A 1,095,912-nucleotide genomic window follows, 5' to 3' on the forward strand; every position below is an offset into this window, starting at 1 on the left:
GGTGAATCCACTCATGCTATCTCCGATTGTCCTAAGCGCACTAAGCGGTTCGCTAGGTCTGCCACCATTGGTACGGTACAGTCTAAATTTCTTTTGTCCGTTACTCTGATTTGCTCTCTATCGTCCTATTCTGTAATGGCATTTGTGGATTCAGGCGCTGCCCTGAATTTGATGGACTTGGCATTTGCCAGGCGCTGTGGTTTTTTCTTGGAGCCCTTGCAGTATCCTATTCCATTGAGAGGAATTGATGCTACGCCTTTGGCCAAGAATAAGCCTCAGTACTGGACTCAATTGACCATGTGCATGGCTCCTGCACATCAGGAGGATATTCGCTTTTTGGTGTTGCATAATCTGCATGATGTGGTCGTTTTGGGGTTGCCATGGCTACAGGTCCATAATCCAGTGTTGGATTGGAAATCTATTTCTGTGTCCAGCTGGGGTTGTTAGGGGGTACATGGTGACGTTCCATTGCTGTCAATTTCGCCATCCACTCCTTCTGAAGTCCCTGAGTTTTTATCAGATTACCGGGATGTATTTGAAGAGCCCAAATCTGGTGCTCTACCTCCTCATAGGGATTGCGACTGTGCTATTAATTTGATTACTGGTAGTAAGTTTCCTAAGGGCCGTCTGTTTAATTTATCTGTGCCAGAGCACACCGCTATGCGGAGTTATATAAAGGAATCCTTGGAGAAGGGTCATATTCGTCCATTGTCGTCACCATTGGGAGCAGGGTTCTTCTTTGTGGCCAAGAAGGATGGTTCTTTGAGACCTTGTATTGATTACCGCCTTCTTAATAAGATCACAGTCAAATTTCATTATCCTTTGCCGCTGCTGTCTGATTTATTTGCTCGGATTAAGGGGGCTAGTTGGTTCACCAAGATAGATCTTCGTGGTGCGTATAATCTTGTGCGAATTAAACAGGGTGATGAATGGAAAACGGATTTAATACGCCCGAGGGCCATTTTGAGTACCTGGTTATGCCATTCGGGCTTTCTAATGCTCCATCTGTGTTTCAGTCCTTTATGCATGACATCTTTCGAGAGTACCTGGATAGATTCATGATTGTATATTTGGATGACATTTTGGTCTTTTCGGATGATTGGGAGTCTCATGTGAAGCAGGTCAGAATGGTGTTCCAGGTCCTTCGTGCGAATTCCTTGTTGTGAAGGGGTCAAAGTGTCTCTTCGGAGTTCAGAAGGTTTCATTTTTGGGTTTCATTTTTTCCCCTTCTACTATCGAAATGGACCCTGTTAAAGTACAGGCCATTTACGATTGGACTCAGCCGACATCTGTGAAGAGCTTACAGAAGTTCCTGGGCTTTGCTAATTTTTATCGTCGCTTCATCGCTAATTTTTCCAGTATTGCTAAACCGTTGACTGATTTGACTAAGAAAGGTGCTGATGTGGTCAATTGGTCCTCTGCGGCTGTAGAGGCTTTTCAGGAGTTGAAGCGTCGTTTTGCTTCTGCCCCTGTGTTATGTCAGCCAGATGTTTCGCTCCCTTTTCAGGTTGAGGTTGATGCTTCTGAAATTGGAGCAGGGGCTGTTTTGTCGCAAAGAAGTTCTGATGGCTCGCTGATGAAACCCTGTGCCTTCTTTTCTAGGAAATTCTCGCCTGCTGAGCGCAATTATGATGTGGGCAATCGGGAGTTGTTGGCCATGAAGTGGGCATTCGAGGAGTGGCGACATTGGCTTGAAGGAGCTAAACATCGTGTGGTGGTCTTGACGGATCACAAGAATTTGGCTTATCTCGAGTCTGCCAAACGGTTGAATCCTAGACAGGCTTGATGGTCGCTCTTTTTCTCCCGTTTTGATTTTGTGGTTTCATACCTTCCGGGATCTAAGAATGTGAAGGCTGATGCCCTGTCAAGGAGTTTTGTGCCTGACTCTCCGGGTGTTCCGGAGCCGGCGGGTATTCTTAAAGAAGGGGTAATTTTGTCTGCCATTTCCCCTGATTTGCGGCGTGTGCTGCAAAAGTTTCAGGCTGATTGACCTGACCGTTGTCCTACGGAGAAACTGTTTGTCCCTGATAGATGGACTAGTAGAGTTATCTCTGAGATTCATTGTTCAGTGTTGGCTGGTCATCCTGGAATCTTTGGTACCAGAGATTTGGTGGCTAGATCCTTTTGGTGGCCTTCTTTGTCACGGGATGTGCGTTCTTTTGTGCAGTCCTGTGGGACTTGTGCTCGGGCTAAACCCTGCTGTTCTCGTGCCAGTGGGTTGCTTTTGCCCTTGCCGATCCCGAAGAGGCCCTGGACGCATATTTCCATGGATTTTATTTCTGATCTCCCTGTTTCTCAAAAGATGTCGGTCATTTGGGTGGTTTGTGATCTCTTCTCTAAGATGGTCCATTTGGTACCATTTGGTACCCTTGTCTAAATTGCCTTCCTCCTCTGATTTGGTGCCATTGTTTTTCCAGCATGTGGTTCGTTTGCATGGCATTCCAGAGAACATCGTCTCGGACAGAGGTTCCCAGTTTGTTTCGAGGTTTTGGCGGTCCTTTTGCGCTAAGATGGGCATTGATTTGTCTTTTTCTTCGGCTTTCTGCTGATCAGGATGATTGGGTGTCCTTCTTGCCCTTGGCTGAGTTCGCCCTTAATAATCGGGCCAGCTTGGCTACTTTAGTTTCTCCTTTTTTCTGTAATTCTGGTTTCCATCCTCGTTTCTCTTCAGGGCAGGTTGAGTCTTCGGACTGTCCTGGTGTGGATGCGGTGGTGGACAGGTTGCAGCAGATTTGGACTCATGTGGTGGACAATTTGGCATTGTCCCAGGAGAAGGCTCAACGTTTCGCTAACCGCCGGCGTTGTGTTGGTCCCCGACTTCGTGTGGGGGATTTGGTTTGGTTGTCATCTCGCCACGTTCCTATGAAGGTTTCCTCTCCTAAGTTTAAGCCTCGTTTCATTGGGCCATACAAGATTTCTGAAGTTCTTAATCCTGTGTCATTTCGTTTGGACCTTCCAGCTTCTTTTGCCATCCATAATGTGTTCCATAGGTCGTTGTTGCGGAGATACGTGGCGCCTATGGTTCCCTCCGTTGATCCTCCTGCCCCGGTGTTGGTCGAGGGGGAGTTGGAGTATGTGGTGGAGAAGATTTTGGATTCTCGTGTTTCGAGACGGAAACTCCAGTACCTGGTCAAGTGGAAGGGTTATGGTCAGGAAGATAATTCCTGGGTTTTTGCCTCTGATGTTCATGCTGCCGATCTGGTTCATGCCTTTCATTTGGCTCATCCTGATCGGCCTGGGGGCTCTGGTGAGGGTTTAGTGACCCCTCCTCAAGGAGGGGTACTGTTGTCAATTCTGTTGTCGAACTCCCTCCTGTGGTCGTGAATGGTACTTCGGCGAGTTCTGTCTATGGGCTCCCTCTGGTGGCTTTGAGTGAAGCTGCTGCTTCTGAGGTTCCTTACACAGGTGACGTGGTTTATCCTTTGGTTGGCTGCTCTATTTAACTCCTCTCACATCGTTACTCCATGCCAGCTGTCAATGTTTTTGCATTAGTTCAGTTCGCTCCTGGATCTCTCTGGTGACCTGCCTTCTCCTGCAGAAGCTAAGTTCCTTATAGTCTTATTTTGTTCTCTGTTTTCTTGTCCAGCTGGTTTTCATGATTTTGTCTTGCTAGCTGGAAGCTCTGGGATGCAGAGTGGCCCCTCCGCACCGTGAGTCGGTGCGGAGGTCTTTTTTTTTTTGCACACTCTGCGCGGTCTTTGTAGGTTTTTGTGCTGATCGCAAAGTTACCTTTCCTATCCTCTGTCTATTTAGTAACTCTGGCCTCCCTTTGCTGAAAGCTGTTTCTTTTCTGCGTTTGTGACTTTCATCTTACTCACAGTCAATATAAGTGGGGGGCTTCCTTTACCTTTGGGGAATTTCTCTGAGGCAAGGTAGGCTTTATTTTCTATCTCTAGGGCTAGATAGTTCTTAGGCTGTGACGAGGTTCCTAGGTCTGGTCAGGAGCGCTCCACGGCTATTTCTAGTGTGTGTGATAGGATTAGGGCTTGCGGTCAGCGGAGCTTCCACATCCCAGAGCTCGTCCTGTATGAGGTTTAATTATCAGGTCATTCTGGGTGCTCCTAACCACCAGGTCATAACAGTAGGAATTTCTCTGAGGCAAGGTAGGCTTTATTTTCTATCTCTAGGGCTAGATAGTTCTTAGGCTGTGGCGAGGCACCTAGGTCTGGTCAGGAGCGCTCCACGGCTATTTCTAGTGTGTGTGATAGGATTAGAGCTTGCGGTCAGCAGAGCTCCCGCATCCCAGAGCTCGTCCTGTATGAGGTTTAATTATCAGGTCATTCCGGGTGCTCCTAACCACCAGGTCATAACAGTACAGCTGGCCCAAAGTATTAATGCATCTCAATAGAGGGATAAGAGAACTGAGACCATTTTTTTTCTTTGCACTGTGTTTTGTCTTTCTTTTCCCCTAGACCTTTGGGTGGTTCAGGACACAGGTGTAGATATGGACATTCAAGGTCTGTCCTCTTGTTTGGATCATCTCACTGCAAGGGTGCAAAACATTCAAGATTTTGTGGTTCAGAATCCTATGTTAGAGCCTAGAATTCCTATTCCTGACTTATTTTCTGGGGATAGATCTAGGTTCTTCAATTTCAAAAATAATTGTAAACTGTTTCTAGCTTTGAAACCCTGCTCCTCTGGTGACCCCGTTCAACAGGTAAAAATAATTACTTCTTTGTTACGTGGTGACCCTCAAGACTGGGCATTTTCCCTTGCGCCAGGAGATCCTGCATTGCGTGATGTTGATGCATTTTTTCTGGCGTTTGGATTGCTTTATGATGAACCAAATTCAGTGGATCAGGCAGAGAAAATCTTGCTGGCTTTGTGTCAGGGTCAGGATGAAGCGGAGGTGTACTGTCAGAAGTTTAGAAAGTGATCTGTGCTTACTCAGTGGAATGAATGTGCCCTGGCGGCAATTTTCAGAAAGGGTCTTTCTGAAGCCCTTAAGGATGTCATGGTGGGATTTCCCACGCCTGCTGGTCTGAATGAGTCTATGTCTTTGGCCATTCAGATCGATCGGCGCGTGCGTGAGCGCAAAGCTGTGCACCATATGGCAGTATCCTCTGAGCATAGGCCTGAGCCTATGCAGTGTGATAGGACTTTGACCAGAGCTGAACGGCAAGAACACAGACGTCACAATGGGCTGTGTTTTTACTGTGGCGAATCCACTCATGCTATCTCCGATTGTCCTAAGCGCACTAAGCGGTTCGCTAGGTCTGCCACCATTGGTACGGTACAGTCTAAATTTCTTTTGTCCGTTACTCTGATTTGCTCTCTATCGTCCTATTCTATAATGGCATTTGTGGATTCAGGCGCTGCCCTGAATTTGATGGACTTGGCGTTTGCCAGGCGCTGTGGTTTTTTCTTGGAGCCCTTGCAGTATCCTATTCCATTGAGAGGAATTGATGCTACGCCTTTGGCCAAGAATAAGCCTCAGTACTGGACTCAATTGACCATGTGCATGGCTCCTGCACATCAGGAGGATATTCGCTTTTTGGTGTTGCATAATCTGCATGATGTGGTCGTTTTGGGGTTGCCATGGCTACAGGTCCATAATCCAGTGTTGGATTGGAAATCTATTTCTGTGTCCAGCTGGGGTTGTCAGGGGGTACATGGTGACGTTCCATTGCTGTCAATTTCGCCATCCACTCCTTCTGAAGTCCCTGAGTTTTTATCAGATTACCGGGATGTATTTGAAGAGCCCAAATCTGGTGCCCTACCTCCTCATAGGGATTGCGACTGTGCTATTAATTTGATTACTGGTAGTAAGTTTCCTAAGGGCCGTCTGTTTAATTTATCTGTGCCAGAGCACACCGCTATGCGGAGTTATATAAAGGAATCCTTGGAGAAGGGTCATATTCGTCCATCGTCGTCACCATTGGGAGCAGGGTTCTTCTTTGTGGCCAAGAAGGATGGTTCTTTGAGACCTTGTATTGATTACCGCCTTCTTAATAAGATCACAGTCAAATTTCATTATCCTTTGCCGCTGCTGTCTGATTTATTTGCTCGGATTAAGGGGGCTAGTTGGTTCACCAAGATAGATCTTCGTGGTGCGTATAATCTTGTGCGAATTAAACAGGGTGATGAATGGAAAACGGATTTAATACGCCCGAGGGCCATTTTGAGTACCTGGTTATGCCATTCGGGCTTTCTAATGCTCCATCTGTGTTTCAGTCCTTTATGCATGACATCTTTCGAGAGTACCTGGATAGATTCATGATTGCATATTTGGATGACATTTTGGTCTTTTCGGATGATTGGGAGTCTCATGTGAAGCAGGTCAGAATGGTGTTCCAGGTCCTTCGTGCGAATTCCTTGTTTGTGAAGGGGTCAAAGTGTCTCTTCGGAGTTCAGAAGGTTTCATTTTTGGGTTTCATTTTTTCCCCTTCTACTATCGAGATGGACCCTGTTAAAGTCCAGGCCATTTACGATTGGACTCAGCCGACATCTGTGAAGAGCTTACAGAAGTTCCTGGGCTTTGTTAATTTTTATCGTCGCTTCATCGCTAATTTTTCCAGTATTGCTAAACCGTTGACTGATTTGACTAAGAAAGGTGCTGATGTGGTCAATTGGTCCTCTGCGGCTGTAGAGGCTTTTCAGGAGTTGAAGCGTCGTTTTGCTTCTGCCCCTGTGTTATGTCAGCCAGATGTTTCGCTCCCTTTTCAGGTTGAGGTTGATGCTTCTGAAATTGGAGCAGGGGCTGTTTTGTCGCAAAGAAGTTCTGATGGCTCGCTGATGAAACCCTGTGCCTTCTTTTCTAGGAAATTCTCGCCTGCTGAGCGCAATTATGATGTGGGCAATCGGGAGTTGTTGGCCATGAAGTGGGCATTCGAGGAGTGGCGACATTGGCTTGAAGGAGCTTAAACATCGTGTGGTGGTCTTGACGGATCACAAGAATTTGGCTTATCTCGAGTCTGCCAAACGGTTGAATCCTAGACAGGCTTGATGGTCGCTCTTTTTCTCCCGTTTTGATTTTGTGGTTTCATACCTTCCGGGATCTAAGAATGTGAAGGCTGATGCCCTGTCAAGGAGTTTTGTGCCTGACTCTCCGGGTGTTCCGGAGCCGGCGGGTATTCTTAAAGAAGGGGTAATTTTGTCTGCCATTTCCCCTGATTTGCGGCGTGTGCTGCAAAAGTTTCAGGCTGATTGACCTGACCGTTGTCCTATGGAGAAACTGTTTGTCCCTGATAGATGGACTAGTAGAGTTATCTCTGAGATTCATTGTTCAGTGTTGGCTGGTCATTCTGGAATCTTTGGTACCAGAGATTTGGTGGCTAGATCCTTTTGGTGGCCTTCTTTGTCACGGGATGTGCGTTCTTTTGTGCAGTCCTGTGGGACTTGTGCTCGGGCTAAACCCTGCTGTTCTCGTGCCAGTGGGTTGCTTTTGCCCTTGCCGATCCCGAAGAGGCCCTGGATGCATATTTCCATGGATTTTATTTCTGATCTCCCTGTTTCTCAAAAGATGTCGGTCATTTGGGTGGTTTGTGATCTCTTCTCTAAGATGGTCCATTTGGTACCATTTGGTACCCTTGTCTAAATTGCCTTCCTCCTCTGATTTGGTGCCATTGTTTTTCCAGCATGTGGTTCGTTTGCATGGCATTCCAGAGAACATCGTCTCGGACAGAGGTTCCCAGTTTGTTTCGAGGTTTTGGCGGTCCTTTTGCGCTAAGATGGGCATTGATTTGTCTTTTTCTTCGGCTTTCTGCTGATCAGGATGATTGGGTGTCCTTCTTGCCCTTGGCTGAGTTCGCCCTTAATAATCGGGCCAGCTTGGCTACTTTAGTTTCTCCTTTTTTCTGTAATTCTGGTTTCCATCCTCGTTTCTCTTCAGGGCAGGTTGAGTCTTCGGACTGTCCTGGTGTGGATGCGGTGGTGGACAGGTTGCAGCAGATTTGGACTCATGTGGTGGACAATTTGGCATTGTCCCAGGAGAAGGCTCAACGTTTCGCTAACCGCCGGTGTTGTGTTGGTCCCCGACTTCGTGTGGGGGATTTGGTTTGGTTGTCATCTCGCCACGTTCCTATGAAGGTTTCCTCTCCTAAGTTTAAGCCTCGTTTCATTGGGCCATACAAGATTTCTGAAGTTCTTAATCCTGTGTCATTTCGTTTGGACCTTCCAGCTTCTTTTGCCATCCATAATGTGTTCCATAGGTCGTTGTTGCGGAGATACGTGGCGCCTATGGTTCCCTCCGTTGATCCTCCTGCCCCGGTGTTGGTCGAGGGGGAGTTGGAGTATGTGGTGGAGAAGATTTTGGATTCTCGTGTTTCGAGACGGAAACTCCAGTACCTGGTCAAGTGGAAGGGTTATGGTCAGGAAGATAATTCCTGGGTTTTTGCCTCTGATGTTCATGCTGCCGATTTGGTTCATGCCTTTCATTTGGCTCATCCTGATCGGCCTGGGGGCTCTGGTGAGGGTTCAGTGACCCCTCCTCAAGGGGGGGTACTGTTGTCAATTCTGTTGTCGAACTCCCTCCTGTGGTCGTGAATGGTACTTCGGCGAGTTCTGTCTATGGGCTCCCTCTGGTGGCTTTGAGTGAAGCTGCTGCTTCTGAGGTTCCTTACACAGGTGACGTGGTTTATCCTTTGGTTGGCTGCTCTATTTAACTCCTCTCACATCGTTACTCCATGCCAGCTGTCAATGTTTTTGCATTCGTTCAGTTCGCTCCTGGATCTCTCTGGTGACCTGCCTTCTCCTGCAGAAGCTAAGTTCCTTATAGTCTTATTTTGTTCTCTGTTTTCTTGTCCAGCTGGTTTTCATGATTTTGTCTTGCTAGCTGGAAGCTCTGGGATGCAGAGTGGCCCCTCCGCACCGTGAGTCGGTGCGGAGGTCTTTTTTTTTGCACACTCTGCGTGGTCTTTGTAGGTTTTTGTGCTGATCGCAAAGTTACCTTTCCTATGCTCTGTCTATTTAGTAAGTCTGGCCTCCCTTTGCTCAAACCTGTTTCTTTTCTGCGTTTGTGACTTTCATCTTACTCACAGTCAATATATGTGGGGGGCTTCCTTTACCTTTGGGGAATTTCTCTGAGGCAAGGTAGGCTTTATTTTCTATCTCTAGGGCTAGATAGTTCTTAGGCTGTGACGAGGCACCTAGGTCTGGTCAGGAGCGCTCCACGGCTATTTCTAGTGTGTGTGATAGGATTAGGGCTTGCGGTCAGCAGAGCTCCCACATCCCAGAGCTCGTCCTGTATGAGGTTTAATTATCAGGTCATTCCGGGTGCTCCTAACCACCAAGTCATAACAGATATCCGACATACGTACCATCCTCCAAAACTTTGAGGACTGCATCAAGATGGTGAGCACGATAACGCCATAATTAGCATCACCATCCTGCTTCTCAGCATTCTGAAAACCTCTCTGCTCACAATTAAAGAGGATGCATTGCAGGCAGAGCACGAGGACATGGAGCAAGGAACCATACAGGGGGATTACACTCAGCCCAGACTCATGTCTTCTCAACGTGGATTGGTAGTCAATGGGGAGGAGGAGGAAGAACAGGAGCTACTCTCATGCGCTATAGACGGTACTACAAACACAGCTGTCATACTCTTTGTTCAGTGGGGATGGCCTGAGGAAAGGGAGGAGGATGAGGAGGAGGAGGAGGACAGCATGGTCAGTCATCATGTTGGTGAGGACACGGAAGTCTTGCCTGTTAGCAGTCTGGCACGCATGGCTGACTTTATGCTGCGCTGTGTTTCACGTGACCCTCGCATTATAAAAATTTTTGGTGACACTCATTACTGGTTGGTGACACTTCTAGACCCATGCTACAAGGAGAACTTTCAATCTCTTCTACAAGAGGCAGATAGGTGTACTAATATGTTGCAGTACCAGGGGTCCCTTGTAGCGGAATTACTTAGAAAATTCACATGTGCAAACGCTGGCAGCAGACGTCAGAGTTTGTTGACAGTTTTCTCAGACCCTCTCTTCGTGCCAGCACAGAAGCAAGGGGTGCTGTCACACGAAGTGCAATTTTGGGAAGATGGTGAGGGATTACCTTGCAGATCATACAAACGTCCTCCATGATTCCTCTGTGCCTTTTAATTATTGGGTATCCAAGCTGGACACATGGCATGAACTAGCGCTCTACACTTTGGCCTACCCTGCTGCTAGCATTCTGTCAGAGCGGGTTTTTAGTGCCGCTGGTGGAATTATAACAGATAAGCGCATCTGCCTGTCAACTGAATATGCTGACTGGCTGACTCTTATAAAAATGAACAAGGGCTAGATTGGGAAAGACTTCTGTACACCACCAAGTGAAAACAGCGAAACATAACCTCAAATACATTTTCTCTTTTGGGGAGGTGTATTCTCATGCACCTCTTCACAACCACACATGGGTATATGCTTCCAGATTTGGTCTGTTTGTTGTTATCCTCCTCCTTAGGCCGGGGTCACACTGGCGTATTGCATCCGATGCAAGAGCATCGGATGCAATATGCTAATGACACTCGGCTCCTGCTCGCAGCAGAGCAGGAGCCGAGTGTCATGCGTATGTGCTCCGATTCTCTCGCACAGGGAGGATCGGAGCACAGCTGTGGAGGAGGCGGAGAAATGATTTTCTCCATCTCCTCCATTGCTGGGGTCCGCTTATAGCACACATCACTCAGATGTTATCCGAGTGGTGTGCACTGTCTCACTCGCACCCATAGGCTTATATGGGTGCGAGTGAGCCGAGAGTTTTCCTCGGTCCGTGAAAATCGCAGCATGCTGCGAGTGTCTCGGACCGAGGAAAACGGCCGACAAAAAGTCGGCTGCTGGTAGCGGCACCATATGCTAACATTGGTCCAAGTGCAATGCGATTTTTTATCGCATTGCACTCGGCCGTATTACGGTCTAGTGTGACCCCGGCCTTATCCTCATCCTCATGATCCATAACCAGTAGAGCACCAGAGTGAATGGATTCCATGATGCCAAAGGCACAATTCTTTTTTTTTGCAAAGGTGTAAATATTATGCCCGTAACTAATTGGAAGCCAAAACAAATGTTACTCCCACAGGGGGAAATATCATAAAAAAGAGATGTAAGTCTATTTATCCCATGTATTCTTATATTTTCCATTTTGACAATCTCTGGACAGTCCTGTTATGAGGTAGTGTATGCCTCAACAATAGAAAATAATTCAAAGACTTTAAAATTATTTTTTCATTTATATCCCTGTCCCTGAACTGTTGCTAGGGACAAACATATCTCGTTGGACACATTCAGGCTTCAAATTTATGAACCTGTGTTTGCCCCTCCCTTTTGTAATTTACTTTCATCGGTGGATTCACATTTTTTATTTCTTTGTTTAATTTCACTATGATTTAGCTTTATGTCTCCTCATTGTCCACTACTAGATCACCAGGCATATCGGCCTCTGGGCCACTACAGGCAGTCAATTTTTTGGCAAGGGTGTCTAGGATGCCCATAGTATGTTTTAATCAATGTATTCCCCTTGGGGAAATGTTTGTCAGGCCATAGGCACTTAGTGTATGGGCATTACAAGTGTAGGAGACACAATTCTTTACATTGGGCCTAGGTTTGTAATGAGGCCTTCAGCAATGTCTCCTCATTCTCCACCACTAGATCACAAGGGTTCACGTGTTCTGTGCTTCTACAGACAGTCAATTTTTTGGCAAGGGTGTCTATGATCCACATGAAATATTTTTAAAAAATTGACCCCCCATGAGCAAATGCTTGTCAGGCCAGGCACTCCATTACAAGTGTCAGAGACCCACACCCCTACATTGAGCCTACTTCTTAACTCTGTCTCCTGCAATGTCTCTTCTTTACCTGCCACTAGATCACCAAGGTGAACGTGCTCTGTACGGTGAATTTTGGGCAAGGGGGCTGTGATGGCACTATTTTATTTAGTAAAAAAAGGACCCCACATTGGGGAATTGGGCATTACATTACATTGGGCCTACTTCTTAACTCTGTCTCCTGCAATGTGTCCTTTAAGTGCCACTAGATCACCAGGGTAAACGTGCTCTGTAAGATGAATTTTGGGCAAGGGGGATGTGATGGCACTATTTTATTTAGTAAAAAAGGACCCCACATTGGGGAATTGGGAATTACATTGAGCCTAATTCTTAACTCTGTCTCCTGCAATGTGTCCTTTTACTGCCACTAGATCACCTGGATGAACGTGCTCTGTATGGTAAATTTTGGGCAAGGGGGCTGTGATGACACTATTTTATTCATTAAAAAAGGACCCCACATTGCTGAATTGTTTGTCAGCTCATGCCCTCCATTACAAGTCCATTTTGGGAAGTAGACCCCCTAAGGAACTCATCTAGATGTGTTGTCAGAGCTTTGAACACCCCAAGTGTTTCACTACAGTTTATAAAGCAGAGCCGTGAAAATAAAAATTATTTTTCTTTCTCACAAAAATTATATTTTAGCCCCCAGTTTTGTATTTTCCCAATTGTAACAGGAGCAATTGGACCCCAAACGTTGTTGTCCAATTTGTCCTGAGTATGCTGATACCCCATATGTGGGGGGAAACCACCGTTTGGGCGCATGAGAAAACTCGGAAGGGAAAGAGCGCCATTTGGAATGCAGACTTACTGTAGATGGAATGGTCTGCAGGTGTCACATTGCGTTTGCAGAGCCCCTAATGTACCTAATCAGTAGAAACCCCCCACAAGTGACCCCATAATGGAAACTAGACCCCCCCCAAGGAACTTATTTAGATGAGATGTGAGAACTTTGAACCCCCAAGTGTTTCACTACAGTTTATAACGCAGAGCCGTGAAAATAAAAAATCCTTTTTTTCCACAAAAATTATGTTTTAGCCCCCAGTTTTGTATTTTTCCAAGGGTAACAGTTGAAATTGGACCCCAAAAGTTGTTGTCCAATTTGTCCTGTGTACGCTGATACCCCATATGTGGGGGGGAACCACCGTTTGAGCGCATGCGAGAGCTCGGAAGGGAAGGAGCACCATTTGGAATGCAGACTTAGATGGAATGGTTTGCAGGCATCACATTGCATTTGCAGAGCCCCTAATGTACCTAAACAGTAGAAACCCCCTACAAGTGACCCCATATTGGAAACTAGACCCCCCAAGAAACTTATCTTGATGTATAGTGAGAACTTTGAACCCCCAAGTGTTTCACTACAGTTTATAATGCAGAGCCGTGAAAATAAAAAATCTTTTTTTCCACAAAAATTAATTTTAGCCCCCAGGTTTGTATTTTCCCAAAGGTAACAGTAGAATTTGGACCCCAAAAGTTGTTTTCCAATGTGTCCTGAGTATGCTGATACCCCATATGTTGGGGTAAACCCCTGTTTGGGCGCACGGGAGAGCTCGGAAGGGAAGGAGCACTGTTTTACTTTTTCAACGCAGAATTGGCTGGAATTGAGATCTGATGCCATGTCGCGTTTGGAGAGCCCCTGATGTGCCTAAATATTGGAAGCCCCCAAACTATAACTGAAACCCTAATCCAAACACACCCCTAACCCTAATCTTAACGGTAACCCTAACCACACCCCTAACATAGACACACCCCTAAACCCAACCCTATTCCCAACCGTAAATGTAATCCAAACCCTAACCCTAACTTTAGCCCCAACCCTAACCCTAACTTTAGAACCAACACTAACCATAACTTTAGCTCCAAGCCTAACTTTAGCCCTAACCCTAGCCCTAACCCTAGCCCTAACCCTAACCCTAGCCCTAACCCTAACCCTAACCCTAGCCCTAACCCTAGCCCTAACCCCAGCCCTAGCCCTAATGGGAAAATGGAAATAAATACATTTTTAAAAATTTTTATTTTTTCCCTAACTAAAGGGGTGATGAAGGGGGTTTGATTTACTATTTACAGCGGGTTTTCTAGTGGATTTTTATGATTGGCAGCCGTCAAACTCTAAAAGACGCTTTTTATTGCAAAAAATATTCAGCAATTCATGAATTTCTTTTGGGGGGGGGGCATTTATACCATTCCGCGTTTGGTAAGATGGATAAAACAGTTTTATTCTTCGGGTCAGCACGATTACAGCGATACCTCATTTATATCATTTTTTATGTTTTGGCGCTTTTATACAATAAAAAAACTATTTTATAGAAAATATAATTATTTTTGCATCACTTTATTCTGAGGACTATAACTTTTTTATTTTTTTGCTGATGATGCTGTATTGCAGCTCGTTTTTTGCGGGACAAGATGACGTTTTCAGTGGTACCATGGTTATTTATATCTGTCTTTTTGATCGCGTGTTATTCCACTTTTTGTTCGGCGGTATGATAATAAAGTGTTGTTTTTTGCCTCGTTTTTTTTTTACGGTGTTCACTGAAGGGGTTAACTAGTGGGACAATTTTATAGGTCGGGTCGTTATGGATGCGGTGATACTAAATATGTGTACTTTTATTTTTTTATATTTAGATAAAGGAATGTATTTATTGGAACACTATTTTTTTTTTTTAATTATTATTTATTTAGGATTTTTTTTTTTTACACGTAATTTTTTTTAAACTTTTTTACTTTGCCCCAGGGTGGGACATCACAGTAAAGTGACAGATCGCTGATCTGACACTTTGCTGTGCACTGTGTCAGATCAGCGATCTGACATGCACAGCAGGGAGGCTTCCCGGCGCCTGCTCTGAGCAGGCGCTGGTAAGCCACCTCCCTGCAGAACCCGGATGCAGCCCTGCTGCCATTTTGGATCCGGGGCCTGCAGGAAGAGGAAGGTAGGAGACCCTCGGAGCAAAACGATCACATCGCGTTGCTCCAGGGGTCTTAGGGAAGCCCGCAGGGAGCCCCCTCCCTGCGCGATGCTTCCCTATACCGCCGGAGCACTGCGACCATGTTTGATCGCAGTGTACCTGGGGTTAATGTGCCGGACGCAGCCATGACCGCTCCTGGCACATAGTGCCGGATGTCAGCTGCGATAGTTAGCTGACACCCGGCCACGATCGGCCGCGCTCCCCCCGCGAGCACGGCTGATCGCGCTGGACGTACTATTCCGTCCTTGGGACGTAGGACCTCCCCACACGGACAGAATAGTACGTTCAATGGTAGAAAGGGGTTAAAGTGCTCACTTGAAAAGCTCCTTTTTGTGTTGCCTGGTTGCTCACATTGAACACAATACAATTCATATAAATTTGATAAACCAATGCTGTTATTTTGAGTCAGTAGTTTATTTACAGATGTGACAGACAATGCTCATTGTGACACAATCTTGAGAAATGTTTGCTTATTCACTTCCCTAACAGTTCTGAGCCTCTATATGTTTGCTGTTTGTCATTGTAAAACATTAAGGTTTACTGAAATTCTTCCTGTGGTGGTTTGATCTAAATCCTTGTGGCTTTTATTTTCTAGGGGTTTATGGCCCCTCGACTGATGACTCCATGATATCTCAGTTTCATAAAACCTGGAAAGCTAGCCACTTGAAGGTTTGGGTGAAACTAGAGTTGCTACATAGTGTAAATCACTACACTGTGTGCAGAATTATTAGGCAAGTTGTATTTTGATCACATGATACTTTTTATACATTTTGTCCTGCTCCAAGCTTTTCTTCTTGAGAGCCAACTACCAATTAAGTAAATCAGGTGATGTGCATCTCTGTAATGAGGAGGGGTGTTGTCTAATGACATCAAAACCCTATATAAGGTGTGCTTAATTATTAGGCAACTTCCTTTCCTTTGGCAGAATTGGTCAGAAGAGAGATTTGATGGGCCCTGAAAAGTCCAAAATTGTGAGATGTCTTGCAGAGGGATGCAGCAGTCTTGAAATTGCCAAACTTTTGAATAGTGATCACTGAACAATCAAGCTTTTTATGGCAAATAGTCAACAGGGTCGCAAAAAGTGTGCTGGGCAAAAAAGGCACAAAATAACTGCCCATGAATTGAGGAAAATCAAGCGTGAAGCTGCCAAGATGCCATTTGCCACCAGTCTTGCCATATTTCAAAGCTGCAACAATACTGGAGTAACAAACAGCACAAGGTGTGCGATAATCAGGGACATGACCAAGGTAAGGAAGGCTGAAAAATGACCACTTTTGAACAAGAAACATAAGATAAAACATCAAGAGTGGGCCAAGAAATATCGTAAGACTGACTTTTCAAAGGTTTTTTGGACTGATGAAATGAGAGTGACTCTTGATGAGCCAGATGGATGGGCCAGAGGCTGTATCAGTAAAGGGCAGAGAGCTCCACTCCGACTCAGACGTTAGCAAGGTGGAGGTGGGGTACTGCTATGGGCTGGTATCATCAAAGATGAACTTGTGGGATCTTTTCAGGTTGAGGATGGAGTCAAGCTCAACTCCCAGACCTACTGCCAGTTTCTGCAAGACAACTTCTTCAAGCAGTGGTACAGGAAGAAGTCGGTATCATTCAAGAAAAACATGATTTTCATGCAGGACAATGCTCCATCACATGCCTCCAACTACTCCACAGCGTGGCTGGCCAGTAAAGTTCTCAAAGAGAAAAAAAAATGACATGGCCCCCTTGTTCACCTGATCTAAACCCCATAGAGTACATGTGGTCCCTCATAAAATGTGAGATCTACAGGGAGGGAAAACAGTACACCTCTCGGAACAGTGCCTGGGAGGCTGTGATGGCTGCTGCACGCAATGTGTTGATCATAAACAGATCAAGCAAATGACAGAATCTATGGCTGGAAGGCGGTTGAGTGTCATCATAAAGAAAGATGGCTGTATTGGTCACTAATTTTTGGAGGTTTTGTTTTTGCATGTCAGAAATGTTTATTTCTACATTTTGTGCAGTGATATTGGTTTACCTGGTGAAAATAAACAAGTGAGATGGGAATATATTTGGTTTTTATTAAGTTGCCTAATAATTCTGCACAGTAATAGTTACCTACACAAACAGATATCCTCCTAAGATAGCCAAATCTAAAAAAAAATTCTGCACACAGTGTATATAAGACTAGAGAAACATGACTAAGACAGATGCCAAAACTGGGGTACCTGTATATGTACAGTGTGCTGATACCTGCATAATTGGGGATGCCCATGCAGTGTAGGTAATCTCCCAGGGGTTCTCTGTCTTGGTTTTGCTTCTCTGATATTCCAAACGGATGATGTTTAAAAGCCTGTTGTGGATGATGTAAGTATACTGTATGTAGTTAAACTTCATATATACGTAATCACTATATGTATTTAATCCTTATATGTACGTATTAACCTTTGTATGTTAACATATACAAAAGTGTATGCATTCACACTAATCAATCATACTATTCATTGAATTTTGTAGTTTGCAATAAAATTCCATTGTATTGCAACTATTAGCCTTATTTAAAGCTGTATCTGAACCTTATTGTTAAAAACATGGCAAATAAAATTGCCAAATTCTCCTGTAAATAATTCTGCAAAGAGGGAACATCATACCATTAAAAAATATGAGTGCATTTTCATGGGCCCATCCAGTATGTGGGTTCCAAGGCGTAATGGGGTGCATATGACTGACTATGCAGCAGGGCAGGCCTTGCTGCCAATGTGTAAAACAAAGGAGTATGGAGTAAAACATGCATATTGTGAAGTGGATTTTCAGGGGCCCATCCAGCATGTGGGTTCAAAGGCTTATTGGGGTGCATATGAATTGGTAGCAGGGCAGGCCTTGAATTCAATGCAACACTTTTTCAGGAGTCCCCCTGGACATCTTATGAAAGGGGTATTGTGATGCATCATAATTCTTGGCAGCCCATCCACTCACAGCATAGGCTACAACAGCTTAGGAGACCCACTGTTTAATAATGGCCCTTTAAGAAGATTAATACCGCCTGATGCATCAGTAAAAATAGGCTCTGTGACTTTAAGAGTCCCTCCTTCGTAAATGAAACAAGATGGGTCTGCTTATGTGTCACACACCACATGGCCAGCTAGGGGTGTTAAATGTTACAATGACACTTCCCAGTGAATGCATTTGCAGTGGTTGAAAGAAATGTTAAAGTTGAAAAACACTTCACAAACGCTGCGTCTAAACTAAGCCTAAGTGGGGGAGGACATTTTTGGTCTGGGGTTAAATATTTGGCCTTACTGGCAAGTCATTAACCTGCAGAGGATGTACCTTGACTAGTGTTGAGCATTCCGATACCGCAAGTATCGGGTATCGGCCGATACTTGCGGTATCGGAATTCCGATACCGAGATCCGATATTTTTGTGATATCGGGTATCGGTATCGGAAGTGTAAAATAAAGAATTAAAATAAAAAATATTGTTATATTCACCTCTCCGGCGGCCCCTGGACATCAGCGGGAGGATCCGGCGTCCGGCACGGCTTCTTTCTTCAAAATGCGCGCCTTCAGGACCTGTGGAATGACGTCCCGGCTTCCGATTGGTCGCGTGCCGCCCATGTGACCGCCACGCGACCAATCAGAAGCCGCGACGTCATTCCTCAGCTAAAGTCCTAGAATGAGCGCCTTCTAGGACCTGAGGAATGACGTCGCGGCTTCTGATTGGTCGCGTGGCGGTCACATGGGCGGCACGCGACCAATCAGAAGCCGGGACGTCATTCCACAGGTCCTGAAGGCGCGCATTTTGAAGAAAGAAGCCGTGCCGGACGCCGGATCCTCCCGCTGATGTCCAGGGGCCGCCGGAGAGGTGAATATAACAATATTTTTTATTTTAATTCTTTATTTTACACTTTAATATGGATCCCAGGGCCTGAAGGAGAGTTTCCTCTCCTTCAGACCCTGGGATCCATGAGGATACATTCCGATACTTGATGTCCCATTGACTTGTATTGGTATCGGATATCGGTATCGGCGATATCCGATATTTTTCGGGTATCGGCCGATACTATCCGATACCGATACTTTCAAGTATCGGACGGTATCGCTCAACACTAACCTTGACATATTTCCCAGCAAAATCTGTTTTGGTTTTGTTTTAGTGTGTTTTTTGTTGCACCAGGAAAAATGGCATGAATCTCTGAAAAAAAGTTTACAGTTGTGAACTAGGAGTCAGGAATGCTTCCAGGGGCGATCCCCATGATGTCCCTGTGTCATTTGAGCAGTGTTTCCATCATTTTCAGATGTTTTTAGACCTTAAAAGGACCCCTGGGGGGATCGCAGTAAAAATACTCGGGTCTCCCATATTCATACATTGGGCTCGTTGTTCTGGCCGAGTACCCGAGTATTCCAATCTGCTTGACCTGAGCAACAAGCAACGAGCACCCAAGCATTTTAGTGCTTGCTCATCACTAATAGCCACCTGTTTACACAAAAGAAGCCCTCATATTTGTTTCCACGACTCTAAAATATTTTTCAATTTCCAAAAGATACCATTCTAGGGCTCACAATGATCTTCAAAATGGTTATTATGCAGTTGATCTTCTTACTTATCCATTTTGACTTAATGCTTATTATTATTATTATTATTATATTTCTCCCATATCTACTTTGCTTCCTGTATACATCTCTTCTCTATATTTTTTTGTATCATTATCTTTGACCCCATGTGTGGGGATTTTTAAGAGTTTTGGTTACTGTTGATGAATACATTCTTTTCTAAACATTGAATAATAAAACTTTCTAAACTAAACATTCATTATATTCAGTTTCTATTCCTATTCATTTTCTAATCAGTAAACCTATTGTTGATCCCCAAAAAGGATCATTTTTTGAAGGCTTTTTCAAAAGCTATTGCTTCTTCATTTTCCAAACAACAAACTTGTTGCTATTACCAAAAAGGGGATAATTTTTTAACTACGACTTGTCAAAAAGGAACAGCTTTTTTTGTATCTCCCACCAGTATATAAACACCAGCATACATGCATTTGCCCCCAAAGGGATAATTTTTTGAATATTTTTATATTGTAAAAAGCATAAAGTTCTTGCAATGTAATAGTCTTAACCAAATAGAGTAGAGTTACTGTCCTTTTACACAAAGAAAGATTTGCTGACGTCACTTTGACATTACTAATGCTGTGTTTGTGTTAAAGAGCTTGAAAGGAATTCAGTACAATCCTAGACTATCCTAGGAGATCTATAGTAACATAGTAACATAGTTAGTAAGGCCGAAAAAAGACATTTGTCCATCCAGTTCAGCCTATATTCCATCATAATAAATCCTCAGATCTACGTCCTTCTACAGAACCTAATAATTGTATGATACAATATTGTTCTGCTCCAGGAAGACATCCAGGCCTCTCTTGAACCCATCGACTGAGTTCGCCATCACCACCTCCTCAGGCAAGCAATTCCAGATTCTCACTGCCCTAACAGTAAAGAATCCTCTTCTATGTTGGTGGAAAAACCTTCTCTCCTCCAGACGCAAAGAATGCCCCCTTGTGCCCGTCACCTTCCTTGGTATAAACAGATCCTCAGCGAGATATTTGTATTGTCCCCTTATATACTTATACATGGTTATTAGATCGCCCCTCAGTCGTCTTTTTTCTAGACTAAATAATCCTAATTTCGCTAATCTATCTGGGTATTGTAGTTCTCCCATCCCCTTTATTAATTTTGTTGCCCTCCTTTGTACTCTCTCTAGTTCCATTATATCCTTCCTGAGCACCGGTGCCCAAAACTGGACACAGTACTCCATGTGCGGTCTAACTAGGGATTTGTACAGAGGCAGTATAATGCTCTCATCATGTGTATCCAGACCTCTTTTAATGCACCCCATGATCCTGTTTGCCTTGGCAGCTGCTGCCTGGCACTGGCTGCTCCAGGTAAGTTTATCATTAACTAGGATCCCCAAGTCCTTCTCCCTGTCAGATTTACCCAGTGGTTTCCCATTCAGTGTGTAATGGTGATATTGATTCCTTCTTCCCATGTGTATAACCTTACATTTATCATTGTTAAACCTCATCTGCCACCTTTCAGCCCAAGTTTCCAACTTATCCAGATCCATCTGTAGCAGAATACTATCTTCTCTTGTATTAACTGCTTTACATAGTTTTGTATCATCTGCAAATATCGATATTTTACTGTGTAAACCTTCTACCAGATCATTAATGAATATGTTGAAGAGAACAGGTCCCAATACTGACCCCTGCGGTACCCCACTGGTCACAGCGACCCAGTTAGAGACTATACCATTTATAACCACCCTCTGCTTTCTATCACTAAGCCAGTTACTAACCCATTTACACACATTTTCCCCCAGACCAAGCATTCTCATTTTGTGTATCAACCTCTTGTGCGGCACGGTATCAAACGCTTTGGAAAAATCGAGATATACCACGTCCAATGACTCACCGTGGTCCAGCCTATAGCTTACCTCTTCATAAAAACTGATTAGATTGGTTTGACAGGAGCGATTTCTCATAAACCCATGCTGATATGGAGTTAAACAGTTATTCTCATTGAGATAATCCAGAATAACATCCCTCAGAAACCCTTCAAATATTTTACCAACAATAGAGGTTAGACTTACTGGCCTATAATTTCCAGGTTCACTTTTAGAGCCTTTTTTGAATATTGGCACCACATTTGCTATGCGCCAGTCCTGCGGAACAAATCCTGTCACTATAGAGTCCCTAAAAATAAGAAATAATGGTTTATCTATTACATTACTTAGTTCCCTTAGTACTCGTGGGTGTATGCCGTCCGGACCCGGAGATTTATCTATTTTAATCTTATTTAGCCGGTTTCGCACCTCTTCTTGGGTTAGATTGGTGACCCTTAATATAGGGTTTTCATTGTTTCTTGGGATTTCACCTAGCATTTCATTTTCCACCGTGAATACCGTGGAGAAGAAGGTGTTTAATATGTTAGCTTTTTCCTCATCATCTACAACCATTCTTTCCTCACTATTTTTTAAGGGGCCTACATTTTCAGTTTTTATTCTTTTACTATTGATATAGTTGAAGAACAGTTTGGGATTAGTTTTACTCTCCTTAGCAATGTGCTTCTCTGTTTCCTTTTTGGCAGCTTTAATTAGTTTTTTAGATAAAGTATTTTTCTCCCTATAGTTTTTTAGAGCTTCAATGGTGCCATCCTGCTTTAGTAGTGCAAATGCTTTCTTTTTACTGTTAATTGCCTGTCTTACTTCTTTGTTTAGCCACATTGGGTTTTTCCTATTTCTAGTCCTTTTATTCCCACAAGGTATAAACCGCTTACACTGCCTATTTAGGATGTTCTTAAACATTTCCCATTTATTATCTGTATTCTTATTTCTGAGGATATTGTCCCAGTCTACCAGATTAAGGGCATCTCTAAGCTGGTCAAATTTTGCCTTCCTAAAGTTCAGTGTTTTTGTGACTCCCTGACAAGTCCCCCTAGTGAAAGACAGGTGAAACTGTACAATATTGTGGTCGCTATTTCCTAGATGCCCGACCACCTGTAGATTTGTTATTCTGTCAGGTCTATTAGATAGTATTAGGTCTAAAAGTGCTGCTCCTCTGGTTGGATTCTGCACCAATTGTGAAAGATAATTTTTCTTGGTTATTAGCAGAAACCTGTTGCCTTTATGGGTTTCACAGGTTTCTGTTTCCCAGTTAATATCCGGGTAGTTAAAGTCCCCCATAACCAGGACCTCATTATGGGTTGCAGCTTCATCTATCTGCTTTAGAAGTAGACTTTCCATGGTTTCTGTTATATTTGGGGGTTTGTAACAGACCCCAATGAGAATTTTGTTACCATTTTTCCCTCCATGAATTTCGACCCATATGGACTCGACATCCTCATTTCCTTCGCTAATATCCTCCCTTAAAGTGGACTTTAGATAAGACTTTACATAGAGACAAACCCCTCCTCCTCTCCGATTTTTACGATCCTTTCTAAACAGACTGTAACCCTGTAAGTTAACTGCCCAGTCATAGCTTTCATCTAACCATGTCTCGGTTATTCCCACTATGTCAAAGTTACCTGTAGATATTTCTGCTTCTAGTTCTTCCATCTTGTTTGTCAGGCTTCTGGCGTTTGCGAGCATGCAGTTTAGAGGATTTTGTTTTGTTCCAATCTCCTCGCTGTGGATTGCTTTAGAAATGTTCTTACCTCCCATCTGAGTATGTTTTCCTGGGTCTTCTTTGTTCAAGTCTAATGTTTTTCTTCCCGTCCCCTCTACTTCTAGTTTAACGCCCTCCTGATGCGTGTAGCGAGTCTTCGCGTAGGCTTCTTCAGGGGGCCTACGCGAAACGCGCGTAGGGGCTGGCGGTTCCGCGTCCACACTAAGGCAAATATGGGTGAGGTTCATTCCTTGTAATATCTTTACCATCCTGTAACGGTAGCCCATGTATGGTGGCTATCTGTAACTGTTAGTTATATGGTACTGAGAACTTGAACCTCTGGCCGATTATACTTTATGTTCGTGTGGGTGTAGGAACATTTTACCTGGATCCTTGAAAAATAGTGAGAAACCCTCTTTTTTTGTATAACTACCTTTGTATTGCTATACGTAGATTGTTTTATGATGAAGTATCTAATAAATGTTATACTGTTTTATTTATGAATGAGCCTCTTTGACTCCATCTGCTTTATTGTCCATAGACTATTGGGAGTTGCTCCGTATTAGATTATATGTTGCTCTAATCTATATATTTATATCCTAGGAGATCTGAAGTCTTTCTATGTCAAATGGAGGAATTAATTTCCCCGAGAATAAAATTCTTTGGAAAAGTTTGGTAAAGCTCGTGAATTAAAAAATCTAAATATTCACTGATCTCCAGTGGCTTACCCAACTATTTGAATACTCAGCCACAAACCCATTAACCAAGAAGTATGATTACCCACATGTTTTGTTTTTACCCATTTTATAAAAAAAAAATTAAAATCAGAAAAAAGGAGAAGCATGCTTTTTAATGGCACCCAATGTATAGCACAATTCAATCCAATCATTTGCTAGTTAAAAATAAAGGATATAACTAGTTAATATTTTAATGCATCATCACGTTATTTCTCTTGTTGGTACATGTTTTTTGAAAATGACATGACAACTACAGTAACAAAACAGAAAAGTGTTCAAGCGTTAAGATATCTGCAGCAAAGTGTGAACAACAGGGATTTAGGCAATCAAGTGATTCAGCTGTTGTAACATCTGCATAATGGAGAAATAAGACTTTAGAAGTTAATGTAGTAAATCAGCTCTATTACTGAGGCGCCAGTACAGACGTCAGGTCTTATGATTTCTTCCACTAATAGGAGACTTAAATACCAACAGGTATAAAATTCCCAATACCAGAAACGTAATGTATCTAGGATGCAGCAATCAGATTGCACTTTATATATTGAATAAAACAAAATTGAGCTTGGTGTAAAAGAACAGAAGGACTTGGTTACAATAAAGGTTATGTTCACATCACTTTTTAGTCAAATGTCACTGCCTCTGTCTGAATGAAACAGACACTCACTTTGTGTTCTGACTTCATTTCCACCAAGGTCCGCCTATTTGAGGCAAGCAGCAAAACACAGCCAACTAAATTGGTGGATACTGTTGAAAATGAGGTCAGAAAGAGCACCAAGCGGCTCCATGGGTTTCCCTGTAGTCAATGGCCTTGTTGTCAGATAAGCCAAAATCCCCAGTTATTAAGGTATCAGACATAGCCCTGACGTTTGGCTAAAATGTGATGTATACATAACCTTGGGCGAGCTGTAGTAATGAATGTCAAGTAGCAGCGGCAAAAGCAAATATAATTTGTTAAAAACGAAAAAAATGTGATTTCCCTGTAATATTACAACTCTATAATATTACCTTTGCAAAACTATATATTGATAAATAAATTATTTTCTTGCTTTCCTATTCTAAAATTGATATAGGAGAGTTAAAGAGGGCTGACTATATTATATTACTATGTTACTATGTTACTATGTTACTATGTTAGTTAAAGGTGGGTGACTACTAGATTAGTAAATGAGAAAAAAAGCCACCTAATAAGTGAGCTATTTTACATGTCATTTGAACAGGAACATGTTTATTTTTTCTTTTTACAGACTTAACTAAGGACCATGGTGACACAAGGGTCGGTGGGTGCTCTTGATCGCTGGCCCAGCTGCTTTTAGAAAGACTGCAAGAACAAGGACCTATGAAACTGAATACTCGCTCTCCTACCCTGTGGGCAGAATACTACTCACACAATATAGGGTGAGGGTAAAACAGTGTTGCAATACGTTATTGAAAGACCAACACAATAACATATAGTACAGTCCCAGCAAGTACGTAAGATGGTGAAAATGACAAAGTCTCTCCCTTCTTATGGTTCCCCAGGATTAAAGCAGCTGCAACTTTAGGGCTTCCAGTGATGACTACCCCCACCAGTAGCACCCAGATTTTGACAAGCACCCACAGAGAGAAGGTAACAACAAGCTTAGGAAACTGACAGTCCATTGATGTCCATGATCAGGTGATCTGATTGTCCCAACCTGGCTTCTCCGAATGCCTCCGTGGGGGCCTGGTGACTAAATGGTCCCAACCTGGCTTCTTTGAACGTCTTCATTGGGCCAGGTAACCGGATGTTTCCAACCTGGCTTTTCCAAATAACTCCATGGGTACAATGATGGTTAATTGATCAGATCTGTATTACTCCAGCTGAGGACGCGGTCCCTAACGTTGACTTTCTGTAGAGTGTCCAAGTCTGTATCCTCTGGTTGGTGCCATGGTATTTTAGGTGTCGAGTTCCTGCCGCTACACAGGGGGAATCTCGAACCATCTCCGCTGCGGTCTCCCATTCTCCTCCTCAGCAGAGACGTCAGTCCCAGCGTCTGGCTCGAGCTGATACTGTGCTGCTGGTTACTGCTGTCCTCCAGGCTCAGCCATTGTAACTAGTATTGATCAGTGGCGAGCAGGCGTCCCTGGGACTAAGTCCTGCTTTTCTTCTTCTGAGCATGCCCAAGGGATGACGTCTCATTGGAGGTCGGGGGTCACATGCTCAGGTCCTGTAGCAGCTCCTATTGGACCACTAGGAAGGTCCTGGAGAGCTTCCACTATAAAAGGTTCGCATGTCCACACAGCCATGTGCTAGTATAAACTTATTATTGTGTGTGTGTGGATGTATGCCTGTCGATGGATGAAAGCTCTGAATCATTCCCATCCCTAGTGTTGTTGACTGTTCGCGAAAGGTGGAAGGTACCTAGCGCCTGACAGTGCTATCCAACACATCTAGCACATGATACAGCATCTGATAGCATTGACCGCCAGTGCGGCGCTGTGCGCTAATAGAGCGCTTTCCTGACCCAAGTCTGGGTGGTTAGTGGTGTCCACCAGAGCGGCACTGGATACACTCTTGTGCAGAAAATTATTAGCTCTGTTAATCTCTGACACCCAAGTAGCGGTGTTGAGTGCAAGAGGTCCACGACCAGACAGGCCTTTCTAGCATTTGCCAGAATTGCCAGATGGCCAGTCCGGCCCTGTCTCCAGTATTAGACCAAAAAGGCAGGGTGGAAGGCAATGTGAGCAGCCACTTCTTACATCAGTATCCCTGGTATCTCGAGAATCAGATACCTCAGCACCCATGGCATGTCCAGCATTAGATCAAAAAGACAAGGTGGACAGCAATGTGAGCAGCCTTTTCTTGCCTCAACATCTTTAGTATCCCCAGTATTGGATCAGAAAGATTTGGTGGACAGCAATGTGAGCAGCCTTTTTTACCTCAGCATCCTAGTTATCTAAACCATTAGATAGACAGGATGGACAGTAGTGTGAGCAGCTTCTTACCTCATACTGACTTCATAGCGTGGTGCCAATAGAAGTCAAAATTTACAGTGGCATCTAAATGGCTAACAGTAATTGGAGCTCTGATCTTACCATGGCTATTATATAACACCAATTAAGTCAAAAGTGTGTACAGGTCACATGTAGGGTTCAGCGAAACGGATCGTTCATTTTCAAAAGTCGCCGACTTTTGGCAAAGTCGGGTTTCATGAAACCCGACCCGACCCCTGTGTGGGGTCGGCCATGCGGTACGCGGCTTTCGTGCCAAAGTCGCGTTTCAATGACGCGAAAAGCACCATTTCTCAGCCAATGAAGGTGGACGCAGAGTATGGGCAGCGTGATGACATAGGTCCTGGTCCCCACCATCTTAGAGAAGGGCATTGCAGTGATTGGCTTGCTGTCTGTGGCGTCACAGGGGCTATAAAGAGGCGTTCCCGCCGACCGCCATCTTACTGCTGCTGATCTGAGCCTAGGGAGAGGTTGCTGCCGCTTCGTCAGAAGCAGGGATAGCGTTAGGCAGGGTCCATTAACCACCAAACCGCTTGTGCTGTAGCGATTTCCACTGTCCAACACCACCTTTTGTTTGCAGGGACAGTGGAAGCTACATTTTTTTTTCCTCAGCGCTGTAGCTCATTGGGCTGCCCTAGAAGGCTCCCTGATAGCTGCATTGCTGTGTGTACGCCGCTGTGCAAACCAACTGCTTTTTTCAAAGCACAAATCCTCTTGTTCCTTCCTTTCTGCACAGCTATCTTTTTTGTTTGTCCACACTTTTTATTTCATTTGTGCATCAGTCCACTCCTTATTGCTGCATGCCATACCTGGCTGAGATTACTGCAGGGAGATAGTAATTGTAGGACAGTCCTTTTTTTTTTTTTTTTTCTTTTTTTTTTTTAATTCTCCCTAAAAAATAAGTTGTGGGAGATTAAGATTGGCATTTCTGCTAGAGTGCCATCCCTGTGTGTGCCATCTCTCTCACATAGTGGGCCATAGAAAGCCTTTTTTTATTTTTTATTATTGGGTTTATAAATTCTCCCTGAAAAAAAAAACAGTGGGAGATTAATATTGGCCTTTGGGCTTGTGTGCCAGTCCTGATTGTGCCATCTCTCTCTCAAATAGTGGGCCATAGCAAGCCTATTTATTTATTTTTTTAAAAATGTGGTTTCTAAATTCTCCCTGAAAAAATAACACAAAACCGTGGGAGATTAATATTGGCCTTTCTGCTTGTGTGCCAGTCCTGACTCCTGAGTGTGCCATCTCTCTCTCAAATAGTGGGCCATAGAAAGCCTATTATTTTTTTTTATTTGGTTTCTAAATTCTCCCTGAAAAATTAAAAAAAAAACAGTGGGAGATTAATATTGGCCTTTCTGCTTGTGTGCCAGTCCTGACTCCTGAGTGTGCCATCTCTCTCTCTCAAATAGTGGGCCATAGAAAGCCTATTTTTTTTTGTTTATATTTGGTTTCTAAAAAACAGTGGGAGATTAATATTGGCCTTTCTGCTTGTGTGCCAGTCCTGACTCCTGAGTGTGCCATCTCTCTCTCTCAAATAGTGGGCCATAGAAAGCCTATTTTTTTTTTATATTTGGTTTCTAAATTCTCCCTGAAAAAATAAAAAAAAAACAGTGGGAGATTAATATTGGCCTTCCTGCTTGTGTGCCAGTCCTGACTCCTGAGTGTGCCATCTCTCTCTCAAATAGTGGGCCAATGAAAGCCTATTTATTTTTATTTGGTTTCTAAATTCTCCCTGAAAAAATAAAAAAAACAGTGGGAGATTAATATTGGCCTTTCTGCTTGTGTGCCAGTCCTGACTCCTGAGTGTGCCATCTCTCTCTCAAATAGTGGGCCATAGAAAGCCTATTATTTTTTTTCATTTGGTTTCTAAATTCTCCCTGAAAAATTTAAAAAAAACAGTGGGAGATTAATATTGGCCTTTCTGCTTGTGTGCCAGTCCTGACTCCTGAGTGTGCCATCTCTCTCTCTCAAATAGTGGGCCATAGAAAGCCTATTTTTTTTGTTTATATTTGGTTTCTAAAAAACAGTGGGAGATTAATATTGGCCTTTCTGCTTGTGTGCCAGTCCTGACTCCTGAGTGTGCAATCTCTCTCTCTCAAATAGTGGGCCATAGAAAGCCTATTTTTTTTTATATTTGGTTCCTAAATTCTCCCTGAAAAAATAAAAAAAAAACAGTGGGAGAATAATATTGGCCTTCCTGCTTGTGTGCCAGTCCTGACTCCTGAGTGTGCCATCTCTCTCTCAAATAGTGGGCCAATGAAAGCCTATTTATTTTTATTTGGTTTCTAAATTCTCCCTGAAAAAATAAAAAAAACAGTGGGAGATTAATATTGGCCTTTCTGCTTGTGTGCCAGTCCTGACTCCTGAGTGTGCCATCTCTCTCTCAAATAGTGGGCCATAGAAAGCCGATTTATTTTTCTTTTATTTGGTTTCTAAATTCTCCCTGAAAAAATAAAAAAAAACAGTGGGAGATTAATATTGGCCTTTCTGCTTGTGTGCCAGTCCTGACTCCTGAGTGTGCCATCTCTCTCTCAAATAGTGGGCCATAGAAAGCCGATTTATTTTTCTTTTATTTGGTTTCTAAATTCTCCCTGAAAAAATAAAAAAAAACAGTGGGAGATTAATATTGGCCTTTCTGCTTGTGTGCCAGTCCTGACTCCTGAGTGTGCCATCTCTCTCTCAAATAGTGGGCCATAGGAAGCCTATTTATTTATTTTTTTATTTGGTTTCTAAATTCTCCCTGAAAAATTAAAAAAAAAACAGTGGGAGATTAATATTGGCCTTTCTGCTTGTGTGCCAGTCCTGACTCCTGAGTGTGCCATCTCTCTCTCTCTCTCTCAAATAGTGGGCCATAGAAAGCCTATTTATTTATTTTTTATTTGATTTCTAAATTCTCCCTGAAAATATAAAAAAAAAAACAGTGGGAGATTAATATTGGCCTTTCTGCTTGTGTGCCAGTCCTGACTCCTGAGTGTGCCATCTCTCTCTCTCTCAAATAGTGAGCCATAGAAAGCCTTTTTTTTTATTTGGTTTCCAAATTCTCCCTGAAAAAATAAAAAAACAGTGGTAGATTAATATTGGCCTTTCTGCTTGTGTGCCAGTCCTGACTCCTGAGTGTGCCATCTCTCTCTCTCAAATAGTGGGCCATAGAAAGCCTATTTTTTTTTTCTTAATATTTGGTTTCTAAAAAACAGTGGGAGATTAATATTGGCCTTTCTGCTTGTGTGCCAGTCCTGACTCCTGAGTGTGCCATCTCTCTCTCTCAAATAGTGGGCCATAGAAAGCCTATTTATTTATTTTTTATTTGGTTTCTAAATTCTCCCTGAAAAAATAAAAAAAAACAGTGGGAGATTAATATTGGCCTTTCTGCTTGTGTGCCAGTCCTGACTCCTGAGTGTGCCATCTCTTTCTCAAATAGTGGGTCATAGAAAGCCTATTTTTTTTGTTTATATTTGGTTTCTAAATTCTCCCTGAAAAAATTAAAAAAAACAGTGGGAGATTAATATTGGCCTTTCTGCTTGTGTGCCAGTCCTGACTCCTGAGTGTGCCATCTCTCTCTCAAATAGTGGGCCATAGAAAGCCTTTTTATTTGGTTTCTAAATTCTCCCTGAAAAAATAAAAAAAACAGTGGGAGATTAATATTGGCCTTTCTGCTTGTGTGATCTCTCTCTCAAATAGTGGGCCATAGAAAGCCTTTTTTTTATTATTTGGTTTCTAAATTTTCCCTGAAAAAATAAAAAAAAAACAGTGGGAGATTAATATTGGCCTTTCTGCTTGTGTGCCAGTCCTGACTCCTGAGTGTGCCATCTCTCTCTCAAAAAGTGGGCCATAGAAAGCCTATTTATTTTTTTTTATTTGGTTTCTAAATTCTCCCTGAAAAAATAAAAAAAAACAGTGGGAGATTAATATTGGCCTTTCTGCTTGTGTGCCAGTCCTGACTCCTGAGTGTGCCATCTCTCTCTCTCAAATAGTGGGCCATAGAAAGCCTATTTATTTATTTTTTATTTGGTTTCTAAATTCTCCCTGAAAAAATAAAAAAAAAACAGTGGGAGATTAATATTGGCCTTTCTGCTTGTGTGCCAGTCCTGACTCCTGAGTGTGCCATCTCTCTCTCAAATAGTGGGCCATAGAAAGCCTATTTATTTTTCTTTTATTTGGTTTCTAAATTCTCCCTGAAAAAATAAAAAAAAAACAGTGGGAGATTAATATTGGCCTTTCTGCTTGTGTGCCAGTCCTGTCTCCTGAGTGTGCCATCTCTCTCTCAAATAGTGGGCCATAGAAAGCCTTTTTTTTACTTGGTTTCTAAATTCTCCCTGAAAAAATAAAAAAAAACAGTGGGAGATTAATATTGGCCTTTCTGCTTGTGTGCCAGTCCTGACTCCTGAGTGTGCCATCTCTCTCTCAAATAGAGGGCCATAGAAAGCCTATTTTTTTTTTATTTGGTTTCTAAATTTTCCCTGAAAAAAAAACTGTGGGAAATTAATATTGGCCTTTCTGCTTGTGTGCCAGTCCTGACTCCTGAGTGTGCCATCTCTCTCTCTCAAATAGTGGGCCATAGAAAGCCTATTTATTTATTTTTTATTTGGTTTCTAAATTCTCCCTGAAAAAATAAAAAAAAAACAGTGGGAGATTAATATTGGCCTTTCTGCTTGTGTGCCAGTCCTGACTCCTGAGTGTGCCATCTCTCTCTCAAATAGTGGGCCATAGAAAGCCTATTTATTTTTCTTTTATTTGGTTTCTAAATTCTCCCTGAAAAAATAAAAAAAAAACAGTGGGAGATTAATATTGGCCTTTCTGCTTGTGTGCCAGTCCTGACTCCTGAGTGTGCCATCTCTCTCTCAAATAGTGGGCCATAGAAAGCCTATTATTTTTTTTTATTTGGTTTCTAAATTCTCCCTGAAAAATTAAAAAAAAAAAAACAGTGGGAGATTAATATTGGCCTTTCTGCTTGTGTGCCAGTCCTGACTCCTGAGTGTGCCATCTCTCTCTCTCAAATAGTGGGCCATAGAAAGCCTATTTTTTTTGTTTATATTTGGTTTCTAAAAAACAGTGGGAGATTAATATTGGCCTTTCTGCTTGTGTGCCAGTCCTGACTCCTGAGTGTGCAATCTCTCTCTCTCAAATAGTGGGCCATAGAAAGCCTATTTTTTTTTATATTTGGTTTCTAAATTCTCCCTGAAAAAATAAAAAAAAAACAGTGGGAGATTAATATTGGCCTTCCTGCTTGTGTGCCAGTCCTGACTCCTGAGTGTGCCATCTCTCTCTCAAATAGTGGGCCAATGAAAGCCTATTTATTTTTATTTGGTTTCTAAATTCTCCCTGAAAAAATAAAAAAAAGTGGGAGATTAATATTGGCCTTTCTGCTTGTGTGCCAGTCCTGACTCCTGAGTGTGCCATCTCTCTCTCAAATAGTGGGCCATAGAAAGCCGATTTATTTTTCTTTTATTTGGTTTCTAAATTCTCCCTGAAAAAATAAAAAAAAACAGTGGGAGATTAATATTGGCTTTTCTGCTTGTGTGCCAGTCCTGACTCCTGAGTGTGCCATCTCTCTCTCAAATAGTGGGCCATAGAAAGCCTATTTATTTATTTTTTTATTTGGTTTCTAAATTCTCCCTGAAAAGTTAAAAAAAAACAGTGGGAGATTAATATTGGCCTTTCTGCTTGTGTGCCAGTCCTGACTCCTGAGTGTGCCATCTCTCTCTCTCTCAAATAGTGGGCCATAGAAAGCCTATTTATTTATTTTTTATTTGGTTTCTAAGTTCTCCCTGACAATATAAAAAAAAAACAGTGGGAGATTAATATTGGCCTTTCTGCTTGTGTGCCAGTCCTGACTCCTGAGTGTGCCATCTCTCTCTCTCAAATAGTGGGCCATAGAAAGCCTATTTTTTTTTATATTTGGTTTCTAAATTCTCCCTGAAAAAATAAAAAAACAGTGGTAGATTAATATTGGCCTTCCTGCTTGTGTGCCAGTCCTGACTCCTGAGTGTGCCATCACTCTCTCTCAAACAGTGGGCCATAGAAAGCCTATTTTTTTTTATTATTTGGTTTCTAAATTCTCCGTGAAAAAAAAAAAACAGTGGGAGATTAATATTGGCCTTTCTGCTTGTGTGCCAGTCCTGACTCCTGAGTGTGCCATCTCTCTCTCTCAAATAGTGGGCCATAGAAAGCCTATTTATTTATTTTTTATTTGGTTTCTAAATTCTCCCTGAAAAAATAACAAAAAACAGTGGGAGATTAATATTGGCCTTTCTGCTTGTGTGCCAGTCCTGACTCCTGAGTGTGCCATCTCTTTCTCAAATAGTGGGTCATAGAAAGCCTATTTTTTTTGTTTATATTTGGTTCCTAAATTCTCCCTGAAAAAATAAAAAAACAGTGGGAGATTAATATTGGCCTTTCTGCTTGTGTGCCAGTCCTGACTCCTGAGTGTGCCATCTCTCTCTCTCAAATAGTGGGCCATAGAAAGCCTTTTTATTTGGTTTCTAAATTCTCCCTGAAAAAATAAAAAAAACAGTGGGAGATTAATATTGGCCTTTCTGCTTGTGTGCCAGTCCTGACTCCTGAGTGTGCCATCTCTCTCTCAAATAGTGGGCCATAGAAAGCCTTTTTTTTATTATTTGGTTTCTAAATTTTCCCTGAAAAAATTAAAAAAAAACAGTGGGAGATTAATATTGGCCTTTCTGCTTGTGTGCCAGTCCTGACTCCTGAATGTGCCATCTCTCTCTCAAAAAGTGGGCCATAGAAAGCCTATTTATTTTTTTTTATTTGGTTTCTAAATTCTCCCTGAAAAAATAAAAAAAAACAGTGGGAGATTAATATTGGCCTTTCTGCTTGTGTGCCAGTCCTGACTCCTGAGTGTGCCATCTCTCTCTCAAATAGTGGGCCATAGAAAGCCTATTTATTTTTCTTTTATTTGGTTTCTAAATTCTCCCTGAAAAAATAAAAAAAAAACAGTGGGAGATTAATATTGGCCTTTCTGCTTGTGTGCCAGTCCTGACTCCTGAGTGTGCCATCTCTCTCTCAAATAGTGGGCCATAGAAAGCCTTTTTTTTTATTTGGTTTCTAAATTCTCCCTGAAAAAATAAAAAAAAACAGTGGGAGATTAATATTGGCCTTTCTGCTTGTGTGCCAGTCCTGACTCCTGAGTGTGCCATCTCTCTCTCAAACAGAGGGCCATAGAAAGCCTATTTTTTTTAAATTTGGTTTCTAAATTTTCCCTGAAGAAAAAAACAGTGGGAAATTAATATTGGCCTTTCTGCTTGTGTGCCAGTCCTGACTCCTGAGTGTGCCATCTCTCTCTCTCATATAGTGGGCCATAGAAAGCCTATTTATTTATTTTTTATTTGGTTTCTAAATTCTCCCTGAAAAAATAAAAAAAAAACAGTGGGAGATTAATATTGGCCTTTCTGCTTGTGTGCCAGTCCTGACTCCTGAGTGTGCCATCTCTCTCTCAAATAGTGGGCCATAGAAAGCCTATTTATTTTTCTTTTATTTGGTTTCTAAATTCTCCCTGAAAAAAAAAAAAAAACAGTGGGAGATTAATATTGGCCTTTCTGCTTGTGTGCCAGTCCTGACTCCTGAGTGTGCCATCTCTCTCTCAAATAGTGGGCCATAGAAAGCCTTTTTTTTAATTTGGTTTCTAAATTCTCCCTGAAAAAATTAATAAAAACAGTGGGAGATTAATATTGGCCTTTCTGCTTGTGTGCCAGTCCTGACTCCTGAGTGTGCCATCTCTCTCTCAAATAGAGGGCCATAGAAAGCCTATTTTTTTTTAATTTGGTTTCTAAATTTTCCCTGAAAAAAAAAAACAGTGGGAGATTAATATTGGCCTTTCTGCTTGTGTGCCAGTCCTGACTCCTGAGTGTGCCATCTCTCTCTCTCAAATAGTGGGCCATAGAAAGCCTATTTTTTTTTATTTGGTTTCTAAATTTTCCCTGAAAAAATAAAAAAAAACAGTGGGAGATTAATATTGGCCTTTCTGCTTGTGTGCCAGTCCTGACTCCTGAGTGTGCCATCTCTCTCTCAAATAGTGGGCCATAGAAAGCCTATTTATTTTTCTTTTATTTGGTTTCTAAATTCTCCCTGAAAAAACAAAAAAAAAACAGTGGGAGATTAATATTGGCCTTTCTGCTTGTGTGCCAGTCCTGACTCCTGAGTGTGCCATCTCTCTCTCAAATAGTGGGCCATAGAAAGCCTTTTTTTTGATTTGGTTTCTAAATTCTCCCTGAAAAAATAAAAAAAAACAGTGGGAGATTAATATTGGCCTTTCTGCTTGTGTGCCAGTCCTGACTCCTGAGTGTGCCATCTCTCTCTCAAATAGAGGGCCATAGAAAGCCTATTTCTTTTTAATTTGGTTTCTAAATTTTCCCTGAAAAAAAAAAACAGTGGGAGATTAATATTGGCCTTTCTGCTTGTGTGCCAGTCCTGACTCCTGAGTGTGCCATCTCTCTCTCTCAAATAGTGGGCCATAGAAAGACTATTTATTTTTTTTTATTTGGTTTCTAAATTCTCCCTGAAAAAAAAAAACAGTGGGAGATTAATATTGGCCTTTCTGCTTGTGTGCCAGTCCTGACTCCTGAGTGTGCCATCTCTCTCTCTCAAATAGTGGGCCATAGAAAGCCTATTTTTTTTTATATTTGGTTTCTAAAAAACAGTGGGAGATTAATATTGGCCTTTCTGCTTGTGTGCCAGTCCTGACTCCTGAGTGTGCCATCTCTCTCTCTCAAATAGTGGGCCATAGAAAGCCTATTTATTTATTTTTTATTTGGTTTCTAAATTCTCCCTGAAAAAATAGAAAAAAACAGTGGGAGATTAATATTGGCCTTTCTGCTTGTGTGCCAGTCCTGACTCCTGAGTGTGCCATCTCTCTCTCAAATAGTGGGTCATAGAAAGCCTATTTTTTTTGTTTATATTTGGTTTCTAAATTCTCCCTGAAAAAAAAAAAAAAAACAGTGGGAGATTAATATTGGCCTTTCTGCTTGTGTGCCAGTCCTGACTCCTGAGTGTGCCATCTCTCTCTCTCAAATAGTGGGCCATAGAAAGCCTTTTTTTTTAATTTGGTTTCTAAATTGTCCCTGAAAAAATAAAAAAAAACAGTGGGAGATTAATATTGGCCTTTCTGCTTGTGTGCCAGTCCTGACTCCTGAGTGTGCCATCTCTCTCTCTCAAATAGTGGGCCATAGAAAGCCTATTTTTTTTTTATTTGGTTTCTAAATTTTCCCTGAAAAAAAAAACAGTGGGAGATTAATATTGGCCTTTCTGCTTGTGTGCCAGTCCTGACTCCTGAGTGTGCCATCTCTCTCTCTCAAATAGTGGGCCATAGAAAGCCTATTTTTTTTTATTTGGTTTCTAAATTTTCCCTGAAAAAATAAAAAAAAACAGTGGGAGATTAATATTGGCCTTTCTGCTTGTGTGCCAGTCCTGACTCCTGAGTGTGCCATCTCTCTCTCAAATAGTGGGCCATAGAAAGCCTATTTATTTTTCTTTTATTTGGTTTCTAAATTCTCCCTGAAAAAACAAAAAAAAAACAGTGGGAGATTAATATTGGCCTTTCTGCTTGTGTGCCAGTCCTGACTCCTGAGTGTGCCATCTCTCTCTCAAATAGTGGGCCATAGAAAGCCTTTTTTTTTATTTGGTTTCTAAATTCTCCCTGAAAAAATAAAAAAAAACAGTGGGAGATTAATATTGGCCTTTCTGCTTGTGTGCCAGTCCTGACTCCTGAGTGTGCCATCTCTCTCTCAAATAGAGGGCCATAGAAAGCCTATTTCTTTTTAATTTGGTTTCTAAATTTTCCCTGAAAAAAAAAAACAGTGGGAGATTAATATTGGCCTTTCTGCTTGTGTGCCAGTCCTGACTCCTGAGTGTGCCATCTCTCTCTCTCAAATAGTGGGCCATAGAAAGACTATTTATTTTTTTTTATTTGGTTTCTAAATTCTCCCTGAAAAAAAAAAACAGTGGGAGATTAATATTGGCCTTTCTGCTTGTGTGCCAGTCCTGACTCCTGAGTGTGCCATCTCTCTCTCTCAAATAGTGGGCCATAGAAAGCCTATTTTTTTTTATATTTGGTTTCTAAAAAACAGTGGGAGATTAATATTGGCCTTTCTGCTTGTGTGCCAGTCCTGACTCCTGAGTGTGCCATCTCTCTCTCTCAAATAGTGGGCCATAGAAAGCCTATTTATTTATTTTTTATTTGGTTTCTAAATTCTCCCTGAAAAAATAGAAAAAAACAGTGGGAGATTAATATTGGCCTTTCTGCTTGTGTGCCAGTCCTGACTCCTGAGTGTGCCATCTCTCTCTCAAATAGTGGGTCATAGAAAGCCTATTTTTTTTGTTTATATTTGGTTTCTAAATTCTCCCTGAAAAAAAAAAAAAAAACAGTGGGAGATTAATATTGGCCTTTCTGCTTGTGTGCCAGTCCTGACTCCTGAGTGTGCCATCTCTCTCTCTCAAATAGTGGGCCATAGAAAGCCTTTTTTTTTAATTTGGTTTCTAAATTGTCCCTGAAAAAATAAAAAAAAACAGTGGGAGATTAATATTGGCCTTTCTGCTTGTGTGCCAGTCCTGACTCCTGAGTGTGCCATCTCTCTCTCTCAAATAGTGGGCCATAGAAAGCCTATTTTTTTTTTATTTGGTTTCTAAATTTTCCCTGAAAAAATTAAAAAAAACAGTGGGAGATTAATATTGGCCTTTCTGCTTGTGTGCCAGTCCTGACTCCTGAGTGTGCCATCTCTCTCTCAAATAGAGGGCCATAGAAAGCCTATTTTTTTTTTATTTGGTTTCTAAATTCTGCCTGAAAAAATAAAAAAAAACAGTGGGAGATTAATATTGGCCTTTCTGCTTGTGTGCCAGTCCTGACTCCTGAGTGTGCCATCTCTCTCTCAAATAGTGGGCCATAGAAAGCCTATTTTTTTTTTTTATTTGGTTTCTAAATTCTCCCTGAAAAAATAAAAAAAAAACAGTGGGAGATTAATATTTGCCTGTCTAATTGTCTGCCAGTCCTGACTCCTGAGTGTGCCATCTCTCTCTCAAATAGTGGCCATAGACAGCCTATTTTTTTTTTTTTATTTGGTTTCTAAATTCTCCCTGGAAAAATGAAAAAAAAAAGGGGGAAGATTAATATTGACGTTTGTGCTTGAGTGACAGTCCTGCGTGTGTGGCAGCTCTCTCATTTGGTGCCACAGAAAACAGAGTGTGTAACATTGTGCCTGATTTTCCTTGTGGTCTCACCCACCTGTAAAGGGATATCTAAATCATACTGAGCTCACCGTGTAAGTAGTTTGACAGCAACAAATACCGTTACTTTGGTTACATTTTTAAAACAATGAGGAAGTCTGGTGGAAGAGGTCGTGGCCGTGGGCGTTCATTGCCATCTGGTAATGATGGTAGTGGTAGTGGAGCATCAGGTGGTCGTGGGAAAAAAAATATAGCACCTAAGTCTGGGGCTGTGGAGCCAGGTTCGTCGTCTGGCTACACAAGGCCTCGAACGCTCCCTTTTCTGGGAGTAGGAAAACCGCTTTTAAAGCCGGAGCAGCAAGAGCAAGTTTTGGCTTACCTTGCTGACTCAGCCTTTAGCTTTTTTGCCTCCTCTTTTGAAACTGGTAAATGTAAAAGCAGCGCGTCGTTAGTGGATGTTCACGGTCAGGGACAAGTCGCTTCCTTGTCCTCTTCAGCAAAAACAACAACAGAGAAGGATGCAGCATGCGACACAACGGGTTACTCCATGGAGCTCTTTACACATACCGTCCCTGGCTTAGAAAGTGAAACAGTTAACAGACCATGCCCATTACTAGTTGAATCGGACATGGAGTGCACTGATGCACAGCCACAGCCAGACTACTATGCTGTTCCTTTGACTCAGACCACAACATTGCCCTCGCAGGGTACTGATCCAGAATCAGACCCTGATGAGACTATGGTGCCCCGTCACGAACGCTATACCACCGACTTACACGGTGACACAGACAAAGTTGCACACGAGATAGAAGAGGAGGTTATAGATGACCCAGTTGTTGACCCCGATTGGCAGCCATTGGGGGAACAGGGTGCAGGTGGCAGTAGTTCTGAAACGGAGGAGGAGGGGCCGCAGCAGGCATCAACATCGCAACAGGTTCCATCTGCCGGGCCCGTATCTGGCACAAAACGCGTAGCAAAGCCAAAACCTGTTGGAGGACAGCGTGGCCATCCGGTTAAAGCTCAGTCTGCAATGCCTGAAAAGGGATCCGATGCTCGAAAGAGTGCAGTCTGGCATTTTTTTAAACAACATCCAATTGATCAGCGCAAAGTCATCTGTCAAAAATGTTCAACTACCTTAAGCAGAGGTCAGAATCTGAAAAGTCTCAATACAAGTTGCATGCATAGAAATTTAACCACCATGCATTTTCAAGCCTGGACTAACTACCAAACATCCCTTAAGGTTGTAGCACCCTCAGCCAATGAAGCTAGTCAGCAACGCTACATCCCTTCCGTCACTGTAAGGCCACCATTTTCCGCACCACCTGCAGTATCTGTGCAGGTTTCTTTGCCAGGCCAAAGCAGTCAGGGAATCACCAGTTTCGTAGTAGGAAACACTGCATCTAGGGCACCGGCGGAAACAATACCGTCTCCAACCGTCTCTCAGTCTGCCACGTCCACCGGCACACCCGCTAGTTCCACGATCTCCAGCTCTCCAGTCCAGCTGACCCTACATGAGACTCTTGTTAGAAAAAGGAAGTACTTATCCTCGCATCCGCGTACACAGGGTTTGAACGCCCACATAATTAGACTAATCTCGTTAGAGATGATGCCCTACCGGTTAGTTGAAAGCGAAGCTTTCAAAGCCCTGATGGACTACGCTGAACCACGCTACGAGCTACCCAGTCGACACTTCTTTTCGAGAAAAGCCATCCCAGCCCTCCACCAGCATGTTAAAGAGCACATCATCCATGCACTCAGGCAATCTGTGAGTACAAAGGTGCACCTGACAACAGATGCATGGACCAGTAGGCATGGCCAGGGACGTTACGTGTCCATCACGGCACACTGGTGGATGCAGGGTCCACAGGGGACATAAATTTCGGGACAGTTCTGCCTAGCCCACGGTCTAGGAAACAGTTGGCAGTATGCGTTCGCACCCCCTCCTCCTCCTCCAGGTCCTCCTGCAGAAGCGAGAGCTCGTCCACAGACCACAGTCGCCCAACCACTCCATCTGCAGCTGCAACTGTTGCACACCAGTTGTCCCATTATGGGGCAGCTACTGGCAAGCGTCAGCAGGCTGTATTGGCTATGAAGTGTTTGGGCGACAACAGACACACCGCAGAAGTTCTGTCCGAGTTCTTGCAGAAAGAAACGCAGTCGTGGCTGGGCACAGTAGATCTTGAGGCAGGCAAGGTAGTGAGTGATAACGGAAGGAATTTCATGGCTGCCATCTCCCTTTCCCAACTGAAACACATTCCTTGCCTGGCTCACACCTTAAACCTGGTGGTGCAGTGCTTCCTGAAAAGTTATCCGGGGTTATCCGACCTGCTCCTCAAAGTGCGCGGATTTTGCTCACATATCCGCCGTTCGCCCGTACACTCAAGCCGTATGCAGACCTATCAGCGGTCTTTGAACCTTCCCCAGCATCGCCTAATCATAGACGTTGCAACAAGGTGGAACTCAACACTGCACATGCTTCAGAGACTGTGCGAACAGAGGCGGGCTGTTATGTTTTTGTGGGAGGATACACATACACAAGCAGGCAGTAGGATGGCAGACATGGAGTTGTCAGGTGTGCAGTGGTCGAAGATACAAGACATGTGTCAAGTCCTTCAGTGTTTTGAGGAATGCACACGGCTGGTTAGTGCAGACAACGCCATAATAAGCATGAGCATCCCCCTAATGCGTCTGCTGATGCAAAGTTTGACCCACATAAAGGATCAGGCGTCTGCAGCAGAGGAAGAGGAAAGCCTTGATGACAGTCAGCCATTGTCTGGTCAGGGCAGTGTACAGGACGAGGTAGCTGGCGAAGAGGAGGAGGAGGACAAGGAGGATGATGGGGATGAGTATATTTTTAATGAGGAAGCTTTTCCGGGGCCACTGGAAATTGGTGGCGTGGCAAGGCCGGGTTCTGGTTTTTTGAGGGACACAAGTGACGTAGATTTGCCTGAAACTGCCCCTCAACCAAGCACAACCGCAGATTTGACAACTGGAACTTTGGCCCACATGGCGGATTATGCCTTACGTATCCTCAAAAGGGACACACGCATTACTAAAATGATGAACGATGACGATTACTGGTTGGCCTGCCTCCTTGATCCTCGCTATAAAGGCAAATTGCAAAATATTATGCCACATGAGAACTTGGAACTAATATTAGCAACCAAACAATCAACTCTTGTTGACCGTTTGCTTCAGGCATTCCCAGCACACAGCGCCTGTGATCATTCTCACACGAGCTGCAGGGGCCAGCAGACCAGAGGTGTTAGAGGTGCAGAAATCAGAAGTGGCGTTGGACAGAGGGGTTTTCTGACCAGGTTGTGGAGTGATTTTGCTATGACCGCAGACAGGACAGGTACTGCTGCATCAATTCAAAGTGACAGGAGACAACATTTGTCCAGTATGGTTACAAACTGTTTTTCATCCCTTATCGATGTTCTCCCTCAACCGTCATTCCCATTTGATTACTGGGCATCCAAATTAGACACCTGGCCAGAATTGGCAGAATATGCATTGCAGGAGCTTGCTTGCCCGGCAGCTAGTGTCCTATCAGAAAGAGTTTTCAGTGCTGCAGGTTCAATATTAACCGAAAAAAGGACTCATCTGGCTACCCAAAATGTTGATGATCTAACCTTCATTAAAATGAACCACAACTGGATTTCGAATTCTTTTGCCCCACCTTGCCCGGCCGACACCTAGCTTTCCTATGAAAAGGTCTTGCCTGTGGACTACTCTGAATGACTTTTCCAATCTCGTAATTTGCAGCACCTGATTGTCCAGCATAAGACATGTTTACACCTCCCTAAATGGCCAAACTCCCCACACGGGGCCGTGGTATCGCCACTTGGCGCAAGCACCCGTGAGAGTGCTGTTTGTCTGAAGAGGTGGGTGTGCCCGCTTTTGGTCGACGGCACTGCCACTGGGTCCCTCATAGTACAATAAAGTGTCTCTGGCGGTGGTGGTGCGCACCCGACATCAGACACACTGTTGTAACATGAGGGGCCCTGGGCCTGTACCGCCAGCCACAAGAGAGTTCCCCCACCCCCAGCTCAAACATTGCTCTACCACTTGCACAATTATCTCTCACAGTTCCACCAATGTTTAGTCTATGCGCTGACATCCTTAAATTCCTGCCACTGACAATACCATTGTGTTGACATGTATGATGGTACTTAACATAGTCAAGGGCAGTGTCCTATATTTACCCAGGTAAATACTTTGCGCCAAATTACTAGGTCTGAAACTACGCAGAGGAGCCCACCCCTGTACCTAATGATTGCACCCTTTTGTGTTTTCGTTTTGTTGTAATGCGAGACATTAACATGTATTTATTGTTTGGGACTACTAACTGGCAGACACTCACTACAATCGGACTCCGCTGACAGCACCAATGCTGCCTGTGTACCCCTGCAAGAGAATTCCAAGTGTCTACAGCCAAATTTTATTATGTTAGGCCTACTACGCCTGTCTGCGGTCCCTCCTTCCACTAGTCCTCCACTGACCAGACCACTGCTGCCTGTGTACCCCTGGAACCAATTTTAAAGTGCCTACAGCCCAATTTTATTATGTTAGGCCTTCGAAGCCTGTCTGCGGTCCCTCCTTCCACTAGTCCTCCACTGACCAGACCACTGCTGCCCGTGTAACTCTGGAACCAATTTTAAAGTGCCTACAGCCCAATTTTATTATGTTAGGCCTTCGAAGCCTGTCTGCGGTCCCTCCTTCCACTAGTCCTCCACTGACCAGACCACTGCTGCCCGTGTACCCCTGGAACCAATTTTAAAGTGCCTACAGCCATATTTTATTATGTTAGGCCTACTACGCCTGTCTGCGGTCCCTCCTTACACTTGTCCTCCACTGACCAGACCACTGCTGCCTGTGTACCCCTGGAACCAATTTTAAAGTGCCTACAGCCCAATTTTATAATGTTAGGCCTTCGAAGCCTGTCTGCGGTCCCTCCTTCCACTAGTCCTCCACTGACTAGACCACTGCTGCCCGTGTACCCCTGGAACCAATTTTAAAGTGCCTACAGCCATATTTTATTATGTTAGGTCTACTACGCCTGTCTGCGGTCCCTCCTTCAACTAGTCCTTCACTGACTAGACCACTGCTGCCCGTGTACCCCTGGAACCAATTTTAAAGTGCCTACAGCCATATTTTATTATGTTAGGCCTACTACGCCTGTCTGCGGTCCCTCCTTCCACTAGGCCTCCACTGACCAGACCACTGCTGCCCGTGTACCCCTGGAACCAATTTTAAAGTGCCTACAGGCCAATTTTATTATGTTAAGCCTTCGAAGCCTGTCTGCGGTCCCTCCTTTAACTAGTCCTCCACTGACCAGACCACTGCTGCCCGTGTACCCCTGGAACCAATTGTAAAGTGCCTACAGCCATATTTTATTATGTTAGGCCTTATAAGCCTGTCTGCGGTCCCATCTTCCAATAGTTCTCCACTGACCAGACCAATGCTGGCCGTGTACCCCTGGAACCCAGCTGAAAGTGCATGGAGCCTACTTTTTTTCTTTGTTTTATATTTATAAAGCCCAGATGAACTACGCTGTACCACGGTTCAAGCTACCCAGTCGACACTTCTTTTGTGAGAAAAGCCATCCCAGCCCTCCACCGGCATGAAAAAGACTGCATTGTCATAGCACTCAGGCAATCAAACAGTAGAAAGGTGCACCTGACAAGAGACGCATGGACCAGTAGGTATGTCCACAAAAAGTTACGTGTCCATTACGGCGCACTGGGTTAATGTGTTGGATGCATGGTCCACACGAGACAGCCTACAAAGTCTGTCTGCAGTCCCTAAATCAAATTGTCCTCCGCTGACCACACCACGGCTGCCCGTGTACCCCTGGAACCAATTTTAAAGTGCCTACAGCCATATTTTATTATGTTAGGCCTACTACGCCTGTCTGCGGTCCCTCCTTCCACTAGGCCTCCACTGACCAGACCACTGCTGCCCGTGTACCCCTGGAACCAATTTTAAAGTGCCTACAGCCATATTTTATTTTGTTAGGCCTTTGAAGCCTGTCTGCGGTCCCTCCTTCCACTAGTCCTCCACTGACCAGACCACTGCTGCCCGTGTACCCCTGGAACCAATTTTAAAGTGTCTACAGCCATATGTTATTATGTTAGGCCTACTACGCCTGTCTGCGGTCCCTCCTTCCACTAGGCCTCCACTGACCAGACCACTGCTGCCCGTGTACCCCTGGAACCAATTTTAAAGTGCCTACAGCCATATTATATTATGTTAGGCCTACTACGCCTGTCTGCGGTCCCTCCTTACACTTGTGTTATGGCTGGCAATTAGGCAACACAGCGTGCAGTAATCAGCGCACATACAGAGATCTGGCAATAACCAAAAACAATAGGACGAGCTCTGAGACGTGGAATCTCTGTAGACTGCAGTACCTGATCTATCCTCACACAACTGTAAGCAGCAGTGGATTGCGCCTATCAACTACCTATGCAACTCGGCACTGCCTGAGGAGCTGACTAGCCTGAAGATAGAAATACAAGCCTGACTTACCTCAGAGAAATACCCCAAAGGAATAGGCAGCCCCCACATATAATGACTGTTAGCAAGATGAAAAGACAAACGTAGGAATGAAATAGATTCAGCAAAGTGAGGCCCGATATTCTAGACAGAGCGAGGATAGCAAAGAGAACTATGCAGTCTACAAAAAACCCTAAAACGAAAACCACGCAAAGGGGCAAAAAGACCCACCGTGCCGAACTAACAGCACGGCGGTGCACCCCTTTGCTTCTCAGAGCTTCCAGCAAAAGTTAATAGCAAGCTGGACAGAAAAAACAGAAAACAAACTAGAAGCACTTATCTAGCAGAGCAGCAGGCCCAAGGAAAGATGCAGTAGCTCAGATCCAACACTGGAACATTGACAAGGAGCAAGGAAGACAGACTCAGGTGGAGCTAAATAGCAAGGCAGCCAACGAGCTCACCAAAACACCTGAGGGAGGAAGCCCAGAGACTGCAATACCACTTGTGACCACAGAAGTGAACTCAGCCACAGAATTCACAACAGTACCCCCCCCTTGAGGAGGGGTCACCGAACCCTCACCAGAACCCCCAGGCCGACCAGGATGAGCCACATGAAAGGCACGAACAAGATCTGGGGCATGGACATCAGAGGCAAAAACCCAGGAATTATCTTCCTGAGCATAACCCTTCCATTTGACCAGATACTGGAGTTTCCGTCTAGAGACACGAGAATCCAAAATCTTCTCCACAATATACTCCAATTCCCCCTCCACCAAAACAGGGGCAGGAGGCTCCACAGATGGAACCATAGGTGCCACGTATCTCCTCAACAACGACCTATGGAATACATTATGTATGGAAAAGGAGTCTGGGAGGGTCAGACGAAAAGACACCGGATTGAGAATCTCAGAAATCCTATACAGACCAATAAAACGAGGTTTAAATTTAGGAGAGGAAACCTTCATAGGTATATGACGAGAAGATAACCAAACCAGATCCCCAACACGAAGTCGGGGTCCCACACGGCGTCTGCGATTAGCGAAAAGCTGAGCCTTCTCCTGGGACAAGGTCAAATTGTCCACTACCTGAGTCCAGATCTGCTGCAACCTGTCCACCACATAATCCACACCAGGACAGTCCGAAGACTCAACCTGTCCTGAAGAGAAACGAGGATGGAACCCAGAATTGCAGAAAAATGGAGAGACCAAGGTAGCCGAGCTGGCCCGATTATTAAGGGCGAACTCAGCCAACGGCAAAAATGACACCCAATCATCCTGGTCAGCGGAAACAAAACATCTCAGATATGTTTCCAAGGTCTGATTGGTTCGTTCGGTCTGGCCATTAGTCTGAGGATGGAAGGCCGAGGAAAAAGATAGGTCAATGCCCATCCTACCACAAAAGGCTCGCCAGAACCTCGAGACAAACTGGGAACCTCTGTCAGAAACAATATTCTCAGGAATGCCATGTAAACGAACCACATGCTGGAAGAACAAAGGCACCAAATCAGAGGAGGAAGGCAATTTAACCAAGGGCACCAGATGGACCATTTTAGAAAAGCGATCACAGACCACCCAAATGACAGACATTTTTTGAGAAACGGGAAGGTCAGAAATGAAATCCATCGAAATATGTGTCCAAGGCCTCTTCGGGACCGGCAAGGGCAAAAGCAACCCACTGGCACGTGAACAGCAGGGCTTAGCCCTAGCACAAATTCCACAGGACTGCACAAAAGCACGCACATCCCGTGACAGAGATGGCCACCAGAAGGATCTAGCAACCAACTCCCTGGTACCAAAGATTCCTGGATGACCGGCCAGCACCGAACAATGAAGTTCAGAGATAACTTTACTAGTCCACCTATCAGGGACGAACAGTTTCTCGGCCGGACAACGATCAGGTTTATTAGCCTGAAATTTCTGCAACACTCTCCGCAAATCAGGGGAGATGGCAGACACAATGACTCCTTCCTTGAGGATACTCGCCGGCTCAGATAACCCCGGAGAGTCGGGCACAAAACTCCTAGACAGAGCATCCGCCTTCACATTTTTAGAGCCCGGAAGGTATGAAATCACAAAATCAAAACGAGCAAAAAATAACGACCAACGGGCCTGTCTAGGATTCAAGCGCTTGGCAGACTCAAGATAAGTAAGGTTCTTATGATCAGTCAAAACCACCACGCGATGCTTAGCACCCTCAAGCCAATGACGCCACTCCTCGAATGCCCACTTCATGGCCAACAACTCTCGGTTGCCCACATCATAATTACGCTCAGCAGCAGAAAATTTCCTGGAAAAGAAAGCACATGGTTTGAACACTGAGCAACCAGAACCTCTCTGTGACAAAACCGCCCCTGCACCAATCTCAGAAGCATCAACCTCGACCTGGAACGGAAGAGAAACATCAGGTTGACACAACACAGGGGCACAGCAAAAACGACGCTTCAACTCCTGAAAAGCTTCCACGGCAGCAGAAGACCAATTAACCAAATCAGCACCCTTCTTGGTCAAATCGGTCAATGGTCTGGCAATGCTAGAAAAATTACAGATGAAGCGACGATAAAAATTAGCAAAGCCCAGGAATTTCTGCAAACTTTTTAGAGATGTCGGCTGAGTCCAATCCTGGATGGCCTGAACCTTAACCGGATCCATCTCGATAGTAGAAGGGGAAAAGATGAACCCCAAAAATGAAACTTTCTGCACACCGAAGAGACACTTTGATCCCTTCACGAACAAGGAATTAGCACGCAGTACCTGGAAAACCATTCTGACTTGCTTCACATGAGACTCCCAATCATCTGAGAAGATCAAAATGTCATCCAAGTAAACAATCAAGAATTTATCCAGATACTCACGGAAAATGTCATGCATAAAAGACTGAAAAACAGATGGAGCATTGGCAAGTCCGAACGGCATCACCAGATACTCAAAATGACCCTCGGGCGTATTAAATGCCGTTTTCCATTCATCTCCCTGCCTGATTCTCACCAGATTATACGCACCACGAAGATCAATCTTAGTAAACCAACTAGCCCCCTTAATCCGAGCAAACAAGTCAGAAATCAATGGCAAGGGATACTGAAACTTAACAGTGATCTTATTAAGAAGGCGGTAATCAATACACGGTCTTAGCGAACCATCCTTCTTGGCTACAAAAAAGAACCCTGCTCCCAATGGTGACGACGATGGGCGAATATGTCCCTTCTCCAGGGACTCCTTCACATAACTGCGCATAGCGGTGTGTTCAGGTACGGACAAATTAAATAAACGACCCTTAGGGAATTTACTACCAGGAATCAAATCGATAGCACAATCACAATTCCTATGCGGAGGTAGGGCATCAGACTTGGACTCTTCAAATACATCCTGAATGTCCGACAAGAACTCTGGGATGTCAGAAGGAATGGATGACGAAATAGACAAAAATGGAACATCACCATGTACTCCCTGACAACCCCAGCTGGTTACCGACATAGAGTTCCAATCCAATACTGGATTATGGGTTTGTAGCCATGGCAACCCCAACACGACCACATCATGCAAATTATGCAGTACCAAAAAGCGAATAACTTCCTGATGTGCAGGAGCCATGCACATGGTCAGCTGGGCCCAGTACTGAGGCTTATTCTTGGCCAAAGGTGTAGCATCAATTCCTCTCAACGGAATAGGACACCGCAAAGGCTCCAAGAAAAATCCACAACGTTTAGCATAATCCAAATCCATCAGATTCAGGGCAGCGCCTGAATCCACAAACGCCATGACAGAATATGATGACAAAGAGCACATTAAGGTAATGGACAGAAGGAATTTGGACTGTACAGTACCAATAACGGCAGAGCTATCGAACCGCCTAGTGCGTTTAGGACAATTAGAAATAGCATGAGTAGAATCACCACAATAGAAACACAGTCTGTTCAGACGTCTGTGTTCGTGCCGTTCTACTTTAGTCATAGTCCTGTCGCACTGCATAGGCTCAGGCTTACTCTCAGACAATACCGCCAGATGGTGCACAGATTTACGCTCGCGCAAGCGACGACCGATCTGAATGGCCAAGGACATAGACTCATTCAAACCAGCAGGCATAGGAAATCCCACCATTACATCCTTAAGAGCTTCAGAGAGACCCTTTCTGAACAAAGCCGCTAGTGCAGATTCATTCCACAGAGTGAGTACTGACCACTTCCTAAATTTCTGACAATATACTTCTACATCATCCTGACCCTGGCATAAAGCCAGCAGATTTTTCTCAGCTTGATCCACTGAATTAGGCTCATCGTAAAGCAATCCCAGCGCCTGGAAAAATGCATCAACATTACTCAATGCAGAATCTCCTGGTGCAAGAGAAAACGCCCAGTCCTGTGGGTCGCCGCGCAAAAAAGAAATAATAATCAAAACCTGTTGAATAGGATTACCAGAAGAATGAGGTTTCAAGGCCAAAAATAGCTTACAATTATTTCTGAAGCTCAGGAACTTAGTTCTGTCACCAAAAAACAAATCAGGAATCGGAATTCTTGGTTCTAGCATCGATTTCTGATCAATAGTATCTTGAATCTTTTGTACATTTACAACGAGATTATCCATTGAGGAGCACAGAGCCTGAATATCCATGTCCACAGCTGTGTCCTGAAGCACTCTAATGTCTAGGGGAAAAAAAAGACTGAAGACAGAGCTAAGAAAAAAAAATGATGTCAGGATTTCTTTTTTCCCTCTATTGGAAATCATTGAAGGGCTCCTTGTACTGTTATGGCTGGCAATCAGGCAACACAGCGTGCAGTAATCAGCGCACATACAGAGATCTGGCAATAACCAAAAACAATAGGACGAGCTCTGAGACGTGGAATCTCTGTAGACTGCAGTACCTGATCTATCCTCACACAACTGTAAGCAGCAGTGGATTGCGCCTATCAACTACCTATGCAACTCGGCACTGCCTGAGGAGCTGACTAGCCTGAAGATAGAAATACAAGCCTGACTTACCTCAGAGAAATACCCCAAAGGAATAGGCAGCCCCCACATATAATGACTGTTAGCAAGATGAAAAGACAAACGTAGGAATGAAATAGATTCAGCAAAGTGAGGCCCGATATTCTAGACAGAGCGAGGATAGCAAAGAGAACTATGCAGTCTACAAAAAACCCTAAAACGAAAACCACGCAAAGGGGCAAAAAGACCCACCGTGCCGAACTAACAGCACGGCGGTGCACCCCTTTGCTTCTCAGAGCTTCCAGCAAAAGTTAATAGCAAGCTGGACAGAAAAAACAGAAAACAAACTAGAAGCACTTATGTAGCAGAGCAGCAGGCCCAAGGAAAGATGCAGTAGCTCAGATCCAACACTGGAACATTGACAAGGAGCAAGGAAGACAGACTCAGGTGGAGCTAAATAGCAAGGCAGCCCACGAGCTCACCAAAACACCTGAGGGAGGAAGCCCAGAGACTGCAATACCACTTGTGACCACAGAAGTGAACTCAGCCACAGAATTCACAACACACTTGTCCTCCACTGACCAGACCACTGCTGCCCGTGTACCTCTGTAACCAATTTTAAAGTGCCTACAGCCCAATTTTATTATGTTAGGCCTTCGAAGCCTGTCTGCGGGCCCTCCTTCCATTAGGCCTCCACTGAAAAGACCACTGCTGCCCGTGTACCCCTGGAACCAATTTTAAAGTGCCTACAGGCATATTTTATTATGTTAGGCCTACTACGCCTGTCTGCGGTCCCTCCTTACACTAGGCCTCCACTGACCAGACCACTGCTGCCCGTGTACCCCTGGAACCAATTTTAAAGTGCCTACAGCCATATTATATTATGTTAGGCCTACTACGCCTGTCTGCGGTCCCTCCTTACACTTGTCCTCCACTGACCAGACCTCTGCTGACCGTGTACCCCTGGAACCAATTTTAAAGTGCCTACAGCCCAATTTTATTATGTTAGGCCTTCGAAGCCTGTCTGCGGTCCCTCCTTCCACTAGTCCTCAACTGACCAGACCACTGCTGCCCGTGTACCCCTGGAACCAATTTTTAAGTGCATACAGCCCAATTTTATTATGTTAGGCCTTCGAAGCCTGTCTGAGGTCCCTCCTTCCACTAGTCCTCCACTGACCAGACCACTGCTGCCCGTGTACCCCTGGAACCAATTTTAAAGTGCCTACAGCCATATTTTATTATGTTAGGCCTACTACGCCTGTCTGCGGTCCCTCCTTCCACTAAGCCTCCACTGACCAGACCACTGCTGCCCGTGTACCCCTGGAACCAGTTTTAAAGTGCCTACAGCCCAATTTTATTATGTTAGGCCTTCGAAGCCTGTCTGCGGTCCCTCCTTCCTCTAGTCCTCCACTGACCAGACCACTGCTGCCCGTGTACCCCTGGAACCAATTTTATAGTGCCTACAGCCATATTTTATTATGTTAGGCCTTCTAAGCCTGTCTGCGGTCCCTCCTTCCAATAGTTCTCCACTGACCAGACTAATGCTGGCCGTGTACCCGTGGAACCCAGCTGAAAGTGCATGGAGCCTATTTTTTTTCTTTGTTTTATATTTATAAATCCCAGATGAACTACGCTGTACCACGGTTCAAGCTCCCCAGTCGACACTTCTTTTGTGAGAAAAGCCATCCCAGCCCTCCACCGGCATGAAAAAGTCTGCATTGTCATAGCACTCAGGCAATCAAACAGTAGAAAGGTGCACCTGACAAGAGACGCATGGACCAGTAGGCATGTCCACAAAAAGTTACGTGTCCATTACGGCGCACTGGGTTAATGTGTTGGATGCATGGTCCACAGGAGACAGCCTACAAAGTCTGTCTGCAGTCCCTAATTCAAATTGTCCTCCGCTGACCACACCACTGCTGCCCGTGTACCCCTGGAACCAATTTTAAAGTGCCTACAGCCATATGTTAATATGTTAGGCCTACTACGCCTGTCTGCAGTCCCTCCTTACACTTGTCCTCCACTGACCAGACCACTGCTGCCCGTGTACCCCTGGAACCAATTTTAAAGTGCCTACAGCCATATTTTATTATGTTAGGCCTACTACGACTGTCTGCGGTCCCTCCTTCCACTAGTCCTCCACTGACCAGACCACTGCTGCCCGTGGACCCCTGGAACCAATTTTAAAGTGCCTACAGCCATATTTTATTATGTTAGGCCTACTACGCCTGTCTGCGGTCCCTCCTTACACTAGTCCTCCTCTGCCCAGACCACTGCTGCCCGTGTACCCCTGGAACCAATTTTAAAGTGCCTACAGCCATATTTTATTATGTTAGGCCTACTACGCCTGTCTGCGGTCCCTCCTTCCACTAGGCCTCCACTGACCAGACCACTGCTGCCCGTGTACCCCTGGAACCAATTTTAAAGTGCCTACAGCCCAATTTTATTATGTTAGGCCTTCGAAGCCTGTCTGCGGTCCCTCCTTCCACTAGTCCTCCACTGACCAGACCACTGCTGCCCGTGTACCCCTGGAACCAATTGTAAAGTGCCTACAGCCATATTTTATTATGTTAGGCCTTATAAGCCTGTCTACGGTCCCTCCTTCCAATAGTTCTCCACTGACCAGACCAATGCTGGCCGTGTACCCCTGGAACCCAGCTGAAAGTGCATGGAGCTTACTTTTTTTCTTTGTTTTATATTTATAAAGCCCAGATGAACTACGCTGTACCACGGTTCAAGCTACCCAGTCGACACTTCTTTTGTGAGAAAAGCCATCCCAGCCCTCCACCGGCATGAAAAAGTCTGCATTGTCATAGCACTCAGGCAATCAAACAGTAGAAAGGTGCACCTGACAAGAGACGCATGGACCAGTAGGCATGTCCACAAAAAGTTACGTGTCCATTATGGCGCACAGGGTTAATGTGTTGGATGCATGGTCCACAGGAGACAGCCTACAAAGTCTGTCTGCAGTCCCTAAATCAAATTGTCCTCCGCTGACCACACCACTGCTGCCCGTGTACCCCTGGAACCAATTTTAAAGTGCCTACAGCCATATTTTATTATGTTAGGCCTACTACGCCTATCTGCGGTCCCTCCTTCCACTAGGCCTCCACTGACCAGACCACTGCTGCCCATGTACCCCTGGAACCAATTTTAAAGTGCCTACAGCCATATTTTATTATGTTAGGCCTACTACGCCTGTCTGCGGTCCCTCCTTCCAATTGTCCTCCACTGACCAGACCACTGCTGTCTGTGTACCCCTGGAACCAATTTTAAAGTGCCTACAGCCCAATTTTATTATGTTAGGCCTTCGAAGCCTGTCTGCAGTCCCTCCTTCCACTAGTCCTCCACTGACCAGACCACTGCTGCCCGTGTACCCCGGGAACCAATTTTAAAGTGCCTACAGCCATATTTTATTATGTTAGGCCTACTACGCCTGTCTGCGGTCCCTCCTTCCACTAGGCCTGCACTGACCAGACCACTGCTGCCCGTGTACCCCTGGAACCAATTTTAAAGTGCCTACAGCCCAATTTTATTATGTTAGGCCTTCGAAGCCTGTCTGCGGTCCGTCCTTCCACTAGTCCTCCACTGACCAGACCACTGCTGCCCGTGTACCCCTGGAACCAATTTTAAAGTGCCTACAGCCATATTTTATTACGTTAGGCCTTCTAAGCCTGTCTGCGGTCCCTCCTTCCAATAGTTCTCCACTGACCAGACCACTGCTGCCCGTGTACCCCTGGAACCAATTTTAAAGTGCTTACAGCCCAATTTTATTATGCTAGGCCTTCGAAGCCTGTCTGCGGGCCCTCCTTCCATTAGGCCTCCACTGACCAGACCACTGCTGCCCGTGTACCCCTGGAACCAATTTTAAAGTGCCTACAGCCATATTTTATTATGTTAGGCCTACTATGCCTGTCTGCTGTCCCTCCTTACACTTGTCCTCCACTGACCAGACCACTGCTGCCCGTGTACCCCTGGAACCAATTTTAAAGTGCCTACAGCCCAATTTTATTATGTTAGGCCTTCTAAGCCTGTCTGCGGTCCCTCCTTCCACTAGTCCTCCACTGACCAGACCACTGCTGCCCGTGTACCCCTGGAACCAATTTTTAAGTGCCTACAGCCCAATTTTATTATGTTAGGCCTTCGAAGCCTGTCTGCGGTCCCTCCTTCCACTAGTCCTCCACTGACCAGACCACTGCTGCCCGTGTACCCCTGGAACCAATTTTAAAGTGCCTACAGCCATATTTTATTATGTTAGGCCTACTACGCCTGTCTGCGGTCCCTCCTTCCACTAGGCCTCCACTGACCAGACCACTGCTGCCCATGTACCCCTGGAACCAATTTTAAAGTGCCTACAGCCCAATTTTATTATGTTAGGCCTTCGAAGCCTGTCTGCAGTCCCTCCTTCCACTAGTCCTCCACTGACCAGACCACTGCTGCCCGTGTACCCCTGGAACCAATTTTAAAGTGCCTACAGCCATATTTTATAATGTTAGGCCTTCTAAGCCTGTCTGCGGTCCCTCCTTCCAATAGTTCTCCACTGACCAGACCAATGCTGGCCGTGTACCCCTGGAACCCAGCTGAAAGTGCATGGAGCCTACTTTTTTTCTTTGTTTTATATTTATAAAGCCCAGATGAACTACGCTGTACCACGGTTCAAGCTACCCAGTCAACACTTCTTTTGTGAGAAAAGCCATCCCAGCCCTCCACCGGCATGAAAAAGTCTGCATAGTCATAGCACTCAGGCAATCAAACAGTAGAAAGGTGCACCTGACAAGAGACGCATGGACCAGTAGGCATGTCCACAAAAAGTTACGTGTCCATTACGGCGCACTGGGTTAATGTGCTGGATGCATGGTCCACAGGAGACAGCCTACAAAGTCTGTCTGCAGTCCCTAAATCAAATTGTCCTCCGCTGACCACACCACTGCTGCCCGTGTACCCCTGGAACCAATTTTAAAGTGCCTACAGCCATATTGTATTATGTTAGGCCTACTACGCCTGTCTGCGGTCCCTCCTTCCACTAGGCCTCCACTGACCAGACCACTGCTGCCCGTGTACCCCTGGAACCAATTTTAAAGTGCCTACAGCCATATTTTATTATGTTAGGCCTACTACGCCTGTCTGCGGTTCCTCCTTACACTTGTCCTCCACTGACCAGACCACTGCTGCCTGTGTACCCCTGGAACCAATTTTAAAGTGCCTACAGCCATATTTTATTATGTTAGGCCTACTACGCCTGTCTGCGGCCCCTCCTTCCACTAGGCCTCCACTGACCAGACCTGTTGTGAATTCTGTGGCTGAATTCACTCCTGTGGTCACAAGTGGTACTGCAGCTTCTGAGCTTCCTCCCTCAGGTGTTCTGGTGAGCTCGTTGGCTGCTTTGTTATTTAACTCCACCTGATTCTGTCTTCCTTGCTCCTTGTCAATGTTCCAGTGTTGGACCTGAGCTTCTGGATCTTTCCTGTGGCCTGCTGCTCTGCTTAGATAAGTGCTTTTGCTTTTGTTGCTACTTTTTCTGTCCAGCTTGTCTATTCGTTTTTGCTGGAAGCTCTGAGACGCAAAGGGTGCACCGCCGTGCCGTTAGTTCGGCACGGTGGGTCTTTTTGCCCCCTTTGCGTGGTTTTTTGCTTTAGGGTTTTTTGTAGACTGCAAAGTTCTCTTTGCTATCCTCGCTCTATCTAGTATATCGGGCCTCACTTTGCTGAATCTATTTCATCCCTACGTTTGTCTTTTCATCTTGCTAACAGTCATTATATGTGGGGGGCTGCCTTTTCCTTTGGGGTATTTCTCTGATGCAAGTCAGGCTTGTTTTTCTATCTTCAGGCTAGTCAGCTCCTCAGGCTGTGCCGAGTTGCATAGGTAGTGACAGGCGCAATCCACAGCTGCCTTTAGTTGTGTTTAGGATAGGTTCAGGTATTGCGGTCTACAGAGATTCCACGTCTCAGAGCTCGTTCTATTGTTTTTGGGTTATTGTCAGATCATTGTATGTGCTCTGATTGCTGGCACACTGTGTCACTGGATTGCCTACATAAAACAGACCACTGCTGCCCGTGTACCCCTGAACCAATTTTAAAGTGCCTACAGCCATATTTTATTATGTTAGGCCTACTATGCCTGTCTGCGGTCCCTCCTTCCACTAGGCCTCCACTGACCAGACCACTGCTGCCCGTGTACCCCTGGAACCAATTTTAAAGTGCCTACAGTCCAATTTTATTATGTTGGGCCTTCGAAGCCTGTCTGCGGTCCCTCCTTCCACTAGTCCTCCATTGACCAGACCACTGCTGCCCGTGTACCCCTGGAACCAATTTTAAAGTGCCTACAGCCATATTTTATTATGTTAGGCCTACTACGCTTGTCTGCGGTCCCTCCTTACACTTGTCCTCCACTGACCAGACCACTGCTGCCCGTGTACCCCTGGAACCAATTTTAAAGTGCCTACAGCCATATTTTATTATGTTAGGCCTACTACGACTGTCTGCGGTCCCTCCTTCCACTAGGCCTCCCCTGACCAGACCACTGCTGCCCGTGTACCCCTGGAACCAATTTTAAAGTGCCTACAGCCATATTTTATTATGTTAGGCCTACTACGCCTGTCTGCGGTCCCTCCTTACACTTATCCTCCACTGACCAGACCACTACTGCCCGTGAACCCCTGGAACCAATTTTAAAGTGCCTACAGCCATATTTTATTATGTTAGGCCTACTACGCCTGTCTGCGGTCCCTCCTTCCACTAGGCCTCCACTGACCAGACCACTGCTGCCCGTGTACCCCTGGAACCAATTTTAAAGTGCCTACAGCCCAATTTTATTATGTTAGGCCTACTACACCTGTCTGCGGTCCCTCCTTCCACTAGGCTTCCACTGACCAGCCCACTGCTGCCCATGTACCCCTGGAACCAATTTTAAAGTGCCTACAGCCATATTTTATTATGTTAGGTCTACTACGCCTGTCTGCGGTCCCTCCTTACACTTGTCCTCCACTGACCAGACCACTGCTGCCCGTGTACCCCTGGAACCAATTTTAAAGTGCCTACAGCCCAATTTTATTATGTTAGGCCTTCGAAGCCTGTCTGCGGTCCCTCCTTCCACTAGTCCTCCACTGACCAGACCACTGCTGCCCGTGTACCCCTGTAACCAATTTTAAAGTGCCTACAGCCATATTTTATTATGTTAGGCCTACTACGCCTGTCTGCGGTCCCTCCTTACACTTGTCCTCCACTGACCAGACCACTATGCCCGTGTACCCCTGGAACCAATTTTAAAGTGCCTACAGCCCAATTTTTTTATGTTAGGCCTACTACGCCTGTCTGCGGTCCCTCCTTCCACTAGGCCTCCACTGACCAGACCACTGCTGCCCGTGTACCCCTAGAACCAATTTTTAAGTGCCTACAGCCCAATTTTTTTATATTAGGCCTACTACGCCTGTCTGCGATCCCTCCTTCCACTAGGCCTCCACTGACCAGAGCACTGCTGCCCGTGTACCCCTGGAACCAATTATAAAGTGCCTACAGCCCAATTTTATTATGTTAGGCCTTCTAAGCCTGTCTGCGGTCCCTCCTTTCAATAGTTCTCCACTGACCAGACCATTGCTGGCCGTGTACCCCTGGAACCCAGCTGAAAGTGCATGGAGCCTACTTTTTTTCTTTGTTTTATATTTATAAATCCCAGATGAACTACGCTGTACCACGGTTCAAGCTCCCCAGTCGACACTTCTTTTGTGAGAAAAGCCATCCCAGCCCTCCACCGGCATGAAAAAGTCTGCATTGTCATAGCACTCAGGCAATCAAACAGTAGAAAGGTGCACCTGACAAGAGACGCATGGACCAGTAGGCATGTCCACAAAAAGTTACGTGTCCATTACGGCGCACTGGGTTAATGTGTTGGATGCATGGTCCACAGGAGACAGCCTACAAAGTCTGTCTGCAGTCCCTAATTCAAATTGTCCTCCGCTGACCACACCACTGCTGCCCGTGTACCCCTGGAACCAATTTTAAAGTGCCTACAGCCTATTTTTGTTATGTTAGGCCTACTACGCCTGTCTGCGGTCCCTCTTTGCAATACTCCTCCACTGACCACACCACTGCTGCCCGTGGACCCCTGGAACGTATTTTTAATTGCATAGAGCATCCTATTTTTAATAGTAGGCGTACAAAGTCTGTCTGCGGTCCATAATTGAAATTGTCCTCCACTGACCAGACCAATGCTGCCTGTGTACCCCTGTAACCTTTTTTAAACTGCATTGAGCCACATTTTTGGTTTAAGGCCTACTACCTGTGTCTGTCTGCGCCACTCAATACAGCTGTCCTCCTTTGAAAAAAGCTGAGCGTCAATAGTCTGGTTTTCAGCCTCTAGGAATTTGAAAACTGCATTGTGGCTACTACTTCGGTAGGGCCTACTAACGGTGTCTGCCGCTCCAAGGTGTTCCCCAGGTTTCCTCTCCATTGCTTCAATCTTCTGACTCTCGTTTAGTAGTTGTTGAAAACTAAACTGCATTAGGCCTACAAATTGGGTATGGGGTGTAGAGACGGTGTGTTCCACTCCAAGGTGTTCCCCAGGTTTCCTCTCCATTGCTTCGATCTTCTGACTCTCGTTTAGTAGTTGTTGAAAACTACACTGCATTAGGCCTACAAATTGGGTATGGGGTGTAGAGACGGTGTGTTCCACTCCAAGGTGTTCCCCAGGCTTCGTCTACATTGCTTCGATCTTCTGACTCTCGTTTAGTAGTTGTTGAAAATTACACTGCATTAGGCCTACAAATTGGGTATGGGGTGTAGAGACGGTGTGTTCCACTCCAAGGTGTTCCCCAGGTTTCCTCTCCAGTCTCCATTTCTTCGATCTTCTGGCTCTACTTTAGTAGTTGTTGAAAACAACACTGCATTAGGCCTACAAATTGGGTATGGGGTGTAGAGACGGTGTGTTCCACTCCAAGGTGTTCCTCAGGTTTCCTCTCCATTGCTTCGATCTTCTGACTCTCGTTTAGTAGTTGTTGAAAACTACACTGCATTAGGCCTACAAATTGGGTATGGGGTGTAGAGACGGTGTGTTCCACTCCAAGGTGTTCCCCAGGTTTCGTCTACATTGCTTCGATCTTCTGACTCTTGTTTAGTAGTTGTTGAAAACTACACTGCATTAGGCCTACAAATTGGGTATGGGGTGTAGAGACGGTGTGTTCCACTCCAAGGTGTTCCCCAGGTTTCCTCTCCATTGCTTCGATCTTCTGACTCTCGTTTAGTAGTTGTTGAAAACTACACTGCATTAGGCCTACAAATTGGGTATGGGGTGTAGAGACGGTGTGTTCCACTCCAAGGTGTTCCCCAGGTTTCGTCTACATTGCTTCGATCTTCTGACTCTCGTTTAGTAGTTGTTGAAAACTACACTGCATTAGGCCTACAAATTGGGTATGGGGTGTAGAGACGGTGTGTTCCACTCCAAGGTGTTCCCCAGGTTTCGTCTACATTGCTTCGATCTTCTGACTCTTGTTTAGTAGTTGTTGAAAACTACACTGCATTAGGCCTACAAATTGGGTATGGGGTGTAGAGACGGTGTGTTCCACCCCAAGGTGTTCCCCAGGTTTCGTCTACATTGCTTCGATCTTCTGACTCTCGTTTAGTAGTTGTTGAAAACTACACTGCATTAGGCCTACAAATTGGGCATGGGGTGTAGAGACGGTGTGTTCCACTCCAAGGTGTTCCCCAGGTTTCCTCTCCAGTCTCCATTTCTTCGATCTTCTGGCTCTACTTTAGTAGTTGTTGAAAACAACACTGCATTAGGCCCAGTAATTGGGTATGGGGTGTAGAGACGGTGTGTTCCACTCCAAGGTGTTCCCCAGGTTTCGTCTCCATTGCTTCGATCTTCTGGCTCTTCTTAAGTAGTTGTTGAAAACAACACTGCATTAGGCCTACTAGTTGGGTTGGGGCCTTCTATCTGTGACTGCCGCTCCTTGCTGTTCTCCTACAGTGAACAAAGCTGTGCCGCCGGTTTACTACTGTTGCCAATTTTGAACTGCATTTAGAATACTTACTGATTTGGGCCTACTCTCTGTGTCAGCCTCTCATTCCAGTTGTCCTCCACTGAACAAAGCAATACCCCTTGGTTAGTCCTGTTACCAATTTTGAACTGCATTTAGCCCACTTTATTCTTTGGGCCCATATCTGTTTCCCCCTCATCCTGCCCATTGCCCAGCCAGTGATAGATGAGTCTGCTGGTACATTGACCCATAACGCAACATTCCCCGTGCACGCTACACTGCAAGATTGTGACCCTGCTGAAAGTCAGGTCCCCCTTCCCGCATACCATACCACCTTACACGGGGACAAAGAGGAAGGTGCAGATGAAGGTGCAGGTTCCTTCATCAGGTGGGGGGAGGAATACTCGTTGGCGACGTCACTGGCACAGGGCCTCTCATAGTACGCAAAAGTGTTGCTGCCGGTGGGAGGCGCCCTCGCCGTGCAAACACACCGCTGTACTTTGAGGGGCTCTGTGCCAGTGCCAATGCCAATGAGTGGGCCCCCCCTGCTTGCTCAGGATCACAGCACTTGCAAAGTTGAAATGCTTACCTCTCCCTGCTCCACTGCCGTGACGTGGTCCAGATGTCCTGGGCCCACTAATTGCTTGAACCAGCCCTACCCCCCACAACTTTAGCCAAATGACCCCCAATTTCAAATGCCTTACAATTATTATAAGCTTAATTACGATTGACAAGCTTCAGTAGCAAGAATGGATGTTTTTGCCAATACAATGGACTCTGTACATGTTTTCCTGGCCTCTACTCACTGCCGACTATGCTCCCCCATTGACTTGCATTGGGTTTCGTGTTTCGGTCGTTCCTCGACTTTTCGCGATAATCGGCCGATTCCACTCGACTCGACTTTTGAGATAGTCGGGTTTCGCGAAACCCGGCTCGACTCTAAAAAGGTCAAGGTCGCTCAACTCTAGTCACATGCAGTCGAGCATAGATCACTTATTAAAGAAAAGCACAATTTTGACCGATGGGCTGAATGAAACACGCTGCACAAAACGCATGTCAGACTGGCTCGGTACTGTGAATTCTTCCTGGTTGGGTTGGTGCCATGCATGTGATCATTTTGTATTTATATTTTTTGCTATAGTTTTCGTGTGTCTCCCTGCGGTGTTCGACACCAGCTTATGTTTACTCTCATTGTCAGCACTTGACTTTTTTTATCAATAATGTTCTCAATTTTTGATGGACATCTTGCACTTTGCACTTTATCGTAGATATTGTTATACTTGTTGGTGCCACTCACTGCTGATTATCACCGATTTATTTTTATTTATTTATTAATTACTAGATGGCAGCCCGATTCTAAAGAATCGGGAGTCTAGAATCCATATATACTTTATTTATTCAAATGTAAGAATAATACAATTAATAAATAATAGTAAGAAAGAACAAAAATAATAGGCAGTATATGGAGAAAACACCAAACAAAAGTTCAAAATTGGTGTGAAAATGTCACTGAACCACTTCACAACTAAATATATATAGTTTTGGTAAATGGTATTATCATTTTTTTGACGAAATTCGGCAGGAGCTTGAAGAGCAACGTCACTAGGCCCGCCTCCACGCAGTAGAAATTTGCTGTGAGGTAAAAATTCAAAAATCACACCAAAATGGCGGGCGGAGTGTGTCATAGTACGGCACGTTTCTGATTGGTCGCTCGCAGCAGGCGGCAACCAATCAGACACTGGACACTGTTGACGTCACTTATCTCCGGACGTTAGCTCCGGACATTAGCTCCGGACATTAGCTCCGGACATTATCTCCGCACATTAGCTCCGGACATTAGCTCCGGACATTAGCTCCGGACAAAGCCACGGAAGTTGGCACAAATTGCAGGAAGTAGTATTCTAGGCAATTATATATTAGATTTTTTGCTTACTTTCACTTGTATTGTATCATTCCATAGGGTCATCAGTTTGCTCCGCCTCTTGTTTTTCTTTTTTTGTTTCTTCACAGTGCTTGGATCTTCGATATTGTATTTTTACATGTTTTTATTATTAAATATCTAATAAAATGAATTATGATCTTTCTACACATTGAATGGTCGTAGTCACGCTTCTGTTTGATAGGTTATCCATGGCTATATGTCAGCTATGTAAGATAACTGGCAGCCAATGCTTGTAAAGAGAGTTCAGTGCCTGGGCCCCATCACATTCGGTGACCTCTGGACCCCAGCACCGATGTATATGTACTTCATTTTGTGCTAAAGGGTTAAATTATAGGTTTTTACAATCTCAATTTATTTAAAAACATATGTGATCCCAAGTTTTAGCCATTTCTTGTTCACTGACAAATGTAACCAGGATCTGGAAAGTACCAATTACTAGACTTGCTACCAATATGATTCTGATAGTGTTATTCCCATTTACTTGGATGTGCATGATTAGGTAGCTGAGTTTTCCTACTTTATTGTTTACTGCTCTTTACCAAGGGGATGGTTCACTAACTCGTTCTAGGAACCATGGCCAAACGTGCAATTCTTACATTCCTGCTGAGCTTCTGGCATCTTGGAGTGCATACTTAGCTCCTAATCCCAGCCTTGTCTCTTCAGCCCTACTGCATTTCCAATGGCATAGCGCCTGGCAAGGGAGCTTTATATTGGCAGCACTCGGTTCAGGACAGTGGCCCCTATTAAAGGGAATCTATCAGCTGGTTTTTGCTATGTAATCTAGAGACAGCATGAAGTAGGGGTTAAAACACAAATTTCAGAGATGCCTCTCTTATCAAGCTCTGTGGTTATATTTGCTTGCAATAATTGTTTTAGCGCCAGGATCTTATCATTGCTGGGACACAGCAGTGCTTGCCTCCTGGTCCAGCAAATCCCCTGCTGTGATGGGCATCTCTCTGGGTTAGCTTTCTTAGCTCTGCTGTATTGCTAAATCTAAAAGCTCTGATTGTGTCAGAAAGGCTGCACCAAATAATCAAAGTGATACATCATTGAATTAAGCTTCTCTTTCCCTACATCAGACTAATCTCAAATGTGTTAGCAAAGCCTGCTGACAAATTCCTTACTTAAAGAAAAGAAGAATGGTTGGACCAGACTCATTCTGAATACTTAAAGGGAATCTGTAACATTTGACCTATGTAAACTATTAACATGGGCATGTAGGTTATAAACTACTGAAAACAGTCCTACCTGTGTGTCTCATATTAGATGCCTTATTGCTGATAAGTCATCTTCTACTACTTTATGTAAATGAGCTCTTCCAGGCTATGGGGAGGATGCTGCACAGAAGATAACTCTGCCTCCAAAGCTTATTTACAAGATGGAGAAGTTACTAGTGTGATGTATAATGGCCACACTCAGCTTTCCTGATCTCACTGCAGAGCTGTGTGCGATTATACCTGACTAGTGTTGAGTGATACCGTCCGATACTTGAAAGTATCGGTATCGGATAGTATCGGCCAATACCCGAAAAGTATCGGATATCGCCGATACCGATATCCGATACCAATACAAGTCAATGGGACACCAAGTATCGGAAGGTATCCTGATGGTTCCCAGGGTCTGAAGGAGAGGAAACTCTCCTTCAGGCCCTGGGATCCATATTATGTGTAAAATAAAGAATTAAAATAAAAAATATTGATATATTCACCTCTCCGGCGGCCCCTGGACATCACCGCGGGTAACCGGCAGGCTTCTTTGTTTAAAATGAGCGCGTTTAGGACCTGAGGATGACATCGCGGCTTCTGATTGGTCGCGTGCCGCTCATGTGACCGCCACGTGACCAATCAGAAGCCGCGACGTCATTCGCAGGTCCTAAATTCCTAGAATGAGGAGTTTAGTGCCTGAGAATGACGTCGCGGCTTGTGATTGGTCGCGTGGCGGTCACATGAGCGGCATGCGACCAATCAGAAGCCGCGATGTCATTCGCAGGTCCTAAATTCCTAGAGTGAGGAGTTTAGTGCCTGAGAATGACGTCGCGGCTTGTGATTGGTCGCGTGGCGGTCACATGAGCGGCACGCGACCAATCAGAAGCCGCGATGTCATTCTCAGGTCCTAAACGCGCTCATTTTAAGCAAAGAAGCCTGCCGGTTACCCGCGGTGATGTCCAGGGGCCGCCGGAGAGGTGAATATATCAATATTTTTTATTTTAATTCTTTATTTTACACATCACTATGGATCCGATACCGATTCCCGATACCACAAAAATATCGGAACTCGGTATTGGAATTCCAATACCGCAAGTATCGGCCGATACCCGATACTTGCGGTATCGGAATGCTCAACACTATACCTGACACATCTGAAGATTCCTCTCAGCTTCATCTTCCATCTCAAAGGCAGACAGGGCTACAACATTGTAATAAGGTACAGCTCAGGGAACTGTAAAAATGTGTTTGCAAGAAGGCAAATTTCATTTCTTCCGTTTTGTTTTAGTTACATGTCTCACACTTCATGTAACTCTGGAGGCAGAGTTATCTTCATAGCATGGTCCTCCTTATAGCCTGGAAGAGTTCATTTACATAATGTGATAAAAGAGGATTTCTGAACAACATGGAATCTGATATAAGACACATAGGGATGACATTTTTCAGCAGTCAATAACTTGTGTGCCCATATTAATATTTTAGATAGTTGAAATATGGTTACACATTCCCTTTAAATCAGTAGCAATGTAGAAGAGCTCAGTTTACACTGGAGAATGTCTATGGGCCTGAACACCACTCTGCTAATACACAAGTATAAGATGAGTGCTTCTTCCCATTGAATTCAGCAATCAATGAACAGATCCTTTTTGTTTAGTTGTTCGTATTATGAGATTAAGTTATAAACTCCAGTAAAAGCAGTGACTGACATGATGACTGTAACCTATGTTAAGTGCTATTAAGTCAATTGTAAAGTGTCCCTCATTTCTCTAGATATGTAGTTGTCATACAAGAGGTTGGTACACAAAATAATAATGCTGGGTCTGGGGGAAAATGTGTGTAAATGGGTAAGTAACTGGGTTAATGATAGAAAGCAGAGGGTTGTTATAAATGGTGTATTCTCTTTCTGGGTCGCTGTGACCAGTGGGGTACCGCAGGGGCGGTGTTGGGACTTATTCTCTTCAACATATTTATTAACGATCTGGTAGAAGGTTTACACAGTAAAATATCGATAATTGCAGATGATACATAGTAACATACATAGTAACATAGTTAATATCCGAGGATCTGTTTATACCAAGGAAGGTGATGGTCACAAGGGGGCATTCTCTGCGTCTGGAGGAGAAAAGGTTTTTCCACCAACATAGAAGAGGATTCTTTACTGTTAGGGTAGTGAAAATATGGAATTCCTTGCCAGAGGAGGTGGTGATGGTGAACTCAGTCGAGGGGTTTGACAGAGGCCTGGATGTCTTCCTGGAGTGTAACAATATTGTATCTTACAGTTATTAGGTTCTTTAGAAAGACGTAGATCTGAGGATTTATTCTGAAGAAATATAGGCTGAACTGGATGGACAAATGTCTTTTTTCGGTCTTGCTATCTATGTTACTATGATCGTTTGGCCAATAACTATCTTTCCAATGTCCACCAAATGGGCTCAGTTTTGCTGATGTTCCATTGTTTTCCATAAGAGAGTAGTTGACAGACTCCTCTGGTAGGGGGTTATTTCCTGGAGCACTAAAGGATTTGATATGTCATATCTTTCTCCACCTCAACAGGTTATGACCATCATACATATTAGGGCAGGTGCAGACAGACATAGACTCTCTAATTCGACAGAATCGGGCCAATTATGCAAATGACACTCTGTTAAAACCTCTGACCAGAGTTTGAGCATAGTGTGATCTGATTCTCTCAGATGAGAAGATGGATAAAAAAAGTCTCCATCGTTTCCACTCTGTCAATCTGTGAAAATTGGACTCCACACAGTGTTAGGTATCAAGTTCCCACTTCTGCACAGGGGGAATCTCGAACCATCTCCGTTGTGGTCTCCCATTCTTCTCCAGCCGTAGTGGAGTCTGCTCAGCAGAAACGTCGGTCCCAGCGTCTTGCTCAGTCTCACTCTGTTAATGGAGTTACTGCTGCATTTCCTGCTTCTGCCATTGTAGTCAGTGCTGGGCAGCGGCGAGCAGACGCTTTTGGGACTAAGTCCTGCTTTTCGCGTTCTGAGCATGCCCAGAGTGAGATCTCTCAGTGGAGATCGAGGGTCACATGATCAGATACTGCAGCTAGCTCATTGGTCCTTCTTGGAAGGTCCTTGTGGGTACTAGGACTAAGTCCTGTTTTGCACTCTGAGCATGCCCAGGGCAAGATCTCTCAGTGGAGATCTGGGGTCACATGCTCAGGTACTGCAGCAACTCCATTGGTCCTTCTCTGAAGGTCCTAAACGTGCTGCAACTATTTAAGGCTCGCATGGCCGCACGGCCATGCGCTAGTATAGTCTTGGTAATGTGTGTGTGTTGATGGATGTATGTCGATGGATGAAAGTCGTTCTTTAAAATCCCCTCCCTATTGTATGACTGCTCGCAGAAGGTGGATGATTGCTACCTAGCGCCCGACTTAACCATCAGCACGTTACACACATTACAGCCTCTAAATGCTGTGACCACCAGTGCGGCGCCGTACGCTTTAACAGCGCTTTCCTGACCCAAGCCTGGGTGGTTAGTGGCGTCCGCCAGTGCGGCACCGCATGCACTCTCGTGCTTCTTTATTATAATTATTTCAGTCACTCTGACACCTCAGTAGCGGTGTCGAGCGCATGAGGTCTAAATGTACTCAAATCCTGTGTCTTGGGATTGAGTTCTAAGACTCCTTGCTTGCGCTTTTGGTGCGGTACTGCGGTCCTGTGACGCAACAGGGTTCGCTTCCTTCACACAGAGTGAGGTTAACCCGTGTGTGTATTCATATCATACCGCCATATAGTCCGTCATTACTTGGCAGCCGGTTCCATCTCTGCACGGTGGACCCCGCACCTTACTCCATCTGTCTTATTATTTGGTGCGTTCCGCTAGCCCTAACACACAGATGTCATCTGAGAGCAGTCCGATTTTATCCACGCACTCACTGACTTACATGGCCAAGTGCGATCCGAATATCGTCTCAAACTTGGGCATGGAACGATTTTTTCCTCCAACAAACTTTGTCGGAGGAAAAAATCGGACATGTGCATGACTCCATAACATAACATTGGTTCTAGTGCCAACCGATGTTTTGTCAGATCACACTCAGACAGCAAATATGTTCACCCACACTTGCCCTTAGTCTGATAGTGATGGTTGATTATAGTTTAACTAGATGGAGGCCTGATACTATCGCATCAGGAGGGCAGTAATGTCACGATGGGGGCAGGCTTTGCAGCATTGAGAATCTCTCCCCTCTATGTGCTCACCCACCTATAAACTCTCTCTTTCCCCATGTGCTGATTTCTCTCATCTGTGCTCTCTTCCTTGGCCTGTCTACCCCATGTGCTATCCCCCTTGTCTGCTGTCTTTCTCCTTACTGTGCTGTGTTCTCCCCTCATGTGCTGTCCCATTTGAGCTGTCTCCCCTTGTGCTCTGTCTCTCTCACCCCTGTGCACTTTCTCTCCCTTGCCTGCTCTCTCTCTCTCCACCTGCGGCGGTCACATGAAAACTGGACATGCGCTCCAACTGTACAAAGATGGCGGCAGTCAAGGAATCATTCGGCTGATCCTGGCAGCGGTGTGTTCGCAACAGTGTTCCGCTGGTGGTACCGCGCAAGAGGCTGCATACGGCATATACAGTGTGTGTGTGTGTGTGGTGCGTACAACATATACAAATATAAAAGCAAAAACACATGGGCCACCTACATAGCGAACAAGTCTGTAGGAACCTGTTCACACCACCAAAGAACTTGAAAACACAAAAGTGCACAGAGAGGTCAAAAAATACTCTGTTGTAAAAAAGTCACAGTAAATAAGCAAGTGCTAGTCAAAAAAAGAAAAAATACAGGGTATTTAGTTAATACGTTTTTTGCAAAAAAAGTATGTTAAGCTGCTCCACCAATCGCCAAGGTATACCCATAATAGAGCAGTCCTGTCTAATGTACATAATCCATATCTGATGTATTAAAAACCTGATCATCTGTATTGTACCTGTATGAACAGGGCTCAGAGAGAAAATATCCACGTTGAACATGCGAGATGGAACAGCTACAATGCAAATGACCCACAGAGGAGTGGTGAACTCCCCTGTCTTGTAGAAACAAGAGAACAATTATAAAACCAAAAACACATGGGCCACCTGTCTTGTTTCTACAAGACTGGGGAGTTCACCACTCCTCTGTGGATCATTTGCATTGTAGCTGTTCCATCTCGCGTGTTCAACGTGGATATTTTCTCTCTGAGCCCTGTTCATACAGGTACTATACAGATGATCAGGTTTTTAATACATCAGATAGGGATTATATACATTAGACAGGACTGCTCTATTATGGGTATACCTTGGCGATTGGTGGAGCAGCTTAACATACTTTTTTTGCAAAAAAATGTATTAACTAAATACCCTGTATTTTTTCATTTTTTGACTAGCACTTGCTTATTTACTGTGACTTTTTTACAACAGAGTATTTTTTGACCTCTCTGTGCGCTTTTGTGTTTTCAAACATATACAAATATACAGTGTGTTTGTGTCTGTGTGTGGTGCACACGGCGTATACAGTGTGTGTGTGTGTGTGTGTGTGTGTTTGGTGTGATGGTGTTCCGCTAGTGGTACCATGCAAGAGGCTGGTACCACCAGCAGTTTCCATATTGAGACACCCATCACTTGAGTGTCCCAATATGGCGGTCAGTGAACTTCCGCCACATAGAATTCTGGGATCCGAACACATCTGGACGGAACAGGATGTGAAGACATTACAAGGTAAGTATATATTAAGATATTTATAGAGGCTATAACTTATAATAGGACACAAACTAATAAATCTCAGTAACTGCATCATTCTATTTTGGCTCTCTTATAATAAAAATTCAATGAAAAAAATCCATTATGCATTTCTTTCTAACACGGATGCAACTGATTAAATAAATATTCACCCAATTGTCTTCAATATCTGCACTTAATTACTCTCTCTGAGAAAAGCGAGCAACAAAGAATAAGCCGCACACACATTTAGATGAAGGAAACATATTTATTTACAAGTGCACAATCTGCTTCAACGTAAACAGGGTCCTATTAAAAAGAAAATACATGATACCATTCAACGTCAAAGAAAAGATCATGACGGAACATGTAAACAGTTATAATGCATAGCCTGCTTCAATTTAGAGTTTTAGATTCATTTTGGGATTTTAGATTGAAAACAAAAGAAACAAACAAACAGAGAAAAAAAAAATATATATATTAGAAATAATAACTGAGATAATGAATTCAGTGCATTTTTGTGTATACAACAAATCAATCATGTGTCCAAACCTAGAAACATCATATCCATGTTCTAACATTTCTGGAGAGATAGAAATAAAACTGAACGTTATCTAATGCACAAAATCAAACATGTCATGCACCTTGACTCCAATCCTTCTTCTGTCCATGCAATGGATTTGATTACCTATATGGAAAACATATATCGTCAACATTTCGATTAAATAGCAGGCACAGATACCTGTTGTCTAGACACAGCCTGATTCAAAATGTCTCTTTATCTATGATACTTACATATGCCATATGTTGAGGGGAAGAAAGAAAAAAACAATAGACGGACATTTACAAATAAGACATTTCTTATAAAAATCATCAGCTTAATTCCACAGGTTTTTTTTCGTTAGAAAAGAAGCCACAACATTTATATAACATCGTACACAAAAAAATGGAATTAACAGAAAATTACATAGGTTGGATGGTTGGATTCATAACGAGAGATTCCACTGCCTGGGTTTTAACAATACGTTTTTGGGGTCTACATAAATGGAGTTACACTATAACCAGGGAGCTACAAAGATACTGTATATAAAAATGATTTAGCATTAGTTACAGGAACACTGTTTACTTGAGCCTGAGGGGGTCACCTCAGAGTTGACCTGATTTTGGCAATGTAGGCCCAGCTTTTGAGGAGTCGGACCAGTTCGGGAAGCTGTGTTCAGAAATCAAAGTGTTGCACTTCTCCAAATGAATACATGTAATCAAGCTAATATATAAAACTGTAAGCCGATAAACAACAAGTTTTAGGTTTTTTTTTATGCTTGCCCTCTATAAAACATATAAGCATTAAAATTTTCTTTAAAGAGCAAAAGTGGTCTGTCATTCTTGTTTGGAAAGCAAAATTCTTATTAGAATTCAGTTCTTTGCTGTGTTTCTCTTTCCACAAAAGCATATGTGATATAACCAGAGAGCAGCGTATGTCCTCTCATCGGCTTATTCCACTCTATGTTTTGCTGGCTATCCCGATGCCTTCAGAGATGCAAAAATAACACATTCTAAAATGATGGAATCCATTGAAAACCAGGAGCTCTAATGGTTGACGTGAGTGACCTATGCAAGTTCAGTGCTTGTCCTGAAAAAATTGAATATTTGGATGAAAGACTGCTAGTAAGAATTGAACAGCATCCAGAGGTAAGGTTCCATTCCTGTGTGTACCGTAGCCTTTATCTCGCCTGCAGCTGGCTACGTTGATTCATTCTGACTCATAGATTTACCACCATTTAGTACTCCTGAAACGCTTCTACTTTTGGTTGGTGTGCCGCTTCCGGATCTGGAAAATTCTGTGAGATCATGGAGTGAAGGTTCTTTGTACATGGCCACTGAAATAAAAGAAAATATAATTTGTTTTTTGTTTTTGTTTTTTTCAAAAGAACCAATTACATTCAAAGTTCAATGACAATCAAAATGTGAGTATGAAACAGATGCTGTATATAACGCCAGGTGAAATGATTGCAGTCATTTTCTTGTTTTGAAAATGAATAAAAGAGAAAAAATAGCATATGGGCGGCACTACCCCAACTAAATCCATAATCTTCAGGAAAGCCGGTACTAAAAAGCTATATCATGTCAGCAACAGCCATGGCAAAAAAGACATCGGGTGCAAAACCATGAAATAACATATGTGTCCCAGGTAGCAAAGGAAATGCAGAGCCGTTGAAGCGCAAGGACCGCGCGAAACGGCCGTCGTCTCCCCTGCTCGCACGAGCTCCTTTTCTTCTCCCCCGGCCATGAAGTTTTAATTGTGAAGACTCAATAAAATTTGCTACTTTGAAGATTGGTGAGTGCATCCTGCTTTTTTCTTTTGCTACCTGGGATTTTCTTGTTTTGTCTTCATGTTCTAAATGATGTCCTTCAGTCTGAATCTGCCTTCAACTCCTTCTTAGAACTATCATTGTCACAGAAAGTAATAAAGATTCATGACCTAGACTTGAGATCTCCATCTAAAAATGGGACAAGTCAAAAAGGCACAATCCTGGTAAAATCCTTATCCTACGCAAAATCCCCTCAAAGAAAAATCCGACCAAACATCAGGCTGCACCAGAACAAATGCTAGTCTATGGGGTCATGCAGATGTCCGATTTTTTTCTATTTGAGGTCAAAATTGCTCCATGCCTGAGTTTGATCCGATATTCAGGTCCCACTTGGCCATGCAGGTTAATGAGTGAGTGGTAAATATTAGACTTCAGTTGGATGACATCTGAGTGAACTTCAGTGAAGTCCAACTTCCTCAACCTCACAGAATGGAGAAGTTGGAGAAATGTTTTCTCCATTTTCTCTTCCTCCGAGAAAATCAGATCATACTTTGATCACAGTGTGATTTAACTCTGATCAGTGTGTGATTAGCATAATCTTCTTGATTCTCTTGGATGAGAGAAAGTACCGTTGTGTGACCCTAGCTTTAGGATAGATCATCAATAACAGATCAGTCAGCCACCACTCCCACCTACAAGTTGAGCAGACGACCAGAAATTCTACACTTTTATGCAATTATTTAGGGGCCATGAATGATACTACAAGCTTTCTGATATACAACTGAATGCAGTACCATTCACAGTCTATACACAATTTACGGAAGTGTTGCAGAATCTGAGCCAAGGTCATCAATTTAAGGTCCCAGGAAACCCCTTTATTGAAGCTTATCATATAATCCATTTAGTGCATTCCTTAAAAAAAAAGTCACATCCATTATAGAAAAGCTATAACAATAACTTATGATCAATCTTGTTTGGTACTTATATCCAACTGATATTATTGACTATGCTCCCATATTTTTAGCATTTATTGCTTTATTTTTTGAGTATCAAGGCCAATGGACAAATGATGTAGCCATCTTATCGCTAGGTTTCATAAACAATTTCATATATACATACATATTGGGGTTGGGTGGGTATATTTTTTAATATAAAAATGTATTTCTTAGAAACTATACTGTGTTTTATTTGTATACATAAAATGAAATAAAAAAATAAAGAAAACAGAATAAAAACATATACACTTTTATTTTACCTTTTAGAGGTTTTGGCAGAAAGTGTGCTGCAGGCTTGTTTTTCTTTACATGGTTTCCTTTCATAATTTCACCCTCTTTGTTGAGACCCAAAAACCAACTCCTTCCTGATTGCTGCTGTCTGTAGATCATTGAAGAGTACGTCACGTAATAATTTTCAAAGACTGATTCTTTAAATTTGCATTCAGGTGTAAAATGTTCCTGTAAAAGAAAAGATATATCATGAATAATTCAATCAGCAAAGTATAATGAGGCATCATACACGCTTAAAATAGATATTATAAGGACTGTGAAACTATTTTTACATGAAAAATAATTGCAAAGGAATATTAAATAAGAGATGTGTTACATTATTAATCTGTAAAAGATCATTCACAGTATTGGACTTTTCATTGTTTTTCCATGGAAGGGCTGAAATTAATATCACATAGAACTAAATTAAAGGAAGGAAGAAATGGGCATTTGCCGAAGAACTTCCACCAGTATAAGGTCTTCATACAGCTTTTAGTGTTTGAGTTTTCAAGTTTAGGTAGTTAAATAAGCTGTCCAGAACTATTATATATTTTTTTATTACTATGGGCCTAAAAGCTAAAAGGCAGGTAAATGCCTGTTCTACCTGGCGCCGGCACAGAGTAGTTACTGACCTTTCCTCATGACGATTTTGCTTCTACATGTCAACAGAGCAGCTCTTCTTCTTCTTCCAGGCTGCTGTGTTGATGGGGCATGAATGATTGCCGATGTCATGCTGAATAACACCCACCTCCCCGCAGTTAGGCAGCAGGGAGTCAGCTATCAATCAGCATGATGTTGGCAGTTACATCTCTTTAACAGAGCAGAGCAGGAAAGAAGCAGCTGCTCTATAAATGTGATATCAACAGACATCGCTGAAGCACTGGTAGGAGCGGCCTAAGACAGTTCTGTATGGACAGAGATCAGCGCCAGACTCTACAGGAATTTTTTACTACGAGCCTACGGACTAACAGGTAGTTAGCAACTACTGTATATACTCGAGTATAAGCCGACCTGAGTATAAGCCGACCCCCCTAATTTTGCCACAAAAAACTGGGAAAACTTATTGACTCGAGTATAAGCCTAGGGTGGAAAATGCAGCAGCTACCGGTGAATTTCAAAAATAAAAATAGATGCTCCATACCGTTCAATATTGCCCCATAGATGCTCCATATAAAGCTGTGCCCCATATAATGCTCTGCACCGTTCATTATGGCCCCATAGATGTTCCATAGAAAGCTGTGCCATATATAATGCTCTGCACCGTTCATTATTGCCACATAGATGCTCCATATAAAGCTGTGCCCCATACTGTATATAATGCTCTGCACTGTTCATTATGGCCCCATAGAGGCTCCATATAAAACTATGCTATATAGAATGCTCTGCACCGTTTATATGGTGCATCTATGGGGCCATAATGAAGCTGTGTCATATAGAATGCTCTCCACCATTCATTATTGCCCCATATAAAACTGTGCCATATAGAATGCTCTGCACCGTTCATTATTGCCCCATATAGAACTGTGCCATATAGAATGCTCTGCACCGTTCATTATGGCCCCATAGATGCTCCACATAAAGCTGTGCCATATGGAATGCTCTGCACCGTTCATTATGGCCACATAGATGCTCTACATAAATCTGTGCCATATAGAATGCTCTGCACCGTTCATTATGGCCCCATAGATGCTCCACATAAAGCTGTGCCCCATACTGTATATAATGCTCTGCACTGTTCATTATGGCCCCATAGATGCTCCATAGAAAGCTGTGCCATATATAATGCTCTGCACCATTGATTATGGCCCCATAGATGCTCCACATAAAGCTGTGCCATATGGAATGCTCTGCACCGTTCATTATGGCCACATAGATGCTCTACATAAATCTGTGCCATATAGAATGCTCTGCACCGTTCATTATGGCCCCATAGATGCTCCACATAAAGCTGTGCCCCATACTGTATATAATGCTCTGCACTGTTCATTATGGCCCCATAGATGCTCCATAGAAAGCTGTGCCATATATAATGCTCTGCACCATTGATTATGGCCCCATAGATGCTCCACATAAAGCTGTGCCATATGGAATGCTCTGCACCGTTCATTATGGCCACATAGATGCTCTACATAAATCTGTGCCATATAGAATGCTCTGCACCGTTCATTATGGCCCCATAGATGCTCCACATAAAGCTGTGCCCCATACTGTATATAATGCTCTGCACTGTTCATTATGGCCCCATAGATGCTCCATAGAAAGCTGTGCCATATATAATGCTCTGCACCATTGAATATGGCCCCATAGATGCTTCTTATAAAGCTGTGCCCCACATATAATGCTCTGCACCGTTGATTATGGCCCCATAGATGCTCCATATAAAGCTGTCCAATATATAATGCTGCTGCTGCTGCAATAAAAAAAAAAATCACATACTCACCTCTCTTGCTCAGGACGCCAACGCTTTCAATATTTACCTGCTCCTCGTGCGGCTCCGTCTCCAGCACTGATGCTCAGAAGGAGGGCGCACACTGACTACGTCACCGCGCCCTCTAACCTGAGCGTCACAGCTAGAGAACGCTGGAGACAGAGCCGCACCAGAACTAGGAGCAGTTAAATATCGCGCAGCGCTCCCCTCCCGGTATATTTACCTGCTCCCGACACGGTCCCTGCCATCCCGGCACTGCATCTTCTTCCTGTATTGAGCGGTCACAGTTACCGCTCATTTTCAGTCATGAATATGAGGCTCCACCTCTATGAGAGGTGGAGCCGCATATTCATTTCTGTAATGAGCGGTACCATGTGACCACTCAGTACAGGAAGAAGATGCAGCGCTGGGAGAAGCAGGGTCTGCAGGGACCGCGCCGGGGCAGGTAAGTATAATTACACAGCCCCCGCTCCCCCTCCCCTGCTGACCCCCGGGTATGACAAAAAAATGGGCTGAAAATCTCGGCTTATACTCGAGTATATACAGTACTTGCCAGTTAGTTCTTATGCCGTAGTGAAAAATGTATAGTCCTGGATAATCACTTTAAGCTTAAGTGACAGCAATATATATTGACCAATACGTATATCTGAGTAAAGAAAATGGATAAATACCATAATATGCCAAAAAAAGGTTTCCTCTAAAATTGGAGAATTAAACCACCCTAATAAACACCAGGTGTCCTAAAATTGTGCTCATTTGGATCTGCAGATAATTTTCTGATGTTAATGTCCAACATAATTTATTAACAGGTCCTGGGTTCTAATCCCACCCAGGACAACATCTGCAAAGAGTTTGTATGTTCTCTCCGTGTTTGCGTGGGTTTCCTCCGGGTACTCCGGTTTCCTCCCACATTCCAAAGACATACTGATAGGGAATTTAGATTGTGAGCCCCATCGGGGACAGTGATGTTAATGTGTGCAAAACTGTAAAGCGCTGCGGAATATGTTAGCGCTATATAAAAATAAAGATTATTATTATTATTATTAACACATTAGAAGTCACCATTATTGGGTAAGAGACCCCCTCTAATTTTCTGATCAGGTTCTCCACCTTATTCAGTCCTTTGATTACATGCCAGTTCTGTTCATAGAAATGGATAGTGATAAACCTATGAATTATTATAAAGCATAAATTATGTTTGGGATCTTAGTAAAAATAGATCCAATAAATGAAATGTTGTGCTTTTAGTAGCATTCACAAGTGACAGTAACAGCAAAAGCAACATATGCCTGGAGGCAACTTCTCTTCTTGGACCAATTTTTCCTGGCTTTAGTTCTACGGTCTCTCTTGATTTGGACATCATATAATGTTTTTAGAACAACAGATATGGTAATAATGTTAGTAGTTCCTAAAGCTGCGGGAATGAAAATCAAGGATTTGAAAGGCCTTGTGCTTTTCAGAAAATGTAAGCACATTTGTACAGCAGGGTTGTCACATTTGTATTTTCACTGAGTTATTATAAGGCATGAAGTGGTCACCCAGCCTTATAATAATAATAATAATTTTATTTATATAGCGCCAACATATTCCGCAGCGCTTTACAAATTATAGAGGGGACTTGTACAGACAATAAACATTACAGCATAACAGAAATACAGTTCAAAACAGATACCAGGAGGAGTGAGGGCCCTGCTCGCAAGCTTACAAACTATGGGGAAAAGGGGAGACACGAGAGGTGGATGGTAACAATTGCTTTAGTTATTCGGACCAGCTATAGTGTAAGGCTCAGGTGTTCATGTAAAGCTGCATGAACCAGTTACCTGCCTAAGTATGTAGCAGTACAGACACAGAGGGCTAATACTGCATAAAGTGTATGAGAACATGATGCGAGGAACCTCTTTTTTTTTTTTTTTATTATAAATAGGCCACACAGGGATCGTTAGGTTAATGCATTGAGGCGGTAGGCCAGTCTGAACAAATGAGTTTTTAGGGCACGCTTAAAACTGTGGGGATTGGGGATTAATCGTATTAACCTAGGTAGTGCATTCCAAAGAATCGGCGCAGCACGTGTAAAGTCTTGGAGACGGGAGTGGGAGGTTCTGATTATTGAGGATGCTAACCTGAGGTCGTGAGCGGAGGGCACGGGTAGGATGGTAGACTGATACCAGGGAGGAGATGTAGGGTGGTGCTGAGCCATGGAGTGCTTTGTGGATAAGGGTAGTAGTTTTGTACTGGATTCTGGAGTGGATGGGTAGCCAGTGTAATGACTGGCACAGGGTAGAGGCATTGGTGTAACGGTTGGTGAGGAATATGATCCTGGCTGCAGCATTCAGGACAGATTGGAGCGGGGAGAGTTTTGCAAGAGGGAGACCGATTAGTAGAGAGTTACAATAGTCCAGACGAGAATGAATAAGTGAAACAGTCAGAGTTTTTGCAGAGTCGAAATTAAGAAAAGGGCGAATTCTAGAAATGTTTTTGAGATGCAGGTAAGAAGAGCGAGCCAGTGATCGGATGTAGGGGGTGAATGAAAGGTCAGAATCAAGGATGACCCCAAGGCAGCGGGCATGTTGCTTTGGAGTAATGGTGGAACCGCACACGGAGATGGCAATGTCAGGCAAGGGTAGGTTAGTAGAGGGAGAGAACACGAGGAGTTCAGTTTTTGACAGGTTTAGTTTCAGATAGAGGGAGGACATGATGTTAGAGACAGCGGTAAGACAATCACTGGTGTTTTCTAAAAAGGTCGGTGTGATATCGGGAGCAGAAGTGTATAATTGGGTGTCGTCAGCATAGAGATGGTACTGGAAACCAAATAGTAATCACCCAAAGGATGGGGCTTGAATGTTAAATTGGTGGTGTTTTGAAACCTGGCACCACTACTGACCAACTGCTATTAGTACCTCTGGCAGTCATATGTAAAAACTTAATGGACCCCAACATCTCCGCTCCATTCAATGTGTATTGGCTGCTACCAGGTAGAGCAGGTCACCTATTCACTCCAGAAGTTGCATTTGTATAGTTTTCTTACCTGAATTCCCAAAGTCTGAGATGAGGACCACAGGTAAGGTAATCAGGAGCACCTTTACTGAGGTTTTCTTTTTCCAGTCAGCTCTGTGAAAATGTGTCCTCATCACAAGTGGTGAGCAAGAAGGGTAGCTCTTATAAACCATACTGCTGTCCGAATAATCTGCTAGACTACACAACATCAACACAAAATGTTGCCTTCAGCTACCACTATGATGTGGGGATTGCTGAAGATACAAACAAATCTTTTCTTCTGTGACACTTTCTACACAAGTTTTGACACCACATACACTTTGGGCTCGATTTATCAAAGCTTTGCACTAGTATTTTGGCATAAAAGCTTTTGACAAGTTGCAAAACTTTTCCGCAACTCAAGGATGAGCAAAATTGTAGTGTGTCTTGGTGTTCTCACACCATTTTTGCCCAACTCCAACAAAGTGGACAGAGCTACAATGGGACGCCAAATGATCTCTTCTGGAAAAAGAAAATTTAGGAGATCTTTAGCACCATCGGAAGCATATCTCCCAGATCCCTATTATAGAATATCTGCAACAGACGTGGCTATTAGTGTATGTGCGAGTAAACAAGAAATTGAAAAACAATATGTTACTTTCCATTAGTTGATCTGAGCTTTGTGAACATTGTCCTAATGCATATATTGCATGTTTTAGTTTATGTTAGTAGAGAATGATGTAATATGTAATAAAAGGTAATGAAACAGTTTAATATAACGTGAGATGGTAGCACAAAGACAGAAAATAATAATAGAACCCCGAATAATATAGAATACACCTCTAATATAATACTAAATTGATTTCAGGACAACATATGCGCAGTTTTTTGATTTTGTTCGGACCTGAACCCGGGATCTCAATAATGAACATGGCTCTAAAAGAGATTGTTGGTAAAACATAAAGCAAAACGATGTAGATTTGTTCATCTTTTGTATGAAGTATCAGGGGTGCTGTCTCTGGACTCATTTTGTTGCTTGCATAGGACAGACGCACAGAACAAAATCTTTACCAGAAACCCATATTTGCCACTTAATAATGATGGTCTCCTTATGTGGCAAAGGGAACATTGACCCCCTCAGATTGCAGGGCTGGGTGTGACTGGGTGCAATGGCTCCTTAATGTTTGGCATTATATAAGTAATCGTACATACTGTATGGAGTAGATTGTGAGACTCCATCAATATCAATTATTATTAATTTATAAATCTGTAAAATCAGACTCCCAGATGTTTATAAGATCTAGCTCTCGCTCTCCCTCATATATACTGTATTAGCTGTCAAGCGGTAGCACTGAATAAATTGCCTCTGACTTTCCAAATGGGCAACTACAGCAGCTAGCTCAGTCGCTACCGGGCAAAATTAAGATATCTCAAGAGGAACCAGCAGTGAAAACTGCGTGGGCTGAAACAGAGAGGAAAATACTCTAAACCCTTTTTGAATATTTATTTTGACGCTGAGGTTTATAACAGCGAGAGGCTCATACTGCTCAAATCTCAAGCCTAGCACTAGTCATCGCACGTAAACCTCTAATCAGACACTACCCAGGTCTGTGCCATGTGCTTCCCATTAACGCTAGCAGGAAATCCCTTCCTTTGTAGTGTTCTATCAAACATCTCCTACAAGCCGCAGCTTTGTGTTCGTGCCATGCACCACGGGAGTAAGCTGAAGGGAATACTTGTAAAAAAAAATCCGCAATTCACGAGCTGTTACCGGCAGAAAAAATAATAAAACAACGAAGCTTTATAATGTGATTTAGTAATTTTGTTATGTAGTTTTCCGGTTTTTGAATGAATGAATGGTCTGACTGATGTAATTGTATACGATAACATACATGCAGGATACTCGACGTACCGCAAACATCTACAGGAAATAATGTTAGGATTTAATAACCGATAGGTTTATAATTTACAGCTAAAATGAGAGAATTGTAATAATATTTGAGAGAGATTGCCAAGTCATCTTTTATAAAACAATATTATAAGATTTGGATTGGGGATGAGAAAGAGAAAAAGCAAGATGAATGGATGGATAGATAGATAGATAGATAGATAGATAGATAGATAGATAGATAGATAGATAGATAGATAGATAGGATGGACACGATGGAAGGACAGATGGATAGGATGAATGGAAAACGTAGATGGGATGATGGACAGATGGATAGGATGGATACAATGGATAAGATGGATACACAGATGGATAAGATGGATGAACAGATGGATAGGGTGGATGGACAGATGGATAGGGTGGATGGACAGATGGATAGGATGAATGGATAAGATGAAAAAATGGATGGATGGATGGATAGGATGGATAGGATGGATGGACAGAAAAATAGAAAAACAAAAAAATGGAGCAGCACAAACAAAATTGCAGGTATAGTGCCACCAACTTATGCTACATTAAAAAAAATAAGTTGGTGAGACTCAATTGCAAATTTCATGTGAAAAACTGATGTATTTATTGGCCCACCTGCACAAGAGAGTAAGATTTTGGCTCAAGAGCAAGTTAGAAAAAGTGTCACTTGTTCTCAAGCTGAAACATTGCCACCAGTTCACATGGGCCAATAAATATACCTGTGGTTTTCCTTCTCTATTTTTGTGCTTTGAAAAATAGATAGATAAGTAGTCAGATAGATAGATATATAGGTAGACTATATATATAGGTGGAATTATATACTTTACAAAAAAGTGTGAAACAACTGAAAATATGTCTTATATTCTAGGTTCTTCAAAGTAGCCACCTTTTGCTTTGATGACTGCTTTGCACACTCTTGGTATTCTCTTGATGAGCTTCAAGAGGTAGAGGTCTTCCCACAATCCCAGAGATGCTTAGCACTTGTTGGCTCTTTTGCCTTCACTCTGCGGTCCAGCTCACCCCAAACCATCTCAATTGGGTTCAGGTCTGGTGACTGTAGAGGCCAGGTCATCTGGCGTAGCACCCCATCACTCCTCCTTCTTGGTCAAATAGCCCTTACACAGCCTGGAGGTTTGTTTGGGGTCATTGTCCTGTTGAAAAATAAATGATGGTCCACCTAAACGCAAACCTGATGGAATAGCATGCCGTTGCAAGATGCTGTGGTAGCCATGCTGGTTCAGTATGCCTTCAATTTTGAATAAATCCCCAACAGTGTCACCAGCAAAGCACTCCCACACCATCACTTCTCCTTCATGCTTCACAGTGGGAACCAGGTATGTGGAGTCCATCCATTCACCTTTTCTGCGTCGCACAAAGACACGGTGGTTGGAACCAAAGATCTCAAATTTGGACTCATCAGACCAAAGCACAGATTTCCACTGGTCTAATGTCCATTCCTTGTGTTCTTTAGCCCAAACAAGTCTCTTCTGCTTGTTGCCTGTCCTTAGCAGTGGTTTCCTCGCAGCTATTTTACCATGAAGGCCTGCTGCACAAAGTCTCCTCTTAACAGTTGTTGTAGAGATGTGTCTGCTGCTAGAACTCTGTGTGGCATTGACCTGGTCTCTAATTTGAGGTGCTGTTAACCTGCGATTTCTGAGGCTCGTGACTCAGATAAACTTATCCTCAGAAGCAGAGGTGACTCTTGGTCTTCCTTTCCTGGGGTGGTCCTCATGTGAGCCAGTTTCTTTGTAGCGCTTGATGGTTTTTGCCACTGCACTTGGGGCACTTTCAAAGTTTGCCCAATTTTTCGGTTTGACTGACCTTCATTTCTTAAAGTAATGATGGCCACTCGTTTTTTTTTACTTAGCTGCTTTTTTCTTGCCATAATACAAATTCTAACAGTCTATTCAGTAGGACTATCAGCTGTGTATCCACCAGACTTCTGCACAACACAACTGATGGTCCCAACCCCATTTATAAGGCAAGAAATCCCACTTAATAAACCTGACAGGGCACACCTGTGAAGTGAAAATCATTCCCGGTGACTACTCTTGAAGCTAATCAAGAGAATGCCAAGAGTGTGCAAAGCAGTCATCAAAGCAAAAGGTGGCTACTTTGAAGAACCTATAATATAAGACATAATTTCAGTTGTTTCACACTTTTTTGTTAAGTATATAATTCCACATGTGTTAATTCATAGTTTTGATACCTTCAGTGTGAATGTACAATTTTCATAGTCATGAAAATACAGAAAAAAATTTAAATGAGGTGTGTCCAAACTTTTGCTCTGTACTGTATATGATAGACAGATAGATAGATAGATAGATAGATAGATAGATAGTACAAAAAAGGTGAAGGCAGCACTCCTTCTTAGAAAAAATATAGTTGTTTATTAGCCGATATGGGCTCCTGGGACATTTTGCAGTCTCACACCTTGAGCCAAAACATCGCAGGAGCCCATATGGGCTAATAAACCACTATATTTTTTCTAAGAAGGAGTGCTGTCTTCATCTCTTTTGTATTATATTGAGAATTGGTATATGCCTGGAAGGTCTGATACCTATTTTTCGCATACTGCTTGCTAGTGCTGTTTTTCAACTTTCTTTAGATAGATCGATAGATAGATGGATAGATCGATAGATAGATAGATAGATAGATAGATAGATAGATAGATAGATAATAGGAGGCAGCACTCCAACAAGCCTTGCAACAAAGTGGACTTTTAAGTAGTTCTTGTAGTGATGCTTTGGTTCTTTTAGAACCTTTCTCAAAGAACTGTCTCCTTTTTTTCTATATTACTGTCAGATTTGGGTTTATGTCTAAGAGGTCTTAATGAAATAACTTGGTGCTGTTTCATTGCAATGATACATATATAGAATAATAAAAAGAAATAATTGGCATACCATACATCGCACACACAAAAGTGGCTATAATACACGGTAGGTGAAATGCCTATGTTGTATGATCTAGTAGCTAAGTTTCCTTACTCTACCTATATAGCTCAAATTATATTATAGATCTCTGATCCATCATGCTGAAAAATATTTTTTTTCTCTGCAAACTGCATGCAGTTCCTATGGGATCCGACCAGTTTGTTTTTGTCTATTGGGGCTCAATTACAAGAAGCTTTTTCCAGAAACAAAGCTTTTCGTCCAGAAGATATGTCTAGTATCATAGTTGTAAATGGTATTAAAGAATTAAAAAAACACTATGAGTAGGTAAAATGAAAACTTCTGACTTTCAGAAATCCTATGTGATGGAGGGCATGACAGAAACAACCACTCCTATGGTATAATATGAAATGATGCTTGATAGAAATTGTAAAGGATGATAACGAAATAATAGTGACTGGCATAAACCGAGGAAGGATGAGTTTTTATCTAATATTGTTTGAACGCTGAAAGAATTAACCCATAATACAGGAAATTACAGAAAATTTATCAAAGAAATTAGAAGACCTGTGTTTCCTGTAAAGAATGTATTGGAGAAAACCAGACTGTAGCTACTCAGTTTTTATTAAACTTACTAAATTATTTTTACATATTTTTAGGTCATAAAATTATGATTATGTTTCCGCAAAATTACCTAGAGAATTGCTGACAGATGGCAGGAAAAGCCTAGCGAGCCAGAAAAGGAACATTTCATTTTGTCCCCTTTTCAATTGGCGACCACTTCTTATTTCTATGACCATGATGTTCTATCTATCCATCTATCTATCTATCTATCTATTATTATCTATCATCTATCTATCATCTATCTATCTATCTAATATCTATCTATCTATCAATCTGATTATCCTTATCATCTATCTATCTATCTATCTATCTATCTATCTATCTATCTATCTATCTATCTATCTATCTATTATTATCTATCATCTATCTATCTATCTATCTATCTATCTATCTATCTATCTATCTAATATCTATCTATTATCTATCTATCTGATATATATTATCTATCTTTCATCTATAATCTATTTATCTATTATCCATCTATTTATCTATCTATCATCTATCAGTTATCTATCATCTATCTATCTAATATATATATATATATATATATATATTATCTATCTATCATCCATCTATCTAATTATCATCTATCTATCTTCTCTCTATTATCTATCTATCTTTCTATTATCTATCTATAATATATTTATCTATTATCTATCTATCTATCTATTATATATCTTTCGATTCATCTATCTATAATCTATTTATCTATCTATCTATTTATCTATCTATCTATCTATTTGTCCACCCATTCATTTTATTAACCCATATTTTTCAGGTAACATATTACTATTCTGTAGAACACTCTTATATAAACGTCTTATCAATCTCTTTCTGCTTAAGCATGGAAAACATACAAGAAACATAGAAATAAAAATCTATAATGCCTATAATACCAATAAAAAATAAAATGAACCTTACGCTTAGCATTCAGCATCAGCATGTTACATGAACTAGCACAGCATAGAATTATATGGCTTTGCAGATCAGCCATGCTCAAGCAAGCAGGAGGACGGACTGTCAAGTGTGGATCCACTTAGATGAACATTTGAGATTGTTGGGAGCAAATCAATATGACATGCTGTCGTGAGAGTATTCACTTCTGTAGAAAGTTGGGTCTTGTAGATGACCTAACACGAAACAATTAATTTGGACTAATACTACACAATCAAATATTATGTAATAATACAATGGTATATTAGGTAATCTATATATATAATTGTCTAAGGGTTTTTCCGTCTGTCTGTCTGTCTGTCCTGGAAATCCCGGCTCTCTGATTGGTCGAGGCCGCCAGGCCTCGACCAGAGACCGACACAGCATCGACGTAGAAATCCCGCGTCTCTGATTGGTCGAGGCCGTCAGGCCTCGACCAATCAGCAATGGGCACAGCGACGATGATGTCATAAAGGACGTAGACATCCCGCGTCTCTGATTGGTTGAGGCCGCCAGGCCTCGACCAATCAGCAACGGGCAAAGCGACGATGATGTCATAATGGTTGCCATGGCGACGATGATGTCATAAAGGTTGCCTCGACCAATCAGCGACGGGCACAGTCTGCCGCGAATTCTGGAATCATCATTGTCCATATATTACAGGGACATGCATATTCTAGAATACCCGATGCGTTAGAATCGGGCCACAATCTAGTATGTAATATAATTGTATATCTTCCAATATGTCAGCCAGATGGAAACAGAACAAAACGTGTACATTCTTATTTACAAAAGTAATTTATCAGATCAGTGGATGAAGTTAAAAGCTTTACCACTTACAATATAACGGAATTTAAAAAAAACAGCACATTGGGTACAAGACAATCCAGAAAGGGTACAGGGTACACAACCTGCTTGGTTAGGGACATTAGGTACAATATAACGATCAGCAAAAGCTACACTGATCTACAATATAATTGGCTAAGGGTCACTTCCGTCTGTCTGTCCTTCTGTCACGGTTATTCATTCGCTGATTGGTTTCGGCAGCTGCCTGTCATAGCTGCCGCGATCAATCAGCGACGGCCACAGTCCGGAAAAAAATGGCCGATCCTTCCTCCCCGCAGTCCGTGCCCAGCGTCCGCATACTCCCCTCCGATCAGCACTCACACAGGGTTAATGGCAGCATTGACCGCGGTGTAACGCACTCGGTTAACGCTGCTATTAACCCTGTGTGACTACTTTTTACTATTCATGCGGCCTATGCAGCATGAATAGTAAAAATATCTAATGTTAAAAATAATAAAAAATAAAAATAGTTACATACTCACCCTCCGGTGCCCCCCCCCCCCCCCGGATCAGGAACCGGCCTTTTCCGCTCCGCGCGACGTCCCGGTGACCGCTGCATGCATTGCGGTCTCGCGAGATGATGATGTACGGTCTCGCGAGACTGCAATGCACTCTTGGGACCGGACTGCGCGCCAAACATCGGGAACCGGCCACTTCGATCCAGAGGCTCCAGGAGGTGAGTATGTAACTATTTTTTATTTTAATTCTCTTGTTTTTTAACAAGGATATGGTGCATACTATGTGACTGGCCAATATACTACATGACTGTGCTGTATACTACGTGACTGGGCAATATACTACGTGGCTCTGCGCTGTATACTACGTGACTGGGCAATACACTACGTGGCTCTGTGCTGTATACTACGTGGCTCTGTGCTGTATACTACGTGGCTCTGTGCTGTATACTACGTGGCTCTGTGCATAGCTGGGCAATATACAATGTGACTGGGCAATATACTATGTGAACTACGTGGCTGGGCAATATATTACGTGACTGGGCAATATACTATGTGGCTGGGCAATATACTACGTGGCTGGGCAATATACTACGTGACTGGGCAATATACTACGTGGCTGGGCAATATACTACGTGGCTGTGCTGTATACTATGTGACTGGGCAATATACTACGTGACTGGGCAATACACTACGTGGCTGGGCAATATACTATGTACCTGGGCAATATACTATGTGACTGGGCAATATACTATGTGGCTGGGCAATATACTACGTGGCTGGGCAATATACTACATGGCTGGGCAATATACTACGTGGCTGGGCAATATACTACATGGCTGGGCAATATACTACGTGACTGGGCAATATACTACGTGGCTGGGCAATATACTACTTGGCTGGGCAATATACTACGTGACTGGGCAATATACTACATGACTGGGCAATATACTACGTGGCTGGGAAATATACTACATGGCTGGGCAATATACTACGTGACTGGGCAATATACTAAGTGGCTGGGCAATATACTACGTGACTGGGCAATATACTAAGTGGCTGGGCAATATACTATGTGGACATACATATTCTAGAATACCCGATGCGTTAGAATCGGGCCACCATCTAGTTATATATAAACAGCCAATAACCGTGAATTTGGGTCTGTGCCTCGTGGGTATATACAGTGGGGGAAAAAAGTATTTGATCATTTGCAGATTTTACAAGTTTGCCCACTGTCAAAGACATGCACAGTATATAATTTTAAGGGTAGGTTAATTTTATCATTGAGAGATAGAATATCAAAAATAAATCCAGAAAATCACATTGTGTCAATTATATAAATTTGCATTTTGCAGTGAGAAATTAGTATTTGAACTAATCTCTGGCTCCTACAGACCAGTTGGACGCTCCTAATCAACTTGTTACCTGCATTAAAGACCGCTGTCTTACATAGCCACCTTTATAAAAGACTCCTGTCCACAGACTCAATTAATCAGTCAGACTCTAACCTCTACAACATTGGCAAGACCAAATAGCTTCCTAAGGATGTCAGGGACAAGATCATAAACCTGCACAAAGCTGAAATGGGCTACAAAACCATAAGACGCTGGGTGAGAAGGAAACAACTGTTGGTGCAATAGTAAGAAAATGAAAGAAATATAAAATGACTGTCAATTGACATCGATCTGGGGCACCATGCAAAATCTCACCTTGTGGGGTATCTGTGATCATGAGGGTGAAAAATCAGCATAGAACTACACAGGGGGGACTTGTTAACGATCTCAAAGCAACTGGGACAGCAGTCACCAAGAAAAACTTTGGTAACACATTAGCAATAAAGGTTTAAAATCCTGCAGTGCCCCTATGGTCTCCCTGCTCAAGAAGGCACATGTGCAGGCCTGTATGAAGTTTGCTAATGAACACCTGGATAATTCTGTGAGTGATTGGGAGAAGGTGCTGTGGTCAGATGAGACAAAAATTGAGGTCTTCGGCATTAGATCAACTCACCATGTTTGGTGGAAGAAAAATGCTGCCTATGACCCAAAGAACACCATCCCCACTGTCATGCGTGGAGGGGGAAATAGTTTTGGGGTGTATTTCTCTGCTGAAGGCACAGGACTACTTCACTGCATCATTGGGAGAATGGATGGAGCCACGTACCATAAAATCCTGAGTGACAGCCTCCTTGTCTCCGCCAGGACATTAAAAATGGGTCGTGGCTGGTAATTCCAGCAGGACAATGACCCAAAACATACAGCCAAGGCAACAAAGGAGTGGCTCAAAAAGAAGCACATTAAGGTCATGGAGTGGCCTAGCCAGTCTCCAGACCTTAATTCCATAGAAAACGTATGAAGGGAGTTGAAGCTCCGAGTTGCCAAGCGAGAGCCTCAAAATCTTAATGATTTAGAGTTGATCTGCAAAGAGGAGTGGATCAAATTTCCTCCTGACATGCACCAACCTCTTCATCAACTGCAAAAAAATCTGACTGCTGTGCTTGCCAACAAGGGTTTTGCCACCAAGAATTAAGTCTTGTTTGCCAGAGGGATCAAATACTTATTTCTCTATATGGCCGCCCCCTGTCACTGTCACTGTTTATATATAGTCTCTGTAGTTTACCCTTTCATGCTCATTACATATTATCCATTTTCTCTTACTGGGCAGCATCTGTTTTCTCTCTTTTCTTTTCAGTCCAATCTTGTATTCCAGTGTGTATTTTTTTATATTGTGTTATATTGGATTTGGTAATGCTTTTAGATGCAACTCTTTTTGTAAGAAAGAATCTAAACACATAGCCCTGCTGCTTCTATATAGCTGTTTTGTTGGTCTATTATCTTTTCATGCCTAGGAGGACTTATTATTTGGGAAATATTTAGGTTGAGTTGGTTCACCTAAAAGGCTCCTGGTGAACTTTTTCTTTAATCTCGTATAGTGCCATTAATTTCCATTGCGCTTTACAGTCATCAACATCAATGTCCCCAAAGGGGCTTACTATATAAAAGCCTATATTGTGACAGAGTCAATGGTGAAGTGATAGAGGGGCGATACATGTCACTGCACATGATGGCGTCAGTGATGTAAAACCAGAGTAGTTTCCTCCAGCACACAACGTGTTGAAAGGATGAAATGAAAGTTATGCTATGGGCTGGTATTAGTGGACATCCATAGAGCGGGTGGGAGGGGGTCCACTGCATCTCCACAGACCTCAAAGAACCTGTGTCAAGATCATGTGATCAGTCACATCATGGAGGAGTCATAAGGTCAGGGCTTAAATGGCAGAAGGCCAGAGCTGTCAGTGTTCAGTGTGTGTTCTGTCAGCCAAGAGCGGGAGAAACCTGCTCACAGCAGGACTGTGTTGGTTCTGCCACCATTTTGGTTTTGGTTTTGTTTTCCTGTTTTGCCCAGAGGGCTGTTTTTTTCTTTACTACACCTTGGTTTAAGCTGACTACAATAAACCAAAGGAATTTCTTAAAGCCGCAGTGTACCCGAGTGTGCCTCCATGTGCAGCCGAGTGAGCCGATCTGCCACAATATGTATAGTTTATTATTTCCAGAAAAGCCTTATCATATGAGTGAGATATGTCTCCATAAAGAATAGATAATTGTAAAATGTCTAGGGATCTGGCTGTGAAAACCATGGCTATGACTGGAGGTCCAAAGCCCACAGTGTGACTGGGACATTAGTGAACATGTGTAACCACTCCCATGGGCAGTGAATGAAGTGTTGCTCATACATGGTCAATGCCACTTCATTCACACAAGAGACATTGGGATCTTTTTTCTTGTCCAAACAGACTAACCACCCGCGATCATAAAGCTATCAACTATCCAGTAGATGGATGATGCTTAAGAACTACCCCTGCAAGTAAAACGTGACTTTGGTTGAAATTATTCAACATTACTTTTATACTCTATCACTCCAAGTGTTATTAAAGGAACTCTGTCAGCAAGTTTTTGCTATTAAATCTGAGAATACCATAATTTAGGGCAGAGACCTGGTAGCAGAGATGTGTTACTTCCTATTAGTGTTTTATCAGCAAGAGATTATCACTGCAGGACTAGGTGTCTCATTCCAGACAGTCCTGCTAATCCATGTAACCCCGCCCACACCACTGATTGGCAGCTTGATGACAGTGCACAGTGTACACCGGAAGCTGCCAATCAGTGATGTGGGCGGGGTTATAAGTCATTGCTCAGCATTTTGAGCACTTCTACATCTACAGCACAGATAACAGGGATTTCATCAAAACTACACTAAGCAGCCAAGTAAGTGACACATCACTGAAATCAGGCTGTCTGACCCTACAACATGCAGCTTTCAGATTCCATGACAAAATCCTACTGACAGATTCCCTTTAAGTTATTTTGATCAACAAGCCCATGTGATGCACAAAGCTTGTACAAAGTGTACCTAGATGTAATGAATGCTTCACTGCTATCTACCCTCCACAAGTCATTAACACATGTCAGAAAACTGCATCGGAGACTGATCTGAGTGTGTAAATCCGCTCTGGTGCCTAGAATGAAGACGTCGGTTGCGTCCTCATTAGTTCAGCTAGTAAAAACCAGATCCATTGGGTGTCATCTTATATTTGTGCACAAAAGGTTCCATTCTATATTCAGCCCACGTCTCCAGTGTCTATTGTTACTGCAAAACACCAAATATATCTACATTTTCTACAGATTTTATAAGGCTATGAAGAAGATGAATGCCCTTTTCTGGACTGCTATTCCTTATCAGTTTCCTATTTGACTGAAGACTGATTAAGTTAAAAACAATGCAGCTTTAATGGGATGTTGTGCGTTAACATTGCAGTCCTCTAACAGCCCTGCATAGACAAACATCACGTGCCAGCCGTGACTGAATACCAATTTCGCCGGAAGAACACAGGCAAGATTAAGCATTTGATTTCCACAGAGCGCTCCCCCAGCATTAGATCATACATTTGTATTCTCGTCCCCTGATAAATGCAATGTGCTTTACCTGGAACATCCTGAATCCGAATCGCATAGACTGCAAAGACAGCAGAAATCTACAACCAATTTATTACCTAGGACTCCTGTCTCCGCACATAGCTATTCTTCATATTCTCTAGAGCAATAGAAATTTGCTTAAGAAATGTATATCTACAAAGCTCAAGTCGTGTTGCTTACAAACGAGCTTGAACGTAAGGAAAAACAATATTTCACCAAGCTGTACATCACCAACTTCAGCTGATCCACCTGGTAAACTGAATCATTCAGCTGATCTCAAAAGAGGTGCCTCACTTCGAAGCCCAGGCAATATTTATTATTATTATTATTATTATTATTATTTGTGAAACCTAAAATCAACTGTTTAATTTGCATGCAGTGCCTCCACAGGGGAAATTAAGTATTACAACAACACCTTGGATCACTGAGAAACAGTCCAGTTCTTTTTCACCTTGGCCCAGGTAAGATGCTTCTGGCATTGTCTATTGGTCATGAGTGGCTTGACACAAGGAATGTGACACTTTTAGCCCATGTCATGGATACGTCTGTGTGTGGTGGCTCTTGAAGCAATGACTCCAGCAGCAGGCCACTCCTTGTGAATCTCCCCCAAATTTTTGAATGGCCTTTTCTTAACAATCCTTTCAAGGCTGCGGTTATCCTGGTTGCTTGTGCAGATTTTCCCACCACACTTTTTTCTTCCACTCAACTGTCTAATAATATGCTTGGATACAGCACTCTGTGAACAGCCAGTTTCTTTAGTAATAATAATAATAATAATAATAACAAAAATCTTTATTTATATAGCGCCAACATATTCCGCAGTGCTTTACAGTTAAACAGTTTCAGCAATGACCTACTGTGGCTTACCCTCCTTGTGGAGTGTGTCAATGACTGCCTTCTGGACATCTGTCAAGTCAGCAGTCTTCCCCATGATTGTGGAGCCTACTGAAACAGCCTAAAGGACCTCTTTAAATGCTTAGGATGCCTTTACAGGTGTTTTGGTAAATTATTATAATCTACTGAGATAATGACTTTTGGATTTTCATTGGCTGTAAGCCATAATCATCAACATTAACAGAAATAAGCACATGAAATAGATCACTCTGTTTGTAATGACTTTATATAATATATGAGTTTCACTTTTTGTATTGAAGAATTGAAATAAATTAATGTTGCTGTGGGCAACTTCATCTTTGTGTTCTACTGAGATGTTTTATTTATTCACATCATCCTATTAGTCTTTCTTGGAAGAACAGCAACATTTTGGCAGGACAAATTATATGAACTTTACAAACAACACAACATCGTAAATGACTCATTAGCTGTGTGCATTAGATGGTAATCAGTTGGAGAGATGTCTCACTAACTAAGAAATTTCTCTATTTCCATGTGGGGGGACCACTTGTGTATGTTTTATTAACCCACATGAGCGTTTTAAAGAACAAAAGAGTCTGCAAAAGGCAATTTGCATTTGGCACATCTACAAATATTGTGTATTTACTGGGTGCTGTAAATGTTCTATTAGTGGCTTCTGAAGCTGGGATATGTCTTCCCTGTAACTCAGCAAGCACAGGATGACTGAAGAATATCAATGGAGCACATAGAAGAAAGAGATGCGTCTTTACTTTGTAACATCATAAGCGCCTGCTTTATAAGATGTTCTTTGATTTCATGATTAAATCTCTACAAGTATGGACCTGACAGCAGGATATTTACTGCTCTGGGCACCGACCTTCGCAACAAAAGTCTATGAAAACTGTCATAGAGAAAAATTAAAATCCATAATACATTTCCAGAGAAGGGACATATCAACATCACATTGAACAGTAGGACTCACACTGAACAAATGGGATTAATTGTGGCAGGGAAAAAATAAATTAGTTATAACTAGAGAAGTGAGAAAGAGAGCTAACACTTCAACCACCATTGAAGTGACCAGTAGTGTTGAGCGATACTTTCCGATATTTGAAAGTATCGGTATCGGATGGTACCGGCCGATACCGACAAAATATCGGATCTCGCCGATACCGAGTTCCGATACCAATACAAGTCAATGGGACACAAATATCAGAATGTATCCTCGATGGTTCCCAGGGTCTGAAGGAGAGGAAACTCTCCTTCAGGCCCTGGGATCCATATTAATGTAAAAAATAAAGAATAAAAATAAAAAATATGGCTATACTCACCCCTCCGAAGAACCCTGGCTGTCACCACTGCAAGCGCCCGCCTCCGTTCCTGAGAATCGCAGAGAGTGAAGGACCTTTGATGACGTCGCGGTCAGGTGATTGGTCATCTGACTGCTCACGTGACCGCTCATCGAAGGTCCTTCACTCACTACAGTCTCAGGAACGGAGGCAGACGCTCGCAGCGGTGACAGCCAGGGTCATTCGGAGGGGTGACTATAGCCATATTTTTTATTTTTATTCTTTATTTTTTACATTAATATGGATCCCAGGGCCTGAAGGAGAGTTTCTTCTCCTTCAGACCCTTGGATCCACACGCACCGCACACTCCGATAGCGATTTCCGATATCACAAAAATATCGGAACTCGGTTTTGGAATTCCGATACAGCAAGTATCGCCAGCGCCAGCAGTCAGTGATGAAAATTGGGGTTGTGCATTGATCTGATATTTATGGGTGATATATTTTCGCCATCATAGCCAAGGGTCGGACATAACAGATTCACTCACATCCCCGTAAGGTGGTTCTAAACCCTCCAAATTAATATCGGGCCGATGGATTGTGTTATCCATGCCATGTTTCATTTCTATTGACAATAAAATCGCGCTAAGAAACATAACGACAATTTATTTTGCCTGGGACCTCCATAGGTGATTAATATCCTGCAAGTCGGGGATCTCATGGAATTCTGAAAAACCTAGTACATCCTAAAACCAGTGCCACTTTTCTGAAGCATATGAAGCATATATATACAGGAGCTTCTCACAAAATTAGAATATCATCGAAAAGTTAATTTATTTCGGTTCCTCAATGCAAAAAGTGAAACGCATATATTATATATAGAATCATTACAAACAGAGTGATCAATTTCAAGTGTTTATTTCTGTTAATGTTGATGATTATGGCTTACAGCCAATGAAAACCCAAAAGGCATTATCTCAGTAAATTAAAATAATTGATAAAAGCCACATGCAACGGCTTCCTAAGCGTTTAAAAAGGTCCCTTAGTCTGTTTCAGTAGGCTCCACAATCATGGTAGCAGCAGCTGTCTGAGTGGCTGATCTCAGATGATTTTGGAAGTAAATATGCTGGATCCTGGAGTGGTGTGGTTACATGTGGTCTGCGACTGTGATACCAGCTGGATGTACTGCCAAATTCTCTGAAACACCTTTTGGAGATGGCGTATGGTAGAGAATTGAGCATTCACTTCATGGGCAGCAGCTCTGGTGGACATTCCTGCACTCAGCATACCTTTGATTATGGCCAACCTAAGGCAAATCAGGATATGCCACATCTGTCAGGTGGTTGGACTGTCTCGGCAAAGGAGAAGTGCTCATTAACACAGATTTAGACAAATTTGTGAACAATAATGTATTTTGTGTACATAGAAAAAGTGTTAGACCCTTGAGATCAGGTCATGAAAAATGGGAGCAAAAACAGAAGTGTTACATTTATATTTTTGCTCAGTGTATATGTATATATATATAAACACTAGATTGTGGCCCGATTCTAACGCATCGGGTATTCTAGAATATGCATGTCCCCGTAGTATATGGACAATGATGATTCCAGAATTCGCGGCAGACTGTGCCCGTCGCTGATTGGTCGAGGCAACCTTTATGACATCATCGTCGCCATGGCAACCATTATGACATCTACGTCGATACTGTGCCCGTCGCTGATTGGTCGAGGCGAATTCGCGGCAGACTGTGCCCGTCGCTGATTGGTCGAGGCAACCTTTATGACATCATCGTCGCCATGCTGTGCCTGTCACTGATTGGTCGAGGCCTGGTGGCCTCGACCAATCAGAGACGTGCAATTTCCAGGACAGACAGACAGAAAAACCCTTAGACAATTATATATATACTAGATTGTGGCCCGATTCTAACGCATCGGGTATTCTAGAATATGCATGTCCCTGTAGTATATGGACAATGATGATTCCAGAATTCGCGGCAGACTGTGCCCGTCGCTGATTGGTCGAGGCAACCTTTATGACATTGTCGCCATGGCAACCATTATGACATCTGAATCAGAAACGTGGGATTTCTACGTCCTTTATGACATCATCGTCGCTGTGCCCGTTGCTGATTGGTCGAGGCCTGACGGCCTCGACCAATCAGAGAGCTGGGATTTCCACGACAGACAGACAGACAGAAAGACAGACAGACAGACGGAAAAACCCTTAGACAATTATATATATAGATAGATATATATACTGTAGATATATCATACCGTACAGAGTGGTGTACTGCAGAATTTCCTTTACATGTTTGGGCATCCCCTATGGTACATTAAATACATTAATGATGAAACTTGCCTTTGCTTCCTAGTACTTTAAAGGTTTCTTCTGAAAATAATTAATATGGAAAGAAAATATGCAATTTGATTTCCCTTTCACTATTGAGTAGAGAGCACAGAATGGTCGTAATCAATCCAACTTGCATTTAAATGAGGAACTCAGCCAAACTCTGATGAACGAGGTCATTTAAATCAACACAGATAACCGTTCTAGGAGAGAGAATGAGGAAGACTTGGGCAAATATGGGAATTAAGAAAAAATGTAATTACAATCGATACATTATAGCAATAGGCAATGAAATTGCAGAAGAGAATGGAAATTTTAACAGAACAAAAACAATCCCTGAAAATGAAAACAACAGCTGAGAGGTGCAAATGACACATTAGCCTAAAAGAATGTAAATTTATCACACAGACTATGCGCTGTGCTTTCTCTGCCTCCGCAATGTTTGGACTACATTGCTCATAGCTATGCAATTAATTAAACTGGGATTCCCAACACAAGTAAAAAAAAATGGACAAAGAGAATTTATCTCTAAGGGATTGTGTGTTATCATCCAGGATGGAGCCTCATAAACATGGAGGCCTTTTGTAGTTCTGTAGATGCATTGTAAAGGGTCAATTAGACTGAATGATGATCTCTTCTACACCAGGACAGAAGGACATAGCAGCTATAGCCTACATGGAACGTGTTCTACATCAACCTCCTTAACTGTTCACAATAACAGTCGTTTTGATCAGGGGAGGTCATTTTTACCATTGGATTTCAGAGGTCAATTGTGTATACTTTATACAGTGGCATGTATAAGTTTATACACACCACAGTATAAATTATATACAGTAGACGTCTGAAATCCACTCTTGCTTTAATCATTATTTTACAATGACTAGGAGGTAAGAAATTGTTGTGTATGAAACTGTTAAACTGTAAAGTGCTGCGGAACATGTTGGCACTATGTAAAGAATATTATTATTAGTATTATTATTAAGAAATTTAGATTTACATGCTTTTCAATCCCAATAAAAAGGCAAAAAGCCATTGTACTTAGAGTTTTATTTTATGAAAAAATATTTTGAACGTGTTGCCGGATGTTAACTTTACCATTTATTGCTCATTTCGTAAATATGATTTCTATCCCAGGTCTGGGCAGTTGCACTCATAGATATATGGATTCCATTAGCTGAATTTGCCAAATGCAGCATCTTGTCCAATTATTCTATTAAATCCGCATTCCAAGAGAGTTAATTAGTTTCTTGTGTTTTGTCATATTATGGAGGCAGCTGAGGAATGCATTAGTTCAGCTCACAAATAATTGTTGGTTATTCTTTTTGGTGCAAAATAATTAGTATTTGGCAGCGAGTGTGGAATCAATTAATCTGCTGTTGACATTGAGTTTGCGCTTGTGATGTACGAATGACCAAACGAATCAGAATTCTAATTATCGAGCACACATTTAATTATTTATTGGGCAAACCATGCTCACGCATTAGAGTCAATAGCTCTACTCCGGTTTGTGATGGTACCTGATCATGTACTTAGCAGCGTTGTCACAATCTAAGCCAAATGTCTGCTAGCTCGACTCATTATTTTTGGCTTTTAGCTTGAGGTGGGTGTGAGTTGCAGTACTTCCGAAATACATCACTTCAATAAATTCATACTGACTAAAATTCTTTCTTATTGTACTCTTTTTTCTTAATTTTACCAAATGTGTTGGAGACCTGATTCTGTGGCTTGTTAGTGCAGCATTCCTCACAGACTGCACAGCTCTGCTGTTCTAAGAATGACATGTGACCAGACTTCACATGTAAAGCGCTATGGAACAAATGGCGCTATAATAATAAACAAAAATAATAACTTGACCTTCAGCCTCTTCCAAATGGAAAAAAGCTCTTCCATGTTTTTATTGGAGGAGGCCAATAAACAGGTCTGGTCACATGTCCCTCCGTCAGCAGTCATTCTGAGAACAGCAGAGCTGTGCAGTCTGTAACAAAGGTTTTACTAACAAGTGAATGAGGAGAACCTGTAATACCTAAACATTAGTCTCTCAAAATCATGTCCACAACACATTTTGATAAAATAAGGATGAAGTGGACACCTCTTTCAATAAATCAGTAATTCTGTAGCTACATTTATTAGTAAGCACTATGCAGAAATTGAACTTTATGATTGCTGAGGACTTTCCAGTAGAAGGAAAGTTATAAGGGTTGTCCACTACTATTTTTTTTAACCAAAAAGCCACAGCATAGCCAAATAATAATAAAAAAAACCAGAAAACATACCCACTCGCTGCCCCCCTCCATGTTGCTCTCTCAGTATCTGTAAATCTGATTTTATTTATACGGATGTAGGGAATGTGGTATTTATATTGTTTCTTTTTCTCCCCAACCCCTTCTAGTAAATGCACTGTTGTTATTAGGGAAGTGCTATGTCCCGGGTCAGTCACTAGATGGGGGCATTATAGGGTTACTCCCGTAGTACAGTGGCAGTTAGGGATTTAGGTTAGGAAATAGTTAAGATAGGAGGGGCACGGTGGGATAAGGAGTAGGAAACTTCCTGATTGTTTCAGTTTCAGTTGGGACCTGGTGCCCATGTTGGACACAGGGCTGACTAACCCAGGGCACATTGTGACCCACAACATTCTTCTAAGAAGAGTGGGCACAGCAGCAATATCCAAGGGGGCCATAATTAAAAACAGAAAGTACAGCAACTACAGGAACAGCAGTGCAGTAATAGTGGGACTACAGCTGCTGAACAGAAGAAGGCTGAGACAAGTGGGGGAAAGTGCACCAAGATGTGGCAGGTTTTTGCGTGGGCCACCATTCTCAGGACTGCGGTGAAATGGCAGGGAATGTCCCCATGAAAGGCAGAAATACTGGACATTGAGGACCGTATAGTATGGACTGTACCGAATGCAGGCTTACTGACAGGCAAGGGTCAGAGACACCGATGCCCGATGCTGTAACAGTGTGTGCCCTGGATGACAAGTTGCTGAGTAAACATGTTGAAGTTGAATAGAAACCGGACTGTGACTCTTTATTCTTGGAATCATCTGCAGAGGTAACTGTCCTGTACCGGGAAAACCCTGAGGAGGAACAGCACCGAGGTATTTTAAAGGGACGGGACCAGCGGGTGATAAAGGGATTACTGTCGGCCATGACTACTGCCCTGGCTCCCCCATCCTACACAGAAATAGTGCCAGCTACAGCGGTCATATTAGATCCCTGCTGAAGGCTCAGAAGCCAAGGAGCAAAACAGAAAAATCATCAGGAGTGTGTGGTTTTAATTTTATTTTTTGGCCATGTTGTGGCATTTCATACAGAAATAAAATATTTGACAACAAACACACCTCAACAAACCTGGGAAACACACATTCGCCAGAAGACTCGCTACACTCATCAGGAGGACGTTAAACTAGAAGAAGAGGGGACGGGAAGAAAAACATTAGACTTGAACAAAGAAGACCCAGGAAAACATACTCAGATGGGAGGTAAGAACATTTCTAAAACAATCCACAGCGAGGAGATTGGAACAAAACAAAATCCTCTAAACTGCATGCTCGCAAACGCCAGAAGCCTGACAAACAAGATGGAAGAACTAGAAGCAGAAATATCTACAGGTAACTTTGACATAGTGGGAATAACCGAGACATGGTTAGATGAAAGCTATGACTGGGCAGTTAACTTACAGGGTTACAGTCTGTTTAGAAAGGATCGTAAAAATCGGAGAGGAGGAGGGGTTTGTCTCTTTGTAAAGTCTTGTCTAAAGTCCACTTTAAGGGAGGATATTAGCGAAGGAAATGAGGATGTCGAGTCCATATGGGTCGAAATTCATGGAGGGAAAAATGGTAACAAAATTCTCATTGGGGTCTGTTACAAACCCCCAAATATAACAGAAACCATGGAAAGTCTACTTCTAAAGCAGATAGATGAAGCTGCAACCCATAATGAGGTCCTGGTTATGGGGGACTTTAACTACCCGGATATTAACTGGGAAAGTGAAACCTGTGAAACCCATAAAGGCAACAGGTTTCTGCTAATAACCAAGAAAAATTATCTTTCACAATTGGTGCAGAATCCAACCAGAGGAGCAGCACTTTTAGACCTAATACTATCTAATAGACCTGACAGAATAACAAATCTGCAGGTGGTTGGGCATCTAGGAAATAGCGACCACAATATTGTACAGTTTCACCTATCTTTCACTAGGGGGACTTGTCAGGGAGTCACAAAAACACTGAACTTTAGGAAGGCAAAGTTTGACCAGCTTAGAGATGCCCTTAATCTGGTAGACTGGGACAATATCCTCAGAAATAAGAATACAGATAATAAATGGGAAATGTGAACATCCTAAATAGGCAGTGTAAGCGGTTTATACCTTGTGGGAATAAAAGGACTAGAAATAGGAAAAACCCAATGTGGCTAAACAAAGAAGTAAGACAGGCAATTAACAGTAAAAAGAAAGCATTTGCACTACTAAAGCAGGATGGCACCATTGAAGCTCTAAAAAACTATAGGGAGAAAAATACTTTATCTAAAAAACTAATTAAAGCTGCCAAAAAGGAAACAGAGAAGCACATTGCTAAGGAGAGTAAAACTAATCCCAAACTGTTCTTCAACTATATCAATAGTAAAAGAATAAAAACTGAAAATGTAGGCCCCTTAAAAAATAGTGAGGAAAGAATGGTTGTAGATGACGAGGAAAAAGCTAACATATTAAACACCTTCTTCTCCACGGTATTCACGGTGGAAAATGAAATGCTAGGTGAAATCCCAAGAAACAATGAAAACCCTATATTAAGGGTCACCAATATAACCCAAGAAGAGGTGCGAAATCGGCTAAATAAGATTAAAATAGATAAATCTCCGGGTCCGGATGGCATACACCCACGAGTACTAAGGGAACTAAGTAATGTAATAGATAAACCATTATTTCTTATTTTTAGGGACTCTATAGCGACAGGATCTGTTCCGCAGGACTGGCGCATAGCAAATGTGGTGCCAATATTCAAAAAGGGCTCTAAAAGTGAACCTGGAAATTATAGGCCAGTAAGTCTAACCTCTATTGTTGGTAAAATATTTGAAGGGTTTCTGAGGGATGTTATTCTGGATTATCTCAATGAGAATAACTGTTTAACTCCATATCAGCATGGGTTTATGAGAAATCGCTCCTGTCAAACCAATCTAATCAGTTTTTATGAAGAGGTAAGCTATAGGCTGGACCACAGTGAGTCATTGGACGTGGTATATCTCGATTTTTCCAAAGCGTTTGATACCGTGCCGCACAAGAGGTTGGTACACAAAATGAGAATGCTTGGTCTGGGGGAAAATGTGTGTAAATGGGTTAGTAACTGGCTTAGTGATAGAAAGCAGAGGGTGGTTATAAATGGTATAGTCTCTAACTGGGTCGCTGTGACCAGTGGGGTACCGCAGGGGTCAGTATTGGGACCTGTTCTCTTCAACATATTCATTAATGATCTGGTAGAAGGTTTACATAGTAAAATATCGATATTTGCAGATGATACAAAACTATGTAAAGCAGTTAATACAAGAGAAGATAGTATTCTGCTACAGATGGATCTGGATAAGTTGGAAACTTGGGCTGAAAGGTGGCAGATGAGGTTTAACAATGATAAATGTAAGGTTATACACATGGGAAGAAGGAATCAATATCACCATTACACACTGAATGGGAAACCACTGGGTAAATCTGACAGGGAGAAGGACTTGGGGATCCTAGTTAATGATAAACTTACCTGGAGCAGCCAGTGCCAGGCAGCAGCTGCCAAGGCAAACAGGATCATGGGGTGCTTTAAAAGAGGTCTGGATACACATGATGAGAGCATTATACTGCCTCTGTACAAATCCCTAGTTAGACCGCACATGGAGTACTGTGTCCAGTTTTGGGCACCGGTGCTCAGGAAGGATATAATGGAACTAGAGAGAGTACAAAGGAGGGCAACAAAATTAATAAAGGGGATGGGAGAACTACAATACCCAGATAGATTAGCGAAATTAGGATTATTTAGTCTAGAAAAAAGACGACTGAGGGGCGATCTAATAACCATGTATAAGTATATAAGGGGACAATACAAATATCTCGCCGAGGATCTGTTTATACCAAGGAAGGTGACGGGCACAAGGGGGCATTCTTTGCGTCTGGAGGAGAGAAGGTTTTTCCACCAACATAGAAGAGGATTCTTTACTGTTAGGGCAGTGAGAATCTGGAATTGCTTGCCTGAGGAGGTGGTGATGGCGAACTCAGTCAAGGGGTTCAAGAGAGGCCTGGATGTCTTCCTGGAGCAGAACAATATTGTATCATACAATTATTAGGTTCTGTAGAAGGACGTAGATCTGGGGATTTATTATGATGGAATATAGGCTGAACTGGATGGACAAATGTCTTTTTTCGGCCTTACTAACTATGTTACTATGTTACAATCCCTTAAAATATATATCCTGAAAAGTTATTTGGCATGACATACAAAAAAAGAAATAGTAGCTTTGTCTTGTAATCCTCTTGGCGTTCGACTTTTCATCTGACATTCAGGAAAATGCCTGATTATATTCCCTCACTGGAGTAACAAATTGACATAGTGAGGCGTCATCTGCCCTATTAGATATAGAAAAGCACCACTCAAATAATAGCATTTGTGCTGAAAAACTCATCATGATCATGTAATAGATTGTTCAAATTCACCCTTAGGAAAAATGTGATAGCAGCAGGTGTTGACATCTTTCCTTTCTAATGCCTGGAATCAGTTTGTTGGAATGCTGGTACTGTCTTTCCAATGACATGGCATCAAAAGAGCAGGTTGCAGAAAGTCAACCTGATTTGGCTTTAACCCTGATTGGAAATCAGTATCATTACCGGTTTTGACCTGACATACTATGCACCCACATCCAAAGGAAAGCATAAAGCAGCATCTCCCAGTTTATTGATGGTGGGGTGAGGCTCTCATATGTTTTTGTCTTCTGCTTCATCATGTTGAGGACTATGGATTTTTAATTTAAGTTCAAAGGACACAATAATCTCTTGTGCATGACTGTATGATGCAAGGTAGACATAGACAAGAGATGGCTTCTGCGCAGGAGCGCTATATAGGCTTATTGCTGGACACCCCATTTACATTTCTCTAGAAATCCTCCAAAAATGGTGTGCTATAAAATTTTAATAGCGCAGTCCTTAAAATACAATCTAATAGACAGTAGGAAGCTGCTTTTAAATGGAGTCTGCACAAAATTACTGTTCAAACCAAGCACAGGCACTCAGTGCAGCATTTTGAGTTCCCCAACTGTGAAGTTCACCTTCCCTCTTCCTTTTTCCCATCTATGGCTGCCTTCCTCTTTGTTGCTTGAAAACTCTGACTTGAGAGTAACTAGAAGATTGTGAAGTAAAATGTAAAACAAGTAATGGTAGGTGCACTGAACTGCTCGGCCACGACAAGGGTGCTCTGAGTGCCAGTTCTTCTTTTGAACAGTCTTGAGCTGACAGACCTTCTTTATGTTGGCAGGGAACCCTCACTAAGCTATATGGGTTGCACACATGATATACCTGCCTCACATATATTGAGAATTAGTGATGATCATGCCCTGAAATGCTCGAGTGCTCGGTACTCGAATCGAGCACATTGGTCGCTTGGACGTGTTCAAGTTGAGCAGCGAGCATAATGGAAATGTATGTGAAATTCGAGCATTTTTCTGGAGGATGGTCTCTTTTTCTCTCTCGAGTTCTACAGCTCACAAAGAGCCTGGCTGACAGAGGAGTCCCTACCCTCCCAGCAGGGGAATATTTCGCTTCAGAGCGGCGTGTGGCTCAGATGATTGAAGTGAGTTTCTTAGGGGGACTCTAACACTTGAGCACTACACAAGACTTGACACTACTTGATACTCGATCGAGCACCCCGATGCTTGAGCGAGTATCGAGCACTGCCAAACACGCCCGTCCATCACTATTGAGGATTACGCTGCAGGTTTATTTAACCATTCCATGACTTGAATGAAATGTCTGAATGCAGGATGCATTATCTGGTGAGACTATTAGGGTCCTGTGTGGAAGGAGCACCAGCTTAAGATTGGTCCTGCACATTATTTTGAAAGGGTCGAAAAGAATATATGAAATCGACACACCTCTCCCTCTACAACAAAGTAGGGCATTATTTATTTTACTGACTCATACAATCCTACATAACACTATAAATTATTTATCTGCCTACTAACCTGGATAACAAACGGCTTCTTCTCTGACATTTATAGCATCACTGTTTTGTCCCAAACATACGCTAGACTTAAACTCGAACAATAGACATAAGCAACATAATGATAAATATGTAACAAGGCCTAATGCTAAACATCTAAACATCACATGTAATATTTATGTGCAAGACATTTACAGTGGATCAGAATCATAGAATAGTAATGAAAAAATACAGCCAAGAGATCCATCTAGACAGAATTATAACCCAAAAGTTGCTCCTTTGAAAATATGGGACACATTTAAAGCATATGTGCAGTCAAGTATAAAAATCCAAGTGGGAGTGCATTTATTTTCGTAATTAATCTCAAATTCCTGGGGTGCAGGAAAGAGGGATGCAGAATGCTACATACAGGGTCCCAGCATCGGGGAGTTGCTTAAATAGGAACTCTCATTGTCTTTGATTTCTAACATGTCATAGGAACAATTCATGATGAAGAATTTATTGCTAGAAGTCTACGCATAGGGACCCCCCAAATTTGGCAGAGTATAGGTAATATATAATGACAGCCAAACAAACTCCACTCTTAGCAGATGATTGCACCTACTTTCTAGTGATCCTGGGAGGCTCAGTGTATGTTAGAGAAGATGAGAAACCTAACAGAAAACTTTTAACTTAGGTATCATTCAGGGATCAGTTTTTCTCATACAAGTGTGATCTGTGTTTTTTGTACCCTTACCTACAATCTGTTCACATGTCCAATGTCTCAGACAAAGAGGTCCATTTAAAAAAACGTAGAAAAGTACTATTTCGATCTGAGAGTTAGATCAAAATTGGCAATATAAGTCTATGGGTCTGTGAAAAAAATCGATCCTCACTTGGACTGTCAGGAAGGAGATGGTTGAGAAACTTTTTTTGTCCATGTACGAGAAAAATTGAAAACAGTTGGACCACACTCTGATCAAACCAATTGGCTCGTTTTTCTCATGTGTGAGAAAATCAAACGTCTGAATGAGGCTTTGCATTGTATCACAGGAAGGTGCACAATAAACAACAAGGTATCGCAGAGTCCCAACATTTGGGAGCACACGGATCCTGAGAACGGAGTTCTAAAATGCCCATTAGAATGGAGTAGGGGACACTCTCCATTCAGTGTCTATGGGATTGCCGCCATTTTTTCCTGAATCGTCTTAGTTGTTTTTTCTTTGTGACATCTTTGCTGATAGTGGGGGGTTACTTTTTAACTTGTGCTGTATAAACTAGTGAGTGGTTTCCGAGTTAGTGTCTCCTGATGAATGGTCACATTACCTCTTTTAAGCCCTTTGGGGTTTTGAGAGCCTGAATCAGTTAAAAGAAGCTCAAAATACTAAATCAGCAATCTACCTGCACCAAAGAAGATGTAATATGCACATACCCTTAACATGATGAGAGGGGGGCCAGAATATTGTGCATAACTACAATGAAACCTTATTGATATAGATCCATTAAATCCACAGCACTTTATAGCATTATTGTAAACGTGCCCTTTGGGGCTCACAATCTAAGTTCCCTATCAGCATATCTTTGGAGTGTAGTAGAAAACTGAAGAATCCCGAGAACCCACACAAACACGTGGAGAACATACAAGCTCCTTGCAGATATTGTCCTTGGTGGGATTTGAACCCAGGACCCCAGTGCTAACCACTGAGCCACCATGCCGTCCCACCTTGATTTTTCTTAAAAAAAATTGTTGTAATTTAAAACTAAATGCAGCGTATATCTTCTGACATCTGTCATATATGTTTTAGACAAAACTGTCTCTTTATTGTTTAACCTCAACCAAAAGAATACCGTAGAAATGCCTAGTTCAGATGTAGTCACAATGAGACTTTTTTCTGCTGGAACCAATAACTGATTCCTTTATAATGATATTATTTTATTGACTTGATTATTATTATTCTTAAATTTAGACTATGTACACTCCACACATCCAAATATCACGTTCTGCACATAGATCGCAATTCTTGGGTGTTTTGCAGGTCTCCTGACCCAAACTCAACGTCTTCCTAGGCATTTATTAAGCTATTGAGGTTGGTCAGGAGAGACACAGATGATCTGCACTCATAGACAATGAAACTTGGAAGTTTAAATGCAGTCTATATACCATAAGAGACATTTTTTAAATGAGAAAGCAAGGTAGAATCGAAACAGATGTAGTCATGTCAGTACACGATGCATGAGTCAACGTGCGGTTGCTCACCGACCTACTATAGTGTAGTGGTCATACTTTTATTTCTACTATTTCTACTTTATTACAATGTTTGCAAGTATGAGTAATGTATTTTTCTTAAGTATGATGTTAGCTTTGGCCAATGATACCTCCTTCCAAATCCTTCCTTGATAATCATTGTAAGCCCTCATGTACGTTCGTTGAGTAGTAATAGAGCACCCATAGACTTCTATAGAATCTTACTGTGCCAAAAATTGTGGCATGCTTTATTGAATGCTATGCAGTTTCTTCGGTAACTGAAGCTATGCAGAATGGACATTACTAGTTTAGATTCAATAAATGGGATATTTTTACATTTTATGATGAAGGTAAGTTTGGCTCATTTAGTTATTTTTCCATCTGTCAGGCTAGCAATGCTTCTGGGACACCAGACAGTGGAGAGAGATGAGAGAAGAATGTAAATCATTTACTGTATTAAATTATTGCATGCCGAAAAGCAAAATCATCGTAAATCTAATTTTAATCATTTTTGCTGGTAATTAAACATGAATATAAACTCCAAAAATGTCCTCGACAGATCAGCTTGTAACACTGAAGGGTTAACATTCTGGCCAAGCCTTGTAATACCTCATTCAGACATGTTTTTGTTGGTTTATGAGAAAAAAAGGCTTTTTTTAAGCAGTGTAGTGGATCTGACTTTCATCCATTTTTGGTCTGTGTGTATATTTCTATTAGTATGGTATCTGTTTTTGTCACATGCAAAATAGAAAAATGATCGAGCTTCTCTGACCTGACAAAAACAGATAACATTCAGATGATGTAAAGATGGGATCTGGAAGCTTGTTTTGTTTTTTTATAATGAGCGAGTTATGCAAGTGAATTGAGCTAGGTCGGACATGTCTATTCAGAATTTGATTGAAAGTGTGTAAACCTCCTGGTCTTGGCGCCAGCAGTGGAGAATCCTGACAGAGCGCACTGTGAGGATTCCCGAGTCTGCAGTCACTCAGTGTGAGGGTAAAAGTAAAGAGTCACTTGTAGAGAAGGATCTGGCCGTACTTGTAGATCACAGACTAAATAGCATGTAATGTCAATCAGCTGCTTTTAAGGCAAGCAGGATATTGTAATGTATTCAAGCGTTTGTCCCACAAGAAAAGTCCATTTTAATCAATACATCTTGGAATAATAATAATTTCCAGAATTGGATGTGTTTAAATAAAATGTTCCTGTGCTGAGATAATCTTATACATGTGTCCCTGCTGTGTACTGTGTAATGGCCGTGTCTGACCGTACAGGAACATGGTCTGATCATACCACAGCTCCTGGGCAGGGGAGGGGTTAAAAGAGAATACAGTCAGGACAGCATGGGGTCAAAACGTATTGTTTCTCTGAGGTAAAACATTTCTTAAAACAGTCAGGGAAATGTTTTATCCCAGCCGTGACCCCGTGCTGTGATGTCTATATATTCTGTTGCTTCCTCCCCTGCCCAGGAGATGTGGTATGATCAGACCATGTTCCTGTACGGTCAGACACGGCCATTACACAGCACACAGCGGGGGCACATTTATAAGATTGTCTCAGCACAGGAACATGTTTTTTAAATCACATTCAATTGTGGAAATTATTATTCTAAGATCTATTGAGCGAAATTAACTTTCTTCATGGGAAATCCCCTTTAAATTAGCTATGAGATCATGGGATATAATACTGCAATGCACAGTTCTCTTCCGTGCACCAGTTCATAGAACAGATGCCCTTCAGTTAAAAAAAGAAGACACAAAACTGATAAGGGGCATGGAGGCTCTTAATTATGAGGGAAGTTTAAAATAATTAGATTTATTTAGTCTTGAGAAGAGACTTCTCCGGACAGACATGATTAACTTAGAAAAGTACATAAATGGATCTATCAAAAAATGTTAAAAGCTGTTTATTGTAAAACTCCTTCAAAAGACAAGAGGGCACTCAATACGTCTGGTGTAAAGGTTCAATTTCCACAGGAGACAAAGCTTTCTTTACTATGAGAACTATTCATCTTGGAACAGTCTTCCACAGGAGATGGTCGCAGCAGGAGCCACCATTTTATAAAATGCTTTCATGCTTTTTTAGAAGAAAAAAAATTAACAACTATGTAAATATATAATATTCTTGCTTAGAATGCTGATCCAGTTGATAGACACTCAGAATTTGGATGGAAGAACTTGCTATTTATGGCAGACTGGGTCATACATTATGGATGTACTTAAAGCTCTTCCCAATCCTTGGTTGCAGTTGATGAACATTGTATTGCTTTACAATCGTACCATCCATGCCTCAATCACAACATGTGAGTATACCAATTGAGAATATGACATAATATATAATACACTAGATGGTGGCCCGATTCTAACGCATCGGGTATTCTAGAATATGTATGTATGTATATAGCAGCCACATAGTATATAGCACAGGCCACGTAGTATATAGGAGTACTACGTGGCCTGTGGTATATAACATGTGGCTGCTATATACATACATACATATTGTAGAATACCTGATGCGTTAATATAGGCCACGCAGTAAATAGCACAGCCCACGTAGTTTATAACACAACCCACACAGTATATAGCAGCCACACAGTATATAACACAGCCCACGTAGTATGTAACACTGGCCACGTAATATATAACACAGCACACGTAATATATAGCACAGCTCACATAGTATCTAACAGTGGCCACGTAGTGTATAGCACGCAGTATAGAACACAGCCACGTAGTATATAACACTGCTCACGTAGTATATAGCAGCCATGTAGTATATGACGCAGCCCACGCAGTATATAACACTGGCCATGTAATATATAGCACAGCCCACGCAGTATAGAACACAGCTCACATAGTATCTAACAGTGGCCCGGTAGTATATAGCAGCCACGCGGTATCTAACACAGCCCACGTAGTATTTAGCAGTGTGGGCACCATATCCCTGTTAAAAAAATTATTAAAATAAAAAATAGTTATATACTCACCCGGCGGGATCCAGCGTAGATCCAGCGAACCTCTGGCGATGCGCGCGGTTGCCCCCATCTTGCGTTCCCAGGATGCATTGCAAAATTACCCAGATCACTTAGCAGTCTCGCGAGACCGCTAAGTCTTCTGGGTAATTTCGCAATGCATCTCTGGGACCGGAAGCTGGAGGCAGGCGCGAGCGCATCGTCGGACTACCGAAGGTGAGAATAGCAGGTTTTTTGTTTTTTTATTATTTTTAACATTCGATCTTTTTACTATTGATGCTGCACAGGCTGATTGGTCACGGCAGCCATGACAAGCAGCTGGCGAGACCAATCAGCGACTTGGATTTCCATCACAGACAGAGGCCGCGACCAATGAATATCCTGGACAGACAGACAGACGGAAGTGACCCTTAGACAAGTATATAGTAGATAATATATCTCATCTAAACTCAGATTCACAATTTAGTTGATTGCTTGAGATTAGAAACAAAATCTGCTTTTTTTCCTTAGAGCCACTCTTGTCCTTGGGCTCTGTATGGTACTGCAGAGTAGCCTCTAAAAATAACACTGAATAGCAAAATTGATATTTATGCAGTTTCCCTAAAGGAGAGAAGGAATAATACATAATACATCAATCATCAATTGCCATGAACGGTTAGCATAAATTTATAATGTAATTGAAATGCATGATGTTTCCCAGTGATCATAAAAGATTGCAGTTGCTTGTAATTCATACTCTCCAGTTATGCATCCCTGGACATCGAATGTGCAAGAATTCTGAAAGGAGCGTGACAGCAGGAATTACCACTGGAAGGAATTGGGTACTTTTTATCAGCATCATAATATCATTATTAATTAATCCTATGTTATCCCATTCCCTAAATATTGCTGCATTAAATTTAAAAAAAAATGTTTAAAGGGAATCAGAAAAAATACCAGTTGTTTCAATCAGGTTTTTGAGTTAAATGTATTTCTCAAATTCTTGTCAATGATTTTTTTTTTCTATGTCGTGATCTTTATTAAAAATGATGAATCTTGCAATTTCCACACTGGACACTGGGATTATTCTACACTTATACACTTATGTAGCTCCTGTTCAAGAAATTCACATGTACATTAGCAGCAGCAGACTGACTCAGACCCTATCTTTTGTCTCGAAGCATCTAAAGAACATGTGAAAGGTCGTTGTAAAGGAAGAGAGCAGGGTCAGCTGTGACACTACCTATTGTGATTTTAGGATCCTATATTATCAGTTCTGTAATCCTGACTTTAATAAGATGGAAACTGCTGTAGACTCTCCCTGAGAGGACATGATGTACAGTACTTATAGAAAGTTTGGACTCACCTGATTATTCAATAGGTTTTCTTATTATTATGGGAAGAATGTGCACATTAAAGATTCAAATTCAAGGCAGCATAACCAGTATGGAACACATATGGAAACAAAGAGTGAGACAAACCAGAATATGTGTGAAACCTTAGATTTCTCAAATTACTCTGATGACAGCTTTACGAGCTCTTGGCAGTCTCTAATGCAGCTTCATCAGGTAGTCACACGGAACGTCTTTCTAATATTCTGAAACAGGAAAGAAATATATCTTGGTACCGTGTTAGCCAGTAGATAGAAAAATATTTAGAATTGAGAGTCCTCAGTGGTTGATACCTTTTAATGGCTAACTGAAAAGATGGTAACAAATAAGCTTTCGAGACTACATACGTCTGAAGAGACGTATGTAGTCTCGAAAGCTTATTTGTTACCATCTTTTCAGTTAGCCATTAAAAGGTATCAACCACTGAGGACTCTCAATTCTAAATATTTTTCTAATATTCTGAAGTCATTTCACTGAGGTGCTCAGCATTTGTTGGCTGCTTTGTCTTCTTGCTGTGGCCCAACTCATCCCAAAACATTTCAATTGGGCTAAGTTCAGGTGATTGTGGAAGCCATGTCGTCTGACTCAGCACTCTATCCCTCTCTTTTTTGGTCACACAGCCCAACCATAGTCTGGAAGTATGTTTTGGGCCATTGTCCTATTGCAAGACAAATCATGGTCCAACGTAATGCAAACCGGATGGGATGTCATTGCAGAATGCTGTGACAGTCATGCTTGATGAATGTGCATTAAATTTGGAATAAATCATCAATAGTGTCATTAGCAAAGCACCTCACACTACCTCATTTCCCCCTCCATGCTTCATGGTGGGCACCACACATGTAGAAACTATCCACTCGCCAGTAACATTGACTTTGGGGGCCCACTTTTCACCTGCATACAAATATTATACTACCCTCACTCACAAATTTACCTATATCTCTACATAATAATAAACTAAGTAGTTTGGTTAATGAATAATGATATGCTGCTTTTTTTCTGTACGGAGTAAATCATGTGAATTATGCCAAGTACTGCCCATACACTGGGGTTGGGGGCCCAGATCTGCACAGAACCCACCGGGGGATTCGCCTGTTACCCTGTGGGCCAGTCCGAGCCTGCCTTTGACTCATCAGACCACAGTACATACAGTGGGGCAAAAAAGTATTTAGTCAGTCAGCAATAGTGCAAGTTCCACCACTTAAAAAGATGAGAGGCGTCTGTAATTTACATCATAGGTAGACCTCAACTATGGGAGACAAACTGAGAAAAAAAAATCAAGAAAATCACATTGTCTGTTTTTTTAACATTTTATTTGCATATTATGGTGGAAAATAAGTATTTGGTCAGAAACAAAATTTCATCGAATACTTTGTAATATATCCTTTGTTGGCAATGACAGAGGTCAAACGTTTTCTGTAAGTCTTCACAAGGTTGCCACACACTGTTGCTGGTATGTTGGCCCATTCCTCCATGCAGATCTCCTCTAGAGCAGTGATGTTTTTGGCTTTTCGCTTGGCAACACGGACTTTCAACTCCCTCCAAAGGTTTTCTATAGGGTTGAGATCTGGAGACTGGCTAGGCCACTCCAGGACCTTGAAATGCTTCTTACGAAGCCACTCCTTCGTTGCCCTGGCGGTGTGCTTTGGATCATTGTCATGTTGAAAGACCCAGCCACGTTTCATCTTCAATGCCCTTGCTGATGGAAGGAGGTTTGCACTCAAAATCTCACGATACATGGCCCCATTCATTCTTTCATGTACCCGGATCAGTCGTCCTGGCCCCTTTACAGAGAAACAGCCCCAAAGCATGATGTTTCCACCACCATGCTTTACAGTAGGTATGGTGTTTGATGGATGCAACTCAGTATTCTTTTTCCTCCAAACACGACAAGTTGTGTTTCTACCAAACAGTTCCAGTTTGGTTTCATCAGACCATAGGACATTCTCCCAAAACTCCTCTGGATCATCCAAATGCTCTCTAGCAAACTTCAGACGGGCCCGGACATGTACTGGCTTAAGCAGTGGGACACGTCTGGCACTGCAGGATCTGAGTCCATGGTGGCGTAGTGTGTTACTTATGGTAGTCCTTGTTACATTGGTCCCAGCTCTCTGCAGTTCATTCACTAGGTCCCCCCGTGTGGTTCTGGGATTTTTGCTCACCGTTCTTGTGATCATTCTGACCCCACGGGGTGGGATTTTGCATGGAGCCCCAGATCGAGGGAGATTATCAGTGGTCTTGTATGTCTTCCATTTTCTAATTATCGCTCCCACTGTTGATTTCTTCACTCCAAGCTGGTTGGCTATTGCAGATTCAGTCTTCCCAGCCTGGTGCAGGGCTACAATTTTGTTTCTGGTGTCCTTTGACAGCTCTTTGGTCTTCACCATAGTGGAGTTTGGAGTCAGACTGTTTGAGGGTGTGCACAGGTGTCTTTTTATACTGATAACAAGTTTAAACAGGTGCCATTACTACAGGTAATGAGTGGAGGAAAGAGGAGACTCTTAAAGAAGAAGTTACAGGTCTGTGAGAGCCAGAAATCTTGATTGTTTGTTTCTGACCAAACACTTATTTTCCACCATAATATGCAAATAAAATGTTAAAAAAACAGACAATGTGATTTTCTGGATTTTTTTTTCTCAGTTTGTCTCCCATAGTTAAGGTCTACCTATGATGTAAATTACAGACGCCTCTCATCTTTTTAAGTGGTGGAACTTGCACTATTGCTGACTGACTAAATACTTTTTTGCCCCACTGTATTTCTACTGATCTAAGGTCCAGTCCATGTGTTGAATAGCTCAAACAAGGCTCTTCTTTAGGCTTGCAGTCACAGGGATGGCTTCTTTATAGTAGTTTGTCCATAAAGGCATGTTTGCCAGATTCCCACAGTCTCATCTGGACAGTTTATGTTGAGATGTGTCTGTTACTAGGTGCCTGGGTAACATTTTCTGACAGATGTTATCTGAAGTGCTTTCGAGTTGCAGTTTCTGAGACTGGCAACTCTGATGAACTTATCTTCTGCAGAAGAGGCAATTGTTGGCATTCCTTTCAAGGGGCGGTCTTAATGAGTTTCGTCATATAAATTGATGGTTTTCATGACTGCACTTGAGGAAACCTTAGAGGTTCTACCAATTTTCTTCATTGACTGACCTTCATGTCTGAAAGTAATGATGGATCTTCATTTCTTTGTACTTCGTTGAGTGGTTCTTGCCACATTTTGGCTTAGAACAGTTGTGGAATAGAGCTCAGGACTGTATGGACCTGTGTTCCAACACTGCCTCTGCAAAACGCACCTAAAGGTCACCAACATTTTTGGAAGGCCTGTGTGATTGCACAAATGAATTCATGAATTTTTGATGAGGTACACCTGTTCATTGAAATCCATTTCAGGAAACTTTGAGAAATGCCTAGGGTGCGAGAAGCTGTCATCCGAGTAAAAGGGAGTCACTTTATGGAATCTAAGATTTCCCACGCTTTTATACACTCTTTTTTCCATGCATGTCCATTTCTGATATTGCTGCCTTCTGTCTAAATCTGCAATGTGCACACTGCAATAAGAACAAAGAAAACCACAGGTGTGTCCACATTTATAACTGGTACTGTATAAATTTAGAACAGTCCCAATGGCCACAGTGAAAATTGAAATATTAATAATTTAGTTGTTTTTTTTATATAGATTGCAAAATAAAAAGGAAAAAATTACCAAAAATATTTAAAAAAAAATCTGTAAGAAAAAAAAAACAGAATTGAAAATTGGATTTTTTTTTGTAGATGAGGGATAAATGAAAATGACTATCTCACGATAGTTTTAGCTGAGCCTGTTGAGATAAAACGGTTTACATAATGTATATCTGAGCAAGTAGAAAACATTCCAGGTGGAGTAGAAACATCAAAGACATCATCCCCTAAGCGACTCAGACACAACCGTGTCCTTAATCATGGAAGCTAATTTGCTGTAATCCTCTGATGATACCTTCTCTTTAATACCGGCATTCGATGCCCGGACTAATCAGGGGCCACTGTCCTCCATTCCAACAGCGTGCTGGTCTAACCCCCTCAGAAAGTCATCCTCTCCTCCTCCCTGCAAATCTCGGGATGTCCATCATGCCACGCTGTTGGAATGAGTGGCATTGGCTTTGGATTACTCTAGGTACAAACAACTACATTAACCACATTTTTCCAACATACTATAGTAACACTTAAGGATAATATGTGGACAAGGCGCTCCTGATACCTTCTAGGGGAAAATCCTGCGATCAGGTTCCCTGTAAAAATATGTTTGTATTTGGAAGTATAATCTAAAGAAATAAGGAAAAATGCCAGCGATGAAGAGGAGAATTGCTTGCTTAAAATATAATTTTAGTGGATTTATCATCTAAGCTTCCCAGTGTCTGATCTAAATGAGACTGAACACAAGAGCTCTGCAGGGTATGTATCCGAAATTTCAAGCTTGGGTAGGCGGAGGACACAACAACCGCAAATGATGCAATGACACAAATTGGAGGCAGTTCCCGGTCCTTAGAAATAATACCTTTTGCACTCCAAATAACAAAGGCAAGATTACCTCTTACCTCGGACAATTTACCCTCCAACTTATCTTTTCTCTCCATAATGATATTTTACTCCAAGCATCAAGCTCTTAATATTCATTTATTTTGACAAGAGCACATTAACATAGATATAGAGGTGCAGCGGGTAGACAACTTGTACAATAGCATTATAACATTGGATCCTTTATATATTGGATCCTTTATATATTGGATCCTTTATATATTGGATCCTTTATATGTAGATAACGCCTCTGCTCTAGATCTATATCATATATTCCACCTTAGCTTTACACTTATATAATAATCATGGATGGACATAAGTATTTGGTATTTCTGTCTCCAAACTGAAAAACTAATAGGATATTTCTTATCATGTGCTAATTCTAATTGAACATATGTTTATATACTGTTTTTGGAATTCTTAAAAATCGATGGCCTATTTCATCACCCGAGAACAGTCACTACAAAGTATATGTATAACGTATACATGCAGCTGTTACAAGAGCTGATTGGTGGGGATGTTGGGTATCAAACTCCCACTAATCTGATATTCAAGAGAATCTGTCAGGAGATTTTTTTCTATTTAAAGGGAATCTTCAAGTTGGTTTTTTGCTATGTAATCTGAGGATAGCACGAGGTAGGGGCTGAGACACAGATTTCAGTGATGTGTCACTTATTAGGCTGTGGTCCATTGTTTTCTTACAATGAAACTTTTATCACCAGGAGAGTATCACTGCCTAGACTAGCTCCCAAGTGGTCTGACCACGCCCCCTCCTCTGACAAGCAGCTCACTGTCAATAGACAATGTACACAGAATGCTGTGACTCAGTGGTGTGGGCGGGCGGGGTTAGCTTTCTGATCTCTGCTAAATGATACAGCGAAAAACTCTGAATGTCTAACACGGTTCTATCCAGTAAACTGAGTAATACATTGTTGGAATCAGGGTCTTGTTTCCTACATTATGCTGCTTTCAGATGAGGTAACAAAAACCTGGTGAAGATTTCCTTCAATCTGACACCAGCATAATGTTGAGGCAGAAAGCTGGATTCCAGTGATGTATCACTTGCTCATCAGCTAGATATAGTTTCAATACAATCAGTGTTTTATCAGCTGGAGATTATCACTGCAAGACTAGGTGTCATGTGCAAGGCAGCCCAGCTAGTTTGTGTAAAGCTGCCTCCAGCAGTGATTGGCAGCTTGCTGACAATATACGATGTACACAGGAAGATTCCGATCATGTGTGTGGCTGGGGTTATACTGGAATCAGCATTCATAGCACACAGCACTACTTCATTTACATCAAATAGGGATTTTATCAAAACTTCACCAAGCAGTTCAGTTAGTGATACACCACTGGAATCAGGGTCTCTTCATCATGCTGCTCTCACATTCCATAGCAAAAAGCTGCCGACAGATTTACTTTTATGACCTTTTGCGGTCAGGTTTGGAAAAAGAAGCCTGTAAGGATTTGAACAGCTTTTTCAGGTGGGCAAACCTGCTACTTTTTTTTTAAAGGAAGATGCTTTAAAAAATGGTGAAGTGTTTTCCCCCAAAGCATCTTTTTTAGTGGTTTTTTTTTTTAGCAAAACTTTTGACCACTGGCATTTTAAAAGCATTTTTTTTTCCAGCATTTAGTAGTGTCTTTTTTAATTGTTTTGCAGGCAACTGTACACAGAAAGATGTCAATTAAAGTTCTGGCACATTCTTACTGCCGCCATTCACAGTATAGTGAGGACTGCTGTGATTGCAGCCGCTCCGTGCAAGTCAGTGGCTTCTGGGAGGAAAGACGTTTGTTTTCTCCCAGTAGCCGCACTTTTAGTACGGTGACTGGGAAACAATGGAGCGCTTTAAGAAATCCTATATCTGTAATTAGATGGCATTTTCCAAGATGACAAGTTCCCTTTAAGTAAACTCTGAAAGCAACAGTTCTGTCTTCACGTTTTTGGAGTCTGCCTGGGTTAGATCTTTTGCATTGTCTTACCGTTTTACCTCTGAACACCCAAAGGTGGTTGAGCCTGATCCTATCCGCCTTTAAAGGGAACCTGTCACCCCGTTTTTTCAAGAAGAGCTAAAAATAGCGTTAAATAGGGGCAGAGCTGGGCTTTACATTAGTGTATTTTGGAGCCTTTATTCCCCACCTATGCTGCCGAAATACCTTTGTAAAGTCGCCATTTTGGGCTGTCACTCACGCTGGTCAGGTCATATGAGCGTGGTGACAGCGCTGTTTCTCCCCCAGATCTCCGTTGGTGGCGTTGTGGTGTGCGCATGTCCAAGTGGCGAATCCACTGCGCAGCTTCAAGGAAAATAGCGCGATCTGCGCTATTCAGCCGTTTATCTGTGGGCGTGGCCATCTTTGTGAGGCCGCGCGTGCGCAGATGGTTCTTCTCGGCTTCCCGGGGCTTCAGGAAAATTGCCGCGGGATGCCACGCGTGCGCAGATGGAGATCGTGGCGGCCATTTTCCTGTAGCCGAGATGCGAACTCGGCTTCAGGAAAATGGCCGTTGAGATAGGTGGGGAATAAAGGCTCCAAAATACACTAATGTAAAGCCCAGCTCTGCCCCTATTTAACGCTATTTTTAGCTCTTCTTGAAAAAATGGGGTGACAGGTTCCCTTTAAGTGGCATACTTCGGCAATCAGTGTAGCACCACTACTCACTTACTGTCCTTGCAATTTACAATTAGACATTTGAACATTCATTTGAAACCACAAATTACTATATCTGTACACTTTAAAGAGTAACTTCTGAAATGTTTTCCGCAAATTGTATTGTGTTTCTATATGACATTAATGAATGCATTTGTCAACTAGACTGAGCACACATGCCTAAAGTGACAAACATTAAAGCAATGATTATTCCTAAGCATTTGGATTCACGTCAAAATGGATGCCCCTAGGTAACGGGGAAAGACTGAGTGGGCGGAAATTGGCACTGGGATATTTCTCACATTTTGTTCTCATCTAAAAGCTGTTCTGGCATCCTGTTGTCTTCTGGGAATTAAACATAAATAAGAAACATATTCCAAAATTAGAATTACTAGTAAATTGGAGCCCTATGGCTTTAAATAAGTTCTTTGGAAAAGGTTCGTCTTCTGCTTTTACATGTAATGGGAAACATAGACAGATGGTTTGGAATATTTTGGGGTGATCATCTTCCAAATGTTTGCGTCTGTTAATGTCTAAGTACATTAAATGCCTCGCAAAAAAATTTACATAACTGGGAAATATTGTATTGAAAGGAACTCTACATTTTGGTAATTTTGTCCCTAGGTGGCAGTACTGTTCACATTAGCTGTTATAAAGCTGCCCGATCCACAGGCAACATGTATCCGACACTGGCTGCATGATTTCAGCTCCTGTACGTATGATTGACTCTGAAATACTGCGGTGTTTCATAGAACATACTTCACAAGCTGCCGGGGACCAGCCGCACGGGAGCTAGTCGGACAGGCAGGTCCTCCCAGCAACTATTCCACACAAGCGCCCCTTGAGTGACAGGTCTCTCCCGGCAAACATGTATAGAGAGGGAGCTGTCAGTCACCAGCAGCAGGTCTGGAGATTCCCCCAGGGATCCGCCTGTCTGATTAGCCTCCGATGCGGTTCAGTCCCTTGCGGCTTTTAAACTATGGCTGACATCGTATAGCCAATGCCTGACACATGCTGCTCGTGGATCGCGTAGCATGCATTACCTGTCTAGTTTCCTTTAAGTAAAATTCATTTAACCCTTCTATGAACAGATGTACAGTACAAGTATTCAATGAATGTTCAGCTCACTGCAGCTATTGACTTAAGGTACCGTTACACTAAACGACTTACCAACGATCACAACCAGCGATATGACCTGGCCGTGATCGTTGGTAAGTCGTTGTGTGGTTGCTGGGGAGCTGTCACACAGACAGCTCTCTCCAGCGACCAACGATCAGGGTAAAGACTTTGGCATCGTTGAAACTGTCTTCAACGATGCCGAAGTCCCCGGGTAACCAGGGTAAACATCAGGTTACTAAGTGCAGGGCCGCGCTTAGTAACCCGATATTTACCCTGGTTACCATTGTAAAAGTAAAAAAAAAACACTACATACTCACATTCCGATGTCTGTCATGTCCCCCGCCGTCAGCTTCCCGCACTAACTGTGTCAGCGCCGGCCGTAAAGCAGAGCACAGCGGTGACGTCACCGCTGTGCTCTGCTTTACGGCCGACGCTGACAGTCAGTGCAGGGAAGCTGACGCTGGGGGACGTGACAGACATCAGAATGTAAGTATGTACTGTTTTTTTTTTTTTTTACTTTTACAATGGTAGCCAGGGTAAATATCGGGTTACTAAGTGCGGCCCTGCGCTTAGTAACCCGATGTTTACCCTGGTTACAAGTGAACACATCGCTGGATCGGCGTCACACACACCGATCCAGCGATGACGGCGGGTGATCAGTGACCAAAAAAAGGTCCTGATCATTCCCAGCGACCAACGATCTCCCAGCAGGGACCTGATCATGGGTCGCTGTCACACATAACGAGATCGTTAGCGGGATCGTTGCTACGTCACAAAAAGCGTGACGTTGCAACGATATCGTTAACGAAATCGTTATGTGTGAAGGTACTTTTAAAGCTCCCAATGTTTGTCCAGCACTTTTTATAAACTGCATATAATGCATTGTACTTAATTATGTGCATTTTTGGTTGCCGCGCTTCATATATTGGTGCTGGCTACATCTGATCAACAAAACTGTAAATACATCTACGCACCTTAACCCATTTCCGACGTTGGGTGTAACAGTATTCCAACGTCGGAATCCCTCCCTTTGATGTGGGATCCAGCGCTGAACCCACATTTCCCCAGCACATATCAGCTGTTTTTTTCTGGTATGGATTTTTAACAGACCCATAGAGTTGTATGGTTATTGTCATCTATACTGTCAGAAAAAAATATATACATACAGTGGGGCAAAAAAGTATTTAGTCAGTCAGCAATAGTGCAAGTTCCACCACTTAAAAAGATGAGAGGCGTCTGTAATTTACATCATAGGTAGACCTCAACTATGGGAGACAAACTGAGAAAAAAAAATCCAGAAAATCACATTGTCTGTTTTTTTATCATTTTTGTTGCATATTATGGTGGAAAATAAGTATTTGGTCAGAAACAAACAATCAAGATTTCTGGCTCTCACAGACCTGTAACTTCTTCTTTAAGAGTCTCCTCTTTCCTCCACTCATTACCTGTAGTAATGGCACCTGTTTAAACTTGTTATCAGTATAAAAAGACACCTGTGCACACCCTCAAACAGTCTGACTCCAAACTCCACTATGGTGAAGACCAAAGAGCTGTCAAAGGACACCAGAAACAAAATTGTAGCCCTGCACCAGGCTGGGAAGACTGAATCTGCAGTAGCCAACCAGCTTGGAGTGAAGAAATCAACAGTGGAAGCAATAATTAGAAAATGGAAGACATACAAGACCACTGATAATCTCCCTCGATCTGGGGCTCCACGCAAAATCCCACCCCGTGGGTTCAGAATGATCACAAGAACGGTGAGCAAAAATACCAGAACCACGCGGGGGGACCTAGTGAATGAACTGCAGAGAGCTGGGACCAATGTAACAAGGCCTACCATAAGTAACACACTACACCACCATGGACTCAGATCCTGCAGTGCCAGACGTGTCCCACTGCTTATGCCAGTACATGTCCGGGCCCATCTGAAGTTTGCTAGAGAGCATTTGGATGACCCAGAGGAGTTTTGGGAGAATGTCCCATGGTCTGATGAAACCAAACTGGAACTGTTTGGTAGAAACACAAATTGTCGTGTTTGGAGGAAAAAGAATACTGAGTTGCATCCATCAAACACCATACCTACTGTAAAGCATGGTGGTGGAAACATCATGCTTTGGGGCTGTTTCTCTGCAAAGGGGCCAGGACGACTGATCCGGGTACATGAAAGAATGAATGGGGCCATGTATCGTGAGATTTTGAGTGCAAACCTCCTTCCATCAGCAAGGGCATTGAAGATGAAACGTGGCTGGGTCTTTCAACATGACAATGATCCAAAGCACACCGCCAGGGCAACGAAGGAGTGGCTTCGTAAGAAGCATTTCAAGGTCCTGGAGTGGCCTAGCCAGTCTCCAGATCTCAACCCTATAGAAAACCTTTGGAAGGAGTTGAAAGTCTGTGTTGCCAAGCGAAAAGCCAAAAACATCACTGCTCTAGAGGAGATCTGCATGGAGGAATGGGCCAACATACCAACAGTGTGTGGCAACCTTGTGAAGAATTACAGAAAACGTTTGACCTCTGTCATTGCCAACAAAGGATATATTACAAAGTATTGAGATGAAATTTTGTTTCTGACCAAATACTTATTTTCCACCATAATATGCAAATAAAATGTTAAAAAAAACAGACAATGTGATTTTCTGGATTTTTTTTTTCTCAGTTTGTCTCCCATAGTTGAGGTCTACCTATGATGTAAATTACAGACGCCTCTCATCTTTTTAAGTGGTGGAACTTGCACTATTGCTGACTGACTAAATACTTTTTTGCCCCACTGTATATGTGTACCACAGGAGGTAGTAATGGCAGATACTATGACAGCTTTCAAAAAAGGGCTGGACGATTTCCTCATTACACATAACATTGCGGTCGGGTAAGGCCAGGTTCACACTGCGTTAGCAGCAGCCCGTTCAGCACATACGCTAACGGGCTGCTGTAATGCAAGTGCCACCATTTGCACCGCGCTAGCGCAGATACAGCATCTGGTAGCTCTATCTGCGCTAGCAGTGACGGATCCGGAAATGCTGCAGCCCGCGTCTCCGGGTCCGTCACTAAATGATGGCACATCGCTAGCGCACGCCCATTGTGGGCGTGCGCTAGCGATGCGTCCGACATTGCTTTCAGTGGCGGAGTTAACGGACTACATTACACCGCGTGATGCCGCGATGTAACGTAGTCCGTTTAACGGACGACATGAATGCAATGTGAACCTGGGCTTATAGTTAGAGTAGTGCCGAAATGTACAATTGGTGGAGAAAGGTTGAACTTGATGGACCGTGGTCTTCATTCAACCTACATAACTATGTAACTATGTCTTCGTGTGTTTTGCTCTAACACACAGTCCATGAAAAAATACAGGCATGTGCACAGCAGCAAAGGTTATGATGGGTACACGTGGGATCCGTTAAGAAAATGGATACCCCATGTACTGGTGTGAAGGAGGCCTTCTAGGGATAACAGTGTTTGTAAAGGAGAAACGGTGATTGTCACTACTATAAGGTCAATGTGGCCGGCATGGTTATCAAGAGGATCCATACCATAGAGACAGACTGTACAGCTACTATGGTGCCTACAGAGAAAGGAGGCTCAGTACTGGTGGGTCCCATCAGGTACAGACTGGGGCTGAAAATGAGCCCTGGCATTTGAAATCACACAGGCCCATGGTGTGCCCATCGCTAAGCACCAGATGGGAATGTATTGCTAATATTACCCTGCATGGAGGAAAGCAAGATTTACTACAAGACCAATATTTCTAACGATACCTCCATCACAACTGTTAACAGTATGGGTGGCTCGAGAACACCAATTCTGTTAACAACGTAGCAGACAAGGTGACCCACGACCGGACAGGCCCTTCTGGCATTTGCCAAAATTGCCGGATGCCCAGTCCGGCCCTGCGCCCCATCCTTTTTGTTGCCGAGAACCTGTGTCGAACTTCCCACTCTATAGGAACCACACAGTTTGCAAACAAGAAGTATGAGATAGGCAAAGGAGTCATGGAAAGAAGAAAGCACCAAAACGCACAACTTAATAGTGACTAAGGGCACCATTGACTGCCATGGAGCTAGCGGTTAGAATTACACCTGCACGATGTGTAGAAGATAGAGATCATCATGTATAAAAATCTATTGCAGTGTGTAAAGAACATCTTCTCCATTGTTTCATAAGGAAGGAAACGTATATGTAAAGATTGCTAACACCGTGAGTATAATTCTGAAAGTGCAATTCTAATTGACCTAAAACTCATTCCAGTAGAAGATTGTAAATCTTCCACAATGGGGATGAGATCAGAAAGTCAATCACTATGGACCACCATTAAGCCCACTAAAATACCTATTCATAAATCCGGGCAAATGTACATCTATACCATATGCATAAAACATAGAAAGAGATAAAACCATGTCTATTCAATCTGTTATAGGAAGATTAGATGTGGAATACATAACATCTTTCCTAAAATCGTATAAATCCTCAAAAAGCCTCCAGAGATCCTCGAGACACTAAGTAATCTTTATTAAGAATTTACACTGTGTAGAATAGCAATAAAATGCAAACATTTCCAAAGAGTGCACATTAAAAATGCTCTCTGAAATAAACCTGTCGCTAGATTTTGGCTTCGTTTCATGCATCTAATAAGGATATTGTAAAGGGGGAGATAAAAACGTTCTGCAGAAACGTGTCTAAGCTGGTACAAGGAGATCGATTATCATAACTCATCACTGAAAAAATAGATGTTATGAGAGTAGGTTCATACAGTGCAAAAAGTATAAGAATGCACGATTCTGGCTGCAAATCTAGATCATATCAATTCTGCTCAGATTTCACCAGGAATATTAATTTATGAGATGCTAGAAAGCCTGATGAAGCATGAATGATCTTATTTGTGTTCTACTGAGTTTTCTTTAAAAAAGGAAGCAAATTTGTCGATTTACTGCAATACATTTCTACAGCATGGCTACAAAAAAACATATCTGGTCTTGTTCTTGACCAAAAGTGTCCATGTAAAAAAAGTCATAAGTTAGGCGACTGCATCATTCTTCCAAAGGAACCTCAATAGATGATTTCGAAGGGACCCAGAACCTTGATCTACCCTATTCAATGATATGCAGTCTTAAAGTGTATGTCCATCCTTGACATCTATTCTATTTTATTTCTGGAAATAAGTTTTGATTAATTTATTATTTCCTTATTTATTACATATTCCTTACTCATTTGAAGCTTTGTGTTCCTAATATTAAGCTTTTAAATCCCCTGAGTAAACATAGATACCCATTGATACACTTTTTGGCTGCCTATAGTCACCACTAGAGGGTGCTAACTGAATACTGTAAAGGTCCAATTGATTAAATCAGGTGTTTGTTTTAAATGTTTTTTTTTTAATTATTGACATTGTGTTTATTTCCATAGCACAATCTCTATTAGAAAGGTAAATTGGACATCTTGCAGTTTTTAGTCCCATACTTTCATGTTTTTTCCACATACATATTAGCAGCTATAGACCAACTCAGAACTCATATTTTGTATTAATGCCTCTAATGAGCATGTACAAAGGTCATTGGGAAGAGAGTGAGCTGGGAGAACTGTAACGCCGTCTTAGGCTAGGTGCAGACGAACATCTATTTTGTCATCCGAGAAAGTCGTATCTGTTATGCTAATCACACCCTAATCAGACTCTGATAAGGTGGGAACAGTTTTTTCTCGGATGTGGACAAGTGGAGAAATAAAATTCTCCATATTCTCAATTGTGTCAGTTTGTGGAAATCGGACTGCACTCAGATGTCTCCCGAGTGCAGTCCAATGGTTTCCATGGACTGATTGACTTGCATGGCCAAATGAGATGCAAATATCGGATCAAATTTGGGCATGAAGAATTATTTTATTTGAACAATCTCTGTCCGGGTTAAAAATTGGACATGAGCATAGCCCCATAGATTAACATTGGTCCAAGTGCGATCCTATATTTTCTCGGATTGCACTGGGACTGATAGTACAGTCATGTCCACAAAGGTAGCTAAAATGTTATCTTTTAAAGTATATTTGCTGCATTGTTTACAAAAATCAGGCTATGATTGCCATAAAAAAAGAAAAAAATAACAGAATTTTGGATAAAAAAAGGACTCAATGTTTAAGATGGACATTCCCTTTAAGAAACAGATCACATTTCATCTTCTACCTTGCTCCTTCACAGGAGGAATAACAGCTGGAAATCATCACAACTTGCTGAAAGTAACATTGTTACAAGAGAAATGGTAATACACAAGGCTCGTTGTGAAAAACGTTCCCATCCTAAATAATTTAAGAGCGATAGTCATTTCTCTTATGTCTGTGTTTCAAAGCAGCAATCCCTTGAGTTTGACGAATATGAAATTGCGCTTTTGTTTGTTTGTTCATACCAGCTACAGAACATTTCCGACAAAACTAGTACTGTTAGGTATGAAGTGCAGGTCCTCAGGGTGTTTGCCATAACTTGTTCCATGCTCCGCCCCTGAGGTGCCGCCCCCTGCCCCGGCCACTTTATGGTCTATTACTTTTGCCTGGATTATTCCTTCAATCTCCAACATTGTATTTTTTTTGTGCAAAATATTATTTATTTACATAATTTTTCTTTTATTCCTTTATTTGTTTTTGTTTTTTTCCTATGAATATTTATGAGTAATGCAATGTTATTTTTCTCTCTATTTTTTCTCCCAGCACTGTCTCTAAATATAATTGAAAAATGTAAAAAAATGTAAAAAAAAAAAAAGGAAAACTTACTAAACAAAAAATAAATGTTTAGATTATTTATTTAGCAATTTATTCTACAGATAGTAGGAATACATTTGCATAAATGTTTTCAAAAATAACTCAATCGTGCAAACACTGGTCGCAGTAGACAGATGCTGCTCATGAAGACGGAGCTGTCCTCTGATACATAAATGCTTATTAAACGAGTAAACAAGTGCTGGCAACGCAACGTGTATAGCATGTCAGCCACCATGCTTAGGTAACACCGAGAATGATTTGTGACATCTCGGTACAGGAGGGTTATCTACAGATATGCTGTATGTATGTGCAGTTCTGTGACATCATGCAACCACAAGCTTATGCCAGCTGTGTGGTTTTCCATGCCAGTCGAGATGTGGACGGTACAGAGGGAAGTTCAGCGTCTCCTATGTGATGTATATGCTGCAGCCTCAGTGTCTCCTATGTGATGTATGTACTCCAGCCCCGATGTATACTATTGTGTGTATATACTGCAACCCCAGTGTATCTTATGTGGTGCTCATGGTCCAGCCCAAGCGTCTCCTATGTGATGTATATGCTGCAGCCTCAGTGTCTCCTATGTGATGTATGTACTCCAGCCCCAATGTATACTATTGTGTGTATATACACTGCAATCCCAGTGTATCTTATGTGGTGCTCATGGTCCAGCCCCAGCATCTCCTATGTGATGTATATGCTGCAGCCTCAGTGTCTCCTATGTGATGTATGTACTCCAGCCCCAATGTATACTATTGTGTGTATATACTGCAATCCCAGTGTATCTTATGTGGTGCTCATGGTCCAGCCCCAGCGTCTCCTATGTGATGTATGTACTCCAGCCCCAGTATATCCTATCTTGTTAAGATACTGCAGTCCCAGTGTATCCTATGTGGTATATATGCGCCAGCCCCAGTGTCTCCTATGTGATATATATGCTGCAGCCCCAGTGTATCCTATGGTGTATATACTACAGACCTCCCACTGCTTGAGTTCTATAAATTTAACGTGACCAGTGATATATTCTCCACTGTGAGGAGACCTGCAGTGCAATATACATTTGTATTCGCAACAACTTACTGCTGCATGCTCTTTCCAAAACTTATAATTGCAAAGAGTTGCGGTAATGTGCTCCAGGCGCAAACCTGGAAAACCAGGTGTGAGAAGCAACATGATCAATATCACCTAACATTACAGCTGCACCAAAGAGAAACTGTTGCAGCTATCAGATGGGGGGGGGGGAGAGTTAATTGTTTGACAAAAAATAATGGGGTAATTTTCAAGTTGATAATTCCCTTCCATGCGGATTTGGTCGCAAGCTGCCATTTTTCTAAACTGTAAATGCCTTAAAAAGGTAAAAACAGAAAAAAATTCTTAAGCTCAATTCTCCGGCCCCTTAGCTCCTCATCGTCCCCCATCTGACCTTTGTAGCATTTTCTCACTATTGCAGAGTCACAGTATACGTTGTGACGTCATTACGCTGTGACCTTTTGCACACTTGCTCTGAACTCGGATTTAAGTGCTCGAGACAAAGATGAGAAGATGTGAAGAAGAGCGGACATGTAACGGTGAGGCATATAGGGGCAGAAGAGGAGAGCAGTAAGGTGAGTTAAGGGTTTTTTCTTACTTTTCATATGTTTATTATGCTCTGGGATCTCGAGAATCGAATTTCCAGGAAAAATCTGGAAGAACAGGTGAATTCAAATTTTGTCTTCTCCGCTCAACTCTATATGTAAAATCATATATTATTAAAACCTGCTTTCAATAAATTAGTATTAAAGGACTAGCTCAATCTACAAAGTAAATCACAAGAGCCTGTGGTTGGCTCTTTCACTTGGATCCTCCCAAGCCAAGCTGCAAGCCCTGTCCATTGAAAAGTATACCAAAGGGTTTTTTTTTGAGGATACACAATCTCAAGTCATACTAGTCTTCCACCAGGTGAGTGCATGAAGTTATGCACCCATCAAAAATTTTAATATTGTGATTTTCACACTTAATGCGCCGCGATTTGTCTGTTCTTCTCTCCCAAACAGGGTTTTTTTTCTCATCAATCTACAAAGTAAATCACAAGAGCCTGTGGTTGGCTCTTTCACTTGGATCCTCCCAAGCCAAACTGCAAGCCCTGTCCATTGAAAAGTATACCAAAGTGTTTTTTTGAGGATACACAATCTAAAGTCATACTAGTCTTCCACCAGGTGAGTGCATGAAGTTGTGCACCCATCAAAAATTTTAATATTGTGTTTTGCACACTTAATGCGCCGCGATTTGTCTGTTCTTCTCTCCCAAACACGTTTTTTTTCTCATCAATCTACAAAGTGGTAGCATAAAACAAGGGATGGAGGGTCTCCCGCTAGATAAATTGCACATCAAACTTCAGCACAGCCCTATTTTGTTAAGTTGAGAAGGACCCTTTCTTTTTAAGGATCGGTATAAGCCTGGATGTAGGACCCCGGAACTAAAAATTTTAAAGACTACACTGCTATTAATGAAAAAAAATCTACAATAGGAATACTGCTTTAATATAAAAAAAAATCCCCAGTATGACTTTAGCTTAGAGAATTAGGAATGTTCATAGAATTTTGAAAAAAAAAACTCTGTAGGAACAAAATAGTAATTTCTCTACTCCAATCTAATTTTCTTTTTATGCGAGACAATTTTATTGTAGGCTTAATGGCTCTTTACATACAGTATGTAGAATAAATATGCCACATTCTTCAACAGTTAAAAAACAATATTAGTACAAGAGAAAATGGAAAATCTCGAAACGCTAAACTGGAAAATGAGCTCCCGTCTTCGGCTCTCATATAACGACTCTTTGATAGGAAGTGACTAGTAATCCTTCAGTGTCACATCAGCACTGCATTGAGGTTCATCAAGCCATAGCAAACGGACGTCACATTCTCTACGCCCGTCTGCGTATAATTGGGTTATGCCGAGAGACAGAGAGAGGTCGTCATCCATATTAAATGTGAGAGCTTCTTGGAAGATGGACTTCTTCATTAAAGAACCATGACCATCTGGTAGAGTTCTTGTTGGTTTTTAAGGAAAATATACATGGGGAATTAATGCTAAATGTTGAATTTTATGTAACCATTTAAAAAAAAAATAGAAAGTAAAAAAAAAGCAAAAAATAACTCAGAAAAAGTTGCTTAACACTAAAGTTTCGTTTTCACAGAAAAAAAAAAGCTGTTCTCTGTGCATTTCTCCTGGGGAAAAGAAGAACTGTGAATTCTATTCTGTCACCGAACTGCAGATGGGGAATTCTGTATCTTACAAGTAATTACCATCCTATGCAGGCGAATGTGCATTGAGAGAATCATTGCTTGGGCATACAAGATGAAATAGCTTTGTGCGGAACTGATGGGTATCCTCAGGTCTTTATATTTTATACACTGTACTATTTGAGGGGTTTTTTTCTCTTTATGTGTTACATTTAGCGATTTTAGATCAATTAGCTCTACATTTTTAAAAATACAGTTTAGGATTTAAAAAAAAAAAACCCTGATGCTTCATTTATAACCCACCAACACACGTAAACGGTAGAGCCTGCTGGAAATTAAAGACCAAGATTGTATTTTTAGAAGGTATTTGCTATCCCTATGATAGCTTGGTCTGGCTGGGCATGTGCTCTGAGTGCTATGTGCTATAGGCGGTGTCAGCAATATATTCTGCCTTGTCCAAAGTAATAATATAGAAGCCTATGGAAACCATCTGAATATTTTCCTTTATCTGAAAAATAGCCTTTTATGACTTTTGTCATGGCCTCTTGTCACATGCCATACCCTGGGACACTCTGATATTGTAATGATCTCAAGTGAAATTGAGACTTTTTGATTTAGAGGGGTGGTCCGAAGGCCAAATCCTTTTCTACTCAGTACCATAATCTAAACAATTTTCTAATATACTTGTATCAAATATTCCCTATCCTTCCGTAACTACACTATCTAGCTCAGTTTTCATTTTTTTAATCCACCTCCTTTTTGATCCCACTTTGTTTGAGAATCCCAGTGCATGCTGGGAAACTCAAAGCATCATCAGGGGACAGAAGCTGCAGTCACTGACCCCTCACTGCCCAACATCAGTGACACTCGTTTCAGGGGCGGGGCTGGACCCTGCACACTATGCAATGTGCACAATGACAGAGCACTCTCTGTTGCCATCTCAAATCATCAGTAACTAGCTGTCAGGGCAGTGTGTTGTCAAAATACCCAGCATGCAGAGACCAGAGCTGCCCCCCGTAAGTGACATCATTGGTCTCTGCATTTCGGGTATTCTGACAACATCCTCTGTTGCTGGCACATTACTGCTGACCTGAACAGGGAAAATAGTGCACTGTCATTGTGCACATTGAACACCATGCAGGGATTTGCCCAGCCCCTGAAATGAGTGTCATTACTGATGCTTTGTTTCAGGGAGGGGGCAGGGGCGTTTCGCAATGAAATGCTTTGTCCAGGGGTCATTGCGAAACACGCGTCGGGTGTGGTGGGTCCCCGGGTTCCTCCTCTAGGTACCTATACCTTTATTTTACTTTACATCTTTTGCAGTAATCTGTATTCCTATTATTAGGCTTGGTTACTTTATACTTGCACTTTTTTGCGCTATTTATAGATATACTTAGGTGCCTCTTCCTATATGTATACATATGCCTATCTTTATATAGGGCTTTTACCTATTTATTCACACTTTATTTATTTTTATATGTATATTGATTTACATTTAGACTGCCATTATTATTGCATTACTGTTTTGAGGTTGGTTCCTGTGTGGGTCCCACTGTGTTTTTCCTGCACCAGTGGTTACTGTCTTATTGTTCATGTTTTTAATGTTTGCTCCTTACTATTAAGGCAAAAATTCTGAAACTCACTGACCCAAAGAGCATAAAAAGAGTCTAAGACACATAGTAAAAATTGTGCAGTTCATGGAAAACAGTTTTTGGTGCAAACTAAGGCAGACTTGTGTTGCATCTAACTCACTAAATCTCTTGCACTGTTCCCTAAATCATAATCCTAAAAATATCAGTATGTCCTAAAGCCTATCAGAGCATAAATTTATGATTCAATTTTTCATTTTTTTTGTGTTTTTGAAGCAGTTTTTAGGCATTCAATCGAATGTGTTAAAAAATGCAGCTAAAAGGCTGAAAGAATTGACATGTTGTGGTATTAAAAAAACACACCGCAGCTCAAAATATGCATCTGGTGAATGACATTTTGGAAATCTCATTTATTTTACTGCTACTTTAAAATACACAAAAAAACCGCACAGAAAAATGCACCAAAAATGTAATATGTGAACAAGTCTAAACAATATCTTTCAGAAAACCAGTAACCTTCAGGTCCATTAGTAAATTGTTGACTTGTTGAAAAACAGAAAATTAAAAAAAAAAAAAACACATCAATGAATAAAATGTTATATAATAAGCACAAAGTATAAACATATTTTCCTACATTATAAAGAAATTATTATATTGGAATTACACTGATATTATTCATTTCAATCCAACAAATAATCTCATTTTAGCAAATGAAAACGACATAATAACAACATATTGTACAGTAACCGAAAAGCAAAAACAGCTATTACATTACAACAAAAGCCATAAGCATGAGTCACAGGTTAGAGGAGTGAAATGAGAAGCGAGAAGCCTGTAATAAGCTGTCACGGTATGTGGGGAAAGTCTCGGCACACGTATTGATTGAGCTCGCTTCCTCCTAAATGTCGGCTAGGTTTCAGGACACAGATTACTGTGCAATCCTTCATCTAATGAGCATCTATAAAGATTAATTTTTGCAGGATCATTTTTGTTCACTTTCACAAATCATTCTGGGGTAAAACCAACATCATTATTCTTCGTACGTAAAGGCGGCATATTCTCTAATTGCAATGGTCTACAAGGAGAAGACAATGGTAACCAAAGAGTTCTTGCCATACATAATGAGGGAAACTCTCCCTAGCAACATGGAAATCCTAAATGTGCAAACTTATCTGTACGCCCAAAAAATGATATTACATATTGTTTACGACATGCCTTGACTTTTTGATATTGCAGGAACAAGATGATCCCGGTACATACAGATATATAAGTGCTCAGTTTTATTATGAGTTGCTTATATAGTGCTATCATATTTTATAGCGCTTTACAGTCATCATCGCTGTCCCCATTGGGTCTCACAATCTACATTCCCCATCAGTATGTCTTTGGAGTGTGGGAGGAAACTGGAGAACCTGGAGGAAACCCACCAAACATGGGGAGAACATACAAACTCCTTGCAGATGTTGTCCTTAGTGAAATATGAACCTAGGATCCCAGTGCTGTAAGGCATCAACCCCGACCCTGAGCCACCATGTGGCCCTAAGTGCTGAGTTTATTTGTGCAGCAAAAGTTAGGTGCACATTTGTAATCTAAAAATTTGTATTAATAAGGGTGCTTTCACATTGCGTCTGGAGGGCCATTGACTGCAATGTTGACGGCAGAGCGAATATGCACTCTGCCATGCCCTTTTTTCTGGAGCGTACGCCTACAGGAGGTAGACACTCAGACATAGCAGATTGCATCTCAGTGCCCGCCTGTTGTAGGCGCACACTCCCGAAAAAAGTGCACGGCATAGCGCACATTCACTCTGACATCCAAATTTCAGTCTATGGCGCTGTCTGCACATACGTCTGGACCCCATTTTGAGGGTTATTTTGAACGTATGCCCTGACAGGGACAAACAACAATGCAATGTAAAAGCACCCTGAGGGTAAGTTTCCAGTGTCAGTATTTGCTGCGAATCTGCAGCATCCAGATGTTACAGCATAGTGGAGGGGATTTTATGAAATCTTATCTCCTCTATGTGTTCAAAGACGCAGGTGGTAGACCTGCGTATACGCACATGCGGCACGTCTTTATAGACCGCAGCATGTCTATTTATCTTAAATAGCATCGTCCTATGTATAGGATGCGGTGATTCCGCATGGTTCAATGCACAAATGTGGAATCAAAAGCCGGCAGCACTTTGGATGGAGTGGGTATCTGCTTAGTTCAAAGCGCTGCCTTTATGGAACGTGGAAACATACCCTTATTATGGTATCTCCATAGAGCTGCAATTAAATCTACAGAGTTTTTTTTCAGCTGGGTGCATAGGATTAGAAAAACATGGCTGCATTCTTTCTGATCTTGCGCCACTTATGCCTTTGCGTGGTATTGTAGCCTCCTTGAAATGAATTTGACAGCACTGTAGTGGCACAGACAATCATGGGCAATAGGACATTTTTAATAATATGATGAGCCAACAGCAGCATGGTGGCTCAGTGATTAGTACTGTAGCCTTGCAGCGCTGGAGTCCTAGATTCAAATCCAACCAAGGAGAACATCTGTGAGGAGTTTGTATGTTCTCCACGTGGTTGCATGGGTTTCCTCCCACACTCCAAAAACTTACCGGTAGAGAATGTAAGCCATAAATATTAACAGAAATAAACACTTGAAATAGATCACTCCGAAATGACTCTATATAACATATGAGTTTCACTTTTTGTATTGAAGAACTGAAATAAAGTAACTTTTTGATGATATTCTAATTTTGTGAGATACACCTGTATCTTAGAAAATTCAAAACCACTTTTCTCACCATTTTGCAAGAATCAGTAAAAGTGATGGGAGCCTGATATATAGGACAATAGGCCGGAAAACAAATGTTGAATTTGTATGTGCCGTTGCATAATGGTTGTGAAGAGAGAATACGAAGAACAGAGGTTGAAGGTCAGTGTGTTATTTCCATAGCAGAAGAGCAGAAGACTTTGTAGCTGTATTCCATCTTTATTATAGGTTTTTGACTTACAATGTGTTTCATGGTCGGCGCTCCCCACCCCTCCTCTCTTGTTTTTTTTCCCCAATATGTGTCATCTGTCAAATACCTGCATTAAATAAGCGATACAGGTATGTTTATCCACCCAGCTCTCCTGCTTTGTCTGTCTATGACGTGGATATAGTACATCACCAAACTTTCCACACAGACTTGCCTCTGCACCTAGCTTTCACATGGTATGTCTTTTAACTAACCCCAGCTCTACCCTAGTGTTATTTATGACCTTGTTTACTTTGGCTTGATTATATGCATCTGGTCCACTCTTAATTCTCTGACCAAGATGAGCAGAGACCACTCCTCTCTGCTTCACACCTGAATGCACTTTGTAGCTGATATATTGCATAGCACAAGTCTGCAAAGACTTTAGTCTGCAGTGTGTTTCGTATAAGTGTGTCCTAGAAGTGTGAAAATTACTGTAGAATTAAAACCAGAACTGAACCAGAATGGAACTGAAGGTAACTTGCCAGTCAAGGTAAACAATGTTTCTGTTTGTTTTCACTCTCACCCCTATAATCCTTTACTTGCTGCAAACTCCCCTAATCCCTACACCAAGTAAGGAACTGTTCATCTCTACTTCAATCATCCCCATCCATCTCATCTCCTCCTCAGAACTGTTCCTCAACATACAATCCTCTGTCTCCAAACACAGACAGCCACCTCATGCCCTCTCCTGCTCCCACCTGCTAGCACTTTCTCTGCTCCTTCTCACTGCTGGTGATATCTCTCCAAAGCCTGGCCCTCCCCACCATATCCCCACAGTCATTTCTACCTCCCATCCACGCTCTATCACAAACTTTCATAACCTCTCTAACCTTACACCCATTTGCCCTGCCCCGACTTCTTCAGTCCCACCAACAAAAGCTCTGTGGAACGCTCACTCTGTCTGCAACAAGCTTTCCTACATCCATGAGCTTTTTGTTACTACCAAACTTTCCTTCCTCGCCATCACTGAAACCTGGCTCACCCCTTCTGACACAGCCTCTCCTGCTGCACTTTCGTATGACGGCTTCCACTTTTCTCACACACCCAGCCCCAGCACCAAGCATGGCGGAGGAGTTGGTTTTCTCCTGTCAGATAACTGCTCCTTCACCCCAATCCCACTGCCACCCTCTGTTACCCACCCTTCTTTTGAGGTGCACTCTGTGCGTATCTACTCCCCCTCCAACCTCCAACTGGCTGTCATTTACTGCCCCCCAGGGCCAGTCACCACCTTCTTTGACCACTTCACCACCTGGCTACTTCATTTCCTTTCTGCAGACATCCCCACTATCATCATGGGCGACTTCAACATCCCCATTAACACTTCTCTCTCAGCTGCCACTAAACTTCTATTTCTCACTTCCTCCTTCGGCCTCACTCAAAAGTGTTCTACAGCCACTCACAAAGATGGTCACACACTGGACCTCATCTTTACCCGCCTCTGCTCCCTATTTAACCTCTCTAACTCACCTCTTCTTCTTTCTGACCACAACCTGTAAAAACCCTAGTTAGTTCATGCCCTCATCATCTCCCGCCTCGACTACTGTATAACCTCCTGCTCTGTGGCCTCCCCTCTAACACATTCATACCCCTCCAATCTATTCTAAGCTCTGCTGCCCGACTAATCCACCTGTCCCCCCGCTATTCCCCGGCCTCTCCCCTCTGTCAATCCCTTCACTGGCTCCCCATTACCCAGAGACTCCAGTACAAAAGCCTAACCATTACATACAAAGCCACCCACAACCTGTCTCCTCCATACATCTGTGACCTCACCTCCCAGTACTTTCCTGCACGCAACCTCCGATCCTCACAAGATCTCCTTCTCTACTCCCCTCTTATCTCCTCTTCCCACAATCGCATACAAGATTTCTCTCGTGCATCACCCCTACTCTGGAACTCTCTGCCACAACATATCAGACCCTCACCTACCATCAAAACCTTCAAAAAGAACCTGAAGACTTACCTCTTCCGGCAAGCCTACAACCTGCAGTAACCACCGATCGACCAAACCACTGCACGACCATCTCTATCCTCACCTACTGTATCCTCACCCATCCTTTGTAGATTGTGAGCCCTCATGGGCAGGGTCCTCTCTCCTCCTGTACCAGTTGTGACTTGTATTGTTCAAGATTATTGTTCCTGTTTTTATTATGTATACCCCTCCTCAGATGTAAAGCGCCATGGAATAAATGGCGCTATAATAGTAAATAATAATAATAACCTACTCACATTCTCTTCCCTCTCCACTCTATGTCTACAATCACTACCCCACAAACTTTCACATTCTCGCAGAAATCTTAAACACCTTGATCTACACTCACTCTCTGAATCCCTCCTCCCTCTCACAGACATAAGTTCCCTACACAATGCCGATGACTAGAGTTGAGCGACCTTGACCTTTTTAGAGTCGAGCCGGGTTTCGCGAAACCCGACTATCTCAAAAGTCGGGTCGAGTGAAATCGGCCGATTATGACGTAAAGTCGGGATCGACCGAAACACGAAACCCAATGCAAGTCAATGGGGCAGCATAGTCGGCAGTGAGTGGGGGCCAGGAAAACACCTAGAGTGCCCATTTTAATGTCAAAACCATCCATTCTTCTTAATGAAGCTTGTCAAGCGTAATTTACCTTATAATAATTGGAAGGCATTTGAAATTGGGGGTCATTTGGCTAAAGTTGTGGTGGGTAGGGCTGGTTCAAGTAATTAGTGGGCCCAGGAAATCTGGACCACGTCACGGCAGTGGAGCAGGGAGAGGTAAGTATTTCAACTTTGCAAGTGCTGTGAACCTGAGCAAGCAGGGGGGGCCCACTCGTTGGCATTGGCACTGGCACAGGGCCCCTCAAAGTACAGCGGTGTGTTTGCACGGCGGGGGCGCCTCCCACCGGCAGCAACACTTTTGCGTACTATGAGAGGCCCTGTGCCAGTGACGTCGCCAACTAGTATTCCTCCCCCCACCTGATGAAGGAACCTGCACTTTCATCTGCACCTTCCTCTTTGTCCCCGTGTAAGGTGGTATGGTATGCGGCAATAGCAACCTGACTTTCAGCAGGGTCACAATGTTGTTGTGTAGCGTGCACGGGGAATGTTGCGTTATGGGTCAATGTACCAGCAGACTCATCTATCACTGGCTGGGCAATGGGCAGGATGAAGAGGAAACACAGATATAGGCCCAAAGAATAAAGTTGGCTAAATGCAGTTCAAAATTGGTAACACAGGAATAACCAGGGGGCATTGCAGTGGAGGACAACTGGAATGAGAGGCTGACACAGAGAGTAGGCCCAAATCAGTAAGTAGTCGAAATGCAGTTCAAAATTGGCAACCGTAGTAAACAGGCGGCACAGCTTTGTTCAGTGGAGGAGAACAGCAAGGAGTGGCAGACACCGATAGTAGGCCCCAACCCAACTAGTAGGCCAAATGCAGTCTAACATTAACAACTACTTAACGAGCGCCTGAAAACGGAATTTCAGGACAGGAAACCAGGAGAACAGCAAGGAGTGGCAGACACCGATAGTAGGCCCCAAACCAACTAGTACGCCAAATGCAGTTGTTCCGTTTAACCACAATTTAATGAGAGCCTGAAGATAGAAGTTCAGGAAAGGCAACCTGGAGAACACCTTGGAGTGGAACACACCATCTCTCTACACCCCATACCCAATTTGTAGGCCTAATGCAGTGTAGTTTCCAAGAACTACTAAACGAGAGCCGGAAGATCGAAGCTCAGGAAAGGCAACCTGGAGAACACCTTGGAGTGGAACACACCATCTCTCTACACCCCATACCCAATTTGTAGGCCTAATGCAGTGTAGTTTCCAACAACTACTAAACGAGAGCATGAAGATCGAAGCATTGGCGAGGAAACCTGGGGAACACCTTGGAGTGGAACACACCATCTCTCTATACCACATACCCAATTTGTAGGCCTAATGCAGTGTAGTTTCCAAGAACTACTAAACGAGAGCTGGAAGATCGAGGCTCAGGAAAGGCAACCTGGAAAACACCTTGGAGTGGAACACACCATCTCTCTACACCCCATACCCAATTTCTAGGCCTAATGCAGCGTAGTTTCCAACAACTACTAAACGAGAGCCGGAAGATCGAAGCTCAGGAAAGGCAACCTGGGGAACACCTTGGAGTGGAACACACCATCTCTCTACACCCCATACCCAATTTGTAGGCCCAATGCAGCGTAGTTTCCAACAACTACTAAACGAGAGCCGGAAGATCGAAGCTCAGGAAAGGCAACCTGGGGAACACCTTGGAGTGTAACAAACCCTCTCTCTACACCACGGAAGGGCTGATTCTTAGGAAGGAAGGCTGTCGGAAAGAAGCAGGGCGCGTCCGAGGGTGATTATATTCTTATTAGGTATATACTCACCCTCGGACGCGCCCTGCTTCTTTATTTGTAATGAATGTTTATTTGCAATGTGGTTTTGACTTACTCTATTTTTTTGGTAAATAATGATTTTATTATTTTCATTGTTTTGCATCTTCTTGGCAATAATATAAAGAAGACGCGACAGGACAACACTCGGTGGATGCCATATCTGTGTTTAAAATTGAAAAAACCTTTCAGTTAACTACTTGCAGGAGAAAGTTATTGTAGCTGGTGGCCATTTTTAGTACTGTACCAGATTTTTGTTGTATGTGTTTGTTTTTAATGTTAAAATGTCTGCATTTGATATCTCTCCAGTATTTTCTTTTTTATAAGCAAAATACTTATTTTTATATTTTCTGATGTTGGTTCCAGGGGTACACGGGCAGCAGTGGTGTGGTCAGTGGAGGCCTAGTGGAAGGAGTGACCGCAGACAGGCATCGAAGGCCTAAAATAATAACACATGGCTGTAGGCAATTTTAAATTGGTTCCAGGGGTACACGGGCAGCAGTGGTGTGGTCAGTGGAGGCCTAGTGGAAGGAGTGACCGCAGACAGGCATCGAAGGCATAAAATAATAACACATGGCTGTAGGCAATTCTAAATTGGTTACAGGGGTACACGGGCAGCAGTGCCCTGGTCAGTGTAGTAGTAGTTGAAAGAATGGACCGCAGACAGGCATCGAAGGCCTAAAATAAAAAAATTGGGCTGGCTGTAGGCAATTTTAAATTGGTTCCAGGGGTACACGGGCAGCAGTGGTGTGGTCAGTGGAGGCCTAGTGGAAGGAGTGACCGCAGACAGGCATCGAAGGCCTAAAATAATAACACATGGCTGTAGGCAATTTTAAATTGGTTCCAGGGGTACACGGGCAGCAGTGGTGTGGTCAGTGGAGGCCTAGTGGAAGGAGTGACCACAGACAGGCATCGAAGGCCTAAAATAATAACACATGGCTGTAGGCAATTTTAAATTGGTTCCAGGGGTACACGGGCAGCAGTGCCCTGGTCAGTGTAGTAGTAGTTGAAAGAATGGACCGCAGACAGGCATCGAAGGCCTAAAATAAAAAAATTGGGCTGGCTGTAGGCAATTTTAAATTGGTTCCAGGGGTACACGGGCAGCAGTGGTGTGGTCAGTGGAGGCCTAGTGGAAGGAGTGACCGCAGACAGGCATCGAAGGCCTAAAATAATAACACATGGCTGTAGGCAATTTTAAATTGGTTCCAGGGGTACACGGGCAGCAGTGGTGTGGTCAGTGGAGGCCTAGTGGAAGGAGTGACCGCAGACAGGCATCGAAGGCCTAAAATAATAAAACATGGCTGTAGGCAATTCTAAATTGGTTCCAGGGGTACACGGGCAGCAGTGCCCTGGTCAGTGTAGTAGTAGTTGAAAGAATGGACCGCAGACAGGCATCGAAGGCCTAAAATAAAAAAATTGGGCTGGCTGTAGGCAATTTTAAATTGGTTCCAGGGGTACACGGGCAGCAGTGGTGTGGTCAGTGGAGGCCTAGTGGAAGGAGTGACCGCAGACAGGCATCGAAGGCCTAAAATAATAACACATGGCTGTAGGCAATTTTAAATTGGTTCCAGGGGTACACGGGCAGCAGTGCCCTGGTCAGTGTAGTAGTAGTTGAAAGAATGGACCGCAGACAGGCATCGAAGGCCTAAAATAAAAAAATTGGGCTGGCTGTAGGCAATTTTAAATTGGTTCCAGGGGTACACGGGCAGCAGTGGTGTGGTCAGTGGAGGTCTAGTGGAAGGAGTGACCGCAGACAGGCATCGAAGGCCTAAAATAATAACACATGGCTGTAGGCAATTTTAAATTGGTTCCAGGGGTACATGGGCAGCAGTGCCCTGGTCAGTGTAGTAGTAGTTGAAAGAATGGACCGCAGACAGGCATCGAAGGCCTAAAATAAAAAAATTGGGCTGGCTGTAGGCAATTTTAAATTGGTTCCAGGGGTACACGGGCAGCAGTGGTGTGGTCAGTGGAGGCCTAGTGGAAGGAGTGACCGCAGACAGGCATCGAAGGCCTAAAATAATAACACATGGCTGTAGGCAATTCTAAATTGGTTCCAGGGGTACACGGGCAGCAGTGGTGTGGTCAGTGGAGGCCTAGTGGAAGGAGTGACCGCAGACAGGCATCGAAGGCCTAAAATAATAACACATGGCTGTAGGCAATTTTAAATTGGTTCCAGGGGTACACGGGCAGCAGTGGTGTGGTCAGTGGAGGCCTAGTGGAAGGAGTGACCGCAGACAGGCATCGAAGGCCTAAAATAATAACACATGGCTGTAGGCAATTTTAAATTGGTTCCAGGGGTACACGGGCAGCAGTGGTGTGGTCAGTGGAGGCCTAGTGGAAGGAGTGACCGCAGACAGGCATCGAAGGCCTAAAATAATAACACATGGCTGTAGGCAATTCTAAATTGGTTACAGGGGTACACGGGCAGCAGTGGTGTGGTCAGTGGAGGCCTAGTGGAAGGAGTGACCGCAGACAGGCATCGAAGGCCTAAAATAATAACACATGGCTGTAGGCAATTTTAAATTGGTTCCAGGGGTACACGGGCAGCAGTGGTGTGGTCAGTGGAGGCCTAGTGGAAGGAGTGACCACAGACAGGCATCGAAGGCCTAACATAACAAAAATGTCAATACAATGGTATTGTCAGTGGCAGGCATTGAAGGATGTCAGCGCATAGACTAAACATTGGTGGAGCTGTGAGATAATTTTGCAAGTGGTAGAGCACTTTTTGAGCTGGGGTGGGGGGAAACTGTCTTGTGGCCGGCGGTACAGGCCCAGGGCCCCTCATATTACAACGGTGTGTCTGACGTTGGGTGCGCACCACCACCGCCAGAGACACTTTATTGTACTAGGAGGGACCCAATGGCAGTGCCGTCAACCAAAAGCGGGCTCACCCACCTCTTCAGACAAACTGCACTCTCACGGGTGCTGTCGCCAAGTGTCGATACCACGGCCCCGTGTGGGGAGTTTGGCCATTTAGTGAGGTGTAAACATGTCGTATGCTGGACAATCAGGTGCAGAAAATTACGAGATTGGAAAAGCCATTCAGAATAGTCCACAGGCAAGACCTTTTCATAGGAAAGCTAGGTGTCAGCCGGGCAAGGTGGGGCAAAAGATTTCGAAATCCAGTTGTGGTTCATTTTAATGAAGGTTAGATCATCTACATTTTGGGTAGCCAGACGAGTCCTTTTTTCTGTTAGTATTGAACCTGCAGCACTGAATACTCTTTCTGATAGGACACTAGCTGCCGGGCAAGCAAGCTCCTGCAATGCATATTCTGCCAATTCTGGCCAGGTGTCTAATTTTGATGCCCAGTAATCAAATGGGAATGACGGTTGAGGGAGAACATCGATAAGGGATGAAAAATAGTTTGTAACCATACTGGACAAATGTTGTCTCCTGTCACTTTGAATTGATGCTGCAGTACCTGTCCTGTCTGCGGTCATAGCAAAATCACTCCACAACCTGGTCAGAAAACCCCTCTGGCCAACGCCACTTCTGATTTCTGCCCCTCTAACTCCTCTGGTCTGCTGGCCCCTGCAGCTCGTGTGAGAACGATCACGGGCGCTGTGTGCAGGGAATGCCAGAAGCAAACGGTCAACAAGAGTTGATTGTTTGGTTGCTAATATTAGTTCCAAGTTCTCATGTGGCATTATATTTTGCAATTTGCCTTCATAGCAAGGATCAAGGAGCCAGGCCAACCAGTAATCGTCATCATTCATCATTTTAGTTATGCGTGTGTCCCTTTTGAGGATACGTAAGGCATAATCCGCCATGTGGGCCAAAGTTCCAGTTCTCAAATCTGCGGTTGTGCTTGGTTGAGGGGCAGTTTCAGGCAAATCAACGTCACTTGTGTCCCTCAAAAAACCAGAACCCGGCCTTGCCGCGCCACCAATTTCCAGTGGCCCCGGAAAAGCTTCCTCATTAAAAATATAATCATTCCCATCATCCTCCTCGTCCTCCTCCTCCTCTTCGCCCGCTACCTCGTCCTGTACACTGCCCTGGCCAGACAATGGCTGACTGTCATCAAGGCTTTCCTCTTCCTCAGCTGCAGACGCCTGATCCTTTATGTGCGTCAAACTTTGCATCAGCAGACGCATTAGGGGGATGCTCATGCTTATTATGGCGTTGTCTGCACTAACCAGCCGTGTGCATTCCTCAAAACACTGAAGGACTTGGCACATGTCTTGAATCTTCGACCACTGCACACCTGACAACTCCATGTCTGCCATCCTACTGCCTGCCCGTGTATGTGTATCCTCCCACAAAAACATAACAGCCCGCCTCTGTTCACACAGTCTCTGAAGCATGTGCAGTGTTGAGTTCCACCTTGTTGCAACGTCTATGATTAGGCGATGCTGGGGAAGGTTCAAAGAACGCTGATAGGTCTGTATACGGCTGGAGTGTACGGGCGAACGGCGGATATGTGAGCAAAGTCCACACACTTTGAGGAGCAGGTCGGATAACCCCGGATAACTTTTCAGGAAGCACTGCACCACCAGGTTTAAGGTGTGAGCCAGGCAAGGAATGTGTTTCAGTTGGGAAAGGGAGATGGCAGCCATGAAATTCCTTCCGTTATCACTCACTACCTTGCCTGCCTCAAGATCTACAGTGCCCAGCCACGACTGCGTTTCTTTCTGCAAGAACTCGGACAGAACTTCCGCGGTGTGTCTGTTGTCGCCCAAACACTTCATAGCCAATACAGCCTGCTGACGTTTGCCAGTAGCTGCCCCATAATGGGAGACCTGGTGAGCAACAGTGGCAGCTGCGGATAGAGTGGTTGTGCGACTGCGGTCTGTGGACGAGCTCTCGCTTCTGCAGGAGGACGAAGAGGAGGAGGAGGGGGTGCGAACGGCCACAGCCAATTGTTTCCTAGACCGTGGGCTAGGCAGAACTGTCCCAAACTTGCTGTCCCCTGTGGACCCTGCGTCCACCACATTTACCCAGTGTGCCGTGATGGACACGTAACGTCCCTGGCCATGCCTACTGGTCCATGCATCTGTTGTCAGGTGCACCTTTGTGCTCACAGATTGCCTGAGTGCATGGACGATGCGCTCTTTAACATGCTGGTGGAGGGCTGGGATGGCTTTTCTGGAAAAAAAGTGTCAACTGGGTAGCTCGTAGCGTGGTACAGCGTAGTCCATCAGGGCTTTGAAAGCTTCGCTTTCAACTAACCGGTAGGGCATCATCTCTAACGAGATTAGTCTAGCTATGTGTGCGTTCAAACCCTGTGTACGCGGATGCGAGGCTAAGTACTTCCTTTTTCTAACCATAGTCTCATGTAGGGTGAGCTGGACTGGAGAGCTGGAGATCGTGGAACTAGCGGGGGTGCCGGTGGACATGGCAGACTGAGAGACGGTGGGAGATGGTATTGTTGCCACCGGTGCCCTAGATGCAGTGTTTCCTACTACGAAACTGGTGATTCCCTGACCCTGACGGCTTTGGCCTGGCAAAGAAACCTGCACAGATACTGCAGGTGGTGCGGAAAATGGTGGCCCTACACTGCCGGAAGGGATGTTGCGTTGCTGACTAGCTTCATTGGCCGAGGGTGCTGCAACCTTAAGGGACGTTTGGTAGTTAGTCCAGGCTTGCAAATGCATGGTGGTTAAATGTCTATGCATGCAACTTGTATTGATTCTGTCCTCTGCTTAAGGTAGTTGAACATTTTTGACAGATGACTTTGCGCTGATCAATTGGATGTTGTTTAAAAAAATGCCAGACTGCACTCTTTCTAGCATCGGATACCTTTTCAGGCATTGCAGACTGAGCTTTAACCGGATGGCCACGCTGTCCTCCAACAGGTTTTAGCTTTGCCACGCGTTTTGGGCAAGATACGGGCCCGGCAGATGGAAACTGTTGCGATGTTGATGCCTGCTGCGGCCCCTCCTCCTCCGCTTCAGAACTGCTGCCGCCTGCACCCTGTTCCCCCAATGGCTGCCAATCGGGGTCAAGAACTGGGTCATCTATTACCTCTTCTTGTAGCTCGTGTGCAACTTCGTCTGTGTCACCGTGTCGGTCGGTGGTATAGCGTTCGTGATGGGGCAACATAGTCTCATCAGGGTCTGATTCTTGATCAGCACCCTGCGAGGGCAATGTTGTGGTCTGAGTCAAAGGACCAGCATAGTAGTCTGGCTGTGGCTGTGCATCAGTGCACTCCATGTCAGATTCAACTTGTAATGGGCATGGACTGTTAACTGCTTCACTTTCTAAGCCAGGGACGGTATGTGTAAAGAGCTCCATGGAGTAACCCGTTGTGTCGCCTGCTGCATTCTTCTCTGTTGTTGTTTTTGCTGAAGAGGACAAGGAAGCGACTTGTCCCTGACCGTGAACATCCACTAACGACGCGCTGCTTTGACATTTACCAGTTTCACGAGAGGAGGCAAAAGAGCTAGAGGCTGAGTCAGCAAGATAAGCCAAAACTTGCTCTTGCTGCTCCGGCTTTAAAAGCGGTTTTCCTACTCCCAGAAAAGGGAGCGTTCGAGGCCTTGTGTAGCCAGACGACGAACCTGGCTCCACAGCTCCAGACTTAGGTGCAATATTTTTTTTCCCACGACCAGCTGATGCTCCACCACTACCACTACCCTCATTACCAGCTGACAATGAACGCCCCCGGCCACGACCTCTTCCACCATACTTCCTCATTGTTTTAAAAACGTAAACAAACTAACGGTATTTGTTGCTGTCACACAAATTACACGGTGAGCTATAACTTCAGTATGATTTAGCTACCCCTTTACAGGTGAGTGAGACCACAACGAAAATCAGGCACAATGTTACACACTCTGTTGTTGGTGGCAACAAATGAGAGAGATGCCACACACGCAGGACTGTCACTGAAGCACAAATGTAAATATTAATCTCCCACTGATTTGATTTTTTTTTTTTTTCAGGGAGACTTTAGGAAAAAAAAAAATAGAATAAAATGATTTTTTCAGGAAGAATTTAGAAACCAAAGAAAATAAAATGATTTTTTCAGGGAGAATTTAGAAAACAAATAAAACAAAAAAGGCTTTCTATGGCCCACTTAGTGAGAGATGACGCACACAGGAGTCAGGAGTGGCACACAAGCCCAGAGGCCAATATTTATCTCCCACTGATTGATGTAGTGATTTTTTCAGGTAGATTTTGGAACCCAAATCAAGCTAAAAAAATAATAGGCTTTCTATGGCCCACAATTGGAGAGAGAGAGAGAGAGAGAGAGAGATGGCACACCCAGGAGTCAAGACTGGCACACAAGCAGAAAGGGCAATATTAATCTCCCACTGATTTGTTTTTTTTTTTTTTTTTTTTTTCAGGGAGACTTTAGGAAAAAAAAAATAGAATAAAATGATTTTTTCAGGAAGAATTTAGAAACCAAATAAAATAAAATGATTTTTTCAGGGAGAATTTAGAAAACAAATAAAACAAAAAAAGGCTTTCTATGGCCCACTGAGTGAGAGATGACACACACAGGAGTCAGGAGTAGCACACAAGCCCAGAGGCCAATATTTATCTCCCACTGATTGATGTAGTGATTTTTTCAGGTAGATTTTGGAACCCAAATCAAGCTAAAAAAATAATAGGCTTTCTATGGCCCACAATTGGAGAGAGAGAGAGAGATGGCACACCCAGGAGTCAAGACTGGCACACAAGCAGAAAGGGCAATATTAATCTCCCACTGATTTTTTTTTTTTTTTTTTTCAGGGAGACTTTAGGAAAAAAAAAAATAGAATAAAATGATTTTTTTCAGGAAGAATTTAGAAACCAAATAAAATAAAATGATTTTTTCAGGGAGAATTTAGAAAACAAATAAAACAAAAAAAGGCTTTCTATGGCCCACTGAGTGAGAGATGACGCACACAGGAGTCAGGAGTGGCACACAAGCCCAGAGGCCAATATTTATCTCCCACTGATTGATGTAGTGATTTTTTCAGGTAGATTTTGGAACCCAAATCAAGCTAAAAAAATAATAGGCTTTCTATGGCCCACAATTGGAGAGAGAGAGAGAGATGGCACACCCAGGAGTCAAGACTGGCACACAAGCAGAAAGGGCAATATTAATCTCCCACTGATTTGTTTTTGTTTTTTTTGTTTTTCAGGGAGACTTTAGGAAAAAAAAATAGAATAAAATGATTTTTTCAGGAAGAATTTAGAAACCAAAGAAAATAAAATGATTTTTTCAGGCAGAATTTAGAAAACAAATAAAACAAAAAAAGGCTTTCTATGGCCCACTGAGTGAGAGATGACGCACACAGGAGTCAGGAGTGGCACACAAGGCCAGAGGCCAATATTTATCTCCCACTTTTTTTTTTTTGTTCCAGGGAAAATTTATAAACCCAATAAAAAAAATAATAAATAGGCTTTCTAGGGCCCACTATCTGAGAGAGAGAGATGGCACGCTTAGGACTGGCACACAAGCCCAAAGGCCAATATTAATCTCCCTTTTTTTTGTAAGGGAGAATTTATAAAACCAAAAAAAAATAAATAAATAGGCTTTCTATGGCCCACTATTTGTGAGAGAGATGGCACGCTCAGGACTGGCACACAAGCCCAGAGGCCAATATTAATCTCCCACTTTTTTTTTTTTCCAGGGAAAATTTATAAACCCAATAAAAAAAAAAAAAAATAAATAGGCTTTCTGTGGCCCACTATCTGAGAGAGAGAGATGGCACGCTTAGGACTGGCACACAAGCCCAAAGGCCAATATTAATCTCCCACTGATTGATTTATAGATTTTTTTCAGGTAGAATTTAGAACCCAAATAAAGCAAAAAAAAAAAAAAAAAAAAAATGGGCTTTCTATGGCCCACTGAGTGAGTGATGATGCACACAGGAGTCAGGAGTGGCACACAAGCCCTGAGGCCAATTATTTTCTCCCACTGATTGATGTAGTGATTTTTTCAGGTAGATTTTATAACCCAAATCAAGCAAAAAAATAAATAGGCTTTCTATGGCCCACTGAGTGAGAGATGACACAGACAGGGATGGCACTCTAGCAGAAATGTCAATCTTAATCTCCCACAAAAAAAAAAAAAAAACAGGGAGTGTCCTTCAATTACTATCTCCCTGCAGTAATCTCAGCCAGGTATGGCAGGCAGCAATAAGGAGTGGACTGATGCACAAATTAAATAAAAAGTGTGTACAAACCAAAAAGATAGCTGTGCAGAAAGGAAGGAACAAGAGGATTTGTGCTTTGAAAAAAGCAGTTGGTTTGCACAGCGGCGTACACACAGCAATGCAGCTATCAGGGAGCCTTCTAGGGCAGCCCAATGAGCTACAGCGCTGAGGGGGAAAAAAAAAAAATGTAGCTTCCACTGTCCCTGCACACCGAAGGTGGTGTTGGGCAGTTGAAATCGCTACAGCACAAGCGGTTTGGTGGTTAATGGACCCTGCCTAACGCTATCCCTGCTTCTGACGAAGCGGCAGCAACCTCTCCCTAAGCTCAGATCAGCAGCAGTAAGATGGCGGTCGGCGGGAACGCCCCTTTATAGCCCCTGTGACGCCGCAGACAGCAAGCCAATCACTGCAATGCCCTTCTCAAAGATGGTGGGGACCAGGACCTATGTCATCACGCTGCCCACACTCTGCGTTTACCTTCATTGGCTGAGAAATGGCGCTTTTCGCGTCATTGAAACGCGACTTTGGCGCGAAAGTCGCGTACCGCATGGCCGACCCCGCACAGGGGTCGGATCGGGTTTCATGAAACCCGACTTTGCCAAAAGTTGGCGACTTTTGAAAATGAACGACCCGTTTCGCTCAACCCTACCGATGACGCTGCTGCTCAATATAACACCACAATAGCTGTAGCTTTGGAATATGCTGCCCCTCTTACACATACCAAAGCTCGTAAAATCAACAGACAGCACTGGCACACCAGCCTGACCAAAGAACTGAGGCGAGCGTCCAGGGCTGCTGATCGGAGATGGAAAAGATCCCACTCCAACAAGCACTTGATCGCATTCAAACAGTCCTTCGCTACTTTCAAGGCCACACTCGCCACAGCTAAACAAACCTACTTCACATAATAATAATAATAATTTTTATTTATATAGCGCCAACATATTCCGCAGCGCTTTACAAATTATAGACGGGAATTGTACAGACAATAGACATTACAGCATAACAGAAATATAGTTCAATACAGATACCAGGAGGAGTGAGGGCCCTGCTCGCAAGCTTACAAACTATGAGGAAAAGGGGAGACACGAGAGGTGGATGATAACAATTGCTTTAGTTATTCGGACCAGCCATAGTGTAAGGCTCAGGTGTTCATGTAAAGCTGCATGAACCAGTTATCTGCCTAAGTATGTAGCAGTACAGACACAGAGGGCTAATACTGCATAAAGTGTATGAGAACATGATGCGAGGAACCCTTTTTTTTTAATTTTTTATAAATAGGCCACACAGGGATCGTTAGGTTAATGCATTGAGGCGGTAGGCCAGTCTGAACAAATGAGTTTTTAGGGTACGCTTAAAACTGTGGGGATTGGGGATTAATCGTATTAACCTAGGTAGTGAATTCCAAAGAATCGGCGCAGCACGTGTAAAGTCTTGGAGACGGGAGTGGGAGGTTCTGATTATTGAGGATGCTAACCTGAGGTCATTAGCGGAGCGGAGGGCACGGGTAGGGTGGCAGACTGATACCAGGGAGGAGATGTAGGGTGGTGCTGAGCCATGGAGTGCTTTGTGGATAAGGGTAGTAGTTTTGTACTGGATTCTGGAGTGGATGGGTAGCCAGTGTAATGACTGGCACAGGGTAGAGGCATCGGTGTAACGGTTGGTGAGGAATATGATCCTGGCTGCAGCATTCAGGACAGATTGGAGCGGGGAGAGTTTTGCAAGAGGGAGGCCGATTAGTAGAGAGTTACAATAGTCCAGACGAGAATGAATAAGTGAAACAGTAAGAGTTTTTGCAGAGTCGAAAGTAAGAAAAGGGCGAATTCTAGAAATGTTTTTGAGATGCAGGTAAGAAGAGCGAGCCAATGATCGGATGTAGGGGGTGAATGAAAGGTCAGAATCAAGGATGACCCCAAGGCAGCGGGCATGTTGCTTTGGAGTAATGGTGGAACCGCACACGGAGATGGCAATGTCAGGCAAAGGTAGGTTAGTAGAGGGAGAGAACACGAGGAGTTCAGTTTTTGACAGGTTTAGTTTCAGATAGAGGGAGGACATGATGTTAGAGACAGCGGTAAGACAATCACTGGTGTTTTCTAAAAAGGTCGGTGTGATATCAGGAGAAGAAGTGTATAATTGGGTGTCGTCAGCATAGAGATGGTACTGGAAACCAAATCTACTGATTGTTTGTCCAATAGGGGCAGTATACAACGAGAAGAGGAGGGGGCCTAGGACTGATCCTTGAGGAACCCCAACAGTAAGGGGAAGGTGAGAGGAGGAGGAACCAGCAAAACATACAGTGAATGATCGGTCAGAGAGATAGGAGGAGAACCAGGAGAGAACGGTGTCCTTGAGGCCGATGGAGTGGAGCATAGTGAGGAGGAGCTGATGATCCACAGTATCGAATGCTGCAGAGAGATCCAAGAGAATTAGCATGGAGTAGTGACCATTAGATTTAGCTGTTAGTAGGTCATTAGAGACTTTAGTGAGGGCAGTTTCAGTAGAGTGTAAAGAGCGGAAGCCAGATTGAAGAGGGTCGAGAAGAGAGTTATCTGAGAGATAGCGGGTAAGACGGGAGTGGACCAGGCGTTCGAGGAGTTTAGAGATGAAGGGAAGATTAGAGACAGGTCTATAATTTGCGGCACAGTTTTGATCGAGGGATGGTTTTTTAAGTAATGGATGTATGATGGCATGCTTAAATGAGGAGGGAAAAATACCGGAAGTGAGGGAAAGGTTGAATATTTTTGTTAGGTGAGAGGTGACAGCCGGGGAAAGGGACTGGAGGAGATGTGACGGAATGGGGTCACTGGTGCAAGTGGTCGGGCGAGAAGATGCAAGGAGCCAGCTTACTTCTTCTTCTGTAACTGCTTCAAAGTCAGAGAGTGAACTAGATGCAGTGGGGGAGAGAGGACAGTGCATGGTATGAAGAGATTGGGAGATGATTTCCTGTCGAATGTGGTCAATTTTTTCTTTGAAGTAATTGGCCAGATCGTCAGCACGGAGATCCGTGGTTGGGGCCTGCTCTCTTGGGTTGAGTAGGGACTGGAACATTTCAAAGAGACGTTTAGGGTTATTGGACAGGGAGGTGATGAGGGTGTTGAAGTAGGTTTGTTTGGAGAGGTGAAGGGCAGAATTGTATGTCTTTAGCATGAACTTATAATGGATGAAATCTTCGGGTAGATTAGATTTTCTCCACAGACGTTCTGCGCACCTGGAGCACCGCTGCAGGAAACGTGTTTGCAGCGTGTGCCACGGTTGTTGCCGTCTGTGCCGAGTTGTTTTATGTATAGGAGGAGCAGCTTCATCCAGAGCACTTTGCAGGGTTTCATTGTAATGCTTCAGAGCAGAATCAGGACATGAGATGGAGGAGATTGGGGCCAATGAGGACTGCAAGTTCTTCATAAGTTTCTGGGTGTTAATGGCCAGTATGTTTCTATAAGTGTGGAAAGTGGGGGTGACCTGAGCGGGATGGCAGTTCTTGATAGAGAATGAAAGAAGGTTGTGGTCAGAGAGTGGGAGAGGGGAGTTTGTGAAATCATCCACTGAGCAAAGGCGGGAGAAGACCAAGTCAAGGGAGTTTCCATCTTCATGTGTTGGAGAGTTAGTATGCTGCGAGAGGCCAAAAGAGGAGGATAGCGATAAAAAGTGAGAAGCAGATGGGGAGAGGGGAGAGGCAATGGGGATGTTGAAATCACCCATGATAAGGGTGGGGGTGTCACAGGAGAGAAAGTGTGGAAGCCAAGTGGCAAAGTGATCCAGGAACTGATGAGAGGGGCCGGGAGGACGATACACCACCGCCACTCGCATGGAGAAGGGGACGTAGAGTCTGACCACATGGACCTCAAAGGAAGGGAAGACAAGTGAGGGTACTTGGGGGATAACTTGGAAAGTACATTTGGGTGAAAGGAGCAGGCCAACGCCTCCACCTGCTCTGTTGTCTGATCTTGGGGTATGAGAAAAGTGTAGTCCACCATATGAAAGAGCAGCAGCAGCAGTGGTGTCTGACTGCTGAATCCAGGTTTCAGTAAGAGCCAGGAGATTAAGAGAATTAGAAAGGAAGAAGTCATGAATGAAGGAGAGTTTATTACACACAGAGCGAGAATTCCATCTCTCATAATCTCCCTGTCTCACAACCCTAAATAGTTATTCAACACCTTCAATTCACTCCTCCGTCCCCCAGCACCTCATTTCTCCCCACTAATTTCTGCTGAAGACTTTGCCTCATTTTTCAAGCATAAGATTGATAACATCAGAGACAGTTTTGGTCCACAACCCCCAGAGCCCTTCCTCCCAACTTCCGAGCCCTCCGACTCCAGAACCAACTTCTCCACCATTAAAGAAGATCGACTCTCTACTCTACTCACAAGATCGCATCTCACCACCTGTGCACTTGACCCGATCCCATCACACTTCATCCCAAACCTCACCACAGTCTTCATCCCAACCCTAACCCATCTCTTCAACCTATCACTAACAACTGGTGTTTTCCCCTCAAGCTTTAAACATGCCTCAATCACACCTATCCTCAAAAAGCCCTCTCTTGACCCATCCTCTGTATCTAGCTATCGTATATCACTTCTTCCCTATGCCTCCAAACTACTGGAACAACACGTCTATCTTGAACTGCCCTCCCATCTCTCTTCTCGCTCCCTCTTCGACCGCTTACAATCTGGCTTCCGGTCACACCACTCCACTGACACTGCCCTAAATAAAGTCACCAATGACCTATTAACTGCCAAGAGCAAGCAACACTACTCTGTCCTCCTCCTGGACCTGTCCTCTGCCTTTGACACAATAGACCATTCCTTATTACTACAGACCCTCTCATCCCTTGGCATCACAGACTTGGCCCTATCCTGGATCTCATCGTACCTAACAGACCAGACTTTCTGCGTCTCCCACTCACACACCACTTCCTCACCTCGCCCCCTATCTGTTGGAGTCCCGCAAGGTTTCTCCATTTACACCTTTGGCCTGGGACAGCTCATAGAATCTCACGGCTTTCAGTATCACCTTTATGCTGATGACACACATATCTACATCTCTGGACCAGATATCACCTCCCTAATTTCCAGAATCCCTCAATGTCTGTCCACTATTTCATCCTTCTCCACTTGATTTCTGAATCTTAACATGGACAAAACAGAATTCATTATCTTTCTTCATCTCACGCGAACCTATCCATTACAGTAAACGGCTGCCCACTCTCCCCAGTCCCACAAGCTCGCTGCCTCGGGGTAATCCTTGACACTGATCTATCCTTCAAACCACATATCCAAGCCCTTTCCAATTCCTGCGGACTTCAACTCAAAAATATTTCACGGATCTGTACATTCCTCAACCAAGGATCTGCAAAAACCCTAGTCCATGCCCTCATCATCTCTCGCCTTGACTACTGCAACCTCCTGCTCTGTGGCCTCCCCTCTAACACTCTCGCACCCCTCCAATCTATTCTAAACTCTGCTGCCCGACTAATCCACCTGTCCCCCCGCTATTCCCCGGCCTCTTCCCTTCTGTCAATCCCTTCACTGGCTCCCCATTGCCCAGAGACTCCAGTATAAAACCCTATCCATGACATACAAAGCCATCCAGAACCTGTGTCCTCCATACATCTGTGACCTCGTCTCCTGGTACTTACCTGCACGCAACCTCCGATCCTCACAAGATCTCCTTCTCTACTCCCCTCTTATCTCCTCTTCTCACAATCGTATACAAGATTTCTCTCACGCATCACCCCTACTCTGGAACCCTCTACCACAACATATCAGACTCTCGCCTACCATTGATACCTTCAAAAAGATCCTGAAGACCTACCTCTTCCGACAAGACCACAACCTGCAGTAACCACCGATCGACCAAACAGCTGCACGACAGCTCTACCCTCGCCTACTGTATTCTCAACAATCCCTCGTAGATTGTGAGCCCTCACGGGCAGGGTCCTCTCTCCTTCTATACCAGTTGTGACTTGTAATGCTTAATATTATTGTACTTGTTTTTATTATGTATACCCCTCCTCACATGTAAAGCGCCATGGAATAAATGGCGCTATAATAATAATAAATAATAATAATAATGTAGTGTTCAGTTCAACTGCTATTTGAATAGCGCATTGGCCAATAAACTATATGTTCTTCGTATGCTCATCATGCAATAATATGACCAATCCACTATGGGCAGAGGAGGCCCAGAAGCCTCATAAGTTTGTGTGGTGAAAGACATCTTTAGGTGTTGTGTGCTTAGCACTACCTGACTAGGTGAGCACCAACAATGCACATAAAATGTATTACACTGCATGTTAGGCCTCCTTCACATGTCCGTGTTTTCCAGTATGTGTAGTTTCCGCTATACCACGTCTACAAATTATAACCTATGGGGCTGTGTCCGTGTAAACCACAAGGCCCATTTTTTCTGGCAGCACGGATGAAAATGGCCAATACAAGTATATGAGTCCGTAAAAAACATGCACAGCACGTGGATGGCATCTGTGTGCCATTCGTGTAACACTACAAAGTATAGGAGAAGCGTTGTAATTTATTTCTTTATCCATACCGGAAAATCATTGATGACACACTGATGGTAAAAATGGATACACGGATGGAAAACACTGATGACACCGATACCGGTTTTCACGTCCGTGTTTTATACGTTTTATGTGAAGCACGCCTTAAGAAGTGTTGCCCTATTAAGCCCTTTCTTCCTTTTTTTTGTACGTAGTGTTAAGAGGCAGTAACCCAGGTTAGTCGAACTTAAATGTCTTTATTTTGGCAACTTACAAAGTAACTCAAACTTTATCACCCGGTTCTCAGCCAGATGATCCACAACAGTCCATATGAAATCCATTTCAGTGTGCGACGCGGCGCCGTATCACTCATGAGTGCGTCAATGGCTTTGCCTTCTTTGGTCTGTGTTAATACTCACACAGGCCTGTATTACATAGTCTCCTGCTCTGATGATTGCAAAATAAACGCTGGCACACCCAAACCTTAACTGAAAGATTAAATGGGATTTTGGGACATGAGCCAATCCCAAGACCCAGAGTGAAGGGAGAGATCTATCCCATTATTATCCTGCAGATCTCTCCAAAAATAAAGGGCCATGTATTCTTATTTAGTCAAATAGCTTAACCAAGTCCACATTTTCTTTTATTTTGTACTAAAACCTCAACCTCATTGCAGTAATAACTTTCATGCTAATGATTCCCCGGAAGTCATCAAGGACAGGGTCCTCTCCCCTCTGTACCAGTCTGTCACTGAAAACTTGTTTACTGTAAACGATATCTATAACTCTGTATGTAACCCCTTTCTCATGTACGGCACCATGGAATTATTGGTGCTATATAAATGAATAATAATAATATTAATAAAATTTGATATTATAGTAGAAATGTTAGTTGCTTCTCTGTATTCTTTTAGCTTTCAATTTAAGCAGGTATTTTTGGTGCTGAACTCATCAGTATCTTGATTTCATCATTTTACAGTAAAAGTTGTTTTTGTTGCTTTTTTCTCGTTAATGTTTTCATTTTGATTGATTGGATGTTTTTCTCATGTAGACTATCGGGGTTCAGACTTATTTAACATATGCTAATGATAAAGAAGAGGAAATTTGTGTCTGCAGCTTTTATAAAATGCCGTACATGTGCCACGGCTCAGAGTGATTATGCGTGTGCTTCATCCAGCTCGCTGTGCAGCGATGGATTATCACAGCTGCCTCACAGCGGGCATCAATTTACATAAACTCGAAGCTGCTTACCAATCAATCGCCATTTGCTGGACTGTCATTCATGATATATTGTTATGTATCCCCTATACCTCACAGTGATAGATCTTAATGTTAGTAGATCAGTGGCTGGAATGGATTGAATTTTTAAAAGTGTTTAATAAATGCCTAAAGTTAACGGAGGTAAGAAATTACCATTTTAATTAATAGTTTCAGAAGATGTATACATCTTAATATACCGGCTGTAAATGTGTCTCCAATTTAATGAATGTTTTTTTTTCTTACAGAGAGGGCTCATTCAGATTACCATAGTTTTAGTTTGAGTGCGATCGGTCAAAACATTGGATTGCATTCGGACCAATAAGGCTTTACTCATGTCCGAGTAAAAAAAAAAATCGCAGGACACATAACTTGCCTCCAATAATCAGGTTGCACTCAGCCATTCAAGTCAATGGATCCATGAAAAAAATCAGATTGCACTAAGATGGAATTTAAATAACACAGAGTTTTTAGTAATACTGTTTTTGATCAAAAACAGCATAAAAGCCATCCTACCCCAAGAAGGTAACTCCGATCAGGACAGTCCTACACTGTCTAATATTAAAAACTTACCATGTGTTAATATTGACCTCAGTGTGAATAAGGGCAGACAAAAGGACTGACCCAACCAGTGAAACACCAGTCTAGGGAAGCCTTATATACAATCTCTAGTTAAGAAAAAAAGGGAGACTCAATTTTTATGTTTTTTCTGTGCAAGCTAGGGTGTGGTTCTGAGCTGGAAATTGTATATAAGGCTTTCCCAGACTGGTGTTTCACTGGTTGGGTCTGGTCCTTTTGTCTGCCCTTATTCACACTGAGGTCAACATCGAAACATGGTAAGGTTTAACCTTTAATATTAGACAGTGTAGGACCATCCCAATCAGAGTTACATTGTCGTGGTGGGATGGCTTTTATGCTATTTTTGATCACAAACAGTATTACTAAAAACTCTGTGTTATTTAGATGCACTTTTTGCTTTTTACTTAGTTACAGCAGGGTTTTGCTCATATTTTCTCTTGTAGGTTTTATATGTTTTACAGCCTATTTGAGCATGCATTTATGAGCTACATGTGTACCAACTCAAGTGATGCTCAATTTTTGTGTTTTTTCTTTATAATATTGCATTCCGTGCAAGCCGGGGTGTGAGGGTTGAAATATTAGGAACGTGGGATGTCTTCACGGACAGGAGGCAGATCACGAGTTAACAGTTTTATTAACAATAAATGCACTCCACGCAGGGTTGCAGAGTGACGGTAGGGAAATGGGGAAGAACTGGGAGAGTGGCAGGATAGGTCAGGGACGAACGATAGTTCAGTAATTAAAGAGGAGAAACTTATCCGACTGTAGTCTTCTTCTGTGCAGCGTCTCAGGGTTCCAATAGTGTCACTGACAACACTGGCACACGACATCGCGATGAAGTCTGTGACAGATGGGAATCCAAAGATGGTACTGACTACAGCGGCACTTGACGTCTCAACGAAGTCTGTTAGGAGAGGATAACATTACTGTTCTCCCATGTGTCTAGCACAGTACCAATGTGTGGAACCGCCAGAACGTAACTCTGCTCCACAGTGTAAATAGATGAAAGGTCACCAACGTCTATGGAGCACTAAATACTCTACTTGCGGCACGTGCGCTGTATTGCTCAGTCACTAAGCACATGGCACCTCGATCTCTGTCAGTTACTGGGCTCGTTGCAACACCCAGCTCAGTTCTGCTCTGCTCCACATGACTCCACTCTGCATGGCTCTGCACTGCTCAGCTCTGTTCCGCATGGCTCTGTACTATGCGGCCCTGTTCTGCAGAGCTCTGCTCTGTACAGCTTTCTTTGCAGGCAATGGGGGCTCCTTCTATATGGCTCATCGCCAAGCTGGTACTCTCTGGCGGGCGAGGCAGGGCACGGCACTCAACTCTCTGCGTGCTGCTCTCTGTCCTGTTCTCCACACTGCTCTGCGCCGATGCCAGACTGTTCTGCTGGGCGTGCTTTTTCCCACTATTTCTCCGTCCTCCTTGGTCAGCAGGAAGCTCCATCTCACCAATGCTTCCCTCATGCAGCAGGGGATGGTCCACCTCTCTCAGGCTTCCCCCCCAGAAACAGGGGATGCAGCCTCTCTAGTTCAGAACCCAACATGAAGGTAACCATGATCTTGTTGACCTTCTTACATTCCCTCTCTCTTTTAGCTCGCCATTCCACAGGCAAGAACTCTTTGTACTCCAGTACAGTCATCTGAGGGCCGACAGATGCCCATAATTTTCGCAACTGCTTCTGCCTCTCTGGCTCCATCTTTTTCCTGTAAGGCTCGTAATGGTCACCCTGAGCTTTGGGTGGAGTGGTTGGGAACAGGAGTTCATCCAAGTCCCATGGAGCAACTTTCTCCGAGGCCTGTTCCTCTTCATCTTTGACAGCTGTGGGGGAGAAGTCTTCAGAAAATCATTGTTTTGTGACCTCAGGTTTTTCAGCTGCATCCATCATCTTCTTTTTCTTCTTCTTCTTCTTAGCTTTGCGGCCAGCAGACATTTGAGCAGATGGTCCGTCGTTTTCTTTTTCATCAGCAGAAACCTTATTGACTTCTTGCTTGGGTTCCTCAGTTTGGGAACTTAGTACTGGCAATTCTTCTCCATAGCTCCCCCTCTCTTTGACAGGCACATTCCCGCCAGACCTGGATTCAGATGTGTCAAGATCATGCAGGCCGGACCCTTCGTCTTCTGCGCTGTAGTCAGCAGGATCTTGTGAGCTGACGGCTGGCAAACTTTCCACCTCAGGGGACGATAATAATAGCTCTTCCTTCTCATCAATGAGAACCATAGGAGAGGGCGTCTCGGGAACGCTTGTCACCTTCTCTCCTTTGTCGGGGGCTTATGGAGAGCATAATGGCGATTTACTCTGATGGACCGCTCGGGTAGTCGTCCCTTCCTCCTCTTCAGGTCGAATCTCACCATCGGGACCTCTATAGCCAGGTTGGAGTTCTGCCAGAGTCGCCGCCACATGTCGAGACAGCGCAGACATTTTATCGTGGACAGTCGACACCCTCTCGATATATTCTCGCTGTCATTCGTCCTGGCTCCATCTTGCTCTGAATGGGACTCTCCTCTTCCTGCCATATCACTCACTCCATGGACGACTCTCTTTCTTATTAGCAGGACCTTCAGAAGGATGAGCAGTTCTCCGCCGTCGTTTGCAATTTCTGGACAGTTGTCCCACTCTACCGCATGTCCAGCACTTGCTTCTGCGTCTGTCTGGTGGGTGCTTCCTTATGGATCGTTGGCCTCTGTGGGAAGAGTATCCCATCTGTGAGAACTCTTCACTCCATGACCTGGAAGCAAATTTTGGGGTGACCGCTGGGGTACCTCTGATGTTCCGCACCTGTCCACTAACTGCTGTGAATTACCTTGGGGCATGATGCTGGGCTTTCTTCATGCTTTCGACTTCTTGTCATATTTTTTGCATTCCGAGCCGTATGTCGCGGGACCACGTCAGCTCTTCTTCATTCGGGTTGCACACTCTGCAGTTTCAGACCATCCCTGTCTAGGCAGCAATCCCCTGCTCCTGCTCACCTATGTGAGCTTCTGCCCCTATTTCAGAGAAAGTCATGCTGGGTTTAGCTTTCAGGCGTTCTCGCAGAGCCTGCTTCATCAGCACATCACGTAAGCCTGTCACTAGCTAGTCTCACACCACTATGTCAATGGACCCTGCGCCTACTCCTTCTTTGCGAGCAATGGCAGCATGGAGTTCCTGCAGTACATTCATAAGTTGGGTCACAATCTCCCCCCTCTTTAAATAAGCCTGAACAGACGCATATGTAACACTCCTACATCCGTAGGATCCCCATGCGTCTCCTCAGGTATTAGTAGAACTTTACCCAAGGTGTCTCTCGCCGGAGCATGATAGAGTGTCTGGCCTCTCCATCTAAAGCCATCATAGCCACCTCTGCTTCTAAGGCCGGGGTCATGGGGTACATCCTCATCAACCCCTTACACGTTCTGTTCAACTCCACAGCATGGTATTATTTCCAGTGAATTTTGGGAAGTTGTTTAACATGGCCCCCAGCGAGACACTGCCTCTAAGGCCCCCTCTAACTGCTTGATCTACCACCTCCACGCAATAGTACGACATCCTGCTGACTACGCCAAATGTAGAAATGGCAGGAACGTGGGATGTCATCACAGAAAGGAGGCACATCAATAAACAATAAACGCACTTCACGCAGTGAGAAGTGGGTTGCAGACTGACGGTAGGGAAATGGGGAAGAACTGGGAGAGAGGCAGGGTAGGTCAGGGACAAACAATAGTTCAGTAATTAAATAGGAGAAGCTTATCCGACTGTGGTCTTCTTCTATGCAGTGTCTCAGGGTTCCAGCGGTGGCACCGACAACAGCGGCACTTGATGTCTCGACAAAGTCTGTGAGGAGAGGATAACTTTCTCGTACTCCCAGGTGTCTAACACGGTACTGACTCCAATGTGTGGAATCGCCAGAATGTAACTCTGCTCTGTGGTCTAAACAAGTGAAAGGTCACCAACGTCTATGCAGCACTAAGTACCCTACTTGCGGCACGTGCGCTGTATTGCTAGTCACTAAGTGCACGGCATCTTTATCTCTATCAGTTACTGGGCGCGCTGCAACACCCGGCTCAGTTCTGCTCTGCTCCACACGGCTCCACTCTGCACAGCTCTGTACTGCACGGCTCTATTCCTCATGGCTCTGTACTGCACAGCACTGTTATGCAGGGCTCTGCTCTGTACAGCTCTCTCTACAGGCGACAGGGGCTCCTTCTATATCGCCCATCACCAAGCTGGTATTCTCTGGCAGGGGAGGCAGGGCGCACCACTCACCACTCTGCGTGCTGCTCTCTGTCCTGTCCTCCACACTGCTCTGCGCCAGAGCCAGACTGTCCTGCAGCGTGCACTTTTTCCCTCTCTTTCTCCACCCTCCTTTGTCAGGAGGAAGCTCCGTCTCACCAATGCTTCCCTCATGCAGCAGGGGATGGTCCGCCTCTCTCAAGGTTCCTCCCAGAAACAGGGGATGCAGCCTCTCTAGTTCCGGACCCAGCATGCAGGTACCCATGATCTCGTTGACCTCCTTACATGGCCTCCTTTTTTCTGAGCTATAAATTGTATATAAGGCTTCCCCAGACTGGTGTTTCACTGGTTGGGCCCAGTCCTTTTGTCTGCCCTTATTCACACTGAGGTCAACATTGACACATGGTAAGGTTTTAATATTAGACAGTGTAGGACTGTCCTGATCAGAGTTACCTTGTCGTGGTGGGATGGCTTTTATGCTATTTTTGATCAAAAACAGTAATACTAAGAACCCTGTGTTATTTAAATGCACTTTTTTGCTTTTATTTACTTAGTTACAGCAGGATTTTTGCTCATTTTTTCTCTTGTAAGTTTTATATGCTTTATGGCCATTATGAACATGCATTTATGAGCTGCATGTGTTTCAACTCAAGTGAAGCTCAATTTTTTTGTGTTTTTTCTTTGTATTATTGCACTCGGATGGCATCTGAGTGAAGGGTGACATTCACGGACTGACAGAATAAGGAAGATGGAGAAACTTTTTTTTCTATATTCTCCAGATCCAAGAAAAACCAATCACACTGCGATCATACTCTGATCAAACTCTGATTTGAGTGTGATTAGCATAATTACACAATTTTTCTCAGATGGAGAATATACAGTTGTCTGACGCTAGATTGTAACATGCCCCATCACAAACTGCCTTATAAAGGTATTATCTTTAAGAAACATTTAGGGAAAGACAGGCTTTGAATAAAAGCCTGTTGGACTAAAGTGGGCCAAATATCTTAAGACTGGGCTTTTCTCCCATTAAAAACAAACAGTTGGGGTAAGTTACAGTGTATGTGTTCTTAGCATACATTTTGGATAAATGTGTCGCACTTTGGTTGACTTTGTCATTAAGGCCAAACTCTAGCCGATGCTAGAAAAGTGTCAAAAGTTGCATTTTCTTTGCACAAGCTCTTTACACTAATTGTGTGTCTTTCAAACAGATTACTGACATAGAGGGAATTCTAATTTCCTCACGTTGATTTTAAGGTAGAATACCCAACTGTGCTTGGCAAGAGATAACTACGGAGAGTGAGGCAGTACATCCAGTGAAATCAATTTTTTTATTAACCAACTCAACTTTTAGCTCCAGTGAGCTTTTCTCAAGCTTTAATTTTGCATGGCAATAGTTTAGTGATTTTATTTACCATATGGGATTTTAAAAAACAGTTTACTGGGATTATCCAGAGTCTTAAAAAATTCTATCAGCAGGTAAACAAAACAGTCTTAACCCATTTAATATCCAGCTGCTCTTGTGCCAATGGTCTTAATTACTTTGCTGAAGTGATCATATACCATTCATCCACTTGACCACTGCACCCAATCACTGGCCTCAATGGTCTTGTGCTTTACATACACATATCATCACTGAGGCCAGTGATTGGCTGCAATGGTCACATGGATTTAAGGCACATGATCACTGCAGAAAAGTAAACAAAATGTAAGAGTGGTGAAACTGAAATAAAGTAGTGTGTATTTAACAGTTAAGTATTGATTTTTTATTTTTGTGGCATTCCCAACTATTATTTATTTTATTTTTTTCAGTCCAAAACTCCTTTAAATTGCCCAAATTTTGGAACTATTGCTCTGGTAGTGCCAAGAAAATATCACATTTCTTAACATAAAGTACATTCAGACGAATATTAATTTATTATAGAAAACTTTAAATTATCGTAGTTCAAATTCATTAATCCCACTAAAATGTACTTACTGAAGGGTACAAATATCCATCACTGTTCATGGCTAGGTATAGCTTCGTTTGAACACCTTGAATAGCCACCACTCGTAAGCCAACTGGTATGAGGTTAAACAAAGCTGAAAAAGATACAAATAATCAAAATCAACACACACAGTATTACACATAAAATAATCAGGTATCTAGAAGTATTACATTGACTCCTGAAGGAACCTGTCAAAAAACATCAAGTAACTATGGGTAGATCAGCAGTGACGTTGTATGGATTGCCACTTCTGGAGGCAAAGCAAGAATTTTGTGCCCCTTATCCTGTGGAACGTTAGCTCTCCATGAATCCCTTTCGATTGATATGAGATCGATTTATGGAAGACTGATTTCAAATTGACTGTTGAAATTCAAAGGCCCCAATGAATTCAAACACTCTGCAATTCAGATTGCCAACAAAAAAATGTTGAGGACTCATAAAATGGTACAACAACATCAGGCATGACAGCACAAAGTTCCCCTTAATGCCCTCCAGCTATTGCATCACATGATCTAACCCAGCCAATCAACATGAACTATAACAACCATTTTAAAAAAGGGGTCCGTCCAATCAGCACCATTTTAGGTTTTTCCAGCATAGGGATAGGAGATAAACAAACACAGCTCATTCCATTTAGAGATACAAAATAATTGTTTTGTACTATTTCAATGCTGAATCACATTTAAAATGGTAGTGGCTGTCTAATTCTGTGAATACTAATTCAGAGATTCAGGGGAGATGCTGTAGTTGTATAGTTAGTGTGATTGTGAATGCATTGATCTGTGAAATACTGCAGTATCAGCACATTAAAAACTGCCTTTTTATTTTTCACACTCTGCAAACATGGTGGGCAGTATTAAACCCCCTGTATTAATTTTGCCAGTGAACCAAAATCCTGAAACCAAGGCTTGTGTGCCACAGAAAGTGTGCTTCCTGCATTGATAGACATGAAAACCTTTACATTTTTTTTTATGCCAGAAGAATAATCTCCATAATTTAGAACCTTAAAAAGTGTGTGTGTTGTAAAAAAGTATTTTTATTTTATTTTCTGGCATATTTCCTTGTTGTAGTAGTTCAATATTAGACCCACACGTGCAACACAAATACAACTGTTACGTTTGCCACTTGTTATCATCCATTTTTTCCTAGCCAGATAAGTTGTGGTTAATTGGAGATTAAAAAGTTGTGGTATGCATTGGAGAGCTTAAAACAGATCAGAGAACTCAGAATGTTTTACACATATTTTCTGGTATATTGGAAGTTTTTTAGTATTGCAGTGGATTTTTGGAGTAAAATTCAGCAAAGCTGGCAAACTCGACTTTCAAATGATCTGTCCAACTCTAATGTCTCCTTTTATTGAACCCATTTTTCCCCAAGCACATTTTCTATTTTAAGAAAATACTGATGTAATTTTAGTTTGCCCTTTAGCCTCCTGGTTTTCTTTTTGCTGAAATCTGACGTACAATTTTAAAATGATTTAATATCATCATTAGAACTACAATTTGACATAACCGCAAGGTCCTTGGCAGGGGGAGGAGCACTGCAGCTATGTCAGGACATGAAGAATAGGTGGATCTGGGCAGCCAGGAACTTTCAGTGATTTAGTAATGTAGTTATAATGATGACTAGAGATGGGTGGACCTCTGGATGTTCGAGTCTGGTAGGTTCGGCTAAACAGTTACAAAATGTCCAGGTTTGGGTACCAGAACAGTCCCTGGACCCAAACCTGGACCCCATTCACTTGAAAGGAGGGTCCAAACATCCACTATTTGCCACAGTGCAGCAAACGCTGCTTCTGACCTGCAGTAAAATCATTGCCGCCAGTCAGACAGCAGCAGTTCCCATTCTGTCAAATGGCAGCATGAGCCTGTAGCTATGATCGGAGGTAAAAAGTTTACATCCATTCACTAGGACTACTGCTCCCATCAGCCTATGCCTGCTGTCAATAATAACAGCGAGAGCAGGCAGCTCATGGGAGTATTCATCAGATGGTGTCTGTGCTGTAAATAAAAAAAGGCATGGGTTTCCCTGTATTTTTGATAACCAGCCAGGCAAAACTCACAGCCGGGGGCTTTAACCCTCAACTGTTAGCTTCACCTAGGCTGGATATTAAGAATAGAGGGGTCTCCACTCTGATTTTTTAAAATTATTTAAATGAATAATTAAAAAAAAACGGTATGGGGGTCCCCTGTATTTTTGACAACCAGCCAAGCGAAAGCAGACAGCTGGGGGCTGGTATTCTCAGGCTGGTAAGGGGCCATGGATATGTCCTGTAGCAATGGTAAGTGGGGTTCATATTTGTGGGGTTGATGTCACCTTTCTATTGTTAGGTGACATCAAGCCAACGGATTAGTAATGGGGAGGCATCTATAAGATGCTTCTCCATTACTAATTCTATAGTTGTATTGTAAATTAACACACAGCCAGAATAAAGTCTTTTATTCGAAATAAAACAAACCACTTTTACTTTTTATTGAAAAATAACAAATACAGTTATACTCACCTAACACCCATTCCATTGAATCCCTCATCTCCTGTAATAAAACTAAAATAAAAAAACAACAATGTTCCCTACCTGTCCATTGTTCTGTCCCACACTGTAATCCATGTCTGAGGGATAAACAGTTTTCAACCTGGACGGTGCCAAGAGGTGACTGTCCAGGCTGAGAACCACTGGGGAATGAGCTGCTGCGAGCACAGTATCAGTGACTAGAAGTGATGTCATCAAGGTTACCACCAGTCACGGAGGCTGCGTTCCCAGCCAGGAAAATTACCTACAGTGACCTTAGCAAGATCCTCGCTAGCACAGTGAGAAAGTTTCATGGTGCAGCGCTGATCTCCAAGAATTCACCGCGGTTGACTATGAGAACTCGGTGAACTCTTTGAGGTCAGCGCTACACCGTGAGCCTTTTTCAAGGTGTTCGCTAAGATCTCACTGAGATCACTGCAGTTAATTTGCCCAGCTGAGAACGGAGCCTCAGTGACTGGCAGTAACCTCGATACTGTCACAGCTGGTCACTCATGCTGCACTTGCAGCAACTCATTCGCCAAGGGCAAAGGGAAGAGCCGGGCAAAGCACCATAATTGGCGTATCTAATAGATGCGCCTTTTCTGGGTGGCTGCAGACCATTTCTAGGCTGGGAGGGGCAATATCCATGGCCCCTTATCAGCCTGAGAATCTTAGCCCCCACAGTCTGCTTTACATTGGCTGTTTGTGAAAACTTGGGGGACCCCATGCGTTTTTTTTACATTTTTACCTCTGATGACAGCTGCTTTCTCTTGCTGTCACTTGACAGAGTAGGAACCGGGGCTCTCTGACCAGCAGTAATGATTTTACTGGTGATCAGAAGCGATGTTTTCCACACTGTCATTCACAAGACAGCATGACAAACACCCGGTGTTCCGGGGGCCGAACCCAAACAGTAGCATGGACTTCCTGGTGAAGTTCATGTTTGGTGGCCGTGCCCGAACAGTAGGTCTACAATACGGATGCTAAACTTCACTGTTCGGGTTCGCCCATCTCTAATGATGACTCATTCTGTAAAAGAGACTTTCTGTTTCTTGGAAGGAGTCAGCTAGTCAGTTTTTAATCACGTTATGTCATAGACTTGATGGAAAACAGAAGAATTAACTGGGTAGAAAGACAAAATGAGGAATTGTAAGTACACAGTGCTATATAATATGGTGACTGCAATATACTAAGGATAATAACTTTGATGGGGGTGCCTCTTTAATTATTAGGCATTATCTACATTAGGAATTCTGTTTTTCTGTTACACTATAAGATGGAATTCATAGAAGGGGAACGATTCATAACAAGAGACACACAAAAAGATGGCCAAATAAACTCCAATGGCTCAAATGGTTTTAAGTGAGATTTCCATGATGGTGTCCATCATTTTACACTAAATATAATAACAAAGCATGCTGCGGTATTTCTTACAGCAAAACGCATCATTATTATTTATTTATATAGCACCATTAACTCCATGGTGCTGTACATGAGAAGGGGTTACATACAGAATTATAGCCATCGCTTACAGTAAACAAATTTACCATGACAGACTGGTACAGAGGGGAGAGGACCCTGCCCTTGAGGACTTACATCATTACTAGTCAGGTGAACAGAACAACAGTGTACCAGGGAGGCTTTGGATTAGTAGTGTGATTATTACTCCTTTTGCTGACTTAGACCATTATAAGCTATTTTAAAAAATATTGGGGTTGTAAAACTCCTCAAAAAGTTATTGTTGGAGTAAAATATGGCAAAATAAATCAGGGGCAAGTACCTTGATAAATATGCACCAGATTTTGTACAACACTGTAGAATATGTTGTACTTTACATAGAAAAATAAACTGTATATACATAACATATTACACTGATAGGTTTGTCTCTAATATCTTGTTATTGAATTTTTTTCCTATACTAAGTGTTAAGTGAATCTGAGTGAATCATAGTTCAGAGAACTTAAATGATTGAAAAGTTTGCTGAACATTAAGCATTCAAACTTGAACTTTATCTGCTAATGATGTTCTATGCAGCGCAATTACTTGGGTTAAACTAATTTAACAGAGGTTAACAAAAAACGCTAAAGTCATTGCTGAGAAATTGCAAAGCTGATGAATGGCTGGACGAAACTGATTGTTCTGAGATAGGTCTGGTAGCAACTTAAAGGTGCCACTGTCCCCGTCGTAATTAAAAGATTTGAGAAGAGCACTAGGCGAGAAATCTTGGATGTAAATAAAGGTGTTCATATGATAAACAGTATGTTCTGAGTCCACAGAACATTGACACTAAACCTGGCCATACACATGCGATAGCATAGAGGACAGCAATCTCTCCTGATGCCCTCAGATACATGAATGCTCAACTTAGTTGAGTATTCATGTGTATTTACTACTTAGAGTGGAGGAAGTGTCTCCAGACAGCTCTGGTGGCAGTATACCGTATTTTTCGGATTACAAGACGCACTTTTTTCCCCCAAATTTTGGGGGAAAATGGGGGTGCATCTTAAAATGCAGATATACCTTACCGGCCGCGGTGGAGCAGGGTCCCAGTGTCACTGCTGGAGGTGGCAAGAGTGGAGCATTGCTGCAGGCCACAGGCTGAGATGAGGGGTGCTTGGATGTGCGACTTGCCAATGCGGTTGTTCGGTGCTGTGGGGGCTCTGCCGACATTTTGTGAAATCCCAATGCTCCACTCTTGCCTCCTTCAGCAGCGACTCTGGGACTCCACTTAACCGCAGCCACCACCCCCGGTAAGCAATAAGATGCATGAATTATAAAAAGCACCATCATTTTATATAAAAAAAAGTATTTTTTCCTATTTTTCTCCCCAAAATTTGGGGTGCATCTTATAATCCACAAAATATGTTATCTGCCAGAAAAGTAAATGGTCTTGCCATTTCTTGTGTATATATTCACACCGTTTGAACTCTAGAGTCAGAAGGTCTCCATATGTATTACATAGTCAGATGATCCTGCCAATATCAAAGTGCTCTTACACCTTGCACAAATACCAACTTATGGTCCGGCTCCTTTCTTTGGTTTTGCTGTCGTTTCTTGTACTTTGTAGACAGGCTTGGTCCCTCTTTTTGAGCTAGCCATTTAATCTATATAGTTTCCCATGGGCAACTGAACAGTTGGGTAATGGTCTTGCTCTGTCCTTGTATACAGGTCGACTGATACAAAATTAGGTTTTATTAGTAGAGATAAGACAGTCCAGAATAGGTACACTTTGTCACGGTGAGATGGCGTTTATGATTTTGGGATAAAAAAAGTGTTAACTAAGTACCTTATGTTATTTAGGTGTACTATTACTGTTTACCTACTACATGATCATGGGTATATGATACCTACTACATGATCTACATGACCTTTATGATCATGGGTATATGTTTACCTACATCATCACTACATGGGTATATGATCATTTTGTTTTCTTCTTGGGCTTTGTCTGTGAAATACACAGTGTGCGCATGCACTTACACTTTGAGACTAATGCTCCGGCTCATTTCTTTGGTTTTCCTGCCACTATCAGAATAATGAGTGAACACAGATGTAAAGATAATGGCGATCATGTTGGCATATTGTGGAGAAGAACATGTACATGATGAGTTGATCTCGATGATTTGATGTAAACACTGTATGTAGCAAGTCTACACTATCATTTATTTTCATCATTATTTTGGCGGCATACATTGGGAAAAATTCATATACGAGAATGTTTGTTTTTAATAAAAATTGATACAAATTGAATATTTTATTATTAAAAATATCCCACCTTTCTGTAAGCGTATAATGCGTAGAAGCCACCTCCTATTACAGAACACATATTATTGTTACCCACATGACAGAATGTCATTGCAGAAATTGGGGCTGTTGCATTAAAACTACTACAATATTTTAGTAAAATGCATGCACTGATAGATGGAGATTTTAGTTAGACAGCCCCCCCACTCCTTGCTAGTATTTTCTTTAATAAATTAAATAGTTAACACAGCTTTCTTATGAGAATACCCAATATAAGTTTTATCTGTTTGCAAAGTGCGGAAACTTTAACTCTATTATTTCCATGGAACAGTGACCCGCACCCCCTCCGAGTATCCCATTTACTACAGAATACTAAGAGAAGCCTCAGCGCTTCAACAATGGACAATACAACTTTAAAAAGCCAATAATGGTTATATTTGTAAAAAGAGAAAAAAACATAACTTTGCACGGAGTTAGCTTGACTGCACATTATCTGGAAATAATTCCTGATGCTTTTGCCATCTTCCTAAATGGATCCACGTTCCAGCAATTTGGGGGCCATCTGCCTTTCATATCTGCTTTTAAGAGTCTAAATATACCACTTATCACTCTGACTTAAGACAATGGAACTTTCCAGAAGACCAAGTGATAAAATGTTTCTGTGTCTGTACTGGTGTTATAAACTCTTCGAGGCGCTGGAGAAGATTACTTTAAATTAGGCAGCCGTATTAACCCTATTGGATGTTGGTGGCATCTAAACGTTCAGCCGTGTGTGTGTCTGTATGCTCCAAAGAGGAAGAAGGGGTTAAAGTAATAACTGGTTAGAAGTGAAGTGGGAACCAATCTATTATTGGCAGGATGTGTGGGTGAATATAAGTCCTTTTGATGAAATGTGATACAACGTACAGGACATCGCCAAATCTCCATGGAGATAATGTTTGATTCTCTCCGAGATGTCAACAACATCGCCCCACTCTTTAGCTTTCCTTTGTCATAATAACATCACATTTATTACTTTTTTTTTTGGAATTTTGGATATTTTCAACCCACCTCTATGGCTGTGTGGCCGAAAACGTCCTTTCACAGCGTCAGAATAAAGCATGTAGATATAGTCAGTGATGAAAAGAAGGTCAAGAGTTACTTACTGTAACTGCTCTCCTCCTCCTTTGTGCCATCGATTGTGCCATCTGCTTGGAGCTGTAAGTGGTAGCCTTGCCGGCTATAGAGTTTTGTGACTATACCTTTGAGTTGAGGCTCTGTAAGCAAACACAATACGAGGGATAGATTAGAACTACTTTCCCATTGTATCACAGTACAAAATCTGTCCAAAATCAACATCAACATACAGATTACTCATCATCGAAATGCACTGAAAGCATACCAGAAAAGTCATACATCAAGGGGTTATTGAAAAAATGAGGCACCCCTCTACTACAGATGTCATAGAGCTCAGTGTATGTTGATTAAAACATATGTAGAAAGAAATGTAAAACACCTAAATAAATAACAAACTTAACTTTTCTACATCTGTATATTACAAATTATTTATGTTCCCATCAGCCTATTGTATCAACGCCCAGAAGAGGAAAAAAATAAAACAGAATTTCATTACTATGATTTATGAAATAAACATGACCGGCAAAGGGAATTCCCTTCTCTGCGTAACAAGCTGCTGCTGAAATGAAATCCGTGAATGCTAAATAATATGTTTACAGCAAGAGGAAAGATCTGATTGATGCCCTCATGGAAATGATAGTAGGTATGTGTAATTCTAGCCGCTTTAGCGTAGAAGCGATATTATCAAATGTCAATATTAAGATCACCGGTTTGGACTCTAAATTATAGATGAACGATGCAGTAGATAATAAGTCCTGCCTATACTACTGTGATGGTAAAAATCTAGAATTCATGATATTATGGATTCCCACTTATTTTGGATGATACAGAAGAAAAATACTGATATTGAGTTGCAGATAGTCTGCCACTCTCTAGAATATCCAACACCCTGCAATCAGATGCAAAATGCCATGCCCTGTACATTAACTAATCATCATCATCTACTTTGCCTATAGATCCTTTAATATCATAATGGCGCACCCCAGTGAAATCATACAAGTGATATATCAGAGCCCATTAAGCTAAATCACCAACATCACAGCCACACAAATCCAATTCGTGATGAAGCATGACTGATGAATGAAGGTAGATCATAAGTAGGTGGCAAACCTGGTCGTCGTCTTCTCCTCTTTTTAGAACCGAACAGTTTGACCCGAGAGAAGACATTGAGTTTATTTTTTTCGCAGTTCCCTTTTCCTTTGCTGGGGCTGCTAACACATTTACATGCATTGGATTTTTCCCTTTCTCGAGCTTGTCTCTTTTGCCTAATCAGTGAGCTGGCAATAGCGGCAGCCATGGCTAATGTTTACCAACAGGAAAAAAAACTGTTCTCGAAAATATACTGTGAATGCCGCAAGATAAATAAAATGGAGATATCTTCAGGAGGCTAAGAAAGTTGACATTTGCACCATTGATTTTCCTTAGGTCAGTCTTGGCGGAAATATATCCTGACTCACTTCTCTCCCTTATGAATATTGACAACTTTTTGAAGCCCTCCGACATATGGTGACCATCAGCCTTCAGATTTTCCTATTGTCCTGATCTTTTCATCAAAGAGTTTTAAAGCAAAATTATTGACCAGCGTTGCAGTATGGGCTTGACCTCGAAGAAGCAATGGTCTGTTCTTTGCACTTGCATTCTGGAATTATAGACACAGCTCACGTCCCTTGCTTGTAGCTGATGCATTTCTCTTCTTTGGGTCACACTAGATAAAAATGAGCCTTTCTGTATTCCAAGAAAGCCGTGTTCAATGCAGCAGCTGCAGACTCAGTCTTCAGGCAATGAAGCCACTTGTAACTGTGTGTGTGTGAGAGAGAAAGAGGGAGCGAGGGAGATGCAGATGGGTTGTTCCACTCCTTTTTTCAATGAAATACAGAATAGCTCTGACCAACATCCTATTGTGTGTCATCCACAAACATCTGGTTACTTTTACTGAGCACAAGGGAAGCATTTACAGCTCAGTTCTTCCATTTGTTGATCAGAGTCCGGTATGAATTTGTGTTGCAGTCTTTTCTACCTCTACCGAAAGGCTGGAGTTGGCAGGTCAGGATGAGCTATGTGTTGAGGAAGGGAACCTGCTCTGAAGAGCCACCTCCCGGAGGGAGAAAGGTAGTTTGAATTAATTGGTAATTGACTCCTTCATTACCAGGACAGATTAAAATATAGTAAGTGAGTAACTGGACTTGGGACAGAAAAGGATCTATTTTGGTTCTTTGCCGAGATGGTGGGATTGGCTGTCAGGGATATAGCTCTGATTGGTTGATGTAATTTTCCTGCCTAGTTCTTCTTCAAAAGGGATTATTAGCGATGGCTTTGAATGCATCATTTTCCCAGTGATATTCATCTATATGCGCTGCTCATGAAATTAAATCATGCTAACTGAAAATCATTTATAACCATTACACAAGATGTAGGAATATATAAAGATCTGCATTACACATTACGTATGTGCAACTATTTAACCATTGCAGCCTGAAGATCATTGAATTTACACTTCTGACAAAGATCTGCGGAGGGTCAACTATGAGTCAAGTTTCCAGAAATTCGTAGGTCCCTGTGAATTCAAACACTCTGCGATTTGATTAAGAAGGATCATTTCACACAATGTTGAAGACTCACAGAGTGGGCTATTGGCATCAGACACATCCATAAGGGCTTCACTGTAATGCCATGCAGTTATCACATCACATGTAGGGTTGAGCGAAACGGGTCGAACATTTTCAAAAGTCGCCGACTTTTGGCTAAGTCGGGGTTTCATGAAACCCGATCCGACCCCTGTGCGGGGTCGGCCATGCGGTACGCGACTTTCGCGCCAAAGTCGCGTTTCAATGACGCGAAAAGCGCCATTTCTCAGCCAATGAAGGTAAACGCAGAGTGTGGGCAGCGTGATGACATAGGTCCTGGTCCCCACCATCTTAGAGAAGGGCATTGCAGTGATTGGCTTGCTGTCTGCGACGTCACAGGGGCTATAAAGAGGCGTTCCCGCCGACCGCCATCTTACTGCTGCTGATCTGAGCTTAGGGAGAGGTTGCTGCCGCTTTGTCAGAAGCAGGGATAGCGTTAGGCAGGGTCCATTAACCACAAAACCGCTTGTGCTGCAGCGATTTGCACTGTCCAACACCACCCTCGGTGTGCAGGGACAGTGGAAGTTTTTTTTTTTTTTTTTTTCCCCTCAGCGCTGTAGCTCATTGGGCTGCCCTAGAAGGCTCCCTGATAGCTGCATTGCTGTGTGTACGCCGCTGTGCAAACCAACTGCTTTTTTCAAAGCACAAATCCTCTTGTTCCTTCCTTTCTGCACAGCTATCTTTTTTGTTTGTCCACACTTTTTATTTCATTTGTGCATCAGTCCACTCCTTATTGCTGCCTGCCATACCTGGCTGAGATTACTGCAGGCAGGGAGATAGTAGCTGCCTGCCATACCTGGCTGAGATTACTGCAGGCAGGGAGATAGTAGCTGCCTGCCATACCTGGCTGAGATTACTGCAGGCAGGGAGATAGTAATTGTAGGACATTCCCTGTTTTTTTTTTTGTTTTTTTTTTGGTGGGAGATTAAGATTGGCAATTTGGCATTTCTGCTAGAGTGCCATCCCTGTGTGTGCCATCTCTCTCACATAGTGGGCCATAGAAAGCCTTTTCATTTTTCTGTATTTTTTTTTGTGGGGTGTATAAATTCTCCCTGATAAAAATACAGTGGGAGATTAATATTGGCCTTTGGGCTTGTGTGCCAGTCCTGAGTGTGCCATCTCTCTCACAAATAGTGGGCCATAGAAAGCCTATTTTATTTTTTTTGGGGTTTTATAAATTCTCCCTGAAAAAAAGGGAGATTAATATTGGCCTCTGGGCTTGTGTGCCAGTCCTGAGCGTGCCATCTGTGCCAGCCCTGAGCGTGCCATCTCTCTCACAAATAGTGGGCCATAGAAAGCCTATTTATTTTTTTTTTTTGTTTTATAAATTTTCCCTGAAAAAAGGGAGATTAATATTGGCCTCTGGGCTTGTGTGCCAGTTGTGAGCGTGCCATCTGTGCCAGTCCTGAGCGTGCCATCTATCTCACAAATAGTGGGCCATAGAAAGCCTATTTATTTTTTTTTTTTGTTTTATAAATTTTCCCTGAAAAAAGGGAGATTAATATTGGCCTCTGGGCTTGTGTGCCAGTTGTGAGCGTGCCATCTGTGCCAGTCCTGAGCGTGCCATCTCTCTCACAAATAGTGGGCCATAGAAAGCCTATTTAAATTTTTTTTTGGTTTTATAAATTCTCCCAGAAAAAAAGGGAGATTAATATTGGCCTCTGGGCTTCTGTGCCAGTCCTGAGCGTGCCATCTGTGCCAGTCCTGAGCGTCCCATCTCTCTCACAAATAGTGGGCCATAGAAAGCCTATTTTATTTTTTTTGGGGGTTTTATAAATTCTCCCTGAAAAAAAGGGAGATTAATATTGGCCTCTGGGCTTGTGTGCCAGTCCTGAGCGTGCCATCTGTGCCAGCCCTGAGCGTGCCATCTCTCTCACAAATAGTGGGCCATAGAAAGCCTATTTATTTTTTTTATTTTTGTTTTATAAATTTTCCCTGAAAAAAGGGAGATTAATATTGGCCTCTGGGCTTGTGTGCCAGTTGTGAGCGTGCCATCTGTGCCAGTCCTGAGCGTGCCATCTCTCTCACAAATAGTGGGCCATAGAAAGCCTATTTAAATTTTTTTTTGGTTTTATAAATTCTACCAGAAAAAAAGGGAGATTAATATTGGCCTCTGGGCTTCTGTGCCAGTCCTGAGCGTGCCATCTGTGCCAGTCCTGAGCGTCCCATCTCTCTCACAAATAGTGGGCCATAGAAAGCCTATTTTTTTTTTTTTTTGGGTTTTAGAAATTCTCCCTGGAAAAAAAAAGGGAGATTAATATTGCCCTTTGGGCTTGTGTGCCAGTACTAAGCGTTCCATCTCTCTCTCTCTCTCTCTCAGTCAGTGGGCCATAGAACGCCTATTTTTGGTTTTATTTGTTTTCTAAATTCTCCCTGAAAAAATCATTTTATTTTATTTGGTTTCTAAATTCTTCCTGATAAAATCACATTTTTTTTATTATTTTTTTTTCTAAAGTCTCCCTGAAAAAAAAAAAAAAAAACAGTGGGAGATTAATATTGGCCTTTCTGCTTGTGTGCCAGTCTTGACTCCTGGGTGCGTCATCTCTCAGTCAGTGGGCCATAGAACGCCTATTTTTGGTTTTATTTGTTTTATAAATTCTCCCAGAAAAAATCATTTTATTTTATTTGGTTTCTAAATTCTTCCTGATAAAATCACATTTTTTTTATTATTTTTTTTTCTAAAGTCTCCCTGAAAAAAAAAAAAAAAAACAGTGGGAGATTAATATTGGCCTTTCTGCTTGTGTGCCAGTCTTGACTCCTGGGTGCGTCATCTCTCAGTCAGTGGGCTATAGAACGCCTATTTTTGGTTTTATTTGTTTTCTAAATTCTCCCTGAAAAAATCATTTTATTTTATTTGGTTTCTAAATTCTTCCTGATAAAATCATATTTTTTTTATTATTTTTTTTTCTAAAGTCTCCCTGAAAAAAAAAAAAAAAAAACAACCAAAAAAAACAGTGGGAGATTAATATTGGCCTTTCTGCTTGTGTGCCAGTCTTGACTCCTGGGTGCGTCATCTCTCAGTCAGTGGGCTATAGAACGCCTATTTTTGGTTTTATTTGTTTTCTAAATTCTCCCTGAAAAAATCATTTTATTTTATTTGGTTTCTAAATTCTTCCTGATAAAATCATATTTTTTTTATTATTTATTTTTCTAAAGTCTCCCTGAAAAAAAAAAAAAAAAAACAACCAAAAAAAACAGTGGGAGATTAATATTGGCCTTTCTGCTTGTGTGCCAGTCTTGACTCCTGGGTGTGCCATCTCTCTCTCTCTCTCTCTCTCTCTCTCTCTCTCTCTCTCCAATTGTGGTCCATAGAAAGCCTACATTTTTTTTCCTTGATTTGGGTTCCAAAATCTACCAGAGAAAATAACTCCATCAATCATTGGTAGAAAAATATTGGCCTCTGGGCTTGTGTGCCACTCCTGATTCCTGTGTGCGTCATCTCTCACTCAGTGGCCCATAGAAAGCATATAGTTTGTTACATTTGTTTTCTAAATTCTCCCTGCAAAAATCTTTTTTTTTTTTTTGGGGGGGTTTCTAAAGTGTTCCTGAAAAAAATAAAAATAAAAAAAAAATAATAGTGTGACATTAATATTAACATTTGTGCTTCAGTGACAGTCCTGCGTGTGGGGCATCTCTCTAATTTGCAGCCACCAAAAAAAGAGTGTGTAACATTGGGCCTGATTTTCGCTGTGGTCTCACCAACCTGTAAAGGGGTAGCTAAATCATACTGAAGTTATAGCTCACCGTGTAAGTTGTGTGACTGCAACAAATAACGTTAGTTTGGTTACGTTTTTAAAACAATGAGGAAGTCTAGTGGAAGAGGTCGTGGCCGGGGGCGTTCATTGTCAGCTGGTAATGAGGGTAGTGGTAGTGGTGGAGCATCAGGTGGTCGTGGGGGAAAAAATATTGCACCTAAGTCTGGAGCTGTGGAGCCAGGTTCGTCGTCCGGCTACACAAGGCCTCGAACGCTCCCTTTTCTGGGATTAGGAAAACCGCTTTTAAAGCCGGAGCAGCAAGAGCAAGTTTTGGCTTATCTTGCTGACTCAGCCTCTAGCTCTTTTGCCTCATCTCGTGAAACTGGTAAAAGTAAAAGCAGCGCGTCGTTAGTGGATGTTCACGGTCAGGGACAAGTCACTTCCTTGTCCTCTTCAGCAAAAACAACAACAGAGAAGAATGCAGCAGGCGACACAACGGGTTACTCCATGGAGCTCTTTACACATACCGTCCCTGGCTTAGAAAGTGAAGCAGTTAACAGTCCATGCCCATTACAAATTGAATCTGACATGGAGTGCACTGACGCACAGCCACAGCCAGACTACTATGCTGGTCCTTTGACTCAGACCACAACATTGCCCTCGCAGGGTGCTGATCAAGAATCAGACCCTGATGAGACTATGTTGCCCCATCACGAACGCTATACCACCGAACGACACGGTGACACAGACGAAGTTGCGCAGGAGGTACAAGAAGAGTTATTAGATGACCCAGTTCTTGACCCCGATTGGCAGCCATTGGGGGAACAGGGTGCAGGCGGCAGCAGTTCTGAAGCAGAGGAGGAGGAGGGGCCGCAGCAGGCATCAACATCGCCACAGGTTCCATCTGCCGGGCCCGTATCTTGCCCAAAACGCGTGGCAAAGCCAAAACCTGGTGGAGGACAGCGTGGCCATCCGGTTAAAGCTCAGTCTGCAATGCCTGAAAAGGTATCCGATGCTAGAAAGAGTGCAGTCTGGCATTTTTTTAAACAACATCCAATTGATCAGCGCAAAGTCATCTGTCAAAAATGTTCTACTTCCTTAAGCAGAGGTCAGAATCTGAAAAGTCTCAATACTAGTTGCATGCATAGACATTTAACCACCATGCATTTGAAAGCTTGGACTAACTACCAAACGTCCCTTAAGGTTGTTGCACCCTCGGCCAATGAAGCTAGTCATCAACGCAACATCCCTTCCGGCAGTGTAGGACCACCATTTAGCGCACCACCTGCTGTATCTGTGCAGGTATCTTTGCCAGGCCAAAGCAGTCAGGGTCAGGGAATCACCAGTTTCGTAGTAGGAAACACTGCATCTAGGGCACCGGCGGCAACAATACCATCTCCCACCGTCTCTCAGTCTGCCATGTCCACCGGCACCCCCGCTAGTTCCACGATCTCCAGCTCTCCAGTCCAGCTCACCCTACATGAGACTATGGTTAGAAAAAGGAAATACTTAGCCTCGCATCCGCGTACACAGGGTTTGAACGCCCACATAGCTAGACTAATCTCGTTAGAGATGATGCCCTACCGGTTAGTTGAAAGCGAAGCTTTCAAAGACCTGATGGACTACGCTGTACCACGCTACGAGCTACCCAGTCGACACTTTTTTTCCAGAAAAGCCATCCCAGCCCTCCACCAGCATGTTAAAGAGCGCATCGTCCATGCACTCAGGCAATCTGTGAGCACAAAGGTGCACCTGACAACAGATGCATGGACCAGTAGGCATGGCCAGGGACGTTACGTGTCCATCACGGCACACTGGGTAAATGTGGTGGATTCAGGGTCCACAGGGGACAGCAAGTTTGGGACAGTTCTGCCTAGCCCACGGTCTAGTAAACAGTTGTCTGTAGCCGTTCGCACCCCCTCCTCCTCCTCCTCCTCGTCCTCCTGCAGAAGCAAGAGCTCGTCCACAGACCGCAGTCGCACAAACACTCCATCCGCACCTGCCACTGTTGCACACCAGGTCTCCCATTATGGGGCAGCTACTGGCATACGTCAGCAGGCTGTATTGGCTATGAAGTGTTTGGGCGACAATAGACACACCGCGGAAGTTCTGTCCGAGTTCTTGCAGCAAGAAACGCAGTCGTGGCTGGGCACTGTAGATCTTGAGGCAGGCAAGGTAGTGAGTGATAACGGAAGGAATTTCATGGCTGCCATCTCCCTTTCCCAACTGAAACACATTCCTTGCCTGGCTCACACCTTAAACCTGGTGGTGCAGTGCTTCCTGAAAAGTTATCCGGGGTTATCCGACCTGCTCCTCAAAGTGCGTGGACTTTGCGCACATATCCGCCGTTCGCCTGTACACTCCAGCCGTATGCAGACCTATCAGCGTTCTTTGAACCTTCCCCAGCATCGCCTAATCATAGACGTTGCAACAAGGTGGAACTCAACACTGCACATGCTTCAGAGACTGTGCGAACAGAGGCGGGCTGTTATGTTTTTGTGGGAGGATACACATACACGGGCAGGCAGTAGGATGGCAGACATGGAGTTGTCAGGTGTGCAGTGGTCGAAGATTCAAGACATGTGTCAAGTCCTTCAGTGTTTTGAGGAATGCACACGGCTGGTTAGTGCAGACAACGCCATAATAAGCATGAGCATCCCCCTAATGCGTCTGCTGATGCAAAGTTTGACGCACATAAAGGATCAGGCGTCTGCACCAGAGGAAGAGGAAAGCCTTGATGACAGTCAGCGATTGTCTGGTCAGGGCAGTGTACATGACGAGGTACCGGGCGAAGAGGAGGTGGAGGATGAGGAGGATGATGGGGATGAGTATATTTTTAATGAGGAAGCTTTCCCGGGGGCACGGGAAATTGGTGGCGTGGCAAGGCCGGGTTCTGGTTTTTTGAGGGACACAAGTGACGTAGATTTGCCTGCAACTGCCCCTCAACCAAGCACAACCGCAGATTTGACAACGGGAACTTTGGCCCACATGGCGGATTATGCCTTGCGTATCCTCAAAAGGGACACACGCATTACAAAAATGATGAACGATGACGATTACTGGTTGGCCTGCCTCCTTGATCCTCGCTATAAAGGCAAATTGCAAAATATTATGCCACATGAGAACTTGGAACTAATATTAGCAACAAAACAATCAACTCTTGTTGACCGTTTGCTTCTGGCATTCCCTGCACACAGCGCCCGTGATCGTTCTCACACGAGCTCCAGGGGCCAGCAGACCAGAGGTGTTAGAGGGGCAGAAATCAGAAGTGGCGTTGGCCAGAGGGGTTTTCTGACCAGGTTGTGGAGTGATTTTGCTATGACCGCAGACAGGACAGGTACTGCAGCATCAATTCAAAGTGACAGGAGACAACATTTGTCCAGTATGGTTACAAACTATTTTTCATCCCTTATCGACGTTCTCCCTCAACCGTCATTCCCATTTGATTACTGGGCATCCAAATTAGACACCTGGCCAGAATTGGCAGAATATGCATTGCAGGAGCTTGCTTGCCCGGCAGCTAGTGTCCTATCAGAAAGAGTATTCAGTGCTGCAGGTTCAATACTAACAGAAAAAAGGACTCGTCTGGCTACCCAAAATGTAGATGATCTAACCTTCATTAAAATGAACCACAACTGGATTTCAAAATCTTTTGCCCCACCCTGCCCGGCTGACACCTAGCTTTCCTATGAAAAGGTCTTGCCTGTGGACTATTCTGAATGACTTTTCCAATCTCGTAATTTTCTTCACCTGATTGTCCAGCATACGACATGTTTCCACCTCACGAAATGGCCAAACTCCCCACACGGGGCCGTGCTATCGCCACTTTGCGCTTGGACCCTTGAGAGTGCTGTTTGTCTGAAGAGGTGGGTGTGGCCGCTTTTGGTCGACGGCACTGCCACTGGGTCCCTCATAGTACAATAAAGTGTCTCTGGCGGTGGTGGTGCGCACCCAACGTCAGACACACCGTTGTAATATGAGGGGCCCTGTGCCTGTAACGCCGGCCACAAGACAGTTCCCCCCCCCAGCTCAAACAGTGCTCTACCACTAGCAAAATTATCTCTCACAGCTTCACCAATGTGTAGTCTAGGCGCTGACATCCTTCAATGCCTGGCACTGACAATACCATTGTTTTGACATTTTTGTTATGTTAGGCCTTCGAAGCCTGTCTGCGGTCCCTTCTTTCTACAACTACTACACTGACCAGGCCACTGCTGGCCGTGTTACCCTGGAACCAATTTAAAAGTGCCTACAGTCAGCCCAATTTTGTTATGTTAGGCCTTAGAAGACTGTCTGCCGTCACTCCTTCCACTAGACTTCCACTGACCATACACTGCTGCCCATGTACCCCTGGAACCAATTTAAAGTGCCTACAGCCAGCCCAATTTTGTTATGTTAGGCCTTGGAAGCCTGTCTGCGGTCACTCCTTCCACTAGACTTCCACTGACCAGACCACTGCTGCCCGTGTACCCCTGGAACCAATTTAAAAGTGCCTACAGCCAGCCCAAGTTTGTTATGTTAGGCCTTGGAAGCCTGTCTGCGGTCACTCCTTCCACTAGGCCTCCACTGACCACACCACTGCTGTCCGTGTACCCCTGGAACCAATTTAAAATTGCCTACAGCCATGTGTTATTATTTTAGGCCTTCGATGCCTGTCTGCGGTCACTCCTTCCACTAGGCCTCCACTGACCACACCACTGCTGTACGTGTACCCCTGGAACCAATTTAAAATTGCCTACAGCCAGCCCAATTTTTTTATTTTAGGCCTTCGATGCCTGTCTGCAGTCCATTCTTTCAACTACTACTACACTGACCAGGTCACTGCTGCCCGTGTACCCCTGGAACCAATTTAAAATTGCCTACAGCCAGCCCAATTTTTTTATTTTAGGCCTTCGATGCCTGTCTGCGGTCCATTCTTTCAACTACTACTACACTGACCAGGTCACTGCTGCCCGTGTACCCCTGGAACCAATGTAAAATTGCCTACAGCCATGTGTTATTATTTTAGGCCTTCGATGCCTGTCTGCGGTCACTCCTTCCACTAGGCCTCCACTGACCACACCACTGCTGCCCGTGTACCCCTGGAACCAATTTAAAATTGCCTACAGCCAGCCCAATTTTTTTATTTTAGGCCTTCGATGCCTGTCTGCGGTCCATTCTTTCAACTACTACTACACTGACCAGGTCACTGCTGCCCGTGTACCCCTGGAACCAATTTAAAATTGCCTACAGCCATGTGTTATTATTTTAGGCCTTCGATGCCTGTCTGCGGTCACTCCTTCCACTAGGCCTCCACTGACCACACCACTGCTGTCCGTGTACCCCTGGAACCAATTTAAAATTGCCTACAGCCAGCCCAATTTTTTTATTTTAGGCCTTCGATGCCTGTCTGCGGTCCATTCTTTCAACTACTACTACACTGACCAGGTCACTGCTGCCCGTGTACCCCTGGAACCAATGTAAAATTGCCTACAGCCATGTGTTATTATTTTAGGCCTTCGATGCCTGTCTGCGGTCACTCCTTCCACTAGGCCTCCACTGACCACACCACTGCTGCCCGTGTACCCCTGGAACCAATTTAAAATTGCCTACAGCCAGCCCAATTTTTTTATTTTAGGCCTTCGATGCCTGTCTGCGGTCCATTCTTTCAACTACTACTACACTGACCAGGTCACTGCTGCCCGTGTACCCCTGGAACCAATTTAAAATTGCCTACAGCCATGTGTTATTATTTTAGGCCTTCGATGCCTGTCTGCGGTCACTCCTTCCACTAGGCCTCCACTGACCACACCACTGCTGTCCGTGTACCCCTGGAACCAATTTAAAATTGCCTACAGCCAGCCCAATTTTTTTATTTTAGGCCTTCGATGCCTGTCTGCGGTCCATTCTTTCAACTACTACTACACTGACCAGGTCACTGCTGCCCGTGTACCCCTGGAACCAATGTAAAATTGCCTACAGCCATGTGTTATTATTTTAGGCCTTCGATGCCTGTCTGCGGTCACTCCTTCCACTAGGCCTCCACTGACCACACCACTGCTGCCCGTGTACCCCTGTAACCAATTTAAAATTGCCTACAGCCAGCCCAATTTTTTTATTTTAGGCCTTCGATGCCTGTCTGCGGTCCATTCTTTCAACTACTACTACACTGACCAGGTCACTGCTGCCCGTGTACCCCTGGAACCAATTTAAAATTGCCTACAGCCAGCCCAATTTTTTTATTTTAGGCCTTCGATGCCTGTCTGCGGTCCATTCTTTCAACTACTACACTGACCAGGTCACTGCTGCCCGTGTACCCCTGGAACCAATTTAAAAGTGCCTACAGCCAGCCCAAGTTTGTTATGTTAGGCCTTGGAAGCCTGTCTGCGGTCACTCCTTCCACTAGACTTCCACTGACCAGACCACTGCTGCCCGTGTACCCCTGGAACCAATTTAAAAGTGCCTACAGCCAGCCCAAGTTTGTTATGTGAGGCCTTGGAAGCCTGTCTGCGGTCACTCCTTCCACTAGGCCTCCACTGACCACACCACTGCTGTCCGTGTACCCCTGGAACCAATTTAAAATTGCCTACAGCCATGTGTTATTATTTTAGGCCTTCGATGCCTGTCTGCGGTCACTCCTTCCACTAGGCCTCCACTGACCACACCACTGCTGCCCGTGTACCCCTGGAACCAATTTAAAATTGCCTACAGCCAGCCCAATTTTTTTATTTTAGGCCTTCGATGCCTGTCTGCGGTCCATTCTTTCAACTACTACTACACTGACCAGGTCACTGCTGCCCGTGTACCCCTGGAACCAATTTAAAATTGCCTACAGCCATGTGTTATTATTTTAGGCCTTCGATGCCTGTCTGCGGTCACTCCTTCCACTAGGCCTCCACTGACCACACCACTGCTGTCCGTGTACCCCTGGAACCAATTTAAAATTGCCTACAGCCATGTGTTTTTATTTTAGGCCTTCGATGCCTGTCTGCGGTCCATTCTTTCAACTACTACTACACTGACCAGGGCACTGCTGGCCGTGTTACCCTGGAACCAATTTAAAAGTGCCTACAGTCAGCCCAATTTTGTTATGTTAGGCCTTCGAAGACTGTCTGCCGTCACTCCTTCCACTAGACTTCCACTGACCATACACTGCTGCCCATGTACCCCTGGAACCAATTTAAAGTGCCTACAGCCAGCCCAATTTTGTTATGTTAGGCCTTCGAAGCCTGTCTGCGGTCACTCCTTCCACTAGACTTCCACTGACCAGACCACTGCTGCCCGTGTACCCCTGGAACCAATTTAAAAGTGCCTACAGCCAGCCCAAGTTTGTTATGTTAGGCCTTGGAAGCCTGTCTGCGGTCACTCCTTCCACTAGACTTCCACTGACCAGACCACTGCTGCCCGTGTACCCCTGGAACCAATTTAAAAGTGCCTACAGCCAGCCCAAGTTTGTTATGTTAGGCCTTGGAAGCCTGTCTGCGGTCACTCCTTCCACTAGGCCTCCACTGACCACACCACTGCTGTCCGTGTACCCCTGGAACCAATTTAAAATTGCCTACAGCCATGTGTTATTATTTTAGGCCTTCGATGCCTGTCTGCGGTCACTCCTTCCACTAGGCCTCCACTGACCACACCACTGCTGCCCGTGTACCCCTGGAACCAATTTAAAATTGCCTACAGCCAGCCCAATTTTTTCATTTTAGGCCTTCGATGCCTGTCTGCGGTCCATTCTTTCAACTACTACTACACTGACCAGGTCACTGCTGCCCGTGTACCCCTGGAACCAATTTAAAATTGCCTACAGCCATGTGTTATTATTTTAGGCCTTCGATGCCTGTCTGCGGTCACTCCTTCCACTAGGCCTCCACTGACCACACCACTGCTGCCCGTGTTCCCCTGGAACCAATTTTAAATTGCCTACAGGCAGCCCAATTTATTATGTTAGGGCTTCGAAGCCTGTCTGCGGTCCCTCCTTCCACTAGGCCTCCACTGACCTGTCTACTGCTGCCCGTGTACCCCTTGAACCAACATCATAAAATAAAAAAAAAAGGATTTTGCTTATAAAAAAGAAAATACTGGTGAGATATCAAATGCAGACATTTTGACATTAAAAACAAACAAACAGCTAAAATCTGGTACAGTACTAAAAATGGCCACCAGCTACAATTACTTTCTCCTGCAAGTAGTTAACTGAAAGGTTTTTTAAATTGAAAACACACATATGGCATCCACCGAGTGTTGTCCTGTCGCGTCTTCTTTATATTATTGCCGAGAAGATGCAAAATAATGAAAATAATAAAATCATTAATTACCAAAATAATAGAGAAAGTCAACACCACATTGCAAATAAACATTCATTCCAAATAAAGAAGCAGGGCGCGTCCGAGGGTGAGTATATACCTAATAAGAATCTAATCACCCTCGGACGCGCAATGCTTATTTCCAACAGCCTTCCTTCCTAAGAATCATCCCTTCCGTGGTGTAGAGAGACGTTGTGTTACACTCCAAGGTGTTCCCCAGGTTGCCTTTCCTGAGCTTCGATCTACCGGCTCTCGTTTAGTAGTTGTTGGATACTACGCTGCATTAGGCCTTCAAATTGGGTATGGGGTGTAGAGAGATGGTGTGTTCCACTCCAAGGTGTTCCCCAGGTTGCCTTTCCTGAGCTTCGATCTTCCGGCTCTCGTTTAGTAGTTCTTGGAAACTACACTGCATTAGGCCTTCAAATTGGGTATGGGGTGTAGAGAGAGGGTGTGTTACACTCCAAGGTGTTCCCCAGGTTGCCTTTCCTGAGCTTCGATATTCCGGCTCTCGTTTAGTAGTTATCGGAAACTACGCTGCATTAGGCCTACAAATTGGGTATGGGGTGTAGAGAGAGGGTGTGTTACACTCCAAGGTGTTCCCCAGGTTGCCTTTCCTGAGCTTCGATATTCCGGCTCTCGTTTAGTAGTTGTCGGAAACTACGCTGCATTAGGCCTACAAATTGGGTATGGGGTGTAGAGAGAGGGTTTGTTACACTCCAAGGTGTTCCCCAGGTTGCCTTTCCTGAGCTTCGATCTTCCGGCTCTCGTTTAGTAGTTGTTGGAAACTACGCTGCATTAGGCCTTCAAATTGGGTATGGGGTGTAGCGAGAGGGTGTGTTACACTCCAAGGTGTTCCCCAGGTTGCCTTTCCTGAGCTTCGATCTTCCGGCTCTCGTTTAGTAGTTCTTGGAAACTACACTGCATTAGACCTTCAAATTGGGTATGGGGTGTAGAGAGAGGGTGTGTTACACTCCAAGGTGTTCCCCAGGTTGCCTTTCCTGAGCTTCGAAATTCCGGCTCTCGTTTAGTAGTTGTTGGAAACTACACTGCATTAGGCCTACAAATTTGGTATGGGGGAAACATTGGCGCATCTGCGGTCCCTCCTTCCTCTAGGCCTCCACTGACCTGTCTACTGCTGCCCGTGTTCCCCTGGAACCAATTTTAAATTGCCTACAGGCAGCCCAATTTATTATGTTAGGGCTTCGAAGCCTGTCTGCGGTCCCTCCTTCCACTAGGCCTCCACTGACCTGTCTACTGCTGCCCGTGTACCCCTTGAACCAACATCATAAAATAAAAAAAAAAGGATTTTGCTTATAAAAAAGAAAATACTGGTGAGATATCAAATGCAGACATTTTGACATTAAAAACAAACAAACAGCTAAAATCTGGTACAGTACTAAAAATGGCCACCAGCTACAATTACTTTCTCCTGCAAGTAGTTAACTGAAAGGTTTTTTAAATTGAAAACACACATATGGCATCCACCGAGTGTTGTCCTGTCGCGTCTTCTTTATATTATTGCCGAGAAGATGCAAAATAATGAAAATAATAAAATCATTAATTACCAAAATAATAGAGAAAGTCAACACCACATTGCAAATAAACATTCATTCCAAATAAAGAAGCAGGGCGCGTCCGAGGGTGAGTATATACCTAATAAGAATCTAATCACCCTCGGACGCGCAATGCTTATTTCCAACAGCCTTCCTTCCTAAGAATCAGCCCTTCCGTCGTGTAGAGAGACGTTGTGTTACACTCCAAGGTGTTCCCCAGGTTGCCTTTCCTGAGCTTCGATCTTCCGGCTCTCGTTTAGTAGTTCTTGGAAACTACACTGCATTAGACCTTCAAATTGGGTATGGGGTGTAGAGAGAGGGTGTGTTACACTCTAAGGTGTTCCCCAGGTTTCCTTGCCATTGCTTCGGTCTTCCGACTCTCGTTTAGTAGTTGTAGAAAAGTACACTGCATTAGGCCATACAAAATGGGTATGGGGTGGAGAGAGATGGTGTGTTACACTCCAAGGTGTTCCCCAGGTTGCCTTTCCTGAGCTTCTATCTTCAGGCTCTCATTAAATTGTGGTTAAATGGAACAACTGCATTTGGCGTACTAGTTGGTTTGGGGCCTACTATCGGTGTCTGCCACTCCTTGCTGTTCTCCTCCACTGAACAAAGCTGTGCCGCCTGTTTACTACGGTTGCCAATTTTGAACTGCATTTCGACTACTTACTGATTTGGCCCTACTCTCTGTGTCAGCCTCTCATTCCAGTTGTCCTCCACTGCAATGCCCCCTGGTTATTCCTGTGTTACCAATTTTGAACTGCATTTAGCCCACTTTCTTCTTTGGGCCTATATCTGTGTTTCCACTTCATCGTGCCCATTGCCCAGCCAGTGATAGATGAGTCTGCTGGTACATTGACCCATAACGCAACATTCCCCGTGCACGCTACACAACAACATTGTGACCCTGCTGAAAGTCAGGTTGCTCTTCCCGCATACCATACCACCTTACACGGGGACAAAGAGGAAGGTGCAGATGAAAGTGCAGGTTCCTTCATCAGGTGGGGGGAGGAATACTAGTTGGCGACGTCACTGGCACAGGGCCTCTCATAGTACGCAAAAGTGTTGCTGCCGGTGGGAGGCGCCCCCGCCGTGCAAACACACCGCTGTACTTTGAGGGGCCCTGTGCCAGTGCCAATGCCAACGAGTGGGCCCCCCCTGCTTGCTCAGGTTCACAGCACTTGCAAAGTTGAAATACTTACCTCTCCCTGCTCCACTGCCGTGACGTGGTCCAGATTTCCTGGGCCCACTAATTACTTGAACCAGCCCTACCCCCCACAACTTTAGCCAAATGACCCCCAATTTCAAATGCCTTCCAATTATTATAAGGTAAATTACGCTTGACAAGCTTCATTAAGAAGAATGGATGGTTTTGACATTAAAATGGGCACTCTAGGTGTTTTCCTGGCCCCCACTCACTGCCGACTATGCTGCCCCATTGACTTGCATTGGGTTTCGTGTTTCGGTCGATCCCGACTTTACGTCATAATCGGCCGATTTCACTCGACCCGACTTTGGACATAGTCGGGTTTCGCAAAACCCGGCTCGACTCTAAAAAGGTCAAGGTCGCTCAACTCTAATCACATGGTCTACTGCTGTCGATCAAAGGGGTTTCAAAACCAGTATAAAAGATGGGAGCCAGTGAAAGAGCTCAATTTTAGAGGAGGTCAGTTGCTAAGTTCATTCCATGTATTATTATCTTTTTTAATTATTGTTATAAAATAAATTAGATGACTATTAGATGCAGTTAGCAGAACGTAGAGAAGTTTGTAGCGTGAGCACTATGCCTCATCTCAATAACTTCAATAATGAAGCGAAGCAGGGAGATGAAGCTACTACGAATCTTCAACTCGGTCCATCCAGTTGACCTGCATTTGATACTTAGAATAAAGCTATGGTCACACGAGCAAACAGTCTCTCATGCAAGAAAACTGGATTGACTATGATAATAACACTCGGATCAATCTCTGAGTGTGATCTAATTCTCTCAGATGTGAGAATCGGAGCACACTGTGTGGAGAAGATAGAGAAAAACATTTCTCCATCTTCTCCATTCTGTGAGTCTATGCAAACTGGATTGCACTTGGAGGTGCAATCAAATTTCTAGGCACCCACAGACATGAATGGGTGAATGTCAGCCAATTTGGGCTGCAAATCACAGCATGCTGCAATATTTTTCTCATGGCCACCCACTGCTATCAGTTAACTTACAGCCTCCCATTTTTCTGAAAACGTCCACCTTTAAGTCTCAAATCAACTGCTCCTCATTTACCGATTTGATGATTTAAGGTACATATACACCTTAGATAAATGTTGGGTGAGCGTTGATGAGTGCTCTATGAAAAGAGTGGAGAAAGCAACTGCTAGACTCATTTGACAATAGTACTTGTAAATATTAGAGGGAAGTTCAATGCTGCCAAATTTGTTGGTTTCAACTATACAATCTTTATTTTACCATTCCACTAAATCTGCTCTTATCAAAGTTGCTATTAATTTTCTAAAGGCTAAATTTTCAGCTTTAACACTGAATATAATTTACAATAACTAGACATAAAATCTTAACTGGTGAGAGGAACTGATGAAACTTTCCTTCTAAGAAGGAATTCACGTGTTGCAGAACAATAAAGTTTATTGACCTGCAATCATGACTTAAAGGGACACTGTCACCTGAATTTGGAGGGAACAATCTTCAGCCATGGAGGCGGGGTTTTTGGGTGTTTGATTCACCCTTTCCTTACCCGCTGGCTGCATGCTGGCTGCAATATTGGATTGAAGTTCATTCTCTGTCCTCCATAGTACACGCCTGCGCAAGGCAAGATTGCCTCATGCAGGCATGTACTACGGAGGACAGAGAATGAACTTCAATCCAATATTGCAGCCAGCATGCAGCCAGCGGGTAAGGAAAGGGTGAATCAAACACCCAAAAACCCCGCCTCCATGGCTGAAGATTGTTCCCTCCAAATTCAGGTGACAGAGTCCCTTTAAGTGTGACATAACCACAAAATGCTGTATTATGTTGGTGGTTGAGAAAAATGCATTAGAAAATGTAACAAAAATGACAAACTGACTGTTCTTCTACAGTATTATACACTTCTCAAAATTGGAACTGCAAATCCAAAAAGGAAAAGTGGTTAAATAATGAAAATCATAAGGATACCACTACTCCGAGGACTGGACTTCTCAAGTTTTCATTGCAGGTAATGAACAGTGTTACATTTGAATTAGTCATGAAACCAGTGGCACAGTTATTTATCTGAAGTGTCCTAGGAGCTGCTTTTCAAGCATGTTGCTCGTGCTACTATGACTGTGACCAGTTAGAATGGCATACAGCGTCTCGGGATTTCCATCTAGCACATTTGGGACATTATTTGTCGGCAACTGCAAAGGATCTGCCAGCAGCGGATCTTGATGTTTTGCTCAAGTGCATTCAATGAGACAAAATATTCCTCAGGCGACCATTAATAGCATCATTAATAGCAGCCAAGCTCCATAAGTGCAAGGATTTCTGTGTGTGGTGCTCATACACAATATTGAAAAAAAATTGAGATGTTTTGAAAATTTTCTTTCCATTTTTCATCATTTGCATGTTATTACATGTCTATCTATCCTGTAATTTATATGATTCCACTCATTTTCCTTCTTGGTGTTGCATTTTCATTGTTGAGGAGTGTATGCGGTGCTTGTAAGTAATGTTTCTCATTACCTCCATCATTTGTGCTCCTGCCTGATTCAGGTAAAAACTGCTCCTCACCAGTAATATTAGCTTTCATGTAAGTAATGTTTTGGTCTCCCAGTCATTTGTCTAGGTTAGGATTCTCCTTCCTCCTCCTTCTTGTCGGCTCTGGCATCCAGTCATTGTGAGACAAGCTCCCCCCTCTTATTCCTATCTCTGCAGAGACATGCTCGGCTGAATCTATGCCTTTTGGCGGCAGAGCAGCAGTGTTGGGAATAAGCCCAAAGCCTGTGTGCCAATGCAAGATAAGGTAACAAAAATATTGTCATTTACTTCAGTGATCTTCTACCTGGGTCTTTTTAGCTGTTGTGAGACTAAAAGTTCCAGCATGCCATGAAAGATTAATAATTACTGGAAATTCTGGAACCTATAGTATTGCAGTGGCTGGAAATCCAAAAGTTGGAGAAAAAAAGGTGAATCTATATAAAGGTTACTCATGTGTGAATAGTGGAATGTATAGAAAATGCAAATATAATGCCTGCGAGGATTGGAAACGGAAACTGGATTATAGCCATACCGTAGATAGCCATCGCTAAAGTGCCATGTGCAAAAGCATAACGCTGAATTTATTTCACTGATGACTTCATTGAGAGAGTAAAGCCGGCCACACACATTAGATGGCTGTCGACCCAATGATGCTTTGTCCGATTGTCCAACAGCCATTTCTCTCCAATACATAGAAGTGCTTGTTCGGCCGAGAGCTCCGGTGTCCTCATTGATAAAGACACCGACAGACATATTTGACTTATCTTTCACAGAACAAATTGATCATCAGTCTGGAATTTGACATGCCCAACTGACATCTCCCCAGACTATCAGTAGGCTGACATCCCCAAACACATTAAAGGGACTCAGTCACCTGAATTTGGCGGGACTGGTTTTGGGTCATATGGGCGGAGTTTTCGGGTGTTTGATTCACCCTTTCCTTACCTGCTGGCTGCATGCTGGCTGCAATATTGGATTGAAGTTCATTCTATGTCCTCCGTAGTACATGCCTGCGCAAAGCAATCTTGCCTTGTGCAGGCATGTACTACGGAGGACAGAGAATGAACTTCAATCCAATATTGCAGCCAGCATGCAGCCAGCGAGTAAGGAAAGGGTGTATCAAACACCCGAAAACTCCGCCCATATGACCCAAAACCAGTCCCGCCAAATTCAGGTGACAGGTTCCCTTTAAGGTACCTTCACACATAACGATATTGTTAACGATATCGTTGCATTTTGTGACGTAGCAACGATATCGTTAATGAAATCGTTATGTGTGACAGCGACCAACGATCAGGCCCCTGCTGGGAGATCGTTGGTCGCTGAAGAAAGTCCAGAACTTTATTTCGTCGCTGGATCTCCCGCTGACATCGCTGGATCGGCGTGTGTGACACGGATCCAGCGATGTCTTCACTGGTAACCAGGGTAAACATCGGGTAACTAAGCGCAGGGCCGCGCTTAGTAACCCGATGTTTACCCTGGTTACCATCCTAAAAGTAAAAAAACAAACAGTACATACTTACCTACCGCTGTCTGTCCCCGGCGCTGTGCTCTGCACTCCTCCTGCACTGGCTGTGAGCGTCGGTCAGCCGAAAAGCAGAGCGGTGACGTCACCACTCTGCTTTCCGGCCGCTGTGCTCACACAGACAGTACAGGAGGAGTGCAGAGAAGCACAGCGCCGGGGACAGACAGCGGTAGGTAAGTATGTAGTGTTTGTTTTTTTACTTTTAGGATGGTAACCAGGGTAAACATCGGGTTACTAAGCGCGGCCCTGCGCTTAGTTACCCGATGTTTACCCTGGTTACCGGCATCGTTGGTCGCTGGAGAGCGGTCTGTGTGACAGCTCTCCAGCGACCAAACAGCGACGCTGCAGCGATCCGGATCGTTGTCGGTATCGCTGCAGCGTCGCTTAATGTGAAGGGGCCTTTAGAGTGTTGGCCGAACCCCTTGATGTTGACTGATTCTTCTGACAGTAGTCTAACGGTACCTTCACACATAACGATATTGTTAACGATATCGTTGCATTTTGTGACGTAGCAACGATATCGTTAATGAAATCGTTATGTGTGACAGCGACCAACGATCAGGCCCCTGCTGGGAGATCGTTGGTCGCTGAAGAAAGTCCAGAACTTTATTTCGTCGCTGGATCTCCCGCGGACATCGCTGGATCGGCGTGTGTGACACCGATCCAGCGATGTCTTCACTGGTAACCAGGGTAAACATCGGGTAACTAAGCGCAGGGCCGCGCTTAGTAACCCGATGTTTACCCTGGTTACCATCCTAAAAGTAAAAAAACAAACAGTACATACTTACCTACCGCTGTCTGTCCCCCGGCGCTGTGCTCTGCACTCCTCCTGTACTGGCTGTGAGCGTCGGTCAGCCGGAAAGCAGAGCGGTGACGTCACCGCTCTGCTTTCCGGCCGCTGTGCTCACACAGACAGTACAGGAGGAGTGCAGAGAAGCAGAGCGCCGGGGACAGACAGCGGTAGGTAAGTATGTACTCTTTGTTTTTTTTACTTTTAGGATGGTAACCAGGGTAAACATCGGGTTACTAAGCGCGGCCCTGCGCTTATTTACCCGAAGTTTACCCTGGTTACCGGCATCGTTGGTCGCTGGAGAGCGGTCTGTGTGACAGCTCTCCAGCGACCAAACAGCGACGCTGCAGCGATCCGGATCATTGTCGGTATCGCTGCAGCGTCGCTTAATGTGAAGGGGCCTTAATGTGTATGGGAGCAGTCACAAAAAGTTGAAAAAGGGGTTTTTAAAAAAAATAATGTTATTGTACCTTACCCAGAATTCTTGTTGTTTAAGCAGATTTGCCATAAGAAATATCTGGTTCCATATTGGTAATGGTCACTCAGGACCCCTGAATGATTTTGCAATGAAGTAGAATAATATTAACTTCAGCTTGTCACACCACGGCCAATTTCCATTTTTTTGCTCTCGTATTTTCCTTCTTTTCTTCCCAAAGCCATAACTTTTATACTTTGTTTTTCTTCTCTGACTTTGGCCGATGAAAACATGGCCGCACCCACAGAGAAGTTTTGTGATATTTACATTAAAACGTAATGCCTCATCTCGGTCAATGATAATGTCAGGATATGCCATAAATGTCTGATAGCAGGACAAGAAATCGCAGACTGATATTTCTACAGAAATTAATTTACACTTTCTTTGAAATACAACTAATTTTATTTAGTAAAAGACCCATTTAAAATATTGATTGTCCGCTCACATATATTACCCTTCATATCTCGTCTCATGGGGTCCACTTTCCTTTTAGATCTGACTCGATATTTTCATGACATGGCAATTGGTAAATTATTTCAATTACTTAACTGATTAATAACATTTCAGTGAAGCACTGCTTAGTCATAAAGTGGCCATTTTAATTCTCTGTTATCGCAGCATTATCCCATTGGACATTATTGATTACATATGATTGAGTACTTTATTTCCAGAGTGCAGCATGCCTTACTGTGCAAAATGCAAATATCTCTTACTTTGTATGGTATAAATATTAAGACAACTTTGCGCAGATGCCTGTGATGCCTAGGAGAGGCGAGCTTCCAGGAGTGGACCCTCTGGGTCGTGGCACTGAACCTCCCCCAGTGAGCGAACCTGATGGAGCCGACCTCTATACAGGGATCGTTAGGGGCAGGCCCGGGGGACTCAGATACCGAGACGGCTGGTACCAAGAGGGACAGCTCGTAGGGAAGCAGTGGGCCAACACACAGATAGGGCAGACAAGACAGCCGCTGGCAGGGTAGCAGGGAAACAGGAACCTAGGAAGGCTGAGCATGTTCAGAGAATACAGGAAGGGAGAACAGAGAACAGGATGACTGCAGAGAACACTGGAAGGAAAACCCCTAAGACACCAGGGAACAGAACCAGGAGAGAGATAGGGACCACAGCACAGAATCCAGGAGCTGAATAACCCTTGGGACAGAGCAGGAGCAGGGAATCCAGAGGCAGGAAGACCCAGGGACTGCGGGTGACAGCAGCAGGGATAGGGTTAACAAATAATAGTGGACAGGTACATGCAGGGATGGCCTAAGCATGAGTACGCAAGGCAGGTACACACACAATAATTAGGCACCTCCACTAAGGGAGGGCGGCCAGAAATACCCAGTGAAGGAGTCTGATTGGGGCAGCAGGACTACCGGGTCAAGTGCCACACAGCTAAAGAGGCGGCAGAGGGCACGGCCTAAGGTACCTGCACAGAACTGTTGCCGGCCGTGGGACCGACAGCGCGGGAGTGACACAATGTTAGGAGTCGAGTTTCCTCTGCTGCACAGGGGGAATCTCGATCCGTGTCTGCTGCGGTCTCCCATTCTGCATCGGCCGCAGTGGAGCCTGCTCAGCGGAGACGTCGCTCCCAGCGTCTCGCTGAGACTGATACTGTGCAAAGGGTTGCTACTGCCTCTCCAGGCTCTGCTATTGTACACTGATCTGCAGCGAGCAGGCTTTTCTGGGACCAAGTCATGCTTTGCACACACTGAGCATGCCCAGGGCAAGATCTCTCAGTGGAGATCTAGGGACACATGCTCAGGTACTGCAGCAACTTCCATTGGTCCTTCTTGGAGGGTCCTATAGGTGCTAGGACTAAGTCCTGCTTTGCACACACTGAGCATGCCCAGGGCAAGATCTCTCAGTGGAGATCTAGGGTCACATGCTCAGGTACTGCTGCAACTCCATTGGTCCTTCTTTGAAAGGTCCTGAACGTGCTGCAGCTATATAAGCTTCGCATGACTGCACGGCCATGCGCTAGTGTACATTAGTTAACGTGTGTGTGTTGTGAGTAAAAGTCGTTCTTTAAAATCCCCTCCCTATTGTATGACTGCTCGCGGAAGGTGGGTGATTGCTATCTAGCGCCCGACTTAGCCATCAGCACATAACACACAATACAGCGTCTAATTGCTGTGACCGACAGTGCGGCGCTGTGCGCTTTCACAGCGCTTTCCTGACCCAAGCCTGGGTGGTTAGTGGCGTCCGCCAGTGCGGCACCGCACGCACTCCCGTGCATCTTTATTATTAGTATTTCTGTCACTCTGACACCCCAGTTGCGGTGTCGAGCGCATGAGGTCTTTATGAACTCAAATCCTGTGTCTTGGGATTGAGTTCTGTGACTCCTTGCTTGCACTCTTGGTGCGGTACTGCAGCCCTGTGATGCAACAGGGTTCGCTTCCTTCACACAGGGTGAAGTTAACCCATGTGTATATTCAGATTGTACTGCCATATAGTGCCGCCATTTACTTAGCAGCAGGTTGTTTCCTGCACGGTGGATCCCGGGTGGCGAACGCACCAATCTTACTTAATAAATATATTCGGTGCGTACACACTAATTCTGGCTTTTTGAGGTAGGACCAACCTGCTGAGAAAAATGCTGTTTTCAACAAGTAATTGTTCACGGGTATAATAGGCATGGCTCAGAATTGTAATGAGAAGTTGGTCAATTGCAAAACCAATCGAAATTTGGAATAGGAATACGAATTTTGTTTGAAGCCAGAAAGAACGTGTCCTATCGGAACATCTTCTGTTCATACATGTGATAGGGACTTATCAACATCAAGAACCAGAGAAGCAAGCTGCTATAGAATATTAGTTACAACTTAAGAGCCCTGTACGCATTAGATAGCTGTAGGATGAATGATTGTTTGGTAGACAGCTTTCTCACCCAACTTCCCCATAGAGGAACGCTCGCTTGGCCAAATGCTCTTTTGTTCGAGAGAGCCACTGCCATAATTTAGCAGTGGTTTATCTCCAGTGAGTACAAAAAGATCAGCAACTTAAGTACAACAGTTTGAGGGAGGTTCAGCCACTGAGATACTGTTAGGAGTCGAGTTTCCTCTGCTGCACAGGGGGAATCTCGATCCGTGTCTGCTGCGGTCTCCCATTCGGCATCGGCCGCAGCGGGGTCTGCTCAGCGGAGGCGTCGCTCCCAGCGTCTCGCTGGGACTGATTCTGTGCAAAGGGTTACTGCTGCTTTTTCTGGCTCTCCTGTTGTACCCTGCACTGATCTGCGGCGAGCGGGCTTCTCTGGGACTAAGTCCTTATTTGCACACACTGAGCATGCCCAGGGCAAGATCTCCCGTTGGAGATCGAGGGTCACATGCTCAGGTACTGCAGCACGTCCCATTGGTCCTCCTGAAAGGTCCTGAAAGGGCAAAACTTCAGTAGCAGCTTCCTGTGCTGCAACTATATAAGCTGCGCATGACCGCACGGCCATGCGCTAGTATTGTCTTGAAAATATATGTGTATGTGTAGATGGATGTATGTCGAAGGATGAAAGCTCCTAAATATCCCTCCCTAGTGTTGTTGTCTGTTTGCGGATGATGGTAGCTATCTAGCGCCCGACTAGCCATCAGCACAAAACACACATAACAGCGTCTAGTTGCTGTGATCGCCTGTACGGCGCCGTGCGCTTTCCTTACCCAAGCCTGGGTGGTTAGCGGCGTCCGTTTGTGCGGCACCGCACGCACACTCGTGCCTTTTTATATTATTGTTTCTGTCTCTCTGACACCCCAGTTGTGGTGTCGAGCGCATGAGGTCTTTGAACTCAAATCCTGTGTCTTAGGATTGTGTTCTGAGACTTCTTGCTTGCGCTCTATGTGCGGTACCGCGGCCCTGTGACGCAACAGGGTTCGCTTCCTTCACACAGGGTGAAGTTAACCCATGTGTGTATACTTATTGTATCGCCATATCGTCTGTCTCTACTAGCAGCAGGGTTTTCACCTGCACGGTGGACCTCGGACTGCGAACGCACCTAATACCATGACATCTGATTCTTGGTGCGTTCCGCCAGTCCTTAACAGAATACTAGCGCCAAGGTCTGGCTAGTAATGCCGGACGATCAGCGTTCACAGCGGTACATGCAGCAGCTGGAGGGTAGGTTGGCGGCTCTAGAGCGTGCAACCTCAGCTGTGGACGTTACTGCTGTCGCTGTTCAGGCTGCAAGTGCAGTTGCAGCCAGTTTGTCCGCTGCCACCCCTGCTCCGACCTTATCCCGTCTCCCGCTTCCAGACAAGTTTGCTGGTGACAGTAAGCTATGTCGGGGATTCGTGAGCCAGTGCTCCATACATCTCGAGCTGCTGGCTGCACGTTTTCCTACGGAACGGGCGAGGGTGGGATTCATTTTGTCTCTTTTGTCGGGCAGGGCGTTGGAGTGGGCAACGCCGCTTTGGGAACGTGGTGATCGTGTGGTACAGAGTGCTCCTATCTTCCTGGATGCTCTGAGGCAGGTCTTTTTGGGACCCCGTGTCACCCACGATACCGCGCTCCAATTGTTGGCAATTACTCAGGCTTTGTCCATGGTCAGCCAGTTCGCCATCCTATTCCGGACTCTAGCTTCTGAGCTGGAATGGCCGGATAAAGTCCTTATTCCGGTGTTCTGGAAAGGACTGGCAGATCATGTAAAGGACGCCTTGGCCACCAGGGAGATTCCCGCCACACTGGAGGAGCTTATTACTATAGCTACCCGCATCGATCTCCGTTTTAACGAGCGGAGGTTGGAGCGGACCCAGTGTAGGCAGAGGTTTCGGCTGGCTCCCACCTTTTCCAAACCTCTAGAATCTCCTGTTATGGCGTCTGACTCCCATGAGGCCATGGAGGTTTCTCGAGCGGGACCTAGGTCTCAGACCGCTCGAGTACCTGTGGTGTGTAAAAATTGCCAGCAACTGGGACATTACGCTAATAAATGTCCACGGCGGTCGGGAAAACGATCGCGTCAAGTGACCATTGGAGGAGGTTCACTGGACACAGCGGCATTTTCCTCCAAATTGTCCTTTAAAGGGACAATCCTGTTAGGCACATCCACTCTTACAGTAGAGCTTTGTGTGGATTCAGGAGCAGAAGGAAATTTTATGTCTTCTGCTTTTGCTCTGCGCCACGCAGTACCTCTGGTTATGCTTGCCAAACCAGTAACCGTTAGAGTGGTGAATGGGTCGACACTTCCACTACAGATCACACATCAGACTGTCCCTTTCACGTTAGCCATGTCCCCATCCCACCAGGAGATTATTTCCCTTCTTGTCCTTCCCGAGGGAATGGATGAGATTCTGCTGGGAATACCCTGGCTCCGTTTCCACTCCCCACATATTGAGTGGACCTCTGGGAGGATATTGGGTTGGAGTGAATCCTGTAAGGGCAGATGTGTGAAAGAGTGCGTTCAGGTTTCCACCACTGAGATGCCCGCAGATCTCTCTACTCTCCCCAAATACTATTGGTTTTATGCAGACGTCTTCTCCAAAAAGGCCGCGGAGACCCTTCCGCCTCACCATCCCTATGACTGTCCTATAGATCTCTTGCCTGGAGCAGAACCTCCTTGGGGACTTGACTATCCCCTCTCTCTCCCGGAAATGGAGGCTATGTCTCAGTACATCCAGGAGAATTTGGCAAGAGGGTTTATTAGGAAGTCAGTGTCACCAGCAGGGGCAGGGTTCTTCTTCGTACAGAAGAAGAATGGAGAGTTGCGTCCTTGCATAGACTACAGGGGTCTTAACGCCATCACCGTTAAGAATAAATACCCGCTGCCCCTGATTTCTGAGCTTTTTGATAGGCTACGGGGAGCTAAGGTATTTACCAAATTAGACCTGCGGGGAGCTTATAACCTGATTCGCATCCGTGAGGGGGACGAATGGAAGACGGCCTTTAACACCACAGATGGGCACTATGACTATCTGGTGATGCCCTTCGGGCTCTGTAATGCCCCAGCCGTTTTCCAAGACTTTGTCAACGACATCTTCCGGGATATGCTTTCCATCTCGGTCGTAGTCTATCTGGATGATGTTCTCATCTTCTCTCCAGATATTGACTCCCACCGGAGAGATGTTGGCAGAGTCTTCGACCTCTTACGGGCAAACTCTCTTTACGCAAAGTTGGAGAAGTGTGTGTTTGAGCAGGAGTCTTTACCTTTCCTGGGCTATATCATCTCTGCCCAGGGATTGGCTATGGATCCTGCCAAACTACAGGCTGTGATGGACTGGCAAGAACCCCATTCACTTAAAGCGGTGCAGCGCTTTATGGGGTTCATTAATTATTACCGCCAGTTCATTCCCCATTTCTCAACTTTGGTAGCTCCCTTGGTAGCCCTCACCAAGAAGGGAGCAAATCCCAAAGTGTGGTCTGAAGAGGTCTCCAAGGCCTTTTCTTCTACTAAGTCTCATTTTGCTAGCGCTCCCATCCTACATCGTCCCGATGTCGATAAGCCGTTTATAATGGAGGTGGATGCCTCTTCCGTTGGTGCTGGAGCAGTCCTCTTCCAAAAGGATGCTCAAGGTCGGAAGCATCCGTGCTTCTTCTTCTCCAAGACCTTCACACCAGCGGAGAGGAATTATTCCATCGGGGACAGGGAGTTGCTAGCGATGAAATTGGCTTTCTCAGAGTGGAGACATCTCTTGGAGGGGGCTCGCTTTCCCTTTCAAGTTTTTACAGACCACAAAAATTTGCTCTATTTGCAAACAGCCCAGCGGCTAAATTCTCGCCAGGCCAGATGGTCCTTATTCTTCTCCCGATTCCACTTCACCCTCCATTATCTCGCTGGGGAGAAGAATATTCGAGCTGATGCTCTTTCTCGCTCTGTTGTGTCATCTGAGGAGGAGGAAGGAGAGCCTCGGCTTATTGTTCCTTCTGAGAGCTTGAGAACCGTGGCTCCAGTGTCGCTTGAGTCTGTGCCTCCGGGCAAGACTTTTGTGCCCATAAATTTGCGACTGGAGGTTCTCTCTTGGGCTCATTCCTCCAGGGTGGGTGGACACTTTGGGACAAAAAGGACATCTGAGCTGCTGGCAAGGACGTACTGGTGGCCGCATATGCTCCGAGATGTCAGAGATTACGTTCTGGCGTGTGTCTCATGTGCCAAAAATAAGTCTCCTCGACAACGGCCGTCTGGGTTACTCTATCCCTTGCCGGTGGCAGACAGGCCCTGGGAGATGGTCGGGATGGACTTTGTAGTGGGTTTGCCCAAGTCTCGCGGCTGTACCATCATTTGGGTTATTACCGATCATTTCTCGAAAATGGTGCATTTGGTGCCGCTCCCACGGTTACTTTCTGCACGGGCCTTGGCAGCGTTGTTCATAAGACACATCTTCCTCCTACACGGCATGCCAGACAAAATTGTCAGTGACCGGGGTCCCCAGTTTGCGTCTCGGTTCTGGAGAGAGCTTTGTCGTCTTCTCAGCATTGAGTTAAATCTCTCTTCCGCATATCATCCCGAGATGAATGGGTTGGTAGAGAGGGCCAATCAGACTCTGGTCACATATCTACGACATTTTGTTTCTGCCAGGCAGGATGACTGGGCATCTTTATTACCATGGGCAGAGTTCGCCCTTAATAACGCTGTAGCCGACTCCACCGGTCAGACTCCTTTCCTCCTTAATTACGGCCAGCATCCGCGGGTTCCTGTGCCTATGCCCGTGTCCTCTGCTGACTCCAGGGTGGCAGACTGGGCAGTGGAGGCACGGGACATTTGGGACCGCACTCAGGATGCCATTCGGGCCTCGAAGAAGAGAATGAGGTCCTCCGCCGATGCACATCGGCGCCCTGCCCCGACCTTTGCTCCTGGCGATTTAGTGTGGCTCTCCGCCCGTAACATCAGGCTGCGTGTAGACTCCACTAAGTTTGCACCTCGCTACTTGGGTCCCTTCAAGGTCCTCGAACAGGTTAATCCTGTGGTCTACCGTCTGGCCCTTCCTCCACGCCTTGGTATCACCGACACCTTTTATGTGTCCCTCCTTAAGCCCGTATACATGTCTCGGTTTTCTGAGTCATCTGCCGAGACATCGGGCTCGTCTACGGACGATTTCGAGGTGAACGCTATTTTGGGGTGCAAGGTGGTACGTGGCAAAAAATTTTATTTGGTGGACTGGAAGGGTTATGGTCCTGAGGACAGGTCCTGGGAGCCTGCTGAGCACATTCGGGCTCCGCAGCTCATTGCTGCCTTCGAGCGTAGCGAGGCTCAAGGAGGGGGGCCATAGGAGGGGGGTAATGTTAGGAGTCGAGTTTCCTCTGCTGCACAGGGGGAATCTCGATCCATGTCTGCTGCGGTCTCCCATTCGGCATCGGCCGCAGCGGGGTCTGCTCAGCGGAGGCGTCGCTCCCAGCGTCTCGCTGGGACTGATTCTGTGCAAAGGGTTACTGCTGCCTTTTCTGGCTCTCCTGTTGTACCCTGCACTGATCTGCGGCGAGGGGGCTTCTCTGGGACTAAGTCCTTATTTGCACACACTGAGCATGCCCAGGGCAAGATCTCCCGTTGGAGATCGAGGGTCACATGCTCAGGTACTGCAGCACGTCCCATTGGTCCTCCAGGAAGGTCCTGAAAGGGCAAAACTTCGGTAGCAGCTTCCTGTGCTGCAACTATATAAGCTGGCATGACCGCACGGCCATGCGCCAGTATTGTCTTGAAAATATATGTGTATGTGTAGATGGATGTATGTCGAAGGATGAAAGCTCCTAAATATCCCTCCCTAGTGTTGTTGTCTGTTTGAGGATGATGGTAGCTATCTGGCGCCCGACTAGCCATCAGCACAAAACACACATAACAGCGTTTAGTTGCTGTGACCGCCTGTACGGCGCCATGCGCTTTCCTTACCCAAGCCTGGGTGGTTAGCGGCGTCCATTTGTGCGGCACCGCACGCACACTCGTGCCTTTTTATATTATTGTTTCTGTCTCTCTGACACCCCAGTTGTGGTGTCGAGCGCATGAGGTCTTTGAACTCAAATCCTGTGTCTTAGGATTGTGTTCTGAGACTTCTTGCTTGCGCTCTATGTGCGGTACCGCGGCCCTGTGACGCAACAGGGTTCGCTTCCTTCACACAGGGTTAAGTTAACCTATGTGTGTATACTTATTGTACCGCCATATCATCTGTCTCTACTAGCAGCAGGGTTTTCACCTGCACGGTGGACCTCGGACTGCGAACGCACCTAATACCATAACATCTGATTCTTGGTGCGTTCCGCCAGTCCTTAACAGATACAGTTATGAAAAAGTTTGGGCACCCCTATTAATCTTCAGCTTAATGTTTTATAAAAATTGTTTTTTTGCAACAGCTATTTCAGTTTCATATATCTAATAACCGTTGGACACAGTAATGTTTCTGCCTTGAAATGAGGTTTATTGTACTAACAGAAAATGTGCAATCTGCATTCAAACAAAATTTGGCAGGTGCATGAGTATGGGCACCCTTATCATTTTCTTGTTTTAAATACTCCTACCTACTTTTTGCTGACTTGCTAAAGCACTTTTTTGGTTTTCAAACCTCAATGAGCTTTGAACTTCATAGCCAGGTGTATGCAATCATGAGAAAAGCTACTTAAAGCGGCCGCTTGCAAGTTGTTCTCCTGTTTGAGTCTCCTCTGAATAGTGGCATCATGGGCTCCTCAAAACAGATTTTGTTTGAATGCAGATTGCGCATTTTCTGTTAGTACAATAAACCTCATTTCAAGGCAGAAACATTACTGTGTCCAACAGTTATTAGATATATGAAACTGAAATAGCTGTTGCAAAAAAATCTATTTTTATAAAACATTAACCCCTTAAGCCCCGAGGGTGGTTTGCACGTTAATGACCGGGCCAATTTTTACAATTCTGACCACTGTCCCTTTATGAGGTTATAACTCTGGAACGCTTCAACGGATCTTGGCGATTCTGACATTGTTTTCTCGTGACATATTGTACTTCATTTTAGTAGTAACATTTATTCGATATAACTTGCGTTTATTTGTGAAAAAAACGGAAATTTGGCGAAAATTTTGAAAATTTCGCAATTTTCCAACTTTAAATTTTTATGCCCTTAAATCACAGAGATATGTCACACAAAATACTTAATAAGTAACATTTCCCACATGTCTCCTTTACATCAGCACAATTTTGGAACCAAAATTTTTTTTTGTTAGGGAGTTATAAGGGTTCAAAGTTGACCAGCAATTTCTCATTTTTACAACACCATTTTTTTTTAGGGACCACATCTCATTTGATGTCATTTTGAGGGGTCTATATGATAGAAAATACCCAAGTGTGACACCATTCTAAAAACTGCACCCCTCAAGGTGCTCAAAACCACATTCAAGAAGTTTATTAACCCTTCAGGGGTTTCACAGGAATTTTTGGAATGTTTAAATAAAAATGAATATTTAACTTTTTTTCACACAAAATTTATTTCAGCTCCAATTTGTTTTATTTTACCAAGGGTAACAGGATAAAATGGATGCCAAACATTGTTGTACAATCTGTACTGAGTACGCTGATACCCCATATGTGGGGGTAAACCACTGTTTGGGCGCATGGCAGAGCTCGGAAGGGAAGGAGCGCCATTTGACTTTTAAATGCAAAATTGACAGGAATTGAGATGGGACACCATGTTGCGTTTGGAGAGCCACTGATGTGCCTAAACATTGAAACCCCCCACAAGTGACACCATTTTGGAAAGTAGACACCCTAAGGAACTTATCTAGATGTGTGGTGACCACTTTGACCCACCAATTGCTTCACAGAAGTTTATAATGCAGAGCCGTAAAAATAAAAAATCATATTTTTTCACAAAAATGATCTTTTCGCCCCCAATTTTTTATTTTCCCAAGAGTAAGAGAAGAAATTGAACCTCAAAAATTGTTGGCCAATTTGTCCTGAGTACGCTGATACCCCGTATATGGGTGTAAACCATTGTTTGGGCGTATGGCAGAGCTCGGAAGGGAAGGAGCGCCATTTTACTTTTCAATGCAAAATTGACTGGAATTGAGATGGGATGCCATGTTGCGTTTGGAGAGCCCCTGATGTGCCTAAACATTGAAATCCCCACAAGTGACACCATTTTGGAAAGTAGACCCCTTAAGGAACTTATCTAGAGGTGTGGTGAGCACTTTGACCCAACAAGTGCTTCACAGAAGTTTATAATGCAGAGCCGTAAAAATAAAAAATCATATTTTTTCACAAAAATAATCTTTTCGCCACCAATTTTTTATTTTCCCAAGGGTAAGAGAAGAAATTAGACCACAAAAGTTGTTGTGCAATTTGTCCTGAGTGCGACGATACCCCATATGTGGGGGTAAACCACTGTTTGGGCGCATGGCAGAGCTCGGAAGGAAAGGAGCGCCATTTGACTTTTCAATGCAAAATTGACTGGAATTGAGATGGGACGCCATGTTGCGTTTGGAGAGCCCCTGATGTGCCTAAACATTGGAACCCCTCACAAGTGACACCATTTTGAAAAGTAGACCCCTTAAGGAACTTATCTAGATGTGTGGTGAGCACTTTGACCCAACAAGTGCTTCACAGAAGTTTATAATGCAGAGCCGTAAAAATAAAAAATCTTATTTTTTCACAAAAATGATCTTTTCGCCCCCAATTTTTTATTTTCCCAAGGGTAAGAGAAGAAATTAGACCACAAAAGTTGTTGTGCAATTTGTCCTGAGTGCGACGATACCCCATATGTGGGGGTAAACCACTTTTTGGGTGCATAGCAGAGCTCGGAAGGGAAGGAGCGCCATTTGACTTTTCAATGCAAAATTGACTGGAATTAAGATGGGACGCCATGTTGGTTTGGAGAGCCCCTGATGTGCCTAAACATTAAAAACCCCCACAAGTGACACCATTTTGGAAACTAGACCCTCTAAGGAACTTATCTAGATGTGTTTTGAGAGCTTTGAACCCCCAAGTGTTTCACTACAGTTTATAACGCAGAGCCGTTAAAATAAATTTATTTTTTTTTCGCAAAAATTTTTTAGCCCCCAGTTTTGTATTTTCACAAGGGTAACATAATAAATTGGACCCCAAAAGTTGTTGTCCAATTTGTCCTGAGTACGCTGATACCCCATATGTGGGGGGGAACTACTGTTTGGGCGCATGGCAGAGCTCGGAAGGGAAGGAGCGCCATTTGGAATGCAGACTTAGATGGATTGGTCTGCAGGAGTCACGTTGCATTTGCAGAGCCCCTGATGTACCCAAACAGTACAAACCCCCCACAAGTGACCCCATATTAGAAACTAGACCTCCCATGGAACTTATCTAGATGTGTTGTGAGAACTTTGAACCCCTAAGTGTTTCACTACAGTTTATAACGCAGACCCGTGAAAATAAAAATTCTTTTTTTTCTCACAAAAATGATTTTTTAGCCCCCAGCTTTGTATTTTTACAAGGGTAACAGAATAAATTGGACCCCAAAAGTTGTTGTTCAATTTGTCCTGAGTACGCTGATACCCCATATGTGGGGGGGAACCACTGTTTGGGCTCATGGCAGAGCTCGGAAGGGAAGGAGCGCCATTTGGAATGCAGACTTAGATGGATTGGTCTGCAGGCGTCACGTTGCATTTGCAGAGCCCCTGATGTACCCAAACAGTAGAAACCACCCACAAGTGACCCCATATTGGAAACTAGACCTCCCATGGAACTTATCTAGATGTGTTGTGAAAACTTTGAACCCCCAAGTGTTTCACTACAGTTTACAACGCAGAGCCGTGAAAATAAAAATCCTTTTTTTTCCCACAAAAATGATTTTTAGCCCCCCAAATTTTTATTTTCCCAAGGATAACAAGAGAACTTGGACCCAAAAAGTTGTTGTCCAATTTGTCTCGAGTACGCTGATACCCCATATGTTGGGGTAAACCCCTGTTTGGGCGCACGGGAGAGCTCGGAAGTGAAGGAGCACTGTTTTACTTTTTCAATGCAGAATTGGCTGGAATTGAGATCGGACGCCATGTCGCGTTTGGAGAGCCCCTGATGTGTCTAAACAGTGGAAACCCCCCAATTATAAATGAAACCCTAATCCAAACGCACCACTAACCCTAATCCCAACTGTAACCCTAACCACACACCTAACCCAGACACACCCCTAATTCTAATCCCAACCCTAATCCCAACCGTAAATGTAATCCAAACCCTAACCCTAGCCCCAACCCTAGCCCTAACCCTAACCCTAACCCTAACCGGAAAATGGAAATAAATACATTTTTTTTAATTTTATTATTTTTCCCTAAGGCTAGGTTCACATTGCGTTAGGGAAATCCGTTTAGCACTAGCGGATTGCGCTAACACAATGTCTTTTTAGGTGTCGTGTTTAGTGGTCGCGTTAACGTCCCCGCTCTGGAAGATCGGGGATCGGACCTCGGGCGCGCCGCGGACGCTGCAAGCAGCGTCTGAGGCGCGCCACAAAAGAATGGCACCTTGCTAGCGCGAGCCGAAAATGGCACGCTCTAGCGATGCGCTACACCTGAAAATCACATTGCTGTCAATGGTTGTGCTAACGGACCCGTTGCACGGCGTTAATTGTGACATTTTCGCCGTGCAACGCTGTCCGTTAGCGTTAACCCATTAACGCAATGTGAACCTAGCCTAACTAAGGGGGTGATGAAGGGGGGTTTGATTTACTTTTATAGCGAGTTTTTTAGCGGATTTTTATGATTGGCAGCCGTCACACACTAAAAGACGCTTTTTATAGCAAAAAAGTTTTTGCGTCTCCACATTTTGAGACCTATAATTTTTCCATATTTTGGTCCACAGAGTCATGTGAGGTCTTGTTTTTTGCGGGACGAGTTGACGTTTTTATCGGTTACATTTTCGGACACGTGACAGTTTTTGATCGCTTTTTATTCTGATTTTTTTGTGAGGCAGAATGACCAAAAACCAGCTATTCATGAATTTCTTTTGGGGGAGGCGTTTATACCGTTCCGCGTTTGGTAAAATTGATGAAGCAGTTTTATTCTTCGGGTCAGTACGATTACAGCGACACCTCATTTATATCATTTTTTTTATGTTTTGGCGCTTTTATACGATAAAAGCTATTTTATAGAAAAAATAATTATTTTGGCATCGCTTTATTCAGAGGACTATAACTTTTTTATTTTTTTGGTTATGATGCTATATGGCGGCTCGTTTTTTGCGGGACAAGATGACGTTTTCAGAGGTAACATGGTTATTTATATCCGTCTTTTTGATCGCGTGTTATTCCACTCTTTGTTCAGCGTTATGATAATAAAGCGTTGTTTTTTGGCTCGTTTTTTTTTTTTTTTTTTCTTACGGTGTTCACTGAAGGGGTTAACTAGTGGGCCAGTTTTATAGGTCGGGTCGTTACGGACGCGGCGATACTAAATATGTGTACTTTTATTGTTTTTTTGTTTTTTTTTTATGTAAAGAAATGTATTTATGGGAATAATATTTTTTTTTTTCTGCTTTATTTAGGAATTTTTTTTTTATTTTTTTTTTTACAAGTGTGGAAATTTTTTTTTTTACTTTTTCACTTTGTCCCAGGGGGGGACATCACAGATCACCGATCTGACAGTGTGCACAGCACTCTGTTAGATCGGTGATCTGACATACAGCCGGGCAGGATTAGAGCTGCAGCTGCAGCCTGATCCTGACCCGGAAGTGCTCCCTGCAGGACCCGGATGCAGCCCGGCGGCCATTTTGGATCCGGGGACTGCAGGGAGAAGACGCTCGGTACACGGTGAGCACATCACCGTGTACCGATCGTCTCAGGGAAGCCCGCAGGGAGACCCCTCCCTGCGCGATGCTTCCCTGCACCGCCGGCACACCGCGATCATCTTTGATCGCGGTGTGCCGGGGGTTAATGTGCCGGGAGCGGTCCGTGACCGCTCCTGGCACATAGTGCCGGATGTCAGCTGCGATAGGCAGCTGACACCCGGCCGCGATCGGCCGCGCTCCCCCCGTGAGCGCGGCCGATCGCATATTACGTACTATCCCGTCCATGGGAATTAAGTCCCAGGTCACCTGGACGGGATAGTACGTCATATGGGATTAAGGGGTTAAGCTTAAGATTAACAGGGGTGCCCAAACTTTTTCATATAACTGTACATCATAGTCCGGAGAGAGTGGGGAGGACCCATAAATATTAGACGAAAGTCAGCTGAACTAATTTCTTTCGGTCGTCCAACAGTTTAATGAACAAGGTGGTCTCTTAAAGGTACCGTCACACTAAGCGACGCTGCAGCGATACCGACAACGATCCGGATCGCTGCAGCGTCGCTGTTTGGTCGCTGGAGAGCTGCCACACAGACAGCTCTCCAGCGACCAACAATCCCGAGGTCCCCGGTAACCAGGGTAAACATCGGGTTACTAAGCGCAGGGCCACGCTTAGTAACCCGATGTTTACCCTGGTTACCATCGTTAAAGTAAAAAAAACAACCACTACATACTTACCTTCCGCTGTCTGTCCCCGGCGCTGTGCTTCTCTGCTCTGGCTGTGAGCGCCGGGCAGCCGGAAAGCAGAGCGGTGACGTCACCGCTCTGCTTTCCGGCCGCTGTGCTCACAGCCAGAGCAGAGAAGCAGAGCGCCAGGGACAGACAGCGGTAGGTAAGTATGTAGTGGTTGTTTTTTTTACTTTAACGATGGTAATAAACAAAGCAATAAATCTGCCTAGAAGGGAAAGACCCTGCAGATGATCCCACTAACAAGTATCACAGAAAAAGCAAAAAGTGGAAAAAATAAAACTTAACTTTTAATACACAAAAGTAGTAAAAAACAGGTCACCCAAGTAAACTCTAAATACGGGGTCAAGTCACCACCATATGAAATGGACATAGAAAGATGACAAGCCCTATATGGGATTAAAAGTTTCCAGCACTATATGCGGAATCAATCCGGGATGGGGTACAAAAAGAAGCTGTTCAAAACATATAACAAACAGCCACTGACCCCATATAACCAGACACATATATACAATAGACAGTAATAAGCATGTACTGTGAGAATATGCTTACTGTACTAATGAAAAAAACAGGAAAGGTCTCACCAATTCCATAAGGCAGGCAGTGGAGCACCGGATTTTCTTGAGTCAAACAAATATCCGGATAATGAAGAGATGACAATCCCTATGTCAATCCCTGCGGGGCTGCAATAAGCTATCCCCCAAGCTCCTGCCCTTACAAGGGCAGTCCACATCTACCCCTGTAAACATATGCCCTGCACTCTCCCTATATTGTCCCGATGCGTTTCTTCCAAGCCTGAGTCATCAGGGGACTTGCTTGTATGAGGAGACTGAGTGCTAATAATAGAGGGACAAAGAGTCCTGTCCCACTCTATGCTGTCCTGCAAGGAGTGGAAAGGATAGGGCCAATGTTAAATAGGAAATGTAAGGCAGCAAATAACATTTCCCATTGGACAGTCAAGATACATGGCAGCTGAGAATAGTGAGGGTAATTGATGTAAATAACACCAGCACGCTGTATATGACATAATAAATGTACCCGGCGCTTAATGAACCACCATAAATGCATACAGGTGGAACACTTACGGTTCAGATGATGTCACACGCCCAGCACCATGTGGAGCGTGTGTCTCTGCAACCAGGAGGATACTTCCGGTCCTGCGCGTACGAACCGGAAGTTACGGCTACCTAGCAACAGGACCATACATGCCCACAATGTCACGCACACAGCAAGATCCCTTGCAAAACCCAAAAGGAGCGATCCAAGACGGACATTAATTAATAATGTATCCCAAAAGAAAGGTAACATTAAAAGCAACCAGCCGTACCCGGACCGGAAGTGACGCCAGATGGTAACTGTAACCATGGACGCGCATAAGATCCTGCGCGCCCAAGCCGAAAGGTACGGCCACCTAGAAACAGAACAATGTATGCCCATAATGACCCGCTCACAATAACACAACAAGATCCCTTGCAACACCAAAGAGAAGCGATCGGGCAAAAAGTAGTACTGTATCCCAAAAAAAAGTTACGCTAAAAACATCCAGCGATACCCGGACCGGAAGTGACGCCTGATGGAAACTGTAACCATGGACGCGCATAATGTCCAAAGTGCGGCCGGAAGTGGTTGTTTATCTAGCAACGCATAAACTAAACCCCCGTTACCAAGGAGAGAGAAGACAACCAATGGTAAGGAAGAGGGGGGGGGCGGTAATAACAAAAAGACAAGCCCTAAAATAGTTGACCAGGTGCAAGGATAATATATCTACCATGGACCGAGATTAGAACATAACGACCACAATAAGATAGGGATGTTAGACCATGTGTACAGTTGTTAAAACAAAATATACTACATCAATAACAATAAATGCGGCTGGCTCATATAACAAAACCCTCACATACCCATGAAATAAGCAACCATGAAAAAAGAGACCGATAAAAAATGAGATATGGTGAATAGCATATAATATTGTAAATATAGCGAATCCCATAACCGTAATTGAATGACAAAATAAGGATTTTAGGCATAATGATAATAAAAAACTGTGACATATCAGAAAGAAGGCTACAAAAGGGGGCCAGAAGGTCCCTCAGACAAAGCAACTATAATTAATCTGTTCGTTAAGGCCATGTGGGCTCACGGTGTTTAAATAAAAAGTCCACTTGGCCTCCTGCTGTAACAACACACGATCCCAATCGCCTCCCCGTATAGGTTTGTTGACTTTCTCGATGGCCATGAATTTAAGATGGCTAAGTTGGCCATCATGAAGCTGATTGATATGCCGAGCGATGGAAGTGTCCCTTTTATGTTCCACATCACCAATGTGTTCTCCAACACGTCGCTTGAATTCTCTGATAGTTTTACCGATATATTCTGCGCCACAGGAGCAAGAGGCCCTATAGACAACTCCTCTAGTACTGCAATTAATATATTGCTTAATAGTGTAACTCTTACCCGTGACATTGCTAGTAAAACTTTTACCAACTTCAATAAACCGACAGACAGTACAGTGCCCACACTTGAAGCACCCTGTAACGTCACTTCTAAGCCAGGTATCCCCAACAGGGCTAGTGAAGTGACTGTGAACCAGTCTGTCATTTAATGAACGAGACTTTCTGTAAGTAATTGCGGGGGAGTCACTAAGGTACTGAGAGATGTCACAGTCCATACGTAAGACGGGCCAATGTTTCTGGATGATCCGTCTTACGTGATTTGCTCCATTGTCAAAAGTCGTTATAAAACGAACAGTATCTTGTTCCTGTGTCCTGATAGTAGGATTCAACAAACTTGTTCTGTCCCTACTTTTTGCTTCTTGATAGGCCTTTGTGAGAGTTTTTGAGGGATAACCTCTATCCTTGAAATTCCTCCTCAATTCCTTGGCCTGGAGTTCAAAGGTAGCCCATGGCCGTCCCCCTCAGCTGGTGGTAGGGCCTCACGGTCGATCCGCAGTCGTACTTAGCAAGTATCGATGTTGAGGCCCTTTACTCGTCTATACCCCATGAGAAGGGCCTGGAGGCGGTCCAGTATTTCCTTCAAATGAGGGGATGTCAATATCAGGAGCACAATCATTTTGTTTTGAAATTGCTTCGGTTCTGTCTCACGCATAATTCCTTCGTATTTAACTGCAGGATCTACCACCAGCTGAGGGGGACGGCCATGGGCAGTCCCTGTGCCCCGGCCTACGCCAATATCTTCCTCGGCTGGTGGGAGGAGACTGTGGTTTGGAGGGAGGAGTCTGATAGTGGTGGTTTCTCTATGTATCGTGTCTCAGAGATCTGGACACGATACATAGATGATGTCTTTCTAATTTGGTCTGGTTCTATTGATGACTTTGACAATTTTGTCAGTAAGCTCAATCACAATGATATTGGCCTTTTTTTTACATCTGTAATTGAGCTTTCCTCACTGCCGTTTTTGGATATTCTTATTACGAAGGGCAGTGACGGCAATCTGGTCACCTCTACGTATAAAAAACCCACGGCCACTAATGCTCTCCTTCATTGGAGTAGCCACCACCCTGTGCATCTAAAAAGGGGGATCCCTAGGGGACAGTACCTCAGGATTCGTAGGAACTGTTCGGAGGATGCTACCTTTGAACTCCAGGCCAAGGAATTGAGGAGGAATTTCAAGGATAGAGGTTATCCCTCAAAAACTCTCACAAAGGCCTATCAAGAAGCAAAAAGTAGGGACAGAACAAGTTTGTTGAATCCTACTATCAGGACACAGGAACAAGATACTGTTCGTTTTATAACGACTTTTGACAATGGAGCAAATCACGTAAGACGGATCATCCAGAAACATTGGCCCGTCTTACGTATGGACCGTGAAATCTCTCAGTACCTTAGTGACTCCCCCGCAATTACTTACAGAAAGTCTCGTTCATTAAATGACAGACTGGTTCACAGTCACTTCACTAGCCCTGTTGGGGATACCTGGCTTAGAAGTGACGTTACAGGGTGCTTCAAGTGTGGGCACTGTACTGTCTGTCGGTTTATTGAAGTTGGTAAAAGTTTTACTAGCAATGTCACGGGTAAGAGTTACACTATTAAGCAATATATTAATTGCAGTACTAGAGGAGTTGTCTATAGGGCCTCTTGCTCCTGTGGCGCAGAATATATCGGTAAAACTATCAGAGAATTCAAGCGACGTGTTGGAGAACACATTGGTGATGTGGAACATAAAAGGGACACTTCCATCGCTCGGCATATCAATCAGCTTCATGATGGCCAACTTAGCCATCTTAAATTCATGGCCATCGAGAAAGTCAACAAACCTATACGGGGAGGCGATTGGGATCGTGTGTTGTTACAGCAGGAGGCCAAGTGGACTTTTTATTTAAACACCGTGAGCCCACATGGCCTTAACGAACAGATTAATTATAGTTGCTTTGTCTGAGGGACCTTCTGGCCCCCTTTTGTAGCCTTCTTTCTGATATGTCACAGTTTTTTATTATCATTATGCCTAAAATCCTTATTTTGTCATTCAATTACGGTTATGGGATTCGCTATATTTACAATATTATATGCTATTCACCATATCTCATTTTTTATCGGTCTCTTTTTTCATGGTTGCTTATTTCATGGGTATGTGAGGGTTTTGTTATATGAGCCAGCCGCATTTATTGTTATTGATGTAGTATATTTTGTTTTAACAACTGTACACATGGTCTAACATCCCTATCTTATTGTGGTCGTTATGTTCTAATCTCGGTCCATGGTAGATATATTATCCTTGCACCTGGTCAACTATTTTAGGGCTTGTCTTTTTGTTATTACCGCCCCCCCCCTCTTCCTTACCATTGGTTGTCTTCTCTCTCCTTGGTAACGGGGGTTTAGTTTATGCGTTGCTAGATAAACAACCACTTCCGGCCGCACTTTGGACATTATGCGCGTCCATGGTTACAGTTTCCATCAGGCGTCACTTCCGGTCCGGGTATCGCTGGATGTTTTTAGCGTAACTTTTTTTTGGGATACAGTACTACTTTTTGCCCGATCGCTTCTCTTTGGTGTTGCAAGGGATCTTGTTGTGTTATTGTGAGCGGGTCATTATGGGCATACATTGTTCTGTTTCTAGGTGGCCGTACCTTTCGGCTTGGGCGCGCAGGATCTTATGCGCGTCCATGGTTACAGTTACCATCTGGCGTCACTTCCGGTCCGGGTACGGCTGGTTGCTTTTAATGTTACCTTTCTTTTGGGATACATTATTAATTAATGTCCGTCTTGGATCGCTCCTTTTGGGTTTTGCAAGGGATCTTGCTGTGTGCGTGACATTGTGGGCATGTATGGTCCTGTTGCTAGGTAGCCGTAACTTCCGGTTCGTACGCGCAGGACCGGAAGTATCCTCCTGGTTGCAGAGACACACGCTCCACATGGTGCTGGGCGTGTGACATCATCTGAACCGTAAGTGTTCCACCTGTATGCATTTATGGTGGTTCATTAAGCGCCGGGTACATTTATTATGTCATATACAGCGTGCTGGTGTTATTTACATCAATTACCCTCACTATTCTCAGCTGCCATGTATCTTGACTGTCCAATGGGAAATGTTATTTGCTGCCTTACATTTCCTATTTAACATTGGCCCTATCCTTTCCACTCCTTGCAGGACAGCATAGAGTGGGACAGGACTCTTTGTCCCTCTATTATTAGCACTCAGTCTCCTCATACAAGCAAGTCCCCTGATGACTCAGGCTTGGAAGAAACGCATCGGGACAATATAGGGAGAGTGCAGGGCATATGTTTACAGGGGTAGATGTGGACTGCCCTTGTAAGGGCAGGAGCTTGGGGGATAGCTTATTGCAGCCCCGCAGGGATTGACATAGGGATTGTCATCTCTTCATTATCCGGATATTTGTTTGACTCAAGAAAATCCGGTGCTCCACTGCCTGCCTTATGGAATTGGTGAGACCTTTCCTGTTTTTTTCATTAGTACAGTAAGCATATTCTCACAGTACATGCTTATTACTGTCTATTGTATATATGTGTCTGGTTATATGGGGTCAGTGGCTGTTTGTTATATGTTTTGAACAGCTTCTTTTTGTACCCCATCCCGGATTGATTCCGCATATAGTGCTGGAAACTTTTAATCCCATATAGGGCTTGTCATCTTTCTATGTCCATTTCATATGGTGGTGACTTGACCCCGTATTTAGAGTTTACTTGGGTGACCTGTTTTTTACTACTTTTGTGTATTAAAAGTTAAGTTTTATTTTTTCCACTTTTTGCTTTTTCTGTGTCTTTAACGATGGTAACCAGGGTAAACATCGGGTTACTAAGCGCGGCCCTGCGCTTAGTAACCCGATGTTTACCCTGGTTACCAGCGAAGACATCGCTGAATCGGCGTCACACACGCCGATTCAGCGATGTCAGCGGGTGATCCAGCGACGAAACAAAGTTCTGGACTTTCTTCCACGACCAGCGATATCACAGCAGGGGCCTGATCGCTGCTGCCTGTCACACTGGACGATATCGCTAGCCAGGACGCTGCAACGTCACGGATCGCTAGCGATATCGTCTAGTGTGACGGTACCTTAAGTCTCATAGAACAGATGTTGACAAGAGAGCGAGAGAAAGAGAATCAGCTTGTTAGCATTCCAACTCTCGATACCTTAGCTTTGCGTTGGGATAAGCCTCCGCCAGAGAACAAAGAAATGCTCATCTGAGTCGAGCTTTCCCATAACGAGTGAAGATGGGATAGATAACTGTCAGCTAAACAATCGTTCTCCCAACAGCTATTTAATGTGCATGGGCGGCTTAACTCCAGAGCTAGGTCTATGGAGGGTTTCACCCAAGAGCTAGATCGAAACACTTGACTGCTCTTAGCAAAAGATTTTTTTAGGATTCTTCTTTCCATTTTGGAAACAGAGAAAGGAAAATAGGTTATAAAAAATGACTAAAATATTATAACTAAAATAAAATTAACACTTATAAAAGAAGCAATGACTACCATAAAAATAATCCAATATAGTTTTCAAATCAACCTTCCATATATTCGCCTTATATTAGATTCTCAAGTATGTTTATGCTGATTAAATAGTAACGTTGTGTTATAAATCATCTTTATGGGATGATGGTGGCCCTGTCTCATTTTTATAATCGCACCTACAGCTGGGTACAATATGTTCCATCTATATTTTATCAGTAAATGTTATCTTTTCCTGACCGCTGGTAGAAGAAGCCCTCCTCATTGATGTGATGCTTGCCAGCTACTGTCCATGTCATTCATAGTGTGTTTTTTTTCCTGTCTATGCTCGGTGCAGCTCCCATGAGCTTTTCTCCTGTGCTGTGTACTGCATATTCTTATAGAAATGCCTGAAGCAGAACACGACTGACAGGGTATGTGCACTAGTTTTGAAATTTCAGGGAAAAAAAAGAAGAAAATACTAATAACAATCAAGTGAGTAATAGAACTCCCCAGTATGTGATCTCAGCTTGATGATTTTTTGTCTAGCGCTTGTACAGCTTTGCTTGATGATAATAGCAGACATGTTATTTACACACAATCTTATCTACAATCTAAATGGAAAGATAAAACAAATTTAATTAACGCAATTTATAAACTTTCCTGAAGAACCAAATAGTACTCATGCATCAGGAAATAGGAAGAATGTCTTGTTGTCCTAATTGCATTTCTGGAACTTTCCACTGCATTTGCTGTTATAAAAGCAAAGCCCCATGGCAGACACATGCTGTGGGCTTTCTGACCCCCTCTTCACTCTGCCTGTCAGCTCTGTGTAATTCTAAACCCCTCATCCCCCTCCAGCCTGATACCAGCTATAACTGGTACAGCAACTTTCAAACCGCATGGGACTTCTTTGTTCTTGAAAAGTTACGTATAATGGCACCGATCAGGGTTAGAGATATGAAAGTTACATATTCCGGATGTCCACCGAGAGATCTATAACTCACTGAAATCGCAAGGATCAAAACCCAACGAAATGCAAGGAACAGATTTCTCCGTAAGCGGATCATATATCCACTTTGTTTTTATACTTAAATGAACCACCATGCCGTGGTGAGCATAATGAGAATTCTGTCTTTCCTCTACAAGGTCAATACGCCGAGATATGTGTAGAGATGGATTATCTTATGTTCAATAAAGGGGAGTATTCAGCCACCTAGTAAGGTCACCACAGGGGGAGTGCCTTGGTTTTGGGCACAAGATAGTGAGACTTCATTTTGCAGTAGTCTTTGTCCAGGTAGCTAGCTGAGAGACGCAATGTGATGCATCTGGATGTATTGCCCCTCCCCTGCACCGCATGGTCTGCTATGAAATGACATAAGCAACTGTAAGTTTATTTTCATCTTTAATCCCTGTTATTTTTTGTAATTGTCTGTACATACGATACCTGTCTCCTTTTATAATATCTTTTTATACGTTTGTAAACACTGCCTATCATTTGGAGTAAAATATATAAAATTACTAGATTCATTTCTCCTTGCTCTATAACGTTCTGTCACATCCTCTGAAGTAAATTACATTACTAATTGGGTTGGCTCCTGACCCATTATTAATTCAGGAATAGGAGCTGGTGGCAGCGGAATTGTCCTGCGCTGGTGGGTAACACTGGCAGTGATGGAACAGGGTTTTTATAGAGTATTGCTTTGCTGTGGCTAGGAATAATTATATCACCCTCACTGCAGTGTGTGCTCCACAGCCAGTACATAGCAGGCAGCCTTTCTGGCGACTAATTATCCTGGGTGCAGTTCCCTGACTGACCTGCAGGTAAGGGGGGTGCCAGAGAGCTGCAAATTCCAAACCAGAACTGGGAAGTGGGATATAAATATCAGAAAAGACCCGGAGGCAGCCAAACAACCCCGGTTCATGACATATTGGTGTCAGCGATGGGGATGCTAAAAAATGTCCTCCCTGTGATTCATGACAGCATGCTGTATGTAAATCAAGTCATTTATTAACACCATCACTAAACAAGATTGATTTATCTTTACAAATCCCTGTAGTTCTGTGTATTGTACTGTATATGGCTAAATGATACTAAATACTGAACCTGGAAATTATAGGCCAGTAAGTCTAACCTCTATTGTTGGTAAAATATTTGAAGGGTTTCTGAGGGATGTTATTCTGGATTATCTCAATGAGAATAACTGTTTAACTCCATATCAGCATGGGTTTATGAGAAATCGCTCCTGTCAAACCAATCTAATCAGTTTTTATGAAGAGGTAAGCTATAGGCTGGACCACGGTGAGTCATTGGACGTGGTATATCTCGATTTTTCCAAAGCGTTTGATACCGTGCCGCACAAGAGGTTGGTACACAAAATGAGAATGCTTGGTCTGGGGAAAAATGTGTGTAAATGGGTTAGTAACTGGCTTAGTGATAGAAAGCAGAGGGTGGTTATAAATGGTATAGTCTCTAACTGGGTCGCTGTGACCAGTGGGGTACCGCAGGGGTCAGTATTGGGACCTGTTCTCTTCAACATATTCATTAATGATCTGGTAGAAGGTTTACACAGTAAAATATCAATATATGCAGATGATACAAAACTATGTAAAGCAGTTAATACAAGAGAAGATAGTATTCTGCTACAAATGGATCTGGATAAGTTGGAAACTTGGGCTGAAAGATGGCAGATGAGGTTTAACAATGATAAATGTAAGGTTATACACATGGGAAGAAGGAATCAATGTCACCATTACACACTGAATGGGAAACCACTGGGTAAATCTGACAGGGAGAAGGACTTGGGGATCCTAGTTAATGATAAACTTACCTGGAGCAGCCAGTGCCAGGCAGCAGCTGCCAAGGCAAACAGGATCATGGGGTGCATTAAAAGAAGTCTGGATACACATGATGAGAGCATTATACTGCCTCTGTACAAATCCCTAGTTAGACCGCACATGGAGTACTGTGTCCAGTTTTGGGCACCGGTGCTCAGGAAGGATATAATGGAACTAGAGAGAGTACAAAGGAGGGCAACAAAATTAATAAAGGGGATGGGAGAACTACAATACCCAGATAGATTAGCGAAATTAGGATTATTTAGTCTAGAAAAAAGACGACTGAGGGGCGATCTAATAACCATGTATAAGTATATAAGGGGACAATACAAATATCTCGCTGAGGATCTGTTTATACCAAGGAAGGTGATGGGCACAAGGGGGCATTCTTTGCGTCTGGAGGAGAGAAGGTTTTTCCACCAACATAGAAGAGGATTCTTTACTGTTAGGGCAGTGAGAATCTGGAATTGCTTGCCTGAGGAGGTGGTGATGGCGAACTCAGTCGAGGGGTTCAAGAGAGGCCTGGATATCTTCCTGGAGCAGAACAATATTGTATCATACAATTAGGTTCTGTAGAAGGACGTAGATCTGGGGATTTATTATGATGGAATATAGGCTGAACTGGATGGACAAATGTCTTTTTTCGGCCTTACTAACTATGTTACTATGTTACTGAGGCACTGGCTAACTACAGTTACTACATAGCTAATAATAATAGTAATAATTGTATTTCTATAGCGCCAACATATTCCGCAGCACATTACATTTTAATATTTGTGTGTGTATCATTAAAAGGGTATTCCCATACTGTACATTTATGGTATGTAGAGGATATACCATAAATGTATACTTCATTCAATTCCCACACATACAGTAGAATCAGAATTGTCCGCAGCCTGCAGTTACTATGTGAGAGCAGACTTGTGAATCCTCATGTCCCAAGCACTCCTTGCTGTAAAGATTCTCCAGTCTCGGGTTAGTGACTGCAAGTACGTGATTTGCATACATACGGTCACATGCCCACTAGATGGGCCTGGCCTCGCTCAATGCAAGGGTATTGAGCAAGGCCGGATACAGTCTAGTCGGGATGTGGCCAGGAATATGCATCAGCACTGAAGAATCGCGCAGCTCGCAGTGCATGTGATGTGAGGAGTTACAAGTCTGCAGTATAAGATAGTGATTGCAGACAGAACAATTCCTGACACATGTTGCTTTCAGTGGGGAGATGGCCAGAATTATAATTCATTTGTATGGAAATTGGAAATCTCTGGTCAGGGAATTATCCGGAAAATGAAGAGATGACAATCCCTATGTCAATCCCTATGGGGCTACCAGCAGCTTACCGGTAGCCCCATAGGGATTGACATAGGGATTGTCATCTCTTCATTTTCTGGATCATCCCCTGACCAGAGAATATCCGGTGCTCCTATGCCTATACCTTGGAATTGGTGAGACCGTTCCTTTTCCATTACCTAATAAGTATTAGTAGCATTGTTTACATTGTGTGCTTTATCTGCTACTAGCTTTTCACTGTTTTTACATGCAACTAAGTGTATGGTAATTGATGCTGTTTATTACAGGAGTATTTCTTTTACATCCTTCTTACACAACATACCTTAGTTTATATTGATTTTGCAAGTATTCCGGTAGCCGGAATCTTTAAATCCCAGTAGGGGTCAACAAGTCTCAAGTGGCCATTATACTATATGGTTGAGACTACACCCCAATTTTTGTTTTCACTTGGGTAACTGTTGTTTTGTTTTGTTTTTTTAAATAATTAAAAGTTACGTTTTATATTATCCACTTATGCTTTATTATGATACCTAGAAATATCCCCTTATGAAAGTATCACGGCTTGTAACCGCTTTTTGTAGCCAGCCAAAAATCTTTTAATTTTTGTTTGAGGGATTTTCGTCCATTCTTCTTGGAAAATTCTTCGAGTTCTGCGAGATTCCTTGGTCCTCTTGCATGCACTGCGATTTTGAGGTCTATCCACAGATTTTCAATGATGTTCAGATCAGGAAACTGTGAGGGTCATTGTAAAATCTTCACCTTGCACCTTTTGAAATAGTCTATTGTGGATTTTGATGAGTGTTTATCCATCTGGAGAAGCCATCCTGTTTTCAATTTCTGCTTTTTTATAGATGGTGTTATGTTTGTATAAAGAATTTGTTGAAATTTCATTGAATCAGTTCTTCCTTCTATCTGTGAAATGTTCCCTGTGCCATTGGCTGCAACAAAACCCCAAAACATGATTGAACCACCCCCTTGCTTAATGGTTGGCAAGATGGTCTTTTCCTGAAATTCTGTGCCCTTTTTTCTCCACACATACATTTGATTATTGTGGCCAAAGAGTTTTAACCTCATCGGTCCACGGGAATTGTTTGCAGAATGCATCAGGTTTGTTTAGATGTTCTTTTGCATACTTCTGATGCTGAAATTTATGGTGAGTACACAGAAGAGGCTTTCTTCTGATGACTGTTCCATGAAGGCCATATTTGTGCAAGTGTCTCTGAACAGAAGAACAATGTACCACAATTCCAAAGTATGCTAAATTTCTGAAGGTCTTTTGCAGTTAAGCGAGGGTTCTAATTGGCCTCTCTGTTCTTGATCTCCACTCTTTCAGTAACTGCCATTTACTAATTACATTTCAAACTGAGGAAAGGGCAACTTGAAAATGCTTTGCTATTTTCTTATAGCCTTCTCCTGCTTTGTGGGTCTCCACCATTTTCGAAGTCCTAGGTAGCTGTTTAGAAGAACGTATGGCTGCTGCCTTTTGGAATAAGGTTAGAAAATACTTTTTTTTGTGAAGCTGGGAAATTTGCATCACCTGGCCTTTCCTAATGATGATAGTGAAAAAAACATAAACATAACAGGCTAATTAAGGTCTGAAACATTGGTCAAAGTTATCTGAGCACAGAAATCTTCAAGAGTGCCCAAACTTTTGCAGCAGCCCATTTTCCTTTTTTACAATTTTTAAAATGAAAAAAAAAAGACTATATATATATATATATATATATATATATATATATATATATATATATATATATATATATACACATATATACATATATATATATATATATATATTATATATTATTATATTATTGTTTTTATTTTCTCTTTTGCCTAAAATACAAAGGAAATGTGTCATCTCTTTAGGCATTTTAGAGATAATTTCATGTTCAACTTGCTTAACTGTTCACAGTAACAGCAATTTTTACGAAGGGTGCCCAATCTTTTACATGCCAGCGTACCTAAAAAAATGTTTCAGGGTGCTTTCAAAGCTGTAAATGTTGGGAATTAACCTGCTTTTCTATTGCAGTGCATTTCATATAACTGCTGCAGCATGAATAAATTTGAAAAATTTGAGTGGTAGGTTTTTATCATTAATATCATGGTGGATATCAATTTTAGATCATTGGCAGGACGTAAAGGTGGGTAAGATAGCAGACAAATTAGCAAAAGGAGATGTAAGGCGGTAAATCATTTCCAGGAGTTTTGTAAGTGAGAGTACCAACTCAGCGACTGAGCAACCAGTGCAATTACTGGCACAGGGCAGTAGAGACCGAAAGAAGGAAAGTGGCTGCTATAATCATGTTTGTTGGAGAGAGGAAGGTTTCGATATGGGAAGAATGATTAGAAGCAAGTTATGGTAATCAAGATGAGATTATGCAGCAGGCAAAATGTAAGGACTTTTCTGCAATAAATCCCTTTCGCCTAGAAAAAATCCTAGTAGTTTCTGAAGGTCAGGATTTCCTGACTGTGTTTGAGAGCTAGTAACTAGGTGAAGCCAATCTAATAACAAGATGCATTCTGATTTACTGTATCTACAGGCTAATAAAAGAGCAGCAGATTACATGACACTAAGAAAATGATACCATTACCACTGAGCAGGCAATAGGCAGGAGGACAATAACTTTGATCTCTAGAGCCCAGTCAGTTTATGTCTCCTAAGAAACATATTAAACCGTTGCACATAGGTAGAGATGGCATCTTCAATCCCCAGAGTGATTCCACCAGGATCACATCAGCATTGTTGTGTGGGTGTTTATGGTGGACTGGATGTAGAAGTCAGGATAAAGATAATCTCATTCATTATCTGCTTGAGAACAGAGAAAGGCAATAAGAGTTCTTCACGTCAATGCAGACTTCAGCAATCTGTCGCTTTACACTCCAAATGAGAAAAGTTATGCTCTCCGCGAGAAATGGGCAAATCGACTACTCCTCTCTGACATGTAAAGGGTAGCCAGAGATTTAAAGAGCTAGTCTTCATCACAATGTGATTCTATGTCCTCTGTGAACCTCAAGCCAAGAGCGAGCCCCAAACTACATACATTATTATACGGGGAAATCCCAATAGTTTTGTTACTGTATTTAAGTTATACTCCTGCTGTCATATAACAATGAGGATGCTTACTGCCAGAGGAACAAAGTGACTCCCACACTTCTATTCGTCACATCTTCAGAGCAGCAATAGGATGAAAACAAGAGCAAAAGTGGGTCATGCAGACTACACGGTTGTAAGAATGCAAGAATAGAGCTGAGCACAGACGTACTATAGAAGTGAGCATTCCCATCTTTAGAGGCGATGTGGTAACATCAACTTTTAAGTATCATGCAGAAATACTGTATATATGTCTTATTGCTAGCATAAATGCAGATATCTGTGCAATTACAGCTGGGGTTCAACTTGACATGCCACGATTTGCAGCAAAAATACACCATCACCACCACTTATGCACTACGTCAATGTTCCACTATAGAAGAAAAGTCATTTGAGCAAGTTTCCATACTATGAATGTCATCTGTAACTATTTTTTCTAGAAGAAAAATTGAGGCTTTGAGCAAGTCTTGGAAGTGCCAGAGATACTGTCAACCACAGATGACCAAGTGACAAGTGACCAGGTATCCCTGTAGAATCTTAGCCGAAAAGGAGACATACCAAACCATTAATCAATGGTCGACTTGTAGAAGAGAAGACTCCCATAATATATCTGGATAAAAGGTTGGCCTGACTTGCAGCTTATGCATCTTTTATCAATCCCAAATATTGGAGAATAGCAAAAGAAAAGTTATCACTCATTTTCCCATCAGTAACGAGACACTGTTCAGAACTCCATGGGCCCATTAGGCAATGTTAAGCCAGAGAAAGGGTAGCCAAACTATAGGCATGCCTATATCTTGTGCAATAGGATGTGTGGTGGCATTAATCAGCAGAGCAGTGCTTGTAATACTGATTCCTTTTACCATCCTCACACATCTTATCATCTTAACCTGTGAAGCAGAAAAAAATTGAATTGAGAAGAATCGAATTTGAATCTAATTTAACAAAAAAAAAATCACGACTCACTAGAATTTGATATTTTTGTGAATTGTGAGGCCAGCCAATTTGCTTGATTATAGCATTCAGGGTATAAGTTAATAAAGTTATTCTTGTGCTCATGTCTTCTAGGCTCCTCCCATACCTATCCACCAACGCCATTGCTCCAAGCAACCCCTTTACCTTCTTTTTTCTATCTTCTTTCTTCTATCTTTCTTTCAGCCAGGTGTTCCATTCTCCAGCCCTGAAACCACCATATAGGACGCGACACACGTGGTTTGTTCCTCACGTGACCAAATGTGAGTAATTTCAAATCAATGACATGTATCTCATCCAACATAATGGCATGGGGTGGAAGATAGAAGAAAGGAGACAGAAGATAAAACACATAAAATAAAAGAGCCGATTAAAGGATTGCAGATGGTAGAAGAGGTAAGGGGAGGGCCGAGGAGTCTTGAGTATAAGATTTTTTAACCCCTTTCTACCAATTCAATTTGTATTAAATTTATTTAATGAAAATAAATTAAGTGAATCTGTCCAAATCAAATTTTAGGAGAATTGCTCAACTGTAATAGATATAGAGTAAATGCAATAGAAAAGAAGAGATGACAAATGAAAATCATAATAATGAAGATAAGATGTATATGGGTCAACACAAAGTGCAACTTTTCAACTATTTCTAAGCTTCAAAAAAGCATGAATTTTGCATTAGCTGAAACTTTGTGAAGGACCAGGCTCATCCTATATTCTTCATGTAGATACCTTTTATTATATGATCGCCTTATTGAATATAAAGCGACTATTCACCCCAAAAATTGCTGAAAGATAGAACAGCATATTGATCGTTAATCTCAGAGCTGACTGAGAGCTAATGAGTGTACAGTATTCAGTGCATACAAACTAATGAATGTGTAATCCATACTTCTATTGGAGATAAGACTGACTTGTTCTACTGAATATAAACATAAGGATGAATGACCTCGGGGAGATCAAAACATCCAACACCGCGGAGACACCATCACGTGTTTCTCAACGCAGTGATCCAGAACACTGCCCCCATCCCTTATGGGAAATATGCAAATGCATGTAGAAAATCTGCGGAGACACCATCACGTGTTTCTCAACGCAAGCAATAAATAGCCAGGTCTTTCACCGGGAAGGAACAACCACGAGAAAGGCAGCATCCAAAAGGAAAACCACCTATGCCAAAACATGGTATCCATTCACAGACAGCTGTTTCGGGGTATTTGCCCCTCATCAGTGTGGAGTAGGAAACTGGCCATTAGGAGCAGTGCCTAGTAAAAGGACTATAAACATAAGGATGAATGACCTCAGGGAGATCAAAACATCCAACACCGCGGAGACACCATCACGTGTTTCTCAACGCAGTGATCCAGAACACTCCTACTCCAAACTGATGACGGGCAACTACCTCGAAACAGCTGTCTGTGGATGGATACCATGTTTTGGAATAGGTGGTTTTCCTTTTGGATGCTGCCCTTCCCGTGGTTGTTCCTTCCCGGTGAAAGACCTGGCTATTTATTGCTTGCGTTGAGAAACACGTGATGGTGTCTCTGTGGATTTTCTACATGCATTTGTTCTACTGAATCACAATGATAATCAGGATCATTTTTTATTTTTGCACTTTTGCTTTTTCCTCCCTTTCTTTGAGGAGACATAACATTTTTTTTATTTTTCATCTACGTAGGTATTTGAGGGACTTCTATTTGCTGATTAAGTTTTAGTTTCGAATGACTATTCATTTTCACAGGTAATGTACTGGAAACAGATAAAAGGGGGTTGAAATGGAGAAAAAAAGGAATTCTGCCATTGTTGTTGCGTCTTATCTTTATGGCATTCACCGTGTATTAAAAATTACCTGACAATATGATTACAGCGACACCAAACTTGTATTTTAGTGCTTAAAATTAGTACAAGTTTCCAAAATACCAAAATGATGTTGACAGGGTCCTTCTCTTCGCCCTGGCAGCCATGCCAAACCATTGGCAATGATCGCATTGCAGGGGTAGGAGATGAATGGAGCACGAACAATCGCAAGACGCTCTGCTACACTTAAATGATGCTCTCAAAAAATTATTAACCTGCGATCAGTATTAGATCGTTTGGCATCCCGTCTGGGGCACAGCACTTGAAGCACATGCCCTGGCTGCCCCCTAGCTGTGTCCATCCTGTTGAGGGGTTTTATTTTGGCTAATTTCTCAAGATAATGACAGAAAAGAATGAAAAGATCATATTCCTTGCTCTGCAGATTTATCAGCACACCTACGTGACAGCAATTTCTTGCGAAAGTCATGATGACCTGCCAGCACAGAGAAGATAATAGGGCAGTGTCACCCTATTATCTGTGCACTGGACGCCGTCCGTGATCACAACCAAGACGCAGCACTGCTGCATACACTGACACAATAGGAATGTGTCAGAGCAGTGTGGTTCCTGGCTTCTGCACATGCCCGGAGCCATCCTATACTGGTTTATTGGCTGCTTGGGAGGCTCGTTACAAAGATTTACAGTACTGCATTCTCCCGGATCTTATGTAGAACCATAATGACCATAAATGGTGGTCACAATGATGTGGCTATAAGTGATCACAGGAGGGGTCATATCATTTAGACCCCAATAATTAGACATATTCTGAAATTATGTCATCAATGCGTTTTAGAAGATATCGCTTTTAAAAGCAGAATTTTAAATGGAACCATAGATGACATTAAAATGACAATGCATCAATATAAGGAAAGACTTATATAACTGATAATTACAGAACATGAGATCCGTCAGTCTTACCAGGTGTCGATCAATGTTCGAACAAGATTTTACTGACATTCAGGACTAATAAATTAATTAGTTTTATTAAAGTGATTATCAGATTCTTACATCTAAGTTTTTCCTACCAGCAGCAGATCAGAGGGGTCTCACTGCCAGGGCTGGCGTCAGCACCTGGCACACCCAGGCAAGTGTCGGGGCCCTGAGCAGGACGGGGGGCTCACTCACCATCGGGGACAGCAGTGCGCTATGGGAGCTCGGTGCCAGCGAATGAGACCCCCAGCTCCTTGCTCAGGGCCCCGGCACTTGCAATATTTACTTCTGTGTACTTACTACTGTGGCGCATTGTCTTCCAAGTCTTCTGACTCTGATGTTTCAGTTCAGTGGGCGCAATGACATCATGTCATCATATATTGGAGCATCATATGGGATCCATCATATATGGAGCACCATATGAGGCTCATCAAATACAGGAGCATTATATGGGGCCCATCATATACTGGAGCATTATATTGGGCCCATTATACACTGGAACATCATATGGGACCATTATATGCTGGAGCATCATATGGGGCCCAATATATATGGAGCAATAATTAGGGCCCTTTTTGTATGAAGCATTATATGGGGCCCCATCATATGCTGGAGCATTATATGGGGCCCATTATGTAAGGAGCCTTATATGAGGCTCATTATTCTGTATGGAGCATTATATGGGGTCCATTATACTGTATGCAGCAATATACAGTGAAGGAAATAATGAAGGGTAGGCTAATTTTAACACTGAGAAATAGAATAACAAAAATAAAATTCAGAAAATCACATTGTATAAATTACAGGTCCTTCTCAAAAAATTAGCATATAGTGTTAAATTTCATTATTTACCATAATGTAATGATTACAATTAAACTTTCATATATTATAGATTCATTATCCACCAACTGAAATTTGTCAGGTCTTTTATTGTTTTAATACTGATGATTTTGGCATACAACTCCTGATAACCCAAAAAACCTGTCTCAATAAATTAGCATATTTCACCCATCCAATCAAATAAAAGTGTTTTTTAATAACAAACAAAAAAACCAACAAATAATAATGTTCAGTTATGCACTCAATACTTGGTCGGGAATCCTTTGGCAGAAATGACTGCTTCAATGCGGCGTGGCATGGAGGCAATCAGCCTGTGACACTGCTGAGATGTTATGGAGGCCCAGGATGCATCAATAGCGGCCTTAAGCTCATCCAGAGTGTTGGGTCTTGCGTCTCTCAACTTTCTCTTCACAATATCCCACAGATTCTCTATGGGGTTCAGGTCAGGAGAGTTGGCAGGCCAATTGAGCACAGTAATACCATGGTCAGTAAACCATTTACCAGTGGTTTTGGCACTGTGAGCAGGTGCCAGGTCGTGCTGAAAAATGAAATCTTCATCTCCATAAAGCATTTCAGCCGATGGAAGCATGAAGTGCTCCAAAATCTCCTGATAGCTAGCTGCATTGACCCTGCCCTTGATGAAACACAGTGGACCAACACCAGCAGCTGACATGGCACCCCACACCATCACTGACTGTGGGTACTTGACACTGGACTTCAGGCATTTTGGCATTTCCTTCTCCCCAGTCTTCCTCCAGACTCTGGCACCTTGATTTCCGAATGACATGCAAAATTTGCTTTCATCAGAAAAAAGTACTTGGGACCACTTAGCAACAGTCCAGTGCTGCTTCTCTGTAGCTCAAAAGTGGCTTTACCTGGGGAATGCGGCACCTGTAGCCCATTTCCTGCACACGCCTGTGCACGGTGGCTCTGGATGTTTCCACACCAGACTCAGTCCACTGCTTCCTCAGGTTCCCCAAGGTCTGGAATCGGTCCTTCTCCACAATCTTCCTCAGGGTCCGGTCTCCTCTTCTCGTTGTACAGCGTTTTCTGCCACATTGTTTCCTTCCAACAGACTTACCATTGAGGTGCCTTGATACAGCACTCTGGGAACAGCCTATTTGTTGAGAAATTTCTTTCTGGGTCTTACCCTCTTGCTTGAGGGTGTCAATGATGGCCTTCTTGACATCTGTCAGGTCGCTAGTCTTACCCATAATGGGGGTTTTGAGTAATGAACCAGGCAGGGAGTTTATAAAAGCCTCAGGTATCTTTTGCAAGTGTTTAGAGTTAATTAGTTGATTCAGAAGATTAGGGTAATAGGTCGTTTAGAGAACCTTTTCTTGATATGCTAATTTATTGAGACAGGTTTTTTGGGTTATCAGGAGTTGTATGCCAAAATCATCAGTATTAAAACAATAAAAGACCTGACAAATTTCAGTTGGTGGATAATGAATCTATAATATATGAAAGTTTAATTGTAATCATTACATTATGGTAAATAATGAAATTTAACACTATATGCTAATTTTTTGAGAAGGACCTGTATATAAATTTATTTGCATTTTGCAGTGAGAAATCAATATTTGACCCCTACCAACCACTAAGAGTTCTGGCTCCTACAGACCAGTTAGACGCTTCTAATCAACTCATTACCTAAAACAGCTGTCTTACATAGTCACCTTTATAAAAGACTCCTGTCCACAGACTCAATTAATCAGTCAGACTATAACCTCTACAACATGGGCAAGACCAAAGAGCTTTATAAGGATGTCAGGGACAAGATCATAGACCTGCACAAACCTGAAATGGGCTACAGAACCATAAGTAAGACTCTGGGTGAGAAGGAGACAACTGTTGGTGCAATAGTAAGAAAATGGAAGAAATACAAAATGACTGTCAATTGACATCGATTTGGGGCACCATGCAAAATCTCACCTCGCGGAGTATCCTTGATCATGAAGAAAGTGAGAGATCAGCCTAAAACTACACGAGGGCAACTTGTTAATCTCAAGACAGCTGGGACCACAGTCACCAAGAAAACCATTGGTAACACATTACGCTGTAAAGGTTTAAAATCCTGCAGCGCCCGCAAGGTAACCCTGCTCAAGAAGGCACATGTGCCGGCCCGTCTTAAGTTTGCCAATGAACACCGGGATGATTCTGTGAGTGATCGGGAGAAGGTGCTGTGGTCAGATGAGACAAAAATTGAGGTCTTTGGCATTAACTCAACTCGCCGTGTTTGGAGGAAGAGAAATGCTTCCTATGACCCAAAGAACACTGTCACCACTGTCAAGCATGGAGGTGGAAACATTATGTTTTGTGGGTGTTTCTCTGTTAAGGGCATAGGACAACTTCACCACATCAATGGGAGAATGGATCGAGCCATGTACAGTAAAATCCTATATAATTTATGCAATGTTACTTTCTGAATTTTATTTTTAATATTCAAATCTCCCAATGTTAACATTAACCTACAAATAAAATTTTAGACTGTTCATGTCTTTGTCAGTGGGCGTACTTACAAAATAAGCAAGGAGTCAAATAATTATTTCCTTCACTTTTTGGGGCTCATTATTCTGTAAGGAGCATAATGTGGTGCCCATAATACTGTATGGAGGATTATACTGTCCCGTTTCTGAGCTATTGTAAAATATACAGTACAGACCAAAAGTTTGGACACACCTTCTCATTTAAAGATTTTTCTGTATTTTCGTGACTATGAAAATTGTACAATCACACTGAAGGCATCAAAACTATGAATTAACACATTTTGAATTATATACTTAACAAAAAAGTGTCAAGCAACTGAAATTCTGTCTTATATTCTAGGTTCTTCAAAGTAGCCATCTTTTGCTTTGATGACTGCTTTGCACACTCTTGGCATTCTCTTGATGAGCTTCAAGAGGTAGTCACTAGGAATAGTTTTCACTTCACAGGTGTGCCCTGTCAGGTTTAATAAGTGGGATTTCTTGCCTTATAAATGGTGTTGGACCATCAATTGTGTTCTGCAGAAGTCTGGTGGATACACAGCTGATAGTCCTACTGAATAGACTGTTAGAATTTGTATTATGGCAAGAAAAAAGCAGCTAAGAAAAGAAAAATTAGTGGCCATCATTACTTTAAGAAATGAAGATCAGTCAGTCAGAAAAATTGGGAAAACTTTGAAAGTGTCCCCAAGTGCAGTGGCAAAAACTATCAAGTGCTACAAGGAGACTGGCTCACATGAGGACCGCCCCAGGAAAGGAAGACCAAGAGTCACCTCTGCTTCTGAGGATAAGTTTATCCGAGTCACCAGCCTCAGTAATCGCAGGTTAACAGCTGCTCAGATTAGAGACCAGATCAATGCCATACAGAGTTCTAGCAGCAGACACATCTCTACAACAACTGTTAGAGGAGACTTTGTGCAGCAGGCCTTCATGGTAAAATAGCTGCTAGGAAACCACTGCTAAGGACAGGCAACAAGCAGAAGAGACTTGTTTGGGCTAAAGAACACAAGGAATGGTCATTAGACCAGTGGAAATCTGTGCTTTGGTGTGATGAGTCAAAATTTGACAACTTTGGTTCCCACCACCATGTCTTTGTGCGATGGAGAAAAGGTGAACGGTTGGACTCTACATGTCTGGTTCCCACCGTGAAGCATGGAGGAGGAGGTGTGATGGTGTGAGGGTTCTTTGCTGGTGACACTGTTGGGGAATTATTCAAAATTGAAGGCATACTGAACCAGCATGGCTACCACAGCATCTTGCAGCGGCATGCTATTCCATCCAGTTTGCGTTTAGTTGGACCATCATTTATTTTTCAACAGGACAATTACCCCAAACACACCTCCAGTCTGTGTAATGGCTATTTGACCAAGAAGGAGAGTGATGGGGTGCTACGCCAGATGACTTGGACTCCACGATCACCAGACATGAACCCAATTGAGATGGTTTGGGGTGAGCTGGACCGCAAAGTGAAGGCAAAGGGCAAACAAGTGCTAAGCATCTCTGGGAACTCCTTCAAGATTGTTGGAAAACCATTCCCGGTGATTACCTCTTGAAGCTCATCAAGAGAATGCCAAGAGTGTGCAAATCAGTCATCAAAGCAAAAGGTGGCAACTTTGAAGAACCTAGAATATAAGACATAATTTCAGTTGTTTCACACTTTTTTGTTAAGTATATAATTCCACATGTTTTAATTCTAGTGTTGAGCATTCCGATACTGCAAGTATCGGGTATCGGCCGATATTTGCTGTATCGGAATTCCGATACTGAGTTCTGATATTTTTGCAATATCGGAAATCGGAATCGGAAGTGTTCCAAGTCATCTTCGGCATGTGCGGTGCGTATGGTTCCCAGGGTCTGGAGGAGAGGAAACTCTCCTTCGGGCCCTGGGATCCATATTCATGTAAAAAAATAAAGAATAAAAATAAAAAATATGGATATACTCACCCCTCCGATGAACCCTGGCTCTCAGCGCTGCAAGCGTCTGCCTCCGTTCCTAAGAATGCAGTGAGTAAAGGACCTTCGATGACGTCACGGTCACGTGAGCGGTCAGGTGACCGGTCACGTGACCGGTCACCTGACCGTGACGTCATCGAAGGTCCTTCACTCACTGCATTCTTAGGAACGGAGACAGACGCTTGCAGCGGTGATAGCCAGGGTTCATCCGAGGGGTGAGTATATCCATATTTTTTATTTTTATTCTTTATTTTTTACATGAATATGGATCCCAGGGCCTGAAGGAGAGTTTCCTCTCCTTCAGACTCTGGGAACCATCCAGGATAGCTTCCGATATTTGTGTCCCATTGACTTGCATTGGTATCGGGTATTGGTATCGGCGATATCCAATATTTTTTGGATATCGGCCGATACATCCGATACCGATACCTTTGAATATCGGAAGGTATCGCTCAATACTAGTTAATTCATAGTTTTGATGCCTGCAGTGGGAATGTACAATTTTCATAGTCATGAAAATACAGAAAAATCTTTAAATGAGAAGGTGTGTCCAAACGTTTGGTCTGTACTGTACATGAAGGGGCCAATATCCAAAGCTCCTTACCAGCCTCAGACTACCAGCACCCAGCTGTCTGCTTTAGCAAGGCTGGTTGTCAAAAATAGGGGAGACCCCATGCCATTTTTGTAATTATTTATTTAATTTCTTGATAACCAGCTTTGATAAAGCTGACATTTGAGAGTTGAAGCCCCCAGCTATGAGTTTTGCTTGGTTGGTTATGAAAAATACAGGGGAACTCACGTTTTTTTAAAAAATTATATTTTTACGGCGGCGGCTAGTGAATGCTCCCATCAGCAACTCCTGCTCTTGCTTTTTTTAGCGTGAGGAGGCGTCGGCTGATGGGAGTAGTAGTCCCATCAGCTGCCGAAAGTGACAGGAGGTAAACTTCATACCTCCGATCACAGCTGATCACAGATTTTTTGCAAACATGGGAACCACGGCTGTCTGAACAGCATTGATGATTTAACCACCATGCAGAAGCGGTGTTTGCCACGCTGTCATGCACATGACAGTGTGGCAAACACTGCATGTTCGGAGCTACCATTCAAGTGAATGTCGTCTGTGTTCGGATACTGTTATGGTACTCAAACTTTTTGCAACTGTTCAGCGAAATCACCAGACCCGAACATCCAGGTGTCCGCCCATCTCTAATCAAAATGCCAGAATTACGTTTATGTTATTTTGAAAAACAGAAAATCCCATGGTCGTGAAAGGGTTAAAGGGTACCTGTCAGCAGTTTTGGCCGAGCACATGCTGGGCCTCTTTGACCTTTCCCAGCATGGAAAAAAACAAAAACATTACTTTGTCCTAAAGGCCCAAAATAGGCATAACGCCAATGGGTTGGGGCTAAGAAGCAACATGTTGGTGTCTCCTCCCCTAGCACCCGTTCTGCTGCTGTTAATAGTGTAGCCCTCTCCTAAACCCCACCCATTTATCTAGCGGTTCCAACCATATTAATTTATAAGGAGCATAACAAGCAAAACTGGCAACAGAAACGAAGCACATAGGCTTGTAGGATAATATTGCACCTTTAGTGCTCTAATTGCTTCCGCCATTCATCAGGAACTGAAATGTAATCAAATATGCTAATTAGCATCCGTAATGCTGTTTTGACAAGTCAGAGCTCCATTTATAGCTGGATCCCGTTAGATAAACACATGGGTGGGCTGAGTTATTGGAGTGTAGCAATTCTTCATAAAAGATGATGAGGTGAAGGCATTTTATTCACAAGGCCTTTCAACGCCGTATCGGCATCTTTTTCAAGTGAGAAAAAAAAACCATTTATGTATATATACTGTATATATATATATATATATATATATATATATATTGTAGCATGGCTAAAGGACGTCTAATCGATGGGAGATATGTGTCTTATAGATGGCTTGCTGCTGTGATGTAACCATAGCTACCTATATGTGTTTCAGGACCTGTGGTGATGTCACAACCACATGTCTGGTCATGTGATGGGTTCTGGGTGTGGTTAGACATATAAAAGAAAGCCTAATGCTTAACACAGGTAGATATGTGAGGAGGTGAAACCCTCCTGTGTGTGTCAAGGCTCCAGGACTGAGGCGGAAGGACTGGACATTTGTATTCTTTTCCTGAGCCAAAGGCTATTTGTTTTCTGTTATTTCGGCACGTGGTTTATGATGCAATAAACCCTATGAACTTTTCAAGAAACGTGCCTCCTGAGTCTCAGACGTCGCACCCGAGTGAGTGAAATCCCTACAATATATATAAATATATATATATATATATATATATATATATATATATATATATATACATACATACATACAAATTTTTATCTCTCTATACAGTTAAGTCAAAAATATTTGGACAGTGACTGAATTTTCATAATTTAGGCTCTGGCAAAAATTAAGAGACCATTGCAAAATGTTCAGTTTGTCTGATTTTTCTCTTTATAGGTATATTTTTGGGAAAAATGTAAATTGTTCTTTTATTCTATAAACTTCTGACAACATGTCTCCAAATTTTCAAGCAATACATTTTGCTTTTTTTTCTGAAAAAGAAAAATGGTCAAAATTAAAAAAACAAACAAACAGTGCTTTCAGACCACAAAGGATACAAAGAAAACAAGTTCATAATCATTTAGAAACAGCAATACTAATGTTTTATCTCAGGAAGAGTTCATAAATCAATCTTTTGTGGAATAACCATGATTTTTAATCACAGCTTTCATGCGGCTTGGCACGCTTTCCATCAGTCTTTCACACTGCTTTTTGCTCAAAAGTTTAAACAGTTCTTCCTTGTTCGATGGCTTGTGACTATCCATCATCCTCTTGATTACATTCCAGAGGTTTTCAATGGGGTTTTGGTCTGGAGATTGGGCTGCCCATGACAGGGTTTTGATGTGGTGGGCTCTTAATTTTTGCCAGAGCTGTATATATATATATACTGTATATGTGTATATATATATATATATATATATACATATATATATATATATATATACATATATATATATATGTATATATATATATATATATATATATATATATATATATATACACTGCTCGAAAAAAAAGAAAGGAACCACTTAAACAACAGAATATAACTCCAAGTAAATCACACTTCTGTGAAATCTAACCGTCAACTTGGGAAGCACCACTGTTTGACAATCAATTTCACATGCTGTTGTGCAAATGGAATAGACAACAGATGGAAATTATTGGCAATTATCAAGACACACTCAATAAAGGAGTGGTTCTGCTGGTGGGGAACACAGACCACATCTCAGTACCAATGCGTTCTGGCTGATGTTTTGGTCACTTTTGAATGTTGGTTGTGCTTTCACACTCGTGGTAGCATGAGACAGACTCTACAACCCACACAAGTGGCTCAGGTAGTGCAGCTCATCCAGGATGGCACATCAATGCGAGTTGTGGAAAGAAGGTTTACTGTGTCTGTCAGTGTAGTGTCCAGAGGCTGGAGGCGCTGCCAGGAGACAGGCCAGTACACCAGGAGACGTGGAGTGGGCCGTAGGAGGGCAACAGCCCAGCAGCAGGACTGCTATCTCAGCCTTTGAGCAAGGAGGAACAGGAGGAGCACTGCCTGTTGCCCTCCAGCAGGCAACAAATGTGCATGTGTCTGCACAAACAATTAGAAATCGATCCATGAGGATAATCTGAGTGCCCGACGTCCACAAATGGAGGTTGTTCTCACAGCCCAACAAAGTGCAGGATGCTTGGTATTTGCCACAGAACACCAGGATTGACAAATTCACCACTGGTGCCCTGTGCTCTTCAAAGATGAAAGCAGGTTCACACTGGGCACATGTAACAGACATGACAGAGTCTGGAGACGCCATGGAGAGCGATCTGCTGCCTGCAACATCCTTCAGCATGACCAGTTTGGCAGTGGGTCAGTAATGGTGTGGGGTGGCATTTCTTTGGAGGGCCACACAGTCCCCCAAAATAATGGAAGCAACAGAGAATATCCTCGTAAAGCAAATAGATGAAGCTACGACTCAAGGAGAAGTCATTATTATGAAATAGATTGGGGAGCAGAAACCTGCAGTTCCAGCAAAGGTAATCGGTTTTTGACAACTATGAGAGACAATTACCTTTCACAATTGGTTCAGGACCCAACAAGAAGGGGGGCACTGCTAGACCTAATATTAACCAACAGGCCAGACTGCATATCAAATATAAGGGTTGGGGGTCACTTGGGCAATAGTGATCACAAAATAATAAGTTTTCAGGTATCCTTTAATAAGATGTGTAGTAGAGGGGTTACAAGGACACTAAACGTCAGGAGGGCATATTTCCAATGGATGAGAGATGATCTTGGTGCAATTAACTGGGACAATATCCTGAGACACAAAAATACACCAAAAAAATGGGAGACGTTTATTAGCATCCTGAATAGGACCTGTGCACAATATATACCGTATGGGAATAAACATGCTAGAAATAGGAGGAAACCAATATCGCTAAATAGAGCTGTAAGGGGCACAATAAGTGACAAAAAGAAAGCATTTAGAGAATTAAAGGAAGTAGGTAGTGAGGAGGCATTAAATACATACAGAAAATTAAATACATTCTGTAAAAAGCAAATCAAGGCAGCAAAGATTGAGACAGAGAGACTCATTGCCAGAGAGAGTAAAAAGAATCCCAAAATATTCCTTAACTACATAAATAGTAAGAAACTAAAAAATGATAGTGGTGGCCCCCTTAAAAATAGTCTGGGTGAAATGGTGAATGAGGATGAGGAAAAAGCCAATATGCTAAATGACTTTATTCAACAGTATTTACACAAGAAAATCCCATGGCAGACAAAATAATTAGCGATAACAAAAATTCCCCATTAAATGTCACCTGCTTAACCCAGCAAAAATTACGGCAGTATATGTCAATAAAATTTACATATCTCCGGGCCCAGATGGGATACACCCCCGAGTACTGCAGGAATTAAGTACAGTCATTGATAGACCATTATTTTTAATCTTTAAAGACTCCATAATGACAGGGTCTGTACCACAGGACTGGCGTATAGCAAATGTGGTGCCAATAATCAAAAAGGGGACAAAAATTGAACTTGGAAATTATAGGCCAGTAAGCTTAACCTCTACTGTGGGTAAAATCCTGGAGGGCATTCTAAGAGATGCTATACTGGAGTATCTGAAGAGGAATAACCTCATGACCCAGTATCAGCACGGGTTTACTAGAGACCGTTCCTGTCAGAATAATCTGATCAGTTTCTATGAAGAGATAAGTTCCGGACTGGACCAAGGGAACCCAGTGGATGTAGTGTATATGGACTTTTCAAAAGCTTTTGATACGGTGCCACACAAAAGGTTGATACATAAAATGAGAATAATGGGGATAGGGGAAAATATGTGTAAGTGGGTTAAGAGCTGGCTCAGGGATAGGAAACAAAGGGTGGTTATTAATGGAACACACTCGGACTGGGTCACAGTTAGCAGTGGGGTACCACAGGGGTCAGTATTGGGCACTCTTCTTTTTAACATATTTATTAAATGACCTTGTAGGGGACATACAGAGTAGAATTTCAATATTTGCATATGACCTTAAACTCTGCAGGGTAATCAATACAGAGGAGGACAATTTTTTATTACGGGATGATTAATGTAAACTTGAAGCTTGGGCTGATAAATGGCAAATGAGCTTTAATGGGGATAAATGTAAAGTCATGCACTTGAGTGGAGCAAATAAGATGTATAATTATGTGCTCAATTGTAAAACACTGGGCAAAACCATCAATGAAAAAGACCTGAGTGTATGGGTGGATGACAAACTCACATTTAGTGGCCAGTGTCAGGCAGCTGCTACAAAGGAAAATAAAACAATGGGATGCATTAAAAGAGGCATAGATGCTCATGAAATGAGGAGAACATAATTTTACCTCTATACAAGTCACTAGTTCAATCACACTTAGAATACTGTGAACAATTGTGGTCTCCGGTGTATAAGAAAGACATAGCTGAACTAGAGCGGGTGCAGAGAAGAACGACCAAGGTAATTAGAGGACTGGGGGGTCTGCAATACCAAGATAGGTTATTACACTTGGGGTTATTTAGTTTGGAAAAACAAAGGCTATGGGGTGATCTTATTTTAATGTATAAATAAATGAGGGGACACTACAGAGACCTTTCTAATGACCTTTTTACTTGTAGACCTGAGACAGGGACAAGGGGGCATCCTCTATGTTTAGAGGATAGAAAGTTTAAGCATAATCATAGACGCGGATATTTTACTGTAAGAGCAGCGAGACTATGGAACTCTCTGCCATATGATGTTGTAATGAGTGATTAATTACTAAAATTTAAGAGGGGACTGGATGCCATTCTTGAAAAGCATAATGTGACAGGTTATATATACTAAATTCCTTGATAGGGCGTTGATCCAGGGAACTAGTCTGATTGCCGTATGTGGAGTCGGGAAGGAATTTTTTTCCCCAATGTGGAGCTTACTCTTTGCCACATGGGGTTTTTCTCACCTTCCTCTGGATTAACATGTTAGGGCATGTAAGGTTAGGATATGGGTTGAACTAGATGGACTTAAAGTCTTCCTTCAACCTTAATAACTATGCTACTGTGTTACTATGTGCTCGCCAGAGCTAGCCCGCCTGTCATTAGGTAACGAGATGAGATCCTCAGACCCCTTGTGAGACCATATGCTGGTGCAGTGGCCTGGGTTCCTCCTAATGCAGGACCATGGCAGACCTCATGTGGCTGGAGTGTGTCATCAGTTCCTGCAAGATGAAGGCATTGAAGCTATGGACTGGCCCGCCCGTTCCCCAAACCTGAATCTGATTGAACACATCTGTGAGATCATGTCTCGCACCATCCACTAACGTCACGTTGCACCACAGACTGTCCAGGAGTTGGCAGATGCTTTAGTCTAGGTCCAGGAGGAGATCCCCCAGGAGACCATCCGCTGCCTCATCAGGAGCATGGCCAGGCGTTGTAGGGAGGTCATACAGGCACGTGGAGGACACACACACTACTGAGATTCATTTCCTTATCTTGAGGCATTTCCACTGATGATGGATCAGCCGGTAACTTCATTTTCCACTTTGATTTTGAGCATCATTCCAACTCCAGACCTCCATGGGAGATTAGTTGTGATTTACGTTGATAATTTTTAGGTGTTATTGTTCTCAACACATTCCACTATTTAATGAATAAAGATTTGCAACTGGAATATTTCATTCAGTGATATCTAGGATGTGGAATTTTAGTGTTCCCTTTATTTTTTGGAGCACTGTATATACTGGATATATCAAGATAACGCTGCTGAAAATAATAGCAGACAGTCATATCTGTGTAAACGATTGCATTTTCAGCAATGCAGGACATGTAGTCACAGTTTTAATCTTTGTCACCCAGCTATCTGCATTCTCAACTAACTTTTAATACAGAACAAGTTGAACGCTTGGAACTCGAGGGACATCTAGAGGATGTGGGTAGAAAAGTACTTTCTGCAGCAAAATGGAAATGAACAATATATTCCATTGTAATCACGACATATTCTGTGCTATAACATAAAAACACATTTTGTATATCAAGGAATAATGTTGAAAGCTTTCCATTTAGCACAATTACATCATCTTCTACCTGAAATGTGGACTGCTCTTGACTATGCCTAATGCATTTCATCTGAAGGGTTTTACACTGTATTCTTCTGCAAATGTACTTAATATTAACCTTCCTAACTTCCCCGATGCACTTAACCCGATACTGTAAATGCATTCACACGTAATCCAATTGTCCCACTTTGTATGATACCAGATCTTGTACATTTAGAAATCCTTTGGGTATGTCATTTTACGTTCGCTTTTTATTCAACTCCTTCTTGAGAACGGAGATACTATGTAAAAAAAAAGACAATGATACAAATTGCTACATTTGTAAAGACTAGAGATGAGCAAAACGATTCTAAAGGTGTCCATTTTGCCACACATTTTTTCTTTAGTTCATCAAAGTTTGCAATTAATTTAGGTCGAATCGCCTAAAATTACAGCTTTAATGTTACATATAGTGAAAGTCATAGAATCCTATGACGTAGGTGCTTCCCCATAATTCCTTGTAGTTACCACACCCTGTAATACAGCCAATCATGGCGTACTATCAGAGGTTGATGAATGCTAATAGCTAGTACAAATGAACAAAAAGGAAATGCTGCAGCTGCCATTACGTGGGAATCATGGATAAGGAATAGGATGTCAGACTCAGAGCTCAGTCAGAGAGACATAGAACACAGAGACTTATTATACAGATAGGTATGGCATTGATGCTACTGCCATTATTTGCACTACTGCTACCATAGACATCTCCAGCCTGGTCAGCATGTTCTATACGGTACTGCTGCCACTGCCACTTCACAGCTGCACATCTCCTGCTTGTCCGTCATGTTCAATACTGTACTGCTGCTGCTGGGAACCCTGCCATGCACAGGGAAAATATAAACAATTGGACACTGCTCCGAAAAAGGGATATTTTTTTTAAATAGACGGCTAAAAGAAGCCATTGCTTTTTCAACTTCCCAGATACCAAATCAGTTGCTGCTAACTCGCCAGAAAGGTATACTTTTTGGACTGTTTGTGAAAAGCTTTTGCTTCTTTTGATGCAAATGTTTAGCAGACATCTTCCCCCCCAAGAAGGATTATATTTTGAATAATTTCTTAAATGTAGACAGCATAAAAAGATAGAAATTGCAGAGGGGTATTAAATAAGCTGTTTTATGTAACCAGTCACCATTAGGGATGGGCGGGTTCTGGTACCAGAACAGTACCCGAACTTCCACCAGAACCCAAACTCTATTGAAAATAATGGATTATTTTTCTCTTTTTCTCTCTTACTCTCCGCATCTGCATGAAAAAGCTTGAAATAATCCTAATAATAATAATCCTAGGACAACTTACAGTGTCAAACGTGTCTCCATAAAGTCTTTTGACATTACAAAGCACTTTCCATTCATGCTGAATCAATTTGAGTTGAATACAATATCTTTAGGCCAACAAAAAATTATTCGGCGGGGTCACAGAAGAGCAAATCTCGCCACTTTGCAGCCTTAACAAAGTAATTTTCCTCCTACTGAAGCTCGATATTCCCCTTTAATTGCACCCATGAAGTATGATGCCAACAAAAGTGCCCCCCAAAGAATGTATGATACCCCCACAGTGAATTCCTCCACAGTACTATTCTCACACGCACAGTATGCTGACCCTACTGTACCCCATCTCCACTCCAAAATATGTTGACCCAAAAAAAGTATTATCCCAACACAGTATGATTCCCCATCTGTGACCCCAACACAGACCTACATGCAGTATAATGAGCCTACATACAGAATAATGACCCCACACCTTTCCACCCTGTATAATGGTCACCACTAGCCTTCCTAACAGTAAATTGGCCCCTACATAGCCGTCCAGATTGTATGATGGACCCCACACACACCTTCACACTATATAATTGCTTGCATATATATATAGTGTAATGGCCCCACATATTCATTATAAAGCATAAAGGCTCTCACATAGCCCACCAGATACTATAATGTACTACTATACATGTACATGCTATATTGCAGTATGTAATATTATAATATACTCTTATCCCAGCTGGGTGAAGACCAAATGGAAATGTAACTTTTTTGTTTGACTTTTTTTTTGCAATTTCCATATACTTGCTTATAAAATGGCCACAGTGTGAACATGCTTTTGCACATCGCCCGTATATCAAGTTATGCTCCAACTCATTTGTTTGGTTTTGCAGTATTTTCTTGCACTTTGAATAAACAGGGATGTGGTTCCTTTTCTGAGCTAGGCATTTCATCTATTTAGATTCCCATGGATAGGTGCTCTGCCCTTATTCACATTGAGGTCGGCTAACACAAGGTAAGGTTGTTATACTAGAGACAGAATAGGACCATCCCATCTGGATACACCTTGTTGTGGTGGGATGGCTTTTACATTTTTGATGAAAATAGTGTTACCCACCCAATTACTTTATGTTATTTACATTTACTATTACTGTTTACTTACAAGAGGGTATATGCTCATTTTGTTTTTTCTTTTTTTTTTTTTTTTTAAGGAAGAGAGCTGCATATATGTGGCAAGGTTTCCATTTATTCTCCACCTGTACATGGTATTGAGAAGCAGTCTTCCTAGGTGGGACAGTTCTGTTCTCGAGATAGATGCAGGTCCTAAATATGAAACTCATATACATAAGTGATTTATGGAAGAATCTGGAGAAATTCTATAAATGTCTAAGGTGGGAATACCACTTTAAGTAAATAATGGACCCTTCATCTAGTATTTATGACAAGCATGATGCTGACTAATATGACTGTGGAGAACATAAAAAAGGAAAAACCATCTAACATTCAACCATGTTAATGAGTCAGTTAAAAGGGATTTCAGCTAGTGAAAATGTATAAGGAAATATATAATCTAGGCCTGCATAATTTAGAACAAAGACTGAAAGATAGCCCATTGGATGTTACGTTTATAGCTGTACTCCTAGGGAAGTTGTATTTTGGATAATGTTAAGTAATGTCCTACCTCATCGGGCCTCCAGTTGCATGGATCTGCAGGGTTTCATTTTTACAGCTTTTACTAGTCTTTGTCGTAGGGCCATGACAGTGAGTGCATACATCAGCCCTGTTTCCTGTGTAGCAGAATGGCGTATAAGAAAGGTTCAAGAATGTCTACAAGCCTTTCAGGCCCGGCAGAGTCTTCACTTTCTCTTTCTTACAGAGAACAGAGCAGACATTGCCATGGTTGTCCATACTAAGGACATTGTAAACAGCTTTAGGAAAGCACAAGCACAAACCGTGAAACGTAACCTTACCAATCAACACCACAGGGGTCTTTAAGCTTTTACAAAATTATAATCCTTTAGGATTTTCTTTTCCATCTCATTCCTCCATCCAAATACATAGGCTTAGAATTTTCTAGAAGGTTCATCTCAAGGGAGGTGGTGATATCACAGTGTTTGGAAAATATTGATCACAAATTGCAGTTTATCTAGTCACCTTGAAATGCTTCTTCAACGTCTCAGCTTAGAGACTGCCTTGTCTGGTGGAAACGGCTAATAATGGAAACAGAAAACTTATGTTGCCAGTCAGTCTATGCTCCAGACACAGAATATAACAACCGTATATTTTTTTCTGCAGTGACAAATAAATCAGGTCTGGGTAATGCTTTATGGGAAAGAAGAGTATTATGGCAGAGCGACAGAAACCAATCATTACCGCTCTGTAGGCGTACACGGGAGTAATCAGCAGTGTCCTTCCAAGTTCTATTTCTGATTATTTTGTTCAGTTCCTTTATGTCTGTTTTTGGTTTAACTTTTGCCAATTTAGGTGAAAAGGTTCATTGTGGTGTTAGATAAACTAATTATTTCTCCTATTAGTGCAGAGTTATGGACAAAATAACAGCAAATGATGATGATAATGTCAACGGAGGTCATTGGGTCTAATGTGAGAATCAAGAGTTTCCATGCAGAAGATGGAAAAGCAAAATGACACTGTAAAGGCGTTGAGTTGCTAAGATAACTCCTTTCCTTATGTCCTGCTAAGATCTCCCATAAATATACAGCTATTGGCCAACCGACCAACTGCTACCTCTTCAGACCCACCATACACAAGGGTACTCGGTTGAGCCAAGCTCTTCTGTGTTCTCTATGACAGTGTCACTGTTAGACTCCTTTAGAAGCAGCTTATCTAAAGAGGGAACAAGTAAATTGACCTTAGATTTTTTTCCCCAGCATTATTTGCCAGTGGAAAGTCGAGAGGGTTCCATCCATGTTTGAGTGTTGGCGGATTCTGCAGATATCAACGGGTTCAGCTGACTTTAGTCTAATGTGCTTGGTCTTTATGGTATATGGACATTACACAAATGTAAAGATAAGCTATTGATCTAATGGATCCTGCTCCTCAATATATGGCATTTATGGTCATCTATCGACTGCAGGGAAATGTGTCGTTGGCCACAGAATTCCCAGTAAGAACAGCTGATCACAAGGAGATTCTGCAGCTATAGAAAATGGTGTAAAGAAAGCACCTCAACGTCTTCTTGGTGCAAGTCACCAGTTGGGCTATGCATGATCACGGAAGAGGGTGGAGATAATATTCAGTCACAAGCTCAGCTGTAAAATAGGGTTTACTTTAATGCAACACATGACATTTTAGCTAGCTATATATTAGGATTTGCAGTGCCTAAAAATGCCAAAATCAATTTGAAATGTCACATTTTAGATTAAAAGAAATACTTCCCATTTAAGCTGGTAAGAGAGTGCTGTCGCTGACCTCTCCAGAATTTATGAATTATTCACCTGTGATCAACTAACCTCTATTCTGGGTTCAATTGCAAAATGAATACTCGTAACTCAAGAAATCACGGCAAAATCTCAACCCAAGAATTTTCTCACCAAAGAACAATAACCCCTGACATGCCACCAGAGGGGATCCATGGACCAGTAAATGTATCACCAATGATGATAAGACTGCTCATGTCTTAAATTACAAATAATTTTTAGCCTCTGTAGAAGAATGAATAACCAATGAGCAACTTACAAGTGTCCTGAGTGACACTCAATGTAATTTTTTTTAAGGTCTGAGTCCTGTGGATAGCTCATACACATCCACAATTGTCAAGAGCAATTTGTCCTTTGGCTAATGGCTTAACATAATACAACATAATCCTATCGACTTCTGATTGTTCCTACTTATTTTCCCTGTGACACCCCTTCCATTATTCCTTTCTTCTTTCCCATTTACTTAACCCCTCATTTGTGTTTGTTTTTTAATACTTATTATTCTATTATTTTGATGTTAGGTGTAATTGTCTTGATTGTGATCGCTATGGCATAATTTACGTAAATTGTTTAAAAGGAAACTTTAAGGACAATCGTCCCTTTAAATTGATGAGATACATATTTTAAGAAGAAATGTTGGAAGCTCTCTCTACCTAAAAATAGAACAATCGATAACTTTGATGGTATCTGTGGGAATAACTTTGTGCCAGAAAGGGCATTATGTAATAATGGAATTATTTGTAAGGTCTATTATAGTGTTATATGACTAAATAGAGAAAGGATAGATCATCTATATACCGTGCTAAATAATGCATGACTTATTGGATTAACTCTATTAAGAATATCATCCTCCAGTAATTAGCTCCATAAAGAATGACTTTTGTTTTTAAGGAACTGACCTTACAAAACACCAATAAATATATTAAAATAAAATAATAATAATAATATAAGCTGCATAATATTAATACAATATATTCCATGATCCTCAGTCAAGTTACAATTTTCAAAGCCAGGAAGCCATAGGAAGGACAACATAGGTAGCTAGCTATGGTGCTGACCTATCACTTACTGCCAACTCTGAGCATTACTGCTCTTCAATCTTCATCAGTGCTTTAACAAAACAGGATGCAACATAGACAATACTTCGGGAACAGATACTTCTGCTGAATTAACTGAGTGATTCATTACCTTGAGTTTTACACTTAACAACCATAGGGAGTTAACATAAGAACAGTGGCATAAATAGAGAATTTCTGCATCATCTGACCTTGCACACCTCATTTTCCTGTATCTTAGATGTGCTATGTACATTGAGCTTTGGTGCTAGACGCACCCTTGAACAGACCTCATTAAATGGAACCTGGGTTTCCACCCGTCCAGAAATTCCAGGACAATTCATAATGTAAAAAAAAAATTTGAAGGTGTCCATGATTTTTTTTGAGGCTGAAGAAAGTTCTACAGATTATTATGGCTGTAACTATCATTTTGCAGTTTACAATGAATGCAGCTGATGTCTTCGTATCAGAATTATGGACAGTAGACACGCATGACTGACAATCAATGATTTATTATGGTTTTCTAATGTATCTGGAAAAATATTGTCAGTTCATAATTTTTTGATAAGCTGTCCAAAAAAAAAAAAAAATTAAAAGTCAAGTAGGCAACCCTGATTGGAACCTGTCCTACAAATTCCATTTAACCAGTTTCTAGTTGAACCCTATGAATGGCTGGAAGCTACTGGTAAATGTCTAAGTGGATTTTGTATGTCTGAGAATAATAGAAGATGAGAAACAAGATGTCTTGGCTAATATTCCGATTTGTGAGCGTTGGTTCTTACATTAAATTCTATCTAATGAAGCCTACACCCTGTAGATAAAAGGTAGCGTTCTATTAATGGCAAAGCAAACGGTACATTTTGCGAATGGCATATATTACACCATTCCGTTAACCTTTCCTATGACTTCATGCTTAAGCAAAGGTCATTTGTTTCCACGGGCAGTGATCTGATTCTATATAACATTAGAATCTAGAATCTGTCTATATCGTATAGATATAAGTAACATATGGCCAAATCAGTCATTGTCTTATCATGGGCTACACCCGTCTTACAAATGTTGGCAAAATGGAAAATATGAGTGCTCTCGGAGCCTATGTTTAAGGATTATGGTATCAAAAGTCCTATGTAAAAAAGAAATATTGAAGATCAGCAGCCCAGATATACATCATCTATATTTTCTGTAATATGCTAGGATAAAATAATCTAAGGAAACAAATGATTAATCCTCAATTACTGGAAGGAGAATCTTCTTGTAAACAAAAAACTAGAATGTCTTACCTGAATTAGACTTTCTTAAACCCAAAGCCATCTTTTCTTTTGAGCCGAAGTGAACAATTCCAGCTGCAGTCTACATTTGCAGCAGGCAAATAGACAGGGAAAGTTTAAGGCATATTTAAAGTATTCTCTAAGGTATTGGCCAGAACCATCAAGCCCCTACTAGTGGTAAACAGAGATCATTAATGGGCATTAATGACAGACCATTATGACTTTCAGAGATCATTAATGATTCATCACATAGCAGAATTGTTCTGGCAATATCTGACAATTTCTTGGATCTGAATGTCGTCCCGTCCTTTTATTCAGGGCTTAAACATGTTAGATTTTTAAGACAAAATATTTAGCTGGGGTTCTAGAATTACAGAGAAAAGAAATAAATGGCTTGTAACCGGACACGGCTTTTCATTGGATTAGCCTTCGCAGTGCGCAGGCCCTGGCTAGGAGGATTCATCTAGATCTTTTGCAATTCGATCAGAGGGGAAGAAAAAAAAATCTCCTCTAAGAGCTACATGAAAATGGTGTTGTTTACTTTTCGCGAGGATAAATTATTCATGATCATTAGAAACCGCAGCTAAGAGGAGAGCATTTAAAATAACACTTATTTTTGTAAAATGTTGCACTTTGCACACTGTTTTTAGCAGTTTTTTTGTTTTTCTTTGAAAATATATCGATCATTTTTTTCGTAATTTCACTTGCGTTATTCATGGGCAATAAACATAAAGACTGGAAATTTTGAAAAAATTGAGATGTCTTTGCCTTTTATACAAAAATAATATTAATATATACTGTACTTTGCGGACTATAAGATGCACTTTTTGCACCCAAATTTAGGAAGAAAATGGGCGTGCGTCTTATAGTCCAAATGTAGCATAACAGGGGGCTATAAATTTGGACTATAAGAAGGACCCCCATTTGACACATTTAAAAAAAATGTTTTCCTATTTTCCTCCTCAAAATTTGGAGTGCGTCTTATAGTCCTTAAAATACAGTGTACCGTATATTTAATGGTGTTTTTGGGACCCATTTTTGTGTAAGTTCCTTGTTGAAATCAATAGTGAAAGAAATCAGGAGAACAATAGAAAAAAATAGCGGTTCTGTAGTCATATTTTATGATGACTTTTGGATAAGGCCTCATTCACATTTCCATTTTTTCTGTTATGTGTGCTGCCAGTATTTCTCACTGACACGTTATATCCTATGGGGCTATTTACATATCACTTTCTTTTTGTTGACCCATGGAGATGTTCTACAAAGATGGATCTCGCCGATTTACGTGAATGGATCCGCATAAGCCGCACACAGATCCCATCCATGTTGCATCCATTTGTTCTCTGTTTTTCATTTACTAGTAGAAGCTTGTGAAACCTCCGTTATTTATTTTCTCATACAAGGAAAACAGATGCCATATGCATTGGAAAAACAGACACATGAATCAAAAATGGATGAAAATTGTATCCAGCGCACTGATGAAAATCTTTTTTTTTTTCTATACAAGCAAAAAGAAATAGCATTTTAATTTGGCCTCATTATTCTGAGAGAAGCATGGTGAGACACTAACTCCAGCAATTTGTCACTTACTAGGCTGTGTTCTTGTTTCAATTAAATCAGTGTTTTATTAGCAGGAGATTATCACGAGAGGTCTATGTGTCTCATGCCATGTAGTCCTCCTGCTCTGTGTAATCCTGAACCGACAACTTATTAGCAGCTTTCTGTCCATGTACAGTGTTCACAGGAATCTGCCAATCAGTGCTGTGGGTGGAGTTCCAGTGATGTGTTACTTACTGGGCTGCTTGCTGTAGTTTTGATAAAATAAATGTTTTATCACCAGGAGATTATCATTAGAGGACTAGCAAACCTGCTGCCATGTAGTCCTTCTTATTCATGAGCTTTTAATAACCCCACCCCCAACAGTGATTGGCAGCTTTCTGCCTATGGACAGTGTGCACAGAAAACTGCTAATCAGTGATGTAGGTGCAGGGTTCCAGATCTCAGCATTCAGAGAACTGGTGGATCTGCAACATATAAAACAGGGATTTTATCACAACTGCACCAAAAAGCCCATTAAGTGATACATCGCTGGAATTAAGGTCTCTATTAGTGATGAACAAGTATACTCGTTACTTGGGCTTCCCCTGAGCATGCTCGGGTGGTCTCCGAGTATTTCAGCGTGCTCGGAGATTTAGTTTTCGTCACGGCAGCTGCATGATTTGCGACTGCTAGACAGGCTGAATACATGTGGGAATTCCCTAACAAACAGGCAACCCCCACATGTTCCCTGTCCCTTTATAATGCCATTTCAAACATGCAAATTAGAATTTTGGGCTTTGTCCGTCATCACAACCATGTCCACCGCCATGTCATTATGTGGCCCTAGCTGACAATTAGTAGAGTGCCACCATGTGCTGTGAAACCTGCGTTTTGTAAGTTCCACAGTTTATTTTTGCCACCGGATCCCAAAGGAACCACTGTCATAGCGGGTGAAGCCGCTGTAAGGTAAATATAATACAGGAGTTGGGGAAGCTGTATGATCAATGTCAGGAAATTGGATTCTACCAGACATCAAAAGTGTTGGAATTAAATTCGGAATACAGTGTATGCAAGTGAGGGCCTGTATTGTGGTTAGTCTGTCAGGCCTGAAACCCATGTCAGGAACATGTACAAGCCTCAATTTACTTGGAGGGGTATTGGACCTATTATAATTAAAACACCTGAAGCTAGGAGGCGGGAGTGCACGATCAGAAGGCTAGAGAATACATTTCAAAAAACCTGATCTGCACATCCAAACATAGACACAGTGTGAACAGGTGCTGAACCCAGAGTCGCCAACTCGTATATATTTAAGTAAATAGGGCAGCACACTGCAGCGCCAAAACATGCAAACTTGAAAACACAAAATTTGAACTGCATTACTGCACTGAAAATATGAAAAATGAGAGCTTTTAGCGCATAAAAATGGCCAATTTTATGTGTACCTCGTAGCCACGATAAGGCATCTCTCTTATACGAGGCCCTACGCTTGACCTACCTCTCTGAGAATAAACGTCTCCATCTGAATGGGTACATGTGAAACCTCTCCTTGGACTCAAATTCTCTCTCACTGTGGAGGGGTATTGGACCTATTATAATTAAAACACCTGAAGCTAGGAGGCGGGGAGTGCACGATCAGAAGGCTAGAGAATACAAATGTATTCTCTAGCCTTCTGATGGAGACGTTTATTCTCAGAGAGGTAGGTCAAGCGTAGGGCCTCGTATAAGAGAGATGCCTTATCGTGGCTACGAGGTACACATAAAATTGGCCATTTTTATGCGCTAAAAGCTCTCATTTTTCATATTTTCAGTGCAGTAATGCAGTTCAAATTTTGTGTTTTCAAGTTTGCATGTTTTGGCGCTGCAGTGTGCTGCCCTATTTACTTAAATATATACGAGTTGGCGACTCTGGGTTCAGCACCTGTTCACACTGTGTCTATGTTTGGATGTGCAGATCAGGTTTTTTGAAATGTATTCTCTAGCCTTCTGATCGTGCACTCCCCGCCTCCTAGCTTCAGGTGTTTTAATTATAATAGGTCCAATACCCCTCCGCAGTGAGAGAGAATTTGAGTCCAAGGAGAGGTTTCACATGTACCCATTCAGATGGAGACGTTTATTCTCAGAGAGGTAGGTCAAGCGTAGGGCCTCGTATAAGAGAGATGCCTTATCGTGGCTACGAGGTACACATAAAATTGGCCATTTTTATGCGCTAAAAGCTCTCATTTTTCATATTTTCAGTGCAGTAATGCAGTTCAAATTTTGTGTTTTCAAGTTTGCATGTTTTGGCGCTGCAGTGTGCTGCCCTATTTACTTAAATATATACGAGTTGGCGACTCTGGGTTCAGCACCTGTTCACACTGTGTCTATGTTTGGATGTGCAGATCAGGTTTTTTGAAATGTATTCTCTAGCCTTCTGATCGTGCACTCCCCGCCTCCTAGCTTCAGGTGTTTTAATTATAATAGGTCCAATACCCCTCCACAGTGAGAGAGAATTTGAGTCCAAGGAGAGGTTTCACATGTACCCATTCAGATGGAGACGTTTATTCTCAGAGAGGTAGGTCAAGCGTAGGGCCTCGTATAAGAGAGATGCCTTATCGTGGCTACGAGGTACACATAAAATTGGCCATTTTTATGCGCTAAAAGCTCTCATTTTTCATATTTTCAGTGCAGTAATGCAGTTCAAATTTTGTGTTTTCAAGTTTGCATGTTTTGGCGCTGCAGTGTGCTGCCCTATTTACTTAAATATATACGAGTTGGCGACTCTGGGTTCAGCACCTGTTCACACTGTGTCTATGTTTGGATGTGCAGATTAGGTTTTTTGAAATGTATTCTCTAGCCTTCTGATCGTGCACTCCCCGCCTCCTAGCTTCAGGTGTTTTAATTATAATAGGTCCAATACCCCTCCACAGTGAGAGAGAATTTGAGTCCAAGGAGAGGTTTCACATGTACCCATTCAGATGGAGACGTTTATTCTCAGAGAGGTAGGTCAAGCGTAGGGCCTCGTATAAGAGAGATGCCTTATCGTGGCTACGAGGTACACATAAAATTGGCCATTTTTATGCGCTAAAAGCTCTCATTTTTCATATTTTCAGTGCAGTAATGCAGTTCAAATTTTGTGTTTTCAAGTTTGCATGTTTTGGCGCTGCAGTGTGCTGCCCTATTTACTTAAATATATACGAGTTGGCGACTCTGGGTTCAGCACCTGTTCACACTGTGTCTATGTTTGGATGTGCAGATCAGGTTTTTTGAAATGTATTCTCTAGCCTTCTGATCGTGCACTCCCCGCCTCCTAGCTTCAGGTGTTTTAATTATAATAGGTCCAATACCCCTCCACAGTGAGAGAGAATTTGAGTCCAAGGAGAGGTTTCACATGTACCCATTCAGATGGAGACGTTTATTCTCAGAGAGGTAGGTCAAGCGTAGGGCCTCGTATAAGAGAGATGCCTTATCGTGGCTACGAGGTACACATAAAATTGGCCATTTTTATGCGCTAAAAGCTCTCATTTTTCATATTTTCAGTGCAGTAATGCAGTTCAAATTTTGTGTTTTCAAGTTTGCATGTTTTGGCGCTGCAGTGTGCTGCCCTATTTACTTAAATATATACGAGTTGGCGACTCTGGGTTCAGCACCTGTTCACACTGTGTCTATGTTTGGATGTGCAGATCAGGTTTTTTGAAATCAATTTACTTGGAAGCGGCCTCCTCAAGGGTAAGAGACAGGAGTAACATTGACCAATCTGCACAAACCTGCGCACTAATAGAAACCACCCAACCAGGCAGAATGTATATTTTCATGGTTTTGAGCAACAATGGAGTAATTACAGGATATGACCTAGAGAGTGATGAGGTCTGTGGAGCGTATTACTCAGGTGATAGGCAGTGCTACCGAGCTCAGGTAAAGAACTTAGCGTGATAATTACCATTTTTAATATGCGTAAGGCTGCGGCCTGAATAGGTCCGTGGAGCGTATTAACCCAGTCTTTTAGATGCACTTAAAATGTACAGAAACTGGGCAATACCCCACCACAATTTTTTTGTAAGGACACAAATGTAGAAATTGTAAGGTAGAGGGACAGTTTAATAAAGAGACAAAAGTCTCATTTAGGAGCCTGGAAAAATTAGCAATGATCTCAGTCTAGCACAGGACAATGTAAACTGTTAACAAATATGTATGCCCTGTCTAACTAAAAATTTGTAAACAGGCATACAGTACAGACCAAAAGTTTGGACACACCTTCTCATTTAAAAATGTTTCTGTATTTTCATGACTATGAAAATTGTACATTCACACTGAAGGCATCAAAACTATGAATTAACACATGTGGAATTATATACTTAACAAAAAAGTGTGAAACAGCTGACATTATGTCTTATATTCTAGGATCTTCAAAGTAGCCACCTTTTGCTTTGATGACTGCTTTGCACACTCTTGGCATTCTCTTGATGAGCTTCAAGAGGTAGTCACCGGGAATGGTCTTCCAACAATCTTGAAGGAGTTCCCAGAGATGCTTAGCACTTGTTGGCCCTTTTGCCTTCACTCACCCCAAACCATCTCAATTGGGTTCAGGGATTGGGTTTTGTTAAGTATATAATTCCACATGTGTTAATTCATAGTTTTGATGCCTTCAGTGTGAATGTACAATTTTCATAGTCATGAAAATACAGAAAAATCTTTAAATGAGGTATGTCCAAACTTTTGGTCTGTACTGTACATGCTGACAAGGGACAACTGAACGCAGCGCTGAGACAATGAACTTGACGTGGTTGATGAATGACTGTTGTCTGTGCAACTGCAGGTTGTGGACCAGAAGCCTCAGCGCCTCCTTCCTGGACAGCAGAGTGGGAATGACGTAACACAGGGGAACAGCCAGTGGTTTCACCATCAGACACAGATTTTGTACCCAGGCTTTCTACCCACCTACAAGAGGGCTGCGTATATGAGCAGTATATGGCGTATGCTACCAGAGGTATTATGTCGAATTTCCATTTATAAAGGGATATGTGGGTAAAATGATAACAATAGAACATATAGAGATTGAGAGTAGAAATTTGACCACTGCACAATGTGCAAAGGTTTCTAAAAACTACCCCAAGGGGTCTGTATGATACATTCTGAAAGACACCATGATGGGGACCTCAAAAAACATTTTGCAGTTATTACAATAGGTAGAGATAAAGAGTACAAGTTTCACCATTGCACAATGTGCAAAGTTTTCCAAAAATCACCCAAGGGATCTATATCATACACGCTCAACGACGCCGTCATGGGGATATAAAACACTAAGCAGTTATTGCAAAAGGTGGAGAGTAGAAGTTTCACCATTGCAGAATGTGCAAAGGTTTCAAAAAATTAGCCAAGGGGTCTCTCTCAGACCAGCAGAAAGATGTCTTGATGGTGATATCACAATACACTTCCTAGTTATTACAGAGCGTGCACGTTTCGCAATTGCACAATGTGCAAAGGTTTCAAAAAGTACAAAACCAATTCCCACGTGGGGAATGCATAGATGAACACTAAGTACTTGTTGCAGGAGGAGAAGAAGGAGGAGGATGAGATGATTTCCTGAACAAAATGGTTTTGGATGGTCAGGGATGGATGTTAATACAACTTCCAAAAAACAAAAACATTTGGGCTGCATTTACATAACGTTGCTGTCATGTGTAAGGCTTACAAAGTCAGAGGAAATCCAGCCCTTGTTCAATTTTAGAAGAGTCAGCCTGTCTGCATTTTCTGTTGACAGGCGTGTGCGCCTATCTGTTAGGATTGCACCTGCCGAACTAAAAACCTGCTCAGATAACACAGTCGCGGCAGGGCATGGCAGCACGTCCAAGATGTACAAGGAGAGGTCAGGCCAAGTGTGCAGCTTGGACAACCAATAGTTAAAGTCCACTGAAGAATCAGGAAGGACGCTGGTATGTTCATTTAAGTAGTACTTCACCATCTTGGTCAACTTCACCCTGCTCGTCATAGTAACCCTCACAGATAGCCTTTGCTGATGGGACGATCTAAAGAAAATGGCCCAGTTGGTGGACGTCCTCCCCCTGAATTGCACCTGGTTTGTGGCCCTCCTATGTAATCCTTGTGGTTGAAAAGAGCCGGTATCTCTGCCACCAGCATTGTCTGAGGGTAATCTTTTGAGCAAGTCTTCCACTGCGGCCCTCTGGCATGCATGCACTGAAAATGGCGTCTGCCTCTGACATTAGAGAAGCAAATTTCTTGTACCGTGGGTCAAGAAAGGTGCACAGCCAGCATGGTGGACAAAATGTCTTTCACACGAGGGTCTTGGGAAAGGCATCTGGACATGAACTTTACCATGTGTGTCAAACGTTCAGTGTCCTCACCAGGAAGAATCATGATGCTTTGCCTCCTTCACCTCCTCCTCTTCAGGCTATCTATGCTGGACAGGCATGAAGCTGGAATTGGGAGTCCCCACTGTAGCGCAGAGCAAAAAATCCTGATCCTCCTCCTCCTCCTCCTGGTCCTCGCCATCACCCAATTGATCTGAGAATCCTGTGTGAGGCTGGGCTGTGTGGTGTCAGTTGCTGTACAATCTTGCTCCATAGTCAAGTCACCTGCTCTGTATTCAAAGCTTCATCTTTCAGATTCTGCAGTGAACGTTTTAATAGCCAGAACAGTGGGATGGTTACACTCATAATAGCGTCATCAGCGCTCACTATCTTGGTGCAGTACTCAAAGTTTTGAAGAACCTCACATAGGTCAGTGATCCACACCCACTCAGCAGTTGTTATGTGTGAGGGCTTAGTGTTACTCTGATGGGCATTGAGAAGCTGTAATTCATAGACCGCCCTCTGCTGCTCACTAAGCCTTGCCATCATATGGAAGGTTGAATTCCAGCGTGCGGGCAGGTCACAAATAAGTCGGTGACAAGGTAAATTAAAGTGCTGGTGCAGCAAAGCTAAACCAGCAAAAGCTGAGATAACTTTTGGAAATGTGCGCTTACACAGCGTACCTTGGCAAGTAGGTCAGGCAAATAAGAGCATGTTTTTTAAAACCGCTGTACAACCAAGTTCAACATGTGGGCCATGCATGGAACATGTACCAGCTTGATGAGCTTTAATACTGCCACCAAGTTACACCAGACCTGATTGTAGGTTCAGCAGGGAGAGCCACTGATCAGTCTTTTCTTTTATCCCTTTTAACAACTTGGTGAGCTTTATCACCTAAACAGATAAGCTTTAGCAGAGTGTGATACCGCTTCACCAAGGCAGTGCTGCAGATTTCCCAACTAGGGAGTGATGGGGAGGCTAGTTCCACTGAGGATGAGGAGGAGAAGGAGAGACAGGAAGTGGAATACAAGGAGACTGAAACCCTGAAGGAATTTGGCTCGCTATTCTTGGTGTGGGTAAGATGTGTGATGTCCCAGCCTCTGACTCTGTCCCAGAGTCCACCAGATTAACCCAGTGTGCCATCAGGGAAATTTATCTTCCCTGTCCAAAAGAACTTGTCTACGTATCGGTGGGTAGACCTTCCCTGTGACTGTGTTGGCCAGAGCACAGCTGGTATTGTGTAAGGCATGCTTATGTAACACCGGGACGGCACACCGGGAAAAATAGTGTCAGCTGGGACCGTGGGGCTGCCACCGCCAAGAGGTCACAGAAAGACTCAGTTCCCACAAGTTGAAACAGCAACATTTCCAGAGCGAGGAATTTGGCAATGTGGGTGTTTAATGTTTGGGCCTGTGAGTGGGTGACTGGATACTTCTGCTTTCTAGTAAATGTCTGGGGAAAGAACAACTTTCAAAATTTTGACAGGAACCTATAATGAGATATAGTCACCTTCGGATCTGTCACACGTCCTTGGCAGGCACCACCACATACAAGTCCCTTAATGCCACCCTTTTACATCTTGAAAGCGTTATGCTTATGAAACAAATACTGGCTTTATATTTCACAAGTACCCTTACAAAGGTCTTATGTACAAATTCACTGTATCAAGCTATGTGTGGCTTTTATTTTGAGATCGTCTTTCTGACACACGATTATATCTACCCTGATTGCGCCAGTCGCACAACTGCTAGATAAAGATATGCTATTCTTTAGAACACTACAAAACTCAGATTTTTTTTAAAAATCCACTTGCTGACACACTGCAAATGCGGAGTAATTAAGATTATTGCCCCTGCTGAATTGTGATGTAAGATTATCTGTACAAAGATTGCGCAGGTCGCACAACTGCTAGACAAATATTAGGTATTTTAAGTGGAAAATAGCAGAGAGCTGCAGCAATTACTTGCAATGATTAGAACCCCCAGGTGTCAGCCTTTCTCCCACCCTCCCTCCCTCTGATTAAATCTCTCGCTACTAAATCCCTACCTAACAAACAAAAACAAGTAATCTTTACAGTCTTCAGTAGGGTTGAGCGAAACGGGTCGGCCAGATTCAGAAGTCGCCGACTTTTGGCAAAGTCGGGTTTTATGAAACCCGACCCGACCCCTGTGTGGGGTCGGCCATGAGGTCGGCGATCTTCTGATCTGGAATCGGAATTCTGATACCGAGTTCCGATATGTTTAAGATATCGGGAATCGGTATCAGAATTCATATTTAAGTGTAAAATAAAGAATAAAAATAAAAAAATATTGATATACTCACCCTCGGACGCGCCCTGATTCTCACCGGCAGCCTTCCTTCATAAGAATGAGCGCCTGAAGGGCCTTCTATGACGTCGTGGCTTGTGATTGGTCGCGTGAGCGGTCACATGGGCGGTCACGCGACCAATCACAAGCCACGACGTCATCTAAGGTCCTTCAGGCGCTAATTCTTAGGAAGGAAGAGTCCGAGGGCGCGTCTGAGGGTGAGTATATTCCTAATAGGTATATACTCACCCTCGGACGCGCCCTGGTTCTAACCCGCAGCCTTCCTTCCTAAGAATCAGCGCCTGAAGGACCTTAGATGACGTCGCGACTTGTAATTGGTCGCGTGACGCCCATGTGACCGCTCACGTGACCAATCACAAGCCGCGACGTCATCGAAGGTCCTTCAGGCGCTCATTCTTAGGAAGGAAGGCTGCCGGTGAGAACCAGGGCGCGTCCAAGGGTAAGTATATCAATATTTTTTATTCTGATTCTTTATTTTACACTTAAATATGGATCCCAGGGCCTGAAGGAGAGTTTCCTCTCCTTCAGACCCTGGGAACCATTAGAAACCCAATGCACTGCATTGGGTTTCGTGTTTCGGCCGACCCCGACTTTTCTATAGGATCGGCCGATTTCACTCGACCCGACTTTTGAAACCCGACCCGATCCTATAAACAAGATGGAAGAACTAGACAAACAATATGGAAGAACTAGAAGCAGAAATATCTACAGGTAACTTTGACATAATGGGAATAACCGAGACATGGTTAGATGAAAGCTATGACTGGGCAGTTAACTTACAGGGTTACAGTCTGTTTAGAAAGGATCGTAAAAATCGGAGAGGAGGAGGGGTTTGTCTCTATGTAAAGTCTTGTCTAAAGTCCACTTTAAGGGAGGATATTAGCGAAGGAAATGAGGATGTCGAGTCCATATGGGTCGAAATTCATGGAGGGAAAAATGGTAACAAAATTCTCATTGGGGTCTGTTACAAACCCCCAAATATAACAGAAACCATGGAAAGTCTACTTCTAAAGCAGATAGATGAAGCTGCAACCCATAATGAGGTCCTGGTTATGGGGGACTTTAACTACCCGGATATTAACTGGGAAACAGAAACCTGTGAAACCCATAAAGGCAACAGGTTTCTGCTAATAACCAAGAAAAATTATCTTTCACAATTGGTGCAGAATCCAACCAGAGGAGCAGCACTTTTAGACCTAATACTATCTAATAGACCTGACAGAATAACAAATCTGCAGGTGGTCGGGCATCTAGGAAATAGTGACCACAATATTGTACAGTTTCACCTGTCTTTCACTAGGGGAACTTGTCAGGGAGTCACAAAAACACTGAACTTTAGGAAGGCAAAGTTTGACCAGCTTAGAGATGCCCTTAATCTGGTAGACTGGGACAATATCCTCAGAAATAAGAATACAGATAATAAATGGGAAATGTTTAAGAACATCCTAAATAGGCAGTGTAAGCGGTTTATACCTTGTGGGAATAAAAGGACTAGAAATAGGAAAAACCCAATGTGGCTAAACAAAGAAGTAAGACAGGCAATTAACAGTAAAAAGAAAGCATTTGCACTACTAAAGCAGGATGGCACCATTGAAGCTCTAAAAAACTATAGGGAGAAAAATACTTTATCTAAAAAACTAATTAAAGCTGCCAAAAAGGAAACAGAGAAGCACATTGCTAAGGAGAGTAAAACTAATCCCAAACTGTTCTTCAACTATATCAATAGTAAAAGAATAAAAACTGAAAATGTAGGCCCCTTAAAAAATAGTGAGGAAAGAATGGTTGTAGATGACGAGGAAAAAGCTAACATATTAAACACCTTCTTCTCCACGGTATTCACGGTGGAAAATAAAATGCTAGGTGAAATCCCAAGAAACAATGAAAACCCTATATTAAGGGTCACCAATCTAACCCAAGAAGAGGTGCGAAACCGGCTAAATAAGATTAAAATAGATAAATCTTCGGGTCCGGATGGCATACACCCACGAGTACTAAGAGAACTAAGTAATGTAATAGATAAACCATTATTTCTTATTTTTAGGGACTCTATAGCGACAGGGTCTGTTCCGCAGGATTGGCGCATAGCAAATGTGGTGCCAATATTCAAAAAGGGCTCTAAAAGTGAACCTGGAAATTATAGGCCAGTAAGTCTAACCTCTATTGTTGGTAAAATATTTGAAGGGTTTCTGAGGGATGTTATTCTGGATTATCTCAATGAGAATAACTGTTTAACTCCATATCAGCATGGGTTTATGAGAAATCGCTCCTGTCAAACCAATCTAATCAGTTTTTATGAAGAGGTAAGCTATAGGCTGGACCACGGTGAGTCATTGGACGTGGTATATCTCGATTTTTCCAAAGCGTTTGATACCGTGCCGCACAAGAGGTTGGTACACAAAATGAGAATGCTTGGTCTGGGGGAAATTGTGTGTAAATGGGTTAGTATCTGGCTTAGTGATAGAAAGCAGAGGGTGGTTATAAATGGTATAGTCTCTAACTGGGTCGCTGTGACCAGTGGGGTACCGCAGGGGTCAGTATTGGGACCTGTTCTCTTCAACATATTCATTAATGATCTGGTAGAAGGTTTACACAGTAAAATATCGATATTTGCAGATGATACAAAACTATGTAAAGCAGTTAATACAAGAGAAGATAGTATTCTGCTACAGATGGATCTGGATAAGTTGGAAACTTGGGCTGAAAGGTGGCAGATGAGGTTTAACAATGATAAATGTAAGGTTATACACATGGGAAGAAGGAATCAATGTCACCATTACACACTGAATGGGAAACCACTGGGTAAATCTGACAGGGAGAAGGACTTGGGGATCCTAGTTAATGATAAACTTACCTGGAGCAGCCAGTGCCAGGCAGCAGCTGCCAAGGCAAACAGGATCATGGGGTGCATTAAAAGAGGTCTGGATACACATGATGAGAGCATTATACTGCCTCTGTACAAATCCCTAGTTAGACCGCACATGGAGTACTGTGTTCAGTTTTGGGCACCGGTGCTCATGAAGGATATAATGGAACTAGAGAGAGTACAAAGGAGGGCAACAAAATTAATAAAGGGGATGGGAGAACTACAATACCCAGATAGATTAGCGAAATTAGGATTATTTAGTCTAGAAAAAAGACGACTGAGGGGCGATCTAATAACCATGTATAAGTATATAAGGGGACAATACAAATATCTCGCTGAGGATCTGTTTATACCAAGGAAGGTGACGGGCACAAGGGGGCATTCTTTGCGTCTGGAGGAGAGAAGGTTTTTCCACCAACATAGAAGAGGATTCTTTACTGTTAGGGCAGTGAGAATCTGGAATTGCTTGCCTGAGGAGGTGGTGATGGCGAACTCAGTCGAGGGGTTCAAGAGAGGCCTGGATGTCTTCCTGGAGCAGAACAATATTGTATCATACAATTAGGTTCTGTAGAAGGACGTAGATCTGGGGATTTATTATGATGGAATATAGGCTGAACTGGATGGACAAATGTCTTTTTTCGGCCTTACTAACTATGTTACTATGTTACTATAAAAAGAAAAGTCGCTCAACCCTAGTCTTCAGCTCTTAAAAGAGCTTTTTAGAATAAATAGCACTCATCATAACTTTCTATCACTGTCCTTATGCTCCTTTTACTCTCCATATGCTCACACTACACTGTTTCAGGCTGCAATGTGCGCAAGATGGCACCGGCAGCATTTAAATAGTCCCTAGGATGCTGGGAGACCAGACAATCACAGTAATGCTACACTAATGATGGCGCTAGCATTACTGTGATTGGCAAGCCAGCCCAGGATGTTCATTGGCTGCAAATAAAGCGCCAAACATGCTGGGCGGGTCACTCGAATATATCGAGGTAAATATCTAATTACTTGTCGAGTAACAAATAGACCAAATACCGTACTATTCGTGAGAGTAACGAATAGTTCTGAATGTATTTGCTCATCACTACCAAATACCTCTTTGGTCATTAGTTCGCTATTTTTTCCAAATTTAGTGATTAAACTGCAAAGTTTTAAAAGAGAAGATTGCAACTGTTACTTGTGGTGCTGAAATTAGAATTTTTATATACCAATAGACCATATCACTAGCCACATCATAATATGATGAATATGAGCCATAGTGATTCTAAGGTCCACTTGTGTGAACAGTAGGGTAGTCCCTGCATAAAGGCAACTATAGTCCTCAAGTTAGTGCCAGCCGTGCGTCATAATTATAATGATATCTGGCTTTGATAAAGAATGCAATGGATGTTTGAAACGCATAGCTATGTCTACCCCCATGAGGGAACCCCTTTTTTAACCAAATACATTTTGCAATTTCTGAAGCTGGAACCTCCTTTTCCTTTTAGCAGATGACCTTGTATCACCTAGGTAAACAAATCTATAATAATGGAAGAAGTCCAATAATCTTGACACTCAATGGCATGCTATACTACCAATTTACTAATTTATATATTTTATACTGTCAATAGTGTAAATTACTCTAAATTCAGCCTCTTCTAATTGAAAACTCTGCACGAGGAAAAGCTGAGAAGTCTGATGGACAAGTCTGGTCAGATGCTTTTCCACTGGTTGCCTTATTGGGAGCAGGTGTACTGTGCAGTCTATCAGGAAGGCTGCACTGACAAGTGCAGGAGGAGAACCTGTAATTGTTATATATTAGTAAATGCCATAAATCCTGTCCTCAACAACACATTTGTTTATATAAAGATTAAATGGCAAGATGTTAAAAACTTACCTGTCAATAGAAACCAAAGTCAATTTAATAGAATACAAGTCCTCAACAATGGAATTTTTTGATTTAGCAGTGCAGACAGATGAGATATTGAAGGTTTTTTTTAGTAATTAGTGACATTATGTTAAGAATCTAAGTTTTGTGGATATAATCCATGCTGCCGATAATGATATAAAGTCAAGGTGTTCAAATAAACAAAATTGGTTGAACTCAATGCGTTTCAAGGTTCAAATGACCTCTACCTCAGGCCATTTTTTTCAATTGTAGCCTTTTCTAGATATATCACATTGTATACACAGCAACAAAGCATTGTGGAGAAGTGGTGGTCAACGGCACAGTTGTATCGAGCACCAAAGTCTATGGCGATGCAGTAACATAGTAACATAGTTAGTAAGGCCGAAAAAAGACATTTGTCCATCCAGTTCAGCCTATATTCCATCATAATAAATCCCCAGATCTACGTCCTTCTACAGAACCTAATTGTATGATACAATATTGTTCTGCTCCAGGAAGACATCCAGGCCTCTCTTGAACCCCTCGACTGAGTTCGCCATCACCACCTCCTCAGGCAAGCAATTCCAGATTCTCACTGCCCTAACAGTAAAGAATCCTCTTCTATGTTGGTGGAAAAACCTTCTCTCCTCCAGACGCAAAGAATGCCCCCTTGTGCCCGTCACCTTCCTTGGTATAAACAGATCCTCAGCGAGATATTTGTATTGTCCCCTTATATACTTATACATGGTTATTAGATCGCCCCTCAGTCGTCTTTTTTCTAGACTAAATAATCCTAATTTCGCTAATCTATCTGGGTATTGTAGTTCTCCCATCCCCTTTATTAATTTTGTTGCCCTCCTTTGTACTCGCTCTAGTTCCATTATATCCTTCCTGAGCACCGGTGCCCAAAACTGGACACAGTACTCCATGTGCCGTCTAACTAGGGATTTGTACAGAGGCAGTATAATGCTCTCATCATGTGTATCCAGACCTCTTTTAATGCACCCCATGATCCTGTTTGCCTTGGCAGCTGCTGCCTGGCACTGGCTGCTCCAGGTAAGTTTATCATTAACTAGGATCCCCAAGTCCTTCTCCCTGTCAGATTTACCCAGTGGTTTCCCATTCAGTGTGTAATGGTGACATTGATTCCTTCTTCCCATGTGTATAACCTTACATTTATCATTGTTAAACCTCATCTGCCACCTTTCAGCCCAAGTTTCCAACTTATCCAGATCCATCTGTAGCAGAATACTATCTTCTCTTGTATTAACTGCTTTACATAGTTTTGTATCATCTGCAAATATCGATATTTTACTGTGTAAACCTTCTACCAGATCATTAATGAATATGTTGAAGAGAACAGGTCCCAATACTGACCCCTGCGGTACCCCACTGGTCACAGCGACCCAGTTAGAGACTATACCATTTATAACCACCCTCTGCTTTCTATCACTAAGCCAGTTACTAACCCATTTACACACAATTTCCCCCAGACCAAGCATTCTCATTTTGTGTACCAACCTCTTGTGCGGCACGGTATCAAACGCTTTGGAAAAATCGAGATATACCACTATTTAGGATGTTCTTAAACATTTCCCATTTATTATCTGTATTCTTATTTCTGAGGATATTGTCCCAGTCTACCAGATTAAGGGCATCTCTAAGCTGGTCAAACTTTGCCTTCCTAAAGTTCAGTGTTTTTGTGACTCCCTGACAAGTTCCCCTAGTGAAAGACAGGTGAAACTGTACAATATTGTGGTCGCTATTTCCTAGATGCCCGACCACCTGCAGATTTGTTATTCTGTCAGGTCTATTAGATAGTATTAGGTCTAAAAGTGCTGCTCCTCTGGTTGGATTCTGCACCAATTGTGAAAGATAATTTTTCTTGGTTATTAGCAGAAACCTGTTGCCTTTATGGGTTTCACAGGTTTCTGTTTCCCAGTTAATATCCGGGTAGTTAAAGTCCCCCATAACCAGGACCTCATTATGGGTTGCAGCTTCATCTATCTGCTTTAGAAGTAGACTTTCCATGGTTTCTGTTATATTTGGGGGTTTGTAACAGACCCCAATGAGAATTTTGTTACCATTTTTCCCTCCATGAATTTCGACCCATATGGACTCGACATCCTCATTTCCTTCGCTAATATACTCCCTTAAAGTGGACTTTAGACAAGACTTTACATAGAGACAAACCCCTCCTCCTCTCCGATTTTTACGATCCTTTCTAAACAGACTGTAACCCTGTAAGTTAACTGCCCAGTCATAGCTTTCATCTAACCATGTCTCGGTTATTCCCACTATGTCAAAGTTACCTGTAGATATTTCTGCTTCTAGTTCTTCCATCTTGTTTGTCAGGCTTCTGGCGTTTGCAAGCATGCAGTTTAGAGGATTTTGTTTTGTTCCAATCTCCTCGCTGTGGATTGTTTTAGAAATGTTCTTACCTCCCTTCTGAGTATGTTTTCCTGGATCTTCTTTGTTCAAGTCTAATGTTTTTCTTCCCGTCCCCTCTTCTTCTAGTTTAACGCCCTCCTGATGAGTGTAGCGAGTCTTCTGGCGAATGTGTGTTTCCCAGGTTTGTTGAGGTGTAGTCCGTCTCTGGCGAGGAGTCCATCGTACAAGTAATTCACACCGTGGTCCAGGAATCCGAATCCTTATTGTCTGCACCATCGTCTTAGCCAGTTGTTTGCATCAAGGATCCTGTTCCATCTCCTGGTGCCATGCCCGTCTACTGGAAGGATAGAAGAAAAAACTACCTGTGCATCCAGTTCCTTTACTTTCTTCCCCAACTCTTCAAAGTCTTTGCAGATTGTCGGTAGGTCCTTCCTTGCCGTGTCATTGGTGCCAACATGTATCAGAAGAAATGGGTGGACGTCCTTGGAGCTGAAGAGCTTTGGTATCCTATCGGTCACATCCTTGATCATCGCACCTGGAAGGCAGCATACTTCTCTTGCAGTTATGTCCGGTCTGCAGATGGCTGCTTCTGTGCCTCTCAGTAGTGAGTCTCCCACCACCACCACTCTTCGTTGCTTCTTGGCTGTACTTTTTGCTGTCACTTGTTGCTGTGTGCCCTTTTCTTTTTTGCTTGCTGGTATTGCTTCATCCTTAGGTGTGCCATCTTCATCCTCTACAAAGATTTGATATCGGTTCTTCAGTTGTGTGGTTGGTGATTTCTCCATGGTCTTCTTGCTTCTTTTGGTCACATGCTTCCACTCATCTGCTTTTGGAGGTTCTCTGACACTTTTTGCACCTTCTGTGACCAGTAGAGATGCTTCTGTTCTGTCTAGAAAGTCTTCATTCTCTTTGATGAGTTTCAAGGTTGCTATTCTTTCTTCCAGACCCCGCACCTTTTCTTCTAAAAGGGCCACTAGTCTACACTTCTGACAGGTGAAATTGGATTCTTCTTCTGGTCGATCTGTGAACATGTAGCACATGCTGCAGCTCACCATGTAGGTTGTCACATCTGCCATGTTGCTCCTAGATCCTGCTGACTTGCTGTGTGTTTTCCTTCTTGTGTAATCTACTCAGCCAAGCTCTCTTGCAATAATGTCCTACAGGCAAAAATTTGCGTGTCGTAAGGCGCGCGGTTTGGTGATTCTTTCCAAGCAGCTGGTCCCGGCTGTACCCAACGATCTTCTAGCTTAGGGAGACTCCTCGCTTTCCCAGAAGGCACCTGGAATATGCAAATTAGCCTCCTCAAGCTTGAATCCCTGGTTTGATGATTCTTTCCAAGCAGCTGGTCCCGGCTGTACCCAACGATCTTCTAGCTTAGGGAGACTCTTCGCTTTCCCAGAAGGCACCTGGAATATGCAAATTAGCCTCCTCAAGCTTGAATCCCTGGTTTGGTGATTCTTTCCAAGCAGCTGGTCCCGGCTGTACCCAACGATCTTCTAGCTTAGGGAGACTCCTCGCTTTCCCAGAAGGCACCTGGAATATGCAAATTAGCCTCCTCAAGCTTGAATCCCTGGTTTGATGATTCTTTCCAAGCAGCTGGTCCCGGCTGTACCCAACGATCTTCTAGCTTAGGGAGACTCTTCGCTTTCCCAGAAGGCACCTGGAATATGCAAATTAGCCTCCTCAAGCTTGAATCCCTGGTTTGGTGATTCTTTCCAAGCAGCTGGTCCCGGCTGTACCCAACGATCTTCTAGCTTAGGGAGACTCCTCGCTTTCCCAGAAGGCACCTGGAATATGCAAATTAGCCTCCTCAAGCTTGAATCCCTGGTTTGATGATTCTTTCCAAGCAGCTGGTCCCGGCTGTACCCAACGATCTTCTAGCTTAGGGAGACTCTTCGCTTTCCCAGAAGGCACCTGGAATATGCAAATTAGCCTCCTCAAGCTTGAATCCCTGGTTTCAGTATTCAAGATGAGTTTGTCATCAGCTGCTGCGCTCTGCTTAGCCAGCAACTTGGATTAAAAATCTGTCAGTATAAGGAGGTGAGCTTTGCCATCTTGGTCACTGCCCATGCAGAGGACAGCAGCAGATGATAAACTAATTTTTACTGATGCGCTCTGCATAGGCACAAAATAATAAGACAAGCTGAACACATGACAAAATATTTACTTCATTCATTTAATAAGAGCTGCTATTTTACAATTTCTCTAACCATAAGGGCTTATTCATACATCTGTGGAACCCGGTCTGAGCACGGACCTCAATCCACCAACTGGCTGCGGGTCTGCTGACCTGAACTTAGCAACCTCAAATATGCATATGAGGCTTCTGAGTTAGGATCAGAAGACCAACACCTAGTCTGTGGATTAAGATCCGAGCTTGGATCAATTTTCATGGCTGTCTGAATGAACCTTAACTATGGTTAGCAAATAAATCAGAGCACTAATCAATACATGAAATATACTAGAAGGCCGAGTGGCTACCTCAAAAATATCAGAAGGTGACAGGGCACTCCGATAAATATGCATGAAAACTGAAAAGGATGGAGTCAACAAGGATCACTCTTGAGCTAGCCATTAGGCTATGTTCACACCTTGCGGCGTCCCTCTGCGGGTTTTCCCGCAGCGGATTTGATAAATCTGCAGGGCAAAACAACTGCGGTTCTCCCTTCAGATTTATCGCGGTTTGTTCCGCGTTTTCCGCTGCGGGTTTCCGCCTATACTATTGATGCTGCATATGCAGCAATATGCAGCATCAATAGTAATGTTAAAAATAATAAAAATTGGTTATACTCACCCTCTGACGTCCCGATCCCTCGGCGCTGCACCCGGCGGTCCGGTTCCAGAGATGCTGTGCGAGAAGGACCCTTCGTGACGTCACGGTCATGTGACCGCGACGTCACCGCAGGTCCTGGTCGCACAGCAACTCTGACCGGACAGCCGCATGCAGCGCCCAGGAGCTCCGGACATCAGAGGGTGAGTATAACCAGATTTTTTATTTTTTAACCCCAAATATGGTTCCCAGGGCCTGGAGGAGAGTCTCCTCTCCTCCACCCCGGGTACCACCCGCACATTATCCGCTTACTTCCCGCAACGTGGGCACAGCCCCATGCGGGAAGTAAGCGGTTCAATGTATTCCTATGGGTGCAGAATCGCAGCGATTCTGCACAAAGAAGTGACATGCTGCGGGTTGTAAACCGCTGCGTTCCCGCGCGGTTTTTCCCGCAGCATGTGCACAGCGGTTTGCGGTTTCCATAGGGTTTACATGTTACTGTAAACACTATGGAAACTGCTGCGGACCCGCAGCATCAAAATCGCGGCGGTTCCGCGGTAAAAACCGCTAAGTGTGAATATAGCCTTACACTTATGGCCTCTTAAAGACAATCTGTCACCTAATTTTGGGCCTACAAACTGCGGCCACCGCCATCAGGGGCTCATCTACAGAATTCTGTAATGCTGTAGATAAGCCCCCGATGTAACCTGAAAGATAAGAAAAACAAGTTAGATTATACTCACCCAGGGGTGGTCCTGGTGCGGTCCGGTCCGATGGGCATCGCAGGTCCGGGTCCGGCGCCTCCCATCTTCATACGATATCGTCCTCTTCTTTGCTTCCTGTTGCGGCTCCTGTGCAGGCATACTTTATCTGCCCTGTTGAGGGCAGAGCAAAGTACTGCAGCAAAGCAAAACAAAGTTGAGCACCGCGGGAATCGTGTGCGGGTGTCAGCTGTATGTGACAGCTGACAACCCGCAGCAATGCTCACGATCGATGCTAGCACCGATCATGGGCATTTCACCCCTCTGATGCCTATCGAGAATGGCTCTCCAGAACCACTTAGCCGACCCTAGTTTGGATTCCCCATATCAGTCCAGCCCCTACCCATTGAGATGTCAGTCATCCCGTTTGGACCTTCCATTAGGAAGTTATGACCCATCCTAGATATTGGAATTATTTCAACTAGGAGGATGGTGGGAAATACGGGAAGGGGCGAGCTAATAGTTAAAAGCTAGCCACACACCTTTAGCCAGCGTCATTGTTCTGCCATGGAAGCCGCGTCACGTCACGTGTGGAGATGGACCAGAAAGTACTTGTGGACTTGAGCACATCCCTGGGCCCACATGTTATAAGGAACGATAACGTGACACATACAGCTAACTACAAACCCATACCTGTACCCTACCTTTATCTGTACTTCTGGCTGCAATATCTGTTTATTCCTCTGTATACATTTGTATTATCTAGTGCGCCTTTCGGCAATTAAAATATCAATTAATTTTGGGCTGCTCATTTACTTGAATCCCGATTTCCAACGTCCGTGAGTCTGGCTATTACTTATACGTGACCCGGGGTTGGTTTCTGACCCGATATAAGCTTGTTAATGAACCAGGCTTATATCTAATGAGGAACTGGTGGCAGCATACCATTCTGGTGTTATTGGGGGATCCTGGCAGTGATGTATTCCCGGCCTGGGACTTGGGATATATATACAAACCTCACTGCAGAGTGCCCCAATAACCAATACGTAACAGGGCATCCTCTCCGGCGACTGCGTACTCTAGGTGCAGTTCCCTGACTGACCTGATGGTAAGGGGCACCAGAGAGCACCAGAGAGCTGTGACTGTGTAAGCTCCTTCACAGATTGGTGACAGCAGGGGGATATCTGCTCTTGTTTTGTCACAGCTTAGTATAGTATAGAGTTAAGAGTAAGTTTAGGCTTAGGGCTTGGTATGGGGTTAAGGCTAAGGTTAGAGGTTAGTGATAGGGTTAGTTATGCTGTCGTGGCAATAAAATAATTACATCAAAAAAGTACTACAAAATAAAACAGAAAAATATAAAAACCCATTACTTGATTTATTTATTTTAACTAGTGGATCAAGGGGCAAATTTTAATTGCATCAGTATTTTCTTAAATACAATACATTTGCTTTAGGAATAAGGGTTTCAATACTGGTTTGGTGGAAGGAATTGATAACGGTCCACAGGTTAGGGGGTGCATAATATTTCCTTAGACTCTATATGTTACAGCTTCTCATTGCAGGAATATGGTGGGAAATATACTTATTATGTAGGTATTTGATTGATGTAAACAGAGTTATACTAATACATATAATTCTCATATATTCAATATTACAGCTTTGCTTTGTGCACAGCAAGTCTGAGGGGGGGTTAGAGACACCTAGATGGTGGAGGTCCCAGTTGGCTATTATATTATTATAAGTTATATTTTTAAGTAATAACATATACTAAGAATTTGCAAATTTCAGAAAGACAAATTCTGTGTCTACCGCACAGCAAAGGGCCTTAATTTTCCAAAGCCTGCTGTGAATTTCCCACCATCCTATTCTCACAAACCATATAATGTAGGATGTCGAATGGAGGGAACCATTATGGAATCTGCTGACGTGCTATATTACACTGAGCTCTACGTGTCAAGCCCAGCAGTAACCATTCACAATTCATTAGGTGTGCAGAATGAAAGCCTCGTAATGCACTATTTCCGGCATTAGAGCAAGAAAGTAGAGTAATGATGATGTCTAAATGAATCTTCTCATAGACAGCACACTGGGCCAAATGTCAAATGCACGCTAATGCATCAATATTACAAATCCACACTTAAAACCAATGAAGAGCTCCATTCAATAATCAATGATCTGAGTGTGAGTGCATTTTGTAAATTGTTTTTAGAAAACACTCGTAATTATTGAAGATCTGGCGGTCATAAGAAAGAAGAATCAATTATTAAGGAACTCTGGATATCTAATAGAAAGATCCATATGGTGATCATAAGGCAAATACTCCGAACCTAGTTGTCAAAGCTAAACGTACAGTACATAGCATAGTGTAGTATGGGGTCTGAATTTAGTGGTCTAGTTTGACATCTCAATTTATTTGTGTTGCTAAATAAGGTGAGTATGGGCTGAAGGGGCCAAAATATACTGTGTGATCAATACGCTCTGTCATCATCAGGAAGGTTGTAATGGTGGTCTTGGCAGTATAGAGAAGTAAAAGATAGATTGGATCTACAATCAGAGAACATATCATCTGTGTGTCACTGGATACAATGTTTGTGCACTGCTGTGACAGTATTTGATCAATAATATATTGTGTGTATAGTTTGATGTATGATAATATACTGTTGACCTCTTGTATGGACCTGGTATCTGACTGGGGGTGTAACTATTGAAGAGACTTAGATAATAACTACACAAGAGACATGGTGACTGGAGGACTCCTTAAAAAAGATGCCAGTATTATAAAGAGCACATAGTAAATAGGGGCCCCATTTGTAGATTTAGCAGGGCCCAGGAGATTGGACCTACAGTATCACAATCCTATACCAAGCTATATTAATGAGTACTAATGTGATTGGTGAGCTGCATTTTTATGTGAATATGGGAAACAAAGTGTGCAATGGGAAATTGTTAGGCATCTGCCTCGGCTCAGCAGGGCTTCATCACCTTCCGCTATAGCTGCTGCCCGCTGCTGTGCTCCACACCGGGCTTTAGAAGTGGCCCAGGGTGGTTCCATGTCATCATCTGCCTAGGCCCACATAAGGCCCACTAAGACACACACCTCTGTTTTGGTATTAAGACTCTTGGTTCTGTTTGTTTTGCTGTGCACCACTACCTGATCCTGGCCTGCCTCTGCCTGCATTGTCTTGGACTTTCGTGACCTGATTGCCTGTGGCATCCAGTGCACCAAGTCATTGCTCCTTATGTACTTTCCTGTGTCGTGCCTGCCGTCGGCCTCCAGTGCTCCAAGTCCTTGATTCATATATACCTGTATGCTGCTGCATCAGCGCCTGGGATCCATGTACCCACCCAGACCTGAGGCTTAGAGGATCCACTTCACAAGGCGAGCCCAAATAGAAATATGTCTAAGAAGATTGACTACATTTCTCAATATAAATCAAATGCTGATTCATCATATTCAGCCCTGAAATGTTAGACCCCATCATGGTCTTTATTGCTGGAAATTTGTTGGAAAAAAGTATGCAAATCTATAACACATATTTTCATATATTGGACCAAAAAAAGTAAAGTTTCATTTTTTGTCTTCTTTTTCTTTTCTTAGCTATATCATTCGGAAGAAAAATGACTCAATATATGTAAATGGATGCCATATATTTGCAAATGATGAAACATTGATTTTTATTATAAGAAAAGAATGCCAAGCTTTCTTGGTGTAAACAATAAAGGCATACATTGAAAAAGCTATTAAGGCATACCCTAAAAAAATTCATATTCATAAGCCAGTGAAGCAGCATTATTGCTGATATTTGAAGGGTAAGTTTACTTTCAAGTGACTTTTTAGAATAAGCTTTTTTCAGAATAAATATGTGAGCTGCATTTGTGTGTACATGGGGTATAACAGTATTTCTGGCCATTTTCTGACTTGTCGCCTCTGCAGGCACCAATTTTTATTTGGAAAATCTACATTGAGCTAGTGAGAGGAGCAGGGATCATAACTTGGAAGGGGGCATTTAGGGCATTTACCAGCAGATTAGCTTTTGCCTAATGTGATGGTCTGATGTGTCTCTCAAGGGGCAGCAGTTGAAGAGGAAAAAATCTGGAAAGGACAAAAAGAGCAATAGAGTCTTAATTGGGTGGATGCTCGGAAAAGCATGCTCACTTGATCAGGTTATGTGCACACAGCAACTGAACAAGACTTAAACTGCTGCAGACCCATGAGGAGAGAATAAAAAAAAACGAAAGCAAATGGGTTAACCTGCTCTGCCATCAAAGGATGATAAGGAGACAGGAATCCAATACAGCAGTTTATTGCTCAACGCGTTTAGAAGTTTCAAACTTCTTCATCAGGATTACCGTGATTTTGTTTTAATGAAGAAGTTTCAAAGTTCATTGACCAATAGACCGCAGAATTGGATTCCTGTCGCCTTAACATTCTTTGACGACAGCACAGGTTTACCCATTTGCTTACAGTTTTCTTGAAGCAGCAGCATTTGGGGAGTGAGATTTGTCTGTTCTCTGAACCAGTTATTCAACTAACAGCAGGCTCAGAGAATAGGTAAAAGGCCAGCTCCCTGTTGTCAATTGAACTTTGCACTCTGGTGATGTACTCATCTACTGGTGATAGTTGTGGTGCTGTTTTTCTTTATTAATTGTAGTTCTAATGAGATTACTTATAAAATTAAGCATTGTTGGATGCCAAATGCTAATGGTGTGTAATATACTCACTGTCAGGATTCGGCTCTGCTTGTTGGTTCCAGCAGCCATCACATGGCCACTGTTAGGGTTGGTGGATTGCACTAAATAAAATAACTAATAAAGTGCAATCGCAACCCGGGGTCCACTGTGCAGAGGTGTTAAACTGCTTCTAGAGAGCAATGGCGAAGCACACAGTGAGCGAATGCTTGTCCACACTGAGTTAACGCCACTCAGTATGAATGGGATGCTGTGTTCCAAGCTCTGTTACTAAGTGCTAAGCCCTGTTAAATGTCACAGAACTAAGCATATGGACTGAACTCGCACTGCAACTGAACCGTGTTCCATCGCACACAGTAACAAAACAGAAGCTGAGTAAAGAACCCTGACTAGGGTTGAGCTTGCTCTGAAACTCTATTGTGCTTACCGCACACATGTAGGTAACAGATGCAACACATGCAGACAGAGTGGTAGTGTCTCCACTCACAGCCACACATAAATGATACTAGTTCACCCGTGGCAGCCACTGGAAGTCTTTTATACAAAAGGCTCCACCCAAACACTCATGCCCAGTCGGCCGAGACATTGACCGCGGGCCAATCGGGAGCTGCCACATAACCAGAGCAGGAGACGTCCGACCACCAATAGGAAGACGCCACATCACAGACATGCTCGGTAAGGTGATTTCTGGACTTAGACTCCAGAACGTCAAGCCGCAGCAGCCCATCACTGCTTACCATAGACTTGGCTGGAGAGCTAGCAGTAACCAAATGAATACATTGAGCCTGAGCAAGATGCGGAGATTAATGCCTATGCTGAGCAGCTCCCACAGCGGCCGATCCTGAATGGGAGACCGCAGAGGCAGATAAGGCTTGGGATCTATCCCGGACAGCAGGAGAATCCCGACGCTTAACAGCCACTCATGTGATTTTCATACGTACGGAAAATATGCTTCTTAACTTACCTTTTTGCTTCTCTCATCTGCAATGCAGAACTTCTGAGCAGCATCTGACTGGCAGGGAAGGGGCATGTCAGGTCCTGTTCTCTGCAGGTACTGGGAAGCCACCTTCCCTGTAGGACCCTGCGGCCATGTTGAGGCCAGAGGTCTCCATGGAGACCATGAGGACAATGTGATCGCATTGCGTTGTCCTGATGGAAGCGCGCAGGAGCCCCCTCCCTGCGCAATGCCCTTCTATGTCGCTGTCACTACTGACAGCGGCATCAGAGGGGTTAAATGCCGGCGATTGGTGCTAGCAACAATTGTGGTTGTTGCTGCGGGGTGTCAGCTATCACATACAGCTGATACCAGCACCCGATTGCCGCAGCACTCAGTGTGAGGCCGTGCGATCGTTGCACAGTACTAGTTCCCACGGAGCAGTACTAGTACGGCGCATGTCAGGAAGGGTCAGGAGGATGTATCCAATCTGAATATTGTTTTTTTCAAAAATATTAATATTTAATACGTAAGCAATCATATATATTGAGCTTAATGATTATATATCTGCCAATGAATGAGAAACTACAGACTGCTTTCAAATCTGTAGCCCTCTTATAAATTATTCTATTTTTTTTTTTTTTTTACTTTCCAAAATAAATAGTCCCCTTTCATGAGTTTGTATCATCTCTATGCATGCATGCAAAAATAAACTTTTTGTTCTACTCTGATTCATATACAGAAATACCCTGTGTATAGCAAAGTATCCTCGAAGCCAAGTATCCAGAAGTGGCAGTTAATTTTCTGGCAGTTAGTCAGGGCAGTAGTCAGGTAACCCACACATTGTACGCCTTTTAACCATGTGCTTTATTTGTAAGTCTATCTTCCTTTGTGCCTTTGCTATCCACATTCACTGCCTCATCCCCCTCCATCACCACTCATTCACATCAGCCTCTTTCTCCTTCCCTCTCCCATATAGAGCTCTCATGCACTTTTCACTTTCCTTAAAAATCTCAGTCCATCTTGCCCGAAGGTATCGCACAATAAACCATGTCACAAATCCAAGAACTATTTGCTCTTTCTCTTTTTACTGCTATTTATTTTAGGGGATATCTCTCCCAACCCCAGTCTGCCATCCGCCAACTTCAACTCCTACCCCACCTCATTTTGAAACCTTACTAACCTTATCCGTATTACCATTAGTTGTACTCCTTCATCTCCTTTTAATTGTGCACTCTGGAATCCAATATGCAATAAGATTCCTTTCCTGCACAAATACATTCTGAGCAACTCTTTTAGGCTAAGTTCACATTTGCGTATGTGTTCGCAGTGTATCGTCTGCATGCGCAAACACATGCAAAAATGCATGCAAATGCATATGTACGCAGCATTTTTTTATCTGCAGGCTCTTACGCATAACAAAAAAGCACTGCGATTGCATGTGTTTGCATGTGTTTTTGCATGCCTTTGCGTTGCTTATGCGCATGTGTACGGTATTTCCCAATGGGCGTGGCTTATGGGTTTTCTATATATAGAGACACTGCACAGCAGAAATTCACTCCTTTGGATGCTGGATGCTGCTGCTGCAAGATGGAGAGCGTTGTGAGCTTCAATATGAATATGGATTTATCTTTGAAATTGGCTTTTGCTTTCGCTGTGGCTTGTAAAGAAGAAAGGAGAAAAGAAAGATGGAGAAGATGTTGTTGTCGCTTTTGGCAACACCCCATTGTTGAACTCCAACAGAGCCATGGAGCCTACCACTCATTGCACACAGAGCTTTGTGAAATCCTGGAGAAGTTTTTGGACTATGTCAGGATGTCACAACACAGTTTCGATGATTTGCTGCACCGTGTCCGAGGATACATCAGCAGGCAGGACACCCAACTACGTACCACAATTCCTGCTGAGGAACGTCTGTTGGTAACCATAAGGTACGTAATTTTGAACAAAAAACACCTGTCGTTACTATTATTGTTAGAAAAGCCATGTAGTGATTTATTTGTTCCTTTGTCTGTTCCGCAGATTCCTGGCTACTGGAGAGACCTTAAAGGGAACCTGTCACCCCCAAAATGGAAGTTGAGCTAAGCCCACCACCATCAGGGGCTTATCTACAGCATTCTGGAATGCTGTAGATAAGCCCCTGATGTAACCTGAAAGATGAGAAAAAGAGGTTAGATTATACTCACCTGGGTGGGAGGGCCGATCCGATGGGCATCGCGGTTTGGTCCGGGGCCTCCCATCTTCATAGCATGACATCCTCTTCTTGTCTCCATGCTGCGGCTCCAGCACAGGCGTACTTTGTCTGCCCTGTTGAGCGAAGTACTGCAGTGCGCAGGCACCGGGAGAGGTCAGAGAGGCCCCGCGCCTGCGCACTGCAGTACTTTGCTCTGCCCTCAACAGGGCAGACAAAGTATGCCTGCGCCAGAACCGCAGCGTGAAGACAAGAAGAGGACGTGATCGTAAGAAGGTGGGAGGCCCCGGACCGGACCGTGACACCCATCGGACCAGAACCGGACAGGGACCGCCCCAGGTGCGTTTAATCTAACCTCTTTTTCTCATCTATCAGGTTACATCGGGGGCTTTTCTACAGCATTCCAGAATGCTGTAGATAAGCCCCTGATGCCAGTGGGCTTAGCTAAACTTCCATTTTGGGGGTGACAGGTTCCCTTTAAGATACCTACATTTTCAGTTTCGAATTGGACTGTCCACCCTTTCTGGGATTGTTGGAGGCACCTGCTGTGCATTGTGTGACGTTCTGTGGGCCAACTTCCTCCCCCAAACCACAGCTGAACTCTGGATGAAAAATGCAGCAAAATGCTATGAAGTGTGTAATTTTCCTAACTGTGTGGGGGCTGTGGATGGCAAACATATTCGGAATCTGAAACCTGCAGGAAGTGGATCTGAGTACTTCAATTATAAGAAATACTTTTCCACTGTTCTGATGGCAATTGTGGATGTTGATTGTTGATTTGTCGCCATTGATGTTGGATCATTTGGACGAGGGAATGACTGACAAACTTTCAAAACCTTGGACATTGGACAACGATTGTATGGGAATGATTTTAATTTTCCCCCACCACAACCTCTTCCTAAAACACTGAAGGACCGCCAGTGCCATTTGTTATTGTTGGTGATGAGGCCTTTCAAATGCCTGGCAACCTCCTAAAGCCATACTCAAGTTGGGACTTGAGTTGCACAAAAAGGATTTTCAACTACCGACTGAAGAACTGTGTAGTGTGCCTTTGGTTTGCTGACATCTAAATGGCTCATTTTGGGCACAGCCATAAATCTAAGAATAGAGACAATTGATGATGTTGTGAAAGCATGTGTTGTTCTGCATAACTACATCCTGTCAAAAGAGCAACCCCACTTTGAACTTGAGGAAACCGTTAGTACCACATTGCAGGATTACCAACATCACCCTCTGAGGACTAGAGTCGAAGATGCCCAAATGAAGGATAAATTTGTAGCCTATTTTGTTTCTGATAGTGGACGTGTGTCTTGACAAGATGAAATGGTTTAACCTGTAAATAAATGTACCTTTAATGTTTTGTACTTTTAATGTTATGTACTTTTAATATTATGTACTTGTAATGTTATGTACCTGTAATGTCATGTACCTGTAATGTTATGTACTTGTAATGTTTTCTGAATCTAACTTGTATAATAAACACCTTAACTGTTACACCGGTTCATACTTCACTCAACAATACACACATGGTTTAATAAAGGGATAAAGAAAACACAATGAGACAGGTATTGTGAATCAAAACAATTTTTTACTAACAGAAATAAAAAATTTACCATTTTTAAAAAAAAAGGATAAATTATTAATTACTTTTGGGGCCTGTGGTGGGGAGTAACAAGGTTGACAAGGGGGGTGTCGTGCTGTGATGGTAAGTTAGGAGTGGTTGGGGAAGTTGTTACAGGGGAAGTGTAAGACAATTGGAGGACTGGGTCAGACACATTGGGGGAAGACACATTGGGGAAGATACACTGGGGAAGAGGAGACATTAGGAGTGGAAAACAAGTTGGAAGAGATTGACACTTAGGAAGGGAAAGAACAAAGTGAATGTGTGGACAGACTAGAAAACACAGACACATTAGGAGGTGAGGCTTGAGGGGGTGCATGTAATATTTTTTTCCCCATTTTTCCTCCACCTGGACCTGGTTTTTCCTGCTTTTTTTCTTGGTGCTGCGTTGGTGTAGGAGAAGTGAGGGCTGCTGCACTCGGCATGATGGTGGAACAGGATGGCTGGGCTGCTGAACTCGGCTGAGTGGTGGTGGATGTGGATGGCTGGGCTGCTGCACTCAGCTGCATGGTGAAGCTGGGTATTCTTGGCAATGTCGTAATGTCCAGCGGTGGTGGTGGTGATGGTAGATAAGTCCCTTGGCGAGTTGGTGCTGGCGGATTCTGCCACAGCTGCTGTCCTGGAGCTATTGGGACCGCTGCATGGCCTCGGTATAAGCATCCTGACAGGCCTTCATCACAAACAGCTGGAGATCAGGACTAAGGTTTTCCGTCGCGTCACTTTCTATAGCAGAAAAATAATGTTGTGCCGGTCTATTAAAGTCACCTTCCATGCGGTCAAGGCATTTGTGGACTCCCTAGAACAGTGTGTTCACATGAGTCAACCCACTCTCTATCCTAGCCACAACCGCCTTCATCCCAGCCTGGAAGACTGAGCCAAAGTGAATAAACTTGGGCATGACTGACCTCTCCCAAGCCCTCTGCCGCTGCCAAGTAGACCCAAGTAAAGTAGTGGCAGAGGGCTGGGAGAGGGGAAAACCAGAAGGACCGGCTTCCTATTCCTCAGCCTGTGAAGCCTGCCTGGCTGCTGCATCGCTGGTGGATGATTGGGATGGTGCCAGTTCGTTGGCTGGTCGATAAGGGGCCACTCCAACAGAGGAAGATCCAGATTCTCTTCTCTGTGAAAGGGGAAGAAAAAAAATTGTTATAAAACAATAAAATTTACAGAAAAACAGAGGCGGACAAAATACAGTAGCTATACTTCTCAAAATCCTTTCTGACTTTTGGCGTTGCATGGTCCCAAGCATCCAGCAGCGATCTGGCCACTTCTTCCCAGAGTTGTCGGATCAAGACTGAGTCAGAATGATTCCGATCCTGGGGGTCCCACAACGCTGCTTGCTCTTGCACAGCTTGAATCAGTAGGTTATTATCTATGTCACGTTGTGGAACCTATAGATGAAATACAAAAAAAGAATTAGTAAAAATGACAACAAATTCAATAACAACTCTGATAAAGGATACTTACACCCCGTCTTCCCACCTCAGCAACTTGAGGCTGACGACCCTGGGAAGAATCATTTCCACTTGACTGCTCCTGTTCTTCTGCAGTGTCAGGTACCTGTAAAGAAAATACATGATTTAACACATGTCTAGTATTGACAGTCAATACATATCAATCAGTAAATCAAATGTGATTACATAATCAGTGTCAATGGCACTTACAGAATCTTCAGCGGAGGACATCTTGAGCAGGTAGCAGTCAAGTGAAACACTAGAGAGAAAAAAAAAGACAAATGTAACTTGTTAAAAGCAAAACACAATTGAGCAAAAAAAAAAAATGAACACCAATACTTACATTACAAGCGGGAGTACAAGCACAAAGCAGGCAGGCACTACACAACAGGAACTGCAGCACAGCACCACGATGGACTGAAAAACAACACCAGGACAGCAGCACCAGGACCAACACAGCAATACTGGCACCAATAGAGCAGCACCAGCACCAAGACAGCAGCTGCTAATCTACAAGGAATGGAAAAAAAAATTCTGTACACAGTACGGAGTGCAAAGAGAGAAAGACATTTTCAAAGCTTCTATACTTACATAGACGGCAGCTCCGGGACCAAAATGGCGGTACTGGAATCAAGACGTGGTACTGGGACCAAGACGGAGGCACTGGGATCAAGACGGCGGGATTGTGACCAAGACAGCAACACCTAATCTACAAGGAATGGAAAAAAAATATGTACAGAGTACAAAGACAAAAAGACATTTTCAAAGCTTCTTCTATAGCTACTTCTATAGACGGCAGCATCGGGACCAAGACAGCAGCACCAGGAACAGGACCCCAGCACCGGGACCAAGACACTGGTACTGGGATCAAGATAACGGGATTGGGACCAAGACGGAGGCACTGGGACAAAAACTGAGGCACTGAGACCAAGACAGCGGTACTGGGACCAAGACGGAGGCACTGGGACCAAGACGGAGGCACTGCGACCAAGACAGCAGCCCTAATCTACAAGGAATGAAAAAAAAATCTGTACAGAGTACAAAGTGCAAACACAGAAAGACATTTTCACTTCTTCTATACTTACATATAGACGGCACCACTGGGACCAAGACAGCTGCACTGGGACCAAGACTGCGGCACCACCGGGATGGCATCAACAAACAGTCTAGAAGCAACAGAAAAAAAACATAAGTAGAGAGTACTGAATGCAGTGAGAGACAGACAGACCTTTTCAAAGCTTCTAAACTTACATGCAGAGTCTTCTGCCTTCTTCCATTGTCCTGTGCCCACATCCAGAGTCTTCTGCCTTCTTCCAATGTCCTGTGCCCGCATCCAGAGTCTTCTGCCTTCTTCCAATGTCCTGTGCCCACATCCAGAGTCTTCTGCCTTCTTCCAATGTCCTGTGCCCGCATCCAGAGTCTTCTGCTTTCTTCCAATGTCCTGCGCCCGCATCAAGAGACTCGAGAGTAATGGACTTCCTGTATCCAGGCCCCTTTTATACAGCTGGCAATTTTCAGCTGGTTACATCATTTCCAAGGCAAAATTAGTCAGAAGTACGCATGTGTATAGAACGCAAGCGTACGCATGTCCTTGTGTATCAATGCTTTCCCATAGACAGTAATGCGCTTTTTTGACGCAATCATCCACAATCGTATGCATGCTGACGATTGAGTAATATTTGCCTCCTCAAAAAATGCAACATGCTGCATTCGCCGGAACCTGCTGCACACATCCAAACGACGCATGTGTATGCATCCGCAAGCGAACGCATGCAAAAACATGTCACTGCGTACACAATGTTAAAGATATGTACGAGTGACGCATGCGAATCGATGCGGATCGATGCACACAGACACAAATGTGAACCCGGCCTTAATCTGTTTGCCCTCAATGAAACCTGGTTTTAATTCTGACACTGCCTCCCCTGATGCTATGTCTCATGATGGCTTACATTTTTCCCATTTCCCGAGACCCGCAAACAGACTTGGTGGTGGAATCGGCATACTCCTATGCCCATATTGCACTTTCCAGGTCATTCCCTTAGTTCCGTCACTTTCATTCCCTTCTTTTGAGGTCCACACCATCAGGTTTTTCCATCCCCTCTCCCTCAGAGTGGCGGTCATATACCGTCTCCCAGGCTCACCCACACACTTCCTTGACCACTTTTCTGCCTGGCTGCTGCACTTCATGTCCTCAGAATTACGAACCCTTATCCTGCGAGACTTCAACATCCCCATCAACAACCTCACCTCACCATCTGCATCCCAGCTTCTATTAACCACTTCGCTTGGCCTCTCTCAGCTCTCAACCTCTGAAACACACAAAGATGGTGACACCCTTGATCTGGTCTTTGTCCAGCTCTGTTCAATCTCCTACATAGATAACTCACCTCTTTCCCTTAATGACCACAACATTCTTTCACGCTCACAAATTCTTGTCCACCCTAGCACACTCCTACCTACCACACATTCAGAAATCTTCAAGCTGTTTTTTTTGAGCAGTGTATATAGCTCATTCACTATTTCTCTGAACATAACTCTCCATCAAACTCCACAGCACCCAAAGGCATCACAGATATTGGCTGGTGACCAGCTCATGCAGCCTTCTTCTATCACCCATTTCCTCAAGATGGCTGGACCATCATTGTAAATAGGCACCTGTACTTGGTCTCCTCCACCTCATTGTAGATTGTAAGCACTTACGAGCAGGGTCATCATTATTTGTGCTTTATTGGATTTTCTTTAACATTGTTACTTATGACTTGTATATGAACTGTTGGATTGTAAAGCGCTGCAGAATATCTTGGCTCTATATAAATAAATATTATTATTATAGTGTGAGTGATGATGTATCAGGAATAGTGTTGAGCGATACCGTCCGATACTTGAAAGTATCGGATAGTATCGGCCGATACCCGAAAAATATCGGATATCGCCGATACCGATATCCGATACCAATACAAGTCAATGGGACATCAAGTATCGGAATGTATCCTGATGGTTCCCAGGGTCTGAAGGAGAGGAAACTCTCCTTCGGGCCCTGGGATCCATGGTGAGGTGTAAAATAAAGAATTAAAATAAAAAATATTGATATGCTCACCTCTCCGGCGACCCCTGGACATCACGCTGGTAACCGGCCGGCTTCTTTGTTTAAAATGAGCGCGTTTAGGACCTGCGAATGACGTCGCGGCTTCTGATTGGTCGCGTGCCGCTCATGTGACCGCCACGCGACCAATCAGAAGCTGCGACGTCATTCTCATTCACTAAATTCCTAATTCTAGGAATTTAGGACCTGCGAATGACGTCGCGGCTTCTGATTGGTCGCGTGGCGGTCACATGAGCGGCACGCGACCAATCAGAAGCCGTGACGTCATGGAAGTCCCTAAACGTGCTCATTTTAAACAAAGAAGCCGGCCGGTTACCAGCGTGATGTCCAGGGGCCGCCGGAGAGGTGAGCATATCAATATTTTTTATTTTAATTCTTTATTTTACACATCCCTATTGATCCGATACCGATACCACAAAAGTATCGGATCTCGGTATCGGAATTCCGATACCGCAAGTATCGGCCGATACCCAATACTTGCGGTATCGGAATGCTCAACACTAATCAGGAAAGAAGACCTTTATGTATACTAGGCGCTATGTGCTGCACAATTACTAATATAACTCTACTGCCATCTTGTGGTCAACATGTGAATTGTTAGTACTTATTCTTATGCATACTTTGTTAGTGCTTTTCTTGGTCACTAATTATATAGAACACTAAGTAAGACACTATAGCACATGGTTTATTATTGTATCAGTGTTAGTAGTAATGCAATAAAGGATGAATATGACTTCTGCTTTCAATTGCTAAGAATTATGTAGCTTTGTTGAAAAACAACAACCTTCTCAGTTGCAACATGTATGAGCTGCTGAATAAGTAATCCTACGTAAGTAGAATGGCCATAAAACATTGCAGATTAGTGAAATAGTGGAGGTTTTCATCAAGTTGGAATGCAATAAAAAGTAGAGAATTTTCTGTGGGATTACAAGCCTTTACCTTGTCATCGTATTTTAGGGATCTAGCACCCTCTAGTGGTATCATGAATTATTACACAACATTATTTTCAGATATAGTCTCATTTGTAAATAAATGCATTATAATTAGTAATGAGCGAATATACTCGTTACTTGAGATTTCCCAAGCACGCTCGGGTGTCCTCCGAGTATTTTTTAGTGCTCGGAGTTTTAATTTTTAGAGCCACAGCTGAATGATTTACATCTGTTAGCCAGCATAAGTACATGTGGGGATTTCCTAGCAACCAGGCAACCCCCATACAGGGCCAGCGTCAGCACCCAGCGTACACGGGCAAGTGCCGGGGCCCTGGCGAGACAGGGGGGCCCATTCAGGGCCAGCGTTAGGGGGAGGCAGCTGCCTAGGGTCACCGCTCCCCCCAGGGGCCCTCAGCTAGCGACACATCACGCAGCCGCTATGGGGCCTCTGTGAGGCAGGGGGGCCCACCTGTCGCCAGTGCCAACTCCCCCGCCGCCGCATTAAACTATATCAGCGTCTGCCGGTAAAGTTCAAAGCAAATGATGGCACAGAGAGCATCACTTGACGTTCCCACTATGCCTCTGACACTGCCGCTGCAGGTGCGCAATGACGTCATCGTGCACACGCTGTGTGTCAAGCAGTGCAGCGGCAGCCCTGAGACCGGAGCAGGGAGCAGCGCAGGCATGTTGAGAGCTGAGGAGTGTTTTTTTTTTTTTTTTTGTAACTATAACAGTGAGTACTGGACTATGGGGCCATTCTTCGGGGTAGGGGGGCTGTGCTGTATACTGCTTGTCTGTGCTATATACTACGTGGTTTGTGCTATATACTACATGGGCTGTGCTATATACTATATGGGCTGTTATATGCTACATGGGCTGTGCTATATACTACATGGCTGTTCTATATACTACATGGGCCGTGCTATATACTACGTGGGCTGTTATATGCTACATGGCTGTTCTATATACTACGTGGGACGTGTTATATACTACGCGGGCTGTTATATGCTACGTGGGCTGTGCTATATACTACATGGCTGTTCTATATACTACGTGGGCTGTATTATATAATATGTGGTTGTGCTATATACTATATGGGCTGTTATATGCTACGTGGGCTGTGCTATATATTATGTGGGCTGTGTTATATACTACATGGCTGTGTTATATGCGATCATGAATCGTGGTATGTGTTAAAGGGGGGGCCCAGTGAGACTCTTTCGCCCGGGGCCCTCAAAAACCTGGAGCCGGCCCTGGCCCCATATATACTTATGCTGGCTAACAGATGTAAATCATTCAGCTGCGGCGCTAAAAACTAAAACTCCGAGTACTAAAAAATACTCGGAGGACACCCGAGCGTGCTCGGGAAATCTCGAGTAACGAGTATATTCGCTCATCACTAATTATAATGTCTCAAGTAATCGGCCATTATAATGTCTTTGAAAGAACTAATATAAACCAGCTCACCCGTGATGCATAAGCCAAGTTTCGGGAGCACGGACCCGCTGTGTCCAGACATGTAGAATCCAAGAGAAGAAAGTGTCCAGCTTCACCGAATCCGTGAAAAAATTTTTTCTTTATTCACAAACTTAAACATGGAGGATACAAACGTCAGCACAAACCATGTGGGTAAGAATCTCAACGCGGTTCTGGAGACTAAGCTCCCTTAATCAGCGTGCTCGGGAAATCTCGACTAACGAGTATATTCGCTCATCACTAATTATAATGTCTCAAGGAATCGGCCATTATAATGTCTCCCTAATATTATCTAACCCTAACAGTTCGACATTGTGTTAAAGATAGGTAAGATGCCTGGAAGTTTAGATCAGCTTTAGTAATAAGACAAGACCTCAATAAATCACTTAAAGGGTTATTCAATTTTCGAAAAAACCCTGTTCCCCAGCTATAGATTGTTTAAAAACAAACTGTTCTTTACTCACCTTTCCCAGGTCTGGTGCTGGTTACTGAGGCGTGAACACCTGGATGTTTGCGTCTGGCCGAATATTTCAATTTGGGTACCAGAACAGTACCCGAACCTGGTCTCACATTACTGGGGAGCCTGAACATCAACTGTTTGCCACGCTGTCATCTGCATGACAGCGCAGCAAGCACTGCCTCTGATAAGCAATAAGATTATTACCGGCGGTCAGAGAGCTGCGATTCCCAAGCTGTCAGATGACAACATGAGCCAGCAGCTGTGACCGATGGTATAAAGTTTACCTCTGGCAAGAAATTTCTTACTGTGAACTGGGGTGAACTCACTGAGCTCAGTGCTACACAATGAGACTTTTTCTCACGGTGCTAGCGGGGATCTCACTGAAGTCACAGCAGTTCATCAACCCAGCTCACACTGTGAGCTGGGATCGCAGCCTCAGTGACCTGTGGTAATCTTAATGATGTCACCGCTAGTCACTGACATGCTCGCAGCAGCTCATTCTCCCGTAGTTTTAACCCCTTAGTGACAGAGCCAATTTGGTACTTAATGACCAGGCCAATTTTTGCAATTCTGACCACTGTCACTTTATGAGGTTATAACTCTGGAACGCTTCAATGGATCCCGCTGATTCTGAGATTGTTTTTTCGTGACATATTGTACTTCATGGTAGTGGTAACATTTCTTCGATATTACTTGCGATTATTTATGAAAAAAATGGAAATATGGCGAAAATTTTTAAAATTTTGCAATTTTCAAACTTTGTATTTTTATGCCCTTAAATCCGAGAGATATGTCACGAAAAGTAGTTAATAAACAACATTTCCCACATGTCTACTTTACATCAGCACAATTTTGGAAACAAAATTTTTTTTTGTTAGGGAGTTATAAGGGTTAAAAGTTGACCAGCAATTTCTCATTTTTACAACACCATTTTTTTTTAGGGACCACATCACATTTGAAGTCATTTTGAGGGGTCTATATGATAGAAAATAATGAAGTGTGACACCATTCTAAAAACTATACCCCTCAAGGTTCTCAAAACCACATTCAAGAAGTTTATTAACCCTTTATGTGCTTCACAGGAACTGAAACAATGTGGAAGGAAGAAATGAACATTTAACTTTTTTTTGCAAACATCTTAATTCAGAACCATTTTTTTTATTTTCACAAGTGTAAAAACAGAAATGTAACCATAAATTTTGTTATGCAATTTCTCCTGAATACGCCAATATCCCATATGTGGGGGTAAACCACTGTTAGGGCGCACCGCAGAACTTAGAAGTGAAGGAGCGCCGTTTGACTTTTTCAATGCAGAATTGGCTGGAATTGTGATCGGACGCCATGTCACGTTTAGAGAGCCCCTGATGTGCCTAAACAGTGGAAACTAGACCCCTTAAGGAACTTATCTAGATGTGTGGTGAGCACTTTGAACCCCCAAGTGCTTCACAGAAGTTTATAACGTAGAGCCGTGAAAAAAAAAAAAAAAAAAAAAAAATCGCATTTTTTCTACAAAAATGATCTTTTTGCCCACAAATTCTTATTTTCACAAGGGTAACAGGAGAAATTAGACCACAAAAGTTGTTGTGCGATTTCTCCTGAATACGTCGATACCCCATATGTGAGGGTAAACCACTGTTTGGGCGCACCGCAGAGCTTGGAAGGGAAGGAGTGCCGTTTTACTTTTTCAATGTTGAATTGGCTGGAATTGAGATTGGACGCCATGTCGCGTTTGGAGAGCCCCTGATGTGCCTAAACAGTAGAAATCCCCCACAAGTGACCCCATTTTGGAAACTAGACCCCCCATGGAACTTATCTAGATGTGTGGTGAGAACCTTGAATGCCCAAGTGCTTCACAGAAGTTTATAATGCAGAGCCGTGAAAATAAAAAATATTTTTTTTTTCCACAAAAAAGATTTTTTAGCCCCCAAGTTTTTATTTTCACAAGGGTAACAAGAGAAATTGGACCCCAAAAGTTGTTGTCCAATTTGTCCTGAGTATGCTGGTACCCCATATGTGGGGTTAAACCACTGTTTGGGTGCACGGCAGAGCTCGGAAGGAAGGAGCGCCGTTTTGGAATGCAGACTTTGATAGAATGGTCTGTGGGCATTATGTTGCGTTTGCAGAGCCCCTGATGTACCTAACCAGTAGAAACCCTCCACATGTGACCCCATTTTGGAAACTAGACCCCCCAAGGAACTTATCTAGATGTGTGGTGAGAACTTTGAATGCCCAAGTGCTTCACAGAAGTTTAGAATGCAGAGTCGTGAAAATAAAAAATATTTTTTTTTTCACAAAAAAGATTTTGTAGCCCCCAAGTTTTTATTTTCACAAGGGTAACAAGAGAAATTGGACCCCAGAAGTTGTTGTCCAATTCATCCCGAGTACGCTGATGCCCCATATGTGGGGGTAACCCACTGTTTGGGCGCACGGCAGAGCTCAGAAGGGAGGGAGCACCATTTGACTTTTTGAGCGCAAAATTGGCTGTCGTGTTTGGAGACCCCCAGATGTACCTAAACAGTGGAAACCCCCCAATTCTAGCTCCAACCCTAACCCCAACACACCCCTAACCCTAATCCCAACCTGATCCATAATCCTAATCACTAACCCTAACCATAATCACAACCCTTACCCCAAAACAACCCTAATGTCAACCCTAACCATAACCCTAATCAAAACCCTAAATCCAACACACCCCTAATCCTAATCTCAACCCTAACCTCAAACCTAACCCTAATCCCAATACACCCCTAATCACAACCCTAACCTTAACCCTAATCCCAAACCTAACCCTAATCCCAAGCGTAACCCTAATGCCAACCCTATCCCTAATACCAACCCTAATCCAAACCCTAACCCTAATCCCAGCTCTAACCCTAACTTTAGCCCCAACCCTAGCCCTAACTTTAGCCCCAACCCTAACCCTAGCCCTAAGGCTACTTTCACACTTGCGTCTTTTGGCATTCCGTCGCAATCCGTCGTTTTGGACAAGAAACGGATCCTGCAAATGTGCCCGCAGGATGCGTTTTTTGCCCATAGACTTGTATTGCGCTGTGGTTTAAGTACCCTTAGCGGCCGCCGTTAAAAGGCGTATCGGCGGTCGCTAAGGGGTTAAGCCTTGACGGTCGCATCTTGGTACCATCCAGGTTGAAAAAAAATTATAGCAGACACATATTACTGCGTTGGACAGTATGTCAGACAGGTGAAGGATATTGTTGTTTTTTATTTTTGTTTTTTTTTACAGGAAACCAGGGCTTTAATGAAATGGGCGTAAGGTGATTAAAACTGTGTTTGTTATTTTTAATTAAATTTGAAAAACAGTGTGCATTTTTATTGAAACTAAAGGACTTTTTTTTATTAACAATATGACTATGGGGTTAGCAATGGAAAGACGCCTCTAAATACTAACTGCTGCACTTGATGTCATCAGAAAATTCAGAGGTGATATTAACCCCATAAATATAACCCCTCACATTGTTGTAATTTTAGCATGGTGGCATGTAGTCCTGCATGCTGGTTTGATAGCACACTAGCCTGTCACTGATGTAGCGATGCCCAATCCTTATCCATGGTCACTTGCTTTGACATGGTGCAAAATAATTCATATTTTTAAGAAATCTGACATCTTCAAAAATGTTATTTACACGCAGATATAGGATTAGTCTTCAGATAAAGAGTGTTTAAACCCTTTTACTAGAGCAGCGGCTACAGGGAGATAATTAAGTTATATTCTCCCTGCAGCTGCTAACTTCTAGTCATCAGGCTGGTGCAGGGTTCGGTAACAGTCATCATTTACTGCACAGTTAGCACATTTTTATCATTCCCTGACACATTGACTGAGAACCACCGAACCCGTGTGTGCAGTGTGTGTGTAGAGTAGGCTGTCAATCAATGTGCAAGGGGGTAATTACTGTGTGATCACTATGTACTGAGCTGTGACTGTAACGGCTCCCTGATCCCCCTTGGTGATTGGAAGAATATAACTTAATTTTCTCTCTGTATCCGCTGCTCAGGAAAGCAGCCAGATAAGTTTTATACATAGTTACCCACAGATTAGCCATATACCTGGTTAAGCAGCTTTTCTGCAGATTACAGGTTCCCTTTAAACTAGAAAAAAACACACAACTGGATATTCCAGTGTGACCCAGTAGTGAATTTTAAAGAGGGATAACTATAGATGATACAAAAGTAGCTACACCCAGATTCTTGTGACACATGGTAGAAAGGGGCACTGTTACAGATTGTGTGTTGGGGGCCAAGAGATGTAAATTATGACTCAGGCTGAGCATATTATGTAGGGGTTTTCTTTCTAGCCCATTTAAAATTTTTATTACAGGCCAGAAAAATCTCTTTAATGTGAAAACTTTCACCTAAAATATTATCACAAAACAGCAGAAGGTCAAAGTGTAGGTTTCCAGTACTGATAGTTATTACCGCAGTCACCTGAGCTTCTTTTCTGTCGATCTAATGACGGACATGTCCTTCTCACTTCTGACTTGAGAAATTTTGGCGTAAATATTTACATTTACAAATGTAAACATAAATTTGCATGATTATGAGCAGAAAGAGATACGGCAGCACTCACCAATCTTCTGTGCAGGTTACTTTATTAATACATCAACTTCATGGCACGGGGGAGTGTGTCCAAGGTAATGTGAGGGCTGAACGATGGCCATTTTGCACCTATTCGGCGCTTCAACGGAACGGAACCCGTTGAAGCGCCGGATAGGTGCGAAACGGCCGTCGTTCAGCCCTCACATTACCTTGGACACACTCCCCCGTGCCATGAAGTTGATGTATTAATAAAGTAACCTGCACAGAAGATTGGTGAGTGCTGCCGTATCTCTTTCTGCTCATATGCACGTTCGAAGGCTTTCTCGGCTGCAGCACCCGATATCTAGCAGACCAGCATAGGTTCATCTACCGGACCGTTCACAGTGAGTTCTACTTTGGTGGTGCGGATCGCTGTTATCTTTGCCTTATAATAAACTTGCATGATGCTTTATATCACTGGTATACAGTGATTTTGGTTTTGGTGCCATCAATGTCTGAACTGTTTTATATTAAGTTTATGGTGATGATTAAGAAATAAGAATATGACTCCGGTTTTGCCAGATTGTCTCTAGTTTATGAGATATGTAATAGTTAATTACAGTAGAATTCTGGCTTCAAATATAGCATTGTAAGGCAACAAACTGAAATCCAAAATAATTATATGGAATATTTCATTGTATGAGACACTGCTACAGAGTCAAACACAGACCAAAAGCTATTGCATTTGCTATCACAGACAAGTCGCATTATTTTCATTACTGAATTATCTCGAAAACTAGAACCAATTCAACAAAAGCACCCTAGACCCCCGGGCTTCTTTTTTGTTGGCATAATGACTGACCCATACTTCTCCCTTCTGCTCCAATGACTTGTAATGAGAGATGAATTTGCAATTATTGAGTAAATATTTACATTTATAAACGCAAACATAAATTTGCTTAATGATTTATAATCGTTATGTGAAAATATTTGTTTTGCCATTTTTGGGCCAAATCTTTATAAAAGAATACAACACTTATTAGATAAGGATGGATGAGGTGCTTACCAGGTCAGTTTTTAGTGCTGTGTGACTTTTCTATTCAATCTGTTTATTATGTTATTTTTTTCTATTATTCAATAAAGGGCATAACATAATAACATTTTCAATACGATAACTATACCTAAACATTCTTCGCTGGCGGTCTACTGCAAGCTCTATACATATTAAATCATTTAAAGAACATTTCCTACATATTTAAACATTGGCGCTTTGGGGTTTATCATAAAAAATGTCTTTTAGAGAAAAGATTCTGAAGCAACCAGAGTTTTCAGTGTGGCGATGGGATTATTCCTGATCCATTTGTATCCAGGCAGGTTTTCAGGACACAAAACAGTCATGTTAAACGTTGCATGTAATAACTTGGATTGAGTTTTTTACTTGCAGTTCTGCAGCGCAATCTTCCATTTAAGCAGTTAAGGAACTTTTCTTTCCAGAATTGGGATTCTCATGATGACAGTACCTGTCTATATGCTCTTTTAGAGAATATTTGTTTCTACGGGGAAATATCTCTTTAAATGCAGCTCTCAAATGTGGCAAAGTGACATTAATTTATATGTGGGACAGTCGTGGTGTCACTATCTGCTACACCAGAACCTACATTCTGTACGTAAGTCGGCATTCCCTATAGAATGTCATCCCGGACTTGTAGCAGACAGTAGAGCAAGGAAACCCAAGTGCAGCTTATTAAAGTCAAATTAGTTCATTTGCAAGCCAGGGCAATCATTAACCTGCAAATAATCTGTGTATATGGTAACACATACCCCACAATAGTCTGTATCTATGGAAAATACCTGGAGTGCGGCAATAAGGAGATTATTTATGTTAAAGCAGCAAATTTGATCTGAAGAGGAAATATCCAGTGCTGCCAATAATCATGGCATAATGAGTTTCCCATATGACTGTCACATTTATAGAAGATGAGAAAAGATGTCAGCCAAGTCTTTTTGTGGTAACAGATGAGGTTACATCAGCTGCCTGCCTTCATTATGGGGATGATTGTTGACTTAAGCACATGGAAATGATTTTACATATGGTGAGATCTTCAGATAATACAGGAGATAGTGAGTTCTCAGGGTCCATTTATACTGGATGTGTGAGAAGTAGGTAGTGGTGGCTGGGTTAGAGTTTTGGGATAAAGTAGGGTAGTTGTATATTGTGCAGAAATCAGGACGACTAACCCTGCACTGATCCAATGATAGAATTAGACTGCAAAGACCCCTGTGCAAAAATAGAAGAAGGGTCTCATGTTTTCCGATATTTCATCACAGAGCGTTCCTTTGTATTTCTGACAATTTCCTAGTAATGTTAAGCCTTAAAGTTCACTAACTCGGAACTTCAAACACTATTTTGAAGCTGGCAATGTTACCTTAAACTACTGGGCCCCTGCCCAGCTGCATAAATCATACATAAAGTGGTAAACAGTACAGAAATTTTCTCTACATTTGCATAAACTTAACATAAAATGTCATCAGATTTTCACACAAGTCTTAAAATTGGATAAAGAAGACCAAGATAAACAAATTAGTTTAAATTACAAAATGTAATTGTTTTATTACTGAGGAATATGATCCAACATCACATATCTGTGAATGGAAAAAGTATGTGAACCTTTAGGATTAGCAGATAATTTGAAGGCGTCTAGTGTTTTCATTCAATGGTCTGACAGTCAGGTGTGAGCGAGCGACCTGTTTTATTTAAAGAACAGGGATCTATCAATGTCTGACGTTCACAAAATATTTGTTTATCATGGCATGGACAAAAGAGATTTGTGAGGAAAGTTGTTAATACTCGTAAGGCTAGAAAGGGTTACAAAAATGTAATCTCTAAAGAGTTTAGGCTACTTTCACACTGGCGTTTTTTGGCATACGTCGCAATGCATCGTATAGGGGAAAAAATGCATCCTGCAAAGTTGTTTGCAGGATGCGCTTTTGCCCCATAGAGTAACATTACCGACGCATTGCGACGTATTGTCACAGGTCCCAACCGTCGTGCGACGGTTGCGCCATGTTGTGGCGGACCGCCGGGAGCAAAAAACGTTAAATGTAATGTTTTTTGCTGCCGACGGACCGCTTTTTCCGACCACGCATGCGCGGCCGGAACTCCGCCCCCACCTCCCCGCACCTTACAATGGGGCAGCGGATGCGCCGGAGAAATGCATCCACTGCACCCGTTGTGCGGCGCATCAAACGCTAGCGTCGGAATCTCGGCCCGACGCTAGTGTGAAAGTTGCCTTAGACTCCACCAATCCACAGTCACACAGATGGAGGAAATTCAAGATCGTTATTAATGTCCTCAGGAGTGGTTAACTAACAAGGATCACACCAAGTGCAATTTGTATGATAGTTCTTGAGGTTAACCCCTTCATGACCTTGGGATTTTCCGTTTTTCCGTGTTCGTTTTTCGCTCCCCTCCTTCCCAGTGCCATAACTTTTTTTATTTTTCTGTCAATTTGGCGATGTGAGGGCTTATTTTTTGCAGGACGAGTTGTACTTTTGAACGACACCATTGGTTTTACCATGTTGTGTACTAGAAAACGGGAAAAAAATTCCAAGTGCGGTGAAATTGCAAACAAAGTGCAATCCCACACTTGTTTTTTGCTTGGCTTTTTTGCTAGGTTCACTAAATGCTAAAACTGACCTGACATTATGATTCTCCAGGTCAGTACGAGTTCATAGACACCTAAAATGACTAGGTTGTTTTTTATCTAAGTGGTGAAAAAAAAATTGTGCCATTTTCCGATGCTCGTAGCGTCTCCATTTTTCATGATCTGGGGTCGTTTGAGGGCTTATTTTTTGTGTGCCGAGATGACGTTTTTAAGTATAGCATTTTGGTGCAGATATGTTCTTTTGATCGCCCGTTATTGCATTTTAATGCAATGTCGCGCGACCAAAAAAACGTAATTCTGGCATTTCGAATTTTTTTCTCGCTACGCCGTTTAGCGATCAGGTTAATGCTTTTTTTTTAATTGATCGATCGGGCGATTCTGAACGCGGCGATACCAAATATGTGCAGATTTGATTTTTTTATTGATTTATTTTGATTGGGGCGAAAGGGGGGTGATTTAAACTTTTATTTTTTTTTTTATTTTTTTCACTTTTTTTTCACTTTTTTTTTTTACTTTTACCATGCTTCAATAGCCTCTATGGGAGGCTAGAAGCAGGCACAGCGCGATCAGCTCTGCTACATAGCAGCGATCTTATGTTCACTGCTATGTAGCAGAAAATCAGGTGTGCTGTGAGCGCCGACCACAGGGTGGCGCTCACAGCTACCGGCGATCAGTAACCATAGAGGTCTCTAGGACCTCTATGGTTACCATCCTGATGCATCGCCGACCCCCGATCATGTGACGGGGGTCGGCGATGACGTCATTTCCGGCCGCCCGGCCGGATGCGGTAGTTAAATGCCGCTGTCTGCGTTTGACAGCAGCATTTAACTAGTTAATAGGCACGGGCAGATCACGATTCTGCTCGCACCTATTACGGGCACATGTCAGCTGTTCAAAACAGCTGACATGTCCCGGCTTTGATGCGGGCTCACCGCGGAGCCCTGCATCAAAGCAGGGGATCTGACCTCGACGTACTATCCTGTCCGAGGTCAGAAAGGGGTTAAGGTAACATCTAAGCAACAAAAGGACTCTTTTACATTAGCTAATGTTAAAGTACCAGTCCCAATTATTTTTATTTCACTACCAGAGTGGTATTAGTAATGTATGTTTCTTGTGTATAGTCAAATCCTCACCAATTGACATCTACTGGTTTCTGCACCGCTACAGTCCCTCTCCGCCATCTTGTGACTGCAGCAGTGACTGGTCAGAAGTCACTGCTAATGGTGACTATCTTTCTTATTGCAAGTCTCTGAGAGTCTCAATCTCATGGTCTTAAACTGAGTAGTGAGACATCCGGCTAGTCACAACTCTGGTCAGGACTCAGGAGATTAAGAAGAGAACCAGAATGACGCCAGAAACAGCAGAAGACGGCACCTGGAAAATATTATAATACACACAGGAAACACAGATTAGTGATATCACTCTAGTGGCAAAAAAAAAAAAATACAATGGTGTGGCACTTTAAAGTCAAGAGTAGACAATCAGGAGGACACTGAACAACAAGAGTGTGCACAGCAGGACTGCACGGAAAAAGTCAGTGCTCTCCAAAAAGAACATGGCTGCAAACATTTGAGACTAAACTAAAGCTTTTTGGTTTAAATGAGAAGCATTACGTTTGGAGAAAGAAAAACCATGGCATTATAGCATTAAAGCCTCAGACAATAACCCAAAGCATGCAAGTTGTTCTACATTATAATGGCTAGAATGTAATGAAATTAGAGTTTTGGATTGGCCAAGTCAAAGTCCTGACCTTAATATTGTAGAACCGCAGAAGGACCTGGACCAAACAGTTCAAGGGAGAAAACCCCACCAACATAACAGAGGTAAAGCTGTTTTATAGGGAGGAAATGGCTAATATTCCTCAAAAGCGATATGCAGGACCAATCTGTCATGGTTCTGTTTATTTTATGGTTGTGGTACCTTTGGGGTTAATCTTTTGGAGCCTCCTTTTGGCATCAGTGAGGCCTTTTATAGCCTGGCTGTGGGTTTCGACCTTGTCGGTTATACTCGTGCCCTTGGCTGAGGTGGTCGATTCCGTTGTGCCTGTTCCATTGTGCCTGTAATCTGTGAGAGTGTTTGGTTTTGTCCCGGCCTGTCTTCCTGTTGCTGATTCTGCCTGCTGACTGTGTGCTTCGCTTGCTCTCTTGGTTCTGACTTTTGGCTTGTCTCCTGGTTTCTCTTTTGGCTTCCCCTTGGTACTGTCTGTCACGTCTGGTAACTTTGACCCCTTTTTTGGTTTGACCTCCCTTTGCTCTCGCCCACCCTTATGCTCTTACCCAGTTTGCGATGTTCTGGCACCATCGTTGCCGCTCTCTCCTGCTTGATGCTGCAGACCTGCGGGAGACTCCGCCTCCGTACCACGTGACCGCGGTCACATGTCGCAGGTCCTGTTGCAGCATCTAGCCGACTTTCTCTTTGCTCGGCTCTACTGCTCAGGCACTTTTCCCGCTTCTGCTACTCAAACCCCTTTATTCCCTGGTGAGTCAGTCTTAGTACCCTGATTCAGACTTCTGCTATAAGTCTATAGCAGGGATCAGGACACAATCGACAGTTACCTGAAACGTTTAGATGCAATTGTTGCTGTTTACCGAGTAGCCAATTTACTCGCATAAGGTGCTATCTGAGCACGCTCGTTTGCTGATTGTCTTCGGCATGCTCGAAAGATATGTCCGAGCCTCCGCGGCTTGTCTCGATGCTGTTAGACAATCACAACACACACCGTTATAACCTAACAAACAGACAATCCCTGCATGTGCTGCGGATGTCTAACAGCCGAGAGACATGCAGCCGCGGGGACTCGGACATATTATTCGAACATTCTGAAGACACTAGGTTAGCACACGAGCATGGCAGTAACACCTTATCCAAGCATGTTCAAACATCACTATTGCTGTTCAAGATACTGAAAGCAAAGGCTCATATACGGTAATTTTGCCACTCATAGACACGTGACTTTTAATCATGAAAAAAATGATAAATTCTAATATTTTTGAATCATTTGTAGTTTCATTTTCTTTATCTATCTTTAGGACTTGTATGAAATTCTGATGCTGTTTTAGGTCATATGAATGCAGAAATATGGGTTAACAAGCCTTAAATCATCACTGCATGGTCTGACCTCCCCTGCGTTGTCCTGCTCTGTACAAGCTAGCCCTAGTATTAGATTTACAATATTCATAAATTCTAAGCATTTCTTACTTTATGTTAGAGGGCAGATTCTTCCCCTCACAGTTTTCTTTGCTTTATTTATAGGCACAGCAGATATTTAAAGGGGAATTCCATTTTCCAGTAAAAGACTTGGAAACATTTTAGTCAATGTAAACATCAGCACTAAGTTCCGTCCAGTTATACATTTCTGATATGAAAACGTGAAAATAACCATCAAAGTGAGAGCTGATTTCACTTTGCATTGTTCTGCTAAGTGTCTTGCTTTATAGTAATTATTAGATAGATTTAGATTCTTCTTCTTTGAAAATTTTATTTTTTATTATTAATTTTAAATTTGAACTGTGGGGGGCAGAGGTATAGATAGTTTGTATTGTGACAAAAGGTTCAGTTTGCTTCCCTAGCCCAAAATCTAAAAAACTTGGCTAAAGTCAAAGTAGCTTGTCGGTGCCTCACCTGGTACTCGGCACCCATGGCAAGACCCCCATCCTAGGACAATATTGGGGTATGTGCACATGTTAAGTATTTGCAGCAGTAATTTCAGCCTCTCTTGGCAGGAAAAAAGTTGTACAAAATAGGCACATTTTGCAGCGGTTTTTACATGTGTTTTTCTTACTGATGTTTTCCCATTCATTTGGTATTGGTGAAATCTGCAGCAAAACCGGTGAAAGAATTGACATGTGCTGCAAATCTGCAAGGAAAAATAAGCAACGTTTGCACGAGACTTCCGGATTCTCATTCACTTTACTGACACTAGGAAATCCTTCAGGTTGTGTGACAAGTCAGCACAGAAATCAATGTGCCAAAAAAGGGACACAATTGCAACCTGTGCATTATAGTTTACAAAGAAATACATTTTTTTAAATGACTTGTTTCCTTCCCCTATTCTTAGGCTATGCATGCAGAGTTTTTGGAGGAGCAGAAACTGAGCTGACCATCTTCAAATCCTTCTCCAAATCTCAAATCTTCTCAAAAACATTGCGTTTCAACTCTAAACTGCACACATACCTTTAAAGGGATTTTGGGGATTTTAATGTCATTGCCCTATTCTTCAAATAGGTCATCAATATCAGATAGGTGGGGGTCTGACTTTCAGCCGGGTGAAGAGGCTGTACTGCTCAGACAAGCACTATGTCAAATACTTGTATACTACTGTATATACAGCTTGTACACCTTGTAGTGGCTGTGTCTGCAGCTTTGGTGCAGCTCAGTCCTATTCAAGTTAATGGGCGCCAGGCGTTTTCACCATCAGGGGTACAAAGCTGTGCTTGGTAAACAACCTGGAAATAAATGAGGAAAATAAGTGACATTATTTTCCCAATTCCGTGAAACTGTGATGACTCTGTGTCTTGACTCATTGAAGTGATCACCAACGTACGCCATGATATTTTATAGTATTTGTCTGGGTTCGATCAGTTTTTCAGTATTTTTTACTCTGAAGAGTGCAGTGCTGATTAATATATTGTCATCTTTAAAACTACAAAATCCCTGGTGAAGGCTCACAACACACAAGAGTAAGGATGACCGGACGATCAGCCCAAGTAGAAACGGGAGATTTATAAAAACTGGTCAAGAAATTGGTCATAAGAACCAAACACATTTCAGGGCTTGTTTTTCAGAGATCCTTTACAAAATCAAAGAGTAAATTTGATTTTTTTTTTCTATGATTTCTTGCCATCAGTTTTCCCCTGCCCCCGATGCCTTAGAGGAGCGGTTGGCCTATCCATCACTTACACAACGGTATTATCAATGCCACATGGTATATGGGGACTAGCTCAATGTTTTTGCATTCAAGCTTTAGGTTACGCCTATGAAGAAAGTTTCCCATATATATGGCAATGTATGTAATTGACACTTTGCGTGTTTTTAAGGGTTTATTAATAAATACCTACATATCAATTACATGTTCGCGTGCTGCCAAGGTAAACAGCTGTACGGAAGAGCTAATGAAATGCCGCTTATAAGCTTTCCTTCCCGAGATTAACAAGTTGCTTTCCCTGTCAGTGCAGTATTAAGTCTCTTCATTCAATGTTGCAAATGTATTTTTAGTAGAAACTAAATTTGGACTCAAATTAGTCTATCAATCCACCAATTCGATTATGTGTCATTGTTCCCTCTGCCGTGATCCTAAGATGTCAACATCAGGCAATAGAGCCAAGAACTGTACGTTGCACAGCAAAACCACTCAGTACCATGCATATTGGTGCTATATTTCCATGGTTTATTAGCAAAATGTCAATAATTTTTAAAAAATGTCCATGAAGTTGGCTTTTCACTGTGCCAAGACCCCATCAGTTTTCTCCACTGCAGGCTCCATCTATACCTTTCTGTGAAGCCTAGCCTCTATGATGTCTCCCATGTATATAGCACATAAAAAGAGGAGGTTCTACTCCCCCTTTCTCTGTAGTACTCCCCCAAAAACTTCAGCAGCAGGGATGACATTATACAACAGTACTGAGCAGTGTAGCTGTGATCACAAAAAGGAAATACCCAAATGTGGGATCCCTTAGGTCAAATGCTGTAGATAGTCCAAAATTGCGACGCTGGTAGCTGATATTAGCATGGAGACATTCACATATAAATGAAATGTTTCAGGGCACATCACCCTCGAAAACCTTGAATCTGTCTGGGGTCTGATACCAGCTCACAGAGGCATCTCTAGAGAATTCTAGGATGTCTTTGTGCAACATTTTACATTTGACTGTTCATTTATGGACTTCCCTATTAAGGTAAAAAAATAGCTACAGTTGGCTTTATATTCTGAATGTGAATATAAGCACAATGTGAATTTTTTGGACATTAAGTAAAAGTTTTGCATCAAATATGCAGCAGTGTAACTGTAACACCAGCACTGAAGTGAAAAAAAAAAAACACAAGAAAGCGCGGTCTCTGTGCATCTGTCTCTTCCCTGTTATGAACTGGTGGTTTAGGAGCAACATGGGACGAGCTCTGAAGGAGGTGGAACCTGTACTGACCGCAGTCCCTAAGCTCAACACAACACTAGAAGTAGCCGTGGGATGCTCCTGTCACTCCCTAGGCACCTCGTCACAGCCTGTGAATTAACTACCCCTAAAGATAGAAACAGGAAAACTATCTTGCCTCAGAGAAAATCCCCAAAGGATAGATAGCCCCCCACAAGTAATGACTGTGAGTGGAGAGGGAAAAGACATACACAGAATGAAACCAGGATGTAGCACAGGAGGCCAGTCTAGCTAGATAGATAGGACAGGATAGAATACTGTGCGGTCAGTATTAAAAACTACAAAAATCCACACAGAGTTTACAAAAATCTCCACACCTGACTAAAGGTGTGGAGGGTAACTCTGCTTCCCAGAGCTTCCAGCTTAACTGAATTAATCCATACTGATAAGCTGGACAAAACATAGAATGCACAGAACGAATAAGTCCACAACGTGTGGACAGAAAAGAGCAAAGCAAGGACTTATCTTTGCTGAACTGGTCAGGATATCAGGGAAATCCAAGCAAAGATGTGAATCCAACCAGGAACCATAGACAAGTGGCACTGGATGAGGGAAGAGCCTGGCATAAATAGCCGAGCAGAAAGACAATCAGTGGAAGCAGCTGCAGACTGCTAAATCCAAGGAGCAGCCATTCCACTTAAAACCACCGGAGGGAGCCCAAGAGCGGAATTCACAACACTTCCCCCCTCCAGAAGCACAGTTACTTTTCCTTTACCTCTTCTTAGACCATTATGGGCAGCCAGGATCTTGAGAAAGAGGAGAAAAGGTATTTTTCTCAAATAACATATATTGCAAAGAATGTTATATTTCCATGTACTTTTGATTAAATATCTGAACAAATATGGACTGAGGGTCACTATGTCATTATGGGGGCTAAACTCTAATTTTGAAGAATTAAGTTACCGTATATTGCATGGGGGGATTGCGAAAGGACAATGAGCTTCTTTGTAGTGGGTTTAAATGTTTTATAATAGGGGATGACTTTTAAAAGACTTCCTGAGCCACTATAATAATAATAAGGTCGATTGTTCATCGCATTCCAATAGAGGGTACGATGTCATGTTACAGTTATCTGTACGCGCATGAAGGCTTTCGGAAAACATTTGACCTTCATTTATTTCTGAATGTGAGATAACCTTGATTACTAAAAGGACAGTTCTTGTATTTGTCACAGAGAGTAATATCCATGTGGTGACAGAGAGACATTTCGGACACCAACACCATCACAGCAGAGATAAAACCGCTGGTGCTCTGCGCTCTCCTTTAAGCTAACGGGGCGTTTATAGATATTCATGCAATCAGTAGCTTCACTACGCTTGACACATGATAAAATGGATATATGATTTACAGAAACTGATCTGATCACCAAAATAGGGAAATAGTCCAATATTCTTACTCTTACCTTAATCCTTCAAGGTTAAAGGTCAAGTGCCTCCGAGCTCTATGGTGAATAACAGCTTAAAAGAAATTTATTATTCAGATTTTATTTTACTATTGAAACCAGATACATATTATTTTATCTCATTTGTTTTTGGTTTTTAATTGTATATTTTTTTATTCTATTTTCTATAAATGATTTTAAGGATGGTCATCTTTTTAAGGATTTTAAGGATGGTCATTTTTAGATATGATTTACAGGAGCCACATGGGCTGTAGGAAACAAAAATGTAGACGTGTCACTAATCATTAAGGGATTTGTGGGGGCTCTGGGTCTGCTGGTATTTAAATGTAGTTTCTTTACCTTTGGTCAAGCTAGTGTTAATGTCAGTCTCTTGCTGGCAGCATCATTTAGGTTAGTCAACTGATGTTGGTTGGTAACTACTCCCACTTCCCTTTAAATAGTCAAATAACCCGTCAGCTGATCGTCGGTTATAGAGTTTCATCTATGCAGACCAGCGAGGTGTGTGGAGCTCTCCTGTGACTGTGCTGCAGCCGATGTTGGAGTCCTGTTTACCTGGTTCTGCTTACTCTGCTGCTGTGGAGCTTAGGAGCAGATTCTGAGCCGAGTTGTATCCTTTCTGTCAGTCCCTTGTTTGTATCTCCTCCTGTATTATAACATCAGCATTGGCAAGGCTAGAATCTTTGCTGGCCAGTGCATCGGTTAGGGTTAGCAGAGGTGATAGCCAGGGATGAGGCACGTGATGGAGGGGGGAAGGACCCGCATAGGGCGTTAAGGGGAGGTTAGGGAAAGGCACAGGTTGGAGTCAGGTGGTATTTCATCTGTCGCTCCCTACCAATAGGGCCTTTCTCTTCCTTTATCCTTTTATCCTCCCGTTGTACCTATATGTTGTTGCTGTCCATCAGTCATACCCATGTGCAGATAACATTTCAATGACTTAAATGAGAGCGTTTTCTAGGCATTCTCAATGTCTTGTGCAAGGGGAATAGTGCAGAAGATGGAGGAGGTGAGCTGTAACCGTCAACTATGATATTTGTTATTTTTACCTTGAGAAAGGCACCAGTCTGGTGAATAAATGTATTGGGACAATAAAGAACCATTTTCGAACCCAAAAAGCTTCTCATTTACGGCAGCAACCTGGTCAATGTGATAGTGTCCTCCTCTACTACGAAAACCATCAACTAGTAATGGTTGACCCTTTACTAGGTCCATTTATATCTGTATTCCTAGCTGTTATTTTGGTACCGGATTACCACCTAAACATTTTACTGACAGACCTCTATGAAATATCAGAAGATTGCATAGAAGTGTTATCTGTCAATGCAATCCTACCTGTGGTCATAATGAGATTACTGCGAGTAATCTCATTATTTAATCTAGAAGACGGAAACGGAGCGCACAATAGTGTGATGTCCTATGGAGGGAGAGTAGGAGAGTGCTGGCTTTCGCTCACCTGATGGAGTTGTGACCTATACAATTCCTAAATAGGCATGAAGAAAAACAGCTGCTGTTGCCCTGTGGACGGTGGATAAATTTACTCCAGCATCGCAGCCCACCTATGTGTTCATCCAATTGGATCCATAATCTTATTATTAGAGATAGTAGAGCTGGTGTGAATAGACTCACAGGGCCAGGGCAAGTGGCCATGTCGGTAATCTATGGCTACTGGATTCCCAACAGCCTATTTTATGAGAGTTCTCTATGAAGTAAGAAGAAAAGATATGACTATCAAAATATCTCAAAATGGTGCACAGAGGTCATTGCGCAGGAAGGGGAGGAGGTGAGCTGTGAGCACCTACACCTACCGTCAATGGTGTATTTGGATATATAGGTGTCATTGTAATCCTACCTGGGAAGTTAATGAGATGACTACTGAAAAGTGAAGGTTCCTTGAAGGACTTGCTTTGGAAGAGGGACAGAATTTACTATTTTTACAACAATGGGCAAATATAAGATGTAAGTCTACTTTTCTCCGAAAATTTAAATTGTTGTCACAAGACATTTACTATACAATGGAGGACTGAGGGGCAATGATCCGCCTGTCATTGTAGGAACACAATGTAAGAATCCTGAGTACTATGTGATTAGATTAACTATATTCCTCTTCAAAAACCTCTTACTGGTTATCATGTTACCGCAGCATAAAAACAGAGTCCAGATGGTCCTAATGACAGGAGATAAATGGGTTTTAATATCTCTGAGGGCATAATCATAATAATGCAGTGTTTGTCCTCGTGGACGCAATGGACCGTCAGAAGGCGCTGTGGGTGTCGAGTGATATTGGATGACGGCTGATAATTTAGCATTCTATCAGTGAGAAGAAATCAACAAGAAAAACGCAGTGCTGCCGAGGAAGCCGCCGTGCGTCCGGTACACAGCTAGAATTCTGAAGAAGAAGATAAGTCAGGGCCTGTGCAGTAAAGGAGTTGCCCACCTTTTTTTATTTATAGGGAACCTTTCAGATTGGATACCATTATTATCCTACAGATATAGGGTTAATATACAAGTTAATAACTTTAGAAATGTACCCAGATGGAACAAAATGGCTCCTGTACTTATGGGGAAGTGCCAACATTTAGCCATTCATTTCGGCTACAGTCATGTTGTGAATTCTGCTCTTGGGTTCCCTCCGGTGGTTATAGGTGGGAATGCAGTTGTCTCTGAGTCACAGACCTGGCCAGGTGTATCGGATGATTACAATTCTGACTGGGATATTTAAGTGGGCAGGATCCTTTAGCCCTTGCTAGTGTTCAATGTTCCTTGTGAAGTGTTGGATCACTTTCTGGCTTCTCCTGCTCGCTGCTTATTTCAGCAAAGATAAGTGTTTGGTTTTTGTTTCTGTGGCACACTGCCAGTGTGCTTGTTTCAGTTTTATTCCTGCTCTGATTGTAGGATTCACTGGAGTTGCAGATTTACGCTCCTACATCTTTTAGTAAAGATGTAGGAAGTTTTTGTATATTCTGCTGTGGATGTTTTGAAGGGTTTTTATACTGACCGCACAGAACTCTGTCCTATCCTGTCCTGTCTAGCTAGAGTGGCCTCCTGTGCTAATCCTGTTTTTCTGCCTGTGTATGTTTTTTCCTCTCCGACTCACCGCCAATATTTGTGCGGGGCTGTCTATCCTTTGGGGATTTTCTCTGAGGCAAGATAGTATTCCTATTTCCATCTTTAGTGGTATTTAGTTCTCCGGCTGTGACGAGGTGTCTAGGTGTGTTAGGTACACTCCACGGCTACTTCTAGTTGCGGTGTTAAGTCCAGGATTGTGGTCAGTATAGTGGCCACTTTCTCCAGTGAAAGTTCTCATGCAGCTCCTAGGTCACCGGATCATAACACAGTCACCACCCACTGCACTTCAGGTGGCATCTCTAGGCACGCCCCCGGCACTTTGACTGACAGCTCTGCTGTGTATCAGTGCAGAACCTGTTGTTAGGTAGCGCTGTAACTGTGCCGACATGACTGAAAAAAATGGAATACTGTAGGAAGCACTGAGAATAAAATAGGTGCAAAAAGCTGGTTGCATTTGACTTAGTGACAGGTCCTCTAAGAACAAGAAAATTGACCCCAAATACGGAGAATCTCTTTAAATGGAAATTCAGTTTTTGCTGGAGTTAGTTGACAATGCCTATTTATTTGCAGAACTGGGGGCTCTTCATGGCATCTTCCCCGTATACATGATAAAAAAAGAGTGCAATAATCCAGGGGTCCCAACATTCTCACTTAGCTATTCCCATCCCTTAGAGTATAATTGTAGACCACTGCTCCATACAAAGTCCCCCTCAATTCTCACTCGGTGGAGGTTTCAGTCATCAGACCACCAGCAATCTAACATTTCTACCTGCTGTAATGTCCCGTTAACATCCATCTACAAGATAGTCATTTCTGTACCGCAGCGATTTATACTACAGCATTGCTGAGATCCAGGGAAAACACTTGGAGAAACCACATTGATTTTTTAACTGTAAAACTGCAGGTAAGTAAAGTGTCTAAAATAAAATTATTAGTGGTTTTTAATAGGGAACCTCCATCACAAAATATAAAATGGGAATATCAGAGGAAAGAAAAGGTGGGTGTTCAGGACGGGTCACCAACGCTTCATCAGTAATGGGACCTTGTCGCTAGAAATGGCCTGTGCCAAACATTTTCTAGCTCTTCTAAAAATCTGCAGCACTATTTCAACTATTGGGCAGAAAGTACGTTATTTTGTAGAAGCAGGAGTAAACCCCTGACAAAGACTTTTAGATTGGTTATATCTATGATGAGAACGTTTTTTCAGGCTTGAGATATTGATAACCTATCCTAAGAATAGATCATTGATTTAACACATTGATGGGGGCCAAACAGCTGGCAACCCCGACAATCAGCTAGCTGATTTTAGCTAAACTGACAGCGTGATGTAGACATTGAACAGAGGTGAAACAGTACAAGTCCGTACACTGTGTAATGGCCATTCTCAGGTTCAAAACATAGTCCTTAGTAAGCTCCCCAGTCAGTCTACTTTCCCCTCTGACAGCATAAAGCACAGTTCCTCCCTTTCTCCCTCTAGAAACTGTGAATTTAGTCCAATGTAAGATTCTTAGTCTTCTTTGCTCTCTAGCAGCCATAAATTTAGACCTCAATAAAATTCATGGTCTCCTTCCCCTTCTGGCATCAAAAAATATAATCTTTTTTAAGTTCCTAGATATTCTCCTTTCCTATCTGACAGCTGAAAATACTGTTCACAATAAGTTTCAAACCCATCTCTTTCCCCTCAGGCAACTGTTAATATAGTCCCCAGTATGTTTACTTATCTTCTTCCCCCTCTGGCAGCCACAATAGTCCCAGTGAGATCCCCAGTCTCCTTTACCCTATGAAAGCCTTAACTAAAATCTGTCAGCAGGATTTTTCTAAGTAAACTACAGGCATTGCCATGTTGATGTGGTTACAGAGACTCAAAGCACAGGCATCTCATTAACTGAAAACTTCTGACGTGGATTACACAAGAACCACATGACTGATTTCTTCACCCGAGGTATGATTTTAATCAGTGTAAAAGTGGCAACATGACAATGCCTGTACTAATCAAAATCCTGTTGACATTTTCGCTTCCAGCTTGCAACATAATAATTATATGATGTATTCAGAAGCTCTGAAAAGAAATAGTTCTTGCTTGCTCACAAGTCAATCATGTCACTCCTTGGAAAGCCTATTTTCCAGATTTGTTGTATACTCTGTGCTAATGCTCTGGTTATTTCATGACAAGCAGGGTAGAATCTGTCAATATAGGTCGCTGTAATGTGAACATGGAACAGTGTCTACCTGCGCTCAGCTCAAGTGGACACGCACGTTGATATTCTTTTTGTCCACTAGGTGGCACTGTACTATTTACATCAATGTACTCACTCTTTAATTAATCATTTTTAAATGTTTTTACTGTTGGGACCGTCCCTTTAAATCCATAAAATATGTTTCTTGATTGTCAGGATTATTTAAATTGTAGATATGAACTGCAATGCTTGACTTACAATTGTCTGAAGCATAATTTAGTTAATTATTTTTCTGCCAATAATCTTTCCAATTAATAATAAAATACTATCTCCAAAAAATATCCAGAAAATTTCATTTACAAATATTGTGAAATTCCTTATTGATTGATCAGTATATAAAGGGTTAATAATATTATATGATGATTTCTTTTCTTGTGTCTGCTGATGTCTGAAAATTATGTGCCAGCTTTTAATTTCAGCCATTAAATGTGACCCCCCATAATCTGTACAATGTTAATGTATTTTACGATCACTTAACCCCTTGTCACGTAATGATTTTCCACTTAGAATTAACTTTAAATTTTACAAATATGGGGACAACTCTGACACATGACTCAGTAGGTACAAACTATAATGTACTCCCAATGCCATAAATCAGAATGATGAGCATATGGAACAAGTGAGGAACGCTAGAGGCCCTCACTGTATCTAGAAGAGCAAACCACTGTACATGGTCTGGATTATTAAAGCCCTGTCTGATTACAGTCATGGACAAGGCCAGGGGCGGACATAACATTGGGGCAACCCGGGCAACTGGCTGAAGAGGTAAGAGGGTCCATTTCCATCATCAAAATATGTGGAATTGTGCATTATCATAGTTACATAGGTTGAAAAAGACCGAGGTCCATCAGGTTCAACCTTTCTCCACCAACTGAACATTTTGTCACTAAATTATCTATAATCCCGAGTATCATGTGTATAGTCCTTCTTTAAAGGCTGTTATAGTGTCTGCCATTACTACCTCTTGTGGTCGATAATCCACATTCTCACAGCTCTAACTGTAAAGAACCCTTTCCTATTTAGCTGCTGGTATCACCTTTCTTTAACCTGTAATGAGCGCCCCCTGGTCCTTAGTACGGTCTTTGGAAGGAATAAGTCATGTAAATGAGATCTCCTCTGAGGCCTCTTTTTTCTAACCCAAACAAACCCAATTTTTCCAACCTTTCATCATATGAGAGGCCTTGTGATAATCTAGTTGCCCACCTTTGAACTGACTGTAACGTCTGAATATCCTGGATGTGACCCTTATAAATTATTTATAAAGGGGTAACAATATGTTGGGATGACAGGATTTTCTCTTTTTTTATGCATCCTAAAATCTTGTTTGCTTTTGCGGCCTCTGCCTGACATTGAGTGCTGCTACTCAGCTTACTTGTAACCAGAATACTCAAGTCCTTCTCCTGATCTGTAGTCCTGAGTATACTCCCATTTAATGTATGTACAGCAGTAGGATTACTCTGTCCTAGGTGAATTACTCTACATTTATCTACGTTAAATCTCATGTGTTTTCTATGAGCTACTGGACAGGAAAATGGCCTTATACTGCTCTTGCCCAGGGGCCCTTTTCTGTGCACAAGGCCATATTATAACTGACTGTGCAAGCTCCAATCTTTCCAGGACTGTTGCACAGCTCACATTCTAGTCTATGGGGCTTTACTCTACCGCTATGTGACTCCAACTTAATATTTGAAAAAGCCAACAGAAAGAGTACTCTGCCATATTACACAAGTGTTCCTAGCGGCTCTTCTACAATACCGTGCCATGCGTGCCTCTATGGGCCTCCTTATAGCATCTGTGCACATGGCTCTGATGTCTGCATTACACCAACTATCCAGCTCCACCTAAGGAAACACTAAACACAGAAAACTGAGAAATATCTTTGCAATTCCTCCCTTCATTGAAATGTCTTCAGCATGTCTCAGGAACTCAGCCGTGACGCATCCTCTTCACGTTCCCATGTCTGGCTGTAAGACAACTGTCTGCAGCAGAAGCCGATGTTCACAGTAGGACAAATGATTACTAAGCCCCATACCATGAATAAAGGGGGCTTTAGGAGACATGTATTGATCTAAATGTTCTGTTTAGCAGGGCCCTCACAAGTAATGCTAAAAGTTAATGAAAGTTTGTTGAGGCTGCACTACGAGCTTTCTAACAGCTGTTGGGTGAGGAAGGTTGACGAGGGAGAGACATTTTTTGATTAATATTTTATTTAATAATGATAAATGTACTTATAGGTCATAATATCCTTTAGTTGTGTGTTTGGTACAGAGAACAGTTAGGGCGCATTCACACTGCATTCCGGCACATGTTCGGTGGCCTCCTCAGGGCTTAGGTCCAAATCCCCCTGCAAAACGGAATTCGGAAGTATGCGCCTATAATGGTGCCGACAGAGTCAACGTCCGCTCTCTGTAGTGCATCACCTTGAGCGTCTAGACCAGTGTTTCCCAAACTCCAGTCCTCACGGGCCCCACGGGTCATGTTTTCAGGATTTCCTTAGTATGGTGGAAGTATCACCAAGGCATCAGGAATTGTCTCACCTGTGCAACACTATGGAAATCCTGAAAACATGCCCCGTGGGATCCGTGAGGACTGGAGTTTGGGAAATGCTGGTGTAGACCTACTGAAGGCAGACACCCAGTCGTAGTAGATGATGTCTGAGTGTCCTCCTGCGGTAGGTATATAGAATAGTGAGGAGCGAGCGTGCTTGGTCCTCGGGTTTTCCGAACATGCTCGGGTGTTCTCCAAGTATCTTGGGCATTCTCGTAGATTATTTTTGTGTCTCCGCAGCTGCATTATGCATGGCTGTTAGACAGCCTGAATACATGCATGGATTGCCTGTTAGGGAATCACCACATGTAATCAGGCTGTCTATCAGCCGCAAATTATGCAGCTGCAGAGATAAAAACATACTCCACAAGCACGCCCAAGATACTCAGAGAGCACCCGAGCATGCTTGGAAATCTCGAGTATTGAGCATACTCGCTCATCACTATTCTATATACCTACCGCAGGCGGACACTCAGACATCGTCCACTACGACTGGGTGTCTGCATTCAGTAGGTCTACACCAGCATTTCCCAAACTCCAGTCCTCACGGACCCCACGGGGCATGTTTTCAGGATTTCCTTAGTATTGTGGAAGTATCACCAAGGCATCAGGAATTGTCTCACCTGTGCAACACTATGGAAATCCTGAAAACATGACCCATGGGGTCCGTGAGGACTGGAGTTTGGGAAATGCTGGTGTAGACCTACTGAATGCAGACACCCAGTTGTAGTAGACGATGTCTGAGTGTCCACCTGCGGTAGGTATATAGAATAGTGAGGAGCGAGTGTGCTTGGTCCTCGGGTTTTCCGAACATGCTCGGGTGTTCTCCAAGTATCTTGGGCATTCTCGTAGATTATTTTTGTGTCTCCGCAGCTGCATTATGCATGGCTGTTAGACAGCCTGAATAGATGCATGGATTGCCTGTTAGGGAATCACCACATGTAATCAGGCTGTCTATCAGCCGCAAATTATGCAGCTGCGGAGATAAAAACATAATCCACGAGCACGCCCAAGATACTCGGAGAACACCTGTGCATTCTTGGAAATCTCAAGTATTGAGCATACTCGCTCATCACTATTCTATATACCTACCGCAGGCGGACACTCAGACATCGTCTACTACGACTGGGTGTCTGCCTTCAGTAGGTGTACACGCTCAAAGTGATGCACTACAGAGAGTGCACGTTCGCTCTGCTGGAACCATTATAGTCTATGGCTCTGTCGGCGCATACATCCAATCCCATTTTACAGGGGATAAGCCCCGACGGGACCCATGAATGTGTAACTAAATAATGCTGCATCCATCTTGCACTGTGGCAATTACAGTGCAATGAAATGTTTATAACATGCTTGACACATTGTTGCCCTTCTGCGCAGTAGGGGGTCACAGAATCAGGACTTTCATCCATTGCTCCAACCAGGGGGCAGAAGCGCATAGCTTCGGTTCGATCACCCGCATGATGGAGCCTATAGAACACTGTGCACACTCTCATGGATAAGCTAAGCTCATGTGGTTTAGTGATCGGTGGGGATCTCAAAGCAAAAATTCTCAGTGATCAACAGTGCTTCAGTGGAGCATCAAAGGAGCAGAAATGTCAAGAATATTTTCGGTGTCATTGTTATAGATTTCTACTTCACCAAAGTTGCCTTCCCCTGCTCTATGGCATCCAGTCCCCTCTCGGTCTCTATTGTTCCAGTATATTCTTCATATTGTATTGCATACTATATTTAGATTGTGTGTGATTTTATGTATAATCTAATGCTCCCAGTTGTCTGAATAAGGACAGGAAACCTTTAACAGGCCTCTGTGACATTTTATGACCCATATGACAAATGTTTTCACCTTTAACTTTCAGTAAATTTTGGTAATGGCTACATTTCTCAAGATAGGAATCCAATGGATTATCGCTACATGCCAGTAAAACCCTTGACAGGCTGCAATTCACATAATAGCCACTGGGTGGTTATATATATATATACATATATATATATATATATATATATATATATATATATATATATATATATATATATACACATATATATCAAAGAAGGGGGACATTATACTGTGTGGAGAGTTGTGTAGGTGCTATTATACTGTTTGGAGGGCCAGTGGGGGTATTATAATGTATGCGGGCTATTATACAGTGTGGAGGGTTGGTGAGAGCTATCATATTATGTGGAAGGTTGTGAGGGCCACTAAACTGTATGGAGGGCCATTATAATGTGTGATGGCTATCATACAGTATGGAGGGTTGTACAGGGACCGTCAAACTGTGTGGTGGGTTGTGAGGGCCACTATACTGTATGGAGGAACTTTATAATGTGTGCAGGCTATCATACAGTACGGAAAGTTGTACATGGACCATCATACTGTGTGGAGGGCTGTGAGGGCCACTATACTGTATGGAGGGCCTGTATAATGTGTGCAGGCTATCATACAGTAAAGAAGGTTGTACAGGGACCATCATACTGTGTGGAGGGTTGTGAGGGCCACTATACGGTATGGAGGACCTTTATAATGTGTGCAGGCTTTCATACAGTAAAGAAGGTTGTACAGGGACGATCATACTGTGTGGAGGGCTGTGAGGGCCACTATACTGTATGGAGAGCCTTTACAATGTGTGCAGGCTATCATACAGTAAAAAAGGTTGTACAGGGACCATCATACTGTGTGGAGGGTTGTGAGGGCCACTATACGGTATGGAGGACCTTTATAATGTGTGCAGGCTTTCATACAGTAAAGAAGGTTGTACAGGGACGATCATACTGTGTGGAGGGCTGTGAGGGCCACTATACTGTATGGAGAGCCTTTATAATGTGTGCAGGCTATCATACAGTAAAAAAGGTTGTACAGGGACCATCATACTGTGTGGAGGGATGTGAGGGCCACTAAACTGTATGGAGGGCCTTTATAAGGTGTGCAGGCTACCATACAGTAAAGAAGGTTGTTCAGGGATATCATACTGTGTGGAGGGCTGTGAGGGCCACTATACTGTATGGAGGGCCCTTATAATGTGTTAAGGCTATCATACAGTACAGAAGGTTGTACAGGGACCATCATACTGAGTGGAGGGCTGTGAGGGCCACTATACGGTATGGAGGGCCTTTATAATGTGTGCAGGCTATCATACAGTAAAGAAGAATGTACAGGGACCATTATACTGTGTGAAGGGCCACTAAACTGTATGGAGGGCCTTTATAATGTGTGCAGGCTATCATACAGTAAAGAAGGTTGTACAGGGATATCATACTGTGTGGAGAGCTGTGAGGGCCACTATACTGAATGGAGGGCAATTATAATGTGTGCAGGCTATCATACAGTACGGAAAGTTTTGTAGGGATCATCATACTGTGTGGAGGGCTGTGAGGGCTACTATACTGTATGGAGGGCCTTTATAATGTGTGCAGGCTATCATACAGTACAGAAGGTTGTACAGGGACCATCATACTGTGTGGAGGGCTGTGAGGGCCACTATACTGTATGGAGAGCCTTTATACTGTGTGCAGTCATACAGTACGGAAAGTTGTAAAGGGACCATCATACTGTGTGGAGGGCTGTGAGGGACACTATACTGTATGGAGGGCCTTTATAATGTGTGCAGACTATCATACAGTACAGAAGGTTGTACAGGGACCATCGTACTGTGTGGAGGGCTGTGAGGGCCACTATACTGTATGGAGGGCCTTTATAATGTGTGCAGACTATCATACAGTACAGAAGGTTGTACAGGGACCATCATACTGTGTGGAGGGCTGTGAGGGCCACTATACTGTATGGAGAGCCTTTATACTGTGTGCAGTCATACAGTACGGAAAGTTGTAAAGGGACCATCATACTGTGTGGAGGGCTGTGAGGGACACTATACTGTATGGAGGGCCATTATAATGTGTGAAGGCTATACAATATGGAAGGTTGTACGAGGACCATCATACTGAGTGGAGGGCTGTGAGGGCCACTATACTGTATGAAGGGCCCTTATAATGTGTTAAGGCTATCCTACAGTAAAGAAGGATGTACAGGGACCATCACACTGTGTGGAGGGCTGTGAGGGCCACTATACTGTATGGAGGGCCTTTATAAAGTGTGCAGGCTATCATACAGTACGGAAAGTTGTACAGGGACCATCATACTGTGTGGTGGGCTGTGAGGGCCACTATACTGTATGGAGGGCCCTTATAATGTGTTAAGGCTATCATACAGTACGGAAGGTTGTACAGGGACCATCATACTGTGTGGATGGCTGTGAGGGCCACTATACTGTATGGAAAGCCATGTGGGAACCATCATATTGTATGGAGGGCTGTGTCAGGGCCATCATACTGAGTTGGGGGTCACTATGGGAGTATTATACTTTACGGTGATAGTACTATAGGGTATGTGTGGAGCAGACTGTGGAGGAATTCACTTTTACTGTGTCTTGATGTGTTTTGGGTGCATATTTTTGGGCATCATACTTTATAGGGGCCATATGGGGGCCATGAAGGGGGTATGAGTGCATGGAACACTACGGGGCTTCAATAAGGGCAAAATTACTGTACTATGTAAGGGCTGCAAAGTGAGATATTTTCTTCTGTTAACCGTAGACTATTACTTTTTTTTGTGTGTAGGTGGGCCCCAATTAGGATTTATGCTATGAGCCCCATTAGTTCTGTAATGCAGGCGCCCGGACACAGCTAGGAAACATGGTCTACCACAATCAGGAAACAAAGATCAGCAAAAAGTGAAATAAACAGTAAAGTCATGTAATACTTGTAGTTTGTACATGCATTTGCATGGAACGTCATCTATATACAGCTGTATCAGGTATAAACAGTCTACGGAATAGTAAGAAATGAATCCAAACCTTTATAGTGCCTGAAAAGAAACAAACAAGAACAGTCTCCTTTAAGATGCACAGGTCTTTGGCATGCAATCGTTCATGTCCAGCGTGCATACACATTCCTCTGGCTGGCTTTGGAGCTAATGCTAATCTTGCAATTATTGCAGCCGATGCAGAAGCCTTATGGGGAGGGGAGGATCATTTCTTTACAGGTGCCATACTTCCAACAAGTTGCATTACTTCAGAAGAAAACATGAGGGATAATGCCGTTCAAAAGAGCAAGCAAATTTAGCAGCCAAAAAAGGGCAGTGTGATGATGCGGACTGCATGGATAATAAAAAAACAAAACAGTTCTATCTGGGGAAAGCCAAGTCATATTGCACCTTGTCATTCTTCTCTCGGTATAATGCGTAGACATGCTTAATATCATACAGTGTCCCTGACTGTAGAAGACACTAACAGGCAAGCAGGGGGATATGATATGAAGCGCATTATGTTCCCCGCGTCATTCCTGACACAGGCCGGGGGAGGGGATGTACAGCACGGGACACGGACAGTAGAAAGAAAAAGGGGGGAAGAGGGGAAACGAACATAACATGGATCCAGGGTGCACAAACCTTCCGGCTCTGTGTTTTCTTTGAGGTGCACTTGCTTCAGAGGGCAGCAGAAGATTTCGTGACATTTAGCACGAAAGGGGGACTCTTTTTTCTTTAAATCCACGGACTGGATGGAATCTTGCCGTAACATAATGTACTCCTGTGTGCCAGGGGGAGCGTCATCCAGAACTGTGGTCACCACATAACAAAATGAACTGGAGTTAGAGCCGAATAGGAGAAGCTCATACTTTCTCAGATAATATGTGATTAGCTATTTCCCCTGAAAACAACAACCCTTCAAGTTTTAACCCCCCAAAAAAGATTTTTTTTTTTAAATACCAGATGTGTGAAAAGTAAGAGGGGCGATCAGTTGCGGAACTACAGGTGCATCTCACAAAATCAGGTCATCAAAAAGTTAATTTATTTCAGTTCTTCAATACAAAAAGTGAAACTCATATTATATAGAGTCATTACAGAGTGATCTATTTCAAGTGTTTATTTCTGTTAATGTTGATGATTATGACTTACAGCCAATGAAAACCCAAAAGTCATTATCTCAGTAAATTAGAATACTTTATAACACCAGCTTGAAAAATGATTTTAAAATCTGAAATGTTGGCCGACTGAAGTGTATGATCAGTAAATGCACTCAATACTTGGTCGGGGCTCCTTTTGCATCAATTACTGCATTAATGCGGCATGGAGGTGATCAGCCTGTGGCACTGCTGAGGGGTTATGGAAGCCCAGGTTACTTTGATAGCAGCCTTCAGCTCATCTGCATTGTTGAGTCTGGTGTCTCTCATTTTCCTCTTGACAATACCCCATAGATTCTCTATGAGGTTAAGGTCAGGCAAGTTTGCTGCCAATCAAGCACAAGGACACAGTTGTTTTTTAACCAGGTATTGGTACTTTTGTCAGTGTGGACAGGTGCCAAGTCCTGCTGGAGAATGAAATTTCCATCTCCAAAAAGCTTGTAGGCAGAGGGAAGCATGAAGTGCTCTAAAATTTCCTGGTAGACGGCTGCACTGACTTTGGTCTTGATAAAACACAGTGGACCTACACCAGCAGATGACATGGCTCCCCAAACCATCACTGATTGTGGAGACTTCACACTAGACCTCCAGCAGCTTGGATTGTGGCCTCTCCACTCTTCCTCCAGACTCTGGGACCATGATTTCCAAGGTCTAGTGTGAAGTATCCACAATCAGTGATGGTTTGGGGAGCCATGTCATCTGCTGGTGTAGGTCCACTGTGTTTTAGCAAGACCAACGTCTTGATAAAACACAGATCTATTTTGGAGATGGAAATTTCATTCTCCAGCAGGACTTGTTACCTGTCCACACTGCCAAAAGTACCAATACCTGGTTTAAAAACAACAGTATCACTGTGCTTGATTGGCAGCAAACTCGCCTGCCCTTAACCCATTCTCTATGGGGTATTGCAAGGAGAAGATTAGACTCCAGACCCAACAATGCAGATGAGCTGAAGGCTGCTATCAAAGCAACCTGGGCTTCCATAACACCTCAGCAGTGCCACAGGCTGATCGCCTCCATGCCACGCGGCATTGATACAGTAACTGATGTCAAAGGAGCCCTGACCAAGTGCATTAACTGAACATACATTTCAGTAGGCCAACATTTCAGTTTTTAAAATCATTTTTCAAGCTGGTGTTATAAAGTATTCTAATTTACTGAGATAATGACTTTTGGGTTTTCACTGGCTGTAAGCCATAATCATCAACATTAACAAAAATAAACACTTGAAATAGATCACTCTGGTTGTAATGACTCTATAATATATGAGTTTCACTTTTTGTATTGAAGAACTGAAATAAATTAGTTATTGATGATATTCTAATTTTGTGAGATGCACCTGTATATACTGGAACCGGTACTTCGGCTCCCTAGCAATCTAGATCCTGGCGGTTCAAGAAGTAGTTCCACTCCTGAGCGCATTTTCTACTTTTTGTATTTGGTGTACTATATTTATTGTGTAGGTATTATCATCACACAATTGAAGCAGCCATTTTGCAGAGTGACCTGGTGCATCTTGGTTGTTCATCAGTATATCGCTGCAATTAACAGATTTATAACTTGAATTGTGTATGGGAGCCCACAGTAGGAGCGCCGCATAGAAAAAGGGTTGTCTGGACTAAGGCTACAAGTCTGCAGTCAGTCTGTGACTGCAGACTTGTGAATCCTCGCATTGCACGCACTGCGCACTGTGAGGATTCTCCGACTAAGAGACTAGAGAAGGTACTTTTGGCCACAATCAAACTAGACTTGTTCTGCCTCACTCAATACACCTCCATTCAGCAAGTCTAGTCGGCATGTGACTACATGTATGCAAATCACATACTTTTGCTCATGCTCTCCAGGCACCGGCACATCATCACAGCTTGCAGTGCGCGTGATGTAAGGATTTACAAGTGTGCAGACATATTGATTGACTGCAGACTTGTAGCCTAAGGCCGACCAACCCCTATAAAGGCGTAGGCCTCAATCAGTGTTTCATGCCTGTTCCATGTGTTCCATCCATGGTTTTCACAGATAGAAGACGTGCCCTTAGTGGTTGTGGGTTGTTTGCTTGTACAAGTGTCCCCCCAAAATTAAGTGAGAGATATGTCCATTTCTGCTATTTAATGGGTACAAGACGCCTGAATTGTTTTCCATTACACAGTACTGTGCATGAGAAACATAGACGCCACACTGATGGGAAAATGGACACAGGCTAAAGAAATAAATGAAAATCGTATCCAACCACCGATGAAAAACAGTAAATTTTTTCTTGCATCCCCAATAAAAATGGAGGTCTGAATGAAACCTAGGATCTTGTTCACACAGCCAATACATGGGGACAGAGTCTCCATGGAGGCAAAGGAGGTCCATGGGATTCCTCGTTATGGGGCTGTATGTTCTCCATGTGTTGTCACAGACTTTGTACAGAGCCACATTACAGATAGAAGAATCGCTCTGTGTTAATCTAAATATTTTTATACATTTTATACTCCCATTCTGAGATGATATTTCAAAGTAAATACACCAGCCTCACCAGGTCTGGTATACCTATTTAATAATGGATGCAGTTTTTATTGTGAAAGCTGATGATAGATCCTCTTTAAGAATGTAATATGACCAGTTCATTTCAAAATCGAAGGGAATCTGTCACCATGTTTTCGTCACCCCATCTGAGAGCAGCAGCATGACATAGGGGCAGAGACCCTGATTCCAAATCACTGATTTATCTGCTGCAGATCTAGCTTTTTTTGTACGTAAAACCCTGCATACCACCACCCACACCACTGATTGGCAGCTTTCTGCCTATGCACAGGATACATAGAAAGCAACCAATCACTGTTGGGGTCAAGGTTATACAGTGGTCATGAATATGGAAGACTTCCTCGAAGCAGGTAAACTGGTGCTCTAGTGATAATTTCCTGCTGATAAAATTATACAAAGCTGCCCAGTAAGTGACACATCACTAGAATCAGGGTCTCTGTCCAAACAATATGCTGCTTTTTTTGATTGAGTGGCAGACAGCTAGTGACAAATCCCCTTTAATGGTGAATCCACAAAAATGGCTGCCTTCACTGTGTAGGTGATGAGTTTAAATACACCGTATGGAAATATATATATACATATATTTATTAGCTATATAAATTTCCGTACAGTGTTTATATCGTTTTTCTTTTCAAGAAGATATTTTTCAGCTTAGAAAAATAAACTGTGATTTATCATAGTCTGAGATCAAGTTTCATAAAAATTAAATTTTCTTTGTAAGTGGAATAACAAAAATGTGAAAAAAAGAAATAATAATTTAGACCCATCAATAATGCATCTGGAGAAAAAGACCACATAAATAACTTTAAGAAAAAATATAATAAGCATGCACTTAAAACAGAAACAGTGATATCAAAGAAATATCAACGTAATATAAATGGTGTGATCAACATTAATAAAAGAAATTAGCCAACTTTCACAGAAGCATGCAAAATGGCAACAGTGATCAACTTGACAGATCGATGTGCGCTACTTCACTCTTGGGCTATGGTCCCATAGTTTTTTATGCTGTGTATTTAATAAAAAAAAAATTCAAGTGACCTGGTACAAAAATGGTGCAACATCAAAAACTCACCAAAAGCTCATCGTGGGAACGTAGCCTACTGCAAATATTTAAAAGTACGGTAAAATGTGTTTTCTTCTAATCCACTGATAACTCCAGTTATTATCTTTACTACCCACAGTCCGCTCCTGCATTTATCCCACAGGTGCCAGGTCACTGCTTCCTGCAGAATCACCTCCCTCATCCACTGCTGCTGTGCTAATTCCAGTGATCTTGATACAGGTTGCATCCTGGCTTCATTTGTGGGAAGGTCGGAGTAACTCAGAGTGATAGCAGAAACACTCACATTATTATCTTTCCTACTCACAGTTCGCTCCTGCATTTATCACACAGGTGCCAAGTCACTGCCTCCTGCAGAATCACCTCCCTCATCCACTGCTGCTACACTAATTCCAGTGATCTTGACACAGGTTGCATCCTGGCTTAATTTGTGGGAAGATCAGAGTAACTCAGAGTGATAGCAGAAACACTCACATTATTATCTTTACTAGCCACAGTGCTGCGCTCCTGCATTTATCACACAGATGCCAGGTCACTGCCTCCTGCAGAATCACCTCTTTCATCCGCTGCTGCTGTGCTAATTCTAGTGATCTTGATACAGGTTGCATCCTGGCTTCATTTATGGGAAGGCCGGAGTAACTCAAGAGTGATAGCAGAAACACTCACATTATTATCTTTCCTACCCACTGTCCGCTCCTGCCTTTATCACACAGGTGCCAAGTCACTGCCTCCTGCAGAATCACCACCCTCCTCCACTGCTGCTGTGCTAATTCCAGTGATCTTGATGCAGGTTGCATCCTGGCTTCATTAATGAAACGGTCGGAGTAACTCAGAGTGATAGCAGAAACACTCACATTATTATCTTTCCTTCCCACAGTCCACTCCTGCATTTATCACACAGGTGCCAGGTCACTGCCTCCTGCAGAATCACCTCCCTCATCCACTGCTGCTGTGCTAATTCCAGTGATCTTGATACAGGTTGCATCCTGGCTTTATTTGTGGGAAGGTCGGAGTAACTCAGAGTGATAGCAGAAACACTTACAGTATTGTCTTTCCTAACCACAGTCCGCTCCTGCATTTATCACACAGGTGCCAGGTCACTGCCTCCTGCAGAATCACCTCCCTCATCCACTGCTGCTGTGCTAATTCCAGTGATCTTGATACAGGTTGCATCCTGGCTTCATTTGTGGGAAGGTCGGAGTAACTCAGAGTGATAGCAGAAATACATCATATCCCTTCTGCAGTATATGGCTCCTCATAGCATCAAAGAAAAGCAAAAAAATCTGGATGTGGATAAACAGCACAGATATACCCACTAGAACAATGAATACTAATTACAGCGCAAGTGGAGATAAAACATAACTTTTACTAGAACTATATAAAAGTATAAATCAAAAGAAAAAAGTCACCCAAAAGTGATATAAAAACACAAGGGGTAATGTCTCAACAAAGAGACACAGCAACAGGAGACCCCTAAAAGGATTCCAAAGACACCACCTGCAAAGATGCTTGCAGATGAAAGGCAGACCAATATATGATTCATGCAATAGCTGTCAGAAACAATTACAAATGGATCATGAAGCAATAGTACATATATTTGGTTGCATGTAAAATGGACACAAACATGACACCTGTACCACGGTGTTAACAGTAAGAGTTAAGGTAAAGAAAATGGAACATTCTCACCAACTCCAGGATACATAGGCAGGAGACCCGTAAGACCTTTTGTTCAGGCGATAGACCGGGATGTAATGAAGGGAACTGGCAATACCCTGTCATTCCCTATGGGGCTAACAGTAGTCTAACCCCCAAAAACTCCTGCCCTTACAAGGGCAGTCCACAGCTACCCCTGCACCAGCATGCCCTGCACTCTCCCTGTGGTCAGTCCCGACGGGTTTCCTTCAAGCCAATCATCAGGGGACCTGCTTGATTCTAGAGATAAGTGCTCAAAAGGGAGACATAAGTTGTTGCCACCCCCTATGCTAAGGGCAGGAGTTTTGTAAGGGCAGGAGTTTTTGGGGGTTAGACTACTGTTAGCCCCATAGGGAATGACAGGGTATTGCCAGTTCCCTTCATTACATCCCGGTCTATCGCCTGAACAAAAGGTCTTACGGGTCTCCTGCCTATGTATCCTGGAGTTGGTGAGAATGTTCCATTTTCTTTACCTTAACTCTTACTGTTAACACCGTGGTACAGGTGTCATGTTTGTGTCCATTTTACATGCAACCAAATATATGTACTATTGCTTCATGATCCATTTGTAATTGTTTCTGACAGCTATTGCATGAATCATATATTGGTCTGCCTTTCATCTGCAAGCATCTTTGCAGGTGGTGTCTTTGGAATCCTTTTAGGGGTCTCCTGTTGCTGTGTCTCTTTGTTGAGACATTACCCCTTGTGTTTTTATATCACTTTTGGGTGACTTTTTTCTTTTGATTTATACTTTTATATAGTTCTAGTAAAAGTTATGTTTTATCTCCACTTGCGCTGTAATTAGTACTCCTCATAGCATCATAAAGGCAAATCTAGTATTCCTCTGCGAAACGCATATCAGCAGATCTCATATTCCCTGCCTTGTATTATAAGAATCGCACACATGGAGTAAGGACGTATGCACGCTGCATAATGCCGAGAATTCACCTGCCGTATTATAGAGCCGGGGATATTGCTGTAATACAGAGCAGACAGCAGGCTAATGCGCAGCAGAGCGGTGGAGGTGCTATTGTGTCTGGCACAGGGAATAAATTAATGATACAACCACACAGCATACGGCGATCATGAACACGAGACTGCTTTGTCTGCAGACTGCGATACGTCCTCACGATCACGAAACTCAATTAGAACCCAGCTTCACATTTTGTACACACAATGAATGACAGGTTTTGTCCCCCAATAAAAATGACACCTTTTAGATAGAAATCTGATGTTCTAGTCAGGAGAAATCTAGCATAGAATTTATATGCAAATCAGGCTGTAAGTGCACTGGGGGCGTGTCCAGGTGTACAAATACACCCCATTGCACTTACAGTCTGATTTGCATATGGCTTCTATGCTGGATTTTTCAAGACTGGTACATCGGATTTCTACAAAAGAGGTATCATCTTTTTCATAAGCTACGTGACTTTACAGCCATGTCATTACTTCTATATATAAAAACATGTCACAGGTTCCCTTTGATTAAAACTTAAAGGTATTTTCACACTTAGTTTTTTCCTGGCAAATACCATGAGTTTGCTATTATAAACCGTTTTAGGAAACCCTCTGGAGTAGTTTTGTGTTCTGTTATTGGCAGCCTTTTATTTGGACAATGATGTGGTTGGTGACCACTCCCACCTTTCTTCAAAAGGTCACCTGATGCTTCAGCTGACTATTGGTTATACAGGTCCTTTTGGAGACCAACCTGGCTGGAACAGGAGCTTGCTGAGTGCTGTGGTTCTTCAGCTGAATACTGATACTCTGCTGTGCGGTGCATTTCAGCATAGAAAGCTAAGTGTGGTGTTTTTGTTGCTTTGTCCCTTTGTTGTCTGTAACTTCCCCTGTTTTGTATTAGTGCAGCGGTGGGACCAGTGCTCTCACCTGCCAGTTCCCTACTTAGGGATTAGAGCAGGGCAAGTGAGGGACTAGGTATCCTGCATGGCGACAGGTTGAAATAACCTGTATAGGGATGCTAGTAAGAGCAGGGCACATCCTCAGGTGAGTTCAGGAGGGGTCCTTTCCCTGTTCCCTACCGACAGGGCCCACCGTTGTTAAAGTGTCCCCCGTGTACCCTTGTGTGTTTTGCCGTTTTGTGACCATCCACTTGTCGTGTCGTGTCACGCTAGGACAGTCACTTCGTGACACTGAGTTTCCTGTTGGTTACCACCCCGAGTTCCTGATTGGCTTCTTCTGATTGCACACCCTATTTAAACCTGGCCAAACTCAGTTCCTTGTGTGATTATGAGCTACCTGCCATTAGTCAAGCTTCCTTACACCTGCTATCCCTTCAAATGACACTGCTGCTCCTGGTAAACGACCTCTGGCTTCCTTGACTACAATTCCTGCTTATTCCTTCAAACGACACTGCTGCTCCTGGTAAATGACCCCTGACTTCCTTGAATATGATTCATGCTTATTTCTTCAAACTGCATTGCTGTTCCTGTGTATTGACTCCTTGTCTATTCCAGACTACGCTACCTGCCAGATGCTGCCCCTAGTGGTTGCAATATCACTACTCCAACCAGGTCAGTCTGTAACACGTTCTTTCAAAACACTATATACTGTGACTGAAGTAGATAACACAGAACAATGGGATGCATAGAAAGCTTGAAAGGGTGGAAATCACATTGTCATGCTCACGCCCAGACTGGTTGGCGCGACCGTGCGGGGGTGTGGCCGCACTGTGCCGCAGACCAGACTACCCTGGAAGGGGCGTAAATGAGTAGCTTCCTTGGTGTTCGCTGGAGCCTCTGATGGTGAGGTCAGACTTTTGTGGCAGGAAGCTACCAGGTACCACTCCAGGGTAGAGTCTGGCTGTGAATGCTGATCCCACCGGGGAACGGAACATAGACAGGCAGGCGAGTACGGCTGGCACTCTGGCAGACAGGTTGGCACGGCTGGGACACAGGCAGGCAGACGGGTACAACAGAGACACTGGCAGGCAGGCGGGCACGGCTGGACTGGTGGACAAGGCTGGTACACTGGAAGAACCGGTAGGGACCGGTCTGCAGGCAGGTATGTAAAACAGGTAAGAACCTGTTCAGACAGGAGGACTTATGAATAGGTAGAGAAAGACCGCAAGAGCGAATGCAAAGCGGAAGCACAGGAGCTAGAGCCAAGAACAGAAATGCAGGAGGCGGAGCAAAGAGCAGGAGGCAGAGCCAAGCACAGAAACACAGGAGGCGGGACCAAGAGCAGGAGGCGGAGCCAAGCACAGAAACACAGGAGGCGGGACCAAGAGCAGGAGGCGGAGCCAAGTGCAGAAATGCAGGAGGCAGAGCCATGAGCAGGGAAGAACCGCAAGAAGCGGAGCAAGGTAGAACAGCAAGGAGCAGAGCCACAGAGCAAAGTCACAGTGCAGAGCTGAGAGCAGAGCAAAGTCAGAGGGCAGAGCAAAGCTACGGAGAGCAGAGCCAAGAGCAAAGCCACAGAGTGCAGAACTGAGAGCAGAGCAAAGTCAGAGTGCAGAGCTGAGAGCAAAACCACAGAGTGCAGGGCAAGGTCACAGAATGCAGAGCAAGGAGCAAAGCAAGGTCACAGAGAGCAGAGCCGAAAGCAGAGCAAAGCAAGACAGAGTGCAGAGCAAAGCCACAGAGTGCAGAGCAAGGAGCAAAGAAAGGTCGCAGAGAGTAGAACCGAAAGCAGAGCAGAGCAAGACACAGAGTGCAGAGCAGAGCAAAGCTAACCAAGGCAGGGATATAAATGAACTAAGGAACAGAGTCAGGAATGTGACAAGGCACAGAAACACGGACACAAGCCAGGGTACGAAGCCCCACTGGGTGGCTACACAAGGACACAAGCCAGGGTACGAAGCCCCACTGGGTGGCTACACAAGGACACAAGCCAGGGTACGAAGCCCCACTGGGTGGCTACACAAGGACACAAGCCAGGGTACGAAGCCCCATTGGGTGGCTACACAAGGACACAAGCCAGGGTACGAAGCCCCACTGGGTGGCTACACAAGCCAGGGTACTAAGCCCCACTGGGAGTCAAACACAGGATACAGTCCAGGGTACAACGCCCCACTGGGTGGCAGACACAAGAGTAACAAACACAGGGCATGGCACCTCAGCAGCTAAGAACTGACTGAGGGAGCAAGTTGCACAGGCCCCCACCAATGGGTGGGGATATCTTAAATACAGGAAGCCTTATGGCAATTGGCCGGGGACACCTTAGGAAGGTGCACACAGTCTCAATAAAACACAGGAGCTTCCGGCGCCGCCCCCTATGCACACAGACAGAGCATACACAGAGCAAACAGCAGACATGAGGCACACAGCTTGGAGCTGGCAGCAGAGAGAAGTCACCACAAGGCCCAGAGAAGTGAGTGAGTTTGTGTGTAATGCAGGTGGGGGATGGGAGGCCATGCAGTGATGCCAGCAGGGTTGTTACACACACATACATCATTGCAAGGGAGATTTCATCAAAATGATTATAAAAAAGTAGTTGAGTTGTTTCTTTTGGCGTCCAGTTAGGTTGCAGCTTCAATTTTCTAATGGGCTTCTGATATTGAGAAGCAGAATCTGATTGGTTGCTTCTGGAAACGTATCTGCACTGTTCATTGCGCATGCAAGTAGCCATAACGCACCACTTCAAGGGGTTTTTATTTCAGTGCTGGAGTGAGACATTAATGTGGGGTCTCTGACCCTAGTATTATATTTTACAACTGCTGTCTTCTGCTGTTCCCAGCACCATTCAGTTTCCGTGCCGCCATTTGGCGACCACAACTTCTGACTGACCGGAAGTCAGAGGTAGTCTATAAGGGCCACGTTCTGACTCTCATAGATTTACATTGAGTTATGACTTCCGGATCACCCAGCAAACACCAGAGTGGTCCGGTAGGTCACAACCTGCAGAAGACAACTAAAGCGATACCTTGAAGACCTGAAGATGGCGACTGGTGTGAAATTATGGGTAGGGAACATGGATTAGTGATACAACTTTGGTGATAAAATAAAATGCTGGAGTTCTGCTTTACAGCGAAGTTTCTTATCATAAATTTGCTTTCCTTTAGTCCGAAACAGCAGCACCACTGGGGAGATTTATCCTCCTTATCCAGATGGCAAACCATTACTGTTTTCTATGAGCACGCAGGCCATCAAGCTCCACAGGCTGTAAAAGTCCACTCCACTAGAGCGATGTCCACATCATGGGCGAAAAGAAGTTCCATACCTACCTATTGAGCCGATTTGGAGGACAGCCTCTTGGCATTCGGCCTTGACCTTCTTGAAGCATTATAGGCTAGACATCAAAAAAATTAGAAGATTCAGCCTTTGTCACAGTGGTCCTACTGTCCAAGGTTCAAAGTACCCACCCAAATGAGGGGTAATTGCTGTATCCCCATTGGTGCAGCTGCTGTAGGCTGACAAGGAAAGATGTATCCCATGATTTTCACAAAAAGCGATAATGGTAGTCCCATCACTTGATGGAAAACCTTATCTATACTATCATGAAAGTAACCAGCCTGATTATTTTACGTTTTTTTTTTTTTCTCGTTTGCCCTGATACAGAACAGCATCTAGCACGGCATCAGTAAGTTAAGGTCACATATGACACAGCGTTACGACCTCAGACTGGCAGCTTTTGAGATCCAATATATTTCAGGAAGGATCAAACAGAGTAAGTGGCCCTAAGCTACACGTTCCTCCTAATTCTACGTTCTGACATTTAATGCAGAGGCTGCCAGCGATATCCGTTCTGCAGATGTGTCCTCTTACAAATCATAGTTGACGTGAAGCATGAGTGAAATGAATTTGTCACATTGCAAGTTTTACATTGGAGAGTTTTGCAGTTTTAAAGTTTTTTTTAATGTTTTATATTATTTATTTCATAGTCAAAATCTGAGAAAAAGTCCTTCTCGATTCCACATACGGCGATCAGATTAAATCCCTGGATCTACTTTTCATCTGCACTAGAGTTGGTGACCATCGATTCACAGGGCGCGATCCATCACCGATGTCAGTAATCTGTGACTACTTTACGGGAGCACGGAGAACCACCTCTTACTGTGGACCTTCTTTTGACTGAAGCTGGCTAATCAAGAGCCTCGAATGCGCTTCGGTGGTTTTAGGGGCTTCCGTCCAGCAGCTTCAAATTACTGACGTAACCAATGAACAGTGTCCTGGCAATCAATTTACACCAACTTCATCTACTATCCATAAAACACAATATTATATAGTTCAAGAAAGTCATTCCGCTGCTTCTTGAAATTCAATGAGTAAACCATTACAGCATAGTGTGGCGGAGAGATCCACAGCCTCACTGCTCTTAGAACAAAGAATCCCTGCCTGTCACAATGATGAAACCTTATTATATATTTACCAACAGACCCTGATTTGCCAGGACTGTCCTGATTTTGTTTATAAACAGTCTTGGCAAATTTGTGAAGGTCCCAAACTTAACGGGTGGGGTGTACTTAAACCCTACTTCTAAACTGGACGCCATATTAGGGTTGGAGGTTGGACCAGTGCAGAACTATTATCTTAAAATTGCCAACATTATTGGCCATAAACGGATGGGGTTGCCTTTTTCAGGGCAGTTATCTCTGTCTTAAGGCTCAACAGACATCTGTGGATCTCAGTCCGATCATGGTCCAAAATGTTCTTGTACCAGAACTGCACCTGAATTGAACCAGAACCCGAACCCTATGGAAAAGATGGAAAATATTCTCTCTGTTTCTGCCAGAACTCTGAACATTGCAATGGACTTCCGGGAGATGTCCGCTTTCGGCGTTTACCACCGAACACTAACTGTCCGGTACGAAACTCAAACTAATCTAGCTAAAAGCGACTCACAGCATCCAAAGAAACATCACCTCTCTATGATCAGTGGGAGTCCAAAGTCTGGGAGCACCTCCGATCCTGAGAATTAGGAGGTCACTTTGCGGATGGTCTTGTCCTATGCCCATCTCATTGTATTAGCCGGCACAACGGCGTATGAGCCATCTGGCTGTGCAGCAATAGTTTATATCTAATGACTATATACACTTTATTAGATTATAAAGTAGTACTATATAATAGTGATTCCAACTCTTTATAAGATGGGAATACCACTGCCCGATACAGCATCTTACTCATTTGTGAAAGTGTCACCTTGCCGACGGTGGGATGGTTTTATGACATTTTTGATCAAAATCGGTATTACTAAGAACCCTGTGTTATTTAAATGCACTCTTGCTTTTTACTTATTTAGTTACAGCAGGGTTTATGTTCATTTTGTTTCTTGTAGGCTTTGTGCGCTTTATGGCCAATGTGAATGTGCATTTTATGTGCTGCGTGTACAGCAATGTAAAGCTCAATTTTTTTTTTTAGTTTAAATATTATGCTAAAACAAGAAATGATAGTAATAAATCATATATTATTATTAAGACTGGAATAATATTACCATTAAAAGTAAATCATTGTTTTAAAGCGATTTCATCCCAATTTTGCACATTTATTCATTGCTTTCCTATTTGTTAAGCATAGAGGGCGCTAACACATCGTGATTTACTTTTCATATGAAATCCTCCAATACAGGGAAATAACGTCATGCATTAGAACAGGCAAGTGTAACAGGTTTTTCACAATGTTCCATTAAAATACAAAGAAAGGAGTGAAAATATTAAAATATTAAAGTAAATAACGATGTACTTAGAAATTGTGAGGACAGAAGTCATGTATGTCACCATGTATAGGCTTGTTCTATAAAAGTCTCATGTGGCACTATTATGGGGAGGAAAAATTGGAAGAACATTCTGTTACACTCCAGGTAATCAGCTATACGGGTGAGCGGAACATAGTGACATAAAATAAAAGATACCCAGAGAGTAGTCAGACATGGTAGGGGTACCTATGTCAAAGATTTTGTGGAATGGGCAGCACGGTGTCTCAGTGGTTAGCACTGTTACGGGGTCCTGGGTTCAAATCCCACCAAGGACAACATCTGCAAGGAGTTTGTATGTTCTCCTCGTGTTTGGTGGGTTTCCTCCGGGTTCTCCGGCTTCCTCCCATACTCCAAAATCATACTGATAGGGAATGTAGATTGTGAACCCATCGGGGACAGTGAGGATGAAGTCTGTAATGTGCTGTTGAATTACTGATGCTATATAAGGGAAATAAATAAATGAGTAACCCCCCTCCCCAACATCAGTTTAATGTATACGGAGCAGGATCTACTGTGCATTGGTGTTTGCTAGTATGAAAAACAAGGTCCTAAAGACTTTGGGTGATCACTGCTGCACTTAAACAGGGGACAAGAGACCCTTGTTCTAGTGAGGGTCTTAGTTGTTCTACGTCTGCCCCCCCCCCCCAATTAAGCAGTTATCAGTGACCTGAAAATTGCCCACAGGAAAATTGCCCACATGGAAAATTGCCCACACAGATAATTGGCAATTGCAGCATCACAAGGTTTCAGATCCATGATATTTGAGGTGCAAGGTGAAGAATTCCCACAGAAAATTGCCCACAGGCTGAATTATAGGTTAAATGCTCTGCAGACAGGGAGATAGTATGCAGTATACGTGTGTTAGGACTGACGGAACGCACAAAGAAAGATGTAATAGATGCGTTCGCAGTCCGGGGTCCACCGTGCAGGTGAAAACCTGCTGCTAGTAAATGGCAGCGTAATATGGCGGTGGAAGTGAACCCGGAAAAGCCACAGGTCCGCAATACCGCACTAAAGAGTGCAAGCAAGGAGTCAGCGAACACAATCCCAAGACACAGGATTGAAGTCCGATTAGACCACTTGCTGACACAACACCGCAACTGGGTGTGTTAAGCAACTATAATAATTAGAGCACCGAAGTGCGAACTGTGCCGTGCTGGCAGACACCACTAAGGACCCAGACGTGGGTCAGGAAGCGCACTACTGGCGCGTGGCGCCGCACTGGCGATCACAGCAATAGACGCTGATACGTGTGTGACACGTTGAGTGGTTAGTCGGGCGCTAGATAGCAGCCATACTCCATACGCGAACAGTCATACAATAGGGTAGGGGTATTTAATGAACGACTTGCACTCACAACAAACACAAGTATACAATTGTACACTAGCGCATGGCCGTGCGGTCATGCGAAGCTTATATAGCTGTAGTACTTTCAGGACCTTCCAATGAAGGACCAATGGGCAGCTGCCACAGAAGTTTGCCCTTTCAGGACCTGCCAGGAGGACCAATGGAAACCACTGCAGCATCTGAGCATGTGACCCTTGATCTCCAACGGGAGATCTCACCCTGGGCATGCTCAGAAGGGAAAAAGGAGGACTTATGTTGTGAGTTCTGTTTTTGGGCTCCCTCTGGTGGTTACTGATGGTACTGGGTGACTTGTCTTTCCTGGGTTTCTGGGTTCCACCTGTTCCATCAGCATATGGGAGTTTCCTATTTAACCTGGCTTTGCTGGCATTTCCTCGCCGGTTATCAATGTATCCAGTGTGTCTTGTTACCTCTGCTCCCTGCTCCTAGAACCTTCTGGTCAAGCTAAGTTTGGATTTTCCTGTTTTGGTGTTTTGCTTAATTTGGTTTTTAGTCCAGCCTGCAGATATGTGATTCTTGCTGCTGGTTGCTCTAGTGGGCTGAAATTGCTCCTCATGTGCCATGAGTTGGCACATGAGTTCAAGTAATTTCAGGATGGTTTTTTGAAGGGTTTTTCGCTGACCGCGCAGTTCACTTTTGTATCCTCTGCTATCTAGCTTTAGCGGGCCTCATTTTGCTGAAACTGTTTTCATACTGCGTATGTGCTTTCCTCTCATTTCACCGTCATTATATGTGGGGGGCTGCTATTTCTGTGGGGGATTTCTCTGGAGGCAAGAGAGGTCTGTGTTTCTTCTAATAGGGGAAGTTAGATCTTCGGCTGGAGCGAGACGTCTAGGATCATCGTAGGCACGTTCCCCGGCTACTTTTATTTGTGTGTTAGGTTCAGGGTCGCGGTCAGCTCAGGTTCCATCGCCCTAGAGCTTGTTTGTATCTGTGCTTGTCCTTTAGTGATCCCCTGCCATTGGGATCATGACAGTATAACCGGCCCACAAAGTGTTAATTGTATTGGCTGAAGTAGGAGGATAAGTAGTCTGAGGAAGTTTTTTTTTTTTTTTTTTTTTTTTTTCTCTTTCTCTTTCCCTCAGAGTTTGCTGCCTAGCCTTATTGCAGCCTGGCTACTTCCTCCTCCTCTTAATCTTTGAATGGCTTTGATCCCAGCTGTTTATCATGGACGTCCAGAGTTTGGCTTCCAGCCTGAATAATCTTGCCACTAAGGTTCAAAATATACAGGATTTTGTTGTACATGCTCCTATGTCTGAACCTAGAATTCCTGTCCCAGAGTTTTTTTTCTGGAGATAGATCTCGTTTTCTGAATTTTAGGAACAATTGCAAGTTGTTTCTTTCTTTGAAATCTCGCTCCTCTGGAGACCCTGCTCAGCAAGTCAAGATAATTATATCTTTCCTGCGGGGTGACCCTCAGGATTGTGCATTTGCATTGACACCAGGGGACCCTGCGTTGCTTAATGCGGATGCGTTTTTTCTGGCATTGGGTTTGCTCTATGAGGAACCTAACCAAGAGATTCAGGCTGAAAAAGCTTTGTTGGCCCTCTCTCAGGGGCAAGATGAAGCAGAAATTTATTGTCAAAAATTTCGGAAGTGGTCGGTACTTACTCAGTGGAATGAGTGCGCTCTGGCTGCAAAGTTTAGAGATGGCCTTTCTGAGGCCATTAAAGATGTTATGGTGGGGTTCCCTGCGCCTGCTGGTCTGAATGAGTCTACGACTATGGCTGTTCAGATTGATCGGCGTTTACGGGAGCGCAAACCTGTGCATCATTTGGCGGTGTCGTCTGAACCGTCACCTGAGATAATGCAATGTGATAGAATTCAGTCCAGAAGTGAACGGCAAAAGTATAGGCGGAAAAAAGGGTTGTGCTTTTATTGTGGTGATTCAGCTCATGTTATATCAGCATGCTCTAAACGCACAAAAAAGGTTGATAAGTCTGTTGCCATTAGTACTCTACAGTCTAAGTTCATTCTGTCTGTGACTCTGATTTGTTCATTATCATCCATTTCCGTCGATGCCTATGTGGATTCAGGCGCTGCCCTGAGTCTTATGGATTGGTCATTTGCCAATCGCTGTGGGTTTAGTCTGGAGCCTCTGGAAGTCCCTATTCCTTTGAAGGGAATTGACTCTACACCTTTGGCTATGAATAAACCTCAGTACTGGACACAAGTGACCATGCGTATGACTCCCGTTCATCAGGAGGTGATTCGCTTCCTGGTACTGTATAATTTGCATGATGTCCTAGTACTTGGTCTGCCATGGTTACAAACTCATAATCCAGTCCTTGACTGGAAATCAATGTCTGTGTTAAGCTGGGGTTGTCAGGGGGTTCATGATGATGCACCTCCAATTTCTATCGCTTCATCTACTCCTTCTGAGATTCCTGTGTTTTTGTCTGACTATCGGGATGTTTTTGAGGAGCCTAAGCTCAGTTCGCTTCCTCCTCACAGGGATTGCGATTGTGCTATAAATTTAATTCCAGGCAGTAAATTTCCTAAAGGTCGTTTGTTCAATCTGTCAGTGCCAGAGCATACTGCTATGCGGGATTATGTTAAGGAGTCCTTGGAAAAGGGACATATCCATCCATCTTTGTCCCCTTTGGGAGCAGGTTTTTTTTTCGTGGCCAAAAAAGATGGTTCCTTGAGGCCTTGTATAGATTATCGTCTTTTGAATAAGATTACCGTAAAATATCAGTATCCTTTGCCATTGTTGACTGATTTGTTTGCTCGCATTAAGGGGGCTAAATGGTTCACTAAGATTGATCTTCGGGGTGCGTATAATCTTATACGAATAAAGCAAGGTGATGAGTGGAAAACCGCATTTAATACGCCTGAGGGCCATTTTGAGTATTTGGTAATGCCTTTTGGACTTTCTAATGCTCCTTCAGTCTTCCAGTCCTTTATGCACGATATTTTCCGTGAATATCTGGATAAATTTATGATTGTGTATTTGGATGATATTTTGGTTTTTTCTGATGACTGGGAGTCTCATGTTCAGCAGGTCAGGAAGGTGTTTCAGGTCCTGCGGGCCAATTCCTTGTTTGTAAAAGGCTCAAAGTGTCTCTTTGGAGTCCAGAAGATTTCTTTCTTGGGGTATATTTTTTCCCCTTCTACTATTGAGATGGATCCCGTCAAGGTTCAGGCTATTTGTGACTGGACGCAGCCTACATCTCTTAAGAGTCTACAGAAGTTCTTGGGCTTTGCTAATTTCTATCGTCGTTTTATAACTAATTTTTCTAGTGTTGTTAAGCCTTTGACGGATTTGACTAAGAAGGGTGCTGATGTTGCTGATTGGTCTCCTGCGGCTGTGGAGGCCTTTCAGGAACTTAAGCGCCGGTTTTCTTCTGCTCCTGTGTTGCGTCAGCCTGATGTTTCGCTCCCTTTTCAGGTTGAGGTTGATGCTTCCGAGATTGGAGCGGGGGCGGTTTTGTCACAGAGAAGCTCCGATGGCTCAGTGATGAAGCCATGCGCGTTTTTTTCTAGAAAGTTTTCGCCGGCTGAGCGGAATTATGATGTTGGTAATCGGGAACTTTTGGCCATGAAGTGGGCATTTGAGGAGTGGCGTCATTGGCTAGAGGGTGCTAGACATCGTGTGGTGGTCTTGACTGATCACAAAAATTTGATTTACCTTGAGTCTGCCAGGCGTCTGAATCCTAGACAGGCTCGTTGGTCACTGTTTTTCTCTCGTTTCAATTTTGTGGTTTCATACCTGCCAGGTTCAAAGAATGTGAAGGCGGATGCTCTTTCTAGGAGTTTTGTGCCTGACTCCCTTGGAAATTCTGAGCCCTCTGGTATCCTTAGGGATGGGGTGATTTTGTCTGCTGTCTCCCCAGACTTGCGACGTGCTTTGCAGGAGTTTCAGGCGGGTAAACCTGATCGTTGTCCGCCTGAGAGACTGTTTGTTCCGGATAATTGGACCAGTAGAGTCATCTCCGAGGTCCATTCTTCTGCGTTGGCAGGTCATCCTGGAATATTTGGTACTAGAGACTTGGTGGCCAGGTCTTTTTGGTGGCCTTCCTTGTCGAGGGATGTGCGTTCTTTTGTGCAGTCTTGTGAGGTTTGTGCTCGGGCTAAGCCTTGCTGTTCTCGGGCCAGTGGATTGTTGTCACCTTTGCCTATCCCGAAGAGGCCTTGGACGCACATTTCCATGGACTTTATTTCGGATCTCCCTGTCTCTCAAAAAATGTCCGTCATCTGGGTTGTGTGTGATCGCTTTTCTAAAATGGTTCATCTGGTACCCTTGCCTAAGTTGCCTTCCTCCTCTGAGTTGGTCCCTCTATTTTTTCAGAATGTGGTTCGTTTGCATGGGATTCCTGAGAACATCGTTTCTGACAGGGGATCCCAGTTTGTGTCTAGATTTTGGCGGACGTTCTGTGCTAAGATGGGCATTGATTTGTCCTTTTCGTCTGCATTCCATCCTCAGACGAATGGCCAGAGGGAGCGAACTAATCAGACCTTGGAAACTTATTTGAGGTGTTTTGTTTCTGCTGATCAGGATGACTGGGTTACCTTTTTGCCGCTGGCCGAGTTTGCCCTTAATAATCGGGCTAGTTCTGCTACCTTGGTTTCTCCTTTCTTTTGTAATTCGGGGTTTCATCCTCGTTTTTCCTCTGGTCAGGTGGAACCTTCTGATTGTCCTGGAGTGGACATGGTGGTGGATAGGTTGCATCGGATTTGGAGTCATGTGGTGGACAATTTGAAGTTGTCCCAGGAGAAGGCTCAGCAGTTTGCTAATCGCCGTCGCCGCGTGGGTCCTCGACTTCTTGTTGGTGACTTGGTGTGGTTGTCTTCTCGTTTTGTTCCTATGAAGGTCTCTTCTCCTAAGTTCAAGCCTCGGTTCATCGGTCCCTATAGGATCTTGGAAATTCTTAACCCTGTGTCGTTTCGTTTGGATCTCCCGGCATCGTTTGCTATTCATAATGTGTTTCATCGGTCGTTGTTGCGGAAGTATGAGGTACCTGTTGTTCCTTCGCTTGAGCCTCCTGCTCCAGTGCTGGTGGAGGGAGAATTGGAGTATGTTGTGGAGAAGATCTTGGATTCTCGTGTTTCCAGACGGAAACTCCAGTATTTGGTCAAGTGGAAGGGTTATGGTCAGGAGGATAATTCTTGGGTGGTTGCCTCGGATGTTCATGCTGATGATTTGGTTCGCGCTTTTCATAGGGCTCATCCTGGTCGCCCTGGTGGTTCTCGTGAGGGTTCGGTGACCCCTCCTCAAGGGGGGGGTACTGTTGTGAGTTCTGTTTTTGGGCTCCCTCTGGTGGTTACTGATGGTACTGGGTGACTTGTCTTTCCTGGGTTTCTGGGTTCCACCTGTTCCATCAGCATATGGGAGTTTCCTATTTAACCTGGCTTTGCTGGCATTTCCTCGCCGGTTATCAATGTATCCAGTGTGTCTTGTTACCTCTGCTCCCTGCTCCTAGAACCTTCTGGTCAAGCTAAGTTTGGATTTTCCTGTTTTGGTGTTTTGCTTTATTTAGTTTTTAGTCCAGCCTGCAGATATGTGATTCTTGCTGCTGGTTGCTCTAGTGGGCTGAAATTGCTCCTCATGTACCATGAGTTGGCACATGAGTTCAAGTAATTTCAGGATGGTTTTTTGAAGGGTTTTTCGCTGACCGCGCAGTTCACTTTTGTATCCTCTGCTATCTAGCTTTAGCGGGCCTCATTTTGCTGAAACTGTTTTCATACTGCGTATGTGCTTTCCTCTCATTTCACCGTCATTATATGTGGGGGGCTGCTATTTCTGTGGGGGATTTCTCTGGAGGCAAGAGAGGTCTGTGTTTCTTCTAATAGGGGAAGTTAGATCTTCGGCTGGAGCGAGACGTCTAGGATCATCGTAGGCACGTTCCCCGGCTACTTTTATTTGTGTGTTAGGTTCAGGGTCGCGGTCAGCTCAGGTTCCATCGCCCTAGAGCTTGTTTGTATCTATGCTTGTCCTTTAGTGATCCCCTGCCATTGGGATCATGACAGACTTAGTCCCAAAAGTGTCCGCTCGCTGCTGCCCAGCACTGGCTTTAATGGCAAAAGCTGGAGAAGCAACAGCAAGTCTAAGCACAGAGTGAGACTGAGCCAGACGCAAGGACCGACGTCTCTGCTGAGCAGGTTTACCTGCGGCAGGAGAGGAATGGGAGACCGCAGCAGAAGCAGCCCGAGATTCCCCCTGTGCAGAAGTGGGAACTCGACCCCTAACATTACCCCCCCTCCTAGGGCCCCCCCTTCCTTGGGCCTCGCCACGTTCGAAGGCAGCAATGAGCTGCGGAGCCCGAATGTGCTCAGCAGGCTCCCAGGATCTATCCTCAGGACCGTAACCCATCCAGTCCACCAAATAAAATTTTTTGCCACGAACCACCTTGTACCCAAGATAGCGTTCACCTCGTAATCGTCCGTAGACGAACCCGACGTCCCAGTAGATGACTCAGAAAACCGGGACATGTACACGGGCTTATGGAGGGACACATGAAAGGTGTCGGTGATACCTAGGCGTGGAGGAAGGGCTAGACGTTAAACTACAGGATTAACCTGTTCGAGGACCTTAAAAGGACCTAAGTAGCGAGGTGCGAACTTAGTAGACTCAACTCGCAGCCTGATGTTACGGGCGGAGAGCCACACTAAGTCGCCAGGAGCAAAGGTTGGAGCGGGGCGCCGATGTGCGTCGGCGGAGGACCTCATTCTCTCCTTGGAAGCCCGAATGGCATCCTGAGTTCGATCCCAAATGTCCCGTGCCTCCACAGCCCAGTCTGCCACCCTGGAATCGGCGGAAGACACGGGCATGGGCACAGGTACCCGCGGATGCTGACCATAGTTGAGGAGGAATGGGGTCTGTCCAGTGGAGTCAGCTACAGCATTGTTCAGAGCAAACTCCGCCCACGGTAGCAAAGATGCCCAGTCATCTTGCCTAGCAGAGACAAAATGTCGCAGATATGTGACCAAGATCTGGTTGGCTCTCTCCACCAACCCATTTGTCTCGGGATGATATGCCGAAGAGAGATTTAACTCAATACTGAGAAGATGACAAAGCTCTCTCCAGAACCGAGACGCAAACTGGGGACCCCGATCACTGACAATTTTGTCTGGCATACCGTGAAGGCGGAAGATGTGTTTAATAAACAACGCTGCCAAGGCCCGTGCAGAAGGTAGCCGAGGAAGCGGCACCAAATGCACCATTTTAGAAAAATGGTCGGTGATTACCCAAATGATGGTACAGCCATGAGACTTGGGCAAACCCACCACAAAGTCCATCCCGACCATCTCCCAGGGCCTGTCTGCCACCGGCAGAGGGTATAACAAACCAGCTGGCCGTTGACGGAGAGACTTATTTTTGGCACAAGAGACACATGCCCGAACGTAGTCTCCGACGTCACGAACCATATGTGGCCACCAGTACATTCTCGCCAGCAACTCAGATGTCCTCTATGCCCCAAAGTGTCCACCCACTCTGGACGAATGAGCCCAAGAGAGAACCTCCGGTCGCAAATTGATGGGAACAAAAGTCTTGCCCGGAGGCACAGACTCAAGCGAAACCGGAGCTACGGTTCTCAGACTCTCTGAAGGGACAATAAGCCGAGGCTCCTCTTCCTCCTCCTCAGTTGACACAAGGGAGCGAGAGAGAGCATCAGCACGAATGTTCTTCTCCCCGGCGAGATAATGGAGAGTGAAGTGGAACCGGGAGAAAAACAAGGACCATCTAGCCTGACGAGAATTCAGCCGCTGGGCTGTACGCAAATAGACCAAATTTTTGTGGTCCGTGAAGACTTGGAAGGGAAACCGAGCACCTTCCAAAAGATGTCTCCACTCCGAAAAGGCCAACTTTATTGCTAGCAACTCCCTATCCCCGATGGAGTAATTTCTCTCCGCTGGTGTGAAGGTCTTAGAGAAGAAGAAGCATGGATGCTTCCGACCTTGAGCATCCTTTTGATAGAGGACTGCTCCAGCACCAACGGATGAGGCATCCACCTCCATAAGGAATGGCTTATCCACATCGGGACGATGTAAGATGGGAGCGCTAGCAAAATGGGACTTTATAGAAGTGAAGGCCTTGGAGACCTCTTCCGACCACAATTTGGGATTCGCTCCCTTCTTGGTGAGGGATACCAAGGGAGCTACCAAAGTTGAGAAGTGGGGGATGAACTGGCGATAGTAATTTATGAACCCCATAAAGCGCTGCACCGCTTTAAGAGAATGGGGTTCCTGCCAGTCCATCACAGCCTGTGGTTTGGCAGGATCCATAGCCAATCCCTGGGCCGAGATGATATAGCCCAGGAAAGGTAAGGACTCCTGCTCAAACACACACTTCTCCAACTTTGCATATAGGGAATTCGCCCGTAGGAGTTCGAAGACTCTGCCAACATCTCTCCGGTTAGAATTATAGGCGAGATGCTTTGCAGGACAGAGAATAGCAAAGAGATATAGGTTAAATGTAATGCAGGACAGGGGGATAGTATGCAGGTATACGCAAGATGCTCTGCGGGGCAGGAGAATAATATAGAATTATAGGTGAGATGCTCTGCAGGACAGAAAATAGCAAAGAGATATAGATTAAATGCTCTGAAGGACAGGGGGATAGTATGCAGGTGTAAGTGAGATGCTCTGCAGAACAGAGAATAGTATAGAATTATAGGTCAGAATGTCGGCGAAAATTGCCCACACAGAAAACTACCCACAAGTTTATTAAGAACAGTTTATTAAGGAGATCTAATAACAACAATAACTTAAGTTTATTAAACAATCATTGCACACCTGCAAATAAAATTAACTGCCGGTGATTGTCCTTGACTTCCATGGGCTCCATTGAAATACAATACAGCACAACACAGGCAGCAAAGAAAATGCAAAATGGATTTCAACAAAGGTCTCTGGGCCCAGTTTACTTCTCCAGGTTCTACAGGTTCGGTTTGGTTCACTCATCCCTAGTCCCAGAGTACGGATTTTGTTCTTAGGAGTTGTCATTCCACTGTGCTAACAATAATTCCACTCTCATTGTGGTGTGTGTGGGCCTAGAGACCCTTATTCCACTCTCATTGTGGTGTGTGTGGGCCTAGAGACCCTTATTCCACTCCGTGTGGTGTGTCTGGGCCTAGAGACCCTTATTCTACTCCGTGTGGTGTGTCTGGGCCTAGAGACCCTTATTCCACTCCGTGTGGTGTGTCTGGGCCTAGAGACCCTTATTCCACTCTCATCATCGTGGTGTGTCTGGGCCTAGAGACCCTTATTCCACTCTCAGTGTGGTGTGTCTGGGCCTAGAGACCCTTATTCCACTCTCACTGTGGTGTGTCTGGGCCTAGAGACCCTTATTCAAATCCACTCTGCATTTCCTTCCATCCTATGCCTGCCTGCACCTGCAGTATATGTGTATGATACATAACTAGGTAGGGTCTGTTCAGTCTTACTCTTGGTAGTCATAAGAGGACAGGGAAGGAAGTGCAGACCCCAGATTCACTGCCACTGAAGTCAATGGGAGAGCGGTGTTGCTATGGCACTTCCGGCTCCTCTGACAGATTCTGACAGAATCTCACCTTTCTGTGGTGCCTTCTGGGCTTCCAGGACCATCTATCTCAGCCAGCAGCACCCTGCTTTTGGAGGGCTCCCACTGACATGATAATGTATTAGATCTGACCTGCAGTCCCATGTAACTCCACAGATAATACAGTGATACTTTGTGGGTACTGATAGCAGTGATGGCTCCTCTGGATCACACTGCTGCTGTTTCTGCATGCATTGTGCTGCTCTTCTGGGCTGGTGGGAGGAGTAAGGCAGAATCAGTGAGAGATGAGAGCAGACTAGATCTATCTCTGGCTGGTAATGAGTAATGACAGACTGCTACAAACCACAGATCTTCAGCATGTTTGCAATTTTGCACTAGGTCAGCTGTAAATCACAAGTTGATCACACATCATGTAAACATCTTCACCTTTCACCTCAAATATCATAGATCTGAAACTTTGTGATGCTGCAATGGGCAATTTTCCATGTGGGCAAATTTCCGTGTGGGGAATTTTCCGTGTGTGCAATTTTCCTGTGGGCATTTTATCTGTGGGCAATTTTCCTGTGGGCATTTTTCAGGGAAACGTGGCAGTGACATGACCACTTGCTCCTAGCACTGGAGCATCCTCACAGAGTGCAGTACGTAGAGTGACTGCAGACTTGCAGCCTCAATCTGAACAACCCCTTAAATACAACCAGCGTTCAATTTAATTCACTTTACGATTTTGTTTCATTACCCTACTGTATATCATGCCTAGGGATGAGCAAATTTGATCGGGTGAGGGCTTATCTGGTAAGCACTATAGCTTGCCGAATAAGCCCTGAGCCGATCAATTTAACTCATGTCTAATCATGGCCCATGAGTCTTCTAAACTGCCGACCATACACTTGTTCCAAACTGCATTTCCAAAGTGATGATCCCCATGTCTGTCAGCCTTGTATTAGGCTATAGTTATTATTACAAATAAAATAAGCCTAAAAAATAATCCTTCTGGTCCCCGATCCGGAGAAGTGTAATATTGTCTCATGAAGAGTCCACTATTCATCTCCCAGCAGTAAGTCATACAAAGTCCGACACGTCCCTCCAATATAAATGACCTACAGATTGTAATCATTCATAGGAAAATTAAGTATTGACTGATCTCACTGAAGTCAAAGAATGTCGGAGCTCGGTGTCAAAAGATGCCGAACGTTCTGCGTAAAATCAGTTTCCATCCTGTCTGCTTTCTTCTCTTACGGATGGGAAGTGTTAATATCTCTCTGTATCTTTAGCAGGTTCTTATGCCTCTCACCGCCAAAATCTTACATTCAACTGTGCCCTGTTAAACTTCCCATCACTTCAGCATTTCATAATGTTTGCTTCCTATTGTCCATTTTGACATCCCACTAAATCTGCTCCACCGGCCTTAGGGAAAGAGCCGTCCTGCATAGGCGGTATAATAAAAACCTACACAAAGATTCCAATGTGACGCTCATTTTTCATGATGGAATACCATAGGTAACCTGTGTCCGTTCGTCACATTGAGGCGACCGGTTACTTTCACACCACGAAAATTCAGAAAAGCACACTGAAAAATATAATAAAATTATAGAGCACAAATAACTCTAGGTTAGATATGAATTAGTTCTGTATTGTTTTATTGTTTTATTACATTTTGGATGTCTTTATTGTTTGATACGTGATGCAGATGACAATAAATAATAAGATTGACATTTATCATCAGACGCAAGGACATTTATTTTTCCTCCTTCCCAGTGCACTTTTCACCCTGTGCAACTTAATTTACTCTATTTAATTTTCTTTTGTGCCTGATGGGGGGTTGAGGACATGAAGAACAAAGCCTCCTGCTATTTTTGCCCTTAATGTCATTATTGCTTAAAAGACGTAAAAAATCAGACTGTAAAATGAAATCTGTAATAGCACATATAGTTTCTCTGGCTATGAAATAGTCATGTATTATTTTTGCATAACTATACAAAATATACAATTTTTATTATTGTTACTATTATTTGTTTTTTTATTTTGTTATTATTATTTTGATGCTATAAAATATGAAGATCAGTTATTTTGACATCACCTCATTACATAGGACATTTAACACAACAGATAAAAGGAAAAAAAAGTGTTTAAATCAGTATGTACAGTGTTTTATAAAACCTGTCTGTCAATATTATGATTGTCACCAAGCCAGGTCCTTACAAAAGTTCGTATAGGCCGCTGTTCATTATATACCCTATTTATTATGCTTTGCTTATACAGCATCATCATATTCCGTAGTGTTTTACATTCCTGATCACTGTCCCCATTGGGGCTCACAATCTAAATTCCCTGTCAGTATGTCTTTGGAACATGGGAGGAAACCAGAGAACCCGGAGAAAACCCACCAAACATGGGGAGAACATACAAACACCTTGCAGATCTTGTCCTTGGTGGGATTTGAACCCAGGACCCCAGCGCTGCAAGATTGAAACTAGTGCAGAGATACCTGTTGTTGTTGTAAAGTTTGATTTGGTTAACAGGGTTGTTCAGCCTTAGAATATGATTTGCATTTATGCAGTCGTCTGCCAACTAGACGTGCACAGCATTGAAAGAGGCTGGACATGTCTAGTCGGAATGTGTCCGGAAATATGCAAATCATTTACTTGTGGTTAACTGACCACCTGCTCCCAGCGCCGACACAAGAGAGTCCTCACAGCACGCAGTGCACACGATGTGAGGTTTCACAAGCCTGCAGTCAAATAAAGTGACTGCAGACTTGTAGACTAAGACCAGACAACCCCTTTAACCTCTGCCGTCTAACTATTTATCCCATTGACTATTATAGAATACATGAGTTAGGAAGGCCATGGCTATGTTGCTATTTTGAACTTTTCTGTAAAGGTGCTGAGCTCTATATCAGTATATAAAACTGTGGAAGGCTGTTTTTTTTTTAATTATGCATTAATAAAGTTGAGATTTTTATGCTAGCAATGTTAGTTGTTTCTTAAGAATCTCAATAATTAATGCCTGATCGTTACTTTTTCTGATCTTTCTCTCCCCTCCACATCATCTGAGCCCCCCATATATATTTAGCTGAAAGTGCATAGAGACTTTTAGGCTTGAGCTTTACATTATTACCAGCAAACTGCTTTCAAATGGTGACCTCACAGTTTCTCTTCATCAACAAATTAGGTTTTATAGCAACGGGCGCACAGTGGATTACAACTTTTTTCACGTTAGAAAAAAAAGATTGAATTCATATTAATATTGATAATGAGAGAAGCAAAGCAACAAAAATAATCAGTCACATAAACTGTTCACTAGAGAGAAACACTTTAATATGTTTTATCGTTATCTGATGTTCTATTGTTTTCTATGTGCACAGATGAACCTTTCAATGCACAAAAAAACAAGAGTTGCAATAAAACTTGCATAAAGCGAAGTAATGCCAAAAACATGACAAATCACGGGTGGACCTCTCATTGGTATAACTTGTGCGGACGCACAGGGGCCCAATGGGTAACGGGGCCACTGTCAACTTAAAAAAGCAGTTTCCTCCTAACTGATTGAACAAAAGGGCACAAGCTAATAGACTTGATATCTTTAAATTATTGGTGGATTGTTCTAGAGAAAAAAATAGGTGGTGCATAATGAGCTGTGGGATAACAACGGCCCATATATATCTCCCATATATATATATATTACACAGGGAGTTACTACTGTCTGTAACACATTCTGTATAGTACAAATACACAATGGTACATCTGAGTCCGGGATATTTTATGTCTGTTTATATTGGTAAAATATTTAAAATGCTAAAAATATACAAAGCAATATAGAAAGTAGCAAGAAACAAAAACTTTAATGCTCTAAATAGCTTAAAGTACAAAACAATTATCGTTATGTGCATTTCAAATATGGTCACTGGGAATTACAAAGGCTCAGCATGGCAATTCACAGCTGGCAAAATAGTAACACTGAGGATACAGTCCTTTCCTAAACTTCTTAAGGTACCTTCACACATAACGATATCGTTGCTTTTTGTGACGTAGCAACGATATCGTTAAGGAAATCGTTCTGTGTGACAGCGACCAACGATCAGGATCCTGCTGGGAGATCGTTGGTCGCTGAACAAAGTCCAGAACTTTATTTCGTCGCTGGATCTCCCGTGGACATCGCTGGATCGGCGTGTGTGACACCGATCCAGCGATGTCTTCACTGGTAACCAGGGTAAACATCGGGTAACTAAGCGCAGGGCTGCGCTTAGTAACCCGATGTTTACCCTGGTTACCAGCGTAAAAGTAAAAAAAAACAAACACTACATACTTACCTACCGCTGTCTGTCCCCGGCGCTCTGCTTCTCTGCACTCCTTCTGTACTGGCTGTGAGCGTCGGTCAGCCGGAAAGCAGAGCGGTGACGTCACCGCTCTGCTTTCCGGCCGCTGTGCTCACAGCCAGTACAGAAGGAGTGCAGAGAAGCAGAGCGCCGGGGACAGACAGCGGTAGGTAAGTATGTAGTGTTTGTTTTTTTTTACTTTTACGCTGGTAACCAGGGTAAACATCGGGTTACTAAGCACGGCCCTGCGCTTAGTAACCCGATGTTTACCCTGGTTACCCGGGGACTTCGGGATCGTTGGTCACTGGAGAGCTGTCTGTGTGACAGCTCTCCAGCGACCACACAGCGACGCTGCAGCGATCCGGATCGTTGTCGGTATCGCTGCAGCGTCGCTTAGTGTGAAGGGGCCTTTAGTAAGTGACTGATACAGTTAACTTTGAAATGTTTGCATGTGTTTTCATGCATCAATCGAACCTGATTGAAATGAAATCTAGGCCACTGCTGTCTAATAAATCATGTTTTACGCTCATGTAATACACCTCAATATGAAGTGACGTAACACATCCAATAGATTCAGAGGAAGAATAAGGAGAAGCCTAGGGTGAGAAATGCAAAGGCCCCTAGTAAGAAACAAGCTTGCCTGCCAACTTATATATTTCACATACAATGTAATTAAAGGGGGTAACAAGGACAATTTTATATTTTTTAACTATGGGCCTAAATACTGTCAGGCATATAGTTACTACCTACCTGCCTTTTCCACCCAGCGCCGGCTCAGAGCGGTCATCGACTTCTCCTGCCGGTGATTCAGATGCTCCACGTAAGCAGAGCAGCTCTTACTCTTCCCCTTCTCGGCTGCTCTGTCAATTTTATGTGACTGCCGACGTCATGCTGATTGGCAGCTCTTAAGTTAGGCAGTGAGGAGAGGGCTGTCAATCAGCATGACATCGGTAGTCATGCCCCGTCAGTTAGCAACTACCTATCTGTTTGTTCTAAGGCTCACAAGTCCTGGATAACCCCTTTAATCAAAGCACTATAAAAAGATCAGCATTAAAGAAATTCCTGATAAGGCCATGATGATCTTTTAAAGATTGTAAGTTTTCCTCAATCAATAACAAAGGGATTAATTGCTGATCCTTGGAGGTCCGACTTGGGAAGTCATGGGCAAGGCACTATCTAACTTGAAAACAACCATGTAGACTACAATTTTCCTGTTCCACCAGGTCACTTGTCTCTACAGGTTTTTTGGCTATGTAATCTGAAGGTAGCATTATATAGAAGCAGAGTCCCTGATTCCAGTGATGTATCACTTACTCTACTAGGTGCAGCAGTTGTGACAGAATCACAGTTTTCTCTACTGCAGATCGAGCAGAGCTCTAAATGCCGAGCTGTGCATAACCTTTCCCACATGTAACGGGGCTCAGGGCGGTAGCCTCAGGTGAGGTATTCAATTTTTGTGCCTCAGCTCACTACAGATAAATGGGGTCTTGCTTGTGTGTACAGCCATGTTTCTGTGAGTCCCCCAAGGTCGGTTCCCTTCGACCCGAGATAAGGAAACCAGACCAGTCCATAAACACAAAATGCTTTTTACGAACAGTTCACCTTGTGCACACTGAATAGCAGGAGTAACAGCTGTCATTTTGCTTGGTACAATACAGTTACACACTTTTGATAGACATGTTCAACTTTGCAGTTGGTACATGGCAGAGAGAGATGGTGTTCTTCATCATTTCTGTGTATAGCGCCAGTTTAAGCTCTGCCTTTCTCACTAACCACTACCTTTCCACTTTTTGGCAATCAAGTAAGGATGCTCCTCTGGGGATCACCTACTATTAGTTTTCTCTTCCTAATCCTCAACTAACTTACTAGTTACACAAAACTGAAACTAACCCACAAGTCCCTATATTCCTCCCCAACCATGGGCTAGCCCTACAGTTAACCCTAGTAATGCCTCACTAGCAGGAACTGCAGCCTAACAGGAGGACAGCAATAAAACACAGTACATTTTCATACATACAAACATCAAGAGTTGTCATATTGGTGGAACGCCTCTCACACCACTGATTAGCAGCTCTATCTGTACATTGCATCGTGACACAGAGCTAATCAGTGGTGGGGGTGTGATTGGACTAAGGGTACCGTCACACTATACGATTTACCTACGATCACGACCAGCGATATGACCTGGCCGTGATCGTAGGTAAATCGTAGTGTGGTCGCTGGGGAGCTGTCACACAGACAGCTCTCCAGCGACCAACGATGCCGAGGTCCCTGGGTAACCAGGGTAAACATCGGGTAACTAAGCGCAGGACCGCGCTTAGTAACCCGATGTTTACCCTGGTTACAAGCGTAAAACTAAAAAAAAAAAAACAGCACATACTTACATTCTGGTGTCCGTCAGGTCCCTTGCCGTCTGCTTCCCGCACTGTGATTGCCGGCCGTAAAGTGAAAGTGAAAGCACAGCCGCTGTGCTCTGCTTTCACTTTACGGCCGGCAGTCACAGTGCGGGAAGCAGACGGCAAGGGACCTGACGGACACCAGAATGTAAGTATGTGCTGTTTGTTTTTTTTTAGTTTTACGCTTGTAACCAGGGTAAACATCGGGTTACTAAGCGTGGCCCTGCGCTTAGTAACCCGATGTTTACCCTGGTTACAAGCGAACGCATCGCTGGATCGCATCGCTAGATCGCTAGATCGGTGTCACACACACCGATCTAGCGATGACAGCGGGAGATCCAGCGATGAAAGAAAGTTCTAAACGATCTGATACGACGTACGATTCTCAGCAGGATCCCTGATCGCTGCTGCGTGTCAGACACAGCGATATCGTAACGATATCGCTGGAACGTCACGAATCGTACAGTCGTAGCGATCGAAATGGTATAGTGTGACGGTACCCTAAGAGTCACAAGGCATCTAGTCCTCTGGTGATAATCTCCTGCTGAAAAATAGAGATTATGTTGAAACAGCAAAACACAAGCCCAGTAAGTGACATATCGCTGAAATCAGAGTCCCTGCTCCTACATTATTCCACTCTCAGATTACATTGCAAAACAGCTGACAGATTCCTTTTAAATCTCTCTGATCTTTCACAATCAATATAGTGTTGACATATATAAGAAAGATGAAATATCCTGATTGTCCTACAAGAAATTACAAGCATTGGGATGTTTTTTTTTTTTTACATAGGGTAAGCGTGTTTTTGCATTAACAAATACCATAGGTGATTTCTAATTAAAATTTATTAATTTTGAGCTTCTTTATTTTTTACTTAACATGGTCTTTTTTACAGAACTTTTCTTCTAACAAAGTAAAGTTAGAATAAATGTCATTGTACAACATGACAAAGTCTGTCGCTGCTTTCAGAACAATTGCTAATGACCGCGCTTAGCGAATGCTGCGACTTGGCCGTGTTCTTGTGTTTTGTTAACAACCAAATCAGATGACTTTTCTACAGGCTGCCGCACATACAGTAACTCTGCACCATCTGGGTAGCTGTCGAGAAGCAATTTCTTAGCAGACGTCGGTGTAAACAGGCGAAGGCAGCAGCGGTGCTGAAGCCGAACATCACCCTGCTCTCATGCTCCGCATTATTACCGTCCCTTCCCTCTCTACATACCTCGATTATTCCTCTCGACGTTCTGGTTTCTGCATTTTTACAGCGCACGCTCTTGAGAATATATCCCTTAGCTGTTTTAAATGGAAATATCCTCAAGCTAAATCTATCTAGCATGCTCGGAGATACTTTCCGCTGGTCTAAAAATACACTGGCAAATCCATTCCCGTTTTTAATTTTAGTTAATGTCGCAAAGTGTTGAAGCAGCAAATTTCTGGAATACACAGGCTTTATTAACATCCGCGAGAAGAAAGGATACAGCTCAGAAACAAATGGCCTCCATAGCATGTTGCTACCATAGATTAAGTGTACGCGGCCCTTGTAGACAGCAGAAGTAGGGTGAGAAGAAGCATCAGGCATATATTTCTAATTACAAGGGATTGATAGGATTCATCTAAGCGCTCATTCGCGTGTCAGATTTTTGCATACAAGTGGGATCATAGTAACATAGTAACATAGTAACATAGTTAGTAAGGCCGAAAAAAGACATTTGTCTATCCAGTTCAGCCTATATTCCATCATAATAAATCCCCAGATCTACGTCCTTCTACAGAACCTAATAATTGTATGATACAATATTGTTCTGCTCCAGGAAGACATCCAGGCCTCTCTTGAACCCCTCGACTGAGTTCGCCATCACCACCTCCTCAGGCAAGGAATTCCAGATTCTCACTGCCCTAACAGTAAAGAATCCTCTTCTATGTTGGTGGAAAAACCTTCTCTCCTCCAGACGCAAAGAATGCCCCCTTGTGCCCGTCACCTTCCTTGGTATAAACAGATCCTCAGCGAGATATTTGTATTGTCCCCTTATATACTTATACATGGTTATTAGATCGCCCCTCAGTCATCTTTTTTCTAGACTAACTAATCCTAATTTCGCTAATCTATCTGGGTATTGTAGTTCTCCCATCCCCTTTACTAATTTTGTTGCCCTCCTTTGTACTCTCTCTAGTTCCATTATATCCTTCCTGAGCACCGGTGCCCAAAACTGGACACAGTACTCCATGTGCGGTCTAACCAGTGATTTGTACAGAGGCAGTATAATGCTCTCATCATGTGTATCCAGACCTCTCTTAATGCACCCCATGATCCTGTTTGCCTTGGCAGCTGCTGCCTGGCACTGGCTGCTCCAGGATCCGTATTCTTCATAGATGGCACCCGTACCTATGACAGTCTATGCGGCTGTTCACATGTCTGTGATTTTTTTTGTGGTCCGTGCAAACCAATGGCAAGAAAAGAAGTATGCCAAAAACAAACGGATCAACAACGAAAAACCTTTTTTATCTATATGAAAAGACAAACAAAATAACACAAATTTAAAAACAATTAAAAATACCAAATTGTCATATATACAGAACTAAGCATGCCCACAATAGGGCTGACGGCTATCCTCATCTACCTGTACAATGACGTATACAGCCAGGATGCTGTTAATAATAGATATATTGATATCTGATAATCAAATAACTGTTGACAGCAATGGTTATGAAAAGAAATCCAACATACAAATAACAATGTCAAGAACCAAATAAACATGAATGAAAGTGCGCAAAAAATGAAACCGAAATGTTGACGCACAACCTAAACCAACAATGCTCCAACCATTAGTGTATAAAGTGACAAGTAACATGATAACATAACATAAAGACCAGAAAAGAGCTGTATGGTAGTCAATAATAGGATGAGGAGAAGAGCAAGGCCCCATGCGTATCTCCATTAAGCTGTGGCTTCCTCAGGGGTTGTGGCTTCCCCAGGGGTACAGTGAGTTCCAAGCAAAATTGTGATGAGTTATCCAATATTGATCCAAGAATTGGACCAAACTGGGCAATCAAATTCTATGGGTCCATTATAAAAATGGATGCCATCTGTGTGCTGTCAGTTTTTCATGAGAAAGTGAGGAAACTTTTTGTTTTTCACATATAAGAAAAACTGATGAAAATTGAACAAACTGATGAAACTTGGATGACACTGATGAAGATCTGATGAAAATCACTGATGAAACTCAGACCTTTTTTTCTCGTACGTGAAAATCTAACAACCAAATGAGCCCTAAGGGTCAAAGATTTTGTCTCATGCCCCATTTTTACAAACCACGGCTAAGGCAGCGCGGCTTTATGCTACCAGGAGAACATACTATATCTCTATTTCCTTAAATACTATTGGGCTTTCCTATATTAACCTCATGCAGATTTAAGCCCTGCATAGAAAGTAGATTTAAAATAAATAGCGGGTGTCCAAAGGGTGAAGCCTTCATTGCCACAAACTGTAATCGGGGCCCAGGAAATGAATTACCGTATTTTCCATAAGAAAAGATGACTTTTTAACCCCTGAAAATCTTCTCAAAAGTCGGAGGTCGTCTTATACGCCGGTTACGGCATGTGTGGAGCTCTGAAGTCGCCGCATATGGTGCAGGGAGCGGTGAAGGAGACTCTCCTTCAGGCCCTGGGATCCATATTCGTGTAAAAAAATAAATAAATAAATAAAAAATATGGATATACTTACCTTCCAATGGCCCCCGGAATTCTCTCGATTCTCAGCGGTGCATGCGGTGGCTTCCGTTCCCAGGGATGCATTGCGCACCGCGAAGGACCTTTGTGACACCGCGGTAACGTGACCGCGATGTCACAAAGGTCCTTCGCGGCAGGCAATGCATCCATGGGAACGGAAGCCGCCGCATGCACCGTTGAGAATCTGGAGAACTCCGGGGGATGTCGGAGGGGTAAGTATATCCATATTTTTTATTTTTATTCTTTTTTTTACACGAATATGGATCCCAGGGCCTGAAGGAGAGTCTCCTCTCCTCCAGACCCTGGGAACCATCCAGGACCGCTCCCTGCACACAACGTATAAGACAACACCCGGTGTATAAGATGACCCCCGGAAAGTTGGGGGTCGTCTTATACGCCCAGTCATCTTATACGCCGAAAAATACAGGTAGTTGATTCTTTGGCTTGAAATCCTCCATTTCCTTTTGCTTCCATCTCTGTCGTTAATATTAATGGTGCAATGACCTCAGTTACACAATATTGAATTTTGTTCTAATTAATAGGTTTCCATGATTAGCATTTTGTGTTAGGCAATTCTTGGCAAAGTAGTGGAGGTATTTGTTCCAGAAGCAAATCTGCATTTAAAGGGCACCAGCCAGTTGATTCATGATGCCCGAAACGTAGCATAAATCTGAGACCACTTCCGTTATTTTAGACAAAAAACCTAGCTGAACATAGTGCCAGGGATGCGGTGACTAGTCACAGAGGCAGGTCCCTTCTGGCTTGTCCCCTCCCAGCTCCCTGAGACTGACAGTCCTTTCCCTATGTGTTTGTATTGGGAGATCTGTCGCTCTAAGAGAGCAGGGCAGGGAGAAGCAGGCAGGGACTTATCTTGTTGCCTAGTCATCTTATTTTAAAGCTTTAATGTTTTCTCTGAAATGCCACAGAGTCTCATACTAACACATAAATATCTGAAAGGCCAGAGCCGGTCCCTGATTCATGCTGTTTGTTGTTCAGGCCAAACAGCTCCCAAATAAAAGATTTTTGTGGAGTCTGTCTTTTTGGCTCAAAATTAATGTGGGTCAGAAAATTATTCCATTGGAGACCCCTTTAACAGATCCACCCCCAATCCATTCCAGCATAATAGAAGATCTATTTCACCATTAAATCTTCTACCCAACAAACATAATTGTGGATATTCTGGCACAAAAAACAAAAAAAAAACCCTAAAGAGTATCAAGATATCAGGCAAACAAATGTAAGTGTCCTTGTACTTAAAGAAAAATTTGTTACCAGGATTTTGCTATTTAATCTGAGATCAGCATGATGTTCAGGCGGAGACCCTGATTTCAGTGATGGGTCACTTACTAGGCTACTTCCTGATTTGATAAAATTCCTGTTTTATCTTCTGCAGATCTAGCAGTTCTCTGAATGCTGAGCTCTGTACAACTCCGCCCCCACCACTGATTGGCTGTAATGCAATGTGCATGGGCCGAAAGCTGCCAATCAATGGTTACAAAGAGCAGGTGGACTTGAAGTCACGAGACCACTAGTCCTCTACTGATAATCTTCAGCTGATTAAACATTGACTTATTGAAACTGGGACAAGGAGCCCAGTAAATAACACATCACTGGAATCAGGCTCTCTGCACGTATGTCATTCTGCTCTCAGAAGTAATAGCAAAAACCTTGTGACCGATTCCCTTTAAACAGGTAAATATCCACCACAAAGCAAGCGACTATTAGGTAAATCAAATGTACATATAGGACGAAACTGTGAATCTTTATTTAATACAAAAAGGATAAAAACACGTACAGTATGTATATAAAATGTGACAGAATAGCAGGAGAGCGGCGGCCTCACCAGAGGAAACTGATATAAAAATGGTTGTAGATGCTTTTTCTATTGCCACCTATTTTTGGCCATTGTTTCATTTTTATTATATTCATTGAAGGTTTACATTTTTGTTATATACCATACGTGCATTTGATTTGCCTAATGCCAGGTATGTATTACTTGGCTTTTTATCATTTACATGGAATCTGTCACAAGGTTTTTGCTCAGTCATGTAACAGCAGCATAATGTATGGGATGAGACCCTGATTCCAGCGATGTGTCACTTACAGGTCTTCATGCTGTCATTTTGATACAATCCTGTTTTATCTGATGCAGATCTAACAGTGCTAAAATGCTGAGATATGAATAACCTCACCTACACCACTGTTTGGCAACTTTCTATTAATACTGTATATTGACAGAAAGCTTCTAATCAGTGGTGGGGGCGTGGCTACACAGATTAGCAGGACTAGGAGCCACCAGGCAGATTGTCTTGTAGTGATAAATTCCTGCTGATGAAACACTGATTTTATTGAAAAAGCAGCACATGGCCCAGTATGTGAAACATCCTTTCGATCAGGGACTCTCTCCCTTTATCATACTTCTTTCAGAATACATAGCAAAAACCTGCTTACAGATTCCCTTTAAGGGCTAATTGTGGCACATGGTGATATTTGGAATTGGGCAAATAATCTTTTCTGCCTGTTTATCTGTCATCCCAATTGTGATTCTTTTTTTTTCTACTTAACCCCTTCATGACCTTGGGATTTTCCATTTTTCCGTGCTCTTTTTTATCTTCCCTCCTTCCCAGAGCCATAACTTTTTTATTTTTCTGTCAATATGGCCATGTGAGGGCTTGTTTTTTGCAGGACGAGTTGTACTTTTGAACGACATTGGTTTTACCATGACGTGTACTAGAAAATGGGGAAAAAATTCCAAGTACGGTGAAATTGCAAAAAAAAAAAAGTGCAATCCCATGCGTGTTTTTTTTAGTTTGGCTTTTTTGCTAGGTTCACTAAATGCTAAAACTGACCTGCCATTATGATTCTCCAGGTCATTATGAGTTCATAGACACCAAACATGTCTAGGTAATTTTTTATCTGAGTGGTGGAAAAAAAATCCAAACTTTGCTAAAAAAAAAAAAATTGCGCCATTTTCCAAGACCCGTAGTGTCTCTAGTTTTTGGGGTCGGGTGAAGGCTTATTTCTTGCGCGCTGAGCTGGCGTTTTTAGTGATGATATTTGGTGCAGATACATTCTTTTGATCGCCCGTTATTGCATTTTAATGCAATGTTGCGGTGACCGAAAAAACATAATTTTGGCATTTCTAATTTTTTTCTCACTACGCCGCTTAGCGATCAGGTTAATCCTTTTTTTTATTGATAGATTGGGCGATTCTGAACGCAGTGATACCAAATACGTGTATGTTTGATTTTATTTTTATTGCTTTATTTTGAATGGGGCAAAAGGGGGGCGATTTAAACTTTTATTTGTTTTATTTATTTCATATTTTTTTAAACATTTTTTTTACTTTTGCCATGCTTCAATAGCCTCCATGTGAGGCTAGAAACTGGCATAGCCTGATCAGCTCTGCTACATAGCAGAGATCATCTGATCGCTCCTATGTAGCTTAATTACAGGCTTGCTATGAACGCCGACCACAGGGTGGCGGTCACAGCAAGCCGGCATCAGTAACCATAGAGGTCTCAAGGAGATCTCTGGTTGCTATGCCAACGCATCGCTGACTCCCGGTCATGTGTCGGGGGTCGGTGATGAGCGCATTTCCGGCTGCGCGGCCGGAAGCGGTAGTTAAATGTCGCTGTCAGCGTTTGACAGCGGCATTTAACTGGTTAATAGTGGCAGGTGGATCGCGATTCAACTCGCCGCTATTGCGTGCACATGTCAGCTGTTCAAAACAGCTGACATGTCGCGGCTTTGATGTGGGCTCACCGCCGGAGCCCACATCAAAGCAGGGGATCTGACCTCGGATGTACTATCCTGTCCAAGGTCATAAAGGGGTTAAACACTTAAAAGTATAGTAAGTCATGAATAATTAGTACAGTCCCAAATACGGTCACCTTGACGTGGTGGAATGGTTTTTACGTTTTTTTTTTATCAAAATTATGTTAACTAAGCACCCTATGTTATTTTCATGCACTATTGCTATTAATTTACTTACTAGGAGCTATTTGCTCATTTTGTTTTTCTTAGGTTTTGTCTGTTTAGTGGCCAGTGTGAACATGCGCCTACACCCTGCATGCACAACAACTGATATTCCAGTTTATCTCTGTAGGTTTTCACACTCTATGCAAATGTAGCCTCCCTTTTCTTTGAACTGGACATTATGTTTATATAGCTCCCCATGGCTTGGGTTCCCTTTAGTCAGGGTCTCTGTCCTGCTTGGACCTTGCTCACATGTGCATCACTTGACATATGGTAAGGTTTTAATATTAGAGGTCAGGACTGTCCCAGATAAGGTCACCTTGACGCGGTAGGATGGCTTTTATGTTTTTTTTTAATCAAAATTATGTTAACTGAGCATCCTGTGTTATTTTCATGCACTATTGCTATTCATTTATCTACGTTCTTTATTTACTGCAGGGTATTTGCTCGTTTTGTAAGTGATTCTTAATTGGACAAATACTAAAACTATATGATAAAAAATAAAATGATTAAAATTTACTAAAACTATATAACAAAAAAATGATTAAAAAGAGACAAAAAAAGAAGAAATAGCAGTAAAAATGTTGTTTTATTCAAAATAAAGAAATAATCTATTAGCAACAAACCTAAAAAAAAATAATAAAACTGTCTTTTTCTATGTTATGTTTTCTTACGAATACATTTAATAATGATGTTGGATGACACTGGACGCTGCCATTTGTGATGTCTTATTTGAAAGCATTAAATGAACCAGCACACCCCAACATGTTAGTTAGACAAGTGAATCATTCGGTAATAGTGACCTTGGGGATTGCATAGCCCTACATGTCATATATTGCCCTTTACATTTGATCCTCTCTCAATTATCCGACTGCTGAAGCTTTCTCACCTAAACCTCCTGCTTCCTATAGTAAAATGTGATTACAAAGCCTTGTATTGCACCGAGACAGTAACACGGAGGGATCTGTCCATTTATTCAATGTAACATTATGTCATAAATTGGTGGAAAACAGAGTAATATCATTCTGTCTGATATTCTATTTTTAAGATACGACATCCATATGAGATCAGTTGGGAACGACTTTTTTACCTCCCGCCTAAAAAAAAAAAAAAAAAAAAAATGGGTGCATTGCTCCAGTGGGTACAGCGTTCTCTTCATTGCTTTCCAGGTAACATTTGTAAAAGGGACTGCAATACCTGGCACAGCCACTACAAAACGTATGGCGCTGTGCGTGGTGAACAATAAAGGGATCTTTGCACTTGGTCTGCCCCTTTAATCAGCTTGTAAGACTTAGATGAATCTGATATTGATGGAATATCCTGAGAATAGACCATAAATCAACATTTATCCAGTAAACCCCTTTAAATTGCAGCTGTTGGACCCCAAGTCTATGCACCTCATTAAATACTAGGCACCATTTATAATTAGTTTCTTTATGAAACAGAAGAGCCTTTAGTCTTAGCAAGATGACGGAGCCACATACAACTACAACCTCGCCATCCTTGGCAGTATTGAAAATAACCGTAATCTTTCCAATGGCTTTTAAATAAAAACGTGGAGTTAACTCCCAATGCTACCAAAATAACCCTCCAAACAAAAGAGCTGGAGAAAAGTGTGAGTCTGCTGGGTACGGTCATCTTTCCCATTTCAGTGTCACGATCTGTTTTTTTAGAGTGCACTGGGCAGCGAGTTAAACATGCGATATGGCCATGACCAGTATTTTTATATACTGCGCCAGAGGCATGGTCTAGTAGGTAGTATACAAGGAGAAAAAAATATGCATAAGATTTTTGGATAATAATATGGAGGGATTTGAGATCAGGTAATGTGGGGGTCGTTTCATATTAGCCTATGTGCTTTATAAAATAACATCAGCTGTCAGAATAACAAAAAACTTTCAAGAATAAACCTTAAATGAAACTGAAAGGATCGGGAATAAATGTCAAGAGCCATAACACTCCCAGATGCAAGATGTAGGTTCTACAAATGCAAACGTAACAATCAAAAATGACAATAGCCCAATAACCTACTGTGCATGCAAGTAGCCTGTGTGCATAGACTCGTCCTAGCAGGGATATTATTTGATTTGTGACTAAGAAGAATGTGCTATCAAATAAATGATAAAGAATCATAAAATATTGCTGTCTGTATCAAAATCTATAATTCTATTACCTATTAACCAATCTACTCCCCTTGATAAAGCAAGCAAGCGAAACGCGCGTCAGGGGCCGCAAGGAGGGCTGTAGCGGTCTAGACTCACCATGGGTAAGCAGCTGCTTTTTTTTATGACATGTAACAATATTGACATATAGGTATATCCTATGATTATCCACAGTGTCTCCCACTTGGCGCTGCTTGCCCTGCGATCTCTCGATCCTGCTTCCCCAGGTCCTACGCCGGCCCCGAGCCTCTTCCTTGCCTACCTTCATGTCTCCTCCACTTGTCTTCTCATTATGTCTGTTTTTTTTGCATTTAAGTCTGATTTTATATGTAATTTTCTGTCTGCTGATTTATTTTTTGGTGTTTTTTTTTTTGGGTTACTCCGTTTAGTCTTTAGTCTTGGTACATATTAACCAAGTAGGTTTGCAAACTTTTTTTATTTTTATTTTTTCTGGACAAAGTAAACAAAAACATCAAAAAGTAACCATCATTTTCATTTTTACTACATAGAGTTAGGCTACTTTCACACTAGCGTCGAATTCAGTCCGTCGCATTGCGTCAGGCTGAGATTCCGACGCTAGCGTTTGATGCGCTGCACAACGGAGGCAGCGGATGCATTTCTCTGGCGCATCCGCTGCCCCATTGTGAGGTGCGAGGAGGTGGTGGCGGAGTTCCGGCCGCACATGCGCGGTTGGAAAAAGCGGTCCGTCGGCTGCAAAAAACGTTACATTTAACGTTTTTTGCTCCCGGCGGTCCGCCACAACACGGCGCAACCGTCGCAAGACGGTTGCGACATGTGTCAATGCGTCGGAAATGTAACTCTATGGGGCAACTTTGCAGGATGCGTTTTTTCCCCTAAACGACGCATTGCGACGTATTAAAAAAAACGCCAGTGTGAAAGTAGCCATAAGCGAACCTCAAATGTTAAACACCAAACATTGACTTTCCCCGGAAATCTGTTGCAATGTTCGGAGTTCCAGGTGAAGTCTGTTGCAGGAAGAGACAGAGAGTGAGGGATAATTTTCAGCTCAGCTTATTATTATTATTATTATTATTATTATTATTATTATTATTATTATTATTATTATTATTTTCAGCTCATCAGATTATTATTATTATTATTATTATTATTATTATTTTCAGCTCATCTCAGCTTATTATTATTATTATTATTATTATTATTATTATTTTCAGCTCATCAGATTATTATTATTATTATTATTATTATTATTATTTTCAGCTCATCTCAGCTTATTATTATTATTATTATTATTATTATTATTATTATTTTCAGCTCATCTCAGCTTATTATTATTATTATTATTATTATTATTATTATTATTATTATTATTCGCAAGTTCAGGTCCAAATTGTTTTCAATGGGATTCGGGTTCTGCTTCAAGTTTGGGTACACTTCTGGAACTCGAACCGAACATTGAAATAACATTGAAGTCGGGTGCCAGAACCTGAACTTCCACAGGTCCGCTCATGCCTTTACATAAATCAACAGTACACGTGAAAATAAGAAACTCTGTATTATATCTGCCGCTTCCTTCTCTGCCAGGACTGATCAATCATTATCCAAATTGTCAATTCTCGGGTAGAAACTGTGTTCACTGAAGACAGATTTTCCCATTCCTGAAATAAGAGAGGGCAGTTGGTGCTCATAAGACTCTATGCAGAGGGGAAGGGGAGACGTCCAACCGCCACCTCCTACCTCAGCAATGTAAAAAAAAAATTTCACTGAACACAGATTTTACTCGAGAATTGAGAATTTTGAGAATGAATGAACAGTCCTGGAAAAGAAAGAATCAGATTTCTTTAATGAAATATACTACAAAGTTTCTTATTTTCACATGTATTATTGATTTATGCAATTAAAAGTTAAAACATCGGTTACTCATTAAAGACCAAAAGATTTTACACACAGATGAGAAAAGCAGATAAGAATTATACAATTCTAAATAAGGATTTAAAGGGAATCGGTCACCAGGTTTTTGCCACCTAATATGAGAGCAGCATGATGAAGAGACAGAGACCCTGATTCCAGTGAAATGTCACCTCCTGTGCTGCTTAGTGTAGTTTTGATAAAATCACTGTTTAATCAGCAGGAGATTATCACTAGAAGGCTAGTAAACCGGCTGCCGGGTAGTCCTAAATATCAATGAGCTCTGGGTAACTCCTCCCCCACCATAGATTGACAGCTTAATTCATATGAATAGTGTACACAGAAAGCAGCTAATCAGTGGTGTGTGAGGGATTTGCAGAGGCCACACCACTCAACATTCAGAGAACTGGTGAATCTTCAGCAGATAAAACTGTGTATAGCAGCCCTATAAGTGATACATCGCTGGAATCAGCGTCTCTGTCCATTATTCTGCTCTCAGATTAGGTAATAAAAACAAAGTGACATACTTTCTGTATACAGCCAATCAATGGTGTGGGCGGGGTTATACACAGCTCAACATTCAGAGAACTGCTATATTTTCAGCAGAGAAAACTGCCTAGTAAGTGATACATAGTTACAATCAGGTTCTACACTCCTACATTATTCGGGTGTCAAGGAGTAAGAAAAAACCTGGTGACGGATTCTCTTTAATCATTTCACATCTGTGCCAGAAATGGAAGGCTCTGATGTATGCCACTCTAGAGGCAAGCACTAGCATATATTGCCCACAGAGTCTTATCTTAAAGGGAACCTGACTCCAGGTTTGGGGGACATAAGATACCGCCACTGCCTTTCAGGGCTGATGTACAGCATTCTATAATGCTATAGATAAGTTCCGATCTGACCTGAAAGATAAGAAAACTAAAGTTTTATTATACTCACCTGTGGGGCGGTCCGGTCCGATGGGTGACACAGGTCCAGGTCCGGCACCTCCCATCTTCTTGTGATGCCACCCTCCTACTTCTGAGGTGGTCTCCGGCATCGTGCTCCTGCGCAGGTGTACTTATCTTCCCTGTTGAGGGCAGAGGAAAGTACTGCAGTGTGCAGGTGCCGGGAAAGGTCAGAGAGGCCCACGGGTTTGCTCATCTCTACTAAAAAGTGTAAATTCCATAAAGTATATTTAAACTTTCACTTTCCAGCTTCTACTACTTGACCAAATGTTGACCTTAATTTCCTTGCTTTAGCGTCATAGAGCTTGACTATCTAATAAATACTGCACCTTCATAGAGAAGACATTGGCAGAGCATTGAGTTTGTGCCACACTGTTTACTTTCATACCTTGGTCGGCCAATGTTTATTTTACCCACATCACTAATTTAATTGAACTGTACTAATGGTAACTGCCATTCTCAGGGGAGGAGACCAACACATTGTGCTTTAGACGTGGGAATATTTTAAAAATAAATGGGTTTCACATACTGTTGTCCCTGCTTTTTCACTAAAAGTGCAGCAAAACCTGATATCTGCATTTTTTTTACTGACTTTTTTCTGCGTTTTTGCACTTACTCATTGCATTCTACGGGTGAAAAAATGCTGAAAAAACTCTAAAAGAAGTGGCATGTTGCAGTTTTCAAAAAGCAGCAGTTTTCCAATTCAGTGAGGAAAAAAAACAGTGTGTGCGCATGAGATTTCTGAAATCTCAGAGCTTTTGCTGGTACTGTAAAACGCAGATTAAAATTTGCATTAAAAAAAGCAGCAAAAGCGCAACTTGAGAACTTAATCTAATGAAATATCAGTGACTTTGCAATACACTTTCTTTTAAAGTCATGCACTCTTCCTTAAAATCGAAAGATATTCTCTCCCAAAACCAGAGTTTTATGGTTTGCCACTTTAGGATTTTTACTGCCCGAAAAAAAATTGTAGAAGAAAATTGAAGCCATAATGTATCCCGAAGAAATCTGACAACAGCGTCTTGCTGTAGTTACATTTCAAAATCTGTCCGTGAACCATTGCAGTTCTGGTATTTGGGTTATCACGGGCAGCTGTTACTTGTAATCCTTTATTAAAGGTCCTAAGTGGCTTCCTCCAGTGACACATTCTTATCTCACATACCAATGATATGACAAGATCTTGGTGTACATATCCCAAATGTTCCTTAAAGCCGAACTGAATATTTAAATCTACTCACAGATTAGACTTAAGACTCAATGATATTTCTTATGGAGACAACGTTTAGGCAAGATATACATAGATAATGTGTATGAGATGAGCCTAAGCTATCAGCACTTCATGATGTCCCTTCATGTAAAATAACCTCTAAAAATATAAAATCTACAAAAACAGTCACTGAGTCAAGTTCAGTTGTGAAAAGCCCACAAGCCTTATATTGAGCATATACTGTATATACTCAATATTTAGAACTCACAAATAACTCCATAAGTAGCCGATGCCTACAGCTGGCCACACACTATAGCTGGTGGCTAGGGTTGAGCGAAATGGGTCGAAATTTTTCAAAAGTCTCCGACTTTTGGCAAGGTCGGGTTTCATGAAACCCGACCCGACCCCAGTGTTGGGTCGGCCATGAAGTCGGCGATCTTTTGAATCTAGAATCGGAATTCCGATACCGATTCCCGATATGTTTAAGATATCGGGAATTTGTATCGGAATTCAGATTTAAGTGTAAAATAAAGAATTAAAATAAAAAATATCGCAATACTTACCCTCTGACGCGCCCTGGTACTAACCGGGAACCTTCCTTCCTTAGAATCAGCCCTTCCAGGACCTTCGGTGACGTCGCGGGTGACGTCGCGGCTTGTGATTGGCCACGCGAGCGGTCACATGGGCGGCCGCGCGGCCAATCACAAGCCGCGACGTCACCGCGACGTCACCGCAGGGTCCTGGAAGGCTGATTCTAAGGAAGGAAGGTTCCCGGTTAGTACCAGGGTGCGTCAGAGGGTAAGTATTGCGATATTTTTTATTTTAATTCTTTATTTTACACTAAAATATGGATCGCAGGGCCTGAAGGAGAGTTTCCGCTCCTTTAGACCCTGGGAACCATGGAAACCCAATGCACTGCATTGGGTTTCGAGTTTCGTCCGACCCCGACTTTTTTATAGGATCGGCCGATTTCACTCGACCCGACTTTTTCAAAAGTCGGGTTTCGTGAAACCCAACTCGATCCTATAAAAGTAAAGGTCGCTCAACTCTACTGGTGGCTGAAGGTTAGGCAGGAAGATATTTTTTATCACAACTACCCCCATAAATTTAAGGACCACGCTCAGCCTTGCCTTCATGGTTTTTTAACAGGTAGAAAGGAAAGTGTCCCCCTATAAACAGATGGATGGGGCTTTGAACTCCAATCTGATCATTCTCTTTTCATACATCATTTGTCAGGGGAAAGTCATGAGATGGTTGGCCGGTGCCAAGGTTTTTATAGGTTCATTCAACTCTAATGTGCAGTATATAGAGAAAAGAGGAAAAGTTCCAGCTTCTGGTAAAATTTAAAATATAATCTTTATTCCATCGAAATCCGTAAAAAAAAATTGTGGGCGGGATGGTCAGTAAGCAACGCGTTTCGAACAGTGGGTTTAATCATTTTTTATCTAATATCTATGGAGGTTTTTATTATCTTTACTTGAGGCAGAGGTGGGTGACTACCTTTGCTATTATTACAGGTCCCTCAGGGGATTGTTACTCAGCCACCTTATTACCAAGGTCACACGTACACTGTTGTATTATAGTCATAATTCAAAGATTAGCAGTTAGGTAATGGGTAACCGTCTATCAATCAGCATGGCATCGGCCGAGATGTTCCATCATCAGACCAGAGTGGAAAAAAAGACAATGTCACTGCAAACCACAGAATCTCCATCAGGAGCAGTCTGTGACCATTCTGACCCAACCGAAATAGTCACCGGGAAGAACAAGCAGGGACTTGGAAACTACCTGCTGGTAAGATATCCCCTCTCCAAAAATAATAAAAATCACAGATAACCACTTGATGGCAAGTATGTGTAATAATCACAGGGAATTCTAACTGCATTTGTATGAGGTCTTGGATGAAACGTCCTGATTCCCAAGGGGGCCTACCATTGTTCCTTCTCTCATATTAGAGGACTGCACTGTATTAGTTAATTGGTCATGTGAGAGATTTTGCATGGAATTTCTGAAGCTACTAACAAGTAGCGACTAGCACATCAATTCGTAACTACTCTAGTACATTCAAACTTTCTGGAATTCGACTGCCATTTTTCTTTATTCTTTCGAAGGCCAATAAGAGGTTAAGAAGCAAATAAAAGATCATACTCGCATGTCTCGTGTCACCTGACTTAACGTTGCCCATTCCTTTCCAGCTCCCTTTGGTCTTTTGATCTTCCACTGTTGACAGCCATGTGATGCAAGACTCATCTTGCTGAAACCTGGTGAGCTGGAAGATCCGAAAAAGAGAGGGAGCAAGTGGAGGACTGAGCAAAAAGCTATGGCAGCTGGACAAATGAGGGTCAGACTATGACAGGTGAGTGTAATATTTTATTATTTCTTAATCCCTTCTCTTCCCTCCATTTTCTAGGCTTTGGGATCTGGATAGACCTCATGTTAGGAGTCGAGTTTCCTCTGCTGCACAGGGGGAATCTCGATCCGTGTCTGCTGCGGTCTCCCATTCGGTATCGGCCGCAGTGGGCTCTGCTCAGCGGAGACGTCGCTCCCAGCGTCTCGCTGGGGCTGATTCGGTGCATAGGGTCACTACTGCCTTTTCTGGCTTTCCTATGGTACCCTGCACTGATCTGCGGCGAGCGAGCCTCTCTGGGACTAAGTCCTTGTTTACTCACACTGAGAATGCCCAGGGCAGGGTCTCCCATTGGAGGTCGAGGGCCACATGTTCAGTCACATGCTCAGGTGCTGCAGTACATTCCATTGGTCCTTCTGGAAGGTCCTGAAAGGGCAAAACATGCTCAGGTACTGCAGCACTTTCCATTGGTCCTTCTGGAAGGTCCTGAAAGGGCAAAAACTTCAGTAGCAGCTTCCTGTGCTGCAACTATATAAACTGCGCATGACCGCACGGCCATGCGCTAGTATTGTCTTTTGCTATATGCTTTGCGCCAATGTGTTCATGTGTTTGTATGTGTTCAGGGACCCGGCTGAAATAAGCCCCTAGAATGCTGGCTCCTCCGGCGAGGAGATTGAGTATGCATGCATGACCACTCACTGCTCACATCTGGGTAGTTGGCCTGTGCCTCTGTGAAAGTCTAACAGGGCACAGAGCTCACCTCTCGCGGTTACTCTGTGAAGCTAACAGAGTTAGTATATACCGCCATATAGAGCCACCATTATTTAGCAGCAGGTACTTTCCTGCACGGTGGATCCCGGGTTGCGAACGCACCAATTCCTTTTAATAAACAATATATTTGGTGCGTTCCGCCAACCCTAACAGTATACTAGCGCCAGGATCTGGCTAAGTAATGGCGGATGAACAGCGATTGCAGGGGTACATCCAGCTGCTGGAGGGCCGGTTGGCGTCTCTTGAGCGTGCAACCTCGGCGGTGGATGTTACCGCAATAGCTGTTCAGGCTGCTAGCGTGGCTGCAGCAGCTTTACCCACTGCCACCTCTGTTCCGACCCTATCTCACCTTCCTTTGCCTGAGAGATACTCTGGGGACAGTAAGTCCTGTAGGGGTTTCGTGAGCCAATGTGGTATACACCTCGAGCTTCTGGCTGCACGTTTCCCTACTGAGCGGGCAAAGGTGGGATTCATAGTCTATCTCCTGTCGGACAGAGCGTTGGAGTGGGCTACGCCGCTGTGGGAGCGCAACGATCATGTGGTGCGGAGTGTTCCTCGGTTTCTGGACTCTCTGAAACAGGTCTTTTTAGGACCTCAAGTCACCCATGATACAGTGCTCCAGCTGCTGGCTTTGACTCAGGGTTCAACCATGGTCAGCCATTTTGCTGTTCACTTCCGGACATTAGCGTCTGAGTTGGAATGGCCAGATAAAACCCTCATTCCCGTATTTTGGAGGGGGCTGGCTGACCATGTGAAGGATGCTTTGGCCACTAGGGAGATTCCCGCCACACTGGAGGAGCTCATAGCCGTATCTACTCGTATTGACCTCCGTTTTAACGAGCGGAGGTTGGAGCGAGCCCAGTGTAGGCAGAGGTTTCGGCTGGCTCCCACCTTCGCCAAACCTTTGGAATCTCCAGTCCAGGCATCCGAGTCACATGAGGCCTTAGAGGTGACACGAGCGGGATCCAAGTCTCAGTCTGCCCGTGCACATAAGGTCCGTCATGTTTGCCAGCAGTCTGGACACCTTGCCTCCAAGGGTCCTCAGCGGTCGGGGAAACGTCAGCGTCTAGTGGCAGTTGGAGGAGGTACACTACACACGGCGACGTTTGCCTCAAAGTTGTCCTTCAAGGGGACAATTACCATAGGCCGATCCACTCTTATGGTCGAGCTATGCGTGGATTCTGGGGCAGAGGGTAACTTTATGTCTTCCGCTTTTGCCCAGCGTCATGCAATACCCTTGGTGGTGCTCGCCAAGCCGGTAACCGTTCGAGTGGTAAATGGGTCAACACTACCTTCACAGATTACCCACCAAACCATTCCTTTCACGCTATCTGTCTCTCCATCACATCAGGAGATAATCTCCCTATTAGTCATTCCTGAGGGAATTGATGAGGTCCTGTTGGGGATACCATGGCTTCGCTACCATTCTCCTCATATTGAGTGGTCCTCTGGGAGAATTTTGGGTTGGAGTAAATCTTGCGAGGGTAGATGTCTGAGGGAGTGCGTTCAGGTTGCTACTACACAGGTACCCGCAGATCTTTCCTCTCTCCCCAAGCACTATTGGCCCTATGCAGACGTGTTCTCCAAAAGAGCTGCGGAGACCCTTCCGCCTCACCGCCCCTATGACTGTCCTATTGACCTCTTGCCTGGTGCTGAGCCTCCCCGGGGTCGAGTCTATCCGTTATCTCTCCCGGAGATGGAGGCAATGTCCCAGTACATCCAGGAGAATCTGGCAAGAGGATTCATTAGGAAGTCAGTGTCACCGGCGGGGGCAGGGTTCTTCTTCGTACAGAAGAAGACTGGAGACTTACGTCCATGCATAGACTACAGGTGTCTTAACGCCATCACCGTTAAGAACAAGTACCCACTACCCCTGATATCTGAGCTGTTTGATAGGCTACGGGGAGCGAGGGTATTTACAAAGTTAGATCTGCGGGGTGCTTACAACCTGATTTGCATCCGTGAGGGGGATGAATGGAAGACGGCTTTTAACACCAGAGATGGGCACTATGAATATCTGGTGATGCCCTTCGGGCTCTGTAATGCCCCAGCCGTTTTCCAAGACTTTGTGAACGACATCTTCCGGGATATGCTCACCACCTTGGTCGTAGTCTATCTGGATGATATTCTCATCTTCTCTCCAGATACTGACTCCCATCGGAGAGATGTTCGCAAAGTCTTCGACCTCTTACGGGCAAACTCCCTCTACGCCAAGTTGGAGAAGTGTGTGTTTGAGCAGGAGTCCTTGCCTTTCCTTGGTTATATCATCTCTGCCCAGGGTTTGGCTATGGATCCTGCCAAGCTACAGGCTGTAATGGACTGGCAGGAACCCCATTCTCTTAAAGCGGTGCAGCGCTTTATGGGGTTCATTAATTACTATCGCCAGTTCATTCCACACTTCTCAACTTTGGTAGCTCCCTTGGTTGCCCTCACCAAGAAGGGAGCAAATCCCAAGTTGTGGTCAGAGGAGGTCTCCAAAGCCTTTCTCTCGATCAAGTCACACTTTGCTAGCGCTCCCATCCTACATCGCCCCGATGTTGATAAGCCATTTATCTTGGAGGTGGATGCCTCATCCGTTGGTGCTGGAGCAGTCCTTTTCCAAAAGGATGCTCAAGGTCGGAAGCATCCTTGCTTCTTCTTCTCCAAGACCTTCACACCAGCGGAGAGGAATTATTCCATCGGGGACAGGGAGTTGCTGGCCATGAAGTTGGCTTTTTCAGAGTGGAGACATCTCTTGGAGGGAGCTCGCTTTCCCTTCCAAGTCTTCACTGACCACAAGAACTTGGTGTATCTGCAAACGGCCCAGTGGCTGAATTCTCGCCAGGCTAGATGGTCCCTGTTCTTCTCCCGGTTCCATTTTACTCTCCATTTCCTCTCCGGGGAGAAGAACGTTCGTGCTGATGCTCTCTCCCGCTCCGTGGTGTCATCGGAGGAGGAGGAGCCTCGGCTTATTGTCCCTTCTGAGAGCCTGAGAACTGTAGCTCCGGTTTCGCTAGAGTCTGTGCCCCCGGGCAAGACTTTCGTACCAGCTAACTTGCGACCGGAGGTTCTCTCTTGGGCTCACTCCTCCAGAGTGGGTGGGCATTTTGGGACCAAGAGGACATCTGAGCTTCTGGCGAGAACATACTGGTGGCCGCATATGGCCCGAGATGTCAAGGACTATATTCAGGCGTGCGTTTCTTGCGCCCAGAATCGGTCTCCTCGGCATCGGCCTGCTGGGTTGCTTTACCCTCTACCGGTGGCAGACAGGCCCTGGGAGATGGTCGGGATGGACTTTGTGGTGGGTCTACCCAAGTCGCGTGGCTGCTCCATTATTTGGGTTGTCACCGACCACTTCTCCAAGATGGTGCATTTGGTGCCGCTTCCTCGGTTACCCTCAGCACGGGCCTTGGCGGTGTTGTTCATTAAACACGTTTTCCGTTTGCATGGTATGCCTGATAAGATTGTCAGCGATCGGGGTCCCCAGTTCGCATCTCTGTTTTGGAGAGAGCTCTGCCGTTTACTCAGCATAGAGTTAAACCTCTCCTCTGCATACCATCCCGAGACGAATGGGTTGGTGAAGAGAACCAACCAGACTCTGGTGACATATTTGCGACATTTCGTCTCTGCTAGGCAGGATGACTGGGCATCTTTGCTACCTTGGGCGGAATTTGCCTTGAACAACGCCGTAGCCGATTCCACTGGTCAAACTCCTTTTCTCCTTAATTACGGCCAGCATCCGCGTGTCCCTGTGCCCATGCCCGTGTCTTCCACCGATTCTAGAGTGGCAGACTGGGTGGTGGAGGCACGTGACATCTGGGACCGCACACAGGATGCCATCCGGGCCTCCGAGGAGAGAATGAGGGTTTCGGCTGATACACACCGGCGCCCCGCTCCGGTCTTTGCTCCTGGCGACTTAGTGTGGCTCTCCGCCCGTAACATCAGGCTGCGAGTTGAGTCCACTAAGTTTGCTCCTCGCTACATTGGCCCGTTTAAGGTTCTGGAACAGGTCAACCCTGTGGTCTACCATTTGGCTATTCCTCCACGCCTTGGTATCACCGATACTTTCCACGTTTCCCTCTTAAAGCCCGTTCATTTGTCCCGGTTTTCCGAGTCATCTGCTGGGACATCGGGTTCATCCACGGATGAGTTTGAGGTGAATGCTATTGTGGGGTGCAAGGTGGTACGTGGCAAGAAATTTTATCTGGTGGACTGGAAGGGTCACGGCCCAGAGGATAGAACCTGGGAGCCTGTGGAGCACATTCGGGCTCCGCTGCTTATCGCAGCTTTTGAGCGTAGTGAGGCTCAAGGAGGGGGGGCCCTAGGAGGGGGGGTAATGTTAGGAGTCGAGTTTCCTCTGCTGCACAGGGGGAATCTCGATCCGTGTCTGCTGCGGTCTCCCATTCGGTATCGGCCGCAGTGGGCTCTGCTCAGCGGAGACGTCGCTCCCAGCGTCTCGCTGGGGCTGATTCGGTGCATAGGGTCACTACTGCCTTTTCTGGCTTTCCTATGGTACCCTGCACTGATCTGCGGCGAGCGAGCCTCTCTGGGACGAAGTCCTTGTTTACTCACACTGAGCATGCCCAGGGCAGGGTCTCCCATTGGAGGTCAAGGGCCACATGTTCAGTCACATGCTCAGGTGCTGCAGTACATTCCATTGGTCCTTCTGGAAGGTCCTGAAAGGGCAAAACATGCTCAGGTACTGCAGCACTTTCCATTGGTCCTTCTGGAAGGTCCTGAAAGGGCAAAAACTTCAGTAGCAGCTTCCTGTGCTGCAACTATATAAACTGCGCATGACCGCACGGCCATGCGCTAGTATCGTCTTTTGCTATATGCTTTGCGCCAATGTGGTCATGTGTTTGTATGTGTTCAGGGACCCGGCTGAAATAAGCCCCTAGAATGCTGGCTCCTCCGGCGAGGAGATTGAGTATGCATGCATGACCACTCACTGCTCACATCTGGGTAGTTGGCCTGTGCCTCTGTGAAAGTCTAACAGGGCACAGAGCTCACCTCTCGCGGTTACTCTGTGAAGCTAACAGAGTTAGTATATACCGCCATATAGAGCCACCATTATTTAGCAGCAGGTACTTTCCTGCACGGTGGATCCCGGGTTGCGAACGCACCAATTCCTTTTAATAAACAATATATTTGGTGCGTTCCGCCAACCCTAACACCTCATAGCTTAATGAATGTCTTTTTGTAGCACTTGAACCAAATTTCTTAGAACTGCATTTTTGGGCCAAATCGACCGAATCTACCCAAAATGAATTTTGCGAGAGTCACTAATCTCTACTAGATTCATCTTTTGGGGTCCCAACACATTGAGATCTAGAATCGCATGTGACAATTTTGTTCTGTAACTTTGTTCAGCTTGAGCACAGTATACCGTAAATAAACTCATTATTTTTTTATCTACATGTTGACACGCTGAATATATTAGTGTTTTTTTCTACTGCTGGGGACTGGGATAAAAGGATGAGAGCAATGATCTATCAGGTGGTATAATTTGTAATAAGCTCTGATGACATTTAATAAAACAAGACTGAAAAAATAAATCAATTTCGGTGACATTTTGAATGCCTTTGCCTTTTTTTTCCCTGTGTACACATTTCAGTTTCGAGGCCAATGCTATCACATGAAAGCTTTTGCTGGAGAAATACACCTATGAATTAAAGATAAATCTATACAATGTCAAATTACACCTAAATGGATTTCAAAACATTGATACTAGTCATTATACCTGCTCGGAAGGTTCAACCAATTATTTCTCTGAAATACCAACTTTCCTATGAAAGCAGAATGAAAATAGATGGGGAGGCTGTTTTTATTTTATTTTTATTTTTTCATCATTTTTGTTGCAAAAACAATGATTTGAAGTGTATACTGAGATATATGGTAAATAATCTGTCTTCCAATAGACTATTTATACTAAAACCATAAGTTAACCAGAAATGGAAATAGTGAACACCAACTGGACCACTAGTCATGGACTGTGTTTAAATCGCTTGAACAGCAGTTTGTTTTCTGGAGCTACTCTTGCATTTGGTACAAAATGGTTAAACAAGATAAACCACGAACAATAATATATCTGCCTGGCATAATGGAAACCAAGAGGCATAGCTGGGTCTGACATATACCCGCGGTGACTGATGGCCTTCCATTATCTACATCTGCACAGCACACATTGTACATTGTAATAACACTATTTCTGTTATTTACAGCGGATCTGTCAGCAGATTTTAATGGGAACTGCACTTTCATACTTTGCATAAATCAATAGTACAAGAAACTTTGTAATACATGTTATCGGAGAATTTTGCCTTTTCACTACTTACGAGCTATTTCTTCTCTTCTCTCATGACTCCTGAACTCACCATCCACTTTGAAAAAAAAAACAACTTAAAGGGAATCTGTCAGTAGGATCAACCCTCCCAAGTCGTCTATATGGCCATTCAAGTCATAGGAAATTGAATAATACGATACATGATACACAAGTGGACAAAACTGATGATACCTTTCAGTTAAAGTAAGAAAATCCCACATTGGTCACTGAAATTTCGTGAAACTGACAAAAGTAATTTCCAATTTAAATTTACTGAATATCAACTAATGGATAACAGACATTGCTTTAGAATTGTGATTCAACAGAAAAATTACATTAAAAAAAATCAAGCTAATGAAAATGGCCTGGAACAAAAATGATGGTAAGTTTAGAAAAGATTGAAAATAATTTGACCACAGGAACATGTGAAATTCAAGTGTGTGTTGTAATTAGTACTTCTCTGCAAACTTATAGTCAGTCAGTCATGAAAAGTAGTCATTGTGCTGTTTGGTATCATGGCATGTACCACTTTGAACATGGACCAAATAAAGCTAAAAAGAGAGATGTCTCAGGAAAAAGTAAGTCATAGATAAACACTAGCGATGAGCGAGTATAATCGTTGCTCGGGTGACCTCCGAGTATTAGTTAGTGTTCGGAGATTTAGTTTTCATTGCGGCAGCTGAATGATTTTACAGCTACTAGCCAGGCTGAGTACATGTGGGTGCTGCCTGGTTGCTAAGGAATCCTCACATGTATTCAAGCTGGCTAGTAGCTGTAAATCATTCAGCTGCTGGGATGAAAACTAAATCTCCGAACATTAACATATACTCGGAGGTCACCCGAGCAACGAGTACACTCGCTCATCACTAATAAACACGTTAAATGCAAAGGTTATAAGACCATCTCCAAACAGCTTGGTGTAACTGTCTTTTTTTGAGGAACCTGAGGACTTTGCTCTATACCGGAATACAGTTACAAAGTGACTAACGTGGCACAAAAAAGTGCACTAGGATGCAGTCAGTTGTCGCCCTCTTCAACAAAGGAAATACCCCCAGTAACTGATCCATGATGAAAAATGTATTTACCCCTCCTTGGCCGTCACTGTACCTCTCCCACCAATGCTGGTCTTCCAATTGGCTCTGCTATCTTCTGTCTTCTTATCAGCTGGGTTTTCTATTTTATAGGCCTCGCACCGTGACATGCATCTTACCCCATGTAACTGCATATGGCACAACAAACACAAATGATGTACATCATGCCCCATGTGATGGTTTAGTGCCCGGTCAATGGAAGACCAATCCAATAGACAGAAGACAACAGATAAAATACAGAATCTAGAAGAGCCAATCAGAGGACTGACAGTGGTGGGGCAAATATCTGGAGGGCTGAGAAAAGGCGAATATAATTTTTCTATCCCCTTCCCAAGCAATTCAATTTGCATTTAATTTATCAGATACTAATCTTCGCCCTTCCAGATTTGAAGAATTCTGCTAGAAACAAATTTTGGGAGATTCCTTCATCTCCAGTTATCCAACATGTATGGCCGGATTTTTGATCCTGCGCTATCTTAATTATTATATTGTGAACAAAATAATGAAATATTTGATGCCATCTGGAAATTATTAGCTGAATACTTCATTCATCTCGTACCCATCTGGCGTCAATTAACATTGCATTGTAATTCTATTACATATACTTCAATGTCATTTGAAGAAATGAAGTCATTGTTTTCAATTTTTAGATACGTTGGCAAACAGATTGATTTTGCATGGATTTTGAATTTTTATCCTGCTGCTCCACTGCGTAAAACCACAAAATCAGTAATCGTTTCCAATAAAGAAGAAATGATAACGCTTGAACATAGTTACTAGATAAAATACAGATTTGTCCTTTACACATTATGCAGAAAAAGGACAGTATGAGTATAAGTACATGCAATAGAATTGAGGAATAAGTACAAGATTAAACTTACTGCTGTCTTATAGAAAAATAACGAATCTGTCTATCCCTTGTATCTAGCATTGCAGATTGGCTCCAATAAAGTGAATGGAGCAAGGCTGCAACACACCAAACAACCCGTGGACTGGTATTACACTGCTGTTTAGGGAAAAAAAATATATTTTTCTAATTCTATTCAACAGTAAAATACAGTGCAGCGTATGAATAATACAGCATACAACGCCTAGCTAATACTCCCATACACTGTCACATTGTAAAACCAGCCCTATATATTGTAAAAATTCAATAAAATACAAGTCCAAAGTACTAACAACAATTCATCCTGCACAACCTCAACAATACTGCGATCTTCCGCCTTAATCTTGGGAGACAGTGTATGGATTACAGCAGGCTTAGGGACAATCAATTAATTAAATAATAGAATTCTGCTCATTACAGCCTTAACCCAATTAACTTGTTTTCTTCATTACAACCTGTAGGCAAAAAGCAACAACAAGTAAACAGATTATTAGACCTTTTTGACCTACTTAAACTAATGTAACAATGAAAGACACAATATAAGATAATTGATCACATCTGGCCCTTGGAAACACTTCACGCAATGGACTTCTTAGCTATTTCTCTTGCCGGAGAAACATTTTGAGGCCAACGTTTACTGTACACATCAGGATACGTATGCCGGTGTAATGATTTATGAGGACACGGAGCCACATGCTTGATAAAGTGCTTAAAATGTGGTGATAGATAGACCTCATCAAATCAATCAGTATCTTTCTCCGGTCGGAATACTAATGTAAAATGTTTACACTGAAGAGTCTCAGCAGATTTATGTAGAGGGAGACGAGGTCTACTGCTTCCCGTTCTACGTGTATTGTTTACCGTCGACATGCCGAAGACACCTACACTGTTGTCACTGCGTTGGTTTCATTTAAGGGGACAATAGAGGCCCCAACACCAATTGGATGTCTGTTAGGTGAATGAAGCTTTAGTTGATCATTTGGCCGACAAAAATCTTGGCCATTTCTACCATACACAGGGAAGCACGCTTGGTGAAGCGCTCCTGTGCTGCCTATGAGAACGCCGCCAACAGACACCTTGGTCGTTGACTCATCTCTGAGGAACAATGCAATCATCAGTACTCAAATGGATGGACTACTCCCTCAACTTTGTGTTGACTATTGCCAGACGAACAGCCAAATCCGTCAATATTGGTAGGTTCGGCTGCCACTAGTCTAATGTGTGGGGCACCTAAACTTGAATTGAATTCCATCTTATCTCCAAATTGCTTTTCTATGTGATGCAATCTTTGGAAATCTTGTGAGCTGCAGTAGGGTCTGTTCGTGCTTCCCTCTGCCCTGACGCGTGTTTTGTAAACACTTTCTCTGTGTTTGCCTGCTCCCCTTATATGGGTGGCATTTGGATTTGCATAATATTTTTGGCCATCGCAAACAATGAATATCACCTTTTTTTAAAATTTTGAAGTCCATTTTTGCACCTGTTTTTTAAATGGGTTGCCTACTACTCGGACAACCTTTTTTCTATGATCTGTTACTATCACCTATTGTGAGGTGGATCCTGTGTTATCTGCTTATACAGAGGTTTTATTTTCAAAGTACATGGTGGGCTATTTATATGGATACATCTGGGTGGGCTATTTATAAAGTTGCATCCAAAATGGCCGACTTCAAAATGGCCGCCATGGTCACCACCCATCTTGAAAAGTTTTCCCCCTCCCATATACTAATGTGCCACAAACAGGAAGTTGATATCACCAACCATTTCCATTTTATTTAGGTGTATCCATATACATGGCCCACCCAGGTATATCCACATATGTGGCCCACCCTGTAATCCTGTCTGCAGTGATAACTAGACTGCTGAAATGCATAGGTCTAGTATTAGGCTTAATAGCCTACCTTACTAATAATAAAATTAAGGTTTCTGATGTTATTTTTATTTAATATAGATAATGACATGGAAAACTGACAACAAAATCAACATGAAATTTGATTTAATCAATCGGTCACTGTCTATTGACACATCAGCCTTAAAGGGACACTGTCACCTGAATTTGGAGGGAACAATCTTCAGCCATGGAGGCGGGGGTTTTTGGGTGTTTGATTCACCCTTTCCTTACCCGCTGGCTGCATGCTGGCTGCAATATTGGATTGAAGTTCATTCTCTGTCCTCCGTAGTACACGCCTGCACAAGGCAATGCGCAGGCATGTACTACGGAGGACAGAGAATGAACTTCAATCCAATATTGCAGCCAGCATGCAGCCAGCGGGTAAGGAAAGGGTGAATCAAACACCCAAAACCCCCCGCCTCCATGGCTGAAGATTGTTCCCTCCAAATTCAGGTGACAGTGTCCCTTTAAGATGAAGAACCAGCGATAATTTCTTTATGGCTTTAAGGTTCTCAGAAATGGTGAAAAGGTTATATTTACCCTAACCACAAAAATAGGTGCATGTAACCACAGATGACTGGAACACTTTACATCCCTTCTCCCAAACCTAAAGTCCTGGCAATGAATATGATCAGCCACGTCTGTCTGAGGTCATCAGCTTTGAAGTGATGTTATCAGAAAATTGCTATAGCAATAGTGGCGTACGGAGACGATTCTCTAACATGAACCAGCATCACCATGGCATTATAATACGTAGGAATAGGATCTCAGATAATTACAGTCCTGATTACTTTTATGTTAGGAATGGATATATCATTAGAAAATATAATTACATTTTAATGACAGTAATACAATCTGAATATTGACTGTAGGTATTACTATTGTCTAAGTATGCTCTGGTATTATATTATCTAATCTATCTATCTATCTACATAAACTATCTCTATAACTATCTACTGTATCTAACTTTCTATTTATCCATCTATAGCAATTTATCTTTATACACAGTATCTATATCTATAAATGTATCCCCTTTTCTAACTCTATATCTGTTTATCACTATTTATATCTATACATCTCTCTTTTTCAAACTCTCTATCTAACCATCCGTATCTATCCATCTGTATCTATGTACCTATCTATCTCACTATCTATCTTTCTTTCTATCCAGCTACATCTATGTATATATCTTTAGCTATCTACATCTATAAATCTATCTCCTTTTCTAACTCTATCCATCTGTATCTCTATCTATATCTATCTATTTATAAATATCTATCTACCTATTTTTATCTGTCTAGTGCGCAACAGAAGACATGCATTTTAACACAAAATCAGTTATAGAAGAATCATTCAATTTATTTTTCCAAGGTATCTGTTAGGTTGGGGTAATATTGGGAAGTTAACAGTTTCTAGGAGGCTTCCAATGTGCAGTTGTTGTTACCTCCAAGAAGTAGTTCAAGAAAAGACTACAGAAGGCTCATTTCTGGGATGGCTGAGGGCAGATGTTCTTAGTCATGGCCCTATCCTAGGCTATTAATATCAGCTGTCTTTTTAACCTTTGCTGGTCATTGAATATAGGGGGACCCTACGTAATTTTTTGTGGGGTCTTCACTGTAATAACCAGTAAAAGCAAAGCAATCAGCTGTGAGCTGCTATTAATAGCCTAGGAACCGTTATTGCTATTTGCTCCTTCCCAGAATATTAACATCAGCCCCCAGCCATCATTTTTCCCTCAGGTGGTTATGAAAATTACAGGGGACCACACACTGTTTTTTTTTTTCATTTATTTTTATATTAATCTCAACTCACAGCTGTTTGCTTAGCCCTTGCTGGTTAATATAGGGGAAACCTCCCCCCCCAAAAAATGATGTAATCACACTGACTTTAGTGCTGGCTGCAAGATAACTTTCTTATGAGCGCTGACATCTGTGAGGTCACCGGAGTTCATCTCTTATGAACTCTGGTCACTTTTTGATGTCAGCACTTGGCACTGAAGCTGAGTTCTCAGGCTCAGCTCAGTGTCTCCCGGATTCATGGCTGAGTGGTCACATCATGCCACCGCTCAGCCATGAATCCTAATGTAGAATGTCAGAGTTGAAGCATTTCGTGGTACATATGAATTATTGTCAGGCAGGTGAGGAATTTGGTGTTTTTTATGTTTAATATTAAATTAACCACATTCCAACATTGGGTGTAATAGTACCCATGTCGGAATCCCTCCCTTTGATGTGGACTCCAGTGCTGAGCCCACATCTTTCCCAGCACATGTCAGCTGTTTTGAACAGCTGACACATGCCTCTAACAGCCACGGGTGGAATCGTGATCCAACCATGACGGTTAACCTGTTAAATGCTGCTGTCAATCTCTGACAGCTGCATTTAACTCACGCTTCCGGTAAGCGCGCCAAAAAGCTTGCCCTTCAGTGACCCGTCACGTGATCCCAGGTCACTGATGGGTTGGCATGACAACCAGAGATCTCAAGCAGACCTCTATGGTTATCATAGCCAGCTTGCTGTGAGCGCTGCTCATAGCAAGTGAGTAATTCTGCTACATACAGGCAATCTGATCATCGCCTGTATGTAGCAGAACTGATCAGACAACTGCACCTTCTAGTCTTCCATGGAGACTATTTGAAGCATGAAAAAAGTAAAAAAAAGTTTTAAAAAACATTAAAAACATATAAAATATATAAAAGTTCAAATTACCCCTCTGGCTCACATGCTGTCATCTGTATCACAGCAATGGAACTGCAGTGCTCTGACCAGTGGTAATGAACTTACAGCCAATCAGAGCCAGTGTTTCTCACAGATGACAGCGTGTGAAAAACCCAATGTCCAGGCCCTCCATTAATGGGGTCCGAGTTAGGGTTCTAATTAGGGTAACGATCTGGCACCAGAACCTATTTTTTTAAAATGTTAAGCTGAACCCACTGGACATGAACATCCACGGATTTGCCCTTCATAAGCTACCAGCTCACCCAAATCAGATCCTGTAAGGAAGGAGCACGGAAGTCCATTCTGACCAAAACATGGAAATCCAAGTAAAATAGAGTATCCAGCTCCAATAAAGTTGTGTACTTCATTATAGAAAAGTTGAAAACATGATTTGACGTGGATTCCATAGGGGTGACCATATAGTAGTGCGACATGTTTCAGACGTTTTTATTGGGGCTTGATACTCTATTTTTCTACTTGAATTTTTTTTTATGTAGCACAAAAAAATTACCTGGTATGCAACACAGATTTCCTGTAAGCATCCTAAAAGGGAATATATATCGTCAAAAAATGACCTATTATTTAAATCAGTTTCTGGGTTAAATGTATTTAAAAAAATGGTAACGTTTTTTCATATTATAGTCTTAATTAAAAATAAAAATTTTGCAATTGTCGCACTGGACACTGGGGCTCTTTTTGACTTTAACTTGTGTTGTTTCTGGAAATTTACAGGTACATTAGCGCCAACGAACAGACTCATATCCCATCTTTTATACTGAAGTCTCTTGTGAGTGTGACACGGTGGTTCAGTGTCTCAGTGGTTAGCACTGTTGTTTTGCATCGCTCAGGTCTTGGGTTCCAAACCCACCAAGGACAGCATCTACAAGGAGGAGTGTGCATGTTCTCCCAGTGCGAATTTCCTCCCACACTCCAAAGATATCCAGATAGGGAATTTAGATTGAATACAGTAAAAATAATGTTTTTTATGCGCTGTGTAATATGTTGGGACTATACAGTATAAGCAATCAACTATATACAGAGGTGTTATCAGTAATTGTAATTCTTCCTCTGATGATATGGAAACAGTTGAAACTCTTCCTGAAAGGACAGGAAGTATTAGCTTAAGAAAAAGCCTCAGCGGCCAGTGTGAGAACTGCTAGATTTCTAAAGCTATTTTTTTTTTTTTAAAGAAAGATTGTGAAAACAGAAAAAAATTGCCATTCAGAATTATATTAATCTTTTGACAGCTGTAGAGCTGGATTCTGATATGTTTCATAGCATAAGCTGATCCTACAGAGATACTTTAGTACCAACTAGTAGCTACAGTAGCCATCAACATTATAGGACACAAAAATATATAATTTTTGCTCCTGATTTCCATTATACTATATCTTATGTAGATTTTTACCAGACTACACAATGTCTGCTCTTCTCAGCAAAACAACATGCTTTCCATGAAAAAAAGCCACGTATCCGTGAAGAAAATAACTAAATAATCACATCACAAGGCAGAAAATTCTGTTTTCCTTGTTGACAGTAGAAAACTGATTAAGGTCAAAATTATTCATGCGCGAGCGTGCTCAATATCGCACGGTGTTCAAGTCCCTCATTTTAATCTCTCTTTTTTTCTCTCTTTCTAGGTCTCCCAGAAATTGCGTGACTGCTTCATCTCTCCTACTAGTCGAGTACAGGTCTCCCGGGAAAATGCTCGATTGCTTCATTGACATATATTATGCTCGGTACCCAAGTGGAGCACCCAAGCAGTCTGACGTACTCGAGTACCGAGCCCCCGAGAAGTTTACTGCTTGCTCATCACTAGTTAAAATCTCTAAACTAGTTTTCACGTTCTAGAATTCTACCTAACGTCAGAAGTGTTATGGAAGAGAAGAAGATGAATTGAGGCTATATGATTTAGAAGCGATCATTCAGGATATGTAATGGTACATTTCTGAAGCAAATACAGTATATCGCAGTCTATCTGTGCCCATCGGCAGACTGGGATTTAATAAATTATCCTGAGGCCACCCTTTATTTATTCAGAATGTGCACATTTAATTGCATTGTAAACTCTGCTATTATCGGCCCACACGCAGGACTTTTCATCAATAAGGTCTAATGGGCTACTTATGAATCAACCCATAATAAAAACAAACTCCTGTTAGAAGTATTTGGCTCAAAAATCAGCGTAAAATAGGCTTCCCTTCTGCTGGAAATTTGAACTCATGCCTATTATGTAAGAGCTTGGAGCCCTTGGAGGATTATCTGGTACTTTGCTGGGCCAGTCTGACCTTGTTTTATTGGCCCACAGTTAATATAATAAAATATACCATAACCTTTCTGGTTTCCAACTCCACATTCAACGCTCTATCTTAAATGATTATTAAAAACTATTCATTGAAGAATTAAATTGTATAATATAAGAAATGTATGAGAAATAGATATGATCCAACCTTTTTGAAACTTGAATTTGCAATTTTTTGACAAATTTTCTTAAAAAATTCCATTTGCAGTGAATAAATTAGCTGCAAATTGTAAGTAATCCAATGTAACATCTGTGCTGATTCGTCCCTCCTCTGTTTCCACTTTGGACTCTGGGCCTTTATTGCTTGCGATGTGTGAGTGCAAGTTCCATTTTTTTCCATGGGGCTTTTGGTGCTGTTTTTTAAGAGAGCTATGGGGTTAATTTTAGTTTACACACCTTCCTGAAAACTCTGGGCTGGTCAATAAGCTTTTTAAACCCCTGGAAATCTGACTCCCCCTGTAAGGTCAATAGCATTTCTGTCCTGGTTTACACTGCTGTTCTGGTCCCGTGTTTGTTTGTTCTGATTATTCACATTATCTGACCTCAGTTAGTCTATTGACATTTCTCCTGTCTTACGATTTTGTATGTCCCATATCTCCTGGTTCTATCTATCTTTCGTGCCAGCATACACCACCGAATGGCAGCTCACTCCGTGGCCCAGCCTAGGGTTCCTTTTGTAAGCACAGATCCATTAGAAGGTCAGGGCACCCCTGTGCTCTAAAACAATAAAGTAATTAGTGCTACAAGCCTATTCGAGGTAGCCATTTTGGAGCCCTCATAACATCCAATTACTCTAATAAAATGTATTTAACACTCTGAGGTTCCTAGAAGTGTATGCAACTCTTGTTAATGTATTTAACGCAAAGCCAACCTTAGTAATTTGTAAGTGAACTGATCAAAAATAGATGGAAGAAATCTATTTTTTTTGTTACATTGTTTAGACATTTTTTCCACTTTGTCTTTTAATCCCATTAAGGGAACTCAGCCTGAAACTGGAAACGATAATATGACAGAAGTAACAATGGTACTATGAATTATTTTGGTTTATGTCAATTTTATGTGGGTATCAGCTAGAAAAGAGAACTGCCACCTGCCGCCTATGGAGAATGCTAAGGCTACTTTCACACAACAGGTTTTTGCCGTCAGGCTCAATCCGGCAAATTTTGGAAAAAACTGATCTGTCGGAAATTGTGAAAAACTGATGCGACGGATCCGTTTTTTCACCGAATCCGAGTTGGGGATCTGCTGGCTATTTTGGATGAGAGATAGATAGAGAGACTCCAGAATGGAGAATGCATGATTTGTTTAAAAAAAACCTGAATCCGTTGCCGGATTCCATCACTTGACCTCACATTTCACCCGTTTTATCACCTTATCCATCGAGGTCCATTTTTTCGACAGACAGAAAAAACGTTCCTATGTCCGTTTTCTCCAGCAGCCGTAAAACAGATTTTTGACAGATCTGGCAAAAAAGGATGAAACTTGAGGCAATTCGGTGCCATTACAAGTCTATGAGAAAAAAAACGGATCTGGTGGCAACTTTTGCCGCATCATTTTTGAAAGATTCAAAATTCACCGGATTGTGCCTGACGGCAAACACCTGATGTGTGAAAAGTAGCCTAAGCTCAAGATGCCAGAAGCGTAATGAGAGGGAGACAAAAAGAGAGAGAAAAAAAAAAAAGAGAGAAATGCACACCTGGTGGTGTTAACCAACAGGTTACCACCACAGGCTATGATGGTCTCTCCTGGTTGGAGACACCACGATCAAGAGGAAAGTGGCAATTCAAACTGGACTTAATTCTTTTAGCCATGGGTGGCTTCAACTGGGACAACCACCAAACTGACCAAGAATGAGAAGTGAAAATGACTTAAAGATCACATTTTTTCTCCTTTATCAAAAGGAATAAAGTAAATAATAAAACGCTGCCATAGCTGAGGATATAGTGACATGAACTAGCTTGGATTAAATCTTTGTTGTCAGCACCATGAACATCTTCAATGAAAACCTCGTTTTAATACATAGCGTGTATTTTCTTTTCTCCACAAAAGCAGTTATAAAGCATTGCTTAGTAAACATTTTAAAAGTCTCATCCTCTGCTTGGAAAGACTTCTACAAAGGCTTGAAATACATTTGTTTTGCCGTCAAAAGTGATAGCAAGCAACGCTCACAATATAGAGATACGCTTTCCCTTAACTTAAGCTTTCCCAAAGACTTTAACCATTCAAGCATTTGGCAGACTCCCACTTAGTTTAATCCCCCCAGGCACCTTATGCTCAGTCAGATATCTAGGCTGAACTCCTAAAAATGTTTATCGAAAGCAAACCATATTTTAAAATGGAATTTTGATTACAGACACTCAACCAAAATAGCATGAAACTGAAAAAAAGGCTTGCGTAAGCCAGTTTTCTGTACAGTCAGGGAAGATAGTGCAATTAGGTGCTTGGTTTTCTGCAACAAAAACATAATTATTAGCAGAGCATATTGCACATGTAGTGTATCATCCATATCTAAATAAGCTTAGAATGACCACATCGCCTCAACATCAATCATCTACTCTTTCTCAACTGAAGACTTTCCTTTGCTTGCAGTCTCTTGGTGTAGCGGACACGACAATTACATCTGTTGTTAAAATAAAAGTTTAAGAAATATAATCACTTAAGGTGCCAATACACGTGCGTTGAGTGAGGCCGTGCACGTCTAGTTGGCATGTGACAGCCTGTATGCGAATTACATATTTGCGGTCACATGCCCGCAGCTCCTGGTGCACACTATGCACTATCCTACAGCACCTAGTTTTTGGAATAAGCTTATAAATTAAGTTACAACCAAATAATCCAGAAATTCTCACCGTAACAGCGCTCTACAATGAAACACATGCCAAGCATAAGAGTTCAGGCCAACAGCGTTGATGGTTTGGCACACATTTTTTAACCAAGTCCATTTTTACGGTTATGATTTTCTAATATTTGTAACATCTATAATAAATAAAAAAGAATTCATAAAAACTATTGTTCATTTCTATATAAATAGTCTATTGCTATCTACTGTTATCTCTTGCTCTATCTAGGCCCGGTGCCGTCCAATAAATCTTCAGAGTCAGCGCATGGCATTTTTTCATTGGCACTTCCATTTGGATGATTATTTCTGGACTGTTGCAGCCAAACATTGAGTGTAGAGAAGAGGAGGAGGAATGGCACAGTTGGTAAACACTCTGACGAGAAGCTTTGTGACATTTTGCTGGTCACTTTCAGTAACTGAATCACTATAAATATCCCTGTAATTTCTAATGAATGATGACTGTATTTATTCCTGTATGTCAGTGTGTATAACAATAGCGCAGTGCCGACATTAGACAAAAGAAATGTCCAAGATTTTGGAAACTGCAGGTAACTCAGGGTGGCTGACATTGAATTATGATTTGTCATCAACGTTCCACTCTCTGTCATATCCACTCTTTCATGACTCAGAGGTCGATCTAGTATGTAAGGAACTGAAGAATTATAGAATGTAGAATTGGACATATGATGCAGACTTTAAAATCCTTTGTACGTAAATGATTGCGGATTTAGCAAGACAAAATCAGAAATAAGGAACAAAATCCGCACATTAAAGGGAACCTGTCACCCCGAAAATCGGGGGTGAGGTAAGCCCACCGGCATCAGGGGCTTATCTGCAGCATTCTGTAATGCTGTAGATAAGCCCCCGATGTTACCTGAAAGAGGAGAAAAAGACGTTATATTATACTCACCCAGGGGCGGTCCCGCTGCTGGTCAGGTCGGATGGGTGTCTCTGGTCCGCTGCGGCGCCCCCCATCTTCATTACAAGACGTCCTCTTCTGATCTTCAGCCACGGCTCCGGCGCAGGCGTACTTTGCTCTGCCCTGTTGAGGGCAGACAAAGTACTGCAGTGCGCAGGCGCCGGGCCTCTGACCTTTCCGGCGCCTGCGCACTGCAGTACTATCCTCTGCCCTATAATATAACGTCTTTTTCTCCTCTTTCAGGTAACATCGGGGGCTTATCTACAGCATTACAGAATGCTGTAGATAAGCCCCTGATGCCGGTGGGCTTACCTCACCTGCGATTTTCGGGGCGACAGGTTCCCTTTAAACATAAGCAGATCTTGTCATGGATAAGACATGGTTTTGCCGCAGTTACATTTGCCCGTGATACATGTCATGTAGCCTACAAGGTCAATTTTATAAGTCTAAGACACCATTCAGAAGTCTATTAAATTCTTACATGTGGGAAATAAATGATTTACATGAGTATACTGGATTCGATTTTCATCAGTGTCACTTTTTAAGATTAGAGTTTCATCAATTTTTCTCACGCAAAATAACTGATGGAGGTTTCTCAAGCTTCTCCTAGCAAATAGTCAATGAAAACCCATAGATTTAGAATGGTGAGTTTCATCTGTGGTTCAAATCAAAATTAGACATGTTTATTTTTTTTTTTTTGGGACACTTGTAAACAGCCACATAGACAATAATAAAAACATCTTCTATCTGTGAATAAGGATAGGACACTACATGACTCACAGGCTTCTGAATAAGATCTAAAAGTGCGCGCTAAAGGGGGTATTTGATGTCTCCAAATTGTTCAACTCCTAGTAACCCATGATATGAAGTATAGTTTGGTGTGATCAAGCACTACAAACACTTCCTGTGACTAGAGATGAGCAGATGTTATGAAATTCTGATTCTCACACTGCCAAATTTTTATCAAAAATTCAACTCGGTGCTAATAAATTCTTGTACATCTGAATCCTGGAAAGTTTGCAATTGCTCGGAAATACGCATGGGAAGAGGAGAAAGAATGAGAGAGAAAGAACTCTGTTAAAAATAAGAGCTGTTGGGTTGGTCTGCAAGTCAGACCCTCAGGGATATTGGATGGCTACCAGATATGTGGGTTCTCCGGAGAAATGATGGACAGAGACAGACGTGATCTGTTTCCAATACCATAAAGTTTACTGGAAATGGCCATTCAGTTATATACACTTTTAAATAGGCGTATACATTTTGTTTGTGCGCGAATCAGCTGTTTATTACATATGAGACCATCATCAATTCATTAGGTAATCCTTACATAAGAGGCAACTTGTGTTTAGACATGTACAGTGTTAAGGTTCAATCTGATTAGCCCTGCCCTGTCAGCAATTCTAATTGATAATCAATAGTCAGCAGAATTATTCTAGCAAAACAAGGCTTGTCCGGGCATATTCCGTCAGCCTAAGAAACATGTATATGAATTATAAGAATATATCAAGGTGGTCCTTGATTTCCCCATCAGAGCTCACACTCTACAGGAGAGAGAGAGGTCCCTGCTGATGATAAGAGCTTACACTCTACAGGAGAGAGAGGACTCTGCTGACCTTACAGTGCCTTACGAAAGTATTTGGCCCCCTGGAACTTTTCAACCTTTTCCCACATATTATGCTTCAAACATAAATCAATCAACAACAAGTAGAACACAATTGTGAAATTGAACGAAATGTATTGGTTATTTTACATTTTTGTTGAAATTCAAAAACTGAAAAGTGGGGCATGCAATATTATTCGGCCCCTTTAACTTAATACTTTGTTGCACCACCTTTTGCTGCGATTGCAGCTGCAAGTAGCTTGGGGAATGTCTCTATCAGTTTTGTACATCGACACACTGAAATTCTTGCCCATTCATCCTTGGCAAACAGCTCGAGCTCAAGGTTTGATGGAGATCGTTTGTGAACAGCAGTTTTCAGCTCTTTCCACAGATTCTCGATCGGATTGAGGTCTGGACTTTGACTTGGCCATTCTAACACCTGGATAAGTTTATTTGTGAACCATTCTATTACAGATTTTGCTTTATGTTTGGGATTATTGTCTTGTTGGAAGACAAATCTCCGTCCCATTCTAAGGTCTTTTGCAGACTCCAACAGGTTTTCTTCAAGAATGGTCCTGTATTTGGCTCTATCCATCTTCCCATCAATTTTATCCATCTTCCCTGTCCCTGCTGAAGAAAAGCAGGCCCAAACCATGATGCTGCCACTATGTTTGACAGTGGGGATGGTGTGCTCAGGGTGATGAGCTGTGTTGCCTTTACGCTAAACATATCATTTGGCATTATTACCAAAAAGTTCGATTTTGGTTTCATCTGACCAGAGCACCTTCTTCCACCTGTTTGGTGTGTCTCCCAGGTGGTTTGTTGCAAACTTTAAATTATACTTTTTATAGATATCTTTGCAAAATGGCTTTCTTCTTGCCACTCTTCCATAAAGACCAGATTTGTGTGGTGTACGACTGATTGTTGTCCTATCGACAGACTGTCCCACCTCAGCTGTAGATCTCTGCAGTTCATCCAGAATGATCCTGTACCTCTGGGCTGCATCTCTGATCAGTCTTCTCCTTGTTTGAGATGAAAGTTTAGAGGGATGGTCGGGTCTTGGTAGATTTGCAGTGGTATAATACTCCTTCCATTTCAATATGATCACTTGCACAGTGCTCCTTGGGATGTTTAAAGTTTTGGAAATCATTTTGTATCCAAATCCAGCTTTAAACTTCTCAACAACAGTATCATGGACCTGCCTGTTGTGTTCCTTGGTCTTCATGATGCTTTCTGTGCTTCAAACAGAACCCTGAGACTATCATAGAGCAGGTGCATTTATACGGAGACTTGATTACACACAGGTGGATTATATTTATCATCATTAGGCATTTAGGACAAAATTGGATCATTCAGAGATCCACAATGAACTTCTGGAGTGAGTTTGCTGCACTGAAAGTATAGGGGCCGAATATTATTGTACGCCCGACTTTTCAGTTTCTGAATTTCCACAAAAATTTAAAATAAACAATAAATTTCGTTCAACTTCACAATTATGTTCCACTTGTTGTTAATTCTTCACCAAAATTTTACATTTGGTATCTTTATGTTTGAAGCATGATATGTGGGAAAAGGTTGAAAAGTTCCAGGGGGCGAATACTTTCGCAAGGCACTGTAAGAGCTTACATTCTACAGGAGAGAGGACTCTACTGACCATAAGAGCTTACACTCTACAGGAGAGAGAAGATCCTGGTGACCATAAGAGCTTACACTCTACAGGAGAGAGAAGATCCTGGTGACCATAAGAGCTTACACTCTACAGGAGAGAGAAGATCCTGGTGACCATAAGAGCTTACACTCTACAGGAGAGAGAAGATCCTGGTGACCATAAGAGCTTACACTCTACAGGAGAGAGAAGATCCTGCTGATCATAAGAGCTTACTCTCTACAGGAGAAGGAGAGGTCCCTGATGAACGTAAGAGCTTACACTCTACAGGAGAGAGAGGACCCTGAGGACCATAAAAGCTTACATTCTACAGGAGAGAGAGAAAGGACCCCAATAATCACAAGAGCTTACAATCTACAGTATAACAGAGAGAAAGAATGGACTCCACTGATCATAAAAGCTTATACTCTACAGGAGAGAGAGAGGACTCTGCTGACCATAAGGGCTTACACTCTACAAGGGAAATAAACTTACCCAGTGACTCAGTAGATAAAAAATGACTCTGCCCTACAAACTATGTTCTGCTGGGAACCACTGATGTGTGATGACCTAGGTACTGACCACCACTGTACAAGGTATGATAATCCATAAGATGTCATAGCAGCAGGACATTATTGGGAAGCCTGGGCAGCCATGATCAAAGACATTAGTCTGCACTCTGATCCTTTTAAGAAATTACTGTATGCTAGAATTGTTTTTTGTAAACGAAAAATAAAATCTCAAAATGATCAAAACTGAGAATTTCAAGAAATTCTACTTGAACTTGATCTTCTGTGCATTGATCCACTCATCTCTTATAATGACCCATGAATATTTTGCAATGGGTGCTCATGTGGCACCCCTAGGGGTATTTGCCACAAAAATAGTTACTGACAGTAAATGCAAATACTAAAATAGCAAGACTGCACTACCACCTCCGGCCAGAAGGGGGAGCTCCAGAGACTCCCCTTGATCCATTCTGGTCTGAGAGAAGAACTGGCAGTTGGGCTAAGGAGCTGAAAGTGAGAGGTCATACAGTTGAATCTCTAACAGCCCTGTGACTGTTACCAGGCCTAAATCACCGGCCTGAGGAGAAGAGGGATAGAGAAAAAGGACATTGTGAGAACTGGGTAGCATTAATCACTACCCAGAACAGGCGCAAAGACGGATACCGGATCCGTGGCTGTATTCATTACATATAATACAGCAACCGGAAAAACTTGAGGTGATATCAGCTTCACTAGGGTCGGACGCAGCAACAGACACAGAGTTCAGCGGTACTCCTGGAGGGGGTAAGCCGATAAAAGGACTCGGGTTGCCTGTCGAACCAGGACCCGGAGGGGACAGATTGGGCCGGCAGCCAGTTCACATACAGCAGCAGGGCCACACAGATATTGCGTACAATAAGAGGCGAAGACCCCGGCAGGGTCAAAGTAACTCAGAGTTCCCATACAGACTCCGGTGACAGGACTGGTTGTAAATCCTTTTTTGTTAAAGTAAACTGGTTAAACGTTTCAGTGCCTCAGTCTTTCATTTGGACAATAGCCATCTATCCAGGATTGGGATCATCACCGCTGGGAGAACCTGCTGCTGATCAAGTAAGTGCCTGTTCCCTCACGATACCCTTTACACTGTGCATTGCCTGAGGCCACAGCACCGGGTCAAGCCACCCGTGACACCCCCCTCAACAGACAGACCCTATTGGTCCGGTGCTGGGTACCCCGGTCTCTTGGGCGTCACACTCACCAGAGGAATCAGTGTCTTCTGGCAAGCGATCGACCCCAAATCAACTATGACATGCTGATATTGTCCCATCCCTGAAAGTTTCAGAATCTCAACAGTCTACCTACAAATCTTCATCTATCACTTTACTTCCACATGACAAATAACAGTAATGGGAATACGATCCAACAAAAGGAGCTTGAGCAAAACTGAAACATTCAGATTAATTAAAATTTGCAAAGATTAGATACAAAGCACAAAGGTAAATATTAGCTCATTTGATGCCTCTCCTATATTAGAATATTTGTGGAAAACACAATTGTTTCAGTTTTATATTGTATCACGGAGTGTCCTGTTTGTTTTTCCCTTTTTTGCAGACTGGTGTACTAAACGGGAGCTTGTGTGCACAGAGCATATACATCTCAATAGATAGATGGAGCCTATGGTAAATGAGCAATTTATATTGTATATGAATGTCATAATCGAACAAAGGTTTGAGAAGGATTTTACAGATCAGCATAGTCAACTGTTAGATTTGGCTGGTGTTTCCATGTAGTGTCATTCCTTCTTCCGACAAGCTTAATAAGAAATACTGAAGTGTTCCCAGTTGACTTATTTTCAAAGTAATCTATCATGTCTAGACTGTATGAATGCAGAAAAACTACTTACACGTGAAAAACTCGGGTCATAAATTTAGCAGCAAATATGCTGTCTGTGGATTATCCATCTGGTACCATTATAACGAACATACAGTAGATATGATAGGGATAGATAGATGGTCTAGGTATGTAAACCTAAGTTTTAGGCCAAAGGACAATTTCTTGATAATTTGGCAAGGGACTATTTTTGACTGGTTTTCGAATAACTGAGTAGTACAAATGTATTAGTATAATCGAATTACCATTGCATTGAAACAGATTTTCTTATTAACCCCTTCATGACCTGCAACGTACAGTACAGACCAAAAGTTTGGACACACCTTCTCATTTAAAGATTTTTCTGCATTTTCTTGACTATGAAAATTGTACATTCACACCGAAGGCATCAAAACTATGAATTAACACATGTGGAATTATATGCTTAACAAAAAAGTGTGAAACAACTGAAAATATGTCTTATATTCTAGGTTCTTCAAAGTAGCCACCTTTTGCTTTGATGACTGCTTTGCACACTCTTGGCATTCTCTTGATGAGCTTCAAGAGGTAGTCATCAGAAATGGTTTTCACTTCATAGGTGTGCCCTGTCAGGTTTAATAAGTGGGATTTCTTTCCATATAAATGGGGTTGGGACCATCAGTTGTGTTGTGCAGAAGTCTGGTGAATACACAGCTGACAGTCCTACTGAATAGACTGTTAGAATTTGTATTGTGGCAAGAAAAAAGCAGCTAAGTAAAGAAAAACGAGTGGCCTTCATTACTTTAAGAAATGAAGGCCAGTCAGTCCGAAAAATTGGGAAAACTTTAAAAGTGTCCCCAAGTCCAGTGGCAAAAACCATCAAGCGCTAGAAAGAAACTGGCTCACATGAGGACCGCCCCAGGAAAGGAAGACCAAGAGTCACCTCTGCTTCTGAGGATAAGTTTATCCGAGTCACCAGCCTCAGAAATCGCAGGTTAACAGCAGCTCAGATTAGAGACCAGGTCAATGCCACACAGAGTTCTAGCAGCAGTCACACTTTTTTGTTAAGTATATAATTCCACATGTGTTAATTCATAGTTCAGTGTGAATGTACAATTTTCATAGTCATGAAAATACAGAAAAATATTTAAATGAGAAGGTGTGTCCAAACTTTTGGTCTGTACTGTACATATTGTGCCCCTTTCTTTGATGTGGGCTCTGGTGCTGAGCCCACATCCTTTCTAGCACATGTCAGCTGTTTTGAACAGCTGACATGTGGACCTAACATCCCTGGGTGGAATTGCAATCCAACCGTGGCTGTTAAATGCCGTTAAATGCCGCTGTCAATCTCTGACAGTACCATTTAATGTGATCATGCATCACTAATCCTGCCCATCTGTGACCCGTTACATGATCACAGGTCACTGATGGGTCGGCATGACAACCAGAGGTCACCAGCAGACCTCTATAGTTGTCATAGCTGGATTGGTATGAGCACCGCCCAGTGGTTGGCACTCATGGCAAGGGAGCATTTCTGCTACATACAGGCAATCTGATCATCACCAGCATGTAGCAGAGGCGATCAGGTTATTGCAGCTTCTAGTCTCCCATGGAGACTATTGAAGCATGCAAAAAGTAAAAAGAATTTCTTTAAATATATAAAAAAAATATATAAAAGTTCAAATCACCCCCCCATTCACCCCATTCAAAATAAAAAAATAAGAAATATATACATACAGATATTTGGTATCATCATGTTTAGAATCGCCCAATCTATCAAGCTATAGAAAGCATTAATCGAATCGGTAAGCGGTGTCCCGGAAAAAAGTAAAAATGCCAGAATTATGTTTTTTGGTCTCCGCAACATTGCATTAAAATGCAGTAACAGGCAGTCAAAAGATCATATCCACACCAAAATGGTATCATTAAAAAGTCAGCTCAGCGTGCAAAAAATAAGTTCTCACCCAGCCCCAGATCACGAAAAATGGAGACGCTACGGGTCTCGGAAAATGACGCGATTTTTTATTTTTTTTAGCAAACTTTGGATATTTTATTCCACCATTGAAATAAAAAAAAGCTTATACATATTTGGGATTTACAAACCTGTAATTACCTGGAGAGTCATAACGGCAGGTCTGTTTTAGCATTTGGTAAACATGGTGAAAAAAATCCAAAAAAACAGTTGTGGAATTGCACTTTTTTTTGCAATTTCACCACACTTGGAATTTTTTTCCTATTTTCGAGCGCATGACATGGTAAAATGAATGGTGTCGTTCAAAAGTAGAGCTCGTCCTATGAAAAACAAGCCCTCACATAGCCATATTGACCGAAAAATAAAAAAGTTATGGCTTTGGTAAGAAAGGGAGCAAACAACAGAAACACAAAAACATAAAAGGGTTGCGGTGCGAAGAGGTTAAAAACAATGACCGTACTAATTGACAATGTATCTCCACTGATGGAGAGTGAGCAGTGCTAAAAGAGCCTTTTGTGACTTGTTATCCTATTCTCTGAGCTTTTCTAGAAAACCGCATGGACAGCTACTAAATATAATACCAATAGGTCATTTAGGTAGCCTGTATGTGGCAGCTATGTGGATAAGGAACCAAGGGACAATGTAGCTTCATAATGCCATTGCCTCTTTGTTCTCGTGAAGAACATGGAATTTTTTCATTATTAAGTTTTATTTAAGGTCATCAGATTCATTCACATTTGGCCATGAAATATGATACTCATTGTATACATTCAGAGCAAATCAGCTATGGGATTAAAAAAAACCCTCTCCTTGGCTTTTCAATACTTCTCCCACCCTCGTCGGTTTGCTAATTGTCTCCTCTTTCTTCTATCTTCTTCTGTTTCTAGGCCCCTTACACTGCCACTCTTCCCTAAGCCCCATGATATCAAATGAGGCATGGTGCCCATCATTGACATCAATGACATAGCAGGACCAAAGGCTCAGAAACATAAGAAGGTGGAAGACAGAGAAGCCAACTGGTTGATCGGTGGCAGTGGAAGATATATGGCATGAGTCAAGGATAAGAGAGTATAAGACTTTTTAACCTTTTCCCAATCCTCAGAATCCAGAAAACTGGTCTTCTGCCAACCACAATTCTTTCAGAAATTTGCTCAAATCGAATCATGAGATGATTTGTTACTTATCTCATTTGTTAGTCTTATCTTTAGGACAAGAGACAACTTCTATTTCGGTGGTGTTCCAATAAGTAAGATCTCCATAACACCAGAACAGGACTTATGTCCCCTACCGAATGAAATCTCAGTCACGTTTTTGTGCTGTTACTCCAATTATTCTCTTTTGAAAGGCCATAGATAGCCAAGTGCTATAGAATCAGTAGAATGGTAGAGTTGGAAGGGACATCCTGGGTCATCTAGTCCAACCCCCTGCTCAAAGCAAGATTCACTAAATCATCCCAGACAGATGTCTGCCCAGCCTCTGTTTGAAGACTTCCATTGAAGGAGAACTCACCACCTCTCGTGGCAGCCTGTCCCACTCATTGATCACCCTAACTGTCAAAAAGTTTTTTCTAATATCTAATCTGTCTCCTGCCATTCAGTTTCATCCCATTGCTGTTAGGGGTCGAGTTCCCGCTTCTGCACAGGGGGAATCTCGAGCCACCTCCGCTGCGGTCTCCCATTCTTGTCCAGCTGCAGTGGAGCCTGCTCAGCAAGGACGTCGGTCCCAGCGTCTTGCTCGTTCTCACTCTGTTCTGAGAGTTACTGCTGCTTCTCCAGTCTCTGCCATTAAAGTCAGTGCTGGTCAGCAGCGAGCGGACTTCTCTGGGACTAAGTCCTTGTCTGCACGTACTGAGCATGCCCAGGGTAAGATCTCCCATTGGAGATCGAGGGTCATGTGCTCAGGCTCTGCAGCACATTCCATTGGTCCTCTTGGCACGTCTTGGAAGGGCAAAGGTGCTGCGGCCACTTCCTGTGCTGCAGCTATATAAACTGCGCATGACCGCACGGCCATGCGCTAGTATTGTCAAACAATTGCTAATGTGTGTATGTTGTGAGTGCAAGTCGTCCTTGGATACCCCTACCCTATAGTATGACTGTTCGCGGAAGGTGTATGGCTGCTACCTAGCGCCCGACTTATCCTACAGCACTAGTCACACATTATAGCGTCCAGTTGCTGTGACCGCCAGTACGGCGCCGTGCGCTTCCTCTGTGCTTTCCTTACCCAAGCCTGGGTGGTTAGTGGCGTTCGTCAGTGCGGCACTGCATGCTCTTCTGTTTCATTTCACACCCAGTTGCGGTGTTGCGCCAGCAAGGGTCTAATCGGACTTCAATCCCAGTTGGGGTTGAGTTCGCTGACTACTTGCTCGCGCTTTGGGTGCGGTACCGCGGTCCTGTGCCTTAACAGGATTGCTTCTTTCACGCTGGGTGAGGTTAACCCACGCGTGTATACTCTAGTGTACCGTCATATAGTCTGCTAATTGCTAGCAGCAGGTTTTCACCTGCACGGTGGACCCCGGACTGCGAACGCATCTATACCATCTGTCTTGGTGCGTTCCGCCAGTCCTAACAATTGCTTTTAGTCTTTCCTTGTGCAAATGAGAATAAAGATGATCCTTCTACAATGTGACAGCCCTTGAGATATTTGTAGACAGCTACAGTGGGGCAAAAAAGTATTTAGTCAGTCAGCAATAGTGCAAGTTCCACCACTTAAAAAGATGAGAGGCGTCTGTAATTTACATCATAGGTAGACCTCAACGATGGGAGACAAACTGAGAAAAAAAAATCCAGAATATCACATTGTCTGTTTTTTTAACATTTTATTTGCATATTATGGTGGAAAATAAGTATTTGGTCAGAAACAAAATTTCATCTCAATACTTTGTAATATATCCTTTGTTGGCAATGACAGAGGTCAAACGTTTTCTGTAAGTCTTCACAAGGTTGCCACACACTGTTGTTGGTATGTTGGCCCATTCCTCCATGCAGATCTCCTCTAGAGCAGTGATGTTTTTGGCTTTTCGCTTGGCAACATGGACTTTCAACTCCCTCCAAAGGTTTTCTATAGGGTTGAGATCTGGAGACTGGCTAGGCCACTCCAGGACCTTGAAATGCTTCTTGCGAAGCCACTCCTTCGTTGCCCTGGCGGTGTGCTTTGGATCATTGTCATGTTGAAAGACCCAGCCACGTTTCATCTTCAATGCCCTTGCTGATGGAAGGAGGTTTGCACTCAAAATCTCACGATACATGGCCCCATTCATTCTTTCATGTACCCGAATCAGTCGTCCTGGCCCCTTTGCAGAGAAACAGCCCCAAAGCATGATGTTTCCACCACCATGCTTTACAGTAGGTATGGTGTTTGATGGATGCAACTCAGTATTCTTTTTCCTCCAAACACGACAAGTTGTGTTTCTACCAAACAGTTCCAGTTTGGTTTCATCAGACCATAGGACATTCTCCCAAAACTCCTCTGGATCATCCAAATGCTCTCTAGCAAACTTCAGACGGGCCCAGACATGTACTGGCTTAAGCAGTGGGACACGTCTGGCACTGCAGGATCTGAGTCCATGGTGGCGTAGTGTGTTACTTATGGTAGGCCTTGTTACATTGGTCCCAGCTCTCTGCAGTTCATTCACTAGGTCCCCCTGCGTGGTTCTGGGATTTTTGCTCACCGTTCTTGTGATCATTCTGACCCCACGGGGTGGGATTTTGCGTGGAGCCCCAGATCGAGGGAGATTATCAGTGGTCTTGTATGTCTTCCATTTTCTAATTATTGCTCCCACTGTTGATTTCTTCACTCCAAGCTGGTTGGCTATTGCAGATTCAGTCTTCCCAGCCTGGTGCAAGGCTACAATTTTGTTTCTGGTGTCCTTTGTTAGCTCTTTGGTCTTCACCATAGTGGAGTTTGGAGTCAGACTGTTTGAGGGTGTGCACAGGTGTCTTTTTATACTGATAACAAGTTTAAACAGGTGCCATTACTGCAGGTAATGAGTGGAGGAAAGAGGAGACTCTTAAAGAAGAAGTTATAGGCCTGTGAGAGACAGAAATCTTGATTGTTTGTTTCTGACCAAATACTTATTTTCCACCATAATATGCAAATAAAATGTTAAAAAAACAGACAATGTGATTTTCTGGATTTTTTTTTCTCAGTTTGTCTCCCATAGTTGAGGTCTACCTATGATGTAAATTACAGACGCCTCTCATCTTTTTAAGTGGTGGAACTTGCACTATTGCTGACTGACTAAATACTTTTTTGCCCCACTGTATAATGTCTCATCTCAGTCTTCTTTTATGCAAGCTAAACATTCCCAAATCCTGTAACTGTTCCTCATAGAACCATTCTGGTCGCTCTTCTCTGAACTTGCTCCAGTTTGTTGATGTCTTTTATAAAATGTGGTGCCCAAAACTGGACACAGTATTCCAGACGAGGTCTGACCAAAGGGGTCTGTATCTCTCACACAGTGTGGGTCTAAGCTGTCAGAACGCTACCAGTCTGGTTATTAACATGTATCCTCTAAATAAGTGAGGACTTGGTTTTAGGGCTTGCTCATACCATTGTAATTTCTATGCAGGTGTCATTCGGCAAAACATCGAATCACACTCGGACCAATATTATTCTATGGGTCCTCTCGCATGTGTGATTTTTTTCAGAGGAAAGAATCGCAGCATGTCAGAGTTTGATCGGATTATCAGATCGCACTCGGCCATGAGTCTTCGAGTGAGTGCACGTCATCAAACTGCACTGGGATGAAACTATGCTGACACTCGCATCAAGCTCTGATCAAAGTTTTGTCATTTGCGTAATTGTCCCAATTCTCTCAGAGGACCGTAGCCTTAAGGGAATATCCCGTAAATTTAGGAAAGTTTTTCTCCATTTGCAACAGAGTATTTCCCTATGTAACCCCTTGCCTTCCAGTTCAGTATACATCTCTCTTGTTCATGTTTGTCTTATTCCGATATTTTTTATTGATTTTCATTTCTTTAGGGTAGACAAAGACATTAAACTGTCATGTCTTACCACTAGACCAGATTGATTTTTCATGCTTCCTGATGCCATAGTAGGAAACATTGCAGTGTATACATTGTATATAGCGTCTTGTAATAAATATCACTATGTAAATGTATTAACAGTTACCAAGAATTCGTATACTGTTATGAGAGCTGATAATGTCAAAAGTTTCATGTAGTTTTTAAAATATAACTAAATATTTAAACAAAACATAAGAACAAAATTTGCTAATAGATACGCATAGTTGTCTATGGATACTCATTAAAGGGAACCTGTCACCTGAATTTGGCGGGACCGGTTTTTGGTCATATGGGCGGAGTTTTTGGGTGTTTGATTCACCCTTTCCTTACCCGCTGGCTACATGCTGGCCGCAATATTGGATTGAAGTTCATTCTCTGTCCCCCGTAGTACACGACTGGGCAAGGCAATCTTGCCTTGCGCAGGCATGTACTACGGAAGACAGAGATTGAACTTCAATCCAATATTGCGGCCAGCATGTAGCCAGCGGGTAAGGAAAGGGTGAATCAAACACCTGAAAACTCCGCCCATATGACCCAAAACTGGTCCCGCCAAATTCAGGTGACAGGTTCCCTTTAATGATTAAAACAATATCGGTATGTTCTGCAGATAGCTGAGGATACTGCTATTACTCAATAACGTTACAAAAAAAAATTCTAAAATATTCATAACCAACATCTGAAGGGAATTTTCTGCACTTGTAAACATCACAATAAAAGTCAAGCTTTGCGATTACGCTATCAGACCATCAGAGGACAATTGTTTTTTTGTATTGCTATAATACTGAGACAATATATACTTATTGATGGTATCGCTAAAAAAAAGGCAAAAGAAATTGTTTCTATGAGAGCGGAAAGTACAGAAAGAATATACCAAATCTGCTGAAGATACGGAATGACTTACCGACATTTCACTTTTGCCTCTTCTTTATTACAAGGCACAAGTAAAGAAGAAAAGTGTATGTAAACCCAAAACAATACTTGGATGAAAAAAGAACAAGAATAATGAGCAGGGTTTGTGAACCATTGGAGCTACTTGGCACAGCTGTTCAGTGGCTTCAACACATTTTTATTCCTGGCTGGCATCATTATTGGGGAGGGGCTCACAACCAGGGGCCAGAGAAATGTATGTTTTAACCCTGCTGTTCTGTTCGGTCTGGGGAGACCTATTTTGAACTTTGGTATTTTTTGGGGTGTTCAAGATGCGGTTCTGAAACTTGTGGTTGATTGACTTAAATGAGGATGGGTTGGTCGGCCACGGGTTTCAGAGCCGCATCTTGAATATTTTAAAGAATATTGAAGTTCAAAGTCGGTCATTTTTGACCAACAGAACAGCAGGGTTAAACAGCAGTTTCTTAACACCAACAAGGTGTACAAATAGTACATAAAATTTGGCTTTAACCCCTTCACGACATGCGCCGTACTAGTACTGCGCATGCCGTGTCACCCCCTTTGATGTGGGCTCCGCAGTGAGCCCGCATCAAAGTCGCGACATGTCAGCTGTTTTGAAATCGCTATTCACCCGCCGCTATTAACCTGTTAAATGCCGCTGTCAAACACAGACAGCGGCATTTAACTACTGCATCCGGCCGGGCGGCCGGAAATGACGTCATCGCCGACCCCCGTCACATGATCGGGGGTCGGCGATGCATCAGGAAGGTAACCATAGAGGTCCTTGAGACCTCTATGGCTACTGATGCAGGCCTGCTGTGAGCGCCCCCCTGTGGTCGGCGCTCACAGCACACCTGCATTTCAGCTACATAGCAGCGATCTGATGATAGCTGTTATGTAGCTGAGCCAATCAAGTGGTGCCAGCTTCTAGCCTCCCATGGAGGCTATTGAAGCATGGCACAAGTAAAAAAAAAATATGTTTTTAAAAATATGAAAAAAATATAAAAAATATAAAAGTTTAAATCACCCCCCTTTCGCCCCATCCTAAATAAAACAATAAAAAAAATCAAACACACATATTTGGTATCGCCGTGTTCAGAATCGCCCGATCTATCAATAAAAAAAAAGCATTAACCTGATCGCTAAACGGCGTAGCGAGAAAAAAATCCGAAACGCCAGAATTACGTTTTTTTTGGTCGGCGCGACATTGCATTAAAATGCAATAACGGGCGATCAAAAGAATGTATCTGCGCAAAAATGGTATCATTAAAAACATCAGCTCGGCACGCAAAAAATAAGCCCTCAACCGACCCTAGATCACGAAAAGTGGAGACGCTACGGGTATCGGAAAATGGCACTTTTTTTTTTAAGCAAAGTTTGGAATTTTTTTTCACCACTTGGATAAAAAATAAACTAGACATGTTAGATGTCTATGAACTCGTAATGACCTAGAGAATCATAATGGCAGGTTAGTTTTAGCATTTAGTGAATCTAGCAAAAAAGCCAAACAAAAAACAAGTGTGGGATTGCACTTTTTTTGCAATTTCACCGCACTTGGAAATTTTTTCCCGTTTTCTAGTAAAAGACATGGTAAAACCAATGGTGTCGTTCAAAAGTACAACTTGTCCCGCAAAAAATAAGCCCTCACATGACCAAATTGACGGAAAAATAAAAAAGTTATGGCTCAGGGAATGAGGGAAGTGAAAAATGAAAACGCAAAAATGAAAAAGGGCCGCGACTTGAAGGGGTTAAAGGGAATCTGTCAACAGGTTTTTGCCATGCAATCTGACAGCAGTATGATACAGTGGCAAAGAGCCTGATTCCAGAGATGTATCAATTATTAGACTGCTTGGGGCAGTATTGATAGAATCATTGCTTTCTCGGCTGTAGATGTAGTAATGGTCAGAATTCTGAGCTGTGTATAACCCCACCCACACCACTGATTGGTGGCTTCCAGTGTACACTGTGCATTGTCAGTAAGCTGCCAAGCTGTGGTAGGGGCGGGATTACACAGATTAGCTGGACTGGTCTGCACCTGAGACCTAGTCGTGCAGTGATAATCTCCTGCTGATAAAACAATTGTATTGAAACTACAACATATAGCCTAATAAATGACACATCCATGGTATAAGGGTGGTTGCTCGCCCTGCTGGTGCACTGTTGCTGTCACGGTGGATTGCGCACGATGCCGTACCTTTCAGGCTAGGTGGCCTACTAAAAGGTTCACCATGATAAAGTAGGAAGCTTCATACAGTCTGATTAGAATGGTAAACTGTGAACCTCATGTTCAGTTTGTAAATTTTTGCCTAACCACATTAGATCAAAGCATGAATATTGGGATGCGCAATCCATGCCATTTTCTACAGTTATATCTTTTAGCATACTGCCCCCTCTTTCTATTGTTGTACCTAGACCAGCACTCCTCCCATTTCTCTCAGTTATTGTTAAATTAGCAGGAGACTGCAAGCGGGATTCCGACTATTTTGCTCTCAGTTCACATTCTGAGATCTTGTGGAAGGTGAGTTTTTTACATCTATTCACCTGGTGTTGGTGTTGTGAAGCGGCCATTGTTGCTGTGGTTTTGTGCCTGTAGGATGCCGCGACCAGGAGTCGTGGGGACTTTGCCTTGTAGTATAGGTGCTGTACGGCCCCAGGTTGCCTGTCCTAATGGTATACTGTCATTGTGACTGTGGGGTTCGCACAACGCAGCGCCTTTCATGCAAGGGACCCACCGTGAAGTGGTAGTGCGCTTCTTACAGTCTGATCAGAATGTTAACCCCTTCGCCACCCAACCCTTCACCTTCATGACCAGCCAAATTCTACAATTCAGACCAGTGTCGTCTTATGAGATGTGTTCGAAATGACTTGCTTTTATTTGTGAAATAAATGGAAATTTGGCAAAAATGTAGAAAAGTTTTCAATTTTCAAAATTTAAATTATGCCCTTAATACAGAGAGATAAGTCACAAAAATAGTTAATAAATAACATTTCCCACATGTCTACTAAACGCACCACAATTTCTGAAACAACATTTTTTTGAGTTAGGAAGTTATAAGGGCTAAAAGTTGACTAGAGATTTCTCATTTTTTCAACAAAATTTACACAACCATTCTTTTAGAGACCACATCACATTTGAAGTGACTTTGAGGGGACTATTTGACAGAAAATACTCACAAGTGACACCATTCTAAAAACTGAACCCCTCAAGGTGCTTAAAACCAGATTCAAGAAGTTTATTGACCCTTTAGGTACTTCACTGGAAGTAATGGAATATGGAAGGAAAAAAAATAATATTAAACTTTTTTCAAAAAAATTACACTTTAGCCCCCAATTTTTTTTTTCAGAAGGTAACACGAAAAATTAGACTCCAAAACATGTGCAATTTCTTCTGAGCATGTTGAAACACCACTTTATCTAGATGGGTGGTGAGCACCTTGAATCCCAGATACTTTACAGAAGGTTATAACGTCGAGCCTTGAGACAAAAAAAAAAAAAATGTTTTCCACAAAATGTTTTTTAACCTCAAAGTTTGCATATTAACAGGGGTAACAGGAGAAACTGCACCATACAATTTGTTGTGCAATTTCTCCTAAGCATAGCGAAGCCCCATATGTGGGGGAAAATCACTGTTTAGGAGCATGTCAGCGCTTGGCAGAGGAGCGCCATTTGACTTTTTGAATGTAAATTTGCTGGAGTCATTAGCGGACGCCATGTAACATTTGGAGAGCCCCTGATGTTCCTAAAAAGTGTACACACCATACAAGTGACACCAATCTGTAAATTAAACCTCTCAGGGAACTTATCTAGATGTGTGGTTAGCACCTTGAATCCCAAGTTGCTTCACAGAAGTTTAAAACATTGAGCATAAAAAAATTCCCACAAAAGTGTTCTTTTAGCCCTCATTTTTATTTTTATTTTTACAAGGATAACAGGAGAAAATGGAACCCAAAATGTATTGTGCAATTTCTCCTGAGTACGTGGATACTCCATATGTGGGGGTAAACTACTGTTTGGGTGCACAGCAGGGCTCAGAAAGGAAATAGTGATGTTTTAGAATGCAGACTTTGATGCATTGGTCTGTGGGTGTCATGTTGCCTTTGGAGAGCTCCTGACGTGCCTAAACAGTGGAAAACCCTTGCAAGTGACCCCAGGTTGTAAACTACACACCTCAGGGACTTTATCTAGATGTGCGGTGAGCACGTTGAACCCATAGGTGCTTCACAGAATATTACAACGTTGATCTGTGAAAGTGAAAAAATATATGTTTCCCACAAAAATGTTTTAGCCTCAATTTTTTTAATTTACAAAAGGATAGCAGAAGAAAATGGACCCCAGAATTTGTTGTGCAATTTCTCTTGAGTACGCTGAAACCCCATATGTGGTCAAATACTACTTTTGAGGCACAGTGCAAAGCTCAGAAGGGAAGAAGTGCCATATTGGAGTTCAGAATTTCCTGGACTGGTTTGTGGGAGACATGCCACATTGTATCACAGAAAAAAATGATGTAAGTGCCCAAAAAGAAATATAATTCACCGAAAAGCAGCACTAAATAACCAAATAAATCCAATACACAATAAAACATAACATTTACTATTGATAAGGATAACAAACGACAACATTCACGACCTAAAAAACGTCCAATGTTCGGCTGAAAAAAGATACAGGGTGCACTCAGTCCCTAATATACTGACTATCTATGCCCTACCTTGCAGCGGAGGTTGGCACCCTATAAATCCTGTGCAATGGCGCCTGTTATGTTTGCTAATGACAGGTGTAATGAAGGCAATCCAGAAACACAGTGTGCTTAGGGATCAGAGCGCACACAGTGATCTGACAAATACCCAAAAATACAAGAACGAGCTCTGAGACGTGGAAACTCTGTAGACTGCACACCTGATCCTATCCTAAACACAACTAAAAACGGCTGTGGATTGCGCCTCACAACTACCTAGGCAACTCGGCACAGCCTAAGAAACTAGCTAGCCTGAAGATAGAAAAATAGGCCTGACTTGCCCCAGAGAAATTCCCCAAAGGAAAAGGCAGCCCCCCACATATAATGACTGTGAGTAAGATGAAAAGACAAAACGTAGGGATGAAATAGATTCAGCAAAGTGGGGCCCGATATTCTAGGACAGAGCGAGGACAGTAAAGCGAACTTTGCAGTCTACAAAAAACCCTAAAGCAAAACCACGCAAAGGGGGCAAAAAAAAACCCACCGTGCCGAACTAACGGCACGGCGGTACACCCTTTGCGTCTCAGAGCTTCCAGCAAAACAAAAGACAAGCTGGACAGAAAAAAAGCAACAAAAAAGCAAAAAGCACTTAGCTATACAGAGCAGCAGGTCACAGGAACAATCAGGAGAAGCTCAGATCCAACACTGAAACATTGGCAAGGAGCAAGGATAGCAGCATCAGGCGGAGTTAAGTAATGAAGCAGTTAACGAGCTCACCAGAACACCTGAGGGAGGAAGCTCAGAAGCTGCAGTACCACTTGTGACCACAGGAGTGAATTCAGCCACAGAATTCACAACAGGCGCCCCCGCTCAACGTAGACTCGCCCTGACTCACCCTGAACAACCCTCAAGTGTGGGAAAAATAGACAAACAGCAGACCATACAGACAGACAAACAAATGAAATTGACCAGTGTGCTATATAGTAGGGGCACCGAATAACGATAAAGTGCAAATGTGCTGTAATAGATTTTCAATAGCGCACACTCAACATATAATTGCACATATCCCCATTTGGCCGACGCGTTTCTCCGAGGTCGGTTCATCAGGAGACATACTAGAAAAATCACTTATCTGAATGAAGGGTAAGAAGATAAGTCACTTCAGAGGAAGTGTGCGATGCAGTAGTGGGGAACAATGTCCATCCCTGACCACAAGTTCCAATCAGCCCCTACTATATAGCACACTGGTCAATTTCATTTGTTTGTCTGTCTGTATGGTCTGCTGTTTGTCTATTTTTCCCACACTTGAGGGTTGTTCAGGGTGAGTCAGGGCGAGTCTACGTTGAGCGGGGGCACCATTGCGCAGGATTTATAGGGTGCCAACCTCCGCTGCAAGGTAGGGCATAGATAGTCAGTATATTAGGGACTGAGTGCACCCTGTATCTTTTTTCAGCCAAACATTGGACGTTTTTTAGGTCGTGAATGTTGTCGTTTTTTATCCTTATCAATAGTAAATGTTACGTTTTATTGTGTATTGGATTTATTTGGTTATTTAGTGCTGCTTTTCGGTGAATGACATGCCACATTGGTAGAGCCCTTGAGGTGCCAAAACAGCAGAACACCCCATAAGATACACTATTTTACCAACTACACATCTCAATTAATTCATCTAGGGGTGCAGTGATCATATTTGCATCACAGGTGGGTCACAGAATTTTACATCATTGTGCAGTGAAGAAAAAACATAATGACATTTTTACCACCAAATCTTTTTTTTAGCCTCAGATTTTACATTGGTAAAAATGGCACCAAATGTGTCCCATAATTTATGCAGAAGTACCCCATATGTGGCTGTACAGTACTGCTTAGCCATATGGCGAGACTCGGGAGCAAGGAGACTTATTTGCCTCCAGTAGCAGTGGATGTGGCTGCATGAAAATTGCAATTTGCTGTCGTAGTGCCCAGTATGTTGTAGTGCCAAGTACATTGTAGTGCCCAGTAAGTTGTAGTGCCCATACATTGTGCACAGCTCATGCTTCTGGAGAAATTAGGTAAGCTCTCATTGCTACAGAAATTCCTAACATGAAGATGCTAAATGTGGTTTAGGTACTCTGGGGCTCAGAAGAGAGAGGAGCATTTGAAATTGGGAGTGCAGACTTTGCTGAGGCCCATTTGGATTTTCTAGAGCCTTTGTACTGCCAATAACACGCAAGCCCCCATATTTCTATTGACAAATGACGGACCTGAGTCTGGACTTTTTTGTGGATTGAGTTGAAGCTTTTATAGGGAACATCTACTATATAATTGTCTAAGGGTCACTTCCGTCCTGTCTGTCCTTCTGTCTGTCCTTCTGTCAGTCTGTCATGGATATTCATTGGTCACCGCCGCTGTCTGTCATGGAATCCAAGTCACTGATTGGTCGTGGCAAAATGCCCACGACCATTGCCACGAACAATCAGCGACGGGCGCAGTCTGGCAGCAACATGGCTGCTCCTTCCTCCTTGCAGTCAGTGCCCGCTCCATACTCCCCTCCAGTCAGCACTCACACAGGGTTAATGGCAGCGCTAATGGACCGTGTTATGCCGTGGTGGAACGCACTCCATTAACGCTGCTATTAACCCTGTGTGACCAACTTTTTTACTATTGAAGCTGCCTATGCAGCCTCAATAGTAAAAAGATCTAATGTTAAAAATGATAAAAAAAATAAAAAATCATCATATACTCACCTTCTGGCGCCTTTCCCGCTCCTCGTGACGCTCCGGTGACCGCTCCATGCAAGCAGCAGGTTCCGGTGGCAAGGATGGTATGCGACCCGGACCTGCCATGACGTCATGGTCATGTGACCACAACATCATCACAGGTCCTGCAAGAAAGACCTGCCATGACGTCATGGTCATGTGACCGTGACGTCATCACAGGTCCTGCGCCCATACCAACCCTGGGACTGGAAGCTGCCGAGTGCACCGCACACAGGGCCAGGACTTCAACGGAGGGTGAGTATGTTTATTTTTTATTTTAAGTCTGTATACTACATGGCTTTGTGCTGTATACTCCGTCGCTGTGCAATATACTACGTGGCTGGGCAATATGCTATGTGACTGGGCAATACACTATGTGGCTGGGCAATATACTATGTGACTGGGCAATATACTACGTGGCTGGGCAATATACTTCGTGGACATGCATATTCTAGAATACCCGATGATTAGAATCGGGCACCATCTAGTTTTACATAATGTTTAAGATCACATTTATCCGACGCACTACACTGAGCACTTACGTCTGAGTGACGTGATTCCGATTAAACCCCAAAGAGATCAATTCACAGTAAAGAGGCAGCAGAGCTACTCAGGACTCTGTCCGGCCTCTGTTCAGCGTTGTTGTTCTTTTCAGAAGCAGGAGCATACCTAAAAAGATGGAGACCGCCAGATGATAGGCCAGATGGTGCCACAGTGACTCCATCTGCCTCGTTATAAAGAATCTTCTGCTGGGGTTCCATCTGAATCACATACTTTAGAGATTTGCATGGATACCCCTGTGTAAGCGCTCAGTTTAGAGTGCAGGATAATCGTGCGCCGAGCCTTACTGTGATCTTTGAGAGACAGAATGAACAAGTCAACTGCAGGTGATGAATTGGTTTTACCTATATTTTACGCTGTTCCTCATCCGGTATAAGTGATTAGACGACTTTACTTTTCTGGTCGGTGCGATTACAGCGATATCAGATTCATATTGGGTTTTTATGTTCGTCTGCTGTCACACACTAAAAGATGCTTTTTTTTTTCGCCGTATTTTAAGAGCTATAATTTTTCTATACTTCAGTTGACAGAGTCATGTAAGGGCTTGTTCGCCCTTACTTCGCCACGACTATGATTAGTTAATATACGGTGTAAATTTATGCCATAAGCATTCAGCCCCCACTTAATACAATGAGTCTACCCTTGAATGCTGTTTCAACAGATTTTTACATTAGCTGCAAGTTCAAAGACTTCATAATACACTGAAGATTGATATTAAGGACATTAATTATGGAAGCATATTCACAATAAAATGTCTTCCATCTAGACGATGATTGAACTGTAATTAGGGCTACATGTGGTTTAATAGCTCGTTACCATCCCATTCATTAATTTGTTAAAAAAAGGTTACAAATACACCAGATTACTTTTGATGCATTTTTCAATTACTGGAGTCAATGCAATTGTAGATGAGGAATCTGTCAATATATTGGAAACTTGAGGGACATTATTCTTTCATGTTTTTTTAATGGGTCGGTAAAAAGGAATACATGGGAGATTTCCAATTCCAGAAGACAAGACTGGGACGGTTCAATGTGTAAAGAAGAACATGACGTTTAGTTTTAGGGATGGTTTAAAGAGACTTCCGAGAGAACATAAATGTAGATGAGCGAAGGGCGGCCACAGTCATTTTGAAATTAGTATAAAAAAGCAAGACTTTACGCTCTTGGACTCCATGGATCGGCTGTGGCAGAGGTGTTCTGCATGGTGTACTTGGCCCATGTACAGTATATTTTTCATGATTAACCAATGACCACCCATTCGAATGATGTGCAGGTGAGATATAGAGACCACTACTACTGATTATGAGGCCGGAGGAAAGTTCCCCTTGCAATAATAGCTGTAGAATTCTAAAGAGAAGAATTTGTTTTTAAAGAGACTCTGGCATGGGGATTTAATCTTTCCAACTAATGATATGTATGTATAGACGCTTTAAGGCTAAATAAATCCATACCTTTATTGTACAAATCCATTTTAGTGTCTCTGGGTAATCCAGCATTGAAATCTTAGGCAAATGAGCGGCACAATCTTCAGCGTAGGACATTGCACTTGCAGCTCTATTTCTCCTCCTCACTACTCATCTGCCGCCTGCCTCCTATGTCAGACTGATAGATCGCTCATGTTTCAGTAATCTGCGTCTCCTAAATAAAATCTCTCCAAAGTGCACAGATCTAGATCTGAGATGAGACCTTGATCTGCGCATGCATCTACTTCAGATCTATTTCATTGAAGACCCAAGGACCTGATGTGGAAACTCACACCACACATGCGCTTTCCACAAGATGGCGGCGCCACAAAATTTATAAAACGGAGGCAGATCACTGAATACTCACACAGGAGGCAAGTTGAGGGGCCAGAGTAGAAAGAGACCCAACCCCTCCAGACCCGACCCAAAGCACAGAAGGCGTCAGAGAAAACTTAAATCCATAATTAAAAAGGAATCAGTGATCGGATTCCTTCAAGAAGGATATCAATTTAATCAGTATAATAGCGCCATTAAGGCAATGTCTACTTTATAGTGATAAATCCTGCTGACAGGAAGCAGGGAGGAGGAGAAATGGCTCATAAGTGGGGAAAGAAGCAGATTTATCTTATAAGATATATTACATTTCTTATAGTCACCTTTGCTATTGATTTATACAAAGTCGAATGATTTCATTTACCCTGTGGTGGCACCACAATGAAACTGAAAATGTACTGACAGAAGTCCACACAGGTAACAATAAATTATGGGGGTCCCTGAAGGAGGACACCTTACGATCAGCTTATTGTGAAGAGACTTTTCTAATAACGGATATCCAAATTGAGAGTCCCATGAGCTCAAGCTAGGAACTAAGAGACATATTTTTATTGTTTGGAGGATATTTTAGTTTGTGGTGTGCACCGTCCTCCACTGGATCTTTTTTCTCAATTCCCAGACATTGAGCTTTGTTACCATATTAACATAGCCATTTTACTAATCTTTCAAGTACACAAAGTAAGTAAGTATACAGAGTACATATTTGGATGAATATATAGAAATGAAGTCTGGCTCCGAAGAAAGCCGCAATCTATTACCTTGTCATTGAGGCTGCACCACATGAGCAGAACAAAACCTGCCCATGCACAATTCGTTGGTAGGAAAACCGAAGGAGCCAGAAATGTAGTGAATAACAGATTCCTAATAATGTAATTTCTTCCCGAGCAGCCATACGGGATGTGCCATTTACAGTATGCACTTTCATGAATTAAGTCATTCACAGAACAGCACACATACACTCCAGGGAGTGCAGAGACCCAGATTTAGTCGGTGATGGCAGTGTTATCATACATCTCTCTGTATTCATTAAATCCGGTTGTTATTTATAACCACCAACCCTGGCACTTCAGGTTACTAATGCACAATTCATGTAGGATACGCCGAACTGTCAGTCTCTTAAAGGAGCAGCTGTGTATAAAAGTCATCTATTCGTGACTTACATCTCAATGGTGGAACTCCATTAAACAGATGAGGAGGAGTAATGTTTGGCAGCAATTCTAAACTCGATGTGATACAGATGGTGGAAATCGATTCACAAGATTCAGTGTGACGCTACGTTAGTAATCTGTGGCCGAGGAATGGGGGTATTGAGAGCCGCCTCCTACCTGACAGAATCCACGGCTCCTTTTGATTAGTCAGCCTGGCAAGAAGGCACAGCGATGAATACTTCCCCTGATGAAGCTGATGATGGCAGTGATACGCATGGGGCTTAACCCCACTGATACTGCAGAGGATTCCACATCTATGGACTCCACATATTAATGTTATAACCTTTTGCCTTTCATTTTCACTTAATTGATGGGGCATTTCTTGGCACTATTATGTGCCTTGCTTGAACAAGCTTCTTGTAGCGGTCATGTGGTGCTGTTTATTACAGTGATGAATATGCGGCTCCACCTCCCATAGGGGTGGAGCCGCATATTCATCACTGTAATAAGCGGCACCACGTGACTGCTCATACAGGAAGAGCTGTGACGCTGAGAGGAAGCATCGAGGGAGCTGGGTAAGTATTTTAATGCCAGTGAGTGGGCCCACAGGGGGAGGGAGGGGGGAGATTACCGGGAACTTTATTTTAACAAAAAAAAAAAAAAAAACGATGATTTTTCATTCCTTCGCTCCAGCGAACGCTGCTGGAGAGAAGAAATGAATGGGGCTTCAGCACCACAAGCTGGGGGGACAGCGCTTACTGTAGCGCTGTCTCCTGCACGGCACATGGACTGCACATGGACAGCATCTGTGTGCGGTATGTGTTTTACAAGGACCCATTGACTTTAATGGGTCCGTGTGATCCGTGCGTTCCCACAAACACTGACATGTCTCCTTGTTTTTCAAACGGACACACGGTCCGTGAAAACACACTGACATGTGCAGAGACACATTGATTTTAATGTGTCTACGTGAGTCAGTGTCTCCGGTACGTGAGGAAACTCACCTCACGTACTGGAGCCACTGACGTGTGAAACCGGCCTTATACACTTTATAGGTGGGGCAGTTATTGACACTATGTTGTGCCTTAGGCTACTTTCACACTAGCGTTGTTTGGTGTACGTCGCAATGCGTCGTTTTGGAGAAAAAACACATCCTGCAAATATGCTCGCAGGATGCGTTTTTTCTCCATAGACTTGCATTAGCGACGCATTGCGACATATGGGAGTGCGACGGATGAGTCGTGTTTTGGCGGACCCTCGGCACAAAAAAATGTTACATGTAACTTTTTTCTGCGTCGAGTCTGCCATTTTCGACCACACATGTGCGGCCGAAACTCCGCCCCATCCTCCCCCGACATTACAATGGGGCAGCAGATGCGTTGAAAAACTGCATCCGCTGCCCCCGTTGATCATTTCTTTCACAACGTGCGTCGGGCCGACGCATGGCGACGGCCCCGTACCGACGCTAGTGTGAAAGTAGCCTTACTTGACATAGTGTCACGCCGTTTACGGCAATAAAGGGGCAGGACGGCGTATTGGAACCCGCACCTTTCCCTACCACTAAAAGGGACCCTGACTTTCCCTTATCTCGGGGGTACCTATGAAGGTTAGGAGGCCCTAGCCGCCAGCGTATCCCTGTCTCCTGTGCAGACCCTATAAGTGACCCCCTCTCCCCCAAGAGAGGTGTACTGCACCAGAGTAAAATAGCACCAAAACAGAAATGGACAAGGAAAACCAAACTTAGCTTTATGCTGCAAAGCAGGAAGAGACACCAGATGAGACGAACACAGCAGTAGAACAACAGTTCCCAGCTAGCTGCTACTCCTGGCTTGGTCGCTGAAGAATGAACTAACACAGACAGTCAGCTGATGAACCAGGTAAATGCAATAACACCAGCGGCCACTGGGGGGAGAAAACTGCATTAATCCCCAATAACCAGAAAAGGAAAAAAGTTTAAATCTGGGAGAAATCAGATCTGCCACAGATCCAAAACATGGATTGTGACAGCACCCCCTTCTCAATGAGGGGCCTCTGGACCCTCAAAACTGGACCTACAGTGAGAACGTCTCGATTCACCAGAGTTCACCTCAGTCACCTGACCCTTAGGTCTATAGTGGACACAGCACATTGAAGATGACAACGTAGGCGGCACAAATCTCCAGAGCGCCGACCTGTGGAATGAGTTGTGTATGGGCATTACAGAGGGTATCTCCAACTGGTAAGTCTTCGGACCGATAATGGCTGACACCTGGTATGGCCCGATTACCCTCGAACTCCAGATTCCAGTTCCACACTTCCACCTAATATCTTTGGTGGACACCCATACGTAATCATTCACACAGGTCCGGACCTGAACGTTTATTTTCACGCATGCGTCTGCCACAAGATGGTGAACTCTTTATAGAACCGACAACAGAGGCATCCCCCTGTGTCACCAAACTCACACTCCCATTATGCTGAGAGGGAACCACCACCCTCCTCTGACCCCTCCTCCTAAGAGGTCTCTGACACATCGGGTTAGTATGTAGTGAGGGTAGAGTCTTGCCCCTACTCTCTGGCACCTCTACTGCCCCCACTGGAGAAGAAGGAGTAGGTTGTAAAAGGACGGCAGAGATCGTAGCTCCTGGACAGCAGTCCTTACACGACTGACCCCAGCTGACTACTTCTCTGGAAAGCAAGTCAATGACCGGGTTATGTTTACTAAACCAAGGGAGTCCTAAAACGATGGGTGTCAGTATTTTCCCCAAGATGTAGCACGACAGGAACTCCTCATGATGAGTCCCTATACGCAGGTGTATATCATCCACAGCTTGAGTCACCCACCCCTGGCTAAGTGGTACGGAGTCAATGGCGTGAACACTTAGAGGTTTAGTTAGTGTTCTACACCTCAGGCCATGGGTCTGGACAAAATGAGCATCCACCAGATTGACTCCTAAGGGCAGGGTCATTCCACTGTGTGTCAGTGGCCCACCTCCTGAATTCTGAACAGTACTCCTCCACCGGCCGAGCCCCCTGCTTGATCTTGCAGAGTCGGGATTCCGCCAAGGAGACGCCGTCTGGGTCACCATATACCAGCGCCAGATCCACAAAAAGCTCGTCCACTGACCGTAGAGATGGAGAATCGGTCGGCAGGGAGAAGGCCCAGGATTGGGGATCACCCTTAAGAAGGGAAACTATGATTCCCACCCGTTGTTTCTCACTCCCTGATGAACGAGGGCGGAGCCTGAAGTATAACTTACAGGCCTCCTTAAAAACAAAAAAATTATCTCTCCCACCAGAGAACCTGTCAGGAAGAGATAACTTGGGCTCAGGTTGAGCATGAACCTGGGCCGAAGCCCAAAAGCCCACCAACTGCTGCAGCTGCTGCACCACCTCACCACGCAGCCCCTTAAAGTCATCGGTGAGGGTCTGAAGCAGTTGGGCAAAAGCCTGCATTTGAGCCATGGCTCACCAGAAATAATGTAAGGTCGGTGTTAATGTCACGCCGTTTATGGCGATAAAGGGGCAGGACGGCGTATTGGAACCTGCACCTTTCCCTGCCACTAAAAGGGACCCTGACATTCCCTTATTTCGGGAGTACCTATGAAGGTTAGGAGGCCCTAGCCGCCAGCGTATCCCTGTCTCCTGTGCAGACCCTATAAGTGACCCCCTCTTCCCCAAGAGAGGTGTACTGCACCAGAGTAAAATAACGCCAAAACAGAAATGGAAAAGAAAAACCAAACTTAGCTTTATGCTGCAAAGCAAAGCAGGAAGAAACACCAGATGAGACGAACACAGCAGTAGAACAACAGTTCCCAGCTAGCTGCTACTCCTGGCTTGGTCGCTGAAGAATGAACTAACACCAACAGTCAGCAGATGAACCAGGTGACTTTTTAAAGGATGGAGGGAGTGGTCACCATAAACTTCAGCTGAGCTATCAGCAATGCAATGAAATGCAATAACACCAGCGGCCACCAGGGGGAGAAAACTGCATTAACCCCCAATAACCAGAAAAGGAAAAAAGTTTAAATCTGAGAGAAATCAGATCTGCCACGTATCCAAAACATGGATTGTGACACATAGCCTTTTATAGGACTTTTAGATTAGCGACTATCTGCCTGTCTTGATTAATTACCACTGTTGATATTTTTGCATACTTTGGCTAATTGTGCATATTCTTGTCTTTTCTGATCTTTTATTGATACTATTATTTAAGGAATACTATTGTCTAGGATCATTCAATTATTCTACTGCTCCTTTATATTCTACAGGAAAGATATATATCTTGGTACAGTGTTAGGCCAGTCTCACATGTCCAGATAATTCCGGTACCGGAATTATCCATGTCCGTGTGTCCGTGTGCTTACGTTGAACATCAGTGTGGCACACGTGCGGCAGCCATGTGCTGCCCGTGTGCCGACTGAGGACCACACGGACCGTGCAGGAGACAGCGCTAGAGTTAAGCGCTGTCCCCTGCGTGCGGTGCTGAAGCCGGTATTCATCCCTTCTTCTCAGCAGCGTTCGCTGGAAAGAAGGAATGAATAATCTTTTTTTAAATTTTTTTTTGTTTTTAAAATAAAGTTGCCGGTAATCTGCCCCCTCCCACCCCCTGTGCGCCCCCCTGCGTGACCGCTTATACAGGACAAGCAGTGACGCTGAGAGGATGTAAGCGCCGAGGGAGCTGGGTAAGTATTTTAATGCCAGCAGGGGGGCGCACAGGGGGTGGGAGGGGGCGCACAGGGGGTGGATGGGGCAGATTACCGGCAACTTTATTTTAAAAACAAAAATAAATAAAAAAAAGATTATTCATTCCTTCTTTCCAGTAAACGCTGCTGGAGAGAAGAAATGAATGGGGCTTCAGCACCACACGCGGGGGAGACAGCGCTTACAGTAGCGCTGTCTCCTGCACGGCACACGGACGGCACACGGACAACATCCGTGTGCGGTATGTGTTTAACACAGACCCATTGACTTTAATGGGTCCGTGTGATCCGTGCGCTCCCACGGACACTGACATGTCTCCGTGTTTTCCAAACGGACACACGGTCCGTGAAAACATGCTGACATGTGCAGAGACACATTGATTTTAATGTCTACATGAGTCAGTGTCTCCGGTACGTGAGGAAACTGTCACCTCACGTACCGGACCCACTGACGTGTGAAACCGGCCTTCAGTGCATTGTGAGGATATTTGGTTTAGAGTTTTTTCTCACAGGCTTCAGTGCATTGTGAGGATATTTAGTTTAGTGTTTTTTCTCACAGGCTTCAGTGCATTGTGGGGATATTTGGTTTAGTGTTTTTTTTCCCACAGGCTTCAGTGCATTGTGAGGATATTTGGTTTAGTGTTTTTTTTCCCACAGGCTTCAGTGCATTGTGAGGATATTTGGTTTAGTGTTTTTTCTCACAGGCTTCTGTGCATTGTGAGGATATTTGGTTTAGTGTTTTTTTCCCACGGGCTTCAGTGCATTGTGAGGATATTTGGTTTAGTGTTTTTTCTCACAGGCTTCAGTGCATTGTGGGGATATTTGGTTTAGTGTTTTTTCTCACAGGCTTCAGTGCATTGTGAGGATATTTGGTTTAGTGTTTTTTCCCACAGGCTTCAGTGCATTGTGAGGATATTTGGTTTAGTGTTTTTTCCCACAGGCTTCAGTGCATTGTGAGGATATTTGGTTTAGTGTTTTTTTATCACAGGCTTCAGTGCATTGTGAGGATATTTGGTTTAGTGTTTTTTCCCACAGGCTTCAGTGCATTGTGAGGATATTTGGTTTAGTGTTTTTTTATCACAGGCTTCAGTGCATTGTGAGGATATTTGGTTTATTGTTTTTTCCCACAGGCTTCAGTGCATTGTGAGGATATTTGGTTTAGTGTTTTTTTATTACAGGCTTCAGTGCATTGTGAGGATATTTGGTTTAGTGTTTTTTCCCACAGGCTTCAGTGCATTGTGAGGATATTTGGTTTAGTGTTTTTTTTTATCACAGGCTTCAGTGTATTGTCAGGATATTTGGTTTAGTGTTTTTTTCTCACAGGCTTCAGTGCATTGTGAGGATATTTGGTTTAGTGTTTTTTTTATCACAGGCTTCAGTGCATTGTGAGGATATTTGGTTTAGTGTTTTTTCCCACAGGCTTCAGTGCATTGTGAGGATATTTGGTTTAGTGTTTTTTTATCACAGGCTTCAGTGTATTGTGGGGATATTTGGTTTATTGTTTTTTTTCTCACAGGCTTCAGTGCATTGTGGGGATATTTGGTTTATAAGTCCTCAGATGGACAAAACAACACTCCAAAATAGTATATAACAACCAAAAAAAGCTCAATAAACATACACAAATATATCATAAATATTTGGCTTAGTGTTTTTTTTTTCTCACAGGCTTCAGTGCATTGTGGGGATATTTGGTTTAGTGTTTTTTTCTCACAGGCTTCAGTGCCTTGTGGGGATATTTGCTTTAGTGTTTTTTTTCTCACAGGCTTCAGTGCATTGTGGGGATATTTGGTTTAGGCCGGTTTCACACGTCAGTGGCTCCGGTACATGAGGTGACAGTTTCCTCAGGTACCGGAGACACTGACTCACGTAGACACATTGAAAGCAATGTGTCACTGCACATGTCAGCGTGTTTTCACGGACCGTGTATCTGTGTGCAAAACACGGAGACATGTCATTGTTCGTGGGAGCGCACGGATTACACGAACCTATTGAAGTCAATGGGTCCGTGTAAAACACGTACCGCACACGGATGCTGTCCGTGTGCAGTCTGTGTGCCATGCAGGAGACAGCGCTACTGTAAGCGCTGTCCCCCCCATGTGGTGCTGAAGCAGCCATTCATATCTTCTTTCCAGCAGCGTTCGCTGGAAAGAAGATATGAAAAATCCTTTTTTTTTGTCCTCGTGTTTAAAATAAAGATCCCGTTTAAACCCCCTGTGCGCCCCCCGCTGTTACTAAAATACTCACCCGGCTTCCTCGCAGCGTCCTCTCCTGGCCGCACCTTCTCCTGTATGAGCGGTCACGTGGGGCCGCCGATTACAGTCATCAATATGCGGCTCCACCTCCCATAGGGGTGGACCCGCATATTCATTACTGTAATAAGCAGCCCCACATGACCGCTCATACAGGAGAAGGTGCGGCCAGGAGAGGACGCTGCGACAGGGATCTTTATTTTAAACATGAGGACAAAAAAAAAAGGATTTTTCATATCTTCTTTCCAGTGAACGCTGCTGGAAAGAAGATATGAATGGCCGCTTCAGCACCAGATGCAGGGGACAGCGCTTATCTCTAGCGCTGTCTCCTGCACGCTCCGTGTGGTACCCAGTCGGCACACGGGCGGCACACGTGTGCCACACTGATGTACCACGGGAGCTCACGGAGACACGGACATGGATTATTCCGGTACCGATTTTTCCGGTACCGGAATTATCTGGACGTGTGAGACTGGCCTTAGTGTGTTTTTTCTCACAGGCTTCAGTGCATTGTGAGGATATTTGGTTTAGTGTTTTTTTCTCACAGGCTTCAGTGCATTGTGGGGATATTATTATTATTATTATTTATTGTTATAGCGCCATTTATTCCATGGCGCTTTACATGTGATAGGATATTTGGTTTAGTGCTTTTTTCTCACAGTATTTGGGGATATTCGGCTTAGGTTATTTTTTACAATCTTCAGTGCATTGCGGGGTTATGTGGTTTTAAATTGATTTTATTTAAACATGGTGTTTGTACTTAACAAAATGTAAATATATTTAAATCATAGGCTTATCATTAAGTTATTTCTTTTTCTTTTGGTACTAGCCACAGCGATGATGTCACACCGAAAAGTCAAAACAAGAGCTGTGAATGGCGGCAGGTTGGAGGCAGTTCTCAGGGCTCCCGTCTGGTGGGATTACTGGCGTGACTGCTAAACCAGGTACTGCAAACAGATTTGCATCATCTCTAAAAAGTTATAATTTATATAGAGCTGTAAATCTACAAGATTTAAAAAATTATCCTAGCATACATATGATACAGCACTAATGACCTTTAAATATTTATCTCAGCTACATCTATAGCCTACACATGCCTGCAAAACTGATCTCTGAATTAATAAATTGACGTATTCCATATTCCGTGTGTTTTTCTTCTAAATCACCAACTGTGTATCGATAGGTCAAGTAATAGAATTTGATTCGCTCAGCAATATTTTGTCACCTAGAATAGAGAGAAATTGTCATTTCAATAGCAAACTCCCGGCAGGATATATCAATATAATGTAATGTAAGCTTGTAAATCCACCCTGGGTGATGACAGACTGGACAGGTATTGGAACAGTCTTTCTGTTTTATTATCTCTGCTTCTTGCCATGTATAAGAAAGACTATACTGCTTAGACAATTTCCTAAAAAAGACCGGTCAGCTCATCTAACACGTCTAATTTGGTACATGATTGTATTCGCCTTGAAATATTAACCCTGAAGCTTTTTTTTTTTCAATTTTGCATTGTGATATTCTTCTATTATTTCTCATGTAAATTTTTGAACTAATTGACATCTGGTTGTGACCATACAAAGTGACATTGTCAATCAGTGCCAGACTATACCCGGAGACACCAATATGAGCAATAGTAACTAGTTTGTAACTTATTCATAAATTCTTAGGGAGAATAACAGAGAAATAAATTGTCGAAAAAAAATGTCTTGTTATTTTTTGGAGAATACATGTATTACTTATGCTGGGGCTACACGGTGACAATGGCTGTAGTGTGCTTAAAGTTCGCTAGGTGTTTTTGCTACATCGCAGCGCAATACAAGCATAAGGGGTAGTATTGCCACCCTAAGGGAACTAAAAGTGCAACAAACAAGTCACTTAAAGTCGAATCTCGTCATATTTTGCGTGTCGTGGCCAAAGTACCGTCAGGGTCGCAATGCGGCTCCATTCACTCACGCTGCGATGAAGCAGTGACATCTAGCAAGCTTTAGCTGTGCAAAAGGTGTAATAGACATCACTGCCATGAACCCCAGCCCCTCAAACTGATATATATATATATATGTATATATATATAAATTCTCAGAATTACTGGTATATTTAGAAGCAAATGTATTACCACTTAAAGTGATGCATCAAATTTGAAAAATAAGGCTTGGCCTTTTAGGAGTTAAAAGAAACTTAGTGCAACCACAGTAAAATAGTCGTTTATTTCTCTGCGGTTTTACCTCTATGCAGTGATGCCTCATCTTTGTGTGACACTGTTACAGTGCGTCACATTAATATTGTATTGTCAAACATTCTGACTATTCCCGCTATGAGGTGAAGGAACAAAGTCTTACAATGGAAGGATTTTTTTTTTTGCTGTTAGCAATTCGTGTCTTAAAATGGCAGTAGCCCATGTCTAATGAGAGCCAAAGTGTGACCTGATTCCTTCCACATGCAGACTACTTTAGGTTTTAGCAGGAAGAAAACTAATTAAACCTGGTAGTAAAACCAGCATTACTCTAAACTCCTTCTGCTCCACTGCTGCTGGTAATCTGCAAAATGCTGGGTGGAAATGGGTATAAATTACAGGTTACACTCTATCCATAGGACTAAGGCAAAGTAAAAAACACTTGGCGCAAATAACATTTAATTGATTTCTACCAGGATATGAAATGTAAATTGTTACCTATGAAATTACTAATAGCTTAATGACATCCATTATAAATCCCTTCTACCTGTAAGCACAAGGCAACTTAATACATGGAGAGAGTACAGAATGAGGTGGAGACATTAGAGAATTGTTAAACCTATCAACTGGAAAAATCCTGTAACTTTTTCCTGCTATAATATGTGCTTTCTCAAGAAGACATTTAGCATCTACTGGATGAACTGAATGTTCCAATGGAGCTTCTGTGAGCACCAAGTAAAGGACATTTATGGGCGCCTGTATGAAGAAGCATGGCATCCTCAATTCCTGTTCCTCCTTCACATTGATGTGCCAGGTTGGAAGCTACTAAACCAGGAAAGGTTGGGGTCTAAAAGTTTTATTCCCTGAGATTAAATACAGAACAACTAGGCCTGGTGACTTAAAGAGGGTTCTCCACACGTACCACTGGCCTAATGGTGGCCATAGTGAGATCGTGAAAACGTATACGTCTGATCTTTGCTGTGTCACCAACAGTTCAGCATATCTATCTATTTTACTCATGTAGTGCCAACAATTGCCCGGCGATATAAAGAGATCATCATCACTGTCCCAACTGGGGCTCACAAGTTGCCTATCAGGATGTCTTTAACTGGCGGAAACCAGAGAAACCAGTGGAAACTCACACAAACATGTTGAGAAAATACAAACTCCTTGCAGATGTTGTACTTGGTGGGAACTCAGGGCCCCACGCTCCAGTGCTAAGCACTAAGCCACCATGCTGCCCTATAAATATTGAGTATATAAGTATTCCATGTCCATAACATGACATAAATATAACAATGTGCTGAATGGTATGCACTGAATATCTCCAGCTCTCCCTGGATCCTGAATGTCTTTGTTTAATGATTTTCTATATGTCAGCAAGCACCCTGAATGGTAATTTCGTGTCATTCAACTCCTTTGCTAGAATTCATCATCAGTTACATGGTTTTCAGTACTCACTGTTGTAGCTCTGGGGGGGTGTCTCTGTAGATGTTTATCACAGGAGAGGTGTTTAGTATAGAGATGTAATCAGGACTGCATCTTTGACCATATTTCCACACCAGGATGTGTTGAGTAGCTGTGCCTAATTTATAACTAACCAGCTCCCATAATCCTGCTGCCCTCTCCCTGCACTGGGGGCCTATAAATTTAGATTCATTCTTAGGGGTGCACGCATGTGTGGGGTCGCACGCTGTTATGGCTGGCAATCAGGCAACACAGCGTGCAGTAATCAGCGCACATACAGAGATCTGGCAATAACCAAAAACAATAGGACGAGCTCTGAGACATGGAATCTCTGTAGACTGCAGTACCTGATCTATCCTCACACAACTATAAGCAGCAGTGGATTGCGCCTATCACTACCTATGCAACTCGGCACTGCCTGAGGAGCTGACTAGCCTGAAGATAGAAATACAAGCCTGACTTACCTCAGAGAAATACCCCAAAGGAATAGGCAGCCCCCCACATATAATGACTGTTAGCAAGATGAAAAGACAAACGTAGGAATGAAATAGATTCAGCAAAGTGAGGCCCGATATTCTAGACAGAGCGAGGATAGCAAAGAGAACTATGCAGTCTGCAAAAAACCCTAAAACGAAAACCACGCAAAGGGGCAAAAAGACCCACCGTGCCGAACTAACAGCACGGCGGTGCACCCCTTTGCTTCTCAGAGCTTCCAGCAAAAGTTAAAAGCAAGCTGGACAGAAAAAACAGAAAACAAACTAGAAGCACTTATCTAGCAGAGCAGCAGGCCCAAGGAAAGATGCAGTAGCTCAGATCCAACACTGGAACATTGACAAGGAGCAAGGAAGACAGACTCAGGTGGAGCTAAATAGCAAGGCAGCCAACGAGCTCACCAAAACACCTGAGGGAGGAAGCCCAGAGACTGCAATACCACTTGTGACCACAGAAGTGAACTCAGCCACAGAATTCACAACAGTACCCCCCCCTTGAGGAGGGGTCACCGAACCCTCACCAGAACCCCCAGGCCGACCATGATGAGCCACATGAAAGGCACGAACAAGATCTGGGGCATGGACATCAGAGGCAAAAACCCAGGAATTATCTTCCTGAGCATAACCCTTCCATTTGACCAGATACTGGAGTTTCCGTCTAGAGACACGAGAATCCAAAATCTTCTCCACAATATACTCCAATTCCCCCTCCACCAAAACAGGGGCAGGAGGCTCCACAGATGGAACCATAGGTGCCACGTATCTCCTCAACAACGACCTATGGAATACATTATGTATGGAAAAGGAGTCTGGGAGGGTCAGACGAAAAGACACCGGATTGAGAATCTCAGAAATCCTATACGGACCAATAAAACGAGGTTTAAATTTAGGAGAGGAAACCTTCATAGGAATATGACGAGAAGATAACCAAACCAGATCCCCAACACGAAGTCGGGGTCCCACACGGCGTCTGCGATTAGCGAAAAGCTGAGCCTTCTCCTGGGACAAGGTCAAATTGTCCACTACCTGAGTCCAGATCTGCTGCAACCTGTCCACCACAGAATCCACACCAGGACAGTCCGAAGACTCAACCTGTCCTGAAGAGAAACGAGGATGGAACCCAGAATTGCAGAAAAATGGAGAGACCAAGGTAGCCGAGCTGGCCCGATTATTAAGGGCGAACTCAGCCAACGGCAAAAATGACACCCAATCATCCTGGTCAGCGGAAACAAAACATCTCAGATATGTTTCCAAGGTCTGATTGGTTCGTTCGGTCTGGCCATTAGTCTGAGGATGGAAGGCCGAGGAGAAAGATAGGTCAATGCCCATCCTACCACAAAAGGCTCGCCAGAACCTCGAGACAAACTGGGAACCTCTGTCAGAAACAATATTCTCAGGAATGCCATGTAAACGAACCACATGCTGGAAGAACAAAGGCACCAAATCAGAGGAGGAAGGCAATTTAACCAAGGGCACCAGATGGACCATTTTAGAAAAGCGATCACAGACCACCCAAATGACCGACATTTTTTGAGAAACGGGAAGGTCAGAAATGAAATCCATCGAAATATGTGTCCAAGACCTCTTCGGGACCGGCAAGGGCAAAAGCAACCCACTGGCACGTGAACAGCAGGGCTTAGCCCTAGCACAAATTCCACAGGACTGCACAAAAGCACGCACATCCCGTGACAGAGATGGCCACCAGAAGGATCTAGCAACCAACTCCCTGGTACCAAAGATTCCTGGATGACCGGCCAGCACCGAACAATGAAGTTCAGAGATAACTTTACTAGTCCACCTATCAGGGACGAACAGTTTCTCGGCCGGACAACGATCAGGTTTATTAGCCTGAAATTTCTGCAACACTCTCCGCAAATCAGGGGAGATGGCAGACACAATGACTCCTTCCTTGAGGATACTCGCCGGCTCAGATAACCCCGGAGAGTCGGGCACAAAACTCCTAGACAGAGCATCCGCCTTCACATTTTTAGAGCCCGGAAGGTATGAAATCACAAAATCAAAACGAGCAAAAAATAACGACCAACGGGCCTGTCTAGGATTCAAGCGCCTGGCAGACTCAAGATAAGTAAGGTTCTTATGATCAGTCAAAACCACCACGCGATGCTTAGCACCCTCAAGCCAATGACGCCACTCCTCGAATGCCCACTTCATGGCCAGCAACTCTCGGTTGCCCACATCATAATTACGCTCAGCAGCAGAAAACTTCCTGGAAAAGAAAGCACATGGTTTGAACACTGAGCAACCAGAACCTCTCTGTGACAAAACCGCCCCTGCACCAATCTCAGAAGCATCAACCTCGACCTGGAACGGAAGAGAAACATCAGGTTGACACAACACAGGGGCACAGCAAAAACGACGCTTCAACTCCTGAAAAGCTTCCACGGCAGCAGAAGACCAATTAACCAAATCAGCACCCTTCTTGGTCAAATCGGTCAATGGTCTGGCAATGCTAGAAAAATTACAGATGAAGCGACAATAAAAATTAGCAAAGCCCAGGAATTTCTGCAGACTTTTTAGAGATGTCGGCTGAGTCCAATCCTGGATGGCCTGAACCTTAACCGGATCCATCTCGATAGTAGAAGGGGAAAAGATGAACCCCAAAAATGAAACTTTCTGCACACCGAAGAGACACTTTGATCCCTTCACGAACAAGGAATTAGCACGCAGTAACTGGAAAACCATTCTGACTTGCTTCACATGAGACTCCCAATCATCTGAGAAGATCAAAATGTCATCCAAGTAAACAATCAAGAATTTATCCAGATACTCACGGAAAATGTCATGCATAAAAGACTGAAAAACAGATGGAGCATTGGCAAGTCCGAACGGCATCACCAGATACTCAAAATGACCCTCAGGTGTATTAAATGCCGTTTTCCATTCATCTCCCTGCCTGATTCTCACCAGATTATACGCACCACGAAGATCAATCTTAGTAAACCAACTAGCCCCCTTAATCCGAGCAAACAAGTCAGAAATCAATGGCAAGGGATACTGAAACTTAACAGTGATCTTATTAAGAAGGCGGTAATCAATACACGGTCTTAGCGAACCATCCTTCTTGGCTACAAAAAAGAACCCTGCTCCCAATGGTGACGACGATGGGCGAATATGTCCCTTCTCCAGGGACTCCTTCACATAACTGCGCATAGCGGTGTGTTCAGGTACGGACAAATTAAATAAACGACCCTTAGGGAATTTACTACCAGGAATCAAATCGATAGCACAATCACAATTCCTATGCGGAGGTAGGGCATCAGACTTGGACTCTTCAAATACATCCTGAAAGTCCGACAAGAACTCTGGGATGTCAGAAGGAATGGATGACGAAATAGACAAAAATGGAACATCACCATGTACTCCCTGACAACCCCAGCTGGTCACCGACATAGAGTTCCAATCCAATACTGGATTATGGGTTTGTAGCCATGGCAACCCCAACACGACCACATCATGCAAATTATGCAGTACCAGAAAGCGAATAACTTCCTGATGTGCAGGAGCCATGCACATGGTCAGCTGGGCCCAGTACTGAGGCTTATTCTTGGCCAAAGGTGTAGCATCAATTCCTCTCAACGGAATAGGACACCGCAAAGGCTCCAAGAAAAATCCACAACGTTTAGCATAATCCAAATCCATCAGATTCAGGGCAGCGCCTGAATCCACAAACGCCATGACAGAATACGATGACAAAGAGCACATTAAGGTAATGGACAAAAGGAATTTGGACTGTACAGTACGAATAACGGCAGAGCTATCGAACCGCCTAGTGCGTTTAGGACAATTAGAAATAGCATGAGTAGAATCACCACAATAGAAACACAGTCTGTTCAGACGTCTGTGTTCTTGCCGGTCTACTTTAGTCATAGTCCTGTCGCACTGCATAGGCTCAGGTTTACTCTCAGACAATACCGCCAGATGGTGCACAGATTTACGCTCGCGCAAGCGACGACCGATCTGAATGGCCAAGGACATAGACTCATTCAAACCAGCAGGCATAGGAAATCCCACCATTACATCCTTAAGAGCTTCAGAGAGACCCTTTCTGAACAAAGCCGCTAGTGCAGATTCATTCCACAGAGTGAGTACTGACCACTTCCTAAATTTCTGACAATATACTTCTACATCATCCTGACCCTGGCATAAAGCCAGCAGATTTTTCTCAGCCTGATCCACTGAATTAGGCTCATCGTAAAGCAATCCCAGCGCCTGGAAAAATGCATCAACATTACTCAATGCAGAATCTCCTGGTGCAAGAGAAAACGCCCAGTCCTGTGGGTCGCCGCGCAAAAAAGAAATAATAATCAAAACCTGTTGAATAGGATTACCAGAAGAATGAGGTTTCAAGGCCAAAAATAGCTTACAATTATTTCTGAAGCTCAGGAACTTAGTTCTGTCACCAAAAAACAAATCAGGAATCGGAATTCTTGGTTCTAGCATCGATTTCTGATCAATAGTATCTTGAATCTTTTGTACATTTACAACGAGATTATCCATTGAGGAGCACAGAGCCTGAATATCCATGTCCACAGCTGTGTCCTGAAGCACTCTAATGTCTAGGGGAAAAAAAAGACTGAAGACAGAGCTAAGAAAAAAAAATGATGTCAGGATTTCTTTTTTCCCTCTATTGGGAATCATTGGTGTGGCTCCTTGTACTGTTATGGCTGGCAATCAGGCAACACAGCGTGCAGTAATCAGCGCACATACAGAGATCTGGCAATAACCAAAAACAATAGGACGAGCTCTGAGACATGGAATCTCTGTAGACTGCAGTACCTGATCTATCCTCACACAACTATAAGCAGCAGTGGATTGCGCCTATCACTACCTATGCAACTCGGCACTGCCTGAGGAGCTGACTAGCCTGAAGATAGAAATACAAGCCTGACTTACCTCAGAGAAATACCCCAAAGGAATAGGCAGCCCCCCACATATAATGACTGTTAGCAAGATGAAAAGACAAACGTAGGAATGAAATAGATTCAGCAAAGTGAGGCCCGATATTCTAGACAGAGCGAGGATAGCAAAGAGAACTATGCAGTCTGCAAAAAACCCTAAAACGAAAACCACGCAAAGGGGCAAAAAGACCCACCGTGCCGAACTAACAGCACGGCGGTGCACCCCTTTGCTTCTCAGAGCTTCCAGCAAAAGTTAAAAGCAAGCTGGACAGAAAAAACAGAAAACAAACTAGAAGCACTTATCTAGCAGAGCAGCAGGCCCAAGGAAAGATGCAGTAGCTCAGATCCAACACTGGAACATTGACAAGGAGCAAGGAAGACAGACTCAGGTGGAGCTAAATAGCAAGGCAGCCAACGAGCTCACCAAAACACCTGAGGGAGGAAGCCCAGAGACTGCAATACCACTTGTGACCACAGAAGTGAACTCAGCCACAGAATTCACAACAGCACGCATTCAGCAATGCATCGCATTAGACAAGCATCAAGTTAAAGGGCAGTTATTCCATGGCAGTCAGTCAGGGCAGGAGTCAGGTAACCCACACTCTGCTCTCCCTTCTATCCATGTGCTATATTCCTATCCTCTTATGTTCCCTTGCCATCCACTTCACCGCCCCATCCCCCTCCCATCTCGACTCATATACATCAGCTCCTCTCTCCTTCCCTCTCTCATGTACAGCTCCCATGCACTTCTCACCTTCCTGAAAAACCTCAGTCCATCTTGCCCAAACACACTGCACACAAAAACTTCTTACAATCCAAAAAACTTCTTGCTTATTATTTTCCTACTCCTACTGATTTCGGGAGACATCTCCCCCAACCCTGGTCCACCATCCCACATCCTCAACTGTTACCCTACCTCACATCAAAACCATTGTAACCTTATTAATATTACTTGCACTCCCTCATCTCTTTCTTTTAATTGTGCCCTTTGGAATCCACGGTCTGTATGTAACAAGCTTCCTTTCCTGCACAACTACTTTCTGAACAACTCTCTTAATCTATTGGCCCTCACTGAAATCTGGATCCAGGATTCTGACACTGTCTCCCCTGCTGCCATTTCCCATGTTGGCCTACAATTCTTCCATTCCCCGAGACCCACAAACAGACCTGGTGGTGGAGTCAACATACTCCTCTCCCCACAATGCTCCTTCCAGGTCATCCCCCAAGCTCCATCACTCTCATTCCCTTCTTTTGAGCTCCACACCATCAGGCTCTTCCATCCCCTCTCCATCAGAGTAGCAGACATATACCAGCCCCCAGGCTCATCCACCCACTTCCTGGACCATTTCTCTGCCTGGCTGCCACACTTCATGTCCTCAGAACTCCCAACCCTTATCCTGGGAGAATTCAACATCCCCATAAACAGCCCCACTTCTACATCTGCATCCCAGCTTCTATCACTAACCACTTCGCTCGGCCTCTCACAGCTCTCAACCTCTGAGACACACAAGGACGGTAACACCTTTGACCTGGTCTTTGTCTGACTGTGTTCAATCTCCTTCCAAAATAACTCATCGCTTCCCCTCTCTGACCACAACATTCTCTCCTTCATGCTCACAAATCCTCGCTCACCCCAGCACCCTCCTACCTACCATTCAGTCAGAAATCTACAAGCCATTAACCCTCAAACACTTTCAGACTCCTTGCACTCATCACTGTCCCCAATTTCCTCTTTTTCCTGTCCTGATCTGGTGGTTCATCACTACAATGACACTCGTAGAAGCACCCTGGACCACGTAGCTCCCCTCACCATCAGAACCTCCAAACACAGAGTAAAACAGCCCTGGCTCACATAGCAAACCCGATTTCTCCAGTGATGCTCTAGGAGTGCTGAACGCTTATGGAGGAAAACTCGCACACCAGAAGACTTTGTACACTTCAAATTTATGTTACAAACCTATAACTCTGCCCTTCACCTCGCCAAACAGACCTACTTCACCACTCTGATCTCCTCACTATCCAACAACCCCAAGAAACTTTTTGACACCTTCGCTCCCTCCTCAGGCCAAATGCACAAGCCCCTATCACAGACATTTATGCTGATGACCTGGCCTCCCACTTTATAGAGAAAATAGACAATATCCGTCAGGAAATCTGCTCACAATCACCAAGTTCAGTGACTCCTATCCCTCCCTGCATCTCCCCTGGCTCACTCTCCACATTTGACCCCATCACAGAAGAAGTCTCCAGGCTCCTCTCTTCTTCTTGTCCGACTACATGCACTACCGACCCCATTCCCTCTCATCTCCTCCAGTCTCTCTCTCCAGTCGTCACTACTCACCTAAATACAATCTTTAATCTCTCATTCTCCTCAAGCATTTTCCTGTCCTTCAAACACTCTATCATTACTCCGTTACTAAAGAAACCCGCCCTCGACCCATCCTGCACAAATAACTACAGACCGGTCTCCAACCTCCCCTTCATCTCTAAACACTTGAAGTGCCTAGTCTACTCCCGCCTTACCCGTTACATCTCCATTCACTCCCTCCTAGACCCGCCATAGTCCGGCTTCCACCCCTACACTTGACAGAAACTGCACTCATCAAAGTTACCAGCAACCTTCTGACAGCAAAATGTAATATTGACCACTCTCTGCTCATTCTTGTCGATCTTTCTGCAGCTTTCGACACTGTTGACCACCCTCTCCTACTCTCTAGGCTCCTGTCACTAGGCATTAAGGACACTGCTCTCTACTGGTTCTCCTCCTATCTTTCTGACCGCTCCTTCAGTGTTCTGTTCTCTGGCTCCACTTTATCTCCTCTTCCTCTCACTGTTGGGGTACCTCAGGGCTCAGTCCTTGGCCCCCTTCTCTTCTCTCTCTACACGGCCCCAATTGGACAGATCATCAGCAGATTTGGCTTTCAGTACCATCTTTATGCTGACAACACACCTATACACGTCATCCCCTGACCTTACTCCCGCTGTACTACAGAACACCAGTGACTGTCTGTCCGCAGTCTCCGACATCATGTCTGCTCTCTATCTGAAACTCAACCTCTCCAAAACTGAACTTCTTCTGCTCCCACCATCTACTAACCTCCCTAAACCTTACATTTCCCTCTCCGTGGGTGGCACCATAATAACACCCCGGCAGCAGGCGCGCTGTCTGGGTGTTACGTTTGACTCCGATCTCTCCTTCACATCCCACATACAATCTCTTGCCCCCTCGTGAGGCTTACACCTAAAGAACATCTCTAGAATCCTCCCTTTTCTCACTATGGAAACAACAAAAACTCTCACTGTCGCCCTGATCCAATCCCGCCTGGACTACTGCAACGCTCTATTAATTGGCCTCCCCCTTACTCGACTTTCCCCTCTCCAGTCTATCCTTAATGCAGCAGCCAGGGTTGTCTATCTAGCTAATCATTACTCGGACGCCTCCGCTCTTCGCCAGTCGTTACACTGGCTGCCCATTCATTATAGAATCCAATTCAAAGCACTTGTTCTCACCCACAAAGCTCTTCACAATGCAGCACCCCCTTACATCTCCTCCCTCATTTCTGTCTATCGGCCTAACTGACCTCTGAGCTCTGCAAATGACTTTCGACTAACCTCTGCACTAATCCGTACTTCCCACTCCCGACTTCCAAGACTTCTCCCGTGCTGCGCCAATCCTCTGGAATGCTCTACCCCAAGATATTAGGACCATTTACAATTTGCATAGGTTTAAGCGCTCCCTCAAAAGACATTTGTTCAGAGCGGCCCATCACGTTCCCTAATTAAAGTCATTTTATGTTTGTGTGTAGCCCATTCATGACTTCCATCTATTCCCCACTCCCTGAAGATGGCTGGACCATCATTGTAAATACACGCCTGTACTTTGTATCTCCCCCACCTCATTGTAGATTGTAAGCTCTCACGAGCAGGGTCGTCTTATGTTGCTTTAATTATTGTATTGTTAACATTGTTACTTATGACTGCTGTGTTTGAAACTGTTAAACTGTAAAGCGCTGCAGAATATGTTGGCACTATATAAATAAAGATTATTATTATTATTCTGCTGCTCATGAATTTGCAGTCATCCTAAATAGTCTTAACACAATGTACAGGTACCACATGGTAATAATTATGCATGATAATATTCATCTTAACTTATCTTTTTTAGCCATTAGTTATTATTGCAGAGTCTGGTTATAAGAGTGTCCCTGGATAGATGTAGACCACAAAGCTGCCTCAATGCTCTAAAAGAGAGTTAGTCCATTTGGGGTTGTCTGTCTCTATAGAATTTGTTAGAGGGTTGAGGCTAAATGCAAATTGGGTAAGCAATTTACCCAGGTATCATAGGAAGTGCATGGGGAAGAAATTAGACCCCAGGCCCTTTTAACATAAGCAACCACTACTTAGAAGGCCCATTTTAATATTTGCCATGAATCCCTTCCTAAATGTACAGATGTGCTGTGCCCTTACTAATCTCTAGGTGCCTACAATCTTCATGCCTGTAGTTGGGCGAATTTCGTTCATGAGGTAAATGTCGATTGGCAAAAGTGTTGATGGATTCCATTAAATCCATCCTCTATAGGGCACCATTAAAATATATGTATTCTACACAGCATAAACATATATATATATATATATATATATATACACTGTATGTATGTATATATATATATATATATATATATACAGTTCAGATCAAGTGTTTGGGCATACCTTCTCATTTAAAGACTTTTCTGTATTTCCATGACTATGAAAATTGTAAATTCACACTGAAGGCATCAAAACTATGAATTTACACATGTGGAATTATATACTTAACAAAAAAGTGTGAAACAACTGAAAATATGTCTTATATTCTAGGTTCTCCAAAGTAGCCACCTTTTGCTTTGATGACTGCTTTGCACACTCTTGGCATTCTCTTGATGAGCTTCAAGAAGTAGTCACTGGAAATGGTTTTCACTTCACAGGTGTGCCCTGTCAGGTTTAATAAGTGGGATTTCTTGCCTTATAAATGGGGTTGGGACCATCAGTTGTGTTGAGCAGAAGTCTGGTGGATACACAGCTGATAGTCCTACTGAACAGACTGTTAGAATTTGTATTATGGCAAGAAAAAAAGCAGCTAAGTAAAGAAAAACGAGTGGCCATCATTACTTTAAGAAATGAAGGTCAGTCAGTCTGATACATTGGGAAAACTTTGAAAGTGTCCCCAAGTGCAGGTGCAAAAACCATCAAGCGCTACAAAGAAACTGGCTCACATGAGGACCGCCCCAGGAAAGGAAGACCAAGAGTCACCTCTGCTTCTGATGATATGTTTATCCGAGTCACCAGCCTCAGAAATCTCAGGTTAACAGCAGCTCATATTAGAGACCAGGTCAATGCCACACAGAGTTCTAGCAGTAGACACATCTCTACAACAACTGTTAAGAGCAGACTTTGTGCAACAAGCCTTCATGGTAAAATAGCTGCTAGGAAACCACTACTAAGGACAGGCAACAAGCAGAAGAGACTTGTTTGGGTTAAAAAACACAAGGAATGGACATTAGACCAGTGGAAATCTGTGTTTTGGTATGATGAGTCAAAATTTGAGATCTTTGGTTTCAACCACAGTGTCTTTGAGAGACGCAGAAAAGGTGAACGGATGGACTCTACATGCCTGGTTCCCACCGTGAAGCATGGAGGAGGAGGTGTGATGATGTGGGGGTGCTTTGCTGGTGACTCTGTTGGGGATTTATTCAAAATTGAAGGCATACTGAACCAGCATGGCTACCACAGCATCTTGCAGTGGCATGCTATTCCATCCGGTTTGCATTTAGTTGGACCATCATATATTTTTCAACAGGACAATGACCCCAAACACACCTCCAGACTATGTAAGGGCTATTTGACCATGAAGGAGAGTGATGGGGTGCTACACCAGATGACCTGGCCTCCACAGTCACCAGACCTGAACCCAATCGAGATGGTTTGGGGTGAGCTGGACCGCAGAGTGAAGGCAAAAAGGCCAACAAGTGCTAAGCATCTCTGGGAACTCCTTCAAGATTGTTGGAAGACCATTTCCGGTGTCTACCTCTTGAAGCTCATCAAGAGAATGCCAAGAGTGTTAAGACATATTTTCAGTTTTCACACTTTTTTGTTAAGTATATAATTCCACATGTGTTAATTCATAGTTTTGATGCCTTCAGTGTGAATTTATAATTTTCATAGTCATGAAAATACAGAAAAATCTTTAAATGAAAAGGTGTGCCCAAACTTTTGGTCTGTACTGTATTACTGATATGCAAATGATGAACAAATGGAAACAAAACTTTGAAAACACCTTAATTTATTCAGTATCAAGTACAAGCATCACACACAAAAATTACCACAGTGGAACACCTTGGCCGCTATCAATGAGGTAATTAATGGTCTGAGGAACGTTCTGCCACCCTGCTCACAGTCACATGAGCCTGGGTTTCCTGCCTGACTAGGCCTCAGATGTCACTGTGCACAGTGCCATCACTCTGATGACGCGCATCGTAACTTCGTCATACCGCAATGGCACAGTGCACAGTCACCTGGAAGCCAGGGCCTAAAAGTGAATTGGCTGATGATAATACATGTGATGAGAGAAGAGGAAAAGAAATGGTGCAGAGATCCATATGACAAACTGCGGGGACAGTGGGTAGTGACCGATATTACATTTCAGGTCCACTGCAGGGAATAGGATGCAATACATCACACAATCTGTGGACACACGTATCACTGTTTTTGAAAATAAGCAGCCAGGTGTTTCTAACCTGATATACCCTAAACCTAAACTCTTTATAAAGGACACCTGTCAAATAAGTCTTGCTGCCATCGCCTCAGTCAGTAAGTTTTACTCTCAAACACATTGCCATATATTACATAGCTGAATGCAGGTTTGGGGATAAGGTGACTAGTCACAGAGGTATCCCCCTCCTTAGCTTCTCCATGACCACTTAGCTATGCTAACGAGCCTCTACTTATGTGCGCTATTTTTTTTTTTAAAGAGGAGCAAAGTTATTCTTGTCGAATTGAATTCTCCTTGAATATCTCCTTGAAAAATGTGTATTCTCCAGAATACGGACTTTTTGCAATTTGATTCTCGTGAATTCTGTGAAATAGGCTGCTATATTTTTACCTGCAGATTTTTCACATCAAACGCAATTCTGGGGGGAAAATCCGCACATAAAACTATAAGAGAAATTTACATGTTGCAAATTTTAAAACTGCCCTGTGAGCTATTTTACTCCCCCAATAAGTTCAGTAGGCATGAGATTTCTATAAAAAATTTTTGCTGTGTTCTTTTTTTTCGCAGCAAATATACAAATCATAAAAAGCTCACCAAAAGTTCAGCATGGGAACTTACCCTTAAAGTGGACTTGAACTTTAACTTTTAATATGTCTATTGGTTGCACCGTTTTGGATGGATGCTCAAAATGTTGCAAAAAGTAGGCAATGATATAAAATGAAGAAGAACACCTCTACGTTGATGTCCCATTCGTTCTTCACTCTTCCGTTAGTTGTGACTTTTGCACATATGGCATGTGGCAGCTGACACCAGTGATTGGCTGCAGTGGTCATGTGAAAGAAGAATCAGACATTTACACAGCAGGATCAGGAAGGAATTCCTATTTTTTTGCCAACTATTAAAAAATTCTGAAAAACAACTTGAAAGTCTCAGATAAACAATATCTGACTTCCATAAAAGCTCTTAGCTTAAAAAAAAAAACCAGCGCATTGATGACAGATGACACCGCTACGAATTTTATTAGCTTTAGAATATTTTTTGGAAATCTTTTATTATTTGCCTCTAAAGAATTACAGTGCCAAATACCTATAATATATTTAGTCTTGTTACTGCTCTGTACCAAGTGCAGAGAAGCCCAGGCCAACTCTCCAATGTCCCCTTTGTGTTTTTATACCTAATCTTACTAGCTTTGTTTTGCTGGCTTGCTCTCTGAAATAATTCTTGTTTCACTTATGCTATAAGCCTTTTGGGATAGGGACTACTTCATCACATAGTTGGTTACTAGCACAAAGAATCGCATTAATGCTGAGCACAGCATCAAAGAATGGCTTGGAGCGGCACCACAGCTATTACAGGTACTAATAAGCCGATCATTGATCAGTCCATTTTCAGCGAACTAAGCAAAGTGGAAAATAAACAGCTTCATGAATCCAGCAAAAGACAATGCAAAGCTGAACAGCTAAACTGTAAGAATAAATTACAATGTACTCAGGTTGATAAGGGTCATGCTGCTTATTTGCTTTTCCATAGATTGCGAATTTAAAGGGATATTGATTTAGAGAATAATCTCGTAACAAAAGTAGGTGTCACAATAAAAGCATCATAAAAAATGAAGACAACATAAAGAGATAATCTGCACCTACAATAGACAATTATGTAAAAATATTCCTGGAAGTAGGATAATCTGCAATTTCCAGCTGTACTTTTGTAACAAAAGTGATACCCATGGTCACCTGGCAGCTATAAATATGGCTACCATGAACAGCCTTGGCGCTAGCTACTCCATTTTCCACTTATCAGGAGTTGCCCTGGCATTTTCCCCATTAACCCTTATACAGAAGTGTGGACTTACCAGGGACTCCTAAAGGTACCGTCACATTAAGCGACGCTGCAGCGATATAGGCAACGATGCCGATCGCTGCAGCGTCGCTGTTTCGTCGTTGTGTGGTCGCTGGAGAGCTGTCACACAGACAGCTCTCCAGCGACCAACGATGCTGAAGTCCCCGGGTAACCAGGGTAAAGATCGGGTTACTAAGCGCAGGGCCGCGCTTAGTAACCCGATGTTTACCCTGGTTACCATTGTAAAAGTTAAAAAAAACAAACAATACATACTTACATTCCGGTGTATGTCCCCCGGCCTCAGCTTCCCTGCACTGTGTCAGCGCCGGCCGGCCGTAAAGCAGAGCGGTGACGTCACCGCTCTGCTTTCCGGCCAGCGCTTACACAGTGCAGGGAAGCTGAGGCCGAGGGACAGACACCGGAATGTAAGTATGTACTGTTTGTTTTTTTTAACTTTTACAATGGTAACCAGGGTAAATATCGGGTTACTAAGCGCGGCCCTGCGCTTAGTAACCCGATGTTTACCCTGGTTACCAGTGAAGACATCGCTGAATCGGCATCACACACGCCAATTCAGTGATGTCAGCGGGTGATCCAGCAACAAAATAAAGTTCTGGCCTTCTAGCTCCGACCAGCGATCTCACAGCAGGATCCTGATCGCTGCTGCGTGTCAAACACAACAATATCGCTATCCAGGACGCTGCAATGTCACGGATCGCTATTGTTATCGTTGTTAAGTTGTTCATTGTGAAGGTACCTTAAGTTTGGGTCACAGAGTTAGCTGCAGTTTGGTGGTGCAAGATGAAGGCAAGAAAGGTCGCCAATGGCAAGAGGTGACATCAGGGACAAAACGAAATGCAAGCAGATGATCAAAATTCATGACAAGGTCAGAAAATGCGTTAAATCAGGAAGAAACAACAGGAGTACAGAACAGACTAAAGACCAGATTGCAAAACTATTGACTGGAAGTGGAAGTCAGAGTTTCAGGGGTTTAAATAGCTAACAACCCTGCCCAGGACTCTCATGAAGGAGTGATCAAAACTAAAACTAACCAAAAATTAAACTCATAGTTCCCTGATTAAGTGGCGCCAAAAGTCCTGATTAAAGGGCGCCAAATATATATATAGAGCTTCCATTGCAAATTCCCTTAAATTTGATGATGGAGTTGTTATTCCTTCCATTAAAATGATGATCATCGTGAACCAACCCGGACAGACCCTATCATGTTTTTTTTGCTTCTACACCCTACAGCACTTATTGTTGTGGCCTGTTATAAACACAACTCACTAAGGCTACGTTCACATTTGCGTTGTGCGCCGCTGAGTGGGCAACGCAACGCACAATGCAAATAAAAACGCACCAAAATGCACACAAAAATGCTGCGTCCTTTTTTGCCGAAATTTGGACGCAAGAAAAATGCAACTTGTTGCATTTTCTGCGCCCAACGCTTGCGGCAAAAAAAACGCATGCGTCGCACAACGCAGCACAACGCATGTCCATGCGCCCCCCATGTTAAATATAGGGGCGCATGACGCATGCGTTGCCGCAGCGTTCCCCGACGCAGCGTCGGGAAACGCTAATGTGCACGTTACCTAAGGTGGGCAGTTCCACTTACTCTCAGAGTCCCTTTATTTACCCAAAATGTCTACACTAAAAAAGAACCCCAGTTTATTGTTTTTTCTTTCTTTTAGATTCAGACCACAGCACAAGACAGTAGACTTCGTCAAGTAACACTGGGATTCTCTTGATCTAGTAATAAATTGTGACTACTTGCATTACCAGTGGGGGTCCCAACAAAGATGTGAACCTAGCCTTAGCTTTTCTACTGCAAAACTGAAAGCACAGATAAGATTATTTTGCAATTAGTTGCATCATTAATTATATTCCCCAACCACCCTACATGTACAATAAAATCCCTTTGAGACAAATATTCAGAATAGCTGTGAAATGTGGTCTTCTAAAGGATTGTCTTCCTAAAGAAGAAGATCTACAAACATATTATAACGGCCATTTGAAAAATGATCAAATAAAAATATGGTCAAGATCAGGGGTGGTCTTCACAACGAGGTGACATTTAGGGGAGACACCACTCTTGTCATCTCTGGTACTCCCTTCATCTGGAGGTTGCCGGTGGAGAATGTGTAAGGAGTCACTATGAGGTTTACCGTGTCGGATTACAACCTTCAGAAAAATGTTGGCGAGTCATTCAGACACATTTTATTTTTTGGTGGTAGGGTATCACTCTACTTCGCCTGTCTATGGTAAGTCTAAATAATTTTTATAACCATTTTTCTAAATAACTATTCAGCACATTGGTAACTACAATGCTATGGAAGGAAAATCATTAACACTTTAATATGTGGTAGCGCCCTAATTGTCTTATTGATAAAAGCCGCCTCTTCTGATGACAGGACACACAGGTCTTCCGATATTGACTTCTATGTATCAGGCAAATACCTTACATCATCCATTTTGTTTAGTCTCAGAAATCTCTAGTGGTACAGCTGTGACTTTAGGGGCAGCAAAAGCAAAATAACTTTAGTTTTCACTCACGTCATCTGGGTTTTACTCCATATTTGATGATTATAACTTTCTTATGCAGAATGAATGAGTTACAGTTTATATGGCATTTGTTCCTCTTTTGTTCCTCAATTATCATAGATCTGATGGGATATTGAAAATGTAATAAGAGGTGGTTAATTGCCATTAAAATGTCAGAAAGGTTTTTTTTTTTTTTGGATCACCTTAGATCAGGCCTTTAAACAAGATATGGATAGAAAAACTTAAATGACATTAAATCTGCACTCAAAATCTTTATACTATAACATCGACAATACAGGAAGCCCCTTTTTTGCCTCAAAGGTAATATGTCAGAAAAAAAAATATTCCTCCCCTACATACTGCATATAGGCATAGAAGTCTTTGAAATGTAAATCCGTTGACACCTTTATGTCTTCTATCTGCTGCTGCATTCCCATGTAATTACTGTTTTCATTAATATGCAAATGAGACAATAATGATGGGGGAATATCTTAGGAGGCAGCAACTCCTTAATCGTGCTGTCTCAGCCAGAGGAACTAAGGTCTTAATTTCATATGAACGAAAATGCTAATTACTGTGGAAATGCAGCAACAGATAGACTATACGAAGGTGTCCATGGATTTACATTTTCAAAGACCTACATATAGTAACTATGTTGTATTGGGGGTTGAGCTTACTGAAAGATTTTTTTAAGATGTCTAAAATTAAAAATGCAAGTGACATCTTAAAAGGAACCTTTCTTGTCCCCAAATGCTATTAAAATGTAGATATAGGGTCAATCTGCAGGTTAATAGTGTTACAAAATACAGCTGCTTTAATAAAAGCAGGGCTCCTGGGAGAAAATGAATAGTCATATTGATGTGCCCGTATTGGCTTTAGTTAAGCATGCCCCGGCACGTTGATTGACAGCTCTCTAACATAGAATCACAGTAGCATGAGCTGTCAATTAAAGTGCCGGGGCATGCTTACAGCTGTCATTCCGAGAGTTTTGACTGTTGATGCTTTCAATAAGGCGGCCAGACAGCTTTTGTAACACTGCAGACCTGCAGATTAACCCTATAGCTGCAGGTTAATAGAGCTTGGGAATATGTCAGGTTCCCTTTAAATAGTCCTAGTAGACAATCAACCTACTGTTTTGCATTTTCAGCACCTATGCAGACCTACGTGTCTCCATGGTGACAAACGTCCGACCGACTCTCTCCTTTACTATTCAATAACCTACTAACTGTTATATATAATTGAAGGACAGATCGGGACACTCAGATCTGGATCGGGGGCTATGGACACAAAATGGTAGGACATATTTTTAATCTAGGTCATTTGTAAAGTTCTCATTTTTCAGTTTAGATACACTGAAACAATAATGAAAATTGGTTGTATAACTGTACCTAGTCTTAAAGTCATAAAATACCAAATGTGTGGATAAAGAGCAGCAAAAAATAAAAAATAAATGAATACACAGGAGAAGGACAATTCTGGACCCGATCCGATGATTATTATTCTGTGATGCTGAAGGAGAGCCTGGTGGAGGACTAACTGTCCAGATGTCCAATAAATTGGAGAATGGTTGTCACGATTTATGGGCATGGTGGATCTCATAGAGACCTGGAAAATATAATAACTCCATAGATAAAGCAAGAAGAAACCCCATAAATACAGCTTACCATGAATTCTATAAGACTTTTACGAACAGAAATCATGAAGTAGAATAAGGGACCTGAGACAATAAAAGTTTTATTTAGCACAATCCGACCGATGTGGACATTTATAGAAAATGGTAAAATATGGGGTGTAGCCAATGTGAGGCAGGGGCCTCATGGCTAACCCTTCAGAGGTTACAATCAATACATTCTCTTCTGCGCATGTCTAATCTGTTTCTAAACCCTTATGTGCCAAGTCCGCACATTAATGAATTGGAAATATGACTTTTTCCGATAAGGGACTGACTGCAGATTTTATTTCTCTGGGGCTCATTTAAAATATAAACACTAATTAATATGTGCTGTTAAAGACTTTTAATTAATTGGATACATTTTATTACTTTCACCCTGAGAATGAGAGGAATCATAAAGCAAAAAATGTGAAAGTGACTCAGAAATCTGAAGAACCCATCTAAGATTTTTCTTTTATTTTACGTATCTGGATAACTACAATTTAAAAGGGTTGACCACCACTTTATTTTTTATTGACAGCCACGCCCCCGGCCCTCCCCCACTAATCAGTTGTTACAGGCAGTGGCCGGAAGTTGTCAGACACAACAGCTCCATCACTTCTATAGTGGCCACATTTGGGTACTGCAGATTCACCCCCATTCAACTGATATAGTTTTGATGGAGCTGCTGTGTTCCAATAGCGTCGGAGAACTTCTGGCCATTGGAATTTATATAATAAAGAATTTTTGCTTTTAAGTCACTTTTCTGGATTGAAACACATTTTTTTGTTCTTGCCAAACCTTATCTAATCAGATCTTAAAATGGCATAAAGTAGTTTTCCTGCATGAACCTCAGCATGATAACTGACAGACATGTGGGTTCACAACATCATCAGCACTGCTCGCCTTCAATACAAAAGAGCGGCAGTGGACAGCCCCTTTAATATTAAGAAACTTATCTGAAAAAAGAAATCCATGGCACTTATATGTTTCCATAGAGTATCTATCACTTGAAACCTAATCTGAGAGCAGCATAATGTAGAATCCGAGATCCTGATTCCAGTAATATATCACTTACTTGCTGTAGTTTTGATAAAATCATATGTTTATCAGCAGGAGATTATTACTAGAGGACTAGTAAACCTGCTGCCATGTAGTCATCCATATTCATCACCTCAGTATAATCCCTCTGCCACCGATTGGCAGCTTTCTGCCTAAGCAATCAGTGGTATGGGCGGGATTATACAGACATCAAAATTTAGAGAACTGGTAGATATGAAGCAGATAAAACAGATTTTAATCAAAACTGCAACACCCAGTAAGTGACACATCACTGAAATCAGGGTCTCCTGATGCCCCTATATCATGCTTCTCTCAGCTTTCAACTTTCACTTTCAATGGCTATTTCATGTCACACTTTTAAGTTTTGGGTAAAGAAGAATTTATTGCAGACTGGTGAGTTCCATGAATTTGTTGGGATCTGATAACTGTGGCTATTTGAATATTTTGATTTTGTGGACACAGTGAGCACCACCACTTCATTTGAATAGCTTCACCAACCTTCCACTTACTATTTGTGGCACTGCTAACAAAGTATATCATTTGACGTCTTTTGGCCTGATCTCGAGCCATTGTGACTACATGGATGAACGCTCTGTAGGAAGATCGACTTTGTACAAGCCCAGATAGGTCCAATAGTGTCTTCTCTGACGTTATTTTGATAGTACCAAGCCATTGGGTTTCTGGTCTTCCTCTTCGCCTTATTACTTCTATTCTTCCGACCATGATGTCCTTCTCTGGTGATTGTTCTTTTCGTATGATGTGTCCAAAGTAAGCAAGCTGTAGCTTGGTGATCCTTGCTTCTAGCGACACGTCTGGCTTCATTTGTTCCGAAATTGATTTGTTTGTTCTTCTTGCCATCCATGGTATTGATAACATCCTTCTCCAACACCAGGTTTCAAAGGCTTCAAATCTTCTGTCTTGTCTTTGCTTTGCATCCATATGTTACTACAGAAAAGACCAACTATGTACGAGCCGTGTCTTGATCACCAGTGAAATGTTTCTTGATTTGAAGACCTTGTCCGGTGACTTCATTGTTGATTTGCCCATAGCTCTTCTTCTATTGACTTCCGATGTTGTCGTTGCATCTTGAGTGATCGTTGATCCGAGTAGGTTGAAGTTCTTTACAACTTCCAGTTCGTCACCATTCATCTCAAATGTGTCTCGGTCGTACCTGGCAGTATTCAATGAGAATGGACCTTTAATATAAAGCATTCCATGAATGGAAAGTGCAGAATGAAGAACCAACGGCTATTCTTATATGCAAATATTACGATGTCTAATCTTTTGTGCTCGCTCTGTGACAATTGCACACCACAGCATTACATCCACCGTATTCTGTCACTTGATTACACTTCAGTAAATTCAGCTTTTTCATAGATTTTATGCAAATGAAAAAAAAAATATCATACTCCATCTTTCAGTCAATGGAAAAGTCAATAATGGAGCATTCACTTTCAGCTCATTCATGAGGAAATAATTTTAGGAATTACTACACTGAGAAAGACGCAGCCCAAAATTCTCAAGTGATGTTGGTCGGAGGTAAGATTGATTTTCCAATAACGCCTTAGACGTCCCCCAGTATGATGGAGTCACGGGTAATGTCAGCATTAACATTTATCACTATTTACAGCCTTGTGTGTTCAGTGGCTTTTACTGCGCTGATTGACCACAAATCCACATTTTCTTCTTGCACGTCAAGATTTAGTAGACGCAGCAAGAGAAAATGCACTTTCCTTAAATAAAAGAACAAAGAGAAGCTTGTCAGAATAATAAAAAGCCTTTCCTTTTTCCAGTTCAGTGGGTACAAGAAAAGAAATTAGAAGCAATGTATAGCAGTTTCATATGGATCAATGACAGCGTACGGCATTGTATGAAAAAAAAAAAAGAACGGGAAAACTGCAGAGCAGAGATGTCATTTTTCACTTGTATTATTAAAGCTATCTAAGATATAAATATAGTGTTTCCGTAGAAATTAAAAGAACAATCCATGACCCTGAGATAATGGTGGTGGCGACCTGCACATCAACATTGGACTGAGCTGCACATACTTAGCAGATTTTTCAATTTCAACATTTTATTGGTGGTAATAAAAATATTTATTGCAAAAAATAATAAATATCTGTGGACATGTGAACTGTAATCCTGTGGTAATTTTTAGTAGGCAACCTAATTAAATATCAATGGAAGCCTTCTTTATGGCCACTTCATTGACCGTTACAATACTTGTAGTATGGATTTTTTTCAATAATAGGGTGCAGTCTAGGCAAAGACATATATCCCATAGAGGTTGCCTTTGGCGTTGGCATAAGGAAAACTGCACAGTAGGGTCCCATTAACCTTCCAGGGCTGTCCCGCAGAGTCATCACAACCTTAGAACTAGCCCACCAAGAATAACAAGAGATAGGCAAATACATGGTAAAGTTTCCAGTCCCAGATTGAAGACCCAATCATCGGAGAGGAGTCCATTTCCGCATGTACGTAAATGGCAGCTTCGTCTAGGCAGGTCAGTCCCTACAGTAGATTACTTGTGTTATTTAAACTAAAATTAAATTGGGCAATCTTCCAATTGTACTCTGCTATAAATTAAAGGGTTTGACCACTAACAGAACAACCACTTTTTAACCTGTTAAACTAAAACCATCTATACTCACCTTCTGTTCCGGTGCCTTTCTAGCGGTGTCAGAACTCGCTTCCCGGGACTCAAAGTAGGCTGTTATGTCACATGAATCTTTCGCTCACTTCGTCTTGATTACTTACTGTATATGTCGAAAGGCTCACATGACATAAAAACCTCATGTGAGCCCCGGGTACACGACGGGAGCAATGCTGGCATGGGAGGTGAGTGTAGTTGTTTTTATTTAAACGGGGCAAACATTCAAATTGAAAAGGGGTTGTCCTAGTAGTGGACAACCCCTTTAAGATTCTAACAAAATTTGCAATAGTAAAAATTGACCTATATAAAAACAGAAAAGGAAATGCGATAATGTTTCTAGCTCAGATTTTGGAGATTGCGGCTTCTCGTTAAAGAAACCAAAAGTTGGTGGAAAAAGGTTTGCAAATTCGCTCTCATGCAGAAGGAATGAAACTGTTTTCCCAGAGATTATTGTTTCCTCTATAACACCCCTCTCATCAGCTAGCGGTCTCCACAATTAGAAATGGTACTGTCATTAAAGTTCTCACAAGCAGTTAAACTGTTCTCTGCTCTGCACTAATGAGGGGTAAGAGGCAAGGAACAGCTGTCTACAGATGGGCGTCCTTTCCATTTAGAGGCTGCATTTGGCTAATACAATATATATATATATATATAGAGAGAGAGAGAGAAACAGAAAGAGAGAGTGAAAATTATTCATGCTATAAGACTCACAAAGGGGTAAGCTATAGACATATCAGTAGTATCTGAACTATGGCTCTCCAGCCAGCATCTCTAGACAGCCAATGACTGTCCGGGGCATGACAAGAGTCTTAGTTTTGCAGGAGCTATAGATCCATAGGTTGGATACCATTGACTTTCAGGATAGCTATTACCAGTACATGTAGATAAAACAGTTTTCTTTTACAGTTGTCCCCCTAGAAGAGGCTAATTTACATCCATAGACACAGGCTGGATCCAATTTTTCTCATAATAAAAGTAAATCCAATACAATTTTTAATCATTAACTCCCTAATAACAAAGCCATTTCTATTGTTATTTAAGTTTTACATATCATAGAATATAATTTTTCAGTAAATCTATGCATTACCTAAGCTGTAGAAAAAAAAAACATGGACCGCTCATCCAAAAATTACACACTGTAAATCTATGAATCACGTTCACTTAGCTGTCATGTAGTCTCTTGCAATTTCCATACATAATTAACAAGCCATTGTCCAGTCCAGGATACAAGCAGTGTTCAGGAATAGGGCTCAGTTGTGTACTAGTTTTGGGTAATGCCAGAATGTATTATTTTATATGTTATCTAGATATAGTCAAGTGGGGGGGACATTGTGAATCTGGGTTACTGCATTTGAGGCATGGGGACATGTTTTGTGGTCTCCAGCTTCCAACTTTTTGAGTTTTACTATGCAAATGTAATAAAGATACTACGGTAATACCAAATATATTCCTACTTAATGTCCAAGTTCATAAAATATTTTGAACCTTCAATGTGCCGTCTTTTTATACTATGAATAATGGAGCTCACAATCTAGATTCCCTACCAGGATGTATTTGGAGTGTGGGAGGAAACTGGAGAACCCGGAGGAAACCCACGCAAACACGGGGAGAAGATACAAACTCCTTGCAGATGTTGTCCTTGGTGGTTGCTAACCACTGAGACACCGTGCTGTCCCTGGACTCTGAAGTATAAAAGACATAAAATGTTATAAATTAAAGAAAAAAAACATATACTCATCTCACCGCTCACCTCTCAGGTCCCTCTAATCCTGATTGTCATGCCTCGCTGCATCTACAGATTGCCACCCTTGTACTGAAATCCCTGGGCCTCTCACACTAGAACGGGATTTCCAGCTTTGATTACGCCCGGGAGAGTTCTGTGAATATGAACGCAAGGTCATGGCGCCATGACCTTTCCCATGCAGAATCCTTCCAGGCCTATTCAAAGCCGAGGGTCTGAAAATACGGCAAGGACTACACAGCTGGTGTGGAGGGACTGGAAAGGTTAGTGCTAAAAGTATGCGTTTTTTTATTATTATTTAACATTTTGATGGCCTTTCGGGGTTTAGAAAAATGGCATCCAGCATCAGCAATATTGTTGAATCAGAAGCGAATCACAGGAACATCAACATTTTGGTAAATGCCAATTTTTGTAACATCCTAGTAGAACTCAATTCCACTCTAATTGTTGGCTCGTCTCTAGAGCTCATCTTCCGTACGGCGAGGTGAGAGTAAAATACAACTGCCGGTATCATTTCAGGTGCACACTGTATATAAAGTAGTTTTATCCGCAGAGCTGAATCCTGCCAAAAACACATTTTACTAGTTACCAGGCTCCATTTGCCTTTGTTGCTGCACAGAAGAGTGCTAATTACCAGCCATTCAAAAAGACACTTTTACCGTAGATTTTATTTTGCTCTCCTGAATATTATTAGCTGTTAATAAATGTCTCAAGGGGATTAACTTAATGTTAACTGCCCAAACGACCTTTGCAATGATTATACCAATCATCTAATGTCCAACCAAATAAAAAGAAATTGTGCAGCAATGAAGGGCTTTATGTATACAATGGCACAACACCCACCGGTTGTACATAGTCATTATTATGCCTGCCGCCATCTGTCTAATTTGTATGAAATTCGATCAGTAATTTGCTGTGAATTAATTTCGGAATTTTGAATTATTTACAGCTCCATGCTGCTTTGCATAATCAAGCCATTAATATTATAAAGAGGAAAGGTTCTGAGCTCTGAAACATTTCTATTGTATTCGGTAATTATCATTCTAGAATTATTCTTTTTCACAGTTTTTCATACAGAATAGATGTACACAGTATTTTTATCATAAGTGTGCTAAAGGGTTTTTCCCACATTCATTGATGGGTGTAGTTGGAAAGTGCTTGTGGAAACAACCAACTTTCCAATTTATCATTGATTAAAAAATATCCTAATAATTACAGCTTGTATTTTTTATAACCTTTCTTAGGTTACCCGTCATCCCGGCAGTCTCACATTGGTGGCCAAATATGCGCAGTACTTACAAGCTATTTCCAGTAGAGCTTGTGAAGCAATGCACTGGAGTTAGCACAGTGACAGTGCTCGCTCTTTTGTCTGCAGTAATAAGCCGGCAACACTGCGGTGTTACAATACCTATCAGAAACCTGTAGCGCCACATGCGGGGTCGGCACCTATCTTCTTCACTTCGGGTATTCTGATACCACTCTTTTTTACCAGCTCATTACTGCAAATCTGAGCTGACAAAAGAGCGGGCACTGTCACTGTGCACATCGCACAGTGCACTTAGCAGGGACAGAGAAGGGACCAGCTCCACCCCTGAAACGAGCGTCACTGATGATGCTTCATTTCAGGGAGTGAGCAGCGGCTGTGGCAGTGACTGCAGTCTCTGCCTCCTGCTCCGCTCATGCTTTGTTTGAGTATCCCAGCATGTACTGTGGGCACTGTAATGAACCATCATCAGACAGGAAGTAAAAAAGAAATAGATCAGCAGTTAGATAATGTAGTTAGGGCAGAGACTCGTTGTGATTTTACACCTATTTAAGATTTTCATGCTTTTTTAATTATCACAACCATGAAAAAAATCTTTATTAATCATGTTTTTTTTTAATATATTTAATTTGACAAATACAAAGTGTCTTCACCATTCTGGACACCACCCGAAGGAATGGTTATTATTATTATTATTATTATTATTTATTGTTATAGCGCCATTTGTTCCATGGCGCTTTACATGTGAGGAGGGGTATACATAATGAAAACAAGTACAATAATCTTAAACAATACAAGTCATAACTGGTACAGGAGGAATGAGGACCCTGCCCGCGAAGGCTCACAATCTACAAGGGATGGGTGAGGATAGAGTAGGTGAGGATAGAGCTGGTCGTGCAGCGGTTTGGTCGATCGGTGGTAACTGCAGGTTGTAGGCTTGTCTGAAGAGGTGGGTCTTCAGGTTCTTTTTGAAGGTTTCGATGGTAGACGAGAGTCTGATGTGTGATGTGGTTCACATCTGATATCTGTTTGGGGGTTCATTCCACCAGAGGGGAGCACCTGCGATCTGTTTTCTCACATATACCTTGGAGTTGTGAATGCAAAAGGACCAACACAACTTTACCAATTGCAAGGGCGGCATACCACAATGTTGGGTCCCCATTTGTGATCAAATTGCTACCTAGCGTTGTGCCTATCCTGCACAACCTCCACAGGTGAGCATATATACATATATATGTATCATGATTGTTTTCTATATGTCATTTATTGCACTTAGGTAGTGCTCTCTGGTTTTCTCTCCCCTCTTCTCAGTTAGATAGTGTAGTTAGGGAACGATGAGGAATTTTTAAAGTATATTAGAAAATAGCTTAGATATATGGCATAAAATGGATAGGGATTTAGATAAAATTTTACTTTCGCCTTTGGACCACCCCTTTAAGTACAAGTATGAATGAATGACTGGAGCGGAACCATCGTTTAAAGAGAAAAATATTCTGGAACATAAATGAGCCAACCAATACTCATCACTTTGGGCAAATTCAAAACTGTTAAATTGCCAATGTAGGCTGTTTGACAAAGACATTGAATGTATTTGAGGTTTTAAAACAGGATATTTATATGTTAGTTCAGTAACAATTTATACGTTTTTTAATTATATGTACTTTTACAAAAAATGTTAGGCTTTTTTACTTTATGACATAATCTTTATTTAAAAAAAAAAAAATTAGTAATCTTGCCATTTCCAGAATGGTCCCCGGGGTTTTTTTAGTCTCAGACTTCCTATACTTCAAGGAAAAGTTTGCAGGAGCTTCCTTATCATCAGAGGCAGGGTAAAAATGACTGAAAACACCTCTATAATCAGCTGATAACACAGGATCCACTAATTATATTAGGTGATGTCACTGCTCCCCCTTACAAAAGATAGAGTTGGGGTCTCACCATTGTCACTAATGTCCATAGGGCTTTTGCTGAAAAAATAAAAGGCCATTTGGAGTCCAACCAAACCACTGTGGTCAGTTTATATATTGCCAGATTTTTCTTTTTTTTTTTTTTTTTCTTCATTTTTATTTTGAATAAAAATTATGTTATGGAAAAAAATGCGTTGCTTTTTTTAAACACATTTTACACAAAAATGTGATTTAAGAAGTAGGTCATTTTCTCATGACACATTCCATTCAAAAAGGCAAAGCAAAAATTAGGTAAAGAGTAAGACCTCTTTGATAAGTACAGGCGTGAGAGATCTCTAAAACCTAAATTTTGATTCAAATGCTATCAAAACCAAGTTGATCACATAAAGCAACAATTATACAAACAACAATGATGCTTGTTCTTCAAGACTTGCATGTGGCCTAATGCTTGTTCGGCTGTCGGCTACTCATCCCAATGTCTCCATACACATACTGTAGGTGTATACTCCAGCATGTGTTCTCAATAGGGATCAAGAAATCTCTCTGGAGAACAAAGAACGATAAATGTGGAAATTCAAAATGTCAGATTCTTTCTTCTTTGTCATCCAATTAATAAATATAGACTAGGTACCTAATGAGTATTAAATGGTCAGACAAGATCAGCGGAGTTGGCCATTAGTCGCTCCTAAGGGTGGTAAAACTGCTCACCCCTTGTGCAATGCACTGTAAATGCTGCTGTCAGAGGTTGACAGGTTAAAAAGCCATCAGCAGAGCTCACCTCCGCTCGTGGTTGTTAGAGTCGGAAAATGGCTGATTTACGCAGCCATCATCTGCAGGAAAAGATGCATTAAAGAGGATCCAACATGATGTACCAGTACGTTACATGTCAGTAATGGGTTAAAGAAAAGCAAGGTAGATCCAGGAAGATGCCCATATTCAATAGTTATCTAAAAGCAAAAACTTTACAAACTATTCAGGTTTTCCCATATTTACACATACCACAGTCATGGCCATAAATCAAATGTTAATTACCTAGTGTCATCTCTAGGAAGGTTACGTAGGACAATCTTATCAGGCCAGCTTTTAGAAGCTCTAAAGAGGATTTACTACTTGCCATACAAACAGTACAACCCAAAAGTTTGGACACACCTTCTCATTTAAAGATTTTTCTGTATTTTCATGACAATGAAAATTGTACATTCACACTGAAGGCATCAAAACTATGAATTAACACATGTGGAATTATATACTTAACAATAAAGTCTGAAACAACTGAAATTATGTCTTATATTCTAGGTTCATCACAGTAGCCACCTTTTGCCTTGATGACTGCTTTGCACACTCTTGGCGGTGGACACCGCGTCAGGACCCGGCCACTCTCAGCTCACAGCTGCGCTATATCTATTTAAGCGGACCACCATTAAGTAACTGACGAAGGCCACACTGGGCCAAAACGTTTTTTCGTACTACGGCATAAAAAACCTCAAGTTTAATTCAAGTTGAGTGCCGGGTTCTTTATATCTATATGCATATGGTTTGGGAACCTACCCGTGCACCCTAGTAGCTGTGCTCACGTCTTTTGACTAACTGTACAATTTTCATAGTCATGAAAGTACAGAAAAATCTTTAAATGAGAAGGTGTGTCAAAACTTTTGGTCTGTACTGTATGTACTTGACTTAGTGTAAATGCTGCTGTTCTCCTGAATCTGTAATTTATATTTTGTTCCTGCACATCTCCATTCCTTAGATATGACTTCCACTCTTCCTTGTATGTAAATCTAGCCTTTTTAGCCAAGTGGGCATGATCCTGATGCAGAGGAGGGAAGCCATAATTGAGGAATGGAGTGGAACAGGAAGAAAAAGCATACAAGGCCAGATTCAGGAAAACAGCGTCATTTAGACCATGAACCATTACATATTAATGGCAAGTGTCAGGTCAATAATTGTTGGAAATTCAGAGTTGTCAGTTATGGAGGAGAAATCACTAGCTTCTGTCGCTATTTTATCCTAAGCTTTTATTTCCAGTCCAATACCTAACTAAACAGGACATCAGTCCAGAAAATGATGACCCAACTGTTGACCGACCCCTTCAATAGTCTCCCTATGTCAACTTCCCAATGTGTGGACTTCATGAAGATCCGTCTTGAGCGCAGTTTAGTTGTTGTGGTTCTATGGGGCCAATATGGCTATATTCGGAATGTTTTGTATATTTTAACCCTTGCTGAGATGTATGTTCTTTTCTTAACTGATGTAGAGCATCCGGCTCTGGGATTTCTAGATCAAGACTTAATGTGTGTTTTTGTTCTCTATTTCAGTACCATGTTGACATAGGACTCAATCTACTCTCTCTGAAGATGAACAAACAGTATCTGTTTAATTAAATTAATCAGAGTTTCATCCCCCATAAGAACATTTTTAAAGTTTGAAGTAAAGCTCCTGGGAGAAATGATATGCTGATGAAGTTGCTCACAGAGATTCATTTTATGGAACAGTTGTGTTTTCCATCTCTTTTGATTAGACATTTTATGTTCATACCCAAGTCACTCCCACTGGTAATATAATGTCTACGTGAATGTCACAGACTACATCTGTCTCAGGAAGAAAATATAATTTCCAGCAGTAGTTCTCCGAAGGCTGCAAATTATTTTAAATATTGATACTGGAACTGTATTATGCCATGAGTCATGAATAACTTGTATTCCTTAGGCTACCAAATATTTAGTTACATTACCCGTACCGGGATAATATTCACCACCATACGGTGAATTGAAGGAAGAACAAAACCAGAAAGTCTCCTTCTCCAAACTGTGTTTTTAGTCTGTATAGAGAATCTATTTGCTAGTCAAATAACTGATGATGGCATTTCTTTGGTTCCATGGAAAGCACTTTGGCCCCTTCGGCGGAATATAAAACTCTGGACAAACTGCATGGAGTTGACATTGGCATTTATCCGTAAGAAGTATTCAAAGCTCGTATACGTGAGAAAGTTTGCCTCTCCTAAAAATTATTCTTTAGCCCATAAGGCCAATGGATTTCGTCCCTATACCACTTGTAATGAATGAAGAAGTGACTCCTTACCACCGCTGTTTTGTTTAATTTCAGGTTAAAGTCTAACAAACCCTAAAGCACAACATACATACAGTATAATCGATAAAAATGGACTGGCAAACAAACGATCATCTGTCCCACAATTGTTGATGGCTACCTAGATAACGCAGTTTACACTGGCCAATGATCTGCAACGGCTGCATCAAACAGTTAGACGTAGCCAATAGGGTTGAGCGAAACGGGTCGAACATTTTCAAAAGTCGCCGACTTTTGGCTAAGTCGGGGTTTCATGAAACCCGATCCGACCCCTGTGCGGGGTCGGCCATGCGGTACGCGACTTTCGCGCCAAAGTCGCGTTTCAATGACGCGAAAAGCGCCATTTCTCAGCCAATGAAGGTAAACGCAGAGTGTGGGCAGCGTGATGACATAGGTCCTGGTCCCCACCATCTTAGAGAAGGGCATTGCAGTGATTGGCTTGCTGTCTGCGACGTCACAGGGGCTATAAAGAGGCGTTCCCGCCGACCGCCATCTTACTGCTGCTGATCTGAGCTTAGGGAGAGGTTGCTGCCGCTTTGTCAGAAGCAGGGATAGCGTTAGGCAGGGTCCATTAACCACAAAACCGCTTGTGCTGCAGCGATTTGCACTGTCCAACACCACCCTCGGTGTGCAGGGACAGTGGAAGTTTTTTTTTTTTTTTTTTCCCCTCAGCGCTGTAGCTCATTGGGCTGCCCTAGAAGGCTCCCTGATAGCTGCATTGCTGTGTGTACGCCGCTGTGCAAACCAACTGCTTTTTTCAAAGCACAAATCCTCTTGTTCCTTCCTTTCTGCACAGCTATCTTTTTTGTTTGTCCACACTTTTTATTTCATTTGTGCATCAGTCCACTCCTTATTGCTGCCTGCCATACCTGGCTGAGATTACTGCAGGCAGGGAGATAGTAGCTGCCTGCCATACCTGGCTGAGATTACTGCAGGCAGGGAGATAGTAATTGTAGGACATTCCCTGTTTTTTTTTTTTTTTTTTTTTTTTGGTGGGAGATTAACCCCTTCATGACCCAGCCTATTTTGACCTTAATGACCTGGCCGTTTTTTGCAATTCTGACCAGTGTCCCTTTATGAGGTAATAACTCAGGAACGCTTCAACGGATCCTAGCGGTTCTGAGATTGTTTTTTCGTGACATATTGGGCTTCATGTTAGTGGTAAATTTAGGTCAATAAATTCTGCGTTTATTTGTGATAAAAACGGAAATTTGGCGAAAATTTTGAAAATTTCGCAATTTTCACATTTTGAATTTTTATTCTGTTAAACCAGAGAGTTATGTGACACAAAATAGTTAATAAATAACATTTCCCACATGTATACTTTACACCAGCACAATTTTGGAAACAACATTTTTTTTTGCTAGGAAGTTATAAGAGTTAAAATTTGACCAGCGATTTCTCATTTTTACAACGAAATTTACAAAACCATTTTTTTTAGGGACCACCTCACATTTGAAGTCAGTTTGAGGGGTCTATATGGATGAAAATACCCAAAAGTGACACCATTCTAAAAAATGCACCCCTCAAGGTACTCAAACCCACATTCCAGAAGTTTTTTAACCCTTCAGGTGCTTCACAGCAGCAGAAGCAACATGGAAGGAAAAAATGAACATTTAACTTTTTAGTCACAAAAATTATCTTTTAGCAACATTTTTTTTATTTTCCCAATGGTACAAGGAGAAACTGAACCACGAAAGTTGTTGTCCAATTTGTCCTGAGTACGCTGATACCTCATATGTGGGGGTAAACCAATGTTTGGGCGCACGGCAGGGCTTGGAAGGGAAGGAGCGCCATTTGACTTTTTGAATGAAAAATTGGCTCCACTCTTTAGCGGACACCATGTCACGTTTGGAGAGCCCCCGTGTGCCTAAAAATTGGAGCTCCCCCACACGTGACCCCATTTTGGAAACTAGACGCCCCAAGGAACTTATCTAGATGCATAGTGAGAACTTTGAACCCCCGGGGGCTTCACAAATTGATCCGTAAAAATGAAAAAGTACTTTTTTTTCACAAAAAAATTCTTTTAGCCTCAATTTTTTTCATTTTCACATGGGCAACAGGATAAAATGGATCCTAAAATTTGTTGGGCAATTTCTCATGAGTACACCGATACCTCACATGTGGAGGTAAACCACTGTTTGGGCACATGGTAAGGTTCGGAAGGGAACGAGCGCCATTTGACTCTTTGAATGAAAAATTATCTCCATCGTTAGCGGACACCATGTCGTGTTTGGAGAGCCCCCGTGTGCCTAAACATTGGAGCTCCCCCACAAATGACCCCATTTTGGAAACTAGACCCCCCAAGGAACTTATCTAGATGCATATTGAGCACTTTAAACCCTCAGGTGCTTCACAAATTGATCTGTAAAAATGAAAAAGTACTTTTTTTTTTCACAAAAAAATTCTTTTCGCCTCAGTTTTTCATTTTCACATGGGCAATAGGATAAAATGAATCCTAAAATTTGTTGGGCAATTTCTCCAGAGTACGCCGATACCTCATATGTGGGGGTAAACCACTGTTTGGGCACACGGCAGGGCTCGGAAGGGAAGGCGCGCCATTTGACTTTTTGAATGGAAAATTAGCTCCAATTGTTAGCGGACACCATGTCGCGTTTAGAGAGCCCCTGTGTGCCTATGCATTGGAGCTCCCCCACAAGTGACCCCATTTTGGAAACTAGACCCCCCAAGGAACTTATCTAGATGCATATTGAGCACTTTAAACCCCCAGGTGCTTCACAGAAGTTTATAATGCAGAGCCATGAAAATAAAAAATAATTTTTCTTTCCTCAAAAATGATTTTTAGCCTGGAATTTCCTATTTTGCCAAGGGTAATAGGAGAAATTGGACCGCAAATGTTGTTGTCCAGTTTGTCCTGAGTACGCTGATACCCCATATGTGGGGGTAAACCACTGTTTGGGCGCACGGCAGGGCTCGGAAGGGAAGGCACGCCAATTGGCTTTTTAAATGGAAAATTAGCTCCAATCATTAGCGGACACCATGTCACGTTTGGAGAGCCCCTGTGTGCCTAAACATTGGAGATCCCCCACATATGACCCCATTTTGGAAACTAGACCCCCAAAGGAACTAATCTAGATGTGTGGTGAGGACTTTGAACTTCCAAGTGCTTCACAGAAGTTTATAACGCAGAGCCATGAAAATAAAATAAAAATTTTATTTTCTCTAAAATGATCTTTTAGCCTGCAATTTATTATTTTCCCAAGGGTAACAGGAGAAATTTGACCCCAAAAGTTGTTGTACAGTTTCTCCTGAGTACGCTGATACCCCATATGTGGGGGTAAACCACAGTTTGGGCACATGTCGGGGCTCGAAAGTCAAGTAGTGACATTTTGAAATGCAGACTTTGATGGAATGCGCTGCGGGCGTTACGTTGCGTTTGCAGAGCCCCTGATGTGGCTAAACAGTAGAAACCCCCCACAAGTGACCCCATTTTAGAAACTAGACCCCGAAAGGAACTTATCTAGATGTGAGGTGAGCACTTTGAACCCCCAAGTGCTTCACAGAAGTTTATAACACAGAGCAGTGAAAATAATAAATACGTTTTCTTTCCTCAAAAATAATTTTTTAGCCCAGAATTTTTTATTTTCCCAAGGGTTACAGGAGAAATTGGACCCCAAAAGTTGTTGTCCAGTTTCTCCTGAGTACGCTGATACCCCATATGTGGGGGTAAACCACTGTTTGGGCACACGTCGGGGCTCAGAAGGGAAGTAGTGACTTTTGAAATGCAGACTTTGATGGAATGGTCTGCGGGCGTCACGTTGCGTTTGCAGAGCCCCTGGTGTGCCTAAACAGTAGAAACCCCCCACAAGTGACCCCATTTTGGAAACTAGACCCCCCAAGGAACTTATCTAGATATGTGGTGAGCACTTTGAACCCCCAAGTGCTTCACAGACGTTTACAACGCAGAGCCGTGAAAATAAAAAATCATTTTTCTTTCCTCAAAAATGATGTTTTAGCAAGCAATTTTTTATTTTCTCAAGGGTAACAGGAGAAATTGGACCCCAGTAATTGTTGCCCAGTTTGTCCTGAGTACGCTGATACCCCATATGTGGGGGTAAACCACTGTTTGGGCACATGTCGGGGCTCGGAAGTCAAGTAGTGACGTTTTGAAATGCAGACTTTGATGGAATGGTCTGCGGGCGTCACGTTGCGTTTGCAGAGCCCCTGGTGTGCCTAAACAGTAGAAACCCCCCACAAGTGACCCCATTTTGGAAACTAGACCCCCCAAGGAACTTATCTAGATATGTGGTGAGCACTTTGAACCCCCAAGTGCTTCACAGACGTTTACAACGCAGAGCCGTGAAAATAAAAAATCATTTTACTTTCCTCAAAAATGATGTTTTAGCAAGCAATTTTTTATTTTCTCAAGGGTAACAGGAGAAATTGGACCCCAGTAATTGTTGCCCAGTTTGTCCTGAGTACACTGATACCCCATATGTGGGGGTAAACCACTGTTTGGGCACACGTCGGGGCTCGGAAGGGAAGGAGCACCATTTGACTTTTTGAATAAAAGATTGGCTGGAATCAATGGTGGCGCCATGTTGCGTTTGGAGACCCCCTGATGTGCCTAAACAGTGGAAACCCCTCAATTCTTACGCCAACACACCCCTAACCCTTATCCCAACTGTAGCCGTAACCCTAACCACAACCCTAACCGCAACACACCCCTAACCACAACCCTAACCCCAACACACCCCTAACCCTAACCACAACCCTAATTCCAACCCAACCCTAACCCTAAGGCTATGTACCCACGTTGCGGATTCGTGTGAGATTTTTCCGCACCATTTTTGAAAAATCCGCGGGTAAAAGGCACTGCGTTTTACCTGCGGATTTCACCTGCGGATTCCTATTGAGGAATAGGTGTAAAACGCTGCGGAATCCGCACAAAGAATTGACATGCTGCGGAAAATACAACGCAGCGTTTCCGTGCGGTATTTTCCGCACCATGGGCACAGCGGATTTGGTTTTCCATAGGTTTACATGGTACTGTAAACCTGATGGAACACTGCTGCGGATCCGCAGCGGCCAATCCGCTGCGGATCCGCAGCCAAATCCGCACCGTGTGCACATAGCCTAATTCTAAAGGTATGTGCACACGCTTTGGAAAACGCTGCGGATCCGCAGCAGTTTCCCATGAGTTTACATTTCAATGTAAACCTATGGGAAACAAAAATCGCTGTACACATGCTGCGGAAAAACTGCACGGAAACGCAGCGGTTTACATTCCGCAGCATGTCACTTCTTTCTGCGGATTCCACAGCGGTTTTACAACTGCTCCAATAGAAAATCGCAGTTGTAAAACCGCAGTGAAATGCGCAGAAAAACCGCGGTAAATCTGCCATAAATCCGCAGCGGTTTAGCACTGCGGATTTATCAAATCCGCTGCAGAAAAATCCGCAGAGGACCAGAATACGTGTGCACATACCGAAACCCTAACCCTAACCCTACCCCTACCCCTACCCCTACCCCTACCCCTAACCCTACCCCTAACCCTACCCCTACCCCTACCCCTAACCCTAACCCTAACCCTAACCCTACCCCTAACCCTACCCCTAACCCTAACCCTAACCCTAGTTCTAACTCCAACCTTAGTGAAAAAAAAAAAAAATTCTTTATTTTATTATTGTCCCTATCTATGGGGGACAAATGGGGGGGGTCATTTACTGTTTTTTTATTTTGACCACTGTGATAGATTATATCACAGTGATCAAAATTCACATTGGAACGAATCTGCCGGCCGGCAGATTCGGCGGGCGCACTGCGCATGCGCCCGCCATTTTGGAACATGGCGGCGCTCGGGGAAGAAGACTGACGGACCCCGCCAGGATCGGTAAGTATAAGGGGGGGAGATCAGGGCACAGGGGGGGGAGATCAGGGCACGGGGGGGCGTCGGAGCACGGGGGGGGAGGGATCGGAGCATGGGGGAGAGTGATCGGTGTGCGGGCGGGTGGATCGGTGTGCAGGGGGGGGGGATCGGTGTGCAGGGGGGGTGGTTCGGAGCACGGGGGGGGATCGGAGTGCGGGGGGGTTTGATTGGAGCACGGGGGGGTGTGATTGGAGCACGGGGGAGCGGACAGGAGGACGGGGGAGCGGAGCACAGGACGGAGGGGAGCGGGCCACAGATCGGGGGGCTGGGGGGGCGATCGGAGGGGTGGGGTGGGGGCACATTAGTACTTCCAGCCATGGCCGATGATATTGCAGCATCGGCCATGGCTGGATTGTAATATTTCACCATTTTTTTAGGTGAAATATTACAAATCGCTCTGATTGGCAGTTTCACTTTCAACAGCCAATCAGAGCGATCGTAGCCACGAGGGGGTGAAGCCACCCCCCCTGGGCTAAACTACCACTCCCCCTGTCCCTGCAGATCGGGTGAAATGGGAGTTAACCCTTTCACCCGATCTGCAGGGACGCGATCTTTCTGTGACACAGCATATGCGTCACAGGTCGGATTGGCACCGACTTTCATGACGCATACGCTGTGTCACAGGTCGGGAAGGGGTTAAGATTGGCAATTTGGCATTTCTGCTAGAGTGCCATCCCTGTGTGTGCCATCTCTCTCACATAGTGGGCCATAGAAAGCCTTTTCATTTTTCTGTATTTTTTTTTGTGGGGTGTATAAATTCTCCCTGATAAAAATACAGTGGGAGATTAATATTGGCCTTTGGGCTTGTGTGCCAGTCCTGAGTGTGCCATCTCTCTCACAAATAGTGGGCCATAGAAAGCCTATTTTATTTTTTTTGGGGTTTTATAAATTCTCCCTGAAAAAAAGGGAGATTAATATTGGCCTCTGGGCTTGTGTGCCAGTCTTGAGAGTGCCATCTGTGCCAGCCCTGAGCGTGCCATCTCTCTCACAAATAGTGGGCCATAGAAAGCCTATTTAATTTTTTTTTTGGTTTTATACATTCTCCCTGAAAAAAAGGGAGATTAATATTGGCCTCTGGGCTTGTGTGCCAGTTGTGAGCGTGCCATCTGTGCCAGTCCTGAGCGTGCCATCTCTCTCACAAATAGTGGGCCATAGAAAACCTATTTAATTTTTTTTTTGGTTTTATAAATTTTCCCTGAAAAAAGGGAGATTAATATTGGCCTCTGGAACCAATTTAAAAGTGCCTACAGTCAGCCCAATTTTGTTATGTTAGGCCTTCGAAGACTGTCTGCCGTCACTCCTTCCACTAGACTTCCACTGACCATACACTGCTGCCCATGTACCCCTGGAACCAATTTAAAAGTGCCTACAGCCAGCCCAATTTTGTTATGTTAGGCCTTCGAAGCCTGTCTGCGGTCACTCCTTCCACTAGACTTCCACTGACCAGACCACTGCTGCCCGTGTACCCCTGCAACCAATTTAAAAGTGCCTACAGCCAGCCCAAGTTTGTAATGTTAGGCCTTGGAAGCCTGTCTGCGGTCACTCCTTCCACTAGACTTCCACTGACCAGACCACTGCTGCCCGTGTACCCCTGGAACCAATTTAAAAGTGCCTACAGCCAGCCCAAGTTTGTTATGTTAGGCCTTGGAAGCCTGTCTGCGGTCACTCCTTCCACTAGACTTCCACTGACCATACACTGCTGCCCATGTACCCCTGGAACAAATTTAAAAGTGCCTACAGCCAGCCCAAGTTTGTTATGTTAGGCCTTCGAAGCCTGTCTGCGTCCCGTTCTTTCAACTACAACTACACTGACCAGGCCACTAATGGCCGTGTTCCCCTGGAACCAATTTTAACTTGCCTACAGCCAGCCCTATGTTATTATGTTAGGCCTTCGAAGCCTGTCTGCGTCCCGTTCTTTCAACTACAACTACACTGACCAGGCCACTGATGGCCGTGTTCCCCTGGAACCAATTTTAACTTGCCTACAGCCAGCCCAATGTTAGGCCTTTGATGCCTGTCTGCCGTCACTCCTTCCACTAGGCCTCCACTGACCTGTCTATTGCTGCCCGTGTACCCCTTGAACCAACATCATTAAATATAAAAAAAATTAATTTGATTATAAAAAATAAGATCGTGTTGAGATCTCAAATGCAGACATTTTAACAATCAAAACAAACACACAACAAATATCTGGAACTGTACTACAAAGGTCCAACAGCTACAATTTCTTTCTCCTGCAAGAAGTTAACTGAAAGTTTTTTGGAGTTGTTAACACAGATATGGCATCCACCGAGTGTTGTCCTGTCGCGTCTCCTTTAAATTATTTCCAATAAGATGTTAAACTATTAATTTAATAAAATCAATAATTAAAAAAATAATTGAGTAAGTCAAAAGCACATTGCAAATAAACATTAATTACAAATCAAGAAGCATGGCGCGTCCGAGGGTGAGTAGATACCGAATAAGAATATAATCACCCTCGGACGCGCAATGCTTATTTAAAACAGCCTTCCTTCCTAAGAATCAGCCCTTCCGTGGTGTAGAGAGAGGTTGTGTTACACTCCAAGGTGTTCCCCAGGTTGCCTTTCCTGAGCTTCGATCTTCCGGCTCTCGTTTAGCAGCTGTTGGAAACTACGCTGCATTAGGCCTACTAATTGTGTATGGGTGAAACAGTGGCGCATCTGCGGTCCCTCCTTCCACTAGGCCTCCACTGACCTGTCTACTGCGGCCCGTGTACCCCTTGAACCAACCTAATAAAATATTTAAAAAATTAATTTGATTATAAAAAATAAGATCGTGTTGAGATCTCAAATGCAGACATTTTAACAATCAAAACAAACACACAACAAATATCTGGAACTGTACTACAAAGGTCCAACAGCTACAATTTCTTTCTCCTGCAAGAAGTTAACTGAAAGTTTTTTGGAGTTGTTAACACAGATATGGCATCCACCGAGTGTTGTCCTGTCGCGTCTCCTTTAAATTATTTCCAATAAGATGTTAAACTATTAATTTAATAAAATCAATAATTAAAAAAATAATTGAGTAAGTCAAAAGCACATTGCAAATAAACATTAATTACAAATCAAGAAGCATGGCGCGTCCGAGGGTGAGTAGATACCGAATAAGAATATAATCACCCTCGGACGCGCAATGCTTATTTACAACAGCCTTCCTTCCTAAGAATCAGCCCTTTCGTGGTGTAGAGAGAGGTTGTGTTACACTCCAAGGTGTTCCCCGGGTTGCCTTTCATGAGCTTCGATCTTCCGGCTCTCGTTTAGTAGTTGGTGGAAACTACGCTGCATTAGGCCTACAAATTTGGTATGGGGTGTAGAGACAGGTTGTGTTACACTCCAAGGTTTTCACCAGGTTGCCTTTCCTGAGCTTCGATCTTCATGCTCTCGTTTAGTAGTTGTAGAAAAGTACGCTGCATTAGGCCTACAAAATGGGTATGGGGTGGAGAGAGATGGTGTGTTACACTCCAAGGTGTTCCCCAGGTTGCCTTTCCTGAGCTTCGATCTTCATGCTCTCGTTTAGTAGGTGTCGGAAAGTAGGCTGCATTAGGCCTAAAAAATGGGGAATGGGGTGGAGAGAGATGGTGTGTTACACTCCAAGGTGTTCCCCAGGTTTCCTTGCCATTGCTTCGGTCTTCCGACTCTCGTTTAGTAGTTGTAGAAAAGTACACTGCATTAGGCCTAAAAAATGGGTATGGGGTGGAGAGAGATGGTGTGTTACACTCCAAGGTGTTCCCCAGGTTGCCTTTCCTGAGCTTCGATCTTCATGCTCTCGTTTAGTAGGTGTCGGAAAGTAGGCTGCATTAGGCCTACAAATTGGGTATGGGGTGGAGAGAGATGGTGTGTTACACTCCAAGGTGTTCCCCAGGTTGCCTTTCCTGAGCTTCGATCTTCATGCTCTCGTTTAGTAGGTGTCGGAAAGTAGGCTGCATTAGGCCTACAAATTGGGTATGGGGTGGAGAGAGATGGTGTGTTACACTCCAAGGTGTTCCCCAGGTTTCCTTGCCATTGCTTCGGTCTTCCGACTCTCGTTTAGTAGTTGTAGAAAAGTACACAGCATTAGGCCTACAAAATGGGTATGGGGTGGAGAGAGATGGTGTGTTACACTCCAAGGTGTTCCCCAGGTTGCCTTTCCTGAGCTTCGATCTTCATGCTCTCGTTTAGTAGGTGTCGGAAAGTAGGCTGCATTAGGCCTAAAAAATGGGGAATGGGGTGGAGAGAGATGGTGTGTTACACTCCAAGGTGTTCCCCAGGTTTCCTTGCCATTGCTTCGGTCTTCCGACTCTCGTTTAGTAGTTGTAGAAAAGTACACTGCATTAGGCCTAAAAAATGGGTATGGGGTGGAGAGAGATGGTGTGTTACACTCCAAGGTGTTCCCCAGGTTGCCTTTCCTGAACTTCGATCTTCATGCTCTCGTTTAGTAGGTGTCGGAAAGTAGGCTGCATTAGGCCTACAAATTGGGTATGGGGTGGAGAGAGATGGTGTGTTACACTCCAAGGTGTTCCCCAGGTTTCCTTGCCATTGCTTCGGTCTTCCGACTCTCGTTTAGTAGTTGTAGAAAAGTACACAGCATTAGGCCTACAAAATGGGTATGGGGTGGAGAGAGATGGTGTGTTACACTCCAAGGTGTTCCCCAGGTTGCCTTTCCTGAGCTTCTATCTTCAGGCTCTCATTAAATTGTGGTTAAATGGAACAACTGCATTTGGCGTACTAGTTGGTTTGGGGCCTACTATCGGTGTCTGCCACTCCTTGCTGTTCTCCTGGTTTCCTGTCCTGAAATTCCATTTTCAGCCTCTCGTTAAGTAGTTGTTAATGTTAGACTGCATTTGGCCTACTAGTTGGGTTGGGGCCTACTATCGGTGTCTGCCACTCCTTGCTGTTCTCCTCCACTGAACAAAGCTGTGCCGCCTGTTTACTACGGTTGCCAATTTTGAACTGCATTTCGACTACTTACTGATTTGGCCCTACTCTCTGTGTCAGCCTCTCATTCCAGTTGTCCTCCACTGCAATGCCCCCTGGTTATTCCTGTGTTACCAATTTTGAACTGCATTTAGCCCACTTTCTTCTTTGGGCCTATATCTGTGTTTCCACTTCATCGTGCCCATTGCCCAGCCAGTGATAGATGAGTCTGCTGGTACATTGACCCATAACGCAACATTCCCCGTGCACGCTACACAACAACATTGTGACCCTGCTGAAAGTCAGGTTGCTCTTCCCGCATACCATACCACCTTACACGGGGACAAAGAGGAAGGTGCAGATGAAAGTGCAGGTTCCTTCATCAGGTGGGGGGAGGAATACTAGTTGGCGACGTCACTGGCACAGGGCCTCTCATAGTACGCAAAAGTGTTGCTGCCGGTGGGAGGCGCCCCCGCCGTGCAAACACACCGCTGTACTTTGAGGGGCCCTGTGCCAGTGCCAATGCCAACGAGTGGGCCCCCCCTGCTTGCTCAGGTTCACAGCACTTGCAAAGTTGAAATACTTACCTCTCCCTGCTCCACTGCCGTGACGTGGTCCAGATTTCCTGGGCCCACTAATTACTTGAACCAGCCCTACCCCCCACAACTTTAGCCAAATGACCCCCAATTTCAAATGCCTTCCAATTATTATAAGGTAAATTACGCTTGACAAGCTTCATTAAGAAGAATGAATGGTTTTGACATTAAAATGGGCACTCTAGGTGTTTTCCTGGCCCCCACTCACTGCCGACTATGCTGCCCCATTGACTTGCATTGGGTTTCGTGTTTCGGTCGATCCCGACTTTACGTCATAATCGGCCGATTTCACTCGACCCGACTTTGGACATAGTCGGGTTTCGCAAAACCCGGCTCGACTCTAAAAAGGTCAAGGTCGCTCAACTCTAGTAGCCAATGCAAATCCTCCGCCCAAAAAATCCAACACATCTTGTTATGAACGATTCAATGTTCATCAATTGTTCAGGGAACATCTCATCAATCCAGCATTTGTAACAGCCAAAATCGGCCGTTTCAATCAACTCTTATTAAGGCATCTCGATAACTTTTGCATTCCATATTTACCATAGGTGTTTCTTACATAGCATCCTTAGAAAGTTGTCTCCAGGGTGAAGATCTCAATGGGCACTTATGCTGCAAGGTAATCATAAATATTTTCTGCAGAAGAAAAAGTAATCGTTCTTGGAGATACATTCTCCTAGGAAATAGTACTCGCGATGCAGAGAACTATGGCAGACTGTGCACATAGAGTAATCTAGTATAGATCGATCGATGTGCATCATTTACTTTGCACTGGGCAGCACGGTGGCTCAGTGGGTAGCACTGCAGCCTTGCAGCGCTGGAGTCCTGGGTTCAAATCCCACCAAGGACAAAATCTGCAAAGAGTTTGTATGTTCTCCCCATGTTTGCGTGGGTTTCCTCCGAGTTCTCCGGTTTCCTCCCACATTCCAAAGACATACTGATAGGGAATTTAGATTGTGAGCCCCATCGGCGACAATGATGATAATGTGTGCTGTATAAACTGTAAAAATAAATAAAAAAAAGGACTGCCTGGGTAAAAGTCATTGGCTTACCAATTGGTGGGCATAGTGTGCTGCCGGTGTTAGTCCACCTAGAGTATCATCAAAATCTACTGAGAGAATGAAGAAAGCCAAAACCACATGGATACTACAATATCTGGATGTAAAATGGCAAAAAAGTCAAGACAGTAAATTGTTTGAGTCAAACACAACACTCAGGAATGGATCAATACCAGGGCACTTCTTCACAAATGAAAACCAGAAGACCCTGTTGTGTAGGTGGAATGCACTGAGCTCATTAAATATGGTCAAGAGAAGTGACCAAGTATGAATTCATCACCACGAACAGGAAAACGGATGTTGAATCCAGACACTCCCAAAGTAACATTCCCAATGGCCATTCCACTTATGGACCTCCCATCCAAACTCATTAACAGCCATCAAAGACCTGATGGCTGCAATGCAATGTGAAAAATAAACTCTAAAATGTGTATTACAATATTATTAGAACACACATTTTAAGAAATTAATACAGTTGATAACTGAACGTGAACTTAAGCTTACTAGTGATCACATTGTTCCTGATGGCATAAGGGGAATTTATCACCAGGTTTTTGAAATGTAATCTGAGAGCAGAATGATGTAGGGATAGAGACCCTGAATCAAGTGATGTATCACTTACTGGGCTGAACGTTGCTGTTTTTATACTATCACTGTTTTCTCTGTAGCAGATCAAGCAGTGCTCAGAATGCTGTGCACTGTATAACCCCGCCCACACAACTGATTGGCAGCTTACTGTGTACACTGTGCATAGGCAGAAAGCTACTAATCAGTGATAGGGCAGAGTTACACAGAGCAGGAGGTCTACATGGTAGGAGAAACCTAGCCCTCTAGTGATAGTCTCCTGCTGTAAGACTTGAATCTCACATTGCAACCACCTCCTGTCATTTAAATAGTCTGTCAAGCCAAATAATTAAAGCCCAGATCTCTAGCACTCATTTCACTTTTCGCTGATGTTAATCAGGCCGTGGGAAATGCCGATATATTGATAAATCCATCAAGCAAAACTGCCACAAATCTTCCAATCCTAACTGTTCATTAGAATAGATGCAAAAATGAGCATGTCAGCATCTGAGAGCGCCACGACAGACACTGATTTTACTAAATAAATAATTATTGACACTACAGTGGATGTTGGGGATCTGGCATTCAGAATCATTTTAATTTCATGCTAATGGGAATCATTTTGCAGATGTTACACATTTGAGCCGTTTGCATTCTACATGTACTTTTTCTAACCTGATATAAGTGTATACTTACACTCCTTATCATTGAAGTTGGAAGACTGAAAAGGAATAGTTGTGGAATTCTGGAAATCACAGGATTTATAGAAATGCTAATGATATGCAAATTGTGAAAATAATGGAAACAAATTTTTTGAAACATCTCCATTTTTATTCATCGAGTACGAGCATCACGTGTAGAAATCCCTGCACTTGCACACCTTGGCTGTTATCAATGAGGTTATTAACGGTTGTCTGAGAAGTGTTCTGCCACAGTATATGCACTTGGATATGCAAATCATCAAGTTCCACTGCTGGCAGCTCCCTTTGCAACTGCCGACCAATGACATCTCAGATGTGCTCAATAGGAGACAAGTCTGGAGATGCTGGAGGCCATGATAGCATGTTAAGGCGACACAGGTTGCTGGTGTCGTTGAAAAATGGTTCCTGAGACGATGTGGGGAAAAGGCTGTACCACTGGTTCAAATATTGATCCATTCTCTACTACAAGTGAAATTGGATATTGGACAGTGTCTATAAAAACCATCAGGAAGTGATAGCATGACATGGGCTGCAATCTGGATGTCTAGCTACAGGTGTACCACTGACTTCACTTCGATGCTCTCAAAGACTATGAGGGTGTAGAGCAAGATCGTAATGGAGGCTGAAATGGAGGTCTATTCTTTTCAGTGATGGATTCTACATTTGTCTTGAATACAATGATAGCTGGAGATTGGTCTGGAGACCATGCGGGCAATACGATGAAGAAGCTTCAAGATGAAACACCACAATGATTCAATTCCCATTTCTCTTGTCTGGGGCAGTGTAATATACAGACCAGACCACTCTAGCTTTCATTCCAAGTACACTAACAGCAAATTTTATATTGTTTTGGTTGAGGAACCAGTGGTACGGCCATATCTCGAAAGTTCTGAAAGCTGCTTTTCAACATGACAACATGACACGTTTACGCTGTGTAAACGTGCTATGATGGCCTGCAGAGTTTCCAGACTCACCTCCCATTGAGCACATCAGGGAAATCATTAGTCTGCAATGACAAAAGGAGCTGCCAGCATTGGATCTGGATGATTTTCCCGAGTGCAGAAGAATTCCTCACACATTAGTAACCTCAATAATAGCAGCCAAGGCATGTAAATGCAAGTATTTCTGCATGCAACACTCATACTCCATACTGAATAAATTGAGATATTTTGAAAATATTTCCATTTTTTTCATCATTTGCACATCATTAACATGTTAATCCATCTTGTGATTCCTATAAATCCATAACTTTTCCTTCTGGCCGCCGTCACACATGCGAGTTTTACGGACGTAAGAACGCAGAATCTACGTCCGTAAAACTCGCAAAAAATACGGCACAATTATTCTCTATGACCATGCTCCTATTTGCCGTATTTTACTGATCAGTATTATACGGCTTTCTACGGCCGTACAAAATCGCAGCATGCTGCGTTTGTCACCGTACTGCGCAAGAAATACGCCAATGAAAGTCTATGGAAGCGTGAAAAATACGGATTACACACGGACAAGCAGTGTGACTTGCGAGAAATACGCAGCGCTGTTAGAGAGAAAAGCCGGTAATTCAGTGCGGTGTACAGTAAAATCACACTGACAGCTTACAGTAGAATAGGTAGAATAAATGTGTACACATAGAATAGGTATATATATATATATATATATATATATATGTCAGTGAGACACATATATGTATATATATTAATATTTATTCCAGCGCTAGACAGCTTGAAAGCCGGTAATTCAATTACCGGCTTTTTCCTTCTCCTTCCTAAAACCCGACATGATTTGAGACATGGTTTACATACAGTAAACCATGTCTTCTCTCCATTTTTTTTGCAGATTCCACACTACTAATGTCAGTAGTGTGTATCTGCAAAATTTGGCCGTTCTAGCTCTTAAAATAAAGGGTTAAATGGCGGAAAAAATTGGCGTGGGCTCCCGCGCAATTTTCTCCGCCAGAGTAGTAAAGCCTGGGAGCTTTCTAGGTAATTTCCCACGATCTATGAACAGCCAGCAGAGGGCGCCTCACCGCAAATGAAGCTAAATATAGATCATTGATCTATTTTTAGCCTCATTCCCTGGGGTTTTGCAGCGAGGAGCAGCCTGCATTAGCACAGCTCCTTGCTGCAAAATGTTTTAACCCCTTCAGAAGGATTTACATCGTTGGACGTTACAGATCTGCGGAGGGTAAGTATATTGTTGGTTTATTATGTTTTTTTACTCACAGAACGAGGGTCTTCAGTGACTGGATTGGGCGTTGAATAAAATACTGCAACAACCATTGTTTTTATTTCATTAAAATAATTTTAAAAAATGTGTTTGTGTTTTATTTAACCCTTTACTAGTATTGGATTAATAATGGATAGGTGTCATAATTGACGCCTCTCCATTATTAATTAGGCTTAATGTCACCTTACAATAGCAAGGTGGCATTAACCCTTCATTACCCCATATCCCACCGCTACACGGGAATGGGAAGAGAGTGGCCAAGTGCCAGAATAGGCGCATCTTCCAGATGTGCCTTTTCTGGGGTGGCTGGGGGCAGATATTTTTAGCCAGGGGGGGGCCAATAACCGTGGACCCTCTCCAGGCTATTAATATCTGCCCTCAGTCACTGGCTTTACTACTCTGGCGGAGAAAATTGCGCGGGAGCCCACGCCAATTTTTTCCGCCATTTAACCCTTTATTTTAAGAGCTAGAACGGCCAAATTTTGCAGATACACACTACTGACATTAGTAGTGTGGAATCTGCAAAAAAAATGGAGAGAAGACATGGTTTACTGTATGTAAACCATGTCTCAAATCATGTCGGGTTTTAGGAAGGAGAAGGAAAAAGCCGGTAATTGAATTACCGGCTTTCAAGCTGTCTAGCGCTGGAATAAATATTAATATATATACATATATGTGTCTCACTGACATATATATATATATATATACCTATTCTATGTGTACACATTTATTCTACCTATTCTACTGTAAGCTGTCAGTGTGATTTTACTGTACACCGCACTGAATTACCGGCTTTTCTCTCTAATATATGTGTCTACTGACATATATATATATATATATATATATATATATATATATATATATATATATAGACAGTATATATATATTTTCTTTTCTTTTTGGGACACATGGATCACTTCTATAGCGGTATGTTGGTTTTGCTAGCCTGCGAGAAAACCACGCAGTACGGATGCCATACGGATTACATATGGAGGATGCCATGCGCAAAAAACGCTGACACACCCTGCCTACGGAGGAGCTACGGACCACTTTTTTCGGGACTTTTCAGCGTATTACGGCCGTAATATACGGACCGTATTGTTTTACGCTGTGTGTGACGCCGGCCTCTTGGTGTTGAAATTTCAACGTTAAGGCAAGTACGTATGGTCAGTTATCGGTAAGGCAAGGTGTTATGTACATCATTATTTAGTTTGCATTGCTTTTTTATTATTTTCATAGCCAAATATTACATTCTGTGCTAATTAATTTTCTAAGGTACTGTTCTAGTCATTGCTACATTTTCTCACAGAGGGGTTCAGTTCTCCTACATAGACAGAGTAAAATCATAAAATTCTGACCGACTATTGTCAGAATTAACGAGAGCCTAGGTTTTTACTACATATTGCTTTATTTTAGTGTTTACTGTACTAATCATAAGCAGTAAAATTGTAAGTTTCTCCCATTTAGAAAAATTGGTATTCAAATGGCGAAAAGTTTGGCCAATCTTTTTCCTTTCTTTACAACATGGCTCAGGGTAGTTTACAAATGAACAATCTTATGAGGTCTGGGAGGGATCTGTGAAGACCCAAGTAAGGTCATTACTTCATGATGTGCGCCGTGACCTTGTGCGCTCATGTGCATAACAGTCCCTGGACTCGTTAGTGGGTAAGAGGCCTGGGACGCAACAATGATCAGACTAGTGACGGTGAGGAGCCATGGGTCCAGGTAGATGAGTGGTGAGGGGAGTGTAAATAATTTGTTTTTATTTGAAACCATTTTATGGCGCTTTACAACTTAGAAAAATAGCTGTCAATGGCCGCCATTTTGCTGACCATTTACGGTCACAGAAGTGAATTACAAAAAAATCTTAATTTTAGCAAGTGTGTACTTTGATCATATTTGGAGTAGAATTCAATTCCACTTGAACGTATTGGCTCATTTCTAAATTTCAACAAAAAGTTCACATATTCCCTAGACTGGGCAACCGCGTCCACTTTTTTTGACACATAAGTCACAAATGTGTCCACCCCCTACAATTACTAATATTAGGGATCAGAACATGGAAGCGTAAACTGAAACCTTTCCATTATGTTCAATCAGGGAAAGTGATAGTCTGAAATCATATACACAAGAAATAACATAAGAAGGTTAAATGTATCTATTCTGGTCTTGTATGTTTAACACTTTTCTAACTAGAAGATCCACTTTAAGGTCACATTCCAATATTTTCGTGCATCATGCTACATGATTTTGGTGTTGTAAAGTCACTTGACACAATAGCGGATGGCACGTTTCCAAGGCTCCTATTTCTAATCCAAAGTTAATAATATGACATTTCATTCACTGAATCTAAATCAATGACTGAAGTGGAACCAACCTAATTTGTAATATGTCATTGGGCATAACAGTAAAATTAATGACTTCCTGAATGAACAGAGCGCCACAAGCCCAAGAGCCAATACCGAGATGATTAGATATGCAGATACGTGATCAATTCATTCTGTGTTACAATGCCGATCCAGAAATAAGACTTTATCAAGTTAGTTACTGAAAAATAAAATCATGGGGCAAAGATTAATTGCATTGATATTTTTTTTATTATTAATTATTATTAGAATGTTACCAGAACAAAGAAAATTCTAAACTATAAGCCTTGATCAGCAGTTTTTCCCATGACTCAAGTTCTGTGGCAAGGAAAGTTTTGGTAAAACAGCATTTCCATGATTTGCACATAATCACAATTTTTCTCTATGGAGAAAAAAATTGACAATCGTTAGACTATCGACATGGACATGGACAGAACTTCTCTTGTAGGGTTCCCACAAGTCCTAACATTATCGACAAATATTAAAGTCATGCTCGAGTGGTGGTAAAGCTGACATTTCTTTTAGTCTCTGGACTTTAGTCTCAGGACCAAGCCGCACGGAAGACTAGTCAGACAGGTGGGTCCCCGGCGGCATCTCTCCACCCTCTGCCCGGCCTCTCCCAGCTTGCTCATGTAGGAAGAGACATGTCAATCCAGGGTTGTGGGCAGGCAGAAGCCACCAGGGACCCTGCCTTTCCAAACAGTCTCTCATGCAGCCTTTAAAGTATGCTTTAAAAATATGTTTTACATATTATTTTTTACATGTATAATATATGTTTTAGTCAAATTTACCTGACTAAAATCAAATAGTCAGTGCCTGCACTAATATATAGAAAACATTTTTTACATGGTTAAATTGTGTTAAAAATTTTTACTAGAATTTAGTAATATATCGGCAATTGTAGGTTCTCTTAACCCTTTAATAAAAGGAACATCAAACATGATTTTTAAAGTATGAGTTCATGTCCTTTAGATCTTCCTCTGCCTGAAGCATGACTTCTCAATCTTTTTCTCCTGGGGTCTCACCAGCCAGTAGAAACAGCGGTAATACTTGTGCCTCACTATTGGGTGCATCACATATCAATATTTAAAAAGAGAAGAACTTACTAGAACATTACAATGAGCACAGAAGGAGTTATCTATACTACTAAATCAGAAGTAATGACTTACAGTATCTATTATATAATCGTCTAATTCTGTCTGTTTGTCTGTAATGGAAATCCCGCGTCGCTGATTGGTCGCCACATAGTTCTTTCACGTTTACTGAACAAGTTCTGTTAGTCACAGTGTCACGTAGTTCAGTCACATTTACTGAACAAGTTCTGTTAGTCACAGTGCCACGTAGTTCAGTCACATTTTGTGAACACGTTCTGTCAGTCACAGTGTGATGTAGTTCAGTCACGTTTACTGGACAAGTTCTGTCAGTCACAGTGTCACATAGTTGAGTCACATTTACTGAACAAGTTCTGTCAGTCACAGTGCCACGTAGTTCAGTAATGTTTACTGAACAAGTTCTGTCAGTCACAGTGCCACGTAGTTCAGTAATGTTTACTGTACAAGTTCTGTCAGTCACAGAGCCACGTAGTTCAGTCACGTTTACTGAACAAGTTCTGTCAGTCACAGTGCCACGTAGTTCAGTCAGGTCTCCTGAACAAGTTCTGTCAGTCACAGTGCCACGTAGTTCAGTCACATTTACTGAACAAGTTCTGTTAGTCACAGTGCCACGTAGTTCAGTCACATTTTGTGAACACGTTCTGTCAGTCACAGTGTGATGTAGTTCAGTCACGTTTACTGGACAAGTTCTGTCAGTCACAGTGTCACATAGTTGAGTCACATTTACTGAACAAGTTCTGTCAGTCACAGTGCCACGTAGTTCAGTAATGTTTACTGAACAAGTTCTGTCAGTCACAGTGCCACGTAGTTCAGTAATGTTTACTGTACAAGTTCTGTCAGTCACAGAGCCACGTAGTTCAGTCACGTTTACTGAACAAGTTCTGTCAGTCACAGTGCCACGTAGTTCAGTCAGGTCTCCTGAACAAGTTCTGTCAGTCACAGTGCCACGTAGTTCAGTCACATTTACTGAACAAGTTCTGTCAGTCACAGTGCCACGTAGTTCAGTAATGCTTACTGAACAAGTTCTGTCAGTCACAGAGCCACGTAGTTCACTCACGTTTACTGAACACGTTCTGTCAGTCACAGTAGTTCACTCATGTTTACTGAACACGTTCAGTCAGTCAATGTGGTATACAAAAATATTTGGGGTTGATATTGTTAACAAATATATTATAGTGTCGATTTACTTATTTTGTCCAATGATTTATTTAAATACAGTTAGATATTCATGTAATGGTTTATATATTTTCATGATCTGTTTAATAAATTCGTTCAGTTGTATTAAGTTCTATGACCAATAAAATGTAATGATAATGTATATATTTTACCCGGAAAATCCTGTGTATTCATTGCATTATTCTTAAATCTTCATAAATAAACTACATACATATTCTAGAATACCCGATGCATTAGAATTGGGCCACCATCTAGTTTCATATATACCGTATTTTCTGGTGTATTAGACGACTGGGCGTATAAGACGACCCCCAACTTTTCCATATAAAATATGGAATTTGGGATATACCCGCCGTATAAGATGGGGGTCATCTTATACGCCCAGTCATCTTATACGGCATGTGGTTCCCAGGGTCTGGAGGAGAGGAGACTTTCCTTCAGGCCCTGGGATCCATATTCATGTAAAAAATAAAGAATAAAAATAAAAAATATAGATATACTCACCCCTCCGACGGACCCTGGCTCTCAGCGGTGCAAGCGTCTGCCTCCGTTCCTAAGAATGCAGTGAGTGAAGGACCTGCGATGACATCGCGGTCACACGACCGCTCACGTGACAGCTCATGTGACCGCGACGTCATCGAAGGTCCTTCACTCACTGCATTCTTAGGAACGGAGGCAGACGCTTGCACCGCTGAGAGCCAGGGTCCATCGGAGGGGTGAGTATATCCATATTTTCTATTTTTATTTTTTACATGAATATGGATCCCAGGGCCTGAAGGAGAGTCTCCTCTCCTTCAGACCCTGGGGACCATCCAGGATCACTCCGTCCACCCGTACCCAGCGTATAAGACGACCCCCGACTTTTGGGACAATTTATAGGGGTAAAAAAGTTGTCTTATACGCCAGAAAATACGTGTACAACTGGAGGTATTCAGGCAGCTTGAATAACAGAAGAAAAAGAACTCGCCCTAAAGTCTGTCTTCATTCAAATTAGTTGGAAGGAATATTTGACCAGAGCAAAACAATAGAAACTATTACGAACGAACATGAGAAAAAATATAAACAAATACGAAGGAAGGAGCGGACAACACCTATATACCTGCCTAGTCACGGAAGTTAGCATTGGCACTCTACAGAATAATGTAATATGGTGCCCTTGCTTATTGTCATTACTCCCTAATAAAGATCCTAGGAATCCGGAGGTTATAAATATATGCTACCAAGAAGGAAAAATAACAGCGAGTATTATACTACACGTTATACTCACATATGGGGCAGTCAGGTCCAACGGTCTCCGCCTGTCTTGGTCTGGTGCCTCCCATCTTCTTGTAATGCAGTTCTCTTTCTATGCTTCATGTGGGTGACTCATCCTACATCATCCACACAGTGTCCAGGACATTGCGCTCCTGCAATTGAAAACTTCTCTGCTCTGTCAAGGGCAGAGCAAAGTACTGCAGTGTGCATGTGCAGAGTATCTTAGAAATTTCCCAACGCATGCGCACTGCATTACTTTTCTCTGCCCTTTATAGGGCAGAGAAGTATTCCTGCATAGGAGCACAATACCGGGGACACTGTGTGGATGACATAGGACGCGTCACATGAAGCACAGAAAGAAGACGGCATCGCAAGAAGAAAGGAGGCACCGGACCAAGACCAGTGACGTACATCAGAACTGACTACCCTGTAGATGAGTATAATAAAAGGTGCTTTTCTTTTGTTGCAGGCCAGAATAAGGGCATTTATACAGTACTAGATTGTGGCCCGATTCTAACGCATCGGGTATTCTAGAATATGCATGTCCCCGTAGTATATGGACAATGATGATTCCAGAATTCGCGGCAGACTGTGCCCGTCGCTGATTGGTCGAGGCAACCTTTATGACATCATCGTCGCCATGGCAACCATTATGACATCATCGTCGCTGTGCCCGTCTCTGATTGGTCGAGGCCTGGTGGCCTCGACCAATCAGAGACGCGGGATGTCTACGTCCTTTATGACATCATTGTCGCTGTGCCCGTCGCCAGGCCTCGACCAATCAGAGGCGCGGGATTTCTACGTCGATGCTGTGCCCGTCGCTGATTGGTCGAGGCCGCCAGGCCTTAAATGGGACATACCTTTTGACGGTTTCCCTTTAATGAGAATCTTTTTTCAGGATTCTATACTCCAATCTGATGGTACTTTGATGATGAGCAAATCCATATCTTCCATGCAGAAATCTATTTGACTGCTTTAGAAACATCCATAGTTGAAATTGCATGCCATGTACAGTAAGTGCAATGTGCGAGGAAAGAGCAGAGAAGTTGGAGAGCTGTAAGTGCAGGCCCCGCCCAATACACTTACAAATCATTAGCATAAAATATCAATTATGCATTCCTCTAAAGTAGTAAAACGGATTTCTACAAGAAAGGTAATGATTTACTCAGCATTAAAGCACCTTTAAATATATACCATTAGTTTGGGGTGTAACATTCTGATGAGAGGTTTTCTTTAATACCAAACTGTTGCTAAAATACATCCACTAGAGAGGTATATGTAGATGAAAAAATACCAGCAAAGCAGGTTCTGACCCAACCATATACCAGGAACTTAGGCACGTAGTATCCACATATAGCCATATAACATATAGTTACATAGTCATTAAGGTTGAAGGAAGACTTTAAGTCCATCTAGTTCAACCCATAGCCTAACCTAACATGCCCTAACATGTTGATCCATATATGTTAAACATATTTCATTCAATGCACACCAGAAAATACTGTATGTCAGCGAGAAACTATTGAACATGAGAATCCACAAAATATGCTTAAATCAGTACAGCATTTATAAATCTGAAAGTAGCCTCAGAGGTTAGTACAGCTGAAAACAGACCTGTGAAGTATATAATCACTTCTTTGGAAACTTCCTACCGGCTGTTCCTAACCGGCAGTTTGGTAGGCCTCACCAATGAGAGCCGCCGCACAATTTTAGAAACGCTGTTCTATAGAATATCAGTACACACTTAACAATGACTAACATGGTTAAAGAACCTCTAGAGACACACTTAACATAGCAGTCATTCCTAGGCAACCCAGTCATGGGCATTTGACTCAAGTTATTTGATATTAATAGATTTTAGTAAGAAATAAAAAATCCAAAGCCCACTTACATGTAAACAGCTGAGCCCGGTCTGAATACACGTGGCATGCCCACTGGCATTCCAACTACATATTATATTAGCTTTATGTTCTGACCTTTTCTTGAAGGGCAACAAGGGACATTACAAACAAAGCCATCATGAGGCGCAGAAATTGCTGCCGCTAACTGGGTCTTTATTATGTGCGAGCGCTGAAGAAATGTAAGGCATGAGGGTATTAGCAGTCCGAGCATGACTTAATCAGACAAAGACAGGTTTAAATTAGACATAAGCAAGAGTGAGGACATCCAGGAAGAAATTATTTCCCAGGGCAGCAATTGTCTATACGCTAAACACAGTCAGCATCATTTCTTTAATAGGGCTTCTATAATTCTAACATTCCACATTCAGCTCTGAGATGGATGTTTGTATCGGTCACAAAATTACTAAGTAGTCTGATCTGGAATCAGAGCTGAAATAAAATATTTCTTTCTTTTATTAAAGGGCTAGTCCGAAATACAATTTAATTTTCCTCCTAAATCCCTATTCCCTTATAGACTGGAATTATACATCCCCTATACTTCCCTAACTGCACTAACTGCTTTTATTTTTTTCCTCTACTTTCTTTTTGATGACATTTCATTTGAGAATCTCAGGACATGATGGGATAATAAAACAAAATGTCATCAGTGGGCAGAGGATGTGGTCTGCCCCCTCCATGAAGCGAAGCATCATCAGAGACATCCATTTCAGGGTTTGGGCTAGTCGCGGTGCAATGTGCACAATGGCAGCGCACTCCTTCACCTCCTCAGATCAGTTGTAGTGAGGATGCACCAGAGCGCACTGTCAGATTGTGTTCTAAGATTGCCTGGTGTGCAGAGACCAGCGCCTCCCCCCATAGTGATGTCACTTACAGGGGTGGTGCTGGTCTCTGCAAGCCAGGTCTTTGTCTTACAACACATGATGACAGTGCGCTCTGATGCTGACTCACTGCTACTGATCTGAGGAAGCAAAGATATTTAAAAAGTCATAAACGTGACAATGTTAAAATTTTGCTATTTTTGATGATCTCAAGCCATTTCCGCATAACTCCGACAAAGTGGGCAAAGCTGGAGTGGCAACTCCTGCTCAATAAGCAGCGGAGTTCCTTACACCACGAATCTTACAATATTGGGATAAGATTTGTGGCAAGGTGCATATTGCTACTTTTCAAACACGCTGGATTCATTAACAGATGTGCAGCTCTTAATAAATCAGGAGTGTATGACTCCTCATCAAGAACTGTTAAAACAATGTCTTGATGAATTGGGGCCTTTACCTTAAACAGGAGGCTCTTATTGATTAACCTTTTCGTCATTATTTTCAATATCTTTCCTTTAAATATACTTAAAATTTTCTTTAACCATTTCATGATTTTTTAATTCCATATTGCATGGGTTCTATACAATGTAACTGATTTTATATAAACAAGAAAAAATAAAAATGGCAAAAAATATGTTCTTTCTAAAGAGAGACAATCTACACAAAAAAAAGTAAAAAAGCGCATTTTTTGTACTAATAAAGTTATCCATCATCCATTCATAAAATATACAATACTCCACCAGTTACATGTTGTACACGGCGCTCGAGCATTCAAGTGGTTTAATGTTTCATATGTCTTGTAAACGAAGTGTGACATGTGCTGTCATGTTTCTTTAGGGTGACAAATGTCAGGAGATTCCAACGCTCAACTCAAATACTTTGTGTCAATGAAACATGCAGTTAAATAGCAGAGCGCAGCAATAACAATAGTGTCCTCAACCTCCTGTTCACCAACGTGACCGAGAGGCTACTTCCACATCCGTGTGTCACATATAGATAAGTCATTCCTACCTTTCCTCTTACCTCAACATAGCCTGAGATTTGTGGTGGTAGATGACTAGCTACTTAGAAAAACATGATTTTGTGATGCTTTGTCATAAAATGTTTATGCTACTCTTTATGGCCATCCAGAAATTTCACTGTGAATTTTAGCTTTTCGAGGATTTATTAGAATATCACATGTATCGTATTGTAAGACCTTAAAGACCTTAAAGAGGTTGTCCACTACTTTATTATTGATGGCCTATCGTTAGGATAGGTCATGAATGTCTGATCTGTGGGGGAACGACACCCTGGACCTGCGCCGATCAACTATTCTCAAGGCGGGCAAGGGTGCAGGATGTCACTCCCCCACCGATCAGACATTGATGGTCTACCCTAAGGTTAGGCCATCAATGTTAAAGTAGTAGGCATGTCCTTTCACTAAAACCAGTAAAAAACATAGGCTATCTTAGATTTTCATGGACAACTACTTAAAGCTGCTTGCATCCATGTTTTCACTAGATGGTTAATCTTTATTGGCATTCTGCAAGCACTATGGGTACTAGAACTTCCCTTCTGCCAGCATACATTACACCTGTGATTGTTAAATGACTTACCCACCAGAAACTAAAAGTTCACCTTTCTGTTAGGCCTGCATGTCTCTAGTTCCCATTTCAGGTACTTCACCATTGTCTCTACAGGATTGCACTTGACAACATACAGTGGACAGTAAATTAGATAGAAGCAAGACATCTAATAAGCCTGTATATCCAGGAACATTGCAATTTTTGTTTATCCCCATGCCTTCTTTTAAGTTTCTTGTATAGTGACAGGACATTATTCTACTTATTGACCATAGTTGCATTTGTTGCAATGCGGTGTAGTGATTATAGATTGCAGCATAATTAAACTGCAGGTTTGGGATAAAATGAGATTTTTTACATGAATTTCTGCTGGTAAGGTAGTCTGTCGTGGACGACTGCTTTAGCTATATAGCGCTCCAAAAGAAAGGTTGAAAGGGAGCTATAATTAGACATGAGGTCTCAGGAACTCAACTACTTTGCTTTATGCTGATTAATGCTGCAATATCTTCCACTCTTTAATTAAGTTGCTATTTGCAGAATTGCACTGGGGCTCTCTAAAGGTGTACTCAATTATCATAAGGTAACACAAAAAAACAAAAAGTTTCAGGAGAACTGTACAATTATTATTATTTGAAAGGTTTGCAAAGAAATGGAAATCTGAAACTTTATTCTTTAGTTAAAATACGACTATAAAAGTTAACATCTAACTTGGTTTTTTTCCTACTGTAACTTTAGTTTTGATCAGAAAGTGACTGACAACAAGTGATAAAATTCTACCTAGAACTTAGACCTAGACAAACAATAAGGAGCATTTATATGAACATGCTGGTGTATCCATAAATGACTATCTGACAGATGGACAAAGTCAATAGGGTGTAAAGTAAATGGAAAAGGATCTTAAGAGATCGGTTATATCCATTAATGATGAGCGAACGTGGTCGGATAAGATGTTATCCAAGCATCCTTGTGTGCTAACTTCTACGCGCTCGAAAAATATGTTCGAGTCCTGAGTCACATGTTCATGGTCGGATAACACACACGTTCGCTAGTCACTAATGTCCATCACGGTAACAGTAAAAACAGACACATTAAGCTTGTAGATGAGATGTGTAAAATACATTGACTTGCACGGATGACATCACGTATCTTTTTGCACATTGTTTTATCGTCAACGTCAGTATAATCTTTTACGTCCTTTATTTCCGCAAGTAGGACGATTAACATAAAGTGAGGTTTTGTATATGCCTAAGCAGAATGCTCTAATGTTAACATTCTATCTAATAGAATGATATTTTGACAATTTGCTGCACTTTTATTTATTTGTTGTACTGATCATCAGTAAAAATGAAGATAAGAAACTTTTAAATATATTTCAAAAGAAAAATATGCTTGTTTCTTCACTTATCAGTCATTTCTTGTCTCTTGCATTGATCATTCACTCTTTAAAATCACTCAAATATGTCTACAAATCTGTCTTCACTGGATAAAACATCTTCTCCTTGTCAATAGTCCTTAGCTTCTCTATTACACTTATTTAGCCAATATGAAAAGTATAACTATTCAATGAGAAGGAGGGAGAAGTTCGGCAATCACACATTTCTGGGGTTGGCATAGAAGCTGAATCAAATTTGAAAAGAAATTTACATGAATACGGGTGCAAAAGTCTCCATGGACATCATAGTGGTGATGGGTAAAGTAAAAATGAGAATTTGCACTGGGTCATAAAGTCTTGTTGAAAGTCTAGAGCGCTTTGCTTAATTGAATATTTCATTCTGTTATTAAAAGTAATATTTAAAGCAGTAGCTATTTTGCTAGATTCTTTTGAGGACCAAGAAGGCGTAAAAAAACCAGCAAATGATTATATTCACTTGTCCTAAGCAGGCCCCTTACCTGAGCTGCCATCTGAGCACTATGCATTTCTTTAACCCCTTCACCACAAATCTGTTTTCACCTTCCTGACCAGGCCAATTTTTTCAATTCTGACCACTGTCACTGTATGAGGTAACAACTCTGTAATGCTTCAAGGGATCCCAGTGATTCTGAGAAAGCTATTTTGTGACATATTGTACTTTATGGTAGTGGTTAAATTTCTTTGATATGACTTGCCTTTGTTTGCGAAAAAAATTGAAATTTGACGAAAATGTTGAAAGTTTTCCAATTTTCAAAGTATTAATTTTTATATCAGAGCATTTTATCACACAAAATAGTAAAAAAACTTGTCCCACATGTCTACTTTACATTAGCACATTTTTTGAAACCTTTTTTTTAGGAAGTTATAAATGTTAAAGCAATTTCTTATTTTTCCAACAAAATTTACAAAACCATTTTTTTGGGACCATCTCCCATTTTAAGTGACTTTGAGGGGCCTATATGACAGAAAATGCTCGAAAGTGACATGAGTCTAAAAACTGAACCCCTCAAGGTGCTCAAAACCACTTTCAAAAAGTTTATTAACCCTTCAGGTGCTTTGCAGGAAATTTTGTAATGTGGAAGGAAAAAATGAACATTTAACTTTTTGAACAAAAATTTTAATTTAGACCCAATTTTTTTATTTTTACAAGGGTAACAGGAAAAAATGGACCCCAAAATGTGTTCAATTTCTCCTGAGCATGACCATACCCCATATGTAGGGGAAAACAACTGTTTGGGCTATTGGCAGGGCTCAGAAGGGAAGGAGTACTATTTGACTTCTTGAATGCGTTTGGAGAGCCCCTGATGTGCCTAAACAGTGGAAACCCTCACAAGTAACAACATTTTAGAAATTAGACCCCTCAGTGAACTTAGTTAGATAAGTGGGGAGCAGCTTGAAACCTCAGGTGCTTCACAGAAGTTTGTAACGTTGAGCCATGAAAATAAAAAAATTACATTTTTCACACAAAAATGTTTTTTACCCACAAATTTTGCATTTTCAAAACAATAACAGGAGAAATTACACCATACAATTTGTTGTGCTATTTCTCCTGAGTACGCCAATACCCATTATGTGGAAGAAAACTACTGTTTGGGCGTATGGCTGTTAGGGCTAGCGGAATGCACCAAATAATTAGAAAGATGGTATAAGGTGCGTCCGCAGCCCGGGGTCCACCGTGCAGAGATGGAACCTGCTGCTGAGTAATGACGGACTATATGGCGGCATAATGTGGATACACACACAGGTTAGCTTCTCCCGGTGTGAATAAAGTGAACCCTGTTGCGTCACAGAGCCACGGTACCGCACAAACAGCGTAAGCAAGGAGTCACATAACTCTGTCCCAAGACTCAGGGAAAGAGTTCCTCAAGACCTCTTGCGCTCAACATCGCTACTGGGGTGTCAGAGTTTAATAGAAAAAATAATTAAATGCACAAGAGTGCGTGCAGTGCCGCTCTGGTGGATGCCACTAACCACCCAGACTTGGGCCAGGAAAGCGCTCTATTAGTGCACGGCGCCGCACTGACAGTCACTGCAATCAGATGCTGTATAGTGTGCTAGGTGTGCAGGTAGCACTGTCGGGCGCTAGATAGCATCCACCATTTGCGAGCAGTCAAACACTAGGTATGGGATGATTATTGAGCGACAATCACACATCTACACACACGTTATCAAGTAAACACTAGCGCATGGCCATGCGAACCCTTAATAGCAGCAGCGCTACGGGACCTTCCAGATGGTCCAATAGGAGCCGCAACAGGGCCCGAGCATGTGACCACCGACCTCCAATGGGAGGTCATCCCATGGGCATGCTCAGCATGGGAAAAGCAGGAATTAGTCCCAGAAAGACCTGCTCGCTGTTGATCAGAGCTGGCTACAAAGGCAGAGCCTGGAAGGGCAGCAGTAACCAGCCGCACAGTATCAGCTTGAGCCAGACGCTGGGACCGACATCTCTGCTGAGCAGGCTCTACTGTGGCTAGAGAAGAATGGGAAACCGCAGTGGAGATGGTTCGAGATTCCCACTGTGCAGAGGCGGGAACACGACACCTAACAATGGCATTGCTTAGAAGGAACACTATTTGACTTTTTGAATGCAAAACTTGCTTGAACGCCATGTCATGTCTGAAAAGCCCTTGATGTGCTCAAAACTTGGTGCACGTTTAATGCTACACAGTCACCCCCTCCATGAAGTGGTAAGTTTGTGAGTTGTTGTTTCATTAGTATTTTGCAAATGTGCAGCTTCCGCTTTTATCATGGGGGTCTCCTGCATCCTGCTAGTGCAATGGTAATCTGACCTGATGTTGGTAAGGCGGTATCTTTTTCTGTGATGTTTTAAGTCCTCTATGTGTAAAAAAATAGACTATTTGTGAGCCGGTAGCATAGTAATGACTTTTTCCTCTCGTGTCAGTCAGTTGCAGTAGTATAAAGGCATAGATCAGATATTAGTAAATGATTCCTGCATCTTCTTATATGGTGGAGGGTTCCAGTACCTGCTACCTTTCCTTCCTCACAGTTATAGATCTCATTATAATTTTGGACAAATGGAAGAAGAGCACAGTCGCCTAATAGCGGACACTGACTGGCTGCAGCCCTCTCGTGACAATAACAAAATATTTAATTTTACAAAAGAATAAATTAATTTAAAAAGGGATTGTCCAGGTAGTTGATAACCACTTTAAGTTGATTTCAATTGTTTTTGTCTACAGGCTATCTGATAGAATACTAATAATCTCTTCTAACTGCATTTTGTATAAAAAAAAAGTTTATTCCTTGCCTTGTGTATGAGGTTTTTGTTCCTCGATAACTGTTTTAGATAAATAGATTTACTTGGAAACCTTTGTAAACTCTAAGCAACATGAAAAATTTGCCATCACAGTGGGAAGAAAGACAAAAACTGATATGTCCTCCGTGTAGAATTTATGTGCCATGTATTCAGCTTTAATGACCTTGTATGACATAGCAAAGTATTTGCTGTCCTCATAGGAGTCCCCAGGGAAAGAAAAAATATGAAAGACAGTTTGAAGAGGACAAGCCACTATCTCCCTGGGTCAAACCAGAAATTAGTTCTGGAGGCTTTGACGTATCTGTAATATTTAAAAGTCTTTTATGTTGCCTTGCTTGGTGCTGTCTCACACAATGTGAATACAAGAATAAATACAATGACTAATCTACAGACAAATCTTCAGGATCCCAAGGAAATCATTGTTAGTTTGGCAAATGTACAGGCCAATTCAGGACTCTTCTTAAAACCCAATGTGATGAGTAGTGGTGCCATTTTTATGCCTCTGGAACTTCTATCCCAATGCATTGTGTTACGTCGGGAGAATGTTTGAAGATGCTATTGTGATCACTGCCCTGATTACTAATGTTGTGACTCAAGTGTGGATTAAGAGTGTATTTATTTGACCTTTGTTTATGGGAACCTTAACAACCTCCATGATATTCACCATGCCTCCATCAATCAAATGTTTGTTTGGTGGAGGTATGACTTCTGCTAAAAAAAAATCAAAACCATGACACTACTACAGTGTTCATGCTCTTCATAGTCTCTTCACAGTTCATGAATCCCCCAGAAGAAGACACTTCAGCTGAAACGCACGTTGGGGTGGCAGCACCACAGCTCCAAGGTAAATTATGCTCTGCACAGACTTCATTTAAGATGTCCTACCACCTCTTAATATTTATGTGTTAGTTCCCCCTGGCTTTTTGAGTACCTACTCACCAGTCTACGGTTGGGCATTTTTTCTGAAACTTTATATATGTTTATTTAATTCTCCTTCCTTTTTACCAGTGCATCATTTTTGCCACTTGTGTCATCATTTTGTAGCTGTGGTGCCTCCTATACTCTTATCATTTCAATGCAAAATATCTTTGCTGTTCACGTGACAAACTTTATGAGACCTTTCTATTTTTTTGACGCAGATTATCCTCTTAATATATTGTAGTCATCATATTCTATGGCACTGTGTACTTACAAGTGATCAATTCACTTTGTTTTTCTACCCAGCTAATTGTTCTCTTTTCTCTGCTAATTGTAGAAACAAAGTCTCTTTCCCCGTGTGAGTCATCCCCCTTGTTCAATTCCTGACCCATCTTCTCCACTCCTCCTCCTCTATCAGGGACTTTTGAAGTGATGACTTATGCAGGGCAAAAAAAATAATATTTCTACATAGAGCTTAGAAGGATTCAGCTAGTCAGTTTGTAATCATCTGCTGTCATAGACCTAAGAGACGAATTAGCTGGGTAGAAAGGCAAAATTAGCAATTGTAAGTACACAGTGCTATATAATATGATGACTGAATTATTTTAAGAGGATAACAACTTTGATGGGAGGGCTTTTTTAAGTCAAAAGTCTGATAAGGTGAGAAAATAAAGCTTAAAGAACTTCTTTAAAACCTATTCAGGAAAGACTTCAGGGAAAAACAAAAACAAAAAAGGAGCATTCTTGAATTGGATTACTCTTGAAAAACTCGTAGGATTTTTTTCCTCTTAAAAACATTCCTTTAGCATGCTACAAGGACTAAAGCAAACGTACAGTGCCTTGCGAAAATATTCGGCCCCCTGGAACTTTTCAACCTTTTCCCACATATCATGCTTCAATCATAAAGATACCAAATGTAAATTTTTGGTGAAGAATCAACAACAAGTTGAGCACAATTGTGAAGTTGAACGAAATTTATTGGTAAATTTAAATTTTTGTGGAAATTCAAAAACTGAAAAGTGGGGCGTGCAAAATTATTTGGCCCCTTTAACTTAATACTTTGTTGCACCACCTTTTGCTGCGATTACAGCTCCAAGTCGCTTGGGGTATGTCTCAATCAGTTTTGTACATCAAAAGACTGAAATTCTTGCCCATTCTTCCTTGGCAAACAGCTCAAGCTCAGTGAGGTTTGATGGAGATCGTTTGTGAACAGCAGTTTTCAGCTCTTTGCACAGATTCTCGGTTAGATTGTGGTCTGGACTTTGACTTGGCCATTTTAACACCTGGATATGTTTATTGTGAACCATTCCATTGTAGGTTTTGCTTTATGTTTTAGATCATTGTCTTGTTGTCTAAGGTCTTTTGCAGACTCCAATAGGTTTTCTTCAAGAATGGTCCTGTATTTGGCTCCATCCATCTTCCCATCAATTTTAACCATCTTCCCTGTCCCTGCTGAAGAAAAGCAGGCCCAAACCATGATGCTGCCACCACCATGTTTGACAGTGGGGATGGTGTGTTCAGAGTGATGAGCTGTGTTGCCCTTACGCCAATCATATCGTTTTGCATTGTTGCCAAAAAGTTCGATTTTGGTTTCATCTGACCAGAGCACCTTCTTCCACATGTTTGGTGTGTCTCCCAAGTGGCTTGTTGGAAACTTTAAATTACACTTTTTATGGATATCTTTGAGAAATGGCTTTCTTCTTGCCACTCTTCCAAAAAGGCCAGATTTGGGCAGTATACGACTGATTGTTGTCATATGGACAGACTGTCCCACCTCAGCTGCAAATCTCTGCAGTTCATCCAGAGTGATCATGGGCCTCTTGGCTGCATCTCTGATCAGTCTTCTTGTTTGAGATGAAAGTTTAGAGGGACGGCCGGGTCTTGGTAGATTTGCAGTGGTATGATACTCCTTTCATTTCAATATAATCGCTTGCACAGTGCTTTTTGGGATGTTTAAAGTTTTGGAAATCATTTTGTATCCAAATCCGGCTTTAAAATTCTCCACAACAATATCACAGACCTGCCTGTTGTGTTCCTTGGTCTTCATGATGCTCTCTGTGCTTCAAACAGAACCTTGAGACTATCACAGAGCAGGTGCATTTATACGGAGACTTGATTACACACAGGTGGATTATATTTATCATCATTAGGCATTTAGGACAGCATTGGATCATTCAGAGATCCATAATGAACTTCTGGAGTGAATTTGCTGCAATGAAAGTAAAGGGGCCGAATAATATTGCACGCCCCACTTTTCAGCTTTTGAATTTCCACAAAAATTTAAAACAACCAATAAATATCGTTCATCTTCACAATTGTGTTCCACAATTGTGTTGTTGATTCTTCACCAAAAATTTACATTTGGTATCTTCATATTTGAAGCATCATATGTGGGAAAAGATTGAAAAGTTCCAGGGAGCCGAATACTTTCACAAGACACTGTATATATTATGACTGACGCTAATTAGCTACGGTAATTGAAAACATGGGGACAATTATGTCTTTTCCTTAGGCTGGCTTATTATAGGCAATAATGTAACTCTCCCTGATGTTCTCCTGCTAGGTTCAAGCGAAATCCTATTACATATTTTATAATCTGAAGTTCAAAAACTCTTTGATTTGTCCATGATAAGATGCAGCAATAATCATCCTTTTTGCAGAATCTTGTAAAAACATCTCCATTTTTATAGGCTCCAGATTTTTTTTTCTTTATAATCTTCCAGAGAGAATATTCTTTTTTTTTTTTAAAGATTTTTACCTTGTAGTTTGCAACTCATTCAAGTTAAACTTGTCAACGTTGTGCGGTGACTTTATCAGTGTGGTATAATTATCTGCGGAAGTAGGTGTCCTACATTTTCATTTATAGAATATTTTCTAATGAGATTCTGAATAAAATGAAGATCTGCATATATTAATTTACCTGTAACCTTCTCTTGGTGCGGACACACTTTTTAGTGTTCTTTTTTAGCATAAATAATGTAAACGTATGTAGTAATGATATTGTGAACCATGAGCAACGCCTGAAGGATTGTAAATGATACATTATTATGGTAGATATTACTGTATGTTGGAATATATGAAGTTAATACAAAGCAATCATTGTCTCATGATTTGGGGCTGGATGAGGGCTTTTTTTTTGCATGGTGAGCTGATGCTTTTAGTGATACCATTTTTGTGTAGATACGATCTTTTGATTGCCCGTTATTGCATTTTATTGCATTGTAGCGATGACCAAAAAACGTAAATTCTGGCGTTTTAAATTTTTTCTCATTACGCCATTTACCGGTAGGGTTAATTCTTTTTCCATATAGATAGACCGGGCGATTCTGAACGCAGGGATACCAAATATGTGTATGTTTGATTTTTTTTTTTGTTTTATTTTGAATGGGGCGAAAGGGGGGTGATTTAAACTTTTATTTTTTTTTAATTTTTTAAATATATTTAATAACTTTTTTTACTTTTTACATGCTTCAATAGTCTCCATGGGAGACTAGATGCTGCAGTTTTCTGATTGGCTTTGCTACATACAGGCAATAATAATAATAATCAGATCGCCTGTATGTAGCAGAAATGCTCACTTACTTCACAACTACCAGGTGACACTCATAGTAATCCAACTATGAAAACCATAGAGGTCTGCTGGAGACCTATGGTTGTCATGCCAACCCATCGTTGACCCGCGATCACATGACGGGTCACCGATGGGCCGGATTTATGGCGCGCTTACCAGAGGTGCGAATTAAATGCCGCTGTCAGAGATTGACAGCGGCATTTAACAGGCTAACAGTGGCGGGTGGATTGTGATTCCACCTGCATCTGTTAGAGGCACATTTCAGCTGTTCTAAACAGCTGACATGTATCTAGAAAGATGTGGGCTCAGCACCGCAGCCCACATCAAAGGGAGGGATTTCAATGTGGGCGTACTATTGTGCCCAACGTCGGTAAGGGGTTACAAATATTTCTGCAATTTTATACAATGTTTTGTGCTACAAATTTTCATCCAATTCTGTGTAATATTTATATGCATTTTATTGATACATATTTAGCAGGAAACTTTTAGAAGTAAGATTTATCTCACAAAGGATTTCTCAACTTTCGTCCTTAAGCCATAAAAGATTGTGTTGTCCAGATGCTCTTATTATCGCACATTTGATGTACAGTAAATATTGTCAGTAGCAAAGAAATTGTAACAAATGTTTTCTCCATAAGTTATCACCCAAGTTATTACCTGTTGGGGGGCACTTGAGGAAACAATGGCCTAGACTGTGCACACTTCTATCAATTCATGTAAAACTACATGTGTTTGAGTTTGAAAGAGTTTTCCTGGATTTTGATAGTCTTCATTATCTGATTGTTGGGGGACTGAATGGGCTGTGGTGCTTCTGTAGATGACACGTCCTAATCATTGAGCCTGGAATTAGAATTCACTTCAGCTGAGTCTTACACACCGTAAGTTAATGGGATTCAGCTACAATTGTGGCCATACACCCTTCTATGAAATGTACATTGCAGTGACTGGCAAAGAACAAACTTGTCTGAGTTATGCCCACTTCAATTAGAATATTGATGGTATATTACAAGCAGGGGTGGACACATTACCTGCATATAGGGTGAGGGTGACCTAGCTGTACAGCAGTACTGACCATTTGGAGGCCGGGCAGTACTGCTGGGCAAAAGAATAAAGGATTGGTGCAATATCCCCCTCAGCCACGATATGAGTTGGCGGGCATAGCGGTACAATGAGGCAAAGCTTAATTAGCAGGTTGGAGGTGCTTAGTGAGGGAGTGATTACAGATAATAGAAGTTGCTTGTGTCTAACTTGCAAAAGAAGGTTGATAAGATGCATAGGATGCTGGTAATGGGTGATGTGTGTAGCGTCAACACGTCCAGTATATGAGTGACTGAAACATGCACTTTGTGTAGTGAGTGACTTGCATGAATGTGATGTGTTTAGTTTGTTTGATTGCCGCCTATGTGGCTTTTTTCTAATGTCTAATGTGGCATGTGTCTAACGTGTGACAGTCAACTATGTGTCATGAATAGTGTTGAGCATTCCAATACCGCAAGCATTTTACACATTACTATGGATCCGATACCCGATACCACAAAAGTATCGGAACTCGGTATCGGGTATCGGATCCATAGTAATGTGTAAAATAAAGAATTAAAATAAAAAATATTGATATACTTACTAGGGTTGAGCGAAACGGGTCGAACATTTTCAAAAGTCGCCGACTTTTGGCTAAGTCGGGGTTTCATGAAACCCGATCCGACCCCTGTGCGGGGTCGGCCATGCGGTACGCGACTTTCGCGCCAAAGTCGCGTTTCAATGACGCGAAAAGCGCCATTTCTCAGCCAATGAAGGTAAACGCAGAGTGTGGGCAGCGTGATGACATAGGTCCTGGTCCCCACCATCTTAGAGAAGGGCATTGCAGTGATTGGCTTGCTGTCTGCGACGTCACAGGGGCTATAAAGAGGCGTTCCCGCCGACCGCCATCTTACTGCTGCTGATCTGAGCTTAGGGAGAGGTTGCTGCCGCTTTGTCAGAAGCAGGGATAGCGTTAGGCAGGGTCCATTAACCACAAAACCGCTTGTGCTGCAGCGATTTGCACTGTCCAACACCACCCTCGGTGTGCAGGGACAGTGGAAGTTTTTTTTTTTTTTTTTTTCCCCTCAGCGCTGTAGCTCATTGGGCTGCCCTAGAAGGCTCCCTGATAGCTGCATTGCTGTGTGTACGCCGCTGTGCAAACCAACTGCTTTTTTCAAAGCACAAATCCTCTTGTTCCTTCCTTTCTGCACAGCTATCTTTTTTGTTTGTCCACACTTTTTATTTCATTTGTGCATCAGTCCACTCCTTATTGCTGCCTGCCATACCTGGCTGAGATTACTGCAGGCAGGGAGATAGTAGCTGCCTGCCATACCTGGCTGAGATTACTGCAGGCAGGGAGATAGTAATTGTAGGACATTCCCTGTTTTTTTTTTTGTTTTTTTTTTGGTGGGAGATTAAGATTGGCAATTTGGCATTTCTGCTAGAGTGCCATCCCTGTGTGTGCCATCTCTCTCACATAGTGGGCCATAGAAAGCCTTTTCATTTTTCTGTATTTTTTTTTGTGGGGTGTATAAATTCTCCCTGATAAAAATACAGTGGGAGATTAATATTGGCCTTTGGGCTTGTGTGCCAGTCCTGAGTGTGCCATCTCTCTCACAAATAGTGGGCCATAGAAAGCCTATTTTATTTTTTTTGGGGTTTTATAAATTCTCCCTGAAAAAAAGGGAGATTAATATTGGCCTCTGGGCTTGTGTGCCAGTCCTGAGCGTGCCATCTGTGCCAGCCCTGAGCGTGCCATCTCTCTCACAAATAGTGGGCCATAGAAAGCCTATTTATTTTTTTTTTTGGTTTTATAAATTCTCCCTGAAAAAAAGGGAGATTAATATTGGCCTCTGGGCTTGTGTGCCAGTCCTGAGCGTGCCATCTGTGCCAGCCCTGAGCGTGCCATCTCTCTCACAAATAGTGGGCCATAGAAAGCCTATTTAAATTTTTTTTTGGTTTTATAAATTCTCCCAGAAAAAAAGGGAGATTAATATTGGCCTCTGGGCTTCTGTGCCAGTCCTGAGCGTGCCATCTGTGCCAGTCCTGAGCGTCCCATCTCTCTCACAAATAGTGGGCCATAGAAAGCCTATTTTATTTTTTTTGGGGGTTTTATAAATTCTCCCTGAAAAAAAGGGAGATTAATATTGGCCTCTGGGCTTGTGTGCCAGTCCTGAGCGTGCCATCTGTGCCAGCCCTGAGCGTGCCATCTCTCTCACAAATAGTGGGCCATAGAAAGCCTATTTATTTTTTTTTTTTGTTTTATAAATTTTCCCTGAAAAAAGGGAGATTAATATTGGCCTCTGGGCTTGTGTGCCAGTTGTGAGCGTGCCATCTGTGCCAGTCCTGAGCGTGCCATCTCTCTCACAAATAGTGGGCCATAGAAAGCCTATTTAAATTTTTTTTTGGTTTTATAAATTCTACCAGAAAAAAAGGGAGATTAATATTGGCCTCTGGGCTTCTGTGCCAGTCCTGAGCGTGCCATCTGTGCCAGTCCTGAGCGTCCCATCTCTCTCACAAATAGTGGGCCATAGAAAGCCTATTTTTTTTTTTTTTTGGGTTTTAGAAATTCTCCCTGGAAAAAAAAAGGGAGATTAATATTGCCCTTTGGGCTTGTGTGCCAGTACTAAGCGTTCCATCTCTCTCTCTCTCTCTCTCAGTCAGTGGGCCATAGAACGCCTATTTTTGGTTTTATTTGTTTTCTAAATTCTCCCTGAAAAAATCATTTTATTTTATTTGGTTTCTAAATTCTTCCTGATAAAATCACATTTTTTTTATTATTTTTTTTTCTAAAGTCTCCCTGAAAAAAAAAAAAAAAAACAGTGGGAGATTAATATTGGCCTTTCTGCTTGTGTGCCAGTCTTGACTCCTGGGTGCGTCATCTCTCAGTCAGTGGGCCATAGAACGCCTATTTTTGGTTTTATTTGTTTTATAAATTCTCCCAGAAAAAATCATTTTATTTTATTTGGTTTCTAAATTCTTCCTGATAAAATCACATTTTTTTTATTATTTTTTTTTCTAAAGTCTCCCTGAAAAAAAAAAAAAAAAACAGTGGGAGATTAATATTGGCCTTTCTGCTTGTGTGCCAGTCTTGACTCCTGGGTGCGTCATCTCTCAGTCAGTGGGCCATAGAACGCCTATTTTTGGTTTTATTTGTTTTCTAAATTCTCCCTGAAAAAATCATTTTATTTTATTTGGTTTCTAAATTCTTCCTGATAAAATCACATTTTTTTTATTATTTTTTTTTCTAAAGTCTCCCTGAAAAAAAAAAAAAAAAACAGTGGGAGATTAATATTGGCCTTTCTGCTTGTGTGCCAGTCTTGACTCCTGGGTGCGTCATCTCTCAGTCAGTGGGCCATAGAACGCCTATTTTTGGTTTTATTTGTTTTATAAATTCTCCCAGAAAAAATCATTTTATTTTATTTGGTTTCTAAATTCTTCCTGATAAAATCATATTTTTTTTATTATTTTTTTTTCTAAAGTCTCCCTGAAAAAAAAAAAAAAAAAACAACCAAAAAAAACAGTGGGAGATTAATATTGGCCTTTCTGCTTGTGTGCCAGTCTTGACTCCTGGGTGTGCCATCTCTCTCTCTCTCTCTCTCTCTCTCTCTCCAATTGTGGTCCATAGAAAGCCTATATTTTTTTTCCTTGATTTGGGTTCTAAAATCTACCAGAGAAAATAACTACATCAATCATTGGTAGAAAAATATTGGCCTCTGGGTTTGTGTGCCACTCCTGACTCCTGTGTGCGTCATCTCTCAGTCAGTGGGCCATAGAACGCCTATTTTTGTTTTTATTTGTTTTATAAATTCTCCCTGAAAAAATCATTTTATTTTATTTGGTTTCTAAATTCTTCCTGATAAAATCATATTTTTTTTATTATTTTTTTTTCTAAAGTCTCCCTGAAAAAAAAAAAAAAAAAAAAAAACAGTGGGAGATTAATATTGGCCTTTCTGCTTGTGTGCCAGTCTTGACTCCTGGGTGTGCCATCTCTCTCTCTCTCTCTCTCTCTCTCTCCAATTGTGGTCCATAGAAAGCCTACATTTTTTTTCCTTGATTTGGGTTCCAAAATCTACCAGAGAAAATAACTCCATCAATCATTGGTAGAAAAATATTGGCCTCTGGGCTTGTGTGCCACTCCTGATTCCTGTGTGCGTCATCTCTCACTCAGTGGCCCATAGAAAGCATATAGTTTGTTACATTTGTTTTCTAAATTCTCCCTGCAAAAATTTTTTTTTTTTTTTTGGGGGGGTTTCTAAAGTGTTCCTGAAAAAAATAAAAATAAAAAAAAAATAATAGTGTGACATTAATATTAACATTTGTGCTTCAGTGACAGTCCTGCGTGTGGGGCATCTCTCTAATTTGCAGCCACCAAAAAAAGAGTGTGTAACATTGGGCCTGATTTTCGCTGTGGTCTCACCAACCTGTAAAGGGGTAGCTAAATCATACTGAAGTTATAGCTCACCGTGTAAGTTGTGTGACTGCAACAAATAACGTTAGTTTGGTTACGTTTTTAAAACAATGAGGAAGTCTAGTGGAAGAGGTCGTGGCCGGGGGCGTTCATTGTCAGCTGGTAATGAGGGTAGTGGTAGTGGTGGAGCATCAGGTGGTCGTGGGGAAAAAAATATTGCACCTAAGTCTGGAGCTGTGGAGCCAGGTTCGTCGTCCGGCTACACAAGGCCTCGAACGCTCCCTTTTCTGGGATTAGGAAAACCGCTTTTAAAGCCGGAGCAGCAAGAGCAAGTTTTGGCTTATCTTGCTGACTCAGCCTCTAGCTCTTTTGCCTCCTCTCGTGAAACTGGTAAAAGTAAAAGCAGCGCGTCGTTAGTGGATGTTCACGGTCAGGGACAAGTCACTTCCTTGTCCTCTTCAGCAAAAACAACAACAGAGAAGAATGCAGCAGGCGACACAACGGGTTACTCCATGGAGCTCTTTACACATACCGTCCCTGGCTTAGAAAGTGAAGCAGTTAACAGTCCATGCCCATTACAAATTGAATCTGACATGGAGTGCACTGACGCACAGCCACAGCCAGACTACTATGCTGGTCCTTTGACTCAGACCACAACATTGCCCTCGCAGGGTGCTGATCAAGAATCAGACCCTGATGAGACTATGTTGCCCCATCACGAACGCTATACCACCGACCGACAAGGTGACACAGACGAAGTTGCACACGAGCTACAAGAAGAGTTATTAGATGACCCAGTTCTTGACCCCGATTGGCAGCCATTGGGGGAACAGGGTGCAGGCGGCAGCAGTTCTGAAGCAGAGGAGGAGGAGGGGCCGCAGCAGGCATCAACATCGCCACAGGTTCCATCTGCCGGGCCCGTATCTTGCCCAAAACGCGTGGCAAAGCCAAAACCTGGTGGAGGACAGCGTGGCCATCCGGTTAAAGCTCAGTCTGCAATGCCTGAAAAGGTATCCGATGCTAGAAAGAGTGCAGTCTGGCATTTTTTTAAACAACATCCAATTGATCAGCGCAAAGTCATCTGTCAAAAATGTTCTACTTCCTTAAGCAGAGGTCAGAATCTGAAAAGTCTCAATACTAGTTGCATGCATAGACATTTAACCACCATGCATTTGAAAGCTTGGACTAACTACCAAACGTCCCTTAAGGTTGTTGCACCCTCGGCCAATGAAGCTAGTCATCAACGCAACATCCCTTCCGGCAGTGTAGGACCACCATTTAGCGCACCACCTGCTGTATCTGTGCAGGTATCTTTGCCAGGCCAAAGCAGTCAGGGTCAGGGAATCACCAGTTTCGTAGTAGGAAACACTGCATCTAGGGCACCGGCGGCAACAATACCATCTCCCACCGTCTCTCAGTCTGCCATGTCCACCGGCACCCCCGCTAGTTCCACGATCTCCAGCTCTCCAGTCCAGCTCACCCTACATGAGACTATGGTTAGAAAAAGGAAATACTTAGCCTCGCATCCGCGTACACAGGGTTTGAACGCCCACATAGCTAGACTAATCTCGTTAGAGATGATGCCCTACCGGTTAGTTGAAAGCGAAGCTTTCAAAGACCTGATGGACTACGCTGTACCACGCTACGAGCTACCCAGTCGACACTTTTTTTCCAGAAAAGCCATCCCAGCCCTCCACCAGCATGTTAAAGAGCGCATCGTCCATGCACTCAGGCAATCTGTGAGCACAAAGGTGCACCTGACAACAGATGCATGGACCAGTAGGCATGGCCAGGGACGTTACGTGTCCATCACGGCACACTGGGTAAATGTGGTGGATTCAGGGTCCACAGGGGACAGCAAGTTTGGGACAGTTCTGCCTAGCCCACGGTCTAGTAAACAGTTGTCTGTAGCCGTTCGCACCCCCTCCTCCTCCTCCTCCTCGTCCTCCTGCAGAAGCAAGAGCTCGTCCACAGACCGCAGTCGCACAAACACTCCATCCGCACCTGCCACTGTTGCACACCAGGTCTCCCATTATGGGGCAGCTACTGGCATACGTCAGCAGGCTGTATTGGCTATGAAGTGTTTGGGCGACAATAGACACACCGCGGAAGTTCTGTCCGAGTTCTTGCAGCAAGAAACGCAGTCGTGGCTGGGCACTGTAGATCTTGAGGCAGGCAAGGTAGTGAGTGATAACGGAAGGAATTTCATGGCTGCCATCTCCCTTTCCCAACTGAAACACATTCCTTGCCTGGCTCACACCTTAAACCTGGTGGTGCAGTGCTTCCTGAAAAGTTATCCGGGGTTATCCGACCTGCTCCTCAAAGTGCGTGGACTTTGCGCACATATCCGCCGTTCGCCCGTACACTCCAGCCGTATGCAGACCTATCAGCGTTCTTTGAACCTTCCCCAGCATCGCCTAATCATAGACGTTGCAACAAGGTGGAACTCAACACTGCACATGCTTCAGAGACTGTGCGAACAGAGGCGGGCTGTTATGTTTTTGTGGGAGGATACACATACACAAGCAGGCAGTAGGATGGCAGACATGGAGTTGTCAGGTGTGCAGTGGTCGAAGATACAAGACATGTGTCAAGTCCTTCAGTGTTTTGAGGAATGCACACGGCTGGTTAGTGCAGACAACGCCATAATAAGCATGAGCATCCCCCTAATGCGTCTGCTGATGCAAAGTTTGACGCACATAAAGGATCAGGCGTCTGCACCAGAGGAAGAGGAAAGCCTTGATGACAGTCAGCGATTGTCTGGTCAGGGCAGTGTACATGACGAGGTACCGGGCGAAGAGGAGGTGGAGGATGAGGAGGATGATGGGGATGAGTATATTTTTAATGAGGAAGCTTTCCCGGGGGCACGGGAAATTGGTGGCGTGGCAAGGCCGGGTTCTGGTTTTTTGAGGGACACAAGTGACGTAGATTTGCCTGCAACTGCCCCTCAACCAAGCACAACCGCAGATTTGACAACGGGAACTTTGGCCCACATGGCGGATTATGCCTTGCGTATCCTCAAAAGGGACACACGCATTACAAAAATGATGAACGATGACGATTACTGGTTGGCCTGCCTCCTTGATCCTCGCTATAAAGGCAAATTGCAAAATATTATGCCACATGAGAACTTGGAACTAATATTAGCAACAAAACAATCAACTCTTGTTGACCGTTTGCTTCTGGCATTCCCTGCACACAGCGCCCGTGATCGTTCTCACACGAGCTCCAGGGGCCAGCAGACCAGAGGTGTTAGAGGGGCAGAAATCAGAAGTGGCGTTGGCCAGAGGGGTTTTCTGACCAGGTTGTGGAGTGATTTTTCTATGACCGCAGACAGGACAGGTACTGCAGCATCAATTCAAAGTGACAGGAGACAACATTTGTCCAGTATGGTTACAAACTATTTTTCATCCCTTATCGACGTTCTCCCTCAACCGTCATTCCCATTTGATTACTGGGCATCCAAATTAGACACCTGGCCAGAATTGGCAGAATATGCATTGCAGGAGCTTGCTTGCCCGGCAGCTAGTGTCCTATCAGAAAGAGTATTCAGTGCTGCAGGTTCAATACTAACAGAAAAAAGGACTCGTCTGGCTACCCAAAATGTAGATGATCTAACCTTCATTAAAATGAACCACAACTGGATTTCAAAATCTTTTGCCCCACCCTGCCCGGCTGACACCTAGCTTTCCTATGAAAAGGTCTTGCCTGTGGACTATTCTGAATGACTTTTCCAATCTCGTAATTTTCTTCACCTGATTGTCCAGCATACGACATGTTTCCACCTCACGAAATGGCCAAACTCCCCACACGGGGCCGTGCTATCGCCACTTTGCGCTTGGACCCTTGAGAGTGCTGTTTGTCTGAAGAGGTGGGTGTGGCCGCTTTTGGTCGACGGCACTGCCACTGGGTCCCTCATAGTACAATAAAGTGTCTCTGGCGGTGGTGGTGCGCACCCAACGTCAGACACACCGTTGTAATATGAGGGGCCCTGTGCCTGTAACGCCGGCCACAAGACAGTTCCCCCCCCCAGCTCAAACAGTGCTCTACCACTAGCAAAATTATCTCTCACAGCTTCACCAATGTGTAGTCTAGGCGCTGACATCCTTCAATGCCTGGCACTGACAATACCATTGTTTTGACATTTTTGTTATGTTAGGCCTTCGAAGCCTGTCTGCGGTCCCTTCTTTCTACAACTACTACACTGACCAGGGCACTGCTGGCCGTGTTACCCTGGAACCAATTTAAAAGTGCCTACAGTCAGCCCAATTTTGTTATGTTAGGCCTTGGAAGCCTGTCTGCGGTCACTCCTTCCACTAGGCCTCCACTGACCACACCACTGCTGTCCGTGTACCCCTGGAACCAATTTAAAATTGCCTACAGCCATGTGTTATTATTTTAGGCCTTCGATGCCTGTCTGCGGTCACTCCTTCCACTAGGCCTCCACTGACCACACCACTGCTGTCCGTGTACCCCTGGAACCAATTTAAAATTGCCTACAGCCATGTGTTTTTATTTTAGGCCTTCGATGCCTGTCTGCGGTCCATTCTTTCAACTACTACTACACTGACCAGGGCACTGCTGGCCGTGTTACCCTGGAACCAATTTAAAAGTGCCTACAGTCAGCCCAATTTTGTTATGTTAGGCCTTCGAAGACTGTCTGCCGTCACTCCTTCCACTAGACTTCCACTGACCATACACTGCTGCCCATGTACCCCTGGAACCAATTTAAAGTGCCTACAGCCAGCCCAATTTTGTTATGTTAGGCCTTCGAAGCCTGTCTGCGGTCACTCCTTCCACTAGACTTCCACTGACCAGACCACTGCTGCCCGTGTACCCCTGGAACCAATTTAAAAGTGCCTACAGCCAGCCCAAGTTTGTTATGTTAGGCCTTGGAAGCCTGTCTGCGGTCACTCCTTCCACTAGACTTCCACTGACCAGACCACTGCTGCCCGTGTACCCCTGGAACCAATTTAAAAGTGCCTACAGCCAGCCCAAGTTTGTTATGTTAGGCCTTCGAAGCCTGTCTGCGGTCCATTCTTTCAACTACTACTACACTGACCAGGTCACTGCTGCCCGTGTACCCCTGAAACCAATTTAAAAGTGCCTACAGCCAGCCCAAGTTTGTTATGTTAGGCCTTGGAAGCCTGTCTGCGGTCACTCCTTCCACTAGACTTCCACTGACCAGACCACTGCTGCCCGTGTACCCCTGGAACCAATTTAAAAGTGCCTACAGCCAGCCCAAGTTTGTTATGTTAGGCCTTGGAAGCCTGTCTGCGGTCACTCCTTCCACTAGGCCTCCACTGACCACACCACTGCTGTCCGTGTACCCCTGGAACCAATTTAAAATTGCCTACAGCCATGTGTTATTATTTTAGGCCTTCGATGCCTGTCTGCGGTCACTCCTTCCACTAGGCCTCCACTGACCACACCACTGCTGTCCGTGTACCCCTGGAACCAATTTAAAATTGCCTACAGCCATGTGTTTTTATTTTAGGCCTTCGATGCCTGTCTGCGGTCACTCCTTCCACTAGGCCTCCACTGACCACACCACTGCTGTCCGTGTACCCCTGGAACCAATTTAAAATTGCCTACAGCCATGTGTTATTATTTTAGGCCTTCGATGCCTGCCTGCGGTCACTCCTTCCACTAGGCCTCCACTGAGCACACCACTGCTGTCCGTGTACCCCTGGAACCAATTTAAAATTGCCTACAGCCAGCCCAATTTTTTTATTTTAGGCCTTCGATGCCTGTCTGCGGTCCATTCTTTCAACTACTACTACACTGACCAGGTCACTGCTGCCCGTGTACCCCTGGAACCAATTTAAAATTGCCTACAGCCATGTGTTATTATTTTAGGCCTTCGATGCCTGTCTGCGGTCACTCCTTCCACTAGGCCTCCACTGACCACACCACTGCTGTCCGTGTACCCCTGGAACCAATTTAAAATTGCCTACAGCCATGTGTTATTATTTTAGGCCTTCGATGCCTGTCTGCGGTCACTCCTTCCACTAGGCCTCCACTGACCACACCACTGCTGCCCGTGTACCCCTGGAACCAATTTAAAATTGCCTACAGCCAGCCCAATTTTTTTATTTTAGGCCTTCGATGCCTGTCTGCGGTCCATTCTTTCAACTACTACTACACTGACCAGGTCACTGCTGCCCGTGTACCCCTGGAACCAATTTAAAATTGCCTACAGCCATGTGTTATTATTTTAGGCCTTCGATGCCTGTCTGCGGTCACTCCTTCCACTAGGCCTCCACTGACCACACCACTGCTGTCCGTGTACCCCTGGAACCAATTTAAAATTGCCTACAGCCATGTGTTTTTATTTTAGGCCTTCGATGCCTGTCTGCGGTCCATTCTTTCAACTACTACTACACTGACCAGGGCACTGCTGGCCGTGTACCCCTGGAACCAACATCAGAAAATATAAAAATAAGTATTTTGCTTATAAAAAAGAAAATACTGGTGAGATATCAAATGCAGACATTTTAACATTAAAAACAAACACACAACTAAAATCTGGTACAGTACTAAAAATGGCCACCAGCTACAATTACTTTCTCCTGCAAGTAGTTAACTGAAAGTTTTTTTAAATTGAAAACACACATATGGCATCCACCGAGTGTTGTCCTGTCGCGTCTTCTTTATATTATTGCCGAGAAGATGCAAAATAATGAAAATAATAAAATCATTAATTACCAAAATAATAGAGAAAGTCAACACCACATTGCAAATAAACATTCATTCCAAATAAAGAAGCAGGGCGCGTCCGAGGGTGAGTATATACCTAATAAGAATCTAATCACCCTCGGACGCGCAATGCTTATTTCCAACAGCCTTCCTTCCTAAGAATCAGCCCTTCCGTCGTGTAGAGAGACGTTGTGTTACACTCCAAGGTGTTCCCCAGGTTGCCTTTCCTGAGCTTCGATCTTCCGGCTCTCGTTTAGTAGTTCTTGGAAACTACACTGCATTAGGCCTTCAAATTGGGTATGGGGTGTAGAGAGAGGGTGTGTTACACTCCAAGGTGTTCCCCAGGTTGCCTTTCCTGAGCTTCGATATTCCGGCTCTCGTTTAGTAGTTGTTGGAAACTACACTGCATTAGGCCTTCAAATTGGGTATGGGGTGTAGAGAGAGGGTGTGTTACACTCCAAGGTGTTCCCCAGGTTGCCTTTCCTGAGCTTCGAAATTCCGGCTCTCGTTTAGTAGTTGTTGGAAACTACACTGCATTAGGCCTACAAATTTGGTATGGGGGAAACATTGGCGCATCTGCGGTCCCTCCTTCCTCTAGGCCTCCACTGACCTGTCTACTGCTGCCCGTGTTCCCCTGGAACCAATTTTAAATTGCCTACAGGCAGCCCAATTTATTATGTTAGGGCTTCGAAGCCTGTCTGCGGTCCCTCCTTCCACTAGGCCTCCACTGACCTGTCTACTGCTGCCCGTGTACCCCTTGAACCAACATCATAAAATAAAAAAAAAAGGATTTTGCTTATAAAAAAGAAAATACTGGTGAGATATCAAATGCAGACATTTTGACATTAAAAACAAACAAACAGCTAAAATCTGGTACAGTACTAAAAATGGCCACCAGCTACAATTACTTTCTCCTGCAAGTAGTTAACTGAAAGGTTTTTTAAATTGAAAACACACATATGGCATCCACCGAGTGTTGTCCTGTCGCGTCTTCTTTATATTATTGCCGAGAAGATGCAAAATAATGAAAATAATAAAATCATTAATTACCAAAATAATAGAGAAAGTCAACACCACATTGCAAATAAACATTCATTCCAAATAAAGAAGCAGGGCGCGTCCGAGGGTGAGTATATACCTAATAAGAATCTAATCACCCTCGGACGCGCAATGCTTATTTCCAACAGCCTTCCTTCCTAAGAATCATCCCTTCCGTGGTGTAGAGAGACGTTGTGTTACACTCCAAGGTGTTCCCCAGGTTGCCTTTCCTGAGCTTCGATCTACCGGCTCTCGTTTAGTAGTTGTTGGATACTACGCTGCATTAGGCCTTCAAATTGGGTATGGGGTGTAGAGAGATGGTGTGTTCCACTCCAAGGTGTTCCCCAGGTTGCCTTTCCTGAGCTTCGATCTTCCGGCTCTCGTTTAGTAGTTCTTGGAAACTACACTGCATTAGGCCTTCAAATTGGGTATGGGGTGTAGAGAGAGGGTGTGTTACACTCCAAGGTGTTCCCCAGGTTGCCTTTCCTGAGCTTCGATATTCCGGCTCTCGTTTAGTAGTTATCGGAAACTACGCTGCATTAGGCCTACAAATTGGGTATGGGGTGTAGAGAGAGGGTGTGTTACACTCCAAGGTGTTCCCCAGGTTGCCTTTCCTGAGCTTCGATATTCCGGCTCTCGTTTAGTAGTTGTCGGAAACTACGCTGCATTAGGCCTACAAATTGGGTATGGGGTGTAGAGAGAGGGTTTGTTACACTCCAAGGTGTTCCCCAGGTTGCCTTTCCTGAGCTTCGATCTTCCGGCTCTCGTTTAGTAGTTGTTGGAAACTACGCTGCATTAGGCCTTCAAATTGGGTATGGGGTGTAGCGAGAGGGTGTGTTACACTCCAAGGTGTTCCCCAGGTTGCCTTTCCTGAGCTTCGATCTTCCGGCTCTCGTTTAGTAGTTCTTGGAAACTACACTGCATTAGACCTTCAAATTGGGTATGGGGTGTAGAGAGAGGGTGTGTTACACTCTAAGGTGTTCCCCAGGTTTCCTTGCCATTGCTTCGGTCTTCCGACTCTCGTTTAGTAGTTGTAGAAAAGTACACTGCATTAGGCCATACAAAATGGGTATGGGGTGGAGAGAGATGGTGTGTTACACTCCAAGGTGTTCCCCAGGTTGCCTTTCCTGAGCTTCTATCTTCAGGCTCTCATTAAATTGTGGTTAAATGGAACAACTGCATTTGGCGTACTAGTTGGTTTGGGGCCTACTATCGGTGTCTGCCACTCCTTGCTGTTCTCCTCCACTGAACAAAGCTGTGCCGCCTGTTTACTACGGTTGCCAATTTTGAACTGCATTTCGACTACTTACTGATTTGGCCCTACTCTCTGTGTCAGCCTCTCATTCCAGTTGTCCTCCACTGCAATGCCCCCTGGTTATTCCTGTGTTACCAATTTTGAACTGCATTTAGCCCACTTTCTTCTTTGGGCCTATATCTGTGTTTCCACTTCATCGTGCCCATTGCCCAGCCAGTGATAGATGAGTCTGCTGGTACATTGACCCATAACGCAACATTCCCCGTGCACGCTACACAACAACATTGTGACCCTGCTGAAAGTCAGGTTGCTCTTCCCGCATACCATACCACCTTACACGGGGACAAAGAGGAAGGTGCAGATGAAAGTGCAGGTTCCTTCATCAGGTGGGGGGAGGAATACTAGTTGGCGACGTCACTGGCACAGGGCCTCTCATAGTACGCAAAAGTGTTGCTGCCGGTGGGAGGCGCCCCCGCCGTGCAAACACACCGCTGTACTTTGAGGGGCCCTGTGCCAGTGCCAATGCCAACGAGTGGGCCCCCCCTGCTTGCTCAGGTTCACAGCACTTGCAAAGTTGAAATACTTACCTCTCCCTGCTCCACTGCCGTGACGTGGTCCAGATTTCCTGGGCCCACTAATTACTTGAACCAGCCCTACCCCCCACAACTTTAGCCAAATGACCCCCAATTTCAAATGCCTTCCAATTATTATAAGGTAAATTACGCTTGACAAGCTTCATTAAGAAGAATGGATGGTTTTGACATTAAAATGGGCACTCTAGGTGTTTTCCTGGCCCCCACTCACTGCCGACTATGCTGCCCCATTGACTTGCATTGGGTTTCGTGTTTCGGTCGATCCCGACTTTACGTCATAATCGGCCGATTTCACTCGACCCGACTTTGGACATAGTCGGGTTTCGCAAAACCCGGCTCGACTCTAAAAAGGTCAAGGTCGCTCAACTCTAATACTTACCTCTCCGGAGGCCCCTGGACATCACCGCTGGTAACCAGCAGCCTTCTTTGTTTAAAATGAGCGCGTTTAGGGACTCCCATGACGTCACGGCTCCTGATTGGTCACGTGCCGCTCATGTGACCGCCACGCAACCAATCAGAAGCCACGACGTCATTCTCAGGCCCTAAACTCCTCATTCTAGGAATTTAGGACCTGAGGAATGACGTCGCGGCTTCTGATTGGTCGCGTGGCGGTCACATGAGCGGCACGCGACCAATCAGAAGCCGCGATGTCATTCCTCAGGTCCTAATCTCCTCATTATAGGAATTTAGGACCTGAGGAATGACGTCGCGACTTCTGATTGGTCGCGTGGCGGTCACATGAGCAGCACGCGACCAATCAAAAGCCGCGACGTCATTCTCAGGTCCTAAATGAGCTCATTTTAAACAAAGAAGGCTGCCGGTTACCAGCGGTGATGTCCAGGGGCCTCCGGAGAGGTAATTATATCAATATTTTTTATTTTAATTCTTTATTTTACACATTAATATGGATCCCAGGGCCTGAAGGAGAGTTTCCTCTCCTTCAAACCCTGGGAACCATCAGGATACCTTCCGATACTTGGTGTCCCATTGACTTGTATTGGTATCGGGTATCGGTATCGGCGATATCCGATACTTTTCGGGTATCGGCCGATACTATCCGATACTGATACTTTCAAGTATCGGACGGTATCGCTCAACACTAGTCATGAATTTAGTGTCCAATCTGGCAAGTGTCTAGGGTCTGGCTGTCAACTATGTGGCATGTGAGTCGCCCGTCCGAGCCGTGGGTTACTCGGTACTGGGTCCGGTCCTTAAAGGGATGAGTCACGGCGGTGGCAACCTGGTCTGTGGCCCTGGGCACCCATGTTAAAGGGAAGGTCTCTAAACGGGTTTTTGAAATTAGGAAAGTTCGTGATGCCACCTGTGGTATTCGGTCAGTGGGGACCAACGCTGCTTAAAGGGGTCCTCTGGGGTGATGTTATGGCAGACGGATGGTATAACTTCCCACAGGTGAAGGAGGTCCCCAGGGCTCCCGAGGAATAGATGGAGGATGGTGAGTGGTGCAGTAAAGAATGAAGGACACAGTTGTGCAGTGTTTTTACCTGGTTTACTGATGGCAGCAGGTAGCCACAGTCCAGGGCACCAGATCACAGGTACAGGCAGGGTCCGACTGGCTTGGAAGCGAGTTCAGAGTCCAGCTTTATCAGGTGGAGTTAAAAGTCTTCCTTCTAGCGCTGTGTTGTTATAGTCCCTTACTGCCTATGGCTTCTTAGCAAGGTCCTCTCAGTTATCTATGTCCTTTATGACCTTTATCTATGTCCAGGATGACAGGTAACTCGAGCCTATTTACAGGGTCTCTATCACAACCCAGGCTCTATGTGTCACTGTGTCTCCTGGGTGTTAGGGCGAACAGGTGATGTATAATCCAGCTGTCCTGCCAGTTTCTGCTATGTGTCTTAGAGTCCCACAAAAGCCTCGGTCTTCCGGCTACCAGTGTCTGCGCTCAGTCAGGGAGGTAGCACAGTCCCAGCTATTCTGCCCTGTTGTCACTCTCCTGTGCTTCGCTCTTGGGCACGTTAGCTAAAAGCTGCTCTTCCTTCTGTATTTCGCCATCTAGTAGCTACAGCACTTCAGGCTGTATGGCCCCTTCCCTCGTCCTTCTGCCTCAGACTGCTCCAGTCTGCTGTCTGGCACCTACTGTCTAAATCTTCCAAACTGCCTAGCAACTGCCTAGCAACTAACTCCTCTTCCCGACCAGAGAGAGCAGCTCCCCTGAAGTCGGGTGTAGAGCTCCCCCCTCTGGCCTGGAGTCAGAACGGTGTTGTATATGCCAATTACCTGTTAAGAGGAATCTTCCATGGCTTCCAAGCGTGACATCACTCTCCCCGTGAGGAAAGCACTGCCACTGTGACAACCAGAACCCTGGGGCATCACACTTGTATCTAGTGTCCAAATGTGACAAGTGTCTAGGGAGTGACACTCAGCTATGTGGCATGTATCAAGTGCCCAATGTGGCAAGTGCCTAAGGTGTGACAGTCAACTATGTGGCATGTATCTAGTGTCCAATGTGGCAAGTATCTAGGGTGTGACTTACAACTACATTGAGGTTGTCTGACAGAAGGTGAGATTTTAATAGAAACAGGATAGGATGATACCGATTGGGTACATCTAGTTGCAATGGGATGGCTTTTATGCTTTTTTTTTTCAAAATAGTGTTATCTAAGCACCCTGTGTTGTTTATATATTTCATTAGTATTTACATACTACAGAGTATATGCTCATTTTGTTTTTTCTTGTGTTTTGTCAGTGAAATGGCCATAGTGTGACCAGTCTCCTACATCTTGCAAGTGTACCAACTTATGCTCCAGCTTGTTTCTTTGGTTTTCCTTTTTTTTTTTTGTACTTTGTACAAACAGGGACGTGGCCACCATTTTTTGAGCTAGGAATTTTATCCATTTAGCATGAGCAGGTGACTGAACAGACGAACTTGTGTCCTGCTCGGCCCTTATCTACATTGAGGTCGGCTGACATAAGGTTAGTACTAGAGATAGGATAGGACCATTCCGATTGAGTGCACCTTATCACGGTGGGATGGTTTTTCCACTTTTTTTATCAAAATGGTATTAGCTAAGTACCCTATGGTATTTATATGTACTATTACTGTTAACTTACCATGGGGTATATGGTCATTTTGTTTTTTCTTGAGCTTTTTCTGTGATATGGCCACAGTGTGAATGTGCTTTTACACATTGCACGTATACCAACTTATTCTCCGGCTCATTACTTTCATTTTACATTGTATGTTTCTAGTGTCTAATATGGCATATGTCAGGTGTGACTGGCGTCTATGTGGCATGTGTCTAGTGTCTAATGTGACCTGTATGTAGTGTGTACATTCTGTTGCCTTAACGGAAAGAAGCCCATACAAATGTCATACATTAGGGACTGTCAGTGTCTGCCCCTGGATAGACCACCAATATAAAAAGCCTGTCAAACCCCACTGAGTGACAGCAAACAAATTCTAACAAAATTGGTGAGAAATAAAAGTACAACGAATATCAGAAAATTGCAGAATGTTCCATTCCATGATGAGGAAGTTGTTACATATAACAGGCAACCTCTACAAGCAGAAACACTTGGAAAATGTTACCGAGATTTTGTTAAACCTTTATTAAAAATATTCCAAAAATGTGTCAGTGCAGAAATGGCATGTAAATATGATGTGTTAGATTTTCTCTTCCTTCTCTCCAATTATACTGACTTCAAAAAAGGAGCTAAATTAAAAATTTACTTCTCAGAACTGAGTCTCCGAATTTCCCTAACTTCCAAAGAGAAGAAGATCCACTGTCACATACATAATTTAAAAAGTTCTCAAAGACTGAATTTCTGTAAAATTGCTTTGAAGTGTTTCACTCAAACCATGTAAATACACTGCAGGACCTTCCGACTATCACAAATATAAGTTTCTTCTCGAAAGTAACAAATTAGACATTTTTTTCTGTAGTCATTTTTTCCAAATCTGATACCCATTTTGTTCAACCACCAAACACAGAACTACGACTGTCTCCTCCCGGTCCACATTCAACGATGAAGAGCACATGTATAATCTACAGAAATGGTCTATCTACAGCATATACTGTTTGGCATATTCTGAGGTATGGGAAGTTTCTGCAAGCTTACAGTCAAATCAACTACCGGACATCCTTCTACCAATATACATGGGAACATGATCTAAAAGTGGACTTCAAGCGATGCCTGTGAACATCCAGAAAGAATATTAACTGTCTGCTAGCCTGAAGTTGCCTTTACAATGTACTTTTCTGAAGACTCGCTCTAACGCTCCAAAGGCTTTCACTGTAAAGGCAACTTTCGGTTTACACATAGATCCCTGTGCGATCCGGTGAGTTAGATCTTCAATCACATGACTGAGAAGAGGAGCGGAGAGGAGCTGGAAACTGGGGAAGATGGAGATCAGTAGGTATTTTATTTGAACTTACATTACTCAACTCATGTATTTAGACAGGTTTAGCTAATGTAAGAAAATATTGGGATTACTTCTATCAAGAATTACTTCTCATTGAGTTTGGTAAGAGTTAACCTCTTAGACCCCAAAAACTGCAAGAGGACCTAAATAATTGATTTGGATACATCTAGTGCAGGCCACTACCTTCTCTTCATATTATTAGTGACATCATAAAGAGTAAATAGACCAATCAACATTTCAGTGAGCCAGTGATTGGCCAAGAAAACTTGACGGGGTTGTCCAAGCTTGAGATGAAAGTCAGCAGTTACTCTTCATATGGGATAGGCATACATGCGGTCATGTGATAACTAAACGTGCACAACCTCACTCAATTCACTCATATTGAGCCAGACTGCACATGTCTAGTTGGAATGTGGCTAGAAGTATGAAAATCATGTGAATGCAAGCTCACGCTGCCAACACTGGAGAATCCTAACAGCAAGAGATGTGCATGCTGGGAGGATTCAGAAGTCTGCAGTCACTCTCTATAAAGCTGGGTTCACATTGCGTTTATATGGCACGCTAGATGGACTACGTTACACCGCGGCATAATGTGGTGTAACAGTCTGTTAACGCTGCCATTAAGTCCTATGTTGGACGCATCGCTAGTGCATGCCCACAATGGGCGTGCGCTAGCGATGTGCCGTCATTGAGTGATGGACCCTGGGATTCCGGGTCCGTCACTGCTAGAGCAGATAGAGCATCTGCTAGCTCTATCTGCACTAGCGATATGATATATCGGCACTTGTGTTAACAGCAGCCCGTTAACACATGTGTTGAATGGGCTGCTGTTAATGCATAGTGAACCTAGCCTTAGACATGAGCGAATATCGTCAGATCCCTCCTTATTCAGCTCACTAATTGAGCTTCACAGATACAGGGAGCGCTCCCGATAATCAGGTGTCCTGCGCCACAACACATGCTGCTGCGGCGCCAGACACCTGATTATCGGGAGCGATCCAGGTATCCGGGTTCCCACTGCAGCTTCTTTGGTAGCGCTATAGCTTAGGAAGGAACTGAAGATATTTGCTCATCTCTAAACATATCCATATTCTAGTGAATATAAAAAAGACAGCAATAGTAAAGAAAGCAGAAAGTGAGCTCATAGGATTAGCACATATGGATAGGAAGGTGAAAACGTATATGGATTACAGAGGCTCACCTTTAGGTGTTGTCCTTATGATATGCACAACACCATTATAGTACATGTAGTGAGGAACCAAACTGCATTTAATAGCTCAATTGTGAAATGTAGAATAGAGGAGGTATCTTGGGTGTGGGTCATACTCACCAGTGGTGAACATCAGAGTTACACAAAAATCCCATAACACGTAGACAACTTACTGGTGTATACTGAATAAAATGCTTAATTGATGATCAAAGTCTGCCATTACAATGCATTTCAAGGCCCAAGGCCCCTTTTTCATGCATATAGAGACTTAACATAATTGACACAAGGACACTTTACCAAAGGCAAATCCTCAGACGAAGGGATCCAATATTAACACAGACAACAGCATGCATATTGTTCATATACAAATAAAGTGAAAATCACAACACACAGTAATTATTAGTAACACTGCGTCCGCTGTAGGGAAAAATCCTAAAACAGTGCGGATAAGTTGATAGCCTTTTGGCTGTATCCAGAAGATTCTCTAGTTGCATAATAATTGGGATACTATTTGAATTAGTGGGGGAGTCCATGCTCACTTGAAAGGATCGACTCCAAATCAGCCAGTATACTGCTCCACAGACCTGATTGGAAAATGATAAATAGTATGTGGATGTCCAACACTGGCATGTGTTATTCACTTGTATAAGTGAGTGAGGCTGAGCTGCAATACCAGACACAGACAATTGAAAAGAGTAGTGTTATTTCCAATAGAAAAAAACAAACCCATACCCTCCTTTTATTTCTAATCGCAGACATCCACTTTAACATTCAATTTAATTTCTTTGTTTCAAAATTTGAGCTTTTAGTTCCTTCATTTACGGTACTTATATGTTAAAAGGGCATTCTCAAGTTGTCAAAGGGCAATGCAGTCTCCATACAGTCGCCTTAGTTCCTGGTTTCTACCAAGGCGGGCTTTCCTCCTTGATTGACAGTTCTGGTGAGTAGCCGAACTGTAGCATTACTAGAACTATAACGCTCAGCACAAGTTCTGCTATAACACATTCAGCTCTTAGTGGTTTGTTCTGAGTTTACACTTTTTATCCCTACACTTACATGTAGAGATAACAGGCTATTTGAACAAGCACACAGGTCAGCAAGAGCTGTGAACTGTGATTAGGAGTTAGGAGTTAATTCCCTTCTTGAAATGTAACTACTGCACACACTCGGCCAGGATCTGACAAGGCTCTAGGGCCGAGCTCCATAGAGATCAGCTGTACATTATGTAAGATAAAAGCTCTCATTGCAGAAGAATGACAGCAGATAGAAAAAGCAAGTAAATTGCAAACTTGCATATTTTCTTCCTGTTTAACTAATAAAAGTAATTTAACCCTTTAAACCCTGGGCCATTTTCCATTTTTGCGTTACAAGCTGCAGTTGTCTGATCGGCTCACTTTCTATGATCGCCGACCACCGGGCGGCACTCATAGCAATCCAGCTATGACAAGCATAGTGGTCTGCTGGAGATCTCTGCTTGTCATGCCAACCCATCGATGACCTGCGATCATGTGACAAAGTCACCGATGGGCCGGATTTATGGCGCACTTCCCGGAAGCGCGAGTTAAATGCCACTGTTAGAAATTGACAGCGGCATTTAATAGGTTAACAGCCACGGGTGGATCACGATTCCACATGAGACTGTTAGAGGCACATGTCAGCTGTTAAAAACAGCTGACATGTGCAGGGAAAGATGTGGGCTCTGCGCCAGAGCCCACATCAAAGGGAGGGAATCCGACGTGGGCATATTATTATGCCCAAAGTCGGAAAGGGGTTAATATCTCAACACTACCCCTTTAAGACATTTGGCTTGAAAGTCTGATTTGAGCAACACAAACACAAATATTTCCTTACAACTTTTGAAGTCAAGCTGTGATAAATGAGGAAACTAGAATCCCATCTGCACATTGCATCAGAGAGAACACGCCGATCCCGGAAATAAGTCCTTTGCATCACTGTAGCTGATTCATTTAGATTTAATTTAGAATAGTACAGGGTTCCCAAATACTTTCTCCCTCGGTCCTGTCTTTTGAGCAAAATAGAGTAATTCAAGCCAGAACAGTTCAGCCAAGGTGTCATCTAATTCTTTTTATTGGCTTATTAATGATAAATTCCATAGAGCGCTTTGCCCTCAGTCTTAATTCCCATTTACCTAACATGTGCATGATGCAGTCCACAGATTTTATTTTTATTCTTATGGCTCCTGAACGTCTATAAATCTTTAGTGAAGTCAAGCAGCATTTCCACTTGGTGATTACTTTATACGGAAAAATAGCGAAAATGGGGGAGATTATTTATAGCGCTGAAGTTTTTATAATAGGAAAGATGAAATGAATAAGTGGTGCGGGGCAGAGAAGTATGGAAGCCAACATTATGCTCATAAACGTTAATATTTCTTGAAAGCGGCAACAGACTGAAAAAAAAGGAAAACTCTTCTTTAAAATTCATCCAAAAATATGTTTAATAAATTTAAAGTGGAAGTGTCATTTTCAGATTTAGGAAACTTTTGATTGTCAACTATTTAGATGGTAAAATTCTAAATTTTAACAATATATTATAGAAATGAAAGGTCTATGATATAAGAGCAATCTCACTGAAGAATTCATTTAGAAGACAGTGCTGTGAACACTAACCCTTTATATTGGCACACAAAACCTCTAAGGCCACATTCACACATTCAGTATTTGGTAAGTTTTTTACATTAGTATTTATTTGTAAGCCAAAACCAGGAGTGGAACAATCAGAGGAAAAGTATAATAGAAACATGTCACCACTTCTGTATTTTTCACAAACTCCCGATTTTGGCTTACAAATACTGATATCAAATATTGAACATGTGAACATGGCCTTCTTCAGGTGTCATTGCTACTCTTCTTATAGTTATATAGTGCCTCCTTGAGGTATAGTACTTTATTTTCTGCATTGAACAGGCACTTCTTGAGATAAACAAAAGAAAAATGCCTAAAAAATAAACTGTGTTCCTCATTGATTATATGGTGTGAAAAGAATAGAAAGATTTTATTATATATTTTCAATGCTTTATGGTTGAAGCAATCATCAATTTTGATACATTTTTGGCATGTCATTTGACATTTTTGACGTACTGCATTAGAAATTTATATGACTTAGGATCAGCACCCCAGATCTAGAAATGGGCATCTTCAGCTTTCAGTAGACTTTTCTTATCTAATACTGGTCACAGCAGAAAACAAAACGTATATTGAGGAAGCGGTACTGTGCTGCCGCGAAACGCGCGTCGGGGTCCATCTTCGGGCTGTCTCCCCACCTCGCCCCCGTTACTGGTAAGCCCTGTCTTTTTACCAACCCCTTATTTAGCGGTGATATATGAAACCCTACTGAGGGATGCTGGTTTTGGGTTATTGGTATCTTATATTAGGCTAGGCCTATTGTGGCCTTTTTATTACATGGCACCATATTACATATGATCATGGGGGGGCTTTTTGATGCCCTCCACTGTAGGGGCATCACTTGTGGGTTTTTGGGGATGAGGGTTTCAGCATTTCTAGGCATTTCTTTCTTGCATGTTACTGCATAATGTTAACGTTGTTGAATTTCATGTTTTATTATATACTATTTATTGAATAAACATGTTTTTTATTATTTTCATTGATGCTCCGTATTTTTCTCCTTTTCAAAACGTATACTGAGAAATGTAGCACTGCACAATGGTAAATGTGAAAGTGCCTCCTGCTAGGACAGTCCACACTAGTTTCTTTACTTTACGAGTCTGTGAATTTTCACAGGACTTTTTCTTGAACTTTTTTGTTATTTTTCATCGGTAGTGGTTATGTACTTATGCACCAGGACATAGGACAAATAAGGTTATAAAGTAGACCATTACTAGATAATATGATGCAGCTTCTACATAGACTTGGAGGTCTCTACCTCGTGTTCTAGGTCTAAAGAGGTTTGTTGATCTTTTTGTTTCTGACAGTAAAGCTGGCCATACACATGAGATAACTATTGGTCAAAGTTTCAGCTTTTGGTCATCTCACCCAAATCCCCCACACGAGTGACTCAGATGAAGGTTCATGTGTTTTCAGTAGAGAGAAAGGAGAAAGCCACTGCAGACATCTCTGGCGGTGGCTTTTCATCTCCTGAAAACAAAAAAAATCAAGAGTTGAAATTCCAAAAACCTGATCGTTTTCACCCTAACCTCAGGCTCAGACTGGACCATAGGGGAACAGAGGAAGCCCCCGGTGGGCCCCTGTGCAGAACTGGGCCCCCAACCCCACTGTATGTGCAGTACTTGTCACAATTCACTTTGGTCACTCTGTACAGAACAAAACAGCATCTCATTCATTAACCAAATTACGAACTTTATTAATATATAGAAATATAGGTAAATTTCTGAACCAGGTTTGCGTAATATTTGCATGCAGGGGAAAAGTGGGCCCCCAAAGTCAATGTTACTGGTGGGCCCTTGGCGCCCCAGTCCGACACTGCCTAACCTCATGAGTCAGGGGTAGTTGGGAGGCTCCACAAAGATCAAGATGGAAGAACATAGCCAGCAGAAGCAGAGTGGTGCAGCGGGAGCGTGCTGGACCCGTAACCCAGAGGTTGATGGATCGAAACCATCTTTTGCTAAATGATTGATTGTGGTTTAGTGAATCTTGTGCTGCATTGAGCAGGGGGTTGGACACGATGACCCTTGAGGTTCCTTTCAACTCTAACAATCTATCATTCTGTCATAACAACTTTGACCAGAACGCACTCTATGTACCTAAAAATTGTAAAATGGCAATGCTACATCATTCCATCAAAATATCAGATTCCATATTACAAGAAGTTCAGTAGATTTGGATTTCTGGCAAATTGGATGTTCTGATCATAGCAAGATGGGAGAATCTGCATGATTCCAGTTACTTGATGTGGCACCTCAAAAATGCAATCTTCCATCGCAGTTGTGACAGAATCGCAGTTTTCTCTACTGCAGATCTAGCAGAGCTCCGAATGCTGAGCTGTGTATAACCCCGCCCACATCACTGATTGGCTGATTCCTGTGCATATTGACAGAAAGTTGCTGGGGGGTGTGGTTGGACCATTAAGCACGAGACAGCTAGTCCTCTATTGATAATCTCTTGCTGGTAAAACACTTATTTTATTAAAACAGCAAAACACAGCCTAGTAAGTGACACATCATTGGAATCAGGATATCTGCCTCTACATCATGCTTCTCTCATATTACATAGAAAAAACCTGCTGACAGATTCCATTTAATAACAAATCCATTTTCTTTCTCTTTTCATGACTACTGTTCTTTATTCTTGGTTACGGTGTATGTAATATTCTATATATAGAATGTGATATATGTTTTTATCTTGGATTAACAATAAAACTATGAAATCTATGTACTGCTTTTACTTTAGGAACCTTAAAGGGAACCTGTCACCTGAATTCTATGTCCTCCGTAGTACACGCCTGCGCAACGCAAGATTGCCTTGCGCAGGCGTGTACTACGGAGGACAGAGAATGAACTTCAATCCAATATTGCGGCCAGCATGCAGCCAGCGGGTAAGGAAAGGGTGAATCAAACACCCGACAATTCCGCCCATATGACCGAAAACCAGTCCCGCCAAATTCAGGTGACAGGTTCCCTTTAAATATCATCCGTGACTCCTACACATGGTTATTTTATCAATCATCTTAGATCAGGCTCAAATCGTAGATGGCCATTCTATAGGTTTCTATGTATGACTTCTTATTTCTGTGCAGTATTATGCTAGTGTGATGAGAAACATAACAAAGGAGACATGTCATGCTTGGGGCTTTAATTAATAGAAAGTATTACAGTTTACATCACCAGCCAAGCTAGACGATAGCTCCTAGCAACCGGCTTTAAATAGTATAAGAGTCATTAAATACTTGTTACCTTTGGGAAATTCAAATTTCAATCTGCTTATTATTTACCTAAATTAAAATGAGAATGTAACAAAACTGCATTGTACACGTTAAGGTAACTGGACCTCATCGGTCCCCTAATATTTAGTATTTGGGGTACTCAAAAAATCTTACAACTGATAATAAACCAAGACTAAATCAATTGTTCACAGTGATAAATACAGAACAAGGGTCACAGTTTAGCAAAGAAAATGCATGTCCAGACAGTAGAGCTAGCCATTTCACAACTCAGGACAATTGAATCCTTTTAGCAAAAGGAAAAAAAAAACACCCTCATTACTAAAAAAATAAATAATGTAATGGATATACATTAAAAGGTGCAAAGAAAAAAACAAGGAAAAGAAGAGAAAAAAAATGCACATGGGGTAAAGAAAGGGAGTAATATAACCACTACCAAGGCCCTAAATGAGGTTTAGCTCTTTTTCATTGCAGTTTTTAATATATTATCTATTAAAGGGACAGGATTGTGCTCAGTAACCTTCAGACAGTGTCAGGTCAGCACCGTTAGGGTACCGTCACACTATACCATTTCGATCGCTACGACGGTACGATTCGTGACGTTCCAGCGATATCGTTACGATATCGCTGTGTCTGACACGCAGCAGCGATCAGGGATCCTGCTGAGAATCGTACGTTGTAGCAGATCGTTTAGAACTTTCTTTCATCGCTGGATCTCCCGCTGTCATCGCTAGATCGGTGTGTGTGACACCGATCTAGCGATCTAGCGATGCGATCCAGCGATGCGTTCGCTTGTAACCAGGGTAAACATCGGGTAACTAAGCGCAGGACCGTGCTTAGTAACCCGATGTTTACCCTGGTTACAAGCGTTAAACTAAAAAAAAACAGCACATACTTACATTCTGGTGTCCGTCAGGTCCCTTGCCGTCTGCTTCCCGCACTGTGACTGCCGGCCGTAAAGTGAAAGCAGAGCACAGCGGCTGTGCTTTCACTTTCACTTTACGGCCGGCAGTCACAGTGCGGGAAGCAGACGGCAAGGGACCTGACGGACACCAGAATGTAAGTATGTGCTGTTTGTTTTTTTTTAGTTTAACGATTGTAACCAGGGTAAACATCGGGTTACTAAGCGCGGTCCTGCGCTTAGTTACCCGATGTTTACCCTGGTTACCCAGGGACCTCGGCATCGTTGGTCGCTGGAGAGCTGTCTGTGTGACAGCTCCCCAGCGACCACACTACGATTTACCTACGATCACGGCCAGGTCATATCGCTGGTCGTGATCGTAGGTAAATCGTATAGTGTGACGGTACCCTTATACTGAATAAAATAATACCTGGGTTGATGAAATCCGTCTTGTGGTTGTTGTGTAATCTTTATTTTCAGTTTTGTGTTAACGATATGCTTGTGCTTCGGGGCGGCCTGTGGGGGTCTTCATGTTTTGCTCTAATTCATCAGTATGGGCTTAGACAGGTCACTGATCCCTCAGTGATCTGCCTCCTAGTTTACATACTGTATACTTTATTGTTTGAAGAAAAAACTAAATGACATGCATCATGCAGGCGCCTGCGCTGTAGTATGATACAATCTATAATATCCATATTTTGATTTGATTTTGTCATATCAATTTCTTGAGGAAAAAAAAACACTGCGCATGCGCCGTAGCCGCCAGCGTCATTCAGCTAGAAAAAAAAAATTGGCTTCATCAAAATGGCTCTGGCAGCAGCGCATGCATAGTAGCATCTATCGCGTTCTGAATTATGCTACTGCACAGGCGCGGCCGCCGGCGCCATTTTGATTAAGATTTTTTTTCCCTCAAGAAATTTTTTTGACAAAATCAAATGAAAATGTGGATATTATATCAATCATGCTACAGTGTAGGCTCCGCCGCCGGCATCTCCATGAAGAATGTAATTTTTTTTCAAACAATAAGAGATGCAGTATGTAAAATAGGGGGCAGGTCAGAGAGGGATCAGAGACCGGTCATAAGCCCATACTGATGAATATGTAAGCAGAGAACTACATGAAGACCCCACAGGCCGCCCCAATGCACAAGACTCATTAACTGAAAACTGAAAACAAGGATTACACAACAACCACAAGACGGATTTCATCTACCAAAGTATCATTTTAATTAGTATAACAGTGCCAACCTGATACTGTGTGTAGGTTACTGAGCACAATCCTGCTGACAGGTTCACTTTAAATATTTATATTTAATTAAAAAGTGTTTTTTCACTTCCTAGATTAATTTTGAATCCTTTTGCTCATTATTCAGTAAGTGCAATTGAATCCTTTTCTATGTATGTGCCTATAAATACATAAAATATCTATATACAGTGCCTACAAGTAGTATTCAACCCCCTGCAGATTTAGTACGTTTACACATTTGGAAATAACTTGGCATTGTGACATTTGGACTGTAGATCAGCCTGGAAGTGTGAAATGCACTGCAGCAAAAAAGAATGTTATTTCTTTGTTTATTTTTTTTTTAAATTGTGAAAAGTCTTTTCAGAGGGTCATTTATTATTCAACCCCTCAAACCACCAGAATTCTGTTTGGTTCCCCTAAAGTATTAAGAAGTAGTTCAGGCACAAAGAATAATGAGCTTCACATGTTTGGATTAATTATCTCTTTTTCCAGCCTTTTCTGACTATTTAAGACCCTCCCCAAACTTGTGAACAGCACTCAAACATGGTCAACATGGGAAAGACAAAGGAGCATTCCAAGGCCATCAGAGACAAGATCGTGGAGGGTCACAAGGCTGGCAAGGGGTACAAAACCCTTGTCTACCTGTCTCCACTGTTGGGAGCATTATCCGGAAGTGGAAGGCTTATGGAACTACTGTTAGCCCTCCACAGCCTGGACAGCCTTTGAAAGTTTCCTCCCGTGCCGAGGCCAGGCTTGTCCGAAGAGTCAAGGCTAACCCAAGGACAACAAGGAAGGAGCTCCGGGAAGATCTCATGGCAGTGGGGACATTGGTTTCAGTCAATACCATAAGTAACGTACTCCACCGCAATGGTCTCCGTTCCAGACGAGCCCGTAAGGTACCTTTACTTTCAAAGCATCATGTCAAGGCTCGTCTACAGTTTGCTCATGATCACTTGGAGGACTCTGAGACTGACTGGTTCAAGGTTCTCTGGTCTGATGAGACCAAGATCGAGATCTTTGGTGCAAACCACACACGTGACGTTTGGAGTCTGGATGGCACTGCATACGACCCCAAGAATACCATCCCTACAGTCAAGCATGGTGGTGGCAGCATCATCCTGTGGGGCTGTTTCTCAGCCAAGGGGCCTGGCCATCTGGTCCGCATCCATGGGAAGAAGGATAGCACGGCCTACCTGGAGATTTTGGCCAAGAACCTCCGCTCCTCCATCAAGGATCTTAAGATGGGTCGTCATTTCATCTTCCAACAAGACAACGACCCAAAGCACACAGCCAAGAAAACCAAGGCCTGGTTCAAGAGGCAAAAAATCAAGGTGTTGCAGTGGCCTAGTCAGTCTCCTGACCTTAACCCAATTGAAAACTTGTGGAAGGAACTCAAGATTAAAGTCCACATGAGACACCCAAAGAACCTAGATAACTTGGAGAAGATCTGCATGGAGGAGTGGGCCAAGATAACTCCAGAGACCTGTGCCGGCCTGATCAGGTCTTATAAAAGACGATTATTAGCTGTAATTGCAAACAAAGGTTATTCCACAAAATATTAAACCTAGGGGTTGAATAATAATTGACCCACACTTTTATGTTTAAAATTTATAAAAATTTAACTGAGCAACCAAACTTTTTGGTTTGTAAGATTTATGCATCTGTTAATAAATCCTGCTCTTGTTTGAAGTTTGAAGGCTCTAACTTATTTGCATCATATTAAACCTGCTAAATCTGCAGGGGGTTGAATACTACTTGTAGGCACTGTATATATGTATGTAAATATATACAGTATATATATACACATGTATGTGTATGTACTGTATATATGCATATAATAAATATATACTAAATATATATATATATGTATGCAAAGAATATGACTTGCTTACTGTAAGCAATATCTTCGTGTTTTGTAAGCACATTGCCGGCGCTGGTTGGTGAGTCAGTGACAATCCAGTGGGTGGTGAGCTATGTCCTGTGATTAATACGGTGCCAAAAGGCACAGCTTTGCTGCTGAATGAGCAAACTGAGATATGTCATATACACTTCACCCTGATCAGCTGTAATTTACAGAGGACATGCATTGTCCTGGGGATTTCAACGATTTTGTCCTTAGCACCAATTACAACAATGGTAACAAGAAGGAAAAAAAATTAAACAATTTCCTATCTTGTTCTGCCTATGGGAAATGTCACCATATTTTCCCTGACTGCAGGCACAGGAAGATGGAGTGAAGTGTTACTGATTAAATTAGTTCTATTTTGTCTGTGCTTGACACAACTAATGGAAAAACTGCACTTCGTTTACCTCTCCGGCATATAATCACAATGCATTATGCAAAGTTTCCCTATACACCAGGAATCACAACCAAACACTAGACAATTGACCGCAAAGGTATAAAATACATAGGTATGTACGGTAATAATTTTTCTATTTAGAAAAATATATTTCACCAGTATTTTCCTTGTCTCCCACTGGCTGGTAGCAGCATATCTTGGCTGTATACAGCTCTCCAGAGGTGCTGAGCACTTAACAGGGAGTAATCCATAATTACTCCAATAAAGAAGAATTTGCAGCGCTCGATGATTCTTTTAGAAAACACTTTTTTCATTAATCAAGCTACATGTATGCAAGAGGCATGACACTTAAAACAAGCAAACACCGTTTCACATGCTTCCTCAAGGCTTCAGTATTGAATCATAAGACCTGGCCAGTATCTGCACTCAGCGTTTTGCATGCTTCCTCAAGGCCTCAATAGTGAATCATAAGAACTGGCCAGTATCTGCACTCAGCATTTCGCATACTTCCCCAAGGCCTCAATAGTGAATCATAAGACCTAGCCAGAATCTGCACGCAGCATTTCACATGCTTCCTCAAGGCTTCAGTATTGAATCATAAGACCTGACCAGAATCTGCACTCAGCGCTTCACACGCTTCCTCAAGGCTTCAGTATTGAATCATAAGACCTGGCCAGTATCTGCACTCAGCGCTTCACACGCTTCCTCAAGGCTCCAGTATTGAATCATAAGACCTGACCAGAATCTGCACTCAGCGCTTCACACGCTTCCTCAAGACTTCAGTATTGAATCATAAGACCTGGCCAGTATCTGCACTCAGCGCTTCGCACGCTTCCTCAAGGCTCCTGTATTGAATCATAAGACCTGACCAGAATCTGCACTCAGCGTTTCACATGCTTCAAGGCTCCAGTATTGAATCATAAGACCTGGCCAGTATCTGTACTCAGCATTTTACATGCTTCCTCAAGGCTTCAGTATTGAATCATAAGGTCTGGCCAGAATCTGCACTCAGCGTTTCACATGCTTCCTCAAGGCCTCAGTATTGAATCATAACACCTGGCCAGAATCTGCACTCAGTGTTTCACATGCTTCCTCAAGGCATCAGTATTGAATCATAAGACCTGACCAGAATCTGCACTCAGTGCTTCACACGCTTCCTCAAGGCTTCAGTATTGAATCATAAGACCTGACCAGAATCTGCACTCAGTGCTTCACACGCTTCCTCAAGGCTTCAGTATTGAATCATAAGACCTGACCAGAATCTGCACTCAGTGCTTCACACGCTTCCTCAAGGCTTCAGTATTGAATCATAATACCTGACCAGAATCTGCACTCAGTGCTTCACACGCTTCCTCAAGGCTTCAGTATTGAATCATAAGACCTGACCAGAATCTGCACTCAGTGCTTCACACGCTTCCTCAAGGCTTCAGTATTGAATCATAAGACCTGACCAGAATCTGCACTCAGTGCTTCACACGCTTCCTCAAGGCTTCAGTATTGAATCATAAGACCTGGCCAGAATCTGCACTTAGCATTTCACATGCTTCCTCAAGGCATCAGTATTGAATCATAAGACCTGACCAGAATCTGCCTCAGCATTTCGCACGCTTCCTCAAGGCTTCAGTATTGAATCATAACACCTGGCCAGAATCTGCACTTAGCATTTCACATGCTTCCTCAAGGCCTCAGTATTGAATCATAAGACCTGACCAGAATCTGCACTCAGCGTTTCACATGCTTCAAGGCTCCAGTATTGAATCATAAGACCTGGTCAGTATCTGCACTCAGTGTTTCGCATGCTTCCTCAAGGCCTCAGTATTGAATCATACCACTTGGCCAGAATCTGCACTAAGTGTTTCGCATGCTTCCTCAAGGCCTCAGTATTAAATCATAACACCTGGCCAGAATCTGCACTCAGGAAAATGTTTGTGTCAACAGATAATCTTTCATTTGTATTATGATCAGTTTCTGCCTCCTAGGACACAAGAATAAACTACCGAAGAGAGCCCCGTATGCAAATTCATCTGACCCATGTAGTTCATTGTAATAGGGAGAGGGGACTCCTACATTTCATTACTGTATTAACCATTTATTAATTGCTTTACTTCACCTAGTTTCCCCAGGTCTAAACCAAGAACAGGATGCATGAGAGGCAGAACCACAAACAGTGAGATACAACCGAAACTGTTTTTTATAGGGTTAATTTCTCAGCCCAAAAAGTGCAAAAATTTTCTCCTCTTCTTTATTTTTATACAGTTAGTTCAATCATTGTTGAGAAACCAGAAAGGATAGTGTTAGATTTGATATTTGCAAAATCATGACAATCGTCACAGCGCAGTGAAAGCGTCATTTACAGTGATTGCTAACTGGCTAAAAGGAATTAAAATGGCATGTTTGCTTATTTTTTGCATTTAACATGTAATCAAAGCCAATATCCATTTAACCCTTATGTGTATGGTGCCTAAAATCATACAAATTGTCTATGAGAAAAAACAAACAAAAAAAAAAAACAAAAGACAATTTAGATTTGTAGTTACACAATTATCAACATAATGGCTGCCATAGCAATGAATGTGGAGAGCAAAAATAAAACAAAATTCTATCTATCTAAACAAGTAAAGCACCCATATACTCCACAACTAAAAAGGGTTAAATTACAGATCAACATATTTGACTCTTTAGCACAAATCTACAGTGATTTACAGTTGGATACATGTAAATGGATATTGAAAAGGCTGATTCTGTGGGTTTTTAAATGCCTGTCATGCTCATTATGTTGAACAAATCAGTGTTGAATCATCAGTAAAAACCACTTGTTATATGAGGTCGTGATATGGACTTGATGCACGTATGCAGTGAGATACAAGGTGGGCTTAAAAGACTGGGGGAAAGTAGTGAAAAGCTCCTTTAAGGCTATGTGCACACGTTCAGGTTTTTTTTCGCGTTTTTCGTGGTAAAAACGCTATAAAAACTCATGAAAAACGCATACATTATGCATCCTATCATTTAGAATGCAATCTGCATGTTTTGTGCACATTGAAGCGTTTTTTTTTGTGGAAAAAAAGCAGCATGTTCAATAATTTTGCGGATTTTCTGCGTTTTTCCCCGCTATTCCATGCATTTGGGAAAAATGCACAAAAAAACGCACAAAAAAGTGTCAGAAACGCATCAAAAACGCAGTAAAATCGCGGTAAAAATGCATGCGGATTTCTGGCAGAAATGTCAAGTTTTTGTCAGGAAAATTTCTGCAAGAAATCCTGACGTGGGCACATACCCTAAGAGTTGTCAAGTCTTTTAATAAAATTCTGCAGTCACGCTATGTGACTGCAGGCTTCTGAATCCTTAGGCTAGGTTCAGATTGCGTTAGTGCAATCCGTTTAGCGCCTAGCGCTAGCGGATTGCGCTAACGCAATGTGATATAAAGGGGTCGCGTTAAACGTCCCCGCTCTCGCAGATCTACATAGTAACATAGTAACATAGTTAGTAAGGCCGAAAAAAGACATTTGTCCATCCAGTTCAGCCTATATTCCATCATAATAAATCCCCAGATCTACGTCCTTCTACAGAACCTAATAATTGTATGATACAATATTGTTCTGCTCCAGGAAGACATCCAGGCCTCTCTTGAACCCCTCGACTGAGTTCGCCATCACCACCTCCTCAGGCAAGCAATTCCAGATTCTCACTGCCCTAACAGTAAAGAATCCTCTTCTATGTTGGTGGAAAAACCTTCTCTCCTCCAGACGCAAAGAATGCCCCCTTGTGCCCATCACCTTCCTTGGTATAAACAGATCCTCAGCGAGATATTTGTATTGTCCCCTTATATACTTATACATGGTTATTAGATCGCCCCTCAGTCGTCTTTTTTCTAGACTAAATAATCCTAATTTCGCTAATCTATCTGGGTATTGTAGTTCTCCCATCTCCTTTATTAATTTTGTTGCCCTCCTTTGTACTCTCTCTAGTTCCATTATATCCTTCCTGAGCACCGGTGCCCAAAACTGGACACAGTACTCCATGTGCGGTCTAACTAGGGATTTGTACAGAGGCAGTATAATGCTCTCATCATGTGTATCCAGACCTCTTTTAATGCACCCCATGATCCTGTTTGCCTTGGCAGCTGCTGCCTGGCACTGGCTGCTCCAGGTAAGTTTATCATTAACTAGGATCCCCAAGTCCTTCTCCCTGTCAGATTTACCCAGTGGTTTCCCATTCAGTGTGTAATGGTGACATTGATTCCTTCTTCCCATGTGTATAACCTTACATTTATCATTGTTAAACCTCATCTGCCACCTTTCAGCCCAAGTTTCCAACTTATCCAGATCCATCTGTAGCAGAATACTATCTTCTCTTGTATTAACTGCTTTACATAGTTTTGTATCATCTGCAAATATCGATATTTTACTGTGTAAACCTTCTACCAGATCATTAATGAATATGTTGAAGAGAACAGGTCCCAATACTGACCCCTGCGGTACCCCACTGGTCACAGCGACCCAGTTAAAGACTATACCATTTATAACCACCCTCTGCTTTCTATCACTAAGCCAGTTACTAACCCATTTACACACAATTTCCCCCAGACCAAGCATTCTCATTTTGTGTACCAACCTCTTGTGCGGCACGGTATCAAACGCTTTGGAAAAATCGAGATATACCACGTCCAATGACTCACCGTGGTCCAGCCTATAGCTTACCTCTTCATAAAAACTGATTAGATTGGTTTGACAGGAGCGATTTCTCATAAACCCATGCTGATATGGAGTTACACAGTTATTCTCTTTGAGATAATCCAGAATAACATCCCTCAGAAACCCTTCAAATATTTTACCAACAATAGAGGTTAGACTTACTGGCCTATAATTTCCAGGTTCACTTTTAGAGCCCTTTTTGAATATTGGCACCACATTTGCTATGCGCCAATCCTGCGGAACAGACCCTGTCGCTATAGAGTCCCTAAAAATAAGAAATAATGGTTTATCTATTACATTACTTAGTTCTCTTAGTACTCGTGGGTGTATGCCATCCGGACCCAGAGATTTATCTATTTTAATCTTATTTAGCCGGTTTCGCACCTCTTCTTGGGTTAGATTGGTGACCCTTAATATAGGGTTTTCATTGTTTCTTGGGATTTCACCTAGCATTTCATTTTCCACCGTGAATACCGTGGAGAAGAAGGTGTTTAATATGTTAGCTTTTTCCTCGTCATCTACAACCATTCTTTCCTCACTATTTTTTAAGGGGCCTACATTTTCAGTTTTTATTCTTTTACTATTGATATAGTTGAAGAACAGTTTGGGATTAGTTTTACTCTCCTTAGCAATGTGCTTCTCTGTTTCCTTTTTGGCAGCTTTAATTAGTTTTTTAGATAAAGTATTTTTCTCCCTATAGTTTTTTAGAGCTTCAATGGTGCCATCCTGCTTTAGTAGTGCAAATGCTTTCTTTTTACTGTTAATTGCCTGTCTTACTTCTTTGTTTAGCCACATTGGGTTTTTCCTATTTCTAGTCCTTTTATTCCCACAAGGTATAAACCGCTTACACTGCCTATTTAGGATGTTCTTAAACATTTCCCATTTATTATCTGTATTCTCATTTCTGAGGATATTGTCCCAGTCTACCAGATTAAGGGCATCTCTAAGCTGGTCAAACTTTGCCTTCCTAAAGTTCAGTGTTTTTGTGACTCCCTGACAAGTCCCCCTAGTGAAAGACAGGTGAAACTGTACAATATTGTGGTCGCTATTTCCTAGATGCCCGACCACCTGCAGATTTGTTATTCTGTCAGGTCTATTAGATAGTATTAGGTCTAAAAGTGCTGCTCCTCTGGTTGGATTCTGCACCAATTGTGAAAGATAATTTTTCTTGGTTATTAGCAAGCATAAAAGTATAAAAGTATATAAAAAAGCTACAAAAATTTAAAGGATTTAAAAGGGACTTCTATTTTTACAGAAACAGCACCACCCTTTTCCACAGGCTTTGTCTGGTATTGCAGCTTTTATAAATTGTAGTGAATGCAGCTGAGCGGCGATCACCTCCGATCTGCGAGAGCGGGGAACGGACCGCGGGCGCGCCTCCGCCGCTGCAAGCAGCGTCTGCGGCGCGCCACAAAACACAGGCACATCGCTAGCGCGTGCCGAAAATGGCACGCGCTAGAAAATGGCACGCGCTAGTGATGCGCGTCCCCATTGCTGTTAATGGGCGCGCTAACGGACGCATTGCATGGCGTTAATTTCGCCGTGCAACGCTGTCCGTTAGCGCGGTCCCATTAACGCAATGGGAACCTAGCCTTAGAGTGTGTGCACCACATGCTATAAGGATTCTCCTGGGTTTTCGATGAGTGGTCACATGATGGCGAGTATACAATTTTCATACTTACAGACACATCCCGACAAGTCATGCTCCCAAGCTGCAATTTACTTGTACTGAGCGAGGTTGAGCACGTCTAGTTGGCACAAGACCACTTACACTCCGTTAAGCCTGGAGAAGCCAGACAGCAAGTCTTGTGCAAGCAGCAAGCAGTAAGAATTGTCTGCAAGTCTGCAATCACAAGGAGTGACTGAATACTTTTCTCAAAAGACAGGACAAGCTTTTTTAATGAAAGAGCACTGGAATAACAAGGGAAAAATTTATTAGGAAGCATAGGTCTCTTTAATTTACCCCGGCTACAGGCTGGCATTGATTGAAGCTACCACTCACTACAATTTTGCCATAAATTGTAGCAACTTTGGCAGATCAAGCGTCCTGCTGCTAAGACCCAACCACTTTAAAAAAAAAAAAATCTGGAAATATTTGCACAAAAAACACAAGTGTTAACATTTTTTTACTTTTTTAAACCTGCCATTTAATAATTTTCCCTCCTTATATTTAATTTAGTACCAAAAGAAAAGACAACATTTTGATATTCAAGATCCTACATCTAAATATTGTGCCAGTGTCCCCAATTATATTCTTTTGTTTAGACGATGAAACAAATAGCCGAGACATAGAAATACAACAATACCATTTCATGTTTTTATCATCTCTAATCAAACATATAATGCAATCCAAAGAATCAGTAAGAAATAATGCCGACAACATGAATCCATGCTCTGGGCAGCACAGAAATAACTTCATTGAAGTATTAGGCTTAGGTTTACGACCACTCGGCAGCGAGGAACATGACAAGGACGGCAAATGTTGATTTCTACTTGAGTCATTTCTACCAATTATTTCTGTGAAAGCCTTTCCTGCCGACTGAACTTTACACAACTATAAAGAGATGATGCTAATGAGACCTGGCAATGGAGCGAATGGCCCTATCCTGGTGTAAATGCATCGTTATCAAAACCTGGTACAGAGATGTCATTTTTAAACTACCGTATTTGCTTCAAATGACTTCAGATACCTTCAAGAAAAGGAGAATTGGATGTAACATTCATTCAAGCGAAAAATCAAGTTACAAAAAAAAAGTTTAGAATGTGCAGTAACCTTCATGCGCAAAAAAAATGCTGTTGCACGGGCAGTGAAACTTCCTCCAACAGGTGAGCAAATGTCATTAATTAGATATATTTATCATACAGTGTCCTGTAACTTCGGGCTCATGGGCATAGCTGCATCTCTATGTACAGCTTTTCTTTTTATGTTTAATTCATATAGAATTCATATGGAATTCAATAGGAAAGGAGAAGGAAAAAATAACATGAGTGGGTGGAGCTTCAAGCTTTCTAACCTCCTGAAATCCTGCTGTCTACTGCCAGTTCTATTCTGTCTTGCTTCTGTAGAACTTTGCTTGCAGTTCTCCCAGTCCTGTCTTTTGACCTCTGCTTGTTCTTTGACTATTCTCCTTCTTTGCGATTTTGTCCCTACACTGACCATCGTATTCTGACCCGACTACCCAACTATTCTCTTGCCTCTGGTTCTCTTCTTCGAAGAGCAGCTCTTCCATTGAAGTAATCCAGTGGACCCTGTTTTAACACCAGATTCCTGTTCAGAAGTTAAAGGGTGAAAGTCCAGGTTCCTCTGGAATCGGCCAGGTGGAGTGGCTTGCACCAAGTTCTGTCAGAGGTTGCCTCTTTGAGCCTGTGGCCTCTAACATACAGAACAGTTATGACCTACAAGATAAGTCAAAACTTGTTGCTTGACCAGGTTATGACTGCTAGGACCCCCACCAATTGACAGAGCGGGAAACTTATCCCCATTAGAATGGAGCTGTAGCATACATGCCTGACTGCCATTACATTTATTTCCTATGGGGCTGTTGAGCGCTGCACTCTGCTTTTTCCTGTAGCCTCATAGAGACGAAGTGTCTGATCTGCCGCTCTATTTGTAATGGTGATAAAAGTGTCCTGTCAGGGATAAAAATTCACCATTCTTCCAATATATGTAGATCCTAGCTGCTGGACACCCACCAATCAACAAATCTTGCACAATTTTATGGATTCACTGGACAACCCCCTTTAAACCCCGCTTGTATATATTTGTGCTGCACTTTTCTTCTATATTAATGCTCTCTAACAACCCATAGATACATTCCCAATCTGATAGGATTCACAGAAGATTAGTCAGTCCTTGAAGCCTATACTTCTATACTTCCACTTAAATAGCAAAGAACCAACTTAATCTTTATAGACATGTTCCCATAAGACTTGATGTGTTAATATAACGTCATCCTCTAACTCAGAGGTCCCCAACCTTTCTGACCTCGAGAGCCACATCCAGCTGTGAAAAGAGGGTCGTGAGCCACGTTCAGCTCTGAGAGAGGGTCGCGAGCCACAACCAGCTTCTTCCCCACTCACAGTAGTGTTACCGAGAGCCTCCATTACTGGTATGACAACCAAAGCTTTTCCACTGAAATCACATCAAGGCAGTATGCCAAGCTCCACGGTTTCCTATCTCACCCCCATTCAGATCTGCTCTTCTGTACAGGGCTACACACAAGTCACCTTTTAGAGATCTGATCTTAATAGTTATTTTCACCCGGTGCTAATGCAGCAAGCTGGCAGGCAGCCGCGAGCCACACATCACAGGCTCGCGAGCCACATGTGGCTCCCGAGCTACAGGTTGGGGACCCCTGCTCTAGCTAGTTATGGATTAAAGGGAACCTGTCACCCCCCTCAGGCATTTGTAACTAAAAGAGCCACCTTGTGCAGCACTAATGCTGCATTCTGACAAGGTGGCTCTTTAGTTACAAATGCCTGCACACGCAGAAATAAATACTTATAAAATTTGCTCCAACATACCCTGAATCCGTCCGGGAGGCCGGTCTTTCCTTTCTAATTAGACGCAGCATAGCCGTCACTCCAGAGCTGTGCGAGCCGGGCGCAGCCACCTCTTCCTGCATTATAGTTCCTGGCGCCTGTGCTGTAAGTACGAAGGGCAGCGCAACTGCGCATGCCTGGAAAAAAAACTTACAGCGCAGGCGCCAGGAACGATAATGCAGGAAGAGGAGGCGGCGCCCGGCGCGCACAGCTCTGGAGTGACGGCTGTGCTGCATCTAATTAAAAAGGAAAGACCCACCTACCAGACGGATTCAGGGTATGTGGGGGCAAATTTTATAAGTGTTTATTTCAGTGTGTGCAGGCGTTTGTAACTAAAGAGCCACCTTGTCAGAATGTAGCATTTGTGCTGCACAAGGTGGCTCTTTTAGTTACAAACGCCTGAGGGGGGGTGACAGGTTCCCTTTAAAGATGAAGACGATGACCCCCCCACTGGACAGAAACCAGTCACGGATACTTTTCTAATGTTATGGGCGGTGAGCAGATGTATCTGTTGAGGCACGTATCAGTATCATATCTTATTTTCACCTGCTTAATGTCTCAAACCATACACCTGAGGATATGTCAGGCTTAGACCCTGTACACATTAGTACATTTTTATTCTATTGTTCTGCTCTATCACAAGCAATAAAATCAACACCAGTGCTGCGCCCTCACAAACTATCATTGGACCCAACAATCTACTGCATAAGATAGCCTAACAAACTGAGTTGTTGTGTTTTGCATACTTGCCCAGATCTGAATACTGGAAGCTCCAAAAAAGATGTAAACTGAAACTCAGAGATAAAATGTTTAGATAAAGTGGGACACAACTGTATCATCAAGAAGCCATAAAACTCAAACATATGACAAGATATTCTGGAGAAACACTATTCATATGGTACCAAAAAGTTGAACCCCACTTGATGGCCCTGGTGGCTCTCTACTGGTTGGTTTCAACTGGTGGCCTTTGGCAGGTTTCTTAAGTCTCAGTCTTTACCTAAACTTCAGTCAGGTGCAATGAACCAATACTTGGGTTCCATCACTCCCAACCAATCTGACATTAAAGCCAATGGCCTTAAAGCCCACTCTAGAGGAACACAGAATGTAGTCTTCCTATCAAGCAGGCCCAACTCAAATCATCTCTGGCAATAGTGGAAGAGACATTTGCAGTTTTGCAATGGATTTTGTGTGAAAACATTGCAATTGTGCTAGAAGCTTCCTTACAATTATATAAAGAGACAAAGAGAACCAAGCCTGAGAGCTGAAGATATGTGAGCATAAGGCTGTACAATGCAGTATAACAATATTTGCTCTATGCGCAAAGATTCCTTTATCCTCTGCATAACGCAGACCTTCAGTGACAAGCTTATTCACAGGTACTGTTAAGAAAACATAATTGAATGTCATTTATTTAGCAGGAAATATAATAAGTCTCGACAGGACTTCCTGTGTAGCTGGATGACTGATCTGTGGAACCACAGGAAAGCTGGTGGCATGCCCTCACGAAACCTAAGGCCAGGTAAGCATCACTACAGGAGACATTACAATCTTACTGTAAGGATTCCAGTCTTCCCTTGTTCCTGTTCGCCCTGATCCAAGATGGAGTCTTGGATCTCACCCTGTCATGGAACTTCCTGTCTGTCCTGATTATTTAAGTCCGAGGCATGTGATGTTCTGTGCCTGAGTATTTTGTGTTGCTGGCTCCTGAGCTTCTGCCTGTGGTCTGGTGAACTCCCTGCTTCAGCTGCTCACTACTCGGTGGTCTGCCTCGCCCCTTTCAGCTGCATCTCACCTCTGGAACTGCTGTGACGGGCAGCACACCTGTGGAAGGATTTCCCTTGTTTGCTAAACATTTCCCAGTGTTGTGCCTCTTTGCACAACCACACCAGGTGAGCAAGAATCTAGTGTTGCTTTTCTTGCCAAGAGAGTTTTTACTCATCTACTACGCTTAGATAGCGCTCTCCCTCTTTTTCCCTTCATCCTCTTTCACCAGGACTTCATGCTCAACGCACCACCTGCATATTATTAAACTTCCACAAACCAGTGCTGCGCGCACGTGGGATCAAGTTTTGCTGGACTTCCTTATTTAAGTTCTGTGTGCATTTCTTCTTCACTTCTGCTGGATTCCTGAATTTAAGTACTGTGTGCATTTCCACTAATAACCTACTGGACCTCCTTGTCAAGTATCTTGTTTGCCCCCTCGTCATATCCTTGCTGGACTGGTTCATATTAGCGGTCGCGTCCCGCTATTCATTGCTGTGATTTACCATATTGTGCTGAGCACCTTGTTACAATTGCAGGAATATCTGTGTTAGTTCTGTTTGCTTTTCTGTTTTGTTTAAATACATCATTTACTGCAGCTTTGCTCTCAGACTGGTTTTATCCCACGCTATCAGATTCCTTAGTACCTACATATTGTTACGCTTACACTTGAATTAACCTTCCAAAACAATGGAAAAAAACTCAGAAATACTCTACTTATAATATCTCCTAACATCATGCATTATAGATTTATTAGGTTAGTAAGTCCAAGCAAATAAAATATTGAACCAGTGGATATATTAGGCAGAAATCCAAAACAATCATTTTGGACTAATATTTCAAGATTTGGGTATGTTAGATGGTCTATAGACATAAACTTTTACAGCATTAGGTCAGCAGTGAATTACTGGATGCAAAATTCTAATATATAATACTAAGATTTGCACTGCTGTAAAAATCAGATGAGACTTAGGCCATGGTTCATATGAGAGTATAAAAACTCATAAGAGTTTCATCCTAAAAATTGGGATGATTTTTCCTCACTTGTCACCTGTATGCAATCTTCTTTTTTACAGTAGAAGTTATTAATCATTTTCAAGACCATTTAGTTTCCTATGTACGGTAACTATTTTATGACATTACCCGGACCCTACCAAAGGCCTAACCCTAGCCCTAACTAAAACTCTAGTCCTATTTCTAATCCTAAACTTAACCTAGCCATACGCCTAACTCTAACCTTAATTCAAACCATAGTCCAATTCCTCACCCTAACCTAGCCATTAGGGTTGAGCGACTTTTACTGTTTTATGATCGAGCCGGGTTTCGCGAAACCCGACTTTCTCAAAAGTCGAGTCGAGTGAAATCGGCCGATTATCGCGAAAAGTCGGGGTTCGACCGAAACACGAAACCCAATGCAAGTCAATGGTAAAAATATTCTCTCTCTCTCTCCCCTCCATCCCTGCACCGAAAAGCTGGTGTTACACATTGCAAATCGCTACTACAGCACACAAGCGATAAGATGGCGATAGGCACACCCCTAAGACCTATGTCATCACTCTGCCCACGCTCCTTCATTGGCTGAAAAAATGGCGCTAAACGCGTCATACGAAATGCGACTTTGGTGCGAAGATCGCCGACCGCATGGCTGATCCCACACTAGGATCGGGTCGGGTTTCATGAAACCCGACTTTGCCGAAAGTCGGCGACTTTTGAATCTGTTCGATCCGTTTCGCTCACGCCTACTAGCCATACATTTCACCCTAAACTTAACCTAAACCATAGTCCTATTCCTAACCCTAGCCTTTGTTATGGCTAGGAAAACTGTAAAGACAAAAATATTAATAGACCCCATGTAAATTGTTCCAAAGTGAAAAACACTATGTTAGTCACTGGGGTTAGATCTTCTCTTCTGCCTTTTGTTATTAGCTTATTATTTTTTAATATGTAGTAATTTCACTCAATCTTTAAAAATAACTACCATAAAAGAATTGCAATGTATCAGTAAAAATCACGTTATACTGTGTCTCCGAATGGCATCTGAATTTTTTCACGCACCCATAGAATTAGCGAGTCTCATCCAACTTATGGAAGAAACTCGTACATGCTGCCCTTTTTTCACACACAGATTCAGTCAATGAAAAAAAAAATCACTCATCTGCACTGCCCCACTGAATAACATTGGTGTAGGCACGGTCTGCTTCTTAATGAATAGTACTTGGACGGAAAATATGGTCGTGTGACTCGCCAGTGCATACACAGAAGATCGATAAAGACTCTGCCCAAGGAATGGATGGCACATGCACGGGATTACAATGCCGCAAACTGCACGTCACAGGTCAGGGTGACGTACATGGGAGGATGGTGCCATTATAAAGAAGAGAGGACAGGTAAGACTGGTTTAACCATTTTATTACCTGTATGCCCATAGGAATAGCTTAAATTCATCCAGGGGTGAAAGATTCTCTTTAAAATAAATCTCTTTCTTTTATTGCACCACATATCTTCAACAAAACTTTTTTTCTTAGATTTTACCTTCATCATAAGCCAGAACAGGCAATAATACTTTTGCAATGTAGATCATTCTAAATATTAAATATGTATATCCCTGTACTTTGAAGTACCAACATCTAATATGAGGTATTAACTATAAGCCATTTTCTGTGATGGAGAAACAGAGAATATTTGCATTTAATCAGCTTGGCCCGGATTGGACATTTCTCTCATCTTGTCTCATTTTTTGGGACTTGTTCCTATACCTGCGTATTATCTCGTTTCTTTTTTTAAATTGTTCCACTTTGTCCAATCGTGTAATGTCTCTGACAATAAGGAAGCTTAAAATGGATAATCTAGAAATTTGGAGAGTCCAATACTTTGATCATATGTCGGTGAGAAATGTGAGGACATTTTTATTCATAACACAAGTAATGAGGACGTTCAGTTAGGTCCAAATTAAACGGATTTATGTTGCAGGGGCGGATGTACCAATGGTGCGACCTGTGCAGCCCCAAAGGGGAACAAGAGATAAGGGGGACCACTTTTACCTCCAAAGTAGGTGGAATTGTGCATTATGAAAAGCTAGAGTTGGACTTTGGACTCAAGTTTAGGTCGGGTACCAGAACCCAAACTTCCACAGGTCCGCTCATCCCTACTTAGCACACATACCTGCCTGAAAAAAAAGCATTTCAACCTAAATTTATTGCAGGAAGACTAAAAAAGGGTTATCTTTTAGAAGGACAGCCCCTCCTTTAATTTAAGAAGCAAGAAGGACTTCACTTTGCCCAAGCTCTTTTACAGGTTCCACCTTGTCTGATGGGCACCAGAGCCAGCTAGTTTACTCTTTTCTGTCATTGGTTCACATTTAATTTTAATTTATTGTTGGCCAATGCCATGAACCCCTCACCAACTGATTCTCATTGGAAATGGAATGACGGCAAACATGGACCCAGATCAGGAGAGGACACCGACAGAAGATGGCTCCTGTGCAAGAACCGTATGTAGGCCATTTGCTGTCCAGTATCTCACCATAATCCAAAATTCGACTTTCTTGCCTCTCGGGCTCCTGCGTGGCTGAACAGCTGGCACCAATAGTACTCTGCCCCTACTTCAAAAGCATCATACCCCACTCTGGGGATCTGAGATGACGTAGAGTAAAATTGTCTGAGTGCTTGACTCTCAAGAAAATTTTGCATGGTTTTCCAATGTCAGGTTTTCCATCTCGAATTGCAAAATGCCCCAACAAGCCTCACTTCATACCCAATATATTCAATAAATGCACTTTCATCTTCAATAGACTTTTGACTGGTGACTGTTTTAATATGGACAATAATGAGGCAATCGTTCCATATTCTAGTTAATTTGTTCTAACATATCTTTAAAAAAATGCACGATAAACTTTTTGCCCAATATTTCTTTAAGGTTCAGTTATTTGCCTTTTCCATATGTCTAGTCATTTGGCCAAATAAATTGGTTGACATCAGAGAGTCGTATATATTCGTAAAAATTCTTCCATTTTAACAGTATCACCTGGATTATTACTTTCGCTCACTTATACATTCAGTGCACAATCGATGAAATAACCTCTAGCTGCAGATAAAGTAAATAATTTATATTCTATCTCATAATCTGGTAGAGAAAATTTAAAGTGGCCTAATCTTGAAATATGTGTGACCAATTTTTTTCTGAAAGCTAAAAGCCTATGGACAAATTCATTTTCTGAAATTCAGAATTTATTTCCATTTAGTTTCCAGCTAACTTGAGATTTGTGGCAATGCAAATCGTAACATTTCCCATTTATAATATCGATAGAACTGAAAAAATGCCATACGTAATGCTGAAGTGGAATAATTATATGTGTACTTTTTACATTTACTTGTAATTTCATCCATTACTGTATATGTAAGCAACTAATTGCTCAACTTAATGCCATAGAATGTTGGTTGATTACGGTTTCTGGAATCCATGTGTTCTAAACTGTTTCAGGACCACCCATTGGCTTTACACGTCCATGTGGTCTGACTTCTACTCATTTTAAAACATCACTGCATAGTTGCACAGTTACACTCTATTGTGTAGCTGTGGGAGCATAGATCCAGATTTTAGAGACAGCTGGATTCTACATAGAGAAGGCAGAGATGGTTTATAACCACCTGTGTCTTCTGAATTGCAGTATACACAGTGCTAAAGTAGTGCAGCATATGCAGTAATGGGAAGCGTTACCACTTCCTCCTCCATACAGAGCGTTCTTGTGATCACTATGTATAGTGAGGGAGCAGGATCTTCTGGGTCATAGGAGATGCAGACAGCTCTACTCTGTGGCTGTATTTCCCTTGTAACTGGGGCTAAAATACCAGCCCTAGTTACAGGAGAGTTAAGATAAAAATAAAGGTATGTCAATATTGAAATGTCCCCCCTCAAGGATTTTTTATGACCTTATTGTGAGCACAATGTGTACACTAAATGAAAAAAATTACAGGTACAAAATAAATTAAGCAATGCCACCGTCAATCCAAATGTTAAAAAAAAATGTCTAATATATAAAAAAAAATTGTTAGAGAATAGGTAACACATTTTTAAAAGTATTTTAGTAAATGTTTGTTTTAATTAAAAATATGGGAGAAGACACTTATGTCCTTTAGTTTTCCACCAATACTGTATAGCCAGGTATTAGGGGAAAAAAAGAAAAGTAGCAAATATGACAAGGACATAAAAATGAAGCCCCATGTATCACGAACAAAAGACACAAAAATGACTAATATCTGAACCTGAGACAAATTTATAACTCTGTAAACCACTTGTTTGGAAAAAAAAATAAAACAGGAACAAGGATACAAGGTCCGGTCTTGAACTAGTTAAAGGATATTTACAGCTTTCCATAGAATCTTTTTCTATTGTACAGTATATTGTCTGTGTATCCCTCAACTAGATGAGTGATCTGCAAAAAAAGACCCTGTTTCCTCTGCTTCCTCGTCCCTTCTCTCATTGTTAGAGATAGCAGCTGAGATGTGGTTGCACATAGGTCGGCTTTGGAGAGATAAATAAATTATCTAAAGTTTTATGGAGAAAAGAAGATACAGGCTACAGATAAGCAGATGGGGAGGAAATAGGTGCAGGATAGAAGCTGAGCTAATATAAGAGCTCATGAAAACAGCTGCACCATGGATACACTCAGACCTCACATGTATTGCAGAGAGGACAACTCCCGCTATAGGAAATCCTTAACTTTGATTAGGCTGCAAACTGCACATCATGGGGTCTGAAAATGAATGATAGAAGGAAGATTGTGGACAGACAACATAAGTAGAAATCATGCCAAAGGTATCCATAGCCTTTAAGATTGATTTTGGAGCTGCAAATTAAGACCTATGTTGTGCCAGGTGAATTTTCCATGTAGCCTAGGCTTCAACCTAGGGTTGTGCGGAGGCACATGGAGTCCCTGCTCCATAATAAGATGTGTTTGGCAGTTTCTATGATTTTGACATAAAATCTGAGCTATATGGATTTGCATTAAGGCCTGATACACAACTACAAGGGAGTATATCAAGGCTGTATGTGTATATGTTAACATATTCCATGCAGTGGCATCCATCATTCATAGGGTTCTACTGAAAAATAAGTATACCACCTAGATAATATTATATGGAATAGCTTGTCTGGTAACAATTCACTTGTTTATTGGAGGTACACTTACATGTACTTGCCTAACTCATAGTAAAAAGAGTATTGCACTGATGGGGCTCTATGGACAAGCTTAACGGACACATCACATAGGAGTGTTGTGCTCAAGTGTCCATGATGCAGGTGGGATCCCACATGGTGTCGTACCCGATCTGTGCTCACAGCACTAAGGCCTAAGCAGCACAGGACACAATACAAAAACATACAAAAACAGTAAAAGTTCATAGAAAAATAGCATTCATCCCGATCCGGTTTCTACATTATTGTGACAGTTCACTTTCGATGGTTGCACTGAATACACAGCTCTGATTCACAGACGAACAGCTAGAAACCTATTTCTGCATCTCGCAGGATAAAAAGGCAGAAAGATAATGAAATCCGTACACTTGGCAGGTCACAACGGGATGATTATTCCTAAACAAATTACTTTTTTCATCATACACCATAAAAATCGCCCATTACCACTGATGACAGCCGAGGAGATGCATCAAGGCATCGAAGAGAACATTGTGTACCTCGCACAGGCCCGCCTCATCTCATAAAAGGAGCACAGTGCATGAAAGTTTCCGCAAACACTACGCTGCACCCAAATGTCTCGCAGCTCTCAGGTCAGTGGTCAGTTTTCAGCTTCAGTTTTTAAATGAACAGAACTATACAGAGAGCAAAAAAGAATAGATCTTTCCGTACACCAGAAGGGGGGAAATAAATTGTCGTTTCAAACATCTTTTATAAAGAGGGTTTTCCACACGACAATCGTACGATTAAGGAAAAGAAATAAAAAAATTTATATATATATATGTACTGTATATATATATATATATATATATATATATATATATAGTCCAAAAAAAGGAAAGCAGCACTCCAATAAAAAAAAAAAAAAGTGATTTATTGGCCCATGTGCAACGTTTCGGTCCAAGATGTGGACCTGGCTTGACAAAGGTCCACATCTTGGACCGAAACGTCACACAAGGGCCAATAAATCACATTTATTTTTTCTATTGGAGTGCTGCCTTCGTTTTTTTGGACTATAGCATGAGGTTTGGTACATACCTGGAAGAATTTTTTGCACCCTTTGTTTTCTTTTGGTGCTGCTTTTTGTTTAGTATTTATCGTTATGCATATCCCGCGTTATGTATGGTATGTTATGCTGTTTACCGATCAGATGAATTGATTTTATATTTTGATAGATCGGGCGTTTCTGAACGCAGCGATACCAGATGTGTGTACAATGTATACATAATTATGTTTTTTGAATTATAAATAGTATATCCAGTTACAGATATGATGACAAACCGAGTGGTTATTTTGTGTACAATATTGTGGAAAATGCCTTGAGCAATTGGTAAATCTAAATTTAATGTCAACATATTTTACATGATGAATCCTTATGCCAAAAGGAACAAATTTGAGGGGTAAGACTTACCAATTTGCAAAGTTCATTTTTCCTTGGCACTTTAATATATATACATATATATATATATATATATATATATATATATATATATACACGGTATATAATTTTTACACTTTAATGTCTTTTTATTAGTTTTTTTTTTTAATTGTCCCATCACAATATTCCCTATACATGCGCCCAGTCATGCCATAGATAAATATCATACATAGAATTTATAGAAAGGAATGTCCACCGCACAAAGTCAATATGTTCAAGATACTTCATTAATTGGTACAAATCAAAAAACAGATAAGCGACAAAATAAGAAAGACGTTTCGACCTCGTTTTGTCATTCAATTGCTCTCTTACATTACGCTGCATGACCTTGTAATAAAGACCCGGGACGGGTCGAAACGTCTTCGTTATTTTGTCGCTGATCGGTTTTCAACTGGTTCATGCTTTTTTGGATGTGTACCAATCAATAAAGTATCGTGAATATATCGACTGAGAGTGCAGTGGACATTCATTTCTATATACCGGGACTACGACCCACTCCTCCAGCACCTCCATTTTATTTTGAGTGCAGACCAATTATTAACTTTTATATAGTTTATATAGTTTTATGAAAATAAAAGAATGGCTCCTGTCTATAGATAAGTGAGCCTGGACTTAAAAGCCCGGGGTTCATACCGGACAGTTAGTCTCCGATGCGGAACGCCGATCACAGACATCTCCCGGAAATCCATTGCAAGTTCGGAGTTCCGAGCGAGAGAAATTTCCAGCTCAAAAATTCGGGTCCCCATTCTTTTCAATGGGGTTAGGGTTCTGGTTTAAATTTGGGTACAATTCTGGTAACCTAACTGAACTTTGAAATAAAGTTTGAGTTGAGTACCAGAACCTGAACTTCCGTTGGTCCGCCAATCCCTTCTCCTGTTCTGGCTTCATGGATGAACATTAATTTATATGGATGCAGAAAAAAGTGCATATACGGGTTCTTTGCAGTCCATAAAATAAAACACATGCTATGCAGACACATACCGGCCAGAAGGAGGCTGAAAGAACGTACATTTTGCCTCTGTGTAGTGAATGGGAGCCTATAGTGATGTTATAGGAAAGCTCCGAACGAACACTGTGGGCTAAGTGTACAGAGGCAGTGTGCATTTAGCCTTACATCTAAAGATAGATGGACAACAGGCACAACCAAATATCACTACCGGTAATAATTTTTTGCATTATACTGCTTTATGAACAGAAAATTAACATCCTATAGCAGTGAATATAGTACCACTGGTAGCTGGTTAAATATTTTTTAATAGATTTAGTGTTGGGATTTGTTTGTTTTTTCCCCCATAAATCAATATTATACTTGAAAATAAGAAACTTTGTAGTATATCTTATCAGAGAGATCAGCTTCTTTCTGCTTCGGAACTGATTATTCTTTCTCAAAATTTTCAATTTCTGGGTAAAATGTGTCTTCGGTGAACACAGACTTTCCCATTACTAAGATAGGAGATGGCAGATGTTTTTTTGGAACTTGCGGCAGAATGTATTTAACTACCTCGAGCTCTTTCCTTCTCCTCCCCCTTCAATTCTTCATAGAATTTTAAGAGCCCCAACCATCCTCTCCTTTCTCAGTAATGGGAAAGTAATGGCAAAACATGACTTCACATTTGTAAACATTTTACCTATGAATTGAGAATGAATTATCAGTCTAGGAGGAGAAGGAAGAACATTTCTCTGATAAGATGCATCGCAGTGTTACTTATTTTCATATGTACTATTGATTAATGAAATAAAAATTAGAATAGCATTTATACTATAAACCATATTTTCCCTACAGTAAACCATATATATATATATATATATATATATATATATATATATATATATTTATTAAACATATATGGACTTGATCAGTAACATAGGAAATAAATGAAACTTTTGTGTTTTTTGACTTGGAACTCCCTCTAGGAAACATAATTTGGTTAAATCATTTGCCTTCATTTTGCCTAATCAATATGTAGCCTAAATAATTAAATTAGTCAGGCAGCAAGTGAATGTCAGACATGGTAAGATGCGAGATCATGTTCTGTCAAAACCCTGCATGTAGCAGCAGTACATCTGATAATTAGAAATGCCTGCCCCGTCACCATACAGAACGCAGAATATAACTTTAAATTAGTTGTTAAGGTTTATTATAGAAGTACAAGTCTAATTAAAACCTCAAAAAGTCTACAATCATGTTCCGGCAACGAAATTACCCTCCTGTTAGCATCTATCAAACTGTTTAAAGTGTTTCCGTGCAAACTGAGAAGCCTTTTTCATTATCCTGTAGTTTGAGGATTCCGCCTCAATGTATTCCCCAGGGCCCAGTCCTTGTTAACCTCAGCTTTAAATTACAAAGCCACAGATGTAGGCATAAGATGTGTAACTGAGAATCATTATCAGCCCAACATTAACTCCTTGAGTAGAAAATGCATCCAAGCTCCCAACTTAGACATAATTCATATTAAGACAAGCAGAAAAGTATCAAGAAAAATAGTAAAATAGTTAAGAAACTATTTTATGTCTTCTCGGACGCTTATTGACTTATTCAAATTAGTTGGTCATTGTTGTGAAAACTCATGCTGGGACTTCCTGCTGGGGGAGGGAGACCAAGAGCTTCCTTCTCCCATTAAAGGCCCCTTCACATTAAGCGACGCTGCAGCGATACCGACAACGATCCGGATCGCTGCAGCGTCGCTGTTTGGTCGCTGGAGAGCTGTCACACAGACCGCTCTCCAGCGACCAACGATGCCGGTAACCAGGGTAAACATCGGGTAACTAAGCGCAGGGTCGCGCTTAGTAACCCGATGTTTACCCTGGTTACCATCCTAAAAGTAAAAAAAACAAACAGTACATACTTACCTACCGCTGTCTGTCCCCGGCGCTCTGCTTCTCTGCACTCCTCCTGTACTGGCTGTGAGCACAGCGGCCGGAAAGCAGAGCGGTGACGTCACCGCTCTGCTTTCCGGCTGACCGATGCTCACAGCCAGTACAGGAGGAGTGCAGAGCACAGCGCCGGGGACAGACAGCGGTAGGTAAGTATGTAGTGTTTGTTTTTTTTACTTTTAGGATGGTAACCAGGGTAAACATCGGGTTACTAAGCGCGGCCCTGCGCTTAGTTACCCGATGTTTACCCTGGTTACCAGTGAAGACATCGCTGGATCGGTGTCACACACGCCGATCCAGCGATGTCCACGCGAGATCCAGCGACGAAATAAAGTTCTGGACTTTGTTCAGCGACCAACGATGGCACAGCAGGGGCCTGATCGTTGGTCGCTGTCACACATAGCGATTTCCTTAACGATATCGTTACAACGTCACCAAAAGCAACGATATCGTTAACGATATCGTTATGTGTGAAAGTACCTTAAGATAAAAGCGGTATAATTTGAATGTAAGATAAAAAGAAATTCTGAAGCACTTCAACAAAATGTATATATTTTTGTACTGTATGAAGTGTAGTGTAACCGTTTGCTGTCTTCCCCAGTTTCCAGCACAGCTCCGATGCTCTTCTGAACCATGTCAGGCTTCACATCAGACTCACTTGTTCATACGTGGTTTATGTGTAGGGACGAGAGAACACGTGGAAGTTTGGATTCCGGTACCCAACCCGAACTTTATTCCAAAGTTTGGTTAGGGTACCAGAACTCTACCTGAACTTGAAACAGAACCCAAATCTTTCTCTGCAACGGACTTCTCCCGGAACGCCAAACATTGCAACAAACTTCTGGGAAAAGTCTATGTTCGATGTTCTGTCCTGTACGAACACCAAACTTTTAAGTTCGGCTTCGCTCATCTCTATTTATGTGTGGACTGTAAGTTATTTTCTCAATGTAAGGCTAGGGTCATAAGACCGTGTATTCTCTCATCTGAGAAAATCGGTCCAATTATGCTGATCATACTCTGCTCAAACTGAAATCAGTGTTCAGTCAGAGTATGATCGTAATTTATCTGATTTATTCCATCTTCTCCATTATCTCAAACTGCACTCAGATGTCATTCTAGTGTAATCCGATTTTTTTCATCGACTCATTGATTTGCATTGCTGTGTGATCCAAATATCGGATGAAATTCAGACTTAGTCCGAAGAAAAAAATCGGACATGTGCACGAGCATCGTTCTGAGTCTCAAAGACTTACATTAAGAAAGCAGCTGTCACTTCACATAGTAGACGCTGTGTGAACCGGTGAAGCGTGATCCAGAAAAAGAGCGGAGCTGTGCTGAAAACTGGAGAAAACGGCAATTGGTCATATTCTAATGCACTTTCACTACACTATAAGTGTAAGATTTTATGCTATTCTCTCCTTTATTAGCCAAGCTGATTTTAGGAAAGGACTGCAAGGAACTGGGACGTCTGAATCTATTTGAGTATCATTTCATGCAGAATGTTAGGAGCAAAGAAGCAAAAAAAAAAAAAAAACTAAAACAAATAGGAGTCTATGTAGTTGTCTGCCATCATGGAGAAAGACATTTATTAAAGGGAACCTGTCACCCCCAAGATCGAAGGTGAGCTAAGCCCACCGGCATCAGGGGCTTATCTACAGCATTGGAATCATTGCTAAAAGCATGGAATCTTGCTAAAAGGCCTAAAGTTAAAGATGACACATTTCCTTTGTATTTCAGGCACACACAAAAAAAAAAAAAATATATATATATATATATATATATATATATATATATATATACAGTGTATATATATATATATATATATTTATGTTATTTTTTTACAATTTAAAAATTACAAAAAGCAAAGGAGACAATGCAAAAATTTGGGCACTCTGCATGGTTAGTACCTACTAGCACACCCTTTTGAAAGCATCACAGCTTGTGAACGCTTCTTGCAGCCAACCAAGAGTCTTTCAAGTCTTGTTTGATAGATTTTTTCCATTCTTCCCTGGAAAATTCTTCCAGTTCTGTAAGATTCCTAGGTCGTCTTTCATGCACTGCTATTTTGAGGACTAGCCACAGATTTTCTGATGATGTTCAGATCAGTGGACAGTGAGGGCCACTCTAAAACCTTCAACTTGCACCTTTTTAGATAGTCTATTGTGGATTTTGACGCGTTTAGGATCATTATCCGTTTGTAGAAGCCATCCTCTTTTTAACTTCAGCTTTTTTACAAATGGTGTTCTGTTTATATGAAGAATTTATTAACTTTCATTAAATCCATTCTTCCTTTTACCTGTGAAATGTTCCCCGTGTCATTCGCTGCAATACAACCCCAAAGTATGATTGATCCACCCCAATGTTTAATGGTTGGCGAGATGTTCTTTTCTGAAATTATGTGTGCATTTTTCTCCACACATACAGTACCTTTGATCATTGTGGCCAAAAAATTCTATTTTAACCTCATCGGTCCACAGGACTTGTTTCCAAAATGTGCCAGGCTTGTTTAGATGTTCTTTGCATACTTCTGACTGAATGTTATGGTGAGGACACAGGAGTAAATCCTTCAGCTTGCGCCTTTTGTGGTAGTCTATTGTGGATTTTGGCGTGTGTTTAGGATAACTTTCCATTTGTAGAAGTCATCCTCTATTAACCTTTTTTGAAATTTCATTGAACCTATTCTGCCCTCTACCAGTGAAATGTGCCCTGTGCCATTGACTGCAACACAACCCTAAAGCATGATTGATCCACTCCCCCAAGCTTAATGGTTGGCAAGATGTTCTTTTCCTGAAATTCTGCGCCCTTTTCTCTCCACACATACCTTTGATCACGGTGGCCAAAGAGTTCTATTTTAATCCATTGGTTCACATGACTTGTTTCCAAAATGCATCAGGCTTGTTTAGATGTTCTTTTGCATACTTCTGACCCCGAATTTTATGGTGAGGACACCGGAGAGGTTTTCTTCTGATGACTCTTCCATGAAGGCCATATTTGTGTAGATGTCTCTTGAGAGTAGAGACAGAGTCTGCTAAATCTTTCTGAAGGTCTTTTGCAGTCAAGTGGGGTTTCTGATTTGCCTCTCTAGCAATCCTACGAGCACCTCTCACTGAAATTTTGCTTGGTCTTCCAGATCTTATGTTGACCTTCACTGCTCCTGGTAACTGCCATTTTTAATTACATTTCAAACTGAGGAAAAGGCAACTTGACAATTGCTAGACAGCTAGCTAGAAGAACACATGTCTGAGGTTTTTTGGCACAAGGTTAGAGGAGACTGGGTTTTTATAAAGCTGTGAAATTTGCATCACCTGGCCTTTCCTAATGATAATCGTGAACAAAGCATAACCCTAACAGGCTAATTAAGGTCTGAAACAATGGACAAAGTTATTTGAGCACACAAATCTCCAAGCTTCCCCAAATTTTTGCATTGGGCCATTTTCCTTTTTGTAACTTTTAAAATGTAAAAAATGAAAATATAAAAATATATTTTCACCTACAATAGAAAGGAAATGTGTCATTTTTAACTTTAGGCTTTTTAGAGATCATTTAATCTTCATCGTGCTTAACTTTTCACAATAACAGTAATTTTGAGCAGGGGTGTCCAAACCTTTCCAAGCCACTGTACTCTGTAGAAGTCATTTAGACAAAATTGAGACTTGAAAGAAGGAAAAATCTCAAAATTACTGCTTTGCTTTATATACAGTATAAGACAGTGGATATCCAAATAACGTAAATCCAGCATTACCCTTATATCTAGATCAATATTATTTTAATTGCTACAAAATATTTATCCAAAACTTTGCAATTTACCTCTCAGTAAAAATCATCTCCGTTCTCAAGACTAGAGTGATTATTAATTCTATACTGCAGTGCTCACTGCAGAGGTTACCTTACCTCTGCAATCTCAGGAGTGGTCGGTTTCCAAGGCAAGCATCACATGCTAGAATACTCTATGCCGTAGAGACTGCAAGCAATGGTCTGAAGCTGGCCATTATGTTGGATCTGGCCAGCTTCAGTGTCCTTGTGCTTTTCCTATGTTGCAGAGGCAAAGCTACCTGTGCCTTTAGCACAAATTGGACAAGCAGCGCAGCCATGTCAATTTTTAGGAGAGCACAAAAAAAACAGGAGGCATTTCCCAGATATGGCTTACCAGAGGGTTTAAAAAAGCCAAGCCCATTACAACCAGCCTATTGGTGGAGTAACTTCTCTTTAATAAAAACATCTTCAGATAACCCCTTTTTGTTAGATAACCCCTTCAAATATCTGTACAGTTGAGTATTTGAGTAATTTGTGTTAGAAATACTCAGTAATGTCTCTTAAGTGAACATTTCAAATTAATTTCCTTAGCTTAATTCTTAATTATTCAAATGGCCGGAGGGAATTTTGATCTATAAAATGTAATAAAGAATATTTTTTACTTGTTTACACTAAATGTTAAATTGAGATATTCAGCCCGCACGCCAGAGAGGGTTTGACAAATGATTTTTCTCGTCGGCTTTGAGATGTTTTGATGGAAAGCATCATTTAAAGATGTGTTTGACTTATTGTGTCAGAGAACGGTCTAGATGATGGACATATGTTTCCGAATTAAGCAGGAGTATACAGTCTATCTGAATATCACGATGTCAAGAATGTCCGTACCAGAGACCGACCCGGAGCTTCAACCCAAGTTTCACTTATGGAAAAGTGATGGCACCAAAACTCTTTCAGGTGTAAATAGAGAAATCTGCACCAAAAGGGGCTTTCTTTTTTTAATTATCTATTTTTATATATCTTTCCATTACTATCTATCTATCTATCTATCTATCTATTTATCCAAATATCTATTATCTATGCATCTTTAATCTATCTATCTATCTATCTATCTATCTATCTATAATCTAGCTCAGGGGTGTCAAACTGCATTCCTCGAGGGCTGCAAACAGGTCATGTTTTCAGGATTTCCTTGCATTGCACAGGTGATAATTTCATCACCTGCAGAGAATGATTCCAGCACCTTGTGCAATGCTAAGGAAATCTTGAAAACACGCATGGTTTGAGGCCCTCGAGGAATGCAGTTTGACACCCCTGATCTAGCTATTATCTATCTATCTATCTATCTATCCATCTATAATTTAGCTATTATCTAGTTATCCTTCTATAATCTATCTATATAGTATTTTCTACGGTATCTATCTATTTATTTATCTATCTTCTATCTATCTGTCTATTATCTATCTATTATCTATCTATCATCTATCTATCTGTCTATTATCTATCTATCTATCCATCTATCTAGCAATTATCTATCTAATATCTATATATCTATCATCTATAATCTAGCTATTATCTATCTATCTATCTATCTATCCATCTATCTATAATTTAGCTATTATCTATTTATCCTTCTATAATCTATCTATATAGTATTATCTACGGTATCTATTTATTTATCTATCTTCTATCTATCTGTCTATTATCTATCTATCTGCCTATTATCTATATATCATCTATCTGTCTATTATCTATCTATTATCTATCTATCATCTATTATCAATCTATCATCTATCTATCTGTCTATTATCTATCTATCTATCTATCTATCTATCTATCTATTATCTCTCTATCTATCATCTATCTATCTGTCTATTATCTATCTATCTATCTATCTAGCAATTATCTATCTAATATCTATATATCTATCATCTATAATCTAGCTATTATCTATCTATCTATCTATCTATAATTTAGCTATTATCTATTTATCCTTCTATAATCTATCTATATAGTATTATCTACGGTATCTATTTATTTATCTATCTTCTATCTATCTGTCTATTATCTATCTATCTGCCTATTATCTATATATCATCTATCTATCTGTCTATTATCTATCTATTATCTATCTATCATCTATTATCTATCTATCTATCTATCTATCATCTATCTATCTGTCTATTATCTATCTATCTATCTATCTATCTATCTATCTATCTATCTATCTATCTATCTATCTATCTATCTATTATCTCTCTATCTATCATCTATCTATCTGTCTATTATCTATCTATCTATCTATCTATCTATTATCTATCTATCTATCTATCTATCTATAGTAACATAGTAACATAGTAACATAGTAACATAGTTAGTAAGGCCGAAAAAAGACATTTGTCCATCCAGTTCAGCCTATATTCCATCATAATAAATCCCCAGATCTACGTCCTTCTACAGAACCTAATAATTGTATGATACAATATTGTTCTGCTCCAGGAAGACATCCAGGCCTCTCTTGAACCCCTCGACTGAGTTCGCCATCACCACCTCCTCAGGCAAGCAATTCCAGATTCTCACTGCCCTAACAGTAAAGAATCCTCTTCTATGTTGGTGGAAAAACCTTCTCTCCTCCAGACGCAAAGAATGCCCCCTTGGGCCCGTCACCTTCCTTGGTATAAACAGATCCTCGGCGAGATATTTGTATTGTCCCCTTATATACTTATACATGGTTATTAGATCGCCCCTCAGTCGTCTTTTTTCTAGACTAAATAATCCTAATTTCGCTAATCTATCTGGGTATTGTAGTTCTCCCATCCCCTTTATTAATTTTGTTGCCCTCCTTTGTACTCTCTCTAGTTCCATTATATCCTTCCTGAGCACCGATGCCCAAAACTGGACACAGTACTCCATGTGCCGTCTAACTAGGGATTTGTACAGAGGCAGTATAATGCTCTCATCATGTGTATCCAGACCTCTTTTAATGCACCCCATGATCCTGTTTGCCTTGGCAGCTGCTGCCTGGCACTGGCTGCGCCAGGTAAGTTTATCATTAACTAGGATCCCCAAGTCCTTCTCCCTGTCAGATTTACCCAGTGGTTTCCCGTTCAGTGTGTAATGGTGATATTGATTCCTTCTTCCCATGTGTATAACCTTACATTTATCATTGTTAAACCTCATCTGCCACCTTTCAGCCCAAGTTTCCAACTTATCCAGATCCATCTGTAGCAGAATACTATCTTCTCTTGTATTAACTGCTTTACATTATTAACTGCTTTACCTATCTATCTATCTATTATCTATCTATCTATTATCTATCTATCTATCATCTATCTATCTATCTATCTATCTATCTATCTATCTATCATCTATTATCTATCTATCATCTATTAATTATCTATCTATCTATCATCTATTATTAGTCTGCAGTGTGATCCCTTAGAAGTGTGTCCTTAAAAGTGTGGATTACAGTAGAATTAAAACCTGAAAGATGTATACAGACTGTGCCCTGCTACCTGCCACCATCGCACTCTAACAAGCATCTCTATTCTTCCAACAGGTATGTCTATCCAGCCAGCTCCCCTGCGCTGTCTGTCTATGAAGTGCACAATTACATCACCCAGCTTTCCACACAGACTTTCCTCTGCTCCTAGCATTCTCATGGTATGTCTATCCAGCCAGCTCCCCTGCGCTGTCTGTTTATAAAGTGCACATAATTACATCACCCAGCTTTCCACACAGACTTTTCTCTGCTCCTAGCATTCTCATGGTATGTCTATCCAGCCAGCTCCCCTGCGCTGTCTGTCTATGAAGTGCACATAATTACATCACCCAGCTTTCCACACAGACTTTCCTCTGCTCCTAGCATTCTCATGGTATGTCTATCCAGCCAGCTCCCCTGCGCTGTCTGTCTATGAAGTGCACATAATTACATCACCCAGCTTTCCACACAGACTTTCCTCTGCTCCTAGCATTCTCATGGTATGTCTATCCAGCCAGCTCCCCTGCGCTGTCTGTTTATAAAGTGCACATAATTACATCACCCAGCTTTCCACACAGACTTTCCTCTGCTCCTAGCATTCTCATGGTATATCTATCCAGCCAGCTCCCCTGCGCTGTCTGTCTACGAAGTGCACATAATTACATCACCCAGCTTTCCACACAGACTTTCCTCTGCTCCTAGCATTCTCATGGTATGTCTATCCAGCCAGCTCCCCTGCGCTGTCTGTCTATGAAGTGCACATAATTACATCACCCAGCTTTCCACACAGACTTTCCTCTGCTCCTAGCATTCTCATGGTATGTCTATCCAGCCAGCTCCCCTGCGCTGTCTGTCTATGAAGTGCACATAATTACATCACCCAGCTTTCCACACAGACTTTCCTCTGCTCCTAGCATTCTCATGGTATGTCTATCCAGCCAGCTCCCCTGCGCTGTCTGTCTATGAAGTGCACATAATTACATCACCCAGCTTTCCACACAGACTTTCCTCTGCTCCTAGCATTCTCATGGTATGTCTATCCAGCCAGCTCCCCTGCGCTGTCTGTCTATGAAGTGCACATAATTACATCACCCAGCTTTCCACACAGACTTTCCTCTGCTCCTAGCATTCTCATGGTATGTCTATCCAGCCAGCTCCCCTGCGCTGTCTGTCTATGAAGTGCACATAATTACATCACTCAGCTTTCCACACAGACTTTCCTCTGCTCCTAGCATTCTCATGGTATGTCTATCCAGCCAGCTCCCCTGCGCTGTCTGTCTATGAAGTGCACATAATTACATCACCCAGCTTTCCACACAGACTTTCCTCTGCTCCTAGCATTCTCATGGTATGTCTATCCAGCCAGCTCCCCTGCGCTGTCTGTCTATGAAGTGCACATAATTACATCACCCAGCTTTCCACACAGACTTTCCTCTGCTCCTAGCATTCTCATGGTATGTCTATCCAGCCAGCTCCCCTGCGCTGTCTGTCTATGAAGTGCACATAATTACATCACCCAGCTTTCCACACAGACTTTCCTCTGCTCCTAGCATTCTCATGGTATGTCTATCCAGCCAGCTCCCCTGCGCTGTCTGTCTATGAAGTGCACATAATTACATCACCCAGCTTTCCACACAGACTTTCCTCTGCTCCTAGCATTCTCATGGTATGTCTATCCAGCCAGCTCCCCTGCGCTGTCTGTCTATGAAGTGCACATAATTACATCACCCAGCTTTCCACACAGACTTTCCTCTGCTCCTAGCATTCTCATGGTATGTCTATCCAGCCAGCTCCCCTGCGCTGTCTGTCTATGAAGTGCACATAATTACATCACCCAGCTTTCCACACAGACTTTCCTCTGCTCCTAGCATTCTCATGGTATGTCTATCCAGCCAGCTCCCCTGCGCTGTCTGTCTATGAAGTGCACATAATTACATCACTCAGCTTTCCACACAGACTTTCCTCTGCTCCTAGCATTCTCATGGTATGTCTATCCAGCCAGCTCCCCTGCGCTGTCTGTCTATGAAGTGCACATAATTACATCACCCAGCTTTCCACACAGACTTTCCTCTGCTCCTAGCATTCTCATGGTATGTCTATCCAGCCAGCTCCCCTGCGCTGTCTGTCTATGAAGTGCACATAATTACATCACCCAGCTTTCCACACAGACTTTCCTCTGCTCCTAGCATTCTCATGGTATGTCTATCCAGCCAGCTCCCCTGCGCTGTCTGTCTATGAAGTGCACATAATTACATCACCCAGCTTTCCACACAGACTTTCCTCTGCTCCTAGCATTCTCATGGTATGTCTATCCAGCCAGCTCCCCTGCGCTGTCTGTCTATGAAGTGCACATAATTACATCACCCAGCTTTCCACACAGACTTTCCTCTGCTCCTAGCATTCTCATGGTATGCTTTTCAGCTAACCCCAGCTTACCCTGTGTTATTTATGACCTTGTTTACTCAGGCCTGATTGTATGCATCTGGTCCACCCTTAATTCTCTGACCAAGATGAGCAGAGACCACTCCTCTCTGCTTCACACCTGAACGCACTTAGTTTGCCATATATTGCATAGTATAAGTCTGCATGGACTTCAGTCTGCAGTGTGATCCCTTAGAAGTGTGTCCTTAAAAGTGTGGATTACAGTAGAATTAAAACCTGAATTGAACCTGAAGGTAACTGGCCACAGTCTTTGAAAAGAATGTTTCTGTTTGTTTTCACTTTCACCCCTATAATCCTTCACTTTCTGCTACCTCCCCTAACCCCTACTCCTAGTAAGGAACTGTTCATCTCCTCTTCAATCCTCCCCATCCACCTCACCGCCTCCAAAGAACTGTTCCTTAACATACAATCCTCTGTCTCCAAGCACAGACAGCCCCCTCATGCCCTCTCCTGCTCCCACTTGCTAACACTTTCTCTGCTCCTTCTTACTGCTGGTGATATCTCTCCAAATCCTGGTCCTCCTCACCATATTCCCACAATCATTTCTACCTCCCATCCACGCTCTAATCACAAACTTCCGTAACCTCTCTAACCTTATACCCATTCGCCCAGCCCCCGCCTCACCAGTCCCACTAACAGGAGCTCTGTGGAATGCTCGCTCGGTCTGCAACAAGCTCTCCTACATCCATGATCTTTTTGTTACTACCAAACTTTCCTTCCTCGCCATCACCGAAACCTGGCTCACCCCTTCTGACACAGTCTCCCCTGCTGCACTCTCTTACGGTGGCTTCCACCTTTCCCACACACCCCGCCCCAGCAGCAAGCATGGCGGAGGAGTTGGTTTTCTCCTGTCAGATAACTGCTCCTTCACCCCAATCCCACTGCCACCCTCTGTTACCCTCCCTTCCTTTGAGGTGCACTCTGTGCGTATCTACTCCCCCACCAACCTCCAACTGGCTGTCATTTACCGCCCCCCAGGGCCAGCCACCACCTTCTTTGACCACTTCACCACCTGGCTACTTCATTTCCTTTCTGCGGACATTCCCACTATCATCATGGGCGACTTCAACATCCCCATTGACACTTCCCTCTCAGCTGCCACTAAACTTCTAACTCTCACTTCCTCCTTCGGCCTCACTCAATGGTCCTCTGCAGCCACTCACAAAGATGGTCACACACTGGACCTCATCTTCACCCGCCTCTGCTCTCTATCTAACCTCTCTAACTCACCTCTTCCACTCTCTGACCACAACTTTCTCACATTCTCATCTCTCTCCACTCCATGTCTACAATCCCCACCCCACAAACTTTCACACCCTCGCAGAAATCTTAAACATCTTGACCTACATTCATTCTCTGAATCCCTCCTCCCCCTCACAGGCATAAGTTCCTTACACAATGCGGATGACGCTGCTGCTCTATATAACACCACAATAGCTGCAGCTTTGGAATCTGCTGCCCCACTTACACATACCAAAGCTCGCAAAATCAACAGACAGCCCTGGCACACCAGCCTGACCAAAGAACTGAGGCGAGCTTCCAGGGCTGCTGAGCGCAGATGGAAAAGATCCCATTCCAACGAGCACTTCATCGCATTCAAACAGTCCCTCACTACTTTCAAGACCACACTCGCCACAACTAAACAAACGTACTTCTCATCTCTCATATCCTCTCTCTCTCACAACCCTAAACAGTTATTCAACACCTTCAATTCTCTCCTCCGTCCCCCAGCACCTCCTCCCTCCCCACTTATCTCCGCTGAAGACTTTGCCTCATTTTTCAAGCAGAAGATTGATAGCATTAGAGACAGTTTTGGTCAACAACCCCAGAGCCCTTCCTCCCGATTTCCCAGCCCTCCACCTCCAAAACCAACTTCTCCACCATTACAGAAGATCGACTCTCCACTCTACTCTCAAGATCGCATCTCACCACCTGTGCACTTGACCCATTCCCATCCCACCTCATCCCAAACCTCACCACAGTCTTCATCCCAACCCTAACCCATCTCTTCAACCTATCACTAACAACTGGTGTTTTCCCCTCAAGCTTTAAACATGCCTCCATCACACCTATCCTCAAAAAGCCCTCTCTTGACCCATCCTCTGTATCTAGCTATCACCCTATATCACTTCTCCCCTATGCCTCCAAACTACTGGAACAACACATTTACCTTGAACTGTCTTCCCATCTCTCTTCTTGCTCCCTCTTTGACCGCCTACAATCTGGCTTCCGGTCACACCATTCCACCGAAACTGCCCTAACTAAAGTCACCAATGACCTCTTAACCGCCAAGAGCAAGCGACACTACTCTGTCCTCCTCCTCCTCAACCTGTCGGCTGCCTTTGACACAGTGGACCATTCCCTATTATTACAAACCCTCTCATCCCTTGGCATCGCAGACTTGGCCCTATCCTGGATCTCATCATACCTAACAGACAGGACATTCAGCGTCTCCCACTCACACACCACCTCCTCACCTCGCCCCTTATCTGTCGGAGTCCCACAAGGTTCAGTTCTTGGGCCCTTGCTCTTCTCCATTTACACCTTTGGCCTGGGACAGCTCATAGAATCTCATGGCTTTCAGTATCACCTCTACGCTGACGACACACAGATCTACACCTCTGGACCAGATATCATCTCCCTTCTAACCAGAATCCCTCAATGTCTGTCTGCTATTTCATCCATCTTCTCCACTAGATTTTTAAAACTTAACATGGATAAAACAGAATTCATCATCTTTCCCCATCTCACGCGACCCCCACAACGAACCTATCCTTTACAGTAAATGGCTGCCTACTCTCCCCAGTCCCACAAGCTCGCTGCCTCGGGGTAATCCTTGACGCTGATCTCTCCTTCAAACCACATATCCAAGCCCTTTCCACTTCCTGCCGCTTTCAACTCAAAAATATTTCACGAATCCGTTCATTCCTCAACCATGAATCTGCAAAAACCCTAGTCCATGCCCTCATCATCTCTCGCCTTGACTACTGCAACCTCCTGTTCTGTGGCCTCCCCTCTAACACTCTCGCACCCCTCCAATCTATTCTAAACTCTGCTGCCCGACTAATCCACCTGTCCCCCCGCTATTTCCCGGCCTCTCCCCTCTGTCAATCCCTTCACTGGCTCCCCATTGCCCAGAGACTCCACTACAAAACCTTTAACATGACGTACAAAGCCATCCACAACCTGTGTCCTCCATACATCTGTGACCTCGTCTCCCGGTACTTACCTACCCGCAACCTCCGATCCTCACAAGATCTCCTTCTCTACTCCCCTCTTATCTCCTCTTCTCACAATCGTATACAAGATTTCTCTCGCGTATCACCCCTACTCTGGAACCCTCTACCACAACACATCAGACTCTCGCCTACCATCGAAACCTTCAAAAAGAACCTGAAGACCCACCTCTTCAGACAAGCCTACAACCTGCAGTAACCACCGATCGACCAAACCGCTGCATGACCAGCTCTACCCTCACCTACTGTATTCTCACCCATCCCTTGTAGATTGTGAGCCTTCGCGGGCAGGGTCCTCATTCCTCCTGTACCAGTTATGACTTGTATTGTTTAAAATTATTGTACTTGTTTTTAATATGTATACCCCTCCTCACATGTAAAGCGCCATGGCGCTATAACAATAAATAATAATAATAATAATAATAATTATCTATCTATCATCTATTATCTATCTATCTATCTATCATCTATTATCTATCTATCTATCATCTATTATCTATCTATCTATCTATCTATCATCTATTATCTATAGTGTTGAGCGATACCGTACGATACTTGAAAGTATCGGTATCGGATAGTATCGGCCGATACCCGAAAAATATCGGATATCGCCGATACCGATATCCGATACCAAAACAAGTCAATGGGACACCAAGTATCGGAAGGTATCCTGATGGTTCCCAGGGTCTGAAGGAGAGGAAACTCTCCTTCAGGCCCTGGGATCCATATTAATGTGTAAAATAAAGAATTAAAATAAAAAATATTGATATATTCACCTCTCCGGCGGCCCCTGGACCTCACGCGGGTAACCGGCAGGCTTCTTTGTTTAAAATGAGCGCGTTTAGGACCTGCGAATGACGTCGCGGCTTCTGATTGGTCGCGTGCCGCTCATGTGACCGCCACGCGACCAATCAGAAGCCGTGACGTCATTCGCAGGTCCTAAATTCCTAGAATAAGGAGTTTAGTGAATGAGAATGACGTCGCGGCTTCTGATTGGTCGCGTGGCGGTCACATGAGCGGCACGCGACCAATCAGAAGCCGCGACGTCATTCGCAGGTCCTAAACGCGCTCATTTTAAACAAAGAAGCCTGCCGATTACCAGCGTGATGTCCAGGGGCCGCCGGAGAGGGGAATATATCAATATTTTTTATTTTAATTCTTTATTTTACACATCCCTATGGATCCGATACCGATACCCGATATCACAAAAGTATCGGATCTCGGTATCGGAATTCCGATACCGCAAGTATCGGCAGATACCCGATACTTGCGGTATCGGAATGCTCAACACTAATTATCTATCTATCTATCTATCTATCTATCTATCTATCCATCTATCTAGTTATCTATCTATCTATCTATCTATCTATCATCTATTATCTATCTATCTATCTATCATCTATTATCTATCTATCTATCTATCTATCATCTATTATCTATCTATCTATCATCTATTATCTACTGTATCTATCTATCTATCCATCTATCTAGTTATCTATCTATCTATCATCTATTATCTATCTATCATCTATTATCTATCTATCTATCTATCATCTATTATCTACTGTATCTATCTATCTATCTATCTTTCTATCTAGACGCTCGCACAATACAGTGTGACAGATGAGTCTTCTTGCTATGAAGTTATAGTTTTATGTCTCCAGCCGGAGACGTGTCGCAGGATAATTCATGTCATTCATTTTTGTTTCCCTCACTCCATTATTGAAATCTGCTTATTTGTTAACAGCGGCAGGTCAGAAGCACGTTGTAATGAAAGCCATGATTGTAACACCGGAGCAGGAAACATGACTCATTCTCCGAGAAATAAAGGATCTGTCTCATTTACAGCAAAAACAACATCTAAAATATATTTTGTGTTTGCAGAAAACAAAGCACCGGTGTCATTATAGTAAAATGAAGGAAAGAAGCCATATTATTCCACTGCTACATAACCTGATGCTGTCAGATAGAAAGATTTAAAGAAGAAGTCGATGCAATATCCTTGATGCAGCTGAAAGCAGTATAGTCATCGTCTGTTCAACCTCTGCCTGTATTTTGGGCTAAAAACTATATATTTTCGCTATTGTATTTATCTAAACAATGTGCGCGGCTTCCGTTCTCTATGGCCTCTGCACTATCTGAGGCTGGCTGCAGACTGAGTGAACTAAGACCCCGTCAGCGAGCTTGTCCTGGCTGAATAGTCTATAACTTTTTATCAGTGGTCTGGAGATTCTCTGGGATGATTTATGTTATGATCATACGAGTATTCAGCTCTCCCTTGATGAACTTTGTGTTTAGAAATGAACTGAGAGGAGAACAGTAAAAAAAAGAGATAAAAGAGTTACAAACTTCTGTGAAATTGAGCTCACTAGCGGATTCTTAGCTCATCTCATTATATGACCAGCAATGTCCAGAGACAATAAGAGCCTGTGAAAGTCAAAATTTGTAATGAAATTTTTTTTAGCCCAAAATACATAGATTTAAATGAATCATATCCCTTATCTGCATACGCCATGGTGACACTATAGACCATATGGTGAAATGGGTCGATATAATTGTGGCTCATGCTATATAGGTAATACATTTGTGTTTGCAGACTTGAGATGCCGCAATGGAACCATAGAATTCAATTATTTTAGGCTCAAATTAGAAGTAAAATGGGTCTTGTTTCAGGACCCTTTTTGTGCCATAAAAATTGCAAAAAAATCTGATTAATTGTAGCTTCCAGTGAATGAATTGAGGGCACATAGGTAAAGAATGTGTCTTTGATTTTATTAATATTTGTATCCTAACGAAATAAGAAGTCACCGAATCCACCTCTTCAGACATGAGTTGCTGCTCTGTCCCTCTCCATGTTCTAGATCAGGGGTCCCCAACTCCAGTCCTCAAGGCCCACCAACAGGTCATGTTTTCAGGATTTCCTTTGCATTGCACAGGTGATGCAATTATTACCTTGGCAAGACTAAGGAAATCCTGAAAACATGACATGTTGGTGGGCCTTGAGGACTGGAGTTGGGGACCTCTGTTCTAGATGGCCACTTGGATTGTTCAGCACATGGGTGGACACATCATTGCTGCAGCCATGAATGAGCCCAGGAGGTAAGGGGACCACTACCACCTCCAGATTACCAAGAGGCTTCTGTCAGACACATTTTTGGACTCCGAAGGTCCCTTATACTGTTCTTGCACAAGAACCTCTTCTTCTGCACAAGCCCTCCAAAAGTCCATCAAAAAGTCAGTGCTACATTGAAATGAACCACAAGTGAGAAAATGATATGTTCCTCAATGACAGGAAATTCTAGAGATCCACTTCTAAGGATGAACATGAACCCACCCTATCCTGTTAGGGCACATGGACATCACTGAGGTTGGATCCATCCAGTACAATCGAGAAACAAGCCCCTTCTTTGGTGGACAGGTGTCGCTTTGTATTCATTTATTAGACATCAAAAAATATTTTTTTAAATTAGTGGTTAGTTAAATCTTGACATAAGGGGTACATGTGACTCATGACCGCCTTTACTGACTTAAGTGCCTAACCTTAATTACTTACTGCATCGGATCTCTCGTAAACTGCCTTATCGTAAGATCCCCTCCTGAATAACGACATTACACCAGATTTGGATTAAATGGCCACAGCAGCCTTTTATTAAACATAAATACAACATGTAAACAATATCCCCCCAGGGAGTGGTGGTCCTCGAAGCCTCAAAAATAACCTTGAAGAAATTCAAATTGTGTACCTTGGCCTCCAGGCTTAGTCTTGCCTCCAGCCGCTAAGCACCAGCTCGGAGGCAGATAATGACCAAACCGGCCAAACCAACCGATTACCAAATGCATTAATCAGCCCCTCCACGGGCTGACCTACCACATCCACTCGCAATCCACTCCGGGGGAGTCCAGGACCACTAGAGGTCCCCCCCTAGAATCCGCCATTCCCCTCTTTCCACCAACTTCGAGGACCTCCTTCCCCCGCCTAACTGCTATGACAAAAATTTCTCCTTTCCCTTAAACAAAAACATAACCTTAAAATAAACACGATTAAACAAAATCGAAACAAGAAAAAGGGAGGGTGGGTGGGGATTTCAGCCACCGCCGGACCAGCAGGTGAGCGTAGCAGTTGCTGAGGTGAAATTGTCGGTTTCTTATCCAAATCACCCCCTCAGTAAGCTCCCCCCGCTTGCTCCTCCCTGCCTCATCCAAACCCCACCCCCCTGTCCAAATTCAAAAGTACACAGCCCAAGCAATCTATTTAACCCCGACTTGCCCTTGCCCACCCTGAGGCTCTGCCATTCCCCGTGACCCCGTCATGCTGGCCTCCATTGAGGGCCAGGGGCCCAGTACGACCTTTCCTTTCCTGCCTATAACAGCTGAGTAAAGCCCACATACACAACAGATAACTGTCAGCTATCTCTTCCGAGTCCCCCCTATACAGGAACACTTGAATCAATCATAGCCAAATAATGTAAATCCTATGTGCCGGCTCCTTGTCTTCCCCGACATAATCTGTTGGGGGGAGTTGGGAGGTCCCATACACATTAGACAATAGGACAAAATCGGGGCAGTTCGGCCAATGTTAATCTAACATGTATGGGGGGCCTTTATGCACAGGCAGGATTCCTGGTCTTCTGCTGGGTCTGTTAGTACTTTATAGGGGTCAATTGAGTTCTCCTTTTAATGATAGCGACCATAGCCTTTCTTATAAAGGAAAAAACTAAAATAAAAAAAATCATAACCTACATTTCTAAAATAAAAGAACCTCTCCTGAAAAGCAAAATAAATGATCCTTCTCGATCCATTAAAAGTGATGATAGAATAGAAGTCCGGGGATTCTGTAATCTTCTGTACTATCTCCCGTAATATCGCGCATTAACACTATGTGCCCTTGAAGTCAAATGGCATAATCCAAGTCATGGGTGGATCAGGTGCAGATGGAGCAGGTCAAATTCACAACCAGCAACAAGCTCCAACCTCGTACCCAAGTGTTACAGTGTGTGTGAAAACCAAGACGGGGATGAGTGTTCCAAACCTGCACTGCAAATGTGACGTCTCATAGGTGCATGCAAAATAGTCTACGAGAAAATATAAGAAAAACTGTCCACAAAGCTGTTGCATAAAACAGCATAAACTAAATCTGCAACTTTTCAAAACGTTCTCATCAGGGAAAAACATTAATATAGTATTTATACATTTGTCCCAATGATTTTAATCCAGAAAATATTATGGTTCCTCGTGCTTATAAAAAAAATCCCCAATAAATATGACAAATATAAACCTACAGCCGAACAAAAGGAAACTAACAACTGTTTCAGATATATAAAAAGATTATATTTATTATTCAATTTAAAAAAAATGAAACATTAAGTATCAAATAAGAGAGAACAAGAAACAGACCAAAAATGGTCTGTGGACTACCGGATATCACAGAGAATGATAATAGAGGTACCTAAAGGCAAAGCTGATCTATACAGTAAAATACTGATAGCGAAAAACAATAGACATCCAATGATACAAGATAATCACACAAAAAATAATAATATCATGTGCATATGATGTGGTAAGTATTGTCTGCATAAGAAAAAGTATTGTTTGCACCAAAAAGATATCCTGTAGTGCAAAAGAAATAACCTAATACATAAAATAATACCCATAAAGGGACATAATAAGGATACCTTTTTGTCATCATACTGTGGGGCAATGACCTCTAAGCCACAACAGGCATTTCATCGCCACCTGGGATTTTGTCAACTGCTGATGAAACATATCGTAGTGATATCTGTGATATCTAGAGGTCCACAGACCATTTATGGTCTGTTTCTTTTATTTTTCCTTTTTGGTACCCAATGATTTTTAAGTTTGCATTAAATAATGTGACCAACTGGAAGCAAACAAATTATCGTATGTCTTTATGCCGGCACGTTTACACAGGGCAACAGTAGGGAAAGAATGTCTGTGCAAGTGTGACGCTAGTCACTACTCACGGACAAGCCATGACACACTTGGGTAGTCAAAAGGTCCATGGTCAGATACCAAGAGGGCTTGTCATATACAAAGGGGTAAGACAAAAGGTGTAGTCAGGTCACAGTCCAAAGTTAGAATTCTAAGGTTAGAGTAAGTAAAGACAAAAGGGGTAATACAAACGAGTATTCAATAGGTAAATCAAGGATCTGGCAACAAAATATCAAAATGCAAGCATTCAAAGCAAAAGGCACAGGTCACAAGCCACACAGAGCTGAACCTACAACTGGCAGCCATCAGGGACAGACAGCTCAGTTAAGTAGCTGGGCAATCACCTGGAACAGGGAACACCTGAAGGAAGCTCAGCACCTCCCAGTACCAGATTAGAGGGTCAGCAGTCACTGAAAACACCGGCGGCTCAGCACGCCCCTGCACTAGATTGGACGACTGAGCAGTCAATCAAAATACCAACAGTTCATCACTTCACCACACTACATTGGACGACTGAGCTGTCAGTGACTGCATCCAAGACACACTGAGCGGTGGAATCATGAAAGCAAGTGTTCATTTGGATGATCCTTGCCCCATACAATTGGCTCCCTAATTGCGGCCTGTGCTATGTGTGATGTTAAGAAAGCATCTGGTTCTCAGACCACTAAAAAAAATTAGCAATTTGACCTTCATCTTGGCACATTCATATATTACACAGAATGTGTACTGTTACCGATAAGTAGAGATGAGGGAATCCGACAAAATTCAAGGCTGCCTGTTTACAACTATTTTTCCCATGAAATTCGGTTTGCCGATGTTATGGTATGCTCTGGGGTCTATCATGCGCTAATATAAGATTATTGAGGTAGCACCAGTTTCCAGCGGGCATCTCACCTTTTTACCCTTCCCACCCGTTATCATGTGAAGCTCCGATTAGCGATGAATGAGTGTACTGGTTGCTCGGGTTTTCTCAAGCACGCTTGGGTGGTCTCCGAGTATTTGTGGCTGCTCGGAGATTTAGTTTTTGTCTAAGCAGCTGCATGATTTACAGCTGCTAGACAGGCTGAATACAGGTGGGGATTCCCTAGCAACTAGGCAACCCTCACAAGTACTCAGTCTGGCTACCAGCCGTAAATAAGGCAGCAGCTTAGACAAAACCTAAATCTCCGAGCAGTTGCAAATACTCAGAGACCACCCGAGCATGCTCGGGAACGGGAAAACCCCAGCAACGAGTACACTTGCTCATCACTAGCTCTTCACTGAATGACTCAATATGGATGATACGTCTAAGAAATTATACTATTCCAAAGTGAAACTCTTAATTGTTCTCCCTGTATTGAATTGCCTATTATAGTGGAGCTTTTTACACTTTGAACAAAAAGAGACATAATTAAATGTAGGATTAATAATGTATGGGATCTCTATCACTGGGCTATCAACACAAGAAGTGTCAAGTTGATTTAGCAGAGATTTCTGACAATTTTAATCAGAGGAGGTTCATTGATCTTAATGTGATCAGAGCACTCAATGACTCATGCAGAAAACAGAATTACATTTGCAACAAGCTTAAAGGGAATCTGTCACCTACTTTTTGGTATATAAGCTTCGGCCACCGCCATCAGGGGCTTATCTACAGCATTCTGTAATGCTGTAGATAAGCCCCCGATGTAACCTGAAAGATAAGAAAAACAAGTTATATTATACTCACCCTGGGGCGGTCCGGTCCGATGGGCGTCGCGCCTGGGTCCAGCGCCTCCCATCTTCATGGGATGATGTCCTCTTCCTTGCTTCTGTCGTGTCTCGAGCGCAGGCGTACTTTATCTTCCCTGTTGACCTTTCCCGGCGCCTGCGCACTGCAGTACTTTGCTCTGCCCTCAACAGGGCAGAGAATTACACTTGCGCAGGAGCCGCGACAGGAAGTAAAGAAGAGGACGTCATCGCATGAAGATGGGAGGCGTCGGACCCGGACTGCGACACCCATCGGACCGGACCGCCCCTGGATGAGTATAATCTAACTTGTTTTTCTGATCTTTCAGATTACATCGGGGGCTTATCTACAGCATTACAGAATCCTGTAAATAAGCCCCCGATGCCGGTGGCCGCAGCTTATATTCGAAAATGTAGGTGATATATTCCCTTTAAAGGGCAAATAACCTAAAAATAAAGGTCTATTCGGTAAGAAAAGTAAGCCGTCATGTATGAAAAGCGGTTCTGTGCCAGGGCATACACCAAAATGATAGGGCCCCATAACATTTAAAGCAGGCCTCAACCTAAAATTAATTTATTTATTAATGTAACTTGTTTCGACCACATCAAAGTCCATCTTTCATCTGGTCATAAGTAAAGTTAGAAGAGGATTCAGAATAAGATATATAAGTTACAAATCATGGCATGGGAGGGAGCGTACAGACAAAATCACTTTTGAACTCATTCTGCAGTCTGCTACGTACTGTGATACTGAGAGCCTGTAGAAGCTAATGATCAGGACTTTCTGGAAAAAAAAATACTGTTGAAAAAAAAAATATTTTTGGTATCCAAAAATGTATGGATTTAAAATCTGCAGTGTCTATATCCCTCACTGCATTCATAGTCTATGGGACTGAAGATTATAGCTATTTCCAGCAGTCCTATAGACAATGATCAGAGAGCAGGTCGACAATGCACGCCTCGACTACATTCAAAGTTCCATTTTCATTATTCTAGAACTCCAATTTTGGGATTGCTGAGGGTTCAAGTATTTGTATCCCCAGCGATCAGCAAGTTACCCCTTATCGAATAGATAGGGAATAAATTGTTTAGCACTGAAATCGCTGTTTCTTTATCATCTTTAAAACATTTAATATCAATAATATTCCAAATGTGCAAAGGAGCGTAAAACAATTACAGCAATTGCTGGAGAAATAACAAGTGCTAGTGCAAGTGTATAGGAAATCCCATACCCAGCATAGACACTGTTACTAGTCTTGGGGACACTATATACAGTTAGGGCCAGAAATATTTGGACAGTGACACAAGTTTTGTTATTTTAGCTGTTTACAAAAACATGTTCAGAAATACAATTATATATATGTAATATGGGCTGAAAGTGCACACTCCCAGCTGCAATATGATAGTTTCCACATCCAATTCGGAGAAAGGGTTTAGGAATCATAGCTCTGTAATGCATAGCGTCCTCTTTTTCAAGGGACCAAAAGTAATTGGACAATGGACTCTAAGGGCTGCAATTAACTCTGAAGGCGTCTCCCTCGTTAACCTGTAATCAATGAAGTAGTTAAAAGGTCAGGGGTGGATTCCAGGTGTGTGGTTTTGCATTTGGAAGCTGTTGCTGTGAGCAGACAACATGCGGTCAAAGGAACTCTCAATTGAGGTGAAGCAGAACATCCTGAGGCTGAAAAAAAAGAAAAAATCCATCAGAGAGATAGCAGACATGCTCGGAGTAGCAAAATCAACAGTTGGGTACATTCTGAGAAAAAAGGAATTGACTGGTGAGCTTGGGAACTCAAAAAGGCCTGGGCGTCCACGGATGACAACAGTGGTGGATGATCGCCGCATACTTAATTTGGTGAAGAAGAACCCGTTCACAACATCAACTGAAGTCCAGAACACTCTCAGTGAAGTAGGTGTATCTGTCTCTAAGTCAACAGTAAAGAGAAAACTCCATGACAGTAAATACAAAGGGTTCACATCTAGATGCAAACCATTCATCAATACCAAAAATAGACAGGCCAGAGTTAAATTTGCAGAAAAACACCTCAAGAAGCCAGCTCAGTTCTGGAAAAATATTCTATGGACAGATGAGACAAAGATCAACCTGTACCAGAATGATGGGAAGAAAAAAGTTTGGAGAAGAAAGGGAACGGCACATTATCCAAGGCACACCACATCCTCTGTAAAACATGGTGGAGGCAACGTGATGGCATGGGCATGCATGGCTTTCAATGGCACTGGGTCACTTGTGTTTATTGATGACATAAGAGCAGACAAGAGTAGCCGGATGAATTCTGAAGTGTACCGGGATATACTTTCAGCCCAGATTCAGCCAAATGCTGCAAAGTTGATTGGACGGCGCTTCATAGTACAGATGGACAATGACCCCAAGCATACAGCCAAAGCTACCCAGGAGTTCATGAGTGCCAAAAAGTGGAACATTCTGCAATGGCCAAGTCAATCTCCAGATCTAAACCCAATTGAGCATGCATTTCACTTGCTCAAATCCAGACTTAAGACGGAAAGACCCACAAACAAGCAAGACCTGAAGGCTGCGGCTGTAAAGGCCTGGCAAAGCATTAAGAAGGAGGAAACCCAGCGTTTGGTGATGTCCATGGGTTCCAGACTTAAGGCAGTGATTGCCTCCAAAGGATTTGCAACAAAATATTGAAAATAAAAATATTTTGTTTGGGTTATGTTTATTTGTCCAATTACTTTTGACCTCCTAAAATGTGGAGTGTTTGTAAAGAAATGTGTACAATTCCTACATTTTCTATCAGATATTTTTGTTCAACCCTTCAAATTAAACGTTACAATCTGCACTTGAATTCTGTTGTAGAGGTTTCATTTCAAATCCAATGTGGTGGCATGCAGAGCCCAACTCGCGAAAATTGTGTCACTGTCCAAATATTTCTGGCCCTAACTGTACACTGTAGAGCAGGGAATATTGCACAGAGCATTGAAATATTATCTGGGAGGATCCTGGAGATGTACAGATGGATGTTCAAGATGTATCATCACATGATATTCATAGACGTGTTGTCATGTACTAAGAAGTCCCATGGTTTCAAAGTATTATACAGGGAAACCTCAACAAAAGTCCATATCTTTCCAGAGTTCCGGAGAACATCACACATCTAGACCAGTTCCATATACAGTGGGGCAAAAAAGTATTTAGTCAGTCAGCAATAGTGCAAGTTCCACCACTTAAAAAGATGAGAGGCGTCTGTAATTTACATCATAGGTAGACCTCAACTATGGGAGACAAACTGAGAAAAAAAATCCAGAAAATCACATTGTCTGTTTTTTTTAACATTTTATTTGCATATTATGGTGGAAAATAAGTATTTGGTCAGAAACAAAATTTAATCTCAATACTTTGTAATATATCCTTTGTTGGCAATGACAGAGGTCAAACGTTTTCTGTAAGTCTTCACAAGGTTGCCACACACTGTTGTTGGTATGTTGGCCCATTCCTCCATGCAGATCTCCTCTAGAGCAGTGATGTTTTTGGCTATTCGCTTGGCAACACGGACTTTCAACTCCCTCCAAAGGTTTTCTATAGGGTTGAGATCTGGAGACTGGCTAGGCCACTCCAGGACGTTGAAATGCTTCTTACGAAGCCACTCCTTCGTTGCCCTGGTGGTGTGCTTTGGATCATTGTCATGTTGAAAGACCCAGCCACGTTTCATCTTCAATGCCCTTGCTGATGGAAGGAGGTTTGCACTCAAAATCTCACGATACATGGCCCCATTCATTCTTTCATGTACCCGGATCAGTCGTCCTGGCCCCTTTGCAGAGAAACAGCCCCAAAGCATGATGTTTTCACCACCATGCTTTACAGTAGGTATGGTGTTTGATGGATGCAACTCAGTATTCTTTTTCCTCCAAACACGACAAGTTGTGTTTCTACCAAACAGTTCCAGTTTGGTTTCATCAGACCATAGGACATTCTCCCAAAACTCCTCTGGATCATCCAAATGCTCTCTAGCAAACTTCAGACGGGCCCGAACATGTACTGGCTTAAGCAGTGGGACATGTCTGGCACTGCAGGATCTGAGTCCATGGTGGCGTAGTGTGTTACTTATGGTAGGCCTTGTTACATTGGTCCCAGCTCTCTGCAGTTCATTCACTAGGTCCCCCCGCGTGGTTCTGGGATTTTTGCTCACCGTTCTTGTGATCATTCTGACCCCACGGGGTGGGATTTTGCGTGGAGCCCCAGATCGAGGGAGATTATCAGTGGTCTTGTATGTCTTCCATTTTCTAATTATCGCTCCCACTGTTGATTTCTTCACTCCAAGCTGGTTGGCTATTGCAGATTCAGTCTTCCCAGCCTGGTGCAGGGCTACAATTTTGTTTCTGGTGTCCTTTGACAGCTCTTTGGTCTTCACCATAGTGGAGTTTGGAGTCAGACTGTTTGAGGGTGTGCACAGGTGTCTTTATATACTGATAACAAGTTTAAACAGGTGCCATTACTACAGGTAATGAGTGGAGGAAAGAGGAGACTCTTAAAGAAGAAGTTACAGGTCTGTGAGAGCCAGAAATCTTGATTGTTTGTTTCTGACCAAATACTTATTTTCCACCATAATATGCAAATAAAATGTTAAAAAAACAGACAATGTGATTTTCTGGATTTTTTTTTCTCAGTTTGTCTCTCATAGTTGAGGTCTACCTATGATGTAAATTACAGACGCCTCTCATCTTTTTAAGTGGTGGAACTTGCACTATTGCTGACTGACTAAATACTTTTTTGCCCCACTGTATATATATATATATATATATATATATATATATATATATATATATATATATATATATATATATATATATAAATATATATATATTGCCTGACGTTTGAAAAGATATCCCTTTAGAAAATGTTTTCTAATTTTGAATTTTTCTAAATACTACAGATTACAGCTCATGGAAATATGAATAAATAATATATGGAATGACATTACAAAGAATAATCAATATGCTTAAAATCCTGATGGTTCTATATTTATTAAATATATTTTATCCGGAATGTGCTAGTTGCGCTGTATATTCTCACTCGTGTTGGAAGTTGAGCGTAAACACAGTCCACACATCCGCGATACACAGTGGCGTAACTTGAAATTCATGGGCCCAGATGCAAAAGCTCCAACGGGGGCCCCTAATATTTTAAATCATTAATAGCAATAGTTTTTTTTCTATAGGCACTTTCTATAGGGACTTTTAGGGCCCCCTGGGTTCCAGGGCCCAGGTGCGATTGCAACCCCTGCACCTGTTGTAGTTACACCCCTGCCGATACACAAGAAGCAGCTCCCCCTCATCGGAGTGAGTCGACCCCAAACATTTCTAATGATCTCCACCAGTCGAGGAGTTACATGCCACTAGAAAGACCATGGATTCTTTAAAGTACGAATACATTAAAGTTTTAAGTATTAAAATGACAACATTGACATAGAAGTATAAAAAGGATCAAAATAATTCTCTCCTTTTTTCTTATATTGGGCATTATCGGTGGAAAAAAAAAATAGGAAATGCGTGTCTGTTTTTTGGATTTTTTTTTTCTTATGGACTCAAAAAAAATTACTAAAATACAGTTTCAAATTTGTTTTCCATTATTTAACATATTTTTATATATCAGGCATGTTTTTTATTTATTTTGATTTTTTTTTTTTTTTTTTACAGAGGTGAGGCTAATAACAGCAATTTGGATTAACAGTGACATTTTTATTTATTTTTGTTTATTTATTGTGTACCTGTTATTTTTTTTTATTTACTTTACATTGAACATTGTGCCCCTATAAGGTCATAAAAAAACATTTTGGGGGGATCATTTAATATTGAAATATTTTTTTTTTTCATCTTACTTCCCTTGTAACTAGGCCTGGTATATTAGCCCCAGTTACAAGGGAAGTGTGACCTTGTGACTGCAGAGCTGGGCTGTCTGTGTCTCCTATGACCTGGCAGCTCCTGCTCCCTCAGTATACACAGGGATCACATGAACGCTGGGTATGGAGAAGGAAGCACTATCAGTGAAAGGTAATTGAGAAGGCATAGACGTTAGTAAACCATCTCTGTCTTCTCTATGGGAACGCTGGCCGTTTCTGACGGACGGATACTTGCTCTTGCAGCTGGTTGCAAGTAGATGTTCTTCTATGCCGTGATATTTTAGAACATTTAAAGTGAATGAGAAGTCCCGAAGAAGTTAAGAATCTGGAAATAGGATAATATAGAAACAGAATATTTTTTTTTGAAGAATATTATAACAGCAGATTTCTTGTTGAATATCCGGAGGAGGTAGTGGTGATTTTCTGCGATGTGCGTGTCTGATCACATCCCGATCCCAATGTGTGCGTTTCGAAGGCCAATTACGTCTGATTTGTTTAGCGCAGTAAATATATAGAAATCCCAGACCGGAGGCTTCGGAGCACCTGAATGTGCATTTCAGATTGTTGGCTAAACAGATGGGCCTCGGCTCCTTCAAGATTCAGAAATAGGCATTACGCGTTCTCGTCAATGTCTGCTTCTCCTCCAGGAAGATAAAAATAGAAGCCTTGACAGGGGTCTATGCTGAGCTGCACATTTAAGGGGACATTTAATTATTCTGTGTTTTCCTGACTGAATTTGGCTCTGCCGCAGTCTGCGTCGTGTTCTTCCTTTGCATTTAAAATGGAAATAGAATTCCAATTATTTTGTGCATGCTGAGAAAATGAGCTGTTCACTTATTTATGTAATAATGCTAGTCTTGCAGCAAAATCACCTTACTGTGTGCACTTTCTCCGAAAATAAACGAAAGCCTATAATTCAGACTAAAATATCGTCGCCGGCTAACTGCAAAATTAGCGGAAGGTGCAGGTACGGATTCAGCCGAGCTAATGTGGCCTTCATGCGTCCAAGGAAACAAAGCTGAATTAGTTTGATGCGAATCTGTCTGCTGTAGCGAGTCGATATTATTAAGAGGCGGCAGAGCTGGGTTTGCAACTTGGCATACTGCACTATCAATGCAAGGGATAGGCTGGTGTCACACGACTGCATTTTCACTCATTACCTCGAATGTGGAGAAGATGGAAAAAAAAATTCTCCATCTCCTCTATTCTGTCAGTCCATGAAAATAGGACCGCACTCGGATGTCATCCGAGTGCAGTCCAATTATTTTTTTACGAATCCATTGATTTGCATAGCCAAGGGCAATCCGATTTATGGATGCAAATTGGACATGCTGCAAATTTTTCCTTGGGTAGACTCGGTCCAAGGAAATAAAATCGGACCCATAGAGTAACATTGGTCCAAGTGAGATCTGATGTTTTGCAGAATCGCAATCGGAACAAAAATATAGTCATCTGTACAGGCCCTGGGTAAATTAAGTAAATGATTTCATTATTATTAGTTTCACTTGTCAAAAGGAACAGTCCATAACGATGCAACGCTAAATGATTCATTTCTGGTCTCGGTTCTTTGGTATTGCTATAGGTTACAGGTCTTTAACCTTTTTAGATGAAGACCTGCGTACAGTTATAGCAGGTGGTGTTGAGCCCACCAGGAATTATTGCATAAAACGTCTATAAAAGTCATGACTACAATCAAATCTACGGGGAAGTTATCTGATCTCAGTTACAGTAACATGGTGCCTTTTTCTGCTGGCCATATGGCACGGTCCCCGGGGCCCTGTGTCAGTAATACTTTGAAATCCCCACAGTGATCGGTAGAAAATATTACCTAGAGCTGCCGTCAACTAGTGCGCGACATTTTCAGGGTCTGAGAACCACCTGCTACATGAACCCCAGAGTTACAATCGTTCATGGGCACTTTTTCACTTGTCCATCAATACAAATATTCTTGTGATATTTATAAAGCAGAAGGCGCGTGTACAGATTATCATCATTGTAATTATCAGAATTTTACATCTTCTAGTGAAGGCTCCCAATGTATATCTAGTGGCATGTAAAAGTTTGGGCACCCCTGGTCAAAATATTTTGTTATTGTGAACAGTTAAGCAAGCTGAAGACAAAATGATCTCTAAAAGGCCTAAAGTTAAAGATTTTATCCTTTATCCTTCTAGCAAAAAACAGCAGCCATGGGTTCTTCTAAGCAGCTGCTTAGCACTCTGAAAATGAAAATGGTGGAGGCTAGAGATGAGCGAAACGGGTCGAAATTTTTCAAAAGTCGCCGACTTTTGGCAAGGTCGGGTTTCATGAAACCCGACCCGACCCAGTGTGGGGTCGGCCATGAAGTCGGCGATCTTTTGAATCTAGAATCGGAATTCCGATACCGATTCCCGATATGTTTATATCGGGAATTGGTATTGGAATTCAGATTTAAGTGGAAAATAAAGAATAAAAATAAAAAATATCGCAATACTTACCCTCTGACGCGCCCTGGTACTAACCGGGAACCTTCCTTCCTTAGAATCAGCCTTCCAGGACCTTGCGGTGACGTCGCGGTGACGTCGCGGCTTGTGATTGGCCGCGCGGCCGCCCATGTGACCGCTCGCGCGACCAATCACAAGCCGCGACGTCACCGCGACGTCACCGAAGGTCCTGGAAGGGCTGATTCTTAGGAAGGAAGGCTGCCGGAAAGAAGCAGGGCGCGTCCGAGGGTGAGTATATACCTAATAGGAATATACTCACCCTCGGACGCGCCCTGCTTCTTTCCGGCAGCCTTCCTTCCTAAGAATCAGCCCTTCCAGGACCTTCGGTGACGTCGCGGCTTGTGATTGGTCGCGCGAGCGGTCACATGGGCGGCCGCGCGGCCAATCACAAGCCGCGACGTCACCGCGACGTCACCACAAGGTCCTGGAAGGCTGATTCTAAGGAAGGAAGGTTCCCGGTTAGTACCAGGGCGCGTCAGAGGGTAAGTATTGCGATATTTTTTATTTTTATTCTTTATTTTACACTAAAATATGGATCGCAGGGCCTGAAGGAGAGTTTCCGCTCCTTCAGACCCTGGGAACCATGGAAACCCAATGCATTGCATTGGGTTTCGAGTCTCGGCCGACCCCGACCCCGACTTTTTTATAGGATCGGCCGATTTCACTCGACTTTTGAAAAAGTCGGGTTTCGTGAAACCTGACCCGATCCTATAAAAGTAAAGGTCGCTCAACCCTAGTGGAGGCACACAAAGCAGGAGAAGCTATAAGAAAATAGCAAAGTGTTTTCAATTTCTTCTTTCCTCAGTGCAAAACGTAATAAAGAAATGGCAGTTAACAGGAACAGTGGGGTCAAGATATGGTCTGGAAGACCAAGCAAAATTTCAGTGAGAGCTGCTTGTAGGATTGCTAGAGAGGCAAATCAGAGCCCCCGCTTGACTGCAAAAGACCTTCAGACAGATTTAGCAGGCTCTGTCTCTACTGTTCAGAGACACCTGCACAAATATGGCCTTCAATGAAGAGTCATGAGAAGAAAACCTCTCCGGTGTCCTCACCATAATATTCAGGGTCAGAAGTATGCAAAAGAACATCTAAACAAACCTGATGCATTTTGGAAACAAGTCATGTGAACCAATGAAGTTAAAATAGAACTCTTTGGCCACAGTGATCAAAGGTATGTGTGGAGAGAAAAGGGCTAAGAATTTCAGGAAAAGAACATCTTGCCAACCATTAAGCATGGGGGAGTGGATCAATCATGCCTTAGGGTAGTGTTGCAGTCAATGGCACATTTCACTGGTAGAGGGCAGAATAGATTCAATGAAATTTAAAAAAAGTTTAATAGAGGATGGCTTCTACAAATGGAAAATTATCCTAAACACACCTTAAAATCCGCAATAGACTACCACAAAAGGCGCAAGCTGAAGGATTTACAATGGCCCTCACAGTCCCCTGATCTGAGCATCATTGAAAATCTGTGACTAGACCTCAACATAGCAGTGCATACAAGACGACCCAGGAACCTCACAGAACTGGAAAAATCTGTCATGGAAGAAGGGATGAAAATCCCTCACACAAGAATTGAAAGACTTGTCTGGCTACAGAAAGTGTTTACAAGATTTGATGCTTTCAAAATATTCTGCTGTTAAAACTGTGACTTTATAGAAATTGCAGTAAGCAGCCCGGTAAGTGACACATTGCTGGAATCAGGATCTCTGCCACTACACAATACCGTTCTCAGATTAGGTGCTAAAACCTGGTGACTTTCTAAATAGTCTTAAAAAAAATGTTCTACCGTTTTGCTGCTGCAGAGAGTGTAAGTTCGTTATCTGGCTGAATGCTTTGAAGAAAAGTTACAAAATCAGAGCTGCTGCTCCTGATGACTGTCTGCTAGGGCGCAGGGTAAATCGGACCGAGATCGGAACACTGTGCACAGACTGACTGTGGCTCTCCTGACCCGAGTGTGACAGCTGCATACTGTGAAGATCTGAGGTTGTGGGTTGTAAAAATCACCTAGGCAAGTTAGCGATGCAACGATTTTTTATTCCATACATCCATAATCCAGGTAGATGGCCAAAATACAATGTCCTCAGTCCACACAGTTCCCAATCTGATACCGGTAGTTCGACTGGCCCCGTACCATGCGATACCCACTGTCTCCCAACTTTTGGTTGGCCCATAGATTTCGCATCTCCAGCCGGTATAGTGTGCAGTCACAGACTATGTTCCTCCAGACGATGGATATCCCGACCACAGCATCACTGCTTCCAGTCGGTGGCACGTGGAGCGGCCTGCGCTGGTTTCAGGTAAGTTCCTCAAGGTGATTACGACTGAGTTTGTTATGTTTTACATATCAAGCCCAATGGGTAAAGTGTTATTATTAAAACACAAATATTTCACTACAGTTTTGCCTTTTCAGCTATATTAACTCACTTTTCTAGGATTTTCATTTCGAAGAGTTTTTACCAATCTGCTTCTTCTGAGCGGGATCAGCATTTTCTACAAGCTGCAGGCACTGGGAGATTTATTTAATTAAAAACTCTGTTAGAAATGTTCCATCTTTGGACAGTGTGGACACCCAGTCCAGCAGTGGGCTAATTACTGAGCGACTTCTGAGCTGAAGGGGCTGACAGAAGCGGCCGGAGGCTAAGACGCGGCTACAAGAGTAGCAAAAAAAAAGAGACAAACTAGGAACTAAAGAGTGAGGGGAACCTTTATAGACAATTCTGTGTGCTAAAAATACAAGATAATACAAACAATACACTTTTTTCCTAGCCAGAGGCGAATCGTCTAATATTCTGTCTAGAGAACTAATAGGGAGGAGCAAATCCGCAAAATAACCTCAGAATGGTTCTACATAATTACCAGAAATGGTTCTTATATATAGATGACACAAGGGTGAGCTGATCAGATATCATTTTGCTGAGATGTTCGTTCAATGCATTTAATTATACAATAAAATAATGTTTTTATATTGAATTTGAAAGAAACGTTAAAAAGGGTAGCTGCAGGCTTGTAAGCTTTTTTTTAAGTTGCAATTTTTTTAAGATGGAAAAAGGAAGCAAAATTTTAGATAGTTTTCATTGTAAATATTTTTCATTTTGTGTCTACAACAGAAGACATCTCCATAGTAACAGACTACAAACAACTCCTATGTAGTCAGATCTCATAGTTACTGTATGTGTTGCTCTCTTCTATTCGCTTTCTCTCCAACTTCAAGCGATCAAGAAGAGAGACAAATGTAAAGGAAAGAATTATGACAGATAAGATGACACAGGACACAGGAGTAGTTTGAAAAAATCCTATGAAAAATCATTGACTGCTCCTGCCGGCGATTCAGCTGTATCACATCAACAGAGCATCTCTTCAGGCCTGCTCTGCCAATGGGGCATGGCTGCTGGTGTCATGGTGATTGACAGTTGGCTCCCTGCAGTTAGAGAGAGGAGAGCAGAAAAGAAGCAGATGCTCTATCTACGTGACATCAGCAGAAGCCACTGAATTGCCATCAGGAGCCATGTGGGAACACTGTATGCTGGCAGAGTTTGGCACTAGTGATGAGCGAGTATGCTCGTTACTCAGGTTTTTCCGAGCATACTCGGGTGGTCTCCAAGTATTTCAGCGTGCTCGGGGATTTAGTTTATGTTCATGTAGCTGCATGATTTATGGCTGCTAGACAGCTTGAATACATGTGAGGGTGTGGGGGTTGCTAAACAAACAGGCAAACCCCACATGTATTCAAGCTGTCTAGCAGCCGCAAATCATGCAGCTACATGAACATAAACTAAATCTCCGAGCACGCTGAAATACTTGGAGACCACCCTAACATGCTCGGAGAAACCCAAGTAATGAGCATCCTCGCTCATCACTAGTTGGCACTGGTCAGAACAGGCGGGCAGATAACAATTACCTCGCTGTAAGCTCTTAAGGTACCGTCACACGACGCTGCAGCGATACCGACAACGATGTCGATCGCTGCAGCGTCGCTGTTTGGTCGCTGGAGAGCTGTCACACAGACAGCTCTCCAGCAACCAATGATGCCGGTAACCAGGGTAAATATCGGGTTACTAAGCGCAGGGCCGTGCTTAGTAACCCGATGTTTACCCTGGTTACCATCGTAAAAGTAAAAAAAAGAAACAGTACATACTTACCTTCCGCTGTCTGTCCCTGGCGCTCTGCTTCTCTGCACTCCTCCTGTACTGGCTGTGAGCACAGCGGCCGGAAAGCAGAGAGGTGACGTCACCGCTGTGCTTTCCAGCTGGCCGGCGCTCACAGCCAGTGCAGGAGGAGTGCAGAGAAGCAGAGCGCCAGGGACAGACAGCTGAAGGTAAGTATGTACTGTTTGTTTTTTTCACGTTTACGCTGGTAACCAGGGTAAACATTGGGTTACTAAGCGCGGCCCTGTGCTTAGTAACTCGATGTTTACCCTGGTTACCAGTGAAGACATCGCTGGATCGGTGTCACACACGCCGATCCAGCAATGTCAGCGAGAGATCCAGCGACAAAATAAAGTTCTGGACTTTTCTCAGCAACCAACGATCTCCCAGCAGGGGCCTGATCGTTGGTCGCTGTCACACATAACGATTTCCTTAACGATATCGTTGCTACGTCACAAAAAGCAACGATATCGTTAACGATATCGTTATGTGTGACGGTACCTTTAAGCCAGAAGCAAAAAAAGGATAAAAAGTTCCACATAACCCTTTTAAAGGACATCTGTGAGTACAAAGTGGCTGTTCGCAGGTGCTTGGACAATCTTGGCACAGCCAAACAATGAACTTCCCACCTAGTTTTTTTTTTAATTATCTCTGGGTGGAGATGGATGGAAAACAAGTATGGTAGGTGGGAAGGTACACTGAACTTTTTGGCCACGCCAAGGATGCACTGAGCACCTGTGCTTCATTTCAACAGTCATTTTGTGCTGATAGACTCCATTTAAAGGGTTTGTCTGCTTTAGAAATCTCTTTTCTTTTAGAAGAATCTACTAGTGATTGCAAAGTATTCTATCGCTTAACCTCAGCGCTAAGCTGCAATCTATTTGGAAACATGCAAACCCACCATAGATGAAATGAGCCATTGCAAGGGTCCCATTGAAATCAGCTGGTTGACCACGTATTTAAAAGTCATTTTTATAGCTCACTTTGTACTAGCTAATACATAAAATATTCTAAACAGGAAACCGCTCTATAAATTTATATTTCATTAATGAGATATTTGCAAATGGGTTCCCCAAACTAAGCAACCCAATGGTAATAAACCGTAGGATAATTCTTAACAAGAAATATTTCCAGTTGCACATTTCACACTCCATTTTTGTGACGTTCCTTTATATTGTTCAAAAGCTTTTTAAATAATTAACATGTATATAAAACATATATAAAGGACCCTTGATATGAAGAATATCATACACAGCTAATATTACTTTTGAGATGATTTTGTTCAATTATTAACTTCCAATATCGTTGATGCATGAAATGACCAGAATTAAACACGTACCGTAATAACAATGTATTTAAAAGAACAACGTATCAATGGAATGTTCTTGACATCCCTTAACTTAGAGCCAGAAGCACCTACAATGCATTAGCAATGACAATGGAAGATACCTATTTTGCACCTTACGTCTGCCATCCAGAGTCGCCCATAACAAGACGTTTGCAGACATTAGTGTTTGCACCTGTCGTAGATTCCCATTGACACTTCAAACAGGCAATAAACTCCCAGGACCCATTAAAGATTTTGTAAATTGTATTATATCCTTATCATCAAAGGGATTCAGGATGTAAGACCGCGGTGAAAAGTCTGAATCACATTCTCTTAATTATGATGCTATTAAACTAATTACTCTTCCTACCCGCACAAGCTATTGCTTTGCCTGGCATGATGAAAACTATGAACTATTCCCCATTTCTACACATAGACTGTGGCACTTCTCTATTGTGCTTCACTATTTAAATGTCGCTCTCTTGACAATGGCATCATATTAAAATGGAGTTGTAAAACCAAGAAATATGGTGGTAATCTCTAAGGGTGCTTTCACATTGGGTTTGCCACCAGTTTGTTGGTCCCGTCAGGGCTTGCGTCCAAACCAACCCGCAAAGCGGCAAATGACAACTGGAGGCGGACACCCAGACATAGTGGACTGCCTCCAGTAGGTGTATATGGCAGAAAATAATGCACGTCCACTATGTCGGCACCATTATCGTCTATGGCACCGTTGGCGCATATGCTCAAATCCAGCTTTACGGGGGGTGTTTGAACTTAAGCTCTGACAGTACCAAAGAAAGGGTTGAAAAATGCAATGTGAAGGCACCCTAGCCAGTGGCTCTATTGTAATTGCAAGACTTGAGACACACCTGAAAAGGAATCTGTCAAGGATTTACCCCCAAACTATTTATGTGCATATAGCTCTTTCAAAGACAAGTCCAGCAATACCAATACACAGTGAGTCAATTCCTCCAATGCTGAGAAATCGGCATTTGAATTGTTATTCAAATAGGGCTCAAGAGCTATGGTAGATCTGAAGCCTCTGTCACTCCAATTCTATTCTCCACCTAGCACCGCCTCTTCCTGTTTAACTGACAGCTGTAGGAATTCAGACAAAGGAGCCACCAGCCATCAGTAGGAGGAGGACACAAATAATTAGTGTGGAGTGTGAAGTCTTGCTGAAATATTCCCTTGACTTGCCACCTGTATTATACAGTAGTCCAGAGCTGCAATCAAAATTCTGCTGGTTGCCATTGGAAGCAGATAAAATTGTTGTCAGATACCTACCTATTAGATTAGCTGGCCTACAAGGTAAAGAAGCAACCCTACCTCAAATTAATGTACATTAATACACTCCGAATTGAATGAATCCATAAAAAGCTCGTGCAGTCAGTAAGTCAACAAATAATGGTGTGAAACTTCAGCTCTGAAGACTTCAATTTTGTAAATGCTCAATGACTTCCTCCAGATGTCTTGACTTGTCTGAAGGAGAGTGAAGGGCTGATTGGCCACAGTGATTGGATGACATAAGAATGTCATGCAATCTTTAGGAGAGCCATTGCCGACACCGCTGGAACAATATTGGAGGTGGATATAAAAGTTATTAGTTTACTAAAGGGAAACATAATGATTCAGAAGAGGTTGTCTGAGTAGTGGACAACCCCTCTAAGTTATTATAAGAAGACCTATACACTCTTTACCAAGATTTGTCCATCCACTAAATCCTCCAGGGTTCTCATTGCTAATGCCTCCACGGTCACAATAAACCCACCCTATAGTATCATAATCTTTTTTCAGGCAGCACCAAACAAGGTAAAAATCGACTAAATACGGCAGTGCTTACCCAAGAGGAGGCACATTGCCTGCACTGAGACATTTTGTACCTTGATTCATGCAATTGTTGGGGTTCCACAATCTAAACTTCTGAGATGGTTTTTCACTCTAGCTGTGTGGTACAGAAGCTTCTTTCGAAGGTGAGTGGCCAGATAGCACCCTATGTGTCTGGGCTCCTGATGACGGTACCTTCTGCACTGCTTTTATTGCTCTTCTAATTGACATGGTCTGAGATTACGCTTTAAGTGGAGTTTCATTTTCTATTATATCATTATCTAACAAGTCCACAACTTATAAACAGCAGAGATCTGACTTCTTTAAAATTTTTTATAAATTTATAGATACAATTTCATTTCCGATACCATCTCGTTAATCCCTTCCTTATTCTAAACCACAGACTCATAAGCATACAGTTATATTATAATAGAACATTAAGTGCTAACCAATAAACAAGCATGATAATGTAGGGGTTTTCTTGGACTTTACTATCGATATGCTAGCCTTAGGCTTGGCCATTAATATCAGATTGGTGGCAGTCCGATTTCCATCACCCCCAACAATCAGTTGGTGAAAGAGGCTGCATTGCACTGGAGCAGGCACAGCTCCACACATTGTATTGTGGTCCTGAAAGGTACTGCAAGTCTACTGCAATAGTTTTGAGCAATGGTCTTGAACAAGAGAGACCTGCAGTACCATTTCCAGCCACTGTATAGGTTCTGGTGCACCGCAGTCTCTTTTATCTCCTGATTGGTGGAGATGCCAGCAGTCCGACTACTCTGATCTGATAATGACGAACTATCCTAAGGATAGACTGCCAATTTTTTTTAAAGTTTTTCTTATAATCATAAATGGTTTAAATTGCTAAATGCATGTAAAAAATGACCAACTGTGAAATTTACGTCTGATCTATAATCATCGCTCTTCTAAAAAATAGAGTGATTTTTAATTGTATTGTGTACTGCTCATTGTCTAGGTTACGGACCACCTCTGAACTTTGTCTGAGGTGGTTGGTTTCCTTGACAAGAAATGCAGAACTTGCAAACTCATTGCTATAGAGGTTGGAAGCACTGTTGGGAAGCTGGCCAGATCGCTGGATTTAGCAAGCTTCTGTCCTACTGTGCTAAGAAGGAAAGCTGTCTCTGCTTGCATCATAGGGGAGTTCACAGTTCAGGCCAGCAGAATGAGAATGGCGCTAGCCCAAACTGTCTCTGGCTAGAAGAAAGCCAGATGGCAGGTAAGAGGTGTGCTCAGGGGAGCGGTGCACTCAGGGGAGCAGTGCACTCAGGAAGCAGTGCACTCAGCAGAGAGGTGCACTCAGCGGAGCGGTGCACTCAGCGGAGAGATGCACTCAGCAGAGTGGTGCACTCAGGGGAGCAATGCACTCAGGGGAGCAGTGCACTCAGCAGAACGATGCACTCAGGGGAGCAGGTGCACTCAGCGTAGTGATGTACTCAGTGGACTGGTGCACTCAGCAGAGCAGTGCACTCAGGGGAGCAGTGCACTCAGCAGAGCGGTGTGCTCAGGTGAGCGGTGCACTTAGCAGAGCGGTGCACTCAGGGAAGCGGTGCCCTCAGCAGAGCGGTGCACTCAGCAGAGCGGTGCGCTCAGCGGAGCGATGCACTCAGGGGAGCGGTACGCTCAGGGGAGCGGTGCACTCCTAAAGGTTAGTCATGGGAGCAACCCTTTAAAAGCAAGAAAAAAAACTTCTACCTTGTAATTATCCAAGACAACTACAGAGAACGTACTAGTTATTACCTAAGCTACCCAAGGTAAATCACTTTTGAACCCAGCAATGTTCCAAGAATACTAACACATGTATGTATGACGTAGTAGCAGAAAGTTGTCACAGAGAGTATCAGGAGGATGATGAAGAATGGAGAAGAATTTTTCCATCTCTTCTTTGGAACCTGTGCTCTTCTAAAATTACTGTGTACCCCTGCTAATCTGTACAAATTAAAGAAGGAGCAGAAAATTGGTCATCATGATAAATGACTTAGCCCAGCAGTAGTGCAATGTTATTCATCACACCTGGCTAATGTTAACACCGGTTGTAACATCTTATTATGTTTGCATATCGCTTATGTAGAATTACACATAGGATAATATTAATATTGAAAACTAATTACCTCTGCAAAATACAAATAAACTAACAAGTCATCTTGTATAAAAGCAACGTACTTTAGAAATCATTATTATACCCTACATTCTAAAACCAGCACAAAGGACTGAATGTCACATAGGCAACACCAGTAACAAGCTAGAATGTCACATAGGCAACACCAGTAACAAGCTAGAATGTCACATAGGCAACACCAGTAACAAGCTAGAATGTCACATAGGCAACACCAGTAACATGCTAGAATGTCACATAGGCAACACCAGTAACATGCTAGAAAGTCACATAGGCAATACCAGTAACAAGCTAGAATGTCACATAGGCAACACCAGTAACAAGCTAGAATGTCACATAGGCAACACCAGTAACAAGCTAGAATGTCACATAGGCAACACCAGTAACAAGCTAGAATGTCACATAGGCAACACCAGTAACAAGCTAGAATGTCACATAGGCAACACCAGTAACAAGCTAGAATGTCACATAGGCAACACCAGTAACAAGCTAGAATGTCACATAGGCAACACCAGTAACAAGCTAGAATGTCACATAGGCAACACCAGTAACAAACTCCTCCTGCACTGGGCGGTAAAAGCTACAGGAACATTGTATGTCCTCTGCATACCAGCAGATTGATAGAGACTTCATGGAATCCTGCTCTGACAACAAAACATTTAGATTAGAAACCTCAGTAAAACCAAGATCACTGAAAAAATAATTTCATGTTGTGTGTGGTAGAGGTGTGATTAATGGATTAATGTTCATTAGCTGCCATAGTTCTCATTGTATCTTGGGCCTGTGAGTATTTGCTCATACAGTATTTTAGTATTTGGGTTTGGAACATTCCAGAGTTTTTTTTTCAATGCTTTTTTAATTTAAATTTGTTGACTCAGATGCAAAATGTAATGTGATAACATATTGCAGTATTCAACTGAGCAGTTAGCATGATGAATAGCTGCAGTGTCACATCCACTATACCTGAAAATGGCTTATATTCAGTCTAGACATTTAGTATGAAAATAAGATTGGTAGATAATGTAGATGGATAGGAAGGTAGACAGGTAATATGATTAGGACAGATAGATAGATAGATAGATAGATAGATAGATAGATAGATAGATAGATAGATAGATAGATAATAGATAGATAGATAGATAATGTATAGATAGATAGATAATGTATAGATAATGGATAGATGGATGATAGATAATAGATAGATAGATGATACATAGATAGATAGATAGATAGATAGATAGATAGATAGATAGATAGATAATGTATAGATAGATAGATAATGGATAGATAATGGATAGATGGATGATAGATAATAGATAGATAGATAGATGATACATAGATAGATAGATAGATAGATAGATAGATAATGTATAGATAGATAGATAATGGATAGATAATGGATAGATAGATAGATAGATAGATAGATAGATAGATAGATAGATAGATAGATAGATAGATAGATAGATCGATGATATATACTGTAGATAATAAATAGATAGATAATAGATAGATAGATAATAGATAGATAGATAGATAGATAATAGATAGATAGATAGATAGATAGATAGATAGATAGATAGATAGATAGATAGATAGATAGATAATGGATAGATAGATGATAGATTATAGATAGATAGATAATAGATATATAGATAATAGATAGATGATAGATAGATGATAGATAGATAGATAGATAGATGATAGATAGATAGATAGATAGATAGATAGATAGATAGATAGATAGATAGATCTATCTATCATCTCCCTCTCCTTTTCCCATTACTGTTGTGGTTCCTCAAGGATCAGTCCTAGGCCTCTTCCTCTTCTCCCTATATCCTGCCCCTTTTGGACAAACAATCAGTAGATTTGGTTTTCAGTCCCAGCTCTATGCTGATGACACCCAATTATACACCTCAACTCCTGGTTTCATTGTCTGCTGTCTCTAACATCACGTCCTCCCTCTATCTGAAACTAAATCTCTTCCAAACTGAACTTCTCATGTTTCCCCCCTCTACTAACCGACCTATACCTAATATTGCAATTACCTTGGGTGGTTCAATCATAACTCACAAGCGGCATGCTCCCTGTCTTGGGGTCATATTTGACACAGAACTTTCCTTTATTCCCTATATCCAATCACTCACTCGCTCCTGTCACCTGCATCTTAAAAAACATTTCCATAATCCAACCTTTTCTCACCTTTGAAACTGCAAAAACTCTTACTGTCGCTCTTATTCATTCTTGTCTGCACTACTGCAACTCTCTGATTAGTCTCCCTCTACCCAAACTTTCTTCTCTGTAATCTGTCCTAAATGCAGCAGCCAGGTTCGTATTTCTGTCCAGCCACTTCACTGTTGCCTCTACCCTGTACCAGTAATTGCACTGGTTACCCATCTATTGCAGAATACAATACAAACTTATCTCTCTCACCCAAAAAGTGCTCCACATTTCTGTACCACCCTACATCTCCTTCTTCATCTATCACGCTACTCATGCCCTCTGTTCTGCAACTGTTCTAAGACTAACACCCTCCATAATACAAACCTCACATCTTCGCCTTCTGGACTTCTTTCGTGCTGCACCAGTGTGTGGAATGCACTACCGCAAATGATCCGACTAATATCTAGCCCCCACGTTTTTAAGTGTGCTTTGAAAACTCATCTTTTTAGACAAGTCTATCACCTCAACTTGCTAATCTAACTCTCCCCTATTCCTTCCTCATGATGGGTGCAGTGGGTTTGTGTCTTATTATTCGAATTCACTGCAATATTGTTCCCATGTCTTAGTACAGACCCCATTGAAGGACATGTTCAGTAGATTGGCCTCTGCCTGGTGTATAACACACTTTTATCATGATGTGTGCGACATTGTACTAATACTGCTCAGTTTACACAGCCCCAACCTCGTCCTCCCGAGGCCATTGATAAATCTGCCCCACTGTTCTCATGGCCCAGAGGTCTCAAGGATAAGAGGCAGAAAAATAGGCAAAATATATGAAGGAGAAAAATCACAACTACTTTCTCTTTTCGTAACCTTCACTTTTCAGCAGCTCGATGTGTGAGGGTCCGTCCACTGCGCATGTGGAGGGATCGGTTACATGGACGCCCCATACATTCAGATGAAAGGTGCACGTTCTCTGCTGTCACCCCCAGACATTGAGCCTCAGTATTCTTCCCTGTAGGAACGCCAGCTCTATGTCAGACGATTAGGCCAATAGCCGACATTGTTTATAGCACTGATTGACCCTGTAGTCACCGGCCGCGCAGAGGAGACATTTTCAATATAAATACTTGCAAGGTGCATTGTAGAATCATTGCATCAAGTGGAATTTAGGATTTGTATGTTCTCTATGGAGAGTGCAGTGTATCCATAAAATCTTAGTGTACTGCAGCCCAGGCTTTACTACGCAGGAACGCGACTGCTGAATATAATATCCATAAACGCCATAAACCTAAATGCCGCTCCTTGGATTTTATTGGTGGAAGTTTTCCCTCTATACCACTGTTCACAGTGCGCCATCTGTATAGGTTCATTATGGACAAATTGTGGATAGTGAATTCCAGTAATAATAACTCATCATAATATCACTGTAATCATAATTATTGCCTGTGAAGTCACACAACTATCATCATTAAAAAAACAATAATTTATCATTCATGCATGTATCACCAAGGAAGGCACCTAATAAAAGGTCCAAAAACATTGTCAGGGGTTTGGCTACAACCAGACACAAAGTTGTCCAGTCACATGTAGTAGTATCAACTCACCTGGAGCAATAATGAACCGGACCACTAGGTCCGATTCTATATAGATCCTGCAATAAATACATTGGTGTTGTAGGATCTATGCAGAATAAAGAACACTAGTCAGATCTATCATTGCAACAGGCAATTTGATGCAAGTTTAATAGCTATCTTAAAGGGATTGTTCATTACTAGGACAACTCCTTCTCATTCCCTACACTTGGCACCAATAAAATAAAAAAACCTATACTCACCTCCCGTGCCGGCGCTGTACCGGCGGCATCGGCACTCGCTCGCCCCGAGGCTCCGCTGCGGTTGTTGTGTCACATGGTGCCCAGCACCCAATCAGCGATGGCGTCACTGTCTCCGCCTTCGGACAAATTAAATATGAAGAGGAAGTCCGGACTGTAGCTGATCTCTGACTTACTCTTCATGTTCAACTGGACGGAAGGCGGAGACAGTGACGACAGCTCTGATTGGGCACTGGGCTCACAAGTCATCTCAACCGAATGGGAGTCCCGGGACCGCGAGTGCCGACAATGCTGGCACGGGAGGTGAGTATAGGATTATTTATTTTATCAGGGCCCAGTTTTGGGTATGAGAAGGGGACGTCTTAGCAGTGGACAACCCCTTTGATATACATGATAATGGGCAACTTTATAATTGGCTGTATCCTAATCCCTGGATGTGTTTTGCATAAGAATCTGCAGTGACGCTATGTCCCTTTAGTCACTCTATGTGACTGCAGACTTCTAAACCCTTAAAGCACGTGCACCGCACAGAAATTGTTTCCAATTCCTGGATTCTCCGAGAGTGGCAGTGAAGTATGTGATTTGCATATGTCGGGCCACATTTCGACTAGATGTGCACATTGAGCAACGACTCTTGACAGTGTCCGAATGACACGCTGTAAGGAATCAAACGTCTGCAGGGACATAGAGTGACTGCACACTGAAAGCTGAACACCGGAAAACCTCTCCAAAGCCTGAGCACATGGTAAATGTATGTTCGTTTTTAAAGAATTGTGAATAAAAGGCTTTTAACTGATGGTCGTGACACTCCATTGTCTTTATAGGTGATAGTTTTACCTGTGAAACATATTTGAAAGCTTTTTACTGTGTTCAATAGTATTAGGCCTGTTCACCACATAATATGTGCAGATTTTATAAGTCTGAGCGATCACTACACAAGGTAAAAGTGCAAATGTGCAACACGTGTAGTGAGTGAACTCACCTTATGTAAGGAAGAAAGAAAGAAGAAAGAAAAGGAAGGATAAAGAAGAAAGAAGGAGGGAACGAAAGAAAGAAAGAAGAAAGGAAGAGAAGAGAAAAAAAGAAAGAAAGAAAGAAAGAAAGAAAGAAAGAAAGAAAGAAAGAAAGAAAGGAGAAAAAAAGAAAGATAAAGAAGAGAGGAGGGAATGAAAGAAAGAAAGAAAAAAGTAAGATACAAAGAAAGAAAGGAGAAAAAAAGAAAGAAAGTAGGAAAACCAAAAGCATACCGTAGATATTATATAGTAAATACACACTACATACTCCTGTTTTTCTAATAGTTAGTGTCTATGTTAATAGAAAATAAAAAGTAAAATAAAGAGATTGAGAGAGAGAAAGAGAGAAAGAAGTAAAGATGTATTGTACATCTGATGACAAGACAGACATACAGACAGATAGATATATAGATACACAGATAGACAGAGATGATAGATAGATAGATAGATAGATAGATAGATAGATAGATAGATAGATAGATAGATAGATAGATAGATAATAGATAGATAGATAGATAGATAATAGATAGATAGATAGATAATAGATAGATAGATAGATAGATAGATAATAGATAGATAGATAGATAGATAGATAGATAGATAGATAGATGATAGATAGATATATGATAGATAGATAGATAGATAGATAGATAATAGATAGATATATGATAGATAGATAGATAGATGAATAATGAGATAGATAGATAATAATGGATAGATAGATGATAGATAGATAGATAGATAGATAGATAGATAGATAGATAGATAGATAGATAGATAGATAGATAGATAGATAGAAAGATAGATAGGGAGATAGATTGAAAAAAAAAGCCAATTACCAATCCTACAGATAGTAAAAAACAAACAAAAAAGAAAGCCGATCTCCTTTAAGGAATTAGGAAAACCGTAGTTTAATAGCCCATTGGGGCTCAGCAACATTTCGGTTCTGTTGAGAAGCCTTAGGGAAAGGTCTCAATGTTGCTGAGCCCCAATGGGCTATTAAACTACGGTTTTCCTAATTCCTTAAAGGAGATCGGCTTTCTTTTTTTTATATATTTTACATAGATAGCAGATTTAGTTAGAATCAGCAGCACACCATCTTGTGTAGAAAAAACGGCATTTAATAACCCATGAAGTGACGTTTCAGCTCCAAGTATGGGCTCTTCATCAGCTTGAGAAAGACTCATACCTGGAGCCAAGACATCGCTTTATGGGCTATTAGTTTTTTTTCCACATAGGATGGTTTGCTGATTCTAAGTTTTTTTGTTATTATTGTGGACTGCCGTGTATCTGGGAGGCTCTGCACCCAAATTGCTGGTGATGCTTTTTCTTTTTTCTTCATAGATAGACAGATGACAGATAGATGACGGACAGATTGATCGTTCGATAGATATTGTGCTCACTAGATCGCAGACACTTTACTGCTACAATACTATTATAAATATTGTACACGTAAACAGATGGTGAACCCTGATCATCATTTGTAAATAATAAAGTGATAAATAATAATAATAATAATAGTAATGCCTGGGAATGGGTTGTGTTCCCCTCTGGGGTCCGCGCTGCCTTATATCTCTGTTTCCCTCATGTCAGTCATACACCTGTGTGGACTTCTTTGGTGTCTGACCACCTGGACCTGGACCACTGCTCCTATGCAGCGGCAGTGTGATATACCTCTCCCCCCCCCCCCCTGCCCTCCTTGTCTCCATGGCAATTGTCACCCGGTTTACATCCAGCAGCACAGCCAGTCGATTGCATGGTAATAGTGGGATACACATCATAGCAAACATCCATCCAATTCTTGCAGAAAGCACGGCCTTTCTAGGTAGGGAGAGACTTCTTAATGTGACACTGGCAGATTAGTATTATTGATCCTCCAGAAGAGCAGCTGATGGCCTCATATCACCAGGCATTAGGTGCTACCTCCAGGTAACGCTATGTACCCCCCTGTGCAGTGACATAAGACGTGCCAAAGTAGCACACTTCATGGCAAACGCCGAGAGCCACAATAAAACCAAAGTCTATACTCTACGGTCTATCGTTTGCTGTAAGCATCCATTCCAGGCCATGGAGAGGTTGACTGTAGGGGTCACCAATTGGATTTTCAAAAGATCATCAGAGAAAATATTAAATACCAGCAAAGCTGAGATTATCTATGGATTGTACATTGATATGAGAGAAAAATATGGATTTTATGCTGATAACTTTAGGTTTAATGGACCTTTAAATACAAGCTGACATGTCTTCTCCTGCTTGGACAGCACACAGTGCATACAACTTCTAAACACAGGGGACATCTGCAATATGACCCTTCCCCAACAGGGTGCCCACACTTGTTCCCCCAGACATGTGGCACAGACACTACAATGCAATGTGTTTGTTTGGCTTCCATGTCATGAAGGCATGACCACCATGAAGAGTTACAGATTGCAAAAAAAGGGCCACCACTTGCCCAAATGTCTCTTTCCAATTAGTTCTGCTTACCCTTAGAAGCATCTTTATCCTCCTTCGGTTTGATCACCTTTCCACTCATAGATCCCAGTTTGCTTGTAAAAATTCCCAAATATGATTAAATTTTGTCTCAGGAAAGGATTCAAATGAATACGTCAGGCTATCCTTCTTCTTCCCCCCAAAAGATGTCTTTACATGGGTGTCTTCTGTCCTCCAGTGACTGCAAGGAGCAAGAAAAAAAGATAATGGTGAATGATGGTGACTTGAGGATCTGACTACTGTCCCCACCATGCAAGAACACAAAGAGACGTGTTGTACCTTAGATGTTTCTGGCAGCCCCCACCCCCACTGCATGCCAGCACCACTTACAGCCTGACCAAGGATAGACACATCCATAATGAGGGATAATGGGGTGTGCTGCAGGCAGGACAAAGACCCTCCCTGGCACTCCATGGGTTAATGTCATGTGTCAGGCACCAGGAAGGAGCTGGGCTGATGTCAGGGGTCTGATTGCAGCATCTTACCTCGTCCCTCTCTATCTCCCTCTCACCTGAATGGAGCTAGCAGAGATGCTCTGGCGGAGACATTGGAGCACAAAGCTGCCTGTGGTAGTAGCGATGCTGAGCTGCCCACGTCACATCAGACAGCCGGGGCTGAGAGCAGCTGGAAATAACCTCCGTGGGTACGCCCCCTCCTTCTAGAAATAGAGGGGCTGCAGTCCGCCCCCTGCCACCCTGCTGGACCACCCCAGGACCAGCCAGCCACCAGCCTGCTCACACGGAGAGCCACGGACCTGTGGAAGCATCAGGACTAGTCGGCATATACACATACAGGTCCATCTGTATATACACACATCACATATACACACATCACATATACACACATCAAATATATACACACATCACATATACACACATCACATATATACACATCACATATATACACACATCACATATACACACATCAAATATATACACACATCAAATATATACACACATCACATATACACACATCAAATATATACACACATCACATATACACACATCAAATATATACACACACATCACATATATACACACATCACACATATACACACATCACATATACACACATCAAATATATACACACATCACATATACACACATCACATATATATACACACACACATATACACACATCACATATATACACACATCACATATACACACGTCACATATACACACATCAAATATATACACACATCACATATACACACATCACATATACACACATCACATATACACACATCACATATATACACACATCACATATATACACACACACACACATATATACACACATCACATATACACACATCACATATACACACACACACATATATACACACATCACATATATACACACACATATATACACACATCACACATATACACACACATCACATATATACACACACACATATATACACACATCACATATACACACATCACATATACACACATCACATATAAACACACATCACATATACACACATCAAATATAAACACACATCACATATACACACATCACATATATACACATCACATATATACACACATCACATATACACACATCAAATATATACACACATCACATATACACACATCAAATATATACACACATCACATATACACACATCACATATACACACATCACATATACACACATCAAATATATACACACATCACATATATACACATCACATATACACACATCACATATACACACATCACATATATACACACATCACATATATACACATCACATATACACACATCACATATACACACATCAAATATATACACACATCACATATATACACATCACATATACACACATCACATATACACACATCAAATATATACACACATCACATATATACACATCACATATACACACATCACATATACACACATCAAATATATACACACATCACATATATACACATCACATATACACACATCACATATACACACATCACATATATACACACATCACATATATACACACACACACACACATATATACACACATCACATATACACACATCACATATACACACACACATATATACACACATCACATATATACACACACATATATACACACATCACACATATACACACACATCACATATATACACACACACATATATACACACATCACATATACACACATCACATATATACACACACACATATATACACACATCACATATATACACACATCACATATATACACACATCACATATATACACACACACACACATATATACACACATCACATATATACACACACACACATATATACACACATCACATATACACACATCACATATATACACACACACATATATACACACATCACATATATACACACATCACATATACACACACATCACATATATATACACACACACACACACATATATACACACATCACATATACACACATCACATATATACACACACACATATATACACACATCACATATATACACACATCACATATATACACACACATATATGCACACATCACATATACACACACATCACATATATACACACACACATATATACACACATCACATATACACACATCACATATGTACACACACACATATATACACACATCACATATATACACACACATATATACACACATCACACATATACACACACATCACATATATACACACACACACATATATACACACATCACATATACACACATCACATATATACACACACACATATATACACACATCACATATATACACACATCACATATATACACACATCACATATATACACACACATATATACACACATCACATATACACACACATCACATATATACACACACACACATATATACACACATCACATATACACACATCACATATATACACACACACATATATACACACATCACATATATACACACATCACATATATACACACATCACATATATACACACACACACATATATACACACACACATATATACACACATCACATATACACACATCACATATATACACACACACATATATACACACATCACATATATACACACATCACATATATACACACACATATATATACACACATCACATATATACACACACACATATATACACACATCACATATACACACATCACATATATACACACACACATATATACACACATCACATATATACACACATCACATATATACACACACATATATACACACATCACATATATACACACACATCACATATATACACATCACATATACACACACCACATATATACACACATCACATATATACACACATCACATATACACACACATCACATATACACACACACATCACATATACACACACATATGCACACACACATCACATATATACACACACATCACATATACACACATCACATATACACACATCACATATACACACATCACATATACACACACATCACATATACACACATCACATATACACACATCACATATACACACACATTACATATATACACATCACATATATACACACATAACATATATACACACATCACATATATACACATCACATATACACACATCACATATATACACACATCACATATATACACACATAACATATATACACACACATCACATATATACACACATCACATATATACACACATCACATATATACACACATCACATATACACACATCACATATACACACACATAACATATATACACACATCACATTTATACACACACACACATATATACACACACATATACAGTGGGGCAAAAAAGTATTTAGTCAGTCAGCAATAGTGCAAGTTCCACCACTTAAAAAATGAGAAGCATCTGTAATTTACATCATAGGTAGACCTCAACTATGGGAGACAAACTGAGAAAAAAAAATCCAGAAAATCACATTATCTGTTTATTTATCATTTTTTTTGCATATTATGGTGGAAAATAAGTATTTGGTCAGAAACAAACCTTCAAGATTTCTGGCTCTCACAGACCTGTAACTTCTTCTTTAAGAGTCTCCTCTTTCCTCCACTCATTACCTGTAGTAATGGCACCTGTTTAAACGTGTTATCAGTATAAAAATACACCTGTGCACACCCTCAAACAGTCTGACTCCAAACTCCACTATGGTGAAGACCAAAGAGCTGTCAAAGGACACCAGAAACAAAATTGTAGCCCTGCACCAGGCTGGGAAGACTGAATCTGCAATAGCCAACCAGCTTGGAGTGAAGAAATCAACAGTGGGAGCAATAATTAGAAAATGGAAGACATACAAGACCACTGATAATCTCCCTCGATCTGGGGCTCCACGCAAAATCCCACCCCGTGGGGTCAGAATGATCACAAGAACGGTGAGCAAAAATCCCAGAACCACGCGGGGGGACATAGTGAATGAACTGCAGAGAGCTGGGACCAATGTACCAAGGCCTACCATAAGTAACACACTACGCCACCATGGACTCAGATCCTGCAGTGCCAGACGTGTCCCACTACTTAAGCCAGTACATGTCCGGGCCCGTCTGAAGTTTGCTAGAGAGCATTTGGATGATCTAGAGGAGTTTTGGGAGAATGTCCTATGGTCTGATGAAACCAAACTGGAACTGTTTGGTAGAAACACAACTTGTCGTGTTTGGAGGAAAAAGAATACTGAGTTGCATCCATCAAACACCATACCTACTGTAAAGCATGGTGGTGGAAACATCATGCTTTGGGGCTGTTTCTCTGCAAAGGGGCCAGGACGACTGATCCGGGTACATGAAAGAATGAATGGGGCCATGTATCGTGAGATTTTGAGTGCAAACCTCCTTCCATCAGCAAGGGCATTGAAGATGAAACGTGGCTGGGTCTTTCAATATGACAATGATCCAAAGCACACCGCCAAGGCAACGAAGGAGTGGCTTCGTAAGAAGCATTTCAAGGTTCTGGAGTGGCCTAGCCAGTCTCCAGATCTCAACCCTATAGAAAACCTTTGGAGGGAGTTGAAAGTCCGTGTTGCCAAGCGAAAAGCCAAAAACATCACTGCTCTAGAGGAGATCTGCATGGAGGAATGGGCCAACATACCAACAACAGTGTGTGGCAACCTTGTGAAGACTTACAGAAAATGTTTGACCTCTGTCATTGCCAACAAAGGATATATTACAAAGTATTGAGATGAAATTTTGTTTCTGACCAAATACTTATTTTCCACCATAATATGCAAATAAAATGATAAAAAAACAGACAATGTGATTTTCTGGATTTTTTTTTCTCAGTTTGTCTCCCATAGTTGAGGTCTACCTATGATGTAAATTACAGACGCCTCTCATCTTTTTAAGTGGTGGATCTTGCACTATTGCTGACTAACTAAATACTTTTTTGCCCCACTGTATACACATCACATATATACACACATCACATATATACACACACATATACACACATCAAATATATACACACACATATACACACATCACATATATACACACACATATATACACACACACATATATACACACACATATACACACACATCACATATACACACACATCACATATATACACACATCACATATACACACACACATATGCACACACACATCACATATATACACACATCACATATACACACACATCACATATACACACATCACATATACACACATCACATATACACACACATCACATATACACACATCACATATACACACATCACATATACACACACATCACATATATACACACATCACATATATACACACATCACATATATACACACATAACATATATACACACATCACATATACACACATCATATATATACACACACATCACATATATACACACATCACATATATACACACATCACATATATACACACATCACATATATACACACACATCACATATATACAAACATCACATATACACACATCACATATACACACATCATATATATACACACACATCACATATATACACACATCACATATATACACACATCACATATATACACACATCACATATATACACACACATCACATATATACAAACATCACATATACACACATCACATATACACACACATAAACACACATCACATATATACACACACATCACATATATACACACATCACATTTATACACACACACATATATACACACACATATATACACATCACATATATACACACATCACATATATACACACACATATACACACATCACATATATACACACATATACACACATGGGCCGCTACAGCGTGGGACTGGCCGATGTGCTGAGTATCGTGCGTTGGAGCCCGATTACTACCACATAGTGGCGGATTGATGGCTCCGTCTTCAGCGACTGCGCGGTGGTAGTTGTGGCTGGAAGCCGCGGGGGGAGCCCGATTACTACCACATAGTGGCGGATTGATGGCTCCGTCTTCAGCGACTGCGTGATGGTTGTTGTGGCTGGAAGCCGCGGGGGATTGTTCTCCCCGGCTGAAAGCCCTAGAGGGTGCCCGCGATTTAGAGGACTTGCCACGTTCACGATGACTCTTATCCGGACTTAGCGATACCTCGGACCCCTCGGATGTTGCTGATGAAAGCCATCCTGAGGCCCGGGATCTGCGGCGGCTCCTATGGGAGCTGCGTCTGCGACGGTGATGGGAGGGGCGTTTAGAGGAGTAGCGGGAACGGCGACGGGAGTTATCGGAGGAAGATTGGGAGGACGTGCGGCGCCTACGCCTTCGTCCGCCGTTATTATGCGGTGCAATGGGGGGGATTCTATCAGTAGACAGAGGGGGATAATTGGCCGTAGATGGTCCTGTAACGCTAATCGGAAGGGGGGGCGTCAGGAGGTAACCATATTCATCCCCATTGCTGGGATTTGACGGGGCAGCGGTTACCGGATAATTTTTATTTCGGTTTTGGGCAGTGGGGGGAGGTGATAATGTGTTTGTGCTTGGTGCGTTTACTGAGGTGTCGCCATGATTCCCGCTGCGCGGCTGTTGAGCGCCTAGCTCGGTCCCATGGGACCGAACAACGCGCTCTTCAGCCGCCCTGTGACCTCTCCGGCCTGACCCCTGATACCCCCGTACAGGCATCAGGGCTGCGTCTGCCGGGGGTAGGCTGGTGGTCAGGCCAGGTGATAAATCAGCACGCTGATCGGTCGAGTTCGACCGATCAGCGCACTGTGGTGAACGTGATGGGTTAACACCAGCCCCCAGGTTACCCCCTGCGGGCGGCGTATATGTGCCCGCAGGGAAGGCAACCGAGGACTGGCCAGCGCTGTGTTCAGCGCTGATCTGCCGCGACCGGAAGTGGGTGGGCGGGGACCGGAAGTGGCTGGGCGGAGCCTCCCCAGCACTTCGAGCGGTGTCCGAGGCCTCCGGAAGACGCCTGCAGCCGCGAGGCGGCGAGGCCCTCCCCTCCCCGACCTGGAGCCGCTCCGGGGCGCGGGGTAAGCGGGCGGATCGCCTGCCACCCGGCGCCACCACCGGCCTCTCCGGAGCGGCCGGGGAAGGGGGCGACACCGTCCGCCGCCGGGCGCCGCCGGATGTAGCCCCGCACAGCCGGGACAGAGCCGGCTGCCCATCACTGCCATCTGCCCCCACCGGAGTCCGGACAAGAGCCGGCGAGGAGATGCCGGCCACCCTCCGACGGGTGCGACGCCCGGCTCTACCCCGCCGCCTTCGAGAGGCCCCCAGACCCCCTACAGCCGAGGGGTCCGGCACCGACAGCGGCGCAGAGAGGGGCCTCTGTCCACCGATCGGGGCCGGGCCAAACGACGGACCGCAGGGTGCTGGTGCTCCCGAAGGTATTGGAGGTGAGCTAGGCCCGAGGGGGCCCGATGGCGGAGGGGTGAGGGAGAACAGCCCTGGAGAAGGGATACTGGGGGACGGACCCAGGGGACCAGAGGGCGATGGGGTAATATAGGACGGACATACGGGACCAGGGGACAAAGGGGTAATGGAGGACGGACCTATGGGGCCAGGGGACGAAGGGGTGAGGAAAGACAGAGCGGGGTCAGGAGAAGGCCCAGGAAGGTGAGCCCTGAGGCCGGTAAGGATGGCCTGAAGCCAGTGCTCACCTCTCTGTTCCAATCCTTTCCGCAGGGCCTCGACCAAGGGGTCCGACATTACTACAGGGATGCAGGGACAAACGCTTCCAGGTGTCCTGCCGAGAGTGAAAGAGAAAGTTCCCGGCCGGACACCTGGATTTAACCCCTGTAGGAGTGGCCGTAGGACCCCTCCCCTCTAGTGCCCACTGGCCGGCTGGGGGTCTTCCAATTAGTGCATCACTAAAGGGGGGGGAGTGATGCTAGGGGGGAACTGGCACAGACCACCTTTACGTGCAGCTCTCTGTGTGCTCCCCAGTCAGAGACGCGTACCTTATACAGTACCGCGTCTGCCACACATCACATTTATACACACACACACATATATACACACACATATATACACATCACATATATACACACATCACATATATACACACACATATACACACATCACATATATACACACACATATACACACATCAAATATATACACACACATCACATATATACACATCACATATACACACATCACATATGCACACACATCACATATATACACACACATCACATATATACACACACATCACATATATACACATCACATATACACACACATATATACACATCACATATATACACACACATATACACACATCAAATATATACACACACACATATATACACACATCACATATATACACACACATATATACACATCACATATACACACATCACATATACACACACATATACACACATCACATATATACACACACACATCACATATATACACACATCACATTTATATACACACACACATATATACACACATATATACACATCACATATATACACACACACATATATACACATCACATATATAGACACACATCACATATATACACACACATATATACACATCACATATACACACATCACATACACACACATATACACACATCACATATATACACACACATCACATATATACACATCACATATATACACACATCACATATATACACACACATATATACACATCACATATACACACATCACATATACACACATCACATATACACACACATTTACACACACATATACACACATCACATATATACACACATCACATTTATACACACACACACATATATACACACACATATATACACACACACATATACACACACACACATATATACACATCACATATATACACACACATCACATATACACACACACATATATACACATCACATATACACACATCACATATACACACATCACATATACACACATATACACACATCACATATATACACACACATCACATATATACACACACATCACATATATACACACACATATATACACATCACATATACACACATCACATATACACACACATATACACACATCACATATATACACACACATCACATATATACACACATCACATTTATATACACACACACACACACATATATACACATCACATATATACACACACATCACATATACACACACACATATATACACATCACATATACACACATCACATATACACACATCACATATACACACATATACACACATCACATATATACACACACATCACATATATACACACATCACATATATACACACACATATATACACATCACATATACACACATCATATATACACATCACATATACACACATCACATATATACACACACATCACATATATACACACATCACATTTATACACACACACACACATATATATGCACACATATATACACATCACATATATACACACACACATATATACACATCACATATATACACACATCACATATATACACACATCACATATATACACACACATATACACACACATCACATATATACACACACATATATACACACACACATATATACACACACCACATATATACACACATCACATATATACACACATCACATATATACACATCACATATATACACACACATATATACACACACCACATATATACACACACATCACATATATACACACACATCACATATATACACACACATATATACACATCACATATACACACATCACATATACACACACATATATACACATCACATATATACACACACATCACATATATACACACATCACATATATACACACACATATACACACACATCACATATATACACACACATCACATATATACACACATCACATATATACACATCACATATATACACACATCACATATACACACATCACATATATACACATCACATATATACACACATCACATATATACACACATCACATATATACACACATCACATATATACACATCACATATATACACACATCACATATATACACACATATATACAAACACCACATATATACACACACATCACATACATACACACATCACATATACACACATCACATATATACACACACACACATATATACACACATCACATATATACACACATATACACACATCACATATATACACATCACATATATACACACACGCATATATACACACATCACATATATACACACATCACATATATACACACATCACATATACACACATCACATATATACACACATACACACATCACATATATACACACACATATACACACATCACATATATACACACATCACATATATACACACATCACATATATACACATCACATATACACACACCACATATATACACACATCACATATATACACACATCACATATACACACACACATATATACACACACACCACATATATACACACACCACATATATAGACACATCACATATATACACACATCACATATACACACATCACATATATACACACATATATACACACACACATATACACACACATCACATATATACACATCACATATACACACATCACATATACACACACATCACATATATACACACATCACATATATACACACATATACACACACATCACACATATACACACACATATATACACACACATCACATATATAGACACATCACATATATACACACACATCACATATATAAACACATCACATATATACACACACATCACATATACACACATCACATATATACACACACATATACACACACATCACACATATACACACACACATATATACACACACATCACATATATAGACACATCACATATATACACACATCACATATATACACACATCACATATATACACACACATCACACATATACACACACATATACACATACATATATACACACACATATATACACACATCACATATATACACACACATATAACACACACATCACATATACACACATCACATATACACACATCACATATATACACACACATCACATATATACACACATCACATATATTCACACACATATACACAGACATCACACATATACACACACATATATACACACACATCACATATATAGACACATCACATATATACACATACACACATATATACACACACATCACATATATACACACACATATACACACACATCACATATATACACACACACACATCACATATATACACACACATATACACACACACACACATATATATACACATCACATATACACACACATCACATATATACACACATCACATATGTACACACACATCACATATATACACACACATCACATACACACACACACATATATAAATATATATATACATACATACCTACAGATGCATATACACACAACTGATGCGACCTGTGGAAGCATCAGGAGGCACACACACATACAGATGCATATGTACATACACACATAACACACACACTCACATGTATATACACACACATGTATACACACACATGCATATGTATATATACACACACTCACATGTATATACACGCACTCAGATATATATATATACACACACATACTATATATATATATACACAGATGCAGATGCATATGTGTATACACACATTATACATACACAGACACATGTATATACACACACATTACAGACACACTCACATGTATATACACACACGCACATACAGTATATACACACACACACATATATATACACACACAGATGCATATGTATATACACACACATTATACACACACACACATCCACACTCACATATATATACACACACACACACACATATATATATATATATATACACTGTACATATAATATACTCCCGCAGCATATCTATATACACACTTATGTATGTATACATATATACACGTATATCTATATCAGGGGCGGATTATCAGAGGGTCAATATGGGCGGTAGCCCAGGGCCCAGTGGTCTGGGGGGGGCCTGGGCTACCGCACTGTTGACCCTCTGATCATCTGTGATTCGAATGCCGCTGCCGGCGGCCGCCGCCGGCATTTATGTGCCCGCCCCCGGCCCCCTGCCGTAGCCGGTGGGCAGAGAGAGGGGGCCCGCATCTGGCCCCTTCTCATCTGCTCACCGGGCCCCTTCCGGCGCTGCGGCGGTTTCCTATTGATGTGCGGGCAGGCGCCCGCACGTCAATAGTTAACACCAGCCGCCAGCCAATTGGAGGCTGGCGGCTGACGTCGGCCGCAGGCGCACACGTCGCCGGCGTCTGACGTCATTGTCAGTCGCCGGCGAGTGTGCTCTGTTGGAGGGAGCTCACCGCGGCGCTGGAGCGAGGACAGGTGAGGAGACTGTTTTTTTTTTTTTTTTTTTACAACGGTGGACTGGACACACTTAGGGCAATGCTGGAGGACACTGGGGCAGATGGCTGGAGGACACTGGGGCAGATGGCTGGAGGACACTGGGGCAGATGGCTGGAGGACACGGGGCAGATGGCTGGAGGACACTGGGGCAGATGGCTGGAGGACACTGGGGCAGATGGCTGGAGGACACTGGGGCAGATGGCTGGAGGACACTGGGGCAGATGGCTGGAGGACACTGGGGCAGATGGCTGGAGGACACTGGGGCAGATGGCTGGAGGACACTGGGGCAGATGGCTGGAGGACAGACACTGGGGCAGATGGCTGGAGGACAGTCACTGGGGCAATGCTGGAGGACAGTCACTGGGGCAATGCTGGAGGACACTGGGGCAGATGGCTGGAGGACACTGGGGCAATGCTGGAGGACATTGGGGCAGATTGCTGGAGCTGGAGGACACTGGGGCAATGCTGGAGGACACTGGGGCAGATGGCTGGAGGACACTGGGGCAGATGGCTGGAGGACACTGGGGCAGATGGCTGGAGGACACTGGGGCAGATGGCTGGAGGACACTGGGGCAGATGGCTGGAGGACACTGGGGCAGATGGCTGGAGGACAGACACTGGGGCAGATGGCTGGAGGACAGTCACTGGGGCAATGCTGGAGGACAGTCACTGGGGCAATGCTGGAGGACACTGGGGCAGATGGCTGGAGGACACTGGGGCAATGCTGGAGGACATTGGGGCAGATTGCTGGAGCTGGAGGACACTGGGGCAATGCTGGAGACACTGGGGGAAATGCTGGACATACTGGGGGAAATGCTGGACATACTGGGGCAGATTTCTGGACACACTGGTGGTAATATTCTGGACACACTGTCTGGGGGCAATGCTGGACGCACTGGGGCAGATTGCTGGACACACTGTCTGGGGGCAATATGCTGGACACACTGGGGGTAATATGCTGGACACACTGGGGCAGATTGCTGGACACACTGGGGCAGATTGCTGGACACACTGTCTGGGGGCAATGCTGGACACACTGGGGGCAATATGCTGGAGACACTGGGGCAGATTGCTGGACACTGGGGCAATATGCTGGACATACTGGGGCAGATTGCTGGACACAATGGGGGCAGGACTGGAGGCATGGGCAGAATGTAGACACGGGGCATGATTGGAGACACGGGGCAGAATGAAAGACATGGGGCAGGATTGGATCATGGGGCAGGATGGATACGATGGAGACATATGGGGCAGGATGTGGAGATCATATGGGGTAGAATGGATACTCATGAGGGCAGGATGCGAGAACATATGGCTGGAGCCAGGAATGAGACACACGGGGCCAGGATGTGGAATATTATTACCATAGGGGCTAATTTAGGGATATTATTACTGCAGTGATGTATTTATTTTATTTTTTGAGTATACTGTTTTAAATGGGGGTCGGTCCTGTTACTGTGCAGAGTGACACTATATCACCTTTTTTTCTTCATGTGGTGTAATATAGAAGTTGTGAAAAATTAAGTAATGTGTTCTGCAAGCGGAGCTCGAGATAACTGTGTTATTTCCTGCAGAAACGAGTCCTGGCTGGAAGAAATGATGGCGGTCTGTGCTGGCTGAAAGATGAAGGACTTCACCTAGAGACGTCACTGGTGAGTCAGTGTTACCTATACACTGACACTATACACTGTATACTATATAGAGGTCCTGTGTATAATGTCACCAGTGATCTCTGTATTACCTCTACACAGACACTGCATACTAAGTACAGATCTCCTGTGAATACTGGCACTTATGGTGATAGTATTGTGTTGTTGTTTTTTACTGATCAGTATTGTAGTATTCAGTCACTATGTGGTGGTAATATGTGGTCTGGAAATGGTGTTGTGGTATTTGTCCCTTGTATGTGATATTATTCGATCACTGTGGTTGTAATTTGTGGTCTGGTCATGGCGCGGTGGTATTTGATCCTTGTATGTGATATTATTCGATCACTGTGGTTGTAATTTGTGGTCTGGTCACGGTGCGGTGGTATTTGTTCCTTGTATGTGATATTATTGGTCAAAATATACCTAAATTGTATTGCAGATTCTAACAAATATTTAATAGGTTACAGTAGAGTAGGGCCCGGCCATTTTTCTGGAATAATCTGGTTCGGGTATATCATGACCCCCGTCACATGACCCCCGTCACATGACCCCCGTCACATGACCCCCGTCACATGACCCCCGTCACATGACCCCCGTCACATGACCGGGGGGGGGGCCCACAGTGTCTGAACAGCCCGGGGCCCTGGCTACCCTTAATCCACCCCTGATCTATATATATAATTGTCTAAGGGTTTTTCTGTCTGTCTGTCCTGGAAATCCCGCGTCTCTGATTGGTCGAGGCCGTCAGGCCTCGACCAATCAGCGACGGGCACAGCATGGCGACGATGATGTCATAAAGGTTGCCTCGACCAATCAGCCACGGGCACAGTCTGCCGCGAATTCGCCTCGACCAATCAGCGACGGGCACAGTATCGACGTAGATGTCATAATGGTTGCCATGGCGACGATGATGTCATAAAGGTTGCCTCGACCAATCAGCGACGGGCACAGTCTGCCGTGAATTCTGGAATCATCATTGTCCATATACTACGGGGACATGCATATTCTAGAATACCCGATGCGTTAGAATCGGGCCACAATCTAGTATATATATATATACACATATGTATGCCTGTGCACAACACATGCACTTATATACTGTATGTACACGTGTATACATATATATCTTCCAAAGTGTACATATATATATATATATACTCTGCACAGCCTCATTCAGAGACACGTCTACAATACAAAGAATGGGAAGATATACGCCTGCTTTGTGGACTTTAAAAAGGCCTTTGATTCAGTGTGGCACCCGGGCTTATTCCTGAAACTGCTGGAGAGTGGAATAGGAGGAAAGACCTACGATGTCATCAAAAGCTCCTACACCGAGAACCGCTGCAGCGTGAGTGTGAACGGCAAAAGAACTGCTTATTTCCAGCAGAGCCGCGGAGTCAGACAAGGCTGCAGCCTAAGTCCAACGCTCTTCAACATCTACATCAACGAGCTGGCTACCGCCCTGGAATCCTCCTCAGCACCAGGTCTCACCCTCCACGACGCTCAGGTGAAATTCCTGCTGTATGCAGATGATCTGCTGCTGCTGTCACCAACCGAGAAAGGCCTCCAGGACAACCTGAAACTCCTAGAGAAATTCAGCTCCACCTGGGCTCTACCGGTCAACCTAAAGAAAACCAACACCATGGTGTTCCAGAGGAGAAAGAGAAGATCAGACCAACACCCACCATTTATCCTCAACAACTGCGACCTCACAGGAACAGACAAATATACCTACCTGGGCCTAGAGATTCACCGGTCAGGGAGCTTCAAACAAGCCATAGAGACCCTGAAAGACAAGGCCTGCAAAACCTTCTATGCCATCTGAAGGACACTCTACCATCTGAAGCCACCAGTGAGGGTCTGGCTAAAAATCTTCGACTCCATCATTGCCCCAATCCTCCTGTATGGCAGCGAAGTCTGGGGTCCTCACACCTACCCAGACTGGTCAAAGTGGGATTCCAGTCCAACAGAAATATTCCACCTGGAATTCTGCAAGCACCTTCTCCAGGTCCATCGGAGCACCTCCAACAGTGCTTGTCGGGCCGAGCTGGGCAGATTCCCTCTACACCTAACAGTTCTAAAGAGGGCGCTGTCATTCCGGGCTCACCTGCATAGGAGCAATCCAAGCTCCCATCACCAAAAAGCCCTGATACATGAAGGTGAAACAGAAAAACCAGAACCCTCGGAACAGCCCAGCCAAACCCAACCGGACCAGAACACCAATCACAAGAACCTGACAAAAGCCAGAATTAGGAAGATGGCAGACGAAGGCCAGGAGAGGTATGTCAGTGACTGGAAGAATGATATCATCAGCTCACAGAAACTGACCATGTACCGGAGCCTACAGAGAGACTACAGACTGGCGCCATATCTGGAGAAACTCCCGGACCCCAGAGACCGCCAGATCCTGAGCCGATATAGACTCAGCGCCCACAGTCTGGCCATCGAATGTGGCCGACACAGGCAGAGCTACAAGCCCAGGGAGGAAAGACTGTGCCAACACTGTGATCAGGAGGCCATAGAGGACGAAACCCACTTCCTGCTACACTGCTCCAAATACTCAGCAGTGAGGGACACTCACTTCAGGAGACTCTCACATCTCTTCCCAGACTTCATCACATTGAAGGAGGAAGAGAAAACATATATCCTGCTGGGAGAAGAAGAGAGAGCAGTGGAGATAGCAGCGCAGTATGTGAGCGAATGTCATAGACTGCGAGAAAGAGAACTATGATGCCATGGACTATAGCCCCCACAATGGATTTGCCCCATCCACCTCCCCTATGCCATGGACTATACCCCCCACAATGGATCTGCCCCATCCACCTCCCCTATGCCATGGACTATAGCCCCCACAATGGATCTGCCCCATCCACCTCCCCTATGCCATGGACTATAGCCCCCACAATGGATCTGCCCCATCCACCTCCCCTATGCCATGGACTATACCCCCCACAATGGATCTGCCCCATCCACCTCCCCTATGCCATGGACTATAGCCCCCACAATGGATCTGCCCCATCCACCTCCCCTATGCCATGGACTATAGCCCCCACAATGGATCTGCCCCATCCACCTCCCCTATGCCATGGACTATAGCCCCCCACAATGGATCTGCCCCATCCACCTCCCCTATGCCATGGACTATAGCCCCCACAATGGATCTGCCCCATCCACCTCCCCTATGCCATGGACTATAGCCCCCCACAATGGATCTGCCCCATCCACCTCCCCTATGCCATGGACTATAGCCCCCCACAATGGATCTGCCCCATCCACCTCCCCTATGCCATGGACTATACCCCCCACAATGGATCTGCCCCATCCACCTCCCCTATGCCATGGACTATAGCCCCCACAATGGATCTGCCCCCATCCACCTTCCCTACAGCTCCTACCCAACATCCCCACAGTCCCTATCCCTATTGCCTTTATACACTTGCTTTGGCAAAACTGATGTGTATTTGGTCCTGCCAATAAAGCTTCTTTGAATCTTGAATCTTGAATCTATATATATATATATATATATATATATATATATATATATATATATATATATATATATATATATATATAGATACACAAATGTATGCACGTACACAACATTTACACTTATATATGTACAAGTGTGTATATATATATATATATATATATATATATATATATATATACACACACACACGTACACTCCTCTTTGGAAGTCTGATCTGCATAAGGGTGGTGATCTCACATTGGTGGTCTTTTAGAGAGGTTTCGCTGTATAATATATCCTTAGGGCAGCATACAGCAGCCCTTTGGGGTCTCTGATTTCCAGGTTCAGATGTACGGTGTTATTATCTACAGATCAGCTGGTAATTTAATGCGCCTTTCTGAGCTGAGATAATGCAGTCATTTACCTGCAGTGTAAAACACATTATTAAAGGACCCTGGCATCTGATTCATGCTGGCTGACTGCTGCAGCGTTATTGCAGTTATGTATGTTTTAGTCGGAAACGCTGCAGTGTTCCATCAGAGAAGATGTATACTTTGAACAGCGAAAAGCGAGTCAGGGACTATACATTTTGGATGACTAGTCCAGCACTGGTGTCCAGCAGTTTCTCCCCTTCCCGATCTCTTGGCCTGATAGGTCTCTCCCTGTTCACATATACCGTAGAGAGACACCTGTCAATCCAGGGTAGCAGGATAGGGAGGAGCCGCAGAGGAGCCGCCTTGGACAAGTCATCCGAGACGCATAGTCCTCTGCTTTTCACAGTGTGTTATCTCTGAAACTTTGCAGTGTTTCTGAACAAAATATACCTGACTGCAATAATGGATCCAGTGTCTGATTCATGCGACCCGTGACTCAGGCAGCACAAATCAGATGACATGTTCCCTATAAACTATCATAAAGGGAACTGTCAAACACCAAACTCTGCTCTACTATTGTAATGTGTTACAGATTTATAAATATTATTTGTTCATTCATTCATTTGTTTTCAGCAGCCCTGCAATGACCTTTTTATGCACAGGTAGTATCAGACAATAGAGATCGACACAATAACAAAGCACATGCAGGACTCGTGCTGCTGAGCGCTGACCTTGGGGATCTTGGTTGTTTACATGCGTGTATCTATATGGATGAGCAATGTACCTGGAGATCCATGGAGAGATGACGTCTATAGACATAAACAAACACAACTGTTCTCAAATCTAAGGGATTGGATTTTATCATGTACATTTCACAGGAATTTACTGTCTATAACCCCAGAGATCCTCTTTATTTTCTATCTTTCCTATATCAGACATACTGCACACCATACGTACTGAGCGTGGAGAATAATCCCAATGAGGTAATACCTATGACGGAGCTGAGCACCTCCCTCCTGTTATGTACCCAGTGTAAGGTCATTGCAGGCACCACATGACACCTAGGGCTGGGAATCTGCACAGAATTCACATTATCGTCAAGGCTCAATGCCTTCTACTACAGATACGCCTCCGATATTTGGATTTCAGAAATGCTTGGAACCTGCAGCACATTTGCTTCTTTGTAATGGCTCATTTTCTGTAATGTCCTCCCGCCTTTGTGATTGGAAAATGCAGCGTCCCACTAGGAAGTGGTGCATGTATGGGTATGCTGCCATTCAGCAAGCGTCTATGTGTTTCTAAGATTCTTGGGCAAACAATTACAATTGATGAAAATGGAAGATGTAATAGAGATAGAGATATATATAAAAAAAAACATTTCTTGCATTTGATCTGGTCCTTGTCAATATTATTGTAGAATTACTCCAATCCACCATCTGAGACACCTGAAACATAAATGCAATATTTGGGATTTTGGGACTAAGAAAAATAAATACAGTATATTTCACATGGAAGCCTGGGGAACTTCCAGGAAGAATAAGCCTCTACATTGTTTTTTCTTCTTTTTTTTTTTTTTTTTTTGGGGGGGGGGGGAGTGTTGTTCATTAAATGGTTTTTTCACGATCCTAAACAACAAGTCTGCAGTCACTTTATGTGATTGCAGACTTGTGAATCCTCACATCGCATGCACCGCGTGATGCCAGGGACGGCGGTCATGTTACCACAAATATGCACATTCCTGGCCACATTTCAGGTGGGCACAAGTGTATTGAGGGAGGATGGAAACAGTCTAGTCTGAATGTGACAGGTGAGATTTAGTAAATGTGGGTATTTAACATATGAGGGAGATTAAGTGTGAGACATTTAGTGTGTAGGGGTGATTTAGTGCATGAGAGATTAGTGTGCGGCAGTATTTAGTGTGGGGGAGATTCAGTGTGTTGGGGTGATTTAGTGTGTGGGGAGATTAGTGTTTGATGGTATTTAAAAAAATATTTAGAATTGAGAGTCCTCAGTGGTTGATACCTTTTAATGGCTAACTGAAAAGATGGTAATAAATTGCAAGCTTTCGAAACTACACAGGTCTCTTCATCAGGCAAAGACTAAAACAAATTCTGAAGAATCACATATTTATGCACAACATAGTATAGGAAAAAAAAAAAGGGAAAAAAAAACCATGGATAAGCCAGGTGACATGAAGCAGAATTACCATGGGTGATAAATAGTTACGTCCATAAATATTGGGCCAATTCTTAGATAAGGATTGTTTTATTGTCCTCTGATTGGGGTCTGGTTCTGTTGTGATGACCCTTCATGGTCTGAGGGGCAAGTTCCTCAGTTGATGTAAAAAGACATAAATCAATGTGACACATTCATTCCTGCATTAAGAGTGTCAAAGGTCGTCATCAGCCAAGCCATCAGATACAATCCTATATGTTCCAACCCAATGGATAGGGATGAACACCTTGGTCGCCTCAGAAAGACCTTCTTGAATCAGGGCTACCATCCAAGAACAATTGAAAATCAGATCACAAGAGCCACCAGAATATCAAGGAATCACCTGCTACATTACAAAACTAAAGAAGAAAATAACCGGGTACCTCTAGTACTCACCTACAATCCAAATCTGGAGGTGCTAAGGGGAGCTGCACGGAAATTACAACCTTTACTGCAAAAAGATGCCCGATTACAATCCATTTTTCCATACCCCCCACTACTGTGTTTTAGGCAGCCCCCAAATCTAAGAAGCATCATTGTCAAGAGCTCCCTGTCCTCTCCAACAGCTGCAGGAACCTTTCCTTGCAACCAGAAAAAATGTAAAACCTGTCCATTTATAATGACCACAGACAAGATAAAGATCCCCAATTCACATCAGGACTACAAGATCCCAGGTACTTTCAGCTGCGTCACTTCCAATGTGGTGTACTTAATTATTTGTACTAAATGTCCAACTGGGGGTCTGTATGTGGGGGAGACAGGGCAAAAGCTTAGAACAAGAATGAACTCCCATCGCCATACAATATGAGAAAAAAAGAAAGGATCTACCTGTGGCAATACATCTCTGTCTCCCAAATCATAACATTATGGACATGAAATTACTTGTATTGAAAGGAAACTTCAAATCGCAGAAAGACAGAAGAGTCTGGGAATATAAACTGATGACGACCTTTGACACTCTAACTGCAGGAATGAATGTGTCACATGGATTTATGTCTTTTTACATCAACTAAGGAACTTGCCCCTCAGACCATGAAGGGTCACCACAACAGAACCAGACCCCAATCAGAGGACAATAAAACAATCCTTATCTAAGAATTGGCCCAATATTTATGGACGTAACTGTTTATCACCCATGGTAATTCTGCTTCATGTCACCTGGCTTATCCATGGTTTTTTTTCCCCTCTTTTTTTTCCCATACTATGTTGTGCATAAATATGTGATTCTTCAGAATTTGTTTTAGTCTTTGCCTGATGAAGAGACCTGTGTAGTCTCGAAAGCTTGCAATTTATTACCATCTTTTCAGTTAGCCATTAAAAGGTATCAACCACTGAGGACTCTCAATTCTAAATATTTTTCTATCCACTGGCTAACACGGTACCAAGATATATTTCTTTCCTGTATCAAAATGATGGTATGTAGTGTGTGGGGGAGATTTGCTGTGTGTGAGGGAGATTTAGTGTGTGGGAGATTTAGTGTGGGGGGTGATTTTATGTGTGTGAGGGATATTTAGTGTGTCTAGGGGGAATTAGTGTGGGAGATTTGGTGTGAAGGGGAGTGTGAGAGATTTAGTGTCGGGGTGGCGGGGGTGGGGAAGATTTAGTCTAACAGAGAAAGGTTTGAGGACACAAGTTTGGGGAGCAAGGAAGGAACAGGTGCAGATGGAATATGGGGAGCAAGAGAAATTTGAAGACAAACTATGTGTAGCAAGGGGGCGATGGGGACATGTATGAGGAAATAATACGGGGGAATGGGTGCAGACACAGTATGGTGAGTGGGGAGATGGGTGCAAACACTGTATGAGGAATTAGGGGAAGAATGAATGCAGACAATATGGGGAGTAAGAGTGATGGGATGTGTGCGGACAAAGTATGGGGAGCGAGAGTGATGGGATGTGTGCAGACACAGTATGGGACTAGCAGGGGGGATGTGAGAGGAGACAGTATGTGGAGGGAGGGGAAAACATGCTATGAGACTATTGAGGGGAACAGTTTGAGGAAACAGTATGGGGGAGAAAATTGTGAATGGGCACAGAATAAAGATTGAGTAGTGTGAGAGGGTAGCATGGGGGCACAGTGTAAGGTCACTGCCAGGAGGTGACATTAAGCCAAAAGAGGGACCTTGATGAAGGAGCACAGTATAGAGACCAGGCCCTTTAGGGGCGACATAGTGTGAGAGGACAGCGTGAAGAGGGGGCCCAGTAAGAAAAGAAAAGAATGGAGGGCATGTACCATAAAAGGGACAGTGTGTGGGTCATATTTAGTGCAAAGAATATAGTGAGGGGTAATTTTGTATTCAGGGGCTCAGCGTAGGGCAGATATTTTTTATTCAGGGGCATTATAATGACACTGTTATATTTAAGAGCATGGTGTCGGGATGTGCTGCAGAAGGCTGGAGAAGATGAAAGTCTGCATGGATGAGCTGTGAATTTGAAATCTCATCATGGAGTCTGGATAAGATGAAGAAAAGAAAAAGAACAAATCCAATCAGAGACAACATCATCTATACCTGGGTGTAAATCTTTTTTGTCATACTGACTAATTCTCAAGATTTTTTTTATGTTAAGAGCATTAAAGTAGTTGTCCAAATTTGTTATAAGTCTGCAGTCATTTGATGTGACTGCAGATTTCTGCATTCTCATAGTCTCAGTATTCTCTGATGCTAGGGATTTACATACATGCTGTCACGTGCCGACTAGACATGCGTGGCTTCACTCAATGAAAATGAATTGAGCGAGGCTGGACATGCCTAGTCGGAATGTGGCAGAAGTATACAAATCTCATACATAGAATCCTAAAAGTTGCAGTGCATGCACTTTGAGAACTCAGAATCTTGCAGTCACCTAGAGTGACTGCAGACTTTCATCTGAAACCTGGACAAGCCCTTTAATTATCAAATGAATCCCTGCAGCCAATCCTAACAGCGTGTAATATACTCAGTGTCAGGATTCAGCTCTGCTTGCCGGTTCTAGCAGTCATCACATGGCCACTTCACTCATATGTGATTTTCATACTTACGGTCACCTGGCAATAAGCTTCTCCTCCTGCTTCTCTCATTTTTTTTCTGAACATTGAAACAATGAGGCTGGCGTCACACTGGCGTTTTAAACGGCCAAGTGCAATGTGATAAATATCACATTGCACTCGGACCAATTTTAAGCTATGGGGCAGCTCCCACCAGCCGACTTTTTGTCGGCCATTTTCCTCGGTCCAAGACAATCGCAGCATGCAGCGATTGTCTCGGACCAAGGAAAACTCTTGTCTCACTCGCACCCATATAAGCCTGTGGGTGCGAGTGAGACAGCGCACACCACTTGGATATCATCCGAGTAATGTGCGTTATAAGCGGACCCCAGCAATGGAGGAGATGGAGAAATTCATTTCTCCGCCTCCTCTGCAGCTGTGCTCCGATCCTCCCTGTGCGAGAGAATCGGAGCACAGACGCATGCTACGAGCAAGAGCCGAGAGTCATTAGCAAATTGCACCCGATTATCTCGCATCCGATGCAATACGCCAGTGTGACGCCGGCCTAAGTGTGTAAATCGCATATGTGCTTGTGGATGGGTGGCGGCACCAAACTGAATTCTTCCCCAGGTGCCAGAAAACCTAGATACACTTCTGGAGCAGAATACATTTTTAGAAATTAGCGATCAAAATATTTGGCAACCAAACAGTTGGGTTTTTTTTTACATTCCATTGGGAATTACCAGAGAGATTTTACTGGGCTTTTTTAACTTTTTAATGGTGACCAATCATAAGGAGGCAACAACACACTGGGTATAGAAGAGTACGCCACCACGACAGCATTGACAAACAGTCTGCTCTCTTCATTGCAAAGTGATGATATGTGCTGCAGCACAGCAGACATGAGTGTGATTAACCCCTTTACAACCTTGTACGTATAGTTTGATGAGAGCTCCACCGATGAGCCCACAACTTTTCCTGCACGTCAGTTGATTATATCAGCTGACATGTGCCCCTAACAGCCGCTGGTGGAATCGCGATCCACCTGTGGCTGTTAACATGTTAAATGCCGCTGTCAATCTCTGACAGTGGCATTTAACATGATTGCACTGGAAGCGCATCACAAACCCCACCCATCGGCGCCCATGTCATAGACCGCGGGTTGTTGATGGGTTGTCATGACAATTCAGGGTCTGCAGGAGACCCCTGTGGTTGTCATCGCTGAGTGCCGCCCCCAGTGGTTAACGCTCATAGCAGATGAGCATTTTAGCTACACATAGCAGGGTTGAAAACCTTCTATGAGTAGCACAAGCGATCAGAAGATTGCAGCTTCTAGACTCACATAAAGATTATTGAAGCCAGCAAAAAGTTTTTAAAAAGTTTTTAAAAATATTTAAAAAAAATAAATGAAAGTTTAAATCATCCCCCTTTTACTCCATTCATAATAAAGCAGTAAAAAAATAAAAATACCCATATTTGGTATTGTCGCATTCAGAATCGCCTGATCTATCAATTAATCTGATCGATAAATGATGTAAAGAGACAAAATTCAAACAACCAGAATTAATATTTTGGTCTCCGCAACATTGCATTAAAATGCAATAATGGGAGATCGAAAGATTGTATCTGCACCAAAATGGCATCAATAAAAATGTCAGCTCGGCACGCAAAAAATAAGCCCTCACGGAAAATGGCAACATTTTTTTTTTTTAACAAACTTTGTTTTTTTTTACCACTTAAAGGAAACCTGTCACCTGAATTTGGTGGGACCGGTTTTCGGTCATATGGGCGGAGTTTTCGGGTGTTTGATTCACCCTTTCCTTACCCGCTTGGCTGCATGCTGGACGAAATATTGGATTGAAGTTCATTCTCTGTCCTCCGTAGTACACAATCCTGCCTTGTGCATGCGCAGTATGCTTTGCCCAACTGCGGGCAAAGCCAAAAAGCATTAGTGCGCATGTGCCGTCGCACTATGTCCCAGAACACAGCAAAATACTTCCGGGACATAGTGCGCCAGTTCATGCGCACTAATACTTTTCGGCTTTGCCCGTGGTTGGGCAAAGCATACTGCGCGTGCGCAAGGCAAGATTGTGTACTACGGAGGATAGAGAATGAACTTCAATCCAATATTGCGGCCAGCATGCAGCCAGCGGGTAAGGAAAGGGTGAATCAAACACCCGAAAACTCCGCCCATATGACGAAAACCGGTCCCGCTAAATTCAGATAACAGGTTCCCTTTAAATAAAAAAGAACCTAGACATGTTTGGTATCTAGGAACTGTTATAACTAAAATTATTACTTTTATCTACCAGACAGTTTCAATAATCAGAAATTCCAAAGTGCCCAAAATATTTTTTTAGAAAATCATTACATGGCAGAAAAGATTCAATAAGATTGTGCCATAATTCCAGTTATTGCAGTTGCATGCATGGGAAATCCAATAATATACTAAGAGTATCGCAGGAACACAGCCGAGTGCTCGGCTGCAGCAGTCAGTGGGGAGCAACAGAAAGTCAGCACTGCAGCAGCAATGGGAAAGTGATCAGCGTAAATATTTCTTTTCAATTTGATTCTTTTGGGCAATTTAAAGGGCCATTGGCAGGATAGTAAGTTATGTCATGTCCAAAGGCTAGTGATTGCTGGGGGCTGTGGGCTAAGCCATTGGGACCCACAGAAATCTAAAGAATAAGGCTGGAGTCACACTAGTGATTTTAAAATTGGTCCGATTTTGTTCCACAAAGTCAGAGGAGAGTAATGCAAGTGAAATGCGAGTGTCATGCGTTTACAATCCGATTTTTCCCACCTAGCATCCGATTTACATCCGAATACAGTGTGATTGCTATCAGGCTGCTACGCGATTTTAACATGAGCTTTTACATAGAGTAAGGCTAGGTTCACACTAGCGTTGCGCCGCCCTGCGTCGGCGACGCAACGCGCGACGCACGTTTTGCGACGCGTGCGTCATTTTTGACAAAAATCGGACGCACAGAAAATGCTACAATGTAGCGTTTTCTTGCGTCCGACGCACGTGGCGAAAAACGCCACCAAAACAACGCACGCGTCCCCTATGTTAAACATAGGGGCGCGTCGCCGCTGCGTCGCCGCTGCGTCGCCGGCGCAACAGCGACGCACATTGGCGGAACGCCAATGTGAACGTAGCCTAATTTATCGATGTCATTTACACATCATTTTCAAAGGAAATATTCGTCAAAACACATATATTGACATCAGAAAGGTGATGTGAGTTCATTATCTGCTTTTGGCTAAAATTGTCCAAATTTTTTTTTTACTTTCCGTACATCGCATATTAAAATAAATGGATTCATTCAAAAGTACAAAAGTATCCCGCAAAAAAACAAGCCCTCATATGGTTATGTGGATGGAAAAATAAAAAAAGTTTTGACTCTCGGAAAAAGGGGAGGAAAAAACAAAAACGGAAAAAAAAAAATGGAAAATCATCCGGTCATGAAAGGGGTTTATATATCGATATCTATATATTAAAGATGTGAAAATACATGACAAATGTAAGAAAAATAAGTGTTAATGAAGTGAAAAGATAGATCAGTATTGAATCAGTTATTCCCATAGTTCGCAGGAGAGCACACACTGTGTAATTCATATTATTATTCTTTTTTTATTATTATCATGACTTTTCTCTGCCCCTGTGATGACATTACATTGGGAAATGTGTAAGTAGTCATCTACATGTATCTCACACTAAAGATACAATAGGGGCAGACACTGTATCATTGCCTAGTACTCCACGGCCTTTTCCGGGCAGCCAGTGCGGTTCCCTACTTTTGCTTCCCCACTGCAGAGTGTTGACGTGTTTTGCCAGACCCGTTTTCTTCTTTCTCGCGCCTCTACGTATAGAGCGACATCGGCAGCTGACACTGAATCTAGAGGACGTCGCACTGCACTGTTAAAACATTCATGACCAGTGAGAAAGATTTGGTGTGGATTTTTTTTTTTATTATTAACCCTTGCACTGCTGCTAAGGATGAATCCACTGCTTGCGGTCAGACCATAGAAAAAAAAAAACATCTGACCAAATTCTCTGCATTATTCCGAACCCCAAAAGTCCTAATTTCTTTGCTTCTTTCGTAATAAAGAATTGCATCTTGGATTAATATTTTACATTCAGACCGAGCTGCCTGCAGGTTATTCTCACGCATCACGTGTCTGACTACAAACATTCCTCTTAGCAATGAGAGGTAACGCTTCACTCAGATGAAACAGGGGGGTGGCATATGTGTTAGCGCCCATTCATAACGCAGCCAGACAGTGTATGAATTATGTGACGTCTCTCAGCATCAGCCGACGCGATTAACCCATTTTTTGTATTCTTTCTGGAATAGCTCATCTTGCAAAACCCCTACTGTCTCATGCAGAGAAAACATAAACCTTTGATTATATGTTCTATGTGCAGCAAGTGGATGCAGTATAGTAAAGGGAATATTTGGAGAGTGTTTCATGTTTAGCAGAGGTCTGGCTTTATAATTTAGAATCTGTTACTGGACCCCATAGCTATCATACGTCATTTCTAAAACTAGGCGTCACAGACGAGGCAGCAAAACCTTTTGGGTTCGTCCATAGCACACGTAGATACAGCAAAATCTGCCGTAAAATCCATGACAAATCCAGTCTACTGATGAGCGAGCGTGCTCGGATAAGGTGTTATCTGAGCATGCTCGTGTCCTAATCCAGTAATTTCGGTGTGCTTGCATAAAATGCTCGAGTCACCACCTCTGCATGTTTCGCGGCTGTTTGACAGCCATAGACAATGCAAGGATTGTCTGTTTGTTCGGCTAAAATCTCCAAAGGATGCATTGCAAAAAGCTGAAATTATCAATGGCATGATTCATATTCAAAATCCTCACGAGTCAATTTCCACACTAATTTTGCACTGTTTTTTTAACTTAGCCTTTGCTGTTACTATAATATGCTGTTTTATAGAAAATCTGTAGGATATTTACACCATGTGAACATATCCTTTCAGTCCTCTCAGTGTAGGACTATCACAAGGACCTGGTGAATCCGAGCAGGTGTCGGGGCCAATGGCTCCAGGTTTTCTTACTCCGCACAGGTTTCCATTGGCGACATCCATCATATATTATGGCAAATGTACATACTGCATGTGAGGCTGGAGTCACACTAGAGAGGAATACGAACGAGTGCTATGCGAGAAAAAAAATCACATAGCACTCGGACCAATGATAATCTATGGGGCATCTCCCATCATCGTTTTATTTCTTGGCCGTATTATACATGCGAGTGAAATCGCAGCATGCCAAGACTCACCAATGAAAGTCTATGGGTGCGAGAAAAACTCGCACACCACACGGACCATCAGTGTGAAATACGCATCGGTGTCCTTTAGAAAAAACGGCAATTCAGTGCCGTGTAATGTAAAATCACAGGCTAAAATAGAATAGATAGAATAAATGTCTACACAGATATATACATATATATATATATATTTACATATACTATCATTGACACACATCTATAATATAACGCTGGGAGCGTCACTCTGTCCGAAGCCTCTATAGACTGCGCAAGTGCAAGCGCCGGCGCAGTCTGGGCCTCACAAAGCGACGCTCCCGGGAGATCGCGGTGTGCGTTCACACTGAACACACACCGCGATCTCCACCGCAGAAGCAGGGACCGCCAGGAGGCCTATATTCACCTGTCCCCGTTCCATCGCTGAGCGGCGCCATCTTCCCGGTCTTCGGTTTGTGGCCTTCAGTTCAGAGGGCGCGATGACGCGCTTAATGCGCGCCGGCGCCGCCCTCTGACTGAACAGTCACAGCCAGGAGACCGGGAAGATGGTGGCGCTCAGCGATGGAACGGGGACAGGTGAATATAGTAAGTGCTGGGGGGCCTGAGCTGGCGGCGATACCGGCACCTGACCCCCACAGCGCGCCGGTGTCCCCGCCTGCTCAGGCCCCCCAGCACTCGGCGCCGAGCGGGTCAGAGGCAGTATGGGGACGCAGGATGGAGCAGCACATAAGGATGGGGACGCAGGATGGAGCAGCACATGACAGGATGGGGACGCAGGATGGAGCAGGACATAAGGATGGGGACGCAGGATGGAGCAGCACATAACAGTATGGGGACGCAGGATGGAGCAGCACATAAGGATGGGGACGCAGGATGGAGCAGCACATAAGGATGGGGACGCAGGATGGAGCAGCACATAAGGATGGGGACGCAGGATGGAGCAGCACATAAGGATGGGGACGCAGGATGGAGCAGCACATTGGGGAAGCATTCATGCAGGGGTGCATTCGTGCACTTGTATTCGTGTATTTTTTATTCAAAGTACTTTTTTTTCTAAGTACTCGGCAGTTATAACATGGCAGTTAGACAGGGCAGGAGACAGGTAAGACAATCTAAATCTATTCCCTATTCACTTGAAACAACACAAATACTCACCATATTTATTTGCATATTCTATATCCTGGCTGCTGCATTCACTCACATTCACCGCCCTTGCATTAACTCTCTACACTCCATCCATATCGGCCCCTCTGTCCTTGCCTCTCCTATGTATAGCACTCATGCTCTGTTCACATTGCTTAGCAGCGCAGATCCATTCAGTCCCACCATCCAACACAAGAGACGCTCTCACAAATCACTTAACCATCTGCTCTCTCTTTCGATACTCCTTCTCCTAGTCGCTGGAGACATATCTCCAAACCCCGGCCCCCCATGTTATAGCCAGTCAAACCTCCCAATTGCTACACCCAGAAACCCCTCTAACCTTATTAATATTCCCTGCATGCCTTCTGTCTCTTTGAATTGTGCCCTTTGGAATTCTCGCTCTGTGTGTAATAAACTCTCCTTCATCCATGACTTCTTCCTTTCTAATTCTCTTAATCTCCTGGCTCTTACTGAAACCTGGATCCAGCAGTCAGACACCACCGCTGCTGCTGCTCTTTCATATGGTGCACTACACTTTTCTCATACCCCAAGATCAGACAACAGAGCAGGTGGAGGCGTTGGTCTGCTCCTTTCACCAAAATGTACTTTCCAAGTTATCCCCCAAGTACCCTCACTTGTCTTCCCTTCCTTTGAGGTCCATGTGGTCAGACTCTACGTCCCCTTCTCCATGCGAGTGGTGGTGGTGTATCGTCCTCCCGGCCCCTCTCATCAGTTCCTGGATCACTTTGCCACCTGGCTTCCACACTTTCTTTCCTGTGACACCCCCACCCTTATCATGGGTGATTTCAACATCCCTATTGCCTCTCCCCTCTCCCCATCTGCTTCTCACCTTTTGGCTCTAACCTCCTCTTTCGGCCTCTCGCAGCATACTAACTCGCCAACACATGAAGATGGAAACTCCCTTGACTTGGTCTTCTCCCGGCTTTGCTCAGTGGATGATTTCACAAACTCCCCTCTCCCACTCTCTGACCACCACCTTCTTTCATTCTCTATCAAGAACTGCCATCCCGCTCAGGTCACCCCCACTTTCCACACTTATAGAAACATACAGGCCATTAACACCCAGGAACTTATGAAGAACTTGCAGTCCTCATTGGCCCCAATCTCCTCCATCTCATGTCCTGATTCTGCTCTGAAGCATTACAATGAAACCCTGCAAAGTGCCCTGGATGAAGCTGCTCCTCCTATACATAAAACAACTCGGCACAGACGGCAACAACCGTGGCACACGCTGCAAACACGTTTCCTGCAGCGGTGCTCCAGGTGCGCAGAACGTCTGTGGAGAAAATCTAATCTACCCGAAGATTTCATCCATTATAAGTTCATGCTAAAGACATACAATTCTGCCCTTCACCTCTCCAAACAAACCTACTTCAACACCCTCATCACCTCCCTGTCCAATAACCCTAAACGTCTCTTTGACACGTTCCAGTCCCTACTCAACCCAAGAGCGCAGGCCCCAACCACGGATCTCCGTGCTGACAATCTGGCCAATTACTTCAAAGAAAAAATTGACCATATTCGACAGGAAATCATCTCCCAATCTCTTCATACCATGCACTGTCCTCCCTCCCCCACTGCATCTAGTTCACTCTCTGACTTTGAACCAGTTACAGAAGAAGAAGTAAGCAGGCTCCTTGCATCTTCTCGCCCGACCACTTGCACCAGTGACCCCATTCCGTCACATTTCCTCCAGTCCCTTTCCCCGGCTGTCACCTCTCACCTAACAAAAATATTCAACCTTTCCCTCACTTCCGGTATTTTTCCCTCCTCATTTAAGCATGCCATCATACATCCATTACTTAAAAAACCATCCCTCGACCAAAACTGTGCCGCTAATTATAGACCTGTCTCTAATCTTCCATTCATCTCTAAACTCCTCGAACGCCTGGTCCACTCCCGTCTTACCCGCTATCTCTCAGATAACTCTCTTCTCGACCCTCTTCAATCTGGTTTCCGCTCTTTACACTCTACTGAAACTGCCCTCACTAAAGTCTCTAATGACCTACTAACAGCTAAATCTAATGGTCACTACTCCATGCTAATTCTCTTGGATCTCTCTGCAGCATTTGACACTGTGGATCATCAGCTCCTCCTCACTATGCTCCGCTCCATCGGCCTCAAGGACACCGTTCTCTCCTGGTTCTCCTCCTATCTCTCTGACCGATCCTTCACTGTATGTTTCGCTGGTTCCTCCTCCTCTCACCTTCCCCTTACTGTTGGGGTTCCTCAAGGATCAGTCCTAGGCCCCCTCCTCTTCTCTTTGTATACTGCCCCTATTGGACAAACAATCAGTAGATTTGGCTTCCAGTACCATCTCTATGCTGACGACACCCAACTATACACTTCTTCTCCTGATCTCACGCCTGCCTTATTAGAAAACACCAGTGATTGTCTTACCGCTGTCTCTAGCATCATGTCCTCCCTCTATCTGAAACTAAACCTGTCAAAAACTGAACTCCTCGTGTTTTCTCCCTCTACTAACCTACCTTTGCCTGACATTGCCATCTCCGTGTGCGGTTCCACCATTACTCCAAAGCAACATGCCCGCTGCCTTGGGGTCATCCTTGATTCTGACCTTTCATTCACCCCCCACATCCGATCACTGGCTCGCTCTTCTTACCTGCATCTCAAAAACATTTCTAGAATTCGCCCTTTTCTTACTTTCGACTCTGCAAAAACTCTTACTGTTTCACTTATTCATTCTCGTCTGGACTATTGTAACTCTCTACTAATCGGCCTCCCTCTTACCAAACTCTCCCCGCTCCAATCTGTCCTGAATGCTGCTGCCAGGATCATATTCCTCACCAACCGTTACACCGATGCCTCTACCTTGTGCCAGTCATTACACTGGTTACCCATCCACTCAAGAATCCAGTACAAAACTACTACCCTCATCCACAAAGCACTCCATGGCTCAGCACCACCCTACATCTCCTCCCTGGTATCAGTCTACCACCCTACCCGTGCCCTCCGCTCCGCTAATGACCTCAGGTTAGCATCCTCAATAATCAGAACCTCCCACTCCCGTCTCCAAGACTTTACACGTGCTGCGCCGATTCTTTGGAATGCACTACCTAGGATAATACGATTAATCCCCAATCCCCACAGTTTTAAGCGTGCCCTAAAAACTCATTTGTTCAGACTGGCCTACCGCCTCAATGCATTAACCTAACGATCCCTGTGTGGCCTATATTAAAAAAAAAAAAAAAAAAAATTAATTAACTGGTTCATGCAGCTTTACATGAACACCCAAGCCTTACACTATGGCTGGTCCGAATAACTATAGCAATTGTTACCATCCACCTCTCGTGTCTCCCCTTTTCCTCATAGTTTGTAAGCTTACGAGCAGGGCCCTCACTCCTCTTGGTATCTGTTTTGAACTGTATTTCTGTTATGCTGTAATGTCTATTGTATGTACAAGTCCCCTCTATAATTTGTAAAGCGCTGCGGAATATGTTGGCGCTATATAAATAAAAATTATTATTATTATTATTATAAGGATGGGGACGCAGGATGGAGCAGCACATAAGGATGGGGACGCAGGATGGAGCAGCACATAAGGATGGGGACGCAGGATGGAGCAGCACATAAGGATGGGGACGCAGGATGGAGCAGCACATAAGGATGGGGACGCAGGATGGAGCAGCACATAAGGATGGGGACGCAGGATGGAGCAGCACATAAGAATGGGGATGCAGGATGCAGCATGAACATAAGGATGGGGACGCAGGATGGGAGCAGCACATAAGGATGGGGACGCAGGATGGGAGCAGCACATAAGGATGGGGACGCAGGATGCAGCAGCACATAAGGATGGGGACGCAGGATGGAGCAGCACATAAGGATGGGGACGCAGGATGGAGCAGCACATAAGGATGGGGACGCAGGATGGAGCAGCACATAAGGATGGGGACGCAGGATGGAGCAGCACATAAGGATGGGGACGCAGGATGGAGCAGCACATAAGGATGGGGACGCAGGATGGAGCAGCACATAAGGATGGGGACGCAGGATGGAGCAGCACATAAGGATGGGGACGCAGGATGGAGCAGCACATAAGGATGGGGACGCAGGATGGAGCAGCACATAAGGATGGGGACGCAGGATGGAGCAGCACATAAGGATGGGGACGCAGGATGGAGCAGCACATAAGGATGGGGACGCAGGATGGAGCAGCACATAAGGATGGGGACGCAGGATGGAGCAGCACATAAGGATGGGGACGCAGGATGGAGCAGCACATAACAGTATGGGGACGCAGAATGCAGCAGCACATAAGGATGGGGACGCAGGATGGAGCAGCACATAAGGATGGGGACGCAGGATGGAGCAGCACATAAAAATGGGGACACAGGATGGAGCAGCACATAAGGATGGGGACGCAGGATGCAGCAGCACATAAGGATGGGGACGCAGGATGGAGCAGCACATAAAAATGGGGACACAGGATGGAGCAGCACATAAGGATGGGGACGCAGGATGCAGCAGCACATAAGGATGGGGACGCAGGATGGAGCAGCACATAAGGATGGGGATGCAGGATGCAGCAGCACATAAGGATGGGGACGCATGATGGAGCAGCACATAAGGATGGGGACGCAAGATGGAGCAGGACATAACAGTATGGGGACGCAGGATGGAGCAGGACATAAGGATGGGGACGCAGGATGGAGCAGCACATAAGGATGGGGACGCAGGATGGAGCAGCACATAAGGATGGGGACGCAGGATGGAGCAGCACATAACAGTATGGGGACGCAGGATGGAGCAGGACATAAGGATGGGGACGCAGGATGGAGCAGCACATAAGGATGGGGACGCAGGATGGAGCAGCACATAAGGATGGGGACGCAGGATGGAGCAGCACATAACAGTATGGGGACGCAGGATGGAGCAGCACATAAGGATGGGGACGCAGGATGGAGCAGCACATAAGGATGGCGACGCAGGATGGAGCAGCACATAAGGATGGGGACGCAGGATGCAGCAGCACATAAGGATGGGGACGCAGGATGCAGCAGCACATAAGGATGGGGACGCAGGATACAGCAGCGCATGACAGGATGGGGACGCATGATGGAGCAGCGCATGACAGGATGGGGACGCAGGATGGAGCAGCACATGACAGGATGGGGACGCAGGATGGGAGCAGCGCATCACAGGATGGGAGCAGCGCATGACAGGATGGGGACGCAGGATGGGAGTAGCGCATGACAGTATGGGGACGCAGGATGGGAGCAGCGCATGACAGGAAAGGGAACGCAGGATGGAGCAGCGCATGACAGGATGGGGACGCAGGATGGAGCAGCACATGACAGGATGGGGACGCAGGATGGAGCAGCGCATGACAGGATGGGGACGCAGGATGGAGCAGCACATACCATGATGGAAACAATATACCAATATAAATGCTCGCCACCCGGGCGTAGAACGGGTTCAATAGCTAGTATATATATCTTTATATTTCATAGAGAGTTAGGTAGCAGAATAGCCAATAATTCAATTGTCGGCATCTGTAAAATCATTACAGAACCCGACAGGATATGAGACAGGGTTTACATACTGTAAACCATTGCATATCCATTAGTTTTTGATATGTCCCTCACTAAAAATGTTATTAGTGTGTGTGTGTGTGTGTGTAAAATTTTGGAGCTGTATGTGTTAAATTAAAGGATTAATTCACGGAAAAAACTGGCGTAGGCTTCCGCGCAATTTTCTCCACCAGAGAGGGAAAGCCGGTGACTGAGGGCAGATATTAATAGCCTAGAGAGGGACCATGGTTATTACCCCCCCCCCCCCCCCCGGCTATAAACATCTGCCCCCAGCCACCCCAGAAAATCTTACAGATGTGCCTATTCCGGCACTTAGCCTCTCTCTTCCCATTCCCGTGTAGCGGTGGCATATGGGGTAATAAGGGGTTAATTTCACCTTGCTATTGTAAGGTGACATTAAGCCTGGTTAATAATAGGGAGGTGTCAATAAGACACTTATCCATTATTAATCCAATAGCATGAATGGGTTAAAAAAATACACACACATTAAAAATAAAGTCTTTTAACGAAATAATTAAACACACAGGATAATCATCTTTATTACACTCTCAACCCAAGCAAAGCCCCCGTTCTTCTGTAAAAAATCCAAAATAAAAAAAACAACAATATCCCATACGTGTCTGCTGTACAGTCAAGTCCCACGCTGCAATCCATCTCAAGGGGTTAAATAGTATACAACCGGGAGCGGTGCTAATGCTGCCAGCCGGGCTGTAAACCACAGAGGAATGAATGAAAAGCTGCCTGCACAGCCTCCCCGCCTTACAGGACATGAACTCATTAGTGTGGGAAAGTTTCAGAACATTTTCCCACACTGTCAAGTTCACCTCAGGTCAACTGGGTCCGACTACTGCTGATGTCAGCATGCACAGACTCACAGCCTGACCGTAGTGAACCTGACAGTGTGGGAAAATGTTCAGAAACTTTCCCATGCTAATGAGTTCATGTCCGGTCTGGCGGGGAGGCTGCACAGGCAGCTTTTCTTTCATTCCTCTGTGGTTTACAGCCAGGTCACTTTTGAATGTTGTTGTTCTTTCACACTCGTGGTAGCATGAAATGGACTCTACAACCCACACAAGTGGCTCAGGTAGTGGTTTGCTATGTCAGTCAGTGTAGTGTCCAGAGGCTGGAGGCGCTACCAGGAGACAGGCCAGTACACCTGGAGACGTCGAGGGGGCCATAGGTGGGCAACAACCCAGCAGCAGGACTGCTACCTCCGCCTTTGTGCAAGGAGGAACAGGAGGAGCACTGCCAGAGCCCTGCAAAATGACCTCCAGCAGGCCACAAATGTGCATGTGTCTGCACAAACGGTTAGAAACCAATTCCATAAGGATGGTCTGAGTGCCCGACGTCCACAGATGGGGGTTGTGCTCACAGCCCAACACCATGCATTTGCCACAGAACACCAGGATTGGCAAATTCGCCACTGGTGCCCTGTGCTCTTCACAGATGAAAGCAGGTTCACACTGAGCACATGTGACAGACGTGACAGAGTCTGGAGACGCCATGGAGAGCGATCTGCTGCCTGCAACATCCTTCAGCATGACCGGTTTTGCAGTGGGTAAGTAATGGTGTGAGGTGGCATTTCTTTGGAGGGCCGCGCAGCCCTCCATGTGCTCTCCAGAGGTAGCCTGACTGCTATTATGTACCGAGATGAGATCCTCAGACCCCTTGTGAGACCATGTGCTGGTGCGGTTGGCCCTGGGTTCCTCCTAATGCAGGACAATGCCAGACCTCATGTGGCTGTAGTGTGTCAGCAGTTCCTGCAAGATGAAGGCATTGAAGCTATGGACTGGCCCACCCGTTCCACAGATCTGCATCTGATTGAGCACATCTGGGACATCATGTCTCGCTCCATCCACCAACGTCACATTGCACCACAGACTGTCCAGGAGTTGGCGGATGCTTTAGCCCAGGTTTAGGAGGAGATCCCTCAGGAGACCATCCGCCGCCTCATCAGGAGCATGCCCAGGCATTGTACAGTAGGCAGCTCATACAGGCACGTGGGGGCCACACACAATACTGACCATCTTTTCCTTGTCATGAGGCATTTCCACTGAAGTTGGATCAGCCTGTAATTTGATTTTCCACCTTGATTTTGAGTATCATTCCAACTCCAGACCTCCATGGGATATTCATTTTTATTTACATTGATAATTGTTATGTTTTATTGTTCTGAACACATTCCACTATGCAATGAATAAAAATTTGCAACTTGGAATATTTCATTCAGAGATATCTAGGATGTGGTATTTTAGTGTTCCCTTTATTTTTTTGAGCAGTATATATATAGACTGTATACAGTGGGGCAAAAAAGTATTTAGTCAGTCAGCAATAGTGCAAGTTCCACCACTTAAAAAGATGAGAGGCGTCTGTAATTTACATCATAGGTAGACCTCAACTATGGGAGACAAACTGAGAAAAAAAAAATCCAGAAAATCACATTGTCTGTTTTTTTTAACATTTTATTTGCATATTATGGTGGAAAATAAGTACCGTATTTGGTCAGAAACAAACAATCAAGATTTCTGGCTCTCACAGACCTGTAACTTCTTCTTTAAGAGTCTCCTCTTTCCTCCACTCATTACCTGTAGTAATGGCACCTGTTTAAACTTGTTATCAGGATAAAAAGACACCTGTGCACACCCTCAAACAGTCTGACTCCAAACTCCACTATGGTGAAGACCAAAGAGCTGTCAAAGGACACCAGAAACAAAATTGTAGCCCTGCACCAGGCTGGGAAGACTGAATCTGTAATAGCCAACCAGCTTGGAGTGAAGAAATCAACAGTGGGAGCAATAATTAGAAAATGGAAGACATACAAGACCACTGATAATCTCCCTCGATCTGGGGCTCCACGCAAAATCCCACCCCGTGGGGTCAGAATGATCACAAGAACGGTGAGCAAAAATCCCAGAAGCACGCGGGGGGACCTAGTGAATGAACTGCAGAGAGCTGGGACCAATGTAACAAGGCCTACCATAAGTAACACACTACGCCACCATGGACTCAGATCCTGCAGTGCCAGACGTGTCCCACTGCTTAAGCCAGTACATGTCCGGGCCCGTCTGAAGTTTGCTAGAGAGCATTTGGATGATCCAGAGGAGTTTTGGGAGAATGTCCTATGGTCTGATGAAACCAAACTGGAACTGTTTGGTAGAAACACAAATTGACGTGTTTGGAGGAAAAAGAATACTGAGTTGCATCCATCAAACACCATACCTACTGTAAAGCATGGTGGTGGAAACATCATGCTTTGGGGCTGTTTCTCTGCAAAGGGGCCAGGACGACTGATCCGGGTACATGAAAGAATGAATGGGGCCATGTATCGTGAGATTTTGAGTGCAAACCTCCTTCCATCAGCAAGGGCATTGAAGATGAAACGTGGCTGGGTCTTTCAACATGACAATGATCCAAAGCACACCGCCAGGGCAACGAAGGAGTGGCTTCGTAAGAAGCATTTCAAGGTCCTGGAGTGGCCTAGCCAGTCTCCAGATCTCAACCCTATAGAAAACCTTTGGAGGGAGTTGAAAGTCCGTGTTGCCAAGCGAAAAGCCAAAAATATCACTACTCTAGAGGAGATCTGCATGGAGGAATGGGCCAACATACCAACAACAGTGTGTGGCAACCTTGTGAAGACTTACAGAAAACGTTTGACCTCTGTCATTGCCAACAAAGGATATATTACAAAGTATTGAGATGAAATTTTGTTTCTGACCAAATACTTATTTTCCACCATAATATGCAAATAAAATGTTAAAAAAACAGACAATGTGATTTTCTGGATTTTTTTTTCTCAGTTTGTCTCCCATAGTTGAGGTCTACCTATGATGTAAATTACAGACACCTCTCATCTTTTTAAGTGGTGGAACTTGCACTATTGCTGACTGACTAAATACTTTTTTGCCCCACTGTATATGTTTTAACAAATATTTGAGGCCAGGCGAGAAAATCTCGCCATACGGATGTCACATGGATGCTTAGATGTGAGAAAATCGCATCCTCGCATTGCACACAGATGACATACAGATCACTGTTCAGGGAACATTTGTGCGATTCTCGGCCGTGAAAAACTGACCGATTTTTTTATATGTTATGTGTGACTCCAGCCTAAGGGTATGTGCACACGTAAAATGGTCCACTGCGGATTTTTCCGCAGCGGATTTAATAAATCTGCAGGGCAAAAACGCTGCATTTTTGCTGCAGATTTATCTGGGATTTACCGTGGATTAACTGCGTTTTTTTTTTGCGGTTCTCACTGCGGTTTTACACCTGCGTTTTTTTATTGGAGCAGGTGTGAAACCGCTGCGGAATCTGCAGAAAGAAGTGACATGCTGCAGAATGTAAGCCGCTGCGTTTCTGCGCATTTTTTTCCACAGCATGTGCACAGCGTTTTCTGTTTCCCATAGGTTTACATTGTAATGTAAACTCATGGGAATATGCTGCGGACCCGCAGCTGCGGAAACACTGCAGATCCACAGCAAAATCTGCATTGTGTGCACACAGCCTAAGGCTGTGTTTGGCAGTATTTGTAAGCCAAAACCAGGAGTGGAACAATTAGGCTGGAGTCACACTAGCGAGTTTTACGGACGTATGAGAGCAGAAAATACGTCCGTAAAACTCGCCAAACAAACGGCACAATTATTCTCTATGCCCCTGCTCCTATCTGCCGTATTTTACTGATCAGTATTATACGGCTTTCTACGGCCGTAGAAAATCGCAGCATGCTGCGTTTGTCACCGTATTGCGCAAAAAAACGCCAATGAAAGTCTATGGAAGCCCCAAAAATATGGATTACACATGGACCAGCAGTGTGACTTGCGAGAAATACGCAGCGGTGTTAGAGAGAAAAGCCGGTAATTCAGTGCGGTGTACAGTAAAATCACACTGACAGCTTACAGTAGAATAGGTAGAATAAATGTGTACACATAGAATAGGTACAGTTAGGTCCATATATATTTGGACAGAGACAACATTTTTCTAATTTTGGTTATAGACATTACCACAATGAATTTTAAACAAAACAATTCAGATGCAGTTGAAGTACAGACTTTCAGCTTTCATTTGAGGGTATCCACATTAAAATTGGATGAAGGGTTTAGGAGTTTCAGCTCCTTAACATGTGCCACCCTGTTTTTAAAGGGACCAAAAGTAATTGGACAGATTCAATAATTTTAAATAAAATGCTCATTTTTAGTACTTGGTTGAAAACCCTTTGTTGTCAATGACTGCCTGAAGTCTTGAACTCATGGACATCACCAGACGCTGTGTTTCCTCCTTTTTGATGCTCTGCCTTCACTGTGGTGGTTTTCAGTTGCTGTTTGTTTGTGGGCCTTTCTGTCTGAAGTTTAGTCTTTAACAAGTGAAATGCATGCTCAATTGGGTTGAGATCAGGTGACTGACTTGGCCATTCAAGAATATTCCACTTCTTTGCTTTAATAAACTCCTGGGTTGCTTTGGCTTTATGTTTTGGGTCATTGTCCATCTGTAGTATGAAACGATGACCAATCAGTTTGGCTGCATTTGGCTGGATCTGAGCACACAGTATGTCGGCTCTGAATACCTCAGAAATCATTTGGCTGCTTCTGTCCTGTGTCACATCATCAATAAACACTGGTGACCCAGTGCCACTGGCAGCCATGCATGCCCAAGCCATCACACTGCCTCCGCCGTGTTTTACAGATGATGTGGTATGCTTTGGATCATGAGCTGTACCACACCTTCACCATACTTTTCTCTTTCCATCATTCTGGTAGAGGTTGATGTTGGTTTCATCTGTCCAAAGAATGTTCTTCCAGAACTGTGCTGGCTTTTTTAGATGTTTTTTAGCAAAGTCCAGTCTAGCCTTCTTATTCTTGATGCTTATGAATGGCTTGCACCGTGCAGTGAACTCTCTGTATTTACTTTCATGCAGTCTTCTCTTTATGGTAGATTTGGATATTGATACGCCGACCTCCTGGAGAGTGTTGGTCACTTGGTTGGCTGCTGTGAAGGGGTTTCTCTTCACCATGGAGATTATTCTGCGATCATCCACCACTGTTGTCTTCCGTGGGTGCCCAGGTCTTTTTGCATTGATGAGTTCACCAGTGCTTTCTTTCTTTCTCAGGATGTACCAAACTGTAGATTTTGCCACTCCTAATATTGCAGCAATTTCTCGGATGGGTTTTTTTCTGTTTTCGCAGCTTAAGGATGGCTTGTTTCACGTGCATGGAGAGCTCCTCTGGCCACATGTTTACTTCACAGCAAAACCTTCCAAATGAATGGACCACACCTCAAATCAACTCCAGACCTTTTATCTGCTTAATTGAGAATGACATAATGAAGGGATTGCCCACACCTGTCCATGAAATAGCCTTGGAGTCAATTGTCCAATTACTTTTGGTCCCTTTAAAAACAGGGTGGCACATGTTAAGTAGCTGAAACTCCTAAACCCTTCATCCAATTTTAATGTGGATACCCTCAAATGAAAGCTGAAAGTCTCAACTTCAACTGCATCTGAATTGTTTTGTTTAAAAATCATTGTGGTAATGTCTATAACCAAAATTAGCAAAATGTTGTCTCTGTCCAAATATATATGGACCTAACTGTATATATAGACATGTCAGTGAGACACATATATGTATATATATTATTACTTCATACAGCGCTAGATAGCTTTAAAGCCGGTAATTCATTTGCCGGCTTTTGCTATCTTCTTCCTAAACCCGACATGATATGAGACCTGGTTTACATACAGTAAACTATCTCATATCCCCAGGGTCTTCAGTGAGTGGATTGAGCGTAGAATAAAATATTACAACAACCTTTGTGATTTATTCATTAAAATACTTTTTAATAATGTGTTTGTGTATTTTTTAACCCTTTACTACTATTGGATTAATAATGGATAGGTGTCATAATTGACGCCTCTCCATTATTAATTTGGCTTAATGTCACCTTACAATAGCAAGGTGGCATTAACCCTTCATTACCCCATATCCCACCGCTACACGGGAATGGGAAGAGAGTGGCCAAGTGCCAGAATAGGCGCATCTTCCAGATGTGCCTTTTCTGGGGTGGCTGGGGGCAGGTGTTTTTAGCCAGGGGGGGGCCAATAACCATGGACCCTCTCCAGGCTATTAATATCTGCCCTCAGTCACTGGCTTTACTTCTCTGGCGGAGAAAATTGCGCGGGAGCCCACGCCAATTTTTTCCGCCATTTAACCCTTTAATTTAATAGCTAGAACAGCCAAATTTTGCATATACACACTACTAACATTAGTAGTGTGGAATATGCAAAAAAAAAGGTGATATGAGATGGTTTACTGTATGTAAACCACGTCTCATATCATGTCGGGTTTAGGAAGGAGAAAGCAAAAGCCAGCAAATGAATTACTGGCTTTAAAGCTATCTAGCGCTGTATGAAGTAATAATATATACAGTATACATATATGTGTCTACTGACATATATATATATATACATATATATAAATATATAGACAGTATATATGTTTTTTTTTTTTTTTTTTACACATGGATCCCTTGTATAGCCGTATGTTGGTTTTGCAAGCCTGCGAGAAAAACAAGCAGTACGGATGCCATACGGATTACATACGGAGGATGCCATGCGCCAAAAACGCTGAAACACCCTGCCTGCGGAGGAGCTACGGACCACTATTTTGGGGACTTTTCAGCGTATTACGGCCGTAATATACGGACCGTATTGTCTTACGCTGAGTGTGACTCCAGCCTTAGAGGAAAAGTATAATAGAAACATATGCACCACTTCTGTATTTATCACCCACTCCTGGTTTTGGCTTACACATACTGATGTAAAATACTGACCAAATACTGCTAGTGTGATGGCAGCCTAAGGAGAAGCCTTAGCGCAGGTGCCAGCACACGGGTCTAACTGCTTTGAATGTAGCAGAGGGTCCTATGTCAATCATGACAGCGGAATTTGAAAAGTTAGAAATGAGGAAGTTGTCTCTTTCGAAGTCCTAAAACCCCAACACCTTGCAAACATAACTAAAGGTGATTAAGACATTTCCTTTTCAGCCAGGGGGCCTACAAAAGGTTCTGATGTCTGCCATTTTTTTACAAGATAAATAAATAATTTTGCAATCTTATATACATAATTGTCTAAGGGTCACTTCCGTCTGTCTGTCCTTCTGTCACGGTTATTCATTCGCTGATTGGTCTCGGCAGCTGCCTGTCATGGCTGCCGGGACCAATCAGTGAGGGGCACAGTCCGATTAGTCCCTCCCCTACTCTCCTGCACTCACTGCCCGGCTCCATAATCCCCTCCACTCACCGCTCACATAGGGTTAATGGCAGCGGTAACGGCCCGCGGTGTAACGCACTCCGTTACCGCTGCTATTAACCCTGTGTGTCCCCAACTATTTACTATTGATGCTGCCTATGCAGCATCACTAGTAAAAATATGTCATGTTAAAAATAATTAAAAAAAACAAAAAAACTGCTATACTCACCCTCCGCCGCCTTTCCCGCTCCTTGCCACGCTCCCGCGACCGCTCCATTGCAAGCGGCAGCTTCCGCTCCTAGGGCTGGTGTGCGACAAGGACCTGCCGTGATGTCACGGTCATGTGACCGCAACATCATCATAGGTCCTGCTCACACCAGCCCTGGGACCACCGGAAGCTGCCGCTTGCACTGGAGCGGTCCCGGGAGCGTGGCGAGGAGCGGGAAAGGCGGCAGAGGGTGAGTATAGCAGGACTTCCAACGGGACTTCGGAAGGTGAGTATATGTTTATTTTTTTTTAAGTCTCTATACTACGTGGCTCTGTGCTGGGCAATATGCTACGTGCCTGGGCAATATACTACGTGGCTGGGCAATGCACCGTACTACGTGGCTCTGCTATATACTACGTGGCTGTGCAATATATTACGTGGCTCTGCTATATACTATGTGGCTGGGCAATATACTACGTGACTGGGCAATATACTACGTGGCTCTGTGCTGTATACTACGTCACTGGGCAACATACTACGTGACTGGGCAATATACTACGTGGCTCTGCTATATACTATGTGGCTGAGCAATATACTACGTGACTGGGCAATATACTACGTGGCTCTGTGCTGTATACTATGTCACTGGGCAACATACTACGTGACTGGGCAATATAATACGTGACTGGGCAATATAATACGTCGCTGGGCAATATACTACGTGACTGTGCAATATACTACGTGACTGGGCAACATACTACGTGACTGTGCAATATACTACGTGACTGGGCAACATACTACGTGACTGGGCAATATACTACGTGACTGGCCAATATACTACATGACTGGGCAATATACTACGTGACTGGGCAACATACTACGTGACTGGGCAATATACTACGTGACTGGGCAATATACTACGTGACTGGGCAATATACTACGTGGCTGGGCAATATACTACGTGACTGGGCAATATACTACGTCACTGGGCAATATACTACGTGGCTGGGCAATATACTACGTGACTGGGCAATATATTACGTGACTGTGCAATATACTATGTGGCTGGGCAATATACTACGTCGCTGGGCAATATACTATGTGACTGGGCAATATACTACGTGGCTGGACAATATACTACGTGACTGAGCAATATACTACGTCGCTGGGCAATATACTACGTGACTGGGCAATATACTATGTCGCTGTGCAATATACTACGTGGACATGCATATTCTAGAATACCCGATGCGTTAGAATCGGGCCATCATCTAGTAATAAATAAATGCAGTGTATTGACAAGCAATCAAGTGATCCTTGGCTCAAATCACCAAATTAAATATGTAAAGAATAAAAATGTTAAAAAAAAATAAAAGGTGTACATATCGCTACCTTTTTTGTGGAACATTAATAACATTTTAAATAAAAAAATAATGACTTTTTCAATATCGCCACATTTGTAAATGTCTAAAATAATAGCATAACTTAGTGTTTATCCCATACAGTATACATTAAAGAGGTTGTCCACTACTTTTTTACTGATGAGTTTTCCTTAGTATAGGTCACTAATGTCTGATCGGTCAGTATCAGACATCCGGCACCCTTTTGTGAGTTCTGTTTTTGGGCTCCCTCTGGTGGTTACTGATGGTACTGGGTGACTTGTGTTCTCTGCGGTCTCTGGTGTCCACCTGTTCCATCAGGTTATGGGAGTTTCCTATTTAACCTGGCTTTTTTGTAATTTCCTCGCCGGGTATCAATGTAATCAGCGTGTCTTTTTACCTCTGCTCCCTGCGTCTGTTATCTTCAGGACAAGCTAAGTTTTGATTTTCCTGTTCCACGTTTTGCTTAATTTTTGTCTTAGTCCAGCTTGCAGAGATGTGATTCCTTGCTGCTGGTTGCTCTAGTGGGCTGAAATTACTCCTCATGTTCCATGAGTTGGCACATGAGTTCAAGTAATTTCAGGATGGTTTTTTTGAAGGGTTTTTCGCTGACCGCGCAGTTCACTTTTGTATCCTCTGCTATCTAGCTTTAGCGGGCCTCATTTTTGCTGATTCTATTTTCATAACTACGTATGTGCTTTCCTCTCATTTCACCGTTATTACATGTGGGGGGCTGCTATTTCTGTGGGGTGTTTCTCTGGAGGCAAGTGAGGTCTGTGTTTCTTCTTATAGGGGAAGTTAATCCTTCGGCTGGCGCGAGACGTCTAGGAATCATCGTAGGCACGTTCCCCGGCTACTGCTAGTTGTGTGTTTAGGTTCAGAATCGCGGTCAGCTCAGGTTCCATCACCCTAGAGCTTGTTTTGTTTTTGTGCTTGTTCTTCTGTGATCCCCTGCCATTGGGATCATGACAGTATAGCCGGCCAGAAAAAATTGGTCATTGTTTTGGCTGAAGTAGGAGGAAAAGTAGTCTGAGGAAGTTTTTTTTTTTTTTTTCCTCCTCCTCAGTGTTTGCTGCCTAGCCTTAATTGCAGCTTGACTGCTTCTTTCCTCCTCTTAATCCTTGAATGGCTCTGACCTCAGCTGTTTATCATGGACATCCAGAGTTTGGCTTCCAGCCTGAATAATCTTGCTGCTAAGGTTCAAAATATACAAGATTTTGTTGTACATACGCCTATGTCTGAACCTAGAATTCCTGTCCCAGAGTTTTTTTCTGGAGATAGATCTAGTTTTCTGAATATTAGGAACAATTGCAAGTTGTTTCTTTCCTTGAAATCTCGCTCCTCTGGAGACCCTGCTCAGCAGGTCAAGATTGTTATATCTTTCCTGCGGGGTGACCCTCAGAATTGGGCATTTGCATTGGCACCAGGGGATCCTGCGTTGCTCAATGTGGATGCGTTTTTTCTGGCATTGGGTCTGCTCTATGAGGAACCTAACCTAGAGATTCAGGCTGAAAAAGCTTTATTGGCTCTCTCTCAGGGGCAAGATGAAGCAGAAATATATTGTCAGAAATTTCGGAAATGGTCGGTGCTTACTCAGTGGAATGAGTGCGCTCTGGCTGCAAAATTCAGAGATGGCCTTTCTGAGGCCATTAAAGATGTTATGGTGGGGTTCCCGGCGCCTACAGGTCTGAATGAGTCCATGACTATGGCCATTCAGATTGATCGGCGTTTACGGGAGCGCAAACCTGTGCACCATTTGGCGGTGTCTTCTGAACAGGCACCTGATACAATGCAATGTGATAGAATTCAGTTCAGAAGTGAACGGCAAAATTATAGGCGGAAAAATGGATTGTGTTTTTATTGTGGTGATTCAGCTCATGTTATATCAGCATGCTCTAAACGCACAAAAAAGGTTGATAAGTCTGTTGCCATTGGTACTTTACAGTCTAAGTTTATTCTGTCTGTGACTCTGATTTGTTCATTATCATCCATTTCCGTCGATGCCTATGTGGATTCAGGCGCTGCCCTGAGTCTTATGGATTGGTCATTTGCCAATCGCTGTGGGTTTAGTCTGGAACCTCTGGAAGTTCCTATTCCTTTGAAAGGAATTGACTCTACACCTTTGGCTATGAATAAACCTCAGTACTGGACACAAGTGACCATGCGTATGACTCCCGTTCATCAGGAGGTGATTCGCTTCCTGGTACTGTATAATTTACATGATGTCTTAGTGCTTGGTCTGCCATGGTTACAAACTCATAACCCAGTCCTGGACTGGAAAACAATGTCTGTGTTAAGCTGGGGATGTCAGGGGGTTCATGATGATGCATCTCCGATTTCTATCGCTTCATCTACTCCTTCTGAGGTTCCGGTATTTTTGTCTGATTATCGGGAGGTTTTTGAGGAGCCTAAGCTCAATTCGCTTCCTCCTCACAGGGATTGCGATTGTGCTATAGATTTGATTCCTGGCAGTAAATTCCCTAAAGGTCGTTTGTTCAATCTGTCAGTGCCAGAGCATACTGCTATGCGGAATTATGTTAAGGAGTCCTTGGAAAAGGGACATATCCGTCCATCTTCGTCCCCTTTGGGAGCAGGTTTTTTTTTTGTGGCCAAAAAAGATGGTTCCTTGAGGCCTTGCATAGATTATCGTCTTTTGAATAAGATTGCAGTCAAATATCAGTATCCTTTGCCATTGTTGACTGATTTGTTCGCTCGCATTAAGGGGGCTAAATGGTTCACTAAGATTGATCTTAGGGGTGCGTATAATCTTGTGCGGATAAGGCAGGGTGATGAGTGGAAAACCGCATTTAATACGCCTGAGGGCCATTTCGAGTATTTGGTGATGCCTTTTGGACTTTCTAATGCTCCTTCTGTCTTCCAGTCTTTTATGCACGATATTTTCCGTGAATATCTGGATAAATTTATTATCGTGTATTTGGATGATGTTTTGGTTTTTTCTGATGACTGGGAGTCTCATGTTCAGCAGGTCAGGAAGGTGTTTCAGGTCCTGCGGGCCAATTCTTTGTTTGTAAAGGGTTCTAAATGTCTCTTTGGAGTCCAGAAGATTTCTTTTTTGGGGTATATTTTTTCCCCTTCTACTATTGAGATGGATCCCGTCAAGGTTCAGGCTATTTGTGACTGGACGCAGCCTACATCTCTTAAGAGTCTACAGAAGTTCTTGGGCTTTGCTAACTTTTATCGTCGCTTCATAACTAATTTTTCTAGTGTTGTTAAGCCTTTGACGGATTTGACTAAAAAGGGTGCTGATGTTACTGATTGGTCTCCTGCGGCTGGGGAGGCCTTTCAGGAACTTAAGCGCCGGTTTTCTTCTGCTCCTGTGTTGCGTCAGCCAGATACGTCGCTTCCTTTTCAGGTTGAGGTCGATGCTTCCGAGGTCGGAGCGGGGGCGGTTTTGTCACAGAGAAGCTCCGATGGCTCAGTGATGAAGCCATGTGCGTTCTTTTCTAGAAAATTTTCGCCCGCTGAACGGAATTATGATGTTGGTAATCGGGAGCTTTTGGCCATGAAGTGGGCATTTGAGGAGTGGCGTCATTGGCTTGAGGGTGCTAGACATCGTGTGGTGGTCTTGACTGATCACAAAAATCTGATGTACCTTGAGTCTGCCAAGCGTCTGAATCCTAGACAGGCTCGTTGGTCACTGTTTTTCTCCCGTTTCAATTTTGTGGTTTCATACCTGCCAGGTTCAAAGAATGTGAAGGCGGATGCTCTTTCTAGGAGTTTTGTGCCTGACTCCCCTTGAAATTCTGAGCCCACTGGTATCCTTAGGGATGGGGTGATTTTGTCGGCTGTCTCCCCAGACTTGCGACGTGCTTTGCAGGAGTTTCAGGCGGATAAACCTGATCGTTGTCCGCCGGAAAGACTGTTTGTTCCGGATAATTGGACCAGTAGAGTCATCTCCGAGGTCCATTCTTCTGTGTTGGCAGGTCATCCTGGAATATTTGGTACTAGAGACTTGGTGGCCAGGTCTTTTTGGTGGCCTTCCTTGTCGAGGGATGTGCGTTCTTTCGTGCAGTCTTGTGGAGTTTGCGCTCGGGCTAAGCCTTGCTGTTCTCGGGCCAGTGGATTGTTGTTACCTTTGCCTATCCCGAAGAGGCCTTGGACGCACATTTCCATGGACTTTATTTCGGATCTCCCTGTCTCTCAAAAAATGTCCGTCATATGGGTTGTGTGTGACCGCTTTTCTAAGATGGTTCATCTGGTACCCTTGCCTAAGTTACCTTCCTCCTCTGAGTTGGTCCCTCTGTTTTTTCAAAACGTGGTCCGTTTGCATGGCATTCCGGAGAACATCGTTTCTGACAGGGGATCCCAGTTTGTCTCTAGATTTTGGCGGACGTTCTGTGCTAAGATGGGCATTGATTTGTCCTTTTCGTCTGCATTCCATCCTCAGACGAATGGCCAGACGGAACGAACTAATCAGACTTTAGAAACTTATTTAAGGTGTTTTGTTTCTGCTGATCAAGATGACTGGGTTTCCTTTTTGCCGCTTGCCGAGTTTGCCCTTAATAATCGGGCTAGTTCTGCTACCTTGGTGTCTCCTTTCTTTTGTAATTCGGGGTTTCATCCTCGTTTTTCCTCTGGTCAGGTGGAGCCTTCTGATTGTCCTGGAGTGTACATGGTGGTGGATAGGTTGCATCGGATTTGGAGTCATGTGGTGGACAATTTGAAGTTGTCCCAGGAGAGGGCTCAGCAGTTTGCTAATCGCCGTCGCCGCGTGGGTCCTTGACTTCTTGTTGGGGACTTGGTGTGGTTGTCTTCTCGTTTTGTTCCGATGAAGGTCTCTTCTCCTAAGTTCAAGCCTCAGTTCATCGGTCCCTATAGGATCTTGGAAATTCTTAACCCTGTGTCGTTTCGTTTGGATCTCCCGGCATCGTTTGCTATTCATAATGTGTTCCATCGGTCGTTGTTGCGGAAGTATGAGGTACCTGTCGTTCCTTCGCTTGAGCCTCCTGCTCCGGTGCTGGTGGAGGGTGAATTGGAGTATGTTGTGGAGAAGATCTTGGATTCTCGTGTTTCCAGACGGAAACTCCAGTATTTGGTCAAGTGGAAGGGTTATGGTCAGGAGGATAATTCTTGGGTGATTGCCTCTGATGTTCATGCTGCCGATTTGGTCCGTGCTTTTCATAGGGCTCATCCTGGTCGCCCTGGTGGTTCTCGTGAGGGTTCGGTGACCCCTCCTCAAGGGGGGGGTACTGTTGTGAGTTCTGTTTTTGGGCTCCCTCTGGTGGTTACTGATGGTACTGGGTGACTTGTGTTCTCTGCGGTCTCTGGTGTCCACCTGTTCCATCAGGTTATGGGAGTTTCCTATTTAACCTGGCTTTTTTGTCATTTCCTCGCCGGCTATCAATGTAATCAGCATGTCTTTTTACCTCTGCTCCCTGCCTCTGTTATCTTCAGGACAAGCTAAGTTTTGATTTTCCTGTTCCACGTTTTGCTTAATTTTTGTCTTAGTCCAGCTTGCAGAGATGTGATTCCTTGCTGCTGGTTGCTCTAGTGGGCTGAAATTACTCCTCATGTTCCATGAGTTGGCACATGAGTTCAAGTAATTTCAGGATGGTTTTTTGAAGGGTTTTTCGCTGACCGCGCAGTTCACTTTTGTATCCTCTGCTATCTAGCTTTAGCGGGCCTCATTTTTGCTGATTCTATTTTCATAACTACGTATGTGCTTTCCTCTCATTTCACCGTTATTACATGTGGGGGGCTGCTATTTCTGTGGGGTGTTTCTCTGGAGGCAAGTGAGGTCTGTGTTTCTTCTTATAGGGGAAGTTAATCCTTCGGCTGGCGCGAGACGTCTAGGAATCATCGTAGGCACGTTCCCCGGCTACTGCTAGTTGTGTGTTTAGGTTCAGAATCGCGGTCAGCTCAGGTTCCATCACCCTAGAGCTTGTTTTGTTTTTGTGCTTGTTCTTTTGTGATCCCCTGCCATTGGGATCATGACAGCACCCCCACTGATCAGCAATTCTCGGTGTTGGAGGCTGGAACTGCTGGATTACGGAGCTGCTCTGTCTTCTGATAGTGGTAGCTGCAGGGTACTACACCGCCACCTCCTATTGAGTAGGATAAGTTATCAATGAAAAAGTAGTGAACAACCTCTTTAAAGTGAATAAACAAAAAATGGCAGAATTGCCGTTTTTCAGTTAAGTGACTTAGGATAAAAGCCAAACCCGATTCTCAATTTTCAAATACAGTGCACTTTGCATTGATGTGGGGCAACAGACTGATACATTGCGTCTGCAAACTGAGATTCTGGTTTGGTTTTTATCTTAAGTCATGTGGCACCGCTGTGCTCTGCTTTACGGCTGGCGCTGACACAGTCAGTGCGGGAAGCTGACGGTGGGGGACGTGACAGACATCGGAATGTGAGTATGTACTTTTACAATGGTAACCAGGGTAAATATCGGGTTACTAAGCGTGGCCCTGCACTTAGTAACCCGATGTTTACCCTGGTTACCCTGTGACTTCGGCATCGTTGAAGACAGTTTCAACGATGCCGAAGTCGTTGGTCGCTGGAGAGAGCTGTCTGTGTGACAGCTCCCCAGCGACCACACAACTACTTACCAACAATCATGGCCAGGTCGTTTCGCTGGTCGTGATCATTGGTAAGTCGTTTAATGTAACGGTACTTTAAGTCACATAGCAAGGCTCATTAAAGAATTGATATTGACTTTTAGGATTGCCACTTCCAAAAGCTCTAGTTATCTTTCCCTCTGAAGAGGCAATTTGCCTAGACAACGTGCAGTATCACTCATATTTTTTTAAGGCTGGAATCACACCTGCCTATCACATTCAATGCGAGAGCATCGGATGCAATACGCTTATGACCCTCGACTTGAGTGTCATGATACTGTGCTCCAATCCTATCGCACAGAGTGGATCGGAGCACAGCTGTGGAGGAGGCAGAGAAATTAATTTCTCCATTTCCTCTGCTGCTGGCGTCGGCGTATATTGCACTGCACTTGGGTGATATCCGAGTGCTGTGCATTGCGTCACTCACACCCATAGACTAATATGGGTAAGAGTGAGCCGAGTCTCTCTGAGTCTCTCTGAGTCTCTCCGAGTCTCGGTGCCAATAGCAGCATGCTGTGATAGTTCTCCCATGCTGATTCGTCATGAGAAAATAATTGCAGATCTGAGCTGCCCCATAGAGTAACACTGGGCCGAGTGCTAGGCGATGTTTTATCGCATAGCACTCAGCCGTATTGTACGGTAATGTGACTCCGGCCTTATTCTCTGTGTTTTACAGCGGTTCCTTCCTTTTATTATCACAACTATTGAAATACTTATATTTATGTACACCAGGAATTTTTTTGCAACTTTTGCAACAATTTGAAAAAGATGATACTTTTTGTTTTAAAAGTTTCACAAAATAAATAAACAGACCATTTTTTTACATTTGCGCAAAATCCATGAATCACACGCACAATTTTGATGGAAAAAAAGAAAGTTAAAAAAAGCAAATGGTGAAATGGTCCCATAATGTGTAAAACCACGGGACACAGGTAAGTTTTGCTTTTGCACTTTGATGGAACAACTATAAGGGAAATAAAGTATACCCCAGCGTGAGAATGACCAGGGAATACTGTAGCATGAGAATGCTGAGAGGATACCCCAATGAGAGAATGACCAGGGGATACTGCAGCGTGAGAATGACCAGAGGATACCCCAGTGTGAGAATGACCAGGGGATACTGCAGCGTGAGAATGACCAGAGGATACCCCAGTGTGAGAATGACCAGGGGATGCCACAGCGTGAGAATAACCAGGGGATACCACAGCGTGAGAATGACCAGGGGATACTCCCAGTGTGAGAATAACCAGAGGATACCACAGAGTGAGAATGAACAGAGGATACCGCAGTGTGAGAATGACTAGGAGATACCACAGAATGAGAATGACCAGGGGATACCACAGTGTGAGAATGACTAGGAGATACCACAGAATGAGAATGACCAGGGGATACCACAGTGTGAGAATGACCAGGGGATAACGCAGTGTGAGAATGACCAGGGGATACCGCAGCGTGAGAATGACCAGGGGATACCGCAGTGTGAGAATGACCAGGAGATAACCCAGTGTGAGAATGACCAAGGGATACCACAGTGTGAGAATGACCAGGGGATACCACAGTGTGAGAATGACCAGGAGATAACCCAGTGTGAGAATGACCAGGGGATACCACAGTGTGAGAATGACCAGGGGATACCACAGTGTGAGAATGACCAGGGGATACCACAGTGTGAGAATGAACAGGGGATACCCCAGCATGAGAAGGACCAGGGGATACTACAGTGTGAGAATGACCAGGAAATACCACAGCATGAGAATGACCGGAGGATACCCCAGTGTGAGAATGACCAGGGGTACCGCAGTGTGAGAATGACCAGGGGATACACCAGTGTGAGAATGACAAGAGGATAACACAGTGTGAGAATGAACAGGTGATACCACAGTGTGAGAATGACCATAAGATAACACAGTGTGAGAATGACCAGGGGATACCGCAGTGTGAGAACGACCATAGGATAACACAGTGTGAGAATGACCAGGGGATACCACAGCGTGAGAATGACCAGAGGATAACGCAGCATAAGGATGACCAGGGAATACCACAACGTGACAATGACCAGGGGATACCGCAGCGTGAGAATGGCCAGGGGATACCCCAGTGTGAGAATGACCAGAGGATACCCCAGTGTGAGAATGACCAGAGGATACCGCAGCATGAGAATGACCAGGGGATACCCCAGCGTGAGAATGACCAAGGGATACCGCAGTGTGAGAATGACTAGAGGATACCCCAGCATGACAATGACATGGGGATACCGCAGCATGAGAATGACTAGAGCATACCCCAGTGTGAGAATGACCAGGGGACAATGCAGTGCGAGAATGACCAAAGGATACTACAGTGTGAGAATGAAAAGAGGATACCCCAGTGTGAGAATGACCAGGGGATACTGCAGTGTGAGAATGACCATAAGATAACACAGTGTTTGAATGACCAGAGGATACCACAGCATAACATAGTAACATAGTAACATAGTTAGTAAGGCCGAAAAAAGACATTTGTCCATCCAGTTCAGCCTATATTCCATCATAATAAATCCCCAGATCTACGTCCTTCTACAGAACTTAATAATTGTATGATACAATATTGTTCTGCTCCAGGAAGACATCCAGGCCTCTCTTGAACCCCTCGACTGAGTTCGCCATCACCACCTCCTCAGGCAAGCAATTCCAGATTCTCACTGCCCTAACAGTAAAGAATCCTCTTCTATGTTGGTGGAAAAACCTTCTCTCCTCCAGACGCAAAGAATGCCCCCTTGTGCCTGAAGTGACCGAGGGCAAGGTCGCCCATGTATATCCATGATCTGGCCCAGCAAAACTTCCACACTCAGATTCTATTTTAACAATCGTATCTTTACTGTTATACATTTTCTTTAACACAGCGGAACACAATAATATACAGTACAAAATATGCCTATTCACAGAGATAACGTGTAATAACAAACTGTCCCTCACTTTCCCTATCCACACGTTACCAGTTCCTTTGCTCCAGGAGTTTATCTTCCCACGTCGCAGGCCTGTCTGTCACTGCAGGGGGACGCTCCAGCCGAAGAGAAAACAACAGGGATTGAACAAAACTCCGTCTCAGGTCCAGACTGTAGTCCTTGGGGTTCAACAGGTAAGGGTGGAAGGTTCGGCCTCTCAACAGAGGACCCGCTTACAGTTCATGGGCTCCAGGGTCTGTGAAGATGTCACCGTTGGGTGCTCCGCAGTGTGGGAGCTGGGAACAATCTGGATGTCAGCTTCCAAGAGATAGCGGTCATCCAGGCAATCTTCTATATCGCCTCTACAGGAGGACGCCAGCAGACACAGACCTCTCTCTGCACACACCAGTTTCCCGGGCTTTCTCTTTTCCTCCCCTTCCTGTTCACATGACGTCACAGGGGGAAGTTTTGCCAATACAGTTTGTCCCTCTGTAATCACATTTGGCATAGGTATAACTTCTGGCCACACGGGGGCAGAGTCTGTCACAGATTCTATGTCAATGATAACAGAACAGTCACAGCCGGCCAGCTCACTACACGCCCCCCCGCTTAAAGGTTGGCAGTCCCTGTCAACGACTGTCTCCAGGGCGGCGATGGCTGTGGAGGTTGTAGGACCCGTCTGCGAAAAGGGCCACACATATTGGTCTCTGTAGGATTGTCCCGGGGGCACTCCTGCGGTGGTCCTCGTTGTCCGCCTAACGGGTACTAGCCTCTCCCCCCGATCAGTCACCCCAGTCGGTAAGTCAGTCGAGGAGGTAAGGGGTTCAGACGTGTCAGTCAGGCGAGCAGGGGTAGGGATGTCTTCCACCTCTACATCCCCGGTATCGGTGTCTCCCACAGTATTAGTGATATCCATCTCTCTAGGTATTACAGGAGGGGAGTCAGGCTGAGAACGACAGGGGCGCAACATGTTGCGGTGCAGGGTGCGAAGGCTGCCGCTGTCTTCGCCTTGTACTTGGTAGACGGGGCCACCAGGGTACGGGTGTCCAATTATTCGATAGACTTCGGTCTCCCACTTGGGCCGGAGTTTTCCTTGCGGTTTCTTTATACGAACTAGGACCAGTTGACCCACACTCAGTAGGTCTTCTTGTACTGGAAGTGGATCAGCGTGGACCTGGTCCTGGATCTGCTGTTCCACCAGCCGGTAGACAGTTTCCATCCTTTGACGGTGTGCTTGTAGCCAGGAAGGATAGGTACCACAGGTGTCTTCATCAGAGTTAGACAGGTGTAGCTCATGGATGCCTTTGCCTGGGCGGCCAAAAAGGAGGGTGTAAGGCGTGTATCCGGTGACAGAATGAACTTGATTGTTATAGGCCCACAGCAGTTCTGGGAGGAATCGAGGCCAGTCTGGCTTTTTGTCTTCTGCTAAGGTTCGGATCAGTTGTAAGAGGGTCCGGTTGAAACGTTCACACGCGCCATTCCCTTGCGGATGATACGGGGTGGTCCTGGACTTCTTGATTCCATACATCTGCTGGAGTTCTTCAATGACTCGCCCTTCGAAACACGCCCCCTGATCAGAGTGCAGCCGCTCCGGACACCCGTAGACCCGAACGAAGTGCTGACAGATGGCCTGTGCAGCTGATTCGGCAGTCTGATCTTTGGTAGCAACAGCGACGGCGAATTTCGTGAAGTGGTCTACCATCACCAGACAGTACTGGTAGCCACTATTCGCCGTTCCAATCAACAGATAGTCCACCATCAACAATTCGAGGGGCCTGGATGTGCTAATAGTCTGGACGGGTGCACGCTGCTCAGTAGACTTGTGGAGTTCACATGTACGACATCCTAGGCAGACGTTTTCAACCAGCTTACGGAGTCCTGGGCAAAAAATGAATTGCTGGGTCCACCGGAGGGTCTTGTCTATGCCGAAGTGGCCGTTCCTTCTGTGGGCTTCAGCCACCATCTCATGGGCCAGCTGCACCGGGACGACAATCTGCAAACATTCTTCCAGCATATGGGATAAAAGGGCCCTGCGATACAAGACTCCATCCTTCACGATCAGCCGATCCCATTGGGCAAGTAGGGCAGAGGTCCTGGTTGATAGTCGGGCTCTTACTTCGGAGGGTGGTTTCTCTTGTGTCTTCACGTACTGTTTCAGTAAGACGTGTTCAGGGTCTCGATCTTGAAGCTTGGCCCATTCTTGTTGGGACAGGGGGGACCCCACTATGGCTGCGATCCCGCCTACAGCATACTGGCGGCTATCTTCTATTTGTTTAGCTAGCCGGGCAAAGTCGGGCAGTTCATCTTCCTCCAACTCTTCATCCCGGTCCCCCACTGGCTAGGATGATGTCACTCTGGAAAGGCTGTCAGCATTCTGATTCTCCGTCCCCGCTCTGTATTTAATTTTGTATTGGAATCTAGAGAGCCTTGCCATCCAGCGCTGTTCCATTGCCCCTAGTTTGGCATTTTCTAGGTGGGCAAGAGGATTGTTGTCTGTCACGACCAGCACCTCCGCCCCTGTCAGGTAGCCAGCAAATTTCTCTGTCATAGCCCAGGTCAGGGCCAGGAGTTCCAGGCGGAAAGAGCTGTAGTTGACGGGGTTCTTTTCGGTGTCACGGAGGGATCTACTGGCATAGGCTATTACGCGTTCCTTGTTATCTTGGACTTGGGAGACGACCGCCCCGAGACCTTGAAGGCTGGCGTCTGTGTATAACTGGAACGGCAGGGTGTAATCTGCAAATGCCAGAATAGGGGGTGATGTCAAAGCAGCATGAAGCGCCCGGAAGGATTTTTCTTGGTCGGGCCCCCAGCTGATGCGTCGTCCTCTGGGACTGTTCGCGGTCCCTCGGAGAGTCTCATGCAGTGGTTCCGCAAGCCGGGCAAAGTCCTTGACAAATCGGCGGTAATAGCCCGCTAGTCCCAGGAAAGCCTGGACTTCTTTGATGGTAGTTGGTTGTGGCCACTCTCGGACAGCTGCTATCTTCTCTGGAGAGGGTTGGACACCTTCGGCTGAGATCCGGTGTCCCAGGTAATCGATCTCCTGCTGGAATAGACGGCACTTGCTGGGCTTCAACTTCAAACCGTGTCTCTTCAAGCGCTGGAGCACTTTGCCAAGCTTGTGAAGATGATCCTCAAAGGTGGCGGAGTATACCACGATGTCATCAAGGTATATCAGCGTGAATTCGAAGTTGAAATCTCCCAGACAGCGTTCCATCAGTCTCTGAAAGGTCCCTGGTGCGTTACTCAAGCCGAATGGCATCCGGTCAAACTCGTACAGGCCCATGGGAAGGATGAAGGCGGTCTTTTCTCTGTCCTTCTCACTCATGGGGACCTGCCAATATCCACTGGCCAAGTCTAGAGATGAAAAATATTTGGCCTTCTTCAGGGCGGTCAGTGACTCTTCAATCCGGGGGAGTGGATAGGAGTCCCGGATCGTGCACGCGTTCAGCCGATAGTAGTCTACGCAAAATCTCAGGGATCCATCTTTCTTTTTGACTATCACCACGGGTGCAGCCCATGGGCTCTGGCTCTCCCGCACCACTCCAGCGTGTAGCATAGATTCTAAGAGGCTTTTCACCTCCTGGTATTGTTGAGGTGGTATTTGTCGGTACCTCTCGCGAATAGGGGCAGTATCGCCCGTGGGAATCTCGTGTTGGATACTGGAGGTGTACCCGAAGTCGGTGTCATGCTTTGCAAAGGAGTCTTGGTGTTCTCGCAGTAGTCCCTCCACTTGAGACACTTCCTGTTTGGTGTACTGGGACGGGTCCAGTTGCACTTTTTCCAGTAATTTTCGCCCAATATCTTCATCATCTGCTTGAGTATTTATGGCTGAGACAGTTACCATCCAGCCATCTTCTGTAGACGGGGTGAATTGTAAGGGCCCCATGGGGTTCACTTCTGTGGGTAGAGCATATACTCTGGCAAGTTGCGTGCCAGGTTCGAGGGCTACACCTACGTCTGCGGTATTGTTCAGCCGGACAGGGACTCTTCCGTTCCTCACGACGGCTAGGGTGCGGGCGACCAGTGGGTTTAGCTTACCCCCACTTGGAGCCCTCGGCTCGATTAACACTTCAACTCCTTCAAGCTGTCGGTTGGTGTTAAGAGGCAGGGAAATGACTGTCTCTTTTTCAGCGGGCAAAGTAATCCGGGTACAGCGGGGCACTTTAATGGCTGCTAGGGGTAGTTGTTCCTTTGCCATGTGTTGGAGTCCAACGGTCCGGATTACGCGCTGGAACGCCAGACGAGTCGGTTTATGTTTCGTAACTTTCTGCCAGTACTTGGGCCCTTTTCTTGTCAACAGCATAAGATCCAGGTCTTTCAAGATATTCATTCCGATTATTACTGGGGTCTCGGAGCCGAAGCCTTCCTTAACAATGACGATTCCTCGTTTCCCTAGGTCTTGTCCGCAGGCCTTCGTATCCATCCAGGCGACTCCGGTTACTGGAATGGGTAGGTTATTAGCCGCAATAATCTTAATGGCGGTATCTGGATCACAAGCAGTCCTTGGTTTGAGGTACTTTTCATAAAACTGTTCAGAGATCGTGGTCACTTGCGACCCAGTGTCCATCAATCCTTGTACTGCAACTCCCTCCAGAATGACTTCAAGTGTAGGACTACTCGAGGCAAGAGTACTCCGTTGCTGGCTCTGTTTTTCTACACCCCATTCTCTGTCCCCCCCTGCTGCTCGAACCTCAGCTGCAGGGGTGTCTAGTTTAACGGCGGCCATTGTGGTGAGACCTGGCGTGGCTGCTCTGCTCGTGGATGTAGCTGATATTCTGTTCGTCTTGGTAACTGATGGTTTGTTCGTTGAGGACAACGATTCGCCCTATGACGAGGATCACCACATGACCAACACGGTCCTGCGGGACGGCTAGGTTGCATCCGCTGGTCTCTCTGTCGTTCTAGTGTTAACTGTGACACCTGTTGCTGTAAATCTGCTACCATCTGTTTTAGCTCCTCGGTGTCACTGTTGGGCTGTTTAACGTCTAATATGGATCTGCACGCAGCGCTTTGAGTCCCCACATCCATGACGGGTCCCCTAGAACGTTCTATGGCCTCCTGCTTGACTTCAGCGAAGGTGAGAGTCGGCGTCATCCGAATCAAGTCCTGTAGCGTACGGTTAAGATACTGGTCTCTCAGCCCTATAACAAATTGGTCTCTCAGTACCAGGTCACGAGGAGCTATAGTAGTCAGTTGTTCCCCTTTTGCACAGACTTGTTCAAGGAGTACCTGAAGGGCATTTGCATATTGGGGGATGTCTTCCCATTCAAGCTGTGTCCGTCTAAAGAACAGGTATCGCAGTGTTCCCTGGTACGTAGTAGGTCCATAGGTCTTTTCCAGCACCCGCACCAAGTCCTCCAACGTACGCTGCCCCCTGACCGTCTCCAGTCTGACTGTCGTCCATGCCTCCCCCTCTAGCGTCAGTACCGCCATTTCTGCCAAGGTCTTAGGGTCAATATTATACATTTCTCCCAGTATCCGCACTTGTTCCGCCCATTCTGGTACGGGGTAGTTTCGCCCGCCAAACTTCCTGACCTGGTTTACAATGGACACCGGCGGCGGTTTCTGACTGTACACTGGGTGGGAATCCTGCTGGGCACAGATCCTGCCGACTACGCCAGATGAAGTGACCGAGGGCAAGGTCGCCCATGTATATCCATGATCTGGCCCAGCAAAACTTCCACACTCAGATTCTATTTTAACAATCGTATCTTTACTGTTATACATTTTCTTTAACACAGCGGAACACAATAATATACAGTACAAAATATGCCTATTCACAGAGATAACGTGTAATAACAAACTGTCCCTCACTTTCCCTATCCACACGTTACCAGTTCCTTTGCTCCAGGAGTTTATCTTCCCACGTCGCAGGCCTGTCTGTCACTGCAGGGGGACGCTCCAGCCGAAGAGAAAACAACAGGGATTGAACAAAACTCCGTCTCAGGTCCAGACTGTAGTCCTTGGGGTTCAACAGGTAAGGGTGGAAGGTTCGGCCTCTCAACAGAGGACCCGCTTACAGTTCATGGGCTCCAGGGTCTGTGAAGATGTCACCGTTGGGTGCTCCGCAGTGTGGGAGCTGGGAACAATCTGGATGTCAGCTTCCAAGAGATAGCGGTCATCCAGGCAATCTTCTATATCGCCTCTACAGGAGGACGCCAGCAGACACAGACCTCTCTCTGCACACACCAGTTTCCCGGGCTTTCTCTTTTTCTCCCCTTCCTGTTCACATGACGTCACAGGGGGAAGTTTTGCCAATAAAGTTTGTCCCTCTGTAATCACATTTGGCATAGGTATAACTTCTGGCCACACGGGGGCAGTGTCTGTCACAGATTCTATGTCAATGATAACAGAACAGTCACAGCCGGCCAGCTCACTACATGCCCGTCACCTTCCTTGGTATAAACAGATCCTCAGCGAGATATTTGTATTGTCCCCTTATATACTTATACATGGTTATTAGATCGCCCCTCAGTCGTCTTTTTTCTAGACTAAATAATCCTAATTTCGCTAATCTATCTGGGTATTGTAGTTCTCCCATCCCCTTTATTAATTTTGTTGCCTTCCTTTGTACTCTCTCTAGTTCCATTATATCCTTCCTGAGCACCGGTGCCCAAAACTGGACACAGTACTCCATGTGCGGTCTAACCAGGGATTTGTACAGAGGCAGTATAATGCTCTCATCATGTGTATCCAGACCTCTTTTAATGCACCCCATGATCCTGTTTGCCTTGGCAGCTGCTGCCTGGCACTGGCTGCTCCAGGTAAGTTTATCATTAACTAGGATCCCCAAGTCCTTCTCCCTGTCAGATTAACCCAGTGGTTTCCCGTTCAGTGTGTAATGGTGATATTGATTCCTTCTTCCCATGTGTATAACCTTACATTTATCATTGTTAAACCTCATCTGCCACCTTTCAGCCCAAGTTTCCAACTTATCCAGATCCATCTGTAGCAGAATACTATCTTCCCTTGTATTAACTGCTTTACATAGTTTTGTATCATCTGCAAATATCGATATTTTACTGTGTAAACCTTCTACCAGATCATTAATGAATATGTTGAAGAGAACAGGTCCCAATACTGACCCCTGCGGTACCCCACTGGTCACAGCGACCCAGTTAGAGACTATACCATTTATAACCACCCTCTGCTTTCTATCACTAAGCCAGTTACTAACCCATTTACACACAATTTCCCCCAGACCAAGCATTCTCATTTTGTGTACCAACCTCTTGTGCGGCACGGTATCAAACGCTTTGGAAAAATCGAGATATACCACGTCCAATGACTCACCGTGGTCCAGCCTATAGCTTACCTCTTCATAAAAACTTATTAGATTGGTTTGACAGGAGCGATTTCTCATAAACCCATGCTGATATGGAGTTAATCAGTTATTCTCATTGAGATAATCCAGAATAACATCCCTCAGAAACCCTTCAAATATTTTACCAACAATAGAGGTTAGACTTACTGGCCTATAATTTCCAGGTTCACTTTTAGAGCCCTTTTTGAATATTGGCACCACATTTGCTATGCGCCAATCCTGCGGAACGGACCCTGTCGCTATAGAGTCCCTAAAAATAAGAAATAATGGTTTATCTATTACATTACTTAGTTCTCTTAGTACTCGTGGGTGTATGCCATCCGGACCCGGAGATTTATCTATTTTAATCTTATTTAGCCGGTTTCGCACCTCTTCTTGGGTTAGATTGGTGACCCTTAATATAGGGTTTTCATTGTTTCTTGGGATTTCACCTAGCATTTCATTTTCCACCGTGAATACCGTGGAGAAGAAGGTGTTTAATATGTTAGCTTTTTCCTCGTCATCTACAACCATTCTTTCCTCACTATTTTTTAAGGGGCCTACATTTTCAGTTTTTATTCTTTTACTATTGATATAGTTGAAGAACAGTTTGGGATTAGTTTTACTCTCCTTAGCAATGTGCTTCTCTGTTTCCTTTTTGGCAGCTTTAATTAGTTTTTTAGATAAAGTATTTTTCTCCCTATAGTTTTTTAGCGCTTCAATGGTGCCATCCTGCTTTTAGTAGTGCAAATGCTTTCTTTTTACTGTTAATTGCCTGTCTTACTTCTTTGTTTAGCCACATTGGGTTTTTCCTATTTCTAGTCCTTTTATTCCCACAAGGTATAAACCGCTTACACTGCCTATTTAGGATGTTCCTAAACATTTTCCATTTATTATCTGTATTCTTATATCTGAGGATATTGTCCCAGTCTACCAGATTAAGGGCATCTCTAAGCTGGTCAAACTTTGCCTTCCTAAAGTTCAGTGTTTTTGTGACTCCCTGACAAGTCCCCTTAGTGAAAGACAGGTGAAACTCTACAATATTGTGGTCAGTCACTATTTCCTAGATGCCCGACCACCTGCAGATTTGTTATTCTGTCAGGTCTATTAGATAGTATTAGGTCTAAAAGTGCTGCTCCTCTAGTTGGATTCTGCACCAATTGTGAAAGATAATTTTTCTTGGTTATTAGCAGAAACCTGTTGTCTTTATGGGTTTCACAGGTTTCTGTTTCCCAGTTAATATCCGGGTAGTTAAAGTCCCCCATAACCAGGACCTCATTATGGGTTGCAGCTTCATCTATCTGCTTTAGAAGTAGACTTTCCATGGTTTCTGTTATATTTGGGGGTTTGTAACAGACCCCAATGAGAATTTTGTTACCATTTTTCCCTCCATGAATTTCGACCCATATGGACTCGACATCCTCATTCCCTTCGCTAATATTCTCCCTTAAAGTGGACTTTAGACAAGACTTTACATAGAGACAAACCCCTCCTTCTCTCCGATTTTTACGATCCTTTCTAAACAGACTGTAACCCTGTAAGTTAACTGCCCAGTCATAGCTTTCATCTAACCATGTCTCGGTTATTCCCACTATGTCAAAGTTACCTGTAGATATTTCTGCTTCTAGTTCTTCCATCTTTTTTTTCAGGCTTCTGGCGTTTGCGAGCATGCAGTTTAGAGGATTTTGTTTTGTTCCAATCTCCTCGCTGTGGATTGTTTTAGAAATGTTCTTACCTCCCTTCTGAGTATGTTTTCCTGGGTCTTCTTTGTTCGAGTCTAATGTTTTTCTTCCCGTCCCCTCTTCTTCTAGTTTAACCCCCTCCTGATGAGTGTAGCGAGTGTTCTGGCGAATGTGTGTTTCCCAGGTTTGTTGAGGTGTAGTCCATCGTACAAGTAATTCACACCGTGGTCAAGGAATCCGAATACTTGTTGTCTGCACCATCGTCTTAGCCAATTGTTCGCATCAAGGATCCTGTTCCATCTCCTGGTGCCATGCCCGTCTACTGGAAGGATAGAAGAAAAAACTACCTGTGCATCCAGTTCCTTTACTTTCTTCCCCAACTCTTCAAAGTCCTTGCAGATTGTCGGTAGGTCCTTCCTTGCCATGTCATTGGTGCCAACATGTATCAGAAGAAATGGGTGGACGTCCTTGAAGCTGAAGAGCTTTGGTATCCTATCGGTCACATCCTTGATCATCGCACCTGGAAGGCAGCATACTTCTCTTGCGGTTATGTCCGGTCTGCAGATGGCTGCTTCTGTGCCTCTCAGTAGTGAGTCTCCCACCACCACCACTCTTCGTTGCTTCTTGGCTGTACTTTTTGCTGTCTTGGCTGTACTATTTGCTGTCACTTGTTGCTGTGTGCCATTTTCTTTTTTGCTTGCTGGTATTGCTTCATCCTTAGGTGTGCCATCTTCATCCTCTACAAAGATTTGATATCGGTTCTTCAGTTGTGTGGTTGGTGATTTCTCCATGGTCTTCTTGCTTCTTTTGGTCACATGCTTCCACTCATCTGCTTTTGGAGGTTCTCTGACACTTTTTTCACCTTCTGTGACCAGTAGAGATGCTTCTGTTCTATCTAGGAAGTCTTCATTCTCTTTGATGAGTTTCAAAGTTGCTATTCTTTCTTCCAGACCCCACACCTTTTCTTCTAAAAGGGCCATTAGTCTACACTTCTGACAGGTGAAATTCGATTCCTCTTCTGGTCGATTTGTGAACATGTAGCACATGCTGCAGCTCACCATGTAGGTTGTCACATCTGCCATGTTGCTCCTAGATCCTGCTGACTTGCTGTGTGTTTTCCTTCTTGTGTAATCTACTCAGCCAAGCTTTCTTGCAATAATGTCCTACAGGCAAAAATTCAGTTTGGTGATGCTTTCCAAGCAGCTGGTCCCGGCTGTACCCAACGATCTTCTAGCTGAGGGAGACTCTTCGCTTTTCCCAGAAGGCACCTGGAATATGCAAATTATCCTCCTCAAGCTTGAATCCCTGGTTTGGTGATGCTTTCCAAGCAGCTGGTCCCGGCTGTACCCAACGATCTTCTAGCTGAGGGAGACTCTTCGCTTTTCCCAGAAGGCACCTGGAATATGCAAATTATTCTCCTCAAGCTTGAATCCCTGGTTTGGTGATGCTTTCCAAGCAGCTTGTCCCGGCTGTACCCAACGATCTTCTAGCTGAGGGAGACTCTTCACTTTTCCCAGAAGGCACCTGGAATATGCAAATTATCCTCCTCAAGCTTGAATCCCTGGTTTGGTGATGCTTTCCAAGCAGCTGGTCCCGGCTGTCCCCAACGATCTTCTAGCTGAGGGAGACTCTTCGCTTTTCCCAGAAGGCACCTGGAATATGCAAATTATCCTCCTCAAGCTTGAATCCCTGGTTTGGTGATGCTTTCCAAGCAGCTGGTCCCGGCTGTACCCAACGATCTTCTAGCTGAGGGAGACTCTTCGCTTTTCCCAGAAGGCACCTGGAATATGCAAATTATCCTCCTCAAGCTTGAATCCCTGGTTTGGTGATGCTTTCCAAGCAGCTGGTCCCGGCTGTACCCAACGATCAGCATAAGAATGACCAGGGGATACCACAGTGTGAGAATGACCATAAGATAACACAGTGTTTGAATGACCAGAGGATACCACAGCATAAGAATGACCAGGGGATACCACAGTGTGAGAATGACCATAAGATAACACAGTGTTTGAATGACCAGAGAATACCACAGCATAAGAATGACCAGGGGATACCCCAATGTGAGAATGATTAGGGAATACTGCAGCGTGAGAATGACCAGGGGATACCCCAGTGTGAGAATGACCAGGGGATACCGCAGCATGAGAATGACCAGAGGATACCCCAGGGTGACAATGACCAGGGGATACCGCAGCATGAGAATGAACAGAGTATACCCCAGTGTGAGAATGACCAGAGGATACCCCAGTGTGAGAATGACCAGGGGATACCGCAGTGTGAGAATGACCATAGGATAATACAGTGTGAGAATGACCACGGGATACCCCAGTGTGAGAATGATCAGAGGATACCCCAGTGTGAGAATGACGAGGGGATAACCCAGTGTGAGAATGACCAGAGGATACCGCAGCGTGAGAATGACCAGGGGATACCCCGGTGTGAGAATGACCAGGGGATACCCCCGCGTGAGAATGACCAGGGGATACCGCAGCGTGAGAATGACCAGGGGATACCGCAGCGTGAGAATGACCAGAGGATGCCACAGTGTGAGAAAGACCAGAGGATACCCCAGTGTGGGAATGATCAGGGGATTCCGCAGCGCGAGAAGGACCAGAGGATACCACATAGTGAGACTGACCAGAGGATGCCCCAGCATGAGAATGACCAGGGGATACTGCAGTGTGAGAATAACCAGGGGATACCGCAGCATGACCAGGGGATACCACAGTGTGAGAATGTCCAGGGGATACCCCAGCATGAGAATGACCAGGGTGCTGACCAGCGTGTGTTACTATTCCTAGTTGGCTAATTGACATGTTAATTTCCGGGTCCCTTCTACTGTTTAAAGGGAACCTGTCACCCCGTTTTTTCAGATTGAGATATAAATACTGTTAAATAGGGCCTGCGCTGTGCGTTACAATAGTGTATGTAGTGTACCCTGATTCCCCACCTATGCTGAGAAATACATTACCAAAGTCGCCGTTTTCGCCTGTCAATCAGGCTGGTCTGGTCAGGTGGGCATGGTGACATCGCTCTTTTGTTCCCCAGCTTTCCGTTGGTGGCGTAGTGGTGTGCGCATGTCCAATTTCCGAATTCCCTGCGCGCACGTGAAGAAACAGAGCGCGAACTGCGCTGTAATCCCTTGCATCGGTGGGGGCGGCCATCTTCCTGGGGCTGCGCATGCGCATATGGAGTGCTCTGCTGCACGGGGCTTCAGGAAAATGGCCACGGGATGCCGTGCGTGCGCAGAAGAGATCGCGGCGGCCATTTTCCCAAAGCCGAATTTGCATCTCGGCTTTGGGAAAATGGCCGCCGCGATCTCTTCTGCGCACGCGCGGCATCCCGCGGCCATTTTCCTGAAGCCCCGTGCAGCAGAGCACTCCATCTGCGCACGCGCGGCCCCAGGAAGATGGCCGCTCCCACCGATGCAAGGGATTACAGCGCAGATCGCGCGCTGTTTCTTCACGTGCGCGCAGGGAATTTGGAAATTGGACATGCGCACACCACTACGCCACCAACGGAAAGCTGGGGAACAAAAGAGCGATGTCACCTTGCCCACCTGACCAGACCAGCCTGATTGACAGGCGAAAACGGCGACTTTGGTAATGTATTTCTCAGCATAGGTGGGGAATCAGGGTACACTACATACACTATTGTAACGCACAGCGCAGGCCCTATTTAACAGTATTTATATCTCAATCTGAAAAAACGGGGTGACAGGTTCCCTTTAATGACTAGCCTGCTTTAGTTGCCCTCTTCTGATGCTACAGAGACAAGGTTACATCAGGTTTCAGCATGGGAAACCAACCAGCTCAGATCAGGGGCGCAGCTATGCCGCTAGTCCGAACAGTAATCTTTCAGGAGCAGAAGAGGGGTCCTAAAGATACAAAAAGAGGATAAATATAATAGTCAGTGGTAAACAAAAATAAATTTGTCAGACTTTTTGCTTAGAAAGAAGGAAAAAGGGAGTCAGAAAAAACAGAGTCTACGACCTTCACTGCTGACATTCACTCTGAACTATTTCATTTTATGTCGGTAAATAAAAAAGATTTATTAAGCAGGTCAAGGCAGTCTTTTTGTTGAATATATTAATATCTGGTATTGCAACTCCTCCGCATTGAAGTTAATGGAGCTGAGATGCAATACCACACACTTCCCATGGTCAAGGGTGGCCTTGTTTTAGAAAGAAGACAGAAATATTTTTCTATTCTTGGATACTCTCATGAACAATACGTACTTGGTATATGAGTTAATTAACAATAAATTTATCACAGAGTCTTTACTGGCCATAATCCCATTTAGAATCTGTAAGGAAACCCACAGCGCCACTAAAGGAGAGATTAAAGGTACCGTTACACTAAACGATTTACCAACGATCACGACCAGCGATACGACCTGGCCATGATCGTTGGTAAGTCGTTGTGTGGTCGCTGGGGAGCTGTCACACAGACAGCTGTCTCCAGCGACCAACGATCAGGGGAACAACTTCAGCATCGTTGAAACTGTCTTCAACGATGCCGAAGTCCCCGGGTAACCAGGGTAAACATCGAGTTACTAAGTGCAGGGCCGCGCTTAGTAACCCGATATTTACCCTGGTTACCATTGTAAAAGTTAAAAAAAAAAACACTACATACTCACATTCCGACGTCTGTCACGTCCCCCGCCATCAGCTTCACAAAAAGCGTGACATTGCAACGATATCCTTAACGATATCGTTATGTGGGAAGGTACCTTAAGTAACCCACATTGACCATTTAAATCAGTGTGTTGTCTGAAATACAGGACTGATCTTTCTCTGCATTCTGGCCAAGGTATTCAGATCCTGAAGAGAGGAAACTCGTTATTTAAAGGGAATCTGACACCAGCTATTTGCCATCTAATCTGAGAGCAGCATAATGTAGCCACAGAGGCCCTGATTCCAGTGATGTATCACTGCCTGGACTGCTTGCTGTAGTTTTGATAAAATCACTGTTTTATCAGCATGAGATTATCACTGTAGAAATAGAAAACCTGCTGCCATGTAGTGCAGCCCCATCCCTACTTCTGATTGGCAGATTTCTGCCTATGCACAGTGTACAAAAAAAGCTTCCAATCAGTGGTGTGGGTGGGGTTATGTAGAGCTCAACATTCAGAGAACTGCTAGATCTGAAGCAGATAAACAGTGATTTTATCAAAGCTGCATCAAGTAGCCCAGTATATACTTCATTGGAATCAGGGTCTCTTCTTCGACATCATACTACTCTCAAATGATGTATCAAAAAACTGGTGCCAGATTATTTTTAACTCCCAAATATTTCCAAAAGTTGGATACTACATTTTGTAAACTAGTCAATTTCTTCAAAACAGCAGCCAGAGATTCAGTATCCCCCAAGTGTCCACTTGTAGATGTATACTTCTATAAGTTGTGAGACAGCGACCGGCATTGTTGTGAATGGCCGATATGTGTCACAGAGGAGGAGGTCCTCTGTGCTGTAAGCCTGAAATGTTGCTCTGGGACCTGTAGTTCCACAAACTTTGCTTAGCTTGTTAGGAGCTGGGCTTACAGGGTTGGCTGGAGAGCTGGGTGGGTCTGGCCACCCACCTACTTCCCATCAAGGGGTGTGCCTCATGTGATATAGTGAGACTGTGGGGTGAATACATGGTCTCTGTGTTGGAAGCTCCTGCGAGTGGAGATTTCCTGAATAGCACGTGGTGAGACCATGTACCGGCAGACCCTGTGACGGCTAACTGCATTAGGGAAGCTACCGACCTTCTGAGGGTCTGGAACTGTGGGTTTGACCTATTGAGCAAGTAAGTAAGTAAGCCACCAGTAAGGCGGCTTCCCTGGAAGCCAGGACTGACAACGAGTCAGCGTGTGGAGTGGAGCTCCTGGAAGGTAACCTCAGACAAGGGGGTTGCAAGATGGCAGAGAGGTGTATCTGCTACATAAACAGACTGGTGTCTTATTATGTTTCGTGGATGTAACGGTACAGACTGTACTCTATCCGGTTTATGCTGCATTTAAATAAACCGCATGGTATGATTAAGTGAGAGACAGTTCCTGTGTGCATTAATCCCATTGCCAAGCGAGTGTCCCCCAACACACTCAGGGAGCGCTATCTCACACAGTATAAGATATGGGAATTGTTATGCATGCGATTTTCTAATGCATTAATTGAAATGTGAAAAGATCAATTGAATGACGTTATTCCTTTAACATGAAGAGGGAAGCGGCATTTCTTTTTATAAGTCCATACATTCATACATACATACATGCACGCCTGGTATGAGATGCACGAGGCTGAAACTATTTCTCACATTAGCTCGATGAAAGCTCCGAATACCAGACATAAACAAAGAAAATGTACTCAATAACTGCGCCGAAGTATCGGGAAGAGCAATGAAAGACTTATTATATCATGTCCCAGTGTCATGTCTAATTGTTAATTATTTACCTGAATTATATCTATCCAATCCAGATAATAATGCTCTGAAAGCAGCCGTCTCATCTATTCCTGCATCGCTCCCTGCCCTCTATAATTAGATGTGTACACAGTAGATTCTCATCGCCTTATTTTCCTCGTGCTCCTTTTTTAAATTTAATATAAGCTAGAAGTTTATTCTTAATATTCATTTTAACCCCTTACAGACCGAGCAGTTTTTAACTTTTTAGGCTTTCTTTTTTTTTCCTCCACTTCTTCCCAGATCTATAAATTTTTCATTGTCCGGTTTGTTAGTATCACTGCTATGTTCCATGTTTCTGTACATCGCGTTACAAAACAAAGGTAAAAGGAAAATGAAAATACAAATGTAAAAGAAGATTCTGCCTTTTTCCAGAAACAGCTCCACACCTGTTTATAGGCTGTCTTTGGTTTTGCAGGTGAATAAAATTAAACTGTAATACCATACAGAAAAAAAGGATTTTTTTTGTTATGGGAAACATTGTTAAAAGGGTTGTCCTGAACTATAACTTTGATGGTCTATCCTTAGGATAAGTCATCAATGTCTGATCTGTGTCTCTGCTAGTCATCAATCAGCTGTTCTCGGTATCAGTGGCTACCGGAAATGCTCAGTGCCAAGCTGCACAGCACAGCTCCATCAAAAGAATAGTGGCCATGGCCAGGTACTGCAAATCCACCACTTATTCAAATCAAGAGGATGTGCATTACCCAGCCGCGGCCACTGTTCTATCGACAAATGAACAGTTGCGTCGACACTTGAGAGGACAGCTGATTGGCTGGGGTGCCCGATGTTGCACTCCCACCAATCAGACATTGATGACCTAGTCTAAGGACATGCCATCAATGTTATAGTCCCGGATATCCTCTTTAAGCTAGCCTCATATTGAAGGTTTTCATAAGATCTGTCAACAAAGCTGTTTGGCTGGAGCCGCGGCCACTGTTCTATCGACAAATGAACAGGTGCGCCAACACTTGAAAGGACAGCTGATTGGCTGGGGTGCCCGATGTTGCACTCCCACCAATGAGGCATTGATGACCTAGTCTAAGGACATGCCATCAATGTTATAGTCCCGGATATCCTCTTTAAGCTAGCCTCATATTGAAGGTTTTCATAAGATCTGTCAACAAAGCTGTTTGGCTGGAGCCGCGGCCACTGTTCTATCGAGAAATGAACAGGTGTGTCAACACTTGAGAGGACAGCTGATTGGCTGGGGAGTCCGATGTTGCACTCCCATCAATCAGACATTGATGACCTAGTCTAAGGACATGCCATCAATGTTATCGTCCTGGATATCTTCTTTAAGCTAGCCTCATATTGAAGGTTTTCATAAGATCTGTCAACAATTGAAAGCTGTTTGGATGTTACGATGCACTTACAGCTTCCCAGCCACACACTATTATTCCCTACCTAGCGGCACCCTCCCATGGTTGATTGATAGGTCGTCTGCTGCGCTGATCACTGATCTGTCCGTCAGCAAGAGGAGGGTGCTACTAAGCAGGAAATACAGCGTGAAGCGAAGAAGCTGTAAGTGCATAGACATTGCCCTTCAAGGTACAATTCCAAAAAGCCATTTCTCCACGCTGGAGCAGCATTTGAGGTCAAGTTGGACCATGAGGCTCCAGTTAGTCTTCTGAGCACTTTGGCACATCCGGCATTGACTAGGTCTCGCGATGTCATGATGTGACGGCACGACACATGTCATGATGTCGCGGGAGGTATAGTTACTAAACCAGGCATCGCGAGAGGCCTCATTGTGATATAATTGATCATTAATTTGGTGAAATGATCACTTATGACTCATGTGATGTCTTTGTGTTCATTCCCCTTCCACATCATGACACCCAGTCAGTGCCGGAGGTGTCATAAAGCCCTAAACATTGACCAAAGCCTAAGGGAGCTGTGTAGTGAAACAAGTGAGGCCCGGGGAGCGGTAAGTATTTTACTCCATTTTTTTCTACCTTCTTAGCCTTAAAGTGAACCAAGGGAAAGGTGCCGCCATTTTGATGGATTAATATCAGAAACAAAAATCGGATTCTGTCAAATTCAGATTTTTTGGCGAAATTTAAAGCAAAACTGATTTGCTCATCTTCATAGAACTCCTTGTTTTAAAGCAGTTTGTCTGGGATTGTAAATCTATTCTCATTGGGTGATGTTTCTCATGGCCCCATCTTTATTCCACGTCCTTTTTCTCTTTTACAGAAGAAACTTCCTCCATATCATGGCACAGGATCACAGTGCTATGCAGAATTATGTAACGTTATTTTGTCACAATGATCACTATAATACTTGACAGAGCTCAACTTAAATGTCAAGAATCCTTCAGATCCATTCTGAAGGAGGTTTTCTGCATAACACAAATGCTGTCTGATTGCGGAAGTCTGCCTATAGAGCCCTTTCTCTCTCTCCGGTGCCCATTTCAACCCTTTTTATGTCACTTTTATACTTACATTTGCATCTTACAATATGTGATTCATAGACTCGCTCTCTTCGTTACTTTCATGCTGAGGAAAAAGCCTCCACAAGTAAAGAAGAGATGAAAGAGGGACAATACGGTGCTACTTAAATGAATTAAGGATCATGGCAAATTTCAGAAGTGTATTTCTGAAGAGTCGGCAAAAAATGGAATACAAGGTCTTGCCTGGAATATAAATGAGACTAATCTTTTTTTGTAGCTCAGTGGATATAAGATGATTCAAAGAATGAATGTAATCCTCCAAATAAAAAGACATTTGTGGATAGCAGACGTTAGCCAATCAGAAATGCGATGTGCCCTACAGGAGCATAGTATAAGTCATCGGAGCTCAGACCCGGATCCATCTCCTGGGCGGAAAGTATATATGGTTCATGGAACGAGCTAGGCCAAGTACAAATCGGGCTGTAAAACCATCTTAAAACTCTACACTGAAATCCACAATGAAACCCACATGAGTTACTTGCAGATATCATTGATCATTTAGGCGTAGTGTCCAGCTGAAATGAATGAAATCGATAGTAAAAGTCCGATGGCGCGGATTTGAAGTTTTGCAGCATGTCTATTATCCGTGGCAGATGTTTTACTCTGCGAGAAAATGTACTTTGCGAAATCCTATTCACTAACATTACACTGTACTTATTTTTTTTCAAAATTTAGCAAACAAAATTTCCCAATAACAATGTAACGTGTGAACTCACCCCATAGATTACTTTTTTATTAGCTAAAATTGGTGTAAAGTTAGATTCACGCTTAGATCATAGGGCTCACTCCCACTTGCGAATAAATCCGGACAAATGAAATCGGATTACATTCCTACCAATTGAATCCAATGCTTGAGCATGCCAAATTCGGATCACAGGAAACATAAAAGTCTATGGGTGCGTGTGAAGTATCACACTGACACATAAAAAACACAGAAAAAGGAGCCACTATAGCAATTGCACACCACCAAAATTACAGTGAAAAAAATACATAAGCTTTATTCGTAACATGAATGAAAACAATTAAAAACCATACAGGAATAACTCCCTCTGTGTACATGCTCCCAAACTACCAAATATCACATAGAACTACCATATAGTCATGGAAAATATATTTAAGGCATAACAATCAACCTATAATATGCAGATACTAGTAGTTATTGGAAAATCAGCCATATGGTGCTCAGAGAAGTACCCCTGGATAGTAAAGCCATGCCAAAATAGAGCCTGATATAACAATACAGCACAACAACGTCCTGTGGCCCCCTAATGTTATTGTATAAGGTGCAGAAAATAGGACCAAGTAGTTGCCCCAAATCGACAAAAAGAAGAGAAAACTCTCCAAATTAGGCACAGATATCACCTATAATGAAGTGATAAGGGATCATGCTGAGATCGCAAAATAATGATCAAGGCGTGAAGCTCAGGGACTCCAAAAAGATGGCAGAGAGCTGAGCACCCAGGGAGTAAGTAACGTACTCAGATATCACCTAAGTGCAGTGCAATTGCCACCGACATCGGCAGCAGAGGAGCTGGAGAAATTAGTTTCTCGTGCATGTTTTCTGCAATAATCTCTCATGCAAGAGCATCGGAGCACAGAGCACTGACACACGCCGCAGAGCAGGAGATGAGTGTCATCAGCATATCGCATCCAATGCTCTCATATCTGAAGTGATACGCTAGTTGGACCCCGGCCGAACCGACATTGGTATTGGCAATTTCCAAATGCTGTACACCTGCATCCTGTCCAAAAAGAACTGCAACAATTCCTGCCCATTTTGTGGGTTGAGTTTGTGTAACCCTGAGACCTGACGAAGCATTCGTGAAACGCACGTCGAGTGTGATTGGTGGGTGAGCCCCTTTCACCTTGACTGCCAAGATGTACTGTTTATTGTTATATTCTTACACTGATTGACTTTTTACTTCAGTACACTTTTCCCTGGCATGCCATGCTTATTTTAATTGTGCACATCATTATGAATTGATTACATTTATGTTTTCTACTAGGATTATTAATTCCAGGGTTTTTTGTTTTCCTTTAGTTCACCCACCAACATGTGTCATTTGTGTGCTTTGTGCTAGGACAGTGACCATTACTATATTTTGTCTTTTAATCATTTTTTTTGCAATATAAGTTATTTGTTATTTTCAGTAATTTTTCCTGTAAAGACAAAAAAAATGCCCCTAAAATATAACTTTTATTAATTAAATATTATTATAGTCCCCTTATAGCACTTTAATTATTTTTTGGTGTTGGTGGTGGTGTTTTCTTTAAGTAGTCCCCATCCGGGTCTTAAGGGAGAGCCGTCGTTGAGTGGGGGCGCCATGTCGACTTTAGGGTGCCAACCTCCGCGGTAAGGTAGGGTGAGTTAGGGAGAGAGCACCCCCTCACCTAGATACCTCTATCCTTTTTTAGTATTAAGTTATATGGTTAAGTAATACTGTCTCCTGACTCTATTAGGTCATTTTTACCTTAATTAATAAAAGTTATATTTTAAGGGCATTTTTTTTGTCTTTTTTGGTTGTCACTAGTTATATGCTCCGATTCTATTTTTTGCTTTGTTGTTTTTTCATTATTGGTCTGTACTTTTTTAATTAGACAAAACTAATGTTTGTCTTGGGCTGAAAGGTGGCAGATGAGGTTTAACAATGATAAATGTAAGGTTATACACATGGGAAGAGGGAATCAATATCACCATTACACACTGAACGGGAAACCACTGGGTAAATCTGACAGGGAGAAGGACTTGGGGATCCTAGTTAATGATAAACTTACCTGGAGCAGCCAGTGCCAGGCAGCAGCTGCCAAGGCAAACAGGATCATGAGGTGCATTAAAAGAGGTCTGGATACACATGATGAGAGCATTATACTGCCTCTGTACAAATCCCTAGTTAGACCGCACATGGAGTACTGTGTCCAGTTTTGGGCACCGGTGCTCAGGAAGGATATAATGGAACTAGAGAGAGTACAAAGGAGGGCAACAAAATTAATAAAGGGGATGGGAGAACTACAATACCCAGATAGATTAGCGAAATTAGGATTATTTAGTCTAGAAAAAAGACGACTGAGGGGCGATCTAATAACCATGTATAAGTATATAAGGGGACAATACAAATATCTCGCTGAGGATCTGTTTATACCAAGGAAGGTGACGGGCACAAGGGGGCATTCTTTGCGTCTGGAGGAGAGAAGGTTTTTCCACCAACATAGAAGAGGATTCTTTACTGTTAGGGCAGTGAGAATCTGGAATTGCTTGCCTGAGGAGGTGGTGATGGCGAACTCAGTCGAGGGGTTCAAGAGAGGCCTGGATGTCTTCCTGGAGCAGAACAATATTGTATCATACAATTATTAGGTTCTGTAGAAGGACGTAGATCTGGGTATTTATTATGATTTATTATGATGGAATATAGGCTGAACTGGATGGACAAATGTCTTTTTTCGGCCTTACTAACTATGTTACTATGTTACTATGTAATGTAAAGTTAGATTCGTGCTTGGATTATAGTTACTGACATTAGTATCCCCAATTTCCGAATGTCGTAGCACCGCCTCCTGTCTGACTGCTACTGCACCAATTCCTACCCATTTTGTGGGTGGAGTTTGTTTAAAACCTGCCCTTCATCCAAGGTCACCATGGACATGGTGGGAGTTGTCTCTAAAAAGTCTGTACCAGGAAAATGTACTTTCCTCGCACTGACTCTAAATACTACAGCCCAGGCACATTTGTTTATTTGCTAATGTCCCAATACCCAAGTTAAGCCTTTGAATTCAGTTATTTCTGAAGCGTCTAAGCCAATATAAATAATGGTTCCATAAGAAAGGAAAAGTACAATGTACTTTCTACAGCGCAGCTTTTAAAGACCAGTGTAAAAAAGTAGGATTAAGGTGCAAATGCAAATATGTTGTAACCAGTATGTACTTCCTTGGTTTCTCATGCCCAAATATATGTTGAAGCTTGTGGGTTTGCTGCAGGACACCCGGTCCAACAGATTTTTTTTTGTTAAATGGGTCTGTGGACCTCATGGGGGAACCAAGATACCACAACCAAGATTTGTAGCATTTCTTCTAAGTCATAAGGCTTCATTTATCAAAACTGTCTGCATTGAACCTGTCTGTGTTGCCCATTATAACCAATGAGAGCTCATGTTTCATTTTTCATAGTGCTCTGGTGAAATGAAAGCTGAGCTCTGATTGGTTGCTAGGGACAAGAAAGACTGTTATTATGTTGATATGATTAAAAGAGATGGGCCCCTTTCTATTTATTTCAATAAATGTGTTAAACCATTACGGTAATTTGCGACACTTATTAATATGGAAGTATTAGAAATTCTCTTCCCGCACTTGTTGGTTGCTGCCTTCCTAACAGCAAAACACTTCTGCTCTCAAAATGGCTGCCAGTGGAGGAGCATGTGACCAGACCTGTCTGTCAGACTCCTCCAATTGAAAAACTGCTTTAGTATGTGATAGTTGTTCAATTGGAGGCGGCTGGTCACATGCTCCCTAAGCAGTAGCCATTTTTGAGAACAGGTTTGCTGGGAATTTTTTGAGGAAATCAGTACTAACAAGTGCAGTATGAGCACAGGGAAAATAGAATTCTATTTCGTTTGTTTTTTTGGTCTCTGTAACTCTGAGGAAAAATTCAATAAGAAGCAGTAAAAATGTTATATCTACCTCAGAATGGTATCAATAACAACACCAGCTCACCATGCAAAAAACAAACTGTTGGACAGCTCCATCGACCAAAAAAGATGAAAACATTATGGTTCTCACAAAATGGTGACACAAGTAATTTTTTTTTTACGAATTTCCATTTTTTTCACCACTTTAATAAAAGCCAAAACTGTATGCATTTGGTATTGCTGTAATTGTACTGACGTGCAGTATCATGTTCATTGTTGATAAATCCTTTTTACCAAAGAAAGAATACGGTTAATGCAAAACCCAAAATACAGTTACGGAATTCCATTTATTTCACAATTTTGCCGCTCTTGGAATTTTCGTCCAGTACATCGAATGGTTACATAAATGGCGTTATACAGAACTACAAATTGCCCCGCAAAAAAAATATGCATCTTAGGCCTCTTTCACACTTCAGTTGTTTGGTGTCAGTCTAAAACCGCCATTTTCCTCAAATAACGGATCCGTCATTTTTTTTGACGGATCCGTTATTTTCCCATAGACTTGCATTAGCGACGGATTGTGACGGATAGTCGTCCGTTCCATCCGCCATGCGACGGATCCGTCGAAATTTGGCGGTCGTTTTCTGAAAATAGACGGACATTGAAACGTTTTTTGTCAACGCCGAAATGGCGGATCGCGACGGATCCGCCATTCCATAGAATGGTCGCCTATGGGCGACGGATCCGCCGCAACCATTTTTTCGGCGGATCCGTCGCCCCAATCCGTTTTTTCAATTGCGCATGCTGCAAAAAGTAGATACTTTTCCCAGACAACCCCCAACGGATCCGTCAAAAAAACGGATCCGTTAGAACCGTTTTCTCAACAATTGTGACGGATCCGTCAATCCGTCACTATGTCGGTAGTGACTGACGCCAAACAACTGAAGTGTGAAAGAGGCCTTACCACTACGACCATGGAAAAATGAAAAAAGTCATATTTCTGGGAAGAAGGGGAGGAAAAGAATGAAAGTGCAAAACATAGAAAGTCGGGAAGGGGTTAAATGCAAAATTTTACTGATTCAATTCACTTACTGACTGTAGACCGATAACCATCTCCCAAGGATTGAAAACAAATATAAAATATCATCCTAGCAAAGGTATACATGTGCTGAACACTTACAACACAAGTTTCGTCAAACATTATCAGCCTTTAACCTGTCGCCTGCAATCTAATTTTGGTTCTGTGCAGAGAGATACAGTGACTTATGTAAGGTCACAAGAAGCCAGGTTGGAAATTGAAAACTGAGTCTATTGCTCAGACTCCGTCTCTCTTTCAGTGTGTGTCCGAAGAGTCTGTGGTATTTATATTACTTATATTGGGAAAACATGTTTTTTGGCTGCGGGATAATAAAAGGGACTTTCCGTTTACTAATAATAAACGTAAGGCGATGGGAAAATGCATAATCCTATATTTCCTGTCTATCACAAATTCACACCAAAAGTGCAAATCTCTATGTTATTTTACAACTGATGTAACAACACAAAAAGATATTCAGAGAAACAAAGAGTTAAATGTAGAAATGTGTCAATGATGTATGACAGTATAGAAGAGCAATCAGCAAGGAACATATTGCAACTGTGTAGTGCAACCTTTATGCTCCTTATGTTACAGCGCAGCTGTTCATCTCAAGCACTAGGACTGGGGTGTGACTAGCACCCATCTCTGCACCCTTTACAGTTCATTTCTTGATTGATTTATTCATTTCTCTTCATGTATAAATGCTAGCAATGTACCAACCTAAATTCGAGACAACCCCTTTTGAGGAGTCAAAGATAATATTGATGATAGCCCCCATGAGGTCTCCAAGAGCAGCCTCCAGACTGTAGGAGCTCATGTTTGTTCCTGCTCTTGATGTGAACAGTGATGTCTTTAGCACATCAGTCACTCAGGATAAGAAGGGGGCACTATTTATGTGGTGTAAGGTGCCATTAGAAAGAGTAACGGGCATGAGTAAGGCTAGCCTCACTCATTAGATGGCTGTTGGCCAAACGATGCTTCGATCGACCATTCAGTTGACAATCATATAAGTAAACATAACCATACATGGGATTTTTTGCTCGGCCTGGAGAACAATTTGATTGGTAGTCCGAAATTGTACATGCATGATCGACATCTCTCCTGCCCATCAGTTGGTCTGCACCCTCATACTTCACACTAGACCATCGGCCAAACCCATCGATATTAGTGTGTTTAGTCGACTTTAGTCTGATGTGTATGAGGGATTATCTGTTTTCTAGGGGTGCACCTCTGGCCTTCTGCAATTAACTGAAAAATGGGACCTGGGGTCAGCTTACACAGAAGGGCATCTCCAGCTGACACCTCTGCAAGTTTAGGTGTTAGGCTGGGATCACACATGCGAGAAACACGTCCGTGTCTCACATGTGAAATCCAAGCTCTGGCGTCGGCACTCCAGAGCAGAGCGTGCGGCCGCATAGCAACACATGGAGCTGCACGCTCCGCTCCCAAGTGCCGGCGCCAGAGCTTGGATTTCACATGCGAGACACGGACGTGTTTCTCGCATGTGTGATCCCGGCCTTAGGAGAAGTATCATTAGGAGCTGTGGAACAGTAACGCTGAGTGTAATGTGCATACCACCTGAGTCTGGAGGAAGAGTGCCACAAAAGGGGATACAGCAGCACATACATTTGTGAGGAGGCTTAAAAGTCTCCTCACTTGGCATGCTTGACATGTCATTCTCCACAAGGAGAAACGTTACCCCTTGGATTCCTGTCAGAAGCCTTTCACCGAGCCAAACCACATCTCACACTTTGCATTGTTTTGGGGCAGTACCCTGAAAAACATTGTCGCCAAATTATGATTCAGGTTTGGCTAGTCTCCTAAGTCAAGTGAAAAGGCTTATTAAAGGGTCGACATTGACTTTTAGGATTACTACTTCCCACAGGTGGCACTAGAGTACTACTCTTCTTCTTCTCTGTAATTGTGCAGTCTCTCACCATTTTGGGGCTGCCCTTTTTATTAACCTTTGGATGTGTAATACACAATCATAACAAAAACTACTGATTATATGAACAGTTAATAATCCCCTTCCCCCATTCAGCATGATAACATTCATCGTAAATTGTAATTTGGATCAATTAAAGTCATCGAAAAAAAACTTGAATCCTTTGAGGAAAAAATCTAATCCAATTATTTCCATTGACAAAACGCAGCCTGGTCTCATAAAAGCCAAGACACATGGAAACACTTTGCACTTGTACAATGAAGAGAAAAATAACCTGTAATATTTCCTTCATTTATTGTCTCATTAAATAGTATCACAGAATGCACAATGTTCTGCCTGCTGATTCTGTCTATGGACTTATAAATAAGACATCCAGTATATACCTAAAGCATCAAAGCAAGAACAAGCAGTTCTATTTCTCTAAAGTACATTTTGTGGAAGACAAAACAGTCGGGAAGACATTTTCACTATTTGCAGAATCAGTATTTGGCTTTACAGTACAACGAAGCCATGGAAGCTATGGTTCTTCAATCATTAAAGAACTACAAATCCCAGCATTGCCACTTTTTTATTAATCTTCATTTAAATATGAAAAACATCTGCAAGATCAATTTTTCTTACAAAGTATCCTACTAATCCCGGTTCTCTTTAATAAGAAAATAGTTTCAGGTTATGTTCACACAAGCATTTTGACATTCCGTTTGACATTTTGGTTCCGATCAGATGCCTATCATACAGCTAAACCAGATCTTACACTTTGAACTGATGAGGGGCAGCACCCCGAACACAGTGTCTGCAAATTGAGATTCTGGTTTTGGCTTTTATCTTAAGCCATGTGGCAAGGCTCGTTAAAGGGTCGACATTAGTGTTGAGTAGGGTTGAGCGAAACGGGTCGTTCATTTTCAAAAGTCGCCGACTTTTGGCAAAGTCGGGTTTCATGAAACCCGATCCGACCCCTGTGCGGGGTCGGCCATGCGGTACGCGACTTTCGCGCCAAAGTCGCGTTTCAATGACGCGAAAAGCGCCATTTCTCAGCCAATGAAGGTAAACGCAGAGTGTGGGCAGCGTGATGACATAGGTCCTGGTCCCCACCATCTTAGAGAAGGGCATTGCAGTGATTGGCTTGCTGTCTGCGGCGTCACAGGGGCTATAAAGGGGAGTTCCCGCCGACCGCCATGTTACTGCTGCTGATCTGAGCTTAGGGAGAGGTTGCTGCCGCTTTGTCAGAAGCAGGGATAGCGTTAGGCAGGGTCCATTATCCACCAAACCGCTTGTGCTGTAGCGATTTCCACTGCCCAACACCACCTTCGGTGTGCAGGGACAGTGGAAGCTACATTTTTTTTTTTTTTTTCCCTCAGCGCTGTAGCTCATTGGGCTGCCCTAGAAGGCTCCCTGATAGCTGCATTGCTGTGTGTACGCCGCTGTGCAAACCAACTGCTTTTTTCAAAGCACAAATCCTCTTGTTCCTTCCTTTCTGCACAGCTATCTTTTTGGTTTGTACACACTTTTTATTTAATTTGTGCATCAGTCCACTCCTTATTGCTGCCTGCCATACCTGGCTGAGATAACTGCAGGGAGATAGTAATTGAAGGACACTCCCTGTTTTTTTTTTTTTTTTTTGTGGGAGATTAAGATTGACATTTCTGCTAGAGTGCCATCCCTGTCTGTGTCATCTCTCACTCAGTGGGCCATAGAAAGCCTATTTATTTTTTTGCTTGATTTTGGTTCTAAAATCTACCTGAAAAAATCACTACATCAATCAGTGGGAGAAAAATATTGGCCTCAGGGCTTGTGTGCCACTCCTGACTCCTGTGTGCATCATCACTCACTCAGTGGGCCATAGAAAGCCCATTTTTTTTTTTTTTGCTTTATTTGGGTTCTAAATTCTACCTGAAAAAATCAATAAATCAATCAGTGGGAGATTAATATTGGCCTTTGGGCTTGTGTGCCAGTCCTAAGCGTGCCATCTCTCTCTCTCAGATAGTGGGCCATAGAAAGCCTATTTATTTATTTTTTTTTTAATGGGTTTATAAATTTTCCCTGGAAAAAAAAAAAAAAAGTGGGAGATTAATATTGGCCTCTGGGCTTGTGTGCCAGTCCTGAGCGTGCCATCTCTCTCACAAATAGTGGGCCATAGAAAGCCTATTTATTTATTTTTTTTTGGTTTTATAAATTCTCCCTTAAAAAAAAAGGGAGATTAATATTGGCCTTTGGGCTTGTGTGCCAGTCCTAAGCGTGCCATCTCTCTCTGTCTCTCAGATAGTGGGCCATAGAAAGCCTATTTATTTTTTTTTTTATTGGGTTTATAAATTTTCCCTGGAACAAAAAAAAAAAAGTGGGAGATAAATATTGGCCTCTGGGCTTGTGTGCCTGAAAAAATCATTTTATTCTATTATTTTTTTTTCCTAAAGTCTCCCTTAAAAAAAAAAAAAAAAACAAATCAGTGGGAGATTAATATTGCCCTTTCTGCTTGTGTGCCAGTCTTGACTCCTGGGTGTGCCATCTCTCTCTCTCTCTCCAATTGTGGGCCATAGAAAGCCTATTATTTTTTTAGCTTGATTTGGGTTCCAAAATCTACCTGAAAAAATCACTACATCAATCAGTGGGAGATAAATATTGGCCTCTGGGCTTGTGTGCCACTCCTGACTCCTGTGTGCGTCATCTCTCACTCAGTGGGCCATAGAAAGCCTTTTTTTGTTTTATTTGTTTTCTAAATTCTCCCTGAAAAAATCATTTTATTTTATTTGGTTTCTAAATTCTTCCTGAAAAAATCATTTTATTCTATTTTTTTTTTCCTAAAGTCTCCCTGAAAAAAAAATAAAAAAAACAAATCAGTGGGAGATTAATAATGCCCTTTCTGCTTGTGTGCCAGTCTTGACTCCTGGGTGTGCCATCTCTCTCTCCAATTGTGGGCCATAGAAAGCCTATTATTTTTTTTAGCTTGATTTGGGTTCCAAAATCTACCTGAAAAAATCACTACATCAATCAGTGGGAGATAAATATTGGCCTCTGGGCTTGTGTGCCACTCCTGACTCCTGTGTGCGTCATCTCTCACTCAGTGGGCCATAGAAAGCCTTTTTTTGTTTTATTTGTTTTCTAAATTCTCCCTGAAAAAATCATTTTATTTTATTTGGTTTCTAAATTCTTCCTGAAAAAATCATTTTATTCTATTATTTTTTTTTCCTAAAGTCTCCCTTAAAAAAAAAAAAAAAATCAAATCAGTGGGAGATTAATATTTACATTTGTGCTTCAGTGACAGTCCTGCGTGTGTGGCATCTCTCTCATTTGTTGCCACCAACAACAGAGTGTGTAACATTGTGCCTGATTTTCGTTGTGGTCTCACTCACCTGTAAAGGGGTAGCTAAATCATACTGAAGTTATAGCTCACCGTGTAATTTGTGTGACAGCAACAAATACCGTTAGTTTGTTTACGTTTTTAAAACAATGAGGAAGTATGGTGGAAGAGGTCGTGGCCGGGGGCGTTCATTGTCAGCTGGTAATGAGGGTAGTGGTAGTGGTGGAGCATCAGCTGGTCGTGGGAAAAAAAATATTGCACCTAAGTCTGGAGCTGTGGAGCCAGGTTCGTCGTCTGGCTACACAAGGCCTCGAACGCTCCCTTTTCTGGGAGTAGGAAAACCGCTTTTAAAGCCGGAGCAGCAAGAGCAAGTTTTGGCTTATCTTGCTGACTCAGCCTCTAGCTCTTTTGCCTCCTCTCGTGAAACTGGTAAATGTCAAAGCAGCGCGTTAGTGGATGTTCACGGTCAGGGACAAGTCGCTTCCTTGTCCTCTTCAGCAAAAACAACAACAGAGAAGAATGCTGCAGGCGACACAACGGGTTACTCCATGGAGCTCTTTACACATACCGTCCCTGGCTTAGAAAGTGAAGCAGTTAACAGTCCATGCCCATTACAAGTTGAATCTGACATGGAGTGCACTGATGCACAGCCACAGCCAGACTACTATGCTGTTCCTTTGACTCAGACCACAACATTGCCCTCGCAGGGTGCTGATCAAGAATCAGACCCTGATGAGACTATGTTGCCCCATCACGAACGCTATACCACCGACCGACACGGTGACACAGACGAAGTTGCACACGAGCTACAAGAAGAGGTAATAGATGACCCAGTTCTTGACCCCGATTGGCAGCCATTGGGGGAACAGGGTGCAGGCGGCAGCAGTTCTGAAGCGGAGGAGGAGGGGCCGCAGCAGGCATCAACATCGCAACAGGTTCCATCTGCCGGGCCCGTATCTTGCCCAAAACGCGTGGCAAAGCCAAAACCTGTTGGAGGACAGCGTGGCCATCCGGTTAAAGCTCAGTCTGCAATGCCTGAAAAGGTATCCGATGCTAGAAAGAGTGCAGTCTGGCATTTTTTTAAACAACATCCAATTGATCAGCGCAAAGTCATCTGTCAAAAATGTTCAACTACCTTAAGCAGAGGACAAAATCTGAAAAGTCTCAATACAAGTTGCATGCATAGACATTTAACCACCATGCATTTGCAAGCCTGGACTAACTACCAAACGTCCCTTAAGGTCGTAGCACCCTCGGCCAATGAAGCTAGTCAGCAACGCAACATCCCTTCCGGCAGTGTAGGGCCACCATTTTCCGCACCACCTGCAGTATCTGTGCAGGTTTCTTTGCCAGGCCAAAGCAGTCAGGGTCAGGGAATCACCAGTTTCGTAGTAGGAAACACTGCATCTAGGGCACCGGTGGCAACAATACCATCTCCCACCGTCTCTCAGTCTGCCATGTCCACCGGCACCCCCGCTAGTTCCACGATCTCCAGCTCTCCAGTCCAGCTCACCCTACATGAGACTATGGTTAGAAAAAGGAAGTACTTAGCCTCGCATCCGCGTACACAGGGTTTGAACGCACACATAGCTAGACTAATCTCGTTAGAGATGATGCCCTACCGGTTAGTTGAAAGCGAAGCTTTCAAAGCCCTGATGGACTACGCTGTACCACGCTACGAGCTACCCAGTCGACACTTTTTTTCCAGAAAAGCCATCCCAGCCCTCCACCAGCATGTTAAAGAGCGCATCGTCCATGCACTCAGGCAATCTGTGAGCACAAAGGTGCACCTGACAACAGATGCATGGACCAGTAGGCATGGCCAGGGACGTTACGTGTCCATCACGGCACACTGGGTAAATGTGGTGGATGCAGGGTCCACAGGGGACAGCAAGTTTGGGACAGTTCTGCCTAGCCCACGGTCTAGGAAACAATTGGCTGTAGCCGTTCGCACCCCCTCCTCCTCCTCTTCGTCCTCCTGCAGAAGCGAGAGCTCGTCCACAGACCGCAGTCGCACAACCACTCCATCCGCAGCTGCCACTGTTGCACACCAGGTCTCCCATTATGGGGCAGCTACTGGCAAACGTCAGCAAGCTGTATTGGCTATGAAGTGTTTGGGTGACAACAGACACACCGCGGAAGTTCTGTCCGAGTTCTTGCAGAAAGAAACGCAGTCGTGGCTGGGCACTGTAGATCTTGAGGCAGGCAAGGTAGTGAGTGATAACGGAAGGAATTTCATGGCTGCCATCTCCCTTTCCCAACTGAAACACATTCCTTGCCTGGCTCACACCTTAAACCTGGTGGTGCAGTGCTTCCTGAAAAGTTATCCGGGGTTATCCGACCTGCTCCTCAAAGTGCGTGGACTTTGCTCACATATCCGCCGTTCGCCCGTACACTCCAGCCGTATGCAGACCTATCAGCGTTCTTTGAACCTTCCCCAGCATCGCCTAATCATAGACGTTGCAACAAGGTGCAACTCAACACTGCACATGCTTCAGAGACTGTGTGAACAGAGGCGGGCTGTTATGTTTTTGTGGGAGGATACACATACACGGGCAGGCAGTAGGATGGCAGACATGGAGTTGTCAGGTGTGCAGTGGTCGAAGATTCAAGACATGTGCCAAGTCCTTCAGTGTTTTGAGGAATGCACACGGCTGGTTAGTGCAGACAACGCCATAATAAGCATGAGCATCCCCCTAATGCGTCTGCTGATGCAAAGTTTGACGCACATAAAGGATCAGGCGTCTGCAGCTGAGGAAGAGGAAAGCCTTGATGACAGTCAGCCATTGTCTGGCCAGGGCAGTGTACAGGACGAGGTATCGGGCGAAGAGGAGGAGGAGGACGAGGAGGATGATGGGGATGATTATATTTTTAATGAGGAAGCTTTTCCGGGGCCACTGGAAATTGGTGGCGCGGCAAGGCCGGGTTCTGGTTTTTTGAGGGACACAAGTGACGTGGATTTGCCTGAAACAGCCCCTCAACCAAGCACAACCGCAGATTTGAGAACTGGAACTTTGGCCCACATGGCGGATTATGCCTTACGTATCCTCAAAAGGGACACACGCATAACTAAAATGATGAATGATGACGATTACTGGTTGGCCTGCCTCCTTGATCCTCGCTATAAAGGCAAATTGCAAAAAATAATGCCACATGAGAACTTGGAACTAATATTAGCAACCAAACAATCAACTCTTGTTGACCGTTTGCTTCTGGCATTCCCTGCACACAGCGCCCGTGATCGTTCTCACACGAGCTGCAGGGGCCAGCAGACCAGAGGTGTTAGAGGGGCAGAAATCAGAAGTGGCATTGGCCAGAGGGGTTTTCTGACCAGGTTGTGGAGTGATTTTGCTATGACCGCAGACAGGACAGGTACTGCAGCATCAATTCAAAGTGACAGGAGACAACATTTGTCCAGTATGGTTACAAACTATTTTTCATCCCTTATCGATGTTCTCCCTCAACCGTCATTCCCATTTGATTACTGGGCATCAAAATTAGACACCTGGCCAGAATTGGCAGAATATGCATTGCAGGAGCTTGCTTGCCCGGCAGCTAGTGTCCTATCAGAAAGAGTATTCAGTGCTGCAGGTTCAATACTAACAGAAAAAAGGACTCGTCTGGCTACCCAAAATGTAGATGATCTAACCTTCATTAAAATGAACCACAACTGGATTTTGAAATCTTTTGCCCCACCTTGCCCGGCTGACACCTAGCTTTCCTATGAAAAGGTCTTGCCTGTGGACTATTCTGAATGCCTTTTCCAATCTCGTAATTTTCTGCACCTGATTGTCCAGCATACGACATGTTTACACCTCACTAAATGGCCAAACTCCCCACACGGGGCCGTGGTATCGACACTTGGCGACAGCACCCGTGAGAGTGCAGTTTGTCTGAAGAGGTGGGTGAGCCCGCTTTTGGTCGACGGCACTGCCACTGGGTCCCTCCTAGTACAATAAAGTGTCTCTGGCGCTGGTGGTGCGCACCCAACGTCAGACACACCATTGTAATATGAGGGGCCCTGGGCCTGTACCGCCGGCCACAAGACAGTTTCCCCCCACCCCAGCTCAAACAGTGCTCTACCACTTGCAAAATTATCTCACAGCTCCACCAATGTTTAGTCTATGCGCTGACATCCTTCAATGCCTGCCACTGACAATACCATTGTATTGACATTTTTGTTATGTTAGGCCTTCGATGCCTGTCTGTGGTCACTCCTTCCACTAGGCCTCCACTGACCACACCACTGCTGCCCGTGTACCCCTGTAACCAATTTAAAATTGCCTACAGCCATGTGTTATTATTTTAGGCCTTCGATGCCTGTCTGCGGTCACTCCTTCCACTAGGCCTCAACTGACCACACCACTGCTGCCCGTGTACCCCTGTAACCAATTTAAAATTGCCTACAGCCATGTGTTATTATTTTAGGCCTTCGATGCCTGTCTGCGGTTACTCCTTCCACTAGGCCTCCACTGACCACACCACTGCTGCCCGTGTACCCCTGGAACCAATTTAAAATTGCCTACAGCCATGTGTTATTATTTTAGGCCTTCGATGCCTGTCTGCGGTGACTCCTTCCACTAGGCCTCCACTGACCACACCACTGCTGCCCGTGTACCCCTGTAACCAATTTAAAATTGCCTACAGCCATGTGTTATTATTTTAGGCCTTCGATGCCTGTCTGCGGTGACTCCTTCCACTAGGCCTCCACTGACCACACCACTGCTGCCCGTGTACCCCTGGAACCAATTTAAAATTGCCTACAGCCATGTGTTATTATTTTAGGCCTTCGATGCCTGTCTGCGGTCACTCCTTCCACTAGGCCTCCACTGACCACACCACTGCTGCCCGTGTACCCCTGTAACCAATTTAAAATTGCCTACAGCCATGTGTTATTATTTTAGGCCTTCGATGCCTGTCTGTGGTCACTCCTTCCACTAGGCCTCCACTGACCACACCACTGCTGCCCGTGTACCCCTGGAACCAATTTAAAATTGCCTACAGCCATATGTTATTATTTTAGGCCTTCGATGCCTGTCTGCGGTCACTCCTTCCACTAGGCCTCCACTGACCACACCACTGCTGCCCGTGTACCCCTGTAACCAATTTAAAATTGCCTACAGCCATGTGTTATTATTTTAGGCCTTCGATGCCTGTCTGCGGTCACTCCTTCCACTAGGCCTCCACTGACCACACCACTGCTGCCCGTGTACCCCTGGAACCAATTTAAAATTGCCTACAGCCATGTGTTATTATTTTAGGCCTTCGATGCCTGTCTGCGGTTACTCCTTCCACTAGGCCTCCACTGACCACACCACTGCTGCCCGTGTACCCCTGGAACCAATTTAAAATTGCCTACAGCCATGTGTTATTATTTTAGGCCTTCGATGCCTGTCTGCGGTCACTCCTTCCACTAGGCCTCCACTGACCACACCACTGCTGCCCGAGTACCCCTGGAACCAACATCAGAAAATATAAAAATAAGTATTTTGCTTATAAAAAAGAAAATACTGTAGAGATATCAAATGCAGACATTTTAACATTAAAAACAAACACATACAACAAAAATCTGGTACAGTACTAAAAATGGCCACCAGCTACAATAACTTTCTCCTGCAAGTAGTTAACTGAAAGGTTTTTTCAATTTTAAACACAGATATGGCATCCACCGAGTGTTGTCCTGTCGCGTCTTCTTTATATTATTGCCAAGAAGATGCAAAACAATGAAAATAATAAAATCATTATTTACCAAAAAAATAGAGTAAGTCAAAACCACATTGCAAATAAACATTCATTACAAATAAAGAAGCAGGGCGCGTCCGAGGGTGAGTATATACCTAATAAGAATATAATCACCCTCAGACGCGCCCTGCTTCTTTCCGACAGCCTTCCTTCCTAAGAATCAGCCCTTCCGTGGTGTAGAGAGAGGGTTTGTTACACTCCAAGGTGTTCCCCAGGTTGCCTTTCCTGAGCTTCGATCTTCCGGCTCTCGTTTAGTAGTTGTTGGAAACTACGCTGCATTAGGCCTACAAATTGGGTATGGGGTGTAGAGAGATGGTGTGTTACACTCCAAGGTGTTCCCCAGGTTTCCTCTCCATTGCTTCGATCTTCCGGCTCTCGTTTAGTAGTTGTTGGAAACTACGCTGCATTGGGCCTACAAATTGGGTATGGGGTGTAGAGAGATGGTGTGTTCCACTCCAAGGTGTTCTCCAGGTTGCCTTTCCTGAGCTTCGATCTTCCGGCTCTCGTTTAGTAGTTGTTGGAAACTACGCTGCATTAGGCCTACAAATTGGGTATGGGGTGTAGAGAGATGGTGTGTTCCACTGTAAAGAGATGGTGTGTTCCACTCCAAGGTGTTCCCCAGGTTTCCTCGCCAATGCTTCGATCATCATGCTCTCGTTTAGTAGTTGTTGGAAACTACGCTGCATTAGGCCTACAAATTGGGTATGGGGTGTAGAGAGATGGTGTGTTACACTCCAAGGTGTTCCCCAGGTTTCCTCTCCATTGATTCGATCTTCCGGCTCTCATGGAAACAGGAACACATGGGCTACTTGCACAGTGAACAAGTCTGTAAGAACATGTTCACACACCACCAAGAAACCTGAAGACACAAAAGAGAATGGTAAAACCAAAAACACTCAGTTTGAAAAAATGTTTGCAGTAATCCGCAAGTGCTAGTAAAAGATGTAAATAACAGGGTATTTGGTTGATACGTTTTTTGCAAAAAATGTATACTAAGCTGCTCTACCAATCTTCACGGTATACCCATATCAGAGCAGTCCTAACTAATGTATGCAATCCCTATCTGATGTATTTAAAAACCTGATCATCTGTATATTACCTGTGTGAACAGGGTTCAGAGAGGAAAAATCCATGTGTGCATACAGGGCAGAACAGCTTTTGTGCAGCTAGCCCAAGAGGAGTGGTGGAACTCCCCAGTCTTGTAGACACAAGAGAACAATCATGGAAACAGGAACACATGGGCTACTTGCACAGTGAACAAGTCTGTAAGAACATGTTCACACACCACCAAGAAACCTGAAGACACAAAAGAGAATGGTAAAACCAAAAACACTCAGTTTGAAAAAATGTTTGCAGTAATCCGCAAGTGCTAGTAAAAGATGTAAATAACAGGGTATTTGGTTGATACGTTTTTTGCAAAAAATGTATACTAAGCTGCTCTACCAATCTTCACGGTATACCCATATCAGAGCAGTCCTAACTAATGTATGCAATCCCTATCTGATGTATTTAAAAACCTGATCATCTGTATATTACCTGTGTGAACAGGGTTCAGAGAGGAAAAATCCATGTGTCTTCAGGTTTCTTGGTGGTGTGTGAACATGTTCTTACAGACTTGTTCACTGTGCAAGTAGCCCATGTGTTCCTGTTTCCATGATTGTTCTCTTGTGTCTACAAGACTGGGGAGTTCCACCACTCCTCTTGGGCTAGCTGCACAAAAGCTGTTCTGCCCTGTATGCACACATGGATTTTTCCTCTCTGAACCCTGTTCACACAGGTAATATACAGATGATCAGGTTTTTAAATACATCAGATAGGGATTGCATACATTAGTTAGGACTGCTCTGATATGGGTATACCGTGAAGATTGGTAGAGCAGCTTAGTATACATTTTTTGCAAAAAACGTATCAACCAAATACCCTGTTATTTACATCTTTTACTAGCACTTGCAGATTACTGCAAACATTTTTTCAAACTGAGTGTTTTTGGTTTTACCATTCTCTTTTGTGTCTTCAGGTTTCTTGGTGGTGTGTGAACATGTTCTTACAGACTTGTTCACTGTGCAAGTAGCCCATGTGTTCCTGTTTCCATGATTGTTCTCTTGTGTCTACAAGACTGGGGAGTTCCACCACTCCTCTTGGGCTAGCTGCACAAAAGCTGTTCTGCCCTGTATGCACACATGGATTTTTCCTCTCTGAACCCTGTTCACACAGGTAATATACAGATGATCAGGTTTTTAAATACATCAGATAGGGATTGCATACATTAGTTAGGACTGCTCTGATATGGGTATACCATGAAGATTGGTAGAGCAGCTTAGTATACATTTTTTGCAAAAAACGTATCAACCAAATACCCTGTTATTTACATCTTTTACTAGCACTTGCGGATTACTGCAAACATTTTTTCAAACTGAGTGTTTTTGGTTTTACCATTCTCTTTTGTGTCTTCAGGTTTCTTGGTGGTGTGTGAACATGTTCTTACAGACTTGTTCACTGTGCAAGTAGCCCATGTGTTCCTGTTTCCATGATTGTTCTCTTGTGTCTACAAGACTGGGGAGTTCCACCACTCCTCTTGGGCTAGCTGCACAAAAGCTGTTCTGCCCTGTATGCACACATGGATTTTTCCTCTCTGAACCCTGTTCACACAGGTAATATACAGATGATCAGGTTTTTAAATACATCAGATAGGGATTGCATACATTAGTTAGGACTGCTCTGATATGGGTATACCGTGAAGATTGGTAGAGCAGCTTAGTATACATTTTTTGCAAAAAACGTATCAACCAAATACCCTGTTATTTACATCTTTTACTAGCACTTGCGGATTACTGCAAACATTTTTTCAAACTGAGTGTTTTTGGTTTTACCATTCTCTTTTGTGTCTTCAGGTTTCTTGGTGGTGTGTGAACATGTTCTTACAGACTTGTTCACTGTGCAAGTAGCCAATGTGTTCCTGTTTCCATGATTGTTCTCTTGTGTCTACAAGACTGGGGAGTTCCACCACTCCTCTTGGGCTAGCTGCACAAAAGCTGTTCTGCCCTGTATGCACACATGGATTTTTCCTCTCTGAACCCTGTTCACACAGGTAATATACAGATGATCAGGTTTTTAAATACATCAGATAGGGATTGCATACATTAGTTAGGACTGCTCTGATATGGGTATACCGTGAAGATTGGTAGAGCAGCTTAGTATACATTTTTTGCAAAAAACGTATCAACCAAATACCCTGTTATTTACATCTTTTACTAGCACTTGCGGATTACTGCAAACATTTTTTCAAACTGAGTGTTTTTGGTTTTACCATTCTCTTTTGTGTCTTCAGGTTTCTTGGTGGTGTGTGAACATGTTCTTACAGACTTGTTCACTGTGCAAGTAGCCCATGTGTTCCTGTTTCCATGATTGTTCTCTTGTGTCTACAAGACTGGGGAGTTCCACCACTCCTCTTGGGCTAGCTGCACAAAAGCTGTTCTGCCCTGTATGCACACATGGATTTTTCCTCTCTGAACCCTGTTCACACAGGTAATATACAGATGATCAGGTTTTTAAATACATCAGATAGGGATTGCATACATTAGTTAGGACTGCTCTGATATGGGTATACCATGAAGATTGGTAGAGCAGCTTAGTATACATTTTTTGCAAAAAACGTATCAACCAAATACCCTGTTATTTACATCTTTTACTAGCACTTGCGGATTACTGCAAACATTTTTTCAAACTGAGTGTTTTTGGTTTTACCATTCTCTTTTGTGTCTTCAGGTTTCTTGGTGGTGTGTGAACATGTTCTTACAGACTTGTTCACTGTGCAAGTAGCCCATGTGTTCCTGTTTCCATGATTGTTCTCTTGTGTCTACAAGACTGGGGAGTTCCACCACTCCTCTTGGGCTAGCTGCACAAAAGCTGTTCTGCCCTGTATGCACACATGGATTTTTCCTCTCTGAACCCTGTTCACACAGGTAATATACAGATGATCAGGTTTTTAAATACATCAGATAGGGATTGCATACATTAGTTAGGACTGCTCTGATATGGGTATACCGTGAAGATTGGTAGAGCAGCTTAGTATACATTTTTTGCAAAAAACGTATCAACCAAATACCCTGTTATTTACATCTTTTACTAGCACTTGCGGATTACTGCAAACATTTTTTCAAACTGAGTGTTTTTGGTTTTACCATTCTCTTTTGTGTCTTCAGGTTTCTTGGTGGTGTGTGAACATGTTCTTACAGACTTGTTCACTGTGCAAGTAGCCCATGTGTTCCTGTTTCCATGATTGTTCTCTTGTGTCTACAAGACTGGGGAGTTCCACCACTCCTCTTGGGCTAGCTGCACAAAAGCTGTTCTGCCCTGTATGCACACATGGATTTTTCCTCTCTGAACCCTGTTCACACAGGTAATATACAGATGATCAGGTTTTTAAATACATCAGATAGGGATTGCATACATTAGTTAGGACTGCTCTGATATGGGTATACCGTGAAGATTGGTAGAGCAGCTTAGTATACATTTTTTGCAAAAAACGTATCAACCAAATACCCTGTTATTTACATCTTTTACTAGCACTTGCGGATTACTGCAAACATTTTTTCAAACTGAGTGTTTTTGGTTTTACCATTCTCTTTTGTGTCTTCAGGTTTCTTGGTGGTGTGTGAACATGTTCTTACAGACTTGTTCACTGTGCAAGTAGCCCATGTGTTCCTGTTTCCATGATTGTTCTCTTGTGTCTACAAGACTGGGGAGTTCCACCACTCCTCTTGGGCTAGCTGCACAAAAGCTGTTCTGCCCTGTATGCACACATGGATTTTTCCTCTCTGAACCCTGTTCACACAGGTAATATACAGATGATCAGGTTATTAAATACATCAGATAGGGATTGCATACATTAGTTAGGACTGCTCTGATATGGGTATACCGTGAAGATTGGTAGAGCAGCTTAGTATACATTTTTTGCAAAAAACGTATCAACCAAATACCCTGTTATTTACATCTTTTACTAGCACTTGCGGATTACTGCAAACATTTTTTCAAACTGAGTGTTTTTGGTTTTACCATTCTCTTTTGTGTCTTCAGATCTTCCGGCTCTCGTTTAGTAGTTGTTGGAAACTACGCTGCATTAGGCCTACAAATTGGGTATGGGGTGTAGAGAGAGGGTGTGTTACACTCCAAGGTGTTCCCCAGGTTTCCTCTCCATTGCTTCGATCTTCCGGCTCTCGTTTAGTAGTTGTTGGAAACTACGCTGCATTAGGCCTACAAATTGGGTATGGGGTGTAGAGAGATGGTGTGTTACACTCCAAGGTGTTCCCCAGGTTTCCTCTCCATTGCTTCGATCTTCCGGCTCTCGTTTAGTAGTTGTTGGAAACTACGCTGCATTAGGCCTACAAATTGGGTATGGGGTGTAGAGAGATGGTGTGTTCCACTGTAGAGAGATGGTGTGTTCCACTCCAAGGTGTTCCCCAGGTTTCCTCGCCAATGCTTCGATCATCATGCTCTCGTTTAGTAGTTGTTGGAAACTACGCTGCATTAGACCTACAAATTGGGTATGGGGTGTAGAGAGATGGTGTGTTCCACTCCAAGGTGTTCTCCAGGTTGCCTTTCCTGAACTTCTATCTTCAGGCTCTCATTAAATTGTGGTTAAACGGAACAACTGCATTTGGCGTACTAGTTGGTTTGGGGCCTACTATCGGTGTCTGCCGCTCCTTGCTGTTCTCCTGGTTTCCTGTCCTGAAATTCTGTTTTCAGGCGCTCGTTAAGTAGTTGTTAATGTTAGACTGCATTTGGCCTACTAGTTAGGTTGGGGCCTACTATCGGTGTCTGCCACTCCTTGCTGTTCTTCTCCACTGAACAAAGCTGTGCCGCCTGTTTACTACTGTTGCCAATTTTGAACTGCATTTCGACTTACTGATTTGGGCCTACTCTCTGTGTCAGCCTCTCATTCCAGTTGTCCTCCACTGCAATGCCCCCTGATTAGTCCTGTGTTACCAATTTTGAACTGCATTTAGCCCACTTTATTCTTTGGGCCTATATCTGTGTTTCCTCCTCATCCTGCCCATTGCCCAGCCAGTGATAGATGAGTCTGCTGGTACATTGACCCATAACGCAACATTTCCCGTGCACGCTACACTGCAAGATTGTGACCCTGCTGAAAGTCAGGTCCCCCTTCCCGCATACCACACCACCTTACACGGGGACAAACAGGAAGGTGCAGATGAAAGTGCAGGTTCCTTCATCAGGTGGGGGGAGGAATACTAGTTGGCGACGTCACTGGCACAGGGCCTCTCATGGTACGCAAAAGTGTTGCTGCCGGTGGGAGGCGCCCCCGCCGTGCAAACACACCGCTGTACTTTGAGGGGCCCTGTGCCAGTGCCAATGCCAACGAGTGGGCCCCCCCTGCTTGCTCAGGTTCACAGCACTTGCAAAGTTGAAATACTTACCTCTCCCTGCTCCACTGCCGTGACTTGGTCCAGATTTCCTGGGCCCACTAATTACTTGAACCAGCCCTACCCACCACAACTTTAGCCAAATGACCCCCAATTTCAAATGTCTTCCAATTATTATAAGGTAAATTACGCTTGACAAGCTTCATTAAGAAGAATGGATGGTTTTGACATTAAAATGGGCACTCTAGGTGTTTTCCTGGCCCCGACTCACTGCCGACTATGCTGCCCCATTGACTTGCATTGGGTTTCGTGTTTCGGTCGATCCCGACTTTACGTCATAATCGGCCGATTTCACTCGACCCGACTTTTGAGATAGTCGGGTTTCGCGAAACCCGGCTCGACTCTAAAAAGGTCAAGGTCGCTCAACTCTAGTGTTGAGCGATACCGTCCGATATTTGAAAGTATCGGTATCAGATGGTATCGGCCGATATCCGAAAAATATCGGATATCGCCGATACTGATATCCGATACCAATACAAGTCAATGGGACACAAATATCGGAAGGTGTCCTGTAATGGATCCCAGGGTCTGAAGGAGAGGAAACTCTCCTTCAGGCCCTGGGATCCATATTCATGTGTAAAATAAGGAATAAAAATAAAAAATATTGATATACTTACCCTCTGACGCGCCCTGGTCGTCACCGCTGCAACCGCCTTGCCTTCGTTCCGAAGAATGAGCGCGTAAAGGGCCTTCAATGACGTCGCGGCTTGTGATTGGTCGCTGAGTGGTCATTCTTCGGAACGAAGGCAAGGCGGTTGCAGCGGTGACGACCAGGGCGCGTCAGAGGGTAAGTATATCAATACATATTAATCTTAATCCCGATACCGATTCCCGATATCACAAAAATATCGGAACTCGGTATCGGAATTCCGATACCGCAAATATCGGCCGATACTCGATACTTGCGGTATCGGAATGCTCAACACTAGTCGACATTGATGTTTAGGATTGCTGCTTCCTATAGGTGGCACTGGAGTTACAGTGGGGAAAATAAGTATTTGATCCCTTGCTGATTTTGTAAGTTTGCCCACTGACAAAGACATGAACAGTCTATAATTTAGGTTGTAGGTTAATTTTAACATTGAGAGATAGAATATCAAAAATAAAATTCAGAAAATCACATTGTATAAATTATATTAATGTATTTGCATTTTGCAGTGAGAAATAAGTATTTGATCCCTTACTAACCATTAATAGTTCTGGCTCCTACAGACCAGTTAGATGCTCCTAATCAACTCGTTACCTGCATTAAAGACAGCTGTCTTACATTGCCACCTTTATAAAAGACTCCTGTCAACAGACTCTTATTAATCAGTTAGACTCTAACCTCTACAACACGGGCAAGACGAAAGAGCTAAGAATGTCAGGGACAAGATCATAGGCCTGCACAAAGCTGTAATGGGCTATAAAATCGTAAGTAAGACTCTGGGTGACAAGGAGACAATTGTTGGTGCAATAGCAAGAAAATGGAAGAAATACAAAATGACTGTCAATCGAAATGGATCTGGAGCACCATGCAAAATCTCAGCTTGTGGGGTATCCTTGACCATGACGAAGGTGAGAGATCAGCCTGAAAACTACATGGGGAACTTGTTAATGATCTCAAGGCAGCTGGGACCACAGTCACCAAGAAAACCATTGGTAACACATTAAAGGTTTAAAATCCTGCAGTGCCCACAAGGTCCCTCTGCTCAAGAAGGCAAATGTGCAGGCCCATCTGAAGTTTGCCAATGATCACCTGTGAGTAGTGTTGAGCGATACCGTCCGATACTTGAAAGTATCGGTATCGGATAGTATCGGCCGATACCCGAAAAATATCGGATATCGCCGATACCGATATCCGATACCAATACAAGTCAATGAGACACCAAGTATCGGAAGGTATTCTGATGGTTCCCAGGGTCTGAAGGAGAGGAAACTCTCCTTCAGGCCCTGGGATCCATAGGGATGTGTAAAATAAAGAATTAAAATAAAAAATATTGATATATTCACCTCTCCGGCGGCCCCTGGACATCACGCTGGTAACCGGCAGGCTTCTTTGTTTAAAATAAGCGTCTTTAGGACCTGCGAATGACGTCGCGGCTTCTGATTGGTCGCGTGTCGCTCATGTGACCGCCACGCAACCAATCAGAAGCCGCGACGTCATTCGCAGGTCCTTAATTCCTAGAATTAGGAGTTTAGTGAATGAGAATGACGTCGCGGCTTCTGATTGGTCGCGTGGCGGTCACATGAGCGGCACGCGACCAATCAGAAGCCGCGACGTCATTCGCAGGTCCTAAAGGCGCTCATTTTAAACAAAGAAGCCTGCTGGTTACCAGTGTGATGTCCAGGGGCCGCCGGAGAGGTGAATATATCAATATTTTTTATTTTAATTCTTTATTTTACACATCCCTATGGAACCGATACCGATACCCGATACCACAAAAGTATCGGATCTCGGTATCGGAATTCCGATACCGCAAGTATCGGCCGATACCCGATACTTGCGGTATCGGAATGCTCAACACTACCTGTGAGTGATTGGGAGAAGGTGATTTGGTCAGATGAGACAAAAATTGAGGTCTCTGGCATTAACTCATCTCGCAGTGTTTGGAGGAAGAGAAATGCAGCCTATGACCCAAAGAACACCATCCCCACTGTCAAGCATGGAGGTGGAAACACTATTTTTTCAGGGTGTTTCTCTGCTAAGGCCACAGGACTACTTCACCACATCAATGGGACAATGGATGGAGCCATGTACCACAAAATCCTAGAGTGACAACCTCCTTCCCTGTGCCAGGACATTAAAAATGGGTCATGGCTGAATCTTCTGGCAAGACAATGATCCAAAACATACAGCCAAGGCAACAAAGGAGTGGCTCAAAAAGAAGCACCTTAAGGTCATGGTGAGTGGCCTAGCCAGTCTCCAGACCTTAATCCCATAGAAAACTTATGGAGGGAGTTGAAGCTCTAAGATGCCAAGCAACAGCCTCAAAATCTTAATGATTTAGAGAAGATCTGCAAAGAGGAGTGGACCAAAATTCCTCCTGACATGTGCGCAAACCTCATCATCAACTACAAAAAATGTCTGACTGCTATGCTTGCCAACAAGGCTTTTTCCAGCAAGTATTACGTCTTGTTTGTTAGATGGATCAAAAACTTATTCCTCACTGCAAAATGCAAATACATTTATATAATTTATGCAATGTGATTTTCTGGATGTAATTTTTGATATTCTTTCTCTCAAAGTTAAAACTAACCTTCCCTTAAAATTATAGACTGTTCATGTCTTTCTCAGTGGGCAAACATACGAAATCAGCAAGGGATCAAATACTTATTTCCCCCACTGTATAGTTCTCTTCCTCTCTGAAGATGCAATATGCATTTGACATTTTGATATTCTGTCTTTGATGCCTGCTATGAAGGTGGAATTATGAATTTCCCCTGTAACTGGGGCTTGTTTATATGATAAATGAGAAAAATAAAACAACTGGCAGAGAAAAGTTGAACTTGGTGGACCTACGGTAAGTCTTTTTCAACCTATGTAACTATGTAGTTATTTAAAAATGTAAATGCTCCCCCCCAAAAGCTATTTTATGAACTTATAAGAGATCCAAAATAAATGACAAACAAGAAAATAAATAAGCAGGAAAAAAATAAATTAGTTAAAAACCGCCCCTGTTGAAAAAAAAATGTGTCTGAGATGTAAAAATAATTGTGACAGAAAGTGGAGCAAATTTTACAATGTGTTTTCTATAATCCTTTATGGCAAAAAAATGCGAAAAACAGACACGGATTTCCTTTATTTTCTCACCCATATCACTCCATGTAGGCAAAAAAAGGAAAAAAGAAACTGAGTATGAAAGTAAAATAAAAATGACACGTCACATAACAGGAAAAAGGAGACAAAAGTCATTTATATCCACAACGCATGCAGCTGGCCTCAGGGCTCCTTCACACGCTTATTTTAGCTTTTTGGCTTGTAATAAATGCCATGAATTTCGTGCAATGTCTATGACGCCCTTCGTAAAAGATACAGAATTAAAAAAAAACCTTACCCAGAGTTGTGTTTTGAAGAAGAATTACAACCCAAAAACTAAAAATGTCAATAACTCCTTGTATGCATTTTATATTTTGTTTTGCCACAGTATTTTAGTCCCTTTACCCCTCTACACACCCCGCAATGAAAAAAAAAATTGCAAACATAAAAAAAGGAGAAAGTGTCACGAAAAGGTGGCATGTTTCTCCAAAACAATTAATGCCATTTTAGTCTATTGGTTAAATAATTGATTTATAAAGCAAGAGGAGGGTAAGTTTTGCAATTTATTAAGTGGGCAGTCTCTTTAAATGATTAGGCAAATTTCAAAAGCTATTTTATGTGTTTTGTAAAAGTTACCACTTTCTCCACTGCAGATGTACACATTCTCTGAAGGCTGAGCCCTGTATAACTCCAACACCACCACTGATTGGCAGCTTTCTGTGGACACTGTGCATAGGCAGAACGCTGCCAATCAGTGTTGAGGGGAGGGGGTTTTACAAAGCTCATGAATATTGAGGACTACATGGCTCAGGTTTACTAGTCCTCTAGTGAGATCTCCTGCTCACAAAAAAATGTATTTTTATCAAAACTACAGCAAGCCTGGTGACAAATTCCCTTTTATCTGCACTCACAAACTACAGCACTACATGGGGCCCGAGTGGCTCCTTTGCAGGATCCTATACAGCCTCCCCGCACAACAGTGCTTTATGGGGTATGTTAGACTCTGTCCAAAGGGAAACATTCCTCTGAACATGTAAAATCTGATTAAATATGGAGTTCTATAGAGAATGTTTTGTATGCCTCCATATAGTATTGGCCCCATAGACCCTAAGGGCAGCCTTATTATCAGGGACATAACGATCACAGTTGTAGACAGTGCAACTGTCACCGGGCCATGCGGGAAGGGTGCCCGCCAACGCCAGCAACTATTTCACCTTGATGTCTGTCTGAGGACGCACATATTGCAGAGCATAGACCCGCCAGCTCCCTGGACTGCAACACATGCTACCGACCAATCAGAGCAATAAACATAAGGATGAATGTCCTCAGGGAGATCAAAACATCCAACACCGCGGAGACACCATCACGTACAGTTAGGTCCATGTATATTTGGACAGAGATAACATTTTTCTAATTTTGGTTATAGATATTATCACAATTAATTTTAAACAAAACAATTCCGATGCAGTTGAAGTTCAGACTTTCAGCTTTCATTTGAGGGTATCCACATTAATATTGGATAAAGGGTTTAGGAGTTTCAGCTCCTTAACATGTGCCACCCTGTTTTTTAAGGGACCAAAAGTAATTGGACAGATTCAATAATTTTAAAGAAAATGTTAATTTTTAGTGCTTGGTTGAAAACCCTTTGTTGGCAATGACTGCCTGAAGTCTTGAACTCATGGACATCACCAGACGCTGTGTTTCCTCCTTTTTGATGCTCTGCCAGGCCTTCACTGCTGTGGTTTTCAGTTGCTGTTTGTTTGTGGGCCTTTCTGTCTGAAGTTTAGTCTTTAACAAGTGAAATGCATGCTTAAATGGGTTGAGATCAGGTGACTGACTTGGCCATTCAAGAATATTCCACTTCTTTGCTTTAATAAACTCCTGGGTTGCTTTGGCTTTATGATTTGGGTCATTGTCCATCTGTAGTATGAAACGACGATGAATCAGTTTGGCTGCATTTGGCTGGATCTGAGCACACAGTATGGCGGCTCTGAATACCTCAGAATTCATTCGGCTGCTTCTGTCCTGTGTCACATCATCAATAAACACTAGTGACCCAGTGCCACTGGCAGCCATGAATGCCCAAGCCATCACACTGCCTCCGCCGTGTTTTACAGATGATGTGGTATGCTTTGGATCATGAGCTGTACCACGCCTTTGCCATACTTTTATCTTTCCATCATTCTAGTAGAGATTGATCTTGGTTTCATCTGTCCAAAGAATGTTCTTCCAGAACTGTGCTGGTTTTTTAGATGTTTTTTTAGCAAAGTCCAGTCTAGCCTTTTTATTCTTGATGCTTATGAGTGGCTTGCACCGTGCAGTGAACCCTCTGTATTTACTTTCATGCAGTCTTCTCTTTATGGTAGATTTGGATATTGATACGCCGACCTCCTGGAGAGTGTTGTTCACTTGGTTGGCTGCTGTGAAGGGGTTTCTCTTCACCATGGAGATTATTCTGCGATCATACACCATTGTTGTCTTCCGTGGGAGCCCAGGTTTTTTGCATTGATGAGTTCACCAGTGCTTTCTTTATTCTCAGGATGTACCAAACTGTAGATTTTGCCACTCCTAATATTGTAGCAATTTCTTGGATGGTTTTTTTTCTGTTTTCACAGCTTAAGGAAGGCTTGTTTCACCTGCATGGAGAGCTCCTTTGACCGCATGTTTACTTCACAGCAAAACCTTCCAAATGCAAGCACCACACCTCAAATCAACTCCAGGCCTTTTATCTGCTTAATTGAGAATGACATAACGAAGGGATTGCCCACACCTGTCCATGAAATAGCCTTGCAGTCAATTGTCCAATTACTTTTGGTCCCTTTAAAAACAGGGTGGCACATGTTAAGGAGCTTAAACTCCTAAACCCTTCATCCAATTTTAATGTGGATACCCTCAAATGAAAGCTGAAAGTCTGAACTTCAACTGCATCTGAATTGTTTTGTTTAAAATTCATTGTGGTAATGTCTATACCCAAAATTAGAAAAATGTTGTCTCTGTCCAAATATATATGACCTAACTGTATTTCTCAACGCAGTGATCCAGAACACTGCCCCCATCCCTTATGGGAAATATGCAGATGCATGTAGAAAAGCCACGGAGACACCATCACGTGTTTCTCAACGCAAGCAATAAATAGCCAGGTCTTTCACCGGGAAGGAACAACCACGAGAAGGGCAGCATCCAAAAAGGAAAACCACCTATGCCAAAAAATGGTATCCATCCACAGACAGCTGTTTCTGGGTATTTGCCCCTCACCAGTGTGGAGTAGGAAACTGGCTATTAGGAGCAGTGCCTAGTAAAAGGACTATAAACATAAGGATGACCAATCAGAGCAAGTCACTGGTGGTATACGGCAATGACGTCATGAACCATCTGTCACATGCTGAAGCTAGCTGCCGGCTTCTGCAATAGCTATGGAAGAGGATGATCCACAACATGGGAGCAGGGAATGTTGAGTAGAATCATCTATTTGTTTTAATATACATGGACCTCATTAATACAAGAAGCCCAGGATGGGGCACGTTATGCCAGGATAAGGGGCATGTATTACTGAAAGAGGTTAAGCATGAATCACATTATACAAGGATGGGGACATATATTACTGGATGGGGCCCAGGATGAGGCGCATTATACCAGGAAGGGGACATATATTACTGAAAGAGGTCCAGGATGGGGGACTTTATACCAGAAAAGGGGTTCATTTTACCAGGAAGGGGCCCAGGATGGAGACATTATACCAGAATGGGGAACATTAATACTGAAAGGGGCACAGATTTGGGGACATTATACCTGGAATGGACCCGCAATGGGTAACATTATTATGGAAAGTGGCACAGGATGGAGGACATTATTACAGAAAGGGGGACATTGTTACATGAGAGGTCGAACATGTATGATTTCACAGGATCTGGTACGCTACAAGAGCCCATACATCTGATGAACATGGGCCCAGGGTCAAATTTTGCATCGGTGCCCATCAGACTCTAGTTACACCACTGCTTATTACTCTTCAGTTTCAAACAGAGCCATGAACATTTCAGTCCATGTGCAGACAAGGCAGGTTGAATATGTTCCCGGAAACAGATTGCAGGTGTTGCTTGATATTCCTGTGAAATGTTAAGGGCTGCAAGCTAACAATCTTATCAGACGCAAACTAATAGAAGTGTTTTTAATCCCATGACGCTTGCAGCTGGCACATGAATCGCTGAAAGTACCTGCAACCCATGCAGATCTATTTACAGTGGTCATTTTGTGGATGTTGAGCTGGATGTTCATAAACTCTAAGGTTACCAAAGAAAAATGCCGATGGCTGCCTATGGCAACACCAATCTACACGTCTTCTTTTATTAGATAGTAACAAAACTGTGCAGGCACCAATTACCACAATGAACCAGTGGCAGAGACAGGAGGGGAGCGCCTTGTATATTTATCACCTGTGAACGTTCAGTCATAGATCTCCTTGTTTTAATTCTCTATCCATTTCATCTGGTGAATTAGAGCCCATCAGTAGGCAGGAGCCAAGAGGACCATGGTGGGATGACCTCCATTTTTTGCTATTGTGGTATTAAGCCCACCTTGCCTACAGGGCCTTTATGCAGCCTCAGTCACATCTTTACAGAAGCCACCCATGGCCACTGGTTAATATTATCACAATTAAATCAGCATAATTAATAGAACTATTTGTTCTCAGTTTGTTGTAAAAGACCACATGGATGGTAAGATTTAGACCAGTTCTCTTCCTGTTGGTGCTATGTGACAGCCATTTTTGCTGCTTTGCTCTGCTATGGAGTGCTGTGAACCAGGGCCTTGGGGGCTTTGCTGTGAAGTATGGGTACTGTTGGTCACATGGGTGTCTACTCCTGCTGGTACTCTGGTGCAGCAGCGATGGTCACCATGCAGTACTTTACCAAATATAACATGAACCTACTATAGAGACTAATTGTGTTGTGGCAGTGCGCTTATCCATTTTGATCAAAATGTTAACTAAGAATCTCATGTTCACTTTGCTTAACCGCATTATATCAGTGTAGAATATTTGGATGTGCAGTCCAAGTTATGCTTTATTCCAGATGTTTTCATCAGTGCGTACAGTGATTTATATCAAGGCATTGTGTCCCTTTACTCTGCTATGTGAACATAGGTCAGTAAATACACCGTGTGCAGAATTATTAGGCAAGTTGTATTTTGGAGGATTATTTTTATTATTGATCAACAACTATGTTCTCAATCAACCCAAAAGACTCATAAATATCAAAGCTTAATATTTTTGGAAGTTGGAGTGGGTTTTTTTTTTTAGATTTGGCTATCTTAGGAGGATATCTGTTTGTGCAGGTAACTATTACTGTGCAGAATTATTAGGCAACTTAATAAAAACCAAATATAGCCACCTTTCTTTATGATGACACTCAACAGCGTTCCAACCATAGATTCTGTCAGTTGCTTGATCTGTTTACGATGAACATTGCGTGCAGCAACCACCAGAGCCTCCTAGACACTGTTCCGAGAGGTGTACTGTTTTCCCTCCCTGTAGATCTCACATTTTATGAGGGACCACAGGTTCTCTATGGAGTTCAGATCAGGTGAACAAGGGGGCCATGTCATTATTTTTTCTTCTTTGAGACCTTTACTGGCCAGCCACACTGTGGAGTAGTTGGAGGCATGTGATGGAGCATTGTCCTGCATGAAAATCATGTTTTTCTTGAATGATACCAATTTCTTCCTGTACCACTGCTTGAAGAAGTTGTCTTCCAGAAACTGGCAGTAGGTCTGGGAGTTGAGCTTCACTCCATCCTCAACCTGAAAAGGTCCCACAAGTTCATCTTTGATGATACCAGCCCATACCAGTACCTCACCTCCACCTTGCTGGCATCTGAGTCGGAGTGGAGCTCTCTGCCCTTTACTGATCCAGCCTCTGGCCCATCCATCTGGCCCATCAAGAGTCACTCTCATTTCATCAGTCCATAAAACCTTTGAAAAGTCAGTCTTAAGATATTTCTTGGCCCAGTCTTGACGTTTTATCTTATGTTTCTTGTTCAAAGATGGTCGTTTTTCAGCCTTCCTTACCTTGGCCATGTCCCTGAGTATTGCACACCTTGTGCTTTTTGTTACCCCAGTAACGTTGCAGCTCTGAAATATGGCAAAACTGGTGGCAAATGGCATCTTGGCAGCTTCACGCTTAATTTTCTTCAATTCATGGGCAGTTATTTTGCGCCTTTTTGCCCAACACGCTTCTTGCGACCCTGTTGACTATTTGCCATGAAACGCTTGATTGTTCGGTGATCACGCTTCAAAAGTTTGGCAATTTCAACCCTGCTGCATCCGTCTGCAAGACATTTCACAATTTTGGACTTTTCAGAGCCCGTCAAATCTCTCTTCTGACCCATTTTGCCAAAGGAAAGAAAGTTGCCTAATAATTAAGCACACCTTATATAGGGTTTGTGGTGTCAGACAACACCCCTCCTCATTACAGAGATGCACATCACCTGATTTACTTAATTGGTAGTTGGCTCTCAAGCCTGAATAGCTTGGAGTAGGACAACATGTATAAAAAGTATCATGTGATCCAAAAAACAACTTGCCTAATCTGCACACAGTGTAAACTGCTGTTCTGTATGTTCCTGAGCATGATTCCCTTAACAATTTAAGCTCAATATACAACTTAGCATGAAGTTGTATTACATTTAGCTTGGTTATTTGTTCTCTATTTACTGTACTATGAGTGTAAAATCGTAGCGGCAAACCCGAAAAAGAAGAGATAATAGACCTGAGAACAGCCAAAGCCAAGCCATTAACTGTGTAATACAAAGTAATTCAATAATCACTAAGTAAGAGATAAACATTAGATAGATAGATAGATAGATAGATAGATAGATAGATGACAGTAGATACAGGAGATAATGCAGGGTGGGCCATTTATATGGATACACCTGGGTGGGCCATTTATAAAGTTGGATCCAAAATGGCCAACTTCAAAATGGCCGCCATGGCCACCACCCATCTTGAAAAGTTTTGCCCCTCCCATATACTAGTGTGCCACAAACAGGAAGTTGATATCACCAACCATTCCCATTTTATTTAGGTGTATCCATATTCATGGCCCACCCAGGTGTATCCATATAAATGGCCCACTCTGTAGATAGATAGAAACATAGATAGATAATTGATAGATAGAAAGATAGATAGATAGATTGATAGATAGACAATAGATAGATGATAAGTAGATAGATAGTAGATAGATAGATTATCGATAGATAAGACAGACAGATGATAAATAGATAGATAGATAGATAGATAATAGACAGATATATGATAAATAGATAGATAGATAGATACATACATAGATAGAAAGATAGAGTTAAAAAAGGAAAACAGCACAAAAAAGTATGAAAAAAAGTAGACTTTAGTGCCCAAGCCTTGAAAAAATATCACATCTAAAACGTTGCCACGCCATTTGGGCAATAAAGTCCACTTTTTTTCATACTTTTTTTGCTGTTTTCCTTTTTTTACTCTATTATTGGAAACCATTGGACTGCTAGTTGAGAAAGCTCTGCATGACATTAGGGGTAATTTTTTATGCTGTTCACATTTTTCTTCATAGATGGATAGATAGATAGATAGATAGATAGATAGATGATAGATAGGTCATAGAAATGATGTAAACAGTGAAAAATTAAGTTGGCACACAAATAAACATGTGGACCTACCTGGCTATGATCCGTCGGTGTTTCCAAGCAGAATACCCAATGTAGCCAGTAATGCACAATGGATCCAATCCTTGTTATTAATATTGTCCACAAAAATAAGTTGATTAAATAAGGGATAAATGTCAAGAGCAATTACCGGGGTCATCAGCTGAACACAGTTCACCCCAGAGTAATGTGAAAAGTGGCAAGTCACAGGCTGTATATTGGTTCTATTTTTAGGGAAACTGAATTCCTCTGACTGGCCTTTTTCTTTCCAAGTTGCTCTAACTAAGTGCAGAAGACAGCTGTGTGGAGATCATCTTACAAGACTAAGGCTTCACCAGGTTAAAGAAACACGAATAAAATACAAGGTTTTTCATATTTATGTAGTGTTATGTGTGTATATAATACGTCGTGTTTGCTTGTATTTCTGCTCTACAGTGTTGGACGATGACTGCACCCTTCCCGTGTGCGCCCTCAGAGAGGCTCAAGAAGGCATTTGATGGATCTCTGCTACCTTGGCTTGGGTTCCACAGTCAGAAGATATGGAGCCGAGCCATTGGTTCTGGATTGAGGCTGAGCCTGCTGTAAAGTAACCTTACCCCCTGGTGATGTAATGCATAACGCACTGACATGCGCTGTCTCTGCTTGTTTACGAGTGGCCAGATCATGGAACCCACAATACCAGTTAGAATGTGCTGGTCAACACTTAATCCCCTCTTCGATGTGCAGCTAGTAACTCTGCAGACATAGATATCTATACTGCGAGGGCGCACAGGAAAATTATGCTTCCAGTTTACCCTTTTTGACCATTTCTTGACTCCTGCACCAAGGTCCGACTTAAGGTTTATGCGGAGTTCCAATGGGCCCTTCTTCACTTTTGTGTTTTACTTCTCACCTTCCAAGAGATGTAACTTTTTTTTTTTTTAGTCTGTAAAGTTTTATCAGGGCTTGTTTTGTTGCTCTAAGAGCTGACATTTTTATTGGTACAATGTTATGATCTATTTGTATTTCTTTTCTTGGTGGACAAAGAGAAAATAAAGTGTGTGTGTGTGTGTGTGCTACTGTGGCACCAAAAAATTCATCATTTATAGCAAAGTATTGTAAACTATGACAAAAATGTAAGTCTCAATGAATTCGACGCACCTCACTCCAGTGCTCACTTCTTCAAAAGTGGCATACAAGTTTTGATGAATCGCGGTCTAAGCTTTCTCAGCTTCTTATTATAAGATGAGCCGTGGTCACTCATAGCGTAAACCTCTTTTGTTTTCTGTAGGTGTCCACACCAAACTATGCAGTAACAGTCTTTTCTGATTATTGAATTTCTGCTGCATTTTTATGCCTTATTCTTCCTTATTTGATGCGTTTTTGGTGCAGATGTAAAGCTGCATGTTTAAGTATTTTTTATAGTACAGGAAAGCTTTGATTCTGCAATTAAGGCCGGTTTCACACGTGTGTTTATTTCCGGTACGGGAAAAAAGGTACCGGAGATATCCGTGTGTCCGTGTGTGTACTGCGTGTGGCACACGTGTGGCAACTGTGTGCCACCCATGTGCCGCATTAGTACCACACGGACAGGACTACAGTAAGTACTGTTCCCCGGCGGCAGGTGGTGAAGCCTGCTCTCATCATTCTCCCCTGCTCTGCCAGCGAGCAGAAGAGAATGATGAGCATTATATTAAAGTCCGAATGACAGCAGGCGGGGGCTTTTGGGACTCTTACCCCAATCATCCGACACCTGCTGCTAATAACAGTGACAGTAGGTGCGGATGATCGGGTATTCCACAGCCACCGGCTGCAATCGTTCAAAAATAAATGAATGAAAAACCTCACGTGGGTTCCCCCCTATTTTATTGAACCAACCAGACAAAACTCACAGCTGGTGGCTGCAACCTACAGCAGTCAGCTTCTGCAAGGTTGGTCATCAAGAATAGAGGGGTCCCTATGCTGTTTTTTATTTATTTAAATAATTTAAAAAAGCGGCATGGGATTCCCCACATTTATGACAACCAGACTTGCTCACAGCTGGGGGCTGCTATTCTCAGGCTGGTAAGGGGCCATTGTTATAGCACCCCAGCCTAAAAACAGTAGCCCACAGCTGCCCAGAAAAGGCACATCTATTAGATGCGCCTTTTCTGGCACTTTGGCTCTTCCCAACTGCCCTTAAGCGGTGGTAAGTGGGGTAATATTTGTGGGGTTGATGTCACCTTTCAGGTGACATCAAGCCAACGCCTTAGTAATGGAGAGGCGTCTAGAAGACACCCATCCATTACTAATCCTATAGTTGCAATGTTAAAGGGAACCTGTCACCTGGATTTGGCGGGACCGGTTTTCGATCATATGGGCGGAGTTTTCAGTAAACCGGTCCCGCCAAATTCAGGTGACAGGTTCCCTTTAAATAAAGACACGGCCATAATAAAGTCCTTTATTTGAAAAAATTACACAGACTCCTTTAATGTTCTAAATTAAATCATACTTACTGCAACACCTAATTCCCCGACGCCCTAGATATCCTACAATAAAAGTAAAATAATCATCACCGGCTTTATCCCACAGTCCTGTGGTCACCGCAATTCAGCCCGACCTCGATAATGTCACCGCTGGTGAATGATGCTGTGCAATCAGCAGCTCATTCACCAGTGGTTTTCAGCCGGGACAGTCGTATCTTGGCACCATCCAGGATGAAAACTATTTAGCCCCCAGATATGGATTGCAGCGTGGGACACAATGACGGACAGGTATGGTATATTGTTGCTTTATTATTTTACTTTTATTATAGGAGATCAAGGGCGTCAGGGAATTAGGTGTTGCAGTAAGTATGGTTTAATTCAGAACATTAAAGAGATTTTGTTTCTTCCTATAAAGCTACTAAAAAATAATAATCATCACAAATGAGCAAATAGCAAGGACATATTTAATGTCCCTGTAATCATAATGACACGCTCAACACAGTGATTAAATTATTTATGTGGATTGACAAATGGCATAAAAATGGAGTGATTTATATTTTTTCTGTATTAAACCCATAAAAAATTAATTAAAAATGTAATGCTGAGGCCATATTCACACATAGCATAAATGTTGTGTTTTTTTCTACTGCTTTTTTCCAACACGTTTTCTGCAGGTGTCCATACCACACGAAGCCATAGCAATCATATCTGATTATTGCACCTTTCCTGCATTTTTTATGCGTTTTCCCCCTTATTTGATGCTTTTTTTTATGTAGATATGAAGCAGCGTTTTTAACGTTTTTTTTTATAACGAAGAAAAGCTTTGGTTCTGTGCTTAAAAATGCAATAGCTATTTTTTTTTCTTATGCTTTTCTCATGCTTTTTTCAGAAGAGGCCTATATACTGTATATATAAAAATGCACCAAAACTGCACTGTTCAGCAGCATCTTTATATGCCCCGATGGCAGAAATTTCATGAAATGACATTCAATTTTCTTAGACATTTACACTGTAGACAGTGTTAACATATACTGTAAATCAGGGGTGTCAAACTGCATTCCTCGAGGGCCTCAAACCATGCGTGTTTTCAAGATTTCCTTAGCATTGCACAAGGTGCTGGAATCATTCTCTGCAGGTGATTAAATTATCACCTGTGCAATGCAAGGAAATCCTAAAAACATGACCTGTTTGCAGCCCTCGAGGAATGCAGTTTCACACCCCTGGTGTAAATGCTTCATTTTTTCTGCTTCGTTTTTGCATAGAATTTCTGCTGTGTGTAACTGTCCAAGCAAAGTGGATGCAATTTCATGAAATCTGCAGCCTCCATGAATCTAAAGACACTGCTGAACTGTGCAGTTTTTGTGATTTTTTTTCCTGAAGGCTTTTATGTGGGGCCTAAAAAAACACACTAGAGATGGGTGAGCACTAAAATTCTTGGATGCTCGTTACTCGAACCAAACAATTCCTAATGCTCGGTGCTGATTTTGAGTAAGGAGTATAATGGGAAATCCGAGCATTTTTTCATCAGACCCTACAAGGAGGTATGGGGGCAGTGAACACATTGAAAGGGATGGAAAAATGTACTGGTTGGAAGGAGAACAGCATGGGGAACACCCCTGGAAGCATCTCTGACTCACAAATCGCTGTTCTGAATAATGGTGTCACACTTTTACTCCACTTTAAGGGCTGACAATAAAACATTCAAAATCAACAAGAAATTGGAGTTTACAGGAAGAAATATGTTAAGAAACATTATTTCCTGTATAATGGCTTGTATATAAGGCAAATTTTTAAAAGGACTTAAAAAAATAATAATTTAAGTAAATCAAAATTGACATTTTTCTTAAAAAATTGGAAATTTCAGTGTAATTTATGAAGGATTCAAAAACTAGCAAAAACGTGATGGAAGAAGGACTCAGATACATCCTGTATTAGACATAAAGGAGGGTCCCATAAACACTTAGTGGTACATCTAGACTCATAGAGGCTATGCACTAAATGCAAAGTGTGCCAAAAATTACAAGCAGTGTCATCCACACACCCTTGAAGGCATCAAATGTAGTACCTCATTCAAATATTGTGAACAAAGTATAGTTGTGGTACTCCTACTGTACATTCATAAAAGTTCTGAACAGTGTAAAGCCTGCCAAAAATTACAAGCAGGGTTATCCATACACCCTTGAGGGCACCATCTGTAGTACCTCATTCAAATATTGTGCACAAACTGTAGTTGTGGTACTCCGACACTCATAAAGGCTCTGAACAAAGTGCAAAGCCAGGAACAAATTATAAGCAGGTGCATCCATAGACCCTTGTTAGGCAACAAATGGAGGGCCTCATTACAATATTTTTAAAGTGTAATTGATGTACTGTTATGATCCGGTGACCTTGGAGCTGCATGAGAACTTTCACTGGAGAAGGTGGCCACTATACTGACCGCAAACCTGAACTTAACACCGCAACTAGAAGTAGCCGTGGAGTGTACCTAACACACCTAGACACCTCGTCACAGCCGGAGGACTAAATACCCTTAAAGATGGAAATAGGAATACTATCTTGCCTCAGAGAAAATCCCCAAAGGATAGACAGCCCCCCACAAATATTGGCGGTGAGTCGGAGAGAAAAAAACATACATAGGCAGAAAAACAGGATTTAGCACAGGAGGCCACACTAGCTAGATAGAACAGGATAGGACAGAGTTCTGTGCGGTCAGTATTAAAACCCTTCAAAAACATCCACAGCAGAAAATACAAAAACTTCCTACATCTAACTAATAGATGCAGGAGCGTAAATCTGCAACTCCAGTGAATCCTACAATCAGAGCAGGAATAAAACTGAAACAAGCACACAGCAGTGAGCCACAGATATAAAAAACCAAACACTTATCTTGGCTGACTTTGGCAGCAAGCAGGAGAAGCCAGAAAGTGATCCATCATTTCACAAGGAACATTGACAACTGGCAAGGGCTAAAGGATCCTGCACACCTAAATATCCCAGTCAGAATTGTAATCATTAGATACACCTGGCCAGGACTGCGACTCAAAGACAACTGCATTCCCACTTACAACCACCGGAGGGAACCCAAGAGCAGAATTCACAACATGTGCTCCTACAATGATAAAGGGTCTGAACAAAGTGCTAAGCCATGGAAAAATGATAAGGAGGGTAATACAGTCATCCATAGACCCTTGAAGGCACCAACTGTCAGGCTTCATTCAAATATTGAAGATTAAAAACACTTTATGTGCTGTTGTCATCTGGTTTTGTGGAAAAGTGGGGGCTAATCCATGCTTTGTTCATTTTAATAATAGTGTTCCTGTCAGCACTTTCTGTTGACCCCGTGATGACATTAGAAACCCACTCAGGCAAGACGCTAGCGGCAGGGATAACACATGCCAGGTGTTTAGCTTTGAGACCCAAAAGCTGAAGGTCGCAGTGAAATTAGAGAGAATGCTGGTTTTGTCAGCCAGTTATTGCTTGACTATCTTTAAAAACATTTCCATCCTTGCCAAAAAATAATCTGTTATCAAGGACTGGATACTGGGCTGGCGTCATGAAATTGGCCCAGGTCTTTGTCAGGGTACCCCTTTCTCTGATGTTTGTCTCCATCGCCTCTCCTTGATTGAGTAAGTAAGCTTGGTCTTGATGATATCATTGTCTGATGGGAATTTTTCCAACATATTTTCCACAATGACCTTCTGCTATAACACCATTTTAGTAGAGCTCTCTGCCTCAGGAAGGAGCGATGCAAGGCTCTCCTTGTAGTGTGGGTCTAGTAGAGCCCAGTCTCTATAACGTGCCTCCTCCTCACACTCCCCCTCTTTGGCATACTGCCCAATCCTGGCTGTGCCCTTACACTGTCCCCCCATGCCACCCCTTCACTACTCAGTCTCTATTCTGTGCCCACTCACATTTTTCTCCTTCCATACTGTCTCCTCACAGTATTCCCCCTCAATAGTCAAATCACACATTTTACAAAAATTATGGTACTCTCTGGTTGCCATCTTCTGCCATTTTTAACTGCACTTCGCCATCACGTAACTGCATTTGTACACTGCCAAAACACACAGTGACTGCTGTGCAGAGTGGAGGTCATTTTTTTGAAATTTCTCAATGCAAGTATAAGAGTCCAAGAGTGAGACTAAAGAGTTTTATGTGGAGTCTCATTGGTTTACATTGAGAAAGTGACAATGACTCCACAACATGATGTGGAAGGTTAAATAGGCTGTGACATGACATCAGAACGGAACGGAGCACCGCAGAAAGTGGGAAAACATGGCTACTGGTAAGTATACTGCAACCATCATTACACTTATTCACATAATCTCGAAGAAACTGAATTATTTTAAAAGAATAACCAGTGTGGGGGTTCAAGTTTTTACTTCGGAAAAACATTTAGACCTACAGGTGCTTCTCACAAAATTAGAATATCATCAAAAAGTTAATTTATTTCAGTTCTTCAATACAAAAAGTGAAACTCGTATATTATTTAGAATCATTACAATCAGAGTGATCAATTTCAAGTGTTTATTTCTGTTAATGTTGATGATTATGGCATACAGCCAATGAAAACCTAAAAGTAATTATCTCAGTAAATTAGAATACTTTATAACACCAGCTTGAAAAATGATTTTAAAATCTGAAATGTTGGCTTACTAAAATATAAGTTCAGTAAATGCGCTCAATACTTGGTCGGGCTCCTTTTGCATCAACTACTGTATCAATGCGGTATGGCGTGGAGGCAATCAGCCTGTGGCACTGCTGAGGTGTTATGGAAGCCCAGGTTGCTTTGATGGCAGCCTTCAGCTCTTCTGCATTGTTGGGTCTGGTGTCTCTTATCTAGCTCTTGACAATGCAAGATCAGGTGAGTTTGCTGGCCAATCAAGCACAGTGATACTGTTGTTTTAACACCAGATATTGGTACTTTTAGCAGTGTGGACAGGTCAGGGCCGTATTTAGAGTTTCTGCTGCCCTAGGCACTTTTAGTGCTGCCCCCCCCCCCCCCATTGGTGAGTATGACACTATCAGCAGTGACTTTGGCAATAATCACTGAGGTGAAAGTAGCCTTTTGCAGCAGATCCAGCAGTTTTCCGCATCTGCCGTGTAACGGATCATTTACGGCAACACTGCGTTCGGCCTCATTCATTCCCTATGGAACTTGCGAACATGTGCAGCACTTGCGGTATTGCCGCAATTCGGCAAATGCGTTACTTGCAGCAATAGAAAAAGAAACACTGCTGTCAGTGTTTTTTTTGTCTCACCGCAAGTGCAAAACCACAAGTGCCGCACATGTCCGCAAGTAGCCATCACTACCTGTCCCTGCACCTTGCTAGCTCATCCCTAACCATCCCTCTGACCCAAAACTACACTATAAAGCTTTAGTAAAACAATTTATTACCTGACATATTCCTACGATAATGAGGGCTCCAGGCTAAGGTGTAGACTGGGACGGGCAGTCTCTGGGTCTCCATTCTCTCTCTGTGCACACCCTCAGTCCCTGCCTCACTGCCTGTGCTGCATTGTGCACAGACATCCCTCCACCGCAGTAGCATACCGGCAGAGGTGTATCTAGGGTTTCTGGCACCCGGGGTAAGAATTAATTTTGGCCTACCCCCCCTCCCCGCCAAGGACATATGTGATTTTCACACTTAGTCATGTACCCACGAGCTCCCCTCCCTAATGCTCTCAATGTTCATTAAAAAACAGAGAAGCAGAAGAGAAGCTCGTTGTGACAGGACCACAAGTATGAAAGTCCCATATGAGTGAAGTGTCCATGTGATGACTGCTGGAACCTGCAGAGCTGAATCCTGACATCGCAGCTTCTGAATTCTCACAACTGCACACTTTCTTTTTGGATTCTCCCTTACCAGTGGACAGTCATGTCAGCACAAGCATGTGATTTGTATACTTCTGATCACATTCCGACTAGACGTGCCCTGCCTTGCTCAGTTCATTTTCATTGAGTGAGGCCACACATGTCTAGTCAGCATGTGACTGCATGTATGTAAATCCTGACAGCGTGCAGTGCGCACTGTGAGAACTCAGAAGTCTGCAGTCACAAAGAATCACTGCAGACTCATTACAAACCTGGACATTCCCTTTTAATGCTCCTAACATAAATAAAAACATGAGAGTTAGTTAGTATCAAAAATAACATTTACATCCAGTTACCTTATAGATGTCTCTGCAGCTGTTCTCCTTCTTTTCTTCATCTTGTCCAGACCCCATGATGAGTTTTTTCATCCACAGCTGTCTCTGCAGACTTCCATCTTCTCCGTTCTTTTGCAGAAAATCTCCACATGATGCCCTTAAAGATACAAGTGTCATTATAATGCTCCTGAATAAAAAATGCCTCTCACTTTATTGTCTGCACAAACTATGAGCCCCTCACTGTCCCTCATACTTTTCACACTGACCTCTCCTTTCCATACCGGCCCCCTCTTCACACTGTCCTCTCACACTGTGCCCCACCTATAGGGCCCAGTATTTATACTGTACTCACACTCCCCCTCCTAGGTATTCTGTCCCCTCCTGGCTGTGCCCTTACACTGTCCCCACATGCTACGCCCCCACTATTCAGTTTCTATTCTGTGCCCAATCACTTTTCTCCCTCCATACTGTCTCCTCACACTATTCCCCTCCTTCCTTCTATTGTCTCCTCTCACATCTCTCCTGTTCACCATACTGTCTCCTCATATATTTCCCCCCTCACTTTCTATACTGCCTGCTCCCCTGACTCTCCATACTGTGTCTGCACACATCCCATCACCCTCACTCACCGTACTCTGTACACATACTTTTTTCAAATCACTACTCATTCTGTTTCCATATACATTCCCCTGTTCGCTCCCCATGCTGTCTGCACCCATCCCATATACTGTTTCCTCAGACATGCCCCCATTCCCCAGTACTGTTTCCTCATACATACCCCCATTCTCCCATACTGTTTTCTCGTATATGCCCCTATACTGTTTCCTCATACATGCCCCAATTCCCCCATACTGTTTTCTCGTACATGCTCCCCATTCCCCTGTACTGTTTCCTCATACATGCCCCCATTGGCCCTTAATGTTTCCTCATATATGCCCCCCATTCTCCCATACTGTTTTCTCGTATATGCCCCCATACTGTTTCCTCATACACGCCCCAATTCCTCCATATTGTTTTCTCGTACATGCCCCCATTACCCTGTATTGTTTCCTCATACATGCCCCCCATTGCCCCATACTGTTTCCTCATACATGCCCCCCATTCCTCCATACTGTTTTCTCATACATGCCCCCCATTCCCCTGTACTGTTTCCTCATATCTGCTCTCCATTCCCCAGTACAGTTTCCTCATACATGCCCTCCATTCCCCTGTACTGTTTCCTCATACATGCCCCCATTCCCCCTTACTGTTTCCTCATACATGCCCCCACTCCCCCTTGCTGTTTCCTCATACATGCCCTCCATTCCCCCATATTGTTTCCTCATACATGCCCCCCATTCCCCAGTACTGTTTCCTCATACATGCCCTCCATTCCCCTGTACTGTTTCCTCATACATGCCCCCATTCCCCCTTACTGTTTCCTCATACATGCCCCCATTCTCCCTTGCTGTTTCCTCATACATGCCCTCCATTCGCCCATGTTGTTTCCTCATACATGCCCCCATTCCCCTGTACTGTTTCCCCACCTCCCCCTCTGCTCTTCATTTTGTGTCCTCAAATCTCCCCCACACAATAAATCCCCCCCATCCCCACTACAAATCTCCCCACACACAATAACCCCATCCCCACTCAAATTCTCCACACACATAATAAATCTCCCCATCCCCACACAATAAATCTCCCCATCCCCACTCAAAGTCTCCACACACATAATAAATCTCCCCATCCCCACACAATAAATCTCCCCATCCCCACTCCAATTCCCCCCTCCCCCCGTGCACTTAATCTTTGGTGTCTTTTGCTCCACTGGAGTACTTATCACCAGTGTTGGCCGCTGCAGCGCAAGTGAGCGACATCAGCAGCATGATCATATGATCTGATCACGCTGCTCACATCGCTTTGACACAGCAGTCAGAGCGTCAATTGGACTCACTTCTGAAAGATGCGAGTACAATTGATCCCTGGGCAGGGGCGGACACTTACAGCTTGGGGCCCCTGTGCAAGAACTGTGTATGGGCCCCCCTCCTTTTATGGTAGCAAAGCTATATATATATATATAGAGAGAGAGAGAGAGAGAAAAAAAAGGGAACAGCACAATGTCTACTTATCTTCAGGTGCAGGACCCCAGGATAACAGTCCATGTATCCAGATAGTTCAATATATGGCAAAAAAGAGGCAGCACTCCATCATTGCAGTATTAAACGTGCAGGATTTAATCAACCCACTGTTCAGGGCGACGTTTCGGCTCTGAATGCCTCTTTTTTGCCATATATATATATATATATGGGCAGCACGGTGGCGCAGTGGATAGCACTGCAGCCTTGCAGCGCTGGGGTCCTGGGTTCTAATCCCACCCAGGACAACATCTGCAAAGAGTTTGTATGTTCTCTCCGTGTTTGCGTGGGTTTCCTCCGGGCACTCCGGTTTCCTCCCACATTCCAAAGACATACTGATAGGGATTCTAGATTGTGAGCCCCATCGGGGACAGTGATGATAATGTGTGCAAACTGTAAAGCGCTGCGGAATATGTTAGCGCTATATAAAAATAAAGATTATTATTATTATTATTATTATATATATATATATATATATATATATATATATATATATATATATATATAGCCACACACACATACATGTGTATATATTACATACCATATTTTCTGTTTGAATCCATGGACTGAGGATAGCCGGTGGACGGGCTCCCCAAAGGCTTTGCACCCGCAGATAAGTTTAAAGCTGTGCTGTTCCCTTTTTTTTTAGCTCTATATATATATATATATATATAGCCACACACACATACATGTGTATATATTACATACCGTATATACTCGAGTATAAGCCGACCCGAGTATAAGCCGGGGCACCTAATTTTGCCACAGAAAACTGGGTAAGTTTATTGACTCAAGTATAAGCCGGGTATGCATTGTCCCCTAATTCCTATCCCAGTATGTGTGGCTCCCCCCGTCCTGTCCTGCTCTGTGTGGCTCCCCCTGTTGTATGCATGGCTCGGCTCCCCCCTCCCATCTTGTATGCATGGCTCTGCTCCCCCCAGTCCCATCTTGTGTGCATGGCTCTGCTCCCCCAGTCCCATCTTGTTTGCATGGCTCTGTTCCCCCCCTGTCCCATATTGTATGCATGGCTCAGTTCCCCCCAGTCCCATCTTGTATGCGTGGCTCTGTTCCCCACCATCCCATCTTGTATGAACGGCTCTGTTCCCCTCGGCCCATCTTGTATGCATGGCTCTGTTCTTCCCCATCCCGTCTTGTATGCATGGCTCTGTTCCCCCAGTCCCATCTTGTATGCATGGCTCTGTTCCCCCTAGTCAGTTCATGTATGCATGGCTCTGCTCCCCCAGTCCCATCTTGTGTGCATGGCTCTGCTCCCCCAGTCCCATCTTGTTTGCATGGCTCTGTTCCCCCCCTGTCCCATATTGTATGCATGGCTCAGTTCCCCCCAGTCCCATCTTGTATGCGTGGCTCTGTTCCCCACCATCCCATCTTGTATGAACGGCTCTGTTCCCCTCGGCCCATCTTGTATGCATGGCTCTGTTCTTCCCCATCCCGTCTTGTATGCATAGCTCTGTTCCCCCAGTCCCATCTTGTATGCATGGCTCTGTTCCCCCTAGTCAGTTCATGTATGCATGGCTCTGTCCCCCTGTCCCATCTTGATTGCATGGCTCTGTTCCCCCTGTCCCATCTTGAATCGATGGCTCTGTTCCCCCCATCCCATCTTGAATGCATGGCTCTGCTCCCCCCAGTCCCATCTTGTATGCATGGCTCTGTTCCCCAAAGTCCCATCTCGTATGCATGGCTCTGTTCCCCCCCAGTCCCATCTTGTATGCATGGCTCTGTTCCCCCAGTCCATTGTTGCATGCATGGCTCTGTCCCCCCACAGTCCCTTCTTGTATGCATGGCTCCATTCCCCCCAGTCCCATCTTGTATGCATGGCTCTGTTCCCCCCAGTCCCATCTTGTATGCATGGTTCTTTTCCCCTCCCAGTCCCATCTTGTATACATGGCTCTGTTTCCCCCTGTCACATCTTGTACACATTGCTCTGTTCCCCCCAGTAATATATTGTATGCATGGCTCTGTTCCCCTCCCAGTCTCATCTTGTATGCATGGCACTTTCCCCCCAGTCCCATCTTGTATGCATGGCTCTGTTCCCCCCAGTCCCATCTTGTAGGCATGGCTCTTTTCCCCTCCCAGTCTCATCTTGTATGCATGGCTCTGTTTCCCCCGTCACATCTTGTATGCATTGCTCTGTTCCCCCCCAATAATATATTGTATGCATGGCTCTGTTCCCCTCCCAGTCCCATCTTGTATGCATGGCACTTTCCCCCCATCCCATCTTGAATGCATGGCTCTGCTCCCCTCAGTCCCTTCTTGTATGCATGGCTCTGTTCCCCCATCCCATCTTGTATGCATAGCTCTGTTCCCCCCAATCCCATCTTGTATGCATGGCTCTGTCCCACCGCAGTCCCTTCTTGTATGCATGGCTCTGTTCCCCCCAGTCCCATCTTGTATGCATGGCTCTGTTCCCCCCTGTTTCATCTTATATGCATGGCTATGTCCCCCCAGTCCCATCTTGCATGCATGGCTCTTTTCCCCTCCCAGTCCCATCTTGTATGCATGGCTCTGTTTCCCCCTGTCACATTTTATATGCATTGCTCTGTTGCCCCCCAGTAATATATTGTATGCATGGCTCTGTTCCCCTCCCAGTCCCATCTTGTATGCATGGCACTTTCCCCCCCAGTCCCATCTTGTATGCATTGCTCTGTTCCACTCCAGTCCCATCTTGTATGCATGGCTCTGTTCCCCCCAGTCCCTTCTTGTATGCATGGCTCTGTCCCTCCCAGTCCCATCTTGTATGCATGGCTCAGTTCCCCTCAGTCCCTTCTTGTATGCATGGCTCTGTTCCCCCATCCCATCTTGTATGCATAGCTCTGTTCCCCCTAGTCAGTTCTTGCATGCATGGCTCTGTTCCCCCCAGTCCCATCTTGCATGCATGGCCCTGTCCCCCTGTCCCATCTTGAATGCATGGCTCTGTTCCTCCCTGTCCCATCTTGAATAGATGGCTCTGTTCCCCCCATCCCATCTTGAATGCATGGCTCTGCTCCCCCCAGTCCCATCTTGTATGCATGGCTCTGTTCCCCCAGTCCCATCTTGTATGCATGGCTCTGTTCCCCCCAGTCCCATCTTGTATGCATGGCTCTGATCCCCCCCAGTCCCATCTTGTATGCATGGCTCTGTCCCCCCACAGTCCCTTCTTGTATGTATGGCTCCATTCCCCCAGTCCCATCTTGTATGCATGGCTCTGTTCCCCCCAGTCCCATCTTGTATGCATGGTTCTTTTCCCCTCCCAGTCCCATCTTGTATGCATGGCTCTGTTTCCCCCTGTCACATCTTGTATGCATTGCTCTGTTGCCCCCAGTAATATATTGTATGCATGGCTCTGTTCCCCTCCCAGTCCCATCTTGTATGCATGGCACTTTCCCCCCCAGTCCCATCTTGTATGCATTGCTCTGTTCCCCTCCAGTCCCATCTGGTATGCATGGCTCTGTTCCCCCCAGTCCCTTCTTGTATGCATGGCTCTGTTCCTCCTAGTCCCATCTTGTATGTATGGCTCTATTCCCCTCAGTCCCTTCTTGTATGCATGGCTCTGTTCCCCCATCCCGTCTTGTATGCATAGCTGTGTTCCCCCCCAGTCCCATCTTGTATGCATGGCTCTGTCCCCCCGCAGTCCCTTCTTGTATGCATGGCTCTGTTCCCCCCAGTCCCATCTTGTATGCATGGCTCTGTTCCCCCCTGTTTCATCTTATATGCATGGCTCTGTCCCCCAGTCCCATCTTGTATGCATGGCTCTTTTCCCCCCAGTCCCATCTTGTATGCATGGCTCTGTTCCCCCAGTCCCATCTTGTATGCATGGTTCTGTCCCCCCACCCCATCTTCTATGCATGGCTCTGTTCCCCCTGTCCCATCTTGAATGCATGGCTCTGTTCCCCACAGTCCCATCCTGAATGCATGGCTCTGCTCCCCCCCAGTTCCATCTTGTATGCATGGCTCTGTCCCCTCCCCTGTCCCATCTTGAATTCATGGCTCTGTTCCCCCAGTCCCATCTTGTATGCATGGCTCTGTTGCCCCCAGTCCCATCTTGCATGCATAGCTCTGTTCTCCCCAGTCCCATCTTGTATGCTTGGTCTGTTCCCCCCAGTCCCTTCTTGTATGCATGGCTCTGTTCCCCCCAGTCCCATCTTGTATGCATGGCTCTGTCCCCCCAGTCCCTTTTTGTATGCATGGTTCTGTCCCCCAGTCCCATTTTGTTTGCATGGCTCTGTTCCCCCCAGTCCCATCTTGTATGCATGGATCTGTTCCCCCATCCCATCTTGTATGCATGGCTCTGTTCCCCCCCCAGTACCATCTTGTATGCATGGCTCTGTTCCCCCCAGTCCCATCTTGTATGCATGACTCTGTTCCCCCTTGTCCCATCTTGTATGCATGGCTTTGTTGCCCCTAGTCCCATCTTGCATGCATGGCTCTGTTCTCCCCAGTCCCATCTTGCATGCGTGGCTCTGTTCCCCCCAGTCCCTTCTTGTATGCATGGCTCTGTTCCCCCAGTCCCATCTTGTATGCATGGCTCTGTTCCCCCCCAGTCCCATCTTGTATGCATGGATCTGTTCCCCCACCCCATCTTGCATGCATGGCTCTGTTCCCCCCCAGTACCATCTTGTATGCATGGCTCTGTTCCCCCCAGTCCCATCTTGTATGCATGGCTCTGTTCCCTCCCCCAGTCCCTTCTTGTATGCATGGATCTGTTCCCCCATCCCATCTTGTATGCATGGCTCTGTTCCCCCCAGTACCATCTTGTATGCATGGCTCTGTTCCCCCCAGTCCCATCTTGTATGCATGGCTCTGTTTCCCCAGTCCCATCTTGTATTCATGGCTCTGTTTCCCCCAGTCCCATCTTGTATGCATGGCTCTGTCCCCACAACCCATCTTGAATGCATGGCTCTGTTCCCCCCTGTCCCATCTTGAATGCATGTCTCAGCTTCCTCCCATCCCATCTTGTATGCATGGCTCTGTCCCCTTCCCTGTTCCATCTTGAATGCATGGCTCTGTTCCCCCCTGTCCCACCTTGTATGCATGGCTCTGTTCCCCCCATCCTGTCTTGTATGCATGGCTCTGTTCCCCCAGTCCCATCTTGTATGCTTGGCTCTGTTCCCCCTTAGCCCCTTCTTGTATGCTTGGTTCTGTTCCACCCCAGTCACTTCTTGTATGCATGGCTCTGTTGCCCCCCAGTCCCATCTTGTATGCATGGCTCTGTTCCCCCCCTGTCCCATCTTATATGCATGGCTCTGTCCCCCCAGTCCCATCTTGTATGCATGGCTTTGTTGCCCCCAGTCCCATCTTGCATGCATGGCTCTGTTCTCCCCAGTCCCATCTTGTATGCGTGGCTCTGTTCCCCCTGTTGTGAATTCTGTGGCTGAATTCACTCCTGTGGTCACAAGTGGTACTGCAGCTTCTGAGCTTCCTCCCTCAGGTGTTCTGGTGAGCTCGTTAACTGCTTCATTACTTAACTCCGCCTGATGCTGCTATCCTTGCTCCTTGTCAATGTTTCAGTGTTGGATCTGAGCTTCTCCTGATTGTTCCTGTGACCTGCTGCTCTGTATAGCTAAGTGCTTTTTGTTTTTTTTGTTGCTTTTTTTCTGTCCAGCTTGTCTTTTGTTTTGCTGGAAGCTCTGAGACGCAAAGGGTGTACCGCCGTGCCGTTACTTCGGCACGGTGGGTTTTTTTTGCCCCCTTTGCGTGGTTTTGCTTTAGGGTTTTTTGTAGACTGCAAAGTTCGCTTTACTGTCCTCGCTCTGTCCTAGAATATCGGGCCCCACTTTGCTGAATCTATTTCATCCCTACGTTTTGTCTTTTCATCTTACTCACAGTCATTATATGTGGGGGGCTGCCTTTTCCTTTGGGGAATTTCTCTGGGGCAAGTCAGGCCTATTTTTCTATCTTCAGGCTAGCTAGTTTCTTAGGCTGTGCCGAGTTGCCTAGGTAGTTGTTAGGCGCAATCCACAGCCGCTTTTAGTTGTGTTTAGGATAGGATCAGGTGTGCAGTCTACAGAGTTTCCACGTCTCAGAGCTCGTTCTTGTATTTTTGGGTATTTGTCAGATCACTGTGTGCGCTCTGATCGCTAAGCACACTGTGTTTCTGGATTGCCTTCATAACACCTGTCATTAGCAAACATAACATCCCCCCAGTCCCTTCTTGTATGCATGGCTCTGTTCCCCCCAGTCCCATCTTGTATGCATGGCTCTGTCCCCCCAGTCCCTTCTTGTATGCATGGCTCTGTCCCCCAGTCCCATCTTGTATGCATGGCTCTGTTCCCCCCAGTCCCATCTTGTATGCATGGCTCTGTCCCCCAGTCCCATCTTGTATGCATGGCTCTGTTCCCCCATCCCATCTTGTATGCATGGCTCTGTTCACCCCCAGTACCATCTTGTATGCATGGCTCTGTTCCCCCCAGTCCCATCTTGTATGCATGGCTCTGTTCCCTCCCCCAGTCCCATCTTGTATGCATGGATCTGTTCCCCCATCCCATCTTGTATGCATGGCTCTGTTCCCCCCCAGTACCATCTTGTATGCATGGCTCTGTTCCCTCCCCCAGTCCCATCTTGTATGCATGGCTCTGTTTCCCCAGTCCCATCTTGTATTCATGGCTCTGTTTCCCCCAGTCCCATCTTGTATGCATGGCTCTGTCCCCACGTCCCATCTTGAATGCATGGCTCTGTTCCCCCCTGTCCCATCTTGAATGCATGGCTCTGCTCCCCCCTGTCCCACCTTGTATGCATGGCTCTGCTCCCCCCATCCTGTCTTGTATGCATGGCTCTGTTCCCCCAGTCCCATCTTGTATGCTTGGCTCTGTTCCCCCTTAGCCCCACCTTGTATGCATGGCTCTGCTCCCCCCATCCTGTCTTGTATGCATGGCTCTGTTCCCCCAGTCCCATCTTGTATGCTTGGCTCTGTTCCCCCTTAGCCCCTTCTTGTATGCATGGCTCTGTTCCACCCCAGTCACTTCTTGTATCCATGGCTCTGTTGCCCCCCAGTCCCATCTTATATGCATGGCTCTGTTCCCCCCCTGTCCCATCTTATATGCATGGCTCTGTCCCCACGTCCCATCTTGAATGCATGGCTCTGTTCCCCCCTGTCCCATCTTGAATGCATGGCTCTGCTCCCTCCCATCCCATCTTGTATGCATGGCTCTGTCCCCTCCCCTGTTCCATCTTGAATGCATGGCTCTGTTCCCCCCTGTCCCACCTTGTATGCATGGCTCTGTTCCCCCCATCCTGTCTTGTATGCATGGCTCTGTTCCCCCAGTCCCATCTTGAATGCATGGCTCTGTTCTTCCCCAGTCCCATCTTGTATTCATGGCTCTGTCCCCCCCCCCCCAGTCCCATCTTGTATGCATGTCTCTGTCCCCACGTCCCATCTTGAATGCATGGCTCTGTTCCCCCCATCCCATCTTGTATGCATGGCTCTGTCCCCTCCCCTGTCCCATCTTGAATGCATGGCTCTTTTCCCCCCAGTCCCATCTTGTATGCATGGCTCTGTTCCTTTATTATTATAAATATTAAAACCATAAGTGTGCTCTTGACAAAACCATCACCAAAAGATGCAAGCATACTACAGGAGAGGCCGGGTTAGTGCCAAGCCCTACGCTTTCCCAGTGCTCCCTATCTGCCTGCGGAGGTTGGCACCCTATTTTCCTACGCCGTGGTGCCCCCGCCCCTCGTCGGCTAGCCCTGCTATCCCTATAGTACCCTAATAGGGTCAGGAGAGAAAGTCTCACATATACAGTATTTAGATATGGATAGCTTGAGAGGACATGGATGTGTCAGTAAAATATCTAACTAGAACTAGGGGTCTCAGCTGACTTGGTAGTCTGTGTCCCTTGCTCCTTATACATAAAATTATTAAGCCAGACAATATAACGGCAGGTAGAGATGCTTCAAAGAGACTAAAATACACACATGATCTTGGTCTAACTATACATGTATTATGGTCACCAGGTACTGTTGTGACAATAGGGAAAATGTAATTGCTGTAATGTCAAGCATATCCCATGCAACCATCTAGGAATCAAGCTGCAGCCTTAATTCAACAATAGATGCAAGATAGCCACATACTGTCCCGTCCTATGACAAAATAATTATTTGTTGCGACCACAGTGCTGACCAGATCACTAAACCACATTCTATCTCATGCAAAGATTAGTATACATGTCCCTTTCTTACTCAACGCGTTTCTCCCCTTCTAATGAAAAGAGGTTCATCAGGAGTACATCCAGATAATAAAGGGTTACTTAGCTTGTATAAGATATCAGCATATCAACATGGCAAATAGCTGCACCACCGGGCCGGTCCCCTTATCTTAGTAGCGCCTGAAGGCAAGTGCTAGATCCTGTGCATTATATGGGCTTCCAATCACCGCCGCACCAATAAGACCTGAAGACTTGGGACGCTTACCCCATTTCCGGCGCTTCTATATCAATGGCCCTATAACCTGTATATCCAAGACGCACTAGCGTCATCACAAGGTGCGTTGCCGCCAAACAGGGGCGACAATGCGCAGGCGCCGATCAGTCAAAAGTCGCGCATGCGCCCCTTGGTATACAAGATGCCAGCAGGCTCCATTCGCGCAACGCCGCCACAAATCAGGGCGACAATGCGCAGGTGCCGAACAGCCCAGAGTCGCGCATGCGCCCCTTGGTATGGAAGATGCCAGCAGGCTCTGTTCGCGCACGCGCTCCAGCGCAAGAGGAATCTCATGCTCCTGCATAGTTAGTGGAGCTAACTGCGAGGGATACACCAATTTCTCGACATATACGATGGAGGAGATTGGGACCGTAGATTCTTGCAAAAAGAACTAAAATGGATCCATAGATTGGACACGGTGTCCCTGAGGGGGCTAAATGAGCAAATGAACTTTGGCTGCTACCTATGACTCTGTACATATATAGGTTGAGAGATATGTGGTAACTGAAAAACCTGCCGTATCGACCCGAATGGGTCATTGTTGTGAATTCTGCTATTGGGTTCCCTCCGGTGGTTGAAGGTGGGAATGCAGTTGTCTCTGAGTCACAGTCCTGGCCAGGTGTATTTGATAATTACAATTCGGACTGGGATATTTAGGTGTGCAGGATCCTTTAGCCCTTGCCAGTTGTCAATGTTCCTTGCGAAGTGATGGATCACTTTCTGGCTTCTCCTGCCTGCTGCCAAATTCAGCAAAGATAAGTGTTTGGTTCTTTGTATTTGTGGCACACTGCTGTGTGCCTGTTTCAGTTTTATTCCTGCTCTGATTGTATGATTCACTGGAGTTGCAGATTTACGCTCCTACATCTATTAGTTAGATGTAGGGAGTTTTTGTAATTTCTGCTGTGGATATTTTGAAGGGTTTTATACTGACCGCACAGAACTCTGTCCTATCCTGTCCTATCTAGCTAGTGTGGCCTCCTGTGCTAAATTCTGTTTTCTGCCTGTGTATGTTTTTTCCTCTCCGACTCACCGCCAATATTTGTGCGGGGCTGTCTATCCTTTGGGGATTTTCTCTGAGGCAAGATAGTATTCCTCTTTCCATCTTTAGGGGTAATTAGTCCTCCGGCTGTGACGAGGTGTCTAGGTGTGTTAGGTACACTCCACGGCTACTTCTAGTTGCGGTGTTAAGTTCAGGATTGCGGTCAGTACAGTGGCCACCATCTCCAGTGAAAGTTCTCATGCAGCTCCAAAGTCACCGGATCATAACAGTACAACTGGCCAACAATGAGTTAAATGCATCTCAGAAGAAGGGAAGGAAGCTCTTGAGCCATTTTTTTTTCTCCAGTCTGTTTTGTGTTCTCCTCCCTCTTAATATCTGGGTGGCTGAGGAGCCTGGTGCAAGCATGAATGTTCAGGATTTAGCTTCTCATGTAGACCAGATTGCTGCTAAGGTGCAAGGTATTTCTGATTATATTTTTCAGACTCCTGCTTTAGAACCAAAGATTCCTACTCCTGATTTATTTTCTGGTGACAGGTCTAAATTTTTGAGTTTCAAAAACAACTGTAAACTTTTTTTTGCCCTGAGACCTCGATCCTCTGGTGATTCCAGTCAGCAGGTAAAAATCGTTATTTCACTGCTGCGTGGCGACCTGCAGGAGTGGGTCTTTTCCCTGGAATCTGGAAATCCGGCTTTGCTTGATATTGACTCCTTTTTTCAGGCTTTAGGATTATTGTACGATGAGCCTAATTCTGTGGATCAAGCTGAGAAGACCTTGTTGGCCCTGTCTCAGGGTCAAGAGGTGGCAGAATTGTATTGTCAGAAATTCAGAAAATGGTCTGTGTTGACTAAATGGAATAATGATGCTTTAGCGGCAATTTTCAGAAGGGGGCTTTCTGAATCCGTTAAAGATGTTATGGTGGGGTTTCCCATGCCTTCCGGTCTGAGTGAATCTATGTCTCTGGCCATCCAGATTGACCAGCACCTGCGGGAGCGCAGAGCTGTGCACGCTGTGGCGTAATCCTCAGAGTTAATTCCTGAGCCTATGCAATGTGATAGAATTCTGTCTAGAACTGAACGACAAGGTTTCAGACGTCAAAATAGGTTGTGTTATTATTGTGGCGATGCTTCTCATGTAATTTCTGTCTGCCCTAAGCGGACAAAGAGGATCGCCAGTTCAATTACCATCAGTACTGTACAACCTAAATTTTTGTTATCCGTGTCCTTGATCTGCTCATTGTCATCATTTTCAGTCATGGTGTTTGTGGATTCAGGCGCCGCCTTGAATTTAATGGATTTTGAGTTTGCCAAGCGTTGTGGTTTTCCCTTGCAGCCTTTGCAGAACCCTATTCCTTTAAGGGGTATTGAGGCTACACCCTTGGCTAAAAATAAGCCTCAGTTTTGGACACAGGTAACCATGCGCATGGCGCCAGCCCATCAGGAAGATTGTCGATTTCTGGTGTTGCATAACTTGCATGATGTCGTGCTGGGTTTTCCGTGGTTGCAGGTACATAATCCTGTGTTGGACTGGAAGTCCATGTCTGTGACTAGTTGGGGTTGTCAGGGGGTTCATAATGATGTTCCTTTGATGTCAATCTCCTCTTCTTCACCTTCTGAGATTCCAGAATTTTTGTCTGATTTTCAGGATGTATTCGATGAGCCCAAGTCCAGTTTCCTTCCACCGCACAGGGACTGTGATTGTGCTATTGATTTGATTCCAGGCTGTAAGTTTCCTAAGGGTCGACTTTTCAACCTGTCTGTGCCTGAACATACCGCCATGCAGAGCTATATTAAGGAGTCTTTGGAGAAAGGGCATATTCGACCATCTTCTTCACCGTTGGGAGCGGGGTTCTTTTTTGTTGCTAAAAAAGATGGTTCCTTGAGACCCTGTATAGATTATCGCCTCTTGAATAAAATCACGGTCAAGTTTCAATATCCTCTACCTTTGCTTTCCGATTTGTTTGCTAGGATTAAGGGAGCTAGTTGGTTTACTAAAGGTACCTTCACACTAAACGATGCTGCAGCGATCCAGACAACGATCTGGATCGCTGCAGCGTCGCTGTTTGGTCGCTGGAGAGCTGTCACACAGACAGCTCTCCAGCGACCAACGATCCCGAGGTCCCCGGTAACCAGGGTAAACATTGTGTTACTAAGCGCAGGGCCGCGCTTAGTAACCCGATGTTTACCCTGGTTACCATCCTAAAAGTAAAAAAAACAAACGCTTCATACTTACCTTCCGCTGTCTGTCCCCGGCGCTCTGCTTCTCTGTACTGGCTGTGAGCACAGCGGCCGGAAAGCAGAGCGGTGACGTCACCGCTCTGCTTTCCGGCCGCTGTGCTCACAGTGAGTTCAGGAAAGCACAGCGCCGGGGACAGACAGCCGAAGGTAAGTATGAAGCGTTTGTTTTTTTTTACTTTTAGGATGGTATCCAGGGTAAAAATCGGGTTACTAAGCGCGGCCCTGCGCATAGTAACCCGATGTTTACCCTGGTTACCAGCGAAGACATCGCTGAATCGGTGTCACACACGCTGATTCAGCGATGTCAGCGGGAGAGCCAGCGACCAAAGAAAGTGCTGGCCTTCTAGCCCCGACCAACGACATCACAGCAGGATTCTGATCGCTGCTGCGTGTCAAACTGAACGATATCGCTAGCGAGGACGCTGCAACGTCACGGATCGCTAGCGATATCGTTTAGTGTGAAGGTACCTTAAGATTGACCTTCGAGGGGCATATAATCTTGTTCGTATCAAGAAGGGTGATGAATGGAAAACTGCGTTTAACACGCCCGAAGGCCATTTTGAATACCTTGTGATGCCATTCGGACTCTCTAATGCTCCATCTGTTTTTCAGTCCTTTATGCATGATATTTTCCAGACTTATCTTGATAATTTCTTGATTGTATATTTGGACGATATTTTGATTTTTTAAGATGATTGGGAGTCTCATGTGCAACAGGTCAAGATGGTATTTCAGATCCTTCGTGACAATGCCCTGTTTGTGAAAGGGTCTAAGTGTCTCTTTGGGGTACAGGAAGTCTCTTTTTTGGGCTTCATTTTTTCTCCCTCGTCTATAGAGATGGATCCGGTTAAGGTTCAGGCCATTCATGATTGGATTCAGCCCACATCCGTGAAGAGCCTTCAGAAATTTTGGGGTTTTGCAAATTGTTATCGCCGTTTTATTGCTAATTTTTCTAGCGTGGTTAAACCCTTGACCGATTTGACGAAGAAGGGCGCTGATGTAGCGAATTGGTCCTCTGCAGCTGTCTCTGCCTTTGAGGAGCTTAAACGTCGATTTACTTCTGCTCCAGTGTTGCGCCAACCGGATGTTTCTCTTCTGTTTCAGTTTGAGGTTGACGCTTCTGAGATTGGGGCAGGGGCCGTTTTGTCTCAGAGGGATCCTGTTGGTTCCTTAATGAAACCGTGTGCATTCTTTTCCCATAAATTTTCGCCTGCTGAACGCAATTTTGATGTTGGCAATTGGGAGTTGTTGGCTATGAAGTGGGCGTTTGAGGAGTGGCGACATTGGCTTGAGGGAGCTAAGCACCGTATTGTGGTCTTGACCGATCATAAGAATTTGATTTTCCTCGAGTCTGCTAGACGGCTGAATCCTAGACAGGCTCGATGGTCCTTGTTTTTTTCTCGTTTTGATTTCGTGGTCTCGTACCTTCCGGGTTCTAAGAATATTGAGGCTGATGCCCTCTCTAGGAGTTTTTGCCTGATTCTCCTGAGGTCTTGGAGCCGGTCGGTATTCTGAAAGAAGGGGTGGTCCTTTCTGCCATTTCCCCTGATTTACGACGGGCTCTTCAGGAATTTCAGGCTGACAGACCTGACCGCTGTCCTGTGGGGAAATTGTTTGTTCCTGACAGATGGACTAGTAGAGTGATTTCTGAGGTTCACTGTTCCGTGTTGGCTGGTCATCCTGGCATTTTTGGTACCAGAGATTTGGTTGGTAGGTTCTTTTGGTGGCCTTCATTGTCACGTGATGTGCGTTCTTTTGTGCAGTCCTGTGGGACTTGTGCATGGGCTAAGCCTTGTTGTTCCCGTGCTAGTGGGTTGCTTTTGCCATTGCCAATCCCTGAGAGGCCCTGGACGCATATTTCGATGGATTTTATTTCTGATCTTCCGGTCTCCCAGAAGATGTCTGTTATCTGGGTTGTTTGTGACCGGTTCTCTAAGATGGTTCATTTGGTGCCCTTGCCTAAATTACCTTCCTCTTCAGACTTGGTTCCGTTGTTTTTTCAGCATGTGGTTCGTTTGCATGGTATTCCGGAGAATGTTGTGTCCGACAGAGGTTCCCAGTTTGTTTCCAGGTTTTGGCGGGCCTTTTGTGCTAGGCTGGGCATTGATTTGTATTTTTCTTCTGCATTTCATCCTCAGACAAATGGCCAGACCGAGCGCACTAATCAGACCTTGGAGACTTATTTGAGATGCTTTGTGTCTGCTGATCAGGATGATTGGGTGGCTTTCTTGCCATTGGCCGAGTTTGCCCTTAATAATCGGGGTAGTTCTGCTACCTTGGTTTCGCCTTTCTTTTGTAATTATGGTTTTCATCCTCGTTTTTCTTCTGGGCAGGTTGAGCCTTCTGACTGTCCTGGTGTGGATTCTGTGGTGGACAGGTTGCAGCAGATTTGGGCTCATGTGGTGGACAAGTTGGTGTTGTCTCAAGAGGAGGCTCAACGTTTTGCTAATCGTCGTCGGTGTGTTGGTTCCCAGCTTCGGGTTGGGGATCTGGTTTGGTTGTCCTCCCGTCATGGTCCTATGAAGTTTTCATCTCCTAAGTTTAAGCCTCGGTTTATTGGTCCTTATAGGATTTCTGAGATTATTAATCCAGTGTCTTTTCGACTGGCGCTTCCGGCCTATCCATAATGTCTTAATGTCATAATTTGCTATCCATAATGTCTTCCATAGATCTTTGCTGCGGAAATATGTGGAGCCTGTTGTTCCCTCTGTTGATCCTCCGGCCCCTGTGTTGGTTGATGGGGAGTTGGAATATGTTGTTGAGAAGATTTTGGATTCCCGTTTTTCGAGGCGGAAGCTTCAGTACCTTGTCAAATGGAAGGGTTATGGCCAGGAGGATAATTCTTGGGTTTTTGCCTCTGATGTCCATGCTGCTGATTTGGTCCGTGCCTTTCATCTGGCTCGTCCTGATCGTCCTGGGGGCCCTGGTGAGGGTGACCCCTCCTCAAGGGGGGGTTACTGTTGTGAATTCCGCTCTTAGGTTCCCTCTGGTGGTTGAAGGTGGGAATGCAGTTGTCTCTGAGTCACAGTCCTGGCAAGGTGTATTTGATAATTACAATTCGGACTGGGATATTTAGGTGTGCAGGATCCTTTAGCCCTTGCCAGTTGTCAATGTTTCTTGTGAAGTGATGGATCACTTTCTGGCTTCTCCTGCCTGCTGCCAAATTCAGCAAAGATAAGTGTTTGGTTCTTTGTATTTGTGGCACACTGCTGTGTGCCTGTTTCAGTTTTATTCCTGCTCTGATTGTAGGATTCACTGGAGTTGCAGATTTATGCTCCTACATCTATTAGTTAGATGTAGGAAGTTTTTGTAATTTCTGCTGTGGATATTTTGAAGAGTTTTATACTGACCGCACAGAACTATCCTGTCCTATCTAGCTAGTGTGGCCTCCTGTGCTAAATTCTGTTTTCTGCCTGTGTATGTTTTTTCCTCTCCGACTCACCGCCAATGTTTGTGGGGGGCTGTCTATCCTTTGGGGATTTTCTCTGAGGCAAGATAGTATTCCTCTTTCCATCTTTAGGGGTAATTAGTCCTCCGGCTGTGACGAGGTGTCTAGGTGTGTTAGGTACACTCCATGGCTACTTCTAGTTGCAGTGTTAAGTTCAGGATTGCAGTCAGTACAGTGGCCACCATCTCCAGTGAAAGTTCTCATGCAGCTCCAAAGTCACCGGATCATAACAGGTCATATATTCATTATCGGTCCAAATTTTGGACAATTATCTTGTTAATACCTGCCAAATTTGTGACAGATGTCATTTTTGTTCTGAAAAGTGCATTATGGACTAATTTATGTTCCAATGGGCCGTAAATAAGTAATTAGTATTGATCCATTCATCGGGATGAGATCGTGGACTGTCAATTTCTGAAGACATACTGTATGACACATATAAGCTTAGGTTATTTGTGTGTTTCTCTAATCTTTGTAATATTTTTCTTTACTGATATTAATCACCTAAAATCTAAGGTGGTTGCTGATATTGAATTAATATAGGCATTGAAATGAGGCTATAGCGCCCTTCTACCATATGTGTATCTATTGCATGCTTTATCTGTCACCGCTGCCCTTCCTAACCATATAGGTACATGTACCGGGATGTTCCATTTGGAAGTAAATATGTGACAGCGCTTGTGCACATGTGATCGCCCTGACGCATGTGCGCATCATATCATAGAACCTGGAGAGCTGGAGCCCCCATATCAGGGTACGCATGCGCAACTGTAGTTGACCTGCGCAGTATCGCGCTTTGTAACTGTGCAGGAGCATGAGATTCCTCTTGCGCTGGAGCACGTGCGTGAACGGAGCCTGCTGGCATCTTCCATACCGAGGGGCGCATGCGCGACTCTGGGCTGTTCGGCACCTGCGCATTGTCGCCCTGATTTGTCTGGCTTAATAATTTTATGTATAAGGAGCAAGGGACACAGACTACCAAGTCAGCTGAGACCCCTAGTTCTAGTTAGATATTTTACTGACACATCCATGTCCTCTCAAGCTATCCATATCTAAATACTGTATATGTGAGACTTTCTCTCCTGACCCTATTAGGGTACTATAGGGATAGCAGGGCTAGCCGACGAGGAGCGGGGGTGCCACGGCGTAGGAAAATAGGGTGACAACATCCGCAGGCAGGTAGGGAGCACTGAGAAAGCGTAGGGCTTGGCACTAACCCGGCCTCTCCTGTAGTACGCTTGCATCTATTGGTGATGGTTTTGTCAAGTGCACACTTATGGTTTTAATATTTATAATAATAAAGGATAATTTTTATGATATTTCTGTAGGGATTTTTTTTTTTGGGGGGTTTCTGTGAGTCTAGTCTAATTTACCCCAAATATACATTTTTTTGACTGTGAGAGATGGCTCTGTTCCCCCCAGTCCCTTCTTGTATGCATGGCTCTGTTCCCCACAGTCCCATCTTGTATGCATGCCTCTGTCCCCCCCAGTCCCATCTTGTATGCATGGCTCTGTTCCCGCCTGTCGCATCTTGTATGCATGGCTCTGTTCCCCCCTGTCCCATCTTGTATGCATTGCTCTGTTCCCCCGTCCCATCTTGTATTCATGGCTCTGCTCTCCCCCAGTCCCATATTGTATGCATGGTTCTGCTCCCGCCCCCAGTCCCATCTTGTATGCATGGCTCTGTTCACCCCCCAGTTCCATCTCATATGCATGGCTCTGTTTCCCCCCCCCAAGTCACATCTTGCATGCATGGCTCCCTATCCATTCCCCCTGTCATCCTCCCCCCGTCGTCCTCCCCCCATCGTCCTCCGTTCTCCTCTGTCCTCCCTCATACTCATATTTCTCAGTCACACCGTGCCTAAAGTCCCTGCACCTGGGTCCCGGCGCTGCAGCTTTTTCCTGATTGAGTGGTCCCGTGGTACCACTCATTAAGGTCATGAATATGCATCCATATTCTTGATCTTAATGAGCAGTACCATGTGACCACTCAGCACAGGAAGAAGCTGCCAGTGCTAAGACCATCGAAGTTGCAGACACTGCTGGAGCCGAAGAGGGTGAGTATGATGAGTTCAAGGAGGTGGGGAGGTGGGGAAGCGGGGAGGCGGGTGGGCTGGCGGTGACCCCGAATCAAACAAAAAACTTGCTCAGGTGCCGCCCCCCACATCATGGCGCCCTAGGCACGTGCCCTCAAGTGCCTAGTCGCAAATACGGCCCTGGGACAGGTGCCAAATCCTGCTGGAGAATGAAATTTCCATCTCCAAAAAGCTTGTCAGCAGAGGGTAGCATGATGTCCTCTAAAATTTCCTGATAGACGGCTGTGCTGACTTTGGTCTTGATAAAACACAGTGAACCTACACCAGCAGATGACATGGCTCCCCAATCCATCACTGATTGTGGAAACTTCACACTAGACCTCAAGCATCTTGGATTGTGTGCCTCTCCACTCTTCCTCCAGACTCTGAGACCTTGATTTCCAAATGAAATGCAAAATTTACTTTAATCTGAAAACAACACCTTGGACCACTGAGTCCAGCTCTTTTTCTCCTTGGTCCAGGTAAGATGCTGTTAGTCATGAGTGGCTTGACACAAGGAATGCGACTCTTGTAGACTATGTCCTGGATACGTCTGTGTTGTGGTGGCTTTTAAAGCAATGACTCCAGCAGCAGACCACTCCTTTTGAACCTCCCCCAAATTTTTGAATAACCTTTTCTTAACAATCCTTTGAAGACTGCAGTTATCCCAGTTGCTTGTGCACCTTTTTCTACCACACTTTTTGCTTCCACTCACTTTTCCACTAATATGCTTGGATACAGCACTCTGTGAACAGCCAGCTTCTTTAGCAATGACATTTTGTGACTTACCCTCCTTGTGGAGTGTGTCAATGACTGCCTTTTGGACATCTGTCAAGTCAGCAGTCTTCTCCATGATTGTGGAACCTACTGAAACAGACTAAGGGACCTTTTTAAACACTTAGGAAGCCTTCTCAGGTGTTTTTGTTAATTATTCTAATTTACTAAGATAATGACTTTTGGGTTTTCATTGGCTGTAAGCCATACTCATCAACATTAACAGAAATAAACACTTGAAATAGATCACTCTGTTTGTAATGACTCTATATAATATATGAGTTTCACTTTTTTTTTTGAAGAACTGAAATTAATTAACTTTTTGATGATATTCTAATTTTGTGAGAAGCACCTTTATTTGGATAGTTTCTAGAGCTGCCTTCTAGGAAGGTACGAGACATTTTTACCACTTATAACTCCACCTATTACACTGGCCCCCCCACTCCCAGTATAAGCTACCCATCCAGTCAGTGCCCTCATTCCTGACCCATCTGTGAGTCCAAGAGAGATATGGTAACGTTGGAACATATAGAGCATAACAGCTCCAAAACAAAGCTACGGAGTAGTTTCGGAGAATCGTATCTATTACAACTGTGGGGCTACACTTTTTTTCTCTATATTACATGAAGCAATCCATAAGGGGGAGTATGCAGTCATGTCTTTTTATCTTTTGTGATTTTTATAAATGGACATCAACAGATTTTTCGACATTTCTATGGGACTTTATTGCTCAGCTGCACTTGATGACAAGTAACAAGAACAGCAATAAGAAGCTTTCGCATCTTGAGGCTATTGGAGAGAAGATCATGTGTGAACACCTGTGTTTCTTTGTGAGAACTGATGGCAGAGAGAAATCCTATTGGGCTGGTTCACTGGTAGATTATAATGCACTGGTAGAGACCAGAAGTGCATCTGCATCTGGCCGCACATCATTTCAGGTTCAGTGGAGATAGAGCAAGTACGTCATTCCCATTATCTAGTTGAATGCGGTCGTACAGTTAGGATGTCTTAGGCGTTCATCACACACAGCATTCTGCGGCGGCCTGCTACAAATGAAACAGAGGGAGGCATAGACCTTACGTGAGAAGGGTAGAGGACACCAAAACTATAATATTCAGTATCTTGAATGAGTAGAAAAAATCCTAGATGAGCAAAGCCGGATTGTGAATGAAGCATCATAAATGTCAAGTGGTGGAGCAAGCTGCAATGTTGTGGGGGGAGATTTATGGCGGTGAAATCTAGATAGGAAGGCAGTGCAGCTGTCCTTGTAGTGTTCCCAAATCTGCACACAGCTGTATAATGTACAGGCAGAAGAGGGATGAATGGTAATTGCCATAATAACAAGAATAAAAATTATAGATTACTACTACTGCTAGAATGAATACAGTCTCATTTATGCAAATTAGCTCTCTCCCACAAAGAATGAAATTTCCATATATTGATATACTACTATTACCAATATTTGGAGATAGACTTTTTACATTCTAGAAGATAAATAATTGTGATGCAGTGACCCCTGTTACAGCTAGGGGGCGCTGTGTGTGTGCTCCTCAGGATATGCATGGAGGCGTATCTGTGGTTATAATGGTGATAATGAGATAATGACCGTCAGGATTGTACAGTTGGGGCCAAAAGTATTGACACCCCTGCAATTCTGTCAGATAATACTCAGTTTCTTCTTGAAAATGATTGCAATCACAAATTCTTTGGTATTATTATCTTCATTTAATTTGTCTTAAATGAAAAAAACACAAAAGAGAATGAAGCAAAAAGCAAAACATTGATCATTTCACACAAAACTCCAAAAATGGGCCAGACAAAAGTTTTGGCACCCTCAGCCTCATACTTGGTTGCACAACCTTTAGCCAAAATAACTGCGACCAACCGCTTCCGGTAACCATCAATGAGTTTCTTACAATGCTCTGCTGGAATTTTAGACCATTCTTCTTTGGCAAACTACTCCAGGTCCCTGATATTTGAAGGGTGCCCTCTCCAAACTCCACAGGTGTTTTATGGGATTTAGGTCTGAACTCATTGCTGGCCACTAGAGTTGAGCGACCTTGACCTTTTTAGAGTCGAGCCGGGTTTCGCGAAACCCGACTATCTCAAAAGTCGGGTCGAGTGAAATCGGCCGATTATGACGTAAAGTCGGGATCGACCGAAACACGAAACCCAATGCAAGTCAATGGGGCAGCATAGTCGGCAGTGAGTGGGGGCCAGGAAAACACCTAGAGTGCCCATTTTAATGTCAAAACCATCCATTCTTCTTAATGAAGCTTGTCAAGCGTAATTTACCTTATAATAATTGGAAGGCATTTGAAATTGGGGGTCATTTGGCTAAAGTTGTGGTGGGTAGGGCTGGTTCAAGTAATTAGTGGGCCCAGGAAATCTGGACCACGTCACAGCAGTGGAGCAGGGAGAGGTAAGTATTTCAACTTTGCAAGTGCTGTGAACCTGAGCAAGCAGGGGGGGCCCACTCGTTGGCATTGGCACTGGCACAGGGCCCCTCAAAGTACAGCGGTGTGTTTGCACGGCGGGGGCGCCTCCCACCGGCAGCAACACTTTTGCGTACTATGAGAGGCCATGTGCCAGTGACGTCGCCAACTAGTATTCCTCCCCCCACCTGATGAAGGAACCTGCACTTTCATCTGCACCTTCCTCTTTGTCCCCGTGTAAGGTGGTATGGTATGCGGGAAGAGCAACCTGACTTTCAGCAGGGTCACAATGTTGTTGTGTAGCGTGCACGGGGAATGTTGCATTATGGGTCAATGTACCAGCAGACTCATCTATCACTGGCTGGGCAATGGGCAGGATGAGGAGGAAACACATATATAGGCCCAAATAATAAAGTGGGCTAAATGCAGTTCAAAATTGGTAACACAGGAATAACCAGGGGGCATTGCAGTGGAGGACAACTGGAATGAGAGGCTGACACAGAGAGTAGGCCCAAATCAGTAAGTAGTCGAAATGCAGTTCAAAATTGGCAACCGTAGTAAACAGGCGGCACAGCTTTGTTCAGTGGAGGAGAACAGCAAGGAGTGGCAGACACCGATAGTAGGCCCCAACCCAACTAGTAGGCCAAATGCAGTCTAACATTAACAACTACTTAACGAGCGCCTGAAAACGGAATTTCAGGACAGGAAACCAGGAGAACAGCAAGGAGCGGCAGACACTGTTAGTAGGCCCCAAACCAACTAGTACACCAAATGCAGTTGTTCCATTTAACCACAATTTAACGAGAGCCTGAAGATAGAAGCTCAGGAAAGGCAACCTGGAGAACACCTTGGAGTGGAACACACCATCTCTCTCCACCCCATACCCATTTTGTAGGCCTAATGCTGTGTAGTTTTCTACAACTACTAAACGAGAGTCGGAAGACCGAAGCAATGGCAAGGCAACCTGGGGAACACCTTGGAGTGGAACACACCATCTCTCTCCACCCGATACCCATTTTGTAGGCCTAATGCAGTGTAGTTTTCTACAACTACTAAACGAGAGTCGGAAGATCGAAGCAATGGCGAGGAAACCTGGAGAACACCTTGGAGTGTAACACACCATCTCTCTCCACCCCATAACCATTTTGTAGGCCTAATGCTGTGTAGTTTTCTACAACTACTAAACGAGAGTCGGAAGACCGAAGCAATGGCAAGGCAACCTGGGGAACACCTTGGAGTGTAACACACCATCTCTCTCCACCCGATACCCATTTTGTAGGCCTAATGCAGTGTAGTTTTCTACAACTACTAAACGAGAGTCGGAAGACTGAAGCAATGGCAAGGCAACCTGGGGAACACCTTGGAGTGTAACACACCATCTCTCTCCACCCGATACCCATTTTGTAGGCCTAATGCAGTGTAGTTTTCTACAACTACTAAACGAGAGTCGGAAGATCGAAGTAATGGCGAGGAAACCTGGAGAACACCTTGGAGTGTAACACACCATCTCTCTCCACCCCATACCCATTTTGTAGGCCTAATGCTGTGTAGTTTTCTACAACTACTAAACGAGAGTCGGAAGACCGAAGCAATGGCAAGGGAACCTGGGGAACACCTTGGAGTGTAACACACCATCTCTCTCCACCCGATACCCATTTTGTAGGCCTAATGCAGTGTAGTTTTCTACAACTACTAAACGAGAGTCGGAAGATCGAAGCAATGGCGAGGAAACCTGGAGAACACCTTGGAGTGGAACACACCATCTCTCTCCACCCCATACCCATTTTGTAGGCCTAATGCTGTGTAGTTTTCTACAACTACTAAACGAGAGTCGGAAGACCGAAGCAATGGTAAGGCAACCTGGGGAACACCTTGGAGTGTAACACACCATCTCTCTCCACCCGATACCCATTTTGTAGGCCTAATGCAGTGTAGTTTTCTACAACTAATAAACGAGAGTCGGAAGACCGAAGCAATGGCAAGGCAACCTGGGGAACACCTTGGAGTGTAACACACCATCTCTCTCCACCCGATACCCATTTTGTAGGCCTAATGCAGTGTAGTTTTCTACAACTACTAAACGAGAGTCGGAAGACCAAAGCAATGGCAAGGCAACCTGGGGAACACCTTGGAGTGTAACACACCATCTCTCTCCACCCGATACCCATTTTGTAGGCCTAATGCAGTGTAGTTTTCTACAACTACTAAACGAGAGTCGGAAGACCGAAGCAATGGCAAGGCAACCTGGGGAACACCTTGGAGTGTAACACATTATCTCTCTCCACCCGATACCCATTTTGTAGGCCTAATGCAGTGTAGTTTTCTACAACTACTAAACGAGAGTCGGAAGATCGAAGCAATGGCGAGGAAACCTGGAGAACACCTTGGAGTGTAACAAACCATCTCTCTCCACCCCATACCCATTTTGTAGGCCTAATGCTGTGTAGTTTTCTACAACTACTAAACGAGAGTCGGAAGACCGAAGCAATGGCAAGGCAACCTGGGGAACACCTTGGAGTGTAACACACCATCTCTCTCCACCCGATACCCATTTTGTAGGCCTAATGCAGTGTAGTTTTCTACAACTACTAAACGAGAGTCGGAAGACCGAAGCAATGGCAAGGCAACCTGGGGAACACCTTGGAGTGTAACACACCATCTCTCTCCACCCGATACCCATTTTTTAGGCCTAATGCAGTGTAGTTTTCTACAACTACTAAACGAGAGTCGGAAGACCGAAGCAATGGCAAGGCAACCTGGGGAACACCTTGGAGTGTGACACACCATCTCTCTCCACCCGATACCCATTTTGTAGGCCTAATGCAGTGTAGTTTTCTACAACTACTAAACGAGAGTCGGAAGATCGAAGCAATGGCGAGGAAACCTGGAGAACACCTTGGAGTGTAACACACCATCTCTCTCCACCCCATACCCATTTTGTAGGCCTAATGCTGTGTAGTTTTCTACAACTACTAAACGAGAGTCGGAAGACCGAAGCAATGGCAAGGCAACCTGGGGAACACCTTGGAGTGTAACACACCATCTCTCTCCACCCGATACCCATTTTGTAGGCCTAATGCAGTGTAGTTTTCTACAACTACTAAACGAGAGTCGGAAGACCGAAGCAATGGCAAGGCAACCTGGGGAACACCTTGGAGTTTAACACACCATCTCTCTCCACCCGATACCCATTTTGTAGGCCTAATGCAGTGTAGTTTTCTACAACTACTAAACGAGAGTCGGAAGACCGAAGCAATGGCGAGGAAACCTGGAGAACACCTTGGAGTGGAACACACCATCTCTCTACACCCCATACCCAATTTGTAGGCCTAATGCAGTGTAGTTTCCAACAACTACTAAACGAGAGCCGGAAGATCGAAGCTCAGGAAAGGCAACCTGGAGAACACCTTGGAGTTGAACACACCATCTCTCTACACCCCATACCCAATTTGTAGGCCTAATGCAGCCTACTTTCCGACAACTACTAAACGAGAGCATGAAGATCGAAGCTCAGGAAAGGCAACCTGGGGAACACCTTGGAGTGTAACACACCCTCTCTCTACACCACGGAAGGGCTGATTCTTAGGAAGGAAGGCTGTCGGAAAGAAGCAGGGCGCGTCCGAGGGTGATTATATTCTTATTAGGTATATACTCACCCTCGGACGCGCCCTGCTTCTTTATTTGTAATGAATGTTTATTTGCAATGTGGTTTTGACTTACTCTATTTTTTTGGTAAATAATGATTTTATTATTTTCATTGTTTTGCATCTTCTTGGCAATAATATAAAGAAGACGCGACAGGACAACACTCGGTGGATGCCATATCTGTGTTTTAAATTGAAAAAAACTTTCAGTTAACTACTTGCAGGAGAAAGTTATTGTAGCTGGTGGCCATTTTTAGTACTGTACCAGATTTTTGTTGTATGTGTTTGTTTTTAATGTTAAAATGTCTGCATTTGATATCTCTCCAGTATTTTCTTTTTTATAAGCAAAATACTTATTTTTATATTTTCTGATGTTGGTTCAAGGGGTACACGGGCAGCAGTAGACAGGTCAGTGGAGGCCTAGTGGAAGGAGGGACCGCAGACAGGCTTTGAAGGCCTAACATAATAAATTGGGCTGGCTGTAGGCAATTTAAAATTGGTTCCAGGGGAACCCGGGCAGCAGTAGACAGGTCAGTGGAGGCCTAGTGGAAGGAGGGACCGCAGACAGGCTTCGAAGCCCTAACATAATAAATTGGGCTGGCTGTAGGCAATTTAAAATTGGTTCCAGGGGAACCCGGGCAGCAGTAGACAGGTCAGTGGAGGCCTAGTGGAAGGAGGGACCGCAGACAGGCTTCGAAGCCCTAACATAATAAATTGGCCTGGCTGTAGGCAATTTACAATTGGTTCCAGGGGAACACGGGCGGCAGTAGACAGGTCAGTGGAGGCCTAGTGGAAGGAGGGACCGCAGACAGGCTTCGAAGCCCTAACATAATAAATTGGGCTGGCTGTAGGCAATTTAAAATTGGTTCCAGGGGAACCCGGGCAGCAGTAGACAGGTCAGTGGAGGCCTAGTGGAAGGAGGGACCGCAGACAGGCTTCGAAGCCCTAACATAATAAATTGGGCTGGCTGTAGGCAATTTAAAATTGGTTCCAGGGGAACCCGGGCAGCAGTAGACAGGTCAGTGGAGGCCTAGTGGAAGGAGGGACCGCAGACAGGCTTCGAAGCCCTAACATAATAAATTGGGCTGGCTGTAGGCAATTTAAAATTGGTTCCAGGGGAACCCGGGCAGCAGTAGACAGGTCAGTGGAGGCCTAGTGGAAGGAGGGACCGCAGACAGGCTTCGAAGCCCTAACATAATAAATTGGGCTGGCTGTAGGCAATTTAAAATTGGTTCCAGGGGAACCCGGGCAGCAGTAGACAGGTCAGTGGAGGCCTAGTGGAAGGAGGGACCGCAGACAGGCTTCGAAGCCCTAACATAATAAATTGGGCTGGCTGTAGGCAATTTAAAATTGGTTCCAGGGGAACCCGGGCAGAAGTAGACAGGTCAGTGGAGGCCTAGTGGAAGGAGGGACCGCAGACAGGCTTCGAAGCCCTAACATAATAAATTGGGCTGGCTGTAGGCAATTTAAAATTGGTTCCAGGGGAACCCGGGCAGCAGTAGACAGGTCAGTGGAGGCCTAGTGGAAGGAGGGACCGCAGACAGGCTTCGAAGACCTAACATAATAAATTGGGCTGGCTGTAGGCAATTTAAAATTGGTTCCAGGGGAACCCGGGCAGCAGTAGACAGGTCAGTGGAGGCCTAGTGGAAGGAGGGACCGCAGACAGGCTTCGAAGCCCTAACATAATAAATTGGGCTGGCTGTAGGCAATTTAAAATTGGTTCCAGGGGAACCCGGGCAGCAGTAGACAGGTCAGTGGAGGCCTAGTGGAAGGAGGGACCGCAGACAGGCTTCGGAGCCCTAACATAATAAATTGGCCTGGCTGTAGGCAATTTACAATTGGTTCCAGGGGAACACGGGCGGCAGTAGACAGGTCAGTGGAGGCCTAGTGGAAGGAGGGACCGCAGACAGGCTTCGAAGCCCTAACATAATAAATTGGGCTGGCTGTAGGCAATTTAAAATTGGTTCCAGGGGAACCCGGGCAGCAGTAGACAGGTCAGTGGAGGCCTAGTGGAAGGAGTGACCGCAGACAGGCTTCGAAGGCCTAACATAAGAAAAATGTCAATACAATGGTATTGACAGTGCCAGGCATTGAAGGATGTCAGCGCATAGACTAAACATTGGTGGAGCTGTGAGAGAAAATTTTGCAAGTGGTAGAGCACTGTTTGACCTGGGGGGGGGACTGTCTTGTGGCCGGCGGTACAGGCCCAGGGCCCCTCATATTACAACGGTGTGTCTGACGTTGGGTGCGCACCACCACCGCCAGACACTTTATTGTACTATGAGGGACCTAGTGGCAGTGCCGTCGACCAAAAGCGGGCACACCCACCTCTTCAGACAAACAGTACTCTCACGGGTGCTGGCGCCAAGTGGCGATACCACGGCCCCGTGTGGGGACTTTGGCCATTTAGGGAGGTGTAAACATGTCGGATGCTGGACAATCAGGTGCTGCAAATTACGAGATTGGAAAAGTCATTCAGAATAGTCCACAGGCAAGACCTTTACATAGGAAAGCTAGGTGTCAGCCGGGCAAGGTGGGGCAAAAGATTTCGAAATCCAGTTGTGGTTCATTTTAATGAAGGTTAGATCATCTACATTTTGGGTAGCCAGACGAGTCCTTTTTTCTGTTAATATTGAACCTGCAGCACTGAATACTCTTTCTGATAGGACACTAGCTGCCGGGCAAGCAAGCTCCTGCAATGCATATTCTGCCAATTCTGGCCAGGTGTCTAATTTTGATGCCCAGTAATCAAATGGGAATGACGGTTGAGGGAGAACGTCGATAAGGGATGAAAAATAGTTAGTAACCATACTGGACAAATGTTGTCTCCTGTCACTTTGAATTGATGCTGCAGTACCTGTCCTGTCTGCGGTCATAGCAAAATCACTCCACAACCTGGTCAGAAAACCCCTCTGGCCAACAACACTTCTGATTTCTGCCCCTCTAACACCTCTGGTCTGCTACCCCTGCAGCTCGTGTTAGAACGATCACGGGCGCTGTGTGCAGGGAATGCCAGAAGCAAACGGTCAACAAGAGTTGATTGTTTGGTTGCTAATATTATTTCCAAGTTCTCATGTGGCATTATATTTTGCAATTTGCCTTTATAGCGAGGATCAAGGAGGCAGGCCAACCAGTAATCGTCATTGTTCATCATTTTTGTTATGCGTGTGTCCCTTTTGAGGATACGTAAGGCATAATCCGCCATGTGGGCCAAAGTTCCAGTTCTCAAATCTGTGGTTGTGCTTGGTTGAGGGGCAGTTTCAGGCAAATCCACGTCACTTGTGTCCCTCCAAAAACCAGAACCCGGCCTTGCCGCGCCAACAATTTCCACTGGCCCCGGAAAAGCTTCCTCATTAAAAATATAATCATCCCCATCATCCTCCTCGTCCTCCTCCTCCTCTTCGCCCGCTACCTCGTCCTGTACACTGCCCTGGCCAGACAATGGCTGACTGTCATCAAGGCTTTCCTCTTCCTCAGCTGCAGACGCCTGATCCTTTATGTGCGTCAAACTTTGCATCAGCAGACGCATTAGGGGGATGCTCATGCTTATTATGGCGTTGTCTGCACTAACCAGCCGTGTGCATTCCTCAAAACACTGAAGGACTTGACACATGTCTTGAATCTTCGACCACTGCACACCTGACAACTCCATGTCTGCCATCCTACTGCCTGCCCGTGTATGTGTATCCTCCCACAAAAACATAACAGCCCGCCTCTGTTCACACAGTCTCTGAAGCATGTGCAGTGTTGAGTTCCACCTTGTTGCAACGTCTATGATTAGGCAATGCTGGGGAAGGTTCAAAGAACGCTGATAGGTCTGCATACGGCTGGAGTGTACGGGCGAACGGCGGATATGTGAGCAAAGTCCACGCACTTTGAGGAGCAGGTCGGATAACCCCGGATAACTTTTCAGGAAGCACTGCACCACCAGGTTTAAGGTGTGAGCCAGGCAAGGAATGTGTTTCAGTTGGGAAATGGAGATGGCAGCCATGAAATTCCTTCCGTTATCACTCACTACCTTGCCTGCCTCAAGATCTACAGTGCCCAGCCACGACTGCGTTTCTTTCTGCAAGAACTCGGACAGAACTTCAGCGGTGTGTCTGTTGTCGCCCAAACACTTCATAGCCAATACAGCCTGCTGACGTTTGCCAGTAGCTGCCCCATAATGGGAGACCTGGTGTGCAACAGTGGCAGCTGCGGATGGAGTGGTTGTGCGACTGTGGTCTGTGGACGAGGTCTCGCTTCTGCAGGAGGACGAGGAGGAGGAGGAGGGGGTGCGAATGGCTACAGCCAACTGTTTCCTAGACCGTGGGCTAGGCAGAACTGTCCCAAACTTGCTGTCCCCTGTGGACCCTGCATCCACCACATTTACCCAGTGTGCCGTGATGGACACGTAACGTCCCTGGCCATGCCTACTGGTCCATGCATCTGTTGTCAGGTGCACCTTTGTGCTCACAGATTGCCTGAGTGCATGGACGATGCGCTCTTTAACATGCTGGTGGAGGGCTGGGATGGCTTTTCTGGAAAAAAAGTGTCGACTGGGTAGCTCGTAGCGTGGTACAGCGTAGTCCATCAGGGCTTTGAAAGCTTCGCTTTCAACTAACCGGTAGGGCATCATCTCTAACGAGATTAGTCTAGCTATGTGGGCGATCAAACCCTGTGTACGCGGATGCGAGGCTAAGTACTTCCTTTTTCTAACCATAGTCTCATGTAGGGTGAGCTGGACTGGAGAGCTGGAGATCGTGGAACTAGCGGGGGTGCCGGTGGACATGGCAGACTGAGAGACGGTGGGAGATGGTATTGTTGCCGCCGGTGCCCTAGATGCAGTGTTTCCTACTACGAAACTGGTGATTCCCTGACCCTGACTTCTTTGGCCTGGCAAAGAAACCTGCACAGATACTGCAGGTGGTGCAGAAAATGGTGGCCCTACACTGCCGGAAGGGATGTTGCGTTGATGACTAGCTTAATTGGCCGAGGGTGCTACAACCTTAAGGGACGTTTGGTAGTTAGTCCAAGCTTGCAAATGCATGGTGGTTAAATGTCTATGCATGCAACTTGTATTGAGACTTTTCAGATTCTGCCCTCTGCTTAAGGTAGTTGAACATTTTTGACAGATGACTTTGCGCTGATCAATTGGATGTTGTTTAAAAAAATGCCAGACTGCACTCTTTCTAGCATCGGATACCTTTTCAGGCATTGCAGACTGAGCTTTAACCGGATGGCCACGCTGTCCTCCAACAGGTTTTGACTTTGCCACGCGTTTTGGGCAAGATACGGGCCCGGCAGATGGAACCTGTTGCGATGTTGATGCCTGCTGCGGCCCCTCCTCCTCCGCTTCAGAACTGCTGCCGCCTGCACCCTGTTCCCCCAATGGCTGCCAATCGGGGTCAAGAACTGGGTCATCTATTACCTCTTCTTGTAGCTCATGTGCAACTTCGTCTGTGTCACCTTGTCGGTCGGTGGTATAGCGTTCGTGATGGGGCAACATAGTCTCATCAGGGTCTGATTCTTGATCAGCACCCTGCGAGGGCAATGTTGTGGTCTGAGTCAAAGGACCAGCATAGTAGTCTGGCTGTGGCTGTGCATCAGTGCACTCCATGTCAGATTCAACTTGTAATGGGCATGGACTGTTAACTGCTTCACTTTCTAAGCCAGGGACGGTATGTGTAAAGAGCTCCATGGAGTAACCCGTTGTGTCGCCTGCTGCATTCTTCTCTGTTGTTGTTTTTGCTGAAGAGGACAAGGAAGCGACTTGTCCCTGACCGTGAACATCCACTAACGACGCGCTGCTTTTACTTTTACCAGTTTCACGAGAGGAGGCAAAAGAGCTAGAGGCTGAGTCAGCAAGATAAGCCAAAACTTGCTCTTGCTGCTCCGGCTTTAAAAGCGGTTTTCCTACTCCCAGAAAAGGGAGCGTTCGAGGCCTTGTGTAGCCAGACGACGAACCTGGCTCCACAGCTCCAGACTTAGGTGCAATATTTTTTTTCCCACGACCACCTGATGCTCCACCACTACCACTACCCTCATTACCAGCTGACAATGAACGCCCCCGGCCACGACCTCTTCCACCAGACTTCCTCATTGTTTTAAAAACGTTACCAAACTAACGGTATTTGTTGCAGTCACACAACTTACATGGTGAGCTATAACTTCAGTATGATTTAGCTACCCCTTTACAGGTGGGTGAGACCACAACGAAAATCAGGCACAATGTTACACACTCTGTTGTTGGTGGCAACAAATGAGAGAGATGCCACACACGCAGGACTGTCACTGAAGCGCAAATGTAAATATTAATCTCCCACTGATTTGTGTTTTTTTTTTTAAAAAAGGAGACTTTAGAAAAAAAAAAAAAAATGATTTTTTAAGGAAGAATTTATAAACCAAATAAAATGAAATGATTTTTTCAGGGAGAATTTAGAAAACAAATAAAACATAAAATAGCCTTTCTAGGCCCCAGTGAGTGAGAGAGGACGCACACAGGAGTCAGGAGTGGCACACAAGCCCAGAGGCCAATATTTATCTCCCACTGATTGATTTAGTGATTTTTTCAGGTAGATTTTGGAACCCAAATCAAGCAAAAAAATTAATAGGCTTTCTATGGCCCACAATTGGAGAGAGAGAGATGGCACACCCAGGAGTCAAGACTGGCACACAAGCAGAAAGGGCAATATTAATCTCCCACTGATTTGATTTTTTTTTTTTTTTTTCAGGGAGACTTTAGAAAAAAAAATAAAAAAAAAATGATTTTTTTCAGGAATAATTTAGAAACCAAATAAAATAAAATGATTTTTTCAGGGAGAATTTAGAAAACAAATAAAACAAAAAATAGGCTTTCTAGGGCCCACTGACTGAGAGAGGACGCACACAGGAGTCAGGAGTGGCACACAAGCCCAGAGGCCAATATTTATCTCCCACTGATTGATTAAGTGATTTTTTCAGGTAGATTTTGGAACCCAAATCAAGCAAAAAAATTTATAGGCTTTCTATGGCCCACAATTGGAGAGAGAGAGATGGCACAGCCAGGAGTCAAGACTGGCACACAAGCAGAAAGGGCAATATTAATCTCCCACTGATTTGTTTTTTTTTGTTTTTTTCAGGGAGACTTTAGAAAAAAAAATACAAAAAAAATGATTTTTTTCAGGAATAATTTAGAAACCAAATAAAATAAAATGATTTTTTCAGGGAGAATTTAGAAAACAAATAAAACAAAAAATAGGCTTTCTAGGGCCCACTGAGTGAGAGAGGACGCACACAGGAGTCAGGAGTGGCACACAAGCCCAGAGGCCAATATTTATCTCCCACTGATTGATTAAGTGATTTTTTCAGGTAGATTTTGGAACCCAAATCAAGCAAAAAAATTAATAGGCTTTCTATGGCCCACAATTGGAGAGAGAGAGATGGCACAGCCAGGAGTCAAGACTGGCACACAAGCAGAAAGGGCAATATTAATCTCCCACTGATTTGATCTTCTTTTTTTTTTTTCAGGGAGACTTTAGAAAAAAAAAATACAAAAAAAATGATTTTTTTCAGGAATAATTTAGAAACCAAATAAAATAAAATGATTTTTTCAGGGAGAATTTAGAAAACAAATGAAACAAAAAATAGGCTTTCTAGGGCCCACTGAGTGAGAGAGGACGCACACAGGAGTCAGGAGTGGCACACAAGCCCAGATGCCAATATTTATCTCCCACTGATTGATTAAGTGATTTTTTCAGGTAGATTTTGGAACCCAAATCAAGCAAAAAAATTAATAGGCTTTCTATGGCCCACAATTGGAAAGAGAGAGATGGCACAGCCAGGAGTCAAGACTGGCACACAAGCAGAAAGGGCAATATAAATCTCACACTGATTTGATTTTTTTTTTTTTTCAGGGAGACTTTAGAAAAAAAAAATACAAAAAAAATGATTTTTTTCTGGAATAATTTAGAAACCAAATAAAATGAAATGATTTTTTCAGGGAGAATTTAGAAAACAAATAAAACAAAAAATAGGCTTTCTAGGGCCCACTGAGTGAGAGAGGACGCACACAGGAGTCAGGAGTGGCACACAAGCCCAGAGGCCAATATTTATCTCCCACTGATTGATTAAGTGATTTTTTCAGGTAGATTTTGGAACCCAAATCAAGCAAAAAAATTAATAGGCTTTCTATGGCCCACAATTGGAGAGAGAGAGATGGCACAGCCAGGAGTCAAGACTGGCACACAAGCAGAAAGGGCAATATTAATCTCCCACTGATTTGTTTTTTTTTTGTTTTTTTCAGGGAGACTTTAGAAAAAAAAAATACAAAAAAAATGATTTTTTTCAGGAATAATTTAGAAACCAAATAAAATAAAATGATTTTTTCAGGGAGAATTTAGAAAACAAATAAAACAAAAAATAGGCTTTCTAGGGCCCACTGAGTGAGAGAGGACGCACACAGGAGTCAGGAGTGGCACACAAGCCCAGAGGCCAATATTTATCTCCCACTGATTGATTTAGTGATTTTTTCAGGTAGATTTTGGAACCCAAATCAAGCAAAAAAATTAATAGGCTTTCTATGGCCCACAATTGGAGAGAGAGAGATGGCACACCCAGGAGTCAAGACTGGCACACAAGCAGAAAGGGCAATATTAATCTCCCACTGATTTGATTTTTTTTTTTTTTTTTCAGGGAGACTTTAGAAAAAAGAAATACAAAAAAAATGATTTTTTTCTGGAATAATTTAGAAACCAAATAAAATGAAATGATTTTTTCAGGGAGAATTTAGAAAACAAATAAAACAAAAAATAGGCTTTCTAGGGCCCACTGAGTGAGAGAGGACGCACACAGGAGTCAGGAGTGGCACACAAGCCCAGAGGCCAATATTTATCTCCCACTGATTGATTAAGTGATTTTTTCAGGTAGATTTTGGAACCCAAATCAAGCAAAAAAATTAATAGGCTTTCTATAGCCCACAATTGGAGAGAGAGAGATGGCACACCCAGGAGTCAAGACTGGCACACAAGCAGAAAGGGCAATATTAATCTCCCACTGATTTGTATTTTTTTGTTTTTTTCAGGGAGACTTTAGAAAAAAAAAATACAAAAAAAATGATTTTTTTCAGGAATAGTTTAGAAACCAAATAAAATAAAATAATTTTTTCAGGGAGAATTTAGAAAACAAATAAAACAAAAAATAGGCTTTCTAGGGCCCACTGAGTGAGAGAGGACGCACACAGGAGTCAGGAGTGGCACACAAGCCCAGAGGCCAATATTTATCTCCCACTGATTGATTTAGTGATTTTTTCAGGTAGATTTTGGAACCCAAATCAAGCAAAAAAATTAATAGGCTTTCTATGGCCCACAATTGGAGAGAGAGAGATGGCACACCCAGGAGTCAAGACTGGCACACAAGCAGAAAGGGCAATATTAATCTCCCACTGATTTGATTTTTTTTTTTTTTTTCAGGGAGACTTTAGAAAAAAGAAATACAAAAAAAAATGATTTTTTTCTGGAATAATTTAGAAACCAAATAAAATGAAATGATTTTTTCAGGGAGAATTTAGAAAACAAATAAAACAAAAAATAGGCTTTCTAGGGCCCACTGAGTGAGAGAGGACGCACACAGGAGTCAGGAGTGGCACACAAGCCCAGAGGCCAATATTTATCTCCCACTGATTGATTAAGTGATTTTTTCAGGTAGATTTTGGAACCCAAATCAAGCAAAAAAATTAATAGGCTTTCTATGGCCCACAATTGGAGAGAGAGAGATGGCACACCCAGGAGTCAAGACTGGCACACAAGCAGAAAGGGCAATATTAATCTCCCACTGATTTGATTTTTTTTTTTTTTTTCAGGGAGACTTTAGAAAAAAGAAATACAAAAAAAATGATTTTTTTCTGGAATAATTTAGAAACCAAATAAAATGAAATGATTTTTTCAGGGAGAATTTAGAAAACAAATAAAACAAAAAATAGGCTTTCTAGGGCCCACTGAGTGAGAGAGGACGCACACAGGAGTCAGGAGTGGCACACAAGCCCAGAGGCCAATATTTATCTCCCACTGATTGATTAAGTGATTTTTTCAGGTAGATTTTGGAACCCAAATCAAGCAAAAAAATTAATAGGCTTTCTATGGCCCACAATTGGAGAGAGAGAGATGGCACACCCAGGAGTCAAGACTGGCACACAAGCAGAAAGGGCAATATTAATCTCCCACTGATTTGTATTTTTTTGTTTTTTTCAGGGAGACTTTAGAAAAAAAAAATACAAAAAAAATGATTTTTTTCAGGAATAGTTTAGAAACCAAATAAAATAAAATGATTTTTTCAGGGAGAATTTAGAAAACAAATAAAACAAAAAATAGGCTTTCTAGGGCCCACTGAGTGAGAGAGGACGCACACAGGAGTCAGGAGTGGCACACAAGCCCAGAGGCCAATATTTATCTCCCACTGATTGATTTAGTGATTTTTTCAGGTAGATTTTGGAACCCAAATCAAGCAAAAAAATTAATAGGCTTTCTATGGCCCACAATTGGAGAGAGAGAGATGGCACACCCAGGAGTCAAGACTGGCACACAAGCAGAAAGGGCAATATAAATCTCACACTGATTTGATTTTTTTTTTTTTTTTCAGGGAGACTTTAGAAAAAAAAAATACAAAAAAAATGATTTTTTTCTGGAATAATTTAGAAACCAAATAAAATAAAATGATTTTTTCAGGGAGAATTTAGAAAACAAATAAAACAAAAAATAGGCTTTCTAGGGCCCACTGAGTGAGAGAGGACGCACACAGGAGTCAGGAGTGGCACACAAGCCCAGAGGCCAATATTTATCTCCCACTGATTGATTTATTGATTTTTTCAGGTAGAATTTAGAACCCAAATCAACCAAAAAAATAAATAGGCTTTCTATGGCCCACTATTTGTGAGAGAGATGGCACGCTCAGGACTGGCACACAAGCCCAGAGGCCAATATTAATCTCCCACTGATTGATTTATTGATTTTTTCAGGTAGATTTTGGAACCGAAATCAAGCAAAAAAATAAATAGGCTTTCTATGGCCCACTGAGAGATGGCACACACAGGAGTAAGGAGTGGCACACAAGCCCTGAGGCCAATATTTTTCTCCCACTGATTGATGTAGTGATTTTTTCAGGTAGATTTTAGAACCCAAATCAAGCAAAAAAATAAATAGGCTTTCTATGGCCCACTGAGTGAGAGATGACACAGACAGGGATGGCACTCTAGCAGAAATGCCAATCTTAATCTCCCACAAAAAAAAAAAAAAAAGGAACTGTCCTTCAATTACTATCTCCCTGCAGTAATCTCAGCCAGGTATGGCAGGCAGCAATAAGGAGTGGACTGATGCACAAATTAAATAAAAAGTGTGGACAAACAAACAAGATAGCTGTGCAGAAAGGAAGGAACAAGAGGATTTGTGCTTTGAAAAAAGCAGTTGGTTTGCACAGCGGCGTACACACAGCAATGCAGCTATCAGGGAGCCTTCTAGGGCAGCCCAATGAGCTACAGCGCTGAGGGGAAAAAAAAAAAAATGTAGCTTCCACTGTCCCTGCACACCGAAGGTGGTGTTGGGCAGTGGAAATCGCTACAGCACAAGCGGTTTGGTGGTTAATGGACCCTGCCTAACGCTATCCCTGCTTCGGACGAAGCGGCAGCAACCTCTCCCTAGGCTCAGATCAGCAGCAGTAACATGGCGGTCGGCGGGAACGCCTCTTTATAGCCCCTGTGACGCCGCGGACAGCAAGACAATCACTGCAATGCCCTTCTCTAAGATGGTGGGGACCAGGACCTATGTCATCACGCTGCCCACACTCTGCGTTTACCTTCATTGGCTGAGAAATGGCGCTTTTCGCGTCATTGAAACGCGACTTTGGCGCGAAAGTCGCGTACCGCATGGCCGACCCCGCACAGGGGTCGGATCGGGTTTCATGAAACCCGACTTTGTCAATAGTCGGCGACTTTTGAAAATGTTCGACCCGTTTCGTTCAACCCTACTGGCCACCTTAGAAGTCTCCAGTGCTTTCTCTAAAACCATTTTCTAGTGCTTTTTGAAGTGTGTTTTGGGTCATTGTCCTGCTGGAAGACCCATGACCTCTGAGGGAGACCCAGTTTTCTCACACTGGGCCCTACATTATGCTGTAAAATTTGTTGGTAGTGTTCAGACTTCATAGTGCCATTCACACGGTCAAGCAGTCCAGTGCCAGAGGCAGCAAAGCAAGACCAAAACATTAGGGAACCTCCGCCATGTTTGATGTAGGGACCGTGTTCTTTTCTTTGAATGCCTCTTTTTTTCTCCTGTAAACTCTATGTTGATGCCTTTGCCCAAAAAGCTCTACTTTTGTCTCATCTGACCAGAGAACATTCTTCCAAAACGTTTTAGGCTTTTTCAGGTAAGTTTTGGCAAACTCCAGCCTGGCTTTTTTATGTCTCGGGGTAAGAAGTGGTGTCTCCTGGGTCTCCTACCATACAGTCCCTTTTCATTCAGACGCTGACGGATAGTAAGGGTTGACACTGTTGTACCCTCGGACTGCAGGGCAGTTTGAACTTGTTTGGATGTTAGTCGAGGTTCTTTATCTAACATCCGCACAATCTTGCGTTGAAATCTCTTGTCAATTTTTATTTTCCGTCCACATCTAGGGAGGTTAGCCACAGTGCCATGGCCTTTAAACTTCTTGATGACACTGCGCACAGTAGACAAAGGAACATTCAGGTCTTTGGAGATGGACTTGTAGCCTTGAGATTGCTCATGCTTCCTCACAATTTGGTTTCTCAAGTCCTCAGACAGTTCTTTAGTCTTCTTTCTTTTCTCCATGCTCAATGTGGTACACACAAGGACACAGGACAGAGGTTGAGTCAACTTTAATCTATGTCAACTGGCTGCAAGTGTGATTTAGTTATTGCCAACACCTGTTAGGTGCCACATGTAAGTTACAGGTGCTGTTAATTACACAAATTAGAGAAGCATCACATGATTTTTCGAACAGTGCCAATACTTTTGTCCACCCCCTTTTTCAGAGCACATGGGAAGGAGTGTATGCAGAGTCTGGAATGGCACTGCATTGGGGGAGCTACAGCCCGTCTGAGTATCTGGAGTAACTGATGTGTGCCTGCCAGGCAAGTTGGTGATCCCAGTTTGGCAGTTACCCTGGAAGAGAGAAGACTGACAGGAGTCAGCATGTGGAGCAGGAGCTCCAGAAAGGTTACACCTGGGAAGGGGGCTATCATAACGGCAGAGAAGTATCTGCCAGTGGAACAGACTGTTGGTACTTGTTGTGTTCCATTGACATTGATGAACTGTCCGGTGTACGGTCACCCATGGTAACTGGACAAAGTGAGAGGTCCAGCATGTTTAGTGTCTGTGAGTTAAAGCCGTTTAAGAAATATCTAAGTTATAGCTACAACTTAATGTCACTGTTGGTGCATATTGTGTTCCATGAAGTGTAATGGTCGGTGCATGACCCAGTTTATGATGCCATAATAAACCGTGTGGACTGTTTTTGTGAGAAAAACGTACTTGCGTGACTGAATCCTATTGGTAAGCAAGTGTCCCCTAAACACATGCAGTAAGCGCAACGTTACATAATGTACAGTACAGACCAAAAGTTTGGACACACCTTCTCATTTAAAGATTTTTCTGTATTTTCATGACTATGAAAATTGTAAATTCACACTGAAGGCATCAAAACTATGAAGTAACACATGTGGAATTATATACTTAACAAAAAAGTGTGAAACAACTGAAAATATGGCTAATATTCTAGGTTCTTCAAAGTTGCCACCTTTTGCTTTTATGACTGCTTTGCACACTCTTGGCATTCTCTTGATGATCTTCAAGAAGTAGTCACCGGAAATGGTCTTCCAACAATCTTGAAGGAGTTCCCAGAGATGCTTAGCACTTGTTGTCCCTTTTGCCTTCACTCTGCGGTCCAGCTCACCCCAAACCATCTCGATTGGATTCAGGTCTGGTGACTGTGGAGGTCAGGTCATCTGGTGTAGCACCCCATCACTCTCCTTCTTGGTCAAATAGCCCTTACACAGCCTGGAGGTGTGTTTGGGGTCATTGTCCTGTTGAAAAATAAATGATGGTCCAACTAAACGCAAACCGGATGGAATAGCATGCCGCTGCAAGATGCTGTGGTAGCCATTCTGGTTCAGTATGCCTTAAATTTGGAATAAATCCCCAACAGTGTCACCAGCAAAGCACCCCCACACCACCACACCTCCTCCTCCATGCTTCACGGTGGGAACCAGGCATGTAGAGTCCATTCGTTCACCTTTTCTGCTTCACCCAAAAACACGGTGGTTGGAACCAAAGTCCTCAAATTTAATAATAAAATAAATAAATAATAATAATCTTTATTTTTATATAGTGCTAACATATTCAGCAGCGCTTTACAGTTTGCACACATTATCATCGCTGTCCCCAATTGGGCTCACAATCTAAATTCCCTATCAGTATGTCTTTGGAATGTGGGGAGAAACTGGAGAACCCGGAGGAAACCCATGCAAACATGGAGAGAACATACAAACTCTTTGAGGATGTTGTCCAGGGTGGGGCTTGAACCCAGGACTCCAGCGCTGCAAGGCTGCTGTGCTATCCAGTAGCAGTGCTAGCCATCAGACCAAAGTACAGATTTCCACTGGTCTAATGTCCATTCCTTGTGTTCTTTAGCCCAAACAAGTCTGTTCTGCTTGTTGCCTGTCATTAGCAGTCGTTTACTAGCAGCTATTTTACCATGAAGGCCTGCTGCACAAAGTCTCCTCTTAACAGTTGTTGTAGAGATGTGTCTGCTGCTAGAACTCTGTGTTGCATTGACCTGGTCTCTAATCTGAGCTGCTGTTAACCTGCGATTTCTGAGGCTGGTGACTCGGATAAACTTATCCTCAGAAGCAGAGGTGACTCTTGGTCTTCCTTTCCTGGGGCGGTCCTCATGTGAGCCAGTTTCTTTGTAGCACTTGATGGTTTTTGCACCTGCACTTGGGGACACTTTCAAAGTTTTCCCAATTTTTCAGACTGACTGACCTTCATTTCTTAAAGTAATGATGGCCACTCATTTTTCTTTACTTAGCTGCTTTTTTCTTGCCGTAATACAAATTCTAACAGTCTATTCAGTAGGACTATCAGCTGTGTATCCACCAGATTTCTGCTCAACACAACTGATGGTACCAACCCCATTTATAAGGCAAGAAATCCCACTAATTAAACCTAACAGGGCACACCTGTGAAGTGAAAACCATTTCCGGTGACTACTTCTTGAAGCTCATCAAGAGAATGCCAAGAGTGTGCAAAGCAGTGATCAAAGCAAAAGGTGGCTACTAATATAAGACATATTTTCAGTTGTGTCACACTTTTTTGTTAAGTATATAATTCCACATGTGTTAATTCATAGTTTTGATGCCTTCATTGTGAATTTACAATTTTCATAGTCATGAAAATACAGAAAAATCTTTAAATGAGAAGGTGTGTCCAAACTTTAGGTCTGTACTGTATATACGTATTTTATTTCCATAGAAAAACAGTCAGCTTAAAGGGGACCTATCCACTTGATTTCATCACACAAACTCTTGATATGCATATATAGCTCTTACATAGGCAAGTTAATACATATTTTTAGCTAGCCAGTTTGTTACCAAGAAATCACAATTTGAATCAATATGCAGATCAGGCTGAAGTGCTTTGGGCATGACAAAGCACTTCCCAAGCCCCTGTGTGCTCCATTGCTTAAAGGGAACCTATCTTTCTATTTCTTTACAGATATCTATCTCATGCTATCTATGGTATTCCTTCTAACTTTCTCATTCCTTCTTTCTATCTATTTATCTATCTCATCTATCTAAGAGCAGATTACATACAAAATACACCCTGCAACATACACTCTACAACATACACCCTGCGACATACACCCTGCGACATACACCCTACAATATACAACATACACCCTGCGACATACACACTGTGACATACACCCTGCGATATACGACTTGCAACCTACTACATGTGACATGCAACATACCACATGTGACATGCAATATACCACATGCAACATACCACATGTGATATGCAAAACACAACATGTTATATGCAACAACATGCAACATGCAACATGCAACATGGGACAACATGCGACATGCAAGACATGCAACATGCAGCATGTGACATGCAACATGTGACAGCATGCAACATGCAACAGCATGCAACATGTGACTGCATGCAACATGCGACGACATGTGACATGCAACATGCAGCAACATGTGACAACATGCAACGACATGCAACATGCGATGACATGCGACAACATGTAACATGCAACAACATGCGACTTGTAACAACATGCAACAACATGCAACATGTGACAACATGCGACAAGCAACAACATGTGACAACATGCGACAACATGTGACATGCGACAGCATGCGGCAACATGCAACATGCAACAACATGTGACATGCAGCAATATGCGACATGCGACGACATGCCACAACATGCAACTACAGGCGACATGCGACATGCGACATGCAACAACATGCGACAGCATACGACATGCAACATGTGACGACATGCCACAATATGCAATATGCGACTACATGCGACAGCATGCGACATGCAAGATGCATCGACATGCGACATGCAACAACATGCAACATGCGACGACATGCAACATGTGACATGCAACACCATGCGATATGCAACAACATGCAACATGCGACAACATGTGACATGCGACAGCATGAGACATGCGACATGCAACATGCGATGACATGCTACGACATGTGACAACATGTAACATGCAACAGCTTGCGACTTGCAACAGCTTGCAACATGCAACAACGTGCAACATGCGACAACATGCAACATGCGACGTCATGCGACATGCTACATGCGACAACATGCGACTTGTAACAACATGCAACAACATGCAACATGTGACAACATGCGACAAGCAACAACATGTGACAACATGCGACAACATGTGACATGCCACAGCATGCGGCAACATGCAACATGCAACAACATGTGACATGCAGCAATATGCGACATGCGACGACATGCCACAACATGCAACTACAGGCGACATGCGACATGCGACATGCAACAACATGCGACAGCATACGACATGCAACATGTGACGACATGCCACAATATGCAATATGCGACTACATGCGACAGCATGCGACATGCAAGATGCATCGACATGCGACATGCAACAACATGCGACGACATGCAACATGTGACATGCAACACCATGCGATATGCAACAACATGCAACATGCGACAACATGTGACATGCGACAGCATGAGACATGCGACATGCAACATGCGATGACATGCTACGACATGCGACAACATGTAACATGCAACAGCTTGCGACTTGCAACAGCTTGCAACATGCGACATGCAACAACGTGCAACATGCGACGACATGCAACATGCGACGTCATGCGACATGCTACATGCGACAGTGTGTACTCTGTTATATGTACTGTATGTCTATATGTATGTATTGTATGTATGTATTGTATCTATGTGTTGTATGGTGTATGTTGCATGTTGTATGGTGCATGTCGCATGTTGTAGCACGCTGTCACATGTAGCATGTCGCATGCTGTTGCATGGCGTCGCATGTTGCATGTTGCTGCATGTCGCATGTTGCATGCGGTTGCAAGTCGCATGTTGTTGCATGTTGCATGTTGCATGTTGTTTCATGCTGCAAGCTGCATTTTGTCGCATGTCGCTGCATGTTGCATGCTGTCGCATGTCGTCGCATGTTGCATGTTGTTGCATGTTACATGGTGCATGTTGTCGCATGTTGCCGCATGTTGCCGCATGTTGCATGTCACATGTCATCGCATGTAGCTTGTTGCATGTTGTCGCATGTCACATGCTATTGCATGTTGCATGTCACATGTCGTCACATGTTGCATGGTGCACGTTGTCACATGTTGTTGCATATTGCATGTTGTCGCATGTTGCGTGTCGCATGTTGTCGCATGTTGCATGTCACATGTTGTCGCATGTCACATATTGCATGTCACATGTTGTTGCAGGTCGCATGTCACATGTCATCGTATGTTGCATGTTGTAGCATGTCGCCGCATGTTGCATGTCGTCGCATGAAGCTTGTTGTATGTTCTCACATGTTGTTGCATGTTGCCGCATGTTGCATGTCACATGTCATCTCATGTAGCTTGTTGCATGTTGTCACATGTTGCATGTTAATGCATGTTGCATGTCACATGTCGTCGTATGTTGCATGGCAGACGCGGTACTGAATAAGGTGCGCGTCTCTGACTGGGGAGCACATAGAGAGCTGCACGTAAAGGTGGTCTGTGCCAGTTCCCCCCTAGCATCACTCCCCCCCCCCCCCCTTTAGTGATGCACTAATTGGAAGACCCCCAGCCGGCCAGTGGGCACTAGAGGGGAGGGGTCCTACGGCCACTCCTACAGGGGTTAAATCCAGGTGTCCGGCCGAGAACTTTCTCTTTCACTCTCGGCAGGACACCTGGAAGCGTTTGTGCACGTTGACGCATGTTGCTGCATATTGCATGTTGTTGCATGTTGCGTGTTGCATGTTGTGGCATGTTGCATGTCACATGTTGTTGCATGTTGTCGCATGTCACATGTTGCATGTCGCATCTTGTTGCATGTCGCATGTCACATGTCATCGTATGTTGCATGTTGTCGCATGTCACCACATGTCACCTGTCATCGCATGTTGGCACATGTTGCATGTAGCATGCTGTCGCATGTTGTTGCATGTCACATGTTGCATGTTGCATGTTGCATGTATCATATCACATGTTGTGTTTTGCTTGTCGCATGTCACATGTGGTATGTTGCATATGGTATATTGCATGTCGCATGTATTATGTTGCATGTCACATGTGGTAGGTTGCAAGTCGTATATCGCAGGGTGTATATCACAGTGTGTATGTCGCAGGGTGAATGTTGTATGTTGTAGGGTGTATGTCGCAGGGTGTATGTTGTAGGGTGTATGTTTTATGTAATCTGCTCTTAGATGAGATAGATAAATAGATAGAAAGAAGGAATGAGAAAGTTTGACGGAATACCATAGATAGAATGAGATAGATATATGTAAAGAAATAGAAAGATAGATAGATTAGATAGATAGATAGACAGATTAGAAAGATAGGCGATTTTGTCACAAAACTTACGCTAGTAGTCCAGGATGGGAAAAGTTTACCGGCGTCCAGGACAACACAATTTGCATATCCAGACTTCTGGGGCACACAGGCAACAGTGAAGAGCCGCGCATGCGCAATGATGTGCTGTATGCTATGCCCACAGATGGGAAAAGCATAATGCGCAGGAGCAAGATGAGACTTTAATGTGCAGGCGCAAAATACAACGCCAACTCCGGGAAGAAGTTTCTTAAGGTACCGTCACACTAAGCGACGCTGCAGCAATATAGACAACGATGCCGATCGCTGCAGCGTCGCTGTTTGGTCGCTTGAGAGCTGTCACACAGACAGCTCTCCAGCAACCAACAATGCCAAGGTCCAAAGGTAACCAGAGTAAACATTGGGTTACTAAGCGCAGGGCCGCGCTTTGTAACCCGATGTTTACCCTGGTTACCATTGTAAATGTAAAAAAACAAACACTACATACTTACATTCCCGGTGTCTGGTCACGTCCCTCGCCTTCAGCTTCTCGCACTGACTGAGCGCCGGCTGTAAAGCACAGCGGTGACGTCACCGCTGCACAGCGGTGATGTCACCGCTGTGCTGTGCTTTACGGCCGACCGGCGCTCAGTCAGTGCGGGAAGCTGAAGGCGAGGTACGTGACCAGACACCAGGAATGTAAGTATGTAGTGTTTGTTTTTTTACATTTACAATGGTAACCAGGGTAAACATCGGGTTACTAAGCGCGGCCCTGCGCTTACTAACCCGATGTTTACCCTGGTTACCAATGAAGACATCGCTGAATCGGCGTCACACACGCCGATTCAGCGATGTCAGCGGGAGATCAGCGACAAAATAAAGTTCTGATCTTTCCCCAGCGACCAACGATCTCCAAGCAGGGGCCTGATCGTTGGTCGCTGTCACACATAACGATTTCGTTAACGATATCGTTGTTACGTCACAAAAAGCTACGATATCGTTAACAATATCGTTATGTGTGATGGTACTTTTAGTGAAAAGCCAGAGGTGGGGAGAAACAGCGATTTGGCAACACCCATCGGACCAGACCGGGGTGATTGACAGCCGAAAACGGCGAGTTTACTAAGGTATTTTGGCAGCAAAGGTGGCGAATCAGGGGATAATAAAGGCACTACTGTAAAGCACAGCTCAGGCCCTATTGAACGCTATTTTTAGCTCATATTGAAAAAACGGGGTGACAGGTTCCCTTTAAAGTCACAAAGGAAAGAAGTTGTCCATAGCAGCAGAAGTTTCATTTGCATGTTGATTCAAATGTGATTTTCTCAGTGTTGGTAGGAATGGCTGACTAAAGGTATGATGGACTTGTCTTGGCAAGAGATCGATATGCAAAATAGCTTGAAGGATGAAATCTGACAGATTAAAGGGTTTGTCTAGTCTTCAGTTGCAAGTTTGCAGTTACTCTATTTGACTGCAGGCTTGTGAATCCTCACATTGTGCATACTGCACTCTGTGAGGATTCTCCGGTGCTGAGGCTAGGGGCAGGCGGTCATGTGAATGTGCGTATACGTTTTGTATACTTCCGACCACATTTCAACTAGTTGGCACATGACATGTATGCAAATCACATGTAGAGTGTCATGTAGAGTGACTGCAGACTTATATCTTAAGGCCAGACATCCCCTTTAAAGACAGTTTGTTCAAAGCTTTTTTCATTTTTGAAACAGTAAATTTAAAATATTTGTTGTGTTGTGAAGGCAGAATGATAGATACTAACTTCTGCATGTAGTAACAATATAAGCCTATGTAATGCTGCAGTTATTTCTCGCTAAATAATAGATAGATGATAGATAGATAGATAGATAGATAGATATAGAAAAAGAAAACAAAAAGCAGCACCAAAAGAATACAAAGGGTGCAAAAAATCCTTCCAGGTATATACCAAACCTCATACTATAGTCCAAGCTTGAGAAACGTCCGCATCCTGGACTGAAACGTCGCACATGGGCCAATAAATCACTTTCATTTTTCCTATTGGAGTGCTGCCTTCATTTTTTGGACTATAGATAGATAGATAATAGATAGATGATATATAGATAGATAGATAGATAGATAGATAGATAGATAGATAGATAGATAGATAGATAGATATGTGATGCCTCAGAGTCCTGGTTGTCACAGTGGCATTGCTTTCCTCATGGGGAGAGTGATGTCACGCTTGGAAGCGATGGAAGATTCCTTTTAACAGGTAATTAGCACATACAATACCGTTCTGACTCCAGGCCAGAAGGGGGAGCTCTACAGCCGACTTCAGGGGAGCTGCTCTCTCTGGTCGGGAGGAGGAGTTAGTTGCTAGGCAGTTACTAGGCAGTTGGGAAGAGTTAGACAGTTGGTGCCGGACAGCAGACTGGAGCTGTCTGAGGTAGAAGGACGGGGAGGGGCCGTACAGCCTGAAGTGCTGTAGCCCCTGGATAGCGATATACAGAGGGAAGAACAGCTTTTAGTGAACGTGCCGGAGAGCGAAGCACAGAAGAGTGACTGCAAGGGAGAATAGCTGCGACTGGGCTACCTCTCTGACAGAGCGCAGATGCCGGTAACTGGAAGACTGAGGTTGTGTCATACTCTAGGAGGCACAGCAGAAACCGGTACAACAGATAGACTACACGTAACCTGTCCGCCCTAATACCCAGGAGACACAGTGACACATAGAGCCCGGGTTACGATAGAGACCCTGTAAAAAGGCTTGAGTCACCTGTCATAGGGGTTTGTGTCCCACTTCAATAAAGGACAGATATAACTGAGAGGACCTTGCTAAGAAGCCATAGGCAGTAAGGAACTACACAACAGCACTAGAAAGAAGGCTTTTAACTCCTCCTGGTAAAACTGAACTCTGAACTCGCTTCCAAGCCGGTCGGACCCTGCCTGTACCTGTGATCTGGTGCCCTGGACTGCGGCTGCCTGCTACCATCAGTAAACCAGCTAAAAAGACTGCACAACTGCATCCTTCGTTCTTTACTGCACCACTCACCATCTTCCATCTATTCACCGTAAGCCCTGGGGACCTACTTCACCTGTGGGAAGTTATACCATCCGGCTGCCATAACATCACCCCAGAGGACCCTTTTAAGCAGTGTTGGTCACCTCTGACTGAATACCACAGATGGCGTCACAGACTTTCTTTATTTCAAAAAACCCTTTAAAGACCTTTCCTTTAACATGGGCGCCCAGGGCCACGGACCGGGTCGCTGCCGCCGTGACACGTCCCTTTAAGTACTGGACCCGGTGCCGAGTACCCCATGGCCCTGGTGGGCGTTTCAGATAGATAGATAGATAGATAGATAGATAGATATAGATTAATATATAGATTTATTAATAGATAGATAATACATAGATTAGTATATAAATAATAGATGGATAGATAGATAGATAGATGAATAAATCGATAATAGATGGATAGATAGATAGATAGATAGATAGATAGATAGATAGATAGATAAAATATAGATCAATAGGTGCAAAAAAAATAAAAACTTGACCAGCACTTCCATATAATGTAAACAGCTGCAAGCTGCAATGACTGCATAGCAAAAGAACACAGAAGCACTCTGTAAGGACCATGATATATGAGAACACTGAATACATGAGATTTAAAGTGCATTGTTGCTAAAGAAAATGTACTTAGAAAAAATGAAGGTTCTTAGTGCATAAGTTGGCAAATTCATGTACAGTATGTCCATCAACAACAGCAAGGTGACCTCCCTCCGATGAGTACCTATCCAACTAAACATGCCTCTCTCAGGATACAAGCCTATAATTTAAAAGGGCAGGTAGGAACCAGCACTAATTAAAAGCACCTTTGGGCTGATGGGAGGAATGCAGAGTCAGAAAGAAGGCAGTCACAATCTCCAATGGTAAACTGCAAATCTATCTATCTATCTATCTATCTATCTATCTATCTATCTATCTATCTATCTATCTATCTATCTATCTCTCTGTGAAGAAAGTGATAAAACTCCCAAAACCTATTAAAGATCATAACTCGTTTCTGAGTGGTCCTAGGGCAGCGGTTCTGGTGCTATCAGATCCGACTGGGCCCTGGCTACTTGTAGAGACTAAACACGATTTTGCTACCTAGATGCTAGTGGCTGTTCTATGTCTCTCCCTTATTGTGCATGTTAGAATGACTTGAGGCCCAGGCAGACGCTTGCCCTGTTATGGGGATCTCGGAAATATACATGATGTGCAGCTAGGACATATAGTATTCCCATAACTCCTTTATGAAATCCTAGATGGCTCCACAAAAGACTCAGGCCGCATGGCTTGGATTCACAAGGGGTCTTCCCGTAGAAGGTTGCTGATCAGCTAGCTTGTGGGGGGTGTGAATACCTTTGTTTGAAGCTGGCCAGGCGTCATGTTACCACAGCACATGCTGAATTAGTTTTTGTAATGAGATGTTAAATAGGGTACAGATGATTGACATAAAATTATATATTCAATATTCAATATTCTTCACACTATCTATCTGTATATCTATCTGTATGTGGGTCCAAAAAAGTCCACCTCACTTTTTTGATAAGCACTGGAGTGCTGCCTTCCTTTTTTACAAGGAGGTCACCTTGCCGTGGTTGATGTGCATTCATGAATTGGTCAATTTATGTGCTAAGAACCTTCATTTTTTGTAAGTACATTTTCTTTAGCAACAATACAGTTAGGATCTCATGTATTCAGTGTTTGAATATATCATGGCCCTTACAGAGTGCTGCTGTGTTCTTTTTTAGTATTAATACAAAGAAATACCAGATGGTGACTGTATATATATTATATATATCTCATTGTGTCTCATATAACTTATTTACCAGTCCCAGGTATTCTGTGCAGTTTTGTGATTACCATCACCACGTGGAATGAACAATCCCAAACACCTAGATTACAGACTAACCAGAGACCAGTACCACACAAGGGATTATATTATAATTATATCTGCTTTTATTACATCATCTTTTAAAAATAACAATCAATATTTCATAAAAACATAAAAACATCATTTAGTCCATACCACAGGGCAATATAAGAATATTTAAAAATAATAGCGTACCCAATATAATTATCACAAGGTCCCCACTATGATATATACATAAAAAATCTCTACTTTATGATTCCCATAAAACAAAACAAAAATCTAAAAAATGTATATATATAAACAAATGTAAAAAAATATATAGTGAAAAACAAATGAATAAATAGTATCTATTGTATAAGGTGCTATGAGCCAAAAAATATATGCACAGTAATAAAATATAAAATATAACTACAGGTGCTAATTAATTCAGTTATATGTAAAAAAGACTGAGTATTAAATACTAGAACAATCAATACCCCGCAAATAAAAGTGCTGAGTGCAAAAAAATCTACAGGGGATACTAGCATGTGCCAACACAAAGTGCTAAGTGCTATATATGAAGTCAGTAAATAGAGATTACACCAGTGTGGTATCAAATATAAAGAGGCACACCTGCCACTACAATTGCCGATATGTACCAGGCTGCCAAGTGTGCAAAGAGTGCATTAAGGGGACCTGAGTCATAAACTTATTGACGGTAAATACCTTGGGTCGCTTGTGCCCTGTGGTAACGCACCCCGACGCGCGTTTCGGACACTTCCTTCGTCAGGGGGTGTAAGTTATGAGTCCGAAAAGGTGTTTAAATACCGGCAATCTCCTATCCCTCGCGCCCCCTGTGAATACGGCGCACGCGCAGTCAGGAGGATCCGGCGGAGTGACGTCACGCCCCACGTGACCGGAACGTACAGGGCCGAGTACCCGACGTTACCAAGGACACGGGGACGCGACCAACACACCCCCAGGACCACAGACCACGCGTGCGCTCCACCTGGAGCGCAGTATAGGAGAAGACCCTGAATGATATAACCACTACTCAATCTACAAAGGTAGAATTACATGGGTACTTATAAATTGAAGGTCTTGGAAGAAGAATATGTGCTATATTTCATACTAATAGTCCTGTACGGCAAATATATATATATATATATTCATAAATGGTATAAGTGCATAATCATGCTAAATACTGGTGTTTCCACATCTACAATGTATCCACAGTGACACCATATTAATGCCTGTGCAGGAGACATATTACAGGTGTACCTAATGTACCATATCTAATGTGAAGCGGACTCAACCTATACAACATGGATAAAATAAGTGATGTCCTCGCTGTGTACTAGTATGTCTCACATATACAATGTAGTTACCTGTGCTGACGACACCTTGTAAATGCACAGACCACCAACCAATATAACAAATCTGATGTGGACTCCACCAACCATAACATGAATAAAAATACTCAAAATCAAGTATATATTACTATATAATTTACCTATTATGCCCCAGGTAGCTCATTACTCCATAATTTGTTCTACATACCTACAAAGTTCTTATATATCAAAAAATATAGTAAAACCCTATAATATGTACCGTGCTGAACCCCGTCACAAATTATACATATTCAAATTCCATACATGTATATATATATACTGTATATATGAGCTTGTATAAATATACACATTAAGCAACAGTGCATACAAGACGCTTATATTAGATTAAACAAATCCTCTTTTTTTTCCAAAATTTGAATAGAGTAGAAGTTGATCCAGACTATGTCTCAATCTTCACCCACTCAGGCAGAGGACTTTCCATCAGGATCCACACGGTGCAACATGCCATCAACAGGAACCACAGAAGACCCACCACATTTCACCGATCCAAGGTAAGTAGCAGTCTAAAATTATTAAAAAAATATTATATTAAAATATTAAGAATATATGACCAATAAAATCCGGACCATGGGATATAAAATGACATTGCATATGTAATAAAGAGAAACAACAACAAAAACTGGTTGGTTAAAGATACATTACATAAAAAACTTTCATAAAAAAGGGGCAAAGCTTAAATTCTCATTAAGACCCTTTGGTGATACAGTGTTTAAAATCCAAATCCATTTCGCTTCTTTTTTGGACAGTGGTATAGTAATTGGTCCACCTCGTTCCCCATTTACAATGGTATCAATACCAATCACCTTGAACAATGAGGGGTCACAATTATGATACGTACTAAAATGTTTAGGGATTGTTTTCAAGAGCGAGACATCTACTACTTTTTTTGCAGCAGCAATCCCCAAGACATGTTCCCGAACCCGTGTTTTTAACTGCCTCGTAGTCATACCCACATAGATCAGGGAGCAAGGGCATGTGGCGTAATAGATGACTGCTTTGGAGGTGCACGTTATATTATGTCTGATCTGAAAAGTATTTTTACCGTCTGAGTCACAAAATATCTGCTCCCTCGCTATATTTGGGCACGCCACACATTTTCCACATGGCCTACATCCTAGTATCAATTTGGCGTTATCCAAAAATGATGGAGAAATAGGACTGTGTGGGTAATGACTTTTTACAAGGCAATCTTTCAAATTCCTAGCTCTCCTATACGTAATCATTGGTTTCTCCCCAATATATTGAGATAAAATAGGGTCAGCCTTTAAAATGCCCCATGATTTGCTCAATTGAGCCCTTACCATTTCGCTTTGCCCATGATATTGAGTGATGTATCTTACCATTTGGTTAGTTTTAACTGGTTTTGCTTCATAAAGTGCTTGGTGTCTCGAAATATTCCTTGCCCGGTTATAGCCCTTTTTCACTGAACGTCGGCTGTAGCCCCGTTCAAGGAACCTATCCTTCAGTTCAGATGCCTGCCTTTCAAACTCTTCATCTTCAGAGCAAATTCTTCTCAACCGTAAAAATTGGCCAATAGGGATGGAGTTAATCATCGTGGGGGGATGTGCGGATGTCGCATGTAACAGGGAATTCACAGCTGTCCCCTTACGAAACATCCTCGTTTGTAAACAATTTTCATCATCTCTGTGTACACTCACATCTAAAAACTCCATCACCTTCATATCATATTTATATGTCAGCTTCAGGTTGCGAGAATTTTGATTCAATGCCAGCATAAAGCTGTCCAGAGATTCTGCCGAGCCCTGCCAGATAAAAAATATGTCATCAATGAACCGCACCCACAATGGGATGCGATCCATTGACGACTCAGGCCCTAACATCAACAGGTCCCTCTCCCACAGCCCCAGGAACAAATTTGCATAACTGGGCGCGAAAGCCGCGCCCATTGCAGTGCCCTGGAGCTGCAGGTAGAGGGACCCCCTGAACAGAAAAAAAAATTTTGTCAATGCGAATTCCAACAGCTGAATGGTAAGCTGTCTCATGGGTGTGGGCAAAACGGACGACTCCAAAAAATAACTAGCAGCCTGGATCCCGTCACTGTGCCGGATATTTGTGTATAAACTTTCCACATCACATGATACCAAGAGGGAATCTACACCAACATATAAACCATCTACTTTTTTTAAAAACTCGTTGGTATCCTTAATAAACGATGGTAGCTCTTCCACTAGAGGTTTTAATTTATCATCCACAAATTTATTTATTTTTTCTATGTAGTTTCCACACCCAGATATTATTGGTCTTCCAGGTGGGTTATTTTGATCTTTGTGAATCTTAGGCAGCAAGTACATCATTGGTATAGTAGGTTCAATCACTTGAAGAGCCAAAAATAGGTCCCTAGAAATCACCTTTCCCTCATAGGCCTCGCGGAGTATACACATAAGTTCACCCTGAAATTTTATCAACGGATTGAATGTCATTTTTTTGTAGCATACTTCATCTCTCAGTTGGCGGAGGGCCTCCTTCTCATACAGACATTTGGGCCATATTACCACGTTCCCACCCTTGTCAGCCGGCTTTATTACTACATCTCTCAAACCTTGTAAATTCTTTAGGGCTACTTTTTCGCCCACATTTAAATTCTCACTCAGAGGAAATTTGGGAATATTATCAAAGGCTTTACTTACAGTCTTTACAAAAACATCAATTGTAGAGCAGGCTGACAAAGGTGGGAACTTATTTGATTTGGGACGAATAGACAATGGAATCTTACCTCCTATAGGCTCATTGTGTTCATGAGCCAACTCCTCCAGGGTAGCTAGTGCCTCCTGTTCCGCCTCTGTAGGGAATAATCGTAATGTGTCCTCATTATGAAAATGTCTTTTGAACAACAATTTCCTTGCAAATAAATGCAAATCCTTAACGGCTTCAAATTTATTAAAATTAGCCGTAGGACAAAACATCAGACCTCTCTGAAGGATATCAATTTCATTCATTGATAACACATGAGAACTCAAGTTAATCACCTTTAACGAGTTTCCATATCTCTCGGGAGATTGTCCGAAGTTCTGTTTAGTTGGTATATATCGTGGCTCCCGTTTCCTTTTAGGTGTTGAGACTGTAGTTGTAAACCCAGAGGCGGAAGAGGAGGCACCAGACATGTCCGTAGCAGCAATACTAGATGATACAGAGATATTCCGACTTCTGATTTCCACATTCGGGTTGTCTTTTCGCCACCTATAGATTTTCCCACTTGAGAAGTCTCTCTGATCACGTGTTAATTTATTCATTTGGCTCTTTCGGATCTCCTTTATCCATTGGTCCATCAATTTTTCAAGTTGACCATCCATAGAGGAAAATTGGTCACTAGGTAAGCAGGCCTTAGCTTTAATAAACATCTCATCCAGTAATTTATCTACTTCCAATAAGTTTTTAGAATGATGTTTCACCAGGAGTTCCATAAGTTGCTTTGATGCAATATTGCATACCTCCTCCCAGTTTTTAATGAATTCATCATCATTTACTGGAAATGCTGGGGTGACATGGATACGTAATCCTCTCGGGATCAAGTGGTGCTGTATATAGTTCTCTAAAAAGGCTCTGTTCCACCAGGAACGGGTTCTCTTATATGCTAGATTTTTTATTGCTTTGAACATCTCATCAAACTGTACACCACCAGTTAGTGTAGTTGTTATATCACTATTTGAAAAAACCTCATTAATCTGGCCCTGCCATGATGCCTCCCTGGTTTTAAAGTCCATAATCGCGATGAAGGAGAAAAAAGGCCTGTGCGAAACACAGTAAATTGTATAGTATTAATACATAGAAATACCAGATGGTGACTGTATATATATTATATATATCTCATTGTGTCTCATATAACTTATTTACCAGTCCCAGGTATTCTGTGCAGTTTTGTGATTACCATCACCACGTGGAATGAACAATCCCAAACACCTAGATTACAGACTAACCAGAGACCAATACCACACAAGGGATTATATTATAATTATATCTGCTTTTATTACATCATCTTTTAAAAATAACAATCAATATTTCATAAAAACATAAAAACATCATTTAGTCCATACCACAGGGCAATATAAGAATATTTAAAAATAATAGCGTACCCAATATAATTATCACAAGGTCCCCACTATGATATATACATAAAAAATCTCTACTTTATGATTCCCATAAAACAAAACAAAAATCTAAAAAATGTATATATATAAACAAATGTAAAAAAATATATAGTGAAAAACAAATGAATAAATAGTATCTATTATATAAGGTGCTATGAGCCAAAAAATATATGCACAGTAATAAAATATAAAATATAACTACAGGTGCTAATTAATTCAGTTATATCTAAAAAAGACTGAGTATTAAATACTAGAACAATCAATACCACCGCAAATAAAAGTGCTGAGTGCAAAAAAATCTACAGGGGATACTAGCATGTGCCAACACAAAGTGCTAAGTGCTATATATGAAGTCAGTAAATAGAGATTACACCAGTGTGGTATCAAATATAAAGAGGCACACCTGCCACTACAATTGCCGATATGTACCAGGCTGCCAAGTGTGCAAAGAGTGCATTAAGGGGACCTGAGTCATAAACTTATTGACGGTAAATACCTTGGGTCGCTTGTGCCCTGTGGTAACGCACCCCGACGCGCGTTTCGGACACTTCCTTCATCCGGGGGTGTAAGTTATGAGTCCGAAAAGGTGTTTAAATACCGGCAATCTTCTATCCCTCGCGCCCCCTGTGAATACGGCGCACGCGCAGTCAGGAGGATCCGGCGGAGTGACGTCACGCCCCACGTGACCGGAACGTACGGGGCCGAGTACCCGACGTTACCAAGGACACGGGGACGCGACCAACACACCCCCAGGACCACAGACCACGCGTGCGCTCCACCTGGAGCGCAGTATAGGAGAAGACCCTGAATGATATAACCACTACTCAATCTACAAAGGTAGAATTACATGGGTACTTATAAATTGAAGGTCTTGGAAGAAGAATATGTGCTATATTTCATACTAATAGTCCTGTATGGCAAATATATATATATATATTCATAAATGGTATAAGTGCATAATCATGCTAAATACTGGTGTTTCCACATCTACAATGTATCCACAGTGACACCATATTAATGCCTGTGCAGGAGACATATTACAGGTGTACCTAATGTACCATATCTAATGTGAAGCGGACTCAACCTATACAACATGGATAAAATAAGTGATGTCCTCGCTGTGTACTAGTATGTCTCACATATACAATGTAGTTACCTGTGCTGACGACACCTTGTAAATGCACAGACCACCAACCAATATAACTGATGTGGACTCCACCAACCATAACATGAATAAAAATACTCAAAATCAAGTATATATTACTATATAATTTACCTATTATGCCCCAGGTAGCTCATTACTCCATAATTTGTTCTACATACCTACAAAGTTCTTATATATCAAAAAATATAGTAAAACCCTATAATTTGTTCTGCATACCTACAAAGTTCTTATATATCAAAAAATATAGTAAAACCCTATAATATGTACCGTGCTGAACCCCGTCACAAATTATACATATTCAAATTCCATACATGTATATATATATATATGAGCTTGTATAAATATACACATTAAGCAACAGTGCATACAAGACGCTTATATTAGATTAAACAAATCCTCTTTTTTTTCCAAAATTTGAATAGAGTAGAAGTTGATCCAGACTATGTCTCAATCTTCACCCACTCAGGCAGAGGACTTTCCATCAGGATCCACACGGTGCAACATGCCATCAACAGGAACCACAGAAGACCCACCACATTTCACCGATCCAAGGTAAGTAGCAGTCTAAAATTATTAAAAAAATATTATATTAAAATATTAAGAATATATGACCAATAAAAGCCGGACCATGGGATATAAAATGACATTGCATATGTAATAAAGAGAAACAACAACAAAAACTGGTTGGTTAAAGATACATTACATAAAAAACTTTAATAAAAAAGGGGCAAAGCTTAAATTCTCATTAAGACCCTTTGGTGATACAGTGTTTAAAATCCAAATCCATTTCGCTTCTTTTTTGGACAGTGGTATAGTAATTGGTCCACCTCGTTCCCCATTTACAATGGTATCAATACCAATCACCTTGAACAATGAGGGGTCACAATTATGATACGTTCTAAAATGTTTAGGGATTGTTTTCAAGAGCGAGACATCTACTACTTTTTTTGCAGCAGCAATCCCCAAGACATGTTCCCGAACCCGTGTTTTTAACTGCCTCGTAGTCATACCCACATAGATCAGGGAGCAAGGGCATGTGGCGTAATAGATGACTGCTTTGGAGGTGCACGTTATATTATGTCTGATCTGAAAAGTATTTTTACCGTCTGAGTCACAAAATATCTGCTCCCTCGCTATATTTGGGCACGCCACACATTTTCCACATGGCCTACATCCTAGTATCAATTTGGCGTTATCCAAAAATGATGGAGAAATAGGACTGTGTGGGTAATGACTTTTTACAAGGCAATCTTTCAAATTCCTAGCTCTCCTATACGTAATCATTGGTTTCTCCCCAATATATTGAGATAAAATAGGGTCAGCCTTTAAAATGCCCCATGATTTGCTCAATTGAGCCCTTACCATTTCGCTTTGCCCATGATATTGAGTGATGTATCTTACCATTTGGTTAGTTTTAACTGGTTTTGCTTCATAAAGTGCTTGGTGTCTCGAAATATTCCTTGCCCGGTTATAGCCCTTTTTCACTGAACGTCGGCTGTAGCCCCGTTCAAGGAACCTATCCTTCAGTTCAGATGCCTGCCTTTCAAACTCTTCATCTTCAGAGCAAATTCTTCTCAACCGTAAAAATTGGCCAATAGGGATGGAGTTAATCATCGTGGGGGGATGTGCGGATGTCGCATGTAACAGGGAATTCACAGCTGTCCCCTTACGAAACATCCTCGTTTGTAAACAATTTTCATCATCTCTGTGTACACTCACATCTAAAAACTCCATCACCTTCATATCATATTTATATGTCAGCTTCAGGTTGCGAGAATTTTGATTCAATGCCAGCATAAAGCTGTCCAGAGATTCTGCCGAGCCCTGCCAGATAAAAAATATGTCATCAATGAACCGCACCCACAATGGGATGCGATCCATTGACGACTCAGGCCCTAACATCAACAGGTCCCTCTCCCACAGCCCCAGGAACAAATTTGCATAACTGGGCGCGAAAGCCGCGCCCATTGCAGTGCCCTGGAGCTGCAGGTAGAGGGACCCCCTGAACAGAAAAAAATTTTTTGTCAATGCGAATTCCAACAGCTGAATGGTAAGCTGTCTCATGGGTGTGGGCAAAACGGACGACTCCAAAAAATAACTAGCAGCCTGGATCCCGTCACTGTGCCGGATATTTGTGTATAAACTTTCCACATCACATGATACCAAGAGGGAATCTACACCAACATATAAACCATCTACTTTTTTTAAAAACTCGTTGGTATCCTTAATAAACGATGTGTTCTTTTTTGTAGATAGATAGATAGATATTTGTCATCAAAAGACGAAGTAGTCATCTTGATGAAGGACCCTTGAAACATACATTTTCTTGATTGTTTATTGTGGACATTGATCTCAGTCTAATTGTCTATGAAGTATCCTGGTTTACAAAGGCAACTTTCAGCCTATGATGGTCACCAATGGGAGATATAGAAACAGATTAGTGCTCTTTTAAATGCTTGTTTAAAGGTCCTTAATCAAAGGTTGAAGCAAATTCTACTGACTGTATCTTCATCAGATTTCACAATACATAATACAAATATTATAAAGAGATTTTGTAGATCTGATGAGGCAGGTGTGGTTACATTAAAAAAAAAAAACATGTTAAAATGGCTATATAATGCTAAAATTAAAATTAGTATTTAGAGTCCAGCTCGTGAATGATAAAGCTGAGGAGACCATGTATACCCAATTTCCACCCACCCAGCTTGACTGAAATCTGGAGCTTATGCTGAGAATTGTGGGTTTTCTGCACCATGGATAATGATGAGCTGTCTGTCAGGCTATGTGGGGATTGTGTTTAAATTTTACAAAGTGATGATACTGACATTATTGCAAGGATTTTTAATGTAAGTATTCAGCCTCAACAAGTCCAAGAGATTTATCTAATACTTTGTGCATTTTGTATATTGAAATCAGGTGACAGATCTGCTTTTAAAGTTAACAAATAAAGACTTTCAGATACTGATGACCAATTCTAAGGAGAGCTATTTTGTAGCACCATTTGATTACCAGATATCATTAATCCTTTTTTATTTGTGTTTTGTTTTTTGTCTATACTTATAAATACTTTTTTTAGGATGAGTTTCTCAGTACGTTGCACAATATTTATCTTATTGTTCTGGCACTGAAAAATTATATTTGTTGCATTATTATTGGAAAAGATACAGTTGTATAGTATAGATGTAATACTCTCACACATTTTCTTGTTGTTAGTTGGATTTTTAGTGATATTGTTACATTAAATTTATAACAGATCTCAGTACTCTTAACTTGAACTGACCTCTTGATTAATTTGTGATTTTTGTTACTTTACATTAACTAATAAGTCTTTAGATAAATATTTGGTTGTGCTCATTTTCCAATTGTTAGCTTTCGCTGCTATGTATTCACTTGTGATGTTAACATAAACTGTGCATATTTCTGAAAGGTAGATAGATAGATAGATAGATAGATAGATAGATAGATAGATAGGTAGATAGATAACAGATAGGTAGATGGACAGATAGATGATAGATAGATAGTGTCAGTAGGTGATGATATAATGCTCAACACAAAGTCTGCGATAAAACATTCATCTATCAGTGGTTTGTTCTGCAGTCTACTGTGTTATTACTGCATTGACTCGTAGAGATAACGCCATTTGAGCAAGCATTTAGGTCTGGCAAGAACAGAGATATAGGATTAGAAGACCTGCTGTGAAAGCTTCTGGGCTATTGATTCATAACTGTAATTCTTCAGAAGATGAGAAGGGAGAAGAGGGAGGTGAGCAGCTAATTGCTGCATAGAAATCAATGGACAGGAGAGAGCTGACTGGGATGTTAAGAGTTAACCCCTCTCCTGGAATGTAACTACTGCAGGCCAGAGTCTGAAGGTGGACTCCATGGAATCCAGCTGTACACTATAAAAGATCAAATCATTCAATGCTCATTACAGGAGAATGACAGCAGATAGAAAAGGCATGTCAATTGCCAACTTGCTTATTTTTATGCTGTCTAACTAATTAAAGAATTGGATGAACTTAAGAATATCCCTTTAACATTTTGAGATGTCAACAATGTTTTTTTGTTGTTTTTTTACACCTACTAAAATTAACCTTTTTGCGTTTATTTATTTGACACTGCCACTTTGTTTGGACAGCATAACATGACACTATTGCCTTGTAGCAATCTGTTACTGGGTTCAAATGATACCAAACATAACATCCTTGTATGTTCTTGTGGGACTCATCTCATATACTTTGTTAATCTACTGAAGATAGTCAGTCCTTACGTCAGCTTACATTCTGGCGGCTTTAGTGCTAAATTTAATATTTTTCTGAGTGTATGAGTATGAGGAGTAGTTGAAGCTGCAGAAACATAATACAGAGACAATCTGAACTTCACCGCATTCCTAAAACATTTTCTTCTGACGAGAAGAAGTGAAAATTGCAGACAGAATGTAGCTTTTTATAAGCAGATTAAATAGATTGTTACAGATACATTCTAAATAAATCTTTTGCATCTTTCGCTTCTATAAGTACAAATATTTTCTGTTAACCTTAATGACATTTGTATAAAATGATAGATACAATGTATTATTAAGTATTATTGCATTTTCTTCATGCAGATGATTGATCGTACATCGGGGTCAGGGATGGAATCTCATTGAATGATATCAGACGTTTCTTCGGTTGAGTTGGTGTCCTTGTCTGTTATTTCCCCGAATACCAGCTTATGTCTTAATGATTTTAATTGGTTTAGTAATCCATGAATTAGAGGTGGAATATTTTTTTCACACATTACAGAGGTCTACAAAAAATGTTTAAGGTGTCAAGATTTTTAAATGGAATCAGGATATTTTGATTGTGCCAAATTCACAAATCCCATTACTTTTGCTGAATTGTTTCGAGTTTTTGAGATAATTCATCCATGAAAATAATGCGTTTCCCCCCAATGGGACTTATGTGTCATAACAAATGCAATAGCTTTTTGTCTTTTGACTCTTTAACAGTGTCTTATGCAATGAAATATTCCATTCAATTATTGTCCATTTCAATTTATAGGCTTACAATGCTATAGAAGTAACTTTCTGAAGACAGAATTCTACTGCAATTAACCAACTATTAAATATCTAAATTGTTAATCAGGAACATAAAGGTTATATAAAACTATTCAGATATCGTTGCTATGAAAAAATCAATGTATACCAGTCTTATCATTCGTTTTTGGTAGAATATTAAATAAAATAATACTTTTAACTCCCAATTTATTAAGACTGGCATTGAGCACTAGAATAAGATGCGCCAAATTCATTAAGATGCGTTAGGCGCATCTTATGACAGTTGATCAATACATACAATCTCACTATATATAAATCCACTAAATTTAAAACTATATCACTGACCTGAGTGAATAAATTGATAAAAATTAACCTATATTCAGTAATGTTAAATATTGCATCTATTTACAATTCCACCACAGTAAGTTGCAGGACGCCTTAGAAATGTGGTGTCGGAGAAGGAAGTAATCAATACCATGGGTGGCAAGAAGAACAAACAAATTAATTTTGGAACGAATTAAGCCAGACATATTACTAAAAGCAAGGATTACTAAGGTATGACTTGCCTACTTTGGACACATCATACGAAGAGAGCAATCACTGGAGAAGGACAACATGGTCAGAAGAATAGAAGGAACAAGGTGAAGAGGAAGACCAGTACCGCCATGGCTTGATACTATAGAAAAGACCCTGGTGGGCCTATCGAGGCTTCACATGATCGATCTCCCAACAGATTGTTCATCTATCAAGTCGCCATGACTCAAGATCAAGCCGATGGCCGTTAAATAATAATTAAACAATAATAATAATAATAATGCATGTCTATGGGGCAATATAACAGTTTGATGTAACAATTATAATAGAATATAAGCTTATAAGAGGTAAATGTCTTCATCTCTTCTTAAGTTATCTAGCTCATGTAGTGGCCACCAGAGTCAATATCAAGAGCTCTGGTGCCAATGAACAGTATATCAATAATAATACAGTATCCTGATGTGCTCATCCATTACAGAATGGGTTAAATGCATCAATACTAATAGGAGACACAAGAAAGCATATTGCAATAGTGTTTAATGAATAGCAGCCCATATTTATCAGACTCCTAAAATGGTCAATTTAACACTGATTTTATTCCCTATGATAATATAAGATAATAGTTTACATATTAGGTATTTTCACTTTATGAGCATTTGACAACAGAAAATCTAGATTGCATTAGAGAAGATTGATAGCATAAGGAGAAATAAAGACTGTGAAGACGCCGCATTTATTCTTAATTATGCCAGGTAGTTTATTGTTCTGCTATCTTTGAGGGACAAAGGTGCAGATTAATTGAACAATCGATGTTTGTTAATTTGGTGAATGCCGGCTGACTACCTATTATATCAGTTCATGCAGCTTGTTGTTCTACAAACATTGAAGAACAAAATATACAGGTTTATTGAACATCTGAACAATGAGAGATGGCCTCCTCCCATCTCCCCCCCAAACCTTTGAATACTGCCCTGAAGGACAGCTGTGGGTATAACAAAGATCTCTCTCCTTCTACAGAGGGACTCTACTGAACAAAAGTCAAGGAACCATGGCACCAACTGGAGGAATACAGATCAAAGACATTTGGAGGACCCAGCTTTGGACAATCAAGTCACATGGCCACATAAATCAATGTACTCGGTCAACTCCTTTCTGTGGGTGCCCACGAAAATCAGGGTGCCATTGGTTGGGGGAGCAGATGTTCTTATTCCCGGAAAGCCAGCATATGGGTGAGACTGTTGGTGATCCAATAAAGTATCACCCCATTGTGTTACACTCACACATTGTTGTCTGAGTAGTATTCTGCCTATGGAGACGGAGTACAGGAGTTCAGTGTGATGAGCCCTGGTCCATGTGGTCTTTCTAAAGACAGCCAGGCCAGCAAACGAGAGCACCCACTGACTCTCATGTCTCCACAAAGACATTTACCATATTTTTCCAACCATAAGATGCACGTTTTCCCTCCAAATTTTGGAGGATAGTGTGTGTGTGTCTTATGGTTGGCATCTAGCATTTGGGGAGGGGGCATGTTGTGAATTCTGTTGTCGGGCTCCCTCCTGTGGTCATGAATGGTACTTCGGCTGGTTCTGTCCATGGACTTTCTCTGGTGGCTGTGGGTGTTTCTGAGTTTCTTTCCACAGGTGACGAGGTTAATTCGTTAGCTGGCTCCTCTATTTAACTCCACTTAGATCTTTGCTCCATGCCACCCGTCAATGTTCCAGTACCTTTCCTTTCCTCAGTCTGTTCAGTAAGTCGGGCCTCACTTTGCTTAATCTATTTAATCTCTGTGTTTGTATTTTCATCTTTACTCACAGTCATTATATGTGGGGGGCTGCCTTTTCCTTTGGGGAATTTCTCTGAGGTAATGTAGGCTTTATTTTTCTATCTTTAGGGCTAGCTAGTTCCTTAGGCTGTTCCGAGTTGCATAGGGAGCGTTAGGAGCAATCCACGGCTATTTCTAGTGTGGTTGATAGGATTAGGGATTGCGGTCAGCAGAGTTCCCACGTCCCAGAGCTCGTCCTATATTATCAGTAACTATCAGGTCATTCCGTGTGCTCTTAACCACCAGGTCCATTATTGTCCTGACCACCAGGTCATAACAGTACAGGTGGCCGTCTTTGTCACGGGATGTGCGTTCTTTTGTGCAGTCCTGTGGGACTTGTGCTTGGGCTAAGCCCTGCTGTTCTCGTGCCAGTGGGTTGCTTTTGCCCTTGCCGGTCCCGAAGAGGCCCTGGTCGCATATTTCTATGGATTTTATTTCGGATCTCCCCGTTTCTCAAAAGATGTCGGTCATTTGGGTGGTTTGTGATCGCTTTTCTAAGATGGTCCATTTGGTACCTTTGTCTAAATTGCCTTCCTCCTCTGATTTGGTGCCATTATTTTTCCAGCATGTGGTTCGTTTACATGGTATACCGGAGAACATCGTTTGTGACAGAGGTTCCCAGTTTGTTTCGAGGTTTTGGCGATCTTTTTGTGCTAGGATGGGCATTGATTTGTCTTTTTCCTCGGCTTTCCATCCTCAGACAAATGGCCAAACCGAACAAACTAATCAGACTTTGGAAACATATCTGAGATGCTTTGTTTCTGCTGATCAGGATGATTGGGTGTCCTTTTTGCCGTTGGCTGAGTTCGCCCTTAATAATCGGGCCAGCTCGGCTACTTTGGTTTCGCCGTTTTTCTGCAATTCTGGTTTCCATCCGCGTTTCTCTTCAGGGCAGGTTGAGTCTTCGGACTGTCCTGGTGTAGATACTGTGGTGGATAGGTTGCAGCAGATTTGGACTCATGTGGTGGACAATTTGACATTGTCCCAGGAGAAGGCTCAACGTTTCGCTAACCGCCGGCGTTGTGTGGGTCCCCGACTTCGTGTTGGGGATTTGGTTTGGTTGTCGTCTTGTTATGTTCCTATGAAGGCTTCCTCTCCTAAGTTTAAGCCTCGTTTCATTGGTCAGAATAAGATTTCTGAGGTTATCAATCCTGTGTCATTTTGTTTGGCCCTTCCTGCTTCTTTTGCCATCCATAATGTGTTCCATAGGTCGTTGTTGCGGAGATACGTGGCGCCTGTGGTTCCATCCGTTGATCCTCCTGCCCCGGTGTTGGTTGAGGGGGAGTTGGAGTATGTGGTGGAGAAGATTTTGGATTCTCGTATTTCGAGACGGAAACTCCAGTACCTGGTCAAGTGGAAGGGTTATGGTCAGGAAAATAATTCCTGGGTTTTTGCCTCTGATGTTCATGCTGCCGATCTGGTTTGTGCCTTTCATTTGGCTCGTCCTGGTCGGCCTAGGGGCTCTGGTGAGGGTTCGGTGACCCCTCCTCAAGGGGGGGTACTGTTGTGAATTCTGTTGTCGGGCTCCCTCCTGTGGTCATGAATGGTACTTCGGCTGGTTCTGTCCATGGACTTTCTCTGGTGGCTGTGGGTGTTTCTGAGTTTCCTTCCACAGGTGACGAGGTTAATTCGTTAGCTGGCTCCTCTATTTAACTCCACTTAGATCTTTGCTCCATGCCACCTGTCAATATTCCAGCATTGGTCTAGTTCACTCCTGGATCGTTCTTGTGACCTGTCTTCCCAGCAGAAGCTAAGTGACTGCTTGTTTTTCTCTGGTTTGCTATTTTTCTGTCCAGCTTGCTATTTGGATTATTGTCTGGCTTAGAGTTGAGCGACCTTGACCTTTTTAGAGTCGAGCCGGGTTTCGCGAAACCCGACTATCTCAAAAGTCGGGTCGAGTGAAATCGGCCGAATATGACGTAAAGTCGGGATCGACCGAAACACGAAACCCAATGCAAGTCAATGGGGCAGCATAGTCGGCAGTGAGTGGGGGCCAGGAAAACACCTAGAGTGCCCATTTTAATGTCAAAACCATCCATTCTTCTTAATGAAGCTTGTCAAGCGTAATTTACCTTATAATAATTGGAAGGCATTTGAAATTGGGGGTCATTTGGCTAAAGTTGTGTGGGGTAGGGCTGGTTCAAGTAATTAGTGGGCCCAGGAAATCTGGACCACGTCACGGCAGTGGAGCAGGGAGAGGTAAGTATTTCAACTTTGCAAGTGCTGTGATCCTGAGCAAGCAGGGGGGGCCCACTTGTTGGCATTGGCACTGGCACAGGGCCCCTCAAAGTACAGCGGTGTGTTTGCACGGCGGGGGCGCCTCCCACCGGCAGCAACACTTTTGCGTACTATGAGAGGCCCTGTGCCAGTTACGTCGCCAACTAGTATTCCTCCCCCCACCTGATGAAGGAACCTGCACTTTCATCTGCACCTTCCTCTTTGTCCCCGTGTAAGGTGGTATGGTATGCGGGAAGAGCAACCTGACTTTCAGCAGGGTCACAATGTTGTTGTGTAGCATGCACGGGGAATGTTGCGTTATGGGTCAATGTACCAGCAGACTCATCTATCACTGGCTGGGCAATGGGCACGATGAAGTGGAAACACAGATATAGGCCCAAAGAATAAAGTGGGCTAAATGCAGTTCAAAATTGGTAACACAGGAATAACCAGGGGGCATTGCAGTGGAGGACAACTGGAATGAGAGGCTGACACAGAGAGTAGGGCCAAATCAGTAAGTAGTCAAAATGCAGTTCAAAATTGGCAACCGTAGTAAACAGGCGGCACAGCTTTGTTCAGTGGAGGAGAACAGCAAGGAGTGGCAGACACCGATAGTAGGCCCCAACCCAACTAGTAGGCCAAATGCAGTCTAACATTAACAACTACTTAACGAGAGCCTGAAAATGGAATTTCAGGACAGGAAACCAGGAGAACAGCAAGGAGTGGCAGACACCGATAGTAGGCCCCAAACCAACTAGTACGCCAAATGCAGTTGTTCCATTTAACCACAATTTAATGAGAGCCTGAAGATAGAAGCTCAGGAAAGGCAACCTGGGGAACACCTTGGAGTGTAACACACCATCTCTCTCCACCCCATACCCATTTTGTAGGCCTAATGCAGTGTACTTTTCTACAACTACTAAACGAGAGTCGGAAGACCGAAGCAATGGCAAGGAAACCTGGGGAACACCTTGGAGTGTAACACACCATCTCTCTCCACTCCATACCCAATTTGTAGGCCTAATGCAGTGTAGTTTCCAAGAACTACTAAACGAGAGCCGGAAGATCGAAGCTCAGGAAAGGCAACCTGGGGAATACCTTGGAGTGTAACACACCCTCTCTCTACACCCCATACCCAATTTGAAGGCCTAATGCAGTGTAGTTTCCAAGAACTACTAAATGAGAGCCGGAAGATCGAAGCTCAGGAAAGGCAACCTGGGGAACACCTTGGAGTGTAACACACCCTCTCTCTACACCCCATACCCAATTTGAAGGCCTAATGCAGCGTAGTTTCCAACAACTACTAAACGAGAGCCGGAAGATCGAAGCTCAGGAAAGGCAACCTGGGGAACACCTTGGAGTGGAACAAACCCTCTCTCTACACCCCATACCCAATTTGTAGGCCTAATGCAGCGTAGTTTCCGACAACTACTAAACGAGAGCATGAAGATCGAAGCTCAGGAAAGGCAACCTGGGGAACACCTTGGAGTGTAACACACCCTCTCTCTACACCCCATACCCAATTTGAAGGCTTAATGCAGTGTAGTTTCCAAGAACTACTAAACGAGAGCCGGAAGATCGAAGCTCAGGAAAGGCAACCTGGGGAACACCTTGGAGTGGAACACACCATCTCTCTACACCCCATACCCAATTTGAAGGCCTAATGCAGCGTAGTTTCCAACAACTACTAAACGAGAGCCGGAAGATCGAAGCTCAGGAAAGGCAACCTGGGGAACACCTTGGAGTGTAACACAACGTCTCTCTACACCACGGAAGGGCTGATTCTTAGGAAGGAAGGCTGTTGGAAATAAGCATTGCGCGTCCGAGGGTGATTATATTCTTATTAGGTATATACTCACCCTCGGACGCGCCCTGCTTCTTTATTTGGAATGAATGTTTATTTGCAATGTGGTGTTGACTTTCTCTATTATTTTGGTAATTAATGATTTTATTATTTTCATTGTTTTGCATCTTCTCGGCAATAATATAAAGAAGACGCGACAGGACAACACTCGGTGGATGCCATATGTGTGTTTTCAATTTAAAAAACCTTTCAGTTAACTACTTGCAGGAGAAAGTAATTGTAGCTGGTGGCCATTTTTAGTACTGTACCAGATTTTAGTTGTGTGTTTGTTTTTAATGTTAAAATGTCTGCATTTGATATCTCACCAGTATTTTCTTTTTTATAAGCAAAATACTTTTTTTTTATTTTATGATGTTGGTTCAAGGGGTACACGGGCAGCAGTAGACAGGTCAGTGGAGGCCTAGTGGAAGGAGGGACCGCAGACAGGCATCGAAGCCCTAACATAATATATTGGGCTGCCTGTAGGCAATTTAAAATTGGTTCCAGGGGAACACGGGCAGCAGTAGACAGGTCAGTGGAGGCCTAGAGGAAGGAGGGACCGCAGATGCGCCAATGTTTCCCCCATACCAAATTTGTAGGCCTAATGCAGTGTAGTTTCCAACAACTACTAAACGAGAGCCGGAATATCGAAGCTCAGGAAAGGCAACCTGGGGAACACCTTGGAGTGTAACACACCCTCTCTCTACACCCCATACCCAATTTGAAGGCCTAATGCAGTGTAGTTTCCAAGAACTACTAAACGAGAGCCGGAAGATCGAAGCTCAGGAAAGGCAACCTGGGGAACACCTTGGAGTGGAACACACCATCTCTCTACACCCCATACCCAATTTGAAGGCCTAATGCAGCGTAGTTTCCAACAACTACTAAACGAGAGCCGGAAGATCGAAGCTCAGGAAAGGCAACCTGGGGAACACCTTGGAGTGGAACACACCATCTCTCTACACCCCATACCCAATTTGAAGGCCTAATGCAGTGTAGTTTCCAAGAACTACTAAACGAGAGCCGGAAGATCGAAGCTCAGGAAAGGCAACCTGGGGAATACCTTGGAGTGTAACACACCCTCTCTCTACACCCCATACCCAATTTGAAGGCCTAATGCAGTGTAGTTTCCAAGAACTACTAAATGAGAGCCGGAAGATCGAAGCTCAGGAAAGGCAACCTGGGGAACACCTTGGAGTGGAACACACCATCTCTCTACACCCCATACCCAATTTGAAGGCCTAATGCAGCGTAGTTTCCAACAACTACTAAACGAGAGCCGGAAGATCGAAGCTCAGGAAAGGCAACCTGGGGAACACCTTGGAGTGTAACAAACCCTCTCTCTACACCCCATACCCAATTTGTAGGCCTAATGCAGCGTAGTTTCCGACAACTACTAAACGAGAGCATGAAGATCGAAGCTCAGGAAAGGCAACCTGGGGAACACCTTGGAGTGTAACACACCCTCTCTCTACACCCCATACCCAATTTGAAGGCCTAATGCAGTGTAGTTTCCAAGAACTACTAAACGAGAGCCGGAAGATCGAAGCTCAGGAAAGGCAACCTGGGGAACACCTTGGAGTGGAACACACCATCTCTCTACACCCCATACCCAATTTGAAGGCCTAATGCAGCGTAGTTTCCAACAACTACTAAACGAGAGCCGGAAGATCGAAGCTCAGGAAAGGCAACCTGGGGAACACCTTGGAGTGTAACACAACGTCTCTCTACACCACGGAAGGGCTGATTCTTAGGAAGGAAGGCTGTTGGAAATAAGCATTGCGCGTCCGAGGGTGATTATATTCTTATTAGGTATATACTCACCCTCGGACGCGCCCTGCTTCTTTATTTGGAATGAATGTTTATTTGCAATGTGGTGTTGACTTTCTCTATTATTTTGGTAATTAATGATTTTATTATTTTCATTGTTTTGCATCTTCTCGGCAATAATATAAAGAAGACGCGACAGGACAACACTCGGTGGATGCCATATGTGTGTTTTCAATTTAAAAAACCTTTCAGTTAACTACTTGCAGGAGAAAGTAATTGTAGCTGGTGGCCATTTTTAGTACTGTACCAGATTTTAGTTGTGTGTTTGTTTTTAATGTTAAAATGTCTGCATTTGATATCTCACCAGTATTTTCTTTTTTATAAGCAAAATACTTTTTTTTTATTTTATGATGTTGGTTCAAGGGGTACACGGGCAGCAGTAGACAGGTCAGTGGAGGCCTAGTGGAAGGAGGGACCGCAGACAGGCATCGAAGCCCTAACATAATATATTGGGCTGCCTGTAGGCAATTTAAAATTGGTTCCAGGGGAACACGGGCAGCAGTAGACAGGTCAGTGGAGGCCTAGAGGAAGGAGGGACCGCAGATGCGCCAATGTTTCCCCCATACCAAATTTGTAGGCCTAATGCAGTGTAGTTTCCAACAACTACTAAACGAGAGCCGGAATATCGAAGCTCAGGAAAGGCAACCTGGGGAACACCTTGGAGTGTAACACACCCTCTCTCTACACCCCATACCCAATTTGAAGGCCTAATGCAGTGTAGTTTCCAAGAACTACTAAACGAGAGCCGGAAGATCGAAGCTCAGGAAAGGCAACCTGGGGAACACCTTGGAGTGTAACACACCCTCTCTCTACACCCCATACCCAATTTGAAGGCCTAATGCAGCGTAGTTTCCAACAACTACTAAACGAGAGCCGGAAGATCGAAGCTCAGGAAAGGCAACCTGGGGAACACCTTGGAGTGTAACAAACCCTCTCTCTACACCACATACCCAATTTGTAGGCCTAATGCAGCGTAGTTTCCGACAACTACTAAACGAGAGCATGAAGATCGAAGCTCAGGAAAGTCAACCTGGGGAACACCTTGGAGTGTAACACACCCTCTCTCTACACCCCATACCCAATTTGAAGGCCTAATGCAGTGTAGTTTCCAAGAACTACTAAACGAGAGCCGGAAGATCGAAGCTCAGGAAAGGCAACCTGGGGAACACCTTGGAGTGGAACACACCATCTCTCTACACCCCATACCCAATTTGAAGGCCTAATGCAGCGTAGTTTCCAACAACTACTAAACGAGAGCCGGAAGATCGAAGCTCAGGAAAGGCAACCTGGGGAACACCTTGGAGTGTAACACAACGTCTCTCTACACCACGGAAGGGCTGATTCTTAGGAAGGAAGGCTGTTGGAAATAAGCATTGCGCGTCCGAGGGTGATTATATTCTTATTAGGTATATACTCACCCTCGGACGCGCCCTGCTTCTTTATTTGGAATGAATGTTTATTTGCAATGTGGTGTTGACTTTCTCTATTATTTTGGTAATTAATGATTTTATTATTTTCATTGTTTTGCATCTTCTCGGCAATAATATAAAGAAGACGCGACAGGACAACACTCGGTGGATGCCATATGTGTGTTTTCAATTTAAAAAACCTTTCAGTTAACTACTTGCAGGAGAAAGTAATTGTAGCTGGTGGCCATTTTTAGTACTGTACCAGATTTTAGTTGTGTGTTTGTTTTTAATGTTAAAATGTCTGCATTTGATATCTCTCCAGTATTTTCTTTTTTGTAAGCAAAATACTTATTTTTATATTTTCTGATGTTGGTTCCAGGGGTACACGGGCAGCAGTGCCCTGGTCAGTGTAGTAGTAGTTGAAAGAATGGACCGCAGACAGGCATCGAAGGCCTAAAATAAAAAAATTGGGCTGGCTGTAGGCAATTTTAAATTGGTTCCAGGGGTACACGGGCAGCAGTGGTGTGGTCAGTGGAGGCCTAGTGGAAGGAGTGACCGCAGACAGGCATCGAAGGCCTAAAATAATAACACATGGCTGTAGGCAATTTTAAATTGGTTCCAGGGGTACACGGGCAGCAGTGACCTGGTCAGTGTAGTAGTAGTTGAAAGAATGGACCGCAGACAGGCATCGAAGGCCTAAAATAAAAAAATTGGGCTGGCTGTAGGCAATTTTAAATTGGTTCCAGGGGTACACGGGCAGCAGTGGTGTGGTCAGTGGAGGCCTAGTGGAAGGAGTGACCGCAGACAGGCATCGAAGGCCTAAAATAATAACACATGGCTGTAGGCAATTTTAAATTGGTTCCAGGGGTACACGGGCAGCAGTGACCTGGTCAGTGTAGTAGTAGTTGAAAGAATGGACCGCAGACAGGCATCGAAGGCCTAAAATAAAAAAATTGGGCTGGCTGTAGGCAATTTTAAATTGGTTCCAGGGGTACACGGGCAGCAGTGGTGTGGTCAGTGGAGGCCTAGTGGAAGGAGTGACCGCAGACAGGCATCGAAGGCCTAAAATAATAACACATGGCTGTAGGCAATTTTAAATTGGTTCCAGGGGTACACGGGCAGCAGTGACCTGGTCAGTGTAGTAGTAGTTGAAAGAATGGACCGCAGACAGGCATCGAAGGCCTAAAATAAAAAAATTGGGCTGGCTGTAGGCAATTTTAAATTGGTTCCAGGGGTACACGGGCAGCAGTGGTGTGGTCAGTGGAGGCCTAGTGGAAGGAGTGACCGCAGACAGGCATCGAAGGCCTAAAATAATAACACATGGCTGTAGGCAATTTTAAATTGGTTCCAGGGGTACACGGGCAGCAGTGACCTGGTCAGTGTAGTAGTAGTTGAAAGAATGGACCGCAGACAGGCATCGAAGGCCTAAAATAAAAAAATTGGGCTGGCTGTAGGCAATTTTAAATTGGTTCCAGGGGTACACGGGCAGCAGTGGTGTGGTCAGTGGAGGCCTAGTGGAAGGAGTGACCGCAGACAGGCATCGAAGGCCTAAAATAATAACACATGGCTGTAGGCAATTTTAAATTGGTTACAGGGGTACACGGGCAGCAGTGACCTGGTCAGTGTAGTAGTAGTTGAAAGAATGGACCGCAGACAGGCATCGAAGGCCTAAAATAAAAAAATTGGGCTGGCTGTAGGCAATTTTAAATTGGTTCCAGGGGTACACGGGCAGCAGTGGTGTGGTCAGTGGAGGCCTAGTGGAAGGAGTGACCGCAGACAGGCATCGAAGGCCTAAAATAATAACACATGGCTGTAGGCAATTTTAAATTGGTTCCAGGGGTACACGGGCAGCAGTGACCTGGTCAGTGTAGTAGTAGTTGAAAGAATGGACCGCAGACAGGCATCGAAGGCCTAAAATAAAAAAATTGGGCTGGCTGTAGGCAATTTTAAATTGGTTCCAGGGGTACACGGGCAGCAGTGGTGTGGTCAGTGGAGGCCTAGTGGAAGGAGTGACCGCAGACAGGCATCGAAGGCCTAAAATAATAACACATGGCTGTAGGCAATTTTAAATTGGTTCCAGGGGTACACGGGCAGCAGTGCCCTGGTCAGTGTAGTAGTAGTTGAAAGAATGGACCGCAGACAGGCATCGAAGGCCTAAAATAATAACACATGGCTGTAGGCAATTTTAAATTTGTTCCAGGGGTACACGGGCAGCAGTGGTGTGGTCAGTGGAGGCCTAGTGGAAGGAGTGACCACAGACAGGCATCGAAGGCCTAACATAACAAAAATGTCAATACAATGGTATTGTCAGTGGCAGGCATTGAAGGATGTCAGCGCATAGACTAAACATTGGTGGAGCTGTGAGATAATTTTGCAAGTGGTAGAGCACTGTTTGAGCTGGGGTGGGGGGAAACTGTCTTGTGGCCGGCGGTACAGGCCCAGGGCCCCTCATATTACAACGGTGTGTCTGACGTTGGGTGCGCACCACCACCACCGCCAGAGACACTTTATTGTACTAGGAGGGACCCAGTGGCAGTGCCGTCAACCAAAAGCGGGCTCACCCACCTCTTCAGACAAACTGCACTCTCACGGGTGCTGTCGCCAAGTGTCGATACCACGGCCCCGTGTGGGGAGTTTGGCCATTTAGTGAGGTGTAAACATGTCGTATGCTGGACAATCAGGTGCTGAAAATTACGAGATTGGAAAAGGCATTCAGAATAGTCCACAGGCAAGACCTTTTCATAGGAAAGCTAGGTGTCAGCCGGGCAAGGTGGGGCAAAAGATTTCGAAATCCAGTTGTGGTTCATTTTAATGAAGGTTAGATCATCTACATTTTGGGTAGCCAGACGAGTCCTTTTTTCTGTTAGTATTGAACCTGCAGCACTGAATACTCTTTCTGATAGGACACTAGCTGCCGGGCAAGCAAGCTCCTGCAATGCATATTCTGCCAATTCTGGCCAGGTGTCTAATTTTGATGCCCAGTAATCAAATGGGAATGACGGTTGAGGGAGAACATCGATAAGGGATGAAAAATAGTTTGTAACCATACTGGACAAATGTTGTCTCCTGTCACTTTGAATTGATGCTGCAGTACCTGTCCTGTCTGCGGTCATAGCAAAATCACTCCACAACCTGGTCAGAAAACCCCTCTGGCCAACGCCACTTCTGATTTCTGCCCCTCTAACTCCTCTGGTCTGCTGGCCCCTGCAGCTCGTGTGAGAACGATCACGGGCGCTGTGTGCAGGGAATGCCAGAAGCAAACGGTCAACAAGAGTTGATTGTTTGGTTGCTAATATTAGTTCCAAGTTCTCATGTGGCATTATATTTTGCAATTTGCCTTTATAGCGAGGATCAAGGAGGCAGGCCAACCAGTAATCGTCATCATTCATCATTTTAGTTATGCGTGTGTCCCTTTTGAGGATACGTAAGGCATAATCCGCCATGTGGGCCAAAGTTCCAGTTCTCAAATCTGCGGTTGTGCTTGGTTGAGGGGCAGTTTCAGGCAAATCCACGTCACTTGTGTCCCTCAAAAAACCAGAACCCGGCCTTGCCGCGCCACCAATTTCCAGTGGCCCCGGAAAAGCTTCCTCATTAAAAATATAATCATCCCCATCATCCTCCTCGTCCTCCTCCTCCTCTTCGCCTGCTACCTCGTCCTGTACACTGCCCTGGCCAGACAATGGCTGACTGTCATCAAGGCTTTCCTCTTCCTCAGCTGCAGACGCCTGATCCTTTATGTGCGTCAAACTTTGCATCAGCAGACGCATTAGGGGGATGCTCATGCTTATTATGGCGTTGTCTGCACTAACCAGCCGTGTGCATTCCTCAAAACACTGAAGGACTTGACACATGTCTTGAATCTTCGACCACTGCACACCTGACAACTCCATGTCTGCCATCCTACTGCCTGCCCGTGTATGTGTATCCTCCCACAAAAACATAAGAGCCCGCCTCTGTTCACACAGTCTCTGAAGCATGTGCAGTGTTGAGTTCCACCTTGTTGCAACGTCTATGATTAGGCGATGCTGGGGAAGGTTCAAAGAACGCTGATAGGTCTGCATACGGCTGGAGTGTACGGGCGAACAGCGGATATGTGAGCAAAGTCCACGCACTTTGAGGAGCAGGTCGGATAACCCCGGATAACTTTTCAGGAAGCACTGCACCACCAGGTTTAAGGTGTGAGCCAGGCAAGGAATGTGTTTCAGTTGGGAAAGGGAGATGGCAGCCATGAAATTCCTTCCGTTATCACTCACTACCTTGCCTGCCTCAAGATCTACAGTGCCCAGCCACGACTGCGTTTCTTTCTGCAAGAACTCGGACAGAACTTCCGCGGTGTGTCTGTTGTCGCCCAAACACTTCATAGCCAATACAGCCTGCTGACATTTGCCAGTAGCTGCCCCATAATGGGAGACCTGGTGTGCAACAGTGGCAGCTGCGGATGGAGTGGTTGTGCGACTGCGGTCTGTGGACGAGCTCTCGCTTCTGCAGGAGGACGAAGAGGAGGAGGAGGGGGTGCGAACGGCTACAGCCAATTGTTTCCTAGACCGTGGGCTAGGCAGAACTGTCCCAAACTTGCTGTCCCCTGTGGACCCTGCATCCACCACATTTACCCAGTGTGCCGTGATGGACACGTAACGTCCCTGGCCATGCCTACTGGTCCATGCATCTGTTGTCAGGTGCACCTTTGTGCTCACAGATTGCCTGAGTGCATGGACGATGCGCTCTTTAACATGCTGGTGGAGGGCTGGGATGGCTTTTCTGGAAAAAAAAGTGTCGACTGGGTAGCTCGTAGCGTGGTACAGCGTAGTCCATCAGGGCTTTGAAAGCTTCGCTTTCAACTAACCGGTAGGGCATCATCTCTAACGAGATTAGTCTAGCTATGTGTGCGTTCAAACCCTGTGTACGCGGATGCGAGGCTAAGTACTTCCTTTTTCTAACCATAGTCTCATGTAGGGTGAGCTGGACTGGAGAGCTGGAGATCGTGGAACTAGCGGGGGTGCCGGTGGACATGGCAGACTGAGAGACGGTGGGAGATGGTATTGTTGCCGCCGGTGCCCTAGATGCAGTGTTTCCTACTACGAAACTGGTGATTCCCTGACCCTGACGGCTTTGGCCTGGCAAAGAAACCTGCACAGATACTGCAGGTGGTGCGGAAAATGGTGGCCCTACACTGCCGGAAGGGATGTTGCGTTGCTGACTAGCTTCATTGGCCGAGGGTGCTACAACCTTAAGGGACGTTTGGTAGTTAGTCCAGGCTTGCAAATGCATGGTGGTTAAATGTCTATGCATGCAACTTGTATTGAGACTTTTCAGATTCTGTCCTCTGCTTAAGGTAGTTGAACATTTTTGACAGATGACTTTGCGCTGATCAATTGGATATTGTTTAAAAAAATGCCAGACTGCACTCTTTCTAGCATCGGATACCTTTTCAGGCATTGCAGACTGAGCTTTAACCGGATGGCCACGCTGTCCTCCAACAGGTTTTAGCTTTGCCACGCGTTTTGGGCAAGATACGGGCCCGGCAGATGGAACCTGTTGCGATGTTGATGCCTGCTGCATCCCCTCCTCCTCCGCTTCAGAACTGCTGCCGCCTGCACCCTGTTCCCTCAATGGCTGCCAATCGGGGTCAAGAACTGGGTCATCTATTACCTCTTCTTGTAGCTCGTGTGCAACTTTGTCTGTGTCACCGTGTCGGTCGGTGGTATAGCGTTCGTGATGGGGCAACATAGTCTCATCAGGGTCTGATTCTTGATCAGCACCCTGCGAGGGCAATGTTGTGGTCTGAGTCAAAGGACCAGCATAGTAGTCTGGCTGTGGCTGTGCATCAGTGCACTCCATGTCAGATTCAACTTGTAATGGGCATGGACTGTTAACTGCTTCACTTTCTAAGCCAGGGACGGTATGTGTAAAGAGCTCCATGGAGTAACCCGTTGTGTCGCCTGCTGCATTCTTCTCTGTTGTTGTTTTTGCTGAAGAGGACAAGGAAGCGACTTGTCCCTGACCGTGAACATCCACTAACGACGCGCTGCTTTGACATTTACCAGTTTCACGAGAGGAGGCAAAAGAGCTAGAGGCTGAGTCAGCAAGATAAGCCAAAACTTGCTCTTGCTGCTCCGGCTTTAAAAGCGGTTTTCCTACTCCCAGAAAAGGGAGCGTTCGAGGCCTTGTGTAGCCAGACGACGAACCTGGCTCCACAGCTCCAGACTTAGGTGCAATATTTTTTTTCCCACGACCAGCTGATGCTCCACCACTACCACTACCCTCATTACCAGCTGACAATGAACGCCCCCGGCCACGACCTCTTCCACCAGACTTCCTCATTGTTTTAAAAACGTAAACAAACTAACGGTATTTGTTGCTGTCACACAAATTACACGGTGAGCTATAACTTCAGTATGATTTAGCTACCCCTTTACAGGTGAGTGAGACCACAACGAAAATCAGGCACAATGTTACACACTCTGTTGTTGGTGGCAACAAATGAGAGAGATGCCACACACGCAGGACTGTCACTGAACCACAAATGTAAATATTAATCTCCCACTGATTTGATTTTTTTTTTTTTTTCAGGGAGACTTTAGGAAAAAAAAAAAAATAGAATAAAATGATTTTTTCAGGAAGAATTTAGAAACCAAAGAAAATAAAATGATTTTTTCAGGGAGAATTTAGAAAACAAATAAAACAAAAAAAGGCTTTCTATGGCCCACTGAGTGAGAGATGACGCACACAGGAGTCAGGAGTGGCACACAAGCCCAGAGGCCAATATTTATCTCCCACTGATTGATGTAGTGATTTTTTTCAGGTAGATTTTGGAACCCAAATCAAGCTAAAAAAAAAAATAGGCTTTCTATGGCCCACAATTGGAGAGAGAGAGAGAGAGAGAGATGGCACACCCAGGAGTCAAGACTGGCACACAAGCAGAAAGGGCAATATTAATCTCCCACTGATTTGTTTTTTTTTGTTTTTTTTCAGGGAGACTTTAGGAAAAAAAAATAGAATAAAATGATTTTTTCAGGAAGAATTTAGAAACCAAATAAAATAAAATGATTTTTTCAGGGAGAATTTAGAAAACAAATAAAACAAAAAAAGGCTTTCTATGGCCCACTGAGTGAGAGATGACGCACACAGGAGTCAGGAGTGGCACACAAGCCCAGAGGCCAATATTTATCTCCCACTGATTGATGTAGTGATTTTTTCAGGTAGATTTTGGAACCCAAATCAAGCTAAAAAAAATAATAGGCTTTCTATGGCCCACAATTGGAGAGAGAGAGAGAGATGGCACACCCAGGAGTCAAGACTGGCACACAAGCAGAAAGGGCAATATTAATCTCCCACTGATTTGTTTTTTTTTGTTTTTTTTCAGGGAGACTTTAGGAAAAAAAAATAGAATAAAATGATTTTTTTAAGAAGAATTTAGAAACCAAATAAAATAAAATGATTTTTTCAGGGAGAATTTAGAAAACAAATAAAACAAAAAAAGGCTTTCTATGGCCCACTGAGTGAGAGATGACACACACAGGAGTCAGGAGTGGCACACAAGCCCAGAGGCCAATATTTATCTCACACTGATTGATGTAGTGATTTTTTCAGGTAGATTTTGGAACCCAAATCAAGCTAAAAAAAATAATAGGCTTTCTATGGCCCACAATTGGAGAGAGAGAGAGAGATGGCACACCCAGGAGTCAAGACTGGCACACAAGCAGAAAGGGCAATATTAATCTCCCACTGATTTTTTTTTTTTTTTTTTTTTTTTTCAGGGAGACTTTAGGAAAAAAAAAATAGAATAAAATGATTTTTTCAGGAAGAATTTAGAAACCAAATAAAATAAAATGATTTTTTCAGGGAGAATTTAGAAAACAAATAAAACAAAAAAAGGCTTTCTATGGCCCACTGAGTGAGAGATGACGCACACAGGAGTCAGGAGTGGCACACAAGCCCAGAGGCCAATATTTATCTCCCACTGATTGATGTAGTGATTTTTTCAGGTAGATTTTGGAACCCAAATCAAGCTAAAAAAATAATAGGCTTTCTATGGCCCACAATTGGAGAGAGAGAGAGAGATGGCACACCCAGGAGTCAAGACTGGCACACAAGCAGAAAGGGCAATATTAATCTCCCACTGATTTTTTTTTTTTTTTTCAGGGAGACTTTAGGAAAAAAAAATAGAATAAAATGATTTTTTCAGGAAGAATTTAGAAACCAAATAAAATAAAATGATTTTTTCAGGGAGAATTTAGAAAACAAATAAAACAAAAAAAGGCTTTCTATGGCCCACTGAGTGAGAGATGACGTACACAGGAGTCAGGAGTGGCACACAAGCCCAGAGGCCAATATTTATCTCCCACTTTTTTTTTTTTGTTCCAGGGAAAATTTATAAACCCAATAAAAAAAATAATAAATAGGCTTTCTATGGCCCACTATCTGAGAGACAGAGAGAGATGGCACGCTTAGGACTGGCACACAAGCCCAAAGGCCAATATTAATCTCCCTTTTTTTTTTAAGGGAGAATTTATAAAACCAAAAAAAAATAAATAAATAGGCTTTCTATGGCCCACTATTTGTGAGAGAGATGGCACGCTCAGGACTGGCACACAAGCCCAGAGGCCAATATTAATCTCCCACTTTTTTTTTTTTTCCAGGGAAAATTTATAAACCCAATAAAAAAAAAATAAAATAAATATGCTTTCTATGGCCCACTATCTGAGAGAGAGAGATGGCACGCTTAGGACTGGCACACAAGCCCAAAGGCCAATATTAATCTCCCACTGATTGATTTATTGATTTTTTCAGGTAGAATTTAGAACCCAAATAAAGCAACAAAAAAAAAAAAAATGGGCTTTCTATGGCCCACTGAGTGAGTGATGATGCACACAGGAGTCAGGAGTGGCACACAAGCCCTGAGGCCAATATTTTTCTCCCACTGATTGATGTAGTGATTTTTTCAGGTAGATTTTATAACCCAAATCAAGCAAAAAAATAAATAGGCTTTCTATGGCCCACTGAGTGAGTGATGACACAGACAGGGATGGCACTCTAGCAGAAATGTCAATCTTAATCTCCCACAAAAAAAAAAAAAAAACAGGGAGTGTCCTTCAATTACTATCTCCCTGCAGTAATCTCAGCCAGGTATGGCAGGCAGCAATAAGGAGTGGACTGATGCACAAATTAAATAAAAAGTGTGTACAAACCAAAAAGATAGCTGTGCAGAAAGGAAGGAACAAGAGGATTTGTGCTTTGAAAAAAGCAGTTGGTTTGCACAGCGGCGTACACACAGCAATGCAGCTATCAGGGAGCCTTCTAGGGCAGCCCAATGAGCTACAGCGCTGAGGGAAAAAAAAAAAAATGTAGCTTCCACTGTCCCTGCACACCGAAGGTGGTGTTGGGCAGTGGAAATCGCTACAGCACAAGCGGTTTGGTGGTTAATGGACCCTGCCTAACGCTATCCCTGCTTCTGACGAAGCGGCAGCAACCTCTCCCTAAGCTCAGATCAGCAGCAGTAACATGGCGGTCGGCGGGAACTCCCCTTTATAGCCCCTGTGACGCCGCAGACAGCAAGCCAATCACTGCAATGCCCTTCTCTAAGATGGTGGGGACCAGGACCTATGTCATCACGCTGCCCACACTCTGCGTTTACCTTCATTGGCTGAGAAATGGCGCTTTTCGCGTCATTGAAACGCGACTTTGGCGCGAAAGTCGCGTACCGCATGGCCGACCCCGCACAGGGGTCGGATCGGGTTTCATGAAACCCGATTTTGCCAAAAGTCGGCGACTTTTGAAAATGAACGACCCGTTTCGCTCAACCCTAGTAAGGAGGTTGAAGAATATTCCCTTTACACATCCTGGGTAAATAGCTATGTCACTGATCTGTAAATGTATTGTGATATGTAACATATTTATAGCCATTTGTAATGTTTTATATGTAATTGCTGCTATTGTTTATAGGGAATGTTCAGTACCCTAGTTTTGCCTCAAGATGGGGTACAGCATAGTTTAGCTATAGCACTGTGAATAGTTACTGTAGGAGGGGTCATTGTAGGTAGGAGAATAGAGATTCCTAGATATAGTCAGTAGAGCCTGGGCGCCCGTAGAGCTCGGGTGGGCTTCTAGTCCGAGCAACATAGATACCCTGCAACCTTGAGCTGAAGTAAAATGCCCAGCCATCCATAACTAGGGGATTAGCATAGCCCCAGCAACGCTAGCGTCTTCAGCTTCAGGAACAAATGCTACAGCGAAAGGACGCGCGAGGAAAGACGGGCAGGCCGCTCAACATGTGGCAGATGGTAACATGGGCTGACGCCCTCAGAACCGGCGCAAAACAGCTGAGGGAACCCCAAATGCGGAAAATCTGAACAGGGAGGATGCTGAGATACCATGTGATATGGTAGGACCCGGTCTCGAGCTGTGTGACAAGGAGAGGAGTGAAGAGAAAGAAGTGACGGATAATGTAAAATCTGATGTTAGCGCTGTAGTTGTTCTGGATGTGCTGTGAAGAAGTGAGAGTAAAGTTTTGCATTTTGAGTTGTAGCTGGACTGTGTCTTTGTTTATTCACAAGTGACCGGAAGAGATCATAGGAAACAGAAGAGATGCCCAGCTGATGTAGACAATGGAGAGACAAGTAAGCTGCTAGGGAGATGTGTTTTGTATTTAGAGGGAGGTCACGCAAAGCCCAAAAAACCCAGCACAACTACAGCCCTGGCTGACCTCTACACTTGGCGTAGTCAACAGGATAACGAAGCCGTGCCATGTGAGAAAGCCATGGGCGGTGTGAATGACGTGACCAGAAAGGAAAGAAATGAAGATTTCGTGGATGCTACTGAAATGCTGGATGTGACTGATACACTGGATTTGACAAAATCTACTAATGGAACTGACATTATGATGGCCAAGATGGCGGCCTTAAAGATGGTGGATAATGGCATGCAATTGAAGGACAATGACTTTGATCCCTCCCTTCATGGGCATCCTGATGGAGAATTGTCGCGAGAAGCTGTCTGGCAGAGTCTGTGGCCTAACCAGTGTGCCCGCCCCGGTGGATGCATTGGAGAAGAAGAACTCACCCCTTGCAACAGATTACAAGGAAATGAGTGGAGCGTCAGGAAGCGACCCCACCCCGGGATGGGTGGGGCCCAGAAGAACAGCCCGTGTGCAACTGAAAAGGCATCACTACAGAATGCGGCACTGTAAGCGATGCCCCACTCCTGCACCCATCACTGCGGCAGAATAGGCCGAATAGAGTAGAAGTGGCAGCAAGAGGAGGAAAGATCTCAGCCCAGGCTGAAAGAGGACGACAACAGCGGATGGCACTTACCACCGGCGCCCGAGCCACCATGTCACGTCGAGTTGGAACACCGACGCCAGGAACCAGAGACAGTCACAACCCTGAAAAAGTCTCTAACGGGAGAAGATGCTGTCCGGAGCAAGAACATCACTAGGAGGGGGAACCTTTTGATGCAGAGATAGTTTCCTCACAGCAGCACGGAACGGAGCCAGCATTCACCTCCACGGAGCCTGTACTGGAAGTGAGGGCCGAGGCGGAACTTCATCCTCAGTAGTCATGGAGCGCAGCCATGGAAGGATACATCTTGCACAGGATGGATGCGGCCGGATCGTCAAAGCCATCAGTGGTGAGTGAACCTCAACCCTCTACCCCGGAGGGCAGGTCCTTGCCACGGACCTCAACCCCGCCAGGCCGAGCTGTTCCACGGTCCTCTGTCCTGGGAGGTCAGCCCTTTGATTTACCCCACAGTCATTGAGGAAGGGAGACTAGGCCCAGGTCAGGAACCAGTATGGAGGAGGGCACTTCACGGGTCGGCACAGCGATACAGGACCTTTCTCACACTCCTGACCAATCCGTCTGGATTGCGGACATCATTGCAAGGAAAAAACAGCGAGAGAGAGAAATTTGAAAGTTTAGAATATTTTTTTCTGCACCTTTTCACCTTGTTTTTTTGTAGATATAGGTCCCGTGTCTAAACAATTTTAATATTTACCTAATATAGATTATTTTTTATTGAAGGTTTTTATTTCTTCTTTAGGAGTAAATATAGGAAGAACAGGAGCAAACAGTTGGCAGATAACCAGGGTAGTATTCACTATAACCGGCACTAGAAACTGATTCTTAGGTGTTAAGTAGAACGCAGGATTGCCAAGAGCTAACAGCAGGGAGAAACACTAACTAGCCAGGAATTAACCCAAAGCTTCCAGGCTGATTGCTACCACAAATACCAGGAGCACGGGCTACAGACTGTATTGTTGTCCTGCTTCACCTGCCAATCAAAGCAGACATGCACAAGCACGGATGTCACATCATGGACTGGCAGCGCTCACACACATGTGTGATTTAATTCCACAATCAGCAATTCTGTGTGTCCATTCGCTCCCTCACATTTATCAACTGTGACTGATGAAGGTCCGGATGTAGGACCAAAACATTTCTGTTATTTTGTGGATACCATTAACCCCCTAATCCCATATGACTTACTATCCCGTCGAGGTGACCTGGGACTGAATTCCCAGTGACGGGATAGTACGTCATATGCGATCAGCCGCGCTCACGGGAGGAAAACGGCCGATCATGGACGGGTGTCAGCTGATTATCGCAGCTGACATCCGGCAGTATGTGCCAAGAGCGGACATGGACCACTCCTGGCACATTAACCCCCGGCACACTGCGATCAAAGATGATTGCAGTGTTCTGGCAGCATAGGGAAGCATCGCGCTGGGAGAGGGCTGTGATGTGATCGTATTGCTCCGAGGGTCTCCTACCTGCATTGAAAGGTCAAATGGCACTCCTTCCCTTCCGAGCTCTGCCATGTGCCCAAACAGTGGTTTACCCGCACATATTGAGTATCAGCGTACTCAAGACAAATTGCACAACAACTTTTACAGTCCAATTTCTTCTGTTACCCTTGGAAAAATAAAAAATTGGGGGCGAAAAGATCATTTTTGTGAAAAAATATGATTTTTTATTTTTACGGCTCTACATTATAAACTTCTGTGAAGCACTTGGTGGGTCAAAAAGCGCACCACAAATCTAGATAAGTTCCTTAGTGGGTCTACTTTCCAAAATGGTGTCACTTGTGGGGGGTTTCAATGTTTAGGCACATCGGGGACTCTCCAAACGCAACATGATGTCCCATCTCAATTCCAGTCAATTTAACATTGAAAAGTCAAACGACGCTCCTTCACTTCCGAGCTCTGCCATGCGCCCAAATAGTGGTGTACCCCCACATGTGGGGTATCGTCGTACTCAGGACAAATTGTACAACAACTTTGGGGTCCATTTCTCCTTTTACCCTTGGTAAAATAAAACAAATTGGAGCTGAATTAAATTTTTGGGGAAAAAAAGTTAAATTTTCGTTTTTTTTTAAAACATTCCAAAAATTCTTGTGAAATACCTGAAGGGTTAATAAACTTCTTGAATGAGGTTTTTAGCACCTTGATGAGTGCAGTTTTTAGGATGGTGTCACACTTGGTTATTTTCTATCATATAGACCCCTCAAAATGATTTCAAATGTCATGTGGTCCCTAAAAAAAATGGTGTTGTAAAAATGAGAAATTGCTGGTAAACTTTTAACCCTTACAACTCCCTAACATAAAAAAAATTTGGTTCCAAAATTGTGCTGATGTAAAGTAGACATGTGGGAAATGTTACTTAGTAAGTATTTTGTGTGACATATCTCTGTGATTTAAGGGCATAAAAATTCAAAGTTGGATAATTGCGAAATTTCTAACATTTTCGCCAAATTTCCATTTTTTTCACAAATAAATGCAGGTAATATCAAAGACATTTTACCACTATCATGAAGTACAATATGTCATGAGAAAACCATGTCAGAATCATCAGAATCCATTGAAGCGTTCCAGAGTTATAACCTCATAAAGGGACAGTGGTCAGAATTGTAAAAATTGGACCGGTCATTAACTTGCAAACCACCCTTGGGGGTTAAGGGGTTAAATCACCTATCTTACGTTAAGTTGAGTGCCGAGTTTTTGCTGTATACATCATGGACTGGGACACTATAATAGAGGCTGAGTGACTGGAATGCTATAATAGAGGCAGGGTATTTGGGTGTGGATTTGGAAGACAGTGACACAGCACTAGCTGAGACCTTTCTCCTAGACTGACTGATGCTTATGTTTATGGCACACATTATTGACCAAAAAATTGCAGTAAAGAGTATCTTTACCCTTTGTGTCAGTAGGTTCTGGCATCTCACCAGATTTGCCAGGTGCAAACTTTTGTCTTTGTCAGGTAGCCTGTGATCTAGGAAAATCTGCAATTCTGTTCATTTATGTTTGTTAAAAAAAATAATGTTAAATTCACAGCAAGGAAAGGACTACCTGGATGTTTGCAAGGAGTGTACATTTTGAAGAAGGTCACCAACTCACCATTGTCCTCAATATGATCCTGTAAATACACCTCTAAGAATGTTTCAGCTGAGAACCGTGAATCCCCATGAGTCAGGATACATGTAAACCTAGCGTTCTGTATAATTACCAACATTATTTGGTGTGGGACACCCTTTATCCATGCCTAATAGCATACCGCGCTTTAGCGAGGAGCAGAGAGATCTGTGGAGGTTTGAGTCGAATTTCCTGAAATACATGGATTTGAAGGCTTTTATATTTGATTTGTGATTCACAAAAAAAATAACTTCTGAGAGAGCAAATGTCTTTTTGCGTGGTTGTCCTGGCTTCATCATAATGTCCTGCAGCTGTGACATTGATGTTCCTTTTACTATATTATTATAACTCGTAAAGTGGTAGTCAGTTCCTGGGTCATCAAAGTTTATGCAGCTGAAGCTGTGGTTACAATGCAAAATAAAAGAGAGAGTGGATTTGGTCAAACTATTTGACCAATTTAGATTTAAGAAAACCTGACATGGGCTTTTATTTTTGGAGAGATCTGTAGGAATGGTAATGGGATGGATCATTCCCTCCACTCCGGGTCTTGGGAGTGGCCCATGTCCATGAAACCCATTTGAACTTTCAGTTAAGGTATGAGTCAGTGTTTGGTTAGCAGGCTCTTTGCATGATATGTCCGTGTGAGTTTGAACACAGGCCAGAGCCAGAAAAGCAATGACACTGACGCACTCACGAGTGATACGGTGGTGCAGTCACCCACAGGAACGCTGTGATATGGACTATCTGGCTGCGATCCAGAGGATAACGTTTTCCTTTATGTAGTAAGTTGCCAAAATAAAGACTTTTACGTTGGAATATCTGGGTCACTGCCTCGTTGCTGCACAGACATGAAAGCCGCTGCCATACATACTGTTATAACTTTTTTGTTTTATTTTTTCTCCATTAATTGAGTATATTTTAATTAGCTTGACATTATGTAAACTACAAAAACTCTTGGCACTCGGTTGGTGTATTCAACAGGAATATTTATTAAATGTAGAAAAACCAGAAAAAACAAGAGACTTTTCGGTCAATACAAGACCTTAATTTGTCATCTGGATAGTGGGAAACTGCTTCCGATCTTAGTGGTGGATACCACAGACCCTCACTTGGCGCTGCAGCACGCAGCTTTCCGCTATCCATGTGACTGATGAAGGTCTTGTATTGACCGAAACATCTCTTGTTATTTCTGGATTTTCTACATTTAATAAACATTCTTATTGAATACTCCAACCGAGTGCCAAGTGTCTTTGCAGTATAACTGATGGATTTGGATCCTACTTGTGCACCATTGTTTCCAGAAGTGCCTTGTCTTTTTTCACATTACCTGTGTACAGTCTTATTAACTAAACATAATATTTTTTAGAAATAAGACTATGTAATTCTACGCACCGATTACCTGGAGAGAAGTTTCTCAAACAACCGACAACCTACGGTAATTCGCTCCAAAACTTGTAAAAAGGATTTATGTCTTTGGCAGGCAAGTAAACAGCTTTGCCAATATATTTGATGATTAAAATCTGGTGCCAAATGCAGAAGCCAGCACTGAACATTACAAAGTCCTCTTTTCCTAAGAGACTCCAATGATGTTAATATACTCATGTGCTAGTTAAATTCCATGTCTGCTGTGAGCAAAACATTACCCCATAAAACAAAACTGAAAAGCAATTTGTTGAACAAAAGTACAAAAAGTGCAGACTAGATATTAATAGCTGCTTTTTACCAAATTACATTTTGAGGGGCAATGAAAAACATCATGTACTAGCAAAGCGCAAATGTTAATGATGTAGGGCTATCTAAAATATATATCTGTCAATTAAGTAGGAAAAATAATGGATGGACTACAAAGATAAATGATTCCATTCGAGCAACCTAATAAATGGCATCTTTGGATCCAACTTGTGTTTTGCTTGTATAATGATTGTACCATCAACAGAGCATTATGTTCTACAAAACACTGTACCTGCCAACGCTTCCAAAAGGATTGAATTTCCCTGGTACACAGATGCCACGTCAGGCAAGTAAACAAGAAAGATGATAAAGAACAAAAATGACAAATTGGCAATTTTTGAATATCTCTATCAGGACATTTAGGGCCTAATTTAATATCGTATTGGCACTTTCTTTTGGTCTAGTTTTTGGAGTTTTTCACCCATTTTTCATTTTTGCTTTTGTCTCCACTTCCTGCATTTCTTAATGACTATTTTATATGTGTTCAATTCACAAGATTTGGGTTTCCTCAAGTTTTCAGCTAATTCATCAACTGCAAATTTTTAAAAAGTCACAAAACTTTTGCTCCAGTGTACTACAGTCCACATTGCTTGAAACTGCAAAATATGCAACATTTCAGCGAAGAAAAGAAAATGAAAACTAAAGAACTATAAAATTTAAGTTTTATTCATACGGTTAAGAACAATGTCCGCAGTTAGTATAACGAATACGTAAATGAGATATAAAGATTATGCAATGTAAGGTAGGGAAGAGTAAAGACGCTAATACTGACCCTCTTTTATTCTTATTAGGGTTCCTACCTGGCTCCAGACGTTGGAACCCTAATAAGAATGACTACACCCACACTCCTCATTGTCTGGTCTTGCTATTGTCCCTTATTTTTTATTCTCCGCTAATTTTGTGCATTGTTCTTAAAGCGGCTGCCCACTACTTATCATTAATGACCTATGCTAGGGATAGGTCATCAATGTCTGATTTGTTGGGGTCCAAAACCCGGCATACCCGCCTATCTGCTGCTGTTGGACGCAATTGCTCAATTGTGGAGCTGCTCTGTTTTCTGATCGTGGTCACATTTGAGTACTGCAAATCAGTGCCACAACACAGCTGTTGGGTGCCCCGGGACTGGGGGCTCCCCTCTTTCGCTATCACTAGGGGGCGCCCTAGCTCACCCTGCTCTCTTGGATACTTCAGATGGCGAAGATGCTGAGGCCTCCACCTTTGCCTTATCTCCTAAGTTAGCCCTCCGTCTGTTCTCTTTCCCCACCCAGGGAAGAGTGACACTAGTGTGCACCATAGTATACAAACCCGACAAGCAAGGCAACACGGACAAGTGTTAACAGAAAACTCCAGGCATACAAAATATTCACTCACATATAACAGAGGAATGCATCAGGGTGTGAAGGTAGGGAAATAAACAAAAACAGAGAAGAAAGGAATTACCACGCATACAAATCAAGCAACAGTCACTAATAACTCCTTCAATTCTCCTTCTCATATGAACTCCTCTCCCACCATTAGCCATACAGCAAATGCTAGCTTTGACGTGGATTAGTAACAGAGCCCAGATTTTAAATGGGAAGGGAGTGACCAACCGAATACAGCTGAGAACAGGGATTTCCAACATGGCCGATTAACGCATGTTCTTCCAGAAGAAATGAACACATTTAAAATGAAGGAGAAGTTCTTCTCAGCGCCGGAGAAGAAGCAATCGGACGCTGGGGTCTTCTAGCTGCACACTGTCGCGGTAACACCGTGACAATCAGCCTCCTATTGATTTGAATGGGCATATTATCATTTACAAAAGATAATTTTCAACCCAAAAATGTAAAAAAAAGACAAGTTAAAATAAATAAAACCTTGATTTAGCAAACCAGTTATCAGCTGATCTATGATGGTACCAGATGTTTTACCCCAATAGATCTCATATTTGTGGTCATTAATAGTTCATCAAGAAACAAGTCATCAATAGGATAATTAGAAAATCTGCATACAGGAATACATGGAAAATAGTGAAAAAACATATTCTCATCCTTGAACCTCTAGTAATTCTATCTCCACATACTTGATGCTCCTCACTTGTCTTGTGTCTACACTGACTAGCTTGTTTACCCCATGTGGTATTTGCAGTCAATCTCTTGCCTCAGCGGTGCACGGCCCGACACAGGTCATTTGGGGTCAATGTAAACAGATGATGACCAAGGATCATCAGGATTGTTGCACTACAAGCAAGTAAAAGGTAAGTATATGTTATTTTATTTATTATTATTTTTGTCTTGGAGCCTCTGAGGACTGTGTATGTTTCAGCGCTAGAGACAAAACACAAGTTGTCATAGATGGACCATTGCTATAGAGGTAAGGATGTAGTCTTACCCTGCTGCCATCCAGGCTACGATGCTACCCTAAACTTAATTTCTTCATCCTTCTTGCTGCTTATGATTTCATTATTTCCTCTTGTAAATGGAGCAATTCTAATACTGGCATGTATTGGGGGATTGATGTGTATTTTCTAGAACTAAAATAATGATTCCCACCTCCTTAGATCTCGCGTACACTGTAGTGTACAACGGTTTTTCTATGATAAGACTTCTGGGTCTGAGGAGGTTATATAGGAACACCTGTAGACTGTAGAATATTATCAATACTGTCGCCAGTGGCTAATTCTCTGCCTTCTATTTCAGGGGTTCAAATATTTTCTTTTTGAAATTTTGTGATTCTTCTTATTGGTTATACATAAGTGCTACTGTGGTGCCCCTGAGGGTCCAGAGTACTGCACCTCATCCAGAGGTGTGGTATTCCGCTCTCAGGTAAGGAGGGGGCATGGCACAGAACCCTACACATGCATCCAACACTAGACAATTCAGTCAGGGCACCTGGACGTACCCTAAGGGAGGAAGGCCTCATCTCAGGCTGGATATGAAGTGCTGTTGGAGGAGTGGGTGAGGTAGGTAGAGTAGGGGAGGAGCTTAGTAAGCAAGAGTCAGGAAGCATTTTGAAAGTTAGTTAGTTGGTGAGAGGAGTGGAGCTGAGCAGACGTGAGGGTCTGAAGCTCCTGTCAGACAGAAAGGCGCTCCCAGAGAGACGGAGCTGAAGGAAAGTGTAGCTAAATAATGAAGCTCCCAGAAGGACAGAAGGGGTCCTAAGGGCACGAATAGTGAGAGATCCATCATTGGGGCCGGTATCCACCGGCTTGGTCAGTGGAGGGACCAGGTTGCAGTTAGGGGACCGGCCCCATTCTAGTGGAGAAACTAAGGACTCAGCTAGCTAACTGGAGGCTGTGGCTTTTGTAAGAAGCACAGCCACATCTGCACACATTCACTGAAAAGGCAGCCATATAGGTTCCAGGGGGATTTAGTGCACACTGTCCGACAAGATTTGAGGCTGCTGGCTTGAGACACTGTGTGGCAAGCGCAGGGCAGGAGAGGCGAAGCCAACGCAGAGAGATGGCCAGGAAAGGACATATGAAGAGGGTTCTGGAAAGTGCACCCAAATTGCTTGAGAGCTGGCTAGACCACCAACTCGGAGGACACAGCACCCCGGCTGGGGCAACTTAGAACTGTGAGTAAAGCATTGGAAACTGCACCCCGCTGTGTCCTCATACTTATTTACTTTGCCATCCACCATGAACTACATCCAACATGAGCATCTTCATCTTTTACTGTACAACCTAAGTGCCCTGGGACTAAAGCTCTGTCTGTGGAGAGCTGTACCAACTCTGCTGCATCACCATTAGCTCCAGCGGTCTTTTTAAGCAACGTCGGCTAACGTCACCTTTATTGCCGAGTACCACAGGTGGCGTCACGAACAATAACTTTTATAAATTTTATTTTCCCTTTTTCATCATCACATTCATATTTTATTGGATGCCCAGGGCCACCGACTGGGTCATTGCTGCCATGACAACATCCCCTTTAAGAACCGGCCAGGTACCGAATTACCCATGGCCCTTGGGGGTGCTCCACTACCTATGCTACATTAGTGCTTCTCAAGCTGAAGGGGTCAAAATGTCTGGTAGATATGGGTCCCACCTCAGGAATGGTGCACTGTCTCAGACCACTGTCCACACGTGTGGCCCTTTCCATTCACTTTTGACTATTTATTCCATTCTTGTTTGGGCATTTTTACAACCCCTGGAAGTGAATGCAAAGAGCTGTTCTTGTACAGACTACTCTACATTCAATGCCCCATTCTCAAAATAGAAGAGGGTCACACAAGTGGAACCCCCTACTTTCAAATTTGTTGCTTACCCTGAAAACGAAGGGGAAACCTCTTTAAGAAGATAGGAATTCATCAGAAAAGCAAAGTATAAATAGAAACCTTTCTTGAAGGACACAAAGGGGACCTTGAGATGTTACATAATCTGTTTAGACATTCTCCTCAGTCTTCTAAATTCTAAACACTTTATTTTGAGTGTTGCATGATTGATGAAACAGATTAAGAAGATTTGAATCTGGACGGTATAACTGATGGAAAACAACATTTCTCTTTGAGATTAGTTTATGAGCCATGTATCAGACGAGTGCTGCTGTGTCCTAGTGCATCAATTATCATTTATGGTAAAAGTTCAGTAGTCGGCCACAGTCTATAGTTCAATAATTACATTTTTCTCCATAGAATTTGTTATTCACAAAACAATGCAATAAACTATGTAAATGTAATCATGTCATCTGTAATCATTTAGAGCCGCAGCCAAGTACACAAATTGTGTGACATCCAAAATATATTCGGGGAATAACTGCAAATGTGCAGGAAAGGCCGTACTGGGCCCCTGGCCCTCAAGGGAGGCCAGCATGACAGGGTCACGGGGAATGGCAGAGCCTTAGGGTGGGCAAGGGCAAGTCGGGGTTAAATAGTTTGCTTGGGCTGTGTACTTTTGAATTTGGACAGAGGGGGCGGGGTTTGGATGAGGCAGGGAGGAGCAAGTGGGGGGAGCTTACTGAGGGGGTGATTTGGATAAGAAACCGACAATTTCACCTCAGCAACTGCCACGCTCACCTGCTGGTCCGGCGGTGGCTGAAATCCCCAGTGATGGATGTGGAGGCCTTATTGCAGAGACTGCGCGAACAGGCCAGCACACAGGGCACCGAATGGCTGCAGCAGTCCATAAGCAGCCTTCTGGATGGAGCGGTGACGGGACCAGCCCAGGTACCTGCAGAGGGACGTTGGCCGCGGAGGTCCAGGCCTCCGGCGCGCTTGAGCCCCGACGTCACCCCTCGGGCCCAGCGACGTATCAGGAGCCCCTCTAGGGACCCTCCGGCAGGAGACGTGAGCATCAGTGCAGCAGCGGCCCACGGCAGAGCCGGGAGGAATCCGGAAGCATGGCAGGGCCTGCAGCAGGGGGAGGTGTCGGCCTCCTCCTCGGCGCGTGTGACTCACCAGGTGTCAGGACCAGGAGTGGCGGGCTGTGCCAGGTCAGGTGAGCCTACTCGGCACGGAGGAGCGGGCGCTTCCAGGAGGCGGGGGCCTTATTCCCAGGCCTCTCAGCGTGTGGTGTTCTGCCGGCCCTGTCAGCGGCGCTCTGCCTGGGACGGGGCAGGGAGCTGGAGGGCTGACTTCCTCTAGCCAGCACAGGCCTGAGTCCATCCAGGGGGTCTGGCCATGTCACAGCTGCAGATAGGAGCACTTCCCAGCATGGGCAGCGTTACGCTGGCTCAGGCATCTTCACAGCGGCGGCGTCAGCAGCAAGGGACCCTACACCTTCGGATGGGGTGTCACAGGATGGCAGTCGGCCGTCTGACTTACCCGGGGACCAACGGATGGAGAGCTCAGGAGAGGAGCACATACGTCTGGCTTCAGGATCTTCGGCTGCCGGGTCCACAGCGCTCAGGCAGCTAGGTGAGGACAATCCTTTTCTTTCATGTACCCCTGTGTTAGCTCCCTCTGTCAGTGTTAGTAAGGATGTATGGCTTGGGAATCCGGGGAAGTTTTGGGTTTGAGGGGTTCTCTGGGGGGGTTCACTGATATGAGTTCTAGGAGTATGTCGTCAGATAACGTGGGGAATGATGCTGCGGCGACGAGTGCTGCCGTACCTTCAGTTAGCGTGTCTGTTGCCAGTCAGGCAGGGGAAGCGGAAAAAGATACCTCAGTGCGTTTGGATGACGCAGCCCGTGGGGAGGTATACGTTTGTTTCGAGGGACGGTTGGGGGCACACTTAAAAAGTGAAACTAGGGAAAAAATTTGGAAAGGGGAATACGTGGAAATATTCTCCTTATTACCACTAGAGCATTTTCAATTGGACAGGCTGCGCAAAGATGATTTAAAAAAAGAGGAGGAAGAAAAAAGGCGTTTTAGGCTGATTCCTAGGACGTTTTCTAATTGGTTACAGGCATTCGCCATTTTGGTGAGTGTGATTGGTGAGAGGTCCCCGAGAACTGCTCGGAGCTTTTTTGTTACATGGATGCGATTGGGGAAGCTTATCGGACTTACGGGGGCCAAGGTTGGCTCAGATACGATGAGCAATTCCGGCAACGGAAGGCCAATAGGCCCAGTATTCAGTGGGATCACAAAGATATAGCTTTGTGGATGAAGGTTATGGTCCTGTCACGCTTCGGGTCAGGCAGCCAGTCGTTTCCTGGAAGCGCTGGGGGTTCAGGGCAGTCGGGACACTCAGCGGCAATGCAGAGAGGACTGTGCTTTGCATTCAATGAAGGGTCATGTAAATTTGGGGGAAAATGCAAATTCAAGCATGAATGTGCAACTTGCGGGGGACCGCACGGGTCATCCAAATGTTTTAAGGGTGGCAGACAGAGAAGCGGAGACGGTTCTGAAAAAAGGAATGACGCCAATTCGTCTGGATGTGATGGTGCCATTTCTAAATAGGTACCCTGATTCACCAGCTGCAGCTTTGTTAGAAGGAGGTTTTTGGGATGGTTTCCGTATTCCATTCGTGGATGCGGAACATAAATTTTCCCAAAAAATTGGAAATCGGCTCTGCAATTTCCTGACGTGGTTGCTAAAAAGCTGGAAAGCAAAGTTAAATTGGGTAGGATGGCCGGCCCTTTTCCAGTGGCGCCTATACGCCATCTGAGGGTTTCCCCGTTGGGCGTGGTACCAAAAAAGGAACCCAATAAATTCAGATTGATTCATCATCTGTCCTTTCCGAAAGGGTTCTCAGTAAATGACGGAATTGACCCTCAGTTATGTTCGGTGATTTACACTTCATTTGATGCGGCTATGGATTGGGTGCGGGTATGTGGGGGTGGCGCACTGTTGGCGAAAATGGATATCGAAGTGGCTTTCAGGCTACTACTGGTTCACGCAGAGAGTATGCATCTCCTGGGTTGCTATTGGGATGGAGGTTTTTACGTCGATCGCTGTCTCCCTATGGGTTGTTCCCTTTCCTGCGCGTACTTCGAAACTTTTAGCACCTTTTTGGAGTGGGTGGTGAAAGACGTGTCGGGCTTGAAATCCTGCATTGACTATCTGGATGACTTCCTGTTTATAGGCCCGGCTTAACCCCTTAGCGACCGCCGATACGCCTTTTAACGGCGGCCGCTAAGGGTACTTAAACCACAGCGCCGTTAATTAACGGCGCTGTGGAAAAAGTCCATAGCGCCCCCCAGAGGCTGATTTTCTCCGGGGTCTCGGCTGCCGAGGGTAGCCGAGACCCCAGAGAACATGATTCGGGGGGTTTTTAACCCACCCCGCATTTGCGATCGCCGGTAATTAACCGTTTACCGGCGATCGCAAAAAAAAAAAAAAAAAAAAGCGATCTCTTTTTAATTTCTCTGTCCTCCGATGTGATCGCACATCGGAGGACAGAGAAAAGGGGTCCCAGGCAGGTGGCCCCCCAATACTCACCTAGCTCCCTCGATGCTCCTCGTGTCTCCCGGTGGGCGCCGCCATCTTCAAAATGGCGGGCGCATGCGCAGTGCGCCCGCCGGCCGGCCCCGGGAGAATCTTTGGGGTCTCGGCTGCCGGGGGTAGCCGAGACCCCAAAGAGCACGATCGGGGTCGGTATTGCCGACCCCTGTTTTGCGATCGCCGGTAATTAACTGTTTATCGGCGACCGCAAAAAAAAAAAAAAAAAAAAAAGTAAAGTGTAATTCTCTGTCCTCTGATGTGATTGCACATCAGAGGACAGAGAAATAGGGGGATTCGGGGACCCTAGCATACTCACCTAGGTCCCTGGATCCTCTTGCTGCTCCTCCTGGCCGCCGGCAGCAGAACATGGCGGACGCATGCCCAGTGCGCCCGCCATCTGTCTCCATCTGCCGGCCGGCAGGAGAACAGCAGTTGGGGCTAAAATTAGGGGTAGGGTTAGGGTTAGGGGTAGGGTTAGGTTAGGGTTAGGTTAGGGGTAGGGTTAGGGGTAGGGTTAGGTTAGGGTTAGGGGTAGGGTTAGGTTAGGGTTAGGGTTAGGGGTAGGGTTAGGGATAGGTTAGGGTTAGGTTAGGGGTAGGGTTAGGTTAGGGTTAGGGGTAGGGGTAGGGTTCGGGTTAGGTTAGGGTTAGGTTAGGGGTAGGGTTAGGTTAGGGTTAGGGGTAGGGTTAGGTTAGGGTTAGGGGTAGGGTTAGGGGTAGGGTTAGGGTTAGGGGTAGGGTTAGGGGTAGGGTTAGGGTTAGGTTAGGGTTAGGTTAGGGGTAGGGTTAGGGGTAGGGTTAGGGGTAGGGTTAGGTTAGGGGTAGGGTTAGGTTAGGGGTAGGGCTAGGGTTGGGGCTAAATTTAGGGTTAGGGTTGGGGCTAAATTTAGGGTTAGGGTTGGGGCTAAACTTAAGGTTAGGCTTCTTTCACACTTACGTCGGTACGGGGCCGTCGCAATGCGTCGGCCCGACATACCGACGCACGTTGTGAAAATTGTGCACAACGTGGGCAGCAGCTGTAGTTTTTCAACACATCCGCTGCCCAATCTATGTCCTGGGGAGGAGGGGGCGGAGTTACGGCCACGCATGCGCGGTCAGAAATGGCGGATGCGACGTACAAAAAAACGTTTCATTGAACGTTTTTTTGTGCCGACGCTCCGCCAAAACACAACTGATCCAGTGCACGACGGACGTGACGTGTGGCCATCCGTCACGATCCGTCGGCAATACAAGTCTATGGGCAAAAAACGCATCCTGCGGGCACATTTGCAGGATCCGTTTCTTGTCCAAAATGACGGATTGCGACGGAATGCCAAACGACGCAAGTGTGAAAGTAGCCCTAGGGCTAGGGTTAGGGTTGGGGCTAAAGTTAGGGCTAGGGTTGGGGCTAAAGTTAGGGTTAGAGCTGGGATTAGGGTTAGGGTTTGGATTAGGGTTCGTATTAGGGTTAGGGTTGGCATTAGGGTTACGCTTGGGATTAGGGTTAGGTTTGGGATTAGGGTTAAGGTTAGGGTTGTGATTAGGGGTGTATTGGGATTAGGGTTCGGTTTGAGGTTAGGGTTGAGATTAGGATTAGGGGTGTGTTGGATTTAGGGTTTTGATTAGGGTTATGGTTAGGGTTGACATTAGGGTTGTTTTGGGGTAAGGGTTGTGATTATGGTTAGGGTTAGTGATTAGGATTATGGATGAGGTTGGGATTAGGGTTAGGGGTGTGTTGGGGTTAGGGTTGGAGCTAGAATTGGGGGGTTTCCACTGTTTAGGTACATCAGGGGGTCTCCAAACACGACAGCCAATTTTGCGCTCAAAAAGTCAAATGGTGCTCCCTCCCTTCTGAGCTCTGCCGTGCGCCCAAACAGTGGGTTACCCCCACATATGGGGCATCAGCGTACTCGGGATAAATTGGACAACAACTTCTGGGGTCCAATTTCTCTTGTTACCCTTGTGAAAATAAAAACTTGGGGGCTACAAAATCTTTTTTGTGAAAAAAAAATATTTTTTATTTTCACGACTCTGCATTCTAAACTTCTGTGAAGCACTTGGGCATTCAAAGTTCTCACCACACATCTAGATAAGTTCCTTGGGGGGTCTAGTTTCCAAAATGGGGTCACTTGTGGGGGGTTACTACAGTTTAGGTACATCAGGGGCTCTGCAATCGCAACATAATGCCCACAGACCATTCTATCAAAGTCTGCATTCCAAAAAGGCGCTCCTTCCCTTCCGAGCTCTGCTGTGCGCCCAAACAGTGGTTTACCGCCACATATGGCGCATCAGCGTACTCGGGATAAATTGGACAACAACTATTGCAGTCCAATTTCTCCTGTTACCCTTGTGAAAATAAAAACTTGGGGGCTACAATATCTTTTTTGTGGAAAAAAAAATATTTTTTATTTTCACGACTCTGCATTCTAAACTTCTGTGAAGCACTTGGGCATTCAAAGTTCTCACCACACATCTAGATAAGTTCCTTGGGGGGTCTAGTTTCCAAAATGGGGTCACTTGTGGAGGGTTTCTACTGGTTAGGTACATCAGGGGCTCTGCAAACGCAACATAATACCCGCAGACCATTCTATCAAAGTCTGCATTCCAAAACGGCGCTCCTTCCTTCCGAGCTCTGCCGTGCGCCCAAACAGTGGTTTACCCCCACATATGGGGTACCAGTATACTCAGGACAAATTGGACAACAACTTTTGGGGTCCAGTTTCTCTTGTTACCCTTGTGAAAATAAAAATTTGGTGGCTAAAAAATCTTTTTTGTGGACAAAAAAAAATATTTATTATTTTTACGGCTCTGCATTATAAACTTCTGTGAAGCACTTGGGCATTCAAAGTTCTCACCACACATCTAGATAAGTTCCATGGGGGGTCTAGTTTCCAAAATGGGGTCACTTGTGGGGGATTTCTACTGTTTAGGCACATCAGGGGCTCTCCAAACGCGACATGGCGTCCGATCTCAATTCCAGCCAATTCTACATTGAAAAAGTAAAACGGCACTCTTTCTCTTCCAAGCTCTGCGGTGCGCCCAAACAGTGGTTTACCCCCACATATTGGGTATCGACGTACTCAGGAGAAATTGCAGAACAACTTTTGTGGTCTAATTTCTCCTGTTACCCTTGTGAAAATAAAAATTTGTGGGCAAAAAGATCATTTTTGTAGAAAAAATGCAATTTTTTTTTTCACGGCTCTACGTTATAAACTTCTGTGAAGCACATGGGGGTTCAAAGTGCTCGCCACACATCTAGATAAGTTCCTTAAGGGGTCTAGTTTCCAAAATGGTGTCACTTGTGGGGGGTTTCCACTGTTTAGGTACATCAGGGGCTCTCCAAACGCGACATGGCGTCCAATCTCAATTCCAGCCAATTCTACATTGAAAAAGTAAAACGGCACTCCTTCTCTTCCAAGCTCTGCGGTGCGCCCTAACAGTTGTTTACCCCCACATATTGGGTATCAGCGTACTCAGGAGAAATTGCACAACAACTTTTGTGGTCTAATTTCTCCTGTTACCCTTGTGAAAATAAGAATTTGTGGGCAAAAAGATCATTTTTGTGTAAACAAAAGCGATTTTTTATTTTCACGGCTCTACGTTATAAACTTCTGTGAAGCACTTGGGGGTTCAAAGTGCTCACCACACATCTAGATAAGTTCCTTAAGGGGTCTAGTTTCCAAAATGGTGTCACTTGTGGGGAGTTTCCACTGTTTAGGTACATCAGGGGCTCTCTAAATGTGACATGGTGTCCCATCTCAATTCCAGCCAATTCTGCATTGAAAAAGTCAAACGGCGCTCCTTCACTTCTAAGTTCTGCGGTGCGCCCTAACAGTGGTTTACCCCCACATATGGGGTATTGGCGTATTCAGGAGAAATTGCATAACAAAATTTATGGTTACATTTCTGTTTTTACACTTGTGAAAATAAAAAAAATGGTTCTGAATTAAGATGTTTGCAAAAAAAAGTTAAATGTTCATTTTTTCCTTCCACATTGTTTCAGTTCCTGTGAAGCACATAAAGGGTTAATAAACTTCTTGAATGTGGTTTTGAGAACCTTGAGGGGTGTAGTTTTTAGAATGGTGTCACACTTCATTATTTTCTATCATATAGACCCCTCAAAATGACTTCAAATGTGATGTGGTCCCTAAAAAAAAATGGTGTTGTAAAAATGAGAAATTGCTGGTCAACTTTTAACCCTTATAACTCCCTAACAAAAAAAAATTTTGTTTCCAAAATTGTGCTGATGTAAAGTAGACATGTGGGAAATGTTATTTATTAACTATTTTTTATGACATATCTCTCTGATTTAAGGGCATAAAAATACAAAGTTTGAAAATTGCAAAATTTTAAAAATTTTCGCCATATTTCCGTTTTTTTCATAAATAATCGCAAGTAATATCGAAGAAATGTTACCACTAACATGAAGTACAATATGTCACGAAAAAACAATCTCAGAATCAGCGGGATCCGTTGAAGCGTTCCAGAGTTATAACCTCATAAAGTGACAGTGGTCAGAATTGCAAAAATTGGCCTGGTCATTAAGTACCAAATTGGCTCTGTCACTAAGGGGTTAAAGTACCGATTGCTCGGTGTTATTGCACACTATGGAGAGTGTGTGCAAGATTTTCGGGGTTCCTTTAGCTCCGTACAAAACTGTGGGTCCAGTCACTGTTCTGAGTTTTCTGGGTATAGAAATCGATACCTTAGAAATGGTGTGCAGGCTGCCTGGGGATAAGGTTAGCGCTCTAAGCGAAGAGGTGACTAAGGCATGTAGTGCTAAAAAATTGAAGCTGAGGGAGGTACAATCTTTGCTTGGCAAATTGAACTTCGCTTGCCGTATTATGCCGATGGGAAGGGCATTCTGCCGCAGGTTGTCGTTGGCGACCAGGGGCATTCGATCTTCGGTTCATTTTATCAGACTAAAGAAGAAATTGCATGAAGATTTGGCAGTATGGGCAAATTTTTGGGAGAATTGCAACGGAAGGTTTATCTGGATAAAACCGGTTGTGAATTCAGATGATTTGGGTTTCATCATTGCCGTGGTGGATGATCATCATTTTGGTTTGTTTTTTCAAGGCAGTTGATTGTTGGCTGAATGGCCTGGTTTCTGGCAGGAGCAAGGTTGGCTACAAAATCGGGTTCTTCCTCATTTGTTCCCTATCATTGGTGCGTTGTCATTATGGGGTAAGAGTGTGCAAGACAGGAAGATTCGTTTTCCCTGTGAGTCCAATGCGGTTGCTGTGGCGATAAATTCACTGTCGGCTGATTCACCGGCGGTAGTTAAAATTTTGCAGTATTTGGTGTTTTTGGGCTTATCTTTGAATTTGTGGATTGTGGCGGAGGTCAGGTCGATGGCTTCTAACCCTGTCTATGTTGCTCTTTCTCACTTGCAGGGAGATAGTTTTCGAAAATTGGTACCTCAGGCGGAGTCGACAGGCCGGGAGTGCCCAGCGGAGTTATGGAAGCTTCCTGGCGGGCAGTAGATTATCTGTTTCAGAACTCTTTATTGGCTAGGTCATGGAGTCAGTATCAGCATGCATGGGGTACTTGGGAAGAGTGGGGTGTTTCTTTAGGGGCGAGACTACAGGATGAGAGCAGATTATTGTTGTTGATCGGGCATTTTAAAGAGTCAGGTTGGTCCGTGTCTAGACTGAACAAGTTGTTGGCGGGCATTGCATTCAGTTTCAAGGCTCGGGGCCTTAAGGATGTCACAAAGTCTTTTTTGGTAGTTCAGACGTTAAAGGGATGGAGAAAAGGTTGGGCGGTGAGCGATAAAAGATGCCCGGTATCATACAAGCTATTGTTAATTTTGGGCAATCAGTTAGCTTCGGTCTGTTCATCGCAATGGGAAATAATTCTTTTTAAGGCGGCCTTCGCATTAGCGTTCTTTGGAGCCTTTCGGTGAGGGGAGTTGGTCAGCCCCTCTAAAAGAACCAAAGGTGGTTTGTTGAGGGACGACGTGGACGTGTATATTGATTGGGTAGGCTTCGATTTTCTAAGACAGACAGTCAAGGTAAAGGCTGTAAAGTGGTGTTATTTAAGGTGGCCGGTTCCCCGTTATGCCCGGTCCTGTGTGTCAATGCTTTCATGGGGATGGGCGGAGGATTGTCTAACCCCCTTTTGGTCCATGAGGACGGTTCCTTTTTATCTCGATTTCAGTTCATAGCGGTTTTTAAGAAATGTTTGATCGCAGGGGAAATTTCACCAGGGGATTACAGTGGGCACTCATTTAGAATTGGCGCAGCGATGGAAGCTGCCAGGAGGGGCCTGGGCGAGGAGGTGGTAAAAAAGATCGGTCGGTGGGAGTCGAGGAGATTCATTTCCTATATCCGCCCAAACTTGGTCTAATGGTTTAATAGTTGAATAGTTTTTTTCTTATTGTTGTGTTATCTATTTCAGGCCACGAGCACCGGCTGGTGTGGATCATGGGCCACTCTTTCGTTTTTTGGGCGGCTTTGCGGGCCACAATTTGGCCGGACGGGCGGCAGCTGGGGTTCTCAAGAGAGACAGCGATTCTGCGGTGGATTGGGAAATGTGGAATGATATAGAGCCAGCTTTTGCCGGCGTCCCACCAGTTTGTTCGTTTGGATCGAGCTCCGGATGTGGTAGTTATTCATTTGGGCAGGTATGACTTGGGAAAAAGGCCCTGTAGGGAATTGATAAAGGACATAAAGTTTGACATTTTAAGACTTTGGGCGGCGTTTCCAAAGTTGTTAGTTGTCTGGTTGGATATTATCCCGAGGAAGTTGTGGCGAGGTGCTTGCTCAATTGAGGGGATAAATAAGGCCTGAATAAAAGTAAATATGGCGGTATCTCGGTTCATGGCGCGGAATGGGGCATTCGTAGTGCGTCGTGTAAATTTGGAATCCGGAAAGGGCGAATATTGGAGGGCAGATGGCATGCATTTAAATGCAATCGGGGTTGACATGTGATGTCTCGCTGTTCAGGAAGGAATTGAGACGGGTTTGAAGGTTTGGAGGGACACAAATGTTTGAGGTGTCAAAACATTTATGTTGGTGGCGGGGGAGGGAGGTCCTCGAAGTTGGTGGAAAGAGGGGAATGGCCGATTCTGTGGGGCGACATCTAGTGGTCCTGGACTCCCACGGAGTGGATTGCGAGTGGATGTGGTAGATCTGCCTGTGGAGGGGCTGATTAAAGGATTTGGTAATTGGTTGGTTTGGCCGGGTTGGTCATTATCTGCCTCCGAGCTGGTGCTTAGCGGCTGGAGGCAAGACTAAGCCTGGAGGCCAAAGTACACAATTTGAATTTCTGCAAGGTTATTTTTGAGGCCTCGAGGACCACCACTCCCTGGGGGGATATTGTTTACATGTTGTATTTATGTTTAATAAAAGGCTGCTGTGGCCATTTAATCCAAATCTGGTGTAATGTCGTTATTCAGGAGGGGATCTTACGATAAGGCAGTTTACGAGAGATCCGATGCAGTAAGTAATTAAGGTTAGGCGTTTAAGTCAGTAAAGGCGGTCATGAGTCACGTGTACCCCTTACGTCATGGTTTTGGACACTTTGTGTGCATTTGGCTTAAGGAAATGCTGGTAATTGCAGTTCTTCAGAAATCAAAGCTTTGTAATAAGTCGAGGTTCTGACATTTTCCACAGTTTGTGTACAAATAACAATACCAGGAAACAAAAATTACGGACAAGGAGAAAAGTGCCCTATTTTTATGGACTGTCCTGGAATTTCTGGATGGTTGTGAACCTTGTAGGGGTCGGGGGATTTCACCTCTGGGGTCTATGAAGAGGTCCTCTGACCAAGAGTCTGCACATAAAGCTGTGCCTCCATTCAGGTGGGGATGAATTGGAGAGATGACCTCACCTGTTCAAGGTATTTTCCAGAAAAAACTGAAAAACTATGGAGCTGACCATGAAAACTCGCTGAGCTGTTTCTGTACTTCCTTATTGGAGCGAGACTCACACACATGAGATCATCTCTCAATTCAACCAATCAATGAGAAAATCAATAGCTATATGGCACACTGAAAAGGGATTGGGGGACCAAGGTCAAAACTGGAAAAAATATATATTAAAAATATGCGGCAGCTCCCTTTCCCATCTTTTCTATCCACCCCTTATCGTGAAACTAAAGATGCTGTACAATTCCATCTCCAAAAGAGTTGAATAAAGTTCCATCCATGTCACCGGGTTTTTGCTACTGAATCTGAGAGCAGTATGATATAAAGGCAGAGACACTGATCCAGCAATGTGTCACTTATTGAGCTATGCCATTTTGATAAAATCCTTGTTTTATCTGCTACTGATCTACCAGTTCTCTGGATTTTGATCTCTGTGTAACCCCATCCTACGCACTGATTAGCAGCTTTCTGCCTATGCACAGTGTGTACAGAAAGCTGGTGTAGGTGGAGTTATACAGAGCTCAGCATTCAGAGAACTCGTAGGGACACATCGCTGGAATTACGCTCCTCTATTAGTCCTCTAATGATAATCTCCCGCAGAGAAATCAGTGATTTAATCAAATCTAAAACTAAGCAGCCTAACAAGTGACACATCGATGGAATCAGAGTCTCTGTCTCTACATTATTCTACTTTCAAATTGGGTGGCAAACACTGGGTGACAGATTCTCTTTCAGTTGCATGTTAATAGGTTCAAGCACAAAAATTACATGTATTGGAAATATTCAGTATTTTTGTATTTGGCGTTCGCTCTTTAGACCTGCATCAACACTATTGCACTTTTATACCGACCTTGCATGCCGCAAATGTCATATTTGTATGACTATTAATTGCTTTCTGTGCAAAGAGCAGCAGAGCGGAAACTTTTGAAAGTGATATTCTCAGAGCTCGTGTAGATTCATCAGAATCCAGCGCTGTGTGCTCCATTATTATGACATTATATTCTTTTTTTCTGGTTACATATTTTTTGAGGGGAATCGATCATTACTTCCCAGGAAGCCTTTTTAAACTTTTGTGATTTTAAAGTTCTTCTTCTAATTATTGCATTTAGTAGTGATTGCTAGATTGTCTGGAAAGAGTCCCGGATTCTCTGCGGGGATCTCTTTACTATCCCTAATACACACACATAAGCATAGAAGACCAATACACAGATAATTAATGAACAAAGCAGCAGCAAAACATGAAGGGGTTTGTACTAATACAGGTATTCACCAGGGAACAAACAGCATAAAATAACTATAAGGGTATGTGCACATGTCAGGATTTTTTCCTGACAAAATCCTGAGAATTCTGCCAGAAATCCGCGTGCTTTTTTCGCGCGGATTTCTCGCGGAATTTGCGCGTTTTTTGCGCGGATTTTTTGCGGATTTTTTGCGGATTTTTTTTTTTTTTCCGGAATGACCTTTTTGATAGGAAATCCGCAAAAAATCCAGAAAAAGATAGAGCATGTCCGGATTTTTTGCGGTATGCGTTTTTTTTGCGGAAAAAAACGCTAACATCTGCACAAAAAATGCGGAATGCATTCTAAAAGATAGGATGCATAATGTTAGCGTTTTTTTACCGGATTTATAGCGTTTTTATGGCGAAATTCCGCCAAAAAAACGCTAAAAATCCTGACGTGTGCACATACCCTAATAGTTTTATAAATGCCATTGACTCCTCCTGGGTAGAGAACTTTAAAAACAACTCCCATTAGGATTCATAAATAAATATTTCAGCCTGCAATGTCAAAGAAAACATCCCATGTAGATTACCGGAAACATTTTGCATATTATACTACATGTTCTGTACTCCTGGTGTGTCATACATTCTAAGAAAATTAAGGTATAATATTTCTATATTAGTATTTGATATTTTAGGGGCCATTATAAAAACTGACCCTGAGTTGCAAGCATGCAAACAATGGCCGTCTCTCCCATACAAAGAAGGGCTCATTTAGCAAACCGCCTAAGTGTTCCTTTGTCAGACATGTTGGCCAGCAGCTTATCTCCAGGAGTTCAAAGAAATAAATCGGACATGACCGATCAGCATCTTCCTCAACAATTAGTTGGCCGGTGATCCGTACACATTAGTGTATCGGCAAAACCCATTGACATTGGCGGATGTTACCGACATTAGCCTAATGTGCATGGGGCATTTAACACCTACCTTTTATTGGTCAGGACTACCACCAGGAATTTCAGGGCCCCATACTTGTAAGGGTTAATCACAGTTTATTGTATTGCTAAAGATTTGTGGTGTAATATATGATCTGGCCAGTAGTAGGCAGCAGAGAGCCTGGAGTTAAAGCGTGGGGGTTTTGGCAGTTGATGACAGATACTAGGGGAGGTCAGGGAGAGGGTGAAGCTGTGCATTGTTGGAAAAAGGTCTGGATAGAGCGGTGCGACTCTGGGTCTGTTTTTGGTGACCCTGGGACACGTTCGGCTTGACATGAGCCAACTCAATGAGGACAACCAAGGACGCAGCTTCTTGGTCTAGGGTTTGTAAGGCCTTACTTGCAAGGACTTAGAGAAGCCCTGGGTTGGAGATATCAGCATTCTCTAAAAGCTTCAAGCTTTCTGATTATTTGGGACTCAGCCCAACAAAGACCCTTCTACATCAGTCTCGGGACATACCATTTTACATCTGAACATACAGCTCTGGCAAAAATCAAGAGATCACTGCAAAATGTTCAGTCTGATTTTTCTCTTTATAGGTATATTTTTGAGTAAAATGTGAATTGTTCATTTATTCTATAAACTACTGACAACATGCCTCCGAATTTCCAAGCAATACATGTTGTATTTTTTTTCTGAAAAGGAGAAATGGTCAAAATAAAAAACAAACAAACGCTATGCTTTCAGACCTCAAATAATGCAAAGAAAGCGAGTTCATAATCATTTAGAAGAAAGAATGCTAATGTTTTAACTCAGGAAGAGTTCAGCACTGAGCCACCGTGGGGCACCATGGTGGCTCAGTGGTTAGCACTGCAGAGCTGGAGTCCTGGGTTCAAATCCCACAAAGGAACATCTGCAAAGAGTTTGTATGTTCTCCTCGTGTTTGCGTGGGTTTCCTCCCACGTTCCAAAGACATACTGATAGGGACTTTAGATTGTGAGCCCCAACGGGGAGAGTGATGATAATGTGTGTAAAGCGCTATATAAAGTTTATTATTATTAAATCAATATTTTATTGAATAACCACAATTTGTAATCACAGCATTCATGCTTCTTGGCATGCTTTCCACCAGTCTTTCACGCTGCTCCAGGTGCACTGTAAGCAGTTCTTCTTTGTTTGATGGCTCGTGACTATCCATCATCCTCTTGATTACATTCCAGAGGTTTTCAGTGGGGTTCAGGTCTGGAGATCGGGCTGACCATGACATGGATTTGATGTGGTGGTCTCTTAATTTTTGCCACAGAGGTATGTATGCACATATATAAATAACTTTAGAGATGTCTAGTGAGTTAGGAGGAAAGGCCTCTTCTGTAAGAGACACTTCAAAAACTGCTCCGAGTAGGGGATTACTAAAGTACTGGCACAACACTGGCGTGTTATGGATTTATACATGGAAAGGGTTAATCACATGTATTTTGCTGACATATAACAGTTAATTCTGTTAACTGTACCTAGTATACTCTTAGTCGGTATTATTTAGAGTGACTTCTGTCATCGTATTTGTTACTTATACACTGTTTACCTACTATGTTTTCCTTTGTATTTATAAACTGGTTAGTAAGTATTTATATTATATTACCTAATCTTTGTGGTGTCTACTGATTGCTGCTGTACCTCTCGCCTTGCGGTTGGCCTTGTCCACGTTACATTTGGCACTGTGAGCAGGGTACAGCATCACAATGCAGAACGCGACTGAGGATGGTAGTGTGGTACAGGCCTCATGGTCCATGGGAGCACCTGTCCTAGTCGCTCTCCTGCCGACTCTAAATGTTTCGAGCCTGAGCTTATCAGCAGGGGCCATACTGAGACAACTTGCAAAATTTGATGGTGTTAACATGCCAATCGAAGAATGGGCCAATCGTACGTAAAGTTCATACAGATTGTACAACCTAGCTAAGGAGCTGCACTCTAACGTCACGCTGCACACACTAGAGGGGAGAAGTCCAGAAAATGGTGCATCAACACAAAACATTCTAGAAGACATTTGGCACATATTAGAGGAGGTTTCTGGATGCACTTCTTTACTCAGTGTCATCAAGAAGAAGAAAACATCTCCCTGTATATAAATGCTTTACAGAAAATGTTTCAGATCTGCAAAAAAAAAATGCCAGGCTGGAGCCTCTATATTCATCGATCCTCACACCACCCTGGAAGAACAGTTTGTTCAGGGACTATTGGATACATCCCTGCGGCGGACATTGCAAGATCAGATGCTGGCAAATGAGAGATTTCAGTTTGGTCAGATTGCCGCAAAAGCTTTCTCTCGTAAATGCAAGAATGATATGTGCCTCAGCACTGTGGGGATGTATGGCCCCAGAAGATATGGAGTCCAGGCTGAAAATCAACAGTCAGACTCCCTGCCTGAGATGAGGACCGCAATTCAGTAACTGACCCTGAAAGTGGATCAGCTAAGAATTTAGGTTTCAAGCACCATCACCCCTCAAGTGGGGAGGGGAAAGCTGAGCCATGCGACATATCACCTGTTGCCCTGACTGATAGGGTGGGAAGAAATGAGACATGCAACAGACATTACTTTATACAGGTAAAAAGAAGAGACATAGGACAGGATGGCCCCAGCGTGGCCTGACCCACCCTCAATTACAATCTTGTCCAAACCAGGACCAAACTTGAGAACCCTTGAACACTCTCCACCCTGGGGCCAAAAATTCTGGAGGTGCCGAGAAAGAGGGCATGTCTCCCGGAACTGCCTCCAGCTCAGACAACGGATGGCAGAGTGCGAGCAAGGGCATATAAACAAGGATCACCTCCAGTAGCACGGCATACTGGAGGGAATGATCCATATTGGCAAGGTCTGAACTGCCTTAAGATCCTGGTGTCCCGAAGGCCAGTGACAGATGTGCTGATTGAAAACAAAACTGTGCGTGGCATAGTGGATTAAGGAGCTAAAGTCTCTACAATGCCACTTGAGTACTTTGAAACCCATTTTGGTCACTTCATCAAAGCCGAGAGAGGAAAACTTATTAAGCTGACGACCATTAACCAAATAAAGATTCCAATCCACAGGATAGCGAGGATGCACATGAAGATTGGAGACCTGGATGTGGGTCAAAAAGGGATTGTGCTGGTGAATGGGGATTCACAATCAGGAACCTCGAATATATTAGGAATGAATATCCTGCATGATCTGGACCGGTTGATGTTCCACAAAGATGGCACGGGCTACTGGCAGATAGTCACCAAACATCGGCCTACACAGAAGGCATTTCAGAGACCGAGCCAGGTAAGTGGGATTCGCTACAGTGTTCCCGAAGACGAAATGGGAGTATTGTGACCGTCCCACCAGGGCATCAAAATATTATCTCTCCACTTTGGGAGCAGATTATTCAGATTGATGTGGGTAGCTACCAAAGGCTCAACAGAATAGAGGTGATTATCAAGCCCCAAAAGCCAACAAGAACTGGACAAGGCCTCATGATCGCACGTTCTGTGGAGATGATGGTGGATGTATAAGTGCTCGTCTGGTGTGCCAATGTACATGATTCTTCTGTCGTGCTTCGTGCAAGCAAAAAAGAACAGGAACCGTGGACTGTGACTGTTTTCAAAGCTCCAAGGGGCATAACTAAGGGCCTCATGAAGACTGACTCCGGATGGTGCCGTGATCCGAGGAGAGCCCAAGGAAGCAAGACAAGGTGCTATACCAGGACTAGCTAGTTCACGCAGGATGGACAGGAGTAGTTTCTGGGAGAACTGCGCCTCTGGCAATAGGTACTGGACCACAAGTGCGAACAGACAGGGAACTGCACATGTGAAAAAACAGGTAATCACAGACGCGGACAGACAGGGAATGACAGATGCTGGAAAATAGGGACTCATTACACAAGGAGTAGACAGGGTCAGGATACATAGGACATATACAACAATATGTGGGGACATGACAGACTGGGACAAGGTCACACCGAGTACTTACAATGAAGTGGCAAACGTACTTACTAAACACTAATACATAGCGACAACAGATTAGAGATAGGCACTCATAGACACTGCAGGGTTCAGAGATAGGAAGAGGTTCATATACTGCAGGTTTTAGTAATAGATACAGGTTCGGACACTGTAGGTTTTAGGTATAGGAAAAGGTTCAGACACTGCAGGTTTTAGGAATAGGTGCAGGTTGAGACTCTGCAGGTTTCAGTGATAGGTACAGGTTCAGACACTGCAGGTTTTAGGGATAGGAACAGGTTCAGACACTGCATGTCTTAGGAATAAGGAATAGGTTCAAGGATTGGTCCTAATTCAGACAAGGCAGACACAGGTACAAATTCAGAGGTCAGGCCTGCGTATTTAGCCCCCAAGGTGGCAGAAACAGGAAGGATCAGATTCAGGGTTCAGGATTCAGGCCTGGGTATCCAGCCCCCAAGATGGCAGGATTAGGAAATCTGGCAACGCAGCAGGTGCACACACTGAAAGAAAATGTTGCTCAGGCACCTTCCAACTGGTGGAGGTGGCTTAAGTACAAACTGCCTCTCAGCAATAAGATTGTGACTTGTGATGAACAAGTATACTCATAACTTGAGATTTCCTGAGCATACTCGGGTGATCTCCGAGTATTCAGATGTGCTCGGAGATTTAGTATCTGTCGCCGTAGCTGCATGATTTATGGCTGTTAGCCAGCCTGAGTACATGTGGGGATTGCCTGTTTGTTAGGGAATCTCCAAATGTATTCAGGCTGTCTGGAAGCTGCAAATCATGAAGCTACGGAGACAGAAACTAAATCTCAGAGCACATCCAAATACTCAGAGATCATCCAAGCATGCTCGGGAAAACCCGAGCAACAAGTATGCTTGCTCATCACTACTTGTGACACATCAGGAATGTGTGCACTGTCTCTTTAAGAATCAGGAAGTGCAGGCACAGCGGCCCCAAGCATGCCACCAGGAAGTGTGCAAAGCAAGCACGGTACACAGAGTTTACAGCATAAAGCAAGCAGAGGACAAGGAACTTATTGCACGGCCTGGAGTAGTGACTATGTCGGTGACTCTGTATGGTGAGGGATGAGAAGCCATGCAGGGATGCAGGCAGTGGTGTTACATACAGCTCCAATATGTGTGCGATATCGAAAAATTCCCTCTAGCCTGCACCAAGAAGTAAAAGCCATGCTATCATAGATGCTGAGTAGGGTTGAGCGAAACGGGTCGGCCATTTTCAGAAGTCGCCGACTTTTGGCACCCGACCCCTGTGTGAGGTCGGCCATGAGGTCGGCGATCTTCTGAATCTGGTATCGGAATTCCGATACCGAGTTCCGATATGTTTGCAATATCGGAAATCGGTATCGGAATCCATATTTAAGTGTAAAATAAAGAATTAAAATAAAAAATATTGCTATACTTACCCTCTGACGCGCCCTGGTACTAACCGGCAGCCTTCCTTCCTTAGAACCAGCGCGTGAAAGACCTTAGATGACGTCGCGGCTTGTGATTGGTCGCGTGACCGCCCATGTGACCGCTCACGCGACCAATCACAAGCCGCGACGTCACCGAAGGTCCTTCAAGCGCTGATTCTTAGGAAGGAAGGCTGCCGGAAAGAAGCAGGGCGCGTCCGAGGGTGAGTATATACCTAATAGGAATATACTCACCCTCGGACGCGCCCTGCTTCTTTCCGGCAGCCTTCCTTCCTAAGAATCAGCGCTTGAAGGACCTTCGGTGACGTCGCGGCTTGTGATTGGTCGCGTGAGCGGTCACATAGGCGGTCGCGCGACCAATCACAAGCCGCGACGTCATCTAAGGTCCTTCACGCGCTGATTCTAAGGAAGGAAGGCTGCCGGTTAGTACCAGGGCGCGTCAGAGGGTAAGTATAGCAATATTTTTTATTTTAAGTCTTTATTTTACACTTAAATATGGATCCCAGGGCCTGAAGGAGAGTTTCCTCTCCTTCAGACCCTGGGAACCATTGGAAACCCAATGCACTGCATTGGGTTTCGTGTTTCGGCCGACCCCGACTTTTTTATAGGATCGGCCGATTTCACTCAACCCGACTTTTAAAAAAGTCGGGTTTCGTGAAACCCAACCCGATCCTACAAAAGTAAAAGTCGCTCAACCCTAATGCTGAGTAGTGAAGTAGTGTGAGAGAGTCAAAGTCCATGGGCTGCACCAATAATGCTAGTCTGAAAAAAGTTGAATAGTGTCACTGTATGAGACACTTACCCTTTGCCTAGCGTGAAAGAGTCCCTGACAGCGCCTCGACAGGCCAAGAATTTCTCCACCTTAGATTTGGCAAGTGGCTACTGCCAGGCTCTGGTTCCTGAAAAAGACAATCCCAAGACAGCTTTCATTTTACGAATTGGCCTTTATGAGTTTAATAGAATGCATTTCGGACTTATCAATGCACCTGGGATATTTCAGCGATTAACGGAGCACTGATTGGAAAAGCGGAATTTTGAATCGGTATTGATCTGTCTGGACGACGTCATCGTTCATGTCATCGTTCATGTACCCACCTTCGAGCAATATCTATGAAGACTATAAATGTTTCAGACAGAAATTGAATATATAGGGCACGTGATGTCTCCGGGTGGAGTCAGCTTGGATCGAAGCAAAGTGGAAGATGTAAGGAACTGGCCCCTGCCAAAGACTCTTTGAGAGCTGTGAGCCTTCTTGGGACTAACAGGATATTATCGGCATTTCATCTCGAACTTCACAAAGGTAGCCAAGCCTCTTCACAAGTTACTGAATGGGACCTCAAAAGGCCCAAAGAATTGGCCCATTGCTTGGGGACTCTCAAAACAATGAGCCCTGGATCAACTGAAAGAAGCCTTGTGTTGGCATATGCTCAATATGATTGTCCATTTATTTTTATATGCATAGAAGTCTTCACAGATTGGGAGCGGTGCTGGCCCAGGAGCAGGGGGGCCAGGAGCGAATAATAGTTTACTGCAGTCGGTCTTTCAGAAACTCCAGTTTCTTTAATCTGGAGCTCCTGGCACTCATCTAGGCCATAGTAACATAGTAACATAGTTAGTAAGGCCGAAAAAAGACATTTGTCCATCCAGTTCAGCCTATATTCCATCATAATAAATCCCCAGATCTACGTCCTTCTACAGAACCTAATTGTATGATACAATATTGTTCTGCTCCAGGAAGACATCCAGGCCTCTCTTGAACCCCTCGACTGAGTTCGCCATCACCACCTCCTCAGGCAAGCAATTCCAGATTCTCACTGCCCTAACAGTAAAGAATCCTCTTCTATGTTGGTGGAAAAACCTTCTCTCCTCCAGACGCAAAGAATGCCCCCTTGTGCCCGTCACCTTCCTTGGTATAAACAGATCCTCAGCGAGATATTTGTATTGTCCCCTTATATACTTATACATGGTTATTAGATCGCCCCTCAGTCGTCTTTTTTCTAGACTAAATAATCCTAATTTCGCTAATCTATCTGGGTATTGTAGATCTCCCATCCCCTTTATTAATTTTGTTGCCCTCCTTTGTACTCTCTCTAGTTCTATTATATCCTTCCTGAGCACCGGTGCCCAAAACTGGACACAGTACTCCATGTGCGGTCTAACTAGGGATTTGTACAGAGGCAGTATAATGCTCTCATCATGTGTATCCAGACCTCTTTTAATGCACCCCATGATCCTGTTTGCCTTGGCAGCTGCTGCCTGGCACTGGCTGCTCCAGGTAAGTTTATCATTAACTAGGATCCCCAAGTCCTTCTCCCTGTCAGATTTACCCAGTGGTTTCCCATTCAGTGTGTAATGGTGACATTGATTCCTTCTTCCCATGTGTATAACCTTACATTTATCATTGTTAAACCTCATCTGCCACCTTTCAGCCCAAGTTTCCAACTTATCCAGATCCATCTGTAGCAGAATACTATCTTCTCTTGTATTAACTGCTTTACATAGTTTTGTATCATCTGCAAATATCGATATTTTACTGTGTAAACCTTCTACCAGATCATTAATGAATATGTTGAAGAGAACAGGTCCCAATACTGACCCCTGCGGTACCCCACTGGTCACAGCGACCCAGTTAGAGACTATACCATTTATAACCACCCTCTGCTTTCTATCACTAAGCCAGTTACTAACCCATTTACACACAATTTCCCCCAGACCAAGCATTCTCATTTTGTGTACCAACCTCTTGTGCGGCACGGTATCAAACGCTTTGGAAAAATCGAGATATACCACGTCCAATGACTCACCGTGGTCCAGCCTATAGCTTACCTCTTCATAAAAACTGATTAGATTGGTTTGACAGGAGCGATTTCTCATAAACCCATGCTGATATGGAGTTAAACAGTTATTCTCATTGAGATAATCCAGAATAACATCCCTCAGAAACCCTTCAAATATTTTACCAACAATAGAGGTTAGACTTACTGGCCTATAATTTCCAGGTTCACTTTTAGAGCCCTTTTTGAATATTGGCACCACATTTGCTATGCGCCAATCCTGCGGAACAGACCCTGTCTCTATAGAGTCACTAAAAATAAGAAATAATGGTTTATCTATTACATTACTTAGTTCTCTTAGTACTCGTGGGTGTATGCCATCCGGACCCGGAGATTTATCTATTTTAATCTTATTTAGCCGGTTTCGCACCTCTTCTTGGGTTAGATTGGTGACCCTTAATATAGGGTTTTCATTGTTTCTTGGCATTTCACCTAGCATTTCATTTTCCACCGTGAATACCGTGGAGAAGAAGGTGTTTAATATGTTAGCTTTTTCCTCGTCATCTACAACCATTCTTTCCTCACTATTTTTTAAGGGGCCTACATTTTCAGTTTTTATTCTTTTACTATTGATATAGTTGAAGAACAGTTTGGGATTAGTTTTACTCTCCTTAGCAATGTGCTTCTCTGTTTCCTTTTTGGCAGCTTTAATTAGTTTTTTAGATAAAGTATTTTTCTCCCTATAGTTTTTTAGAGCTTCAATGGTGCCATCCTGCTTTAGTAGTGCAAATGCTTTCTTTTTACTGTTAATTGCCTGTCTTACTTCTTTGTTTAGCCACATTGGGTTTTTCCTATTTCTAGTCCTTTTATTCCCACAAGGTATAAACCGCTTACACTGCCTATTTAGGATGTTCTTAAACATTTCCCATATATTATCTGTATTCTCATTTCTGAGGATATTGTCCCAGTCTACCAGATTAAGGGCATCTCTAAGCTGGTCAAACTTTGCCTTCCTAAAGTTCAGTGTTTTTGTGACTCCCTGACAAGTCCCCCTAGTGAAAGACAGGTGAAACTGTACAATATTGTGGTCGCTATTTCCTAGATGCCCAACCACCTGCAGATTTGTTATTCTGTCAGGTCTATTAGATAGTATTAGGTCTAAAAGTGCTGCTCCTCTGGTTGGATTCTGCACCAATTGTGAAAGATAATTTTTCTTGGTTATTAGCAGAAACCTGTTGCCTTTATGGGTTTCACAGGTTTCTGTTTCCCAGTTAATATCCGGGTAGTTAAAGTCCCCCATAACCAGGACCTCATTATGGGTTGCAGTTTCATCTATCTGCTTTAGAAGTAGACTTTCCATGGTTTCTGTTATATTTGGGGGTTTGTAACAGACCCCAATGAGAATTTTGTTACCATTTTTCCCTCCATGAATTTCGACCCATATGGACTCGACATCCTCATTTCCTTCGCTAATATCCTCCCTTAAAGTGGACTTTAGACAAGACTTTACATAGAGACAAACCCCTCCTCCTCTCCGATTTTTACGATCCTTTCTAAACAGACTGTAACCCTGTAAGTTAACCGCCCAGTCATAGCTTTCATCTAACCATGTCTCGGTTATTCCCACTATGTCAAAGTTACCTGTAGATATTTCTGCTTCTAGTTCTTCCATCTTGTTTGTCAGGCTTCTGGCGTTTGCGAGCATGCAGTTTAGAGGATTTTGTTTTGTTCCAATCTCCTCGCTGTGGATTGTTTTAGAAATGTTCTTACCTCCCTTCTGAGTATGTTTTCCTGGATCTTCTTTGTTCAAGTCTAATGTTTTTCTTCCCGTCCCCTCTTCTTCTAGTTTAACGCCCTCCTGATGAGTGTAACAAGAAGTTCACCGAATACCTCACTGGAGCACAAGTCTTGGTCCAGAATGCAAACATCCATTGGCTCATCTGCAAAGTGCAGAACTGGGGCCCCACGAACAGAGATGGTTTGACAAAAACAAGTTTAATTACTACATCAAGTACTGTTCCAGCAAAGATAATGCTAATGCTAACACTTTGTCTCGAGTCACCACTCCCGTTTCATCCAGAGAGGTGGATGAAAAAGAAGAAGAGACAGAAATGCTGGACTTAGATCAAGTGAAACTCGTGGTCTCCGTAGCCAAGAATAATAGAGTAACAGAAGACTATATGTTATTGCTCAGCAGAGAAGCAGCCGAATGAGCCCAGAACCAAGATGATGACCCTGAAATTCAGGTGCTCAAGGACTGTCTACTAGATGGCAAATGGCCTTTAGTGATAGCTCAGGCCATATTGTCCTCAGATGGATGGAAGATGGTGCATCAGTGGGAAAAACGCTGTGTTAAAGATGGCGTAATGTACTTGACAGTGTATTTGTCGTTGGAGAGAGAAAAGAAGTGGCAAGTCGGGATTCCTAGCAGCCTAGCTCAGAGTGTGGTAAGGAGGGCAATGAGAAAAGTGTCCATTTTGGTCCAGAGAAAACTTACAATTGGCTTCAATGATTTGTGTACTGTCCTCAGCTGGAGCAGATCATTAGAGAAGTCTGGCAGCAACGCAGAGTTTATGAGCTGGGGAAGACACTGGAACAGAGGACACCAACTCGAGTCATCAGGTCAACTGCACCTCTGGAGATCTCGATGATCGATTATCTGCTGGTTGGGCCTACTAAAGGCTACAGTACTGTTTAATACTGATGGATCACTTTTCAAGGTTTGCAGTGGCCACACCGACTCACCATCAAACTGCAGAAATGGCGGTTACGGTCATGTGTAGTAGACGCTTCATTCAAGTATACAGAAGTCCAAGGATGATTCACTCTGACCAAAGACCATGCATTCAAGGAAAAGTCATGAAAAAGCTCTATGACATCTATGAGATCCAGAGGTCCTGAACAACACCGTATCATCCACAAGGAAATGGCACCTGTGAGCTGCTTCAAGGCAAGAAATTGTGGTGGAATGGATTATGTGCCTGAACTGCTCTAGGTCTACATAGCATAGTGCATAGCACTACTGTTTACACTCCCTACACACGCCTAAGCCGTCGTGCACTGTTATGATCTAAAATAAGACAGCATGTCTGGTTTGATAGACATCTCTGGTCTTCTTGACTCAGTGTCTTCTCTCTTCTTACAATGATCATCCTCCTTCCCTGCTTCATGTGGATGACACGTCCCTACATCATCATCCCCCAATTTGGCTCCTGCGCAGGTGTACTTCTCTCTGTTCTCCATACCGAACCCTCCTCTTCATGTTTTCCATACCGTTCATACCCCCCTCATGTTCTCCATAATGTGGATCTCCCCTCATGTTCTCCATATTGTGCAGTATACACAACGTGCTTAGAGAATCTGAGATATGCTTTCTCTGATGCTGTACAATGGATCAGTCCATCTTGTCTCTCCTATTTCAATCTGCTATAGGGTGGTGTGGAGCAATGCATATATTGGACTTTTTAAGCATTCTGGTCATAAGGTAGTCTGAGACTACTGACTAGTGTTGAGCATTCCGATACCGCAAGTATCGGGTATCGGCCGATATTTGCGGTATCGGAATTCCGATACCGAATTCTGATACTTCCCGCGTATCGGATACCGGAATCGGAAGTTCCCAGAATTCAAACTGAACGCAGCAGCCAATGAGGAATGATTGGAAGTGTGGGCACATCCTGTTTAGCATGGTGGGCATGTAAGTACTGGCAAGGCTTGGATTGGCTGCTGAAATGATGTCACTCTGCACTATAAAAAACGCTGCCGCCATTTTGCGCTCACTCTGCTGTGATTTCAGTTAGGGACAGGACGCTGTGTTCTAACTGAGGGCCAGTCGAGCTAGCTAATTGCTTTATTTTCCTTTCCAAAGGCTAATTTAGCAAAACGCTGTGTGTTCTTCACTGTTCACCTTGCTCTTGCCTTGCAGCGCTGTTTTAACAGCGTTCTGCAAGGTCTCTGTGTGTGTGTGCAGCTCACTCTGTAGTCTGTGTGCAGCCATATACCCGGTTGTATTCAGCTCAGGGGGGGTTCACACTGCCTCACACAGTTGTTCTTTTTTGCTCTTAGTGCAGCCTGCTGCACATTTTTTCTCAAATTTCCTATTAGTGTTTTTCCACCAGTCTCCAGCTCTATTGTGGAAAAACACTACATAGGATAACCTAGAGGGGGGTTTTTGGGCCTTGCAGCGCCGTTTACGGCTTTCTGCACGGTCTCCGTGTGAGCCCAGCTCGCCCTGTAGTCTGTGTGCAGCCATAGCCGGTTGGATTCAGCTCAGGGTTCGTTACTGGCTCATACCTTGAGAAAAATTTTACTTTTTTTCAAATAGTGCAGCCTGTTTAAAATTTGAAAAAAAAAAATTCCTATTAGTGTCTTTCCACTCGTATCCAGCTAAATAGTGGAAAAACACTATATAGGATAACCTAGAGGAGGGTTTTTTGGCCTTGCAGCGCCGTTTACGGCTGTCTGCACGGTCTCCGTGTGAGCCCAGCTCGCCCTGTAGTCTGTGTGCAGCCATAGCCGGTTGGATTCAGCTCAGGGTTCGTTACTGGCTCATACCTAGAGAAAAATTTTACTTTTTTTCAAATAGTGCAGCCTGTTTAAAATTTGAAAAACAAAAATTCCTATTAGTGTCTTTCCACTCGTATCCAGCTAAATAGTGGAAAAACACTATATAGGATAACCTAGAGGAGGGTTTTTTGGCCTTGCAGCGCCGTTTACGGCTGTCTGCACGGTCTCTGTGTGAGCGCAGCTCGCCCTGTAGTCTGTGTGCAGCCATAGCCGGTTGGATTCAGCTCAGGGTGCGTTACTGCCTCATACCTTGAAAAACAATTTCCTTTTTTTCAAATAGTGCAGCCAGTTTAAAATTTGAAAAAAAAAATTCCTATTAGTGTCTTTCCACTCGTATCCAGCTAAATAGTGGAAAAACACTATATAGGATAACCTAGAGGAGGTTTTTTTGGCCTTGCAGCGCCGTTTACGGCTGTCTGCACGGTCTCCGTGTGAGCCCAGCTCGCCCTGTAGTCTGTGTGCAGCCATAGCCGGTTGGATTCAGCTCAGGGTTCGTTACTGCCTCATACCTTGAGAAAAATTTTACTTTTTTTCAAATAGTGCAGCCTGTTTAAAATTTGAAAAAAAAAATTCCTATTAGTGTCTTTCCACTCGTATCCAGCTAAATAGTGGAAAAACACTATATAGGATAACCGAGAGGAGGGTTTTTTGGCCTTGCAGCGCCGTTTACGGCTGTCTACACGGTCTCCGTGTGATTTAAACTAGCTCTGTAGCCCGATCTGCACCAAAAAAAAAGTTAAGTTCACCAAACACAACTTAACACTTGTGTAGGCCACATTTGAAAAATAATAAAGTTTAGTCCACAATTTACAACATTAGTGTTTCTTACACCTGTTAGGAGGAGCATTTCAGGAATAAGCACACTAAGGCCTTAGTACTTTTCTGCTTATCTTTATCTGTCAACCAAGATGAAGAGGGCAGGGAGTAAGGCACGTGGGCGTGGGCGCGGAGCAGGGAGAGGAGCAGGGAGAGGACGTGGTGATTCTGTGCCTGCTGCGGGCGCCGGTGACTCGTCGTCACTCAGTTTCAGCAGGGAACAGTCCTTCATGCGCAGCTTTGTCGGAGAGCGCCGTGCACCGCTGCTATGTGAAGACCAAATTGAAGCCGTTGTCGGGTGGATGGCAGCTAACGCCTCGGCATCGACTTCAGTTAGTGCCACATCCTCTCAGGCACAGAGCACTGGAGAGCAGCCATCTGTCTCTTCACCACCTGCCAAATTGGCCAGGCAGTCAGAGAGCCCAGGACAGGAGCCGTCTCTACTTCTGTTCTCTGAATCTCTTGGCTTGGAAACAGGGGGCCAGCCAAGCAGCATTGGAGAAATGGAAGAAGAGGCAGTGTGCAGCGATGCCCAAAAGCTTTATCTCTCTGACTCTGAAGAGGCAGGTGGGCCAGTGCCTCCGGTGACCACAGCGCAGTACGCATCTGATGATGAAACTCAGGTGCCGCTTTCTGATGCGTACTGTGCTGCCGAGACTACCCAGGAGGAGCAGTTGGTGGCAGAGGGTAGTGGAGATGATGAGGTCCTTGACCCATCGTGGCGTGAGGAACAGGAAGGTGGTGGGAGCAGCTCTGAGGAAGAGCTTCCCCTTACGGGCCAAAGAGGGAGAGGGAGGGGGAAGACTGCGGAGCCTGTAGCCTCCACTTTGGCACCCGTTAGGAGCCTGTCTCTTTCCAAAGCCAAAAAGGGCGCTCCCAAGACTTGCAGTGCCTGGTCCTTTTTTGACACAGTTGCAGATGACATTTGTTTTGTCAAATGCAAGCTGTGTCATCAGAAAGTAAAAAGAGGTAAAAGTGTCAGCAACCTCAATACCACAAATATGTGGAAACATGTGCGGAACAGGCACGCGGTGGAGTTACAGAAACACAGTGAAGACGTAGGCCAACCAACAGCGGCAGCTACCACATCTTCATCTCGTGTTGCCTCTTCCTCCACTGTTGTCCAGAGACCTAGTGTAATTCCACCCACAGCACCACCTTCCCAGTCATCCTCACACTCCCAGTCTACTCTACAGCCATCGGTAGTCCAGGCATGGAAGAAAAGGCGGGCATTCTCGGCCAACCACCCCCGAGCACAGGCTCTGAATGCAGGCATTGCCAAACTGTTGTCCCTGGAAATGCTCTCGTTCAGGCTGGTGGAGACTGACAGCTTCCGTGACTTGATGGCATTGGCAGTCCCACAGTACAAGGTGCCCAGCCGCTTTTACTTCAGCAGGCAGGCTGTCCCTGCCCTGCACAGGCATGTTGAGGCAAACATAAAACATGCGCTACTGAACGCCGTCAGTAGCAAGGTCCACCTCACCACCGATGCGTGGACCAGTCAGCATGGACAGGGGCGATATGTTTCCCTCACTGCCCATTGGGTTAATGTTGTTGAGCCAGGTACAGATCGTGCGAGTGGCGCAGGACGTGTCCTGCCCACTCCAAGGATTGCAGGAATCCAGTCTGTACGCATCGACTCCTCCTCTTACACCAGTTCTTCTGATTCCTCTCTGCAGGATCCGTCACAGTCCACCTCCACATTGACCCGTGAACGTTTACCTATGACCGACATGAGCACAGCCGTGGCCAAACGTCAGCAGGCCGTCTTGAAACTAGTTTCATTGGGGCATCGAAGCCACACAGCGCAGGAGCTCTGGAATGCCATCAAGCAGGAGAGCGATGTGTGGTTACTGCCAGCGAATCTCCAGCCAGGCATGGTAGTGTGTGACAATGGCCGAAATCTGGTGGCAGCTTTGGCCCTTGGCAACCTCACTCACATCCCATGTCTGGCACATGTGCTCAATTTGGTTGTGCAGAGTTTTCTGAGGGACTATCCGGATCTTGATGCCCTGCTGCACAAGGTCCGCCTAGAGTGTGCTCACTTGCGGCGTTCCAGCTTGGCCAGATCCCGCATTGCTGCTCTGCAGCGCCGATTCCGCCTTCCGGAACACCGCATCATATGTGACCTACCTACCCGGTGGAATTCCACGTTACATATGTTAGAGCGGTTGTGTGAGCAGCAGCAAGCAGTTATGGAGTACCAGCTGCATCAGGCGCAAAGAAGTCGCAGTCAGCGCCGATCAGACTTCACAACCACAGAGTGGGCCACTATGAAGGACGTCTGCCAGGTTTTGCGTCCTTTTGATTATTCCACGCGGATGGCAAGTGCAGATGATGCACTAGTCAGCATGACTGTCCCCCTTATCTGCCTGCTTCAGCAAACTTTGCAAGGGTTAAGGGATGATGTGGTGGAAGAGGTGGAGGATGAGGAGTCACCTTTTCCATCAGCTTCTGGAGAGTCAGCGCCACGTGGTTCCTCACAAAGGGGTACGCAGGGGCCAATTTGTGAGGAGGATGAGGAGGAGTCAATGGAGGAGGAAGAGCTCCGTCTAGAGGAGGGAGCGACACAATTGTCCAGTGGTCAGTGTGTACAGCGAGGGTGGGGTGATGACGAGCGGGCAGAGATCATGTCTCAAGCAGGGGACAGCGTTTCTGGGCCAGTTGGCACTCTGCAGCACATGGTGGATTTCATGCTGCAGTGCCTGAGAAACGACCGCCGCATCGACCACATTCTCAACATGCCTGATTATTGGGTGTTCACCCTCCTCGATCCTCGCTACCGGGACAACGTCCAAAACCTCATCCCTGCGTTGACCCGGGAGCGTAAATTACCACGACACACTGGTGAATTCCATCATCTTCTCCTGTCCAACTGAGAGGAGTGCTGCTAGTGCTTTACAAAGCAGCTCAGTGCGTCGAGGCAGTGGGGGAGGCTCTGCCCAAAGAGGGAGCAGAAGCAGTGCCTCTGCCCAAGGCAAGCCCAGTATGGCACAACTCTGGCACACTTTTGTGTGCCCGCCCCAAATGTCTACACCATCACCGGCGGCTCCAGTCAGCAGGAGGCAACGGTTCCGTCAGATGGTGACAGACTACATGGCTTGCTCTCTTACTGTACTCCCAGACGGCTCTTCCCCGTTCAAGTTTTGGGTCTCTAAGCTGGATACATGGCCAGAGCTAAGCCAGTATGCATTGGAGGTGCTGGCTTGCCCTGCGGCTAGTGTCTTATCGGAACGTGTCTTTAGTGCCGCAGGTGGTGTACTAACAGACCGTCGCGTGCGACTATCCTCCGATAACGTTGACCGGCTTACTTTCCTGAAAATGAACCAGGCCTGGATCTCGCAGGAATTTGCCACTCCTCTGCCTGATTAAGTAATTGGGTGTCATCCAGGTCTCCTGCTGTGTTCATCTTTCTACCACCTGAACTGCTATTCCTGGGCTCCAACACCGCCAGTTGCGGCTCAGAAGTGCAGGCTGCACAGTAAAAACATACGACCCAGTGTTATTGGGTTTCAGTAACGTCAGCTGATCCCCAGCTGTGTAGCCGGCAATGTGTCCTGCGACCGCCACGCTGGCACAACAACCTAAATGTAAGGGAACCTGTCCCCCCCGTCGTTTGTTACTGAAAGAGCCATCTTGTGCAGCAGTAATGCTGCACAAGGAAAAGGTAGCTCTTTTTTTTTAGCTCTTTGCACACGCAGAACTTAACACTTATAAAATGTGTTCACTGATACCGTTATACCGTCCCGGAGCTGGGACTTTCCTTCGTAATGTGACGCAGCACAGCCGTCATTCCTACCCCCTTGGTGCCATGCGCTGCCTCCTCAGCGTTGTTTTAAGCTGTCACGGAGCCTGCGCTGTTCTGTTATCCCTTGGGCATGCCCTATTTGCGCTGCCTGTCTTCTGACATAATTTGGTGTCAGGCTGGCTGCGCCTGTGCGGCCGCGCTGCCCGAGATCCCGCCTCGCAGTGTCTTCTGATTGAGTCACACTGCGGGCCTGGGATCCATGGGCATGCGCAGTGCATATCTTCCCCTCGGGCTCTCGCTCATTTCCCTCCGCCTTCTTTAGACTGTGCGCCGTCAGCTGATCCCTAGCATGCCACGGCCGTGACACCGCACAGTCTGAAGAAGAGGGAAGGAGGGGAGTGAGAGTCGAGGTTGTGCACTGTGCATGCCCATGGTTCCAAGGCCCGCAGTGGGATTACGTTAGACGAGACTGCGAGGTGGGATCTGGAGCAGCGTGGACGCACAGGCACTGACAGCCTGACACCAAATTATGTCAGAAGACAGGCAGCGCTAATTGGGCATGGCCAAGGGCTAACAGAACAGCGCAGGCTCCGTGACAGCTTAAAACAACGCTGAGGAGGCAGCGCACGGCATCAAGGGGATAGGAATGACAGCTGTGCTGTGTCCCATTACGAAGGAAATTCGCACCTCCGGAACGGTTTAACGGTATAAAGGGACACATTTTTAGTGTTTACTTCGGTGTTTGCAAGGAGCATAATTAAAAGAGCAACCTTTTCCTTTTGCATCCTTAGTGCTGCACAAGATGGCTCTTTCAGCTACAAACGTCTTGGGGGGGGGGGGTTAAAGGTTTCCTTTCAACTTGCTCCAATCAGGCTTCGGCCTACACTCTGTTCCTCTGCTCCTCCTGCTGTCCCTGGGCTCTAACACCACCAGTTGGTGCCTGGAAGTGCTGTGTGCACAGTCAACAGTCGCTCCTCTGTTATTGGGGTTCAGTAACGTCAGCTGATCCCCAGCTGTGTGTGCGGCAATACCTCCAATCTGCTCCTCCTGCTGTCCCTGGGCTCTAACACCGCCAGTTGGTGCCTGGAAGTGCTGTGTGCACAGTCAACAGTCGCTCCTCTGTTATTGGGGTTCAGTAACGTCAGCTGATCCCCAGCTGTGTGTGCGGCAATACCTCCAATCTGCTCCTCCTGCTGTCCCTGGGCTCTAACACCGCCAGTTGGTGCCTGGAAGTGCTGTGTGCACAGTCAACAGTCGCTCCTCTGTTATTGGGGTTCAGTAACGTCAGCTGATCCCCAGCTGTGTATCCGGCAACGTGTCATGCGACCGCCACGCTGGCACAACTAAAATGTAAGGGGACCTGTCCCCCCCCCTCCCCCTAGGCGTTTGTTACTGAAAGAGCCACCATGTGCAGCACTAATACTGCACAAGGGAAAGGTCGCTCTTGAAATTATGCTCCTTGCAAACGCTGAACTACACACTCATGTAATGTGTCCCCTCACACCGTCCAACCGTCCCGGAGGTGGGACTTTCCTTTGTAATGTGACGCAGCACAGCCGTCATTGCTACCCCCTTGGCACCGTGCGCTGCCTCCTTAGCGTTGTTTGATTCCGTCATGGACCCTGCGCTGTTATGTTATCCCTTGGCCATGCACAGTTTGCGCTGCCCGTCCTCTGACATCATTTGTTGTCGTCCTGGCTGCGCCTGTGCGTCCACGCTGCCCGAAATCACACCTCGCAGTGTCGTCTAATGTGATCCCACAGTGGGCCTGGTATCCATGGCCATGCGCAGTGCATATACTAGCCTCTCACTCCCCTTCTTCACGCTTCTTCAGACTAGGCGGCGTCAGCTGATCCCTAATAGCATGCCACGGCCGTGACGCCGCACAGTCTGAAGAAGCAGGAAGGAGGTGAGTGAGAGGCGATGATATGCACTGCGCATGCCCATGGATCCCTGGCCCGCAGTGGGACTACATTAGATGACACTGCAAGGTTGGATCTCGGGCAGCTTGGACGAACAGGCACTGCCAGCCTGACACCTACATGATGTCAGAAGACGGGCACCGCTAACTGTGCATGGCCAAGGGATAACATTACAGCGCGGGCTCCGTGACAGAACCAAACAACGTTGAGGAGGTGGCGCCCGGCACCAAGGGGGTTGGAATGATGGCTGTGCTGTGTCACATTACAAAGGAAAGTCCCACTTCCGGGATGGTTTGACGGTGTGAGGGGACACATTATATGAGTGTGTACTTCAGCGTTTGCAAGGAGCATAATTTTCGGAGCCACCATTTTCCATGTGCAGTATTACTGCTGTACAAGATGGCTCTTTCAGCAACAAATGCCTGGGGGGGGGGTTAAAGGTTCCCTTTCAACTTGCTCCACTGCAGGCTTCGGCCTACACTCTGCTCCTCTTTGATTCCCTGGGTTTCAACACTGTCAGTTGCCACCTACACAGAAAAAACACTAGGTGATGTGTCAGTGGGGTTCAGCACCGCCAGCTGTTCCCCTGCTGTGTAGTCGGCAACGTGTCCAGCACAAGCCACGCTGGCACAACAGAACAAAAGCTGCCACCAGTGCAGGCTTCGGCCTACACTCTGCTCCTCTCCTCCTCCTGCTGACCCTGGGCTCAAACACCGCTAGTTTTTGCCCGGAAGTGCTAGCTGCACAGAGAAAAACACCAGCCAATGTGTTAGTGGGGTTCAGCAACGCCAGCTGTTCCCCTGCTGTGTAGCCGGCAACGTGACCTGCAAACGCCACGCAGGCACATGAACTGAAATTAAAGGGAACCTGGCCCCACCCCCCCAGGTGTTTCTATGTATAACAGCCACCCAGTACAGCAGTACTGCTGCATTTGTACAAGGTGGCTGACTTTTTCTCCTTGCCCACGTGGAACTCAACACGTACAAAATGTGTCTCATTGAGACCATTCCACTGTCCCTGAGGTGTGACTTTCCTTTCTAATGATACGCAGCACCCCCCTTGGTAGCGTTTCCCGTCTTTTGTCATCATGGTTAGCTGGCTGCGCCTGTGCATCCGCCCTGCTAGAAACAACGCCCCTCGTTGTCATATTTATTTTGTCAGCGAGGGTGTGGTTTATGGGCACGAGCAATGCATATGTTCGCCTGTCTTAACTCATCTCCTTCCGCCTTCTTCAGACTGTGCGGCCTCCTGGCCGTGGTAGGCGATAAGGGATCAGCTGAAGCCGCCCAGTCTGGAGCAGGTGTAAGGACATGTGTAAGCGGCAAACCTATTTACTGCAAAAAGGCCACGAATCCCAGCCACGCAGTGTGATTTTTTGAAAACACACTGTGGGTCTGGGATTCATGTCCATCGCTAACCGCAACGGCCAAAATGAAATGAGGTCAGAAGACAGGAAGCGCTCACAGCGCATGGCCAAGGGATCACAATAGCGCAGACTCCTGTACAGCAAATACCAACGCTCAGGAATCTGCGCCCAGTACCTAGGTGCAAATTTTGACACCTGTGCTGCGTCTCCTTAAAAAGACAAGTCACACCTCCACAACTGTTTGACAGTATAATGGGCTAAATAGTGTACGTGTTTTAGTCAGCGTGTGCAAGGAGCAAAACAAATAGAGCAACCTTTTACTTGTGCAGCATTTATGCTGCACAAGGTGTGGCTCTTGTACCTTGCAACACCTGAGGGGGGTTAAAGGTAACCTTTGAAATTGGTTCAACTAGGCTTCGGCCTACACTCTGCTCCTCTCCTGCTGACCCTGGGCTCAAACACCGCTAGTTTTTGCCCGGAACTGCTAGCTGCACAGAGAAAAACACCAGTCAATGTGTTAGTGAGGTTCAGCACCGCCAGCTGTTCCCCTGCTGTGTAGTCGGCATCGTGTCCAGCACAAGCCACGCTGGCACAACTGACCAAAAGCTGCCACCAGTGCAGGCTTCGGCCTACACTCTGCTCCTCTCCTCCTCCTGCTGACCCTGGGCTCAAACACCGCCAGTTTCTGCCCGGAAGTGCTAGCTGCACAGAGAAAAACACCAGCCAATGTGTTAGTGGGGTTCAGCACCGCCAGCTGTTCCCCTGCTGTGTAGCCGGCATCGTGTCCAGCACAAGCCACGCTGGCACAACTGACCAAAAGCTGCCACCAGTGCAGGCTTCGGCCTACACATTGCTCCTCTCCTCCTCCTGCTGACCCTGGGCTCTAACACCGCCAGTTTTTGCCCGGACATGCGAGCTGCACAGAGAAAAACACCAGTCAATGTGTCAGTGGGGTTCAGCACCGCCAGCTGTTCCCCTGCTGTGTAGCTGGCAACGTGTCCTGCAAACGCCACGCAGGCACATGAACTGAAATTGAAGGGAGCCTGCCCCCCACCCCCCCAGGTGTTTCTATGTATAACAGCCACCTTGTACAGCAGTACTGCTGCATTTGTACAAGGTGGCTGACTTTTTCTCCTTGCACACGTGGAACTCAACAAGTACAAAATGTGTCTCATTACAGACCATTACAATGTCCCTGAGGTGTGACTTTCCTTTTTAATGACACGCAGCACCTCCATTGTTAGCGCTGCCCGTCTCCTGACATCATTGGTTGGCTGGCTGTGCCTGTGCGTCCCCCCTGCCCGACACAACGCCCCCCGTTGTCTCATATATTTTGACTGCGAGTGTGTGATTGATGGGCACGAGCAGTGCATATGTTCCCCTGTCTTCACTCCCCTCCTTCCGCCTTCTTCTGACTGTGCGGCCTCATGGCCGCGGCATGCGATAAGGGATCAGCTGAGGCCGCCCAGTCTGAAGCAGGTGTAAGGACATGTGTGAGCGGCGAACATATTTACTGCACAAGGCCACGAATCCCAGCACCGCAGTGTGACTTTAGGAAAAGCCACTGTGGGTCTGGGATTTATGGCCATCGTTAACCGCAACGGCCAACATGAAATGAGGTCATGAGACGGCCTGCACTAACAGGGTATTGCCAAGGGATAACACAAGAGCGCAGTTTCCTGTTCTGCAAATAACAACGGTAAGGAATCTGCGCACAGCACCTAGGTGTAAATTTGTACACCTGTGCTGCGTCTCCTTAAAAAGACTAGTAGTCACGCCTCCACTACTGTTTGACAGTATAATGGGCTAAATAGTGTACGTGTTTAATTCAGCGTGTGCAAGGAGCAAAATTAAATAGAGCAACCTTTGACTTGTGCATCATTAATGCTGTTCAAGGTGTGGCTCTTGTACCTTGCAACACCTGAGGGGGGGGTTAAAGGTAACCTTTGAAATTGGTTCAACTAGGCTTCGGCCTACACTCTGCTCCTCTACTCCTCCTGCTGACCCTGGGCTCAAACACTGCTAGTTTTTGCCCGGAACTGCTAGCTGCACAGAGAAAAACACCAGTCAATGTGTTAGTGGGGTTCAGCAACGCCAGCTGTTCCCCTGCTGTGTAGTCGGCAACGTGTCCAGCACAAGCCACGCTGGCACAACAGAACAAAAGCTGCCACCAGTGCGGGCTTCGGCCTACACTTTGCTCCTCTCCTCCTCCTGCTGACCCTGGGCTCAAACAACGCCAGTTTCTGCCCGGACATGCTAGCTGCACAGAGAAAAACACCAGCCAATGTGTTAGTGGGGTTCAGCACCGCCAGCTGTTCCCCTGCTGTGTAGTCGGCATCGTGTCCAGCACAAGCCACGCTGGCACAACTGAACAAAAGCTGCCACCAGTGCAGGCTTCGGCCTACACTTTGCTCCTCTCCTCCTCCTGCTGACCCTGGGCTCAAACAACGCCAGTTTCTGCCCGGACATGCTAGCTGCACAGAGAAAAACACCAGCCAATGTGTTAGTGGGGTTCAGCACCGCCAGCTGTTCCCCTGCTGTGTAGCTGGCAACGTGTCCTGCAAACGCCACGCAGGCACATGAACTGAAATTGAAGGGAGCCTGCCCCCCACCCCCAGGTGTTTCTATGTATAACAGCCACCTTGTACAGCAGTACTGCTGCATTTGTACAAGGTGGCTGACTTTTTGTCCTTGCCCACGTGGAACTCAAAACGTACAAAATGTGTCTCATTGAGACCATTCCACTGTCCCTGAGGTGTGACTTTCCTTTCTAATGATACGCAGCACCCCCCTTGGTAGCGCTTCCCGTCTTCTGACATCATTGGTTGGCTTGTTGCGCCTGTGCGTCCGCCCTGCCTGAAACAATGCTCCTCGTTGTCTTATTTTGACTGCGAGGGTGTGATTGATGGGCACGAGCAGTGCATATCTTCACCTGTCTTAACTCATCTCCTTCCGCCTTCTTCAGACTGTGCAGCCTCATGGCCGCGGCATGCAAGAAGGGATCAGCAGAGGCCGCCCAGTCTGAAGCAGGTGTAAGGACGTGTGTGAGCGGCCAAAATATTTACTGCTCAAGGCCACGAATCACAGCACCGCAGTGTGACTTTATGAAAAGGCACTGTGGGTCTGGGATTTATGGCCATCGTTAACCGCACCGGCCAACATGAAATGAGGTCATAAGACGGGCAGCTCTAACAGGGCATTGCCAAGGGATAACACAAGAGCGCAGACTCCTGTACAGCAAATAACAACGCTCAGGAAGCTGCGCCAAGCACCAAGGCGTTATTTGGGACACCTGTGCTGCGTCTCCTTAAAAAGCCAAGTCACGCATCCACTACAGTTTGACTGTAGAATGGGCTAAATTGTGTACGTCTTTCATTCAGCGTGTGCAAGTAGACAAATTAATAGAGCAACCTTTCACTTGTGCAGCATTAATACTGCACAAGGTGTGTCTCTTGTACTTTGTAACACCTGAGGGGGGGTTAAAGGTTTCCTTTGAAATTGGTTCAAATAGGCTTCGGCCTACACTCTGCTCCTCTCCTCCTCCTCCTGCTTCAACACGGGCTCTAACATCGCTAGTTTTTGACCGCAAGTGCTAGCTGCACAGAGAAAAACACACGCCATTGTGTGAGTGGGGTTCAGCAACGCCAGCTGTTCCCCCACTGTGTAGCCGGCAAAGTGTCCTGCAAACGCAAAGCAGACACAAAGCTGCCTCCAGTGCAGGCTTCGGCCTACACTCTGCTCCCCCTGCTTACCCTTAGCTCCAACACCGCTAGTTGGGGCTCTAGGAAGACAATCTTTAATAGGCAACGCATCTGGGTTCCAGCACCGCCAGCTGGTTCTCGGCAGTGTTCTTGTCACAGGTACTCCCTCGTGCCAAGCCTGGTTTCAGCACCGTCAGCTGTTTCCGGGTTGTGTCAAACTCACTGAGACGCCTATGCTTGCCCCGTCGTGGTGCGGTCGGGTTAGCCAACTCCAGGGTGCCTCCAGTTTAGGAGCTTCCTATGTGGGCTGCGTGAACTGGTAGTCAAGGCTGGTTCTGTAGTGCCAGTAGGCCCAGCTCCCCCTGTAGGACTGTTGGGGTTCGGTAACTGCGGCTGCCTCGCGGCCTAGCTGTTCTCTCCTCTCCTGTGGGCCTTGGGGTCCACCACCTGGTTCCAGCACCGTCAGCTGGTTCCGGGCCGAGCCTTTGGCTTAGGTGCCTCCTCCTGGGTATCCGAGTTCCGCCAACGTCAGGCGGTCCTTGGTAGTGCTTTTAAGCGCGGGCACCTACAGCTTAGTAACCGTGTTCCAGCACCGCCAGCTGGTCCTCGGTCGTGCCATTGGCTCTTGCACACTGGGGCAACGCATCTGGGTTCCAGCACCGCCAGCTGGTTCTCGGCAGTGTTTTTGTCACAGGTACTCCCTCGTGCCAAACCTGGTTTCAGCACCGTCAGCTGTTTCCGGGGTGTGTCAAACTCGCTGAGACGCCTATGTTTGCCCCGTCGTGTTGCAGTCGGGTTAGCCAACTCCAGGGTGCCTCCAGTTTAGGAGCTTCCTATGTGGGCTGCGTGAACTGGTAGTCAAGGCTGGTTCTGTAGTGCCAGTAGGCCCAGCTCCCCCTGTAGGACTGTTGGGGTTCGGTAACTGCGGCTGCCTCGCGGCCTAGCTGTTCTCTCCTCTCCTGTGGGCCTTGGGGTCCACCACCTGGTTCAAGCACCGTCAGCTGGTTCCGGGCCGAGCCTTTGGCTTAGGTGCCTCCTCCTGGGTATCCGAGTTCCGCCAACGTCAGGCGGTCCTTGGTAGTGCTTTTAAGCGCGGGCACCTACAGCTTAGTAACCGGGTTCCAGCACCGCCAGCTGGTCCTCGGTCGTGCCATTGGCTCTTGCACACTGGGGCAACGCATCTGGGTTCCAGCACCGCCAGCTGGTTCTCGGCAGTGTTCTTGTCACAGGTACTCCCTCGTGCCAAGCCTGGTTTCAGCACTGTCAGCTGTTTCCGGGTTGTGTCAAGCTCGCTGAGACGCCTATGCTTGCCCCGTCGTGGTGCGGTCGGGTTAGCCAACTCCAGGGTGCCTCCAGTTTAGGAGCTTCCTATGTGGGCTGCGTGAACTGGTAGTCAAGGCTGGTTCTGTAGTGCCAGTAGGCCCAGCTCCCCCTGTAGGACTGTTGGGGTTCGGTAACTGCGGCTGCCTCGCGGCCTAGCTGTTCTCTCCTCTCCTGTGGGCCTTGGGGTCCACCACCTGGTTCCAGCACCGTCAGCTGGTTCCGGGCCGGGCCTTTGGCTTAGGTGCCTCCTCCTGGGTATCCGAGTTCCGCCAACGTCAGGCGGTCCTTGGTAGTGCTTTTAAGCGCGGGCACCTACAGCTTAGTAACCGGGTTCCAGCACCGTCAGCTGGTCCTCGGTCGTGCCATTGGCTCTTGCACACTGGGGCAACGCATCTGGGTTCCAGCACCGCCAGCTGGTTCTCGGCAGTGTTTTTGTCACAGGTACTCCCTCGTGCCAAACCTGGTTTCAGCACCGTCAGCTGTTTCCGGGGTGTGTCAAACTCACTGAGACGCCTATGTTTGCCCCATCGTGTTGCAGTCGGGTTAGCCAACTCCAGGGTGCCTCCAGTTTAGGAGCTTCCTATGTGGGCTGCGTGAACTGGTAGTCAAGGCTGGTTCTGTAGTGCCAGTAGGCCCAGCTCCCCCTGTAGGACTGTTGGGGTTCGGTAACTGCGGCTGCCTCGCGGCCTAGCTGTTCTCTCCTCTCCTGTGGGCCTTGGGGTCCACCACCTGGTTCCAGCACCGTCAGCTGGTTCCGGGCCGAGCCTTTGGCTTAGGTGCCTCCTCCTGGGTATCCGAGTTCCGCCAACGTCAGGCGGTCCTTGGTAGTGCTTTTAAGCGCGGGCACCTACAGCTTAGTAACCGTGTTCCAGCACCGTCAGCTGGTCCTCGGTCGTGCCATTGGCTCTTGCACACTGGGGCAACGCATCTGGGTTCCAGCACCGCCAGCTGGTTCTCGGCAGTGTTTTTGTCACAGGTACTCCCTCGTGCCAAACCTGGTTTCAGCACCAACAGCTGTTTCCGGGGTGTGTCAAACTCACTGAGACGCCTATGTTTGCCCCGTCGTGTTGCAGTCGGGTTAGCCAACTCCAGGGTGCCTCCAGTTTAGGAGCTTCCTATGTGGGCTGCGTGAACTGGTAGTCAAGGCTGGTTCTGTAGTGCCAGTAGGCCCAGCTCCCCCTGTAGGACTGTTGGGGTTCGGTAACTGCGGCTGCCTTGCGGCCTAGCTGTTCTCTCCTCTCCTGTGGGCCTTGGGGTCCACCACCTGGTTCCAGCACCGTCAGCTGGTTCCAGGCCGAGCCTTTGGCTTAGGTGCCTCCTCCTGGGTATCCGAGTTCCGCCAACGTCAGGCGGTCCTTGGTAGTGCTTTTAAGCGCGGGCACCTACAGCTTAGTAACCGGGTTCCAGCACCGCCAGCTGGTCCTCGGTCGTGCCATTGGCTCTTGCACACTGGGGCAACGCATCTGGGTTCCAGCACCGCCAGCTGGTTCTCGGCAGTGTTTTTGTCACAGGTACTCCCTCGTGCCAAACCTGGTTTCAGCACCGTCAGCTGTTTCCGGGGTGTGTCAAACTCGCTGAGACGCCTATGTTTGCCCCGTCGTGTTGCAGTCGGGTTAGCCAACTCCAGGGTGCCTCCAGTTAAGGAGCTTCCTATGTGGGCTGCGTGAACTGGTAGTCAAGGCTGGTTCTGTAGTGCCAGTAGGCCCAGCTCCCCCTGTAGGACTGTTGGGGTTCGGTAACTGCGGCTGCCTCGCGGCCTAGCTGTTCTCTCCTCTCCTGTGGGCCTTGGGGTCCACCACCTGGTTCCAGCACCGTCAGCTGGTTCCAGGCCGAGCCTTTGGCTTAGGTGCCTCCTCCTGGGTATCCGAGTTCCGCCAACATCAGGCGGTCCTTGGTAGTGCTTTTAAGCGCGGGCACCTACAGCTTAGTAACCGGGTTCCAGCACCGCCAGCTGGTCCTCGGTCGTGCCATTGGCTCTTGCACACTGGGGCAACGCATCTGGGTTCCAGCACCGCCAGCTGGTTCTCGGCAGTGTTCTTGTCACAGGTACTCCCTCGTGCCAAGCCTGGTTTCAGCACCATCAGCTGTTTCCGGGTTGTGTCAAGCTCGCTGAGACGCCTATGTTTGCCCCGTCATGTTGCGGTCGGGTTAGCCAACTCCAGGGTGCCTCCAGTTTAGGAGCTTCCTATGTGGGCTGCGTGAACTGGTAGTCAAGGCTGGTTCTGTAGTGCCAGTAGGCCCAGCTCCCCCTGTAGGACTGTTGGGGTTCGGTAACTGCGGCTGCCTCGCGGCCTAGCTGTTCTCTCCTCTCCTGTGGGCCTTGGGGTCCACCACCTGGTTCCAGCACCGTCAGCTGGTTCCGGGCCGAGCCTTTGGCTTAGGTGCCTCCTCCTGGGTATCCGAGTTCCGCCAACGTCAGGCGGTCCTTGGTAGTGCTTTTAAGCGCGGGCACCTACAGCTTAGTAACCGGGTTCCAGCACCGCCAGCTGGTCCTCGGTCGTGCCATTGGCTCTTGCACACTGGGGCAACGCATCTGGGTTCCAGCACCGCCAGCTGGTTCTTGGCAGTGTTCTTGTCACAGGTACTCCCTCGTGCCAAGCCTGGTTTCAGCACCGTCAGCTGTTTCCGGGTTGTGTCAAGCTCGCTGAGACGCCTATGTTTGCCCCGTCGTGTTGCAGTCGGGTTAGCCAACTCCAGGGTGCCTCCAGTTTAGGAGCTTCCTATGTGGGCTGCGTGAACTGGTAGTCAAGGCTGGTTCTGTAGTGCCAGTAGGCCCAGCTCCCCCTGTAGGACTGTTGGGGTTCGGTAACTGCGGCTGCCTCGCGGCCTAGCTGTTCTCTCCTCTCCTGTGGGCCTTGGGGTCCACCACCTGGTTCCAGCACCGTCAGCTGGTTCCGGGCCGAGCCTTTGGCTTAGGTGCCTCCTCCTGGGTATCCGAGTTCCGCCAACGTCAGGCGGTCCTTGGTAGTGCTTTTAAGCGCGGGCACCTACAGCTTAGTAACCGTGTTCCAGCACCGTCAGCTGGTCCTCGGTCGTGCCATTGGCTCTTGCACACTGGGGCAACGCATCTGGGTTCCAGCACCGCCAGCTGGTTCTCGGCAGTGTTTTTGTCACAGGTACTCCCTCGTGCCAAACCTGGTTTCAGCACCGTCAGCTGTTTCCAGGGTGTGTCAAATTCGCTGAGACGCCTATGTTTGCCCCGTCGTGTTGCAGTCGGGTTAGCCAACTCCAGGGTGCCTCCAGTTTAGGAGCTTCCTATGTGGGCTGCGTGAACTGGTAGTCAAGGCTGGTTCTGTAGTGCCAGTAGGCCCAGCTCCCCCTGTAGGACTGTTGGGGTTCGGTAACTGCGGCTGCCTCGCTGCCTAGCTGTTCTCTCCTCTCCTGTGGGCCTTGGGGTCCACCACCTGGTTCCAGCACCGTCAGCTGGTTCCGGGCCGAGACTTTGGCTTAGGTGCCTCCTCCTGGGTATCCGAGTTCCGCCAACGTCAGGCGGTCCTTGGTAGTGCTTTTAAGCGCGGGCACCTACAGCTTAGTAACCGTGTTCCAGCACCGTCAGCTGGTCCTCGGTCGTGCCATTGGCTCTTGCACACTGGGGCAACGCATCTGGGTTCCAGCACCGCCAGCTGGTTCTCGGCAGTGTTCTTGACACAGGTACTCCCTCATGCCAAGCCTGGTTTCAGCACCGCCAGCTGTTTCCGGGTTGTGTCAAGCTCACTGAGACGCCTATGCTTGCCCCGTCGTGGTGCGGTCGGGTTAGCCAACTCCAGGGTGCCTCCAGTTTAGGAGCTTCCTATGTGGGCTGCGTGAACTGGTAGTCAAGGCTGGTTCTGTAGTGCCAGTAGGCCCAGCTCCCCCTGTAGGACTGTTGGGGTTCGGTAACTGCGGCTGCCTCGCGGCCTAGCTGTTCTCTCCTCTCCTGTGGACCTTCAGGTCCACCACCTGGTTCCAGCACCGTCAGCTGGTTCTCGGCAGTGTCTTTTGCTCTTGTACCTTCTGCTCCCCATCCTGGTTCCAGTACCGTCAGCTGGTTCCGGGCAGAGCCTTTGGCTTAGGTGCCTCCTTCTGGGTATCCAAGTTCCACCAACGTCAGGTGGTCCTTGGTAGTGCTTTCGGGCACGGTTACCTCCTGCTTAGTAACCGGGTTCCAGTAACATCAGCTGGTCCTCGGTAGTTCCATTGGCTCTTGGACCTTCGGCTACCCATCCGGGTTCCAGTACCGTCAGCTGGTTCTCGGCAGTGTCTTTTGCTCTTGTACCTTCTGCTCCCCATCCTGGTTCCAGTACCGTCAGCTGGTTCCGGGCAGAGCCTTTGGCTTAGGTGCCTCCTTCTGGGTATCCGAGTTCCGCCAACGTCAGGCGGTCCTTGGTAGTGCTTTTTAGCACGGGTACCTCCTGCTTAGTAACCGGGTTCCAGTAACGTCAGCTGGTCCTCGGTAGTTCCATAGGCTCTTGAACCTTCGGGTAGCCATCCGAGTTCCAGTTCCATCAGCTGGTTCTTGGCATTTTCTCAGCCTTCTTGTACCTTCTGCTACATTTCCAAGTTGAAGACCCTAAAGTCGACGACCCGGAAGACCACACCGATGACGACGACGACGACCCGGAAGACCACCCCGATGACGACGACGACGGCGGAGACGACGACGGCTGAGACGACGACGGCGGAGATGACGACACTGGAGACGACGACCCTGGAGACGACGACATGGAAGACCGAGAAGCAGAAGAACAAGAGGCTGCAGAACAAAGAGCAGAAGAACATTAAGCATAAGACTTAATATCAGAGCAAAAGATATTATCTAAATTATATGCAGAAGAAGACTAAGCAGTGTATGGGGGTGAGTCCGTTCCTCCTCGTGGTGCCCCTGGATAAAGCCTGATGCTGCAGGCCAAACTGAACGCGGACAAATGTAACTTTTGTGACTGGCAGAACGGAAGGTGTAATCTTCCAACTTTTATAGATAACAACTACGGGAATGCCTGTCACAAATGAGAATATGATGAAGAAGTAGAATAGGAAGAATAATAACAGTGGAATAAAAAGAATATGTAGAATAGGAAGAATAATAATAGTTGAATAAAATGAATATGAAGAATGTAATAAAAAAAAAAAATAGGTAGAAGATGAAGAAGAAGATGAATAAGGTGAAGAAGTTGATGTCAAAGATGCTGATGATGATGAAGATGAAAGTGTGGGAAAAGTAAAAAAAAAAAAGAAAAAAAAAGAAGGGGAAGGGCGTGGAATAGTGAAACATCAATATCTGACAAAACAAAAAAAAATTTACATACTCAATATCTTTTTCACTCCGAACGTCTTAAAAAAAAAAAAAAACATGCTATTCTATTTGATTGGGCTAAACCTCATTGCCTTTAATGTCTCCGCCACCTCCCACAATACATCCTACATTATTCTTAGTTGTTTTCCTTCATGTAGAATGAACCTACAAGGCAAGAAAGGGTTTATTTTAATTCCGATATTTTGGTCCCATTGACTTGCATTGGGATCGGGTATCGGTATCGGCGATATCCGATATTTTTTGAATATCGGCCGATCCTATCCGATACCGATACTTTCCGATATCGGAAGGTATCGCTCAACACTACTACTGACAGAACAAAGAAGTCAATATCTTTCACTAGGAAGGCATCAGGTATGTGTACCACATATTGGTTATGTATGCTTATATTTTTGCCTAGGATTAGAAGATTTCTTTAACCCCTTTCTGCCATTAGACGTACTATTGCGTCCATGTGGGGTGGGCTTTACTTCCCAAGGACGCAATAGTACGTCATATGCGATCGGCAGCGCTCACGGGGGGAGCGCCGCCGATCGCGGCCGGGTGTCAGCTGTTTATCGCAGCTGACATCCGGCACTATGTGCCAGGAGCGGTCACGGACCGCCCCCGGCACATTAACCCCCGGCACACCGCGATCAAAGATGATCGCGATGTGCCGGCGGTACAGGGAAGCACCGCGCAGGGAGGGGGCTCCCTGCGGGCTTCCCTGAGCCCCCCGCAGCAACGCGATGTGATCGCGTTGCTGCGAGGGTCTCACCTCCCTCCCTGCTCCCTCCAGCCCCGGATCCAAGATGGCCGCGGATCCGGGTCCTGCAGGGAGGGAGGTGGCTTCACAGAGCCTGCTCAGAGCAGGCACTGTGAAGCAGCCTGCACTCCTATCAGATCAGTGATCTGACAGAGTGCTGTGCAAACTGTCAGATCACTGATCTGTGATGTCCCCCCCTGGGACAAAGTAAAAAAGTAAAAAAAAAAATTTCAAATGTGTAAAAAAAAATAAAAAAAAATATTCCAAAATAATGAAAAAAAAAATAAAAATATTATTCCCATAAATACATTTCTTTATCTAAATAAAAAAAAAAAAACAATAAAAGTACACATATTTAGTATCGCCGCGTCCGTAACGGCCCGACCTATAAAACTGGCCCACTAGTTAACCCCTTCAGTAAACACCGTAAGAAAAAAAAAAAAAAAACGAGGCAAAAAACAACGCTTGATAATCATACCGCCGAACAAAAAGTGGAATAACACGCGATCAAAAAGACAGATATAACTAACCATGGTACCGCTGAAAACGTCATCTTGTCCCGCAAAAAACGAGCCGCCATACAGCATCATCAGCAAAAAAATAAAAAAGTTATAGTCCTGAGAATAAAGCGATGCAAAAATAATTATTTTTTCTATAAAATAGTTTTTATCGTATAAAAGCGCCAAAACATAAAAAAATGATATAAATGAGGTGTCGCTGTAATCGTACTGACCCGAAGAATAAAACTGCTTCATCAATTTTACCAAACGCGGAACGGTATAAACGCCTCCCCCAAAAGAAATTCATGAATAGCTGGTTTTTGGTCATTCTGCCTCACAAAAATCGGAATAAAAAGCGATCAAAAAATGTCACGTGCCCGAAAATGTTACCAATAAAAACATCAACTCGTCCCGCAAAAACCAAGACCTCACATGACTCTGTGGACCAGAATATAGAAAAATTATAGCTCTCAAAATGTGGTAACGCAAAAAATATTTTTTGCAATAAAAAGCGTCTTTCAGTGTGTGACGGCTGCCAATCATAAAAATCCGCTAAAAAACCCGCTATAAAAGTAAATCAAACCCCCCTTCATCACCCCCTTAGTTAGGGAAAAATTAAAAAAATGTATTTATTTCCATTTTCCCATTAGGGCTAGGGTTAGAGTTAGGGCTAGGGTTAGGGTTAGGGCTAGGGTTAGGGCTAGGGCTAGGGCTAGGGTTAGGGCTAGGGTTAGGGCTAGGGTTAGGGCTAGGGTTAGGGTTAGGGCTAGGGTTAGGGCTAGGGTTAGGGCTAAGGTTAGGGCTAGGGTTAGGGCTAGGGTTAGGGTTAGGGCTAGGGTTAGGGCTAGGGTTAGGGTTAGGGCTAGGGTTAGGGCTAGGGCTAGGGTTAGGGCTAGGGTTAGGGCTAGGGTTAGGGCTAGGGCTACAGTTTGGGTTGGGGCTAAAGTTACAGTTAGGGTTTAGATTACATTTACGGTTGGGAATAGGGTTGGGATTAGGGTTAGGGGTGTGTCAGGGTTAGAGGTGTGGTTAGGGTTACTGTTGGGATTAGGGTTAGGGATGTGTTTGGATTAGGGTTTCAGTTATAATTGGGGGGTTTCCACTGTTTAGGCACATCAGGGGCTCTCCAAACGCGACATGGCGTCCGATCTCAATTCCAGCCAATTCTGCGTTGAAAAAGTAAAACAGTGCTTCTTCCCTTCCGAGCTCTCCCGTGTGCCCAAGCAGGGGTTTACCCCAACATATGGGGTATCAGCGTACTCAGGACAAATAGGATAACAACTTTTGGGGTCCAATTTCTCCTGCTACCCTTGGGAAAATACAAAACTCGGGGCTAAAACATATTTTTTGTGGGAAAAAAAAAGATTTTTTATTTTCACGGCTCTGCGTTATAAACTGTAGTGAAACACTTGGGGGTTCAAAGTTCTCACAACACATCTAGATTAGTTCCCTGGGGGGTCTAGTTTCCAATATGGGGTCACTTGTGGGGGGTTTCTACTGTTTAGGTACATTAGGGGTTCTGCAAACGCAATGTGACGTCTGCAGACCATTCCATCTAAGTCTGCATTCCAAATGGCGCTCCTTCCCTTCCGAGCTCTGCCATGCGCTCAAACGTTGGTTTCCCCCAACATACGGGGTATCAGCGTACTCAGGACAAATTGGACAACAACTTTTGGGGTCGAATTTCTCCTCTTACCCTCGGGAAAATACAAAACTGGGGGCTAAAAAATAATTTTGGGGGGAAAGATTTTTTTTTTTAATTTTCACGGCTCTGCGTTACAAACTGTAGTGAAACACTTGGGGGTTCAAAGCTATCACAACACATCTAGATGAGTTCCTTAGGGGGTCTAGTTTCCAAAATGGTGTCACTTGTGGGAGGTTTCTACTGTTTAGGTACATTAGGGGCTCTGCAAATGCAATGTGACACCTGCAGACCATTCCATCTAAGTCCTCATTCCAAATGGAGCTCCTTCCCTTCCGAGCCCTCCCATGCGCCCAAACAGTGGTTCCCCCCCACATATGGGGTATCAGCGCACTCAGGACAAATTGGACAACAAATTGTGGGGTCGAATTTCTCCTTTTACCCTCGGAAAAATACAAAACTGGGGGCTAAAAAATAATTTTTGTGGGAAAAAATTTTTGTTTTATTTTTACGGCTCTCCATTATAAACTTCTGTGAAGCCCTTGGTGGGTCAAAGCGCTCAGCACACATCTAGATAAGTTCCTAAGGGGGTCTACTTTCCAAAATGGTGTCACTTGTGGGGGTTTCTACTGTTTAGGTACATTAGGGGCTCTGCAAACGCAATGTGACACCTGCAGACCATTCCATCTAAGTCTGCATTCAAATGGCACTCCTTCCCTTCTGAGCCCTCCCATGTGCCCAAACAGTGGTTCCCCCCACATATGGTGTATCATCGCACTCAGGACAAATTGGGCAACAAATTTTGGGGTCCAATTTCTCCTGTTACCCTCAGGAAAATACAAAACTGGGGGCTAAAAAAATAATTTTTGTGGGAAAAAAATTTTGTTTTATTTTTACGGCTCTGCATTATAAACTTCTGTGAAGCACTTGGTGGGTCAAAGTGCTCACCACACCTCTAGATAAGTTCCTTAGGGGGTCTACTTTCCAAAATGGTGTCATTTGTGGGGGGTTTCAATGTTTAGGCACATCAGTGGCTCTTCAAACGCAACATGGCGTCCCATCTCAATTCCTGTCAATTTTGCTTTGAAAAGTCAAACGGCGCTCCTTCCCTTCCGAGCTCTCCCATCCACCCAAACAGTGGTTTACCCCCACATATGGGGTATCCGCGTACTCAGGACAAATTGTACAACAACTTTTGGGGTCTAATTTCTTCTCTTACCCTTGGGAAAATAAAAAATTGGGGGCAAAAAGATAATTTTTGTGAAAAAATATGATTTTTTATTTTTACGGTTCTACATTATAAACTTCTGTGAAGCACTTGGTGGGTCAAAGTGCTCCCCACACCTCTAGATAAGTTCCTTAGGGGGTCTACTTTCCAAAATGGTGTCACTTGTGGGGGGTTTCAATGTTTAGGCACATCAGTGGCTCTTCAAACGCAACATGACGTCCCATCTCAATTCCTGTCAATTTTGCATTGAAAAGTCAAACGGCGCTCCTTCCCTTCCGAGCTCTCCCATCCGCCCAAACAGTGGTTTACCCCCACATATGGGCTATCAGCGTACTCAGGACAAATTGTACAACAACTTTTGGGGTCCAATTTCTTCTCTTACCCTTGGGAAAATAAAAAATTGGGGGCGAAAAGATAATTTTTGTGAAAAAATATGTTTTTTTATTTTTACGGTTCTACATTATAAACTTCTGTGAAGCACTTGTTGGGTCAAAGTGCTCACCACACCTCTAGATAAGTTCCTTAGGGGGTCTACTTTCCAAAATGGTGTCACTTGTGGGGGGTTTCAATGTTTAGCCACATCAGGGGCTCTCCAAACGAAACATGGCGTCCCATCTCAATTCCAGTCAATTTTGCATTGAAAAGTCAAATGGCACTCCTTCGCTTCCGAGCTCTGCCATGCGCCCAAACAGTGGTTTACCCCCACATGTGGGGTATTGGCATACTCAGGACAAATTGTACAACAATGTTTGGGGTCCATTTTCTCCTGTTACCCTTGGTAAAATAAAACAAATTGGAGCTGAACTACATTTTTTGTGAAAAAAAAGTTAAATGTTCATTTTTATTTAAACATTCAAAAAATTCCTGTGAAGCACCAGAAGGGTTAATAAACTTCTTGAATATGGTTTTGAGCACCTTGAGGGGTGTAGTTTTTAGAATGGTGTCACACTTGGGTATTTTCTATCATATAGACCCCTCAAAATGACTTCAAATGAGATGTGGTCCCTAAAATAAAATGGTGTTGTAGAAATGAGAAATTGCTGGTCAACTTTTAACCCTTATAACTCCCTAACAAAAAAAAATTTTGGTTCCAAAATTGTGCTGATGTAAAGTAGACATGTGGGAAATGTTACTTATTAAGTATTTTGTGTGACATATCTCTGTGATTTAATTGCATAAAAATTCAAAGTTGGAAAATTGCGAAATTTTCATAATTTTCGCCAAATTTCCGTTTTTTTCACAAATAAACGCAGGTACTATCAAATAATTTTTACCATTGTCATGAAGTACAATATGTCACGAGAAAACAATGTCAGAATCACCAGGATCCATTGAAGCGTTCCAGAGTTATAACCTCATAAAGGGACAGTGGTCAGAATTGTAAAAATTGGCCCGGTCATTAACGTGCAAACCATCCTTGGGGGTAAAGGGGTTAACGTGTGAAATCATTTTTAAGGGAATAGGTCAGAAAGATCCACCCCACAATCTCTGTCATGTTGCTCTCCGAAACATGTCATCCACACCTTTACTTATGCAATCTGGTCAAATATCTTAATTTTAATTCATATCCAAATGAAATTTAAGAGCTCTGGGCGTGTCAAAGCTTTCACCAAGCCCTACCTCCCTCTGCATGACTGACAACTCAATAGCTTGACTTTACATCCAGTGAGCGGTCTGACAAGTCGGGGAAGGTGGGGTTGGGGGAATTGTGCCAGAGAGTCAGAGATATGGAAAATGCTGTGACACGCCCAGAGCACTTAAGCCTAATTAAAACATGAAGATCGCATCTCACCACCTGTGCACTTGACCCACTCCCATCCCACCTCATCCCAAACCTCACCACAGTCTTCATCCCAACCCTAACCCATCTCTTCAACCTATCACTAACAACTGGTGTTTTCCCCTCAAGCTTTAAACATGCCTCCATCACACCTATCCTCAAAAAGCCCTCTCTTGACCCATCCTCTGTATCTAGCTATCGCCCTATATCACTTCTCCCCTATGCCTCCAAACTACTGGAACAACACGTTTACCTTGAACTGTCCTCCCATCTCTCTTCTTGCTCCCTCTTTGACCGCCTACAATCTGGCTTCCGGTCACACCATTCCACCGAAACTGCCCTAACTAAAGTCACCAATGACCTCTTAACCGCCAAGAGCAAGCGACACTACTCTGTCCTCCTCCTCCTCGACCTGTCGGCTGCCTTTGACACAGTGGACTATTCCCTATTATTACAAACCCTCTCATCCCTTGGCATCGCAGACTTGGCCCTATCCTGGATCTCATCATACCTAACAGACCGGACATTCAGCGTCTCCCACTCACACACCACCTCCTAACCTTGCCCTCTATCTGTCGGAGTCCCACAAGGTTCAGTCCTTGGGCCCCTGCTCTTCTCCATTTACACCTTTGGCCTGGGACAGCTCATAGAATCTCATGGCTTTCAGTATCACCTCTATGCTGACGACACACAGATCTACATCTCTGGACCAGATATCACCTCCCTTCTAACCAGAATCCCTCAATGTCTGTCCACTATTTCATCCTTCTTCTCCGCTAGATTTCTGAAACTTAACATGGACAAAACAGAATTCATCATCTTTCCCCCATCTCACGCGACCCCCCCAACGAACCTATCCATTATAGTAAATGGCTGCCCACTCTCCCCAGTCCCACAAGCTCGCTGCCTCGGGGTAATCCTTGACGCTGATCTCTCCTTCAAACCACATATCCAAGCCCTTTCCACTTCTTGCCGCTTTCAACTCAAAAATATTTCACGAATCCGTTCATTCCTCAACCATGAATCTGCAGAAACCCTAGTCCATGCCCTCATCATCTCTCGCCTTGACTACTGCAACCTCCTGCTCTGTGGCCTCCCCTCTAACACTCTCGCACCCCTCCAATCTATTCTAAACTCTGCTGCCCGACTAATCCACCTGTCCCCCCGCTATTCCCCGGCCTCTCCCCTCTGTCAATCCCTTCACTGGCTCCCCATTGCCCAGAGACTCCACTACAAAACCCTAACCATGATATACAAAGCCATCCACAACCTGTCTCCTCCATACATCTGTGACCTCGTCTCCTGGTACTTACCTACACGCAACCTCCGATCCTCACAAGATCTCCTTCTCTACTCCCCTCTTATCTCCTCTTCCCACAATCGCATACAAGATTTCTCTCGTGCATCCCCCCTACTCTGGAACCCTCTACCACAACACATCAGACTCTCGCCTACCATCGAAACCTTCAAAATGGACCTGAAGACCCACCTCTTCAGACAAGCCTACAACCTGCAGTAACCACCGATCGACCGAACCGCTGCATGACCATCTCTACCCTCACCTACTGTATTCTCACCCATCCCTTTTAGATTGTGAGCCTTCGCGGGCAGGGTCCTCATTCCTCCTGTACCAGTTATGACTTGTATTGTTTAAGATTATTGTACTTGTTTTTATTATGCATACCCCACCTCACATGTAAAGCGCCATGGAATAAATGGCGCTATAACAATAAATAATAATAATAATAATGAATTAGGCCGGCTTCACACTTGCGAGTTTTACGGACGTAAGAGCGCAGAAACTACGTCCGTAAAACTCGCAAAAAATACGGCACAATTATTCTCTATGCCCCGCTCCTATCTGCCGTATTTTACTGATCAGTATTGTACGGCTTTCTACGGCCGTACAAAATCGCAGCATGCTGCGTTTGTCACCGTACTGCGCAAGAAATACGCCAATGAAAGTCTATGGAAGCGTGAAAAATACGGATTACACACGGACAAGCAGTGTGACTTGCGAGAAATACGCAGCGCTGTTAGAGAGAAAAGCCGGTAATTCAGTGCGGTGTACAGTAAAATCACACTGACAGCTTACAGTAGAATAGGTAGAATAAATGTGTACACATAGAATAGGTATATATATATATATATGTCAGTGAGACACATATATGTATATATATTAATATTTATTCCAGCGCTATACAGCTTGAAAGCCAGTAATTCAATTACCGGCTTTTTCTTTCTCCTTCCTAAAACCCGACATGATTTGAGACATGGTTTACATACAGTAAACCATGTCTTCTCTCCATTTTTTTTTGCAGATTCCACACTACTAATGTCAGTAGAGTGTATCTGCAAAATTTGGCCGTTCTAGCTCTTAAAATAAAGGGTTAAATGGCGGAAAAAATTGGCGTGGGCTCCCGCGCAATTTTCTCCGCCAGAGTAGTAAAGCCAGTGACTGAGGGCAGATATTAATAGCCTGGAGAGGGTCCATGGTTATTGGTCCCCCCCTGGCTAAAAATATCTGCCCCCAGCCACCCCAGAAAAGGCACATCTGGAAGATGCGCCTATTCTGGCACTTGGCCACTCTCTTCCCATTCCCGTGTAGCGGTGGGATATGGGGTAATGAAGGGTTAATGCCACCTTGCTATTGTAAGGTGACATTAAGCCTAATTAATAATGGAGAGGCGTCAATTATGACACCTATCCATTATTAATCCAATTGTAGTAAAGGGTTAAATAAAACACAAACACATTATTTAAAATTATTTTAATGAAATAAAAACAATGGTTGTTGGAGTATTTTATTCTACGCCCAATCCAGTCACTGAAGACCCTCGTTCTGTGAAAGAAAAAACATAATAAACCAACAATATACTTACCCTCCCCAGATCTGTAACGTCCAACGAAGTAAATCCTTCTGAAGGGGTTAAAACATTTTGCAGCAAGGAGCTTTGCTAATGCAATGCTACTCCTCGCTGCAAAACCCCGGGGAATGAGTCTAAATATAGATCAATGAGCTATATTTAGCTTCATTTGCGGTGAGGCGCCCTCTGCTGGATGTTCATAGATCGTGGGAACTTTCATAGAAAGCCTGGGACTTTCTAGGAAAGTTCCCACGATCTATGAACATCCAGCAGAGGGCGCCTCACCGCAAATGAAGCTAAATATAGCTCATTGATCTATATTTAGACTCATTCCCCGGGGTTTTGCAGCGAGGAGTAGCATTGCATTAGCAAAGCTCCTTGCTGCAAAATGTTTTAACCCCTTTAGAAGGATTTACTTCGTTGGACGTTACAGATCTGCGGAGGGTAAGTATATTGTTGGTTTATTATGATTTTTCTTTCACAGAACGAGGGTCTTCAGTGACTGGATTGGGCGTAGAATAAAATACTCCAACAACCATTGTTTTTATTTCATTAAAATAATTTTAAATAATGTGTTTGTGTTTTATTTAACCCTTTACTACAATTGGATTAATAATGGATAGGTGTCATAATTGACGCCTCTCCATTATTAATTAGGCTTAATGTCACCTTACAATAGCAAGGTGGCATTAACCCTTCATTACCCCATATCCCACCGCTACACGGGAATGGGAAGAGAGTGGCCAAGTGCCAGAATAGGCGCATCTTCCAGATGTGCCTTTTCTGGGGTGGCTGGGGGCAGATATTTTTAGCCAGGGGGGGGGCCAATAACCATGGACCCTCTCCAGGCTATTAATATCTGCTCTCAGTCACTGGCTTTACTACTCTGGCGGAGAAAATTGCGCGGGAGCCCACGCCAATTTCTTCCGCCATTTAACCCTTTATTTTAAGAGCTAGAACGGCCAAATTTTGCAGATACACTCTACTGACATTAGTAGTGTGGAATCTAAGCGCTGGAAAAAATATTAATATATATACATATATGTGTCTAATGACATATATATATATATATATATATATATATATATATACAGTATATATATATTTTTTTTTCTTTTTGGGACACATGGATCATTTCTATAGCGGTATGTTGGTTTTGCAAGCCTGCGAGAAAACCACGTAGTACGGATGCCATACGGATTACATACGGAGGATGCCATGTGCAAAAAACGCTGACACACCCTGCCTACGGAGGAGCTACGGACCACTATTTTCGGGACATTTCGGCGTATTACGGCCGCAATATACGGACCGTATTTTCATACGCTGAGTGTGAAGCCGGCCTTAGAAACAGCGATTTTTTTTTAGTCAAGGATCAACCGAAGACAATAGAGGTACGGGTAACATTATTGAGAGAGCAATATGACCAAATAAGCATTTTGGGTAGATTATAATGATGTAATGAATGTTATAGAATTATTTATTTTAAAATAACACTGAAAATATCCTTTGCTATTACTGTTTAATGAAAATACTTTCCTGCAATCTATACTACAAAAAAATATAGCATAATGATGGATGATCATATATTTTTTCTTACATCACGTTTTTTTTTTCATCATTTATTACCGAAAATTTCTCAGTTTTTCTGGACCAGCACCCCTGTCATGCCCTGTTCACGTTACAGTTACATTTCCACATGCAAAATGGCTCTAAAGACTCATTTCCACAAGGGCATTCAGGCAGACACAATCACTTTTAGTAACGGACAGGGGGAATAATCATGCTACACTTGTTTTTGTAACTTGAAGCTGCCATTTCTTGTTTAAATTCTTGCTTTGTGTAGTTCTAACAGAGTTTTTTTCAAAAAGCAGCGAACATTTGATAGCTTGTTTGTTACAGGAGATGACGAGTTATAAAAACAAATTTCTTGTAATGATACGAGGGAAAAAAAGAAGAAATGGAATGAAATACATATTACTTCCTGGGGTAACCAGTGCAGCACAAATCCATAGTCTTTATACAGAAGTATTAGCGGAATCCTGTCCATATATTACAGTGTTCCCCAACTCCGCTCCTCAAGAGCCACCAACAGGTCATGTTTTCAGGATTTCCTTAGTATTTCACAGGTGAAGAAATTATTGCCTGTGAAGGTGATGCAATTTTCACCTGAGCAATACTAAGGAAATCTTGAAAACATGACCTGTTGGTGGCTCTTGAGGACCGGACTTGGGGAACACTGATATATACAATGTAGAATATAAAAATAACTACTGACATCAGTCCCTACAGCTGAAAATCTCAACATACAGGAATCTTAGCTTGGAAAACCTTTTTGTCTCTACAGTGACATATGACATGATTAGGGATAAATGATTCTGCCACTCTTTTCATTTTTACGCTGAGTCACTCAATTACAGAGATATTCACATTTATTTCATTTTCAGCGCAATATGAGAAATTTCTGCTTGCAGTTCAACTGGATGTTTCTTCAGAGTCTTCTCTTTGGGCGTGCTCTTTAAATCGAACCTGTCACCAGGTTTGGCTGATATAAGATGCGGCCACCGCATTTCAAGGCTTATCTACAGCATTCTTTAATTCTGCAGATAAGCCCCCGGTCCGACCAACAAGATAAGAAAAATAAGTTTTAATATACTCATCCGGGGGAAGGGGGGGAGGGTGGTCAGGTGTGGTCCGGTCTGTTGGGTGTTGCATGTCCAGGTAAGGCGCCTCCCATCTTCTTATGATTGCCGCCTTCCTGATGCTTCATCGCCCCCTGGCATCGTGCTCCTGCGCAGGCGTACTTATCTGCCCTGCTGAGGGCAAAGCAAAGTACTGCAGTGCACAGGTGCTGGGCCTCGCTGACCTTTCCCGTCACCTGCACACTCAGGCACTTTGCTTTGCCCTCAAAAGGGCAGATAAGTGCGCCTGCGCAGGAGCACGGTGCCGGGGAGCCATGAAGCAAGCAGGATGGCAGCATTGCAAGAAGAAGGGAAGTGTCGACCTGGACCTGCGACACCCATCGGACCAGACCGCACCAAACCGCCCCCCCCCCCCCCCGGGTGAGTATAATAAAACGTATTTTTCTTATCTTGCAGGTCAGACCGGGAGCTTATCTACAGCATTATGGTATGCTGTAGATAAGCCCTGAAAGGCGGTGGCCGCGTCTTATATATGCCAAAACAGCTGACAGGTTCCCTTTAATCTCTCCCTCCCAGACAATGCCAAGCTGTGATTAGTGCCATCTGGGAGCGAGTGGTAGTTGCTCTCGCACCCAGAGAAGATTCTGATGGAATGCCCAGTTGGACTTTATGCAGAAATTTCACATATTGTGCTGCAAATGAAGTAAATGTGAATATCTCTGAAATGGAGTGCTGGAGTACAAAAAGGAAAATAGCAGCAGAATTAGGGGCGCTCAGGGATTTTTAGGAGGTATTTAACTCAATTTTTGCAAGCAAGCGAAAGGTTCTCTTTAACTTTTGGTGACATGCTCTGAGTCTCACGATCCAGAGACAATGACGCCTTTTTAAAACTTGATGTGTATATGGATCAATGAAACTCCATGGGTCAGTCTGCTGTCCGAGAAAATAAAATGAAGAGCACTAGGATGTGTCACATGGATGTGTTAATGCAGCCTTAGAAAATGATGTATGTATGGCTACTAAACAGCAGTAAAATCAGATGAAATTAATCTTCTCTGTTGTAATAATTTTGGCCTCATGAAGGTTGGTCCTGATGAAGAAGTTTTATACTTCGAAAAGAGTTGACAAATAAAACCACGTGAAATTGGATTGGCATCCTTCATTTTTTTTCTCCACGGCAGCGCAGGATAACCTATTTGTTTATCCAGTTCTATAAATTTTGGCCTCATGAAACCTTTTTCGATATTGGGCAGTTCCTTTGTAAAAAGGTTTACCTGCATAAGGTAATTTGATATTTCACGGGGACATGGAAATCAAATGTCATTTCATTTAACAATCTTTTTAAATGAATTTACAAGCGTCTTGCATTCAGTCGGCAGAAGTACCAAGGGAATCCCACTCAAGTACAGCAAATCGATACACTTTATCTGAGCTCACTAAGCTAAGAACAAATGCCAACTGTGGAGAAAAGATTTGCACAGTCAAATTAAACCTCTTATCACGTGACACATACGACATCTGGTCAGTTGCCACATCGGAACATAAAACAGGGAATCTTTTCCATTTAGCTGTGATTAAAAATGATCCTTCATGAATTGCTTGGAGATTATCATACCAGTTAAGATTTACAATAATCTAAAGGGGTTCTCTGGGATTGTGTAAATGTGTTCTAATCTACTATACACAGGCATTGATTGTTTACCTGCGCTCCCTCTAGGCCAGGGGTGGGGAATCTTTTTTTTGCCAAGGGCCATTTGGATATTTATATCATCTAAATCATTAAGAAATAAAAAGGATAGAATCATAGAATGGGCCTTTTAAAGGATGGATGGAGTGGTCACCACCAGCATCAGCTGACCCAGCAGCACTGCAGTAACATCTGATTACCAGGGGGGGAAAATGACATTAACCCACAATGGTCCAATAGGAAAAAAGTTTTAAACTGAGTGGAACCAGAGCTGCCACAAATCCAAAAATGGATTGTGACACTTATATTATTAACACGCATTAAATACACAAATATATTATGTCGACAGGTGCACAGCCACTTTCAAGAACATTTCCTCCTAAAGCTACAAATCCCTGATGTTTTATTTTTTACTTGCCATTTAGCAATATTTCTGGGAATTTTATAGACTGGAAAACAATATGTTACCAGTTTAGTAACTTGTAGCTTATACCATCTCATCTGTGCCTGCAATCTGTCTCATTCCACCTTGGTTCAGTGAAAGTCGCCAATTTCTCACACATAATTAAACAGTTTGATCTTATGTTATTAAACAGCTATCATGTGTTTTTTTCCCTAAAACACATACATTTACCGTAATATTATTCCTTAGGGAAGCTTAAAATTTGAGGACTATCATTTTTTATTTTTAATTAACTAATTTATACAATGTGATTTTCTCGATTTTATTTCTAATGTTCTATCTCTCGATGTTAAAATTAACCTACCCTTGAAATATCTTTGTCAGTGGGCAAACTTAGAAAATCAGCAAGGGATCAAATACTTATTTCCCCCACTGTATATGTATCTATTAGATATATTAGATAGTTAATTAAAAATTATGGGCCACACATGTTTATCTTGTATACAGAATCTTGTCTAAAAGTTGGGAATCAGCCCAGAACTACACGGGAGGACCTGGTCAATGACCTGAAGAGAGCTGGGACCACAGTCTCAAACATTACCATTAGTAACACACTATGCTGTCATGGATTAAAATTCTGCAAGGCACGCAAGGTCCCCCTGCTCAACTCATCACATGTCCAGGCTCATTTGACCATCTGGATGATCTAGAGGAGGCGTGAGAGAAGGTCTTGGGGTCAGATGAGACAAAAATAGAATGTTTCGGTATCAACTCCACTCGCAGTGTTTGGAAGAAGAAAAAGGATGAGTACATCCCCAAAACAACATCCCAACCGTGAAGCATGGTGGGGGAAAGATCATACTTTGGGGATGCTTTTCTGCAAAGGAGACAGGACAACTGCACCATATTGTAGGGAGAATGGATGGGGTCATGTATCCCAAGATTTTTGCCAAGCCCCTCCTTCATTCAGTAAGAGCATTGAAGATAGGTCATGGCTGGGTCTTCCAGCATGACAATAACCCAAAACACACTGCGAGGACAACTAAGGACTGGCTCTGTAAGAAGCATTTCAAGGTACTGAAGTAGTCTAGCCAGACTACAAACCTGAACCTAAAAGAAGATCTTTGGCGGAAGCTGAAACTGAATGCTGCCCAGTGACAGCCTGAAAACTTAAAAGATCTGGAGAAGATCTGTATGGAAAAGAGGGCCAAAATCTCTGCTGCAGTACGTGCAAACATGGTCAAGACATACAGGAAACATCTGATCTCTGTAATTGCAAACAAAGGTTTCTGTATCAAATATTAAGTTCTGTTTTTCTTTTGTGTCAAATATTTATGTCACGTAATAAAATTCTAATTAATTATGTAAAAATTATACAATGTTGTTTTCTGGATTTTTCTTTAAGATTCTGTCTCTCACAGTTGAAGTGTACCTAAGATAAAAATTACAGACGTCTCCATTCTTTGTAGATGGGAAAACGTACAAAATCAGCAGTGTATCAAATATTTATTTTCCCCACTGTGAATATATATGTATGTATATGTATATATACAGTTGTGGCCAAATGTATTGACACCTCTGCAATTCTGTCAGATAATACTCAGTTTCTTCCTGAAAATGATTGCAATCACAAATTCTTTGTTGTTATTTTAATCTTCATTTAATTTGTCTTAAATGAAAAAACACAAAAATAATTGTCCTAAAGCCAAATTGGATATAATTGCACACCAAACATAAAAAAGGGGGTGGACAAAGTATTGGCACTGTTCAAAAAAATCATGTGATGCTTCTCTAATTTGTGTAATTAACAGCACCTGTAACTTACCTGTGGCACCTAACAGGTGTTGGCAATAACTAAATCACACTTGCAGCCAGTTGACATGGATTAAAGTTGATGCAACCTCTGTCCTGTGTCCTTGTGTGTACCACATTGAGCATGGAGAAAAGAAAGAATACCAAAGAACTATCTGAGGACTTGAGAAACCAAATTGTGAGGAAGCATGAGCAATCTCAAGGCTACAAGTCCATCTCCAAAGACCTGAATGTTCCAGTGTCTGCCGTGCGTAGTGTCATCAAGAAGTTTAAAGCCCATGGCACTGTGGCTAATCTCCCTAGATGTGGACGGAAAAGAAAAATTGACAAGAGATTTCAACGCAAGATTGTGCGGATGTTGGATAAAGCAGGGGTGTCAAACTGAGGGCCGCAAACCATGCGTGTATTCAAGATTTCCTTAGCTTTGCACAAGGTGCTGCAATCATGATGTGTGTAGGTGATTAAATTATCACCTGTGCAATGCAAGGAAATCCTGAAAACATGACCTGTTTGCAGCCCTTGAGGAATGCAGTTTGACACCCCTGGGATAAAGAACCTCGACTAACATCCAAACAAGTTCAAGCTGCCCTGCAGTCCGAGGGTACAACAGTGTCAACTCGTACTATCCGTCGGCGTCTGAATGAAAAGGGACTGTATGGTAGGAGACCCAGGAAGACCCCACTTCTTACCCCGAGACATAAAAAAGCCAGGCTGGAGTTTGCCAAAACTTACCTGATAAAGCCTAAAACGTTTTGGAAGAATGTTCTCTGGTCAGATGAGACAAAAGTAGAGCTTTTTGGGCAAAGGCATCAACATAGAGTTTACAGGAGAAAAAAAGAGGCATTCAAAGAAAAGAACACAGTCCCTACAGTCAAACATAGCAGAGGTTCCCTGATGTTTTGGGGTTGCTTTGCTGCCTCTGGCACTGGACTGCTTGACCGTGTGCATGGCATTATGAAGTCTGAATACAGCCAACAAATTTTGCAGCATAATGTAGGGCCCTGTTGTCAATTCAGCTTTTGGGCTCCCTCCGGTGGTTGTAGAGGGTAATGCAGTTGTGCCTGGATTGCAGGAGTGGACATGTGTTTCTACTAATTGCAGGACTGACTGGGGTATATAGCTTTGCAGGATCCTTTAATCAGTGCCAGTTGTCCATTGTTCTTGAAGGATTCACTTCCCTGCTGGTCTCTCCAGTTTGCTGTGTTTTTCTACAAAGATAAGTCCTGGCCTTGTTTTTTCTGTCCACCTGCAGTGGACCTTATAGTTCTGTGCATTTTCATGTTTTTGTCTTGTCCAGCTTGGTCTGTGAAGGATTTTTTGCAGCCTAGCTATTTCTCTGGAGATGCAGATATACCCCCCATGTCTTTAGTCAGATGTGGTGATCCGTATTTTCTGCGGTGGATATTTTCTAGTGTTTTTGTACTGACCGCATAGTACTCTGTTCTATTCTTTCTTTTTAGCTAGTATGGCCTCCTATGCTAAAATTTGATTTCATATCTGTGTATGTTATTTCCCTCTCCTCTCACAGTCAATATTTGTGGGGGGCTATCTATCCTTTGGGGATTTTCTCTGAGGCAAGATAGGTTTCCTGTTTCTGTCTTTAGGGGTAGTTAGATCTTAGGCTGTGCCGAGGGGTCTAGGGAGAGTTAGGTACCCCCCACGGCTGCTTTTAGTTGCGCTGCTAGGTTCAGGGTTTGCGGTCAGTACAGGGACCACCTTCTCCGGAGTACGTCTCATGCTGCTCCAAGGCCACCAGATCATAACAGGACCCAGTGTGAGAAAGCTGGGTCTCCCTCAGAGGTCATGGGTCTTCCAGCAGGACAATGACCCAAAACACACTTCAAAAAGCACTAGAAAATGGTTTGAGAGAAAGCACTGGAGACTTCTAAGGTGGCCAGCAATGAGTCCAGACCTGAATCCCATAGAACACCTGTGGAGAGATCTAAAAATGGCAGTTTGGAGAAGGCACCCTTCAAATATCAGGGACCTGGAGCAGTTTGCCAAAAAAGAATGGTCTAAAATTCCAGCAGAGCATTGTAAGAAACTCATTGATGGTTACCGGAAGTGGTTGGTCGCAGTTATTTTGGCTAACGGTTGTGCAACCAAGTATTAGGCTGAGGGTGCCAATACTTTTGTCTGGCCCATTTTTGGAGTTTTGTGTGAAATGATCAAAGTTTTGCTTTTTGCTTCATTCTCTTTTGTGTTTTTTCATTTAAGACAAATTAAATGAAGATAATAATACCAACGAATTTGTGATTGCAATCATTTTCAGGAAGAAACTGAGTATTATCTGACAGAATTGCAGGGGTGTCAATACTTTTGGCCACAACTGTATTTGTGTTTTTTTCTTACTTGGTCATCTAATGACTGGGGAGTTCCACCACTCCTCTTGGGCTATCTGCACAAAAGCTGTTCTACCCTGTATGCACACATGGATTTTTCCTCTCTGAACCCTGTTCACACAGGTTATATACAGATGATCAGGTTTTTAAATACATCAGATAGGGATTGCATACATTAGTTAGGACTGCTCTGATAAGGGTATACCGTGAAGATTGGTGGAGCAGCTTAGTATACATTTTTTGCAAAAAACGTATCAACCAAATACCCTGTTTTTTACATCTTTTACTAGCACTTGCGGATTACTGCAACATTTTTTCAAACTGAGTGTTTTTGGTTTTACTATTCTCTTTTGTGTCTTCAGGTTTCTTGGTGGTGTGTGAACATGATCATACAGACTTGTTCACTGTGCAAGTAGCCCATGTGTTCCTGTTGGTCATCTAATGTGTAGATTGTCATCCGCTCAAAAGTTATCATAGGGAAATACTGCTGTCTGTTTTTGGGTGCTGTGCATGGTCAACTCCAGGCCAGTTCCTGGGCAAGTACCTATGGAGAGGTGGGAAGGGTCCTTCGTTCGCATGTAAGTTGTAATTAAAAATGATATCTTATTTTGAATGAGTTTAAAAGAAAACACAATATTAAAAAACCAATAGTAGCATAAGGATCTATGTGTTTGGAGTCCAGCAGGGACTCTTAACCATGGCATTAAAAAAACAAATATCCGGTCCTTAGAATATCTTAAAATAAGTAAATGCAACCTCAAATGAGCAACAACCCTTAACAAATTACAGAAACTGCCTTCTATCACAGGAAATTTTTTCACATTTTGACCCATTAGTCCAGAGCACCTGCTGCTATTTTTCTGTACCTTATGTTATCTGTATAGTTGAGTTTCTTGGCCTTGTTTCCATGTCAAATGTATGATTTTTGGCATCAATTCATCCATGAAAATCCACTTCTGGAAAATCTTCTCTGAATAGTAGATGGGTATAGTTGGGTTTCATTGGCTGCTGTCAGTTCTGAGCTGATAGCACTGCTGGACATCATCTGATTTTGAAGTGAAGTAAACAGGATTTGTGTTATGAATGTGACACACTCACACACGAGTAACAAGAATAAGGAAGACTTATTACAGGGAGAAGCTGCACCCACACCCTTCTGGTTTCTGAACAGACTAGACAATCCCTAGCCGCACTACTGAAAACACCACCTCTGACCTGACTTCATAAAATGCTGTAAAGGGGTTTCTCATACCTCCTGAGGAACCAGAGTGGAGGCTGCTACACACTGCTAACAAGGGGGAAGAAAGAGTGCATGTGGACACTGAGACCCTGGGAAAGAAAACTTAAAGCATGTTCGTAAAGGGGAAAGAGGGTAAACTAAGGGGAACCAAAAGAAATCAAGGAAGATTACCTCCCAAAACCCTAACTGTAGTCAAAGTAAAAGGTGCTGGGAAGGTTGACAAACAGACACTTAGCAGTAGTACAAACGGTGTTTGACTAACAGTGAAAATTCCTTAACTGAGGAGCTGGAACTCATTAGCACAAATCCACCTAGAAGTGTAGCCAGCAGGGAAGTGCAGTGAAGGGTGAACATTAAAAAAACCTTCCAAAATTCGATAGAGCAAACCAAAACAGGAAAATAAGAAGCAACTTGAGAGGGGCATACCAAGAAAGGGAAACAAAGACAATCAAACCCATGATTACTTGGACAAGGAAGAAAGGGCAATAGCTCAGCAGACAGGGGGACCGACCATGCTTTAACTGGTCACGGGATCGAATCCCCAAACCGAGCCATGACAATTTGTCATTCATCTGCTGCAATAATTTTCTTGGCTGCCAACTGTCTTCAACAGTGCCCATTTCTTGGGGCATTTTCAAAAGAGCTTGAATAGCAGATCTTCAAACACCTGCCTACATTGAATCTTTGCCTGGGGGATACCTTGGTGATGCCATATTACTACCTTGCGTCTTGCTGCTGTTCTCAGTCTTGCCCTGGTACATGACCTGTGATAGGAAACTGTCTTTCACAACCTCAACTTTATAGAAAAGTTTGGCTGTTCCTTTTTTAAGCCTCATACACAGCTGTTTCCTATTCAGTTAATGACTGTGTTTCAACCTACAAATGAAAATTATCACCTGTTTGGTATAATTGGTTACTGATACACCTCACTATAATTCTTCAAAATCCTAGCTTTTGTTCACGTGTTCCTGTAAGGTCAAGATGAAGACACACCAAATATTGCTTTGATTTAGATTTCTCTTTTTTGCACTTTGCACTGACGAGGGGCAGTACCCCAAAACACAGTGTCTGCAAATTGAGATTCTGGTTTGGCTATCATCCTAAGTCATGTGACAAGGCTTGTTAATAAAGGGTCGACATTGACTTGTAGGATTGCTACCTTCCAATAAGTGGCACTAAAGTTCTAGTTCTCCTCCTCTCTGACGAGACAATTTGCATAATTAGCATATGTCCTAGAGGAGCATTGCAGCTTTAAGTCTCCTCATGTCAGCATGCTTAGCCTGTCAATCTTCGCAAGGAGAAACAATACTTCTTGGATATCAGTTGGACGCCTCTCACACAGCCAAACCAGATCTCCACTTTGCACTGACAAGGGCCAGTACCCTGAAACACAGTGTCTGCAAATTGAGAATCTGGTTTGGCTATTATCCTAAGTCATGGGACAAGGCTCGTTAAAGAGTCGACATTGAGTTGTAGGATTGCTACATTCCAATAGGTGGCACTAGAGTTCTAGTTCTCTTCCTCTATGAAGAGACAATTTGCATAATTAGCATATTTCCCAAAGGAGCATTGCAGCTTTAAGTCTCCTCATCTCAGCATGCTTAGCCTGTCAATCTCAGCAAGGAGAAACGATACTTCTTGGATATTTGCCTTTACTCAAAATTTTATTATTTGATAAAAAATATACCATTAACGATTCTGTTTGCAAAACATTCTTTCTATATGTTTATTGTCATGGTCTGAAATGTATATGGACATAGGAGTTGATGATGTTATGGAGGTGATGAAGTTGAAATTTGAAGATGTTAATAATACTGTGCAACGTGTCTGACTGATGGCCATAAAATAATTGGGAAAATCATAAGTAATGGTAACGTGACAGATGATGACATCATAATGTGGGGAGGATATTGTAGCAATTAATTCAGACAGGCACTACAAATTGAGTGATTTGACACACAGTTGTTAGGCAATCATGGTGATTGCAGTAGCTAGCATGAATGACCCATTATGGGAGTTTTCTAAGAAATTAATTTTCATTGTGCTTAAATCTGTTATATTGAAAATGGTATCTGATCTGCAGGCCAGATGTTATAGATATTACAAGGAGCGGATCAGATCTATCTATCTATCTATCTCTCTATCTATCTATCTATCTATCTATCTATCTATCTATCTATCTATCTATCTATCTATCTATCTATCTATCTATCTATGTGAGAAATAAGTATTTGATCCCCTAACAACCATTAAGAGTTCTGGCTCCTACAGACCAGTTAGACGCTCCTAATCAACTCGTTACCTGCATTAACCCCTTAGTGACAGAGCCAATTTGGTACTAAATGACCGGGCCAATTTTTGCAATTCTGACCACTGTCACTTTGAGGTTATAACTCTGGAACGCTTCAACGGATCCCGCTGATTCTGAGATTGTTTTTTCGTGACATATTGTACTTCATGTTAGTGGTAACATTTCTTCGATATTACTTGCGATTATTTATGAAAAAAATGGAAATATGGCGAAAATTTTTAAAATTTTGCAATTTTCAAACTTTGTATTTTTATGCCCTTAAATCAGAGAGATATGTCACGAAAAATAGTTAATAAATAACATTTCTCACATGTCTACTTTACATCAGCACAATTTTGGAAACAAAATTTTTTTTTGTTACGGAGTTATAAGGGTTAAAAGTTGACCAGCAATTTCTCATTTTTACAACACCATTTTTTTTTAGGGACCACATCACATGTGAAGTCATATTGAGGGGTCTATATGATAGAAAATAATGAAGTGTGACACCATTCTAAAAACTACACCCCTCAAGGTTCTCAAAACCACATTCAAGAAGTTTATTAACCCTTTACGTGCTTCACAGGAACTGAAACAATGTGGAAGGAAAAAATGAACATTTAACTTTTTTTTGCAAACATCTTAATTCAGAACCATTTTTTTTTATTTTCACAAGTGTAAAAACAGAAATGTAACCATAAATTTTGTTATGCAATTTCTCCTGAATACGCCAATACCCCATATGTGGGGGTAAACCACTTTTTTGGCGCACCGCAGAACTTAGAAGTGAAGGAGCGCCGTTTGACTTTTTTAATGCAGAATTGGCTGGAATTGAGATCGGACACCATGTCACGTTTACAGAGCCCCTAATGTGCCTAAACAGTGGAAACCCCCCACAACTGACACCATTTTGGAAACTCAACCCCTTAAGGAACTTATCTAGATGTGTGGTGAGCACTTTGAACCCCCAAGTGCTTCACAGAAATTTATAACGTAGAGCCGTGAAAATAAAAAATCGCTTTTGTTTACATAAAAATGATCTTTTCGCCCACAAATTCTTATTTTCACAAGGGTAACAGGAGAAATTAGACCACAAAAGTTGTTGTGCGATTTCTCCTGACTACGTAGATACCCCATATGTGAGGGTAAACCACTGTTTGGGCGCACCGCAGAGCTTGGAAGTGAAGGAGCGCCGTTTTACTTTTTCAATGTAGAAATGGCTGGAATTGAGATTGGACGCCATGTCGCGTTTGGAGAGCCCCTGATGTGCCTAAACAGTAGAAACCCCCCACAAGTGACCCCATTTTGGAAACTAGACCCCTTAAGGAACTTATCTAGATGTGTGGTGAGCACTTTGAACCCCTATGTGTTTCACAGAAGTTTATAATGTAGAGCCGTGAAAAAAAAAAATCAAATTTTTTCTACAAAAATGATCTTTTTGCCCACAAATTTTTATTTTCACAAGGGTAACAGGAGAAATTAGACCACAAAAGTTGTTGTGCAATTTCTCCTGAGTACGCTGATACCCAATATGTGGGGGTAAACCACTGTTTGGGCGCACCGCAGAGCTTGGAAGAGAAGGAGTGCCGTTTTACTTTTTCAATGTAGAATTGGCTGGAATTGAGATTGGACGCCATGTCGCGTTTGGAGAGCCCCTGATGTGCCTAAACAGTAGAAATCCCCCACAATTGACCCCATTTTGGAAACTAGACCCCCCATGGAACTTATCTAGATGTGTGGTGAGAACTTTGAATGCCCAAGTGCTTCACAGAAGTTTATAATGCAGAGTCGTGAAAATAAAAAATATTTTTTTTTCCACAAAAAAGATTTTTTAGCCCCGAAGTTTTTATTTTCACAAGGGTAACAGGAGAAATTAGACTGCAATAGTTGTTGCACAATTTATCCCGAGTACGCTGATGCCCCATATGTGGGGGTAAACCACTGTTTGGGCGCACGGCAGAGCTCAGAATGGAAGGAGCGCCTTTTTGGAATGCAGACTTTGATAGAATGGTCTGTGGGCATTATGTTGCGATTGCAGAGCCCCTGATGTACCTAAACTGTAGTAACCCCCCACAAGTGACCCCATTTTGGAAACTAGACCCCCCAAGGAACTTATCTAGATGTGTGGTGAGAACTTTGAATGCCCAAGTGCTTCACAGAAGTTTAGAATGCAGAGTGATGAAAATAGAAAATATTTTTTTTTCACAAAAAAGATATTGTAGCCCCCAAGTTTTTATTTTCACAAGGGTAACAGGAAAAATTGGACCACTAAAGTTGTTGTCCAATTTATCCTGAGTATGCTGATGCCCCATATGTGGGGGTAAACCACTGTTTGGGCGCACGGCAGAGATCGGAAGGGAAGGAGCGCCGTTTTGGAATGCAGACTTAGATAGAATGGTCTGTGGGCGTTATGTTGCGTTTGCAGAGCCCCTGATGTACCTAAACAGTAGTAACCCCCCACAAGTGACCCCGTTTTGGAAACTAGACCCTACCCCTAACCCTAGCCCTAACCCTAGCCCTACCCCTACCCCTTACCCTACCCCTAACCCTAGCCCTAACCCTAGCCCTAACCCTACCCCTAACCCTAACCCTAGCCCTAACCCTAGCCCTAGCCCTACCCCTAACCCTACCCCTACCCCTAACCCTACCCCTAACCCTAGCCCTAACCCTACCCCTAACCCTACCCCTAACCCTAGCCCTAACCCTACCCCTAACCCTAGCCCTAACCCTAGCCCTACCCCTACCCCTAACCCTACCCCTAACCCTAGCCCTAACCCTAGCCCTAACCCTACCCCTAACCCTAACCCTAGCCCTAACCCTAGCCCTAACCCTACCCCTAACCCTACCCCTAACCCTACCCCTAACCCTAACCCTACCCCTAACCCTAACCCTAACCCTAATTTTAGCCCCAACTGCTCTTCTCCTGCCGGCCGGCAGATGGAAACAGATGGCGGGTGCACTGCACATGCGCCCGCCATTTTCTTTTGCCCAGAAGATGCCGGCGGCCAGGAGGAGCAGCAGGAGGATCCAGGGACACAGGTGAGTATGATAGGGTCCCCGAATCCCCCTATTTCTCTGTCCTCTGATGTGCGATCACATCAGAGGACAGAGAATTACACTTAGCTTTTTTTTTTTTTGCGGTCGCCGGTAAATGGTTAATTACCGGCGATCGCAAAACAGAGGTCGCTAAAACTGACCCCCGATCATGCTCTTTGGGGTCTCGGCTACCCCCGGCAGCCGAGACCCCAAAGATTCTCGCGGGGCCGGCCGGCGGGCGCACTGCACATGCGCCCGCCATTTTCAAGATGGCGGCGCCCACCGGGAGCCACGAGGAGCATCGGGGGAGATAGGTAAGTATTGGGTGGCTACCTGGGACCCTTTTTCTCTATCCTCCGATGTGCGATCACATTGGAGGATAGAGAAATTAAAAAGAGATCGTGTTTTTTTTTTTTTTTTGCGATCGCCGGTAAACGGTTAATTACCGGCGATCGCAAATGCGGGGTGGGTTAAAAAACCCCCAAATCATGTTCTCTGGGGTCTCGGCTACCCCCGGCAGCCGAGACCCCGAAGAAAATCCGACTCTGGGGGGCGCTATTTACTTTTTCCACAGCGCCGTTAATTAACGGCGCTGTGGTTTAAGTACCCTTAGCGGCTGCCGTTAAAAGGCGTATCGGCGGTCGCTAAGGGGTTAAAGACAGCTGTCTTACATAGTCACCTTTATGAAAGACTCCTGTCCACAGACTCAATTAATCAGTCATAACCTCTGCAACATGGGCAAGACCAAAGAGCTTTCTTAGGATGTCAGAGACAAGATCATAGACCTGTACAAAGCTGGAAAGGGCTACAAAACCATACGTATCGACACTGATCAGGAGCACCATGCAAAATCTCACCTCGTGGGGTATCCTTGATCATGAGGAAGGTGAGAGATCAGCCTAAAACTACATGGGGGGAACTTGTTAATGATCTCAAGGCAGCTGGGACCACAGTCACCAAGAAAACCATTGGTAACACATTACACCGTGAAGGTTTAAAATCCTGCAGTGCCCTCAAGGTCCCCCTGTTCAAGAAGGCACATGTGTAGGCCCTTCTGAAGTTTGCCAATGAACACCTGGATGATTCTGTGAGTGATTGGGAGAAAGTGCTGTGGTCAGATGAGTAAAAGATTGAGGTCTTTGGCATTAACTCAACTCGCCATGTTTGGAGGAAGAGAAATGCTTCCTATGACTCAATGAACACCGTCCCCATTGTCAAGCATGGAGGTGGAAACATTATGTTTTGGGGGTGTTTCTCTGCTAAGAGCACAGGACTACTTCACTGCATCAATGGGAGAAAGCATGGAGCCATGTACCGTAAAATCCTGAGTGACAACCTCCTTCTTTTCACCAGGACATTGAAAATGGGTCATAGCTGGGTCTACCAGCAAGACAATGACCCAAAGCATAGAGCCAAGATAACAAAGGAGTGGCTCAAAGAGAAGCACATTAAGGTCATGGAGTGGTCTAGCCAGTCTCCAGACCTTAATCCCATAGAAAACTTATGGAGGGATGTGAAGCTCCAAGTTGCCAAGTGACAGCCTCAAAATCTTAATGATTTAGAGATGATCTGCAGAGATGAGTAGACCAAAATTCCTCCTGACATGTGCACAAACCTCATCATCAACTACAAAAAATGTCTGACTGCTGTGCTTGACAACAAGGGTTTTGCCACCAAGTATTAATTCTTGTTTGCCAGAGGGATCAAATACTTATTTCTCACTGCAAAATGCAAATACATTTATATAATTTATACAATGTGATATTCTGGACTTTATTTTTGATATGCTATCTCTCAATGTTAAAATTAACACGAAGCGAGACTACTTGAACGCGAAACGCGTGTCGGGGTTTATGGCCGAGGTCCAGATGGGAATTGACTACATAAATTATTATTATTATTATTATTATTATACATTTTTATAGCGCCATTTATTCCATGGCGCTTTACATGTGAATGCGTGGCAAATATAGACAAATACATTAAACATGAGCAGATAACAGGCACACGGGTACATAAGGAGGGAGGACCCTGCCCGCGAGGGCTCACAGTCTGCAGGGGATGGGTGATGAAACACTAGGAGAGGGTAGGGCAGGTTGCGCGGCGGTTCAGTAACTTCAGGATCGCTGCAGGCTGTAGGCTTGTCGGAAGAGGTGGGTCTTCAGGTTCTTTTTGAAGGTTTCTATGGTAGGCGAGAGTCTGATGTGTTGGGGTAGAGAGTTCCAGAGTATGGGGCAAGCATGGGAGAAGTCTTGGATGCGGTTGTGGGAAGAAGAGATGAGAGGGGAGTAGAGAAGGAGGTCTTGAGAGGATCGGAGGTTGCGTGTAGGTAGGTACCGGGAGACCATGTCACAGATGTATGGAGGAGAAAGGTTGTGGATGGCTTTGTATGTCATTGTGAGGGTTTTGAACTGGAGTCTCTGGGCGATAGGAAGCCAGCGAAGGGCTTGACATAGGGGAGAGGCTGGGGAATAGCGGGGAGACAGGTAGATTAGTCGGGCAGCAGAGTGTAGGATGGATTGGAGCGGTGCCAGAGTGCTAGAGGGGAGTCCAGAGAGTAGGAGGTTGCAGTAGTCGAGGCGGGAGATGATAAGGGCATGAACTAGCGTTTTTGCGGTGTCGCGGTCAAGGAAAGCACGGATCCGGGAAATATTTTTGAGTTTGAGACGGCAGGAGGAGGCAAGGGCTTGAATATGTGGCTTGAAAGAGAGGGCAGAGTCGAGGATCACCCCGAGGCACCGGGCGTGTGGGACTGGGGAAAGTGAGCAGCCATTGACATTGATGGATAGGTCTGGTGGAAGGGTAGAGTGAGATGGGGGAAAGATGATGAATTCTGTTTTGTCCATGTTCAGCTGTAGAAAGCGAGCAGAAAAGAAGGCTGAAATAGCAGACAGACAGTGCGGGATTTTGGTAAGTAAGGAGGTGAGGTCAGGTCCGGATAGGTAGATCTGCGTGTCATCAGCGTAGAGATGGTACTGCATACCGTGGGATTCTATGAGCTGTCCCAAGCCGAAAGTGTAGATGGAGAAGAGTAGGGGTCCTAGAACAGAGCCTTGAGGAACACCGACTGACAAGGGGCGGAGTGAGGAGGTGGTGTGAGGGAGGGAGACACTGAATGTTCGGTCTGTCAGATATGACGAGATCCAGGAAAGGCCAAGTCTGTGATGCCAAGAGATGAGAGAATTTGTAGCAAAAGGGAGTGGTCCACAGTGTCAAAAGCAGAAGACAGGTCCAGGAGAAGGAGGACAGAGTAGTGTCGCTTGCTCCTGGCAGTTAGTAGGTCATTGGTGACTTTAGTTAGGGCAGTTTCAGTTGAGTGATGGGGACGGAAGCCTGATTGTAACCGATCAAAGAGGGAGCAGGAGGAGAGGTGGGAGGACAGTTCAAGATGGATGTGTTGCTCCAGCAATTTGGAGGCATAAGGGAGAAGAGATATCGGGCGATAGCTAGACACAGAGGATGGGTCGAGGGAGGGCTTTTTGAGGATGGGTGTGATCTTGGCATGCTTGAAGGATGAGGGGAAGACACCTGTTGTGAGTGAGAGGTTGAAGAGGTGCGTTAGGGTTGGGATGAAGACCATGGAAAGGTTAGGGATGAGGTGGGATGGGAGCGGGTCAAGCGTGCAGGTGGTGAGGTGTGATCTTGACAGGAGGGTGGAGAGCTGATCTTCTGTCATGGTGGAGAAGCTGGTTTTGGAGGAGCAGGGTTGAGCAGCTAAGAGGGGCAATGGGCGCTGTGGGCCAAAGCTTTCTCTGATCGTATCAATCTTCTGTTTAAAGAAAGAGGCAAAGTCTTCAGCAGAAATGAGGGGGGAGGGAGGAGGTGCTGGGGGACGGAGTAGAGAATTGAAAGTGTTGAAAAGCTGTTTAGGGTTGTGAGACAGGGAGGATATGAGAGATGAGAAGTAAGTTTGTTTTGCGGCAGTGAGTGCAGACTTGAAGCTGGCGAGGGACTGCTTGTATGTAGTGAAGTGGTCGGCAGAGCGGGATTGCTTCCATCTCCGCTCAGCAATCCTGGAAGCCCGTCTTAATTCTTTGGTCAGGCTGGTTAGCCAGGGCTGCCTGTTAATTGTACGAGTTTTACTATGCATGAGCGGGGCGGCCGAGTCGAGTGTTGCTGTTATTGTGGTGTTATAAAAAGTGGCAGCAGCATCTGTGTCATGAAGGGAGGCTATGTCTGTGAGAGGGAGAAGGGACCCCGAGAGTGATTGTAAGTTGAGATGTTTGAGATTTCTGCGAGGGAGTTTGTGGAGTGGGGGTTGCACATTAGGAGAGGAGAGGGAAGAGAATGTCAGTAGGTTGTGGTCAGACAGGGGGAGGGGTGTGTTAATGAGATTAGTAAGGGAGCAGAGGCGGGTGAAAATGAGGTCCAGCTTGTGGCCATCTTTGTGAGTGGCCTCAGAGGACCATTGAGTGAGGCCAAAGGAGGCAGTCAGTGATAGAAGTTTAGAGGCAGCTGAGGTGGAAGTGTCAATGGGGATATTAAAGTCACCCATGATGATAGTGGGGATGTCGACAGAGAGGAAATGAAGTAGCCAGGTGGTGAAGTGGTCGAGAAAGGTGGAGATGGCTAGTTCTGGGGGGCGGTAGATGACAGCCAGCTGGAGGTTGGAGGGGGAGTAGATGCGGACAGAGTGCACCTCAAACGAAGGAAGATTAGCGGAGGGTGGTAGCGGGATTGGAGTAAAGGAGCAGGTGTCAGACAGGAGCAATCCAACTCCTCCACCACATTTGTTGCTGGGGCGAGGGGTGTGAGAGAGGTGGAATCCGCCATAGGAGAGCGCAGCTGGAGAGGCCGAGTCAGATGGGGTGAGCCAGGTTTCAGTGAGGCCGAGGAAGGAGAGTTTGTTGGTGATGAAGATGTCATGGATAAATGTCAGTTTGTTGCAGATGGAGCGTGCGTTCCATAGTGCTCCAAGTAGGGGGAGCGGGGGAGTGGGGGCTGGATGAATGGGTATGAGGTTGTCGTGGTTGGGAAAACGTGGGGAGGATCGTGGCAGGGGGTTAGAAATGAGTGTGGGGATGAGTTGGGGAGGGCCGGGATTTGGGGATATGTCACCACGACTCACCAGCAATGAGGAGTAACAGACAGATCATTAGAAGGTGGGAGCAGGATAGGACATGATGCGGCCGTGTGTGTCTGGAGAAAAAGGATTGTATGTGGAGGAACAGTTCTGAGGAGAAGGTGAGATGGCTGGGGAGTATGGAGGAAGAAATGACTAGTTCCTTACTAGGAGGAGGGATTGCAGGAGATTGTAAGAAGGAAAGTAGTATGGGGGTGAAAGAGAAAAGAAATCGAAACATTGTAGTGGTTGGTATTCTGTTACCTTCCTGTCAATTCCAGTCCAATTCAGTCTAATTCAAAATCATAATTAAAAAGATGTGATTTAAAAGATGGAAGTTAAAAGATGATTTTCAGCAGACTGAGTCTATAGCAGACTCCTGCATGTGAATATATCCCCAGTTAAGGGCAATCAGGTGTGAATGAGGGGGTGGCTGGGTATGGGAGACCAGATGTAGAGAGTTAAGCAAAGGTCATAAAGTGAGGGAGGGGTAAGACTGACCACTCAAAGAGATGCCAGGATCACACAATGAGATACATGAAAACAGGTCATGGAAAACAAGCTGATAGGTAAGAAAGCATACTAAAAGGATTATATGTGCTGCACCAAGACACTCAGATCCAGGGGAAGCATAGAAAAGCCAGTGCAATATACAGAGACATTCAGAAGCCAGGGAGAGCTGGGGAAAAGTTACTGCATACCATGGAAAATCAATGCAATGTATAGAGACATTCAGAAGCCAGGGAGAGCTGGGGATAAGTTACTGCATACCATGGAAAATCAATGCAATGTATAGAGACATTCAGAAGCCAGGGAGAGCTGGGGAAAAGTTACTGCATACCATGGGAAATCAATGCAATATATAGAGACATTCAGAAGCCAGGGAGAGCTGGGGAAAAGTTACTGCATACCATGGGAAATCAATGCAATATATAGAGACATTCAGAAGCCAGGGAGAGCTGGGGAAAAGTTACTGCATACCATGGAAAATCAATGCAATATATAGAGACATTCAGAAGCCAGGGAGAGCTGGGGAAAAGTTACTGCATACCTGTGGGAAGAGGAGAACAGCTCGATTAGATGGTGCAGATGATGATAATATTGTAGTAGTGATAAGTAGCCAAATGCATTCTAGAATTCAGTCTAATTCAAAATCATAATTAAAAAGATGTAATTTAAAGGATGGAAGTTAAAAGATGAAATGCAGCAGACTGCATAAATGGGATAAATGGGTAGTTACTGCCTATGTTTACTTATACTTATGTATGAATGACAGGCACGCTGAGCAAATTTGCTATAGATGTGGTGATGGTGCGGTGACCCAAGTAGAATGCTTGCAGTTATTGCCTGCTACATACAATTGGCCACATATATCTATCACCTGGCTAACATTAGCAGTGCCTGCCCTCCTTTTCCCTGATCTTTTCTTCAGTCATCCATTTACATCTCTGACTTTGTCAAATATTTGTATATATGAAACCCATGTAATTAATATTTGTCACACATGATATTTATTTCCAAATAAAACTTTATTATTTTTTGGTATTTTTTGTGACTCCATTTCCTTCTTATTATGCATTTATTGCCTATCGTTTGGTTAAGTATTAATTGTAGGAAAACTCCTTAAGGGCTACTATATGTTACTCCCCAAAACGCCACCATTCCATAATTAGAGAAGCACTTACATCAAGGTTTTTATCTTTTTAATATATTACCATCATCATATTATTTAGCTCTGTGAACTTGCAAGCAAGTTCTCATTTTGCCTTTCTACCCAGTTAATTCTTCTCTTTTCCATAAGGTATATGACATCATGTGATTAAAAACAGTTTAGCTGAATTTTTCTAAGCTCTATATAGAAACAGGAAGTCTATTTTCCCTGCATGAGTCATCATTAGAACTACAATTCTACTCACTGCCATGTCCCTGGCAGGGGGGAGGAGCGGAGGAGCTGGGTCAGGAGTTGAAGAGGGTGATGAGAGAAAAGAGACTTTCTTCAAATTAGACAAATTCAGTAATATTCTCATATTGAGGCACAATACCATTGACAGAGTATAACAGTAATAAACAGTATATAGTGCTGTTCTGGGGCTATGTGATAGGCTATGTGCAAGTCGATGAGCGATCATTTGGTAGCCTGAATAGACAGTCAGACCGACCACACTAAAGATCATTCTGTGTGCACAGAGTATCCTTTTTCTCGACAGCACGTGTCCTGTTTACATAAGACAATATGCTGCCGAGGGTGAAGATTGAAAATAATTTGACTTGAGGAATGAGTGTTCCTTTGCCTGGTGATTGGCAGTCTGTGTAATCAGACCAACAATTAGGAAATAAGCGTTCCTAGGAACTCTCGTACCTGTTAATCGGGCGGTGTAAATGCACCGTATCTTAGACTTGGAAGCAAGGACAGGTGACTCCAACCAAGTCCACTTCACCCAAAATTCCAGCTTTTATTACCTGTTCACTGCACCATGTATCTTTAGCTAGCTCCAGAACAGATTTCATCTTGTGAACATGCAGTAGTAATCTTTTCTTTCTGTGCCATGGGCTATGGCCCTCATGGTCCCCGTGATTGTTGCCAATCAATGATACATTGACTAAAACCTGGAACCTCACATCTTCAGGGGAAATGCTAAAACTGCAGAGACCTCCATGGAATTTCTCTTTCAGGATTTTCTCGTATTTGCAAGGGATTATTCACAACCGGCACAGCCCTACAGCTGTCTGTCAATTTTGTTGACAACTGTCTCTTTCTTAACCTTTAATTGGACACAAAGCCAAATGATTTCTGACATCTTGTGGATATTGCATTTTAATAAAACATGTTAGGCAGGAGATTCTATTGAATATCCTAAGACCAGGAAATCGTTGTGCTGCAGAATAACAGAATGAACAATGGCAGGGAAGTTACCTTGTGAATGTTGTATTTCATGGATTGACAGTATTTTGACGTAAAAGGTGGACATATGGCAGCGATATGAGAGACTGAGAGGTGTGACCTTACAGTATATCACTTTTCTGTTGCACATCTTATCAGCATAAATGAGTTTCACAGGTTTTTTTTACTGAGCTTTGCAAAGTTTATGCACAGCTGAAGCAGACAAATGCTTAGACTTGTAGTTCACCAGAGGACAAGAAACAGATATTACTACTATTAACTTATTCTTTACCTGACCGACAGACAAAATATTCCTTCGAGGAAGTTATAGGAATTTGTAGCTGTCTATGGCTATTAAACTCTTTTTTTTTTGCTTCTGTATGCCCATCTTTATATTTCATCATCATCAGAATGATGTTCACTAAGACTAAATTTGCATGATAAAGGGGCTGATCATGAGTCACAAATCTTTTGACAGTGAAGGCAAGAGGTTCCATCTGGGATCTTATTGTCATCTACTTCTGTTGTTGTGTTCTGTTCTGGAAAATTGGCCTGTCAGAAAATGTAGCTGCCAACCGTTGGATCAGGCAGCACTAAAGAGTAGACTCTTTGGCCTGAACTTTTTAGTTAATAATGTTGACTTGGCCTGTTTTTAGGTTTTTAGGTAGGTCTTAAGGATTGTCTTGAATTGTTTTGCTCAAACCTGTGCTCTCTTGCCTTGGCTCAGCTTCGCATATAGAACTTATCTGGGGAGACATGTGTTGGGCATTCTCATGCATTGACCAGTTCTTAAGAGTTGTATCAGCAGTGACTTTGACATTGATCATTTGAGCCTACATTTAGTGCAGCAATTTCTTTCAATTGATGTGAAGTGCCTTCCTTAGGCAGCAATTATAGAAACACTTGAAATCATTATAAGCCAAGAACTTAGCTTCTTTCATAAAGTCTTGGTTCTTGAGGATCTGACACCTTAGATTCCTGAAGGATATGCTTTCACAGATCATAATGTGTTAAACTTCCTTTTTGCTGGTTGTCTTTTGAGACAAATGGTTACCAAGACAGACCAAGGGGTTAACATCTATCAGCATTTCACCTGAAACAGTGATCACTGGTAGCTCAATTATCTGGCAAGAGACATTGTGGTAGAAGGGTTTTCCTCAATGATGACCACAGTCTTAAGGCCTCTATACACAGTAGACTAATGTCTTCCACACCCACTGATATTGATGTGTTTGTCAGATGGTCTAATGTGTATGGGTGCACCACAAGACTGATTGTTGATGGAGATGATGATCAGGTGTTACTGATTACGTACAATCGGTCACACTATTCTCCTGGAGACAAACAATTGGCATTCATGTCAGCTGGCCGGCTTTCTCATAAAGAACATAGGAATGCTCGGCCGAATGAGCACTCCTGTGTATGGGAGTTGATTGAGATGGCTGCCGGCTGAACCCTCGGTCGAAACATCATTTAACCTGACAGCCATCTAATATGTATTGGCCAGCTTTAGGATGTTGAAAACCTTTATGAAAAGGTCAAGAATGGAGTTCCTAGAGTAAAGGTGGAGAAGTCTTTCTGGCACCCTCTCTGGAGACTTTTTATGTATCTGATTTTATGTGAGCTGCAGTTTTCCTGACTAGCTAGAGATGACAGGGTTAACTGTTAGTGACAGGCCAGGTTGGGAAGAGTTAAGTGGGCATTTTAGGAACTGAGTTCCTGTTTGTAGACAGTTATTAATAGTTCTGAAGTGAATCATCCTCCAAATTGCAGATCAGCACAGTTCTGGGATGCATGCAGAAGAGAGAGGGAGCGAAGAGAGATAGCATGCTGGAGTACTCAGGTAGCAAGTCCTGAAGGCAACCGACTGAAGAGTGGAAGAAGTTCCTATCCACAGCAGGCAAGTGGGCACCTGTAGAGAGGAAATTTTGAAAGAAAGCCTGAGGGTATGTGCACACGTCAGGATTTCTTGCAGAAATTTTCCTGACATAAACCGGACATTTCTGCCAGAAATCCGCACGCGTTTTTTTTGCTTTTTTCATGCATTTTTGACGCGTTTTTTGTGCGTTTTTGTGCATTTTTACCCAAATGCATAGAATAGCGGGAAAAACGCAGAAAATCCACAAAATTAACCCCTTCCCGACCCATGACGCCACGTAGGCGTCATGAAAGTCGGTGCCAATCCGACCCATGACGCCTATGTGGCGTCATGGAAAGATCGCGTCCCTGCAGATCGGGTGAAAGGGTTAACTCCCATTTCACCCGATCTGCAGGGACAGGGGGAGTGGTAGTTTAGCCCAGGGGGGGTGGCTTCACCCCCCGTGGCTACGATCGCTCTGATTGGCTGTTGAAAGTGAAACTGCCAATCAGAGCGATTTGTAATATTTCACCTATTATAACGGGTGAAATATTACAATCCAGCCATGGCCGATGCTGCAATATCATCGGCCATGGCTGGAAATACTAATGTGCCCCCACCCCACCCCACCGATCGCCCCCCCAGCCCTCCGATCTGCTCGGTACACTGCCCCGCCCCCCTCCGTCCTGTGCTCCGCTCCCCCCGTGCTCTTGTCCGCTCACCCCCGTGCTCCAATCACCCCCCCGTGCTCCAATCACCCCCCCCCGCACTCCGATCCACCCCCGTGCTCCGTTCCACCCCCCGTGCTCCGTTCCGCCCCCCCGTGCTCCGTTCCACACCCCCCGTGCTCCGTTCCACCCCTCCCGTGTTCCGATCCACCCCAACCATCATGCTCCGATCCCCCCCGTGCTCCCCCCCACCCCATCATACTTACCGATCCTGCTGGGGTCCGTCCGTCTTCTCCCTGGGCGCCGCCATCCTCCAAAATGGTGGGCGCATGCGCAGTGCGCCCGCCGAATCTGCCAGCCGGCAGATTCGTTCAAAGTGCATTTTGATCACTGAGATATAATCTATCCCAGTGATCAAAATAAAAAAATGATAAATGACCCTTTGTCACCCCCATAGGTAGGGACAATAAAAAAATATAGAATTTTTTTTTTCCACTAATGTTAGAATAGGGTTAGGGTTAGGGGTAGGCTTAGGGGTAGGGTTAGGGCTAGGGTTAGGGTTAGGGCTAGGGCTAGGGGTAGGGTTAGAGCTAGGGTTAGGGTTAGGGCTAGGGTTAGAGCTAGGGTTAGGGCTAGGGTTAGGGCTAGGGTTAGGGTTAGAGCTAGGGTTAGGGCTAGGGTTAGGGTTTTGGTATGTGCACACGTATTCTGGTCCTCTGCGGATTTTTCCGCTGCAGATTTGATAAATCCGCAGTGCTAAACTGCTGCGGATTTATGGCGGATTTACCATGTTTTTTCTGGGAATTTCACTGCGGTTTTACAACTGCGGTTTTCTATTGGAGCAGTTGTAAAACCGCTGCGGAATCCGCAGAAAGAAGAGACATGCTGCGGAATGTAAACCGCTGCGTTTCCGTGCAGTTTTTCTGCAGCATGTGTACAGCGATTTTTGTTTCCCATAGGTTTACATTGAACTGTAAACTCATGGGAAACTGCTGCGGATCCGCAGTGTTTTCCGCAGCGTGTGCACATACCTTTAGAATTAGGCCATGTGCACACTGTGCGGATTTGGCCGCTGCGGATTCGCAGCAGTGTTCCATCAGGTTTACAGTACCAAGTAAACCTATGGAAAACCAAATCCGCTGTGCCCATGGTGCGGAAAATACCGTGCGGAATCCGCAGATGAAATCCGCACAAAAAACACTGGAAATCCGCGGGAAATCCGCAGGTAAAACGCAGTGCCTTTTACCCGCGGATTTTTCAAAAATGATGCTGAAAAATCTCACACGAATCCGCAACGTGGGCACATAGCCTTAGGGTTAGGGTTGGGGTTAGGGTTGTGATTAGGGTTATGGCTACAGTTGGGATTAGGGTTAGGGGTGTGGGGGGGGTTAGTGTTGGAGGTAGAATTGAGGGGTTTCCACTGTTTAGGCACATCAGGGGTCTCCAAACGCAACATGGTGCCACCATTGATTCCAGCCAATCTTGTATTCAAAAAGTCAAATGGTGCTCCCTCAATTCCGAGCCCCGACGTGTGCCCAAACAGTGGTTTACCCCCACATATGGGGTACCAGCATACTCAGGATAAACTGCGCAACAATTACTGGGGTCCAATTTCTCCTGTTACCCTTGTGAAAATAAAAAATGCTTGCTAAAACATCATTTTTGAGGAAAGAAAAATGATTTTTTATTTTCACGGCTCTGCGTTGTAAACGTCTGTGAAGCATTTGGGGGTTCAAAGTGCTCACCACATATCTAGATAAGTTCCTTGGGGGGGTCTAGTTTCTAAAATGGGGTCACTTGTGGGGGGTTTCTACTGTTTAGGCACACAAGGGGCTCTGCAAACGCAACGTGACGCCCGCAGACCATTCCATCAAAGTCTGCATTTCAAAAGTCACTACTTCCCTTCTGAGCCCCGACGTGTGCCCAAACAGTGGTTTACCCCCACACATGGGGTATCAGCGTACTCAAGAGAAACTGGAAAACAACTTTTGGGGTCCAATTTCTCCTGTAACCCTTGGGAAAATAAAAAATTCTGGGCTAAATAATTATTTTTGAGGAAAGAAAACGTATTTATTATTTTCACGGCTCTGCGTTGTAAACTTCTGTGAAGCACTTGGGGGTTCAAAGTCCTCACCACACATCTAGATAAGTTCCTTTCAGGGTCTAGTATCCAAAATGGGGTCACTTGTGGGGGGTTTCTACTGTTTAGCCACATCAGGGGCTCTGCAAACGTAACGTGACGCCCACAGAGCATTCCATCAAAGTCTGCATTTCAAAACATCACTACTTCACTTCCGAGCCCCGGCATGTGCCCAAACAGTGGTTTACCCCCACATATGGGGTATCAGCGTACTCAGGAGAAACTGGACAACAACTTTTGGGGTCAAATTTCTCCTGTTACCCTTGGGAAAATAAAAAATTGCAGGTTAAAAGATCATTTTTGAGAAAAAAAATTTTTTTTTCATGGCTCTGCGTTATAAACTTCTGTGAAGCACTTGGGGGTTCAAAGTCCTCACCACACATCTAGATTAGTTCCTTTGGGGGTCTAGTTTCCAAAATGGGGTCATTTGTGGGGGATCTCCAATGTTTAGGCATATAGGGGCTCTCCAAACGTGACATGGTGTCCGCTAATGATGGAGCTAATTTTCCATTTAAAAAGCCAAATGGCGTGCCTTCCCTTCCGAGCCCTGCCGTGCGCCCAAACAGTGGTTTACCCCCACATATGGGGTATCAGCATACTCAGCACAAACTGGACAAGAACATTTGTGGTCCAATTTCTCCTATTACCCTTGGCAAAATAGGAAATTCCAGGCTAAAAAATCATTTTTGAGGAAAGAAAAATTATTTTTTATTTTCATGGCTCTGCGTTATAAACTTCTGTGAAGCACCTGGGGGTTTAAAGTGCTCAATATGCATCTAGATAAGTTCCTTGGGGGGTCTAGTTTCCAAAATGGGGTCACTTGTGGGGGAGCTCCAATGTTTAGGCACACAGGGGCTCTCCAAACGCGACATGGTGTCCGCTAACAATTGGAGCTAATTTTCCATTCAAAAAGTCAAATGGCGCGCCTTCCCTTCCGAGCCCTGCCGTGTGCCCAAACAGTGGTTTACCCCCACATATGAGGTATCGGCGTACTTGGGAGAAATTGCCCAACAAATTTTATGATCCATTTTATCCTATTGCCCATGAAAAAATTGAGGCGAAAATAATTTTTTTGTGAAAAAAAAGTACTTTTTCATTTTTACAGATCAATTTGTGAAGCACCTGGGGGTTTAAAGTGCTCACTAGGCATCTAGATAAGTTCCTCGGGGGGTCTAGTTTCCAAAATGGGGTCACTTGTGGGGGAGCTCCAATGTTTAGGCACACAGGGGCTCTCCAAACGCGACATGGTGTCCGCTAACGATGGAGATAATTTTTCATTCAAAAAGTCAAATGGCGCTCCTTCCCTTCCGAGCCTTACCATGTGCCCAAACAGTGGTTTACCCCCACATGTGAGGTATTGTTGTACTCAGGAGAAATTGCTCAACAAATTTTAGGATCCATTTTATCCTGTTGCCCATGTGAAAATGAAAAAATTGAGGCTAAAAGAATTTTTTTGTGAAAAAAAAGTACTTTTTCATTTTTACGGATCAATTTGTGAAGCACCTGGGGGTTCAAAGTGCTCACTATGCATCTAGATAAGTTCCTTGGGGCGTCTAGTTTCCAAAATGGGGTCACTTGTGGGGGAGCTCCAATTTGTAGGCACACGGGGGCTCTCCAAACGTGACATGGTGTCCGCTAAATAGTGGAGCCAATTTTTCATTCAAAAAGTCAAATGGCGCTCCTTCCCTTCCAAGCCCTGCCGTGTGCCCAAACAGTGGTTTACCCCAACATATGAGGTATCAGTGTACTCAGGACAAATTGGACAACAACTTTCGTGGTTCAGTTTCTCCTTTTACCATTGGGAAAATAAAGAAATTGTTGCTAAAAGATAATTTTTGTGACTAAAAAGTTAAATGTTCATTTTTTCCTTCCATGTTGCTTCTGCTGCTGTGAAGTACCTGAAGGGTTAATAAACTTCTTGAATGTGGTTTTGAGTACCTTGAGGGGTGCATTTTTTAGAATGGTGTCACTTTTGGGTATTTTCAGCCATATAGACCCCTCAAACTGACTTCAAATGTGAGGTGGTCCCTAAAAAAAATGGTTTTGTAAATTTCGTTGTAAAAATGAGAAATCGCTGGTCAAATTTTAACCCTTATAACTTCCTAGCAAAAAAAAATGTTGTTTCCAAAATTGTGCTGATGTAAAGTATACATGTGGGAAATGTTATTTATTAACTATTTTGTGTCGCATAACTCTCTGGTTTAACAGAATAAAAATTTAAAATGTGAAAATTGCGAAATTTTCAAAATTTTCGCCAAATTTCCGTTTTTATCACAAATAAACGCAGAATTTATTGACCTAAATTTACCACTAACATGAAGCCCAATATGTCACGAAAAAACAATCTCAGAACCGCTAGGATCTGTTGAAGCGTTCCTGAGTTATTACCTCATAAAGGGACACTGGTCAGAATTGCAAAAAACGGCAAGGTCTTTAAGGTCAAAATAGGCTGGGTCATGAAGGGGTTAATAAACATGCTGCTTTTTTTTACCGTGATGCGTTTTTTTCGAGTGTTTACGAGATCTGGAGGTCTTAGTGAAGGAATGCAAGAACTGCCAGGCTGAGGCACATTCATAAGCAGCTAGGAGAGCAGGCTTTCTACATGCAGAAGATAAGACTGTATGTGGGAAGCCACAGCAACACACATTGACCTGTGTGACCCTTATACGGATGGGATGGAAGTGCCCAGGGAATCATGCTGTACAATCGTAATGTTCTTTAAAAGCTATGTGCCACAACTTATAACCATCAAGATTATTCCTCTGTTTTGTGCAGAATAACTGTTACCAAAATATCCTACCTGCTACCAGTTGTATATATGTTTTACAAGTTCATCCAGTAAAGAAAAGTACGTGAACTTTAATGCAATGTCGCAGTGACCAAAAAAAACGTAATTCTGGCGTTTAAATTTTTTTTCTAGCTACGTCGTTTAGCGATCATGTTAATTTTTTTTTATTGATAGATTGGGCGATTCTGAACGCAGCAATACCAAATACGTGTTGGATTTTTTTTTATTGTTTTATTGTGAATGGGGCGAAAGTGGGGTGATTTGAACTTTATTTATTTATTTCTTTTTCAGATTTTTAAAAACATTTTTTTTTTAAACTTTTGCCATGCTTCAATAGCCATGGGAGGCTAGGAGCTGGCATAGCCTGATTGGCTCTGCTACATAGCAGGTGAATTACAGAATTGCCATGAGCGCCATCCAGAGGGTGGCGCTCACAGCAATCTGGCATCAACAATCTTAGAGGTCTCCAGGAGACCTCTGGTTGTCATGCCGACGCACCGCTGACCCCTGATCACGTGACGGGGTCAGCGGTGCGCGTATTTACAGCTGGATGGCCAGAAGCGCTTGTTAAATACCACTGTCAGCATTTGACAGCGGCACTTACCTAGTTAATAGGTGCGGGCAGATCGTGATTCCACCCTCGGCTATTGCGGGCAAATGTCAGCTGTTCAAAACAGCTGACATGTCCCAGCTTTGATGCGGGCTCACCGCCGGAGCCCGCATCAACACGGGGGTTCTGTCATTGGACGTACTATTCAGTCCGATGGCAGAAAGGGGTTAAACGGGGAGTCGCACTAAAAACAATTATCATCCATCTGATTTAAGTTTTATTTTGAAGATTGGAAAAAAAGTATCTTGGAAAATTTTAGAATTTTACATTTATAACATGATTTGTAGATATGAAACTTGTAAAACTCCTATAACAACGAGGTGGTAGTAGCAAATGAAGAATATTAAAATGTTCCTTATTGGTGTCGATCTGGTCATGTTCATTAACAATATCCGGTAAGTATAAACCTTTCTATCATGTAGGAGAAGCAATAGCTCCTTATAATTAATTTTTTATTAATTTTTGCTCTTTCCTTTAAATGAGTAATTCTTACTGGCTGCAATGTAAAATGAGGACTTGCATGCACATGGTATTTCCCAAATATTGATTCTCCATTTTTATCTACTGTGAATGCAATCTTTGGAAGACTCTCGTCCTTCTCACAATATTGATTTCCCTCTAACAATTGCATTTCATCATTAGAATATGTCCCCATGGAATGCTCTCTATTAATTTTACGGTAGTGATTACAGCAATTTCGCGAAGAGTTATTATGGGCAGCTCTCATCACTGTGTTAGACTATTGTAAAACGTCTTGTTTGATGAGAAATCATAATAACTTCTCATTACACCCAAATATTCTTTTACAGTTTCACAAGCTAATAAAATAATTGACTAGAAATAAACACATAGAAACTGTATATATTTCTTAGCTTGTAAATGTAAATGCATTTCATATTCTGTCACTATATCATAAAGTTCCTGCTGTTACCTGGTTATGGGATGGACAATGTCCGGAATATTGAAAATACTAGTGAACGGCTGCTACACAGTGCACGGACCTATGGTGTCTGGTGGACTCCCACCACTCTAATATTGGGTGACTATCTTGATGATAGGCCATCAATATCACATTTCTGGTATAGGAAAGTGCAGTGTTATGAGGTTTGGCCATTGTGTGTGGCATAGGATAGTGGCTAGAGTTTTGCCAAGGCTAAGATATTCTGCAGCAATCTACAATATGCAAGCGATGCGTTGCTATTGACCGCAGAGTAAGCCCTTGTAGCAATAACTCCCTATGTGCTTATAATAAAGAATGGGAGAAAGAAGAACATCCCAGTGCAGTGCCAGCCATGACAGAAATGAAAGAATGGAGATAGAAATGTAGAGAGGAGATCACTAAATGATCAGGGATTAATCAGAGCAAACATTGGCAGGGAGGAATCGCGTGGTACGTAGTAGAAGGGTTGTATTTTTTTTATGTAATTCCAGAGATATGGGATTTTTTTAGAGCACATTTTTATGGTCTTTTCCAAGGAGGTGGTGCTTACATGGCAGTAATGAGAAAAGCACACAGACATTCCCCCAGAGAACTGCGTGATCAACGCTCCTTGATAAAGATTATTAAAATTAGCACTCATTAAAAATTCACTGGAACAGTGTGGCATATATTTAAAAAAATCATCATGCATCTACTTCTTCTCAGACCTGCTGGTTAACCCATTGTATGCTGGAAGCATTATGAACTGTCATTAAGAGACTACTCATATTACGCTATAATCATCTGCGTAATCTCCTGTGGATTCTGGATTCCTACATCAGTTGATTACCTGCCATCGAGCACTGCCTGTTGTCCTGGTCCTCATGTCTATGACATTATTCTTGGTTCGCGTACACCCTGACCTGTGACTTAGTGGATCCATCTCACAAGATGAGCCTAACGCTTATCTACTGCAGTGATGACATCCCATCTGGGGCATTTGTAGAAAATATTGGCAAAAAATAGGGCTTGCCTTATATGCTAGAATTTTATTTTATCACTGCACAGTATGTTTTGCTGTTGACAAATTGCTGTAAACTTTTAGGTATTCCCATAAAAATACAAGAAAGTGTTTGTGGCACCATGCCACACCTTAGGCCCACCTTTTAAGACCACCATCCAGATCACCATTTTAGGTAGTACCACCAAACCTTTTCAAGGCTGACGTTGTTGTTCACCAGGTCCATGGAGTTCATCCCAATATAGGATTATCTAACAAATAAATCTAACACCATTTATCATCTGATCAGATTTTTCATCAAATCTACTTGAATACAAAGCTATACATGTTACATGTTCAAAAATAGATAGCTGCAGGATATGCTGGAGCATATTATACTACAGCTTATGTCTTTGCAAGATCTACCAAAATATATTTGGCTCTGGACAAATGTCTTTGCTCTACATATATTGCACACATGGAAAATGCTGAGGTTTGTAACTTATTTTTATCAGAATTTAAAAGGGTATTCTTATGTGTCCTTTGGGAAGCTCATAGCTCTGCAGTCTCCATATTTCCTGGATTCTTGGGGTGCTGGTTCTCTTCTTTGAGTGACAATTGTGGTGAGTAGCTTCATTCTACCAATACACATTAACAGTCTGTCAGTATAGATTGATGTAATACTGATGTCTGTTATCAAGGAGGCCTACATATAGAAGTAACAGGGATTTTGTACAAGCACATGGCACAAGAAACTAAGAGCCATGTTTAGAACTGCTCTGGGAACTTGCAGAGGCGGGGTGCCTGTTAATTGTAATTACACAGGACTAATAATAGAGTACGGAGTTGAGAAGATAACTGCCACATAGAAATTAGTGGATAGTACTAGAATGTAACTACTACTGCACATACTGAGCAAGCTCCAGCAGCCAAGCTCTTTTAAATCAAGCTGTACACTATGTAAGATAAAAGCTCTGATTGCTGGAGAATTACAGCAAATAGAAAAAAACAAGTCAGTTGGAAACTTGCTTTTTCTCATGCTGTCTACTAAAGCAATTTAATTACATGAGAATACACTCTACTTACTTGCAAAAAAAAGATATTGCCATTTTGGTGGGTGGTTCCACCATAGTATACAAGCAGCATGATCACTGTCTTGGAGTTAGATTTGACTGAAATAATTCCTGCACTGCCTATATCTGATCACTTACTTGCTCATTTTGCCTGCACCTTAAAAACATCTCAAGATTTCAACCTCTTCTTACTTTTGACTCTGGAAAAACTCTTTCTGATGCTCTTATTCATTCTCGTCTGGATGACTGCAAATTTCTATTATTCTATCTCCCTCTTGCTAAAATATCCCCACTGCAATTTATTCTGACTGCAGCTATGAAGATCATATCTCTGTCCAGCTGCTATACTGATGCCTCCACCTTGCTCCAGCCATTGCACTGGTTGCACATCTACTACAGAATTTAATATAAGCTTGTATACTTATCATTCTCACTCACAAAGCTCTCCACAGTTCTGTATTTCTCCACACAACCTTCCTCATCTTTATCCACCACCCTTCATGTTCTCTCGTTCCTCTAATGAGCTAAAACTGTCATCCTTCATAATCTGAACCTCCATCTCCTGTCTCCAATAATTAACCTGTACTGCTCTAGTTTTCTGGAATACATTACCTCTAGTAATCCGGTTAATTCTCAGTAGTCTTAGTTTTATGTGTGCTCTAAAAACACTTTTCTTTAGATTGGCATATCACCTCACTCCATTTTCCCTTCCTAACTTTACCTCAAAATTGGGTCCCTTCTATCAACTGTTTCCTCTCCCTACCCTTAGAATATACACTTGTACAGATACTGTTGGATAAGTGGTTCATTGAGTTATCTGAACACCCTTATTATATTGATGGTTAGAATATACTTTACAAGCAACTTTTTATCTTTTGCATCCACCCCCTATTTCCTCGCAGATTGTAATCTTCCAAACTGGATCCTCACCATTCTTGATATTGTATTTGTAATATTGTATCTTTTCTGTACATATGCCCTCTGAATGGTGCAGTGCTGTGGATTATGTTAGCTCTATATATACTGTATATATAAATAATTGTTATATTACTATATTATTATTATTTACTAGATGGTGGCCCGATTCTAACGCATCGGGTATTCTAGAATATGTATGTCCACGTAGTATATTGCCTAACCACGTAGTATATTGCCCAGCCACGTAGTATATTGCCCAGCCATGTAGTATATTGCCCAGCCACGTAGTATATTGCCCAGTGAAGTAGTATACAGCACAGAGCCACGTAGTATATTGCCCAGCCACGTAGTTTACTGCCCAGCCACGTAGTATATTACCCAGCCACATAGTATATTTGTATATTGCCCAGCCACATAGTATATTGCCCAGTGACGTAATATACAGCACAGAGCCACGTAGTATATTGCCCAGCCACGTAGCTTATTGCCCAGCCACGTAGTATATTACCCAGCCACGTAGTATATTGCCCAGCCACATAGTATATTGCCCAGCCACGTAGTATATTACCCAGCCACGTAGTATATTGCCCAGCCACATAGTATATTGCCCAGTCACGTAGCATATTGCCCAGCCTCATAGTATATTGCCCAGTCACGTAGTATATTGCCCAGCCACGTAGTATATTACCCAGCCACGTAGTATATTGCCCAGCCACATAGTATATTGCCCAGTCACGTAGCATATTACCCAGCCTCATAGTATATTGCCCAGTCACGTAGTATATTGCCCAGCCACGTAGTATATTACCCAGCCACGTAGTATATTGCCCAGCCACATAGTATATTGCCCAGTCACATAGTACATTGCCCAGTCACATAGTATATTGCCCAGTCACATAGTATATTGCCCAGTCACGTAGTATAGAGCACAGAGCCACGTAGTATACAGCACGGACACATAGTATACTGCCCAGTCACGTAGTATATTGGCCAGTCACGTAGTATATTGCCCAGCCACGTAGTATACAGCACAGACACGTAGTATACTGCCCAGTCATGTAGTATATTGCCCAGTCACGTAGTATACTGCCCAGTCACGTAGTATATTGCCCAGCCACATAGTATATTGCCCAGTCACATAGTATATTGCCCAGCCACATAGAAGGAGCGGCCATTTTCTTCCAGACTGTGCCCGTCGCTGATTGGTCATGGCTGTTTTGCCGCGACCAATCAGCGACTTGGATTTCCATGACAGATAGAGGCCGCGACCAATGAATATCTGTGACAGACAGACAGACGGAAGTGACCCTTAGACAATTATATAGTAGACTAGATGGCAGCCCGATTCTAAAGAATCGGGAGTCTAGAATCCATATATACTTTATTTATTCAAATGTAAGAATAATACAATTAATAAATAATAGTAAGAAAGAACAAAAATAATAGGCAGTATATGGAGAAAACACCAAACAAAAGTTCAAAATTGGTGTGAAAATGTCACTGAACCACTTCACAACTAAATATATATAGTTTTGGTAAATGGTATTATCATTTTTTTGACGAAATTCGGCAGGAGCTTGAAGAGCAACGTCACTGGGCCCGCCTCCACGCAGTAGAAACTTGCTGTGAGGTAAAAATTCAAAAATCACACCAAAATGGCGGGCGGAGTGTGTCACAGTACGGCACGTTTCTGATTGGTCGCTCGCAGCAGGCGGCAACCAATCAGACACTGGACACTGTTGACGTCACTTATCTCCGGACATTAGCTCCGGACATTATCTCCGCACATTAGCTCCGGACATTAGCTCTGGACATTAGCTCCGGACAAAGCCACGGAAGTTGGCAAAAATTGCAGGAAGTAGTATTCTAGGCAATTAATCTCCGCTCCGGACAAAGCCACGGAAGTTGGCACAAATTGCAGGAAGTAGTATTCTAGGCAATTATATATTAGATTATCACGTTAACAATGGTAAATTTTCTTGAGGTTTTTTTTCTGCATAGTATTGGAATCCCTATGTAAGGATTTAGCATTTCAGACTCCTTTTAAGGTACAGCCAAGATCACAGTACATAGGAAAGTTACTATTAAATCTTCTGTAATCTTATAGCTAACATTTTTTTGCATCCCTAAGGATTTACACTTTTAAATTGCTTATTTGACTCAGCAGTCACATTCACATCAATAATTTTATCAGGCAACAATTTCCTCATTGAAAAGTTGAAACCACTTGTTTCCACGTAATGAACGCTTTTCTGATTAGCAAAAGAAAGACTACAAAATGAGCGCTAATGAGCATTGTAGCTAAAGAATCGGAAATACACTTTTCAAGCTGGTTTGTGCGGAATGAGATCTCAAAGCGTTCCTTCATGAATGCCTTTCTATAATAAGATTTGTTACGCTTCTACTGTGGATTCAGGCTTTATGGTTGTTGCTGGCAGATGGTATCATTCTTCTGAGATTTTACAAAGGAGGGGTAGGTGACCGGGATGCCCGACTTCTCTGTCAAAAGTTTTGGTTTAGTAGGTTCATCAAAAAAGATGAAAAAATATGTGTAGATTTTTTTAAATGTATTTTGGCTTCTACTTAGGATAGCATACTATAGACTGATGTAATACTGAGGTCTCTTAAAGGGAACCTGTCACCTGAATTTGGCGGGACCAGTTTTCAGTCATATGGGCGGGGTTTTTGGGTGTTTGATTCACCCTTTCCTTACCCGCTGGCTGCATGCTGGCTGCAATGTTGGATTGAAGTTCATTCTCTGTCCTCCGTTGTACACGCCTGCGCAAGGCGAGACCGCTAAGTGATCTGAGTAATTTCGCAATGCACCCTGGGAACGAAAGATGGCGGCAGCCGCGCGCGCATCACCAGAGGTTCGCTGGACCTACGCTGGATGGTTATATACTGCGTGGCTGCTATATACTGCCTGGTTGCTATATACTGTGTGGGCTGTGTTATATACTACGTGGGCTGTGTTATTTACTGCGTGGCCTATATTAACGCATCGGGTATTCTACAATATGTATGTATGTATGTATATAGCAGCCACATGTTATATACCACAGGCCATGTAGTACTCCTATATACTACGTGGCCTTTGCTATATACTATGTGGCTGCTATATACATACATATTCTAGAATACACGATGCGTTAGAATTTGGCCACCATCTAGTAAGACATAACCTTCTAGTATTTAAATCGGCAGGGAACTGACATCCTACATAGTATGTGTACTTACATTGGACATGTCACCAGCTCAAAAGTAGTCAATTTTTGCTATTTTATTCTTGCTGCTTCCCTGAGTATTCAGTTATTTTTATCTTTAAGCATTCCATATGGCTCCAAAGATATAGACCTTGTCATTTGATGCTAAGTATTATGGTCTTTACAAAGGAGGCGCATGATCCTCTGGGGTGTGTTTTTAGGCTGATGTGCATAATTACACTAAGAGCACTGCCCCCTTGGTAAAAATGATAAAAGTTAGAGATAAATAAGAAGATACCTATTTTAGAAACCGGGAGTGGATAAAAAAAGGCAATAACACTCAGAAGAGCAGGATGTATTTTTGGCACAGTACCTCCACTTGAGTCTTGCTGCGGGCTCATAGGTATGCAGAAGAATCTTCCTCTCCCAGACTGCTCAGTCTCAGTAAGCACTCAGCAGAAATGCCATTGACACAAATTATAAAGTTTATTTTAAGGGTGTTAGGGTATGTTTCCACGTTCAGGAAACGCTGCGTGTTTGACGGTGCGTAGAGCCGCAGCGTCAAACACGCAGCGTCCAGATGTTACAGCATAGTGGAGGGGATTTCATGAAATCCCGTTTCCACTATGCATTAAAAGACGCATGCGGCACACCCGCGGAAACGGACATGCGGCGCGTCTTTTCAAAACGCAGCATGTCCTTACATTGCTGAAACAATGCAAGGACAACGCAGGTGACCTGCCAGTGACCTCAGGTGCAGATTTGGTCAGGATATTACCTGCGTAAAATCTGACCAAATCCTGATGCAATCCTGAACGTGGACACATACCCTATAAAGCTGAATTAAAATATGTCAAGGAATTGGGCAGTGGAGTGGCATGGGTTGTACAGACAGAAACAAAAGCACAAAATATGGCACCAAGTCACCTCTAGCAGTGAGGAAAGGGCTTTACGCCAAGTTGAAACAATTCTTTTCCACATAACGAGGACCTTTCACCAAATTTTTCATGTTGAGCTGGACCCAGGATGTTATAGTGGATGCTGAATGGAATCATACATTTTATTTTCCATTTTGTCTTTCTGTTGCAGAGATGTTAGCAATGTAGTAGACCAGGATCCAGCATCCAGAAGCATCGACACAAATGGATTGTAAGGCATGACCCTCCTCTGAGAAGTCTATGAATAACTCTTGAGAATCTGCTTCTGTAGAAGTGATGGAGCCCTGTTCCCTAGTTGTGAATCTCAGCAGTCTGTAATGGAGACTCCCTTTCTCCTGACCATGTGACTTATCCCTTTTATTTCTGCTTCCTCAGCAAATCAGATTTTACCCTAGCAACTCCTACTTTTTCAGGTTGCAAAGAGGAGCAAATGCTGCTGGTAACTGTAGTCCAAAGCACTCCAGTAAAAGACGCACTAATGTCTGCAGTTGTGAGACTCTGCCTGGGTCCAGCTGCAGCATCCACTGCACATAACGCTCCACCTTCAGATTACATACATAGCTATTCATCAGCCTTTGCAAAGTTATGAAGTTTTGTAATATACCTCATTACCTTATTTTACCTCCTTCTCTCCAAAATTGAACGCTGTAGCGCCATTTCAATCACATGTTCAAGTTCATGTAGAAGATCCTTTTAATTGCTGCTCAGTAAGATCCGTACATTGCATTAAAACATTCTGCATATGGGACTTTCCCTTTCTATGCAGGGAAAGTCCTGCACACAGATTATTTGAATGCAGCGGCTCTTTCTTGCCGAGCAGCAGTTGAAAGGAGCTTTTAAAGGAGCTTGAACTGGGTATTGAAACCATATGGCAGCAAAGTCTATATGCCCTTCTAGATAGTACATATAAACTGAAGTGACAACCTCTATCAATAAATCAAATTCTATTTTATATTTGATTTCTATGTCATAATATAACTTAGTGTGCATACATTGAGCATGAGGAAAGATCACATACAAAAGCCAGCATGAAGGAGATTTTTCTTTCTTTAACATTTGCTCCTAGGGGTGGTTTAATGGGAACGTTTCCTCTGCTGCAGATTTCCTCTGAACATATTTCACTTTCCTGATGAAAGGAACCAACGAATTACAGAATAAATTCACCAATTTCTGCTCTAGACGAGAATAAGGTAACATTGTAAGTCATAACGTTTCACAGCATGGTCTGACAGATAAAACGGATTTATTGAAGAACAAGCCGGTATACCTAGCATGTGCTTTTTCTAATTGAGAGGTTTCCGTCGTCACAACTTGGATGTTCCACTGCTGCTTTTTAAAGTCCTCCTGGAATTGAACCTTTTCATTGTACCACCAAAGCCTGCAGTGGATGTAAAGCTTCATGTAGGACAAATTTACCTTGTATATGTTATATGTAGTTGACTTATAATAATAGGTTTACATTAGTTTGGAGGCATAACTGTCTATTGGTGAATAAAATGAAGGTGACATAGCTTGAATCAACCATTATAAATATGCTGTATTATTGTCTGTTCTGATTGAAAAAAGAAACAAATCTCGTAAATAGTAACATATAAAATAAAGTGGTAATGGGTACATTTCCTGCAGTTAAAAATTGTACTATTCTTTATTATATATCCTTTATATATTCTTATTCTTGTATTCTTTATTATTATCTGGAAGACCACAGTAGTTTTCCATTGGGAAATAATTATTTGTGATGCAGATATCTGTAACTCCTTTATGACATCCGCCGTACATGTATGGCACAAGTCGGGAGTGGGTGTGTGAAGCGGGTTCATGGGCTAAGAACACACAATACAATGCGTCATAGCCAATATCTGCCTCTAACAGCTCAATCTCTGACACCGGCATTTATGATGCGTCTACATCTGGGCACGTCATTCAATGCATCCCTTGGATGTCCTCCGACATAGTCACGGGACTCCGACGGGTTCCTTTGGCAGTTATGGGTATGCTGAAGACCTCCATGCCTGCCATCACAAAGCTCTGCTGAAACCCATACTGTGATATTGCTTTAAATAGTACAAGCAATCAGACCATTGTATGTTCTAGTACCGTAACGGCACTAACAAATATAGTAAAAAATAAAAAAAAAGTAAAAAAAAGCCCCAAAACATAAAAAAAACCTTTTCTTCCATTAAAGGTATAAATTAAAAATATACACATAGTATGATCCATGACATTATAAAATTAACTAACCCAATCTGTAAACACAGTTGATAGGAAAAAATGCTCCAAGATTGCATTTTTTGGTCACTACAACATCACAAAAAATGCAGTAAGAAGCGATAAAAGAATCATATCTATCATCTTACCCTGCAAAAAACAAACCCTCATATATCCTTATTGGCCTAAGAATGAAACAGTTCCGGGCCTCAAATGTGGTGCTACATTCCCCCAATTTTTATTTTTATTTTCTACACATTTTCAATTTTATCACACAATGTATTCTGTAAAAACAATCTCCAAAATACAATGTCAGAAATGGGTGTTTTTTGTATTTTCACTGCACTCGGAATTTTTTTCCCATTCTCCTGTACACTTGGTGGTAAAGGAAATGGTGCCATTCAAAAGCACAACTCGGGCCACAAAAAAAGCAAGCTCTAAAACTCTATGTGGACCATGAGATAAAAAAAATATATAGCTCTTGGAAAAAGGGGAGAAAAAATGAAAAAGCAAAAATGAAAATCGTCCATATCGAGAAGGATTTACGGGTTTATCTCATGAAGACAACCCCATGTCTATATGTGGTCCTCGATCACTTGGATGTTGCAAAAGGGTCTTAAAACAACTACTTTAGTACGATTGTCAAAAATATTGGTAATGTGATTCTTTCTTTGGTCATAAGTAGAGATGAGAGAATATTTAAATATTTGGCTTGGCTCACAATTGCCGAATTTGCAATGTTCGCCTATTTAATTGTCAATTTAATCATCAAATATAGCCAAAAATACACAGCACAAAATACCAGAGTAGCACTTTTGATCGGCGGTAATGCCGGTAGATCTCTACCACCATAATAACCCTGTGGGTTCACGCAGGGATGCCACGACCCGGGGTACAAAGCTTACTGTCAGCAGGCACCGACTGATGAGATACTACTTTTCCCATCAGCCTGCATCTTCTATCACTGATAACAGTGACAGCAAGTGTCGCTGATGGGAGAAGTAGTTTCTTGTCAGCCAGTGTCTGTGGTCAAAGTTAAAAGAAAAAACTTACCACCGTCAGAACACTGCAGTGTCACACTGTCAGATGTCAGCATGACCCTGCAGATATACTGTGACTCGTAGTGGTAACCTGCAGTAAAAAGCTTACCGCAGTTCAGCAGGCACGAGCTGATAAGAGACTACTCCTCCCATCAGGCTATGTCTGCTGTCACTGATAACAGTGATAGCAGTACCCAGTGATGGGAGAAGTAGTCTCTCATCAGCCGGCGCCTGGGCTCAAAGTACTAAAAAAAAGTAAACGAATTAAATGCATATTCAAATTAAAAAAACACATTATACTCACCTAGCATCAAATCCGAGACACCCTCGTCTCCTATAAGAAATGTAAAATAAAAAAACAACATATGTTCATCTTAACGCCAAATCCCCAATGACCTTATCTCCTTGAAAAAAATCTAAAATAATAAACCACCATATACTCACCTATCCGCCGTAGTCTACATAATCCCAAGTGTCCCATTGTGATTGTGATCTCGGGAGACTGGTAGGACTTGTTTTACATCACCAAGAGAGTGAGAAAGTTCTCATGCTCACGGTGCCTTCACAAAGGTCCTGGGAGTTCACAGCCAATGAACTCACTTCACCTATCTGACGTTATCGCGAGTGTCATTTGAAACTTTCCCATGGTGCTCGTGCTAACGTCAAAATGATTCCGGAGGTGTCAGTGTGTGTAATACATATGGCACACGTGTGGCAATCGTGTGCCACATCCATACCACATGGTGAGAAATTCTCTGTGAAGTCACTGAGCTTGAACTGCTGTGAACGCAGTGACTTTTTCCCATGGTTCTGAGGTCACCGCAGTTCAGCCCTTCTGGGAACCCAGCCTCAGTGGCTGGCAGTCACCTCGATGACGTCACCGCTAGTCACTGAGGCTGCACTCGCAGCAGCTCATTCACCAGCGGTTCTAAGCCTGGACGGTCACATCTTGGAAACGTCCAGGTTGAAAATTATTAATCCCCCAGGCATAGATTTCGGCGTGGGACAGAATGATGGACAGTTGAGAGATATTGTTGCTTTTTATTTTAGTTTCTTAATTATATATGTTTCAGAAAGGGTTGTGTTTTGGTTTTCTTTTACATCATGACGTTTCAGAAGAGGTTGTAGGTTCTCTTTAAGCAGTTAATATCTATATCAGTCCAATGTTATTTAACTATACACAGAAGTAATGTTTTGAGGGCATTGCTATGTATACAGCATCTTATAAATATTTCACTGCTTTCCTTCCAGAGCCTTCACTTTCTTCTGACAGATAATAAACGTTGTGAGGGAAAAAATAAGACTTTCATTTGATTTTAATTTCTCTGACCCTTCTAAGAAAGCTTCTGGTCCTGCCTCCAGCTCAGTGTTCGTAATAGATGTGACCATTTTATTGAAAAAATCCTGAGTTCTCATTTTGAAAAACTAATCTTGTCGAAACTGTTCATCTCACACAACATCCCAATGTCCCATCATTTATGTTGCATTAATTTATACTCAAAATAAGTTGAACTTAAAGGTGTTTTCTGGTCATCAATATATAAGATTGGTAAGGGTGCAACAGTCGGCAACCCCAATAGTCTTCAGATATAAGCTCAAGTGTTGGCCAAATGTAAGCACATTAAGTGGAGCTGCACTGCACAGCTTCCTTCCAGGTGTAGTAGCAGCTGCTGAGTACTGTAGAACAGCTCCTGTTACTTTGAATAATTCTTGTTCTCCATCCAATGTATTTATATCTGGCTGCCGATGAACCTTATAACAGCTAATCAATAGTGTTAAAACCCACCGGTTTGATATTGATCATGATCACCCATCCTATAGGCCATCGAAATCTTGTGGGTGGACAAACACTTTAAATTAAAATCATCAAATTAGAAGTGCAGATAAATCCTCATTTACAGTATAGGCTAAAGAATTTTGATACTGCACATTTTATGATCGTATATACAGATGCACAAATTTACAGCAAATTTAGGTAGAATACTGTATGTGGTACAAAGTAATCTTTTGCCAATATCTACTTTCTTGGCCAGTGATTTTCTGTTCTATGCAACCCACAAATTTTGAGTGATATTGTGTTTTTATGCTTTTACATGGGAAATATGATGAAATGATTCCTACATGCCGTTCCGTGTGCACCAGGTCCTGACTTAAAGTGAGACAATCAATATTTTTTACCCTATCAAAAATTTCATACCTTTAAAAAGATGCCATGAAAGGAAAGTTTAAACATACCCATGTTGCTGATTTTACAGCTGTGGCTAGCACTTTAGAGAAAAAACCAGATTCATCAAAGCAATTTCTCCAGAATTCTGGTGTGAATTGCTTTGAAAAGTCACAAAACGTTGGCGCTACTTGGAGCTGCACAAAAATTTTGTTATTTTTGGTATTTTATTCAGTTATATAGCGCCATCGTATTCGACAGCACTTTACAGACATCATCATCACTGTCCCCATTAGGGCTCACAATCTAAATTCCCTATCAGTATGTCTTTGGAGGGTGGGAAGAAACCCACGCAACTCGGGGAGAATGTACAAAATCCTGGGAGACATTGGTGGCATTTGAACCCACGACCCAGTGCTACGAATCAGCAGTGCTAACCACTGAGCCATGATGCTGACTAGTTTAGTAGGACCGCTCACTGGGCCAAGAATCCCAGAAAGAGAAGAGGATTAAATGCTTAAAACACAAGTTATACTGAATATATTTTCTCACAAGCCTCCTCTCCTCCTGCTCTACAACATCATGCTTGCAGATTGGACTGCATTTTCATGGTGACAGGTTCCCCCAACCTACCACTACAATATATACACAAAAAATTACATATGTTTGTTTATTAATCTACTATTATAGTGAAATTATGTTACAGTCTGAATTTTCACTTACGGTATATCACTTTCCATCAAGCCCATTGTTCTTTTACCCGTGTCTCCCTTAAAGCTTTTCATCTTCCTGTCACATATCGCCATGGAAGACTAAACTTGCAAATTGACATTTACTACAGATATCATTGTCTTTAAGCTTGTGACATCATGGAATCATTTTATTCTTCACTGTGCAGTATATCATATTGAATTGAATGAAAAAGCAATACGTTAAGAACCCACTTTATCAAGATGTTTATTGCTAGAAATCTGGTGTTTTTTTGCTTGAAATCACCTTGAAATTTTGCCATTTTTTGCAGTTGCGCAAAAAATGTGCAACTTTTGGATTTCTTTATTCCAGCCCCCCAAAGTGGGTTGAAATAAGGTGGAGATAGAAATAAGGTGGAGATGGGTGTGATGAAGCCCACATGGGAAATTCATCAAATTTGACATTGGAAATGTAAACTATTCCCTGCCTTAAGTAACATTTCTGGCAGAGGTGCATGGCAGTCGTGAGATGCTATATCACTGACTTGAGTCGATAAATTGATAAAAATTAACCTTTATTCAGTAATGTAAAATTTTTTAACTTTTTATATTTCCACTGTACTGAGTGCAGATCTATCTGGCAATATATATCAGTTTGATGTAGCAATGCTAATAGGGAATAGCTAATTGGAGGCACCATATTTTTCGGACTATAAGACGCACTGGACTATAAGACGCACCCAGGATTGAGAGGTGAAAAATAAGAAAAAAATATTTGAAGCAAAAAAAAGTGGTAAAATTTAATAACATACTATTGTATGTGATGTTATTATATATAATAGTATGTAATTATGTTGGAAGCTATGGGTAGAAGATGGTGCTGCGGGACCAGTGTGGTGGCTGTAAAGTACTGTATGAAGATGCTGGAGGGTGAGTATAAGAATGGGGGCACAGGGCTTATATTTAAAGCACCACTCCAGAACTGAAAAATAACACTGGAGTGCTGCTTTAAGATCCCATTTGGAGAACTATAACTCCCAGCATGTCCTGCAGTTCCTATGGCATGCTGGGAGTTATAGTTCACCACAGGAGTGGCAGAGTGCTTTATTGTTTGTTGTAAAGACAAACCTTTTAATTGTGGCAGCCAGCCAGCCACTTTTGTGAGGTAAAAAGCTGGAGCATCCCATGACTGCACACACAGAGCCCTCCCTCTTGTTCTCTCCACAGCACAGGTCATAAGGGGAAGCCAGCAGATTCTAGTGGGGAGTCTGAAGGACCTGTGATGAGATCAGAAGAGGGAGGGCTCTGTGCTGCCTGACCACTTCATGACATCACACAGGTCCTTATGCTGCAGCATCCAGCACAGCCAGGCAGGTATGCGGCAATCTTGTCCCCTTTGGCCCCTGCTGTCCCCTCCTCCACCAGACACAGATCTCCCCAGCTGCTGCAGGAATCCAGTGCTGGGGAAACCATGTGTGTCCCTGTTTAAGTGAAGGAGTATTCATGTGCTGCTCCCCCTCACTGCTCAGCTGACAGATGGGTGGGGAAGCAGCTAATGAATATTCACTGCACGTTAATCATCGGGATCACATGGTTTCCCCAGCACTAGGTTCCTGGCAGAATGGACATTTTTCTGCCTCCTGCTAGTGGGACCACAGTGCGATCCCACTCGCCACTGCCCCTGTTATGACCTGGTGGTCAGGACAATAATGGACCTGGTGGTTAAGAGCACACGGAATGACCTGATAGTTACTGATAATATAGGACGAGCTCTGGGACGTGGGAACTCTGCTGACCGCACTCCCTAATCCTATCAACCACACTAGAAATAGCCGTGGATTGCTCCTAACGCTCCCTATGCAACTCGGCACAGCCTAAGGAACTAGCTAGCCCTAAAGATAGAAAAATAAAGCCTACCTTGCCTCAGAGAAATTCCCCAAAGGAAAAGGCAGCCCCCAACATATAATGACTGTGAGTAAAGATGAAAATACAAACACAGAGATGAAATAGATTAAGCAAAGTGAGGCCCGACTTACTGAACAGACTGAGGAAAGGAAAGGTAGCTTTGCGGTCAGCACAAAAACCTACAAAAAGACCACGCAGAGGGTGCAAAAAGACCCTCCGCATCGACTCACGGTGCGGAGGCGCTCCCTCTGAGTCCCAGAGCTTCCAGCAAGCAAGACTAGGGTTGAGCGAAACGGGTCGAACATTTTCAAAAGTCGCCGACTTTTGGCGAAGTCGAGTTTCATGAAACCCGATCCGACCCCTGTGCGTGGTCGGCCATGCGGTACGCGACTTTCGCGCCAAAGTCGGGTTTCAATGACGCGAAAAGCGCCATTTCTCAGCCAATGAAGGTAAACGCAGAGTGTGGGCAGCGTGATGACATAGGCCCTGGTCCCCACCATCTTAGAGAAGGGCATTGCAGTGATTGGCTTGCTGTCTGCGGCGTCACAGGGGCTATAAAGGGGAGTTCCCGCCGACCGCCATGTTACTGCTGCTGATCTGAGCTTAGGGAGAGGTTGCTGCCGCTTCGTCAGAAGCAGGGATAGCGTTAAGCAGGGTCCATTAACCACAAAACCGCTTGTGCTGTAGCGATTTCCACTGCCCAACACCACCTTCGGTGTGCAGGGACAGTGGAAGCTCCTTTTTTTTTTTTTTTTTTCCTCAGCGCTGTAGCTCATTGGGCTGCCCTAGAAGGCTCCCTGATAGCTGCATTGCTGTGTGTACGCCGCTGTGCAAACCAACTGCTTTTTTCAAAGCACAAATCCTCTTGTTCCTTCCTTTCTGCACAGCTATCTTGTTTGTTTGTCCACACTTTTTATTTAATTTGTGCATCAGTCCACTCCTTATTGCTGCCTGCCATACCTGGCTGAGATTACTGCAGGGAGATAGTAAATGAAGGACAGTTCCTTTTTTTTTTTTTTTTTTTTTTGTGGGAGATTAAGATTGACATTTCTGCTAGAGTGCCATCTCTGTCTGTGTCATCTCTCACTCAGTGGGCCATAGAAAGCCTATTTATTTTTTTGCTTGATTTGGGTTCCAAAATCTACCAGAAAAAATCACAACATCAATCAGTGGGAGAAAAATATTGGCCTCAGGGCTTGTGTGCCACTCCTTACTCCTGTGTGTGCCATCTCTCACTCAGTGGGCCATAGAAAGCCTATTAATTTTTTTGCTTGATTTGGGTTCTAAATTCTACCTGAAAAAATCAATAAATCAATCAGTGGGAGATTAATATTGGCCTTTGGGCTTGTGTGCCAGTCCTAAGCGTGCCATCTCTCTCTCTCTCAGATAGTGGGCCATAGAAAGCCTATTTTTTTATTATTTTATTGGGTTTATAAATTTTCCCTGGAAAAAAAAAAAAGTGGGAGATTAATATTGGCCTCTGGGCTTGTGTGCCAGTCCTGAGCGTGCCATCTCTCTCACAAATAGTGGGCCATAGAAAGCCTATTTATTTTTTTGGTTGATTTGGGTTCATAATTCTACCTGAAAAAATCAATCAATCAATCAGTGGGAGATTAATATTGGCCTTTGGGCTTGTGTGCCAGTCCTAAGCGTGCCATCTCTCTCTCTCAGATAGTGGGCCATAGAAAGCCTATTTATTATTATTTTTTTTATTGGGTTTATAAATTTTCCCTGGAAAAAAAAAAAAGTGGGAGATTAATATTGGCCTCTGGGCTTGTGTGCCAGTCCTGAGCGTGCCATCTCTCTCACAAATAGTGGGCCATAGAAAGCCTATTTATTTTTTGGGTTGATTTGGGTTCCTAATTCTACCTGAAAAAATCAATCAATCAATCAGTGGGAGAAAAATATTGGCCTCAGGGCTTGTGTGCCACTCCTTACTCCTGTGTGTGCCATCTCTCACTCAGTGGGCCATAGAAAGCCTATTAATTTTTTTGCTTGATTTGGGTTCCAAAATCTACCTGAAAAAAATCACTAAATCAATCAGTGGGAGATTAATATTGGCCTCTGGGCTTGTGTGCCACTCCTGACTCCTGTGTGCGTCATCTGTCACTCAGTGGGCCCTAGAAAGCCTATTTTTTGTTTTATTTGTTTTCTAAATTCTCCCTGAAACAATCATTTTATTTTCTTTGGTTTCTAAATTATTCCTGAAAAAAATCATTTTTTTTGTATTTTTTTCTCTCAAGTCTCCCTGAAAAAAAAAAAAAAAAAAATCTGTGGGAGATTCATATTGCCCCTTCTGCTTGTGTGCCAGTCTTGACTCCTGGATGTGCCATCTCTCTCTCTCTCCCCAATTGTGGGCCATAGAAAGCCTATGAATTTTTTTGCTTGATTTGGGTTCCAAAATCTACCGAAAAAAATCACTAAATCAATCAGTGGGAGATTAATATTGGCCTCTGAGCTTGTGTGCCACTCCTGACTCCTGTGTGCGTCATCTGTCACTCAGTGGGCCCTAGAAAGCCTATTTTTTGTTTTATTTGTTTTCTAAATTCTCCCTGAAACAATCATTTTATTTTCTTTGGTTTCTAAATTATTCCTGAAAAAAATAATTTTTTTGGTATTTTTTTTTCTCTCAAGTCTCCCTGAAAAAAAAAAAAAAAAAAATCTGTGGGAGATTCATATTGCCCCTTCTGCTTGTGTGCCAGTCTTGACTCCTGGGTGTGCCATCTCTCTCTCTCTCCCCAATTGTGGGCCATAGAAAGCCTATGAATTTTTTTGCTTGATTTGGGTTCCAAAATCTACCGAAAAAAATCACTAAATCAATCAGTGGGAGATTAATATTGGCCTCTGGGCTTGTGTGCCACTCCTGACTCCTGTGTGCGTCATCTGTCACTCAGTGGGCCCTAGAAAGCCTATTTTTTGTTTTATTTGTTTTCTAAATTCTCCCTGAAACAATCATTTTATTTTCTTTGGTTTCTAAATTATTCCTGAAAAAAATCATTTTTTGGTATTTTTTTTTCTCTCAAGTCTCCCTGAAAAAAAAAAAAAAAAAAAAATCTGTGGGAGATTCATATTGCCCCTTCTGCTTGTGTGCCAGTCTTGACTCCTGGGTGTGCCATCTCTCTCTCTCTCCCCAATTGTGGGCCATAGACAGCCTATTAATTTTTTTGCTTGATTTGGGTTCCAAAATCTACCTGAAAAAAATCACTAAATCAATCAGTGGGAAATTAATATTGGCCTCTGGGCTTGTGTGCCACTCCTGACTCCTGTGTGCGTCATCTGTCACTCAGTGGGCCCTAGAAAGCCTATTTTTTGTTTTATTTGTTTTCTAAATTCTCCCTGAAACAATCATTTTATTTTCTTTGGTTTCTAAATTATTCCTGAAAAAAATCATTTTTTTTGTATTTTTTTTTTCTCTCAAGTCTCCCTGAAAAAAAAAAAAAAAAAAAAATCTGTGGGAGATTCATATTGCCCCTTCTGCTTGTGTGCCAGTCTTGACTCCTGGGTGTGCCATCTCTCTCTCTCTCCCCAATTGTGGGCCATAGAAAGCCTATTAATTTTTCTGCTTGATTTGGGTTCCAAAATCTACCAAAAAAAATCACTAAATCAATCAGTGGGAGATTAATATTGGCCTCTGGGCTTGTGTGCCACTCCTGACTCCTGTGTGCGTCATCTGTCACTCAGTGGGCCCTAGAAAGCCTATTTTTTGTTTTATTTGTTTTCTAAATTCTCCCTGAAACAATCATTTTATTTTCTTTGGTTTCTAAATTATTCCTGAAAAAAATCATTTTTTTTGTATTTTTTTTTCTCTCAAGTCTCCCTGAAAAAAAAAAAATAAAAAATCTGTGGGAGATTCATATTGCCCCTTCTGCTTGTGTGCCAGTCTTGACTCCTGGGTGTGCCATCTCTCTCTCTCTCCCCAATTGTGGGCCATAGAAAGCCTATTAATTTTTTTGCTTGATTTGGGTTCCAAAATCTACCAAAAAAAATAACTAAATCAATCAGTGGGAGATTAATATTGGCCTCTGGGCTTGTGTGCCACTCCTGACTCCTGTGTGCCACTCCTGACTCCTGTGTGCGTCATCTGTCACTCAGTGGGCCCTAGAAAGCCTATTTTTTGTTTTATTTGTTTTCTAAATTCTCCCTGAAACAATCATTTTATTTTCTTTGGTTTCTAAATTATTCCTGAAAAAAATCATTTTTTTGTATTTTTTTTTCTCTCAAGTCTCCCTGCAGAAAAAAAAAAAAAAATCTGTGGGAGATTCATATTGCCCCTTCTGCTTGTGTGCCAGTCTTGACTCCTGGGTGTGCCATCTCTCTCTCTCTCCCCAATTGTGGGCCATAGAAAGCCTATTAATTTTTTTGCTTGATTTGGGTTCCAAAATCTACCAAAAAAAAAGTCACTAAATCAATCAGTGGGAGATTAATATTGGCCTCTGGGCTTGTGTGCCACTCCTGACTCCTGTGTGCGTCATCTGTCACTCAGTGGGCCCTAGAAAGCCTATTTTTTTTTTATTTGTTTTCTAAATTCTCCCTGAAACAATCATTTTATTTTCTTTGGTTTCTAAATTATTCCTGAAAAAAATCATTTTTTTTGTATTTTTTTTTCTCTCAAGTCTCCCTGAAAAAAAAAAAAAAAAATCTGTGGGAGATTCATATTGCCCCTTCTGCTTGTGTGCCAGTCTTGACTCCTGGGTGTGCCATCTCTCTCTCTCTCCCCAATTGTGGGCCATAGAAAGCCTATTAATTGTTTTGCTTGATTTGGGTTCCAAAATCTACCTGAAAAAAATCACTAAATCAATCAGTGGGTGATTAATATTGGCCTCTGGGCTTGTGTGCCACTCCTGACTCCTGTGTGCGTCATCTGTCACTCAGTGGGCCCTAGAAAGCCTATTTTTTGTTTTATTTGTTTTCTAAATTCTCCCTGAAACAATCATTTTATTTTCTTTGGTTTCTAAATTATTCCTGACAAAAATCATTTTTTTTGTATTTTTTTTTCTCTCAAGGCTCCCTGAAAAAAAAAAAAAAATCTGTGGGAGATTCATATTGCCCCTTCTGCTTGTGTGCCAGTCTTGACTCCTGGGTGTGCCATCTCTCTCTCTCTCCCCAATTGTGGGCCATAGAAAGCCTATTAATTGTTTTGCTTGATTTGGGTTCCAAAATCTACCAAAAAAAATCACTAAATCAATCAGTGGGAGATTAATATTGGCCTCTGGGCTTGTGTGCCACTCCTGACTCCTGTGTGCGTCATCTGTCACTCAGTGGGCCCTAGAAAGCCTATTTTTTGTTTTATTTGTTTTCTAAATTCTCCCTGAAACAATCATTTTATTTTCTTTGGTTTCTAAATTATTCCTGAAAACAATCATTTTTTTGGTATTTTTTTTTCTCTCAAGTCTCCCTGAAAAAAAAAAAAAAAAAAAAAATCTGTGGGAGATTCATATTGCCCCTTCTGCTTGTGTGCCAGTCTTGACTCCTGGGTGTGCCATCTCTCTCTCTCTCCCCAATTGTGGGCCATAGAAAGCCTATTAATTTTTTTGCTTGATTTGGGTTCCAAAATCTACCAAAAAAAATAACTAAATCAATCGGTGGGAGATTAATATTGGCCTCTGGGCTTGTGTGCCACTCCTGACTCCTGTGTGCGTCATCTGTCACTCAGTGGGCCCTAGAAAGCCTATTTTTTGTTTTATTTGTTTTCTAAATTCTCCCTGAAACAATCATTTTATTTTCTTTGGTTTCTAAATTATTCCTGAAAAAAATCATTATTTTGGTATTTTTTTTTCTCTCAAGTCTCCCTGAAAAAAAAAAAAAAAAAAAATCTGTGGGAGATTCATATTGCCCCTTCTGCTTGTGTGCCAGTCTTGACTCCTGGGTGTGCCATCTCTCTCTCTCTCCCCAATTGTGGGCCATAGAAAGCCTATTAATTTTTTTGCTTGATTTGGGTTCCAAAATCTACCAAAAAAAATAACTAAATCAATCGGTGGGAGATTAATATTGGCCTCTGGGCTTGTGTGCCACTCCTGACTCCTGTGTGCGTCCTCTCTCACTCAGTGGGCCCTACAAAGCCTTTTTTTTTTTTTTTTCCTAAATTCTCCCTGAAACAATCATTTCATTTTATTTGTTTTATAAATTCTTCTGTAAAAAATAATTTTTTTTTATTTTTTTTTTTTTCTGAAGTCTCCCTTTTAAAAAAACTAACACAAATCAGTGGGAGATAAATATTTACATTTGCGCTTCAGTGACAGTCCTGCGTGTGTGCCATCTCATTTGTTGCCAACAACAACAGAGTGTGTAACATTGTGGCTGATTTTCGTTGTGGTCTCACCCACCTGTAAAGGGGTAGCTAAATCATACTGAAGTTATAGCTCACCGTGTAAGTTGTGTGACAGCAACAAATAGCGTTCGTTTGTTAACGTTTTTAAAACAATGAGGAAGTCTGGTGGAAGAGGTCGTGGCCGGGGGCGTTCATTGTCAGCTGGTAATGAGGGTAGTGGTAGTGGTGGAGCATCAGCTGGTCGTGGGAAAAAAAATATTGCACCTAAGTCTGGAGCTGTGGAGCCAGGTTCGTCGTCTGGCTACACAAGGCCTCGAACGCTCCCTTTTCTGGGAGTAGGAAAACCGCTTTTAAAGCCGGAGCAGCAAGAGCAAGTTTTGGCTTATCTTGCTGACTCAGCCTCTAGCTCTTTTGCCTCCTCTCGTGAAACTGGTAAATGTCAAAGCAGCGCGTTGTTAGTGGATGTTCACGGTCATGGACAAGTCGCTTCCTTGTCCTCTTCAGCAAAAACAACAACAGAGAAGAATGCAGCAGGCGACACAACGGGTTACTCCATGGAGCTCTTTACACATACCGTCCCTGGCTTAGAAAGTGAAGCAGTTAACAGTCCATGCCCATTACAAGTTGAATCTGACATGGAGTGCACTGATGCACAGCCACAGCCAGACTACTATGCTGGTCCTTTGACTCAGACCACAACATTGCCCTCGCAGGGTAATGATCAAGACTCAGACCCTGATGAGACTATGTTGCCCCATCACGAACGCTATACCACCGACCGACACGGTGACACAGACGAAGTTGCACACGAGCTACAAGAAGAGGTAATAGATGACCCAGTTCTTGACCCCGATTGGCAGCCATTGGGGGAACAGGGTGCAGGCGGCAGCAGTTCTGAAGCGGAGGAGGAGGGGCCGCAGCAGGCATCAACATCGCAACAGGTTCCATCTGCCGGGCCCGTATCTTGCCCAAAACGCGTGGCAAAGCTAAAACCTGTTGGAGGACAGCGTGGCCATCCGGTTAAAGCTCAGTCTGCAATGCCTGAAAAGGTATCCGATGCTAGAAAGAGTGCAGTCTGGCATTTTTTTAAACAACATCCAATTGATCAGCGCAAAGTTATCTGTCAAAAATGTTCAACTACCTTAAGCAGAGGACAGAATCTGAAAAGTCTCAATACAAGTTGCATGCATAGACATTTAACCACCATGCATTTGCAAGCCTGGACTAACTACCAAACGTCCCTTAAGGTTGTAGCACCCTCGGCCAATGAAGCTAGTCAGCAACGCAACATCCCTTCCTCCAGTGTAGGGCCACCATTTTCCGCACCACCTGCAGTATCTGTGCAGGTTTCTTTGCCAGGCCAAAGCCGTCAGGGTCAGGGAATCACCAGTTTCGTAGTAGGAAACACTGCATCTAGGGCACCGGTGGCAACAATACCATCTCCCACCGTCTCTCAGTCTGCCATGTCCACCGGCACCCCCGCTAGTTCCACGATCTCCAGCTCTCCAGTCCAGCTCACCCTACATGAGACTATGGTTAGAAAAAGGAAGTACTTAGCCTCGCATCCGCGTACACAGGGTTTGAACGCACACATAGCTAGACTAATCTCGTTAGAGATGATGCCCTACCGGTTAGTTGAAAGCGAAGCTTTCAAAGCCCTGATGGACTACGCTGTACCACGCTACGAGCTACCCAGTCGACACTTTTTTTCCAGAAAAGCCATCCCAGCCCTCCACCAGCATGTTAAAGAGCGCATCGTCCATGCACTCAGGCAATCTGTGAGCACAAAGGTGCACCTGACAACAGATGCATGGACCAGTAGGCATGGCCAGGGACGTTACGTGTCCATCACGGCACACTGGTTAAATGTGGTGGATGCAGGGTCCACAGGGGACAGCAAGTTTGGGACAGTTCTGCCTAGCCCACGGTCTAGGAAACAATTGGCTGTAGCCGTTCGCACCCCCTCCTCCTCCTCTTCGTCCTCCTGCAGAAGCGAGAGCTCGTCCACAGACCGCAGTCGCACAACCACTCCATCCGCAGCTGCCACTGTTGCACACCAGGTCTCCCATTATGGGGCAGCTACTGGCAAACGTCAGCAGGCTGTATTGGCTATGAAGTGTTTGGGCGACAACAGACACACCGCGGAAGTTCTGTCCGAGTTCTTGCAGAAAGAAACGCAGTCGTGGCTGGGCACTGTAGATCTTGAGGCAGGCAAGGTAGTGAGTGATAACGGAAGGAATTTCATGGCTGCCATCTCCCTTTCCCAACTGAAACACATTCCTTGCCTGGCTCACACCTTAAACCTGGTGGTGCAGTGCTTTCTGAAAAGTTATCCGGGGTTATCCGACCTGCTCCTCAAAGTGCGTGGACTTTGCTCACATATCCGCCGTTCGCCCGTACACTCCAGCCGTATGCAGACCTATCAGCGTTCTTTGAACCTTCCCCAGCATCGCCTAATCATAGACGTTGCAACAAGGTGGAACTCAACACTGCACATGCTTCAGAGACTGTGTGAACAGAGGCGGGCTGTTATGTTTTTGTGGGAGGATACACATACACGGGCAGGCAGTAGGATGGCAGACATGGAGTTGTCAGGTGTGCAGTGGTCGAAGATTCAAGACATGTGTCAAGTCCTTCAGTGTTTTGAGGAATGCACACGGCTGGTTAGTGCAGACAACTCCATAATAAGCATGAGCATCCCCCTAATGCGTCTGCTGATGCAAAGTTTGACGCACATAAAGGATCAGGCGTCTGCAGCTGAGGAAGAGGAAAGCCTTGATGACAGTCAGCCATTGTCTGGCCAGGGCAGTGTACAGGACGAGGTAGCGGGCGAAGAGGAGGAGGAGGACGAGGAGGATGATGGGGATGATTATATTTTTAATGAGGAAGCTTTTCCGGGGCCACTGGAAATTGGTGGCGCGGCAAGGCCGGGTTCTGGTTTTTTGAGGGACACAAGTGACGTGGATTTGCCTGAAACTGCCCCTCAACCAAGCACAACCGCAGATTTGAGAACTGGAACTTTGGCCCACATGGCGGATTATGCCTTACGTATCCTCAAAAGGGTCACACGCATAACTAAAATGATGAATGATGACGATTACTGGTTGGCCTGCCTCCTTGATCCTCGCTATAAAGGCAAATTGCAAAATATAATGCCACATGAGAACTTGGAACTAATATTAGCAACCAAACAATCAACTCTTGTTGACCGTTTGCTTCTGGCATTCCCTGCACACAGCGCCCGTGATCGTTCTCACACGAGCTGCAGGGGCCAGCAGACCAGAGGAGTTAGAGGGGCAGAAATCAGAAGTGTCGTTGGCCAGAGGGGTTTTCTGACCAGGTTGTGGAGTGATTTTGCTATGACCGCAGACAGGACAGGTACTGCAGCATCAATTCAAAGTGACAGGAGACAACATTTGTCCAGTATGGTTACAAACTATTTTTCATCCCTTATCGATGTTCTCCCTCAACCGTCATTCCCATTTGATTACTGGGCATCAAAATTAGACACCTGGCCAGAATTGGCAGAATATGCATTGCAGGAGCTTGCTTGCCCGGCAGCTAGTGTCCTATCAGAAAGAGTATTCAGTGCTGCAGGTTCAATACTAACAGAAAAAAGGACTCGTCTGGCTACCCAAAATGTAGATGATCTAACCTTCATTAAAATGAACCACAACTGGATTTCGAAATCTTTTGCCCCACCTTGCCCGGCTGACACCTAGCTTTCCTATGAAAAGGTCTTGCCTGTGGACTATTCTGAATGCCTTTTCCAATCTCGTAATTTTCAGCACCTGATTGTCCAGCATACGACATGTTTACACCTCACTAAATGGCCAAACTCCCCACACGGGGCCGTGGTATCGACACTTGGCGACAGCACCCGTGAGAGTGCAGTTTGTCTGAAGAGGTGGGTGAGCCCGCTTTTGGTTGACGGCACTGCCACTGGGTCCCTCCTAGTACAATAAAGTGTCTCTGGCGGTGGTGGTGCGCACCCAACGTCAGACACACCGTTGTAATATGAGGGGCCCTGGGCCTGTACCGCCGGCCACAAGACAGTTTCCCCCCACCCCAGCTCAAACAGTGCTCTACCACTTGCAAAATTATCTCACAGCTCCACCAATGTTTAGTCTATGCGCTGACATCCTTCAATGCCTGCCACTGACAATACCATTGTATTGACATTTTTGTTATGTTAGGCCTTCGATGCCTGTCTGTGGTCACTCCTTCCACTAGGCCTCCACTGACCACACCACTGCTGCCCGTGTACCCCTGGAACAAATTTAAAATTGCCTACAGCCATGTGTTATTATTTTAGGCCTTCGATGCCTGTCTGCGGTCCATTCTTTCAACTACTACTACACTGACCAGGGCACTGCTGCCCGTGTACCCCTGGAACCAATTTAAAATTGCCTACAGCCATGTGTTATTATTTTAGGCCTTCGATGCCTGTCTGCGGTCACTCCTTCCACTAGGCCTCCACTGACCACACCACTGCTGCCCGTGTACCCCTGGAACCAATTTAAAATTGCCTACAGCCAGCCCAATTTTTTTATTTTAGGCCTTCGATGCCTGTCTGCGGTCCATTCTTTCAACTACTACTACACTGACCAGGGCACTGCTGCCCGTGTACCCCTGGAACCAATTTAAAATTGCCTACAGCCATGTGTTATTATTTTAGGCCTTCGATGCCTGTCTGCGGTCACTCCTTCCACTAGGCCTCCACTGACCACACCACTGCTGCCCGTGTACCCCTGGAACCATTTTAAAATTGCCTACAGCCAGCCCAATTTTTTTATTTTAGGCCTTCGATGCCTGTCTGCGGTCCATTCTTTCAACTACTACTACACTGACCAGGTCACTGCTGCCCGTGTACCCCTGGAACCAATTTAAAATTGCCTACAGCCATGTGTTATTATTTTAGGCCTTCGATGCCTGTCTGCGGTCACTCCTTCCACTAGGCCTCCACTGACCACACCACTGCTGCCCGTGTACCCCTGGAACCAATTTAAAATTGCCTACAGCCAGCCCAATTTTTTTATTTTAGGCCTTCGATGCCTGTCTGCGGTCCATTCTTTCAACTACTACTACACTGACCAGGTCACTGCTGCCCGTGTACCCCTGTAACCAATTTAAAATTGCCTACAGCCATGTGTTATTATTTTAGGCCTTCGATGCCTGTCTGCGGTCACTCCTTCCACTAGGCCTCCACTGACCACACCACTGCTGCCCGTGTACCCCTGGAACCAATTTAAAATTGCCTACAGCCATGTGTTATTATTTTAGGCCTTCGATGCCTGTCTGCGGTCACTCCTTCCACTAGGCCTCCACTGACCACACCACTGCTGCCCGTGTACCCCTGTAACCAATTTAAAATTGCCTACAGCCATGTGTTATTATTTTAGGCCTTCGATGCCTGTCTGTGGTCACTCCTTCCACTAGGCCTCCACTGACCACACCACTGCTGCCCGTGTACCCCTGTAACCAATTTAAAATTGCCTACAGCCATGTGTTATTATTTTAGGCCTTCGATGCCTGTCTGCAGTCACTCCTTCCACTAGGCCTCCATTGACCACACCACTGCTGCCCGTGTACCCCTGGAACCAATTTAAAATTGCCTACAGCCATGTGTTATTATTTTAGGCCTTCGATGAGTGTCTGCGGTCACTCCTTCCACTAGGCCTCCACTGACCACACCACTGCTGCCCGTGTACCCCTGGAACCAACATCAGAAAATATAAAAATAAGTATTTTGCTTATAAAAAAGAAAATACTGGAGAGATATCAAATGCAGACATTTTAACATTAAAAACAAACACATACAACAAAAATCTGGTACCGTACTAAAAATGGCCACCAGCTACAATAACTTTCTCCTGCAAGTAGTTAACTGAAAGGTTTTTTCAATTTTAAACACAGATATGGCATCCACCGAGTGTTGTCCTGTCGCGTCTTCTTTATATTATTGCCAAGAAGATGCAAAACAATGAAAATAATAAAATCATTATTTACCAAAAAAATAGAGTAAGTCAAAACCACATTGCAAATAAACATTCATTACAAATAAAGAAGCAGGGCGCGTCCGAGGGTGAGTATATACCTAATAAGAATATAATCACCCTCGGACGCGCCCTGCTTCTTTCCGACAGCCTTCCTTCCTAAGAATCAGCCCTTCCGTGGTGTAGAGAGAGGGTTTGTTACACTCCAAGGTGTTCCCCAGGTTGCCTTTCCTGAGCTTCGATCTTCCGGCTCTCCTTTAGTAGTTGTTGGAAACTACGCTGCATTGGGCCTACAAATTGGGTATGGGGTGTAGAGAGATGGTGTGTTCCACTCCAAGGTGTTCCCCAGGTTGCCTTTCCTGAGCTTCGATCTTCCGGCTCTCGTTTAGTAGTTGTTGGAAACTACGCTGCATTAGGCCTACAAATTGGGTATGGGGTGTAGAGAGATGGTGTGTTCCACTGTAGAGAGATGGTGTGTTCCACTCCAAGGTGTTCCCCAGGTTTCCTCTCCATTGCTTCGATCTTCCGGCTCTCGTTTAGTAGTTGTTGGAAACTACGCTGCATTAGGCCTACAAATTGGGTATGGGGTGTAGAGAGATGGTGTGTTACACTCCAAGGTGTTCCCCAGGTTTCCTCTCCATTGCTTCGATCTTCCGGCTCTCGTTTAGTAGTTGTTGGAAACTACGCTGCATTAGGCCTACAAATTGGGTATGGGGTGTAGAGAGATGGTGTGTTCCACTCCAAGGTGTTCTCCAGGTTGCCTTTCCTGAGCTTCGATCTTCCGGCTCTCGTTTAGTAGTTGTTGGAAACTACGCTGCATTAGGCCTACAAATTGGGTATGGGGTGTAGAGAGATGGTGTGTTACACTCCAAGGTGTTCCCCATGTTTCCTCTCCATTGCTTCGATCTTCCGGCTCTCGTTTAGTAGTTGTTGGAAACTACGCTGCATTGGGCCTACAAATTGGGTATGGGGTGTAGAGAGATGGTGTGTTCCACTCCAAGGTGTTCTCCAGGTTGCCTTTCCTGAGCTTCGATCTTCCGGCTCTCGTTTAGTAGTTGTTGGAAACTACGCTGCATTAGGCCTACAAATTGGGTATGGGGTGTAGAGAGATGGTGTGTTACACTCCAAGGTGTTCCCCAGGTTTCCTCTCCATTGCTTCGATCTTCCGGCTCTCGTTTAGTAGTTGTTGGAAACTACGCTGCATTAGGCCTACAAATTGGGTATGGGGTGTAGAGAGATGGTGTGTTCCACTGTAGAGAGATGGTGTGTTCCACTCCAAGGTGTTCCCCAGGTTTCCTCGCCAACGCTTCGATCATCATGCTCTCGTTTAGTAGTTGTTGGAAACTACGCTGCATTAGGCCTACAAATTGGGTATGGGGTGTAGAGAGATGGTGTGTTCCACTCCAAGGTGTTCTCCAGGTTGCCTTTCCTGAACTTCTATCTTCAGGCTCTCATTAAATTGTGGTTAAACGGAACAACTGCATTTGGCGTACTAGTTGGTTTGGGGCCTACTATCGGTGTCTGCCGCTCCTTGCTGTTCTCCTGGTTTCCTGTCCTGAAATTCCGTTTTCAGGCGCTCGTTAAGTAGTTGTTAATGTTAGACTGCATTTGCCCTACTAGTTGGGTTGGGGCCTACTATCGGTGTCTGCCACTCCTTGCTGTTCTCCTCCACTGAACAAAGCTGTGCCGCCTGTTTACTACTGTTGCCAATTTTGAACTGCATTTCGACTACTTACTGATTTGGGCCTACTCTCTGTGTCAGCCTCTCATTCCAGTTGTCCTCCACTGCAATGCCCCCTGATTAGTCCTGTGTTACCAATTTTGAACTGCATTTAGCCAACTTTATTCTTTGGGCCTATATCTGTGTTTCCTCCTCATCCTGCCCATTGCCCAGCCAGTGATAGATGAGTCTGCTGGTACATTGACCCATAACGCAACATTTCCCGTGCACGCTACACTGCAAGATTGTGACCCTGCTGAAAGTCAGGTCCCCCTTCCCGCATACCATACCACCTTACACGGGGACAAACAGGAAGGTGCAGATGAAAGTGCAGGTTCCTTCATCAGGTGGGGGGAGGAATACTAGTTGGCGACGTCACTGGCACAGGGCCTCTCATGGTACGCAAAAGTGTTGCTGCCGGTGGGAGGCGCCCCCGCCGTGCAAACACACCGCTGTACTTTGAGGGGCCCTGTGCCAGTGCCAATGCCAACGAGTGGGCCCCCCCTGCTTGCTCAGGTTCACAGCACTTGCAAAGTTGAAATACTTACCTCTCCCTGCTCCACTGCCGTGACGTGGTCCAGATTTCCTGGGCCCACTAATTACTTGAACCAGCCCTACCCACCACAACTTTAGCCAAATGACCCCCAATTTCAAATGCCTTCCAATTATTATAAGGTAAATTACGCTTGACAAGCTTCATTAAGAAGAATGGATGGTTTTGACATTAAAATGGGCACTCTAGGTGTTTTCCTGGCCCCCACTCACTGCCGACTATGCTGCCCCATTGACTTCCATTGGGTTTCGTGTTTCGGTCGATCCCGACTTTACGTCATAATCGGCCGATTTCACTCGACCCGACTTTTGAGATAGTCGGGTTTCGCGAAACCCAGCTCGACTCTAAAAAGGTCAAGGTCGCTCAACTCTACTCCTTACATATGCACCTTGAATCGTGAAGGTAAGTGATGTATAGCCATGTTACTTACCATTAGATGCTTGTGCTCTCCATGAGTCTCATATCTTTCGTGTTTCGCCAACCAGTAGCGGTTCATCAAGAGTGTCGTAGGTAGCAGTATCAGAGTACTGGACTGATATCCTGCAGATGATGTTGCCAACAATAGGGTTGAGCGAAACGGGTCGGCCACTTTCAGAAGTCGCCGACTTTTGGCAAAGTCGGGTTTCATGAAACCCGACCCCTGTGTGGGGTCGGCCATGAAGTCGGCGATCTTCTGAATGTGGTATCGGAATTCCGATCCCGATTTCCGATATGTTTGCAATATCGGAAATCGGTATCGGAATCCATATTTAAGTGTAAAATAAAGAATTAAAATAAAAAATATCGCTATACTTACCCTCTGACGCGCCCTGGTACTAACCGGGAACCTTCCTTCCTTCGAATCAGCCTTCCAGGACCTTGCGGTGACGTCGCGGTGACGTCGCGGCTTGTGATTGGTCGTGCGGCCGCCCATGTGACCGCTCGCGCGACCAATCACAATCCGCAACGTCACCGCGACGTCACGCAAGGTCCTGCAAGCGCTGATTCGAAGGAAGGAAGGCTGCCGTAAAGAAGCAGGGCGCGTCCGAGGGTGAGTATATACCTAATAGGAATATACTCACCCTCGGACGCGCCCTGCTTCTTTCCGGCAGCCTTCCTTCCTAAGAATCAGCGCTTGCAGGACCTTGCGTGACGTCGCGGTGACGTCGCGGCTTGTGATTGGTTGCGCGAGCGGTCACATGGGCGGCCGCGCGACCAATCACAAGCCGCGACGTCACCGCGACGTCACCGCAAGGTCCTGGAAGCACTGATTCGAAGGAAGGAAGGTTCCCGGTTAGTACCAGGGCGCGTCAGAGGGTAAGTATAGCGATATTTTTTATTTTAATTCTTTATTTTACACTTAAATATGGATCCCAGGGCCTGAAGGATAGTTTACTCTCCTTCAGACCCTGGGAACCATTGGAAACCCAATGCACTGCATTGGGTTTCAAGTTTCGGCCGACCCCGACCCCGACTTTTTTATAGGATCGGCCGATTTCACTCGACCCGACTTTTGAAAAAGTTGAGTTTTGTGAAACCCGACCCGATCCTATAAAAGTAAAGGTCGCTCAACCCTAGCCAACAACATATTGAGATATTTCTTTCCTTAAGGTTTGGATGACAAGGCTTGTTTTGACTACGGTATATATACATATATTTGCTCAGGATACTTCCATTTATTGTCATATGCTACAATCTGCCATTTTGGGAATTCAATAGGCTCTTTCATTTTTTTAATATTATTCCCCTAAGGTAATGGCTGAAATTTAGCATTTTTTTTGTTTATTTATCATAAGTCTGGATTTTTAGCCATTTCCTGATTTTAATATTTATAATAAATATTTATGTTTTTAATATTCTGATTGATCTCTTCATTTTTCTGGTTAGTTTTCACAAATAGAATAGGTGTTGAAATAGTTATTTGAAGAGCCATTTACTTAATTTGTTGACATTATGGTAATTGAATGCAAATCTATGTAGGCGGGGGGAGTAGGGAGGAGCTAGAGTCAGAGCTCCTCCCTTTTCCAGTCTACACAGACTCTTATCAGTAGCAGCTCTCATCGACTATCTCAGTAATGGGAAAGTCTATAAAGCCCTCAAAGCTGCCAGGCTGCCACTAACTTTGCCCTCATAATTCATGAATTAGGACTACTGGATCTGCACCCAAAATAGAGCAGAGAAGAAACCGAGTATCTGTCAGGCATTGGAAGAGGAGTAAGCAGCAACAGACAGTCTAGGGACCTGTCAAGTAAAACTGCACTTCTGTTGGTGTCGACATTTACCTGGTGGATGAGCCTGGCTTCATTCTGGATAGATAATTGTTTGTTGCACTGATAATTAGTAATTTTAAATAAGAAGTTAAAGTAGTTGGGATGAAACTAAATCTTAGCAGCAATAATAGTTTTCGCTGTTCCTACAATAGTAAAAGGGTAAATTCTAGATATGTTTTTGACGCAGAGATGACGTGCATAGAAATATTTAGTGATGAGCGAATATACTCGTTACCCGAGATTTCACGAGCACGCACGGGTGTCCTCCGAGTATTTTTTAGTGCTCGGAGATTTAGTTTTCATCGCCGCAGCTGAATGATTTACATCTGTTAGCCAGCATAAGTACATGTGGGGGTTACCTGGTTGCTAGGGAATCCCCACATGTAATCAAGCTGGCTAAGAGATGTAAATCATGCAGCTGAGGTGAGGAAAACTAAATCTCCGAGCACTAAAAAATACTTGGAGGTCACCCGAGCGTGCTCGGGAAATCTCGAGTAACGAGTATATTCGCTCATCACTAGAAATAATCTAATATATTTAATGTTGATTTGCGAGATTGGTCTCGATTCAGACTGATGTTACAGACAACTGACAGGAGATGACTGGTGTTTTATATTAATTCCAGGGTGATATCAAGGGAAAAAGTATATAATTGGATAACATCAGCCATGAGATGATACAGAAAGACAAATCTGCTAATAGTTTGTCCAATAGTATAAGGATAATAAAAGACCCCCTTTGGATCTCTAACAGTGAGGAAAAGTTGAAGAGCCATAAACTGAGACATTGGATTAGAGGACAGAGAGGCAGGAAGCTAACCTGCACATTGAGATATACATTATTGTCTTTCAGGAACCATAATATGCTACATTAGGTAGTGCAGCCAGAGAAAAGAAAATGAAGGCTGAGACCTCATTTGCGTTAGTATTTTTGACAGCAAAAGAGCAAAAACAACAATGGAACATCAACTGACCTCATTGTTGGTCAAGGAAGGAATTTGTCATACAGTCTATGACCTTTTACTATGCTGTGGGGTGACAAGGAAAATCTGAAGTAATATAAATTGTCACTTCTTATCCTCCTCAGTTAGCATCTCATGCAATTCGCAGCATTCAGCATAGGGCGACACGGAGCATAAGGGAAACCACCCCAGAAAAAAAAGCTGGTTGTGCTCAGTTGCAGAGGGGAAATACACAGCTCTGTCAATTCTATAATGGCCACAGTGGGGTGCTGCAGATTCACCTTTATTCAAATGCTTAGGTGTAGATGTGCAGTACCCAATTGCGGCCACTATGCAGCTGATGGAGCGGTGTAATTCCACTCTGCAACTGACTGCATCCGGCCACCGTCAGCACCGAGATCAGCTGATCAGTGACGGTACCAGGTGTCATACCCCTCAACATGATGTACCGGACAACCCCCTTAAAATCCTCAGTATAAAAGATTAAAGTAAGAAAAATTAGAAAGAAGTCAGCTCACCTATCAAAAAATCCAAGGCATGGAAGCTCGTAGTGCTACAAACTTCACAAGTTGGGAAAGCATAGGAATATGTTTCATAACATCGCTGATGGCTATAAATTGAAAACTGTAGGTTGAACTATATATAGCATGTTCTTATGTTTTTTTGTATATTTTTCTGTATATCGTTATTTCATTTTTACATGCTTGACTGACTCTGTTCATGTCATTCGTATTGTGATTGGATATCCTTGATCATGTGTTCAGACAGGATGTGAATTAACAGGCTTTCTGAAACAAAATTTATAAATATATGGTTTTTAACTGAAGATTTTGACACTGGAATTCCTTTTTTTTCATCTCCAAAAATAAAGTAAGAGGTTTGAAAAGTAACATAAGAACTCTCTACCATGAGTAGAAACAGACAATCCAAAAAAGGTCTGTCTGCTCATTGAAAGAGAACCTACAAAGTGACCAAAAATACCCCTGACAACCAGGAAGGAAAATTCTGAAAACTCTGAAATATAAAACATATCTACACCCAAAAAGATGGTAAATGCCTGTAATTTGCAAGAATCTAGATAACTTATTTGTCATATCACATAAATCACAACTGACTGCAAGGTGTGGGGATAGAAGTAGTTGCAAGTTCAAAAGCTACATAATAATTCTACTTCTAGTGTGCAAACTGGTGATAACAAAAACAATAGCAACACAGAAGATCATATGGATCGACCGACTCTAATTATACTTCTCACTCTGAAGCAGATATATCTTCTAACTTTCAAGAAGAGTTAGAAAGTGTTCATTCAGAAGATTTTATTGAAATGACCGATTCCTCTAAATATGGGAGGAGTGATTCCATTAAGGATACAGACTCTGATATTTCATCTCTACATTCCCATTCAGAGAGTTCTAACAGTTCCCAGGAACCTGAGTTTGCTAAAAAAAATTTCAACCAACCAAGAGAAACCTTTTATGGGATCGGAGAACGTTCATTTAATCTTTCCTTATTGGATAATCTACATGCCTCTGAAAACTCTCCATCTGAAAGCTTTATGATTAATATTTGCAGGGCTTTGTTAACATTGGTGAATATTTCAGAACAGGTTTTCATTCCTGGGGAGATGTGGAAGCCTCATCTGCGACTGAGATTAATACAAAGAAACTTGAACTTCAGTAAACAGACAAAGTAATGGCTTCAGGAAATTTTACTGAAAAGCTCTTTAAGGATACATTATCTCTCATAATTAAAGATACCAACTCAAAAGTTATTAAAGCCCCTGCTATCTCTACACATTGTTCGAAAACAATCGAGAAGCCATATAACGAAAACAAGACTCCCCTTCCTAATAACGTTCAAGATCTATCCGTAGTTTTGGATTCCTTGGAAAAGATCCTAAAAGACATAGTCTCCCTCAAAAACTGTTTGGCTAATTGTGAAAATTTTAAACGAAAAAAACAACCTAAAAATTTGAGGAATCCCGGAATCGATCCAACCCTCTCATTTAAAAGATTATATTTCTACAATGGTCTATAACTTACTACCTAAAACTAAAGGGGAAATTTTGATTGAGAAGGTTTAGAGAATCCGCAGACCAAGTTCACTCCCAACACACATAGACAGAGATGTTATTGTGTCTTTCAGTTCAAGTTGGGTAAGGAACGATCTCCTGCTCTTGACAAGAGACTCAAAAAATCTTTTATCTCCATACAATAATATAATTTTTTTTAAGGACTTGTCGAGAGCCTCAATGCAAAAAAGCAAATCATTTCAGCATACTACACGTGAACTATTACGAGCAGGAATAACCTACTACTGGACCTAGACCTCGACCTTGCAAGTGAAATTTGCATCAAAATTGAATGTTATTTCATCTCCAGAGGAGGGAATTGACTTTTTGAACCAAACAGGAATATCGTCCTCCGTAACCTCCCAGGGATTCTCCTCTCAGTCCTCACACGACCCTTCTCCCATGTGATATGCTTATTTCTCTTCTCTGGATTACTATTATATTTGTTTTCTGGATTTTTAGTATTTAGCTTGGACAATTAAGAAGCTAGAAATCCAAATCACTTCTTATAGTTAGTACAAGATCCGGACTTTCCCTCCACCAGGTCTTAGGGCTATCAAAGGATATCCCAGACTCGACAAGCTTTTATATATCATATATATCAAATGTACCTCTAACAGGCATACATTATTATGTTATTACTTGTTTTTTCTAGGTGCTGATATATTAAGCAACATTTAACTATGTGTAAAATTTTGGTAGTGTATGTTAGCTTGTCTTTCCCCTATTTTTATAGGGTTTCTATTTTATTTTATTCTTTCCCTTCCTCTCTCTACCTCCCTCTACCCTCATCTCCTTCCCTCTCACCCATTTCCCCCCCCCCACAGTTCTACGAAAGTTTAATAAAATGTTTGAAAAGGAAGTAGTAGCAAGTTAAAGAAGTACTTACATCAAAATGATCGTCCTTTTAATATATTGCAGATATCCTGTTATATGTCACTGTGTGCTTACAATTGCTCATTTTACCTTCTAACCAGTTAATTCTTCTGTTTTCCATTAGGCCTGAGACATCACATGTTTATGTGATTAATCTTTCAAGGCTCCATAAAGAAACAAAAGGTCTATTTTCCCTGCATGAGCCATCACTGGAGGAGAGGAGAAGGGCAGATGGGTCAGATGTAGAAAAGGGGGATGACTCATGAAGGGAAAAAGACTTCCTGTTCCTACATAGTTGGTCCCAGTCCCTCAACCCTTATCTTCATGCATATCACTTGACAAACTGTAAGATTTTTAATATTAGAGTTAGGACTGTTCCAACTACGGTCGCCGTGATGAGGCGGGATGGCTTTCGTATTTTTTTTTATCAAAAAACATGTTAACTAAATACCATATATTATTTTCACGCACTATGCTCTTTATTGATTTACTGCAGGGTATTTAATCATTAAGTTTCTGTCTTTGTTTTTTTCTGCTTCCATATAAAGCAGAGAAAAGAGAAGAATTAGCTGGGTAGAAAGGCAAAATGAGCAATTGTAAGTACACAGTGCTATATAATATGATGATTGCAATATATTAAATGGATAAAAAAAAATTGACGGGAGGAGGAGGAGTGCCTCTTAAAACCAAGTAGAATATTGTGTTTTACATATTTGTTTTATCCTTATCGTCTCTATTTGTGCACTGGAGATATATTAAAAGAACCATCTGGAACTAGAGAGTTTCATTTTCCCTAGGCAGTTTTTGCATAAAGTACAAAGGTAGTATTTTAACAATTCTATAAAAAGTCTCACAACGCTAACATTTTCAGGCAATGTTTTAGGCAAAAGATGCAATTAGTGAGCTTGACTTTAATAGAATGTTGGGCACCAATATGTTAATGCTTTGGAAACTGCTGTCTGAGAGCTCAATCTGGAACCAGGCCCTTTAGGCAGCAGTAACCATAAAAAAGGCAGTAATTGTATCATATCTGCTTCACAACAACTGCCTGTTCTTTACTATTTCCATGAATGCAGCCCGGGACATGTGTGCATTTCACAACTTTTATTTTGAATTACGGATATATAAAATATCATCATACGCACAGCTCGAGGCATAGCAAGCTCCTACCGAATGCTGCACGTCACCGCATGTGTTATCCAAAGCTCATAAGTCACAGTAGAAAGCTTGTGTGCCCTTGATATTCATTGTGGAAGGAAGAGGAGGAAAGGGGGACTGTGGATTATCACGTCAACATTTTATGATCAGTTTAGTGATACCTTATATTTGTTTGAACTTATAATGAGCGTCTCCTATGTCTCCCATAGGGTTCTGTAAACTCCTGGTAGATAGGAATATATTTTTGCTTATGTGCTTTGTAATCAGTGATCAGAAATAAATGTACGGTATGTTCAAAAAATGTTCTATGGAATATTATTTTATAAAATTAAACCATATTAATTGCTAAGACATTAGAAAAATAGTAGAGTAAGTTGAAGACATTTGCATTCCATATTAAATAATATATAAACGTTATGGCCATCTTAATATTGTACCATTTTACTACATTGGAAAATCTCACAGCAAAGAAGGCTGCAGGTTCGGGGGAACTTTTGTATTAGTTTAAAAATTGCTACTTCTAGATTGCAGGTACTTTACTTTGACCGCTAGAACAGAAATATTTAAAGGGCTTATTCAGGACTGTGTTATTTTTTTTGCTGCGGGTCTAACAGGCAGGTAGAGACACCTGTCTGTTCTACCCAGCGCAGATCTCTGACGGCACAGAGTTGTTACTGATCTATCCTTCTGGTGATTCTACGTCTTATGCTGACATCATGTCGGCAGAGCAGCGGCTTCTCTTCTGCTATGCTCTGTTGATGAGGCATGTCTGTCAATGTCATGCTGATTGACAGCTGTCTCCCCTCTGCCTAAATGCAGGGAGCCGGCTGCCAATCAACATGATGTCGGCAATCACGACCCGTCAACAGAGCAGCCCGGAAGAAGAAGATCTGCTCTGATCTGGTCTGTAGAGCAACTGAATCCCCGGCAGGAACAGTCAGTGACCGCTTAGAGCCAGCGTCGGATAGAACAGGCAGGTAGTTGATAACCACCTGACTGTTAGTTTTTTCACTCGCACTTAAAAAAATTATTTAGTCCTGGATAAACCCTTTAATCAGCACAAACTTACAGATGTCAGTGATCATGGAAAACCTGGATGTGATGATTATAATAATGATAATAATACAATGATATAGGTATTTATTTTATTATTTATGTATTTTTATTTATTTTGCTCTGCTTAGCTTATAGGTAAAAAGCTGCATAGAGAGGTGCAAATTTATACGACTGGAACTGAATTCTGCTCGAATTTGGCAAAAATACGGATTCTCCAAAATATGGACTAATATGGAGTAATATAAAAAGAGGCAGAGATCCTACACATTTTGAGCGTCTTACCTTCTCTTAATCATGGCATGTCATGGTATAGTGCATATAGTGCACCATGTTTTACTTACCAGCACGCCATCTACATAGTGTCACCTGTGCTGGATATTGCACCATTTTCCAATACTTTATAACCCAACAGAACCAATACTCTTCAGACATTGTGCAGAGAAGACTGGGGAGTTCGACAAGTTCTGTGCCCCCTTCAAATAGCTGATCGGTGGGGTGGGGTGAGTCAGGGGTCCAACGATCTAATATAAATGACCTAGCCCAAGAATAGATCATCAATTTTCTGATCCTTGAAAATGAAAATCTCTTTTAATGATTGATAATGTGACAGCTGTCATGCTGAACTGCAGGGAGAAAGAGGAATAAGAAGGGGCACATACAGTGATTGGCAAAGGCCCACCACTAAGAGTGATTCAGCTATATGCAAAAATAACCTGACCCCAGTAAACAAATGTATTTTTGCATCTATGTAATATTAATTTAGCTAGCTGTTTATTGAATGACTAGATGGTGGCCCGATTCTAACGCATCGGGTATTCTAGAATATGCATGTCCACGTAGTATATTGCCCAGCCATGTAGTATATTGCCCAGCCACGTAGTATATTGCCCAGCCACATAGTATATTGCACAGTCACGTAGTATATTGCCCAGCAATGTATATTGCGCAACCACGTAGTATATTGCCCAGTGACGTAGTATAATGCCCAGTGACGTAGTATATTGCCCAGCAACGTAGTTTATTGCCCAACCACGTAGTATATTGCCCAGCAACGTAGTATATTGCACAGTCACGTAGTATATTGCCCAGTCACGTAGTATATTGCCCAGCCACGTAGTATATTGCCCAACCACGTAGTATATTGCCCAGTGACGGAGTATATTGCACAGTCACGTATTATATTGCCCAGTTACGTAGTATATTGCCTAGTGACATAGTATATTGCTCAGCCACGTAGTATATTGCCCAGTTACATAGTATTTTGCCCAGTGACGTAGTATACAGCACAGAGCCACGTAGTATATTGCACAGCGACGTAGTATACAGCACAGAGCCACGTAGTATATTGCACAGCGACGTAGTATACAGCACAGAGCCACGTAGTATATTGGCCAGTCACGTAGTATATTGCCCAGTGACGTAGTATACAGCACAGTGCCACATAGTATATTGCACAGCAAAGTAGTATACAGCACAAAGCCACATAGTATATTGGCCAGTCACGTAGTATATTGCCCAGCTACGTAGTATATTGCCCAGCCAGGTTTGTCACAGGTTAAAAAATAAAAATAAACATATACTCACCTTTCCGAGGGCCTCTTGTAGTCCACGGCAGCTTCTGGTCCCAGGGTTGGTATGAGTGCAGGACCTGTGATGACGTCGCGGTCACATAACCATGACGTCATGGCAGGAGGTCTTTCTAGCGCAGGTGCGCAGGGCCTGTGATGACGTTGCGGTCACATGACCATGACGTCATGGCAGGTCCTTCTCGCGCAGGCGCGCAGGGCCTGTGATGACGTCGCGGTCACATGACTGTGACGTCATGGCAGGTCCTTCTCCCATACCATCTTTGCCACCGGAACCTGCAACGGAAGATGGCGGCCGGCGCGAGCAACTACGAAGGGTGAGTATAGCAGGGTTTTTTTTATTATTATTTTTAACATTACATTTTTTACTATTGATGCCACATTGGCAGCGTCAATAGTAAAAAGTTGGGGACACACAGGGTTAATAGCGGCGGTAACGGAGTGCGGTACCCGCGGCATAATGCGGTCCGTTACCGCCGGCATTAACCCTGTGTTAGCGGTGACCGGAGGGGAGTATGCTGGCGACAGGCACTGACTGTGGGGAGTAAGAAGCAGCCATTTTCTTCCGGACTGTGTCCGTCACTGATTGGTCGCGGCAGCCATGAGAGGCAGCTGGCGAGACCAATCAGCGAATGAATAACCGGGACAGAAGGACAGACAGAAAGATGGAAGTGTCCCTTAGACAGTTATATAGTAGATATGATGATACTTTTGTCTGCACTACTCATTAGCGCTTCTTCACAGAGGTCTACCCGAGAATTCTCCTGTTCTTCTGTTAACCAGTCCATGACTTGGCACATATGAAACCTCTCAAGAATTCTCCTGTTCTTCTGTTGGCCAGTCCATGACTGGGCACATATGAAACCTCTCAATTGGGCACCAGGAGAGTTTGGTTACTCCAGGTAGCAGTTTCTTCTCTTTCAGGGAATAAGGTTCCCTTGCGTTTTAGCTCTACATTAGTGATGATGAGCGAGTATTCTCGTTGCTCAGGTTTTCCCAAGCACGTTCGGGTGATCTCTGAGTATTTATGACTGCTCGGAGATTTAGTTTTCCTTGCCGCAGATAGGTGATTTGTGGCTACTAGACAGCTTGATTACATGTGAGAATTCCCTAGCAACCAGGCAACCCCCACATGTACTCAGCCTGGCTAGCAGCCGTGAATCATCCGGCTGAGGCAGGGAAAACTAAATCTCCGAGCACTCATAAATACTTGGAGGTCACCCGCGCACCGAGTATACCCGCTCATCCCTACTCTACATGCTTTTGTGACTAAGATGAATATGCTAATGATAAAGACAGTGCACACGGCACTCAAGGTTCCTGTGTGGTGCACAAGTCAGGTTTCCAGCCCGTCAATTAAGTAATAACAAATCACTTGGCACTCAGAGGATCTTTTTGCAAGATGAAGTTGAACATTTTGTTTATTTGTGCATCCAGTTCAAAGATTTAAACATTTTCGGTCAAATCACAAGACCTTCATCAGAAATATCTTTAACAAAACTGGAAGCAATTATCAGGGTATAAAGGCCAGAGGGCCTGCAGATGGGTGACCCAGGGCAGAAATTACACCTGGGACATCTCAAGGATCCTGGAGAATTTCCTGGCGCCGCTCCTGGGATCACCTGACTCACCCACAGCTCAGCACTACGGACCTGGCAACCTAAAGCGCCATTCCTTGCTGCAAGCTCTCGCCCTCCCTCGGCGCCTCTCCTCCAGGAAATTCTCCAGGATCCTTGAGATGTCCCAGGTGTAATTTCTGCCCCGGGTCACCCATCTGCAGGCCCTCTGGCCTTTATACCCTGATAATTGCTTCCAGTTTTGTTAAAGATATTTCTGATGAAGGTCTTGTGATTTGACCGAAAACGTTTAAATCTTTGAACTGGATGCACAAATAAACGAAATGTTCAACTTCATCTTGCAAAAAGATCCTCTGAGTGCCAAGTGATTTGTTATTACTTACAAGATGAATATGCTAATACAATTGCAGGTATGAGTCACCAAAGCTTCTATTAAACCAGGTAAGTAATTTCAAAGACTATGACTACTTTTTTTTTCTGCTATTTACACAGCACTTTGTAGCGCACTTGTATTCAACTCGCAGCCATTGTTAGTCTTATTACCATTCCCAGGAAGAAAGGGCTGCATTTTCTTTTATAATTATGGGAGGTCATAAACATGTTTTACGAATGCGCCGCCACAAAGAAGGTGCGCACATATTACCGTTGATTGCTTTAGAGATTGGGATACGGAGGGCATAGAAGAATTACTGTTTAAAGTACTTGATAGGAGAAATAAAAAATCAAATGTAGTTTTTATAGCTCGTACATCTTCCATGTCAGCCTTTCAATTGGCAATATATTGTAAATTAAAACATGATAAGACAGAAAGGCTACAATGTGAAAAATTACTTCGGCTCATCCTAATAGCGTGAAAGTGATTACGAAGCATTAACCAATGTCTATTTCTTGTAAAACAAACAGAAAGTTTCTAGGATTCAGCTGATTGTCCCTGAAGGCTTTTTTTTCCCCCGATGCTTCTTACAATAGTGCTGATACGGGAGATGGGCTTTTGTGAAAGTGGAAAATGCAATACAAAAGTTCTCTGAAATTTAATTTAGAGCTGGCGTTTAATATTATTCTGCAATGTGCATTGTTTCATATTGAAATTGTTAAAGCCTTGTAATTATAGCCCTAAGCCTTTTAACAAACACAATGTGACCTCACATCTTATGAAGTACGGGATCTGTACTACTGAATGCATCTCATTTTACTTCGTTTACCTGTAGTATGGGGTAATGTAGGGACATGCATATATATAAACCAGAGATTAAACTAAACCACTAAACATAATATAAGAATAAGAATGACCGAAGATAAAGTGGATCGGTCACCAGATTACATAATGTAAACTACATTATTAAATAGATCTCTTAGACTTAAAGAATGGCTGCAATATACTGATATGACGATGAACAGATTATGAGTCCTGGACTCTTAAAATGCAAAGTTTAATATGAGGCAGGAAAACTTTCAAAAAGTGATTCAATTGCCATTTTGAACTGAATTTTAAAAGTAAGTACACCCACCTTACAATGCTACACTTAAAGCAACTTGCCGTGCCAAGAATAAGATCAGATAGATGAAAGGGTTAAAGCGGATATATCATCCGCGCTGCTGAATAAGGTGAATAAGCGCGGGCCATATCCACATTAACCCTTTCATCTCTCTACAGTACGGTCACTTGCTGACCCGTGGATCTGCTGCAGCGGATATTATTATTATTATTTATTATTATTATTATTTATTTATATAGCACCATTGATTCCATGGTGCTGTACATGAGAAGGGGTTACATACAAGTTACAAATATCACATACAGTAAACGAACTAACAATGACGGACTGATACAGAGGGGCGAGGACCCTGCCCTTGCGGGCTTACATTCTACGGATATCTCTTTTTGCTATATTGATAGCTTCATCTGGTAAGTATAATCTAACCATATTATCTCACTCTACATGGGTAAGACCCTATTTGCGCTGATCTCGCCAGCAATATTTTCTAAGAATTAGATCAGCACTGCCAATGCAAGCCTTGTCTTTCAACTAAGGAGTTTAGAAGATACTATTTTATGATTGATCCTCTAGTGATAACTGTCAGACAGCTCAAATGTGATTTTTTTAACTCAATATTTATTTGACTTTGGAGCCCTATTTTTGTTAATGTGTAGTATGCGCCCCATAAAGGTCATAATAAAAACAACAACTTGTCCTACAAAAAAAAGTCCTTAAAAAGCTACAAGGGTTAAAAAAAAATTGTAGTGCTTTAATTGTGACCACACTAAATCTAATTATTAAAGCACCACTCCTGCATTTTTTACGCCTTTGGTGATACAACTAATCCATATTCCCTGCCCCAAGTAAAACATTGGTGTGTTCTGGCAGGCTACAACTAATGGAAAATGACCTCAGTGGCGCCGACAACAGAAGACTATGCCGCTGCTCCGGTCATCTTCTGCTAGCTGTAACCTGTCAGATCACTCCACTGTTTGCTAGACGAGCTGGACGTCACTTCTCAGTGTAAGTGTATGAGAGCCAAAACAAGGCGAGAATGAGTTCATTACAGTGAGAGCGTGTGACGGTTACCTCTAACTCCTGGTCATTCAAAAGCTGTGGTCACAGATGGCAGTGTGGGATCGGAATGGCGCCAATCAGAGCAAAATATGGCGACTGGTATGCATAGAACAGGAGGCAGGAAGCATGCATTAGTAACACCATTTCAGCAGAGAAATTTAAAAAAAATTGCTGAAGTGGTGCTCTAACAAAAATTGTTTTTAATCATAAACAACTTTGGGAATTTGATATCGCCATAATTGTAAAAACATGCGCTAAATAAGTTTATTATATGTGAATTTCACTTGGAGAACAGGGTAAAAACAAATCCACAAAGTAAGAGTGCTTAATTAATTTATAGTACTGGATGCAATGATAACAATTATGTAATTTTTAGATAGTTTTGTGTTTTTTTTAAATACTTTAACCCCTTAGCGACCGCCGATACGCCTTTTAACGGCGGCCGCTAAGGGTACTTAAACCACAGCGCCGTTAATTAACGGCGCTGTGGAAAAAGTAAATAGCGCCCCCCAGAGTCAGATTTTCTCCGGGGTCTTGGCTGCCGGGGGTAGCCGAGACCCCAGAGAACATGATTCGGGGGGGTTTTACCGACCCAGCTTTTATGATCGCCGGTAATTAACCGTTTACCGGCGATCGCAAAAAAAAAATGCGATTTCTTTTTAATTTCTCTGTCCTCCGATGTGATCGCACATCAGAGGACAGAGAAAAGGGGTCCCAGATAACCCCCCGATACTCACCTATCTCCCCCGGTGCTCCTCGTGGCTCCCGGTGGGCGCCGCCATCTTCAAACGGCTGGCCCCGGGAGAATCTTTGGGGTCTCGGCTGCCGGGGGTAGCCGAGACCCCAAAGAGCTTGATCGGGGTCGGTTTTACCGACCCCTGTTTTGCGATCGCCGGTAATTAACTGTTTACCGCCGGCCGCAAAAGAAAAAAAAAAAGCAAAGTGTAATTCTCTGTCCTCTGATGTGATCGCACATCAGTGGACAGAGAAATAGGGGGATTCGGGGACCCTATTATACTTACCGGTGTCCCTGGGTCCTCCTGCTGCTCCTCCTGGCCGCCGGCGTCTTCTGGGGAAAAGAAAATGGCAGGCGCATGCGCAGTGCGCCCGCCATCTGTCTCCATCTGCCGGCCAGCAGGAGAAGAGCAGTTGGGGCTAAAATTAGGGTTAGGGTTAGGGCTAGGGTTAGGGCTAGGGTCCGGGCTAGGGCTAGGGTTAGGGCTAGGGTTAGGGCTAGGGTTAGGGCTAGGGTTAGGGCTAGGGTTAGGGCTAGGGTTAGGGTTAGGGCTAGGGTTAGGGTTAGGGCTAGGATTAGGGTTAGGGCTAGGGCTAAATTTAGGGTTAGGGTTGGGGGCTAAATTTAGGGTTAGGGTTGGGGCTCAATTTAGGGTTAGGGTTGGCGCTAAATTTAGGGTTAGGCTTCTTTCACACTTACGTCGGTACGGGGCATGCCCGGCCCGACATACCGACGCACGTTGTGAAAATTGTGCACAACGTGGGCAGCGGATGTAGTTTTTCAACGCATCCGCTGCCCAATCTATGTCCTGGGAAGGAGGGGGCGCATTTACGGCCACGCAAGCGCGGTCAGAAATGGCGGATGCGACGTACAAAAAAAGTTACATTGAACGTTTTTTTGTGCTGACGGTCCGCCAAAACACTGATTCGGTGCACGACGGACGCGACGTGTGGCCATCCGTCACGATCCATCGGCAATACAAGTCTATGGGCAAAAAACGCATCCTGCGGGCACATTTGCAGGATCCGTTTCTTGTCCAAAACGACGGATTGCGACAGATGCCAAATGACGCAAGTGTGAAAGTAGCCTTAGGGCTAGGGTTAGGGTTGGGGCTAAAGTTAGGGCTAGGGTTGGGGCTAAAGTTAGGGTTAGAGTTGGGATTAGGGTTGGGGTTTGGATTAGGGTTGGTATTAGGGTTAGGGTTGGCATTAGGGTTACGCTTGGGATTAGGGTTAGGTTTGGGATTAGGGTTAAGGTTAGGGTTGTGATTAGGGGTGTGTTGGGATTAGGGTTAGGTTTGAGGTTAGGGTTGAGATTAGGATTAGGGGTGTGTTGGATTTAGGGTTTTGATTAGGGTTATGGTTAGGGTTGACATTAGGGTTGTTTTGGGGTAAGGGTTGTGATTATCGTTAGGGTTAGTGATTAGGATTATGGATCAGGTTGGGATTAGGGTTAGGGGTGTGTTGGGGTTAGGGTTGGAGCTAGAATTGGGGGGTTTCCACTGTTTAGGTACATCAGGGAGTCTCCAAACACGACAGCCAATTTTGCGCTCAAAAAGTCAAATGGTGCTCCCTCCCTTCTGAGCTCTGCCGTGCACCCAAACAGTGGGTTACCCCCACATATGGGGCATCAGCGTACTCGGGATAAATTAGACAACAACTTCTGTGGTCCAATTTCTCCTGTTACCCTTGTGAAAATAAAAACTTGGGGGCTACAAAATCTTTTTTGTGGAAAAAAAAATATTTTTTATTTTTATGACTCTGCATTATAAACTTCTGTGAAGCACTTGGGCATTCAAAGTTCTCACCACACATCTATATAAGTTCCCTGGGGGGTCTAGATTCCAAAACGGGGTCCCTTGTGGGGGTTACTACTGTTTAGGTACATCAGGGGCTCTGCAAACGCAACATAACGCCCACAGGCCATTCTATCTAAGTCTGCATTCCAAAACGGCGCTCCTTCCCTTCCGAGCTCTGCCGTGCGCCCAATCAGTGGTTTACCCCCACATATGGGGCATCAGCGTACTCAGGATAAATTGAACAACAACTTTAGTGGTCCAATTTCTCCTGCTACCCTTGTGAAAATAAAAACTTGGGGGCTACAATATCTTTTTTGTGGAAAAAAAAATATTTTTTATTTTCACGACTCTGCATTCTAAACTTTTGTGAAGCACTTGGGCATTCAAAGTTCTCACCACACATCTAGATAAGTTCCATGGGGGGTCTAGTTTCCAAAATGGGGTCACTTGTGGGGGATTTCTACTGTTTAGGCACATCGGGGGCTCTCCAAACGCGACATGGCGTCCGATCTCAATTCCAGACAATTCTACATTGAAAAAGTAAAACGGCACTCCTTCTCTTCCAAGCTCTGCGGTGCGCCCAAACAGTGGTTTACCCCCACATATTGGGTATCGATGTACTCAGGAGAAATCGCACAACAACTTTTATGGTCTAATTTCTCCTGTTACCCTTGTGAAAATAAAAATTTTGGGGAAAAAAGATCATTTTTGTAGAAAAAATGCGACTTTTTTTTTTTTCACGGCTCTACGTTATAAACGTCTGTGAAGCACATGGGGGTTCAAAGTGCTCACCACACATCTAGATAAGTGCCTTAAGGGGTCTAGTTTCCAAAATGGTGTCACTTGTGGGGGGTTTCCACTGTTTAGGCACACCAGGGGCTCTGCAAACGCAACATGGCATCCGATCTCAATTCCAGACAATTCTACATTGAAAAAGTAAAACGGCGCTCCTTCCCTTCCAAGCTCTGCGGTGCGCCCAAACAGTGGTTTACCCTCACATATGGGGTATCGACGTATTCAGGAGAAATCGCACAACAACTTTTGTGGTCTAGTTTCTCCTGTTACCCTTGTGAAAATAAGAATTTGTGGGTGAAAAGATCATTTTTGTGTAAACAAAAGCGATTTTTTATTTTCACAGCTCTACGTTATAAACGTCCGTGAAGCACTTGGGGGTTCAAAGTGCTCACCACACATCTAGATAAGTTCCTTAAGGGGTCTAGTTTCCAAAATGGTGTCACTTGTGGGGAGTTTCCACTGTTTAGGTACATCAGGGGCTCTCTAAATGTGACATGGCGTCCGATCTCAATTCCAGCCAATTCTGCATTGAAAAAGTCAAACGGCGCTCCTTCACTTCCAAGTTCTGCGGTGCGCCCAAAAAGTGGTTTACCCCCACATATGGGGTATTGGCGTATTCAGGAGAAATTGCATAACAAAATTTATGGTTACATTTCTGTTTTTACACATGTAAAAATAAAAAAAATGGTTCTGAATTAAGATGTTTGCAAAAAAAAGTTAAATGTTCATTTTTTCCTTCCACATTGTTTCAGTTCCTGTGAAGCACGTAAAGGGTTAATAAACTTCTTGAATGTGGTTTTGAGAACCTTGAGGGGTGTAGTTTTTAGAATGGTGTCACACTTTGTTATTTTCTATCATATAGACCCCTCAAAATGACTTCAAATGTGATGTGGTCCCTAAAAAAAAATGGTGTTGTAAAAATGAGAAATTGCTGGTCAAATTTTAACCCTTATAACTCCCTAATAAAAAAAAAATTTGTTTCCAAAATTGTGCTGATATAAAGTAGACATGTGGGAAATGTTATTTATTAACTATTTTTCGTGACATATCTCTCTGATTTAAGGGCATAAAAATACAAATTTTGAAAATTGCAAAATTTTAAAAATTTTCGCCATATTTCCGTTTTTTTCATAAATAATCGCAAGTAATATCGAAGTAATGTTACCACTAACATGAAGTACAATATGTGACGAAAAAACAATCTCAGAATCAGCGGGATCCGTTGAAGCGTTCCAGAGTTATAACCTCATAACGTGACAGTGGTCAGAATTGTAAAAATTGGCTCGGTCATTAAGTACCAAATTGGCTCTGTCACTAAGAGGTTAAGCATTGCACATTAATAGTTTGTTTGCATTTATTTGATCTTTTCTCGGGTCAAGAAGGTGAAATTCTTCTTCAACAGGAGCTCCTCTCTATAACCCAGAATTTGGTTAAAGTGAACCTGTCAGCAGGATTCTGCTAAGTAAACTACAGGCATTGTCAGGCTGGCAGTGTTAAACTGATTAAAATGATACTTCGGGTAAAGAAATCCATCTTGTGGTTCTTGTGTAAACAATGCTAGCAGTTTTCAGTTAATGATATGCCCGTGCCCCGGGGAGGGACTGTAGGTGGAGTCTTATCTTACTGCTCTAAGCCAGAGAAACCAAGGAAAGACTTGACCACAGGGATGGAGCTCTTATACAAGAAATGCTATTTATTAACTTTTTTATATGCGTTTATTTGCTATATTATCCTTTTTCCATAGTTGCACCTTGAATTTATTGGATTTAATATATAAAACGTTAGACGCAAATTTGAAACATCTCAGAAGTAACAATTTCTGAAGGTAATAGTAAGTGAATTTTTCCTTCAGATTAAATCACTGAAATATAAATCTCAGGTCTTTACTTCGTCTAGAGCTGATAGATCGATTCTTATTTGTGCACTGAAAAATAGAATAAAGGCATAAAGGTGATCCACAATAGTGAAGATTAGGGTTGAGCGAAACGGGTCGTTCATTTTCAAAAGTCGCCGACTTTTGGCAAAGTCGGGTTTCATGAAACCCGATCCGACCCCTGTGCGGGGTCGGTCATGCGGTACGCGACTTTCACGCCAAAGTCGCGTTTCAATGACGCGAAAAGCGCCATTTCTCAGCCAATGAAGGTAAACGCAGAGTGTGGGCAGCGTGATGACATAGGTCCTGGTCCCCACCATTTTAGAGAAGGGCATTGCAGTGATTGGCTTGCTGTCTGCGGCGTCACAGGGGCTATAAAGGGGCGTTCCCGCCGACCGCCATGTTACTGCTGCTGATCTGAGCTTAGGGAGAGGTTGCTGCCGCTTCGTCAGAAGCAGGGATAGCGTTAGGCAGGGTCCATTAACCACCAAACCGCTTGTGCTGTAGCGATTTCCACTGTCCAACACCACGTTCGGTGTGCAGTGACAGTGGAAGCTACATTTTTTTTTTTTCCTCAGCGCTGTAGCTCATTGGGCTGCCCTAGAAGGCTCCCTGATAACTGCATTGCTGTGTGTACGCCGCTGTGCAAACCAACCGCTTTTTTCAAAGCACAAATCCTCTTGTTCCTTCCTTTCTGCACAGCTATCTTGTTTGTTTGTCCACACTTTTTATTTAATTTGTGCATCAGTCCACTCCTTATTGCTGCCTGCCATACCTGGCTGAGATTACTGCAGGGAGATAGTAATTGAAGGACAGTTCCTTTTTTTTTTGTTTTTTTTTTTTGTGGGAGATTAAGATTGGCATTTCTGCTAGAGTGCCATCCCTGTCTGTGCCATCTCTCACTCAGTGGGCCATAGAAAGCCTATTTATTTTTTTGCTTGATTTGGGTTCTAAAATCTACCTGAAAAAATCACTACATCAATCAGTGGGAGAAAAATATTGGCCTCAGGGCTTGTGTGCCACTCCTGACTCCTGTGTGTGCCATCTCTCACTCAGTGGGCCATAGAAAGCCTATTTATTTTTTTGCTTGATTTGGGTTCCAAAATCTACGTGAAAAATCACTACATCAATCAGTGGGAGAAAAATATTGGCCTCAGGGCTTGTGTGCCACTCCTGACTCCTGTGTGCATCATCACTCACTCAGTGGGCCATAGAAAGCCTATTTATTTATTTTTTGCTTTATTTGGGTTCTAAATTCTACCTGAAAAAATCAATAAATCAATCAGTGGGAGATTAATATTGGCCTTTGGGCTTGTGTGCCAGTCCTAAGCGTGCCATCTCTCTCTCTCAGATAGTGGGCCATAGAAAGCCTATTTATTTTTTTTATTGGGTTTATAAATTTTCCCTGAAAAAAAAAAAAAAAAAGTGGGAGATTAATATTGGCCTCTGGGCTTGTGTGCCAGTCCTGAGCGTGCCATCTCTCTCACAAATAGTGGGCCATAGAAAGCCTATTTATTTTATTTTTTTTGGTTTTATAAATTCTCCCTGAAAAAAAAAAGGGAGATTAATATTGGCCTTTGGGCTTGTGTGCCAGTCCTAAGCGTGCCATCTCTCTCTCTCAGATAGTGGGCCATAGAAAGCCTATTTATTATTTATTTTATTGGGTTTATAAATTTTCCCTGAAAAAAAAAAAAAAAAAGGGGGAGATTAATATTGGCCTCTGGGCTTGTGTGCCAGTCCTGAGCGTGCCATCTCTCTCACAAATAGTGCGCCATAGAAAGCCTATTTATTGTTTTATTTGTTTTCTAAATTCTCCCTGAAAAAATCGTTTTATTTTATTTGGTTTCTAAATTCTTCCTGAAAAAATCATTTTTTTTATTATTTTTTTTTCTAAAGTCTCCCTGAAAAAAAAAAAAAAAAATCAGTGGGAGATTAATATTGCCCTTTCTGCTTGTGTGCCAGTCTTGACTCCTGGGTGTGCCATCTCTCTATCTCTCCAATTGTGGGCCATAGAAAGCCTATTATTTTTTTTGCTTGATTTGGGTTCCAAAATCTACCTGAAAAAATCACTAAATCAATCAGTGGGAGATAAATATTGGCCTCTGGGCTTGTGTGCCACTCCTGACTCCTGTGTGCGTCATCTCTCACTCAGTGGGCCATAGAAAGCCTATTTTTTGTTTTATTTGTTTTCTAAATTCTCCCTGAAAAAATCGTTTTATTTTATTTGGTTTCTAAATTCTTCCTGAAAAAATCATTTTTTTTTATTATTTTTTTTTTTCTAAAGTCTCCCTGAAAAAAAAAAAAAAATAAAATCAGTGGGAGATTAATATTGCCCTTTCTGCTTGTGTGCCAGTCTTGACTCCTGGGTGTGCCATCTCTCTCTCTCTCTCCAATTGTGGGCCATAGAAAGCCTGTTATTTTTTTAGCTTGATTTGGGTTCCAAAATCTATCTGAAAAAATCACTACATCAATCATTGGGAGAACAATATTGGCCTCTGGGCTTGTGTGCCACTCCTGACTCCTGTGTGCGTCATCTCTCACTCAGTGGGCCATAGAAAGCCTATTTTTTGCTTTATTTGTTTTCTAAATTCTCCCTGAAAAAATCGTTTTATTTTATTTGGTTTCTAAATTCTTCCTGAAAAAATCATTTTTTTTATTATTTTTTTTTCTAAAGTCTCCCTGAAAAAAAAAAAAAAAATAAAAAATCAGTGGGAGATTAATATTGCCCTTTCTGCTTGTGTGCCAGTCTTGACTCCTGGGTGTGCCATCTCTCTCTCTCTCCAATTGTGGGCCATAGAAAGCCTATTATTTTTTTTGCTTGATTTGGGTTCCAAAATCTACCTGAAAAAATCACTAAATCAATCAGTGGGAGATAAATATTGGCCTCTGGGCTTGTGTGCCACTCCTGACTCCTGTGTGCGTCATCTCTCACTCAGTGGGCCATAGAAAGCCTATTTTTTGTTTTATTTGTTTTCTAAATTCTCCCTGAAAAAATCGTTTTATTTTATTTGGTTTCTAAATTCTTCCTGAAAAAATCATTTTTTTTTATTATTTTTTTTTTCTAAAGTCTCCCTGAAAAAAAAAAAAAAATAAAATCAGTGGGAGATTAATATTGCCCTTTCTGCTTGTGTGCCAGTCTTGACTCCTGGGTGTGCCATCTCTCTCTCTCTCTCCAATTGTGGGCCATAGAAAGCCTGTTATTTTTTTAGCTTGATTTGGGTTCCAAAATCTATCTGAAAAAATCACTACATCAATCATTGGGAGAACAATATTGGCCTCTGGGCTTGTGTGCCACTCCTGACTCCTGTGTGCGTCATCTCTCACTCAGTGGGCCATAGAAAGCCTATTTTTTGCTTTATTTGTTTTCTAAATTCTCCCTGAAAAAATCATTTTATTTTATTTGGTTTCTAAATTCTTCCTGAAAAAATCTTTTTTTTTTATTATTTTTTTTTCTAAAGTCTCCCTGAAAAAAAAAAAAAAGTCAAATCAGTGGGAGATTAATATTGCCCTTTCTGCTTGTGTGCCAGTCTTGACTCCTGGGTGTGCCATCTCTCTCTCTCTCTCCAATTGTGGGCCATAGAAAGCCTATTATTTTTTAGCTTGATTTGGGTTCCAAAATCTACCTGAAAAAATCACTACATCAATCATTGGGAGAACAATATTGGCCTCTGGGCTTGTGTGCCACTCCTGACTCCTGTGTGCGTCATCTCTCACTCAGTGGGCCATAGAAAGCCTATTTTTTGCTTTATTTGTTTTCTAAATTCTCCCTGAAGAAATCATCTTATTTTATTTGGTTTCTAAATTCTTCCTTAAAAAATCATTTTATTCTATTATTTTTTTTTCTAAAGTCTCCCTGAAAAAAAAAAAAAAAAACAAATCAGTGGGAGATTAATATTTACATTTGTTCTTCAGTGACAGTCCTGCGTGTGTGGCATCTCTCTCATTTGTTGCCACCAAAAACAGAGTGTGTAACATTGTGCCTGATTTTCCTTGCGGTCTCACCCACCTGTAAAGGGGTAGCTAAATCATACTGAAGTTATAGCTCACCGTGTAAGTTGTGTGACAGCAACAAATACCGTTAGTTTGGTTACGTTTTTAAACCAATGAGGAAGTCTGGTGGAAGAGGTCGTGGCCGGGGGCGTTCATTGTCAGCTGGTAATGAGGGTAGTGGTAGTGGTGGAGCATCAGGTGGTCGTGGGAAAAAAAATATTGCACCTAAGTCTGGAGCTGTGGAGCCAGGTTCGTCGTCTGGCTACACAAGGCCTCGAACGCTCCCTTTTCTGGGAGTAGGAAAACCGCTTTTAAAGCCGGAGCAGCAAGAGCAAGTTTTGGCTTATCTTGCTGACTTAGCCTCTAGCTCTTTTGCCTCCTCTCGTGAAACTGGTAAATGTAAAAGCAGCGCGTCGTTAGTGGATGTTCACGGTCATGGACAAGTCGCTTCCTTGTCCTCTTCAGCAAAAACAACAACAGAGAAGAATGCAGCAGGCGACACAATGGGTTACTCCATGGAGCTCTTTACACATACCGTCCCTGGCTTAGAAAGTGAAGCAGTTAACAGTCCATGCCCATTACAAGTTGAATCTGACATGGAGTGCACTGATGCACAGCCACAGCCAGACTACTATGCTGGTCCTTTGACTCAGACCACAACATTGCCCTCGCAGGGTAATGATCAAGAATCAGACCCTGATGAGACTATGTTGCCCCATCACGAACGCTATACCACCGACCGACACGGTGACACAGACGAAGTTGCACACGAGCTACAAGAAGAGGTAATAGATGACCCAGTTCTTGACCCCGATTGGCAGCCATTGGGGGAACAGGGTGAAAGCGGCAGCAGTTCTGAAGCGGAGGAGGAGGGGCCGCAGCAGGCATCAACATCGCAACAGGTTCCATCTGCCGGGCCCGTATCTTGCCCAAAACGCGTGGCAAAGCCAAAACCTGTTGGAGGACAGCGTGGCCATCCGGTTAAAGCTCAGTCTGCAATGCCTGAAAAGGTATCCGATGCTAGAAAGAGTGCAGTCTGGCATTTTTTTAAACAACATCCAATTGATCAGCGCAAAGTCATCTGTCAAAAATGTTCAACTACCTTAAGCAGAGGGCAGAATCTGAAAAGTCTCAATACAAGTTGCATGCATAGACATTTAACCACCATGCATTTGCAAGCTTGGACTGACTACCAAACGTAACTTAAGGTTGTAGCACCCTCGGCCAATGAAGCTAGTCATCAACGCAACATCCCTTCCGGCAGTGTAGGGCCACCATTTTCCGCACCACCTGCAGTATCTGTGCAGGTTTCTTTGCCAGGCCAAAGCAGTCAGGGTCAGGGAATCACCAGTTTCGTAGTAGGAAACACTGCATCTAGGGCACCGGCGGCAACAATACCATCTCCCACCGTCTCTCAGTCTGCCATGTCCACCGGCACCCCCGCTAGTTCCACGATCTCCAGCTCTCCAGTCCAGCTCACCCTACATGAGACTATGGTTAGAAAAAGGAAGTACTTAGCCTCGCATCCGCGTACACAGGGTTTGAATGCCCACATAGCTAGACTAATCTCGTTAGAGATGATGCCCTACCGGTTAGTTGAAAGCGAAGCTTTCAAAGCCCTGATGGACTATGCTGTACCACGCTACGAGCTACCCAGTCGACACTTTTTTTCCAGAAAAGCCATCCCAGCCCTCCACCAGCATGTTAAAGAGCGCATCGTCCATGCACTCAGGCAATCTGTGAGCACAAAGGTGCACCTGACAACAGATGCATGGACCAGTAGGCATGGCCAAGGACGTTACGTGTCCATTACGGCACACTGGGTGAATGTTGTGGATGCAGGGTCCACAGGGGACAGCAATTTTGGGACAGTTCTGCCTAGCCCACGGTCTAGGAAACAGTTGGCTGTAGCCGTTCGCACCCCCTCCTCCTCCTCCTCGTCCTCCTGCAGAAGCGAGAGCTCGTCCACAGACCGCAGTTGCACAACCACTCCATCCGCAGTTGCCACTGTTGCACACCAGGTCTCCCATTATGGGGCAGCTACTGGCAAACGTCAGCAGGCTGTATTGGCTATGAAGTGTTTGGGCGACAACAGACACACCGCGGAAGTTCTGTCCGAGTTCTTGCAGAAAGAAACGCAGTCGTGGCTGGGCACTGTAGATCTTGAGGCAGGCAAGGTAGTGAGTGATAACGGAAGGAATTTCATGGCTGCCATCTCCCTTTCCCAACTGAAACACATTCCTTGCCTGGCTCACACCTTAAACCTGGTGGTGCAGTGCTTCCTGAAAAGTTATCCGGGGTTATCCGACCTGCTCCTCAAAGTGCGTGGACTTTGCTCACATATCCGCCGTTTGCCCGTACACTCCAGCCGTATGCAGACCTATCAGCGTTCTTTGAACCTTCCCCAGCATCGCCTAATCATAGACGTTGCAACAAGGTGGAACTCAACACTGCACATGCTTCAGAGACTGTGCGAACAGAGGCGGGCTGTTATGTTTTTGTGGGAGGATACACATACACGGGCAGGCAGTAGGATGGCAGACATGGAGTTGTCAGGTGTGCAGTGGTCGAAGATTCAAGACATGTGTCAAGTCCTTCAGTGTTTTGAGGAATGCACACGGCTGGTTAGTGCAGACAACGCCATAATAAGCATGAGCATCCCCCTAATGCGTCTGCTGATGCAAAGTTTGATGCACATAAAGGATCAGGCGTCTGCAGCTGAGGAAGAGGAAAGCCTTGATGACAGTCAGCCATTGTCTGGCCAGGGCAGTGTACAGGACGAGGTAGCGGGCGAAGAGGAGGAGGAGGACGAGGAGGATGATGGGGATGATTATATTTTTAATGAGGAAGCTTTTCCGGGGCCACTGGAAATTGTTGGCGCGGCAAGGCCGGGTTCTGGTTTTTGGAGGGACACAAGTGACGTGGATTTGCCTGAAACTGCCCCTCAACCAAGCACAACCGCAGATTTGAGAACTGGAACTTTGGCCCACATGGCGGATTATGCCTTACGTATCCTCAAAAGGGACACACGCATTACTAAAATGATGAAGGATGACGATTACTGGTTGGCCTGCCTCCTTGATCCTCGCTATAAAGGCAAATTGCAAAATATAATGCCACATGACAACTTGGAAATAATATTAGCAACCAAACAATCAACTCTTGTTGACCGTTTGCTTCTGGCATTCCCTGCACACAGCGCCCGTGATCGTTCTCACACGAGCTGCAGGGGCCAGCAGACCAGAGGTGTTAGAGGGGCAGAAATCAGAAGTGGCGTTGGCCAGAGGGGTTTTCTGACCAGGTTGTGGAGTGATTTTGCTATGACCGCAGACAGGACAGGTACTGCAGCATCAATTCAAAGTGACAGGAGACAACATTTGTCCAGTATGGTTACAAACTATTTTTCATCCCTTATCGATGTTCTCCCTCAACCGTCATTCCCATTTGATTACTGGGCATCCAAATTAGACACCTGGCCAGAATTGGCAGAATATGCATTGCAGGAGCTTGCTTGCCCGGCAGCTAGTGTCCTATCAGAAAGAGTATTCACTGCTGCAGGTTCAATACTAACAGAAAAAAGGACTCGTCTGGCTACCCAAAATGTAGATGATCTAACCTTCATTAAAATGAACCACAACTGGATTTCGAAATCTTTTGCCCCACCTTGCCCGGCTGACACCTAGCTTTCCTATGAAAAGGTCTTGCCTGTGGACTATTATGAATGACTTTTCCAATATCGTAATTTGCTGCACCTGATTGTCCAGCATACGACATGTTTACACCTCCCTAAATGGCCAAACTCCCCACACGGGGCCGTGGTATCGCCACTTGGCGCCAGCGCCCGTGAGAGTGCTGTTTTTTTTCTGAAGAGGTGGGTGTGCCCGCTTTTGGTCGACGGCACTGCCACTGGGTCCCTCATAGTACAATAAAGTGTCTCTGGCGGTGGTGGTGCGCACCCAACGTCAGACACACCGTTGTAATATGAGGGGCCCTGGGCCTGTACCGCCGGCCACAAGACAGTTCCCCCCCCCCAGCTCAAACAGTGCTCTACCACTTGCAAAATTATCTCTCACAGCTCCACCAATGTTTAGTCTATGCACTGACATCCTTCAATGCCTGGCACTGACAATACCATTGTATTGACATTTTTGTTATGTTAGGCCTTCGAAGCCTGTCTGCGGTCCCTCCTTCCACTAGGCCTCCACTGACCATTGTACTGCTGCCCGTGTACCCCTGGAACCAATTTTAAATTGCCAACAGCCCAATTTTGTTATGTTAGGCCTTCGAAGCCTGTCTGCAGTCCCTTCTTTCTACTACTACTACACTGACCAGACCACTGCTGCCCGTGTACCCCTGGAACCAATTTTAAATTGCCAACAGCCCTATTTTTTTATGTTAGGCCTTCGAAGCCTGTCTGCGGTCCCTCCTTCCACTAGGCCTCCACTGACCACACCACTGCTGCCCGTGTACCCACGGAACCAATTTAAAATTGCCTACAGCCATGTGTTATTATGTTAGGCCTTCGATGCCTGTCTGCGGTCACTCCTTCCACTAGGCCTCCACTGACCACACCACTGCTGCCCGTGTACCCCTGGAACCAAGTTAAAATTGCCTACAGCCAGCCCAATTTTTTATTTTAGGCCTTCGATGCCTGTCTGCGGTCCGTTCTTTCTACTACTACTACACTGACCAGGCCACTGCTGCCCGTGTTCCCCTGGAACCAATTTAAAATTGCCAACAGCAATGTGTTATTATGTTAGGCCTTCGATGCCTGTCTGCGGTCACTCCTTCCACTAGGCCTCCACTGACCACACCACTGCTGCCCGTGTACCCCTGGAACCAATTTAAAATTGCCTACAGCCAGCCCAATTTTTTTATTTTAGGCCTTCGATGCCTGTCTGCGGTCCGTTCTTTCTACTACTACTACACTGACCAGGCCACTGCTGCCCGTGTTCCCCTGGAACCAATTTAAAATTGCCAACAGCAATGTGTTATTATGTTAGGCCTTCGATGCCTGTCTGCGGTCACTCCTTCCACTAGGCCTCCACTGACCACACCACTGCTGCCCATGTACCCCTGGAACCAATTTAAAATTGCCTACAGCCATCTGTTATTATGTTAGGCCTTCGAAGCGTGTCTGCGGTCCTTCCTTCCAATAGTTCTCCACTGACCAGACCAATGCTGGCCGTGTACCCCTGGAACCCAGCTGAAAGTGCATGTAGCCTCCTTTTTTTCTTTGTTGTATATTTAGAAAGCCCAGATGAACTACGCTGTGCAACGGTTCAAGCTACCCAGTCGACATTTCTTTTGCGAGAAAAGCCATCCCAGCCCTCCACCGGCATGAAAAAGTCTGCATTGTCATAGCACTCAGGCAATCAAACAGTAGAAAGGTGCACCTGACAAGAGACGCATGGACCAGTAGGCATGTCCACAAAAAGTTACGTGTCCATTACGGCGCACTGGGTTAATGTGTTGGATGCATGGTCCACAGGGGACAGCCTACAAAGTCTGTCTGCAGTCCCTAATTCCAATTTTCCTCCGCTGACCACACCACTGCTGCCCGTGTACCCCTGGAACCAATTTTACAGTGTCTACAGCCTAATTTTGTTATGTTAGGCCTACTACGCCTGTCTGCGGTCCCTCCTTCCAATACTCGTCCACTGACCACACCACTGCTGCCCGTGGACCCCTGGAACCTATTTTTAATTGCATAGAGCATCCTTTTTTTAATAGTAGGCGTACAAAGTCTGTCTGCGGTCCACTATTGAAATTGTCCTCCACTGCCCAGAGCACTGCTGCTTGTGTACCCCTGTAACTTTTTTAAGCTGCAGTGAGCCACATTTTTGGGTTAAGTCCTACTACCTGTGTCTGTCTGCGCCACTCAATTCACCTGTGTTCCTTTGAAAAAAGCTGAGCATCAATAGTCTTGTTTTCAGCCTCTAGGAATTTTAAAACTGCATTGGGGGAACAACTTTGGTAGGGCCTACTAACGGTGTCTGCCTCCCCAAGGTGTGCCCCAGGTTTCCTCGCCATTGCTTCGATCTTAATGCTCTCGTTTAGTAGTTGTTGGAAACTACACTGCATTAGGCCTACAAATTGGGTATGGGGTGTAGAGAGATGGTGTGTTCCACTCCAAGGTGTTCCCCAGGTTTCGTCCACATTGCTTCGGTCTTCCGACTCTCGTTTAGTAGTTGTAGAAAACTACACTGCATTAGGCCTACAAATTGGGTATGGGGTGTAGAGAGATGGTGTGTTCCACTCCAAGGTGTTCTCCAGGTTGCCTTTCCTGAGCTTCGATCTTCCGGCTCTCGTTTAGTAGTTCTTGGAAACTACACTGCATTAGGCCTACAAATTGGGTATTGGGTGTAGAGAGATGGTGTGTTCCACTCCAAGGTGTTCTCCAGGTTGCCTTTCCTGAGCTTCGATCTTCCAGCTCTCGTTTAGTAGTTCTTGGAAACTACACTGCATTAGGCCTACAAATTGGGTATGGGGTGTAGAGAGATGGTGTGTTCCACTCCAAGGTGTTCTCCAGGTTGCCTTTCCTGAGCTTCAATCTTCTGGCTCTCGTTTAGTAGTTGTTGGAAACTACGTTGCATTAGGCCTACAAATTGGGTATGGGGTGTAGAGAGATGGTGTGTTCCACTCCAAGGTGTTCCCCAGGTTTCCTCGCCAATGCTTCGATCTTCATGCTCTCGTTTAGTAGTCGTTGGAAACTACACTGCATTAGGCCTACAAATTGGGTATGGGGTGTAGAGAGATGGTGTGTTCCACTCCAAGGTGTTCCCCAGGTTTCGTCCACATTGCTTCGGTCTTCCGACCTCTCGTTTAGTAGTTGTAGAAAACTACACTGCATTAGGCCTACAAATTGGGTATGGGGTGTAGAGAGATGGTGTGTTCCACTCCAAGGTGTTCTCCAGGTTGCCTTTCCTGAGCTTCGATCTTCCGGCTCTCGTTTAGTAGTTCTTGGAAACTACACTGCATTAGGCCTACAAATTGGGTATTGGGTGTAGAGAGATGGTGTGTTCCACTCCAAGGTGTTCTCCAGGTTGCCTTTCCTGAGCTTCGATCTTCCAGCTCTCGTTTAGTAGTTCTTGGAAACTACACTGCATTAGGCCTACAAATTGGGTATGGGGTGTAGAGAGATGGTGTGTTCCACTCCAAGGTGTTCTCCAGGTTGCCTTTCCTGAGCTTCAATCTTCTGGCTCTCGTTTAGTAGTTGTTGGAAACTACGCTGCATTAGGCCTACAAATTGGGTATGGGGTGTAGAGAGATGGTGTGTTCCACTCCAAGGTGTTCCCCAGGTTTCCTCGCCAATGCTTCGATCTTCATGCTCCCGTTTAGTAGTCGTTGGAAACTACACTGCATTAGGCCTACAAATTGGGTATGGGGTGTAGAGAGATGGTGTGTTCCACTCAAAGGTGTTCCCCAGGTTTCCTCTCCATTGCTTCGATCTTCATGCTCTCGTTTAGTAGTTGTTGGAAGCTACGCTGCATTAGGCCTACAAATTGGGTATGGGGTGTAGAGAGATGGTGTGTTCCACTCCAAGGTGTTCTCCAGGTTGCCTTTCCTGGGCTTCGATCTTCCGGCTCTCGTTTAGTAGTTCTTGGAAACTACACTGCATTAGGCCTACAAATTGGGTATGGGGTGTAGAGAGATGGTGTGTTCCACTCCAAGGTGTTCTCCAGGTTGCCTTTCCTGAGCTTCAATCTTCTGGCTCTCGTTTAGTAGTTGTTGGAAACTACACTGCATTAGGCCTACAAATTGGGTATGGGGTGTAGAGAGATGGTGTGTTCCACTCCAAGGTGTTCCCCAGGTTTCCTCGCCAATGCTTCGATCTTCATGCTCTCGTTTAGTAGTCGTTGGAAACTACACTGCATTAGGCCTACAAATTGGGTATGGGGTGTAGAGAGATGGTGTGTTCCACTCCAAGGTGTTCCCCAGGTTTCGTCCACATTGCTTCGGTCTTCCGACCTCTCGTTTAGTAGTTGTAGAAAACTACACTGCATTAGGCCTACAAATTGGGTATGGGGTGTAGAGAGATGGTGTGTTCCACTCCAAGGTGTTCTCCAGGTTGCCTTTCCTGAGCTTCGATCTTCCAGCTCTCGTTTAGTAGTTCTTGGAAACTACACTGCATTAGGCCTACAAATTGGGTATTGGGTGTAGAGAGATGGTGTGTTCCACTCCAAGGTGTTCTCCAGGTTGCCTTTCCTGAGCTTCGATCTTCCAGCTCTCGTTTAGTAGTTCTTGGAAACTACACTGCATTAGGCCTACAAATTGGGTATGGGGTGTAGAGAGATGGTGTGTTCCACTCCAAGGTGTTCTCCAGGTTGCCTTTCCTGAGCTTCAATCTTCTGGCTCTCGTTTAGTAGTTGTTGGAAACTACGCTGCATTAGGCCTACAAATTGGGTATGGGGTGTAGAGAGATGGTGTGTTCCACTCCAAGGTGTTCCCCAGGTTTCCTCGCCAATGCTTCGATCTTCATGCTCCCGTTTAGTAGTCGTTGGAAACTACACTGCATTAGGCCTACAAATTGGGTATGGGGTGTAGAGAGATGGTGTGTTCCACTCAAAGGTGTTCCCCAGGTTTCCTCTCCATTGCTTCGATCTTCATGCTCTCGTTTAGTAGTTGTTGGAAGCTACGCTGCATTAGGCCTACAAATTGGGTATGGGGTGTAGAGAGATGGTGTGTTCCACTCCAAGGTGTTCTCCAGGTTGCCTTTCCTGGGCTTCGATCTTCCGGCTCTCGTTTAGTAGTTCTTGGAAACTACACTGCATTAGGCCTACAAATTGGGTATGGGGTGTAGAGAGATGGTGTGTTCCACTCCAAGGTGTTCTCCAGGTTGCCTTTCCTGAGCTTCAATCTTCTGGCTCTCGTTTAGTAGTTGTTGGAAACTACGCTGCATTAGGCCTACAAATTGGGTATGGGGTGTAGAGAGATGGTGTGTTCCACTCCAAGGTGTTCCCCAGGTTTCCTCGCCAATGCTTCGATCTTCATGCTCTCGTTTAGTAGTTGTTGGAAACTACACTGCATTAGGCCTACAAATTGGGTATGGGGTGTAGAGAGATGGTGTGTTCCACTCCAAGGTGTTCCCCAGGTTTCCTCGCCAATGCTTCGATCTTCATGCTCTCGTTTAGTAGTTGTTGGAAACTACACTGCATTAGGCCTACAAATTGGGTATGGGGTGTAGACAGATGGTGTGTTCCACTCCAAGGTGTTCTCCAGGTTACCTTTCCTGAGCTTCGATCTTCCGGCTCTCGTTTAGTAGTTGTTGGAAACTACTCTGCATTAGGCCTACAAATTGGGTATGGGGTGTAGAGAGATGGTGTGTTACACTCCAAGGTGTTCTCCAGGTTGCCTTTCCTGAACTTCTATCTTCAGGCTCTCATTAAATTGTGGTTAAATGGAACAACTGCATTTGGCGTACTAGTTGGTTTGGGGCCTACTATCGGTGTCTGCCACTCCTTGCTGTTCTCCTGGTTTCCTGTCCTGAAATTCCATTTTCAGGCTCTCGTTAAGTAGTTGTTAATGTTAGACTGCATTTGGCCTACTAGTTGGGTTGGGGCCTACTATCGGTGTCTTCCACTCCTTGCTGTTCTCCTCCACTGAACAAAGCTGTGCCGCCTGTTTACTACGGTTGCCAATTTTGAACTGCATTTCGACTACTTACTGATTTGGGCCTACTCTCTGTGTCAGCCTCTCATTCCAGTTGTCCTCCACTGCAATGCCCCCTGGTTAGTCCTGTATTACCAATTTTGAACTGCATTTAGCCAACTTTATTCTTTGGGCCTATATCTGTGTTTCCTCCTCATCCTGCCCATTGCCCAGCCAGTGATAGATGAGTCTGCTGGTACATTGACCCATAACGCAAAATTCCCCGTGCACGCTACACAGCAAGATTGTGACCCTGCTGAAAGTCAGGTTCCTCTTCCCGCATACCATACCACCTTACACGGGGACAAAGAGGAAAGTGCAGATGAAAGTGCAGGTTCCTTCATCAGGTGGGGGGAGGAATACTAGTTGGCGACGTCACTGGCACAGGGCCTCTCATAGTACGCAAAAGTGTTGCTGCCGGTGGGAGGCGCCCCCGCCGTGCAAACAAACACACCGCTGTACTTTGAGGGGCCCTGTGCCAGTGCCAATGCCAACGAGTGGGCCCCCCCTGCTTGCTCAGGATCACAGCACTTGCAAAGTTGAAATACTTACCTCTCCCTGCTCCACTGCCGTGACGTGGTCCAGATTTACTGGGCCCACTAATTACTTGAACCAGCCCTACTCCCCACAACTTTAGCCAAATGACCCCCAATTTCAAATGCCTTCCAATTATTATAAGCTAAATTACGATTGACAAGCTTCTGTAACAAGAATGGATGTTTTTGCCATTAAAATGGGCAGTGTAGGTGTTTTCCTGGCCTCCACTCACTGCCGACTATGCTCCCCCATTGACTTGCATTGGGTTTCGTGTTTCGGGCGATACCCAACTTTTCGCCATAATCGGCTCGACTTCTAAGATAGTCGGGTTTCGTGAAACACGACTTGACTCTAAAAAGGTCAAGGTCGCTCAACCCTAGTGAAGATCCACTGTATCAGGTTAAGAGCAAATGATTTGTTTCTACATACAAAATGGCATAGGTGAAACAGCAGAAAACAGCTAGACTCGAAATATCCAAAAATGGAAAAAAGCAGGTTCCTATATATAGCTAAAATATAACTTTTATTTCTTGCCAATTAAAAAAGTGCACACATATAGTGCTAACAAAAGTGCAAGGTGCAAACGTACAACATGAAGACACATATAAAACGAACAGAAACAGGCCAGAAACTGTGAATCCATAAACCTCTAGATCTCACGGTTCTAGACCTAAACTGTAATGATGAGGCAGGATAACGCCCCAGCAGACTATGTACCTTGTAGTTTTCAAGTCTCTAGGTAACTGCTATTGCAGTATAGACGTACCCCTACCAGGCGGTGTATTCCTATTTAATGCTCAAAAAATCCGCAGTGACCCTGTAGCCATCCAAATACCCTTAAACTAGAAGTATTACAGGCAAAGTTTCACATATAGTCACATGCGTAGATTAACAAATAATATACTCATCTGCCTTCTGCTGGTCACCATCTAGAGACCTGGTGCAGTGCTGAGTTTCAATGGCCCATCACGTCGGTTTTTATGCTTACAACCGCATCATTCCCTCTGGGTCCATCGTACTGTCAAGTGCCTTCCAACGCGTTTCATATAATTCATAATCATCAGGGGATTGTGTCACCTTTACATGTATTGCGTGAGCATAACGCTGTGGTGGTCCATCCCCCGCCTCTTTTTATATGTAGCTCACCAGCGTCTCACCGTGTCGTGTTTCCGGACGCCGAGAGCCTCACTTCCGGTGTAACCAAAAACAGAGCCCCCTGGAAAAAAGGATCGCCGCTTATGTTCCGGATATCTAGACTCTAGACGTCGGCACACCATGCCGTAACGTCATATCCGGTGGGCGAGCATTAAATGTATGCCGCCCACTTACCAGTGCGTCCCAGCGCTTTGCGCTCTCTTTAGTGCAGGGAAAAGGGGACACCTGTCGCTCTGACCTCTCCTGCACTAGTGTATCAATGGGGGGGGGGGGGTATCCAGTAACCCCAGAGTCCTCCGAAAAGGCATGTGCAGATCTTAATTACCACTTTGAACTCACGATATCCCCATGGTTTGAGGTACAAAAGAACCCTCGGAGAACAGTATACAACACCCATGAAAAAGTAAATTACACACACATCTAGACAATGATTCTATGGTAACAGAGAACAGTATAGTTACAAAAGTTATTGATAATAATTACCAAAAAATAAGAGATGAAACAAATGAATGAAAAAAGGAAAAGAAAAAATGTAGGCGACACAGCGGACCTCCAAAAAAAAAGAGAAAGAAAGAAAAGGGTGCAGCTATTAGCATTAGTGTTGAGCATTCCGATACCGCAAGTATCGGGTATCGGCCGATACTTGCGGTATCGGAATTCCGATACCGAGTTCCGATATTTTTGTGATATCGGGAATCGGTATCGGATCCATATTAATGTGTAAAATAAAGAATTAAAATAAAAAATATTGATATACTTACCTCTCCGGAGGCCCCTGGACATCACCGCTGGTAACCGGCAGCCTTCTGTGCTTAAAATGCGCGCGTTTAGGGACTTCCTTGACGTCACGGCTTCTGATTGGTCGCGTGCCGCTCATGTGACCGCCACGCGACCAATCAGAAGCCGCGACGTCATTCTCAGGCCCTAAACTCCTCATTCTAGGAATTTAGGACCTGAGAATGACGTCGCGGCTTCTGATTGGTCGCGTGGCGGTCACATGAGCGGCACGCGACCAATCAGAAGCCGCGACGTCATTCTCAGGTCCTAAACGCGCTCATTTTAAGCAAAGAAGGCTGCCGGTTACCAGCGGTGATGTCCAGGGCCTCCGGAGAGGTAATTATATCAATATTTTTTATTTTAATTCTTTATTTTACACATTAATATGGATCCCAGGGCCTGAAGGAGAGTTTCCTCTCCTTCAGACCCTGGGAACCATCAGGATACCTTCCGATACTTGGTGTCCCATTGACTTGTACTGGTATTGGATATCGGTATCGGCGATATCCGATACTTTTCGGGTATCGGCCGATACTATCCGATACCGATACTTTCAAGTATCGGATGGTATCGCTCAACATTAATTAGCATCCCCAAGCAAACCCTCTCTATTCTCATCCCTACCTATCGCGGAGGTTGGCACCCTATACCTGCGCAGTGGCGCCCCCACTCGACGGCGGCTGTCCCTATTATTGGGATACCCTATTGCCCCCTGCTTCTATAGGAAGGAAGAAAAGCCCAGGTGGTCATTCAGACCATTCAGACAATATGGTGTAGTGTAGTCCATGTTAACCACTTCATAAACTGCAAAACGAAGGGGGTTATCTATATAATGACCTGCGACTGCGGACTTGAATACATTGGCAAAGCGAGCAGGGAGTTTAGGAGAAGAGTTGGAGAACACCACTGTGACACCATCAACAAAAGAGACACCCCAGTCGCTAATCACATCAATAGGATCCACCAAGGCGACTTAAAAATGGTGAAATTCATGGGTATTGATAGAGTTTACCAGTCCCAGAGAGGTGAGGACTGGGTTAGGAACATTTTACAGAGGGAAAGTAGGTGGATTTTTCGCCTCCAAACCACTACACCCAGGGGTGGATTAAGGGTAGCCAGGGCCCCTGGCTGTTCAGACACTGTGGGCCCTCCCCCCCCCCCCCCCCCGGTCATGTGGCGGGGGTCATGTGACGGCGGTCATGATATACCCGAACCAGATTATTCCAGAAAAATGGCCGAGCCCTACTCTAACCTATTAAATATTTGTTAAAATCTGCAATACAATTTAGGTATATTTTGACCAATAATATCACATACAAGGCACAAATACCACCGCACCATGACCAGACCACAAATTACAACCACAATTATTGAATAATATCACATACAAGGAACAAATACCACCGCACCATGTCAAGACCACATATTACCACCACTTGGTGACCAAATAGCACATACAAGGGACAAATACCACAACACCATTTCCAGACCACATATTACCACCACATAGTGACTGAATACTACAATACTGATCAGTAATAAAAAAATAAAAAAACACAATACTATCACCATAAGTGCCAGTATTCACAGGAGATCTGTACTTAGTATGCAGTGTCTGTGTAGAGGTAAGACAGAGATCACTGGTGGTATTATACACAGGAGCTCTGTATATAATGTACAGGTAATACAGTGATCACTGGTGACATTGTATACAGGACCTCTGTATATAGTATACAGTGTATAGTGTCAGTGTATAGGTAACACTGACTCACCAGTGACATTTCTAGGTGAAGTCCTTGATCTTTCATCCAGCACAGACCGCCATCATTTCTTCCAGCCAGGACTTGTTTCTGCAGGAAATAACACAGTTATCTCGAGCTCCACTTGCAGGACATATTACTTAATTTTTCACAACTTCTACATTACACCACATGAAGAAAAAAAGGCGATATAGTGTCACTCTGCACAGTAACAGGACCGCCCCCCCATTTAAATCAGTGTCCTCAAAAAATAAAATAAATACATCACTGCAGTAATAATATCCCTTAATTAGCCCCTATGGTAATAATATTCCCCTCCCTGGCCCCGTTTATCTCATTCCTGGCTCCAGCCATATGTTCTCGCATCCTGCACTCATGAGTATCCATTCTACCCCATATGATTTCCCCATCCTGCCCCATCTGTCTCCATCGTATCCATCCTGCCCTATGATCCAATCTTGCCACATGTCTTTCATTCTGCCCCATGTCTGCAATCATGCCCCGTGTCTATATTCTTCCCATGCCTCCAGTCCTGCCCCCAGTGTGTCCAGCATATTACCCGCAGTGTGTCCAGCATTGCCCCCAGACAGTGTGTCCAGCAATCTTCTCCAGTATGTCAAGCATATTGCCCCAGTATGTCCAGCATTGCCCCCAGACAGTGTGTCCAGCAATCTTCCCCAGTATGTAAAGCATATTGCCCCAGTGTGTCCAGCAATCTGCCCCAGTGTGTCCAGCATATTACCACCAGTGTGTCCAGCAATCTGCCCCAGTATGTCCAGCATTGCCCCCAGTGTGTCCTGCAATCTGCCCCAGTATGTCCAATTGTCCAGCATTGCCCACAGTGTGTCCAGCAATCTACCCCAGTGTGTCCAGCAGTGCCCCAGTGTCTCCAGCATTGCCCCAATGTGTCCAGCATTGTCCCATTATGTCCAGCATTGCCCCCCAGTGTGTTCAACAATCTGCCCCAGTGTGTCCAGCATATTGCCCCAGAGTATCCAGCATTGCCCCCAGTGTGTCCAGCAATCTGCCCAAGTGTCCAGCATTGCCCCAGTGTCCCCAGCATTGCCCCAGTGTATCCAGTATTGCCCCATTGTGTCCAGCATTGCCCCCAGACAGTGTGTTCAACAATCTGCCCCAGTATGTCCAGCATATTGCCCCAGAGTATCCAGCATTGCCCCCAGTGTGTCCAGCAATCTGCCCCAGTGTCTCCAGCATTGCCCCAGTGTGTCCAACATTGCCCCAGTGTGTCCAGCAATCTACCTCAGTGTGTCCAGCAATCTGCCCCAGTATGTCCAGCATTGCCGTCAGTGTGTCCAGCAATCTGCCCCAGTGTCTCCAGCATTGCCCCAGTGTCTCAAGCAATCATCAGCCCCCAGTGTGTCCAGCAATCTGCCCCAGTATGTCCAGCATTGCCGTCAGTGTGTCCAGCAATCTGCCCCAGTGCCTCCGGCATTGCCCCAGTGTGTCCAGCAATCATCTGCCCCAGTGTGTCCAGCAATCTGCCCCAGTGTGTCCTCCAGCATTGCCCAAGTGTCTCCAGCATTGCCCCAGTGTCTCCAGCATTGCCCCAGTGTGTCCAGCAATCATCTGCCCCAGTGTGTCCTCCAGCATTGCGCCCAGTGTGTCCAGCAATCTGCCCCAGCGTCTCCAGCATTGCCCGTGTCTCAAGCATTGCCCCAGTGTCTCCAGCATTGCCCCAGTGTCTCCAGCATTGCCCCAGTGTGTCCTCCAGCATTGCCCCCAGTGTGTCCACCGTTAGCTTATCAAAAAACCAAACAAAAAAAACGAGTCTCCTCACCTGACCTGTGTGCTCCAGCGGCGAGTGTTATGAAAGGCAATTCAGTACCACAATGGACATAGCGGTCAGAGCACATACAGTGATCTGACAATAACCCAAAATCATAGAACGAGCTCTTAGACGTGGGAACTCTGCAGACCGCAATCCCTAATCCTCTCCAAACAACACTAGAGGCAGCCGTGGATTGCGCCTAACTCTGCCTATGCAACTCGGCACAGCCTGAGAAACTAACTAGCCTGTAGATAGAAAATAAGCCTACCTTGCCTCAGAGAAATATCCCAAAGGAAAAGGCAGCCCCCCACATATAATGACTGTGAGTTAAGATGAAAAGACAAACGTAGAGATGAAATAGATTCAGCAAAGTGAGGCCCGACTTTCTTAACAGAGCGAGGATAGAAAAGGTAACTTTGCGGTCTACACAAAACCCTAAAGAAAACTACGCAAAGGGGGCAAAAAGACCCTCATTACCGAACTAACGGCACGGAGGTACACCCTTTGCGTCCCAGAGCTTCCAGCCACAAATTAGACAAGCTGGACAGAAAAAATAGCAAACAAATAGCAAAAAAGAACTTAGCTATGCAGAGCAGCAGGCCACAGGAATGATCCAGGGAAAAGCAAGTCCAACACTGGAACATTGACAGGAAGCCAGGATCAAAGCATTAGGTGGAGTTAAGTAGAGAAGCACCTAACGACCTCACCAGATCACCTGAGGGAGGAAACTCAGAAGCCGCAGTACCACTTCCCTCCACCAACAGAAGCTCACAGAGAGAATCAGCCGAAGTACCACTTGTGACCACAGGAGGGAGCTCTGCCACAGAATTCACAACAGGCGAGCTCCCTCCAGCAGCGCACACTCGCCGGCGACTGACAATGACATCAGACGCCGGCGACGTGTGCACTGCGCCTGCGGCCGACTTCAGCTGCCAGCCTCCAATTGGCTGGCAGCTATTGTTAACTATTGACGTGCGGGCGCACGCCCGCACGTCAATAGGAAAGCGCCGCAGCGCCGGAAGGGGCCCGGTGAGCAGATGAGACGGGGCCCGATGCGGGCCCCTTCTCTCTGCCCACCGGGTCCGGGGGCTCATAAATGCCGGCGGGCAATCTGTGCGGTAGCCCAGGGCCCCTCCACACCACTGGGCCCTGGGCTACCGCCCGTATTGACCCTCTTTTAATCCGCCCCTGACTACACCATATGGTCTGAATGACCACCTGGGCTTTTCTTCCTTCCTATAGAAGCAGGGGGCAATAGGGTATCCCAATAATAGGGACAGCCAGTCGAGTGGGGGCGCCACTGCGCAGGTATAGGGTGCCAACCTCCACGATAGGTAGGGATGAGAATAGAGAGGGTTTGCTTAGGGATACTAATAGCTGCACCCTTTTCTTTCTTTCTCTTTTTTTTGGAGGTCCGCTGTGTCGCCTACATTTTTTCTTTTCCTTTTTTCATTCATTTGTTTCATTTTTTATTTTTTGGTAATTATTATCAATAACTTTTGTAACTATACTGTTCTCTGTTACCATAGAATCAATGTCTAGATGTGTGTGTAATTTACTTTTTCATGGGTGTTGTATACTGTTCTCCGAGGGTTCTTTTGTACCTCAAACCATGGGGATATCGTGAGTTCAAAGTGGTAATTAAGATCTGCACATGCCTTTTCGGAGGACTCTGGGGTTACTGGATACCCCCCCCCCATTGATACACTAGTGCAGGAGAGGTCAGAGCGACAGGTGTCCCCTTTTCCCTGCACTAAAGAAAGCGCAAAGCGCTGGGATGCACTGGTAAGTGGGCGGCATACATTTAATGCTCGCCCACCGGATATGACGTTACGGCATGGTGTGCCGACGTCTAGATATCCGGAACATAAGCGGCGATCCTTTTTTCCAGGGTGCATTGTTTTTGGTTACACCGGAAGTGAGGCTCTCGGCGTCCGGAAACACGACACGGTGAGACGCCGGTGAGCTACATATAAAACGAGGCGGGGGATGGACCACCACAGCGTTATGCTCACGCAATACATGTAAAGGTGACACAATCCCCTGATGATTATGAATGATATGAAACGCGTTGGAAGGCACTTGACAGTACGATGGACCCAGAGGGAATGATGCGGTTGTAAGCATAAAAACCGACGTGATGGGCCATTGAAACTCAGCACTGCACCAGGTCTCTAGATAGTGACCAGCAGAAGGCAGATGAGTATTATTTGTTTATCTACGCATGTGACTATATGTGAAACTTTGCCTGTAATACTTCTAGTTTAAGGGTATTTGGATGGCTACAGGGTCACTGCGGATTTTTTGAGCATTAAATAGGAATACACCGCTTGGTAGAGGTACGTCTATACTGCAATAGCAGTTACCTAGAGACTTGAAAACTACAAGGTACATAGTCTGCTGGGGCGTTATCCTGCCTCATCATTACGGTTTAGGTCTAGAACCGTGAGATCTAGAGGTTTACGGACTCACAGTTTCTGGCCTGTTTCTGTTCGAGATACTTGTTTATCTACTCCTATACTAGACATTATCTTGTTGTGCGGTGACACGCTTATGCGGTTTTATATGCGTCTTCATGTTGTACGTTTGCACCTTGCACTTTTGTTAGCACTATATGTGTGCACTTTTTTAATTGGCAAGAAATAAAAGTTATATTTTAGCTATATATAGGAACCTGCTTTTTTCCATAGGTGAAACAGCATATAAAATTTCATCAGCTTGACTCAAGTTTCACCTTTTGACGTCTTCTGGGGCGTACATTTACTGTATCGCATGCATTTTTTTAAGATGAGCTTTAAAGGTAACCTGTCACCCCCGTTTTTTCAGTAGGAGATAAAAATACCGTTAAATAGGGCTTGAGCTGTGCTTTACAATAGGGTATTTTTTGTCCCCTGATTCCCTACCTATGCTGCCGAAATACCTTACAAAAGTGGCCTTTTTCGCCTGTCAATCAGGCTGGTCAGGTCGGATGGGCGTGGTCACAGCGCTGTTTCTCCCCCACATCTTGCTTATGTTCCCATTGGTGGCATAGTGCTTCACGCATGCGCAAGTGCCGAATGCACTGCGCAGCTGTAGAAAAAGAGCGCGCTCGCCGCTATTCAGCGGTTTCTCGGTGGGCGCGGCCATATTCCTGAGGCTGCGCGTGCGCAGATGGAGTCTCCTGCTTCCCGGGGCTTCAGGAAAATGGCCGTGGGATGCCGCGCGTGCGCAGATGGACATCGCGGCGGCCATTTTTCTGAAGCCGAGTTCGAATCTCGGCTTCAGGAAAAAAAATACCCTATTGTAAAGCACAGCTCAGGCCCTATTTAACGGTATTTTTATCTCCTACTGAAAAAACGGGGTGACAGGTTCCCTTTAAGGATGTACTGTAGATTTACTCAGCTTTGCATCTGTCCTGCATGTAGTCTCTAACCTGAAGAAGGATTGCTATAACCTTGAAATGAGTAATTTTTGGGGACTTGAAGAAAAAGTTCCTACACTATAACCTTGCTTAATGACTTGGTGATCTTTTGTGGTATCTGAGTATCGGCACTTGGAGAGCAAGATACAGATACATTAAAATGGGTTTTCTGAACTGAGCAGCCCATTTTCAAGTTGATCATACTTTTTCTCCAAACTTTGATATTCAGCAGAAAATGTAATTTGCATAATTTTTTTGTAAGGCTGTTTAGACATGCATAATGCCTCTAATAAACCTTATCACAAGTCAATAGAACCATCTTAAACCTTCAACTGTGACCACGCTGTGACTCTCCTACTGCTCAATATGACTCATATGTACCCGACCAAAATATTTCACGTGAAACTCTTCATATAATAAGATGCCTTCGCTCCAAGGTAAGTGATTCATCTTGTGCTGAGAGCATGGATTGCTCAGCAGTGTAGGCTGAAATTCTTTCGCTATTAAGAATTTTTCTTATGTCACTTTTGTCTCATGATTGCCCATTATTGTAATATGTAGCTTATACTTTCTTGACACATAATATTATACTGAGATCCTGTCAACATACGTGCCTTCAAATTCACTACTGATTTCCATTCTACCCAGTAATTTATTAGCGTCTGTCAAAAGAATCTACTTTTTCTTGTCACGGTAAGTTGTTTTTCAATGGAGATTGGTCAGTTTCCTTCCCCATTGACATGACATTGCCAAGCAAGGGAGAAAAAAACATCATTAAAAATATATAATGTTTTAACCATTTTATGATTGAGCCATTTTCTGTTTTTTTCATTTCTGTTTTTCCTCTTCTTCTTCCAAGAGCCCTAACTCTTTTTTTTTTCCGATCCCCATAGCCGTTTGAGGTTTGCTTTTTGAGAGACAGGTTGTATTTTTGATGACATCATTCATTTTATCATTTGATGCACTGGAAAGTGGGAAAAAATTGGAAGTGTGTTGAAATTGCAAAACAAAGTGCAATTTACTTTTATTCTATTCTATTTATCATGTTCACTATATTGTAAAACCGACCTAGCAATATGATTCTCCAGGTCAGTAAAATTAGGCAAATAACAACCATGTATTTTTTTTTGTAAACGGTGAAAAATTTGGAAAATTGAAAAAAAAATTTGCTTGTGTCACCACTTTCCAAGACCTGCAACATTCTCATTTTTTTTGGGATATGAGTCTTAGTGAGGGTTAAATTTTTGCATCCCGAACTGATGTTTTTACTATTACCATTTTGGGGTATATGCGATGTTTTGATTGCCTCTTATTGCAATTTTGTGGCTAAAAAACATAATTCTGATATTTCAATAACTTTTCTCATTACTCTGCTGATTAGATTAATTTATTTAGCATTTTGATAGTTTGTACTTTTATGACCGCAGCGATACCAAATGTGTGCATTTTTTTGTAATTGTTTCATTTTTAATGGGACAAAAACAAGGTGATTTGAACTTTTGTATTTTTTTGGCAATGAAATATATAGCAGAAATCACAGTCTGCTATGAACACCAGGTTTTGCAGGAGAATCATCATAATAAACACAGAGGCCTTCAGTAACATCCATCGTCATCCTGCGATCACGTTACGGGCATGCCGATCGGTGCGTTGAATGAAGCAACCACCCTGCCTTCACATGTTAAATGCCAATGTTAAAGAATGAGACCAGAATTTCACATGTTAACAGCCATGGGCAGAGTTGCGCTCCACCCTCGGCTGTTAGAGGCAGATGATAGAAGAATAATTCAGCCATCATCTGTCTGGAAAGATGTAGGCCTGGTATGTGAACCTGCATCAAAGTCAGGAACACAACATATGACGCAACTGTATGTCATATGTTGGGAAGGGGTTAAAGAGAACACGATAGCTTCCCCAGGCCCCCAACCACCGTGTACTTATTGCTATCTTCACACCCCTTCCTATTAAGCACTTGTATTGTCTTATTGATTTCTGTATATGCCCAAAAAAAATAAATTTTATAGCCATGGTGGCAATATACTAATTGGAGGGTGAATTGTTTTCCCCTGACTAATTGTTCCACTAATCATATCATCGCGCCCTTTAGAGCATGAGTAACATTAATTACTCTTTGCAAATGTGCCTACATGGCAATGCACGGTAAGACTGGTATGTGCTCCATGGCCTCATTGGTGCACTGCACATTCCCAGGGACGCAGCAATGATGTAGGACATAGCCAGCTGCGAGAGTGGCAAAGTCGGCGGTAATGGCTGGCTGAGTCCTGCATCACCACTGCCTCTCTGGATATGTGAATGTGTCCATGAAGCCACAGTGCAGACACTCCGTTTTCTGTGCATTCTTGGAGAGGCAGAGATGCTGCTCTTGTATATCATATTACTCATGTCCATAGGGTACAACTTTCAGTTCAAGGCTACTCATCCGTCATTCATAGCATGGTCATTAGGTTACATGATAGAGAACATCTCCAAGATTTGAGAAGACTAAATAACGTCGACCGCATGCGCAGTAAACCAAGATGTACTGACCCTGGCTTCATCTGTGCATGCGCTGAATGTACCCAAGATCGCCAATGTTATTTTATTTCCTCATATTACAATCTTTATATATAAAAAAAAATTAAGAATCTTGAAATTTTCCCACTAGCTACTGGGCCTTTTTTTTAGACATTTTTCCTGTCCTTTCAGGAAGTGTTTGTAGCAAGGTTTCATATCAGCAGAGGCAGGATTGCAATGTCAGGTAACAGGTACAATGGCAGGTGTCTCATGTGGATGGGTCTCGTGCCAGGTTATTGACTGTCCTACTTCATTATGTGAGTAGACTTGGTTTTGAAGCAGATTTGCTACACACAGTGCCTAAACACTTGTAGGACCACCGCATGTTGCTCCTATTGTGCGGACTCGTGTTCATGACTTCTATATACCATTGTTTTATTTTAGTTTTACTGATTAATAAAGATGACATATGTGTGATACTTTCTGTCCAGATAGATAGATATGGTTCTGATTTTTATCAGTTGTATTTTAATTTCATTTTTTTCCATATAACAATACACATAAAATATAACATTCAACATAACTGTAGGGAAGAAAGAGAAGGAGCAAACACTAGAAAATAATGCACAATCTAATAGGAAAAGGAAAAGCTGAGGGCACAATAAAATAATAGACAATGTAATGAGGAAAAAGGGGGGAAGGAAAAAATCCAACAGATAACCAATGGTCTATAAAAGTAATGCTTTATTGTGCACATCCGGTGCACTTTCACAGTTCACTTCCTGTGCGTGGCCTTTTTAAACTCCCTCTGTTCACTGTACAAATGTGTCCCCTGACGAAGGTGTTCTGAAACGCGCGTTGGGGCAGGGGGCACTGGGATCCTCTACCTGCCTGCACTTGCTTGCACTTTTCGGGTGATGTATTATTCATTTCTTTACCTGTATGATATATGTCTACTTTATATTTATATGTGTCCGGCTCCATTTGGAGCTGGGACGTCATCTATCCGCATGTGATTGAATCCAATATGTACCTATGTTAGCTCTACATGCGGTTGAATACATCTTGTGCCCTGGACTGTGTATATTTGCTATACCCTAAATATTTTTATGGCACGTATGGGTTCTCAGTGCCCTTTCTTTTTCAAGTTTGGTGGCTTTCTGTTGCTGCCACCGCCTCTATGCCTCTCATAATAAAGCATTACTTTTATAGACCATTGATTATCTGTTGGATTTTTTCCTTCCCCCCTTTTTCGTGTTAGTTATTTGGTAACCTGTCATATTCCTTTTGAATCCATGGCAGAAACTGAAACTGGGCAATTGACTATTAACACTGGTTTTTTATTTATTTATAATTGCCCAGATCATGATCTATATTTTGCTGCCCGTGTCACCTCGCTCTCTGTTTATTTACCAATGTAATGAGGAAAACTAACTACGAAAAGGTCCTGCTGAGAAATATATTGTATATACTCTGTAAAACATGAAATATTTTTTTAAAAAAAGGAAAGCAGAAATACTATTAAGGGTTATATAGCTAGATCGGAGGAGAAAACAGTTCTTTTAACCCCTTTACCCCCAAGGGTGGTTTGCACGTTATGGACCGGGCCAATTTTTACAATTCTGACCACTGTCCCTTTATGAGGTTATAACTCTAGAATGCTTCAACAGATCCCGGTGATTCTGACATTGTTTTCTCGAAACATATTGTACTTCATGATAGTAGTAAAATTTCTTTGATATTACCTGCATTTATTTGTGAAAAAAATGGAAATTTGGCGAAAATGTTGAAAATTTCGCAATTTTCCAACTTTTAATTTTTATGCAATTAAATCACAGAGATATGTCACACAAAATACTTAATAAGTAACATTTCCCACATATTTACTTTATATCAGCACAATTTTGGAACCAAAATATTTTTTGGTTAGGGAGTTATAAGGGTTAAAAGTTGACCAGCAATTTCTCATTTTTACAACACAATTTTTTTTTATTGACCACATCTCATTTGAAGTCATTTTGAGGGGTCTATATGATAGAAAATACCCAAGTGAGACACCATTCTAAAAACTGCACCCCTGAAGGTGCTCAAAACCACATTCAAGAAGTTTATTAACCCTTCAGGTGTTTCACAGGAATTTTTGGAATGTTTAAATAAAAATGAACATTTAACTTTTTTTCACAAAAAATTTACTTCAGCTCCAATTTGTTTTATTTTACCAAGGGTAACAGGAGAAAATGGACCCCAAACTTTGTTGTACAATTTGTCCTGAGGACGCCGATACCCGACATGTGGGGGTAAACCACTGTTTGGGCGCATGACAGAGCTCGGAAGCGAAGGAGCGCCATTTGACTTTTCAATGCAAAATTGACTGGACTTGAGATGGGACGCCATGTTGCGTTTGGAGAGCCACTGATGTGCCTAAACATTGAAACCCCCCACAAGTTACACCATTTTGGAAAGTAGACCCCCTAAGGAACTTATCTAGAGGTGTGGTGAGCACTTTGACCCACCAAGTGCTTCACAGAAGTTTATAATGCAGAACCGTAAAAATAAAAAATAATTTTTTTTTCACAAAAATTATCTTTTCGCCCCCAATTTTTTATTTTTCCAAGGGTAAGAGAAGAAATTGGACCCCAATGGTTGTTGCACAATTTGTCCTGAGTATGCTGATACCCCATATGTGGGAGTAAACTACTGTTTGGGCGCATAGGAGAGCTCGGAAGGGAAGGAGCGCCGTTTGACTTTTCAATGCAAAATTGACAGGAATTGAGAGGGGACACCATGTTGCGTTTGGAGAGCCACTGATGTGCCTAAACATTGAAACCCCCCACAAGTGACACCATTTTGGAAAGTAGACCCCTAAGGAACTAATCTAGATGTGTGGTGAGCACTTTGACCCACCAAGGGCTTCACAGAAGTTTATAATGCAGAGCTGTAAAAATAAAACAAAAATTTTTTCCCACAAAAATTATTTTTTGCCCCCAGTTTTGTATTTTCACGAGGGTAACAGGAGAAATTGGTCCCCAAAAGTTGTTGTCCAATTTGTCCTGAGTGCGCTGATACTCCATATGTGGGGGGGAACCACCGTTTGGGCACATGGGAGGGATCGGAAGGGAAGGAGCGCCATTTGGAATGCAGACTTAGATGGAATGGTCTGCAGGCGTCACATTGCGTTTGCAGAGCCCCTAATGTACCTAAACAGTAGAAACCCCCCACAAGTGACACCATTTTGGAAAGTAGACCCCCTAAGGAACTCATCTAGATATGATGTGAGAGCTTTGAACCCCCAAGTGTTTCACTACACTTTATAACGCAGAGCCGCGCAAATAAAAAATATTTTTTTTCCAGAAAAATTATTTTTTAGCCCCCAGTTTTGTATTTTTCCAAGGGTAACAGGAGAAATTGGACCCTAAATATTGTTGTCCAATTTGTTCTGAGTACGCTGATACCCGATATGTGGGGGGGAACCACCGTTTGAGCGCATGGCAGAGCTCGGAAGGGAAGGAGCATCATTTGGAATGCAGACTTAGATGGATTGGTCTGCAGGCGTCACATTGCGTTTGCAGAGAACCATATAAACCTAAACAGTAGAAACCCCCCACAAGTGACCCGATATTGGAAACTAGACCCCCCAAGGAACTTATCTAGATGTGTTGTGAGAACTTTGAACCCCCAAGTGTTTCACTACAGTTTATAACGCAGAGCCGTGAAAATAAAAAATCCTTTTTTTTCCCACAAAAATTATTTTTTAGCCCCCAGTTTTGTATTTTCCCAAGGGTAACAGGAGAAGTTGTTGTCCAATTTGTCCTGAGTACGTTGATACCCCATATGTTGGGGTAAACCCCTGTTTGGGCACACAGGAGAGCTCGGAAGGGAAGGAGCACTGTTTTACTTTTTCAACACAGAATTGGCTGGAATTGAGATCGGACGCCATGTCACGTTTGGAGAGCCCCTGATGTGCCTAAACAGTGGAAACCCCCCAATTATAACTGAAACCCTAATCCAAACACACCCCTAACCCTAATCCCAACGGTAACCCTAACCACACCTCTAACCCAGACACACCCCTAACCCTAATCCCAACCCTATTCCCAACCGTAAATGTAATCCAAACCCTAACCCTAAATTTAGCCCCAACCCTAACTGTAGCCTTAACCCTAGCCCCAACCCTAGCCTAACCCTAACCCTAGCCTCAACCCTAACCCTAGCCCTAACCCTAGCCCTAACCCTAGCCCCAACCCTAGCCCTAACCCTAGCCCTAACCCTAGCCCTAACCCTTGGCCTAACCCTAACCCTAGCCCTAACCCTAGCCCTAGCCCTAACCCTAGCCCTAACCCTAGCCGGAAAATGAAAATAAATACTTCTTTTAATTTGTTTTATTTTTCCCTAACTAAGGGGGTGATGAAGGGGGGTTTGATTTACTTTTATAGCTGGTTTTTTAGCGGATTTTTATGATTGGCAGCCGTCACACACTAAAAGACGCTTTTTATTGCAAAAAATATTTTTTGCGTTACCGCATTTTGAGAGCTATAATTTTTCCATATTTTGGTCCAGAGTCATGTGAGGTCTTGTTTTTTGCGGGACGAGTTGAAGTTTTTATTGGTAACATTTTCGGGCATGTGACATTTTTTGATCGCTTTTTATTCCGATTTTTGTGAGGCAGAATGACCAAAAACCAGCTATTCATGAATTTCTTTTGGGGGAGGCGTTTATACCGTTCCGCGTTTGGTAAAATGGATAAAGCAGTTTTATTCTTCGGGTCAGTACGATTACAGCGATACCTCATTTGTATCATTTTTTTATGTTTTGGCGCTTTTATACGATAAAAACTATTTTATAGAAAAAATAATTATTTTTGCATCGCTTTATTCTGAGGACTATAACTTTTTTATTTTTTTGCTAATGATGCTGTTTGGTGGCTCGTTTTTTGTGAGATAGGATGACGTTTTCAGCGGCACCATGTTTATTTATATCTGTCTTTTTGATCGCGCGTTATTCCACTTTTTGTTCGGTGGTATGATAATAAAGCGTTGTTTTTTGCCTCGTTTTTTTTTTTTTCTTACGGTGTTTACTGAAGGGGTTAACTAGTGATATAGTTTTATAGGTGGGGTCGTTACGGACGTGGCGATACTAAATATGTGTACTTTTATTGTTTGTTTGTTTTTTTATTTAAATAAAGAAATGAATTTATGGGAATAATATATATATTTTTTTTTCATTATTTAGGATTTTTTTTTTTTTTACACGTGGAATTTTTTTTTTTTTTTTACTTTGTCCCAGGGGGGACATCACAGATCGGTGATCTGACAGTTTGCACAGCACTCTGTCAGATCACCGATCTGACTTGCAGCACTGCAATCTTCACAGTGCCTGCTCTAAGCAGGCTCTGTGAAGCCACCTCCCTCCCTGCAGGACCCGGATGCCGCGGCCATCTTGGATCCGGGCCTGGAGCAGGGAGGGAGGTGAGCATACCCTCGCAGCAATGCGATCACATCGCGTTGCTGCGGGGGGCTCAGGGAAGCCCGCAGGCAGCCCCCTCCCTGCGCGATGCTTCCCTGTACCGCCGGCACATCGCAATCATGTTTGATCGCGGTGTGCCGGGGGTTAATGTGCCGGGGGCGGTCCGTGACCGCTCCTGGCACATAGTGCCGGATGTCAGCTGCGATAGGCAGCTGACACCCGGCCGCGATCGGCCGCGCTCCCCCCGTGATCGCGGCCGATCGCGCTGGACATACTATTCCGTCCTTGGGAAGTAGGGCCCACCCCACATGGACGGAATAGTATGTCCATTGGCTGAAAGGGGTTAAGCAATGTATTTTCTTTAATGCTGTAGACATGGTTCTGTTTTGCACTCTGCACCGTTCACCAACATGTGTGGGTGGGTTGGGCACCCAAAATAAATTTCACTGATGGATCCTAGACATCCAACTGTAACAAACCATTCATGTGAACAGTACCCTTGTGGAACCATATTAACCCATTATCTTCCAATGTCCTTTTTTTTGGGACGCCTAATCTTTAGCTTCTAACAACTAAGATTTTATAATTTTTATAATTAGGTCCATTTTTTTGTGTTGTGTTTGTAAAATGAATGATTTCAAAATAGGAAATTATGTCATTGTCATTTTTAATTGAATATTGGAAAAATTTTGCAAATTATGTTTCTGATTCATTAGGACCCAAATCATTAAAAATCTGTCATTAAAAAAAAAAAATGAAAATTGCTAATTTGGCAAGTAATGGGTTAAGCATATCTCATCCACAAGAAGGGAAAAAAACAATCGCTAAATTTTTGGTATTCACTGTCCACTGATTATTATCAATGTAGGCTTGTCTATGTTGGATGATGCGATCTTTCTAAAAAATTTCAAATTCCTGTTGAAACCATTCAATGCAATTTACCGTATATACTCGAGTATAAGCCGAGATTTTCAGCCCAAATTTTTGGGCTGAAAGTGCCCCTCTCGGCTTATACTTGAGTCAAGGTGGGCGGCAGGGTCGGCGGGTGAGGGGGTGAGGGCCCTGAGGCATACTTACCTGCTTCCAGCGATCCTGGCTCTCCCCGCCTGTCCCACGGTCTTCGGTGCTGCAGTTCTTCCACTGTTCAGCGGTCACGTGGGACCGCTTATTACATAGTTACATAGTTACATAGTTATTAAGGTTGAAGGAAGACTATATGTCCATCTAGTTCAACCCATAGCCTAACCTAACATGTTGATCCAGAGGAAAGCAAAAAAACCCCATGTGCAAAGAGTAAGCTCCACATTGGGGAAAAAAATTCCTTCCCGACTCCACATACGGCAATCAGACTAGTTCCCTGGATCAACGCCCTATCGAGGAATCTAGTGTATATACCCTGTAACATTATACTTTTCCAGAAAGGTATCCAGTCCCCTCTTAAATTTAAGTAATGAATCACTCATTACAACATCATACGGCAGAGAGTTCCATAGTCTCACTGCTCTTACAGTAAAGAATCCGCGTCTGTTATTATGCTTAAACCTTTTTTCCTCCAACCGCAGAGGATGCCCCCTTGTCCCTGTTTCAGGTCTATGATTAAAAAGATCATCAGAAAGGTCTTTGTACTGTCCCCTCATATATTTATACATTAAAATAAGATCACCCCTTAGTCTTCGTTTTTCCAAACTAAATAGCCCCAAGTGTAATAACCTATCTTGGTATTGCAGACCCCCCAGTCCTCTAATAACCTTGGTCGCTCTTCTCTGCACCCGCTCCAGTTCAGCTATGTCTTTCTTAAACACCGGAGACCAGAACTGTGCACAGTATTCTAAGTGTGGTCGAACTAGTGACTTGTATAGAGGTAAAATTATGTTCTCCTCATGAGCATCTATGCCTCTTTTAATGCATCCCATTATTTTATTTGCCTTTGTAGCAGCTGCCTGACACTGGCCACTGAATTTAAGGGGTGGAGCCACATATTCATTTCTCTAATCAGCGGTAACGGTGACCGCTGATACAGGAAGAGGCTGCGGCACAGAAGACCAGCTGACCGGGAGAAGGAGCCGGACACCGGGACCAGGTAAGTATTGCATATTTACCTGTCCCTGTTCCAGCCGCCGGGCGCCGCTCCATCTTCCCGGCGTCTCTCCGCTCTGACTGTGCAGGTCAGAGGGCACGATGACGCATATAGTGTGCGCGCCGCCCTCTGCCTGATCAGTCAGTGCGGAGAGACGCTGGGACCGGACGCTGGGAGCTGCAAGCAAGAGAGGTGAGTATGGCATTTTTTTTTTTTACTGCAGCAGCAGCAGCAGCAGCAATGGCACAGATATATGTGGAGCATCTATGGGGAAATATGAACGGTGCAGAGCACTATATGGCACAGCTATGGGGAAATATGAACAGTGCAGAGCACTATATGGGGCACAGCTATGGGGAAATATGAACAGTGCAGAGCACTATATGGCACAGCTATGGGGAAATATGAACGGTGCAGAGCATTATATGGCACAGCTATGGGGAAATATGAACGGTGCAGAGCACTATATGGCACAGCTATGGGGAAATATGAACAGTGCAGAGCACTATATGGCACAGCTATGGGGAAATATGAACGGTGCAGAGCATTATATGGCACAGCTATGGGGAAATATGAACGGTGCAGAGCACTATATGGCACAGCTATGGGGAAATATGAATGGTGCAGAGCACTATATGGGGAACAGCTATGGGGAAATATGAACGGTGCAGAGCATTATATGGCACAGCTATGGGGAAATATGAACGGTGCAGAGCACTATATGGCACAGCTATGGGGAAATATGAACGGTGCAGAGCACTATATGGCACAGATATGGGGAAATATGAACGGTGCAGAGCACTACATGGCACAGCTATGGGGAAATAATGAACGGTGCAGAGCACTATATGGCACAGCTATGGGGAAATAATGAATGGTGCAGAGCACTATATGGCACAGCTATGGGGAAATAATGAATGGTGCAGAGCACTATATGGCACAGCTATGGGGAAATAATGATCTATTTTTATTTTTGAAATTCACTGGTAGCTGCTGCATTTCCACCCTAGGCTTATACTCGAGTCAATAACTTTTCCCAGTTTTTTGTGGCAAAATTAGGGGGGTCGGCTTATACTCGGGTCGGCTTATACTCGAGTATATACAGTACCATGGATGTCCAGGCTTGGACTGCCCCACAGGGGAACAGGTAAATTCTCCGGTAGGCCCCTGTGCAGGAGTAAGCCACTTGCTCCCCAACAAGAGCAGTAGTTGGCCCAATACATTTGATTCACTATGTACAGACAACAGCAGTATCTCATAATTCATTCATTCATTCAACAGTTTATAAATACATAAGAGCTTAGCTAAATTTGTGAATGAGGGTAATGTCATATTTGCCTATAGTTGAACAGTGGGCCTCCAGAGTCAATATTACTGGAGGTCCTTTGCCACCCCAATTCAACATGGTTGGGATCTTTTTATTGAGAATCTATTATATGTGTTGAAGTTGAAGCTAGATTTCATATTTTTTACATTGTGCTTATATCATAATTCTGTATTAATGTATATTTATAAGTTGCCTCTACCATTATCTCTGTATAACTGACTCCTACATATATTAGTAGATAACCTATAACGAGTTTGTATTCTTTCTCACATATTACTTTATTCTACAGACAGCCATAGCAGAAAGATCTGGTTCTCCATAAATAATAAAACTATTGGGTGTCCATATACCAAAGAAAAGACTACACTGCTTCACTTCAATTTGCAGATAATTTTAAAAAGGCTTGAGGTTTAGTATATAAAATAAGTATATAAAACTATATATATAGCTTCCTTTTATTACCGGTACTATAAACCTCGCCTGGAGGCTGTGCATCATACTGAAATCCGAACACGCTACAGTTCGGCTTCTTATTACCAAACCACAGAGGAGGTTATGAACTGCAGCCAATTACATCTTCTGTACAACCAGCCAGCTGTAATTTTACACAGTTGATCTCTATGGCCTTTTATGGTTATACTGTTATAATAAAACAAGAATAAAGAAAAAGCTGCTTGTAGTATTTAGTTTGAGATTTTTACATGGTCCATGTCATGATGCAATTTTTTATTTTTTTATTTTTCATTTTGTCAGCTATACTGTACTATTGAAGAATAAGCCTTAACCCAAGAGATTTATATTTAGAAATGTACCAGCTATTGGCCTCGCAGCTGACACTTGCTATCTCTAGATTCTGACATCATCTGAATAAAATTCATAGTGAAATACTGTATATTGCTTGTCCAATAACAGAGAACACGGTGGTGATGTTGATATGACATGAAATGAGATTCTAGACATCATCAAGAAGTGAAGCTGGCACTGGCTTTAAAGTCTACTTATTAGAGATGAGTGGATTGATCCTTGGGGGCTTCCCCATAATGCCCTGCAGCTATGACAACTTACAGATTATCATACCTTGTACAGTGGTGGTCAGTACCTGCACCATCACAGGTCAACGGTTCCAAGTGGACCACAGTTTGTCTGACAGAGACGTTTTCCATCTCCAGAGTCACTGGGTAATTCTCTCTCTCCTGTAGAGTGTAAGCTCTTAGGGTCAGCGGTGTCCTCTCTCTCTCTCCTGTACAGTGTAAGCTCTTAGGGTCAGCGGTGTCCTCTCTCTCTCTCCTGTACAGTGTAAGCTCTTATGGTCAGCAGGGTCCTGTCTCTCTCCTGTAGAGTGTGAGCTCTTATGGTCAGCAGGATCCTCTCTCTCTCCTGTTGAGTGTAAGCTCTTATGGTCAGCGGTGTCCTCTCTCTCTCTCTCTCCTGTAGAGTGTAAGCTCTTATGGTCAGCAGGGTCCTCTCTCTCCTGTAGAGTGTAAGCTCTTATGGTCAGCAGGGTCCTCTCTTTCTCTCCTGTAGAGTGTTAGCTCTTATAGTCAGCAGGGTCCTCTCTCTCCTGTAGAGTGTAGGCTCTTATGGTCAGCAGGGTCCTCTCTCTTTCCTGTAGAGTGTAAGCTCTTATGGTCAGCAGGGTCCTCTCTCTTTCCTGTAGAGTGTAAGCTCTTATGGTCAGCAGGGTCCTCTCTCTCCTGTAGATTGTAAGCTCTTATGGTCAGCAGGGTCCTCTCTCTCTCTCTGCTGTAGAGTGTAAGCTCTTATAGTCAGCAGGGTCCTGTCTCTCCTGTAGAGTGTAAGCTCTTATGGTCAGCAGGGTCCTCTCTCTCTCTCTCTCTCTCCTGTAGAGTGTAACCTCTTATGGTCAGCAGGGTTCTCTTTCTGTTTCTCGCTCTCCTGTTGAGTGTAAGCTGTTATGGTCAACAGGGATATCTTTCTCTCCTCTCCTCCATATGTGTTTTCTGACAAATTATAAGCTTTCCAGTATTGAGATTCATGCAAATTTATTCTCGGCCGAAAAAATATTTTGGACGGCCACGTCACTAGACAGGGCACGGCCCCATTCAATACAAGTGTATGGAGCAAGGCTGTGCCCACTACATGGGTTCTGCCCAGGAGTATGCATACATCACCATTCCCAGCTCAGAAACCAGCAAATCCTCGCAGTTTACTTAGCATGCATTAGGGGAATTCATAAGTCTGCAGTCACACAGAGGGAGAATAGAGTTATCAATTTAGACAACTCATTTAACTCTGTCCCACTGAGATGAGCACTATCATCCATTCTCCTCTTAGGGGGAAGAAGAAGGCAGTTTTGGTCCATGCCCTTTTGAAGTACAGAGGATGGGAAAAATGTATCCAGTTTTTGGGAGGATGCTGTTGGAGCAAAGAAAGATTTCTACTTTCTGCCTGTTAGCTTAGTGGTATTCAAGAGTATTAGGGTAGAGTAGGTCAATAGATAAAGCATCCAATGAAGCAGTATACTGAGGGCTCAATTCATCAGCATTTCTTGAATAACTATGGTCTTGATAAGGGGGCATGCTGGATTCAGACTCTCCTGATTCATGTAGAGGTGGCACTACTGGAGTGAGATTTCTGGCATAGGGAACACCACAGCTCTTTATAAATTAGATGAGCCCCGCTACACCCCGTCTTGCCCCAGCTCTGCACATTTCAGCAGAGCTGGGAGAAACTGGCATGAAGACTGTAGAAGTCACAAAATGTAGGCGTAACTCCAAGTTGTGCCAACATTTTGCAACTTCTCAAAGCTTTTATGCTAGAATTCTGGAGTGAAAGCTTTGATGAATCGTTCCTACAAACTCCTAAATCAGAGGGTAATATGCTAACCAGCATGTTAAATAGCTTGATGAGTAATTGACTGCTATTACTCTTACTGCAGTTAGGTCATTAATGATGTGTAAATCTGTAAGAAGCGTAAAGTGGCAAGTCATTAGAAAACAGTGTTATTTTGCAATTCTTGGTACTTTTTGTAACCATTCACCTTATCTATATATATAATTGTCTAAGGGTTTGTCTGTCTGTCCTGGAAATCCCGCGTCGCTGATTGGTCGAGACCGCCAAGCCTCGACCAATCAGCGACGCGCACAGTCTATGATTGGTCGAGGCCGGCTGGCCTGTGCCCGTCGCTCATTGGTCGAGGCCGCCAGGCCTCGACCAATGAGCGACGGGCACAGTCTCTGATTGGTCGAGGCAAGCCGGCCTCAACCAATCGGCGATGGACACAGTCTGCCGCAAATTCTGGAATCATCATTGTCCTCCACTGCTGTCAAGTGCCGCCATTGTGTTGTCTAAGGGTCTAATTGTCTGTCTGTCTCGGATATCAGCCAATCAGGGATATTAGTGCGGGATTTAAACACCACTGACAGCGCAACATACATACATACATACATACATACATACATATTCTAGAATACCCGATGCGTTTGAATCGGGCCAACATCTAGTAGTGAATAATGACGTCACAGAACCATGTCTTTGAATAAACGGACTATCCTGAGTCACGTAGACCATACCTTATAAACATACTAGAATTCTCATTTGTTTGTCCCAGGAAATCTCTGTTAAAAATTAAACATGCTGTCTTTGGGAAAAAACTCACATTTTCCATTAACAGAACATCAAACAAGGACAACAAATAAGGAAACGCCATTCTACCCAATAATACAATAAATGAACACATACGATAATTTAACCCTCCGTCACATACAGCTGATCTGACAGGCGCTTCTCTTTTACTTTCATTTCTCCTTCCTCACCAGATTGTGAGGAAACCCCCTCCCTCCAGGTAGTCTCCTGTCTCTTGAAGGTCTGTGAAACCTGATATCACAGTTGGATTTCAGAGCTTCAGGGGAGAGGATATAGCTGCACAGATCTCTCAGGCTCATTGTATGTGAATACGTCACATTCAGTAAGGTTGGTATTTTAGGTTTTTATTCATCACAATAGTTTATTTAGCTTGTCTTATGAATGTATAGCACAAAATGTGAGGATATTTCATAGAAATAAGGGAGATTTTATAAAAGAAAGTGTGCTGCTCAGGCATATACAGTAGTTCCCTAACATATTCCTTCTCTTGCTTCAGATTATCTGCTGAAATGGAGAGGAAAATGTACAATTTATCCGAACAACTTGATGTTGAGGAAGTAACAAACATGCTGTTAGATGATAGAGACCTCACACTGAATGAGGATTTAGGAGAGGAAAGTGAGATTGATTCTCATGATGAGGTGGAAGAATGTGTCCTGGATTCTGAAACAGAGCAAGATGGTGACAGTGGTGAGGATGAAGAAGTTGCATCATATTATATTGGAAAAGATAAAAATACTAAATGGAACAAGAAGCCATTCCAGAAAAAACGTAGGGAACCTTTAAACATTATTACTCACCTTCCTGCAGTAATAGGAACTGCACGTAATGCAAAAACTGCAGTTGAATGCTGGAACAGTATATTTACAGATGACATTCTGGACTCTATTCTCACATATACCAACCAATATATAGAGATTATAAAGGACAAGTACATCTGCAACAGAACCATCAAGCCCACAGATGAAATAGAACTGCGTGCTTTTTTTGGATTACTGTACCTTGCAGGAGCTTATAGGGCAAATAGACAAAGTTTGGAGGAACTTTGGGGTAAAGATGGGGATGGAGTTGAAAAATTTAGCCTTGTTATGTCCATAAACAGATTCAAGATTCTAATTCGTTGCCTTCGGTTTGACGACAGAACTACCCGAACCGAACGCAAAACATATGACCGACTTGCTCCAATTCGTGATATATTTCAAAGATTTGTTGTAAACTGTAAACAAAGTTATTACCCTGGAGAGAATCTCACTATTGACGAAATGCTCCCTGGTTTTCGTGGTAGATGTGCCTTTCGTCAATATATTCCATCAAAGCCAAACAAATATGGAATAAAAATTTATGCCCTTGTTGATGCCAGTAAGGCCTACACTTACAACCTGGAAGTTTATGCAGGAAAACAACCAGAAGGTCCTTACTGTGTGAGCAACAAACCCATTGATGTTGTAAAAAGACTGGCTGAACCCTTATTTGGATCGGGTCGCAATATTACAGCTGACAATTGGTTTACAAGTTGTGATCTGATTGATTATCTGAAAATTCAGAAGCTGTCATATGTGGGAACTGTAAGAAAAAACAAAAGGGAATTGCCGCCACAGTTTGTAAGTGTGAAAGAGAGACAACAGTACAGCAGTATGTTTGCATTCCATAATGGAAAGGCTTTAGTTTCCTATGTACCACATGCCAAAAAAATCGTACTTCTTCTATCAACACTTCATGATGATGCTGCCATCGATCCTGGGACTGGGGCAGAAAAAAAACCGGAGATAATTACATTTTACAATGCCACCAAAGGGGGTGTGGATGCAGCAGATCAGATGTGCTCCACTTTCAACGTCAGCAGAAACATCAAACGCTGGCCAATGGTCATATTTTTTGCTATGTTGAATTTGGGTGGTATAAATTCACAAGTAATTTATCTTGAAAACAAGCTTGAACCACTCCGTAGACGATTGTATCTGAAAAAATTGGCCCATGAACTAGTACTTGGAGAGCTTCAAGTTCATCTCAAAAGGTTCCGCCCAGAAGATGATGGTGAAAAGTCACCATCTGCACCACCTCACAAAAGAAGGAGATGCACCACCTGCCAAACGGAAAGCGGAACCAGAAGGCTTTCAAATTATGAATGTCTCAAATGTCATAAAGCAATTTGCCTGACACATGCAAAAATGGTGTGTAATTCTTGCTATTTGCTCTGCAAGTGTGACTTTTCTGGGGAAACCTCAGCATCTACTTCTGATTGAATATGTTTTTAATAGTACTTAAGGTACCTTAAAATTAAGTTTGTGTTCAAAAATTTTCTTTGTACATTTTTTTGAGAGAGTCGAACTGGGGACTATTTGGCGGGAGTTTTGAAAAGTTTGTATTTCATAGTTATTAGTTTTATGTTAAGTAAATGTTTTTTTTGCAACTGATTATGTGTAGTCTCTTTTATTACATCCCTATGAAGGTCACTGATCACTTTTAGAGCACTGAAATTGCAAACATTAGATATTATAGGTATTTTTCCAGCAGGCGCCTGACAGGCACATTGTATGTGATATCGTTAGTCCGAATATTGTATGTGATGGAGGTTAATATACAGCAAGTCCATTCAGAAGCAGAAGAAAGAATAATTATATCCTGGACAGTAGATTAGTCAGAAGTATCCTGGAGCTTGTCGCAGATGTCTTAATGGAAGAAGGGCTTCACAAGACTGATCATTAAAGTATAACGTATGACAAGGTTTTCAGGGACTGAAAAAGCAATACAAATAGTTTCTGAATCATGACAAGGTTTGTACAGTATAAAGAACAATAGCAATTTAAAGCTTACATAATAAAAGACAGTATACTTACCAGACTGATCCTGAGCAGTGAAGAGGAGCAGCAGGAATCCATAAGGCAAGTATGGTTTTAAAAAAAAATCAGGAGTAGACACCCCCTCTAAGACAATTACCAACAGTTGCAATGGGCTTGATGGTGACAGAGTTTTGAACAAGGCAAAATGTTTGATGGGTTCAACAGGCTCTTAGTAGAAAAATAGCTGAGATAGGCAGTAGCCAGATATAATGATGGACTGACACTTGTAACAGTCTGCTGTCAGGTTCTTCAGCAGCACTTCCTCCACTGTCACTGTGTCACACTCATGGCAGCTCAGCACATAGACACAGTGCAATGTCCTGCAGTAGCTTGTATAACAATTTGCACAGTCTTGCATCCCACTCACTCATTGCTTCACAGTTCCTCACACTCTGACACCAGTCTCCCAGTATATCTGGTGTGGAAATATTTTTTCGTGCACAGGTTTGCTATCAGATATGTCTATCTCCTGGCCCTGTCAACAGACAATTTCACAACATTTGTCTGCTATCTCTTTGCCTTGTCAGTGTGTCACTCTTCACCCACAAACAGAGATATAATTAAAAGATCCAGGGCACAATAGGAAACTTTTAAACATCCCACCTTCCTCACCCTCATTTTATCTGAAATTACTTTCTTGCCACATTTAAAATTAGTCTGGAGTCACACACAACATATATAAATATGGACCGTTTTTTACGGCCGAGATATGCAGAAATGTTCATGAATAGTGATCCATATGTCATCCGTATTCAATGTCAGGATGCGATTTTTTTCTCCAAAAAGTATCCGTGTGTCATCCGTATGGCATCCGCACGGCGAGATGTTCTCGCCGGCTTGCAAAATGGACATATAATGGATCCATGGGCTCAAATATTCGTGAAAACATATATACAGTCCATATATATATATATGTATATATATATATATATATATATATATATATATATAGATACAGTACAGACCAAAAGTTTGGACACACCTTCTCATTTAAAGATTTTTCTGTATTTTCATGACTAAGAAAATTGTACATTCACACTGAAGGCATCAAAACTATGAATTAACACGTGGAATTATATACTTACCAAAAAAGTGTGAAACAACTGAAATTATGTCTTATATTCTAGGTTCTTCAAAGTAGCCACCTTTTGCTTTGATGACTGCTTTGCACACTCTTGGCATTCTCTTGATGAGCTTCAAGAGGTAGTCACGGGGAATGGTTTTCACTTCACAAGTGTGCCCTGTCAGGTTTAGTAAGTGGGATTTCTTGCCTTATAAATGGGGTTGGGACCATCAGTTGTGTTGTGCAGAAGTCTGGTGGATACACAGCTGATAGTCCTACTGAATAGACTGTTAGAATTTGTATTATGGCAACAAAAAGCAGCTAAGTAAAGAAAAACAAGTGGCCATCACTACTTTAAAGGGAACCTGTCACCCCGAAAATCGCGGGTGAGGTAAGCCCACCGCCATCAGGGGCTTATCTACAGCATTCTGTAATGCTGTAGATAAGCCCTCGATGTTACCTGAAAGAGGAGAAAAAGATGTTAGATTATGCTCACCCAAGGGCGGTCCCGCTGCTGGTCCGGTCGGATGGGTGTCTCTGGTCCGCTGCGGCGCCTCCCATCTTCATTCCAAGACGTCTTCTTCTGATCTTCAGCCACAGCTCCGGCGCAGGCGTACTTTGTCTGCCTTGTTGAGGGCAGAACAAAGTACTGCAGTGCGCAGGCGCCGGAAAGGTCAGAGAGGCCTTCAGTGTGAATGTACAATTTTCGTAGTCATGAAATGAGAAAGTGTGTCCAAACATTTGGTCTGTACTGTATATGGGAGAAATGGGGGTGCGTCTTACAAAGCGGATATACCGCTTACCGTTACAGGCTGGGATGAGGGGGTGTCCGCCACCGCGGGTGTCCACCACCGCTGCTGCCCGCCATCGATGCCGCGGTTGTCCGCCACCGCTGCCGCCTGCCACCGCTGCCGTGGTTGTCCGCTGCTGCCCCGGGTGATGCTGAGGGCTCCGGTGCTGTGGGGGGCTCTGGCAACATTTTGTGAAAGGCCAGAGCCCCCGGCAGTTCGTCCATGCTTTCCTGTATGACTGACTCCGGGAAAATGGCCGCCGGAATCTCGGAAGATGAGATTTCAGGGCTGAGATCTCATCTCTCGAGATCCCGGCGGCCATTTTCCCAAAGTCCACCGCACAAGAAAGCATGGACGAACTGTCGGGGTCTCTGGCCTTTCATAAAATGTCGTCAGAGCCCCCTGCAGCACCGGAGATAGCCCTGCAGCACCGGAGACAGCCCTGCAGTATATAGCAGCCACGCAGTATATAACACAAACCACGTAATATATAGCACAGCCCATGTAGTATTTACACAGCCCACATACTATATAACACAGCCCACGCAGTATATAACACAGCCCATGCAGTATATAACACTGACCACGTAGTATATAGCAGCCACGTAGTATATAACACAGCCCACACAGTATATAACACAGCCACATAGTATATAGCAGCCACGCAGTATATAACACAGCCAACGTAAAATATAGCACAGCCCACGTAGTATATCCACAGCCCATATAGTATATAACACAGCCCATGCAGTATATAATACAGCCCACGCAGTATATAACACTGCCCACGTAGTATATAGCAGCCTCGCAGTATATAACACAGCCTACGTAGTATATAGCACAGGCCACATAGTATATAACACACCCCACATAGTATATAGCACAGCCCACGCAGTATATACCACAGCCCACATAATATATAGCACAGCCCACGCAGTATACAAACTGCCAACATAGTATATAGCACAGCCTATGCAGTATATAACACAGCCCACGTAATATATAGCACAGCCCAAGTAGTATATACACAGCCCACATAGTATATAACACAGCCCACGCAGTATAAAACCCTGGCCACGTAGTATATAGCAGCCACGTGGTATATAACACAGCCCACGCAGTATATAACACAGCCACATAGTATATAGCAGCACGCAGTATATAACACAGCCCACATAAAATATAGCACAGCCCACATAGTATATAACACTGCCCATGCAGTATATAGCAGCCACGCAGTATATAACACAGCCCACGCAGTATATAACACTGCCCACATAGTATATAACACTGCCCACACAGTATATAGCAGCCACGCAGTATATAACACAGCCCACATAGTATATAGCACAGCCCACGCAGTATATAACACAGCCCACGTAATATATAGCACAGCCCATGCAGTATATAACACAGCCCAGATAGTATATAACACAGCCCACGCAGTATATACTGTAACACTGGCCAAGTAGTATATACCAGCCATGCAGTATATAACACAGCCCACATAGTCTGTAGCAGTGTGGGCACTATATCCCTGTTAAAAAAATTATGAAAATAAAAAGTAGTTACAGTATATACTCACCCGCAGGCTTCCAGCGAAGCTGTCCCGATGCGCGCGCGGCTGCCGCCGGCTTCCGTTCCCAGCGATGCATTGCGAAATTACCCAGATGACTTTGCGGTATCGCGAGACCACTAAGTCTTCTGGATAATTTCGCAATGCATCGCTGGGAACGGAAGCTGGCGGCAGCCGCGCGCGCATCGGCGGACGACGGAAGGTGAGAATAGCAGTTTTTTTGTTTTTTTATTATTTTTAGCATTAGATCTTTTTACTATTGATGCTGCATAGGCAGCATTAATAGTAAAAAGTTGGTCACACAGGGTTAATAGCGGCGTTAACGGAGCGTGTTACCCGCGGCATAACGCGGTCCGTTAACGCTGCCATTAACCCTGTGTCAGCGCTGACTGGAGGGGAGTATGAAGCGGGCACCGGGCACTGACTGGACAAAAGTAGGGAGGGACTAATTCTCGGCTGGACTGTGGTCGTCGCTAATTGTTCGAGGCCGCCAGGCCAGGCAGCTGGCGAGACCTATCAGCGATGCGGGATTTCCGTTACAGACAGACAGACGGAAGTACCCCTTAAACAATTATATATATAGATTAGGGTGCCGAGGAAAAATGAATTTTGCAAATTGGTAGGTCTTACCCCTCAAATTTGTTCATTTTGGAATAAGGATTCACCATGTAAAATACAGTTATATGAAAAAGTTTGAGCACCCCTATTAATCTTAAGCTTAATGCTTTCTAAAAATTGTTTTTTTTTTCAACAGCTATTTAAGTTTCATATATCTAATAACTGTTGGACACAGTAATGTTTCTGCCTTGAAATGAGGTTTATTGTACTAACAGAAAATGTGCAATCTGCATTCAAACAAAATTTGACTGGTGCATATGTATGGTCACCCCACCAGAAAAGTGACATTAATATTTAGCAGATCCTCCTTTTGCAAAAATAACAGCCTCTAGTCGCTTCCTGTAGCTTTTAATGAGTTCCTGGATCCTGGATGAAGGTATTTTTGACCATTCCTCTTTACAAAACAATTCCAGTTCAGTTAAGTTTTATGGTCGCCGAGCATGGACAGCCCTCTTTAAATGATCCTACAGATGTTCAATGATATTCAGGTCTGGGGACTGGGATGGCCATTCCAGAACAGTGTAATTGTTCCTCTGCATGAATGCCTGAGTAGATTTGGAGCGGTGTTTTGGATCATTGTCTTGCTGAAAGATCCATCCCCTGCGTAACTTCAACTTTGTTGCTGATTCATGAACACTATTGTCAAAAATCTGCTGATACTGAGAGGAATCCATGCGTCCCTCAACTATAACAAGATTCCCGGTGCCGGCATTGGCCACACAGCCCCAAAGCATGATGGAACCTCCACCAAATTCTACTGTGGGTAGCAAATGTTTTTCTTGGAATGCTGTGTTTTTTGGCCGCCTTGCATAATGCCTTTTTGTATGACCAAACAACTCAATCTTGGTTTCATCAGTCCACAGGACCTTCTTCCAAAAAGAAATTGGCTTCTCCAAATGTGCTTTTGCATACCTCAGCCGACTCTGTTTGTGGCGTGCTTGCAGAAACGGCTTCTTTCGCATCACTCTCCCATACAGCTTCTCCTTGTGCAAAGTGCGTTGTATAGTTGACCGATGCACAGTGACACCATCTGCTGTAAGTTGATGCTGCAGCTCTCTGGAGGTGGTCTGAGGATTGTCCTTGACTGATCTCACCATTCTTCTTGTCTGTCTTTCTTATGTTTTTCTTGGCCTGCCACTTCTGGCCTTAACAAGAACTGTACCTGTGTTCTTCCATTTCCTTACTATGTTCCTCATAGTGGAAATTGACAGGTTAATCTCTGAGACAGCTTTTTGTATCCTTCCCCTGAACAACTATGTTGAATAATCTTTGTTTTCAGATCATTAGACAGTTTTTTTGAGGAGCCCATGATGCCACTCTTCAGAGGAGAGTCAAACAGGAGAACAACTTGCAAGTGGCCACTTTAAGTAGCTTTTCTCATGATTGCATACACCTGGCTATGAAGTTCAAAGCTCAATGAGGTTAGAAAACAAAAAAAAAGTGCTTTAGTAAGTCAGTAAAAAGTAGGTAGGAGTATTTAAAACAAGAAAATGATAAGGGTGTCCATACTTATGCACCTGTCAAATTTTGTTTGAAGGCAGATTGCACATTTTCTGTTAGTACAATAAACCTCATTTCAAGGCAGAAACATTACTGTGTCCAACAGTTATTAGATATATGAAACTGAAATAGCTGTTGCAAAAAAAAAAACAATTTTTATAAAACATTAAGCTTAAGATTAATAGGGGTGCCCAAACTTTTTCATATAACTGTGTGTTGACATTAAACTTAGATTTACCACTTGCTCAAGGCATGTGAATTATTCCATGTTTCTCATTTTCCATAATATTGTACACACACTAACCACTCAGTTTGTCATCATATCTTTAACTGGATATACTAAAATAAAAAAACCTAAAAGTTCAAATCACCCCCCTTTCGCCCCGTTGAAAAGTAAAGGGTTAATAAAAACAAAATCCACACATTTGGTATCGCCGCGTTCAGAAATGTCCGATCTATCAAGATAAAAAGCAATTAATCTGATCGGTAGACGGCATAACATACCATACATAACGCGGGATATAAATGACAATAAATACTAAACAAACATTTAAAACTGCAATATGATGTGCCATTGAGCAACCAGTAAATGATAACTAATCTTAAGAAAAAGAAAACTATAACATATCTATAACCAAAAAGGAACAAAATGAGGAGGTAAGACCTTAAAAATCTTGCTACTTAATTTTTACCATGCATTTCCTTGGCACCCTAATATATATATATATCTATGTTTCATACAGCGCTAGATAGCAGAATAGTCGGTAATTCAATTGTCGGCTTTTGCTAAATCCTTACCGAACCCGGCAGGATATGAGACATGGTTTATATACAGTAAACCATTGCATATCCATTATATTTTTATATATCGCTCACTAACAATGTTAGTAGTGTGTGTGTGCAAAATTTGGGAGCTGTAGGTGTTAAATTAAAGGGTTAATTCATGGAAAAAAATGGCGTGGGCTCCTGTGCAATTTTCTCCGTCAGAGAGGGAAAGCCAGTGCTCGAGGGCAGATATTAATAGCTGAGAGAGGGATCATGGTTATTGGCCCCCTCTCATTAAAAACATCTGCCCCAGCCACCCCAGAAAAGGCACATCTATAAGATGAGCCTATTCGGACACTTAGCCTCTCACTTTCCACTGCCCTGTTGCATTGGCATATGGGGTAATAAGGGGTTAATGTCACCTTGCTATTGAAAAGTAGGTATTGTAGGAAAGGGTTAACAATACACACACATTAAGAATAAAGTATTTCATTGAAAGAAAGAAACACACAGGTTTTTAATATGTTTATTGTACTCTCAATCCAACTAAAAACCCTCGCTCCCCTGTAAAAAATTCCAAAATAGAAAAGCAACAACATCCCATACCTGTCCGCCGTACAGTCAAGTCCCACGCTGTAAATCCATCTCAAGGGGTTAAATACATTTACAACCAGGAGCACTGCTAGTGTGGCTGCTCCCGGCTGTAAAAGACTGGGGAATTGATGAAATGCAGGAACGGAGCTTCGGTGACTAGCTGTAAGCAAACAAAACATCTTGCTAGAGAAGAAAGAAATGTTTCCTCTTCCAAGATGGCGCCACCCGTGCCTGCGCAGTAGCAGAGCACCACATGAAACTCCACGCCCACAGGCCACCCCAAAGCACAAGAATCTCATAACTGAATCTCATAACTCAAAACTGAAAATAAAGATTACACAAAAAAACACAAGACGAATTTCATCAACCAAGGTATCATTTTAATCAGTATATCGGCGTCGACCTGACACTGTAGATTACTGTGCACAATCCTGCTGACAGGTTCCCTTTAATTATAAAGTTTTAATAGAGAAACAGGTAAAAATAAATGCAGAAACACATTTCGTATTTGCATGGAAATATTAAAATCACACAATGATATAAAGCAATTTGGAGGTTTTTCAATTACAGCAAAAAAAAACCTCTAGTTTCATTGATATGATGAATAGCAATGTTCCTGTTTGCTTCCATGATGCAGTATTTTGGATGTTGCAGATATTCCTAATGCACCATTACCAGTCTAATGCTTTCCTAATAATACAGACGGTGCAACCAATGTGGTTTTTATAAACCTGTTTCACCTTCCAAACTGAAATTTCAGCTGAAAAACTAAGGTAAATAGTGAGAGAGCGCGGACTTTGGAATCATTGATCCTATGCTGGCTCCAGACTAATTTGCCAGTCAGTTCCTTCAAAGTAAAAAGATGGCATCTATTCCAAACCTTCTCATTATTTTTCTCCTGGGTTATCTCTGCAAGGCGGAAAAAGCAGGTTGGTTACTTTTCATTATATCCCAATGTGTCCTTTTTTTCCCGTGATCAAACATATGCGTTAAAATGATGATATCCGGATAAACTATAATATGATGTATCTAGCAGAGAAGTGAGCATTATGATGATTTAACACGGTCAAAATCTCTTAAATATTTAATTCCCGGAAAAGTATAATTTTCCATTTCCACATAATGTTCTGTTCTAAAATCAGCACAAGTCAATCTAACCTTGTTCCCAGCACCGAATATAGTTCTAGGCATGTGTGTGACGGAGCTGGTCTCACTGGTCTGTGTGTGACGGAGGGAGAAGACATAGCAATAGTCAATAATATGGTAGCAGCATAGTGACTGTTCTAACTATATAATGATTGTAATTGACCGAAAAGTAGATTCTTTAACCAATCAGAAAAAAGGAAATCAGGAAAAATTAAAAAAAAAAAAAATATCCATAACCTTTACTAACTGATTGTAAGCAGTGGAGGACCATTGCTCTTCCTACTGATGTTAAAAGTGTGCTGAATTTCTTCATGTTTCAATATGTGTAGTTGTTTTTTATTGTTATATGAACACCATAAAGTTATATTCGCACAGAGATTACTCTCAGGATCAGCCTTTCGAATGGCCACGGTGAATAATTCAGGCCCACCGCTATGTCCAGCCAAGGGGCAGGGCCAATGAGGTCACATCCCAGGGAGTGGTCCTGATATAAAATGGGGGACTGTTTTTGTGCTACAGAAGTCATGGTGTAAATGACAGCAAGCAGACACTGTGGAGTTTCCTGGAGGAGTTGTCTGCCTATGAAGGCTCTGAGGCTAAGCAGCCTTGGTTTCTTGGCGAGAAGAACACACATAGGAGATCAGTTCTCCACCCTGCATCTGTCTGTAAAGGAGCCGCAAGCTGTGACCAGACCATTCACTCCTAAACGTGGCATCTGAGGTCCACCCCAATAGTTTGATATGTGCTTTTAATATTTTGCAGGTGTACTTTTGTGCTTTGCTATTTTTAAAATGAATATTTAATGACCTTATAATCAATAGATCTAGGAATAAAAATAAGTTCCACACTAATAATTTCCACAATTGGATGTGTTATAAATAAAATGTTCCTGTGCTGAGATAATCCTATAAATGTGCCCCTGCTGTGTACTGTGTAATGGCTGTGTGTGACCATGCAGGAACATGGTCTGATCATACCACATATCCTGGGCAGGGGAGGAAGGAAAAGAGAATACAGACAGGATCGCAAGTGCTTCCTTGTTGGCATGTGCAGACCATGTTCCTGCGTGGTTAGACACAACCATTACACAGTGCATAGCAGGAGCACATTTATAAGATTATCTCAGCACAGGAATATTTTTTTAACATATCCAATTGTGAAACTTATTTTTATTCAATAAACTATTGATTAAAATTCGCTTACTTTGTGGGAAAACCAAATTAGCACTAGAAGTCCCAGAGAGGGGTCATTTAACATTTCTACCTTTGGAACCCTTGGAGCTCGAAATTTCTGGGACTTCTAGTGTTATATGTCGGTGTCTGTTATGGTAGAGTGTTCTTGTAAACATTTTCTCAGTTAATCCATTGTCTTATCTCAAGACATTTATAACTCAAACCTTTTCCACAATCGGAATAGGCACCCATGCGTTTGTTTCCCCCTCCACACCCTTTCCATGAACCTTAGAAAAGCTCCTCACTTCTTTTCACAAGTTGTTCCTACCATAAAGTAATACTGGGGATGAGACCAACCAGGTCTTAGCCCCTCATCGCAGTCCTATGGTCTTATGTGTGATTTGTCAATGACTATATAGAAATGTTCTTGTAAAATCCAACAGTTTTTTGGTTGCAAGCTTTTCATGTCAACACTCACAAATTCAGTGTTAGTAAATGTAAGAGCTATATGTCAGTAGGGGATGCAGAGGTTGCAATCAGAACCAGGCCTTGGAATCTAGAGGGACAAAAAAATGTCCCTTTGGCTTACTAATAAAGACCTATGATAGTTTGGGACTCTCGGAGAGATTTTTTTACATTGGGACCTTCAAGCTTCAAATTAGACGGGATTCCTTTCCTCACTAGCAATTATGTACAAAGAGCTCAACCATCTCTTTAACAATTCCATCAATCGTCATGGAACTCATAGTAACTGCAAAGACTAGGAGGAGGATTGAGGAATGGTGGCATTTTCTGAACAAGTCTATAGCAGCTACAAATATTGGTCTCTGAAGAAAAAGTTAGAATAGGAGAGTTTTTTGTTTACTCATAGAAAATGGTCTACCTCGATAAAAAGTGTAACAAACTACATACAGCTTTAGCAAAAATTAAGAAACCGCCACATTAAAACCCTGTCATGGGCAGCCCGATCTCCAGACCTGAACCCCATTGAAAACCTCTGGAATGTTATCAAGTGGATGATGGATAGTCACAAGCCATCGAACAAGGAAGAACTGCTTACATTTTTGCGCCAGAAGCAGTGTGAAAGACTGGTGGAAAGCATGCCAAGACGCTTGAAAGCTGTGATTAAAAATCATGGTTATTCCACAAAATATTGATTTCTGAACTCTTCCTGAGTTAAAACATTAGTATTGTTGTTTCTTAATGATTATGAACTTGCTTTCTTTGCATTATTTGAGGTCTGAAAGCACTGTTTTTTTTTGTAATTTTGACCATTTCTCCTTTTCAGAAAAAAATACAAAATGTATTGCTTGGAAATTCGGAGACATGTTGTCAGAAGTTTATAGAATAAAAGAGCAATTTACATTTCACTCAAAAATATACCTATAAAGAGAAAAATCAGACAAACTGAACATTTTGCAGTGGTCTCTTAATTTAATTAAATCTACATTGAGGATTGTCACTATGTTATGACTTCACATACATAACAGTAATAGTCACTATTTAAGAAATAACAGTTTTATAAACTAATGTTTTAGATTTATTCAAATTTAATTAGAGATCATCTGAAGAGACATGACTGAATTCCAAAATGTTGTAACTAGGGTGCAATGATTGCAGCTACGTCACCAAAACATTTGGATGGGGCATTGCAGACCACCATTTTCATAATTAGTGGGGTTTAGACCACACCAATGAAAATGATATCACCTACGTGGTGGATAGGTGAAGACCTGCAATGCCGGGAGTAGCCACTGAAGGAACTTCTGAAGCTACAAGCTGCAAATTCTTCCATTGAGGTAGTAAACTGTGGGCCACATGGACCGATCACATGACTAGACGCGCTAATGAATCCTGATGGTCCATTGGGAGATAACTGTAAATGTAGCTGACTTTCAAGAATGTTATTTGACATTAGGTGGGAGTAAATTAAAAATTACCTACAGGAAACTCAAGGAACTGAAGGAGAAGCTCGGCACGACCATCGGATAAAATAGAGTTACTCATTCATAGTCCATTAAAACAATTAAGTCCATGGGAATAATGTTAGAACTGACGCATTTCTGCCGTATCAAACGCTTTTAATCATAGTATGATGCACATGTTCTGTACAGATGGAAGGAAAGTCCTCATATCAGATATTTACATGCCTGTAATTTTTTTCTTGACAGTGTTCCTGTCTGATAAATCTGCAAGCAGTGTTCTGGTGAGACAAAAGAGATATAATACTGGTCGCTTGGAAGAATTTGTTGCAGGAAATCTTGAGCGAGAATGTATAGAGGAAACGTGCGTTTATGAAGAAGCGAGAGAAGTCTTTGAAAACGATGAGAAAACTGTAAGATATTGGTCATCATTATTACAATGTATGCACTCTAATTGCATAGAAATATCAATATGCCCTCTGGGTTTGGGAGTAATCGAGGTTGGCATTTGAGGCAACTTAGGAAATCTTCCTGGTGGTCTTACTGATAGCATTATAATCCATGCACTTTAGGCTGGGACTACACAACGATGTTGTGCAACAGCAATTCTTAGACAAGTCGCCCAACCAAAATATTTGAGCAAGATGTCTGCAACTTGCTGTCATGAGACTACTTTAGAGGTGTGATTTTTCTGTAAAATGAAAAGGTCAAATTTCAAACATATTTTATAGAAGTCACTGTCATGTTTCTGCATGGTAAAATATCAGGTAGGATGTAGAAAAGAAATAATCGAGGAAGTACAATCTTCAGGTCCTCTTGTATTGCTTCTTGTCATCTGATGTAAGACTATCAACAAACAATGAATGATACCATAACTGTAGTAAAAAAGAACATGGACCGCACATCCAGAAATCATACAGTACATCGGTCTAATGCTGCCAGGCAAAATTGTACGAAACTGAACAGGAGGTTCTAAGTGTAACATTCTGATCAGACTGTATGAAGCCCACTGCCACGTCACGGTGAACCTCTGAGTAGGGCCTTAACCTAAAACGTGTTATACGCCGACCACTGCTGGGGAGCGACTTTGTACTCTACAACGCCAATGCTGCAAGGCAAAGCCCTCGTCATTAGTCCTAGTCTCACCAATCTTCAGGCACACAACAACAGCAATGGCTGTCTCACATCACTAACACTAAGGCTACTTTCATACATCAGGTTTTTGCTGTCAGGCACAAGCCGACGAATTTTTGAAAAAATTTATCTTTTTTTTCCACCGGATCTGTTTTTTTCTCATAGACTTGGCCTAACATTTCATCTGTTTTTTGCTGGATCTGTCGAAACTTAGTTTTCCAGCGGCCGGAGAAAACATACAGAGGAACGTTTTTTCTGTCTGGTGAAAAAACGCACAGCGACGGTTCCGGTGATCAGCAGATGAAATGTGAGGTGAAATGAGCGAAGCTGGCTACCAATTCCACTATTTTACATTGAGCATGCCCCGTAGCTGCATCTTCCTCTCTCTCTCTCCTCCCCAGACCAGTTGATGCCCGGATATCAGCCAGTCGCAACCGGCAAAAAACCGGATCCATTGCATCAGTTTTTCACATTTTGCAACGGATCGTTTTTTTGCAAAAGTTGCCGGATTCAGCCTGACAGCGAAAACTTGATGTGTGAAAGTAGCCTAAGTGAATAAATCGAAAAGACTCACCCTCCACATAACCTTTCTCAGGCTATGAGTTAAGAGCAAAAGTTTGCATTTTTGTCACAAAACCTGAAGGATTTCCTTGTACCGGGAAAGTGAAGGTGATTCCTGAAGTTTCATGCACACATTGTTTATTTCTTGCAGATTTTCAGCAGATACAAATCTGTAAATGTCAATTCTTTCAGTGGTTTTGCAGCAGATTTCACCCATACTAATGAGCCAGGGAAAACAAAAATGCATGTAAAAGACATGGCAAAAACGCGTGTATTTTCCACACCTTTTTTCCTGCCAAGAGCTGCAGAAATGGTGCAGAAATTTCTGTTTCAAATACTTAATGTGTGTACAACCCCAAACATACACATATTGAAGATTATTGGAGCGCTGCTTTTTTAAACTACTTTTGGGATTTCTATACGGATGGTCTCTGGTCATGACTTGAGGATTTGCACCCACGGGAATTTGAGAACTAATGCTCCTTTTATTCATCATCGCGATAGATAAAGGAAGGACAGAACCCCTCGCCATATGCGGTTTATAGTTTTTGGACATATGTGGCATTGATGGTTATTCATTTAAATGGTCGCCTGTGGTGCTACCCATTAACTGTAGACATTGTTGCAGGAAAAACCTTGTTTGTCAAGTGGTTTTCCTGGGCAATTTTAATTGATCCCCAGGGTTTCTAGAAGCAGGACCCACCTCAATCAGCCAATCGTTGTGTTGTTTATTATTATTAATTGTTTTCAACGTGGTTTATTATACGCGTTTCAGGGTACAAAATTTGTGGTATGTCCTGATGAAGGGGTCATCTGAACCCTGAAACGCGTAGACTAAACCACGTTGAAAACCTCTACAATTTTTGAAATTCTTCTTGCGGCAGCGTGGGGATGATCCTTTTTTTCTCCTATCTAAGTGTGTGCTTCAATCAGGTCCTGCACTGACCTGTGGATCTGCAGCAGCCGCCATTAATATATGTCCTTCCTTCAATCTCACCAGGTGAGTAGTTTTCTTGGTGGGCAACTTTGTGTAACGTTTGATAAGACCCTATTTGCGCTTTTGTGTCTCCCTCTTTTCAATGACTTATTATTAATAAAAGGGGTTGTATTCATGAGACAGCCCCTTTAAGTATTTGAAGCTGCAGGATACATATATAAATGGATGTACGTAGATTAATTCTTGTGCTGTATAATCTCATTTAGATGTCAGGAGAGGAATGGTCAGTAAAGTCTCACATTTTGGAGGCTCCTATCAGTTTCAGTGTGAATAGCTGCACTTTTTCTTCATTTCTATGGTCAATTAAGCCCTGGGTCTAATTCTCTGTAAACCATATCTAATTAAGACGGCTGCGTCAAACCTAATGAAAATGCTCTTTTGCATCTGACACAAAAGCAACAGGACACAAGAGAAACACATTAGTACTTAATATAAATAGTTTATTTATGCAGGGCATTTATTCTCTTATGTAACATACCTTTTAATCTATGATACAATATTCTGCCAGATTCTCTTATTTTGTTTGTTACATGTGTGACGCCCCCAAGAGACCGGGGTACCCATCACCGGACCAATGTGGTCTGTCTCTTGAGGGAGATGTCACGGGTGGCTTGACCCGGTGCTGTGGCCTCAGGCAATGCACAGTGTAAGGGGTATCGTGAGGGAACAGGCACTTACTTGATCAGCAGCAGGTTCTCTCAGCGGTGATGATCCTGATCCTGGATAGATAGCTATTGTCCAAATGAAAGTCTGAGGCACTGAAACGTTTAACCAGTTTACTTCAACATAAAGGGATTTACAACCAGTCCCGTCACCGGAGTCTGTATGGGAACTCTGAGTTACTTTGACCCTGCCGGGGTCTTCGCCTCTTATTGTACGCAGTTTCTGTGTGGCCCTGCTGCTGTATGTGAACTGGCTGCCGGCCCAATCTGTCCCCTCCGGGTCCTGGTTCGACGGGCAACCCGAGTCCTTTTATCGGCTTACCCCCTCCAGGAGTACCGCTGAACTCTGTGTCTGTTGCTGCGTCCGGCCCTAGTGAAGCTGATATCACCTCACGTTTTTCCGGTTGCTGTATTATATATAATGAATACAGCCACGGATCCGGTATCCGTCTTTGCGCCTGTTCTGGGTAGTGATTAATGCTACCCGGTTCTCACAATGTCCTTTTTCTCTGTCCCTTTTCTCCTCAGGCCAGTGATTTGGGCCTGGAAACCGTCATAGGGCTGTTAGAAATTCAGCTGTATGACCTCTCACTTTCAGCTCCTTAGCCCAACTGCCAGTTCTTCTCTCAGACCAGAATGGATCAAGGGGAGTCTCTGGAGCTCCCCCTTCTGGCCGGAGGTGGTAGTGCAGTCTTGCTATTTTAGTATTTGTATTTAGTGTCAGTAACTGTTTTTGTGGCAAATACCCCTAGGGGTGCCACACATGAGTAGTAATGTTCTTTATTTAAAAGGGGAGTAGAAGCCTCCTCACCACAACTGGGCAGTGAGGAGTCATCTGGGGGGAAGTCATCACAGCACATCACAGCAAAATGTGAGCGAATGGGGTCACATTGGCACCCAGAAGGTGCCCTAGACAAGCAGATGGATTATTAGAGATTTGCTTGCACACGGTCGTGGTACCTTGCGGGTCACAATACCCCCTATTTGCTTGCGTTATGTTGCATTGTAATAGCAGCATAAAGCATTCTTTTGCCATGTGACATGTGAGAACATATGGCACCCAAAATTAATTTGTGCTTGGAAAATTCATGGTTGTTAAGCTCATTAAACTCAGTGTGAACGTAGCCTTGGAAGAGTTTTTCCAGAACTGTTCCTTGAAGCTTTTTGAATGGACAGTGCCAGCGTCAGACTGGGTTACCAAAGGCCAACCAGTAACATGGTCTCTGGGTTCCAGCTGTTTAATTAGTATACTGACAAATTTTACATTACCTTCATTCACAAATGTACCTTTCTCCTATATAATAAATGAAGAGATACTGCTTTTGCCTGTACATAGTGTATTAAGTTTATTATTAAAATACTGCTCATTTAGGGGATCTCCTCCTGCACAGGGGCCCACCGGGAAATCACCTGTTACCCTTCGGGCCAGTCCTAGCCTGGACAGTGCCTAGTCAGAGAGATTTCCTCCAGGATAAAAAAAAACTCCTCATATGAACGGCAAAGTCAATTTACCATAGAAATGTACTGGAAGGTTTTTCAAGTGCTTTCAAAGCAGTTTTTGAGGGTGATTTTGGAGAGGATCCAAGTGGATGAAAGAAAAAAAAAACCTTTGTGTGACCATAGTCTTATATTCTTTTCACATCGGAATTAGGAACTCTGTTTACTTTCATAAGAATAGAAAAATGTGATTTCATCCAAGGAGATAGACTTGTCACATGATGGACACAAAGAGTATTTTCATACACTCTTGTGAACCTACACAGACCGAGATAGGAACGCAGTGCACAGACTGGCCGGCGGCTCTCCTGACCCGAGCTTGACAGCTGCACAGAAATACATGAAGCCATCACGCTCTGGTCAGGAGAGCCACCTGCCAGTCCCTTGTGTTGCGTTCCGATCTCAATCTGATTTATACATCCGACTGCGCCCATCGGCAGAGACACACTGCTGTATTTCTCGTGCGAGAATCACAACTCGTACTGGCTGTCGTCTTTCCTGACCTGAGCTTGACAGCTGCATAGAAATCCATCATGCTGTCATGCTTGGGTCAGGAGAGGTGCCGGCCAGTCCATGCAGTGCGATGCCATTCTCGCACGAGAAATACGGCAGTGAGTCTCTGCCCTTAGAGAGAGGATCTAGTGAGATACAATTTAGCAAGCACAACCACCATTAGGGACTTTACCCTGTAAATTTGTAGTGTTATTCTACAACTAGCTGAAGAGCCCGGCGTTGCCTGGGCATAGTAAATATCTGTGGTTAGTTATAGCACGTCACTTCTCTTATTTTCCCATCACGCCTCTCATTTTCCCAATCACATCTCTCATTTTCTCCCTCACACCTCTCATTTTCTCCCTCACTCCTCTCATTCCCGCCTAACACTTGTCATTTCGACCTCACATCTGTCATTTTCCGATCACTCCACTATTTTCCCTCACTCCTCTCATTTTGCACTCACACCTTTTCATTTTCACCTCACACCTCTCATTTTCACCTCAGTATATACATGTTTGTCATCTCCCTTATATATAGTATACACCTGTATGTCATCTCCTGTATATAGTATATACCTGTATGTCATCTCCCCTGTATATAGTATATACCTGCTGTGTGTCATCTCCCCTGTATATAGTATATACCTGTATGTCATCTCCTCCTATATATAGTATATACCTGTATGTCATCTCCTCCTATATATAGTATATACCTGTATGTCATCTCCTCCTATATATAGTATATACCTGTATGTCATCTCCTTCTATATATAGTATATACCTGTATGTCATCTCCTCCTATATATAGTATATACCTGTGTGTCATCTCCCCTGTATATAGTATATATCTGTGTGTCATCTCCTCCTGTATATAGTATATACCTGTATGTCATCTTCTATATATAGCATATACCTGTATGTCATCTCCTCCTGTATATAGTATATACCTGTAGGTAATCTGCTCCTGTATATAGTATATACCTGTGTGTCATCTCCTCCTGTATATAGTATATACCTGTATGTCATCTCCTCCTGTATATAGTATGTACCTGTATGTCATCTCCTCCTTTATATAGTATATACCTGTGTGTCATCTCTCCTGTATATAGTATATATCTCTGTGTCATCTCCCCTGTATATAGTATATACCTGTGTGATCTCCTGTATTAGACCTTGTTAACACGTTATTTGTTCAGTATTTTTACCTCAGTATTTGTAAGCTAAATTGGCAGCCTGATAAATCCCCAGCCAACAGGAAGCCCTCCCCCTGGCAGTATATATTAGCTCACACATACACATAATAGACAGGTCATGTGACTGACAGCTGCCGTATTTCCTATATGGTACATTTGTTGCTCTTGTAGTTTGTCTGCTTATTAATCAGATTTTTATTTTTGAAGGCTAATACCAGACTTGTGTGTGTTTTAGGCTAGTTTCGTTTGTCAAGTTGTGTGTGTTGAGTTGTGTGTGGCGACATGCATGTAGCAACTTTTGTGAGATGAGTTTTGTGTGGCAACATGCGTGTAGCAACTTTTTGTGTGTCGAGTTGCATGTCACAGGTTAGTGTAGCAAGTTGTGTGCAGCAAGTTTTGCGCATGGCGAGTTTTGCGCGTGGTGAGTTTTATGTCTGGTGCCTTTTGAGTATGTGCAAGTTTTGTGTGAGGCAACTTTTGCATGTGTTGCAAATTTTGTGCATGTGGCAATTTTTCCGCATGTGCAAGTTTTGCGTGTGGCGAGTTTTCCATGAGGTGAGTTTTGCACTTGTGGCGAGTTTTGCGTGAGCCTAGTTTTTGCATGTGGCGAGTTTTGCGCGTGGTGAGTTTTGAGCGGCGACTTTTGTGTTTCGACTTTTATGTGGCGAGGTTGGTGTATGTGTGGTGAAATGTGTGCTGAGGGTGGTATATGTGTTCAAGCACGTGGTAGTGTGTGGCGCATTTTGTGTGTGTGCTCATATCCCCATGTGTGGCATCTCATGTCGGGGCCCCACCTTCGCAACTGTACGGTATATACTCTTTGGCGCCATCACTCTCATTCTTTAAGTCCCCCTTGTTCACATCTGGCAGCTGTCAATTTGCCTCCAACACTTTTCCTTTCACTTTTCCCCATTATGTAGATAGGGGAAAAATAGTTCGGTGAAATGGAAAGCGCGGAGTTAAAATTTCACCTCACAACATAGCCTATGACGCTCTCAGGGTCCAGACGTGTGACTGTACAAAATTTTGTGGCTGTAGCTGCGACGCCTCCAACACTTTTCATTTCACGTTTTCCCCATTATGTAGATAGGGGCAAAATTGTTTGGTGAACTGGAAAGCGCGGGGTTAAAATTTCACCTCACAACGTAGCCTATGACGCTCTCAGGGTCCAGACGTGTGACTGTGCAAAATTTTGTTTCTGTAGCTGCGACGCCTCCAACACTTTTCCTTTCACTTTTTTCCCCATTATGTAGATAGGGGCAAAATTGTTTGGTGAATTGGAAAGCGCGGGGTTAATATTTCACCTCACAACATAGCCTATGACGCTCTCAGGGTCCAGACGTGTGACTGTGCAAAATTTTGTTTCTGTAGCTGCGACGCCTCCAACACTTTTCCTTTCACTTTTTTCCCCATTATGTAGATAGGGGCAAAATTGTTTGGTGAATTGGAAAGCGCGGGGTTAAAATTTCACCTCACAACGTAGCCTATGACGCTCTCAGGGTCCAGACGTGTGACTGTGCAAAATTTTGTTGCTGTAGCTGCGACGCTTCCAACACTTTTCCTTTCACTTTTTTCCCCATTATGTAGATAGGGGCAAAATTGTTTGGTGAATTGGAACGCGCGGGGTTAAAATTTCGCCTCACAATATAGCCTATGACGCTCTCGGGGTCCAGACGTGTGACTGTGCAAAATTTTGTGGCTGTAGCTGCGACTGTGCAGATGCCAATCCCGGACATACACACACACACACATTCACACATTCAGCTTTATATAGTAGACTAGCTGAAGAGCCCGGCGTTGCCTGGGCATAGTAAATATCTGTGGTTAGTTATAGCACCTCACTTGTCTTATTTTCCCATCACGCCTGTTAGGGTTGGCGGAACGCACCAAATATATAATTTATTAAATGGAATTGGTGCGTTCGCAACCCGGGATCCACCGTGCAGGAAAGCACCTGCTGCTAAATAATGGCGGCTCTATATGGCGGTATATACCAACTCTGTTAGCTTCACTGAGTAACCGCGAGAGGAAAGCTCTGTGCCCTGTTAGACTTTCACAGAGGCACAGGCCAACTACCCAGATGTGAGCAGTGAGTGGTCATGCATGCATACAAAACTCCTCGCCGGAGATACCAGCATTCTAGGGGCTTATTTCAGCCGGGTCCCTGAACACACTTAAACACAATCTCCTCGCCGGAGGTGCCAGCATTCTAGGGTCTTATTTCAGCCGGGTCCCTGAACACATTCAAACACATGACCACATTGGCGCAAAGCATATAGCATAAGACGATACTAGCGCATGGCCGTGCGGTCATGCGCAGTTTATATAGTTGCAGCACAGGAAGCTGCTACTGAAGTTTTTGCCCTTTCAGGACCTTCCAGAAGGACTAATGGAAAGTGCTGCAGTACCTGAGCATGTTTTGCCCTTTCAGGACCTTCCAGAAGGACCAATGGAATGTACTGCAGCACCTGAGCATGTGACCGAACATGTGGCCCTCGACCTCCAATGGGAGACCCTGCCCTGGGCATGCTCAGTGTGAGTAAACAAGGACTTAGTCCCAGAGAGGCTCGCTCGCCGCAGATCAGTGCAGGGTACCATAGGAAAGCCAGAAAAGGCAGTAGTGACCCTATGCACCGAATCAGCCCCAGCGAGACGCTGGGAGCGACGTCTCCGCTGAGCAGAGCCCACTGCAGCCGATACCGAATGGGAGACCGCAGCAGACACGGATCGAGATTCCCCCTGTGCAGCAGAGGAAACTCGACTCCTAACATTACCCCCCCTCCTAGGGCCGCCCCCTCCTTGAGCCTCACTACGCTCAAAAGCTGCGATAAGCAGCGGAGCCCGAACGTGCTCCACAGGCTCCCAGGTTCTATCCTCTGGGCCGTGACCCTTCCAGTCCACCAGATAAAATTTCTTGCCACGTACCACCTTGCACCCCACAATAGCATTCACCTCAAACTCATCCGTGGATGAACCCGATGTCCCAGCAGATGACTCGGAAAACCGGGACAAATGAACGGGCTTTAAGAGGGAAACGTGGAAAGTATCGGTGATACCAAGGCGTGGAGGAATAGCCAAACGGTAGACCACAGGGTTGACCTGTTCCAGAACCTTAAACGGGCCAATGTAGCGAGGAGCAAACTTAGTGGACTCAACTCGCAGCCTGATGTTACGGGCAGAGAGCCACACTAAGTCGCCAGGAGCAAAGACCGGAGCGGGGCGACGGTGTGTATCAGCCGAAACCCTCATTCTCTCCTTGGAGGCCCGGATGGCATCCTGTGTGCGGTCCCAGATGTCACGTGCCTCCACCGCCCAGCCTGCCACCCTAGAATCGGTGGATGACACGGGCATGGGCACAGGGACACGCGGATGCTGGCCGTAATTAAGGAGAAAAGGAGTTTGACCAGTGGAATCGGCTACGGCGTTGTTCAGGGCAAATTCCGCCCAAGGAAGCAAAGATGCCCAGTCATCCTGCCTAGCAGAGACGAAATGACGCAAATATGTCACCAGAGTCTGGTTGGTTCTCTCCACCAACCCATTCGTCTCGGGATGGTATGCAGAGGAGAGGTTTAACTCTATGCTGAGTAAACGGCAGAGCTCTCTCCAAAACCGAGATGCAAACTGGGGACCCCGATCGCTGACAACCTTATCAGGCATACCATGCAAACGGAAAACGTGTTTAATGAACAACACCGCCAAGGCCCGTGCTGAGGGTAACCGAGGAAGCGGCACCAAATGCACCATCTTGGAGAAATGGTCGGTGACAACCCAAATAATGGAGCAGCCACGCGACTTGGGTAGACCCACCACAAAGTCCATCCCGACCATCTCCCAGGGCCTGTCTGCCACCGGCAGAGGGTAAAGCAACCCAGCAGGCCGTTGCCGAGGAGACCGATTCTGGGCGCAAGAAACGCACGCCTGAATATAGTCCTTGACATCTCGGGCCATATGCGGCCACCAGTATGTTCTCGCCAGAAGCTCAGATGTCCTCTTGGTCCCAAAATGCCCACCCACTCTGGATGAGTGAGCCCAAGAGAGAACCTCCAGTCGCAAGTTAGCTGGTACGAAAGTCTTGCCCGGGGGCACAGACTCTAGCGAAACCGGAGCTACAGTTCTCAGGCTCTCAGAAGGGACAATAAGCCGAGGCTCCTCCTCCTCCTCCTCCAATGACACCACGGAGCGGGAGAGAGCGTCAGCACGAACGTTCTTCTCCCCGGAGAGGAAATGGAGAGTAAAATGGAACCGGGAGAAGAACAGGGACCATCTAGCCTGGCGAGAATTCAGCCGCTGGGCCGTTTGCAGATACACCAAGTTCTTGTGGTCAGTGAAGACTTGGAAGGGAAAGCGAGCTCCCTCCAAGAGATGTCTCCACTCCGAAAAAGCCAACTTCATGGCCAGCAACTCCCTGTCCCCGATGGAATAATTCCTCTCCGCTGGTGTGAAGGTCTTGGAGAAGAAGAAGCAAGGATGCTTCCGACCTTGAGCATCCTTTTGGAAAAGGACTGCTCCAGCACCAACGGATGAGGCATCCACCTCCAAGATAAATGGCTTATCAACATCGGGGCGATGTAGGATGGGAGCGCTAGCGAAGTGTGACTTGATCGAGAGAAAGGCTTTGGAGACCTCCTCTGACCACAACTTGGGATTTGCTCCCTTCTTGGTGAGGGCAACCAAGGGAGCTACCAAAGTTGAGAAGTGTGGAATGAACTGGCGATAGTAATTAATGAACCCCATAAAGCGCTGCACCGCTTTAAGAGAATGGGGTTCCTGCCAGTCCATTACAGCCTGTAGCTTGGCAGGATCCATAGCCAAACCCTGGGCAGAGATGATATAACCAAGGAAAGGCAAGGACTCCTGCTCAAACACACACTTCTCCAACTTGGCGTAGAGGGAGTTTGCCCGTAAGAGGTCGAAGACTTTGCGAACATCTCTCCGATGGGAGTCAATATCTGGAGAGAAGATGAGAATATCATCCAGATAGACTACGACCGAGGTGGTGAGCATATCCCGGAAGATGTCGTTCACAAAGTCTTGGAAAACGGCTGGGGCATTACAGAGCCCGAAGGGCATCACCAGATATTCATAGTGCCCATCCATGGTGTTAAAAGCCGTCTTCCATTCATCCCCCTCACGGATGCGAATCAGGTTGTAAGCACCCCGCAGATCTAACTTTGTAAATACCCTTGCTCCCCGTAGCCTATCAAACAGCTCAGATATCAGCGGTAGTGGGTACTTGTTCTTAACGGTGATGGCGTTAAGACCCCTGTAGTCTATGCATGGACGTAAGTCTCCAGTCTTCTTCTGTACGAAGAAGAACCCTGCCCCTGCCGGTGACACTGACTTCCTAATGAATCCTCTTGCCAGATTCTCCTGGATGTACTGGGACATTGCCTCCGTCTCCGGGAGAGATAACGGATAGACTCGACCCCGGGGAGGCTCAGCACCAGGCAAGAGGTCAATAGGACAGTCATAGGGGCGGTGAGGCGGAAGGGTCTCCGCAGCTCTTTTGGAGAACACGTCTGCATAGGGCCAATAGTGCTTGGGGAGAGAGGAAAGATCTGCGGGTACCTGTGTAGTAGCAACCTGAACGCACTCCCTCAGACATCTACCCTCGCAAGATTTACTCCAACCCAAAATTCTCCCAGAGGACCACTCAATATGAGGAGAATGGTAGCGAAGCCATGGTATCCCCAACAGGACCTTATCAATTCCCTCAGGAATGACTAATAGGGAGATTATCTCCTGATGTGATGGAGACACAGATAGCGTGAAAGGAATGGTTTTGTGGGTAATCTGTGAAGGTAGTGTTGACCCATTTACCACTCGAACGGTTACCGGCTTGGCGAGCATCACCAAGGGTATTGCGTGACGCTGGGCAAAAGCGGAAGACATAAAGTTACCCTCTGCCCCAGAATCCACGCATAGCTCGACCATAAGAGTGGATGGGCCTATGGTAATTGTCCCCTTGAAGGACAACTTTGAGGCAAACGTCGCCGTGTCTAGTGTACCTCCTCCAACTGCCACTAGACGCTGACGTTTCCCCGACCGCTGAGGACCCTTGGAGGCAAGGTGTCCTGACTGCTGGCAAACATGACGGACCTTATGTGCACGGGCAGACTGAGACTTGGATCCCGCTCGTGTCACCTCTAAGGCCTCATGTGACTCGGATGCCTGGACTGGAGATTCCAAAGGTTTGGCGAAGGTGGGAGCCAGCCGAAACCTCTGCCTACACTGGGCTCGCTCCAACCTCCGCTCGTTAAAACGGAGGTCAATACAAGTAGATACGGCTATGAGCTCCTCCAGTGTGGCGGGAATCTCCCTAGTGGCCAAAGCGTCCTTCACATGGTCAGCCAGCCCCCTCCAAAATACGGGAATGAGGGTTTTATCTGGCCATTCCAACTCAGACGCTAATGTCCGGAAGTGAACAGCAAAATGGCTGACCATGGTTGAACCCTGAGTCAAAGCCAGCAGTTGGAGCGCTGTATGATGGGTGACTTGAGGTCCTAAAAAGACCTGTTTCAGAGTGTCCAGAAACCTAGGAACACTCCGCACCACATGATCGTTGCGCTCCCACAGCGGCGTAGCCCACTCCAACGCTCTGTCCGACAGGAGAGAGATTATGAATCCCACCTTTGCCCGCTCAGTAGGGAAACGTGCAGCCAGAAGCTCGAGGTGTATACCACATTGGCTCACGAAACCCCTACAGGACTTACTGTCCCCAGAGTATCTCTCAGGCAAAGGAAGGTGAGATAGGGTCGGAACAGAGGTGGCAGTGGGTAAAGCTGCTGCAGCCACGCTAGCAGCCTGAACAGCTATTGCTGTAACATCCACCGCCGAGGTTGCACGCTCAAGAGACGCCAACCGGCCCTCCAGCAGCTGGATGTACCCCTGCAATCGCTGTTCATCCGCCATTACTTAGCCAGATCCTGGCGCTAGTATACTGTTAGGGTTGGCGGAACGCACCAAATATATAATTTATTAAATGGAATTGGTGCGTTCGCAACCCGGGATCCACCGTGCAGGAAAGCACCTGCTGCTAAATAATGGCGGCTCTATATGGCGGTATATACCAACTCTGTTAGCTTCACAGAGTAACCGCGAGAGGAAAGCTCTGTGCCCTGTTAGACTTTCACAGAGGCACAGGCCAACTACCCAGATGTGAGCAGTGAGTGGTCATGCATGCATACAAAACTCCTCGCCGGAGATGCCAGCATTCTAGGGGCTTATTTCAGCCGGGTCCCTGAACACACTTAAACACAATCTCCTTGCCGGAGGTGCCAGCATTCTAGGGTCTTATTTCAGCCGGGTCCCTGAACACATTCAAACACATGACCACATTGGCGCAAAGCATATAGCATAAGACGATACTAGTGCATGGCCGTGCGGTCATGCGCAGTTTATATAGTTGCAGCACAGGAAGCTGCTACTGAAGTTTTTGCCCTTTCAGGACCTTCCAGAAGGACCAATGGAAAGTGCTGCAGTACCTGAGCATGTTTTGCCCTTTCAGGACCTTCCAGAAGGACCAATGGAATGTACTGCAGCACCTGAGCATGTGACCGAACATGTGGCCCTCGACCTCCAATGGGAGACCCTGCCCTGGGCATGCTCAGTGTGAGTAAACAAGGACTTAGTCCCAGAGAGGCTCGCTCGCCGCAGATCAGTGCAGGGTACCATAGGAAAGCCAGAAAAGGCAGTAGTGACCCTATGCACCGAATCAGCCCCAGCGAGACGCTGGGAGCGACGTCTCCGCTGAGCAGAGCCCACTGCGGCCGATACCGAATGGGAGACCGCAGCAGACACGGATCGAGATTCCCCCTGTGCAGCAGAGGAAACTCGACTCCTAACAACGCCTCTCATTTTCCCAATCACATCTTTCATTTTCCCCCTCACACCTCTCATTCCCCCCTAACACTTGTCATTTCAACCTCACATCTGTCATTTTCTGATCACTCCTCTATTTTTCCTCACTCCTCTCATTTTGCACTCACACCTTTTCATTTTCACCTCACACCTCTCATTTTCACCTCATCACCTCAGTATATACATGTTTTTCATCTCCCTTATATATAGTATACATCTGTATGTCATCTCCTGTATATAGTATATACCTGTATGTCATCTCCCCTGTATATAGTATATACCTGCTGTGTGTCATCTCCCCTATGTATAGTATATACCTGAATGTCATCTCCTTCTATATATAGTATATACCTGTATGTCATCTCTTCCTGTATATAGTATATACCTGTGTGTCATCTCCCCTGTATATAGTATATATCTGTGTGTCATCTCCTCCTATATATAGTATATACCTGCATGTCATCTTCTATATATAGCATATACCTGTATGTCATCTCCTCCTGTATATAGTATATACCTGTAGGTCATCTGCTCCTGTATATAGTATATACCTGTGTGTCATCTCCTCCTGTATATAGTATATACCTGTATGTCATCTCCTCCTGTATATATATGTACCTGTATGTCATCTCCTCCTCTATATAGTATATACCTGTGTGTCATCTCTCCTGTATATAGTATATATCTGTGTGTCATCTCCCCTGTATATAGTATATACCTGTGTGTCATCTCCTCCTGTATTAGACCTCGTTCACACGTTATTTGCTCAGTATTTTTACCTCAGTATTTGTAAGCTAAATTGGCAGCCTGATAAATCCCCAGCCAACAGGAAGCCCTCCCCCTGGCAGTATATATTAGCTCACACATACACATAATAGACAGGTCATGTGACTGACAGCTGCCGTATTTCCTATATGGTACATTTGTTGTAGTTTGTCTGCTTATTAATTAGATTTTTATTTTTGAAGGATAATACCAGACTTGTGTGTGTTTTAGGGCGAGTTTCGTTTGTCAAGTTGTGTGTGTTGAGTTGCGTGTGGCGACATGCATGTAGCGACTTTTGTGAGATGAGTTTTGTGTGGCAACATGCGTGTAGCAACTTTTTGTGTGTCGAGTTGCATGTGACAGGTTAGTGTAGCAAGTTGTGTGCAGCAAGTTTTGCGCATGGTGAGTTTTATGTGTGGTGCCTTTTGAGTATGTGAAAGTTTTGTGTGAGGCAACATTTGCATGTGTTGCAACTTTTGTGCATGTGACAATTTTTCCGCATGTGCAAGTTTTGCGTGTGGCGAGTTTTCCATGAGGTGAGTTTTGCACTTGTGGCGAGTTTTGCAAGAGCCAATTTTTTGCATGTGGCGAGTTCTGCGCGTGGCGAGTTTTGAGTGGCGATTTTTGTGTTTCGACTTTTATGTGGCGAGGTTGGTGTATTTGTGGTGAAATGTGTGCTAAGGGTAATATGTGTTCAAGCATGTGGTAGTGTGTGGCGCATTTTGTGTGTGTGTTCATATCCCCGTGTGTGGTGAGTATCCCATGCCGTGGCCCCACATTAGCAACTGTACGGTATATACTCTTTGGCGCCATCGCTCTCATTCTTTAAGTCCCCCTTGTTCACATCTGGCAGCTGTCAATTTGCCTCCTACACTTTTCCTTTCATTTTTTCGCATTATGTAGATAGGAGCAAAATTGTTTGGTGAATTGGAAAGCGCGGGGTTAAAATTTCACCTCACAACATAGCCTATGACGCTCTCGGGGTCCAGACGTGTGACTGTGCAAAATTTTGTGGCTGTAGCTGCGACGCCTCCAACACTTTTCCTTTCACTTTTTCCCCATTATGTAGATAGGGGCAAAATTGTTTGGTGAATTGGAAAGCACGGGGTTAAAATTTCACCTCACAACATAGCCTATGACGCTCTCAGGGTCCAGACGTGTGACTTTGCAAAATTTTGTAGGTGTAGCTGCGACGCCTCCAACACTTTTCCTTTCACTTTTTCCCCCATTATGTAGATTGTTGTGAATTCTGTGGCTGAATTCACTCCTGTGGTCACAAGTGGTACTGCAGCTTCTGAGCTTCCTCCCTCAGGTGTTCTGGTGAGCTCGTTAACTGCTTCATTACTTAACTCCGCCTTATTCTGCTATCCTTGCTCCTTGTCAATGTTTCAGTGTTGGATCTGAGCTTCTCCTGATTGTTCCTGTGACCTGCTGCTCTGTATAGCTAAGTGCTTTTTGCTTTTTTGTTGCTTTTTTTCTGTCCAGCTTGTCTTTTGTTTTGCTGGAAGCTCTGAGACGCAAAGGGTGTACCGCCGTGCCGTTAGTTCGGCACGGTGGGTTTTTTTTGCCCCCTTTGCGTGGTTTTGCTTTAGGGTTTTTTGTAGACTGCAAAGTTCGCTTTACTGTCCTCGCTCTGTCCTAGAATATCGGGCCCCACTTTGCTGAATCTATTTCATCCCTACGTTTTGTCTTTTCATCTTACTCACAGTCATTATATGTGGGGGGCTGCCTTTTCCTTTGGGGAATTTCTCTGGGGCAAGTCAGGCCTATTTTTCTATCTTCAGGCTAGCTAGTTTCTTAGGCTGTGCCGAGTTGCCTAGGTAGTTGTTAGGCGCAATCCACAGCCGCTTTTAGTTGTGTTTAGGATAGGATCAGGTGTGCAGTCTACAGAGTTTCCACGTCTCAGAGCTCGTTCTTGTATTTTTTGGTATTTGTCAGATCACTGTGTGCGCTCTGATCGCTAAGCACACTGTGTTTCTGGATTGCCTTCATAACACCTGTCATTAGCAAACATAACAGTACAAGGAGCCAAACTAATGATTCTCAATAGAGGGAAAGAAAAAGTTCTGACATCATTTTTTTTTTTTTTTTTTTTCTGCTCTGTGTTCACTTTTTTTTCTCCCCTAGACATTTGGGTGATTCTGGACACAGGTGTGGACATGGATATTCAGGGTCTGTGCTCTTCAATGGATAATCTCGTTATAAATGTACAAAAAATTCAAGATACTATTGATCAGAAATCTATGTTAGAACCAAGAATTCCTATTCCTGATTTGTTTTTTGGAGATAGAACTAAGTTTCTAAGTTTCAAAAATAATTGTAAGCTATTTCTGGCCTTGAAACCTCATTCTTCTGGTAATCCTATTCAACAGGTTTTGATTATTATTTCTTTTTTGCGCGGCGACCCTCAAGACTGGGCATTTTCTCTTGCGCCAGGAGACCCTGCATTGAGTAGTGTCGATGCGTTTTTCCTGGCGCTCGGATTGCTGTACGATGAGCCTAATTCAGTGGATCAGGCTGAGAAAAATTTGCTGGCTTTGTGCCAGGGTCAGGATGATATAGAAATATATTGTCAGAAATTTAGGAAATGGTCAGTACTCACTCAGTGGAATGAATCTGCGCTGGCAGCTTTGTTCAGAAAGGGTCTCTCTGAGGCTCTTAAGGATGTCATGGTGGGATTTCCTATGCCTGCTGGTTTGAATGAGTCTTTGTCTTTGGCCATTCAGATCGGTCGACGCTTGCGCGAGCGTAAATCTGTGCACCATTTGGCGGTACTGCCTGAGGTTAAACCTGAGCCTATGCAGTGTGATAGGACTATGACTAGAGTTGAACGGCAGGAATACAGACGTCTGAATGGTCTGTGTTTCTACTGTGGTGATTCCACTCATGCTATTTCTGATTGTCCTAAGCGCACTAAGCGGTCCGCTAGGTCTGCCGTCATTGGTACTGTACAGTCCAAATTCCTTCTGTCCATTACCTTGATATGCTCTTTGTCGTCGTTTTCTGTCATGGCGTTTGTGGATTCGGGCGCTGCCCTGAATCTGATGGATTTGGATTATGCTAAACGTTGTGGGTTTTTCTTGGAGCCTTTGCGGTGTCCTATTCCATTGAGAGGAATTGATGCTACACCTTTGGCCAAGAATAAACCTCAATACTGGGCCCAGCTGACCATGTGCATGGCTCCTGCACATCAGGAAGTTATTCGCTTTCTGGTGTTGCATAATCTGCATGATGTGGTCGTGTTGGGGTTGCCATGGCTACAAACCCATAATCCAGTATTGGATTGGAATTCCATGTCGGTATCCAGCTGGGGTTGTCAGGGGGTACATGGTGATGTTCCATTTTTGTCGATTTCGTCATCCACCCCTTCTGAGGTCCCAGAGTTCTTGTCTGATTATCAGGATGTATTTGAAGAGCCCAAGTCCGATGCTCTACCTCCACATAGGGATTGTGATTGTGCTATCAATTTGATTCCTGGTAGTAAATTCCCTAAAGGTCGATTATTTAATTTATCCGTGCCCGAACACGCCGCTATGCGCAGTTATGTGAAGGAATCCCTGGAGAAGGGACATATTCGCCCATCGTCATCACCACTGGGAGCAGGGTTCTTCTTTGTAGCGAAGAAGGATGGTTCGCTGAGACCGTGTATTGATTACCGCCTTCTTAATAAGATCACTGTTAAATTTCAGTATCCCTTGCCATTGTTATCTGACTTGTTTGCTCGGATTAAGGGGGCTAGTTGGTTCACTAAGATAGATCTTCGTGGTGCGTATAATCTGGTGAGAATCAGGCAAGGAGATGAATGGAAAACTGCATTCAATATGCCCGAGGGTCATTTTGAGTATCTAGTGATGCCGTTCGGACTTGCCAATGCTCCATCTGTGTTTCAGGCTTTTATGCATGACATCTTCCGTGAGTATCTGGATAAATTCCTGATTGTTTACTTGGATGACATTTTGATCTTCTCAGATGATTGGGAGTCTCATGTGAAGCAGGTCAGAATGGTTTTTCAGGTCCTGCGTGCTAACTCTTTGTTTGTGAAGGGATCAAAGTGTCTCTTCGGTGTGCAGAAAGTTTCATTTTTGGGGTTCATCTTTACCCCTTCTACTATCGAGATGGATCCAGTTAAGGTCCAAGCCATCCAGGATTGGATTCAGCCGACATCTCTGAAAAGTCTGCAAAAGTTCCTGGGCTTTGCTAATTTTTATCGTCGCTTCATCTGTAATTTTTCTAGCATTGCCAAACCATTGACCGATTTGACCAAGAAGGGTGCTGATTTGGTTAATTGGTCTTCTGCTGCTGTGGAAGTTTTTCAGGAGTTGAAGCGTCGTTTTTGTTCTGCCCCTGTGTTGTGTCAGCCAGATGTTTCTCTTCCGTTCCAGGTCGAGGTTGATGCTTCTGAGATTGGAGCAGGGGCGGTTTTGTCACAGAGAGGTTCTGATTGCTCAGTGATGAAACCATGTGCTTTCTTTTCCAGGAAGTTTTCGCCCGCTGAGCGTAATTACGATGTGGGCAATCGAGAGTTGCTGGCCATGAAGTGGGCATTCGAGGAGTGGCGTCATTGGCTTGAAGGAGCTAAGCATTGCGTGGTGGTATTGACTGATCATAAGAACTTGACTTATCTCGAGTCTGCCAAGCGCTTGAATCCTAGACAGGCCCGTTGGTCGTTATTTTTTGCCCGCTTCAACTTTGTGATTTCGTACCTTCCGGGCTCTAAAAATGTGAAGGCGGATGCTCTGTCTAGGAGTTTTGTGCCCGACTCTCCGGGTTTATCTGAGCCAGCGGGTATCCTCAAGGAAGGAGTCATTGTGTCTGCCATCTCCCCTGATTTGCGGCGGGTGCTGCAAAAATTTCAGGCGAATAAACCTGATCGTTGTCCAGCAGAGAAACTGTTTGTCCCTGATAGGTGGACTAATAAACTTATCTCTGAACTTCATTGTTCGGTGTTGGCTGGTCATCCTGGAATCTTTGGTACCAGAGAGTTAGTGGCTAGATCCTTCTGGTGGCCATCTCTGTCACGGGATGTACGTACTTTTGTGCAGTCCTGTGGGATTTGTGCTAGGGCTAAGCCCTGCTGTTCTCATGCCAGTGGGTTGCTTTTGCCCTTGCCGGTCCCAAAGAGGCCTTGGACACATATTTCGATGGATTTCATTTCTGACCTTCCCGTTTCTCAAAAGATGTCAGTCATTTGGGTGGTCTGTGATCGCTTTTCTAAAATGGTCCATCTGGTGCCCTTGGCTAAATTGCCTTCCTCCTCTGATTTGGTACCTTTGTTCTTTCAGCATGTGGTTCGGTTGCATGGCATTCCTGAGAATATTGTTTCTGACAGAGGTTCCCAGTTTGTTTCAAGGTTCTGGCGAGCCTTTTGTGGTAGGATGGGCATTGACCTATCCTTTTCCTCGGCTTTCCATCCTCAGACTAATGGCCAGACCGAACGAACCAATCAGACCTTGGAAACATATCTGAGATGTTTTGTTTCTGCAGACCAGGATGATTGTGTGTCCTTTTTGCCGTTGGCTGAGTTCGCCCTTAATAATCGGGCCAGCTCGGCTACCTTGGTTTCTCCATTTTTTTGCAATTCTGGGTTCCATCCTCGTTTCTCTTCAGGACAGGTTGAGTCTTCGGACTGTCCTGGTGTGGATTCTGTGGTGGATAGGTTGCAGCAGATCTGGACTCAGGTAGTGGACAATTTGATCTTGTCCCAGGAGAAAGCTCAACTTTTCGCTAATCGCAGACGCCGTGTGGGTCCCCGACTTCGTGTTGGGGATCTGGTTTGGTTATCTTCTCGTCATATTCCTATGAAGGTTTCCTCTCCTAAATTTAAACCTCGTTTTATTGGTCCGTATAGGATTTCTGAGGTTCTCAATCCTGTGTCTTTTCGTTTGACCCTCCCAGACTCCTTTTCCATACATAATGTATTCCATAGGTCGTTGTTGCGGAGATACGTGGCACCTATGGTTCCATCTGTTGAGCCTCCTGCCCCGGTTTTGGTGGAGGGGGAATTGGAGTATATTGTGGAGAAGATTTTGGATTCTCGTGTTTCTAGACGGAAACTCCAGTATCTGGTTAAATGGAAGGGTTATGCTCAGGAAGATAATTCCTGGGTTTTTGCCTCTGATGTTCATGCTTCCGATCTTGTTCGTGCCTTTCATGCGGCTCATCCTGGTCGGCCTGGGGGCTCTGGTGAGGGTTCGGTGACCCCTCCTCAAGGGGGGGGTACTGTTGTGAATTCTGTGGCTGAATTCACTCCTGTGGTCACAAGTGGTACTGCAGCTTCTGAGCTTCCTCCCTCAGGTGTTCTGGTGAGCTCGTTAACTGCTTCATTACTTAACTCCGCCTGATTCTGCTATCCTTGCTCCTTGTCAATGTTTCAGTGTTGGATCTGAGCTTCTCCTGATTGTTCCTGTGACCTGCTGCTCTGTATAGCTAAGTGCTTTTTGCTTTTTTGTTGCTTTTTTTCTGTCCAGCTTGTCTTTTGTTTTGCTGGAAGCTCTGAGACGCAAAGGGTGTACCGCCGTGCCGTGAGTTCGGCACGGTGGGTTTTTTTTGCCCCCTTTGCGTGGTTTTGCTTTAGGGTTTTTTGTAGACTGCAAAGTTCGCTTTACTGTCCTCGCTCTGTCCTAGAATATCGGGCCCCACTTTGCTGAATCTATTTCATCCCTACGTTTTGTCTTTTCATCTTACTCACAGTCATTATATGTGGGGGGCTGCCTTTTCCTTTGGGGAATTTCTCTGGGGCAAGTCAGGCCTATTTTTCTATCTTCAGGCAAGCTAGTTTCTTAGGCTGTGCCGAGTTGCCTAGGTAGTTGTTAGGCGCAATCCACAGCCGCTTTTAGTTGTGTTTAGGATAGGATCAGGTGTGCAGTCTACAGAGTTTCCACGTCTCAGAGCTCGTTCTTGTATTTTTTGGTATTTGTCAGATCACTGTGTGCGCTCTGATCGCTAAGCGCACTGTGTTTCTGGATTGCCTTCATAACACCTGTCATTAGCAAACATAACAGTAGATAGGGGCAAAATTGTTTGGTGAATTGGAAAGCACGGGGTTAAAATTTCACCTCACAACATAGCCTATGACGCTCTCGGGGTCCAGACGTGTGACTGTGCAAAATTTTGTGGCTGTAGCTGCGACGGTGCAGATGCCAATCCCGGACATACACACATACACACACACACACACACACACACACACACACACATTCAGCTTTATATATTAGATTTATCTGAAAATTTTACTTAATTATGTTCATTTTTGTAATTTTTTAGAGAGTCTCTCAAAGTAAAAGCCTTTTTTTATACCACTCTTTGCTATTATCAGGATCAAGTAAAGTCCAAAGCCAAGATGTTAAAATTATCCATTTCACATCAGAATATGCTTTTATAGCATCATTATAGCACAATTTTCCTTGGGAATTGGCACTTTTTTCTGATGCTTTAAGATAAGATACCTCCTTGTGTCATTGTAGAAGCATAGGTGGCTGGACGATTAGAGACTCATCCGACATGACATTACCGTTATCACAAGATGATTAGAAAGGTTCCTCTTCTAAATGTACCACTGCAAAAGTCTGATTACTATGGAACTAACAGATAGAGGAAAAAAAACATTTTGCTAAAAAAAAAAATCCAAATATACACTCATTAACCCTTTCAGGACTACATCATTTTAGCTTTTGTGCTTTTGTTTTTTCTTCCTACCCCCGCTTCCAAGAGACATAACTTTTTTTTTTGCATTTTCAGCTGTGGTTTACAGTACCAGCAAAGTCTATGAGATTTCAGAAATCTTATGCACACATTGTTTTTTTTTGCCCTCAGTATTTTGTGCTTTGCCTGGTTTTTTCAGGATAGAGCATGTCATGAAAGTAATTGGTGGTGAAAAAGCTGAAAAAATGTAGGTATCAGGTTTTGCTATGTTGTTTGTGCCAAAACCTTATGAAGTAGAATATGATATTTTTTTTACTAAACTTTGGCAGAATGCTCAAGTGACAAATGTAGCATGACAAAAAAAGCAGGAAAAAACGCACAAAAACACTTGAAAAAACAAGCAAAACCTGCTTTTTTTCTGCAGCTTCTTCACTGCTAAGAGATCAGGTTTTGCTGCAGAAACAAACGCAGCAAAAACGCCACATGTGAACACAGCTTTAAAGCTCACTTTTCCTGCCTGCAGTCTCTCTGTAAATGTTCAGGATTTTCCCCAGTATCAAAAAAATTGTCTAGGGTAAAACAGGAAATACTAGGCAGAAAAGAGGGGAGAGGAGGGAGATGAAGCTGCAGGAAACAATTACTTTTTTTTGCTCAAAGAGACCATACCAATAGAAAACCCAGAGAAAGTTTATATTACAGAAAGGGAAAATGCCCAAAATATGAAAGTTAGACATAATTTCTGGTTGAATTACATCTAATCTATATCTTCAGCTGCTTTATGACTCGAGCAAAGTTCAAATAAGCATATACAAAAAATCATGCGATTGTCATCTAGAAAAGTGGCCAATTTTTCATCTACATTGTTATTGGTATGCAATCCATGTGCCATTGGCATGGCTTTTTTTTACATCCATATTGCATCTGTTTTATACATTATAGGGAATACATTTCACAAAACTAAAAAAACTGTTTCCTGGGTTAAATGATTGCAGCGTATGATGGGATGATATACGAATGATCCATATGGGACACGTTTTTTGTCCACACCCATAGACTTGAATAGGGATATTCATACGAAATACGGAAGAGATTAGTGCCTGCTTCGATCTTCTTCACATGAAGATTCGGAACATATGACAAAACTATTACCTGAATAGCCCAATTGAAAACCATTGGTCCAGGTATTGTCTGAATGATGTCCGTGTAATGAAATATCTATCCCAGTCTACACAGCAAAGCTAGCAATAAAAACAGGAAAGGGCCGCCTATTGAGTGTGCTTTAAAACAAGGTTGTCAAACTGCATTCCTCGAGGGCTGCAAACAGGTCATGTTTTCAGGATTTCCTTGTACTGCACAGGTGATAATTTAATCACCTACACAAATAATGAGTTGGTGATTAAATTATCGCCTGTGCAGTACAAGGAAATCCTGAAAACATGACCTGTTTGCAGCCCTCGAGGAATGCAGTTTGACACCCCTGCTTTCAAACATTCTATAGATAGATTTATATGGATATATATATATATATATATATATGTATATATATATGGACAAACAAGAAAAAAGGCCCCCAAGAAAGCAAAATTATACCATAAAATTACACCCAATGACATATTTTCGTTAACAGGGTTTTTTTTTCTTCTCAGATGGAGTTTTGGAAGCAGTACATTGGTAAGATAGATTTCCATTACCATTTACACAGCTTCTTTTATTTCTGTAAATTAAGAAACATTACATTGCATTCACATTAATACTGGCTTATTTGTTTAATTCTTTCCATGCAGAAAACACTGTAATTAAAATGTATATATGCAGCAACAGCCCAGACAGAATCACTAGATGGGTATAGAAGTGTATGGAGCAAGGTCAGCCATGCAGTCTTATCCTGTTGGGCCGGACAGCCCCTTTAAGCATGCAGGTATCCTGTAAGAAACACTTAGGAAACTTGTTGAGATATGAAAGAAAGGAATAATGAAGTGCTTCATATAGTTTCACAGCTGACCTACCGCACTTGCATCATTTTTTCCAAGTTTTACAAGTCATATGGAGATTTTGTAAAAGGTATAAACCCCCAACCTACAGTATTCTGCCACCAATATATGTGGATGATGTATCTGAGGGATGTGATCACGAATCGTTATATAAACAATGGTGGACAGCGTTACTCACTAACTGTCCTCCTAGTCCTTATCAGCTGTGCGTGGTGATCTGGAAGGATGATGCAGTGATACATTCAACAGGTTTTATTTACAGTACCTTGGTGAGATGAGGACTGTAGGTTAGAGCTATTACAGAATCACCAGATAGAGATAATAGAAGCTCCAGATTAGAGGTAACAAGAGAATCCTTTCTCCAGCTCTGCAGCACATGTGAGATCCAAGATGGCACGGAGTACAAAACAGGAAAAGAAGGAAAAAGATAGGAAGAGTTATGACAGAAAGGTATTGTGGGAAGTACCATAACACAATATTACAGTGTGATACAGCAACGGTCAGTAGATGGCAGCAAAGCACAACAAATACAACAAATGATAGAACCAGGCATATTAGCACTACATAAATGTCCATGTATAACTGAAAGTCTATCAGAATAAACTGAACAGCACACAGGTCCTCGGATTTCACTATACTAAACAGTCACAAATTGTAAGTGTTTACCGGAAGTACATGGAGGGATACCTCAACCTGTAAGATAAAAACAACGCATGCAATGCAACAATAACTTATTGTATAACAAGATAGACGAATGTCTATAACGAGTTCCTGAAGTAATCCAACGGATAACCCATCTTCGGACTGGAGAAGCCGCGCTAGGCCAAACTGTCTCCAACCCATTTGTAGTCCAAAGGTTGAAGTTCCTTGAAAGAGTTCCTACTGATTGGATGGATAATCAATCCTCAATCGGTAAGAGTAAGATAATCTCTGATATAGGCCTAATGAAAGATTTGGGGTCACCTTGCTTAGTAACTGTCACTTCTACCTTGCGTACCTTGCCATCGTCACTTGGAAAGGTTTTAGATATAAGTCCCATAGGCCATGTGCTTCTTTCCTCCTTCTGGTCTTTCATCAGGATAATATCTCCTACTTGTAAAATTGGCTTTACTTGTTGCCATTTTCTTCGTTTTTGGAGAAGTGTCAGGTACTCCCTCTTCCATCTTTTCCAGAAACAATTAGCCAGATGTTGCACATATTTCCACCGTCTCTGATATTTGTTGTCGGACACAGAGTCTTCAGGCGGGTTAGGAACAGTTCCAAGTTTCTGGGTGAGGAGAGTTGCCGGAGTGAGAATTGTAGGAGATTCTGGATCCGTAGATATGGGTACAAGTGGTCTTGAGTTTACTATAGCAGAGACTTCTGCTAAGAAAGTGGTCAAGGTCTCGTGAGTCTTGAAAGATTTGAGTCCATCAGCATAGATTCCAGTATCCGACGAGTAACGCCTATCATTCTTTCCCATGATCCGCCCATATGGGAAGCATGAGGAGGATTGAAGACCCAGGAACAGCCATTGGTTGTCAAGAAGTTCTGGACTGGTGTTAAATTCATATGTAGTTCTCGACAGGCACCTACAAAGTTTGTTCCACAGTCAGATCTTAGTTGTTTTACTGGTCCTCTGATGGAGAAGAATCGTCTTAGGGCATTAATGAAACTGGAGGAATCCATCGACTCTATCACTTCTATGTGTATTGCTCGTACACTCATGCACGTGAACAACACTGCCCAACGTTTACTTTCCACATGCCCGCCTCTGGTCCGACGTGCAGCGACTGCCCATGGGCCAAAAACGTCCAAGCCAACATGGGTAAATGGAGGCTCTGTGCTTGTCCTTTCAGCAGGCAAATCAGACATCTGTTGTTGTTGCAGTTTTCCTCTTGTCTTACGACACTGAACACAATGGTGAATTAAATGGGAAACCGGTCTCTTTGCTCCCACAATCCAGAGGCCTGCAGCTCTTAAGGCACCTTCAGTGAAGTGTCTACCTTGATGTTTGATTTTTTCATGGTAATGTCGTATAAGTAGAGTGGTGATATGGTGATGACCAGGAATAATTAGAGGATTCTTTTCTGCCTCATCCAATTTAGCTTTGTTTAAACGACCACCAACTCTCAATAAACACCTTCCGTCTATTACTGGGTTTAACCCCTCTGTGACCTTAGACGTACTATCCCGTCGAGGTGCCCTGGGCTTATCTGACCCTGGACGGGATAGTACGTCATAGCCGATCGGCCGCGCTCACGGGGGGAGCGCGGCCGATCGCGGCCGGGTGTCAGCTGCTTATCGCAGCTGACATCCGGCACTATGTGCCAGGAGCGGTCACGGACCGCCCCCGGCACATTAACCCCTGGCACACCGCGATCAAAGATGATCGCGATTTGCCGGCGGTGCAGGGAAGCACCGCGCAGGGAGGGGGCTCCCTGCGGGCTTCCCTGAGCCCCCCGCAGCAACGCGATGTGATCGCGTTGCTGCGAGGGTCTCCTCACCTCCCTCCCTGCTCGAGCCCCGGATCCAAGATGGCCGCGGATCCGGGTCCTGCAGGGAGGGAGGTGGCTTCACAGAGCCTGCTTAGAGCAGGCACTGTGAAGGCTGCAGCGCTGCATGTCAGATCAGTGATCTGACAGAGTGCTGTGCAAACTGTCAGATCACTGATCTGTGATGTCCCCCCCTGGGACAAAGTAAAAAAGTAAAAAAAAAATTTTCCAAATGTGTAAAAAAAATAAAAAAAAATATTCCAAAATAATGAAAAAAAAAAAAAAATATTATTCCCATAAATACATTTCTTCATCTAAATAAAAAAAAAAACCAATAAAAGTACACATATTTAGTATCGCCGCGTCCGTAACGACCCTACCTATAAAACTGTCCCACTAGTTAACCCCTTCAGTAAACACCGTAAGAAAAAAAAAAAAAAACGAGGCAAAAAACAACGCTTTATTATCATACCGCCGAACAAAAAGTGGAATAACACGCGATCAAAAGGACAGATATAAATAACCATGGTACCGCTGAAAGCGTCATATTGTCCCGCAAAAAAAGAGCCGCCATACAGCATCATCAGCAAAAAAATAAAAAAGTTATAGTCCTGAGAATAAAGCGATGCAAAAATAATTATTTTTTCTGTAAAATAGTTTTTATCGTATAAAAGCACCAAACCATAAAAAAATGATATAAATGAGGTATCGCTGTAATCGTACTGACCCGAAGAATAAAACTGATTTATCAATTTTACCAAACGCGGAACGGTATAAACGCCTCCCCCAATAGAAATTCGTGAATAGCTGGCTTTTGGTCATTCTTCCTCACAAAAATCGGAATAAAAAGCGATAAAAAAAATGTCACGTGCCCAAAAATGTTTTCAATAAAAATGTCAACTCGTCCCGCAAAAAACAAGACCTCACATGACTCTGTGGACCAAAATATGGAAAAATTATAGCTCTCAAAATGTGGTATTGCAAAAAATATTTTTTGCAATAAAAAGGGTCTTTCAGTGTGTGACGGCTGCCAATCATAAAAATCCGCTAAAAAACTCGCTATAAAAGTAAATCAAACCCCCCTTCATCACCCCCTTAGTTAGGGAAAAATAAAAAAAAATGTATTTATTTCCATTTTCCCATTAGGGCTAGGGTTAGGGCTAGGATTAGGGTTAGGGTTAGGGTTAGGGCTAGGGTTAGGGCTAGGGTTAGGGCTAGGGCTAGGGTTAGGGCTAGGGTTAGGGCTAGGGCTAGGGTTAGGGTTAGGGCTAGGGTTAGGGCTAGGGTTAGGGCTAGGGTTAGGGTTAGGGTTAGGGCTAGGGTTAGGGCTAGGGTTAGGGCTAGGGTTAGGGCTAGGGTTAGGGTTAGGGCTAGGGTTAGGGCTAGGGTTAGGGTTAGGGTTAGGGCTAGGGTTAGGGCTAGGGTTAGGGTTAGGGCTAGGGTTAGGGCTAGGGTTAGGGCTAGGGTTAGGGCTAGGGTTAGGGTTAGGGTTGGGGCTACAGTTAGGGTTGGGGCTAAAGTTAGGGTTAGGGCTTAGATTACATTTACAGTTGGGAATAGGGTTGGGATTAGGGTTAGGGGTGTGTCAGGGTTAGAGGTGTGGTTAGGGTTACCGTTGGAATTAGGGTTAGGGGTGTGTTTAGATTAGGGTTTCAGTTATAATTGGGGGGTTTCCACTGTTTCGGCACATCAGGGGCTCTCCAAACACGACATGGCGTCCGATCTCAATTCCAGCCAATTCTGCATTGAAAAAGTAAAACAGTGCTCCTTCCCTTCCGAGCTCTCCTGTGTGCCCAAACAGGGGTTTACCCCAACATATGGGGTATCAGCGTACTCAGGACAAATTGGACAACAACTTTTGTGGACCAATTTCTCCTGTTACCCTTGGGAAAATACAAAACTGGGGGCTAAAAAATAATTTTTGTGGGAAAACAAAAAGATTTTTTATTTTCACGGCTCTGCGTTATAAACTGTAGTGAAACACTTGGGGGTTCAAAGTTCTCACAACACATCTAGATAAGTTCATTGAGGGGTCTAGTTTCCAATATGGGGTCACTTGTGGGGGGTTTCTACTGTTTAGGTACATTAGGGGCTCTGCAAACGCAATGTGACGCCTGCAGACCAATCCATCTAAGTCTGCATTCCAAATGATGCTCCTTCCCTTCCGAACCCTCCCATGCGCCCAAACGGTGGTTCCCCCCCACATATGGGGTATCAGCGTACTCAGGACAAATTGGACAACAACTTTTGGGGTCCAATTTCTCCTGTTACCCTAGGGAAAATACAAAACTGGGGGCTAAAAAATAATTTTTGTGGGAAAAAAATTTTGTTTTATTTTTATGGCTCTGCATTATAAACTTCTGTGAAGCCCTTGGTGGGTCAAAGTGCTCACCACACATCCAGATAAGTTCCTTAGGGGGTCTACTTTCCAAAATGGTGTCACTTGTGGGGGGTTTCAATGTTTAGGCACATCAGTGGCTCTCCAAACGCAACATGGCGTCCCATCTCAATTCCTGTCAATTTTGCATTGAAAAGTCAAACGGCGCTCCTTCCCTTCCGAGCTCTCCCATGCGCCCAAACAGTGGTTTACTGCCACATATGGGGTATCAGCGTACTCGGGACAAATTGGACAACAACTTTTGAGGTCCAATTTCTTCTCTTACCCTTGGAAAAATAAAAAATTGGGGGCAAAAATATAATTTTTGTGAAAAAATATGATTTTTTATTTTTACGGTTCTGCATTATAAACTTCTGTGAAGCACTTGGTGGGTCAAAGTGCTCACCACACCTCTAGATAAGTTCCTTAGGGGGTCTACTTTCCAAAATGGTGTCACTTGTGGGGGGTTTCAATGTTTAGGCACATCAGTGGCTCTCCAAACGCAACATGGCGTCCCATCTCAATTTCTGTCAATTTTGCATTGAAAAGTCAAACTGCGCTCCTTCCCTTCCGAGCTCTCCCATGCGCCCAAACAGTGGTTTACTGCCACATATGGGGTATCAGCGTACTCAGGACAAATTGGACAACAACTTTTGAGGTCCAATTTCTTCTCTTACCCTTGGAAAAATAAAAAATTGGGGGCAAAAATATAATTTTTGTGAAAAAATATGATTTTTTATTTTTACGGTTCTGCATTATAAACTTCTGTGAAGCACTTGGTGGGTCAAAGTGCTCACCACACATCCAGATAAGTTCCTTAGGGGATCTACTTTCCAAAATGGTGTCACTTGTGGGGGGTTTCAATGTTTAGGCACATCAGTGGCTCTCCAAACGCAACATGGCGTCCCATCTCAATTCCTGTCAATTTTGCATTGAAAAGTCAAACGGCGCTCCTTCCCTTCCGAGCTCTCCCATGCGCCCAAACAGTGGTTTACTGCCACATATGGGGTATCAGCGTACTCGGGACAAATTGGACAACAACTTTTGAGGTCCAATTTCTTCTCTTACCCTTGGAAAAATAAAAAATTGGGGGCAAAAATATAATTTTTGTGAAAAAATATGATTTTTTATTTTTACGGTTCTGCATTATAAACTTCTGTGAAGCACTTGGTGGGTCAAAGTGCTCACCACACCTCTAGATAAGTTCCTTAGGGGGTCTACTTTCCAAAATGGTGTCACTTGTGGGGGGTTTCAATGTTTAGGCACATCAGTGGCTCTCCAAACGCAACATGGCGTCCCATCTCAATTTCTGTCAATTTTGCATTGAAAAGTCAAACTGCGCTCCTTCCCTTCCGAGCTCTCCCATGCGCCCAAACAGTGGTTTACTGCCACATATGGGGTATCAGCGTACTCAGGACAAATTGGACAACAACTTTTGAGGTCCAATTTCTTCTCTTACCCTTGGAAAAATAAAAAATTGGGGGCAAAAATATAATTTTTGTGAAAAAATATGATTTTTTATTTTTACGGTTCTGCATTATAAACTTCTGTGAAGCACTTGGTGGGTCAAAGTGCTCACCACACATCCATATAAGTTCCTTAGGGGGTCGACTTTCCAAAATGGTGTCACTTGTGGGGGGTTTCAATGTTTAGGCACATCAGTGGCTCTCCAAACGCAACATGGCGTCCCATCTCAATTCCTGTCAATTTTGCATTGAAAAGTCAAATAGCGCTCCTTCCCTTCCGAGCTCTCCCATGCGCCCAAACAGTGGTTTACTGCCACATATGGGGTATCAGCGTACTCAGGACAAATTGGACAACAACTTTTTGGGTCCAATTTCTCCTGTTACCCTTGGTAAAATAAAACAAATTGGAGCTGAAGTAAATTTTTTGTGTAAAAAAGTTAAATGTTCATTTTTATTTAAACATTCCAAAAATTCCTATTAAACACCTGAACGGTTAATAAACTTCTTGAATGTGGTTTTGAGCACCTTGAGGGGTGCAGTTTTTAGAATGGTGTCCCACTTGGGCATTTTCTATCATATAGACCCCTCAAAATGACTTCAAATGAGACGTGGTCCCTAAAAAAAAATGGTGTTGTAAAAATGAGAAATTGCTGGTCAACTTTTAACCCTTATAACTCCCTAACAAAAAAAAAAATTGGTTCCAAAATTATGCTGATGTAAAGGAGACATGTGGGAAATGTTACTTATTAAGTATTTTGTGTGACATATCTCTGTGATTTAATTGCATAAAAATTCAAAGTTTGAAAATTGCGAAATTTTCAAAATTTTTTGCCAAATTTCCGTTTTTTTCACAAATAAACGCAGGTACTATCAAAGAAATTTTACCACTATCATGAAGTACAATATGTCACGAGAAAACAATGTCAGAATCACCAGGATCCGTTGAAGCGTTTCGGAGTTATAACCTCATAAAGGGACAGTGGTCAGAATTGTAAAAATTGGCCTGGTCATTAACGTGCAAACCACCCTTGGGGGTAAAGGGGTTAAGTTGACAATGGGGCTGTTATTAGGAACGTCTTGTTTTTTACGTCTACATTCCAGTTCCTTGTGAAAAACATTCTGCTGCACATTGCGTATCACAATGAGTTCACTCAGAGCAATGTCTTCTGGAGAGAGAGGCTTATGGCAGATATGCCAACCGTGACAATCAGTGTTACTGTCCTTATTGCGATAGCATTGTACAATGTGTACTAACCTTGCAATGGCACGAACCAGCCTCGTCCATCTTGAGAAGCGATCAAAACGCCGACAGTCCAAGCCAACCTCCTCCTTGAATTTGGTGATGAAGGTGCTGACATCAGGACGGATCTCTGGGTCGACATCTGGATCGTCAAGGCTGAAGCTGTCTTCAACGGCAGTCTCTTTGCACTGTTCGTGAAGGAACTCCGGTCCTGTCAACCAAGAAGAGCTTGCGAAAGCACCAATAGACACTGGTCTAGTAACAAGGTCCGCAGGGTTAAGATGGGATGGGACGTGCTGCCATTGCTGGGGTTTGGAGAATTTCCTGATCCTTTCCACTCGGTTACTGACATAGACGTAGAAGCGTTTCGTCTGGTTGTATATGTAGCCCAGAACTACCTTACTGTCTGTGTAGAATTTTGTGTCATCCACGTGAATAGCTAGTTCACTTTGTATGAAGTCTGCAATCTCTATGGCTAGTACAGCCCCACAGAGCTCGAGTCTGGGTATGGTGTGCTCGGGTTTAGGAGCCAGTTTAGTTTTTCCAAACAGAAATCCAACATGGGCTTCATTATTAGAGTCTACAACCTTCAAGTAAGCGACAGCGGCAATAGCTTCAGTGGAGGCATCAGCGAATCCATGAATCTCCTTCCTTTGACTTGTAGTTAGGGATGCTGGAGTGTAACAACGTGGTATGTGGATCTTATCCAAGGCGCAAAGAGAGTCTCTCCATCACTTCCACTTTAGTTGTTTGTCTGCAGGGAGTGGTATATCCCAGTCCTTAATGTACTCTGAGAGTTATCTCAGCAGGAGCTTGCCTTGTATAGTCAGGGGTGCGACAAACCCAAGTGGATCATATAGACTGTTCACCACTAACAGAACCCCACGCTTAGTAAATGGTTTTTCTGCACCACTAACCTGAAAGCTGAAGGAGTCCTTTAGCAAGTTCCACCTCAGGCCTAGACTTCTCTGTACTGGTGGATTGTCTGAGCCTAGGTTCAAGTCCCTAAATTCTGCGGCATGATCATTAGGGTGAAAGGCCTTCATGACAACAGCACTATTGGAGGCAATTTTATTCCATTTTAAATGAGCTTTAGAAAGCATCCCTTGTGTCCGTTGGAGCAGATCTATGGCTTCCTCCACTGTAGGAAGGGATTTAAGACCGTCGTCCACGTAGAAGTCCTTTTCAACGAACTGTTGGGCATCCTTCCCGAACTCCGCAGCACCATCGGAGGCGGTCTTATGTAGGCCGTATGTAGCGACTGCAGGAGAAGGACTGTTTCCGAAAATGTGCACCTTCATGCGGTATTCGATCATTTCCTTGTTGGTGTCGTTGTCTCGGTGCCATAGAAAACGGAGATAATTTCTGTGATCTTGTTGCACGATGAAACAATGGAACATTTGTTCGATGTCGGCGGTAATGGCGACCGGCTCCTTTCTGAATCTCATGAGCACTCCCACCAGGTTATTAGTCAGGTTCGGACCAGTGAGGAGAACGTCATTCAGAGATACGCCGTCATGTTTGGCGCTTGAATCGAACACCACCCTGATTTGTTTCGGCTTTCTTGGATGATACACTCCAAAGGAAGGTAGATACCAGCATTCTTCATCAGCTTGCAATGGTGGAGCTGGCTCTGCGTGATCATTGCGAAATATCTTGTCCATAAAAGCTATGAAATGTTCCTTCATTTCAGGCTTGTTCCTTAATGTTTTCTGCAGTGAGATGAATCTAGATAAGGCCTGTTCTCTGTTGTTAGGAAGCCTGGTCCTTGAAGCCTTGAAGGGTATGGGAGCAACCCAGCGGTCAGATTCATTTTTGAAGAATCCACTGTCCATGATTTTAAGAAACTCCTTGTCTTCTATGGATAAGGCGACTTTGTTGTCATCTTTTGTTGTGTGAAACACTGTTCTCCCTAAGTCATCACCGTAGGGGGTGGGAATGATGTCAGGCTCCTTGATGCAGTCGGAGAACCTTTCTTTCACTTCGTAGTGATGAAGGCATGGCTTAAAGTGAGTTGCGCAACCATTTTGGAGCACATACGTTTTACAGGTGTTGACTTCGGATGCCTTGTGACACCTATCCAGACATACATCGCCCACGATTACCCAGCCTAGGTCGAGTCTTTGGGCGTATGGAGCATGATCTGGGCCGTTGCATTGTTGGCGTACCTTGTGGACCTTCAGAATGTCCCTTCCGAGTAGGATTAGAATATCAGCATTCATGTCCAGAGGAGTAATTTAATTATTCAAGTGCCTCAAGTGGCGATGATGAAGTGCGGCTTCCGGAGTGGGAATCTCCTCCCTGTTATCAGGTATCTGGTCACATTCAATTAGGGTTGGCAAGGGTATATGCACGTTTCCCTTGATTGAAGAGACTATGTACCCAGAGGCTCTCCTGCCAGAAGTCTCAATATGACCAGAGCAGGTGTTGAGGGTGTATGGAGTCGTTTGTCCCTTTATGTTGAAGATCTCAAAGAATTTGGGCCTTGCTAGAGATCGGTTACTTTGCTCATCTATTATGGCGTACATTTTGGAGGCCTTGTCGGGTTGTCCTTCTGGATAGACCTTAATCAGACATACCTTGGCACAGCATTTAGGATCAGTCCCTTCTCCACATACCTCAGAGGAGGAAACAGCGGTTGCAGTTGGGTCAGGGACCTGTGGCTCCCTGCCATGCTTTTGAGCAGGGTTAGATGCTGCAGAAGGTTGTAAGTTGTGTGGAGCTGGCGTGGGATGCATGGCTGTGACATGTTTATCACTGCTGCATTCAGTGCACTTAATGGTGGCCTTACAGTCCTTAGCGAGGTGGTCTGAGGAGGTGCAACACTTATAACATATCCCAAGCTCCTTGAGGGTATCTTTACACTCCTGCAAAGTCCTTGCTCTGAATCCACGGCATTCTTTAAGTGGGTGAGGCCTTTTGTGGATAGGGCCCATACGGTTACTGTCCATGACTTTAGGAGCAACATTATTTGCCTTAGTGAAGGCAGGTGTAGTAAGTGGAACGTCAGTCTTTCTCACAGATACTGTGTTCCTTGAATCTCTACGTTTGGCAATGTTATCATACCTTGTAGATGATGATGATGCTGGTGGAGTAGGCTCAGTGAAGTCGAAGCTGGGATCAGTCTTCTTCCGAGCTTGGTCACTGATGAACCTGGAAAAATATGAAAAGGGGGGAAAGGACACATCATGCTGCCTTTTATACCGTGAGCCGTGGTCTGCCCATTTATCCTGCATGCCGTGTGGCAACTTGGACACTATTGGATTAACGCCATGAGCAGTATCTAGGTAGCTCAGTCCTGAGAGACGTGGGTCTAATTTTGCCAATTCTATTTTCCTTAGCAGGTCGCTCAGATCTTGAAGTTTTCTATTGTCCTTGTTAGTTATCTTTGGGAAGGTTTGCAGTCTTTTAAATAAAGCACATTCTATGGCTTCTGAGCTGCCGTAGGTTTGTTCCAGTCTCTCCCAGGCTGCAATAAGACCTGCATCTGAATAGTCCACATGAATTGCCCTTATTGTCTTTATGCGCTCTGCTGATTCAGGGCCTAACCAGTTAACAAGCAAATCCAGTTGTTCCTTGTCGGTGAGAATAAGGTCTTGGATCACTGCTTGAAAGGTGGATTTCCAGGCTCTATAATTCTCAGCACGATCATCAAACTTTGAGAGACTAATGTTTATTAACTCCCGGCGAATCATGTATCTGGCGAAGTCAGACATGTCCGATCTCCCGGTCATTGTTGCAGAATGAACTTGTGGTATCCGTAGGGAATGTAAGTTCTCTGGCTTATCTGACTGCGACAAATCAGGACGAAATGATGTGGCATAAGGGTTAAACTGCGGTTTAGTCTCTATTAGGGTTGAGCGACTTTTACTTTTATAGGATCGGGTCGGGTTTCACAAAACCCGACTTTTTCAAAAGTCGGGTCGAGTGAAATCGGCCGATCCTATAAAAAAGTTGGGGCCGGGGTCGGCCGAAACACGAAACCCAATGCAGTGCATTGGGTTTCCAATGGTTCCCAGGGTCTGAAGGAGAGAAAACTCTCCTTCAGGCCCTGGGATCCATATTTAAGTGTAAAATAAAGAATTAAAATAAAAAATATTGCTATACTCGCCCTGGTACTAACCGGCAGCCTTCCTTCCTTAGAATCAGCGCGTGAAGGGCCTTAGATGACGTCGCGGCTTGTGACTGGTCGCGCGACCGTCCATGTGACCGCTCGCGCGACCAATCACAAGCCGCGACGTCACCGAAGGTCCTTCAAGCGCTGATTCTTAGGAAGGAAGGCTGCCGGAAAGAAGCAGGGCGCGTCCGAGGGTGAGTATATTCCTATTAGGTATATACTCACCCTCGGACGTGCCTCTTCTTCTTTCCGGCAGCCTTCCTTCCTAAGAATCAGCGCTTGAAGGACCTTCGGTGACGTCGCGGTGACGTCGCGCTGATTCTAAGGAAGGAAGGCTGCCGGTTAGTACCAGGGCGCGTCAGAGGGTGAGTATAATATTTTTTATTTTAATTCTTTATTTTACACTTAAATATGGATTCCGATACCGATTTCTGATATTGCAAACATATCGGAACTCGGTATCGGAATTCCGATACCAGATTCAGAAGATCGCTGACCTCATGACCGACCCCACACAAGGGTCGGGTTTCATGAAACCCGACTTTGCCAAAAGTCGGCGACTTCTGAAAATGGCCGACCCGTTTCGCTCAACCCTAGTCTCTATAGGTTCTGCTGGCTGTTGCCTAAATTGTGAGTTAGTGCTGGAAGTTACCTTGTCGGCAGTAGGTGGCGACATTTCTTGACTTGCGGGCGCATCCGTGTTAGAAACTGGAGGTGGTGCTGGTGCAGATGTTAAATGTCTTAGCTAGTGTTGAGCATTCAATACTTGCGGTATCGGAATGCTCAACACTAGCTAAGACATTTAACATCTGCACCAGCACCACCTCCAGTTTCTAACACGGATGCGCCCGCAAGTCAAGAAATGTCGCCACCTACTGCCGACAAGGTAACTTCCAGCACTAACTCACAATTTAGGCAACAGCCAGCAGAACCTATAGAGACTAGGGTTGAGCGAAACGGGTCGGCCATTTTCAGAAGTCGCCGACTTTTGGCAAAGTCGGGTTTCATGAAACCCGACCCTTGTGTGGGGTTGGTCATGAGGTCGGCGATCTTCTGAATCTGGTATCGGAAGTCCGATACCGAGTTCCGATATGTTTGCGATATCGGGAATCGGTATCGGGATGAAGATTGATGTGTAAAATAAAGAATAAAAATAAAAAATATTGATATACTTACCCTCGGACGCGCCCTGGTTGTAACCGCTGCAACCGCCATGCTTCTGTTCCTAAGAATGAGCACGTGAAGGACCTTCGATGACGTCGCGGCTTGTGATTGGTCGCGTGAGCGGTCGCGTGAGCGGTCACATGAGCGGTCACACGACCAATCACAAGCTGCGACGTCATCGAATGTCCTTTATGCGCTCATTCTTAGGAAGGGAATCATGGCGGTTGCAGCGGTTACAACCAGGGCGCGTCCGAGGGTGAGTATATCAATATTTTTTATTTTTATTCTTTATTTTACACATGAATATGGATCCCAGGGCCTGAAGGGGAGTTTCCTCTCCTTCAGACCCTGGGAACCATAGAGGATACCTTCCGATATTTGTGTCCCATTGACTTGTATTGGTATCGGATATCGGTATCGGCGATATCCGATATTTTTCGGATATCGGCCGATACCATCCGATACCGATACTTTCAAATATCGGACAGTATCGCTCAACACTAGTCTTAGCACGTAGTCTGAAGTGCGATCAGCTGCGTCTTCCATTTCTTCTGGAATAAGACAGTCCGGATTATCATCTTGTCCCAGTGCTTGTTCAAGGACCTTCAGTTTAGCAAGGGCTGTTGCTTCTTCCCTTTCTGCTTGGAGTATTTTTAATTTCCTTTGAGCTTCCATCTCATTTCTTTGAGCTTCCACTTCCACTTCAGCCTCCCTTTTAGCAAAGGAGCTTTTTACTCTAGCTTCCTCTGCAGCTGCACGGATCTCCAGTAGCTTGTCGGACAATGTTGACTTCCTGAAGTGAGATGATCTGGAAGACCGAGCTGTGATTTTGATCGATGTTGTGCGATGTGACCTAACCTCTTGGAGGTGAGCGATGCGCAGTTCTGCTTTATCCTGGACATCTCATACTAATGAGGTCTTTTCTTGGAGAAGAGTTTCCCTTTCAGTTACTTCTGCTGGGGCATCTTCCATGTCACAGTTACTCAGGAATGTGATGTACTTTGCAGACAGTCTCTGGTAGCGATCATAGGCGGCAGATAAACTCTTCAATGTGGCGGTTAAACCTGCGGCGTCACTGTGATAGCGTGGAAGAGCTGCTAAATAGTGATCAACTCTGCCCCATAAATGTTCTAGGTTATTATGGAAATCGTCTCTAGTAGTCTCAAAGTTCTCTCTGGCCTTTTGTGTCGGCTTGGTTACACGTTTGGGTCGTACGTCCTGCTCTGCAGTAAGTGTGGACTCTGCTCCTGCAGCATCTATGGTGTCGGGAACCTGATGTGCTTCACTTGCAGATGGGTCCACGGTGCCCTTTGTGGACATGTTTTAGCTAAGGGGGCGGACGGTTAAGACTTGCTAGCAGACAATGCATATGCACACAGACACTGTAGACTTAGGTCTCTTGTTACTATTCTGCCACCGATATATGTGGATGATGTATCTGAGGGATGTGATCACGAATCGCTATATAAACAATGGTGGACAGCGTTACTCACTAACTGTCCTCCTAGTCCTTATCAGCTGTGCGTGGTGATCCAGAAGGATGATGCAGTGATACATTCAACAGGTTTTATTTACAGTACCTTGGTGAGATGAGGACTGTAGGTTAGAGCTGTTACAGAATCACCAGATAGAGATAATAGAAGCTTCAGGTTAGAGGTAACAAGAGAATCCTTTCTCCAGCTCTGCAGCACATGTGAGATCCAAGATGGCACGGAGTACAAAACAGGAAAAGAAGGAAAAAGATAGGAAGAGTTATGACAGAAAGGTATTGTGGGAAGTACCAAAACACAATATTACAGTGTGATACAGCAACGGCCAGTAGATGGCAGCAAAGCACAACAAATACAACAAATGATAGAACCAGGAATATTAGCACTACATAAATGTCCAAGTATGACTGAAAGTCTATCAGAATAAACTGAACAGCACATACAGCATTTGAAATACAAATACAACCCCCGGCAAAAATTATGGAATCACCGGCCTTGGAGGATGTTCATTCAGTTGTTTAATTTTGTAGAAAAAAAGCAGATCACAGACATGGCACAAAACTAAAGTCATTTCAAATGGCAACTTTCTGGCTTTAAGAAACACTAAAAGAAATGGAGAACAAAAAATGTGGTAGTCAGTAATGGTTACTTTTTTTAACCAAGCATGAGGGAAAAATTATGGAATCACTGAATTCTGAGGGAAAAATTATGGAATCACTCAATTCTGAGGAAAAAATTATGGAATCACCCTGTAAATTTTCATACCCAAAAATAACACCTGCATCAAATTAGATCTGCTTAGATTAGATTAGACTGGAAACTTAAAGCAATATGTCTCCAAAACAGGAAATGCACAACAAAACAAATGAGGAACTAATGGGTGGAAACTGGAGTCAACGTCTGTGACCGAACTCCAAGAAACCGCCTAAAAGAAATGGGATTTCTATACAGAAAAGCTAAACGAAAGCCATCATTACACCTCAGCAGAAAAAAACAAGGTTACAATGGGCTAAGCAAAAGCAATCGTGGACTGTGGATGACTGGATGAAAGTCATATTCAGTGATGAATCAAGAATCTGCATTGGGCAAGAAGATGATGTTGGAACTTTTGTTTGGTGCCATTCCAATGAGATTTATAAAGATGACTGCCCGAAGAGAACATGCAAATTTCCACAGTCATTGATGATATGGGGCTGCATGTCAGGTAAAGGCACTGGGGAGACGGCTGTCATTACATCTATATACATAATTGTCTAAGGGGTACTTCCGTCTGTCCTTCTGTCTGTCTGTCTGTCATGGATATTCATTGGTGGCAGCCTTTGTCTATCATGGAAATCCAAGTCGCTGATTGGTTGCCGCAAAACAGCCACGACCAATCAGCGACGGGCACAGTCCGGAAGAAAATGGCCGCTCCATACTCCCCGCAGTCAGTGGCCGGCGCCCGCTCCATACTTCCCGCTCCCCGCAGTCAGTGTCCCCGGTGCTCCGCTCCCCGTAGTCAGTGTCCCCGGCGCTCCACTCCCTGCAGTCAGTGTCCCCGGCGCTCCGCTCCCCGCAGTCAGTATCCCCGGCGCCCGCTCCATACTCCCCTCCGGTCACCGCTAACACAGGGTTAATGCCGGCGGTAACGTACCGCGTTATGCCGCGGGTAACGCATTCTGTTACCGCCGCTATTAACCCTGTGTGTTGCCAACCTTTTACTATTGATGCTGCCTATGCGGCATCAATAGTAAAAGAAAGTAATGTTAAAAATAGTAAAAAAACAAAAAGCCTGCTATACTCACCCTCCGTTGTCCGCTGAGCCGCTCACGCCTGCCGCCATCTTCCTTTCCCAGCGATGCTTTGCGAAATTACCCAGAAGACCTAGCGGTCTCGTGAGACCGCTAAGTCATATGGGTAATTTCGCAAAGCATCCTGGGAATGCAAGATGGCGGCAGCCGCGCACCCATCTGCACAGTGCCGTTGGATCCCAGGAAGCGGAGAGATGGAACGCTGAGGAGCAGCGACCAGAATGGTGAGTATGTTAAACTACAAGGGGCCCTCGGATCGTTAGGTGAGTATGTTTATTTTTTATTTTTTTAACCTGTGACATACGTGGCTTGGTAATATACTATGTGGCTGTTGTGAATTCCGCTCTTGGGCTCCCTCCGGTGGTTGTAAGTGACACTTTTGTGAGTTCTGCTCTTGGGCTCCCTCTTGTGGTTTCTAGTGGTATGGCTGCTCCTTGGAGTTAGCTGTCATCAGCTGCCTCCACTTATCTTCTCTTCTGCTCGGCTATTTAGGTCTGGCTCTGTCTTCTGCCAGTGCCACTTGTAAATGGTTCCTGGTTGGATTCACATCTCTTTGGAGTTCCCTGTTGTCCTGACCAGTTCAGCTAAGCTGGGTTTTTGCTTGCTCTTTTCTGTCCATAGGTTGTAGACTTATCCATTCTGTGCTTTCTTTGTTTGTCCAGCTTATCAGTGTAAATTTGTTCTGTCTTGCTGGAAGCTCTGGGAGGCAGATTTGCCCTCCACACCTTTAGTCAGGTGTGGAGTTTTTTTTGTAAACTCTGCGTGGATATTTGTAGTGTTTTATACTGACCGCACAGTATTCCATCCTGTCCTATCTATTTAGCTAGACTGGCCTCCTGTGCTCATCCTGGTTTCATTCTGTGTATGTCTTTTTCCTCTCCACTCACAGTCATTATTTGTGAGGGGCTAATCTATCCTTTGGGGATTTTCTCTGAGGCAAGATAGTTTTCCTGCTTCTTTCTTTAGGGGTAGTTAGCTCTTAGGCTGTGACGAGATGCCTAGGGAGAGTTAGGAGCATTCCACGGCTACTTCTAGTGTTGTGTTGAGCTTAGGGACTGCGATCAGTACAGTTACCACGTCCTTCAGTGCTCGTTCCATGTTGCTCCTAGACCACCGTACTATGTCGCTGTGCAATATACTACGTGGCTCTGTGCTGTATACTACGTCACTGGGCAATATACTACGTAAATGGGCAATATACTACATAACTGAGCAATATACTATGTGTCTGGGCAATATACTACGTCGCTGGAAAATATACTACGTGACTGGGCAATATACTACGTGACTGGGCAATATACTATGAGGCTGGGCAATATACTACGTCGCTGGGCAATATACTACGTCGATGGGCAATATACTACGTGGCTGGGCAATATACTACGTTGCTGGGCAATATACTACGTGGCTGGACAATATACTACGTGGACATGCATATTCTAGAATACCCGATGCATTAGAATCGGGCCACCATCTAGTCTTCAATAAATGCACTTGTTTATGTTGATATTTTGGACACTTTTCTTATCCCATAAGTTGAAAGGATGTTTGGGAATGATGAAATCATTTTTGAAGATGATAATGCATCCTGCCGTAGAGCAAAAACTGTGAAAACATTCCTTGAAAAAAAGACACATAAGGTCAATGTCATAGCTGCAAATAGTCTGGATCTCAATCCAATTCAAAATCTTTGGTGGAAGTCAAAGATAATGGTCCATGACAAGGATCCAACCTGCAAAGCTGATCTGGCAACAGCAATCATAGAAAGTTGGAGCCGGATTGATGAAGAGTACTGATTGACGCTCATTAAGTCCATGCCTCAGAGACTGCAAGCTGTAATAAAAGCCAAAGAAGATGCAACAAAATACTAGTGATGTGTTGGAGTGTTTTTTTGTGTGTTTGTTTTTCATGATTCCATAATTTTTTCCTCAGAATTAAGTGATTCCATAATTTTTCCCCAATGCTTGGTTAAAAAAGTAAACATTACTGACTACCACATTTTTTGTTCTTGATTTTTTTAGTGTTTCTTAAAGTCAGAAAGTTGCCATTTGAAATGACTTTAGTTTTTTGCCATGTCTGTGATCTGCTTTTTTTCTACAAAATTAAACAACTGAATGAACATCCTCCAAGGCCGGTGATTCCATAATTTTTGCCTGGGGTGGTAATACTGTATATATGACTCTCTTAATCACAGCCCAAATACCACAGAACCTTGGACATACAGACCACACACTAGCCCCTTACAAATGCAGATTACGTACCAGACACTAAACTTAACCCTCCGTCAGGCGCAATAGATCTGACAGGCACACAGTAATTAGTTTCACTTCTCTCTCCTTGCCCACTTATCAGAAAACCCCACCCCTCCTAGTTATCTCCTGACTCTACAGGCTCTGTGAAACCTGATATCACAGTGACTCAGCAGACCTTCTAGTGAGCAGATATCAACACTTTGGCTTCTCAGGCACATTGCGCCTGATTTCAACACAAATTGAAAGGTTAGTATTTTCTTTTTTTATTCATCACGATTGTGTATTTAGCTTGTTTTATGAAGGATTACTGCTAAGTTAGTGTACATAAGTACTGTTTTCTTAGACAAAAGGAGGGTGGCTTCTAAGGCACATTGCGCCCTAACACATACTCTTTCTCTCTTGCTTCAGATTTTCTGCTGCAATGGCCAGAAAACAGTATGATTCATCTAAACCCCTTCATTTAGAAGAAATGAAGATTTTTTTGTTAGAAGATGATGAGGAAGAACCAGCAGTAACTGAGGATTTAGAGGAATCTAGTGACATTTCATCTGAAGATGAGGTAGCAGAATGTAACACTGATTCTGGAACAGAGCAGGATGGTGATGACACTGATACAGAGGAAACAGACACAGATCTAGCTTATTATTTGGGCAAAGATAAAAATACAAAGTGGAACAAAAAGGCACCCAAGAACAAACAGCGCAGAGAATCCCACAATATTATTACACACCTTCCTGGAGTTATTGGAAGTGCTAGAAAAGCTAAAACTGCAGTGGAATGTTAGAGTAAAGGTACCGTCACACTATACGATTTACCTACGATCACGACCAGCGATATGACCTGGCCGTGATCGTAGGTAAATCGTAGTGTGGTCGCTGGGGAGCTGTCACACAGACAGCTCTCCAGCGACCAACGATGCCGAGGTCCCTGGGTAACCAGGGTAAACATCGGGTAACTAAGCGCAGGGCCGCGCTTAGTAACCCGATGTTTACCCTGGTTACAAGCGTAAAACTAAAAAACAAACAAACAGCACATACTTACATTCTGGTGTCCGTCAGGTCCCTTGCCGTCTGCTTCCCGCACTCACTGACTGCCGGCCGTAAAGTGAAAGCACAGCCGCTGTGCTCTGTTTTCACTTTACGGCCGGCAGTCACAGTGCGGGAAGCAGACGGCAAGGGACCTGACGGACACCAGAATGTAAGTATGTGCTGTTTGTTTTTTTTTAGTTTTACGCTTGTAACCAGGGTAAACATCAGGTTACTAAGCGCGGTCCTGCGCTTAGTTACCCAATGTTTACCCTGGTTACAAGCGAACGCATCGCTGGATCGCATCGCTAGATCAGTGTCACACACACCGATCTAGCGATGACAGCGGGAGATCCAGCGATGAAAGAAAGTTCTAAACGATCTGCTACGACGTACGATTCTCAGCAGGATCCCTGATCGCTGCTGCATGTCAGACACAGAGATATCGTAACAATATCGCTGGAAAGTCACGAATCGTACCGTCGTAGCGATCGAAATGGTATAGCGTGACGGTACCCTAATCTAATTACAGATAGCATGTTGGAAACTATTGTTCGGTTCACTAACCAGTATATTGACACAATCAAAGAGCAATTCTCCAGAGAGAGGGACATCAAAAACACTGATGTGATTGAACTCAAGGCATTTATTGGCTTGTTATACCTAGCTGGTGCTTTCAGAGCAAATAGGCAAAGTTTGGAGGAGCTGTGGGGGACAGACGGTGATGGCATTGAAAAATTCAGCCTTGTGATGAATCTGAAACGATTCAAAGTCCTGATCCGTTGCCTCCGTTTCGATGATCGAAGTACCCGGACAGAACGAAAAGGTTATGACCGGCTTGCACCAATTCGGGACATATTTCAACAATTTATTATGAATTGTCAAAAAAGCTATTGCCCGGGGCAAAACCTCACTATTGATGAGATGCTTCCAGGTTTCCGTGGAAGATGTGGTTTTCGGCAATATATACCATCGAAGCCAAACAAATATGGAATTAAAATTTTTGCCATGGTTGATGCAAGGATGATGTACACTATGAACATGGAAGTTTATTGTGGAAGACAGCCACCAGGTCCTTTCAATGTGAGCAACAAGCTTAGTGATGGGGTAAAGAGAATTGCTGAGCCAATGTTTGGATCTGGTCGAAATATCACTGCTGACAACTGGTTTACTGACTTTGATCTGATTGATTTTTTAAAAACGAAAAAGCTGTCATATGTGGGAACTGTTAGAAAAAACAAAAGGCAGTTGCCGCCAGATTTTCTATATACAAAAGGCAAACAACAGTATAGCACTATGTTTGGGTTCAGTAATGGAAAGATTTTAGTTTCTTACATCCCACGCGAGAGGAAAAATGTGATTTTGGTCTCTTCATTACATAATAATTACACCATTGATCCAGAGTCTGGGGAGCTAAGGAAACCAGAAATCATAACTTTTTATAATTTGACCAAAAGCGGCGTTGACACTGCTGACCAAATGTGTGGCAATTTCAATGTAAGTCGAAATACCAAACGCTGGCCGATGGTAATCTTCTTTACAATGCTGAATGTGGGTGGCATCAACTCACAAGTAATTTACCTCGGTAATGAACTTAAACAAATGCGCAGAAGAATGTACCTAAAACAATTGGCTAATGAACTGGTGAGTGGAGAGCTAAGCCTAAGAAGTACAAAGACGGTTGGAATGCCCCTTGCCCTGCAACACCGGTTGAAGAGATATCGTTCCAGAACAAACACCGACTCTACCACCTTCTAAAAGACGCAGTTGTACTACCTGCTCATTTGTATCTGGTTTCAGAAGGCTTTCTAAATATGACTGCAAAATATGTAAAGAATCAATCTGCCTTTCCCATGCAACTTTCGTCTGCCAGCCTTGCTTTTCTAAGTGTACCTGTGCTGCTTCTGCTGCAATTGAAACCACTGAAGATGAGTAGAAAATAATTAAGTAACATCTAAGTGCAATATCCTTTAAGTTTTTTTCCATAATTTTATATTTAAGCAATAGTTAAGTAAAGATAACTGGAGCCTATTTGGCGGTACTACCGAAAAGTGGTACTTTTAGTTTTAATAAGTTTATGGTTAATAAATGGTTTTTTTTGCATCTGATTTGGTGTAATCTCTTTTAATACATTCCTATGAAGGTCACTGACTACTTCTATAGTCCTGAAATTGAAATATGTAGCTACTACAGGTGGTTTTCTGACCTGTGCTTGTCAGGCACATTGCGCCTGAACTGACGAGAATCTATATTGCGCCTGACGGAGGGTTAAACAAATACATATAAGAAATTTTCTAAGTTTATATAAACCACTATTTCATAGTTTTAATTTTTAAATAAGATACAAATTCATTTAGTTCAACTTATACCTTAATGTGTTGATCCAGGGGAACATAAAAATCCCATGAGTCAGATTCTAATTACCACTTCTTAAAGGACGCCTGCCAGCTATTTAACCTGATAGCAGCATAAAGTAGGGGCAGAGACCTTGATTCTAGAGATGTGTCACTTGCTAGGCTGCTTGCTGTAGTTTAAATAAAATAAGTGTTTTATCAGCCGGAGATTATCAATACAGGACTAGTTGTTTTGTGCCGGGTAGTCAGTGCTGTGCTGTGGGCAGGGTTATACAGAGCTCAGCATTCAAAGCACTGCTAGATCTGTAGCAGAGAAAAAAACTGTGATTGTATCAAAACTGCATGAAGCAGACCAGTAAGTGTCACATTGCTGGAATCAGGGTCTCTTTCCCTACAGTATGCTGCTCTTAGATTACATAGCTACAACCTAGTGGCATATTCCTTTTTGACTACATATGTGGCAATCAGACTTGTTCCCTGGATCAACATCCCATCTCCAGAATCTAATACTTAAAACCTATAATCTTACATTTTTCAAGAATGACGTCCACGCAAACACCAGACCCTCTAATAATAAAAACCACACGAACGCCCAAAAATATTGATTACCTCTTTATAAATCCCATCAAATAGAATCCAGTTATACAGACCATAGACCAAGACACACCCCAGACCCCACATGAGATTACCCCTTTATACAGATCTCAGACCAGAACAGGGAACCTTCACCTTCTTCACACTAGTCCCAACACCCGGGTATAGCCTGCAGGTGATGTTGTGGAGTGAAAACATGCAGAAAGTGACCAGCATTATGCAGTGCCCATGGAATTTGCATGTTGCTCGTTTTCTTAAAAAGGTTGTCTTCCTAAATGATATATTTTAGGATCCAACTCTATTGACCACCATAAATAATAAGAAAAAGAGGCAGCGCTAGAAAAAGTATTGTCAAGTTTGGTAGTCCATTTGACCAAGAGATGGTCCCAGCTCGCAGACTCCCAGATGTAAGAATTTGGCTAAAACGTACCTGTGATTTTATGTGAATTTTCAGAACCAGCTGTCCCGTGTGTACATGAGGAATAGCACTATTTCTGGCTATCATATGACATTTGTCCTGCATTAATAATCAACTTCCCCATCTGCAAGCTCTACCTTTATTATTCAGTTGTCTCTGTACTAGTGGGTAGAGACTAGTATAATATCTCACACACAAAGCGTAGAAAAGCTAAAAAAGGACAGAATGCGCACAAAGGGTGTTTTCCAGATACAGGAGAACTAGCTTTATTTCTGCGGTTCTCCTGAAAAAAAAAAAGACAGCACAGCGTCGAAACATGTTGAGAATAAACCACATTCTATCTACACTTCAAAGGATCTAGGAATTCTTTATACCAACAGCGCAGAATCATCCGCAATTCCTATCCTGTTTTACATACAAAGTACACACAGACATGAGTGCTCTCGGTATCTTTGTAGAACATTTTCAGCAGCAGCAGCAACATGAAGGACATTATACGGAAGTACTGAGCAGTGTAGTTGTGAATCTAGCTCTAGGGTTAGCTAAAACACTTACTAGAAAGCTTCAGCACCATTTGTCATTCTTTCTTGCTCTGCTTCACCTCTTCTTAAATTCTTAGTAGAATTGAATAGGCAGATGTAATCTGATCCCTCAGTGAGTGAGCAGTTTGTCTTGTTTTGTCCAAAATGGAATAGGAATGATAAGATCAGGAGGCAACCGGGAGGAAAGAGAAGCAGATTTCTCGTATAAGATATATGACATTTCTTCCATTTGCTCCTATTATTGATTGATGCAGAGTTAGTGGAAAGGACTGCAGCCACGTAATGCATCCTCATGGTGTACAGCTCTGTGAAGGAGAGAATGGCTAATGAAATCAATTATTACATAATTACATAATTACATAAGCTAGCTCATATGTGGTGTGGCAAGATGGCGTCTGCATCCTGGAACTACGCCCTGGAAGGAATCCTTGAAATGTGAAAGTGGATACACTGAAGACTATATATGGACCACACCTAGTATGGACCTATCACAGACTGACACCATGGTGCTCAGGAGCTGTGCAACGCCCTCTTCCTGTCTGCTATATGATCTTTGGTTTGTACTAATTAAGTCAGTTCAGTGCCAGCTCTCGCCAAGAGAGGACCACACCTCTGACTTTGTGTCCGATGTAATTCCTCTATGCATGCACTTGGCTCATATTTATTAGGTCAGGGACAGGCAATCACTAAGATCTCACCTTAAGAGATCACCCCAACAACTCTACCCATAAGATTGGTCCTTGAATTGAACGGAAGCCTTCTTGATATTTGCCCATTTACTGCATAAGACTGTGTAGACAGGCAACACATTTTATTTTTGGAGAAGAGTTATCCGTTCTGGCTCACCCAGAAGACTGTCTAATCATTTAACCCCTTCCCGACCTTTGACGCCACGTAGGCGTCATGAAAGTCGGTGCCATTCCGACCCATGACGCCTATGCGGTGTCATGGAAAGATCGCGTCCCTGCAGATCGGGTGAAAGGGTTAACTCCCATTTCACCCGATCTGCAGGGACAGGGGGAGTGGTAGTTTAGCCCAGGGGGGGTGGCTTCACCCCCTCGTGGCTACGATCGCTCTGATTGGCTGTTGAAAGTGAAACTGCCAATCAGAGCGATTTGTAATATTTCACCCATTATAACGGGTGAAATATTACAATCCAGCCATGGCCGATGCTGAAATATCATCGGCCATGGCTGGAAATACTAGTGTGCCCCCACCCCACCCCTCCGATCGCCCCCCCACCCCCCCGATCTGGCCGGTACACTGCTCCGGCTCCCCTCCGTCCAGTGCTCCGCTCCCCCCCGTGCTCGTGTCCGCTCCCCCCGTGCTCCAATCACCCCCCCGTGCTCCAATCACCCCCCCTGCACTCCGATCCACCCCCCCGTGCTCCGTTCCACCCCCCCGTGCTCCATTCCAGCCCCCCCGTGCTCCGTTCCACGCCCCCCGCGCTCCGTTCCACCCCTCCCGCGCTCCGATTCCCCCCCCCCGTGCTCCGATCCCCCCCCGTGGTCCCCCCCCACCCTATCATACTTACCGATCCAGCCGTGGTCCCGTCCGTCTTCTCCCGGGCGCCGCCATCTTCCAAAATGGCGGGCGCATGCGCAGTGCGCCCGCCGAATCTGCCGGCCGGCAGATTCGTTCCAAAGTGCATTTTGATCACTGAGATATAATCTATCTCAGTGATCAAAATAAAAAAAATAATAAATGACCCCCCCCCTTTGTCACCCCCATAGGTAGGGACAATAAAAAAATAAAGAAATTTTTTTTTTCCACTGTTAGAATAGGGTTAGGGTTAGGGGTAGGGTTAGGGGTAGGGTTTAGGGGTAGGGTTAGGGTTAGGGGTAGGGTTAGGGCTAGGGGTAGGGGTAGGGTTAGGGTTAGGGTTAGGGGTAGGGTTAGGGGTAGGGTTAGGGGTAGGGTTAGGGCTAGGGTTAGGGTTAGGGTTAGGGGTAGGGTTAGGGCTAGGGGTAGGGGTAGGGTTAGGGTTAGGGGTAGGGGTAGGGTTAGGGCTAGGGTTAGGGTTTCGGTATGTGCACACGTATTCTGGTCCTCTGCAGATTTTTCCGCTGCGGATTTGATAAATCCGCAGTGCTAAACCGCTGCGGATTTATGGCGGATTTACCGCGGTTTTTCTGCGCATTTCACTGCGGTTTTACAACTGCGATTTTCTATTTGAGCAGTTGTAAAACCGCTGCGGAATCCGCACAAAGAAGTGACATGCTGCGGAATGTAAACCGCTGCGTTTCCGTGCAGTTTTTCCGCAACATGGGCACAGCGATTTTTGTTTCCCGTAGGTTTACATTGAACTGTAAACTCATGGGAAACTGCTGCGGATCCGCAGCGTTTTCCGCAGCGTGTGCACATACCTTTAGAATTAGGCTATGTGCACACGGTGCGGATTTGGCTGCGGATTCGCAGCAGTGTTCCATCAGGTTTACAGTACCATGTAAACATATGGAAAACCAAATCCGCTGTGCCCATGGTGCGGAAAATACCACGCGGAAACGCTGCGTTGTATTTTCCGCAGCATGTCAATTCTTTGTGCGGATTCCGCAGCGTTTTACACCTGTTCCTCAATAGGAATCCGCAGGTGAAATCCGCACAAAAAACACTGGAAATCCGCGGAAAATCCACAGGTAAAACGCAGTGCCTTTTACCCGCGGATTTTTCAAAAATGGTGCGAAAATATCTCACACGAATCCGCAACGTGGGCACATAGCCTTAGGGTTAGGGTTGGAATTAGGGTTGTGGTTATGGTTAGGGGTGTGTTGGGGTTAGGGTTGTGTTTAGGGTTATGGCTACAGTTGGGATTAGGGTTAGGGGTGTGTTGGGGTTAGTGTTGGAGGTAGAATTGAGGGGTTACCACTGTTTAGGCACATCAGGGGTCTCCAAACGCAACATGGCGCCACCATTGATTCCAGCCAATCTCGTATTCAAAAAGTCAAATGGTGCTCCCTCACTTCCGAGCCCTGACGTGTGCCCAAACAGTGGTTTACCCCCACATATGGGGTACCAGCATACTCAGGACAAACTGCGCAACAATTACTGGGGTCCAATTTCTCCTGTTACCCTTGTGAATCAAAAAAAATGCTTGCTAAAACATAATTTTTGAGGAAAGAAAAATGATTTTTTATTTTCACGGCTCTGCGTTGTAAACGTCTGTGAAGCACTTGGGGGTTCAAAGTGCTCACCACATATCTAGATAAGTTCCTTGGGGGGTCTAATTTCTAAAATGGGGTCACTTGTGGGGGTTTCTACTGTTTAGGCACACCAGGGGCTCTGCAAACGCAACGTGACACCCGCAGACCATTCCATCAAAGTCTGCATTTCAAAAGTCACTACTTCCCTTCTGAGCCCCGACGTGTGCCCAAACAGTGGTTTACCCCCACTCATGGGGTATCAGCGTACTCAGGAGAAACTGGACAACAACTTTTGGGGTCCAATTTCTCCTGTAACCCTTGGGAAAATAAAAAATTCTGGGCTAAATAATTATTTTTGAGGAAAGAAAACGTATTTATTATTTTCACGGCTCTGCATTATAAACTTCTATGAAGCACTTGGGGGTTCAAAGTGCTCACCACACATCTAGATAAGTTCCTTTCGGGGTCTAGTTTCCAAAATGGGGTCACTTGTGGGGGGTTTCTACTGTTTAGGCACATCAGGGGCTCTGCAAACGCAACGTGACGCCCGCAGAGCATTCCATCAAAGTCTGCATTTCAAAACGTCACTACTTCAATTCCAAGCCCCGGCATGTGCCCAAACAGTAGTTTACCCCCACATATGGGGTATCACCATACTCAGGAGAAACTGGACAACAAATATTGGGGTCAAATTTCTCCTGTTACCCTTGGGAAAATTAAAAAATTCTGGGCTAAATAATTATTTTTGAGGAAAGAAAACGTATTTATTATTTTCACGGCTCTGCATTATAAACTTCTATGAAGCGCTTGGGGGTTCAAAGTGCTCACCACACATCTAGATAAGTTCCTTTGGGGGTCTAGTTTCCAAAATGCGGTCACTTGTGGGGGGTTTCTACTGGTAAGCCACATCAGGGGCTCTGCAAACGCAACGTGACGCCCACAGAGCATTCCATCAAAGTCTGCATTTCAAAACGTCACTACTTCACTTCCGAGCCTCGGCATGTGCCCAAACAGTGGTTTACCCCCACATATGGGGTATCAGCGTACTCAGGAGAAACTGGACAACAACTTTTGGGGTCCAGTTTCTTCTGTAACCCTTGGGAAAATAAAAAATTCTGGGCTAAATAATTATTTTTGAGGAAAGAAAATGTATTTATTATTTTCACGGCTCTGCATTATAAACTTCTATGAAGCACTTGGGGGTTCAAAGTGCTCACCACACATCTAGATAAGTTCCTTTGGGGGTCTAGTTTCCAAAATGGGGTCACTTGTGGGGGGTTTCTACTGGTAAGCCACATCAGGGGCTCTGCAAACGCAACGTGACGCCCACAGAGCATTCCATCAAAGTCTGCATTTCAAAACGTCACTACTTCACTTCCGAGCCCCGGCATGTGCCCAAACAGTGATTTACCCCCACATATGGGGTATCAGCGTACTCAGGAGAAACTGGACAACAACTTTTGGGGTCAAATTTCTCCTGTTACCCTTGGGAAAATAAAAAATTGCAGGCTAAAAGATCATTTTTGAGAAAATAATTTTTTTTTTTTTTTCATGGCTCTGCGTTATAAACTTCTGTGAAGCACTTGGGCGTTCAAAGTCCTCACCACACATCTAGATTAGTTCCTTTGGGGGTCTAGTTTCCAAAATGGTGTCATTTCTGGGGGATCTCCAATGTTTAGGCACACAGGGGCTCTCCAAACGTGACATGGTGTCCGCTAATGATTGGAGCTAATTTTCCATTTAAAAAGCCAAATGGCGTGCCATCCCTTCCGAGCCCTGCCGTGCGCCCAAACAGTGGTTTACCCCCACATATTGGGTATCTGCGTACTCAGGACAAACAGGACAACAATATTTGGGGTCCAATTTCTCCTATTATCCTTGGCAAAATAGGAAATTCCAGGCTAAAAAATCATTTTTGAGGAAAGAAAAATTATTTTTTATTTTCATGGCTCTGCGTTATAAACTTCTGTGAAGCACCTGGGGGTTTAAAGTGCTCAATATGCATCTAGATAAGTTCCTTGGGGGGTCTAGTTTCCAAAATGGGGTCACTTGTGGGGGAGCTCCAATGTTTAGGCACACAGGGGCTCTCCAAACGCGACATGGTGTCCGCTAACAATTGGAGCTAATTTTCCATTCAAAAAGTCAAATGGCGCGCCTTCCCTTCCGAGCCCTGCCGAGTGCCCAAACAGTGGTTTACCCCCACATATGAGGTATCGACGTACTCGGGAGAAATTGCCCAACAAATTTTATGATCCATTTTACCCTACTGCCCATGTGAAAATGAAAAAATTGAGGCGAAAAGAATTTTTTTGTGAAAAAAAAGTACTTTTTCATTTTTACAGATCAATTTGTGAAGCACCTGAGGGTTTAAAGTGCTCACTAGGCATCTAAATAAGTTCCTTGGGGGGTCTAGTTTCCAAAATGGGGTCACTTGTGGGGGAGCGCCAATGTTTAGGCACACAGGAGCTCTCCAAACGCGACATGGTGTCCGCTAACGATGGAAATAATTTTTCATTCAAAAAGTCAAATGGCGCTCCTTCCCTTCCGAGCCTTACCATGTGCCCAAACAGTGGTTTACCCCCACATGTGAGGTATTGGTGTACTCAGGAGAAATTGCCCAACACATTTTAGGATCCATTTTATCCTGTTGCCCATGTGAAAATGAAAAAATTGAGGCTAAAAGAATTTTTTTGTGAAAAAAAAGTACTTTTTCATTTTTACGGATTAATTTGTGAAGCACCTGGGGGTTCAAAGTGCTCACTATGCATCTAGATAAGTTCCTTGGGGCGTCTAGTTTCCAAAATGGGGTCACTTGTGGGGGAGCTCCAATTTTTAGGCACACGGGGGCTCTCCAAACGTGACATGGTGTCCGCTAAAGAGTGGAGCCAATTTTTGATTCAAAAAGTCAAATGGCGCTCCTTCCCTTCCAAGCCCTGCCGTGCGCCCAAACAGTGGTTTACCCCCACATATGAGGTATCAGCGTACTCAGGACAAATTGGACAACAACTTTCGTGGTTCAGTTTCTCCTTTTACCATTGGGAAAATAAAAAAATTGTTGCTAAAAGATAATTTTTGTGACTAAAAAGTTAAATGTTCATTTTTTCCTTCCATGTTGCTTCTGCTGCTGTGAAGCACCTGAAGGGTTAATAAACTTCTTGAATGTGGTTTTGAGTACCTTGAGGGGTGCAGTTTTTAGAATGGTGTCACTTTTGGGTATTTTCAGCCATATAGACCCCTCAAACTGACTTCAAATGTGAGGTGGTCCCTAAAAAAAATGGTTTTGTAAATTTCGTTGTAAAAATGACAAATCGCTGGTCAAATTTTAACCCTTATAACTTCCTAACAAAAAAAAATTTTGTTTCCAAAATTGTGCTGATGTAAAGTAAACATGTGGGAAATGTTATTTATTAACTATTTTGTGTCACATATCTCTCTGGTTTAACAGAATAAAAATTCAAAATGTGAAAATTGCGAAATTTTCAAAATTTTCGCCAAATTTCCGTTTTTATCACAAATAAACGCAGAATTTATTGACCTAAATTTACCACTAACATGAAGCCCAATATGTCACGAAAAAACAATCTCAGAACCGCTAGGATCCGTTGAAGCGTTCCTGAGTTATTACCTCATAAAGGGACACTGGTCAGAATTGCAAAAAACGGCAAGGTCTTTAAGGTCAAAATAGGCTGGGTCATTAAGGGGTTAATACACCACTAATAGGTTTTTTCAGACACAGAGGATTTGCCTACTGTCTTAGGCTGGGTTCACACTGCGTTGTGTGAACCCGTTTAACGGACTACGTTACACCGCGGCATAACGCGGTGTAACGTAGTCCGTTAACGCCGCCATTACAAGCAATGCAGCGTTTTCGGGTCCGTCACTGCTAGCTCGCCGCTAGCGCAGATGGAGCTAGCAGAAGCTCCATCTGCGCTAGCGCTGTGCAAGTGCCGGCACTTGCGTTAGTGCAGTCCGTTTAACGGATATGTTGAACGGACTGCACTAACGTAGTGTGAACCTAGCCTTAGCGAGCATTTACAGGTTGTGCAGACGCACATATACTTCCTACTGGGAAACTAATACAAAAATCTCATATCATAAGAAGTCAGAGAGTTATTGCTTTGTTCACAAAAAGAATGTGCTCCATGCAATAAATCATTCTGATAGAAACATGAATTCATGAAATAAGTACTCTACATGCAAAGCGGCCTCTAGAATAATTGAATTGCAAGAGATAAAGAGCATTTGATTGAGATATCTGTGCAGAAATAAGAGTTTTGATCGCGTAATTAACTGCAGTTTGGCAAAGTCTGCATTTATTGTGATTATCAATGAGTCCCGTCTCAGCGACACTGATTGCCCACTATAAATGTCCATGTTGCATTATAACTAACTTCAGATGAGAAACTTTTCAAATTTGAATTCTCCGAATTTTTACAAAGTGTCAAATTTGCGCCAAATTGATTACCCTCAAATCACAAATATGCCAAGTGCCCGGAAAAAAAGTGTTTAACACTGTGAGAACTATATCCAACCCGTTTCAAGCTCTTAAAGCAGTTGTTCAGTACTATTTATTTTTCTTACAATGATCCTAAGAAGTAACAGGTAGATATTTGCTAACTACCTGCCTGTCCTGACTGGCGCTGATCTTTGCCAACGATTCAGCAGCATTGGATTTTCTTCTGCTCTGCTCTTTTGATGACTGCAAACTGCAACAAACCTGAATGTGCAGGGAAATAAAAAGCCTGCAACATTATAATGACACAAAATTACAAAAATATATCTAGCACGATCCAAACACATGCATTTTAGTTATGGATAAAACTGGTTCCAACTTTTTGTGACTTGCTTGTCACAGTACCTTGAAGGTCACAATGCGACTTCTTTCACCCCATTCACCTGTACAATGGTGCAATATAAAGCAATCTGGTTGTGCAACCTGTTTTGCTTCCTAAGTTGGAGTGTAGCCTCAGACTTAATTTAGCTTAGAGGAGATCAGAAAAAGTGAAGAATTCTCTATTCTGCAGCTATCAACATAAAATGGGATTCTTGGAGGCTACAGAAAGCAAATGGCGCAAAATGCTAAACTTTAAATAAAACCTCAATGGAAAAATGTTTTTTTTGACCTTCAAAAATTAAATAACAACGGTGAACAAATAAGATTTGTGTTTTTGTAATGGCAAAGTTACAGTCCTAACTTGAACCCTACTGAGATGCTCGTGGCATGATCTGAAGAGAGCAATGACCTCAAGAAATCCCAGAAATATTCATAAGCTGAAAAGACTTTTGCAAGAAGGAATGGTCCAAAATTTGTAGCCACAGGACATTTTTGCTGAAAGTGATTGCTGCTAAGGAATGGTCTACAGGTTAATAAATTCAAGGGTTTACTTACCTATGTTCTAATTTTAAAAATTCTGGTGTGACGAAACAGCATTTAATCTTAATTATCCAGACATCTATTTTCAGTAAGTCAGGAGGCATGGACTTTTATCTTTATGTTGACTTTTGAATTTGTGTTTGTTCTTTGGTTGGTCAAGAAACATAGATTATCGTTCGTATGTGGTCACTAGTGGCATAGCCACTGGTTTCTGAGCGCCATTTTGGACTTTTTCATTCTAATTTTTGCTTCTTGACAACAGGTGGTTATTGTCACCGAAACAGGCAGCTAGGACTCCCAAAGAACCTTGCGTCTAACGCCAGTGGAATATACCGTATGTACAGTACAGACCAAAAGTTTGGACACACCTTCTCATTTAAAGATTTTTCTGTATTTTCAAGATGGGGTGCTATGCCAGATGACCTAGCCTCCACAGTCACCAGACCTGAACCCAATCGAGATGGTTTGGGGTGAGCTGGACCGCAGAGTGAAGGCAAAAGGGCCAACAAGTGCTAGGCATCTCTGGGAACTCCTTCAAGATTGTTGGAAGACCATTCCCGGTGACTACCTCTTGAAGCTCATCAAGAGAATGCCAAAAGTGTGCAAAGCAGTCATCAAAGCAAAAGGTGGCTACTTTAAAGAACCTAGAATATAAGACATAATTTCAGTTGTTTCACACTTTTTCGTTAAGTATATAATTCCACATGTGTTAATTCATAGTTTTGTTACCTTCAGTGTGAATGTACACTTTTCATAGTCATGAAAATACAGAAAAATCTTTAAATGAGGTGTGTCCAAACTTTTGGTCTGTACTGTACAATTCTACTATTGTTCATATGAACCTTTAATGTTGACGTTTGTTGTAACTTATTGTCTGTTATCTTTGCAAAGCAGGGATGCAGGGTCATTGAACAAGAGGTGTTTAATAATATGTTGATTGACCATTGTGTGGGATCATGTGGCATGTGGCTTGTTGCCTTGCAAAATAGAGGACAAAAACTATGCAGATTAATTAAATACTCAAGCAATGCAAGTTAATCTAATCATACCTTCCTTTTGATTTCTTGATGATGGCTTGAAGGATGACAGTTGTGATCTATATAAAAGGGATATGCCTCTTAAGTAAGACATCCAGAGATCCAAAGAACTGGAAACTTTTTACAAAACCACAGCCAGGAACACTATATAAAACAGCAGACAGGAAATCATGGCTTCATCACAAGGGACACAGATTTAACTTTCCACAGGATGCCAATTTACAGGACCATGACCCCGTCTGAAAGAATACAGATCTGCTCCATTGACCATCACTGTACCCATGGAAACATTTCAGAAAGTCAGTGTTTGGACCCACCGGTCAGCTAAGAACCATGGATACGTTTGGGAAAGCCAGGATTGGGACCCACCGGTCAGGTGGCTCCTTGGAGATGTTTGGAGAAACTTAGTTGTGACCCTCCGGTCACCTGGCCTCATACCTCAATGAACTTTTAGGCCATGTGGAATAAACAACGCTACTTTTCCATGTGTTTTTTCCGCAGCATGTGCACTGCGGATTTTGTTTTCCATAGGTTTACATGGTACTGTAAACTCAGGGAAAACTGCTGCTAATCCGCAGCGGTCAATCCCTTAGCTTCCTAAGATTGTCATTATTTCCTGTCTGTGCGTGCCATAGGTGGAGGCTGTTGGCCCTGGAAGTTGCAGCTGCTTTAATCCTGGCAAGTAAGCAGAAGGTTGAGACTCTGTAATTTTGCATGTTGGGTATTTTGCTGGGACTGTTCTATGTGTTATTGACTGGTTTGCGGTCCCGTAAAGTATTGCCACACTGTTTTACCCTCACTCTGTGTTGTCTGAGTAGTATTAGACCCACAGTAAAAGCAGAGTGGGAATTCAGTGGGAGGAGCCTGGTCCATGTGGTCTCTGGCCAGTGAACTAGAGCACCCGCTGACCCCCCCCCCCCCATGTCTCCACAGCTGGATTATTTAATTTATGCATTCTGGTTGTTATTATTTTGTATGATATTTGGTAGTCTGTCTTTGTCTATAATGATAAAAGGTAGATAACAGTCAGATCAAATTTTGCTAGTAATCTGTGCAAAATGTAAGTATTTCCAAGGGGTTCAATTACTTTTCAACCAAAGCCTGTCTAGCATATTAATTCAACCATAATTTTTTTCAAAATGCTATATAATCTCTCATTCTGCAATGGCTAAGCTTTCCTTACAGGAACCTGGAAGAATTAATGGCAATCATAAGTACTAGCACTAGAGATGAGTGAATATATTCGAGTGGAATGGAATTCTACTTGAATTTGACAAAAATTTTCGTTTGCCGAAATGCATATTTTTTGTAATTCGCTTCTGCACAGATTCAGCAAACTGGAGGAAGAAAAAGAAAAAAATCTTTATACTAACCTCACCACTCACCTCTCTGGATCCTCACCATCACCCAGTCAGTTCTCGCGCATCTTCTGATCAATGCCACTCGTGCTGAAATTTTGTGTCTGTATGTGTAAGGTCATGGCGCATGTCATAACGTCATCACCTTCCATGCACTTGCACTGAACTCTCCCAGGCTTCATCAGAGCCAGAAGTCCCTGCCTAGCATGAGAACCAAAGGGATATCAGTGAAAACGACGATGAAGGCGCAGTGAAGACTGGACGAGTGACAGCGAGTAGTGGAGGGTCGGGAGAGGTACGCGGAAAGGTGAGTATAAGGATTTTTTTGCTACATTTATTATGCTCTGATCCCAGAACATAATAAGAGACAAAAACTTCTCTGAAAATCAAATTTAATTGGAATATCCGCATGAACAGATGTGTTCGAATTTTGCATGATCCACTCATCTCTATCTAGCTCCTAAGAGTGGTGCTGGTGTCTATGAACGTACATAATTTCGTGCAGGTCTAGACTTTCCCATTTTATTGCATCTGCATATTTCTTTTTTTCCTAGATGGAGATCAGTGCGTATCCAACCCCTGTTTGCATGGAGGTGAATGTAAGGATGATGTGAGCTCCTACGTATGCTGGTGTCAGCAAGGATACCGGGGAAAGAACTGTGAACTTGGTTTGTATCAACCACCTGTGTTTACACGCAACCACTATCATTACCATAATGAAAATTGTGTAATTGAATAATTGTGTTGACTTTCTAAGCACTTTGCACAAAGAGAGGTATGAACACTGGAAAGAAGCTGAACTTGTAGATAACTAGAGGGTATGCACTGACAAAGCCGGCAGGTTCTACAACCATCTGATGTGTATGGATCTCATCACAATAGCCAAAAAATATATGCAGTAGTTTATCAGGTCTTTAATTTCATTATGATTTTTTTTTACAAAAGAATCAATTGTAAGTCATTCTAATGATCTTAATAGAGAATATTCTATTTATAACCACCTTGTCAATAAGGGAATGCGTCCAGATGGCAATGCTCATTACCCGCATGCATTACAGTATTTAACTGCTCATACAATCTCCCATCATTTCATCCGTAGTGGATGTCTACTTCTGGTCGAACAGCTGCAGTTACACTATATGAGTTTACATAGCCTGGTAATTACTGTTTGATGAGATGCTTGTTACTACCATGTCTGAGTAAGCAGCGATATGCAGGGTGATGGCACTTTTTTTGTTTCTGTTGCTTCTATAGTTCTATTATCCTAAATTGCACAAAGTCTATAACATATTGATATTCTTAGAATGTCGAATCTATATATATATAATCGTCTAAGGGGCACTTCCGTCTGTTTGTCTGTCTGTCTGTCTGTCTGTTTGTATGTCTGTCACGGAGGCCGCGACCAATCAGCGATGGGCACAGTCCGGCTGCAAATTCGCCCCTTCCTACTCTCTGTCAGTGCCTCCTCCATACTCCCCTCCAGTCAGCGCTCACACAGGGCTAACGGCTGCGTTATGCCACGGTGTAACGCAGTCCGGTAACGCTGCTATTAACCCTGTGTGACCAACTTTTTACTATTGATGCTGCCCATGCAGCATCAATAGTAAAAAGATCTAATGTTAAAAATAGAAAAAAAATAAAAAATCATTATATACTCACCTTCCGACGCCTTTCCCTCTCCTTGTGATGCTCAGGGCCATGCATTACGGTCTCGCAAGATGATGACGTAGCGGTCTCGCGAGATCGCTATGTCATCATCTCGCGAGACCGCAATGCATTCTTGGGACCAGAGCGTCGCGAAGAACATCGGTAAACGCCTCGCCTGGATCCAGGGGCCGACGGAAGGTGAGTATATAACTATTTTTTATTTTAATTCTTTTTTTATAGGGATATGGTGCCCATATTGCTATATACTACGTGGGCTGTTGTTGTGAATTCTGTTGTCGGGCTCCCTCCTGTGGTCATGAATGGTACTTCGGCTGGTTCTGTCCATGGACTTTCTCTGGTGGCTGTGGGTGTTTCTGAGTTTCCTTCCACAGGTGACGAGGTTAATTCGTTAGCTGGCTGCTCTATTTAACTCCACTTAGATCTTTGCTAAATGCCACCTGTCAATGTTCCAGTATTGGTCTAGTTCACTCCTGGATCGTTCTTGTGACCTGTCTTCCCAGCAGAAGCTAAGTGACTGCTTGTTTTTCTCTGGTTTGCTATTTTTCTGTCCAGCTTGCTATTTTGATTGTTGTCTTGCTTGCTGGAAGCTCTGGGACGCAGAGGGAGCGCCTCCGCACCGTGAGTCGGTGCGGAGGGTCTTTTTGCGCCCTCTGCGTGGTCTTTTTGTAGGTTTTTGTGCTGACTGCAAAGCTACCTTTCCTATCCTCAGTCTGTTCAGTAAGTCGGGCCTCACTTTGCTTAATCTATTTCATCTCTGTGTTTGTATTTTCTTCTTTACTCACAGTCATTATATGTGGGGGGCTGCCTTTTCCTTTGGGGAATTTCTCTGAGGCAAGGTAGGCTTTATTTTTCTATCTTTAGGGCTAGCTAGTTCCTTAGGCTGTGCCGAGTTGCATAGGGAGCGTTAGGAGCAATCCACGGCTATTTCTAGTGTGGTTGATAGGATTAGGGATTGCGGTCAGCAGAGTTCCCGCGTCCCAGAGCTCGTCCTATATTATCAGTAACTATCAGGTCATTCCGTGTGCTCTTAACCACCAGGTCCGTTATTGTCCTGACCACCAGGTCATAACAGTCTGTGTCATATACTACGTCTCTGTGCTATATACTGTACTACGTGGGCAGTGCTATATACTACATCGCTGTGCTAAATACTACGTGGACTATGTTATATACTGCGTGAGCTGTGTTATATACTGCGTCTCTGTGCTATATACTATGTGGGCTGTGCAATATATTACGTGGCTGGGCAATATACTACGTGGCTGTGCTATATACTGCGTGAGCTGTGCTATATACTATGTGAGCTGTGCTATATACTATGTGAGCTGTGCTATGTACTACGTAGTTGTGCAATATATTACGTGGCTGGGCAATATACTACATGACTGTGTTATATACTGCGTGAGCTGTGCTATACACTTCGCGAGCTGTGCTATAAACTACGTGGCTGTGTTATATACTACCTGGGCTGTGCTATATACTACATAGCTGTGCAATATACATGGCTGGGCAATATACTACGTGGCTGTGCTATATACTACGTGGATGTGTAATATACTACATGGGCTGTGTTATATACTACATGGCCTGTGTTATATACTACGTGGGCTGTGTTATATACTACGTGGGCTGTGCTATATACTGTGTGGGCTGTGTTATCCACTGCGTGGACTGTGCTATATACTATGTGGGCTCTGTTATACACTGCATGGGCTGTGCTATATACTATATGGGCTGTGCTATATACTACATGGGCTGTGCTATATACTATGTGGGCTGTGCTATATACTATGTGACTGTATTCACAGAAAAAATCCCCAAACGATTTCCAAAATAATCATAAAATCTAACCTTTATTCATAATGTTAAAAACATACGTGTGCACTTGACAAAAAACCATCACCAATTAATACAAGCGTACTATAGGAAAGGCCGGAACAGTGCCAAGCCCTACGATTTCTATATGCCCCCTACCTGCCTGCGGAGGTTGGCACCCTATTCACCCTACGCCGTGGCGCCCCCGCTCCTCGCCGGCTATCCCTGCTATCCCTACTACGCCCTAATAGGACAAGGACAGAAAAATATCACATATACTACGTATGAATGTGGATAACTTGAAGGGACAAAAAAAATCGGTGTAACTATCTAACTAGATCTAGGGTACTAGACTGACTTGGTGATCTGTGTCCCTTTGCTCCCTTCATTTATCATTCTCTGTTTCTGGCCAGCTTAAATATGATAATGGCAGGTAGAAACTCAAACCTAGGACTGTACACGTATAAATACCTATGGTCTGTCTCCACATATAATAAGGGTGTCTACAGATAGGGAAGTGTATCTGTTGTAGTGTCAGACATACTCCATATTCACTTCTGGTATTTCATTACCGTGCTACAGCATTATATTGACAATGAATGCCTCAATAGCTATATTTTGCCCTATTCATTAATGACCTCATTATTTTTTACAACACCGGTACAGACCAAGAGGTTAAAATCCCATAATATCTTTATACAAAATCCATGCGTTTTTAAATCCCTTTCAACTCAACGCGTTTCTCCCCTTCTGATATAAAGAGGTTCATCAGGAGTGTATTCAGATAACAAAGGGTTACTTAGCTCATGTGTGAACTTCAGCATGTAGATAACCACACCACCGGGCCGTTCCCCTATCCTTGTAGCGCTTCCAGGAAGTGGAAGCGCTACAAGGATAGGGGAACGGCCCGGTGGTGTGGTTATCTACATGCTGAAGTTCACACATGAGCTAAGTAACCCTTTGTTATCTGAACACACTCCTGATGAACCTCTTTATATCAGAAGGGGAGAAACGCGTTGAGTTGAAAGGGATTTAAAAACGCATGGATTTTGTATAAAGATATTATGGGATTTTAACCTCTTGGTCTGTACCGGTGTTGTAAAAAATAATGAGGTCATTAATGAATAGGGCAAAATATAGCTATTGAGGCATTCATTGTCAATATAATGCTGTAGCACGGTAATGAAATACCAGAAGTGAATATGGAGTATGTCTGACACTACAACAGATACACTTCCCTATCTGTAGACACCCTTATTATATGTGGAGACAGACCATAGGTATTTATACGTGTACAGTCCTAGGTTTGAGTTTCTACCTGCCATTATCATATTTAAGCTGGCCAGAAACAGAGAATGATAAATGAAGGGAGCAAAGGGACACAGATCACCAAGTCAGTCTAGTACCCTAGATCTAGTTAGATAGTTACACCGATTTTTTTTGTCCCTTCAAGTTATCCACATTCATACGTAGTATATGTGATATTTTTCTGTCCTTGTCCTATTAGGGCGTAGTAGGGATAGCAGGGATAGCCGGCGAGGAGCGGGGGCGCCACGGCGTAGGGTGAATAGGGTGCCAACCTCCGCAGGCAGGTAGGGGGCATATAGAAATCGTAGGGCTTGGCACTGTTCCGGCCTTTCCTATAGTACGCTTGTATTAATTGGTGATGGTTTTTTGTCAAGTGCATACTATGTGACTGTGCTATATACTATGTGGGCTGTGCTATATACTACGTGGCTGTGCTATATACTATGTGGCTGTGCTATATGCTACGTGGCTGTGTTATATGCTATGTGGCTGTGCTATATAGTAACATAGTAACATAGTAACATAGTTAGTAAGGCTGAAAAAAGACATTTGTCCATCCAGTAGTTCAGCCTATATTCCATCATAATAAATCCCCAGATCTATGTCCTTCTACAGAACCTAATAATTGTATGATAAAATATTGTCCTGCTCCAGGAAGACATCCAGGCCTCTCTTGAACCCCTTGACTGAGTTCGCCATCACCACCTCCTCAGGCAAGCAATTCCAGATTCTCACTGCCCTAACAGTAAAGAATCCTCTTCTATGTTGGTGGAAAAACCTTCTCTCCTCCAGACGCAAAGAATGCCCCCTTGTGCCCATCACCTTCCTTGGTATAAACAGATCCTCAGCGAGATATTTGTATTGTCCCCTTATATACTTATACATGGTTATTAGATCGCCCCTCAGTCGTCTTTTTTCTAGACTAAATAATCTTAATTTTCGCTAATCTATCTGGGTATTGTAGTTCTCCCATCCCCTTTATTAATTTTGTTGCCCTCCTTTGTACTCTCTCTAGTTCCATTATATCCTTCCTGAGCACCGGTGCCCAAAACTGGACACAGTACTCCATGTGCGGTCTAACTAGGGATTTGTACAGAGGTAGTATAATGCTCTCATCATGTGTATCCAGACCTCTTTTAATGCACCCCATGATCCTGTTTGCCTTGGCAGCTGCTGCCTGGCACTGGCTGCTCCAGGTAAGTTTATCATTAACTAGGATCCCCAAGTCCTTCTCCCTGTCAGATTTACCCAGTGGTTTCCCATTCAGTGTGTAATGGTGATATTGATTCCTTCTTCCCATGTGTATAACCTTACATTTATCATTGTTAAACCTCATCTGCCACCTTTCAGCCCAAGTTTCCAACTTATCCAGATCCATCTGTAGCAGAATACTATCTTCTCTTGTATTAACTGCTTTACATAGTTTTGTATCATCTGCAAATATCAATATTTTACTGTGTAAACCTTCTACCAGATCATTAATGAATATGTTGAAGAGAACAGGTCCCAATACCGACCCCTGCGGTACCCCACTGGTCACAGCGACCCAGTTAGAGACTATACCATTTATAACCACCCTCTGCTTTTTATCACTAAGCCAGTTACTAACCCATTTACACACATTTTCCCCCAGACCAAGCATTCTCATTTTGTGTACCAACCTCTTGTGCGGCTGTGTTATATGCTACGTGGGCTGTGTTATATGCTACGTGGGCTGTGGTATATTTCTTTGCTGTATCTGTGCATCATGAATCGCGGTATGTGTTAAAGAGGGGGGCCCACTGAGACTCTTTCGCCCGGGGCCCTCAAAAACCTGGAGCCGGCCCTGGCTTCACTGATTGGTCATGCCCGGCCGGCCGCGAACAATCAGCGACAGGCGCAGTCCGGCTGCGAATTGGCGCGTAATTTGAACGACGCTTTGCTAATTGGTCGCCCCTGGCCGGCCGAATCCTGTGTATAAATTGCATTATTCTGAAAACTTCATAAATAAACTACATACATATTCTAGAATACCCGATGCGTTAGAATCGGGCCACCATCTAGTAATGCATAAAAGAGTTGCTGTAGAAAGGTGGCTCTAATATCTTGGGGTCCCAAAGTTATCTGCACAACCATGACTATAGGATGGTGATGTCATGACTTCTGCTGAAAACTTAAATATTTAATATGGAGCTACTGTACAGATGAATATACAGTGGGGCAAAAAAGTATTTAGTCAGTCAGCAATAGTGCAAGTTCCACCACTTAAAAAGATGAGAGGCGTCTGTAATTTACATCATAGGTAGACCTCAACTATGGGAGACAAACTGAAAAAAAAATCCAGAAAATCACATTGTCTGTTTTTTTAACATTTTTTTTGCATATTATGGTGGAAAATAAGTATTTGGTCAGAAACAAACAATCAAGATTTCTGGCTCTCACAGACCTGTAACTTCTTCTTTAAGAGTCTCCTCTTACCTCCACTCATTACCTGTAGTAATGGCACCTGTTTAAACTTGTTATCAGTATAAAAAGACACACCCTCAAACAGTCTGACTCCAAACTCCACTATGGTGAAGACCAAAGAGCTGTCAAAGGACACCAGAAACAAAATTGTAGCCCTGCACCAGGCTGGGAAGACTGAATCTGCAATAGCCAACCAGCTTGGAGTGAATAAATCAACAGTGGGAGCAATAATTAGAAAATGGAAGACATACAAGACCACTGATAATCTCCCTCGATCTGGGGCTCCACGCAAAATCCCACCCCGTGGGGTCAGAATGATCACAAGAACGGTGAGCAAAAATCCCAGAACCACGCGGGGGGACCTAGTGAATGAACTGCAGAGAGCTGGGACCAATGTAACAAGGCCTACCATAAGTAACACACTACGCCACCATGGACTCAGATCCTGCAGTGCCAGACGTGTCCCACTGCTTAAGCCAGTACATGTCCGGGCCCGTCTGAAGTTTGCTAGAGAGCATTTGGATGATCCAGAGGAGTTTTGGGAGAATGTCCTATGGTCTGATGAAACCAAACTGGAACTGTTTGGTAGAAACACAACTTGTCGTGTTTGGAGGAAAAATAATACTGAGTTGCATCCATCAAACACCATACCTACTGTAAAGCATGGTGGTGGAAACATCATGCTTTGGGGCTGTTTCTCTGCAAAGGGGCCAGGACGACTGATCCGGGTACATGAAAGAATGAATGGGGCCATGTTTCGTGAGATTTTGAGTGCAAACCTACTTCCATGAGCAAGGGCATTGAAGATGAAACGTGGCTGGGTCTTTCAACATGACAATGATCCAAAGCACACTGCCAGGGCAACGAAGGAGTGGCTTCGTAAGAAGCATTTCAAGGTCCTGGAGTGGCCTAGCCAGTCTCCAGATCTCAACCCTATAGAAAACCTTTGGAGGGAGTTGAAAGTCCGTGTTGCCAAGTGAAAAGCCAAAAACATCACTGCTCTAGAGGAGATCTGCATGGAGGAATGGGCCAACATACCAACAACAGTGTGTGGCAACCTTGTGAAGACTTACAGAAAACGTTTGACCTCTGTCATTGCCAACAAAGGATATATTACAAAGTATTGAGATGAAATTTTGTTTCTGACCAAATACTTATTTTCCACCATAATATGCAAATAAAATGTAAAAAAACAGACAATGTGATTTTCTGGATTTTTTTTTCTCAGTTTGTCTCCATAGTTGAGGTCTACCTATGATGTAAATTACAGACGCCTCTCATCTTTTTAAGTGGTGAAACTTGCACTATTGCTGACTGACTAAATACTTTTTTGCCCCACTGTATATAATATTGTACATAGTTTCTATGCAACATGTGATGTAAAGGGAACCTGTCATGTCCCCAAACGCTATTATTCTGCTGGTTAACAGGAGTACAATACAGTCAGGCTGCTTTACTGAAACTGCAGCAATCGGGAGAAATATAGCTTTGTTCCTCCTTGGAGTCGCCGGCTTTCAGTCATAAATGCATGCCCGGAATGGCTACAGTCACCACTCAGTACACAGAGAGAGGAGGCTGTAAGCACACCATAGCACTTAGATTGACAGCTCTCTCTGGAGCAAATCTGTGCAGAGCAAGTTGTCAATAAAAGTGCCTGAGCGTGCTTACAACCGCCACTGCCTGTGTACCTAGCAATGACTGAAGCCACTCCGGGCACACCTCTATGACTGAAAGCCGGCAGCTCCCAGGAGGAATAACATTCTTTCTCTCCCGGTAGCCACACTTTCAATAAGGCGACCTGGCAGAACTCTAATGCAATTAACCCCACATCTACATGTTACTAGCACTTGGGGATATGACAGGTTCCCTTTAAGCGATGAGTTTAGATGGAACTTTGGCACAATACTTTTTTACAGTAAATTTTTTATCGAGAGGATGTACAAATTTAAAATAAATTATACAGTTATATGAAAAAGTTTGGGCACCCCTATTAATCTTAAGCTTAATGTTTTATAAAAATTGTTTTCTTTGCAACAGCTATTTCAGTTTCATATATCTAATAACTGTTGGACACAGTAATGTTTCTGCCTTGAAATGAGGTTTATTGTACTAACAGAAAATTTGCAATCTGCCTTCAAACAAAATTTGACAGGTGCATAAGTATGGGCACCCTTATCATTTTCTTGTTTTAAATACTCCTACCTACTTTTTACTGACTTACTAAAGCACTTTTTTTGGTGTTTTGAGCTTTGAACTTCATAGCCAGGTGTATGCAATCATGAGAAAAGCTACTTAAAGTGGCCACTTGCAAGTTGTTCTCCTGTTTGAATTTCCTCTGAAGAGTGGCCTCATGGGCTCCTCAAAACAACTGTCTAATGATCTGAAAACAAAGATTATTCAACATAGTTGTTCAGGGGAAGGATACAAAAAGCTATCTCAGAGATTTAACCTGTCAATTTCCACTGTGAGGACATAGTAAGGAAATGGAAGAACACAGGTACAGTTCTTGGTAAGGCCAGAAGTGGCAGGCCAAGGAAAACATCAGAAAGGCAGAGAAGAAGAATGGTGAGATCAGTCAAGGACAATCCTCAGACCACCTTCAGAGAGCTGCAGCATCAACTTGCTGCAGATGGTGTCACTGTGCATCGGTCAACTATACAACGCACTTTGCACAAGGAGAAGCTGTATGGGAGAGTGATGCGAAAGAAGACGTTTCTGCAAGCACGCCACAAACAGAGTCGGCTGAGGTATGCAAAAGCATATTTGAAGAAGCCAATTTCTTTTTGGAAGAAGGTCCTGTGTAACTGATGAAACCAAGATTGAGTTGTATGGTCATACAAAAAGGCTCTATGCATGGCGGCCAAAAAACACAGCATTCCAAGAAAAATACTTGCTACCCACAGTAAAATTTGGTGGCGGTTCCATCATGCTTTGGGGCGGTGTGGCCAATGCCGGCACCGGGAATCTTGTTAAAGTTGAGGGATGCATGGATTCCTCTCAGTATCAGCAGATTCTTGACAATAATGTTCATGAATCAGTGACAAAGTTGAAGTTACGCAGGGGATGGATCTTTCAGCAAGACAATGATCCAAAACACCGCTCTAAATCTACTCAGGCATTCGTGCAGAGGAAAAATTACACTGTTCTGGAATGGCCATCCCAGTCCCCAGACCGGAATATCATTGAACATCTGTGGGATCATTTGAAGAGGGCTGTCCATGCTTGGCGACCATCAAACTTAACTGAACTGGAATAGTTTTGTAAAGAGGAATGGTCAAAAATACCTTCATCCAGGATCCAGGAACTCATTAAAAGCTACAGGAAGCGACTAGAAGCTGTTATTTTTGCAAAAGGAGGATCTACTAAATATTAATGTCACTTTTGCTGGTGGGGTGCCCATACTTATGCACCTGTCAAATTTTGTTTGAATGCAGACTGCACATTTTCTGTTAGTACAATAAACCTCATTTCAAGGCAGAAACATTACTGTGTCCAACAGTTATAACTTATTAGATATATGAAACTGAAATAGCTGTTGCAAAAAAAAACAATTCTTATAAAACATTAAGCTTAAGATTAATAGGGGTGCCCAAACTTCTTCATATAACTGTATATCTAAAAAGGGGAAAATAAAAACATGTCCTTTGAACAAAAACTTTACATAGAGAACAGGCAGAAGATAGTTTGGCAATATAGAATTTTCCATCTTGCTTTATTATACGTCTTTCTACGAGATTGGTGAAACCGGGTGTATTATTATTATTATTATTATACATTTTTATAGCGGCATTTATTCCATGGCGCTTTACATGTGAATACGGGTATGTGTCCAAATCTGCGCTGCTGATAAAGATGGATTGTGGACGATCTTGTTCAAAGCTTTATTTCACAACAGGTTGTATAGTCAACGTGTTTTGAGGTCATGCAGGATCTCTTCCTCAGGACAAAACCTGGTAAGGTAAGGTAAGGTTTTGTCCTGATGAAGAGGTGCTGCATAACCATGAAACATGTTGACTATATAACCTGTTTTGAAATAAAGCTTTGAACAATATCGTCTGCCATCCATCTTTATCAGCAGCGCAGATTTGGACACATACACCGGGTTTCACCAATATCCTCGGTCTTTGTGTCCTGCAGCAGCAAAACAAAGTGAGTGTACCTCTCCCCTGTGTATTGTATGTTTTTAACCAGTTAAGACCCTATTTGCACTCTTTTTGCTCTCCAGATCTTCTACTTCTTTTCTACTAGATTGTTTCTAAACGTTTTTCCTCTTTCAGCGCTGCCTATCACTTGTACCATTAACAATGGTGCATGCCAACAAATGTGCAAGGAAGATTCAAGTAAAAGAGTCATCTGTTCCTGCGCCAGTGGATACAAGTTGGGAGAAGATGGCAAGTCATGCACGGATGCAGGTAATCAGATTTTAATATTTTGCATATCAATTGTATAGAAGCATATACTGTATACCGTGGTAGAAGCAAATTATTAGAATTGTAGCAATACCTTTAAGATGATGTAATAAACCATTCGCCTTCAGATATTGAAAGAAGAAAATTGGGATTCTGACTAATATATGACTCAATCCAACTTTTACACAAAATAAACTGCTGGAACAGGGACCACATCTATGGCCAGGTACTCACTGGCTGACACAGACAGAAGAGGGCCACTGTGCAAGAACAATAGATGGGGCCTTTGCAGCCCAAGAGCTCCTAAAAATGCAAAATTGCACCTTTTTTGAAGGTAAAAATGGGCCCCCTTACCTCTTGGGCCCCTGTGCGGCCGCACAGGTGGCACCAATGATATGACCGCCCTTGCAGGTACTATAAGTACGATACATCCACCATATGCAGAAGATAATGCTGTTTAGGAAATTCAAGAACCTAGGTCCAAGATCTAAAAAACAGAAGGTGTGAGGAAGAAATAAACCTCTATCTACTTCATTTACTTAGAATTGTCTTGGTTTGTTTGTACAGTGCAATATCCATGTGGAAAGGTTTCTGCACCTGAAGCTTTACCAAAAGACGTTACCCGGTCAATCCTTGATTTCGATGACCATAATTTCACCTCTGTTATTAACCACAACTCGACAGAAAATCTCCAACCTGATGAAGGTTCAGATAACATTGTGCCAGTAACAGTCAATCCAAACGTGAGAATTGTTGGGGGGACAGACAGTTTGATGGGAGAATTTCCATGGCAGGTACGGTAATATGTCATTAAAATGTGATTTTCTCTATGTCCTTCAATAGGGTGTGACGGGGAGAAGTATAGACTTACATGTATGTACAGTATATAGTATAGTGTATGGTGTTACCTTCCTGTCTCGTGTATGTCACCTGCACTACTATCACACTAAATGGACACTTGGAGGCAGATGTTTTCTGATGCACTAGACAAGGTGGCACAGAGCCTAGTGAGTCAAATACATGCTGATGGATAGTGCCTAATTAAAGAAATACTCCTTTTGGGTTGACATTGGCTGACTTAAAGCTCCTGCACCCTCCCTGAGACGAAGCGTTATCAGTGACTCTCGTTTCAGGAGCTGAGCTAGTCACAGGCTATGAACATCTGTCCACAAAGTAATTTATTTTCTTTAATTTCCTCCAAAATAAAAAGTGATGCATTTACTTTTTTCTGCCATTTGTTGCTGTAAAGTCTATTCTACTCCTTCACACAGCCGGCAGTTCTGCTTCTCTTTATGGTTATAGTTTTAAGTCCATCAAGTTCAACTAATAACCTTACATGCTGATCCTGAGGAAGTCACAAATTCCATGAGGTAGATGCTAATGGCCCGATATTCGGGACAAATTCCTTCAACTCTGTATATGGCAATCAGACCAGCTCCCTGTAGCAACGTCTCATCACAGTATCTAGTGACCACAACCCATGATATTATACTTATCAAGAAAGGCATTCAGGTCCTCCTTGGACTTTTTTAGTGAATCAACGATGTACCTGCAGAGAATTCCATAGTCTCACTGTAAAGCATCTGCGCCTTTGGTTATCATTAAACCTTCTTTCCTCTAGATGTAGAAGATGCCTTCTTGCCCTCGTTGCAGGCCTAGGTGTTAAAAGATCATTAGAAAGATCTCTCTACTGTCCCCTCATATTTGTACATTGTAATAAGATCGCCCGTAAGCCTTTGTTTTTTCAAAACTGAATAACCACGAGTTACATAGTTACATAATTGCATTGGTTGTAAAAAGACCTAGGTCCATCAAGTACAACATTTTTCCACCAATTGTACATTTTGTCTCTAAAATAAATATGACCCATAGTGTTATGTGTATTGAGGAAATCATCCTGCCCTTTTTTAAAAGCTGTTAGTCTGCCATTACTACCTCTTGTGGTCGGGCTTTCCACAGACACTGCTCTAACTGTAAAGACCCTTTAATGTTTAGCTGTTGAAATCTCCTTTCTTCCACCCGTAATGAGGGCCCCCTGGTCCTCGGTATGGTCTTTGCAAGGAATAAGTCATGTGTCATTCTCTTGTACTACTGACCACATATATTTATACATGTACATGAGATCTCCTCTGAGGCATCATTTTTCTAAGCTAAACAAGCCCAACTTTTCCAACCTCTCATCATATGAGAGACCTTCCAATCCTTGAAATAATCTAGTTGCCGCCTTTGAACTGACTCTAACTACTGAATATCCTATTTAAAATGTGGAGCCAAAAACTGGATCCCATATTCTAGATCAGTGATTTATAGAGTGGTAACAATATGCTGGGATTTTAGCTCTCTTTTTATACACTCTAAAATCTTGTCTGCTTTTGTGGCTGCTCCTTGACATTGAGTACTACTGTTCAGCTTACTTGTAAGGCTAGGTTCACATTGCGTTAGTGGGTGTCCGCTAAAGGACTCCATTACATGGCGCAATTGTCGCAATTATCGCTATGTAACGGATCCATTAGCGCACCCATTGACTGCAATGTGCTAACGGATCGCTAACGCATCGCAAATGTATGCCATTTTTGGCATGCGTCTGCGATGTGCCGTTAGTTTCGGATGGTCATCGAATGCTGCTTGCAGCGTTCAGGGTCCGTTCCTCACTAGCGCAGATCGGGCATCAGCGCTAGCGGGATTGCTGAACGCAATCCCTTTTTGGACATTGCGTTAGCGCAATCCGTTAGCGTATCCGCTAAACGGATTGCACTAACGCAATGTGAACCTAGCCTAACCAGAATCCCCCGTCCTTCTCCTGTTCTGTAGTCCTGAGTATACTCCCATTTAATGTATATGGAGGAAATTTAATAACATACCATGGTATTGCAGTCTACTCATTCCCTTAATAACCTTGGTCACTCTTCTCGGTTCAGCTATGTCCTTCTTATATACTGGAGACCAAAAACTGTACCCAGTATTCTAAGTTTGGCCACACTAATGACTTGTAAAGAAGCAAAACTATGTTCTTGTCATGAGCATCTATGCCTCTTTTAATGCATCCCATGATTTATTTTGCCTTGGCAGCAGCCTCCTGACATTGAGCACTAAAGTGAGTTTGCTGTACACTCATACACCCAAGTCATTTTCAGTGACAGTTTTGCCATTTTTACTACAAAATTGTACATTTTATTTCCGAGGCCTAAGTGCATAAGCTTACATTAATCTACTTTAAACTTCAATTGCTATTTCTCGGCTCAAGCCTCCAGCCTCCCATTCCCTCTGTAATATTAGATTATCCTCCTCTGTGTCGATTACTTTGTAGTTTAGTTTCATCTGACATAGATTCAATATCACACTGCTCCTGGCCGTACCAGCTCTCTGATCTGTCCTCTCACCTTCTCTCAGGGCTCATTCAGACAATCGTGTTAGCAATACATATGCTCTGTGTGCTCCAAACAGACAGCAGACGACAAATAGTCCAAAGTAAATGAATGGACTAGTTCACATAGACATATGGACGTATAGACCCATAGTCTGTGTGTATAGACAGGATAAACTATTCTGATCCTTTTTGTGATTCACGTTTAAAACTCAGTGTGTTAACAGAAAAATGGACCCTATTGGGACACCATCCATATAGCATCCAGCTTTAACTGATCAATTGCAATGATTACATAGGAAACTGTGTTTGGCCTTTTATTATTTTAAAATTATGGATAAGATGTCAATAAATAACATATGAATGACAGACAGAAGTGAAAAATGACACCATATGGATGAAAATGTATTAGTTTTTTCAGGATGAAAAATGGACATTTTTTTATACCACTGTCTGAACTCTTAGGCCAAATTCAATTCTTAACCCCTTTACCCCCAAGGGTGGTTTGCACGTTATTGACCAGGCCAATTTTTACAATTCTGACCACTGACCCTTTATGAGGTTATAACTCTGAAACGCTTCAATGAATCCCAGTGATTCCGACATTGTTTTCTCGTGACATATTGTACTTCATGATAGTGGTAAAATTTCTTTTGATATTACATGCGTTTATTTGTGAAAAAAATGGAAATTTGGCGAAAATTTTGAAAATTTTGCAATTTTCCAACTTTGAATTTTTATGTAATTAAATCACAGAGATATGTCACACAAAATACATAATAAGTAACATTTCCCACATGTCTACTTTACATCAGCACAATTTGGGAACCAACTTTTTTGTGTTAGGGAGTTATAAGGGTTAAAAGTTGACCAGCAATTTCTCATTTTTACAACACCATTTTTTTTTTAGGGACCACATCTCATTTGAAGTCATTTTGAGGGGTCTATATGATAGAAAATACCCAAGTGTGACACCATTCTAAAAACTACACCCTTCAAGGTGCTCAAAACCACATTCAAGAAGTTTATTAACCCTTCAGGTGTTTCACAGGAATTTTTGGAATGTTTAAATAAAAATGAACATTTAACTTTTTTTCACACAAAATTTATTTCAGCTCCAATTTGTTTTATTTTACCAAGGGTAACAGGAGAAAATGGACCCCAAAAGTTATTTCACAATTTGTCCTGAGTACGCTGATACCCCATATGTGGGGGTAAACCACTGTTTGGGCGCATGGCAGAGCTCGGAAGCGAAGGAGCGCCATTTGACTTTTCAATGCAAAATTGACTGGAATTGAGATGGGACGCCATGTTGCGTTTGGAGAGCCCCTGATGTGCCTAAACATTGAAACCCCCCACAAGTGACAACATTTTGGAAAGTAGACCCCCTAAGGAACTCATCTAGATGTGTTGTGAGAGCTTTGAACCCCCAAGTGTTTCACTACGTGTTTTCACTATAACGCAGAGCTGTGAAAATAAAAAATCTTTTTTTTTCACAAAAATTATATTTTAGCCCCCAGTTTTGAATTTTTCCAAGGGTAACAGGAGAAATTGGACCTCAAAAGTTATTGTCCAATTTGTCCTGAGTACGGTGATACCCCATATGTGGGGGGGAACCACCATTTGAGCGCATGGCAGAGCTCGGAAGGGAACGAGAGTCATTTGGAATGCAGACTTAGATGGATTAGTCTGCAGGCGTCACATTGCGTTTGCAGAGCCCCTGATGTAACTAAACAGTAGAAACCCCCCACAAGTGACCCCATATTGGAAACTAGACCTCCCAAGGAACTTATCTAGATGTGTTGTGAGAACTTTGAACCCCCAAGTGTTTCACTACAGTTTATAACGCATAGCCGTGAAAATAAAAAATCCTTTTTTCCCACAAAAATTGTTTTTTTGCCCCTAGCTTTGTATTTTCCCAAGGGTAACAGGAGAAATTGGACCCCAAAAGTTGTTGTCCAATGTGTCCTGAGTACGCTGATACTCCATATGTTGGGGTAAACCCCTGTTTGGGCGCACGGGAGAGCTCGGAAGGAAAGGAGCACTGTTTTACTTTTTCAGCGCAGAATTGGCTGGAATTGAGATCGGATGCCATGCCGCGTTTGCAGAGCCCCTGACATGCCTAAAAAGTGGAAACCCCCCAATTATAACTGAAACCCTAATCCAACCACATCCCTAACCCTACTCCCAACAGTAACCCTAACCACACCCCTAACCTTAACACACCCCTAACCCTAATCCCAACCCTATTCCCAACCGTAAATGTAATCCAAACCCTAACCCTAACTTTAGCCCCAACTCTAACTGTAGCCTTAACCCTAGCCCTAAACCTAGCCCTAACCCTAGCCCTAGCCCTAACCCTAACCTTAGCCCTAACCTTAACCCTAACCCTAGCCCTAACCATAACCCCAATGGGAAAATGGAAATAAATACATTTTTTTAATTTTTTTATTTTTCCCTAACTAAGGTGGTGATAAAGGGGGGTTTGATTTACTTGTATAGCGGATTTTTTAGCGGATTTTTATGATTGGCAGCCGTCACACACTGAAAGACGCTTTTTATTGCAAAACATATATTTTTTGCGTTACCACATTTTGAGAGCTATAATTTTTCCATATTTTGGTCCACAGAGTCATGTGAGGTCTGGATTTTTGCGTGACGAGTTGACGTTTTTATTGGTAACATTTTCGGGCACGTGACACTTTTTGATCGCTTTTTATTCCGATTTTTGTGAGGCAGAATGACCAAAAACCAGCTATTCATGAATTTCTTTTGGGGGAAACGTTTATACCATTCCGCGTTTGGTAAAATGGATAAACCAGTTTTATTCTTTGTGTCAGTATGATTACAGCGATACCTCATTTATATAATTTTTTTATGTTTTGGCGCTTTCATACGATAAAAACTATTTTATAGAAAAAATAATTATTTTTGCATCGTTTTATTCTGAGGACTATAACTTTTTTATTTTTTTGCTGATGATGCTGTATCATGGCTCATTTTTTGCGGGACAAGATGTTGTTTTCAGCAGTACCATGGTTATTTATATCCGTCTTTTTGATCGCGTGTTATTCCACTTTTTGTTTGGCAGTATGATAATAAAGCGTTGTTTTTTGCCTCTTTTTTTTTTTTTACGGTGCTCACTGAAGGAGTTAACTAGTGGGACAGTTTTATAGGTCGGGTCGTTACGGACGCAGCGATACTAAATATGTGGAAACAAAAGAGCACAGTGAGGTCAAGAATACTCTGTTGTAAAAAAAATCACAGTAATGAACAAGTGCTAGTCAAAAGATGGAAAAAAAACAGGGTATTTAGTTGATACGTTTTTTTGCAAAAAAATGTACACTAAGCTGCTCCACCAATCATCAAGGTATATCCATATAGAGCAGTCCTACCTAATGGATATAATCCCTATCTGATGTATTTAAAAACCTGATCATCTGTATAATACCTGTATTAGCAGGGTTCAGAGACGGAATATCCATGTGGACATGCTGGATGGAACAGCTTTGATGCAAATGACCCATAAGGAGTGGTGGACTCCCTAATCTTGTAGAAACAAGAGAACAATTATAGAACCAGAAACACATGGGCTATTTGCACATTGAACAAGTCTGTAGGAACCTGTTCACACACCACCAAGAAACTTGAAGACACAAAAGAGCACAGTGAGGTCAAAATACTCTGTTGTAAAAAAATTCACAGTAATAAGCAAGTGCTAGTCAAAAGATGGAAAAAACAGGGTATTTAGTTGATACTTTTTTTTGCAAAAAAATTTATACTAAGCTGCTCCACCAATCGTCAAGGTATACCCATATGGAGCAGTCCTACCTAATGTATATAATCCCTATCTGATGTATTTAAAAACCTGATCATCTGTATAATACCTGTATAAGAAGGGTTCAAAGACGGAATATCCATGTGGACATGCTGGATGGAACAGCTTTGATGCAAATGACCCATAAGGAGTGGTGGACTCCCTAATTTTGCAGAAACAAGAGAACAATTATAGAACCAGAAACACATGGGCTACTTGCACATTGAACAAGTCTGTGGAAACCTGTTCACACACAACCAAGAAACTTGAAGACACAAAAGAGCACAGTGAGGTTTAGGGTTTCTGATACTAAATATGTGTACTTTTATTGTTTTTTTTTTATTTAGATAAAGAAATGTATTTATAGGAACAATATATATATCTATTTTTTTTAGGATTTTTTTTTTAAATTTTTTTACACATGTGATTTTTTTTTACATTATAACATTGCCCCGGGTGGGGGCATCATGTTATAGTGTAAGATCGCTGATCTGACACTTTGCTGTGCACTGTGTCAGATCAATAATCTGACGTGCACAGCAGGGAGGCTTCCCGACGCCTGCTCTTAGCAGGCGCTGTGAAGCCACCTCCCTGCAGGACCCGGATGCCGCGGCCATTTTGGAGCCGGGTCTGCTGCACGGAGGAAGAAGGTAGGTGACCCTCGGAGCAACGCGATCACATCGTGTTGCTCCGTGGGTCTCAGGGAAGCCTGCAGGGAGCCCCCTCCCTGCGCAATGCTTCCCTATACCGCCGGAACACTGCGATCATGTTTGATTGCAGTGTGCCAGGGGTTAATGTGCCGGGGGCAGTCCGTGACCGCTCCTGGCACATAGTGCCGGATGTCAGCTGCGATAGTCAGCTGACACCCGGCCACGATTGGATATGACGTACTATCCCGTCGGTGGTCATACGGGTCCACCCCACCTCGATGGGATAGTACGTCTAATGTCAGAAAGGGGTTAAATGGGTTGTCCACTACTTTCAATTAACCCCCCAATGTATCCCCCGGGGGCCCCTAATGAATTTTGTAAATACCTTCTGCTGCAGTTTTCGCCTGTGAGTGGCACTATGCCGGCGGCTGAGTCCGGGTCACATGACCCCCAGGCTGCAGCTGCCGCTAATTTCCACCGACGTCACGTCAATTTCCAGACTCTAGAAATTGATGTGACGTCAGTAGCAGGCGTGACCCAGCCTCAACAGACAGCGGTCACTCATCATGAATGACTGGGCTGTTGGCAGTGCTGGGGGCTGTGAGGGTGTGCTGGGGGCGGGCGGGGCTTCGCAGGGATGTGCACGCTGTGCAGGGATGTGTGGGTGCAGGGGGGCTCTGCTTGGCTGCGCCGGGTTTTGCGGGCACCGGGCGGTGCAGCTGCACCAGGCGGTGTGGCTGCACCGGGATGTGCGGGCTCCGGGCAGTGTGCAGGTGCTGGGCAGTGCTGGGGTCTGCGGGTGAGTGCGGTGGGTACACTGGCCTTGCTGGGGTCTGCTTCGGGCGGGGGGATCATTGGTGTGTGTGTCTCTGTGTAAAAAGTATAATATCTGATAATCCAAATTAGTATCAAACCAAGAAAAACGAAAGAAACTAATCTATCCAATAAACTTTATTAAACAAAATAAGGATAAAAGACTGACACAACACCCAGACCCCTCTATATGGGGGTGGGTCAATTAAAAAAAAAAAACCTGGCCCAAAAAGATTGTAAAGGGCAAAGGGTGGGAGGGACAACGGGGCCGATAGCAAAAACCCTACACGTCCCTACAAATATTCCCTACCTGTCTGCGGAGGTTGGCACCCTCTTGGACGCAATATGGCGCCCCCGCTCCTCGTCGACTCACCCTTAAGGCCCTATAAGTCCCTCTACATATATAAAGATACTATACCACAAACAACACCTAATACATGGCCTAACCAAACTCGGGACCAAATAAAGAAAAAACACCAGGTAGTGATTCACCAGTATAGACAAATGGTCTGACCGTACCAATCCCTAAACGCTAATGTATACCGCCTGAAACTAAGGCTAATACGCCCTGAGGAGTCCCTAACCGAGTCTCCCTGCCTGTCAGCGGAGGTTGGCACCCTCTTGAACGCAAATGGCGCCCCCGCTCCTCGGCGGCTGCCCCTCTTAACCCTAGCTGAATCCCTAAAAAGATATATCGGGATACTAAATATGGGTGGTGCCTTAGGGGCTACACTAGTGACCCATATAGATAGGTCCCTATAGCTCGGTCAGACCCTACAGATAAAGCAGATAGCGAAAGTACTTAAACCAATGCTAGCTTAGCAATAGCAAAGATGTATATAATAGCTTAACGGATACAACTATATTATAATCACAAATGGTAAAGTACTCATATGCAAATACAATGGTTACGAAAAAAACACATAACTGGTGAAAAACATATAAGTTTAAAAGGCCTGAGACACTTATCTGTGTTCAGGTCTCGCCTCTACGCGTTTCCCCCCCATGATGTGGTTCCTCAGGAGGCATATGGGAAAAAGAGATTCTGTGTGAATGGATCACATCAGAGATACATGTTGTGCCTGGTTGCATGTCAGGGAAACACTGACTAAAACGCCATTAAATAATCCCCTCCCCCCTCCCCCATAGGGACAAAGGGTTAAGGGGCTAATTACCACCTGTGTTAGCCGCTCAAAGAAATCGCATCCCTAAACATGGGGTCCATTACTAAGCTCCGAACTTACTAACACAGCGTTCCGGCCGCCATTCTTGCTGTTTCTCGGCGTCCCGTCCTCTCTGCGCATGCGCCGGTATCTAACCCTAGAGGTCCACCTGTCAGGCACCTCATTGCGCATGTGCTTGGGCGCCATGTTCCTGTAGACAGCATTTCATCTTGGGACAAGCAGCGCAGGCGCAATAGCGCCGACTCGAAGCTCCGCCCATGTGAATAGCGCTACCAATAACAGCGCCTACAGCTGGGTGCCATATTTATGTCCACCCCGCTCCAACAGCGCATGTGCCTGGGCGCAATGTTTCTGTCCGGCAACTTATCTCTGGACAACCAGCAAAGGCGCATTGGCGCCGACTTGAGGCTCAGCCCATTTAAATAATGCCATAACCACCTGCGCATACAGCTGGGTGCGATATTCATGCCCACCCAGCTGTATCAGGGACACCCATACAGGAGCCGTAGTCTCGGAGGACAACTATACCATGATTACGCAGGAACATTAAACCACACATGTTAAGCATTATAACTGGCTAAAAGCGTAGCGATTGTGCCATTGATTTTATTTAGAGGACCCCTTAGATGTAACCGCAGTTGCACAGTCACATACACACGGCCCAAGTATTATACTACGGACAACTACGTGCGATCCCTTAAAACATGGCGGCACTACACCTTACATGTACTTAATAGAAGGAAAAGAAATGGCGTTTGCAAAAAACATTGGCATGTGGTGCTGTACTCCCAGCCACACAACAAGTGATTTCCATGTATAACTTATATAAGCACCACATACAAATAGTTTGTTAAACATGTACACTAATTATATGAAAATAACAGTACATATAGATGTATTTTTATACATATATCACCATCGTATGATATTTAAATTCTGAAAAATACGCTCAATATATAGTGTACATGTATACGTAATTAATAAGTATGCGGTGAACTGTAGTCAGCAGAGACCAAAACCCGCAACCACACTACCCTAAGTCCATTATACGTAGATGATAAAGAGTATGCACATTGTGCACCACATTCCTATACTCTTGTGAAGATTACTGCAGGCCATCTACTAAGTCTGCAGCGCTGTATTGTTTTAAATCAGGGGGAAAGGGGAGCGAAGACAGACCTGACGAAAACAATTCACACAAAGCAACCAAAAGTAAGCCGCTCGTTAAGTCCTCCTGGGGCTACTGAATCCATCCTAAATACCCATTGTGTTTCCTTTTGCAAGATGACCCTATCCCAATCACCTCTCCTACCATTCTGTTTTATTACTTCCAGAACACAGAATGAGAGAGTCTTGCTGTCACCCTGGTGTACCTCCCAAACATGCCGTGCTACGGGGGTGTCTCTGTTATTTTTGATATCTCCCAGGTGTTCCCCGATCCTCCTTCTCAATTCCCTTTTGGTCTTCCCTATATAATTCTTCGGGCATGTACACGTAGCCATATAGACCACACCAATGGTTTTGGAATTAGCAAAGTCTCTGCAGAAGAAGTTTCTCCCATTCTGTGCACTCCTAAAGCTCTTACATGGTGCTATATAATCACAGAACGAACAGTTACCACATCTGAACGTACCATTAATACGTCTATCAAGCCATGTTCCCTCTTGTTTCGGTCTTTTATAGTGGCTGTGTACGAGCCGATCTTTCAAAGACCGTCCTCTGCGGAAAGTAATCTGGGGTCTATTTGGGATAATATCTGCCAGGGTTTCATCCAGCTGTAGGATCCCCCAATGCTTTTTAAGAACACTGAATACCCGATTAGTTTGATTATCATAGGTTCCAATAATCCTAGGGGTATTCTCCGCCTCTAGTTCTCTATGTGTCTGTAGGAGCGTACGTCTCTCTCTACTCATAGCATTCCTAAAGGCCGGGTCTAGAACCTCATCCGGATACCCACGCTCACGGAATCTCTCTCTCAGGTCGTATGCTTGTGTCCTAAAAATAGCAGGATCAGAGCAGTTCCTTCTTACTCTTAAATATTGTCCCCGAGGGATCCCCCTCTTCAAGGGAACTGGGTGATGACTCTCCCACCGAAGCAGGGCGTTACTAGATGTCGGTTTACGAAATAGCCTTATATCCAATGTACCACTGGCATTAATGGTGATTTTAACATCCAAGAACGCTAATTCATGTTTATCATTCTCTGATGTAAACTTTAGCCCAAAGCAGTTATCATTCAACCCTTGTACAAAGCTGTTAAACTCATTTACTGTACCATTCCACATGACCAAGACATCATCTATGTATCGATACCAAGCCGATATCTTGTCAGTCCACCATTCCTCTACCCCAGAGAACACTACGGTTTCCACCAGCCCAGGAGGAGATTTGCATACGAGGGTGCACAAGAGCAACCCATCGCGGTCCCCCTGAGCTGGTGGAAGTACTTACCGTTAAACAGGAAATAGTTGTGGGTTAGAACAAACTCCATCAACTCTACTACAAATTTACTGTGTTTCTCAAAAAAGACGGCTCTTGTCCTTAGATAGTACTCCAATGCCTTCAGGCCCATACTGTGAGGAATGCTACTATATAAAGCCTCGACATCTATTGAACCCAAAATGGTTCCCTGTTCGACCACAACGCCGTCTATTTTTTGGAGTAGGTCCGATGTATCACGCACGTGTGAGGGTAACGATATTACAAATGGACGTAAGATGTTATCGATATAAATGCCAACATTCTGGCTCAATGAACCAACACCTGAAACTATGGGGCGTCCTTTTAAGGGGGAGAGACCTTTATGGACCTTTGGGAGGGCATAAAAAGTAGGGATTGTCGGGATACGAGGAACCAAGAACTTATACTCATTGTAAGATATCAATTTGTCATGTAGACCGATGTCTAAGATAGTCATTAATGACCCAATAAACCTATCTGTAGGGTCATTCTCAAGTATACCATATGTCTCCCTGTCATTAAGGATAGATTTACACATTCCCACATATCTCTGGTGGTCGAGGATGACCAAATTACCACCTTTATCAGACGATTTGACAATGATCTGGTCATTCTTCTCTAATTTCTCCAAGGCCTCCCATTCCTCACTATTCAAATTTGGTGGTATATCCCCATTCAGTCGGCCTATTTTCTTAAGGTCATCCTCGACCACTTTCAAAAAAATGTCAATATTCGTGTAATCACCTGGGGGAGGCATACGATTACTTTTTAATTTAAGGTCAGTCTGTGGACCTAATCCTCTCTCCCTCTCACTGTAGTCCAGAAGGCCTGTCAGAACGTTAAGCCCCTCCAGGTCCTCTTCTGATATACCCAATTCTAAACATTGTTGTTTGTTATGTAAAGAAAAAAACTTCTTCCATTTTAATTTACGACAGTAGAGCTTTAGATCCTTCACCCAAGCGAATGTATTGTACCATGTTGTAGGAACAAATGTAAGTCCCTTTCTTAGCACACTAATTTCACCAGGTGATAACATATGGCTACTGAGATTTATGATTTGATTCTCATCATATATATTCCTTACACTCATTTCCTCAGCTCGTACCCCATTGGGGCCCTCTGCTCTAAAAAAGACGAAGAGTGTGTAGAGGTGGATAACGAGGAAGATGATGTCATTGGGACTAAAGGTCTCATGGGTGCCCCAAAGCCAGTGGTTACGTTCCCTTGGCCCATGAAGCCCTGCTCCCGACCTCTGCCTCCTTGATATCTGCCCGTATATCCTCTTTGTTTCTGCCATTTTCCTTTTCCCCTATATGATGAAGGCCCACCTTTCCCTCTTTGTCTCCAATATCCTCCCGGCCTCTCTGTGTCTGAGCCCTCTGCCTCAGAGGAAGAAATTTCAGAGACGGTATCTACGCCTCTTTTTGGGCCAGGTTTTTTTTTTAATTGACCCACCCCCATATAGAGGGGTCTGGGTGTTGTGTCAGTCTTTTATCCTTATTTTGTTTAATAAAGTTTATTGGATAGATTAGTTTCTTTCGTTTTTCTTGTGTCTCTGTGTGCAGGCATTGTCCGATGGGACAACAAGTCCCATCGGGCTATGCTTGCTACAGTGACAGTGAGTGACACATTAGCCAATGATGGGACAGTAGTAGTCCCATCATCCGACTAATGTGTTGAATGTAAAAAAAAAACATACACACAAACAGTGCATACAATATACATACATTACACACATACAGAACATACTTACAGACATACAACATACACCATTCAATGTTCGACATGCAACATGTGACATGCAACATGCGACGTGCAACATGCGATATGCGACATGCAGCATGCAATATGCAACATATGACATGCAACCTGCAGCATGCGACATGTGACATGCAACATGCGACGTGCAACATGTGACATGTGACATGCAACATGTGACATGCAACATGCGACATGCGATGTGCAACATGCGACATGTGACATGCAACATGCAATGTGCAACATGCGACATGCAGCATGCGGCATGTCACATATGACATGCAACATGCGAAGTGCAACATGTGACATGCAGCATGTGACATGCGACATGCAACATGTGACGTGCAACATGTGACGTGCAACACGTGACGTGCAACATGCGTCGTGCAAAATGTGACATGCAACATGTGACTTGCAACGTGCAACATGTGACGTGCAACATGTGACGTGAAATAAGTGACATGCAACATGCGACGTACAACATGCAACATACGACATGCAACATACGACATGCAACATGCCACATCCAGTACATACTACATACATATAGACATAGAATACATACATACATACAGTACATTCATACAATACATACATATAACATACAGTACATATAACATAGAGTACATACTCAATATAAATCATATAAAGCCCCATAAAATTCCTTTTATTTCAAAAATTGTTAAAAAACCACCAACCTGTGGTCTACCCAAAACATCACAAAAACACACCGTGAAAAAAACTGGTTGGGGTTCCTTTAGTTACACGATTTGGTAGTGGGACCCGGGATCTTTAAGGGTTCAACAGGGACCGTAGGGCCAGCCGCCGTGGAGTGGGGGCGCCATAACGTTTCCCCTAGGGCGCCAACCCCCGCAGGTAGGCAGGTACCAGTATAGATACCATCGTAGGGTTAACAGTTCTCCCAACTAGTTTTTTTCACGGTGTGTTTTTGTGATGTTTTGGGTAGACCACAGGTTGGTGGTTTTTTAACAATTTTTGAAATAAAAGGAATTTTATGGGGCTTTATTTGACTTATATTGACTTACCCTTGTGCAATAGTAGACTTTTGATATATTCTTAGAGTACATACTCACCATCACTTGTCACTTTGATCCCCAAAGCCAGTGTCACCTGTAAAAAATATTAAAATAACAAACAAACAATATACTCCCTGATCCGCAGAAATCCACGAGAGTCCCATGATGATCTCCCATGGAGAGCAGCAGCATCAGGGGCTCCAGGAATACAATGATGAAAGGTATCCTTCCACAATGTATTCCCCACAATGTATTCCGATGCCCCTGTGAGAAAATAGTCCCTAGTCTTACTTCTGGCACTGCTGTGTGGGAAAATTCCCACGCAGAAAATGCCATAAAGTGAGACCCTGAACTAAGGTTACCTCAGTGATACACAACAGGAGCCATTGTCTCCTGTCAGTGTGTCACTGGAGGTCTTATAGTGCAGTGACATCACCCGATGTCACTGTTCTATAGGGGAGATCATCGTGGGACACTCGTTAATAATTGGACTATGGCGGAAAGTGAGTACACGGTTTATTATTTTTAATTTTTTGCAGGAGATCGAGTATGGTAAGTATGGTTAAATTAAGAATATTAAAATACTTTTGTTCTGGCTGTGTCTATTTTTTTTCTAACCCTTTCACTACTCTAGGATTAATAATGGATAGGCGTCTTATTGACGCCTCTCCGTTATTAACCCGGCTTAATGTCACCTTACAATAGCAAGGTGACATTAACCCCTTATTACCCTATATCCCACCACTACTCGGGAGAGGGAAGAGAGAGGCTAAGTGCCGGAATTGGCGCGTCTTACAGATGCGCCATTTCTGGGGCAGCTGCGGGCTGGTATTTAAAGCCGGAGGGGGGCAATATCCATGGCCCCTCTCTAGGCTGTGAATATCAGCCCGCAGCTGTCTGCGTAGCCTTTTTGGCTATAAAATGTAGGGGGACTCCACGTCATTGTTTTGGGGGGTCCCCCTAGTTTACTAGCCAGTAAAGGCTACGCAGACAGCTGCGGGCTGATATTCATAGCCTAGAGAGGGGCCATGGGTATTAACCCCTTCCCAGGCTTCAAATATTGGCCCCGGCCATCAGCTTTCCCCCTCTGGTGCAGAAAATTGCACAGGAGCACATGCCATTTTTTTTTTCATTTTTTTCTTTTAACTGAAACATATTGTTCATTAACCCTTTTCTGCCAGCTGACGGAATAGTACGTCAGCTGGCAGTATCCCCCGCTTTGAGGTGGGCTCCAGCGGTGAGCCCACTTCAAAGCCACAACATGTCAGCTGTTTTCAATTAAAAAAAAAGGATTAACCAGGTCGCTAAACGGCGTAACGAGAAAAAAAAAGAAGCAAAAATTATGGTTTTTTGTTGCTGCGACATTGCATTAAAATGCAATAACAGGCGATCAAAAGAACGTATCTGCACAAAAGTGGTATCATTAAAAAAGTCAGCTCGGCGTGCAAAAAATTAGCCCTCACCCAACCTGATAGCTCAGAAAATATAGACTCTACGGGTATCAGAAAATGGCGCAATTATTTTATTTATTTTTTAGCAAAGTTTGGAATTTTTTTTCACCACTTAGATAAAAAATAACCTAGACATGTTTGGTGTCTATGAACTCGTAATCACCTGGAGAATCATAAGGGCAGGTCAGTTTTAGGGCCCCTTTCCACTTGTGAGAAAAACGGACGAGTGCAATCCGATAAAAAATCGGATTGCACTCGGACCAATGTTTTTCAATAGGTGACATTCTGTTTGCGATTTTTTTCCCAGCCGAAATCGGACTGAGAAAAATCTGTGTCGGCTGAGAAAAAAATCGCAGCATGCTGCGTATTGCTGAGATTCTCGGACGAGACTCGCCAATGCAAGTCAATGGGTGCGAGAAAAAAAACGCATGGAATACGGACCATCCGTATTCCATCCGTTTTTTACGGATACCTTACCATTCTGTGGCACAGAACACTGTAAATAGTCCTGTAAATGACTGTATAAAAATAGTTGCAGAGAAAAAAAACGGATTGCATACGGATGTAAAAACGGATGATGCGATTAAAAAATCGCATTACACTCGCATGACACTTGCATGACAATCGCACACGTTACATCCGTTTTTTCGGTCCGTAAATCGGACCGTTTTTTTCTCACACAAGTGGAAAGGGGCCCTTAGGCTGTGTGCACACGTTGTGTCCTGTGGGATGCGGTGTTCAGCACACATGCGCCATTTGGATGCTTGGATATCCGGATTATGGTGGCGGCTGTGAGTGGGCTGTTGCCTAGACACGGCGCCAAGTACCGGCACTCATATGCGCATGCGCGGCGGCCATTTGTTCGGCTATAATAATAGATATGATGTTTTAAAGCGCAGGCGCCGGGCAGTGACGCCGATTATTGGTAGCCTTGTGCGCATGCTCGGCGGCCATCTTCTGGCCAGTAACAGATGATATCTAAGTGCGCAGGCGCCGGGCAGCGCTAATGAGTAATGGCTGACAGCTGATTCAGGGATATATAAGCATGTGGGAATGACACACACACACAGCCCCCGGAAGAAGCCCACGCGAAACGCGCGTTGGGGCTGCTGTGGAGCGCACACTGACAGACATTACTATGGGTAAGTTGTAGCATCCTACTAAGGGGTCCACTTAATATTTCTCCTTTACAAGGCTCCACTGAGGACTGGAGATTAGCTTTGTATATGTGTATGTGGAGGTCATGGTATTTTCATCAGTGCCCAGCCCTATTTGTGAGGCGTGTATCTATTGCATGGGATGTTTTTGAATATGGACGATATTCCCGTTAGGTATGCTCATTTACCTGGTCTGTTATTTCAGTTGTGTTGCTCTTTCCCCTCATGAGTTATTGTTTTTACCTTTCATGTCTGTTCTATATTGTTTTGATTTTGGATGTATTAATAAAATATTTATATTTGACTAAATTTAGTAGGACATTTACTCCTTCTTTGGTCATGTGTAGGATTTATGGTAATTTGGAGTGTCCTGAGATATCTATCAGTAGTCTATCAATGTGGCATTTTTGCCCCTTGGATATATTTCTGTATATTTCAGTGGTTTTTCTATTTATTAGATTTGGGTGCTGAATTTTCTGCGCAAAATTTGCATCTCCTGGCAGAAAATGCAGCTGCATTTTTTATGCATTTTTTAGAGTTTTTTGCACGTTTTTGATGCTTTTTTTATGCAGTTTTTGTTTGATTTTGATGCGTTTTTTGGTGCGGTTTTGATTCAGTTTTTGGTGCAGTTTTGATGCGTTTTTGATTCAGCTTTTGGTGCAGTTTTGATGCGTTTTTGATGCAGTTTTTTGGCTGTTTTGATGCATTTTTGGTGCTGTTTTTGTGCGGTTTTGATGCAATTTTTGAGCAATTCTGACTTATTTCTGGGTGCAATTTTGATTCATTTTTGATGCAGTTTTTGGTGCATTTTTTGCGCTGTTTCTATGCGTTTTTGTGCGTTTTTTAATGCTTTTTGTATGCGTTTTTGAAAGCTAAATAAAGATGTATTATTGAACAAAAAAAACAGATTTGTGGTGTCATTATTGTCCAACATCCTCTTTTACATTTGTCCAACCCACACTCCATTACACACACAGATAGACAGATAGATGGATGAGATGGATAAATAGATCTACATATAGATAGATCTATAGATGCATACATCTAACTATTCATATATCTATCTATAGATATATTTATTGATAGATGTATGGCTATCCATAGGGTGCGCGTCCACTGTCCAGATTACATCCGGATTAGCTGCAGATTGGATGCTGCGTACTTGTAGTCCCATCGGATGATGCCTGCACACACACACACACCCCCAAAGACCCCCCACACAGACCCGCACAGTCCCGCTAACATCCGCACACACCCTGACAGCCCGCACACACCCTGACAGTCCCGCACAGCCCTGCACAAATCCGTACAGCCCGCAGACCCCGCCCGCACACACATACACGCACACAGTCACCGTCCACATACTTCCGTCCTCCCGAACTGCAGCCTTTCTCGGACCCACATCCGCAGCAAAACTGCAGATCTTATTTACATCTGCGGTTTTGCTGTTGATGTGCCCGACTCAATGCAAATCTATGGGTGCAGAAACGCTGCAGTTCCGCACAAAAGAAGTGACATGCTGCGGAAAAAAAGCTGCGTTTCGGTGCAGTCTTTTCCGCAGCATGTGCACAACAAGTCTGTGGCTCCCATAGACTTACATTGGTTGTGCACAACACTGCGGATTTGATGCAATTCTGTGCGGCAAAAAACGCTGTGGAACTGCAATCAAATCCGCAACGTGTGCACATAGCCTTAGCATTTAGTGAACCTAGCAAAAAAGCCAAGCAAAAATCAAGTGTGGGATTGCACTTTTTTTGCAATTTCATTGCACTTTGAATTTTTTTCACATTTTCTGTTACACGACATGGTAAAACCAATGATGTTGCTCAAAAGTAGAACTTGTCCCCCAAAAGACAAGCCCTCACATGGCCATATTGACAGAAAAATTATGGCTCTGGAAAGAAGAGGGAGCGATAAACGAAAACGAAAAAAGCTCCAGGAGTGAGGGGGGTTTAGAAACATGGATATATGACATCCATCATCCATCTATCTATCTATCCTATATCTATCTATCTACCTATCTGTGTGTAATGGAGAGTGGGTTGGACAAATGTAAAAGAGGAGGTTGGGCAGAGTTGACATCACAAATCTTTTTGAAGACAGAGGAGGGAGAGGAGGGAGGGGTTTGGGTGTGTTTTTGAGTGGGTGTGGTTGGTTCGGGCTTAGAGGCCTGTGCAAAGCATCATGGAACTTGTAGTATAAGGCCGGGATCACACATGCGAGAAACACGTCCGTGTCTTGCATGTGAAATCCAAGCTCTGGTGCCGACACTCCAGAGCGGAGCGTGCGGCCGCATAGCAACACATGGAGCTGCACGCTCCGCTCCCAAGTGCCGGCGCCAGAGCTTGGATTTGGATTTCACATGCGAGACACGGACGTGTTTCTCACATGTGTGATCCCGGCCTTAGAGCACAATAAGTCAGGGGAAAGGAAGTTGGCGATTAACCCCATGAGAGCTGGATCCAGCACTAAAGATGTGCATGATAAAAGGTAATATTGCTAAAATAAACACAGTGGATGTTTTCAGTGGCACATAATAAGAAGATTTATGAAAAAAAAAAAGTTATAGTAGTGGACAACTTCTTTAAGGGTTTTTTTTTTAACACAAAATTTGTCAAGTTTCACCTGTGTGGTGGATCCTATTATCATCTGGTTTTTTTTTCTTGCATCCATTAATTATATCCACATATCATCTGTTTTTTCTATATGAAAAAACTGATGGATAATTGCAAAACTTTGCATTGCAGTCATCCAGTGAAAAAAATGGACAACTCGTGGATGCAAAGAGGATGGTTTGGTCATGTCTCCATTGTTTTTTTTTTGTTGTTGTTTTTTCAGACTATTTATTCCCACCAGTAAAAAATGGCTTTGTGAACGGAACCATAGATCATGTGTTTGCTATGGAAATGTACAGTGCACGTCTGTGAAGACCTGAAGAGTTAATGGGGCCTTAGAAACGGCAGCAGAGAGGGGAAGAATTAAGGAAGTGTCCACAGAAGCTCATTATATAGGTATGACAGGTTCTCCTCCTCCTCACAGACTGCGCAGCTCTCCAGTCCATACAATGTGACCAGATCTGTCCATCAGTCTCCTCCAATAGAAAACCTCACATGATTAAGCTACTTTTATATTGGGGGAGACTGATGGACAGATCTGGTCACATGGTCCTCCACTAGCAGCCATTGTATGGACCGGAGAGCTGTGCATGACCGCGTATGCCGAGTACGGTCTTTTCCTTCGTATGTAACCTAAACCACCACAACCTGCCCACCGACCCAACCCTTTCCTTAAATAAAAACATAACGAATTATTCTTTTGGATATTTTGGCCACAGCGGCCAACTTTTATTAACAAAATAACATAAACATTAATACAACAATATAAATTCGAGGGGAGGGTTCTTGGAGCTAAAAGATCTGGCAAAACCCCACAAAAGAAGATCGACCACCATATTACCCTCAGCCGTCAATCACCAGCTCGAGGGCACCGTACATCCCGTTCCGGGAAGAGAAAACCACCAACGGCTCCCAGGGTAAAACCCCGTCCAGAGCCCATACCAAAATGCCAGATCCAACCCCACCACATTTTAAATTGCTTGTAATTATGCTCCAATTCCTTCCCCCAACCAATCAGCGTCAACTCCAAGAACCCCCACCCCCCCACCACACTGCCACTGTGACAATAAACGAATAAAATGTAGAGAATGAACCCAACACCCCTCCCTCAAACGCATCTAAAATGTACTCCCCAAACCCCCTTATGTTTTTTTTTATGTATAGATAACTTCCACCACCATATCGATATATGAACTATCCACGACAATTCCCCCCCCCATTAAAAAACCCCCTAAGCACAAGCCAACAAGGGAGGGTGGGTGGGTCTTCTTCGTCCTGGATTAAGGTAGGGAATGGCGGTTTTCCCGCACTTTCCCTACTAGCTCCCCCCTTTCTAGCTCCTCCCCCCCCTTGCCATCCTCCTATCCCCATCCGTGGCTTTATTTAAAAAGACCGCCCGGCTAAAAGCAGTCATGGGGGGCCTCCGCCCAGCTGCGCTTCACTCCAGCCCCCATCTTGACCGCGTATGCCGAGTACGGTCTTTTCCTTCGTATGTAACCTAAACCACCACAACCTGACCACCAACCCAACCCTTTCCTTAAATAAAAACATAACCAATTATTATTTTGGATATTTTGGCCACAGCGGCCAACTTTTATTAACAAAAGAACATAAACATTAATACAACAATATAAATTCGAGGGGAGGGTTCTTGGAGCTAAAAGATCTGGCAAAACCCCACAAAAGAAGATCGACCACCATATTACCCTCAGCCGTCAATCACCAGCTCGAGGGCACCGTACATCCCGTTCCGGGAAGAGAAAACCACCAACAGCTCCCATGGTAAAACCCCGTCCAGAGCCCATACCAAAATGCCAGATCCAACCCCACCACATTTTAAATTGCTTGTAATTATGCTCCAATTCCTTCCCCCAACCAATCAGCGTCAACTCCAAGAACCCCCACCCACCCACCACACTGCCACTGTGACAATAAACAAATAAAATGTAGAGAATGAACCCAACACCCCTCCCTCAAACGCATCTAAAATGTACTCCCCAAACCCCCTTATGTTTTTTTTTTTTTTTTTATGTATAGATAACTTCCATCACCATATCGATATATGAACTATCCACGACAATTCCCCCCCCATTAAAAAACCCCCATAAGCACAAGCCAACATTCTTCTTCGTCCTGGATTAAGGTAGGGAATGGCGGTTTTCCCGCACTTTCCCTACTAGCTCCCCCCTTTCTAGCTCCTCCCCCCCTTGCCATCCTCCTATCCCCATCCGTGGCTTTATTTAAAAAGACCGCCCGGCTAAAAGCAGTCATGGGGGGCCTCCGCCCAGCTGCGCTTCACTCCAGCCCCCATCTTGACCGCGTATGCCGAGTACGGTCTTTTCCTTCGTATGTAACCTAAACCACCACAACCTGACCACCAACCCAACCCTTTCCTTAAATAAAAACATAACCAATTATTATTTTGGATATTTTGGCCACAGCGGCCAACTTTTATTAACAAAAGAACATAAACATTAATACAACAATATAAATTCGAGGGGAGGGTTCTTGGAGCTAAAAGATCTGGCAAAACCCCACAAAAGAAGATCGACCACCATATTACCCTCAGCCGTCAATCACCAGCTCGAGGGCACCGTACATCCCGTTCCGGGAAGAGAAAACCACCAACAGCTCCCATGGTAAAACCCCGTCCAGAGCCCATACCAAAATGCCAGATCCAACCCCACCACATTTTAAATTGCCTGTAATTATGCTCCAGTTCCTTCCCCCAACCAATCAGCGTCAACTCCAAGAACCCCCACCCCCCCCACCACACACGAACAGCCCTGACCACCTCAGGCTTGTGAGTGCCCCAACGCCGCCAATGCCCTTTCAACTCCTTCTTGCAATGCCAAAGTCCACAAATCAATTCCAATCGCATTCAAGTGAACTTCGTCCTCCAACCAGTAGTTACCAAGCCCCGACTCCAATTCAAAATGTCTAACGCTAATACCCCCATTTCTGGAAACAAAACCCGATATTGCCCTGTTTAACTTGACCCTAGCCCTGTTAATACCCTTCAAAGATCTAGCCACCCTCCACCGTTTCCTGGGCACAATATCGGACCACACGATCAACACACCAGTATATCCCTTATCAACTCCCTAACAGGCCGTACACCCAAGTTGTTCCCCCCCAAATGCACAATCAAAATGTCCAGTTGTCTATCTAAACGAACCGCCTTGGAAAATTCAGGAAGGGCCCTGCTCCACACCATCCCCTATATCCCAACCAATGAATGACAACTTGCCGCCTACTAAAACCCAGTTGCCTACCGTCCGGCCTGACCTCGGCCCGCAGCGTCCCCCAATGAACGAACGAATGTCCGAAGATCCAGGCTAAGTAAGGGGACCCACCTGCAACAAGATGTATGAAGAAAAACACTGGAGTCAAATACAAAATCGTAACACACCACTAGATTAATGACGGACGTAGCTTAAGTAACGATTCGAAGTCCACCTGCCAATTCTACGTACAGTATATCCTCCGCGCCCAAACCCAAACTATCAGCTTCCGATGCCGCCCTCGAAATGAATGCGACCCAAACAAATCCGGAGAAAGGCCCAACTCCCGCAAACCCCTTTTCAACACTGCAATGAACTGAAAGCGTGACAAAAATGACCCCTCTGCGTGACACAACAAAGGGCTGGATCTGCCTGACCACAACTGCCAGTATGCTTCCAGACAACCCCTAGGGCACATCAAAGACCCGTTAACCCTCCCCAGCACCACGCGTTTTCCTCTCCCCATTTGGTCAGTCTTTGAATGCCGAATCCAAAAAACGATACCCCCCGTCCAAACTTCCACATCCTCCGCCCACAAACCCCCTGCCCTAACTTTGGAGCTTGACACCAGCTCCCCAACGCGCATTGCCCCAAAAAATGCTAATGAAAAAGCGAGTCGAAACAACGCCAACTCAAAACTAGAACCACAAGTAATCTCCAAGACTCCTCCCAACCGTTCCAAAAGGCTAAACGAATTGGGGCAGCGACGGTCAATCGTCTGATTACCTCTCCTAAAACCCCTAAGTGCCTGTCTGACCAAAAAGTGTTTTGTCGCGTCCACCAACCCCTGCAACTTAAAAGCAAAAGCCAATCCAGAAACAAATTTATTTACCTTCGAAATCGACCAACCTTCCTCGGCCGCCTTGCCGATTAAGAATAACACCGCCAACATCCTATCTTCGTCAGACACCAACTGGCCCCACACCGACACCCAACTTTGCCATACCCGCCAAGAGGCTTCGTATGCTGCCCAGGTTTGGCTCGTAACAGACTCCTGAATCAACCGGCCCGCTCGTCCATAATCACGCTCCAAAGATGCAAAGGGCATTCCTCTCCCGAGATCTCCGTGTCCGGCGCCAATTCCCGAAAACGGTCCCACTGGAAACGAGACAATGCATCGGCTATTGAGTTCTGTACACCCGGCACATGCACCGCCGAAATACAAGCGTTCAGCTCCAAGCACCGGAAAACCAACTCCCTCACCAACTTAATCACCGGGGGAGACGAGGCCGATAAACTATTAATCACCGACACGACGCTCATATTGTCGCAATGAAAACGAACCCTCCTGTTAGCAAACATTTCCCCCCAAATGGAAACCGCCACCACGATAGGAAACAATTCTAACAAAACCAGGTTTTTGTAAGGCCCAACTCCCTCCACTGGCCTGGCCAACGTCCGGCACATCACCGACCCCCGCAATAGGCCCCGTAACCGGCCGAACCGGCTGCGTCCGTGTATATCTCGCAGTCAAAGTTGGTCAATACCTCCTGTTGAATCAATGACCGCCCATTGTAATTGCTCAAGAAACGTTGCCACACTAGCAAGTCGTCTTTGTGTTCCTTGCTCAAGCGAATAAAATGGTGCGGCTCCTTCACCCCTGCCATCGCGACCGACAACCTGCGACAAAATATCCTGCCCATGGGTATGATCCTGCATGCAAAATTCAATCTACCCAAAAGAGACTGCAACTCCTTCAAAGTCAGCTTCCGCCTCTTCCTAGCTCCATCAACCTCTTGTTGCAGCAGAGCCAGCTTATCCTCCAGCAACCGACACTCCATTCTCTCGGAGTCAATTAAAATTCCCAAAAAACTCAACACCGTACTGGGACCTTCCGTCTTATCCGCTGCTAATGGAACTCCAAAACGCTCTGCGACCCAAAACATAGCCGATAACGCATTACGGCATACCGCGGAATCAGCCGGCCCCTAAAAACAAAAAATCATCCAAATAATGGATAACAGACTGAACTCCCGCCACGTCCCTAACCGCCCACTCCAGGAAAGTACTAAATGTCTCAAACAAGGAAAAAGAAATGGCGCAACCCATTGGTAAACATCTATCCAAATAGTAACCACCATTCCAAAAACAACCTAACAACGGAACGCTGTCCGGGTGCACCGGAAGCAAATGGAAGGCCGATTCAATATCCGTCTTTGCCAATAAAGCCCCCAGGCCGTGCCTCCTCACCCACTACACCACTGCATCAAATGATGTATACTCAACAGAGCACAGCTCTTGGGCGATGCCATCATTTACCGACTGACCCTTTGGATACGACAAATGCTGAATCAACCGAAATTTATTCGGCTCTTTCTTAGGCACCACCCCCAAAGGGGAAACCACCATACCTTCCGTCGGCGGGTCCAAAAACGGCCCCGACATCCTTCCCAACTCCACTTCTTTTTTGAGTTTAGCATCAACAACCTCGGCATGCAACATTGCCGACCGCAAATTCTTAATCGAAAAAGGAACCTCGTGACTCGGGGGAGGAATCCTAAAACCATCCGCAAAACCATTAAAAATAATACCTGCCTTCACCTGATCGGGGTACCTATTTAGAAAGGGGGCCATCTCGTGAAGCCTCACCGGGCTCTCCCCCTTGACCGGTACCCAATGCTGGCTTTCCCTTCCCCTTCCTGAAACATTTTGAAGCCCCGTGGGAACTTCCATTACAGTGGGAACACACATGCTTAAATTTACAGGTATTCCCGTATTTACACTGACCATCATTAAACTGCCAGCAGGTTCCAGACTTCTCCTTTGCTCCCTGTGTACCCTGACTACTGCTTCCGTGTTACCTTGCTGGCTGCTACCACCTCCAGACCCGTGAAAGGACTGCCCATGTCTAGCTGGGGCCATAACCTTCAGCCAAAGGCCTATATCCTTCTCGTCCCACCTAATTTCTGGCCTCACCGCCTTTCTCTGCCTGAACTGCTCATCATACCGCAACCACGTCTGACCGCCATATGTACGATGCGCCTCCCCAATCGAGTCTAAATAACAAAACAAACCCGAGCAATTCTCGGGCGCCTTCTCCCCCACTACACTCGCCAATATTGCAAATGCCTTCAACCAATTTGCAAATGTCTGCGGAACTAACCGCCACCTCTGCTTTTCTTCCTCCTCCTTCTTGCTATCGTCTTTTTTTCTTTATCCAAGTTAAACTTCTCCAATGGAAGCAGGGAAAAAATCTCCACGTACTCATCTCGCCAAATCTTCTCCTTCACCTCCTTCTTCAAATGCGCTCCCAACGGCCCTTCAAAGCACACATAAACTTCTCCTTTCGCTCTGTCATCTAATTTAACCGAATCGCCTTTTTCCTTCTCTGTCTGAACCGAAACCGATACACCTGACGATGCAACCTCCAACACCCGACCAGGGCTTACCAACCCACTCCCCGACGGGGGTTCCACCCCCGCAAAGACATTCACGCCTCAACCGGCGATGCAGCAACCCCAGTTGCCGACCCTCCCTCTAACCTACGCAAAATTTGCGATATACCCTGCAATAAATCCTGCATACCTGGCACCTCCGCAACAATCGGCCCACCCCTCTGCCATTCCTCACACACTACCACTCGACCCCCTCTGGCTTCCTGCAACCCGGCCCCTGTGGGCGACAAACCAGACATAGACTCATACTCACAACGCTGCGCGGGTGCTGTGTCCCTGCCAGCCGGACCTCCGGATCCCTGTCGCTCCGACCCCACTTGACGATCGCTGCTGGACGCCGACACCTCCTCGCCGCGTCGATGCCCTAGGCCCGCGCCCCTGGCCTGCTCGTCACCAGGGGGGACCCGAGCGTGTTGGGACTGCTGCGCCGCTAGCCCTCTCTGCCCCAGGCCCGCGCCCCTGGCCTCCTCATCACCAGGGGGGACCCGAGCGTGGTGGAGCTGCTGTACCGACCCACTTCTTTGTCCGTGGCCAGTATCCCCCGCCACCCCACCGTCAGATGGGTAGCGGGTACACGCTGCTCTGTGCTCAGGAGACCTCCTAGGCGACCTCGACCGATCCCAATGCTCAAACCCGGGCGAGCCCGCCCGGTCGTGTAACCTTCCTCGCTCCCGGGCAGGCAGCTCGACACTGCTGCCTGCATCTCTCCCTCCACTGCGCCGTTCCATGTATGCGGGACGTTGAAGATCTCCCGGCCGCTGACCGTCCGCCGCCTGTGCACTCCTTGTAGTAATCCCAGCAGGCACCCTGGGAGGAGATGCGCTGTGGGTGCCTGCCGCAGGTAGAGGGTCCACATTCCTGGCTGCTGCCGCTGCTCTTCCTGGCTGTGCTCCTCTTCCTCTGCCTGCCGCTGCACGCCCCCTGAGCGCTGGGGACCTGATGGGGGCAGGGGGAGCGGCGGCCGCTCGCCCTCTGGGCGCCGGGGACCTGATGGGGGCAGGGGGAGCAGCGGCCGCTCGCCGTCTGGACACCGGGACTGCAGATGAAGCCGGTGAAGCGGCGGCCGCGCGCCCTCTGGGAGCAGGGGACCGACCGGAAGTGGAGGAAGCGGCGGCTGTGCACTGCCTGGATCGCGCACGCCGCACTTCCGGTCCGGCGCTCCCAGCAGCAGCGGTGTCCTGGGCCTGACGCCCGACGCCTGCAGGCCGGGTACTTGGATTCCTGCCAGAGCGGAGGGGCTCCGGAGCCTGCGCCTGCCACGCGCCGGGACTTCAGGTGAAAGTCTCTCTGGGGGCCTGGTCCTCCTGCCCCGCGAACTCTGTCCGGATCCTCCTGCAGCACCAATGATCGAGGCCAGCTGAGCCTCGAGCCAGCCCCCTCTCCTGGACCTGGCCATCTCTCGCAGCTTTCACATCATTGACTCGGCCGACGCCATCAGGCACGTCTTCTTCGTCCTGGATTAAGGAAGGGAATGGCGGTTTTCCCGCACTTTCCCTACTAGCTCCCCCCTTTCTAGCTCCTCCCCCCCTTGCCATCCTCCTATCCCCATCCGTGGCTTTATTTAAAAAGACCGCCCGGCTAAAAGCAGTCATGGGGGGCCTCCGCCCAGCTGCGCTTCACTCCAGCCCCCATCTGTCTGTGGGGAAGGAGGAGGAGAACCTGTCATATCTGTATAATAGTAAGTGCCACACAATCATGTCCCCACCACATCTGGGGATTCCCATTCTGCAGCCAGCAATATACAGGGTAATACAGCGGCTATAGGAGGCAAAAGGTGCAAAAGTTTTAATAAAACACCATTGTAAAAATGATTTTTAACCCTAAACGCATGCATTTAAGAAAGAAAAAAAATTGGCTCCAAAGGTGGACAACCCCTTTAAATCTAAAGCTAGATTCACACATCTGTGTGTTACCATCCAAAATAAAAAGCGATCTATTTCTTATTAATAATAATAATTTATAACTAAGCATCAGGTCTGCGAGACATGGAAGCCAAGTAGAAGCCAGTCATGAGCCTTCCGATTCGCCCCCCATCTCCTGGATCCCCTTAGACTTGAATGGCCGAGCCTGATCTGCGGTTCTCACCAGGAGAGGAGAGAAGACCTCTTCATTTTCAGATACAGAATTTTAATAAATGTGTGATTACATCCATTCTACTCTACAGGTCTACGTCCTGTCTGAGGGAAAACATCGGACGGCACTCGGACATGTCACGCAGATGTGTGAATGCGGCCAAAAGGGAAGGAAGGTCAGTCCGTCCTGAAAAAAAACATCATGATCCATGTTGCACAGGAGGTTGATAAAGAGGAACAAGTTCTGCCTTCTGTTGACCCATTAAAGTACACAAAGCCCAGGATCTTGTCCGCGAAGGTGTCTAAATACGAACCTTGTACTGCCCTCTTCTGGGTGAATGTCTGCACTACACTAAAAGCACCCTTACAATTGTCCTCTAAATTTTACACGACTTGTGCCTAAATATTGGTTCCTCTCTTTATCCATCCATTACTCATTCCTCCCGTTAGGGATTTAGCAAGCAATGATTATAAATATATCAGTAATGTAACAATGATCTTCAAGTATATCCTAAATGAACTTTCTACTAATAACTGAGATGCAAAAATGATGTATGCCTTGTCCTTTTACTCCCTGCGGGGTTGGGCTGCTGTGTGCCCCAAGATAAACTACTATAAATAGGGGAACTATGTGTAGTCTCAAAGGGACTCTGTCACCTGAATTTGGAGGGAACAATTTTCAGCCATAGGGGCGGGGTTTTCGGGTGTTTGATTCACCCTTTCCTTACCCGCTGGCTGCAATATTGGATTGAAGTTCATTCTCTGTCCTCCGTAGTATATTCCTGTGCAAGGCAATACTGCAGCGCTGGGGTCCTGGGTTCTAATCCCACCATGGACAACATCTGCAAGGAGTTTGTATGTTCTCCTCATGTTTGCGTGGGTTTCCTCTGGGTTCTCCGGTTTCCTCCTACATTCCAAAGACATACTGATAGGGAATTTAGATTGTGAGCCCCAATGGGGACAGCGACGATAATGTGTGCAAACTGTAAAGCGCTGCGGAATATGTTAGCACTATATAAAAATAAAGATTATTTTTATTCTAGTCTAACCTCCTGCACGAGTCAGTGTGGAGGAGGGACAGTGCAGCTGAGTATCACTGTGTCACATTCCATAACCTTCTATCAGCTCTTCTCCTCTCCTAGCACTGTCAGCTCTGCTGTACTGACCATCCACCCACATTGCTTGTCTGGAGATGAGCGCACAAAGTGTCTGTTGTGCGTAACTTGCAATCGATTTGCAGTGAGATCAGAGCATTCTGATTACATCTCACACAGGAGTAATCCAGAGCAGACATGATACTCTTGTGTGAGATGTAATGACAGCCCTGATCTCACTGCAGAGCGATTACAAGTTGTTTGAGCACAGCAGACATACGAAAGCTGATAGGCGGATATGTCATTACATCTCACACACTGAGAAATCTGCTGTAAGCTACAGTGGGGGCATGTGAGTCGCCCGCCAGGGCCGTGGGGTATTCAGTACCGGGTTCGGGACTCAAAGGGGGATGTCACGGTGGCGGCGACTGGGTCCCTGACCCTGGGCGCCCATATTAAATGGAATGTCTTTAAAGGGATTTTTAATAAAGTTTGTGTTCGTGATGCCACCTGTGGTATTTGGTCAGTGGGGACCAACGCTGCTTATAGGGGTCCACTGGGGTGATGTTAAAGCAGCTGAGATGGCATAACTTCCCAAGGTGAAGTAGGCCCCCAGGGCTCCCGGTGTATAGATGGAGATGGTGAGTGGTGGAGTAAAGAACGGAGGACACAGGTGTGCACTCTCTTTACCTGGTTTACTGTATTTATTCAGGTAGCCACAGTCCAGGGCACCAGATCACAGGTACAGGCAAGGTCCGGCCAGCTTGGAAGTGAATTCAGAGTCCCCTTTACCAGGTGGAGATGAGTCTTCCTTTTAGCGCAGTGGTGTTGTAGTCCCTAACTACCTATGGCTTCTGGCAAGGTCCTCACAGTTGTCTCTGTCCTTCATAGAAGTGGGACACAAACCCGTATGACAGGTGGCTCAAGCCTTTTTATAAGGTCTCTATCACATCCCTGGCTCAATGCGGCACTGTTCCTCCTGGGTGTTATGGCAGACATGTTATGTGTAGTCTGCTGTCCTGCCGGTTTCTGCTGTGCCACTTAGAGTCTGACACAACCTCGGTCTTCTGGCTACCGGTATCTGCGCTCTGCCAGGGAGGTAGCTCAGTCGCTGCTGTCCTCCCCTATTGATACTCGCCTGTGCTTCTCTCTCCTGCATGCTCACAAAACAATGTTCTTTCTTTCTATCCTGGAGCTGCAGCACTTTCTCGTGGCTGCACGGCCCCTCTGCTTCCTTCCCCTCTGTCTCTCTGACAGGAACTAACTCCCTTTCCCTCCAAACCAGAATTTATATATACTGTAGGGAAGCCATCCATAAACTGGATCAGGCTCCCCCTTCTGGCCTGGAGTGTGAACATGTTGTGTGCTTTGTGATTACCTGATAAAAGGAATCCTTCATCGCTTCCAAGTGTGACATCACTCTCTCCGTGAGGAAAGCAATGCCACTGTAACAACCAGGACCCTGGGGTGTTACACATGTTCTTTCTTTTTGAGTGTTGCTGCCTGCTTTTGATTGGTCAGCATTATAAAAAGAGAAGTATACGCCCCCAGTGAAAACTGTCCGATAACACCCTGTATTAGGGAATACAGAATTTTTTAGATTATTCCACTTTCTGATTTGACTTGACAGCATTGCCCCAATTCAACAAGATCGGTGATCTTCATACCGCTCTTGATGATGGACTGGGGTGGAGTTTGAGGCTCCTGTTTCACTAAAGCAGCACTCCTCCCATTAAAGTTTTTTTATCCTCTAAATATATTGCAACCATCATATTATATAGCAGTGTGTACCAATACAGTACATACTGTACACTGTGTACTTCTACCCAATAAGTTCTTCACTTTTCTCTGCTTTATGTAGAAACAGATACTGTAGTCTCTTTTCCCCCCATAAATCATTCCCATCTTCATCTCGTGACCCAGCTGCTCCCTTCTCCCTCCTGCCAGGTACTTTTGCAGGGCTTTATGCCTCATAGAGGGAAAATAGATCTTTTGTTTCTATTTAGAACTTAGAAGGATTCAGCTAGTCAGTTATTTGATTAATTAGGTCCCATGTATTTTAGTTTGATTAAATGCAATTTAATTGATTGTTTCAAGTTAAATGTAAGTTTAATCATTTGGTAGCAACTTTTTAAAGAAAAATGTTGCGTTTCTATAAACAACACTAGATGGTGGCCCGATTCTAACGCATCAGGTATTCTAGAATATGCATGTCCACGTAGTATATTGCCCAGCCACGTAGTATATTGCCCAGTCACGTTGTATATTGCCCAGCCACGTAGTATATTGCCCAGTCACGTAGTATATTGCCCAGTCACGTAGTATATTGCCCAGCCACGTAGTATATTGCCCAGTGACATAGTATATTGCCCAGCCACGTAGTATATTGGCCAGTCACGTAGTATATTGCCCAGCCACGTAGTATATTGCCCAGCCACGTAGTATATTGCCCAGTTACGTAGTATATTGCCCAGTTACGTAGTATATTGCCCAGTGACATAGTATATTGCCCAGCCACGTAGTATATTGCCCAGTGACATAGTATATTGCCCAGCCACGTAGTATATTGCCCAGACACGTAGTATATTGCCCAGTGACATAGTATATTGCCCAGCCACGTAGTATATTGCCCAGACACGTAGTATATTGCCCAGTGACATAGTATATTGCCCAGCCACGTAGTATATTGCCCAGTTACGTAGTATATTGCCCCGTGACGTAGTATACAGCACAAAGCCATGTAGTATATTGCACAGTGACGTAGTATATAGGCCAGTCACGTAGTATATTGCCCAGCTATGTAGTATATTGCCCAGTGACGTAGTATATTGGCCAGTCACGTAGTATATTGCCCAGCCACGTAGTATATTGCCCAGTGATGTAGTATATTGCCCAGCCACGTAGTATATTGCCCAGTGACGTAGTATTTTTGCCCCGTGACGTAGTATACAGCACAGAGCCACGTAGTATATTGCACAGTGACATAGCGTATAGGCCAGCCACGTAGTATATTGCCCAGCTATGTAGTATATTGCCCAGCCACATATGTCACAGGTTAAAAAATAAACATATACTCACCTTCCGAGGGCCCCTTGTAGTTTGGTCACATGACCGTGACGTCATGGCAGGTCCTTCTCCCATACCATCCTTACCACCGGAACTTGCCGCTTGCATGGAGCGGTCACTGGAGCATTGCGAAAGGTGAGTATATAATGATTTTTTATTTTTTTTTAAATTATTTTTAACATTAGATGTTTTTACTATTAACGCTGCATAGGCAGCATCAATAGTAAAAACTTGGTCACAGAGGGTTAAAAGCGGCGGTAACGGATTGAGTTACCCGCGGCATAATGCGGTCCGTTACCACTGGCATTAACCCTGTGTGAGCGGTGACTGCGGGGAGCATGGAGCGGGCACCAGACGCTGAGTGCAGGGAGTAGGGAGGGACTAATCGGACTGTGGCCGTCGCTGATTGGTCGCGGCAGCCATGACAGGCAGCTGGCGGGACCAATCAGCGACTTGGATTCCATGACAGACAGAGGCCTCGACCAATGAATATCCGTGACAGAAAGAAGGACAGACAGAAGTACAGACAGACGGAAGTGACCCTTAGACAATTATATAGTAGATGATCTTCCTAATCTTATACATGTAGCTAAGCTTTCTTTCTATTTGCTTTATTAATATCCACAGTCTGGCAGCAGTTTCAGAGCCGTACACACGACACAATGTAGCAGCTGGCAAAGATTCTGCTTCCTAAATTTCAATATTTGGATTCAATCTTTGGTTTGTTTATTTCCCAAAATTCCAGAGAGGAAACCTTTCCTGCAGGAAGTTATCCTATCTGGGACATTTATTAAATACTAGATTGTGGCCCGATTCTAACGCATCGGGTATTCTAGAATATGCATGTCCCCGTAGTATATGGACAATGATGATTCCAGAATTCGCGGCAGACTGTGCCCGTCGCTGATTGGTCGAGGCAACCTTTATGACATCATCGTCGCCATGGCAACCATTATGACATCTACGTCGATACTGTGCCCGTTGCTGATTGGTCGAGGCCTGGCCAATCAGACGCGGGATGTCTACGTCCTTTATGACATCATCGTCGCTGTGCTCGTCGCTGATTGGTCGAGGCCTGGCGGCCTCGACCAATCAGAGACGTGGGATTTCCAGGACAGACAGACAGACAGACAGAAAGACAGAAAGACAGACAGACAGACAGATGGAAAAACCCTTAGACAATTATATATATAGATTTACAGGACTTTAATATTTATTTTTTGGACCCTGGGATGTGAAATCACGGGCTCAATGGTTGGGAATTTTTCCAAACAATATCACTGGCAATTGGCCTCGGCACTTTCACTACAGATTAGGGTTCTTTATTTCCATTGAGAGATCAATAATCCAGAAGATACAGTATCCTGATCCATTATGTAGCCAAAGAAAAGGAAACAGAACCCTTGAAGCGATGTTTCACTCTCCTGGACCTTGTTCACGAAGGAATTCTGATTCACAGCTAACCACAGAAGGACCCAAGACAAGTGATGTGGTTAATTATTACAAGTGATATAGACAAACTTTGCCATAGATATTTAGGAGAGGCATATTTAGAGGCATACATGAGATTTTACTATATTTAATTTATGCATGTACGTAAAATCCATGCAAAATCCGTGCTGAAACTGACATGTGAATCGGATTTTAGAATTTCAGTATGTTCCTTTATGTTGCAGATTTTTCTGCAAATGTCACCTTTTACCATGCATAGGGGTAAATCAGCCGCAAAACTTCCACATGTGGGTCTGTGACTCATGCAATTTCATTGCTGATTTTACAGCGATTGGACAGATTTTGGTACTGAAAGGCTCATACATGAAGCCGAAACATCGCCATTATGAGCTATTAAATAGCACTTTACAAGCTGGTGTGCTGCCTCCATATTTTTCTACTATATTGAAGGTACGGTATTTGCCTGGGGGCGCAGCACACGGATACATTGCTGATGCTGCTTCTTCTTTTTCCTTTTCTATATAGGTAGATAGATAGATAGATAGATAGATAGATAGATAGATAGATAGATAGATAGATAGATAGATAGATAGATAGATAGATGATATGGGATAGATAGATAGATAGATAGATAGATAGATAGATAGATAGATAGATAGATAGATAGATAATAGATAGATAGAGAGATAATAAATAAATAATCAAAAGATAGATAGATAGATAGATAGATAGATAGATAGATAGATAGATAGATAGATAGATAGATAGATAGATAATAAATAAATAATCAATAGATAGATAGATAGATAGATAGCCGAGCAGAGCTGGGCAGATTCCCACTACACATCGCAATAAAGAAGAAGGCGCTGTCATTCAAGGCTCATCTACAAAGTAGCAGTCCCAGCTCCTACCATCACAAAGCCTTCCTACACCAGGAAGCCTCAGGAAGCCTCCCAAGGAAAAGTACCCAAAGCCAGTCTGACCAAGCCATCAACCTCCATGGCCTGACAAAAGGTGAAATCCAGAAAATGGTACACAAAGTCAAAGAGGAATATCTCAGCATCTGGAGGAACGACATAAACAAATCCCAGAAACTGACAATATACCGGAATCTACAGAGGGAGTACAAACTGGCCCCATATCTAGAGAAACTAGAAAACCCCAAAGATCGACAGATCCTGAGCCGGTACAGACTGAGCGCCCACAGCCTACTCATCGAATCCGGGCGGCACCGACAGAACTACAAGCCTCGAGAGAACAGACTCTGCCAGCAGTGCCCCCAGGAGGCCGTGGAGGATGAGGCCCACTTCCTGCTGAGGTGCCCCAAATACTCCGCAGTGAGGGACACTCACTTCAAGAGGCTGTCTGATCTCCTCCCAGATTTCACCTCCAAGGAGGAGGAAGAGAAACTGCCGATAATACTGGGGGAAGAGGAAAGTGCAGTGGCCGTAGCAGCGGAATATGTCAGTGCCTGCCACAGACTAAGAGGAGCCTGATATGTCATGGACTCCCGTACCCCAACACTGGACATATCCCTATCCCCCGACTAAAGAGCCCGATATGTCATGGACTCCTATACCCCACCCTGGAAACATCCCCTATCCTCTAAAAGGAATTTGATATTCCCTGGACCTCTATATGCCCCCCCTCCCCCACCCCCGTATTTTTACCATATGCTTTGGCAATGCTAACATGTACTTAGTCCTGCCAATAAAGCTCATTTGAATTTGAATTTGATAGATAGATAGATAGATAGATAGATAGATAGATAGATAGATAGATAATAGCGGAAAGCCAGCCCTGGCTTTCAGTCATAGAAACGCAGCTTTAGTCACCGCTCAGTACACCGGAGGTGGCGGTTGTAAGCATTCCCTGGCATGTTGAATGACAGCTTGCTCTCAGTTGATGTGTCAGGCAGTGCTTACAGCCGTCACTCACTATGTACTGTACAGTCACGCCTCTATGACTGAAAGCTAAGGCTGCTGTGAGGGATACAGTTCATATCCTGCTGCTATCCAAGCCTTCAGTGCGGCGGTGGCTGTAAAGCTTTAGAACGCTATAAACTTGGAGATTACTCCTATATCTGCAGGTTAATAGCATTCGGGGACATTACAGATTCCCTGTATTGGGTTTTCCACCACAGGACAAACATCTCTAACGGCTACGAAAGACAAAACCTAACAAGGTGTATCTTACACACTGTTTCAATCAGTAAGTTGCACTGCTTTCCAAAATATTTCCCTGGAGTGGAAAACACATTTAACAAATGAGTTGGGACGTGATTTTGTTGCATTTATAAGTATTAGACTACGCTATTTTCACAAGACTAACATTCATGGTCTGAGTGCGTTCCCAGATGTCCTATTACAAGCCGAGGAGACCGGGATCAGGAGACCCGCGGCCCTGCATCCATAACCCCCGACTCCAGAGCCTAAAATGGTCCTAATGTTCCCCTCATTTCGCTCTAACCCATTACATCAGTGTTAGGTTTTTCCTACATGATGATTAATCCTTTTTTAGACCGATGATTTCTTTCACTTTCAGCATTGCTCATTAGCTGAGATTATCCTCTGCTGTTTTCTGTTCTTGCCGTGTTGCTATTTTTATGCATATTGATCTTTTTGTTATAGCACATTGCCTTCATTTTCCACTCGTCCAATTATACTGTTTTATTATCTTGTAGATAATGGTGCATTTTTCTCTGATGGCACTAAGTGGATAAGACATGAAATCTCATAATATTTCCCATCATTTCCACCATGACTATGGTTTAGCATTATCCTTTTTAGCATAAAGATTTTTTTTATTCATTATATCCAGTATCCCAGACGTGTTTTTGCGTAATGTGTCCCCACATGATTGCTTTCTATAGAGGGTGACATGATAATTACCATGGCAGGAATAGCCAGGAGCCTGTACATTACGAGTCTTAACTACTGGGCTGATCATACACATTCGCTAGAAGTCAGCCAAATGTTGTTGGCAAGCAGATATCACTCCTGACCGCCACAGACATGAACGATCAGTTCAGATGAGCATGTAGGCTTTCTTTGTTTTTTTTTAATAAAAGGGGAATAAAGCATTGCCAGATACCTGGTACAGAGGCTTATGTCTCCTCATACCACAACTATTGGGCATGTTCACAGCCAACTAGCTCACCCTCATCCTCCATTGGGAGAGAGTTGGGAGACCTTTAACACAACATCAACAGTGATGTAAATGTCCTATCTTTAGGAAACATTATCAAGATACCCAATCAGCTGAAACCAGCTCAGGGAAACAGTGACCATCCATGACCATCCATTCCTTCACACTGGTTAGTGGCCACTCCCAATAACGCAGATCTGGTGAAATTACTGTAATGTTGACAAAAATAATCTGATTTGCCAATTATATGCCACCTGGATGATGGACGGGAGGACATTTCTCAGTATTCCCCTCAATGTCAATAAGCCAAAGTGGAGAGCCGCTAAGTATCAGCAGCTTCCTGACATATCAGTCCCTCTATGTATGACCTAGACGATCACTTTCTATGTAGTACTGCATTTACTCTGCTGACTTTCAGGGCCAATCTACATTGTTTGCATTTCATGAAACTGTACATTGTCCCAACATTGCACCTAGTCCTTCTCATTTAGTCACCCATATTTATTGTTACTATCAGCTTGATTAGCTTTATAGAAATGGCACATGAATAACAGTGGACAATCTTAATGTATTTTGATGTCAAGTCCAACATCCCAGTCCTGCGCTTTTCAGGTTGTGTCATCCAGCATTATAAGATGACTACACAGACCCCCCAGGAAGAAGCTTAAATGCAAAACGCGCGTCGGGGCCTGGACTACACCTTCACGTTATGACTCTATCCATCCTTACTTGTTAAATTGTGTTTATCTTCATACTCTGTCAGGTGACTTTTACGCTTTTTATCAGCACTATGCACCTTGTCATGGTTCAAGCACCATAGTGTTCTAGGCTTTTGGCCAGATTAAACAAATGCTTTTAGTGATATACACTTTACATGGATCAAATGTACTAGCACTGGTTTGCTATAGACTTTTGTGCATTGGCCTATACATGGACTAAATGCTAATATGTGGAGACAATGTGATTTTGATGTATTGGTTTATTTATTATGTGTTGTATATACTGCTGCTTTAGCCTACAGGCATTCTAATATACATGAAAGTATTTTATATACAGTTAAGTCCATATATATTTGGACAGAGACAAAATTTTGGTTATAGACATTACCATAATGAATTTTAAACAAAAAAATTCAGATGCAGTTGAAGTTCAGACTTTCAGCTTTCATTTGAGGGTATCCACATTAAAATTGGATGAAGGGTTTAAGAGGTACAGCTCCTTAACATGTGCCACCCTGTTTTTAAAGGGACCAAAAGTAATTGGACAATTGACTCCAAGGCTATTTCATGGACAGGTGTGGGCAATCCCTTCGTTATGTAATTCTCAATTAAGCAGACAAAAGGCATGGAGTTGATTCGAGGTGTGGTGCTTGCATTTGGAAGGTTCTGCTGTGAAGTAAACATGCGGCCAAAGCAGCTCTCCATGCAGGTGAAACAAGCCATCCTTAAGCTGCGAAAACAGAAAAAACCCAACCGAGAAATTGCTACAATATTAGGAGCTGCAAAATCTACAGTTTGAGAAAGAAAGAAAGCACTGGTGAACTCATCAATCCAAAAAGACCTGGGCGCCCACAGAAGACAACAGTGGTGGATGATCACGGAATAATCTCCATGGTGAAGAGAAACCCCTTCACAACAGCCAACCAAGTGAACAACACTCTCCAGGAGGTCGGCGTATCAATATCCAAATCTACCATAGAGAGAAGACTGCATGAAAGTAAATACAAAGGGTTCACTGCACGGTGCAAGCCACTCATAAGCATCAAGAATAAAAAGGCTAGACTGGACTTTGCTAAAAAACATCTAAAAAAGCCAGCACAGTTCTGGAAGAACATTCTTTGGACAGATGAAACCAAGATCAACCTCTACCAGAATGATGGAAAGAGAAATGTATGGCGAAGGCGTGGTACAGCTCATGATCCAAAGCATACCACATCATCTGTAAAACACGACGGAGGCAGTGTGATGGCTTGGGCATGCATGGCTGCCAGTGGCACTGGGTCACTAGTGTTTATTGATGATGTGACACAGGACAGAAGCAGCTGAATGAATTCTGAGGTCTTCAGAGCCGCCATACTGTGCTCAGATCCAGGCAAATGCAGCCAAACTGATTGGTCGTCGTTTCATACTACAGATGGGCAATGACCCAAAACATAAAGCTAAAGCAACCCAGGAGTTTATTAAAGCAAAGAAGTGGAATATTCTTGAATGGCCAAGTCAGTCACCTGATCTCAACTCAATTGAGCATGCATTTCACTTGTTAAAGACTAAACTTCAGACAGAAAGGCCCACAAACAAACAGCAACTAAAAACCACCGCAGTGAAGGCCCAGCCGAGCATCAAAAAGGAGGAAACATAGCGTCTGGTGATGTCCATGAGTTCAAGACTTCAGGCAGCCATTGCCAACAAAGGGTTTTCAACAGAGGCATAGCTAGGGTTTTGGTTCAGGGGGGCGAAACTTCTGAGTGGGTCCCTAACCAGGTAACCTTGATTACAACTCGGTGACACGCCCTAATAGTGGAGGAGAACCTCAGCATTTGACCGCGCTATTACTGAAGATAATCTCTATATAAAGACCAATATGGATATTACCGTCATATGGTCAGTGGTAGATACCAGCCCTACAGAACATATAACAGATCACTGCACAGTTACAAAACAACTTCTTCCAGCTACGACTCATCTGCAGAGAATACAACAAAGACACATTTCACTTCTCATATTCCAGCCCCATCACCATCTATTCCCAACCTGCACAAACTCCTCATCCTACTGATACCCCAATGCTGAGCCTCTGCTGCCGTATGTGTCCCTATTACTGCCCCTGATACCCCAATACTGAGCTGCTACTGCCATATGTGTCCCTATTACTGCCCCTGATACCCGAATACTGAGCCGCTGCTGCCCTATGTGTCCCTATTATTGCCCCTGATACCCCAATACTGAGCCGCTGCTGCCGTATGTGTCCCTATTACTGCACCGGATACCCCAATACTGAGCCGCTGCTGCCGTATGTGTCCCTATTACTGCACCTGTTGTGTGGTTCTCTGTGCCCTCTAAATTCTAAAGCAACTCTCTACAATATAGTAATGCTGGGTGCAAGTGTCCTAGAAAATACTGCCCATATTTTGCCCCTAGAAAGTAAGATTGCCCTGTGTGCCCCTTTGATGGCCACACCTGAGTTTCCCTATAACAATAAGTGCCCACTTTACATTTAATAAAGTCCCGAGTCTCCCCCTGTACAGCTCCCCTATACACAGCATGATGCTCTCTTATACACAGTATAATGCACCCACACAGTATACTGACTCCTTAGTAGCCCCCAAACTGTTTGATGGCTCCAACAATGTATAATGAGTGACCCCCCACACTGTAATCTCCATACTGTATTATGGCCCCCTAGATAGCCTCCATATATAGTAGCATAATGCACCAAATAGTCCACAACATAGTATAATGCACTCCCCATAGGAAGACTCGATAGCATACGGCAGCCCCCATAGGCAGACCCTGTAATAAGGCAGCCCCCCATATAGGCAGCCCCTGTAATAAGGCAGACCCCCATATAGGCAGACCCTGAAATAAGGCTGTACCCCCATAGGCAGACTCTGTAGTATAAGGCAGCACCCCATAGGCAGATTCTGTAATAAGGCGGCAGACCCATGTAATAAGGCAGCACCCCCATAGTCAGACTCTGTAATAAGATCCAAAAAGCAAGGAAAAAGACAATGCACTCACCGCTCCTTGAAATTCATGTGCCTTTAATCAGAACATGTGCAGGAACTTACAGGAGAACGTGGAAAGGCGGACGACGGCCGTTTCATGCGACTGCACTTCTACGGGTCCGATTCGGACCCGTAGAAGTGCAGTCGCACGAAACGGCCGTCGTCCGCCTTTCCACGTTCTCCTGTAAGTTCCTGCACATGTTCTGATTAAAGGCACATGAATTTCAAGGACCGGTGAGTGCATTGTCTTTTTCCTTGCTTTTTGGATTTTGTATGCTCTGATACAGTGCACCCGATGTCCGTGCAACATTCCAGACCAGCAGCGGCATATAGCAGTGTGACACAAGAGACTTATTAGGTGTGTATTAAAGGGAGCAGTGCCGTGTTTGTTTCTCTTTCGTTTATTGCTAGACTCTGTAATAAGGCAGCCCCCATAGTCAGACCCTGTAAAAAGGCAGCACCCCTATAGGCAGACACTGTAGTGAGGTGGCAGACCCTGTAATAAGGCAGCACCCCCATAGTCAGACCCTGTAATAATGCAGCACCCCCATAGTCAGACCCTGTAATAAGGCAGCACTCCCATAGCCAGACCCTGTAAAAAGGCAGCCCCCATAGTCAGACCCTGTAATAAGGCAGCACCCCCATAGTCAGACCCTGTAATAAGGCAGCACCCCTATAGGCAGACCCTGTAATAACGCGGCAGATCCTGTAATAAGGCAGCACCCCCATAGTCAGACCCTGTAAAAAGGCAGCCCCCATAGGCAGCCCCTGTAATAAGGCAGCACCCCCATAGTCAGACCCTGTAATAAGGCAGCACCCCCATAGTCAGACCCTGTAATGAGGCAGCACCCCTATAGTCAGACCCTGTTAATAAGGCAGCCCCCATAGTCAGACCCTGTTATAAGGTAGCCCCATAGTCAGACCCTGCAATGAGGCAGCACCACTATATTCAGACCCTGTAATAAGGCAGAACCCCATAGTCAGACCCTGTAATAAGGCAGCCCCCATAGCCAGACCCTGTAATGAGGCAGCACCCCTATAGTCACACTCTGTAATAAGGCAGCCCCCCATAGTCAGACCTTGTAATGAGGCAGCCCCCACAGTCAGACCCTGTAATAAGGCAGCCTCAATAGTCAGACCCTGTAATAAGGCAGCACCCCCATAGTCAGACCCTGTAATAAGGCAGCACCCCATAGTCATACCCTGTAATATGGCAGCCCCCATAGTCATGCCCTGTAATAAGGCAGCACCCCTATAGTCAGACCCTGTAATGAGGCAGCCCCCATAGTCAGACCCTGTAATGAGGCAGCCCCCTTAGTCAGACCCTGTAATAAGGCAGCCCTCATAGTCAGACCCTGTAATAAGGCAGCCCCCATAGTCAGACCCTGTAATAAGGCAGCCCCCATAGTCAGACCCTATAATAAAGCAGCACCCCCATAGTCAGATCCTGTAATAAGGCAGCCCCATAGTCAGACCCTGTAATGAGGCAGCCCCCATAGTCAGACCCTGTAATGAGGCAGAACCCCTATAGTCAGACCATGTAATAAGGCAGCACCCCCATAGTCAGACCCTGTAATAAGGCAGCAGCACCCATTAAAAAATAAATACTCACCTCTTTTCTTCTGACAGCGGGCGCCGGGCAGTGATGTCATCGCGCCTGCTGTCAGTGTTGGCGACGTCAGACGTCGGCACTAACAGGGGGATGATGGGAGAAGGAGCACAGCGCTCCTTCTCCCAACATTGCGGTCCGCTGTATCGGCTAAATGGCGGTACAGCTGATCTTCCGATGATGCTGGGGAGCCCACTGATGGCACCGGGCCCTCCGCCTGCTCAGGGGTCCCATAGCGGCCGGCAGCAGAGCAGGGAGATCGATTCTCCCTGCTCTTCTGCAGAAAGTAACTGTATTGGCGCGCACAGCGTGCCAATACAATTACAGTTGCGTAGCTCCGGGTGGGCCCCCTGAGAGCACTGGGCCCGGGACGCCCACACCCTCTTTCCCCCAGTAGCTACGCTACTGGTTTTCAACCAAGTACTAGAAATGAACATTTTATTTAAAATTATTTAATCTGTTCAATTACTTTTGGTCCCTTTAAAAACATGGTGGCACATGTTAAGGAGCTGAAACTCCTAAACCCTTCATCCAATTTTAATGTAGATACCCTCAAATGAAAACTGAAAGTCTGAACTTCAACTGCATCTGAAATGTTTTTTTTTTTAATTCATTGTGGTAATGTCTATAACCAAAATTAGAAAAATGTTGTCTCTGTCCAAATATATATGAACTGTAGAAATCAATATATTTAGGAGTGGTATCATATCCTGCAGGTGTTGTTTCTGCACTTATTTTACCCATTTTTATTTGCCTTCAAAAACTGAATTTTTCTTAAAAAAAGTTGAATTATTTTCCTAATATGTGTGGCAAAAAACTTCTGTTTATATGTAGGTTCAGTATTATAAGGTGTCAGAAAGACAAGTCTGAAAATGAGAAGAGGAACATCCATAGTCTATATATGTAGATATATACACGTGTAGTGTAAGTGTGTATGTTTGTGTGTTACGTGTGTGGCGTGTGTTGCAGGAGTATACACAGACAGAGGAAATCCTCTGTGCAAGAACAGTGTATAGGAACTTTCCAGTCCAATAGCACATGATAATAAACATCTCCACATGGGTTAAAGGTAAAAGTGTAAAATAGTAGGTAAAATAAAGGTGAAAGTCATCCCCTTTACCATTTACCAACGGTATTGTCACGGGTGTGTCACATGTAACAGACAGTTTAATCCTTCTGACTTTTGGACCCAGCGGTAACCTCCCTACGGTTCTAATTGTCACACTTGGACTTGGGTGTTTATAAACTCTTAGTCTGCTTCAGGGAGTTGCCGGTGATACTCACATTTTCCCTTGTGAAGGCTTGGAGCTATAGCAATCAGCTTACTTCCTCTCTGGTGCTCTTGAAAGACGCTTGATGTTATCTTTTTGGAGTCTGCTCAAGTTAAATTTCTCCTTCTTATCTGCCTCCTTTTGTGTTTAGTGTACAGTGGGGACAGACCAGTGCTCATCCCCCTTCCCTATCCAGGGCCTAGCTCTGGGGATATACAGGGCTTAGGTTTCCTGCTTGGCGATTGGTGTGGAAACAATATAGAGATGGTAGTGTAAGCATGGTGCTATTAGATCAGCCTAGGGGTCTCCACTACCCCGTTCCCTAGAGTTTGGGCTTCCTTCCCCTCATCCCTTTGTGTTGCACTTAGTCTTTCCCACACTGTGCATGTCAGGTATGTCCACCCCTGGTGTGTTGTGTGTGGAATGTATTGTCTCTGGTGTGCATGTGTATATTTGTGTTTTCTGTATTGTGTGTGTGTTTTTGTGTGTTGTGTACAGAGTGTGGTATGTGTTTTTAGTATGTGTATATTATGTGGTGTATGTAAGTTTACGGTGTGTGTGGTATGTATTGTCTCTGGTGTTCATGTGTATATTTGTGTTTTCTGTATTGTGTGTTTTTTGTGTGTTTTCTGTATTGTGTGTGTGTTTTTTGTGTGATGTGTACAGAGTGTGGTATGTGTTGTGCTTTTAGTATGTGTGTATTATGTGGTGTGTGTGTGTAAGTTTACGGTGTGTGTGGTATGTATAGCGGTTTGTGTTTGTGGTGTTGTGTGTATTGTGCATGGTGTGTGTGTGTTTGTATTGTGTGGTGTTTAGTGTGTTTGTGGTGTGATTCTGGTTTGTGTAGTGTGTTTGTGGCGTGTGTGTTCAATCAATAAGTCTTGAGTATGTTTGGTTGTTAGACTCCACTATAACATGATTTAGCTGTGGTGAAGGGTAAGGCTTGGTTAGTCTAAAATTTTCTTGTAACCCCTCACATCCCTTACTTGACAGTTTGCAGCAATCATATTTTTGCAAAGGTTGTTCCCTTTCACAGGTTCCCTTAGAGATATAAGCAGTTTTTTAACAGTTTTAAGGCAAGATTGCACCTTGTGCAGGCATGTACTACGGAGGACAGAGAATGAACTTCAATCCAATATTGCAGCCAGCATGCAGCCAGCGGGTAAGGAAAGGGTGAATCAAACACCCAAAAACCCCGCCTCCATGGCTGAAGATTGTTCCCTCCAAATTCAGGTGACAGTGTCCCTTTAATTTAGCAATAAAACCCTGTGGGTAAGTTTACTGTATTAATGAAGACTCCCTTGGTTTAATCACTATCTAGTCTCTTAGGGAATCAACTCAAAACTAAAATCCACAGGAATTATCACTCTGCGAAAAGCTTAACTGAAATAGAAAAAAAAATACTGTAATTTCTTTCTCCACTGTTTTTGCATGCACTCGAGTATTGTAAATCTGACATTGCAATAGAAAATCAATCGGGAATCATATAATATATGCCAGAACCATAGATAAAAGTGAGGACCATAGTCTGCGGGGAAGCTCCCAATGGAATAGGGACAATGTCAGAGAACAAAAATAGAACCTGTAAACCTCGAAAAGGTATAAGACGAATTTCATGTAAAAAGTATAAATTTTATTTTAAATTATTAAAAGAGTTGACAAAAAATCACATAAAATAGATACAATGCAAAATAGTACAAGTATCAGGAGAATGGTGAAGACATAATGTGTGACTGTGCGCACAGGCAATCAACACTCCATGATAATTTAGAGGCGCATATACAGTTCTGCTCAAAAGTTTACATACCCCGGCAGAATTTTTGCTTTCTTGGCCTTTTTTCAGAGAATATGAATGAGAACACCAAAACTTTTTCTGCACTCATGGTTAGTGGTTGGGTGAAGCCATTTATTGTCAAACTACTATGTTTTCTCTTTTTAAATCATAGTGACAACCCAAAACATCCAAATGACCCTGATGAAAAGTTCACACACCCTGGTGATTTTGGCCTGATAACATGCACAGAAGTTGACACAAATGGGTTTGAATGGCTACTAAAGGTAACATCCTCACCCATGACCTATTTGATTGTGATCAGTGTGTGCACAAAAGCTCAGTGTGCTTCTGGGATCCAGACAGACTCTTGCATCTTTCATCCAGCCACTGTTGACAATGAATATGGCATATTTTTCCAAATTATGTAGGCTGGTGTATGGACTCCTGTTTTTTTATACCTTGTTTTAACCAAGATGAAATAAATGTTAAGTCTTATGGGATCAATTCTGGATTGCTGGACTCTTTCTGGGTTCGGTATTGAAATATCTGTGTATCCAGGCAGATGTACATGCAAGCTGTGAGTCTGAATCAGTGAGCCGATTATTGGTTCATGTTTGATTTTTTTTCATAGGTTCACATTATCAACAAGGCCGGTGAAGGATTCTGTGGTGGATCCATTGTGAATGAAAAATGGATAGTAACAGCAGCCCATTGCTTCCTCCAACGAGGAGAATACAGTGTAGTTGCAGGTAAACTCCAATTTATACAATTAAAGAGGTTGTATAGAAAAATAAACAAATGTATTTGCATCCAAAAGCAGCCCCACACCTCTCCAAAGGTTGTGTATAGTATTGCATCTCAGCCATGATCACTTTCATTGAGATAAGATATAATACTAGATAAATCTTATTGACAGATGTAGGGCTGCTTTTGAAGCACAGCAGTCATGTTTTGCTTACTATGATCAATCCTTTTAAAGATGACCTTTTAACAAATTTGTCATTTCATTTTATTATATAGAGAATATTTTTGTTTTTTGCTTTGTGTTTTTTTAATTTTGCCCCTCTGTTGCTGAGATATTGGCAAACAAAGTATTGGACTTTAAAAGTTAACTTATTCGCTGTCAAAGTAGGGAAAAACACACTTTTCACTGGGGGTGGGTCCTTCTTCTCCCTATATGATGCTGACCAATGATAAGCAGGCAGCAGCACAGCAGAAAAAGAACACACCTCCACAATCAGCATCAGGAGACTTTTCCTGGAAGGTTTGCTTTCTGGGAAGTTTTAGGGAGAATTTGGTGAAGTCTGGGAGTTCTGCAAACATTTGTATGTGCCAGAGGACTATTCAGGCTTTAGAGTTCAGATTTATTTGTTATCTCTGCACGGCTATGTTTATCCAAGATAGAACACTAGGGAGAAAGTAGCACAAATAGGATCTTATATAAAAAACATTATAAGTATTTTTATCAGATTGTGGTAACCTGATCCGTAATATTATGCATTTTAAATTGATGTTCAGCTGCTGTGGATCCATGGGCTGTGAAAACCGATGAGCATCAGCATCTGGAGAATTTGTGGATACCTCCCACGCTGTCGATTTTTGAAAATAGAATAGAAATGAAAACAGTTCCATAATACATAGAAATTATAGGAATTTCCATGTATAATTCAAATTTAGTGAACTATGTCCCAACTCAGACAATCATTTTGACTTGGTGCCTTTGTTCAAAAGTGAAGCCTTCAAAAAACATCCTGTACGCTAATGTTTGTATGTGGTTGTTTCCTGAAGAAGTGCTGGTCGCCTTGAAACACGTTGAATAAAATAATGCGAGTTAATCAATTTCTTTGAATTGACGTCTCCAATAATTTTCCCATTGTTGAGATAGCAGATAGCAGTTGATGTCCTTAAAGCAATATTGAAAACTATGACTGTTGTTTTAAAATAATTTGCAGCATAATGTCTGTCTTTGCCTCCAGCTCCTCCTCTTTACCTTCTCCATCGAACTTTATGAGCACCAACTGACATCTCCTATCTAAGAATGGGAAAATGCATCTTCACTGAATACAGATTTTACTTATTAAATGAGAGTGAATTAACATCAAAACAATGGTTACACTTTAAGTTAAACTGCAAAGACAATAACAGTGTATTGGGTAATCGAGACCTGAGTGACAGCTATATATATGGCTATATTTTTATATGATCCCATTACAAGATATAGATGTGCCATTGAAAATTGTTAAACTGCAAATAACTTATTGTATTTGATCTACTCCTGGTTGTATCAAATTTTACTTATTTTTTCCAAAGCTTCTTTTGGTATATTAAAGACATAACTGGTAATCAATAACCTTAATCATCATTTTCTACTTTGAACAGGAGAATATAACACAGAAGTTCACGAGGGGACTGAGCAATATGTGAAAATAGCACGAGTTATCACACATTCAATCTACAATGCAACCAAGAATAAGTACAATAATGACATAGCACTCGTAGAGTTGGCCGACCCCATCAAACTGAATGACTACGCCAGACCTATCTGCATCGGAAACAGAGATTTCACAGACCAACTCGCGAGAACAGTGTCATACAGTTGGGTAACCGGCTGGGGGAATGTAAGATTTTTAGGAAGACAAGCCATAAAACTTCAGAAACTCGCTGTGCCCTTTATTGACCGAGCTACCTGCAAGAAGTCAAGCCGATTCTTCGTGTCCACAAATATGTTCTGTGCCGGCTTTTCTGATGAAGAAAAAGATTCATGTCAGGGGGACAGTGGCGGTCCACATTCGTCTGAGTTTAGAGGTATTTGGTTTCTGACCGGAATTACCAGCTGGGGTGATAAATGTGCAGAGAAAGACAAATATGGAGTCTACACTCGAATTTCCAGATTCACTGACTGGATACTGAGTACTACTAAGCTTTCCTAATCTAGGCTTGGATATTTTTCTTTTTTATGACTTCAGCACTCATGGAAACACGCAGCTTATAAAATGGTATGATTCATCGTGAAATGTTTAATTTTAGCCAAGAAAATTTTAAAAAGTTAAAGGGTTGCTTGGATTATAGGCTAAATATTTTGCTATAGGTAATCTCTCCAAAGCCGTGGCTACAGAACGAAATGTTAGCTGAGAGCGGCGAGCTTTGTTCTGTTTGATGAGAGAAATGTCATGGTATAACGAGAAATTGTTCAGAGTAAGACTTTACATCGGATATTAAAAGTATAGTAAAAGTGACAGTAATGTCAGGTCAACGTTAACTTTAGGAGAATTTGTTTCCGACTGAATTTTTCAATATAAGGTTTAATATGGTAAATGCAATGAGAAAAACCTTAAACTATACATGACCCTTATCATTTTAGCATCATTTTACAACTTTGGAGAAGGCATGTTGTTTGAAAACTTACCTAGAAACAGCTGTTTTGTAGGTGGATCTGTCATCAGATCTCACAAGAAGACCTAAATGGATCTCATCAATTCTATCTCAACATTTTGGCCATAGGGTCTTTTAAAAATGTTCAACAGTTTGGCTTCTACAGCCTCTATAAATCACAGTACATAGCTGGTTGCAGTATATGTTAAAGGGGCTATCCAGGACTTTCCTTCTTTTTTCTCCATGGGGTTAAGCCCTTATCAGTAGGTAATTACTAGCTACTTGCCTGTTCTACCCTGCTTTGAGCTCTCCCGGATCAGAGCCATCACAAAACTGCTCCCATGTCCTGTGATATCACTTTGACCGAGCAGATCCCTCTCTTGCGCTCTACTCTCTTGAAATGGTGTCACTGCTGACGTCATGCAATTAAGCAACTAGGCTCTATATCATGCCTCCTGTGGTTTGGGCAGCATGAATTGCCCGACAGTTTCCCTTTAAGCACAGTTTCCATGCAATTATTGTATTTTTCTAGGTGTTTTGCATAATGATCAATACTTTATGAAGTTTTGTATGATGCTGCACCATGTCTACTATTATGTCTGTTGAATGCACCATCCATGTAAATAGTCCATTCAGAAGTCAATTATTTTCACATATAATAATCTTTATTTTTATATAGCGCTAACATATTCTGCAGCGCTTTACAGTTTTGAACACATTATCATCACTGTCCCCGATGGGGCGCACAATCTAAATTCCCTATCAGTATGTCTTTGGAGTGTGGGAGGAAACCAGAGAACCCAGAGGAAACCCACGCAAACACGGAGAGAACATACAAACTCCTTGCCGATGTTGTCCTTGGGGGGGTTTGAACCCAGGACTCCAGTGCTGCAAGGCTGCAGTGCTAACCACTGAGCCAACATCCCCGTAGACTATACTTGGTACGAATTCTAACAGTGAAAAACACGGATAGAATTCGTATGTGAAAAAATAGATGTCTGAATGAGCCCAAGTTTAACTTTTCTGAAGGCTCTGAACCCACAATAATCTAAGGAAATCTAAATTAAAATCTAAATTAAACAAAACGGGTTTGATCTTTCCATATGCTGTGATTCATCAGAACGAGAGATTAGGGGAGGAAAGAGTATAAGATCTTGTTAATGCAATATTGTATCTAATACGTCTTACCATCCTACAAGGCTCCAAAATCATTGCTGAAAATTCAGTTTGTCGTCACCGATCAAAACCGTTCATTTACTAATTTCTATCGAGTCTTGTTAGAACCATTAACGTTCATTTTTCAGGAAATTGCATAAATTTGTGGTCTATCAATGAACACTGCATACATGGGATTTGTTACGTAAAATTCTATATCGACCTATTCATTCAGATGATTTTCTAGGCCAGTATCATAGACATTACAATTTACATTTGACATGTTTCTTCTATATCACGTAATACCTCTAAGGAGATGACTTATTTCCATGTATTTGTTCACAATGAGATAAAACTCAAGAAGATTCTGTTCCCGGCTTGACAAAGTACAAGCTTTATATATTAGTGACCGTGTCATCTATTCTTATGCTGCTTTAATAAATTACAGAAATATAGTCTTCTTAAAATTGAATCCGAGCCTATTGAAGGACCTGATCCGATTTATGCGGTTTATACTCTAGATTTCAAAAGTATGAAAATAGGAAATAAACCAAAATATATCCAGAGCTGTGCTTCAATCCCTTAAGTGACCACCTATAATTGTAGTTGGGTACAACCAATAATTAGCCCTTTTAATAACATTCTTTACAACTGTGACATGTAATTTCCGATCTGATGCATTGTAATCAATAATTCATTGTGTAACACAACTTATCGATCCTAAATCTTTAGTAGATTATCAAATGGGTAAGAGTATTTCACCATTGCCGGAGTTTTATATATGCATTTATAAGCACTTTACTATCATCTGCTTTCCACTATATTCAGTATTATATCTATTGCCATGTTTAGGAGCTGCCTACATTAGAAAACTCAATTTTAAATACTGTCCATCCAAGAAAACAGCAAAGCTGCACAGCCGCAATGTATACCAGCTGCAATGAACCCGTGGTGGGATAGGAGAGCCTGATCCTCACAGCGGCGGTGCTCGCATGAAGACAAGTGATAAGTCCGTGACATAAAGAAGAAAAATGCGGCAGCACTCACCGAAGGTTGCGTGGTCCAAATCCTTTATTGAAAACACTTACAATGCAAGTAGCATGCTGACGGCACGGGGGAGCAGGAAAGACGAGGAGGTGAGCAGGGAAAGACGACGGCCGTTTGAAGCGCTACAGTCGGCGTGAAACGGCCGTCGTCTTTCCCTGCTCACCTCCTCGTCTTTCCTGCTCCCCCGTGCCGTCAGCATGCTACTTGCATTGTAAGTGTTTTCAATAAAGGATTTGGACCACGCAACCTTCGGTGAGTGCTGCCGCATTTTTCTTCTTTGTGTCAATTTTAAATACTATTTTAGGGAATTTTAAGTTCATTTATAGAGATCACTGGTCCAGGATCCTCATCTAGTATCAAAGAGGACAATGCCTCTCTTGATGGAGAACCCCACACACCCTTATGTTACATGGGCAGCCATATGATGTCAGTAGTGGCTGTGAAGCTCCTCATTTCTCCTGTTGGGGCATTGCAAGAAAACAGAGCTTTCCCACAGATTGTAGCCGATTCCTGTGTCCCCGCAGAAGGCTATAATTGAATATTTGGTAACCTTTACAAAGCAAAGTTCTAAGACTTCTCCCCAGGATAACATTTACACTTTCAGCATTTGGTCAGTATTTTACATCAGTATTTGTAAGCCGAAACCAGGAGTGGAGCAATCAGAGGAAAAGTATAATAGAAACAAGTCACCTCTTCCATATGTTTCACCTCTTCCTGGTTTTGCCTTACAAATACTGAGGTAAACTTCAAGAATTACTCGACCTGTGCACATGGACTTGCAATCATGAGAGTGAGTTGAGTGAAAATAATAACTACGTCACACGGTGGCTCAGGTGTTAGCACTGTTGCTCTGCAGCACTGAGGTCCTGGGTTCAAGTCCCACCAAGGACAACATCTGCACAGAGTTTGTATGTTCTCCTCGTGTTTGCGTGGGTTTCCTCCGGGATCTCTGGTTCTCTCCAACACTCCAAAGACATACTGATAGAGAATTTAGATTGTGAGCCTCATCAGGGACAGTGATGATGTCTGTTAAGTGCTGCAGAATATGATGGCACTGTATAAGCAAAGCCTAAATAAAAATAAAATAGATACATCAAACCTCAGATTACACCTTGCTTGCTGCCCCCATAACCTCTGAGCTTTATAAAGCACCCATATAATAGCTGTAGGCCAAATAATCAATCCCCCCACCATGTTTGGCCAAGTGTGCACGTGTTTTAATCGGGAGATGGTAGTTGCTTCCAGAAACTGTAGGCGATGGTTTATCTTTCCAGAGAGCAAAACGCTCAGGTGTTGAATTTCAACCTGTCTCATCCTTCCTTCCCTCATCATCTATTGGAGGAGGCCCCTCATACACAGAACATAACCATCATGTGGGACTTTACTCTCATGTATGGGAAACTTTAGGGTATGTGCACTTGGTGTCTTAGACGCCGGCGTACTCGCAGCATTTTTAAACAGAAGACAGAAAATGCCAGCAGAATTTCTCCTGAAGTATCCTCTTTCATGCCCTTCTGCACCATTCTTGCAGTGGCTTTGCTGCTGCTTTTTTTCACGTTTCATATATGACAAAGGGTGAGGTTACTCATGGCTTTCAAAGCCAGAAACAGTTAAAATAAGTGAGAAAAGACAAAATGTGCACAGCAAGTTGTTTTGACATTGCTGTACATGTACTTTCTCAGGTGACTTCTAGGCAGAATCCAGTTGAAAACTACATTGTGTGCACATCCACCAGGCCTAAAAGGATTTCATATGTGGCCTTTTTTTCACTTTTCTTTGCTATGGGCTTGGAAACCGTGAAACAGCTAAAAGAAGTGTCATGACCTTTCTTCAGGCAGCAGCCACTTGGAAGCCGCCACTATCTTATACACTGCTCAAAAAAATAAAGGGAACACTTAAACAACAGAATATAACTCAAAGTAAATCAAACTTCTGTGAAATCAAACTGTCCACTTAGGAAGCAACATTGTTTGACAATCAATTTCGCATGCTGTTGTGCAAATGGAATAAAGGAGTTGTTCTGCAGGTGGGGACCACAGACCACATCTCAGTACCAATGCTTTCTGGCTGATGTTTTGGTCACTTTTGAATGTTGGTTGTACTTTCACACTCGTGGTAGCATGAGACGGACTCTACAACCCACACAAGTGGCTCAGGTAGTGCAGCTCATCCAGGATGGCACATCAATGTGAGCTGTAGCAAGTTGGTTTGCTGTGTCTGTCAGCGTAGTGTCCAGAGGCTGGAGGTGCTACCAGGAGACAGGCCAGCCAGTACAACAGGAGACGTGGAGGGGGCCGTAGGAGAGCAACAACCAGCAGCAGGACTGCTACCTCAGACTTTGTGCAAGGAAGAACAGGAGGAGTACTGCCAGAGCCCTGCAAAATGACCTCCAGCAGGCCACAAATGTGCATGTGTCTGCACAAACTGTTAGAAAATGACTCGATGAGGATGGTTTGAGTGCCCGACATCCACAGATGGGGGTTGTGCTGACAGCCTAAAACACCGTGCAGGACGCTTGGCATTTTCCACAGAACACCAGGATTGGCAAATTTGCCACAGGCACCCTGTGCTCTTCACAGATGAAACAGGTTCACACTGAGCACATGTGACAGACGTGACAGAGTCTGGAGATGCCGTGGAGAGCGATCTGCTGCCTGCAACATCCTTCAGCATGACCGGTTTGGCAGTGGGTCAGTAATGGTGTGGGGGTGGCATTTCTTTGGAGGGCTTCACAGCCCTCCATGTGCTCACCAGAGGTAGCCTGACTGTCATTAGGTACCAAGATGAGATCCTCAGACCCCTTGTGAGACCATATGCTGGTGCGGTTGGTCCTGGCTTCCTCCTAAAGCAGGACAATGCCAGGCCTTATGTGGCTGGAGTGTGTCAGCAGTTCCGTCAAGATGTAGGTATTGAAGCCATGGACTGGCCCGCCCAGGCCTGAATCCGATTGAACACATCTGGGACATCATGTCTCGCACCATCCACCAACGTCATATTGCACCACGGACTGTCCAGGAGTTGGCAGATGCTTTAGTCCAGGTCTGTGAGGAGATCCCTCAGGAGACCATCCGCCACCTCATCAGGAGCATGCCCAGGCATTGTAGGGAGATCATACAGGCACGTGGAGGCCACACACACTACTTGAGCATCATTTCCTATTCTTGAGGCATTTCCACTGAAGTTGGATCAGCCTGTAACTTAATTTTCCAATTTGATTTTGAGCATCATTCTAACTCCAGACCTCCATGGGATATTAGTTGTGATTTACATTGATAATTTTTAGGTTTTATTGTTGTCAACACATTCCACTATGTAATGAATAAAGATTTACAACTGGAATATTTAATTCAGTGATATCTAGGATGTGAGATTTTAGTGTTCCCTTTATTTTTTTGAGCAGTGTGTATGACATTGCTGCTAAAACAATACAAAAACTGAATAAATAAATATGGGGGGGATGATTGATACAAAGCTGCAGAAAGTATCGCACACATCTGTCAACCGTGTGCTGAGTTCAGAGAAACGGATACGCAGTAAAAACGCATATAGCTTTGCGCTATGAATGTCCTCTGCACAAATACACTTCATATGAAGAAGAGGCTCAAATGATGCATATGAATATAACACTGAACTTTTGTCAGACCAAAAGAGAAATAAAAAAGATTAGTTGTTGTGCAAGGCGCACAATGTATTTTCACTAATCTGATAAAAAAAAAAAAAAAAAGCCAAAAAAAGCAAAAAAGGAACAACAGTGAATCAAAATATAAACTGATATTACATCCAAAATGATGGGCTGTTCTGATAGCGTATAATATAGAACTGCGATAATGGTAGAGTAAATGGAATATATTCAATATCTAATATAGGTGTGTGCAAACAGGATGGAAGCTAATAAACGACCAGCCTGATTGCAATCAGGCATATGCCTTGTTACGGTGTATCCATTTTCTCACAAGGCAAAAACCATCAAAGAAGAAAAAGATCTTCTGTTTCAAAAATGATGCGAGTACTTCGGCATCTAAAGGATGCCCCCCATGCGCACATACCCTAAAGGTTTCCAATAGACAAGACTAAAGCCAGATGAATTTGTCTGATAACTATTTTATGTGTATGGGGATGTCCTTCAACAGATGATCTTGTGGAAAGAAGGATTGGGCAGGTTTCTTTGTGACTGGT

General features: G+C 43.5%; 2 protein-coding genes across 13 annotated transcripts; one reads left to right on the forward strand and one right to left on the reverse strand.

Moving 5' to 3' along the window:
• Nucleotides 1–68,207: 68,207 nt before the first annotated feature.
• Nucleotides 68,208–682,416, reverse strand: FGF13 (fibroblast growth factor 13). Of its 11 annotated transcripts, none has more exons than XM_069747014.1 (7): nucleotides 682,241–682,416; nucleotides 574,997–575,183; nucleotides 309,574–309,741; nucleotides 167,091–167,201; nucleotides 159,683–159,786; nucleotides 71,524–71,722; nucleotides 68,208–69,836 (listed from the first exon to the last, which is right to left on the reverse strand). In XM_069747014.1, the coding sequence occupies exons 2-7, from the start codon at nucleotides 575,043–575,045 to the stop codon at nucleotides 69,700–69,702; spliced, it is 768 nt and encodes a 255-aa protein (XP_069603115.1). In that variant the 5' UTR covers nucleotides 575,046–575,183; nucleotides 682,241–682,416; the 3' UTR covers nucleotides 68,208–69,699. The 11 variants fall into 11 exon arrangements, with proteins under 11 accessions (XP_069603115.1, XP_069603113.1, XP_069603114.1 ...); XM_069747012.1 differs by lacking the exon at nucleotides 682,241–682,416 and adding an exon at nucleotides 575,514–575,779; XM_069747013.1 differs by lacking the exon at nucleotides 682,241–682,416 and adding an exon at nucleotides 575,488–575,640.
• A 283,485-nt stretch (nucleotides 682,417–965,901) lies between these two features.
• Nucleotides 965,902–1,089,428, forward strand: F9 (coagulation factor IX). 2 transcript variants are annotated; one of them, XM_069747024.1, is made up of 8 exons: nucleotides 965,902–966,005; nucleotides 969,566–969,729; nucleotides 993,767–993,791; nucleotides 1,028,878–1,028,991; nucleotides 1,039,837–1,039,971; nucleotides 1,040,536–1,040,762; nucleotides 1,086,794–1,086,911; nucleotides 1,088,542–1,089,419. In XM_069747024.1, exons 1-8 carry the CDS (start codon nucleotides 965,939–965,941, stop codon nucleotides 1,089,090–1,089,092), a joined length of 1,401 nt encoding a protein of 466 aa, XP_069603125.1. In that variant the 5' UTR covers nucleotides 965,902–965,938; the 3' UTR covers nucleotides 1,089,093–1,089,419. The 2 variants fall into 2 exon arrangements, with proteins under 2 accessions (XP_069603125.1, XP_069603126.1); XM_069747025.1 differs by lacking the exon at nucleotides 1,028,878–1,028,991 and having other exon boundaries at nucleotides 965,921–966,005; nucleotides 1,088,542–1,089,428.
• Nucleotides 1,089,429–1,095,912: the final 6,484 nt, after the last annotated feature.

The sequence above is a fragment of the Ranitomeya imitator genome, chromosome 2 (genome assembly GCF_032444005.1).
Source record: "Ranitomeya imitator isolate aRanImi1 chromosome 2, aRanImi1.pri, whole genome shotgun sequence".
Taxonomy (NCBI): Eukaryota; Metazoa; Chordata; class Amphibia; order Anura; family Dendrobatidae; genus Ranitomeya; species Ranitomeya imitator.

What these genes read in the sequence shown, in the direction of transcription:
- F9 (XM_069747024.1), top strand. Translation starts at nt 965,939, where the DNA reads ATGGCATCTATTCCAAACCTTCTCATTATTTTTCTCCTGGGTTATCTC. An exon ending in CTGCAAGGCGGAAAAAGCAG is followed by an intron (nt 966,006 to 969,565) that starts GTTGGTTACTTT and finishes TTTTCTTGACAG; the next exon opens with TGTTCCTGTCTGATAAATCT. An exon ending in GGGAAAGAACTGTGAACTTG is followed by an intron (nt 1,028,992 to 1,039,836) that starts GTTTGTATCAAC and finishes TTCCTCTTTCAG; the next exon opens with CGCTGCCTATCACTTGTACC.
- FGF13 (XM_069747014.1), bottom strand. Translation starts at nt 575,045, where the DNA reads ATGAGTGGAAAGGTGATCAAACCGAAGGAGGATAAAGATGCTTCTAAG. An exon ending in GGAGGAGGAGAGCAGTTACA is followed by an intron (nt 159,787 to 167,090) that starts GTAAGTAACTCT and finishes TATCTTTTTCAG; the next exon opens with CTTTGTTTAACCTCATACCA. An exon ending in TCTGCCAAAACCTCTAAAAG is followed by an intron (nt 69,837 to 71,523) that starts GTAAAATAAAAG and finishes CTTTTATTTCAG; the next exon opens with TGGCCATGTACAAAGAACCT.